This window comes from Xyrauchen texanus, chromosome 3, assembly GCF_025860055.1.
Source record: "Xyrauchen texanus isolate HMW12.3.18 chromosome 3, RBS_HiC_50CHRs, whole genome shotgun sequence".
Taxonomy (NCBI): Eukaryota; Metazoa; Chordata; class Actinopteri; order Cypriniformes; family Catostomidae; genus Xyrauchen; species Xyrauchen texanus.
The window spans coordinates 571858-1725290 of record NC_068278.1 but is presented as its reverse complement, the minus strand read 5'-3'; the positions used below and the strand labels follow the sequence as shown (position 1 = coordinate 1725290).

Here is a 1153433-nt window from a genome sequence, read left to right as displayed (position 1 = left end):
AGGTTTTCACTGAGCTTCGTCGAGCCACGGATCTGTCTCCCTGCACGACCAAGCAGACGGCCTGCGCTATTGGCCAGTCTATGTCTGCTTTATTCAGCACGGAGAGACACTTATGGCTTAACCTATCAGGCATCAGAGACAAGGACAAAACTTTCCTTCTTGATGCCCCGGTTTCGCCTTCTGGCTTATTTGGTGACGCTATGAACATAGTTATCACTAGGTTCCAGGAGGCAAAAAGTCAAGAGGAAGCCTTCGGGCAATTCCTTCCTCGCCACACTCAGGGGGAGGGGCCGTCGGCCACCCAGCCCCGCCCTGGTCCTTCTAGACGGGAGGCTCAAAAACAAAGCGTGGTGACTCGTGCTCCCCTCGTAAATACTGGGGGCTGGTTCGTCACCCTCAGCAGCCCCCAAAACAAGACCTCAGTGCAGTTATTTCTAAAAAAGAAACAAAAAAAATACCCTGACGGTATTGCACGCAGCTTTGTGGGGGTATCCCCCCCCTGGGACATGTCACGTGAAACATCCACCTGTACCCTCCCGATACCTCGACAAAACCGCTCCATTCCCGCCGCATCTGGTGTTTCAGGATTTAGCGTTTTCCAGCTAAATGTTGGGTGTTCTGCTGCTTCCTGCCTTAGTCCAGGACACAGGACCCTTGACATCTCCTCAACAGGAAGTGTCAGAATCGATACCCATCTCAGAGAACCTGGCAGCATGGAAACTACTGCCAGGTGGTTCTATGTGGGTCCTAAAAACAGTAGAAAAAGGCTACAGAATTTCATTTGTTCGCCATCCTCCACGTTTCAACGGCGTGGTTCCCACTACCGTGAAACCGGAGCAAGCATGTTTACTGTGGAAAGAACTACAAAATCTCTTGGTTAAAGGGGCCATAGAACATGATCCCCTTCCAGAGAGAGAGAGTCAGGTTACTACAGCAGATACTTCCTGGTTCCCAAGAAGGATGGGGGGTTACGTCCAATCTTTGACCTTCAAGGCTTGAATCGCTCCGAGGGCGTTCAAGTTCAAGATGCTACCTGGGGATTGTATGGAATTCGATCACAATGTGGGCACAATTGTCTCCCGCTCTAAACGAGTCCATTCAGAACACCCTGAGCAAAGTCAGGCTAGGCCAAGGTTGCACTGTTCGTTAGTATTAACGACTACTCGGTCTCATGACAACTGCGTCCTCAGTGATCCCTTTGAGCCTTTTTGCACATAAGACCATTTCAGTTGTTGCTCAAAGCCAGGGGATTTTATCCATGGGCCAATCCCTAGGCTGATAAGGGTTCCGCGCTGCATGCTACGTACCCTTTCTATGTGGTTCAGACCCCGGTTCCTCACTTTGGGTCCCACTCTAGGTGCATCTTGCCATCGCAGGTTGCTAACGACAGACGCCTCCCTGACGGGCTGGGTAGTGGTCTTAATTGGTCATCCAGCTCAAGGGGAATGGTCGTCAGCTCGATTGTCACATTAACTGTCTCGAGTTGATGGCTGTATTTCTGACCCTGAAATACTTCCTCCAGAGGCTGCCATGTCTTTGTTCGGGTGGACAACAAAGCGGTAGTCTCTTACATAAACCATCAAGGAGGTCTACGTTCATGCCAGCTGAACAGACTGGCACGGCAGATTCTCCTTTGGGCCCAGGGCAAGCTCATGTAATCAGATCAGCTTGTATCCCTGGATGTCTGAATGGGAGCAGATTTACTGTCCAGACAGAAAATATCGACGGGGGAGTTGAAACTCCACCCCGAGGTAGTGGAACAATTCTGGGTGAGATTTTACAGGGCAGAAGTGGACCTCTTCGCCTCTCAACAGACAGCGCAATGTCCCCTCTACTTCTCTCTGAGTCACCCAGCCCCCCTGGGTCTGGACACGATGGCACATACATGGCCCAGAATGCGTCTGTATGCATTTCCCCTGGTTTCTCTGCACCCGGGAGTCTTGGCCAGAGTTCGCCAGCCGTGCTGGCTGAACAGGGTATGGTTCTCGGAGATAATGTCTCTCCTCGACAGCTCGCCTTGGGCGATTCTGTCTCAGGCTCAGGGGACAATATTTAATCCCTGGTCCGAACTCCAGAACCTTCATGTTTGGCCACTGAAGGGTACCAACTGAGGGACACTGGGTTTTCACCTGAGGTTATCGAGACTATTTTAAGTGCTAGGGCTCCCTCTACCAGAAGAATCTATGCCAATAAATGGGGTGTCTTTGAAAGATGGTGCAGTGCACATAATGCAGATCCAGTTAACTGCCAGATTGCTTCATTTATGGACTTTATGCAGGGAAAAATTTTGAGCAGGCATATTGAGATATTCACAGTTGGCGAAAGGCCTGCTAGGTCTTCCGCGTCCCGTCCAGGAGCCAGATGTGGAGGTTCCAGAGGTCTGGCTGCAGGTGCTGGATCGTTCCCTGTCCCTGAGTGAGAAGGTCTCACCTCAGGGTAATACACCAGGGAGGGACTTGCTCCAACCATCTGGACTTGCACCCCATCCACCCTGACTTTGCACAATGCCTGTGCAACAATGCTCACTGGGGAAATGCGTACTCACCGAGGCAAGCTGTGCACCAAGGCATCTGTTCTGAGGGGAGCCTTGGACAGGGAGTCACCTTGTTATAAATCAGAGGTGATTGGGGCTCTCAAGAGTGAACCCTTAGTGTCACTACAGCGACACAACTTCGAATGAGTGACAGACAGGGAACAAGTATGAATTCCATAATTAAAAAGGAACATTAATGTAAAGTACTAACCACCTTTTAAAGGAATATTCTGGGTTTAATACAAGTTAAGCACAATGCACAGTATTTGTGGCGTTAAGTGATTTTCTCACACTTAATGTTGACACATTTTCTACATCTTATAGCTATACTTTTGAAACAGTGAGTATTTTAACATTTATGTATTGGACACATTCACTTTCATAGTAAAGTCAGTCAGAAAAGACTGGCTTATTGCAGGAAAGTTTGCGCAGGGATGGGCAGGCTAGTTTCCTTACCCACAGGTCCTCATACAGGGGACACCCCAACACAACATAACACAAGGATAACAGCACAGTGGTCCTGCAAGAGGTAGGATGGAAGATAGACAAGGACGGACTCTACAGACACAAATGGAATGGACATGGCTAATATAAAAGGATACTTAGGAAATGCAGTTGTAGGTGGATGAGGGTAATGACTTACAAAGGCCTGCAGATTCATCAGGGAAGTATGAAATGTGGAAGGAACAGCCAGACAAAACCTTGCACTGCAGCAGCAGGTCAGAAAAAAAGGATGCAGAGCCCAGTTGAACACCACAGCAATATTGAATCCACTGATGTGAAGGGGCACCAAAAAGACCAGTACTTCCAGCAGGACAAGGCAAACCCACGAGGTGAGCCACAGGAAGATATGACCTTTATCCCACATAAAACACCGAGAAGGCAAGACAATGAGAAGGAACCTGGGAGGAGGCAAATCAGTTGGTTAAGATATAGTTGAAAGAGGGCCTGGATAAGATGGATCATTGTCATTTCCTAGGCAAATGTAAGATCTGATGTTACCAATGTACTCTTTACCATCATTTGATGTGGCAGCTAAAAATTTATGAGAACAATGCAGCATTAGTGGCAAAGATGCATAACAAGGCCAACAGGCTGGGCTTTCATCATTGGTTTTGAGATGTAGCATTGTTTGGGAGAAATGCCTTACAGCTGCCACTTAAGTCCATCACCTTGGGTTACAAGCTACGGGAATCAAAAGACAAGTAGTTGAAGGCTGGCAAAGCCCAGCACGGAACAGGCCAAACTTGGAATGTGGAGAAGGTTGTAAGCCAGGCAGTTTCAATGCTGAAGCATGAAGAGAAAATTGAAGATTGTTGGAAGGACACAGTCAGGAAAATCAGGCCTTGGATGGGGGGTGGCTCCCAAACTGAAGCAAAGGAAAGTGATAGCTGTTACAGTAGTATCTAGGATGGAAAAGGAAGGAGCAGGGGTATTTAATTAGAGCAGTGAGCAAGCAGCAGCAAGGTAGCTGGACAGTATGGGTGGGTTCATCTCATAGAGCTTTAGGGTTGGCTAACCTGTAGCGGTACCCCAGGCCAGGATAAGGGAATGGAGGTTACCTTGTGAAGGTGAATATCTGGGATTCATGGTAACATCATTGCAGAGCCTATTGAAAGATGTTGATATCACTGCATTAAAGAAATCTCATGGAAATGCCAGAGAAAGCTAAGAAAGGGAACTTCTAGCCATGGTTAAGAAAGAAAGACAAAAAGTGGGGTGTGCAGAAGTGAGGCAGTAGGGATAAGGAATATTTGTGTTGTTTGCGAATATGTGTTCTACAATTATGTTGGGGAAGGAATACTAGAGCTGGTGTCTGTCTAGTATGCCAGCTATAGTTATTGCAGAAGTAGGCATATAGTGTTATAAGGTAGTATGCCATACAGAACTGGGGGCACTAAGCAGGCATTAACAGTGCCAGCACAGCCTTAGGATATGTTTGAATGGGAATTTATGCCATATGGCATAAATATCACTGCAATAAGTGTCATGAGATATCTCTGTGACTACTCTAGACATTGTTTAGCAAATAAAAATGTGTCCGTGGACTGCGGTCACTGATGCTATCTTCCTGTGAATCATTTTGCACGTTCTCATAGTATTGTCATTGCAGCGATTTATTGATGCTTATTGCCATATTCTGATTCATAATTTGTCAGTTGAGGGCGCTATTTTGCTACTGTTGTGCTTTGTGTCGGTATCAACGATATAAGTGCAGTGTTTTGGAAATGGAGGCATGGCTAAATAAACGTTCAGTCTCATGGAAGTTAGAATGGCTAAAATCGCTTACAGCACTTTTAAGTTACATTTTCATTGGTTACTGTTGAATGAATGTGATTAAGAATTTATAACGTGAGGTCAAATAGGTCACTATTTGGTTGGTATTGCATGAAAGTCACCATTTGTATGCATGTTGTTGTTGTTGTTGTGAGGCAACATTCATATAAAGTTTTACCAAAATGTGTTTTATATTGTATGCAATATCTTAACATCTATGATGGGGACAGGAAAATAAAAGTACTGTATAATATGAATGACAAATTTGTTCATAGCTCCTGTGATCAAACGGTCATTGCTACATGTTTGTCCACATTTAAGATGTGTGAGTCTGTACAACCTTCATCTGTCACGGTGTGGGTAATCAGGAGAAGGGAGACGGCAGATGCGGATCCAAACGCAGTTTTATTCATATATGTGTACACAGATGAAAAGGCACGGGAACAAAAGAAACGTCCTCGAGGGGAAATAAACTCAAAGTCAAAAGGGTGAACACAAGTCGACAAACATCCACGAAGGGGCACGAACACGAATTAACATCAGGGAGCAGGAACAGCAAAACATGAAACGATCCATACACGAACACTCATCAACAAACAACGACCGACAGCGACTGAACAAACAGACAGGGTTAAATACATGGACATGGGAAAACAGGGGCCAATGAACAGATAGAACTCAAACAAGATGACAGGGTAATAAACAGAAACCAATGGCAAACTAACGAGGGACAGGTGAAAGCAATGACAGAAAACACGAATGCTAACAAAGAGACTATGGTGTTACATAAGGGACAAAAGTGAAAACTAAGAAATGCACAAAATGACAAAAATGGCAAACAAGAGGGAACAGTGAAACAAGACAGGGTAACTGTTACAGAGCCCCCCCTTGAAGGAGCGGATTCCAGACGCTCAAAAGTGACATAACAAAAAACAAGAACAAATGTCCATAGACTGGGGGGGAAGCTTGTGGTGGGCAGACAGGCCAAGGGGAGCAACGAAGGGCAGACAGGCAGTCCAGGGGCCAACGAGGGGCAGACAGAGAGTCCAGGGGGCAACAAGGGGCAGACAGACAGTACAGGGGGCAACGAGGGGCAGACAGGTAGTCCAGGGGGCAACAAGGGGCAGACAAGGAAAAGGGACCGGTTCGGGGGGCCTGGGAGGTGGCCACAGGACAGAGGCCGGTTTAGATGACCCGGGGGCTGGCCACTTGGCAAGGGCCGGTTCAGGGGGCCTGGGAGGAGGCCAACGGACAGGGACAGGTCCCGGAGGCGGAGCTGGGAGGGGCTCTGGGGACGAAGCTGAGGGAGGCTCAAGAGACGGAGCTGAGGAGGGCTCAGGAGACGGAGCCGAGGAGGGCTCAGGAGGCGGAGCCGAGGGCGGTGGCGCCGTAGGAGGCTTCAGAGGCGAAGACGAGGGAGGCTCGGGAGGCTCTGGAGGCTCTGGCGTAGGAGGCTCTGGCGTAGGAGGCTCGGGAGGCTCTGGGAGCAGAGCCGTAGGAGGCTCTGGAGGCGGAGCCGTAGGAGGCTCAGGGGGCGGAGCTCTAGAAGGCTCGAGAGACTCGAGAGGTGGAGCCCTGGAAGGCTCGAGTGACCCAAGGGGCGGAGCCCTGGAAGGCCCGAGTGACTTGAGTGGTGGAGCTCTGGAAAGCTCGAGAGGCGGAGCTCTGGAAAGCTCGAGAGGCTGAGCCCCGGGAGGCTCAGGAAGCAGAGCCCTAGAAGGTTCGAGGGGCGCTGGCTGTTGGACGGTCCTGGCTGCTGGCGCTGGCTCTTGGACGGTCGAGGCTACAGGCGCTGGCTCTTGGACGGTCGAGACTACAGGCGCTGGCTAAGGGACGGTCGAGGCTACAGGCGCTGGCTCAGGGATGGTCGAGGCTACAGGCGCTGGCTCAGGGACGGTCGAGGCTACAGGCTCGCTCAAAGTGATGTGCGTAGGCGTTGGCTCGCTCACCGTGATATGCGGAGGTGCCGGCGGGCTGACCGTGGCTGACGTGGGCACAGGCTCACTGACCGTGGCTGCCGTTGGCCGGAAGGCGGAAGCCCGTCTTCTGTTCCTCCTCCGAGCAGACGAAGTGGACCGCACTGGCTCGTAGAGAGTGACTGGCGTGGGGGTGCATTTGCTGACAGATGGGACTGGCGTGGGGGCGAGCTCGCTGACCGGTGGGGCAGGTGAAAGAGGATGAGCCAAGGACGACTGGAGGGTTACCGCCGTGGGAGGAGAGGCAGGATCCTCAACCACCTCCACAGTAAGCAGTGAGCCGCATGCCAGAAGTGTCTCCTCCACGAATTCACAGAGCGTTCACTCGTGCGTTGCCGGTGGCAACCGCTCCCTCAGTGAGGCGTTCAGATTGCCCCTGAAGAAGCTCACCAGGTTTGGGTCCGGGAAGTCAGAGACGCTTGCCAGGTGAAGGAAGTCCTGGATGTGGTCCTCCAAAGGGCAGTCCCCCTGCTTGAGGCAAAGGAGCCGATAATTCGCTGAATAGGCTGCTGGATCCATGTGTGGACGGTCGTTCTGTCACGGTGTGGGTAATCGGCAGATGCGGATCCAAACGCAGTTTTATTCATATATGTGTACACAGATGAAAAGGCACGGGAACAAAAGAAACGTCCTCGAGGGGAAAATAAACTCAAAGTCAAAAGGGTGAACACAAGTCGACAAACATCCACGAAGGGGCACGAACACGAATTAACATCAGGGAGCAGGAACAGCAAAACATGAAACGATCCATACACGAACACTCATCAACAAACAACGACCGACAGCGACTGAACAAACAGACAGGGTTAAATACATGGACATGGGAAAACAGGGGCCAATGAACAGATAGAACTCAAACAAGATGACAGGGTAATAAACAGAAACCAATGGCAAACTAACGAGGGACAGGTGAAAGCAATGACGGAAAACACGAACGCTAACAAAGAGACTATGGTGTTACATAAGGGACAAAAGTGAAAACTAAGAAATGCACAAAATGACAAAAATGGCAAACAAGAGGGAACAGTGAAACAAGACAGGGTAACTGTTACAGCATCTCCTTCATCCTGAAGAAGAAAATAGCTAACATGTGACTCATTATTCTCGATTTCCTCTGAAGTGAGTTTACCCCTTGTTCTGTGAAATGTTTGTATAAGTGTGTGTGTGTGTGTGCATGTTTCTCTGTATAACTGACTGGCAGAGGTGGGTAGTAACATGCTATATTTTATCCGTTACATTAACTTGAGTAACTTTTTGGAAACAAATGACTTTTATGAGTGTATATTTAAAGGTCGGTACTTTTCACTCTAAAGTAAATTTCTAATGATTTATTTTTTTATTTTTACTTCATTACAATGAGCGACATTCCTGTCATTGCATTACTGGTTTTAATTTTATAAGTGTAAATAAATGTGTAATATATTGAGAGATTTTTGAAAATAACTTTTACAACAGTGGAACTTTACTGCGGCGTTCTGTCACTGGAGTCAAGTCCACCATTGCAGCAGCAGCAAGCGAGCCAAATAAACACTTACTTTGCTCCACACCATGAAAAAAAAGAGTCTATTTGTCAAGCTAAAGAGATTAAAAGATTAAAATTGCTGTGCTGTAAATTTTGACGATTATGATAACGTGGGCTTGTCTGTGTCAAGGTCATTTCAGGGTGATCCTGTAACTATGGGTTCTTATAACCTCAGTGTATAATTATCAAATTTAATATCAGTGTTGCAATAGATCAGTTCCTAAATCCATGTAAAAATCTACATTAAGTGTAAATGTCTTATGCTTGGCGGATCGTGTGCTTGACATCTGGAGCAGGTGCAGTATATCTGTGCATGCAGAGCATTTCTGCGTTTGACTGATGTGGCACGTTTTTCTCATGGACAATAGAGCTCTGAACTTAAATGAGTCCAACACACTTCCAAATACAGAGATAAGCTGCAGTTTACCCTTAGCGTACAGAACTAATGACACTGAAAATACTATAACTGCACTGATCTGAGAATCTGTACTGGACTTGAAAAAGCAATAGGACTTTTGAAATAGTGGCAGTAGGCGTTAGTAATACATGATCTAGTTTCCTTTTAGTTAGCATTACATATAATTGGGCCTGTGGGACATTGTTAATGTTTTTCATGATAATCATTACTAGAAACTGGTTTCCAAACTTCTCTTCTAATTGACAGATTTGTCAATATTTGACAAGTGTCCTTAAAATGATAGTTCAACCATATATTAATATATATCAATATATTAATAATTTCCCAACCTCATGTTGTTCCAAACTTGTGTGACTTTCTGTATTTTGTGGAACCCAAAAAAAGATATTAGACATAAGGTTAGGGTGTTCAAACTTGTAGTATTGTTCTCTTGGTCCAGACCAAAAATAAAAATTATACATTTAGTCCTGGGTCGTTTAGCGTTCACACTGGCATTTTTAACACCGAACCTAACGATACAAAACCAAAGGCATCAGGAAAAAGTCACGACCTGATTGGACAGCTTTTATGACGTATATTTTTTGACGGAACTTACCGAACATACAAAACAGTACTGGCAAAATGTGCTCATTAGATGTATATTGTAGGGTGCACCGGTTGTTTAAATCAGTTTTATTATCAGATATAACTAATAATTAATGTTTATTAATAATTATTATACTAATAATAATACTATTAATGGTAATTGTCATCATACACCCTCATGTTGTTTTGAACCAATTGACTTTCTTCAATGCAACACAAAATAAAGATATTTCAGACAGAATGTTAGCCTAATTGTCACCATTTAGTGTCACTGCGTATATTTTATTACCATTATTAGTATAATTATTAATAATAATAATTAATAATATTAATAATTTATAAATATATATATATATATATATATATATATATATATATATATATATATATATATATATATATATATATATCGTGTTTAATATATTTACCTCTTTGATATGACATGATGTGACTTGTATCACATCTCAGCTTTAATTTAAAACTCTCTGAGTATTATTTATTTAGTTTTAAGATATAAATACAACAGTTTGAATTATGCCATATTTTTTTGCCTTGTGTCACATTTCAAGGAAGATTTTCTTTTCAAAAAGTAACAATTGCAGCATCTTGACTTGGCAGCATCATATCTGGTAATTCTTTGCAGCTCACAAGGTTTTGGAAGGGAGGTGTGGAGTGTTTCTACTGTAAGTAGAACATTGTGTGACTGTTTTGGTTTCTGAACCTATTAGCAAGAAAACAGCTTGAATAAAATGCCAAGGCCGACATGCATTTTCTCAGCTATTTTTAGGTCACCCTCAGAAAAACAACATAAATCATCCCTTGTGTAGGCCAAGATAAATATTAATTTGCTGTCAAGTACAGGTAAACGTACAAGGATTGTAGCTGCAGTGCCATTGAGGGGAATAGCGAGTCACCAATAGTTAAATCCAATTTATGTGCCTCCCTTCAAACACTCGACACTCTTCCTTTGAAAGAACCCACTGCTCTGGAGACCACCCTGGGACTGAGGTGAACCGGCTTGACATCGGCTGCCATGCAAAGAGGAGGAACAATCAGAAGTTGCCAATGTAGCACAGAAGCTTTTTCTCGGCGCAGAGTCGTCTCTGTGGATTACCTGTCATGGCCTCTAGGTTGATGCCAGAGACTACAGTGACAGGAAGGACATTAAAGGCTGACCAGGGTCTGAACCCAAGAGAACACGGCCGCAAAACAGGCATAAATTATGGTGAGGGGAGGCTGTGTGTTGACGCCAGAGCAGGGTCTGGTGTCAGTCACGATTTCACTGACCACAGCATATTACTGTAATTTGTCTTTGTCTTTACCCTTAGAATAAGAGTAGAGGCTGGCACAGATTATTAACGGGCCACCTGGAGGGGCCCCGAAATACTTTAGGGCCCCAAACTGTATTGGGTATTCTGCACACAGCATCTAGTATGTCTGAAATATGTTTTTTCCTTTTCTTTTACAGTTTCCAGTATAAGTAATGTAGAACATTGTGTTATAGTAAATAAATTGTAATGGTGTGTTTGTTTGTGTGTCTGATATGAAGTACATGGTCATCAGATTGTGATGTTTTTGGTAACTGATAATAATCAACACTACCCTTTGTATAAATTGGTTGTCTGCAACTGGTCACAACTCCAGTACAGTGGGGGTTACAGTACGGTCTGCTGATTAGTTGGTTTAAATGTATCATGTCTGCTTCTTGTCACATGTTCAAGTAAAGAACAAAAGAGGATTGTAACTTAAAAAGGAATTGTAAAATATATTCTATATAGGTTCTAGCCCTCAATGCAGATTGGTCAATTGTTTCACATTTGAAAAAATTATAATTTAAAGCATTTTAGCATATCAATCTACACTCCATATCCCATAATGACAAAGCAATAAAAGATTTTTGATAACTTTGCAAATATATATAAATAAAAATGTTTTTAAAAAAAAATGAAATTTTCAGTATTCAGACCCCTTTGCTATGACACTTAAAATTTAGCTCAGGTGCATTCCGTTTCTCTGGATCATCTTTCAGATGTTTCTACACTTTGATTGGCACATGTGGCAAATTTAATTTATTGGACATGATTTGAAAAGGCACACACCTGTCTATATAAGGTCTCACTTTTTTGGCTGCACTGAAGGTTCTCAAGAGCACAGTGGTCTCCATAATTCTTAAATGGAAGAAGTTTGGAACAACCAGGACTCTTCCTAGAGCTGGCCGCCCGGCCAAACTGATCAATCGAGGGAGAAGGGCCTTGGTAAGAGAGGTGACCAAGAACCCATTGGTCACTCTGATTGAGATCCAGAGATCACGTGTGATGGGAGAAACTTGCAGAATGACAACCATCACTGCAACACTCCTGCGATCTGCGCTTTATGCAGAGTGGCCAGACGGAAGCCTCTCAGTGCAAGACACATAAAAAAATCACCTAAATGACTCTCCAGACAGTGAGAAACAAGATTCACTGGTCTGATAAAATAAAGATTGATCTGTTTTTCCTTGATTCCAAGCGTCATATCTGGCACCACTCATCACCAGCGGAATACCATCCCAGCGGTGAAGCATGGTGGTGGTAGAATCATGCTGTGGGGGGTGTTTTTCAGAGGCAGTGACTGGGGGACTGGTCAGGGTTGAAGGAAAGCTGAACGCAACAAAATACAGATATATCCTTATTGAAAACCTGGTCCAGATTGCTCAGGACCTTGGACAGGATTGAAGGTTAACTTTCCAACAAGACAATGAACAGCCAAGAGAATGCAACAGTGACTTAGGGACAAATCTGAATGTCCTTGAGTGGCCCAGTCAGAGCCCGGACTTGAACCCAGTCGAACATATCTGTCCATCCCTGGTCCCATCCAGCCTGACAGAGCTTGAGAGGATCTGCAGAGAAGAATGACAGAAAATCCCCAAATCCAAGTGTGCAAAGCTTGTCACATCATAACCAGAAAGACTTGAGGCTGTAATCACTGCAGAAGATGCTTCAAATAAGTACTGAGTTAAGGGTCTCATTACTTATGCCAATGTGATATTTATTTATTTTATTTAATACATTTGCAAGATAATCAAAAATCAGTTTTTTGCTTTGTCATTATGGGGTATGGAGTGTAGATTGATGAGGGAAAAAAATATGTAATTTAAAGTATTTTAGCATAAGGCTGCAACATAACATAATGTGAAAAAATGGGGGTCTGAATCATTTCTGAATGCACTGTATATCTTTCCTTCTTCAGCAGAACCAACATTTTTATGAGCACATTTCAGCTCTGTTTGTCCATACAATGAAAATGAATGGGTGATGCATTGTCCTTTGTTACTTGGCCGATGAAGGCTTTTGTTGGCAAATAATTGAAAGTCTATGTATTCCATTTTAAGAGTGTAGTCCATCATTAGACCAAGGTGATGCAGGCAGAGATCACTGAGGTGCATCACAGTTCAACCCGCAGGCCATTTCATTGAGGTCTATCCTAAGTCCAAGGTTCAGACAATGGCATATGAAGTATCCCATGCCTTATGGTTGGAGTTGGCTTCAGTTCATCCACTGAAGTCCATCGTAATAGACTGAAGGGATCTCTGGCTGACATCGCCTCCGTTTAGTAATCATCACTCAGAGACACATAGCAGTGGAGTCCGATAAATTTGGTGTATGCCTGGCTAAACAGATGAGTCCTAAGTCTAGACTCTGAGTGAGTGTGTCTGCATTCTGAACAGTATTAGGGAGACAATTCCATAGTTTAGGAGCCACATAGGAAAATGATCTACTACTTTTGTGGATTCTGATATTCTAGGAACAATTAACAGACCTGAATTTTGCTATCATAATGAAAGTGATGGAATATAGTGTGGTAGAAGGCCACTTAAGTACTGTGGAGCTAGACCATTCAAAGCTTTGAACGTAGTTAACAAATATTAAAATGAATACGATATATAACAGGTAGCCAATGTAACTATGATAAATTGGGGCTAATATCATCATATTTCTAGGTTCTCGTTAGCACTCTGGCTGCTGCATTTTGAACCAATGGAAGTTTATTTATTGATCTTGCTGGACATCCTTCCAGTAATGCATTACAATAATCTAGTCTTGAGGTCACGAATGCATTAATTTGTTTTCAGCATCAGCAACAGAGAGCATGTGTCATAACTTAGCAATATTTCTCAGGTTGAAGAATTGCTGTTATACAAACATTGAAAATTTGATTTTGAAATGCACTGATTGGTATCAATTATAACACCTACGTTCTTCACTGTAGAAGACAATGTAACAGTACATCCATCAAAAGTCTTTTAGAGGTTTTTGGTCCAATAATTAGTACCTGTTTTGTCAGAATTGAGTAGAAGGAAATTTCTGGCAATCCAATCTTTGATATGAAATCCTAATACACTCTAATAATTTGGAGAATTGTGACATTTCATCGGGTTTTGAAGAAATATCAAATTGTGACATTATTGACAAATGTTATGTTTCTCAAATATCAGTGGAATATGTCCATGTGATGAACTACAGCTGAGGTTACTTTGTTAGGACACCTGTCAGAATGGAATTGTATACTATGTAGTTTGGAATGGCATACTACCATAGTACTCTTACTATTTTTGACATATAAAGATATGGCAGCATGAGTAAGAGTACCACAGGTCCCAATGACATTAATTAGAAAATAGCTCAGAAATAAGTTAGTTAACACAATAAGTTAGTTCTGTAAAAAGCTTGAGCATCATTTGTTTAACATGCTACTTACTTTGATGCTTTGTTATTATGTTAATGCTTTGCCATTCACACACATTTTTCAAATACTTTTGGGCCACTCAACATCCAAAAATGTAAAATAACTAAAAATCTAGAGTTTCTAAATGTTATTTTAAAAGCAAATCCATAAGTGCACATGCGCTTTTCAAACAACGTTTGTGAACTTAGATGTTTTATGATATTTTAGCTTGATGTTCCTTTTAACGCCACAGATATATTGCCCAAAGTTTCCCTGGAGGAGGTAGAGATTTGCTCTTCATGAGAGAACTTTAAAATGATAAGCCCAGATATATGACTAATGCCTTTTTCCACAAATCATTGGAGCACATCAAATAGCAGCACAAAAAGATCCCCAACTTTTCAAATAGTCTTTTTAATCGCAATGTTTCCCTTCAAAACCAGTTCATCTATAACTAGAAAAAGTTCGTCGAGACAAACTTTAAGTTGGCTTGTGAAAGTTTGGACCAGAAAGTTTGAAGTTTAAAGTAGTTTGAAGTTTAAATTAGTTTATAGTTTAAATTAGTTTAAAGTTTAAATTAGTCTAAAGTTTAAATTAGTTTGAATTTTAAAGTAGTTTGAAGTTTAAATTAGTTTATAGTTTAAATTAGTTTAAAGTTTAAATTGGTCTAAAGTTTAAATTAGTTTGAAGTTTAAAGTAGTTTATAGTTTAAATGAGTTTAAAGTTTAAATTAGTTTAAAGTTTAAAGTAGTTTGTAGTTTAAAGTAGTTAAAAGTTTAACTTAGTTGCTAGATAGATAGATAGATAGATAGATAGATAGATAGATAGATAGATAGATAGATAGATAGGTAGATAGACACTCAGAGAGATAGATAGATAGATATTTACCCTCAGATAGATAGATAGATATAGATAGATAGATATTTACCCTCAGATAGATAGATAGATAGATATTGACCATCAAATAGATAGATAGATAGATAGATATTGACCCTCAAATAGATAGATAGATAGATAGATATTGACCCTCAGATAGATAGATAGATAGATGGATAGACAGACAGCATAGATGCTAGCACGTATTTAGCATTGTTTAGTACTTCGCTAGGTGATGCTAGCATGTGTTAGCATGATGCTAGCATGTTTTTAGCATCTTTTAGCACTTCGCTTGGCGATGCTAGCATGTGTTAGCATGATGCTAGCACGTTCTTAGCATGTTTTAACACTTCGCTAGGCGATGCTAACATGTGTTAGCATGATGCTAGCATGTTTTTAGCATGTTTTAGCACTCCACTAGGCGATGCTAGCATGTGTTAACATGATGCTAGACGATTTTAGCATGTTTTAGCACTGCTAGGCGATGCTAGATGTGTTAAGATCATCTAGACGTTTTAGCATGTTTTAGACTTCGCTAGGTGATGCTAGATGTGTTAGATGATGCTAACACGCTTTTAACATGTTTTAAGACTTCGCTAGGCGATGCTAGCATGTGTTAGCATGACGCTAGACATTTTTAGCATTTTTAGCACTCGCTAGGTGATGCTTGCATGTGTTAAGCATGATGCTAGCACATTTTTAGCATGATTTAAGCTGCTAGGCGATGCTAAGCATGTGTTAGCATGACGCTAAGACATTTTTAGCATTTTTTAGCACTTCGCTAGGTGATGCTTGCATGCGTTAAGCATGATGCTAAGACGCTTTTAGCATTTTTAGCACTTCGCTAGGCGATGCTAGCATGTGTTAGCATGATGCTAAGCACTTTTTATCATGTTTTAAGCACTTCGCTAGGCGTATGCTAGCATGTGTTATCATGAAGCTAAGACGCTTTTAGCATTTTTTAAGCACTTCGCTAGGTGATGCTTGCATGCGTTAAGCATGATGCTAGCACGCTTTTAGCATTTTTAGCACTCGCTAGGCGATGCTAGCATGTGTTAGCATGATGCTAGCACTTTTTATCATGTTTTAACGACTCGCTAGGCGATGCTAGCATGTGTTATCATGAAGCTAAGCACGTTTTTAGCATGTTTTAGGGTGTGGCTATGAAGATTTTAGGTCATTACTTTTTGGCTGCTTGATAAAATAAATCCTCTGAGGGAGAGAGAGAGGGAGAGATGCAGGGCTGGCAGGCCCTTTTTGTCTGTGTGTGTAGGGTACACTACCAGTGTAGTCTGATTCCAAAACAAATTACTCTTATGAGCTGGATCTTTTGAATCTACAGTGTGAAACATACAGTGTGACCAGTGTAGACTGATTCCCAAATTAATGACTCTTATGAGCCAGTTCTTTTGAATCTACAGTGTGAAACATACAGTGTGACCAGTGTAATCTGATTACAACATTAATGACTCTAATGAGCCAGTTCTTTTGAATCTAAAATGTGAAACATACAGTGTGACCAGTGTAGTCTGATTCCCAAATAAATGACTCTTATGAGCCGGTTCTTTTGAATCTACAGTGTGAAACATACAGTGTGACCAGTGTAGTCTGATTCCCAAATTAATGACTCAAATGAGCCAGTTCTTTTGAATCTACAGTGTGGAACATACAGTGTGACCAGTGTTGTCTGATTACAACATTAATGACTCTAATGAGCCGGTTCTTTTGAATCTACAGTGTGAAACATACAGTGTGACCAGTATAGTCTGATTCCCAAATTAATGACTCTAATGAGCCAGTTCTTTTGAATCCACAGTGTGAAACATACAGTGTGACCAGTGTAGTGTGATTCCCAAACAAATTACTCTAATGAGCCGGTTCTTTTGAATCTACAGTGTGAAACATACAGTGTGAGCAGTGTCGTCTGATTACAACATTAATGACTCTAATGAGCCAGTTCTTTTGAATCTACAGTGTGAAACATACAGAGTGAGCAGTGTAGTCTGATTACAACATTAATGACTCTAATGAGCCGGTTCTTTTGAATCTACAGTGTGAAACATACAGTGTGACCAGTGTAGTCTGATTCCCAAATTAATGACTCTAATGAGCCAGTTCTTTTGAATCTAAAATGTGAAACATAGAGTGTGACCAGACGACCAATCAGTCTCTCGGGATCATTGTGAAGCTATCAAGCCACGCCCTAGCAACAATTTAAAGCACCTTAGCAACAACTCCCATAGACTTCTAATGAAAGATATCAAACGGATATCTCCGGATAGAAGTGTCATAGAAACACAAGGGTGGTCTCGTTTGACTCGGGGCAGCAAACAGCCAATCATGAATCACCTCAACACTTCCTAGCCCCTCCCTAGCAACCATTGTCGAGCACCTTAACAACCAAAATCCATAGAGGGATATCTTCCATTCTGAATGTCACAGAGGCATGGGAGTTGGTTTATATCATTCATACTGACAAGCAGCCTTTGGAGTTTCATAATTGGCAGCTGTCAAGCCACTCCCTAGCAACTAAACAGAGTACCCTAGCAACCGCTTAGCAATAACTATATCTCTGCACCAGAAAATCAGAGAGACTTCTGGGTTCATTTATTTCAAGCAGGATGGCAAGGAGACTTGATAAGTATCACTATGGTAACTGCCTAGCAACCAAATGGGGTTACCCTAGCAACCGAGTAACAAATCACATATCTCTGCACCAGAAAATCAGAGAGACTTCTGGGTTGATTTATTTCAATCAGGATGGCAAGGAGACTTGATAAGTATCACTATGGTAACTGCCTAGCAACCACATGGGGTTACCTTAGCAACCGAGTAACAAATCACATATCTCTGCATCAGAAAAACGTAGAGACTTCCGGATTGACTTATTTCAATCAGGATGGCAAAGAGACTTCATTAGTATCACTATGGTAACTGCCTAGCAACCAGATGTGGTTACCCTAGCAACCAAGTAACAAATCACATATCTCTGCACCAGATAATCGTAGAGACTTCTGGGTTGATTTATTTCAATCAGGATGTCAAGGAGACTTGATAAGTATCACTATGGTAACTGCCTAGCAACCACATTGGGTTACCCTAGCAACCGAGTAACAAATCACATATCTCTGGACCAGAAAATCGTAGAGACTTCTGGGTTGGTTTATTTCAATCATGATGTCAAGAAGACTTGATAAGTATCACTATGGTGACTGCCTAACAACCAGATGGGGTTACCCTAGCAACCGAGTAACAAATCACATATCTCTGCACCAGAAAATCAGAGAGATTTCTGGGTTGATTTATTTCAATCAGGATGGCAAGGAGACTTGATAAGTATCACTATGGTAACTGCCTAGCAACCAGATGGGGTTACCCTAGCAACCGAGTAACAAATCACATATCTCTGCACCAGATAATCGTAGAGACTTCTGGGTTGATTTATTTCAATCAGGATGTCAAGGAGACTTGACAAGTATCACTATGGTAACTGCCTAGCAACCACATTGGGATACCCTAGCAACCGAAGTAACAAATCACATATCTCTGGACCAGAAAATCGTAGAGACTTCTGGGTTGGTTTATTTCAATCAGGATGTCAAGAAGACTTGATAAGTATCACTATGGTGACTGCCTAACAACCAGATGGGGTTAGCCTAGCAACCGAGTAACAAATCACATATCTCTGCACCAGAAAATCAGAGAGACTTCTGGGTTGATTTATTTCAATCAGGATGGCAAGGAGACTTGATAAGTATCACTATGGTAACTGCCTAGCAACCACATGGGGTTACCTTAGCAACCGAGTAACAAATCACATATCTCTGCATCAGAAAACGTAGAGACTTCCGGATTGACTTATTTCAATCAGGATGGCATGGACACTTCATTAGTATCACTAAGGTAACTGCCTAGCAACCAGATGGGGTTACCCTAGCAACCGAGTAACAAATCAAATATCTCTGCACCAGAAAATCATAGAGACTTCTGGGTTGATTTATTTCAATCAGGATGTCAATGAGACTTGATATGTATCACTATGGTAACGGTCTAGCAACCATATTGGGTTACCCTAGCAACCGAGTAACAAATCACATATCTCTGGACCAGAAAATCGTAGAGACTTCTGGGTTGGTTCATTTCAATCAGGATGTCAAGAACACTTGATAAGTATCACTATGGTGACTGCCTAACAACCAGATGGGGTTACCCTAGCAACCGAGTAACAAATCACATATCTCTGCAACAGAAAATCGTAGAGACTTCTGGGTTGATTTATTTCAATCAGGATGGCAAGAAGACTTGATAAGTATCACTATGGTAACTGCCTAGCAACCATATGGGGTTACCCTAGCAACCGAGTAACAAATCACATATCTCTGCAACTGAACAACATAAAGACTTCTGGCTTTGTTCTTGGGACTCAGGGTAGCAAGGATCAATCCATCCATCAATCAATCCATCCATCTATCTATCTATCTATCTGAGGGTCAATATCTATCTATCTATCTATCTATCTATCTGAGGGTCAATGTCTATCTATCTATCGATCTATCTATCTATCTATCTGAGGGTAAATATCTATCTATCTCTCTATCTGAGTGTCTGTCTATCTATCTATCTATCTATCTATCTATCTATCTATCTAGCAACTAAGTTAAACTTTATACTACTTTAAACAAATTTAAACTAAACTAATTTAAACTATAAACTACTTTAAACTAATTTAAACTAATTTAAACTTCAAACTAATTTAAACTACAAACTAATTTATACTTCAAACTAATTTAAACTACAAACTAATTTAAACTATAAACTACTTTAAACTTTAAACTAATTTAAACTAATTTAAACTTCAAACTACTTTAAACTTCTTCAAACTTTCTGGTCCAAACTTTCACAAGCCAACTTAAAGTTTGTCTCGATCTAACTTTTTTTTAGTTTAAAGTTTAAATTAGTCTAAAGTTTAAATTAGTTTGAATTTTAAAGTAGTTTGAAGATTAAATTAGTTCAAAGTTTAAAGTAGTCTAAAGTTTAAATTAGTTTGAATTTTAAAGTAGTTTTTTGTTTAAAGTAGTTTGAAGTTTAAAGTAGTTTATAGTTTAAATGAGTTTAAAGTTTAAATTAGTTTAAAGTTTAAAGTAGTTTGTAGTTTAAAGTAGTTAAAAGTTTAACTTAGTTGCTAGATAGATAGATAGATAGATAGATAGATAGATAGACACTCAGATAGATAGATAGATAGAGAGATAGGTAGATAGATATTTACCCTCAGATAGATAGATAGATATAGATAGATAAATATTTACCCTCAGATAGATAGATAGATAGATAGATATTGACCCTCAAATAGATAGATAGATAGATAGATATTGAACCTCAGATAGATAGATAGATAGATAGATAGATAGATAGATAGACAGACAGATAGATGCTAGCACGTTTTTAGCATTTTTTAGTACTTCGCTAGGCGATGCTAGCATGTGTTAGCATGATGCTAGCACGCTTTTAGCATCTTTTAGCACTTCGCTTGGCGATGCTAGCATGTGTTAGCATGATGCTAAGCACGCTTTTAGCATGTTTTAGCACTTGCTAGGTGATGCTAACATGTGTTAAGCATGATGCTAAGCATGTTTTTAAGCATGTTTTCAAGACTCGCTAGGCGTATGCTAAGATGTGTTAAGCATGATGCTAGCATGATTTTAAGCATGTTTTAAGACTTCGCTAGACGATGCTAAGATGTGTTAAGCATGATGGTAAAGACGCTTTTAAGCATGTTTTAAAGACTTCGCTAGGTGATGCTAAGCATGTGTTAAGCATGATGCTACCACGCTTTAAGCATGTTTTAAAGACTTCGCTAGGCGATGCTAAGCATGTGTTAAGCATGATGCTAAGACGCTTTTAAGCATTTTTTTGCACTTCGCTAGGCGATGCTAAGCATGTGTTAAGATGATGCTAAGATGTTTTTAAGCATGTTTTAAGACTCGCTACGCGATGCTAAGATGTGTTAAGCATGATGCTAAGACGCTTTTAGCATTTTTTAGCACTTCGCTAGGCGATGCTAAGATGTGTTAAAGATGATGCTAAGACGCTTTAAGCATGTTTTAAAGACTTCGCTAGGCGTATGCTTGCATGTGTTAAGCATGATGCTAAAGACGCTTTTAGCATGTTTTAAGCACTCGCTAGGCGATGCTAGATGTGTTAAAGCATGATGCTAAGACGCTTTAAGCATTTTTAAAGACTTCGCTAGGCGATGCTAAGATGTGTTAAAGCATGATGCTAAGACGCTTTTAGCATTTTTAAGCACTTCGCTAGGCGTATGCTAAGCATGTGTTAAGATGATGCTAAGATGTTTTTAAGCATGTTTTAAGACTTCGCTAGGCGACATGCAAGATGTGTTAACATGATGCTAAGACGCTTTTAAGCATGTTTTAACACTTCGCTAGGCGATGCTAAGATGTGTTAAGATGATGCTATCATGTTTTTAAGCATTTTTAACACTTTGCTAGGCGATGCTAAGCATGTGTTAAGCATGATGCTAAAGACACTTTTAAGCATGTTTTAAGACTTCGCTAGGCGATGCTAAGCATGTGTTAAGCATGATGCTAAGACGCTTTTAGCATGTTTTAAGACTTCGCTAGGCGATGCTAAGATGTGTTAAGCATGATGCTAAGACGCTTTTAGCATGTTTTAAGCACTTCGCTAGGCGATGCTAGCATGTGTTAAGCATGATGCTAAGCACGCTTTTAGCATTTTTAGCACTTCGCTAGGCAATGCTAAGCATGTGTTAAGCATGATGCTAAAGACGCTTTTAGCATGTTTTAGCGTGTGGCTATGAAGATTTTAGGTCATTACTTTTTGGCTGCTTGATAAAAGAAATCCTCTGAGGGAGAGAGAGAGGGAGAGATGCAGGGCTGACAGGCCCTTTTGTCTGTGTGTGTGAAAATGTCAGTTGGAATTCAAATTTCTGAAGATTCCGCAATGTAAGTCAATGGGAGTTTTTTCCAAGTTTGATCGCCATTTTTAGGAAAACCGTAAGTCCGATCAGTTAGAAAAGATATAGCAACTCGAGTCAGAACAGTTTGAGTGTCTGTGCCGAGTTTGGAGTATGTGGAGTTAAAGCTCTAGGAGGAGTAGCGTATAGAAATTTCACCGCTAAGAAGAATAATAATAACTAGATAGGTACATTTCCTGAAGAAAATGTGAGTGGTGCTTGCCGTGGCAAAACTCGGCCAAACAGCATGTTGTAACTTGAAAAGAACAAAAATTATGGTCATAAATAAATCAACCCAGAAGTCTCTACGATTTTCTGGTTCAGAAATATGTGATTTGTTACTCGGTTGCTAGGGTAAGCCCATGTGGTTGCTATGCAGTTACCAAGGTAATACAATACATGGCTCCTTTCCATCCTGAGTGAAATAAGTCAACCCGAAGTCTGTAGTGTTTTCTGGTGCAGAGATATGTGATTTGTTACTCGGTTGCTAGGGTAACCCCATCTGGTTGCTAGGCAGTTACCATAGTGATACTAATGAAGTGTCCTTGCCATCCTGGTTGAAATAAATCAACCTAGAAGTCTGTACGATTTTCTGGTGCAGAAATATGTGATTTGTTACTCGGTTGCTAGGGTAACCCCATGTGGTTGCTAGGCAGTTACCATAGTGATACTTATGAAGTGTCCTTGCCATCCTGATTGAAATAAACCAACCCAGAAGTCTGTACGCTTTTCTGATGCAGAGATATGTGATTTGTTACTCGGTTGCTAGGGTAACCCCATGTGGTTGCTAGGCAGTTATCATAGTGATACTTATCAAGTGTCCTTGCCATCCTGATTGAAATAAACCAACCCAGAAGTCTGTAAGTTTTTCTGATGCAGAGATATGTGATTTGTTACTCGGTTGCTAGGGTAACCCCATGTGGTTGCTAGGCAGTTACCATAGTGATACTTATCAAGTGTCCTTGCCATCCTGATTGAAATAAATCAACCCAGAAGTCTCTACGTTGTTCTGATGCAGAGATATGTGATTTGTTATTGGGTTGCTAGGGTAACCCCATGTGGTTGCTAGGCAGTTACCATATTGATACTAATGAAGTGTCCTTGCCGTCCTGATTGAAATAAGTCAACCCGGAAGTCTCTACGTTTTTGTGATGCAGAGATATGTGATTTGTTAGTCGGTTGCTAGGGTAACCCCATCTGGTTGCTAGGCAGTTACCATAGTGATACTAATGAAGTGTCCTTGCCATCCTGATTGAAATATGTCAACCCGGAAGTCTGTACGCTTTTGTGATGCAGAGATATGTGATTTGTTACTCGGTTGCTAGGGTAACCCCATCTGGTTGCTAGGCAGTTACCATAGTGATACTAATCAAGTCTCCATGCCATCCTGATTGAAATAAGTCAACCCGAAGTCTCTACGCTTTTCTGATGCAGAGATATGTGATTTGTTACTCGGTTGCTAGGGTAACCCCATCTGGTTGCTAGGCAGTTACCATAGTGATACTAATGAAGTCTCCTTGCCATTCTGATTGAAATAAGTCAAACCGGAAGTCTCTACGTTTTTGTGATGCAGAGATATGTGATTTGTTACTCGGTTGCTAGGGTAACACCATCTGGTTGCTAGGCAGTTACCATAGTGATACTAATCAAGTGTCCTTGCCATCCTGATTGAAATAAGTCAACCCGGAAGTGTCTACGTTTTTCTGATGCAGAGATATGTGATTTGTTACTCGGTTGCTAGGGTAACCCCATGTGGTTGCTAGGCAGTTACCATAGTGATACTTATCAAGTGTCCTTGCCATCCTGATTGAAATAAATCAACCCAGAAGTCTCTCTCATTTTCTGGTGCAGAGATATGTGATTTGTTAGTCGGTTGCTAGGGTAACCCCATCTGGTTGCTAGGCAGTTACCATAGTGATACTAATGAAGTCTCCTTGCCATCCTGATTGAAATATGTCAACCCGGAAGTCTGTATGTTTTTGTGATGCAGAGATAAGTGATTTGTTACTCGGTTGCTAGGGTAACCCCATCTGGTTGTTAGGCAGTTACCATAGTGATACTAATCAAGTGTCCTTGCCATCCTGATTGAAATAATTCAAACCGGAAGTCTCTACGTTTTTCTGATGCAGAGATATGTGATTTGTTACTCGGTTGCTAGGGTAACCCCATCTGGTTGCTAGGCAGTTACCATAGTGATAGTAATGAAGTCTCCTTGCCATCCTGATTGAAATAAGTCAAACCGGAAGTCTCTACGTTTTTGTGATGCAGAGATATGTGATTTGTTACTCGGTTGCTAGGGTAACACCATCTGGTTGCTAGGCAGTTACCATAGTGATACTAATCAAGTCTCCTTGCCATCCTGATTGAAATAAGTCAACCCGGAAGTCTCTACGTTTTTCTGATGCAGAGATATGTGATTTGTTACTCGGTTGCTAGGGTAACCCCATCTGGTTGCTAGGCAGTTAACATAGTGATACTTATCAAGTCTCCTTGCCATCCTGATTGAAATAAATCAACCCAGAAGTCTCTCTGATTTTCTGGTGCAGAGATATAGTTACTGCTAAACGGTTGCTAGGGTACTCTGTGTAGTTGCTAGGGAGTGGCTTGGCAGCTGCCAATCATGAATCTCCAAAGGCTGCTTGTCAGTATGAATGATATAAACCAACTCCCATGCCTCTGTGACATTCAGAATGGAAGATATCCCTCTATGGATTTTGGTTGTTAAGGTGCTCGACAATGGTTGCTAGGGAGGGGCTAGGAAGTGTTGAAGTGATGCATGATTGGCTGTTTGCTGTCCCGAGTCAAACGAGACCACCCTTGTGTTTCTATGACACTTCTATCCGGAGATATCCCTTTGATCTTTTTCAATAGAAGTCTATGGGACTTGTTGCTAAGGTGCTCTTAATGGTTGCTAGGGCGTGGCTTGATAGCTTCACAATGATCCTGAGAGACTGATTGGTTGTCTGAGTAAAATGAGCCCACCCCTCGTCTCTATGACACTGTGATCCAGAGCTATGTTCAATACAAATCCCTATGCCTTTTCATTTCATGGGCCGTCCTACACCATTATAAGTCAATTGGGGCATTTTTGGGCAGCTCCTGCCCCCAGGGGTGCAACTTTTACCCCATATTGAGGTATGCTCTTACAGAGCCTGCCAGCCTCTTCAAATGTGGCAAATCACACGTTTCTGTGAAATCCTCGCTTGGAGCTGTGGACGCTCAAAGTTTGTCTCAATGTTAAGTCTATGGGATTTTTCGGCCGCTTTTTTGCCCCTGGGGCAAATACCGTACCCGATAGCATATAAAAGTCATAGCACACGTGTCCTCAATAGGCCGTTCGATTTGATACCTCATTCGTGGGTCTACGCCAAGCGGTGCTTGGGACGAAGTTAGGTGCCGAAGTTTTGTTAAGAGATATAATAAAAATAAAAATAAAAAGTATAATAAGTATGTGAGATTACAATAGTGATGCTTTGCAAGCACCACTAACTAGATAGGTACATTTCCTGAAGAAAATGTGAGTGGTGCTTGCCGTGGCAAAACTCGTCAAATAGCCTGCTTGAAAAGAACAGAAATTGTGGTCATAAATAAATCAACCCAGAAGTCTGTGTAATGTTCTGGTGCAGAAATATGTGATTTGTTAGTAGGTTGCTAGGGTAACCCCATGTGGTTGCTAGGCAGTTACCAAATGAATACACTACCCTACAGATGATTAACGAATATTTTTAAATCATCCACCAAATTGTCATCTCTTTCTTGGAGTTTAATAAGTTAACAACAATGCCACAAATTATTATAACACCTGGCTGTAAGTAAAACACATTACATTGAGTTAATGCCTAAATTATATATTTTAATAATGAAAATAATATACCTATATAATTTACCTTATTAATATAATTTCATTTAATTTTAAAATGCATTTATATTATATTGTCTCTATATTGCAATATGATTTATTCAAGTAATGATTAGTAAACTCCCTAAAACTAAAAAAAATTAAAATAAAATAAAATAAAAACTAAAACTAGCATGAAATAAATAAACGGGTGTCCGTTGTTATTTCTTATTTATTTACTCAAGTGTGCTGTCGTCCTAGGGTAACCCCATGTGGTTGCTAGGCAGTTACCATAGTGATAGTAATCAGGTCTGCTTGCCATCCTGAGTGAAATAAATCAACCCAGAAGTCTGTACTATTTTCTGGTGCAGAGATATGTGATTTGTTACTCGGTTGCTAGGGTAACCCCATCTGGTTGCTAGGCAGTTACCATAGTGGTACTAATCAAGTGTCCTTGCCATTCTGAGTGAAATAAATCAACCCAGAAGTCTGTACTCTTTTCTGGTGCCGAGATATGTGATTTGTTTCTCGGTTGCTAGGGTAACCCCATCTGGTTGCTAGGCAGTTACCATAGTGATAGTAATCAAGTGTCCTTGCCATCCTGATTGAAATAAATCAACCCGGAAGTCTGTACTCTTTTCTGGTGCCGAGATATGTGATTTGTTTCTCGGTTGCTAGGGTAACCCCATCTGGTTGCTAGGCAGTTAACATAGTGATACTTATCAAGTCTCCTTGCCATCCTGATTGAAATAAGTCAACCCGGAAGTCTCTATGTTTTTGTGATGCAGAGATATGTGATTTGTTACTCGGTTGCTAGGGTAAGCCCATCTGGTTGCTAGGCAGATACCATAGTGATACTAATCAAGTGTCCTTGCCATCCTGATTGAAATAAGTCAACCCGGAAGTCTCTACGTTTTTCTGATGCAGAGATATGTGATTTGTTACTCGCTTGCTAGGGTAAGCTCATCTGGTTGCTAGGCAGTTACCATAGTGATACTAATGAAGTGTCCTTGCCATCCTGATTGAAATAAGTCAACCCGAAGTCTCTATGTTTTTGTGATGCAGAGATATGTGATTTGTTACTCGGTTGCTAGGGTAAGCCCATCTGGTTGCTAGGCAGTTACCATAGTGATACTAATGAAGTGTCCTTTCCATCCTGATTGAAATAAGTCAACCAGGAAGTCTCTACGTTTTTCTGATGCAGAGATATGTGATTTGTTACTCGGTTGCTAGGGTAACCCCATCTGGTTGCTAGGCAGTTACCATAGTGATACTAATCAAGTCTCCTTGCCATCCTGATTGAAATAAATCAACCCAGAAGTCTCTCTGATTTTGTGGTGCAGAGATATAGTTACTGCTAAACGGTTGCTAGGGTACTCTGTTTAGTTGCTAGGGAGTGGCTTGGCAGCTGCCAATCATGAATCTCCAAAGGCTGCTTGTCAGTATGAATGATATAAACCAACTCCCATGCCTCTGTGACATTCAGAATGGAAGATATCCCTCTATGGATTTTGGTTGTTAAGGTGCTCGACAATGGTTGCTAGGGAGGGGCTAGGAAGTGTTGATTTGATGCATGATTGGCTGTTTGCTGTCCCGAGTCAAACGAGACCACCCTTGTGTTTCTATGACACTTCTATCCGGAGATATCCCTTTGATCTGTTTCAATAGAAGTCTATGGGACTTGTTGCTAAGGTGCTCTTAATGGTTGCTAGGGCGTGGCTTGATAGCTTCACAATGATCCTGAGAGACTGATTGGTCGTCTGAGTAAAATGAGCCCACCCCCTGGTCTCTATGACACTGTGATCCAGAGCTATGTTCAATACAAATCCCTATGCCTTTTCATTTCATGGGCCGTCCTACACCATTATAAGTCAATTGGGGCATTTTTGGGCAGCTCCTGCCCCCAGGGGTGCAACTTTTACCCCATATTGAGGTATGCTCTTACAGAGCCTGCCAGCCTCTTCAAATGTGGCAAATCACACGTTTCTGTGAAATCCTCGCTCGGAGCTGTGACGCCTCAAAGTTTGTCACAATGTTAAGTCTATGGGATTTTTCGGCCGCTTTTTTGCCCCTGGGGCAAATACCGTACCCCGATCAGCTTATAAAAGTCATAGCACACGTGTCCTCAATAGGCCGTTCGATTTGACACCTCATTTGTGGGTCTACGCCAAACGGTGCGGGACGAGTTAGGTGCCGAAGTTTTGTACGGAGATAGAATAATAATAAAAAGAAGAAAAATAAAAATAAAAATAAGTATGTGAGATTACAATAGTGATGCTTTGCAAGCACCACTAATAATAAGTATGTGAGATTACAATAGTGATGCTTTGCAAGCACCACTAATAAGTATGTGAGATTACAATAGTGATGCTTTGCAAGCACCACTAATAAGTATGTGAGATTACAATAGTGATGCTTTGCAAGCACCACTAACTAGAAAAAGTTCGTCGAGACAAACTTTAAGTTGGCTTGTGAAAGTTTGGACCCTCAGAGCCTGCTACGTCTCTACCCCCAGAGACTCCAGAGTCTTCCTGGTCTCCGCTCCTAGAGCCTCCCACGGTGCCGCCTACCTCGGCTCCGCATCCTGAGCCTCTTTCAGCTCCACCTCCTGAGCCTCCCGAGCCTCTCCCGGCTCCGCCTCCGAAGCCTCCATGGGCTCCGTCTTCAGAGCCTTCATCGCCCTCGCCTCCTTCGGCTCCGCCTCCTTCAATTCCTCCTCCGGAGCCTCCCGAGCCTCTCTCGGCTCCGCCTCCGAAGCCTCCATTGGCTCCGTCTTCAGAGCCTTCTTCGCCCATGCCACCTTCGGCTCCACCTCCAGTGGCTCCGCCTTCTGAGCCTTCTACACCATCGCCTCCCTTGGCTCCGCCCAACACTGTTCCGCCTTCTGACCTGCCCAAGGCCTTACCACTTGAGTCTGCCATGGCCCTGCCTAAGCCTCCTTTGGCGCCGCCTCCTAAGTCTTCTATGGCTCCGCCTCCGAAGTCCTCCTTGGCTCCGCCTCACACGGCTCTGCCAGCCTCTGTCCCGTGGCCTCTTCCCAGGCCCCCTGACCCAGTCCCTGTCCGGTGGCCTCCACCCAGGCCTCCTGACCCTGTTCCCGTCCTGAGGCCTTCCCCCAGGCCTCCTGACCCAGTCCCTGTCCATTGGCCTCCTCCCTGGTCCCCCAAACCTGTCCTTGCCCTGTGGCCAGCTCCCAGACCACTGAAACCTGTCCCCACCCGGTCGATACCACCCCGGCCTCCCAAACCTGTCCCTTTGTGCCCCCATGGACTGCCTGGTTGTCCCTTGTGCCCCCATGGACTGTCTCATCTCCCTTTGTGCCCCCCGTGGACTGTCGCATCTCCCTTTGCGCCCCCGTGGACTGTCTCATTTCCCCTCGTGGCCCCCCCCGGACTTCCTGCCTGCCCAGTGTTCCCCCCTGGTCTGCCTGTCTACCTATGTGCCCACTTGTACTGTCTGTTTGCCCCTGGTGCCCTCATGTTGTTCTTATGGACTTTTGTCTTTTGTTGTGTGTTTTTTAGGATCGTCTGGAATCCGATCTTTAAAGGGGGGGCTATGTAACGATTACCCTGTCTTGTTTCTCTGTTGCCCTTTTGTTTACCATTTGTTGTCACTTTTGCATTTCTTAGTTTTCACTTTAGTCCCTTATGTAATTCCATAGTCTCTTTGTTAGCGTTCGTGTTTTCCTCTGTTCATTGTTTTCACCTGCCCTTGTTAATTTGCCTTTGGTTTCTGTTAATCACATTGTTATCTTGTTTGAGTTCTGTTCTTTCATTGGTCCCTTTTTTCCCTGTCTGTTTATTTATACCCTGTGTCTTTGTTCAGTCTTCGTCGATCGTTGTTTGATGTTTGCCTGATGTTTGCGTCTCTCCCTTGTTCCCTGTTTGTCTCTACCGTGATTACCTTATCTAGTTTATGTTTCTTTTCCCCATCGTGGGTTGTTCTTTTGTTCATTTAGTGTTTTGTTATCAAATAAACTCTAACTGCGTTTGGATCCGCATCTCTTCGTCAGCCTCATTATTCAGACGTAACAGAGAGAGAGAGAGACATATTATTTATATAATTATGGTCATAAATAAATCAACCCAGAAGTCTGTACAATTTTCTGGTGCAGAAATATTTGATTTGTTACTCGGTTGCTAGGGTAAGCCCATGTGGTTGCTATGCAGTTACCAAGGTAATACAATACATGGCTCCTTTCCATCCTAAGTGAAATAAGTCAACCCGGAAGTCTCTGACATTCTGATCCTGAGATACCCATCTTAGTGATTTTGAATGGAAGTCAAAGGGATTTGGTTGCTAGGGTCATCTAAATGGTTGCTAAGGTGTGGCTTAGTAGTTTCCATGATGATACTTAAAGACTGACTGCTCAACCAATTCAAGCAAGCCAACTCTCATGTCTGTAGGACATTCCGATCAGGTGATATCCATCTAAGCAATTTTGAATGGCACTCAATGGGTTCTGGTTGCTAGGTTTGGTTGCTAGGTTGCACTAAATGACAGACAGACAGACAGACAGACATACAGATATGACAGAGAGAGGGAGGAAAAAGGATGAATAGAAAGAAATAGATAGAGAGAGATATATAAACATTGTATTGACAGCAATATTGTAAAAACAGTTTTTTAAATAAAGTTTATTGAATTTTGACAGTTGGTGTTGGCTCATCTGAACATTCCGTCAATGTAAGTGAATGGGATTTTTCCCGAGTTTGATCGTCATTTTTAGGAAAACCGTAAGTCCGATCAGTTAGAAAAGATATAGCACACTATTCGGGATTAGTCTGAAGGTCTGTGCCGAGTTTGGTGCCTGTAGCTTAAAAGCTCTAGGAGGAGTTAGTCTTGGTAATTTTAGTCTCAGAATAATACTCCTCACAATGGCTCTCACAAGCCAACTTAATAATAATAAGTTTAAATAGGATTTCAGTAAGTTGGCTCTCACAAGCCAACTTAATAACTAGATAGGTACATTTCCAGAAGAATATGTGAGTGGTGCTTGCAGTGGCAAAACTCGTCAAACAGCATGTTATAACTTGAAAAGAACAAAAATTATGGTCATAAATAAATCAACCCAGAAGTCTGTAAATAAATCAACCCGGAAGTCTGTACGATTTTCTGGTGCAGAAATATGTGATTTGTTACTCTGTTGCTAGGGTAACCCCATCTGGTTGCTAGGCAGTTACCATAGTGATACTTATCAAGTGTCCTTGCCATCCTGATTGAAATAAATCAACCCAGAAGTCTCTCTGATTTTCTGGTGCAGAGATATAGTTACTAGCTAAACGGTTGCTAGGGTACTCTGTGTAGTTGCTAGGGAGTGGCTTGGCAGCTGCCAATCATGAAACTCCAAAGGCTGCTTGTCAGTATGAATGATATAAACCAACTCCCATGCCTCTGTGACATTCAGAATGGAAGATATGCCTCTATGGATTTTGGTTGCTAAGGTGCTCGACAATGGTTGCTAGGGAGGGGCTAGGAAGTGTTGATATGATGCATGATTGGCTGTTTGCTGTCCCGAGTCAAACGAGACCACCCTTGTGTTTCTATGACACTTCTATCCGGAGATATCCCTTTGATGTCTTTCATTAGAAGTCTATGGGACTTGTTGCTAAGGTGCTCTTAAATGGTTGCTAGGGCGTGGCTTGATAGCTTCACAATGATCCTGAGAGACTGATTGGTCATCTGAGTAAAATGAGCCCACCCCTTGTCTCTATGACACTGTGATCCAGAGCTATGTTCAATACAAATCCCTATGCCTTTTCATTTCATGGGCCGTCCTACACCATTATAAGTCAATTGGGGCAATTTTGGGCAGCTCCTGCCCCCAGGGGTGCAACTTTTACCCCATATTGAGGTATGCTCTTACAGAGCCTGCCAGCCTCTTCAAATGTGGCAAATCACACGTTTCTGCGAAATCCTGGCTCGGAGCTGTGATGCGCCAAAGTTTGTCTCAATGTTAAGTCTATGGGATTTTTCGGCCGCTTTTTTGCCCCTGGGGCAAATACCGCACTCCGATCGCTTATAAAAGTCATAGCACACGTGTCCTCAATAGGCCGTTCGATTTGACACCTCATTCGTGGGTCTACGCCAAACGGTGCGGGACGAGTTAGGTGCCGAAGTTTTGTTAAGAGATATAAAAATAAAAAATAATAATAAATAGATAAAAATAACTAGATAGGTACATTTCCTGAAGAAAATGTGAGTGGTGCTTGCCGTGGCAAAACTCGTCAAATAGCCTGCTTGAAAAGAACAGAAATTGTGGTCATAAATAAATCAACCCAGAAGTCTGTATAATGTTCTGGTGCAGAAATATGTGATTTGTTACTCGGTTGCTAGGGTAACCCCATCTGGTTGCTAGGCAGTTACCATAGTGATAGTAATCAGGTCTCCTTGCCATCCTGAGTGAAATAAACCAACCCAGAAGTCTGTACGTTTTTCTGATGCAGAGATATGTGATTTGTTACTTGGTTGCTAGGGTAACCCCATATGGTTGCTAGGCAGTTACCATAGTGATAGTAATGAAGTCTCCTTGCCATCCTGAGTGAAATAAGTCAACCCGGAAATCTCTACAAATTTCTGGTGGAAAGATATGTGATTTGTTACTCGGTTGCTAGGTTAACCCCATCTGGTTTCTAGGCAGTTACCATAGTGATACTAATCAAGTCTCCTGGCCATCCTGATTAAAATAAATCAACCCAGAATTCTCTTCAATTTTCTGGTGCAGAGATATGTGATTTGTTACTCGGTTGCTAGGGTAACCCCTCCTTGTTGCTAGGCAGTTACCATAGTGATCATAATCAAGTGTCTTTGCCATCCTGATTGAAATAAACCAACCCAGAAGTATCTACGCTTTTCTGATGCAGAGATATGTGATTTGTTACTTGGTTGCTAGGGTAACCCCATATGGTTGCTAGGCAGTTACCATAGTGATACTAATGAAGTCTCCTTGCCATCCTGAGTAAAATAAGTCAACCCGAAGTCTGTACTGTTTTCTAGTGCAGAGATATGTGATTTGTTACTCGGTTGCTAGGGTAACCCCATCTGGTTGCTAGGCAGTTACCATAGTGATAGTAATCAAGTGTCCTTGCCATCCTGAGTGAAATAAATCAACCCAGAGGTCTGTGATATTTTCTGGTGCAGAGATATGTGATTTGTTACTTGGTTGCTAGGGTAACCCCATCTGGTTGCTAGGCAGTTACCATAGTGATAGTAATAAAGTGTCCTTGCCATCCTGAATGAAATAAATCAACCCAGAGGTCTGTACTATTTTGTGGTGCAGAGATATGTGATTTGTTACTCGGTTGCTAGGGTAACCCCATCTGGTTGCTAGGCAGTTACCATAGTGATACTAATCAAGTGTCCTTGCCAGCCTGATTGAAATAAGTCAACCCGAAGTCTCTATGTTTTTGTGATGCAGAGATATGTGATTTGTTACTCGGTTGCTAGGGTAAGCCCATCTGGTTGCTAGGCAGTTACCATAGTGATACTAATGAAGTGTCCTTTCCATCCTGATTGAAATAAGTCAACCCGGAAGTCTCTACGCTTTTCTGATGCAGAGATATGTGATTTGTTACTCGGTTGCTAGGGTAACCCCATCTGGTTGCTAGGCAGTTACCATAGTGATACTAATCAAGTCTCCTTGCCATCCTGATTGAAATAAATCAACCCAGAAGTCTCTCTGATTTTCTGGTGCAGAGATATAGTTACTGCTAAACGGTTGCTAGGGTACTCTGTTTAGTTGCTAGGAGTGGCTTGGCAGCTGCCAATCATGAATCTCCAAAGGCTGCTTGTCAGTATGAATGATATAAACCAACTCCCATGCCTCTGTGACATTCAGAATGGAAGATATCCCTCTATGGATTTTGGTTGTTAAGGTGCTCGACAATGGTTGCTAGGGAGGGGCTAGGAAGTGTTGATTTGATGCATGATTGGCTGTTTGCTGTCCCGAGTCAAACGAGACCACCCTTGTGTTTCTATGACACTTCTATCCGGAGATATCCCTTTGATATGTTTCAATAGAAGTCTATGGGACTTGTTGCTAAGGTGCTCTTAATGGTTGCTAGGGCGTGGCTTGATAGCTTCACAATGATCCTGAGAGACTGATTGGTCGTCTGAGTAAAATGAGCCCACCCCCTCGTCTCTATGACACTGTGATCCAGAGCTATGTTCAATACAAATCCCTATGCCTTTTCATTTCATGGGCCGCCCTACACCATTATAAGTCAATTGGGGCATTTTTGGGCAGCTCCTGCCCCCAGGGGTGCAACTTTTACCCCATATTGAGGTATGCTCTTACAGAGCCTGCCAGCCTCTTCAAATGTGGCAAATCACACGCTTCTACTGAAATCCTCGCTTGGAGCTGTGACGCGTCAAAGTTTGTCTCAATGTTAAGTCTATGTGATTTTTCGCCGCTTTTTGCCCCTGGGGCAAATACCGTACCTCGATCGCTTATAAAAGTCATAGCACACGTGTCCTCAATAGGTCGCTCGATTTGACACCTCATTCGTGGGTCTACGCCAAACGGTGCGGACGAGTTAGGTGCCGAAGTTTTGTTAAGAGATATAAAAATAAAATAAATAAAAATAAAAATAAAAATAATAAGTATGTGAGATTACAATAGTGATGCTTTGCAAGCACCACTAACTAGATAGGTACATTTCCTGAAGAAAATGTGAGTGGTGCTTGCCGTGGCAAAACTCGTCAAACAGCATGCTGTAACTTGAAAAGAACAAAAATTACGGTCATAAATAAATCAACCCAGAAGTCTGTACGATTTTCTGGTGCAGAAATATGTGATTTGTTACTCGGTTGCTAGGGTAAGCCCATGTGGTTGCTATGCAGTTACCAAGGTAATACAATACATGGCTCCTTTCCATCCTGAGTGAAATAAGTCAACCCGAAGTCTGTAGTGTTTTCTGATGCAGAGATATGTGATTTGTTACTCTGTTGCTAGGGTAACCCCATGTGGTTGCTAGGCAGTTACCGTAGTGATACTTATGAAGTGTCCTTGCCATCCTGATTGAAATAAATCAACCCAGAAGTCTCTCTGATTTTCTGGTGCAGAGATATAGTTATTAGCTAAACGGTTGCTAGGGTACTCTGTTTAGTTGCTAGGAGTGGCTTGGCAGCTGCCAATCATGAAACTCCAAAGGCTGCTTGTCAGTATGAATGATATAAACCAACTCCCATGCCTCTGTGACATTCAGAATGGAAGATATGCCTCTATGGATTTTGGTTGCTAAGGTGCTCGACAATGGTTGCTAGGAGGGGCTAGGAAGTGTTGAGGTGATTCATGATTGGCTGTTTGCTGCCCCGAGTCAAACGAGACCACCCTTGTGTTTCTATGACACTTCTATCCGGAGATATCCCTTTGATCTCTTTCATTAGAAGTCTATGGGACTTGTTGCTAAGGTGCTCTAAATGGTTGCTAGGGCGTGGCTTGATAGCTTCACAATGATCCTGAGAGACTGATTGGTCGTCTGAGTAAAATGAGCCCACCCCTTGTCTCTATGACACTGTGATCCAGAGCTATGTTCAATACAAATCCCTATGCCTTTCATTTCATGGGCCGTCCTACACCATTATAAGTCAATTGGGGCATTTTGGGCAGCTCCTGCCCCCAGGGTGCAACTTTACCCCATATTGAGGTATGCTCTTACAGAGCCTGCCAGCCTCTTCAAATGTGGCAAATCACACGCTTCTGCTAAATCCTCGCTCGGAGCTGTGATGCGCCAAAGTTTGTCGCAATGTTAAGTCTATGGGATTTTTCGGCCGCTTTTTGCCCCTGGGGCAAATACCGCACTCCGATCGCTTATAAAAGTCATAGCACACGTGTCCTCAATAGGCCGCTCGATTTGACACCTCATTCGTGGGTCTACGCCAAACGGTGCGGACGAGTTAGGTGCCAATTTTGTACGGAGATATAAAATAAAAATAAAATAAAAATAATAAGTATGTGAGATTACAATAGTGATGCTTGCAAGCACCACTAAAATAATAATAAGAAAGAAAATAAGTATGTGAGATTACAATAGTGATGCTTTGCAAGCACCACTAATAAATAATAACTAGATAGGTACATTTCCTGAAGAAAATGTGAGTGGTGCTTGCCGTGGCAAAACTCGCCAAATAGCATGCTTGAAAAGAACAAAAATTATGGTCATAAATAAATCAACCCAGAAGTCTCTACGCTTTTCTGATGCAGAGATATGTGATTTGTTACTCGGTTGCTAGGGTAAACCCATCTGGTTGCTAGGCAGTTACCATAGTGATAGTAATGAAGTCTCCTTGCCATCCTTATTGAAATAAGTCAACCCGAAGTCTGTACTATTTTCTGGTGCAGAGATATGTGATTTGTTACTCGGTTGCTAGGGTAACCCCATCTGGTTGCTAGGCAGTTTCCATAGTGATAGTAATCAAGTTTCCTTGCCATCCTGAGTGAAATAAATCAACCCAGAAGTCTGTACTATTTTCTGGTGTAGAGATATGTGATTTGTTACTCGGTTGCTAGGGTACTATGTGTAGTTGCTAGGAGTGGTTTGGCAGCTGCCAATCATGAAATTCCAAAGGCTGCTTGTCAGTATGAATGACATAAATCAACTCCCATGCCTCTGTGACATTCAGAATGGAAGATATCCCTCTATGGATTTTGGTTGCTAAGGTGCTCGACAATAGTTGCTAGGGAGGGGCTAGGAAGTGTTGAGGTGATTCATGATTGGCTGTTTGCTGCCCCGAAGTCAAACGAGACCACCCTTGTGTTGGTATGACACTTCTAGCCGGAGATATCCCTTTGATCTCTTTCATTAGAAGTCTATGGGACTTGTTGCTAAGGTCCTCTAAATGGTTGCTAGGGCGTGGCTTGATAGCTTTGCAATGATCCTGAGAGACTGATTGGTCGTCTTAGTAAAATGAGGCAGGCCCCTTGTCTCTATGACACTGTGATCCAGAGCTATGTTTAATTAAAAATCCCTATTTCATGGGCCGTCCTACACCATTGTAAGTCAATGGGGGCAACTTTGGGCAGCTCCTGCCCCCAGGGGTGCAACTTTTACCCCATATTGAGGTATGCTCTTACAGAGCCTGCCAGCCTCTTCAAATGTGGCAAATCACACGCTTCTGCGAAATCCTCGCTCGGAGCTGTGACGCTCAAAGTTTGTCTCAATGTTAAGTCAATGGGATTTTTCGCCGCTTTTTGCCCCTGGGGCAAATACCGCACTCCGATCGCTTATAAAAGTCATAGCACACGTGTCCTCAATAGGTCGCTCGATTTGACACCTCATTCGTGGGTCTATGCCAAACGGTGCGGGACGAGTTAGGTGCCAAGTTTTGTTAAGAGATATAAAAATAAAAATAAAAATAAAAACTAGATAGGTACATTTCCTGAAGAAAATGTGAGTGGTGCTTGCCGTGGCAAAACTCGTGAAATAGCATGCTTGAAAAGAACAAAAATTATGGTCATAAATAAATCAACCCAGAAGTCTCTACGCTTTTCTGATGCAGAGATATGTGATTTGTTACTCGGTTGCTAGGGTAAACCCATCTGGTTGCTAGGCAGTTACCATAGTGATAGTAATGAAGTCTCCTTGCCATCCTTATTGAAATAAGTCAACCCGAAGTCTGTACTATTTTCTGGTGCAGAGATATGTGATTTGTTACTCGGTTGCTAGGGTAACCCCATGTGGTTGCTAGGCAGTTACCATAGTGATACTTATCAAGTCTCCTTGCTATCCAGAGTAAAATCAGTCAACCAGGAAGTCTCTACGATGTTCTGATCCAGAGATATGTGATTTGTTATTTGGTTGCTAGGGTAACCCCTCCTTGTTGCTAGGAAGTTACCATAGTGATACTTATGAAGTGTCCTTGCCATCCTGAGTGAAATAAACCAACCCAGAAGTCTCTACGTTTTTCTGATGCAGAGATATGTGATTTGTTAATTGGTTGCTAGGGTAACCCCATCTGGTTGCTAGGCAGTTACCATATTGATACTAATGAAGTGTCCTTGCCATCCTGGTTGAAATAAATCAACCCGAAGTCTGTACTCTTTTCTGGTGCCGAGATCTGTGATTTGTTTCTCGGTTGCTAGGGTAACCCCATCTGGTTGCTAGGCAGTTACCATAGTGATAGTAATCAAGTGTCCTTGCGATCCTGAGTGAAATAAATCAACCCGAAGTCAGTACTATTTTCTGGTGCAGAGATATGTGATTTGTTACTCGGTTGCTAGGGTAACCCCATCTGGTTGCTAGGCAGTTACCATAGTGATAGTAATCAAGTGTCCTTGCCATCCTGATTGAAATAAGTCAACCCAGAAGTATGTACGCTTTTCTGATGCAGAGATATGTGATTTGTTACTCGGTTGCTAGGGTAACCCCATGTGGTTGCTAGGCAGTTACCATATTGATACTAATGAAGTGTCCTTGCCATCCTGGTTGAAATAAATCAACCTGGAAGTCTGTACTTTTCTGGTGCCAGATATGTGATGTGTTTCTCGTTGCTAGGGTAACCCCATCTGGTTGCTAGGCAGTTACCATAGTGATAGTAATCAGTGTCCTTGCCATCCTGAGTGAAATAAATCAACCGAAGTCAGTACTATTTTGTGGTGCGAGATATGTGATTTGTTACCGGTTGCTAGGGTAACCCCATCTGGTTGCTAGGCAGTAATCATAGTGATAGTAATCAAGTGTCCTTGCCATCCTGATTGAAATAAGTCAACCCGAAGTCTCTACGCTTTTCTGATGCAGAGATATGTGATTTGTTATTTGGTTGCTAGGGTAACCCCATCTGGTTGCTAGGCAGTTACCATAGTGATAGTAATCAAGTGTCCTTGCCATCCTGATTGAAATAAGTCAACCCAGAAGTATCTACGCTTTTCTGATGCAGAGATATGTGATTTGTTACTCGGTTGCTAGGGTAACCCCATGTGGTTGCTAGGCAGTTACCATATTGATACTAATGAAGTGTCCTTGCCATCCTGGTTGAAATAAATCAACCTGGAAGTCTGTACTCTTTTCTGGTGCCGAGATATGTGATGTGTTTCTCGGTTGCTAGGGTAACCCCATCTGGTTGCTAGGCAGTTACCATAGTGATAGTAATCAAGTGTCCTTGCCATCCTGAGTGAAATAAATCAACCCGAAGTCAGTACTATTTTCTGGTGCAGAGATATGTGATTTGTTACTCGGTTGCTAGGGTAACCCCATGTGGTTGCTAGGCAGTAATCATAGTGATAGTAATCAAGTGTCCTTGCCATCCTGATTGAAATAAGTCAACCCGAAGTCTCTACGCTTTTCTGATGCAGAGATATGTGATTTGTTACTCGGTTGCTAGGGTAACCCCATCTGGTTGCTAGGCAGTTACCATAGTGATAGTAATGAAGTGTCCTTGCCATCCTGAGTGAAATAAATCAACCCGAAGTCAGTACTATTTTCTGGTGCAGAGATATGTGATTTGTTACTCGGTTGCTAGGGTAACCCCATCTGGTTGCTAGGCAGTAATCATAGTGATAGTAATCAAGTGTCCTTGCCATCCTGATTGAAATAAGTCAACCCGGAAGTCTCTACGCTTTTCTGATGCAGAGATATGTGATTTGTTACTCGGTTGCTAGGGTAACCCCATCTGGTTGCTAGGCAGTTACCTTAGTGATACTAATGAAGTGTCCTTGCCATCCTGATTGAAATAAATCAACCCAGAAGTTTCTCTGATTTTCTGGTGCAGAGATATAGTTACTGCTAAAGGGTTGCTAGGGTACTCTGTTTAGTTGCTAGGAGTGGCTTGGCAGCTGCCAATCATTAATCTCCAACGGCTGCTTGTCAGTATGAATGATATAAACCAACTCCCATGCCTCTGTGACATTCAGAATGGAAGATATCCTCTATGGATTTTGGTTGCTAAGGTGCTCGACAATGGTTGCTAGGGAGGGGCTAGGAAGTGTTGAGGTGATTCATGATTGGCTGTTTGCTGCCCCGAGTGAAACGAGACCACCCTTGTGTTTCTATGAAACTTCTATCCGGAGATATCCCTTTGATGTCTTTCATTAGAAGTGTATGGGACTTGTTGCTAAGGTGCTCTAAATTGTTGCTAGGGCGTGGCTTGATAGATTCAAAATGATCCTGAGATACTGATTGGTCGTCTGAGTAAAATGAGCCCACCCCATTGTCTCTATGACACTGTGATCCAGAGCTATGTTGAATACAAATCCCAATGCCATTTCATTTCATGGGCCGTCCTACACCATTGTAAGTCAATTGGGGCATTTTTGGGCAGCTCCTGCCCCCAGGGGTGCAACTTTTACCCCATTTTGAGGTATGCTCTTACAGAGCCTGCCAGCCTCTTCAAATGTGGCAAATCACACGTTTCTGCTAAATCCTCGCTCGGAGCTGTGACGCGTCAAAGTTTGTCGCAATGTTAAGTCTATGGGATTTTTCGCCGCTTTTTTGCCCCTGGGGCAATTACCGTACTCCGATCGCTTATAAAAGTCATAGCACACGTGTCCTCAATAGGCCGCTCGATTTGACACCTCATTCGTGGGTCTACGCCAAACGGTGCGGGACGAGTTAGGTGCCGAAGTTTTGTACGGAGATAGAATAATAAAAAGTATAAAAATAAAAATAAGTATGTGAGATTACAATAGTGATGCTTTGCAAGCACCACTAATAATAAGTATGTGAGATTACAATAGTGATGCTTTGCAAGCACCACTAATAAGTTTAAATAGGATTTCAGTAAGTTGGCTCTTACAAGCCAACTTAATAAATAAACCCAGACATAATTTATTAATAATATCCCAATGACTAGATCAATGCACATATTGCCAATTTCAGAGGGGCTCCTTTCATGCAGAAGTGCTGTTGTATTTGGGCATCTTATTTTTGCAGATATTCTCTATTAAATAGCAAAACCCACCCCATATGTTGAGTAAATTGAAAGATAATGAATTATAAATTGGTCTGGTGGAATTAAGCAAAAAACAATGATGCTGAGTAATGCCAGAACACCTTAAGAAATGTATTTTACTTTGAGGAAAAAAAGCAAAATAAACAGACTGACAACTGTAATGTTGTATGACATTACCGTCTACTTTGAATTGTTTGTACCATTGAAGCTCGACAGAAAAATTGCTTCATTATAGGAAACATCTCGCCAGAGGGGCAGACAGTTAATTAAATGACACTGATGGCGCACTGAAAAGAGGTTGGTGCAAGGTGTGTGAATGATTAGATGCCAGCTGGGCCACGGTCTCTTTTACGTTTCAACAAACCGGTTTAAACAGAACAAAAGACCAAATATTCAAATAAATCTCACATTTCACAGCAAAGATGGAAGACTCATTAGTCATCAAATCAACATCCATGGATGGCATTACAATCACTAAAGGAATATTTCACGTACCCTCATTTGTTTTGTTTTTTTTTTGTTTTTTTGTGGTTGAACCAACCAATTAAGCTCCCAAAAACTCCCATACATAGTGTTAGGGGTGGATTGAGAGACTAATTTTAAGATTCTTGTGACCCACTGGACATTGGTTAAATCATAGATATCTATTATCTACATAATTATTACTATTATTACCTATTATTGATTTATAGCCTAAATGGGTTTCATTGGCTACGCTTGCTCATAAATAGAACTGATCGGTCTGTGCGTCATGTCACACTTATTATTATTATTGACTCATTGAACATTTTATTATACATGCCATGGGTCGACATGTAGATCACTTTTCTCTTTAAGGTGTTTGATCAATGTTTTTCTTCCGCACCACTCTTTCATTCACACCGAACATGTTTTTGCATTCACCGGTGCTGTTTTTCAATGTGTAAACGTGCGCTAAATGGAAATCTTTGACCCACGTTTCGCTTTTATTTCAGTTTTGTGCATGAGTGCACATTTCTTTGACACTGTTTGAAGTTAAAAAGAACTGTTAAACGTGTCTCAAGACACCTGAATTCAGTTCACAAGGATGCATTTGGTGTTAACAGCTAATTTCTCTTTTATTACTACATCTTAAACGTTATGACAAAGCTGATCGTGTTAAACATTCAGCAATGCAGCTTTATGGGTAACTTTTCTTTTTTATATATATATATATATTTAAAATGTAAATGTATTATAAAACAATAATATGACATTTTAAAGAGGATTTGTAAAATTAATTGGCAATTTTAACTCGTTTTTTAATTTCTTTTTATATCATAATGTGGATCGATCTCCTACCAAAACGTCCCTGCCATCCCAATGGCCACTACAACCCTTTTCACAGTCAACTCCTAACAAGATTAAAAAAGAGTGAGTTTTAACTTTACACACTCTCCAGTGATGATAAATAATTTTGATGGAATAACAGATTAATCTTAAACAACCATTTATTATATTTACATTTATGCATTTGGCAGACGCTTTTATCCAAAGCGACTTACAGTGCACTTATTACAGGGACAATCCCCCCTGGAGCAACCTGGATTAAGTGTCTTGCTCAAGGACACAATGATGGTGGCTGTGGGGATCGAACCAGCGACCTTCTGATTACCAGTTATGTGCTTTAGTCCACTACGCCACCACCACTCCATAACAACCAATTAATATATCACAGTGGTAAATCGGTAACACTTTACAATAAGGTTGTCATTTGTTAACTGTGACGATGTGCTGGCACTGGAAAAGACGTGAAAACGAAGAACCCAAGTGCAGTTTATTTACCAAACGTGTACGACAAAAACCCTACCTAAAAACGTGAACATGAACTAGACTTAACATGACTTGACTATAGCTTGACTTGACCAAAACAACGGAGTTACATTAACAATACTTGACAAGAGACAATGGCAAACACGAGGGCTTAAATACACAGACATTGGGTAAAACAATAACAAGAAAACCAATAAACAGACAGAACTATAAACAAGATAACAAGACTAATAACCTTAAACCAATGACAAACTAGAACTGATAAGACAATAAACCAATGAAAACAAGACACATGAACATGGAGGGAAACATAACATAACAAGGGAACCACATGATATGAAACAGGAACTAGAATTCCAAAATAAAAGACGTGAGAACAAAAACACACGTCGACATGACATTAACACTACAAAGGTGTATCAGTAAACATTACTTAATGCATTAGTTAATGTTCTTACAAAGAACAACACTCTTTTACTGCATTTATTAATATTCATTTATTTTAATGTATATATATATATATATATATATATATATATATATATATATATATATATATATATATATATATATATATATTAGTTAATGTGACCTAACAATTAATAGTACCTCTTTAAAGCATTTGTTAATGTTAATTTATTTTAAAGCCTATAATAAAACAAGGTAAAAAAAAATAAGTGAATTAAAAGGTGTTTAAGGTAACATGCATTAGTTAACATCATCTTACACTTAAAAATAACATGTATTTACAGTATTTACACTGATCAGCCACAACATTAACACTAGAACTAACGGAATTCTATAACTACTAGAATGGCCATAGCGGTAATTCTGACCGTTCATACTAGATTGTACCAAATGTCATTTTTCATGTCATATTTACATTCGAAACTTCTATTGAGGTTTTAGAATGAAGCTTCTAATGTCTGTCGTCATATTTTATGACGTCATCACCCTAAAAAAATTTAAAAATCCTCAAACAAAATCCTCAATTTAAATAAAATAGAATAATATGGATTAAATGGAGCATGGAGTGCCAAGCGAACACAGATAGGCCTACATAATACGATATTTTTTGTAATATATAATAGTGCTAGACTATACAAATATATATATATTAGCTGCTAGACTGCCCCGGAAGGTGCATGCCTCGCTTTGTGTCCAGCTAGTTTTTTCACCACAGTGAAAATCTTTTTGAAAGTCTAAACGCCAACAAACATGGATTGAGGCAGAATATATTGTTAGATAAAAACATGTTGTGAATTTTGGAAATTAATACATCTATCTTTTTCAAAACATGCTGACAACGCTCTGGAGTTATTGGAAATGTTTGGACAACACGAATCGGAAACAATCTTATGCAGCCACCACTGGAATCAAAATCCATGAATAAATGAATCTGTTATATTAATAATAAACACCAGGACACGAAATTTGAATTCTAATGAATGTGAAAATGTATTAATTCATCGACAACCACAGAACTATTGTAGCTAATTACAGATACAAATTTGATTATTTATATTCTATTATTTTCTTTGTAAAATAAAAACAAATCAATACAATAGCTTATAAAAACATCACCAATGTGTATTTCAATGCATATTAAAAACTTTAGACATGTATGAAACACATATAGGCCTAACCCAAAATGGCCAAAACGGTTAATAAAGAATATGAACATTTGCTAAACTGTGGGAAAACGAACTGATTTAGAGAGCAATATTTGTTTTACAGTGAGAAAATATATCATGCTGTAAAACTATAATGAAAATATTATGCTGTAAAACTATAATGAAAATATTATGCTGTAAAATCATTATGAACGAATTCTCCTAAAAATGGGCTCACTTGAACAAGGCATCTGGTTGTTTTGGGGGCAAACACCGCACATCATTCACTAACGCTTGTGGATCGATTACTCACAGTCAACACAGGTACTCTCTACCTTCCATGTGCAGCTCCCACACACTACCTTTTGACATTTGTCACAAGTTTCCTTAGTTTTGTTTTTCTTGCAGTTTCTCCACACTTGGCTCTGCCTTCCCTCTCCATCTGCAGCTGCTCCTGTCTGAGTCCTCGCACCATCAGCTGTGTGGATTTTGCTCTCATATTGGCCGTAGCGAAGTTCATTTGCCAGTCGCATTATGAAGTACCTCCGTGACATTCTCTCATTTGTGCATTTCTTGAACATGATGGAAGCATTTATCGCAGCCAGGTCAAGGATATTATAAAACACAGCCACTGTCCATCTACATGTGGGTGCTTTCACATAGTATTTCCTCGCCATTTGATCTAGCACATCTACTCCGAACTTGGTTCTGTTGTAGTATGTGACTGTCTCTGGTTTAGCCTTTTGGCCACTTAAGCTGGCAACAGCTGTGTGGACAGTGCTTTCCTTCTTTTGCACTTCTTTTGCACTTATAGACTGTGAGCTTTGCATTGTCACTTCTCAGCACCTCCGTGGTGAACAGCGCCCTTTGTTCCTTTACGTAGCAAACGCTGAAATGCGTGCGGTCAAAATGACCGTTATGGCCATTCAAGGTAGAAACACTCAGAACTCTTTTTCGTTTTGAAATTTTAATAAAATAACAATGTTAGAATAAAATATACACACATTTATGAAAAGTCATGGTCCTATGGTTATATGGGTTTTATTTCAACAAAGTTATTACATTGCAAAATTTAAAAACTGTCAAAATGACCACCGTGGTAGTTCTAGTGTTAAAACCACTGACAGGTGAAGTGAATAACATTTATCATCTCGTTACAATGGTACCTGTCAAGGGGTGGGATATATTAAGTAGCAAGTGAAAAATCAGTTCTTGAATTTCATGTGTTGGAAGAAGGAAAAATGGGCAAGCGTAAGTATCTGAGCGACTTTGACGAGGGCCAAATTGGGCTGGCTAGACAACTGGGTCAGAACATCTCCAAAACAACAGGTCTTGTGTGGTGTTCCCGGTATGCAGTGGTTAATACCAACCAAAAGTGGTCCAAGGAAGGACAACTGGTGAATTGGCAACAGGGTCACGGGTGCCCAAGGCTCACTGATGCACGTGGGGAGCAAAAATGGGATTTCTTCAAAAATAATGGCATACACTGTTTTCATTGATCAATTAACGTCATACAAAGTCAGTCAATCAATCAATATTTGGTGTGACCACCTTTGCCTTCAAAACAGCACCAATTTTCCTAGGTACACCTGGACATAGTTTTACTTGGTTGCTGGATAGGATGTTCCAAGCTTCTTTGAGAATTCGCCTGTTTTGGCTGTATCAATTGCTTCTGTCTCTTGTAATCCCATACTGAATATTCAGTGGGGTCTCTGTGAGACGATACCATCTGTTGCAGGACTCCCTGTTCTTCTATTTTATTCTATTTGCAAAATAAATGTTTGTGAGTCTAAAATGTATATTTCCTATTGACACACTAAAGCTGAAAATATAAATAACCATCTTAAGACAAATGCTTTTGTGAAACATCTTATGTGCCTTAGACTTTTGCACAGTACTATACATATAATGTAAAGCAGGTAAATGGTTTATGCTGGCTGCTGTTCACATTAGAGGGGCTCAAGTGGGGCTTTTCCCTTTGATATACAGTAGCTTACTCCGAGAGGGATAAAGGCTGACTGCGGAAGGTGGTGCGACGAGAGAGAGATCGTTTACGGTCAGCTGACCGTCATGTGTGTTTGTGTCTTTTTGTTCAGTTTTATATTAAAACTATTATTTATATTGTCAAGCTGGTTCTCGCCTCCTCCTTTCCATTAATCCCTTTACACAAATGTACAGCTCACTTTTGATTAGGTAACCGCTGCTGTCATTGGACTCTCTTCTGCATGTAAACCAGGGATAGAAGGCTTTCCCACTGAATTTTATAAGAATTTGTGGACTATTATTGGACATTATTATTTTGAGGTAATTAAATAATGCAACTCTTCCAAAGAGTTGTCAGCAAGATGTTTTAACATTGCTCCCAAAAAAGAAGCTTGGACATCTAGTATCTATGGATGGATGCTATCTGCAGAGTCTTTAGCTCTCAGGCTTGGTATAATGTGATTTGTTATGGCACAAAGACTGCTTCCCCAATTTAAAAAAAAAATGTTGCTACCAGATTATAGAAACATATGACCTTGAGGTGGATAGGTCTTCCCAGAGCTGAGAATTTCAACTGCAACTGGAACATGGCAGGAAATGGAAGGTGGCCTGCTATCTCTTACAACATGTGAGCTGGGTTTTTTCAACGATGCAGGAAAGGACTTTATGGACTGTGTGTGAAAAGGTTACATCTACCTGCACTTGAGAATGTTAGGGAGTTTCAATGGCAGGACTTGTTTGGATAAGGCATTTGATAAGGTAACTGGAGAACCTTGTGCAAGCCTCCCATTGAGAAAAGGTCTGGAGACCTACAATGGAGGATTGTGCAGGGTATAATAGCTACAAACAGACACAGAAAGCACCTTGATCAACAAGTGAGGGGAGGGTTGTCCTTTCTGCGAGGTGCAAGAGACAGTTTCATTTATTTTTAAACTGTGTGAGACTGGAAACATTGTTTGATAAACTAGAAGACTGGTCTCACCCAGGGAGAAGTTTATACTCCCATGCTTTTCATGTATGGGCCTACAAATAAGAATAGAAAGGAAGTTAATATTTTATTAAATGTTCCATCTGGGCAAGCAAATATATCTATTTCGTGGTCACGAAAAGGAAAATCGAATAATACAGGAGGCACAGATGTTGTATCAGTTTTTAAGGGTTTGATCAAATCACGCATAAAAAATTACATTTGCTTATTTTCAACCTTTATCAATCATTGATGACTTAGAGACTTATAAATCTAAGTGGGGAATAAATCATTGTGTTTGTGATGTTTATAATGATGACTTGTTGCAGATTGATGTTTTAGAGGTATGAATGTGTGTGTGTGTGTGTGTTTTAACAGTTGTCGTTTTTATGTATGTTGACGTTGAAAGTCAAAGTCTCTTGCTCTCTCTTTCACACTCTTACGCTGTGCGTGTGTGTGTCCTTTTTATTACCTGATATTAAGATGCGTTTGGAGCGATCTTATCATGATTGGACAGGGCCACCGCCATTTACACCTGGTAATGTACATTTCTTTTAATCACTTGCAATGCGTAATGTTTCTGCCAATTATACTTGCATTTAATAGAAGTATAAACATTACATTTAGACCATTTTAAAATACTACTATCATTAAAGATATCTAACATGAATTTCCTCTCGGGCAGTGAAGATTCACTTTCATGCCTTCAATGTGGCACTGGCTCTCTCGCACAGACAAGCTGCATCTCTCTAGCGTGGTTCAGAAGCGAACAGTGGTGGTTGTCGAATGAGAACTGACAAGTAGTATACTGTAGGTTGCGAAAGAGTTGGAGAGGTAAGTTGAAATAAAATACCCTCCCAGTCACCCAGACAATGTTTTTTATATATATATAAAATGTTTTTATAAAATGTGTTTTTATACAGTAAATAAACTTGATTTTGACATCTGCTGGCCTGAGGTTATATAGTTTTAAATCCCACCTCTTACATGGGAGATGGCCATTCATGGTTTAGAATTTTATGGCAGCAGCTGGGGTGGCCAATCATATTGCAGGCCACCCATCTGGACTCACCCCTGCATCGAACTGACCCTTTAATGGCATATTGGATGCAGCAAAACTATTCACAAAGGAAGAGCAGGGTTAGTCTGTCATAGTGGACATTAGATTATGGGTTTATTGGACTGGAACAGAAATGATGGATGACACCAGGGAATCTGAGCACATCAAAGCCAATATGCTTTCAGAAATAACAACAAATGACTGAGTAAATTAATGTATCAAGCATTAATCTAATGTACTGCTTATGTAATTTAACATCACACTCATATATTCTTCCAGACATCTCATTCATGCAATGGTATGCTAATTTAATTTGTTTAATTTGATCAACACATTGCCATGATGAACTACTTTTCCAGATCTCTCCTCTTTCATCCTCTTTAGAGTTTTATTTATTTATTTATTTACGCTACAATGACAAACTTGGTTGTAAATAGTGCCATCTTCTGGATCTTATGACTTACCTGTCAATGAGCCGATGTCATCTTCTTAATGATACATCAATAGATCATACATTGTAGAACAGTACCACTGCTGTTGGTCTTTCATGCTTGATATCAGTTTTTTAGCAATGTTTTTTTGTTGTTGACCAAATTAATAGGGTATAATATGCAATATATATTCTATAAATTATTTATTCTATAATTTCTTGTAAATTATATAAATTATTTAAGTTTGTAAAGACAAAATACTGACTGAGGTGGTCCACATAAGTCTCTTTTACAGGAGTAAAAAGTAGAAAGCTCAGCCTGTGAAACATTCCACAGGCAAGATGAATAATGTTGTTGTAAAAGAGGCTTCTAAAATAATTCTGGTAAAATAAAAACTAACAACATGCATTCCTTTCATTCACTGTTCCTCCTTTACAAAATATAAATAAAAAATACCATGTTATGCATAATAATATGGCTAGGTAATATATAAAACATACTACTATTTTTATTTTTTTATTAAATCTGTTTACTCTGTAAATTCAGTGTATTTTACAGAGTCTTTAAGAAGACACATTGGCTTTTTTAAAATGTATGTATATATATATATATATATATATATATATATATATATATATATATATATATATATATATATACACAGGATATGATGATGATATCATAATGCGGGCCAAGACGCATACTCTCATGTGCCATTAGCCTCTCACCACAGGTCATTCCACAGGATTTGCCTTCTTTGGGACTCCATTTCAAAGTCCTGCCTTTTGGCTTTTCCCTGGTGCAAGCTGCTCATTCATTTGGAGCAGTTGGGCCTCAAAGTAACTTGGGCGAAAAGGGCTTTGGTGCCCAGTTGGCAAGTTTCCTTCTTGGGTATGAAAGTTGACACAGTGACTATGTTGGTACATCTGACCAACGAATGCACACAAGCCTCAAGCCATACTTGGCAAGCTTGAAGCCGGGGTAGTCTTGCTGCTGTTACTGTTCTACCGAGCATTGGGGTTGATGGCCGGCGTCACCCTTGTGGGATTGTTACATATAAGGCCTCTCCAGAGCTGGGACAGCTCAAGTGTTCCTCATTGAATGTGGCAACACAGTCGCATGTGTCTCCTAGTAATGCAGCACTGTCTAGCTGCAATAGCTATTTGGATGATGCCTGCTGCTATTTGGATGAAGCCCTATCAGAGGGCTGTTGGCCAAGTGGCCAGTCACAAAGTTGTTATGATGGAGGTGTCCAACGCAGGCAGCAGAGCCCTGTGCGAAGGTCTTCTGGGACAGGTGTGTGAACCATGTACTATGCACATAAATCGCCTAGAACTGCTTGCAAGTCCTCTTGTCTCTGAGAGCTTTTTTGGACAGACGAACCAAACAGACAACAATTCAGTTGAGGGAGGAGTTTGGTCATGCCCAATGTTGGCTCTAGTGCAACAAATTCTCCTCTGGAGCGAGTCTCTTCTCCTATGAGATTTGGGAGGTATTCGGGGAAGCAATGTGGACCTGTTTTCCTCACCAGAGACCACGCACTGTTGCTTTATGATTTAGGCTCTGTTGGGCCTAAATCACTGTTTGTTCCTTCCAGTTTACTTACTACACCAGGTTCTGTCCAAGGTTTGTGAAAACAGGGAAACCGTGCTGCTGGTTGTGACCTTCTGAACACATTTCTTGTTTGTTTATATTTTTTTACTTATTCTGAAATCTGAAATTATCTCATCCTCCAGAAACAGCAAAGGAGAGTTGATATATCAATGTTTTGCCACCCTGCTTGGCTAGTGTCACTGTTTGTTTTATTCGCCTGTTATCTCTTCTCACTGTGGTGCAAAGAAGAGTTTTCTGAAGAGTGGCTTGTGAGCATGGTTAATTTATTTCCCTCTTCCTTGTGTGTTTGAATCAGAAGCACGGCATTATAGTGATCGAAGTGACCTCCTTAAAAGGAAACCTCTCATTTACGACTGAAAGGAGGGAGCCAGACGCTGCTAAGCTTTGCCACACTCAGAACCGTCGCATGGACTATGCCAAGAGTGCGACCACACAGGGCCTCACGCCTGGCCTGCAATACTATAGTTTTTACTATAGTAGTCTAGGTCACATGACAAAATCGTACAAATTATTCGTATTTTTTTTATTTATATATTGCATCATTATGTACAGCGTGCTATCTCCATCTCACTGCGAGGAAGAAGGAGAAGGGTAAACAATGTCGACTGCATGAGAACGTGACCGATTTTGTAGACATGAGTCGGGTGCTGAGAAAATAAAAAAAAAAAAAAAGAAAGAAGAATTTCAGAAGTCACTGCGAGGATCACTGGATAAATTTGTCAACACTTCCAGAGATGTTGTGGCTTAGCAGGTGTCCAAAGCTAGCGGTTGTGATAATACTAATATGGCAACAACTAGCACCACACATACTGGGCCACAACAACAGCAGGACGGGAACATGGACACTGAGGATGACGATGAAGTCCAAGGTGAGGGATACGGTTGTGGCTGTGGTGACTGTGACAAACAGTTATAATCAGGTTTGTGCCATTTTTTATTAAATTGAACCACGTGATCAATTTACTTCTTTTTCTAATACAACTTATCAGGGACTGAGCTGGAAGACGAGGCCCAAACTTGCTAATGAGGGCAATAAGGATTGGAGACATTTGGCTGCTCAGCTGAAATAACACGAAACATCACGTGATCATATCACAAGTGCCACAAAATAGATGGAGACTAAACTAAATTAGATACAATAACATCTATAGATGAGTCACAGAGAAAAGGCACACGAGCAGGACGTTTAACACACATTCTAGTGGCCGTGCAATATTTGTGTGAGCATCATTTGGCATTTCGAGGAACAAATGCAAAGCTTTATGAAGAGTACAATGGTAACGTTTTGGGGTTAATGGAGATGCCTGCCAAATTTGATCCCACTATGCAAGAACATGTCAGATGCATAACAAATAAAGACACTCATGCACATTATCTATAATTTCTCTTATGGCCACAACTGTCAAAAACACTATTGTGAATGACACTAAGAGAGCACAATATTTTCCTGTGCTTCCTGATTGCACACATGATATGACCCTCCAAGACCAAATGTCACTGATTTTCAGTTTTGTCAATATGACATCATTAAAAGTGAATGTAGAAGAACACTTCATTGATTTCAACCCAGTAAATGACCAAACTGAAAGGGTCTATTAATTGAACTCTTGGCCAAACTAGAGGCCCTTGGACTGAACATAAATGAATGTCAGGGCCAAGGAGACGATAACGGGGCAAACATGAAAGGAGGGAGGGGCAAACAAAATCAGGGAGTCCAAGCCCATGTTCTATGCCTCAATCCCCAGGCTTACATCATGCCATGTATTTTCCATAACCTGAATTTAACAATGGGGGATATGGAAAATTTTTCAAAAGCAATGTCATTGCCGTATTGTACAACGGCTTTATACAATATTTGCAGGCTCTCCTAAATGGTTGAAAATACTTAAAGCGAAAGTTCCATCTCTCACTGTTAAACTTCTGTCTGAAACAAGGTGGGAATGTCGGGTAGAGAATGTAAAAGCAATACGCTATCAAACAAGTGATATTAGGGATGTTTTGCTTAAAGTGGCAGAGGACTGTACCAACCCCAAAATGAAAAGTGAAGCCAAGTCGCTGGCTAATGAAATGCAAAGCTTTGAACTCATTATGTCTATGGTCATATGGTATGATATTCTATTTGCCGTGAACACTGTCAGTAAGACACTCCAGTAGAGGGACATGCAGCTGGATGTGGCCTTGTCACAGCTAAATGGACTAACTGACTTCATGCAAAAATACAGGATCCAACCGGATTTGTGGCTGCAAAAGCCACTGTGACAGAGATTGCTTCTGATATGGACATCAAACCTGTAATCAAAGCAACCTGACGAGTGCCATGCAAACGGGATAAAATCTAAATGAATATACACCAGACACAGAGCAAGCATATATAATGGGCTACTTTATTGTGATAATGAATCAGGTTCTCACTGCTCTCCATACCCATTTTAAACAAATGCAGGAGTTTGGCAACATGTTAGGATTTCTTTTTGATCTGACCAAACTGTGTGAAATTGAGGAAACTGACCCACAAAGACAGTGCAAAAGACTGAATGATGCTCTGAGCACATCCAAATCTCAGGACATAAACACACTGAACCTCTTCCTCGAGTTGAGGATACTTCAAACTCTTCGTTTTCTCAAATGGATTGAACGAACCTTCCCCAACTGTGAAATTGCTATCAGGATCCTATTAACTATCCCAGTAACAGTGGTATTGGGCGAGCAAATCTTTTCAAAGTTGAAACTAATTAAAAACTATTTGCACACCTCCATGTTGCAGGACAGACTATGTGGGGTTGCCCTACTATCAGTTGAAAAGGATGTTGCTTCCAAGCAGGATTACAAGGATTTTATTACTGAGTTTGCAGCCAGGAAGGCAAGGAAAGTGATTTTCACCTAATCCATTCCTGTGTATGGTGAGTCGGACCGAGTCCATATCATTTGTTTGAGTTACAGTGCAGTGCATACTACAGTAGACTAGGCTGTGTATGACATGACCAGTATGAAAAAAATAATCCTACATTGTAATGAAACGTCGACCAGAAATACCGTCATTTTTCCATAAAAAAGTAAACTTCAAAATGTATTGCCAAAATAGCCTGCTGTAGAACTAGAATAACTATATGCATGTGACTGCGACTCTAGGCTACGTGTAATGACCCATTTGAATTTGAAATGTAGGCTATAGACCTGAATTATTGAATTGTATCATACTGTCATACTTCAACATGCCAAAATAAAGTTGCTATATACTTCTCTTATATTTCACAGAACACAGAAAGATCAATTCTCGTTTCATTAATACACAACATATTCCTCCCCCCTACTTTCGAAGTAGTAAAGAAAATATATTACTTCAACAGTAACATTTTCTTTTTAAGCTTCATATGTATATGTTTATGCAAACATGCATTACTCAGAAAATAACAATAATAACTTTTTTTATTTAATTTTTTTTACCTAGCTAGGGAAAGAAGGTAGACTACCTCTGTTCCCGGACATAAAACTGAGGGTTATTCTGCCCCAATGCTGAGGGTTAGTCACTTGAATAGAGTGTCAGTCTATTTGGAGGTCGTCGTTCTCTCTTAGGATATGGCCGAACTGTAGGCACATTCAGTTACAGTCTCTTTCACAGGAGACTGGTTTGGCAAAGGCACAGGCTGACCTGCGCTTGAAACAGCCTCTTTCTCATGACTTGGCGAACTCTCAGTCAGTTCATTCTCCATGTTGTTGATGAACGCTCAGAGAAATTATGGTAGTCCGATGCAATTTCCAGGTAAGGATCTGCCATCTCTTGTTCTTCAAAGTTTTCACATGAATTTGTAGCTAGTAACTGATCTACGTGCCTTCTCCAGATGGGATGGTCATCAGCGAGCTCGACAGTGTAAGACACTAGACCGGTCTGTGCAATCACGATTGCTGTTAACTACTTGACACCTTTCCCATAGTTATGAGCCAGTACTTTTTCTCCAGTTCTGAAACTACAATGTTTTGCTTTTAGACATCGTTCCACCTGCATATGTTGTTGCGCTTGAACATTCTGTTTTGTATTCAGGGGCCCCCAACAAGTCTAGATGAGTGCAAAGTTGTCTCTTTAACATAGCAGTGGCAGGAGACACCTTAGTGGTGGCATGAGGTGTGTTTTTGTAGGTGAGTAGAAAAGTGTTGCAGCATTGATTAAGTGATCGTTTTCCCTGTGCTCAACTTTAGAGCTTGCTTCATTGTCTGGACAAATCGCTCAGCAAGACCATTAGTGGACGGGTGATAAGGTGCTGATCGAATGTGTTGGATTCCGTTTGCCTCCATGAAAGCTTCAAACTCCTCGGAGACCAACTGGGGTCCAATGTCACTGACAAGTTGCTGAGGCAGGCCAAAACGACCAAAAATTGAATGAAGGGTTTCCACAGTTTTCACGGATGAAATGCCTTTCATTAACTCAACCTCTGGCCATTTGCTCTGGGCATCAAGAAGAGCTAAAAACATGTGGTCTTCCAACGGCCCTGCAAAATCTGTATGTACTCTCACCATAGGCTCCTCAGGACATTACCATGGGTGTAGTTATTCTGGTTGAGGAGTATTTCTCTGCTTTTGACATGCACATCATGATTTGGCTTTTTCCTCAATCTCTGAATCTACACCTGGCCACCAAAGGTAGCTACGGACAATTTACTTCATCCGAACCCCACCACAATGTCCAAAATGAAGTTCCTCCAGTACTCATTGTCTCAGTGGTGGTAGAATAATGACCCTTGAGCCCCACAATAGACATCCAGAGTCTACTCTTATCTCATTTCTTCTGATCACGTAAGGGCTTAGAGGGGAAGTGGGAGAAATATCACCGCTTCTAAGGACAAGGTCCAAAACCTTGGACATCACCAGTTCAGTACGTGTATGCTTTTTCACCTGAGCTGCAGTTATAGGGGAATTGTCTACCTCTTTGAAGTAAAAAAAAATCAGCTTTTGCTGGTTCTGGATGTGCAGTGGGCAACATAAGTCTAGAGAGCCCGTCAGCATTTGCATGATGTTCCGGTCTTCTGTACTTGATATCATACTAATGCTTAGACAGAAGTAGGGCCCAATGTTGCATTCTCGTGGCTACAAGTGAAGGAATACCTGAGTGTGGGCCAAAGATGGAGGTGAGAGGTCTGTGGACTGTTAAAAGTGTAAATCACCTTCTAATCACGAATTGATGAAATGTCTTCACCTCGAAAACAATAGCAAGTTCCTCATGCTCAATTTGAGCATAATTACATCCTGCCTCGCTCATGGTTCATGATGTGAAAGCGATGGGTCTACCTTCACCTGATGGCATGATGTGTGACACCACCACACCCACACCATAGGGTGACGCATCACATGCCAGATGTACAGGCAGAGCTGGGTTGAAATGAGTAAAGGCTTCAGATTGGGCTAAGGCTGTTAATCCACTTCCACGTTTTGGATTTGTTCAGTAGTTTGTTCAGTGGCTTCAGTCTATTTGCTAGATTTGGCACAAACTTCACATAATAAGTCAACAGCCCTCAAAAGGACTGAAGCTGACTCACATTTTGTGGAGATGGAGCTTCTATAGAGCAACTATTGCCTTCAATTTTGAGGATGCTTTAGGAAGTCCAGAACAATCACTCACATGACCCAAGTACTCTACCAAAGGGCAGAAAAACTCACACTTGTCCTTCCTAACTTTCAGTCCAAAGATCTGCAGTCTCTGCAAAGTGGCTTCCAGGTGACTCAAATGCTCTTGTTCATCTTTTCGCAAATCGTCAAGGTAGCACTATCAGCCCACTGAGAATTTGATCCATCAATCTTTGGAACAGTGCTGGGGCTGAGAGGTGGTCTCTGATACTGATACATTCCATTATGGGTTACAATTGTAAGGAGTTCTTTAGAGCTTGAGTCAACGTGCATCTGTAAGTATGCTTGGCACAAGTCTATTTTACTGAACCATTGACCCCCAGCCAGACCAGGACAGATCCTCAATACGAGGCAGGGGATATTGCTCTGTTGTCAGAACTGGATTAACAGTCACCTTAAAATCTCCACAGAGTTGAAGGGACCCATCTTTTTATGACTGGCACAGTTGGTGTGGCCCATTCACTCACATGCACTGGTCGCAGTACTCAAGCCTTTACCAGTCTCTCTAATTCAACTTAATTAATGTTTTCACACCCATGACACTTAAAAATGTTGGCACAATAGCTTCAGCTTTGATTTCGTTTGCCAGCAAAATGTCATCAAAATGTTCGGTGTAAGCACTCCACTGATCTATTGATTCATCAAACGGTCCAATACAACCAAACAATGCAGCCAATTTTTTTTACTCACTTCCCTCTTTGTTTCTGTTCGTCAGATCTTATGATTTCTCACCGCACTCAATCAGAGTTGCGTCGTCGACTTGTTTTCCCGTCTCTCACTCCATTTCCTTGCAGAGAAGACTGCTCTTTCCGTTACGACTGTCACAATTGTGTAGAGAACTGCTGTGCATCCACACTCATGCTCTCTCATTGGGATAGTGTGGCCAGGGCGGAGGATTCGCGCCACAAACATCTATAATCTTACAATACTGATTATTTTCCAAAAACAACAAAGGCTAGCTTGAGAACGAAAGGTTGTTGGCAATTTTGTTATATATCTCTATACAGAGAGTGTTCATTGACCAGGTACTTGCCTTTTATTCCAGAATAACACTAACGATCAATCTACGGGGTTTCCATAAATATAATGTAACATAGGAGGGGCGTAAAGTAACACAGAAAGATTAATCCTTGTTTCGTAAATACACAACAAATGTGACAGCTGACTTGATGATATAAAGCCAATAGTTTTAAAGTTGATTTTTTTTGTCCTTTGAAAGACTATAATAGCAAAAAGTTATAGCTTAGTCTATGTGTACGATAATGCTGTATTATTGTGCTTGTTAAATTTTTTTTGCCCTTTATTACATTTGGTTTTAGCCAAAATAATGTTTTGTAACATTTTATAATATTACTATAGTAAAACCAAGGTTACCACCAAAAATAAACATTGTTACTACAGTCATTGTAACTACAATATTACTAGTATTACTAATATTTGGCAAAACTGTTTCAGAAAGAAATATGACCTCCTTATCCTCTAAGGGGCTCTGTAGTATTTAATCTCATTTTAATATTTTATTGCATTTTTCACATGGAACTTGATGGACGCAAAGCAAAATATACGATTATTCCAACCTAGCTTTACATTATTTCACAAAGGTATTTATTTGAAGATGTAGGAAAATAGCCGATGTACACACCTGTGAATGGTTGAATTTTATATTAATGTGAGATGTTTCTTAGCAAATGTTAACAATTTACAGTTACACTGTGTCTACACTGGACATGAGCAGAGTGTAATGTCACATCAAAACGAAATCGCTCCCATTATAATCAACAAAACACTGGAATTGCTTTGTCTGCTTAGTATATCTGTTGTGCAATTTAAATAATTCAACACTATGGTAAAAAAAAAAAACAATAGCAGAATCTCTACTTGACAAATGTCTACAATAATACAGTATATACCTTCATAACACCCAGCCCTATTTGAAATCAGTTGTAAAAATGACTGTGCCTCGGATGTGATAGTCCTGTATGTCACATATGGTTGCTATGCCACATAACACATTGGGCTCCTATGATTGGTTAATCATCCTTAGTGGCCCCTCAACAGGTGTCTGTGTCCTGCAGAGCCACTGAATTCTGCTGTAATGACCTGCGTTCACATTTATATCGGCTGAGTGTGCAGCATGAAGCCCATTAAAAGCAGTAATATGGAGCTCCTCTCCGCAGAGAGCCACTCGTACCTACTGCTCGATTGTCCAATAAAAAGATCCCACTAATCCAATGCTTTTTCATAAATTATTATCAAAGTGTCTCTATGAGAGAGTTGAAATCATTGGAGGCCGTCGGTTAATGTGAGGAACATTATGCTGTTGTGAAGACACTGGAGAGAACATACTGCAACAATCCTTATCAGTATTTTGTATATTTTCCAGTAAAACACCCTTAAAACATGATACATTAAAGGTGTAGTATGTAAGATTCAGAAACATCTAGGTTACGGATGTAATCTCCGTTCCCTGATGGAGGTAACAAGACATTGTGTTGAAGAAGCGACACTAGGGGTCTCTCTTGAGATCCTTTCGCATCTCTGATATATGAGAAAAGGCCAATGAGAAATTGGCAGACAGAATTTGCATGTCCCGGCCCCAGACATACAGTATAAAGGGAGGGAAATGCGTCTGGTTTTTTTCAGGATTTTCCTGAGGAGCTGACAATGAGATTCGGCCTCAACAGTGGCTCGGTTTAGCGACGTGGCTGTCGAAGAAGCATCACTAGGCATCCAATTGAAATCATGGCATACGCTGAGCCGTGTACGTGTACTGCTGACACAGGAGCGGGCAGGTATTTTACAAGCCAAAGCGACCGGCTGTGTCAGACTGAACGTACCATTCCCCAACACCCATAAAGTTGTCAAAGCCTTCTGGTTCTTTACTCCCGACAGGGGGAACAAGGCGACGTGCCAAGCATGGGAGCAGGCCATGCCAGCCGCACCTTTTCTCTCTCTATGTTTCTCGCATAGAGTTAAAGTGGCTGGGGCCATCTTAACGCTATCATAAGCATCGGGGGAGGCGATCTTTCCCAGTTCCTATTCTTTCAGGGGGAAAAGACCCTGCGGTGACCACAACTGCCCAGACTGGGGGAGGTAAAGCTTGGTGAATGCATCACATGGGTTTTTAGGTCACATGTGGAAGGTGGCACGGTGGTAGATCCTGCCTCATTGGGAGGGAGGAGTTGCTACAGACACGGCGACCAGGGGGCAGTGGGAACTGCCCAAGGGAGATGCGGGTCCGCTCGCAAGGGGACTGTACCACGGAAAATACACACAGGGGGATAAGTCCACGTAGGAGCCTGTCCTGTGGAACACCTATTCCAGTACAGAGTAGATTGAGCACCCGCATTGGATTTGGTCGGTGAATTCCTCCACTGAATTCGCGGACCAGAGGGCTCGGGAGGAGTCATCCAGGGAGCCGAGTTAGTGGGATCTCCTGGGATAAGAGTGCACGGTTTTACCTCAGTGGAGGGAAAGCAGCTCTGCATATGTCTGCTAGGGAGGTGCCCCTGGCCAGTGCCCATGAGGACACAACACTTCTTGTTGAATGTGCTCGGACCCGCAAGGGGAGGGGGGCACTTCCTGGCTGTTATAGGCCAATGTAATGACGTCCACTACCCAGAGGGAAAGCCTCTGTTTGGAGACAGTGTTCCCTTTCCGCTGTCCACCAAAGCAGACAAAGAGCTGCTCAGAACGTCTAAAGCTCTGCATGTGGTCCAAGTAGATATGCAAAGCACGTACCGGACACAGCAACGAAGGGGCTGGGCCTGCCTCCTCCTGGGACAGCGCTTGCAGGTTCACTAACTGGTCCCTGAAGGGAGTGGTAGGAACTTTGGGCACGTAGCTCGGTCGCGGTCTTAGGATCATATTAGTGTCTGCCGGACCGAACTCCAGGCAGGTGTCGCTGACAGAGAATGCTTGCAGGTCACTGACCCTTTTGATGGAGGTGAGCGTGATCAGGAGGGCCGTCTTCAGAGGAAGGGCCCTGAGTCCGACTGATTCTAGCGGATCGAAGGAGGGTCTCTGAAGGCCCGAGAGGACTACTGAGGAGGGGAACAGGCTTGGCAGGGAGGGATTTAACCTCCGGGCGCCTCTTAGGAACCTGATAATTAAGTCGTGCTTACGCAAAGATTTGCCGTCTACTGTTTTGTGGTGTGCCGCGATAGCAGCTACAAACACCTTCAAGGTGGAGGGGGAAAGCCTCCAATCCAACCTCTCCTGCAGGAATGAAAGCACTGACCTAACTGCCGCACCGCTGTGGGTCTTCAGCCTGGGAAGAACACCAATTTGTGAACAAGCGCCACTTCAGGGCATAAAGTTGCCTGGTAGAGGGAGCTCTGGCTTGGTTGATCGTGTCTACAACAGCAGGTGGTAGATCAGCTAGATCTTCTGCATCCCGTCCAGGGGCCAGACTTGGCAGTTCCAGAGGTCTGGGTGCAGATGCCAGAGCGTGCCCCGTCGAGAAGAAGGTCCTTCCTCAGGGGAATTTGCTAGGGAGGGGCTGTCGCGAGGGGTACGAGATCCGAGAACCAAGTCCGAGTGGGCTAATAGGGAGCCACTAGAGTGACTTGTTCCCCGTCCTCCCTGACCTTGCAGAGCACCTGTGCAAGCAATCTCACTGGGGGAAGTTGTTTCTTGCGCAGTCCCGAGGGGAGCCTCTGTTCGGGAGTACCAGAGCGGGCAGTGGGAGGTCTCTCGGGAGGCGAACAGGTTTACCTGGGCCTTGCCGAACCATTCCCAAATCAGCTGGACCAACTGGGGGTGAAGCCTCCACTCTCCACTGGGCAAGCGTTGTCGTGATAGCGCATCCGCTACCACATTGAGGTTGCCCGGGATGTGAGTGGCACGCAGCGACTTGAGTTGCTGCTGGCTCCAAAGAAAGAGACAATGGGCAAGTTGTGACATGTGACGGGAGTGTACACCGCTTTGGCGGTTTATGCACGCTACCGTGGTGGTGTTGTCTGATTGGATCAAGATGCGTTTGCCCTGAATTAGTGGGAGAAACCTCTGCATGGCAAAAAGTACAGCCAACAACTCTAGGCGGTTGATGTGCCAGCGCAATGGGGCCCCTTTCCAACGGCCCACGGCTGCATGCCCGTTGTACACGGTGCCCCAACCCAATTTGAAGGTGTCTATGGTGACCAAGACACTTCGGGACACCTGCTGCAAGGGGACTCCTGTCTGTAGAAAGCATATTTCTGTCCAGGATTTGAACATTTGGCAGCAGGCGGGGATGATAACCACACAGTGCGTGCCATGGTGCCTTGCTCGTCTCGGGACTCGAGTCTGGAGCCAGTGCTGAAGCGGTCTCATATGCATCAACACGAGCGGCGTGACCGCTGTGGAGGACACCATGTGCCCAAGGACCCCCTGGAAAAGTTTTAAATGGGCCGCTGTGCCCGGCCTGAACGAGGCGAGGATTTCAGCACTGACTGCACGGGGTAAGGGCTGCCTCTGCGACCTTCATAAAGACGCGAGGGGACAGGGACATGCCGAAGGGGAGGACCTTGTACTGATACGCCTGGCCGTTGAACGCAAAATGTAGAAAGGGTCGATGTCGAGGCAATATTGAGACGTGGAATACGCAACCTTCAGGTCTACCGCTGCGAACCGATCTAGATGCCGGACGCAAGTTAAAATGTGTTTTTGCGTGAGCATTTTGAATGAGAGTTTGTGCAAGGCCCGGTTGAAAACTCGCAAATCCAAGATTGGTAGTAAGCTGCCGCTTGAAGTAAGGACTGTATAAACCCTTCTTCATCTCGGTTGGAGGGACAGGCTCTATCGCGTCTTTGAGTAAGAGAGTCGTGATTTTGCATGGAAGGATTTGGCATCTTCGCCGTATACTGCGGTAAAGCAGACACCCCCGAGGGGGATAGGGGGTGGTCTGGCAAATTTAATTGGATAACCGAGTCGAATGGTCCTTCATAACCATGATAGATTGGGAAGTGAGAGCTACGTGTCCAAAATCCGAGCTAGGGGCACTAAGGGGATGATTATTCTTGGCTTCGCAGTGGGGCGGAGCAGGTAATGTGGTGTTCTAACGTGGTAATTCTTCCTCAGTCAGACTCAGGCGCGAACTGCAGTGCTGCTCATCATTACAGTTTATCTCATGTTACGTTAAATTACATCAAACGACAAATTTGACAACGAAAATTATTGTAGACAATTTTTTATTGTCGACGTTGTCGATAACGTCGACTAATTGTTTCAGCTCTACACCATAATCTTCCTTAACATTTATTCTTCTAAATCTTATATTCACTCAATGAACAATAGAGGCTGCTTTTGTCAATTTTGCATCAGTTTGAATTTTAAATAGATACACAAAGCACATACCGGACACAGCAACGAAGGCTGGGTCTGCCTACTCCCAGGGCAGCTTGCTTTCAGGTTCATGACATGGTCCCTGAAGGGGGTCATAGGAACCTTGGGAATGTAGCCCAGCCGTGGTCTTAAGATGACATTATTATCTACCAGACCGAACTCCAGGCAAGTGTCGCTGACAGAGAACACTTTCAGGTCCACAACCCTCTTGTTGGAAGCTAGCGCTATCAGGAGGGCCATCTTCAAGGAGAGCGGCCTTGAGCTCAACTGAGTCAAGCGGCTCAAAGGGGGGGGGGTCTCTGAAACCCAAGAGGACCACTGAGAGATCCCAGGAGGGGAACAGGTTGGCCGGGGAGGATTCAGCCTCCGGGCGCCTCTAAGGAACCTGATAATCAAGTCGTGCTTTCCCAAGGACTTGCTGTCCACTGCATCATGGTGGGCAGTGATAGCGGCTACATACACCTTCAAGGTGGAGAGGGACAGCCTCGCCTCCAACCTCTCTTGCAGGAATGAAAGCAATGACCGAACTGCGCATCTCTGTGGGTCTTCGGATCGGAAAGAATGGCAATTTGCGAACAAGCACCACATAAGGGCATAAAGCTGCCTGGTAGAGGGAGCTCTGGCTTGGTTGATCATGTCAATGACAGCAGGTGGTTGGTCATTCAGATCTTCCGCCAGAAGGTGCCAGAGGGTGCCCCTTTGTTGTGTATTGAAGTATATGTAACACTAGATGCCGCTGTGTACTGTGTGTATATATATATATATATATATATATATATATATATATATATATATATATATATATATATATATATATAGAGGATACAGAGCACAGAGGAAGAGAGTTATGGAGAGTTATGAAGATGTACAATAAAGAGCTTGTATGTAATACGAGAATCCTGAAGTTATTCTGGTAAATACACCTCATATTGGCGACCTCCTCCTGCATTTCTTGAAACTCCGGGTGAGCCGAATATTCCATTTACTGCATGGATTCGTATGTTTGATAACTAGGTGACGGCACTGTCTGCGGAGGCCCTGCCTGAAAAGATAAAATGTGCTTTGCTTATACACTGCCTAGGCACGGAAGGACAGCATATTTTTTATACACTTACCGTGTCAGATGAACAGTACGAGAGTACATTGTGTGCGTTGCGCACATTTATTGTTCAGAAAGTGAACGTGGTCACCGAGAGAAATAAATTTTGTCAGTGCGCCCAACGGTCTGGTGAACCTATTGTACAATATGTTGCTGCTCTACGGGAACTGCTAGTGAACTGCGACTTTGGTGTACTTGCCGATGACATGATCAGGGATCAAATTGTAGAGAAAACATGCACTCCTCGCATTCGGGAACGTAAATGCTGGAAACAGACCTTACTTTACAAAACGTAATTACTATCGCAGGACAAATTGAGTCAGCAGTGGCCGAAGCTAAAGCTATTGAACACAATGGCGAGGCCTCAGTTAAAGTGATTCATGCTAGCTCACGTGGTGCTGCAAAGTCCAGATGGCAACACAAACCTGCACCACTTAAGTTCACTCATTACTCATCTGCAAACGAACCTCAGAAAAAGTCGGATGACAAACTTCTTTCGTTGTGGCTCTGCTTCACATGTAGCAAACTTTCCCAAATGCCAAGCTAAACAGGCTAAGTGCAAAAATTGTGGGAAAATTGGTAATTTTGCTCGCATATGCCGAAGTTCTGCTTCCACATGTACTATACAAGAGACTGCTACATCCAAACTAACAGTTCTAAGCATTGAAACACCACCGCCTATGCGGCAGAGACAATATCTTTCTTGCAATGTCTCCTTATACACTGAATGTGGAAAATCTCTGGATGTTGATTTACTCATGGATATCTGATATCTGCTGTATCTATCCTTCCACAATATCTGTACAAACAGCATTTTGAAGACATTGCTCTTACACGTCCTAATGTTCTCCTTGATACATACTTAAAAAAGCCAATTACAATTACAGGGTGCCTTCCTATTACAGTCTCTTATCAGGGTTACCATGCACTTGCTTCGTTTTACATTGTGCCAGATGGAAAGCCGATATTAGGAATGGACCTCTTCACTGCACTGCAGCTGGAAATCAAAAATGGATTCATTACACCTGCCACTATCGAATGTCAAACTACTGTTAACCTAACTCAGCCACTGGGAATTGCTACAGGCTTCGTACACAAAGTGAATGTGCGTACTGATGTGTAGCCTGTCCAACAGAAATGGCGCAGATTACATTTGCACTACGAGATGCAGTTTCTCAAGAGCTACAAAGACTTGAATCAGAAGGAGTCATAGAAAAAAATGTATTCTTCTCCATGGGTTTCTCCACTGGTTTGTAACACAAAAGAAAGACGGCAGAATTTGCCTTTGTGTTGATCTCAGAGAACCAAACAAAGCCGTTATAATAGACAGTCACCCTTTGCCTCACATCAAAGAAGTTTTCACTGACTTACTAGGATCTGCTATGTTCTCAACTCTTGATCTTCAAAATGCATATCACCAACTGGCTCTGCATAAAGACAGCAGGGACTTGACAGCATTTGTCACCCATAATGGACTATACCACTTCACACAAGTTCCCTATGGCCTGGCTTCAGCACCGAGTGCATTCCAGAGAATGATGTCACAGATCTTAGCGGGTCAGGAAGGTGTACAATGTTATCTTGACGACATAATCGTCTATGGTGAGACTCCAGATATACATGAGAAAAGACTCAAAGTGGTACTCAAATGTTTACAAGACAGTGGATTGAGACTGAATGTAGATTGTGGCAGCGGGGGCGTGGTCAAGCGCCTGTCCGGGAGAGAAAAGCGGTAAGGGCGCTTACACCTGAGCTAAATTAAGCCTAACACCTGTGTTTAATTGCAGTAATGTGAGGAGAGCAGATAAAAACAGCAGCCACAGAACATTGAGGGGGGAGAACCCGACATGAAGGCGAAGAAGCTGCTGTGTTAAGATTGTGTGTAACCTCTTGATTTATAATTAAAAAGGAACCTTACCTGAAATCTGTCATTGTTTCCGTCCTTTCCTCAGTGGAAAACGCAACACAGATAAATCCCATTTTAGAAAAACACAGCGACCTTTCCTTGGCCAAGTTATTTCTGCAGCTGGCTTACAACCAAACCCAGAGCATGTTCTAGCCATGACTCAAGCACTGCAGCCCCATGATGCACAATCCTTGATGCTCTTTCTTAGGGCTAGCAGGCTGGTATTCAAAATTCATTCCTAACTATGCAACACTACATTTTACATTTACATTTATGCATTTGGCAGACGCTTTTATCCAAAGCGACTTACAGTGCACTTATTACAGGGACAATCCCCCCGGAGCAACCCGGAGTTAAGTGCCTTGCTCAAGGACACAATGGTGGTGGCTGTGGGGATCGAACCTACAACCTTCTGATTACCAGTTCAGTGCTTTAGTCCACTACGCCACCACCACCAACTGAGGAACCTCTTTGCGTACTGCTTCGAAAATCCACTGGTTTCCATTGGTCTGATGAAGCTCAAGAACATTTTGATAGAGTGAAACAGATCATTGATACTAGTCCAGCCCTTGTATCCATCGAGACCTACCATAGTTACTACAGATTACAGCACTGGTGCCGTACTTAATGTCATGGTACAACAGAAAACACTGTTGCTTTGTTAGAACTGTTAGAACACTATCTGAGACTGAAAGAAAGTATTCCACAGTAGAAAAAGAAGCTCTTGCATGTGTTTGGGCAACGGAAAATTGGCGTACGTATCTATGGGGTCATCATTTCACCTTGCAAACTGATCATAGCCCATTAACTACACTGCTGTCCACAAAAGGCTTGGGACGAGCAGGCATGAGAATTGCACGTAGGTTAGCATGTCTCCTGTGTTTCAATTTTAGCATGGAATACAAGCCAGGACGAGACAACGTTACAGCTGACTGTCTTTCACGTCTAGCTCTTCCTGCTACAGACCATAGTTTAGACCAAGAACCTGACATGGTAGCTGTACTGTCTCCTGAATTTAGATCAGTAACTGTTGAAGAAATGAAATCTGCATGTGCGAATTGCCCCGTGCTACAACAAGTCAGGGGTTTCATTGAAAAAGGATGGAACCTCGCAATACCAAAAGCCTGGATACTTCCATTGCACCATTTCACTGTTTGCAGAACGAATTAGCTATACAAGATTGACTCATCATTAGGGGTACACATCAAGTGATCATACTAGCTAGTATGCACTCCAAGTTCATTCAGTTAGCTCATGCTACCCACCAAGGAATAGTGCGTACAAAACAGAGACTTTGTGATTTATACTGGTGGCCTGCAATGGACTGTCAAGTGGAACAGACTATTAAATCTTGCACTACCTGTCTTCAGCATGACAAAACCACTGTTACTCACACTGCACTGCGCTGTGCCCACACCAACATCTGCTTGGGAGAAAGTAGCTATCGATATTGTGGGACCCTTACATAATGCACCAAAAGGTTGTCGGTTTGCAGTAACACTCATTGACTACTTAAGCAAATGGCCTGAAATTGCTTTTGCATCTGATGTGACTACGGAGACTGTTGTTAAGTTCTTATCTAGCGTTTTCAGTCGTGAAGGAACAACGCTTGATCTAGTAACTGATAATGGTTCACAATTCGTTTCAGCTGAATTTGAGTCATTCCTTGCAAACAACAATTTTAAACACTACCGCAGTTCAGTGTACTACCCGCAAGCAAATGGTGAAATTGAATGCTTTAATAGAGTATTCAAAGACTGAATCATTCGTGACTGAATTCCTGCATACATACAGAGCAACTCCACACACTGTGACTAAACTTTCACCTGCTGAGCTCTTGCATGTTCGACAAATGAAAACAAAACTTCATGTCAAGGGTGTACCAGGTTTGACACCACCCACTGATACACACAATGTAAAACTTTCCATTCAAAAGTCTCGAGACAAAATGAAACAATACACGGATCTACGACGTAATGCAATACCTCCTAAATTCAAGATTGGATCTTTTGTAGGCACTAGGAAACCGGGACTACTTAAAGCACACCCTAAGTTTACTCAGCCTTACCGAGTGGTTGCTCAGAAAGGATCAGCAACATTTCTTCTTTCAGATGGCAAAATATGGAATGTCAGTCATCTTGCTCTATCTGCTGCTGTTCCTTTTAATTCTGAGAACTCTGCTCTTGCAGAGGACTCTTTTGCTCCAACATACACACCTCCTACAGATGATCACCTGTACAACCTTCTCGTTATGCACGTCCACAAAGGATGTCTGGTGCTCTTGTATGGTCTAAAGACTGTGTTCATTAGAGAAACAATTAAACAAAAGAGATGTGAGGAAATAAAAAAGAGTTTGAATTTTGTGCTGAAATTCTTCTGAATATGTAACATGTTGAATGTGTTACTTGAAAAACTATTCTGTAATGTTTATTGTTCTACAGACTAAAGTAAGTTAAAGTCGGAAATGCATATTTAAAAAAAAAGTCTACATGAATCCGTTAAAGTGTTATACAGAGGAAGAGAGTTATGGAGAGTTGTGAAGCGTTATGAAGATGTACAATAAAGAGCTTGTAGGTAATACGAGAATACTGAAGTTATTCTGGTAAATACACCACACCCATCCCTGGGAAAGAAGGTCCTACCTCAGAGGAATTTGACAGGGAGGTGCTGGCGCGAGGAGCATGAGATCTGAGAACCAAGTCCGAGTGGGCCAGTAAGGAGCTCTGATTAGAGAGTACCAGATTAGAGAGTACCAGAGCAGGCAGTGGGAATTGTCTTGGGAGGCAAAGAGATCTACCTGTGCCATGCCGAACTGGCCCCAAATCAGCTGGACCACCTGGGGGTGGAGCCTCCACTCTCGGATGAGTGGCGGACGAGTTGTGACATATGACGAGAGTGCACGCCGCCTTGACAATTTATGTACGCTACTGTCGCGGTGCTATCTGAACGGATAAAGATGTGCTTGCCCCGAATCAGCAGAAGAAACCTCCACGGGGCAAGGAATACCACCAGCAACTCTAGGCAGACGCCCCAATCCAGTTGAGAGGCATCTGTGGTGACCACGACACATTTGGGCACCTGCTGTAGGAGGACTCCAGTCCGCAGAAAACAGAGATCTGTCCAAGGGTTGAAAGTCTGACGACAAGAAGGGGTGATTAACACACGGTATGTATGTCGGAGCCAGTGCTGAAGCGGTCTCGTATGCATCAACCCAAGTGCCGCAACCGCGGATGTAATATGCACCAGGAGCCTCTGGAACTGTTTTAGAGGAAACACTGTGCCAGGCTCAAAGAGAGCGAGGCACTTTAGCACCGACTGCGTGCGCTCGTTCGTGAGGCGTACTCTCATTGAGACTTGAGTCTAACTCCATGCCGAGAAAAGAGATGCTCTGAACCGGGGAGAGCTTGCTCTTTGCGCTCTTCAGGTCAACTAGGAATAGTAACTCTCGAGTTTGAGCTAGAATGAGCACGGGCTTTAACGCAGGTTAAAATCTGTTTCTGCATGAGCATTTTGAATGGGAGTTTGTGTAAAGCCCGGTTGGCTGCAACCCACCACCTTTTTTGGGTACGATGAAGTAAGGGCTGTAGAGACACTTCTTCATCTCGGCTGGAGGGACAGGCTCCATCGCGTCCTTGATCTGGTGATTTCGCCATGCATTGAAGTGGAGCGAATACCGCTGAAACGTGTCGGAAGCCTGGCGAATTGAATCATGTAGCCGAGTCAGATTGTCCTGGTCAACCAGCGCGACGGGTTGGACAGCGAAAGCCATGTGTCCAAGCTCTGTGTGGGGGGCACTAAGTGGATGATAATTTTTGATGTATCAGGTGGGGCTTCGCAGCGGGAGGAGCAAGTAATAATGCTTAATGAGGCAAATGCACCTCCTGAGGCTTATGTACTGAGAAAAGACTCAAAGCACTTACCTTGCTTCTCGCAAAGGTCCTGTGAAGACGTTCTTGGAACTCGTCAATGCCGGCCTGCGGGTCCGGAGGTGAAGTAACTGTATCCAGGGAGCCGGGACTGTGGTTTTTGGTGCCAAGGTGCTGTGAGAATGGTGCGCACCGGCTAGATGACCCAGGAAGTGAGGTAATCGCTCTTTTATTAACAATGTGGGAAAACAAGGATTTTCCTGCCGGCCCTCCACTGGGGGATGGAGTGGTCTTAGTACCAGCTCCAGAGTGAACTTCTGACTCACTGGGTCTTCCATCTCAGGAGTGCTTAGGAGCCTTCCAGATCCTAGAGGAAGTCCTGTAGACGGGTGCATGCGCCACCTGCAAGGTGCTCGACGCTGGGGCTGAGAGCTGGGACAGGGTTGAGGCGGAGCTGCATGTTGCTTGGATGCAGGGGGACGCCCTCGGGGGCTTTTCGCAAGTGAATATGTCAATCAGTTCAAGATTTATTATGAGGGCTCTTAAGCCTTATCTGCCTTAGGGGACTGGCTCTTGGCTTATTTAAGGACCCGTCAATGTACACCTGCATCAGACAGATGCTTGTGTAGCGTCATAAACATAAAATTTTTAGGTCACTGTGTGTATAAAAGTTAAATATAGTTTAACATTTAGAACACATCTTGAGATCCCTTAGTTCAAATTTGCGCTCCATCAAGTGTTTTGAACGTAAGAACGTAACACATGTTTGTGTTGTGCTGCCTGCTGAAGGGTTGTTTTGTTCATTGTATAAACTGCACGTTTCCACACAGCTGAAATTTCTGGAGTAAACAGGTGGTACTACAAGCGTGCATTTCTCAGTAATCTTCCTTATTACGGTCCTGGGGCATTGTGATTAATTTAGTAAATTTTTTATCGCATTATTTTTTAATAGATTAATTGCACTGAATTAACACGTTAAATTGACAGCCCTAATATATATATATATATATATATATATATATATATATATATATATATATATATATATATATATATATATATTAGGGCTGTCAATTTAACGTGTATACGTATATATATATATATATATATATATATATATATATATATATAACAGCCAATTATGCATTCAATTTAAAGGAGAACAGATTTTTTTAATACTTATCAAATTATTTAAGTATTTGATGCTGGTCCATTTGGAGTGAAACGTTTTGGGTTACTTAACTGTTACCCCCTGTTCCCTGATAAAAGCAGAACGAGGTGCTGCACTGATCTTGCGCTTTGGGAACGTCTTTAGGAGTGACCAGCTGTGAATATGTGTGCAACACATCAATGAAATTGACTAAAATGTATATTCTCCGCCGGAGACATCATCAGGGTACGCAGGTAAAGGCGCTATAAATAGATGCGCCACAGGTGCATCGTCAGGTATTTTGTCTGAAGAGCAGTCCTGGGGCATTCTCAGTGTGGCAATCTGGCAGTTAACTGGATCTGCATTATGTGCACTTCACCATCTTTCAAAGACACCCCATTTATTGGCATAACTTTAGAGGGATCCCTAGCACTTAGAATGTACTCAATAATCTCAGGTGAAAGCCCAGTGTCCCTCAGTTGGTACCCTTCAGGGGCCAAACATGAAGGTTCCACAGCTCGGGCCAGGGATGAAATATTGTCCCCTGCGCCTGAGACAGAAGTTCCCTCCTGTCCGGAATTGACCAAGTTGAGCCGTCGAGGAGAGACATTATCTCCGAGAACCATACCCTGTTCGGCCAACGCGGCGCTATCAGTAAGAGGCAGGACCCTTGCTGGCGAACTCTGGCCAAGACTCCCGGGAGCAGAGAAACGCATACAGGCGCATTCTGGGACATGTATGTGCCATCGCGTCCAGACCCAGGGGGGCTGGGTGACTCAGAGAGAAGCAGAGGGGACATTTCGCTTTCTGTTGGGAGGCCAAGAGGTCCACTTCTGCTCTGTAAAATCTCAACCAGATTTGTTCCACTACCTCGGGGTGGAGTTTCCACTCCCCCGTTGGTATTTTCTGTCTAGACAGTAAATCTGCTCCCACATTCAGGCATCCAGGGATATAAACTGCTCTGACTGACAGGAGCTTGCCCTGGGCCCAAAGGAGAATCTGCCGTGCCAGTCTGTTCAGCTGGCGTGAATGTAGACCTCCTTAATGGTTTACTAAAGAGACTACTGCTGTGTTGTCCACCCACACCAGGACATGGCAGCCTCTCAAACACTGGAGGAAGTATTTCAGAGCCAGAAATACAGCCATCAACTCGAGATATATTCCCCTTGAGCTCGACGACCACTTAAGACCGCTCCCCAGCCCATCAGGGAGGCGTCTGTCATTAGCAACTTGCAAATACAAGACGCACCTAGAGTGGGACCCAAAGTGTGGAACCGGGGTCTGAACCACATAGAAAGGGTACGAAGTGTGTGCCGAGAGAGCTCGTCATGGAGGTCATCAAAGAAGGGAAGGGACTGATGAGGCGTTCCCTTCCCTTTGCCACCAGACAGAAATCTGTCCTCCAGTTTGGAGTGCTTGGGGGTCTCTTGTTCACATGGCGAGTCTAATTGAAGCCTGGCCACCGCACGAGTAACCACCTCGAGTAATTCCTCCACCGCTTGATTGTCGTGCACGGAATGCTCAGATGTGGATAGCTCGAAGTCCGCAGACTCAACAGATTCAAGGTCCCCCTCATGAACCGAAGAGGCACCGGAGCGCGCTTCAGGATCACGGGAAGGACCAGCGATTCAGCCAGATCCATACAAGAGCCCCACGATGGAAGAGTGGGCACTGACTCTCGGAAGTAAGCAAGACTTCTGAAGCATTTTGACTGAGAACAGATCGCAATGCTCGCACCCGCCCTGCCCCAAAGCAAGAGCAGCATGCTCTTCCCCCAAACACACAAAACAAAACTGGTCTGTGTCCCTCTCAGCCATAGATTGTAAACATGGGAACACACACCTCTTGCCTTGTTTATCAGTCATTCTTCTTTCTTTTTTTTTTGAAAAATTTCATTTCACAGCATCAAAGTGTAGCTTTTTGATAGGGAACTCAACTGACTGGTATGCCTATGCTACCTTTTAAAGGGGTCATGACATGGTTTTTTTTATTGTATTATTATGTTCCCTTAGGTACAATTATAGTATTAATATATTTTTTTTTAAGAAAAACTTTTAAAATCTAGTGATTTATGACCTTTTCCCACCCTGTTTCTCATCCTCTGATTCAAACAGTCTGTTTTGGGGGCGTTTTCCATTTAAGACTTCAGTGTTAACGCCCACTGTTATGATTGGCTAACGTCAGTGCCTATGTATCAATTATTGACGCCCCCAGCCAGAACAATATGCAAGTAAACTAAGTAAAAACACTGTGATTATTCATAATGAATGAAATTGCGCTTTAAAAAGTAGTTTAAAGTTTAAAATAGATTACTTACAGTTTAGCGTCGTCGTTGTTCCCAGAATAGTCGGCACGGACTTATCTTTGAGCAACAGTTTTCTGGCAAAGCCAGCATCATATTGAGATTTGTTCTCAAAACAGTCATCCTTAAAATGTACAGAACAAACGCTTAAGTTAACACTGCCGTGACTGGGTCGTCCGCAAAAAATAAACTGCATCCATTTTTCCCTGACGTCTGGATCTTTCGGCAGCTTATTCAGAGGTTTTGTTTGACCACAGCCAGGAACAGCACATCTGTGTGGCATCGTAATTTTCCTGTGCACAAGTAGTCTCTGTCAGAGCTCGCTGTCCATCGACTGAACACATGTGAGGCGCACGGCGATACGAAATGAGCGTAGTTGTCTTGCGCTTATAGCGTAGTTATGTTGTGCTGGAGGCGGTCATATGCAAACGCTGTTACGTCACTTCTAACCGACACGTCACTTCTAACCATGAATCCAGAACCAGCTGTATTTTGAGCTTGATTAAATAAATGATTCGTTTAGAATGGGGAGGACGTCTTAAAATATTAAACATTTTAATGATACAAAGACCTCTTATATACCAAAAGATCAAGGCAAATTTGGTTTCTCATGTCATGACCCCTTTAAGACCTCATGAAATCTGCAACAATGTGGAGAAAAACATCTCCTGACATTGAACAATGGTGTTTGCTTTTTCATGATTTTAGCTCACTAGGATTTTTTTTCTCTGTGGTTTGAGGGTTTCACATTTTACAATAATGTGATTTTTTTATTATTATTTAAAAATAAAATAAATGAATACAATATTTATATCATACACATACAATAAGTTTCCCTCAATGTCTGCGGCAGTTAGGCATTGCTAATGATATACCACTTATTAGAGTTAATAAGCACTCAAATTATATCTCTTATAGATAGAATAGTATGGTTTAAATGCGCAGTTTAGAAAATAATATGGTAAGTAAATTACAGAAGTGGTCTTCACCACCCCATAGGAATCCATTAAGAGAATCAAAATATTTTTCAACTCAGTAGCTTATTATAATCCATCACTAGTTTAAGTATTAAATTACCAAAGCAAACCAAAATCACCTCGCCGTGGAGATGCATTTAGATGACAGCAATTAGATGGTATAATAAACATACCGTGAAAGAACTTTGCTGTATCTAAATGAATAAGTATTCTAATTGCTAAAGCAATATTTCTTGTCTTTTTCCCATAATGTCAATAACTGTTAACAGTTAAGAACTTTACTCAGTTTCAGTTAATTGTGCTAACAATGATGAATGATATGTTGTTTTTTGTTGTATTGTCTTTTCATTGTCTTTTTTGTGTGATTTATATGGAAAAAAAACAACAACATCTCATTCATCATTGTTAGCCATACTGAATGTTTATTTGATCTCCAATGTCTGTGTAAATTGCTTGTAATGTACAGTATGTTTTACATGCATTCAATATACAGTACTCTGCACACGTTTTATGCAATTGGGACAAATGTTGCATAGTGAGGATGTCTTCAGAAATAATGCCATAAATAGTTTTCATTTATCAATTAACGTCATAATCCAGTAAACATAAAAAAAGCTAAATCAAAATTTCGTGTGACCACCTTTGCATTCAAAACAGCACTAGTTCTCCTAGGGACACCTGAACACAGTTTTACTTGTTGTTGGCAGATAGGATGTTCCAAGCTTCTTGGAGAATTTGTATTTAGGCTATTAAGCTCTCTCAATTGCTTCTGTCTCTTCTTGTAATCCCAGACTGACTCAATATTAAGTGGGGGTCTGTGGGGACCATGCCATTTGTTGCAGGGCTCCCTGTTATTCTATTATATTCTATTTGCAAAAGAAATGTTTGGGAGTCTAATATGTATATTTCCTATTGACACACTAAAGCTGAATATATAAATATCCATCTTAAGACAAATGTTTTTGTGAAGACTTTTGCACAGTACTGTACATGCATCACATTCAATATTTATTATGTTTTTCCTACACAATTATGATGGGATAACAATAGATTAACATTTGATGATTTCCAAGATTATGTCCTCAAAATGAACCACAGATAAATCACATTGGTAAGGAAATACATACAAAACATGCAAAAATAATAAATAAATACATAAATAAATGTAATATAAAGGAATAAATGTCTTGATAAAACAAATATAATTAGTTTTTAAATAAAGTTATTCCTGAATTTATTTTTGTATGACTTTTTTTCCTTTATTTATTATTTTCTCTTTTTATTTTTATTCTTTAAAACATTTTTATTCTTTCATTTGTTTTTTGTTTTTTATTATTATTTATTTATGCATTCATTTATTTTTATATTTATTTATACCCACATGTATTTATTTCTATATTTAAATATTCCCACATTTATTTATTTTTGTATTTATTCTTACATTTCTATCTCTTGTATGATATTGATGTGGGCGGGTCCTGCTTACCATTGGTTTATTGTAGATTGAAGTGTGTGCTCGATTACTCTTGACTTGTTTTGATGTGACGTCAGGTCATAGCAATATCGTGTAAACTATAGCTATTTGTGGGGCTAAAAACACAAGAGCTTAAGTCAATCCAGGATTTATTGGTTATACTACAATCACAAAATAAATGGGGAGCTGTTTCTTCAACAAAACCACAAAATGAGCAAGTTTCATAAATGATAAGATTTAACTTTGTCCTTTTCTTTTTTTTCTGCGTATATAACTTCATATTTTGATGTCTGCAAACCCATAATATTGTTTTCTGTTGTTATGATTGTTCATTGTAAAAGATACAACCATGCTTCATTTCCCTGATCGTTTATGCATACATCAGCAATAAAAAAATAAAAAATAAACTATAGCTGACTCTTTATATATATCTAGAGAGATGCGCGACATGCGAATGAAGTCGATAACCAAGAATCAAATGACTATGTTTCATTTCGAGTAGTGGTGCTTATTGATGTTTTAGGAGAGCTGTAGGCTGGTATGAATGTCGTAGCACATCCTGGATTGTTAAACTCTCTGCAAAACATTTCCCTGCATATTCAAAATCTGTGCGAGTCAGCGGGTGCTAAGGCGGGACGTCCATCTGCTCCCGATAAGTACTAGAGCTCTGATGCATCCAATGATGCACTGGAGCTCCGCAAGGACCGCCTCCCTCATTTCCATGTTGCACACAGAAAGTAAAAATAAATACACGTATAAATAAATAAATATATATGGGAATATATAAATATGGAAATAAATATATGTGGGAATAAATAAATATAAAACATAAATTAACACATAAATAAAACAATATGCAAAATAAATGAATAAATAATTAAAAGTTAAAAAGAATAAAAATAAAGTTCAAAATAAATATAGAAAATAATAAAGGAATAAAGTCATACAATAATAAATTAATTTTTATAACAAATTATATTTGTTTTATCAAGACATTTATTCCTTTATTAATTTTTTTATTATTACATTTATTCATTTATTATTTATGCAGGTTTGGGCCTCTATAAGGAACATGCAGTCAAGCAAGACCCATGAAAATGATGTTCACTTTATAACAAAATCAGAGCATGTCCTTCCCCTCCAGTAAAAAGCATGAGTTCAGTCCATTTATCCATGAAACAATTGCTTCCTGGCAGGGTGTTGTCTTTTCTGTATGGGAGGCTGTTCCCTTCAATGGCAGCTGTGACCTTTCACTAATTGTTTGATTGTACATCAGCATTTCGCTAATGATTCTGGGTGAGTCAAACTGCAGGGGCTGGATAAACATTCTGAAATGGTCAAGCAGTCACATTTGCAAACCAGAATATCCACAGACTTAAAATATACATTGCACATAGAGACCAATGGCACGGCACTCTGAGTTGGATATCTGGCTTGTGAAGTCAGGGCGGATCGATCAACCCCGATTTCAGAAGTTGGATGTCTGTCTTTGAACCCCGTTCCAGTGGTAATTTTCAGTGAGAAATGTAATTTACAAAATGGTGGTAACTAATGCAATTCCAATGTGATTCTAAGGCAACAAAATTACATTGAGGATTTTGCCTATGTTTACGCCTCTCATCCACCCTGGAATAGCTTTTTCCTACAGTGAAAACAGAAGCTTTCAAAACTGCATAAGTGTGGACAGTTATCACATCAACATGCACTATCTGGATGGATTTTGCGGTTGTGTGCTATATTCGTGTTTATATATCCAGTCTCTGAACATGTTTCGATGTCCTATACCATATGGAATAGCCTTTCTGTGGACCCCCTGCGGAACCGAAGTTGAGACCGTAGGGTACAAATCAATCCCTCATGCTGTTTTTGAGTCTTTGTGAAAACATTGCTGTGACTTTTCAGCCAAACTTGATTATCAATATTTTGTCAATAATCATCATATCAATAACCTATTGCAACAATGTACAATGTAACAAAAAATGAAAATCTACATTTATATACCAAGTTATATGTTATTTAACAGAGAGTACATTACAGTGCCCTTAGTTTTGGTATTAAATGTGGATTTTCACTGATCTAGTATTGATCTATTGATTTTCAATTTAAACTATTAATCAGTGAAGCTTCTGAAGCTGAGCATGTTTCAAATGTCATTAATTTTATATTACTCAATAAATATAGAACTTATTTTATTTGGTGCAGCTATGGTGAGGTGCATGATTAATATGGCAGCCTAAATCATAATCATTATAATAAAGAGAGACTGCAAAGTGGGGTGTCAGCCATGACGTCAGACAAAAAGGACAGTCGTTTCAAAGGTAGAGCAATGTTTCTAATTAAATAGACAATTAATCATGAAAGATAGGTCCAGAGGATCTTTTGCGCTATGACCGTGCATTAAGTCTTATACAATTTTCGTGAAAGAGCTAAATATGAACACTTTTTTAATGCCATGGGTGTATTTATGTAAAGATATTGGCGGTCCATGCTAATCAAGAAGCGCAAAATCGTCATTGTCATTGTGCTTCAGGCGTCTGAGATCCACATCTTTTCTCTGCGCAACATCTAAAATCAGTCCACGTTTTTAGTTTGGGGATTACAGCTTCTGGAATAACAGTGGACCATAAAATTACTGTCCCTGACAATTACAGTTCAGCAAATTCCTCTCCATAAATACTGCCTTGAATTTACAGCAATAATTAATTTCTACCTGAAATTTGGTGTAAAAATACTTCTCAAAGAAAATAAAAAGAGAAGTTTGTTCATGGAAGTTAGGTAACTGAGCAAACAAGTGTCACTCATTCAGAAGCAGAGAATCTCATCCCAGTAACAATTTTAGCTCAGCCACAACTTGGAGAGGTAAGCCATGCCCAGAGGTGTATAGTAATGCAGTATAAATACTTTGTTACTGTACTTAGGTAGGTCTACAGTTTTTTATATCTGTACTTTACTTGAGTATAAATATTTCTTTGGACTTTTAATTTCACTTCACTACATTTTGAAGAGAAAATGTATAATTTGTATCCAGAACCTTTCATTACTTTTGCAACATAATACTGTGAAAAAATAATAGCTGTACGTGCAAAAATGCATGCAGATCGGATGTGTGATTCGTTGAAAGAATCATTTGAGTCGAATCTTTTAAATTTGATTCTTTTAAACTGAACAAAAATATTCAAAATCAGTCTGAATGATTCGTTTTGCGAATCATGAATCTGAATCAAAATCACAAGTGAAGCGCACCAGATTACGTGTTCCCTCCACTGTGGAAGACAAGAAACTGCTCATGTAAATTTAAATGTGTTTTTTTGACTAATTCATTTGATAAATGTAGGCTTAAACATATAATAATGAAGTTATGTGTGATCAGTCTCATGCTTTTCCAGGAGACCTGTTCATATAAAAGTCAAGTACATGATACATTTAACCAAGCTGCGATGAATAATTACTGTACCAGCACTCATGGAAATGTCCAATAATATTTATTTTTATATTTTATGTTAATTGTCTTTGCCGAAGCAAAACTAGTTTTCTCGTGGTTGCTAAAGTGTTATATTTGCTTTGTAGCAACGTTTATGCTACAGTATCTGGTAACTACGGCTTTCTGGATGGTTGCTAGGGCATGCTATGCAGTTTTCAAGGTGATCTGCTGTGTGTTTTAGCGCATTGGTTCAGTATGTGGTTGCCAGGTTGTTACTATGCTGTTGCTTAGTTGTTTTCTTTGTTTTTCGCACATTGCTCTGCAGTTGCCAGGATGTTCTTGGTGGTTCTCAGGTTGTTGCTATGCTGTTAAGTTGTTTTACCTCTGTTTTTAGCATATTGCTATGGGCTAATGGCCCAAATGAAAAGAGCCCACCCACACAAGTCTCTGTTCTGGTAACTAATATGACTAAACCCTCTCTTTCAGTGTTCCAATTGTAATAGACCGTGGTGTTCATTTACACTCATTCCATAAATATGATCATTCTTATGTGACTTGAATGCACCATTAAAGGGATAGTAGTAAATACAAAATACAAACATACATTTTGGTTTGTTCTCACACAAAACTGACTGAATCACTTCAGAACACATGGATTTAACCACTGCAGTAGTATGGATAACTTTATGTTTCCTTAATGTGCTTTTTGTAGCTTGAAATGTCTGGCCACCATTCACTTCCGTTGAATTGAGCTATAGATCTGAATGTACTTCTAAATATATTTAGTTATGTTCTGCAGATTAAAGAAAGTCATACACATCTGGGATGGCATGAGGGTGAGTAAATGATGAGCACCACTAATCAAATAAGTTGTCATTGGTTTAATTAACAGTTCTGTAATTTATGCGATTTACTTGTACTTTTGATACTACAATCAGTTACTTTTACTTTAGTTATTTTCTCATGAGCTACTTTAACTTTTACTTAAGTCAATTTCTATGAAGGTATCTTTCATTTTACTCAAGTATGACAAATGGATATTTTATACAACACTGTCCGTGCCTCAATAGACAACTCGCCACCTGAGCAAGATTCAGTTCAAAGCCCAAAAATATTGTTAAGAGTGGGCCATGTCAACCAATAATGTCTCTCTGTACCAGGTGGTAGAAAGTTTAGGAAACAATGGTATGATGTTTACGACTGGTTCGCATATACTCCCACTGATGATCTGGCTCTTTGTTTGGCCAGTCGAACATTTGGTGGTCACCAGTCCAAGACAGACACATTCGACAACGGATTCGATTTTGAAACTGGAAAAAAGCCACCAATAAATTCAATGCACATCTTTGCTCTTGTGTTGCAGTTCAGGTATTTCTCTCCATGGTCACAATGAAATGAATGAATCAAAAAACCAAGACATCTACAACTGATGGAGTCAAGGGCCACTGATAGCAAATGTATTGATCAATGATTCAAAAGGGGAGAGAAATTATTTAGTTATGTTCACAGCAAGCATTCATTGAATGGGTAAATCAATATAATGGCTAGTCAGGTTAAAAAAGTGACGTCATTCTGGGAGAGTGTGAACCCCTATTGCAGATGAAATAGAAGAAATAAGTGGACATGAGCAAGTTACATTAGTTTTAAGATATGTTGACAGACACCATGCTGTGCAGAAATAATTAATTGGATTTTATCATACTGACAGAACAGATGGCAAATCATTGGTCCTCCTTTTATCGGACTGACAGAACAGATGGCAAATCATTGGCCCTCCTTTTAAAGAATGTCCTGACGAGCCTTATTCTTGACATCGGCAACATGAGAGCACTATGTTACAATGGTGTGGTGAACATGTAAGTAAACTACAGTGGCATTTACATTTATGCATTTGGCAGACGCGTTTATCCAAAGCGACTACAGTGTACTTATTACAGGGACAATCCCCCCGGAGCAACCTGGAGTTTAGTGCCTTGCTCAAGGACACGGTGGTGGTGACAGTGGGGATCTAACCAGCGACCTTCTGATTAACAGTTATGTGCTTTAGCCCGCTACACAACCACCATCTTGGCAATAAGAGTAGCTTTTAAATTTCACAGTTGAGTTGTACTGTAAGAACAACTATGGCAGAGAACAATGAGGTTTAAAAAATAAATTAAGATATACTCCCTAAAAATAGTCTTATACAACATTTGTTTGTGGACTTCATATCGAATTGGACAAGTGGCGTTTCAAGAGTGCTGATATTTAGTATAATAGCACATGGCCAAAAAAATAAATAAATAAATATATATATATTATTGAGTATTTTGGTCTTATTTTCCAGTACAAATATCTAAACATCCTTTAATTTTTTTTTAAAGAAATTCATAAGATATTAAGTATTGTTTTCAGAAAAATCCATAGAAAGGATTTTTGTAACATGTACACAAATCTATTGGCCAATGGGTTGAGAAAACCTTTTTTTTCTCCCCTTACATCATTAGTTTAAATGTTACTGCAAATGTAGAGCAATTTTGCTTCTCAAAAAAAAAAATATTTTGTTTCAAGTATGTTTAGACATTTTAAAAGAAGACAAAAATATTGGTTAAGAATTTTTTTTTTTGTAGCAGTGAATGTCAAAAAAGTTTTTTAAATCAGTTAATCAGTGATGAATCAGATAACCTGTACAGCTTTCATGTACTCACAATTCTATTGTACATTTCAGTGAATAACCTCCATTGCACTCAAGCGGTTTTCACATTCAGAGATTTTGGAACCGCGGGGCCGCTGCAGGCAGATATGACAGTGAATAATTGACACATCTGGAGCTTTATTTGGCATGCAGGGCAGAGTGGATTTGCCTCACCACCACCAGCGAAGGCAATTCTTACTTCATCACCCCAGACATGTGGATCAGAGATTCTTCATGCAGATCAGCCACAGCCGGGCATGTTTTATTAATCAAAGCTGCCCATTTACAGAGTTACATCTTTGGCCGATGCAGAACAGACGTGAGGGAGCACGGAGAGCAGACACTTGCTCCACAGAGAGCAGCTAATTTGTCTTTAGAGAAACTCATTTGCATTACAGCACCTGAAAGAAACTTCTAAATGGACTTGAAACGTTTCTGACAATTCAGATGAGATCGGCAACACCATTTTCCTGTCGAGACATTTTGGCTCACTCAGGGAAAGATGATTTATTTCTTTCCTACAAAAGTTTTAGACCAATTTGGTTAACTTCTGCAAAGGCACATAACTGAGCATTTCAGAATAATTGTGTTACTCTTTTGTCCAGTGTGACTGTTTTCTTGGAAAACAAAGTATGTTCCCTCTATATATAAAAAATCTATTTGTTTTCATGTTATGCAGTCATGTGATCCATTCAACCCAAAACAATCAAGATGGCGGCCCATGATGTAGCAGTGTAGTTGTGTCTGCTATCCACTTTGACAGCGTTGTGAAAGATAAACGTTACTATGTACAAACTTCACATTGAATTCTTTCAAAGGTAACAGGAAGTTTACTTGGAATTGATGTCCATTGGCAGAACACAAGGACAATAGTTTTTCAGACAGTAGATGGAGATGAAACAGGGCAATGGTTCTTATGTTTTTTTGATAGTTTTTTGGGGAATTTAATCATTTTCAGATGTTTCAGTGTGGATGAGCAACTTCTGGAAAAGAAGTTAAGATGAAGAGCGTTTCGAAAACATGTATGCATGTATGAAAATGTATCCCTATTAATGATGGTCTTAAACCAACCTAAAGCTGGTGCCACACTAGCAGACTCAAAACAACAATAATTTTTTTATAAATATAATAATATTTTTTCATTGTTAGTTAATTAGTTACGTAATCCATTTACTAATGTTAACAAATGCAGCACTATAACAAAGTGCTACTAATATTGTAGACTGTAGTTACCATTGTTTTAGGAGGAAAACCTGTTTATTTCTATAGTAACATTGTAATAACCATGACTGTTGTAGGTTAAAATTCTTTTTTTCCCATGGTTTTAATACAGTATACTGCATCCATATAGTAACCATGGTTTTGTTTTTATGTGTGGTTTTACTACGACTATCAAGGTTAAAATATGGTTATTTTATGAAATCCATGGTCAATTTATTGCAAGGGAAAGGCAAGCAAAACGTATTGTGAGGGAACACAAAACTATTTCCGAAAAAAAATTAAAAAAATCCCCACCATATCCTCTAAAGAGCTCTGTAATTTTGTTGGTCAAATTTGATTTAGAGATGCACAAACATCTATTTATGATGTAAAACATCCAGAAAGTCCAAAGGGGAACGGTCACAACTGTTTTTCCCCATACAGGTCAAAACTGACCCATTTAGACAATGGAAGGAATGGTTTTCAATTATTATTTCTCTTAAACAATTAAATACAAAAATGAATTTTCTTTTGAGTTTTGTTTGTTTTGATGGTCTCGACAAAGTCACAAAACTATGCAGTATTTAAAACGTATTCTTTGACCCAAAGACAATGGTAGGGTTAAAGGTTCAGCTGTATTTCAGATATTTTTAAGCCAACAAAAAAGTGTTTGGTGCTGATAAATGTGATGGGGTGGTTGACTTGGAAAACTGAATAGATGAATCTCACGAGGGAATGTAAAATAAATAAATATATAATTAATTATTAGCTAAGGAATAACATGTATTTCTTACATCACAAAGTGTTACGATGCCAGCCATATTGGACATGCCAGGGGGTTCAATGTGCAAAATGACAAAAATGTATGTCAAACTGTAACAGACCAAACTTTAATCTAATATTAAAACATCAAAATGATCAAAAAAAAGAAGGAAAAAAAAAAACAACAACCTGATATTCATAATTATCATTGATGAGATACAAAAATATATACTTTGTCAATGTTTTTGGCCGTAAAAAAAAAAACTCCTTGCAGCCAGAAACATTTATTTCTCTTTACGGTTTTGACAAAAGCAAAACCAACCTTTGATTTAATAGCTTACTTTGTAATGTTGTTTATCTTCGAGATGCTCTTGGCCAATTCAGCTCTGACAAGTGCCAGTTCTTGCATTGGCACACCTGCTGCTGAAGGCCAATATGAATGTGCAGTCAGTCTGCAGGCTTGTTATAAATGCAAGTGTTCTGTTTCCACCTTGATAAAGCCTCATACAGATATCCCCCTGCTCATTTGCAGCAATCTGCTTGCATTTATTTAGCCTTTGTAAGTGATACACACTACCTTCATTGGCATCAATTAACTTTTCTCATTGCCCAAAATCACCTCAATACGCTTATTATACCTCATTTCTCGTCATGACCTCATGTGTTTAGGGAGATCGATATAAATGAACGACCAGAGCTCAACTGAATGAGGCTTCAGTAGCTGTTAACTACTATGCAAAACATGCAATTTCATGGGGTCCCGGATGTCTGGGGTGCCCCGGTCAGATAGCTAGTGACAGGTGATGAGTTGTTTTGTGTTCTTGCACGGTGATGCTGTTTTCGGCCATATTGGAGTGGTTCAAATCCATTGTAAAGGCAAAGTGCTGCAGGCTCACACATTTAAAGTTATAATACAAATCTAAAAACAAAACACAGCATCACAGAAATGTAGGAGGTGACAGCGTTTCACCAGATTTGTAATCCGGGACATCGTAAACAGTGAAATACATACTGATACTGCAGTGCCCTATCATTGTTCCATCCAAATAAAAGCCCCAGGTGAAGTTGAAGTAAATACGACAGAAATATATTACTTTTGTAGAAATTCTCAAAATAATAATAATTCTGTGTCATATTATAATAATAAGATTGATTGATCAATAATAAGTTAAATTAATTTGGTTTAAAACATGCATTCGTTATTTTTATGTAGATTTTCATTTCATTAAACATTTTGAATGTCATTGGCTACGCTGCTGCTGTGGAAGTTTGAGATGACTGCTAGAAAGTAGTAGTTCAATTTATAGCCTATAGGTTCACAATAAGAACATACAGGTTTCTTCATTTTAAAAACGTAAAAATCTATATTTTAATTTAAATTAAAAGAGAAATTAACAATTTATAAATAATTAACAATTTAACTCACTCTATACAGGTACTACAAAATACAAATAAACAATCTTAAAATATATTTAATCTTAATACAGTATATAAGCCTCATATATTAAGTATTAACCTTTTCATGAGTAGGGTCTAAATTCCTCTGCAGTGCCCCCTGTAGTGAATTATTTTAGCATGTGACACTGCACAGCCGGAAGAGGGGGCAGAGTGTAGACAAGTATTTTTTAACTTTTTTCATTTCTTGTCATAAAAAATTCTGTATACAACGATATGAGATCAAATGGGTTATGTCTGCTGTTCTGTTTTTGTTTTATAAACCGTTATTGTGGTGCTTTTGTAAAAGTTTAGCTGTCTCTGTTTGAGTTGCTGTTTGTGTGACTGAAAACTGCAGCTGCACCTAATCAGTAGATGTGGCTGCGTGCATGGGAAGATCGAGTTTAGATATGATGGCTGTGCATATACAAGCTGTGAACTGTTATCATGGTACTTAGGTGACAATTTGGCTGTTTGTTACATAAAATAAACATATTATATGCGTGAAAAGACTCTTTGAGTAGCTGTTTATTTGATGAATGACAACCGCTACTAATGTAAACAAATGGCAGCACGCATCGAAGGAAGATCGCGTTTGGCATATTAACTGTGCGTATAAGAGCTGTAAACTTTTACTGTAATCGTGGTACTTATAATAGAAACTTATTATGTGGTTTAAAATACTTTATGTGTAACTGTTTGTTATATAAATAACAGATGATTGGCCAGCACTTCCTGTGTCGGCGTGAAAGCCTTGGTAGCCTTTAATGTAACTGGCTGTTGCAGAAACACATATGTGTGATGCTATTCTGCAGGGCCCAGTTATTAACCATCACATATGCGTGACGGTATGTATGAAAGGGTTAATAAATAAATCTAAATCCATTATATATTTACCCGTGAAGCACATTTCTATTTGGAGTGAGACAAAACGAGGAAGTGACTTTATTGCGTGAGAGATGACACTTTACTCACAGCTAATTGATTCAGTATCTGTTTGTGGTGTTTTACTCAGAATACAGTGCATCTCTGCCTGCCCACTTTTTCAGCCATTTGGATTCTGGAAGTATTTTTCCCATTGACTTGATTGCATCATTCACAGTTCGTCATGGGAGTGGGCAGTCGCTGCTGGACTTGTTTGGCAAGTTTTGTTGGCCACAGTTATCTGATTAGTGGATCTTTCTTTGCTGGACCATGGGTAGTGTAGTTGTTCACAAGGAATTCCGCTATTAAAATGTTTTTTTAAACATTGAAGTTGAAATAACGCAGACTGTTGGCTTCAAGACAGACATATACCATCAATGAACAATCTCGGAACTCACGGTAGGTCTGTCTTTACAAACAAATACAACTGTTAGAATGCAGTCATTGTTACTTCATGTTAGTTCATCATGCATAATGTTAGCATACACAACTTTTAATATTAATATTAACCAAGATTAATAAATGCTAATTATTATTAACATTTATAATTTATTAATAAAAGTGTTGTTCATGGTTAGTACATGTGAACTAATGTTAACAAATGGAACCTTATTGTAAAGTGTTACCAAATGAAACATATTTTATATTCTCAGATTTTATGGAATTGTAGTCTGATAGTAAAAAATATAATTCTGTAAAATCTGAAAATCGTGTAGTGTAATCCAGCTTTAAGAGAGTGATTCTTGACAAGAATAAACGGCAATGTGAATTAGAACTATACACACGTGTATTAGATGATGCAAAAGTTTGTTGACAAGGTGTAGGAAGGGTGTAAAATTAGCTGGTGGTACTCTGGTATTTAAAAATGTAGAGCACCATTTGCTCTGGGGACCTTAGTGCAGGGTTGGGAGGATTACTTTTGAAATGCATTCCACTACAGATTAAAAAATACATGCTGTAAAATGTAATTTGTAACATATTATGTTAGATTACTCAAAGTCAATAATGTAATATGGATTACTTCTTCAGCAATGGTAGATTTTTTTCAAAATACTCATGTTAAAAATACGTTCTCTGAAAAACCCAAATATCTTATACAGTGTTATTTCTAAAACAATCAAATTGAACTTGTTTTAAGGAGTTTTATAAATTTTTACAGGAAAACAATAAAAATAATTATTATCAAGAATTAGATTTTTGCCCTAAAATCAAAGGTCTTATAAGAAAAAATGTATTATGATCTAACATAAATTTTGTTGATAAATAAATACGATAGTACCTGGTAACATGTGCATGTAAAATGGCTAGAAATAGCATTTTAGCTTAGCAAACAGCTGACAATTTACACAAGGTTTATTTCTATTTCTTCTGCTCCAAACTTACTTCAAACGTACTTCTCTGTCTGCTCGTATAAATGTAACACATCATAAGAAAGTGTTTCACGGCTGTTCAAATTCACTTTGAACTAAATATTAAATTAAACAAATGACAATAAAATGCTAAGTAATCTCTTCAGTAATCAAAATACCAATGATTTAAATTGTACCTGCCTTAGTGGGCCCCCCTCATAACAGGGCCCTGGACAATGTTCCTGGTCTTCGCCCTATGATGCTGCCCTGGGCGTAAGTGTCACTGTGAGTCAGGCCTGACACACAGCAATATCAGCTTACACCCTCACTTTGAGATTTCCATTACATATAGTCTTTAATACAAATTCCTGCCCTCTGGGGAACATGAATTGGATTGTAAAAGGTTAGCCATTTTTCAATGCTGCGACGTTATGAAGCTACAAATGTAAGAGGTTCCATAGTCCTGTTTTGTCCACATACCACTCTTACCTGGGCTTAAGCTGATGTAACACTGATGTAAAACATGGAGACGGTGCGCAACAGCTAAATGTATCAATGTAGCGCATGGTTATAGAGTAACAACTTTCCGCACGTACCGATGGCCACGGAGAACCTTAATGTGGCCATGCATACAATCACTTAACATTAAGAGAACAATCAAATATAATGTTAGCTTAAAGCCCTTGACACTGGATGCACATTAAATGTTTCCATTCAAAATCTAATTGACAGCAATAATATTGTTGTAATAGTTACACACTGAATAGCAATTTGTCTTAGTTTTGCATTTATTGTGATTGGTCTATTTTTTCACATCTACGTGTATTTAACCATCTATGTTGAAATGTACATTTAGTAAATCTATAGCTGTTCAGAAAAAAATAGTTATGGTAATGGTACTTTTCCATTAATACATCATGGCAAATATATATTTCTTTTAATTATTATTTATTTGTATTCATTTTTTTATGAGCAGTTCATGCAGCAAATCACAAATAAACAAATAACAACAGAAGATACATTCTCTGGTGAAAGAAAACTACAATCACTCATTTTATTGAGTTCCCAGTGTCAGAATTGTACATAATTACAGTAATTACACTGATTTAAATGGATATCTCGCGTTTTTCCAAATTATTCACATCTCGCTGAACCTACATTTAATGCATTAAAATAAATACAAACAAATGCAAAACATAATGTTTTTTTCGGTTTCAAACAGTCATAATCCTGTGAATAAGAGCTTTCAGTTGATATATGACTTGTCCATTTTTGTGGTATATGAAAGACTTATTTTTATACCCCATTACCTCTGGGTGGCACTAATTTTAAACGTGAATGTTTTGAGGCCTTATTTTGTTATTTTAAGTAACATAAATGCAGAATCTAAGAAAGTTCAGGATCTAAGCTTTCAAATAATACCTCATATGTCTGACTTGTATACAGAAACTTTAACGTTTTAAGTGTAAAACATTTTCGCCATATAGCACCCCATTTGTACTCGCCGGCGGGTCCATAAAGATTACTTGCGAAATACATTGTTCCTAATTCATTCCCAGATATGTAACCATAAAACCTGGATGTCATTAGTAAAATGGTAAATTAGTTCTGAGAATAGCTCTAGCATTATTTGTTTACGAATGCCAATTGATATTTTATATAATGTGATGACATTGAGACATTTGTAACTGTGACTTAAAGAGGCAAAACACTTTTTGTGGATACTGTATAACTTCATTAAAAGGTATTGCTCTTTCTGTACAATAACATTTCCCCTCACTCAGATATAATCTGTTCAAGCTGAAGTATATAACAGAGAAATGATCATGTCTATAGAGACAGTGGTGTGACTCGATCTCACAGCCCCGAGGTAAAAGACAATTTCTAAGATGTTCACAGAAGCTCAAGCTGTTATCAGTCTGAGAGACTTCTACAAAGATGGTGCAAGCTGTTATGATATGAGACTAGATTAAAAAACTACATTGTCCTCATCTAGAAATGTGGACTAGTAATCAATGTCTGTGAAACAGACTTATCCTTAAGATTGTTATTTTATTTAATACTCTCACAGTCTGTGCGTTGAAACCTTGAGGGCTGCAAGACTCTCATTAGCCTTTATGATGCAACAAATGCAGTGTCTGGGGTACGTGTTGCATCAAAATGTTTCCTACGAGACTATACTGTAAGGAAATCAGGTTACCTCAACTGAATTTTAGTACCTTATCTTACCTCTGTGAAGTTGGCACCCCATATAATAAAATAATCACCAAAGCTATTTCATTCATTTGTGCTGATTTGTGCCGCAAAAATGAACGTTTGTGCTGGTTTGGTGTTTGAGATATTAAGCATTCTTTTTTGGGCTGTGTGACGTCCCTCTCCACCCCATCTCGCTCAAATCGATCCAAACCGGTGCTGGTCATTTGTGCTCGGTTTGTGTCTATTATATCTTGTATCTATTGAGTTTACTAGATTTATAGGAATAACTGAATCTGTAAAAAAAGGACTGAGCGTGTACTCCCAAAAACAAGCCTTGTGCTATATGATGAATAATATTCAGAGTGTTTTACAGTTGGTTTCATATTTCTAGGTCAAACATTCATTGAGTTTAATGGTATTAAAATATTACAAACATTTACACTATTATATTTATTTGAACACATATAGAATGAAAATTCCACAAACAGAGTCTTGTGTCATGAAAAGGATATTTTTAAGAAAATGTTGTATTTTTTGTGATGTCATTATATCATGACAATGGTTAAATTGTTTAAATGATTTATAGGGCTAATAAAATTTATATAAAACAAAATCAATTCATTTTTAAATTCAGCTTTGTGCTAGGCAAAGAAAATCTATTCATGCATGTCCAGGTTGGTTTGGCTTGAAAATGTGATTTGCACGGAGAGTTTAATGGGAATTGTCGCAAATGTCAAACGAATATCAAATATAAATCTAACTTTACCGCACTCACAAATACAGGGCATATGTGATTTGGATTTGAAGCTTGAAGTTACTGCAATGATCAAACTGTCAATATATATATATATAAAACAATGACAGCAACGGTAAGAAACCTGCACCGAGCGAGCACAAACAAAGTCAGAAAATTAGTGCATTGGATGAGATGAGGTAAATGCATGACTGAAGTCACAGATCCGGGAGATAATTTTGTTATTTCTAAGGAGTGGAAATAGTGTAACCCAGACACACACACACACAAGATGAGACAGTCACAATGTAAGTCAAAAAACTGCTTTTATTGAAACAATAAAAGCAGGCAACAGTACAAACAGGCAAATCCAGTGAAGAGTTGTTGAGGGAAGCGTAGGGTCAAAAGCCGGGGAATCAAAGAGAGTAAAGGGGGCAAATCCGGGAGAGTAGTCGAGGGGAGCGAGGGTCAAAGCCGGGGTAAACAGGATCGAGAGGCGGGTAACTAACAAAGGGAGTAGACAGGGGTACTAGGGGAACGAGGAGCTGGCAAGCTAAGGGGGTAATCAAGAGGAGTTCAAGAGGAGGGCAAAACTAGACGAGACTAGCGGGGGTCAAAGATGCGGGAAACTAAACACAATAACCAACAACCGTGAGACGAAAGGGTAGTGATATATATAGGGGCGAGTGCAGATGTAAACCATGACAGGTGATGAGATGAGTGCAGGTGAAACTAATGTGCTGGGGGATTGGAAACTCGTGAGAAACTCGAGGAAGGGAGATTGCCTACAAGCATGTGAGCGAGTAGGAGCAAAGTGGGCGTGAGGGCTCGAGCGAGCAAAAAGAGCGTGCGAGCTCGAGGGGGGCGGAATGAGCGTGGGAGCTCGAGGGGGCGGAATGAGCGTGGAAGCTCGAGGGGGCGGAGCGAGGGAGCGGGGTTCGTGACAAATAGATAGTGTTCATTTTAACAGCACAATCCAGCACAAATCGAGCACAAACAAATTACACTGGTTTGGAGCGATTTAGACAACATGGGGTGGAGAATGACGTCACCACTCCCGACATTTTTTTGCTATATCTAAGGAAGGGAAATAGTTACAATGTTTGTTTTAACGGCACAAACAGGCACAAACCGAGCACAAATGACGTTGGAGAGTGACGTCACACAGCCCAAAAAAGAATGCTTAATATCTCAAACACCAAACCAGCACAAACAATCAAAATCAAAATCAAATCAAATCACTTTATTGTCACACTACCATGGACACAAGTGCAACAGTAGGTGAAAGTCTTGTGTGCAGTTCCGAGCAACATAGCATTCATGACAGTGACGAGACATATACCAATTACAGTAAACAACATATTTACAAAACACAATTTACATATCTAATGTACATATTCTTACACAACACAATACTGCCCTACAAAGGCAAAACGCTGTAACATCATGTTTGGTCAAAAATGAGTTAATGTCATTTTTGGGGTATTCAAGACCTCCTTTATCATGTGAATAAATATCGTGAGTCAATTTGATTGTTTTAACGAGAAATGAAAGGGCTATGACAACCGTAACATCCAAAACCATACGAGAAACCACAGCAGAACGCCGTAACAGTTGTTACGGCTCTTAGCCTTTATTCCGGCACGCTTAAGTTGAGTTAAGGTGTTCTGACTTTGTTTCGCCTGGCATCAAGAGAGATGTTACGGTGCCGCTGTGATGTTACTGTACTCTGGCTTTGTCATACTGTCAAAGATTACCGCTCTTTTATTGTCACCAAACTGCGTAACATACACACGACACATCTTTGAAATAAAGTGTAGACTGCCGACTGCTTGTTTGTATTATTACTCTGTGATAGCGATGTGATAGGGCGATGGTTCAGATCTGTCAATGTCAGTGACAGCCCGGAGCTTGCTAAATTTAATCTGTGTCACGTAAATTAGCACTAACGTTGACGCTGACACTCGCCTCACATCAGATGCTGAAAACCAAATATTAAATACAGAGGCGTCCTACCTTTCCATGCAATCCGATATAATCCATAGAAGATATAATCCATAGCAATGCACGTCATCTGCTGTATCCACAACAATCCATACGTGTTTGAGCCATATTTCCTTCTTGCAGGTGTTCATGTCAGATTTTACAGCTGGTTATCGCTAACGTCCGTACAAAGTAGGCTAACCTAAATAGTAAAAGTAATTCCAACTTTTTTTCGGTATACTCTGTCTATATTGTCTCAGAATTAAAAAGTAGTAATCCAAGTCAAGTTCGTTGACTGAGCATCTTGAGCAGTTTGGTGGCCCTTAACCCTTAACCCTTTAACTGTCACCCCTCCCCCTTTTTTCGCATAGACATGAAAATCACTATCCAAACTTAAATGATTGTATTTCAAGAATGCTTTGTCATATATACCAATGGACAAGTCGTGTTCCAAATTTTAGGTTGATATCTCAAAAAATTAGCTTTCAGTAAGATTTTATTTGGGCGCAGTAAAAAACTTGGAATGAGCAGTCTCTAATCTCTAATGTATTGGTCCAATGTTTAATTAATTATTGCTCTATATCTTGCATTTAAATACATATACTTTTTTATTCAATTATAATTAAATTATCTTTATTGTGAAAATATTTATTGTATTAATTCATACTGTACATACTGTACTGCAAAGTAACTTATCTGTTATACTGTTTAACTGTGTTTGTGTTGCCGCACTATCCTGATCATTATAGCACTAAATAGGAACAACCAAAGGTCTTCTATATAATTTAAAACAAATACCATGATGACTAGACCTTGGTTAGGTGTTCTTATAATGGATGTAAGTATGGTGAACAGCAAGTAAATATTGATTATATGTCAGTTACGGCCTTTTGCCTTTGCATGACTCCTGATTTTTGGCACATGATACAAAGGCAGAGTACAGTAACTGCCAAACAAGGGTCAAAGGTCAATTTTGAGCTCAAGATTTTTTGCATACAAACATTTCTTCAGGATAGCAACTAGTTGTGAAATTTTGGGAGTCCTACCTATAATATTTTTGTCTGGACAAAACAGAAACTTTAAAGTCATTTTTCTCAGTTTCACACTCTAGTGAGTTAAGGTCTTTTGCTTTTGCAGGGCAGAATAATTATATACAATGTACAGTAAACAATACACACAATATAGAATAATAAATAAATAAGAGTATATAAAATATATATATGCAGTAGTTGTATTGAGGAGAATATATTTGACAGTCCAGTGTGAGATAATAAGATGAAGATTAAGAAGATTAATAAAGTGCAGTGCTGATTATTGATCGTGAGAGATCAAGTGTTCGAAAGTCTGATTGGTTGGGGGAAGAAGCTGTCATGTAGTCGGCTGGTGCGGGTCCTGATGCTGCGATACCGCATGCCTGATGGTAGCAGTGAGAGCAGCCCATGGCTCGGGTGGCTGGAGTCTCTGATGATCCTCCGAGCTTTTATATACAGTATGTACCGCCTGTTAATATGTCCTGGAGGGAGGGAAGCTCACCTCCGATTATGTGTCTGGCAGTTTGCGCCACCCTTTGCAGGGCTTTGCGTTTGTGGGCAGTGCTATTGCCGTACCAGGCGGTGATGCAGCCAGTCAGGATGCTCTCTACAGTGCTGGTGTAGAACCGTATGAGGATGTGGTGGTTCATTCCAAACTTCCTCAGCCGTCTCAGGAAGAAGAGGTGCTGGTGTGCCTTCTTCACAATGGCCTGAAACTGCTGACTCGCTCCATCGGTGCTCCATTGATGGTAATGGGGCTGTGTTCTCTGTCTTTCTTCCTGAAGTCCATCACAAGTTCCTTGGTCTTTCTGACGTTGAGGGAGAGGTTGTGCTCCTGACACCAGCATGTCAGAGTGTGCACATCCTCTCTGCAGGTAAGCTGATATTCTCTGTTTCATCATTGTCAGTGATCAGACCTATCACCGTCGTATCGTCAGCAAGCTTAATGATGGCATTGGAGCTATGTGTTTCCACACAGTCATATGTGTACAGGGAATACAGGAGTCGGCTGTCGAGAACACAGCCCTGCGGGGCTCCAGTGTTGAGGGTCAGTGATGAGGAGATGTTGCTGCCCATTCTAACCACCTGACGTCTGCCTGACAGGAAATCCAGCATCCAGCTGCACAGCGAGCTGTTTAAGCCCAGAGCCCGGAGTGTCTCATCAAGCTTGGAGGGCACTATGGTGTTGAATGCTGAGCAGTAGTCTACAAACAGCATTCTCACATATGTGTTCCTTTTTTCCAGGTGGGAGAGAGCAGTGTGTATTGTAGATGCCATGGCATCATCAGTGTCCAGAGACACTGGCATCATGGGTCCAGAGAGGTGGGCAGCACAGAGCACATGTGATCTCTGATTAGCCTCTCAAAGCATTTGCTGATGATGGGGGTCAGAGCAACAGGACGCCAGTCATTTAAGCAAGTGATTTTGGCTTGCTTCGGTACAGGCACAATGGTTGACGTTTTGAAGCATGTGGGGAATACAGACAGGGAGAGGGACAGGTTGAAAATGTCCGTAAAAACACCATCCAGTTGGTTCGTGCACACTCCGATGACGTGGCCCGGAATGCCATCTGGACCCGTGGCTTTATGGATGTTCACCCGTCGGAAGGATCTGGTTACATCCGCAACAAAGACGGAGAGTGAACCAACCTCTGTAGCGTTGGCCACGAGTGCTCTCTCCGCGACGGCGGTGTTATTGTCCTCGAAACGAGCACAAATTAATGAAATCGTTTGTGTGATTATTTAATTATATTGGGTGCCAACTTCACGGAGGTCCTTATCTTAAATGTTGGTCCATTTGGGAAAAAAAACAGCATTTCTTTTTATTGAACTTCTCAACATTGCCGATACTAAAACAGGACAAATTTAGCAAAACAGGTTTGTCTTTCTACAAAATCGGTTGTACCGAGTACTGATTCAGTTTGGTACCCGAGTGCTGTCTGATGGGCAGGAGACTACTTTCAAATGCTTGCATGCATATTTGCGCACTCACAGTAATGCGACCAATGCATTTTGGTGATGTATTATTGTTAACACAGCCAATGTTAGGTAGATTAAAACATATTTTATTGATTTATTTTTTCTAAATATCATATTTGTTGACTGTTTACTTGAATAATTACTTGAGACACTTGCTTTATTGTTTACTTAACCCTTAAATGCTCACCTTGGGTCTTCAGTGATGTGGACCTGATTCCACCCCCTTTACCTTATCCATTATTTGGAGTTATGCCTCCACATTTATTATTCCTCAACTGTGTTCTTATGAGTATTATATAATAAAAGAACTCTCTCTCTATATATATATATATTAGGGCTGTCAACCCCTTTAAATATTTAATCACAATTAAATGCATAATTAATGGAGATTAAATTGCAATATCTTTATAAACATGAGTGGACAAAATATGCTTCTTGCAGATGTATTTTTCAGTCATCCACACAAAACCTACCCCATCAAAAGAGTTGAACAACAGACCATGAACACAACACAATTCAAATTATGTACAAAATATGGTAGTTGTAAGTGTATTAAAGCGGATTTATTGGCTTCTTTTTATGGAATTTTGACAGAAATGCAAAAAAGTCTGCAGTCATTTACAATTGACAACTCTGTGCAAAATACATAAAAAACTCCTTTTAGACCACGGTCACAATTGTAACTGGTCATATTAAATGGGTAAATGAAAGTGTAGATTACCTGCAATGTCTCCATCTCCTGCATTGGCTAGTACACTATCCCTATACGATGCCAAAATAGCTAGCAGGATACAAACACAGACTTAAGCTAGGCGCCAGCAGCAACAGGAATTGATATTAAGCTATAGAATCCGCAATCTCCTTTTGAACAGTATTTCCTCTCCAATGTGGAAACTGCGGTAAGAGTTAAGAGCCTTGAGTTTGTGTAATTAATCAGTCTGTTGTAACTCTCAGCTGATTAGTCTGTTGTAACTCTCAGCTGTGATGAGCCTTAATGTTGAAGATGTTAGTTTAAAGCCGTTTAAAACTATTTCCTAGCTTTTGTAGTGTAGTAGTACTACGAGTGATCAGATGATACCAATTTTGTCGTTTATTACAAAACAAATTAGTACTATATTCAAACAAATGATTGCTATATCACGTGTATTTTTTTTCTTGCAACAATGATGAATTATCAGAATTCCATATGTGTGTACATATACATACTATACATGTATTTGTTTCTCAAAGTGGTGCTGTTGTATCAGTGATTGACTTGATATACAGTACATTTGACATTGAAATTTTATGAATTTGAAGAAGCAATGTAGAAGTAAACTGTAGCAAGTACTAAACATGAACAGTATGTTATGGTACCATCAATAGCTGAAAAGTTGAGGGTGAGAGGGGTAGGTCTAATGCAGAAGAAAGTTCTTGAGCAGGAGTTTGTTATAACAAGTGCCGATCTGGCACTGACATGTGTTATTTTTAATGTTATGATGAGTGCTCGTTGCAGTTGTTATAAGTAACTTTGAGTGACAGGTGACAGTGGCAATTGTTTCTCATGCACACAGACGCATGCTGCACTTGCACCGCCGTTTCGCACTAGTGTGTTTTGATTCATGATATACATCCACTTTCATACAGATGTCATTTTGGGTTATTAAAATAAAAAGTTATACTGGGGAAGATTAGAACCGGGAACTTTTACTATAGGCAAAAACTTTACCACAAGGCTAATAAGTCACTGTGTGTAGCAAATTGTTGATCCATGTATTCATCCACAGACTAACAAAATCCCAGGACCAACAGTTGCAGATATAGGGAGAAATTGATCTGATTAATTATGTGAAATATTTATTGGGCATCAAAAATGACTATTTACTGACATTCATACATTTTGTGACATCACAGTTCATAGTGAAATATACGACCGACACACTGCTATATGTGCTCACAGGTAATTTAATAGATTAAACAGACAATGTTTCAACCATTAAGGTCTTCGTCAGGCAAATCAAACTAAAGGTTCGTTTGAGATGTCAAACGCCTCACCTTGAAAGTAGACAAGAGTAGTCAGTTGCCGTCAGGGAAGGAGTGAATTAAGTGCTGTCAATTCGGACAGTTCACACTTCTCGTAGTGGACCAGATACCTATGAGAACAAGGGCATTTATCAGGTGATTCACGCTCCTGCACTGTTGCTGATAAAGTGGATGTAATTTAAACTATGTTGCTTTAAAAATGAAAATAAACATGACGAACAAAACACACAATGTACTTGTTTTTTAATTCCCCATAAGACGTGTCTCCATCATTTTTAGTTTTTTATGATATGATTTCTACAGCCCTTACTTAATCGTACCCAAAAAAGGTGGCGTGTTGCGACCAAACTTGGACCTGCGAGTCCAACCGGGCCTTGCACAGACCTTGCACAGACCTTGCACAGACTCCCATTCAAAATGCTCACGCAGAAACAGATTGTTACCTGCGTCCGACAGCTAGATTGGTTCGTGGTGGTAGACCTGGAAGGACGCGTCCTTCCATATCTCCATATTGCCTCAACACCGACCCTTCCTATGGTTCGCTTTCGACGGCCAGGTGTATCAGTACAAGGTCTTCCCATTCGGCCTGTCCCTGTCCCCTCGCATCTTCACAAAGGTTGCAGAGGCAGCCCTTGCCCCACTAAGGGAAGTGGGCATCCGCATACTCAACTAACTTGACAACTGGCTCATCCTGGCTCACTCTCGAGAGTTACTATGAGCTCACAGGGACCAGGTGCTCAGGCACCTCAGCCATCTAGGGCATCAGGTCAACTGGGAAAAGAGCAAGCTTGCCCCGGCATGGATTTCTCGGCATGGAGTTAGCCACTAAGTGTCGCTTCCTGGATGTTCTCCTCCCTAGCCTTCTGGCCTGCGAATTCAGTGGAGCAATTCACGTCCAGACCCACTACGAGCCACAGGTGCTCTGTATTGTGGTAGGGCTCCTCGGGTTCCCTCTTCAGGCAACTCCCTGTGATGTATTTTCTGTGGTACGGTCCCCCTGTTGGCAGACCAGCGTCTCACTTGGGCAATCCCACTGCCCCCTGTCGTTGTGCTTGTAGAGGTCTCCCCTCATTAGGCAGGACCTACCACCACGCCGTTCCCACGTACGGCTTCACAACCCTCGTGGTGTATTTGCCACATGTAACCACCACCTAGCCTGGGCAGGATGTGGCCTCTGCAGGGTATTTTCCCCCTGAAAGAATAGGACCAGGAAAGGCCGCCTTCCCCGATGCATTCATAGCGCTAAGATAGACCCAGCCGCTTCACATCCTATGCGAGAGACATAGAGAGAGAAAAGATCGTGGCTGTCGGGCTTGCTCCCATGCTAGTCATGTAGCACCTGTTCCCCCTCAGGGGTACTGGGAACCTAAGGTCTGTATATGACATCTCTTTTTGGGGGCATTGGGGAGGGCTACATGCAGCCGACACAGTTGTCCCTAGCACGCAACAGCCTGCTTGCACCTGTCTCGTCAGTTCACCTAACACGGACTAGTGCGTGGCACTTTTGAATGGGACCCCTTGTGTCACTTCATTCCCTCCTGCCACAGCACTAGACCTACCAATGTAAACAGCCGTGCCTTATTCTCGGCTCCTCAGTGCATATCCTGACCGACAGATGCACACCCGCTTCCCTTTATACCCGGATGTCCGGGGGCGGGGCATGCAAATTCTGTCTGCCAATTTTACATTGGCCTTTTCTCAAGTTCAGAGGTAGACCCTTAGGTGTCACTTCATTCGCCACAACGTCTCGTTCCCTCCCTCAGGGAAAGGAGGTTAAAACAGTAACCATTATGTTTTTGTTTTCTATTACAGGGGTCATGACATACTCCTTTATTTGTTATTTTCCCTGAGGTTCACTGATAAATGTCAGTAACGTTTTTTGTTTTTTTGCACTTAAACTGTTATAATTTAGTAATATATTATCTTTTTCTACCCTGTCTCTGGCCTTCTGTCTGAAAGGCTTGGTTTCGGCTTAAGTGTCACAGAATTTGAGGGAGCACTCAAGGATGCAGAAGGCAAAATGAGCTTTATTGAAAAACAAAAAAATACAGCAAACAAAAAATCTTAGGTTGGAGAAAAACAGAAAATAAGGACAAACTTAACTAGATGAAGCAGACTGGAAAAACAGAAAGATAACTCACAGGGAGAGAATCTGAAAAAAAAAACTAGAATTAGTCAAACAGATAAACTGACCAAACGACAGCAGCTCACAGGAACAAACTGACTGGGAGAAGAAACAAAACAATCTGTCAGAGACATGAGTAAAGAGGGCACAATATATAGAAGGAACATCTCAGGTTACTTAACTGTAACTGAAAAAGCGGAACGAGATGCTGCGCTTGATTTAGTGCTTTGGGAACATCTTTTGGGAGTGGCCAGCTGTGAATATGTGTGCAACACATCAATGAAATTGACTGGAATTTATAGCCTCTGCTGGTGACATCATCAGGATTCGCCAGTACCAGGGGCTATAAATAGATGCACCACAGGTGCATTGTCAGGTATTTTTGTCTGAAGAGCAGTCCTGGGGCATCCTCAGGACGGCAATGAAGTGCTGCATCTCGTTCCGCTTATTCAGGGAACAAGGGTTACAGTTAAGTAACCCAAGACGTTCCCTATCAAAAGCTATACTTTGATGCTGCACTTGATTTAGTGCTTTGGGAACGAGAATACCCACACCACCGCACTGCGGATGTCTGGACCCTTTATAGTTGTGTAGTTTGTGCTCACAAGAACGCGAGAGGTCTCAGACATGAGCTTATACCAAACTAGAAAATCTTATGAATGTATGCAGAGAGGACCAGCCTGCCGCATTACAAACATGCTGTAAAGGGACGCAGGATGCCTCAGTCGCATTGCCTCACGAACAAAAGTGAGCAGGCAAAGGATTTTTCCCTAGTGGTACCCCGCCAATCAGGCATGGCAAGCCAAAAGAGCAGCCACATAAACCCTGAGAGTGGCGGGGTGTGTGCCTGCTGATAATTCCTCCTGCAGGAAGTCCAGAACTGGAGCAATCTGGCAGTTAACTGGATCTGCATTATGTGCAGTGCAACACCTTTCAAAGACACCCCATTTATTGGCATAACTTTTCCTAGTGGAAGGAGCCCTAGCACTGAGAATGGTCTCAATAATTTCAGGTGAAAGCCCAGTGTCCCTCAGTTGGTACCCTTCAGGGGCCAAACATGAAGGTTCCACAACTCGGGCTGTGGATGAAATATTGTCCCCTGCACCTGTGACAGAATGTCCCTCCTGTCCAGATTCGTCCACGGCGAGCCGTCAAGGAGAGATATTATTATTTCCGAAAACCATACCCTGTTCGGTCAACGCGGCGCTATCAGTAAGAAGTAAGACCCTAGCTGGCAAACTCTGGCTAGAACTCCCGGAAGCAGAGAAACCGGAGAAAAGGAATACAGGTGCATTTTGGGCCATGTATGTGGAGTTTACACTCCCCCGTCTGTATTTTCTGTCTGGACAGTAAATCCGCTCCCACATTCAGGCATCCAGGGATATAAACTGCTCTGATTGGCAGGAGCTTGCCCTGGGCACAAAGGAGAATCTACCATGCCAGTCTGTTTAGCTGGCTTGACCGTAGACCTCCTTGATGGTTTATGTATCTCAAATGCTGGAGGAAGTATTTCAGGTCCAGAAATACAGCCATCAACTCGAGACAGTTGATGTGCCAATCAAGCTGATGACCCTCCCATTCCCTTTGAGCTGGACGATCACTCAAGACCGCTCCACAGCCCGACAGGGAGGCATCTGTCGTTAACAATCTGTGATGGCAAGATGCTCCTAGAGGGGGACTCAAGGTGAGGAACCAGGGTCTGAACCACATAGAGAGGGTATATAGCCTGTGGCACGTAACCCTTATCTGCTTTAGGTGACTGGCCCTTGGATGAAATCCCCTGGCTTTGAGCCACAACTGAAATGGTCTCATGTGCAGAAGGCCCAAAGGAATCACAGAGGATGCAGATGCCATGACACCTAGTATTCGTTGATACTGAAGAACAGTGCAACCTTGGCCTATCCTGACTTTGCTCAGGGTGTTCTGAATGGTCTCGATTCGAGCTGGAGACAATTGTGCCCGTATCATGATCGAATTCCATATGATCCGCAGATACGTCGTTCTCTTAGTAGGAGAGAGAATGCTTTTCTTGTATTTGAGTCTCAAACCCAGAGGAACCAGATGAGCTAAGACGGTATTCCTGTGCTGTAATGCCAATTCTTGTGACTGTGCTAGTATCAGCCAGTTGTCTATATAATGCAGAATGCGGATTCCCTGAAGTCGCAGAGGAGCCAGTGCTGCATCCATGCACTTCTTGAATGTGTGGGTGATAAGGCTAGGCCGAATGGAAGAACCCGATATTGGAAAGCTTTGCCCCCGAAAGCTTTCCAATAGAGAAAGATAAAGCGAACCTCAGGAACTTCCTGTGTTGTGGCAGAATTTCTATATGAAAATATGCATCCATGAGATCGATCGTGACCAACCAATCGTGATTTTGGATTTGAGACACGACCGTCTTGATCGTTAGCATCTTGAACTTGAATGCCCTGACTGAGCAATTCAAGCCTCGAAGATCTAAGATCGGACGCAACCCTCCACCCTTCTTGGAAACCAGAAGGGTGGAGGACGGTGACCAAATTGAATTCTGTAGCCTTTTTCTAATGTCTTTAGGACCCACATAGAAACACCTGACAGAAGCTTCCACGCTGCCAGGTTCTCTAAGATGGGTATCAATTTTGACACTTCCTGTTGAGGGAATGTTAAGTGTTCCGTGTCCTGGACTACGGCAGGAAGCAACGAAACACCCAACATGTCGCTGGAAACCACTAACTCCCAAAACAACAGAAGCGGCAGGAATGGAGAGGTTTCGTGGGGGTATCAGGAAGGTGCAGGTGAATGTGGGGGGCTACCCCCACAAGGCTGGGCGCAAGACCTTCAGGACTTTCTCTTTCTGGAGATAATGGTCCTGAGGTCTTGCTTTGGAGGCTGCTGAGGGCGACGAACCGGTTCCCAGTCCTTACAAGGGGGAGCGCGATCCGCCACACTTTATTTCTGAGCCTCACTTCTAGAAGGGCCAGGGCGATGCTGGATGGCCGGCGGCCCCTCAACCTGAATGCGGCGAGGAAGGAATTGCCCGAAGACTTCTTCATGACTCTTCACCTCCTGAAACCTGGTGATGACTGTGTTCATCGAGTCACCGAACAGGCCAGAAGGTGACACCGGGGCATCAAGAAGGAACAATTTTTCCTTATCTCTGATGCCCGAAATGTTCAGCCATAAATGTCTCTCCATGCTAACCAAAGCAGCCATCGACCGGCTAATGGCGCGAGCCATCTGTTTGGTTGCACAGAGAGACAGATCCGTGGCTCAACGAAGCTCTGAAAAAGCCTCTTCATCGATCGTACTGCCCGCACTCAGGTCCTTCAACAGATCAGCATTGTATGCCTGTAACTCTGCCATGGTGTGTAGGGCAGCACCAGCCTGAACTGCTGCCTGATAAGCTTTCCCCACAAGCGTAGAAGTGGTCCTGCAAGGCTTTGTGGGGAGAGTAGGTCTTTTTAAATTTCCGAGCCAGGCGAGAGATAACCCACGAGTGTCTCTTCTACCTGCGGCATCATCGAATATCCCCGTGCCTCAGCACCCACGATGGTCGAATATGTCGACGTTGAACACAAAAAGATACGGGAAATATAAGGTTTCCCCCATGAATGAGAAAGCTCATCATTGAGGTCATCAAAGAAGGGAAGGGACTGATTTTGCATTCCCTGCCCCTGGCCACCAGACAGAAATCTGTCCTCTAATTTAGAGCGTTTTGGGGGTCTCTTGTTCGTGTGGCCAGTCTAAATGTAATCTGACCACCGCATGAGTAACTACCTCGAGTAATTCCTGAACTGTTTTATTATCATGTGAGGAAGAGGTAGGTAGCTCAAAGTCTGCGGACTCAAGAGTTTCAACGTCCCCCTCATGAACTGAAGAGGCGCCGGGGCGCGCTTCGAGATCATGAGAAGGACCGGTTGGATCTGGAGAGAGAGCGAGCGATAGGGACGGACCCATCTCTCGTTCCTCAGCCAGATCCATATGAGAGCCTCATGATGGAAGGGTGGGCACTGGCTCTCGGAAGTAAGCGAGACGAGAGCGAAGCAATTTCACTGTAAACAGCTTGCAATGCTTGCACCCGCCCCAATGCAAGAGCAGCATGCTCTTCCCCTAAACACACAAAACAAACCTGCTGTGTGTCCGCTTCAGCCATATGGCGTAAACACAGAAACACACACCGTTTGCCTTGCTTATTGCTCATATTTAGGTTGAAAAAAGGTTTTCTGCACACTGCCTAACAAATCTAACTCCTATCAGCGGAAAGTAGAAAGTTTGACAGGCTTGAGAAGCACAACACACACAGAATGGTCTGAAGACAAAAGACCTGACTGGTACCGGCGCATCCTGATGATGTCACCAGCAGAGGCTATAAATTCCAGTCAATTTCATTGAGGTGTAGCACACATATTCACAGCTGGTCACTCCTAAAAGATGTTCCCAAAGCACTAAATCAAGCGTAGCATCAAATTGTAGCTTTTGATAGGGAATGCACATGAGGAACATTTGAAATGAATTAACTTAACAAGGACTAAACGAGAGAGAGTGAGGAGGGAATGAGGAGGTGGAGTCGGGGTGGAACATGGCGAGACAAAGTGCAAAGTGCCATGTGCAAACATACAAGACCAAACAGACATGAGTGCACATGGTGATGGAGAATCAAACAAAGGCATGCACACTCTCAACACACAAGACATGGGAACCCAAGAGATGGGCGGAGGAGAATGTCACAATCCTGCCACAACAAAATAAAACAAGACCAAAGTAGCAGGATAAGACTGCTAAATGTTGTTTGGCTGCTTGACTTGGCCCGGCTGCTTGACTTGGCCCTGCGGCTTGACTTGGCTTTGGTAGCTTGACTTGGCAAGGTGGCTTGACTTGGCGGCTTGACTTGGCTTGGTGGCTTGATTAGGTGTTAAAGTTTGGAGTAATAAAATAAAAGGAGACCAAAGCAGGATCATGAGAGAATGAACAAGCTCCACAACATTATAAAACTACATTTCAGGGTATACACATAATGCACATCCAACACATTGCATCTAATTTATTAAACTGTTTACTTGCTGAACGCACACCACCACAACATAAACTATCAAAGAGCCGTGTCATTTGAAATATACATGAATAAAACTGTTTGATTCAGAAGACATGCATGACGGGAGGGGTGTGGATTACTTTTATGCTGCCTAAATATGATTTTTGGACTGTCAAAGTGCTGGCACCCTTGAACTTCCATTCTAAAGAACTGACAGAGCTCTATCTTCTTCTAAAAATCTTAATTTGTGTTCTGCTGAAGAAAGACAACATCTTGGATGGCATCAGTGTACGTGAATAATGAGTGAATCATGTGTGCTTTTACCACTTTAAAATTGAAGCACCTAATAAATATGCCAAAAAAATACAAAAATGGATGGCAACATATGTGGATAGCGGAACTACAGTAAGTTTAAATAATTACAAGCTATAGAAAGTCAGATGAATTTATTATTATTATTATTATTTTTCCAGGAGTGTTGGTTATTCATGTCATTGAGACAAATACATTACTTTAGAAATTAGCATAATTTATTCTGATTTAAAAACAAAGGTCAGCATCATACAATCACTGCCAACCATGTTAAAATACATACTGATTACCATTGTCCCATATCTGGTGGTCCACACATAATCTGCAGCCTGAAACTGAACATTTGATAGGAAGTTTTGAATGCATTTATCTGCATAGAGAACCATAGGATGCTCTCTTACTCCCTATTTAGTGAATGACTTAACCTCCAATGTGCTGGCTGTCTGTACTGTCTCAGAACAGTTAATCCTGTACCGTATATAATTTAAAGCTTTTGTATGAACCCATTGATTCTCAATTTGATATTGCCCAGTAAATATAGGATTTCTAAGTAAAAAAAGTGCCAATGCACACATTAGTGTTCATTATGTTTAGCAGCATTTTGTTTCCCAATAAATCACAAAATTTTTTAAATGGCATATCGGATGAAACTAAAGACACCAATCTTTTGACTAATAAGTTTCAATGTAAAAAGTTCAATTTTGAAAAAAATTTGGTTTCTTACCAGATGTAGTTTTGTTGAGATTTCTCCCATAGAAAAACTCTGCTGTGGTCAGCGCCATGTTGTTTAGTCACGTTACTCTGTGTGTTGAAAGTTTAACCCTTTACTGACAGCACAGAATCTCCTGAACTGAGATCAGTCAGTTTAAATTAATTTAAATAATGTGTTTCATATGCCGAACCCAAAATACAATGTCCATTCATGTGTACGTGGGGTCGCCCAAAGTTAAGATGTAACGTTCAAAAAAAAACTTCTGAAAGTCCACGTAAGCTTTAAACTCATTACAGTAAGTTGAAGGGACAAAAGATGAACCATTTTCAAGGGCTAAAAGACAAGCAGAAGAAAGAGGTTTGCTAGAAAGTCGTACAACATTTTGAGACTTCAACTGTGATAAACATTGTGATTCTCCCGTTTTGATGATTACTTCTAACCCCGGCAGTTCTTTTTCATGGCCTGGGCGTGAAGCCAGTACTGCTCCGAACTGGACACTCTTCTAAAAACAATGAAAAAGACCCTGTTCTGTAATGTTCAGAGTCTGTATAATTGCAATATGTCAAAGGGACTGATTCATCCACTTTGGAGGGATTTTTCCAGCCACCACTTGTGGATGTTTTTAGGCATCCCCAGGTATAAACTGTGTAGATGATAATCATCAGCATCTCTATTATTTTTTTCTTTTGGTTTTCCTCACATTCAGCCTGCATTTCCTTCAGTCTGTCTTTGTTAGTCATAGTCTTTTCTAGGTTTCCACGAGTAGCTTAAGTTTCATTACGGACACTTGATTACTGTTCTGTCATTTCTTCAATCATCAGGTCCATTGAAAGAACATTTGTTAGTGATTTCACACCACTTGTCACAAAAAGCAGGATTGTTCAATCCCATGGTAGGTCTTTATTTAATTCTTAGCCCTTGTGGGATCCTTTTTTTTGTTGCAAGTAATCACTGAGCATCATCGTATGCAAGAACAGTTTTGTTTCTCTGTTAAGGAGATTATTAAGAGTCTTTGTTAGATCTCCTTTATCTGAAGGGGATTTTGGTAAATCTTCAAAAAGAGATTCTTTTAAATTGATTATTTCATAATCTTCTTTTGTAAAGTCAAATGGATTGCTTGTTGCCATCTTGTCAAAAGAACAGTAATACTAATAACAAGGGAGTCTTATAGAAAAGAGTGCTGCACAAAAAATATATTAGAACGAAAATTGAGGTTGTGTGCGGTCATTCAAAACAATTAAGGGCGGGTGCTCGATCAAAAAAGATTACAGTTCATAGTGAAGAAGAGACCGGCATACTGCTAAATATGCTCCCATTTAATTTTATAGATTAAACAGACAACATTTCAATAAGATCATTAAGAATTGAAGCATTATATATAAACAATAAATACTCACCCTGACAAAACAAGCCAACAATTATCCAATGAATGGGCAACAAAATAATTGTTGGCTTGTGTGGTTCACACACCCATTGTCAGGTGTGAGTGATCTTATTGCCTGACGCCCAACATAGTGGTCAAACGTTGTCTGTGTAGTCTAATAAATTACATGGGAGCATATGTAGCAGAGTGCCAGACTGCACTGCCCTTTTTTGTTTTGGATGTGAGCACACAACCTACATTTTGTGACATTATAACCAGCAGCAGTCATTTAAAAAAGTTCACTCTTTAAATAAAGAAGTGTTTTTAATAGCATATTAGTTTCTGCTATGGTAATGAGAATTGTGAAAATGCACTGGTATTGGTATCCATTTTCCATATTGTCACAACCCTAACTGTCACAATATCAATAAGTTATTGTACTAAAAGCAGATAGCTCTGGCCTTCATCCAACAGAGAGGCTTCATTACTGAAAACCATTCACCCAGCTCCCAGCTCATTTACTTATTGAACATCTTGGAATAATCAGTTTCTTTCATTGCCAAGTAATCCATTTTGGAGTCATGCTGGCCCCTGGTGGCTCAAGGAAAATCTATCCATAAACTTCCCATCTTATACAACTGCACTGTCTTCATTAATTTAGTCTTATATTTAATTTTATGGAGTTTGAATCAATGCATAGTTATTGGGGTTTGCTAGTCCATCAACATTAATACTATTGCTCATTCTTATGTGATCATATGTGATTTGAACAAACCCTTACCCATAAAAGTATTAATCTTTTGCATGTAATTCATCCCACAAAATGGTAATAGCTTCCTAAATCTGTGCACCTTATTGAGGCAGTGTGCTATTACTTTCCCAAGAAATTTGACAATTTCCATCTAACAAACAAAAAATTACAATCATCATTCTGAGCCTTGCATAGGCATGCACCACTTAAATTAGTTAATATGTGAAATTGTGTACAGTATGATATGGGAAGTTTCTATAATATGGGCCCCGAACCCTCATTCATTCAAAACAACCACTGTAGACTAATTTATCCATTGACCAGCATGGAAATATTTACATTGGTTTGAAAGTCAATATTTTCCTGGAAGTTCCGAAAGCTCATCAGGGAAGCATCAGCCCTGCGGCCCAGTGATGTTTCTAATCCAACAACCAGAGGCAATGGACAGCCATCCTCAGCTGTGTAGCCACTGCCATTCTCTCCTGCTGAAGATTTGAGTGTGGCGTCCTCTTTTCACAGCCTTAGGTATTCAGCTTGTTCACTCCTCTACTGGAGCATACAGAAAAAAACTATGGAAAATAATGCAATTCTGCTGGCACTGGGAATGTTGTTTGGCTCGTGTTCCTAATTCTTGTTTCTTTAAGTAAATGGCTGGCAGCGCAGACTCTGGTGCATGCCCGTGACGTGTTTCGGTTGGAATCTTTAATCATTAATGAGTTAAATATTCAGAACGTTAAATCATATTGTAATTTTTTAGTGCCGGAGAGAACATTGTGCATTTAAGCATAATATTTGCAAACAAAGCAAGTTATGGTGGTGTAGAAAGAATCAAATATTCTCATGTTGTTTTCTGTTAAAGGAAAAGTTAATCCTAAATTGAATGTTGTGTCACCATTTACTAACACTCTTTTTGTGTTCAAAATTGTATGATGTTATATTTTTCTGTAGAACACAAAACGTGAACTTGCAACAGTCATAGTGGCCATGTCAGCAGCAGGGCTGTTCAACCCATTAAGCAACATAGGTCAGCTCTCTAGGGCGCCATTGCTTCCAGGGTGCCGATTTATAGAGTCAATTTCAGCACGTGTCAAATCTGTGTCAATCTAAATGTGCCGTGTGTTTCCGATAACGCCCTCCCCGGAATGGACATGTCATGTCTTACTACCATACTTCTCTTAATGTTTCTGTTATATCTGTGTTTGGCAAAAACATTGAGAGTAATAGGGATACTATGCCATAGCTCGAGAATTGGAGCGATGCCTGATGCTTGAAGAAATAATCACTCCGAGTCGTCTTCTTTCAATGGATTTGTCTAATGTGTAGACTGAATCGTTTGAAGCGCTTTGTCATGCAGTAAAACAGTTATGGGATGCTTTAGAAGACAGACAACAAAAACAACACTGAATGAAGTGGATATTTACTTACAATTCATTGAAACCAAACCTGCAACTGCATTTAACCATTTACCAGTGATGAAGCCTGTGAGCGGTTGTCTACAGCAGGTAAAGACATGTTCTTAATTAATGTGTATCAAAATAATAACATTACATGAAAGCATTTAAAAGTACCAAAAATTACCAAGCCAATACCATGTTTATCGGACATGTTCCTCGGAGTAGCCTGCCGGAGTGCTCTTTTTGCAAAACAAAAAATTCTCCAAGGGGACCATTCCCCCCAACCCCCCTACAACATCATGGTACAATAGATTAGCCGCATTTGCAATATCAGGCCAGTGCGAGACAGGGCTATCAACTGGCCAGCTGGTGCCAATCGCCTCAATCCTCGAGCCGCAAGACAAAAGTCGATCTGTGTTCCCACCATCGGGCCAATAACTCTACAGCATTGCCCAAAAACTGCAAGATAAGTTACTGCCATTGTGTCCTGAGTGGTCTCCCAACTATCAGCGGGACAATGTCTGAGCACACTGTCTATGAAAGTTCACCAAACCATGGAAAGTAATTTCTTTGGGCTTTGTTTTTTCCATTGGGCATTTTAATGGATTTGTACTGTACCTGCATTTGTTTTTAAATATTATTTCTTCACAAACCTGTACTGTTGTGTGCAGGATACACCAACTGAGAAATTCGGCGAAACTCAGTCTTTGACATTGAAACCAGCTCAATCCCCGGCTAGCCTTGTCTGGCCCAAGGGTAATCAAAAGGATAAAAAAAAAATGTATGGCCCAAAGGCCACTGGCCAGAGAAAGACCTGAGAAGGCACTATGAAGCCCCGGAAGTGACAGTTGGAATGCAATTGGCCTTGGCAAGCACTAGCATGACCTAATTTGGCCTGATAGTGGAAACGTGGCTACTGTGTACTTGATGGGCCCCAGAATCCCCAGCAATGATGAAAGCCTACAAATGCCCCTGCTGTGAAACACTGGAGGGTCTCGCCTAGGGTGCCAAATGGGGTAGGACCGGCAATGGTCAGGAGAATAAAAGAACCATAAATGTACAATAAAATATTCTAGACAAGTTATGTGAAGGCATACAATAGCTTTGTGTGAGAAACAGACTGATATATAAGTCTGGATGTTGTGCCAGGTTTGACGCCATTGCATCGGTTCTTACATGTTTTGTAACTGAACGCAACAAACAAGTTCCAATATACAGAATGGAAAATTATATTAGAGAGATTGTGCATTTCGACATGTCATGTCAGGTTTGACGTTAGTCCGGTAGCTCAACTGATAGAGCGTTGCTAATGCAAAGGACCAGGCTATGTGTCCTGAATGGCATGTGAGTCGACATGTAAGCTGAAAATGTCATAGAAGTACCACAAAATTTAGTTTTTCATGTCATATTAGCTTTAATGACACTATCACAGCTGTGGCTCAGGTGGTAGAGCGGGTGGGCTGCCAATTGAAGGGTTGATGGTTTGATTCCTGGCCCACATTACTCCACATGCCGAAGTGTCCTTGGGCAAGACACTGAACCCCAAGTTGCTCCCAATGGCAGGCTAGCGACTTGCATGGCAGCTCTGTCGTAATTGGTGTATGAGTGTGAGTGTGGATGGGTGATTGGGACTCAGTGTAAAGCACTTTGGTAACCTCTAAGGTTAAAAAAAAGTGCAGACCATATCGGTTAGGTTTAGGGTAGGGAGGTCGGTTTTGTTGATTAAACCCTTAAACACATACCTCATTCTACCCCCTCTACCTCGTCCATTTTTTGAAGTTGTGCACACACCTCTTTAGGATTCTTCAGTCTCTCTCATATAAATATTGAAAATAATAATTATATATATATATATACATATATATATATATATTTAAGCAATATCACACGAGCAAGAGTGTGATATGGCCCTACATCAGCACTGCTGTGATTCGGCCGCAGGCCGAGTGCTGTAGGTAATTACAGGTATTGTAGGTATTCACTATAGAAACAGCGGTGTCCTCTGCCATTTTAAACAGTATGTATCCAATGTGGAAACTCTGATAAAAGGTTTCCATGAGCCTTAATCCTAAAGTTGTCAGTTTAATGCTATTTCCTAGTTTTGGTAATTTATTAGTAATACAAACGATCACAGAGCGCAGTTCTATGTAAACAATGACTAACAGATTCACTTTACGTCACCAACTGGCTCATATTACACACAAAAATGATCTTTTGCCACCACCTGCTGGCTAACATATGTCATTTAAAAAATAAAGCCAGTAACTCCTAACAGATACACTTTAGTTTAGAACAGCATGAATGCGGAGTGATACACACACACACACACACACACACACACACACAGTGAAGCGTCGGAGTGCTGATGGTGTCACACCATCAGTGCTCATGGAATGTCTCTCGTCCAATCAGATTCAAGGACCGGAACTAACTGTGGTATATATATATATATATAAAATGGTTTAAGTACAAAAAAGTGTATAGGGTCATTAGAAACCCAATGTAAGAGTGTGTGATTTAAAAAAAAACAAAATTGGCACTTCCATAAGTTATATTTTTATGATTATTTCACATCTATTCACTGTAAGTTTACTGTCACAGTATATCCATTTCTTTGTTTATTAAAAGAGAAATGAGTACTATATTACAGTTTTTCTCAAATGCTAAAACACAAAAGCCAATCCTCTAAACCAAATGACCAGTTGTCTAAACACATTTACTAAATCTAGCCATCATTTTCCAATATCATAAACACATTTCACATGAAGACACAATTCACAAAACACAATCCTCTGTTCTCATAAATCTTAACACATTTTTCCTTGCTAAAACACAAGTTGCAAAAGAACTCTGCTCATATTCTCAAATGAAAGCTCATGTGATGCAAAATGCTTGCCACAGTCAGCAATATTTGAACACAATGAACACACCTGGCGTCATTCATTACACGACTCAAAATTGAAGACACTTGTTGCTAATGCTGTGACCACATGTATAAAAGCAAGTTCAGAGTGCACAGTTTGCTGAAGATTCCAAACAAACACAATGGATGAAGGCAGAGTCAGGGGAAGAGGAATTCTAGTCAGAGGAGGGAGAAGAGCTGGCCATGGAAGAAGAGGAGCAGGCCAACGAGGAAGAGGAGGAGGCCAACAAGGGAGAGGAGGAGGCCAACAAGGGAGAGGAGGAGGTCCAGGAGGGAGAGCAAGACAACCTCGCACCATCATTACGGACGAGATGCGAGCAACAGTCATTGACCATGTCATTGTCCATGGCATGACAATGGCTGAAGCAGGACTAAGAGTCCGTCCGAACCTGAGTAGGTTCACCGTGGCCACCATTATCAGGGCATTCAGACAACACAACAGGTATTGTACTCTATTGCGTTCTTTGTCACAATACAATTTTACAAGCCTGTGAAAGTAGTCTATTGGTTTCAAATCAGTTGTTACTGTATTGTAAAACGTCAATTGACAACACATGTTTCTTTCTTTAAAGTTGAAAGAATGCCACATAGAGGTGGGAGGGTTGCCATATTTACAGCGGCACAAGAAACCCTCATTGTGGATATGGTTCGTGAGAACAAACTCATCAGACTCCAGGAGATCAGAGACAAAGTCATTGCCGATAATGTCAACTTTTAGAGCATTGATGATGTCAGCTTGGCCACAATAGACCGAGTTCTCTGGCGCCAGGGACTTCAACAATGGCATGCTGGCCGATGATATTCCTTCCCCTCTTTCGTCTTTTTGTGAGGTTGAACCCAACCTCATCAATGAAGATGAACTGGTGCTCCACTGCAGCCACCTCTAGCTCAAGGACTCTCTGAAACACTCATGACAATATCAGAAATAGACATGAGTGGTCACTATTGTGAAGCACAATCATTATGATTACAATATTGAAATATGTATAATTTACTGTATACAGTGTTGAGAGTATGCATCAATTGTGGGACTCACTTGCACATAGTTATATCGCAATTCTTTGACTCTTTCTGAATTGCGTTCAAATGGCACCCTGTAGACCTGCTTCATCCTGAGATGATTTCTGCGCAAGACACGGTCCAGTGTTGATAAGCTTACCCTATCAATATTTATTTTTTTCTTTGTATTTGCTGTAATGTTATGGCGTTGTTTTCTAGGACCATGTTTATGATTTCAGTTTCCTGTTCAGCAGACAGAACACGTTCCCGACCACCTTGTGTTGGTAATCTTTCAGTTCTGCCAAACAAATAGTAAAATACTGTAAATACAAAGTAGGTATACATATCCTAAATACTTGAAACATACTTTACAGTATTTTTACAGTCCTACAGAACATTCCACAGGCAATACTGTGCTACTGTACTCATTGAGTACTGTATTGATATGCAGTACTGCAATTTTCTAGTGAGAGTAGATTTCTTACTTATTCTCATTTCGGAAAGTCCGGATGATGGATGCTACAGTGTACCTGCTCAGATTTAGCTGTACTCTTTGCCCAGCCTCCCTCATTGTTAGACCATGGTTGACCACATGATCAACCAAAGTGGCTCGGATCTCATCAGAGATTATGGTCCTTGGCCTTCCTCGTCCTCACCGTCCTCCTCTTACTCTCACTCCTCTGGCTCTGCCTCTGTTTCCAATGCTGGCATCCATTGCTCCATTGAATAGCTCACCTGTTGCCCTTTTATGCTAAAGCTCTGATTGCTAATTGTAAAACTGTGTGACGGGTGTTTGCCCTTGTGATGTGTCAGTGTGCATATTTGAATGGCAGTGTGTTCCTTGTGAAAACAAGATATTTTCTGCATGAAAATTGTGCCAAAAGCAGAGAATTGTGTGTAATGTTTTGAAAAAAGTGTGTTTTAGAACTGCAATTTAAGTGTATAGCAGGAATTGTGCTTGTAGTTTAGCAGAATTGGTTCAGGGGGTTGGTGAATGAGTTACATGTTGTGGTCATTGTGTCTCAAGTACCAGAATTTGTGTGTAAACAATTGAGAAAAACTGTAATATGTTTTTGACAGCCAATTGCATCTTAGGAAATTCCAGTGTGAAGTTATGAATCCTGTTCTAGATTTTAGAGCCCTGCATGGGCCTCAAATCTAGGCCCGAGCCCGGCCCTGGCCCGAAACGCTCAAGCCCTAGCCCGACCCGTGTCCGACAGCTCATCAGAATTATCAGCCCGAGTCCGACCCGAGCCCGTATATTTATTTATTTATTTTTGTATTTTTTTTACACAGCGGCAGCCTGCCCTATTTGCAGCCATTAAAATAGGTCAGTTTTGTTAGTTATGTTTCTTTTCATTTCTTTATTAATTTAAGACAAATGTTTGGAGCATTTTTTTTTTTTAAATGACGACCAAGCAACAGCCGCGCCGACAGCGAGTAAAACATGATTAATTTAGCCTCTCAAATCAACGCTAATACTTTACTTGGCTACAATAAAAACCATAGATATAAAACACTTCAAGCATATCACACAGACAGTTAGTTTAATAAATGTTTATTTATTAAACCACAGTTAGTAAAACACCTTTGAGGCAGGCTCAGGCTGCTCGCAACATCGTGCAAACGAAATGAGCATAGCCTACAACAATTTAAACAAATTAAATTAAATAAATTAAAAACAAACTCGTAGGTTATCTTACCTCAAAAATTCACCACAGAATATGGCCATTCTTTTTTCCAATAGTTTAACAGTTAAAAGAAAATAAAGTCCAATCAAACGAAAAACATCAGTTCCTTCCAACAGTTGAACGAATATAAAGTCCAATCAAACAAAAAGTTAGAACAGTCTCTTACAGAGCATCGTGGAGAAAAAGAATAGAATCCACAGTGGAAGGTTTTAACCCAGTCCTCCTCTCTTCTATCACTCTTCCCGCGGCGCTGAAGACACGTTCGCTGCTGCTGCTGCTGGCGGGGACACTAAACACAGTCTTGATAGTTGCGGTAGCAGGGTCTCGTGCTGTTTCCACCAGAGCAGCACATCTCGTCCATAACCTTCCATGTTGTGATTGAGGCGCATGTATTGCTGTACTTCGTCGTCATCCTCGTCCTGCTCCAGAATGTTTTCCCACTCTTCCTCAAACTCGGCCAGCGCTCTCTTCTTTACTGCGTGGCCCGCAGCAACAGGTGCAGACACAGAAATGCTCGCCGGCGCCGCTGCATGAATCATCATTATTTTATAAGTATTAGTTGGCCAAGACAAGCAGGCTATGATTAATAAATTAATTTAGAGGGCTATAATAGCTACTACTATAATAAGTGACTTAGTATGGTTGCAGGTGAAAATAAAGTGAAATAATAAGAATAATAATAGGCCTGATAAAAATAATAATAGTAATACACACACACACTTAAAATAAAATCTCACCGGCTGCTTGATCCGCCGTCCCCTCCTCTCTAAACCGGGATATCTGACGTTTGGCCAGCTGAAAGATGTCATCCCTCTCGGCGTTGGTAAACATCCTTAACTGACTGAACTTTGGCCATAAGAATATGGCCAGTTTGTGAAGTGGCTGGATGTGGACTTTCTTTATTATCCACTCAAGGTGTCGTTGGCGGATAATTGCTTGGGAAGGAGTGTCCAACACATCTGGCTGGCAATGGTGTTTTAGCTTGTGAAGCCAGGGCACGACGAGGTTCAGTGTTGGGTATTTATCCCCTTCCAACTCCCTTTGTGCGTCATAGAACGGGTGCAGAAATTGAATCAGGAAAGACAGCACATCAGGGGGCACATCGTGTAGTCTCTGGCTCTCACCACGGCTCTGAAGTATCTCCTGTAACTCTGTGTAGACTGACTCAATTGACTCCAGGGTGAGAAATACGCTGCTAAATCTGGTTTCTGCCATCTGTTTGACAGTTTTTGACAACTGGCTTGTCAGACCTGACTGCTTTAAATATCGGACTAAAGCCTTGGCGGCCTGCAGGGTCACTGCTACTTCTGGGACTGTTTCTGAAAGCTCGTCGGGGTTCAAGGCATGCCGGAGGACAGTGTTGTACAGGTGGTCTTGACAGTCCAGGCGCCGGTATGGGCGAAGAGCGGCAACATAATTAGCGCCTTGATCGGTTACCCAGACAACAGAATTCATCACTGAAGCATCGAATCCAAGGACTGAGACTAATTGCTGCTGCAACTCTTTTCGAATATTGTCTGCTGTTTTGGCCTCGTTTGGGAAGCTTGTTGTGGTGAGTACCCTGCTCTTCATGTCATATTGTGGTGTGACATAGTGACATGTGATTGACATGTAGCTTATTTTACGGTGATCATCCGTCCACATGTCAGTTGTCATGCCCACATTTATCAACGACATGACCCCCTTGATTTCTTCAACCACGTCCCCTCTCTTAGCAGTTGCCAGTTCTTTGCACTTTCGGGAGATTGTGGTGGGGTCAGGGAGTAAACTTGTTGCTGACAGACGTCCATGGGCTGCGCCTACATTTATTAGCTCTTGCGCTAACTGGATGAAACCGTTCCCTGCTACCGTTTCAAATGACCGAATGTCCATACAACAGAAATTCACGCATTTATCTGTGATCAATGATTTCACCCTAGAAGGAGTTGGTTTGGCAAGGAAATCACTCACACTCATTTGTTTGCTGCTGCTGGTGCTGGTTGGTTCGCTATCGTTACATCCACCACGCTCAAAATGTCTTTGTAAATGAGATGATCCCATCTTCTTACTATCGTATCTTAGCACAGCCTTGCAAATTGTACATTGTGCATAGCCAGTTGGCTCGTCATTTAAGGTTGTCACGATTTGAAAAACAGCCCAGAAGTTTGCCTTTCCTCTGGTGTTTTTTACCATTTTAAGTTGGTCATCTGCGATTTTTCTCTTAATATTCTCCATTATTTGCACATGAGGTGAATCGTGGGTCGCGCTGCTGACGGAAACCTTTTGTGTGCGACGTGCGTGCGTGCGTGCATGCGTGAGACTGTCATGTAAGTCATTTGTCAGTGTAATTATAAGATTATGAAAGTTATGAGGTTATGAAATGGCTTTTTATGTTTGTTTTTCTATCGTCGACGTCAACTACTTTAATTAAAAAATGTATATGTCTAAAAATATAAAAAGAAGGATAACCCAAAAAAGGCCCGAGGCCCGGCCCGCATGTGAACTATGACGTGAAAATTGGCCCGAAGCCCGGCCCTAGGGGCGTGAATAAGTCGGGGCCCGTCGGGCTCGGGCTGAAATGCAGGGCTCTACTAGATTTGTCCTTACAGGTGAAACTCGAAAAATTAGAATATCGTGCAAAAGTTCATTAATTTCAGTAATTCAACTTAAAGGTGAAACTAATATATTATATAGACTCATTACAAGCAAAGTAAGATATTTCAAGCCTTTATTTGATATAATTTTTATGATTATGGCTTACAGCTTATGAAAACCCCAAATTCAGAATCTCAGAAAATTAGAATATTACATGAAATCAATAAAAAAAGGATTTTAAATACAGAAATGTCGGCCCTCTGAAAAGTATAATCATGCATATGTACTCAGTACTTGGTTTGGGCCCCTTTTGCATTAATTACTGCCTCAATGCGGCGTGGCATGGATGCTATCAGCCTGTGGCACAGCTGAGGTGTTATGGAAGACCAAGATGCTTCAATAGCGGCCTTCAGCTCTTCTGCATTGTTTGGTCTCATGTCTCTCATCTTTCTCTTGGCAATGCCCCATAGATTCTCTATGGGGTTCAGGTCAGGCGAGTTTGCTGGCCAATCAAGCACAGTAATACCATGGTCATTGAACCAGGTTTTGGTACTTTTGGCAGTGTGGGCAGGTGCCAAGTCCTGCTGGAAAATGAAGTCAGCATCTCCATAAAGCTTGTCTGCTGAAGGAAGCATGAAGTGCTCTAAAATGTCCGGTAGACGGCTGCGTTGACTCTGGACTTAATAAAGCACAGTGGACCAACACCAGCCGATGACATGGCTCCCCAAACCAACACAGACTGTGGAAACTTCACACTGGACTTCAAGCATCTTGGATTGTGTGCCTCTCCATTCTTCTTCCAGACTCTGGGACCTTGGTTTCCAAATGAGATGCAAAATTTGCTCTCATCAGAAAAGAGGACTTTGGACCACTGAGCAACAGACCAGTTCTTTTTTCTTTAGCCCAGGTAAGACGCTTCTGGCGACATTTGAAGCCCATGTCCAGGACCCGTCTGTGTGTGGTGGCTCTTGATGCAGTAACTCCAGCCTCAGTCCACTCCTTGTGAAGCTCCCCCACACATTTGAATGGCCTTTTCCTGACAATCCTCTCCAGGCTACGGTCATCCCTGCTGCTTGTGCACCTTTTTCTTCCACACTTTTCCCTTCCACTTAACTTTCTATTAATGTGCTTTGATACAGCACTTTGAGAACATCCAACTTCTTTTGCAATTACCTTTTGAGGCTTTCCCTCCTTGTGGAGGGTGTCAATGATGGTTTTCTGCACAACTGTCAGGTCAGCAGTCTTCCCCATGATTGTGAATTCAACTGAACCAGACTGAGAGACCATTTAAAGGCTCAGGAACCCTTTGCAGGTGTTTTGGATTAATTAGCTGATTAGAGTGTGACACTTTGAGCCTACAATACTGAACCTTTTCACAATATTCAAATTTTCTGAGATTCTGAATTTGGGGTTTTCATAAGCTGTAAGCCATAATCATAAAAATTATATCAAATAAAGGCTTGAAATATCTTACTTTGCTTGTAATGAGTATATATAATATATTAGTTTCACCTTTCAAGTTGAATTACTGAAATTAATGAACTTTTGCACGATATTCTAATTTTTCGAGTTTCACCTGTATTTATTCCATTTTCTCTTTAATATATAAAAAAAAAAAAAAAACATAAAAATATATTTTATACTATTATTTTCTTATCTTAAAAATGTGACATTATCTGGGCATTTCGTAGATTAATTTGTTATATACAGTCAGGTCCATAAATATTGGGACATATTTTACAATATGTAAAACATATTACAATTCTAATCTTTTTGTCTCTATACACCACCACAATGGATTTGAAAATGTGCTTTAACTGCAGACTTTCAGCTTTAATTTGAGGGTATTTACATCAAAATCAGGTGAACGGTGTAGGAATTACAACAGTTTGTATATGTGCCTCCCACTTTTTAAAAGTAGTCACTTTTCCCGACAAAGTGAAAATGCGTGAAAAATAAAATCTATAGAAATGGTGTGCATGACGACGTCATGCCTAAAAAACACTTTGTCGCATAAGTTTTGGTTTATCGCAAAAGAAATCTGCCCTTGATTGAGACAATTCATTGAAATTATCCAGATTACTGTCATTTTAATTTGACAAATAAAAGCAATCAGAAGAGGAGAAATGGCAATCAAAAGGGAGCTGTTGTAGGACTGTAATATTGGTCCTGATGTTGCGTCTATTGCAGGTTGCCACAGGTTCCGACCCAAAAGCGAATCGTCATGGCCCTGTTCAAGCTGGCAACCTGCACTAAGAAGTGGAGAAACATTCAGTCTTAGTATAAGGAGCATCCATCAATATGTGGTGTGCACAGCTATTAAAGAAAAAATTATGCAGTGTTATAACAGGGTTTACATATTATACATTCCTGATATTCAATAGGCTGTTTTGAACAATCATCTAATCTAAAGCATCACAACTGCATTATGTCCCGCAACTTTTAACGACCAACTGAACTTGATTGTCATCTAAAATTAATTTTAGCATCATAATGCAAATTCAATTTTCTGAAGAAGCTCAGCAAATGCGATCTGAAGTAAAGAGGGTTAGATTTAAAATATTTAAACTTTTTAAAATGTTCAAAATCTCGTTTTCTGAATGAGAACCCAGCATTGGACAAATAGTTCTGATAGTTTATAGTCTTGAAAAAAGTCTAGAACATTCTGAGAATGTAATTCTGCCAACTTTTTTTTTTGTCTACAGAATAGGGTAAAGCTCATTTAAGTTTGTGTAAAGAAAAGGCATATATAGGTCAAACAATTTTTTTTTTTGTAATATATTTTTTTATTTTAATGCTTTTTTTCGTTTGGTAGCCTAATTTATTTAATATCATACAGGGAATTTTGTCAGCATTTTTTCAAAAGTAAGCTATACAATTGTATAGAATTGGGCTGTTATGTCCAAAAAAATACACTGATGTTTGTGCACAGAAATTATATGTTTTTTGTATTTTGGGCTAATTCCATGACTGCCGTCTATTATTTTGAATGGTGTGTAAAAGCAACTCTTAATAAATAAACAGATGGCTATCGCAATTAAATTAATCGCAATTAGTGGCCATTCATTTGATCTCCGTGCACTTGTCGATGTGCATAATACGAGATATTTGTGTTGGCTCTCCTGGAAGTGTTATGTTTTCAGCATCGGATCTATATGCCGTTAAGATCAATCCATAATCACGTACAATAAATTGGCTTTAAAGGATTTATACCATCATCATGATTAACACAGGCTAACGATTATGGTAAACTATGTCACGTGACACAACATTTTTGCATTAATGCCAATTTTCTCAACAAAAAGTGTTTGCGACATTTGAAGTATCGAATATTATGTACTAATTTTTATGTACTAAAATGTTTTGATGTATCCTTGGATGGAAGCATTTTTAATGAAATGTTGTTGTACAGAAAAGAGCAGCATAAAGATTCTTTATTTTGTGTTCTTTTAAACAAAAAACAAAAAAACAAAAAACGATAATAAATAACTGCATAAGCTACATTTCGGAGCAACATGAGGGTGAATAAAATAATGATAGAATTTTCTGTTTTGGATTACCTATTCCCTTTAACCAATAATTGAGTGTACATTTATATCCTACTAGATATGGGATTTTTAGAACATCATTCTAGCACTGTAATGACAGGGAACAATAAGCAAACATGAAAGGTAATACATGTTTTATATCCCAAACCTATTTTACTGTGGCATGAAACTTGAACACAACCATCCAGCCCACCTTTAACCAATTAAAACTGACAATTATGTGCAATTTAGGTGAGGACAGCTCCAACTGAAGACCAACTGAGAGACATTCTGTCTTTCTCCAGCTGTCTAAAACTCCTGGTTTGTGTCCATGGGGGTCTATCGTGTAAGAGGTTTTTACTGTAGAAGCTAAATTATAAAGGAGCACCAAGCACCTGGGAGAATGTTTGCGACTGTGGCATAAATTCACAAGCTTTGGAAGGAATTGATCGCATGCACTCAAGTTCTTTTATCGTGCTATTCCTAGTATTAATGTCTGCCATATTTTCCTCATCTACATGCATTAGATTTGCTCTCTGGAGGTGCTGGAAAAGCCTCTCTGCTTGGTTGGCAATCCTTCCACAAAAGCGACTTTAGGCATTCAAGTGCGATTCTGCTGAGTGTGAACAGAGAGGTCTTGGGTTTACTAATAATGCATTCCGGTTGATATCTTATTAAGGCTCTAATTTATGTGAAGTGAAGCCACACAGCTAAGAACTAGGTCTGATGTGTTCTGACAATTGTCATCTTGGGTGGTTGAAAGCCCCTTATGAGTGACAAAATAAACAGCAGCAGACATACATTTCAGATTTATGAGAACAGTATTTGAAACTCTGAGGAGGATCTTTCTCTACTGAATATGATTTCAATGTATTCAATTAAGTTGACTGCAAAACCTAGTCTGAAAATATATAACTAGAGGCAATACAGTATATTTGTTTTTCAGATTAGTCTGTGCCGCTACTTTTAACTTTTAATACTGCCTTCATTGACAATCTTCTTCCATATCCTCACTTTACCTTACTCTGATGCACTTTTGGGCTGCCGCCCACAATTTTACAAACTCAAATTTAAAAGCTCACCATTCACAGATATTTTGAACTAATTGCAAAAAATTGGTCTAATTTTTCAGAGAACCCCCCAAATAAAAATAAAGAAGACTACAATTATTCATAAATAACATGAATGTTATGATAAAAAAAAAAAAAAGGTACAAAATCAACAACAAACAAACACAATTTTTTGTTGTCCTAACATTGTTAACATGTAATTCTGGTTCTGTTTAATCCACCACACTTTGGAAAGTCCACTAGATGGCAGGAATCACATTCCATCACAAATACAGATTTGAAATATAGGTGGCGCTGTAATGCATTTAGCACTTGTCCATAGACATTCAGTCTAATTTTCAGTTCAAGCACCACCCTTGTTGTTTAATTGACTATCTCAGCCTCTGAGTGGATTTGAAGCTCAATATAGGTGTCATTAGAAAGTAGAAATTTGAATCTATAGTTGAAAACATATTTTTCTGATGATTTGCTTTGCATGCTTTTACTTCTGGATGGCATATTTTGTTCTGGACTTCTAAGATATAACATTGATCAGCCAAGCAAGCTCACAGACAAGTAAAAAATTGCTGTTTTTATAGAACTTCCTAAGGTAAAAGCAGATATATATATATATATATATATATATATAAGTTTTTAACTATTTGGGGCTTACCGCAGCAGTTACTGGAGCATAAAAGAGATGTTTGTATTTGATGACTTACAGAAATCATATTTCACTTTGTGATTCTTTTGAAAATCTTTTGAACTGTGGTATTAGAGGAACAAACTTAACTCTACAGTCACATTCCTGAGAATGAGAGCTTTCATTTGATATATGACTTGTTCCTTTAGGTGCTATGTGAAGGACTTTTATTCTCAAATAAATAATTGTACCCCATTACCTCTAGGTAATGTTTACAACGTGATTGTTTAGAAGCCTTATTTTGTTATTTTAAGTAACATAAATGCAGAATTTATGGCTTTCTCTTGAAAGTCGTTAAATGATACCTCGTATGCCGAGACTTTAATATTTTAAGCAAAACTTTATTGCAATATAGCGCCCCCATTGCTCGCCTTTATTTGACCAGCAGTTGAACCCAAATACATTTGTGTAAATAAGTGGAGTTAGTTAAAAAGACTGTGCCAACAAGATGGGCTATTTGCACTTAGTGTAAATAGACACTCCAGTATATTACTGTGATTGTATGAGAAAAGGTTAAATTCTCCTGAAGTCATATGATAGCTCTAGATGAGGAATATAACCAAATTCACTGCAGTGCTCAAATTGTGCTCAAATTGTTCTTCCACATATTTAAGTTTGTCACTTCGCTGCGCTGTGTGATGTCAGTGACATCAAAGGCCATTAGTTTTTGCGTGCCTCATTACCTATTGTGGTACACCAGTTTTGAATATGCAGAAACAGAAATACAATTTCGGTTTAATTACAAAACCGTATAGACACACACAAAAAAGAAAATAAAGAAGTCAATAAATAAAGATTAATATATTAACCCAACTCCCACTTTGCACCCGTTTCAAGTGATAGGCAGTAGCTTCACTACAAATAGCGAAGAAATGCTTAACTACATTTCTGAATTGCGAGGTGTTAGCATCGTTAGTTTTTAAGTATCCTTTTTTTTTTTTAATCATGTATTGTTTGTAGAGGTAGTAGTATAAATTTGAAAAGTGAAACGTAAAAATAGTGATTTTACATGTCGAACACATGGGTTTGTATTGGTAGCATGTCTAAATAAGAATTTACATGTTTGTTTTTTCAGATTCACCTTGGGGGCCTGTTCCCCTCTGGCTAATCATCATAAATATAATTCCAATATTAGATATTTGTGTGCAGTGCAAGTCATGGTTTTAAGTTAGCAAATTAAGAAAGAGTTTTAAGGTCCAGTATTTTAAAAAAGAAAAAGAAAGATTTTTGTATCTAATGCCTTTGAAGTTCATCCTGGATTAACTGCAGAAGTTCACATACATTCATTGTCCTTTGTTTGTTGGCTGATGAAGGGTTTTGTTGGCAATGAAATTATAGTCTATGTATTCCATTTCAAAAGTGTATTTCATCAATAGACAAAGGTGATGCAGGCAGAGATAAATGATGAAGTGCGTCACAGTTCAAACTGCAGTGCATTTTGGTGAGGTTCGGAGGGGTCCATCCTAAATCCAAGGTTCAGGCTGTGGCAATAACTATAGTTAAACCATGCGATTTAGTTTAACCATAGTTACCACACAATTAACCATGGTTACTAATACAATATTTCTGTAGTAAAACGTCTAGGTTACTATTGTAACCCCTGTTACCCAAGGGAACAAGACGTTGTGTCGATTGAAGTGACACTAGGGGTCTTTCTTGAGTGCCTCGGTTACCTCTGAACTTGAGAAAAGGCCAAAGAGAAATTGGCAGACAGAATTTTGCAGACAGAATGGGACCCCCCGGTCCCATTCTTCGTGGAAGTGCACGACGAGATGACGCGGCCATGGAAGACACCTTTTACTGCCCAAATGTGATCCTTGGGCAGATGATGTCCACGTTTGTGGTCCAGGAGCGCCACCTGTGGCTGTACCTGGTCGAGATGAGGGATGCGGACAAGGCACGCTTCCTGAACACCCCATTTCCTAGGTCGTCCTCTTCTGCGACACTGTTGAGGAATTCACCCAGTAGTTCTCGGCAGTGAAACAGCAGGAGGCAATCCAGCACATATTGCCCCAGCACGGCTCAAGAGTGTGAATCCCGTCTGTTCGCCGAGGGTGTCCCCCTGCCCTGCGGCGACCCAAAACCAGACCAAGCCCAGCTCTCTGCCCTGGCATAGAGCTTGCCACAGGAGAGGGACGCCCCCCACTTATCGGCCAGCTGGGAAGACCCCCAAGAGGGCTCCTAAGCACTCCTGAAACAGGCGACCCGAGGATAGTTATGCCTGTGTAAACACCTGAGCTGGTGAACAGACCACTCCTTCCCCCGGTGGAGGGCCGGGAGGTAAATCCTTTGTTTCCTTCTATTTTGTTCGCTGCACCCCGTTTGGGCTGCGGCACCCATATTGTCAAAAAAAGAGTCACCAGGAGCCCTCCTCCTCAGTCGCCTGCCTGCCTTACGCCGGACACGCAGAGCAAGGGAATTGCTTCGAGGGTCCCCTCAGCACGGCCACCTCAGGTCAGAGCTCCGCTCCCTGATGCAGCACCCTCCGTTCCCCCCCGCTGCGAGGCCCCGCCCCCAGGAACTTCGGATACGATCATCCCCCTAGTGTCCGTTGCCCAGAGTTTGGACGTGTGGTTATCGCCCTCCAACCCGTCGCGCTGGTTGGCCAGAACCATCCGACTCGGCTATGCAATCCAATTTGCCAGGCATCTGCCCCGGTTCCACGGCATTCTCTTCACGTTAGTGAAGGATGAGTGCACCGCCGTCCTCCTGACAGAGATCGCGGTCTTCCTTCAGAAGGACGCGATAGAGCCTGTCCCTCCAGTCAAGATGAGACAGGGTTTTACATGCCTTATTTCATTGTTCCCAAGAAGGGCGGTGGGCTGCGGCTAATCTTTTACCTGTGAGTTCTGAACCGGCCTTGCACAGACACCCCTTCAAGATGCTGACACAGCAGCACATTTTGACGTACATCTGGCATCAAGATTGGTTAGCGGTGGTAGACCTGAAGGACGTGTACTTCCATGTCTCGATTTTGCCTCAACACAGACACAGTACAGGGTCCTTCCCATCATCTTGTCCCTGTCCCCTCGCATATTCAAGAAGATCGCAGAGGCAGCCCTTGCCCCGTTAAGGGAAGATGGCGTCCGCATACTGAACTACCTCGACGACTGGCTGATTCTAGCACACTTTCGAGAGATACTGTGTGCACACAGGTACCTGGCGTTCATGCACCTCAGCCATTTAGGGCTTCAGGTCAACTGGGAAAAGAGCAAGTGTGTCAATGATAACGCGCCTCATGAACGAGCACACGCAGTTGGTGCTGAACTGCCTAAACTTATCCAGGCAGCAAATGTCGGTTCCACTGAAATATTTCACAGGTTCTCTGGGCATATGGCATCCTCGGCGGCGGTCACACCGCTCAGGTTAATGCATATGGTAAATGGTCTGCACTTATATAGCGCCTTTTGTAACCTTAGAGGTTCCCAAAGCGCTTTACACAGTGTCCAATTCACCCATTCACCAATGGCGGCAGAGCTGCCATACAAGGTGCTAGCCTGCCATATGAGACCGCTACAGCACTGGTTCCAGACCCGAGGCACGCGTGGCTCTAACGGCCACTGCTTGCCACCTTTTCAGCCCTTGGACCGACCTTGTGTTCTTGCTGTGCAGGAGTCCCCATACAGCAAGTGTCCAGGTGCATCGTGATTACGATGGACGCCTCCAAGACCGGCTAGGGCGCCTTGTGCAATGGGCACACAGCTGCTGGTTCCTGGCCAAGTAGGTTTACGCTCCCATCTCATGTCGTAACTCGCCCATAGTCTTCTCCTCTGGAGTCAGCCGTGACTCAAGTCACTGCACGCCGCTCACATCCTGGGCCACCTCATCATCACAGCAGATGCTCTGTCATAGCAGGTTCAGGGGAGAGTGGAGACTTCACCCTCAGGCGATCCAGCTGATTTAGAGTCGATTCGGGCAGGCACAGGTAGACCTGTTTGCCTCCCTAGAATCCTTGCACTGCCCGCTCTGGTATCTCCCCTTGGTACTGACAAGCTGGCACAAAGCTGGCCCCGAAGGCTACGTAAGTATGCATTACACCCAGTTTATGTGCAAAGCCAGGGAGGACGAGGAGCAGGTCACCCTTGTGGCTCCGTACTGGCCCACTCAGATCTGGTTCCCGGACCTCACAGTCCTTGCAACTCCTCCCTGGCGAATTCCCCTGAGGAAGGACCTTTTTTCTCAGGGATGGGAAATTTCCTTGTCTGGTCCATGGACAGGATGCGGCGGACCTAACGGGTCTGCTGCACGCTGTGGTCAACACGATCACTCAGGCTAGAGCTCCTTCTACAATGCATCTCTACTCCCTGAAGTGGAGTATCTTCGCTAGGTGGTGTTCTTCCCAGAGTTGAGCAGTCGGGTCAGTGCTTTCCTGCCTGCATGAGAGACTGGACGGGCAGCTGTCCCCCTCCACTCTCAAGGTTTATGTAGCTGCCATAGCAGCGTATTAAGACAACATCCAAGGTAAGTCCCTCGGTGTTCACCCTCCTGAGAGGCGCCGGGAGGGTGAACACCCCTAGATCGCATCTCATTCTCTCCTGGGACCTCTCCATGGTCCTCTCGGGCCTACGAAGTGCTCCCTTCGAGCCCTTTGAGTCAGTTGTACTGAAGGCCGACTCTCTGAAGAGTCCATCAAGAGGGTTGAGCGTTCTCTGTCAGCAAAGAGTGTCTAGTGTTCTGTCCGGGTAACTCTCACGTGATTTTTAGACCCTGACCGGGCTATCAAGGTTCCCATGACCCCTTTTAGGGATCAGGTGGTGAACCTGCAAGCGCTGCCCCCGGAGGAGTCTGCTATATATATATATATATATATATATATATATATATATATATATATACACTCACCTAAAGGATTATTAGGAACACCATACTAATACTGTGTTTGACCCCCTTTTGCCTTCAGAACTGCCTTAATTCTACGTGGCATTGATTCAACAAGGTGCTGAAAGCATTCTTTAGAAATGTTGGCCCATATTGATAGGATAGCATCGTGCAGTTGATGGAGATTTGTGGGATGCACATCCAGGGCACGAAGCTCCCGTTCCACCACATCCCAAAGATGCTCTATTGGGTTGAGATCTGGTGACTGTGGGGTCCATTTTATTACAGTGAACTCATTGTCATGTTCAAGAAACCAATTTGAAATGATTCGAGCTTTGTGACATGGTGCATTATCCTGCTGGAAGTAGCCATCAGAGGATGGGGTACATGGTGGCCATAAAGGGATGGACATGGTCAGAAACAATGCTCAGGTAGGCCGTGGCATTTAAACGATGCCCAATTGGCACTAAGGGGCCTAAAGTGTGCCAAGAAAACATCCCCCACACCATTACACCACAACCACCAGCCTGCACAGTGGTAACAAGGCATGATGGATCCATGTTCTCATTCTGTTTACGCCAAATTCTGACTCTACCGTCTGAATGTCTCAACAGAAATCGAGACTCATCAGACCAGGCTTCAACTGTCCAATTTTGGTGAGCTCTTGCAAATTGTAGCCTCTTTTTCCTATTTGTAGTGGAGATGAGTGGTACCCGGTGGGGTCTTCTGCTGTTGTAGCCCATCCGCCTCAAGGTGCGTGTTGTGGCTTCACAAATGCTTTGCTGCATACCTCGGTTGTAACGAGTGGTTATTTCAGGCAAAGTTGCTCTTCTATCAGCTTGAATCAGTCGGCCCATTCTCCTCTGACCTCTAGCATCAACAAGGCATTTTCGCCCACAGGACTGCCGCATACTGGATGTTTTTCCCTTTTCACACCATTCTTTGTAAACCCTAGAAATGGTTGTGCGTGAAAATACCAGTAACTGAGCATATTGTGAAATACTCAGACCGGCCCGTCTGGCACCAACAACCATGCCACGCTCAAAATTGCTTAAATCACCTTTCTTTCCCATTCTGACATTCAGTTTTTAGTTCAGAAGATTGTCTTGACCAGGACCACACCCCTAAATGCATTGAAGCAACTGCCATGTGATTGGTTGATTAGATAATTGCATTAATGAGAAATTGAACAGGTGTTCCTAATAATCCTTTAGGTGAGTGTATATATATATATATATATATATATATATATATATATATATATATATATATATATAATAAATTATGAGTAAGTGTTTCAAAACTTTTGACCGGTAGTGTATATGTATACAATATATGCAATTTCAAGACATCATATATATTGATGGAATACATGGAATTTGTTCATTTTTAAAAAGATAAAATTTGAAAGAAATTATGATAATAATACATTTGTAAAATTAATATTTCATAATGTACCAAGATAGAAGGTCTCTTGTATAATTAACAGCATTTGCTGAGAGAGAACTTATTTCTTATATATCAAAATGAACATATATAATATAATGTCACAATTTCATAATAAAAACAATTTATGCTGAATGAGACACATTTTCCTCATAAAGTGTAAAAATATATTTAGCCTTTAAGTTCAAATTGAAAGCTAGATTTGCACTCCTCTTCCACTCTGTTGTGAAGATGGACTGTGAATCTACACAAGAACCTTCATATTCCAAAGGTTTCTCACCACTGATCTTGTTCTTCATTAGAGCACAGTGGCCTTTTTGTCTCAGTGTGCCATGTCTGAATGTGACAAAGGTCAAGCAGAATATGAACCTCTCGCTGATGTGCAGCGGTCAGCACCATAGTTATTTCTGGCATCTTCCTTCAGTAAAAACTCCATAATATGCAAAAAATTTTACTTACTCTGTTTCCATGCTGTTCCCTGAAGATGCTATTGGTCTCTATAGAAGTGCTTTTGTGTCCAAAGAATCTCTGCCCATGCAAATACATGCCTGAAGCAACATACATGTATGTTTCATTACTGTTATACAGTATCCTTTTAATTAAAAAAAATAATAATAAAAGAATTTTTAAAATATGCTTGTGTTGTAATTTAAGGAAGTATTCCTATAAAATTGTATAGCAGCCTTTTAAAAATATGCCCTGGTCAAGCACATGCACTTAAACTTCATTAATAATTTCTTGATTATTTAAACAAGGAAAGAAAATAAACATGGAAGAGCTAAAGTTAGCCAATGCTCAGTAATGAATTGGCAGTTTGCTTAAATGTGCACTCTTAGAAGTAAAGGTTCCATATAGTTCTCTAAAGGGTTATATCTCACACACTTCATATTTGGAACCCCTAAAAGGTTCTATATAGAACCCTTTTTAAAGGTTCTATCAAAAGAACCCTAAATGATTTGTTGAGCGAGGTGGAAAGGTTCTATAAAGAACTTTATAGGGGTTCCCAACATGCAACCGTAACATTTGGTTTATGATAATAATCATAAACATTAAATCATTTAACATTAAATATAAGTTAACATTATAACCATAAGTAAGTAATAAACAAATAAAAATGAAAAACTGTTAAACCATTTTAGCACTGTGGCAGAAACAGAATAATTTTGGTGCCAATGTTTTGACAAATTGAGTGAGGTCTTTTGGATACAACAAATTAAACATAACGTCTGTTGTTTCATTTGTAACCTCAATTCCCTGAGATGAAGGGAACGAGACTTTGCTGTAAACGCTTTTGGGGAATACCTTCTCTGACATCCTAATTGAAGCCTTTGTATAATAATTCCAATCCAATGATAGCAAATGGTGTTTGAGCCCTGCCCCTTTAGGCGTGCAGTTGGCCTATTTAAGTGGGCACTCAATCACCATTTCTTCAGAATCTTCTGACTGAAGGACAAGAGTGGATCGCTCATCCATTGAAATTCTGAAGTAGAAAATGCTTCAGGGGAACAGAGTCCCATCACACTACACTACAAGACGCCATACCCCGAGAGATACACCAAGGTATAAACACTTGTAAATTAATACAGTATGTACAGCCACAGCATTAAAACCACCTGTCTAATATTGTGTAGGTCCCCCTCGTACCACCAAAACTGTGCCAACCCGCATCTCAGAATAGCATTCTGTTAGAATCTGTTAGTTAGAATGCGCACGCAGTTCATCTTCAAAAGGGCAAACACCGTATCGACACATTTTGTGAATGTGTGGGGAGCCAAAGACAGGCCGAAGTGGAGGAGTTTTAATTGATATGCCGTTACTTCAAAAGCAAATCTCATGAACAGTCTGTGATTTGGTACAATTTGAACATGAAAGTATGCATCCTTTAAATCTATTGATTCAAACCAGTCCTGTGGGCAGATGTGCGATAAGATCTGTTTCGGAGTTAACATTTTAAATGGGCGTTTTGCAAGCTCTTAACTCAAGCATCTCAGATCTAAAATGGGTCAAAGCCTGTTGTCTCTTTTCAGGACGAGAACATAGCAGCTGTAAAACCCTTTGTGGGCATGGCATTCTGGATAAATCTCTATTGTGTTTTTTGTGAGGAGATTGTGAATTTCTGCCCATAGTAGTGGCACGTCTCGTGAAGGAACTGTTGATGGTAGAATGTCATTGAAGCGAGGTGGCCGGTGTGCAAACTGGATCGTATAACCGCGTTCGATTGTTTTTTTTAACCCAATCAGACATACCCATGAGATCTCACCACGCGTCCATGTAATTAGACAGCCGGTGCATTGGTTCGCTCATTATAGGAGATAAACGCTGCTCGCCATAGGGAAGCGGTTATGCATAATGTGTAGGATATTAGAAGCTTGAAGGGAAATTAAACCTTTTCTTTGAGAATGAGCACTTTTTCTTTTAAAAAGCATTTTTTATTTGTACACAACATAATATTTTGCATAACATCCCGGTTCCGACGAACTTCGGCAGGGAGGGGGAGTGGAACAGCGTGTATGTCAAACATTGCTTTCTTCAGATCTGGCAGAAGCAGGCTGGATGAGAAGTGCATCTTTTTGACAAAAAGTGCTTAATCGCTTGTGACTGCTTTTGCGCCACGATGAAGCACTCAAGAGAAGCCTTCCATAGCATTGCGAAAAGGCTGTCAGGTGACACCGGAGTGTCAAGGAGGGAGTCTTTTTCCACATCATGCATCTCTGTGAGTGTTAACCAGACATGCCATTCCAAAACGGTTGGGGCCGGGTCGTGATTCTACACATCCTTATCAGGCTAATCAAGCCTTCGAGAGGGATAAAGGCCGACTGCGGACAGTGGTGTGAGAGAGAGAGAGCGTTTACGGGTAGCTGACCCATGTGTGTTTGTGTGTGTGTCTTTTTATTTAATTAAATGTTGTTTATATTGTCAAGCTGGTTCTCGCCTCCTCATTTCCATTAAGAAGTTGATCAAAAGTGCTTTACAAATCAATCAAAAATATACAACAACAGAATTATATACATGCAAAATAAAAAGATAAATAATAATAAATACAAATAATACAATTTAAAATCTGCATGAAGTATTTACTTAATTTAACATATATAAAATGTCCTATTCAAATGCTAAAGAAAATAATTTTTTTTTAAATGTTTTAAAAATGGCTATTGAAGTAAGGGAGTAAAGGACAAGAATATCACTAATGCTTTTGGTCACAAGACCAGATAGTGACTTGTAAACAAAAGCCACATTTTAAAATCGACCCTGAATTTTACGGGAAGCCAGTGTAGAGATGCTAATTTAGGGGTAGTGTGATCCCTCTTTCTTGACCCTGTTAAAAGCCTTGCTGCTGCATTTTGATATAGCTGTAGGTGGGATAACACTGTTTGAGGCAGGCCAATGTACAATGAGTTACAATAATCTAACCTTGAATAACCTTAGTGAGTGGATCACAATTTCCAAGTGCTGCAAAAAAAATGTTTGACTTTAGCGATCGATCTCAGGTGGAAAAAGCTACCCTTGACAATGGCACTTATTTGTTTATTAAAAAGTAATGATGAATCTAAAATCACTCCCAAGACTTTCTATATGTTCTGTTGATGACAGAAGACCTAACTGGGCGACCATATTGGATGCAAATAACAGCATGAGCCTGCAAACAGGCAGGGAGCTCACCACTGAAACTGGCAAGGGCCAGCAGCAAAAGTCCAGCAGGCCAGGATGGGCAACATAAGGCAGAGAAACTTGATTACCTGAGGTTGCTCCTTCAAAATGCCATAAAATAAAAGCAACTAGAAACATAAAAAATAAACCAGAGAGCAGCGTCAGACAGACAGACACACCAGTGTTCACTCAACTGGAAGTTGAGATTGACCTCCGCTGTGCAGCTCAGTGACACTCGAACTCGGAGTTCAAGTTTCGTTAGAACTGCAGTTCCTCTGATCTGGACACAAGAAGAGTAGAGTGTGCACCAGGTCTTTGTGAGCTCTGTGTGGACCTCTGAAAAATATGATGCAGTTTTCTGGGCTGCAGTCTGCTGGTGATGGCCGGTCTGCAGGAACCACTGTCCCTACGCCCATGTGAGGATGTGAAGGAGCTCTCTGTCAGTGGCCTGTGCACGTTCCTCGCTCGCGGGCCCGCTGTGCCTCCTTGTGTGGTCCCTCAGAACTTAATACAGGGGAGGCAGATAAGAGGCCACGGTAGGTGGAGTTGTCCCTCATGCTGATCTGGCAGAGCAATGTGTCGCTCACATGCAGAACACTTACGGAACGAGAAAGACGTGTACATGCAAGTGGATTTTTTTGTTTTTGTTTGAATGCAAAGTCTTAAGTTAACAAACTTGGGAAAGTTTGACTAAAGACATTTTGAGGATGCATGCCAAATTTCATCCACTTCTGCCGACTTCTACCCATTAAACTGAAATCAAAATATTACTCTGCAACAGTTTGATTGAGAACTTTTTGTTCACTAGGGTGAGATTCTATGTTTAAAATCCCTGTAATCTGTCAACCCCACACCTACAAATTAACTAGAGTGTTTAATATTGCAAATACTTTGCCCTTGACAGATCTGTTCATCCATATTTGGCAATTTCCTTAAATTCAAATTCTACATCCTGTTTGCTTCCTTGATTCAAACTAAATTAAATTTATGGATTAAATTGCCATTCTTTATTAAATTCTGAATGCAACCCTAATAGGTACATGGAAATTTGCCGCATAGTAAGAATGACTCAGATGTTGTGTTCAGAGTTAGTTTGTGATTGTGTGAATCACAATTTATCAGTACACAGAACAAAAAGTGCAATCTACCTTGACAAAAAAATTCAGTTTTTTTAGGCATATGCTTTTATGTATTCCGTTGGGACTTGAGACAAGCTTAGGCTCACAAAAACATAGATCCAGTGTCTCTACTCCACCCCCCTCCAATGAATCCTTTTGCCCATCTGTTAAGGTTCAAACATAGCGACCCTCTCAATCTGGAAGAGTGCTGTGTTTTCTAGATTGCTGTTATTAGTGTTTACTGCTTTCACTCAGTCTTGTACATCCAGAGTGGCACCAGCATAAAGACATGCAGTGTTCCAGAATATAAAGGAAATTGGTCAATTTCATTGGCTTTTCTTTTTCCCTATGATTTTGAGTGTGGCATGATGGAGTTAATTATGGCTGTCTGGATCTTTTTATATTTTCAGGTTTGGTGAAGAATGGAGGTATGGAAAGTTGCTCAGCAGGCCTTAGGGGAGTGGGAAGTGGGGAGTTGATATTTAGTAACACTTTCTTTATTATTATTATTTTGTATAATTTCACCAGTACAATAGGCTCTCAAACTAAGGCTTTATTTTGCTTTACCACAAGGCAGTTTTCCACACCTCCTCTTGTTGTCATTGGTGGATCAACCGGGGTGGCATTAGATGGCAACTCTAGTCAAGTCAAGTGGTTTTTATTGTCGTTCAACCATATACAGTTAGTACAGTACACAGTGAAACGAGACAATGTTCCTCCAGGACCATGGTGCTACATAAAACAACACAGGACAAACACAGGACCACATGAGACTACACAACTAAATACAATTTCTACATAAAGTGCACGTGCAAACGTTTTCAAAAAGTATGGAACAGTACAATAAATTACTAAAAGGAAGAGGACAATAGGCACAGTGACAGACAGTGCAGCGCCGACCAGTTCACATTTGTAATCGAGTAGTGCAAAAAGATGACACTTTCTAAAATGCCAAATGTAAACATAACATACTATGAAATAGTGTTCTATAAACATAGCAGTTATTGAGGTAGCAGCCAGGTATAAAGTGACAATGAATTAAAGTACAACTCTGGACTTGTGCAAAAGTTGGAATGTGTACAGGTGTGTGTGTGTCTGTGTGTTAGTCCAGTCCCTGAGTATGCTCTCAATAGTCCCTCTATAGAATGTAGTGAGGATGGGGGTTGGGAGATGTGCTTTTCTCAGCCTTCGAAGAAAGTAGAGACGCTGTTGGGCTTTCTTGGTAATAGAGCTGGTGTTGAGGGACCAGGTGAGGTTCTCCGTCAGGTGAACACCCAAGGAATTTGGTGCTCTTGACGATCTCTACAGAAGAGCTGTCGATGTTCAGCGGAGAGTGTTCACTATGTGCTCTCCTGAAGTCAACAACCATCTCTTTTGTTTTGTCCACATTCAGAGACAGGTTGTTGGCTCTACACCAGTCCGTTAGCCACTGCACCTCCTCTCTGTATGCTGACTCGTCATTCTTGCTGATGAGACCCACCACGGTCGTGTCATCTGCGAATTTGACGATGTGGTTCGAGCTGTGCATTGCTGCAACCTAAGGAAAAGTATTGCCACCCCATTATTTGGTATCCCAATGTATAAAATATAAATGTAAGTATAACGTATTGTAGTTCATGCTGACGTTATGTAACTGAAAAGCATGTACTGTATGTCAAAGTTACTCAACTCTAACCGAATGCATAAATGACTACAGCGATTGACAGTCTTGGCCAAATGCGTGCTTGGCTAATGATGTGCAATGCACAGTGATTCTGCACCAGGCATAGTTGTCAAGTTTGCTTATTATTAGCGATTTTGGGCTTGTTTTTTCATAAAGTCACTTATAATTATAAATATTCTGCCTTTCCTAGCCCCTACCCCAATGCTATTTAATAGTGTGATCTAGTCATTGACTTTACATTGTCACATATTCCCTGTTTATGTATTGACTTATGTTGAAATCCTTGTTTTGTTACCCGTTCCTGTTTCCTGTGTTAGTTTTGTAGTCCTTTTGTAGTTTCTTTTTATTACTGGTTTACCATGATTATTTCCCCAGGTGTTCCTCATTCTCTTGTTTTCCCTTGTGTATTTAAGCCCTTGTTTCCCCTGGTTTCTTTGTCAGTCTTTGCATGTGTTATGCTATGCTCTGTGCTTGGTTCCCTGTGTTTTGTTTCTTTATATTCTGAGTTACTTTGCTTATCTTTGTTTCATTAAAGCAGCTTTTAGACCCTTAACCCTCGCCTGCTTCATTAAATAGATTGCCAGTTCTGTATGCGAAACATTTTAATTACTTGTAGCCTATATTCATTTGTAATCGTATTAAATTATATTAAGTTTCAGTTTAAATTAATATATAAGCTTGTATATTTTAAATGAAGTTTTTAAGATTTTAAAATGAATACTATGTGTTCTTGTTGTGGACCGATGAATTCACTTACTCATTGATATATCAGGTGTTTTATATTGTTATCACATAAAAAATTTGTTTCAAGCAGTTATCTTGAGCTCTCACAGCAGCCACCTTGTTTCTACTTGCCGTGTAAGTGTCTTTAATTTCTTCATAACTGTACAAAGATCCATTGTGCTGTTTAAATCCTGTGTAATTCTTCATGAGATCATAGGGATCGCTTGTGCAATTTAAATGCATTTGATTTTTTCATATTTTTATAACAATCTTGTTGTGTTGGTTAAATGTATTTAAATTCTTTATACTGTATTTGGTAAAAAATTATAATAATGGTCTGTTCTCAATGAGGAACAAATTAAATTCAGTAATTATTGATTACCTGAGAGTGAACTACCTCAGTCATCAGTTCACTATTACTTCCTGATTAGTTAATCGTGTTTCCCTATTAGTTAATAGTAGTAACTAAAGTGTTAATGTAGTACTACTCATTTGTCCAGCATTAATACCTGAATAGTTACATATTAATGACAGACCATTTTGATACATTTTAATAATGGTAGGCGAGAAGTGAATTGCAATCTCTCTCTCACTCACGCTCACTCCCTCTCTCGTTCTCGTTCCTTCTCCGTGTAGTATGCGATTGGCTGTTTGCAACAAACATGACTCATTCATGTGCATGTGCTCTTGAACTGATCTTTAACTCAGGATCAAAGCCTGAGTTGACAGAGAAAGTTTATAAGCAGCATCATGGTACCAATTAAGCCTAATTGGATTGGTTTGGTTTTGTCAAACTCGAAACCAATCCTGTAACCCTGAGTTTGTTAACCAAGCTTTGTGATATACAAGAGCTATATTTAAGTAACAATAAGGTGTTAAGTTAAAAGTCTAATGCATTCTTTCTCTAGCAGTGATTTTGTATGATGGTTTAAAACTAGGGCTGTCGATTTAACGCGTTAATTCAGTCAAAATCAGATTAATTTTACAAAAATAACGCGTTAAAATGTTTTAACGCATTTAATCGCACTTTCCCCCGACCATAATTAGGAAGATTCCTGAAAAATTAAAGCTTGTAGTACCACCTGTTTACTCCAGAGGGCAGGAATCTCAAGATGTGTTTAAAGATTGAGTATTAAACTATATTTAACTTGACACAGTGACCTAAACATTTTATGTTTATGATGCAACACACCCGAGACACGATGTCTGATGCTGGATTGAGATGGTGCAAAATTCGGAAATGACCCCATAAATATCTAATCACAATTAAAATCAAAGAAGTACTACCTCACTAATTATTTTCTTGTAGATAGATTTAGTTGTGATGTCGATATATTCTGTGCATTTTGTGGTCTGCAGGAGGTAAAAAAATTTCATTTATTTTGGAGTTGTCCCTACTTGACTTGTTTTGGTCTGATTTCTGCAAGATTTTTAGAGATCATATTATTCCCAGCTTTCAACTTTGTTTTGAAAATGTTTTATTCGGGTTTTTTTTAGCTATGACATGTCTCTACATAAGGAATATTGTAATTAATCGGGAGACCATGTAATTAATTCGATTAAAAATTGTAATCGATCGATAGCCCTATTTAAAACACCTTGTTCAAAACACTCTTAAATTACAATATATTTTTTGTGAATCCCATTAGTGATGATCACATGAATGTTCTCATGAAAACGATGTGACTAGGTTAATAGCAGGCTCCTTTTTGTGAAGACTAACCTTTGTGGACAAAAGGTCAATGTACATTTAGTGAAATTTATCTTTTTTCCTGAACAATAATGATGAAAATGTTTAATTGTTTTTGTATGCTAAGGGAGATTCTCGCAGGAGTGCCGATCTTTAAAATCCCTTTACAATCACACCGCTCTCATTGGCTGATGGGTCTTGGCTTTCTGCCCCTGATGCTAAAGAGACAAAATTTTCTTGGTCCCTTAACAGTGATATATCAGTAGTGCGGCAAAGTTATGTTGTGTTCCCTCCTTTCAGAGAACTAAGGTTACAGCCATAACTGAGACGTTCCCTTTCAAGTCATTCACTTTGATGCTGTCTCGGTAGCTGACACTATGGGAATCCTTTATCATAATGCTGTACTACTGATTCATACAAACAAAAGTAATGCCCACTAGTCGACAGGGTAGAGAACAAGGATTGTTATAACCACCCTGTGTATTGAAAAATGGGAAGGAAAATGGGGAGAACAAATAAAAAAATATACTATTTTGGTAACAGTATAACAATGACACTAGCCATTCTGGGTTGTGAATCATTTGGTCAGGAAACTCTACTTCGCAAAAATTAGGAAGGGAAAAAATAGAACGGTCATAGACCAGGAACGAAATATAATGGCACTAGCTGACGGAGTAGAGAACCAATTAAAATATCAACTGTTTGCAAAGAACAAAAACCTTGATACCATAGGACACTGTAGGCCTTGTGAATCGTAATGGCATCCACAACCTATTGAGATAGTCTTGAGATGTTCAGACAGCCAGAATTGACTCATTTGGTCAATGTAAATGCATAATGCCCTCAGAGGGCACAGTATGTGCAGCCTCTTATGCTCATTGGCAGTGTCTTATCTTTGTCGACTTAACCTCGTCGACTCTTATCCTTATCGACAACAGCAACACAAACCGTCTACACACTGTGATCATGTTCTCATTCCTGGAATGGAAACGCAGGGAGGTAAAGTATCGAATTCCAGACAAACTTAGCCAGGTATCACTTCATGGACAGCTGGCCATCCATAGACCTGCTAGTTTCCTGGTCAGAGATCTTGTTGACCAGAGCGCTAATTTATGGTGAAGCTCTTTTAAAGGGCAAAGAAAGAAGACAGAAAAGTATTTTGAGTTTTATGCACTTGTGACAAACACAATCAATCTCAGCAAGTGCTGTGTCAGCATGATCTCTTGCCTGACAAGGGTAAACTCGAAATAGCATCTCTCTCATCATAATTTACGCCAAACGTGATTGCATCATGAACGCTAATAGTGGGGCGCAGATCGTCAGGGCTGTGACGTCAATAAAGGCGATAAACTGTGCTCGTACACTGTTAGCAATTTCTGTAAATTGGGCAATAGTATTTACCTTCAAAGAATGAAATCAAAGAAATCTGGCCTAAACGAAAGTGTTTTTTAAATTTGTTTCTGTGGTTCGTAACAGCTTGCCCGGGTGTACTTTCAGGAAAACTTTGTACAGGCTGATAAACACCACCTTACTACCACTGGTCCATGTCATCAGTGGGTGTGATCTGGACGTGCAGTTATTAGCGAGCTGGTGAAAAATGACCAACATTTGAACAATTGTTTACATAGAGACATGTATTTTTTTTTCATTATAATATACAAAAGGTAAACTAATAGCCTTTTCACTTTGTTGTTTGATATGCTGCTTTATTCATGGTTTGTCTGCAGCCAAAAGCCATTCACATCGCCCAAAGTGAGAGATTTCATTGTGTGCAAATTCTTCTCAGAATACGGCAGGAAGTCATTGATAACACATTTTAATGTCACATTAGTTAAGGTTTAACATGTAGTTTATGCGTTTTCATATTTAAATGGTCCTTTCAACACCTCCCCCAGCGGCTTTGCCAGTGTCTAAATGTTCACAAACAGTGTGCTGTTTCTCAGCTGTTTCAAACCTCTTTTTGGTTCTGCTGGGGCCTTAAGAAATCTCTAAGAAACTGCAGAGGCCTAAGCTTTCTACTGTACTGAAAGATCTACAGTATTTGATGATTAACTTGCAAGAAAACGATTGTGTGTGTGTGGGCATGTTTATGTGGTTTACGAGGACAATTTTTTAGGTTACAAACTGGTAATTACAAGGGTATTATGCTATAAATGTGGTTTACGAGGACATTTCTAATGTCCCCATAATTTTAAGAGCCAAAAAAACATATGAAACAATGTTTTATTGAAAATGCAGAAAGTTTTCTGTGAGGGTTAGGTTTAGGCGTTGTATTAGGTTTAGGGGATATAATATATAGTTTGTACAGTATAAAAATCATTATGTCTATGAAAAGTCCTCATAATGATAGGTAGACCAACGTGTGTGTGTGTGTGTGCATGTTTGTTTTAGATCACATCAGCACAGCAGGATGCAGGGATTTGCACTCCCCAGTACTCCAAGGTTGATCTTGCTCAGTAGGATCCCTTCAAACAGTGATTTCCAAACTTCAGCACCCTTTAATAATGTTTTTTTCCCCCACGGCACACCAATCATAGAAAAATAAATATATTATTTAAAGTATATATATTTTAAACTCTTCTATTTAAAAAGTTTAAAGTTAATATTTATATTAAAAACGAATTACCTAAAACAAGGTAGCCTTCCAGGTCACTATATATTATTGCACTGTATGGAAAAGAGCAACTAATTATGTGCACAATGCAACAATACAATAAATACAGAAAACCAAAGTGTTCAAAGTATACGCCTTTTGTCGGAGCACGAACAAGGAGTATAAACAATCCTCATGCTGTTAAGGGGTGCAATTCCAAATAACAAAGCCATAAGTCAGGCTTGCAGAGCACGAGAGATGAAATCATGACCCTGAAGAGAAAAACTGATGATATCGTGCTGTGCTCCAGTTGATATGCCCACGATGACATGTGCATGAGGGGCAGTGCGCCAAGCACCATCTGCCAGTAAGATTGGCATGATTCCGAACTCTGTGTGAGGGAACGCAAAACGTATTAACTTGCACAAACCGCAAAACGTAACTTTATCTGCCTTATATTTTATTCTGGTTGAATATCCTATTTACCCATCTTATTATGGGTTGCAAACATAAGTTCATGCTGACTTTAATAGGGTGATGGGTTTGCTCAATCCACTAACTTTCAGCATGACCAATAATAATAGTGATGCTTACCTTAGTAAACACCATTATACCATTGCACTCCATTATAACAATTAAAACAGTGCGCCATCACTCAAACTGCAGACATTTTGTAATTGTGTAATACTAGCTTCACTATCAGCATTCAGGTTTATTGTAGATGTTTGTTTCAAAGACTTGAGGCGAAGTGTCTTTGAGTCATAGAAAAAACGTCTTGTTGTGTTCTCTTGACCTGATAATGCCCGTTTCAATATCTGTGGGATCACACCCGCACCAGCAGATGTTCACAGCCCTAATTCTGTTTGCTTCACAGAGGAGGAGAGAGAATTGTGCAGGCCGTCATGCTGTGTCTGCAGATGAAACAGCTGCCTCTCTCTCCACTCCTCCTCATGCAGTCAAATATTAGCCATATATAAACTGGTCATTCATCTGGATGTACATTACTTATTAGCCATATGATGTGAGTAACAGACCCAAATTAATTTGTTGGGCATGGTATATTACGGTCCATATTAAGCATTTATAACATTTGAGGTCATATGCTCACTATTTGGCAGGTATTGGAAGAAAGTCACCCTTTTTTTGCATGTTGTTATAAGTGCATATCAATAATTTATTAGTATGTATTTGTAAATTAATTCATTATAGTCATTAACCATATAACACTATGTGTATCAAATATGATACACAACATTTTACAGCTCATATTTCACTCTCTGTTCAAGCTGAAGAGCCAAACAACATATGCTATGTCAGTTTCACATGTTTATGGCACCATCTAGTGGTTATTTGTGAAAAAGTGGTTTCAGTGTTTATATCGATCTATTTAAAATGGCGGTGGACTTGCGTGAAAAGTGACTCTTATGTTGGGATAAATGACAGCTTATTATATTGTTACTGATATTTTAAAAAGAGTATTTGCTGAATATAAGCAACTTGTAATTGGTTAAAATATTATTTTATTGAAACCACCCTTTTGAAATCCATGTATCATATATGATACAACAGGCAAGGTATCTCTCAATCAACATTACATTACATTCATGCTTACTACAATATTTAAATAAATAAATAAATAAATACAAATAAAAAAAACTCTGACATAAATTACATTTTATAATAAATATTTGAAGTGTGAACTAATATTTCTATATTCATTTATTTTAACTCTATTATTAAAAATATCTCATTATTTTGCATTGCAAGCTATTATGATGTCATCTCACCATAAGTTCCTAAAACTCAGTGAAAAACATTTTACAATTTCCCTGTTTTTGAATGTCATTATAGTGTTTGGTGCATAAAATACATATGATAAAAATTATTTATTGAAAAAAAGGATATTTTATTCCAATTGTATTTGATGTGCTGAATTGAACTGTGATACATTTTAATCCATATTTAGTGACCAAGGAGAAGAAGTTGTTATGGCCAAACTCAACATTTGGTATCTCTGAAAAGCCAAGGGAGTCCTCTGATACTACCCCTGTAGCATGTATGGGCTAAGAAAAACTGTCCTACACAAAAATCAATTGCTGGGCCTCAGGAAGATAATGGCCATTAAAGTCTAATGTATAAAATACGATACATAAAAAAAATTTTTAAAAAACTTTAAGTAATTATCATGTCATGTAATCACCGTGTGTTAAGTTTGCTGTCATTGACACCAAATGTTTTTCATAATATGTCATAATGTGGCACGCTAGTTTGAAAACTTGGAATATTTTACACAAGTTGGATTACTTTCCTGACTGTTTTATAATCTTTTTAAAAATGGACAATGGTTATGGAAAAGAGGACCATGTACAAAGGTATACAGTGTACAGTTTATATATATATATATATATATATATATATATATAAATAATTGTGCTCCATGAACAAAAAATAAAGCATAGAGGTTTGAAACGATATTAGGGGTTAATAAATAATGACATAATTTTCTAGAATTCATTTAAACACTGGTAGTTTTAATAATTCAACCAAAATGTTTTCATGTCTTTGAATGTTTTCTGTCAATTTTCAACTGAAACTTAAGACTTTGATTAGCTTGACTCAGGCATGTTTTATTAGAGCTGTTTTTACTTTTAATTATGAAATATAATTTTTTTTTGAGTGTAATAATTTCATGTTGGTGCAGACCTCACCATTCAATGTTGAATCGTTGTGTATTGTTGATATATTTCTCATAACTCACAAGGCATTCTGCTTTGCCCACGTGTTGCTATGGAAACTAAGAGAAACCGTAAAGTGTTCTTGTTAGATGTGCTGGAAAGTTCAAACTGTGTTCTTGTTCTGATGTCACACTGGGCTTTGAATCGAGCCCAGACCACATCAAAACAACAGTGAACTGCAATCTCCTTTTTATGTTGTATAACCATTTTTCTCTTTCTTTAACTACCTACAATGCACAATGACTGATGTGCAATGGCTCTTAAATTTAGAAATACATTTAGTACTCGGCAAAATAATAATTTCCCTAATAAGAATTTTTGTCTTATTTTCCAGTAAACACCCTTAAAGAGGTCATGAAATGAAGAAACACCTTGTCTTTGATATTTAGACATATAAGAGGTAACTGTAATATAAAAACATTCTTTAAATTTCCAAACTCCAAACTTCCTCCCAAGTCTAAAAAGAGGATTTATAGTTGCCACCAGAGGTGGGTAGAGTAGCCAAAAACTGTACTCAAGTAAAACTAAAATTACTAACATAAATAATTACTTGAGTAAGAATAAGATAGTAGCTGATTAAAAGAGTACTCAGGTATTGAGTAACTTATTACTTTCACAAATGACATATTGGACATTATCTACCCTATATTCCATTACATAAAACACATTTAACATGTATTACAGAATTATTATTATTATTATTATTATTATTATTATTATTATTATGTGTATTACTATTAATGGAAATTCTGTCATCATTCACCATCATGTTGTTCCAAACATGTATGACTTTGTTTCTTCCATGGAACACAAGGAGATATTAGACAGAATGTTTGCCTGAGTCACTATTTACTTTCAGTGAATGTTTTTTTCTCTCCATATTTTGAAAGTGAATAGTGACTGAGACTGTCGGTCCCTAACATTCTGTCTAACACATTTTGTGTTCCACATAATACAATGTGTCACACTGGTTTGGAACAAAATGAGGGTAGAGAAATGATGACAGAATATTAAATTATGGGTGAGCTATCACTTTAAAGAGATAGTTTCCCCAAAAATGAAAATTCTCATCATTTACTCACCCTCATGCCATCCCAGATGTGCATGATTTCCTTCTGCAGAAGACAAATTCAGATTTGTAAAATAATATTTTTAGCTCTGTAGGACAACATTTTGATGATCCAAAAGCACATAAAGAGAGCATAAAAGTAATCCATAAGACTCCAGTAGTTAAATCCATATCTTCTGAAGAAATATGATAAGTGTGGGTGAGAAACGGATCAATATTTGTCATTTTTTCTGCTAGAACCCAAGGGACGATATGCAGAGAACAATGTGAATCACCAAAAACACAAGAAGAATGTGAAAGTGATCTGTTTCTCATCCACACCTATAAGATCGCTTCTGAAGATACTGATTTAACCACTAGAGTCTTATGGATTATTTTTATGCTGACTTTTGTTTGTTTGTTTAGCTTTAAAATGTTGCCAGCCATTCACTTGCATTGTATGGACCTACAGAGCTGAGAAATTCTTCTAAAAATCTTAATTTGAGTTCAGCAGATGAAAGTAAGTCTGAGGTGACAAGAGGGTGAGTAAATAATGAGAATTATAATTGTTGGGTAAAATATCCCTTTAAGGGCTCTTGTCAGATCTGGATGAATTTGTCAATAAGAAGAGAAGTTTGGAAACATTACTAGTCATTATTACAGTGAAAATGTGAAAATGTCTCAAGGACATTATATATAATGCTGAAATATAAACCAAAGCAAGATCATGCTTTATTAATGCATTCTTTCACTGTTATCTTTTAAAGTCCTGTGTGGATTCTGATTTCAGTGTAGTTACAGTTTTCAGTGTCGTAAGTATTTAGATCATTAGTTCTGTACAGCAGTACCGCCACTACGCATCTTACGTAGGGCACAAACTCAGGTTGCAGAAAAGTCGCTGTGTCTGAAACCGCCCCTAACCACTATATAGTGCACTATTTTGAGTGTCTGCTATTTTGTAGGAGTGTCTGAATTTTGAGTGACCCACTCATTCCCCACTTTTGTTTACTAATTCTTACCCACAATGCACTCTAATTTCAAGTGTACATTTGATGTACACTCGACAATGGTTAATTTCCCACAATCCCCCATGAAGAAGACTTACAAGCTGGGAGTTTACTGCTTCCTTCACTCCTGCAATGTTTTATTTCATGCTGAATGTAACAAATTACTTTTTGACAAATCATTACTTGATTAAATTAACATAACCTATAGAGAGACAAAACATACTGATACCTTTTGAAATGTACTCTTTATTTTATAAAATGTGTTTACTCTTTATAGTAACACACAGTATACTGTATATTAAAAATGACAAACAGAATGAAGATTGATTGTATTACTCCGACATTCTCGTCCGAATTCACTCCTTTCGTTAACTTACTGCTGAGATATAGTGCACTAACTGCCATTCACTATATAGGAAATAGTGAATGAGTGAACAATTGCAGACACACCCACTCTCGTCGCCATACGATTGCCTCAAGGCCGCACATCTCACACGCGCACGCCCCGCTGTGCATGCGCAGAAATGCTGTTTGTTCGCACTCCAGTTGTCGATCACGAGAATGTCAGTGATTTACACTTAATTTGGATGTTTACATGGATAAAATGTTTATAAAGTTAATCTGCCCGAAGTAGCTGAGTTAGTTTCCAGTACCGCCGCGAGGGCGCGGAGTAAATGCATAAATAATGTTTATGACATCCGGGACAATGTGTACAGATATATTGCTGCACTGATTTAAAAATGTACACTTAAAAACTGATGTCTTAAGAGCCCAGTTACAGAATCACCATCTCATTACACAGAAAAGCCCGAGTTAGAATTAGAGCCAAAACTTACCTCAGCGTGCTGGTTTAAGTTGGAGTTGTGACTTTAATCTTGAAAAATCAGCTTGTCTTTGTGTTAAATAAAGGCATTGCATGATGAAATAATTTTTTTTTTCACTGTGTGGATTGAAGAAAGCGTTTCACTGAAGAGTTTGATGCTGCTGCTGTGATTGAGTGACTGTGATACCGGCTCAGCGCATGCAGCATTTGAACTTCCGCTCTCATAAAAGTCCCATTCAATAATATCTCAATAAATTACACATTAATTAAAATGAAACCCAATAATGTAACGACAGTAACGCCGCCCATTGTAAAGAAGTAAAAGTAAAAAATGTAATTAGAAATTTACTTGAGTGAGAGTAAAAAGTACCCACTTTTAACACTACTCTAAAAGTAAATTTTCCCCCCAAAAGTTACTTAAGTAAATGTAACGGGAGTAAATGTAGCACATTACTACCCACCTCTGGTTGCCACACTGCTGAAATGTCTAGTTTTTAAATCTATCTGTTCATGACGTCACAAAACATTGCTCATTTGTATTTACACATCCCACAACACGTGTCATTGCACCCTTGGACCCGCCCACTAGCACGCAGTTCAAGTCAAGAAAATTGACCTTTCATAGCTAACAATTCCTGAACATCAAAGGGGACCCATCTGCACTATTTTGTATTTATTGTATATAAACATGAACTACACAGATGTCTTTGACCGCTGCCATGTATCTTGCCACTTTTAAACGACGTGGTGTCAAGTTACAACTCTGAAAAGTGAAGCAATTTTCTTGTGCGCCTATGCGTATGCTTCATTTCATCGTGCTTTGGACTATGTGTCTGCGTTTTGTTTAGTTTTTTAGCTCATGATATGAGTCAGGCTTTGTAAATGAACTGTTATCGAAGAATGGGGGCAGTTAAAAAACACTTGGGCATCATCAAAAATGTAAGTAAACGGTTTCATTCATGAATATTTCAAATGTCATTAATGTTTAATAGTTTATGGTGCTGAGTGTTAACAGTTGGAGATGAACAGTTTAATATATTCGGATTTAATGTGTTGGATGTGCGTTATGTGTAAACCCTGAAATGTAGTTTTATAATTTTGAAGGCTTGTTCATTCTCTTTTTTTTTCTGTCATTTATGGAGCTTGTCAGTAAATAAAAAATAGCAGAAGGTTGCTGTTTCGATTCACACAGCCACCACCATTGTGTCCTGGAGCAAGGCACTTAAGTCCAGGTTGCTCCGGGGGGATTGTCCCAGTAAGAAGTGCACTGTAAGTCGCTTTGGATAAAAGAGTCTGCCAAATCATAAACGTTAAATAATGGAAATGTAAAACAGAGTTTCAGATTGAGGGCCAGAAAACAGGGTGGGAAATGATCATATATTTCTAAATTATGACTTTTATTATGAAATTAGGATTTTTAGGGTTCATAAAAACTTTTATAACATTATCATTGAATCTCAGGGAATATAATACAATGATAAAATATAGCATTTCATGATCTCTTTAAAACAGGATATAATTACTTGATAATTTACTTTAATTTCATTGCAAATGTAAAATATATTAAGTGTAGTTTTAAGAGAAATGAACAACATTTGTGAGGTGTATGCATACAAAATTATTGTATGGCTTTAGACTTAGAAGTTGTATAAATAATTTATGATATTTTTCTGTCATTTAAGGGCTTTAGATTTAGACAGTAGTATCTAAGAAAAGAGCTGGATGAAAATTCATCAAATTCTCCTATTCTGAAAAATAATGGGTATCATGTTTTCTACTTCATTCGACTAATTAACACTTCCAGACTTCACTCCTGTCAAATTAAGTTTATTTCAGTTTATGGGTGTTTTTAAAAGCATTTCATTGTGATTGAAGTCACAAAGAGCAATTTTAAATTGAGTACAAAAATTTAAATCCACTTTAGAAATTAGAAGATATGTAATATATAAATATATATAATATATATATATATATATATATATATATATATATATATATGTATATGTTTTTTCCAGTCCTGAAATTCCCTGATGATTCCAGTTTTTTATTGCTGGAGAAACCATGGGTTTTGGAATGACACTGAATAATGATACTTTATATAAATAATGACATAATTTATAAACTATGTACAGTACCTTCAGTGGTAAAGTGTTGTGAATGTCTGTCCCACAGGTGATTTTCAAGAGGGTTATCTTTGCATTTGATTCCAAACATACACATCCAAATCAGTTGTGATCTTGATGCATAAAATATCATTACTGTACACCCATTTATATAATGCAGCTGTGCACATGATTCTGTACATTTAATACTGTTTGCACAGGAGTATTTAAATTCATTGCATTACAAACACACTTAACCAGAAAGTGTCACATTTTCAAAGAGTTCTCAATGCAATGCAATTCTGCCTTTCATCGGATATGAAAAGCTTCATTTTTTTCCACTGTTCTGAATGCTATCTCGTCTCGCAGACAATACAGGCGGACGCCACTGATGGATGTGACACAGACAGCAATGGATTATATTAAGAACCAACCGTTGACGCCGGCGGCTTGTCACTTCACATTTCATGTGACCAGCATTGGAGGTGCTGAATGGAGCACAGGGACATTGACGAAGACTCCATTGCTGGAGATGACAGCCAATAGTCTCACTGCTGTAATGAATCAAGGGCTGCTGTCAACCCCGTCCCTCACCAGAACAATATGAAAACTGTGGGGACCTGGCAACCCCATTACGAGCAGCATTTGTCCTGAAATAATTGAAGGAGTCAGTTTAGTAAGAGAGACGAGGAAGTGTGAAGTGTTCTTGCGTTAAAAATATGGCCCTGTTTATGGCCCGTGTTTAAGCATCCATCACGAATGATGCATTCACAAGTGATCAGCTGAGACACATTGCTGTTTAAACCTGGTATTACTAAGGACTTGCAAGTTTGACTGGTTGGTTTTGGCAGTTAACGCAGTAACTACAGTATGCAAGAAATCAAAAGAATCAAGGCAAATCAAAAGTAATTAAGCAATACATTTACAAGCATTTAAAAATAAAGTTTTTACTCAGAAACTATTGAAAGGGACTTTGTTCCAATTTCCATTTATGGTCTTTAAACAATTTTGTTTGTCTTCATTCCTTGAACTGTTTCTAGCTTTTAACAGCTTGAAATGAAATAATTCTCCAGTCAGGATATTCTCTAGTGAAACGTTTAGGACTGTGCACGTTCTTCTAGTGATATCAGCCAAACAGCATGTGTTAGCTAGATCAGCCTTTAATAAAATTAACTCAAATAGACCACCAGAGCTTTGCTTGAGGCTATTTAATATTTACAACGAACACAAATCAAGCCAAGAATGGGGAAAAAGGGAACAAGAGTGTTGTCAGATGAAATGATCAAAGAAAACCACAAGGTGACGAATTCAAGGCAGAGAAACGTATCTTATAAAACAAACAAACAATCTTGGCCCTCAATCTGAAATTTTCCATTTACATTTCCATTATATAACATTTATGCATTTGGCAGACACTTTTATCCAAAGTGACTTACAGTGCACTTCTTACAGGGACAATCCCCCGGAGCAACCTGGAGTTAAGTGCCTTGCTCCAGGACACAATGTTGGTGGCTGTGGGAATCGGAATATCAACCTTCTGCTTACAAAAAACATAAAAATAAATCTGCCGACTCTTACTAAAAACAAATCTTGCAAATCGTGGCAAACACTCATTGCCTACGGTGTATAAGTAATTTTAGTGACTACGTGTTGCAAAATATATGACCTGTTTCCAGTTAACCCTTTTGCAAGTACGATCCAACCGGTGTGATTACACTAGGTGGGGCTCGGACACATTTCTGCTGCTGTTTACCAGCATTTTATATGATATAGACATTCAAACAATCACTAAATAACATTTTAAAGCCATTACCATCGGTGTGCACTGTTTTATTGGAGCGATGCAGAAGAATATACAAACTAGTCAGTCCACCCGAGCCTTCTCCCGTTCCATCCGTCACTCATATTAACCACTTCCAGTTGTGGAAAGTGGAAGGGCTGGGCTTTCAGAACCTTCTATGCTTCTAATACGAACTCAGAATCCCATGCTGCATTGCATGTAAACAATATGGCAGCACGCGTAGCCGGCAAGCGCATTCGTGATCGCATCTTATCTATCATAAGCAGTCATTATAAACATCAAAACAACACATATGTTTGATCACATATAATGCGACCTTCAGTGCACCTGCTATTGTATATTTTGTCCTTCAGTTCATCTGCTGTGAAGTGTAAGGTAAGATTTTTTTATATATATTTTTTAAATTATAGCACGCATTAAAAAACTCATGCTGGGGGGTCCGTCAGTACAGGAGAAAATCGAAAAGGTTAAAACAAATTTAAACATAAAAAAGATGTTGTTTTTGCTTACAGAGTCTGCATAGATAAACAAAAGCATACAACAACAAAAGCATACAACAAGCATTAAGAGTATCTATCTATCTCCACCATCTTGGGTGTTTTTATAGGCTCTCATTGCTCAGGTTTTATGCTACAAATGTGGTTCTGACCACCTCAGAACACGGTTTGAGTGATTAGATCACAAAACTGGCCGGTGACCACTTGTTATCAGGTCACTCAAGACAGATGTTAATACCATGTGTAAATGAGGTCTATGATGGTCAAAGGTCCCTGCCCTAAAGAGACTGCACCGAACATATATCAAAATTAATGTTCCCATGTTTATCACACAAACAAACAAATACATATTAGAAGCCAATTCTACAGGAGGAGATCCATTAGACTGCAAACTCATGGGCATGCGTTTGTACGGATAATATAAATGTTTAATGCTGCCTTTCGTACTCAATAATGCCCCTAATTGAATTTGTAGGAGTAAAAAACAAAACCTATTTTCTCCAGAGTCACAGTTGGAACACAAGGACAGTTTGACACAAAGCCCCAATCAAGTTTCAGTCTCCAAAATCAAGCTAAAAGACTCTATCACACAATCTCAGAGGGGTTTTAATTACATAACGAGTCCTGTACTCACCTCTAGTTTCAGTCTGTCTCTCCTTCTAGGCTCAAGGTGCTTATTCTAAGCATATCCCACAAACCCAGCATTGTGTTGGGTGAAGATAAGGGTCAAATAAAAGCTATGAAATAGGTAATGAACAACCCACAGCTCAACATTCCAAGAACGTAACGTGTCACCCCATGCAATAAATTTACATTAAGGTAGATCCTCTTTATTCTTTTGATGTGCAACACGCCGGCAGTAATTGATTCTGTGCACTTCGGTCATGCGTTTGGTGGCGCTCTGCGGCGGATTACATGCAGCAGAACTTTCTGGAAGCTCTGAGAATAATAAAGGCCAGAAGGTAGGTGAATTCTGTATTAACGCACAGCTGTCGAGGAAGAAGGCTACAGTATGTGTAGTGAACAGATGTAATGCGAAAGGCCTCTTTAATCCAATGCCCATTCATTAAGAAAGCATGCCAAAAGACCAAAATAAGCATAGCAAGTTGTTTTGCATCTCCTGACACTTGACTAGTGGCATAAATCAAGCCCACTTACACAGTCTGACTGATATGTGAAGTGACCAACTACAGTTCACTCTTGCCTGTAGGCTGTGTATCTTTCATAGATATAATGCCAAGAATCTTGCAAAGATGCCAAAAAATGTATAAGCTGATAAGTTATTCATTGGAATCTCTCATTGTAGCAGCTATGTGTTTTTTTTGTTTGTTTTTTTTTTTGCAACAAAAAAACAATACCACTAACCCCACATAAATAAATATGTATTTATTTTAAGACATATTTTTTATACCCTATTTTGATGGTGCATTTTCACTATGCCTTCAGTTGTCAGACACATTAATCCAAGGAAATTTACAGTGCATTAAATGTATACATTTGATCAGTTTCCTGAGAATCAAACCCATGATCTTGGTGTTGCTAGCACATGTTTAGCAGTTTATTTATAAAACCTAATATATGTTAAGCTAAGCTGAAAGCTACACATTAGAGAAAGTAGCTAGTTACAGTAGCTGTGTGCTAAAAGTAGCTTGATGCATTTAAGCTACTTCATGCTGTCATAGACAAACAATCTAAAATAGTTTTTCACATGATGTTTAGCAAAGCCATATTACAGTGTAGAATATGCAATACAGTATACACATATACAGTATGGTGCAATATAAAATGTTTGTGGAAAAAAAAATAATTTAAATTCGATTTATATATGTCATCAACAGGGTTGAGAGGGTTACTTTTGAAATGTATTCCTCTACAGATTACAGAATACATGCTGTAAAATGTAATTTGTAATGTATTCCATTATATAACTCAAGGTTAGCAACGAAATATCTTATGCAGTGTTGTTTCTAAAACAAGATACATCAAATTGATCTTTGTAAAGGGATTAAGGAAAAGGAGGACACGAGAACCGGCTTGACAATATAAATAATATTTAATAAAGAAATTAAACAAAAAGGCACAAACACAAAGACACACGGGGCAGCTGCCCGTAAACACACTCTCTCTCACGCACCACCGTCCGCAGTCGGCCTTTATCCCTCTCGGAGACTTGATTAGCCTGATAAGGGGCCGGGTGTGTAGAATCAAGACCTGGCCCTGCCCTCCGCCCTATCACAATCTTGTTTTAAGGATTTTTTTTACAGGAAAACAATACAAAAATGATTATCAAGAATATGATTTTTGCCCTAATATCAAAGGTCTTAATTATGTTCCAAGATTAATTTTCTTGATAAATAAATACGATAGTGCCTGGTAACATGTGAATGTAAAATGGCTAGAAATATTATTTTATCTTGGCATACAGCTGACAATTTACACGAGGTTTATTTCTATTTCTTCTGCTCCAAACTTACTTCAAACGTACTTCTCTGTCTGCTCGTATGAATGTAACACATCATAAGAAGTTGTTTCACCGCAGTTCAAATGCACTTTGGATCGCATCATATATATGTATAAATGTTTTCCATCTGAAAGGACTAAATATTAAATGAAACAAATGACAAGAAAAAGCAAAAGTAATCTTTTCAGTAATCAAAATACTTTTTGAATGTAACTGTATAACCAATGAGTTAAATTGTAACTGTAGTGGAATAAAGTTACTTATATTTTGTATTTTAAATGCGTAATCCCGTTACTCCCCAACCCTGGTTACCAATACATACCCATGTGTGCAATGTGCAAGGCCGTAACCATGTCTTGAACATTGGAGGGGCGTTGAGGTCACAAATAAAATGGTCCTCTTAAATATAGGAGGTGCTAAATGTAATCATTTTCTGAATGAAGGCTAAAATGTGATAAAGGCCCAAAATGCTATACTTTTTGGTTTAAAAAGATTTTGTGTCTGCATTGCTAGCAATTTGCATGAAAATAACTGCTGTCAAGGTCCAAAGAGAAAAAATAAATAAAATAATAATCATTCAAATGCCATAAAAGTAGTCCATACAACACAAAGCTGAAGTATAGCACCAGAAATACTGCAGTTCACAAGTCATATGGACGACTATAATGATGCTTAATAGTATTTGCCCTTTTTGAATCTCGACAGCTCCTGCTCACTATAAACGGTTATTCTATGGAATAGACCTTTTTTTATAATGTTCCAACAAAAAAGTGACAGCATATGGGTTTGGAATAACATAAGGGTGAGCAAATGACAAATACAGACTTGACAAGGACATAACCAAAATAAAAAGAAATGTTGTAGTTCATGCACCTCGGTCTCTTTTAAAACAACACCATTTAAGGGATGCTGTCCAAACCTCAGAATTAATTAAAGTGATAAAGAAATTAGTTCGAAAAATTCAAATTAAATGTGAATTATTTACAAATAATATTTGCATTAAAAATATTTGACACATCCTTGCCAAAAACCTAAAACACAATGGAAGTCGCAAGTCTTACCATATTCCAGTTCTAATCTGAGGGTGATAACACTCTCCTTTGAGATGTATGGATAATTTTCTAAGACTATATCAAGTTAATTTTCCAAAAGGCTACTTCAACTGCTAGTCTTGTCTGATATGCATAAAACTGATCAGTTGATGTTCTAAAATTCACAATTAAAAGGTGCACTCAGTAATTGTTTCCTCCTTGGAAAAGTTTAACTCCTAAAGACATGAATGGTCATTTTGCAACATATGTAGGGAATCATGTCATTTCAGTAACCTTGTTAAAGCTGTTTTATTCTACACGGAGAGGGTCCACACATGGGTCTGCAATGTTAGAATCACATGACCTGCTGAATACTTCTAGCTAAATCTCAGTAACCGTCCTGTTATTTGACACTTTCAGTCATTGATTAAAGTAATCATGGCGGACTGAATACAACATTTCTACAGTGGCATCTGAAACTGAAAATATTGATTTTAAATGATGCTGCATCCAAGCCGCTAGGTGTCAGTGTCCAAGATGACACAAAGACAAAGAGTGCACCTTTAAGAATGACTACATAAAATCTTGGGCAAATATTGCATGTTTAGTTAGATTCTTGGCACTTACACTCTTAAAGGAATAGGTCACCCAAAAATGATAATTTGCTGATAATTTACTCCAAGATGTATCCAAGAGTTTCTGTATTCATCAAAACAGAATTTAAGATTTTTAGGATTTCGTTTCAGGCCTCCTCCTTTAAACAATGCAAGTGAATGTCCTCCATTTTTTGACGGTCCAAAATGCATATTTAGGGTGCATCAAAATAGTTCACAAAACTCCAGTCGACAAATAAAGTTCTTCTGAACCCAAACGATTGATTATTTTTGGAAACAAAACAATACTTACATACTTTTTAACTACAAATGTTCACTTCCGTACATCTCTGTGACATGCACTCATGAGAGGGAGGACGCAAGCTCGTTGGTAAGGTCACGCGTGGAGGAGGAGTCAGGAAGCATGTCATTGTTTACAAGAGAATGAGTGATGTACAAATGTTTAATTGTCTTTGCTGTAGATTTGTATTTTTATAAGTGTATTTTTTAAAATGGTCGTTTGGTTTGTGTTTCCTGGATCCTTCAACCTTCAGAAACCCCAAAGAAAATTCACAGCGGGTAAAATTTTTTTACTTTTCATCGATTGCCTATACATGATCATGAACGATTGAAGCTCTGGCTTGAACCTGGATATCAGTACACCCCTACATTCTCTCAAATATTGGAGTGCAGTGAACATTTTACCCCTGAGGATTTCAGACCATCGAAAGAAACAAAGGGTCGATATCTGAATTCATCAGTAGTGCCGTGTTGTTTTTCAGGTATGTGTGAAAACATTGTCATTGTCACACCTCCCTCAGCGCTCCGCATCACCGGATTTCTAATTCACTGCACCTGCACTCTTCACACCACTTCACTGTCAAGTCTCAGTGTTTGTTTACCTGTCTGTATTTGCTCTTGATCTTCATCGATATCTGTTTAGTGCTTACCCTTTGTTTCACCTTTTACATCTTCTACAGTTTGTGAAGCATCTCTTCTGTGATTTCACCTGTACCATTGATCTCACTGTGTAAATCCTGTGAATCTCAGTTAACGCACTTGGTTTCACGAACTACAACTTGTGTGGTTTGAATTCCTGACAGTCATATAGTCTATATATTTCGATATTTCACTTAAATTCTGTTTTGAATGAGAGAGAAACTCAATACATCTTGGATGGCCTGAGGGTGTGTAAATTATCAGCAAATGTTCATTTTTGGGAGAACAATTCTTTTCACCTTAACTGCTGACCGTGCTGATGCGTTGCGCTGGAATAACTCGATTCCTGCATAACTTCTTTCAGTTCCACCTATATTGATTTGACTCTCTCTAATGACATACAAATTAAACTATATTTTAACCATCATGTAATTCCTGCAACAACTTATGACAATGACTTTTGGAAAACATTTATTTTTCATATTTATAGTACAACTTGTTTACCATGCACATACCTTCCTTTGCACATTGCTGTATACTACTATGTACATCTAATATTCATATTATCCTGTAATTCTGTGTCTACAGTAGCTGTTGTATTGCTATATGTGGAAGTATTTCTCTGAATACTGGAAGCATCTGCTCAGGAAAAATGATAAAGATTCATCTAAAGTCCTTGTGTGGGTGAGCACACCTGAGCAATAACATTTTGATATCTGATGGGTTTAGATGGTACTATGGCACTTCAATAATATATAATTACCATATTCATATATATATGGTGCTTCAAGATAATTCAAGATAATGCCATGGCACTTATTTGATATGTATTCATGTAGGCGACTAAGTGTTTTAATACAGTTTTGGTTGGAAATGTCTTTACCTGCAGTAATCGTTCACAAGCTGCACACATGTTGAACATAATAAAGACATTCGTCATCACTGGCAAAATATAGGATGCATTTGCAGGCATCCATTGATTGTAGATAAATGTCCACGTCAACTAGCGTTTTTTTTTGTTATCTATGTTTTACGTCAACGTGTTGGTGAGTGTAGAAATGCTCCAAAGCTTGCAATTTTGATAAAGTTCGTTCCATTTTTGTGTGCAATATGCATCAGATGGTTTGGGAATATACGGCTATAGCTAACAGACTGTAGTTACTACAGCAGAAAATAAATCAGTTCTCTATTTTCCCATCTGAATCAATATAGCAGGACAGCAATTACTTGGACTCGAGTATACTTGACGGTCCCTTGCTAACGAATCTTCAAAATGTTGGTATTTTTGGAATATCTTCAATGTTTAATTTGAACATGTATAGGACCAAAATGACTTTAATTTATAATTGTGAACCAAAAGTCAGGCAAAAATACTGTTCTGAGCAGAAAGTACATTTCTCTAGCCTTAAAAGCATGCACGCTGTATTTGTGCTAATGCTGCCTGGCACTAATGCTCACTTCAGTTGGCAGCGAGTGATGTCTTCTTCCATGCTGAACTCTTTGAAATACATAAATAAGTAAATACTGATGTTTGGATTCTGCCATTCCTCTAATTGCAAGTGTGTGCTGATGTTTTGAGATGAAACAAACCAGAAATCAGAAGTGACAAGCATGGGGAACATTATGACTGAAGAAATTTGTTCAATTTTTGTTTTCCCCATTTACAAATATCCTCGAGCAAGGAGTTTGTGTTCAGATATGAATCTGAGCATTGTGCTTCTGTGTTTTGAAGATACCATGTTAATTAATATTGAATGACAATCAAAAGACTGATACAAATGTAAAAAGTAGGAATATTTGTTAATAATGTGAGGTTGAATCTCACGAAACCTGTCAAGAACATGTCCGGGTCATATTTTAGCCCAAAATGAAAATAAATAATTCATATTTTGCGACAAAGATATTATATGTTGCATTATGAAAATTAAGCATATTTTAAGACCATTAAGATGTTTTGTATTGTGACATTATTTTCATATAAAATAAAAAAGTATTGCTGCACTCAGTCAAACATATTGCTTCAAGTGCGTTAAGTAAAAATGCTTATCCAAAACAAACATTGCTGTCCATACAGAGAATAAAGATTCAGACTAGAAAAAAAGATAAGTGCTGAATTGTTTGCCTGTGTTGATCCAGCTTTTTTATTCACTCAGCACTGTTTACTTCTTTCACTATGCAAATAATATTAATAATAAAAACTACAAAAATTATAATCATTATAATAGTAATAATAATAATAAATAAATTCATTTGTATCAGACTTTACTAGTCTGAATCTTTAATTCAGTGAGCAGGCAGCATTTGTTTTGGACAATTAGACACATCTTCCAATTTCACATTACAGTGATGCAATACAATCTCAGTCACATTACTTTGAAATTATAAACAGTGTTTAACTCTAGATTAGGTAGATTACTTCTGAAATGTATTCTAATTACAGATATAATTACTGAAATTGTATTGGATTACTTTTGGATTACTTATTCAGGTTGTAATGAAAATATAATCATTTATTTTAAAAAAATTATAATGTACAAATTAACACTCCTTTCTTAAATTTTTTTGTAGATATTTAATTCAAACATCAACTCTCTATTTATCAGTAACTGAGTAAAGCAAAAACGCTTAATGTGAAAAACTAAAACTATGTCACCCAAGGTAACAATGCATGTATAAAAAAAATAGTTTTTAAGAAATAGAGGCTGAACTATTTTTTTATCCGGCTTTGAAATTAATAATGAGTGAATATATTGTAGAGATATATGATTTGTATTTACATATGACCTGCGACCCTAAGATATAAACAGGGTTGGGGAGTAACAGAATACATGTAACGGGATTACATATTTAAAATACAAAATATAAGTAACTGTATTCCACTACAGTTGCAATTTAAATAATTGGTAATTAGAATACAGTTATATTCAAAAAGTATTTTGATTACTGTAGAGATTACTTTGCATTTTATTGTCATTTGTTTCATTTAATATTTAGTCTTTTCAGATGGAAAACAATTATACATATAAATGATGCAATCCAAAATGCATTTGAACAATGGAACACTGTTCAAAAATTTAACACTTTCTTATGATGTGTTTCTTTCATACAAGCAGACAGAGAAGTACGTTTGAAGTAAGTTTGGAGCAGAAGAAATAAAAATAAACCTTGTGTAAATTGTCATCTTTAAGCTAAAATGCTATTTCTAGCCATTGTACATGCACATTACCAGACACAATCATATTTTGTTATCAAGGAAAATTTACATTTGTTCATAATTTCTTTTTTTCTAGGAAAACCTTTGATATTAGCGCAGAACAATCAAAAAATCCTTAAAACAAGATCAATTTGATTGCACAACACTGCATAAGATATTTCGGTTTTTCAGAGAATGTATTTTTAACATGTGTATTTTGTCTTACTGTACTGGCAGAGTTTTTATATTCAAAACAAGTGAAAAAATCTACCAGTACTGATGAAGTAATCCATTATGTATTCTAAATCCATTTAGAATACATTACTGGCCTTGAGTAATCTAACGGAATACTTTACAAATAACATTTTACAGCATGTATTCTGTAATCTGTAGTGGAATACATTTCAAAAGTAACCCTCTCAACCCTGCATATGAACATATGCTGTTGGTCCTCCGCATACAGACAAAACAGCGCCAACCCGCCAAGGCATGGACTCTACAAGACCGCTGAAGTTGTCCTGTGGTATCTGACACCAAGACATTAGCAACAGATCCTTCAAGTCCTGTAAATTGCAAGGCGGAGCCGTCGTGGACTTGTTGGTCCAGCACATCCCACAGATGCTCAATCAGATTGAGATCTGGGGAATTTGGAGACCAGGGCAACACCTTGAACTCCAAACAGTTCCCGAACAATGTGTGTAGTGTGACAAGGCGCGTTAACCTGCTGAAAGAGGCCACTGTCATCTTCATTGCCATGAAGGGATGTACCTGGTCTGCAACGATGTTTAGGTAGGTGGCAAGTGTCAAATTGACATCACAATGTGACACAATCACAAATAATCAAAATTAACCAGAAATTTGGTGTTTCATTTGTAGTTATGAGGAACAGAAATCTTAATGGTCCTAAAAGAGGCTTCATTTTGTTTTCTTTTATTATTGGAGTAAAATAAAATACCTTCTATTATTTTGGGGTGGAATTCACTAATAAAGAATCCATGCGACTGTTATGCAGGTGTGTATTCATTTCATATTAAGAGTGTGTTTTTCAGTTTTTTTACTGAACAACTTTTCAGTTTTGTTTCCTGCTGCCTTTGAATGTTCTAAAACGTTCTGTAGAGAAGTTTTCAAACTGTATAAATATCAGTGCTTGTCACTGTGTCTTTGTATGACTTTATGTATTATCTCATTGGCCAAGGCGGCCTGGAATCCTAATAAAAGCTGAGAAAAAGAAGCAAGGCATTTGTTTTCCATGTCTTTAAAAAAGTGAATGCATGAAAAGTGTATTCTGCCCCACATTTTCATCCTGTTGTGAAAGTACCCTGCATAATCTCCTGCTGTTCCTCATTAGTGACCTGTGTGGCATAAACGTCCCACCAAAGAACAAACTACATCCTCATACAGCCTACAGACAAATCCATTCAACAAAGTGACTGTGTTCTTGGCACAGTGAGAGCCATCCACACTGTTTCTCAAAGTTAATTTTAGGCAAAAGTGTCATTTGTTTAATGATTGCAGCCCAGCAGGCCAAACGCTATTTTTGCAAGAGGACACTGGTGGGTGACCAACACATCCAGCACAAACTATCATCCGCAGAGCAAAGTCAAAAATGAATGTAACGTGCACCCAGGTCTTGATTTGCAGTAATAATGCCTCTTGAATCTCAGTGCCTTATAATTAGTTGGCATTCTCACCAGAAAATAAACAAATAAAGGGAAGAGTGTGTTGCTTGTGTGCACAGCTGAGGTTGGTGTTTGCCAGCATCAAAGACCACCCCCCCCACAATTGTGTGACTGTGTGTGTGGTAGATGTGGTGCAGACATTTGTGCGTGAGCGCACGCACACACACACACACACAAACACACACACACACACTGAGCTGAGATTCAGCTGGAGTTAGTGCTGTTTTGCTCTGATTGGGTGAATCTCTGCTGCCCCCTTCAGGTCAAAACAGTGCAAATGTGACCAGTAACGGTAGATTATTATTAGATACATAAATCACAGTGACTTCATATTTCCTGTTTAAAACAACTTGTATTATGGAGAATATATACTCTCCTGTAAAAGATAATAGAAAAGAAAAAAACTGAAATGTGATTGCTTGAATGTCGCAATTGTTTCTCCAATATTAAATGTAGGGACTTTTGCTTTCCTGCTTCAGAGGAGATCTCAAAAATGCTTCAAAGTATGCTCAGATTTGCCAAAATGAGTCTGCCAAGTTAGAGATCATTAAACATTTCTCATCAAAGTAATCTAAGACCAAGAAACCTAAGCCAAGACTATTCAATTGGCGGCCAACAGGCAAAACCTGGCCCACCAATCTTTTTTTTTTTTTTTTGGCCCTTCGTCTAATTTGGATAAAATCACCTCACAGTCTAAACATCAAAGAGCTCTCTGCACAAAACCTCAACTGTGAGAGAAACAACATTTGGCAATTATCACTTAGCGCAGAGATCTGGACCAGAGCATGTGTTTGACTTTTTTTCTGTCAATATTTCAGTCACACTGCCTTCCAAAACATGAACCAGCACAGTTCAGTAGAGCATATTTGATCACTGCCTCTTATTCAGTCAAATGTATTTATGGAAATTGCTTTGCTGCAGTACTACAGTGCAGAGCATGTTAAAATCTATAGACATAAAAAATATATTATTACAACAGAAGTTGTGTAGGCCACAAATCTTATTAAACAAAAGAGAAATTGATGATGAAAACAAAAATACAAAATAAATAAACAGAAAAGTTTGCTCTTATTCTCCCTGCTTCACATATTAAAGAGGTGTTGCTCATCTGTTCATGGTCATACAGTGTGTGAGTGTATATATATATATATATATATATATATGGCCTTACATCAGCACTGCTGTTGATTTAGGGCCTGTGGCAGGGCGGAGGGCGGGGCCGGGTCGTGATCCTACACACTCGGTCCCGTATTAGGCTAATTATGCCTCCGTGAGGGTTAAAGGCTGACTGCAGGGGATCGTGCGGGAGAGAGAGATCGTTAGCGGACATGTCCGTCATGTGTGTGTTTGTGTCTTCTTTTAAGTTTATCATTAATCCATTATTTATATTGAAAAGCCGGTTCTCGCCTCCTCCTTTACATTGATCCCATTACAGGGCCATATAGCATGTTTGCAAGTGTGATATTGCTGATATACAACAGTTCAATGAATAAGTCAATTATCTTATCTTCTGGTTGAGATAAAGGAGGTTGACAAGGTATGATTCCCCCATCTCCCAGGTTGGACTATTCTGCGTCACAATTGAGGACTTTGCCCAGCAGTTCTCGACGGTTAAGAAGCAGATGGAGGCTATCCAGCATATCCTGCCCTGACACGGTCCGCACCCCATCTGCTCATCACCAAAGGCATCCCCTTGCGGCAGAAACAAGGACTCTGCCACAGCCTGCCCCAGTAGGCCGGCCCTGGTGTGGAGCCACCTGCAGGAAGCAGATGTCACCCGTCTCACGGCCCATCGCTTAGAACCCGAGAAAGGCTTCTAAGCACCCGGAGACGGGTGACCCAGGGAGACGGAGACCTGCTACAGTCCTGGAGCTGGTAAACAGAACACTTCATCCCCCAGTGGAGGACTGGGACGAGAATCCTTGTTTTCCTTTTCTTTTGATTTTGCCACACGCCCAAGGGGCAAGTTGGGCTGGGGCACCTTGTGCAACGGGCACGCAGCCGCCGGTTCCTGAACTGAGTTGGAAGATCAACTGCATTAAGTTTGGGCTGGGGCACCGTGTGCAACGGGCCCCCCCCGGTGAATTGCCCTTATGAAGGACCTTCTTTCTCAGGGGCGATCAGACCTCTGGAAAATCTACACCTGGCCCTTGGAGAGAACGTTGAAGACCTAAGTGGCCTACCACCCATGGTGGTAGACACGATCACTCAGGCTAGGTTTCCCTCTACAAAGAGCCTGTTGTCTGTTTGCTAAGTGGTGTTCTTCCCGATACCAAGACCCCCAGAAATGCGCAGTCAGGTCAGTGCTTTCCTTCCTGTAGGAAGCCTTGAAGGTGTACGTGTCGGCTATAGAAGCACACCACGATGCAGTTTACGGTAAATCTCTTGGGAAGCACAACCTGGTCATCAGGTTCCTTAGAGGCACTGTGGACCTTAGGGGGTTACAGGGAGCTCCATTCGAGCCCCTGGAGTCAGACGAGCTAAAGGCAACTCTCCTTGAAGACTGCACCCTGACTGTCCTCACTTTCATCAAGAGGGTAGGGAGCCTGCTGGCATTCTCTGTCAGCGACACATGCCTGGAGTTCTGTCCGGAATACTCTCAAGTAGTCCTGAGACACCGACCGGGCTATGTGCACAAGGTTCCCACGACCCCATTTCTGGATCAGTTGGCAAACCTGCAAGCACTGCCCCAAGAGGAGGCAGACTCAGCCTTGGCATGCTTTACACATCTATTTGGATCACACGCAGAGCTTTAGATGCTCTGAGCAGCTCTTTGTCTACATTGGATGACAGCAGAAAGGGAGTGCTGTCTTCAAACAGAGGATTGCCCACTGGGTCATTGTGTTGGCATATCACTCCCAGGATGTGCCGCCCCCTTGGAGCTGTGGGCACAATCTACCAGGAGTGTGGTGGCCTCCTGGTCCCTGACCAATAGCGCCTCTTTAGCAGACATCTGCAGTGCAGCGGGCTGGGCAACACCCAACACATTTGCAAGTTTTTACAAACTCCAGGTTGAGCCAGTCTTGTTCCGTGTGTTGTCAGGTACAAGCAGTGAAGCAATGAAGTCTTGACCAATCACAAGAGCTGTAACAATAAAAACTGGACCAATCAAGATGGATTATAGTACTTACACTGAATTCTATAAAAAGTAGATTACCATCAAGTAAGTTGTAATTAATCTATTTTCCCACTGCATCTGAATTAGTAGGGTGACCAGATTCCTGCTTGTGGAAAATGGGACAGCCCCCTCCCAGCAAAAATGAAATTGACGTATCCTTACTTAGATGAAGATCAATGTGCAGTAGAGGGTGCTTTTGCATCTGTAACTGTTGTCACGTTGAACTTTTTGCTGGCAGCAATTTATTTCAGTGTACGCTTGTCTTTCAAGAGTTTATCGTAAAATGCAGGGTAGCTCAGTCGTACAAAAAGCATTGCCTTCATGACTGTTACAACGAATCAAGATTTATTCGGTGTCCATGCTGCATTCATTAATGAGAACACATGCTTCACAGATGCAGATGTCACAGGCAGGCATAAAACAAACTCCACAAATTTGACTAAGACTCTGAAGTTGATGGTCTTGCTCTCAGCTCATGAAAAACATCTGTCCATCTCTTAGACACGGACATCTTGTTCATGTTCCGTTCAGTGATGTGACGAGTGACAATGTTTTTAGCGCAAGCCCACTCACCAAAGAGTGTGGTTTTGTCAATCAAACTGAGAGTGGGGATTCTGGAGTAGAAGTGTTCGAGGCTACTCTGTATGTCTTTCCACTTTGGGATGTCTCTCAGTAGGGCCCTCTAAAGTTTTTCTGCGTTCTCCAATTTTGAAGGTAATCCACCAATGTTGAATAAAAGTTTCTTACTGCACAAAATAAATAATCACGTCACCAGCTTCAACCAGGGCATCCAGCTGTTTTTTTTTTTTAATGTCAGAGGGTATAAATGATTCCTCTAGACATTTCTCAGGTCATGAAAGTGCAAAGCTATGGTTGTGCACAACAGTATGATAAAGTCCTTCATTTGTGTGCACCTTGTCAGATTCAGAAATTTGCTTCACAAAATAATCGCTAACACTCGGTGTGGCACACTTTTAGCAGCACCCACATGCTTTTTTGTATGAACATGCTGCGTGATGTCACTGCGGCTTCCATAGGTGATGGAAAAGTAAGCTCCACAAATATCACACCTCACTTTACAAGGCCCTGTCTGTGACTCCATTTTTAGAAATGTAATCTCTTTTTGAAGATCCTCATTAAATGTACATGCACACTTCCTAGACATTTATTTCAGCCACAATTTCATCTGTGTGCTCTTTCAAACTGGAACTTAAATCAGTTCACTAACTAGATGTCTATTGATAGGGGATTGTGGTTGGATAGTATAATCCAGTCATGTACTTCTTATAACATGGTGTGATTTTATTGGTTTTACAAGACATATCATTGTCTACCTTTGATTAGAATACTCACTTGACTGAGAAGGCCACATAGGCGAAAGATACATTTTAGGAGAGGGGAAATACGAGACAAAACACAAATTTAGTCAGGACACTAGATAAAGTGCTTGAATATGGGACTGTCCCAGGAAAGATGGGACATCTGGCCACCCTATGAATTAGAGATATAGAAATATACATGTTCTAATGTTTTTTAGAATTCACTCAATTCCCTTATTTAGATGTCAATATGTGATTTAAATTAAAGTGCACATTACCATGGTAATCTCAAATAATCATGATTAAAGCAAGTCAGGTAATCTTAATAAGTTCTAAATTATATATCTTATTCTTAAAGCTTCAAGGTGTACTTTCCTAGTGCTTGATTTCAAGGATTGATCAGAATAGATGGGCTGATAAAACAGTTTAAACAGACCTTTAACTAGGAGTTTTATTCTGAATGGATAAATATACGAATAGAGTCTAATTTCAAACAAGAATTATCTTTATTTCACAAGTGAGTTTCTAACAATAATTACAGTAGCATTGCAATTCATCTAATCAAGTACTGTTTGACTTCTTTAGAGTTAACATCTGCTTGCTAATTTGCAACAATGCAATATCAGTTTCAACATCGAAGTGGAAATATAAAGGAAATGTCTAACAAATAATAATGAAATAAGCACAATTTATTTGGGGAAAGAATAACACTCAAGTTGTTGTGTAGTCACAACACTGCTTCAGTGTTAATTTTACACTCCTTATGTACACAGAGGAGTGTAAATTTAACACTGGGCATTTTGTATAGGAATATCCCATATCCATCATTGATTGGAACACTGCATTAGTCTCACCCCCAAAACCCCAAAACAAACAATATTTAATGACCAATAAAAGACAACACCATTTGAAACACACTTCCTTCCAATTTTCTGATTGTTTTGATGATTTTTTAAATAATACAGAAGATAAATAAATGTAAGAAAATGACTGAAATATAGCAGAACACCGCACTCTGACAATTTAAGTATTTTCAAGCTATCATGTCTCTGGTGCTATCGATAATTTTTTCGTATTTTATCTGTTGGAACAAATCTCTTACATTACTTTTATACCTAACCAATATTTAACCTCTATTTCATGTTTTCATGGAAATATGGAACTTGTGGCATATGAGAGTCGGCTGGATTGTCGCTTGCTATGTAGTTTTACTAAATGCAAACATCCAGCAGAAACATTTCTTCAGAGAAATTTCTCATTGCCATACTTTGTCATTACATGTGCGGTCTGTCAGAGCCGAATTCTACGTTGATCAACATGATCAAATCGTCAAATCGTCTCATGATTTGTTACATGATAAATGCACTTCATTCAATGGTGATGAGGATGTATTCACCCACTCAGGTGCTCCTGTGGAAATTTTATCTTTATTAATCCTCATTATGCTTTTGTTTCTTTTCTATTATTTCTTATTAACTGTAAATTGCTTTATGTAAATGAACCAAACATGTTCAAATGCTTAGATAATTCGTTTCTCATTTTTTAGCTAAGTTGACTGAAGTTTGTTTGTTTGGCCATCTCTGGCAAGGTCAGAGAGGAAAAGGGAGGCAGAGAACTGTGTCTTATCACAGTAGCCGAAGAGTGAAAAACATCTTATTATTATGGAATGTGCCAAGGAAGGCTTGTGTGGATGAAGAATAGAGCATTTCAGGACAGGAACCTGTCCTTGTAAGGAGAAGAAAGATAGAAGCTTCTTTGGTAATTACCTTTTATATTTAGCCAATGAAAAATGTATATCTATGATTGTGTTGGATAAATATTCAGTATTTTGGAACTAACCCTTGTAGCTCTCTGAGGTATACTTGGTAGTAGGAGATGCTACCCGGACTTGTGAATAAAGTTTAAGCTTTACCACTGGAGTGACCTGATTCATTTTACAGCTGAATTTCCAGAACACTCCTCATCAACAAGGCTTAATAAATTATGCCCTTCCTCAGTTGTGAGCCTGGCTGGAGGAAGACCCTCACATAACAAAAGGGAGGGGCGTGTCATTCCGCCACAGGGTTGAGATCAGAGTGATAAAATGTGATAATTAAAATGGGAACACAATTAAAAATCAATGTACAGCAATGACCAAAAGTATTAGCAGTAACATCAATTTTGTGTTTCGCAAAGTTTTCTGCTTCAGTTATTGTGGTGTTGATTCACATTGTTTCTAGATTATTGTGCAGAGTGATCAGATGCATTTTAAATAATTGCAAAAAGCTTCATTGGCCAAAAAAATTAACTTCATCACAAAAACCCAAATGTCACTGTTTTTTGACCCTGGCACAAAATGACCAGCTAACATCATTTAATGAATCATATCAGCAGCACCTGGGAAAGTGTGAAGAGTACTAGTCAAGTGAAATCACTCAATCATTCTGATTGGATTATAAGAGCAGACTGATTGCTATAAAAGGAAGGAAGAAGTGCTTCCACACATTGTGTTGTTGTTAGCAATGTTACCTTTAAAGAAAGACGTGCAGCCATCAAAATGGCAGAATTTGCAGCAAAGGGAATTGCTGCAAAGAATATTGCACCTGAAAGAACCATTTACCGGATCATCAAGAATTTCAAGACGAGAGGTTCAACTGCAGTGAAGAAGGCTTCAGGACGTCCCAGAGTTACCAGCAAGCGCTAGGAGTGTCTCCTCCTGAGGAGTCAGCTATGGAATCATGTCACCACCAGTGCAGAGCTTGCTCAATATTGGCAGCAGGTTGGTGTGAGTGCATCTGCACGCACAGTGAGGCAAAGACTTTTGGACAATGGGCTTGTGCCAAGAAGGACATCAAAGAAGCCACTTCTCTCCAAGAAAAACATCAAGGACAAACTGACTCTGCAGGAAGTACAAGGATTGGACAGCAGAAGACTGGTGCAAAGTTATTTTCTCTGAAGCCCCCTTCCAACTGTTTGTGACATCTGGAAAATTGATAGTCCGGAGAAGAAAAGGTGAACACTACCATGAGTCCTGTGTCGTGCCAACAGTGAAGCATCCTGAGACCATCCATGTGTGGGGTTGCTTTTCATTTAAGGGAGTGGGCTCTCTCACAATTCTGCTCAAAAACACTGCCATGAATAAAGAATGGTATCAAAATGTCCTGCAAGAGCAACTTCTCCCAACGATCCAGGAGCAATTTGTTGATCCGTGCATTTTCCAGCATGATGGAGCAACATGTCACAAGGCAAGAGTGATAATGAAGTTGCTCAAAGATCATTACATTACAATTTTGGATCTGTGGCCAGGCAACTCCCTGGATCTTAATCCAATAGAAATAAGGCGAGTGGACAAGCAGAAGCCCACACATTGTGATCAACTCCAAGCACCAATAAGGCAAGAATGGATCGCCATCAATCAGGATTTGGCCCAGAAGCTGATATCCAGCATGCCAGAGCGAATTGCAGAGGTTATGAAGATCAAGGGTCAACACTGTAAATATTGATTCTTTGCATATATTGAATGTTTTTGCCAATAAAAGCCTTTAAAATTTATGAAATGTTTATCATTGTTTTCCAATATGCCATAGAAACATGTGAAAAAATAATCTACAAATACTGAAGCAGCAAACTTTGCAAAACACAAAATGTATGTCACTGCCAGTACGTTTGGCCATGGCTGTATTGTCCCATTTAACACAGCCTGACATATTATGGGCCAGCACAAAAAAAAGTTGGGGTTTTAGTTAAAAATCTGAATGTAATATTTTTTTAATACAAACAATGAGACCACAGACACACAATGGGCCTCATTCATGAAACACAAGCAGAACAAATTTTTGTTTAAATCGTTTGTAAAGCCTTTCTGATGTATATTCTCGGATTCACGATTTCAAGTTTTGTTATTTTCAATGTTAGTTGGTATAAAAATGTTTTTTACACCTTTTCCCGACCACATGTAAATCGTGCGTATGACATTCGAACGAGATGTGTTTTTTCATGACTACATTTTAATAGAAATGAAAAAATTACTAATAATTAAATGAGTGAAATTAATCTTAAAAATAATAAAATGGTAAAAAAAAAAAAAAAAATTTTCTTTTAAAGCACAGCCTATACTTATTTATAAACGTTTCTTTGCAGCTTGCATTAATGTTTTTGTTTTTTTTCCCCAACTCTGCATATTGTTTTTTCCAGTAGAAAATGATGCCCTCTGCCCTGATTGGTTGGAAAAACTTTTTGTTTTTTTACATGAGCTATATAATTTAGGTTTTTAAATTTTAGTATAGGCATTGGTAAATTATGTTCAGTTGATAACATATGGTCAATGGTAATGCTGTCAAATCCATAAATAAACACGTTGTGGGCAGATCCATACACAATACAAAGGGGGTGGGGGGGGAGGCCTGCACATTGTCATGTAGCTAGCAAATCTTAGTGATTTGGTCAAATATATTCTTCAGGCATTCTATTCATTTCTCTGTGGATTCTTCCAGTTGTTTATCAGTTACCATCATGATTTACCCAAGAAGTTTCATAAATTATGCTGGTGATTCGCTCAACTGAACCAGATACGGTTAATGTTGCTTTACATCCTTCTCCCGGCATGAAATGAACATTTACACTCAAGTCAAAACATTGTTAACATTGTTAATTATAATTAACAGCATTTATTAGGGAGTCTGGTGCATTCCTTAAATTGTGTTTTCACGTTCATTCAAATGAGTATGATCATTGTGATTGAATGGGGACATGCCCCCTATTTATGAATGCTTTGAATTCACTAACATACAGATGTTTACTTAAAAATCTGGGGAATACAAAGCCTTTGTGAATCCGACAGAAGGTCGGAAGGTCCATTTTATGCACAAATTACTCCAAGTTTTCTCACATATTTACGAAAGTTTCATGAATGATGCCATTATTCCTATTTGTAGGTGTCCAAGTCAGAAAAAATTGTAATTAATAAAAGGGCATTGATGCCTGAGGTGGGAAAATATTTGGAATATTTAGATTTGTTGGAGTTTTAATGTGTGGCTTATGTTGTGGAGTATTTAGACAATTAATCAAATGTAATTTAAAAAACATTCAAGTTGAAATATTACCGAATCCCAGGAGTGACCCATCGTAGCAGTTCCAAGGTGAAATGTCCAATATGTGGAGCTAAAAGCAAGTTAAATATTCTCCTGAGTGGATGTGTTTTTTAAGTTTAATGCTCGAGCATTAATCAACAAAACCTACTTCCCTACCCTAAACCTAACCGATAGTGTCAGAAAAGGAATTGTGGGACTTGAAAAACACAATTGCTGAAGCAACCACATCATTTTGTTGTGGTTCTATGACACTTTCAGCTCACGTGTCGACTTGGAGCTCTTCAGGACTCATACCCTGGTACTATGCATCGCAAGTGTAAAGCTGTATCAGTTGAGCTGCCTTGGAATTTGATCACACTCGAACAAGCTTGTAGATGTAGTTGGTTATGTAACTCAAACCTTAAAATATATTGACTTATAACTCTTGCGATATTGAAAACGGTATTAGATGTCATAAAATAAGTGATTATGAACTGATGATCTACCATTTAACTTGTGATTTGTGTGAAAGTGATAAAAGTAATTGTTTTTGTAGTGCCTCAAGTGCTCATTTCACCAGGAAACTGCTGCTATATGTACAATTGTCATTGTTTTAAGATTGGCCGAGTTTGGTAGCTATGTTGTGAACTCCAAATCAACATTGTAGCTTTTTGTTTTTTTTGTCTTTAATTATAGTGTTGTGTATAATTATAGTGTCTATGACAAACAAACTGGAAAATGGTTCCTCAGTCGTGCAACACAGAATTTTCAAAGAGGGACTAGGGACTGCTGCATCACCTGCCTCACAGAAACTTCAATGTCCATGCAGGTTCCAGACTCAGCTATCGAGACCATTTGGTTCTCCGTACATTTATGAAACACGAAGAGAACAAAGTTATTGTGTAAATCATTTGTAAAGCCATTCTGAGGAAATTTTCGGATTTATGAAGTTTTCGTATTTTCAAAATGTTAGTTGTATGAACAAAATTTACACCTGCCCCCGACCACATGTAAATCGTGCATAAGATATCCAAACGAGTTGTGTTCTTTCAGACAAACTGCCTACAAAAAATAGCTACATTTTGCTAGAACTAAAATTTAATAAGCAATTAAAAAATAACAAATAATATAAAAAGGGTTTTATTTATAAACGATTCTTTGCTGCCTGCTTATTCACAATATAGTTTTTTCCTAACTCTGCTTATTTCCAGAAGTTCTTAACATGGGTTTGTGTTTGATTTTCTCAGCAACAAGAAACAAATAAATAATAATAATAATAATAATAATGCCCTCTAACGTGAATTGCTGAACATTTTCTTTTATTTGATATAAGCTCTATTATTTAGATTTCATTGGTAAATCACGTTCAGTTGACGAATGGTCAGTGGTAAAAACAAAAATGAACGCATCGCGGGCAGGTACGCACACAATACAATGGGAGAAAAAGTCTGCATAGTGTCGTATAGCATTTAAATCTGTAATATATTAAAGCGTTTCGATCAAAGACCTTCTTCAGCAATTCTATCGATGTCTTTGAAGATTGTTCCTGTTGCCAGGGAAGTATATACAGTCTTGGATTTACTCAAAGTATCTCCAATGATGCGGTCTATGCGATCAACTGAATCAGAGAAGGTTGTGGACATCCTCCTGTTGGCATGAAATTAACATATTTTACACTAAAACTTAACAAAAACTTTTTATTGATCTCTTCCACTGGTTCATTCACTAAATAAACTCTGATGACAGCAAAGATGACTGTAAGTTCCTAACTTTTTTTTAGATGCGAGTATTTTCTAAATCAATGAAAATATGAAAGTGAATGAATGTGCAGTCAGGCTCTATTTGCGAATGTTTGGAATTCACGAACATACACAAGTTGTACTAACAAATCTGGGGAATACAAAAGCATTCGTGAATATTGCGGAAATATTTTGGGAATCTTATGTGGAAATTACTCCCAATTCTTTCATATATTTACAAAATGTTCATGAATAAGGCCTACTGAGTGCACAGAGAGAAAAGGGGGTGTTTGTTTAATGATCAACAACTTTTGGGGGGTTCCGAGGAACGCAATCTCCATCTAATCTTTTCGCTCCCCTGAACCGAAATTCCTCCTGTGCCGACCATTCTCGCTACCGGAGAAATTCATTAAGGTCATATTCATTACATCTGTTTACATTCCCCCTCAATCCAACACAAACCAGGCATTCAAGGAACTGTATGGGTGTATAAACATTCAGGAAACTGCACACCCTCAGACCACGTTCATTGTTGCCGGGTACTTTAACAAATCCAACCTAAGACAATAACATTAAAGTACTTTCAACATTTTAAATGCAGCGCTCGGAGGGACTGGGTTTTAAAACTACTGTTACTCTCCCTTCTGGGATGCTTACAAATCCCTCCCCCTCCCATAATCCAGACCACTCTTCTGTTCTGCTACTGCAGGCTTAAAGGCAGAAGCTGAAACAGGAAGCCACCCACCCTCAGAACGATCCAGTGCTGGTTGGATCTTTCGGACTCTATACTACAATACTATTTTGATCACATGGAGTTAAGGGTGTTGCGATCTGCCTCTGATGATGGCATTGAGGCATACACAAACACTGTAACATGTTTCAACAGGAAGTGCATAGAAGATGTGCTGCTGACCACTCCAATGCGGATCTAGCCCAACCAGAAACCGAGGATAATTAGTGATGTTCATGCTGCCCTAAACTCACGGTCTTTTGCTTTTAATTCCGGGAATACAGAAGAGCAGAAACAAGCAACTTATGCCCTCCATAAAACCATCAGAATAGCCAAACATAAGTACATGGACAAGATAGAAAGACAGTTTACCAACAACGACACGTGAAGCATATGGTAGGGAATTTACAACATAAACATGACTTGAAAGGGACTAAAAACTCTGTGGTAGACACCACTGCCTCTCTTTCCCAACAAGCTTAACACTTTTTCTACACTCACTGACCTTGAGGAGAGAGTTCACATGGCCAATGCTGCAGAGGTTAGTACAATCACTGTCTCTGTATCAGACATAACCCAATCCTTCATACGGAACAGCTAGCAGGTGTTTTCAATGACATTTTCGACCTCTTTCTTTGCTTGTCTGTGGTCCCCACATGTTTCAAAATGTCTACTATTGTGCCTGTATTGAAGCAATCTAAAATTAATTGCTTTAATGACTGGCACCATGTTGATCTGACCCCCCATACTTTGAAAGACTATTTAGAGAATACATCTGCTCTGTACTGCCCACTTCACTGGGTCCACTCCAGTTTTCTTACTATGTCAACTGCCCACTGATGATGCCATTGCATTCAAACTACTGTACACACTGCTCTTTCCAACCTGGAAAAAAGGAACACATAGGTGAGAATGCTATTTGTAGACTACAGCTCAGCATTTAACACCATAGCCCCCTTCAAGTTTGATGTAAATCTCTAGGCTCTGTGCCTGATCCTAGACTTCCTGTCAGGCAGATGTCAGGTGGTCAGATTTTGCAGCAACATCTCTTCACCAATTACCCTCAACATTGGTGCTCAGCAGGGCTGTGTTCTCAGTCCACTCATGTACTGTCTGTACACCATAACTGCGTTGCTACTCACAGCTTCAATGTCATCGTCAAGTTTGCTGATGACACAACGGTGGTAGGCCTGATCACATATAGCTATGAGTCAGCCTACAGAGAGGAGGTGAGCTCCCTAACACACTGGTACCAGGAGAACAACCTCTCTCTCAATGTCCAATGAGACAAAGGAGCTTGTACTTAAGAAGACACGATTGAGAGCACACAACATCTACATCGATGCGTCACCATTGGAGAGGGTCAGCAGTTTCAAGTTCATCACTGAGGACCTCACATGGACCACCCACACAGAGGTTGAAGTGAAGAAGGAACACCAGCACCTCTTCTCTTCAATGGGGCGGCTGTGGCTCAGGTGGTAGAGCGGGTCGGCTGCTACTCGCAGGGTTGGTGGTTCGAATTCCGGCCCACACGACTCCACATGCTGAAGTGTCCTTGGGCAAGACACTGAACCCCAAGTTGCTCCCAATGGTAGGTTAGCGCCTTGCATGGCAGCTCTGCCGCCATTGGTGTATGAATGTGTGTGTGTGTGAATGGGTGATTGGGACACAGTGTAAAGCGCTTTGGTAACCTCTGAGGTTAGAAAAAGTGCTATATAAGTGCAGTCCATTTACCATTTACCATTTCTTCCAAACATGGCTGAGGAGGTTTGGGAATAGTCTCAACATTCTCAGATCATTCTACTGTACACCTGCACCGTGGAGAGCATCATGACTGGCTGCATCACCGCCTGGTATGGAATCAGCACTGCCCTCAATGGCAAAGCCTAGCAGTGGGTAGAAGCAACTGCCCAGTTCATCATTGGAGGTGAGCTTGCCTCCCTCCAGGACTTCTACACTAGGCGGCGTGGGAGGAAAGCTCGGAAGATCATCAGAGACTCCAATCATCCAAGCCACATATTGCTCACTTTAATGCAATATGGCAGATGGTATTGCATCAAATTCTATATCAGCCGGCTGTGGGACAGCTTCTTTCAGCAGTCTATTAGTCTGCTGAATTTAATGTGATAATACTGTCACTGAACTCTCAGCACTGCTCTCAAAAAAATAGCAATACACTGGTCTCTTTACCCACAACACAGCTATGATATACTACTATTATACAGTATATTATATCAACCAAAACAAGCACATTGTGCTGACTGTGCCTGCTGTCACTCCTCAGAACTGATTACACATTACACACTAATACACATTCATTGCACACTGCTTTGGTCTACACACAGAACCGTCAAGTATTTTAAATGTGCACATTGCAAGTCCTATTGTTTATATTGCACATCTGAGCCTGTATATTGTTTGTACTTGTGTGTGTATATATATATATATTATTATTATTATATTGTTTTTTCCCCCCGATTTAACGTGATTCTCTGAGACCGGGTTTTTTGTTTTGTTTTTTTACTAACCTAAATGCATAATTATATTATTTGTTGCATTGTTTTATTAGCATTTAGCATTGTTTTTCCTTGCTTTATGTGACTATCAGAACAGACCTCAGACCCATAATTTTTTAAATACTGGGCTTTAGAATGAGTGTGCAGGACCCTTTTAATTGAGGAATAAGCAATGTATGTCATCAGTACTTTTACTTTATCAGTTGACTGGTAGCACAAAGAGCATTGTATTCATCAGTGTGACCCTCATGAATACATTCACCCTTATGACTGCATGCACAGCAGGTTTATTCAACAGCCAGCTTCTAAGCTGACACTGCTGGTGTAAAGTACTATGTTACTGTCCTTTAACGTAAAAATGAGCATCTATTCCACATTCACCTACAAGAAGCTTTGTCAACATTTCCAATAACAAACACCCCATGAGAATCATGCGAAAATATTTTCATCTCAGGTATATATAAAATGCACTGCACAATAGAAAGATTTTTCCTTCAGTTGCCTTGAAGGAAGCTTGGCCTGTATAAATACAGCCCAGGCTTTGCCTCAGGAGCAGCTGTGTGTGAAGATAAAACTTGTGAAGTTGGTGAAGAATTTTCGTAATAGGATTGCCTAAAGCTGGAGATGTCGACATGAGGAAGCATCCCTGATAATCTTTACATGAATGTTCACCCAGTGCTCCTGGCTATCCGCTTGCAGAACAATTTGCTCACTGTGTACAACCCAGTGCATCATAATATGTTTCAGAAAAAGTCGCTTACAGTAAATGTTAGACTTTCTTAAACTTCAGGCCATTTCGTGTCACAGATTTCTGTGTTTTTTTTTTATTTTTTTTAAATGAACGTCTCATTATTTTTGGTATTTTTCAATTTCTTTTTATCAACAGAATTTCTTGTTTTAGCCTTGTCCAAGACACAGACATAAAACGAATCTACTCTATGATAAAGAACATAAATATAATAAACAAATAAATAAACAATTTAAATAGATATTGTTGGACAATTATTTATATTATTATTCTTTCTTACAGTTGTGGCATCATTTCCACCACAACCAACAATTTTTGCATTTCATAAAGTTTTTTTTTTTTTTTTTAAGTTAATGTACTTGTTAAAAACGTCGACAAAAGTATCAGTGAAGAGCATGCTTGAGATGAAATATGACACAAGTGATGTTTGAAGAATACAAAACAAAACAAAGCGGGAAATAAAATATATGTATTAGACATAATTTCCAATCAAGCTGTAATTTTTCAGAAATTATGGAAAAATTGTGAACATATTATTTTATTGTGTAATTAGGATACATACTGTAAAATGTTAGCAATGAAATTTGAAATAGCAAGACAAAGAGTCGGCCATTTTATTTCAAATATGTTAAAAATGTCATTTTCATCAGCCTCATTACCACCACTATTTGTAATTAAAAAGTGTTATTGATTCATACATTAAACAAAGAAAAGCAAAACATATATACACAGAATCAATATTTAAACCCCACTATTACCCCTCCCAATTCCCAACCCCACCCTGACCCTTAACAAACATCCCCTTGGTCACGTATGTGTACATTAACACACATTAATAACTATACCTCTCCCTCCACTGGCCCTCCCCGAGAGCCCTCCAAGAACGCCAAATATTTGCCCCATTTCACAACAAATTAATCCAAATTATCCAGTCTTCTAGATGTCCCTTCTTCGAAAACCTCCACCCTCCCCATCTCCCAGCACCACTCTTAGAATGGGGGCACTCCAGCCAGCTTCCATCACCTTAAAACAATTTATTTGGAAATCATGACACTGGTTAGGACCCAATGTTTAATGTGTTTATTCCCATTATTGTTGACTGCCCCGTCACCTAAAATACAGAGTCTGGGGCAAAATGAAATTTGAGTGCCCAATACGTCACACATAAAACTTTGAACCTTCAAACAAAATTCTTGGATCTTAGCACACCACCAAAAAACATGGGTTGTATCTCCAACTTCCGACTGGCATCGATAACAGGTGGATGTGTCTTTAAGAGCAAGCCTATACAATCTAGAGGGGGTCCAATAGAATCTATGTACAATCTTGAATTGCTTAAGGTGCATCCTTGCATCTCTACTAGATGCAGACTTCACATTTTTTAGAATCCTAGCCCACACTCCCTCCTCCAATACCAAGTTTAAATCTTTCTTCCATAATCTCTTGATAGAAGTTAAAGCTCCGATCCCAAGACTCTGAATTAGCAGTGAGTAATACACTGACCTTTTCCCAAAAGCAGTAATCACCATTTCCAGAGTGTCTGCCACTGTAAGGGTGTATGCTACTCCCAAAAACAGTACAGAGCAGGTGGTGCAGCAGTAAATACCTAAAGAACTGAGATCTGGGAATGCCAAAATGTTGAACCAGATTTTCTAAAGATCTCAACCCTCCACTCTCATATAGGTCACAGAGTGTATTAACCTCCCTCACAATCCACTCTGACCATCAGAAAGGGGATTTTTCTGATAATTCTGGGTTCAGCCATATGCTCAAGACAACATATAAATAAATGTCTGAATTAAACACTCTGGATACTTTTGTCCATGCCGAGTGCAAATGCGAGATAAAGGGGTGTAACTTCTTCTCCGATAAGTTTGATTGAAAGGCTTTGCAATGGCGAAATGTGGCAAGAATTTCCTGTTCAATACAAAACCAGAGAGGGGCTCACTCAGGTGGAAGTGACCAATGAGGCAAATGTCTTAGACCGAATGCATAATAATAAAATAAAAACTTGGGTATGCCTAGCCCATCTTTTATCAGCCTAGGTAACATATTGAAATGTTGAATTTTGGAATACAATTCATTTTAATAACATTAACCTTTCCAATCATAGATAAATGTAATGACGCCCACCTGCCCACATCCCTCGAAAAACTTTTTATTAAAGGATCAAAATTAACTCTGGGAATAAAATTCCCAAACACTTAATGCCCTGTCATCTAACTATTTTTAATTGTTCGTGTATGAAAAGATGCGCTGGTTGGACATCATTAACGGTTTAGATGCATTTCCTGGTATGTGCATTTCAGTGCAGAATGATACTGAAAAATGGATGTGTGTCCATCTAGTTTACACTGTGCTTTGGACTATGAAAGTGTGTCATGTGGATGTGTCTTCAGCGTATTTCAGCTTGAATTGCATGTTTTTTGGGTGATCAGCGTGGATTGCTTTTGAACCAGTCATAAACGATTGGACAAAGGAACTTTTGAAGGATAGGGCAGTTAAAAACACTTGGACCTGATGCAAAACAGTAAGTAAACAGTTCAATTTATGAATATTTCAAATTTCATGACTATTTGATAGTTTATCCTGCTGACACCCTGTTTATACCAGGCATGTCCGTTGATGCGACACAACACAATGGCTTGAGGCTGTCTACACCAGGTGTATCGACACAAACGTTCTAAACTGTTAATTTGTGTTATTGACAGTAGTAGCACCAATGCGTGCAGTGCAAAATGGAAAATGGATTCTATATTTAGGACTATTAAGATTATTTGCATTGTGTCAATGTTTTCAGGACACTTAAGCACATTTTACTTCCCAATTCTCATCATTGTAACGTGTCCGGATATTTTACTTTTACAATTCACATTGGAACATGTCATTATTTTACTGTAAAAAGAATGTAAAAAAATTAAATCAGTGAAAATAAAAGGCAGTACATAACGTATAAATACTTTACAATTGAAATGATATATATATTTTTTTCTCTCCACATTGCGGTAATGAGACTATCATAAAGACCATCTTTTATGCATTACGGTAATGACAACTTGGGGTTAAAATGTGTGTAACTGTCATAAAAACAGTTGGCTGTTTGTTGTTGTATCATCTATTTCAGATAAAACACACCTTAAACTAGGGCTGTTCAATTAAGACAAAAATCATAATCACGATTATTTTGGCCAATATTGCGATCATGATTATTTAACACGATTACTCTTTGACTTTGGAAACATCATGCATTTACTGAACTTTTGTTAAAAAATGTTCTTTTTAACAGTTGATTTCCTTCAAATGTAAACTGCACTGGAGGAGGCTATTGTCATATGATCATTATTTTATGTTACATATGGTAGAGAAATAAAGGAAAGCCTCCATCGCCATGGATGCTCATAGTTTTATGAAATGAGATCTACTTTGTCATCGTGTTATTGCAGCAAGATCAACCATGTACAATAAAGGATATATTATCACAATACCAAAATGTTTGTAGTATGTAGTACAATTTGACGATTCTCAATACCAGCTTCAAAACCACAACAAATAATAACACTAACTAATTTGTTAATTATGGAAGAATGATTTCAGGTTCTTAAGTAATTATTAAAGACAGTAAGATGGTAAACAATCAGTAATAAAATAACAATAAAAAACAGCAATGGATAGAAACAGATTAAAAATAATAATAGATCAAAAAATACAAATTAAGAAAATTCTGTGCTTTTTTAAAAGCTTTAAAAGATCTGAACATTAGTATCAAGTATTCAAGTAAACATTCAGAATGAAATACAACATTAAACTACTACTGGTCTTCACTGTATGATTATAATATATTAATACTTTTTAAAGTTACTCAGTCAAGAGCAGTGAATGTTTTCTCGTTTTCTTGTTCTGGTTGTTTAATTATTATAATGACACACTAGATCACACTAGGTCTATTAGCTTACATTTAGACTTACAAGTCCAACATTTTAATACAAATCCGTTTTTTTTTCTACGCTGTTTACGTTCACTTTAGACATCACTCATTATGTTTACATGAATACCTCACCAAGACGGGCATTTTGGCGGATATAAAGCGCACAAGATTAAAAAGAGCGCAAAATTATTGCACCGTTCCTGACAGTTATACTTGGATTTAATTTAAGGTCAAACATGATGTTTAGTGCAGAATTTTGAGTCATAAAGCTGCACCTAGCAAAGTTAAAAAATCTTGTTTTAAAGCAGCAGTTGATTGACAGGTAGAACTTTCATACATGGTTTCACCTGACTCGCGCTTGAGGAGTTGAATGCAATTACAACAGATGCTATACCCCCCTAAATGTTGCCCTAGAACTGAACCAAATGCAAGTATGACGAATAAAAACAGATCATGATGGAAATTGTACAACTTTTTCCATCAGTGATATAGATTGTTTTCTAACGTAACACATATGGCAAATGATTTGTTTGAAGAGCAGAGAAGAGCATGGCCTTTCTGTAGAATCCATCCCAGTGATATGGTTATGAATAATATGGGAAAAATACAGTTTTAACACAACTATTTTCTCCAAATGTGTATAAGATTTGATGAACACTCAGTTTTCATTGATTGTTTGCATTGTAACATATTCTACTTATTGATCAACTTCAGGTAGATCGTTCAACCGAACACACCTAACGAATTCAAGCCGATAGCACCCAAACTGTTTTAAAAATGATCGGGAGGTAGCAAGCTGCTCATAAGCTGCTAGGCTCCACTCTGAATTCCTCTCACATGATGCGAGCAGCAACCACACGAGCACAAGCGATTTCCAGCTATCTCTCCCGATTGGAAAAATCGGTCAGGAAGCTCCCATGACAGCCGAAACATGCACCGCGTACGCCCACATTAAAACTACAGTCTCTCACTTTTATGTTCACTTCGATCCATCTTTAACTCATAAAGAAAATCGCCAATACATAGCTCTATTAAGAAGAGAAAGTTTGTTTTTTGTAAGACACACAGTGAACATGACACATATATTATGATTCACTACGTCGCGTGCCATCACGTTATAATCTAGCTGCAGCAAACGCGCATGAGTGACGAGCATTCCCGTGCCAGAGTGTGCATCTGCCGCGAGAAGATTCAATCTCTACCGGGTCACTTCCTACAACTCATAGTCATTCATAAACACGGTGCTGACTGCTCAGAGAAATGCCAGAGTTTATTTTCATACCCCAGCATTATATCTTTAAAGTATCCTTTATTAAAGTTAAAATAATAAGGAAGCGGGTTGTTTCATTCTGAAATGGGATGTGTCGCACAATAATCGTTTTATATAAATTATCTTGTTTTCACAATCATTGGAAGCCACATTTGATTAATCGCTAAGCCCTACTTTAAACAGCAGTTAAAAACAAATTGGTTGGTTGCTTTTCATGTTGGTCTCTTTAAGTCTAAGTGGGCAGATGCATATATGCCCATCTATAGTGTTTCATGTTGATTTTTTGGCAGCATATATGCAACCATCACCATGGGAACTGCAGTGACAATTCAAAAAAGGTTACCTGTAATTGACTCACATTTACTTAAATATATTAACTCTTTAAAAAAAATGTAGATGCTCAATCAAACATATGCAGGCAAGTTTTTCGTCTTTAATGTTTTTCTACTATATGTTGTGTTTGTAAATGTCATGTTCACAAAACTAATTTCAGTGGTTTTGTCACGGAAGCTGCTGTGTCGAATTAGGAAGAAAGAATAAACTTTGGCCATATATTACATGCACTTGATATTTCACAACAGAATGAAAAGAAAATAATAAGACACTCTCTCTCTCTCTCTCTCTCTCTATATATATATATATATTAAGGCTATTTTTAGGACCATTTAATGTGCATTAATTAAAAATGAATATTCATCCTCCAAATTATCATCATGGTAATGGGAAAAAATTATGACATATTTTATAGACTATATGGTATATTAATTATATAATGATATATTGGTGATTGTATATCAAAATAATATAAACACATCATGGTAGTATTTGTTGTAGTGCCTTTGTTTATGCTGATGTGATATTCTGTTTATCACTGTAAATTGTTGTATTATTTAGTTACAGCTACAGAAGATAGCAAAATCACTGTATAACAATATTTAGTTACTGTAATACAGTAAACAAATGAGAATATAATAAATGACCACTAACAAATATATGCAGAAAGAAAGAATTATGGTAATGCAATTTAGACATTCTGCCTAATTTACATATAAAAAACAAAAAATCTTAATTGCCCTTACTAGGCTTTATTTTAATGATGAAAAAACTATTTTGAGGTGAAATGTGACCTGGATGTGTTCTTTTGAAATTGACCCATGAAGGTCCAAAACATTAAGAGAGTGAACCATCTTTTTAGCCTATTCTGTAGTTTTAACAAAAGCAAAGGTCCTTTGATGCCAGGTCACTACCTTAGAAGACCTACAAACAAACAAACGTATTGCCAGCCATTTGGCCTCATTCCACACAAAGGCAAAGATATTATTTGATTAATGGACTCCTGTTCATTTTGTGCTCTTATAAAAAACTACAGAGACTCAGGATTGGACAACATTGAGCAGTCCGGCTGAGTGAAGGTGACCTTGATACAGTGCATGTGCTATACAGAGATGCGTAGGCCGATGCCCACGTCAACAATACAGCATCAGCAAGATTGTTTGCTCCAGTGGCTTTTTATTCGAGGTGCCCTCCCACTTATCTACAAATTACGGAAGGAAAAAAACAGCCAAACTCTACATACGTTTTCCTAAGAGCACGAGCAAACCGTTGGATGGGTGGATCTGCAACCAGCAGGGAACACAAAGAAAAACACTACAGGAGTTCAGCTACTGAAACACTATTATGATTTTTTTTCTTCAGCAGCACTGACTCGTGGCTTACAGAGTTACCTACTTCTAAACTGATTGTACATCCAGCCGCGGTTGATAGCATGGGTCTGAAACCAGCGTTTGTGCCTCAGATGTAATCTTTTCCAACGGAACAAGGGGGAGTAATTTATTCAAATATAATATCCAAATGTGTATGTTGTCCAAAATATATTGTTAAAAAAATCCAGCAAGAACAGATTGTGACTTATTTGATTTAATATATTTGTATTACTATAACTATTCAAAAGATAAATCATGATGCTGCAACACCCTTGCAATTTCCTTGATTTGCCATTTGCCCCACTACCACAGAACATGTATATATTCTGGTATATGGTATATATATTTCAGCCATGCTGGTTATAAATATATAGCGTATTTTGGCAATAAAAAAATGATATACCGTATATATACCGTACAGAGTTTCCGTTGTCCGGTAATTACCGGACATTGGCCGGGAAAAAAATGAAATGTCCGACAAAATTAAATCTCTCCGGTCAAATTGTCCGATTAAAATTGCCTAATAATCCCCCCTAACACAATCTGAATTTGAGAATAAGCCTAAAATGTATAAAGCAAAAATACACCGACCTTTGGCTATGTAATAAAGGAACAGGCTCTACCGTTTGAAAGTTATTAAACAACATCGCATGCTGCATTTCAAATAAAGCGCACGCCTAAAATGGCTGTAATATAGACATAAACAATGCACGATTGAGTGAGACGTTTCAAATATGGCCAGGCCCAGGCAGACTAGCCTTAAAAGCTTTTTTCAGAGGCCAGACGCGACGGACGATGGTGAATCAGGAATGCCTGAAGCCTCAGATGTCCAGAGCCAGACAGCTCCACCACCGCCGGAGAAAAAGCCGAAGTGTAGGGCGTATCGGTCGGAATGGAGTGACAAGTTCCCATGGCTAAGATGTGAGATAGTTGATGGTAACGAAAACATTTTCTGTTCGCACTGCGAAAAGGCAGGACGTCGCAACAGATTCATTGCAAGTTGTGGAGAGACACTGCGAAGTTTTGATTTTAAGTCGGCAGGTGCACAATTCAGCACTGCAAAACAGCGTAAAAAGTAGCCTAAAATGACGCGAGACAATGTTAAAGGCCTAGTCATTTGTTTGTTCCAGTTCATTTGACAAGGAGTCATTTCACGGTGGCCAATTTAAATGTTACCAGCTAAATGAGACATACTGAGAGTGCATAATTAAGTTTGCTTGAGTAAAAACAATAGGCTACTATTCAGATATTTTATGTGGGGAAGGGGGGTTTGTTAAACTATGAATGTGAAACCATAGTAAAAACAATTGATTGACGCCAATCGGACGTTCATTTTTTTTCCTCTATTTGAAAGTTAGGCTAATAAACATGTTGCATTCTATACGGCCTGATTATGTCATTTTTTTAAGTTACATAGCCTGCCTCCAGTTTTCCTCAACTTGACTAATTATATTCGATATTTGACCGGCATATCATCAAAATGTCCGTAAAACGAAACCTCTGTGACCGGCACCATTTTTTTCTCTGATACCGTATGGTTTGGCTCAGAGTTTTCAATTTTTTTTACTGATTATGATCACGTTTAATGTTTTGATTATTGAGGCATGTGGGAAATCGGTTAATCTATTATACTTGTGTAAAACTCTATGAAAAACCAATTGTGAAATAGCACTCTGATATGATCCATCTTCACCCCCCACTCTTTCTTTTAGATAAACAAGAAAGAGTCGCAATAAGAATGCAGTCCATGCCTGAGATCATTGACTGACCCGCTAGTTCATCAAATTCTCCACATCCAGCATTCATAAAATAGGCTTTCCAAATCCAGGTTCCTGGCCTAGCTCTACCATCTCATAATCATATATTGTATATTTTATGACCAGACCAGTCAATAACAAAGACGAGTCAGTTCAGATTTATGGTTCTTTGTAATTTAGATGGGAATGTCGGTGTAATTTTCGCTCTGGGGGACTGATTTTTCTGTTTTATGCTGACGAAAATGCCACTTACATATAGCATTACCATTAGTGTGAGAACAATGGCACCGTTCATACTCTGCAGTGTGTTTGTGACTGTGAGAAACCAATCATTAATAGGGTTTAAGTGAGTCCTAATGGTGCCATTTTCCACAATACATGAAGGAATTAAAAATGAATGAAGAGAGATCGGTTCTTATAAATGGTCATAACTTTGGCTCCTAAAATCCCACTGAGGACAACATATCAGAAATTACATCAGCTAATGTTATTCTGAATTATGCTGTAAAATGTGAAGTGATATGTTGTAAAACTATCACCCACTGGGTTCAAAACGCTGAACCCTCAAGTACAGAGATTTTCAAATCATTTTGCAGGACTGTGAGAATGTACCCAGAAGAAAACGATATTGCTCAGATGTTGCTCATTCATAGCTCAGGAAACTTAATGATTTCTTTAGTTATATTTCACTGAAGTATCAACTTTGTCTCAGAAGTTTCTACTAAAATTCCTTGGGAGGAATAGAAATAGATGCAAATGTAAGAGCTATAAAATAAATGTGGATACAGTCAGATAAGTCAGATAAATTGGTTTTTGGAGAAATTTGATGAGTATTGCTTTAGTTCATATTGAGATCTCTGACTTTTGATTGCATACTGTTTTCATGGCAAATCAGAACACAGTTTGATACATTATTGGGATCTCTTCTGAAAGATATTTAATTTGTCACAATAAGACAAAGTGGCAAATTCACCCACAAATGAAAAACACTTCTCAGGTGTCCTCAGAATCCTCAGTGAACCGTCAAAACCTGCCAGGAGGATGGATGGTGCGAGGAGCCTGTGAGGAGATGGTGGAGGAGGTTGCCACATAGGCACACTGTAGGCAGCATAATGGGAGGCTGTTCACGGCCCTATAAAGTGAGAGGTGATATGATTGGTTAAATGAAATGATGAATAAGAGAATGACGTGCCGACTACAACAGGTTTTCCTTATAGAACTACAGCTATGCTTTAATTTCCCAATGTGCCATTTGTGGGAATGCCCCAACTACCTCAAAACAATTACCTACAGTGGTAAGACTTTACAATAAGGTCACAAAATGAATCATGATAATCATTTAAATCTATTGAAATTAGTCATTTCTGTTAATACATTTTGACAACAAGCAGCTTTGTCATCATTACAGCAGAAGTGCCAGGGCCTTTGAATATTGGGTTGGGCAATATAGGGGGCTTTGTTGTCAAAAAGGTTAAGAACCACTGACGTATATAGCATAATCGTAAAGTGTTAATCCTACCATTACTCCTCATTGAAATTAAGTAGACTGACATTAATGAATCTAAATAATCCAACTGTATGACTGAACACTTACGTACATTCACGATTAACTATCAGTGTTATTGTAACCCGCACAAGAAGAGACAGTCACAATGTAAGTCAAACTGCGTTTTATTGCAGGCAGGCAAAAGTACAATCAAGGGGCAAATCCAGTGAAGAATGGTCAGGGTGAGCGTTAAATCGAAGCCGGGGAATCAAGATAGGGTAAAGGGGCAAATCCAGGAGAGCGTAGGGGGTCAAAGCCGGGGTAATCAGAATCAGCGAGACGGGACTAGAGGGAGCAAAAGACAGGGGAACTAGGGGAGCTCGAAAGCCGGGGAATCAAGAGGAAAATGACGAGACTAGTGGGAGCAAAAGACAGGGGAACAAAGGGAGCTGGCAAGCTAAGAGGTGAACGAGAGGAGGTCAAAACTAGACGAGACTAGCGGGGGCAAAGATACGGGAAACTAAATACAATAACCAACAACCCCGAGACGAAAGGGTAGTGATATATATAGGGGCGAGTGCAGGTGTAAACCATGACAGGTGATGAGACGAGTGCAGGTGAAACTAATGTGCAGGAGTGCAGATGACGCGAGTGCAGGTGGTCATAATGTTCTGGGGGATTGGAAACGCGTGAGAAACTCGAGGAAGGGAGTTTGCCTACGAGCATGTGAGCGAGTAGGAGCAAAGTGGGCGTGAGGGCTTGAGCGAGCAAAAAGAGCGTGCAAGCTCGAGGGGGCGGAACGAGCGTGGGAGCTCGAGGGGGCGGAACGAGCGTGGAAGCTCGAGGGGGCGGAGCGTGGGAGCGGGGTTCGTGACAGTTATTGAAGTGAGAAAATAGAAACACTTCATGACAGTAGACACAAACAGAGTCAATAGAGCTAGATATTTTAGAGTTTATATTAAAATCTCTGACGTTTGATTGCAGACTTTGGAATCTTGGCAAATCAGAGAACAGTCTGAGGTATTGTTGGAATGTCTTCATGTCAGATTACTGGAGTATGTCTCATCCGAGAAGAAGGAGACTTTAACTCAAATTACCATTTCCTATTCTTTTAATCACTTCCTAAGGACAGTGGTTCTTAAACGTTTAAGATGGCAGACCACTGCAACAGTAAAACACAAAAACTGGACCACCTAATACTACAAATCTGGGGGAAACCACCAATTACCTCAAAACAATTACTAAGTATAATTACTTAGAGATTTAATCAATGTATAAATGACAAATTTTATTTAAAATTGCCTCACTTTTACTGTTCCATAATTTTGTCAGATTGCTGTTTTCTTGTATTTATTGAAGTAGACTGCTACATTTAGCTGATGAATAAATGAGGCAACTGTTGGACCAAATTTGGACCTAACACTTGTGTACACTGATGATTAACTATCAGATTTTTGGTGAAGTGAGAAAACAGAATCACTCATAAATTAATGTTAACAAAATAATTGTTATGAATTGATTAATCAGTTGATTAATTTTATGTTGGTGTGTTTTAACAGTTATAATTATTTAGATATGTTTTTTTATTAGCAAATCAACCACTTCACAGACCCCAATTCACTGTAAAAAATAAATAAAATTTTTTTTTAAGGTTTAGTTGTATAAACTATACCAACTTAACTTGTTAAGTTTTGATTCCATTAACTTGTACTTCATTTGGATTAACAATCATATTTGCCATTTCAACTCACTTAAATTTGACCTGAAAATGCAAAGATTTTCCAGCTCCCAGCATGCATTGCAGTAGGTTTGCATTGTATGCATATTATTTTGCAATTTATGGACTTTATTTGTGCTGTTTTTGCCATTACAGTTGTTAATAGTTGTGCGGTGATGTTAAGAGCTTATATTTTATTTAACGGTATTTTGTTTGTGTCACCATTACGGAGCTTTGTATTGAAAATGTTGTGCCTCCCTTTCAAACAAATGGATGTTCAGCCTTTGTTGGTGTTCATTAAGTTCTCAAATCAGAACATACCACATCAGATCTTTAGATGCTGCAATGCATCCTGTGTAGCCTTAAGTGTCACACTATTAAAGTTATTAACTTAAACAAGGGAATATAATGTATTTACACATGCATTATACATCATTATCAACATGCATAAAAATAAATATTTGCCAAATAGTAAGCATTTTAGTAAACATGTAATACATACTTAGTAACACAATTTTCATAATTTTTTAAAGAACAATACAAAAATTCATTTAAGCCATGATACAGCAAAAACAGACAATTATAGTGAGATTAAAAGAAGGCATTATGTCATTTTGCTATAATCTGCTTTATGTTGTATTCATTCATTAATTGTGAAACAAATTTGTAAAGGTGATGATGTATAATGAAAAAAAAAATGAAACAAAAATTTGCGCATAGCACGGTGTTGCTCTTTTCCTCCGCAGTGATATTTGGCATGTCAGGGCTGCCTACTGTTTGAAGGGTTCAATTTGACTTCCTCCGTAACACTTTAAACTAGAAAAGGCTCACTAGAATTTAAATTGGTCACATCAGTTTTGAGGTCTGCACTCCACAATATCGAGGGAAGCCCGGTTGTTGCACGCTCGTGCCAGAGAGAAGAGTAGATCATGATCGTGAGCTGGTTCCGTTACACTCGTGTGAAAGTGCAGATGAGAAGCCTTTAGCTGATTGTGAGATTATCACTAAATCTGCCTCAGGTGTCCTAAATAGGCTATCACTTGGGCGGCTGCCAAAATATATTCAATGGGAGAACCATGGCATTGTTCTTTCCCTGCTGTCCGCAACCCAGTCCGAATAGACCTGCGACCCACTTTTGGGTCGTGACCCACCAGTTGAGAAACACTGACTTAAATCTTCTTGAAAAACAAGGGCAGATCTGTCTGAACACACACATGGAAAACCCCACCACTGGAAAACACATTCCAAGAGAGAGTTAAAGGACTGTCGACCTGGAAACCCATGAAAAGCTAAGATACTCTATTCTGGACAATAACCAATTTGACACACTTAAATTGAGACATTTCCTGGGGAAAGCCTGACTGTCATATATTAAAATTCACCCAAGACAAAAAGTGCTTGATGACATGAAGAAAGCAGGCTTTCTTTGAAATTATTCCTTGGTATTATCTTTAGCAGAATAAACTAATGCTCATAACTTCAAATGTACAAATGAACTTTTCAAGTGTATACAAGTGTATCTCAGGACATATTTTCTTAATCTAGGAACTGTAACACAATTGCAAAACTTAAAGTAATTGTATCCTGCACAAAATCTGCCAGAATGTTATGTCGATTTCAAGATATAAAATGTATGTTTAAAACATACTATTTTGAGCAGGAATTTTTAAGAATCCTTTACACAAAGGATTGTAAATCAACTTTGAAAAGGACAGACAAGTTGACCATGTGAATATGAAAAGCCCTCTCTGATTGGCTGAGAGCCTCTTTGGGCTGTGGCCAGTCTACACTCAAGACTCTGGTACCAAGGAAGAAGTTTCTTCAGTCATTCCCTCTCTTCTTCAGCTCTCTTGCTTCTTCCACTTCCTCTGAAGCTCCTCGTTCCTCCGTGCTCTTGGCCTCATGGCTTGCAGCCTCCTTGCCATGTAGAGTTCAAGGAAACTTGGGACACAAAGTCCCGAGGAAGCCTCTCACTTTCTGCTCTATGGTTCAGACATGCGAGGGAGGCCTCCTTGTGGAAGGCCTCGCTTCAAAGCCTGCCTCATACACCGATGCAACAGACTCCCACAATCTAATAGAGGTCCAAGACATCAACTGAACGAACATTCTACAAAGAGCCAAATAACCAAGCAACGCAAGGAAAAGCAGCGACACACAAGTACATATCCAGACTTTTGCTGAATGTGCTGGTGCATTATTTAAATACTTTGGGTAATCCGATTGCAAATCGATTTAGACTCAAAGAAGGATAAATGGTTCTTAAGGTATTGTCTACAGACTCAATAAAGTTAATATTCTCTGTAGTGATCATTTCTTTCACATTGTCACTTTACTCACAAACCTGTTTGATGTTTGTATGTGTTAGATTAATTTTTATGTTTAGATTAGCAATAAAGTGTTTGTATTCAAAGATAATTTGACTGTGGTATATTTTGATAAATAATCTTGATTTTAAAAGATCTTGCTTCAAAGCTCATACCTAGAATATATGTGTGATATTATTTTCAATAAGACATGACAATAACATTACTCCAATAAGTGAATTCATCGTAATTCCCTTATTAAAGCTAATTCCTTACAATAGAAATTGTGAGCGGATACAATGAGACATTGTATTACGATTTTAATTTTATTCAGACAAATAATCAAATTATTTGTCATTTAGCTTTCTTATAATGGTTGTCAAATGCGGCTAATTCCATTATACATTTTTCTACATAATAATGGCGTAGAATGCAGACAGTTTAATTTAATTCCTAACACACATATTGTTTGTAAACATATAATAAAGGTTGAGGACAATTAAATCATACTGAACTGTATGTAAATAGGTTTCTAATGGTGCCAACTAAATGGTGCCAAATACATTCTTAATATATGTCTACTTTACATTAAGGTTACATATTCAAATGTTACTAATGTTGAATACATGTTATTAAGCATTTATAACATGTAAGGTAAATGGGCTCACTATTTGGCAGGTATAGCAATGCAACTCACCCTTTCAATGCATGTTACCATAACCTCATATGAATGATTTAAAAATCACTTTTAAATGAATTATTAGTCATTAATGAACCCCTTTATAATCCCTTTAAAAGGAGAATATTAAACTTAAGTGTTACCGATATGACATTTGTGATTTTTCTTTCCTGTGGAAAAACTCCAGAAACAAGGAAACTTGTTCGCACTGACATCATTGAAGTCTTTCACAATTCAAGTGAGCCTTTCTGCAATACACATTATACTTTATCCATTCAACCCTAACAGACCCGAGAGAAAGACATGTACTGGTGCAGCTCAGCAGGATGACCAAATCAAGCGGGCACATTCATTGCACCTCTAATAAAGTGTAGCTGAGCTGAGGGACGTGTCACGTGGTCCTGTAGCACGGCAGTAATCAATGTGAAGTGACTGGGGAGTGATCGATAGTCTTCGGCGGCTGATGAACTGCGATCAATATGAGTGGGTCACTGCGGCTCGCTCTTCTTCCGCCACGGTCAGTGGTTCTGGTATAGTTGGAGTACATGCTGGTTAAGTCATCAGACATTTTGACAGAGATTGAATGGGACCATTATGAAGGTCAGTTGTGAGCTTCCACAGCTCAAGAGAGGTGCACCAAAATCCAATAGCAGGGTCACGATTGTGTTGTTTCGTTTTCTTTTTTCGCTTTACTATGATTGTTGAACAGTGTTGACATGGAAACTGAGTGGTGAAAGATTGTAATGTTAGCACTCTACTGTATCTGAAATGGCTTCATCAGGACCATTTTTCACAGTCCTTCGGAGCAGACATGCACAGAACTAATATTTCAAACAATCTATTTGTGAGGAAATTATAGACAATCATAGGAAATTGCAGCTTTTTGCTTGTTCTAGAAAATGTGAATTTTTTTCCTGACCCTTTTAAAAGCAATAATACAACTAGATATTTGTCTTTTCTGTAGTGGTGCCAACACCAAGATGGTTGCAGCTTAAAAACAAGCCCACCTCAAGGTCAAGTTTGATATTTTGGTCTCTAGGTATGGCTCAGGTTCCATGGGACTCATTCACCCTTTTCTAATAAGTCAAATTGCTTAGAAAAGTAATAGCACACTTGTCCTTAACAAGCTACTTAATTTGAGGTATCATTCATGTCCGTTGTACATATGGTGTAGGATGAGTTACTCCAACATTTATTAATAAAGATTAGAGGTTTAGAAGAAACCCTGAATCCCGAAGTAAGTGAAAATTATGTGATCCTTCAGTTGTCCTGAAATTGTCCCAAAAGCCTTTTAGCATATACACAGCAAACTCAACAAAATTACACATCTTTACACTGAAAGTTGGGAGCCCAATGGAAAATAAAACCAAAGTTTCCATGTATGGCAACAAACCTCAGTTTCAGCAGTTTACATCTGAGTTAAAGAAAAATCAAGAACAGCAAAATGGGCACAAGCAGCATCTACTGCACTTTGAGCACCCTAAAGAGCTGACACAATGAAGTCTGAACTAAACAGCCTGATTTTTTTTCTCCAATTCCACACACAAAAAAAGCAATGAGACTGACTGAGGTAAAGGTAACAAACTGATGAAACAGCAACCAATGTCAATTTGCTGATATTTTCATGGTTGGTCTAATTACATGTGGCAGTATTGAATTGTTTCCTCAATCATGAATTGAAAAGCCAGAAAAAGCATCTATCAAGTATGTGCTATCCGTTATGAGAATGTAAACTTTTCAGCCCTGTTACCAACATTTTTGGGGACATGTCCAAATACAGTCAAAACCCTAAATGTGTATATTTTTGTAGCAATAGACATTAAATTAATGTAAAAATGAAATTAAATGAATTATCAGCGATTTCCTTGTTTTCACAGATTAACAGAATTGTAATGTATTGAATGTCCTTTTTTTGGTTAGTAGCTGTGTTATACATTTACAGTCAGCCAATGTTATTTATGTTTATTTTTTATGATGTTTGCATTTACAGTTTTTAAATGTAAAACTTGTTGGTTTTTAGCAATTTTTGCTAAGGTTTTGTTGGTTTTAAGGGGTTTACAGACTAATGATATATTTACCTTTCATCATAGTTTATACATATCTTACAGTTCTCCAAAGTACATGGGATTTGTGCCTGTATCGCTTAAAATGATGTAATGGGACAACAATTTCAGCTCTAGCTCACTTCTTACAGGGACTGAACCCACAACTTTCCCAACCTGGACTCGTGGCAAGTCGTAGTAATATTCCGAGATGGTGAAAGTTGTGTTGCTGACAAACCGAACGATGCTTTATATTTTTATTTTTTTTACCCAAAGTTTAACCATGATTTTATTAGGAAAATCACTGTTGTGCAGCATGGTAGATAAAGAGCATCAGGGTTTTGAATAAGCATTCTTATGTTTCCAAAACTTAACCCTTAACCCAAAAACCATAAAGTTAACCTCTTTTCCAAACTTAAATCTATCAATGATTTAAATAGGAAAATAACTGGAACTGCTGGTTTAAGTCACAGTCATACATACCTTAGAACAGGGAAAATCTGCAGGGAAGATGGCGTGGGCAGACGTTGAGCGCATGTGAAACCAGCAAAAAAAAACTAATTGTCAAGCAGCAACTTTGTAATGCTACAATTTATTCTCTGTGAGACCTAAGTTAAAAAGAAACTCATTGCTAAAATTATATCCTTATCCATTGTGAATATTCAGTGTAGCTGTGTACGAAGCACTGCCGACACAAGAGGTCACTGCTAAACCAAGCAACTTCCCATTGGTCAACACAGCAAAGTTGCCTGACAAAGTTCACTAAACTTGAACTTCATGCTAAATTTGCATGAACGAAATTCACGGTCGCACGTATTCCCATTGAGATGACTATATTTTGCCCATGGAATTTCGATGTGCGAAGGTAGGCATGTCAGCGCCTTTATGGGTTATTGGCTTACATCGTCATCTTTTTAAAAATAAATATGGAATGAGTAACCAATTTGTTTACAGATGTTTACTTTCTTAAAATAAAGTGTTAGATATGAGGCCTGTATTTTACTGTATCCATTATACAATTCTGTTTGTTATTTGGTTAATATCTATGGGAATAAAAGTCATACCCAATGACTTACAATTTTGGCATCATACAAATGAATACGAGTTGTCATGAGACAATGCTGAACCTTAATAAAGATCACACACCTTGTCCTCTTGTAATAGTGTCTTCTTTCTCATTATTGTGGTATCAAAAAGTTGTTCAGAAAGCCACTCATAAAGTAATCAACTCAAAATGTTCCAGCTCTCAGACACTTATAATATGATTTGGCAAATCAACACACATTACACATGTATGAATATCTGTGTTTGTTTCCCTATTAGATACTTAATATAATTCATGTCCTCTTGAAATGCATCGCTCAGAATGACTCACTAATGTTGTGCGGTTACAGTGGTCTGTCAGCAGGAATAATGCGAGATGTGTCGCCCCCTCATAGACTTCTCAATAACCCTCCTGCTGTCAACAATCTTCTTTCAGACACACCGCTGAGTTTTTTGAGCGATACCACTGACCGCAGCGAATACATGCCCTACAGTGTCTTCATGCTATTCTTCTAGTAAATATTGTCTCTTTGGCCATCACCTGTCAAACTATACACTCTTTGTCCTGAACATGGATGCTGTCAACTACAGATATTTTTTTTTCGGTTTGAGTAAAGCACTTGTACACAAGACCAGGCAATAGACATTAAAGGTGAAGTGTGTAATTTTTGCACCACTAGCATCTACAAATGAAAAGTTTTCAATTAGGTTTCCTGAACACTCCCCACATGTTCCATTGATCAGAGAACCAGATAGTCTTGCCCCAAACTCAGACCATTGGTTGAGTATCTAAGTCAGTCGGGATGGGATGTTCAACAATGTTTAGTGTCAGTGTTAACCCTTTTGGAGAATGTAACCTTTTTCAAGTATTCTGCTGTAACTTCTAAACCAAATAATTGTATATTCTTGACTCAAATCATTGAATTAATACTAAATACTGAAATATTATTCACCTTGATAATTATGCTTGAAGACGAAGCGATTGAAACAATTGATTAAATTGTATCCACTCTCATTTATTGAAGGTGCAAGGTTAGTATTTTAATTCCTTTTACGTGATGTTACACTGCTTGGCATTTTTAAATTTTTTTTTTTTTACTGTAAAAAAAATAAAAAATGTGTGAAACAAACATGGACTCAAAGATTACATTCTATGAACTTGATAAATGTGTTTAAACCTGTTGATACGCACACCCTTTTTTAGCACAAACCATGAAAATAACACATGAAAACATGTATGGACACAGTTGTAGTATCTTTTGAAAGAAGACACTTTGGGCTTCATTTCCCAAGTTTCAGATTTAATATTTGTTGATATTTTTTAAAGTCAGAGAAGCTGAAGTTTATAGTAATGGAAATATTTTGAGCTTAACATGTTTTTATAATCTAAAACAAAACAATAATAAAAGTACCAAGACAACCCAGAAATACAATGTTCTCAAAGCCACAAGTCTAAAGAAGTTATGTTTCAAATTTGAAAATTATTTAACAAAAAATGAGGTTCCTGCAAGCTTTTATCTCTCTAAAATTGCTGGCGGTGTACAGAGTAAAATTAAGGCTCCTTCTTTCTAGACGACACAAAATCTGACTGCACTGCTTGGCTATTATGAATAAAACTACACCGCATTTTAAAAAATAGACTTTGGTGACAGGCTCATTTTGTTTAAGAGACTTTAATATATAAGATCATATACAGTTTTACAACATGAATGCTGCTCAGATTGCATAGTTTGTTGAAGAACAATGATGAAGGGTAATAATTTCAGGCGAGATCTCATGTAAACAATGGAGAATATATCAATATTTCTCAGATGTATCACTTTTATGGACAAAAAGTGCTATTGGATGTTTTTCAATGAACGCTTGTCATGGACGATTGACCCAAGTGTGTTGAACTGGATTCATCTGCCGATCGTGTTTTCATAATAAAATTCCCGTTTTGATGTTGCATGTTTTCATTTGTACTCCTTCACAAATAACTCAATTGCTGTTTCTGGAGCATTGCTATTGTGAAACAGAGACCGGATATCAATGTTGAACCCTTAGACCTTTGAAATGATGTATAATTTGTTAACATTAATTACATTTATAGACAGTAAATTATATATTAAATGTAAGTAGAGTGACGTCACCACCGAGTGCGGCTGAAGCTGAACCCTACAGGAAGGTATTGACTTTCATTGACCACTTTATAAACATATAACCAGTTAAATTGCAGTAAAATTTGCTATTCTGAGAAATGTACATCATCTGCTATTCACGGACTGGCTTTCCATCTTTAAACCTTTTTTGTACTAATTTCACATTAGCATCAAAATTCCATTAAACTGTAATGTAATTTGCTAGAAAAGTAGGCTTCTTATATGAAAACATGGTGGAGTGTAAATTATTTGTATCTGAACATACACCATCCATAATGTTGTTGATGATTTCATGATTCTAGCAAATGTTTACATTAATGCAGTTGCTCTTGACCCAATGACATAGTATTCAATGGTTTTAGCAACATGATAACACAGGAAGTTGGCATGTTGCTACCGAAAGTTCCAGTATGCTCACATCAGACCCTGTCATTTTCTGCAGAGTTACTGATGAGCAGCATCTCCCATATATATGTTCCCTGGGAATCAAACCCATGACCCTGCTATTGCATTGGAAATCCAGAGAGATGTTCTACCAAGGGGCTTAAGCAACCATTGTAGTCCAATATTTCACTTTCAAAGTGTTTAACGACAAGCCCATGAGAGCTGACTTCAAAAGCTCACCTCCCCCGACTGTCTGTGTTCGGCCTGATAGAAATTCAGTTCTGGTTTCACAAGCAAAGGTGACGATACAGGAGAAAGAAACACAATGCAGAAAGTTTATATTATCCCATGTTTTATTCATGTTTCACTCTAACTGGAACAGATAAGCAGTGTCACTGGTCTTGCATGGCTGTGGATGGCTTTTATAAATGAAGTCTAGCTTTCTCCTTGGCTTAAAGTCAGAGCGAAGTTTGCTTCGAATGCAGAACAGTCCACTTTTAGATGTGTTTAGAGGGTACATCACTTACAGAAGCATGTATATGTCTGGTAACTAGCGACAGGTATATCAGCTAGACTGATTAATCGGCCAATAGTTGGCCATTTTCAGATTATCTGCAAATAAAGGATTAGTTCACCACAAAATGAACATTCAGTGAACATTCAGTCATTGTTTACTAACGCCTGTGTTGTTATAACCCTATATGACTTTCTTCTTTTTTTTAACAAAGGTAGAAATTGTGACAAAGAATGAGATGAGTACGCTTTGTTGCTTGAAGTTGCTGCATGTGTGTATGGGGCTTAATAAATGATTGTATGAGACTCATGATTGTTATGAAATCATACGATAAGGTTTGGTGAGAAACAAATCAAAATCGAATGTATTAATTAGTGAATGTTCACTGACCGTTGATCTCATGTCCGCATTCATGATAGGGCACGAGAGCAACAGTTCACACAGCGCCCTTGTAATTTTGCTTATCTAAAAACAGATCCTCCACTGCAATAGTGACAACAGAACACAACACAGCTGCACAAACAGAGAACAGAACTTATTAAAGTTTGTAGTTGAAGAATTGATGCATTTCTATGTCCAGCCTTATTTATTTAAAAGTTTTTGGACAGGTGCCAAAAACTTCACCTGGCTCTATTCTGAAAATAGAAAATAAGCGATCGATAGAATGTCCCGTCGCTCATCACTGCTGGTTAGGACAAAAACTCTGATTACCATAGAAAGGATAACTTTTATTGCATGTAGTTTGCCATCAGGTTAGGACACTCTGTGACTGTGGCTGCCTGTAGCCTATACTATGTTTCTGTTTGATTTCTGAGTACTGAGTTCTGAGTACGTAAAAAAAAAAGAAAAAAAGGCTGGGCATAGAAATGCACAAATTCTTCAACTACAACCTCTTCAGACATAAGTTATGTTCTCTGTTTTGAACTGTTGCTCTCATGCCCTTTCATGAACGTGCACAGGAAATCAATGGTCAGTGAACATTTTCACCAAATAGTACATTAGTTTTCGGTTTGTTTCTCACCAAATCGTATCGTGTGCTTTCATAACAATCTCATGGAATAATTTATTAGAATTCTGAATTATACTTTTGTGTTGTTTTGAAGCTTGAAGAGATGGTCATCATAAACTGCCATTGTATGACATCACTGAGTACAACATTTTTGTGCTAAGAAAAAGAAAGAAAGTTATACAGGGGTGAGTAAACAATGATTGACTTTTCATTTTTAGGTGAACTTTCCCTTTATCTAAAACCTCCCTTTTACATTTGGTGCAAAATCAATCAACAGCCTTGTCAATATTTAATTCAATAAAATGTATTTGTATTTGTATTGTTTTGGCTAAAGTATGTGTAAAATAACCTTTTGGCACTGTAGACTTTTAGAAAGTAAAATCTCGTTATAATGTCACACTCTCAACATGTTTTTTTATTTTTTTATTTTATTTGTTTACAATGTCCAACAGTGTATGTACACAAAAGATTTATGCCATTTTTGTCGTAAAGATTTCCACCACAGTATCATTTTCAGCACCTCATATTCTGTATTATTTTTATTAGAATTCTGTGGTGGAACTGACGCTGATGGAAAATAAATGTTTAATGTCTATCTATCTACCTATCTGTCTGTCTGTCTGTCTGTCTGTCTGTCTGTCGCTACCTACATTTGCACATAATTTACAGACGTGCACAATAAATTCATTAGATTCTATATTCATGCACAGTTGCTCCTGCGTCCAGGAACATTAGTAATTGTACGCACAATTTTGGTTTCATTGTAGAATTGTATTACATGGGTGAAATGTATGTGCTACACAACATTTGCTGTGTGGAGCAGCGTGCAGTGATTTCTAACCTCCTGTGGTTCTGATCATTTTATAAAGCTCTCTGCGCTGCTGCGAGTGTGTGAGGTGCATCACTGCAAGGCTCAATTACTGTAGTCTTATATGCTGAATTATATGGCAACACTGCCCCCTCTCGATGTTTCCGTCATGACACAGTAGCATCATGAGAACAGTCAAGCATTGCATATTTATGCGAACTTATTATAAATTCAGATTTAGTGTATGGTAAAACTAAAACACAACAATGAGACTATAAGTAAAGTATTTTGTAAAGAAATAGGAGAGTCTTTGGCAAGTTGTAACACAGGGTATGGGCTCCTTCTCAGTAACTATTGGGTTTTGAATCACAAGTCCAATTACACAAATCTAGCAGAGGTTATCTATGCTTTTTCAAACACCTAGTATATTCTGTCCTGCAAACTAACATTCAAATATCATATTTTTGTCAAATCTGATGGGTAAACAAGAGAACACAATAAAACCACACTGGGATGCATTAAGAAAAGAGTCAACACTACATTGAAAGTAGATCTTAACATAAAAGTTTCATTGTGTTCTCAGGAAAGGGTATTTTCAATAAATGGCAGGTCGGGGCAGGTATTTTAAATTTTTTATTTTAAATCAGTTCAATCTGATTTTTAGAAGAATATTTCAGCTGTGTTGGGCCTTAAAATTACATTGAATGGTGACCAGACCTTAAAGCTCCAAAAATCACATAAAGGCAGCATAAAAGTAATCCATATGACTCCAGTGGTTAAATATATGTCTTTAGAAATGATATGATAGGTGTGGGTGAGAAACAGGTCAATATTTAAGTCTCTTAAAATCTCGACTTTCGCATTATGTGATATTTGAAGCTTCAAAGAACTGGTCACCATTCACTTGCATTGAAAGGACCTATAGAGCTGAGATATTCTTTTAAAAATCTACATTTGTGTTCAGCAGAAGAAAGTAATTTACATCTGGGATGGCATGAGAGTGAGTAAATGATGAGAGAATTTTCTTTTTAGTCGAACTATACCTTTTATGGCAGGTTCCTAATGTGACATCTTGGCCCACTGCATGTTAAATTAACTGTATCTTTATTCTGTCATGACTTTAAGGTTCATTTGTATAAATTGAGCTTCAAAAATAAACATACCCTGAGAAATATTAACTGGAGAAAATAATGTGGCAACTAGTAAAATATTAAATTAATACACAGTATTATACAATTATATAAAACATTAAATGAAACACTGTATCTCTTAAAATCAACTCTTTTCTAACAGTAATAGTCTGTTTTATTGTGTCAAAGAACACAGCGTTGCAAAAGCAGAGACATTTATCAAAGTATAATGCAACGGCAAATAGAGATTTATTCAACCTAATCTTTAAATTAAAAATAATCTGAATCTAGCAAGATGTCATAAATAAACACCTCACAGCTGAGAGAAAACATGATGGTAATTGAAAGCAGGCAGATTTACACTGTTCCATAAATACAGAACTATTCATGGGCAAATAGAAAACATATAAAGAGGAGCAGAGAAACACCGAGACACAGATAACATGCGGGTACTATACTGATAACAATCATGAGTGACATATAGCTACTCTGAGGCTGCACCGCAATTTATGACATTTGGTTGTTTCTCTATATTACATTTTCATGATTTCAAATCATCATGGCATCCTCGGTATGGAGCTCCCCAGTTCTTTTGCTTTTTTGTTTGTTTGTCCTGTGTTTAGTCATTTATTTCAGATCAGTTTTACCAGAGACAAGCTGCAGAATATTCGGCAGCACATGCCAGACAATCTTTTATCGGGTTTTGATTATTCGGATGTTTTACTGGACATTTTAGTCGGAAGAGCAGTGGTGCATTTTGCGCGTTAAAAGATGCAAGCGTGGGAAGCGAGCCAGCGTGCTGGTCAAGCTCCGACAACATGGTTTTCAAACCACTCTGCCAGATATCCATCTAGCGAATCTCCACACTCTTCCTAACAAAACGGACTAAGTACATCTCCTCACTCGTAAAAATAAGGAATTTGCAAATTCTGCTGCATTGTGCTTCACGGAAACCTGGCTGAGTGAAACCATTCCGGACAGTGCATTACATCTGCCGGGCTTCCAGCTGTTCGTAGTTAATGGAGAAAATGAGAGGTGGTGGAATGTGTTTTTACATAACCGAATGTTGGTGTACAGATGTAACAACACTGAGGTATATGTGCTCTCCTAATTTAGAGCCGTTCTTCATAAACTGTAAGCCTTTCTACTCGCCGCAGTATTCTTGTGTGTTTTTATATTCCTCCACACCTGTGTGTGAGCGCAGCGCTGCAACAGCTGGCTGATTAGATCACAGACATGGAACAACAACACCCGGACTCACTTATTATTATTATTCAAGATTTTAAATCTCACAGGTGATCTGCCCAAATACCGAAAGCACATTACATTTCCCACCAGAGACAGAAATATACTGGATCATTGCTACACAAAAATAAAGGATTTTTGCTCTGTCCTTCGAGCAGCTTTGGGACTCTAATCACTGTCTGGTTCATCTACTTCTGATCTACAGGCAGAAATTTAAATCAGCTAAACCTGTAGTAAGGACTGTAAATAAGGATTATTGGCACTCCTACCCACCCTGCTAGAACTGTACACATCCAGAGTAACGAAAAGGCCTGGTAAATTCACTCTTGACCCCATTCACCCAGCACACTTCCTTTTCGAACTGTTGTCCTCTGGCCGGCACTACAGAGCACTCGGCACCATAACAGCCAAGCATAGGAACAGTTTTTCCCTCAGGCCAGTCACCTCATGAACAGTTAAAACTTACCCCAAATCCTCTTCTTTTGTCAATACAGCCATGTGCAATATTCAGTCCATCCATTCCTACTTATATCCATATTTCATGTATATTCTTTAACATATCCTACCTCTTCTTCAATACATTATATCACCTGCATATAACTGTATATTTGAACATTAAATATGCTAACAACATTATTGCTATATTGTATAGTTCTCTTTTTTCATCTGTTATATCTTATTTTGTATTTGTATGTCACTATATGTATATGTGTTGCATTCTCTTGCACTGGAAGCTTCTGTCACCAAGACAAAATCCTTGTGTGTGTAAGCATACTTGGCAATAAAGCTCATTCTGGTTCTAGAAACAGATAGAAATCATATTGGTTTTGTTTTCTATCAATGAAATTTGGTGAAAGGGTAGTAACTTTTAAATTTCAGTCAAATTAATTGCATTATATTAATTCATATAAAATATACATCAATATTTACTGAGAAACACAGTTTAAAATTAAGGTACATTATTATATTATATTATATTATAATAATACAGATTATTGCTTAATTGATTATTGCCAGTATATTGTTTTACTTTCATATCATTGAACTTAAGCCTATAACGACAGTCCACAGCAATCCATTTTGCAATAAAAAATATTTCAATCTGTCTGCCCGGTAGACAAGGGCTGTTTTTCACAGGAGGCGTTCTTGTGGGTGGGCAAATTCACAGCATCTCATTTTGGTCTCACTGGTTTACTCATGCCGTTAACACCACATTTCAAGGCTGTGTATTTATAGTACTGTCAGAGTATGAACTGCATTTGATGAATAAAGCAAGTCCTGAATTCCTGTGACCCATATATATGACGTAGTAATAACAGCAATGAATAAAATGTACTCTGGTTTAAACAAGCGCAATTTAACTAGAAGGAACAACTTATAGATAGCACTTACAATTGAAACGAGCCGTCCAGTTTTTGAATGTGAGGTCTCCTCAGCTCTCACTGCTTAATAGAATAGTAAACTACCCAGAGGATGAACACTTCAAAATCTTGGCAGATGCAGTATGTTATCCATGTTTGTTTTTTCACCTACTGTTTAAATAATACTGAGGATTCGGAAAAAGTGATCTCACAAAGAAATTGGAAACAGTAAATTTACTTTTCCTTAGCTAAAATCTGTCTGTGCCATTATTTGAAAAATGTTCCCCAGTGGAAAAAAGTGTTGTTGGTCCTATGAGCACATGTAAGCACCATATTCTGGGTGTAATTTTGAACCCCCTCAACTCAAAACCCAAACCTTTACCAAACCATTAGTGAAGTAATATTTTAATGTTGGGGGAAACCTGCAACCTCTGAAATTCGCACGTTACTGATACTAATGGTTTCAACATACTATTCACTATTTGAACAAAGTAATATTTGATCAAATCTTTACAGGCCCCATTTCAGCAACCATCACTCCAACACCTGATCCTTGAGTAATCATGCTAAATTGCTAATTTGGTACTACAAAATCACTTGCTATTATATCAAACACAGCTAAAAGCTATTTGATTTGTTAAATGAAGCTTAACATTGTCTTTGTTTTTGAGTTGCCACAGTATGCAATAGACTGGCATGCCTTAAGGTCAATAATAGGTCAAAAATGGCAAAAAAATAAACAGCTTTCTCTAAAAACTCGTTAGTCAATCATTGTTTTGAGGAATGAATGTTATACAGTGCTTGAAATTGCCAAAGAACTGAAGATTTCAAACAAAGGTGTCCACTACAGTCTTCAAAGACAAAGGACAACTGGCTCTAACAAGAACAGAAAGAGATGTGGAATACCAGATGTACAAATAAACAAGAGGATAAGTACATCAGAGTCTCTAGTTTGAGAAATAGACACCTCACATGTCCTCAGCTGACAGCTTCATTGAATTCTACCCGCTCAACACCAGTTTCATGTACAACAGTAAAGAGAAGACTCAGGGGTGCAGGGAGTGGGCAAAGGAACACAGACATTGGACAACATATAAATGGAAAAGAGTGTTATGGATCTTAAACCCATTGAGCTTTTGTGGGATCAGCTAGACTGTAAGGTGCATGAGAAGTGCCTGACAAGATACATCTATGTCAAGTGCTACAGGAAGCGTGGGGTGAAATGTCACCTGAGTATCTGGACAAACTGACAGCTAGAATGCCAAGGATCTGCAAAGCTGTCATTGCAGCATGTGGAGTATTTTATGATGAGAACTCTTTGAAGTAGTTTAAGAAGTTCTGAAATATTTTTACTAATTGTAATAGTAATTTTTGTCGTTATTAATGTCCTGACTACACATTGTGATCAGTCGAATGCCACTTTCGTGAATAAAAGAACCAATTTATTTCCAGAGAAGCACAATCTGTACATTATTCTAAACTTTTGGCCACCAGTCTAGATAATACATTAATTGCAGCCTTCATCAGCCATATAACAAAGGACAATTTATCTTTTTACAGTTCTGCAGTTAATTCAGGATGTAAATCTTTTTACACTTCTTAAAGTTAATTCAAAAGCTTTTTGTTTAAACATTGGCCCCTAACACTTACTTAAGTTTACTCATTTTAAATCTTGACTTGTACTACATATAAATAACTATGAGCCTGGTTTCCCCCAAGGTTATTGTTCTCCATTATGGTAAATGGTCTGCACTTATATAGCACTTTTTTATTAACATTAGAGGTTACCAAAGCACTTTACACTGTGTCCCAATCACCCATCCACACTCACATTCACACACCAATGGTGGCAGAGCTGCCATGCAAGGCGCTAGCCTGCCATTGGGAGCAAGTCAGGGTTCAGTGTCTTGCCCAAGGACACTTCGGCATGTGGAGCCGTGTGGGCCAGGTTCGAACCATCAACCCTGTGATTGGTAGCCGACCTGCTCTACCATCTGAGCCACAGCCGCCCATTATCCAACATCCATGTTGCTTTGTGTTCCTTACCACAGTCACTTTTAGCTTGCTCAATGGGGGTCTAAATATAAATATAATTTACTTATTTTTTTATATTTATTTCAAAAAGCAGTTTACAATCTTTTGTATTTTTATTAAACTGCACTATTATGACTTGAATAAATTATTATATTACAGCTTTTTCTGTTAAAGCATAATTTTCTGTAAAGCTGCTTTGAAATTATGTACGATGAGAAAATTGCTAATAAAATAAAAATAATTACAAATAAAAATTACTTGACTTGATAGGGTTTTTCAACCTCATGGTCTGTAGTAGACAATGTAATGTAATAACTGCCAATAATGTAATAGAGTTAAAAAAAAATATTTAACTCCAATAATTACATTACATTATTGTTAAGTTATTACATTATTGGCAGTTATTACATTAAGAATGGAAAATGTATTACGTTATTGGCAGTTATTACATTAATGGCAGAGGCGTTTCCAGCATTGAAGGACATCCGGGGCTTAGCCCAGACAATTTTATTTTCACACTAGCAACCACTTCTCTGTAGTCCAAAGCTGGTGAGAGGGTATTCTTTGAGTTTTGCTCTTGCTGGCCCTGTTTCTACAGTTCCTAAATCTTCCACTCTAGTACTATCCTCGACTAACTCATCCTCTCTCCTCCCTGAATCATCTGTGATGCAAAAGAACACATACAGCACATAACGTATTGCAAATCAGCTTCACACAACTAATTCATCAAGTGCTACATATGTCAAATTGTAGACCAATACCATTGAAGAAAATGTATTGGGAAGAGCAGATCAGTGGGATTGCCCTAAGATCTATCATGATTCTTGAATTGTCATTTACATTACCATAAAGTCATCACAAAAGAGTTATATTATAGTGAGTAAAGTGAGGTAATTTTTTTTTAATATAAATAATGTATATTTTTTGACATAAATAGTCAAAATGATGTATAAGATCCTAAGTTAAAGCAATACATGAATGACTTTAGTCTAAGTTCATTGACACACCATGGCATCGAACTGTATATAATTCTCATCATCTCTATGAGAATAATTCATCTGTCAAAATCCTTTCATTAGGATCATTGGGATAAACAATGTTTCACTTTTAACTTTCTCTAAAGTAAAGTGACTAATTAATACCAGTTTCCATGCCTGATTCTGGCACAGCTGCTGCTGCTCCTCAGTCTGTAGCTCATCTTTGCTACACTCTACAAAACCATTTAATCAAATCAAGGTGTATATTTACTACAAACTAATATCACAAAACAAGTCACACAAACATTTTATGCTAATGCTTATTGGTTATCCTTAGCGAAAACAACACCTGATAAACAAGAAAAGTACACTTCGAACGGAACTCGAATCGCGGTCTCCGGCGTGAGAGCCAAATGCGCTAACAAGGAGCTACCAAGTTGTGTCAATCTAAACAAGGAGGTTAGAGGCTACAACATGTATTGGCAGTCGGTAGTGGACCTCTTGATGTTTAGCCTACAGTGGGTGAAAGCCAGCTAGTTAAGCACAAAAACAAATGTGAATTCTTACCCACTGACTTCTTTCGGGAAAATTCCCAAAGCCTCATTTGCTTAATTTGCGCTGTCTTTCCTGCTAACTGCTGTTAACTCACCGCTAAGTAACGTTAGTTGATGTCAACGACTGTGCAAGCTCCTCCCCTACCTGCTGCATATTCAACAGAGAGGAAGAAACGGAGTAGCCCATAGGCTACCGACAGCAAAGGAACTTATTCTATAGGCTAGATTATGCCTATGTCTATTTTTACAGGCTGTATGCAGTATGTGCAAAGCCAAAGCACAATTAAAAAAGGCAACTTATGATTTCGGGGGTTTACATAGGCTATTGTCCGGTTTCATATTTGTCAGTCAACTTTTCAAAATACATTCGTTGCTACACTCAAAACATTAGGGGCTGAAGCCCCAGCAAAATCGGCTGCCGCCCCCTCTGATTAATGGTAGTTATTACATTATTGGCTGCTACAGGGTCACAACCGATCATTGTCTGCTGGGTCGCGAGATCATGAGTACAAATTACCAATTAGAATGATAGAACTGTACATTTGCAATATTTGGCGCAACAGTGAGTGCTATTGTCAAATCATGTTAATATCTCCAGGTTTGTTTAAATGACTGTCAGTAAGAGGCTGCATTTTTACGTTAATTATTAGCGGCCCAATCACAATAATCCATCAATGCCACGAATCATTCTTTTGAACAAGGTCTCTTTACATAGTGTTGCATGCTCTATCTCCATGCATTACAGCACTCGTCTGATGCAAATCGATCTCTAGACATCATCAATTCAGAGTGGAAGTCGCAAGTGTCATATTAACGTGAATAAAAAAAACACCCGCTCCGTTGGGGTGGATGGCAGTGATGAGAACTCTACTACAGCGTATCCCTCCTCCTTCCCGGGTTTCGGCACCAGTGTTAAGGAATATAAGGGAAAGGAGGAGGCGAGAACCATAAATAATATTTTATTGAATAACTTAAACAAAAGACACAAACATTATCACACGACGATTAGCTGCCTGTAAACGATCTCTCTCTGTCGCATCACCATCCGCAGTCGCCCTTTATCCCTTTCGGAGGCTTAATTGGCCTGATAAGGGACCGGGTGTGCAGAACCACCACCCAGCCCCGCCCTCCACCCTGTCATATATATATATATATATACAGGGGCGAAAATTTCATCAAAATGTTGGGGGGGACAATAAACATAACAATTCTCAAGAGCAATTTTTGAAGGGGACACCAAGGGGTTTTTTGTTGTTGCCCGTTTACATTTGTATTATTTTATTTCTTAAACAATTATTTTAAGAATATATCATTATATTATTTACAATACACATATTTTAATGATATTTTAGGGGGACAACCCTCAGATAGGGGGTCCTGACCCCCGACCCCTCACGATTTCATGCATATATATATATATATATATATATATATATATATATATATATATATATATAAACTGTTTTCTTGTGTGTTTAATGTTTGTGTATTTATGAAATTACTGGGGCTACAAATATTGGGCTATACATAGGCCACTATATTATAAGCATATAAACATAACTAGATTAATTAACTAATTATTAATTTATTCCACCAAAATCCCCCAACCCCCACCCCCCTTGGTGGGTCACGGATGACTTGCGTTAAAAAAAAGTGGACACCATGATCACAACAACATGATCACACAGGAAGTCAGCATGTTTTTTAGACAACCTCCTCATTTGATATACTGCTTTTGGCATTATGTATAGAGGAAAAGTAAGCATATTTGGAGATGGGGCAAATCAAAATTTCTCAGATGGTATGAAAATTCCTTTTTACAGAATTAACATACGGTCAGGGGACCTATTTAATTGCATTAATTGGTTTAAGTGGATGTTGCCGTTCTTTTCAACTTCTAATGTCAAAAATAACATTTCTTGAAGAATTACTGTGTGTGTGTGTGTGTGTGTGTGTCTTAATTTTTCCCTCAATCAGAACTTTTTGTAATTAATATGGTAAATTTAACTTCTGAACCTGTTAGTCTTTTGTAATGTCCCTTACCTATCAAAACAGTCAGCTTCTTCATGAAATCATCATCCAGGAAGTGGACATATATATTATATATTGGATTCAGTGCAGCTTAGTTGAGCCCTCTATGCTGGTGTAATTGGTGAAAGCTAATTGAATTTAGGGAGCACTTTAGGACAAAGCCCACGGGATATTACCATGGCAACCTCACATGGGATCTCTTTTGTTCAACCCATAATGTAACGCTTCAGGTGTTAATAAGATCTCTATCCCAGGAGACATGGGATGTATCTCTCTCTCACTTTGCTCTTTTTCTCTTTGTTGATCCTTGTTTCTTTTTCCCTAGTAGGAGGAAGAATTAATTTAAACAACACAAAAAGAAACAAATAAAAACATCTTCATGTACCTTACATCTGGGTTATTGCTGAAAATGTAATATACACGGTAAAATCTCTGCCACTATGCTACGAGTTTAAAAAATATACATAGAAAGCAGTGGAACTCTATACTTTATATAAATGGTTGGCTTATAAAGTCGACATGAAATGAAAATAGCAATCAATTTATTTCCTGTAATGTGACATAGGACTGCAGGATGTGACTGATATAATACATAATGGCAGTGCAATTTATACATTACATTAGGTTAGCCAGTCTTTTGATTTCTGATAAGTGCAACTTGCAGGACTGTGGCCCGGGACAAAAGGTCAATTTGCCCCCCCCCCCCCATCAGAGGCCCTGAGTACAACCATATATTTAAAAACGCTTTCAGAGTTTTTCAAAAGATAGTGCTGTAAATACACAGATGAGCCAAAAAATTATGACCACCCACAAGTGAAGTGAGTAACTTTGATCATCACCTAAGAAGGCCACATGTCAAGGTCTGGGTACATTAGATGGTAAGTGAACAATCAGTTCTCGTAGTCAATGTGCAGGAGAAATGGGCAGGAGTAAATATTTGAGCGACTTTGACAAGGGCCAAAATGTTATGGCTAGAGGAATGGGTCAGAGCATCTCTGAAACAACAAAGCTTGTGGGGTGCTCCTGGTCAACAGTGGCACCTACCGACAGTGGTCCGAGGAGGGACAAACCACAAACCAGTGAGAGGGTGTTGGGCGCACAATCTCATCGATGCAAGAGGGCAACAAAGGCTATCCCATCTGGTCCGATTCACACAAGTCACATAATATTTTGATGATGGTTACAGGAGGAATGTGTCACAACCCTACTGTGTATCTGGCCACATAGCACTCAGAGTGCCATGATGACCCCTGTCCACCATTGAAAGCACCTACAATGGCCATGTGAGCGTCAGAACTGGACATTGGAACAGTGGAAGAAGGTTGCCTGTTCCAATGAGTCCTGTTTTATTTTACATCATGTGGACGTCCTTGTACATGTACAATGTTTTCCTGGGGAAGTGATGGCACCAGGATGCACTATGAGAAGATGACAAGCCGGTGGAGGGAGTGTGATGCTCTGGGCAATGTTCTGCTGGGAAACCCTGGGTCTGGCCATTCATGTGGACGTCAATTTGACACATGCCACCTACCTAAACATTGTTGCAGACCAGGTACACCCCTTCATGGCAATGGTATTTCCTGATGGCAGTGGCCTCTTTCAGCAGGATAATACATACTTCACACGTTTTTTCAGGAATGGTTTGAGGAACATGATGACTTGTTCAAGGTGTAGCCCAGACCTCCAAATTCCCCATACCTTAATCAAACCATCAAGTCCGATCCACAGTAACTCCATCTCGCAACTTACAGGACTTGAGGGATCTCCTGCTAATGTCTTGGTGTCCAGATACCACATGTGTTTCCATGCCTCGGCGGGTTGAAGCTGTTTTGGCGACACGCAGAGGACCAGCATATTAGGCAGGCAGACATAATATTTTGGCTCATCAGTGTATATTCTACTTGATGCAAAATTCCTGTGACTTCTTATCTAAATCAGCTATTTGTTTTCTGTACAAGCTCCAAATAAAGTTCTGTATGAAGAAGAATTACACGATTATGTAACTTGCACTTTTCATTATTTGGTGAAATATCCCCTTGAGAAAGCAAACAGGGTCAATTTTTATTTCATTTCAAATTGAAACGTAATATTAGATTGAAACAGACACTAATTATCAAATATAAGTGCTTAATTATGTAGATGATGGCAGCCTTGAAATCTTACACAACCCTGTATACTTTACATTTCACTGTGAGGGCATGTGGGCAGCTGCTGTTTAATAAGACTCCACTATAGGAGAGCAGAAAGAGGCTTTGCTGACCCTGCAGATGGGAAACTCATGGGCTAAATATTTCATAGTGACATTCACATAATTAAGGTCAGTCATTTCTCCTCTGTTCCTGAACACACGCCACTATTTTTACCCTTTCCTCTTCCATTCCCATCTTAACATTAATATTATGGCCATTTTCCTCCATTACAGTATTAGACCCATTTCATTATTAACAGTAAAACATATAGTGGGTCATTGGCCAGATGGGCATTGTGCTCTGTTAAAGGGATAGTTCTCCCAAAAATGTTAATTCTCTTTATATTTTAATATTGATCTGTTTCTCACCCACACCTATCCCATCGCTTCTGAAGATATGAATAGAGCAACTTATGTGGCCTTTATGTGCTGGCCACAATTCAATTGCACTGTTTGGAACTACACAGAGTTTTTTTTCTAAGGATCTTCATTTGTGTTCATCAGAAGAATGAAATTCAAACACATGAGATCACATGAAGGTGAGTAAATGATGAGAGAATTTTCATTTTGGGGGGAACTATCCCTTTGTTAAAATGATCTACCCTAACATCTGTTTCTTTAGAGTACAGTTGACTGTGAAAATGTCCTTTGTAATGCAAGTTTGAACATTCATTATCAGCTTGCATATTCACATTAGTAACCCCTCTCTCTCTGTGTGGGGAATATGAAGAACATAGTCCACATTAATGATAAATACATTTTTCATATATTTTTAATTTTCTTATTCCTCTTTCATTGTGAATAAATCATTATTCCTGAATAACCATGAAATAAAACTTTCCTTGTTGTAACTATTCATTTGTCTACTTGAAATTAACATATTTTGGGACATGCTAGGGTGCAAAGTTACTTAGAGAATCAGGCAAGCATGCAAGGTGATCAGCTGGAGACAGTTCTGTAAAAGCTGCATAAAAGAAACATTGTTGCTAATGCTATTTCTAGAGCTTTTAATAATAATAAATGTAGCCTGATGTCATGAAAATAACTTGACAGTGCCAACATTTGTGCTAAATGATGTGGTTCATAAGACTTATCACTGAATCTTTAAGGTGAAATGTCCAATAAGTGTCGCTAAAAACTATTTTAATGCTCGCCCCAAAAGATGTTTTTCTTTATGGAGTTTTAACTGAATTAAACCTACCACACTACTCTAAACCTTAAACCTAAACCTAACTGATAGTATCATAAAAAGCAGATGTGAGATAATCTATTTGTCCTATTTTGAAATGAGAGGAAAAATAAAAACTGACATCCCTACCCTAACTGCTACATCCAAACCTAAACGACAGTGTCATAACAGCAAATGCGAGATGAAAAAGTCAATAACTGAAACAGCCACATCATTTCATGGCCCTTCTATGATACTTTCGACTCATGAATGAATGAATGAATGAACGTTATATTCATATTGTGGACTTTTATATGAACAGGTCTCCTGAAAAGGCAGGAGACTGATTGCTCATAACTTTATTATTTCACAGCTTTCATAGTTTAAGCTTAAATTTGCAAAATGATTTATTAAAAAATTTAATTTATACATACATGTGCAGTTCCATGTCTTCCCCAGTGGAGGGAACACGTAATCTGGTGTGCTTCACGTGTGATATTGATTCGCAAAACGAATCATTCAGACCACTTTTTGAATCATTTTGTTCAGTTCAAAAGAATCAAATTTAAAAGATTCGACTCAAATGATTATTTCAATAAATCGCTCACTATTGCCTATTATCTGTACGCATTTTTACATGTACAGCTGCTATTTTTTGCAGTATTATGTCGCAAAAGTAATGAAAGGGTCTGTAGAAATTTAGCGGAGTAAAAATATAAATATTCTCTTCAAAATGTAGTAAAGTGAAAGTAAAAGTCCAAAGAAATATTTATATTCAAGTAAAGTATAAATATGAAAAAACTGTACTTAAGTACAGTAATTAAGTATTTGTACATTGATACTATACACCTCTGGTTAGGACCCAGACAGACCCAGTGAGCACCCCCTGCTGGTCCCACTAACACCTCTTCCAGCAGCAAGCTTAGTTTTCCAAAGGAAATCTCCCATCCAGGTACTGACCAGGCTCAACCCTGCTTAGCTTCACTGGGCAACCAGTTCAGAGCTCTAATATTTATGGAACATTGACAAATAAGTTTGTCCAGGTTGTTAAAATAGAAATATAGAAAATCTAGTTTAAAACACTAGTGACAATTTCTCAGAAATGTCATCTTTGTTTCCAATTTGTTTTGTTTTTTAAACGTTTATAGCATTTTCTACAAGGTAGTTTTTTTTATAAATATTATGAATTTTTGTGTCAAAAATATTTATATGTTTTCTCAGCATTACACTACATGACTTGAACAAAATGTGCATTTTAATAAAAATGTCAAAATAAATATCAGATGTTTTTTAAAACTTCACGCTCAGTCTTGAGTGTCCAAAGGCATCAGCTCTTTTTATGGTTTTTATGGTCAACATAAACCCTCATGTTGGTTACACCAAATTACTTTTATATTGAGCTTTATATATATATATATATATATATATATATATATATATATATATATATATAGATAGATAGATAGATAGATAGATAGATAGATAACAATAAAAGATTATTATGCACTAGTCATGCCAACATTTCTTTTTCTTAGGAATTTCATTTCAATTTGAAAATACATGAAACGTTTGCAAACTTGCATTACCTTCAGTGGCGTAAGTTTCATGTGAACACTAGTAAATGTATGCGCTGCATAGTTCTAGCGGGAAGACTAGCAGCTGTACATCATCACATCATTAGCTGGGTAATTCCTAGCCAAACGCATGTAAGCCATTGCGTTATAAGTCTGCTCACAATCTATCACATTGCTGTTTCAGTGTGCTAACACAGCAACCTCCACCATCCCACCACCACAAGTTGAGCTCTGTCCCGCACAGGGGTAGGCTCCATGGCCCTGCCTCCTTTCTCCGGCAGGATATGACGGTTCCGAGCACAACTCCCTCGGACTGACAGAGAGACATTAGAGAGACATTACTTTTTCTGTTTTACCCTGTTTTACATCAAATAAATGGCATTATAAACCTCACTCAAGCCTGCGTGTCTTCCCGAGAGAAGTACAAGTCAACACATCGCTAAACTCCGACATACCTGTTTGCCAGTGTTTTCAGATATCCGCCGTCTTTTCGCAGTGGAGAGAGAGCTTGCGTGCCAGATTGGTTGCCAGATTGTGTGACTAAAACGTCACCCTGGTAGAATATATCCAAACTGTACAAGTCTCAAGATAATTGTGGGCTTTCACCTGTAGAAATCTGGCAACCCCACACATGTCGAAATCTAATTCTGTCTGGCTAATCGCCCTTATATAAAGTTTGTTATTTATTAAAAATAGAAAAATTTATATTTTACTCGCATGATTAGTTCTAAGTAATACATGACACAATTGATCTAAAGGGGATGGTAAGGGGGATGGTGGTTTTACAAGGGGAATGATCGGCTCAAGCATGTTTACCTTCTCACATGGCAAGACCGAAAGCATGTTGCACCAGCAACCTGGGATCAGATCACCCGCATGTATTTGCATAATCAAAGACACTTGCGGAGTTTAGAAGTAGATTTACATAGGAGGATGCTCAGTAAAACCTTAACTAATGTGACATTATAATGTGCTTTATAAATGACTTTATGCCTAATTCTATGGGTAGAATCACTCGTTGATGATTTAAAGTAATATATGTGTAGTAGAGAATGCACAATTTGTCTTGTTAACATTCTGAATTCATGATGCTAATGCTTTAATTTGTGCTGATTACACTCTGTTATTGTAATTTATGATGACACTGATAGAAAAGCAAAGATGTTATAATAAAAGAATGTTACAGACAAAAGAATGATGATAAGGGGCATCTATGGGCAAATATGTGAATGGCTTGTGAAGTGAAGCAACATGTAAAACTAATGAGTGAATGAGCACTTAAGAGATTTTAAGTAGATTTGATTACTTTTGTAGACTAATAAAAATAAAAATGTAATGAAAAAAAGCATCTCTGAAAATGTATCTATGTGAACGATTGTACAGATTTAGGTAAAATTGCACTAGCTCGCTAATAACTGCATGCTGTGAATAGGAATTAGCTCAAGGTAGGTTGAGCTCCAGGTCACACCTACCGATGACGTGGACCAATGGCAGTAAGAAGGTCTTTAAGCAGCCGGTAAGAAGTTACCCTTAGGCAAGCTGTTATGAACCACCAAAACAAAAGCAAAAACAAATTTTTGGCCAGATTTTGTTCGAAATGACGTCACACCCATTCAGTCTTCGATTACATATGAAGTACACTGGGACCTTAACATTACATTTTTACTCCGCTGATGGTTAGGTTTTTGGGTTTGTGTCTGGGTTGGTGGGTAAAGATTATAAAATATGTATTTCTCTTCACTGTATTACAGCCTGTACGGCTCAAAAAAACTACTAGCTTTTGGACATTTCACTTCATTGGACTTTATGTTTTATATTGTAATTGAGTGAAATTCTTCCATAAAAATAGCATGTGATAGCTCCGCCCTTACTCATGCCCTCAGACTGCTGTCCTGGAGCTTCTGCTCTGAAACTGCTGGTGCTGTGAGGCGTTAGCTGGATATATCTTGCCCATATGCCCAACAACACTTAACGCTTTGGACACACGGGGCAGTGTTTTGAATTTCAGTATGTACAAATCAATTTTAGCTAAAGAAAAGTCAAACTACAGTTTTCGATTGATACAGGAAGTATAACAACATCAGTCACATAATAGTTTTTAAACATCTGTTATAACAGCATTCAATCTAACCTGTTCCAATTTTTGTTGACGTTATATACTATATTATCAGCTACTGTAATACATTGAGTTATGTGTAGCTGCCGCACTGTCTACCTACTGACTATATCATACAAAACTTGTGTCACTGCTAATGGTTTTAGCATACACAGGTTCACAAGTTCATATTCATGATCAATTGATGCAGTATTCTCATTATTTTAGCATGACCTCCGTGATTTTCATGATGCAAACTGAAAGAGAGAGAAAAAGCGAGAAAAAAAAGAAGTTCTGTTTAACAGACCAGAGCTCATTATCATGGAAAATAAGCAACCAGATGTTCTGTGTCGACAGATCAATTTAGCACTAGAAGAGGTTCTGAGATAAGCATCTGTGCTTACTGGTAATTCTTCAGTGTACTGCAATTTTATCATCATTAATGTATTCATTAAGAGCATTTTATATTAAACAAAATGAGCTTCTTCAGATATCTAAACCTCAAACTTCAAAACTTTTAATCTCAAAACTTTGCATTTATTAAGAGTGTTAGCGGCTCATAAAATAAAGTCACTTGCTAAAAGTTGTTTGTCCTTGAGAAACTTCACATTGCAATATCCCTGAAACCAATACACCACAGTTTAATTCATTACAAAAGCACAATTTAAATGTGGTGTACTTACAAAATAACATAATAATGTTATTATAACGTAAGTATCTACAATGTAACAATATTTTAATATGAGCATTAAGATGAAGCATAAACAAATGTAACATCTCAAATTAACAGATTAAAACTTTATAAAGCATTTATGAACAGTTGTTTCTGTAAATGTAACTAAATCCACCTGGCAAATTAGTTTTCACCAACAAAATTACGTTTTTATGGGTTAGATCAAGTAGAAAACTCACAATTATTTGTAAAGGATTTAGAATTTTTATGATATCGAAACTACTTGGCTTGTAAAAAATATACCGTATGACATTTGTTCCCATAGAAACCAATCAATACATTTTAGCGAGGGAACTGTGCCCAGGGAGCCGGGACTGTAGAGTTTTGGGGCTGGGGTGCCGTAAGAACAGCGCACACTGGCTGGAGGAAATTGCTCTTTTATTGAGAATGTGGACAAATGAAAGTAATGAAAACAAGGATTCTCCACCCGGCCCTCCACCGGGGGAAGGAGTGGTCTTGGTGCCAGCTCCGGAGCGAACATCTGACTGCCAGGGTTGCCAGTCTCAGGAGCGCTTCTGAGCTTTCCTTGTCCTAGAGACGGGGGGGCGTACGCCTTCTGCGAGGTGCTGAGAACTGGGCCCAGGTTGAGGCGGAGCTGCCTGTTGTTTGGTCGCAGGGGGACGCCCTCGGCGAGCAGGCGGGGTGCGCTGGTTGGGCGGCGCCGGGGCATGATGTGAGAAATCACATCTGGGCGAAGTCGTCGACGTGGTCCTGGACCAAGAGGGTGGCCATCGCCTGCTGCAATGACGAAAAAATCCAGCGTCCGTCGACCCCAGAGGGTTAAGTGCAGGTTGAGTAGCAGGAGAGGGGAGAAGGGTGGTGGCAGGAGGTGTAAATGTTTGTGTGCTGTGAAGGTCGGAGTGGGTGTGGATTGTGTGACAGGGCATTTCAAACCTTAAACACAATTAGTTCATTAGCCAGTTGTTGATTCCCTTGGGGAATGGTTCTTGTAGTTGATAAAGACTTTCAGGCCTCTCCACACAGATGCAGTTTTTCAGCTTTTCAGAATAGCTTCTTTTATCCACTCTAATCTCCTTTGTCAGTCTATATTTTGCCTGATTGTACAAGATTTTATCCCCAATTCTGTAAGCATCCTCTTTAGCCTAACGAAGCTGCCTGAGTTTTGCTGTAAACCATGGTTTGTTGTTGTTGTATGTTAAATACAGTAAGTCCTAGTAGCACATGTCCTCACAGAAACTAATATATGTTGTCAGGTATCTGTGAGCTCATCCAAGTCTGTGGCTGCAGCTTCTAAAACACTCCAATCAGTGTATTCAAAGCAGGCTTCTAGTTCCAGATCTGCTTCATTGGTCCATCTTTTTACGGTCTTTAATACAGGTTTAGCTGGTTTTAGTTTCTGCCTGTAGGTCAGAAAAAATGTAAACAGACAGTGATCAGAGTGTCCTAGAGCTACACGTGGGACAGAGCAATATGCATCATTTATTGTTGTGTAGCAATGATCCAGTGTATGTCTCTGGTGAGGCATATAATGTGCTGTCTGTATTTGGGCAGTTCATGTGTGAGATTTGCCTTGATAAAATTAGTCTTGTGTTTGAGTCCACCTTAGTCAAGTGCGAGTCAAGTCCGAGTCCAAAAGGGTCTGAGTGTAACTCAAGACCATGTACATAACAGACCGAGTCCCAGTCAACTTCGAATGAATCTGTTCATGAATTGTAATTGTAACCGTCAACACAACATCAATATTTTAAGCTTATTTTAACCGTCACAACTTAGAAAAACAATATGTCAAATTAAATGCAACAAAAACACCTCAAAATGTTATGATTAGTATCCTGCTGTACAAATTTCAAAGTGGTTTCATAATGAAAGCATATGCTTTTGGTGCATGAAGACAAAACTGTCCTTCAACACACTTCTTATTGTGTTCTGTTGACTTTTTCAATTATTTGATGATTTTTCCCCTCCTCTTAAACATACACCAAAGATAGTGAAAGCTATTTTAGTCATTACAATCAAAGTTATTATTATTTCACATTTTTATTTAGTTTTTTTCTACTTCATTTTCAATATGTCCAATCAATTTAGTTTAGTTTTACTACAATTATTGGGTGCTTGCCCAGATGATATTTCAGGTCTGAAAAAGAGGACATGTCAGGGAAAAAGAGGGTGGATGAGGGTGAATAAACGATGACACAATTTATGTTTTTTGGGTGAACTATTCCATTAATATAGTAATTGCATTATACTAAGATTTTAAATTATGACATTAGGTGTGACCCATCATGCTGCCCCGTTTGCCTTGATGTAGTTTAATATTTAATGCCAGATAAGATTTCAGGTCAGTCTGAGATAAGATCAAAATTAAATATTGTTCTAGTGGATTGTGGGAGTAATAGCTAAATCCCAGTCGTCTGTGGGCTTATCTGGCTGTGTAGCTGATTGCGATCCAGTCGAATGTGTCCCGCTGATCCTGCTCTCAATAAGACATTAAGACAATAAGACAAGTGATGTGTATACTGACCATTTCACATGGTTTTTGCTTATGTGGGCAATCAGGACAATCCTCATGGAGATGTTTGGATGAAGTGGGCCAGTGTGTATCAATATTTGATCCACTCAGTTATGAATATAATAAAAAAGGCAGCTCAAGATTTTTTCAGTGTTATTTGGCCAGTGTTATTTTGCCAATGAGGGTACTCTTGTATTGCAACCTGAGTGAACTTTGCAACCTAAAAGGTTTTTTACAGACATGATCTAACAAATATACTGTTATTGTTGTATGAAAGTATAGCACTAAGTGAAAACTACAAACCAGCTTATTTTGGAAAACATTTGTATATGCCTGACTATGTGTAGTTGACAATGCTGTCAATTCTCCTGAATATCAATACTTTAGATTAAAATATATATGAATGTATAAGTGAATGTTCAAATTCCTGTAACATTTCACCTTTTTGCTTTTACTAGTTAACTCTAAATACTCTAGCAATTATAAATTAATCTTTAAAAGTAAAAATATTACATGTGGTTGAATGCATGATATATATATATATATATATATATATATATATATATATATATATATATATATATATATAGGAGTTAAGCATATCACACCACAACTATGGTTCTGTTGACCACCCACATATGGGTAACACCTTACATTGATAGTCCCGTTATAACGGTGTTGATTAATGACTAATAATACATTTACAAATGCATTATGAATCATTGATATGCTGTTAAAACAACATGCATTAAAAGTGCAGTATTCCATGCAGTACTTGCCAAATAGTGAGCAATTTCTTATAGTGGGCTCATGTTCTTGAAGGCATGAACAGCAACCATGTCAAATATCCCAAAACACAAAGATGTGCTTTACTTGTTGAAAATCAGTAAATAGTGCAAGTGGGTCCCTTTTTAAATGATTATACATATTATTCCTCATATTTTTGAAGTATTCTTTGCATATATTGAAGGTCAATGTAGCATTTGTGTCATCTTTATCATAGTACATTTGAACCACTTCGCTCTTTCCTCCACACCTGCTGACATGTTTCCTACATGTAGAATGGCAGGGGAAGAGTAATTTATATTCATGAGTAAAGTGATAAGTGATTGGACGATATATGTAATATTTATCAGGAAAGCGCTACCTGATTGGTCAGAGAAACTTTAACCCAACCCCAAAACCTAACCCTAACAAATCTGGTATAGCTTTCCTCATTCATATTAATGAGTCTTCCCCTTGCCATCCTACATTTTGGAAATCTGATTCCCGCTCTATTTCCTACAGATACATTTTGTAAGTCATGTGGGAAGCGATTATTTGACTTCAGGCTGACAGTGTAGTTGACAATAGCTCTAGTCAACTAGTCTGTGCAACCTCTACACACAGTTCATAATTTACTGGAGTGACAACCTCATTCCACAACTGAAAACTCCTGAAAAATCCAGGTGAATTCCATGTAGTGTATACTAGACATCATGACTAGTTGCATTGTACAAATAGCTCAATTAATAGTTTGAACTAGATGATTAGTAAAAACCAGTAATAGTGCAACCCTTAATGTGTACAGAACTGAAACGTACAGCTAGTTGCTACGCACGTGACGAATTGCGCGTGTGAGATGTTTACGTCTTCTTTTCGTGCAAATCACACAAACAGAGGTATGTGTCTTCACTCATTCATACAGTATATTTCAGTCTCTCTCTCTCCAGTCTAATTTCTCTTGTCACACCTTTGGTCTTGAGGTTACCCATACATTAAAGTCCAGAGAGAGCGCAATGTTTAACAGCAGCTAGTCGGCGCTTAAAAAAAATACACACTGCGATTCTTATAGTGCTGTGGTTATCATGCTATGGTAACTCCTGTATTCCATAAACGCATGCAATGAAAATTTAGGGGATTTACAATTTACTAAATGTGGTTGTCACTCCTGAAACTGTGTAGTGTGTATGTGGCCTATGATAGAGAATAATTTTCTGTAAATCTGCTTTGAAACAGTTTGTGTTGTGAAAAGAGCTATAAAAATAAAAATAACTTAGTAGACTTAATATTCTTGTCTCCACATATGGATTGGCCCCACCCCAATTTTTTTTTTCCTTTTTCACCCAATTTGGAATGCCCAATTCCCAATGGGCTTTTAAGCCATTGTGATCACCTAGTGACTCGCGTCGTATCCCTGCTGCTTCCGCATCGGAGACGTCAACCCGCGCATCTTATGTATGTGGCTTGTTGAGCCCATTGTCACAGAGACATAGCACATGTGTAGGCTTCACGCCATCCATCGTGGCATCCATCCTCAGCTCACCACGCCCCCCACCAAGAATTAACCACATTATAGCGACCACGAGAAGGTTACCCCAACCACTTGGCAAAATCAGGTCGTGCATATGACTTTACCCTCCCTAGCATCCGTGTCAATTTGTTTGCTTAGGAGACCTGGCGGAAGTCACTCAGCACGCCCTGGGATTCGAACTTGCGAACTCCAGGGGTAGTAGCCAGCGTTTTTACCACTGAGCTACCAAGGCCCACTTTTTACCTGTTTTTATTATATTTATATAACACAGAGAACATATAGGGTTAATCTTGCTGAGCTCCATATCCTGGACATTTGTGAGATACTGTATTGATTGCATCCTTGGAACAATTCTGCTCAGTGAAAGGCTTTAATTGGAGGCACAGATGGCTGAGTTTGAAGAGAACCCAGCAGCACACAAACTCTCAAGCTTGTCCATGATTTTGGCTTCTCTGTACATTCAGAACAATGGCCTTGTTGAGCCAATGACTGTCACCCAGTGGCGTCTCAAGGCCCTGTGACAGCAATGACAACCTAAACACACTTTGATGAGAGCTAGAAATGAGAGCATAATGACAATGCTACATCAGTTGTGTGGGTGCTTTCAAACTCTCTATTTAACAACTTGAAAAGTCTATAGCAATAGTTCTGAACTCAGCATTTACCTTGAACATCAAGTGGCAACCCAACACATACCGAAATTGTTAATAGTACAGTTAACAAATTGTCTTTAAAATAACCCTTATACGCATATCTCGGGTCTTAAGTGACCCAGGACCTCATTCCATTCCCTGTACCGCATCCATTTTTTGGAGTTGTTCCCACACATCTTTAGAGTTCCTCAATATCTCTCTTATAAATAGTGAAGCAAACTGTTTAAGCAACAAAAGTGTATGTATGAGTGTTATTTATTCTATGTATTCAATAGTGTTTTCATTTGTATTTATTTTTTGCACTTCCATAAATTATATTTTTATGATTACTTTATATCTATATAAGTTTACATTGACAAAATATCTATGTCTTTGTTTATTACAAGAGATATAAAGATTCATAAAAATACACACTATATAAGGTTGATTTTCTGTTCAAAAATGAATTGTCAACAATGGTGAATAATCATGATTCCATATACACTGATGAGCCAAAATATTATGACCACATGCCTAATATGTAGTTGGTCCTCAGCATGCTACCAAAACAGTGCCGACCGGCCAAGGCATGGACTCTAGATCCCTGAAGGTGTCCTGTGGTATCTGACGCCAAGACAATAGCAGCAGATCCTTCAAGTCCTGTGAGTTTCGAGGTGAAGCCACTGTGGATCAGACTTGTTGGTCCAGCACAATTTGGAGGCCAGGGCAACATCTATTAAACCATTTCTGGACAATGTGTGCAGTGTGGCAGGGCGCATTATCCTGCTGAAGGCCGGGTAATGATAATACCATTGGAATACCATTGCCATGAAGGGGCAATATATCTAGTCTGCAGTGATGTTTAGGTTGTTGGCACGTGTCAAATTGACGAATGAATGGACAGACCCAGGGATTCCCAGCAGAACATTGCCCAGGGCATCACACTCCCTCCACTGGCTTGTTGTCTTCCCATTGTTCATCCTGGCACCATCACATCCCCAGGTAAACGGCGCACATGTACACGGCCGTCCATGTGATGTAAAAGAAAACGGGACTCATCGGACCAGGTGACCTTTATCCACAGCTCCAAGGTCCAGTTCCGATGCTCACATGCCCATTGTAGGCACTTTCAATGGTGGACGGGGGACATCGTGGGCAATCTGACCGGTCTGCGGCTACATAGCCACATATGCAATGGTGCGATTTACTGTGTATTGCGACACATTCCTCCAGTAACCATCATTAAAATGAATGATAATCATTAAAAGCCACAGTAGACCTTCTGTCAGTTCGGAACAGATGGGATCGCCTTCGTTGCTCTCGTGCATCGATGACCAGGAGCACCCCACAAGCCTTGCCATTTCAGAGATGCTCTGACCCAGTCATCTGGCCATAACAGTATGTCCCTTGTCAAAGTCCCTCAGGTCTTTACTCCTGCCCATTTCTTCTGCATTCAACACGTTGTCTACGATAACTGATTTTTTGCTTACCATATAATCTACCCAGACCTTGACATGTGGCCTTGTTAGGAGATGATCAATATTATTCACTTCACCTGTGAGTGGTCATAATGTTTTGGCTCATCAGTGTACGTGTACACATACATAGTCTATATGCTATATGTTACTCTATTGTTTTCTAATTGTCTTGAAAATATTTGGAATATTTGACACTATCTGGGAATTTTGGTTTGTATTGATGACTGAAAGTTGTGGCTCTATCTGAACTACAACTGTTGCTTTTTCTCAAGTCTGTAAGAATGAGAGTGTTCTTAAGAGTTGAACTGCCCAGCCAATCCTCCTAAATCAGAGATATATCTGTAGAAAAAAGACTTTTAAGTCTTATAGAGAAAACATAAGACTTATTTAGTTTAGTAATTTTCCCTCGAAAACACAAAAAGGCCTTAAAACAAATTAACTATTTTGGAATATTACTATTGTTCTTGAATAATGCATAATGTGTATTACAGGGAAAAAACAGGATGCTATTTGTATTTCAGAAATTGTGATTTTTTTCATTCAAATGTTTCTTTGTTGAGATGGTGCAATAATACATTATTGTGACAGCTTCTGATATGAGTTTTGAGCTTTGCGAGACCATCTGGTGAGGATGCATCAAGCGATTTGAAGGTTGTTGTGTTCTGCTTTTCAAAGATCACGTGTAGCTTAATCCTGAAGCGACGCTTACCTTTGTAGCATAATACATAATGGTGACCACTGGCAAAGAATGAATGATGCAAAGATGAACCTTTAGCCCTTGTGAAGGACACTGATTAGATGTGTGTATTAGTGCTTATGCGTGCAGGGATGAAACAGTCATTTCTTATGTATGATTGTGTTCCTTTATCCTGCCTTTCTAGTTTGGGAACAAAGGCAGCTGAACCCTGAAAGGTGCCCGACGGGCTGCACATTCCCTTGAATAAAGGCAAGAGGAAGCGCTAAAAAGACCTCATCTGGCTCTGGGATGCATTAATCATGCATGTCCGGTCCATGCCCCACAACTCTTGAGCTTTGAGCTCTCTGCGATCTGCCTGTGATCAAAAGCTCCATTAAAAATCTGTCAAGACTATATAAGCCAAACTTTGCAACTATGCCTCACAGATTTAGTTCTCTGCTCAAATATCACACAGACCTTATTGACTTTACAGCTCCAGTGGGCCTGAAATAAGAGTCTAAAAGCCCCTCTGTATTAATACAGTGTTCAGTTGTACTGTTTAACGGGCTTTTCCGAAAGTGATCGCTCAGATGAACATGATCTAAATCTGTCTTTTATCTTTCTGTGTCTCTCTCGATACTCACAAACTGAATGTTCAGAGTATGCAGAGCTGTAATCTAGACAAAGGCAAAGGTTGGCTACTTTGAAGAAGCTCAAATAGACTCAGTGTTGGTCAGTAACAAATTACATATATTCTGGATTACAAAATCTGGTTTCAAAATGTTGTGATTTTGTTCCATATTTTCAGATTTTTCACATTTCTTTCAGCACGGAGTTCTGGAGATCAAAAAAATTAAATTATATATATATATTTGTCATCTCTAACATCAGCGAGCATCAGTCTATCTTTCTTACATTGCAAATTAAACCAATTATTGCAGTGCTGTTCATAAAAAAGTTATGTCTAAATACAGACTTCATAAATTAATTTTTTCCTCACTAAATCATGTTCACGGCCACAGAGAGGGCACTCAAATAGCCTATTTTTATGAATTAACAGTTGCAGCACTACAGTTTTAGGTGAAAACTATGTGTGTATTATTATTAATAACAGTAATAATTTTAATTTATCTTTACAATGCATCTGTAACACTTTCTAAAAAGCCCATATTTATAATGTGTTGCAAAGGCATCATAATGCTTTATTAATGTCTCATAATACACCATATAATCATACTTCTCATAGATAATTGTAACCACATATTCATAGTTATACCTTAGAGTATAATGCATTATAACACAATCAGCATCCAATTTTATCTACATAAGATATATAATATATATATATAATATATATATATAGTGTGTAATATACACTCACAAGCCGCTTTGTTAGGTACACCTGTATCTAAATATTCATGCGATTATGTAATCACCCAATTGTGTGGCAGCAGTGTAATGTATAAAATCATGCAGATATGGGTCAAGCCGTCTGGCACCAACAATCATACCATGCTCTAAATCACTGACATAATTTTTTTTCCAATTATGATGGTTTATGGGAACATTAACTGAAACTCCTGACCCATATCTGCATTACTTTATACATTACACTGGTGCAACATGATTGGCTGATTAGATAATTGCTTGAATAAGTAGATGTACAGGTCGCCTAATAAAGTGGCCGGTGAGTGTATATAATAGGTATGCTTAAATGTATTCTTAAAAGCATTCATAACATATTTTAAGTGGTTATAAGACATTACAAGTCATGCTGGAAGTTACATATATATCACAGATGCACAAAATACAAAATAAAACACATTCAATATAAACAGATTTTGGGATATTAGGTAATACACTTGTATAACTACAAGGTTAAAATATATTAGAAACTCTCTCGGAAAAAAAATTAAATATGTATGTTGATCACACATGTAGCAAATATTGTACACCAAGAACAAAAATATCAAAAATAAATAAATAAGCTTTTAGCTTCTACTGCGTTAAAATTGGATATTGCTTGTGTTATAATACATTATACTCTTAAGTATAACTATGAAGTCTGATAACTTATTATAACTGTAGTTATAATTAATTATGAGAATCTATAACTTATTATAAGGTGTATTATAAGACATTATGGATGCAGTGTAATGCATGTGTAATGCCTTGACAATGCATTATAAATATGGGCTTCAAAGAAAGTTACCCATATATTTAAGATGGTACTATTCCAAAAATGATATCCATGGAAAAAGACTCTACATCCAATTTTAAGAAGTTAAATGCACTTTTGCTTTTGTAATAGTTTTGATGTTGTACTGAAAGAGTGTTCCAAATGAACTTCTAGACACTTAATAGTAAAATTACCTGCATGTTATCATTGTCTTACATTTTGGGTATCATAGACACTCAACGCCATATTGCAGGCCAGAGCCCCATAACAGGGTGGCTATATGCCTTAACGTGTCTAACTTTCTTTGACTGGCGTTCCTCTCGAAATGAGGACCCAACTCTGCTTCACTTATTAAAAGAGCATTTAGATGCAGAGCTGACACCACACTCAGAGTGTATGTCATTGCCTATAGCGGTGGGCCACACCCTTTTGGGTGGTTTGTCTGTGGGCAAACAACAATTGGTCATGACATTTTTGTGAGGTGCGAGTTGGCTGAGATACTCTCACCCCGCTACTGTCCTGGTCTGGGACTTACGGCTTGTACTGAATGTGCTGACATGTTACCCGTTTGAGCCATCTGAAGAAGAAATAGTATTGGGGGACTTTTGGTCCTGCTGGTCCATGATTCTTGTTTGGAATTTGGACTTGGCATGCCAAAAGCTGTTCTTAAGCCTAGGGAGGGTTATGTGCCCAAGGTTCTGGCCACTCCCTTCAGAGCTCAGGTGGTAACATTACATGCTTCCTCTCCTCCTCCATTTAAATCGGACAGGGTGCAGAGATTTTTTGCCCAGAGACATGCTTTTCCTTGTGGGGGTGCTTTGCATGTACTTTGACATACAAGTCAATTCAGGCTGACAGATCAGCTCTTTGTCTGCTTTGGAGGCCATTCAAAAGGATTGGCAGTATCTAAGCCAGGGGTGGGGAACGTCAGGCCTCAGAGCCGTATAAGGCCCGCAAGACCATTTGAGAAATAATTTGAAAAGCAAAAAAATTGCCTTGATTCAATTAACCTGAAATAAAAATTCCTTTCAAATAATGTTTAAAATAATTTTAAATGATAACAACACAAAATATTGTATAATAGACAAACTTTTGGGTGTTTTTGGTGTGTAAGCATTTAATGGAATACGTAAATGAATTTCAACCCACAATCAGAAATTGCAAGCAATTGTATGGCCCTCAAATAATTTCGAAAATACTCAAATGGCCCTGGTAAAAAGGTTCCCCACCCCTGATCTAAAAAAGACCATCTCACTGAGTTGTTGATGCACTCACTAATGATTAATTAAAGCTAATACCAGAAGTACATCCTCCTACAGGGCATGGGGGAAAGGTGTGTCATTGCTGGGTTTCCCTTAACACCATTGCCTGGTTTTATAATTTTTATGTTTCCTCTCCATCTTCACTGATCCTTGCTGTGAAGGAGAGTTGATTTCTCAATGTTTACTGCAACATTATGTTCTGTACAGTGTTTGACTACCCAGTATGGCTAGTGTCATTGTTATATGCCAAAGCCACACAATATATCCTATTGCTCAATACGAAGCGGAATCAGTAGCATGGCGTTTTGGTGCACATTTTTCCATATCTTCAGCTACTGATGCAGCGTTAAAGTGACCGACAAGAAAGGGAATGTTCTGATTGCTACTGTAACACTGCTTTACTTAAAGGAAGGAATGAGATGCTGCATACACTCACTGCATTACCGATTTCTTGCTATTTAGGGACAGAGAGATGCGTTCTCTTCCATTCAGTCGAACAATTCTGATTAAATGGACCTGTGCTCCAATTTATATTGCCACGATGACACGCGCACAAGGTGCGGAGCACCAAGCACAATCTTTCAATAGATTTGTATGATTTTAAAGGGCTTTAGAGATCGTCATTACTGGGAGGAGTTTCCCATAGCGTCAGCTACTGACGCAGCATCCCATTACCCCCTTTAGGGAAGCAGGGTTACAGTTGTAACTAGTATGTTTTTCAAGTGTTCAAGTAACTTTTGTTTTTCTCAGTAACAAATATAACAAGTTGCAGTTTATTTCATGTTTACTAATGTTTAATAAAAGGAGTGCTAACTGGCCCTTAATACATACAAATTTATGATTTACTTATATAAAGTACTAGCTGCTTTTCACAATCAGGGCCTGAAAATCTTACAAATTATTATTTATTTATTTATTTATTTTTGCTGATTTTAGGTTTGCATTTTTTGCAGCCTTGTTTCCTAATTTTGTGATTTGTCTAAATTTAGTTTATTACTTTGTGATCAATCTTCACCTGGCCAACATTGATTTTTTGATTATATTTATTTGAAAACAGTTTAGTGGCGAGTTAAAGCCCTTTAACTGGCCCTTTATTTAGTTAATTGGGTAGCATTTTAACAGGACAAAACACAAGCAAGATATACTGAATGCTAAACATGTATATTTACTTTCTAAAATACAGTTTATTGAGGCCAAATAACCTTCTGCTGGACTCCTTAATCTAAATCTAATCTTAATCTAAAAAATAAAAGTTAAAAAAACCCTGTATTCATTCACCTTTTATTTATCTTTTAGTCATTCCCATATAATCACATATAATAATTTTTTTATTTTTTTTTCCATGTTTTAAACATAAGTGAATCGTATAAATCTTTTCTCTTTTTTAAATAATGTAAGTGGATTCTTCAATATTCTAAAGTGCTTTTAAACATAAATGAGAGAGCATGCTTTTGTACAGAATTTAGCTGTTCTTGGAGTTTTTGCTTGTTTAACACTTGTGGAATCTTCTTGAACTTAAAAAGCATAATCTCGGAACGCCTATGGTAGGTACCAGATTGATAAAATGAGTACATTTGAGGAAGAACTAATCATCGGAAAGTTTGTTAGGTTAGTGGCATAAGATCTTTGAAAGATTCTCACAGTTTTGGAGGTGCTGACTTCCTCACACCTTGAAAGTTATTAGTTGTTATGGCAACACCCATTGAAACAGCTTTGGTGTTGATAGATGCAAAAGATTTACTACTACATTAATTCATTAATTCACATCTATATGTTTTTGCACAATGTTTAAGAACAAAGTAACTAAAATGGCATATAATTTATTTTAACTACTTTTAACTGTTGAGGCCGCTGCAATATTTGTTCTTTTTACTTCTAAACTACTGTCAATTTACAATGTGTAATTGCGAGTTCTACGAAGATGACATGAATGGTAAATGGTCTGCACTTATATAGCGTTTTTTAACCTTAACACACACACACACACACACACACACACACACACACACACACACACACACACACACACACACACACACACACACACACACACACACACACACACACACACACACACACACACACGACTGCCATGCCATTGGAGCAACTTGTGGTTCAGTGTCTTGCCCAAGGACACTTCGGCACGTGGAGTCGTATGGGCCGGGAATCGAACCACCAACCCTGCGATTAGTGGCTGACCTGCCCTACCACCTAAGCCACAGCCATAAATATTTATTATAATAAATATTTTGACCGTGCACTAATATTGACATTACAAACCATCAATAGTCATTTAGGCACCTTATGACTTTACATCACATCTGCTGTAAAAATCAGACAGATCTCATGAGAAAACCAGTGACAAGAGGTTGAATGTTTGGTCTGCTACAATCAGTCTATGCTTTCCCATTTTTGGAACTATAGTTGTTTGCACAGCAGTACTGAAAGTACCCAACTGCATACTTGCACTTACTTTATTGGAAGTGACGTGAACGGCACAGAAGATTTGATTTTCATTTTGATTACAGTAATGTACTCATAACCTAAACACACTCTCACAGCAAAATAGTCAGGATTTGTATGACTTTTCAAAATTTGCCTAATTTGTATGTGTGGCAGGGCGGAGGGCAGGGCCGGGTCGTGATTATACACACCCCGTCCCTTTTCAGGCTAATCAAGGCTCCGAGAGTGATAAAGGCCGACTGCGGAGGATTGTGCAGGAGAGAGAAAGATAGTTTACGGACATGTCCGTCATGTGTGTGTGTATGTGTTTGTTTAAGTTTATCATTAAAATATTATTTATATTGTCAAGCCAGTTCTCGCCTCCTCCTTTCCATTGACTTCTTTACACTGGTGCCGGAATCCGTGAAGGAGGAGGGATACGCCGTAGTAGAGTTCTCGCCACTACCGTCTACCCAACGAGCAGCCACGCCATCTGCCGGGGGACGAGGAGTCAATGGCCGGGGCCGCTGCCAGGGGCGGAGGAGTCATTTACCAGCCTGAAATGCGGCAGGGTCTGAGACCGCCGACCGCGAGCAGGTAGGGGCTCGCTGCCGACCGCCTGGAGCGGGAAGAACAAGCTACAGCATATCGGATAACTGGCGAGTATGTTTTTTATTTTGAATCTCTCTCTCTCTCTCTCTCTCTCTCTCTCTCACTGCCGCGCCGCGTTGGCCTTTTCCCTCTCGTTTAAATTTTACAGTGTTTTTTTGGGGGGTACTACACTGTTACAGGAAGTACCCCCCATTTAATTATTTGTGTTTCCCTACCCTTGTCCCCTCCCTCGTCCAGGTAGACTGGAATGACCTGCCGGCAGACGGGGCAAAAAGGCACGCCCCTCCCCAGGGGAAGGGGGGGGGGTGTACTTTAATAAAAGGAGTGCTAACTGGCCCTTAATACATAAAAATGTATGATTTACTTATATAAAGTACATGCTGCTTTTCACAAACAGGGCCTGAAAATCTTACAAATTATTATTTATTTATTTGTCCATGTTAAGGCAAAAGTGCAGTTCTTATAGGTTTTTGCGCATGTGCATATGTGCTCAAGTGCACCGGGGGAACCCTGAAGTCTGATGTATATGGAATCCCCACTATTGCTGTTTCATGTATCTGTCGTATTTGCATGACCTTTTTTAATCATGTGTTTCATTAGTCTAATCTTGTCATTGGTTCATGTTTAATTTACTTGTTATCTTGTTATCAGTTCAGTCTTGTCATTGGTCGTCTTATGTTGTTAACCTTAATCTGTGTATTATAGCCCCCATGTTCTCTTGTCCATTGTCGAGTTTTGTTATTGCAACATTGTTTCTTGCTCTGTCCATTGCATTAGTCTAGTCACAGTCATAGTCATGTTATAGTCATAGTCTAGTCTTATTGTGTTTTTAATCTTTTGTTTTATTGAGAATAATCTGCACTTGGGTTCACTCATCCTCTGTTCCTTCCTGTCCTGCCATGCTATGTTACAATGAGCCTTTAGATCAAAAGGTTGATGAGAAACATGAAATTCATTCAAGTGTGTCCAAACTTTGGATTGGTTGTGAATGCTTTAAAGTTATATTTGTATATGTGCATTGCTGAAGAGAGAATATTGACTTTCCCTGCGGCGAGACCGAATAACAAGCCGAAATATGAATACTGGCTTCAATAAATGAATGAGGTGCAAAAAAAGACACATAAAAGGATGAAATAAGTGAAGCTGTGACATAACAAAAGGCCAATTTGTTTTATAAATGACAACCATACAAGCCGTCATGGCAATGTTTAATGGTTCAAGGTCCCCGCTCTTCTCCGCAATAAAAGTTCATTTGTTATTTTATGGCATTATAATTCAGCACAATGGAGTGCTGCTCGTGCTAGGTGGACATGTGCCTAATACTTATGGAGCAGAAAAAGTACAGGGAAGAATTTCTAGTTTATTTTTCTCTTTTTGTCTACAAGGATACATGAAATAATGTTTTGAAAGGGTTTTCTGAGTCAGAGCTCATACAAACGAGAACAAAGTGAAAACAACATCTGGAAAAAGCCCAAGGCTTTGTGAGCTACTGTTGCCACAAGTTGATAGTGAAGGAAAAGCAGCCACCAAGTCACATAATATCCATTGAAAGAAGTGTAAGAACCCAGGTGTCAGCAATGTTGCACATAAGAATGAATGTAGTTCCAGCTTGGGCTATCGGGAGGGGCAGTTCGGAAATTCGGAAAGCATAGTCCGACTTTAACAGACACAGCAATCGACCTGTGAGATCTTTTTCTGTGAGATCCATCAACCTGTACACATACAGTATTACACTCACAGTGAGCAGAGTATGTGTATGATGTCCAAAGAAAAAGAAAAGTAAAGAAAAAACAAACAAAAACATAAGTTGTTCTATTAGAACATGAGATTCTTCTTTCTGTTTTAAGATTTGTTTTATGTGTTTTTTTTTTTCAATATGCTGATTGTGTTGAGTGACTGAAATGAAATGAAATGAAATGGAACCAGGATCCAGTGTGCTGGTACTGGTGCTCATCATGGTGCCAAAATGTCTCTCATTACCCTCAATGGCTATCCAGACTCCCACTCTCATTTACATCTTTCCCATAACATTGGCACAATGACATACATCAAAATACTGTGAACTTCTTTGGATATTGAATTCTGACTGTGCAGCTGGAGGCACAATCTCACTCATTCTGTGTTCATATTTCTGTCATTTTGTTGTTACTTTACTTTTGAATATTTTGTAATATCAAATTACCATCTGTAATGTTGGCTCAGAAATGAAATGTAAGGAATGAAATTGCATTTGACTGATCAACCGTAACAAATAACCTACACATATACTTTTACTTTTCTTTCATTCAAAATGTTGTCATGGAAACACATTTCTTAAATGAAAGCATCCTCTCTTAACCTCAAAGCTTTTTGAGTGTGTGAGGACAATTGTGTTACCTTGTTCACTGAAAAAAAGTTTGTTGGTAAAATTAAATTAAGTTGTGGACTGTGGTTCTACACAATACAAATGTGTAGAACATTTATGATACACAACATTTGACAGTTTCACTCTATGTTTAAGCTGATGAGCCAAACAACCCCATGGTATGTAGGTTTCACATGTTTATGGCACCATCTAGTAGTTGTTTGTGAAAAAAGTGGTTTCAATGTTTATATCAATCTAAACATTGCACGAAAAATTACTATTATGCAGAGGTGGGTAGAGTAACCAAAAACTGTCCTCAAGTAAAAGTACAATTACTTTAAAAAAAATACTCAAGTAGAAGTAAAAGTACTAACATAAATCATTACTTGAGTAAGAGTAAGAACGTATCCAATTAAAAGAGTACTCAGGTTGTTAGTAACATGTTACTTTCACAAATTACATAATACAAATTTAACATGCATTACAGAATTATTATTATTTTCCCCTTTTTCTCCCTATTATTATTATTAATATAAATTCTGTCATCATTCACCATCATGTTGTTCCAAACCCGTATGACTTTCTTTCTTCCATGCAACACAATAAGGAGATATTAGACAGAATGTTTAGCTCCATACAATGCAAGTGAATGGGTGCCAACATTTTTATGCTCCAAAAAGCACATACAGGCAGCATAAAAGTAATCCATAAGACTTCAGCATTTAAATCTATAACTTCAGAAGTGGTATGATAGTGTGGATGTAAACATCAATATTTGTCATTTTTTGCTAGACATTCTTCTCCCTGCCCTGCAGGGGTGATATGCAGAGAAGAACGTGAATAACCAAAAACACAAGAAGAAGAATGTGAAAGAGATCTGTTTCTCTGATTCTGATCCACACATTCTCATATCACATCGCTTCTGAAGATATTGACCACTGGAGTCTTATGGATTACTTTTATGCTGACTTATTTTATTTTTTGTTTTTGCTTTAAAATCTTGGCACTAATTCACTTGGAACAAAAGCTGAGAAATTCTTCTAAAAATCTAAACGCAGGGTACTCAGCTTGCGTAAGGCACCAACCCCAGTCGCTGAACACTCACTGTGTCTGAAACCGCCCCCTATCCACTATATAGTGCACTATTTCAGGTGTCTGCCATTTTGTAGGAGTGTCTGAATTCTGAGTGAGCCACTCGTTCCCTACTTTTGTTTACTCATTCTTACCCACAATGCACTAATTTAGACTATACATTCGACGTACACTTGATTAATTAATTGCCCATAATCCACTGTGGGGAAGATTTACGAGCTGGGAGTTTACTGCTTCCTTCACTCTTGCAGTGCTAGGGGCGTCCCTTAAAGGGGTCATGACATGAGAAACCAAATTTGCCTTGATCTTTTGGTATATAAGAGGTCTTTGTATCATTAACACGTCCTGCAAGTTTAATATTTTAAGATGTCCTCCCCATTCTAAACGAATCATTTATTTAATCAAGCTCAAAATACAGCTCGTTCTGGATTCATGGTTAGAAGTGACGTGACGGTTAGAAGTGACGTACCAGCGTTTGCATATGACCGCCTCCAGCACAAGATAACTACGCTTTAAGCGCAAGACAACTACGCTCATTTCAGTATCGCCGTCGCCTCACAAGTGTTCAGTCGATGGACAGCGAGCTCTGACAGAGACTACTTGTGCACAGGAAAATTACGATGCCACACAGATGTGCTGTTCCTGGCTGTGGTCAAACAAAACCTCTGAATAAGCTGCCGAAAGATCCAGACGTCAGGGAAAAATGGATGCAGTTTATTTTTGCGGACGTCCCAGTCACGGCAGTGTTAACTTAAGCGTTTGTTCTGTACATTTTAAGGATGACTGTTTTGAGAACAAATCTCAATATGATGCTGGCTTTGCCAGAAAACTGTTGCTCAAAGATAAGTCCGTGCCGACTATTCTGGGAACAACGACGACGCAAACTGTAAGTAATCTATTTTAAACTTTAAACTACTTTTTAAAGCGCAATTTCATTCATTATGAATAATCACAGTGTTTTTACTTAGTTTACTTGCATATTGTTCTGGCTGGGGGCGTCAATAATTGATACATAGGCACTGACGTTAGCCAATCATAACAGTGGGCGTTAACACTGAAGTCTTAAATGGAAAACGCCCCCAAAACAGACTGTTTGAATCAGAGGATGAGAAACAGGGTGGGAAAAGGTCATAAATCACTAGATTTTAAAATTAATACTATAATTGCACCTAAGGGAACATAATAATACAATAAAAAAACCCATGTCATGACCCCTTTAAGCACCATCAACCAATAAATTGGCATGATTGTATAAGGGCTTCAGATCATGTGACACTCAGATGGTGTCCCATAGTGAATATGCTGCATCTCGTTCCCACTCAGGGAAACAGGGTTATTTCTCACACAAAAATTAATCTCTGGGCCTCTGGAGGATAATTACCTTTAAAGCCTAATGTAACAAATATGATAAATGTTTTTACAATTTATTTTTATGTTTGTCTAACATAAAAATAATATTAATGTATTTTAGCACTACATTAATGGAACACATATTGTTCACATAGTCCCAACACAAAGTGAACATAGATGGACTGTACACAATGAAATAAAGTTGAGACCAGTGCTAAAGAATTGTGTTGCATTAGCTCATTTTAAATAAGTTAGTTGAGCACGCAGTAAAATCACATCGCATCGAACACCATCTGTCAGAAATCTGAATCCATTTTGAACATTTCATAGCAATGTGATCATATCACTTTTTAATGACTGTGTTAAATATCACTTGGACTTTATGCAATATAATTATGTCCTCATCTCAAGCATAAATGTATTAAATTGATTTCAAGTGTACTAGTTTAGGACTTTCAATAGAGCTGCTTTCCATTTTTTCAGTGTCTAATGTTTTCAATATGTTTAAATCCACATAAATTCTACCTTTATTTCCCTTTTTCCTATTGGGTATAAGGTGTTTATTGATCAGATTAATACAGATAACCTGACAGCTTGAGAAACATTAGATTTTCTGGTTAGATTCACCTGCATTACAGATAATAATTCCCCATTCACTCTTTGTAATAAATATTATGAAGCCAGTAATAGAGTGTGTTGCTCTTTATGACGAATAGCTTAGGCCAGGTTTCTCCTCACGATTTCTGGCATCCTCGGGATCGGTTTTTGCAGGAAAGCATCTGAATCATTGGTTAAGTGCGATCATTCAGACTCCAGACAGCTAATACAATGGAAAAGCCTTGATGTATGGTGTCCCACATGTAAGCCTGTAAAATATCACAAAAGCATCCAGCACTTTTTTTTTCTTCTTTATTAAGAATGTCATTTTTATTGGAATCATTCTCTTTTTTTCCTGGTTCCCTTTTCTCCAACATGACATATTATTTTTAAATTCTGAAGCAGACTTTCTTTAATATTGGAATAGAAAAAAATAATAATAATGCAACCTTGACAATACAATAGGGTAATGTAAAGGACAATCTAGCCAAAACATTCAAATGGATAGCTTTCTTCAGTTGTGTGCTTGTAAATATCTTTATAGAGTCATGTGTAGGAAATCTAGAGTGGTTTGAGTTTTTTTAAATAGCTTACAATCTGATTTTTCTAAGCTGTGTCCCCCTTGGTCACTATTGCTCCCTCAGACAAGCATTACACACGCCGACGTCCCATAGGAATGAATTGAAAAAAGTAATTATAGTTCAACTGTGGTAAATCCATGACCACGAAATTTGGTTTGATCACGAAATTTACCATGGTTTTTTCATGGTAACAATATGTTACACATGGTATTTGTGGTAAAGCTATAGTAACAATAGAGAGGAACCAAAACTATGGTCATTCAAATCTTATCATTCAATATCATTATCATTATTCTGCCATAAAAACATGGTTAGTTTTACTATAGACCTTTGTTTTATAATCCCATTGTTTACAAACACTGCAGCACATGCACAGTAAGTGGTGGCAGAAGGACAACAAACTGTTGTGTTAGATTTGACAGATTAGCAGCTAGCACTAGCTAGCTTCTCTAAATATTGCTAAAAGTTCAGAATGAAATTAGCCTTCATGCTCAAAGCTAGCTAGGTTTGGGTACACTAGTGCTAGGAACACAGCTAGTTCTAGGCCCTAATCATCGATTAAACAAAAGCATGACACAATGCCATCATAAATACATACATAGTTTTAGCTATACCATTATTATAATGATATGATTTATTAACATACATGTAATAAAATGTTCACTGCAAAGCCATTTGTTGGAAATCCAGTAAAAGTGAAGCCCTCGGATTTTGCCATTGTGCTTTTGACAGTCAACATTTCATTTAGCTTAACAAGACAGTTTAACGGTAACAGCTAACTTTTTTAGGACTGTTGGGTCAGCTAATTGGGTCTTTTTGCCACCGCTTCCATCTGTGAAATTCACCACTTCCGGTGTTTGTCTATAGTAACACAATGGTTCATTTTGAATCAGGTTAGGCTTCTACATGTTTACTGCAATTTTACTAGAGTGAAACCATGGCAAATTTTTGGAAGGGTGTGTTTTATTATTATTATTATTTATTTATTTTGGAAACCATGGTTATAAAAAAACATGGTGCTTGTACTACAAATTAACATGATATTACAATAGTAAAATCATAGTTACCATGTTTTTTATTTTATGTAATTTTTTAGGGAGAATAAAAATGATTTGTATTCTCATAGTTTTAGTTTCATTTATCATTACTATTATGTATTAGAACAAAAAACTAGACAGTTAAAAAGAAAATAAATGTCTTTGTCTTTTAAAGGGCTCCATTTTTGGAGCTCTGAAATCTGCGTGCATTCTTTCTGGGTACCTTGTGTCACTATGAGTGCCTTCGCAGCAATGTTTTACCATATTTATGTAATCTTTTAGGGGAGTAGATTCCAGGGGGGATGAGGGAGAATTAGTCCACCCACCCCCTATTATCAAAACAAGCAATTACAACCCACCCCATTATTTATACCATGATCAATGGACATATGTAAATGCTTCACGCTGCAACAGCCCCCCCACACCCCAATGTTCTAGCCAAATATATGCCCTTTGCCCTTAATTTTTGTCAAATTTGATTTTAAATTAAACAAAAAACTAAAAGAATAAGAGAAAAAAAAACTTGCCCGACATCATGGCGAATGGCAGCAGTTGCTAAGGTAGAATTAATCGGTAACATTTTAAGGGGGAGGGGGTAACAAAGAGATGAAACATCTTTGAGGTCACAGGACATATCTGAAATATTCATATTATCATATTTCTATTTGACGTTGCTGCACCACTGGATATTTTAACTAGTCTGCAACGTTCACTTGACTGGCTCAAAATCAGTATTACAGCACTGGAGTGTAAAACTCCCTGACCTGCAAGGTTAGGCATTATTATTCATGTTGGCATTAAAAAACCTCTCATCTCATAATTGAAATATTTAAAATGCTGGTGCAACCCAGAAATATTAACTATGGTTAAGATAAAAACTTTGTACACACACACACACACACATATATATATATATACTCTGATCAATGGCATCTGAATTCCATAGGGCATACATGCAGAGGTATTGGTTGACTAGGAATGTGTTATTATTTATTATGGAAGAAACTTACATGTTAATGTTTTAAGTCACCCCAAATAAATAAATAAAGTGCTGAAATCCTGAAAATAATCAGCGGACTTCCTCTTGGGCTTGAAAGAGAATGTTTCATGCTGCTCTGTTCAGCACCACGGACAGCGGTCACTCAAAATACCCGACTGGAAGACAGAATACAGCAGTGGTGGATGCTGAATAATGTCTGTCCCTCATACAGGTTCAAGTGTAATAATGAGGAAAACATCTGAGCCACTGACCTCATGTTATGTCAGTCTTGATTCTGGACATATTGAGGACCAAGCTGGACAGAACACACTTTCTTTTTTTTTTTTTTTTACTTACACCTCTTGTGGTCATTTTCACTGTCTGTCACAGCAACTGTCACACTAATAAGCTATCACAGATTTTAACAAGCATGATTTATAATGCAAGACTTAAATGAGACATGGTGCATTCTGCTGGTTTCTAAAAACAAGAAAGCTTAAAAAATACTTATGTGGGAATCTCATGGTAAAATAGTAAAATAAATGTCATGGTAATATAACATGTACTGCCTTTAACCAAATTGAAATTCAATTTGAAAAAAAAAAAACAATAAAACATTCAGATGCATAATATTATTATAGTGATGTATATTGTGGGGATCCAGTATGTGCTTACAGTAATGCAAAAACCCTTAATGGCACTGAGCTTCATTTTTCATTATATATAATATAATATTATAAAATATTACTTAAAAATACATATGGGTAAATCTCATGAAATTGTCAAGAATTTTGTTTTATAATATAAGTATATAAAGGTGTTATTACTTTTTTTAGATTTAACTTATGCTGACTTAAATATGTAATATTTATATATATATATTTAATATGTATATTATTTAATATATGTTTAATATAAATAAAAATGTAATACAGTAAAAACAATACTGCAGAGACCAAATGCAATAATTTAATAATCAACCATTGAAAAAAACTATATCAATAGAGCGCTATTATGAATATTTGGTCCCCCTCATTGTCAGTGGTGGTTACGGCCCTGAATGTAACCTGGACATGATTTTAAAAGGTTTTGTAAGATTCACCTTTAAATGATATGCCTTAGATTCACATTACACACTTATCATATTTACAGCAACACCCTTCAGAGTATAGATAACAATGGAAGCAATAAATAAGTTTTAGCTCTCAGACATCAAGCATCATGTTCTGCAGCCTATTAGAGACTGTACTATACCAGTCAGACACGTCCAAACGAAGGAAGGAAGGACAAATTGTTCATTTATTTGTGAAAATCAAGAAAACAAGCATGGAAGACCTATTTGTGAGATGGATAGGGGTGAGGCTGGGACTCATTACACGCTGTAAACCTGTTTAGACCATCTCTGCCTAGACCGTCACTTGCTTCTGTGTTGTATGTCAAATTCAATTTGCCCGAATCAGAGGACTCCTTGGCATGGAGGTCAAGGCAATTTCAATGCAATGAATCGTATATATCCATTGGAGGAGTATGTGTAAAAGCCCTCCATTAGCTATTAAGAGTGTAGCATTCTCTTTACATACATGCTGGAACATTGTTTATCCGACACTTGCCATATATCACAGTCTTTTCTGTGTACTGTCAGCAAGCAGTCTGTCTACAAACTCACAAGATACACAGTAAATTAAAATGAACAAGTCCTTGAATCCAAAAGTTTCAGTTTGTTGTTGCTCAGTCACTGGCAAAACATTAACTATAATGTAAAGATTATTATAGTACAATATACTGTCTATACAATATTGTATAGACAGTATATTTTACTATATATATATATATATACATATATATAATGGTTTCAATATATATATATATTATTTGTATTTATTTAAAAAAAAAAAATGTTGGTCAGAACACACTGCTACTTTTGAATGGCCATCAATTAAGAAAGATGCACTTTTGCATCAGACTGGTGTAGTTACAACATCTACCAGCAGGGGCTAACTGGCCCGTGCTAACCAGTCAATCCTTGACTCCTGACCTTAATAATCTATAAAGATATAGTAATTTTAAGGTAACTCTATGTGCCCCTTGAGTACAGATGTTTGTTTATAACACACAATAACACATTACATTTTTAAGGTTTATGGGTTTATTTCACTCTTTGGATTTTTTGTATTTTTATTTTTTTTTACAAGGATCATAGTTTTAAACATGTAATAATTTGGGTCTGGGACAAGGCTAAAACTGTCAAATTTGCATATAAAAGGCATTTGAAAAGTACTAAAAAATAAAGGATAAAGGCCTGGGAAAAGATTAAAACTGAGTTTTAATGAGACAATGAGAAAAAGGGAAAAAAGTTAAAAATGATTAGTTCTAAAAAATCAACCCCTGAGACATGAAATTGTCCGAAGTTATGGTCTTTGTTATGATCAAAGCACACATGTTGACTGATGGGGTGTTGTACACTGAACAAGTCTGAATAGAGGCACACACACACACACACACACACACACACAACGCTGCAGAGGAGGTCTTGTCAGGCGGTGTGTTTGATATCTGTGTGAAACAGTCCCTTTGTGTGCTGACATGCATGTGCTCCACACGTCACTCTAAGCTCACTGGAGATGCTATTTTTTAAAGTGGTTTCACATGACAGAATATCATTTATTTAGATTTTTTATAATGTTTTTAAAAGCATGATGCACCTTATCCCTAGGTACTGACTGAATCTATTAGTTGATGAAACCCAAATTGTCCTCACAGGTGTCATTTTCAACAACATATTAACACAGAATACAATTAAAGTTATTTCATCTAGTGACTATCGCTGTCATGGGTCTTTATAGTCACAGTATTGAACTCATTAAATCAAATCTGTGGCAGAACAAGCAGCTGAGTAACATAGTTATGCATATACATGTAGATATATATATATATATATATATATATATATATATATATATATATATATATATATATATATATATGCATATTTCCCTATATATGCATTAGTGTGGTTACAGCATGAGGATCTCCTGAGAGCCATTAATTTATATCCACTGCAGTGCACTATATTATAATTAATATGTATAAAACAATAACATAATGATACAATATTAATATCAATATTAAATCTTTGTGAAAGGCATTTGTTGAATACTTTTATTTAGATTTATGAGGTTAATGTAATAGTTTTCCTTATTGTGGAGATATATTTTGGATAACATTTTGTTTCATGACTTAAAGAGCTGGGAGTGTAGTCAATATAATACTATATACAATGTAATAACGAGAGATAATAATTACAGTATATTAATAATGATAAATATTAAGTCAAAATAATATGTAATAACTCTAATAATGAAATAAATAACAATTAAAAGTTAATAAACCTAAAAAAAATATTTGTAATATATTGTTAGGCACTATAATGATGTAAACAAGTAATTAATATCACATTATGAGATGATGAAAATATTACAGAAATATACATTGCAAAAAAAAAATATTTATGCATGAAAAACAATAACCCAAAAAAGGTAAAGAACGTCAATATATATATATATATATATATCATATAATTCATTTATATTTATTTTACAACACATTAGGGCCCAAATACCACATTTTAATTTTAATTTAATTTATTTGTTTAATTTTACAGCTTGGAAAAACTCATGGAAATATTGCAAACATAGGGACTTTTGCCTTCTTAGAAAATTATGCCAAATTATTTTAGATAAAGATTGGTGTCAGGGATTATGAAATATTTGTAAGGGACCCCATTTTCAATATTTTTAACAAAATGTTTGACTAACTTACTCATTATTCCTCTCCCCAGCCTCTGAAAACTTTTATTTATGTAAAATAAATAACTTAAAACATAAGAAGAATTGTATTGTTTTCAGTTGTTGTGTATATTGTGTAAATGTTAACGTATATGATGGCGGTTGATGAGTGCTGCCGCCTGCTGGTCGCTCTCATCACTGCTATAAACCATCAGCGCTTTACATGAGCCACTCAATCCACGCGCAGCGGCACCACGAGCAGAGCGGAATGACACCGAGAGACGCGCGTGTCCTGCTACCTCTGCTGCTCGCGCTTTGTGCGAGCGGAACCGGCGGCGGAGGAAAACTGGACAAGGACCGGGACAAGAGAAGCGACGCGGAGAGTCCGTGTGAGGTGAAGACCGTGACCGTGTCCACGCTTCCCGTGCTCCGGGAGAATGAGTTCAGCTTCACGGGTGCAGGATCCGGGAGTCTCGCCGGAGGAGGAGAGTCCAGACTCTTGCTTTTCGTCAGGACTGACCTGCCGGGGCGCATCGCGGTTCTGGATGATCTGGACAACACGGCGCTGCCGTACTTCACCCTAGGTGAGAACAATTTGCTGTCCATCACATCTAGTGCTGAACTAAGAGATGAGAGGTGTGAGGTGGTTTCTGAACGCTGCTCTTGTTGGTCCTCCAGTCTGTTTTATTTGCACACTGGATCTCAGAAGGAGAAAGTGAGATGTTTGGCATTCGAATATTTGTTTACTTACTTTCTCTGAGCAAAAAAATAAAATACAAAAAGTCTGACAATTACATGGGCACTCTTAACACATAAAGGCTCTTGAATGGTTCTTAGGTTCAGCAAATAAACTCTTCTTACAAAGAACCATTTTACACTAAGTTCTAGAGGGTCCAGGGTTCTTGAATTGAGCTATAATTGTCTGTGGAGGTTAACGTTTTTTTTAGTGTTGTTTCATTAATGGTACTTCAGATCTGTGTTTTGGTTTCGGACTTGTAAAGCACCAGTGCATAGATGGCTTTAAGAAGTAGAGAATTATAAAAGTTCTCCTACTGCATCAGGCAATGGTGTTCCCTTTGTTAAGGGTTAATAAAGGTGTTCATTAATTACTAATAAGTAATTTACAAATCATTAATATGCAGTTATAGCAACATGCATTAATATGGCAACTTTCATGCTATGCCAAAAATTGCCAATTTGAACTTAACATGTTATAAATGCTTAATAAATACACTTACTCATACTTCTATTAATAAAAACATAAATGCCCTAATTCATGGATTGTGTCACAATACAGCAAAAAATATTCACTATTAGACTATTATAATGAGATTTAAAGGAAGGATTATATGTTCTTATATTGATTAGTGTAATGTCCTGACTCACTTGTGTCGTCACTTTCCTTGGCATGTTGATGTAAAAAAATTATGCTACTCCGAGTGCTGTCCCAACTTACCTGTCCTTGTACCCCCCCCCACCCGTCCCCACACACACACAAACACACTTTTCAGGTCTTCATGCTCATCCTCCGCATACTGTGTATCACAGAACAAAGCCTGATGACCGTTACATGGTTTTCTAATGTTCACAACTCCTTAATAAACTCCTTTAGGCCTCATGGGTGTGTACTTTACATTAGGGTACATTTCTACAAGTTACTAATGTTGAATACGTGTTATAAAGCAATTATAACGTGCGGAAAAAGGGCTCACAATTTGTCAGGTATTGTATTAAAGTCACCCTTTTTATCCATGTTGTTATAACCATATATAACTAGTTAATAATGCATTAATCAAATGAATTATTAGTTATTAATAACCCCTTTATAAACCCTTTGCAAAGGGAACATTATAGCGTTACCTTGTTTGTTTCTGGTGCGCACCACATCTACAGAGTTTATGGAAATATTTATTATGTACCTGTTTGTTTGACATGGCAGTGAAAAGTCCTGTGATATAAAACAATCATGTCCAAAACACCTGATATGAAGTATGTTCTGATGGCTTTAAAGTGTTGTGATGTGTTGCTGTGCTGATCATGTTCCATAACTGTTTAATGTCAGTGGTGTGTGAGCGCTGCCGTTCTACATCTTAGGTGAGATTTTTAAAAACATCTTTAGCTGTATCTGGTTCTTGAGTTGCAGCTATAGTGGTCTTTGGAGGTGTATTAATGCCTATGTATTTTTTTAGATGTCTTACATAGAAATATTGTCTTTCAAATGAATATGCTGTGTAGTATGTTTTCCATTTTTAAGTGTACTTCATGCAAAGACGATGTCGAATACCGCTACTTTTTTGACCGTTGGTCACATATACATTTATATCTTTATAGAAACGGCATATAGTTCTATGCATTGATTGAAATTATTAGGAGTTTTATGGGTAATACGAAGCATCTGTGCAAAGATGGTTTTCTGAAGACTTTGTGAAGACAAGTCCTATTGCATTAGAATATTTTGAATATTTTAAAAGTGAATGAAAGCTGGTTTTACTGGTGTGCATTTTTAGACAAACATTAACGTTTCTAGAGTATATATAATGTGCATTTTTGCTTTATAATCTGCACATGCAATAGAGGTAGTGGTGAGGAGTCACAACCGTAGCCTGAAATAAAGTATATTTTGATGACTGCACTGTTTTGCAATGTGTTCCTTTGCCGATTAAGGTCCATAACTGTATCACAGCTGCCTATTAATCTGTTTAGCATGCAAATATTGTGCATAATGCTGAAGAATCACTTGCAGATATAACACATTTTGTCTTGTAACAGTACAGTCAGTGCAAACATTGAATGGAAAACAGTAATGGCAACTGCTCTGTATTGATCACTGTGTTGCCCTTTCACCCAAATATAGAATTTCAGTTACACTCAAATACAATATTGATGTTGACTTCTACTGGAAGGAAAAAAGAAAGAATGAAAAGGTGAATATCACTGTACATGTGTATCATATGATCCCATGTGATTTCTTCATGTCGTGCAGTACAGTGTTTGGACGCAATGCATGGTTTGTCAATGGAGACAAATGTTGTTTAAAAGCACATTAAAGCCACATGGCAGTGTATGACATGGGACACATAACATAACTCTTTTTATTGTCAACATAAATGTGTTAGGTTAAATCGTGTCCCTTGGGTGCTGTAACAGGTCACATTTTCTGTACGTTTTTCTGTAAATTCTTTGTCACCTTTTGGGCCTGTGTGACAGATTCATTTTAGAAATTACAAATATTCCATGTAGTCTCTCAACAGAATGAGCTCATAAAAACTACATGAATAATAATTACCGTGGCAAGAATAAGTATGTTAATCCTTTGGAATTTCATGCTTTTATGTATAAAGTTGTCTTAAAATCTGGTTTGACCTTCTTCTGAGTTACAACATTGAACAAACACAATCTGTTTTAACTAATAACAAACAGATTATTGTATTATTAATGTACACATTGAATACATTATTCAAACATTCACAGTTTAGGTTGGGAAAAGTATGTGAACCCCTAGACTAATGATGTCAACAGAAGCTAAAAAGAGTCAAGTGTTGGCAAATCTGGCATCCAATTCATGAGACGAGATTGGAAGTGTGGTTTAGAGCTACTTAAGCTTATTAAAAGCACTCAAACATTTTGAGTTTGCTACTCACAAGAAGCATCCGCTGACGTGGACCATGCTTCGCAAAAACGAGATTTCAGAAGACATATGATCAATAATTATTGATTTGTATAAAGATGGAAAGGGTTAAAAAGTTATCTCGAAGAGCTTAGATATACATTTTTCCCCAGTTAGAAAATGTTTCTATAAATGAAGACGATTTAGTACTGTGGCTACTCTCCCTAGAAGTGGCTGTCCAGCCAAGATGGCTCAAAGGGCACACCTAAGAATGCACAATGAGGTCAAAAAGGACCCTAGAGTGACAGCTAAAGACTTGAAGGAATCATTTGAGCTGGTGAGCATCTCTGATCATGAGTCTACTTTATGGAAAACATTAAACAGGCAGGACAACAAAAACATTGCTGTTAGCCTGAAGTCTACATTAACACTCCACAATGCTACTGGGAAAATGTTTTGTGGTCTGATGAAACTAAGATTGAATTGTTTGTGAAGAACACGCTGCACTACACATGGTGTCAAAAGGGCACCGCATACCAACATCAGTACAGTACAGCGGAGGGAGTATTGAATTTGTGGCTGCTTTGCTGCTTCAGGGCCTGGACCGCTTGCCATCATCGAGGGAAAAAATAATTCAACATATCCTACAGGATAATGTCAGGGTGGCTGTGTGACAGCTGATGCTCAGGAGAAGTTGGATGATGCAGCAGAACAATGACCATGAAAAGTAAATCTACTACAGAATGGCTTAAAAAAATAAAATCCACCTTTTGGAGTGGCCCAGTGAGAGCCCAGATCGTAACCCAATAGAGATGCTGTGGAATGACCTCAAGAGAACCATTCACATCTGCCATCCTAAGAATATAGCTGAACCGAAGCAGTTCTTTAAGGAAGAATGATCCGAAAATCTAATGGTTGAGGTTATTGATGTCAAAGTTGTTACTTTAAGATGAAGATGAGATCACATTTGATGACCAATTAATGCAGAAAACCAGCTAATTCCAAAGGGTTCACATACTTTTTCTTGCCACTGTATATAAGTTGTTGTAAATAGGAGTGTGTCATACCACAGATACTCCATGTAAATTCCATAGCAACCACCCAAAGCACCATAGCAACCCCCAGAACATCCAAGCAACTACCTAGCAATGCCTTAGTAACCACTCAATTACTTTACCAACCACCTAGCATCGAACTTGCAACCACCCTCAATGCCCTAGTATTGTGGTGTGAGATTTGCATAAGAACGCACCACAGATTTAGAACTGCAAGAACACACGTCCCATCTGGAATACAGCTAGGAGTGGAGAGGTGTCCAATGAAACTGAAAGTTTGAAATAAAAGCAGCTGGCAGCTTCAAAACACATGCAGCTGAAGTGAACGAGTGTATACCAGTCTACATCTCTCATTAATGACAGTTCTCTGCTTTTTTGAGTCTGACCTTTTAAGCATCCAGTGAATTAGTTGACCTTTTCTACAATGTCACTATGTCAGCCCATGGAAAATGGATTTGGGCAGGACTGTCCAAATCAGCTTTGCAATGGTGGCTAATTTTACTCGGGCTCCTCTGGCCAAGTGACCCATGCCGAGCTGAAACTAGACTGCAGTGCTAGGGCGATCAGCTGGGTGGTTTTGGGATTGTGGTGATGAAATATCAGAGTAAGCCAACTTATGAGGATTACTGTATTAAAATAGAGGTTTAGTTACATGTGTCAACTGCTCTGTAATAAAAATGAATATACAGTATATGTCTGTATTGAAGAACTCAGTCCGACTCCATCAGCAGTTCATGCTGAAAAATAAGCGAATGGTTGGAAGTATTGATCACTGACAAAGCAGCACTGCTCCTTTTTGTATTAACTTCATGTTTGTCGTCCATCAAGGTTTAGGCACAACAGACAGTATTGACACTGAATGTGTGTCAGCAGAAAACAACTTAAATCTTGATGGTCCACAGCATTTCAATGATGTTTGCCAAGTCAAGCATCACTTTTACTATTTCTTATACTTATTTCTTACACACCCAAAGTATTGAATTATTGTGTATCTTGTTGTGTACTTGTGTAACTTGCTGCATACATAAAATACAAATTCTTGATATCAGGAATGGAATTACCACTAGTGAAAATGTTAATCTTGATATCAAAAATGGAATATCAAAAAGCTTCTAGCAGATTTGATCCATACTCTCCTGTTCAAAACATATTATATCTATAATATAATTTCTACTAGTTAAAATACCAAATAAATATATATGTCAATAAATATTTTTGATATCAATAATTATATATATATAAAAACATATTATATATATATATATATATATATATATATATATATACCACTAGTGAAAATATTATTTTTTATTAGCATTTATATATATATATATATATATATATATATATATATATATATATATATATATATATATATATATATAAATGCTAATAAAAAATAATATTTTTAATTAGCTTCTCTTCAATTTAATTATGTTCAAAATAATACTAAATCTAAAATGTTGAAATAAAAGTTCAGATATAAATTATATATTTTTATTATTGTTAATTTAGGTACAATTACAATTTTAAGGTTCCATTTGTCAACAGTAGTTAATTACATTAGTTACTAACTAACTAACTAACTAATGAACAATATCTTTACAGCATTTATACTTTTTGGTTCATGTTCATTTCAACATATATTAAAATATTTTTTAAATCAAAAGTTGTATGTGTTAACATTAGTTAATGCACTGTGAACTAATATGAACAAGCAATGAGCAATTGTATTTTTATGAACTAACATTAAAAAAAATGAATAAATACTGTAAAAAATATATATTGTTCATTGTTAATTCATGATACCTAATCCATTAACTATTGTTAATAAATGGAAACTTATTGTAAAGTGTTACTGTAATTTCATATCAGGAATGATATTTGTCAAATCAAATAAATCAAATCACTTTATTGTACAAGTAACAATATCATTTGGAATATATATAAAATTGCATTTTCACTATTAAGATGTACATAGCTGATATGTGTATTTGAAATATCTACTAGTACAAAATTAATTATAGTATAGATATCTGCAATGAACAGGACAGATAATAGTGAAATTATGCTAATAGAGAAAATGCATTTCTTTTTCTTTTTACAAGTTGTACTCCATTTTTCATATCAAGAATGGGTATTTCCATGAGTAACAACATCATTTATTATATCAAGAATTAAAGTGTACAAGTGCAAATGTAAAGGCAAGCATCACATGCATTTTCTTCAGAAAACATAAAAACCCAGTTTTCTTCACACAGCTGATCATAACAAAAACCTAATGGCTATAATGCAAATCACATGAAGTTCAAATGAATGTTTTTGCATTCCTTTAGTTATTTAGAAAGAAAACCAACAAACTATCGACAGGTGCCGAAGAAATCATTTAGCTTTTACCTCTCAGCATGCTTTCTCAAACTGCTGAATAAAAAGCTTAAAGAGAGAGAGAGAGAGAGAGAGACAGACATCTACTGGACATCGTCTGCTTCGAAACTGATTAATTAATATACATAACTCAAACACACACACACACACATATATATACAGTGTATATATATATATATATATATATATATATATATATATATATATATATATATATATATATATATATACCAATACGATACTTCTATTAAATTGATTATTTATTTATTCATTTATTTATTTATTTTGATTTCTTGGGATTAAATGGCATAAAACTTAAAATAATTTTGTCATAATTCGACTTATATTTTGTTTACCCTTACAAAAATTCACTAAAGTAACTATAGTTTAACCATGGGCGGCACGGTGGTGCAGCGGTTAGCACTGTCGCCTCACAGCAAGAAGGTTGTGGGTTCAAACCCTGGTTGCCCCGGCCTTTCTGTGTGGTGTTTGCATGTTCTCCCCGTGTCTGCGTGGGTTCTCTCCGGGTACTCCGGCTTCCTCCCACCATCCAAAAGACATGCAGGCTAGGTTAATTGGTGTCTCCAAAAAAATTGCCCTAGGTGTGGATGTGGAGGTGAGTGTGTGTATGTCTGTCTATGTGTGGCCCTGCGATGGACTGGCGACCTGTCCAGGGTGTCCCCCGCCTTTCGCCCAATGTTAGCTGGGATAGGCTCCAGCCCCCCGCGACCCTGTACACAGGATAAGCGGTTGACGATGGATGGATGGATGGATGGATGGATGGACAAACTCATTATAAGAACTGTGACCTTTAGTTACGTTGTTATTTTAGTGTGAATTTACTCCAGGAGCTGTTTCTCTGATTTGTTCTCTACAAGGCACTGATCCCTTCTTGTTTGAACGAGTCTTGTGACGGTGCAAGCGCTTGTCTGCTTGTGTCTTTTAGCATTTATGCATGTTAAGATGAGCAGAAGAAGAAATAGTTCCCATCCTGCACAAGTATTTGCTTATATAGCCTAATCCTTTTTATTTTACGTTGAAACTTATGATTATTTTTCATGGTAACCAAATAACAATATCACTAGTTTGAAAAAACATTATTTTAGAACCAACATTTTTGTGTGATGATCATTATTTTTGATACAACATCATTATCGGAAGTATCAATACTTTAGGATTGATCTGCCTATCCATAATTAAAATAGTAAAAACTGAAAATGTATTTATTTATTTGGCTTGAAATAAAGTCAGTCCTACCACAGAGTAAACTTGACCTCTGTGCTGTTTATATTCCACCTCATGACTCTCCCTATTATTTAGAGGAATGCTTTCTAAAGTTATCCTACATATCCTGATATCCTACACTTCCAGTCCAGAGGAAATATCCTCATATGTGGAGATTTAAATGCAAGGACTGGGAGGGTATTTATTGATTTAAATATTGTCAATAACGGTCACATACTCGGTGACATCATGTTTCAATCCCCAACAATTATCGCACCAAGAAACAGTTATGATAGTTTAGTGAACACAAATGGAAAGCAAATGTTAAAGCTCTGTAAAGGATTAGGACTGTAATCATTAATGACAGAACCAGGGGAGATTCTCTTGGTAGATTCACATATTGCTCGATGGTCGATTATTCAAAAACTTTATTAGCTTTTACAGTCAGACCTCAACTCCCCATTTCAATTCTACAAATTGGCTTTTTACCAAAACAGCGCACATCTGACCACATTTATTCTCTTCATACTCGAATTAACAAAAACATAAATGACAAAAATAATATTTGCACGTTTTATTGATTTAAAAATTTTGCACTATGGTTTATTTGATAAACTTCTTCAAATTAGCATTGGTGAAAAAACATTTGATATTATACAATCCCTGTGTGCAAACAGTAAATGTGCAATCAAAATGAGAAATCACAGAATGGTATTCTTCCAGCAGGGACGTGGATTGAGACAGGGATGCAGTCGGAGTCTAACCCGATTGAACATCTATATAAATGATTTTTCAGCAGTATCCCTGGCCTCGCTCTACATGACACTGAGTTCAAATGTCTGCTGTATGCAGATGATTTAGACCTGCTATCTCCCACAGCAGAGGGTCTTCAGCAGAGCTTGAAGAGTACTGTCAGGAGTCGCCCCTTACAGTCAACCTTGAAAAAACCAGAGTCATGGTGTACCAGAAGAAGGCCAGATCTCAGTGAAACAAATACCAGTTCAGCTACAGAGGAGAGGTCCTCTGCATTGAGATTGGTGCATCTGGGGGTTTCCATCTCATTTCGGCCATATGAAATTACTAATTAAAACATGGATTCAATTATACAACTCAATCATTAGAGCAATTATATTATATGGATGTGAAATTTGGGGACCTGTCTGAAATTTTCAAAATTGGGATAAAACTGCAGTAGAAAATTTTTTATTGTAATTTGCAAAGAATATTTTGGGGGTACATAGAGGTACTTCCAATACAGGCTGCAGGACTGAATTAGGCTTATATCTCCTAAAAATTGAAATACAGAAGAGATCTGTTCATCAGTCTGATCCTGAGTCAATAAAATATAAAGCCCTCCTAGCCAATGAGATCCCACAAGTGTCTCATCCTCTATATACACTTGCTCTTGATTTCAATCCACTGGCTACCTGTAGCTGCCCACATCAAATTCAAGGCTTTGACTCTGGCTTTCAGGACAGCCAATGGAACTGCACCCTCTTACTTCAATTCACTTCTTCAGGGCTATACTCAAATTCACTCTCTGCGGTCTATGAATGAGGGATGCCTGGTGGTCCCATCACAAAGAGGCTCAAAGTCTATTTGACAATTGTTCACTTTCTCTACTCCTCTGTAGTGGAATGAACTTCCAACCTACACACGATCTGCTGTTACCTTCTCAACATTCAAGAACCAGCTGTTCCATGAGCACTTAACCAACCCACACTGAATGCACTTACCACAGCACTCAACATGCTCTTAATGAACAAAAACAAATCCTTGTTTGTCTCTTTTGTGCTAGCATCTTTACTTCTCCAACCACTGTTAGAACTTGTTAGTCCTATCCTGCAGATATTGTTAAACTTTGTATGACAAATTGCTTGCTATGTGTCTCATTTGTAAGTCGCTTTGGATAAAAGCGTCTGCTAAATGACTAAATGTGATTCACTCCAGGTACAAACCTAAAATCACATTTTCTTTTTGGATTATCTCCCCCTTTTCTCCCAATTCCCAATGTGCTCTAAGTCCTTGTGGTGGCATAGTCTCAGCTATGGAAATAAACTCCAAAACAAACTCCAATATTATTCGGCCCTAAATAGAACCACAACATTGGCAAAGTACTTATCAATTAAACAATTTAAAGAGAGAAATATCCTCTCAAAATACAGATTAAGTGATTGTAATGTGGGTTAAAATGGCAAAAGAGGAGGCGGGAACCGGCTGAAGAGTCAAAGTAATATTTAATGTAAAATTAAAACATAACGACAAAACACAAATGCACACACAACAGCTGTGTATGGCTCTCTCTCTCTCTCTCTCTCTCTTTCTCTCTCTGTCTCACTGCCGCATCTATGGTCTGGCCCTGCCCTCCTCCTCGTCACACTCCTTCCACCTTTGCCTCAGGCCGGGGACCCCTGGCATTATGTACATCCTTTCTGGAGGGGGAGTGTTGCCCTTCTGGCTGCACCTACCGGCAGGCTTTTCCCCACCTCTCAAAAGGGGAGAGGTATAGAGTGAGGTGGAGCGACAGTGAGAGAGAGAGAGAGAGAGAGAGAGAGAGAGAGAAAAAAAAATGCTCATCAGTTATCAGACATGCCGTTGCCTGGCCCTCGACCACTCCTCCACCTTCTGGTGGATGACAGCTGCTCCTCCCCAGGCGGACAGCAGCAAGTCCTCCGCCCCCTGGCGGATGGAACGGCCCTTTGCGTTCTGGCGGCCAGTAGCGAGTCCCTCCGCCCAGGTAGCAGATCCATCAGTCCAGGCAGCTGGAAATGAGCCCCTCCTCCCCTCGCGTCAAGGCAGCCGGCAGCGGCGACTCTGTCCCCCGGCGGAAGGCAGCGGCTGCTCCTTTTGGCAGACGGCAGTGGTGAGGACTCCACGACAGCGCATCATTCCTCCTTCCTGGGTTTCGGCACCAATGCAACAGTCTTAAAGGATGGGAATGTAGGCGGTGGGAACCGGCTGAAAGTAATATTTTATGTAAAATTATAACATAAAGTCATAAAACACAAACACACACACGGAAGCTGCGTGTGTCTCTCTCTCTCTCTCTCGAACTTCTGCATATGGCTGCCTTTGTCCGTCTCCTCGGCTGATTGGCTCAATTGGAGGCTGAGCATGCGTAGTCATGGCCCCGCCCTCCTCCTCGATCACACTAATTTTGATCTAGAAATAGAGAGAGGAAGATATAAGAAAGCCTGTACACAGAGAGATCATAGAATATGCAGAAACTGTGACCTAAAGCAAATAGAGGATGAGAAACACTTTCTTCTCATCTGTCCCAAGTACCACACTGCAAGAGAAACGTTTTGCCCCAAATTTGAAACACTGAATCCATCATTCTTTATACACAGTGATACAGAGAAAATCCCCTATAGTGTATACTTAGAGATGTCGAAAGCACAGCCGCACTAGCTGCTAAATATGTATCTGCCATTCACACTATTAGACATGACTAATTCACTGAATACATTTAATTCATATTTTGTATATTCTCCTATGTTGTCTTTTTATTTTATATAATCATTCTTGGTATTTAAATGTTACATTTTTTTTCCATTACTACTAATTGTTGTATTTATTATTGTATTATTATATTATTTAAAACAGTTTGTGTTTACATAACCTTAAAATGTTTTGGCAATACTGTACTCCAATTGTTAAGCCAATAAAGCTGAATTGAATTGAATAGAGAGAGAGAGAGAGAGAGAGAGAGAGAGAGAGAGAGAGAGAGAGGGAGAGAGAGAGAGCACTCAGACATGATTTATTACCTGAAACACGAGGGAATGTTGAGAAAGACAGAGAGAAGATTAAAAATAGACAAGATTGAAGTTTTGATCCTTTTTGCTGGTATGTTCTGTTCAAGGTGAGGAATTTAAAGAGCAAATACAGCAATTAATGCATGAAAACATAACTGATGAATCTTTTCTGATTAAGTGTATTTTGGTTTAGTTTTTGACCTTTAGATGAAGGGTTGATATTCAATCTTGGTATTATATGCTCTGAAATTGCTTAAATGGGTGATTTAAAAGTATTATTTATTTTAGATCAGAGGAACCATTATTTCAACCAGACATAGTCAAATGGATTCAAAATGTGTAATGCAAGAAGTAAAATACAGTATAAAAAATGTAGAAAATAGCCTGAGGGTAAAAACTGTTCATGTGCCTGGATGTCCTGGCGCTCAGTGCTCTGTAGTGCTGGCCAGAGGGCAACAGTTCAAAGAGCGAGTGGACAGTGTGTGGGGTCCAGAGTGATTCTACCTGCAGTTTCCTCACTCTGGAGATGTACAGGTCTTGGAGGGTGGGCAGGGGATAATCCTCTCTGGAGAGACCTGAAAATGACTGACCACTGACAGTCCCCATCAAACCCGACAGAGCTTGAGAGGATCTGCAGACAAGAATGGAAGACAATCCCCAAATGCAGGTGTGCAAAGCTTGTCGCATCATACGCAAAAAGACTTGAGGCTGTAATCACTGCCAAATGTGCCTCAACTAAGTACAGAGTTAAGGGTCAGATTATGTCAATGTGATATTTCAGCTTTTACTTTTTAATGTTATTATGGGGAATGGAGTGTTGATTGATGTGAAAAAAATAATAATTTAAAGAATTTGAGCATAACGCCTCTAACACTGAATATTCAACATTCTCCAAAAAAATTTTTTTCTTCTGCAGTGTAGCTCCTGAAGCAAAAGTACATCCTGAGTTTTAGATATTTATACTGGAAAACAAACCAAAAAAGACATCTAAAATCTTTTTTTTTTTGCCATTTTCTAATAGGCTAAGACTACACTCACGCACCTTTTTGGACAATTCGATTCATCTTTAACTAACAAAAAACAAAGTTCCTCTTCTTATTAGAGCTTGAATCTGTGATTTTCTTCATGATAAGATACACACCATGACACATATGATTCACTAAGTTGCGAGCCATCACGTTATAATCTAGCTGCAGTGCGCGCGCACGTGAGGGATGAGCGTCTCCACAGGAGATAGTGTATCATGCCAGGTTCCCACATCTTCCGTGAGTGGGGTGTGGGCGCCGGGTAAATTGCGTGTGAGCGGGGCAGTCGTGTTGGATGTTCACCTTGGCTGCGTCTCTTCTGTGAGAAACAGCAGCGCCTCGGTGCAGAAAATGTTTTTATCTATTGTATCCTGTGTCTATTTTTTTCTTTAATAAGTTCATAATAAGGTGAGGTTATTGCTGCCTCAAGGACAAGAGCAGGCAGTCACGTATACTTACATTTACATTTATTCATTTGGCAGATGCTTTTATCCAAATCGACTTACAATAGAGGAAAACATAAGCAAATAATTTTAAGGAGACAGTGGTACGAAAAGTGCCATACTACAAAGTTTCACTATCTTTTGTCACTATTTTTTTTTTTTTAGTGACCGGTTAAGTGCTTTTGGAAAAGATGTGCTTTTAGACAATTTTTGAAGATAGAGAGTGAGTTAGCTTCACGGATTGAGTTGGGGAAAGTCATTCCACCAACGTGGTATGATGAAACTGAAAGTCTGGGAAAGTGTTTTGGTATGACAAGGCGACGTTCCTTAGCATACCGCAGGCTTCTGGTGGGAACGTAGCTCTGCATAAATGTTATTAGGTATGCTGGAGCAGACCCAGTGACTGTTTTATATGCCAGCATCAGGGCCTTGAATTTAGTACGTGCATGAACCGGCAGCCAGTGGAGAGAGACAAAAAGTGGTGTAACGTGTGCTCTCTTAGGTTCATTAAAGACCAGACGTGCTGCTGCATTCTGGATCATTTGGAGAGGTCTAATAGCACATGCAGGAAGGCCTGCAATGAGAGCGTTACAGTAGTCCAGTCTAGTTACTGAAGTGACTGAACGAGCAGTTGTGTGGCATGTACAGAGAGGAAGGGTCTTATCTTCCTGATATTGTAGAGTGTAAATCTACATCATCTTGCAGTCTTTGAGATGTGGTCTGTGAAATGTAGCTCATCATCAATGGTCAATGATACTTCATCTTTATCAGCACACTTGGTTGTGATTGGTTAATGTTGTGTTTATACTGTATACATATATACACAGAATGGCAAATTGTATTAATTATTCCCTTTATTAATGCTTTTGTGTCTTTTTCTATAATCTCCTGATAATTTTAGTGTTGAACTGCACCCAGAGCCACTGAGCTCAGCGTGAGCCGCACTGCAAAAATAGGCTCAATGCCGAAACTATCTGCTCACTGCCTCGTCTGGGACGCTATACTTCGCACTCCTGCTTGCAGTAGGAATGGTGTTATCTGTTAAAATGGGTGCTGAAATGAAAATGCCCTGCTCACGGGGATGTGTGGTCAGCAAGGAGAAGTCTGAAACTCACTTGCGCTGTTTTTCTACTCATTTATGCGTCTCTGTCCACACAGAGAAATGCCAGTTTCGGAGCATGTACTTATTTATATAACCTGCTTCCTTTTTATTTGAACTTTAATAAAGGATGCATTAAATATATAACGCCCGGATGTTTCCTTTTTAGATGCTCCGATAGGCAAGTTTTGCTCAAGCGGAACGCGAAGTACGGCTCCGCTTTATTTCACGTCAAGAACACTGGTTCTATATTTACTTATTTTTTTTTTATTTTTGTACTATAATTCTCTCATACTTTGCAATCTACATCACATTAATCGGTTTGGAAAGTTTGGAGTGCGTCTGGACTGTGAGCTGTTCTTTCTTTTTGTCAACAATTTTTTATCGTTGACATTGTCAATAACATCCACTAATCGTTTCATCCCTAAACAACAGATTTTTTAACTACATGATTTGTCGAGGTGGGGATTCATACCCAGGACCTTCTCACACAGTGCCACTCAGTTGACATGTCAGACTGATGGCAAAGAGACATGGCAAGGGTAGAGTCATCACATAAGTGTGGATTGTCTTTTAAACTATAGGTGGCACTGTCTCATATTTGCTCGGGTATCCTCAGATGTTAAAAAATGAGCAGAGTTTATTGTGTTGGCTGTCACTACATGAAATAATTCTACAAGACTGCATTAGAAAACACCAGTTTCATGTAAATAAGATTTCAATACAATCCCATTTGTAACACTTAACAATAGATCACTCCTGATTACCATTTTATAACTTAATTTTCAGCATAGAGGGAAGCAGTTTCTACAGCAGAAAAACTGCTGGTATAAAAGCAAACATGTTGTTTGCAGAGAAAAGATTGCGAAGCACTGCTGTAGTTCGGCTCACGTGCAGCTTCGGCATGCTATGTGAAAGAGGCACAAGGCTGCAACAAAATGAGAAAAAAAAGAAGGGGTCTGAATAATTTCTGAATACACTGTATATATATATATATATATTAGGGCTGCCAATCAATTAAAAAAAATGTAATCTAATTAATTGCATGGTATATACTTAATCAAATTAATCACATATGCATTTTTGCTGAGAAAGCCCCTTACAATTGCAAATACAATTTTTATATTATAAATAAAAATATTCAGATAAATAAAATGCATTACATTATTGTGTTAGATAAGTAAAGCATTCATAAGACAATATAAAAAGTGGCTTTAGAAACCTATATTATTGAACATAAGCCTTTCATTGGCTTTTACAGCAATCCATTTTACGGTAACACTTTAAAATACTGTATATTACTTAATGCATAACTAATAAGGAATTACTGCAGAACTAATATGTAATTCTTCATTAACACTTAAGTCACTACTATTAACTACTAAGGAAGATGTGTAAGTGACTAGCCAACTCTAAAGTGAAAATACAGGGAACCCCATTAATGAATGCTTATCTGGTAATTCTGTATTAAATAATCATGGGTTCCCTGTATTTTCACTTTAGAATACTGTTCCAGGTTGTAAGTAATTCCCTGATAATTATGTGGTAATTCTTTTTTTAATTACTCAGGGGTTCCCTGTATGTTCCCTTCCCCTTATTCATTGCCTTACATACAGGAATAATTTACCCAAATGTAATGTGATATGTGTTGAGGAAAACAAGAGACACACAGACTATACTGTATAAATCATAAACCTACCTGAGGTAAGTTGGCTAGTCACTTATAGTGGGGATGGGGATCCATTCTGTTGTTGATTTGTGGTTACAGACCACACACACAAAGCAATTGACCATACAGTCCAAAACTACTAAATTTGCTGTAATGACTCATTTTGGGAGTGTAGTAATTCCACGAAATGCGTATTGCATTTCCATAGTAATAATAACATTAGAAGTAAGGAAGAAGAAAGGGCCACAACCTGAATATTGTAATGGCTAATTGTTATGATATTATTGTAATTGTAATTAATCGACTGTTCATTAGTAGTTACTCAATAGTTATTTCTCCTGTTGCTGAATTAGTAGATAATTAAAAGTAGTTCATCAGGAGGCATGACTGAATTCAATAGTTATTGATTAGCTAATCGTTACTTAACACAACTATAACATGCTATTACATACTGATTAGTTAACACATCTTCCTTAGTAGTTAATAGTAGTGACTTAAGTGTTAATGAAGAATTACCTATTAGTTCTGCAGTAATTCCTTATTAGTTATGAATTAAGTAAGATACAGTATTCTAAAGTGTTACCCATTTGACAATTGAATTCCTAAATCAGTCTGAGACTAATTATAAGCTTGTCTAAGAGCATGTCAGTGTACAAATCAGATGGATGCTTTTAAAGAATCTAACTTTAGTTGCATCACATCATAAACATCCAATTCTTAGGTCACTGTGTCAAGTTAAATGTAGTTTGAAACTTTTTTTCCGTTTTGAGATCCGTAAATCTGGATTTGCGCTCCATCAAGAGTTTGATCGCAAGAACACGCCTTTAACTTGTATTTTCTTCTGTCAATGTGTGTGGTTTGTTCTCGGTATACGGTGCGTGTTGCCTACACAGCTGGAGTTTCGCTTACTGCCCCCTGGAGAAAACAGGTGGTACTTCATGCTTACATTGCTCCAATGGTAAGAAGGTTTCTTATGATTAATTGCGTTAATGTTAACTTGTAATCACATTGAATGAATGCATTAAAGCGCGTATGTGTGTGTGTGTGTGTGTGTGTGTGTGTGTGTGTGTTGAGCTTTACTGACTATTGCACAGTTGATTTTGACAAACTGCTCTTAAACAAGTGATGCCCTTCATGCTGTAGAGTGTAAACTTTGAGACCACACAGAATAGTTTATTATCAGCAAACAATCAGACAATGTTGCTGGTTAATGCAGCTCGCCGGGGTTCCAGTCCTGCTGTTTTCATATAAACACAATCACTGCACCATCTCAGGTGAAACCAGGAAATGCCACGATTACTCTGTGCATGTTTTTTTAATAGATTTTTCTAACCTTTTTAAAATGTCATGCTAATTGAAAGAGGTTTGTGCATAATTAGTTTCGCCTCCTCAATGCAAGGGCAATAAGCAGAACTTGAAATACACAGTATGAGTATTAATTATTTTGAATGATTTCCTACCATTTTTAATCCAGTTAAGCCCTTGATAAAATGCACAGTGCAGATGAACTTTTGGTGTCAGTGGTGCAACTCTACAGAATAGCATATCATTTTAGACAACAGCTTCTTTCCAAATCCTAGTGAGCTTCCAATCTGGCATTTTTAAAGCTTTAAGCACCTGCAATTCTTGACCTAGGAGAACTTGGCTATTTGAAGAGTGTTGATTATTGGATACAAATGATCATGGGTATGGTTTGGACGTATATATATATATATATATATATAGCCTATATATGTTTATAATTATTTGTTAATTTATTTATTTTTTTCCCCATCAGAAAAAATAGCTTTTTAGACTTGGAATTGTTAACCCAGGGTCATCCTTAACCCTGGGCAAACAAAATCCTGGGTTATCTTGTTTCATGTTTCAGGTTAATAATTAATCCTTGGTGTTCATGTTCTGAGATTTCACACTGAAATGTTCTTATTTGCATATTTGCATTAAAAGCAGGGGTTAAAAAGATGATGACTCTGGGATAAGCACAGTGTGAAAGGTCCTAAAGGGACAAATTTTGAAAATAAATAAATAAATAAAATATGCTTCCTGATGTCATACAATGGGAGTGGATAGTGACCACCTATTCAAGCTTCAAAAGGATGCAAAAGTAGGAAAATGAGTCTAATAAATGATTCCATGCAACTAATACCAAGTTCTAAAGGATACAATACAGTTCGGTAAGAAACAAACAAAAATCAAATTTTTTTTAGTTGAAATCTTAACTGACTGTTGCTGGATAGCTCTGAACATGTTCATCAGAGTGCATGAGAGCAGTAGTTCATGTAGCCCCTTTTGTGAGATGTGGCATTCAAGTGATAACTCGCTTTATTTAACTGGACAACCACAGAGATATTCACAATGGAACACGTCTGTTAAAATAATCTGTAGTATATTAATATAATAAAAATAGTTATGTATTTAAATATACATTAACTAATAATCTGTTAAACATTAAATAATGATCTGTTAAACAAGTTATCATATAGTGTTACCAAAGACTGATTATAAAAATATGTGCATGTATTATAAATGTGCATTAAGATAAAAACACCAGAGTCTATTCTTGTCCTCCTTTACTCATCTTAGGCACAAAAAACAGTATTAAATAAATAATATACTGTAGGAGCTGTGAACGCTCTCTTTCTTTTATATATATATTTATGTAAAGTGCTGATGAAGTTATATTAGCTTGCCATTCAAAATAGAAGTGAGGTTAGGTAATGTATCTGGCTATACTGATAGTAAAATATTGCCAGGGTTGGGTTGAAATGGTACTCAGAATACAAAAATGAAGTTACTGTATTTAGTCCTCATTCATTCAAGCACCTGTATTCAGAATACAGACATTTTGTTTAAATATTTTAGAATACTTCTCTCATAATGATCTAAAATTAAATCAGATTTGAAAGAAAACTCTCCTCAATCTCTTCTCTCCAGTGCTTTTGAAGTGTTATCAGGGTGATGCTTTTACAGTACATTTGGCTAATTTGAAAACACAATTGCAAGTTAGAGGAATGGGTGGCAGTTTTTGGGATGCTTAAAAAATGGACCGTAGGCAACTAATTCAGTGTGACATGTATTGTATCATACAGGCATATGAATATTTATATCTCACTTTAAAATAAATAAATAAATAAAAATCAAGGTCGAGTAAAAGAATCAAAGCATCCAATAATAGTTCAATCAAATAATGAGTGAAGTAGATTACATTTTTTGTTAAAATATTAAAATTGCCAGAGACTGCCTTCTGTTGGCCTTCTACCTTCCATAAAGAAAGAAAAATAGTGTCAACTCTATATCTAATTAAGAGAAACTAGTTATTCAGATTCACTTAGATGTTAAAAGTGGAGGTGTATCGCTTCAGATAAGATTATAATGACCTGTCAAATGCAATTCTTCTAATTGTGCCTTGCCTTTATAAATATCTATTCTAAAAGTAAAAGTATTCTGAACATGTACTTTTTAGTGTGATGAATTCGGAATATGTTACAGTCACAAGGTTCTTAAGTTCACTCAGAAGGGAGGAGGCGGGAGCCGGTTTCAACAGTCAGGTGAGACCGATTAATTATTACCAACTTAAATGTCAGGAACATAAAATACTTCTTTTAGCATAAAACAAAACAGCTTTTCAGCAAATATCAAACTCTCAATCACAGACACTCTGTCTCTGGTCTCTGGTGTGGATCTCTCTCTTCCATCTGTGGACTGGCTCTCCTTTTATCTCCCCCGTCTCTCACTACGGACACAGAAGATGTAATTAGTAATGCTGGCTTTGAGTCCACCTTAGTCAAGTTTGAGCTTTTAAACAATGGAGTTTGAGTCAGAGTCCAAAAGAGGCCGAGTCTAACTCAAGACCGAGTCCATAACAGTCGAGTCTGAATGAATCTGTTCAAGAATCTGAATTAAAATTGTAACCATAAACTCAACATCAATATGTTTAGCTTATTTTAACCTTCACAACTAAGAAAATCTATTTATCAATATAAAAGCAAAAAACTAATAATTAGTATCCTGCTGAACAAATATCAAAGTGGTTTCAGAATGAACACATAAGCTTTTGGTGTATAAAGACAAAACTGTCCTTCAACACACTTCAGTTGCGTTCTGTTGACTTTTTCAATTATTTGTTGCTTTTTCCCCTCCACTCAAACGTAGACTAAAGAAAGTGAAAGCTGCGTTAGTCATTACAACCAGAGTTATTATTATTTCTAATTTTAATTGAGTTTTTATATCTTTTCTTTTTTTTTATCCCCTTTTCTCCCAATTTGGCATGTCCAATTCCCACTACTTAGTAGGTCCTCATGGTGGTGTGGTTACTCACCTCAATCCGGGAGGTGGAGTACAAGTCTCAGTTGCCTCCTCTTCTGAGACTGTCAATCCGCGCATCTTATCGCGTGGCTCGCTGTGCATGACACTGCAGAGACTCACAGCATGTGGTCTCTCCACAATCCACACCAGGCACCCCATTGTGACTCTACCCTCCCTAGCAACCAGGCTATTTTGCTTGCTTAGGAGACCTGGCTGGAGTCACTCAGCACACCCTGGATTCAAACTCGCGACTCCAGGGGTGATAGTTAGCGTCAATACACGCTGACCTACCAAGGCCCCATAGTTTCTATTTCTACTTAATTTTCAATTTGTCCATTCAACTTTTATCTAAAATTATGGGTGAAATACATTTAATGTAATTTATTAAATACATTTAAAGTGTTTAATACATTTAATAAATGGCTATATTAAAACATTTAATAATGCCCATAAAATTAACATAAAATAAAAACCGAAAAGATCAGATACTATTAAAAGATATTTATATACTACAGTACTACACTTCACACTTTTCAGTCCTCCCGCTGTTTCCAGGTGTAGCCTACTTCCCTAAAGTCTAGATCAAACTAAACTTGGGCTGACATTTAGTTCTTTTCACATTACATTTATTATGGATAAAATATAACTAGAGACTTTGTTGTGTGCCCTCACTTGTGTTCTTCATTGTATTTAGAATTTTCCTCATAATATGAGCGTGAAGCGATCGTCTGTATTCCGCAACTGTTTTTTGACCTTGAATATCTTAAAACGTGTGAGTAAGGGCAGCTGGTGGACTTTCTGTTGCCCCTCTAGGGAGTTAGTGCCCTACACAGACTGCATAGTATGCCTGTAGGGAGCAACGTTACTGGTACTATCTGTGGAGAGTACATCAATATGAAAACAAAGCCAAATCCCAGACATTTAGAGGCAATTTTTAAATCCTGGACGGACACGTTTTTCAGGTCTGAAAAAGAGGACATATTGTCACCCTATGTTACGTTATTATTTGTTTCTTGTTTGCTTTTCATTGCCAAGTCCAAAAGGCTCGAGTTTGAGTCAACTCTGAGTAAAAATATATTTGACTCCATGACCAGTCCAAGTCCAACAGAATTGGACTCCTGACTCGGACTCGAGTATCCCAACTCTAGTAATCAGTCACAATTCACCCCAGATGGAAAACCTTACTGCTTCCTCTCTCCCTCAGATGACCGCTCAACCATGCCCCTGCCTCCACAGTTACTAAATATTTTATACCTAATTTGGTGTTCCCAGTCAAAAATTACCATCCTATTAAAAATGGCTTATTCATTCTTAACTCTTGTTATGCCATATTATAACCAAATACTGGATTGGACCTTTTTGACAACTTGTTTTCTTTCAAATGGCACAGGTTTGTATTTCTTTTTGGAACTTATTGATCATAGGCTTCACTGACCTGAGCTTATGCACCTCCATTTTTTAGTGAAAAGAACATTATTTGTGGGTAATTTTGGGAATATTAAGTAAAATATAAAATGATTCTGTACAATTTATCACACTAGTGTGCTTTAATGTTTAACCAGAAAGTTTGATTTGAAATGCTTTTATTTTGATCAAAATGGCACAAAGTTATACTTGACCAAAAATTTGTAAAACATTAACGGCCATTGAAAATGAATGGGGAGATAATATATATAATTATATGTTTATATATATATATATATATATATATATATATATATATATATATATATATATATATATATATATATATATATATATATATATAAATGTTTTGGGGGGAAGTTGTGATACCCTGTGTGAGCAAAGCCAGTAAGTTTTAGTCCAATAGGTTAACATTAATGCCTACATACTACACGACTTTCAGACATTGGATTGTGGTACCGTTCATATTGCACAACTGTCTGTCTTGAAATGGAAGTCGTAGAGTTTTCAAATTACACGAGGTGTGAACACATTACAAAACATTTTACTACTGACGAATCCCAGACGACTCTGCCTGGACTCCAAATTACATTTCACAATAGAGTACACTCGAGAAGTGATAAGAGATACGAAAACAAATGCATGATCATATGTTATGCATTTCAGAATAGAATGTGTATGTTTTTAATCACCTAAAGGCATCATATATTTTATTGGTTACAATATGAAAAAGTACATCCTACTGAAAAATCTACCTATTTACTTACCTGACTGTCCAAGAGAATTGGCAATTTCTCTCCAACTCTTCTCTTTCTCCACTCGGTTGTGGTACAGTTCAGATGAAACATCAAATAGGCACTGGTGCGCCTGCCAATGATCCACAAATGTATCCTCCATTTCTTCTGTCCAGTGAGACTTTCTTGATACCGCAACCATGCTAGTTGATGTTCTGTTGTAGCTACATCAAGACTCCTCCCACTGAAACTTCCCGTGCCCCGTTTCTTGCTCTCTCATTGGCTGTAGGTCAACGCTGCAGTTGTATTCAGTCAAAACGCATTTCACATTGCACGATTTGGAATCGCAGACAGGTCCAGATATTTCCATGCATCGGCGCTTCTCTCAAATTGCATCTTTGAGAATTAATACGTTGCGATCGTTGCTCAAGGGAGCAAGCTCCGATTTGCCTATGATTTTGGGATTTTGGCGGCAATCGCTACAAAAATGTAGTGAGTGAAAATCGGGCCTAAAATCGTGTAGTGTAAACTTGGCATAACTAGCATTTTCAGGCAAAAGAAAATCCTCTTTGGGTCAAAATGACCAGGACACAACATGAGGATTAAGAGACAGTATTACATTTTTAGCCCAGAATACTTTCTTAAAGCATTCCACCCAACCCCTAATATTTCATATAAAGTATTTACAGTATATCAGTGGTAGTCTGTGAGGGAAATTTCTGGGAAGGCCAATATGTAAATCAGTATTGAAAGATAATAAAATATTGCAGTGAGTTTAAATATCATGTTTTATAATATGTGTTTTTCTGGTAATGCTCCCATAAACAGAATATTCCCACCGTCTGTATTTTTAAAATCTTGATTACTACCGATGTGTTGTAATTGTTTCGATCGCCAACCCAACACTTTTCAATACACTAAACAAACAGAACAAATCACAATTCAAACATTTAGAAATTAATGGAGGGCCCAATTTCATGTACAGTTACATCTACACTCATCACCTAATGCATTGTGTGTAGAGGAAGTCTATCCTCAACTGCTTCATTTATATATGATCTTGTCACTCAGTCTTTCCCATGTTTTTCTGATCATCCAATAACATTAATTTAATCTATATTTTGACAAATTTGGAATGTTTTTCTTTAGCTGTCACGTTGATTACAAACAATGATGACTCATTAATGTGATGCTGAAAGCTGATTGGCTTGAATAGTCATATTGCCTCAGTTTTGCCTTTTTTCTGCCACGTTGTGGACAGAAGAAGATGACGTTGCATCATTTGAATATTTTGATTGGTCAGTTTACTAATGAGAGGAGGCTTTATGTTGTCAGCCTCCTCTGGCATTCATATTGATTCACATGATTATAACTCACCTGGAAAAATAAATAAACACATACATATTTTTCCATTAAAGGCATCTGAGTAATATATGTTAGTAGGTCAATTAATTAAAACAACTATTTTTATAACTTTTGTTGTCACGATCATTTTGAGGAGGCTCAGCCTTTCTTGCCTTCTCTGATGGGCCGCCACAACCTTTATGCGATATTTAACTACGTTCGTAGCTGAACAAATTTCCAAGCCTCACTGCTATATTTAATACTAATATAACAAAAATGTTTCTATAATGGTGCTTCTTTGCTCGTCATGCACAAGAAACCCTGAATTTAATACATGGCAACAGCTCTCTGTACTCATCTCACTCACTCACTCACTCACTTACTCACTCACTCACTCACTCACTCACTCACTCACTCACTCACTCACTCACTCACTCACTCACACACACACACACACACACACACACACACACACACACACACACACACACACACACATAGACACATACACACAAACAGACACATACACCCAGATTCTGTATTCCTCAAAATGCCATTAAAAACAGAAAGAACATAATGAAACAGTTCTAATTGGACAATCAGTAAATCGGACCAAGTTTAAATGACATGAAAAGATTAAACTCTAAACGTCATAATCCAAGATCGTGGCCACTGTAATGAGCTGAATTTTAAGGTAAGCTGTCCATTTGAAGGAGTTTTGGACTGGTAGTGGCACTGGTAGTGGGGTTTGTCCTAGAGACCTCAAATTTAAGCATTTCCTACATATGAGCTGACATAGGCTCCCATTGCGGAAGAAGACGCATAATAATAATAGTAATAAGAAAACTAACAGATACAATAGGGGCTACAGTACCTTACCTGGTGTTCTTCATGTGAGGTACAATTTTAGTGTGGCATGTAGAGTTGCTTTTGTTGTGCTTTCCAAACCCTAAAATAGAACTGGATTGCTGACTCTACAGTCACCTGCCAGCAGGAGGTGAAGCCACCGGAAGTGTTTGAGGCAGTTCGAGAGTGCATCAGCTTTTTAGTTGTAACAAAACCAGTGCCTGTCCTCCAGCTAGTGTTCACTACACATGAACACAGTGAGGGATAAATACTGTTCCAAAACCCAGAACAGAAAGAACATCATGTCCACAGTTGAGATGTAGACCTACTGTATCTCCCAGCATTACACAGACTCTCATACAGTCTTTTGCATTTTATGCCTAATGATAGATGCCATAACTACACTATTCTGCAGGTAAAAGTCATCACTGTCCATCAATGGTCATTCAAATAAAGTTGCATTTTCCAATTATATAAAATGTTTTAAAACATGTAACTATCCTGATTTACCCACCCAAAACCTACCCCTAAACCTTACTGACGGCATCATAAAAGCAAACGAGAGATGAAAAACAGATGTGATTTGAAGGTTCTCTATGAAGTTTAAATAAACAAAACATACCTACCTACCTCCCTTCCCTAAACCCCTAAAACACAATTGCTGAAGCAAAACTTCAAAGCTTCTATGACACTTCCGGCTCACTCGTTGACTTGCGTGCTCTTTAGGACCCGTACCCTGGTCTTTGAATCGCAGGTGCAATGCTCTATAAGTTGAGCTACCGCACAATTAAATAAAGAACTCCAGATAGTATAGACCTCATTGGGTCATGTCTTTTCGAATAATAAGTCGTGATATTATTCTTCCATTAATGTCTTGCTTTTGAAGGGTGAACATACCTTTAATAGACTGCATGGACATTTATGTTGCACGCTGACACTAAATAAACATTGGTAAATGTTTCACACTACAACCCCCCAATGTTCAAGACAAATCTATGCCCTTTCATTTAAGCAGTTAGGTGAAGTGTTGAATAATATATGCAAAAATGATATGGGTCAAAGCAATTAATGGTCTGTCTGCAATGATCGATAAAAACAGTGAAAATGCATTTAGTATGTTCCGTAAGGGTACTGTGCGAATTGTATAGTCAAAAACTAGATGGATTTGCTACCTGGTGTGACATGTCAAAATCACAAGTGCCAGTGTAATTCTCAAGACTGTATAAATGGATTTAATCAACTTTCTGTATGCAGTAGCCTTTGGGTTTACACAAACCTTTGATGAATTAAAACCAAAATTATTTGACAGGGGATATACTGGCTTTCAAATAAAAGGGCAAATCTGATAGAACTTAATACTCAAAGTGCTGTACAGAGCACATTGCAGTTGATTATTTTCTACTGAACACAATGGACACTTTTTCTTCAACTAGACATTTGATTATTTAAAGACATTGTGCCGGTCTTTAAAAATACTTTGTTGGCTATGTTTGGTGTTTGGCCAAAACCTAAATGAATCATAGTGAGACAAAGAAAATACTACTTTACATATTATATATGTTTACCAGTCTGATCTCATAAAAATTACGTGACAACACTTTTGAAAAACGAAATTGTGTGCTTCATTGAAATTAAATGTCCAGCGAGGAGGCAAAAGTAAGCCAAATCCGAACTATTTACCTTCTCCATCGGCTCCATTTGCCATCACGCAAGCATCCATCAACACAGGTGGAAAATTACTAATAAACTACAGATTAAGAACTAAAGACAAGTATAAATGTAAAGACAATAATAATCGGGGGAAAAAAAGCCTAATAAATTCCCTTGTGTTCCTAAGATAATGCTTCCAAATGTGTGTCCTATCGAATTTGTGTTTGTATTGTGTTTTTGTAATACAGTTAATGCTGCATAAAGAAAAAAAATGTTTTAGGTTCAAGTGAACGTGTCTTGCATTACTTTATGATGTAATCACGTTCATCTTTGTTTATTTAATACAAAGATATATATTTCGGAACAAGCAGATTTGCTTTCACAATGCTTGACAACTGAGTGGAAATAATGTGAACTAAACTCATAGCAGTATTCTCACAGATGACATTCATGCAAACAAATTGAAATTGCACTTTAAAATAAATGGTAAAATCAATAAAACAACAAAAGTGATAAAAAAAAATCGCATTTAACCACCTCCCAAAAAATCAAACATTTACCGTCTCCAATGGCTCCATTTGCATCACAGAATCCGCAATGCATGCCAACCATGAGGAAATAAAGCGGATTAAACTCACAGCAACTCCTGAGATGATCAGAGATCATTTTCAGCATTCTCATTCTTCAGCATTATTCTTGCAAACAGTTTTCAGACGAATGAAACAGAGAAAAAAGAGTGAAAACTGTGACAGAAAGCAATCACAGCTTTTCTGTTGTCTGTTCTTAAAAATATAATAAAGTGTGTTTCATTGAAGTCTTACAGGTCATTTGCCTGCGCAGGTAGATGAGCAAAATTACCAGTGTATGAAATACATTTGGACGAGGAACTGGTGAACTGGTTTCAGCCTCGTCGCGTGGGCTAGTTTCACATCATGGTCACTGAGATCCATGGTTTTGACATTGCCCGATATTGTCGATCAGCATCTGTTCCAATCGGCATTGGGATCTTTGTAAGACATCATCGATATCTGATTACATTATTGGACAAGCTGGCAAAACTTCATAAGTGTACGGTGTTCAATTATTATAATATTTTTGGTAATTAAATTGGTCTGTCTATTAATTGTTATTATATTGTTAAGAAAGAGTTATGATTAGGGGTAGGAGGTGCAATTATCAGCTCTAATATATATACAGTATATACAGATTATTTTCATATCTCAATCTGTAAATAAAAAAATTAAAAACTGTAAAAAATGTCAGTGCCTACAAATAATAATGAGATCAGGCTGATAGAGTAGGAATAACCATCTTGGTGAACATCAGTCCGTATACCAATAATTTTATAAAGCTTTTTTGGAAACCCTCGAGAAGAGCAGTAGACACTGTGTAAGCATGCTGTCTTTGTTCTTTTTTTTTTCTATTTATTTTTTTATTTTTTGACTTTTCTCCTCTTCCTTTTCCCCTCTGAAAATTGAAACTACCGGTTCCTCCATTTATCGCAACATTGGCAGAAAATAAAAAGAAACCCAACCCCCTTTATTGTCTCGTTTTCTCTCGACTGAATGAATCCAATACTGACAAGTCAGCCTTTTGATAGATTTCTTTCGGGCATTGTTGCAGAGCAATGTTGTATAATGCACAGCAGTGATGCTTTGCAGTAACTGTCTGTTTCTCGGCCGTCCAGGAATTTCTCCAACTTTAATTTACAGCCGGGGAGTTGCATGCTTTATTCTCATCCTGTGAAGGAGATTGCTGTCAAAAAAAAACAGCTGTTCGAGCGGCTCTGTGAATTAATACATTTCAACACCATCAGTGCACCGCTCAAGACATTCCAGTGGGATTACTTTGAAAGGACTTGTTAAACAAAAGCCCACAGAAATCCAAATCCAAACAAATGGCCATTAAGATAAAAAAAAGATGGTCAAAGGCACAAAATTAAGATTCTGTCGTCATTTACTCACCATCATGTCCATCTTTTTTTTTATTTTATAATTATTGAGCTACTTTTTTCCATACAACAACAATACACCTTAAAAGTACAGTAAAACTAGAACATACAACCCTATATACCAAGCCTTCTGAAGCCATATAATAGCACTAGGGTTAGTTTAATGAAAGAATATAATCAATTATGAAAAAAATGAATTTTTGAGTGAACTATTCTTCTAATACGGAAACATATATAAAAAGTTTGTCACAGGAAGTGTGTAAGTGGTTTTGTAATTATTGCCTGGTGCTCATGGGACTCATTCACCTGACACTCATTTAGAAACGCTCCTCTAGCTAGTCTGCAGGCCTTACCTCTCCTGCTGCTCAATAGGACCTCATGTGGCTCTTTAATTATGGCTTTTATGGAACTAGAAACAAAACCAAACAAGAGCTTGGAATTTTATGAACAACATGTTTTGCTGGTTTGAAAACACTGCTTATATATATTGTTTTAAATTACTGTAATGGTCTGTGTTGTATTCATACGGGACCTCTAAACTGGAAGTTTTAGGTATTTGTGTGGAAAAGGCTGAATGTGTGAATGCATCTATTTCTGACAATGGAGGATTCTTGGATGAACAGAAAGTTTGAAGAATCACGCATTTATATAAATAGAATTGTAACATTATAAATGTCTTTACTCTAATTCTTGATCAACTTGAAGTATCCTTGGTGAATCCTCTTTCACAAAAATAGAACAATGATAAAACAGTCTTTCCAAACTTTTGAAGGTTAATATGTGGTAAAATCTGCAAAGCACACTCTTTGACAAACTTTACCCCATTTAATTGTTTTCATTAGCTCGTCTGGTGTTTAGGAATTATAGCAAATATCTTACTTCATCCTTATTACATTGCCGCGACTGGAAAGGCAACGTTTCTGAACAGTGAATAGGTATTATTGACATAAAAATCGGGCGGTGAAGTGTTGATGTATTCATCTGTGTATGGGCTGTTTTTGCAGATAAGATTCAATATATGCTCTTTTGTTACTAGGGAGAAAGCTTTCAATTCTGAAAGTACAGTATGCTTTCATAGTACATCAAGCACTTTTATCACAGAAGATCAAGGAAAAATGTGTTTCTCATGATATGAACCCATTAAGGAAAAAAAACACTGAACAGATTTGTGACAGTGGTAGAGCTTGATAAGAGTCTGATATGAATGCATGAGGATCAGTTGTGATATGAGTATTTCACTGAACAGTGCAGCGTTTATTTCAAAGATGCTTTTGAACCTGACAGCTCTTCCTCTAGCAGCCTGTCTTGAGTGTTTTAAGTTTCTCTACATATCTGATTGTATGTATATGGTATGTGGAGAAAATAACGTGACCCATAAGATGGTGTTGGGTGATTTGGACTGTAGGCATTTCTGAGCTAGGTAGAGCTATAGCTGAGAGAGCAAGATGATACCGTAATAAACGTAATGACAGAGCCTGCTGCAACGGCGAACCCTGTGAACAAAGGCCATCCTACTCTGCCATAGCAGCCGTCACCTCTGCCAGTCAATGGAGCATGTGGTACATCGTTGACTCAGTCTGCAATGATGCGTATTTGGACATTAGAGCTGTGCTGATATAGTCATATATCTATCTCTCACAATTTTACATTGATACTTTAAATCTTTGTATCAATATTTATTTAATTTTCCTCATTTTCCTACATTTCAATTAATAAAGAAACAGGTTGTCTGATTGCAGTTCAATCTTGGGCTGGGCAATAAAACAATATCCTTATTTACTGAAAAAAATAAATAAACTTAAACTTAAAAACTTAAAGATAAATCTAGACGAATGGATCAGATAAGTGTCGCTAAAGACGCAAGTAGCTCTGCATAGTTATACACACAACTAGCTGACTGAATAACCATCATAAAATCAGCTGGTTAGGAAGTGTAATGCCTGTTAGCAGGCAGCCCTGCTGTCATGCAAACTAGTAATGGGGCCAGATGAAGCTCTGTAGCCTCTAGCTAGGATCTAGCTATCCGGCTAATATGACATTGTTGTGTACCGAACAAGACAGCACTGACAATGCAATACACAACAACAACTTTGACATTAACATAGTTGCTGCTTATTTATGTATTTTATTTATGTCATTATCCATAGCGCTGTCACAGGCAAGATAGTGTTTCTTATTATTGTGTTGTTTATACACAATTGTTAGTCCAGCTTATGGTGCATTACCGCCACCTAATATGCTGGACTGTCCCAAAGGCATCATAAGCCTAAGTAGATTGTAGAGACCATTGGCGTCAATGGTCTCTACGATCAACTTAAGCTTGCAGTACTTTTGGGAAATGCAGCCCTAGACTGTGGAGTCAATCGTCTACTGAAGATGATGCAATTAGCTAAATTAAAAAAATAAAGAAAAGAGGACACACCTTATGTAGGATTAAATCCTAAACTGAAAATACTCTAAAGGTAGCTTACCCTCTGAAGTATACTTGTAAACAAACAAGTTATATTTAATTCATTCTTGAGGTCTAACAAATATGTGGAATACAGTTCCGCCCCATTAATGGTATGAAATGTATATTGTGATAAATATATCAAACGATATGAAAAAAAAAATACTGTGCTATTTCTTTTGGCCATATCGCCCAGCCCTAATTCAATCTCTCTCGTGGACATGCTGGGTGTCTTTTAGTGAACATCTGCACGTTTGATGCAGTTTGAACCAAAGTCCAATTATGATACTGTGATACATCAATGTGTATTGTATCATGAGGTATTTGACAATACTCAGCCCAAATGGACCTTTGACCCTTGTAATAGTGTGGTCCAGTAGCAGACTCTCGTATTTGCATAGTTTACTTTTTATAAACCCTAATAAAGTGAATGTGGCTACATTTTTGCAAAACAATATTTTTTGTTACACATATCGCAGCAGTTCTGAGGAGAAATGTCCACTGATTGGCGCTAAAGGCAAGTTAAATGTTCTGATGGTTAATGCTCTATCAAGTTATAAATCAACAAAATCTACCTCCCCACCCTTAACCCTAGTCAGAAAAAGCAAATACTCTATGAGATGAATGTGATTCTAAATAAATAACTGAATCGACCTTTGTCCCTGAATTGTTTAAAATCAAAACTATCCAAACTGAGACAGAGCACACACAGTAAGGTACATTTTTAATAGCCTAGGCCATCGGCTGGGAGGATTAGTTATGACACAAGAAAGCTGGTGAAAGAGGGAGCTTCAATGACCAAAGGCACTGGAGGCATGAAATATTCATGCTCGAATATGAACCAGAAGGCTAAATTGTCCTTCACGGTTTGTGTCTGGCTCCCCGTTCGCCTTACTTGTGAGGAGTAATGTTTGTTATGAATTTAGCTTCTGAGTGGATTATTATCCAGAAACCCAATTAAAGACTGATTCTGTTCTCTGTTTTAATCTTATTGCTCTACTGACACACAACATCGTATATTATGTTTAACATAAAATACTACCACTGTTTGCGTGCATACACAGAATTTGCCAACACTCCCACCCATGGCATTGTGCTGGCACGAAAACTGCTCATAGAATTAGCGCCCATATGAGCATTGGATAAGACGCAGCGCATAGTAGTGTTTCACCTTGTGTGGTCACAAAAATAAAGGCCTATAGGCGCTACAACAACAACTTTTTTCTCTTTCACAGAAATCATGAGTAAAACGGCAGATTATTAGTTCATAAACTCTACCTTTTCACCCTGTTTTTCACACAAGGCTTATCTTATGACATCTAAACACTGATATTATACCACATAACTCATTTAATAATTTGCATTGCACAAACAATTACATTTACAAGCTTTTTATGTGTGACTGAATCGTGCGGTAGCATTGCGGTTGTGATGGCAAGGACTGGGGTATGAGTCCTGAAGAGCACACATGTCGACACGTGAGTCGAATGTGTCATAGAAGCACCACAAAATGATGTGCTTGCTTTAGCAATTGTTTTTTTCATCTCACATTTGCATTTTATGACACCATCATTGTTTAGGCTTAAGGTTTAGGACAGGTTTTATTCATTGAGCATTAAGCTTAAAAAAAACTCATCTGTTTGGGAGAATTTAACTCTCTTTTAGGAACACGCAGTGGACATTTCCTGATGTAATGGTGTAATGAACCACGTAATGTAATAAAATGTAGAAAACAAAGATCGGTAACACTTTATTTTACGTAGTCCTTGATACAGAGTAATTACTTAGTTAATTACTTAGTAATAAACGTTGTAATTACATGTACCAAAATGTAATTAACATGTAACGAAGTTATGGTACAGCCTGTACTAACAGATTGTAATTACACACATGTAATAGGCAGCTACTGTTACACATATGTAACAAGCCGAGTCTGTTACATACGTGTTACAAATATGTAACAAGCCGAGTCTGTTACATACGTGTTACAAACTTGGTACACTGTAATTACGTAAGAAAGTACTTAGTACCACACAATGTAACAAGAAGTACTTAAATATATTAGGCTACTAAGGTCTGCAGTTACATATGGCAAATGTGTACGTTTTGTAGCATTACATGTATGTAACATAAAATAAAGTGTATCAAGATTGTACTTAAGTGGACTTCATGTGTATCTACATACCTTATCCATCTTAAATAACCCACTAGTTCACCGCTAAAATACATGCATTAGCTTCTTTATTACATTAAAATTACAGAAAATTACACAGGTATAAGCTACGTAAAATAAAGTGTATCAAGACTGTACTTAAGTGGACTTCATGTGTATCTACATACCTTGTCCATATGTACCTTAGTTTGAATTAACTCTCTAGTTCACAGCTTAAATGCATTAGCTTCCTAATTTCTTTGCAACTACAGAAAATTACACAGGTATAAGCTACGTAAAATAAAGTGTATCAAGACTGTACTTAAGTGGACTTCATTTCTATCTTACCTTATTCATATGTGCCTTAGTTTGGGTAAACTCACTAGTTCACAGCATAAATACATGCATTAGCTTCTTAATTACATTGCAACTACAGAATATTACACAGGTATAAGCTACGTAAAATAAAGTGTATCAAGACTGTACTTAAGTGGACTTCATGTGTATCTACATACCTTGTCCATATGTACCTTAGTTTGGGTAAACTCACTAGTTCACAGCATAAATACAAGCAGTAGCTTCCCAACTACATTACAATTACAGAATACTGTATTTTAACTCAATAGTGTAGAGTTGAATTGATGTGGTTACCCTTTCCATCCACCTGCCTGCACACAAAAGGTGACATTATCAAAATGACAAGACAAATTGTAAATTTATTTTCCCCCTTCAAATACAACATATAATTAGCAATGTAATTAGGAAGCTAATGCATGTATTTAAGCTGTGAACTAGAGAGTTAATTCAAACTAAGGTACATATGGACAAGGTATGTAGATATACATGAAGTCCACTTAAGTACAGTCTTGATACACTTTATTTTACGTAGCTTATACCTGTGTAATTTTCTGTAATTGTAATGTAATAAAGAAGCTAATTAGGGCTGGGATAAACGATTATTTTTTAAACGATTAATTTAGCGATTATTTTTCCGATGCATCGATTAATCTAACGATTCATTTTTCCAGTCCGATTCGATTTCGATTCGATTATCTACCCATGAATTGACTAATAGCAATTTATACATGTTGATTTACATATCTGAATGAAAAAAAACATTAATTCCTTAACATTGCAATATATGTTTATTGCTCTTAAAATTCCAAAATTAAAGACTATACAAGTGCAAATGCATTCTTAGTCAGAGTTAGCATTCAATAAAACCTTGAAGCCTTGAAAACACATAGGCCTAGCTTACTGAAAAAGTGCATCTTGTAATTCTTCTTTCAGATTAAAATAACAACTTAATGTCTAGCATTCAATGAAAAAATAAAGGTCACCCAAAATACTTGTTTAGAGCAATTGAAAGAATACAGTAACCAATGTAAACTTGAGGGCTTTAGGCTAATACAGAAAGTGCTTTTCCAACAAAAAATAAATAATGAAAATAAACATTCAGAATTCAACATTTATGGGCCTAGCTTACTGAAAAAAAGCATCACATGCAAATAACAACTTACACTTTCCTTTCACCTTAAGAATAGTGTGTGTGTGCGTGCGTGCGTGCAGTGCGTCGTGCGCGCACGGATGGCGCCTCTTCAGGTGCTGGTGCATTGCCGTGGTGCTAGAATGGAAGGCCATCTCCATTTTGCAAAGACGACATATCACGGAATTGTTTCCTTTTAAATGAAAGAATTCCCATACTTTTGAGGAGCGAGTGCGTGCCGCCTTGCACTTCTGATAGTCTGAGGAGCTACTCTTGTTGCTACTACGCTCGGCGCCGCCATCTTTGTTTTGGCTCTGACGAATCGACAGCGCATATTTTGCGTCGACGTATTTTTTGCGTCTACGTCATCGCGTTGTCCCAGCCCTAAAGCTAATGCATGTATTTAAGCTGTAAACTAGTGAGTTAATTCAAACTAAGGTACATATGGACAAGGTATGTAGATACACATGAAGTCCACTTAAGTACAGTCTTGATACACTTTATTTTACGTAGCTTATACCTGTGTAATTTTCTGTAATTTTAATGTAATAAAGAAGCTAATGCATGTATTTTAGCGGTGAACTAGTGGGTTATTTAAGATGGATAAGGTATGTAGATACACATGAAGTCCACTTAAGTACAATCTTGATACACTTTATTTTATGTTACATACATGTAATGCTACAAAACGTACACATTTGCCATATGTAACTGCAGACCTTAGTAGCCTAATATATTTAAGTACTTCTTGTTACATTGTGTGGTACTAAGTACTTTCTTACATAATTACAGTGTACCAAGTTTGTAACACGTATGTAACAGACTCGGCTTGTTACATATTTGTAACACGTATGTAACAGACTCAGCTTGTTACATATGTGTAACAGTAGCTGCCTATTACATGTGTGTAATTACAATCTGTAAGTACAGGCTGTACCATAACTTAGTTACATGTTAATTACATTTTGGTACATGTAATTACAACGTTTATTACTAAGTAATTAACTAAGTAATTACTCTGTATCAAGGACTACGTAAAATAAAGTGTTACCCAAAGATCAGTACTATATGAAGTACAAAATGGTTAGTGCAGTAACTGCAGTGTATTAAAGGTGTACTAATATTATTACACTCCTAAGTTGATGGAGTCATTGCTGTACCTCAATCTGCTTCTGAAGCATGTCGACCATGTCAATAACCCTGAGATGTGAACTTCAGAGTACTTGAACTTGCTCACCCTCTCCACTGCAGCACTGTTGATCAAGAGAGAGATTCACTCTATTTTCTCCTAAAGTCTACAGTTAGCTCAACATTCCTAATGATGTTCAGGGTGAGACACAGGGTCTGTTCTAAAACGTAGTGATCTGTCTTGCTACCTTCATAGGTTGCTGTCTTCTATGTCAGCATCCTAACTGAAAAGGAGCCTCAAAATTTAGCAATTTGGAGCCCTCTACAAAGGTGGCAGCTACACGCATCGTTAAAATAGCGCTCCTCATACGCAGCGCATGGGAGACACTTCTTGCAACTGTTTTCAATACAGGTGACGTGAGATAAACGACACAATACTCTAATAAGTATAAATACGCATTGCACACAAGCATTTTGGGTAAAATAGTCCGTTTTCAGAATCCCCATTTTTTATCTTTAATGTGCAGTATTGAATGGATTATTTATAATCAAAATGTATCTTACTTCATCCACATTTTGGATACATTTTTCACCTCCAGTGAAGGATACAAACGATGCTGTTGAATTTGGCCAAAATTCTATTTTCACTAGGTTTTGGAACAGACCCAAAGTGTCTGCTTTTTCACAGTCTTGTGATTGTGTGTGATCAGTATCATTAATGTGTCATCAGCAAACATCCTGCTGGACTTGGAGCCATACATAGCTACACAGTTGACTGTGTAAAGGAAGTAGAGGGGCCCAGGACAGAACCTTGCGGGACACTCAAGTTAAAAATGAGGTATAACTATAATATGCATAACTGCCCACTTTCACTGTCTACTGTCTGCCTATCAAGAAGTTAAAGAGCCAGCTCCATGAAGCTCTGTCTCTTTAGCAGGTGTTGAGAAAATTATCATATTTTCTGCAACACTCTGAAGTAGGGTGGTTATCCATTGATGAGAACTGCAGAGAAGTGTGTACAGTTGTGCTTTCGGAATTCCAGTCCACTGACCCTGCTTGATTTCAAACTGACTCTGCCCTTTCTACACCATCAAAATGCATACAGTATTATGCGTTCCTATCTGTTAAATGTCAAAGCTTTTTTGAGCACCCTTATAGCTGCAGACACATATACAGAAATGCAGCGGCAAGCCATGCATTAAAAGTCTAGGCCTTCAGTATGATTCATGCCATTAAGAAAACACAGTTTCACAATGAATAATCCCTATGCCTTTGGGCATCATACATTATGTTGCAGATAACTAATAATACCAGTTGACATTTTAAAATCACGTCCACGCATGAAAGTCAGAACTTGAAACAACACTTAATGCTCAAGCAAGACTCATTTAAACTGCAGCATGACTGTTTTGTGAAATGAACGTCTCCCGAACAGACATTTAAAATTCATATTTTTTCATATGAATCTACCAAGGTTAATACCTGGAAAAATCTATCTAATAATATTTGCAATTTAAATTTTGCTTGCAATAAATTTAGTTCATCAGGGTACACAGTTATGCTGCGTTCCATTCAAGTTGGATGTGGGATATTCCTACTTGATATCTCAGACCATAAATGCATTCCATTCCCCGATATTCAGAACGGCATCGCTCCCATTAGCTGAGCTGGGGTTTTACTCTCATTAGAGATGTCTCCTAGCAACCCAACTGATAAACAATGCTGCAGCGCTAGCATTTGTGCTACAGGTGTACAATTATCAATATAATGTTTTATACACCTGTTTCTGCAGGCGTTTGATAAACAAGCTTTAATATCATGTAATGTGGAAACAAAGTCATTTATCGATATTACTTAATAAAGTCTCATTATAGAATGTTTTAAGTGGGCAACCCTTCCAGTTAACCCTGAACCCAACACTCTGTGATAAGTATTTTAAAGAGACAGGCTGTTGGAATCTATACTCCACTGTCAAAATACTGCTTAAATTAGACAGCAAAAGGAAAAATTGTTGAAACCCAGATCTGGCCAGCACACCTGTTTTATCAGCCAGGCACACTCACACATTTGCTGCTGTTGGCTGGCCTGACGGTGAACATTTCCCGGGCATTTTTTACCTTTGATGCCTTTGATGGTGCTAGAAATCCCAGCAGACTTTACCAGGTTTCTTTAATATATGAATGGTTATACATTACTTTATGATGTTCTATTTAAAGGATTGTTTGAGATTTTTTACAACTTGAGCTTTATGGACATCTGTTGCATACCACACAAAATCATTTTGACATGTCCCTCAGTAATTAAAACAAATAAAAAAAAGACATATACTTTCATAAAGGAAGTCTATGAGGCAAGTGTACTTGTGGATTTAAAAGAAATGTGAAGCTTTGATAAGCTTGAAGTACTTTGATGAATTCTTCTTTAAAATGTTAATATTTGATCAGTAAGGTTATTTAAATCGTCCTTATGTAGTGGGACTATACTGTATATTTTATATATATATATATATATATATATATATATATATATATATATATATACACACTCACCTAAAGGATTATTAGGAACACCTGTTCAATTTCTCATTAATGCAATTATCTAATCAACCAATCACATGGCAGTTGCTTCAATGCATTTAGGGGTGTGGTCCTGGTCAAGATAATCTCCTGAACTCCAAACTGAATGTCAGAATGGGAAAGAAAGGTGATTTAAGCAATTTTGAGCGTGGCATGGTTGTTGGTGCCAGACGGGCCAGTCTGAGTATTTCACAATCTGCTCAGTTACTGGGATTTTCACGCACAACCATTTCTAGGGTTTACAAAGAATGGTGTGAAAAGGAAAAACATCCAGTATGCGGCAGTCCTGTGGGCTGAAAATGCCTTGTTGATGCTAGAGGTCAGAGGAGAATGGGCCGACTGATTCAAGCTGATAGAAGAGCAACTTTGCCTGAAATAACCACTTGTTACAACCGAGGTATGCAGCAAAGCATTTGTGAAGCCACAACACGCACAACCTTGAGGCGGATGGGCTACAACAGCAGAAGACCCCACCGGGTACCACTCATCTCCACTACAAATAGGAAAAAGAGGCTACAATTTGCAAGAGCTCACCAAAATTGGACAGTTGAAGACTGGAAAAATGTTGCCTGGTCTGATGAGTCTCGATTTCTGTTGAGACATTCAGATGGTAGAGTCAGAATTTGGCGTAAACAGAATGAGAACATGGATCCATCATGCCTTGTTACCACTGTGCAGGCTGATGGTGGTGGTGTAATAGTGTGGGGGATATTTTCTTGGCACACTTTAGGCCCCTTAGTGCCAATTGGGCATCATTTAAATGCCACGGCCTACCTGAGCATTGTTTCTGACCATGTCCATCCCTTTATGGCCACCATGTACCCATCCTCTGATGGCTACTTCCAGCAGGATAATGCACCATGTCACAAAGCTCGAATCATTTCAAATTGGTTTCTTGAACATGACAATGAGTTCACTGTACTAAAATGGCCCCCACAGTCACCAGATCTCAACCCAATAGAGCATCTTTGGGATGTGGTGGAACGGGAGCTTCATGCCCTGGATGTGCATCCCACAAATCTCCATCAACTGCAAGATGCTATCCTATCAATATGGGCCAACATTTCTAAAGAATGCTTTCAGCACCTTGTTGAATCAATGCCACGTAGAATTAAGGCAGTTCTGAAGGCGAAAGGGGGTCAAACACAGTATTAGTATGGTGTTCCTAATAATCCTTTAGGTGAGTGTATATAGGGAGAGAGAGAGATACGATGGATGGATGGATAGATAGATAGATAGATAGATAGATAGATAGATAGATAGATAGATAGATAGATAGATAGATAGATAGATAGATAGATAGATAGATAGATGGATAGATAGAGGGTGTCAATCATTAACTTTTTTAATCAAACATGACATGTCAATTAATTAAGTAAGGATTCTTAATAAATTGTAAATTTTGTCCTTTCAATCACAACACAAGCACATATAAGCGGCTGCTTACCTCACTCACCTGACAATTCTTCCGGCATTCCTCCACCACCCCAACTCCATTTTCATTTGAATCATAACTATCATAAGAAACTTAATTATAAAGAATACATAATGATTTAAATAATTACAAATATTATATTTTCATATGTGTAAGATGAAAATTTTGAAGCGTTTTACTGGTTTTTAGCATTATGAATGCTTCATTTTATGACACGGTGTCAAGTTAAATGTAGTTAAACTTGGAAAATTGTGTCTCGGGTTTCCTGCAATCTGTTGTGTTTCTTCCAGCTGTCAAGAATGCATCCTGTGTGAGCAGCTCTCATTCTGTGGCTGCGCTGCTTTTAAGGTTTGTTGAAGCGCGCTCACTGCCCATTGCTGACACAGCTCGTAAAAACATGGTCACATCTACTTCAAGTTTTAATTGCTCTGATAGTAGGAAAATACCTATTTTGATCATGGAATTTATGTATGGTCAGGAGGCATGGTTAATCATGTAAATTTTTTTAACATGTTAAAAATGTAGCTGTTTGGATTTAAATAATCAGATACTTAAGAGCCTATGATTGGATCATTATTGCACTGATTAATATGTTTCAGCTGGCAACATTTCTTTTAACACTAACTGATGCATTGTGTAGCATAAAGGTGCAGTATTTCACCATTTTCATTTTCGAGCGAAAACTAGAGTGAACATCGGTAGGGCATTTGATTCCTGGAGGGATCTTCGTTCAGTTTAGGGGATCAAAACTGACCCTGAATTGGTGTTCTTCTTATTGGACAGGGTAAGATTACATAACTGCAAAGCATGTGAAATATAGTGCCATAAGAATTGATCTGTCATTTTAGCTAACTTGATCTTGCCTGCTAACACTGACAAATTGCAAGCTATCTTGCTTCGTAACTTTCAAATAATTTAAACGATCTTCTCTTTAAAGAAGATTAATTTAAGCATATTCACTGGTTTCTTGTTTGTAGTACAACATATGACATGCAAAACATACAACAGTGCAGTGCAACAGTAAACTGTCTGGTATAGTTCGGCATATGTAGCTGTATGTGCGTAGATGTATGCTATGTTAGCTGATAAGTAGTTTTAGTTTAGTCTCAAGTTTGTAGTGAAACAATCATAACTGTAATTATGCTACCTCATCTGTCAGCATGATACCGGTGTAACATCTTCAGTTTCTGTGTACGTTACGTCATTGTTTCGGCCAATGATCATTCGCTTGCATCCCTATGGAGTGTGTGGAAGAGCGTGAGCGCGAGCAACAGGTAGCTGGCTGCAGTTCACTTAACAGCCACAGGTGTCACTAATAACAAGGGTTTCTGAATCTTAAATACTACCTTTAAACAACCATGTCGGAAGATGTATCCCCTGGTCGTGGAAAAGAGGTTACTGTGTTTCAGAAGGGGCAAATTATTGGCCTGCATCAAGCAAAGAAAACAACTAAGAAGAGTGCTGAAATAACTGGAATAGGGTTAAGAAATGTCCAACGTATTATAAAAAACCTGGAAGGATAGTGGATAGCTTCACAGAAGCTTAAATTTGCTAGGGAGCATTGAGATTGAACTGTGGGGCAAAGGTAAAAGGTCATATGATCTGTTGAGTCCAGACTTAGCCTATTCGAAAGTAATGGCGTGTCAGGATAAGAAGGGTAGCGCATGAACCGATGCACCTGTCATGCATAGTTCCTACTGCACAAGCCTCTGGAGGCAGTGTTATGATCTGGGGTTGCTTCAGTTGGTCAGGTCTAGGCTCAGCAATGTTACGCAGCAATAAAATGAAGTCAGCTGAGCACCTGAATGTACTGAATGACCAGGTTATCCCATCAATGGATTTTTTTCTTTCCTGATGGCATGGGCATATTCCAGGACAACAATACCAAGATTCTTTTGGATCACATTGTGAAAGAGTGGTTCAGGGAACATGACTTGGCCACCACAGAGTCCTGACCTTAACCCCATTGAAAGTATTTGGGATGTGCTGGAGAAGACTTTACAGAGACTCTTGGAATTATTATTGCAACTTTGGTTGGAATTAAATGTTGTGACATTGCATAATGTTGTCGAAACAATTCCATTATGCATGCACACCGTAATTTAAGCTAAAGGCGGTCCAATTAAATATTTGAGTATGCAATTTTTTTTTTTTAAAACATGTATATGGCCACTGTTTCCTTCTCATACTGAACTGTTATAAAGACCAGTGGTTTATAGTTTCAGAGGGAACATACTCTAGTCGGATTGCTAGTCAATATTGTAAAGTGAGGTCATATATTTTACACTCAACATGTGTCCTTTAGACACCTGATCAATGTCAACATGTCATAAGTTACAGTATCCAGAATGTAGAGAATATTTTTTTTCTGTTATTTAAAGGACACATAAGAAAAACAGGGCAAGGAAGAGCAACTATGAATATCCTACTTTGATCTTTGATGATGACATTTGAATAAACATATTTCATATTTATTTATATACACATATACATTTATATATATTCATATCTCAGAATGTGTTTTGTTGCAAAATGAAAATAAAAGATGCTTGCCATTTAAATTGAACCTTGTGCCTCATATGAGAACATTGCATTTTGGCTTTCCTGTGTCCTAACTTCTAATTTCCCTGTGCATAGTTTAAATTCATTTAAACTGACTGTGCTCAAGCCAGGAGGCACTAGGCTTCCATTTAAGAGTTAAATTATCAAAGCATGATGTCACATGACAAAACAATATGGCTGCAATTTCAATGAAATGCTTCCATGTGAGCAGACCAAACAAAAGTGCTTATAGTTAGAAATCTCATTCAGATTTTACATAGAAATTTGTTTGTCAAAAGAGTAATATCTGTAGTTTCATCTGATGTTCCAATTTAAAAAAATATGTTTCATTCCGAGCCATCACACTTTTCTTTTTTTTTTAACAACCCAAAACCCAGTGGGCCTGATCACCATTGGGAATCAATGGCTGCATCCGAATGCTGGAAATGCTGCCTTCGGAGGCTGTATACAGAGGTAGGATGAAAATATGGTGCCTGTCAAACTGTTTTGAGACCAGTGTATTCCTACAAAATATATGTACAACTGTAAAAATGCTTTTGCAAGACTGTAGGTATAGCAAAGTGATTCTATAAAACCAATAAATCCCATAGATTTAGATTAACGAAGGGTCCCTGGGCAGAATAATACAATTTAATAGAGATATAGGTGGGCTGTTTTGACTTTATACTGTAAACAACTACTTTGAATGTCTGACCAAGAACAAATTGGCAACCACATCCTTCAGTAGCACCCATATCAAATATTGGGAAAGTTGCCAACATACACAATTGTGAGTCAAGTTTTGCATGAGCAGGGGTCGCTCACGTTTCTTTTCTTTTAAAAAATGTTAAATTGCAATTATATTATGGTTTCTTCATTCTTCATAAGCATCTAAATGAATAAATGATAAAACACTTCATGGCCATTGTATTCATCTGCTCATTAAAAATAATAATACAAAAACATTTAATGTATGTATAATAGATTTTTACACTGCCGTATAAAGGGTTGTTTTGCTGAATTACTGTTAATCCACAAAATAATCCCCATCCCTGATGCTCTGTAAACTGTTTGATAAATTTTGATTTCTCAGTTTGAACACAAACAGCATTAAAGTAAACTCTTAATATGGAGGTCTCTCAGAGGCCAGAAATTCTTTTCACAACTTGGCTTGCCATAGATTTCTGTGATTTGTCTTCAATGTAAAGCAGGTTTGTTTTAGAGGTAGAGATATTGGTTTTACCAATTAATCGGTGCTGATAGTTGCTTTTTGGAACTATTGGTTATCAGTAAAAATCTATTTTGATAGATGCCGGTGGTTTTTTCATAATTTTGTCATTTCAAAATAAGAGTCATCTGGGCTTGTTTATACATAAAAGACCTATGCACCAAATCCACATGTTTTCAGGTTACTACTGTGAGTTTATTCATTTTGTTGCATCTGTGATTTTATTCATTTTATTGCATCTGTGATTTTATTCTATTTGGAAACTTTGTCTTGCCCGCCATAGTAAAGAAATACCTATAGGTTATATTTGGTTGTGTGTATATATATATATATATATATATATATATATATATATATATATATATATATATATAGGTTGTGATATTGCTTATGTACAACAGTTCAATGAACAAGTAAATTTTTTTAAATTTGGAAAAAAAATTGTATGGTCATAAAAACGCATTTGTGCATGGAACTACTTTATTATGCTGTGGATCAGAGCCTGCCATTTCTTGTTCAAACCAAATGATGCGTTCAAGCTTCCATTAGTAATTCAAAAATGTCACTTCAGAAATAGTATCACGGCTTGTGCTGTTTCTAACAAGTTATTGGATAAATATGGATGGATGGAATATGGAGTGTGTGTGTGTGTGAGAGAGAGAGAGAGAGAGAGAGAGAGAGAGAGAGAGAGCGAGAGAGAGCGCGAGAGCTAGCTGGAGCGTGTGTGATCACCTGTTGCCACACCCAAGCAGAGATGCTGTCAGCTTTCTGAAGATCAGCATTCGCAGTGGAAAAATAGCGGTCAGTAATTCTCCCTATGTCACGGTACCTGGTGCACACTCGATCACTATAAAAACTACAATATCCTCCATTTTAAACAGTGTGTCCACTCCAATGTGAAAAGTCTGATAAGAGGTAAGCACCTTCAGTTTGTATAAGTAATCAGTCTGCTGTGTCTCTCAGCTGTGATGAGCTGTAATGCTGAAGTTACAATTACAATTATGCAATTGGCAGATGCTTTTATCCAAAGCGACTTACAGTGCACTTATTACAGGGACAATCCCCCCGGAGCAACCTGGAGTTAAGTGCCTTGCTCAAGGACACAATGGTGGTGGCCGTGGGGATCGAACCAGTGACCTTCTGATTCACAGTTATGTGCTTTAGCCCACTACACCACCACCACTCCAATATTTTTGTTAGTTTGTTTGTTAAAGCTATTTTCTAGCTTTAGTAGTAGTAATAGAAGTGATCATGTAGTGCTGTTTGTAAACGGCTGACACAGATTCACTTTACGTCACCTAACTACCTTATATTACACACAAAAAAATTATTTTGCTAACACGTTATGTAAAAAAAAATACATGTAAAAAAAAAGATAAGCTCTCCGATCTTAACAGATCTGCACTGCTCTTACACTTTAGTTTAGAATGGCATGAACACAAGCGGAGTGATACACACACAGTAAGTGTTGGAGTGCTGATGGATCATCTCTCGTCCAATCAGATTCTAGGACCGGAACTAACTGTTATATATATTACATTTTATAAATAGATTTTTAAAACTAGCCTTTTCTCACCACCTTAGTTATTGTATCGGCAAAATCCACTATCGGTCGACTTCTAGTTTGTACAAAACCTATCCAAAACTGTTTCACTGCAAAATTAAAAGAAAAAACTAACTTTTATTTTTTCTCTTCTTTTGCATTGTGACATTATTTATATATATAATTATTTTAATTTTTTCACATTTTAGAATAATAGTAAAGTTATAAAAACTATGTCATGGAACTATGGGAATTCTGTTGTGACTAAACAAAATCCAAAATAAATAAAAACTGTGTTATTTTTTTGCATCTTCAAAGTAGTCACCCTAGAATTTGCAGACATGTACTCTTGACATTTTCTCAACCAAATTCTTGAAGTATCACCCTGGGATGCTTTTTAAACAGTATTGAAGGAGTTCCAATTATATTTTTGTGTACAAAATGAATTTCAAACATTTAAGCATACGCCTTCAGATCAAAAGATTTTTCAGATCATGAGAAACATTTCAGTCAAGTGTTTAAAACTTTTGACCGGTAGTGTAAATTTTTTTATATATATATATATAATATATATATATATATATACACACATTTTATTATTATTATCAATTTTGGGGTGAAATAAGGACGTTTTTTTTTAGCTTAGTATTATTTTTAGCTGTGTGTACAGAGATTCACATTGATGATCAAGGCACTATGTAAGGAGTGTTTCCACACAGTGCTGTAGTATTGAGCTGTTCTGCTCTCAAACATCAATTCCAGCAATGTGGATTTGCCTTAGTGGCAATTTCACGCCGGTAAGAGAGGTGTGCTGAGATGAAATACTTCAACAAAAACGTTATATCCTGGCTTGGTCATCAGGACTTCAGGTTCAGCTAATGTTTCATTTGATTTGAGCACAGTATCTCAGATTTTATTTGGTTTTCAGTGGGATTGCATATTGAACATCCAGTTATCAATTTAACTCACAGATTATCACCATTTATCAATAATTGGATCGTTAGCAGCTTCTGGTATCACAGGCCTCTGGTGACTTATGAAATCAAACTAGTCAATAATTTTCAATTTAAGCATACAGTTCCTTTTTTAAAGAAAGTAAGTGCTGGGTTCATTTGTATGATCTACGTGGTGGAATATATGTGCATATATAAACGTCTCTAAAAGGAATAATGCAGATCAAGCAACCCACAAACACACCCACAAAATCTATGCTGGACACAATTTGCGTGACTGCGTCACTGTACACATTGGGCACAGATATTCGGTACGCATGTTAATGAACATTGTTAATCCCACACATCACAATTGGTTAAGCGCTAAACAATGTAAGATCTCGCATGAAGACATGAGCCCCTTTAAACAAGCTTCTCTCATAGTGCAAAATACTCGTATTTTAATCGTATTTCTTTAGAAGACTTGGAACACGACGCACGAGCCACATGGACTACCTTTATGATATGTTTGGTCCTTTTTCAACTGCAATTGCATTATAAAGACACACTAGGATAGATTTTACCGGTATACAGCACAACCCTACTGTACACATGTGCATAAGCACATACATTTGTACTTTACCTCATTGGTATGCATCATGACATGTTGTCCAGGTTTGGGAGTTTTATTCTGTTGGGCGCGGGCTTAGCTTTGATCCTCCACCCAATTATACACGCCTGTGTTATGGTGTGTTATACTGTACAGAGGGCCATGTACTGTATGTTTAAAGTGCCGGAGAGCGATGTCGGACCCAGCTATGCTAATTTGTTACTGAGAATTCATGGCTGTTCCTCATGTTCCACACAGGGCTTGTGTGTATATATACCCGACTCCTCATTCATATTTATCAGTTCTGTCCTTTATGAAGGCCCCTTTAGCGTCCATGACTGCAGTGTCATGCAGAGACGTGGAGTAAACTCATTAGTCTTGTACATTGAGCAAGCATATCTTTGAAAGTATTTGGGTTATTGTATATAACAATATAAAAAATAGTAGCATGCTACAAGCAGCAATTTTGGGGACAGCAGTGACACTATTTACATTGCTTGGAATGATTTAAAGAATCCAATGACAACACAACAAAGATTTTATGCCAATCTGTCCAAGGGTTACAAGAAGATTTAACCCCACTTTTCAATTTGACTGCACTTTCAAAACTGACTGTCGAAACCATTTTTAAAATAATACTAACCATATTGAATCTTTAAGGCTGAGTAGCCTGTCGGGGCATCTTTCTCCCATCTTGATCTTGCAAGCTGTGCGGGGGCAGGGTGGCACGATTTGGGGCACCTTTCTCCAATTGCAATCTTGCGAGCCAGGGTTCGGAAAACCTTTTATCTTTTGCGATTTTGCTCTGTGCAGAGGCAGCCTGTTAAGCCTATGCCAGGATCTGCTACTGCATACACTAACAAGAGGAACACAAATAAGAAGAGGACTAACAGAGACAGTAGGTGCCAACACAAATTTGGGACTTTGTGTACACTTTCTGCTGAATTTGAACGTCACTTTTGCACATTCTTTGGATTCATAAAAGTTCCTTTTTGACAGTTTTATATTATTTCGTCCTAGACATAGACAGGTATTTTGTTTCACAGTTCACATACTGTATTGGTAACAACATTGAGTTACATTATCTTCCTTAATATAGAAATCAATTATCAGTCTGACAGCAGATGATATGGAACAAAAAATCGTCCCAGACACAATTAAACAGCAATTTCATTCTCCTTCATCTTCATCTGCCAAACTGTTAACCGTTTTGTTCTACCTGTCTTTCCATCAGAAGCACTTTCTGTGCTGGAAACTGATCCTGAGTGAACGTCAGTGTGGATAATCACCCCTGTGCATTGAACATCTGTGTTTCTGAAGGACCAGATGATAGTGTTTGTTGTCCTGCACATATGATAAATGATGTGCTTTGGGAGCTTTTAAAGGGATAGCTCACCAAAACATAAAATTCTGTTATCATTTACGCTTCATTGTTATTCCGAACCCATTTGAATTTGGCCACTTCCACACTAATCTGTTTCCTTTGAAAACTCAAGCTGAAGGTTTCTAATGTTTTCCATCCTTTTCCGATAATGGAGTGTTTTCGAAACTGAGTGGATGAAAACAGTGTTGTACTATGGATGAGAGGCATAAAGTAGGGAAATCAATGCAAACAAAAACATATTTGTATGTACCCATTTGGTCTTTTGTGGAACACAAATATAGGATTATTTTGTAGTCATTCTGTTTACTGCAAAAAATAAAATAAAATAGAAAAGTCTGTTAGTTCTTGTTTTCTGTTAAAAGCATATGTTTTTTGATAATGTTTAAAAATAATACTTGAAGCAGAAAGAAGTTAAAGCTGAAGTATGTCATTTCTGGGCCACTAACGCCACCAAATGGAATTGCAAAAATAAACTGCCGCTGCGTCCGAATAGCCATACTTCCCTACTATATAGTAGGCCAAAAACATTATGTCAGATAGTAGTATTTTCGAATGTACAGTATGCATTGTTCTTAATGGTGTTAGTTCAACAAAATGTTCTATTGTGATTAATCAAATAGTTTTTAAAGTTAATCACAATTAATCGCAGATTTTAAAAGTGCTGAAATTTGACATAATATATACTTTTTTATTTTCCTTTTACACATTTGTTTTTATTTCCATCTTAGGACAGTGTGTAGCAATATAAGGTTTTATTAACATTTTCAAGTAAAGCCTTCCACAATATAAAGACAATGCACTAAAATAGCACCAATTCAAGTAACATTAAACACTTCCCAAAGTTTAAGTGGGAGGTTGACTAACTGAAAGAACTCCCCACATAGGTTTCATATTCATTTCAATGCTCATTAAATCTCTTAAACTTTCATCCTCCACAATATTAATCTACCAGTAGACTGTGGCTATCCGCTTTGTTACAGCAATCATGAAGCTGCTTTCATGATTCGCGTTAGAGTGCCAATTTGAACTCACCATGAAAAGCGCTTGCAAACAAACACGTCTCATTCTGTGTTTTGGTGATAGTTAAGATTTTACATTCTTCTGTGGTAATTAAAATGCACTATAAAAATACTTAATTTCTATCACAAGTCTCATCTGAACTTTTTTTTTTTTTTTTTTTTTTTACATCAAATAGCGCTATGAGGTCCTTTCTCCATAATTTCATCACTGACAGGGAAGCACTGTCAGAAATAACAACCTCCATAGCTGTATCATAAGAGAGAGCGTAACAGTCAACTAGCATGTTACAAGTCAGTACCGCTCACAGAATGTCTATGGGAACACCACATTATGCTGTTTTAAGATAAGCTTGCAGGCTCAACTTGGTAGAAGGGCTCTGGCTCTGTTGTGTATCTGTTTCTGGCATGTGTGTCCACGTAATTACACATTGTAAAGGTTCCGCCCTTCACACCAATGTTTATGCTGCATTAACGGTAAATGTTTTAATCAAAATTAGAAAAATTAACACATTAAACTTTTTTAACTTTTTAAAGTTCTGACAGCCCTAATATATATACATCTCTAGTAAATGTAAAGCTTCTCTATTAAATGTATCTATTTTCAGAATGTTTATATATACAATAGATAGATAGATAGATAGATATTGCAGGACAAAAATACTCCGTAAGAAAATTATGTTTAGCAGTATATTGACTACTTTTATGGTGTTTTGGATGTTTTTATTTTCTTAATTTTTTGGAGCTTGCCAGGTCCCTACAAACTGCTGTTGTGTAGAAAATAAAAATGTAAATGATCCTTTTGTGTTCCACTGATAAAATAACAGCATACAAGTTTATTTGTTTTACAAGTTTATTTCAAGTTTATTAGTGTGGACGTGCAAGGTTAACCCCCCCCCCCCAGGCCGCACCTCGTTCCCTCCTGGGACCTCTCCATGGTCTTTCGGGAGGTCCTTTGGGGAGCTCCCTTCGAGCCCCTTGAGTCAGCAGAGCTGCCTGCAGGCGTTCTCTGTCCACGAACTGTGCCTAGATTTTGGTCCTGAGACCCGACCGTGCTACGTGCCCAAGGTTCCCACGACCCCTTTTAGGGATCAGGTGGTGAACCTGCAAGAGCTGCCCCAGGAGGAGGCAGACCCAGCCTTGGCGTTGCTGTGTCCGGTGCGCGCTATTCGCATCTACTTGGATTGCATGCAGAGCTTTAGAATCTCCGAGCAGCTCTTTGTCTGCTTCGGTGGACAGCGGAAGGGAAGCGCTGTCTCCAAACAGAGGATCGCCCACTGGATCGTCGATGCCATCACTATGGCATACCACCCCCGGCACGTGCCGCCTACGAGCCCATACTTCCAGGGGTGTTGCGGCTTCTTGAGTGTTGTCCCACGGCGCCTCACTAGCAGACATATGTAGAGCCGCGGGCTGGGCAACAACTAAGGTTCTATAACCTCAGGGTTGAGCCAGTTTCATCCGATGTGTTATCGGGTGACACAAACAGGTAAGTTCGGGTCAGCTGGCCGGGTTTATCGCTTGTGCATAGCGCCTTTCTCCTTCCTTGAGGCGAAAACGTGTGCTCTTTCCCCAGTTGTGTTCGCAAGAAGTGTGAACCCTGGACATTCTTCCTCCCTAGCCTAGCTGCCGTTGAGTCTTCAGAGAGGCTCGCTGCCGCCCCAGTACTGGCGTCACCCAGGCCCTCATACTGAAGTAAGTGCTCCACATGCGCTGGTTGTACTCTAGGCAACCCCGTGTGATGTAAGTTTTCCGCAAAATGGTTTCCCTGCCGGTAAACCGCTTCTTCCTTGGGCAGAGGACCCTCTGTCCTTGGTCGCCGTGTTTGTAGTAACTCGTCTCCCCTTGGCTCTGCACGATGAGCTTCCACTCCTAACCGGTAAGACCATGTGTTGTATTCCACCTAACCCCCACCCCCTCTCGGGGCCGGGTGTGGTCTCCACGGTGTCCTTCTCTTTGGAGGGACACCCCCCAGCTTGGACCATATATTTGGCCCCCAGCCGAACGATTTTGTTCCTTTTTTGGGGAGAACAATAGAGAGACGGCCACGGCTGGGCCAGCCAGTCCTTATACTTCTGGGCAGTTAGCCGTTCCCCTTGTGCAGGGGACCGCTTCATACTGCCAGTGTGTTGGGGGTAGTTATGTGATGGCTTGCTGCACTGACTACAAGGCACACAGAGGTCTACGTAACTCGGTTCAGCTCTTGTGGCGTTTTCTATTGGGACCCCTAGTGTCAACTCATCGACACAGCGTCGAGTGAGTGACAGATAGGGAATGTCTTGGTTACTGATGTAATCTCCATTCCCTGATGGAGGGAACGAGACGTTGGCTCCTCAGTGCGATACCTGATGTGTGTTTGCAGTGTCATTCCTTTTATACCCATATGTCTGGGGGAGTGGCATGCAAATTCCACACGCCAATTTCTATTGGCCTTTTCTCAAGATCAGAGATGTCTGGGCTCCGCAGGAGTGACCCCTATTGTCAACTCATTGACACAACGTCTCGTTCCCTCCATCAGTGAACGGAGGTTACATCAGTAACTGAGACATTTTCCATTACCACATACTTTGACAAATTATGACAGTTTTCAAACAGAAACCGATTAGTGTTCATAATAGTAAAAAGTAAATAAGTAAATACGAAGATAGGCTTTTCATTTTTTATTGAATTGTTCCTTTAATCTTCCAAAACTTTGTGACAGTTGCTATTATTTTACTTGCAGTATAATATTGTTTTTCTCAGACAGGAGAGGCTTAATATTTGGGATGATAATGAAAAACATAGGAAATCCACATAAAAATATTATATGAAGCATGTACTTATTTCAGATGATGTATAATCAGATTATATTAGCCATGACTGTAGAAACACATCAATGACTCTAATGTATTTTGGCATATTGTGCTACACCAGCTCCGCTGTAAAAATCAATACACCAAGTTCTGTACGAAAAGCTCATTTCATTCCAAACCACAGATACTTCACAGAGGCAAAGACCAAATACTGAGGTATTCTTCCTTCCACATTAGTCAGATCATTTGAGTGCATAGACTGCGCTCCATTAAGAGCCTCTATCGTTTAAGCAAGCTGTGTGGCAGCCAGCTACAAACTGCACCTATATGGCTTAGTGGGGTGAACAGTCTTTTTTCACCTTGTTTAAATTAGCAGTCATCGTGGCCAGTATTCAGATGAGGTGAGAGGAATTCATTAAATTTTACACAGAGTCAGCTTTAATCAGCTAAGATACGACCACTCTCTTGACTGTTGAAAACACAGGAAGGCTTGTTACGGTATAAACTACTATTTGGTCTTTCATTTTCATAATGTAAAAGGCTGCAAAATATAGAAAATAAATATTTTATAGTAAAGTCTTAATTTGCATGCTTTGATGCGCGGGGGAAGGGGGGGGTTTGGTCACTAGCCCATGTTCATGATATCCGTTACAGATGAATTATGTTTTTTTAAGATGTCTGAGGGATCCGAGATCACACGCATTCAGAAATGGTTTTCGTCTTGACCTCTATGCTCTGAGATTTGGCCAGATTCCTTGAATCTTTTAACTACTGTATATTGTGCTCTGTAGAGGGTGAAATACCCCAAATCCTCCCAATATATATTTGGGGAACATTGTTCTCAAAGTGCTGGATTATTTGTTGAAGCATTTGTTAGCAAATTGACAAGTCTTGAACGATCCTTGCTCTTGAAGGACTTGGCTGTTTTTGGAGGCTCCTTATACAGTATACAGAATTATGACACAATTGTCTCACCTGTTTAAAATCTCCTGTTTCACATCACCTTGTTATTTCAACTCGTCAAATTGTAATTGCTCTAAAATTGCCCCTGTTTCATCTTTTTTGGATCCTGTTCAAATCATTAGATTTTAAATTACTGTGCATTTAAAAAAAAATAAAAAATGAAATTCACATGGTAAAACATCATATAATGTTTGGTTGTACTGCTTTCAATATAGCAAATGGCAAAAATATATTTCGTTTTTCGACAAATCACATCGTAAATTAACTTGCAAACAGGAATTTCCATGGATAACTTAAAGCTTATATATATGTATGTATGTATGTATGTATGTATGTATATATATATATATATATATATATATATATATATATATATATATATATATATATATAGGTCCAGCTGTATTTAAGCACAACAGTGTGTCATCTGTGGAAGGCTGCTGCTCTGTTTGGTTTTTAAGACATGTTGCCTGTACAGCCCCAAGCTGAGGTTGCGCTGACTGCCCCTACTGCCCAGATTTTCAAAAATAAACTTCAAGCTTAAAAGCCTCCAATGGTAGGTAAATTCTTTTTATGGAATTTACATATGTTTTAACTGTGTGTGTGTGTGTGTGTGTGTGTGTGTGTGTATATATATATATATATATATATATATATATATATATATATATATATATATCTATATCTCATGGATGGTAAATTAAATGTGTTGATTTATATAAATAATAGTGGACTGATTAAAGCGTTCAAATAATTTATGTAGTAATTAAATGCAATTAATGCAGTATCCTTTATTATTATTATTATTATTATTTATCTTTCTAAAACACTCATTTGTTTCCCCACTACCTGGGGTGAAAATTGGCATATAAAAATTTCCAAAAGGTACACGCTCGGCTCGACTGCACATCTTATCACAGAAACGAATTGCATGGGGCAGTGCATGCTTATTCATTATGCCCAACACATGCCCTGGCATAAAACACACAGGAGAAGATTTACTGTACCTAGAATAACTTTACTCACTGTCATCTGAACCAGTGTCAAAAACGAAAACGCACAAGAGAGACCCAGCACATGCACCATATAGACTGAACGGTAGTCAGAGAAAAGAATAGTTGTGAGATTTTAAACTTCAGTGTTCAATTTGTTATACAGTTTATCTGTATGCAAAGTGTCTAATAATGCATTGGCAATGTACACTAAAGTTGATCTTGCCAACAAAGCGTGATATTAATTGAATCTGCCCATTTGATCCTATTATAAAAAGTCCACTGGAAACTTGTAATTACAGCATGTCCACTGATTTTATGTATGAAATCATATACTTGTATGAAAGATTTATACCTGTAAAAGATTTTCTAACTATATCTGCAAAACATTTAAAATGTTAACATTTAGATAATTAAATGATGGTGATTTGTTATTTCAGACAAAGTATAAAGTAAATATAATTATGATAATATTGAAATGTTTATTTGAATGTACCATTAACTATACCATTTAAAATGTCTGTTCTTGTAATTCAAAACATTATTTATATTTTTCTTGACTTGATCATTGATTGAAGTGGCAATCCTAATTCCTCCAAAATTGTTATCTTGTGCGTTTATTAAATTATCTATATTTTAAATATATAATAAAACATCCACAAACTCTAAATGGTGAACAGACCTTTTTAGATACACTTTTTTTTTTCACATTTAAGACATTTGAGATTTTAACAAAACTGTCATGCGCAGGCACCCATTCATTCAATCGTAATTGAATTTGCTGTGGTCAGTTTATCTTTTAATTACATTTTGATCACTTTTTCTTTTTTTTTAAACATTACATTTCCTGGAATTTCTGTGTTTAAAATGTGTGTTCTTCCATTATATACGTTTGTAATGGCAAAGCATTCAGTCAAATGTCTGGACACACAAATGAGCTGGAATCTCTCCTTTGAAACCTGCTTTTTCAAAGCACACAGAGCTAAAATAGTTTCTCAATTTTCTTTCATTGGCATTCGTTGCCTCTCTGATGATAAGAGAAATGACCATGATACTGAATGCCACCGAGCGACAAAAAGGCCCGCTAGCATTCTGTATTATAATGTTTATTCTGAGACAGCACATTGTGTAATATAATCATATTTACAAAAGGGAATTTGTATATGTGGAGTGATCGCTTTCTGTTGATAATATGGAGTGGGATGCATTACTGTTGTGTTTGGTTTGGGTCTGTTGAGCATTCAGAAAATGCAGCATGGAGAGTAGCATTATCTTGTTTATCTTGAAATTAAGTTTTTGTCATTGCCAAAGCACACTGAATGCTATCAGTTTTACCCCAATATTAGAAAACCGAGCAGATCTTTGCACAGTTATCCCTAATAAACAGTGCTTATCTAAATAAAGATGACAGTCTTATATCTGTCAGATATTTGTGGGATTGGTTCCTACCGTGACTTCAGAGACAGGACGGTCATTATACTGTGAGTTAATCTGCTCAAGTGGACTGTGGGATTTATTCCACGGATTTGCCTGACTCGAACACCCCTCATCCACTCACATGAGCAAGATGGAAAAAGGGATTATCACAATCCTTTTATTAAATATTGATGATAATGATGCAATACCTCCCAAATGTGATAAGCAGTTCTTCGGTATCTTTGTTGACAGAGAAGCGTTTAAGTCTGGCAGGTTTGATGGACAGCTTTTCTCTTTCCCTGTAAGATGCTCAATTTCTTCTCATTTCTGAATGAAAGAGACAGAAGCTCATTTCCAAAGACTAGCACACTGGCTACCTCAAAAGCAATTTAGTGTTCATTTACTGAAACTAATACTGGTATCGGAATTGGGTCCGTTACTGCACTCATGTACTTGTGCTCTTAAAAATGCCCCAATAACTAAAGCCGATACCACTTAAACATTCTTTAACTTAACATTCATTTTACTTATATTTTATTTTATTATTTCTTAGACATTCGGCGCACAAATTAAAATAAGTTTATATTCTAGTGTAATTATAAAACCACACCGGCTGCTCACACCTTTTACACAGAAAACACCATCATGGGCATTACATGATCTGTTTGTAGCAGATGACAGCGAGCAGAAGGCTAATTCACTTTGTAGTAAATACATAAATAGTTGTAAGCCATGAACAAAATCAACCAGCTCCGAGGTGAATCACAACATTACAAACTGTTTTTTGAGGCAAAAAAGTATTTGAAAATTGGAAAAAAAGACAAATACAAAACTGTGTACTTACCGTCTTTCATGAGGGCACGGACTACAATCCCATGATGCATTGTGAATGATGTCATTAAATAAAAGTGATGGGAATATATAAAACTATTGATTTTAGGTTGTTGATTATAAGTATAAAAACAATATGTTTTAAGTGTATTGCCAAATATTCAGATATGTTCAAAAATAAAAAATATTTATGGGTGAAGAGACACTGCCTCGATTACGTCATTCACAGTGTGTCATGGGATTGGGCAGTCGCTCAGAGGCATGTTTCGCAGGCTTGGTTGTCTGCAGTTATCTGATTGGTTGATCATTCTCTGATGAACCATGGGTAATGTAGTTTCTTTTTTTCTTTTTTTTTTTTTTTTTTTATGGTAAAATGGTGATTTTGAATTTTGTTGCATTGTGGATATCATTAAGTGATGTTATTGTGTGTCTTTGAATTGTTGTATTGGGTGTCTTTAATGTTGGGAAATAAGTTAAAATGTTGATTTCGAAACTTCATAATTATGTTGTAGGTGTGTAGAATTGGTGCTGTTGTATGTTTTTGAGTTGATGTGGGTGATGGGATTAATCTATTTGAATGTATCTTAAGCATGTCATTTTTTTTAAATAAAAAAAAAAAAACTTAATTTAAAACTGGTTAGCTAATCAGGAACTTTTGTCATGATGTAATCGTCCTCACCCGTTGGTAAATGCTGACTCTTTATATGTTTGCTTCACATTGTGACGACGTTATACCTTGAAATGTTAATGAGAAAAATAAAAGAGCCTCTATTATGAGTTGTGCAGTTATACTTTCTTTTCTTATATATATATACATTTTTTCCATAACTTGCACCTCTGAATCTAAGGTGTGCGTTTACTTGATTGTCACTTTCAAATGTACTGAATTCCATGAACTCCATTATCAAACAAGATTTTTGAACCATAAAGTTGAAATAGAGCAAATGGATGGTTTCAATGGAAGCATATACCATCGATGAACAACCTCAGAGCTCATGGTTGGTCTGTCTTTAAAAGTTTAGAAGTTATCATTGAAAATCAATGTGTCTATGGAAAAAAATTATGTTATTTTTACTTCCAGAACCAGACTTTGCACTCTATAATCACACTGGGTCATGAAGCGACCTGCTTTTCTGGAGGTGAGAAGCTACAGTCAAAAACGCAGATAAGGAACTTCACTCCAAATTAAAAGCTTGAAGTATGACAGAAATAAATCACTACTGTAATATTAACTTTTCATTCTATCAAGCATTTTATACAATCACAATACAGCCTCGGCATTATTAGCCGGCACAGCTGTCTCTCATTGTTTGCATACTTCTGTGTTTTCACCCCCGTCCACCCCATCACCACCTGTTTAGGTCCCGTTCTCTGCTCCCGTGCTGTCATTGGCTGACGGTATGTGCAAGTATCTGAGCGCCGAACCGTAGGACGGGCGGTACTCATTCTCAAAAAACAAAAAATAGTATCAGGACAACACTTCGTTTAAAAACACTGTCACAAATGCTGACTAGAACAATTATGGGCAGATTTCACTGAAAAACTAAACACACATGGCCACTCTACAAGAACTAACAAGGAACTATGCTTCTAACACAAGTAAACAAGAATCAATGAACTATGTTGGTAAAAAAGGAACGTGCGACCATAGTTGGCTTACAATTATTTTGAGAAACATCCCTGATTGCAGAATTAAATAAACACTATAAACACTATATTGGTAGATATACATACAGTATATAAATATAATGCTTCAGTGTAGTTACATGTAGGTACACCTGCATGTAGTGCAATATTTGTGATGATGTGAGGCAGGATTTTTCCTGATCATTTTGTATCTGGATTCTTTGAAGTAATTTTCATGCGCAGAAGCACTTTTAAACTTCTATTGAGGGATATTTGACTGTGTTATTTGACAGAGAACAAAATAAAACCAAGAGAAGTTGTTTGCAATCTATCTTTCAATATGTTTTGTTGCTCTATAATTAGACGGCCTACTCACGAGTCAGTTTATTGTCCCTCTGGCTTTGCATTAGTGTTTTGTTATCAGACATGTCTTGGGCTGCAGATAGGTAAGTCTTCAGATGGTTTCTTTGCTTTGCGCTGGTCTTGCACCCTATCAGCTCTGAACACATGGACATATGGCTCGTTCCTAATGGCTTGTACCCCACGGGTGGACAACAACCAGTAAACATGTTAAAAGTTATAGCTACAGCCGTTAACCATTGTTTGTGGTGAAGGTCTTCATTCGTTTCTGCAACGGATAGTAAATATTCTGCTGTGATATGCACACGATTTGCCTGCGGGACATAAATGTCGCTCTTGTGATAAAGCATACAGAGATTTAACACTGGTAATTTTGGAAAGGGTGTTTAGTGCTGACATTATTTCGCTTGTGACGGGTCATTGTAGGGTACATAGCAGACAACAGTGGTGGGCTGAGAATAGACATCTTTTGGTGTAAGTATGAGGAACATGAGTCATTTTTATATAACTGGCTGCATCTCTAACATACTGAATGCTTAGTCATTTTAACTGCTGTGTTAAACACAACAACTCAGAAAAGTCGTGGAGACAAACGAAAGCTGATTTTAAGTTTAGAAGACAAATTTAAGGTTATCGGAGCTGGTGTTACATTAACAGCTAAAATGTTAAAACATGAAGTAATGATCTGTATAATTTACAACAATAGGAATTCCATGTGATATTACAAGATATAATATATGCCCTAGATTGTGTGTTGCTCCACTGACATTTTGAATAAAATCAATCGAGTTTAAAAGTTGTAAAAATTCTGCTGCTTTGTGGTCTGTGCAGTCATCAACATGAATATTAAAATCACCAACAATAAGAATCTTGTCATAATTATTGACACACAAAGGTAAAAATTCAGAAAACACTTATAAAAACAGGAATTATGCTTAGGAGGGTGTTATATAGTTAATAATGTTATTGACAGTTCCATCACTAGATACTCAATGGAACTAAAATAACCAAAAACAGCTTTCTTACAGGACAAAGACTGGTTAAAAATAGCAGCTATCCCACCACCCTTCTTTCCACGGCAAAACTTTTGTAGAAATATATAACCTGGTGGACCATCTGAGCCAAGCCAAGCAGTCTAATTGTCGCTCGTATATAATATCATGGATAACAAAAGTTTTACTTGGTAGAGACCCTATTAAATATGCCTTATTTATATATCTTCACTTTTCCAAGAACATGTGGAATGTGAATCTTTTAAAATTACATGTATGAGATTTGTCTCATACTGTTAGATGTTTTATTGTGATCATTTTTACAAGAGACAACAATTTCAATATTGCTGATGACAGTTTGACATCCCTGTCTCGTTACTACACATTTCAAGCTATTGTCACTTACAGAGATGCTTCTCACTTGTCAACCCCAACCCAAGGCATTCCTAAACTTGTCCGACAAATATTGTGTGCCTCTTTTGCTAGGATGCAGGCTGTCCGCATGATAAAATCATGTTCGATCCCAGAAAACATCCCAGTTATTAATAAAATCCAAGTTCTGCTTGTTGCAACATGTTGCCAGCCAGTTACTTTGTGCAAGACGTCCACTAAAATATTAATTACCTCGTTTGTAGGTCGTTAGTCATTTGCAATGTTCCTGAGATTAAATTCTGTGTACCCAATGTTGTTTCCTGAGTGTCAACCAGCGTGCTTTAAAATTTCCGATTATCGGGCGGCATGTATTTGGGCAGCAACATCAAGCACTCGAGCTCCAGGAAAACAATGATTGCGCGCCTTTCCATGTTTTGTGGTTACTTTGTCATCATTGTCGATTCCATCATTCGGCATGTAAGTGTCTCGGGGAGGACAGAGAGGGTGCAGGTCTGGAGAGCTAAGGGTATTGAGCGGCTCGTATCAATTTTGTTCAAGATTGAACGTTGGCCTCGAAGATGCTGGAGATCTCGTCCGAGCTCGAGCTTTCCGACATTGGTATAACCAGGGACAATTGTAGGATGGGGCAGGGGTGAAGCAGACCTGGGCCGTCTTAATCTGACATGCTGTCTGATCTTGAGGGAAGGTTCCCGGCGTAGATGTTGATTGGGCTTCAGAGTCCTAACAGCATCCTGGTGGAATCAAATGTTGTGACTTGTCAACAGCAACCCAGGTAGCCACCAGCAGAATTTTCTGCTTACGGAGTCGGCCCTGCTTCTCCAGCAGTCCCTGTATTTTTTCGTCCAACTCCAATAGTTCAGTCTCGATCAAGCACATCTCGAAGTCAGTTTCCTCAGTTGATCGCATTTCCACAGTCCATTTGTTTCCCTCAGCTTACCCACATAGTGTTGTGTAAAATAATAAGATTTCAATTTAATAACAAAATTACATCAACAGAACTGCATGGAGTAATCTTTAATATATTAAACTTTTAGGATTTTTACTTATATTTTATTACAGATTCCTCCGTGCAGTTCTGTTTGATGTAATTTTGTTATTAAATTGAAATGCTTTAATCTTTAAATGACATTAACTATATATTAAAATACATATGTACTATAAATATAAATATGTATGTATATTCACAGTACATCATAGGTGTGGGCAGTCGCTGCAGAGCTCATTTGGCACGATTTGTTGACTTTATGACTTTAAATTGATTGAGAGACTACGTGTAATATTTACACTTCAAACATTCATAGATCACACCATATGACTATTTAAACAAACTGCAAATAAAGTTAAAATTACAGTTACAGTACCTAAGATAAACACTACCCTCACTTACTAAATATATATTTTTTTTAACCAAATGTACAAAACTTCATGTGATATGCATCAACTATATACAGACCAGAACACACACACACATACACACAAACACACATTCACACACGCACAGAAGCTCACAATCGCGTTCACAAAGCATTGACATGATAGAATTGTTGAGGGGAGATGTGCACAAGCTCTCATTTATTGATTTCTGTCAGAAAGGCCACCACGATTAATAACAGCACAGATCAGATCTACTCCTGCAATGTACTTTACTCCTCTATCAAATCTACTGCTCCACGCCTCCGGCTGTACTCGAGAAGATTTCAACCCTTTAAATTGACTTTCTTCCAATCCGCAGAAACAATTAGTTAATAACTTCAAAGAAGAATTTGCACATGCTATCGTGTTATTTGATTTAGGAACGTTCGCATAAACGCAGTCATTAAATTGTTTACTGTAATCATACAGTAACATCGCTCCATTTCTTATTTGTTGACACTAATGGTGGTGATTACAAGGCTTGGAACATTGTTCAAACAGTGTTAATCTTCCGCCTGTGGAGTTGAGCTGCGAGACACTAACCCATCAAATGTTCCTGATTGTCATTCATCTCTTGTCTGTCCGGGACCCTCAGAGGTCTGTTAGAAGAGCAGTTGGAGTGGCTTTAGCTCATATTTGCAGTCTGGGAGCTGTTGGAAGCTGAGGGTGCTCCTTCAGTCCAGCTGGATCGGGATACTGGAGGTCTTCTTTTCTGTCTTTACATCATCTGTCATGTTTCAGGCTTTGGTTAGTGTGCTTGGGGGCTAGCCAGAGGCTTGGGTTACCCATAATTTAAACTGGAGGAATCTCCAAAGACCTTGGATGTGAAGTGAAGTATTTTGAAGAACTTGCATTTAAAGGAGTAGTTCAGGCAAAAATGAACATTCAATTGTTTACTCGCCCTCGTGTTGTTCAAAACCTGTATGACTTTTTTCTTTGGAACACAAAAGGAGATGTTTGGCACAATGTCCAAGCTGTTATTTGCCATTCCAAAAACATTGTGAGAGTGTGAAACATGTTTTAACAAGACTTTACTTTACAGTGCTAGTATTTATGTAATTCAAATTCTTCAAATGTATGTCCCAGAGGTAGATTTTTATTAAGACCAACAGATTTCAACTTGGAAAAATCTGAAATGGTCACATTAAAACTGACTTGGAAACTTTTTACCAGGTCATAATCAATTAATTCTGGTACTTTTCAAAGGCCATTTTTATGTATAGATTTGTAGCCTTGTCCTGGACTTTCAATGTGAAAAGTACAGTATACAACTAATAAAAAAAAAAATATTTTTTTAAATTATTACAAATATGATAAAGGGGTAAATAAACAAATCATTTCAACATTGTGTGGGTGAGCGTGTGTGAAACTTTGCTATCCTAAGCCACATTAACCAACTCCCAGGCCAAGTTTTCCCAGGCCAGTGTGGAGATGTAATCTCTCCACCTTGTCCTGTGTCTTCCCTGAGGCCTCCTCCTCAAGTCAAGTCAAGTCAAGTGGTTTTTATTGTCGTTTCAACCATATACAGTTAGTACAGTGCACAGCAAAACGAGACAACGTTCCTCCAGGACCATGGTGCTACATAAAAACAACAAAGGACCAACATAGGACCACATGAGACTACACAACGAAATAAAATACCTATATAAACTACCTATATATACCTATATAAAGTGCACGTGCAAACATGTGCAAAAAGTACAGGACAGTACAACAAATTACTGACAATGAACAGGACAATAGACAGTGCAGCACCGACCAGTACTCAGTAGTGCAAAAAGATGACAGTTTCTAAAATGTAAACATAACATACTATGAGATAATGTTCTATGCACATAGCAGTTATTGAGGTAGCAGACAGTTATAAAGTGACAGTTATTAAAGTGCAACTCAGGACACGTGTGTGTCAAACCAGTCTCTGAGTATTGAGAAGTCTGATGGCTTGGGGAAGAAGCTGTTACACAGTCTGGTCGTGAGGGCCCGAATGCTTCGGTACCTCTTGCCAGACGGGAGGAGGGTAAAGAGTTTGTGTGAGGGGTGTGTGGGGTCGTCCACAATGCTGGTTGCTTTATGGATACAGTGTTTTTTGTAAATGTCTTTGATGGAGGGAAGAGAGACCCCAATGATCTTCTCAGCTGTCCTCACTATCCTCTGCAGGGCTTTGCGGTCCGAAACGGTGCAAGTCCCAAACCAGGCAGTGATGCAGCTGCTCAGGATGCTCTCAATAGTCCCTCTATAGAATGTAGTGAGGATGGGGGTTGGGAGATGTGCTTTCCTCAGCCTTCGAAGAAAGTAGAGACGCTGCTGGGCTTTCTTGGTGATAGAGCTGGTGTTGAGGGACCAGGTGAGGTTCTCCGCCAGGTGAACACCAAGAAATGTGGTGCTCTTGACGATCTCCACAGAGGAGCCGTCGATGTTCAGCGGAGTGTGTTCACCTTGTGCTCTCCTAAAGTCAACAACCATCTCTTTTGTTTTGTCGACATTCAGGGACAGGTTGTTGGCTCTACACCAGTTCGTCAGCCGCTGCACCTCCTCTCTGTATGCTGACTCGTTGTTCTTGCTGATGAGACCCACCACGGTCGTGTCATCGGCGAACTTGATGATGTGATTCGAGCTGTGCATTGCTGCACAGTCGTGAGTCAGCAGAGTGAACAGCAGTGGACTGAGCACACAGCCCTGGGGGGCCCCAGTGCTCAGTGTGGTGGTGGTGGAGATGCTGTTCCCGATCCGGACTGACTGAGGTCTCCCAGTCAGGAAGTCCAGGATTCATTTGCAGAGGGAGGTGTCCAGGCCCAGCAGGTCCTAGCTGGACATGCCTGAAACACCTCCCTTGGGAGACACCCCGGGGGCAACTTTACCAGATGCCCAAACCACCTCAACTGGCTCCTTTCAACACAAAGAAGCAGCGGCTCTACTCCGAGCTCCTCAAGGATGACTGAGCTCCTCACCCTATCTCTTAGGGAAAAGCCTGTCACCCTTCTGAGGAAACCCATTGTGGCCGCTTGTACTCGCGACCTAGTTCTTTCAGTCATAACCCAGCCTTCGTGACTGTAGGTGAGACCAGTAGATTGAGAGCTTTGCCTTCCGACTCAACTCTCTTTTCGTGAAAAAGGTGTGATTGAGCGAGTGCAATACCACCCCTGCTGCCCCGATTCTCCAGCCAACCTCCCGTTCCATTGTCCCCTCACTCGTGAACAAGATCCCGAGTTACTAGAACTCCTTCATTTGGGGCAATACCCCCTTCCCTACCCGGAGTACGCACTCCAATCGGTTTCCTGCTGAGAACCATGGCCTCAGATTTAGAGCTGCTTATCCTCATCCCAGCCGCTTCACACTCAATTGTCAAGCGATCCAGTGAGAGCTGAATGTCACGGACTGATGAAGACATGATCTGCAAAAAGCAGATCTCCAGCCCACCGATCCACACCCCTTTCCCACCCTGACTACACCTCGATATCCTGTCCATGAATATCACAAACAGGATTGGTGACAAAGCGCAGCCCTGGCAGAGACCAACTCCCACATAGAAAAAACTCAACTTCATGCCGAGGACCCGGACACCGCTCTCGCTTTGGATGTACAGGCATTGGATCGCCCTAAGAAGGCTAAGAAGGTGGTCAGGCTTCCCTGACCACCAGTGTTCGAGGGGTACCGCCCCTTGAGGCACCTAAGACCATGAGGCTGCAGCTCTCCACCTCCGGCTTTGGCAATGGAAGCTTTGAATATTTCCCACTCCACCCAATGTCCCCAACCTCCGCAGGGATGCCTGAAAAACTCAGCCGGAGGTGTGAGTTGAAGATCTCGTGGACAGAGACCTCCTTCAAATGTTCCCAGTTCACCCGCACTACTCGCTTGGGCTTCCCAGGTCTGTCCTGTGTTTCCCAACCCCCTGACCCAACTCATCACCAGATGGTGATCGGTTGACAGCTTTGCCCCTCTCTTCACCCGAGTGTCTAAAACATATGGCCTCAGATCTGACAACACGATTACAAATAAATCGATCATCGACCTTCGGCCGAGGGTCTTCTGGTACCACGTACACTTATGAGCATCCTTATGTTCGAACATGGTGTTTGTTATAGGTAATCCATGACTGGCACAAACGTCTAACAACAAACATCCAATCTGGTTCAGACTGGGGAGCCTGTTCCTCCCAATCATGCCTCTCCAGGTGTCCCTGTCATTTTCCACATGCGTGATGAAGTCACCCAGCATCACTATGGAGTCACCTACTGGGGCCCTATTAAGGACGCCATTCAGGGTCTCCAAGAAGGCAGAATACTCCGAACTGCTGTTTGGTGCATATGCACAGACAACAGTAAAAGTTTTCTGCCCGACAACCCGTAGGCGTAGGGAGGCGACCCTCTTGTCCACTGGGGTAAACTCCAACGTAGCGGCGCTCAGCCGGGGATTCATGAGTATCCCCACACCCGCCCGTTGCCTCATACCCTGGGCAACTCCAGAGAAGTATAGTGTCCATCCCCTATCCAGGATTACGGATACAGAGCCAAGACTGTGCGTCGACGTAATCCCCACCAGATCCAACTGGTAGCGCTCCACCTCCCTCACCAGTTCCTGCTCCTTCCCCCCCCAGCGAGGTGACGTTCCATGTCCCTAGAGCTAGCCTTTGCCACCTGGGTCTGGTCCGTCGAGACCCCCGGCCTTCACTGCTACCCATATAGCAGCGCACCCGACTCCTGTGGTTTCTCCCATGGGTGGTGGGCCCAAGGGATGTAGAGGGGGGGTGTCACATGTTTTTTGATTTTGGCACCATTTCTGATTAAATTCTAGAGACTGTTGTGCATGAAAATCCCAGTAGATCAGCAGTTAGAGAAATGCATCAAACCAGCCAATCATGCCACAATCGAAATCATTGAGATCATATTTTTTCCCCATTCTGATGGTTGATGTGAACATTAACTGAAGCTCTGCACTGCTGCCACACGATTGGCTGATTAGATAATCACATGGATGATTGCTGGTGCCAGACAGGCTGGTTTGATGAAAGAGAAGATGCATCTTGATACATTGAGAATCTTTTTCTTTTTTTGAATTTTTATCGTTAACTGAATCGTTACCGTTTGAATTGTAATCAAATCATGAGGCCAGTGATTATCCACACCTCTAATCAAGATACAGTATGTACAGTGATGTTAAATGTCACTGTTCCCGCATTAATGTCAAACCTGGTGTAACATGCCATATTTGAATTGAATGAGTTTTGAGCGCTACATCGAAGAAGATGACCTGGGAATAACTCTTTATTTGGTCTATTTTCACATAAAAATATTTTATGATTTCAGATTACTGATAGAAAGAATAAAGCACACACGTCATATGGACTACTTTTATGGTGCTTTTTCCTTTTCTTTCCTTTTTATTTTAATTTCTTTTAGCTTTGCTAGCTTCAGTCCTTATTATGATAAAGAGAATTCTGGATATTCTGTAAAATATCTCCTTTTGAATTCCACAAGGGGAAAAGAGTCATACTGGTACAACATGAGGATGATACAATTATGACACACATTTGTTTTGTTTGCATTTGCAATTGTTTTAGACCTAGCTTGCTCATGATACTTTTAATTGTCATTTTAATGAGTACAACCTTTGGAAGACTAGTCTGTTTTGTTGTTGACATGATCTTTTCCTTTTTTATGTCAAACAGGGGTGAGTGGTTCCTTTCAGAGAGCTTGTTTTAAATGGAAGTTTGTTTCGTTCTGGGAAATAATGTTGATGAATCTCTTTTTATCGAGGCAACATAATACAAGTCTAGATATAATAAAGATGGACTTAAAAGCCTCTTCAGTAGAATCCATCATTTTAAAGCAAACATTGTTTCTAAAGCACTTCTGGGAAAATCTCAATAAGATTTCAGGACAAAGGCCACTTGAGGAACACAGATCCAGAGGGATGGGACATGATATCACCATATACTGTATCTTAGTGTAGATAATAAGCAGACTCCACTTCTTTTTAAGTCACAGTGAGCCAAACTGAAAAATCGCAGAATGACTATGTCCATCATAACACTATGCTATGGCAGACATAGAGTCGCGGAGGCAGATTTTTGAATAACAGCATAAAGTCCGGTCCAGACTGCAGCTTTTTCTGGTCAACAGGGTTCTCAACCGGTAATATCTGGGAATTTTGAAATGTATTATTTATTTTTTTTGTATCCGGGAAAGGCAATGGAATTTTAATAAAAGATAGAAGCTTTTTACACTAAGTGAAATTAGTCTTAAATGCTATGTGTACACACATGCAAATAGTGGCAGATCCTATCTGAACCACTATTGAAATAAATTAGTAAAGGGACATCACTGCAGTGTGTTTATTTTGAGTCCCAGTGACCTCTAAATATTACCATAACATTCCCTTACAAAGAAAGTACCCAAGTTTTTACTTATTAACCATAGGATCACCATACTATTGTGTAGTAAATAAAATAGTAACCACAAAATTAAATATTGTTATTCATTAACATCCTGGTTAATTTCATCAGCACAATTGTTTCCACCAAAAACATTAATAACATGATATTACTATAGTAAAACCATGGTTAATGTTCATATGGGTTAGTCTCCCGAGACGTTCACAAAAGGAGCGATACAATCTGCACACGACCAATGCAGAGCCATGGGAGAAAGCCATCACCCCTCCTGCCCCAGAAGTGGAAGGGAATGCATGCGATTACCCTGATCAAACCCTACTCTCAACTTAGGAGGCTGGGTTTATCTGAAATCGTTTGTACCACAATACTAGACAGGGGTTTGATAATAATACAAATGAATAATGACATGGCAGTCTCTGCAAATAGTTGTACTGACAAAATGAAAAAAGTGTGGAATTTGTGATCTGAATTTGTGGCTGTCCGAAAAGTAGTAAGAACTGATTATTTTACTTAAGTAAACTAGAAAACAAATGATATAGTTCTGTTCATGGATTTCTAGTTTGAAAGCATATATTTTGTCTACATGGTACATTGTAAACACAACTTTGTTTCCATGCATCCTCACTCCCCGACATGGCGAAGCCAAGCTATCAAAAAGGGTGATTCCAGTGAATGGACTGGAAAGGCTTGCGCACTATGCTCGACCTACAGTAACTCTGCCCTGGGAAATCTGCACACCTCTGGGGAGGAAGTTGAATGGCCTGTTTATGAAGAGATTTGGGCCAATTAGACCCAAGTTAGAATTCTCCCTACGGAGTTAACTGTCAAACAAAGGTCTGACACTAAAACTTTGCTGATGGGTGAGGAAGAGAGTGCCAACGGTGCAACTTGCAATGCTTGGTTGGTATCCGAGTGCTCTGTCGTCGAGGGTCCGCTCTCTAGGGAAGATTTCAGAGGATTGACCTCACTGTCAGCATCAGGGGTTGCTTGACGGATAAATCCAAATGCTGTCCATCATTTTGACAGATAAAATAGATTGTTTTAAACTAAAGAATATGTTTTGACTTGACTATCTCTTTCATGCACACTCCCGCTGTGTGTGTGTGTGTGTGTGTGTGTGTGTGTGTGTGTGTGTGTGTGTGTGTGTGTGGCCTGTTTTTGGCTGGTATTAAGATGTGTATTTAGAGGCATCTTCACCATTAACACCTGCAACAGACCTTTTTCACAGACTGTGATGACGAGTTTCCACCTTATTTAGCATCGTAAATCTAGCAAACTTTTTTATGATAATTCTTTTTAAATATTGAGTGTAAGTTTATAACATTATGCTTTGTGTTATATTTCGCTGGAGTTTGTTGTAAAAAATAAATAACCATAGCTGCGAGGGGGTTTCGATTACAGCTGCTTAGACAGTGACAGTAAATTTGGCATCTTCTCCCATCTGACTGTCTGAATCCACCGCTCACGATGTTTTTGTTCTTCTGGAAAGTCATTGAAATGTAATGGTGAATTTTTTTATTTTGCTTTGGGAGAAAATGGGTCAGTGAAAATTCATATTTGCTGTGATCTCCCATTCACTTCCATTCACCTCTCTCGAAGTTTACCCTGCAAACGTTTACTTCGCGTTACAAAACCCGGAGTGTGAAAAAGGTCTATGTGAGTCTCTTTTGGCCAACTGTGGAATTAATGGCCGCATACATCAATCATTACACTAGTGTGTTACTGCATGATTAGTGTTTTATTTTCTTATAATAATGGATGAAGTATGATATCAAAATTAAGGTGGCACATTGTATCTGTTAACTTGCATTTTTAATCGAAAAGTGCAAAAATGACGTTTAGAGCAGAATTGTCAGTTGTTTTAGTCAAGTACCTGCATTAGAGCATCAGAGAGAAGTGTGGTTCTAATCTGTGACATTTTATGTATGCATGTATGTGCATTTTCAAATTTTCCATTCGGACGTTTATTTCCTTTTAAAGCCGCACATAAAAACCGGCATAGTATAAAAATCTTGTTTTAGCACAATGGTAGAACTCAAACTTGGGGAGATATTTAAGCCTATCCACTGTCATGTAGTAAATGCCATTATAATATATGCTACACCTCTGAATGTAGTAGGCTCTGACGGATAAAAATACACCATGACGGAAATTTTACAACTCAGCCCGTCAAAATGACGGCTAAAGATTTTTTTTGTAGCACAACCTCTGGTCAGCATTTCATCGCCAGACAGCCCCGACTTTGCCAAGAGCACTTGGGTTTCAAATTCAGAACAGGTAATTAACCACAGAGCAGATGAATGCTAATACAGCAAAACTGACCATAGACCACTCTGTCTCTGCAACAAATTAGGCTTGGATGGGTTCAAATGATTTACTTCTATACTACTTTTGCTCTGACATGAGGGGCTGCTGTCACTGCATGAAAAGAGTCAAATCTAGAAAAATGTTGCAACAGTAAACTCCTACTTAACTTCAAGTTTGTCAGATGTATTAGGGGAAAAAAACAGACCCAAGTATCATGAAACGTATCGGTTACCTAACGTAACCTCGGTTCTCTCTAGATGAGGGAACGAGTATTGCGTAAGCTAGCTTACGCTACGGGAAAGATTCATCTTTTCTGAGATATTGAAGCCAAAAAATTATCCTTAATTTTTGTATCCATTGTCAACGCAGTGCGGCAGCTGCAGACCTTGAGCGGGCTAGCTAGCGAAGCTCATAGGTTGCTCTGGCGCAACTGCTGCAGCCTATAGACGAGCTTGGGCTTAACTCGCGATCCAATGAGAGGCGCCCGCGCCACTGCAACAAAGCCCGCCAAAATGGGCGTGACTAGAGTGCATATAAGCTGTAGTTCGTAGGCTGGAACCCTGGTTTTCATTGACTGAAGCTAAAAGTCGCCGTGGCGCTGAAAGCATCGGCCGGCTACGCAATACTGCTCCTCATCTAGAGAGAACCGAGGTTACGCTAGGGTAACCGACACGCTCTCTTACGAGAGGTTCTCTCAGATATGCGAAGCTAGCTTACGCTACGGAACCCATTGTCAACGCCGCGCGTGCCAAGCATCCACTGTATGAGCCCCAGGGAATTAAGGGGGACCCGGGGAGCCCTTATGAGTGGGGAAATAATATTTGGCCGGCAAGAATGCGGGTCATTGATTGTGTAATACATAAGCACATAGTGGGAAGGGAATCGACAGAGCGGCGGTGCCGGGTCTGTGTGGAATGTGTCCCATCAGTGCAGCTCACCAGGGAGCTGTAGCGTATTAAACCGCTAGTAGTTTTGCCTGCAGAGCGGGCACTTCCATATTGTAAAATCTGACAAAGGTGGAGGGGAAGTCCATCCCGCTGCCACACATATGTCGTGGAATGGAAATCCCGCTGGACCATGCCCACGAGGATGCCATGCCTCTAGTGGAGTGAGCCCTAATGCCCAACGGGCATGGCAGGTCTTTTGACGCCAGATGCAGCAGCAATAGCGCCCACTATCCATCTAGATAGTGTCTGTTTCGAGGCGGCGAGACCTTTGCGCGCCTCTGAACTAAACGAAAAGCTGCTCAGAGCGCCTGAAAGCGGCGGAGCGCCGCAGTATACAATCTCAGTGCTCTGACCGGGCAAAGGAGATTGGCGCCGCTCAGCTATCGGAAGCTGGCAGCCGATAGGGAAATGACCTGTGCTCTGGAAAGGAGTACCGATCACCTTGGGAACATAGCCGTGTCTAGGCTTTAAAATGACCTTGGAGTCACTTGGTCCAAACTCAAGACACGCAGCTGACAGACAGCTGCGGAAGGTCTCCCACACGCTTGACTGATGACAGGGCAGTCAGAAAAACGGTTTTGAGTGAAAGGTATTTCAAATCCACGGATTGAAGTGGTTCGAAGGGGGGCTTTCATAGTTTCGAGAACTATAGAAAGATCCCAGATAGGAACCGATGGGGGCGCTGGGGTTCATCCTTCTAGCTCCCCTGAGGAAGCCGGATGACCAGCTCGCTTTTACCCCATGACTGGCCGTGCAGGGTTCAGCTTAACGCCGCAACGGCCGCCACATACACTTTGAGCGTGGATGGGGATCTGCCCTTATCCAGCAGCTCTTGTAGAAATACGAAGCAGCTTACCTACACCCCACATGTCCGCGGGTCCAGGTCTCGGTCGGTGCACCATTTTGAGAACACAGACCATTTTGACGATAGAGTCTTCTCGTGGAAGGGCTCTAGCGCGTATGATGGTGTTTATTACTCCTTCTGGCAGAGCGACGGTAGTCGCTGATCACCCACGCATGCAGCTCCAGCCTGGGTGGGGATGCCAGATTGTGCCGCGAGCTTGAGAGAGGAAATCTGTCTCACTGGATGGGCCACGGCGCTGTCAGTGACAGCTGCGTAAGCTCCGGAACCATGTCTGATTCTCCCAACGCGGGCTATGAGGAGCACCGAAGTGACGCTGCTTCCTGATCCTCTGCATTACCTGTGGCAATAGCGCAGACGGAGGGAAGGCGCAAGCGGGCGCCTGGGCCAGTCCTGGGCCAGCTGCCCTCGCTGAGAAAAATATTGGGCAGTGAGAGTTCTCTTTGGACGCAAAGAGGTCTATCTCCGCTCTGCCGAATAGGTGCCATAACGCCTGGACTGTTTGAGCGTGCAGGACCATTCCCCTGGGGGAATATTGTCTCTGGACAGTCTGTCCGGCCGCCGCTCAGGTGGCCTGGCACGCGCGCCGCCTCAGCGAAGCGCAGGTGGCACTGGGACCAACTCAGTATGCGTTCGCCAGATGGAAGAGGTTCCTGGATCTGACACCGCCCTGACGGTTTAGGTAGGATACCACAGATCTGTTGTCCGAACGACCAGGACGCGGTGACCCTGAATGACCGGGAGAAAGCGACGACAGCCGCATCGACCGCTATCATTTCCAGACAATTTATGTGAAGGAGCTTTTCCTGAACTGACCATAGGCCTAAAACCGAGAGCTCTCGCGAGACCGCTGCCCAACCCGTGTTGGACGCTGCCTGTCGAGATGACTTTTCGGCGAGATACAGCTCCCATTGTCACTCCCCGCTGATACCATTCGCCACTGTCCAGGGCTGCAGAGCTGAAATACAGGTCTGAGTCACCTTGATGGGCTGGCGCCTGTGGCCCAAGCCCGGCGAGACGCCGCGGTGTTTAGCCAATGCTGAAGCGGGCGATGTGCAGTAAACCCAGCTGAAGTACTGCTGCGGTTGAGGCCATGTAGCCTAGCACTCTCTGAAATTTCTTCAGAGGTGTGAGGCTGTTCATCTGAAATGACGCTGCTAGTCGCTGCACACGGCGCCGGCTGTGTAGATAAGCCAGCCGCCATTGCCACTGAGTCTAGTTCTATTCCAAGGAAGGAAATTGCCTGACTGGGCTGTAGTGAGCTCTTGGTCCAATTGACTGCAAGGCCCAAACTGTTCAGATGACTGAGGAGAACTGTCCTGTGAGACAGAAGCTCCGTATGTGATTGTGCCAAAATCAGCCAATCGCCCAAATAGTTCAGAATTGCGAAACCCTGACTCAAGAGGGGTGCGAAGCGCCAGGCCCATGCACTTCGCGGAAAGTACGGGTGCTAAGGACAGGCCGAACGGAAGGACGGTGTATTGATAAACCTGGCCGCCGGCTAATCTCAAGAATGGCCTGTGACGGGATTTATCTGAATCTGAAAGTATGCATTTTTCAGATCGAGAGAAATAAACCAGTCCCCTGGCGCATATGCGCGAGGAGTTTGCTGGTTGTAAGCATTTTGAACGGCCTTTTGCAAGCGCTTTGTTCAAAAACCCTGAGATCTAATATTGGTCTGAGGCCGCCTTTCTTGGGGACAAGAAAATAACGGCTGTAAAACCCCGACTCGCTCAGGGAGGCGGCACTCTCTATGGCCCTTTTGCACAGAAGGTTTGTTATTTCTGAACGAAGCATGCACGCTAAGCTTCCGTGTTCAAAGTAGTTTCGAGCCGCTCTGAAGCAAGGAGGACGGCGATCGAACTGTAGCAAATAGCCCTGTTTTATTGTGCTTAACACCCATTCGGATATCCCTGAATATCTTCCCACGCTTTGAAGCCGTAATGTTAGAGGGTGAATGGCCAATCGCTTGATTGCCGCGACACAGCCGCTGAACAGAATGTGTGAGCCGCTTACTGTGCTTATGCTGGACTGCTCGCAGACAGCATGGACAGGCTGTTCTGTGAGTGACTTCCGATTGAGGTGAATGGGGAAAGAGTCACGCCTGTTAAGTGATGCGCAAGCATAGCCACGGGCACGGACTTACATACAGAGAAGTGTTTGCTGGCCGCGGTGACAGAGCCGGCAGAGAATGGGCGCCACGACGATTCGCGGAGCGCATTTATTGACTCTAACACTGAAAGTGGTTCGTGAACCGCTTTTGAGTGTGCTCTGATGGGGACACGGAACGGTAATGCTTGTGTGTAGAGGTGAACACTAGATTGTGGGCACATTTTCTACACATAAGGCTGGTCGTGGTGACAGAGCCGCCAGAGAATGGGCGCGACGGATTCGCGGTGCGCGATTAACCCTAACACTCGAGCCGGTCGTGAACCGCTTTATGTGAGTGTGTTCTGATAGGGACACGGACGGTAATGCTTGTGTGTAGGGGTGAACACTGAATTGTGGGCACATTTTCTACACATAAGGCTTTATTTTGGGTCGCCGTGGAAACGGCGCTTGAGTGCAGGCAAGCCGGTAATATCACCGCTTGTTGGCTGCTGAATCCACCACTGCAGTAGCCTGAGAGAAGGGGACTGACAGGGGCGCACGGGACTTACATACAGCTGGCCGCGGTGACAGAGCCGGCAGAGGAGGGATACGCGACGGGCTCGTGGGCGCTTATTAACTCTAACACTCGAGCTGGTCGTGAACCGCTATGTGAGTGTGCTCTGATAGGGACACGGATGTGTAATGCTTGTGTGTAGGGGTGAGCACTGGATTGTGGGCACATTTTCTACACATAAGGCATGTTTACTCTTTACAAGATTTTTGGGTCGCCGTGGAAAACGGCGCTTGAGTGCAGGCAAACGGGTAGTATCACCGCTTGTTGGCTGCTGAATCCACCACTGCAGTAGCCTGAGAGAAGGGGACTGACAGGGGCTAAGCTTTGACGGTGGTCCGCCGCGGGCGGACTGAGCCGCCGCTTTCAACAACGCTAGGAGGACTTCGGTTGCTCAGGTTTCAGTACAATCTTAGGGCCGAGGCCCGCAGGGGGCGGCGGTCTGCGGCGGCTGTCTGAGCTGATCGAGGGCGGCCGCCCTGTCGACGCTGAGAAGTCTGGCTTGTTGAGCTGGGCGCTGTGAAGAGGCTCGTGCAGGAGGCTGGTCACGGGCGTGCCTGCAGAGGAGCTTAGCGACGAGGCAGAAAGAGATTCATGGCTTGGGCTTCGAGAACGGTCAACAATGCCACTCACCGCGGAACCGAAGAGACCGGACAGAGAGAGCGGCGCCGTAGTGCGCTCAGCTTCTCCCATGTCGGCTAGTCAGATCTGAAACAGCCTCTGTCTGTAAGACGCCATGGAATGCAGAGCAGATGCGCTTGGCCGGGCGGCGGTATAGGCGCGCCAACACAGGCGGAAGTAGTTCTGCAGGCCTTAGACGGAGCACCAGCTTAGACCGCCATCTCGCGGAGGGCGGGCAAAGGTGCGCGTGGAGTCTGTTGGGAGCCTGCTCAGGGGCGGTGACCACTGAGCCCGAGGCGGTCGACGGCCTGTGTGAGGAGGCGCGTTAGTTCCCCTTCGACCCGGCGCGGTCCTGCTGGATTCCTGGGCCGAGGAGGAGGCGCGTGAGCCTGACCACTCTCGCTGTCCGAGCCATGATGGAACAGCCCTTATCCTCCGCTTCGTCCGGAGATGGCAGCAGAGCAGCCGCCGGGCGGCAACTGCGCTGGCCCCGGTGGGCGGGAGGGTGAAGGCGATGCTCGAGGGAGGGGCTCCAGCGCAGGCAATCGCTTCTACCACTGGTTCCGCAGCCTTTGAGAGCGGGCGCTTTTACTGCGCTGGCTGAATGGAAGGCGCGCGGGCGGCTCGGTCCTGAGCGCCGAGTCGAGCCCGCAGGGTCGACATCGAAGCTCTCGCAGAGATCGCGATCCGCCTTCAGCGAGGGCGAGCTCTGCATGCCCCAGTCCCAGGCAGAGAGCGCAGATGACGGGCGGTCTCCAGTGCTGAGAGGGGCGCGCATGAGGCGCAAGTGGAGCGAGGCATCTTTAAAAAGACGCCAGACTTTTTGTGAAGTTCATAAGAACTAGCTTGCTTTAAAAGGATACGCCGCCGGATGGCGTAGCTCGCAGGATGGCTGAAGGTGGCGAAGACGGCCGGCTTCTTCGAGCGCTGTCCACGCTTGCTTGATGCCCTTCGAACGGCGACGCTGCTTCCAGTTCAGAGATGCGAAGAGCTTCGCTGAAGAGATGAAAATCAGGGTTCCAGCCTACTGAACTACGCTTATATGCACTCTAGTCACGCCCATTTTGGCGGGCTTTGATGCAGTGAGCGCCGGACGCCTCTCATTGGATGCGAGTTCGCCCAAGCTCGTCTATAGGCTGCAGCAGTTGCCGCAGAGCAACCTATGAGCTCGCTAGCTAGCCCGCTCAAGGTCTGCAGCTGCCGCACTGCGTTGACAATGGATACAAAAATTAAGGATAATTTTTTGGCTTCAATATCTCAGAAAAGATGAATCTTTCCTGTAGCGTAAGCTAGCTTACGCAATACGAGAGAACCTCTCGTAAGAGAACCATTAACATCCACAAAAAGCCACATACCTCAATTCAGTAGACATGTAAAGGAAACCGTGAAGGTTAACAGAAATTTACGGTTGGTTTTAATGACTGATGGCAGTCCTGCTGTGAGGACCTTTTATATGGTAATGAATGGCAATTCTGAGTGAAAAGTGTTCAGAGCTTCAAGCTTGCTGTTCAGAGTGCAGGGAAAGGCAAATAACGTCTCTGTTACTATCGTAACCTCCGTTCCCATTCAGTTAACTGTTGTAGCAATCTTTTAATATCCATTTTATGTTGGTTTACCTATTCAGTCTTCTGTTACTAACAATATTTCATGTCTTTAAAGCATCCTGCAAGATTTATAATGGCTCAATCAAGATCGTGGCAAAGAGAAATCGATAATTCAGTTGATGTATCTTTCTTAATGTGTATGTTGTTAGGAGTTCTTTAAGTGGCTGTTTAAGTGGTTAAATGACTGTTGTGTTTTGCAGTTCCTGGAGACCTGAGGCCTGTACCATGAAGGTCGCTGAATGAACTGGGGTCTCAGGATTGGTTTCAGGTTGACAAATTCAAACCAATCCAATCAGGTTTAATTGGAACCATGATGAGGCTCATCAACATTCTCTGTCATCTCAGGTTTCGATCCTGACTTTAAGATTAGATTACATGCTTGAGCACATGAATGAGAGATGTTTGAGCACACAACCAACCAAAAGTGTGAGAGAACGCGATTTACTTCTCGCGAGAGACTCGGCGGGATTTACCTCTCTGCTGAAAGATGATGATTATGTAAATAAGAATTTAAATTCTTTCAAACTATGCACAAGACATTGTTTTAAAAATATATAAAACATTTAAATGCATTTACACTGCTCAAGAGTTCAGCATGAAGATTTAAAACACACGACTTACACAGTACCAGGGATAACTGTAAAATTATGAAGCAATTAAAGACATTTACTCAACAAGAAGGAACAGCGGCTGCTACGAGAGCTCAAGAGGACTGCTGCAAACAAATTCTTAATGTGATTAAAAAAACAGCTGTTATATCAATGCATAAATAAACAAAGTGAATTCATATAGGCTCACAATGAGAACACAGAAGCTTATTCATTTTAAAAGCTTACATTTGTATATTTATTTGAATTGAAAATGTTATATATCATTCAAATCTATTACAAATAAATATAGGCTGCTGTTAATTACAAATGAAAAGAGGCTATTAATATGAATATTCTCTCTATGTTTCTTTTCCTTTTTCAAAATCTACCAGATATTATATCAAAAAGTGTTTTTATGACAATGGAATAAACTACTTTGTAAATATATATGGTATAACAGGAAACCTAGAATTAGTCTTACAATTCTTAAGTTGTCAAAAAGGCTTGGAAGACTAGAATTCCAAAATTCAATAAATTATTATAAAGCTGCCCAAATTCAACCTATTCTGATTTGGATGAACGAAGAATCTGAAGTGAAATGGAGGAAGATGGAAATGTATCAAATGGGGGAATCTATTATTATATCTCTGTTCCTACCCAAACAAAGCAACACATTTAAATCAATACATCATATTTGTATTAATAGTTCTTTTAGAATTTGGCTAGAAAAAAGCAAAAATAATACAATTAAGAATTAAGATATAGTTCATTTACAAGAAATTGCTAAAGATCCTGATTTCATGTCAAATAAATTGGAGCATACATTGAAGTTTTGGGCAGATAGAGGTCTGAAAAGAGATCACCAACTGTTCAAAGATAAAGGAATGGATACATTTTCAAACCTAGACAAAAATTATGAGTTTCCACTTTTTAATTATTTAAGTAAAAGAAATAAAAAAGGAAATGCATATATTAATAAATGATATACTTGATACATGCAACTATTCCAATAACAAAAGAGATATACAGGACTCTGAATAAAATTATATGTAGGTGAAATACCATATAATACATTCCATTCTAAATCCCGTGTTTGGAAGGAATATGTTTGGAAGATATAAATGAGATTTATAAATGAGATTTTGTATACCACCTGTTATTAAAAATGAATACAGTAACATGGTAAAAGGGAATTGTTGGAGAAATTGTGGAGCACAAAAGACTCATTGCAGTCAAATTCTATATGAGTGCTCTAAAATGACAATGAAGTGAATAGACAGGTTAATTTAATATTTGACTGCACAATAGAAATACATCCAGAAAACCTTATTTTGGGCAAAATGCAATTGTTCTTAAGAAATCAAACTGAACAAAATATTCTTTGTGTAATCGGATAGCAGCTTTGAAACAGCTTACAAACAATTGGCTTAAACCAGAACCCCCATCATTTCAATGATGGAGAGAAACGATTTATGAAATATACCTAATAACATTTAGATTTAATAATAAAAGTCTGGAATGTGAACAAAAATGAGATTTGCTTAAAAATATTATGAATTAATATAGATTGGTTCTTTCATATTCTTGATTTTTGAACAAAACTAGTTAATTAGAGGTGTGATGTCATATCTCATTTAATATTAAAAAAAGTGATGCCTTAACTTTCTTTCCACTTTATTTGAAATAAAATATAACATGTATTGATTAATTAAAAATTGTTATGCAATAAGACATATTTGTTCTTTTTATTAAAGTCATATTTTGTGAAATTGCTTATTGCTTATATTATTATAACTTCATCTAAAATACTGTGTGTTCATCTCGAGTCCATGAAAGAAAAAAGGGTGGCATTCACCCATTTCCATAGCAATCTTGAGCTTTTAATATTTTTAAAAATATGATATTTTTGCAGGTATCATATTAATCCATCTTACTGACTGTTTTATAGATAGCCTAATATATATGTTTGCTATACATTTTAAATAAAATACAATGCTCTATCTGCTGAAAATCTACATTTTGATTCTCAAATAAATAATTTATCATGAAGAGTAAATTTTGTGGATTTCTAAGATTTTATTTGTAAAGTGCACTTTAAGAGATGCGTCAGAGATGTAATTTTACTCACTCATCTGTAATCCAGAACAAAACCTGCTACGGAGCAGGTTAGCCGTGTAGCGTAAATTGCTATGGCTAAGAACACCGCTAAAAGTCGACCAACTAAAATTCGACTGGGGCAGAGGCAGGGCTGGACTGGTAATCTGGCATACCAGGCATTTTCCGGTGGGCCGACACAATTTTGAGCCGATCAGGGGCGGAATGTCCATCAGGAGAACCCAATGGGCTGGTGGTTCGGCCGCGAAATGTGCCGAATGGGCGCGATAAGCAACAATGAGCCGGCGCGTTATGCAGAACAGACAACAAATCAATGCCACGATATGCAGAAAAGGACAGCATTGCCCCCCCCCCACTCCCAGTCCAGCCCTGGGCAGAGTTAAACTAAACTAAAAATTACCTGGCTAGCCATCAAAACCGGCTTCATGGTACAGGCCTCAGGTCAACAGAGACAGACACAAGAGTATTGTGTGGACATGGTGTCTGATGAAGAAGATGGTGTTGTCTATGGGAGGCCAGTGTTGCTTGTAAAACCAGCACTATTGAGAAGCTCCATTTCAGGAGCTAAAGAAGAGACTTGATGCAGACCCACACTATCATGTGATGACAAGTAACAGAGTCAGATCTCACACTGTGTTTCAGATGTTTATTATTGGTATATTTCACGTTTTCCTTTGAATACAGACCTTTAAACCCAATTATTGTCTCAGCATTTATGTTGTGTCAACCTTGACTAAAGGCCTGTAATAAGAGGCATAAACTAAATTATATTTGGGATTGGGCGGGCTAAATTTTAAGTTTCACCAATAAAATTAGAGCCGATTCATTCAGTGGCCCAAAAGCTGTCAAGATTTAGGGATGTGCTAAATACATTTTATCCAATAAAATGAAAGCCAGTGTATGCAGTGACCCAAAGATTTAAATGTGCTATATATAATATTTTTACTACACTTCATAAAATGACCATGCTAAGTTGAAATACTGGCTCTCCGATAACAATGCTACAGCCACGCTATTCTACTTTGAAGTTTCCATTCCTGGCTGGAATTTTTTTTTAATGTTTTGGCTTGTGTGATCCCGCCCACTTCCCAATAGTATTTAGACACAGCCGGGCTGCCAGATTTGAACAAGTTTGCAGGCAAACAACTATGCGTGCTGCAGTCATGGAAGCCAGCAAACAAACTGGATCAGAGATAACAGATTCCACGCGACATAAAAAGCCTCGCCGTCCATCTAAAAATCCCCATGACCAGAGGCGTAGTAAAACAAGGATAAATATTGGAGATGATTTTGAAAGATGGAGACCAGAAATCCTTTAAAACGGATGCTGAGTTGGCATATTAGCATATCAACATTCTGGAAACCCGCAAGTTCTTCGAGTTTTGGGTGGAGCAGACAACTGTTTCCAGGAGAACTGGTACACCTCCATCACCAGGTAGATGTGTAGCACCAGCAGGTCCAACCAGCTCTCATGACAAAGTGTCAGAATTAGTAAGAGATGGCGAAATAATAGGGATTCGTAAGAGTTGGTTTGCTCAAAAATGTACATCCCATAGAGAAAAAAACAAAGAAAAAAGTTCAGTTCCTAATGATAAATTCTAAAGGCCTATTCAAACCAAACAAACTGAAGGCAAAAAGCCTATTTACACCAAGTCAGAGAACTTTTTGCTCTGACTTTATGAAAAGCAATTTCACTCCAGAACAATATGTGGCGCTTAACAAAAGGCAATTTTATTTCAATACACAAGGTGCATAACACACAAACGTTATTAAAAATGCAATTTCCTAGCCGCAAGACTACTTAAAATATATTTAATAAAATCTCACCATTGATTCCAATTTTTTTCCATAATATTTTCCACCATGTGCTCAGAAACAAAAGACTATCTTCAATGGCGATTTCAAGCTGTTCTTTTCTAGGTGTTTAATGTCGGTTTTCCAGGTAACTTTTTGTGCGTTGATGCCACCGACTCGCTAGATTTTGAAGCTTGACACGTTATTAAAAGCACACATTGCATTGGTCACTCAGTTTTCTTTGCAATCCGAAGAAAGTGAGTAAATAAATAAATCTGACTGCTATCCTTAAAAAATAAATAAAATAATAATAAAGATTTTACATTTTTGTGTGTAATATGCATCAGACTGTGAACGAACTGTGGGTGTGCCGTCTGAGAATACGGTCAACTCTACCTTCTGACACTGAGAGCTGGTTGACTTTTTGACCTCCACCTATCTTTCACCCTGAACCGCCTACAACATCTTCAGTCTGTTTAGTGATTTGCCTATTCAACCCTGTAGAATGGAGAATTTTAATCTTCAGTCTAAAATCCTCTGCAAAAATAGCCATGGGTCTGTAAATGTGAAGAATGTTATTAAGGTCCAGTATAAACCTTTCTGTATCTGCAGTCATCGAAACAATGCTGAAGAACAAAGCTGGTTGGATTGTAAAATACATAGCTATCTGCTTCCACTCTCTACTGGAACTGTGTTTGCTAAAATGCTCGCTGTCTCTATTTATAATGCAGGTCTAAAACAGCAGCATAGCGAGCACTGTGCAGGGCTGACGCTGAGCTGGTTAGCCAGCACTAATGCCATCGGGAAATGAAGCTGCTTTCTAATAAAGACTGACAGGCACCATCTATTGCGGTCATGTGATATGGCGGCACAGGCCGGCAGTATCCCGCTCAATATGCTCGCTTCCCGTTCGGGATAAAAACAATACACACACTTGGCAGATGCTGGCAAAAGCGAGGCTTCAGGATATATTCACATCAATTTTATTGCTGTGGAGATTTTCTTTATTATTTTTGTCATACCAGCTATGAATGTTTTATTGGGGAATGCCTGTTATTACACATATGTACCCAAAGATATTGTGGTTCGAGATAATATAGACCTTTCATATGTTTGGAAAGAGACTATAGGTGAGAGAGAATTCTCTGTGGATTGGGTTTTGCCATTTGAGATTTAATGAAAACCACAGAAAAATGGGCAACTTATCAAATGAATCATTCTGTATTCATGTTAAAGACTTTAAGGAAATGCATCATAATGAATCGGTTACTAACGTAACCTCGGTTCTCTCTAGATGAGGGAACGAGTATTGCGTAAGCTAGCTTACGCTACGGGAAAGATTCATCTTTTCTGAGATATTGAAGCCAAAAAATTATCCTTAATTTTGTATCCATTGTCAACGCAGTGCGGCAGCTGCAGACCTTGAGCGGGCTAGCTAGCGAGCTCATTGGTTGCTCTGCGGCAACTGCTGCAGCCTATAGACGAGCTTGGGCGAACTCGCATCCAATGAGAGGCGTCCGCGCGCTCACTGCATCAAAGCCCGCCAAAAAGGGCGTGACTAGAGTGCATATAAGCGTAAGTTCGTAGGCTGGAACCCTGGTTTTCATTGAATGAAGCGAAAAATCGCCGTGGCGCTGAAGCACGGCCGGTTACGCAATACTCGTTCCCTCATCTAGAGAGAACCGAGGTTACGTTAGTAACCGATTCGGTCTCTTATGAGAGGTTCTCTCGTATTGCGTAAGCTAGCTTACGCTACGGGAACCCTTTGTCAACGCCGTGCACGCCAAGCATCCACTGCATGAGCCCCAGGGAATTAAGGGGGACCCGGGGGAGCCCTTGTGAGTGGGGAATTAATATTTGGCCGGCAAGAGTGCGGGCCAGTGTGTGTGTAGTACATAAGCACATAGACAGAGCGGTGGTGCCGGTCTGTGTGGACTGTGTCCCATTAATGCAGCTCACCAGGGGAGCTGTAGCGTATTAAACCGCTAGCAGTTTAGCCTGCAGAGCGGGTACTTCCAGATTGTAAAATCTGACAAAGGTGGAGGGGGAAGCCCAGCCCGCTGCCACACATATGTCGTGAATGGAAATCCCGCTGGCCCATGCCCACGAGGAGGCCATGCCTCTAGTGGAGTAAGCCTTAATACCTAGCGGGCATGGTAGGTCTTTTGACGCGTACGCGGCAGCAATAGCGTCCACTATCCATCAGATGCTGGTAGCGCCGACAAGGAAATGATCTGTGCTCTGAAAGGAGTACCGACCACCTTGGGGACGTAGCCGTGTCTAGGTTTTAAAATGACCTTGGAGTCACTTGGTCCAAACTCAAGACACGCAGCGCTGACAGATAGCGCGTGAAGGTCTCCCACCCGTTTAACTGATGATAGGGCAGTTAGAAAAACGGTTTTAAATGAGAGGTGTTTCACATCCACGGATTGAAGCGGTTCGAAAGGGGGGGCTTTCATAGCTTCGAGAACTATAGAAAGGTCCCAGATAGGAACCGATGGGGGGCGCGGAGGGTTCATCCTTCTAGCTCCCCTGAGGAAGCGGATGACCAGCTCGTTTTTACCCTGTGACTGGCCGTGCAGGGGTTCAGCGAACGCCGCGATGGCCGCCACGTACACTTTGAGCGTGGATGGGGATCTGCCCTTATCCAGCAGTTCTTGTAAAAACACGAGCAGCGGCGACACCCCACATGTCCATGGGTCCAGGTCTCTGTCGGTGCACCATTTTGAAAACACAGACCATTTTGACGCATAGAGTCTTCTCATGGAGGGGGCTCTAGCGTGTATGATGGTGTTTATTACTCCTTCTGGCAAAGCGACAGGTAGTCGTTGATCACCCACGCGTGTAGCGCCCAGCGCTCTGGGTGGGGATGCCAGATCGTTCCGCGAACTTGCGAGAGGAGATCTGCTCTCACTGGGATGGGCCACGGTGCTGTCAGTGACAGCTGCGTAAGCTCCGGGAACCATGTTTGATTCTCCCAGCTGGGCTATGAGGAGCACCGAGTGGCGCTGCTTCCTGATCCTCTGCATTACCTGTGGCAATAGCGAGACGGGAGGGAAGGCGTAAAGCGGGCGGTTGGGCCAGTCCTGGGCCAGCGCGTCCTCGCTCGAGAAAAATATTGGGCAGTGAGAGTTCTCTTCTGACGCAAAGAGGTCTATCTCTGCTCTACCGAATATGCGCCATAACGTCTGGACTGTTTGAGCGTGCAGGGACCATTCCCCTGGGGGAATATTGTCTCTGGACAGTCTGTCTGGGCCGTCGTTCAGGTGGCCTGGCACGTGCGTTGCCCTCAGCGAGCGCCGGTGGCGCTGGGACCAACTCAGTATGCGTTTCGTCAGATGGAAGAGGTTCCTGGATCTGACACCACCCTGACGGTTTAGATAGGATACCACAGACCTGTTGTCCGAGCGGACCAGGACGTGGTGATCCTGAATGATTGGGAGGAAGCGCACGAGCGCGTACTCGACCGCTATCATTTCCAGACAATTTATGTGAAGGAGCTTTTCCTGAACTGACCATAGGCCAAAAACCGGAGAGCCCTCGCAGACCGCGCCCCAACCAGTGTTGGACGCGTCTGTCGAGATGACTTTTCGGCGAGATACAGCTCCCATCATCACTCCCCGCTGATGCCACTCGGCCACTGTCCAGGGCTGCAGAGCTGAAATACAGGTGTGAGTCACTCTGATTGGCTGGCGGCCTGTGGCCCAAGCCCGGCGAGACGCGCGGTGTTTAGCCAATGCTGAAGCGGGCGCATGCGCAGTAAACCCAGTTGAAGTACTGCTGCGGCTGAGGCCATGTAGCCTAGCACTCTCTGAAACTTCTTCAGAGGTGTGAGGCTGTTCATCTGAAATGACGCGGATAGTCGCTGCACACGGCGCGCGCTGTGTAGATAAGCGAGCCGTCATTGCCACTGAATCTAGTTCTATTCCAAGGAAGGAAATTGTCTGACTGGGCTGTAGTGAGCTCTTGGTCCAATTGACTGCAAGCCCCAAACTGTTCAGATGACTGAGGAGAACTGTCCTGTGAGACAGAAGCTCCGTATGTGATTGTGCCAAAATCAGCCAATCGTCCAAATAGTTCAGAATTCGCAAACCCTGACTCCGCAGGGGTGCGAGCGCCGCGTCCATGCACTTCGTGAAAGTACGAGGTGCTAAGGACAGGCCGAACGGAAGGACGGTGTATTGATAAACCTGGCCGTCGAAGGCGAATCTCAAGAATGGCCTGTGATGGGGATTTATCTGAATCTGAAAGTATGCATCTTTCAGATCTAGAGAAATAAACCAGTCCCCCTGGCGCACATGCGCGAGGAGTTTGCTGGTTGTAAGCATTTTGAACGGTCTTTTTGCAAGCGCTTTGTTCAAAACCCTGAGATCTAATATTGGTCTGAGGCTGCCGTCTTTCTTGGGGACAAGAAAATAACGGCTGTAAAACCCCGACTCGCTCAGGGAGGCGGCACTCTCTATGGCCCTTTTGCACAGAAGGTTTGCTATTTCTGAACGAAGCATGCACGCTGCTTCCGTGTTCACAGTAGTTTCAAGCCGCGCTCTGAAGCGAGGAGGACGGCGATCGAACTGTAGCAAATAGCCCTGTTTTATTGTGCTTAACACCCATTCGGATATCCCTGGAATATCTTCCCACGCTTTGAAGCGTAATGTTAGAGGGTGAGTGGCCAAATCGCTCTGATTGCCGTACACAGCGCGCTGAACAGAATGTGTGAGCGTGCTTACTGTGCTTATGCTGGACTGCTCGCGAGACAGCATGGACAGGCTGTTCTGTGAGTGACTTCCGATTGAGGTGAATGGGGAAAGAGTCACGCCTGTTAAGTGATACGCAAGCATAGTCACGGGCACGGGACTTACATACAGAGAAGTGTTTGCTGGCCGTGTGACAGAGCGGGCAGAGAATGGGCGCACGCGACGTATTCGTGAGCGCATTTATTGACTCTAACACTCGAGTGGTTCGTGAACCGCTTTTGAGTGTGCTCTGATGGGGACACGGAACGTGTAATGCTTGTGTGTAGAGGTGAACACTGGATTGTGGGCACATTTTCTACACATAAGGCTGGTCGTGTGACAGAGCTGCCAGAGAATGGGCGCGCGCACAGATTCGTGGGTGCGTTTATTAACCCTAACACTCGAGCTGTTCGTAACCGCTTTATGTGAGTGTGCCGTAATAGGGCCACGGGATGTGTAATGCTTGTGTGTAGGGGTGAACACTGGATTGTGGGCACATTTTCTACACATAAGGCATGTTTGCTCTCTGGTATGGACACGGGATGTGTAATGCTTGTGTGTAGAGGTGAACACTGGGTTGTGGGCACATTTTCTACATATATGGCATGCTTACTCTTTACCAGATTTATTTGGGTCGCCGTGAAAACGGCGTTTGAGCGCAGGCAAGCGGGCGTTAACACCGGCTTGTTGGCTGCTGAATCTACCACTGCAGTAGCCTGAAGGAAGGGGACTGACAGGGGGTGAAGCTTTGACGGTGGTCCGGCCGCAGCGGGACTGATCCGTCGTTTTGTCAACAAAGCTAGGAGGACTTCGGTTGTTCAGGTTTCAGCGCAATTCTAGTCCGAGGCCCGAAGGGGGCGGCGGTCTGCGGCGGCTGTCTGAGCGCGATCGAGGGCGGCCGCCCTGTCGACGCTGAGAAGTCTGGCTTTGTTGAGCTGGGCGCTGTGAAGAGGCTCGTGCAGGAGGCTCACGTGGGTGGCCTGCAGAGGAGCTAGCGCGACGAGGCAGAAAGAGATTCATGGCTTGTGTGGCTTTTTGGACCTCTGAAAACCGGTCAATGATACCACTCACTGCGGAGCCGAAGAGACCGGATGGAGAGAGCAGTGCGTTGAGGAACGTAGAGCGCTCTGCTTCTCCCATGTCGGCTAGTGTTAGCCACAGATGTCTCTCGGTCACAGTCAGCGTGGCCATGCACTTCCCTATAGCTTGGGCTGCAGCTTTGGTAGCGCGGAGGGCGAGGTCCGTAGCACTCCGTATGTCTGCAACCGCCTCTGGATGCCTGCTTTCCTCATCCCACTCCCGCAGAAGGTCCGTTTGGAGGATCTGTAGGACGGCCATAGAGTGCAGAGCAGATGCAGCTTGGCCGGCGGCGGAATAGGCGCGGCCAACACAGGCGGAAGTTGTTCTGCAGGCCTTAGACGGGAGCACTGGTTTAGACCGCCATCTCACGGAGGGCGGGCAAAGGTGTGCTGCTACCGCATCCTCGACCAGAGGGATGGAAGCGTAGCCCTTCTCAGTGGCGCCATCCACCGAAGCAAGAGAGGTGGAGACGTGGGATCGGACCCTGGCCGAGAAAGGCGCGTTCCATGATTTGGAAAGCTCGGCGTGGAGTTCCGGCAGGAAGGGAGCGGCCCGTAGCGGATGCTGCGCGGCGGCGGCTCTGTAGAAAGCAGCCGTCAAGTCTGTTGGGTGCCTGCTCAAGGGGCGGTGACCACTCGAGCCTGAGGCGGTCGACGGCCTGTGTGAGGAGGCGTGTTAGTTCCCCTTCGACTCCGGCGCGGGTCCTGCTGGATTCCTGGGCCAAGGAGGAGGCATGCTGACCACTCCTCGCTGTCCGAAGCCATGATGGAACAGCCCTTATCCTCCGCTTCTTCGTCCGAGATGGCAGCAGAGCAGCCGCTCGGCGGCAACTGCGTGTCCCGGGTGGGCGGGGAGGATGAAGGCGATGCTCGAGGGATGGGCTCCGGCAAGGCAATCGCTTCTACCACTGTTTCCGGCAGCCTTTGAGAGCGGCGCTTTTTTCTGCGCGGCTGAACGGAAGGCGGCCCGGCGGCTTCGGTCCTGAGCGCTTCGAGTCGAGCCCGCAGGGTCGACATCGGCAGCTCCTCGCAGAGATCGCATCCGCCTTCGGTGAGGGCGAGCTCTGCATTCCCCAATCCCAGGCAGAGAGCGCAGATGATGTGGCGGTCTCCGGTGCTGAGAGGAGCGCGGCATGAGGCGCAAGTGGAGCGAGGCATCTTAAAAAAGACGCTCGTACTCTTTTGTGAAGTTCTTTAAGAACTAGCTTGCTTTTAAAAAGGATACGTCGCCGGATGGCGTAGCTCGCAGGACGGCTGAAGGTGGCGAAGCCGGCCGGCTTCTTCGAGCGCTGTCCACGCTTGCTTGATGCCCCTCAAACGGCGACGCGGCTTCCAGGTTAAGTTATGCGAAGAGCTTCGCTGAAGAGATGAAAATCAGGGTTCCAGCCTACGAACTTACGCTTATATGCACTCTAGTCACGCCCTTTTTGGCGGGCTTTGATGCAGTGAGCGCGCGGACGCCTCTCATTGGATGCGAGTTCGCCCAAGCTCGTCTATAGACTGCAGCAGTTGCCGCAGAGCAACCAATGAGCTCGCTAGCTAGCCTGCTCAAGGTCTGCAGCTGCCGCACTGCGTTGACAATGGATACAAAATTAAGGATAATTTTTTGGCTTCAATATCTCAGAAAAGATGAATCTTTCCCGTAGCGTAAGCTAGCTTACGCAATACGAGAGAACCTCTCATAAGAGAACTATGTTTGTCTTTTTTGAATATGTGAATCAGTAAGAACTCTTCAGTTATTCCAATAATTCTGTGACACATTTTTAGTCAACAATCCAAGGTTAATTACAAACTATTTTAATGCACGCTATCAAGTGGATATTAGCTGGTATGCACTTTTAAAATGTTATATTTATTAGATGCCTGATATATTTCTCATTTGATACAAATACTCAAGATAAAGTAGAAAGACAGAGACACAATATAAGTGACAACTTCTATAATGAACAACTTTCAAACTACTTTGAGGTTCATGAATGAATGTTGAATTTATGGAATTTATAGGTTGATGTTATTATATTAATAATAAATTTGATTAATTACATATGTTTAGCACCATCACATTCATTTAATGCATTTAGCACATTTGCCTAATTTGAAATGATAATGGATTCATTCTGTTCTGTGTGATCTCTAATGACTGGTCAAAACCGATGTGATAGAACACGCACGCACATAAATCAGTAAATGAGAGAAACACGTGGATATTACATCATAACATTGACAGGGTTTCACTTACACTTCCGGCCAAAAGTTTTAAACAATGTACAGATTTTGCTGTTTCGGAAAGAAATTGGTACTGCTTAGCCAAATACCAAAAAACAGATTTCATACAAAGGTGTACACTACAGTCTTCAAAGACAGAACAACTGACTCTAACGAGGACAGAAAGAGATGTGGAATGCCAGATGTACAACTAAACAAGAGGATAAGTATATCAGAGTCTCTAGTTTGAGAAATATGTCCTCAGCTGACAGCTTCATTGAATTCTACCCGCTCAACACAATTTTCATGTACAACAGTAAAGAGAAGACTCAGGGGTGCAGGGAGTGGGCAAAGAAACACAGACATAGGACAACAGATAATTGGAAAAGAGTGTTATTGATCTTAACCCACTGAGCTTTTGTGGGATCAGCTAGACTGTAAGGTGCGTGAGAAGACAGCCACATTTATGGCAAGTGCTACAGGAAGTGTGGGATGAAATGTCTCCTTGAGTATCTGGACAAACTGACAACTAGAATGCCAAAGAACTGCAAAGCTGATTTTTTGATGAGAGCTCTTTGAAGTAGTATTAGAAGTATTGAAAATATTGTTTTTTTTTTTCAAATTGTAATAATACTTTTTCACATTATTAATTTCCTGACTATACATTGTGATCAGTTGAATGCCATTTTTGTGAATAAAAGTACCAATTTATTTCCATAAGATCAAAATGTATACATTATTCCAAACTTTTGGCCGCCAGTGTATATTTCATACATAATAATTAAATTTAGCCATACAAAGAGTAAAAATGACATTACTTTAAAAGGTCCAATGGATTTAATTATACAGAAATATGCAATTCAAAGGTATTTCTCTGACAAAGTTGCTCCATAATTTCCCGATAAATAGGAGTCCTGCTATGGGATTCTGGCTGAAGTATTCAGACGGTCCCTTACCACACTCTTCATGGTTTTAGCACATTTAAGTACAATGTGAGGACTTTTCAGAATGTCCCTTACCCACCGTAGGCACAATTTCCATTTATGCATTTGGCAGATGCTTTTATGCAAAGTGACTTACAGAGCCCTTATTATGGGGGATAATCCCCCGGAGCAACCTGCCTTGCTCAAGGACACAATGGTGGTGGCTGTGGGGATCGAACCGACAACCTTCTGCTTAACATTTTAGTGCTTTAGCCCACTATGCCACCGCCACTCTTCGAAATAATCTTGAGCGATTTTGCGATGGTGCCATTGTCGGACCAGCCTAAATAAGGGACAAATTACATCCCGTATTGATTAGATTTTGGACGAATAATTTCATCTTTACACAAGGGGCCCATATTTTACAGGTCTGGTACCAAACTTAATCAATCTGTGAATTAGGTGACAGTAGGTCAAAATTTCTGCTGCTTAAATCAGTCTGTGCTTACCGAAATTTGAACTACTGCCCCCAGTGGCAAAAGCTGGAATTGTTGTCAAATGTATGGGCATGTGTGAACTCCAGTTTCAATAAGTTGTGTTTTGATTTATTATTGATAAATGTACAGTGAATATGAATGTGATTTTATCAACAACTCGACTCCCTAACCCAAACCTCAACCCTAAACCTAACTGTCAGTGGGGTAAAAATGCATCAGTAACAGCAGAGGGAAATGTGCTCACATTTGAATTGATGCAAAAATATCTGATGAAAGATCACACTTTTCAGTAATTCGTCAGAGTGGGGTTGATTTCTGGGTACATTAACTTTATGAAGCAACATGTAGCTTTCCCATGTGATCATGTTAATTATAGTTCCAACCAATCATCCAAAAGATTTGTACATCTCTAAAGCAGTTCATAGCTGTTATTAATGTGTCTATCCAAATGTATGAAAATGTTTACGTATAAATATATATACATATTAAAGAGAAAATGTTCAAATATAATGATTATTTTATAAAGCTTTCCTGTCATATCACAGGCGTTCACTCAATTAAAGGTTCATCTTTCTGTCTCTGCATTTGATCCAGACCACATGTGGCTGGATTAGGGCTCTGCAGCAGGATGTCCCATTGCTAGCAGTAGGAGGGCTGATGTGATCCTGCCAGGGTGGCACCCGGGGCTGTGTGCACTCTCTGTATGATTGTGTGCCTGATGGGGCCATAGGGGGTCCGAACTGCACACTCCAAAATACCCCTGTTGGGCACAGATGAGATCATGTTTGACATAATCCCTCACAGGATGATGATGCATACCTAAATTAAGGTTTATCCTTGTTATATTTAGACTACAGATGACTCTTTTTAAAAATAAGCCAACATCCAAAATGATGATAACAGCTATGCCAGATCCTATGTTGGATCTCTTGTGTGAGACTGAAGAAATGATTAGTAGTTAGTACATCTTACATCCAAAACAGCTAAATGTACTAAAATCAAGGCTTGTGCTGTTTCTAACAAGTTATTGGAGAAACAAGGGTGTGTGTGTGTGTGTGTGTGTGTGTGTGTGTGTAGAGAGAGAGAGAGAGAGAGAGAGCATGTGCGATCACATTTGATGATGCTGTAGTGTGTTAGTCAGCGTTCTGAAAATAATGTCATTTTGGTGAAATTCATCCTCTTTTCTCTGTGGAAAAATAGCCATCCAAGCGGGGCTATTCCTCCCTATTTCATGGTAGCAAGTGTGTAAGAGTCATTCGCTATAGAAAATGCAATCTCATCCACCATTTTGTCCTCTCCGATTTGGATAGTCCGGTAAGAGGTAAGCACCTTGAGTTTGTGTTATTAATCAGTTTCCCGGTCAACAGTGGTGAGTACCAACAAACCACAAACCGGCGACAGGTTTTTTTGGGCACCCAAGGCTCATCAATGCGTGAGGGCAATGAAGGCTATCCCATCTGTTTCCAAACTGACAGAAGGTCTATTGTGGCTCAAGTCACAGGCCTCTTTCAACAGGATAACGTGCCCTGCCACACTACACGCATTGTTCGGGAATGATTTGAGGAACATGATGAAGAGTTTAAGGTGTTGCCCTGGCCTTCAAATTCCCCAGATCTCAATCTGATTGAGGACCAACAATTCCGATCCATATATATATATATATATATATATTATTTGAATTATTATATTTTATTTATATTGCATTATCTTTATTTGGGGATATTTCTCAGAAAATATAGATATTTGCAATTAATTAATCTGTATTTCAATTAATAGCAAATAAAAACCTACAAGAAATGTTGGTAAATTGATGGTCTGATGGTCAACACACATAGAAGTTGATATTATATATATACAATTGTATAAATTTATTTGCAAACCTTATTTATTCGTTGAACTACCATCATGAAACTATTAGCTGTTCTTTTGGGAAGAGTTCCTTGCAGTACTAGAAAAAAAAATTGTAAAAGAAAAATGGTTTCTTGGTGAACCAAAAATTAAAGCCAAAAAATTATTTGAAAGCTTTAAGACTTTAGATTAAATAGCTGAGAACTAAGCACAATGCTCATGCCATCTCAACACATAGTTCCAGTTCAGCTCAGCTCTGAAAAGATTTTATGGAAGTCATGTTTACGTGACAAAAAAGACGGCATGCTTTCATTTTAATTTCTGAGCTGAAACATTTATCAAAGCTTTGCCAAATGGGAGTGTTAACCTGGAAATGTTGCACATTGTGTTCAAAACACTCTTAGTTATACCTCTCAGTGGACTGCACTCTCACAGAATAGTATTAAAATGAATGCACTTCCAAAACAAAATCCATTCCCATGACTAGGACAATGCAGTGTTCTCCTTTACAAAGATCTGGCTGAAGTAATAAATCACAGCGCACAAAGCAACCAACCTGTCCACAGAGCTGCTGTGCTTTAAATGAGCTTCACAGGCTGGATTTGTGGTTTCTAGGAAATGGATTGTGATGCAGTGCCGAACTCGCAGACACAGTATGCAACCATCACGCGACAACATGTGCATTCATGTAAAGCATTGTGTAGATTGGGTATTGAACTGAAGAGCAGGAAATTAGAGATTTTCTGTGCGTCAATTTTGGTTTGTCAGAACTAGCCATTAAAAATCACCGCCTGCTGTGTTAAAATATTCAAACAGCGAGGTTCAGTCCCCTACATCCTCAAATTGTTTCACCAAGATGTTTCACCAAGAGAGAGAGAGAGAGATAGAGAGCATTCAGTACTCTTAACATTTACATTTGAGGCATAATGTTTAATTTGTGTAGATGGTTGTTGCTCAAGTTTCTCTGAGCTTTTCAAATGGAAGAATTCAAAGAGAGTGTCTAACAAAATTTAATAAAGCAATGTGCCATGCTTTCAGTCATTTTACCACATTTAAGGGGTGCTGTTTGAATAAAATCACTGTAATGCATGGGCTTGAGTGGCTTATTAGTGGTGTTTGCAAAGGCGATCAATCACATGATTTTCATAGTTAATCAAGATTGATTGCAGATTTTTAAAGTGCTAAAATTTACTCTATTTATACTTACCTAGTGTTGTTTGCAAAGGCAGTTAAAACAACTTAAGCCATTATACATCCCTCTGTTTGGAAAGACCTGTGTTATTGAAAGCAGTCTTATTGCCGATGAAATGTAAAGTGAAATTTAAAAAAAAATAAAAAAGTGTCCACATAGGCTTGCTAAAACCCATTTTAGGAGGGTTCTTTTTTTAGTAGACAGGGTCACTCTGAATCTTGCATGTAAATGAGCTGCTCTGCACCTAAAAATGGAATTTAAAATTAAATATTGTAATTAGTGTGGTCAGTCGATTAAAATATTTAATCGCAATTGATTGCAGATTTTTAAAGTGCTGAAATTTGACTCTATTTATACTTATTTTCCTGTCAAAATGCATTTAGTTCCTTCTTAGAAAAAAATACTAATATGCAACAATGTTTATTAATATTTTCCAAAAAAAGCACTCCACTGTATAAATACAGATATACATTACAATAACCAATTCAAGTAACATTAAACGTTTCCCATAGTCTAAGTGGGAGGTTGACTAATTGAAATATTTAGTCCCTGTAGTTTGTGAATTCATTGCAAAAGGCATTATATCTCTTAGACCCTCATCCTCCACAATATTAATATTGGCTATGCACTTTCCTACAGCAATCATGCAGCCGCATTTAGATGATTCGCTCCTTTTGAAACTCCGCATGAGAAGAGGTTGCAGAGATTACCTAATTTTACTTTTAACGCTGGCACTGTCCATCTCATGGTACTTCATCCAAATTGTCCAGTAAAGGCCAAAGTATACTCCGACTGTCTGCATTGCTGAACGGACGTGCACAGTATGCATGACGCAAACTGTCCACCTATGGCCCATAATTTCTCTACATGAGAACAGTCTGTGCGCATCTTAAGTGCACGTGCCTACCGTTAACTGTTCTAAAAGAGTATCACAAAGCAGTCGTAGTGTGTTCAGGAGCAGTTTTGTTATTAGCAATAATTATTAATTATCAGATCGAATTATTCAAATCAACTGAACCTTGATTAGAATCAACATTAGCTTTTTAATCATTTAAATCAACAATCATCAAAGATAATTATCAATTATCAAATTCAATACAATATTAATTATTATCAAAGATAACTGTTAATTATTCAAATCAATAGAACATTGATTACAATCAACATTAGCTTTTTAATCCTTTAAATCAACAAACATCAAAGATAATTATCAAAATCAATAGAATATTAATTAGGATTAATATCGCCAGGGCACCACCCTGGAATCAGGGACTAATAACCAGACAGTATAGAAGTCTCAATATAGGATTGTTCTTTTAAGAATGAGAACATCGACGTTCAAAAGGTAAACAATGAAGGCTTGAATTCGAGCACTGATATCCACTGCCAGCCCTTGACATGGGTGCATGCAGAACAATACCAAAACACTTCTCTTTAAAGTATAACATAGTTTATTGATGCAATAATATCAATTAATAATCAATACAATGCAGATAAACTTCCAACTTCCAACTACAAACTCAACAGTAACATGATTAGATATGATAACAAATAAGCCTATAATACATGAGAGGAAGGTGTGTGTAAGGAGAGATGGAGGGCACAAAATGGCAGGCACGCGAGGTGTTCGGCCAGAGAAGGTGGAGGTGGGCGGAGAGACTGGTTAATAGCGTCTGCCCATTTAACGCGTGCCTCCGCTGGTGCGATAACTTAGGGACAAAGTGGTCTCTATCGCCAAGTTATCTGCTCGCCAAATATGTGTGCAGGTATGTTTGTGAGGGGTCGCGTGTGTGTGCGGTTAGTATGAGAGAGAGAGAGAGAGAGAGAGAGAGAGAGAGAGAACGGGGTGATGGCACTGAAGCCGGTTTAGCAATCGCGGGAAAGAAGGCAATTGTTAGTTTTATTGCTCAGAGACATGGTGAACGGCTTGTAATATGTCCGCCACGGTCGTTGGTTCTTTAATGGATAAACTCAGTGTGCCGTTCTCACCCACGATGGTGGAAATCAACAAACAGTCCAACATGGTTGGATGACAAAAGCAAATCTCATTCCTGGTAACAGAAAGTTACAATACCTTGAGTATTATTAGCAGCAATGAGCGCACTCGGCGGTCCGTAAACTGTACATGCAATAACCTTGATACACAAGAATAACACACCTAAATATTCTATCTCTGCTTGAGTCGCATAAGGAAGAGGGTAGAATGTGTGTTTGTCCATCAATTGACTCCGACTCGGTTCCTCGAGGCTTGGGTGATGACGGGAGGCTGTTTTCTCGTACTATCGGCGAGCGGTATGGTGGCTGATTCTCTGCGGGTCGGTGGAGATATCAGCGAAGTCAACTCGGTTGAAGAAGGAAGAGAAATGGATTGCTCGGTGGTCTCCTTCGGATCCGTTAATGTGCAAAGTGGAACACAGAGAAATCTCGGCTGATCGTATGGCCAAAGTTCAGGTACATACGGTTCTTCCTTGGGCATTGAGGCTACACATGGGAGCAGCAGAGCTGCAACTAGACGCGGCTCATACTGTCGCTAGAAGCAAAGCATCAAAGGAATCTCCGGGTTTTATACTCTCAATGACATCATAGTTGGACGCGTTCTGTTGTGCATTTCGAGTTGAGAGTTCAATCCTTCAGAATTTCACACATAGCTGTATAGTGAGCAAGGCTTGATGGGATCTGTAGTTTGTTTTGGACTGTTTTTGTGGTTGATTTTGGCGCTGTTTGTGTTATCAGGCTTCTAGTGTCCTACAGGCCGCAGTCAGGCTTTATGACTGTGTGTAGTCCTGTCTTTGTCTCTTATCTGGGTACATAGCTACTGTAGCTATCTTAGCCTTTAAACCATTAATTAACTTACACACTTAATTCTATTAAATATTCAGAGTCAAAACATACAGCTACAGTGAAGAGATGCACGTTAGTGCAAATTCACTGAATTTATTACTGTACGTTTGACAGACTTTCCAACAAACATAAATTGACTGGCAAAAGAGGAAATTATGTGCTTTATAGACTGTATATGTAATATCAACAACACTGATTTAATGTGAGGAAAATGTTTTTCCTGTAAAGGCTAATTTACATAGCCTCAAGAAACATTTCAAACATTCTGAAGTTGGATTTTAGATTGGCAACAATTTACTTGTAATTTTCCTTTTGTTAAGAATTTAGTTACAATTGATTAAAGCAATATAATTCAATAATATACACGGTTATAGCAAAATGCATAAAAGTGTGACTTTATTGTGATGCATACCAAACAATGGGCATTTTAACATGCATGTTATAAATGCTTAATAAATACACATATTCATACTTATTTTAATCTAAAACTTAAAATGACCTAATTCATGATTTATATCACAATGCAGAAAAAATTTATTATCATAGTCTTGACTTGACCACTGATGTCAAAATAATGGTGCTACTTCAAGCTGGGGCGGGTTTACGATTTCTGAGGGCCCAAGCAACTCACCCACTCGGGGCTCCATTTTCAAACATTTTGCTTAAAATCTTACATAATGTATTTTAAATTAGCCATTGCAGCCAAGTTCTTTCAAGATGTTTCATGACCCTCCCAACCCTATCTTCAAATTTCTTTGCAACATTATCCAACAAATCAAACTCTCTGTTGATATGTGGACCTTTTACTGAGAGCATATGGACTGTTTATGATGCTGTGCATACATTAATTTGATTGGTTGTGGAATTGTCTGTGATCTATTATGTTGCAAGTGACAAAGTTGATTAAAGATTTATGCACAATCCAAGAGTTTCCTCCTTAAACTAATGTTTTGGGTTCATAATAACTTAAGCTATATGGAAAGCATCTGTGACGTGCTGTTTATTACCAAAGACAATACATTTGACTCGTAAAAACATTTACATAAATGCACTTACAATAGAGGTCTATCTACTACATCATCTACCTACTAAGTGTATTTATAACTGTGTATGTGAGTTTCTCTGAATTATTTTCTGTGACAGTAAAACTGTAATGAAACATAAACATGACACATTAAACACAAATTTGAGCATCTTAGGTGATTATCACGTGTAAGATATATTTCAGTTACACATTTTAGTCATATTTGTATTAATGACATTTGTCAGACTAGACTCTGTCTTCAATAAAATATATATGTACATGAGAGCAATATGTATATTTCATTCCTGACACACACAGACAGTAATTTCCTCCACAGCTCTAGACTGACTAGCTTATACACACTCATTTCCATATAATGACTGGAACAACTAAAGTGAGCAGGGTTTTTATTCATTGGGATTTACACACACACACACACACGCACACACACACACACACACACACACACATACACATAGTGCCAACATTAATCCACACATCAAGAGTCGAAACAGCTCATTCTACAGTCGTTTTTTACACTGCAAGCAAGGGGTAATGCGCTATTGTACCTTTTAAAGGATTAGTTCACCCAAAAATGAAAATTCTCTCATTATTTACTTACTTTTAAACCATCCCAGATGTGTATGACTTTCATTCTTCAGCAGAAGTGAAGTGAAGATTTTAATAAGCACATGTCATCTCTGTATGTCCATACAATGCATGTAAACAGGTGCCATCAGTTTGCTTGCTATTTCATGGTCCAAAAGGCATATTTAGGCAGAATAAAAGTAATACATCCGACTCCTATTGGTTTGCATCTGAAGATAATAATTAATTAACTGGAGTCCAGTGGATTACATTTATGCCTAAATATAACTTTTGGACCATCAAATATCCAGCAGTCTAATGGCACCCATTCACTTGCATTGTATGGACATACAGAGCTGAAATGTGCTTATAAAAAATCTTCACTTCGGTTCTGCTGAAGAAGCAATATGTCCGTGCAATGCAAGTCAATGGGGTCCAAAACTTTTAAGCTCAAAATAAAAGACAAAGAAAACATAAAGGCAATCCATACGAATTGAGTGGCTTAATTCATGTCTTACAAAGCGATACGATCCATTTTGGACCAAAATGTAAGTCCTTATTCACTATAAATCTTAACATCCGCAGTCTCCTTGGCACCTTCATGAGAAAAATTCAGTTTACTGCTGTCGCTAAAATGTTGATCATAAACACTAGAAATAAAATTGCATCATCTTATTTATGTATAATGATACCGGAATTGAGTTCTCTGAAGCCTGATCTGTATTCAAATCTGGCTGGATGACAATATTTAGAGTAAATAAGTACTTTAAATTTTGGCCTTTTTCTCACCGAGAATCGATTGTATCGCTACAGAAGACCTGGATTAAACTACTCAAATCATATGATTACCTTTATGCTGCTTTTATGTCCTTTTTGGAGCTTGAAAGTTACACTGTTTACAAAAACACCTCATACATCCTACAAAATGTCTTTGTGTTCCGCAGAACAAAGAAAGTCATAGTAGTTTAAGATGGCATGAGGGTGAGTAAATGATAAAAAAAATTGGGGGGGAGAGGTTAAAACTATCCCTTTAACCTACAGGAAATTAAGTAAGTAACTGTACATTTTGATGTATGATAGCAAAGCCAGAGTTACCGGTGAGAGACTAAGAGATGTTTTTATAGCATGCAAGTTTTATAATGTTTCTTCCTTCCAGAAAATAAATATGAGTATTAATGTAACAGTGTAATGCATAAACTGTCATATTAAGCTGGTAAAAAAAATACACACATTATAGTGATTTACTCCTGTGGTTGCGAATGGGAAGGACCTATTGTCTCGTTTTCCGTCTTTATTATCTCTTTATTTTTTTGGCACAAGTCAACTCTGACATCCACAATCCCCTGACTCATTGAGTCCATTTAAGAGGGAAGCTCTTCGACCACTTAGCAATAACTCAATAGCGTCAAAGAAATGCAAATTGATTTTATCATTATCAGTTACTTTCACCTCGGCCTGGTAATGAACCCACAATCGATTTTTCATGTTTTTAAAATCCAACTTTCTGTTCCCGCACCAATGTCTCTCTGATGGGAAGAAAAGTATTAAACTTTTGACTTGTATATATTAAGTCCTTGTGCACACTACATAACAGAAGTTTGTCATGATAGCACAACGTTAAAAGCGCCGACTCTTGTGAATAATGTGCAATCTACAAAACGTAGCCGTGCTTGCACTGGGAAAAATCACATTATGACGTAATTTAAATAACATGGCAAAGCACTATTTCAGCACAGATTATGTCAAGTGAAATGAACCAGTGGTTCGTGAATAAGACAAGGCTTTTAAAGTGGCACAGCTGTTTATTGAATTAAACTCTAATGAAGGTTAATAATGACATTTAATCAAAAAGCCAATGATGTTTCAAGGCATCTTGTGAAATAGTGATTTTCTAGATAGTGAGGTGTTCATGTTTAAGGAAACCATTAACTAGGGGGATGAGTAATTTAATAAAAACATATACATTTCAATAGATAGATTCAATTAGTTTTTAGACTAAATCTGTTCGTTAAATCAAATTGGTCACATAATTACTGTGCAATTAAGGACATTTTTTTGGCACGTTATAGTTGGAATAAAGATTCTTAATTCAAATGGCAAATTCTTCTCTGCAGCTACTTATGTCTTTAGACAGGAATTAATTAGAAATGGAAACTAAAGGCTAAAGCCAAACTGACTTAGGGATTTAAAAAAAAAACTATTTCCTTGATCTTTTAAAAATAAAAAACAGTTTAATAAAAATAAAAATATAGTGTGTCTTGCAAGCATCCGCAGTACAAAAACAACACATGCTGATGAGAAAGTATTATGTAATATCAATAATTTAAAATCTACATGTGCGAGAGGGATACATTTGAAAATGTTTTAACTTTTGAATGTTTTGAAAGCATTTTGTGAATGTGCATGGCCAAAATAAGTGATATGTGTCCATTCAGACTTATTCACTTGACATGTAATTTTACGCCTTCCACATTCATTCTCTATTACTTTTTTTATTATTATTTTCTGAAGGTGTTTGTAAAGATTTCCTGTTTCAGTGGCATACCCAAAATCTAAATTAAAGGCTTATAACTCAACAAAGAAATTTATAAAAAATTTGATATCTTTTTTTTTTTTTTATAATATACATTATGATACATTCTGAGACTCTCAGCCTAAGAAACTGGCTGAGTTTCTTTTTTTCTTATTTTTTTTTATTTATTTTATATAATATATCTGGGTGTAAATAAGGTGGATCCTGTTTTGTCCCCAATCATGTCAACTGTGTCATCGCAACACATTTTTTTTCTCAGATAAAGTATTTAAAAGTTATAGAATTACAAATATAATTAATCATAGTGTCCAAAAACATCTCCATGTGTCCAAAAGCCTCTCCAAACAAATAAAACATAATAATTGTACATAAGAACTAATTACACATGCAAACACAACAATGACTAAAGGTATGCATTGCATGCAGATGTGATTTTAGTAATGAGATTTCACAGAATGAGTTTCATTCTGTGCCATTTAAGTCATCATTGAATCTGTCATGTGCTTGACGCCATCTCCTGGTGGCCATTTGCAACACTGTGGTTCATGTGGATTATCTAATGATCTATGCATCCATTTAACTTGTGTGCATAAGATAATCACTATCTGAGAGATTTCCAACAACAAATGACACGTGGTTATTTGATAAATTTGATGTTTTTATTCCCCATCCAAGCTTATAGAGTTAAACATCAACCGTTCGGAAACAGGAAGTGTTACTATCTTCTGTATTGCATGAGTCTTTTTAACATTAATATCATGGTTACCTCAGTGGTGAATTCTCAGTGCCAGCAAAGCCTTCACTGCTTTCCTAACATGCCTAATATTTTATTTTTTTGTTCCATCCTTTCATTATCAATTACCTATTTGCTAATGTTTTTTTCAATTGCATTGCACTGTCAATTCATCATTGGCTGTGACGCAATGTATGATGTCTATATGCATAGGGTGTCTTATTGATTGTGAAACTGTGTTTTCTTAATGGCATGAATCGCACTGAAGGCCTAGACTTAAAATGCAAGGGCCACCATTGGGTTACGCTCTGGGTAGGGTGGGGTCAAACAACAAAGAACAAACGCCACATCGGGAACTACAAGGACACAAGGGATAATTTGAGATCACAAGAGATCTCATTGGTATGTGTATAGCTCATACTATTTCATACAAATGGCCTCATTTGAATTTGGTACGAATTCATCAACTCATACTTTTGTGACACATTCTTGTGAGATCAGGTTGGTAAATTCTGTATGTTGCTCTGGTTGCATTACCTAAGTGCATTGAAATTTGTGGTGACATTTCTGCAAGGGCTTGTGTAGAAGCCTAAAACATCTGAGAAATATTAATTGACAGCATATCACGACAGCACGTATACAGTAGATGTCAAAAACATAAAATGAGGCTTGACATGGAAATAGCAGTAAACTGATGTCCCTCTCGGTTTGTTTGGAATCAGCATCATGACATGAGGAATCAAGGTCAGAGAGTGTCAGGTTAACTAAACTCAAACAACAAAATAGTTTTTATAAATAACTGTGGTAAAGAAGTGGATATGCAAATAATAAGAAGGCATATATTTCTGCAGTAGTTAATAATGTTACTGGGATGAAGGCTGCCCACAGGGCTATTGTCTGATGGTAAGAACAAGTTGCTTTGCATAAGAAAGTGTCTACTTAATGACACATTACCTAAATAACAAATTAGAATTGGTGTTTGCCAAGGCAAGCATTACTTTCACCATTGCTCATAGGGTGAATTAAGGTAATCTGGGAGAATTTCAAATGCAATATACTGTTATTGTCACCCAATTGCAGACCAACAAATGAACAATTGCAGGTTACCACTTTTTACAATGTTGTATAATGTCAGGACACGTTTAATCCTCCACTGAAATCATCAGTTTGCAGATTGTGTTGTTGTGTCTTCTTGTGTTTCATGTATCAAGAATTGAGGTTGCGCTTTTGAGTGTTCATATGAGGTGTATTCATGAGATGTCATCAATAGTTAAAGACAACAAGCACTGTGCACTCCATGACACTTGTATTTCTATCAGAAAGACTCACAGACTTATGTAAAGTTGGCATGACATTTATTTGATGAATAATAATTAAACACAGTAATTGAATGTCTTTTTTTGGCATTAGCCCCATCTGGCGGTCTAAAGAAATTGCTACATGGAATAATTTCTTAATCATTACATTTTTATTTTGTTTGCTGTGGGACACAAAAAGTTTTAGTAACACTTTCTATGAAGCCCATATTTATAATGAATTGTAAAGGCATTGCAATGCTTTAGTAATATCTCATAATACACCTTGTGATATGTTATAACTTCTCATAAATAATTGTAAGCTCAATTATAAAACATAATAATTACCTATTAATAGTTATACCTACACTGCGTGCCCAATTATTAGGCAAATTGCATTCCTCAGGATTCATTTTATTGTTGAACAAACACAATGCTCTCCTTGTCAATCCAAAATGTTATTGAACCTCAAACCTGAATGTTTAACAAAGAAAAAGTGAGTTTTGTCTTTCTCGGGGGATATATAAGTGTGCACAATTATTAAGCAACTAAATTACAAGAATAATTGCTCCCAACTCAATTGTTTATTCTACATTTTTAGAGGTGCAACAAATAAGTAACACAAAATGACAATTAAATAACATTTTTGGTCTTTCATAATAATATTTAGTGAGCACAATAGCCTTCTTTTCAATAACTACCATGAGCCGTCCATCCATGGAGTCTGTCTGTTTCTTGATCTGTTCACGATCAACTTTTGCAGAAGCAGCAACCACAGCCTCCCAAATGCTGTTCAAAGAGGCGTATTGTCTTCCCTCACTGTAAATCTCATGTTTGAGAAGGGCCCACAAGTTCTCAGTAGGATTTAATTCAGGTGAGGAATGGGGCCAAGTCATTATTTGGGCATATTTGAGGCCTTGCTGGCTAGCCAAGCAGTGGAGTACTTGGGGTCATGTGAAGGAGCATTGTCCTGCATTAAGATCATGGCCTTCTTGCATGCTGAGGACTTCTTCCTGTACCACTGCTTGAAGAAAGTACTTTCCAGAAACTGGCAGTAGGTTTGAGAGTTGAGTTTCAGTCCATCGTCAACATGAAAAAGTCCTACTACCTCATCCTTAATGATAGACAGGGTTGGGAGGGTTTCTTTTGAAATGTATTCCACTACAGATTACAGAATACATGCTGTAAAATGCCATTTGTAACATATTCCATTATATTACTCAAGGTCAGTAATGTATTCAAAATACAAATGATTGAATCCAATAAGCATCCAAGTTTATACGGTTTGGAGTTGGAAAATGTGCATTGGAAATAATGATTTGAGTAGAATACTCACTTGCCTAATAACTGGGCACACAGTGTATGAGTATAATGTATTTTAACGCAAGAAACATATTCTTATTTTATGAAAAAAATGTGTACATTTTATTGAACATTTTGTTTAAGCAATCGGTCTTCATTGTCAGACCTGTTCTCGAGTCAACAGTGCACTGACTCAATGATCCGGTCACAAATTTTCTTGAGTTAATAAACTCTTGCAGACTTGTGCAGAAAGGCAGAGAACTGACGGATGAGCTGATACAAAAATTGTATGGAAGGTTTGACTGAGGGGGAAAAATATTTTTAATACTTTTAATATTTGTTAATATTAGTTAATAAAAATACAATGGTTAATTGTTAGATCATATTAGTTCATAGTGCATTAACTAGTGTTAACATATGCAACTATGTGTTAAAAATGATCATTAACCAGGAATAATAAATGCTGTAAAAGTATTGTTCATTTTTTTTCATGTTGTTAACTAATTTCATCGAATTAAATCTTATTTTAAGTGTTACCTAATACATTTGCTACAGTCAATATAAATTAATAACTAATGATTTGTATATAATCTATTAATGTATTAAAAATGTAGGGATGTGTTATAAATAATGAATTAACAGTAAAGTAATGATTTACAAATACTTTATTCAGTGTAGTTATTACAAAGCTTTACCAAGTTGATTTAAAAATTTTCTGAAGAAATTGTGGAAAGGTGTTCAGAGTGATTATCAGGTATTGTCAGTGGTTGCTAAGGTATTCTTGGTAGTTGCTAGAGTGTTACTAGGTGGTTGCCAGGACATTGTTATGCAGTTGAGCTGTGCTGTGTTGAACCAAACACAACAACACATGTAATATGATACATTTTGCCTGACATCTTTAATGTCTCTCGGACAATATTTCTGTGCAGCTGCCATCTCCATAAACATATCCAGTCAATGTATGTAAAGATTTGACCTTCAGCACACTTATATAAGGCTCAGTGTTGAACACAATGCATGAAAAAAACAAAAAACAAACATACAGTTAAATCTGAGCATGCAAAGTGCCCTGGATAAATTCAAGACTTTGCAATTAAATGCAGAAATGTTCTTCATGAAAGAATATATAGTTATATATATATATATATAGTTATTCTTCGCTGGTTTATGATCACCAAACTCTGCTTGATATACGCAACTCAGTTGCTAAGATTTCCACACTTAATCTGAGTGGACCTCACTTCTGCTGGCCTCCCCCCTAACCAAACATCCCTGATTACCTGCACTGGAGGGCTTTTGATCTTCGGTGGAAGAAGTGCCGCAGGAGACATGGCAAGCAAGCAGGTGTCGTAGTTAGGTGGAAGTACGGCCGGGCTTCGGATCTTACTCGCCGTTCCGGCTCGGCCCTTCCAACACCGGAACTTTACAACCAACGGCATGTCGTGTGGCGCTCACTGGAGATACCTCATCTGTGGATTCGCTCACTTTACTCTGACTCATCTGCCAGGACCCCTTGGTCCATTTCACCCAGGACACACCGAGGAGTGAACCACCTTAATCTCCACACCATCAACTGTGTAATAGTTACTGGTAGTGAACCAATACCGCTCAGGGTTGCACTTACCAACGCACGTCTTTGGTAAACAAAAACTTCATATTACATTACTTTTTTAAATCACAAAGCTTGGATATTCTCTTTGTCATAGAGACTTGGATTAAAATGGTTTTCTGAATTAGTCCCTCCAGACTGCTCATTCTTTAATTCCCCTCGGACCACTGGTCGCGGCGATCAATCAGCTCTATCCCGCCTGCAGATGGTCCAAAATGCTGCAGCACTTTTAACTGGCAGTCGTAAATATGAACACATCGCTCCCATCCTGATATCCTTGCACTCAGATTTCGAATTGATTTTAACATTTGTCAATAAACCCTTAAACAGTCTGGCATCCCATTATCTCTGTGATTTGGTTTGTTCGCATAACCCAACCAGATCACTCAAATCTGGGGATCGTGGAATCCTGTCTGCTCCTAGATTCAAGATGAAGCATAGAGGTGATCATGCTTTTTGTATCACTTTCCCCAAACTGTGGAACAGTTTACCGGATTACCTCAGGACCACCTCCTCTCTATCTGTTTTTAAATCGTTGCTTAAAACCTTCTTGTGTTCTTTAGCTTTTAATTTACCTTAAAACCATGGTTAAGCAGTGAAATTGCCCTATTACCTATGTTTTATTTCTGTCTTGCTTGTGATACCACTCTACAGCACTTTGGTCAGCCATGGATGTTTTTAGATGTGCTATATAAATAAATGTGATTTTGAATTGATTTGATGTATCTTCTGTATGTGCATGCATGGAGGTAATTTCTACTTTCTACTTTTTTCTTCTTATTATATATAATTACAGAGGTATTTAAGACCCCGCAGAACAAATGAAATGGAGTAATGCATGACGGTGAGAAACACAGTTCATAAGAGCAGCATGGGCTTTTTAATCAGACCACATCGATTGGGTCAAATTGGGTTTATAATGTCTTTTAAACCATACAGCTTAACAAGATTAAAGATATGTGCTCTTTTAAGCTGTGATCACCTTGAACTACAGAATGTGTTCAATTTTCTTAATACGTTGTGGTATAATATAGTTCCCTAGTAGAGTATAAGGCAGGAAACAATCTCTAGACAGGTACAAACTTGCATTACTGTATTGGTAACAAATATCAGTACATAAGCGTTTGATGGAGTTACCTTCAAATCTCTGTGACATTTAACAGGATGTGTTATGAATCAGATAGCCAGTGCTATTAACATGTCAAGAGGTAAACTAACTTGCTCAGCACAATTCTTTTCAAAGTGTTACGAAGTAGTTGACATAAAAGTGATAACTTATCATAAAGGGTATAGTGGGGCTGTCAATGAAATATTATAACACTCAAAACATGTACAACATGTACACCATGTAGTGTATATGGATAAAATCTGGGCTAGTAACTCAAAGCTTGTTGAGTTGGAAGAAGTGATTAATGAAGTGCAGTGTTACTGGGATGAAGGCTGCCCACAGGGCTATTGTCTGATGGTAAGAGCAAGTTGCTTTGCATACGTAAGTGTCTACTTAATGACACGTTACCTAAATAAAAAATTAGAATTGGTGTTTGCCAAGGCAAGCATTACTTTCACCATTGCTCATAGGGTGAATTAAGGTAATCTGGGATAATTTCAAATGCAATATACTGTTATTGTCACCCAATTGCAGACCAACAAATGAACAATTGCAGGTTACCACTTTTTACAATGTTGTATAATGTCAGGACAAGTTTAATCCTCCACTAAAATCATCAGTTTGCAGATTGTGTTGTTGTGTCGTCTCGGGTTTCATGTATCAAGAATTGAGGTTGCGCTTTTGAGTGTTCATATGAGGTGTATTCATGAGATGTCATCAATAGTTAAAGACAACAAGCACTGTGCACTCCATGACACTTGTATTTCTATCAGAAAGACTCACAGACTTATGTAAAGTTGGCATGACATTTATTTGATGAATAATAATTAAACACAGTAATTGAATGTCTCTTTTTGGCATTAGCCCCATCTGGCGGTCTAAAGAAATTGCTACATGGAATAATTTCTTAATCATTACATTTTTATTTTGTTTGCTGTGGGACACAAAAAGGTTTAGTAACACTTTCTATGAAGCCCATATTTATAATGAATTGTAAAGGCATTGCAATGCTTTAGTAATGTCTAATAATACACCTTATGATGTGTTATAACATCTCATAAATAATTGTAAGCACAATTATACAAATGTATAATAATTACCTATTAATAGTTATACCTATGAGTATAATGCATTATAACACAAGAATATTTTTATTGTATTTTTTGCAGAAGTTTGAAAAAAGTCATTTTTGATCAAATCTAGACAGGCCCCTTCCAGCAGCCATCGCTCCAACACCTGATCCTTGAGTAATCATGCTAAATTGCTAATTTGGTACTACAAAATCAATTGTCATTATATCAAACACAGTTGAAAGCTATTTGGTTCATTAAATGTAGCTTAACATTGTCTTTGTGTTTGTTTTTTAAGTTGCCACTGTATGCAATAGACTGTATGTCTTAAGGTCAATATTGGCTCAAAAATGGCAAAAAAAGAAACAGCTTTCTCTAGAAACTCATCAGTCAATCATTGTTTTGAGGATTGAAGGCTATACAATGCTTGAAATTACAAAAGGTGTACACTACAGTTTTCAAAGACAAAGAACAACTGGCTCTAACAAGGACAGAAAGAGATGTGGAAGGCCAGATGTACAACTAAACAAGAGGATAAGTACATCAGAGTCCCGTGCCCCGCCCCCCTCAGCTCCACAGATACCTTATTATAAACATCCATAATATATTTTTAAGTTGTTATAAGACATTACAAGTCATGCTGGAAGTTATATAAATTGCACAAAATAACCTGCATTCAATAGAACACTTGTAAAGCTACAAGGTTAAAATATTTTAGAAACTGATAACTGAGATAACATATGTAATGTTGATCACACATGTAGCCAATCCTCTTGGTTGTAAATACACCCAAGAATGAAAACAATAAATAAAATAAATCTTATTCTATACTAGACTCTTAATAAACTTAAATAAATGTTGATGTTTGTGTATCTTATTTGGAGTCATATTTTATTAATAACTTCCCTTATATAAGTTCCCTGTCAAAAAGTTACACTTTTATGCTGGGCTGATTTAGCACTTTAGGTGTGACCACCTGTGAATATGTGTGCAACACGTCAATTAAATTGACCAGCCTCTGCTGGTGACATCATTGCATGCACCTGTAGCAGGGCTATACATAGATGTGTCACAGGTGCATCGTCAGTTCTTTTGTCTTCAGATCACTCTGTGTGTGTTGTGCTTCATGAGCCTGTCAGAAACGTTTCTACTTTCCTCTGTTAGGAGTTAGATTTTGTAGTGCACAGAAACCTTTCTCTTTTTTCAAATAAAAATAAAAATTGATGACTGAAAGACAAAGCAAGCGGTGTGTGTTCCCTTGTTTACGCTCTGTCTGAGAGGGACACACACCAGTTTTGTTTTGTATGATTGGGGGAAGAGCATGCTGCTTTTGCAATGGGGCGGGGCGGGTGCAAGCATTGTGATCTGTTCTCAGTTCAAATGTTTCGCACTCGTCTTGCTTACTTCCAAGAGTCAGCGGCCACACTTCCATCGTGGGGCTCTCGTATGGGAGCAAGAGACAGGTCTGTCCCTATCGCTCGCTCTCTCCCCAGATCCAGCTGGTCCTTCCTGTGATCCTGAAGCGTGCTCCGGCGCCTCTTCTGTTCATGAGGAGGACCGTGAATCTCTGAGTCTGCGGACATCGAGTTACCCACCTCCGAGCATTCCGGGCATGATAATAAATCATCTGATGAATTACCCTTCTGGCTTATATGGTGACGCTATGAATGTAGTTATCACCAGGTTCGGGGAGGCGAAATGTCACGAGGAAGCCTTTGGGCAATTCTTTCCTCACCGCACTCACCGCCGGGTGGCCGTTCCTTCTATAAGGGAAGCTCAGAAACAAAGCGTGGCGAGTCATGCTCCACCTCGTAGAGACTGGGGACCGGCTCGTTGCCCACAGCAGCCCCTAAAGCAAGACCTCAGGGCAGTCATTTCTAAGGGAAAAAACCCTGACGATCTTGCGCCCGGCCTTGTGGGGGTAGCCCCCTTCAGGACAGGGCACGTGTATCATCCACTTCGACCCTCCCGATACCCCCACGAAACCTCTCCATTACCGCCGCCTCTGGTGTTTCGGGAGTTAGAGGCTTCCAGCGAAATGTTGGGTGTACTGTTGCTTCCTGCCTTAGTTCAGGACACGGAACACTTGACATCCCCTCAACAGGAAGTGTCAAAATTAATACCCATCTCAGAGAACCTGGCAGTGCGGAAACTTCTGCCAGGTATTTGTATGTGGGTCCTAAGAACAGTAGAAAAAGGCTACAGAATTACATTTGTTCGCCATCCTCCGCATTTCAACGGCGTGGTTTCCACTACCATGAAACCGGATCAAGCATGTCTACTGTGGAAAGAACTGCAAAATATCTTGGTCAAAAAGGCCATAGAACATGTTCCCCTTCCAGAGAATGATTCAGGTTACTACAGCAGATACGTCCTAGTTCCCAAGAAGGGTGGGGGATTGCATCCGATCTTAGATCTTTGAGGCTTGAATCGCTCAGTCAGGGCGTTCAAGTTTAAGATGCTAACTATCAAGATGGTCGTGTCCCAAATCCAACATCACGATTGTTTGGTCACGATCGATCTCATGGATGCATACTTTCATATAGAAGTTCTGCCACAACACAGGAAGTTCCTGAGGTTCGCTTTCAGGGGCGAAGCCTACCAATATTGGGTTCTTCCATTTGGCCTAGCCATAGCACTGGCTCCTTTGCGACTCCTGGACTCGCTGAGACTTCAACGTCAAAAAGAGCGGTCTCTCTCCCACTCAGGGAATTACCTATCTGGGCATTGTATGGAATTTGATCACGATGTCTCCCGCTCGAATCATGTCCATTCAAAACACCCTGAGCAAAGTCAGGCTAGGCCAAGGTTGCACTGAGGCCAATTCTGCACATGAGACCGTTTCAGTCGTGGCTCAAAGCCAGGGGTGCCTTGAGTTGATGGCTGTATTTCTGGCGCTGAAATACTTCCTCCAGCATTTGAGAGGCTGCCATGTCCTGGTGCGGGTGGACAACACAGCAGCAGTCTCTTACATAAATCACCAAGGAGGTCTACGTTCACGCCAGCTGAACAATCTGGAATGTCAGATTCTCCTTTGGGTCCAGGGCAAGCTCCTGTCAGTCAGGGCAGTTTATATCCCTGGATGCCTGAATGTGGGAGACAGAAAATACAGATGGGGAGTGGAAACTCTACCCCGAGGTAGTGGAACAAATCTGGGTGAGATTGTACAGGGCAGAAGTGAACCTCTTCGCCTCTCAACAGACAGCGCAGTGTCCCCTCTACTTCTCTCTGATTCACCCAGCCCTCCTGGGTCTGGACACGATGGCGCATACATGGCCCAGAATGCAGCGGTATGCATTTCCCCAATTTCTCTGCTCCCGGGAGTCTTGGCCAGAGTTCGCCAGCAAGGGTCCTGCCTCTTTCTGACAGTGCCGCGCTGGCCGAACAGGGTATGGTTCTCTCCTCGACGGCTCGCCTTGGTTGATTCCGGACAGGAGGGAATGTCTGTCTCAGGTGCAGTGGACAATATTTCATCCTCTGCCCAAGCTGTGGAATCTTTGTTTGGCCCCTGAAGTGTACCAACTGAGGGACACTGGGCTTTCACCTGTAGTTATCGAGACCATTATAAGTGCTAGGGCTCCCTCTACTAGAGGAAGTTCCACCAATAAATGGGGTGTCTTTGAAAGATGGTGCAGTGCACATAATGCAGATCCAGTTAACTGCCAGATTGCTTCAGTTTTGGACTTTCTGCAGGAAAATTTGTCAGCAGGCACATGCCCCGCCACTCTCAGGGTTTACGTGGCCACTCTATCGGCTTGCCACGCCTTGATAGATGAGGTGCCGTTGGGGAGACATCCTCTGCTTGCTCGCTTCGTTCGTGGAGCCATACTACTGAGACCTCCTCCTTGGACCAGGATCCCTTCATGGGACTTAGCAATAGTCCTTGAGGGTCTGGTTGAGACCCCCTTCGAAGCTCTAGAGTCAGCATCTAATACATTTCTGACTCTCAAGATGTTTTTTCTTATGGCAATTACTTCTCTAAAAAGAATTGGGGATCTACAGGCTTTGTTTGTCTTGCCAGCCTGCTTAGATTTTGCCCCAGGAATGGCTAAAGCAATTTTGCACTCTCATCCTGACTACCTGCCTAAGGTTCCTTTCTCAACTGTACATTTGGTCACTCTCGAAGCCTTCTGCTCCCCGCCGTTTACAACACCGGAGCAGGAAAGACTTCAGAAACATTGTCCAGTCTGTGACCTTCAGACTTATGTCCTCCGCACAGGGAACGTCTCTGGTTACTTAACTGTAACCCCTGTTCCCTTATAAAGGCAGAACGAGATGCTGTGCTTCATTGCCGTACTGGGATGCCCCAGGACTGCTCTTCAGACAAAATACCTTACGATGCACCTGTGACGTATCTATGTATAGCCCCCAGCAGAGGCTATAAATTCTGGTCAATTTTATTGACGTTGCACACATATTCACAGCTGGCCACACCTAAAGTTGTTCCCAAAGTGCTAAATCAGTGCAGCATCTCGTTCCGCTTTTATCAGGGAACAGGGGTTACAGTTAAGTAACCCGAGATGTTTGACTTGTTATGTTTTGTATGTTACAAGTTTATGTTGTGCCTGTTTATAAGAAAATATTGCTATTTTAATTTTACTTAAACCAGGCAAAGACCACTTATACTATGATCACGTCATAACGCATTTTGAATGTTTACACTGTTGCATTAGCATGACAGCACTTATACGATTAATTTTTAGCTTCTGTTGCATTAAAGTTTGATGATGCTTGTGTTATAATACATTATACTCTAAAGTAGAACTATAAAAGGGGAAGTCTTATAAATAATTATGCCTACAGTGATATATATATATATATATATATATATATATATATATATATATACGATTATATTTACAGTATTATGAGAAGTTTAACTTGTTATATGGTGTATTATGATACATTATTAATTCATTATAATGCCTTAACAATGCATTATAAGTATGGGCTTCATAGAAAGTGTTACCAAAGTTTTCTGCAGCTCAAAAGCCAAAGACCATAAAATGCACCATAAAATGATCATAAAAGTCATCCTTTCCCCTTCTGTCGCTCTCTCCACGTTGTGTCGGAGAAGCGACACTAGGGGTCTCTCTTGAGTGCCGATATTCACCTCTGATCTTATTGAAAAGGGCCATTGGGAGTTGGCAGTCAGTATTTGCATACCCCGCCCCCGGACATACGGGAGTTCATTCAGAAAATTTCTTCGGAGCCGATGGTCTGTCTGCAGTTTGCTGCGAGTTACACGCCACTTAAACGTTCCTGTTTTCCTCTGACGATCTGCATGCTGTTGGATCTTGACAGCACACAACAGCGTCTTTCTCCTTCTCAGTGCACGGCGTGCATTGTTGCCCCTGAGCGCTTCGACAGCACAGACACGTACACACACACACACTGTGTATTAAAAGAGTTTTTAATAAAGAGTAATTTTCTCTAAAAGAGCAAACACAGCGGCATTGAACGTCCTTTTAAGGACGCGTCTTTTTCAAGATGCCTTTCCGCCCCTGTGTCGTTCCTGGATGTGGTAGAGTGCTCTCTGCTTCAGACGGCCACAGGCGCTGTCTCGTGTGTTTGGGCCGCGATCACACCGAGGCGGCGTTTGTGGATGGTTCATGTTCTCACTGCGAGAACATGACCATGACCACGTTGCGGTCGCGGCTCGCTTTCAACAGAAAGCAAGCCACCCCAGCTGCACCCGCATTGCTCCTTCTTCCCACGGGATTAAGGACGGTGCGGTTGGCGCTGGGGCGATTTGGGGCGGCAGCGGGTGCAGTTTCGCCGGGTAGCCCCCGCGAACCTCCCGTTCACCGACACGCTCGCTGGTCTCCGTCCACGCTCAGCGGCGATAGCGGCTTCGCCTCACGGCCCGGCTGTCTATCCTCCCGAGTCCGAAGCAGATGAGCTCGCCGCTGCATCGGAGAGTGCGCTGTATGATGCCGAGGACTCCCCTGGACTGCCGCCTCGGGCCAGCAGGCCCAGGCTGAGGCCGACGCTCAGATGTCCGACATGCTTGCCGGGCCGCCTTGAGCGTGGGGTTGGACTGGAACCCTCCATCCTCCCCACAGCCTTCTCGGTTGGATGATTGGTTCCTGGGGGCAGCGCGCCGTTCGCAGCCTCGCATCCCCGGTCCCTTTCTTCCCGGAGGTGCATGATGAGCTGGCGTCTATGTGGAGAGCCCCGCTCTCCGCTCGTCTAGGTGCCACCTGCTCCACTCTCTCCACCCTCGACGGCGAGAGCGCCACGAGTACGACAGCGATTCCCCAGGTTGATAGGGCAGCTGCGTACCATCTATGCCCGGTAGCCCTACCTCCTGGCGGGGTCGCCCGTACTCCCATCCAAGCCCTGTAGGACAACATCCTCGCTTAACACGAAGGCCTACACTCACGGCTGGACGCACTGCCTCCGCCCTGCATGCGATGGCCCTCCAGCAAGTCCACCAGGCCAAAGCTCTCAGAAACATGCACGGGGTGGACCTGATCCTGATGTGCTGCAGGAACTGCGCTCAGCGACCGACCTGCGCCCTGAGAGCGACGAAGGCCACAGCGCAGGCACTCGGACAGACGATGGCCACCCTAGTGGTCCAGGAACGCCATCTTTGGCTCAACCTGGTCGAGATGCGTGAGGCTGACAAAACCGCTTCCTGGACGCACCTGTCTCCCAGATTGGCCTTTTGGTGACACCGTCGAGGACTTCACCCAACAGTTCTCCGCGGTGAAGAAGCAGACAGAGGCCATTTCAGCACATCATGCCCGCCGCGAGACCTGCCGCTCACGGGCCCTGCCCGTCTGCCCGCCGAGGCGTCCCCCTGCGAGGAAACCAGCTCCTGCTCCGCCTCAACCTGGGCCCAGCTCTCAGCCCCAGCGTCGAGCACTCCGCAGGTGGCGCACGCCCCCTGTCTCACGAACCCCCTCCAGGACCCGGAAGGCTCCCAAGCGTTCCTGAGACAGCCGACCCAGAGCCGAAGACGTTAGCTCCGGAGGTGGTAAGACCGCTCCGTCCCCCGGTGGAGGGCCGGGAGGAGAATCCTTTGTTTTTTTGGGGGGCTGTGGTACCCACATTCTCAATAAAAGAGCTATTTCCTTTGCCTCTGGGTCACCTGGCCCGCAAATGCCGTTTTCACGGCATTGTGCTTTCAGATCACAACAGTCCCGGTACACCGGACGCGGCGATCCCGCCTTCCGCCTGCCCAAGACTGTCCCCCGGCCGGCCGGTTCAGACAAGTCCAGAGGACGCCAACATCAGACCTCCTCCTCAGTCAAGAACCCGCCCCCTGCCGGGCGCGCGGAGCAAGGTAAGTGCTTTGAGTCTATTCTCAGCACCTCAGCCTCAGGCCGCAACGAAGCCGCCCGACGCTGCATTACCTGTTCCGCCCCGCTGCGAGGCCCGCCGGGTACGTCCAAAATACTCGTCCCTTTGGTGCCCCTAGCGCAGAGCTAGGAAGCGTGGCTTTCGCTTCCCAACGCATCACGCTGGCTGCACCAGACCATTCGACTCGGTTACGCAAAAGCACCACGGTGGTGGCGTACATAAATCGCCAAGGCGGCGTACGCTCCCGCCACATGTCACAACTCGCCCACCGTCTCCTCCTATGGAGCCAGCAGCGACTCAAGTGCTGTGCAAGGTCAGGGAGGACGAGGAGCAAGTCACGTTGGTGGCCTCCTACTGGCCCACTCGGACTTGGTTCTCGGAACACAGGCTCCTCGCGACAGCTCCTCCCTGGCGAATTCCCCTGAGAAAGGACCTCCTCTCTCAGGGACAGGGCACGCTCTGGTACCCGCGCCCAGACCTCTGGAACCTCCACATCTGGTCCCTGGACGGGACGCGGAAGAGCTAGCCGGCTTACCGGCGACCGTTGTGAATACCATCAACCAAGCCAGAGCCCCCTCTACCAGGCACCTTTACGCCCTAAAGTGGCGCTTGTTCGCAGATTGGTGTTCTTCCCGAGCCGAAGACCCGCAGAGATGCGCGATTAGGTCAGTGCTTCTGTTCCTACAGGAGAGGCTGGACAGGAGGCTGTCCCCGTCCACCCTCAAGGTGTATGTTGCCGCTATCGCCGCCCACCACGATCCTGTAGACGGCAAGTCTTTGGGTAAGCACGACCTGATCCTCAGGTTCCTGAGAGGCGCCCGGAGGTTGAATCCCTCCCGGCCAGGCCTAGTTTCCTCCTGGGATCTCTCGGTAGTCTTGGCAGGACTCCAGAGACCTCCCTTCGAGCCACTCGAATCAGTTGGACTCAGGGCCCTCTCTCTTAAGACGAACCTGCTGATCGTGCTCGCCTCCATTAAGAGGGTCGGTGACCTGCAGGCGTTTTCTGTCAGCGACACTTGCCTGGAGTTCGGTCCGGCAGATACGTCTGTGATCCTAAGACCGCGACCGGGCTATGTGCCCAAGGTTCCTACCACACCATTCCGAGATCAAGTAGTGAACCTGCAAGTACTGCCCCGGGAGGAGGCAGACCCAGCCCTTTCGTTGCTGTGTCCAGTGCGCGCCCTGCGCATTTACCTGGACCGCACACAGAGCACCAGACGCTCTGAGCAGCTCTTTGTCTGCTTTGGGGGATGGCAGAAAGGGAATGGCGTCTCCAAACAGAGGCTCGCCCACTGGGTTGTCGACGCCATCACACTGGCTTATCACACCCAGGCATTGCCCCTACCCGTACGGGTCCGAGCTCACTCAACAAGGGGTGTTGCGTCCTCGTGGGCACTGGCCAAGGGCACCTCCCTAGCAGACATCTGTAGAGCCGCGGGTTGGGCAACACCCAACACCTTCGCGAGGTTTTACAACCTCCGCGTTGAGTCGGTTGCGTCTCGTGTTTTCTCAGGTCCGAGCCCGTAGAACTCGGTAACACGTAGACCGACCGGCCGGGTGGATCGCTTGCGCCCAGTGCCCTTTTCCTGACGTCAAGGTAAAGTAGTGCGCCTTCTTCCCAGGGCGCCCCACTCCGAGTCGGGACCCTGGTCGATTCCTCCCCAGCCCTCCGGGTCCGCGGTTCAGAGGAGGAACTCGCCGACCCAAGCCACTGCGGGTACCCTGGTGGCCACCCCGTACTGGTATAGGGGCTCCACAGGTAAAATAAGAAGGCCTCCTGTTCGGACTCCCCCTGTGTGTAATTCCACGGTTCTGTCCCCTTACGAGCGGACCCCCGTGTCTCCCTTAGGCAGTTACAGCTGCCCCGGTCGCTGTGCTGTATTAACTCCCCCTTTCGAGGCTGGATCTACCACCGCACCTTACTTTCCACACGAGCCCTAAGACGGCCGTGTGACGTGTCTACCACTTTTCCTCCCCAAGAAAAAGGGCAGGTGTGGTCTGCGCGAGGGTCTGGGTAAGACCCCTTCCCTATATGCGTGTAAGGGCCCCGGCCGTGATTGCTCTATGCGAGAAACATAGAGAGAAAAGAGGCCCAGCCAGGCTGGCCCGTTCCCATGTTGGCAAACATCGCCTTGTTCCCCTCCCAGGGTAACTAGAAGGACTCAGATGTTCTTATGGGGCATTGGGGAAGGGTACGTGCAGCCAGGTACAGACGATGCGTGGCACTGGATGAAATCCCTGCCCGTCTCTGTATCGGCGGTCCACGTACAAGGTTCATCGCATGGCAAGATTGGAATTGGTCCCCTAGTGTCGGTTCTCCGACACAACGTGGAGACAGCGACAGAAGGGGAACGTTTGGTTACGTATGTAACCTCCGTTCCCCGAGGGAGGGAACTACACGTTGTGTCTTTCCTCCACCATGTCGCTGAACCGAGCCACTGTTGTGGCCGGACCATTTCCGGCTCCTCAGAAAAATCCTGAATGAACTCCCGTATTTGCCCCGCTTAAATACCCGTATGTCCGGGGGCGGGGTATGCAAATACTGACTGCCAACTCCCATTGGCCCTTTTCAATAAGATCAGAGTTGAATATCGGCGCTCAAGAGAGACCCCTAGTGTCGCTTCTCCGACACAACGTGTCGTTCCCTCCCTCGGGGAACGGAGGTTACATCCGTAACCAAACGATTTGTGTGCTATAATCAGAATGTATAATCTAAGGTTATCATTAATATCCAGGTCAGTAACGTCCATACTGTACAATATATGTCAGTGTTTATCCAAATGTACAAACAATGTATGTTTAAATGTTAAATGTACAAATAGTAATGGATAATAATTAAATCAGGCTGGATTTGTTCTCTTAAGGTTGACAACCAACATTTTGTAAAGGTTTAGCACCTTTTTATACTGGCCATTTATTCATTTTTTAAAAGAGTTTCAGGCCCTATTTTGTACCCTATTCGTGGAATGTGCCATCTTTAGTTACAATAGACCATCCAGTACCCTGTACCCTGTGAGTTATTGGATAAGGGAAGAGCTTTGGAGTGAAGTCAGTTTCCCATCCATGCACATTGGATTAGACATTTTAATATGTGTGTGAAGACGACCTGCTTGTCTCTTCAAAAATGGCGGTCCTGCCACAAAAGATGCTGAGATGTGTAATCAAGTGCCTAACTGCTTCATTAATGGAATTTCGCTGCATTTCAACAAAAGTCAATGTACTTTGGAGATAAAGCTACTGTTTATCCTTTTAATGTGTCTCTTTAAATGCATTAGGCATTTTTTGGCCACCTGCCCTCGTAATCCTGGATGAATAGCAGCGAGACAAACCATTTATAACTTCAGCCGTAAATACCAGCTGCATTGTTTTCTGTAATGACGCTAATTTTCTTGTAGAGGCAGGAGCACTATGTTGGGCTGGGGCTCAATTGCATTATGGCTAAATAGGATCACATTAAATGTGTAATGCAAGCACTGGAGGTTTATGAGCGCCTGACAATGTTATGTAAAATGCAGGTCACCTTAGTGACAGACGAGAGATAATAGACAGTGATCGTCAACTGCCAAGTTGAGGGCAGGAGAGGAGAGTGAAACAGGATATATGCATTAAGTACTGAGTGGATGGTTAAAAATGGCCATTATATTTTGGTGAAAGATTACAAAGACAAACTGTTTTTATTCTTTTGAATAATTTGATTCACAATAAGACCAGATCAAGTCCTTAATGTGTATAAAGAAACGGGTTCAAATTTGATGTTATGTTGACTTACTTCATTGTACATGCAGTATAAATAGAGCATGATAGTCGATAATGCGACCTAAAACATTTTTATTAGATCGTTTTTATGAGCCGAGCGGCTAAAAGTGGCTGATAATCTTATTTGTGTCACCACTGTCTTTGTGTTTGATTGTTTGAATGGCAGAATTTGATTGATGCTCAGCTAAAGTGACGACACCTTCATGTGTGACTGGCGGTTGAATTATTGAAGCAGGTTTGAGTTAGTTTGGGGCCAGAGGCTGTTGCTGAACAAACAGGCAATCAGCTGCAGTGTTTCTGGGACGACGTGAGAATGAATGACACATGTTACTTGCGAGACAGAGCCTAAAACAAAATGACAGTGGCTAGGTATTTATAGATTGTTTCTGTTCACAGTAATAGCTAGTGCTGAGTCTTATTCTACAACTCCTGTTAGCAATAAAACTATTTAAAGATCTGTGGAAGTCATGACCGAATGAAAGAAAATGAACTCTCAGCCATTTTTTTCATTTACCGTATATATCATTATCCTTGTGCGACCCTGCATCCACATGTGTGGACATTGAATTTTGGTCTCAATATATGCAATGCATAATTTAAATGAATGAAAACCCGACTGAATACTGTTCACAAGACTGTAGGCTGTCATTTAAGGGTAAACTTCTGCCGCACCGAGTCATGTGACACAACAACATGATGTTGATTTCCTTGAAGCGCTCCTACAGATGCAGCAACAAAAAACTGTTAAGAAATTAAGTTATTTCATTGAAACATGTTCGGTTGGAAAGAGTAGTCTCTAGTTTAATTTGCACTTTAAAAAAATCTGTTTATTTCTTTGCGTGTCAGCGCCCTGAAAAACATTATGTCCATATACGAGATTTTTGGGACATAATTCCCTCAAAAGTAGAAAAAAAACATGTTAGTTATTTTGAATAGCTTTAAACAATAACACATCTTTGGTTCATTTCACTTCATTTTAATATACATTTTGTTATATATTGTTTTGTCATCACTGTGCAATATGATTCTATTCATTAACTTTAGTTAATGCATTCCTATATATTTACTATGCATTTTCACATTGAGAATAAATGGGTTCATCCAAAAGCTGAAAAATGTTGCTTTCAGATGCTTTATATGGAGTTAGGATGAAAATAAGCATTTTTTTTTCTCAAGCAATTGCATTTCAAACTGCTCTGAGACTGGTGCAGACAGACAGCACACTGGAGGTTAAGTCATTCAGTAAATATGGAACAAGGAAGCGTTCTATAGCTTTTCATGCAGCTAAATCCATTTAATCCTAAAATCTGACCGAATGTTCAGTTTCAGGCTGCAGATGATGTTTGGAACACTCACCGTGTTTGGCAGACATGGGACAATGGTATACAGTACATAGATTCAGAATTGTATCATCATCATCATCAATCGGCTGCGAACAAAACGGGTTTGCAGTCGGTCACAAGTTTCCTCCATTCTGTTCGATTACTAGCAGCTCTTCGCATCTCGTCAGCTGTTGGTGGCATGTCATTGTTGATTAGTTTGCCGATGTATGTATGGTATAATGTGCGTGGCTTTCCTCGGCTTCGTTTGCCATGTCGTTCTTCGGGCGCATATAACACATACTTATGAATTTGGTCATTTGGGTCTCTTCTAAGTGAGTGGCCGACGAAGCGTAACTGTCTTTGTTGGATTTGAAGGATAAGTTGGTTCTTTTCGACTGCTTCGTATACAGCTTGGTTACTTATACGATCCATCTTCTTAATGCCGAGCATGATTCTGTAGCAACTGGTGGCAAAGCTGTTGAGTGAGTTTTGCATTTTCTGGTTGATAATCCAACTTTCGCAGCAGTACAGGAGGATGGAGATGCACGCTGCTTCAAAGATGTTTAGTTTGAGTTTGATTGGAAGAGTTTTTGATAGAAATACATCCTTCATTTTCCAGAATGCTCCCCACGCTTGTCCTTTTCGTGCTCTGATGTCTATTTCGCTCGACGCAATGTAAGAGCCAAGATACTTGATGTCTTTTGTCCATTCGATTTTTTGTCCGTCGAGTTCGATGAATTGATGTAGGTTGATCGGCGTCTCTGGCCCGGCAAGCTCTTGGTTGCTAAATGCTTCCGTCTTTTTAATGTTGACCTCAAGTCAAGAATTGTATAATGCAACATTTTATTGTAACATGGTTGACTGTAGGCATGTGCCGAATAATGACTTCAAAACGAATAACGGATCCGAATAATATAAAAAATATTTGTCTCCAAAAAGCACAAGGATAAAGCAACATTTTAAATAAACATATCCAAAAATACAACAAATGTATTAATCTGTGCAGCCAATATTTTGGTAAGCCAATAATTGTAAACCTTATGAATGAAAATGTGCATGTTGTAATTTCAGATCGTATGGGCGTGGTCTCTACTCCGTTTTTGGTCTCTGTTAATTGTGCATTTGAGCATGCATTTGAGAGGGTAAATATAAGAGGACTATTTCAAAGTCACACAAAGTGTCACACTTCCTGTTGTCAGTTGGAGGCGCTATGAACGTGACCCACAATGGCCACATCAATGCAATTAGCTGACATGACCAAACATACTGCTCCAGTTTGATCAAAATCTGTCAATGCACACAGAAAATATAAGACACTATTTCCATTTGTTCCCTATAAATCTATTGCCTCGCCATGGCTGCACGGTCTGATATATCAAAAATAGTTTCACAATTTAGCATCTTCAGTGTCTAGGTATAATGTTGTCTAAATGTAGTGACAGTCTCATAATTCTCATTGGAGGAGTATTTAAAAGTTTAGAGACTGCAATATTAAAAAAAACAAAATGGCCAAAATGGCTGGGTGGACCTGATCACTATAATTATGAAAGTTGTCTGGCTTGATGGAAACTATTTATGTACCAGTTTTGGTAACTGTAGTTGAAAATGGGGGTGCTGCAGATGCAGTCTTAAGTTATTTTCACACTTGGTCCATTTCAGTGGTCTGAGCTCAGTTTGGGGGATTTTTGGCCCATAAGTGAACACACCAAACAATCTTAGACCCCTTTAAAGCAAACCGAGCCTTGACCATCTCGGGAGGTAGTCTGAGTACGGTTTGCTTGCAGGATTTGGTTCAGTTCACTAATGAACTCTAATGAATCTACCTGTTTCCTCCAGCATCGTCACAAGGTCCTTTGCTGTTATTCTGGAATTGATTTTCACTTTTTGCACCAAACTACGTTCATCTCTAGGAGACAGAATGCATCTCCTTCCTGAGTAGTATGATGACTGCGTGTTTATACTTGCATACTATTTTTTGTACAGATGAACATGGTACCTTGAGGCATTTGGAAATTGCTCCCAAGGATGAACCAGACTTATGGAGGTCTACAATTTTTTTCTGAGGTCTTGGCGGATTACTTTTGATTTTCCCATGACATCAAGCAAAGAGGCACTGAGTTTGAAGGTAGGCCTTAAAATGCATCCACAGGTACACCTCCAATTCAGTTTACCTCTCATCAGAAGCTAATTGTCTAAAGGCTTGACATAGTTTTCTGGAATTTTCCAAGCTGTTTAACCCTCTGGGGTTGACGGCCGTCCTGCTGGATTTTTTCGTCATTACAGCGGAAACAACATAAAATTCTCCATTTTGGGGTTATACAGATAAGTGTAAGACATCATTATAGAGACTATAAAGGGTCTACTTTTATTTGTGTACACTCACAATAACAACAAAACCTTGTGCTTGTAGCAGTCTCTGGGTTCGCGAGCATATATCTGAAACACGTCACAAAAAATGAACTGAAACTCCGTGAATACTGATCACACAAACATGAAACATATGTCTAAAGAAAGCTTAAAATGTATACTTTTAAATAAAACAATTCAAATTAAAACAAATATTCTCCTGCAATGTAATCCGTATGAAACAAAGCAATGTAGAGTTTTTACTGGCTCAGCTAATTATCTCTAATGTGATCACACCCACCAGCAGAGCACGCCATTGATACGGTAATGTGCTGAGACGATCAAATTTTATGGTTAACGCCCCCGACTGTGCCTTAAAAACAGTCATTCGCTTTTCTGCGCATTTGAAAGACAGCACGATACACAAGTAAGTAAACTCCTGGATAGTGATGAAGAGTTACAATTTTCAGGACTCCGATGAACGTTTGTATTTTGAAGAGAGACTTGATCCAGCCGAGGATACAATTTCGGACGAGTAAGTAATTTCGTTTTCATTACTTGACATGCTATTTTATATAAACATGTACATATTTTACTAGTGGGACTGTTTCCAGACTTGCCAGACAGAATTCAGAGTATTGCAATTTGAAATGTGTCCTAATAAGCAAGTTTTAGTTACATTTAAATTGTTTTGGCTAAAGCAGGTATTTAAATTGTATGCTGAATGATATAAAAATGATATGTAATATGACATAAAAATAATATGAATGTTTAGATTATATTTTAACTAGTGTTTATGCTGCCTCATTATCATCAACAAAGCTTGTGCTTACAAATATGTGTTCAGGTTAAATGAGTAAAATGCACTTTAAATATGCCCATATTAGAAAATCACCATATTATAATGATTTCTGAAGGATCACGTGACACTGAAGACTGCAGTAAGGATGCTGAATTCAGCTTTGATCACAAATGCATTTTACAATATATTGAAATAGAAAACTGTTATTTTAAATTGTAAAAATAGTTCAAAATATCACTGTTTTTATTGTATTTTGGATCAAATAAATGCAGCCATGGTGAGCAGAAGAGACTTCTTTTAAACGGTAGTCTAAAATTAAGTAAAGTCTTTATGTAAAGAAAATGTATAATCAGATTACTTCTAACTTAAAACTTGATTTTGATTATTAAGTCTCCTCAAATTCATTCTCTTTCTGTCACATTCCTCATTGATAGGCCCAGGGGAGGGGTCTTTTGTCTCCTTAGGTGTGAATTACAATCAATATTCATTATAGTTCATGCCTCCACGCATATGACCTTTCTAACACTAAAATTGTCTAAAAGTTCAATTACTATATTGTTTTGTATGAATGAGTGATCAGGATGGTTTTCACATAATTTTGTAGCAAAAACTCTAGGCTACAAGAACCAGTTCTCAAATGTCTTGTAGACAAATGTTTAGTATGAGTTATATGGCCTTATTTCAATGACTTAAAAATGAGTTTTTTTCAAAAACCATGCATAAATGTTATTTTCTCAAAAATACATACATGTTCTATTATTATTATTATTATTTTAGCCCAGTTTGTGCTGAATACAGTGTTATCAGACTTTAGCCATTAATGTGTTTTTAAGCAACTGAAAAAAGCACAGATGTCAAGGCATGTCAAAACTTCTCCAGGGCCCAAAACACCCTCAGACCCCAGAGGGTTAAAGGCACACTTAGCTTATTAGTGGTGCTTGCCAAAGGCAAGGCATCACTATTGTTATTCGCCGTACTTATTAGTGGTGCTTGCAAAGCATCACTATTGTAATCTCACATACTTATTTTTCTTCTTATTAGGATATCTCCGTACAAAACTTCGGCACCTAACTCGTTCCGCACCGTTTGGCCTAGACCCACGAATGAGGTGTCAAATCGAACGGCCTATTGAGGACACGTGTGCTATGACTTTTATAAGCGTATCGGAGTACGGTGTTTGCCCCAGGGGCAAAAAAGCGGCCGAAAAATCCCATAGACTTAACATTGCGACAAACTTTGACGCGTCACAGCTCCGAGCGAGGATTTCGCAGAAACGTGTGATTTGCCACATTTGAAGAGGCTGGCAGGCTCTGTAAGAGCATACCTCAATATGGGGTAAATGTTGCACCTCTGGGGGCAGGAGCTGCCCAAAGTTGCCCCCATTGACTTACAATGGTGTAGGACGGCCCATGAAATTAAATTTCAAAGGGATTTAATATTGAACATAGCTCTGGATCACAGTGTCATAGAGACAAGGGGCAGGCTCATTTCACTCAGATGACCAATCAGTCTCTCAGGATCATTGTGAAGCTATCAAGCCACGCCCTAGCAACAATTTAAAGCACCTTAGCAACAAGTCCCATAGACTTCTAATGAAAGACATCAAAGGGATATCTCCGGATAGAAGTGTCATAGAAACACCAGGGTGGTCTCGTTTGACTCGGGGCAGCAAACAACCAATCATGAATCACCTGAACACTTCCTAGCCCCTCCCTAGCAACCATTGTCGAGCACCTTAGCAACCAAAATCCATAGAGGGATATCTTCCATTCTGAATGTCACAGAGGCATGGGAGTTGGTTTATATCATTCATACTGACAAGCAGCCTTTGGAGATTCATGATTGGCAGCTGCCAAGCCACTCACTAGTAACTTAACAGAGTACCCTAGCAACCGAGTAACAAATCACATATTTCTGCACCAGAAAATCGTACAGACTTCTGGGTTGATTTATTTCAACCAGGATGGCAAGGAGACTTGATTAGTATCACTATGGTAACTGCCTAGCAACCAGATGGGGTTACCCTAGCAACCGAGTAACAAATCACATATCTCTGCATCAGAAAAACGTAGAGACTTCCGGGTTGACTTATTTCAATCAGGATGGCAAGGAGACTTGATTAGTATCACTATGGTAACTGCCTAGCAACCAGATGGGGTTACCCTAGCAACCGAGTAACAAATCACATATCTCTGCACCAGAAAATAGTACAGACTTCTGGGTTGATATATTTCACTCAGGATGGCAAGGACACTTGATTACTATCAATATGGTAACTGCCTAGCAACTAGATGGGGTTACCCTAGCAACCGAGTAACAAATAACATATCTCTGCACCAGAAAATAGTACAGACTTCCGGGTTGACTTATTTCAATCAGGATGGCAAGGACACTTCAGTAGTATCACTATGGTAACTGCCTAGCAACCAGATGGGGTTACCCTTGCAACCGAGTAACAAATCACATATCTTTGCACCAGAAAACAGTAGAGACTTAAAGGTTGACTTATTTCACTCAGGATGGCAAGGAGACTTGATTACTATCACTATGTTAACTGCCTAGCAACCAGATGGGGTTACCCTAGCAACCGAGTAACAAATCACATATTTCTGCACCAGAAAATCGTACAGACTTCTGGGTTGGTTTATTTCAATCAGGATGGCAAAGACACTTGATTAGAATCACTATGGTAACTGCCTAGCAACAAGGAGGGGTTACCCTAGCAACCAAATAACAAATCACATATCTCTGGATCAGAACATCGTAGAGACTTCCTGGTTGACTGATTTTACTCAGGATAGCAAGGAGACTTGATAAATATCACTATGGTAACTGCCTAGCAACCAGATGGGGGTACCCTAGCAACCGAGTAAAAAAAAACATATCTCAGCAGTTATAAAATGCTATTTGACGAGTTTTGCCATGGCAAGCACCACTCACATTTTCTTCAGGAAATGTACATTCTAGTTGTATGTAAACTTCTGACCCACTGGAATTGTGATATAGTCAATTAAATGTTAAACAATCTGTCTGTAAACAATGGTTCAAAAAAATGTGTCATGTCATGCACAAAGTAGATGTCCTAAAGGACTTGCTAAAACTATAGTTAGCTAATATTAAATATGTGTAGTCGTTAAAAAAATTCTTCAGAAGTAAAAACTGTCTTCAACTGTGTGTGTTTGTGTGTGAGTGTGAATGTGTGTGTGTGTTTATATATTTATATATATATATATATATATATATATATATATATATATATATATATATATATATATTCATTTTTTATTTTATTGCTAACTGATTAATTTGACATTTTTGCTATAATTTAATATAACTATTAATCAAACAAAATGTGTAGAAATTAACAAATGTAATTCGATACATTAGGGGTTAAGTTGTTCTAAGTAGAGTTTAATATATGCACAGAAAACATTTAGCTTTGTAATTTCGTTGCAATTATGTGGCAATGGGTCGCAGTTTCTTTTATTGTTGCATTTTGGTTTCTTTGTTCACTCACAAAATCAATTAACATTTAGTTTGCATTCATTATTCATACGCACAACTGTTTAAATACAATTTAAATTATGTTGGGAAAATAAGGACATAAATTACTACTGCATGTCTGCTCATAGAATAATCATTATAAGCAAAAATTACTAACTGGTAATCAACAAACAACTATTGTTCCTCAACGATGCCACAACGTCATCATGATGGACTGGCACAGTTCCAAAGTTACGAATCCAAGAATTTCACTTTTCCGGTTGTCACAACGCAATAAGTTACATTGCCACAACAAAGGGGTCACTTGATTTAAATGTTTCTCATGATCTTAAAAACCTTTTGATCTGAAGGTGTATGCTTAAATGTTTGAAATAATTTTTGAAGACAAAAATATAATTGTGTCAGCATATTAATTTATTTCATTACAAAACTAAATTTTTTATATATTTATATATATATATATATATATATATATATATATATATATATATATATATATATATATATATATATATATATATATAATTTTTTATTGAAATGGATGACTTGGACCAAATAATAAAGAAAAGCAGCCAATATGTGCCCAACATACTGTAGATGGGAACTCCTTCAATACTGTTTAAAAAGCATCCCAGAGTGACACCTCAAGAAGTTGGTTGAGAAAATGTCAAGAGTACATGTCTGCAAATTCTAGGCAAATAACATTTTTTTATTTATTTTGGATTTCTTTAGTCACAACACAATTCCCATAATTACATTTATGTTATTCCATAGTTTTGATGACCTCACTACTATTCTAAAATGTGAAGAAAAAATAATAAAGAAGAATGAGTTAGTGACCCCAAACTTTTGAACGGCAGTGTATATAGATATATATAAAAACAATTGGTAATCTAATTATATGATGTGCTGATTATTTTAATCAAATTATTTACAATTGATCATGTATTTCAATATTTGCTGAGAAACCCCCCAAATGTATAATACTGTATAATAAAGTTTCAATACTTGACTTGACTTGACTTGATAAAATTAGAAATATATTTAATAAATATAAATTTAAATCATTTAAATACATAACATTTTTGTGGCAGACAATTAGAAGTCTACATATTGTTTGTTTTATTTCTATATCATTGAACAGAAGTATATCATTGGCCTATATGATTGCTACAGTCCATAGCAATCCATTTTAAGTTGAGTTCTTCAATATGTCTGAGACAGACAGGGCTGTTTTTAAAGTATGCACTTTTGCTTTGTGTCCACACCATTTTTGTTGGTCTATAAACACATATTTTACGTCATGTCATTGATTTTCAGCATCTCGTGCCATAAACGCTGCATTTTCAGGATGTTGTGTCAAGTTAAGCATAGTCTAAAACTCTGAATAATACATCTCAATCCATCCGGCTGCTCTGTCCAGCTGTATTTGAATGCATGAATAAGTCCTGCTGCTGTACCAAAACTCATTTAGTGCTGCCTGTCCTCGAAAAGTGTGCCTGTAAACCTGGATATGCACTTACTGCCTTCTGCTGACTGCTATTAGCAAAAGCATGTGGTGCCAATGTTGTGGTTGAAGCTTGAATCTGTATTGATGGTAGGACAGTTATGTATTACTAAATTTACATTATGTCAGGGGTCATCATTAATTGCTATTTATACATTTTTAAAGGTTTTATTTATTTATGTATTTAGTTATCCACACTAAATCCACACATTTAATTCACAGTCCTTATTCTGTATATTTTGAGCTACAGGAATGTTTGCTATAACACCATTACAAGTTTTGATTAGATTGAGAAGCTGAGAAATTTGAATTTTATGGTCAGTTTGCTGTCATTAACCCTTTCACACTTGAGCTTTTCCTGTACTGACGGATTCTTTAATGTGTGCTGTAATTAAAATACATTTTACTTTACACTTAACAGCAGATGCACTGGAGGACAGATTATATATTATCAAACATAAAATGTGATTTTTAGATGTTTGTAATTATTTATTATGATATAATGCAATTCTGCCATATTGTTTACATTGCAATGCAGTATGGGAGTTTTTCTAGCATAGAAGGTTAAAAAAACCGAGCGCTTCCACTTGTTGCACCAGAAGTGGTGAGAAGGAAGGAATGTGAGAAGGCTCAATTGGACTTATTATACATTCGCTGCATCAAAACAGTCAGCTCCAACGATAATGGCTTTAAACATTTAAATAGTGATTGTATGAATGTTTGTAACATAAAAATAAAGATATTTGTTATGTTATAAAGACTATTCGAGCAGCTGGTTCATCGTGACTAATGCTTAAGAACCCCTTTTTCTGGTAAACAGCAGCATGAATACAGATTGCAAAGGTTTGATTGTACGTCTCTGAGCCCAGCTTAATGTAATCACACTGGTTTGCTTGAATGTGCAAAAGGGTTCAAATAAATTAATTCATGCAACGTGTTTATCACCGAGTATGTTTGAGTTAAAATGTACCCATTTGTACAAATTCTCTGCATGTGTTGTTCTAGAAACAAGCAAACTGATCTCACAGAAAATTGGCATTAAGAGATCAAAAGTTTTGTCTACTAAATTCAGAATATGCCTTCTGAATTTCCGAACTGTCCCCCAGATGCAAAAGCTTGAAATACAGCAACTACATTGCAACAAATTAATTCTTTAACAGTGATGTGATGTGAAGAGTCTTATAATGTTCTTATAAATCACAAAATATGCTACTATATAAGATAAGTCTTAATACCTGAAGATTTATTTATTTTTTCAGTTTAAGGACATAAAGTTAACTTTACTGACACAAGATATATTTCAGAACGGAGAGCACTTTCTTTCCTCTTGTAAGGTCTAAAATTGTTGCATTTTCTTTATTATACTTCCATTTGTAACTTTGTATCTAAAGATTGTGTTGCTTGTAGTATGGTAAGTATGATCTCATTTACTCCGACATTAACTTAGTTGCTGGTGTCTGGCGGCTCTCAAAGGGAAATACAGTCCGAATTTTACTGTACTCATTCATCTCTGTCACTGTCTGAAACATACACTTAGAATATGTTGACACCAGTTCTTTGATGCATTTTCCTTATTTGAATGGTGCCGGACTGTCCACAATCAAATAATGCTATCACGATCAAACAATGAGAAGCAGAGTGGGTTCAATTGAAAGTAGTGTCAGTAAATCAGTGAAATACAGCTCCAAGATGCACGTGTAAACAACTTCAAAAATGGGTTCAATGATTATTTGGACTTTTCAACTCAAAACACACACATCGTAATATCCAGACAGAAATGGGCTGCAGGGATTTTTCATGTCATATTCAGCACTTAACCTAGTCATTTTGATAAGTGGTCTCGTATCCGTCATTTTCAAAGTCTCAGTGCATCCAAAAATGAAAATTATATCATGAATAACTCATGTCATAAATCATGTCATTCCAAAGTCATATGCTGTTTTGTTCTGTAAAACACAAAGGCAGATCTTTTGATTAATGTACAACAATCAACATTTCATACATATTCGATCTAAGAATCATTGTCAGGGATGAGGTTTGAACCCAGGTCGGAAGCATAGGGGCCGGATACACTACCAGAGAGTCACAGGAAAGGTAATGAACTCAACTTGCAAAGGTAATGAACTCAACTTGCAAAGGCTTACACAGGAATGAAGTGTTAAAAAAAGAATGAGTTTATTAATAAAATCCAAGTAGGTAAAATCTAAAATATAATCCAAAAGGCAAGAAGGGCAAACAAAGGCAAGGAGTAATCCACAAAGCAAAAAAAAAAAAAAAAATAAATAAATATATATATACAGTATATATATATATATATATATATATATATATATATATATATATATATATATATATATATATATATATATATATATATATATATATATCCACAGAAATAATCCAACAGTGAAATCCACAGGGAAAAAATATAATCCACAGAAAGAACTTGCATAGAAAATCCTCAGGGAAAAAGGGGGGTGGTCCACTTGCCGGAGTAAGACAAAACAGGTTTTAGAAGGGATATGAAATGTGGGATTCATTCTCAGGGATCTGGGTAAGTATAACTGGTAAGCAGCAGTGTTGAATTTCCTTGCCACCATGAAGGGACCAATGTAGCGCTGGGTCAACTTGCGGGACTCCACTAGCAGGGGCAGGTTCGTGGAAAGCCAAACCCTCTGTCCCGGACACAGTGTGGGTGTTGGTCAGCAACGACGACCAGATGACGTAGGATTAACAGGAGGACAGGTTATTCCCTGTCATGGACCTCAGGGTTGTCCCAAATCCTGGTTTAACCTCTCTGTCTGGCCACTGGACTCAGGCTGATAACCAGAGGATAAACTCACTCTAGTCCAAATAAGCTGACAGAAGGTGTGCCAGAAACAAGACGAGATCTGGGATCCTCGATCCGTCACAATGTCCTGCGGTATCCCAAAGATTCGGAAGACATGGTTAACCTGAAATGGGTGCTGAGCCCCCTCGAGCCAATGCCTCCACTCTTCAAGAGCCAGTTTGACAGCCAGTAGTTCTAGGTCCCCCCCACATAATAGTTCCTCTCCGCAGGTGTAAGGGGATGAGAAAGGAAGGCACATTTGTTGAAATTTGTTGTCTTTCCCCCTCTGAGAGAGGATTGCACCAATCCCCACATAAGAGGCATTCACCTCCACAACGAATGGACGGTTGGAGAAAGGGAGAGCCGGGATAGGAGTGGAGGTCTTGGCTTGAGAGCTTCCAATGAAAATCAGAATTTTTCAAAACCTGATGACCATTAAACCATACTGAAATGTACTGTATGTACATGTTTCTAATGTTGGCAACGCTTAAACTCTTCATACAGTATGTTTCCACTTTACATGAAAGGTTATTAATGTTATTACGTTATTAAGTGTAATTAAGCATTTAAAACGTTAGTTGAAATGGCTCAATATTTGGCAGGTACTGCATGAAAATCACTCTTTTTTTATGCATGGTGTTATAACCTTATATCAATGATTTATAATGCATTTGTACATGAATTATTAATTTCACATTATGAAGACATGATCTCGCACCACCAAGATGGCAAAAGAAATGATTAAACTAGCATCTCTTATAGCGTTCCTGCTGTGGCTTTATGTTGGATCCAGTTAATCCCATTGACCGCCCTCCATTAGCAAAAGATCTCTGTAACCAGTGATCGATTTGTAAAAAACTAAATCAAGGGGGATGTTGTTGGGGGGTGGATGGGCATAATATGCAACTGTTATCTGTAATTGTATTTTATGATGAATTTTGTGAAAAGAATCCACGTTATGATCATGAAAAATCGCTCGCCCACTGTCACAGACATGCATTTTTTTCTACTCTAATAACTGAATTGGATGCTTAAACAGCGGTGTAAAAGTTGTTCAAAACACAAAAGTGTTTTATGGCCGAAACAATGAAAATGATTTGAGTTAAAAACATGTACACGTTGCAACTGTACATTTTGTCATAGCAATATTTTACATTCAGTTTTTTTAAGAAAGACAAAAGATTTCCTTTTCTTGGCCACTTTATTAAGTGCATGAAACTTTTGAAAACTTGCATTACCTTAAGCAGCGTAAGTTTCATTTAACACTATGAAGGACTACTAAAGACAAATCAACCCATCGCTAAACTCCGACGTTCCAGCTTGCCATTGTTTTCAGAAAACACACCTGTGTCTTTTCACAGTGGAGAGAGAGTTCACACGCTTAATATTGCCAGATTGCGTGACCTTACACGTGTCAATCTAATTCTGATCAGTAAATCGCCCTTATTTAAAGTCTGTTATTTATCAAATGTAGAGAATTAAATATTTTACTTGCATGATTAGTTCTAAGTAATACATGACACAATTGATCTAAAACAGATTTAATGGGGATGGTGGTTTACAAGGGGGATGCCATCTCCTCAATTTGAGCCTTGTCTGTAAAACTGTAGACTTAATACTCAACATTAGCAGAAAGACCCAATATTACAATGCAAACTGATGTCTCAAATGGACATTTGCAATTTTGTCTGTTTGAATAAACCATGTGTACCTGAATGCCAACAATCCCATTCCAGCGAATAAGACATCTGTGTGGCCTTAAACTGTCATAATATTTCATTTGAAAAGAGTGCAGTGAAGCGTGGAGCTAAAATGAATATTTTACTAATACTGTGAGCTTAATTTGTTCATTATTTCAGGCGGCTCTTATCTTTGAAGTTTTTTGTTTCTACAGTGAATCATTGAGATTTACCAGTGCTGACAAATGCATGACAGTAACACGGGAACATGATCTCTTGCCTTTGACCTGCTTCCATGTCAGTCACTGGCTACTGTCACTGATACGGGTTGTCCATTTCTAATGGTCTCTAATGGCTTGTAGTAATGATCTTGTCATCTGACTCTATGTGGATATGTGCCATTTCATTAAAATTGTATCATACTTTTTGAGTCATTTGTGATAAATTACACAGCAGTCACCTTTAGTGATGTAGTGCTTCATCATGTGTGTCCTTTATTCTTATTCCATTCTATCTAGGGCTGGGCGATATATCAATTATTCACCAAAGGATTTTGTTGCTGATATAAATTAAGCAACATTGACAAGTTAAAATCATCATTCAGGCCCTGTGATTGAACCACATCCAGTCGGAAAATCCACTTACACTTTACAATTACAATTTGAATTTTTCTTTCAGAATGACTTAAACTATTTCTTAGTTTTCATCAAAAAATCCTCCATGTGCAACGATGACAGCTTTGCAGATCCTTGTCATTCTAGCTGTCAGTTTGTCCAGATACTCAGGTTACATTTCACCCCACACATCCTGTAGCACTTGACATAGATTTGGCTGTCTTGTCTGGCACTTCTCACGCACCTTCTCTTCATCTGCTGTCCAATGTTTGTGTTTCTTTGTCCACTCTAACCTTTTCTTTTTGTTTTTCCTGTATCAAAAGTGTCTTTTTTTTGCAATTCTTCCCATAAGGCCTGCACCCCCGAGTCTTCTCTTTACTGTTGTACATGAAACTGGTGTTGAGCGGGTAGAATTCAGTGAAGCTGTCAGCTGAGGACATGTGAGGCATCTATTTCTGATTTACTTTATCCTCTTATTTAGTTGTACATCTGGCCTTCCACATCTTGTCTGTCCTTGTTAGAACCAGTTGTCCTTTGTCTTTGAAGAATGTAGTGTACACCTTTGTATGAAAAAATTTTTTTATGGCAATTTCAAGCATTGTATAGCCTTCATTCCTCAAAACAATGATTGACTGACGAATTTCTAGAGAAAGCTGTTTCTTTTTTCTTTTTTTTTTTGTTGCCATTTTTGACCTATTATTGATCTTAAGACATACAGTCTATTGTAAACTGTGGCAACTCAAAAACAATTACAAAGAAAATGTTAAGCTTCATTTAATGAATCAAATAGCTTTCAACTGTGTTTAATATAATGGCAAGTGATTTTTCTAGCACCAAATGAGTAATTTAGCATGATTACTCAAGGATAAGTTGTTGGAGTGATGGCTGCTAGCAATGGGGCCTGTCTAGATTTGATTAAAAAAATATATTTTTTCAAATAGTGATGGTGTTGTTTTTACATTTAGTCCTTTCAGATGGAAAACATTTATACACATAAATAATGTGATCCAAAGTGCATTTGAACAGCGGTGAAACACTTTCTTATGATGTGTTACTTTATACTTTCAAAGAACTTGCAATAAATTGGTTAGTCGTCATTTATTTTTATGTTTTACACATTTTTACAGGTGTAAACTATTTATACAAGTATTTGTTTACATGCCATAAAATCAGTGGCTGTTTTTAAAAACAATTGCAAAATCTTCTGCAGTTATCCAGTGGACATGTTTAAAAGTATCATCAAATGGATGAAATTGGCAGATTAAATTCATATCAAGCTTTTTTGGAAAGATAAACTTAATTGTACATTGTCAATACATTATTAAATACTATAAAGATGGATGTCCGATACCGCGCTCATGAACTGATACACGTAAAATACTCTGTTACCGAAAACCAGTACCATCTGACATACAAATGTCATTACATTAACATTCAGTTTGTATGAGTGGAACACAGCAAATTTAGCACTTGAGACTGTGTGCACCTTTTAAAGCTCAACTTTAGCTCAAACAGAGAACACTGTCATTAGCCATGAGCACTCTGTTTGAAGCAGATGACAGCGAACTGAGCGGAAATTCACTTTGTAGCACGAGGCACAAACAGAGTACATACTTATTTTATTAATTAACAGCCTTTGCCGGTTTTTGGTCACATAGTGGGAAGCTCCTGTCTTATGTGAGTGCTCCTTGGTCAAAACAACACATAAACACTTCTAATGAAAAGTTCTGTCAAAATAAAAGCTCAATTTAAATAAAAGAAAAATGACACAAATGTAATACTACTACTACTACTACTACTACTAATAATAATAATAATAAATCAATAGTAATTGTATTATATTTAAGCAATATCTTACATCATAGTATATTTGTTTATATATAATAATGTTTATGTTTATATTATATTCCTCACAAATACCTTTATGATAATTTGACATGTGTTTTTGTCCTTTTTGGAGCTGATCACTCTTAGCTTTCAATACATATAATTATATATTTGCAGTCATTTATTGTGTTATTGTGGCCCCTGGCAGCATCCTCATTAAGCATCTGGTTGGTTTTGGGCTTGTAACTCTTTAACCTCCATCTAGGCCCTTCGGCTGCAGTACCGTTTTCTGACATCAAATGCTGAAATATTATGACACCCTAACCAAGGCATCCATTTTCACACATCCAATGCGTTTTCCAGAACATCAAACACCTATCGGGTGAACAAGCACTCTTTAGATTTTTTATAACGTACTTGACGTCTTTAAACTGAAGATGACACTGTCAGATGTACTTGAAACACTTTCAAATTCAATTAGAGCAGCAGCACCTCTGACAACTTTCTGACAACTGACAAGTGTGAGTTCATTTACATCCACAAAGTTGCTTTCACAACTGCACACTTACTGTATGTACCGATCTGATCACAAACTTCAGTCAACGAGCACAGTGCTTAAAGGAATAGTTCACCCCAAAATGGAAATGCTGGCATTATTTTCTCATCCTGTGTGATCGTCCATACAACACAAAAGTTGAGTTTTTAAGAGGTTTTTTTACTGCTCTTCTTCATAAAAATGAAAGCTAATAGTGATCAGGGACTGTCAAGCTCCAAAAAGGACAAAAATGCATGTAAAAGTATCATAAAAATATTTTAGTAGTTATTCATGGAAAATCTTCCCCTTTGTTTGAAGTATCAGAACTCATTGCATGACAACATAATGTCTGAACCATTTGTGACACGACAAGTTTGAAATATGTAACCATAAATTAGATTTTCAGCAAATTTCTTACTGGCCTGTTCCACACACAAAGCTATCTATGGCTTCAGAAGACATAGTATGTAGTAAAAATGCCATTTGGCGTACTTTTATGACACTTTTAAGGTGATCAATTTGTCCTTCTTGGATCTTAACAGACCCTGGTCACTGTATGCTTTCATTGTATGAAAATGAGCTGCACGAACATACTTGGGAAAAGAAAAGAAAAAGAAAAAATTCTTCCATGGTAGAAAAACAGTCACGCAGGTTTGGAATGAGATTCTAATTTTTGGGAGAACTATTACTTAAATTACAGCAGCATTTCAATTTGTACGATTTTCACTCAACATCCTTAGCAAACAAATGGGTCAAACTGGTACAAACGAGAATAAAATATTCACCTTCATTATCAGGACTGCTAAGGCAGCATAATCTCAAAGCAAATTCGGAAACAGTAGGTTGACTGTTTTTTTTTAAGCTAAAATCAGTCTTTGCTTACCGAAATTACAAACACTGCCCCCAGTGGCCAAAGCGGTAAGTGTTGTTGGGCATATATGTGTGAAATGTCCACACAGAGGAGCCAAAAATGTAGTTGCTAAGAGAGTTGTTTTCAGCTGTACAGGATGTAATACAATGAAAAGGGATGCATATTTTACAAACTGAACCCCCCAACACAACCCCAAACCTAAACAGTGGAGTATAAATTTGATGTTAGAGGGAAAAAAAATGCAACCTCCAAATATTGATTATGCAAACCTGATTACTTCTTGGTTTCAATGCAGGATCCGAACCCATATCTGCCATGGTTCCACATTTGAGCCGATGCAAAAACGTCTTAAATAAGATGGCGCTTGTCAGTCAGTCGGCACAATGCATCTGATCCTAGGGTACTGGATCTCTCAGAAACAACAAGCCAACTCCCTGTGTGATCATATTGGCTGAGGACCAGATATCTGCTTAAGTGACCTCAGTCCTTTAAACTATCATCTTGAGTGTGTCAATGTAAGCCTATAAACACACTACTGAGAAGTCTTTCAGCGCTGTTATTAGGGGAGATATAAATGAGTGAGACTCTGAAGGGAGCAAACGAAGCCGGCATGAGTGATCCGACTCCAGCGTTGATAAATGTGTCCAGAAAGAAACCAGATATGTGGGATGGGTTTTCCATCGACTTTGCGGTTTGACCGCTCGGCGTGACCTCAGGAGCAATGAGCGTGATATTTTTACAAGAGCTGCAGAAGTGCAGCAAAGTTGGTGCGCCAGTTACCAAGAGAAGGAGATTGATTCTGGAAGAGTGGAGAGTGGCCGTAATGCTGAGAACGAGACATCCCGAACTACGGAAGCTTCTGACCTTTAAACAGGACAAAGCAATGCAAGGAAATGACAGCTGACTTCCTAGTGGAATATGTTATTGCTCAGAGGTTGCTCTGATAGATCTCAGAAGACTGAATTGGGTTTGCAAAAATGTTTTAAGTACCAACTTTATAAATGCAATTACATTAACTTATCTAAGAGTGGATTTCAGTTATGGTGTGCAGTGTAAAACATGACATTATTTTTTTCCTAAAAGATTAATTCAACTGGCACTACACTCGGTTACAATGATGCATTTGTTACTTCATTAAAAAAGTCTGACATTTTTATGTAAAACTCCAAAAAACACTTTTCAGCATATTTGTGACTAAGGGACAGGCAGACCAAAATTGCTGAGCATTGTATAACAAATTTGTAACATGTGGAACATAAAATTGCTATCAGAGTTTTTATAAGCAATCCTTAAATAAAGAAGCAGAAAGTGAGTAATCAGCCGTAACATTCATCAGATCCTTTATGATCAAAACATGATGTCCTGTTATACCAACTCTCTGATAACACTGGCAACCCTCGAGCAAAATGCTAAATAAAAATATACATTAAAAAAAGACAAGTGGTCAAGTGAATATTAGCAGCAGCATCATGCTGTATGTGATGACACTATCAACTTCAATTAGCTTAAAAACTGGTGTTCTAGGCAGTAAGCCAAAGCTCGAGCCATTTAGATCAATTAAGAGTGGATTACCATCGCCTCTCAAACTTGAATACATTTTAATAAATTTAAATATGTTTCAGGCCTTGCTGAACTGAACTGGAAAAACATGTTATGTTTGGTGTATTTATATGCTTTGTTTAAATACAAAAGAATTTGAAGAATATATCCATTATGTATAATATAAAAATAATACAGCCATTAAATGGCAATAAAATTGCTTGAATTACCAATGTTTTATTATCACACTTAAAGTAGTACACTTAGAAAAAAAAGAGATATTCTTCTCAAAATCTTTGTGTTCTGCAGAAGAAAACTGATAATATGCCGTTTTACTTTAATTTGTTTGAAAGAGTATAAAAGTCATTGTTGTGGTGCCACTAGTGTTCATTTCACAAGGAAACTTCCGCGATACGTACAATGAGCCACATACAAATCTTTTTGCAAAAATATGGGTATAGTAACGTGATTCTATGATACCAGGTAGTTCATATCAATTGAAAGTCTACATGGAAGATTGTACTTTGAATTAAATAAACCAAAAAAGTAACTAGCAAAATCAAAAATCTAAAACATAAATGTTCCTATATATATATATATATATATATACAGTAGATATATAGGCAAAATGGGATGACACTGGCAAACAATGTTGTCTTTGCGCTCAGATCCAGATGATAGCAGGACACTGCCTGCCCACCACAGGCCTGTTTGTAATTCATTAGCACAGCTATGTTAACAAATGAAAGTGTGCTGGGGCTCGCTTGAACTACGTCCAAAAACACGCCCTGCACCACTACCAGCAAGGACAAAGACACTGGAGGGCTTCACCTACAGAGCGACAAGAGAGGACGCCTCCTCTGAGACCGCCACAGTCCAGCTTCCCGAAGACCGTGTCCCATATGCATGTGAACTGATTAAGTCAGGAGCCAGTCCCTGCAGTTTTGAGCCACTGCACGTCCTTGTTAGGGCCATGCTGTTGTTCTGAAGCCCTGCGACGCTGCAGTTTATGCCCTACATGTCTTTCCAACAAAAGCTGCCCAACATTCCTTGTCAGCAGAATGCTTATTACTCGACTCGGACTCAAGTGCCTCTCCCGGAGAAAAGCAATCAACGCACTTGGCACAAGCAGCGAGTATGTGAATTTCACAAATCATATTCTCAACAGTTACTGTGGCCCAGAATGGACATATTGGTTGTGGATTTAATGGAACTGCAGGAAACAAAAACAAACACATTTAAACAGAAGCTCATTTTGTATGAGAGTATGCAAATGCTGGGAAAGTTTTGCAAACTGATGCTTGAATGTTGAGACAATATAGGCTACACTGGGGGGTAAAAAAAAAAATGAAAAAAATGAAATAAGATTTATGTATGGGATAAAGACCATGGAGTACGATGATAGACATGGAACTAGCAAAGTGTTTGAGATTGGTTGAGAAGTTACCTTTTTTAGCACCCAGACAAGAATTGCATTCAGTAGGTGCTTTGTTCAAATAAAACAAGATCAGTGGATCAGAACAAACAGACATAAATTATGACATTTTTGATTTCCAAAGTGTAACCGCTGTGATGAAAATGAGGTCAAATATGACTGTGGCAGGGCGGAGGGCAGGGCCGGGTCGTGATTCTGCACACCCGGCTCCTAATCAGGCTAATCAAGCCTCAGAGAGGGCTAAAGGCCGACTGGAGACAATAGTGGGACAGCTGTCCGACAGCTTTTGTGTTTGTCTTTTTGTTTCAGTTTTATATTAAAATATTATTTATATTGTCAAGCAGGTTCTCGCCTCCTCTATTTCATTAATCCTTTTACAATGACCTAATGTTGATTTTATATGAACAAGATAAAGAAACAGAATTTAAATTCTATCCACTTTATCAGCAACAGCACATAACAGCAGGTGATGGTTATGCACTATTCATTTGCGATTTGACAATATAGCAAAAGAAGAAGCAGCAGCGCATGAACGTGAATCCCACGATATCTGCCTTTGATCTTGTAAGTGTCAGATCCACTATGAGAAGTGAGAACTGTCTGACTTGACAGCATATATTTCACTCCTCCCCTGACTGCAGCCGCCTTCTCTTTCTAACCGGCACGCACCTGCCAGTGATCACCGGAGGTCGGTTCTACGGAGAACATGTTCATCTCAAACGAGCCTGCTTTCACCCAGCAGATATGCTTTTACAATGACAAAAATAATGTCAAGGAAAAAGAGAAAATAATTCCCTTCCCTTGGTTGGATATTTTTAGTAGATTTAAGTGTGTTACTTTATTATTTAATTAAATGTACTAGAATACTTGATACTGATTATTAGGTTAGACACCTAAAATTATTCTATAACTTTTTTAATTGAAAGCGTGTATACAAAAACATAGGCTATTACTTTTGGTCTCAAAATTGGTATCAGGAAGCGTGAAATTTCACTGGCATAAAAGTAGATTTTACCATTCAGTAATACTGAAATTTTGGAGACTACTTAGGATGGCTGATGATCAGCTGGTATATAATAAGTACAAGTAAATATAGTACTGTTGAGTACAGTTGGACAAGTGACTTGGTCAGCAAAAATTTTCAGCTTTCGGATTTTGGTTCAGCTCCGGTGTAAGGAGGTAGCCTTGTTATGGTTGTATCATCATGTGCAACATATGCATAACTTATTTGTATTAAAGTTAAAGTTTTGCTATTTAACATTTAGAAAGATTGGCACTTTTTACTTTAAAAATATCCTACAATAGAAAGTGCTACAAAAGTGGGGTGTAAATTTAAGGTGCTCAAGGGTTGAATGCCATGGTTATTTAGCTTTTTTTAGAGCAATTTTCTTTTTTATATTCAGTTTACATTTAAAATAGGCTATATTCATTTTTGAATCAACATCTTCATTATTACTATAACATTATATATATATATATATACACTCACCTAAAGGATTATTAGGAACACATACTAATACTGTGTTTGACCCCCTTTCGCCTTCAGAACTGCCTTAATTCTACGTGGCATTGATTCAACAAGGTGCTGAAAGCATTCTTTAGAAATGTTGGCCCATATTGATAGGATAGCATCTTGCAGTTGATTGAGATTTGTGGGATGCACATCCAGGGCACGAAGCTCCCATTCCACCACATCCCAAAGATGCTCTATTGGGTTGAGATCTGGTGACTGTGGGGGCCATTTTAGTACAGTGAACTCAATGTCATGTTCAAGAAACCAATTTGAAATGATTCGAGCTTTGTGACATGGTGCATTATCCTGCTGGAAGTAGCCATCAGAGGATGGGTACATGGTGGCCATAAAGGGATGGACATGGTCAGAAACAATGCTCAGGTAGGCCATGGCATTTAAACGATGCCCAATTGGCACTAAGGGGCCTAAAGTGTGCCAAGAAAACATCCCCCACACCATTACACCACCACCACCAGCCTGCACAGTGGTAACAAGGCATGATGGATCCATGTTCTCATTCTGTTTACGCCAAATTCTGACTCTACCATCTGAATGTCTCAACAGAAATCGAGACTCATCAGACCAGGCAACATTTTTCCAGTCTTCAACTGTCCAATTTTGGTGAGCTCTTGAAAATTGTAGCCTCTTTTTCCTATTTGTAGTGGAGATGAGTGGTACCCGGTGGGGTCTTCTTCTGTTGTAGCCCATCCGCCTCAAGGTTGTGCGTGTTGTGGCTTCACAAATGCTTTGCTGCATACCTCGGTTGTAACGAGTGGTTATTTCAGGCAAAGTTGCTCTTCTATCAGCTTGAATCAGTCGGCCCATTCTCCTCTGACCTCTAGCATCAACAAGGCATTTTCAGCCCACAGGACTGCCGCATACTGGATGTTTTTCCTTTTCACACCATTCTTTGTAAACCCTAGAAATGGTTGTGCGTGAAAATCCCAGTAACTGAGCAGATTGTGAAATACTCAGACCGGCCCGTCTGGCACCAACAACCATGCCACGCTCAAAATTGCTTAAATCACCTTTCTTTCCCATTCTGACATTCAGTTTGGAGTTCAGGAGATTGTCTTGACCAGGACCACACCCCTAAATGCATTGAAGCAACTGCCATGTGATTGGTTGATTAGATAATTGCATTAATGAGAAATTGAACAGGTGTTCCTAATAATCCTTTAGGTGAGTGTATATATATATATATATATATATATATATATATATATATATATATATATATATATATATATATACACCAATCAGCCACAACATTAAAACCACATGCCTAATATTGTGTAGGTCCCCTCGTGTCGCCAATACAGCACCAATCCGTATCTCAGAATAGCACAGATGCTGTTCTTCTCACCACAATTGTACAGAGCGGTTATCTGAATAACTGTAGACTTTGTCAGTTCAAACCAGTCTGGCCATTCTCTGTTGACCTCTCTCAACCTCAGAACTGCCGCTCACTGGATGCTTTTTTTTTGTATCATTCTGAGTAAATTCTTGAGACTTTTGTGTGTGAAAATCCCAGAAAATCAGCAGTTACAGAAATTCTCAAACCAGCCCATTTGGCACAAACAGTCATCCATGCGATTATCTAATCAACCAATTGTGTGGCAGCTGTGCAGTGCATTAAATCATGCAGATATGGGTCATGAGCTTCAGTTATTGGTCATATCGACCATCAAAATGGGGACATTTTTTAACTCAGTGGTACAAAAGTATTTTGAACGGGCTGGTTTGAGTATTTCTGTAACTGCTGATCTCCTGGGACATTCGCACACAACAGAATGTAGTATTTACTCAGAATGGTGCCAAAAAACAACAACAACAAAAAAAAACACATCCAGTGGCAGTTCTGTGGACGAAAATGCCTTGTTGATTAGAGAGATCATCAGAGAATGGCCAGACTGGTTTGAGCTGACAGAAAGGTTATGGTAACTCAGATAACCACTCTGGACAATTGTAGTGAGCAGAATATAATCTCTGAATGCACAACACATGGAACATTGAGGCGGATGGGCTATAATAGTAAACGACCATGTCAGGTCCCATTTCTGTCAGCCAAGAACAGATAGCTGAGGATGCAGTGGAAAAAACTGGACATTTGAAGACTGGAAAAACTTAGCCTGGTCTGATGAATCTTGATTTCTGCTGAGGCACACATATGTTGGGGTCAGAATTTGGCACCAACAGCATGAATCCATGGACCTAATCTTCCTTGTGTCAACAGTCCAGGCTGGTGGCGATGGTGTAATGGTTTGGGGAATGTTTTCTTGGCATATTTTGGGCACATTAATACCAATCAATCATCGCTTAAATGCCACAGTCCGTTTGAACATACAGTAGTTTCTGACCATATTCTCCCTTCAAGGCCACAATTTACCCATCTTCAAATGGCTACTTCCAGCATGATAATGAATCGTCACAAAACAAAAGTCGTCTCAAACTGGATTCATAAACATGAGGTCACTGTACTTCATTGGCCTTCCCAGTCACCGGATCTGAATCCAAAAGAACATTTTTGCGATGTGGTAGAATGGGAGATTTGCAGAAATTGATACAATCATGTCAACATGAACCAGAATTTTGTATTTTTTTTTTTACCAGTGAAAATCCCAGGCTTACAATGAGATAACATTATCTTAAAATTCCAACAAATTTCTTAATAAGTTTGATACTAGAGTTGACCTCATGGTTGTGATACTGTAAAAAATAAAAGCACAATTAACTAAATTTCATATCTTCTTTGTTTTCTTAACAGATAGCGTTTGTGCACCGTTTCATACAGTTAGTCTACAGCCGTGGCCAAAAGTATTGGCAGTGACATAAATTTTGTATTTTGCAAAGTTTGCTGCTTCAGTATTTGTAGATTATCTTTTCACATGTTTCTATGGCATACTGGAAAACAATGATAAACATTTCAAGAGTTTTAAAGGCTTTCATTGGCAAAAACATTCAATATATTGATCTAATTGACCCTTGTTCTTCATAACCTCTGCAATTTTCTATGGCATGCTGGGTATCAGCTTCTGGGCTAAATCCTGACTGATGGCGATCCATTCTTGCATTATTAGTGCTCAGAGTTTTTCCACTCGCCTTTTGAGGATTGACCACAGGTTGTCTATGATCAGGAGAGTTGCCTGGCCACGGATCCAAAATTTCAATGTAATGATCTCCAGGCAACTTCATTATCACTCTTGCCTTGTGACATGTTGCTCCATCATGCTGGAAAATGCATGGATCATCACCAAATTCCTTCTGGATTGTTGGATGAAGGTGCTCTTGCAGGACATTTTTTTATTCATGGCAGTGTTTTTAGGCCGAATTGTGAGAGAGCCCACTCCCTTGGATTAATGCAACCCCACACATGGATGCTTTCAGGATGCTTCACTGTTGGCACGACACAGGACTCATGGTACCGTTCACCTTTTCTTCTCCGGACTATCGATTTTCCAGATGTCCCAAACAGTCGGAAGGGGACTTCAGAGAAAATAACTTTGCATCAGTCTTCTGCTGACCAATCCTTGTACGTTCTGCAGAATTTCAGTCTGTCCTTGATGTTTTTCTTGGAGAGAAGTGGCTTATTTGCTGCCCTTCATGACACCAGGCCATTGTCCAAAAGTCTTCGGCTCACTGTGCATGCAGATGCACTCACACCAACCTGCTGCCAATATTGAGCAAGCCCTTCACTGGTGGTGACATGATTCCATAGCTGACTCCTCAGGAGGAGATGGTCCTTGTGCTTGCTGGACACTCTGGGATGTCCTGAAGCCTTCTTCACTGCAGTTCATCCTCTCTCCTTGAAGTTCTTGATTATCCGGTAAATGGTTATTTCAGGTGCAATATTCTTTGTAGCAATTTTCTTGCATGTGAGGCCATTTTGATGTAAAGCGATGATGGCTGCACGTCTTTCTTTAGAGGTAACCATTGCTAACAACAACACAATGATTGGAAGCACTTCTTCCCTCCTTTTATAGCAATCAGTCTGCTCTTATAATCCAATCAGAATGATCGAGTGATTTCACCTGACTAGTACTCGTTCACACTTTCCCAGGTGCTGCTGATATGATTAATTCAATTATGTTAGATGGTCATTTTGTTCCAGGGCCAAAAAACAGTGAAATTTGGGTTTTTGTGATAAAGCAATTATTTAAAATGTATTTGATCACTCTGCACAATAATCTAGAAAAATGTGAATCAACACCACATCAACTGAAGTAGAAAATTTTTCGAAACACAAAATACTTTTGGCCATGGCTGTAATTAACTGTAGTGTAACTGTGAACTGTGTGCTCAGCAGGAGGGTTATTCTCTGTTCAAGGTTAATTTCATCTCATATTATATTAAAAACATGAACTGAAATTGCTCCCAAGAGGATTTTTTTGTTGTTGCATATTTACAAAAATTATACACATATTCAAACATATACAATTATTTTACTTTCAGAGAAGTGTTTTTCTCATGTCTTCAGCGGTTGTTTGACACCCTAACTAATGAAATTCTGTCATAAACATATACATCAAATTTACTGAGTTGTGTTAAATAAGTCCTCTTTTGTATGAATTGTTCATTTGTCTGAACAGTATTACCAGTATTGCTGTCCACCCTGTTGGTATGTACTACTCACAGCTGAAACAAATGAACCCACCCAGCTGTGACTTTGATTTTCTAAAGTGACATCATATTTTAAGGAAAATTAATCTAGGAAAATGTAAGACACTCAAAAGTCCTATGGTTTATGATCATTTTGATGTTTAATCATCATATCATGCTTGTTGCTCTCTTACAGATCTCACCCTGTTAGGCAACTTTAATGGGAAATATATTTTAAACCTTTAAAATATGTGACAAATAGGTACTGAGTAAACATTTTAAAGAATTTAAAAGACCAGCTATTGGACCCAGGCAGATCTGCAGGTTTACAGACCACTTTAAATATCCACACTTTATTATTTGATGTTACTTCCACGTTGTTATGCAAAATTCTGTTAAAGGAATAGATCACCCAAAAAGGAAAATTCTCTCATCATTTACTCATACATGTGTATGACTTTCTTCCTTCTGCTGAGCACAAACAAAGATTTTTAGTAGAATACATTAGATCTGTAGTTCCATACAATGCAATTGAATGGTGACCAGAACATCAGAAGCTTTAAAAAGGAGATAAAGTCAGCATAAAAGTAATCCATAGACTCCATTGGTTTAATCAATGTCTTCTGAAGGCATCCAGTTAGTTTTGGGTGAGAACAGACTAAAATATAACTCCTTTTTCTCTTATCATCTTAACAGCAGTCTCTTTGGCGATCATGATTTCAAGCTTGATTACACTAGCATGCGTCAAGTGTCAAGCACTAGGAAGTGTAATCGAGATTGAAATCATGATCACCAAGGAGACATACATTTTTTACTGTAGTCCTATGGATGATTTTTCATTCCCACTATCGTGATACCCTACTGAAATCAGATTTAGGCTAAATGCAAAACTGGTATCAAAATCAGCAGACAACACATTTGTATACAGAGGTTGTTTTAAATTCATATTTTATATATGTCATTGCCTAAGGACTTTAAATCAGTATGAAATCAGAAGTAACTGTATTTTCTTTTCTTTATGCATGTTTTTGGTCAAAGCGCATCATTTTAAAGATTTTTTTTCTTTTGTTTTAGTAATTTTCCAGCAAAATGCAGTTATTACCCCACCTCTGCAACCTAATTTCGTCTTTCGTTTTCATTTCCTTTTGACGTCACCATACCCCCTTGTTTTCCAACCCCTCCCCTCCAGCAACCTGTCATACAGAGACCACTTTTCACAATCTAATCCATTCCGGATTGATAAACTCAAGCACTGCCCTACATTTCTTTAATTAAATAACCTGTTTCAGTGAGAAAAAAATGTCAGATTACAGAATTTGAATAACTGCAAATGCACTTCCACATTGATTTGTATGTATGTGTAGTAATTTAGGATTATGCTCAGTGGGTAAACAAATATTCTAAGTGCATTATCTTTAAAAAGGAAATCTATAATGCAGCACAGTCCAGAATATTAGAACTCCACCGGACCAGATAATTATCATAGAGCAATTAGCCATCGCGCTTATTAGCACATCCACCTCATCAACTTTCATTCACTACACTTGGAACACAGCAAATCAATATCGGTCATCAGTAATTAGTCAGCAGATTCTATTTATTTTGTTTTTCAGTATTGTTTGAAAAAAAAATATGGTTACACTTTATTTTAGGGATCAGAAATTAGACAGAAGTTAATGACAAATAATTGGACTTGTAAAGGAATTGTCACAGACTTGTTTGGATTATATGGTATTTATTAGGCCTTTGTCTGCTGATTTCTTACCCTTGCCTAATAGACTCTTTACGTAATTTTTTCCCCTAACAATTAACTTATTAGGTAAAAACAAAAGATACTAATAGCTAGTAAGGTGCAAAATACATCCTTTATAGATTTGTTGCTATCTGCACCCCTAATTAAATACTACCATTCATTAAAGGCGCATCACTGCATTGTGTTTATTGTAGAGTCCCACAGACACCCTACACCAACACCTACCCCTAAACTTCCCTGCTTTGTTGTAATATTACTATATACATTCTACATGTATTTGACATATAATGCATTCACACAGAGTAATGAGAACATATAAAGGATGTCATTTGATTAATATTACCTATTGATGTTCTGTTTTTAGCTTATAAATGAATTGTTATGACAAAAGCAAATGTAAAGGAGCTATAAAGAAAGAATAATCAGTCAATAAAGGCTTAATAAATACTTTATAATGCCAAACTAGTTCATAACTGGTCACTTACAAGTGTAAGTATTACTCATTAATTTCTGTCTAAAATAATGTGTTACCAAAACTACTTTTGGACTTGCTTTTGTATCTGCTCATAATTAGAGCAGATGATATTTATGAAAAATGAAACACTGCACTCCCTACACTAACAAGACACTAATGAGATAACACTAACAAGTGATCATGAGAGCAGTTAAAAAAGTGAGAGATGCAAAAAGTTTTCTTGCAAATCGTTTCTTAGAAATATGTGTTTTGAAGTTTTTATGCTCTAATTATGTGAGCTTGTATATGTTTTCTTATGTACTTTAAAGATCACACTCATACTTTTCTGGCTTTTTTATTTTCCCCTGAAGTTCACTTTATTGTGAGGTGTAGGCTGTTTTCTATAAAGAAAGTGAATCTGCTTTTATTGATATATCTTGCAATAAAAATGCATATGAATGAGAAAAGTGCTTGTTTGCATCACTTTCGGTGTGAACTGACCTTCCATCTGTGATTTATTAATTAAATGGGCTGTCCTTTTGCAGCTTTGCTTAAATGTTCTGGGTGAACTGGAGAGGGAGTTTGGAGTTCTGAATGTTTTGTTTATTCCCTTAAAACTTCATGTTCTGTTTTGGATATGAGTAGTCTCGTGTAGACAAACCTTTGACCACGGCTAAAGATCTTGGGTGGATTGCATCTTAAACTGGCCAAGAACTGCCCACTTAGACAGGAATACCTATATGACTGGCATGTAAAGCAACCATGAACAGATAGTTTGGTTAATACATGTCCTTTCGGGGCAGGGTAATCAGAGATATATTTCACCAAAATAATAGATATAAAAAAAATAATAATAATAGTTCAGAAGTCTCTATGAGTGATTGCACCGAAAACTGTGGTGTGTCTTAGCAAATCAAGCATTGCATTAGTTTAGGCAGGCCACATTAGTCAAGATTACTATCAGTTATAATAAAATAAAAGTTAATAAAAAAAAAAGTACAGTCTCAAAAGAATGAAATTGAGTGTCTGATTTATTTATGTTGCGAAGCATGAAGCCACTGAACAGCAGATGAAATCTGATAAAACTAGAAATGGTCATAACAAACCCAACATGGTTTGATACACTTGCAGTGAGAACTGTATAAGTGTCAATCAAGATAGAGTGTTTGATCATGTGATGCATCTCAGTCAAGATGTCAAAATGGAATTTACCTCTGTAGCTGCTGAGGAAAAAAATTACAACAGGACAGAATAAATCTAATTAAAGCTGAGAAATATAGCCCAGAAATGTATATATGTGTGTGTGTGTGTGTGTGTGTGTGTGTGTACTGTATATAATGAATTGTTTGGTAAGAACACGGAGCGCTACATACAATATATCTACATTGGCAGAAGTATGTATTCCATATGTAGTGCTGCATGTTCTTCCCAAGCAATTCAACCGTAGTTTCATCAGTCCACAAAACATTTTCCCAGTAGCATTGTGGAGTGTCAGGGTGGTCTTTGGAAAAATTCAGGCATGCAGCAATGTTTTGTTCGAATGGTCGTTTCACTGGATGCCAGGTTTGCCAACTCCTGACTCTAATTATCTTTTGTTAACGTCATTAGCCTAAGGGTTCCCATACTTTTTCCAACCTACACTGTGAATTTTTGAATGATGCATTTAATATGTACAAGAACAATAAAAAAATGTTTTTGTGTTATTAGTTTAAACAGATTGTGTTTGTTCAATATTGTAACTTAGATGAAGTTCAAACCAGATTTTAAGACAAATTTATAAATAAATGCATGTAATTCCAAAGGGTTCACATACATGTTTCTTGCCACTATGTATACGTATACATATGAATGTTTATTTATTTGTTCTGAATCCAACCATCATTTCAGGTAAAAAGCAGATGTAGGCAATTAGATTCATATTGTTTAATACAAGAAACAAAATACAGTGAAAATCTAGTGTAAAACAACCATGGCATTCATGATTTCCACACTGATTTTTTTCATGAAATGAGCACGAGGAGATTTAGATTTAATCATCTTTTTGTGTGCATCAATATTACAATACATAGTGGTGAAAAACAGTATTTACCTCCATATATTTTACTAAAACATTTTAATATATCATACATTTCATGCATGAACTTTCCTGAAATTTCTGTGTGATGAGATTTGAGATGAAAGATTTTAGAATTAAATCTTTGAAACTGACAGTTTGAAGCGCAGCATAGTTCTAATGGGAAGACTAGCAGCTGTACATCATCGCACCATTAGCTAGGTAATTCCCAGCCAATCACATGTAAGCCGTTGCTTTATAAGTCTGCTCACAATCTATCACATTGCTGTTTCAGTGTGCTAACACCGAAACCTCCACCACCCCACCACCACCAGTTGAGTCCCGTCCTGCACGGAGATAGGCACCTCGCCCCTGCCTCCTATCTCTGACAGGATATGACATTTCCGAGTACAACTTCTTCGGACCGTTAGACGGGGCCTACGCCAAAGAGAGACATTACTTTTCTGTTTTATATTCATCAAATAAATATCATCTTAAATCTCACTCAAGTCTTCCTGATAGAAATTAATTAAACTTACCAACTAATGGTATTGTTGCTACTGAAGTTTAAATCAGAGACACTATTGAATCATTACTGTCTGAACACACACAAGTCGGAACACAAGGAAGCATCACAAAACTAGGCTAATGTCTCTGGACACTCTATAAGAAACTTAAACATCAATGAACAGTATGATTTAATGTGCAAAATTATCATTGTTTATAAATACTACACATTAAAGGGATAGTTCAAAATTAAAATTGTCTCATTATTTACTCACTCTCATGTCATCCCAGATGTGTATGACTTTGTTTCTTCTGCTGAACACAAATTAAAATATTTAGAACAATTTCTCAACTCTGTAGTTCCATACAATGCAAGTGAATGGCCAGAAATGTGAAGTTCCTCAAAGCACAGAAAGGTACTACAAAAAGTAATCCATAAGACCCCAGTGGTTAAATCCATATATTAAGACGTGATATAATACGTGTGGGTGAGAAACAGATCAACATTTAACAAATTTTTTGGCACATTCTTCTTTGTTTTTGGCAGTTCACATTATTCGTGCATATTGCCACCTACTGGACAGGGAATTTATAGTAATGTTTTGGTTATTGTGGCCTTCAATTAACTGCAAATTACTTTTTATTCAATGAAACCAGTGCATGTGAGCACTCTTCAACATCACCATTACATATTAATTGTTCGATATATTTTGATTTTGATATCCTCTTCTCTGTCTCTCTAGAGATGTCTGGGACGGGTGCAGACATCTTGCAGGTGCACTGGAAGCAGCAGTGGCTGGAGAATGGGACGCTGTTCTTCCACGTGTCCATGAGCAGTTCAGAGCAGCTCTCACAGGTCACACAACCTACTGTACTTGAACAGCCACGCGTCCTGCACGAACACATGCATCTGCTGCACATCTCTGTGATGGTGAGCATATCTAAATACAAACAATACCAACACAACTCATAAAATGTTTGGAGATCATCTCATTTTAGACAAGCAGTAGCGGTACTAGCTGGGTGAAATCCACTTCAGCATGTTCCCAATGTTGTTGACACTGGTGTGGTGGTGGTGGGGGTTCAAGATGCCTCTCTGCTGCCCATGTCGCCCATGCCTAAATCCACCACTGTGGACATGTATAGGTATATCTCAAGTCAACACATCTGTGTTCAAGAAGACAAAGCACACACACCTTTGCATTTATCCCAGATTCCAAATTGGATTCACACGCATTTGGGGTGAAAGACTGAGATGCAGTCAGGCGTGAGACAAGAGAAACCAGTGAACAGGTGAAAATGAGAAACAGAGAAAGAAAGAAAGAAAGAAAGAAAGAAAAGAAAAAAGAGAGGAAGTATATCATCCTCTTCATTGAAAAACAAGGTGTATCTGTGTGTGTGTGCGCATGTGTGTGTGTGTGTGTGTGTGTGTGTGCGCGCATGTGCGTATGAAAGAGTGGCCAGTGGCACGTTGACATTTAGAGTGAACATCATTAACTGTAATTCTGTCAAGATGGTGACAGATTAAAGGCGTTGAACGGTGTAACTCCACCAGCAAGATGTCACTCACACTCTGCTGGCTCTCACTTGTTTGTTATCTCAGGTTTCATCCCTCTGTTCTGAAGATGAAACTAGAAATGGCTTGATGATTTAGATTGTGGTGTAGCACAGCAAATTCACTTACTATCTGTTTATTTTAAGATTTAATACAATTAACTTTGTTACAATTATTAGGAAATTTGATCATTAAAATTATTATTAGCAGCAAAAAAAGGTTTTTTCTTTTAGAATTTGATTGCACTTTTGCTTTACTGACGCTATGCATGCTGACATGGTGCGCTTCTCATAACGTTGAGCGTTCCATGGTAAAGCAGCCGCACAAAGACTGCACTCTGATGTGACGTGTAAGTGAGCAGGACTTTCCACTTTACAAATCCGTCTTGCTTTGATTCCTCCATCCTCGTTTCCTTAAGTGAGGAAAGGAAGCAATCTATCTATCCACCCATCCATCCATCCATCCATCCATCAATACATAAATCAGTGAAATGCAAAATCTATCAAGATAGATAGACAGATTAGTGTTGAACTCGTTGTTTGAAAGTTGTGTCTCTATCGAAGGTCATGGGTCTTCCAGTAGGATAAAAGCTCTACATTCACTCGTGTTTTTGAGTGTTTAAACAAAACCCTGGACTGTTCTGAAGTGGCAAGCAAAGACTTTAGATCTTAATTCCATTGGATATCAGTGAAGAGATGTGACAACAGCAGTTAGAAGAAGACGGCCTTCAACTTGACCCTTCGTTAGGCTCCGCCCCCTTAGTTATGGTCGCTCGCTCAGACATGCTCTGCAGACCTCCCCATAGGAATGAATGGTAGATTTGCGTGAACGGCACAGTTTTTGGCATAATATTCTCATAAACAGAATGGATACTATTATTATGTGGGCTGGAATGAAGAGTGACATTGTAAGGTATAATTTTTTGACTTTTTAACAAAAGAAATGGTTAAATTATACAGTAATTTGATAAAAAATTGTGGAGACTGGGAATCAAAATTTATGTAAATATCACCGTCACTTGAAAAGAGAAAAGTGTCATTTAATAGTGAATACAAACCTCATAACATTAGTGTAAGTGAAAATAACTGCTTATAACGTCTCATTTCGTTAAAATCCCTCTTAAATCTAGTCAAACACACATTACTCTCATTGTAAAAAGGCAAACGCTTATCAGAGAAATGGTTGCGGGGCAACAGTTTCTAAGATAGAATTGGTCAGAAACGCTTTAATGGCGGGGCTTAGCGAATGGTCAATTTGATAGAATTTAAAAAGTTTGAAAAAGAAGAGTGGGCCAAACTGCCAGAAAAAGACAATACATTCAGCTAGACCCGCATTATCCAGCAAGGAAAAGACTGGTCTTTCAGCAAATTAGAGATGTGGACATAACTGAACACTATATTGTGCTCATTTTATTTTGAGTATGTAAAAGACACTCTTCTTGAAAAGCTTTGTACTAGATTTTCTCATTATATTCTCATAGTTGTGTAAATGTTTTGTAATCATTACTCATCGTGGTCATTGCTATCTCTGTTTATGGTGCCTGGAATTAGTAGCAAACCTGTTAGTAAAAACTTTACAAGTGAGAACTAAAAATCTGGTTAAAATTTTCTTTGATCAGCTCATTTTATGAGCCGCTCAGACTGAAGAATCAGAGACTTGAGCTTTCATGTTTTATTGATTTTTGTGTAGTACAGAGTGTATCATACACTTACATTCTTGTTACTCCAATGAGCAGCTAATAAAGGCCTATTTATGAGACCTGTTACCTTTAATAGTCATGTGGATGATTATCCTGCATGGAAATATACCAGCAAAACAAGATCCATTCTTTTTTTATTTGTGCAATGAACGTGGAATGTGAATAGTTTCTTACAGTTTAACAATATGAAGAGTATTTCTATCAGAATAAACTCTGGATGCAGGGGAGCAGAGCTTACCCTCGTCCAGGATGGGACCTAAACTTGTGGATATGGGGTGGAGGGGGGTGAACACAACGGAAGAATGTGAACAATAGAGACTGGTGTGTAGGCTTATAAAGCGGAGGCTGTATTGTGATTGGATGAAATGCCTGATTTAATGAATGTGTGAGGATAAAGAGTCTTCCCAATAGGACTATCGTTTAAACTTCCATTGCCATTCATAGGTAGATTAAAGAAACACAATTACACAATTGTGCACAAACCCGACCCCTAACCCTAAGCGTGAAATAAATAAATGCTTAAAATTGTTCAGATATCATTTCTAAGCAGACAAAGAAAATGGCTTGGTTGTCAATAATCATGTTTTACCATTTACACTGTAAATATTATACTTAATTTCCTTTTAAATCAATATATAACATCAATATTTTAGTTTTGTATTAAATCTGATGGTTGTAATTTTTTTCAGTGTTATCTTGTTTAATGTGCAGAATCTATAATAAATTAAAAAATATTAAATAATAAATAAATGTATTAATTAATGAATTAATTAATAAATACATTTTAGGAAAATATTATTTAATAGGTGGAATTTGTTTTTGTCTTCAAAACTAATTTCAGTAATACTTCAGATCAAATTTTTTGGGACATAATTGTTTGGTACATTGATATGGAAATATTATTATTTAAATGGCAGCAACAATACTTTCCCATATAACTCTTAATGGGAATAATATCTCCAGATCAGTGTTATTATAGTTAACAAAATCTGAATCTAAAACTAATTAAAAAAATTTGTTAACTAGAATAAAAATAAAACTGAAACTGAACTAAAATACCTTTTCATAACTCTAAAAATAAAAAATACAAATGGGCTCAAATTCATTTTAGTTTTTGATATACTAGGGTGAATACGGGCAAAGTGGGACACTTTTGGAAATATTCCATTTCATGTTACTTTTAAGTGTGATCCAAAAACAACCTTACATTATACCTTTGAAGAAAGCTTAGGATGTATTCTACTTTAGTCCAAAAAAAAATTTTTATTAAGAAATGCTTAACTTTGGAAGTGGAACCTTTGAAAACTCTTTTTAAAGCAGTAAATTGTGACAAAGGAAAAACATTTCTCTAGAAAACATTTACAAAGTATTTGGAATAATTTTTTATATTTTCTAATACACTTTTACATCATAAATCATAATGTAACATTTACAAGCAATACACCTCAAAAGTTTTTGTCATTTTCTTTACCATTGCTTTCCCACTTGTGGTCATGAAATAAGCTCTGCCACACATCCCAAAGTAAAATCATCCATTTAAAACCTCAAAAAGTTAAAGAGGTAGTTCACCCTCATGCCATTCCAAATGTGTATGATTATCTTTATTCTGCTGAAGCCAAACAAAGATATTAGATGAATATACATATACAGTAGGTCCATAAAACACAAGTCAACAAGGTCCAAAGCATTGAAGCTCCAAAAAGAAAATAAAGGCAGCAAAAAGTAATCAATAAGTGGTTTAATCCATGTCTTCTGACGTAATCTAATCACTTTTGGGTGAGAACAGACCAAAGTGTAACGTTTGGTTACGTATGTAACCTCCGTTCCCCGAGGGAGGGAACGACACGTTGTGTTGGAGAAGAGACACTAGGGATCTCTATTGAGCGCCGATATCCACCTCTGATCTATGAAAAAAGGCCAATGAGAGTTGGCAGCCGGTATTTGCATGTCCCGCCCCCGGACATACGGGTATTTAAGCGGCGCAAATACGGGAGTTCATTCAGGATTTTTCTGAGGAGCCGGAAATGGTCTGGCCACAACAGTGGCTCGGTTCAGCGACATGGCGGAGGAAAGACACAACGTGTCGTTCCCTCCCTCGGGAAACGGAGGTTACATACGTAACCAAACGTTCCCCTTCTGTCGCTCTCTCCACGTTGTGTCGGAGAAGCGACACTAGGGGACCCATTCCAATCATGCCATGCGCTGAACCGTGTATGTGAACCGCCGATACAGAGGTGGGCAGGGATTTCATCCATTGTCTGTACCTGGCTGCACGTACCCTTCCCCAATGCCCCATAAGAACATCGGAATCCTTCTAGTTACCCTGGAAGGGGAACAAGGCGATGTTTGCCAACATGGGAACAGGCCAGCCTGGCTGGGCCTCTTTTCTCTCTATGTTTCTCGCATAGAACAATCATGGCCGGGGCCCTTACACGCATATAGGGAAGGGGGTCTTACCCAGACCCTGCGGAGACCACACCTGCCCTTTTTCTTGGGGAGGAAAAGTGGTAGACACGTCACACGGCCGTCTTAGGGCTCGTGTGGAAAGTATGGTGCGGTGGTAGATCCAGCCTCGAAAGGGGGGAGTTGCTACAGCATGGCGACCGGGGCAGCTGTAACTGCCTAAGGGAGACACGGGGGTCTGCTCGTAAGGGGACAGAACCGTGGAATTACACACAGGGGGAGTCCGAGGAGGAGGCCTTACCTACAGAGCACCTATACCAGTACAGGGTAGCCATCAGGGTACCCGCAGTGGCTTGGGTCGGCGAGTTCCTCCGCTGAACCGCGGACCCGGAGGGCTGGGGAGGACTCGACCAGGGTCCCGATTCGGAGTGGGGCGCCCTGGGAAGAAGGCGCACTACTTTACCTTGACGTCAGGAAAAGGGCGCTGGGTGCAAGCGATCCACCCGGCCGGTCGGTCTATGTGTTACCGAGTTCTACGGGCTCGGACCTGAGAAAATACGAGACGCAACCGACTCGACGCGAAGGTTGTAAAACCTTGCGAAGGTGTTGGGTGTTGCCCAACCCGCGGCTCTACAGATGTCTGCTAGGGAGGTGCCCTTGGCCAGTGCCCACGGCCAGTGCCCACGGCCAGTGCCCACGAGGACGCAACACCCCTTGTTGAGTGAGCTCGGACCCGCAAGGGTAGGGGCACGGCCTGGGTGTGATAAGGCAGTGTGATGGCGTCGACAACCCAGTGGGCGAGCCTCTGTTTGGAGATGGCATTCCCTTCCTGCCGTCCCCCAAAGCAGACAAAGAGCTGCTCAGAGCGTCTGGTGCTCTGTGTGCGGTCCAGGTAAATGTGCAGGGCGCGCACTGGACATAGCAACGAAAAGGCTGGGTCTGCCTCCTCCCGGGGCAGCGCTTGCAGGTTCACTACCTGATCTCGGAAGGGTGTGGTAGGAACCTTGGGCACATAGCCTGGTCGCGGTCTTAGGATCACAGACGTATCTGCCGGACCGAACTCCAGACAAGGTTCGCTGACAGAGAACGCTTGCAGGTCCCCGACCCTCTTGATAGAGGCGAGCGCGATCAGCAGGGCCGTCTTAAGAGAGAGGGCCCTGAGTCCAATTGATTCAAGCGGCTCGAAGGGAGGTCTCTGGAGTCCTGCCAAGACTACCGAGAGATCCCAGGAGGGAACTAGGCCTGGCCGGGAGGGATTCAACCTCCGGGCGCCTCTCAGGAACCTGAGGATCAGGTCGTGCTTACCCAAAGACTTGCCGTCTACAGGATCGTGGTGGGCGGCAATGGCGGCAACATACACCTTGAGGGTGGACGGGGACAGCCTCCTGTCCAGCCTCTCCTGTAGGAACAGGAGCACTGACTTGATCGCACATCTCTGTGGGTCTTCAGTTCAGGAAGAACACCAATCTGCAAACAAGCGCCACTTTAGGGCGTAAAGGTGCCTGGTAGAGGGGGCTCTGGCTTGGTTGATTGTATTCACAACGGTCGCTGGTAAGCCGGCTAGCTCTTCCGCATCCCGTCCAGGGACCAGACGTGGAGGTTCCAGAGGTCTGGGCGCGGGTGCCAGAGCGTGCCCCGTCCCTGAGAGAGGAGGTCCTTTCTCAGGGGAATTCGCCAGGGAGGAGCTGTCGCGAGAAGTCTGAGTTCCCGGGAACCAAGTCCGAGTGGGCCAGTAGGGGGCCATTAACGTGACTTGCTCCTCGTCCTCCCTGACCTTGCACAGCACCGGTGCAAGAAGGCTCACTGGGGGAAATGCGTACTTGCGCAGCCCCGAGGGCCAGCTGTGTGCCAGCGCGTCTGTCCCGAGGGGAGCCTCTGTTAGGGCGTACCAGAGCGGGCAGTGGGAGGTTTCCTGGGAGGCAAACAGGTCTACCTGGGCCTTGCCAAACCATTCCCAAATCAGCTGGACCGACTGGGGGTGAAGCCTCCACTCCCCGCCGGGCAGGCGTTGTTGTGATAGCGCGTCCGCTACGATGTTGAGCTTGCCGGGGATGTGAGTGGCACGCAGCGACTTGAGCACCGCCGTGGTGCTGTCCGATCTCACAAGGACATGTTTGTCCCGAACTAATGGGAGGAACTTCCTGAGAGCAAGAAGGACGGTCAGCAACTCCAGGCAATTGATGTGCCAACGCAGCGGGGCCCCTTTCCAACGGTCCGCTGCTGCGTGCCCGCTGCACACAGCACCCCACCCGGACCGGGAGGTGTCGGTTGTGACCAGAACACGTCGGGACACCTGCTGCAGGGGCACTCCTGCCCGTAAAAAGCAGAGGTCTGTCCAGGGTCGGAGTGTTTTGAGGCAGGCGGGGATGATCCTTACCCGATGCGTGCCATGGTGCCATGCTTGTATCGGGACTCGAGTCTGGAGCCAGTGCTGGAGTGGTCTCATATGCATCAACCCCAGCGGCGCGACCGCCGCGGAGGACGCCATATGACCCAGGAGCCTCTGGAAATTTTTAGAGGGACCACTGTGCCTGGCTTGAAGGAAGCGAGGCAGTCCAGCACCGACTGAACACGCTCGCTCATTAGACATGCTGTCATTGAGACTGAGTCTAACTCCAACCCGAGAAAAGAGATGCTCTGAACCAGAGTGAGCTTGCTCTTTTCCCAGTTGACCTGAAGCCCCAAGCGGCTGACGTGCTGGAGCACCTGGTCTCTGTGTGTGCATAGTAACTCTCGAGAGTGTGCTAGGATGAGCCAGTCATCGTGGTAGTTGAGAATGCGGATGCCGGCTACTCGTAGCGGGGCAAGGGCTGTCTCTGCGACCTTCGTGAAGACGCGAGGGGACAGAGACAGGCCGAAGGGGAGGACTTTGTACTGAAACGCCTGGCCGTCGAACGTGAACCGTAAGAAGGGTCGGTGTCATGGCAGAATTGAGACGTGGAAGTACGCGTCCTTCAGGTCTACCGCTGCGAACCAATCTAGATGCTGAACACCAGCCAGAATATTTCTCTGCGTGAGCATTTTGAACGGGAGTTTTAACAAGGCCCGATTGAAAACTCGCAGGTCCAGGATTGGTCGTAAGCCGCCGCCTTTCTTGGGTACAATGAAGTAAGGGCTGTAGAAACCCTTCCTCATTTGGTTGGAGGGACGGGCTCTACCGCGCCCGTGGCTAAGAGGGTCGCGATTTCCGTGCGCAGGGAACTGGCGTGCTTGCCGTGTACTGCGGAAGCGGACGCCCTGAAGGGGCGGAGCCGGGCAAACTGAATTGCGTAACCGAGTCGAATGGTCCGGTGCAGCCAGCGTGATGCATTGGGAAGCGAAAGCCATGCTTCCCAGCTCTGCGCTAGGGGCACCAAAGGGACGAGTATTTTGGACGTACCCGGCGGGTCTCGCAGCGGGGCGGAACAGGTAATGCAGCGTCGGTCGGCTAAGGTGCTGAGAATAGACTCAAAGCACTTACCTTGCTCCGCGCGCCCGGCAGGGGGCGGGTTCGTGACTGAGGAGGAGGTCTGATGTTGGCGTCCTCTGGACTCGTCTGAACCGGCCGGCCGGGGGACAGTCGTGGGCAGGCGGAAGGCAGGATCGCCGCATCCGGTGTACCGGGACTGTCGTAATCTGAAAGCACATTGCTGTGAGAACGGCATTTGCGGGCCAGGTGACCCAGAGGCAAAGGAAATAGCTCTTTTATTGAGAATGTGGGTACCACAGCCCCCGTCAGGGGGTGTGGCAAATGAAAAAACAAAGGATTCTCCACCCGGCCCTCCACCGGGGGACGGAGCGGTCTTACCACCTCCGGAGCTAACGTCTTCGGCTCTGGGTCGACTGTCACAGGAACGCTTGGGAGCCTTCCGGGTCCTAGAGGGGGTTCGTGAGACAGGTGGCGTACGCCGCCTGCGGGGTGCTCGACGCTGGGGCTGAGAGCTGGGCCCGGGTTGGGGCGGAGCAGGAGCTGGTTTCAGGGGGACGCCCTCAGCATCAGACATCACACTCTCCGATGCAGCGGCGAGCTCATCTGCTTCGGGCTCGGGAGGATAGACAGCCAGGCCGTGAGGCGAGCCGCTATCGCCGCGAGCATGGACGGAGACCATCCACAAACGCCGCCTCGGTGTGATCGCGGCCCAAACACACGAGACAGTGCCTGTGGCTGTCTGAAGCGGAGAGGCTTCTACCGCATCCAGGAAAAACACAGGGGCGGAAGGGCATCTTGAAAAAGATGCGTCCTGAAAAGGACGTTCAACGCCGCTGTGTTTTGCTCTTTTAGAGAAATTACTCTTTTAATAGAAATTTGCTCTTTTAAATACACAATGTGTGTGTGTGTCTGCGCTGTCGAAGTGCTCAGGGGCAACAATGCACGCTGTGCAATGTGAAGGAGAAAGCCGATGTTGTGCGGCGTCAATATCCAACAGCATGCAGATCGTCAGAGGAAACAGGAACGTTAGTGGTGTGTAACTCGCAGCAAACTGCAGACAGACCATCGGCTCCGAAGAAATTTTCTGAATGAACTCCCGTATTTGCGCCGCTTAAATAACCGTATGTCCGGGGGCGGGACATGCAAATACCGGCTGCCAACTCTCATTGGCCTTTTTTCATAGATCAGAGGTGGATATCGGCGCTCAAGAGAGATCCCTAGTGTCGCTTCTCTGACACAACGTGGAGAGAGCGACAGAAGGGGAACTCCTTTGTTACTGTACATCTTGCAATTGCAGTCTACAGGAACGATCATGATTTCAAGATCTATTACACTTCCTAGTAGAGTTTGCAGAGTGCTAGATGGAGCTAGAAAGTGTGAAATCACTTTTTCAAGCTTGAAATCATCATCGCCAAGGAGATTGGTGATGTTAAGATTTATATTAAATGATTACTTAAATATTGATCTGTTTCTCACCCAGACCTATCATATCACTTCTAAATACATGGATTAAACCACTGGAGTCATATGGATTACTTTTATGCTGCCTTTATGTGATTTCTTGAGTCAACATGTTGGCACCCATTCTCTTGCATTGTATGAACCTACAGAGTTGAAATATTCTTCTAAAAATCTTAATTTGTGTTCTGCTGAAGAAAGAAAGTCATACACATCTGGGATGGCACAAGTAAATGATGAGATAATTGTCATTTTTGGGTGAACTATCACTTTAATTGTTTACTTCCCATAGATTAGTTTAGTAATAATTTATGATGATTTAAAGAAATGAATATGGATACAATGGGGATCAAGCTTAAATGTGCTTTGTAACTTTGTCCATATTCACCCTGTATTATAAAATTTGCAACATTTACAATCCAAATTAAACATGATAATACAACTAGATAGATGTTACAAAAGACTGCCCTGAGAAATGTAATAATGTTAGACTTTTTAAACGATACCAGTAAACTTGCCATTACCACTAAACTAGCTTTGGCAGCCATAAAAATACTAAAACTAAAATAAAAACAAACTAAACTGAAACTGAGAAAATGAAAACTAAACGTCTAGGTTACTGTTGTAACCTCCATTCCCTGATGGAGGGAACAAGAAGTTGTGTCGAAGAAGCGACACTAGGGGTCTCTCTTGAGAGCCTTGTGCGTCTCTGAACTTGAGAAAATGTCAATGAGAAATTGGCAGACAGAATTTGCATGTCCCGCCCCCGGACATACGGGTATAAAGGGAGGGAAATGCATCTGTTCATTCAGGATTTTGCCTGAGGAGCCGACAATGAGGTTCGGCCGTAACAGTGGCTCGGTTCAGCGACGTGGCTGGGAGGACACAACGTCTCGTTCCCTACATCAGGGAATGGAGGTTACAACAGTAACCTAGACATTCCCCGTCTGTCACTCACTTCAACGTTGTGTCGAAGAAGCGACACTGGAGGAACCGTGTAAGCGCGCTGCTGACACAGGTGCGGGCAGGCAGTTGCATGCCAAAGCGACAGGCCGTGTCAGACTGTACGTACCCTTCCTCTGGTTCCCTACAAGCAGCTGGGGTCACCTTAACACTATCACACGCATCGGGGAAGGCGTTCTTTCCCAATTCCTATTCTTTCAGGGGAGAAAGACCCTGCGGAGACCACACCTGCCCAGGCTGGGGGAGGTAAAGAGTGGTGAAATACATCACATTGGATTTTAGGTCGCATGTGGAGAATGGCACGGTGGTAGATCCTACCTCATTGGGAGGGGGGAGTTGCTACAAACACTGCGACCAGGAGACAGCGAGGACTTCCCAAGGGAGACGCGGGTCCGCTCGCAAGGGCACCGTACCGCGGAAAATACACACAGGGGGACAAGTCCATATGGGGGCCCGACCTGTGGAGCACCTATTCCAGTACAGAGTAATTTGAGTACTCGTAGTGGGTCTGTTCGGGGAATTCCTCTGCTGAATTCGCAGACCAGAGGGCTAGGGAAGAGTCATCCAGGGAGCCGAGTTAGTGGGATCTCCTGGGATAAGAGCGCACGATATTACCTCAGTTGAGGGAAAGGGCGCTAGGTGCAAGTGGTACACCCGGTCAGTTGCTTCTGCGTTACCGAGTTCTACCGGCTCAGACCTGAGAAAACACGGGATGAAACCGACTCAACCCTGAGATCGTAAAATCTCGTATTAGGTGTTGCCCAACCCGCTGCTCTGCAAATGTCTGCAAAGGAGGTACCTATGAGGATGACACACTTCTCGTCGAGTGTGCTCGAATCCACATGTGGCGGACACGGCCTGGGTGTGATGCTATGGAATCAACCACCCAGTGGGAAAGACTCTGTTTGGAGACAGCGTTCCCTTTCCGCTGTCCACCAAAGCAGACAAAGAGCTGCTTAGAACGTCTAAAGCTCTGCGTGCGGTCCAAATAGATACGCAAAGCATGTACCGCATGTGTCCGCACAGCAATGAAGGGGCTGGGTTTGCCTCCTCCCGGGGCAGCGCTTGCAGGTTCACTACCTGGTCTCTGAAGGGAGTCGTAGGAACCTTGGGCACGTAGCCCGGTCGCTGTCTTAGGGTGACGTGAGTGTCTGCTGGAGCGAATTCCAGGCAGGTGTCACTGACAGAGATCGTGTGCAGGTCCCCGACCCTCTTGATGGAGGCTAGCGCAATCTGGAGGGTTGTCTTCAGGGAGAGGGCCTTGAGCTCAACTGATTCTAGCGGCTCAAAGGGGGGTCTCTGAAGGCTCGAGAGGACCACTGAGAGATCCCAGGAGGGGAACAGGCTTGGCCGAGGAGGGTTCAACCTCCGGGTGCCTCTAAGGAACCTGATAATTAAGTCGTGCTTACCCAAAGACTTGCCATCTACTGCGTCGTGGTGGGCCGCAATAGCTGCAATATACACCTTCAAGGTGGAGGGGGACAGCCTCTCCTGCAGAAATGAGAGCACTGACCCGACTGCACACCTCTGTGGGTCAATTCGCGAACAAGCACCACTTCAGGGCGTAAAGTGGAAGTGGAAGGTCTCTCGGGAGGCGAACAGGTCTAACTGTGCCTTGCCGAACCGTTCCCAAATCAGCTTGATCGACTGGGGGTGGAGGAAAAAAGGAACGGGGGGGTTGGGTGGTGTGGCTGTGATATGCAACATAAATCCAACAGCATACACTCTTAGAGATGAGGTGAACAGTTTTGTGAATTGCAGCTCGCTGCTCACACAACCGATCGGCTCCGAAGAAAATTTCTGAATGAACAGATGCATTTCCCTACCTATATACCCGTATGTCCGGGGGCGGGACATGCAGATTCTGTCTGCCAATTTCTAATTGGCCTTTTCTCAGGTTCAGAGATGCGCGAGGCTCTCAAGAGAGACCCCTAGTGTCGGTTCTTCGACACAACGTCGAAGTGAGGGACAGACGGGGAACTAAAACTAACAGAAAAACTGTGAAATAAAATAAAAAACTAACCAAAATAAAACTTAATGAAAACTAAACTAATTTGGAATGACAAATTAAATATAAAATATATTCAAAACTATAAAAACACTGCTCTGGATCTCACTGTGCATAAAGTACATTTGAAACAAAATATTTGAGAGCTTTATCACAGTTTACAAGCTGCTTTTACACTTATCACACAGCGCATTGAGAAAGGAAAAGTGTTAATGCTAGCATGTGTTAAAAAGCTCTGTGTTAGGCACAATTAAATGAGAAACCAGCAGAAGGAGACTCTCTTTTAATTAGCATACATGTCACTCATGTCGCACAAACAATATGTGCTGGATAATGATCACTCCGTTGGTTAAAATCGCACCACAGCACAATCGGATAATGAGTCTGAAGTTCTGTGCTGTACATACAGTTGTACACAGATTACTGGGAGAAGAAATTTTGAAGATAAAAACAAGGTGTTCAAGTTGGCACCATTGCACTCTGGGAAAGATGTGGATCTGTGGAGATGTCAATGTGATGAACATACACAGTGAGTTTATATACATTGTGTCCAATGTTTATCTACATAATGTTGCATCTTATTGCAGAATGTCTTACAATACAAGAGTGAGAATTTCTTAATGAATAAAACTTCAAACGTTGGAACTTACAACATATGTCCCTATAGTGACTTTAATTACTATACCCAAGGCTACATTTTAAAATTAATTGAAAATGATTTCATCATTTACTCATTGCTTTGTTTATTTATTTCTTATCTGCATATAGTTTTGTTTGCCGTTGGAAAGAAAGGGAGTTTTTAGAATGTCTGATTTCCAGCTCAAAAAAGGAGAAAAGCATAAAACAAAATCATACAAGTAATACATGCTATACTTGTAGCGTATTTCAGATCACTTTGACGTCGGCTCTCGCATGTCTTGTGATGCATTGCGACATTCTAATTTTATGTATATTTTTGAATGAAAAACTCTCACATGGAGCTGCTGTGTTACTACAGAGGACTTTAAATACAGCACGAGTTGTTTGAAATACTTTTATGGTCCTTTTTTTTTGTTTTTTGTTTTTGTTATTTTAACCCTTTAAGCTTGGATATTAAAAATATGAATGACTACAGTCTTGACCAACACAAATTATCATTAGAAGCTCTACATTCCAATGCATGCAGGCATTTTGACCAAAACTGAACAGAACAAGTGCTGTGATATTTGCAGGCAAATCAAAAGCATTTAAATAATTTATCTAAAAAAAATAAATAAAATCCATAGTACATATTATAGCCATCAGATAAAACATATCAAAATGATCAGTAGATAATCCACACGAAATCCACATGTTCCCCTTCTGTCGCTCTCTCCACGTTGTGTCAGAGAAGCGACACTAGGGGTCTCTCTTGAGCGCCAATATTCACCTCTGAACTATGAAAAAAAGGCCAATGAGAGTTGGCAACCAGTATTTGCATGTCCCGCCCCCGGACATACGGGTATTTAAGCGGCGCAAATACGGGAGTTCATTCAGAAAATTTCTTCGGAGCCGATGGTCGTGTTTGCAGACTGCTGCGTTTTACACACCGAGTTCCTGCTATCCTCTGCTGCATGCTGTTGGATTCTACGGCGCACAACAGCGGCTTTCTCCTGTTTGCACGGCTGTGCACTTCTGCCCCTGAGCGCATCGACAGTTGCAGATAAGAAAGATCTCTCACGAGTTCTTTCATTCATAAAAGAGTGATTTTATTTAAAAGAGTAATATCCTCTAAAAGAGCAAATCACAGCGGCGTTGAACGTCCTTTTAAGGACGCGTCTTTATAAAGATGTCTTTCCGCCCCTGTGTTGTTCCTGGATGCGGTAGAGTACTCTCCGCTTCCGACGGCCACAGACGTTGTCTCGTGTGTCTGGGCAGCGATCACACTGAGGCTGCATTTGTGGATGGTTCATGTTCTCATTGCGAGAACATGACCATGACAATGTTGCGGTCGCGGCTTGCTTACAACCGTAAGCAGGCCACTCCAGCCGCCCCACGTCTCTCCTTCTTCCCACGGGATTGAGGACGATGCGGCTGGCGATGGAGGCGATTCGGGGATGGCAGTGGGTGCAGCTCCGCCGGGTACGCCCCCTCGGACCACCCGCGCCCCGGCACGCTCGTTGACTCCCGTCCCCGCTCGAGGTGGCGGCGACTCGCCTCACAGCCAGTCTGCCTACCCTCTTGCGATGGAAGCAGATGAGTTCGACACGACATCGGAGGGCGTGGGCTCTGATGCTGACGACTCCTCTGGGCTGCCGCCTTCAGGCTTGCACGCCCAGGAGGAGGCCGACGCACAGATGTCCGATATGCTTTCCCTGGCAGCCAACAGCGTGGGTCTGGATTGGAACCCTCCATCCTCCCCACAGCCATCACGGCTGGACGATTGGTTCTTGGGCGTCGGGCGCCGCTCACAGCCTCGCCCCCCCCCAGTTCCTTTCTTCCCGGAGGTGCATGATGAGCTGACGTCTTCGTGGAGAGCACCCCTCTCCACTCGTCGCACCACCACCTGCTCATCCGCCCTCGCCACCCTCGACGGCGGAGCGCGCCACGGGTACACGGAGATCCCCCAGGTGGATAGAGCTGTTGCGCTCCACTTATGTCCCGGAAGCACTACCACCTGGCCGGGCCGCCCTGTACTCCCTTCCCGGTCCTGTAGAGCAACATCCTCGCTCACCGCGAAGGCCTACAGCGCTACCGGACGCGCCGCTTCCGCCCTGCATGCCATGGCTCTCCTGCAGGTCCACCAAGCCAAGGCACTTTGCAACATGCATGGGGGTGGCCCTGATCCCGACACGCTGCAGGAACTGCGCTCAGCGACCGACCTCGCCCTGAGAGCGACGAAGGTCACAGAGCAGGCACTCGGGCAGGCGATGGCCACTCTGGTGGTCCAGGAACGTCAGCAATGGCCGGACTTGGTTGAGATGCGTGAAGCTGACAAGACTCGCTTCCTCAACGCCCCTGTCTCCCAGTTCGGCCTCTTCGGCGACACCGTTGAGGACTTTGCCCAGCAGTTCTCCCTGGTGAAGAAGCAGACAGAGGCCATTTCGCACATCATGCCGCGCCGCAAGCTTGCCGCCACGGCCCAGGCCCCACCTGCTCGCCGAGGGCGTCCTCCCAGCTCTCAGCCCCGGCGTCGAGCAAACCGCAGGAAGCGTACGCCCCCTGCCTCACGGACCCCTTTGAGGACCCGGAAGGCTCCCAAGCGTCCCTGAGACAGCGGACCCAGAGGACAAGAAGTTAGCTCCGGAGGTGGTAAGACCACTCCGTTCCCCGGTGGAGGGCCGGGAGGAGAATCTTTTGTTTTTTCATTTGCCTGACGGGGGCTGCGGTACCCAAATTCTCAATAAAAGCGCTATTTCCTTTACCTCTGGGTCACATGGCCCGCAAATGCCGTTCTCACGGCACTGTGCTTTCAGGCCTCAACAGTCTCGGCGCCCAGGATGCGGTGCTCCCGCCCTCAGCCCCATGACTGTTCCCCGGCCGGCCGGTTTAGACGAGTCCAGAGGACGCCAGCATCAGACCTCCTCCTCAGTCATGAACCCGCCCCCTGCCGGGTGCGCGGAACAAGGTAAGTGCTTTGAGTTTATTCTCAGCACCAGAGCCTCGGGACGCCACAGCGCCTCCCGACGCCGCGTTACCTGTTCCGCACCGCTGCGAAGCCCCGCCGGGTACGTCCAAAATACTCATCCCCTTGGTGCCCCTAGCACGGAGCTTAGAGGCATGGCTTTCACTGCCCAGCTCGTCACGGTGGCTGCACCGGACCATCCGACTCGGTTACGCAATTCAGTTTGCCAGGTCTCCGCCCCCCTTCGTGGGCGTTCGTTCCTCCGCAGTGCACGGCGCACATGCCCACTCCCTGCGCGAGGAAATCGCCTCCCTTCTAATCAAGGACGCGATAGAGCCTGTCCCTCTGACCGAAACGAAGAAGGGTTTCTACAGCCCTTACTTCGTTGTACCCAAGAAAGGCGGCGGCATACGACCGATCTTGGACCTGCGAGTTTTTAATCGGACCTTGTCCAAACTCCCGTTCAAAATGCTTACCCAGAAACAAATTCTATCTGGCGTCCGGCATCTAGATTGGTTTGCAGCGGTAGACCTGAATGACGCGTACTTCCACATCTCAATTCGCCCTCGACATCGACCCTTTCTACGGTTCGCGTTCGACGGCCAGGCGTATCAGTACAAGGTCCTCCCCTTCGGCCTGTCTCTGTCCCCTCGCGTCTTCACGAAGGTCGCGGAGGCGGCTCTTGCCCCACTACGAGGAGCGGGCATACGCATACTCAATTACCTCGACGATTGGCTCATTTTGGCCTCCTCGCAGGAATTACTATGCGCTCACTGAGACCAGGTGCTCGAGCACCTCGGCCGTTTAGGGTTTCAGGTCAACTGGGAAAAGAGCAAGCTCACCCCGGTCCAGAGCATCTCTTTTCTCGGTTTGGAGTTAGACTCAGTCTCAATGACAGCACGTCTCTCCAACGAGCGTGCTCAGTCAGTGCTGGAATGCCTCGCTTCTTTCGAACCAGGCACTGTGGTCCCTTTGAAACGTTTCCAACGGCTCCTGGGGCATATGGCATCCTCCGCGGCGGCCGCGCCACTGGGGTTGATGCATATGAGACCACTTCAGCATTGGCTCCAGACTCGAGTCCCGAGACGAGCATGGCGCCACGGCACGCACGGCGTGGAAGTTACCCCTGCCTGCTGCCAAACCTTCAAACCCTGGACAGACCTCTGCTTTCTACGGGCAGGAGTACCCTTGCAGCAGGTGTCCCGTCGCGTTCTGGTTACAACCGACGCCTCCAAATTGGGTTGGGGCGCCGTGTGCAACGGGCGCGCAGCCGCTGGCCGGTGGAACCGAGGCCCGCTGCGCTGGCACATCAACTGCCTAGAGCTGCTGGCCGTTTTTCTTGCCCTGAAGAAATTTCTTCCGTTGATTCGTGGCAAGCATGTCCTAGTCAGGACAGACAGCACCACGGTGGTGGCCTACATAAACCGCCAAGGCGGAGTACGCTCCCTCCACATGTCACAGATCGCCCGTCGTCTCCTCCTTTGGAGTCAGCAGCGACTGGAGTCACTGCGCGCCACTCACATCCCCGGCAACCTCAATGTGATAGCGGACGCGCTGCCAAGACAAAACTTGCCCGGCGGAGAGTGGAGGCTCCACCCCCAATCGGTCCAGCTGATTTGGGACAGGTTCGGCAAGGCCCAGGTAGACCTGTTTGCCTCCCAGGAAACCTCCCACTGTCCGCTCTGGTATGCCCTCACAGAGGCTCCCCTTGGGACAGATGCTCTGGCGCACAGCTGGCCCGCGGGGCTGCGCAAGTACGCTTTTCCCCAGTGAGCCTTCTTGCACAGGTGCTATGCAAGGTCAGGGAGGACAAGGAGCAAGTCACTCTGGTGGCCCCCTACTGGCCCAACCGGACGTGGTTTTCGGATCTCACGCTCCTCATGACAGCCCCTCCCTGGTGAAATCCCCTGAGGAAGGACCTTCTTTCTCAGGGACGGGGCACGCTCTGGCATCCGCATCCAGACCTCTGGAATCTCCACGTCTGGTCCCTGGATGGGACGCTGAGGATCTAGCCAGCCTACCTTCAGCCGTCATAGACACTATTAACCAAGCCAGAGCCCCTTCGACCAGGCATCTTTTTCAGTGGACCCCTAGTGTCGCTTCTCTGACACAACGTGGAGAGAGTGACAGAAGGGGAACGTCTAGGTTACGTATGTAACCTCCGTTCCCCGATGGAGGGAACGAGACGTTGTGTCTCCCCTGCCATGTCGCTGAGCCGAGCCCCTGTTGTGGCCGGACAATTTCCGGCTCCTCAGAAAAATCCTGAATGAACTCCGCTTAAATACCCGCATGTCCGGGGGCGGGACATGCAAATACTAGTTGCCAACTCTCATTGGCCTTTTTTCATAGTTCAGAGGTGAATATCGGCACTCAAGAGAGACCCCTAGTGTCGCTTCTCTGACACAACGTCTCGTTCCCTCCATCGGGGAACGGAGGTTACATACGTAACCTAGACGTTCCATATGGAGATGACGTCAAGTATATGACAGATTCAATGATGACTCAAATGGCACAGAATGAAACTCTGAAATCACATTACTAAAATCACATCTACATGAAATGAATACCTTTAGTCATTGTTGTGTTTGCATGTGTAATTAGTTTGTATGTACATTGATTATGCTTTATTTATTTTGAGAGGATTTTGGACACATGGAGACGGTTTTGGACACTATGATAAATAATTTTTGTAACTTTTGATTGCTTTGTTTTATCAACACAACATTTTTCTCTTACACAGTTGACATGATTGTCAACAATATATATTATATCTATATCAATCTATAATTATATTAATCTATATAATTTTAAAGCTTAATTTACAACTTTTTTAATGTTTTATTTATTTATTTATTTTTAAGCCTTTACAATTGGGTATGCCACTGTAACAGGGAATCTTTAAAAGCACCTTCAAAGTATACAGGGTTAAATACAATATTTTGAATGTACTTGTATATACTTATTACGTCTTTTATATTATTGGTTGGTTATATTGTTGGTAAGGCTTAGGAGTAGGGGTGGGGCTAGATATTAAACATTTCTATTTAATTTTTTAATGTACATACAATTATTAAGAATACATTTACCTGCCTGTTAAGTTTCTTAGATTTTTTATAAGTGGTTGTTTTTGGGATAATGGATCTAAAATATTGATATGATACTGTTCTATAATGTAACTAAATTAAAATAAAGCATAATAAAACACTGGGGGCAGATGTGCAATAAATCAAAATATTACTGAGATGAAGAACAACATGACAAAGACATTTGAGCCCGAGTGCCATTCACAAATTTATATCATGATGTCATCCCCCTGAAACAAGTTTTGGTGGTGGTGGTGTTATTAGTTGATTTGTCTTAAAAGCATTACAACCTGTTAAAGAAAATACAATGATAGAAATATGTATATTAATATTGACCTCTAAATGGAAGTTCCTTAACAGTTCTATAACGATTCCTTTAGTAATTTTGTAAGTAAGAAATACAATTCTGATTGGATTTACTGCCCTCAGCAGCCTGTTACAATTGGTGTTTTTATAAAATATCACTAATTACTACTAAAATTATTATAATGTGTATCTTTACCTACACGTTCATATTAACAAATATCCAGTAATTACTCTGATTTAAGTCTCACAAGCCTTAAGAATACAGCACTGTAACAATGAAAGGTTAATTTGGTATCAGACAGGACTAACTTAATGACTTGCAGTTCACTCAATTGTATCATTCATTAAGGCTCATAAGCATCATTCTCATAATAGTCATTCTCTTAGGAATCGGACTACATTGGTCGGGCTGTATGTTTTGCACAGCAGATTCAAAAGAACCGGCTTATATGAGTCGTTCTTTTAGTAATCAGACTACACTGGTCTCGCTGTAACTTTCGCAGTACTGATTTAATAGTGGTGTGTCAGCAGGGCCGGCCCAAGCCTTTATGGGGCCCTAAGCAGAATTTGATTTGGGGGCCCTCGGTGATGCCAATATGATTGAATATGGTCAATGCTTGATTATTCGCACACTATAAATCTAACACACCCCTTATAAATTGTATTAGTTGTAGCTGTGTTGCTTACAACATTCCAATGTCTGCCTGGCATGATTTTACCCTTCTACGGTTTTAAATGTAACAGTAGCACACCTATATTTACCCAATCCTGTTGATCCTCTGTTACCAGTATTGTGTACTTCATAGAGAACAATTTGCAGCAGAAGCTGTAGACAGTATCATTTCTTTTTGAATAAGTGAGCAGCTCCACTTAAATTTTTTCCCCATTAATTAACTTTCTGTAGGTGTAGTGGAAGCTTCGGCCATCAGGTTTTTCAGGGAATGTGAAGTTTTCCTTTATAGGCAGTGGCCCTCTGCTTACCAGATCAGTCCTTTCTGAGTTAGACAGGATAGATGACCACATCAGTGGATGCACGTGCTGGGAAGTGCTCCTCGTCTGCAGAGGATGGACCTGATGAAAATAATAATAATAAAAGTTAGCCATGTTAGATGTCATATTAGAAGGTAATGCAACTGTCTGTCAAAAACAAAGGCATGGTTTATCCATATAAATATAATGATCTGGGATTGTTGAAAAATCATCATCAGCTGTAGCACTGGAACTTGGGGCAGGTGGCGTTGGTCGTGCCCCATGTCCAAAATATTTCAACAGTGCTCCTAGGGAAGTTTCATAAGAGTACATATTTGACAGAATATTTGACAAAATATGTTATTTTCTCAACACAAATGATTATACACAGCAGCAAGCCATCTGTACTCCTAAAACAACAACTCTTAATCTATAACTAGCTAACTGAGGCATAATGATATTGGAATATAATAGCAAAGACCCCAAAATGGTAGACTAATGTAAATAATGTTAAGTTATTATCAGTACAAACTTTATGGAACAGAATCTTATTTTTATTAAAAAAATATATACCCAGGAAAGTTATTTTTACACAGAAGACAAAAACTTTAATCTAAAACTTGCTAAGTAATATGTTGTACTAATAAAATATTAAGATGTCAAGGCTATTTACGGATGATTAATCAAACTTTCCTAAAAAAGAAGATATGCTACATAGGCTATGTTAACTAACTAGCCAGCTAATGTTAGCTCATAACTTAGCCTAGCAACATAACATACCTTTATCGTGCTGTTTTTTCTCTTCCTCTGTTTTCTTCTTTTTCCTTTTCTCTACACCAGAGGATATGTCCTTTTTTGTGACATTGCTGTTTTGCTGTCTGAATGTGCTTGCATCCTGCAGCCCGTTAACATAATATTGCATTTAATATTGCGTTTTTGTATAATTACCATTGTCCATTGACAGTATAATCACAAAAAAAATAAATAAAATGTGCTCTTGGGGGCCCCCTGGTGGCCACCGGGGCCCTAAGCAGCCGCTTAGTTTGCTTATGCCTTGGGCCAGCTCTGTGTGTCAGTGCCGCTGAATGGTAGTCCAGGAATCACTGTCTGAGTATATTAGTACGGTGTTCTATCATTAATTGGAACACTGGTGGAAGAATGCAGGTAAGAGGACCATTAATGAAACAGCGAGTTTTAACCGCTGGGCTCTGGAACTGGAAGATTTAGGAGCCAACTGGCTGTTTTAGTTGCCACATCACAGAATTGCTCGATTTAGATTGTTGTAAAAAAACCATAGAAAGCCAAAGAAAAGACAGATGATGGTGTTTAATATATATATATATATATATATATATATATATATATATATATATATATATATATATATACTGTTTAGTTGAGTGCACAAATTTGCATTTCTTGAGCATCAGTAAACGTTTGGACCTTGTGTAATAGTCCCTCAATGGTCCAAAGTATCAAAAGCTGGATCTCGCATCACAAATATACACTCACCTAAAGGATTATTAGGAACATCTGTTCAATTTCTCATCAATGCAATTATCTAATCAACCAATCACATGGCAGTTGCTTCAATGCATTTAGGGGTGTGGTCCTGGTCAAGACAATCTCCTGAACTCCAAACTGAATGTCAGAATGGGAAAGAAAGGTGATTTAAGAAATTTTGAGCGTGGCATGGTTGTTGGTGCCAGACGGGCCGGTCTGAGTATTTCACAATCTGCTCAGTTACTGGGATTTTCACGCACAACCATTTCTAGGGTTTACAAAGAATGGTGTGAAAAGGGAAAAACATCCAGTATGCGGCAGTCCTGTGGGCGAAAATGCCTTGTTGATGCTAGAGGTCAGAGGAGAATGGGCCGACTGATTCAAGGTGATAGAAGAGCAACTTTGCCTGAAATAACCACTCGTTACAACCGAGGTATGCAGCAAAGCATTTGTGAAGCCACAACACGCACAACCTTGAGGCGGATGGGCTACAACAGCAGAAGACCCCACCGGGTACCACTCATCTCCACTACAAATAGAAAAAAGAGGCTACAATTTGCAAGAGCTCAAAAAAGACTGGAAAAATGTTGCCTGGTCTGATGAGTCTCGATTTCTGTTGAGACATTCAGATGGTAGAGTCAGAATTTGGCGTAAACAGAATGAGAACATGGATCCATCATGCCTTGTTACCACTGTGCAGGCTGGTGGTGGTGGTGGTGTAATGGTGTGGGGGATGTTTTCTTGGCACACTTTAGGCCCCTTAGTGCCAATTGGGCATCGTTTAAATGCCACGGCCTACCTGAGCATTGTTTCTGACCATGTCCATCCCTTTATGGCCACCATGTACCCATCCTCTGATGGCTACTTCCAGCAGGATAATGCACCATGTCACAAAGCTCGAATCATTTCAAATTGGTTTCTTGAACATGACAATGAGTTCACTGTACTAAAATGGCCCCCACAGTCACCAGATCTCAACCCAATAGAGCATCTTTGGGATGTGGTGGAACAGGAGCTTCGTGCCCTGGATGTGCATCCCACAAATCTCCATCAAGTGCAAGATGCTATCCTATCAATATGGGCCAACATTTCTAAAGAATGCTTTCAGCACCTTGTTGAATCAATGCCACGTAGAATTAAGGCAGTTCTGAAGGCTGAAAGGGGTCAAACACAGTATTAGTATGGTGTTCCTAATAATCCTTTAGGTGAGTGTATATATATATATATATATATATATATATATATATATATAAAAGATTTGGGACATAACACGGCACTTTTCATTACAAAAAGTGCCCAAAATACACATGGGACTACTATTTTGAAATGTCAGTGCTCCCAGTTGTGAACTTACTGATGGCTGATTCACTGAGAAATTGACTTAAATTCAAACTGCTTACCTGAGCTCCTGATTTCAAATGAGCTCTTGTCAGATGATTCATTATAAAAGACCAGGTTCAAAATAGTCATTGTTCACAAATCAGACATCATGGCTCACACTGTGTTTATTGTTGCATGCAGCCAGCGAGCTCATATCATCAACAGAAAGGATGAAAAGCAGTGCGAAACACACTGGCACTCTAAATAACTTACAAGATGATATCTGACGAAGCCACATATGAAAGCATTAATCCCGTTGCCAATGGTGACTAGATTTTAAATTCGATTTGTGGTCGCATTTGAAACCATTTTAGTCTGGAGCCCTACAGAGTTTCACTACTACTGGCGAACAGCTGCAAACTTCTACAAACATTTCTGGCAAATCAAAAAGCTCATTTGCATGTAAATTAAGCTGTAATAGGCTAGTTTAGATTTTTCAGAATGGTGGTTCTCCAATCCTTATAATAATAAATTCTAAATCAGCTTCAAGTTGACACCCTCATGTGAGCTCATGGTTCCAGAACATCTAAGAAACCGCTTAGCAAGTTGCTAATAAACGCTCAGAACACATTGACAACCTCATACCAATGCCCTGTCAACCCACATTGGCAAACACTAGTCATATTTTCATCAGAAAACATTCATCAAGTTTAATATAGTACAGTTTCAGTCAGCAATTTTTCTGTATGGCCTTAAATAAACCTGGACCTGCTAAAGTGGAAGCTAGCTTCATCTGTTAGCCATTTGTTTGTCAGCTCCTGTCTTGTTTTAACTTTGTTTATGTAGAAATCTCTTGCTCCATTTTATAAAGCCCAAATCCACACAGCAGAATCCATTGTTTACTTCTGTTGCTCATTAGCTTGTGCACACCTATCACAACCCAGTGTACAACACTGTCTGAGATCCTCCGCTTGACCGGACGTAGCGGGCCAAAGCGGGGCTTCTGCATGCTGTATGAGTCCCTGCGCCTTTGCATAATCATTTATAGCGACGACTCTCACTGCATGTGAAATGTTGTGTCTGTTTGAGTGTGCTACAGCTTCAGGGCACAACAGACCATCATTGATTCATCGTTTTATCATCGTGTGCTGCTTATCAAACAGCAGAATCAGGCAGTTTCTCTCTGCCTATGTTTTTGCACTGGATTGTACCTTCTACCTCAGGGCTTCATTTAGAAAACTGCGTGTCTAGAATACAGACATAAACCAAGCAACCTCTTTCACAGACACCCTGTCCAATCAAGCTTCACTATTACTATTGCTCATGCTGTTATTGATTTGAACAAACCCCTAATACAATGTATTAATCTTTGGCACACTATTTCTTTTACACACTATTTCTGTTACAGACATGAATTATAAATCATGCAGCTTTTTGAGTAGAGATGTGCTATTACTTGTCTAAGCTTTTTATTTTTTTGCCTGGTGGAGGATTAAACAGAAACACACGCACATGCGCGCACACACACACACACACACACACACACGCACACACACACACACACACACACACAGGGTTTGTATACATTTTATTAAAAAAAGAGTTAAGAGCTATTCCAGGATTTATTGATCCATGTTTAATTTTTTATTCGAGTTGTTACACCACTTAATTTTAATAGCTTGATCTCATGGAAATTTCTTGACTGTGCCGACATTTTTTGCAATATTATATTATGCGGTTCACATTACACATGTTGTGACAGTTTTGAGGTAAAATGTCCACTGTGTGGCGTTAAAAGCGAGTTAAATATTCTCCCAAACAGTTGAGGTTTTTAAGGTTAAAGTTCTATTGACTTTTAAATCAACAAAATGTTCCTCCCAATCCTAAACCATAAACCTAAACATATAGCCTGATCTCATGAGCATTACATGACCGCGGCAAAATCTTTGCTAAATTAAATTACGTTGTTCATTACATGTATCTGTAAAGGAATAAGGGAGTCCCATAAATTTCATATTTCATGCAATCATGTTTAGATACAGTCTATTTACATTTATACGTTTAAATTCATAGTCTATTTCATTTAATATTTTTTGTCAACTGCATTGATTTAACCAAATATTATTTTCTTTAATGTCATAACTATAAAATAGTAATAGCACAATATAATACAGAATTAATGTCTGTGACTTTTAAACTGAAGCGTGACAGATGGGGTATATGTCTTTAAGATAGTGTTGAGTGAGTACTAGAGTTTTTCGCAAGCCTTGGACTTAGGATGGACCCCAACGAACCTCACCAAAATGACCTGCCGGTTGAACTGTGATGCACCTCATTGATCTCTGCCTGCATCATCTTTGTCTATTGTTGGACTACACTCTTGAAACGGAATACATAGACTATTATTTAATTGGCAACAAGCCTTCATCAGCCAACTAACAAAGGACAATGCATCTATGTGAACTTCGGCAGTTAATCCAGGATGGGTTTCAAAGACATTAGTCATTAATCTTACAGTTCATAAAACAATTATTTTAACACTGGACCTTAAGCCTTACTTAGTTTACTAATCTTAAACCATGACCTACAATGCACATAAATTATCAAAATTATATTAATGTTGATTAGCCAGAGGGGAACTGGCCCCACAGTGAGTCTGGTTTCTCCCATGTTGTTTTTCTCCTTTAACCAACATCTGATGGAGTTTTGTGTTCCTTGCCACAGTCGCCTTCAGCTTGCTCACTGGGGTTCTAAATACAATTAGTATTTAATTACTTAAATGTAATACACAATTTACAATCATATTTAATCAAACTACACAATGATCACTCAGACTTTATAGATATTACAGGATTTATTTTTTTGATAATGCTTGATTTTTTGGTATAGCTGCTTTGAAATTATGTGTGCGCGTGAGAAGAAATAGCAGTGCAGCGGCTAAAATGGCTCTATGGCAGCTACAAGACGAGATCGGCGCAGATTTACCTCATCTATCATTTGATCAGCTCAGAGAATTGGCTGGTTTTGCAAAAGTTCCCAGTGACAAGGGGAAGGAAAAGCATGTTTGATCCATTTAATCAACGAAAGATTGATGATGTCATTGGGAATGATGATGAAAATGCAGCTTGTCAGTTTATTGTTAGTGTGTTGGAATTGAGTAAACGGCTAAAATGTGATGATGCTTGTGAGACTGAGAGGAGTTTAAAGGAGGATGAGTTGGCAAAGTTGAAAAAACAATATGCAGATCTCCAATTGAGTTTTTAGATCTCTACAAAATTACTGGAGAGTGATTTTATGAGACTAAGTGATCAAGTAAAGTGCAAAGAGAGCAGATCTGCACCAAATGTCTTTAATGATGCTCAGCCTCTGCCATCAAGATTGCAAGAGGTCACCATCAGACATCATTTCAAAATTTGGGGACAGATAGGAGAGGTTAGAAAAATTGGCTGTCATACACAAATGTGATGCGTCAGATCGACAGTGGAGTAAAGAAAGGCCATACTGAGACAGAAATTCCAGATGCTGTTGTAAGAGCCATAAGCCTAGGTCTCAGCTTTCGAGATATTCTAGAAATTATAAGCAATTTGACCCTCTTCCAACTGAAAACCATCTTCAAGGGCCATTACAAAGAAGATAGCTCCACAGATTTGTATCACAGACTGGCGAATGTCACAAAAGACAGTCGTGAATCACCACAAAACTTCTTGTTCAGAGCCATAAAAATGAAAGAGGCTACTGATTGCCTCCAAGGATAGAGAGGCTGAAAAACAGTACAGTGCTGAGCTCATTCAAAAGAAGTTCTTACAGTCTGTCAGTACTGTACTCCAGTTGAAAGCCCACCTGGATAATCAGTCCATCACAGATGAAGAGCTCATTGAGAAAATTAATGATGCTGCATGCATTGAAATCGAGAGACAACAGAAACGAAATGAATGTAAAAAAGTAACAAAAGTAAATGAGCTGCAGAATGATTTACAGGTACTACAAAGGCTGGAAAGACTGGCAGAGACAGCAGATGCACATAAGCACACAGAAGGTGACATGGCTAAAGGAAAATAACTGAGGATGCAGAGCTCAACCTCTAAACGTGAAGCTGATTTGTTTGAACTGGTCAAACAGTTCAAAGAAGGGGTATTGTAGCAGAAATCAAAAAGAGCATCTGTGATTTGCAGCCATACACCCACTATGGCCGTTAAATGTGGATAGAAGGGACATTTTTCAAAAGGCTGCCGAGCACCAAGGCATGCAGTGAACGTTGACCAGGTGATTGCAGTAGATCGAATAGTGCTTCACACCCAAGGTCAGATTCAAGACATAGTGAATATACAAAAAAAAGACAACAGCTAAAAAATTAATTACAGGTCATTGTAATGCCATTTGTCACTTTTCCTCTTAATTAATCCAGCTCCATTTTCTCCTTGTTAAAGGTTAAAATGCCCAGCAAGAGTATTCAATGATCTGCAAGGGTCTGAACTACAAAAAAGAAATAATAAATAATGGCCAGAAGAGAAAGAATGTAGTGGTCATGATGATAGTTCAGTGTTGATGATAGAAAGGAAATGTTTATCCTGGATAAGCAAGGAGTCCTGCACAGAAGAACAACTAGATCACAATTGGTGCTGCCTATTAAGTTTCACAGTTTAGTTTTCTAAGAGCTGCATGAGAACATGGGTCACCTTGGTGTAGAGTATGCTTCACCTTATGAGAGACAGAATTGACTGCCCCATATGCAGAAAGTCATTGAACATCATGTCTTAAGAGTATGCCGTTGTCTTGAGACAAAACACCCTAACAAGCTTAACCGAGCACCACTCACCAATATTGAAACAAAATACCTCTTCGAACTTGTTTCAGTTGACTTTATACATCTGGAGAAATGCAAAGGGACTTGCCAACATGCTTGCGTCTCATCCGTAAGTCCTACACTGAACCCTAACCTATAGTGTCATAAAAGAAAAAGTGAGGTGAACAAAACATACAAGCCTATACCAAAGCCTAACCAATACTGTCATAAATAAAATTCTATAGCTGGGCTTCCATCCACGTATTTTTATGCACATTTTGGGATATTGCATAAAACTGCTGAATGGAAACACCAAGATAAAAACATCGCTTGAGGTTGATTTTTTTTTTTTTTTTCAATAAGAAGAAATGTGCATAAAAAATGATGGAAACACCATTACAGAATAAAATCCAATTTAATTTATTAGTAATACAAGATGCACATCAAAGAAGTCATGTGACTAAATAATTCATTCATAACTGGACTAACCAGAGGACAATCTTCACATGTGAGATGTTGCTCTGGTTATCCTGAAATTCCTAAGCCCGCAAAGAGTATGCAGAGCAAATAAGTCAAATACAAACGTGAACTGTGCCGCAGAGCAGATTTGTTGACACTTTTGAAAAATATATTATAGCTCCGCACGGCAAAGACAGGGGGAAGGAGAAACGCACACACATAGCACTCCCAGAGCTATGTGACAGGCTGTCGCTCCCAGACATGAGACACATTCTTCTAGTGTGTTCTGTCTGAATGCCCTAAACCATGAGTATTTTATTAATAAAAGAGTCACAGAGGCTCCAGAAGTGACGATTTTGTTCTTTTAAACAAATTGAATTGAATCATGAATTTATTCGCACATTATTTTTGCAATATCATGGTTTGTCCACATATATTAAATTCACACCTTGGCAGGGGTGTAAAAAGTACTCAGATATTATACTTACGTGAAAGTATGAATACTGAGTGAACATTTTACTCAATTAAAAGTCCAAGTATCTAGCCAAAAACATGCTTGAGTGAAAATCAAAAGTATTTATATAAAATTGTACTTAAGTATAAAAAGTTACATTTTTCCTTTCTAGAATTTAATTAAGAGAGGAGATTGAGTGAGAGAGGATGTTGTTGAGGAACAGTTGGAAAGTTGCCTTTTTACTGTCTCTGATTACTGTCATATTTCTCCCCCAGTAGCATTCGCCATCTGGTCAAAGAATCATGTTACAATTTTTGCTCAGTTATTTTTATGTGGCCTGTTGTACATAGTACAGAAGTTTTCTGGCGGAATGAACTCTAGAGGCATTAAAACAACAATTACTTTTTTCCCCTTTCACTCAAATCACAAGTAAAACAGCAGCTTATCCGTTTATAAACACTTTTCACTTTGTTCCTCACAAAATGCTCAAACACTGTAGCGCATGACTCATTTTAATGTGTGCATTACATAACAACTTCAATTTCAAGCTTGTTTAAGTCTGATCAAATTGCATGGTAGCTCGACTCATAGAATGTTGCATATGCAATACAAAGGACCGGGTACAAGTCCTGAAGAGCACGAGAGATGACACATAAACCAAAAGTGTCATAGAAGCACCACAAAATGACTTGTTTTTCATCTCACATTTGCTTTTTATGACACTATCGGTTAGGTTTTGGTTAGGAAGTTTGGTTATGTTGATTTAAATTTCAAAAGAACATTAACATTTCACTTTGGAACTGTCCTGAGACGTGTAATGAACCACAGAATTATATTTAGCAAAAAAGTTGTTGGTTTTGTTGTCTGAGGTTTGCTTCCAAACCTTGCTGTTTAACAGATGGATGAATTCAATCAAATTCATAATTAACATTTACTCAGATTACATTATTTTTATTATCATTATTATCATCATTAGCATTGCTGGTTTTACAGTTGTTATTATTATAATTAACAGTTGCCTAACAACAACAACAATTATTCAGCAAATAGGGATTAGAAATATGTAGATAAGATTTAAATATGAAGGCAAGAGTAGAAATAACACATATATAACAGTATACACATTTCATAACAAACGTATTTTGCTTTTATATAAATATATTTGCAACATGAATGATTATGTTTTACTCTAACTGTCCAATCTGTAGAAGTAGCAGGCATTTAGAATAAAGTTCAGAACAAAAACCATCAGTGTTTCTCACTTCATGCTCATTGTTTTAAATGAATACATCACATTCAGTCAGGTGGTCACATCAGGTCTAGTCGCACAAATATTTCAACATATTCGAAGCTCAAATCACATCTGAAATTCCACCTCTGCAGATTGTCGGAACTCCACACAACCACCGTACAACACTCCATATGAAATGACTGACCTCTGGCCTGTCATCTGTCGTTTGTCAGATGCAATGAAAAGGTGGCTTAAGTCCAGTCAGAAAATGACTGGAAAAGAAAATGATCTGCAAAAATGTATTGAGAAATTTTCAAGTTTAAGAGTAAAAAGTAAAAAAAATTCTTTGGAAATGTAATCAAGCAAAAGTACAAGTATTTCATTTAAATTGCACAGGAGTAAAGTACAAATCCCCCAACATAATGCTTAAGTATAATACTCAATTACTTTGCACCCCTGCACCTTGAATGGAAACTCATGTACCCTGATTTTCCATGTTCGAAGTCCAACACCCACGTCATCTCCCACGCAAGTTAGTCACATTGGAATCAGCTTGTAAATGTTGTTGGTTATGTAATGAAAGCATTCATATGTATCATCTTTCAAATTATGCGTCAAAATAGAAGTGTTTAGATGTTATAAGATACCGTAGCATTGTGTCAACAACGGAGTGAAAAATAAGTGTTAGTCAACTATTAATCTGACATACTATTTGTGAATTTTATGAAAGTGAATACAACTTGTATTGTAATTGTGCCTCTAGTGTTCATTTCACCAGGAAACTGCTGTGATGGGGAGAAACTGGCACTTAAACTCGTTTTGTTAAAATATAGGTATAGTAACGTGATTCTATTTGCACTTTTCCACTGCATGTTACGGTTTGACTCAGCTCGACTCTACTCACTTTACTTTTCTGAGCTTGCTTTTGCTCTGCAGTTTAGTGTCGCCTCAACATGGGTGGGATTATAGGCTAATCGTCATAGTTGTGCCGCCTCTACTGCCGTGACATCATGTTAAATGCGACATAAACATTACTGATCATAAACAATAACATGACCGCTAGCTGTTAGCTACTAGCTCATTGTGCTGCATAAAGCAGTTGTTGTATGGTGATTTTACCCAAGTATAACAGATGGCCTGGTTGTTTTAGAAGCAAGCTTTCCAGTAGCTGGTCAACTAAATAAAGTGAAGCTTTCAAACAGAATATTGACATAACAAAACGTACCATCCTCCATCGTGGACTCCAACAATGCTGTGGCCGAGTCTAAGGCACCTCCCATTGCTCGCCGGTCTATTGCCACTTTCCACTTTCTTCTGTTTGAACCACTGTTGTGTGGTCTGGCTGCTGTGGTCCTTGTTGGTTCTGTAGTCACTTTTAAGTTTTTTTTTTTACTTTTCCCTACACTGTTGGTAGGTCCGGTGGCAGCCGTGTGTCGCCAACAGCTGAGACACATCCTGAAAGACTTTTTCATTTCACGTCATTTTGTTCCTCGCTAATGAGAGGAATATCTGCACCTTGTATATTGACCACGGCGTGGTTTTGAGCACAGCCATTTCCTTTTACAATTCGAAAGTCGCTTGAACAAATGATACTGTTATCGCTGTTGCTAACTTTAAAACTTGTGGGTTGATGTCGGGTGTCGCAAATCCAGTGACGTTGTTAGTGACGATTATCTCTGACCAATCTGATCTGCAGGGTTTTGACATCACATTTAGTATCAGCTCGGCTTGCTTGGAACCTCGATCGAGGTGGTACTAAAAAAAGTACCAGGTAGCAGGTACTATCCACAGTGGAAAACCCCCAAAAAGTGAGCAGAGTCGAGTCGAGACAAGCTGTACCGTGCAGTAGAAAAGCCCCATATGATACCAGGTTACAGACCTAACCGATAGTGTTGAGCTCATGTGTTGACTCACATGCACTTGAAGACTCGTACACCGATTCTTTGCATCACAAAGGTTGAGCTACTGTACTGTGCAATTTGATGGAACTTAAACAAAAGTAAATTTATGTTGTAAATGTAGTTGGATATATAAGGCAAACATTAAAATGTATAGCCTATATTGCAGCGTAAGAAAAACTACATTTCTTTCCATTTACTCATTGAGTTTCTTATTTTGTGTCAGATTAACTTGTAAGTAATGGTTCATGCCAAGAGAGCAATTCTAAGATGCTTCACAGGCAAAAAACCTTTTATTATCTTTGCATCTGAGTTGAGCCATATGTATTAGTCAGTGTCTTTCTTCACATCCTCAGTCTTTCATCGAGTCACAGTTTAAGAGGGGCATATTCGGTTACTAATACTTATTCCTTACTATTAACTGTCGAACAACAAAAAATCCACACTTACAGCATTGTCATGAGGTACAGCTCAGCATGCATTAAACAAAAGCACCTGACAGAGGACACAAAACGTAATTATCTTATCTCACCAAGAGAATTTTGTGTCTGGGGAACCGCTAGCCGAAACAGTCTGATTGTGTATTAGTGTGCATATGTTTGTGCCTGCCGGTAACCATGGAAATCGCACACAAAAGCCGCTCAGATGAAACAATAGGGGATATTGATTTACAAACAGTGGTTATGGTGCTCTTATTGGAATTATGACATGAATTGGAGTTCAACTAGAGGACAAGTGGTGTTCATGTAGAATATGTTTTGACAGTAGTCTTGAACAGTAGCATAACCTGTCTTTATGCTGAGCGATACTCCTTAACATGTTGTCAAATGAAGATAAGGATGCTGTCAGTCATAGTTGCCTATGCACAGGTCACTTCATTCCTGCTGATGATTCTTTTAGGTCTGTCATCACATTGATGAGTGATTATGACAGATTATGACTTTGTAGCACAGCACAACACTAACATAACATCTACTTGTAAAAGAAAATACAGCCTATGTTAACACTAAGGATGGGTTAGAAGCAACGTGGAAGTAAACTATAGCTATATATATGCGATTGTCATTTGGGTGTACTACTTAAACTCTGTAAATTATGTGCCTACATTCTAAAAGTGAAATTTTAAGAATTCGTTCAACTTTTCTACATTTGACTAATTTGTATGATATCATACAACTTTCACTACAGCCAATGACATTCCTGGACACCATTTCCATCTATTACACGATAATTACTTGCTTCTGTCACAACAGCTTCCTATCATGTTTACACACTCTACTGAGTGTAACCTGATCAATTATGTTTAGATAAGGGGTTTGGGTAAGGGCATAATATTAATATGCATGTCCTTGACACCTCACGCTTACTTCTGCATTACACATCAATCAAACTGAGCAATGTGGGATGTGCTGGACCAACAAATCTCATCCACGACGGCACCATTTCACAACTTACAGGACTTGAAGGATCTGCTGCTGAAGTCTTGGTATCAGATACAACAGGACACCTTCAGGGGTCTTGTAGAGTCCATGCCTCGGTGGGTTGGTGCAGTTTTGGCTGCACACGGAGGACCAACAGCTTATTAAGCACATCCGTGTTTGGCGAAACACCCATGCATTTAAGGGTTAAAGCAAATGTGTGATGAAAAACGCAATTGCTGGAGCAACCATGCCATTTTGTGGTGCTTATATGACACTTTCGGCGCACGTGTCAACTCACATTCTCGACTCGTACCTTGGTCCTTTACAACACTCTGTTGAGCTACCCCACAATTTGATCAATCTTGAACAAGCTTGTAAATATAGTTGGTAATGTAATGCAAACATTAAAATTCATTGCCTTATTAAGTCATGCACTTTAATAAAAGTGTTTAGATAGGAAAGCATGTGTTTATAATCTGATAATCTGCTGTTTTACTCATGATGTGTGTGAATACAATGAATGTCATTGTCATTGTGATGAAAAGTGAATAAAAGTAATTGTTGTTTTATTGCCTCTAGTGTTAATTTTACCAGGAAACATCCATGTTACATACAACAACCTACGTAAAAATATATATATATATATTTTTTTTTTTTAGGTATGGTTACATGATCGGGTTGCCTTGACAGACTATTCGTTCTGACTACCTAAAAACGAGTCGATTTTGAAATAGATTTGCACATCCCATACTTAACACTCTGCTATCCCTGTATTTATTGGTGTAGGGCCCAGAGATAAAGCAGATATGTTTGACCCAAACTGACCTGGAATTTATGGACGTTTTAACAGTTCTTTTGTGGCCTTTCTGAAGGTTTCACCTTTTTAGAGATTTTAAGCCCAATATAGGTTTCAGATACTTCACAAATCACTCGTCTCACTGAGCCCAATAAAATCCATATTTCAGCCAACAACATTTGTCTGTCTGAGCTAAATATTATGCTGTATTAATAGCACAAGAGCTTACAACCTAAATAGAGCACACTAGCGTAGATGGTCAAAGTCAAGTCAAGTCAAGTGTTTTTTTTTATCAGGTTTAGCTTGCTACAGTCTCTCTCTGATTCTGGAAAAAAACAACAACAGTAATTTCTCATTACTGTAATGTGAAAAAAACGACAACAAAATAATCAACAATAATTATATATTATTGTTAAGGTATGTCATCTTGGATAAGGCACAGATTAGCAAGCAGTTACTCTTAAACTGAAACTGACTGAGATTAATGTTCTGCCCGGCATGAGGTGCACTAATAGCGCATGAGCACATTTCATTATTCTATTAAGGTTTGAGCCAATTACACTTTAATTGTCCTTTGTTTAATTGTTTCTGGGCTGCCCAGTGTTTTTTGTCTTATGGATGTGCATGAATATCAAATAGCATCTAATGAGTCACTTGTGTTGCCAGTGGCAGAAAAGAACATGAGAGTAAACACTGGATGAGATTTTTGTGATTTATTTCATTATGGATCGACAGTTTTTTCAATGGAATTTACTAGAAGCCATGCTTGTGAATCTTGTGAATACAGCTATTGCATGAATATAGCATTGCATCAAGTGCCTTATTGCTTTTTTAAAATACAATAATACATCAGAAAATTAAGGATATATATTTTAATTAAAACATTATTTGATTTAGGAAATTCATAAGGTGTCATCCTTCTGCTAGAAGATCTAGTTCCTGACATGTAAACTAAGTTAGTAGTTGGTCTCTACGGGTGCTGTACAGTGATATACACTGTAGCTGGTGAACAGGTGATTCACATCATCTGTTACTAATAGGGCTGGGCTATATGTCTACAAACATTATATAATTTTTTAGCCTTTTGACTATCTATATATATATATATATATATATATATATACACTTACCTAAAGGATTATTAGGAACACCATACTAATACTGTGTTTGACCCCCTTTCACCTTCAGAACTGCCTTAATTCTACGTGGCATTGATTCAACAAGGTGCTGAAAGCATTCTTTAGAAATGTTGACCCATATTGATAAGATAGCATCTTGCAGTTGATGGAGATTTGTGGGATGCACATCCAGGGCACGAAGCTCCCGTTCCACCACATCCCAAAGATGCTCTATTGGGTGAGATCTGGTGACTGTGGGGGCCATTTTAGTACAGTGAACTCATTGTCATGTTCAAGAAACCAATTTGAAATGATTCGAGCTTTGTGACATGGTGCATTATCCTGCTGGAAGTAGCTATCAGAGGATGGGTACATGGTGGCCATAAAGGGATGGACATGGTCAGAAACAATGCTCAGGTAGGCCGTGTCATTTAAACGATGCCCAATTGGAACTAAGGGGCCTAAAGTGTGCCAAGAAAACATCCCCCACACCATTACACCACCACCAGCAGCCTGCACAGTGGTAACAAGGCATGATGGATCCATGTTCTCATTCTGTTTATGCCAAATTCTGACTCTACCATCTGAATGTCTCAACAGAAATCGAGACTCATCAGACCAGACAACATTTTTCCAGTCTTCAACTGTCCAATTTTGGTGAGCTGTTGCAAATTGTAGCCTCTTTTTCCTATTTGTAGTGGAGATGAGTGGTACCCGGTGGGGTCTTCTGCTGTTGTAGCCCATCCGCCTCAAGGTTGTGCATGTTGTGGCTTCACAAATGCTTTGCTGCATACCTCGGTTGTAATGATTGGTTATTTCAGGCAAAGTTGCTCTTCTATCAGCTTGAATCAGTCGGCCCATTCTCCTCTGACCTCTAGCATCAACAAGGCATTTTCGCCCACAGGACTGCCGCATACTGGATGTTTTTCCCTTTTCACACCATTCTTTGTAAACCCTAGAAATGGTTGTGCGTAAAAATCCCAGTAACTGCGCAGATTGTGAAATACTCAGACCGGCCCGTCTGGCACCAACAACCATGCCACGCTCAAAATTTCTTAAATCACCTTTCTTTCCCATTCTGACATTCAATTTGGAGTTCAGGAGATTGTCTTGACCAGGACCACACCCCTAAATGCATTGAAGCAACTGCCATGTGATTGGTTGATTGGATAATTGCAATAATGAGAAATTGAACAGGTGTTCCTAATAATCCTTTAGGTGAGTGTGTGTATATATATATATATATATATATTATATAAACACACACACACACACACACACATATACATTAATAACTGCATATTTGCTCTGAAATGGCTAACAAGTGATTAATCAGAGTAACCATCCTTTCAGTCATTATAGCCAAGCTCATTCAAAATGTTTAATGCATAAAGTTAAAGTCTAGCTAAAAATAATAAAAGCATATGTTCCACAGTTTCTCCACTAAATGCACAAAACAAAAATATTTAATTATTTAATAATTTTCATTTATGCACCAATATACAACATACAATATTTACCTACATATATTTTTATTGAATAAACAATTTGTGTAAAAACTACAACTTCATTACTTATTTTTTGGAACCCAGTTGAACATCATTATAATATGGAATTATTATTGTGGGACCCAATCAAGTTATTATTATTACTATTATTATTATTAATAGCACTAATTAAAAATTTATAATAATAATAATAAGCTTAAGAATTGTATTTGTTTCATAAAAATTGTACATTTACTTTAACCTCTGGAGCCTTTTTTGGAAATTAAAATAAGACCTTTGAATTAAATTGAATTGTATGTATTCTTGACTTTTTCTTTTCACATTTTATACTTGTATAATAACTTTAGCCAGCCTGATCTTGTGAAATGTACGTGTTAATGACTAAGTTTACAGTGCATTCATAAAGTATACAGAGTCCTTCATTTTTTTCACATTTTGTTATAATGCAGCATTATGCTAAAATACTTTAAATTATTTAACTCAGTACTTAGTTGAAGCACCTTTGGCAGCGATTACAGCCTCAAGTATTTTGGGTATGATGCGACAAGCTTTTTTTTCTGTCAGGTTGGATGGGCACCGTCGCTGCACATCTATTTTCAGGTCTCTCCAGAGATGTTCAATTGGATTCAAGTCCAGGCTCTGGCTGGGCCACACAAGGACATTTACAGAGCTGTCCCTAAGCCACTGTTGCATTCTCTTGGCTGTTCATTATCTTGTTGGCAGGTAAACCTTCGGCACAGTCTGAGGTCCTGAGTGCTCTGGACCAGGTTTGCATTATGGATATCTCTTTATTTTGCGGCATTCAGCTTTCTTTCAACCCTGACCAGTCCCCAGTGCCTGTTGCTGGAAAAACACCCCCACAGCATGATGCTACCACCACCATGCTTCACCTTTGGGATGGAATTGCACAGGTGTTGAGCGATGCCTGGTTTCCTCACGACATGAGAGGCTTCCGTCTGGCAACTCTGCTATAAAGCCTAGATTGGTGGAGTGTTGCAGTGATGGTTGTCCTTCTGCAAGTTTCTCACATGATCTCTGGAGCTCATCCAGAGTGACCATTGGGTTCTTGGTCACCTCTCTTACCAAGGCCCTTCTCCCCGATTGCTCAGTTTGGCCAGGCGGCCAGCTCTTGGAAGAGTCCTGATTGTTCCAAACTTCCAATTAAGAATTATGGAGGCCACTGTGCTCTTGGGAACCATCAGTGCAGCTGAACGTTTTTGTAGCCTTCCCCAGATCTGTGCCTCAACATAATCCTGTCTCTGAGCTCTTCCTTTGACCTCATGGCTTGGTTTTTCCTCTGATATGCATTTTCAGCTGTGAAACCTTAAATAGACAGGTGTGTGCCTTTTGAAATTATTTGCCATAGGTGGACTCCAATCAAAGTGTGGAAACATCTAAAAGATGATTTAGAGAAATAGGATGCACCTGATCTAAATTTCAAGTGTCATAGCAAAGGCTCTGAATACTTATGTCGATGTGGTATTTCAGTTTTATTTTTTTTGTAAATTAGCTAATTTATTTTTGCCTTGTCATTATTGGGTATGGAGTGTAGAGATTGATGTGAAATGTTAAATCATGTAAAGTTTTTAAGCATAAGGCTGCAACATAACCAAATGTGAAAAAAATGAAGGACTCTGAATACTTTATGAATGCACTGTATATGGACACCAGAAAGCGGCTAATTGTGAGAAAGTGGGTTATTGCAAGAAACCAGTGTTCCAGTTTACATGCACTATAAGTGGTGTACTCTTTACTCCCATATATAAGCGGCTCGGTCAGCAAGCATATTGCTCCACAGCAACGTAATTTCCCCACAATTCGTCTGTAAATAACAAACATGGTATCCTAGGAAGACTTTGCCTTTTTTATTCTCTGTTACTTCACTTTATTTTCAGATATTCCAGAGTTGTTGCTGTGTTTGTTTCCTTAGCTTTCTAACACATCATGCAGCTCTGCAATTGTGGGCTTTCCCTTTTGTGTAAATCTCAGCGAATCCCTCAATGTACGACCGCATATACGTGGACGTGAGGGACCATCAATATTTTACATTGGTGTGTATAAATGGGTATAGTTTATATTGTATGTGTTTTTCCCACTCTACTCCCAGAAATGTTGAATTCTTTCTGCTGTGTTGTCTTTCTGTTGGCTCCATCCTATGACATTTGTTCTCAGTCTGTTCACGTTGTAGGGGAATACAGTTATACCAGATATGAGTCAAAGTTGAACTTTCAGTCAATAGAGAAAGAGTTTACTGAATATAAAGTTCTCCACATTTCCAAGGAAAAGACAGAAACAGAAAACGAGTTGAGGATCTAACCTCAAACTAGCATAGATTACAGAAACAAGCATAATTATAGGCATATTCAAACTAATTGAAATAATCTCTTACAAGTACAGGGTTCTGGGTTTACCATACAGATAATTACAGAAACTATCCAAATATGGTGAACTGTAAATCTACACATAAGATGTTATTTAGAAACATAACATTAATTAGCTGGAACCACAAAGTCTCAGTTGGTCTGCAAATAATGGTTATCATTTTAGACCTGGGCCAGAGGGTGACTGACCATCTTACCCAATCACTCTGACAATTCCTGTAATCGATTTAGATAAAAGACTATAGGAGAGAATAAAATATAGGAGAGGCTTTAAGAAAAATAAAATACTGCATCTTAAGTGATAGAAGACATTGTATCTTCTTAATGCTGAATGTTATAGATACCCAGGCTGAATGTTACTCTTTTCTTCTAGAACAAACATTTCTCATGTACACAGTTTTAGGGCCTGAATATTTCTGGGTGAAAGAAGGATTATTCTTTACCAAAAACTTAAATACAATAAAACTCTTGCTTAATTTTGATCTATAATCAATAGAATGAATTACAACTCACATGTATATCTGTTCTCTGGGAGCCGGGCTAAATGAGTAAGCACTGTTTCCTGCATTGCTTATATACTGTAAATCAGACCCTTAGTCACACCTCGGAGTACAAATACACAAATGACCTGTAACATTTATAATTGTAATATATCCTGAATAAATTCATGATACAAAATGCTTTGATTACTTTTTGATTATAACGATTGTTAGTGAATGTATTCAACTCATCAATAGGCAGAAGAGACAGGGGTAAACCCGCCTCTTCAATGCATATGCACACTCTTCAAAAACCTGTAAGAATGCCGATTATGTGTTTACATGACCACATTAGCCACGTTCTCCAGGAAATGCTGGGTGTGTCTCTTAATCCCTTAAACGACTTAAGGAAATCGGTGTTCTTGTTTACATGATGTTTCAGAATGCAACTTTCTGCATAAACCCTGGAATATACCATTTTCTTAAGTGCATGTAAACGTAGACACTGGCAACAAATCGCATGCTTCATTACACATTTGGCTGCAGTTTCCCAGTGAAATTTCCAGCGTGGGGCGCCAGAAGCGAGTGAAATTATGTTGAATTCAGACAAGGTTTTTAAGGTCAATATCTGAAAGATGTTATGAGTTAAACATACCTCCCTAACCTTAAACTATCTGATTAAAAAATATAAATGAGACATGAGCAAAACAGACATCCTTACATTTAACCGTTTGTGTTTTAAAAGCAAACTGGACATGAAAAGCATATTTACTGAAGCAACCACTTCATTTTGCATCGCTTCATGTCCTTGGCCTGGCTCGAGGCTCAATCTCCAAGTTCAAAGTCCAACACTTTATCAGGTAAGCTAATAGCATTGGATTAAGTGCGTAAATGTAGGTGGGTCTATAAAACAAGCGTTAAAATTTATAATTTTTCAAATGATGGGTAAGAAGAAAAGTGTTATCATAACATACTGTAGCAGCGTGTTAGCAATAAAGTGATAAATAAGTGTGTATAAAGTCATAATTGGCTGTTGTACTCTTGATTTGTGTAAAAGTGTTGTTGTAGCTCCTCTAGTGTTAACGTTACCAGGAAACTGTGGCGAATCGTAGAAAGCAGCACGTAAAACTCGGTGTGCAAAAAAGTATTCGCTTTCACCAGTCTGAGAGCACTATAAACTTATCATAAGCCCTATGTGTGCAAACATAACATTGCATCACCCATTCACTCTGAAGCGTACACAGACCATTTGTTAATTTAATTAAACAATAGAAATTTATGGTTTGATAATAATCACACATGACCAAATTGCTATTCTGATGTTATTTTAATGAATTGTGCAGTCCTGAAGGACAGTGAAATAAGTCTAATAGCGTGCTCTTTAGAAAATATTTAAAAAGTGCCTTAAAATCATTGTGATATACATTTCATTGCTTAATTAAATTATAGTGAATATTCTGGGCCTTGTTGCTGAATTGTGTATTTTAGCACAACTGTTGTATTGACCAATAAGCATCCATTTATGTGATATAAATGCAGCTTTGGATGTGGCATGAGTGTTGTCTTTAAATTAGGGCTTTAGTGAAAATAACTTTTCTGGTTTGTGCAGACAACTATGATTTCAACTAATGTCCCTTGTTTACTATAGCATGCTTTATTACATTTATATTTTTATTATATTTGCTGAGTTTCCGCTAGTGAGTGTATTGTAGAGTTGCTGTTTTTAATTGTGACCTGGATTCAGTTGCAGTATTGCTACAGGGATGCTTTTAGCATCTAATTGCGATATTGCAACCAGATGTTTATATTGCATCAGGGCTTGATTAAAAGGCCTGCTTCTGCACTGATAGATTCAAATGCGATGTGGGTGATACTCAATGGGCCGCTGTGGTAAAAACACATGAACATTGTAATCTCTATTGTGGGCAGCACTTGGTGTTCTATGCCCAACTGTCTGTCCGAAGTCATGTTTCTTTTATTGCAGTGGGGTGATGACTTTTGTCCTGCTGGCTGTGATGGATTACCGACAGGGCATTGGGGCCAGTGCCCAGGTGCCCTTGACTGGCCGGGGGTGCCCTGGGTTTTAAGACTGCGCAATCTAGTTTGGTGATACCCCGCTTGAAATCCTTTTGGACATGAACAACGAAATGCATCCCAACAGATAATTGGCACCAGGGCCTTTACAAGTCATAATCCGTCCCTTCCTGCTGGTTATATCAGTACATCCTTTAATCTTGACACTACATTAGGCTCAAACTAAGATTATTATACAAGAGAATGCAAAACAATTGGCATCAAATGGGGGTTTGTTCCATATAAAAGGAACAGGAAAGGACATCCCAAAGCAACACTTTTTTTTGAAGATGGATGGTTTTTGTCAGTTAAATACAACACTATTACTTTCCTAAGGCCAATACTGGGCGACCATTCAGTCGATTTGCAAAAAAGCAAATAGGTTAGAGACCATTAATAAGTGAACAAGCAAATCTAAACCCTCTTTTATATCATACAATCAGTCAAAATGTCAGCGATTCATTCACAGACCCTGGAGCACTTGGGAAATCCAACAGAATTTGCTAATTACTAATAGTCTTGATTGTTTTATAACTACAGAGCTTTGAAACAATAATCTAGACAAACTGATATGATTTATCCTGATATCTGACAGAAGAATTTGTATTTTTTAAAGGCTGCCATGTACTGTCCTAAGGAGAAAACTTGTCTCAACAATTAAAGCTTGGCTTTCTGGAACACTTGATTGGGATTGGTCAATGACATCATTCTGTGGTGAAATATTATTGTTAGGGCTGTCCACTTAACATCATTATTTTGTGATCAATTATATAAAATTAATGCATTAAAAAAATAAAAATTATTTTTTTTATTAATCCCACCACGTGACAAGTAAATTTATCTGTAATAAAAGTATGTCTAAAAGTACGTATTTTCTTACCATCTGAGCAATTCAAGCTGGAAGTACATGTCAAGCCATGTCAGCAGTATATTGACAATATATTGACTTATAAAGCTTTTTTTGTTGTCTAACCTCCTGAGACCCCAATATTAAGAGGCTAATCAATGCTTTACTCGTCTGCCACAATAATGAAATACATTTAAATCTGAATATTTGAATTATATTCGATATTGGCCCAACGTGTTATATTTATCATTATTTTAATTATTATATAATTTAAATTGAATTATCTTTATTTAAGTTCCTTTCTCAGCAAATAGTGATATCTGTGACCACGTCCATCTCCAGATATTTTGCCGCCCTCGGCAAAATACTTTTTTACTGCACCCCTTCAAGGCTGCTCTCAAAAAAAATGTAGGCCTCTCTCTTCACACACATGCACACAAATTAAATGCCACTACATCCCTGATGTACTACACAATAAAACATAACAATGAAAGACCACAGCAAAGTAAAACCTATTTTAAAACTGAAAACAACAGTTTGCATGCTTAAATCACCGAAATATCAAGTGCTTCTCACAAAGCACAATGTTTACATTTATACGCAAATTGTGTACTCATCCATTAATATAGAAACACTAGTAACAAGAACTGAAGCACATTTGCAAGCACTTGTATAACTTTGTGAAATTAGCCATTATTTCTTCCCTAAAAATACACTGCAACAAGATCTAGATGAAATAAATGAGGAACCCTACCTTTGTTGGCGTCTTGATGAAAACTGGCATGATAACAGTTCAGGTTCGATAGAGATTGTTACAAGACTGTTTAATTTTTCTGGTTCATGATGGTTCTTAAATTGTTTTTGTACTATGATTGTTTACCAGAAAATACAATTATGTTTTATTTTTTCTCAAAATGGGTAAGCAGAATGATTTTCAATAAATTACAATAAATTCAGGCTTTTCCTTCACAAAAAGATACAGACCACGATTAATGGAATACTTTTATACTGTTTTCATGTTGATGCGTTTGTAATTGTTTTTGGCTTGACAGTCAGGGTTGTCTCACCATTCTGCAGTAAAGCTGTGTTTTCTAGCAGCCACACTCAATAATCAGTACAATACACAGAGAATATCATTAGCCGCATTTCCACTGTCAGAACGAACAGTTCTCATTGCAAAACCGTGCTGCTCCGGGACAATTGGTACAGTAACGGTTTCTTTTTCCACTGTGTGGTGCTTGAGTGTACATAACAAATATGTTTTGTACAAGTGCGAGTACGCTGTGGAGGATGATTGCATATTCCAGTTTTCAGGACCTTGTTTCCCCATGGTTTTTATTCTGCTAAAGTCCCATGTTACAAAAAGGAAAGTAAAGAGTCAAGAGGTTCTTTATTCACTGAATGGCTGTGCATGCCACTGGGTAGGAACACACAGAAAGGTAAATATTCCCAGACTAGCTTAAAAAAGAGGACATTTATTGATACAATATTATACGAGTAATACAATGATTATATGAGTTTTAATGAGCAAGCTAGCTAATCTACCTATCTGACAATGGCGTTTTGAAAAACCATTCATAGATACATATACCAAACATACAAAACATTTTTTATTAAATGTTATTCACCTCACCATTGTGATCTTTGCAAGCTACCTAGAAACAAATAAGTTAATTTGGCATTGGGTCGGGGAGCAGCAGCTCATTTGCATTTAAAGAGACACACACGAAATCAGGGTGTTTTTGATTCCATCCAAAAAGAGGCATTTATAACATGGTATAATAAATTATCTGTGGGGTATTTTGAGCTGAAACTTCACAGACACATTCTGGAGACACCTGAGACTTATAATACATTTTGTAAAAAGGGGCATAATTGGTCTCCTTTAAGAGGAATGCTACTAGAACCATCCCTCACCATACTCAGAACCATTCTGCCTGATGGTGGAAAAGAGGCTATTAATTGTCAAAAAGTTTTTTGAAACTGCACATTTAATAGACACCCCAAAATTTCATGTAACAACAAGTGGAGTGTAATTGGTGGGTGAAAATCAGCCCTCATATCTGAACGAACGGTTCTTGGCCAGAAGATGATGAAATATGCAGAAGATTGCAGTCTTATAATAGGCTACTTGTCTAGTTAGAGCGACAGGGCTAGAAAGGTATAAGAGAGGCCATTTATGAGAGCAGTCGGTACACAAGAATAATTCCCTGTGAAAAGCATAGCGCATAATTGCCTGTTTGAGCACTGATAGCTATTTTCACCTCTTACAGTCGCTGCTCAAACTACTCATCTTCTGTGGGTTGGGAAATAAGAGTGCATAACAGCAGATTGCAGGCCAGCAGTCTCAGGGCAACTTTCTCACCAATCACATTGATTCAACCATTGCGAAAGGTAAACTCAGGACTGGATTGTTTATCCATAGCTAAAGAAATGCAGGTTTTTGAAGTTGTACGAACGGAGAAAAACAATACTTAAATGAAAAGTAGCAATTCCACGGCAATACAGGCGGTGACAGCTATGATATAGAAGAACAACGGTTTGCAAATTTCCGTGTGTGGATTTTGGTGCCTCTCTAAAGTGGCAATATGGGAATGGTGGACCTGTCTGTGACTGATTCAATTAATCAATCGGCAAGTCCTTTAATTCATTTGAATAAAATTTGAATCAATTGACAGCCCTATTTATTGTATAATGACTACTAAACATATCGGTTACCTAACGTAACCTCGGTTCTCTCTAGATGAGGGAACGAGTATTGCGTAAGCTAGCTTACGCTACGGGAAAGATTCATCAAAAAGGGCGTGACTAGAGTGCATATAAGCGTAGTTCGTAGGCTGGAACCCTGGTTTTCATTGACTGAAGCGAAAAGTCGCTCGTGGCGCGAGCACGGCCGGCTACGCAATACTCGTTCCCTCATCTAGAGAGAACCGAGGTTACGTTAGGTAACCGATACGTTCTCTTATGAGAGGTTCTCTCGTATTGCGTAAGCTAGCTTACGCTAAGGGAACCCATTGTCAACGCCGTGCGCGCCAAGCATCCACTGTATGAGCCCCAGGGAATTAAGGGGGAACCCGGGGGAGCCCTTATGAGTGGGGAAATAAGATTTGGCCGGCAAGAATGCAGGTCAGTGTTTGTGTAATATATAAGCACATAGTGGGAAGGGAACGACAGAGCGGCGGTGCCGGTCTGTGTGGAATGTGTCCCATCAGTGCAGCTCACCAGGGGAGCTGTAGCGTATTAAACCGCTAGTAGTTTTGCCTGCAGAGCGGGCACTTCCATATTGTAAAATCTGACAAATGTGGAGGGGAAAGTCCATCCCGCTGCCACACATATGTCGTGAATGGGAATCCCGCTGGACCATGCCCACGAGGATGCCATGCCTCTAGTGGAGTGAGCCCTATTGCCCAACGGGCATGGCAGGTCTTTTGACGCGTATGCAGCAGCAATAGCGTCCACTATCCATCTAGATAGTGTCTGTTTCGAGGCGGCGAGACCTTTGGTGCGCCCTCCGAACGAAACGAAAAGCTGCACAGAGCGTCTGAAAGCGGCGGAGCGCGCGGTATACAATCTCAGTGCTCTGACTGGGCAAAGGAGATTGGCGTCGCGTTCGCTATCGGGTGCTGGTAGTGCCGATAGGGAAATGACCTGTGCTCTGAAAGGAGTACCGATCACCTTGGGAACATAGCCGTGTCTAGGTTTTAAAATGACCTTGGAGTCACTTGGTCCAAACTCAAGACACGCAGCGCTGACAGACAGCGCGTGAAGGTCTCCCACACGTTTGACTGATGACAGGGCAGTCAGAAAAACGGTTTTGAGTGAAAGGTATTTCAAATCCATGGATTGAAGTGGTTCGAAAGGGGGGGCTTTCATAGTTTCGAGAACTATAGAAAGATCCCAGATAGGAACCGATGGGGGGGGCGGGGGTTCATCCTTCTAGCTCCCCTGAGGAAGCGGATGACCAGCTCGTTTTTTCCCCATGACTGGCCGTGCAGGGGTTCAGCGAACGCCGCAACGGCTGCCACATACACTTTGAGCGTGGATGGGGATCTGCCCTTATCCAGCAGCTCTTGTAGAAATACGAGCAGCGACGACAACCCACATGTCCGCGGGTCCAAGTCTCTGTCGGTGCACCATTTTGAGAACACAGACCATTTTGACGCATAGAGTCTTCTTGTGGAAGGGGCTCTAGCGTGTATAATGGTATTTATTACTCCTTCTGGCAGAGCGACGGGTAGTCGTTGATCACCCACGCATGCAGCGCCCAGCGCTCTGGGTGGGGATGCCAGATTGTGCCGCGAGCTTGAGAGAGGAGATCTGCTCTCACTGGGACGGGCCACGGCGCTGTCAGTGACAGCTGCGTAAGCTCCGGGAACCATATCTGATTCTCCCAACGCGGGGCTATGAGGAGCACCGAGTGACGCGTTTCCCTGATCCTCTGCATTACCTGTGGCAATAGCGAGACGGGGGGAAGGCGTAAAGCGGGCGCCTGGGCCAGTCCTGGGCCAGCGCGTCCTCGCTTTTCGAGAAAAATATCGGGCAGTGAGAGTTCTGTTCTGACGCAAAGAGGTCTATCTCTGCTCTGCCGAATAGGTGCCATAACGTCTGGACTGTTTGAGCGTGCAGGGACCATTCCCCTGGGGGAATATTGTCTCTGGACAGTCTGTCCGGGCCATCGTTCAGGTGGCCTGGCACGTGCGTTGCCCTCAGCGAGCGCAGGTGGCACTGGGACCAACTCAGTATGCGTTCCGTCAGATGGAAAAGGTTCCTGGATCTGACACCGCCCTGACGGTTTAGGTAGGATACCACAGATCTGTTGTCCAAACGGACCAGGACGTGGTGACCCTGAATGACCGGGAGAAAGCGCACGAGCGCGTACTCGACCGCTATCATTTCCAGACAATTTATGTGAAGGAGCTTTTCCTGAACTGACCATAGGCCGAAAACCGGAGAGCCCTCGCAGACCGCGCCCCAACCCGTGTTGGACGCGTCTGTCGAGATGACTTTTCGGCGAGATACAGCTCCCATTGTCACTCCTCGCTGATACCACTCGGCCACTGTCCAAGGCTGCAGAGCTGAAATACAGGTCTGAGTCACCTTGATGGGCTGGCGGCCTGTTGCCCAAGTCCGGCGAGACGCACGGGTGCTTAGCCAATGCTGAAGCGGGCGCATGTGCAGTAAACCCAGCTAAAGTACTGCTGCGGCTGAGGCCATGTAACCTAGCACTCTCTGGAATTTCTTCAGAGGCGTGAGGCTGTTCATCTGAAAAGATGCGGCTAGTCGGTGATAAGCGAGCCGTCATTGCCACGGAGTCTAGTTCTATCCCAAGGAAGGAAATTGTCTGACTGGGCTGTAGTGAGCTCTTGGTCCAATTGACTGCAAGACCCAAACTGTTCAGATGGCTGAGGAGAACTGCTCTGTGAGACAGAAGCTCCATATGTGACTGAGCCATAATCAGCCAGTCGTCCAAATAGTTCAGAATTTGCAAACCCTGACTCCGCAGGGGTGCGAGCGCCGCATCCATGCACTTCGTGAAAGTACGGGGTGCTAAGGACAGGCCGAACGGAAGGACGGTGTATTGATAAACCTGGCCGTCGAAGGCGAATCTCAAGAATGGCCTGTGACGGGGATTTATCTGAATCTGAAAGCATGCATCTTTCAGATCGAGAGAAATAAACCAGGTCCCCTGGCGCACATGCGCGAGGAGTTTCCTGATTGTAAGCATTTTGAATGGTCTTTTTGCAAGCACCTTGTTCAAAACCCTGAGATCTAATATGGGTCTGAGGCCGCCGTCTTTCTTGGGAACAAGAAAATAACGGCTGTAAAGCCCCGACTCGCTCAGAGAGGGTGGCACTTTCTCTATGGCCCTTTTGCACAGAAGGCTTGCTATTTCTGAACGAAGCATGCACGCTGCTTCCGTGTTCACAGTGGTTTCGAGCCGCTCTGAAGCGAGGAGGGCGGCGATCGAACTGTAGCAAATAGCCCTGTTGTATTGTGCTTAACACCCACTTGGATATCCCTGGAATAGCTTCCCACGCTTTGAAGCGTAACGCTAGAGGGTGAATGGCCAATTCGCTCTGATTGCCACACACAGAGCTGAACAAAATGTGTGAGCGCGTTTAGTGTGTTTATGCATGATTGCTCGCAGACAGCATGAACAGGCTGTTTTGTGAGTGACTTCCGATTGGAATGAATGGGGAAAGAGTCACATCTGTTACGTGATGCGCAAGCATAGTCATGGGCACGGGACTTACACACAGAGGAATGTTTGCTGGCCGTGTAACAGAGCGGGCAGAGAATGGGCGCGCGCACGTATTCGTGGGCGCATTTATTGACTCTAGCGCTCGAGCGGTTCGTAACCGCTTTATGTGAGCGTGCTCTGGTGGGGACACGAGACATGCAGTGCTTGTGTGCAGAAGTGAACACTGGATTGTGGGCACGTTTTCTACACATAGGGCTGGTCGTGTGACAGAGCGGCCAGAGAATGGGCGCGCGCACGCATTTGTGGGCGCCTTCATTGACTCTGACGCTCGAGCGGTTCGTAACCGCTTTATGAGAGCGTGCTCTGATAGGGGCACGGGATGTGTTATGCTTGTGTGTAGGGGCGAACACAGGGTTGTGGGCACATTTTCTACACATAAGATATGTTTGCTCTTTACAAGATTTATTTAGGTCGCTGTGAAAACGGCGTTTGAGTGCAGGCAAGCGGGCAGTGTCACCGGCTTGTTGGCTGCTAAATTCACCACTGCAGTAGCCTGAGAGAAGGGGACTGACAGGGGGCGAAGCTTTGACGGTGGTCCGGCCGCGGAGGGACTGAGCCGTCGTTTGTTCAACAAAGCTAGGAGGACTTCAGTTGTTCAGGTTTCAGCGCAATCTTAGGCCGAGGCCCGCGGGGGGGGCGGTGGTCTACGGCGGCTGTCTGAGCGCGATCTGGGGCGGCCGCCCTGTTGGCGCTGGGAAGTCTGGCTTTGTTGAGCTGGGCGCTGTGAAGATGCTCGTGCAGGAGGCTGGTTACATGGGCGGCCTGCAGAGGAGCTAGCGCGGCGAGGCAGGAAGAGATTCATGGCTTGGGTGGCTTTCTGGACTTCCGAAAAACGGTCAACAATGCCACTTACCGCGGAACCGAAGAGACCGGACTGAGAGAGTGGCACGTTGAGGAACGTGGAGCGCTCAGTTTCTCCCATGTCGGCTAGTGTTAGCCACAGGTGTCTCTCGGTAACAGTCAGCGAGGCCATGCACTTCCCTATAGCTTGGGCTGCAGCTTTGGTGGCGCGAAGGGCGAGGTCCGTCACGCTCCTTAGATCTGTAACAGTCTCTGGGTGCCTGCCTCTCTCATCCCACTCCCGAAGAAGGTCCGCTTGGAGGATCTGCAAGACGGCCATGGAATGCAGAGCAGATGCGGCTTGGCCGGCGGCGGAATAGGCGCGGCCAACACAGGCGGAAGTAGTTCTGCAGGCCTTAGACGGGAGCACTGGTTTAGACCGCCATCTCGCGGAGGGCGGGCAAAGGTGTCCTGCTACCGAATCCTCGACCGGGGGGATGGAAGAGTAGCCCTTCTCAGCGGCGCTGTCCACTGAAGCGAGAGCGGTGGAGACGTGGGATTGAGTCCTGGCCGAGAGAGGCGCGTTCCACGATTTAGAGAGCTCGGCGTGGAGTTCCGGCAGGAAGGGAGCGGCCCGGGCCGCGGGCGCCACGCGGTGACGGCTTTGAAGAAAACAGCCATCGAGTCTGTTGGGAGCCTGCTCAGGGGGCGGTGACCACTCGAGCCCGAGGCGGTCGACGGCCTGTGTGAGGAGGCGTATCAGTTCCCCTTCGACTCGCACGGGTCCTGCTGGATTCCTGGGCCGTTGAGGAGGCTTGTGACCACTCCTCGCTGTCCGAAGCCATGATGGAACAGCAGCCTTTGTCCTCCGCCTCGCTCTCGAGGTGGCAGCAGTGCGGCCGCTCGGCGGCAACTGTGCGTCCCGGGGGCGGGAGGGTGAACGCGATGCTTGAGGGAGGGGCTCCGGCGAGACAGTCGCTTCTAAAACCGGTTCCGGCAGCCTTTGGGAGCGGCGCTTCTTCGGCGCGGTGAAACAGAAGGCGCGCGGCAGCTCGGTTTTGCATACTTCGAGTCGAGCCCGCAGGGTCGACATCGGAAGCTCCTCGCAGAGGTCGCATCCGCCGTCAGCGAGGGCGAGCTCTGCATGCCCCAGTCCCAGGCAGAGAGCGCAGATGATGTGTCGGTCTCCGGCGCTGAGAGGAGCGCGGTATGAGCCGCAGGAAGTGCGAGGCATCTTTAAAAAGACGCTAGATACTCTTTTGTGAAGTTCGCTGAGGAACTTAGCTTGCTCTAAAAAAGGATACGTCGCCGGATGGCGTAGCTCGCAGGATGGCTGAAGGTGGCGAAGACGGCCGGCTTCTTCGAGCGCTGTCCACGCTTGCTAGATGCCCCTCGAACGGCGACGCGGCTTCCAGTTCAGAGATGCGAAGAGCTTCGCTGAAGAGATGAAAATCAGGGTTCCAGCCTACGAACTATGCTTATATGCACTCTAGTCACGCCTTTTTTGGCGCGCTTTGATGGAGTGAGCGCGCGGACGCCTCTCATTGGATGCGAGTTCGCCCAAGCTCGTCTATAGGCTGCAGCAGTTGCCGCAGAGCAACCAATGAGCTCGCTAGCTAGCCCGCTCAAGGTCTGCATTGACAATGGATACAAAATTAAGGATAATTTTTTGGCTTCAATATCTCAGAAAAGATGAATCTTTCCCGTAGCGTAAGCTAGCTTACGCAATACGAGAGAACCTCTCGTAAGAGAACTGTATAATTGATTGTTGTCCAAGGCAACTGATTCCCTAGCTGTGCAAGTTTCATGTCTTTCATTTGCCTCCGCTCTCTTTCTTCTCACCTTATAACAACTTAAATTAGGTTTGACTTCTGACTTTTATGTGGTGCATTCTACATTTTGCAGCAGTTTCCTGGTGAAATTAACACTAGAGTTGCTACAACAACTGTGCTTTTTATTCACTTTCACAAAAATCACAAGTGCAATGGCTGATTATGACTTTATAAAAAAAATTTTTTTTGCTCTATTTCTGATAGTTATGATATCGAAAATGTTTACTCTAATGCATCATTTAAAAGGCATTTAATTTAACACTTGTATGACAGACCCACCTACATTTACACTCTTATTCCCACACGATTAGCTTGCACAGAAGCTCACCTCATAGAGTGTTTGACTTTGAACTTGAAAGACTGAGGCTCAAGCCCAGCCAAGCATGCAAGCTGACAAGTGAGTTGAAAGTGTAATTGAAGTGACACAAAATTACGTAGTTGCTTCAGAAAATCTGCCTTTCATGTTGCATTGGTTTTAGGTCACTATCGTTTATGTTTAAGTAAGGATGTCTGTTTTGTTTACCTCTCATTTGCTTTTAGGACACTTTTGGTTAGATGTAAGTTAAAGTTTTAGGTTAGGGAGGCCTCCATGTAATATTCATCTTAAAAACCCCTTTACAAAAAATAACGACAGTTTTCTGTACTGCAGTACAAGTGTGGTGAATTAGAAACATGAAAAAAATGGCAATGTTAAAGGCATCCATTCTCACAAATTATCAGAGCAAGTGTGATGTGCATGCAGTACACATTACAGTACATGACCTCTAAACTGGAGTACTGTAAAGTATAGAAAACCCAGCATTGGCGAGGTTAGTTAAAATATTGAATCGCAAGATTTTTCAAAGTTAATACGGCTGAAATATGACTTGAATATATATATATATTATAATTGTTTTACATGGGGATGTACAGAAATTCCAGCATTTACAGGGACTAGTCAGTGCCTATTTAATGGCCTAGTTACCTAATGATTTTTGACAAACACTGAGGTTGTGTGGTTTCCATACGAATCCACATCTCTGAGTTTATAAGCAGGAATCAATCCAAAAGTCCTTTTGAAAAACATTTTTGACCTCTCCCAAGTGACTTACAATTACTGTTTGTCAAGATGTATAGTTATGTGCATGTGTAGATATTTTTGAAATTATTCACATTAATATAGTTACATCCCCACTCCACCACACTGAGTGGGAACTCTACGTACATGTAGAAGAAAAATAGAAAAAAGTGATTGTGGTGACCTAATTTTTCCAAATATTTTTCACATTTTATTATATTAGTGGTATATGTGTGGCTGTTCTCTCTCTCCCTACACTGTGTGTGTGTGTGTGTGTGTGTGTGTGTGTGTGTGTGTGTGTGTGTGTGTGTGTGTGTGTGTGTGTGTGTGTGTGTTTGATTGCATACTGAAGAGAAAGAGAGAGAGAGAGACAGAGAGAGAGCATGTGAGAAACGAAACCATGAGCAAAGTGCCCTATGTTTACTCTACACTTTTGCGTAATTCCAAGTATATTTGCATAGCCTATATTTGAAATATATTTTCACAAAATACACAGAAAGCAGTTTACAGACCTCTTGCTATCACAATATGAAACAAGCAAAACTGAATTCATGTGATCCTCGACTAGTGGCAGAACTAACCGACTAGTTAACTAAACTGTACATCCCCTAATACAAATATAACAAATGTTGCATGTGACTGACCACGTGAGAAGTGAATTTCCGGTTTTGTATGATGACTGAACTCGCTCTTCCACCGTAAATTGTCATGTAAATGCATGAGTTTTATCACAGATGCAAATTTACAGATGTCATCCTGAGAAATTTTGTCATCCTGAGTTGATTTTGTTTTGCATTTAGCACTAATACAGCCCACATAATGATACTTCATATGAATATTCCGGTAAGCTGGAAGTGCAATGTCGTTTTATCAAACGTTGTTAATTAATTGCATGCATTAATTTCTACAGCCCTAGTTTAAACATTTTAGAACTGCAGTTGGTTCAATGTGAAAACTGCATTTGCAATTGAAGCTCCATTTATACTACAGTTAAGCTGTTTAACTGCAGGTAACCTACTCAAACTACAGCTGTACTGCAATAATTTGAAATTGTACTTCACTAAACTGCTGTTGTTTTGCAATGTACTGCAATTATACCTGTGTGGAATGTAGGTATACTTCACTGAACTGTAGTGGTACTACAGCAATTGTACAGCAGTGCACTATATCAGTACTGCAGTTAAAAGGCATTGTATGTGCAGTGCAGTTTGTCAATGTGCAGTACAGCATTATTCATGTATATTTGTTTTCATGCCTTGAAAATGTAAAAACTTTAATCATAAAAAGCACTTGTTGTATCAGGCTGTACTTTGTAAATCACAGCTTTGATTCAAGGTGGACTGATTCAAAAAAACGTTGTGCTCTTATTCACGGAAATTTGTCAAACCAGCCAAACAGATTAGTGCTTACAAGATCGAGAAACTGTTTTTCAGTTTTGTATGCAATATGCATCAGACAGTGAATGGTTGCGTATTGCTCTCTTGTGTGCTTCATGTGAGGAGGTGCCTACGTAGAGCTTTCCAAGTCACTTGTGAGGTTTTATTTCAGTTAGGCAATATATGTCAAGACAGCTCAGTAGATTTTGAAGCAGAGCATCAATCTTAAAACACAATCAAACTGTCAGCTTACGGAATATCCTGCAAGTCGGACATGGACAGGCTAAAAATGTTCCCCTGCTCTAATTCCTTTATGTCCTATCTTGTCAACAGCACATACAGTACAGTCAGCATGCCTTGGGCCAAAGAGAGCACTTGATGGAATAGACCACTTTACATGACAGCTGTAGCGAATACAAGAAGAGACAGTCACAATGTCGGAGAAAAAACTGCTTTATTAAAATAAAAGCAGGCAACAGTACAAAACAAGGGCAAATCCAGAGAAGAATGGTCAGGGTGAGCGTTAGGTCAAAAGCCGGGGAATCAAGATATAAACAAGGGGGCAAATCTGGGAGAGAGTAGTCAAAGGGAGCGTGAGGTCGAAGCCGGGGAAACAATATACAAACAAGACAAGCAAGAGGAAAAGACAGGGGATCGAGGGGGGCCGGCAAGCTAAGGGGTAAACGAGAGGAGTACAAAACTAGACGAGACTAGCGGGGGGCGAAGATGCGGGGTAAACTAGAACAATAACCAACACCCGTGAAACGGATGTGCTGTGGTATTTATAGGGGAAGGTGCAGGTGTAAACAATGAAAGGTGATGAGACGAGTGCAGGTGAAACGAATAAAGGGGTGATTGAGACGAGTGCAGGTGGTCATAATGTTCTGGCCATAGGAGCGTGCATGTGAGCCCGAGGAGAGAGACCTGCTAACGAGCAGGAGATCTCGAGGGAGCAAAACGAGCGTGAGAGCTCGAGGGAGCAAAACGAGCGTGAGAGCTCGAGGGGGGCGGAACGAGCGCGCGAGCTCGAGGGGGCGGAACGAGCCAGCGGCGCGAGCTTGAGGAGTGAGTGTGTGTGCGACGAGCGGGGATGGGGCAGAGGAGCGGGGTTCGTGACAGTACTCCCCTCTAAAACGGACGGCTCCTGACGGCCGCGCTCGGTTGCGAGGAAGTGGTGCTGGACGATCCCAACAAACAAAAAAACCCTGAACAGACAACCCACAAAACACACAAACAAAATTGAGGGCAGTCCAAGGGGCACAGAGGGAAATGAGACAGTCCATGGGGTCAATGGGCAGTTTCAAGGCAAGGTCAGGGGGAACATAGCGGACAGGCGGGTGGTTGGGAGATCTAGGGGGCAGCCATAGGGCAGAGGCTGGGTCAGGGGGTCTGGAAGGTGACCACCGGACAGGAACAGGGTCAGGAGGCCAGGGAAGAGGCCACAGGACAGGGAGAGTGTCAGGGGGCCACCGGACAGGGTCAGGGGGCCAGGGAAGAGCCGTGAAAAGCGGTGCCATCAGAGGCGGCACTGTAGGTGCCTCTGGAGGTGGGGTTCTGGAAGGCTCTGGAGGTGGAGCCGAAGGAGGCTTTAGGGGCGAAGGCCTGAAAGGCTCTGGAGGTGGAGCCAATGACGGTGGCGCCGTGGGAGGCTCTAGAGGCGGAGGCCTGGAAGGCTCTGGAGGTGGAGCCGAAGGAGGCTTTAGGGGCGAAGGCCTGAAAGGCTCTGGAGGTGGAGCCAATGACGGTGGCGCCGTGGGAGGCTCTAGAGGCGGAGGCCTGGAAGGCTCAGGAGGTGGAGCCAATGGAGGTGGCGCCGTGGGAGGTCCCCGAGGCGACGACCTGGCAGGCTCTGTAGTCTCGGGGGGTAGAGCCGTAGGAGGCCCAAGAGGCAGAGCCATAGAAAGCTCTGGAGTCTTTGGGAGCAGAGCCGTGAGGGGCTCGGGAGGTGGAGCCGTGGGAGGCTCTGGAGGGGGAGCCGTAGGAGCTCAGGAGGCGGAGCCGTAGGAGGCTCAGGAGGCGGAGCCGTAGGAGGCTCGGGAGGCGGAGCCCTATGAAGCTCTGGAGTCTCTGGGAGTAGAGCCGTGAGAGGCTCGGGGAAAAAGGTTGTGGAAGACTCGAGGCTCTAGAGGTGGGGCCCTGGAAGGCTCGAGAGGCTCGAGGGGGGGAGCCATGAAAGACTCGAGGGACAGAGCCCTGAGAGGCTCGAGGGGAGGAGGAGCCCTGAGAGGCTCGGGAGGAGGAGGAGCCCTGAGAGGCTCGAGAGACGAAGCCCTGAGAGGCTTGGAAGGGGGTGGAGCCCTGAAAGACTCGAGAGGAGAAGCCCTGAGAGGCTTGAGGGGAGGAGGAGCCCTGAGAGACTCGAGAGGCGAAGCCGTGAGAGGTTTGAGGGGTGGAGCCATGAAAGTCTCGAGGGACGGAGCCCTGAGAGGCTCGAGGGTTAGAGCTCTGTGAGGCTCGAGAGACTTGAAAGGCAGAACCCTGGGGGGCTTGGGAGGTAGAGCTCTGGGAGGCTCGAGAGGAGGAGCCTTAGGAGGCTCGAGAGGAAGAGCCCTGGGAGGCTTGAGAGGAAGAGCCCTGGGAGGCTTGGGAGGAGGAGCCTTGGGAGGTTCGTGAGGCGGAGGCTGCGAGGGCTCTGAGGGGCGAGCAGAACCCGGCAGAGCCGTGGAAGACTCTGAGGGCGGAGCAGAACCTGGCAGAGCCGTGGAAGACTCTGAGGGCGGAGCAGAACCCGGCAGAGCCGTGGAAGACTCTGAGGGCGGAGCAGACCCGGCAGAGCCGTGGAAGACTCTGAGGGCGGAGCAGAACCCGGCAGAGCCGTGGAAGACTCTGAGGGCGGAGCAGAACCCGGCAGAGCCGTGGAAGACTCTGAGGGCGGAGCAGAGGTTGGTAGAGCTGTGGAAGACTCTGAGGGAACCTCTGCGGTCTTGAGCACATGACGAGACTGGGGAGAAGGGGCCCTCTTCCTTCTCTTACGTCTTCGGCCAACAGGGGACGTGGCCATGGGGACGGTCGAGGCTACTGGCGCTGGCTCTGGGGCGGTCGAGGCTACAGGCGCTGGCTCGCTGACCGTGGCAGACATGGGCGCTGGCTCGCCGGCCGTGGCGGGTATGGGCGCTGGCTCGTTGGCCGTGGCGGGCATGGGCGCTGGCTCGTTGGCCGTGGCGGGCATGGGCGCTGGCTCTCTGGCCGTGGCAGGCATGGGCGTTGACTCGCTGGCCGTGCCAGGCTTCGAGACTGGGGCCGTGACAGGCTTCGGGACTGGGGCCGTGTCAGGCTTCGGGACTGGGGCCGTGACAGGCCTCGGGACTGGGGCCGTGACTGGCCTCGGCCGGGGGCCGTGTAAGGCTTCCAGACGGGGGCCGTGGTAGGCTTCCAGACGGGGGCCGTGGTATGGAGCGCTGGTTCAGTGTCTGCCTCCCCAACAGTAAACGAGGAACCAGCGTACAGTAGGGCGAGGTCAATAAACTGAGCCAGGTTAAGGGAGCAGCGACCACCAGGCATGAATGATGAGGCTGGCTCATTCAGTCCATGTTGAAAAATGTCTTTTAGAGCCACCTCATCAAAATTCACCTGGTTAGCCAGGGCACAAAAATCCACAACATAAGCTTCTAAGGTTTGGCTCCCCTGGCGCAAAACCAAGAGTCGGGCCGCTGGCTCCACAATGTTAAGGGCAAGGTTATGCGTTCCACAACCGCTGCCCTGCATAAACAACCCTTGGCAAGCGCCCGAAGAGCCGTCAAACCTCTCAGGGGATTGAAGGCTTACGGCGCTCAGGGATGCGTTGGGAGCATCAACGGGCTCAGGGGCAGACACAGGTGAAACAGGGTGAAATAAGTCAGAAATCGCGACGTACCTGTGGCCCCTGCGCCGTGAGCGCTCGGTGATGTCTCCCAACAGTAGATCCTTCAGCAGAGCGTGCAGAAAAAATCTGCTCTAGTGAGCTGCGTACATCCGCGGGATACATTGTGACTGTCTTCGGTGAGGTTGGTTATTCTGTAGCGAATACAAGTAGAGCCAGTCACAATGTCGGAGAAAAAAACTGCTTTATTAAAATAAAAGCAGGCAACAGTACAAAACAAGGGCAAATCCAGAGAAGAATGGTCAGGGTGAGCGTTAGGTCAAAAGCTGGGGAATCAAGATATAAACAAAGGGGCAAATCCGGGAGAGAGTAGTCAAAGGGAGCGTGAGGTCGAAGCCGAGGAATCAATATACAAACAAGACAAGCAAGAGGAAAAGACAGGGGATCAAGGGGGGCTGGCAAGCTAAGGGGTAAACGAGAGGAGTACAAAACTAGACGAGACTAGCGGGGGGCGAAGATGCGGGGTAAACTAGAACAATAACCAACACCCGTGAAACGGATGTGCTGTGGTATTTATAGGGGAAGGTGCAGGTGTAAACAATGAAAGGTGATGAGACGAGTGCAGGTGAAACGAATAAAGGTGTGATTGAGATGAGTGCAGGTGGTCATAATGTTCTGGCCATAGGAGCGTGCATGTGAGCCCGAGGAGAGAGACCTGCTAACGAGCAGGAGATCTCGAGGGAGCAAAACGAGCGTGAGAGCTCGAGGGAGCAAAACGAGCGTGAGCTCGAGGGGGCGGAACAAGCGTGCGAGCTCGAGGGGGCGAAACGAGCGTGCGAGCTTGAGGAGTGAGTGTGTGTGCGATGAAGCGGGGATGGGGCAGAGGAGCGGGGTTCGTGACAACAGCCTACCATATGTAGAAAGGAAAACAAGTCCGGCGCTCTGCACCCGTGGCTCACAATCAATAAATGGGGACCTATGGCATGGCAAAGCAGGACTGGCTTGGCTATCATGTGCTGGGATCTGTCATAATAGTATGAGGAATATGTCACGCTGGAGCTCAGATATCACTACTGCATGTCTGCACAACTGTGAACGGTAGTGGCAGTGTATGGGATGGCATGGAGCCTGTGATATAAATATTTCACATGCATACGTTTTTGTACATGTCTTTGTGTGTGTGTGTTTCTGTGGAGGTGTTTTGGAACAGAAGACCAAACAAGTTAAATTGCAAATAAGATTAATTAAAATTCAGACCCTTTAATGGACAATAAGATGGATTTGTTGTTGGTGCATCTTATCGAGTATTGATGTGATTTGCATGTGTTAAGATTATTTCTTCAAATGCAGCATGGCTGCCTTTTACTTTATTTTAGTTAATTTATTAGTAGATAGTTTAGAAATCTATTGGTAGGTAATTTATTAGTATCCAACACAGACATCACCCAAACATTTGATGTTGTGTGATTTCACCTTGAAGACATGTCTTCGATATAAGCCACTTTTAAACAGACATCTAGGAGATGTACAGTGCATCCAGAAAGTATTCACAGCGCTTCACTTTTTCCACATTTTGTTATGTTATAGCCTTATTCCAAAATGGATTAAATTCATTATTTTCCTCAAGATTCTACAAATAATACCCCATAATGACAATGTGAAAGCAGTTTGTTTGAAATCCTTGCAAATTTATTAAAAAGAATACTTATGTACATGTGATTTTTTTTTCTTTTCTTTTTTATAAATTTGCTAAGATTTCAAACCTGCTGCTCTACAGATGTCTGCTAGAGAGGCGCCATTTGCTAGTGCTCAGAGTGTGCTCATAATCTCAAAGGGGAGAGCATGCCCTGGACGAAGTATGCCAAAGGAATAGCATCAACGATCCAGTGAGTAAGCCTCTGTTTGGAGACACGTTCCCTTTCTGCTGTCCGCCAAAGCAGACAAAGAGCTGCTCAGAGTGACTAAAGCTCTGCGGCTATCCAAGTAGATGGGTAAAGCACACATCAGACACAGCAACGACAAGGCTGAGTCTGCCTCCTCCCGGAGTAGAGCTTTCAGGCTCACTACCTGGTCACTAAAAGGAGTCGTGCGAACCTTGGGCACATGGCCCGGTCGGGGTCTCAAGTCTATGTTAGAATACTCTTGACCGAACTCCAGGCAGGTGTTGCTGACAGAGAATGTCTGTTGGTCCCCAACCCTCTTGATGGACGTGAGCGCAATCAGGAGGGCAGTCTTCAATGAGACAGCCTTTAGCTCAACTGACTCTAGGGGCTCAAACAGGGCTCTCCGCAGGCCCAGCAGGACCAGGGAGAGATCCTATGAGGGAATGAGGTGCGGCCCAGGAGGATTCAGCCTCCTCGCACCTCTAAGGAACCTTATGATCAGGTTTTGCTTCCCGAGGGACTTAACGTCCACCACGCTGTAGTGCGCTGCTATAGAGGCCACATACAACTTCAAGGTGTATGTGCAGGAGACAACCTCTCCTGCAGGAAGAAAAGCACCAACCCAACTGCATAACTATGGGAGTCTTCAGATCAGAAAGAACACCAATTTGTGACAAACGCCACTTTAAGGCATACAGGTGCCTCATAGAGGGAGCCCTGGCCAGAGTGATCGTGTCTACTACTGCCAGTGGTAGGTCACTTAGGTCTTCTGTGTCCTGTCCAGGGGCCAGACAGGGAGATTCCAGAGGTCTGGTCGCAGATGACTTCAGGCAGTTCAGCAACAACTGCGCGTGTTCGTTCGTTCGTGAGGTGTGCTATCATAGAGACTGTGTGTAAGTCCATCCCGAGAAAAGAGATGCTCTGAACCAGGGAGAGCTTGCTCTTTTCCCAATTGACCCGAAGCCCCAATCGGCTGGTCCCTTTGCCCACACAACAGGTCTCAAGAGTGATCTAGAATCAGCCCATCATCTCTACGCTTATTTGTGCACGAGGGGGAGAAACTGCTGAAATGCGCCATATATCCAACCATATACACAGAAGTGAATGGAACGGCAGTGTAATTAAATGAATGAATTCAATGAATGAATACCGCTCTGCTCCGAAGTAAAAATCTGAATGAGTGGTTGCAAGCCAGCTCCTTTTATACTTGCATGTCCAGGGGAGTGGCTTGCAAATTCCACTCAACAATTCCCATTGGCCTTTTCTCAAAGATCAGAAGTGTTTGGGGCTCTCAAGAGCGAGCCCTAGTGTCACTACATCAACACAATGTCATGTGAGTGACAGATAGGGAACTGCAGCAACCTTTGGCAAAAATTTACAAATTAATTTGCATGTGAAAATAAGTGCCGAAGTTTACAGCAAATTTGCCATCAATTTTGTAAGGGTTTAAAAATTTACTTACAGCTAATTTGTTAACTACATACATTATTTTGGAAATGTGTCAATGTATGCAATTAGTTCAGAAATGTATTTGTAGTTATTGGTAGCTAAGCTAGTTTAGAAATGCATTGGAGGCTAACATGTTACAAGCTTAATTAGATTAGAAACATATTGGTAGCTAGTTTATTGATAGCTAAGGTAATGTGCGGATAGCCTGAGTTAGTTTGAAATATTTGCAATTAATTTATTGGTAGCTAGTTAGTTTAGAAATGTAACATTTCTATTTTAAATTAATCTCTAACATCTTGCTCTCATTTTGGAAATAAATGTCACAGAGTGCACTTTTTAACAGAACTGATAAGAGCTGTATGGTTGGATCGTTCCAAACAAAGTTCTAGTGATTTTGCTCAAGGTGTGTTTGGGAAACGAGTCCCTTGCGGTTCTTTTGTGTTTTTAATTGCTTTAAATCAATAGATGTTTTCCTCTTTAATAAACTCTCCACAGTAATTCCCTATGTGATTAACTAAAGCACAGTGATTATATATGTGCAATATCTAAGGGGCAAATTAATATTTAACTGGATTTACAGCTAATCACTGAAGTATGAAAAATTAATATTAAACTTTATGGCATGAGCCTTGGACAATAAGTGCACACAAGTAAGCTATATCATTATATGTTTTTCCCCAAAAGGACATTTTTGTGAATGTAATGCTGGAATTGCCAACAGACATGGCATCTGCAGTGAAACATGACATTTATTTAGCCCAAGTAATTTCATAAATACACATTTTCAAATATTAAACAAACTATGAAGAAAAACTAATAAATATATTTTAGATTAAGAATTCTTAATGAATTCTTAATCTAACCAATTAACTTTCGACTCCGTTATAAGACACACCCTCTCTCCCATGTCCCACTTGTTGAGTATGTAAGTTGGCCTGTCATTGGACGACGAATCCCGATTCTTCCCACGCATAAGAAACGGATGTGATGCATATCAGGAGTTATTGGTGGCTCATTCACCGTTGCTGTGAAATGCTGAATGTGGCCCTATCTGAGCGTGCACGATACTGTCTAGGATGGGAGCTAGTAATCATGATGCTGTCAACAGAACCAGCGTCACGACCCACGCCCCGAACTGAAACACACGCAGCAACCGCCATTTCTCCCCCTACTTCACCACTTGTGGTACTGAGCCAATGAAGAATACCTGCAGATCCTGTGGAAAAGTAACTCTGTAAAGTTGACACCCCATATAATTAAATCATTACCAAATCTATACCATTCGTTTGTGCTGATTTGTGCCACAAAAATGAACGATTGTACTTGTTCCGTCTTTGAGATTATGGACATAATTCTTTTTGGGCTGTGTGACATCACTTTCCACCCCATGTGGTCCAAATCACTAGAAAAATTTGCCTTTCTTTTGTGCTCGATATATGCCGGTAAAATAAATACTCTAACTACTTCCCTTCCTTAGATATAGCAAGAAACTTTTTGGGAGCCGTGACGTCACTCCAAATCGCTCTAATGCTTGACGATAAACGCGAGTCCAACCATCACCCCTGGTGAGACAAAACCGTAACTTATCAGTGAAGAGCACTTTTTGCCAGTCCTGTCTGGTCTAACGAAGGTGGGTTTGTGCCCATAGGTGACATTGTTGCTGGTGATGTCTGGTAAAGACCTGCCTTACAACAGGCCTACAAGCCCCCATTCCAGCCTCTCTCAGCCTATTGCAGACAGTCTGAGTACTGATGGAGAGATTGTGCATTCCTTGTGTAACTTGGGCAGTTGTTGTTGACATCCTGTACCATTTCCACCATCAGGGCAATAATTAAGAAGTTCCAATTAACTGGAGATGTTTAGAATCAGCCTAGACATAGACATGTGTCTATATTGTCTCCACGCATGGTGAGGAGGATGGTTTGAGTGGCCAAAAATTCTCCAAGGATCACAGATGGAGAATTGCAGAAATTTGTTGATTCTTGAGGTCAGAATGTCTCCAAAACTACAATCAAGTTGTTTGGGAGGGTTTCTGTTCTCATCCAACAACAAACTCAAGTGTCTTCATTTTGCCAGACACTATTAGAACTTCAACTGGGACCGGGTTCTATGGTCAGATAAAACAAAACAGAGCTTTTTGGCAGTGAACAGCAGATATGGGCTTGGCGAACACATAGAGGTAGCCATATGGAAAAGTACCCCATGCCCACGATTAAATATGGTGTTTTTATTCCAGAGGTCTTGGACATCTTGTTCGGATACATGGCATCATGGACTCTATAAAAACCTGACTGCTTCTGCCAGAAAGCGTAAAATGGACCATGGTTGGATCTTCCAGCAGGACAATGATCCAAAACAAACATCAAAATCGACACAAAAATGGTTCACTGCCCACATAAATCAAGTTTTGCCATGACAGTCCCCTGACATGAACCCAACAGAAAACATGTGGGTTTAACTAAAGAGGAGAGTCCAACAGGATGGACCTCAACATTTTAAGGATCTGGAGAGAATGTTCTCAGTTCCCTTGACATGTGTTCTCCAACCTCATTTGGCATTATAAGAGAAGACTCAGAATTGTTATCTTGGCAAAGGGAGGTTGCACAAATTATTGAATAAAGGGTGCCAATAATAGTGCCACACATATGTTTGACAAAAATATTAGTTTTTGTTTGATAAAACGTATGTTGTGTTTGCATAACTAATATCTGAAATGAATCAGAACTAATGTTAATTATGACAGAATATTACACTATGGCTGAGCTATCACTTTAAAGAGATAGTTTACCCCAAAACTTTCATTCTCTCATCATTTACTCACCCTCATGCCATCCTAGATGTGCATGACTTCTTTTCTTCTGCAGAACACAAATTCAGATTTTTAGAAGAATATTTTAGCTCTGTAGGCCAAACTTTTGATGATCCAAAAAGCATATAAATACAGCATAAAAGTAATCCATAAGACTCCAGTGGTTAAATCCATATCTTTTGAAGTGATAAGATAGGTGTGGGTGAAAAACAGATCAATATTTGTCATTTTTTGCTAGACAGCAGGGATGATATGCAGAGAGTGTGAATCACCAAAAAAGATCTGTTTCTCTGTTTCTCATCCACACTTATCACATCACTTCTGAAGATATTGATTTAACCACTGGAGTCTTTGGATTACTTTTACGCTAACTTACGTGTTTTTGTTTAGCTTTCAAATGTTGCCACCCATTCACTTGCATAGTATGGACCTACAGAGCTGAGAAATTCTTCTAAAAATCTTAATTTGAGTTCAGCAGATGAAAGAAAGTCACATACATCTGGGGTGGCAAGAGGGTGAGAAAATCATGAGAATAATTTTTTTGGGTGAATATATATCTATATATACATTTTCATTTGAAAGAGACACTTTTGTAATACACTTAATTAATATGTGTTTCTCGCTCTCAGTGGGACACGTAATGAGTTGTGTGTGTATGCCGCAGAGAATAGTGTGAAGTCTTTACACGCGCTAGGTCTCCGCGGTAACGCGCTCAACCAGCCATGTGATAATATGCGCGGATTGATGGTCTCAGACGTGGAGGCAACTGAGATTCATCCTCCACCACCTGGATTGAGGCAGGTCACCACACCACCATGAGAATTTAGAGCGCATTGGGAATTGGGCATTCCAAATTGGGGAGAAAATCTCAAAAAACAAAAACAATAAAAAAAATTCAGAGAAAGGAAGCCTTTGACTTCCGAGCATTTACGCAAACCTGGAGATATTTACACGACTTGACAATAGAGGTCACTGTTGCCCCAAACATTGCACATGTACAGTTCCCCTTCTGTCACTCACTCGACATTGTGTCGAATGAAGTGACACAAGGGGTCTTCCTGGGACGCCAAATGTACCTCTGAACCTGAGAAAGGCCAATGTCAAGTTGGCAGATAGAATTTGCATGCCCCGGACATACGGGTATAAATGGAAGCGGGACAGCGAGTGCCAGTCAGAATTTTCTGCCGAATGGTTGTGCAACAGCAAGCTGAAGTTCACCACTATTTCACTCACCTCTGTCAGTAAGAAGCATTGTTGTTGGATCTACGGCGTGTTTCCAGCTGCTGTTCTCTCTCTCTGACTTAGTTCCCTTTTCAGGCAAACTCCCCATGATGTATTTCCCGCGGTACGGTCCCCCTGTTGGTGGACCCACGTTCCCCTTGGGCAGCCCCACATGTAGATTCCCCCATCATTAGGCTGGACCTATCACCACGCCATTTCCCACATATGGCTTCACAACCCTCATGGTGTATTTGCCACATGTTGCCTCCCCCTAGACTGGGCAGGATGTGGCCTCCGCAGGGTCTTTTCCCCCCTGAAAGAATAGGACCGGAAAGACCACATTCCCTGACGCATTTCATAGCATTAAAATAGTCCCAGCCACTTCACATCCTATGTGAGAGACATAGTGAGAGAGAAGGCTGCTGCTGCCGGGCTTGCTCCCACGCTAGTCATGAAGCACATGTTCCCCCCCCTCAGGGGTGCGGGGAACCTAAGGTCTGTATGTGACATCTTTTGGGGGCGTTGGGGATTTCTATGTGCAGCCGACATAGTTGCATCTAGCATGCAGTAGCATGCTTGCACCTGTCTCGACAGTTCACATAACACGGTCAGTACATGGCGTTTTTATATGGGACCCCTTGTGTCACTTCATTCGACACAACATCGAGTGAGTGACAGAAGGGGAACGTCATGATTACTGTGGTAACCTCCATTCCCCGAGGTAAGGAACAAGACATTGTGTCCATCCTGCCACAGCACTAAACCTACCACTGTAAATGGCCGTACCGTATTTTCGGCTCCTCAGTGCAAAATCCTGACTGGCACTCGCTGCCCCGCTTCCCTTTATACCGTATGTCCGGGGCGGGGCATGCAAATTCTGTCTGCCAACTTGACATTGGCCTTTTCTCAGGTTCAGAGGTACGTTTGGCGTCCCAGGAAGACCCCTTGTGTTACTTCATTCGACACAATGTTTCGTTCCTTCCCTCAGGGAACGGAGGTTACAACAGTAACCATGACGTTCTATACTTCTAATTGGTCTTTTGTAGTCATGACAGAAAAGATCTTGTGATCCAGCAGACAATGTTCGTTCACGACCCAGAGGTTGAGAAACCCTGAGCTAAATGATGTCTGTACGAATAAACTTTGTTTTGAATCAACTTTGTAATGAATCAGTTGAATTGACGTTCTGACGTATTTGAAATAGGCGGCAACGTTCATTGAGAATGCTTGGTTTTGTGAACTATATTTAAAGGGGCCACAAAACATCCAGACATGTCGACCGGTCCACATTATCCACTTCATCAACTCACCTGGCACAATAACAGTTTCAGACACCTTTGTCCACTCACTGTTTTTAAAATGTTATTTATATCCCTGTAAGCAAACAGGGACAGATCAAATATTATGGGAAAACTTGCCACGGCAATAATCAGTTTCTCCTCCATTTTGTCTTCGGAACTAATGTTTGGTGGGAACCAAAGTTTACATGGTTGTGTTCTATAGACTTCGTTAGAGCAGAGCACTTCTATACTTCAATAGGTTGCCGCCGAACTGCGTCAAAGCTCATTTCCATAATGTTGGCTGCACTTGAACTTTCCTCTGATGCCCACACCGCCCAAGACTCGCCACGCCGCATCTCGCCACCAAGAGCTGGCTGTCATAGAAAATGAATGACTTCCGGTTGATTTGACGCTCTCAACGCCTCTGGTCTTAATGCACAGTAACTGTAAGTCAGGACTTTGGGCACTCTGAGCTCCTTTGTTCAGTGTTCTAATTTCTTCCAATCATTTTAATAGAAGTGGCCCATCTCTGCTAGTCTCTGCATTTATCACACATCATCTTGTCTGTCTGGAAAATGTTTATTGCTAACATAAAGTAAAAATAAAGTGTCAATTTGTCACTGTTTTGAAACCATGATATTTTGCTGTTGAAAATGTTACTTTAGTATCTGTGCACACATTGTATGTTTGATAATGCAATTTCCCTTAAAGAAATCATAATAAATCCTTTACTTAAAACCATGGTATGGTTGGCATTTCCTTTAAATTCCCCATGTGTAGGTAGAGACTGGACAGAAACAATTAATGATCAGTGTTTGTAAGTGTTGTGGTGATCAGTAGTTTCACACTCCGTCCACAACCTGTGGTAAACCTGAGGGAATCAGATGTGTGAGCACACAAAGCGTCTAGTAATGCTTTCACAGCGCTGTGATTGATAGTCAACCTTCTCCTGAATTTCTCATTTCCTATTCAGAAGCTTTATTCATTGCATGCGGCTTGACAGTTTTCGATAGGAGCCCTTCATTGCTGCACACATCATGAGGATAGAATGGTGTCTCCCCTGTTCTGCTTCTTTACAGGCAAACTTCTAGTATGCTGCACATAAACAATGTATAAAAAAAATATGAATCAATATCAAAGATGGGCCACATTCTTTGATTGAACAGTTGCTCTTACATGCTTTCAACTCTGCTCTTATATATTTACTCTGCATTACCTAAATTTTATATTAATTTAATCACTGAATTGTTTTGCCGTTATTTTCTGTTGTGTCTGTTCATCAGTTAATCTGCAAATTGCAAAGCACTGGGCCCAGATATGATGAGCAAAGCAAATTTTTTTTTTTTTAGGAGACAAACACAATATTCATCCCTAAAGTTTGAATACATTTGCATACGTTTGCAGACTGAACATTCTGCACTTTAATTTACCTGTCATAGATCTGCTCATCAACAATCCCTATGGCAGCAGTTCAGAAACGCATAATGTGGATACCAATTATGTGTCATAACCAACATAAAACAAACAAACAAATAAATAAACAACATAACTAGGTGACATTACACTTATTTATGTAATTTGTGTATTATATTCAGGGGTGGAAAGAGTACTGAAAATTCATTCTCAAGTAGAAGTACTGTTACTTCCCAAAAAAATTTAGTGTGAGTGGAGTAAAAGTAGTTGTCCTAAAAACTACTCAAGTAAGAGTAAAAGAGTAGCTCATTTAAAAGTACTCATGAGTACTGAGTATTGAGTACCAAGTTGCAAAACGTATACTAATTATAATGAACACTGTATGACAACTTTTAAAATACATCACTTATCTATGACATGAATCTGATTCCAAAAAATAAAAGGGAGACATGATAATAGAAATGAAAAGATTACAATTGTATTTTCAATACACTGATCACCATTTTAAATTGTAAAGTATGAAACAATTATATTAAAATCAGTTTATGGTTAGGGTCTAAATTTCCCTTGATGCTAACAGAGCTTTATCATTGTGCATAAACATGTTCAAAACAATGCAAGGAGTGCAAAACATTTTTAAATAAGCAGGATCACTTGGCATGTCATGTCCTGCACAATAGAGGAGGTAGAGCAGGCATGGGAAAAGTTGTTTGGTACAGGGGCTACATCACTCTAAATAAAGAATAATTCCCCCAAAAATGAAAATTCTCTCATCATTTACTCACCCTCATGCGATCCTGGATGTGCATGGCTTTCTTTCTTCTGCAGAACACAAATTAAGATTTTTAGAAGTATATCTAAGCTCTTTTGGTCCATACAATGAAAGTGAATCATGCTAAAATATTGAAGCTCCATAAATCTCATAAATCAGCATAAAAGTAGTCTAATCCATGTGACTCCAGTGTTTCCATGTCTTCAGAAGGGAAATGATAGGTTGGGTGAGAAACAAATCAATATTTAATTCAATTTCTGCTAGAATTTCTCCTCCCTGCTCAGTCAACCTCCACTTTAACTTTCACTTTCTTGTGTTTTTGGTGATTCACATTCGTCATGCATATCACCACCTACTGGGCAGAGAGAAGAATTTCTAGCAAAAAATATGTATCTATTTCTCGCCCATACCTGTCATATCAATTCTGAAGTCATGGATTAAACCACTGAAGTTGTATGTATTACTTTTATGCTGCTTTTATGTGCTTTTTGGAGCATCAAAATTTTGGCACCCCTTCACTTATATTGAATGGACCTACAGAGCTGAAATATTCTTCTAAAAATCTTAATTTGTGTTCTTCTGAAGAAAGAAAGTCATAGACAGATGGCATGAGGGTGAGTAAACAATAAGAGTATTTTAATTTTTGTGTGTATTATTTCTTTAAGTGCTACACATTCTAGGCCACATTGTCCTGCTTTTGAGCAAAAATTCAACATTGATTTAGTTCTTGTATCTTTTAAGCCCAGAAATAGTTGTGTTCTCAGTCTCATGCATGATGCACAATTTTCTGAAGTTTGTGACTGGTGGAATGTTCTGCCTGAAGTATTGCTCTATAAAAGCAAGGAGTGGTGGTGGTGTAGTGGTCTAAGCACTAATAACTGGTAATCTGGTTATCAGAAGGACGTTGGTTCGAGCCCCACAACCACCACCATTGTGTCCTTGAGCAAGGCACTTAACACCAGGTTGCTCTGGGGGGGATTGTCCCTGTAATAAGTCCCTGTCCACTGTAAGTCGCTTTGGATAAAAGCGTCTGCCAAATGCATAAATGTAAATGTAAAAGTATTGCACTTTACTATTTTATAAAGGCTAAGCATAATTATAAATTATTTTATGATCTCTACATTCCTGGTCATTTATTATACCAATTAACACACTCTCTATATCAGGGGTTAGTATTATGAAAAAATTTACAATATTTAAAAAAAAATGTCATTGTTATTCAAATGTTTTAAAGCCATTCAAGTTATTCGGCCCAAAGTAAACAGGGTTTTCTTGTTTATTGTTGTTATTGTTGATTAATTGCCTTTATATGACATAGCTGACTAGACAGTGCTCAATTCTGTTACATGTACACTTCAGGTTCAACATTTTGATGCAAATATGCTTTTTGTCCCACAGTTTAAGTTCTCTTTATACATAAACGACCACATTTATATGGATTCCTCACCAAGACGGCATTGGTGGAATTATAAAGTGTGGTGGTTGTGGTGTAGTGGTCTAAAGCACATAACTGGTAATCAAAAAAGGTTGCTGGTTCAATCCCCACAGCCACCACCATTGTGTCCTTGAGCAAGGCACTTAACTCCAGGTTGCTCTGGGGGGACTGTCCCTGTAATAAGTGCACTGTAAGTCGCTTTGGATAAAAGCCTCTGCCAAATGCATAAATGTAAATAAAGTGTATTTGATCATTTAGGCGTGAACCAGCATTAGCACTCAAACATTAGCCGCCTGTCAATCAAGCAGCGTGCAGCTACAGACGCCAGGAAGTAAAAAGTCAATCTTTTATATTTTATCTGGATCAACCAACCAGCAGTGTCTTGCTATCGCGATTGATGTAATGAACACCCCTGTTCTAGATGTAAAACATAGGCTAAATATAGAAAACTACTCAAAAGTTTGATTGAGGACATCTCCCTTTTTTTTTTATAAACATCTAGATCATTTTATTGCCAGCCCTATTGATAACATTGCATTAATCTCTCAAAGCAGCCCAATAATCTCAGTGATAGATTACATTATAAACACACAGAAATTTACCTCAATATGTTTATTCAAATTAGAGGCAGGATTAATGCTGATATCTGGCTTGAGCAAGATAAACTCACATGACACGATCATGTAATTGGCCTTTTTCACTGCGAAAATCCCTTTCAGGTGCGGCCGGTCATGTTCAGCTGTAAACTCTGCTTGAGGCATCCTCCACAGTTGGCGACAGAAGTTTTTACATGTGATTTGATATGACGGGAGTCACAAGACTCTTTCTAGCCAATCATGTTGATAGATCAAAATAAAATCAGGACGGGGAAGTAGCGAACACAGATGATGGGAAAATAGTGCATTTAAATACAGTTAAAGCACTTAAAATGTACTCAAGTAAAAGTATAATAGATTTTACAACTAAAAAACGTACAATTCTTGGGAAAAATTAGTTAATTACAGTAACGTGAGTATTTGTATTTCGTTAATTTACACCCCTGATTATATTCGTACAAATAAATACTACATCATGTTGACTATCTGTGCAACAATGAACTGGTGAATTATCAGTATTTGATATGCGTATGCACATACATGTTATTTCTTATTCAAGGTGGTACTGATGTTTCAGTGTTTGACTTGATTTACTTTTGACATTGCTATTTGATGAAGAAACAATATCGAAGTAAACGTATAGCAAGTACAACACATTAAAAATATGATATACATGAACTATTGTCATTTGGGTGTACAACTGAAATAATGTAAGTTGTGCATCTATTTAGGCTCAACAAGTGCCTGAGAAAATACACATAAGATACACATAATTGTAATATGTGTTTGACAGCCAGTTGCACCTCATGAAATTTCAGTGTGAAAATAATGAGAAAAATTAAGCATCAAAATATATCAACATACATTTTATTGTTTCCTAATTGTATTCTTGAAAATATTTTAACAATTTGACACTATCTGGTAATTTTGTAGATACATTTTAGATATATGTGCCGGGTCTCTAAACACCCTAATATGTAAGAGTGTTTGGGAAAATGACCATGCATTTGTAAGTGCAACATGTAACAATTTTCCTGTAATATTCACCTTTTATTGCCAATGTGTGAACGGCTTGTAACGCAACTTAAAAAATTTGCCCTTCTCGGACTTCCTAGGTTGCCGATTAAAGCCTGTAGACTGATTTTCGTGTGAAGGGAGCAGATCGCTTTTGCTGGGAAAATCAAAGGATGTGATGTCTATGTGCGCTCCCGAGAGCCTTGCCTCAGTAATCGCTTCTCTTCCACTATTCAACAGCAACAAGAAATTGCGACACTAGATAAGGTTATTTTAGAGATGGAATCCAGCAAACGTCCGGCTCCCAGCACAACACCGACTCCTACTCAAACTCAGAGTAAGCCACCAGCACCAAAAAAAAAACTAAAATGTATCCACTGAATCACATCTGGCTAAGCGGGAACATGATCGTGGTCAAGTGAAAACTAGAGTAAACATTGGCAGGGTATTTGATTCCTGGAGGGACCTTCGTTCGGTTTTGGGGATCCATAACTGCAAAGCATGTGAAATATAGTGCCATAAGGATTGATCTGTGTCATTTTAGCTAACTTGATCTTGCCTGCTAACACTGATGAATTACAAGCTACCATGCTTTGTAACTTTCAAATTTTTTTCAACGATCTTCACTTTATACAGGTATAAAGGATACATTTAAGCAAATATGCTGGTTTCTTATTCGTAGTACAACATATGACATACAAAACATACAATAGTGCAACAGTAAACTGTCTGGTATAGTGCAGTATTATGTAGCTGTATGTGTGTATCAGTATGCTATGTTAGCTGCTAAGTAGTTTTAGTTTATTCTCAAAGTTTGCAGTAAAACATTTTAATTATGCTACCTCATCTGTCAGCATGATGCTTTTGTAAGTTACATCATCGTTTTGGATGCTCGCTCGTGTCCCTATGGAGTGTGTGCTCGAGCAACAGGTAGCTGGCTGCAGTTCACTTAACGGCCATAGGTGTCACTAATAACAAGGGTTTCTGAATCTTACATACGGCACCTTTAAGGTTAAAAGGAATGACATTTGGTGGCATCAAACGTCAACTAATAGTTTGCCTTAAGCCCATGTCTACAGGGGTTTGGTTCATTTTTTCTATAATGCATTGCAGCAGGCGTCTCTTTATTCTGTATCTATTATCATCAGTCTGGCGAGCGATTAAATGACTTTTCTTTGAATGTCAGTTACAGACTTAGAATTTTTGACTGCGTGACACATCAAAGAATGATTCACGAGCAAACTGAATAGATTGTCAAAAAACACATAAAACAGAATCCAGGCCAGTCAGTGCAATTAGCTTTCCTTTAAATTAAGCGTACATGTGCTTGATACCTTTTAATTTATTTGACAGTGATTTTGAAACAGTTCCATTTTTTTTTTTTTTTTTTTTCTCTTGTGTCACACATTGGTGACACTGCAGTCATATTTCTTGGCAGTGTGGCTTGTATTTATGATTGCCAAAGCCAGCGGCTCAACTTCTCCACTTATCTTTCCACTGTCTGCATGGTTACCATGGTGATGGTTACCGATGGAGACCAGGAGGTGTTCAGAGAACATGGAGAGCAGGGCTGCAGGGAGAGGAAGATTATTGAATGATGGAAGGTTAGTTTTGAAAATGGCTGCACTTTTTACTTTGAAGGATTTTATGAAACACTGTAGGTCTGAAAGTGGTTGGAGAAGCATATGCTCCTGAAGCCAGTGTTTACTAATCAGAAGTTACATAATTTTATTTTGGTTGAAAACAGTAGTTTGCTTAATTGCAGTCTTAATATGACTGTCTTAGACTATGCTTGAAATGTAGTACTAGCATACGACATGCTGAATACTGTGCAGTGTACAATGCCTACATTATGCTATAAAAAGATTTCATATAATAATCCCTCATTTTAATATCACTATAATAGTCTATTTTCACTGTAGATAAATTATGAATTAGGATATTTTCTGTTTTTGATTAATACCAGTACGAATAAGTGTATTTATTTTATGTTATTTATTGTATGTATGTTATCGCATGTTTCAGTCAGTGAGTGCTGTCCAGTTTTTCTAGATATCTAGGAAATAAAAACAAATTATGCATTATAATTACATTTTGTTTTAAAATATAAAACTTTACATTGATGTTCCCTTTGTTTATAAACAACTAGTAAATGTTGTTAAATGCAAATTATGCATTTGTAAATGACTAATTAAAAGGGCATGTAATTTTTGACAAACAGCGAGCATTTTAACTTAAGTTTTAAAAATGCTTATTCTGATCATCTAGCAGTCTCATATATCTGAGAAACAACCGCACATCTAGGGATTAAGTCATATAAAACTGGTTATCTGGGTAATCTTTTTTCTACTTCTAGTATCCCTCTGCAACCTCTACAAGCTAATAAAATTATTTAAACTCAAATCAATGTTTCATGTCCATATTTTAAATGATGTGGCAAGTAGTCTTTGTAATAATCTTGGAAATGAGCAATCAGACAGTCTTTTTCGCAAAATAAACTCCACCATAACTACAATCAATTCAATATCCATTTATATTTTTAATTGGTTAGTAGCCTTGCAAGTGTAATAATGTACTGTCAGCCGGTTGCTAAGTAACCGCTAAGTATCGCAAAGTAAAAATAATATAAAATAAATACACTTATTCATATACATGATTCTAAGTGCATATCAAGGCTTTATAATGCATTTGTAAAGTAATTATTAGTCATTAATGAACCACTTTATAATCTGTAATGAATGGAACATTAATGTGAAGTGTTTCCATATATTTTAGGTTCTGGAGGCAGGGATTGACATGAACACCTATCCACCCACCAAATGCGCATACAATTTGGCAGTGGGGGGTAACTCCGTCACTCTAACTAGCCACTTTATCAGGGGACGTTTTCAGGGTTTTGCCTGTATTGAAAATTCTGTAAATGTCAGGGCACTAAATATGCCTCTCATACCACATGGCCATATGCGTGGGGCGAATGAAGAGTGGTTTCATGCGAACCACAACAGCGCACATAAGCATGCTTCTTTTTTTTTATTGTAGATTCATATAAAATCTATAAGGGTGGATATATAATACAAATGTAACCATTGTAGTTAAATGTTTCTAAATGCGTTTAGGCTATTAGTTTTATTTTTTTTAAATACTGTAGTATATTAGTTAGAAAAACTAGATTCTACATTAACCTAACCTGAGTAATGAGGAGCTATCCATGGTCTTACCTGTAGTTAAGTACTTATTATTATGAAAGGAATAGCAGTGGAAGAACAATGGTAACTTTTAATAGGGCAACTATAATATAAAAAGAAGGGGTTCAAATCTATCAATAATCTGTCCATAATTCATGGAAATCCAAAGTTATCCTCCTGTTCTCTCCTACTCCTGTTTTAACTAACCATTTTACCTTCAGATATTTACCTTTCAGATATTGACTTTAAAAGACTATTAGCCACACTGGCTGGTGAGCCCAGATATTGACTTTAAAAGACTATTAGCCACACTGGCTGGTGAGCCAAGAAGTTAATGTCAAGCCCTGTATGGCAGTCTGATCAATAATACATATATATAAAAAATGTGGTTCATTCATCACACTAGAAATGTTAGGTCAGGTCGAGCACATTGTGTTGTGGAATACAGTATAATGTGCATGCTGTGGAAAGTATGCATAGTACATACTACATAGTACATACATATATAGTAAGAGTAGAATGTTAATATGCTATTCTGAGCTGTGGTTCAGTGGGTAAGAAGAATGTCTTGATGCTCACATAAGCACATCAGCACATTAATAAGATTGCCCTCTGCCATATTTGAAACGGTAGTAACTCTTCAGTCACCGTTCTCTTGTTTTCTCACATCTATAATTTATTTTCATACATTGCACACAAGCAATCCTGCCCCAGCACTCCAACACAGATTAAAATGTGACAAAATGGAATGATGGAAACATTGATCATGCGGACAGGAATATTGGCGAAGGGGTGGAGTGGGACACAATCTGGCTCTCTGATGGTAGATTGATGCTCAAGGCCATTGTGTGTCACTTTGAAGAATACAGTACACTCTAGTGCTTTGCTTCACTGACTTTTTCGCAGATATTCCTTGTAGATGAAGGTTTCAGATGGTGTTGTGTTTAAGGCTCAAATGCTTTCTCTTTGGGGCAAAATGACTGTTGCTCAATTGGTAGGGCATGATCAAGGTCATGGAATCAATTCCCAAATCACTTTGCATTGAAATATCTGCCAAATAAATGAATATAAATGATAGAATAGATAGTTATGACTAAATTCTGATTGAATGAGCCGCTTTCAAAAGTGTGACCGCGCCAAGTGCTAAGTTGCTTGGCTACTTTTAATGGTCTAAAGTTTGGCTAATGAACTTGGTGGAATAATTGTTTATTCTGATTATAAATACATTTAATTATTTATTAAACATTAGTGCCTTTTATCTTATTGGTGTTTCCAGATTTGTATACAAGCCTCTCATGGATTATTGCTTGAAATGTTTTCCTAAATTGAAGAAATAAGTTCTTATATGGATAGATGGGAGCAAGAGTCCTGATGTTCCATATTTTAGCATGGTTGTATTTCGCAAATTAATAAATACAATTCATCAATTTTATAAATACAAAAATTCAATAAATAAATAAATATAGTAAGTACAGGGTCAGAATGGCTATCGGGAGGGGCGGGACATTTTCCAATGTACATTATGAAAAAAAAAATATATATATGCCACATATAGCTGAACGGCAGTGTATCGAGACTTTAACAGTTCAATTTAACATGACATGCCATCAAAAGTATGCAGCACTCCAGAACAAGATGCTGAAAAAACAGCATAATGATCAAAGACATAAATCTATTGCATGTTTACATAGAAAAACAATTGAAAAACCACTTGGATGGATGCAAAAGCGTAATGTGTGTATTTTAATTGAAAATGGATTCAGTTGTGTATTATAACACCTTATATGTATTATATTATTACAGTGAGTCTTCTGGCTGATCAGTTCTATTTAACCCCATATATATATATATATATATATATATAGGGTTGGGAGGGTTACCTTGAAATGTATTCAAATCATATTCTTGATAATAATGTTTGTATTGTTTTCCTGTAAAAAATATAAAAGATTCCTTAAAACAAATTCAATTTGATTGATCTTGTTTTTATAGTCAAAACAAGTGAAAAGATCTACTGGTGATGAAGAAGTAATCCAAAGTATTTAGATGTGTTACTGACCTTGAGTAATCTAAAAGAATACGTTACAAATTATGTACGGCATTTTCCTGGGGAAGAGATGGCACAAGAATGCACTGTGGGAAGACGATGGAGGCAGTGTGATGCTCTGGACAATGTTCTGCTGGGAAACCCTAGGTTCAGCCATTAATGTGGATGTCAATTTCATGTGGACACCAAATTGACATGTGCCACCTACCTAAAGTTGCAATCCAGGTACACCCCTTTATGGCAATGATATTCGCTGATGGCAGTGGCCTCTTTCAGCAGGATAATGTGCCCTGCAACACTGGACACGTTGTTTGGGAATGGTTTGAGGAACATGATACATGATACGAGCACCCACAAATGTTTCTCACAAACTTTTTAATATCGTCTTTAAAATAATAAATGACACAACAGTGTCTGACAAAGCAGAGCTTTAAGTAAAGTAAGGAAAAAACGTTTGGTTACGTATGTAACCTCCGTTCCCCGAGGGAGGGAACGACATGTTGTGTCGGAGAAGCGACACTAGGGGTCTCTCTTGAGCGCCGATATCCACCTCTGATCTATGAAAAAAGGCCAATGAGAGTTGGCAGCCAGTATTTGCATGTCCTGCCCCCGGACATACGGGTATTTAAGCGGCGCAAATACGGGAGTTCATTCAGGATTTTTCTGAGGAGCCGGAAATGGTCCGGCCACAACAGTGGCTCGGTTCAGCGACATGGCGGAGGAAAGACACAATGTGTCTTTCCCTCCCTCGGGAACGGAGGTTACATACGTAACCAAACGTTCCCTTCTGTCGCCTCTCCACGTTGTGTCGGAGAAGCGACACTAGGGGACCCATTCCAATCTTGCCATGCGCTGAACCGGTAATGCGTGAACCGCCGATACAGAGGCGGGCAGGGATTTCATCCAGTGCCGCGCATCGTCTGTACCTGGCTGCACGTACTCTTCCCCAATGACCCAGAAGAACATCGGAATCCTTCTAGTTACCCTGGGAGGGAACAAGGCGATGTTTGCCAACATGGGAACGGGCCAGCCTGGCTGGGCCTCTTTTCTCTCTATGTTTCTCGCATAGAGCAATCACGGCCGGGCCCTTACACGCATATAGGGAAGGGGTCTTACCCAGACCCTGCGGAGACCACACCTGCCCTTTTTCTTGGAGAGGAAAAGTGGTAGACACGCCACACGGCTGTCTTAGGGCTCGTGTGGAAAGTATGGTGGGGTGGTAGATCCAGCCTCGAAGGGGGAGTTGCTACAGCACGGCGACCGGGCAGCTGTAACTGCCTAAGGGAGACACGGGGTCCGCTCGTAAGGGACAGAACCGTGGAAATACACACAGGGGGAGTCCGCGCAGGAGGCCTTACCTGTGGAGCACCTATACCAGTACAGGGTAGCCATCAGGGTACCCGCAGTGGCTTGGGTCGGCGAGTTCCTCCGCTGAACCGCGGACCCGGAGGGCTGGGGAGGAATCGACCAGGGGCCCGACTCGGAGTGGGCGCTCTGGGAAGAAGGCGCACTACTTTACCTTGACGTCAGGAAAAGGGCGCTGGGCGCAAGCGATCCACCCGGCCGGTCGGTCTGCGTGTTACTGAGTTCTACGGGCTCGGACCTGAGAAAACACGAGATGCAACCGACTCAACGCGGAGGTTGTAAAACCTCGCGAAGGTGTTGGGTGTTGCCCAACCCACATAGTAACTCTCGAGAGTGTGCTAGGATGAGCCAGTCGTCGAGGTAGTTGAAAAATGCGGATGCCGGCTACTCGTAACGGGGCAAGGGCCGCCTCTGCGACCTTCGTGAAGACGCGAGGGGACAGAGACAGGCCGAAGGGGAGGACTTTGTACTGAAACGCCTGGCCGTCGAACGCGAACCGTAAGAAGGGTCGGTGTCGTGGCAGAATTGAGATGTGGAAGTACGCGTCCTTCAGGTCTACCGCTGCGAACCAATCTAGATGCTGAACACCAGCCAGAATATTTCTCTGCGTGAGCATTTTGAATGGGAGTTTTAACAAGTCCTGATTGAAAACTCGCAGGTCCAGGATTGGTCATAAGCCGCCACCTTTCTTGGGTACAATGAATTAAGGGCTGTAGAAACCCTTCCTCATTTCGGTTGGAGGGACGGGCTCTACCGCGCCCTTGGCTAAGAGGGTCGTGATTTCCGTGCGCAGGGAACTGGCGTGCTCGCCGTGTACTGCGGAAAAGCGGACGCCCCTGAAGGGGGGCCGGAGCCGGGCAAACTGAATTGCGTAACCGAGTCGAATGGTCCGGTGCAGCCAGCGTGATGTGTTGGGAAGCGAAAGCCACGCTTCCCAGCTCTGCGCTAAGGGCACCAAAGGGACGAGTATTTTGGACGTACCCGGCGGGGCCTTGCAGCGGGGCGGAACAGGTAATGCAGCGTCGGGCGGCTTTGTGGCGGCCTGAGGCTGAGGTGCTGAGAATAGACTCAAAGCACTTACATTGCTCCGCGCGCCCGGCAGGGGGCGGGTTCGTGACTGAGGAGGTCTGATGTTGGCGTCCTCTGGACTCGTCTGAACCGGCCGGCCGGGGGACAGTCGTGGGCAGGCGGAAGGCGGGATCACCGCGTCCGGTGTTCCGGGACTGTCGTAATCTGAAAGCAGATTGCCGTGAGAACGGCATTTGCGGGCCAGGTGACCCAGAGGCAAAGGAAATAGCTCTTTTATTGAGAATGTGGATACCACAGCCCCCGTCAGGGGGTGTGGCAAATGAAAAAACAAAGGATTCTCCTCCCGGCCCTCCACCGGGGGACGGAGCGGTCTTACCACCTCCGGAGCTAACGTCTTCGGCTCTGGGTCGACTGTCTCAGGAACGCTTGGGAGCCAGGAACGTTCGTGAGACAGGGGGCGTGCGCCGCCTGCGGGGTGCTCGACGCTGGGGCTGAGAGCTGGGCCCGGGTTGAGGAGGAGGAGGAGCTGGTTTCTTCGCCACAAGGGGACACCCTCGGCGAGCAGACGAGGCAGGGCCCGTAGCGGCATGTGTGCGGCAGGGCATGATGTGAGATATGGCCTCCGTCTGCTTCTTCACCGCGGAGAACTGTTGGGCGAATTCCTCGAAGGTGTCGCCGAAAAGGCCAATCTGGGAGACAGGTGCGTCCAGGAAGCGGTTCTTGTCGGCCCCACGCATCTCGACCAGGTTGAGCCAGAGATGGCGTTCCTGGACCACTACGGTGGCCATCGCCTGTCCAAGTGCCTGCACTGTGGCCTTCGTCGCTCTCAGGGCGAGATTGGTCGCTGAGCGCAGTTCCTGCAGCACATCAGGATCAGGTACACCCCCGTGCATGTTTCTGAGTGCTTTGGCCTGGTGGACTTGCAGGAGGGCCATCGCATGCAGGGCGGAGGCAGCGCGTCCAGCCGCACTGTAGGCCTTCGCGTTGAGCGAGGATGTTGTCCTACAGGGCTTGGATGGGAGTATGGGGTGGCCACGCCAGGAGGTAGGGCTACCGGGGCATAGATGGTACGCAACTGCCCTATCGACCTGGGGAATCGCCCCGTATCCGTGGCGCTCTCCGCCGTCGAGGGTGGTGAGAGTGGAGCGGGTGGCACCTAGACGAGCGGAGAGCGGGCTCTCCACGTGAGCGCCAGCTCGTCATGCACCTCCGGAAAAACGGGACCGGGGGATGCATGGCCGCGAACAGCGCTGCCCCCAGGAACCAGTCATCCAACCGTGAAGGCTGTGGGGAGGATGGAGGGTTCCAATCCAACCCCACGCCACGGCGGCCCGGAAAGCATGTCAGACATCTGAGCGTCGGCCTCAGCCTGGGCCTGCTGGCCCGAAGGCGGCAGTCCAGGGGAGTCCTCGGCATCAGACATCACACTCTCCAATGCAGCGGCGAGCTCATCTGCTTCGGGCTCGGGAGGATAGACAGCCAGGCCGTGAGGCGAGCCGCTATCGCCGCGAGTGTGGACGGGGACCAGCGAGCGTGTCTGGGAACGGGAGGTTCGCGGGGGACTACCCGGCGAAACTGCACCCGCTGCTGCCCCCAAATCGCCCCCAAATCGCCCCCAGCGCCAACCGCATCGTCCTCAATCCCGTGGGAAGAAGGAGCAATGCGGGGTGCAGCTGGGGTGGCTTGTTCTCTGTTGAAAGCAAGCCGCGACCGCAACATGGTCATGGTCATGTTCTCGCAGTGAGAACATGAGCCATCCACAAACGCCGCCTCGGTGTGATCGCGGCCCAAACACACGAGACAACGCCTGTGGCCGTGTGAAGCGGAGAGCACTCTACCGCATCCAGGAACAACACAGGGACGGAAGGGCATCTTGAAAAAGACGCGTCCAGAAAAGGACGTTCAACGCCGCTGTGTTTTGCTCTTTTAGAGAAATTCACTCTTTTAAGGGAAATAACTCTATTAATACACAGTATGTGTGTGTGTCTGCGCTGTCGAAGCGCTCAGGGGCAACAATGCACGCCGTGCAAAGTAGGAGAAAGCCGCTGTTGTGCGCCGTCAAATCCAACAGCATGCAGATCGTCAGAGGAACAGGAACGTTATAGTGGTGTGTAAACTCGCAGCAAACTTCAGACAGACCATCGGCTCCGAAGAAATTTTCTGAATAAACTCCCGTATTTGCGCCGCTTAAATACCCGTATGTCCGGGGGCGGGACATGCAAATACTGGCTGCCAACTCTCATTGGCCTTTTTTCATAGATCAGAGGTGGATATCGGCGTTCAAGAGGGACCCCTAGTGTCGCTTCTCCGACACAACGTGGAGAGAGCGACAGAAGGGGAACTCCCTTTCAATGGTAATTAGTGGTGAAAAAAAACTTGAGAGGAACATGACATCTGGTTTTATTATATACTATTTATTACATAATCCAATATTATTATTGGCTTGAGCAAAAATCGATCTGCACATAATTGTTTTGGGTAAATGTATGTGTTATCTTTTCCGCCGTTAGTGCCAGCTTATAGCATGTGCGCACATGTTCTCGAAGCTGTTTATATTTCGAAGTCAAAAGCAGATAATTATTAAGTCTCATGCAATCACGAGTTTCTTACGTTCTCTGTTTTTTGAATAAGCAGTTTTTTGATAGTTATGACTCATAACTTATGAGCATCTTGCTGTGCATGTCACGCTCCGTGTCGACTGGTAGAACTTACTGCTGCTATTTCTGCCTCACAGATCCACCGATTTGCGCGGTGATGTTTGCATAAATAAAACAAAATGTTTGATTTACTGTAGCACCAGGACATGACACCATTGTTTGGCATATTCAAGAAACTGTACCTCTAGAGTACAATCTACTTGGCGTTCGCCATCGATCTTCTTGCCTTTGTACTGTGTGTTGCTCTATTGTCATGTGAGCGCTCAGCGCCGCCTCCCTGAGGAGGAGACTGTTCCGCAGTTCTCAATATTGTGCTGCTTGTTTTTAATTACACCATAATGTGTTTGTTTATGTATCATTTAATACATATGGTTTTGTATAGGGAGTGTCGTATCGTACAAAACAATATGATACAATAGTTTTTGTTACACCTCTAATTTATACACATTTCCATTTTCTTCATTATGATTGTGTTTTGATGAATTATTAGAACAAAGATCTCCATTCATACACCCACCTGCCTGTCTTTCCTGTAAAAGCTATTATATTCTATTCTCAGTTAACTGTGATTATACCACAGTAACATGATAGATGCTTTTTGTCTTGTCTTGGCAAACAAGCATCAAAATCTCAAAGCCGTTGTCTGTAATGATGATATGGTGGTAAAAATGCAGAACATCGTCTCAACTGTGAAATATCGAATGGGTTGGGGGGGCACTGTTGTTCAAACACTCTGTGTGACTTGACTGACAAAGCCAGTGTGGTTCTCTGGACCATGTAGCATCATGTAGAGTTTTGGCTCCAAAATTACCCAAAAAGCATTTCAAGGATAATCTGAGACAGATGCTGTGGAACTGATGAATACTATGCTGAAGTTAAACTGTACTATTCTTTATTTATTGAAACTGTTTCGTAGTCTTAGACAATGCGCCCACAGTTCATTCACTGACTGTCTGATGCATATTGCACACAAACTTAGAAAGCATTTGTGAAAATTGCAAGCTCTAATCAGATTATTTGACTGAAATGCAATTTCCTGGAGGAAGGGTGCACAGATTTGTATCGGTGTACTGGAAAACAAAGTTGTGTTTTTAAGGTTCTGGTTTGATATGAAAAAATAATAAAAATGGAAGAATTCCTGTGCCATATTTTGAAAGTTTTTAAAATTTGTCTGTATTTTTTATTTTATTTTGGTGGTAACCTAATTTTGCCATAATTTGTTGGTTGTGATGACAATTACACCACAAATGTGGGACAGTCCTAATTTACGTGTATACATATATACAGGTATATATATATATAAAATATTTCTAAATAGATTTTTATATTTTAAGGAAGTAAGAGTAAAACCAAAAGCATAAAAGACATTTCTCAAGACATTCATTTTTAAAACAGTTTTTATTTAGTCTGAAACCTGTTAAGGCACATTATACCTCCTCATTAACATATTAGCACCTCCTCGCTCTCTCTGGTTTCTGGCAAGCTCTACAGATATTCATAGCATCCCGTTAATGACTTTTCTTGAGATTGTCTCACTTCTTAATTACTTTGCTTTACCTGCTAGACAAGTTCTCTCCCTTAATCCCCCTCACATAAATCTGACTTGAGAAGATTAGTAAAAATAAGTTCCATATCTAATTAACCTAATGCTCTCTTCTGTGGCTTTCACCTCCCATTCTTACTTTATGTACAAGACCATATAAAGTCCCTTCCAAATTGTTTCCTGTTGCCATATTGATTAATTCAAATTGGGTGATTTAGACGCCTTGAGGTGCTGTGCAGATTATCCGTGAGACTATTGCCCCCCAATTCTAATGATGGCAGACATGAAGACTAGTGTGTATTAATGACTGTAGTGTCAACTGACAACATCTTTGCGCTCTTACAGCTCTTAACTGCCTAGATTCTCTCGACGCCGGAGCCATTTCAGAGCCATTAGCCCCACTTTATGATGAACTGTGTTTGGGTTTTTCTGCCCACTGTATTTTTCACTGTAGGACTGATGTAAAATAGAAAGTTGAAATTTTAATATCAAGTTTGGAAATGTGATTTGAATGGAATAATTACTGACTTACATTGATGAATTGGAGAATCTTAATTTTTCACTTCCTTAATGTCTCATTTCTTTTAAGCTGCTGTAACAAGGAAGCATTTGCTAAGAAAATCTTGAATGATGCACACGGGTGAAAAACCATCATCGCTTAGAGATTAATTGTATTAAAATTCACTGGATTTAAATGTTAGAGACAGATGGGTTTATGTTATTAAAACAGCATATATATTTTTAAATTATTCATATTTTTCAGAAACATAGACTTGTTTGAGGCCATGATTTGACACAATAAACTTTGACATAGCTGTGTGTTTTTAACTGGTGTAATTGTTTACTGTTTGTTTGGAAACCATAAAAATGTGTGCTTGAACAAATGTTTAGCTCCAGATATTTGACAAAAGTCTTCGCTATTATTACCTGAGAATTGACTTCACTCTTGGCTTGTCTGCTGTTGATGAACTTTCACAAACTTAAAGAATTTCACTGAAGAAGCAACTGCAAATTTGAGCTTTAAAATAGTAAATATCTATTTTTATACTTTCCTCGGTTCATCTTGAACTCATTTTAGACTGAGTAAACGTTTGTGACAGAGCGTTTTTCCATGGAACATACAACAGCCGTTGTAGATGTTCCTGAGCCAGGCAGAGTTTTGTACAATGAGGATTTGCCATCAGACAAGAACAATACACAGCAATGTAAGGAAGAGAGTATTTTTTCCCAAAGTGGCATCATGTTTCCTGACAGTGAATTTTAAGCCAGAAACACTTGCAGTCATAGAACATTTCCCCACTGCCCCTTGGACAAACATTGTGACTAGCTTAGAAAGTGAAAGTATACATATAAAATACAGTACAAAAATATGAAAAAGAAGGGAGGAATAACATAAAAAGAAGAAAATCAAAATGCTGTTCATTATTTCACAACGTCCAAAAAATTACCTTGATGTTAAAACAGATTTTAAAGGAGTGTTTCGGGGTTCAAAGCAAGTTTAACTCTTATCAATCCCATCTGTGACAAGGTTTCATTGACCACAGAAAATATTACTACTAGTAATTACATCACAGTTACGGTAATGCACATACAATGTATCTTTAAAAATAATTTCACTGTATATGTGTGACAAAATAAAATAAAGGCTTCTTCTTTTAGGTTACCACGTTCTGTGTTCAGTGTAACTACACTGTAAAAAATAAATACAGTTGAAGACAAAATTATTAGCCTTTTTATTTTAAAACAGTATTTCTTATTAAATTTTCCTCTGGAGAAAGCCATATTTATTTCAATTTGCCTGGAATAAAATAATTATTTAAAAAAAAAAAAATGCTACGGTAAATATTATTAGCCCCCTTAATAAATCTGTTTGATTGGCTACGGAACCAAACACTGCTATCCACTGACTTGCCTAATTAGCCTGACTCGCCTAATTAACCTTATTAATCCCCCAAGCCTTTAAGTTGCACTTCAAACTGAGGATTAGTATCTTGCAAAACAACTAGTTAAGTAATATAAAACTGTCATCATGGCAAAGACAAAATTAATTTGTTTAGACTTGAGAAAAATTATTGTTAATGCTCACAAAGCAGGAGAAGGATATACACGTTTATCAAAGTGTTTTCAGGTGTCAAGAACTGCCGTGAGACGTAGTATCAAGAAGTTTGAAGAGACCCACACAGTGGAGAACAAGACTGGCAGAGGCTGGATGCGAAAGATTTCAAAAACCTTGAAAGAAAACTGGTGAGAGAGGTTTCTAAAGACCCAAGAACAACTGCCAAGACACTAGTGAATGATTTAACCAAGGCTGGGATTGATGTCTCAACGAAGACAGTCACTAGAGCGCCGCACAGGAATGGACTGCAAGGTTGCAGACCAAGAAAAACTCCAGCTCCAAGCTAGAATGAAGTTTGCCAAGGACAACCTACAGAAATATTATGCATATGGGAAACGTGTCCTTTGGTCAGATGAGACAAACTAGAGCTCTTTGGCCATAGAGATGTTGCCTATGTTTGGAGAACGAAGGGAGAGCCGCTCAACCCAAAGAACACCAGTCCCATAGTGAAACATGGCGGTGGGAGTATAATGCTGTGGGGATGTTTCAGTGCGTCTAGAACTGGGAATCTCATCGGGGTCGAAGGAATCAAGAAAAAGGAAGACTACGAGAAGATTTTGAAAGTCAACCTCAGGCAATCTGCAACAAAACTTGGTTTGGGTCGACATTTCGTCTTACAGCATGATAACGACCCAAAGCATATATCACTTCTAGTGAAGAACTACATCCAAACAAGCCAAGTGAAATTTTTAATGCCATACATAGTGCTGCGTGTTCCTTCCAAACTATTTAACCTTTGTTTCATCATGGTTGACACTCCACAATATTATGACTTGAAGACATTACTATATTTCACGTTTTTCTTTTGAAGCATAATTTTCTGTAAAGCTGCTTTTGAAATGATGTGTGTCTCTATACAAATAAAAATGACTTGAATTGACTTGGTCTTTTGCAAATTTCAAGGGTGCAGCAATGTTTTTGTTGGAAAGCAGTGGCTTCCTTCGTGGTGTCCTGCCATGGACACCATGTCTGTTTAATGTTTGACGTAAAGTAGACTCATGAAAAGAGATATTAACCAGTTCCAATGATTCCTTCAATTCTTTAGCTGTCACTCTAGGGTTCTTTGTTACCTCATTGTGCATTCTTAGGTATGCCCTTTGAGTCATCTTGGCTGGACGGCAGAGAGAGAGATCTTTTTTGCAAGGGATGGTCCACGTCAGCAGATGCTTTTGTGAATAGCAAACTCAAAATGTTTGAGTGCTTTTTAGAAGTAAAATTAGCTCTAACCCACCCCTTCAATCTCATTTCATTAATTGGATGCCAGGTCGAATGAATGTGAGGAGACGTAATTATCAAAATCAAGTTTTAAGTTAAAAGAAGTAATCTGACTATACTTTTTCTTTACATAAAGACTTTACTTAATTTTAGACCTTCACTACAGTTTAAAATAAGTCTCTTCTGCTCACCAATGCGGCATTTATTTGATCCAAAATACAGTAAAAACAGTGATATTGTGAACAATTTTTACAATTTAAAAGATTTTTCTTTTTATTTGAATATATTGTAAAATGCTATTTGTGATCAAAGCTGAATTTTCAGCATCATAACTGCAGTCTTCAGTATCACATGATCCTTCAGAAATCATTATAAGATGGTGATTTTCTAATATGGGCATATTTAAAGTGCATTTTACTCATTTAACCTGAACACATATTTTTCACAAGCTTTGTTGATGATAAAGAGACAGCATAAACACTAGATACAATACAATCAAAACATTCATATAATTTTATATCATATTACATATCATATTTATATCATACAACATACAATTTAAATACCTGCTTTAGCCAAAACAGCATATAATGTGACTAAAACTTGCTTATTAGGACATTTAAAATGTAAATACTTTTAATCCTGTCTGGAAACAGTTCCACTAGTAAAATATGTACATGTTTATATAAAATAGCATGTCAACTAATATGAAAACTAAATGACTTACTCGTCTGAAATTGTATCCTCAGCTGGATCAAGTCTCTCTTCAAAATACAAACCTTCATCGGAGTCCCGCTCTTCTTCTGAGGAAAATTGTAAGTCTTCATCACTATCCAGGAGTTTTCTCGCTTGTGTATCATGCTGTCTTTCAAACGCTCAGAAAAATGAACAAACTTGTTTTTAAGACAAAGTCGGGGGCGTTTACCATTTATATTGATCGCCTCAGCACATTAGCGTATGAATGGCGTGCTCTGCTGGTGGGTGGGATCACATTAGGTATAATTAGCTGAGCCAGGAGAAACTGTACATTGCTTAGTTTCATACAAATTACATTGCAGGAGAATATTTGTTTTAAATTTGAATTGTTTTATTTAAAAGTAGACATTTTAATCTTTCTTTAGGCATATGTTTCATGTTTGTGTGATAAGTATTTGCAGAGTTTCAGTTAAGTGTTGTTTCGTGTTTCAGATATATGCTCAAGAACACAGAGACTGCTTACAGCTCATCCTTTTTATTTTCTTTATTTTACAAAAGCACAAGATTTTGTTGTTATTGTGAGTGTACACAAATAAAAGTAGACTCTTTATAGTCTCTAATGATGTCTTACACTTATCTGTATGCCTACAAATGACGGAGAATTTTATATTGTTTTACGCTGTAATAAGCCGGTGCGTCCGTCGACCCCAGAGGGTTAAAACTGATTGTGTTTGTTCATTATAGTAAATTAGATGAAGATCAAACCATATTTTAAGACAAATTTATACATACAGTATATGCAGGTCATTCCAAAGGGTTCACATTCATTTTCTTGCCACTTTGAACCAAGAACATTTTTTTTTTATTTCTCTGTCATGGGTTTCATTAACCTTCAATGAAATGAATGTTGTTTATTTTTGTACCATACAGATACCCAACAATAGCTGCTTTAGCCGTTGGCCACCTGACTTAACAATTAGGAAGTGGATTCCTTTCGCATTATTGCCACACATAACAGCCTCGGCACAGTAATTACAGTCCGTCTTAAAATGTCAGCAAGAAGGGCAGAGCTCAGTGCTGCTTTGCTTCTGCAACTGTTAACCATTTCTGTCTTACAAGCATTTATTGAAAGAAAACTGCCATGAGGTTCGAGTGAGCGGACAACTTCACCCACCAGTGCTAATTTCCCAGAGTAATGAGCATTCAGTGAAGCATGATTATCAGGCAATTATATTTGGTTACCATGCAAACAGGGTGCATCATGAGACACGATCAAAGGCAGAGAAAAACAGCATCACAGAAAGAGAGCTCTGTTTTTCAAATGGCAACCGTAACTGTAACACAAGCCTGCACGTCTATGATTTGAATAAATATTATAAGGCACGCTGTTCTTATGCCTAGAGTGTCATCTGGCATGACAAATTGAGATTCAATTGCATTTCTAGTCAAATATGAATGATATTCACCATCAATGAACTCCTTGGTGTGTGAGTAAAAATTGATTTAATTGTTCAGATTCATCAGTGCGGATCAGTGTTTGATTGGGCTCTATTTGAGATGAAGAAGGAGATGGAGACAAATGATCAGCATTCCGTTTAATTATTGAGAAAATGATAATAAATGCTTTATAACAGTGATATTTGGTTCAACAACTTTATGCATTAATATTCACACAAACATTCATAACATGGACTTTATTGCTTTACACTAAAATAATTTAGCTCCAATCCAAAATGCAGTATTTAGATTTCAGAGTTTCAAAAACAAATATATTCAAGAAATGTGTCTAAAAATAAATGCTAAATCTAAATACAATGCAAAATCTTAATACAAAAATGCAACTAAATATATATCAGCTAGTAGCCTATAGCAAAAATAAATAGACTTATCATCTAGGCATAGCAAGTGTTGTTTGCAGAAAACAAAGGAAAATCAAGGTACATATTACTTGTGAGAATATTTTTATTAGTGTCATTTCCCATTTAGAATGCATAAAATGTTAGCTATTAAATTATCCTTAAAAAGACCAGACTGATCTCACAGTGAAATAAGAAAAAAATGGTGTAATTTTCTTTAGCTAAAATCCATCTGTTTCCTATAAGGTTCCTATAGCTCTGGTACAGCATGGCACCAGAAATGACTGGGTCATGGGTAGGGTTGCCCCCTAATAGTCGACCAAACGTTAGTAGATGAGAAGAGTCTTGGTCGACCAAGTTTTGATTGGTTGGATGATCACAGAAAAAAAAACTCTATAGGAAACTGACGAACACCCGTATTACTGCTGGCTGCTAGGTGGTAGTATGGGGTAAATTTCGTTAAGCAGGGTTAGAGTTAAGTCTACACAATAAAGCAAGACACCTTGATTTCAAACTTGGAACTTTATTTTGGAACTTAACTTGGAAAATTTAAATGAAACTGGATATAAGTGCAATAATATTATATATGTGTGTGTATATATTAGTATATATACACACACATATATACGTAAATACACACACACACACACACACACATATATATATATATATATATATATATATATATATATATATATATATATATAAATATGCAATATTTTCTTACATCGTCAAGACACGGATTGGTAAATATTCTTGCTTTAGTGATTTTGCATTGAAAATGTAGCAAAGTTTTTAAAAAAATTAACATTTTGCAAATACATTTCTAAATTCAAATTGCACTCCAAATGAAACAAGAAAACAATTAAAATAATGAAGTGATCATATATATATATATATATATATATATATATATATATATATATATATATATATATACTGTATATATATATACTGTATATATATATATATGTCATAAAGTTGTAACACAGAAGCTTGACTAACTGAGTTATGATGCAATTTGAATTTAGAAATGTATTTGCAAAATGCAAAGTATATATATATATATATATATATATATATATATATATATATATATATATATATATATACTGTATCCATCTAAACATGCAGGTGAAAAATTGCTTTAAAATTGCTAATATAAATGAAGACATAAAATCAATAATATCGATACGATAATAAGCACTAAATTATAAATCACAGTTCGAGGTGAGCATGTTTTTGTATTAGTTTATGTTTTAATCACAGATGTATAGGCTGCAGTGTTGCATTCACAATTAACTGCTCTGTGGAAATAAAGCGAACTGAACTCAAAGCACCTCCTGCGCTGAGATATCATTTGCCGCACTCATAGATGATACTGTTCTTGCTAAATAAATAACAAATTCAGAAGACAGAAACAAATAAAGAGTGAGAACCTTTTACATGTGTGTGTTCTACAAGACTGCACGCTTCCAAACAAACAGCGCTTCACATATGTGCATAGACGGCTTTTCTATCATCTGTTATAATAATATAATAAAGTGGAGTTTATTTAAGTGTAATTTCATAATACTAATAGCCTAATAATAATAATAATAATAATAATAATTCTATATATTAATGGGAAAATTAGCTAAATATCGTCTTGACATCGTCAAAGGTATCAGCTATTGGCGATCACTCTGACCATCGTCGATCCCAGAGATCATCGTCTGTCGGCACAACCCTAATGTGCATTTCTCTCTTCTTGCTGGTTTTTCCGACACATTCAGAATCATTACCACTTTTTTCGTTGCGCTGCTGCTGTGGCTCGCTTCTTGCGTGCACTTGTAAAATTTATATTTTAAAAGCTCATTATACGGTTTATTATTTCTCTGTAATGTAGAAGAGTGTTAGCAATGTTACTTATATCATCCTTTCTCAGCCCTGGAACTCGAACCATTTTCTGATGCCCCCCATCATTAATATCATAAAACTAATGCCTACTAGTCGATTAGGAAAATCTTTGGTCAGGGACAGCCCTAGTCATGGGTTCGATTTCAAGAAGAACTTACAAACTGAAAATTGAACTTGAATGCAAGTAAGCTGCTTTGGATAAAAGCATCTGTAAAATGAAAATACAAAAATGGTAAACGCTGCCCCCAGTGGCCAAAGTGGTGTGTGTTCTTAGCCGTATGGGCTTGTGTGAGTTCCATGTTCCACGTGAAATGTGTAACAGAGGGGTGCCAAAAGCGAATTGTAAAGCGAGTTCTTTACAGCTGTTCAGGATGTCATAAAGTTGTAACACAGAAGCTTGACTAACTGAGTTATGATGCATTTACAGTTTTTTTTTATTTTTTATGGTGATACAATTTTTTCCATCCCTTAAGAAAGAACAATACAACTATGCATTTCTTTTGGGATTTTATGCAATTTTTATCTTATTTCAATGTAAATTTTGAAATTGTACCATTCATTTGCATAAGCAAATTTTTGAAAGAAAGAAAGAAAAAAAACTATTCTGAACCTACACTTCTATAAGTTGAAAAAATTAGGAAAATATGAGAATGTGACTTGAACTGGAAGCAAATTGGTAGCATCTGGTGAACAAAATATAAATAATATGACTTGAAAACCATGTCATGCCAGTAACAGCCAGTAGATATACCTTCTGTAGTCTGATGGATTGTTGACACCTAATTTTATATTTTATCACAATTGTCTAATGTAAAAATGCTCAAAGTTTTTTGTGAGGTTTTCGTTTAGGGGTAGGTTTAGGGATAGTCGTACAGTATAAAAATCATTATGTCTAAGGATAGCTGCTCCAACGTGTGTGTGTGTGTGTTCTACATTGTGAGTGTGTTATCATTTTACTGTGGATGTTTTAGAGTCTCAACCTGTCTGTTGTTTTCTGCATTGTGGCTGATTTATTGATTGTATGTAACAGATCCAAAAAACATTGCTCTGTTTTTTGGTCTTTGCCATTCATTTTCAATGGTCGGTCATTTTTGACAGCAAAAGTGTTGCCTTTTTTTTTATGATCACTTCGACTTTTCGAATCAAGTCAAAAAAAAAATTTATCTTCATATGGCAAATGGAGTAAAAGTCACCAAGTCTTGGTACTGCTCAGATAAATGAAACCATCTTTTTTATATTTAAAAACATTATTTCTGTCAAAAATGGCCGAATACTATAGGAGGGTTAAGGACACGTTTGATTTTAATGACTTGGTTCTTATTTTTGTAACTATGTAAAACCTGAGTCCAAAAGATCAATTAAGACCATAGAGTAATTTATTACTTATAGTGATAATTGAGTTGGTGTCTTGATCTTGTTGTCTTGAGACCTTTTGAAGATCACATAAACATTGTCTGGGTCTGCGTTTCAAAATGAAAAGTCTTGGTCTGGATCTGGGTCTCAGTTTATGATTCCAGATAAATTATAATTAAAGAAGATAAATACCTCAACCACAGACCAGATATGTATGTCCCCAATATGGAGTATTCAAATACTACTACACTTTTTGTAGTTGGGGGCTGGTAGGTCTGGATATTAGGAGGTATGGTATGAGTCTTGGTCTGTATCTTAGCTGTGTGGTATTGGGTCTTGAAAGGTCTGGGATTGGTCTGGGTCTTTGGGGGTTCTGGTATTGGTTTGGGTTTTAGGGGATCTGGTATTGGTCTGGATGTTAGGGGTTTGATTTTGGCCTGGGAAGGATATTGCAAAATTCACTATCTTGTGGATTCCCATTGAGATGACTAATTTTCCCATGGAATTTGCTGTGCAAAGGTAAATGTGACCACAGCTTAAGGGGGTATAATACTGGTTTGGGTCTGAAGAGGTCTGGTACTGTTCTGGGTCTAAGATGTCTAATATCGGTCTGGTCTTAGGAGGCATCCACCATTATACTACCTGCAACCAACCAGCAAGTAGCAAATCATAACTCATAGCTGTTACTTAACTAAAGCCTATTGGTTATTTGTTAAAAGAAGGTATAAGCCCTTTAATACATCCAATGCAAACTTCCAGTTTCTACAGGAAGAAAAAACTCAAGAAGGAAAAGACCACTCAATCAAGTGAATTCATGGAAGTCAATAGGGTCCATTTTGATTATATGTTGACTTTAAACCTAGTTTGCAAGAAATCAGGAATCTGTGTTCTTTTAGTTACATACTTCAGAAGTCAGCAGCAAGCTTGACTGTCTCTGCCTGTCTTACTAACTTTGTTTACTCCACTTTCATTGGAGAGTCCCCCCACCGTCAGTTGTGTAATGAGGTCACGTCTGCTGGACTGATATCCGTGTCTCCTGGGTGCCATGCATTCCAGATGACACAAACCCTAACTCTTTACTAACACCCAACCGTAAATCAAATGGACGGCCAAATTTCTGAACAAATCTGCTGTTGGAGTGCAATCAAAGCAAAGAGGAGCACAGACAGATCAAGAGCAAGAGAGCGATGATTGGGGAATCTGGACAGATCGAGTGGACATATTGTGCTCCGTGTGTGTTTTGGTGTGGGTGGATGCACAGGCTGAGTATTCAAGGCTACGGTAACACTGTGAATTTTTCTGGGTTTTCTCAGGATTAATGTAATCAGGTCATAGGAACAAACTAGAAATAAAAGGTCTTTTAATATAAGCAGTCTCATTTGTGTGGATTCAAGGTTCAGTTTAAAATTTAATTTGAATTTCATATCGAGACGGAAAAAGAGGATAAAGGTAATTGATATCAATTATGATTATTAACAATGAAAGCAGTTTTGTAATGTAAAAAAAAAAAGGGATATCTCATACAGAGTCAAAAAACTTTACTATAGCTCTGTTTTATGGCATCATATTCACGCTCCAGACAGGAAGGGTGTTCTAAACATTTTGGATAAATTGTTCTTACTGGAAAGATATCTTGTTTGGACAAAGTCTAAGGCTTCAACACATGTATCCTTTGCATATAAGACAATCCCAGAATGCACTCCAATTGGCTCAGTGAAAAAAATACATCCAAGAAGTTGATGATAAATATATTTCAATCAATATTGCAAACTATAGACTATGAATAACGGCATCTAATTAAGAATGCATTCTGAAAGGAAATATTTACTCAGAAGAGGCTCTTTTGTAGCTCAGGAGACATAATAGGGTACTCAGTTATGTTTCATTGAAGCCTCAACAGATTAATGTTTCATTGAAGCTTCAATAGATTAATTTATGAAAAACATTTAACAATACAGATTTTGGGGGGCCAGGGTAGGTCAGCGAGTATTGACATGAGTCATGAGATCCAGCCAGGTCTCCTAAACAACCAAATTGGCCCGGTTGCTAGGGAGGGTAGAGTCACATGGTGTAACCTCCTCGTGGTCGCAAATAGGGATTCTCGATCTCGATGGGGCACGTGATAAGTCATGCGTGGATCGCAGAGAGTAGGGCCCTGTCCCATTTCTCCCCCCTTAAAACTTCCACTTGGTTTTGAGTGCCCTCGAAAGTAAAGTCCCCTCAACGAGGGAAGTGGAGTTGAAGATCTTTCCCTATGAAATGGGACACCACTATATGCAAATTAGCTGCAAACCTCACTACGCCACGCGCAACGTCGACGTGTCTACTACTACTATTTTCATTCAGAAAATGCCGGTTCCAGCTGTTGTGTTGCCTGTTGTGTGGGCTGTGTTCGTGTATCTACGTCTGATGAATCAACAGAGAAGGCATGTGGAATATAGAAGACGCATTCGCCGTCTTCTTTGCCTTGAGGATTTATTTCAGGTATGTCCGATTTGTTTAAATATTTTGACGTTATATGTTTACGTTACCTCAGCTGTTGATGATTTAACGCTAGCCCAAATTTAGAAACAGCAGACACTGCACTTTACAACAATCACCGATTGTGCTCAGTGCTGATTCTGACGTCAAGTTTGGGTTTAGAGAGAAATGACAGCGCACTGTGAAGGGACAGATGATGCGCGGCTATTTTTAATAATTTTACCTCACATATCTTCTTTTTATAATCCTTAGAAGCCAAAATCGAAAATAAAATTAGATTAACTACCCAGATCAGATGCATATTTGATTGGCAGACTCTTTTGAAGCACTCGGCAGATTTCATATGAACATCGCCAGATAGCTTCGTGAAATATTTTCTAACATTAGTGTTCAAAACTCAACAGTCCATTAGATGTTCATCAAACTAACATATTCCAACATATTTCGAATTTTTAACATGCTTATTTTGCTGAAAATATACTTACAATTCAGTTGCTCCTTTCCAGCGGTGTCCGCCATCTTAGTTGAAAAATTTGGCCGGCTCGCTGAGTTCGTAAGGTATCCTGGGTAATTTCATCTTCCACTTCGTTTTAAGCCTGCATCGGACCGCACTATGTTTTGAGGGTTGATTTTAAGGGGAGAATATCACTCCCCCTTGCTCTTTAGAGTATTGGGACACCCTACCCCTACACGAGAACGCGCAAAAACAAGGGTTAGGGCAGAAATCTAGGGTAAGGGGAGGTATTGGGACGGGGCCTAGCATGAGCCTCCCGTGCTGTGAGTCTCTGCAGTGTCATGCACAACGAGCCAGGTGAAGATGCACGGATTGACTGTCTCAGAAGCGGAGGCAACTGGATTTAGGTGAGTAACCACGCCACCATGAAGACCTACTAAGTAGTGTGAATTGGGCATTCCAAATTGGAAGAAAAGGGGATAAAAAAAAAAATACATACAAAAAACAGATCCTGACTTAGAAACACATTCTTTTCTGAATCTTCCATTTTCAAGATGGTTCCATCAGGTCTTGCAATAAACCTGGCATTACACAAACGTTTTAATGAATTTAATGAAAACACCTATTGACAGAAACAGTCATATAAAATGAGTCAACAGCAGTGGAACAGAGCTTTTGAGATCTAAACAAAGAAAAAAACAACAACATTGTCTCACAGAATATTACTATAAGTAAATTTTTCGAAATGTTAACACTAGAGGGGCAACAACAACTGTGCGTTGTATTCACATTAACACAAATCATGAGTACAACGGCTTATTATGACTTTATAAACACTTATTTGTCACACTATTACTCACACACAGCTATGTTATGATATCTAAACACCTTTTCTTTAATGCATCATTTTAAATATTCTAAATATTTTAACGCATTTATTACAGACCTACCTACATTAACACACTTATTCCATTGTAATTTGCTAGAGTGTTGAATTTTAGATTTGTAAGACCCCGTTTCGAGACCATTTAAAGAGGCAAGCTGACATGTGAGATGAGAGTGTCAGTGAAGCAACACAAAATGATGTGGTTGCTTCAGAAAATTCGCTTTTTCCTTTCTCATTTTGTTTTTAGACATTATGGCTTTGATTGCACTGCAGGAAAAAAAATCTAATTTATTTTCAAATATGTTTTTTTTTTTTAGATTGACTGTTCAAACTGCAGGTTATATGTGGACAGATCATGTTTTTTTCTGTTTTAGACAGCAGTCGCTTTTGCTAGCATGCCACGTTAGTTGTCATAGTAACGATACAAACTTGCGTATTCTCAATGCGTCAGAGTTTAGCAATGAATGTTTTCATGAGGGCAGTTTCAAATATTACATTTGTCACAGACAACAGCTTTAAAAAACTAAAGGTGGCATATGCAATGTTTATTGCTACTAGGGTTTACAACAGTCCTGTTTTAGCCAATCTGTCCTGTATTTTATCCCAGCCTGTTGTTGTAACGATTCTGGCTGTGACACAGGAGCAGACGAAGACGATGATGATGAACCCAAGTGCAGTTTATTAAACAAAAGTGAGATCCAAAACCCTTACTACAAATGTGAACTAAATATACACATGAACTACTAGACTAAACTAACTTACATGACTTGGCATAAAACATGAACTTGACTTTGCTAGACTTGACATGACATGATACAACAAAGTTACACTCACAATACTCGACACTAGACAATGGCAACATGAGGGCTTAAATACATGGACATGGGGAAACATAAGCCAATGAACAAACAGAAGACAATAAGCATACACCAATTACATGAAAGAACCAATAACAAGACTAAGAACCAATGACAACAAGACATGTAAACATGGAGGGAAACATATGACATGAACAGGACTAAACGTTTCAAAATAAAAGACATGAAAAACAGAAACCAACAGAATCAACATGACAGTTGTTCTGTATTTTAGCGAATAGAGAAGCATTCCGTATCCGTGTGCGTCATTCAATACCTTATCGCGCTGTTGTGGCTCACCGCTGATGTGTGTTACCTTACCTTAGCGCATCTCTTTGTGTGAGTAAAGCCAATACCTAGATTATTTTAGAGGTTTACACTGCTTTGGCTGGTCTGTAACATATACATGACACATGGGTGCGTTCCATTAAGAAGTGATCATCACATTGCCCTATTCCTCTCATAGAATTTACGAGTTTATTTTGTAGAATTTCATACAATTTTGTTCGTATGAATTCGTACGATTTCATCAAGTGCAATTGTCAATATGTGTAATGTGGAAGTAAATGCAAGTTCCACGTGCGAGGTGTCAAGGACATGCTTAAAAAGACCAGACTGATCTCACAGTGAAATAAGAAAAAAATGGTGGAATTTTCTTTAGCTAAAATCCATCTGTTTCCTATAAGGTTCCTATAGCTCTGGTACAGCATGGCACCAAAAATGACTGGGTCATGGGTAGGGTTGCCCCCTAATAGTCGACCAAACGTTAGTCGATGAGAAGAGTCTTGGTCGACCAAGTTTTGATTGGTTGGTTGATCACAGAAAAAAAACTCTATAGGAAACTGACAAACACCCGTATTACTGCTAGCTGCTAGGTGGTAGTATGGGGTAATTTTCGTTAAGCAGGGTTAGAGTTAAGTCTACACAATAAAGCAAGACACCTTGATTTAAAACTTTGAACTTTATTTTTCATTTATTTAAAAAAATGTTTTAAATGAAACTGGATAAAAGTGCAATAAAAATGTGTGTTGTTGAAAAAATGTGTGTTGTTGAAAGATGTTTTTACAACTGTTGTGAAGGGCAACATCTCTCTGGCAAAGAACCTACTTCATCTGTGCATTATCTACCGGTAGGATATATATATATATATATATATATATATATATATAATTTTCAGATTAAGCAGGGTTAGAGTTAAGTCTACACAATAAAGCAAGACACCTTGATTTCAAATTGGAACTTTATTTTTCATTTATAAAAAAAAAAAAAAAGATAAGGACAGCTTATCTAAACCTAATCGATCAGTAGAGTGTGTAAACAAGATAGGAAGCTGCTGTGTGCGAAAGAAGCAAGTAATTGTCACGTATTAGATGGAAACGACGTCCAGCGATGTTAGCTAAAGTGAAAGTCGTCCAAGTTTATACGAGTGCAGTCATACGATATCATACAAATTAGCCAAATTTAGAAAAGTCGTATGTATCCTTATGATTCATTTGAGAGTGTGTTAATTTTAGCTGTTTGGAATGCAGTACATGTCTTCTTGACAAAACAACCTGTCATGCACAATAAATTACCAAACAAAAACCCATGAAAATCTGATCTGACCGTTCGGACTGAGACGCATTGAGAAAAATCTTATTTTAACCTACGAAAGTGGTTTGGATCATGCTTGTAAAAAGTTTTTTTTTTTTTTTTTTTGCCTGTTCAGACTGTTTAAACCTAAACAGATTTGAGTCAGATAGACCAAAATATCAGATTTTTTCTGCCTGTGTGAACAAAGCCTATTGGTTGGGTTTAGGTGTTGGTCAAGGGTAAGGATGTCTGTTTTTGTTTTTTTGTTTTTTATTCACCATTGGTTAGGTTTAAGTTAAATTTTAGGTTAGGGTGTTACATTTTATTCTTTAAATCCACCATCTAAAATTCACCCTTTAAAACCACATCTTATTACAACACCATTTCACTTGCTTTTGACGCTCCTTGCTGGACATTTCAATGAAGCATTGAAGCCAAACGTGTACAGAAGCACATACATGTTTTGCAAAAATGTATGGTAACGTAATGTTCATGGGACCAGGCTGGGAAAAATACACAGCAAACCAGGCCTGAAAACCAAACCTGCCTCACCTCGTCCAGTACAGGCTGCTTAACATTATAGAATTTTTTTATAATTAATATTTTTACTTTCTAATCGTAGGGTTAGGTTAGATTTTTTTAGGTTCGAATTTTTTGAAGGCCATAATCACACAAAATGTGCAGGTACCACTGAGAGTGTAACCTCTCTCTCTCTTCAGATGTCTCACTCTAAGTGTACATACAACAGCTTCTATGGTCAAAAAGAATGTTCTCCTGGGAGCGAACAATACAGAGAAAGACAAGAAGACAGGAGAATGTGACGGGGATGGCAGGCAGGGTATCAGACTCTCTGATCTGTGCTTGGATTGAAGTGGGAGGAGGCAGCTGGCACAACACATGGCACTTAAACATCACACTGTGCAAGGAGACGTCAGCACACAGCTCTCGGCGCAGGAGTCCACTCCGACTCTAATAAGCCCGCTCACACGTCAGAGCCGCCCAGAGTTCCCTGCGGGTAACAACACTCCCCATCCCACATCTTTACACCCCAGGGTATCCAGATTGAGCAGATGCCGCAGTGTCTGCATGCAGAATTCTGTCTTTGTGTGTACTTCTATGTTTGCAGGGTGTGTTTTATATGCCGGTGTCTGTGTGCGTTTCGTGTGATTTTTGCCAGAGAGATAAATGTAGGATGGACCTCTCATGGCGACATCGGCTTTGCCAGCTCTGGGAGTTGTTTGCCTGGGCACAGATGGCATGAACAGTGCTTAGCAGGTGCTGGATGATATTCACCCATGTTGTGTTGTTTTTATCCTGGAGTTTTGTCCTAAAGGCATGGATTTTCTGCAGTGTTCACCAGGTGAACAGAAGACAAGGATGATTTTCACTGGCTGTGCACTGGTACACCTGCTGCTGGAGGTGTGATTTACATTATCTACTCTACAGTATAGAGTTTTACTCTGGTAAATAGATTGGTGTATAAAACAAATTTTGGTAATACATAAATGTCCTCTTTGTTCAGGGTTTATAAAGATGACTAATATGTCATTTAATAATACATAATAAATAATTTAAATGAGGTGACTTTCATGTAATACTATCCAAATAGAAAATGCCCATCTACTGCACTTTGGTTTATGGACAAGCGGCAGTGCATGAGTTGTAATTTCAGAGGTCATTCTAAATTCAGAGATTAATAAGAGCACTCTAGTAATGTTAAATGGTACCACAGGGAGAGGTAGAGGAGGATAGAGGAAGGTGTAGATCACAAATTTTAGCATTTGGATGTCGTGCTAGACATTGGCTAGACCTGATAACAGAGTATTTGATCAGACCATGAAGATGAATTAAAAGTGTGACTTCCATGCAATACTTCCCTAACAGTGATCATTTTAACTAACATGTTATAAATGCATAATAAATACACTTGACTTATACAAACCAACAACATAAAATGCTCTAATTTGTGATTTACTGCATGTCACAATGCACATACATGTCTTCATGCTCATTCACAGCACATATCATTTAATACAACCTGACGATCGTTAAACGATATGGAACCATACTGTACATTAAAAAATGCTTCATATGTGTCCACTTTATATTATGGTACATTTTCATAGCATTTGTAAATTCATTATTAGTAATTAACAAACCCATTTATAAAACCATTAACAACGGGAACATTAATGTGAAGAGTTACCCCCTTTTTTTCTGAACAATTCGTAAATCCCAAAAACATTCATAAGAAAATGTGGCTATAAATGTGGTTTATGAGGACATTTCTAGATTCGCCATCACTTAGAAAACATACTAAACTATGTTTTTTTGAAAATGTAAAAATGCAGAACGTTTTTTGTAAAATCATATATTTGTTAATATGTCATCCGTGTCAAATTGACCAAAACACAACATAAGGGTAAATATTTAGGGTAAGGGTTTTTTTCAAATCGTGTAAGCAATACTAATAGTGATACTTGGCTTAGCAAGCACCACTAATATTGCACCACAGCTGCAAGATAATATCTTTATTTAATTTCTAAACAAAATGTGCATGGTAAATACAACTTTGGAGGCAAAGTCTGAAATATTATTCAGTAATTTAATAAAGCAGGTATGCTATGTAATTTGAACCTTGTAAAGGCTGATATTATACTGCATTCTATTCATATTGTCATGTTTTGATACTGTATGTCTGTAGAGATTTGATGTCTGCTGTCTAGCCAGATGTTTGCTTGGGTGATGCGATTTAAGAATATGAACATCAATAATTGTGTCCTGATGCTTGCAAATCTTAATATTACTTACAGTAATTTATGTGGCAGTTGGTTGGTAAAGGGTAATGCGCAATACCGTTTGCCCATTTTTGTAATGTTTCTACTTTTTTTATTATTGAGAGGTGCAGAAACCCTTTTTCTTCACAACCTGATTCTTCTTATCCAGCTGTAGCAATTCAATTTCCATTCTTAACATTTGCCAACCTATTGTTTTAAAGCTTAATACAACAGACAGTGAATGCAGAGACTCCCATGAGTGCTTGAAAGTTTAAAGAATGTCTCAGCCTCTCTCATTTTTCTGCATTTAATTTTGAGGGAAGTTTACTTTCAGTAGCTATGCTGCTGCTAGAGATTAATGGACACATTCACTCGGGGCTGCATTGTTCCCATTTAAAAAAATGCCCATCTACCGCATCTATCTATGATTTATGGACAACCGGCAGTGCATGAGCTGTAATTTGAGAGGGGTTTGTTTTTCCTCATGAAGATGGAATTATTTAATTCAGAGATTAATAACAGCACTCCAGTCATTTTATATAGTACTGCATAGAGAGGTTGAAGGGGATAGAGGAAGGTATAGATCACAGATTTTAACCTTTGGATGCTGTGTTAGACATTGGCAAGACTTGATAAAAAGATGTTTTTTTTTTGAACCTCAGAGGTTCCTAGGCATTTGCATAACATCCAGCACTAATTTTGAATCAACTCAATGAATCAGTGAATAAATTCAGGATGAAATTTGCAGATCAGTATTTGTTATAAAGCTACATATTTCATCATATGTTGTTGAATATCCACCTTGAGTTGGTCAATGTCTGATCCTCATTTTCTTCCTTTGTTCTGCTTTGATCAGCTGCATAGTTGAATTAAAGTAGAGTGCATTCCCATAGAAAAGATATATTGCAAATGAGACCTCTTTAATATCTCAGCGTTTCTCCTAGACACCAGTGAGATTTGGCTATGTCCACACATTGATTTTAGTATATTTACTCAAATGCACTGAAGATTGAGACTCGCTCATTTTGAAAATGCTCTCCATAACTGCCTACAGTGTTTTCAAACTTAAACGGATTAGTGTGGGCGATGGGTGTCCTAAATGGCGAGCAAATGAAGACATTTTCCTTGAGTCTCCTGCTACTCATTTGTTTTTTCTCAAGAAAAAGACCCAACATTCTGATGTGCATCCTCTAGAGACTGTCTCAACAATGTCCCAAACGTTGCTCAGATTTGCCAAGATAATTACGTCTGCTATAAAATCAGAGATTTCAAAATGAGCTCAAAATGTTCTCATGAAGACCACATTATCTGAGCTGTGTGTCCATATATATATATATATTGTATAGCTCTATACTCTTTTGATATGTCAGTATCAAATAAATTTCTCCTGTGTCATTTTACACCTGAGACAAAAATTTAAACAAAGTAGTACTCCAGTGCTAAAGGCCTCTATGGATGAAATGAGGAACCTACAAGCAATACAGTTTTATCCCTGGGTTGAATGTTTGATAACATATAGAAACACTGCTTGGCTTTCCGTTTGAGAGAAAGTCTCATAAAAGTGCATGATACAGAGCAGAAAGCAGAATCAAGTCAAATTTGGTTCCATTGTTTCAAATAATGTTCCAATGTAATTAAAATCAGTATGTTGCTCGCCGTATCTGTCAGCTCAGTCCTCCTCTCCTCCCTCTTCAATACAATAGCAGATTTAAGAGCATTACACACAAACGGCTCACGAGAGAAGCGCTCTTTGATGTCCCTGACATGCCATGAAATAAGACAAACCATGATATCTTTAGCTGTTTTATGGGTGCTGCGCCTTTAGGCCAGACACTTGAGCTGGTGAAGTTACAAGAAAAGCTCAGTGGCACCTAACAAGATTCTGAGAAAAAAATACAATGTTTGAAGTCTATGGATATGCATCATTTAATATTCCCAAATTCATGGTTAATTCTTTGCTACATCATGCAACATATGTCAAGGAAGACTTAGCAAAGTCCTTTTTAAACAGATCAATTTGTTTGGCAGTCATCTTTGTAAGGGCCGTATCTGTCAAAGGCTGCTACTTTGTAGTCATGCAAGTGCAGCTCCTATTTGCATGAATGGGGTAAAGACGAAGTTTCCAATAGTGTATGCCAAGCTCATGTTTCAATAATATGTCAAATCAGCAGTAATGTTGAAGAAAATGGGTATCAAAGGAACCAATTTGGTCCAGCTAATGCGCCAACACCATTTAAAGTAAGAACAGAGGTATTTATTTAAAACCTGCTCATTTATTTAAAAGGCAGGACTTTTGTTTACTATGATTTCATTAGGTAAGACTTGTTCTTGGATCAATATCCTTTTTGGTTCTGGAACAACAGCCCTATCAACCACTCAGATGGGTTAGGGCTTGGGTTGTGGCTTAAACAATATTATTGTTAACCTATCAGGTTGGGTTAGGGTTAGGATTGGGGTTAAGGTTGCGCTTTAAAAATGAATTTTGTTTTGACAAATACAAACCACCACTTCTTTTTCCAATGTTGTGATTGTGATATTCCCTTCATTTTTCATCAAGTGGCTTATTTACTTTTTTACTGTCAGAAAATAAAATGCAAAAACTGCAGCAATATTCTCATAGCAACACCAACTGTACCCTTTATATGAATGTACTTGTATCTTTGTTTTTATAATCTATCCCTAAATGTTAAAAGACATTAAGACTGTAATTTTCCTAAAGACTATAATTTTGAAACATATGTTGGAAATCATGACCACTCACACTAAAATGAAGACTCCAGTCATATCATTAACCTTATAAAATCAGTTTTATAAGTTTTATTTATTCTACATGGAGAGGTTCTGCCATGTTAGAATCACATGACCAGCCATATACTACTGGCTTAATCTCAGTAACCGTCCTGTTATTTGACATTTTCCGTCACTGATTAAAGTAATCATGGCTGACTACGAATACTAAATAGCTACAATGGCATCTGAAACTGAAAACTATTGATTTTAAAATATGCTGCACCCAAGCCCCTAGGTGTCAGTGTAAGTTCAAGATGACACATAGACAAAAGTTACTGAGTGCACCTTTTAAGTGTAAAGAGGGTACAGTGGGTGTAACTTTGAGGCTACCTTTAAAGGTATAGTTTTTGCACATTTTCTTTCTGACTGTCTCCAGACTCATTTGAACTGTTATTGTTTCAATGTAGTTTACAATTGTTTTTTCTGGACTTTTGAACTTGGACATCAAGTATTGACATCTCTGTCTTGTCTTTTAGGGTGGTCTGATTGCTCTTCTTCTTCTGATTTTGCTCTTCACACTGGTACTCTTCACCCGCCAGCACTGGTGCAGGCGTCGCCGTGCCCCTCAGAAGAGTGCAAGTACTGAGGCCACGCATGAAATCCACTATATTCCCTCCGTTCTCCTGGGCCCTCCGCAAAGCAGGGACAGTTTTCGTGGCACCAGACCCCTCCAGCACAGCTCCGTCATAGGCATGCCCATCCGTGAGACACCCATTCTCGATGACTGCGACTGCGATGATGATGAGCAACCCGGACAGCTGCTGGATGGGCAAGCACATCTGGATGATGATTTTTGCAGTGAGGGCACACACAGCGTGGACAGCCTGGGGAAGGGAGAGGCCAACCATAAACATAGTATGGATAATAGAGGTGAGAGCTTTAGCAAGGATTTTTGTAGCACTGTCTAAAACTACAGGTATTTTCTGAGAATAGTTGTGTACAGCTGATATATTTGGATCTTATTCAGGAGATACTGGAAGTGTTTGGAGGTCTATCCAACATTATCTCAATGTTTCTTTATGGCAGGTTTTCCTCTCCGTTCCACTCAAAACTGAATTTTGAGTGGAATGTACCCAATTAGAGTATGTTCTTGGATCAAGATCCAAGTTCAAGCCCAAACTTTACCCAAAGTTCTGAGTTTCAGTGGAATGTTGTTTCTGGACTGAAAGGATGTTGGCCAATGAAGACATTTTACATGGCAAAATCACAGTCACCATGATTTACCCAAGTAGAACATGTTGCTGGAAATCTTTCTATCAACATATTTGGCTACATTTTAATGGGTAGATTTAGGGATTTGGATTAGGCTTAGTATAAGGGATTGAACATTTTGATCAACCAATACTTTTTTTCAGATTTTAAGGGTAACATAGAGTTAGACCTATGATTGTATGATAGGAACTTTACTCCAGGACCAACAGAGGAGGTTGATCCAGGAACTATTGCTACTTAGCTGCAGTTGAAATCAGAAATGTACATATACCTTTGCCAAATACATTTAAACTCAGTTTTCCACAATTCCTGACATTTAATTGAGAAAAAAAAAACACTTCCTGTCTTAGGTCAGTTAGGATCACTACTTTATTTTAAGTGAAAATAAAATGTCAGAATAATAGGAGAGAGAATGATTTATTTTATATGGAATTTTGTCCCATTCCTCCAGACAGAACTGGTGTAACTGAGTCAGGTTTGTAGGCCTCCTTGCTCGCACATGCTTTGTCAATTATGCCCACAAATGTTCTATTGGATTGAGGTCAGGGCTTTGTGATGGCCACTCCAATACCTTTACTTTTTTGTCCTTAAGCCATTTTGACACAACTTTGGATGTACAGTATGCTTGGGGTCATTGTCCATTGACTGAGCTTTAACTTCCTGGCTGTTGTCATTAGATGTTGCTTCAATATATCCACATATTTTTCCTTCCACATGATGCCATCTATTTTGTGAAGTGCACCAGTCCCTCCTGCAGCAAAGCACAGGTGCTGCCACCCCCACCCCTCCTGCAGCAAAGCACAGGTGCTGCCACCCCCATGCTTCATGGTTGGGATGGTGATCTTTGGCTTGCAAGCCTCACCCTTTTCCTCCAAACATAACAATGGTCATTATGGCCAAACAGTTCAATATTTGTTTCATTAGACCAGAGGACATTTCTCAATAAAGTAAGATCTTTGTCCCCATGTACACTTGCAAATGTCTCTGTTACTGACGTAACCTCCATTCCCTGATGGAGGGAACGAGACGTTGTGTCGATGAGTTGACAATAAGGGTCGCTCCTGCGGAGCCCAGACATCTCTGATCTTGAGATAAGGCCAATGGAAATTGGCGTGTGGAATTTGCATGCCACTCCCCCGGACAAATGGGTATAAAAGGAGTGACGCTGCAAACACACATCAGGTATTGCACTGAGGAGCCGAGCCAAAGACCCAGCCATTTCAGCGGTCGGTTCAGCGTTGTGGCAGGAGGGACACAACGTCTTGTTCCCTCCATCAGGGAGCGGAGGTTATGTCAGTAACCGAGACGTTCCCTATCTGTCACTCACTCAACGTTGTGTAGATGAGTTGACACTAGGGGTCCCAATGGAAAACGCCACAAGAGCTGAACCGAGTTATGTGGACTAGCGGTGCGAGACAGGTAGACCTCTCTGTGCCTCATAGCCAGCGCAGCAAATGACTACCCCCATCAGTAGTATAAGGACTGCGAACTCGCCCTGAGACGAGCCGGCAGTCCCATCGCGAACTCGCTGGGACAAACAAGCGTGCTGTGGAATGGAAGATCCGTGGGGGGTTTCCCGGTGGAGAAGCTCCAATTGAAATCCCCAAATCGCCCCCAGTGCTAACCGACCCCACCTCATACCAGTGAGTAGAAGGACCAAGTCGGGGAGCTGCTGGAGTGGCTTTCTTTCTTATGAGAGAAAGCCGCGACCGCAAAGTTGCCAGAATCCTGCCCTCGCAATGAGAGCATGATCCATCCACAAGTGCTGTCCCTGCGAAGGCAGTGCCCAACACGAGAGGCAGCGATAGTGGCCGTGCGAAGCGGAGAGGAAAAAATAGAAGACTCTTTTAGAGGAAATTAAACTTATTATAAAATTATATATATATATATATTAGGGCTGTCAATGTAGTGGTCTAAGCACATAACTGGTAATCTGGTAATCAGAAGGACGCTGTTTCGAGCCCCACAGCCACCACCATTGTGTCCTTGAGCAAGGCACTTAACTCCAGGTTGCTGCGAGGGATTGTCCCTGTAATAATTGCACTGTAAGTCGCTTTGGATAAAAGCATCTGCCAAATGCATAAATGTAAATGGTGTCCCGATTAATTAATCGCGATTAATCACATATACAAATATTTGCTGAGAAAGCCCCTCATATAACAATAATTCAATATATAATGATGAAATAATTATACATAGTTATCTTATAAATATAAAAAAATATATATATAATATATATATATATATATATATATATATATATATATATATAATAAAAATATTCAGATAATTAAAATGCATTACATTCTTGTAGCAGAAGAGTTCATCATTGATAAAACAATATAAAAGTAGCTTTAGAATGCAATGTATTGTTTATTACCATATTATTGATCATAAGTCAATCATTGGCATACAGCAATCCATTTCACAAGTGAATTTGTCAATCAGTTGGAGATTTATTATGAGGGTTTGTTTAAGAACCGTCAATGTACACCTGCGTCAGACATTTGTTTTTTTTTAGAAACAAGCCAGGGGTATACATAGGGTGACCACCTGGCTATTGCTCTGTTGCAGGTCAGCAGACCTGATTTTGTGGGACAAGTGAGAGAGATAACTTACTGTTATTGTACTAGGTGAATAAATATTAATTTTATATTTGACGTATTTTTGCAGAGATGTTAAACGTTAATGACGTCACTCAGTTTGGCATAAGGTCTACAATACAAACTCATTTTAACAGCTCAGACCTACTCAATGTAAATATAATGAAGTGAAAATAATAATCTAATCGTTAAAAAGCACATTTCCAAATAAGCACATCAATTCCATTATTAAAGACTAGAAGGATTAAATGCGATCTTACCAGATTTAGTGCATCTTGAATTAAAATTTTTTGTCTGATCTGGCTGCTTCGAGTAGGGCCTTCTCATTCATTATGACTGTGGAACTCCTGGCAAGTGTAGGTGTTCACTTTCACCAGGAGTTCAGTTTTGATGAGGTCCACAGATGCTCTGTTCCTTGTCTCTGTCCACGCAGCGGTCATCAGTGAAAACACCACAAACGCGTTGGTGACAGGAATGCTCAAAGCCAAAGATATCAGAGCTGTCATGTTTGGGGCACTGAAATGCTTCAGCAGAGCTGTCCGTGAAACTTTGGTGGCATACCCTGCACTCTCCTTTTTTAAGGTCACCTATAACTTTAACCATGTATATATTGTCTCCAATTCTTTATTATACGAACAAAGACACTTTTTCTTCTCGGGAGCTCCGGATAGACCCATTTTTCTGTAGCAGTTTTTTTTCCAGTGTTTTCCCGCTCTGGCAAGAAAAAAAGGCTGTGCTGCGCATGTTCAGTGTTTTCTTATGAACTTTTTATTTTATAGTGATTTTGTAATTAAAGGACGATTAAATAAAATGATGGCGAAATAATAATAAAGATAAAAAATTATACAGACAAAATTAAAATGCGGGACACTGCTTATGACTTGCAGGAGGCGGGACAAAGCAAAATGCGGTGACAGGTGGTCACCCTACAATACGCATGCAAATTCCACACGCCAATTTCCATTGACCTTTTCTCAATATCAGAGATGTCTGGGCTCCACAGAATGACCACTTTAATGACCTAAGTGTATGTGAACTTCTGTCTTCAACTTTACATCATACTCCTGTTTTACTCCCATCAACATGCTTGTGTTGCAAAAAGAGATGTCTCCATCCTCCATCATCACACTCAAAATTCACTCTTAATCATCTGCTATGCATACCTTGCCAGGATTCTTCACAATCCCTGAAGACATCAGAAACTGGGTTAATCAAATGCCACCTCTGTCTGAAATAGATCCGGTGTGCATTAAAATCAAAGTTCAGATTATCTTCAGAGTGCTAGTAAAGTGATTTGTCTATTGTTACATGCTAATAATGGCTGGGATAGCAATTGGTAGATTTTTTTGTCATCTCTTTGAAGAGACACTGATGTGGAATATTTTAGAATGTCTGGGGGATTGATGTGAAGTCACCTGCCATCCGCAGGCTAATTATAGCCATTGACCTAAATTATTTGTAAGACATAGACTGAGAAAACCAAGTGGAAAAAAGCCATTGACTCAGGAAAGCAGCAGAGTTTTTAATTTCTTCTTCTTCTTCTTCTTCTTCTTCCTACATTGAAGTATTGAGCATTATTCATCTCATTTATTAATTTGTAAGTATTTCCAAGAATTGTACCCAATTTAGTTCATACCCACCCCTAATAGAGACAATGTAGATTTCATTTTACAAGCTTCATTTGAAATATTCATTAGTCATACATAAGTACAGTACATGATGCAGTGTAATTCATAACAGAAAGCCCTCTGTGACATTGGATACTGTTTCCACCAGGGAAATTGTTTTATTTTTATTTTATTTGAGGACTGATTAAAACTGATTAGAGATTGAGGGTGCTTAAATTATGAAATTTGGCCTCATGTAAATTAAGTGATAGTGACAAGTGATAGAGAGATTAAATTTATGACAGACAGATGTGGCGTGTCAGATATACCACCAAACACTGTAGATACGTTTTGTTGAAGGATGAAATCCTTATTCTTTTTAATTTTAAACAGTTAAAAGTTAAATAAACTCCATTCATCTGTGGAAGACCTGGATGACCGCAGAATTCATCATTCCTACGAAAGAGAGATGATGTGTTATTTGAGAAGGCCCTATAATTGTTATTTCTGTGTCTGTTTAACCATGTCTGGCAGCTTTTGAATTATACTTGTTTCAAAAAGCTTCAGGTTTCCAACATTATTTATTTATGTAAAAAAAAAAATGTTTTACAGAAAAAGGTTTTAGAAATGCTAATGTAAAATCATGTTACCAAGCACCTTACCAAACACAGTGCAGAATTGCATTGTATTTAACGAGATAAACAAAATTACCACAAAATAATGTTTTTAAAGGTCAATTGCACGAAGTTCTCAACTTGGGGGTTATGACTCATATAGGTTGCATGTCTGTTTACTTTTGTATGATAAACTATTGTTGGTTCTGTGTTGGGTCGACAAATGGTAGACTTTGGAAATCTGTTCAAAAACATTAATTATTTTCATTATGAGCAATTAAATTCTGTTTGGTGACACCTTTTATAGGCACAGAAACGTCACACTTTAATGTTACTGTAACGAACACAAGTTGAGACAGTCACAATGTCGGGGTAAAACAGCTTTATTCAAAAAGCAGGCAACAGTACAAAGGGGCAAATCCAGAGAAGAGTAGTCGAGGGGAGCGTAAGGTCGAAGCCGGGGAATCAGAGTATGACAAAACGAAACAAGCGAGAGGAAAAGACAGGGGAAGCTAGGGGAACACTAGAGCTGGCAAAGCGAAGGGGTAAACTAAACAATAACCAACAAGAGTGAAGCGAAAGGGCAGCGTATATATAGGGGAAAACGAACAGTGCAGGTGCGACTAATAGTGATTGGAACGAGTGCGGGTGAAACTAATACTCTGGTGATTGTGAGCGGCGAGAGCCAGAGAGGCGCGGTGCAGGTGAAACTAATAACAGAGAACATGAACGCTAACAAGGGGACTGTGGCGCTAAACAAGGGACAAAAGTAAAACTTACGGAAGACGAAAAGGGACAAAATGGGCAAAGAAGAGGTAAGGGCAAAACGAGACAAGGTAAATGTTACAGATACCTACATCTATACCTATATCTTTAACCTCCCGAGACCCCTGCATGACTGATGTGTGCATTTTCCATTCCCCTTTTTGATTTGTAACTAGAAGCCCCTAAGAAACATGCAATAAATTAATGCTAATAATAATATTAATAATACATTTTAGACCAAATAGCTTTCCTAAAATGTTATGTCCACATATGTGGACAGTGAGACCAAGTTGACCATTTTAAATAATACCAAGCTATAGAAAGTCAGTTTGTTTTTATTTTTATCAAATTGTTTATTATGCTTCCATTAGTGTTGGTTATTCATGTTTTTGAGATGTTACAGACATTAAATCAGAAATTTGCATAATTAATTGGTGCAGCGGTTAGCACTGTCGCCTCACAGCAAGAAGGTCGTGGGTTCAAACGGCCTGGTTGCCTCGGCCTTTCTGTGTGGAGTTTGCATGTTCTCCCCGTGTCTGCGTGGGTTCTCTCCGGGTACTCCGGCTTCCTCCCACCATCCAAAAGACATGCAGGCTAGGTTAATTGGTGTCTCCAAAAAAATTGCCCTAGGTGTGGATGTGGAGGTGAGTGTGAGTGTATGTCTGTCTATGTGTGGCCCTGCGATGGACTGGCGACCTGTCCAGGGTGTCCCCCGCCTTTCGCCCAATGTTAGCTGGGATAGGCTCCAGCCCCCCGCGACCCTGTACACAGGATAAGCGGTTGACGATGGATAATAAATTCTGAATCTATGAACTGATTACTTATTAACATTGTCCCATGTCTGCCAAACATGTTGAGTGTTCCAAACATCATCTGCAGCCTGAAACTGAACTTTAAATGGGAAGTTTGGATTGAATGCACTTAGCTTCATAGATACAGTGCCTTGCGAAAGTATTCGGCCCCCTTGAACTTTTCGACCTTTTGCCACATTTCAGGCTTCAAACATAAAGATATAAAACTGTAATTTTTTGTGAAGAATCAACAACATGTGGGACACAATCATAAAGTGGAACGAAATTTATTGGATATTTCAAACTTTTTTAACAAATAAAAAACTGAAAAATTGGGCGTGCAAAATTATTCAGCCCCCTTAAGTTAATACTTTGTAGCGCCACCTTTTGCTGCGATTACAGCTGTAAGTCGCTTAGGGTATGTCTCTATCAGTTTTGCACATCAAGAGACTGAAATTTTTGCCCATTCCTCCTTGCAAAACAGCTCGAGCTCAGTGAGGTTGGATGGAGAGCGTTTGTGAACAGCAGTTTTCAGTTCTTTCCACAGATTCTCGATTGGATTCAGGTCTGGACTTTGACTTGGCCATTCTAACACCTGGATATGTTTATTTGTGAACCATTCCATTGTAGATTTTGCTTTATGTTTGGATCATTGTCTTGTTGGAAGACAAATCTCCGTCCCAGTCTCAGGTCTTTTGCAGACTCCATCAGGTTTTCTTCCAGAATGGTCCTGTATTTGGCTCCATCCATCTTCCCATCAATTTGAACCATCTTCCCTGTCCCTGCTGAAGAAAAGCAGGCCCAAACCATGATGCTGCCACCACCATGTTTGACAGTGGGGATGGTGTGTTCAGGGTGATGAGCTGTGTTGCTTTTACGCCAAACATAACGTTTTGCATTGTTGCCAAAAAGTTTGATTTTGGTTTCATCTGACCAGAGCACCTTCTTCCACATGTTTGGTGTGTCTCCCAGGTGGCTTGTGGCAAACTTTAAATGACACTTTTTATGGATATCTTTAAGAAATGGCTTTCTTCTTGCCACTCTTCCATAAAGGCCACATTTGTGCAGTATACGACTGATTGTTGTCCTATGGACAGTCTCCCACCTCAGCTGAAGATCTCTGCAGTTCATCCAGAGTGATCATGGGCCTCTTGGCTGCATCTCTGATCAGTCTTCTCCTTGTATGAGCTGAAAGTTTAGAGGGACGGCCGGGTCTTGGTAGATTTGCAGTGGTCTGATACTCCTTCCATTTCAATATTATCGCTTGCACAGTGCTCCTTGGGATGTTTAAAGCTTGGGATCTTTCTGTATCCAAATCCGGCTTTAAACTTCTCCACAACAGTATCGCGGACCTGCCTGGTGTGTTCCTTGTTCTTCATGATGCTCTCTGTGCTTTAAACGGACCTCTGAGACTATCACAGAGCAGGTGCATTTATACGGAGACTTGATTACACACAGGTGGATTCTATTTATCATCATTAGTCATTTAGGTCAACATTGGATCATTCAGAGATCCTCACTGAACTTCTGGAGAGAGTTTGCTGCACTGAAAGTAAAGGGGCTGAATAATTTTGCACGCTCAATTTTTCAGTTTTTATTTGTTAAAAAGTTTGAAATATCCAATAAATTTCGTTCCACTTCATGATTGTGTCCCACTTGTTGTTGCTTCTTCACAAAAAATTACAGTTTTATATCTTTATGTTTGAAGCCTGAAATGTGGCAAAAGGTCGAAAAGTTCAAGGGGGCCGAATACTTTCGCAAGGCACTGTAGCTATAGGATGCACCCTTGCTCCCTATTTAGTGACAGACTTAACCTCAAGTGTGCTGTCTGTCTGCACTGCTCTCAGAACAGTTTGAAATGCACCTTATTTTCATCCTTACGCCATATAATGCCTCCGAAAGCAACATTTTCCAGTTGTTGTAAGCATCCATTAATCAATGTGAAAATGCACTTTGAATATAGGATATTTTAAATGTAGCTAAACAGTCCACGAATGTGTTGAGTGTGTTTAACAGCGTGCCATTTGGCAATATATCACTCAAAACAAAAAAAAAAAGGCATTTCGGATTAAACTAGAAACGCTGATCTTTTGACTCAAACAGGTTTCAATGTAAAAAATGTATTTGTTTTCTTACCAAATGTAGTTTCGTTGGCGTTTCAACCAAGTAGTACTCTTAAGTGTGATATTGGCTCGTGAACTTGGATGAGGGATGCGGATCATTCTAAGTGATGTTGACAAACAGACGGAGGTGGAGGCTTGAATAAATAATGAAGCACATTTTCCTGGAATCTGGGCCACACTTGCTCTAGGACTTCTACATTGGGCTCTTCAGCATTCATTTTTATTTCAATTAATTCAGACAGAAAAATATCCAGGTGGGGGGCCATAAATGCAAATTTGTTTGTTTGTTTGTTTGTTTTTTCATCTGGAAAAAAGTAAGATCACAGAATCATAAGGGAGAAATGTCCTTATATTTGCACAGGCAAACATCACTCGTATTTTCTTCAGAAAATGTAAAAATCTAGTATTCTTTGTAATGCAGTACATGAATGAAGTGGTTGTCTATTCATTTAGTTGTTCCCACATGAGAAAGGTAAAAATAATAGTGTTAGTGCTCTCTTAAAACTAAATGTGAGATATTTTCCACTAAAGAAATAAATGGACAAACCACAGTAGTGTTAGGGTGATCTTCAGTGCCGTTTCACTGACAGAGGGGCTTTATTCTTTGTGCTTTTCACAGCTGCTCTTGTGCATAATTGATTATGTGGGATATGAATCTGTCGAGGGAAGTTGATAGCGGAATAATCAAGCTTTGCTTCAGTCATTTCAGGTCTGGAGAGGAAGTTAGTGAGGTAGCAGCGATTGTGTGTACAGCTCCTCACTGACAGTTCATATATATTCAATTCAATCATATGCCGCTGAACATTTTCATTTGCAATAAATTGTATTATTTAGAGTGGGTAAACAGTTCAGGGTTCAGCTTTATGAGAAATGACCATGTAAAGATCAGCACGTATAGAAAGTATATTAGAACTGCATGATAGGAAAAGCTCTATTCCAAAACCTTGTGAGCTGCCAACCTAGAGCTCAGTTTGTGATTTGAGACACTTGTGCACTTCATGTGAGGAGTGCTAGTTGTGTAGTCTCTGCCTATGTAGATCGTTCTAAACAGGGAGTCAATGTTTAGCTGGTTTGCATGGTCAGTTAGCCCCTAATTGAAGATGCTGAAACAACACCATTCTGGAGGCCGAAGGCATGTTTCTCAATTGACAGCCATTTAAATGTAACCGTCTGATGCATATTGCACACATCTGGAAAACACCCCAAAACACCTAATATTGGGTGTGTTTTCCAAAAGAAACCTGTGGTTATAAGCATAGTTCCTCATTAGTTTGCTGTGTGGAAATCATTTGACTTCGCCGAGGCTTCTATATATTGTATTCTTTAAAGACTTTGACCATGTTTACATGCACTTAAGAGAACAGTTATTCTGGGGTTTTGCAGAAAGTGGCATTTTCTGATGAATATTACTGAATCGTCCAATTAGTTATCACTTTACTCATGAGTATAAATTATTCTTCCACTGTCATTCTACATTTCAGAAACTCGCCAGCGGGTGTGGAGGCCGTAGCACTGAAAGAGCGAAGTGGCTGAAATGTATTTTGACAAAGATTACACAAATGCTAAAAAAGTAACCTCAAATATATGCAAGATGGCCTTTAACTATAACAGAAATAATACTGATATGCATAATCGTATAAAAAAGCACCAGTTAGCAGTAGTTGGGGATCAGTGAGTCAGTGATTAAAAAAAGCACTTAAAGTTGGAGTACCTTGACATGATGGAATACATCCCCATCCTGCACCCTAGATCCCATTTTCACCCGTAACCATCTTTGCAAGTGGCTGCAAGAGGAGGAGGAACCGTCAGCAGCTACATGTAGTCAAAGCTACACTAAAATATGTTCAGACTCTTCTGTTCCACCCATTTGGGGGTGTTGTGATGACATCACGACTAGTGGAATTTGGCTCGATTAATGTGCTCGACTAGTAAAACATTTGTTGTCGTACAAGTGGACAAGTGGATATCCACAAGCATAAATGACCAGTGATAAATTCAGCCATACAACTCTATGTGGCACAAGCTGACAGGTTCTTAGGTTTGTTATCTGCCAATTGGCCAATCGGCTCACATGGATTAAGCTGATTGGTTCTCTGACTTATTATATGGTAGCCAGTTATCTTGTGTCTCCGTACTTTCTCCATAGCAGATCTAGTCTGCCAAGACCAGTATCATATCATTACGTCCTGCCCACATTAACACTAAAGCTTTCTGAGAGTTGTCATGACTGAACTTTATATTCTGCTTTGTTTTCTAAGAAATGCGAGTAAAATAGTCTGTACTCAGATTTGTATGTTGCAATTTTTCCCCCTGTGTTTTCTGTGCACTTGCTCTCAGACACTGCCACACCTTTATTTTTTCCACAGCGATCTTTTAACGTGGTATAATGTATCTCAGATAGCCCCAACACTAAACGGCATGTAATGACAAAGCCAACTGTGACTGACCGCTTTAAGTGTCATTTAGACGATTATTCCTGTCTAAAGCGACAATTCTTGGCCAGTGCACTCAGGTGATTGGCTCAAAAATGTCTGAAACAGAATAAGATGGCAGCATGCAGGTTGCATACTTCCATGGATGCATGTGCCAGCTGAGCAACTGCCTTTGAGATGAATGGGAATGCTAATGGATAGGGAACTCCAGCTACTATAGACCTTTGATGTTGCCATAGGAGAGCAAGGAAATACTTCAGATATTGGAATAAAAAGTGTATGAATGCCATGTAACCAATTTCTGTAAATATATTACACAACTGAACGATGATAGTCATTGTTAGTCTTGCTCAGCTCTGTGCGTTATGTGCAAACGACCCGCCTGTTTAAATTGAATGTTGCGATGGGCCGTCAACCTCTCACTGTGTGAGGCAAAGACCACAATTACCATCAAATCTTATTTACCATTTATCAAAGAGAGGGCAGTGAGGTGAGGATGTGATCATTGTGTGTGAGTGTGTGTGTGTATGTGCCTGATTTTGCTGCAAAACAAAGGCTAAATTAATGCATGTGAATCTGGAACTGTTTTGTGTATTCTGAAAATGCATATGTAGTGTTAACTACTCATCACATGAAACATCATCTACAATGACAATATAAAACAACTGACAATTAGCCATTATCTAGAAGTATAAAATGTTATATATAAAAAGTGTATTAGAAAATATTTTAATATACAAAAAGTATGCAAGTTGATTGAAAAGATTTATTTACATAATTTGAAATGCTCTATGGGAGTAAGTGACCCATGTTTTGTAAGAATGCCACGATTATCACGTTCATGTTAATTATACTGGTAACACTTTATATTAATAGTATTACCTTTGTTAAGGGTTTGTAAAGAGGTTTATTGTTAACTTATAAGTCATTTATGAATAAATTATAAACCATGGATATGCAGTTATAATAACATGATTTAAAAGGGTGACATTCATGCAATACCTGCCTAATAGTGAGCTATTTTACAGAACATGTTATAAATGCTTAATAACACTTATCTAACAGTAAAAGCCTTGGAAAATGTACCTTAATGTACGTTTACACATATGAAGCATTTATTAAGGAGTTGCCAACAACAATATATATATATATATTTTAGGGGTGTGACGCACAGCCATTATCTGAATTTGTATCTGTATATGTTACTCTCGCAAAATACAGTATCTGTATCTGTCTCTGTATTCGGATAGAACTGAATGTGGGCGGGGCTTAAACCGGAAATGTGACAAAAAGAAATGAAACACCCGTTTTTAAAATGTAACTAGTTTCTATAAATAACATATTCCATGTACTGTACCTTAATCAGTAATATGAAATCGTCACTTCAGGTCAGGAATTTAACATTGCGCTAGGGTTGGTTTATAAATGAATACATGTGAATCATTACGTGTGAATCGTGTGATACATTAATATAGACATTTTAAGGTGTGGAAAATGTAGCTTATATGATGTAGTGTTGACACCGTACCCATCCGATGTGAAATCAAACCGTGCACATTTTCATTCCGAAGTTTTACACTTTAGTAGATAACTAATATAGACTTCACAGACTCATCATTTCTTTGTCATTTTGGATATGTTTATTTAAAATGTTGCTTTATCCTTGTGCTTCTTGGATTATCAGTCAAACGATTTGTGTTTCTATTATTCGGATGAATACGTTATTTGTTTTGAAGTCAATATTTGTAACTTTCTGAAATAAGGTATTCAGTGCATTTGAAGTTAATGCAAAATTCATTTAACGGCAAAAAAATGTATGCCAAAATGACCCTTTGAGGAAACCATAGTTCATGAGAAGCGAGTTAGTTTGCGCAAACGCCGCTAATGTCAAATGCATTGCCGTTGGGAAAACAGAGGGTGGGAGACATTATGCTGAGACCTGCGGCAAGCACTTTATCAATGTAGCATAGCAGTAGAACGTGCCTGCAAAGCACAGATAGAGCTGCCATTTGAACAGCAGCATTGCCCAGTGAGGCAAAAGATGCTTGGTGCGGTGCGAGCGCGAAGTGAAAGTGTGAGCGCGAGGTGACTGCTATTGGGTCCTTGAATAACATATATCGTGCGAGTAAGGGCAGCAGGTCAAGTTCCTCCCTAGGGAGTTGGTGCCTTATGCAGACTGCGTAATATGTGTATAGGGAGCGGCAGTACTTATTACCGGCTGAAGGAAACCCTGCTGCTGTCTCCAAGGTTCTGTCACAGTGTCTCTGTTTGATCAGTGCAGAAGTTGGAGACATTGCTGGAACCCTGCAGGTAATCTACACTTTCATTTAATCCCACCGGTTACAATTGTGACCGTGTCTATTGAGTTGTCTATAGTAAATGATAGTGTAGACATTTTTGCATGTCTCTCAAAAGTCCATAAAAAGAAGCCAATAATTCATAATACACATACAACTACCATAATTTGTACATAAATTGTGTTGTGTTCATTTTCTGTTGTTCAACTCTATTGATGGGGTAGGTTTTGTGTGGATGACTAAAAAATACATCTGGATGAAGCATATTTTGTCCACTCATGTTTATAAAGATATTGCGATTAATCGTGATTAACTACCAAAAATGATGTGATTAATCTCAATTAAATATTTTAATCATCTAATTAGCCAATCATTTGACAGCAGTGTTATATATAAAATCATACAGATACGGGTCAAGAGCTTTCGTTCTGTAACGTTTGAATAACGAGGCTGACGAGGAGATGCGGATCCAAACGCAGTTTGAGTTTATTTAATCAGAAAACACAAAATGAACAAAAGAACAACCCACGATGGGGAAAAGAAACATAAACTAGTTAGGTAACCACGGTAGAGACAAACAGGGAACAAGGGAGAGAAGCACACATCAGGCTAACATCAAACAACGATCGACAAAGACAGAACAAAGACACGGGGTATAAATACACAAACATGGGATGGGTGGCCAATGAAAGAACAGAACTCAAACAAGATAACAAGGTGATTAACAGAAACCAAAGGCAAATTAACAAGGGCAGGTGTAAACAATGAACAATGAACACGAACGCTAACAAGGACTATGGAATTACATAAGGGACTAAAGTGAAAACTAAGAAGTGCAAAAGTGACAAGATGGAAAACAAGAGGGCAACAGTGAGACAAGACAGGGTAATAGTTACAAGTTCATGTTCACGTCAATCATCAGAATTTGGTAAAAAATGTGATCTCAGTGATTTGGACCATGGCATGATTGTTGGTTCCAGATGGCTGGTTTGAGTATTTCTGTAACTGCTGATCTCCTGGGATTTTCACACACAACAGCCTTTAACGAGTATAGAGAATGGTGTAAAAAACTATAAATAATCGGCCAAAAACGCCACGTTGAGATATATATATATATACATCAGCCACGTTAATAGGTACAACTGTACATCTACTTATTCATCTACTTATACAGCTATTTTAATAGTAAAACGAAATAAATAAATAAATAATATGGCTCCTGTTACATCCCTGCCTGAGTTAGGAATGTGTTATTGTTTTTTTGGTTTATTTAATCTCTCTCTCACTCCCTCTTCTGGTATGGATAGAATGTTATAAACCCACTATTGGGCTGAATTGAGTTGGTTGGGTTAAATCAGTGTTTCCCAATCGTGAAAGATTGTCAGGTGTGCCGTGGAAAATGTACAAATTCCACAAAATAAATAAATGCATGAATTTTTTTTTTTATAATTTCAGGGATCCAAACTCCTCAACTTTAGGAGATATTAGCCATTTTGAAACCATAATTGGTCACTTTTGTGATTGTGAAGAGCAATGATTAATGTTGAAAAGTGACTGATATTTATACTCATTAAGGTTCGTTCACGTGACTCGCATCAGCACTGCAGAATACATTGAAGTCAATGAAGTGAATTTACACCAAAGTGTTTTTCACACGCACACGTCTTTGAGAGTACTAAGCAAAAATAAATATTTAAAAACTGTCCAAATTGGACATTGAATGTCTCATAATTTATTTTAATGAAAGATTACCTTATCATTTACAAATATCAGAGACCCCAGTTATTAAACTAATTAAAAGAAAATGCTTCGACCTAAACATAAACGAGTCCTTTTATTAATTTCTGCTTTTAAAGCTCTTCCAAATACATGTTTTCAATGTTTATTGTGTACACATTTATTGTTTTTTACGTGTAGCAAACTCGTGAAATCGCCCTCTGTGATGTGCAGCTCTTGTCATGTGGAGGGCGATGCGGCGCTTGACGCTGAGTTCAGTCTCCAGAACCAAATTAAAACTGCCACGAGAAGTCGTCTGTCTGAGGCAAACACGAAAATCTAATGACAATTACCTCAGCATCAGTCTACCTTGATGCGTTTGATTATGCACGTGCAGGCGAGCACACACTTTAAGTCGAAAGCGGAAAAGGAGGAAGGTTTGAGTTGTCGATTGAGTTCTGTTCAATTCATTTTTTACATGTTTTTTTTAATCGTATTTGTTTTTTGTAATATTGCGTTGTTCATATGTCATATTTTAGTGGCCTCCACTGTCTCTGCGGTGAAAAAACATTAATCTGCTTCATGTGGTGTCTTTGTTGTTCATCTGTTATCTTCATAAATAAATAAATGCATAATCTGCTATATGCTCATCCTGTAAATTGGTGATAAAAAATTTGAACTAAAATAAAAGTGATTAAATGTCTTTTCATTAAAATATGAAAATTAAAATGACGGGTAATAATAGATTATGACGGAATTTTTGCGTCTGTCAAAATAACGGACGATGAGAAAGTCTAACGCAAGCACTGTATGTGATTTATTTAAAAAAAAAAAAATCATAGCCAAATTTCAAACATTACAAGTGAACACGCTACTAAGATGTACAGAAAACATGGACAAGTTCTTGAAAAAGAAAAATATTGATGATGGTTAGTTTATGTGGGATAGTGGTGTACCGTCAAATTTTTTTAGTCGTAAAAAGTGTGCCGTGGCAGAAAAAAGGTTGGGAAACACTGGGTTAATTAGTACTCACAGATGTTGAAGTTTACTAGGAGGCCTATATAAAACCTACATTTGTGGCTTTCCATGAAAGTGAAAGGAAGGAGAGTTTGAGTGAAATCTTATGATTATAAAGTGATGGTGAAAATAATTGAGTGTGCGTAAAAATGGAAAATGAAGTAAAAGAGAGAATCAAATATATATATTTAGACAAAGTGGGACAAATAAAATAAAAAAATCCTTGGGGACTGGGTAAATTGTATTTAAGAAAAAAGAGGCATGCAAGGCTCCTGTCTTTTGCTTATTTTGGGAAGTTTTGTTATTTAATTTTCTGTTGTTAATTCAGTGGGCTGGTGCTTGGAGGAAGGCTGTTTGATCTCTTACTAAGTAAAATTTGAGAATGGCACTCTTAACTCTTCTCAAGCCCTGTCTTGAAGAGTCTTCCATTTTGTTTGTGAAAGCCTACTTGTGAGTGTGGACTCTTTCACAAACTCACACACACTTTCTGGTTGGAAATCAGAACTTCCACCACTACTTTGATTGTCTCATAACCAACCAGCATACAGTAAGTTACACCTCCTCAACCCCCTATATGAGCCTGACCACATGAGGGGGTTGTAACCACTCCCAAGGCTAAAGGGATCATACTTTGTGGTCCTTTTGCTTAGCAAAGTTGAGTACCTCTGATTTATATATTTGTGGATATTTCTGTTCAAATTCTCCCCACCGCATTTAGCTTTTTCTAAAGCCAGCTTCCTTCGGATTAGTGCCCTTTCTAGGGTTTAATCTGGAATCGCCCAGCAGAAGGAACTCACTTGAGTTGTAACTTTAAATACTCTGAGATGGGGGGTGGTGCTGGACGTATCAGATGGAAGACTTCCTGTGTGGAGACGTAGGCCTTGTTTCAGGGATCAGCTGCTGTTCACAGTGACAGTGGCATCAAATATCTGCGAGAGCCTGTGAGAAAGGCTAGGAGAGAGGAGGTGATATGAGAGCCCCAGTTTTCTGGGAGGAAGTGATGCCACCTGCTCTGACCTTTGTGCTGTTCAGTATGTGCGGGCTGGTTTGGGTTGTTTATGCGGAATTATTTTAGGTTACAAACGGGTAATTACTAGGTTATTATGCTATAAATGTGGTTTATTTCTAGTGTCCCCATAATTTGAATTGCTTAAAAACATACTAAATGATGTGAGGGTTAGATTTAGGGGATAGAATCTATTGTTTGAACAGTTTAACAATCATTATGTCTATGGTGTGTGTGTGTGTGTGTGTGTGTGTGTTATCTGCAGGTAGAGTTGTCAGGGTTTGTAGCCCTGCATCAGATACTTGATGTTTTCAGTGTGTCAAACACAATTACAAATAATTTTACATGAATACTAAGAGACAGCGAGGGGTCTTACACACACTAGACTATCAAGAGAACATGGAAAATCTCAGTACTTAGACTAAACCATGTAAATGTGTTAGATTTATCAGTTGTCATTAATTAAAGTATAAATTGTAAAGCAGAAATAAAAATAGAGAATTGTTGACATGCATTAAAAGTATAGAGATATACAATCAATGTAGATACTATAATTTGGTCTTGAAAGAATTGGATGACTTCATATTGTGAAGTCTATAACCTTTGGCAACCAGGCAAATTTAAACCAAATCTCTTGAGCAGTGGTTCCCAACTCCATTCCTGGAGGCCCCCAAAACATTACACATTTAGAATATCTCCCTAATCAAACACACTTGTTTCAATTCATTAGCTCATTAGATGAGACTCCACGACTTCAATTGGTGAGTCCGATAAGGGAGATATACAAAATCTGCAGTGCTGGGGGGTCTCCAGGAACGGGGTAGAGAACCACTGCTCTAGAGGAAACACATGTGGTGATTATTGGGGACTTTTTATCAGAATATACATTTGGGAGGAAGGAGTGACATGAGAAGTGACATGCAACATCCCTAACCAAACCCACCATTTTCTCATAAATTTATAAGTTAAAGAGTTATCTTAATGAGTTGTTGTTTTAATTTCCTATGGGTCCGTAACCGTTTAAACCAAGGTTTATCTCAATTATGCAATCTCAAATGCATTATTTTTATTTTAAGTGCAAGGTGCCATTTGACAGTTTCAGGTCAGTTTTGTGTGCCAGGTTGTGGAGGATACTGTAGACTGACACAGATTGGCATATTTTACTGGGCTGTACATCATTCCACCATTGCGAACCAGACACCTGAACCGACTCTTTAAAACAGCACCCATCTGGAGATGTGTCCGGTTATAGCACTCTTCTCCATTATTTAATGAATTAGTAAATTACTAAAATATTTCTCTTCATTAATCCGTCCACCAAAGAGAGCTTTTTGCAATGTCATTTTTATTGAGTTGTATGTGTTGAATCTGTATAAATAGTGTTTGTGTTGACAGTAGGCTTGTACGATATAGATCGGTGTTTCTCAAGTCTGGTTAGGGTCTGGTTAGGGTCGCGTTATCTTTTGTTTAAGATAAACAAAAAAGAAAGTGACCCTACATTAAATACAGATTACGTTTTTGGGTCACAATTTGACGTTCAATGTAAAAGAAGCAAAAGGTGAGAACCAGTTGTATACCAGTTGAAAAACACTGTTTAAAAAATATAGATCTAAATATTGTTCAGCCTTTTGACGATAGCTAACATTAGATTTTTGTATTCACTCTGAAATATTATTAAAAAAAAAAAATTCAATCAGAGGATATACCATTTCAATCTGACAATCATCAATAATCAACAATCATTTCAATAATCACTCTGTTTGCACTAAATTAACCAACTATGTATAACGACAAGTTTTTGTACGAGATTGTGAAATCTTAAGAAATAATACTGGTTGTATTGCATGAATAAATATGGAATATGTAATCACATTTCTTAAAATAAAATGTTAGGTTGGAGGCCTGCTCAATTGTAATGCCTGTATTATATCGATTTGAAATTCTCTTAATTGATTTCTTGGTCTCTATGGGAATAAAAAGCATACCTTTTCATACAAGCCAAGTACATGCCATGTCACATGAATTGTGTTGCCATGAACATTTTTTGAAATAAACCCAATAAAGAATGGCCTTTAACAATTTCTCTGTACAATGACAACAGTTCATAGGAGTAAAAAGCTTGCATGTTTGTTTGGGTCTGTTTTAGTGTGCAGATGCCTTTGTTACAGTGTGTCTGTGTGTGTGTGTGTGTGCATGCGTGAGTGCGTGCGTGCGTGTGTTTGTGTTCACTGCAGACAGATTATCCTTCCAGAGACAGTCACTTTAGAAAACATTCTTTCCGCTGCGGCTCAAATGCTTTGCTGGAAGCTAGACACCCCTGACAGCTGTGTTTAAATGACTCAGATGAATGGAGGGGATTTTACATCATGCAACACAGAAAACACTCAAAACATTATCCTACTCGCTCTCTCGCACCGTATAAGTATGATACAGAGAGCATCAATCCCTCCAATCAATTACCTGTGACGTCTTCCTCCTAATTCATTTAAACTTCCTGCTCAGAATACATCTCATTTGTGACTTCCACTGAAAGCTAGGGTTGGGCTGTATGATGGTATTCTATACCATGCAATGGTGGAAATGTGTCAGCTGGTTCATATTTTTCTATACCATGTATATCACGGTATATATTTGCATGACTATCAGTTACACTTGCATTAATGTTCCCTTTGTTAGCGGTTTATCATGATAGAATTCACAGCCCGCGGACGGGCCCTTAAATGTACAAAATAAAAGTATGCGATAAACAAAACTGCTGTGTGTTACATTGGTACACATGCCACATATCTTTGGAAAGCTAAATTTCTTGATTTTCTATTGATATAAACCATTTTAAGATACAATCACAACAGCAGGTACAATCTATATCTTTGTCAGACCACCAACATATAAACAACCAATAACAAAATTTAGGCAACTCACCTATGAAGCATCATAGTATTCCACTGATCCATAACTTCCCGACAAAAACGGTGTTGTTTCATTATCAAATGTTCAAATGATCAAATCAAGTAAAATGTTTAGTCCAAATCACAGTATTACATCAATAAATATCCACAGACTCTTGTTGCATCATTTCAAAGCACCTGGCAGCTGTACCTAAACTTTCACATATTATCGGTAATAACTTCAGTTCAGATGTAAACATTTCCTATATCCGGTATCAAAATGGAAGCACGCACTCTGACCTTTCGATTGACACCTCATTTGACCCAATAGGAGCTTCCATGTCCTGTCCAAAGCCTTCAATACCCAACCACAGTCTGTGTCGAATGTAAGGGCATACCCACTTTCCTTTGTTTACTGATCAAACCAATTACATCGAAGAGTGGAAATGACTGACGCATCGTATAGCCAATGAAATTCTGAAAACAGTGATATGCAGCTTTAGTGGGAAGATTAGAGCACGGTTCTGTAATGTGTGTGCATAAAATTGCCTTGCCATTACCGAGTGTGTCGATGCGTCTGTGCGTAAAAATATTGGAGAGCTGTTTTGGAACTGTTTACACATTTGGCGATTTAAATATGGTGAAACGGACGTGAAAAACAGGATTTTCACCCCAGGATGTGATATAAGAAGGCATTTATTGTGGAAATGATGAGTTTGGAGATGAAATTTCTGAAAACAATACGGATAATTCGGAGGCAGAGGAAATGTTTATGGAGAGATGAGACATTGCTCTGGACAAGTAAGTGTTTTCTTGTGTTTTATAACATATATTACTGTATATTCCGCATAAATAAGCTTTAGTTTGAATAATGAATACACATTTTGTAATTACCCTTTGTCGTGTGTTTCATTGTGTGTTTCATTGTGTGTGAGTTCATTGAGTGTTTGAACCGTTTGTGCTTGTTTTTTGTATTTGTTTGTGCATGTGTGAGGTTTTAGTTCATTGTTTGTTTCAGATCTATTGACATGCTATATAGATGTTTTGTATATTTACTGTAAATATGTATTCATATATATATATATATATAAATGGACGCGAAATATATATATAAATAAATCAATAAATATAAGTTGAAAATAAGAATATATGTTGTGTTTGAGAGTCTATTTGTTACAATGCGGGGAGGTGGGGGAGGGGTAGGCCCATCTATTTGTTACAATGCTGAATTCATGGGGGGAGGTGTAGGCCCATCTCTTTGTTCCATAGTACATTGGCAAAGTATACAGTATTTACAGTAAATATACATACAATAATACATATTTACACAGTCGAAAAGAAAAACTATATATATATATAGAATACAGAAAAGATGGAAAAGTTGTGTCTAGCTTTGTAAATTACATTTATTTATTCTCACTGAATCAGATAGCGATTGGGAGCCGGATGCGGGCCACATAAAGTGGAGCAGCAGGACAGCACCTCATCAAGAGAGGAGGGCTTTCAGAGAGACCCTTGCTGAGGAGCTGGCAGAGTTGGGGTCTCACTCCACAGACAGACCCGTATCTCCTGCTCCACGAAGAGCACATCACAGGCCGTTGCACATCACCAAATCTTGCACCGCTGGTCGTCTGAAGTGCAGGCAGTGTCATGCAAAGACACCAGTGAAGTACTCTTCCTGTGATGTGCCTTTGTGCTTTGTACCCAAATGTGACTGCTACAATGACTGGCATGTTGCTAGAAACATGTACAATTTTATAATGGTTTGTAAATACTTTGTGTAAAAATTCATGTAAATAGTTTGTGTATTTTTTATATAAACAAATTGTCCACCATAGCACTAGTTTTGACTCTTTTATATGCACAACATTTAGTTTCAAGAAGGGAAAAGGCACTCTAATGTGTTTATGCATCAGTTACTCTGTGTCAGCAAAACTAATTGTGGATATGCAAAACTAATATCATATTCTGGATATGGAATATGATAGCTCTAAGTGTCATCTTTCATTAGAGCCCAAAATTATGACTCTACGTTGAAGCGTTCAAAAGTAGTAGCCTTTTTGTCCTAGGTTACCAAAGGGTCCTTTTGGAGTATCCAAAAGGCACTTTTGTAAAACGCCTGGGTGTACCCTTAGAAAAACATGTGTAAAATATTCATTTTTTATGGTATTGTTATAACATTTGAACTTGGACTAGGTAAGGCTTCATGCTGTGATCCCATTGTGTTCTCAAGCTAATAGCTACAAGTTATAGTCATCTGCAGGCATCTGTATGCAAAAAAAAATTTCAGGCGGAAAAACAAACTCTGACTGCTGGGGAAAAAACTTCAGAGTGTCCCCTTTCAAATGTGACCAAAACCATGCATGTACTCCAAACGGTTCAAGAACAGCTTTAAATTTACTTTGGGTATGCCTTGATTAGGTGTTTTAGGCTAATTTTACAGGATTGGGAAGAGGTTAAACATGGGATTTATTAATTACTAATAAGTCATTTACAAATGCATTAATTTATCATTAATATGCAGTTATAACAACATCAATAAAAAAGGTGATGGTCATGCAATCCTTTCTAAATAGTGAGCCATTTAACCTCACGTGTTATAAATGATAAATAAATACATAAATACTTACTCATGCTTGTATATAGTAAACTTATAATAGTCAAAAACATGAAATGCCCAAATAACGAATTATGCCGCAATGCAGCAATATTATAGTGGGATTAAAAGGAGGGGGATTATGCATGTTTATATTTATTACTGTAATGTCTTTACTCACATGTGTTGTCAATTTCCTTGTCACATTTGATGTAAAATTAAAACGGTGCTACTCCAAGTGCTGTCCCAACTTTCTAGTTACCTAAAGTCCTCTGCAAAAACACTTTTCAGCTGTTCATACTCATTGTACTTTATGTACAGAAGTTTTAGATTTTAGCAACACATATTTTGCGCTCCATCAAGTGTTTTGAGTTGGGGTTGTTTTGTTCACTGTATAAACTGTGTGTGGCTCATACAGCTGAAGTTTCAATTACTGCCCTCTGGAGTAAACATGTGGTACTACAAGTTTCCATTTCTCAGGAATCTTCCTTATTACGGTCCGAGGACATTGCGATTAATTGCGTTAATTCTTTTAACATGTTATTTTAATAAAATTTATCGCACTGAATTATCGCATTAAATAGACAGCCCTAATATATATAATATATTTTTTGGATGTGTCTACATAAGTGTTATTACACATTTATGACATGTTTAGGTAAATGGCTCACTGTTTGGTATGTATTGCATGAATGTCATGCTTTTTAGTCATTTTGTTATATTTGCATATCAATGATTTACAGTATAATTAATTTGTAAGTTAATTATTAGTCATCAATAAACCCCTTTATTAACCCTAAACAAAGGAAAAACGTGTCACATAAGTTATTAAAGGGATGCTGTTATAGGCACAAAGCAGAAATTATTTGTTTACAGTTGCATGTCTTGACTTGTTTTATTAATATTGAATTTAACTTTTATGCGGTCACAGGTGTCCGTGCATTGGCTATTTTTCAAAAGCTTCAAGTGTAGCTCAAATCAGGAATTAAGAGTCAGAATATTCCATTTTATAATATTTAATTCTAATATAATATTTTACTGGTTTGAGTCTTTTGTTTTTAAATTCTAGTGTTACATAATGTGAAGCTGTTTTTGCACTGATGTCAGATTTATCGTTCTTTTGTTATGAATAAACGTATCTTTTTGTTGGTGTCCGTCAAGTTCCAAATAAAAAGAGAAAATAATGATACAAGCTAAATTACCTTTCTTTCATAAAGTTTTTAATTAATTCATCCACAGGGTTATTTAATACATCATTAATAATTAAATTTAATTTCCTACTGTAATACTGCAAAATATGATTTTGGTCATACTGCCACCTCTAATGAAAAGGTTCACAATTGTATTAGTTGAGTGTGTGTGTGCTGTTGCTGGGCAGCTGTGCTACATTTAAAGAAACTGGAATCAGAGTTAAGGGTCCGCAGTCACATTTGGCTGGTTCTTAAGTGTTGAAAACTATGTTTCTTCCTTTTTTTGTACTTCTGTTCTCCCAAAGGAAATAAATATCACAAAGTAATGTCTCCATTCTGTGATGGACAACAACCAATCAGAATTCAGTACAATGCCCACCACAGCCTTTCGTTTTTTTAGTGTACATGGCCACAGTTACACCTAAAACACCTACATTACATGAGGCCACTGCATTGCATTTCCTCTCTATCTTTTTTCTTTCTTTCTTTCTTTCTTGACTGCATTGCAAAGGGCACAAGGACATTATCTTCAGACCAGACTCGGAGGCTAATTGAAAAAAATGTCTACATAAAGTCAGACTGTTTCCAAATGTCACCTCCACCCCCTCAATTCGTTATGCAACACTTTTTTGTGATGTGGATTATGTCACCAAATATGGTGACCATGGTGATGATGGAAAACAAATCATGGATATTCATGTTATTGATTCTTTATTATAAATATGAACTATTTTCTAAATATCTGTTTGTTTACTATGTTGTTTTGACATGAGTGTTGTACAGTAGCTAGCATGACCTGTAATGTCTCTTGTATGCAATGCATGGCTTATTTGTATGGAATGCATAGCATAGCAGAAGAGAAATTGGCTGTGAGAAAAAGTAACGCAGAAGTAAAGTAGCTCTTTACTTTCCATAAAATATCTTTTTAATTAAGTAACTTTTTTCAAGAGTAACGCAATATTCTAACGAGTTACTTTTAAAAGTAACGTTACCCAACACTGGTGATTAAAAGCACAGAAGGAACATCAAAGCGTCTTTGCTCCTGCTTTAAAGTGACCATGCTCTACACTTTTTATCGTTGTACATATTTCCTGAAGTCAAATTATAATATTAGACAAGGGTTCTTGCAACCAAAAACAGTTGACTGTTGGAAATAAATAGGCTGTTATTGTGGCCCCCCCTCTAGAACTGCCCCTGATTCCAGGACGTCAATGCCAAGATTCATTGGGCTTAAATTGTGAAAGAGTGGTTCAGGTAGCATGAGGCATCATTTTCACACATGAATTGGCCACCACAGAGTCCTGACCGTAACCCCATTGAAAATCTTTGGGATGTGCTGGAGAAAACTTTACGGACTGGTTCGACACTCCTGTCATCAATAAAAGATCTCGGTCAAAAATTAATGCAACTCTTAATGGAAATAAATGTTATGATGTTGCATAAGTTGTCAAAACAATGCCATGACGAATATGCGACATAATCAAAGCTAAAGGCGGTATTGACGGTATTGAGTCAAACCACTCCGTAAAGTATCTTCCAGCACATCCCAAAGACTTTCAAGGTTAAGTCATTCACTAAGTAGGTAGCATCCTATAGCTTTCTATGCAGCTAAGTGCATTCAATCCAAACTTGCTATTTAAAGTTTAATTTCAGGCTGCAGATGATGTTTGGACCACTCAACTTGTGACAATGATAATCAGTACATTGATTCAGGATTTGTAATGTATCATTTTATTTTAACATGGTTGGCAATGATTGGATGAACTTGACAATATTTTAAATCAGAATTGTTTATGCCTATTTCTGAAAACATAAATAACCAACACTTCTGGAAACATGACAAAAAAAAAAAGAAAATCAGAATTTTTATAATTTGATATTACCTCAAATGTCTCAACTTAGTCCCGCTGTCCACATATGAGAACATAAATTATTAGGAAAACTATTTGGCTTAAAAACATTTTATTTTAATTTATTGCATTTTTCTTAGGGGCTACTAGTTACAAATCAAAACATGGAATGGAAAAGCACACAACAGTCATGCAGGGGTCTCAGTTGGTTAAGTGTGACATTTGGAATCAGTAACTTCAGTAACTTCTCTGCAGGTCATCTATCTTTCTTCTCTTCTGTCCTTCTGAATAAAAGAAATGTGAAGACTCCTTTCTCTCTATTTATTTCCCTCTTTCTCTCTCTTTGTCTCCCTCTTTCTCTCTCTCTTCTCGCTTTATCTCTTTCTCTCTCTCTTTCTTTCCCTCTGTCTCTCTCTCTCTTTCTTTCCCTCTTTCTCTCTCTCTTTCTTCTCACTTTATCTCTTTCTTTCACTCTCTTTATCTCCCTCTTTCTCTCCTACAGCTGACATGCCTTTCACCATCTGTCTCATTAAATAATTCACATGAATGAGCTAAAGATTGTGAAAATACAACTAGCCTATAACAAGCTAGGTATTGAGATGCAATATGATTGTTCCTTATAAGTTCATTTACATGTATTTGGTCTGTAGGCGTTTTTGCCAGTGGAAGAAAATGATATTCATTTATTTCACCTGGAGCCTGCGTATTCTATTACTAACAAGCTTTGATGTTTTTTAAGGCCAGTCACAATCTATGTAATCTCTTTATAAATTAGGTACATTAGTTTTTCTAACTGTGAAGTTGACCTACTTAAATATCTATATTTTAAAACATGCCTTTGGCTGGCATAAAGATTCCTGGAAAAAAATATATTAAAAAACATCAGACTTCTTGAAAGTTCGCCATTGGACTGTTTTAGTTCTAAAATCAGATTGGCACCTTTTGACCTCACATCATTTGTTTTTGTTGTTTTACACACCTACTCTTTCTCTTTACTTTTTCCTCATTTTAGAATAATAATTAAAGAAATAGTGTACTCAAAATTATAATTCTCTCATCATTTACTCACCCTTATGCCGTCTCAAACTTGTATGACTTAATTTCTTGTGTGTAAACTCATGTTAACAAATGGAATCTTATTGTAAGCTGTCACCTTTAAATTATACCTGTGTCTTTTATCATAGTGCTATTGTTGTCATGAAACATATGCCCCTTGAGGACATGCATTATGTACACGTACATGTATGTGTGTGAGTGAGTTAAATATGCAGTGTACTATATTTGTTAAATGAGTTTTTAGGATCATCAAGTGTGAATTTACTAGTAACAGTATCATGAACAGACAAGCCGGTGGGCTAAACAAGTTTCTAATGTATTTGGTGCTTGGAGTCACTGCTGTAATTTTATAATGAGAATAGTTAGACGGTGTCATACTGTGACGATATCACATGGGCAGATGGACTCTGTTAGTCTGTGATGGAGGCTGCTGTGAGCGTCCAGTCAAACACAAGGTGAAAAATAGTTCTTGCAGGATATTTAATTCCTCCCCCTCAGAAAATCCCTGATCTTGAACTGAACTGAACTCTTCAGCAACTGCAGGCAAATGTACAATGTCAAGTAGGTAAAGGAAGAAACATTTAGCTGTTTCAGAGCTACACTCATACATAAATAAGGAAACATTTTTTGCTCAAACTGATTCATTTAAGACTGTGGAAACTGTATTTTTATTTTATTTATTGTCACTGAGGTCCTTATATTGTTAATCAATGGTTTTAGAGCCTTGGGACAAAAAGTCATAATTTTGATTGGCATGACCATTTCAAATCTCCACGTATACATCCTATGATATACTGTAAACCTTAATGTTGTCATTACTGGAAAAATTAAGTTGTCTCAATTAAACATTGCTTGAAATGCCAAGTTTTGTGCTCATAACTCAAATGTTCCTTGATCTTCTTAAAAGTCCATTGAGGAACTACTTGCATCTATGTAGTTACCTTAACTTAAATAGTTAAGTTCATTCTATATGATCACCAATGTTAAGTGAACTTAATTACATACGTTTTGGAGACGTCATTCCTCAATTCAATTCAGGGAACGAGTTTACTCAAAGAGTAAAGTCAACTTATTAGGGTTTTCAGTGTATGATTGGTTACACTCTTAGAGTATTATAATTACACAATGTCAACGCAAATCAAAGTGTCATGTCCATGTATTTGTTTATTTGGCAAGTAGTCTTGTAATGGGCTATATAATGAGGGGTCAGACGGTCATTTTCACAAAAAGAAACCACCAACAGAACTCCGAAGCAAACTGGAGGTCGATTTCAGCTGTTCAGTGATTTCTTTCTTCTCAAATTACATAATTTCTACGCAAATCAACATTTTATGTCCATGTATTTATTTATTTGGTTAGTAGCCTTGTAATAAGTGGGATAATGTCAGCTACGCATCGGGGGACCTGATCACCCTGTGGGGGTTTATTGTGCAATAACAACCGGCTGACTGTACATTATTCCTTACTTATGGGCTGCTGGTTTGCTGTCAGTCCCAATATAGATTTCTAAGTACCAAGGCCTTCCATAAAGCCTCTATATAAAGCTACATCACATTTAGACAGATTCTTAAAAAAATGTGTGCTGAAATATGCCACTCAAACTGTGTCAAATCACACTGAAATGATCAGGGATCTTGTTAAAAACAAACTTCAGCTACTCGTTTCTATTGTTGGGAATCTTCAATAGGAGCTTCAGGTTCTACACATAGCCTGACATAGCACAAGGTCTGACAAAATTGACCACATTTGATTATTATCATTAGTTCTTCTTCTGTTTAGGAACACAGTAAATACAGTATCCATTCTACTTCCTCGTGACTGGACACGCCAATAGTCAGAGCACTGAATAGGTGTTTTAGACACATAAATGTGAACGTTCAAGCTGAGGATTTCATCTATCTGAAAGTTGTGTAAGATTTTGCTCATTTTGTGGCTTAGTTTTAATAAATGGTCACATGACATCACCTCTGCACTCATGCTGGTCAGAGCATCAGTGGCTTTGCCTCAACAGACCCGTTCACTCATTTCAGGGGAAATCACTCTAATTTATGGTACATTCCATTAACTGGATTATCTGCGGCTCTGATGAATTGTTCAGCCATAATAATTGCATTTGCATAATGTCTTTTCTGGTTCATTTCCGCCCTTACATGTGTTCGTTATTACTGGAGTACCAGTGTGCCATGAACCTACCAATATTTCTCCCAGTTAAAACTTTATCTTCTTTACCAGTTTGCTGTGAGGTTTGTATTTTTGTGTATGTAATATGCAGAGATTGACTTCAGAAACAAAGCGTTCAGTTCAAAATGAGGCTATATATTGAATATAATCAGATTTATTTGTAACATTTATGTATTTCTTCAAAGGTTTTGGGCTTTCAGTTTTATGAAATGTTAGAAATGTATAGTTCTGCATTACATGTCATGAAATTATATCAAAATGATATTCAAATTGTGTCAATAGGATGAATAGCTCATCCAATAATGTAAAATAAAGTCATTATTTACTAACCTTTCAAAGCAATATTACTTTCATTTTATTTTGGAACATAAAAGAAGATATTAGCAAACTGTCCATAGTGCTCTTGTACAAACAATAAATGTGGCAAAGGACAAACAAAGCACCATACATTGTTTTATTAAAATAGTCAATATGATTGCTGTAGCTCTCAGTCTCATCTAATACATACATGGTGCATTACGACACATGGGTGCGTCTCCCGTACAACGACGTAACTCACTGCTTAACCACCATGCTGTGAATGAGCATGAACAGATGAAATGTGTTTTTTCGCTCAAAGTGACAACACAAGTGAGTCAAGACAATAGAGTAATAAATATAAACACACAATCCTTTCTTTTAATCTCACTAATATATTCTATTTTTGCTACATTGTGACATAAATCATGAATTAGGGCAATATATTTTTGATTAATGTTAGAACGAATAAGTAAACTTATTAGGCATTTATAACGAGCTAAAAGGCTCACTATCTGGCAAGTATCCCTTTTATGAATGTTGCTACAACTGCAATAATTTATTTGTATATATCATTAATGTACCCCTTTATAAACACTAACCAAAGGGAACGTTGATGTAAATTTTTACCCTTAAAGGGGTTATGTTCAGAGGAATCAAAATTTCGTCAATATTTTGACATTGTGTACTCTACTATAAAAACATACTGTACATTTCAGAATTCAAAACATAATCCCCAATGCAATAAAAGCATTTACTGAAACCAAGCTGCAAAAACAGCTAGTTTGGAATTTTTGGAACTTGTGACATCACAATAACCAAATACATCTGCATATGCAACACCTATTTTTTGCATATCATTGCACCCTTGGCCATGCCCGCTGCTTCTCAGTCAGTCATAGAGTCGAAGTCAAAGTGAGGAGAGATGGGGCCTGTCATGGGAGATTCATCCTAAGTGGACTTACACAGGACATCTTCACATGCCTGTCTGGATTTAAATATTTTTCTACATAAATATGCACAGATGTGCTGTTGGCAGTAGTAGTGCCACCGCATGCAGTGCAAATTGGAACGGGACATCTATTTACAGTCTGCGCAACGCGACGTGCCTCAATGGACGATTCCATGGTAGACAGCATCATTGATTATAATGGGTTATATTGCTGTTAACGTGAAGCAACTCTCACGTCCGGAGTAGTCAGAGTGTGAGTGTTAGCAGTTGGGCTTGAGGTGTACAGTTTAATTTATTCGGATGCAATGTGTTGGATTTGTGTTGTGTAAACCCTGATATTTAGTTTTATAATGTTGTAGAGCTGGTTCATTCTCTTCTGACTGAGTTTCAAAATGGCTCTATTTGATGGGCTGTACGATGTTAGCCAACCATAAAAGTGGCCATTTACGTTGAAGTTTTAAGGAGGCGCTTAGGACAAAGCAGAGCATGTCAGACAGAGAGCCAACAATATGGTGGAAAATGATAATTTATTACTAAATTATGACTGTATTAATGCAAAAAAAAAAAAACAACAACTTTACTAGCATTATCAGTGGACCTCAGGGAAGACAATAAAACTATTAAAAAAAAGAGCATTTAATGAACCCTTTAAAAACATCGCCCCTTGGCCCAGCCCACTGGTGCTTGATAAACTGATAAAGATGGACAAACAAGGACTACTGTGGCCTAACTATTCCTGAAAACCAAAGGGGATCCATCTGGACTGTTTTTAATTATTTTAGTATTTAAACATGCCCAGTCAGACATGTGCATACAACGCTGCCATTCAGCTGCTGCCTTTTACTGTTTTGAGTACAAATGCATCATGGATGTGTTCTTTTTTCCCATCTGTGCTATTTTTAATTGTTGGTGTATGAAAACATGCACTAGATGGACATCTTTGACTCTTAAGATACATTTCTGGTGATGTGCATTTCAGTGCAGGATATTAGTGGAAACTGGATATGTCTTCTAAATATTTCAGTGTGGATTGCATGTTTTTTCAGCTCATATCAATGTGATTGCTTGTGAACCATTCATAAAATTATTCAAGTCTTGGTGAGCAGAAAAGACTTCTTTTAAATGGTAGTGTAGGTTTAAAATTCATGTAAAGAAAATGTATAGGCAAATTACTTCTTTTAACTTAAAACTTGATTTTGATCATTAAGTCTCCTCACATTCATTCTCTTTCTGTCACATTCCTCATTGATAGGTTAAAGGGAGGGGTCTTTGTCTCCTCAGGTGTGAATTACAATCAATATTCATGATCATTCACGACCTCCTCGCATTTGACCTAAAAGTGTCTTACAAAAGTTCAATTACTATATTGTTTTGTATGAATGAGTGATCAGGATGGTTTTCACATCATTTTGTTGCAAAACTCTAGGCTACAAGATTGAGTTCTCAAAAGTCTTTTGGACAAATGTTTAGTATGTTTAGTATGTGTTATATGGCCTTATTTCAATGACTTAAAAATATTTTTATTTCAAAAACCAGGCATAAATGATATTTTCTCAATAATGCAAACAGGTACACACATGTTGCTCAAATATTATTGTAGTTTGTATTCAGTTTGTGCTGAATACAGTATTATCAGACTTTAGCCATTAATGTGTTATTAAGTAACTGAAAAAATCACAAATTGCAAGGCATGTCAAAACTTCTCCAGGGCTCAAAACACCCTCAGACCCCAGAGGGTTAAAGGATGGGGCAGTTAAAAACACTTGGACCCAAAGCAAAACAGTAAGTAAACAGTTCAATACATTAATATTTAAAATGTCATGATTTTTCAAATAAACAACATTTATTTGTCGTGATGGCAGTAGTAGCGCCAGGGCGTTCAGCACAAAATGGAACAGGACATCTGTTTAATGTTGGCTCAACATGACATGCAGCTTCCTTAGTCAGCATAATTTTTTATAATGGGTTTTAATGCTTTTGATTCGACCCTTGAAATGTAGTTTTATAATATTTTGGAGCTTGGCTGAAAAAAAATGGCTGAATTTGAGGGGCTGCTTGATGTTAGCAAATTGTAACAGTTAGCATTTACATTGAAGTTTATTGAGGCACTTAGGACAGCGTTTCAGACAGAAGGCCAGAGACAGGGTGGAAAATGATCATATATTACAACATTTTTTTATAAGCCAAAAAGCATTACTAACACTATCAGTGGCCCTCAGGGAAGATAATAAAACTATAAAAAGAGCATTTTGTGACCTCTTTAAATTCATTTAGGCAGTACTGAATTGTCATCCCATGAAGCATTTGGATTATGTAATTATGTAATTGATTTAGCAATGCACTACGTAAATATTGCTATAATAATTTATTATAAGTATAAACATATATATATAATACATTCTAATACCTTTTTTGACTGGTGGATATCTCTTCTGGTTTGTGGGCAGCATAATGGAGGAATTTGGCTATTAAACAGGATTTTAATTTATTTTGTATTAATTTGAAATGACACTGACTTTGGCTTTTACAGATGCATATACCATCACTGAACAACCTCAGAGCTCATGGTAGGTCTGTCTTGAAAGGTAATACATTATCTTTAAAAATTAATTTCACCGTTAAGAAAATGAATGGGACTTTTATTTTCTGTCCGTGACCCTACTGTTGCACTCTATTGTACACCATTTGTGAATTAATTAGGTCCAGGTAAAAATGATGCATCCTTCTTCATTCAGATGGTATTACTGAAATCTGTAAGCAACACATTTTTGGCACACCTTTGATACAGATGACTTGGAGAGCGATATTAAATGTGATGTGATTTTGTCTTCTGGCCTAATTTATTTACTTTGATGACATTGCTGATTACCCCTGATGGATCCTTTTCAGAAGATGAGTTCCGTTAATGGCCTCCGTGTAATTATCTCCTTCTCTTCAAGCTGGCTCGCTATCTGCACATCATGGTTTTTGCATTAATAGATGCCTGCGTTATTTCACCAGCACTTCAAAACACATGTGCTGTTAAGTCATCATTAAAAATATTAACAGAGGTGTTGATGGAATACCATATGAAACGAGAAAGTGTCTCTGGGTTGAGATATTTGCACTGGGAGATGAGAAAATGAGTAAGGTGCCAGTGAAAAATGCAACATGAAAAAACTGAGAGTCAGCTCATGTAAAACATCAAAAAAAGTTTGTGTTTTTTGTCAAGATTATGTTCAATTAACTTTTGACAAATCAGCAAAATGGGCTCACTGTTTTTCTTTGAGTGTAACTATGTGTTTCCAAACTGGTGAAATAAACACTAGATGCACTACAACAGCATGCCTTTTATTTACACAAATCACAAGTAAAACGGCAGATAGCCCATTTATAAAAACTTACTTTTTGCCCTGTTCCTCACACAATGCTATTGACATATAAACACTTTTACTATAGCGCATGACATGTGAGGTGATACATTTTAGTGTTTGCATTACATAATCAACTACATTTATAAGCTTGTTCGAGTGCGATCAAATTACACTGCAGCTCAACTGATTGTCAAGTCGTTATTTTTATTTGTATAGCGCTTTTCACAACACACATAGTTTCAAAGCAGCTTTACAGGGAATCATGCATTAACAAAAAAAAAAAAACATTTAAATGTATTATCTATAATGTATTTAAGTGATCATTGTGTAGTTTGATTAAATATGATTTTAAAATATGTACAGAAATTAAATAATTAAATCATAATTGTATTTAGACCCCCAGTGAGCAAGCTTAAGGCGACTGTGGCAAGGAAAACAAAACTCCATCAGATGTTGGTTAATGGAGAAAAATAACCTTGGGAGAAACCAGACTCACTGAGGGGGCCGTTCCCCTCTGGCTATCATCATGAATATAATTCCAATATTAGTTATTTGTGTGCAGTGCAAGTCATGGTTTTAAGTTAGCAAATTAAGCATTAAGGTCCAGTGTTTTAAAAATAAAAATAATAATTTTTTTAATGAACTTTAAGATTAATGTCTTTGATGTCCATCCTGGATTAACTGCAGAAGTTCTCATAGATGAATTGTCCTTTGTTAGATGGCTGAGGTATTCCATTTCAGGAGTGTAGTCCATCAATAGCCAAAGGCGATGAGGTGCAACACAGTTCAACCTGCAAGTCATTTCAGTTAGGTTCAGTGGGATCCATCCTAAATCCAAGGTTCAGGCAGTGGCATAGGAAGTATCCAATGTCTTACTGTTGGAGTTGTCATCAGTTCATCCTCTGAAGTCAAAAAACTGAAGTGATGTTATAGTGTATCATCATCTCTCAGCAACACGTAGCAGTGGAGTCCGACACCAAGCAGGAATGGAGATGGATCTAGCAGGCTCTGATAACCTCAGGATTTGAACAAATAGTATTAGCGTAGAAGCCATTCAATTTTATGCAGAGTTATAGATCAGGATGTATGTTTCAGGTTCCAGCGAACCTGACTAAAGCAGCCTAATTGTGAGTTGATGGATAAATTAGGTGTATGTTTGGCTAAATAGATGAGTCTTTAGTCTAGACTTAAACTGAGTGAGTGTGTCTGCATCCCGAACACTGTTAGGGAGACTATTCCATAGTTCAGGAGCCAAATATGAAAAGGATCTACCGCCTTTTGTGGATTTTGATATTATTAACAAGCTAGAATTTTGTGGTCGTAATGGAATATAGCATGTCAGAAGGTCACTTATGTAAGTACTGTGGAGCTAGTTCATTCAAAGCTTTGCATGTAGTTAACAAAATGTTCAAATTAATATGAAATTTATCAGGTAGCCAATGTAACTATGATAAAATTGGGATAAAATTAAGCACTCTGGCAGCTGCATTTTTAACCAATTGAAGTTTATTTATTGATCTTGCTAGACATCCTCCCAGTAATGCATTACAATAACCTAGTCTTGAGGTCATGAACGCATTCATTACTTTTTTCGGCAGAAGTTGGAAATTTGGAAATTGGAAAATTGATTTTCAAAGGACAGATTGGTATCAAATATAACACCTACGTTCATCCATAGAGAGTCAAATTATATTTTAGTGGCTTATTTTTAGAGGTTTTTGGTCCAATAATTAGTACCTCTGTTTTGTCAGAATTGAGTTGAAGGAAATTTCTGGCCATCCCATCTTTGTTTTCATTGATACACTCCGCTAATTTGGAGAATTGTGAATTTTCATTGGGTATAGAAGAAATATAAAGTTGGGTATCATCGGAAAAACAGTGGCAACTTATTCCATGATTCCTGATATCTCCCAGGGGAAGCATATATAAGGAGAAAAGCAGAGGTCCTAAAAATGATCTCTGTGGCACTGCATACTTTTGTTTGATTTGACAAGTCCTCATTTACTCATACAAAGTGGTAGCAGTCTGATCAATAGGACCTAAGCCATGCTACGTCCACTAATGCCAACATAATTCTCCATCCTATTCTAGAGAATGTAGTGATCTATTGTGTTGAATGCAGCACAAAGATCTAAAAGAACTAGAAGACAAATGCAGCCATGATCAGATGATAAGATCAAGTAATTTGTAACTCTTGTAACTCAAGAGTGCTAGAGAAGACTGTATTTATATGTTCTGTTATTTCATCAAGTTTACACTTTTTAGCATACTGAGTATGTGGGACAATTCTGGAAGATTATTATTTAAGCAATCGTTAGTGGTTAAAAGTGACATTAGCTGATCAGCTGATAGAGCATTGTATTTGTGATACAATGGACCAGGGTACGAAGCAGCAGATCCTTCAAGTCCTGTAAGTTGTGAGGTGGAGCCACTGTGGATCAGACTTGTTGGTCCGGCACATCCTACAGATGCTAAATCGGATTGAGATCTGGAGAATTTGGAGGCCAGAACCACACAACCTTGAACTCTTCATCATGTTCCTCAAACCATTCCCATACAATGTGTGCAGTGTGGCAGGGTGCATTATCCTGCTGAAAGAAGCCACTGCCATCAGGGAACACTATTGCCATAACAGGGTGTAACAATGTTTAGGTAGGTGGCACATGTAAAATTAACATCCACATGAATGGCGGGACCCAGGATTTCCCAGCAGAACATTGCCCAGAGCATCACACTACCTCCCTCCATCACACTCGCTTGTCGTCTTCCCACAGTGCTATCATTTCCCCAGGTAAACATTGCACACGTACACGGCCATCCACATGATGTAAAAGAAAATATCCATAATGTTTTGGCTCAAGAGTGTATGTATGTATGTATGTATGGATGGTGGAGTGTATAATTAGAAGAAATATCTATGTTTTAATTGTTTGCTATCAAGCCAAGTGATTATGCTATTCGATAATCAGGTAAGAACACGCATTACTGAACCTCTGCTTTGGCAAGGCTGCTTGTTGATGTTTTTCTGAGGTGTGTTTCCATTTCTTAAATGAGCGTAACATCTCTGCTGTGTATTAAGCTCCGTCGTTGCGTAGTAGTTACATATTTATCTGTAGAATTAGATTTAAAATGGCCATGTATATTTGCGAATTACTGTATATTCCTTTTTTTGCAGTTATTATTAGTGTTTACTAAGGCAAGCATCACCAATACTATTAGGGTTAGTGATTTGAACAAACCCCTAAAATAAATATTAAACAGCATGTAACTCTTCTCATTTGTGCTATAGATATGTATAATGCCTAAAATCATGTGATTTGTTGAGGAGGGATACATTATTACTTTACTTATTATTAGCAATTATATTCACAATTTTCACCAGGTGGGCAATAACCTGCAGACTGGTCTCACTGAATTCGGAAACAGAAGGTTGACTTTTTTAAGCTAAACTCTGTCTGTGCTTACTGAAATTAAAAACACTGCCCCCAGTGGCTGAAGCGGGATGTGTTTTTGAATGTAGGGGCCGTGTGAGGTATAGTTTCCCATTGAAATACTAACAGAGGTGTGCCAAAAAAGCAAGTTGTTTTGAGTTGTAAATGATGTAGTGAAGTGGACTCAAACCCCAAACCTAAACCTCACCATCGGTGGAATCAGGAATCTTAAAGGGAAAAATGTAACGTTATCACGCTCATCACTGATAATGCGAATGTGATAACTTCCTTGTTTCAATGTGGGATGAGATCTCCCAGGTCTCCCAGACAGAAGTTGCACTACAGGAGAAGGTAAACATACTTTAACCAATGCAAAAATATCTGATGTGAGATGCAGCTTGTCAGAGTACTGAAACTTTAAGAAGCAACATGATGTCTTACCTTGAAACCTAACAAAAAACATTTTACCTGAGTAACCTGAGCCATAGAGACTGCAATATCATAGAGACTTAGAGGGGTAATCTCTTTTGATTAAGGCCAATATCAACCACCTAGCAATTCTCATACTTAAAGTCTGCATGCAATCAAAATTGACCCTATTTACATCGTTAGCACACATTACTAGTCTTGTGGTGAACAATTCATCCGTGTAAATTAATCCACAGAACAATTTTGTTTGTCTTTGTAATCTTCAATCAAAATCTGAAAATTAGCATTGCCTCTGGAATGACATTCCTTCTCTGATGACGTCAGTTTGACAGCTTGGGAAGAACATCCTTTAACCACTCCCCTTTGACCGCCAGTCTGCTTGGACAGAGAGTAAAAAAGACACATAACAAACAGAGATGGATAGGTGCGTTTTAGGTTTTGGCTCTCCCAAAACTCTTTTCCCGATCCCCCAAATACCCTGGTTGTGGTCCAGATGGCTTGATTTTTTGTATTTCGAAGAAGGAGGGATCCCAGTGAGGTCACGGTTGTATTCGAGGCATTTCACCTGCGAATGCTTCAAAAATTGGACAGAGCATGAAATGGGGTTTGTGAAATATCTGTCCTTAACAGATTCAGGAGCACCTGATGAGAGGCATAGTTAATGATGTTACGACAGTTTGACATATGATAAACTAAAGTTGCCGATTGAACGTGGTTGTAACGCTGTGTAGCTGACAAAGGCAATGACGAAGACGATGTGTAGCACCCAAGTGCAGATTTAGTTCCAAAACGATGATAATACAAGAAACCCTATCTATACCCGTAAACATCAACTAGACACATGGACTAAACTGGACATAAACTGAAACCGGAACTTGTAACTAGACTATGAACAGGACATGACTAGGGCACTGTTACACAAACTAACAATATCACTAGGCCTATGTTACACAAGCTAACTTCAAAACTAGAGCTAGATTACACAAGCTAACATCAATACTAGACAAGAAACAATGGCAAACATGAGGGTTAAAATACATGGACATGGGGAAACAGAAGCCAATGAAAAAAACAACTCTAAACAAGATAACAAGGCAATGAACTAAAACCAATGACAAACTAGAACTGATAACAAAGTCATCAAACAACGAACCAATGAAAACAAGACACATAAACATGGAGGGAAAACAGGACATCAGATGACTGGGAAACAGGAACTTAACAAGAATTTCAAAATAAAAGTACACAAACAAGAGACAACAGGGAATGTGACAGTGGTAAGCATGTGATTAGTGGTCATCGCTAGCTGTGTTATGTGCCAGTTATATATTTAGGCATAGTTTTAGGCTACTGTTCTAAGCAATGCACCCTATTTAAAACCTTGCAAAAATGCAGAAATTAAACACCGGTTAATGTAATAAAGGGTGCAGCAGCAATGGCAAATAACAATTCGTTTTGAGAAATGTGCATTAACATTTGGAGACATCGAGATGCTCTCGAGGGTGAACTTGCTCATGTGCCTCCACGTCCAGGTCATCATTAGTACTCACAGCAGGTAATGGCTCAAACATATAAGGCCTGATTCCTATGACAAAATGATCCTCTGTGTGCTCCTGCTCCACGTCTTCCACCGCCTGCTGCAAATAAACTTCTTCCCCATTGAAAGCAATTGCTGGCTGTGTGTCATGCGGCGGGTAGTCCTCCACAACTGATTGTAAACTTGCATTCAGATCTGCCTCCATTTCTTTATGGAACGCTTACTTTTATAGATCCAATCATTTCCCAGTGGCTAAAATCAAGCACTGCACTCTATTTTTTTTTATCATTCAGTATTCCGTTTCACTTGGAAATACATCACAATTATGAAGTAATGTTGGTCACCAATTCCGTTACATGCAGACTTTAAAAACATTTTGAAACATCTATTACCAACTGACCAGAGAGACACTTTCACCATTATAATTCACACACCGCGTGTATCACCTATTCTGTGGGGAGAGATTCAGGGCAAAATCTGCATTAAGAGCCAATTTAGCTGCAGAGTCCTGCCTCATGTAGCTGTGTATGATATCTGCATGAGACCCGCAGAGTTGCAGCCGGCAAACACACCCCATGCATACAAACATTTATTCATCCAGCCTGTGGCAACAGAGGTAATAGATAGCAGGTCTCTTCTCTTCTCTCCTCTCACCTGAGCTATTCCTGCTATACAGTACATCTTCATGTCCCTGTCATATATCTCTACTTTAGTTGGAAATTATATTTCTCATCACAATTACAAGAATGGGCAGTGCATTTTAGCACTTTTAGAAAACATTTTATTAAGAAATATTCCTGGTGTTTTTTCTTTTCTTTCTCTAATCGATATGTTTCAAACATAACATGTTTTCTTGGAAATATAATATTTATAAATTTCCCTCAATATCACTTTTTGTAAAATCCTCCAACAAAAATCACTTAATTACATCATACTCCAGGAAGTAACATAATTTTTTATGTACTGTATATTTGGTGGTATTTTGGTTGGTTTCTCTCACACTAAAATGTTCCACCCTGTTTGATCAAAATTAACAAAATAATCTTGGCATTTCAAAAGATAGTTAAGAAGCTATTTAAAAGTTAGCTTTGTTATGTGCCATACTGTAAACTGGTTTTCCATTTAGTTGTAATGAATAGTTGACCATAGCTTATTATTGTTTTATATCTTAAATCATTTTTAAAACACTGCATAACAGGAATGACCTAGCAATTCATCTACAATATATCATTGCTGTCTGATGTAAAACACGTATTGTTGTGGTTAGTGCCATCTCTGTGAAAAATCACTCTCAAAAACTTGTAGTTTTTGTTTTCAGAAGAATAGACATTATTATCAGACAATAAAGCCGAGTTGCCTGCAGAACAACTGAAGCATCTCTGGTTTTTGTTCACTTACATGTCTTCTAACAAGGTGGGGCTAATACATTCCAAACGTGTCACCATTATCCATCATCCTATTCTTTGACTCTGGTCTAATTATTTTAAGAAGTTGACAGGAGACACCTGTGGAAGAGCCTCACCATATATTTTCTCAGCAATCATTAGATCACATATGTGAGGGTATTCCTGTTCCTGCACAGGCCTCTAAAAACACACACACATAGCAAAAGACCTGCTTGACCATCAGAAATAATTGTAGAATAAAATGGCATTGATTATACTTGATTAATGTATATACTTAACTTGATACAAATGCACCACAGTATATCCAAGTTTGGCAATTTTAACTTTTTACCATTGACTGCCAATTTACCTCTTCATACTGTTTGAATGGTGCATCGAAATGACCAATGAAAAGATGTTTAATCAGGCTATATGTTTAACAAGTATCTCCATTGGCCTTGAGAAGTGTCCATCAAAACAGTGTTTGTCGTTATGTTTGAAGAGGGTAAACTATAACGTCTGCTCATCTATAACATCACCACCAAAGTAAAGTGTCTTCTTGTTGTTTTAAAACAGTGTTAAAATATGTGCAACTATGAAAGGAGGCATTTGTGTAAATAACACTTGTTTTTTTAGTTTGAAGTGTAGTGAAGACATTGCCTAGATCAGTGATTCCCAAACTGTGGTCCACGGACCAGGGTACTGCAGGTGGTCCGTGGAAAGGCAAAATAAAATATAAAAGAATATTTTTTTACCTTCATTTTACCAGGAAATTCCCATAAATAAATAAAAACTAAAAAGAAAATGTAGGCCTATAGTGATATAAAATTTTAATTAAATTGTCAAGTTATTGTGCTTATACTAAAATGAGCTAGTGGCGCTCGGCCGTGACGTTCAAGTTCAGTGCCGTTAGAACCACAATATGGATCGGTGGATAGAAACAGGTTCTCTGAAGAGAAAAGAGGCAACCAATAAAGAGATTCACAGTGAGTTGGAGGCATCTACGAGCCAGATTCCAAATAAAAAAACTAAGAAAAGGAGGGTGAAGAGAAAATACGACGAAAGCTACTTAGCATTAGGTTTCAGCTACACCGGGCCCGAAGACGAGCCGTTGCCCGTTTGCGTTTGTTGCTACGAGGCACTGGCTAACGAGAGCATGAAACCATCAAATCTTCGCCGGCATCTGGAAACCAAGCATGGGGAATTTAAGTCCAAGCCAGTCGAGTTTTTCAAAAGCAAGCTCCAGGAATACCGCACAAGCAAAAAAGTTATAGAATCGACATCTGCAGGTGGTGCTATTGCTAAAGCAGTGGAAGTGTCGTACCGGGTGTCCCGAATCATAGTAAAAAAAGGGATGCCACATACACTCGGGGAGGAGGTGGTGCTACCAGCAATTAAAGAGACTGTGGGTATCATGCTGGGTGACAAAGCACGAAAGCAAATGGACTTGATTCCATTATCAGACAACACTGTGCAGCGCAGAATCGAGGAGATGGCCAGCAATGTGAACGACCAGCTAATATCGCGGATCAAAGCCAGTCGATATTTTGCTCTTCAGCTGTACGAATCCACTGACATAGCGAACCTCGCCAACCTGCTCGCCTACGTAAGGTATGAATACAACGGAGAAATAGAGGAGGAATTTCTCTTTTGTAAACCTTTGCAGACACACACAACCGCAGAGGCACTTTTTGACATGTTGAACGGTTTCATCACAGAACATGGGATTGATTGGTCAAGATGCGTGGGAATAAGCACAGACGGGGCAGCAGCCATGGTAGGCCAACACACCGGCCTTGTTAAACGTGTGCAAGCAGTTGCTCCGCAAGCGAAATCTATCCACTGCTGCATCCACAGAGAGGCTCTTGCAGCCAAAAGAATGCCACCTGAGCTCAAAACTGTTCTGGATGAAGCAGTAAAAACTGTCAATTTTATCAAGGCCCGCCCACTGAATTCAAGACTGTTTTCAGTTTTATGCGACGAGATGGGCAGTGAGCACCGACAATTGCTGCTCCATACCGAGGTCCGGTGGCTGTCAAGAGGGAAGGTGCTTGCACAGCTTTACGAGTTGCGAGATGAGGTGAGACTGTTTCTACTTGACTCCAAGTTCGACCTTTCTGGTCGATTCAATGATGCAGACTGGCTTGCCAAGTTGGCATATCTGTCTGACATTTTTGAGCACTTGAATGGACTAAATAGGATTCTACAGGGGAAGTCGGTTACTCTTTTTCATACGCAAGACAAAGTTGAAGCTGCAATTAAGAAGATGGGGATGTGGGCCAGGCACGTGGAGGAGGCAAACTATGACTCATTTCCAAATCTTTCTGATTTTTTAGACAGCTCAGACACACACCTTTTAAGTGCTGTGCAAGATGATATCAGACAGCACCTGCACCTGCTGAAAACTCAGCTACGGATTTATTTCTCAACCCCCGACACAACAGCGAATTGGATAAGAAATCCGTTTGCCACACTGGATGACTACATCCTGACAAACCTCACCTCCAGAGAGCAAGACAGCCTGGCCGAACTGTCCTTTGACAGTGCTTTAAAAATTGACTTTTCTGAGAAATGCCTGCCTGCTTTTTGGCTGAAAGTTGCCACAGAATACCCCGAGCTGTCCGACAAAGCCCTGAAGTGGCTTGTGCCTTTTCCAACAACTTACCTCTGTGAATCAGGATTATCATCCCTGGTCATGTTTAAGTCAAAATATCGGAACAGACTTAATATTGAACCAGATCTCAGATTGAGGCTGTCATCACTGGAACCTGACATCCAGAAATTAACGTCTGGCATGATAAATTAAATTTGTGGTATAGATACGCAGTTTCATGAGACCGAGCTGGTGAGCATTTATTTAGTTGTTTGTTTGTTTGTTTTTAATATAGGCCTATATTAGACAGACAGATGATAAAAAGAGGAAGGGAAAGATGTGGAGGGGGACAAAGGGGGATATTAGCCTACGTTCATATCGGGCTAGCAAATAGACTCCAATGGCTTTTCCTTTTGACAACTTTTATTTTTATTTTTAACCTGGAGTAGGCCTACTGTGTTTTCATTAAATGTGTATTTTGTAAAAAAAAAAAATGTGTGTGCAGTAAACGTTCTTTTAACAAGCCTGTTGTACTGATGTGATGACCAGTTATAGTTTTAGTGCTAGTAAGCCTATTTAGAGGTGCGGATTAATTCAGGTAGGACTGTGTGTAGACATATTTTATTATGTGTATTATGAGGTGGTCTGCGAAAATTCTTGATTAGAAATAGTGGTCCCCACACACAAAAAGTTTGAAAACCCCTGGCCTAGATCGCTCTGTGATTTCTCTGATAACCATAGCCATTCATTCAAGCATAATGTCAGGTGGCTTTAAAAAGTAGACTATACAAGCCGTATACATTTGACAGATTTCCATCTTCATAAAACTACGAGTAAAAGCTAATTCAAAGTCTTGAAACTGAACTGTCCACTCAACAACTGGACTAGAAACCCTAGTCATAAAACTGATTTTAAACTAAAATAGTAACTGAAAGCTCAGATTATATCCAAAAATAAATTCTCTAGCAATTGATAACCTACCAAGATCTAGGAACACAAACCGTTAGACTTGAGCCTGTAACTGAACACGTGCCATTGGAACCCATTATAAGAAAACAGTGTATGAGTCCACATTCGCTAACAAAAATCCAACAAATGTCCAGTTAAAATATTGAACGGATTACTAACAGATGTGTAAAGATAGAATTATATTTATGGTGCTAAAGGTGACTACAAAAATGATTTTCGATCCATTATGTAAGATTGTTTATGAGAAAAATAGTTTTTCCATGTTCTTGAAAATTTAATTTACGTGCCTTTCATCATACAGCGATGATATAATAAAAGATAAAAAACGTTATAATCAAGAAGCTCCTTTTTGAAGAGGGCTGTCTATTTTTTTTTCTTCCATTTGTATTGACGATTATAAAGAAAAACGAACAACTACAGGTGAGAAAATATGTTGTGAAAATTGGTCAGACCAAGACCATTGGGATGCTTAGGAGACTGAAAGTGTTTGCTGATTACAGTATTATCTGCGTTCTCATTGACAGCCACTCTGTGCTGCTTTTATGGATTGACTTGGCACAGTGTTGATGGATGTGGATTGTGACAATGCAGGCAGCAGCAGGCCAGTATCTGTCTGTGGCCCTGGAGGAACACATGCCATTGTTTTGTTGGCAGGATGCTAAATAGAATCACTCACAAATTTGATAAAATATCATTCAAGCTTTTAAAGCATATTTACCCTTTGACAGTGATTGAATTTAGAATGGAGGAGATCTGGTTCAGATTGCGGTTCTGGGTTTATCTTTGCTAATTCATTTAGCTAGTAGTTTTTAATGAAAGGGCTGAATCCCCCGGAAAAGGACTGTTTCACCACAAAATGAAAAGAAGAAATTATATACTCCAAATAGAAGTTCAAGTATTTTAGGGATCATGTATTTTTTCATTGTGGATTGCAGAGTTCCCTACCTGTCACTCACTTGACGTTGTGTCGAATTAGTGACACTAGGGTCACACTTGGGAGCCCCAAACACCTCTGATCTTTGAGAAAAGAAAGGGAATTGGTGAGTGGAATTTGCATGCATACAGGTATAAAAGGAGCTGGCTTGCAACCACTGATTCAGATTTTTTCTTCAGATCCGAGTGGTGTTGAGCAGCGAATTTCACTGCTGTTCCATTCACCTCACAACGAGAAGCGTATGCTATTGGATATACAAAGATATTTCAGCGGCTTTCTCCCTCTCTGTGCTATTGATGCAGACTACGCCCCTGTGCGCTTCGACAGCAGAGTATATATTCTTGCAGAAAAGAGACTTTTTACTTCTAAAAGATGCCTTTCTGTCCCTGTGTAGTTCCTGGATGTGGCCGATATCTCTCTGCCTCTGACGGCCTCGTGCGCTGTCATACGTGTCTGGGCCGTAGCCACGTAGAGGCAGCATTCGTGGATGGTTCATGTTCTCACTGTGAGAATATGACCATGGTAATGTTGTGGTTGCGGCTTTCCTTCTTCCGGGGGAAAGCCACTCCAGCCACTCCCTGCCTCGGGCCTTCTACCTACAGTACGAGGCTGTGTCGGTTAGCACTGGGGGGGTGGTTTGGGGACCCCAATGGTAGAGGTTCTCCCCCACAGACCTCCCATTCCCCAGTATGCTCTTTTGCCCCGGTCGAGTTCTGGGATGAGAGAGGCAACTCACCTCAGGGCTAGTTTAATGTCTCTTTCAGAGGGATGAGCTCTCAATTGAATCATGGGAGAGAGGGTTGGCGTAGTCGAACACTGAGGACTCGACTGGGCTCCCAACTTCGAGTGTGGCTGCCCAGTCTAAGGCTGATTCGGAGCTGTCCACCACACTTGCCCGCGCTGCTGTGAGTGTTGTGCTGAGTGGAACCCTCCACCCTGCCCTGAGCACTTACGTCAGCTCACATAATATATATATATATATATATATATATATATATATATATATATATATATATATATATATATATATATATATATATTGTTGAACATTTAGGAAGATTAAACATTTTTCCCACAAATGAAAAGACAGGCAGCCAAATATTAAAAACATTGTCATTATTACCATTTACCGAATAGCAGATGTTTTCCAAAGTCAGATGGTTCAAATTTAACACACACACAAAAAAAAGAATTGTGTTCCAGAGAATCTAATGAGAAAACAAACAACAAACAAAACTAGGCTTATTCTTTTTTTTTAATGGGGTGAAATGGGGCCTTTACATATTTATGTGAAATTCAACCATGCAAATATTTACATTTAAATAGGATCAAGATAAACTTTGTTGTTTTCTCATTAATTATCTCTTTTAGAATACCTTTTTTTGAGTTGGACTTAGTGAAGCCACAAAGCATTAAAAACATCCCATCCATTTATTGCCATCATTTTACCGTACATCATTAGCATAAGTATTGTTCACTGTGTCCTTACTATCCATGTTGAAGAACCTTTACTATCGAGCACTGGAAAGGAAAGTGGAGTAGTTTGCTGGTGGAGTGTTGACATTTCCATCACAACTTACACAATTAACATTTTAACAATTAGGACCATTTTTGCTAATGTTCTTTTTCAAGGTTTTTCAAGAGATGAGTTTGGAATCTACATTGAAATGCAGTATGATAGTGGACCATCGGTTGTAAAAAAGAACAGAGGAAGAAAATCAGGAAGATATTTTCACTTGAAAAGATGCTTTTAAAAGGAAAATGTGTCATTTGTGCTAGAAAATATTGTGCTAGTCATATTTTTCCATTGTGACAGGGCGGGACTGGGTGTGTGTAATCACGATACAATATTTTTTTTTAGAAATGTTAACTATGATACATGTAAGAACGTAGTCCCATGCACAACCGCATTTTTTGTGACATTCCATTGGTTTTCTTAATTACATTTTTTGTTCGTTTACCTGTTATATAAGCAATATCTTCAAAGAAATTGCTCTCTGACTGACGTACGCTGATTCAATGCATGGCATTCGTTTCTGGCTCATAACACATACAAATTGTCTTTTGTCGCCACTTGCTGGCTAAAATCTTTAATGTCACAGGGAAAAATGCTCTTTTACACATCTGTGCTGCTCTTATACTTTGGTTTAGAATGCCACAAACAGAAGTGAAATGATATAAACAGTGAACATCTGATAGTGTGAGACATCAGAATTCATGGAATGTCAAATTCAAGGACTGGAACTAACTGTTGTATATTACTATACAGCATTGTACATAAATGGCAGTATACTGTGGATAAGTTGCTGATATCTTTTATTGCATATTCATAATTATGTCACATTATAATCATCTTTTCAATTGCATATACCAGTATCATGATGTCTTTTGACAGCAAAGGGAAAATGTTGCTTACATTTATGTGCATTTCTTCAGTTTTTCTCCCTCGGTGAGCAATTGCCAGGTCATTTTTGCCTTATACTTGCTCTTGTCAAACTGGAAGAAGTGCTGTCACTGGACGCTTTCCCTGGAAACCAAGGACTCCTGCTTCCCTCAGATTTTCTCAAATTGAATAAATCACAGTGGGAATACACACTACAGAGCATCCAAACTGTTTTCTCTATTTCACTCCCTCCTTTTGCTTCAGAGTGGGGCAGAAGAGAGCAGACGTAGATATAAACAGAGAGAAAAACTAGGCGGTTTGTGAGAGTTGCTTCCTCTGGTTGATGGAGTCTTGTCTCCCTGAACACACATGCAGCAGGGATTCAGAAGGAACATTAATGGTGTACTCACACTAGGCAATCTGTACCATGCCACTAGGCAATTTGACCTCCAAAGTCCAGTTCGTTGGACTAGTTTAATCGCTCCGTACCATGCCCGGTACTTACTGTGGCAGAGCACGGAACTCGAAACATGACGTCAATGATGCGACTGTTCCATTTAATAAACATGGCGGCAAAGGGATCACTTTGGTCTATGGCAGAGGTGCAGTGTTAACTGGAAATATGTGCAGATTAGAGTATACAGGAACAACTGGATACAACACACAAGAACTCCGAGATATATCGGGTTCATTATCTGAAAGTAAGGGATGCACTCTGTTATTCTGGCAGCTCATCGGACGAAAATGATAAATTCCAGTGGTACGATGCTGTCGACAATTAGGCATGTGAGAGGGCCGCGCCCTAAATACATTTTCTTCCTGTTTTCTTCAAAACAAGAAGTTGCATCGTAATGACATAAGCGGGCTCAGGCCCGGAACATTAGGTGCAATGTGAGTGCAGGCCAGCGGGGGAGTAGGGAGGGTGGGACAATCATACATGGGCACAGTACAAGGCAACTGGGCCTAGTGCGAGTACGCTGTAAATGGCTTCCCTTATGGATCTTAAATTCTCTTTGGGATTGGGTGGACATCTTTCAGTACCTTTACATTATTACTGGTTTTGGATTTAGATATTGAACTATCATATACCATTAACCATGAGAAAGTATACACACAATATAGTTATCACTGGATAATGTTACCATGCATTTAAAAGGTTTTAAGCAAACTATTATATTTCAGTTGACTTTTTTGTTCAGTAGTGAGGACACTCACAGCCATTAATAGGCCTGTCCCATTGTTTCGGGAGGTATTTTGAAAATATAGTTTGTTAAGCTATAAATTACTAAAATAGATTATCTACAGTCAAGCTACCCAATTGAGTAAGTAGCTACTAATCTACTAGCACAAAGATGCTACATTGAAGCTCTATGCACAACAAGTATTCACCTAATGCTCCAGAGAAACTAGTACACAGACATCTTGAAAATTTTGACTTTGAACTTCTGGTCTTACATTTTCTATACATGCTCACTGAACACTTTATTAGGAGCACTATGGTCTTAATAAAGTGCCCAACATGATCTTCTGCTTTCGTAGCCCATCCGCCTCAAGATTCTACATGTTGTGCATTTTGAGAAATTATTCTGCTCACTACGATTATATAGAGGGTTTATCAGAGTTACCGTGGCATTTCTGTCAGCTCGAACCAGTCTGGCCATTCTCTGTTGACTTTCTGGCGTTTCTGACTGCAGAACTGTTGCTCACTAGATGTTTTTTTTGTTTTTGGCACCATTCTCTAGAGACTGTTGTGTGTGAAAATCCCAGGTGATCAGCAGTTACAGAAATTCCTAAACCAGCCCTTCTGGCACTAACAAGCATGTAACAGTCGAAATCACAGAGATAAAATTTTTCCCCCATTCTGATGGTTGATGTGAACATTAACTGAAGGTCCTGACCTGTATCTGCAGGTTTTATGCATTGCACTGCTGCCACACAATTGGCTGATTAGATAATCACATGAGTATGTAGGTATACAGGTGTTCCTAATAAAGTGGTTGGTGAGAGTAGTTGATAATGGTATTGTTGTGTTTAAAGTGTAGGAAGTGGATTTACAGGTTATAGAGTTGTCAAAAGTTATCATGAGTATTGTAAAGTGTTCAGGGGATGTCATAACAACTGGAAGCAGAGTAGGTTGATTTTATTACAAGATTATTTTATTCCTAAATACACCACCTACCTTCATGTTGTGGATGTATTCCTTTGTGCTCATGAAACTCAGAGACAACACAAATTAATTAAGAATATCTCTAAGACACCTCTGGCCATCTTCTCATGTCATATTTCTATTGAATTATAGCTCAGCTGAGCAGATTTTTTGAGCGTTAATTCATATTTATTTGACATACACATACACAGACACATATACACGTGAAAGTGAATGTTTTATTTTAAATCCCATTTACATCTATTTTAATCATATGCAAGCATTTAAAAAAAAATTGTTTAATAAGTACAAATGTAAAGTTCATAAATGTATTCATGTCATGAGCTTGCATTTGAAATAAATTTCATGTCAACTACATATTTTAACTAAGGCTATCAGTTTAACACATTAATTCGGTGTGATTAATTATATAGAAAATAACCTGTTAAAGTAATGCAATTAATCATGTTCCTGGACCATAATAAGGAATATTCCTTTCATTTAAGCAATACAAGCATGGAGTACCACCCTTTTTCTCCAGGGGGCAGTAAGCAAAACTCGCTGTGTGTAGGCAACGCACAGCTCAAACAGACACTAAACTACACTTACCGAGAGCAGACAGCACAAGATGAGAACCTGTTCTTGCATACAAACGTAGCTTGACAGAGCTCAAATCCAAATACAGGGATCTCAAGGCATGTTTTTCGAAGTTTCAAACTTCGTTAAACTTTACACTCTAACCTAAAAACGTATGTGTATGATGAAACGCAACTGAGACGCTCCAAAAGTGTCCATCTGATGCAGGTGTACATTGACACGTCCTTAAACAAGCCCTTAAAATAAATCTCGGACTGATTGACAAATTCTGTTGCAAAATGAATTGCTGTTAACTTTATATTCTTATATTCAATAATATGATTTAATATGTTAATATATTTTTTAATGCTTAACTTGTGTGCCTAAATAATGTAATGCATTTAAATTTTCTGTATTATTATTTAAAAAATTATATATATATATATATATATATATATATATATATATATATATATATATATATATGCTATTTGTATTTATTTAAATATAACTATTTATAATTATTGAATCATTATATATTGAATTATTGTTGTTTGAGCAGCTTTCTCAGCAAGTATTTATGTATGCAGTTAATTGCGATTATTTCAACTAATTTATTGACATACCATTAAAAAAATTTAATTGATTGACAGCCCTAATTTTAACACAAATTATAAAAATAAATCAGAATTACACATATAACATTTAAACGCATGTATCATGAAAAGGTGCAGTGTGTCATAGCTGTGTAAATATGATCTGCCAGGTCCAATTTACCTTTGTGAGTGTCGGAAAAATTACACCTCACTAGCATTTTCACATTGTAAAGGGGTGCTGTAGACTCACACAATCAACTCTTGATTTTCTGTGCTCCCACACAATCCATTTTGTTTGACTGTTCTCAATAGCTTCAATGCAAACCGGTAGTTAAGAGACAAAACATAGAAAAGAAAAGGGCTGAATAAGGTTAATATTGTAACAAAACTAAAAACACTCCAAAGCTACTTGTTACTGGAAAAGCACTATTATGAACAACAGCTGAGCTACTGTCACATTACTGAAAAATAAAGTTAGTAGAATAGCCCTATAACAAATATGATACACAGCGTTTGATGGCTCCTGTTTCACTCTCTGTTTAAGCTGACAAGCCAAACAACCTATGTGTGGCAGGGCGGAGGGTGGGCCGGGTCATGATCATACACACCCAGTCCCTTATCAGGCTAATTAAGCCTCAGAGAGGGATAAAGGCCGATGGCAGACGGTGGTGCGACGAGAGAGATTGTTTACGGACATGTCCATCATGTGTGTGTTTGTCTGTTGTTTGAGTTTGAAACTAAACTATTATTTGTATCGTCAAGCTGGTTCTCGCCGCCTCCTTTCCATTGACTACTTTACACTGGTGCTGAAACCCGGGAAGGAGGAGGGATGCCCGTCGCGGTGTCCTCGACACTGCCCTCCACCCAGGGGAGAGCCACTGCCATCCACCGGGGGAGGGAGTAGACAGACCGCCCGGACGCGGTGAACGGCCTCCGTCCGTGAGGCGAGTGGGGACTAGACTCCCCGACCACCTGGAGCGATGGAGCCACTGCCAGGGGCGGACGAGAGCCCTGCCATCCCCACGCAGAGGGTCGATGGAAGACCGTCATCCGCGAGGGGAGGAGGGAAATGTCTCCCTGACCGCCTGGAGCGGTAGGGCCGCTGCCAGGGGCGGAGGAGTGTCTCCACGAGTCGCTGAGATCCCGGAGGGGCGTTCTTTTCACCGGGGGTCGTGAGTCTGACTCCGGTCTGCCCGGGAGAAGCAGCTTTCGTCTGCCTGAGAGGGTGGAGTAGTGATGGAGGACCATGCGACGGTGTATCGGAGAACCAGCGAGTAGGTTTTTTTTTTCCATCACTCTCTCTCCTCTCTCCTCTCTCTCTCACTGCAACTCTGGGTTGGCCTTTTCCCTCTCGTTTAAATTGTACTTTGTTAAATTTTTTGGGGAGTACTACACTGTTACAGGAAGTACCCCCCCATTTTAATTATTTCTGTTTCCCTCCCCTTGACCCCTCCCTCATCCAGGTAGATGGGGATGACCTGCCGGCAGACCAGGCTTGAGGCAAGCCCTCCCCCAGGGAAAGAGGGAGGGGATGTATGTCAGGCTGGGGGCTCCCCAGCCTGAGAGAACGAGGGAGGAATGTGGCAGAGTGGAGGGTGGGGCCGGGTCGTGATCGTACACACCCGGTCCCTTATCAGGCTAATTAAGCCTCAGAGAGGGATAAAGGCTGATGGCAGACGGTGGTGCGATGAGAGAGAGATCGTTTATGGACATGTCGTTCAAGTTCAAGTTCAAGTTCATTTTATTTATATAGCACATTTTATAACAGCCACTGACTGACCAAAGTGCTTTACAGAACTACAAAATTAAAAGACACCAACACCATGTGTAGTAGCACATCATAAAACAGTACAACAAGGTTAAGAACACCTTAAAAAAGTCGTGTGTGTTTGTCTGTTGTTTGAGTTTAAATTAAACTAGTATTTGTATCGTCAAGCCGGTTCTCGCCTCCTCCTTTCCATTGACTGCTTTACACTATGGTATGTAAGTTTCACATGTTTATGCCACCATCTAGTGGTTACTTGTGAAAAAAGTGGTTTCAGTGTTTATTTCGATCGATTTAAAATGGTGGTGGACTTGCATGAAAAATGACACTTATGTTGGGATAAATGACACCAAATTTTAATAAAGAAAAAGTGACAGTAATGATTATATTGTTACTGATATTTTTAATATTTTGCTGAATATAAGCAACTTGTGGTTGGTTAAAAAATTTTATTTTATTGAAAAAAAAAAAAAACACTTTGAAATCCATTTATCAAATAGGATACAACAGTCTTTTAAGGTATATCTCAATCACCATTTCATTCATGTCCACCACAAACTAAATAAATAAATCACAGAGCTTTGAAAATTCTAATATATACTTTGTATAAGATATGACGTGTGATCTAATATTTCTGTGTATTTACATTTATGCCGCCTGCTTTGTCATGATAAAGATCTCATTATTTTACATTGCAAGCTATTTTGATGCCATCTTACCCATAAGGTTCTGAGAACAAGCAAAATAAGTTTTACAATTCCACTTTTTTAAATGTCATTATAGTGTTTGGTGCTTAAAATACATATGATAAAAAATTAAAATTGAAAAAATAATATTTGATTCATATTGTATTACATTATGAAATTTCAGAAATATACATTTCAATCCAAATTTATAGACCAAGGAGAGGAAGTTGTCATGGCCAAACTCTCAAACAATTGGTATCACTGAAAAGTTCAGGGAGTCCTCTGATAATACCGCAAGATTTACCACTGTAGCATGTATGGGCTGGAAAAACTTCAATAACAAATATCCTACACAAAAAATTAATTGCTGGGCCCCAGGGGGATAATGACCTTTAAAGCCTAGTGTATCAAAAATTAAATGTATATAAAAAATCTTAAATACAATTTTTTTTTTTTTTAAATAATACATAAGTTTTATCTTTATAGTTTGTCTAATTGTAAAAAACAACAAAAAAAAAAAAATATATATATAGATGTCATAATGTAACACTGTGTGAAGAACAGGACAAAAAGTGTGTTTATGCACTAACAATCAACACTTTTACTTGTGATTTGTGTCATTATTTTAGTGCCTATAGTGTTAATTTCACTAGGAAACTGACGCATTACGAACAATGAGCCACGTATACTTATTTAGCAAAAATGTAGGTATAGGTACATGTTTTATGAGACCAGGATGCAAATGTTTTCACAAATTACTAATTCACAACATAAGGAACTAGTCAATTGAGACACACCATAAAACATGTTGTCCTTAAGCAGCCATTTCTTGACCACAAAGAGCAAATCTTAACAAAGAGAATTCTCAGTGGTCGCTGATTAGCTTAAAATTTACATAAACAAAGACATACATATTCATCCCCACATGCTCTAATACAATCTCTAAATTCATTTAATCCTGCTGTGTCTAAACTTCACCCTGATATTTTTAGAGGGAATATGAACATTCAATGTAAAGATTCATATAACTGCACAGTTCAGCAGACCGTCTTGGTACACTGTTTCTTTTTCTATCCTCTGTCAGATTATGGGAACAGGGACATTCACTGCCCCTTTGACATAGATCTTCCTCTATCCTGCACATCTGTCACCTTACATTGATGAGCACTCATGGGAGACATTTATACCTCAATGTCCCTCTGTCAGTCCAATGTTTTCTTTTTTATGCCTCTCATCCTCTTGTGAGCGGCTGAAGGCTTCCATACAGAAAGGTACTCAATGTGTGCTGCTCCAAATTCTAACTGACTTTGACCCTGATGGTGTTTCTTTCTGAATTATCGTCTGCCATTGTTTCTTATATCTTAGTGCTCAGCAAGTAGTCAAGCGAGTAATTGGCATTCTTCTATCTCCTCCCAATGTGCCACGCGGGGCCCATCGCCATGTAATAGACACAGCAGTGTACACAACACTTAAGCCCAAACAAACAATTCAGCTCTGTCCCCCTCTCGCACGAGTTCTTGCTGTGCCCCTGGGGTTCCCGAGCATCCTCTGTTTCGGTTTGGTGGATTATCTGAAGGGTTTGTTGGCATCACTCCACTGAGATCTAGCTGCTATTGGCTGTGTCCAATTCCTAAAGACACTGTTAACCCACTGTCGGGGCTGATAAGGAAGGCAGGGAGATAAGATGAGAGTGAAGGAGAAACAAAAGGCACTGGGCTTTAGATGACTGCTGTGCGTTGAGCCAAAAATGAGCAAATGGATTTGCCTTTAAAGAGCTTTGGTTACGGTCACTTTTCAGAGTCATGCAGAATATTATTGAGATTATCTGTGACCACTTGAAGAAAGCAGAATTGTTTTTTACATTTAGTTATGGCTGAAATCATTTTGAAGTAAAAGTGGCAGGTTACAATTTTCACATTACTCCAAGCTTCCTGGACAACCTACAAATAATTGCCTTCAAAAATGTCACCTTGAACGGCACGGCAGGAGCCCAAAACAAACAAAACAAGATGTTTAAAATGTCTTCATACTGAAATAATGATACATTTGACAGAAACCTCACTGCTCTGCTATAGAAATGAGTCACGGCAAATACATGTTAATTCATATTAAAATAGAAATGTCTATTTTGATTAAATACTGAGTTCCTATGGAATTGAGTTCCTATAATCTTGAGTTCTATAGATTTGGGGTCCAGCATTCTTGAGTTCTGTAGTTTTGAGTTACTCTAGTTTTGAGGTATGTAGTCTTTGGGTTCCTGCATTATTGTGTTCCCGTTGTCTTTAGTTCTGCATATTTTGTTTCTGTTGTCATGAGTTATGTAATTTTGGGCTCTTGTACTGTAGTCTTGGGTTCTGTAGTCTTGGGGTCTGTAATCCTGGCTTCCTTAAGTCTTGAGTTCCTTGAGTGTTGGGTTTCTGCAGTATTGAGTTCCTTTTGTCTTGGCTTCCTTTAGTCTTGAGTTCTACAGCCTTGGGTTTCCCATAGTCTTGATTTCTATAGTCTTACGTTCATGTCGTCTTGGTATCTGAAGTCTTAGGTTCTGTAGCCTTGGGTTCTTTAGTTCACATGGATTGAATTCCGGTACTCTTTATGTTTCAGGCTCAATAAGGAATGCTCTTACTTCTATTATTAAATAGTTTATCTCTTCAAGATATCTCTCTTTCAAACTCATCCTTACCTCAATCCTTATTTCCCCATGGCACTGATTATTAAAGGGCACCTATTATGGAATTTTGAAAATTAACTTTCATGTAGTGTGTAACATAGATTTAAGTGAACAAAAACATCCAGCAAAGTTTTATATATGAAAGTTCACCGTAAAAAAAGTTATTGTCTCTCAAAAGTAGGAGTCGACTCCGAGTCAATGTAATGAATCGATTTTCCAACGAGTCATTTTCCTTTTCGTTGTGACGTCAAGACGAAAAATTATCAAATTGTCCGCGCCCACTCATTGCGCGCGCAGACACCAGGGAAAACTTGAAAACATCATGTCGACAACAAGACGCTGTGTTCTGAAGTGCATATCAAAAGCGACCTTTTTTCACTGCCCAGGGTCATGTGAAGAATCAGTGGCTAGAGTTTATATTTACAACTATACCACACAAGTATAGCCCGAACCTTGTGCTGTGTTCGCGTCATTTTAATGACGATTGCTTTACGAACATGAATGCTTTCAAGTGTGGATTCGCGAGCCGGTTGATACAGAAGGAAGGTTCAGTACCAAGTTTATTTGGATCAGCTTCCTCCTCCGAATCACAACCTGTAAGTATTATTAATAATTGTTGCTTTTATGTGTTTTTTAGCATGCTTAATAAGTATTTGTTTGTGTTGTGTAAGTTACGCTCAGCGCAGCTTCTAGGTCTCCAATATCAATTTTTTTGAAATATGTGAAATGTTTGTCGATGTTATTGGAGTTGTCATAAAGAATAGAGCAATAACTTGTAGTAATGCAGTGCTTTACCAATATGTTTATGCGTTGGGCTAACGCAAACAATAACTGATTGGGTGTTTACCACCGAACATTGGGCTATGATCGCTAACATAAATCAACTCAAATTCCTTCTCTGATTTTGATTTTTTTTAACTACAAAGCGGTGATGGGCGTTCCGTTTCCGACAATCTCTGCACAGAGTATACCAATCACAACTGACTGGGTCATCTGACCAATCACCGCAGATTAGCGTCACGCAAAGGAGGGGTTTGGAAAAATTAGTCGTTGAACGAATCATTTGGGAGTCGGTGAGCAAATCAGGTAAACATAAATGCATATTATAAGACAACAAAAGTGTTTTTTGTCATTGCATGCATGTAAACTGTTGTTGGGGACTGCTAAAACAATATTAGGAACATTTTAAATGCCATAATAGGTGCCCTTTAAGAGAAAGCAGTTTGTTATTTTCTGCTCTGGATATCATTCTTATTCTGTCTTTGTATAGAGTTCAGCCTAATATTAGAATGTTAGGTAAGTTCTACTCATTTGACTTGTTTCTTTATCTTCTACACCAGAGGCTGAAGAATTAGAGGTTTTATCTTTTAAATAACTTTTTAATCGTAATAAAATAAATTACTCCAATATAATGTGTGCAGTGGTGAAAGTATCAGAAGAAGGGATTAGCGGGTTGGTGCAGTTGTAGGCATCATATGGTTAGAAAGCACAGAGGTCATGTACAGGCACTGACGGTTGCCAGGTGGCACAGTTCAGATTTTGTGGGTCCCTGAAATGGGGAAGAGAAAGAACAACGCATCAGGTTACTCTCTCAACTAGGGCATCAGTGCACTTTTTCACATCCTACTTGAACCAGACTCTGTCATTTTCTTGACTCCAACTGTGAGTCATGTAATTCTCTTTTTGAACTGACCTGGTTACTGTGTTATGGTGAAGCACAAGCTGAAAATGTTTTCAACATCAATATGTTTTAATATTTGCACAGTAAACATTGTATAAATACACTAAAACAATAAAAAAGCTCCAATGTTCTTTGTAGAATTTTAGTATGATAAATAAAAGTCTATTTGCTTTTAACAAATTGTTTTATCTTGCTTTTCTTGAATAATCATGCAAGTGGACATTTAGAACAGTGGCCAAATAAACCGAACAATCCCATTTTAAACACAGATGACAGATAAACACAGATTGCATTTACAAGCAGCCATTCAATAAATTGAGTTGGACACATAGAGAATGATCACAGATGAACGATCAGTGTCTGAGAAGCAGAGATCTCATGCTCTTAAGGATTTAATCTCTGACTCCCAACAGAACAAACACACGCCAAGGACCTGAAATATGTATGGAGCAGTTAACCACACATGTATTGGCAGGTACTTCTCAGTCACTGCAGGTCTGGATTTAAGTGGATCCTGCCCAGCCTCAATTTGTTTGGTTAGCCGCGGCTGGATTAGTCATGAGCACAGTCAAAGATTCTGCTGGGAAAACAGCATTATCACGTATTTACTTCTCAATAATCTCTGGAAGATATTAAAAAGTGGTATAATTTTGGTTTGAAAAGAACTGGTTCTATTTTGGAAAATTGTTTTGTTTACCAATCATTGCTAAATGTCTTCTCAGCAAGGCAAATTCCCCAGGTTAAGTTACAGTCTCTCTTTCTCCAGTCTCAGCATATTGGCTCTCTTTTGGATTGCCAAATACGTAAGGACTGATTAAAAATTCATTTTGAGAAATTAGCATTTTCACAATAGTCTTGTAGGCCTCAGTGAGAGATTATACAAATTAGAGTACAACTGAAGTATCAACATTGACAGAGCACGTTCAAATTGAATCTAGAGGATTTGTCCTCAGTTGTCTTCATTTTGGATACATGCTGGAGAAACAAAATGTGAAAATCACTAATCAGAGCTAGTGGGTCCCTTTTTAAATGTCTTGCATAGCACTAGTTTAAAAAAAAAAAATATATATATATATGGTTGTATCAAGCATATGAACAATGTTCATGCTATGTCAGGTAATCATTGACTGTGATTCAAAAGTTCAGCAGCAAATGGAGTCAATATTAAAAATGTAACATTAAAATGCTTGATCTGCACACAATGCATGGATAACACTGTATTTTGATTTTAGCTCCACAGAAGTCAATTCATTGGTGAATGTTTACATGAGTCATGTGAAAGTGTCTTGCTCAAGAACTTTTAACCAAACTGGTAGACACACAACACAACCATATATTAGTAGACACAACCTTTTGTCCCTCATCTCTTTGGTCCAAAACTCGTATAAATAAAAAACAGCAGGTGAATCGGACTGTACATATAGAGGAGTATTATCTTGGCTTTAAAAGGTTTTACACACTGATCTTATATCTTTCAAACAGTATCCACATATGAGGGTGACACATGCTAATTAGTATGGCACACACCAGTGAAACTCAGCCATTTAAATGTCCATTCGCTCACTACAAGGACCGCGGTCTTATCCATCTGTGAAGTGCTCCATCAGGGGGCCTCGGCATAGTACGGGGAGGAAATTGTCCCTGTACAGAGCCATTATGCCTCCACGGAGAGAGCGGCCCTCTACATATCTCAAGTTAATTGAAGTTGTGATGCAGCACCGGCCGTAGGGAGTAGCTGGGCCGCGTAATAGAGGTGGGAAATAAATTGTTTGCGACTTTTTGAGGCAGCTTAGCCCACTCCATCTCTCTGCTGCACCTCCTCCCACTCCTAAAACAGACAGTAAGAGGGGGAAGTTTATCTGTATGTGTTATGCCTCTTCTGTGGTGCAAATGGGCCAGAACATGCTGAGATGGGTCAGCGATGTCCCCTGAGGCATTGGGATTTTCTGCCGGGTGGAAATAAAACTCAAACATCAGAGGCATTGCACAATTTCTGTTTGCCTTTCCTTATGTCAGTGCTTTTGATTTTTAAACAGGGGGATGAAGACACATATGTGAATATTACTGTCACCCTGCATGGACTCAAGCACAGTCTCTTCATCATACACGTGAAAATGCTTTGATCATACATGCAGAATCAACTGGATCATCATAAGCTACAAAGTTGTTTCTTGTATCTGCATTAAAGGAATAGTCCACCCAAAAATGAAAATTCTCACATTTACTCACCCTCATACCATCCTAGATGTGTATGACTTTCTTCTGCAGAACACAAACTGAGATTTTTAGAAGAATATCTCAGCTCTGTTGGTCCATACAATGCAAGTGAATTGTGATCAGCACTTTAAAGCTCCAAAAATCACATAAAGGCCACATACAAGTTATTCATAAGACTCCAAAAGTTAAATCCAATTAATTTGTCATTTAAATTGTGTTTAATATTATTTAATTTTACAAGAAAATTACATGACTATGGCACATTTTTTGCAAAGTGATATTACATGGTTCAAGTCAAGTCAAGTCAAGTGGTTATTATTGTCGTTTCAACCATATACAGTTAGTACAGTACACAGCAAAACGAGACAACGTTCCTCCAGGACCATGGTGCTACATAAAAACAACAAAGGACCAACACAGGACCACATGAGACAACACAACGAAATAAAATACCTATATAAAATAACTATATATACCTATATAAAGTGCACGTGCAAACATGTGCAAAGTACGGGACAGTACAACAAATGTCTGACAATGAACAGGACAATAGACACAGTGCAGTGCCGACCAGTACTCAGTAGTGCAAAAAGATGAAAGTTTCTAAAAACGTAAACATAACATACTATGAGAGAGTGTTCTATGCACATAGCAGTTATTGAGGTAGCAGACAGTTATAAAGTGACAGTAATTTAAAGTGTAACTCAGGACACGTGTGTGAGTGTGTGTCAAACCTGTCTCTGAGTATTGAGGAGTCTGATGGCTTGGGGGAAGAAGCTGTTACACAGTCTGGCCGTGAGGGCCCGAATGCTTCGGTACGTCTTGCCAGACGACAGGAGGGTAAAGAGTTTGTGTGAGGGCGTCCACAATGCTGGTTGCTTTGCGGATACAGTGTTTTTTGTAAATGTCTTTGATGGAGGGAAGAGAGACCCCAATGATCTTCTCAGCTGTCCTCACTATCCTCTGCAGGGCTTTGCGGTCCGAAACGGTGCAAGTCCCAAACCAGGCAGTGATGCAGCTGCTCAGGATGCTCTCAATAGTCCCTTACATGTATCACTGCAGTTTAAAAGTTAAATGTTCACAGATTGGCTCTAAAAGCAAGTTATTATTTTTTAAGGTTAATGCTCTATTGAGTGTTAAATCAACAAATCTACCAACCTACCTTAAAGTTTAAACATAATCGATTGTGTCAAAAAGCAAATCAGACATAGAGAAACAAAACTGCTGAAGCAAGCACGTCATTTTGTGGTGCTTAAATGACACTTTCCATGTGTCGACTAGCATGCTCTTCACGACTCGTACCCCAGTCCTTTGCATCACAAGTGCAGCGCTCTATCAGTTTAGCTACTGCAGAATTACATTTTACATTTACATTTATGCATTTGGCAGACACTTTTATCCAAAGTGAAATACAGAGCACTTATTACAGGGACAATCCACCTAGGGCAACCTGGAGTTAAGTGCCTTGCTCAAGGACACAATGGTGATGGCTGTGGGGATCGAACCGGCAACCTTCTGCTTAACAGTTTAGTGCTTTAGCCCACTACGCCACCACCACTCCATTCAAACAAGCTTGTAAATGTATAGTGTAGTTGTGTGGTATAACATGATTTTATGAGAGCAGGCTGGAATCAGAGGTTGCTTTCAGGCAAAAAGCTAGTCTCTGTGGCCCAGAAATGGCAAAACACTTGAGTTGAAAGTTAGTAATGAAACATGGATTGTACCCAAGATACACATTTTCTGAGATTGTAGGAAGTTAAGGCTAACTCAAAGACTTTTTGCTTCTGAAAAACTTTTCAGGAAACCATCTCTGGAGTATAGACTTCTGGCATATCACAGCCTGTTCTCTGACTTGCAGTTGATATGAAATGACATTTGCAACCCATTTAATTTTACTTATGCAATTTAACATATTTATTTTAAATATTCAATGTAAAAACAGTGGACTTGATTTTATTCATCAAGAATTAACTGGATGGTTAAAAGACAACAATAAAACCAGGAATGTGTATTAAGAAATTAAATAGGGTCAAATTTCATTTTGAATTATGTTGGAAATGTGAGATGTTTTTATTTTTACACGTGGCTGAGGAAATGCTTTTACCTTATGGCCTGTACTTTTTCAAATTCACAAATAAATAGAATAAAATTACCTCTACTTCTTTATTTATAGATTGTATTGGTACTGATTTTCCTCTTTAAATAGCAAAAACCTAGAAACGCCAAATTTGGCAGGATGGTGTATATGGAATTATTAGCTAGCAAAAGAGATTTGACATATCAAAATCCTTTTGATAACTTTTTGTCATGAGGGACTCTAGAAAATAAATACAACATTTTGTGCAAATTAGACCAATGGTCTAGGAGGAATTTTAAAAAGTAGTTTTTTAGAAAACTTAAAATGGCAAGCGAAATACCAACAAAGTAACTAAAATTCCTAGTAATGAAATTGCTTTGCCGGTGACAGATCTGTTCTTTCAAAATTGGCAATTTCAAGCATTTTACCCACTTTCCCAAGTGCTTGGGAAATAATTGCTCCTTCCAGCTATATTTCTTCTTAAAATCTGCACATGAAAACCTTCTATCCCTTTTCTTAAAGCATGCATGTGGATGATAAGAGAACAGAGGGGATGTGGAGTTTTAAGTGCAGGGCAGTAAAGGGGAGCATGTTTTAGACAGGATAAATGAAGTGACGGAGATTGTGCATAACTCATATGCCCTTATTTCTTTTTTAAGGACAAAACCTTTACTGAGTAAATCATCTCACACTCTATAAGCTCATTTATCTTTTTTATACAGGAATAGATAATCATGACTACAGCATTTTTCCTCATGTAGTAAATCACACGCTGCCCTCTAATGCCTTTAAGCAGAGGCGTGTGTGTGTGTGTGTGTACTGTATCTCATGGGTTTGTGTGTATGTGTTTTTTGTTTCAGTGTTAGACCCGGATCAGGAGAGCGTCGAGGCCCTGATGCAGAGGTTTAAAGAGAGTTTCCGCACCACTAACACAACTATGGAGATAACGCACTTTCAGAATGTTACACACAGCTCCTCCACCGGCCGGAAGAGAGAACAATCTCACACCAGAGGTTTGATATGCATAGATCCATAGACACAAATGTACTGTATATTAAGTAGTACACACAAACGCACAAAATCTCCTCTTGGTGGAGCTGTGGTGCAGTGGTTAGTGCCTGTGTTTCAGACATGTTGAGTTTAGATGCTCATATGGGTAAAGTATTCTCAAGTCCGGCCTGCAACATGACCCTTTCCTAATATGCCCTCTCTCCCTCAATACATTTATGTTACTTTTTGTCGTGTCTGTCAAATAATGGGGAAACTAAAAACTAAAAATAAATAGTCTCTTCGCTTTAACTTGTCTTAACTAGTTTCAACTAATGGTACAACTTTACATTAATGTTCCCTATATTAAGATTAACAAAGTAAACCCTTAACAAAGGGAACATTGATGAAAAGTTTGTACTTGCCAATAGTTAACGTTTAACTTACATGTTATAAATCATGTTATAAATCCTTAACTGTTATACTTATTCATACTTATACAGTATTTATCATAATATATTATCCAAAAATGCCCTTATTCATGATTTATGTTACAATGTAAGTGCTCCTTATGTGTCCACCTTACGAACTAAGACTAGGTAAGTTAGAACACCACTCAGAGTAACACCATTCTTTTAACATCAGCTTGATAAGGCAAGTGAGTCAAACATTACATTAATGAATATAAACTAGTGCTGTCAGTCGATGAAAATAAATCATTGTGATTAATCACATGATTTTGCATATTTAATTGTGATTAATTGCAGATTTTGAAAGTTCTTAAATTTGACTTTATATATATATATATATATATATATATATATATATATATATATATATATATATATATATATACATATTTTCAGGTCAAAATGCATTAATTTCCTTCTTAGAAAATGAAAAAATATATAACAACAATATTCTATAAACATTTTTAGCATTCCACAGTATAAAGATAGAAATGCACTATAATAGCACCAATTTAAGTAACATTAAACATTTTCGTAAAGTCAATGTGGGAGGTTGAATAAATGAAATAACTAGTCCCCATAGGTTTAGTATTCATGCAATAGGCATTAAATATCTTAAACCCTCATCCCCCACAATATTAATCATAGCTATTCACTTATTACAGCAATTGTGAAATTGCATTCATATGATTCGCACAGTTTTGAAATACACATTAAAAGTGCTGCAGAGACCATCTTGTTTATATGAGCACTGGTACTGCACTTGCAAATGATACTTTATCCGAGTTGTCTTGTAAGACAAAAGCGCCACAAGGTGCTGCGGAAACGCTGATGTGAGTCATGTGAATGCAGCTGTTCACAGATCCCTACCTGGGGTTTTTTGTACAACAAATACAGTTAGATTTCCTCATCACTTGATTATTGACACGGCATCAATGTTGTGTGTGTTTGTGGTGTGTGTGACAGTTTTATGACGTCTTACACATGGCAAAGGTTCCACCTTATTCCAACGAGTATTTAGAACTCACAAGGAACTGAATAAATTGTCAGAATTGTATGTAAAAAATAATAATAATTGGTAAATGCGTTAATTGCATTAAAGAAAAGTTTATACATTTTGAAAGCTCTAATATAAACACAAAGCAGACCCTAACAAAATAACATAATCCCTCATTTTAATTTCACCATAATAGTCTATTTTTGCTATATTGTGACATATGTTTTTGAAGTTTGAATAAGTGTATTTGATAAAGAGGTCATGAATTGCTCTTTTTTTAATAGTTTTATTATCTTCTCTGTGGGCCACTGATAATGTTATTAAGGTTTTATTTTTTTTTGCACCAAAACAGTCATAATTTAGTAATATATGATTATTTTCCACCCTGCCTTTGGTCCTCTGACTAAAATGCTCGGTTTTAGCACTTCCTTAAAACTTCAACGTAAACACCCACTGTTATGATTGGCTAACATCGTGCACCCCCTTGAAATCAACCATATTTGAAATACAAAAGGAAGAGAATGTACAAGCACCAAAACATTAAAAAAAAATTGTTTTATTATTATTTTCTCCCCCTTTCTCCCCAATTTGGAATGCCCAATCAGTTGCCTCCACATCTGAGACCGTCAATCTGCGCATCTTAACACATACTTGTTGAGCACGTTACCACGGAGACATCCATGCACAACTCACCACGTGCCCCACAGAGAGCAAGAACCATATTGTAGTGACCACGAGGAGTTTACCCCATGTGACTCTACCCTTCCTAGCAACTGGGCCAATTTGGTTGCTTAGAAGACCTGGCTGGAGTTACTCAGCATGGATTCGAATCATGGAGCCCTGGATTGGAACTCGAAACTCCAGGGGTGGTAGTCAGTTCTCACAAAAAGTGACTGCAAGGCTTTAGATGACTTGGAATATATTGGACATGACAAATAGACTACTTTTTGGTACCTTTTAAGATGCTTTTTCATCTTTTTTGGAGGCTGACATGGTCATAGCATGATTTCATTGTACAGTGACAAAAAAAAGGTTTGTGAACCCTTTGAAATTAGCTGTTCCCTGTCAAAAAGCTATACTTTGATGCTGCGCTGATTTAGCACTTTGGGAACAACTTTAGGTGTGACCAGATGTGAATATGTGTGCAACACGTCAATGAAATTGCCCAGAATTTATAGCATCTTCTGGTGACATCTTTGGATGCACCTGTAGCAGGGCTATAAATGGATGCGTCACAGGTGCATCGTCAGATCTTCTGTCTTCACATTCCACGCACAATAATATAGCAGACTCGAGGTGCTTACTCGGGCTGTGGCCAGACTTAAGTTAGACTGGCCACGCGAACAAGAGACCCCCAAACTAGAAGACAGATTTCTGTCTGGTGGCCAAAATAAAAAAATTAAAAAAGGAAGGGAATGCTATGTCAGTTCCTTCCTTTCTTTGATAATCTCCATGACGAGCTCTCTCGTTCATGGAGGAAACCTTATACTTCCCATGTCTTCGTGCCCTCGACGTCGACATACTCGACTATTGTGGGTGCAGAGGCACGGGGGTATTCAGTGATGCCGCCAGTAGAAGAGACACTTGCGGGTTATCTCTCGCCTGGCTCGGCGTTATCACTAAAGAGACCACTCTCCCCACAAAGCCGTGCAGGACCACCTCCACGCTTGTGGGGAAGGCTTATCACGTCTGTCTCTCCGTGTGACCAAGCAGACGGCTCATGCCATTGGCCGGTCTATGTCTGCTTTAGTCAGCATGGAGAGACACTTATGGCTCAACCTGTCGGGCAAATGTTTCCTTCTCAATGCCCCGGTTTTGTCTTCTGGCTTATTTGGTGATGCTATGAATGTAGTTATCACCAGGTTCCAGGAGGCAAAGAGTCACCAGGAAGCCTTCAGGCAATTTCTTCCTCGCCGCACTCAGGGGGAGGGGCTGTCGGCCACCCAGCCCCGCCCCAGTCCTTCTAGAAGGGAGGCACAAAAACAAAGCATGGCGTGTTGTGCTCCTCCTCGTAGAGACTGCGGGCTGGCTTGTCGCCCTCAGCAGCCCTCAAAGCAAGACCTCAGGGTAGTAATTTCTAAGAAGAAAAACCCTGACAGTCATGCGCCCAGCCTTGTGGGGGTAGCACCCCTAGGGTCGGGGTGCGTGAAGCATTCACCTGTATCTTCCCGATACCCCCATGAAACCTCTCCATTCCAGCTGCCTCTGGTGTTTCGGGGAGTTAGATGTTTCCAGCAAAATGTTGGGTGTTCCGTTGCTTCCTGCCTTAGTCCAGGATGCGGAATCCTCAACATCCTTTTGACAGGAAGTGTCATGAATGGAAGCTACTGCCAGGTGTTTCTATGTGGGTTCTAAGAACAGTAGAAAAAGGCTACAGAATTAAATTTGATCGCCGTCCTCCATGTTTCAACGGCGTGGTCTCCACTACCGTGAAACTGGAACAAGCATGTCTACTGTGGAAAGAACTTGCAAAGTCTCTTGGTCAAAGGGGCCATAGAACATGTTCCCCTTCCAGAGAAAGAGTCAGGTTACTACAGGAGATACTTCCTGGTTTCCAAGAACGGTGGCTTGAATGGCTCAGTCAGGGCGTTCAAGTTCAAGATGCTAACTATCAAGACGGCTGTGTCCCAAATCCAACATTGATCTCATGGACGCATACTTTCATTTAGAAATTCTGCCACAACACAAGAAGTTCCAAGAGGTTCACTTTTGGGGCTGAAGCCAATATCGGGTTCTTCCATTCGGTCTAGCCCTATCACTGTTCGTCAGTATCAACGAATACTAGATCTCATGGCATCTGCATCCTCGGTGATCTCTTTGGGCCTTTTGCACATGAGACTGTTTCAGTTGTGGCTCAAAGCCAGGGGATTTCATCCAGGGCCAGTCCCCTAAGGCTAATAAGGGTTATTTCTGGCCCTGAAATACTTCCTCCAGCATTTGAGAGGCTGCCATGTCCTGGTGCGGGTGGACAACACAGCAGCTGTCTCTTACATAAATCATCAAGGAGGTCTACGTTCACGCCAGCTGAACACTCTGGCACATCAGACTCTCCTGTCAGTCAGGGTATTTTATATCATTGGATGCCTGAATGTGGGAGCAGATTTACTGTCCAGACAGAAAATACTGACTGGGGAGTGGAAACTCCACCCTGAGTTAGTGGAACAAATCTGGTTGAGATTTTACAGGGCAGAAGTAAGACCTCTTCACCTCTCAACAGACAGCGCAATGTCCCCTCTACTTCTCTTTGAGTCACCCAGCCCCCCTGGGTCTGGACGCGATTGCACATACATGGCCCAGGATGCGCCTGGACAGGAGGGACCTTCTGTCTCAGGCACAGGGGACAATATTTCATCCCTGGCCCGAGCTGTGGAACCTTCATGTTTGGCCCCTGAATGGTACCAACTGAGGGACACTGGCCTTTCACCTGAAGTTATCGAGACCATTCTAAGTGCAAAGGCTCCCTCTACTAGAAGAAGTTACGCCAATAAATTGTGTCTCTTTGAAAGATGGTGCAGTGCACATAATGCAGATCCAGTTAACTGCCAGATTGCTTCAGTTCTGGATTTTCTGCAGGAAAAATTATCAGCAGGCACATGCCCCGCCACTCTCAGGGTTTACGTGGCCGCTTTATCGGCTTGCCACGCCTTGATTGACGGGGTGCCGTTGGGGAGACATCCTCTACTCGCTCGCATCATTCATGGAGCCATGCGACTGAGACCTCCTGCTAGGACCAGGATTGAGACCCCCTTCGAACCTCTAGAGTCAGCGTCTGATAAACTTCTGACTCTCAAGATGTTTTTTTCTTATGACAATTACTTCTCTAAAAAGAATTGAGGATCTACAGGCTCTTTCTGTCTTGCCAGCCTGCTTAGATTTTGCTAAAGCAATTTTGCACCCTCATCCTGACTATCTGCCTAAGGTTCCTTTCTCGACTGTACATCCAGTCACTCTCAAAGCCTTCTGCTCCCCGCTGTTTACTACACCAGAGCGGGAAAGACTTTAATAGTGAGGGACACTATTACCCTGGCCTACGAGGCACGCATTTAAGCTTTATCAGTAGGTATCAGGGCTCACTCTACCAGAGGTGTCGCCTCCTCTAAAGCCTTGGCTAGAGGTGTCCTTCTGCAGCATGTTTGTGATGCGGCAGGCTGGTCCTCTCCGCACACATTCATAAGATTTTATAGTTTGGATGTTCATGCCACTCTGGGCTCTTATGTCCTTGAGTCAACATCACAAGTTCATGTCTGAGACCTCTCGCGCTCTTGTGAGCACAACTACAAAACCGTAAGGGGTCCGGACATCCACAGTGCGGTGGCGTGGGTATTATCATTCCCTAAGCGCTAAATCAGCGCAGCATCAAAGTGTAGCTTTTTGACGGAACATCTCGGGTTACTTAATTGTAACCCCTGTTCCCTGATAAAAATGGAACGAGATGCTGCGCTTCATTGCCACACTGGGATGCCCCAGGACTGCTCTTCAGACAAAATACCTGACGATGCACCTGTGACGCATCTATTTATTGCCCTGCTACAGGTGGATCCAATGATGTCACCAGCAGAGGCTATAAATTCTGGTCAATTTCATTGATCTGTTGCACACATATTCACAGCTGATCACACCTAAAAACACCTAAAGTTGTTCCCAAAGCACTAAATCAGCGCAGCATCTCGTTCCACTTTTATCAGGGAACAGGGGTTAAGTAACCCGAGACATTTTTCTGCATTAATTGGTCATAAAATGTGATCTCATCTTCATCTATATCACAAATATAGACAAAGCACCATGTACTTAAGCTAACAAAACAAAACAAAATCAATTATAATATTTAATGTCTTTATTCAACAAAACCCATTAAACATTCACAGTGCTGTGGAAAATGTCAACCCTAGGATTTAATAACTGTCTGATCCTCCTTTGGCAGCAATAACTTCAACCAATAATTTCTGTTAGCTGCGGATTAGACCTGAAGAACATTCACAAGGAGTTTTGGTTCCTCTACAGAAAAGCATCAGCTCTATATTCTTAGGATGCCTGTTATGAACAGCTCTCTTGAGATCATTCCACAGCATTTATATTGGATTAAAGTAATAGTTAACCCAAAAATGAAAATTCTCTCATGATTGACTGATGTGTATGTCTTTCCTTCTTCAGCAGAACCTAAATGAAGATTTTTATAAGCACATTTCAGCTCTGTATGTCCATACAATGAAAGTGAATGGGTGCCATGACACTGCTGAATTCTTGATGATCCCTTTTACACCATACATAGTGTGTTCTTCCCTAACAATTATGCCAGTTTTATCAGTCCACAAAACATTTTCCCAGCTGCATTGTGGAGTATCAAGGTGGTCTTTGGCAAACTGCAGGCGTGCAGCAATGATTTGTTGGAAAACAGTTCCTTTGTGGTGTCCTGAAATGGACACCATGGCTGTTTAATGTTTTCCATATAGTAGACTCATAAACCGAGATGTTAACCAGTTCCAATGATTCCTTCAAGTCTTTAGCTATCACTGTTCTTTTTCACTTCATTGAGCAGTGGTGTGCCCTTTGAGTAATCTTGGCATGATGCCACTTTTAGGGAGAGTAGCCACAGTACTAACCATCTTCATTTATAGACAATTTGTGTAACTGTGGACAGATGAATGCATCTAATCTCTCTGAGGTTACTTTGTAACCCTTTCCAGCTTTATGCAAACCAACAATTCTTGACCATAGGTCATATGAGATCATGGTCCACATCAGCAGATGATTCCTGTGAACAGCAAAATGTTTGAAAGCATTTTTATAAATCAAAGTAGCTCTAACCCACACCTCCTATATCATTTTATTTATTGGATGCCAGTTTTGAAAATGCCTGACTCTAATTAGATTTAGCCTAGGGGTTCACTTACTTTTACCAAATCATTGTATTTAATGGGATGTGTTTCAATAAAGACATGACATATTATAACTGTTTGTGTGTTGATAGCTTAAGCACATTGTGCTTTGTCTATACTTGTGACTTAAATGAAGATGAGATCACATTTTATGAGCAATTAATGCAGAAAACCAGCTAATTAAAAAGGGTTCACATATTTTTTTTCTTGCCACTCTATAGAAAAGAACAGCCTGAACACTTTAATTACATTTCCTTTTTTGTTCCATATGTGTTCGGAACAAAACAAGAGTGAGTAAATTATCTCAGAAATGTAATTTCTGAGTGAACTTACCCTATTGTAATAGTTTCCTCACTGCAATAAGCTTCATCAAGGTTCATCAAGTGAGAATGTTTCTAGAGTCAATAAATATTCAAATAATTAATCAAAATTATCTTTTAAAAAAAAAGACAAGACAGCAAGGGAATTCTCCTCTGATTTCAGTATGTTAAGCTTCTTGGCGGGCACAGTTATAAAGTGTCTCTCTGACAGTGATTAGCTATGCTAATATGACCTGCACCAGCACAGGGCAGCTGCCGTGGAACACGACAGAGAGTGCCATCTGTGTCCAGAGCCAGCTCTCCTACACCTGACGATAATTATTCATGGCCTCTGTGATGGATTGTAGAAAGAAATCATAGGAGAGTTGGCAACGGACAAGGACCTTTCCATATTAAATGGAATTTTAGATTGATTATTTTTTAAAGTAAACAGTTTTAAATGTGGATGTGAAGATCGTGGTGTAATATAAACCCATTACTCTGTCCTGTTGGGAAGACTCTGTCCTCTGTACTGAGAGCTGGGGGACTGTTGGACTGTTCTCACTCTTTAACTGGGTTTGGCTACTTAGCATGGTCCAGTCAAGAAATGTCAACAATAAACATACTTGGGCTATATTTCATTGAAAATATCAAGTATTGCAAAAATGTTGTTGGGTAGTGTAATTAAAACAAAAGACTCTCTTACACATTTGTTTGTGCTATGCATTTTTCTACTTGTGTATTGTGTCATTAATAGAGGAACCAGAAGTAAAAATCACATAAATTGTTAGAGAGGAACTGATTATCAACAAAAATTTCCCGCTTACATGGTCTTAATGATCAAGTCCCTACTTTGATCCTAGAGGGTCAAATTGCCCCTTTGTCCACCTTTGTGGTCCAGGAACGGCACCTGTGGCTGAATCTGGTCGAGATGAGGGACGTGTTTGTCAACCACCCAGCCCAGTTCTCGGCCCCAGCGTAGAGCCCCCCACCGGAAGCTGACGCCCCGGTCTCTCAGGCCAGCACAAGGACCCAGAAGGCTCCTAAGCGCCCCTGAGATGGACGACCGTCCCCTTGTGGGTTTGAGCACACTCTCCAAGGAGTGTGGCGTCCTCGTGGGCGCTGGCTAATGGCACCTGTCTATCAGACATCTGCAGAGCAGCGGGCTGGGCAACACCCAATACCTTCGCGAGATTTTACAGTCTCTGGGTTGAGCCGGTTGCGTCCCATGTTCTTTCAGGTATGAACAGGTAGAGTTCGGTAATACAGAACAGCTGGCCAGGTGTATCGATTGCGTTTAGCGCCTTTACCTTCCCCTGAGGCGAAATCATGCGCTTTTACCCCCAGTCGAGTTCACAAAGTCGTGGATCCTGGATCCTTCACAGCCAGCCCCACAGCGGGGTCTAATATGCCCTGTACTGGGATAGGTGCTCCACAGGTGCTGATTACTCTGCTAACCCCTGTGATGTATATTCTGCAGTACGGTCTTCCTGTCGGTGGACCATCATGCCTCTTGCATGTGCGGATGCTGAGCCCATGTGCCCTACATGTTGACCTCCCCTTTTGGGCAGGATGTGGTCTCTGCAGGATCTTTTCCTCCTGAAAGAATAGGAAAGGAAAAGAACACCTTCCCCGATGCGACGTTAGATGGCCCCAGCAGGATCTAATACTCTGTGGAGAGAACACACAGAGAGAAACGGCCACGGCTGACACAGCCTGCTCCCATGCTAGTTACGTCACTTCCACCCCTCAGGTATGTGGGGAACTACATGACGTCTTTTGGGGCATTGGGGGAGGTTACGTGCAGTCTGATGCACCTGCTATTACGCACGCAGCAGCCTGTTTGCACCTGCATCAGCAGTTCAAGTAACACGGTTCGTTTTTCTATACGGACCCTTAGTGTTACTACATCGACACAATGTCGAGCACAAAACCTGAATGGAATTGCATTCCAACTCCTTTTATACCTGTATGTCCAGGGGAGTGGCATGCGAATTGGCCTTTTCTAAAAGAATGGAGGATGTTCAGGGCTCTCAAGAACAACCCCTAGTTTCACTACATTGACACAATGCCTCGTTCCCTCCACCAGATGGGGCCTATGCCAAAGAGAGACATTACATTTCTGTTTTATATTCATCAACTAAATGTAATCATAAATTTCACTCAAGTCTGCAAGTCTTCCTGATAGAAGTGTAGTTTATTCTCTGTCTGTATAAGCTTTACATTGCCTGTACACTTTTGCTTACTGCCCCCTGGAGAAAACAGGTGGTACGCCAAGCTTGAATTGCTTAGATGTAAGGAATATTCTTTGTTATGGTCCAGGGATATGATTAATTGCATTAATTATTTTAAAACATATTTTTTTATAGAATTAATAACACTGAATTATATATATATATATATATATATATATATATATATATAAAAGCGGGGCTTTGTGAGGGACATGACATCTGTTTCAGGGCTCCCTGTTCTTCTATTCTAATCTTTTCTATTTGCAAAAGTAGTGTTTGGGAGTAACATTTATATTTCCTATTGACACACTAAAGCTGAAGATATAAATAACCATCTTAAGACAAATGCTTTTGTGAAACATATTATGTGCCTATATATTTTGCACAGTACTGTACTACAGTGTATGTATGTGTGTGTTTGTGTGTGTGTCCATGTGCCCTACACATATATATATATTGTTTTGCAAAAAAATATTTTCTGCAAAATGTAACTTAAAAGTAAATTAATTAGTAGTGTGGATACTTCTTCATTGAAGTAATAATTACAGGAATCTAATTACAATTTTAGAAAAACAAATTGAAAATATAATGGATTACTTTTTTGAGTAATTTACACAACACTGCTCATGACCGACTGTGGACAAGTTTAAATTAATGCAATTGTTAATAATATTTGAGACCTACAGGATGCTTTTTGTTTTTAAATGACATTTCAATTTGACATTTAGGGAGTTTGACAGAGCACCTGGTCACTGTATACTTTCACACTGACATTCCACAATCATACAGATTTGGAATAAAATGAGGATTAGTAAATGATGACAGAATATTAATTTTGTGAGCTATTTAAACTTCAGATTAGAAATTAAATTGCTCTAATTTTTTTAATTGCACTTACTTTGATGTTTCTCCTTTTTGCAAAGTAATTTTCACTCAATCACTCGACTATCAGCTCATCTGCATACACATTTTATGAGCTATCTTTCTCGCTCTCTCTCTCTCTCTTTCTCTGAGCTGTAATGAGGTCTGATGCCATCTGATTGGTTTGGTCTGTTCAGATGTTTCTGTGAGGTCCACTTAGATGAGACAGTCTTCTCATGTTGCCTTTTTGTTAATTGAAACAGTCTGACGCTTGCACACTGAAGTTTGACTATGCTTGTGAAATATAAACAGACAATGGGAGGGGAGGTGAGGACGATGAAGTGTGAATGAGGAAGGTTTATCTCCCAGGCAGATATTAGTCTTTTGTTCCTGACAATAGACTGTGATTACAGTTTTGAGAGGTAGACAGTGGCCTACCAGATGATACCAAGCTCTCAAATAATTTACAGCAGACTGTTTTTTTTTTTTTTACGTCTTAAGAAGCTGAGTGAGTTTTCCTGCAAATATTCGACTTCTCAAATTTTTTTGTGTCTGTTTTTATAATGTTTTTTTTTTTACACTCCATTTTTTGGTAACACATTACATTAATGTTCCCCTTTGTTAAGGGTTTATGAAGGGTTCATTAATGACTAATAAATCATTTACAAATGCATTATAAATCATTTATATGCATCATGCATGAAAAGGGCAACTTTCCAATCCAATACTTGCCAAATTGTCAGAATTATAACTTCTTATAAATGCTTAATATATATAGTTATTCATATATTAATATATCATATATGATAGTCATATTGATATGCAACATAAAATATAAAAAACTAACAAAAACAAAACACAAAATGATTAAAATTCATTCTTTATGTCATAATGCAGCAAAATATATAATTATATTGAGATTGAAAGGTGGGATTGTCCTTGTGCTACAGTCTGCTTTGTTTATATTCATTACTGTAATGTTGTGACACACTTGTGTTGTCACGTTCCTTGTCAAAAGTGAAGTTTGACGTCGACATCAAAAGAATGGTGCTACTATGAGTGACCTAGAGCTAGTTACTTTAAGTCCTTTGCAAAAACACTTTTTCAAATTTTTAAGCACTGATGCAACTTTATGTGCATAGGTTTCTAATATTGACAACTTCTTAAACAGGTTTCATATGTGTCCACTTTACATTAAGGTAGATTTTCATTGGTTACTAATGTTGAATATGTGTCATTAAGCATTTATAACATGTGATTTAAAAATAGCTGATCAAAAAAGGAAAACTCTTTTTAAGCATGTTGTTATAACTGCATATCAAGTGAAGAAATAGTCATTATGACCCCTCTATAACTCCTTAATAGGCATGTCGCTATTATTAAATAATCATCTGATCGGGGCTTGGGTAGCTTAGTGAGTATTGACGCTGACTATCACCCCTGGAGTCGTGAGCCAGGACTTCTAAGCACCAAACTGGCCCGGTTACTAGTGTGGCTCCACCACCAGCTCCGCTCTAATCAACCTGCATGAAAACGGAAACGGAAATACCAGGGAGCGAGGAACCCAGAATCACCAGCACACATATACACCGTCAATATAAGGGTCCTTAAATAGTAGGGTAGCTCCCATCTCATTGGTCGGCCAAAACCATATCCCAAACAGGCTAATAGGATGGTTAATCACTTAACCTGCCACACTAGGGAGGGTAGAGTCACATGGGGTAACCTCCTTGTGGTCACGATTAGTGGTTCTCACATTCAATTGGGCGCTTGGTAATTGTGCGTGTCTCGCAGAGAGTAGCATGAGCATCCACATGCTGGTAACCCTATCCCAAAACCTAACACTTGTACAAGCCTGCTATTTCCAGTAGATTTAATGCAAAACATGATTTGGCCGATCTATAGCCTTTTTTACTTGTATGGGGTAACTAAAAATGTCATCACAAGTTTGTTTTCATCACGTTTCTCTAAATTAGTGCGGATATATTAAAAACAATTGCCGCTCAGAAGTTTAGCTGAAAACACAAGCACACTGTTGATTGGAAACACACCGATTTAGACATTTTGTTGTGCTGTGATGCACACTTCATTTTCAATAAAAGCAAATAAATTTGTGATACTGTGTGTGTATGTGTGTAGACTGGTGCAAACACACACATGCCCACACTGTACAGATTGCATATATATGCACAAATAGCCATGAGCGATGACTCAATGTGCCTCAGCAGGTTTATAATTAGAGTGTCACTCTGGCCACTGTGGTCCGGCTAGGACAAGAAGAGTTGGAATAAACACAACTCCGACCAGTTACAAACACATCTAAATAAGACAATGCACAAATCTCACAAAATTAGGAAGAGGTGGAGCAAATCCTGCCTTTAATTTGTGTTATATTATTTTGTTCTTTCCTCAGCACATTTATTGGATGTGTTTATATATATATATATATATATATATATATATATATATATATATATATATATATATATATATATATATATATATATAATGATATATGTATATATAATACGATAGACTGAATCATAGACTTATGACAATCTATTAGATATTTATGATGTTTTATATATATATATATATATATATATATAAAACATTGTGGTTAAAAACATCATAAAATCTAAAGATTGTCGAGTCTATGACAGCATCGTCCAAACAAAGGTCAGAAAGGAATGCCTGTGATGTTTGCAGGATGCAAGCAAAAAATTGCTACGGGTACTCCTCCCTTATGAGGCCGCTCTATCATGTATTTTTCAGTGCATTTAGCAAAGGGCATTTGATGTTCCATCTATTTGTAAAATATAAGACAAGGGCAGTGGGAGTCATTAATATGCCTGATTGCCTGAACAAGCCATTAATCAAAGTTTGAGGATGTGAATAAAGCCAATGAGTGCTACAGAAGCCAGAGAAGGCAGACCTGAATGTAAACCTCACACCTGCTCACTTGGTCCTGCTGCAAATAGCTCAGCAATGTTCTGCCATGATTCCAGGACATAAAGTGCGTCAGGCTTATTTGTAGTCCACTTATGATGACTTCACTGACCCTGCCGTGAAGTTGTTGTTTTTATTGCAAGTCTTTGTCTCAATCTATGCTGAAGAATATGTGCTCATGCTGATGTACTGTATCAAGGGAAAGGAAATTTGTACTGGAATAGTCAATTCACATGCATGTATTGTGGCAGGCGAATGAGGACACGTACATGAGGCACCACCTTCAGAGTGCATAATGACATCATCTAGATATGTTGACTTCTAGACCCCTGAGGACAGAACGGGATGTCCATTACTCACTGGGCAGTTGAAAATGCCAGGGAGAAAGCCCAGATAAAAAAATTATATCGCACAGAGGTTTCTCTTTCAGACTTCACTTGAGAGTTAAGTCTTAGTTATATTTCCTTTATGTCTCAGAAATAAATAAAATTTGACAAATGAGTCATTGTTGATGTACAGTGAGAGCAGAGATAACACTTCAAATGTTCCCTTTGTTAAGGGTTTGTGGAGTGGGTTAACTTATAAGTAATTTACAAATAAATTATAAATGTATATGCAGTTAAAATAACATGATTAAAAACGGCACATTTCATGCAATACTTCCCAAAATTTGCATTTAAACTTACATTATAAATCCTAAATAAATACACTTTATTAATACTTACCTTTTCATGATTTATGTCACATTGCAACAAAAAAGACAATTGTTGTGAGATTAAAATGAGACATTGTAATTTTGCTACTGTCCGCTTTGTATGTTGATGTCAAAAGTGGTGTCCCAACTTAAAATCCTAAAGACCTCTGCAAAAACACTTTTCATGCACAGCATACTCTATATTATATAATAAAGCCTGATGACAATTAAACCATTCTGAACTTTACATAAGTTACTAATTGTGTAAATTCCTTTTATATTTTTAATAACATCACAGTCCATTTTCCTATTGGGCCGACGCACTTTGGGGCCAATCAGGGGAGGACTGGCCATTGGAAGAACCGAGGGGTCCGGTGGGTTGGCCGCGAAATGGGCCAAATGAAATGAGCTGCCGCGTTATTTAGAACACCCCACAGCACCACCCCCCAACATATCTTGGCTCAACCAACACCCAACAACATTTGGGCCAGTTGTCATGTAAAATCCCAGGATGATTTCTCTTCCCAATCCAGCCCTGGATATGCTAATGTTTATTATCAATCTATTTCTGCCTAAAGTACAGTTAGTATTACTATTGAAAATTAAAGGGTGGTGATGTAGAATTCAATTGTGTGCTGGATACATAACCTGGCAAGTTCGCTGAAACTACACCTTTGACATGGACCTTGCCTCAATACCTAGTTGGCCTTGTTTGGCAAAAGCCCTGCTGAGGCACGATGAAGCCTCGGAAGTGGCTCTGGCACACACTAGCGTGCCCTCATTTGTCCCGAGAGTGGAAATACGGCTATTGTGAATTTTCCCACTCCTTCCTTTTTCATCTGTCTGTTCACTGTCCATGGTGCTGAATGCAAGCTGGAGCAAGTCACCTTTAATGTAGCCTATTACATTGAAAACCTCCATTCTCTGATCAGATTTTTAGAGCTGAACAGGTGTGAGTGGGACTTACATGGTCCATGAGAGAGAGAGCGATGACAAGAACTGACAGTGTGGTGAATAAGGTGCGTAGGGCATGACAGGCCCACAGGCAGATCAAATGTTGCTGGACCAGCTGCAGTCTCTCTCCACATCTGGATGTGCATTTGGATGGAGATCACCTGTGGAGTACAGATGCTGTATGTGCTAATAAGAAAGAAGAGGCACAGATAATAGAATGAGGTATGTGGAGAGAAAAGAAAAAAATTACAATTTGTCAGGACACATTTTGAATGTTGGCTAGGTTGTTGGAAGGTAGGTTTGAAGCTGGCCAGTTGCTTTGCAATTGGAAAGAAAGCAGTTTCTAAGATAATGTACAGGTGTTCTAGGTCATGGCCAGTGTGTTGCTGTGCTGTTATGGCTGGTTGCTAAGGTTTTTGTTGTTATTGCTAGGGCATGTTAGGTCTGTTTCTTGTGGTTGCTATGTCAATTGTAAGCATTTTCAAGAGTAAACTAGCTGGTTGCTAGCGCATTTGTATGGTGTTTTATGTGATTGACAGATGTAGAAGTTCTTTTTTGACTAGTTACTAGGTGGTTTTTAGGGCATTCTGTCTTGTTGCTAGGGTGTTTTAGGTAATTTCTAGGTGGTTCTTGCTGGTCTCTAGGCAGTTGGTTGGCAGGTTCTTGGGTAATCTTGATTGTTGCTAAAGCATATGTATGGTATTCTAGGGTGTTGCCAGGGCGTTGCTATGGTATTCTGGTGTGCATTTCCCATACAATGACATAACTCACTGTGTAACCACCATAGTATGATGCAGATTTCAAATTAGAATAGCTCATTTGTGTAAATTTGTGTACACCAGAAAGCCATTTAATGCAAGAAAGCTGCTGAAGACACAAAAGCTGCATGCACTTAGTAATGCAACAGATGCATTGTGCTGTGATCATTATGAGATTGCAGTGTTCCCCTGATGCACTTGGGCATATGCACAAGTGCACTCAAAAACATAACAACAACACTTCTGGATTAACATAATCATATAAAAGCCATGTCCTCCTATAGAAACCATGTGTGATAAAACGCTTTCACTTAATCCCTGAAACGGCTGCACTCGTGATTATGCAACATTTCAGAACACCACTTTCCTCAAAACCCTGTAATATATTATTCTCTTAAATGCTTATAAATGTGGTCAAAATCTTGACAGAATTAAAGACATACACTGGCGGCCAAAAGTTTGGAATTAAAAGTTTGCTCTTATGGAAAGAAATTTTACTTTTATTCACCAAAGTGATATTCACCTGATCACAGTCAGAGGTGTACAAAGAAGTACAAATACTTCTTCTAAAATCTTTGCTTGCATTCTGCAGATGAAAGAAAGTCATACATATCTGGGATTGCATGAGGTTGAGTAAATGATGAGCACCACCAAACAAATAAGATGCCATGGGTTTAATTAACTGTTTCGTAATTTGTTCAATTTACCTGTACTACTGATCCTTAAGTAAATTTAATATCAGTTACTTTAATACTTTTACTTAAGTTATTTTCAAATGAGCTACTTTAACTTTTACTTGAGTCAGTTTCCATGAAGGTATCTTTCCTTTTACTCAAGTATGACAAATGCAAACTTTATACTACACTGATCATAGTGTATAGTCAGGACATAAATAATGTGAAAAATTACTTACAACTTACATTTCACCCCACACATCCTGTAGCACTTGTCAGAGATGTGACTGTCTTGTCGGGCACTTCTCACACACCTTACAGTCTAGCTGATCCCACAAAAGCTCAATGGGGTTAAGATCCATAACACTCTTTTCCAATTATATATTGTCCAATATCTGTATTTCTTTGCCCACTCTGACCTTTTCTTTTTGGTTTTTCTGTATCAAAAGTGGCTTTTTCTTTGCAATTCTTCCCATAAGGCCTGCACCCCTGAGTCTTCTCTTTACTGATGTACATGAAACTGGTGTTGAGCGGGTAGAATTCAATGAAGCTGTCAGCTGAGGAAATGTGAGGCGTCTATTTGTCAAACTAGAGACTCTGATGTACTTTATCCTCTTGTTTATTTGTACATCTGGTATTCCACATCTCTTTCTGTTCTTGTTAGAGCCAGTTGTCCTTTGAAGATTTCATACAAAGGTATACACTAGTTTTCAAAAACAGTTTCAAGCACTGTATAGCCTTCAATCCTCAAAACAATGATTGTCTGACAAATTTCTAGAGAAAGCTGTTTCTTTTTTGCCATTTTTGTCCTAATATTGACCTTAAGACATGCCAGTCTATTACATACTGTGGCAACTCAAAAACAAACACAAAGACAATGTTACGCTTCATTTAATGAACCAAATAGCTTTCAACTGTGTTTGATATAATGGCAAGTGATTTTCTAGTACCAAATTATCAATTTAGCTTGATTACTTTAGGATAAGGTGTTGGAGTGATGGCTGCTGGAAATGGGGCTTGTCTAGTTTTGATAAAAAAATTATAATTCAAATAGTTATGGTGCTCTTTTTTACATCAGTAATGTCCAGATTATACTTTGTGATCAGTTGAATGCCACTTTGGTGAATTAAATTACCAATTTCCACCTGAAACAGTAAAAATCTGTAAATTTTTCCAAAATTGTGGCCGCCAGTGTATATGGCATAAAATATATAGAAGCCTCAGTGAAGTCAAATGATGTCCATACAACAAACTAACAAGAAAATATGCTTCTAACCACAGGAAAAGAGCTGTAGTTAAAACCACACAACTTTGCAATGCTGTTTGTGAATATTTGTTTCAACTACGATTTCGGGAAAACCACATCGTTGAACCAGTAAGATAACGATGACACTTGTCACCATAGTTGGCTACTGATGCTTTTGGGAAACGTACCCCTTGCTGGTTTCTAGGTTGTTGCAAGAGTGTTCTGGGTGGTTGCTAGGGCATTCTATCTTGTTGCTATTGTATTGCTAGGAGGGTGCTAAGGTGTTTTAGTTTCTAGGGCAATTTTACTCAACTCAATCTTTTGAGGCCTGCTTTATGATTCATCATCGAAAATATTTGTGAGCATTTTAATAGAAACAGTATGATTGATTGATCTTTATGACTTGTCACTGGAGCAGTTAGGGAGCTAATATTGGATATATCTCTCTTGTCTTAGAACACATTTCTGGTGTATGCGATGTTGGAAAGATATGATGTTTATTAGTCTTTGACAGTGCCAACACAACTTATCATATCTGTTTGCTATGTTGAATTGAATGTGGTAGCTGTTTGAAAAACAAAAATAAATAGTTATGAGAAAATATTTAGGAAAACAATAATTACCATATAAATTAAGAGCACAGTCATCAAGGCTACAGGGATCCTAAGCTTTCCAAAATTGAATAGCCCTGTTCCAGGGGGTTGTGGCCGGTTGCTTGGCCATATGCAGGATCTAGGATAACCTAAGGGGTTGCTAAGGCATTTGTAAGCGTGTTCTAAGTGGTTGATATACTGTTCTTTTCTTGGCCATGTTTGTATTCTTATTTTTTTTATTTGAGCTAAAGAAGCACAACTTATGATCACATTGTTGGCAGATTTTTACTGCTGATTTGAAAATGTTATCTAATCATACTATTGAAATGTCAGTCTTTCCCCATCAAGTAGATAGGAGCTGTTCTTTTATGCTGCTTGTATTCATAGAAAATAATAGCCAGGGATAATTTCCAAGATGGCCACTGAGTGGACTGACATGTCTTGAAAGGGACTTTTTTACTAGACTGCTTGTAGGCAGGTTCTAGGGTAATCTAGGTATTTGCAAGGTCAATTTTGGGGTGTTCAAGGTGGTTGCCATTGCATTGTTATGCAGTTCTACACTCAAAAAGTTTTACTTTCACTATCGTCTGACCCTTGCTCATATTTCCAACAAATGTATGAACTTAATTTAACAAAGATGTTGTACTGAAAAAGTATCTTGTCTAGTTCCCAACATGCTTTGAACGAAACTGGGCGGAGAAAGTAAATGTTGAAATTCCCTATCAAAAAGCTATACTTTGATGCTGCGCTGATTTAGCGCTTTGGGAATGTCTTTAAGAGTGACCAGCTGTGAATATGTGTACAACACGTCAATGAAATGGACAAAATTTATAGCCTCCGCCAGTGAGGATGCGATGGTCAAGGGGCTATAAATAGATGCGCAACAGGTGCATCGTCAGATCTTTTGTCTTCAGATCATTCTGTGTGTGTTGTGCTTCTTGACTGTCAGAACTTTCTACTTTCCTCTGTTAGGAGTCAGTTTATACCCTGGATGCCTGAATGTGGGAGCAGATTTACTGTCCAGACAGAAAATACCAATGGGGGAGTGGAACACCACCACGAGGTAGTGGAACAAATCTGGTTGAGATTTTACAGAGCGGAAGTGGACCTCTTCGCCTCCCAACAGATGTCCCCTCTACTTCTCTCTGAGTCACCCAGCCCCCCTGGGTCTGGACACGATGGCACATACATGGCCCAGAATGCATCTGTATCCATTTCCTCTGGTTTCTCTGCTCCTGGGAGTCTTGGCCAGAGTTCGCCAGCAAGGGTCTTGCCTCTTACTGATAGCACCGCGTTGGCCGAACAGGGTATGGTTCTCGGAGATAATGTCTCTCCTCGACGACTCGCCTTGAGTGATTCCGGACAGGAGGGACCTTCTGTCCCAAGCGTAGGGGACAATATTTCATCCCTGGACCGAGCAGTGGAACCTTCATGTTTGGCCCCTGAAGGGTACCAACTGAGGGACACTGGGCTTTCACCTGAAGTCATCAAGACCATTCTAAGTGCTAGGGCTCCCTCTACTAGAAGAAGTTATGCCAATAAATGGGGTGTCTTTGAAAGATGGTGCAGTGCACATAATGCAGATCCAGTTAACTGACAGATTGCTTCAGATCTGGACTGTGTGCAGAAAAAATTATCAGCAGGCACATGCCCCGCCACTCTCTGGGTTTATGTGGCCGCTCTATTGGCTTGCCACACCTTGATTGACGGGATGCCTTTGGGGAGACATCCCCTGCTTTGTTCACGGAGCTATGTGTTTGAAACCTCCTGCTAGGACCAGGATCCCTTCATGGGACTTAGCAATAGTCCTTGAGGGTCTGGTTCAGACCCCCTTTGAACCTCTAGAGTCAGCATCTTATGTCTGACTCTCAAGATGGTTTTTGTTATGGCAATCACTTCTCTAAAAATAATTGGGGATCTACAGGCTCTGTCTGTCTTGCCATCCTTCTTAGATTTTGCCCCTGGAATGGCTAAAGCAATATTGCACCCTCACCCTGACTACCAGCCTAAGGTTCCTTTCTCAACCCTACATCCGGTCACTCTCGAAACGTTCTGCTCCCCGCCGTTTATAATGCTGGAGCAGGAAAGGCTTCACGGACTGTGTCCAGTCCATGCCCTTCAGACTTATGTCCACCGCACTAGCCAGTGGCGTAAGTCAGGGCAACTATTTGTTTGTCACGGGGGTCGTAACAAAGGGGGGCCACCACCAAGCAAATCATGTCACAATGGGTGAGGGATGCTATTGCCCTGGCCTACGAGGCACGTGGTCAAGCTTCGCCAGTAGCTATCAGGGCTCACTCTACCAGAGGGGTCGCCTCATCTAAAGCTTTGGCAAGAGGTGTCCCTCTGCATCATCTTTGTAATGCGGCGGGCTGGTCTTCTCTGCATACATTCATAAGATTCTATAGTTTGGATGTTCATCCTACCCCGGGCTCTTATGTCCTTGAGTCAACATCACAAGCTCATGTCTGAGACCTCTCGCACTCTTGTGAGCACAACTACACAACGTAAGGGGTCCGGACATCCATAGTGTGGTGGCGTGGGTATTCTCATTCCCAAAGCACTAAATCAGCGCAGCATCAAAGTGTAGCTTTTTGATGGGGAACATCTTGGGTTAATTAACTGTAACTCCTGTTCCATGATAAAAGCGGAACGAGATGCTGCGCTTCATTGCCGCACTGAAGATGCCCCAGGACTGCTCTTCAGACAAAATCCCTGACGATGCACCTGTTGCGCATCTATTTATAGCCCCTTTACCGGTTCATACATTTTGTCAATTTCATTGAGGTGTTGCACATATATTCACAGCTGGTCAATCCTAAAGACGTTCCCAAAGCGCTAAATCAGCGCAGCATCTCGTTCCGCTTTTATCAGGGAACAGGGGTTACAGTTAAGTAACTATGAGTTTTCTGCAAGATTAATACAAGGGGAAAAGTATTTTTACAAGGGGTAGTATTTAATGCTTGTTATGTTGAGATTTAGAGTTTCTGTGATGTTGTAATTTTGTGGTTTACTGCTGTGGTGAAGAGTGGAACTTGAGCATAGGTTGAGGACGAACAAATACTTAATCCTTTTATATTGCTTTGTCCAATGAGCTATTTTTTTGCCACTCACAATAGAATGGTTAGAATCTAATTTGTTGAGTAACAAATGGTTTGCCTTTACTCAAAATTATTTTGTCATTTTGTTCGAATATATTTGTATGAATTCATCACGTGCAAATGCCCGGATATCTAATGCGGAAGTAAGCATGAGTTTTGCGCACGAGGCATTAAGGACATACTTATTAATATTATGCCCTTACCCAAACCCCTTATCTAAACCTAACCAATCAGTAGAGTATATAAATATGAGAGGAAGCTGTTGTGTGTGACAGAACCTAGAAATTGTTGAGTTTTAGATGGAAACAGTCTTATGATAGTCGTCTGATATCATATGAATAAACTAAATTTTGAGAAGTCGTATGAATCCTTACAATTTCGCTGTGAGAGTGTGTAGGCTTTAAACATAAGCTATAGTCTATAAGCCTTCTGCATCCAAACAATATAATGATTACAGATGCATGACCAAATATGTATGTCCACAAAAAATCCAGTAGTCAGCACACTGTTGCACTGTTAACAAACTTGACATTTTGAGCTTCATGCTCTTCATCAGACTGCCTGCTGAAGAGCATGTAGCTCGAAACGTCACGTTTGTTAATTTCTGTGGTGAGCTCAATACATTTTGTGGGAGCAACAGTGTGCTGACATTACTGGAGTTTTTGTTAGGACTGTTGACATGTTTTGTAATACACCATTTTTTAATGGTTTATTTAGCTGTTGCTGATGGTTCAAAATGAAGAATCAACTCTCTAGGACTTGAGGCAGGAGGTCATTTTAACCAGAATCAGAACTGACTGAGGCTTTCAGACTTCAATAAAAGCCAGTGGGATGTTTTGATTTTTAGCTGCACCATTTAGTCACTGCCTGCCAAGAATCAACCTCTCTCCCTGCCAATGTCTGGGTTCAATCAGCAGCTGAATGCTGGGAGAACAACACAACTTTGTAATGCTCTTACAATGGAATACTATGGGTGGAGGCATTCTGAGCATTTTAAAAGCAGAAATTTACAACTTGTGAGGAAAATATACAGCAACACAAATCGATTTCCCATGATGTGTTTGTATCTCAACTGGTTGAGCATGGCGTTAACAATGCCAGTGTCATAGATTCAACGGAACGTACATACTTATACAATATATATACTGAATTCACTGTATTTGGACAAAAAATTCTGCCAAATGCATACATTTAAATGACACATTTTAACATGAATTTATTACTGTTTCAAGGTTGCAGAAAACTGGTGCTGTTTATAATTTGTTATCCACCAACAACATTGGCAATCAAAATACCAGATTTCAGATGCTCATTATCGTAAGAAGTCACTTAACAGAACATAATATCCATTTTCCAGAGTAATCTCACACATGGCTAATATGTCCAGGTATACTGTAGCCTATGTCCACCCATCTTTATTGAACACTGCTGTCTGTCCCTGCCATTCTTAATATGACACTTTAAAACAACCTACAGATAACACAAGTACTCCACAGGTCTCTCGACAGACAGAGCTCTTTGTTGACTCACTGGATGAGTGTTGTGGACTATAGCGTGATTGTTTGTTTCACTCCTTTGAATGAAGCAAGATTTTCTTTTTTCTGAGACTTACATATGTCTGTGGAGGTATAGTGAAAACTAATTCTGAGGTGTCAAAGATTTTTGACATATAGGCTCTAGCACAAGGGACTAAAAACTTTCCAACGAATGAAAACAAAAGCTATAATTTTTTTTTTTTTTTTTGCCGAAAGTAAAAGAAACCGGAAATAAAGTCCCTTTCAATTGTTCTGGAATTAAAATGTTTTTTTTGGTAACCGGTTAATAGTCAGTTAATTTTGTTCTGATAATTTTTCTTATGAAACCAAAGCCTTTATATATATAAAAGGCTTTCAAATTTACTGTAAAAAATAATAATAATAAAAAAATAAAACAATATATATATATATATATATATATATATATATATATATATATATATATATATATATATATATATATATATATATATATATTTTTATTTTACAGTTAATTTGAGGAATTACACCACTTCATGTTGCCTAAAAAAGTTGGTTGGTTTTAGTTGAACATGGAAACTGCTGCATCACACTTTTTTGGCTTTAATACACATTGTGGATTTAGCCTTCTGTGACATGCTGAAGACCGTTTAGACAACTGTATATAATTACTATGTATGCACAGTTAATCCAAATAAAAGGGAAATTATTCAGGTAAAAACTATATTTTTCAATTGTTTCCAAGTCTTGTCACAGAATTATTGTTAGGTATGATGATTCAGATTAGATGCCACCGGTTTCTGACTGATCTGATCTGTAATTAAAACCAATAATTATTAAATGTTTAAAATAAAATATTTCGTCTTGTGTGCAGTGTGTGCATGCATGCAGGAAAGAGCAGTTTTGGCTATTAATTGATGTTAGATGGCCAGATGTATTTTATAAATATTTTAAATATTTTGGGGGATTTACTGTACCTGTAAAGAGTAAATAATATAGTACAAGACATTTTAATAAAAGCAACATGGTCTAACTGAATGCAAACTTAATGAAAGCCAAAGCTTCCCCATGTTCTGCTATACAGCCTCTTCTGTTGAGATTCCCAAGTTTATTACATATTACACCACCTGATACAAAATAACATGGTATTAAACATGATATTTACATGGTAAATTGGTCTTTAACTTACATTCACATAGACATTTACAACTTGCCAACTTGTTTATTGAGAATTTGAGGTTATTTTAAAACCAAGACTATTTTCTAATTCTTACCAGTACAAACTAATCCTCTTTAATATTAATGGCCTTTCAATGCCTGTAGGGAAAATAATCTAAGTTTTTCTTAATACAAATGCCTTGATGAAATAAGAAGAATTACTGACGTACAGACATCGGAAACTACAAAAACCCTACTGTTTCTCCTGGTATGCTTAAGCATCGTCTTCATCCTCCTTATCTTCTGTTTGCAGGTCAGAGTGTTCCTCTGATAATTATGGTGCAGAAACAATAACAGGGAATGCTACAATAAAACAAGACATGTTTTAGTATCAAAAATACACATTCAGCACATATCCAAGTGAACTAGCATTAAAGGTGGCACTCAGTCATTTTTTACTCATTCTACATGGAGAGGGTCCGCACATGGGGGCTGCAATGTTAGAATCACATGACCAGCCAAATAATCTCAGCCAGGCTTAATCTCAGTAACCGTCCTGTTATTTGACACTTTCACTTATGATTAAAGTAATCATGGCTGACTGTGACAATACAAATGTCTTGATGTAAAAAGCATAATGACAGTACACATATACAAACAAACCTGCTGTTTCTCCCGCTATCATCATCATCCTCAACATCATCAGAGTTCCTCATCAAAGTTTCAGTGCAGAGCAGTTTAGGATTTAACATGAAAAATATCTTGTTAACTGGCTGTAGATAGTACAGTACAGTACATTACAGTCTCTAGACTGTAATGTACTGAGGTGGTGGTAAAGTGGTCTAAACACATAACTGGTAATCTGGTAATCAGAAGGACACTGGTTCAAACCCCACAGCCACCACCATTGTGTCCTTGAGCAAGGCACTTAACTCCAGGTTGCTTCGGGGGGATTGTCCCTGTAATAATTGCACTGTAAGTCGCTTCGGATAAAAGCGTCTGCAAGATTAAGATTAAAAACCAGCCTTGTGTTTTATCTGCTTCTCATCTGAATCTGTGAGGAGTCCAAATCTCTCTACTCTACTAAAAGGTGCTGTAAGAGATTTTTTTTTTAATCTTGTGATCAAATTTTTTTTAATCTTCAATCACACTTGTCTTTGTGACAGCACAAGACTCTGTAAACAGCACAAACAAATATAATGCCACTGTTTAGCCTATCAGAAGATTTATTTAGCTAAAATCATGTTGGCTGACATGTCTTTGGAGGATGGGGTTTGGAGATTTTAATTAATAATGATGCAGTTATGCATGTAATGCAATAATTATGATTATACAACCACTATATTATAATTAGTATATTTATCTTTTATTTTTATATTTAAGAATAATTACACAACCACTGCACCACAGCTCAGACAATGTTACCCTCTTTTACCCAGTAAATAATAATAATAATTATAAACATAGAAAAAGAATCAGCAAGTGAAGGTTAATACATTCAATAAGCATGTTTACTTTCATGTTCTTACACCGATTATGGTTAAATCCATAAACTAGCTTATGAATAAACTGGTGGATATGGGTAGATTTTTACCCATTACGCTTACCCGGCTCATCCAATGTGCAAACATGTTGAGTCCATGTCTCTTCACAGTTTGACGTCATAACTAGAGAATAACGCTATTATTTCAAATGTTTTGCAAATGCAAATTCTTGCCTTGTCGGATTTTTTAAATAAGCTGAATTTTGGGAGTAATCAGTGTATTGCTGTTCATTTAAACAGGATCAATGTTACCTTTAACTGCTTTTTGAATGTGGGCAACACATGACATAAAGCATGACATAAAGTTCCCATAATTATAAAATAATCCAACTCAAATCTTTTCTAGAAGGTGACTGCAAGTTCACTGTTGAGTCCATAAAAATTCAGTGTTTAATTCACACTGACAGCAAGTGATTTATTTAGTGCTTTAAGAACCTTCATTCTGAAGAAAAGAGCACACCTGCAAACTTGCAAGAAGGTTTGAAATTCATCGGTTGAATTTTTGTGAACTGCAAGTGAAAATCATCATCATGAGATCTCTTTAATAACTCAGTCATTTTTTCCAGACAACAGTGAGATTAAATGGAAAACAAATTTAATGGAGATCATTTTGCTGAAGTCTTCTGCTTCTCTGATGATTCTCCGGTCCTGAGAAGAAATGCCCAGTAATCTCACATGCGCCTCATCAGAAGTAACCTCAACATTGTCTCAAAATGTGCTTAGATTTGCCAAGATACCAAAATATTAACAACTCAAATTGCATTGGTGGGTGCATGTGTGTATTATTGTTTACTCTCTTTCAGATATATTTAAGAGCAAAACCTCAACACACATTATGGATGTTGGGATCATGATTGTGTCTTTGTTTCTGGCTTGTCGCTATATGTTGTTCCGTCCTCTAGCAAATGCACAAATAGGACACGGAGACCTGTTAAACTGACCTTGACTTCACTTTCACACCTATATATTGGGATCCTTCATTCTAACAGTTTTTTTTCCTGAACACTCAAGGAGTCCAATATCTATACTAATGTCACTCTCATAGTTTCACATATTATCTCTGATCTGAACTTCGAAAGGATGCTGATTTTGATTTTAGCAAAGGAGTTTGAATCTCAAGATCACAATTAGCAAATAAAAGTGGAATGTGTTCACCTGTGCACCAGAATCTTTCTGCTTCTGAAAATGTTTTATTAATAATAGGATTTTTATATTTTCTAAGAAAAAATAAATGTGAGTGGTGCTTAGCTCTGCAAAAGTCATTGTCATTTTGCTAGGGTGGTTGTTAGGTTGTTGCTATGTGGTTGCTAAGGTGTTCTTAGTAGTTGCTAAGTGGTTGCTTCTAAATCAAAACAGTGCCTGACACTTTTTCAGCTGTCTTGGTTACAGAAGTAGATTTAAATTTTTCACATCGTTATATTTATTATTATCTATTTTTTTATAAAGGTTGAATAAAATCCTGAACCAGACCATCCAGCTCCGAAGTAATCACAATATTACAAAAACAAAAAAGAAGAATCGGATTTTCATTCCCGAACCAACTGTTTCACTCTTTAATTCAAAAGATGTCTCTTTAAGTCTGTATGATCTTCTAGTCTTTGGTCTCATTGTTTATTTTTTTAATTTTTTGTCCACTAGTTGGACAAGGCTAATACTAAATATGAGCAATAGCAATATTGATACTTCAGTAGTCTATCGTAATTCAAGAAAACAGCAAAATAATTATGAGAGACCCAAATAGAAATGTGTAGATTTAATCAGACATCTTTGCTACCAGTCTAATAGAACTTAATAATTTGATCTATGCTTAATATAATTTTTCAAAGGAACTAAATGTGCTGTGATTTGCAATGTGAGAAGGGTTCATTAAAATTGTCCCTCTGTGGTCTTTGGTTGAAGTGGCTCCTGTGGGCTCCATATGTTCTCCTGTGTGTTTTGAATGTTTTATTCCATGGATCAGTCAACTTAATTGCTTAATCATTCATCTGTATGTCTGTCCACCGCCTGATCTCTTTTTGCAAAGAGCCTTGTTAATAACTTTATTTTATTGCATTGAGCCTAGCCAGCTCAGTAATACTTAATAACATTCCAGAAGGAGCGTTTTAGTAAGATTGAGGCTGGAACCACCACAGGAAGTGTGAAGCTGTTACTTGAGCTTTGACAGCAGGAGGGGATATGCAGCCGTGTGCCAATACATCCGTTCCTCCAGGGAGTCCAGATGTAAAGAAGACAGGATAATGCCTCCTTGACATTTCACTCCAATCAAAAGAGCGGTTTTCTTCAATGTCAATAGACCTCCGTCTGTCTCTTTTCATTCTTTACTTTCTCTGAATTAAACCATTAAACAAATACAATCTTGTCAATCTCTTTCATTTTGAAGAGACCAAAGTGAAATGTATCCAGGGAGATATGAGGCTTTATTGAATAATTTTTTTTTAGTTGTGTGAATGAAACTGACTTTTAAAATGTATGTCTATAAATATGTACAGTGGTGATTTTAATGAGCGCAGTAAATTAAAGCAAATTGGATTTAGCAAAAGAAACAGTTCAAAGCATAACAAATAAAATGAAATATCAAAACAACAAAATAAGTAAAACCATTATATACTTATATAAAATAAATATGAATGCATATACTGCTGCTGACCGGAAGCGATGATTTATAGTTAAAAAGTACTTGCATATTGATATTTTTCACACCAAAAGTGATAGTTTCTCTTTAGAAGAAACTATCCAGTGGAGTCAAATGGATGACATTTATGCTAACTGTCTGTCCTATTTGGAGCTTCAAAGGTTGCTTCTAAAGTCTTTAACCTGCTCCATCTTTACAAGGCGGACTCCCTCAAGATAATGCACATAACTACTGTAAGTGGATAGAAAAATTAAATGATTCGTATTTTGTAATTTAAAATTTTTAGAAATACGCTTAAAAAAGAAAAAAAAATTTGGATGGAAACCCAGATATTGGAAATTACGAGATGTACTCATGATGACAGGCTCCCAGCAAGAACAGCAGGATGTGTATAATTGCATATATATTTTGTTACGGTATTTGCACACATGTTGTTGTGTTTGTCGTCCCATTGAGTTGTGTCATGTGGTGTTAGCTTGGATTATATCTCTATACATAAGTATAGTTGTAAGGGAGGAGTTAGGGTCTGGTGGCCTGGGAGGAGGCCTCAGGGCAAAGGCGGGGTCTGGTGGCCTGGGAGGAGGCCTCAGGGCAAAGGTGGGGTCTGGTGGCCTGGGAGGAGGCCTCAGGGCAAATGCGGGGTCTGGCGGCCTGGGAGGAGGCCTCAGGGCAAAGGTGAGGTCTGGTGGCCTGGGAGGAGGCCTCAGGGCAGAGGTGTTACAGTACTGGTCGGTGGCTAGCTGGACGGGGGAAACGGACTGGGCAACAGCCTCTGGACAGGAGACAGTGAACTGGATGGCGGCCACTGGATCCTGGGGACCATTGGGGAACGGCCTCCGTGGCCTGGAGCACTGCCAGCACCTGGTGAATGGCTTCCGTGTCCAGAAGCACTGGTACCGACTGGGGAACGGCCTCTGTGGCTGAGAGCGCTGGCAGAGATTAGGGAGCAGGAGCCCTTCTCCTCCTCCTCTTTCAGGCAGCTGGGAGCACTGCTGTGGGAACTGTCTTCGTGGCCGAGGATGCTAACCCTGGGATGGCCGAGGCTTCCGGTGCTAGCTCTGGGATGGATGAGGCTTCAGACAGTGGCTCTGGGACGGACAAAGCTTCAAGAATTGGCTTGTTGACTCCGGTTGGGATGACGAATAGAAGTCCTCAAAGGCACAGGTTGAAACAAACACCTACCATTTCATAGCCTGCCTGACTGCCTTGAGAAAACCTCCATCCTCATCCCGATCTGGGAGCCAAGTTCTAAAAAGTTCATTCAGACAAGGCAACGCCACGTGATGCACACACCAGGTGACAAAAACAAGACAGGACACCTATGGAAGAGTTCGGCCACACACACATCCGACACCGTAGACTGAAGTGACCAAACCTCAGCACAAAAAGAAGACCTTGACTTCACTTTCCTGTCTGGCCCAGGGCATGTTGCAGATCTCTACTTGGCTATAAACAATGGCTTACTGTCTATTACAAACACACTGATAAATGAAAATATTTTAATAAATCACCTACCATCATTACTGCATGGTTCCATTTAGTTGGCACTGATGCATCTTTCAACAAAAAAAAAACATCTCACCTCACATAACTTGAGCCGTTCTCTTCTAAACAGTATACCCATGATGATGACGCATGTTGTGGGCTGTGTACATGCAAATGAGCAATGTCTCACGATGTCATGAACACACAGATTTCAAAACGAGATGTTTCAACATGGTGGTAACTATAAATGCCATTTTTAGACTGAGGAGGACGTTTTTTTAGTTCTGAAACTAACAGTATGTTTTTATATTAAAGTTAACTCTTATATGCCTAAATATCAAGGAAAATTTGATTCTCCATTTCATGACACCTTTAAAAAAAATTCAGGGTATTATAGAAATTTTTTGTCATTCTTATGCAATTTTCTACCAAAGTCTATGTTTTATTTAATAATTTTCGTGTTGTAGCCTGTATGCCTCTTTGAAATAACTGAAATCATTTGATGAAGTGATATGAGACCGTCATGCAGTCAAGACCTGGAACTAGCAGTGCATTTATGAAAAATTATTGCACACCTTAGAATGTCCATCAAACAATCAGAATCAAGCATCCAACAGTGATCAGTGTTCTTTCACAGCAAGAAGTGACATAGCTGGTTTTGTGAACTTCAGCCGTAATGCCTCAATGATTTTTTTCTTCTCTGCTGTTCATTATCCATTTGACGTGTTGTGTGATCGCTCTATACTACGGTTAGAAGAAGGCCTCTCAAGTGCCCTACAACTCCATAAAGCTCTCTGAATTCCATGCGCTCAATAATCCTGCATACCTCCAGTGAAAGTCTGCTATGGGTAAACTTCTGAAGTAATTTCTCCCTCAGCTTCCTCACACATGCTAATTTTGTTTTCCTAAACACAATGTATTTGCTGAGATTTGAAAGTTAACAGAAGCAGTTGTTCACTCACTATTCATTTACACTAACCTCTCATGAATGTACCTTTCTTATTGATCCATTCTACTCTTTTCATCTTCATTTCTATTTCCTTGACTTTCTTTTCTTTGGTGTCTTGACAGTGAATTCAGTCCCTTTGATCTTGCATTTCAAGTAGATTTGTTAATGCACAGCTAAACTGACTGGCCCGCTCTGTGAAATCAGGTTGGATTTTTCTGGTAATTGGTTTTACCGCTGCAGGTCTGTCTTTATCAGCATGTAATTGTGTTTTTTGTCCTTGAGACACCGGTAGACAGCAGTTTATTCTTCAGAACTCAAACAGAGCATGACATACACAGATGAGTCAAAACATTATGACCACCTGCCTAATATGCTGTTGGTCCTCTGCATCGACCTGTCGAGGCATGGACTCTACAAGACCCCTGATGTTGTCCTGTGCTCTCTTGCACCAAGACATCAGCAGCAGATCCTTCAAGTCTTTTAAGTTGCTAGGTGGAGCCCCCATGGATCAGACTTGTTGGTTCAGCACATCCCACAAATGCTTAATCAGATTGAGATCTGGTGCAATGAGTCATGTTTTCTTTAACATCACATGGACAGCGGTGCGATTTACCTGGGGAGGTGATGGCACCATGGTGCACTGAATACGACAAGCTGGTGGAGGGAGTGTGATGCCCTCTGCAATGTTCTGCTGGGAAACCCTGGGCCTGGCTATTCATGTGGACGTCAACTTGAAATCTGGCAACTCCACACATGTTGAAATCTAATTCTGACCAGCTAAATGTTATTTATTACCGTAATTTCCGGACTATAAGCCGCAACTTTTTTCCCCACGCTTTGAACCTCGCGGCTTATACAATGACGCGGCTAATATATGGATTTTTCCCACTTAAAAAAAAAAAAAACATTCTGTGACGTGCACAGTTTTTTGACGGCATGAAGCTTTCATTAGACCAATGAAATTGCAGAACGGGTTAAGGTCAAAACAACTTTTTTGTTTACTGTTTAGATTAAATCGAGCGCGCTCAAACTTCCCATCATTCTGATTACGGTAGTAATTTTGTCACCCTCACCATGGCAAAGACATGGAGAAATGCATATGATGCAGCTTTCAAGTTGAAGGCGATTGATCTGGCTGCTGCACGGGAGCTTGGTCTTAATGAGTCGATGAGAAGACGCTGGAAACAGCAGCGTGAGGAATTGACTCAAAAAGACAACTAAATCTGAGGCTATTTAACTCCGACAATCGAAGGAGATGACTTCAGTGGTTTCAGTGCACAGGACGAGGAAGATAGTGACCAATGACTTTATTGGTAGGCTACTGTTTACTGCAAATGTTTTATTACAAGCCGTGTGTGGCAGCGGGGGCGTGGTCAAGCGCCCGTCCGGGAGAGAAAAGCTGTAAGGGCGCTTACACATGCACTAAATTATGTCTAACACCGGTGTCTAATTTCAAGTGCCCTGCTTCACGTGTCCTTCTTGGGAAAACAGTCACGCGGGCACCAGTGTGACAGTTTTCAGCAGGGCACTTGACGTTCCAGGTAAGGCTTTTAATGGCCACAGCAATGTTTACAATCAATTTTATAAAGTTTCTCAATTCTTCTATGCGCCAACACTAGACTGACGTGTGTCACTCTCTCAGCTCTGTGGCTGCTGCCTTTTATGCCGCTCTCCCCATGCTTACTGAAATTAGACACCGGTGTTAGACATAATTTAGCTCAGGTGTAAGCACCCTTACCGCTTTCTCTCCTGGACGGGCGCTTGACCACGCCCCCGCTGCCACACCGTGTTTCGTTAAAGCCTATTTATTTTTGTTACAAGCCGTGTTTCGTTAAAGCCTGAGTAAAGTTCATTTGTTTAAATGTACCAGTAGGCACCTGCGGCTTATAGACAGGTGCGGCTTATTTATGTTCAAAATAATATTTCATTTAAAAATCAGTGGGTGCGGCTTATATTCAGGTGCGCTCAATAGTCCGGAAATTACGGTAAATGTAGAAAATGTAATATTTTACTTGCATGATTAATTCTAAGTAATACATGACACTATTGATCTAAAGAGGATGTTAAGGGGGATGGTGCGGCTGTGGCTCAGGTGGTAGAGCGGGTCAGCCACTAATCGCTGGGTTGGCGATTCAATTCCCGGCCCACATGACTCCACATGCCGAAGTGTCCTTGGGCAAGACACTGAACCCCAAGTTGCTCCCAATGGCAGGCTAGCGCCTTGCAGTGTATGAATGTGTGTGTGAATGGGTGAATGAGTCACAGCGTAAAGCACTTTGAATACCGTTAAGGTTAAAAAGGCGCTATATAAGTGCAGACCATTTACCTTGGTGGTTTTACAAGGGGGATACTTTTTGGTATTTCTTGCAATCCCCTCGCATCCCTCGTTTGCTTAAGGGCATGTAAATGTGGTCATAATCTTGATATAATGCTAGAGATATATGGAATAAACATAGAAGCCCTGGCGAAGTGAAATGATGTCCTAACAAGAAAATATTATTCTAACCACAGGTGGAGAGCTGTAACCACACAACTTTGCAATGCTGTTTGAGAATGTTTGTTGGAACTATGGTTTCGGGAAACACCAAATCATTGAATTATGTTAGTAATGATGAAACTTACAACCATAGTTGCCTAACGATGCTTTTGAGAAACGCATCCTAGGTTGTTTACTAGCAGTATGCAACTATTTGAAGTAGACAAAGTATATCGTTTGGCTATTAAATGTTCTTAACTTTGGACTGTTGTAGGTGATGACAGCGTAATAAATGCATTTCCTCAAATTTTAAGTTCACCGTCTTTCTAAAGTTGCATTTGATTATTTATTTAAAAAAAATATTGTAATCATTTAATTGTAAATGATTTTAGGAATACTTGATACACTGTTAAATACCTGAAAGAAACTTCAAGTACTATTTATTTAGCTTGTTTCTTGGTTCAGTTGCATTTATTTGTTCTATTAATTAATGTTGGTATCAACTACTAAAAGCTTGGTTTCATGACATTACTGCCATTCAGTGCTCGTTTAAAAAAGTTCTGTTCATAATTTCTGAATAATAAATTTAAAAGAAAACGCATCTATAACATTGATTTTTTTAAATAACATTCTCTTTATTGTGCTTATTTATTCATGTATAGTTGTTCAAATGAGTCATTCTTGTTAGTTTTTGAAAATAATGGTGTTTATGTAAAGATAGTGTCAGCGTAGGAGTGTGTGTGTGTTGTACAACAGATAGCCTTTTCCTGATAGTATGTCTCTCCAGGGAAAGTGCTCCAGACATAACAATTTCCTTCAAAGCACCCAGTTCTACACAAATGTCACTAAACACAAGTTCTCAGTCGCCCTAAATGTGAATCATGTTCACTTGAACAAATGTCAAATCTCCTCTTGTAGAATTAGAATTGTTATATGGTACATGTTTTGCTGGGTGCTTGAAAGTTAATGCCCAGCATTCTAATTGTCCAGATGGTGTCCCTATGGAACAATGAGCTGTTATTGTGGGCAGATTCAGGGTCAAGTACACAGTTAAAACAGGACAGTTCACATTCACATTCTGAACATATACTATGTCTCTATGTCTGACAAATCACACTACGTCTCAGAATTCTTTAAGCACAGATGAATAATAAATTGTGGTCCACCGTGCCCTAACTACAATATATTTAAGCCATTAAATAATAATAAGCAAGGTGACACTGAATATACTCTGTAAAAGTATATAGAGATAAGATAAGCAAAAGGATCTGAGCAACTTTGACAAGGGCCAAATAGTGATAGCTAGACGACTGGGTAAAAGCATCTCCAAAACGACAGGTCTTGTGGGATGTTTCCGGTATGCAGTGGTTATTACCTACCAAAAGTGGTCCAAGGAAGGACAACCGGTGAAACAGCAACAGGGTGATGGGTGCCCAAGGCTCATTGATGCGCATGGGGAGCAAAGGCTAGCCCTTATGTTCTGATCCCACAGAAGAGCTACTGTAGCACAAATTGCTAAAAACGTAATGCTGGCCATAATAGAAAGGTGCAAAAGTGCACAGTGCATCGCAGCTTGCCGCGAATGTGGCTGCATAGCTGCGAATGTGGCTGCATAGCTGCAGACCGGTTACAGTGTCCATGCTGACCCCTGTCCACCACCAACAGCGCCTACAATGGGCCAGTCAGCGTCAGAACTGGACCATGGAGGAATGGAAGAAGGTAGCCTGGTCTGACGAATCAAGTTTTCTTTTAGATCAAGTGGACGGCCGGGTGCATGTGCATCGTTTACCTGGGATCGCAGCAGGATGCACCATGGGCAATGTTCTGCTTGGAAACTTTGGTCTTGGCATTCATATGAATGTTACTTCGACACGTACCACCTTCCTAAAGATTGTTGCAGAGCACATACACCCCTTCATGGCAATGGTATTCACTGATGGTAATGGCCGCTTTCAGCAGGATAATGCGCCCTCACTGTAAAAATTGTTCAGGGATGGTTTTTGAAACATAACTAAGAGTTCAAGGTGTTGACTTGGCCTGCCAAATCCCCAGATCTCAATCTGATTGAGCGTCTATGAGATATGCTGGACCAACAAGTCCGATCCATGGAGGCTCCACCTCGCAACTTATAGGACTTAAAGAATCTGCTGCTAACATCTTGGTGCCAGATATCACAGGACACCTTCAGAGGTCTTGTGGAGTCCATGCCTTGATGGGTCAGAGCTGTTTTGGCGGCAAGAGCAGGACATACATAATATTAGGCAGGTGATGTTAATGTTGTGGCTGATCGGTGTGTACACACACACACACACACACACACACACACACACACACACACACACACACACACACACACACACAGTGCATTTAGAAAGTCTCCAGACCACTTAATTTTTTCCAGATTTTATGTTGCAGCCTTAAGCTAAAATGCTAACAGATATTTTTTCACATCAATCTACACTCCATACCCCATAGTTAAAAGCAAAAAACAGATTTTTTTGTAACTTTTCAAATGTTTTAAAAAGAAAAGAAAACTGAAATATCACATTGACATAAGTATTCAGACCCTTTGCTATGAAATTTAGATTGAAATTTAGCTCAGGTGCATCCTTTTTCTGTAGATCATCTTTGATATGTTTCTACACTTTTATTGGAGTCCACCTGTGGCAAAGTCAATTGATTGGACATGACTCGGAAAGGCACACACCTGTCTGTATAAAGTCTCACAGTTGAAAATGCATATCAGCAAAATCCAAGCCATGAAGTCGAAGGAACTGCCTGCAGAACTCAAACACAGAAATGTGTCGAGGCACAGATCTGAGGATGGCTACAAAAATTGGCTGCATTGAAGGTTTCCAAGAGCACAATGGCCTACATAATTGTTAAATGGAAGAAGTTTGGAACAACCAGGACTTTTCCTAGAGCTGGCAGCCCGGACAAACTGAGCAATCATGGGAGAATGTTAAGAGAGGTGACCAAGAACCAGATTGTCAAAACCCAAGACAATGCAATGTGGCTTAGGGACAACTCTGTGAGTCCTTGAGTGTCCAAGCTAGAGCCTGGATTTGAACCCAAATGAACATCTCTAGAGAGACCTGAAAATGGCTGTCTACCGACGGTCCCCATCCAACCTGACAGAGCTTGAGAGGATCTACAGAGAAAAATGGCAGAAAACCCCCAAATCCATGTGTAAAGCTTGTCGCATCATACCCAAAAAAGACTTGAGGCTGTAATTGTTGCCAAAGGTGCTTCAACTAAGTACTGAGTTAAGGGTCTGATTACTTATGTCAATGTGATATTTAAGTTGTGTGTGTATGTATGTATGTGTGTGTATATATATATATATATATATATATATATATATATATATATATATATATTCATAACACTTGTTATTATATAATCTCTGTAGTTCCTAGTTTGAAACTACTTGTGCAACCTCCGAGACAGGTCCTGGTCCCGTTGGAACCAGAAAGTAATTTCAACAATGACAAGAGCAATTCAGAGTTTGCATTTTTACTTTAAAATGTAATTTTACCCCACTGAGGGTTAGGTGTAGGGTTGGGGTTGGGTTTGGGTTAGGGTGCAGTGTTCATAAAATATGCATTCCTGTTAACTGCATTACATCATATACTTCTAAAAATACAACTCCATGTTGACACTACTCTGTGGACATTTCTCCTGGAACTTGGAGCTCACACGTGTACATTTGTGTCAAAAATACTTGATGATGATTGGAGTTTCAGTAAATAAAAAAGCAACATAACTTTTAGCCTTTGTAGTCACAAGAACACCATAGCAACCATAAAAGCTAAAGCAACATGCTACAAAATTGCATAGAAACACTCAGGAAACCCCCCACAACACTAGCTATAGCATTTAGTGTTGTGGATAGTGAGGTTTTGCGCAGGCAAGCATCACTCACATCATCTTCAGAAAATTTAAAAATCAGATTTTATGCATGACACATCAGGGACACTTGAAAGAAAGATTTTCTTTTGCAATAAATCTCTCTATCTCTCTCTCTTTGTCTCTGTATGAAGTTGGAGGTGTGTTTGGTCGTCAGGGAGATTCTGGATCAGAAATGACTGACAACACTCAACTGAAGTTCTACACAGAGCACAGGGGCCGTCGCCGGAGCAAAGGTAATATTCACTTCCTTTGCGCAATTTCCATACATCATTTTACACATGGGACAGTTAAAAAATGACACACTACCTAACTCCCATCAGAAAAGAAGATCAATCCTGCCAGTGATTTTTTTTTCTTGTTTGTAGTTGTCTGACGCTGAACTCTCAACAGAATTCACGATCCAAATTCATGACATCGTCTTTAAGATGAACAAAGACTGTACCATGTCACAATAATTAAGAGTAATACGTTAAATGTTTCCATTCCCGACCAGGTCATGTCCACACTAATATGTTTTTTAATTAAATATTTATTTCTACATTACTTCCATCATCCACACTGGAACAACATTTTCCTCCACTGAAAACATAGACTTTCAAAAATGCATAAACGCAAACAAAACAGATTTTTTTAAACCTTACTGATTAGTGTGCAAGTTTGCCACAAAGCAGAACATTTCTCTTGCTTTTTGTTAGGGTGAGCATTTTAATACTTCAGTACGTGACATGATGCTTTCAATATGGGAAGTATTTAGCATTTTGAGTGTTTAAATATGGGACAAGTATGGGTTATGATAGCACGTTGCTCAAACAACCTCAGAGATAAGGGTTCTGGTCCTATGAAATCCAGGAAGTAATTGCTTAAACAAAAAACATTTAGAAATAGCATTTTCAATCTAAAATTACATTTTTACTTACACTTGACCAAATTCACAGATGCAGATATTGAGATCGATATGCTTATATGATTGTTTTGTACACTGCACAGTTGAAACAAACATAATGCAACATGCAAGATGATTCAACACGTGGTGAATGTTATGACCAAAATCTTATTTTACACATTTTTGCCACAGTAATGGTATATCTAAATATAGTTATTTTTACTGTAAATTCAAAGGGAAAAACATATGTGGTATTGAGGACGATTTTTGGATAATGTATTAAATATATACTTTTTCAAAGGTTTCATTTTTCTTATTTTGATTATTATTCTTATTTTATTATTTACTTATTCTTATTATTTTATTATTATTATTATTAATTCTCACAAACCAAAAGAGAATACAAATCTGGCATCAGTGCAACAGCTTTAACACAACATTGTTAACTGTTGCAACACACAACAGCAAAAGACTCAAAAAGCAAAATTATGGTAATATTGAAAGGATGAGCCACATTCAAAGGCGTTGTAAAATACAGTAGATGACATACACCTGTGTGTTTTATGGTGGAGAATAATTGTAGGATAATGGTACAAAACTTGGTTCCTTATCTGTCACTCACTCGACGTTGTGTCGATGTAGTGACACTAGGGGTCGCTCTAGGGAACCCCAAATACCTCTAATCTTTGAGAAAAGAACAATGTGAATTGTTGAGTGGACTTTGCATGCCACTCCCCCGGACATACGGGTATAAAAGGAGCTGGCTCGCAACCACTCATTCAGATTTTTTCTTCGGAGCTGAGTGGTGTTGAGCAGCGAGTTCCACTGCCGTTTCGTTCACCTCACAGAAAGAAGAGTGTATGCTGTTGGATATACGCCACATTTCAGTGGCTTTCTATCTCTCTGTATGATTGATGCAGAGTACGCCCCTAGGCACTTCAACACCTAAGAGAATAAATACAGTACCCCTGCTGTCACTACATCAACACAACTTTGAGTGAGTGACAGCCAGGGAACATCTTGAATGCTGTTGTAACCTCCGTTCCCTGATGGAGGGAACGAGACGTTGTGTCCCTCTTGCCACAACTCTGTACTACCTGCTGAAGTGTCCGGGACCCTGTCTCGGCTCCTCAATGCATAACCTGAATGAGTGGTTGCGAGCCAGCTCCTTTTATATCCATATGTCCGGGAGAGTGGCCAGCAAATTCCACTCGCCAATTCATGTTGGCTTTTTCTCAAAGATCTGAGATGTTTGGGGCTTCCAAGAGCGACCCCTAGTGTCAATACAGTGTCACAATGTCTCGTTCCCTCCATCAGGGATCGGAGGATACAACAGTAACCAAGACGTTTCCAGTTTGACTGGTATTAACCTTGACTCCCAGAAGCATCTTAAAGCTAGACAATTAGATTAGAGTTTGCCAGAATGAGAAAGTTTTTGCCATTTTTTTTTCATATTATGCATTAGATGATCAATAAACAGACTGTGGAAAGACTACATTTCCAGTAGTACTGACTTACAGACCATAAGCATGGCCTTAGAAACTGTCTGGACACACAGCTTTTATTTGAAACAAATATTTGCTACGATTAGCTGGAACAGTATTTTCAATTCAATTTCATATTTGTTAAATTTCATACAAAAAAAGCACTTTGGAAACTGGGCTTCTCGCAGAGTAAATAAATGGCATGTAATATGGAGTCATTATTCTGTGTGTGTTGGCTTCTGAATGCCCACTGCCCTTTTAATGAGATTACAACATTTACAAAGCTGTCCGTGGCTCACTGTGATGTATTTTATTCTCACTGTGGCACCTTAGCTGCTGATATGTTTATATACAAATTAAGTGGAAGAACAGAAGTATATTTGTGTTCTGAAATGAGAATTGCAGCAGCATTCTGGGACACTGTGAAACAAATCCTTGATACAACAAACTACACAGCACTATACAGGCCGTCTGTGCCCAAATGTGCTGCTGCCTTTGCTTACTCTTAAAAAAATAAAGGATGAAAGGCAGAAAAAAGCTTTTGCACAGTTTAAAGAGAACATGAAGGAAAATAAGAAAACTCCATAAAGCCCTGTGTGACAGGACAGAGATGGAAACAATAGAGTCCAGTCAAGGCCATTTAATTAATTAGAAAAAATAAAAATCTATTGTTTTCAACAAAGTAAATGTTGGTCACATTGGTCTAAATATTATGCCTACATTTTGGAGTTTTGTTTTCAGTTGTAGCATAATACTAATTTCAATAGTTACCAAATTTTGGGACATATCCAGTTGTTAAAAACCTTAATTTGTGTGATTTCATAATTTTCTAACCGAAGGAACGTAATTTTTCTGCGTTCCCGATTGGATCGTGCCTTGCCAACCAAGTTGCCTTCCAAAGTATACTTTTCTGACAGTGAGCAAAACTGAACTTGTTTGACGCATCCATACTGCTATGGTGTGTGATACCCTACAAGTAAAGTCAATGGCCGGTGCATGCACTGGCTAGGCACACAGAAGAGGACCGTGTCCGCGGGTCAATAACATCTGGGTGGCGCGCGGTCAATTTGCATCATGCATACTGTGGCGGAGTGATCAACGACGTGGACAACTGAAATAAACTTTGGCCTTAACATATACAGATGTTTAAAATCTTGATTTGTGTGATTTCATAACATACAGACAAGTTAGATAAAATGTATTATATAATATTAAATATTGCTACAAGCAGCAACTACGGGACTAAGCACCGAAATGACAGCATTGCACCACACTAAGCACATAGACTATGACAGGCAAAGGAAACCAACAACACTTGGCAAGTTGCCCCAGGTCAGGATCGAACTTGTACCTCTCCATTACACATTTCTGCACACTTTCCACTTTTTAACACGGCCACAGGGTTGACAGCTGCCAAAGGGACAAACCAGTAACAAAGTAAAGCACAGCAGTCACCATAACCATTTCTTTTAGTGGTGTAACTTTTCAAAAAGCTGAACGTCTAAATTCTTTTTTTGTCATATCTGTGCAGTATGGTCTGAAATTATCTGAGCCAGTTGTAGGTTGAGTAGCTAAACACAGATTAACTTTGTTTTTCCTATATTGCAGCCAGTGTGGTAGGCTGTGTGGAGTTTTGATGTAAGGAGCTGATTACAATTAAGCGAGTAATCAGAGCAAGAATTTTGCTTTTGCTGGCACTATAGAGTTTGGCCTGGAGACCCCAAACTTGGTCTGGCGAATATTCATACCATATCAGTGAGCCAAACGTTATAATTTTCCATAAAAAAGTGCTGACATAATCTTCTATTGGAAATTATGAGGAAGAAGAATAAGAATACCTGCACGCAGATCAGAGACAATCCCTGCAAATATTCCGTAAGCACAATGCAAAGACCACCTGTACAATAGCAATTCAACTGTAAGACCTGTCTAGGCAGGACTCAAACATCCAACCTTCGGAAATGTAGTCCACAGCTTTACACACTGAGCCACTCTGATGGCATAGACAATATCCCAAGGTAACATGAGCACACAAAGGTTTTGGAAAGTTATCTTTTGAACTATAGGTGGCACTGTATCCAGACTGTTCAGATCCCCTCAGGACATTAAAATAAATGAAACATACACATTTTCTTTCAAATCTGGCAAGGCATTCAAAAGATACATACATTTTTTAATGAAATTCAAAATGGCCAAGAGTCAATATGGCCAATTTTGGGAGGAAAAAAAATGGTATCGGCATAGATACTTACCTCATGACATATGGTTCAAAAGTTACAGCCAAAACAGCAATTTTTGAGACTTCTTGACCCGTAGGTGGCGCTGTCACCAAACTTTTGCATGTACCCTCAGGTCATGATCCTAATAAACCATATAAAGTTTTTTATGATAGGACAAAGTGTTGCAGATACAGCCTCACTTCCTGTTGCACGTTGACCTTGTTTAACTTTGCTTTGCTGTAACTTTTCAAAAAAGGCCAAAAAAAAAAATAAAATCTAATTTCTGTATCATTATTTCTGTGAGGCTTGGTCTAAAGATCATTTTGAGCCACGTTTTAGGCAAATCGGATGAAGTTTAAAAGAATGTTAATGGGGGAAAAAACGATAATAGTCAAAATCCAAATTGGTGGCCAAATTGTGGTTTTAATAAAGGAAATATTTTTTTGCGTTATAGAATTTGTATTAGAGACCCCATATTGTGTCTGGATGTGCTGCATTTCATAATTTCCCTATAGGGTTGCCATAGACTCCTATTGGAGAGGAAGAAGAAGAAAACCAGAATTGGTAACAAGGTTGAAAGTAGCAGGGTTGCAAATTATGCTCATATTTAGCTATCACTTAGAAGGGGGCTAGCTAATTTTTGACTAAATGTGGTATAAACGTACATTTCCCATAAATTAAGATACATATTTGATAATTTTTCAACATTGATGAGCTTGAGCATGCTATATTAATTTTATGTTTTATAATAGTTTATTTTATATATAGTTCTCGCTTTCAAAAACATAACATTTGTATGTTTATTGCTTTAAAAAAGTAATGGGACACCAATTTGTACCTTATTTGTAAATCGCGTGATATGAGCGCAAATCGATCATCTGTGTTCCACAAACTGTATTTGGGTCCTTGAATAACGTATAACGTGCGAGTAAGGGCAGCCGGTGGACTTTCTGGTTCCCTCCTAGAGTAAGATGGCGCCCCCCTTGGGAGTTGGTGCCCTACGCAGACTGCGTAGTCTGTTTATAGGGAGCGGCGATACTGGATTAGACTATCCAAAAAGTGGCTTTAGTAGTCATTGTTCAGTTTATTTACTTATCATTGAACATAAGCCTATCACTAGCCTACAGTCCACAGCGACCCATTTGACGTGTTCTTGTGTTTCATCTGGAAACATGCATTAGAAATGGAAGCTTTAGGAGTGTCTTACTGTGGTTGCATCGTGTTCTTGTTTTTAAGACACTTTAAGTTAAAAGTAGTTTGAAACTTAAAAAGAATGCATTTCGAGCCCCCTTCACTCTGCTTCATTCATCTGACTTTGCTCAGCTGTCAGTTTGTTGCCTGTACTGCTGGAGCTGCACTTACTGCCCCTGCTAACATAGACTAGAAAAAACAAACATGGTGGAATTTAAAGCTTCAATTGCTCAGTTAGTAGGAAAATTCCTTTATTATGATGTGATTCATTGTGTTTTTTTAACATTAATTGTGTTAAAAAAAAAAATATTTCATGAAGTAATGCGTTAAATCAACAGCTTTAGTTAAAAGTAATGTACAGTAGTTTCTGCTGTAGGCTGACTGGCTTAAATAGCTAAGGGAGTACATCCACACATGAAGCTAAACCTGATTGCATTTGCTGGACCGAACTTCACTCAATGCAAAGCAGTTCACTCTATGCTCAAGTTTCCAAACATTGAAGAGGACAAATCAGTCACTTCCCGTTGTTATTGTATTAGGGTTGAGAGACAAACAGCTCGTGGTAAGATGATTAGCTCAGTGTGTAGCATCAGACCCTGCAGTCACATTCATCTATCATGAGCTTTCAAAACGGCCTGCTGGGAATTTATGACTGCATAATGCAGCACCTCACAGAAACCAGCTCTCACACAGTTTAATGGTACAATGACAAATATAATGGCGAAGTTTGCAATGTAGGTTACCTACATTGACACAAACTATGGCATTGTTTCAGAACCTAAATAGCATTTTAGGCTATAACTGGCACACAATATGTAGGCAGCATTTTCAGCCTTTTTAATGACCATATTTTGGCCAAAATCAAATGCAATTGCATCGCATATATCCTTCGCAGAGAAGGTAATGCATTGGGACAAGCTCGGTGACATGTTTCTTTAAATGTAATGAGAAAAATAGCATCTAATAAAAATAATCTAATAAAAAACTAATTCATTTTAATAATGTTAGTAAAGGGTTGTTTTTTGTGCATTAAATCAGATAAATTTAGTAATAAATGATCATATTCCACCCTGTTTTTGGCACTCTGCCCAAAATGCTCCAACACATTGCATCCAAATATATTAAATGAATATATTAAAAATATATTATCTCAAGCACAACTGTTAACACTCTCACACTGTCTACAGAGAGTTGCATCAAAAGCAATAGAAACTATTATAATCAATGATGCTGTCTACTATGGAAGAGTATGTTGCGGTGCATCACGTTGCGCTTCTTTCCATTTTGTGCTTCACGCGGTGTGTTTTAATATCTGTTTACAGCACAACACAAATAAATGGTTTAAAATGTTTGTGTCAATGCACCCGGTGTAGACAGCCTCAAGCGGCTGTGTCGCGAAGCGTCAATGGACGCGCCGGTAAGCAGGATGTCAGCACTATAAACTACCACACAGTCATGACATATGAAAATATTCATGAATTAAACAGTTTACTCACAGTTTTTGCGATCGCGTCCAAGTGTTTTAACTGCTCCATCCTTCAATAACAGTTCCTTTGCAAAGATTGAATCATATTGGTATGAGCCGGACATACAATTCACTCTAAATTACACTGAAGACAGTTTCCAGTATCATTCCTTCGTGTTTTCATACACCAACAACTAAAAATAGCGCATATGGGTGAAATAATGTATCCATGACAGAGAGCTTCTCCTCGTCAGAGTTGTAACTTGACACTGCGTCTTTTAAAAGTGGCCAGAGATATGTATCAAGTGGTCAAAGACGTCTGTCTGTGCATATATATGCAGAAAAAAACATTTAAATCCAGACAGGCACATGAAGGTGTCCTGTGTAAGCCCATTTAGGATGAATCTCCCATGACAGGCCCCATTTCTCTCCACTTCAACTGTGTGACTGACTCTGGGCACCAGTGGGTGGGGCCAAAGGGTACAATGACGGTAAAACAGTGATTGCATATGCAGAAGTATTTGGTCAGTGTGACGTCACAAGTTCCACAAATTCCAAATGAGCCTTTATTGCAGCTTGGTTTATATAAATGCTCTTTTTCTATTAAGGAGGAAGTTTTTCGTTCTAAAACTTACAGTATGTTTTTGTAGTACAATGACATCTTGTATGCCAAAAGATCAAGGACAGTTTTATTTCTCATGTAATGACCCCTTTAAGAAAAAACATATTTTTATTGGTGTTAGGATGCTAACACATTCAGTTCAGTTTAGTTTACTGTGAATGTGGCGACATTAGGTCGAAACGTCTTCATCTAAACTTGGTTTGTGCTTACCAAATTTTCAAGAACTGTCCCCAGTGGCAGAAACTGGCCTTAGTTTTTGTACGTATAGGTACGTGTGAGCTCCAGTTTCTGGGTAAAATGTCCACACTAGTTGTAAAGGATGTAACCCACTGAAGAGGGATTTTGTTTCCTGGTGTCTACACGGGACGAGAACCCAAGCCATTCCGCTGCTGATGCAATGCGCTATCAGTTGAACCACTGGAAAACACAATTGAATTGAGGCAAAAATGTCTGATGGGAGATGGTGGTTGTCAGTAACTTGGCAGAATTGGGTCAATGTCAGGGTAACAGGACATTCGCTAGCATCATGCCGATTTCCCATGTGAGCATGTTAAAAGAATAGGCATTTGTGTAATTATTAGGTTCAAATTACTAAATAATGATCAACAAAAAATGTCACTGTCATATATTGTCGACATTCTTGATAACGTCAATTTTGATTAAATTCCACAATGCAAAGTGTGCATATTCCTGAACACTGAAGCAATATCCCTTACAAAAATCGACAATTCTGGCAAAGCCCTGTAATAAACTTGCCGCAAATGTAAATGTGTTTGTGGAACTCCTTATTGTTGCCAAATGTTTACCATAGAACTGTTAGCCAGTAGTGGCAAATTGTCCATTGTTGCCAAAGGTTGGCTGCAGGTTCACCACTACCAGTGAAGAGCTGCAAACCTGTGCCAATAATTTTTGACAAATCGCAAGTGAATATAACGAGTGTCAGTTACATAAATTACATATCAAGTCCCTTCGTACAATTATGCCAGGTTCACATATTCTCCGTGAGAGGGCATGAGCTAGGTGTGAACGGTGCATTTTCGTTTTGGCGCCCATATGAGCATGAGTCATGGGGAGTCAGCTCTTCGGGCATTTAGCATTGCTAAAGAATCTTAGTGGAATTTAAAAAAAAGATAATTAGACTTGTTCTTGTCGTGAATTAATGCTTTCGGTTTAATGCAATTACTTAAAAGAGGGTCATTTGGCGTCATCTGCAGGATCAAAGACGTAACTTCAAGATATGGACAGTGAAAGAATCAATGAACGAATCTGAACTAATCCTTTTGTTAAATGGAATCAAAAGAATCGAGTCACTGAAATTAATCAAAATCACCACCACTAATGAATGCATTTGTGTTTATATCAGTGTTGGGGAAGCTATTCTAAACTGTACTTTGTCAAGCTACAAGCTAGCACTGTTTAAATTAGTTAAACGACAGTCAAGCTACACTTTTGAGAAAGTAGGATGCTATACTACAACTACATACAGTAACAAAAAGTTGCTAACTCTATTAAAGCTACAGTACTTCATGTTAACTGTAACTGGCCCACTGGTGGGCCATTTGGTGTTTTTATATTTACTGCACTATTTTACAATCAAATCCTATTATAATCTTGATAAACTATATGTCGTTGGTAAGATCTGAGCCTTAAGTTTCCATATTTGGCCACTGTTTTTTGATAGAAATGATATAGCAACAGAAATGTATTAATTTGTGACATGATTATGCATCAGACAATCTTAAATTGTTGTGGAGTTGTTACCTTTAGTAGGCAAGACTGCTTCAATCACTGGCATGATGCGAATCATCTGTAGTGTTTAGCACTGAAAAGTTTTAAATAGTTGTATATAGTTTGTGGTTTGGTTTTCTAAAAAGTAATTTGATTTATACCCTGTGTGTAATGTTTCAAATTAAACATCTTATATAATGTTTTGCCAAAACTGTGTTTTGAGTGTTTTTTTTAATTAGTTTTGTTTATATCACATACTGTAAATCAAATTATTCCCACCTTCCCAAACGCCTAGTCCTTTCTTTTGATAAAGCCTTCATAAATGTAATCCTTTTATAGTATCATTCTCAAATTTATATCAGGACAGTGGATTTGGCTCCACAGGGTCATTTCCTGGCCTCTTTCATAGATTATTGGAATCTTTCATACACAAAGACACTTTCTAATATATCTGAGCTCCTCTATTTGTTTTTATAGGATAATACATAATAAATTATAGTATTTTGATTTATTCTGACTGTCATACATCAAAGTCCTATGTGTCAAATAATAAAAAATAAAATATATATATACTACATATACTTTATATATTTATTTACTCCTTTGGACACTCCACCAATGGAGTTTTGTTGTCATCTTGTGGCCATTTTATGGTACTGTGTCCAAACAAAGTGTTACTTTGATAGCTCATATTAAAACTCACAATTTTGCACACAACTATGTTAGGCTTTGTTTTTCTGGCATATTCTTTAGGGTGAATCATATTTTTTTAATATATATTTTATAAAAAGTAAACAAAAATGTAGTGCAGTGTATTTGTATTTAAATAAACTTAAACTGCTATAACTTTTAATAATAATAATTATTATTATTATTATTATTGTTTTTTTTTTTTAACGGCTTTCACTTCCACAATAAACACCAAGTGTCTTCTTTAAAAAGAGTCTTAATTTAGGTCTGTACTCTCAAGAATTCATGAGTTATGACCATTTAAATTTGAGTTTTTCATTTTGTGTCCTATGCTCAAAAAGAGGATTGAACCCCCCCAAGAAAGGTTCAATAAGAAAGGACTTTTTTCATTCTATTCTTTAGATTGCATTGACGTTGCTTACTCACCTGAAACCACCTAGGTGTGGGAGGGGTGTTAATTTATTTGTTTGAAACTGCAAAAGAAGACATAAATGCTGCAGACATTTCATGCAGTAACTCAAAATAAAAAAATAAAAACAAAGTTAACAGACTCATTAAACAAACCATCTGTACCAAGTAGGGATGCACCGAAATTTCGGCCGCCGAAAATTTTCGGCCAAAAATGGCACTTTCGGTTTTTGGCTGAAAGAGAAAAAAGGCAGAAAATATATACATCCTCGCAGTATTTATATCTGCCCAAGCACCAGAACAGAGAGTGAGAGACTGTTCAGTGCAGCATCTCATGTTCTTGATATGCTTTCTGACAGGAGAGTCTGTCAGAAAGTTTAGCAACTTTTGTTCTTGAAGAGAAACCTGTCACTTGTACTTAAATAGAAAACGGTCCAATTTGATTTGTATAGCAATTACATTACACTTGTTCTTCACTTGAGGATACATCTGTCGTTTACAGTTGAGATTGGATTTAGTTGGATTTAGTTCAATTACTGCTGTTTTGCACTGTTGTTTTGCGCAATAATTTTCTCTTAAAGTGTACATACGTTTACATAAACAGAATAGAGCACTTATCTATATATATAATTATATAATATAGTTATATATATATATATATATATATATATATAATTAAAATTACTGTTGCCTATTTAAACTTTTTGAAAGATGCTAGCCTTTTGAAAGATACTAGCTAAGTTGACTGTTGTTTTGCATATAATAGTTTTCTAAAACTTTACATTATTTGGATAACTGTTAATAAAATCTGTAAAATTAGATTTTTACAGAACTGAATGAAGAATAATATTTAATATAGTTTTGATATATTTTTTGTCCAATTTTGGTGTTACTTTCAATAAAAGTGCGATTTATTTTATTGGTTTGTAGTTTTTCAATTCAGATTCATTAAATTCATGAAATTAATGAAAAAGTATAATATTAATACAATTATATTTTTTTAAATAAAATAAAAAAAGTTAATTTCGGTTTCGGTTTTCGGCCAAGTACATCCTGGATTTTCGGTTTCGGCCCAGAATTTTAATTTCGGTGCATCCCTAGTACCAAGTGATTCAATGAATCAAAATTAATCAGACTTCCATTTGCTACTTGATGCTTGATTGTTGCTTTGGTTCACTTACAGTAGCTGTAAAGCTGTGTGTGGAAAATAATGAAAAAATTGTATGTGATGCTACATAAGCAGCTGAGATATTGTCACGCTAATGAAAATCATCACTACGTTTAGTTAGTTACTAAATAACAATTCTGTTTATGCACATTTACATTTGTATATGTATGCGTGTATGATCAGTTTTTGGCATGTTTTCTGAGCATGCATTAGCATTGCACAGCAGGTCTTGTTGTCGAATGCTGTGACGAAGATACTCAAATCAGCTTTAGACTCTCGAGTATGAGTGCGTAAAGGACACATTAGCGTGAAGCTCTGATAAACCTTGTCAAGGACTCAATCATACACTCCTGAGACACGAGGGTGTGTGCTTTCAGTGTACATATGCTGTTGTGTTGCTGCAGATGCAATTACAATTACCCCTAATCCAACATTCTTGGTTTGCAGACTTGCAACAACATTGTTAACTCTAACCATATAACGAATTTTTTTTTCAACCCTGTCACAGTAAGTTTAAATATAATATGATTTAAATAAAGATAAATTAATACATTTTGCCAACACACAAAACATTTTTCTGTGTTGGGTATTAGGTAACTAATAGTAGTGATGCTTCACAAATTTTTTGTTGCATGACAGTATTTCAATAGTGCAGCTTTTCCAGTAAGGAGCTACATGTTACAACGAATAGTGCTGTTGCTTTGCAAAAGGCAATATTTTTCACATTGTATTCCGAACACAGCCAGCATGCACCCCCCCCTCCCCTACTTCGACCACTGATTACAATAGATAAAGAGGCGAACGTAATGACATTTACAACAGATTTGCGGAGATTCTCAATGCAAGAATTTGTGTTCAAGTCATAGTTGGAATACATTAAATATATGTGTATATTTAGCAGTAATTATTTAGCAATAATAGCAGTTGCACAGCATTATTTCTGGTTAGTCTGATATGAGGGTATGATTTGGTGAACTGAATTGACTGCTGTGAAGGATTAGATAGTTATGTAGTGTGTTTTGAATGTTGACTCCCTGCAAAACTGTAATGCACTGCACTGATCAGGGCCTCGTTTCCCAATAACGATTAATCTTAGTTGTTCAGAGCATTTTATTTGAAGAACGTTCGTTATTATTTACGAGCATTTCCCAAAACTGCACTTACATAAATGTGCGAGAACGCGTGCTACTTCAGAGAGTTGCTGTTCGTGTACGAGGTTCTGAAATGTGACCGTATAGTGCTGCTTGTTGTAACTTTATTATATTTGTTTGTATCTTTATAAACATTTGTAATTTACCTTGCTGGAAATGTTTATATACATTTAACGTAATTACATCATTAGAAATCATATTGTTTTGAATACATTTATAATGATTTATTAAACAACAAATTATTTTAAACAATCAATGTTTTGTTCATCAATAATATTTATTATTGCCTTATGCATTTATTTGCATCCTTATGCGTTTATTTGCATCCTTTTTTATAGTTAATCTCAATCACAGATTTGGAAAGTACTGAAATTTGAAACTCTATATATTTCATGTCAAATTATATTTGGAAAGAAAACAAAATAATATTATACAATTTAATGCTTTATTAATATTTTCCAAACAAAGCCTTCCACATTATAAGATAGAAATGCACTAAAATAGCACCAATTAAAGTAACATTAAATGTTTCTCAAAGTCTAAGTGGGATGTTGAATAATGACTTTCGCCATTGGTAGCATATTCATTAGAATCTCTATATTATATCTCTTAAAATCTCATACTCCACACTATTAATCTCCCAGTAGACTTTGGCTATTCGCTTTCCTATAGCAATCATGAAGCTGCATTCACGTCAGAGTGTCAACGCCAGCGTCAGTTGCCACTTTGAACTCACCATGAAAAGTGTTTGCAGACAAAAAAGTATTTTGTGATTGTGTGTGCTTCTGTGGTCATTAAAATGCACCTTACATAGGATGAACAGTACTTGATTTCTATCACAAGTCCCATCTGGACTCGGAGATTCTTTTATTTACCGAGCTAACAACCTCTGCAGCTCTATCATAGGAAAGTGTTGCGACAGTACTGCCCACAGAATGTCTATGAGTCCACCGCATTATGTCATATAATGCTTAACTTTGAAGGGCTCTGGCACTGTTGTGTGTCTGTTTGTGGCTGAATTGATTTTGAGTTGATCTAGGGTGCTTCTCAATACTCTACTTAATGATTCCTCTTTTCCTCGCTCCTCCGTCCTCAAGTCTGTGACCCAGAAACCAATACAAGTCTGCCATCATGAAGGACGTATCATTTTTCTAAATACACCGAGGACAAATTAAGCTTCCTGAGGAGACTTGAGCGAGGATGCGCAGGAGCGTGAAATCACCACCACTAAGTTTTATGTGGAAGCACCTGACACATGCTATATCATATCAGGCACAACAGTTTTAATTCACGTTTCACTTTTGAGGTTAAAAAAAAAAACATAATTGTCACAAACGTCAACAGTGCACCTTAAATTATTAGGATGTATTGATATATATCCAATAAGTAAAGTTTTAACAACACAAGAGCAAGCACTGGGCGATATCTTGTGGGGCACAATGCGGCTGCAGCCAATCCCCCGGTCAACAACTTTGGGGGCTTTCTCATTTAGAATCACACCACACACACCCATCCCCACAAATTGAAATTTGAGTGTAGCCTATCATGTCTAACACATGACACAATATGGTTTTTAGCATCTGAGCAGTAAGTAGACCACCACAATTAAATTGGATGAGATTCTTGCTATTGCTGGCAAAACCAAAATCTAAAATATATGTGCATTTTGGCTTAACCCAGCAGTTGGGAGTGTTACAACCCCGTTCTGGAATTATCAACAAGAAAGAGGGGGAAACGAATATAGATTGAGGCCAATCACATAGTTTGGAAAAAAAAGGAAATTTTTTCTACATTTTGTTCAAGCAAAGATCATAAGGTATTGGGCAAGGCTGATGCATGTCTAGAGGAGCCCGGAGATGAATAAGACCCCCTACAGCGAGGGATCACATTAAGTAGACTGGGAAACCTGCCAATCAACTCATCAGCCCAACAATCACCTGCCAACACACAAAGGACACAAACAAAAAGACAGATAGGGATTTAACACGAGAAGGACATGGTTCACGCAATATCGAAATATAGCAGATAGGTGGTGATGATTGTAAATTAGATGGCTGGTGCTGTTGCCAGCCTGGGTGGCTGCCCATGTTGCCCGAGACAGATCTGAACAGGGCATCAGCGATATTTGACAAAAGATGTTGTTGCTTAGACACAAAGACGCACCCTTGAAGGAACATATTTGATTATATTTAAAAGAACAGATTAAATAAAATGATGTTCATCAGTCCCTCATGAGTACAGCACAAGGGCTTCTCACAGAACACCCAATATGTAGATTTTAATTGTTTTCTCTGTCAGTGGCCTGTAAAGGCCATCTCAGGATGGGCTCTGAGTTTAAATCCAGCAGTTTGTATTTTACTGTACATGGATTGCCAATAGACTATATAATGTATATATATGAATCGATACAGCCAATGTTTTTGCATCTGGATGTACAAATCAATGTGGCTGGTAAAATTGGGTCAAAAAAGTTCATACCATGTTCTCAATTGAGGTGTAGAAAATGCTAAAACTTTGCAGTTGTTATCACACGAGGGGGTGAGTTAGACTAACTATACTAAGAAAACGCAATTGACCCGTCATTAAGCTCTGCCCCCCTGGTTATGGTTGCTCGCTCTAACATGCTCTGCAGAACTCCCCATAGGAATGAATGGTAGATTTGCATGAACGGCACAGTTTTTGGCATACTATTCTCATAAACGGAATGGATACTATTATTATGTGGGCTGGAATGAAGAGTGACATTGTAAGGTATATTTTTTTGGACTTTTTAAAAAGAAATGGTTAAATTACACAGTAATTTGATTAAAAACTGTAGAGACTGTGAATCAAAATTGAGGCAAACGAATATCACAGTCACTTGAAAAGAGAAAAGTGTCATTTAATAGCGATTGCAAACCTCATAACATTAGTGTAAGTGAAAATAACTGCTTATAACGTCTCATAACACACTCAAGTTGATGCTTTGAACTCTTTATTTACTATCACCTTTACTAAGAATAATACCTAAATGAATTAATGTTAAGTTGTTAGCTTTCATTTTTCTTGGAGCACATGTAGGTGTCCATGCTGATGTTATAAATGTTCATTTGGGTATGAGGAATTACACACTTTAATCCATAGCATGCTCAATATTTATTTAAAGATTTTCTTTTAAAAGAAAGAAATAACTGCACATATCTTCTCTAGGTATGTCTTGTCACCATTACAAGTGACACAGCAACAACATTTAATTTGATGTATTTTTAAAATTTATTTTTTTAATTATTTGGACCATTTCGAGAAAAGAAAACGCCTAGTCCTTTCTTTTGATAAAGCAAACACACATTACTCCAACAGGCTGTCATTGTGAAAATGCAAACACTTGTCAGATAATGGCTGCGGGGCAACAGTTGCTAAGATAGGATTGGTCAGAAATGCTTTTAAGGCGGGGCTTAGCAAAGGGTCAGTTGCAGGCTTTCACTTGATATTAGGACTGCCTATAATCTGTGACTCTTCCGATGTATTAATGAATGTGGCTTAAAATGAGTTCTGTTGAATTTACTTAATACATTTTAATTTTATGATTATTATACATAATTTCATTTGAATTCAAGAACAGTGTGTAGAAGTGAGTTGTATTTGACTTGTGTTAAGATTCAAGTTGTTTAAACCTTGAGACTTTGCTTTGCCTGTTTTGCCAGACTATTTTAAACTATAGTAAAGGTAGCAAAAAACACTTTGAAAGCAGAAAGAAGAAAGGGCCAATAAATGTATTTAGATTTTTGGCAACATATATTTTTTTTTATCCATCGCTATAGAACTTAATGTGTTTTAATGGTACAAAATTATGTCATACAGTTTAATATAAACAGCTGTTATGCTACACTATGTGCCGTACATGTCACATACATTAAGTTGTTTTATTTGTATAATGTTCACACATGCCTTGCACTTGTGTCGTGGAAGGTGCACATGCATATGTATATGTACAACAGTTTTGTTTACCTCCAATGTTTGCTTCAATCCATCATAAATTTGGTGAAAATATCTCCTACTGAGATAGTGCCAATAATTGTGCATTGTATACTGACTGGTTCGGTGATGAACAGATTGTTCCGGTAGAAATGTGAGATACTGTGAATGTTGCTCTGTGAAAAACAAACAAGGTGTGACCATTAAGAGGAGCTGAGAATGTGTGCTGCTGGTGTAACGTCTATCGAATCCCTCCACTGACAACAAAACAAATACAAGCATGGGTGCATTTTTTGGATGTAGTCTACAGTCATTTCAGGTTCTTGAAGCATGATTAAAATAGTTACACTTTTTCTACACTTTTTTTTATCACTGTTTCCAAGACAATATTATTTATAGGATTTATCTATATACTGTTATCGAAGTCATGTTGGATAACAATGAAAACTCATTATCTGGTTCTTTGCAGCCAGAAATCGTAATGTTTTTTTTTTTTACTTGGCTAATTAAAGAAAAAAGATGAACAGTATATAGACCTGATTTGTTTATGAAGGCAGCCAATCTCTTTATATGATTAGCATTTCTCAGTTTTTTTTTAAATGTTAGCTCAGAGCTTGTCAGATTTGGTGCAACAGATTTTATTTAGTAATAGTTCCCTGCTCTATTACAGTATGCTTTTAAAATTTATCTGAAGAACTGCAAGGCTGGTGATCTTCACTAAGGCTGTCAAACCTTTTTTGTCATTTCTCACTAGATGGGGAGGTTTTAGCACACATTGCAGGACGGTCACTTTAGTTTAACCTCTGTCTTGCAGATGAATTGCTCCCATTGGATACTAAGCTATTATTTATACGGTACATAAATCAGAGCACCATCACACCGCTTTGAGACACAGGAATAAACACTTACACTCCCTCGTCCACTCAATAGGGAGCTTTTGAATTCATTTTATAGTCAGGCTGTCTTCAGAAAACAGTTGATGCTTCTCTTTACTCATTTTATTGTTACAGGGCAGATGCTGTATGACATGATCTTCACTGACCCTTCACTCTTAATGATTCCGGTTCCTTAATGGTTTAAGTTTTTCAAATACTATAAAATAAATTAGAAATAAACATAATACAATGTGTTTACACAGATTTTTTGGAGTCATAAATGCAATCCAGTAATTGATGCTAACAATATATCTATACAGGAAATGTTTGTAGCTTGATTACTTGCAAAATGTTGTTACCCATTCACTTACATTGTGAGGACCTAAAGAACAAATATTCTTCTAAAAAACTTTGAAAGAAAGTCATACACACCTGGATGTCATGAGGGTGAGCGTAAATGATGAGAGAATTAACATATTTTTTTTGGGGGGATTTAATCTTTTTAAGTACAACATGACATAACCGTTCTTATTTCATTTTGAGTTGGACAAGATGAAAGTCATTACTTGTGCATCAGTAAGATTAATTCAGTAACTGCTATGAATTATTCAAAGTTAATTTATTTAACTAAAAAGAACCAGCTCATAAGAGTCATCTGTTTGGGAAAGGCAATTCTATGGTCCATGGCTGCTGATAAGAGGGTTCACGGTTCACGGTTGAAGCCGCTGGGCTCAGTCAGTTTTTTAAGTAGGACCTTGGGGTCGGGTTTCTAATTTATGAAAACATATAAAGGCCTTCCGAAATTGTTTCGCCCACACACTCTCACTCACATATACGCATGAATGGATGAGTTAGGGAAATGTTCACACAAACGTGTTTTTGCGTGCGTCTGCTCAGTTTCTTCATTGTTTTCCTATGTAAACGGCCTGGAGGACATCCATGACTGCTGCACTGCATCTCACTTTTTCTTCAAATGTTACTGTTACAAATAATGTTACGAATGTTACCTACTATGCTTACAAAAAACACAGCATTTTGCAGCATGTTGAACAACACACTGCGGCTTCAGAATATAAGCTCAGTGTGAAAGTAAAGTAAATAAGACAGGAATATATTACAATTTTATTCAACAGATCCTCAAAATAATAATAGTAATTATGATTCTTATTATTATTATAATAACAGAAAGGCTATTCCATATTGTAGAGCACATCTAAACGCATTCCACGGGAGATGCGGATATAAACAGACAATGGACTTGAGAGGGGCCCGCCGAACACATTTTGTACCAGGCCCAAGAATTTCTAACTGCAGTGCCTGCACTGGTCACACTGTACGTTTTAGATTTACAAAAAAGAACTGGCACATACAAGTCATTTGATCGGGCTACACTGGTAACTGTGTGTTTCATGATTTAGAATCAAAAGAACCAGCTCAAGAGAGTAATTTGTTTGGGAATCAGAGTTAACTGGTCACACTGTGTTTTACACTGTATATTCTAAAGAATTGGTTCATAAGAGTCAATCACTCAGGAATTGGACTACACTGGTTGTGCTGCATGCTTCACACCATAGATTCAAAAGAACCAGCTCATTAGATTAATTTGTTTGGGAATCGGATTATACTGGTGCATGTTTATGATTCACTAAAAAGAGCCTCTCATAATTCACTCAATGTATTGACCAGAATTTATAGCCTCTGCTGGTGACATCATTGGATGCACCTGTAGCAGGGCTATGAATAGATGCGTCACAGGTGCATCGTCAAGTATTTTGTCTAAAGAGCAGTCCTGGGGCATCCCAGTGCGGCAATGAAGCACAGCATCTCGTTCCACTTTTATCAAGGAACAGGTGTTACAGTTAAGTAACCCAAGACGTTTCCTGTCAAAAAGCTACACATTGATGCTGCGCTGATTTAGCGCTTTGGGAACGAGAATACCCACACCACCGCTCTGTGGATGTCCGGACCCCTTACGGTTGTGTAGTTGTCCTCACAAGAGCACGAGAGGTCTCAGACATGAGCTTGTGATGTTGACTCAAGGACATAAGAGACCAGAGTGGCATGAACATCCAAAGAGGACCAGCCTGTCGCATCACAAACATGCTGCAGAGGGACACCTCTAGTCAAGGCTTTAGAGAAGGCGACCTCTCTGGTAGAGTGAGCCCTGATACCTTGGAAGCTTGACCGTGCACCTTGTAGGCCAAGGCAATAGCGTCCCTCACCCAATGCAACATAGTCTGCTTGGTGGCGGCCGTCCCCCTGTTGTGGCTCCCATGGCAAACGAATAGTTTCCCAAACTTACGCCACTGGCTAGTGCGGTGGACATAAGGCTGAAGGGCACGGACTGGACAAAGTCTGTGAAGTCCTTCCTGCTCTGGCATTGTAAATGGCAGAAGGCTTCGAGAGTGACCGGATGTACAGTCGAGAAAGGAACCTTAGGCTGGTAGTTAGGATGAGGGTGCAAAATTGCTTTAGCCATTCCTGGGGCAAAATCTAAGCAGGCTGGCAAGACAGACAGAGCCTGTAGATCCCCAATTCTTTTTAGAGAAGTAATTGCCATAAGAAAAAAACATCTTGAGAGTCAGAGGTTTATCAGACGCTAACTCTAGAGGTTCGAAGGGGGTCACAACCAGACCCTCAAGGACTATTGCTAAGTCCCATAAAGGGATCCTGGTTCTAGCAGGATGTCTTAATCGCATGGCTCCATGAACGAAGCGAGCGAGCAGAGGATGTCTCCCCAACTGCACCCATCAATCAAGGAGTGGCAAGCCGATAGAGCGTAAACGCTGAGAGTGGCGGGGCATGGGCCTGCTGACAATTTTTCCAGCAGAAAGTCCAGAACTGAAGCAATCTGGCAGCAAACTGGATCTGCATTATGTGCACTGCACCCTCTTTCAAAGACACCCCATTTATTGGTGTAAATTCTTCTAGTAGAGGGAGCCCTAGCACTTAGAATAGTTTCGATTACTTCAGGTGAAAACCCAGTGTCCCTCAGTTGATACCCTTCAGGGGCCAAACATGAAGGTTCCACAGCTCTGGCTGGGGATGAAATATTGTCCCCTGCACTTGGGACAGAATGTCCCTCCTGTCCGGAATCACCCAAGGCGAGCCGTCGAGGAGAGACATTATCTCTGAGAACCATACCCTGTTCGGCCAACGTGGTGCTATCAGTAAGAGGAAAAACCCTTGCTGGCGAATTCTGGCCAAGACTCCCGGGAGCAGAGAAACCGGAAGAAACACATACAGGCGCATTCTGGGCCATGTATGTGCCATTGCGTCCAGTCCCAGGGGGGCTGGGTGACTTAGAGAGAAGTAGAGGGGACATTGCGCTGTCTGTTGGGAGGCGAAGAGATCCACTGCTGCTCTGTCCCAGATTTGTTCCACTACCTCGGGGTGGAGTTTCCACTCCCACGTCGGTATTTTCTGTCTGGACAGTAAATCTGCTCCCACATTAAGGCATCCAGGGATATAAACTGCTCTGATTGACAGGATCTTGCCCTGGGCCCAAAGGAGAATCTGCCGTGCCAGTCTGTTGAGCTGGCGTGAACATAGACCTCCTTGATGGTTTATGTAAGAGACTACAGCTGTGTTGTCCACCCGCACCAGGACATGGCAGCCTCTCAATGCTAGAGGAAGTATTTCAGAGCCAGAAATTAAATTTGCGATGGCAAGACGCACCTAGAGTGGGACCCAAAGTGAGGAACCGGGGTCTGAACCACATAGAAAGGGTATGAAGCGTGCAGCGCGTAACACTTATCTGCCTTAGGGGACTGGCCCTTTGATGAAATCCCCTGGCTTTGATCCACAACTGAAATGGTCTCAAGTGCAGAAGGCCCAAAGGGATCACCGAGGACACAGATGCTATGAGACCTAGTATTCGTTGATACTGATGAACAGTGCAACCTTGGCCTAGCCTGACTTTGCTCAGGGTGTTCTGAATGGACACGATTCGAGCAGGAGACAATTGTGCTCGCATCATGTTCGAATTTCATACAATGCTCAGATAGGTAATTGAATGAGTGGGAGAGAGAATGCTCTACTGACGTTGAGTCTCAGACCCAGAGAAACCTGATGAGCTAAGACTCTGCCAGTTCTTGTGACTGTGCTAGTATCAGCCAGTCTATGTAATTCGGAATGCGGATGTCCCGGAGTCACAAAGGAGCCAGTGCTGCATCCATGCGTTTTGTGAATGTGCAGGGTGATAGGGCTAGGCCGAATGGAAGAACCCGATATTTGAAAGCTTAGCCCCCGAAAGCGAACCTCAGGAACTTCCTGTGTTGTGGCAGAATTTCTATATGTATTCTATATGCGTCCATGAGATCGATTGTGACCAACCAATCGTGATGTTGGATTTGTGACACGACTGTCTTGACAGTTAGCATCTTGAACTTGAATGTCCTGATTGCGATTCAAGCCTTGAAGGTCTAATATCAAATGCAACCCCACACACTTCTTGGGAACCATGAAGTATCTGCTGTACCTGAATCATTCTCTGGAAGGGGAACATGTTCTGTGGCCCTTTTGACCAAGTGATTTTGCAGTTCTTTCCACAGTAGACATGCTTGTTCCGGTTTCACTGTAGTGGAGACCACGTCATTGAAATGGGGAGGACGGCAATTCTGTAGCCTTTTTCTACTGTTCTTAGAAACCACATAGAAACACCTGGCAGTAGCTTCCGCGCTGCCAGGTTCTCTGAGATGGGTATCAATTTTGACACTTCCTGTTGAGGGGATGTTGAGTATTCCATGTCCTGGACTAAGGCAGGAAGCAACAGAACACCCAACATTTTGCTGGAAACCTCTAACTCCCGAAACACCAGAGGCGGCATGAATGGAGAGGTTTCGTGGGGGTATCGGAAAGGTACAGGTGAATGCTTCACGTGCCCCTACCCGAGGGGGGCTACCCACACAAGGCTAGAAATGATTGCCCTGAGGTCTTGCTTTGGGGGCTGCTGAGGGCGACAAGTCTCTACAAGGGGGAGCACAACTCGCCACATTTTGTTTTTGAGCCTCCCTTCTAGAAGGATCGGGGTGGGGCTGTGTGGCCGACGGCCCCTCACCCTGAGTGCGGCGAGGAAGGAATTGCCTGAAGGCTTTCTCGTGACTCTTTGCCTCCTGGAACCTGGTGATAACTACATTCATAGCATCACCAAATAAGCCAAAAGGCGAAACCAGGGCATTGAGAAAGCAAACTTTGTACTTGTCTCTGATGCCCGACAGGTTGAGCCATAAGTGTCTCTCCATGCTGACCGGCCAATGGTGCGAGCCGTCTGCTTGGTCGTGCGGAGAGACAGATCCGTGGCTCGACGAAGCTCAAAGAAAGCCTTTTCGTCGAGCCTGGTACACCTGTAACACTTCCATAGAGTGCAGGGCAGCACCAGCCTGACCTGCTGCCTGATAAGCTTTCCCCACAAGCGTGGAGGTGGTCCTGCACGGCTTTGTGGGGAGAGTGGATCTCTTTAGTGATGATGCCTTGCCAGGCAAGAGATAACCCGCAAATGTCTCTTCTACTGGCGGCATCACTGAATACCCCTGTGCCTCGGCACCCACGATAGTTGAATATGTCGACGTCAAGGGCACGAAGACATGGGAAGTATAATGTTTCCTCCATGAACGAGAGAGCTCATCATTGAGGTCATCAAAGAAAGGAAGGCACATATATAACGTTCCCTTCCCTTTTTTTTTTTTTGGCCACCAGACAGAAATCTAGTCTTCTAGTTAGGAGCATTTGGGGGGTCTCTTGTTCGTGTAGCCAGTCTAACTGTAGTCTGGCCACAGTCCGAGTAACCACCTCAAGTAATTCCTCAGCCACTTTATTGTTTTGTGTGGAATGTTCAGTCATCCTTTTTCTTATTTTTTTTTTAAAGAAAAGTGAAAGAGGAAGGTTTCTTCTGCGCCTAACAATTCTAACTCCTAACAGAGGAAAGTAGAAAGTTCTGACAGTCAAGAAGCACAACGCACACAGAATAATCTGAAGACAAAAGATCTGACGATGCACCTGAGATGCATCTATTTATAGCCCTGCTACAGGTGCATCCAACGATGTCACCAGCAGAGGCTATAAATTCTGGTCAATTTCATTGACTTGTTGCACAAATATTCACAGCTGGTCACACCTAAAGTTGTTCCCAAAGCGCTAAATCAGCAGAGCATCAAAGTGTAGCTTTTTGACAGGGAACAGCTCATGAGAGTCATTGGGCTGGCTGTGGCTCAGGTGGTACAGCGGGTTGGCCACTATTCGCAGGGTTAGTGGTTCAATTCCTGGCCCACATGACTCCAGAGGCCGAAAGCGTCTTGCATGGCAGCTCTGCCATCATTGATGGTATGAGTGCGAGTGTGAATGTGTGTGTGATTGGGTGAATGGGACATGGTGTTAAAAAAGGCGCTATATATGTACAGCCCATTTACCATTCATTCGGGAATCAGACTACACTAGTCATGCTGTGTGTAGTAAAGCTTTTGGCTTTGACTCAGTCAAGTTACAGTAACAAAACAATATCAATTTCTTTCAATTTAAGAAGTTTTGTCAAGACAAGTAAATAATCCATTGACAAAACTGTTTATTTTTAGCAATCTGGATTTAACAGGTTTTGTTCAAATAATTAATATTATGACATACAAGGATATATTGCAGCATCTAAAGATTTGATGTGTTATGTTCTGATTTAAGAACTTAATGAACACCAGCAAAGGCTGGACATCCAATAGTTTGTATGGGAATCACAGAGTTTTCAACACAAAGCTTAGTAATGGTGACACTCAACAAACACCATTAAATAAAATATAAGCTCTTAACATCACCACCAACTATTAACTAACAGTAATGGCAAAAACAGTACAAATAAAGTCCAAAAATCGCAAAAAAATAAATAATAATAAATAAGCCTACAACACCAACATATATTTATTCATGCTGCAATGCATGCTGGGAGCTGGCAAATCTTAGCTTTTTCATTCAAATTTGTGTAGTGAGTTGAAATGGCAAATACAATTGTTAATAGATAATTGCATGTTCATGAACCAAAAATCATGAAAATCAAATGCTTCTGAACTGGTTTTTGCTTCCAAACTTTACTTATCACAGTTATCATCCACAGCATCCACTTCTCAAGATTCATTTTAAGATTTAAGTGTATCCTCTCTGCGTACCTTTTATTAAGTGCCTCGGCAACAATACGTTACCATATTTTTGGGTAATTTCTTAAAAAAAAAATAGCTGTCCAAACACACTAGATTTTAATTAGAACAGGGTGATTTCTTTGATAACTTGGTGGACAGCAACATTTGCTTAAGTAGGATTATTAAGGTCTTCAGGAATTCTGTGAAACTGTGTGAATCTAAGACCTGAGAGAGACCTGTAAAATAATTTCTTTCTCTTTCTCTCCACAGGCTGTCCACAGAGTCCGATGAGCAAGGCCACGTTAACCCTTATCACTGTCTGCACATGTGTGGTGGCGGTTGTGTACGGCACACAGAATTCATGTCCTCTTAGCGTCAAGGTCACTCTACATGTTCCTGAACATTTCATCGCTGACGGTGAGCACAACCATTATTCATTCAATAAATGAACCTGCTTGACAATTTCAAAGGATTGTTGCAAACCAACTCTTTGCTACATCCACTGCTGTAAAATGTATTTCATTTTATTTTTAAGATAAAACAGTGCCATTTTACTGGGGACATTGCTTTGTTGGCATACAGAAGACATTTAGGTTAAAGTAATTTAGTTTAGATTTTTTGTCATCTTTATTTGTTTATGTGGCTTTGAGGTAAAACAAAAGTAATCAGTTTAACTTTTAGATTGTGATAAGTGGAACTGGGACAACAGTTGAAACCAAGCTTTTAGCTAATATTGTTACAATACATTCATTGTGAATTGTCCCTGTACAAATAAAGAAAACAATAAAATATAGGTTACTGGTTACATTTGAGCAATTAAATAGTCATTTGTTGTTTGGATCGTGCTGTTTGTTGTAGGCTATTTTTATGTTTATGGATCTTGCTACATTGTTTCTCCAGTCACTTAAAAGTGTCCCGTTTGCCTTGCCAACCACCTACAAAACCCAGATACTTGCCAACAAAGCAATTATGTGTCAGAAAGAACAATGTGAAAATGTATTTCCATGGATTTAAAATGACAAGGAGTGATACTCCGCAAAGTAAAATTGTAATGCTGCTGGGTGGTTGCTCTTTCATAAATTATGAGACTTAATGGAGTTCTCAATAAAGTTTCTTTTTAGTATAAACTAGTCTCAGACACATGTGAAATTGACAGAGTTGACTTGTTTATTAGAAACTGAGATGCAAGAGCCTGAATCCAGATTCAGCAATGGTCACATGAGGGCCATTTTGTTTCTATATTTATTAATTTTCATAATAGTGGTTTTAACCATTACGCAAACCACACAATTGCGTGTGGCCCTGGACGTCTGTGTGGCCTGGGTGACAGGTGAGGCATTGTTTTGTGTTCACGCACGTTGATGCTGTTTTCAGCCATTTCGTAGTGGTTCACGTGCATTGTGAAGGCAAAGTGCCACAGGTTCACTCATTTGAGCAATTACAAACATTTGAAGCCACTTAAAGTTATTATACATATCTCAAACACAACACAGTATGACAGAAATGTGGGAGGTGACAGAGTTACACCAGATTTGCAATCAGGAACATTGTAAACTGTGAAATATATACTGACACTGCAGAGCACTATCATTGTTCCGTCAAAATAAAAGGCCCAGTTGAAGTAAATATGACAGAAATACATTACCTATTGTATAAACAATATCCTCAAAATAATAATTCAGTATCATATTATAAAAATAAGCTTGACTGAAGAATAATTAATAATACTGATCTGGGTTCAAAAATATAAAGAAAGTGACATTGTAGTTTTTACACACCCTATTTATTAATAAAAAGAAAAAAATATATATATTTATACTGTGTATGTATATGTATATATATATATATATATATATATATATATATATATATATAGATGAACATTGCTTTTTTATTGCTGTATTGGTGCATACAAATTATATTTATTATATAATAAATTAAATATCATTCTTCCTTGTGTTCATTTAGTGGAAAAACATGCATTAGTTTTTATCTAGATTTTTATTTAATTAAACATTTTGAATGTACTTGTCTACAATGGCTCTTAAAAATGATTTTAAAATTATGATATAAAATCACTTTTATGTTATTTCCCCAGTTGTGCGTCGAAAGGGAGGTCCCGGCTGGACGATTGCTCGGGGCCTCGGAAATCGTAACCCCACTCCTGTCTGTTCATTACTTTGTTCAGATGAGAATTCATTTGAACAAATTTATTCTGGAATCCTCAGTCCATTCATTGTGATATCATGAATAATTGTGCATATTCTTATGTAAATTGTGGTTCTACCTCACGTACATTTGCTTACTATGGAAATCTTGAACCGCAAGGTGAAAAAATGGTCTCTGCGTCTTAGTGTCTTCCTGAGCGTATGTCCTAAGGAAAATTTTTATTAAAATCTCTGCAAATTATACTTGTTTTTCAGATTTTTTTCTTCTGGTTGCTTTTTCCAAAAGAGGCAACACATGTGAGAGTTAGAAAATCTTGCTAGCTACTAATTAGCATGCAGTAATAACCTCGGCCACCAGTTATAATACAATATCAAGTATGTTTTGCAAATCTGAAAAAAAAAAACATGTAATGAGTCATCTTTCCTGTTTCATAAATTCCCACAATTAAATGAATATCAAATCAAATCTCTTTATTGTCACACGACCACATACACAAGTGCAACAGTGGGTGAAAGTCTTGTGTGCATTTCCGAGTAACATAGCAGTCATGACAGTGACGAGACATTACAATAAACAACACATTTACACAACACAATTTACATATAAAATGTACACATAATTACACAACACAATAATAATATACAATGTACAGTAAACAATACACAAAATACAAATTTTTAAATAAAAAGTATATAAACAATATATATATATATATATATATATATATATATATATATATACAGTAGTTGTATTGTGAAGAGAATATAATTATGACAGTCCAGTGTGAGAAAATAAGATTAATAAAGTGCAGTGCTGATGTATATTGATCGTGAGAGATCAAGAGTTCAAAAGTCTGAAGGGGGAAGTTGGGGGAAGAAGCTGTCAAGTAGTTGGCTGGTGCAGGTCCTGATGCTATCAAATCAAATCACTTTATTGTCACACTACCATGTACACAAGTGCAACAGTAGGTGAAATTATTGTGTGCAGGTCCGAGCAACATAGCAGTCATGACAGTGACGAGACATATACCAATTACATTAAACAACATACTTACACAACACAATTTACATATCAAATGTACACATACTTACACAACACAATAATTATATACAATGTACAGTAAACAATACACACAATATACAATACAATAAGTAAGGAGTATATGAAATATATATATATATATATATATATATATATATATATATATATATATATATATATATATGAAGTAGTATATGTGGAGAGGAGAATATGTTGACAGTCCAGTGTGAGATATAATGTGATATATATGATACCGCCTGCCTGATGGTAGCAATGAGAGCAGCCCATGACTCGGGTGGCTGGAGTCTCTGATGATCCTCCGAGCTTTTTTCACACACCGCATGGCATATATGTCCTGGAGGGAGGGAAGCTCACCTCTGATGATGTGTCTGGCAGTTTGCACCACGCTTTGCAGGGCTTTGCGGTTGTGGGCGGTGCTATTGCCCTACCAGGCGGTGATGCAGCCAGTCAGGATGCTCTCTACAGTACTGGTGTAGAACCGTATGAGGATGTGGTGGTTCATTCCAAACTTCCTCGGCTGTCTCAGGAGGAAGAGTTGCTGGTGAGCCTTCTTCACAACAGCCTCAGTGTGGACGAACCATGTGAGTTCCTCAGTGATGTGGACACCGAGGAACTTGAAGCTGCTGACACTCTCCACCAGTGCTCCATTAATGGTGATGGGGCTGTGTTCTCTGTCTTTCCTCCTGAAGTCCACTACAAGCTCCTTGTTCTTACTGACATTGAGGTAGAGGTAGTGCTGCTGACACCAGTGTGTCAGAGTGTGCACCTCCTCTCTGTAGGCTGTTTCATCATTGACAGTGATCAGACCTACCACTGTCGTATTGTCAGCAAATTGATGGCATTGGAGCTATGTGTTGCCACACAATCATATGTGTACAGGGAATACAGGAGTGGGCTGAGAACACAGCCCTGCGGGGCTCCAGTGTTGAGGGTCAGTGATGAGGAGATGTTGCTGCCCATTCTAACCACCTGATGTCTGCCTGACAGGAAGTCCAGGATCAAGCTGCACAGCAAGCTGTTTAAGCCCGGAGCCCGGAGTGTCACATCAAGCTTGGAGCACAGAGCAGATGTGATCTCTGATTAGCATCTCAAAGCATTTGCTGATGATGGGGGTCAGAGCAACAGGATACCGGTCATTTAAACAAGTGATTTTTGATTGGTTCGTGGTTCGTGCACGCTCTGATGATGCAGCCCGGAATGCCGCCTGGATCCGCGGCTTTACGAGCGTTCACCCGTCGGAAGGATCAGGTTACATCCGCAACAGAGACGGAGAGTGAACCAACCTCTGTAGCGTCGGCCGTGAGTGCTCTCTCCGCTCTCTCCGTGTTATTTTCCTCGAAACAAGCATAAAATTTATTTAGCTCGTCCGGGAGAGAGGCAGCGGTGTTCACGGTGGAGTTTTTATTCCCTTTGTAGTCCATGATGATGTTAATTCCCTGCCACATACTTCAAGAGTTGGTCATGTTGAACTGTCCTTCAATTTTGTGCCTGTACTGGCATTTGGCTTCTCTGATAGTTTTACGGAGGGCATAACTGGCTTGTTTAGGCTCCTCCGCATTCCTGGAATTAAGTGCCGCGCGAACATCGCTGTTAACCCATGGTTTCTGGTTGGGGTAGATCTGTATTGTTTTGGTCGTCCTGATGAAACACGTTATGCTTTCAGCTTAAACAAAGATGTCATCATCAGAGGCGGACCGGAACATCTCCCAGTCCGCGTGATCAAAACAGTCTTGTAGCATAGAGTCTGATTGGTCCGACCAGCTCTGGATTGTTCTGAGGGTGGGTGCTTCCTGTTTCAGTTTCTGCCTGTAAGTAGGCAGAAGCAGAACGGAATAGTGGTCTGATTTGCCAAATGGTGGGCGGGGGAGGGATTTGTAGCAATCCCGGAAAGGAGAATAGCAATGGTCCAAAACCTGGTCCCCTCGTGTGTTGAAGCTAATATGTTGGTGGTATTTTGGTGCGATTGTTTTCAAATTGGCTTTGTTAAAGTCCCCGGTCACAATGAATGCGGCCTCAGGGTGCGTGGTTTCCTGCTCACTTATACTCCCATACTGTTCCTTGAGTGTCCGGTCTGTGTCGGCTTGTGGGGGGGATGTACACAGCTGTGATAATGACCGCTGTGAATTCCCTCGGTAGCCAGAATGGTCGACACGGAAGCATGAGAAATATGCCTCAGATTGAATGTTTCAAATGGCATTTATTGTCAAGTGTTACAGCGGGAGTTATTTCTGATTGTTTGATGACCTTCACAACTGGGAATAGCAATGCTGCTATTAATATTGTGCTTTTTTAAATTGTTGGCCTATTGGGCTATGTAAAAATGTGCTACATGGAGGTCTTTGACCGTTTTCAGGAGTGACATTTTTGTTGTTGTTATTATTTGATATAGGCTCAGGAAGGTAGGACACCTATGTACTCTGTGTGTGTGTGTGTGTGTGTGTGTGTGTGTGCGTCGTGCGTGCATGTATATATACAGTGAGGAAAATAAGTATTTGAACACCCTGCTATTTTGCAAGTTCTCCCACTTAGAAATCATGGAGGGGTCTGAAATTGTCATCGTAGGTGCATGACCACTGTGAGAGACATAATCAAAAAAAAAAATCCAGAAATCACAATGTATAATTTTTTAACTATTTATTTGTATGATACAGCTGCAAATAAGTATTTGAACACCTGAGAAAATCAATGTTAATATTTGGTACAGTAGCCTTTGTTTGCAATTACAGAGGTCAAACGTTTCCTGTAGTTTTTCACCAGGTTTGCACACACTGCAGGAGGGATTTTGGCCCACTCCTCCACACAGATCTTCTCTAGATCAGTCAGGTTTCTGGGCTGTCGCTGAGAAACATGGAGTTTGAGCTCACTCCAAAGATTCTCTATTGGGTTTAGGTCTGGAGACTGGCTAGGCCACGCCAGAACCTTGATATGCTTCTTACAGAGCCACTCCTTGGTTATCCTGGCTGTGCGATTCGGGTCATTGTCATGTTGGAAGACCCAGCCTCGACCCATCTTCAATGCTCTAACTGAGGGAAGGAGGTTGTTCCCCAAAATCACGCAATACATGGCCCCGGTCATCTTCTCCTTAATACAGTGCAGTCAGCCCTGTCCCATGTGCAGAAAAACACCCCCAAAGCATGATGCTACCACCCCCTGCTTCACAGTAGGGATGGTGTTCTTGGGATGGTACTCATCATTCTTCTTCCTCCAAACACGGTTAGTGGAATTATGACCAAAAAGTTCTATTTTGGTCTCATCTGACCACATGACTTTCTCCCATGACTCCTCTGGATCATCCAAATGGTCATTGGCAAACTTAAGACGGGCCTTGACATGTGCTGGTTTAAGCAGGGGTACCTTCCGTGCCATGCATGATTTCAAACCATGACGTCTTAGTGTATTACCAACAGTAACCTTGGAAGCGGTGGTCCCAGCTCTTTTCAGGTCATTGACCAGCTCCTCCCGTGTAGTTCTGGGCTGATTTATCACCTTTCTTAGGATCATTGAGACCCCACGAGGTGAGATCTTGCATGGAGCCCCAGTCCGAGGGAGATTGACAGTCATGTTTAGCTTCTTCCATTTTCTAATGATTACTCCAACAGTGGACCTTTTTTCACCAAGCTGCTTGGCAATTTCCCCGTAGCCCTTTCCAGCCTTGTGGAGGTGTACAATTTTGTCTCTAGTGTCTTTGGACAGCTCTTTGGTCTTGGCCATGTTAGTAGTTGGATTCTTACTGATTGTATAGGGTGGACAGGTGTCTTTATGCAGCTAACGACCTCAAACAGGTGCATCTAATTTAGGATAATAAATGGAGTGGAGGTGGACATTTTAAAGGCAGACTAACAGGTCTTTGAGGGTCAGAATTCTAGCTGATAGACAGGTGTTCAAATACTTATTTGCAGCTGTATCATACAAATAAATAGTTAAAAAATCATATATTGTGATTTCTGGATTTTTTTTTTTGGATTATGTCTCTCACAGTGGACATGCACCTACGATGACAATTTCAGACCCCTCCATGATTTCCAAGTGGGAGAACTTGCAAAATAGCAGGGTGTTCAAATACTTATTTTCCTCACTGTATATACACACAGTACTGGTAAAAAGTTTGTAACATGACTGAAATGTTTCTAATAATCTTAAAAAATCTTTTGATCTGAAGGCGTATACTTAAATGTTTGAAATTAGTTTTGTAGACAAAAATATAATTGTGCCACCATATTAATTTATTTAATTATAAAACTAAAATGTAATAATAAAAAAAAGTTTTTGAAATTGATGATTTGGGCCAAATAATAAAGAAAAGCAGCCAATAAGTGCCCAACATAGATTGGAACTCCTTCAATACAGTTTAAAAAGCATCCCAGGGTGATACCTCAAGAAGTTGCATGAGACAATTGAGAGTACTTGTCTGCAAATTCTAGGCAAAGGGTGACAACTTTGAAGATATATCTATTTGAAGATAAAATATAATACGAATTGAAGAATGAGTAAGTGTTTCAATATATATATATATATTGAGAGAGAGAGAGAGAGAGAGAGAGAGTGAGCTCTGGAAAAAAAGAGACCACAGCAAAATTATCAGTTCCCTTTCTGTCACTCAGTGTTGTGTCTATGTAGTGACTCTATGGGTTGTCCTTGGGAGCCCCATACACCTCTGATCTTTCAGAAAAGGCCAATGGGAATTTGCATGCCACTGCCCCGGACATATGGGTATAGAAGTAGCTGGCTCGCAACCACTCATTCAGATTGTTTCTTCGGAGCCGTGCTGTTGTGTCCAGCTGATCCATTCACCACTTAAGAAAGCTGTTGGATTTACGGCGCATTACTGCGGTTTCTCCCCCTCGTGCACCGGTGGTGTGCAGAGAATGCCCCTGGGTGCTTCAGCAGCCTAAAAGAGTATATTCTTCCATTAAAATAGTATATTTTCCAACTAAAAGAGTAAAACAACACTCTCTGTCAGTGCGTCGTTATCTCTCTGCTTCCGATGGCCACGATCGCTGTCTCACATGCTTGGGCGCTGCCCACGTGGAGACAGCATTCGTGAATGGTCATGTCCTCACTGCAAGAGCATTGCTGTCGCGGCTTTTCTTCATTGGAGGGAAAGCCACCCCAGCGGCTTCCCGCCTCGGTCCTTCAACCTACGGGTATGCGGCTGCGTCAGTTAGCACTGGGGCCAATTTGGGGGACCCCAATGGGAGCTGATCCACCTGGTAACCCCCCACGGACTTCCCATTCCCCAGCATGCTCGTTCAACCCGGTCGAGTTCTGGGATGAGATTGCTGGCTCGTCTCAGGGCAAAATCGCGGCCTCATTCGGGGTTTGTGAAGTGGATGAGCTCTCGATAGCAGCATTGGAGAGCGGGCTGGTTCAGTCTGATGCTGAGGACTTGACTGGGCTCCCAACTTTTGGTGTGGTCATCCAGTCGCAGGCCGATGCGGAGCTGACAGCCATGCTTGCCTGGGTAGCTGCGAGCATTGGGCTGGAGTGGAACCCTCTGCCCTGCACTGAACCCTGAAACCTTGCGGCTTGATGATTGGTTCCTGAACTCAGAGCACTGCTCACGGCCGCGCCCCGGTCCCTTTCTTCCCGGAGGTGCATGAGGAGCTCACAAAGTCGTGGCGGGCACCTCTACTGCCTGATCTCTGAGCTCCTTAGCTCTCACTACCCTCGATTGTGGGGCTGCCAGGGGGTACTTGGCGATTCCCAAGGTGGACAAGTCAGCTGCAGTGCACCTGTGCCCGCAAAGCGCCATCCAGGACTCCCATCCAGGGCCTGTAGGTTCATGTTGTCACTGGCGACTAAGGCCTACAGTGCCACTGGACAGGCAGCCTCCACCCTGCACACCATAGATTTCCTGCAAGTGCACCAAGCCATGGTGCTGAGAGAAATGCACAAGGTTAGTTCTGACCCGGAATTGATGCAGGAGCTGTTGCTAGGTGACCGATCTCACACTCGGGGCGACGAAGGTCACGGCACAGACTCTCTGGCAGGCAATGTCCACCTTGGTGGTCCAGGAGCGCCAGCTTTGGTCAACTTAGTCGAGATGAGGGAGGCTGACAAGGTACAGTTCCTTGATGCCCCCATCTCCCAGGTTGGCCTATTCGGCGACACCGGTGAAGACTTTGGCCAGCAGTTTTCGGCAGTTAAGAAGCAGACGTTGGCTATTCAGCACATCCTGCCCCGGCGTGGATCAAGATCCTGCACCCCGTCTGCTCATCACCAAGGGCATCCCCCTGTGGCAACAACACCGGCCGTGGCGTGGAGCCGCCCGCAGAAAGCCGATGTCACCCGTCTCACGGCCTGCCACCAAGAACCTGAGAAAGCACCCCTGAGATGGGCGACCCAGGGATGTGGAGACCCGCTACAGGCCTGGAGGTGTTGAACAGGAGGATCTTTTGTTGCCTTTTCCTTTGATTTAGCTGCATGCCCAATGGGCTGTGGTACTCACATTTTCAGAAAAAGAGCGGTTTCCTCACTCCCTGGGTAACACATCTGGTGTTTACGGCCGTTATCACGATCGCCGGACACTGCACTTTTACGACAGGCATGGTAATGCAGAGGCCCCTGTGCGCGCAGCTGTGGCACAAACCACAGCCAGGGCATTTGTGAGGGACTTTGAAGAAGGGTAAGTGCTTCGATTTCCCCAGACTCAGCACGGCCATGAGCTCGGTGTTTGAGCCCCCTCAACATAGCGCCTCAGGCTCCGCCACGCTTTGAGGCCCCACCCTCCTATACGTCTGAAGCAATTGTCCCCTTGGTCTCCCTTGGAGCTTGGAGGCATGGCTTGCGCTTCCCAACCCGTCACTATGTCTAACCAGGACCGTCCGACTCAGCTATGCGATTCATGCAATTCACTGAAACAATTTCAGAGGCTCCTGGGGCATATCTCTTCTCACTCTAAACAAATGACTGCACCACCAAGGACCCCTCTGTCAAGCTCCTGAAGTTTGCAGACGACACCACTGATATCGGCCTCATCCGAAATGATGATGAGTCTGCATATAGAAAGGAGGTTGAACGGCTGGCTGTTTCGTGAATTCAAAACAACCTGGAGCTGAACACGCTCAAAACAGTGGAGATTATTGTGGACTTTAGGAGGAACACCCCAACATTGTCCCCCCTCACCATTCTAAACAGCACTATGGTAGCAGTGGAGTCATTCAGGTTCCTGGGCACTACCATCTCACAGGACCTGAAGTGGGAGATACACATCAACATTGTGAAAAAGGCCTAGCAGAGGTTGTACTTCCTTCGCCATTCCTTCTGAATGTTGAATTCATGGAATTAATTGGTGGATTATTTATATTTAAATTCAATGATTCAACTCGTTTCACAATATTATATCACTTGTACGAAGACTGAACGTTAAAATTATAGAAATTCTGATAGAAATATAACTTTTACATTTTTTTCTGAATATGCTGCTGCTCAAAAACATGATCATAAAATGCATCACAGAAACACAATAAAACAAATAAACATGAAATGAATCCAAATTTTTGCAATAATCCATGTCTTCAGAAGACACATGATCACTGTGTGAGAAACAAACCCAAATTTAAGTCTTTATTCAATGATCTTCATCTCCATCCGCTGTAGTGGCTGTAACTGTCAAATCCCAAACTCATTTAAACATTCAAAAACTGTCACCTCAAGAAGCGCTACAACACAGATTTTATGGCAGTGATGTCAAATGCTTATTGGCTCCCTCATTTCTCGTGACTGAGTGTGGCATATCATATTTCAGGTGATGTATTTGTTTGAATAAGATATGAACTTGCACAAAGCTATATATGCCATCAGAGTGCACTTCAAATGCAGCACATCATCGTTTGGACTACTTTTACTGCTGTTTGCAGTATTTTTTTTTAAAACATTATTGTGATGAAATAATTTATTTTGAAAAAATTATGAATTTCTGATTGAAAAATGTTCTGATGATTTTTTATTTTTTTTAAAGACAGTAGTTTTAGGGGTGTGGTTATAAAATAGTACAAATTTATCTATTCAAATACTCTATATTTAAATTATTATTCAAATAAAATAATAAGACATATATTTATTATTATTATTATTATTATTAATAATATTTAAAGCTACATTTCTAAAGCTGTAAATGCGTAAAAACAGGTTTTAGATGCTGTCCATACATCCCTATTGTTCATTTCAGTGTCTCTCCAAATGAACACAAATGTACATATAAATGTTACATACTAATAACAACAATAATAATGAGATCAGGCTGATCACACATGTCTGAAAGCACAGAGTCTGTATACAGTAAAGTAGGTGGGCTTAAATGTACCAGTGAACACAGCATATGTGACAGAGCATTCTTAACAATGATGAAGGTGAAACCAAGCAAAGGTCAGAAGACTCTGAGGAGCAGAAGATCATGTTCTGTCTGAAAGAATCCTCCAATTAGAGCCACTGGGCTGATGCTGCAGTCCAGAGATTCGGGACCATCTGCCTGAGACAGGTTGTGTTTTGATACTTTTATTTATTTTTGAGTCAAACTTCTGTCTTTCATAGAAGAAGAAAGATCAATATGAGTAGAGTGTAGGTGTTTGTATTGGGACAACCTGAATTGTAAATGTCACCTGGCTGCTATATTGCTAAAACCTTCACATTTCATATTATTATAATTTTCTCTCTTATCTAGCCACTGAAACCTCATTATGAGTATTATTGTTTTACATTGAATGAATGATTGTATAAATAACGCACATAATAAGGATGAAGGATTATTTCTATAGACAGTAGTAATATACACACACACACACACAAGCATGGACGCGCACAAACACACTCAAATTCCAGCGGCCAAAAATATCTTGATTTACAGATAATTATTTCTAAAAGATTTGTCATACTGTATGTTATCAGGTAGGAGAGTTGATGGTCATTTACATCTGTTGTGAGAAAATAAATATATAAATAAACTAAAAGACAACGAGAGAACTTTTATAGTTTTCAATTCAGTCTAATAATCCCACATTTAAAACATAGCTTTTTAAGCTTGTATGATTAAAAACTAAAATAGCTTCAGTCAATCTGATAGGTTATCTGCATAACAGGCATTACGAATAAATAAATAAAATCTTCAAAAAAAGGCGTTCAAGCTTCTCGTTGAGAGGTGAATGGACCGGCAGTGGAATTCAGCTTGCTGACACACAACCGCTCAGCTCCGAAGAAAAAATCAGAATGAGTGTATGCATTCCAGCTCCATTTATACCCATATATCCGGGGGGCATGCAAATTCCACTCGCCAATTCTCATTGGTGTTTGGGGCTCCCAAGAGCGAACCCTAGTGTTACTACATTGACACAATGTCAAGTGAGTGACAGAAGGGGAAGCACATTTAAGCACAAATAGCAAATTGCTGTTTAATGTTTTTGATGTTTAATAAAAGGAGGGTTAATTGGTACTGAAAACATTAAATTAATTAATTATATTTAGCAAAGTCTATGGAGTTGTAAGGCTGAAGCAGGGGCGGACTGGGAAGAGAAATCGGTCTGTCACTGTCATTTTCTGCATATAGCTGCCCCTTTCGGCATATCGCGGCCCATTCGGCCCAGTATCATGCCGACCCTTCGGGAAAAGTCCCTGTTCTCCCAATGGCCGGTCCGCCTCTGGGCTGAAGTAGACTTGTACCAAAGACTATCCCTTTTAACATTAACATCATTAAGATTGATTATTATTAATGATAGTAATCAAGTAGTCTTTGTGGTATATTTTAGTTATATTGTTCAGTTTGCTTCTTAGCTAATGCTGTTAATTATACAGGAGACCTTCTAACTTGGTACAATTAAGAAATATTAATTTGACAAATTTTTATTTTATTTAATTTTTTCATAATTTCCCACATTTGACCTTTTTAAAAATATACAATTTCCATGTATTCAATCAATAAATATTATGTCTTGAAATTGCATATATTATATCGAATGAATATTTTTTTGTGCATGTTTATTTTTAACATGCATAATTTGAAAGTATTTGCTTGGCTATGTAGAACCAGATCTAAAACGGTTGTGTGTCTTTAAGACTACCATCCGTTAGCGCATATTAATGAGAGAGAACATGCAGGTTTCTTTAGTACATCCCTGCTAATTTTGATTAGGCAAGGCAAGGCAAGTTTATTTATATAGCACATTTCATACACAATGGTAATTCAAAGTGCTTTACATAGAAGAGATTAAAATAAGAATAAAAAAATAAGAATAATTGAAACAGTTTAGAATAAAATAAAATAAAATACAGTACAGTACAGTACAAACAGTCGGACACACAGTGGCACAGTGCTCATTCAGTAAATGCACAGCTAAACAGATGTGTTTTGAGTCTGGATTTGAATGTGACTAATGTAGGAGCACATCTGATCTCTTCTGGAAGCTGGTTCCAGCTGCAGCTGGCATAATAGCTAAAAGCAGACTCTCCTTGCTTAGAGTGAACCCTTGGTATTTCTAGCTGATGTGATCCTAATGATCTGAGTGATCTGTTGGGTTTATATTCAGTGAGCATATCTGATAATACTTTAAAATCAATCCTAAATGTAACTGGGAGCCAGTGTAAAGACCTGAGGACTGGTGTGATATGTTCATATTTTCTGGTTCTGCTCAGAATCCTGGCAGCAGCGTTCTGTATGAGCTGCAACTGTCTTATGGTCTTTTTGGGAAGGCCAGTGAGGAGTCCATTACAATAATCCACCCTGCTGGTGATGAAAGCATGCACAAGTTTCTCTAGGTCTTGACTGGAAACAAAGCATCTAATTCTTGCAATATTTTTCAGATGATAGTGTGCTGATTTAGTTATTGCTTTGACATGACTACTGAAACTAAGGTCTGACTGTAGAGACACACCAAGATTCCTGACTTGATTTTTAGTTGTTTGACCCCTAGCGTCAAGGTATGCATTCACCTTGAGAACGTCATCTTTGTTTCCAAACACAATGACTTCTTTGTTTAACTGAAGAAAGTTTTGGCACATCCAACTGTTTAATTCATCAATGCATTGGCACAGGGAGTCAATGGGGCTGTAATCGTTAGGTGATATGGCTAAGTAGATCTGTGTGTCGTCTGCATAGCTGTGGTAAGCAATTTGGTTCTTTCTCATTATTTGGCTCATTGGGAGCATATACAGGTTGAACAGGAGTGGCGCAAGAATTGAGCCTTGAGGGACTCCGCATGTCATGGACGTCCACTCAGACTTATGGTCTCCTATACTCACATAATAACCTCTCCCTTCTAAGTATGACCTGAACCATTTTAGGACCATCCCAGAAAGCCCCACCCAGTTTTCCAGCCTGTCAAGAAGTATGTTGTGATCGACAGTGTCAAATGCAGCACTGAGGTCGAGTAGTACCAGTACTGATAATTTGCCTGTATCAGTATTTAAGCGAATATCGTTTATTATCTTTATGAGCGCTGTCTCTGTGCTGTGATGAGATCGGAAACCAGATTGAAAATTGTCAAAGTATCCATTTGAGTTCAAGAATTTGTTCAGCTGATTGAAGACAACTTTTTCAATGATCTTGCTTACGAAAGGAAGATTTGAGATCGGTCTATAGTTGCTTAATATGGTCTTATCCAGATTGCTCTTTTTCAAGAGGGGCTTGACAACTGCAGTTTTCAGGGAGTTTGGAAAACTCCCAGAGAGAAGTGAAGAGTTTATCACTTCTAGGAGATCTGCTTCTAAACAGTTGAACACACTTTTGAAAAAAGATGTGGGAAGTGCATCAAGGGCGCAGGTTGATGTTTTAAGGTGCTGTACGGTTTCTTCCAAAATTGATTAGATTTAATGTTTCTTTTTCATTGTTTTAGATCAAACTGTAAAGAACAGAAAGGATATAAAATTATACATTTTTCAATGCTAAATTAATTGCTTGGATCTCATTACCAAACTTTTACATCTTAACACACAGTGAAAAGATTTTGCATCTTCACTTTACACACAAATAAAGTTTGAAAAATTACAATTTTAATTGTGTAATTTGTAATAAATGTAATTTAAGAAGTAATCTACCCAACACTGCACCTGTGGTTACTTCTGTGAATTTGACAGAAACTAACTTCAAACATCCACTGAAAAACACCATTTGCCCAGCCTGTTAGACATTTCTGAGGATACTAGCCAAAGCCAAAGAGGATGCTGCACTCATTATAGCCACATTGCTGGAGCAACACCAGACCCAAAATGCTCCAGTAAAAACTCCAGTACTGAACCAATAGGGCAGAGAACAGGATCCTCATTTTGAGCTGCACACCAAGAGGCAAAAATACACCACTTGAATGTATATAACCTCTGAAGATCAGATTCGAAAAACGTACATGAGATGGCTAGTACGCAGCACTAACAGAAGCCGAATCCGATCTTCCCGAACTCTCTGCAGAACTGTGTTCAGCAGGCTGATTGGAGGTAAAGATATGCTATCGACCACTGATGCGCCAGCTCATCGATGCCCAGCGGCGCCAGGGGCGAGAGAAAAAACCAGAGGGTACAGTGTGACATTGCTCGGTGCAAACAGGTTAACTTCCACACTTCTGAACCTCCTCCAGATTTGCTCCACAATCTGACAATGTTATGTCCATTTTCCAGGAATCAGACCCTGTCTGGAGAGAAGTTCTGTCCCCAAATTCAATCGACCCGGAACATGTATGGTTCGTAGAGACTGTACATTGTTCTGTGCCCACAGAAGATTGAAATTTTCCAGCTTCAGGACGGCACGAGTGCACACTCCTCACTGACGGCTGATGTAGGCCACCACCGTCCTATTGTCTGACGAGATGAGTACATTGTCTGATGAGTATATGACTGTCCTGAATCTCCGGAAGGAAAAACCTCAATGCCAACAGCACTGCTAACATCTCCAGACAATTTACAGTATGTCCAGTTCAGCCACTGGCCCTTTTATGGAGTTCATCCAGCACTGAAAAGGTCATGCATGCAACAAGCCTAGGGGAATGACAGTATCTATACATTTCTTGAACGTGCATGGTGCTAAACAAGTCCAAAGGGAAGGACGCAAAATTGGTTTGCTTTGCCCTAAAAAGTGTATCTGAGAAAACTCCTGTGCTTCAGTGTGATGTGAATATGAAAATAAGTGTTCTTCAGATCTAGTGTCACAAACCAGTCCCCTGGCTGTATGTCCGACAAGACTAATGCTTTCGCTCAGGTGGAGGACGACAAACACAAGTAGGATTCCGGTGTCCATCCACATACCATCTTAGACACAGAGCCAAAATCCAAAATGGCTCCAGCACACAGAGCTCCAAAATCAGAGGCCGTAGAACTGGAACAAGTGGGGATAGAGCCTTGTGGCGAGAAATTGTGAGCCTGTCTTTTTTAATGCAGAAAGCCACATTGAAATTGCTCAAAAATGTCGCTAGTAACAAACACGAGCATAGACAATTCATGCACTGAAGAATAGAGAATCTGAGAAAATGGCACCGAAGTGAGTGCCTATTAGGAGCCCATGACGTAGCTCCTTATAGACATCGTTTAAGCCCCATAAGCCAATGAATTGCCATGATTGTATAGGGGCTTCTGACCACGTGTCCACAGACGTGTTCACTCATTGCATCACTACGCAACACATGAAAAAACTCATATGAAGACTCATGTGTGCTCCCTGAATAATAATAATGCATGATGTCAATATGTCAAATTGGTCAAAAATTTGTTTGGAAACAATTTTTGTCGAGAAAACATCTGTCACATCTGTCCTGACAACAAACAGCATAGCGGAGAGGAGCACTTGGACTGATGAGGAGATTTGAATTTGACTAAATTTCATTACCTTTCATTACCTTCAGTGACATTACCTTTATTATAGTTTGATTAGCTTGTAAGATTCTTGCAGCATTCGCTTGAACAGTGGCTGTGCTGCATGTAGAGAGAGTGGAGATAGAGGGGAGCACCTGAGGGGAAGAAACCGAGCGGGACTCTGACGTGCTGGCATCCTCCAAAACTGAGTTTGAACTTGTAGGATTAATGTATCTTGATTGCTTACACTTGAAATAGTCCGGAAATGGCCGATGTCTCTTCACATTGTGCTCACGATATTGATTGCCCATGACATTTGTAAAGGTAGACAATCACTGTAGTTTAGAGCCTTTATGCAGTCTATAGAAAATGTGCACATGTGATTGGTTCATTTTTAATCCGTTTGGGCTGCATTAAAAATGTTGTTGTATTGGTTTAAAAACTTGAATATCTATATTTATGTACTGCCTTTAACCTACAATTAATGCATTAGCACTTTTCAAAAATACAATAAATAATCAGTAATGTCATTAAATTAATTTACTTTTTTATTTATTTTTCTATTTTATCAGACTTCAAAATTAACCTGGGCACTGGCTCAGGCACACCCCTGCTTCCACGATCCATGATGCAATGTAGAAGTTTGTTCGAAAGGGAACTTCTCTTGTGGAGGCGATCATTTTGCACCCACTCCCTGTCATCAAATGTGTGGACTTGGTCCCACCACTCCTGACTTCTAGCCCTATTCTAATGGGATTAGTTTTATACGGGGATGGGAATGATCTTCTCAGTAATTTTAATCCAGTAGGATCGGTCATGTTAGTCATTTTCCCTGACTGTTTCCGGGCCGAGCGTTCCTGTGCCGTTAAAAAAGTTAACATATGGTTTACCAAAAGTTTTGCATATGCTACTGTTTAAAAGTACATGTTATGCACCATACAGTACATACTGCACAGTAAACAGCAAGCAAAATTTTAGATTTCTATTCTGAACATAGCCTGGGTCCCCAGTAATAATTTATGTAAAAAATTTGACATTAGTCGTGTGCACACAAGAAGCTGTCTTGAATTCTAATTTGCACAAATGTGAAAGAGTTGTGGATGTTGCAGAAATAGAGGGGATGATTTTGAATGAATAGAAAATTAGATTTTGGTCTGTTCTTCACACAAAGCTGTCGTATTACTTGATTAGACTTGAAAATGAAATTAAAGGGAATCTTTTTGTGTTTTAATACAGGCAGCAGTTTTGTGGTGAGCATAGGTAGTTATCTGGATGTCTCTAACTGGTTAAATCCAGCTAAACTGACGCTATACTACCAGACCAACACCTCCACACAATGGGTGAGAGACTACTGCGGTCAGAGAACCACTGAGCCATGTGAACAACTCTGTGACCAGGACACCGGTGAGTGGACACACACACACACACACACACACACACAAGTGACACACAGAGAGAGAGAGAGAGAGACCTGGTGATGCACTCGTGTCAACATTTTGCATTTATTTTATTGTCTAATCATAAATTTATACTTACATGTCTCTCCACACACGTTTCTCTGTAGTTCATAAACTCTCACTATTTAACACGTAGTCTAGAGTGGAAAATGAACTTAAGAATTTAATTTAATGAATATTCTGGGTTGAATACTGAATACTAACTTAAAAAAGCTCTATTGACAAAATCTGTGGCATGCTGTTGATTACCAGTGAAAATAATGTTGACTCGTCCCTCAGTTTGTAAAAACAAACAAAATGATAGAATGAAAATTAAAACATAGAATTTTCAATAATAGAATCTTCATGAGAATTAAGGACTTGTGGGCTTAGTTATAGAGCCTTAAAATAATAAAGTGTGAAAGTGAAGAATTTAGGATGGATATAATAACTATTCATGTTGGCTGGGTTCCAACAACTGTGTAAATGTAAAAAGGACCAATACCAAAGAACTTTGGCCAAAAAGAGAAACTGATATTTTAAGCATTCGGAAATGTTTTTTCATGCCAAGTTTTTAGAAAATTATATATCCCTATTTTATTATATGATTCCTAGCTAAATATGAATAAATAACTTAATGTATATGAAGCACACATAGACCTTAAGAAGTATGTCAATTAATTGTAAAAGACCTAAAACCGACAATTCATTGTCATAAATGCGAATATGTTTTGACAATTAATCTTCATCCAAATTTCATAATCGTGACAGCCCAATAGGGTAGGATAATGTATTGTAATATTGAAAAAATTGCACGTCATCTTTAACTTGTTTTGAACAATGAACATTCCTTTAACTCCCTGAAAATCAAGCCACATTATCTGAAAAAAGATACCATGATGCATATTTGATGAAACTGCTGATCGCTTCAGACCATTTTGAATTTAAAGCAGCAGTCATCTGAAACACACACACACACACACACACACACACACACACACACACACACACACACACACACACACACACACACACACATATATATACAGCACTGGCATGGTTCCTGCAGTTACTGACATACACATTTATTTACTCGTGACCTTCTGCTGTAATCTGCCGCTCAAGGTCTCAATTTAGGTTGGTTTGCAGGGCGTCGGATTGATAAATTGCCAATGCCTGAGGTTCATGGAAATATCACAACCGTGCTGTAACGTCTGAGGCCCAGGGCTTATGAACCTCACACTTGACATTTACAGTTATTGTCCTGTTATCTGGTTTTTAGCTGTTATTTGCAGTTATTTGCAGTATGGTCAGGATACATAACAACACATGGTGCCCTTAGACTTCTGGGGTGAAAGTACATTCATTTTGATGAGATAATGATGAACAAATAGAGAAACAGACAATGGACTTGTGAATGGACTTCCTCGTGGAAACAGATTTGGATGTGAAGTTTCTGGTCTAAATGCACCTTAACATCTCAGGATTCTTTACACAAACATGCTGTAAAGGGATTCATGGAAAGGAGGAGGCGAAAACCGGCTTGACAATATAAATAATATTTTAATATAAAACTGAAAGAAAAAGACACAAACACACAAAGATGACGTACACCCCAACCCCCCCTCTCTTTCCCTGGGGTGGGCGTGCCTTCTGCACTGTCTGCCGGCAGGTCATCCCAGTCTACCTGGATGAGGGGGGACAAGGGGAGGGAAACCAAAAAAAAGTGTGGCACCTACATGCCGTAACAGTGATCGTGCCAAATTAAGAACACATTTTAAACAGAGAGGGAAATGCCAACATGGAGTGGCAGTGGAAAAGAGAGAGGAGAGAGAGAGAAAAAAAACACTCTCTGATATGCCGTAGCTTGATCCTCGTCCACTCCTCTACCCTCTAATGGATGACAGCTGTGCCTCCCCAGACGGATCGGAGGCAGACCACCGGCCCCTGGTGGACGGAACACCCCGCTGTGTTTTTGGTGGATGTTAGGGATCTCCCCCACCTCTGGCAGCGGTAAATGCACCAGGCGGTTGGTTGGGAGCCCCTCCTCCCCTCGCGGTCGGCGGTCCTCCAGCGGATGGCCGCGGCTGCTCTGTTGGGGTGGATGGTAGTGGCGAGGACTCAACTACACTCATCCCTCCTCCTTCCCGGATTTCGGCACCAGTGTAAAGGGATTCATGGAATGGAGGAGGCGAGAACTGGCTTGACAATATAAATAATATTTAAGTATAAAACTGAAACATAAAGACATACACACGAAGGTGTCAGACAGCTGTCTGTAAATCTCTCTCGCTCTCTCTCTCTCTCTCTCTCTCTCTCTCTCTCTCTCTCTCTGCGCACTGCAGCCTCCAGTCTGCCTTTATCCCTCTCTGAAGCTTGATTAACCTGATTAGGGGACGGGTGTGGGGAATCACAACCCGGCCCTGCCCTCCCCCTGTCACACATGCTAACCAATGTAACGTTTAAGTGTTTTGGACATTGGCTTTCTTTATAGGGTTCAGTTGTAGGTGAACACGTTTACTGTTCATTTATGCACACTTTACAAGTCTAAATAATGCTCTGTGGTAGTCGATAGCATGCCACAGATGCTTGTGTTTTGATATTTCTGTAACTGCTGATCTCCTGGGATTTTCACACACAACAGTCTCTAGAATTTACTCAGAATGGTGAATACAGAATGAATACAGTGTTTACATTTTTAAGAACTTAGCATATGCGACCTAAACTAAATTGTATTTATTTATTGATTGATTGATTATTTTATCTGAAATGTTTTCAAATTAATTCATCATTTAATCACCCACAAAATGTCCAAACCCCACATGAGATTCTTTGGCGAATGTTGAAGAATGTACCTAGCATGACATGTCTAATGACCAAATTATAAAGAGTGCTACATTAGAGATGAGACCCAATAGGACTTTTGGGAAGACAAACTTTTTGAGGAACTACATTCCTGAACAGATTTTGCTCTCTTATATTCACACCTACAACAAGAACCCCTGTTATCTATTATTGACCTTTTTTCTTCTGACATTGTCAGCAGGTTACAGTCTTTACACTGGGCAGGTGAAGCGTGCAGTGCTGCGTCCCTGAAACTGTTGTGAGAAGACAGAATAGGTGCTCAGCCTATTCTTACCACATGGCATATGCTGAACTCAGTGGAAAACATGCTGAAAATGCACTATAAACCTATTTATCAATATGATAGGGCTTTTATGAATCAACATACAATATTGCTCATCCATTGACCACAAGTTTAACATGCAGTTACAGGCATTAAATTGCATTTTATGACAGTTAAGTTTATAATAGATCTCAATTACACGATCTCGATAAAATCGTATTATTAATGTCTATTATCACAAAATCAAAAAAATCTATTTTTTGCATCTGTTAACAGCTGCATATACAAGCTAGAAATAGCATTTTTGGTAAATGGTCTGCACTTATATAGTGCTTTTTTTAACATTAGAGGTTACCAATGCACTTTACACTGTGTCCCAATCACCCATTCACACACACATTCACACTCACACTCATACACCAATGGTTGCAGAGCTGCCATGCAAGTCGCTAGCCTGCCATTGGGAGCAACTTCGGGTTCAGTATCTTGCCCAAGGACACTTCGGCTTGTAGAGTCGTGTGGGCTGGGAATCAAACCGCCAACCCTGCAATTGGCAGCCGACCTGCTCTACGTCCTGAGCCACAGCAGCCCAAATGTTATGAGGGAATGTTTTTGGCATACTTACTTTAAAACCTAATTGAATGTACACATCAACCTATTTTTATGATAGTAATTGGATTTTGTCTATTTATGCTGAAGTATGTAACTTTTCTTCTATCACAGCTTAATATGCAGAGACTATAAGTAAGACATTCATAGGTTAATTTTCTTAAAAACTGTTAAGACAGTGTCTATGGCATTATGAAAATTCCTGTGTTTGTTTTGAGAGACCCACTTAGACCCTCCCCACCAAGGCTACTAAGACTCCTTGTTTTATCAACGACAGATGAGGGGCATATTCAGAAAGCTGTTCCGAAAACACTGTTTATTATTGCAATTCCATTCCATGCAATTGTCACACAAATTACATTCTTCAGCTTTAAGTTCCCAAGGGAATGTTCTGCAATGATGTCACATTCACCTTTTTCACTAATAACTGTGTGAGAGCACCCTCTATCTGCACGTATGGATGAAACACATCAAAAGAAAGCGTTTCAACGCTGTTCAAACTCTCCTCAGATCGCATAATTTATATGGATAAATGTTTTCCAACCGAATATACTACATTTTTAAATTAATCAAATTATGACTACAACCCCTGGAGTCGCAAGTTCAAATCCAGGGCATGCTGAGTGAATCCAGCCAGGTCTCCTAAGCAACCAAATTGGCCCGTTTGCTAGGGAGGGTAGAGTCACATGGGTTAATTCCTCATGGTCGCAATTAGGGGTTCTTGCTCTCAATGGGGTGCGTAGTAAATTGTGTGTGGATTGCGGAGAGTAGCATGAGCCTCCACATGCTGCGAGCCTCCGCGGTGTCATACACAGTGAGCCACGTGATAAGATGCGTGGATTGTAACAACTTGTCCTCCACCACCCGGATGGAGGTGAATAAACGCAACACCATGAGGACCTACTAAGCAGTGGGAATTAGGCATTCCAAATTGGGTAGAAAATGGGATGAAAAGAAAATTAAAATTTATCTTAAAAAGGTCTTAAAAAGTCTGAATTCGCCCTTCTGCAAATTAAGGCCTTAAACAGATATATTAATGAGGCTTCAATGGTATTTTCTCAACAAAGAAGCAAAAGAGGGCTGCTCATAATGGCAACCCTTGTCAATGGCTCAGTGAGCGATGAAAACTGTAACTGTAGTCTTTAAACAGGTCTTAAATCGGAGCGACAAGTCTTAAATTCATAAGGTCATGGCATTAAATGTTATGAGGGAATGTTTTCTCGTCAATTAGGTGTGTCATGGTTTCCCAACAATTCTCTAAACAATGTAATTACGTCCCAGTTTCAGCTGGTAAGGCTCACTGATTTTTTTCTAATTACATTTAATATACAAATTTTCCTTCTCACTGTTGTCTTTAGTATAGTTCGAGAAGAGAAGCAATTTCAATGCGTCGTACGTTGATTTGACGATACTTTCATTCTAGTCTTTCAGTAAATCCGCTGAAATGTATCTGGTTACCATGGCAATGACCTCATCCGCTTGGCACATGCTCTGTGTCATTTTGTCAGTCAGAACAAGTAGAAATACACCAATAAAAATGTGTTAATCTATGAGCTGAAAGAAGTTCAATTAATGTTGTTAATGTTCAATTTCTCCATGAGCAAAGAGGTAATTCAGACAGTCATGTTCAGACACCTACACTGCACGTTTTACCTAGTGCAAGCAATTATATGTTGAGATGTGGGGGATGTATTTTGAATTTTAGGGTACAATGTTGTGAATTTTGTGTTAAATTTGTACCTGACATGACAAGTAATTTTCAGAATTACACATGCAATTTGACATCATATGGATTGAATAGGATACATTGAATTTGTACTGTCACCTTGACAGGTTTAGGTTCTACCTGGCAGGAACGTGGAGGTATTGGCCTGCCTTTTGTGTTTTGTGTTCCCCTTTGTGTGAGCAAACGGGTCCAGTTGTTTGGACCACATGCGCATATCACCGTTGTGTGCTCTCCGGTGATGTATCTGTTCTGTCAACCGGTCAGGTTGGGCATTGTCTGACGAGGACCATGAAATCATCATACCCTGTCCGTATTGTGTTTTCGTGTTTGTGTTTTATGTAGGTGCATGGTCTGGCGGTAGGCTATCGCTGTGCGCGATTTGCCGCCGTGTGCCCTCCGATGATGTCACAGTCATGGCATATTGTCAAGTTGCCTGTTCACCTTATGAGGACTGTGGGATCACCGTTCCCTTGTCTGTTGCCAGTTTCTATCAAAGAGCATTTATGTTTTGCCCTTATGTGTTTAAGGGGATTGCTAAATACTAATTGAACAGTATACAGTATAACAGTATGTGCTGTTGCTTCATCTGTCAGTAAGTGACACAGCAGTGTTGTAGAGGAATATAGCTGATACAGTGGGTCTGATCAGAAGATATCTGATGTATTTCCACATTCTGCTGGTATTCAAGCCTTAGGATATGTTTTGTAAAATTTGTTAAAAACTAATGGAGATCTATTGAAAGTTGCATTTTTAAACTTTGATATGACCTTTCATGTGCTCCCTAGACATTTGCATTTAAAAAACATATTGATGTATTGTGTTTCCTTCAATTTATTCCTTCAATTTGATTTAGTTGGTCTTTAAAAGGTCTTAAAAAAACTGTCAATTTAGCTTCATAAAACCTGCATCCTAATGTTAATGAGAGACAGTTCTAATCTCTCGGGCTCAATAAAGAGTGTGATTTTGAGCTTTGCTTCAGCTGAACACTCATTAAAAAGTTGATGCGTTACTCTCTTCATCTTGTACTCGCAGATCCATTTTATCTGCAGTTACAGAAACACTCAAACCAGCCCGTCTAGCACCAACAATCATGCCACGCTCCAAATCACTGAGATACATTTTTACCCAATTCTGATGGTTGATGTGAAAATTTACGGAACCTCCTGACCCATATCTGCATGATTGTATGCACTGCTGCCAAATGATTGGCTGATTAGATAATCGCATGGATGTTTGTTGGTGCCACATGGGCTGAATTGAGTATTTCTGTAACTGCTGATCTCCTGGGATATTCACACACAACAATCTCTAGAATTTACTCATAATTGTGCCAAAAACAAAAAACATCCAGTGAGCTGCAGCTTGGTTGATGGAAATGCCTTGTTGATTAGAGAGGTCAGCAGAGAATTGCCAGACTGGTTCAGACTGACAAGTCTACGGTAACTCAGATAACCGCTCTGTACAATTGTGGTGAGAAGTATAGCATCTCAGTACTGTTTTGGTGGCACGAGAGGGACCTACACAATATTAGGCAGCTGGTTTTAATGTTGTGGCTGATCGTTACATATATATATTAAAATATTCAGATAATTAAAATGCATTACATTCTTGTGCAGAAGCGTTAATCAGTGATAAGACAATACAAAAAGTGGCTTTAGAATACAATGTATTGTTTATTACCATATTATTGATCATAAGACAATCATTGGCATACAGTTCACAGCAATCCATTTCACAAGTGAATTTGTCAATCAGTTGGAGATTTATTATGAGGACATGTTTAAGGACCTGTCAATTTACACCTGCGTCAGACATTTTATCTTAAAATCCACGATCCCGGTTCCGGGATTTAAAATTACGTCAGTAATAATGTACTTCCAATTTTAAATGTATGCGGAGGAGTTATGAGCTCATATCTGGTACCATTTGAAAGCTTAGAATGTCTACTTTCTTGAGATATGCATCACTTTGGCATTTGTTTTACACTAAGTAACTTATTTACAATAAATTACATAGTTCCACCCATCAAAAGTCGTGTCATAATTATGTGCGTTTTTGAATACATATGTCTCATATCGCTCAAATATGACGCACATGTACAAACCATGTATCAAATGAAAGCTCTCATTGCCAGTAAGAAGTTCCAATAAGTCTTTTTATTGAGGTATAATCACATATCTAATACACTTTGAATGAATCATGAAGTATACAATCATACAAGTGAAATTATTGAATATTTGCCGTGCTACTCGCACTAGACAGCACAGTTAGCCACAAATGCTACATAATCTTTTTACCTTAGGTTATTCTCTGCAAAATGAGCCATTTTTCAGTGTTTTCTGTGGTTGTGTGCCCAAGTAAGTAAATCGATATGTCACACGAGTGCAGAAACACCACAAAGTAATGTTATATGATATTCAACAATCCAGGAAAATATGTAAACATCCGATCCGGATAAAGCATATATTGCCGTAAAGCTTAGACCCTCCGCTTTCCGGCAATGTCTCTCAAGATCAAATAGACCAATCAGGGGCTGTGATATTGCATCCAGACTGTGAAGTGTTCGATGGGTAGGTTATGTGCCCAAAACACACAGACACGTCTCACCAGAAACCAGAGCGCATATTTACCACTTTCAACAGTGTTTTATGTAATGACAAAGGGTTTTCTGTAAAATTACACTGGGATTTTGCATTTATAGCACTGTATATGGGTATGGGGAGACTTTAGATTTGGGTAGGCGGAAAGTACACCAAAAAAAGGTAATATTTCTCCAACCTTGTTGGTAATTAAACATTTGTGAGGTAAAGACCATACGACATGCGTCAGACATGCTTGTGTTGCGTCTCAGGCAGGGATGTAGTGGAGGCTAAACGCACGTAAACGCCGTTTACGCACCTCCCAAAATTCGGAAATAGCGTTTACCCACCTCCAAAGTGGGTTTATCCACCTCTAAATAGATAGTTCCTAAGCCATTTAAAATTAAGCTTATGTCGTTTTAGTTTCATATTGTTCATTATTAATTTCATAGGTTGTTAAACCTAAGACGAAGTCTTTCATAATGCGCTGCTGCCAGTGATTCCCATGCGCGTGCATCGATATTGACTCCTACCAGCTATATACAGCGTGCTGACCTCAAAAATCCAGCCGTATTCTAACAATAACTTAGCTCTCCTTATTAGCTAGGCTCCTTGCATGCTGGCTAATAAGTAATAACTGACAGTGCTGTGTTGGACAGATTTATGCAGCGGTGTTCCATGACGGAGAGAGAGCACGAGAGCAGTAGCGGTTTTAGGCAATGGGCGAACAGGGCATTCGCCCGGGGCGGCATTTTTTCATGTCACATGGGGGGCGGCACGAGCAGTTATAATAATAATTAAAAATAAATAAATAAAAAAAACTCTGCGCGGCAAAGCGGTTTTCTACATAGAGGTTTTCTATTATCTATCATAATTCACTGTGTGGGGAATTGGCAAATTGGCGCCCCTGCGTGCTGAGAAGGTGCCGTGTGTGAGAAGAGGAAAGGGAAGGGGGCGCAGCAGGCAGGGGATAGTTCACCTCTGGGTGACTGACTGGGGGGTCCACTGTATAACAGAGCAATACTCTAATGAAATTAGTGGGCTAAAGTCAGTCACACTCGACTTTCTTCCAAATAACGCACATTTTATTCATAATATTATAAATACAGGCCTATAGTTCCTGCACATTTTTCTTTTCTGTGTGAAATGGCCAATAAAAATAAGTAATACAAAACGATTATGTGGTCACCTCACCAAGGTAAATTGGTTTAGTCTTGACTTCTGGCCGTGACTCGTAACGTGAGTGACAGTGTTGGGGGCGGGGATGGGAAATCTGTTGATTGTCGAGTGCCAAATAAACAGGGATGGATAGGAAAAGGTCAAAGCCATCAGGTGCACAATTTAGAAAAAAAAGAAAAGAAGAAGAGGAGAAACGAGCAAAAGATAAAGGTATGCAACTATGTTCTCTCTGTGATATGATTACGGTATCCATGTTGTCATGAATGAAGGGCTAATGTTAATTGTTGGTAACTCTTACGTTTGTTAGTCTATTTGCTGTGATGCTTGCTATGCTTATACAACAATAATTCGGTTTTAAGTCAACAAACACGAGATCTAATTTCACCATAATATTGTGCTTTGCAACCAAACTGTTACAAGTTCAGTTATTATTAATTTCCATCAGTTACGGATAGGTTACGTTAGTCCCTGTAATTAGCCAACGGAATTTTTTTTTTAATCTGTAGGTAGTTTCAAAGAGATGACATTTGCTATTTATTTACTACTTATTTGCTACATGACACATGCCATGAATATGAAGGAGGTTTTTATGCATGTTTATGACAACTGTCATTAAGTGTCACTCGCTCAATTATGACATTTTTAATGCAAATATGACATTATTTGTTTGAGATGCCTTTGTTGACAACTTGACATTACCAAGACATCATAACCTGTCATAAATATGTCATAAAAAACATGACATAGCAGATTAATTATTAAACTTAAGAAACTACTTAGCTTTATGAGTTAACATTACATTAAACTGCCATGTTGGTTTTGACATTGGCTGTCATGAAGCCATTATAACTGTGTCATGAATATTTTTCTGTATGACACAGTTATAATGGCCTCATGACAGCCAATGTCAAAACCAACCACATGACAGTTTATGCATGTTTATGACATATTTATGACAATTTATGTTGTCTTGGTAATGTCAAGAAGTTGTTTATGTCTCTCTTATTATGTTTGGGGTCAATTTGACTGGCTGTTTTAGCTGTTATAAAACATCATCATATGGTCTTTTAATTTCAATTTAAATTGCAATTCAGTGGCACTTCTAAAATATTTTGGAGCATCCTCTGCCACTGGTCAGGATTGTTTGTGCATAATTTTGTGTGTGTGTGTTTTTTTTGGGGGCTCAAGGTGGTCTCGCCCAGGGTGCAATTCAATGTAGAACCGCCACTGCGCGAGAGGTACGGGAGAGAGAGAGAGAGAGAGAGAGGGACGAGTGAGAGGTAGCCTAGTGCTGCGCGAATGTGCTACGGCTCTCTGCAATCAAATACGATTTTAAATAGGCTTAGTAAAAAATAAAAAATACATCGAAAATCAATGTGTGGTGGTCAGCGTTGATATTTTGGCGGGCCGCCACAAATAAATTAACGTATGGGAAACCCTGGCTGCATTACTGTCAGTGTTGACCAATCAGCAGGAAGCAGCAGACTGCATCAAGATTCATCCATCACTCAAACGTCTCATGTAAAAATGGATATCCGGCCATTTTTTAAGCGCCGTCAAAACAGCAGTCCTCCACCTCCTGAGGCCAGCAAACGGCCTCGGCTACAATCAGTGAGTGAGCTTGGAAAACAGTACTAAACTTCATGTTTTTGAGGTTAATTTGGTTAGATTAATAGATAATTAGATTCATGTCACACTGTATATTATTTTGTGTTCAAAATGGAACTTCTATTGTCATTCTTCTGTTAATTACAGAAACTGAGTTTTCTTAAAATTAAAATATGTGGCACCAGATTCATTCTTCTGTCGTTAATCTGCACTATTTTACTATCTAATCTATTTTGATAATCAATTAGTCGGGTTGAGTCATTTTTTAAGACAAACGTAAAAAATTATTTGATTCCAGCTTGTTAAATGTGAATATGTTCTAGTGTCTTCTCTCCTCTGTGACAGTAAACTGAATATCTTTGAGTTGTGGACAAAACGAGACATTTGAGGACGTCATCCTCCTGGGCTTTTGGGAAACACTGATCCACATTGTTCTGACATATTATAGACCAAACAACTAATTGATTAATCGAGAAAATATTCAACAGATTAATCGACTATGAAAATAATCCCAAATCCCTAATCATTATGTACAAGTGCATTGCATTGGAAGCCCTGGATATAAGCCTCCCTCTCTATCTCTCTGTTTTGTCATTTAGTAAACTTTATAGATTTCAACCATATTATTCCTTCTTGGGTCTCTTTAACAAGAACTTAGATTAATGTATGAATTGAATAGTGATTGTGTGACCTATGATGAGGGAACAACCAGTGATACCCTTGGTAGTACCATCAAATGATAGCCTATAGCGATGTCATCAGGATACACATACACCGGTAGGCAGTGGCCCACCTTACCGGGTGACCACGTCATGGTCCACCAGAATTTATAGTTTACCCACCTCTTTTTTTACCACTACACCTCTGGTCTCAGGTGTGTTGCGTCATAAAAGTAAAATGTTTAGGTCACTGTGTCAAGTTAAATATAGTTTAATTCTCAATCTTTAAACACATCTTGAGATCCCTTGGTTCGCATTTGTGCTCCTTCAAATGTTTTGAACGCAAGAACGTAACGCACATTATTGTTGTATGTCCGCTGAAGAGTTGTTAATGTTTTGTTTACTGTAATAAACTGTGTGTTGCTCATACAGCTGAAATTTCACTTTCTGCCCTCTGGAGTAAACAGGTGGGACTACAAGCTTGCATTTCTCAGGAATTTCTCAGGAAAGCATTGCGATTAAATGCGTACATTTTTTAAACACGTTATTTTTTGTCAAATTAATCGCGAGTTATTAATGCATTAAATCGACAGCCCTAATATATATATATATATATATATATATATATATATATATATATATATATATATACAGGGTCCGGAATTCACTTTGTAGTCCACCAGCCAAGGTGGCTTGTAGATAAAAAAAAACTTAACCAGCCAGTAAATGCTTTAAATAATATTTTACAAGTGGATTTTAGAGACATAAGAGACAAATAAACAATACTATAAGCATTTTTATAGTGAAATGCTTTTTTAAAGAATTGTAATGATTTATTATTTATGAAATTCTTAATTGCCTGATAGTCCATTTAGAATAATTTTTCAGTTTATTCACTTATTACAACAAAAGTGCATTTTTATTTTAAACTGCATGTTGTCATATGAACTCTAAGTTGGTAACTGGTTTATTTGGAGTGAGTCAATTAATTCAGTCAGCTCAAACTGACTCACTAAAAGAACCGGTTACACTGTCACTTGTTATGTCTCGTGCTGTAGATTTAAGAGAATCGGCTCAAAAGAATCATTTGATTGGGAATCAGTTAACACTGATAGCGATTTGTCTCATTTTGCACTGTAGATACAGGTGTAGTGTTGCTGGGGGCTTAATGGTAATACAGGAATCACTTAATGGTAAGTATTTTAGTCCGGTTTTCTGTCCGCATTGCCGGAACAATAAATGCAATAAGTTATTTGGTTTGTATTATACTGCAATCAATACAAGAGAATTTGTATGTGTGATATTGGGTAATTAAAACTTACTCATAAATCTACTGGAAATCCAAGAGTGGTATTCCCTTCATTGCCTTCATCTTGCATTGAGATTTACTGCTTACGGTATGTGTCCACTGGCGTGTAAGAAATCTGCTCAGCCCCACTCACCATGCCAGACAGGTGCCACTTTGGGGCGAGTTTGTAATATGCAAAGCCATTGTTTGTGTTGTCTATTGTTAGCTTTCAGTACACAGAGCATATTTTATATCATATGGATAAGATGATATAATTGCTTATTACAGTTGGGAAAATTCCAACTTAATTTTCAAATGCCCAAAGTATACAAACAGTGTTGATTTATTAAACTTTTGCTTGCCTAGCAACAGAGTTGCCAAGATGAATGCGTACAATCATAATTTACAGTCTGGATTAAACATAATGTGCACTGAATCCACCTTCACTACGCACCAGTGGACACAGCATTTAGACTATCGATGAGCAGCAGAACAAGCTAATAAAAGATTTTCTATGTAAACACCGGTGATCTTTCTGACTGTAGACTTACAGAGCACACTTGAGGACAAAAGTGGAATATACAAAAAATATTTTACATGCTGACAAACTCATAGAAAGCAAAAAGCACCCCGCCAGAGTGGCCTGTGATGCTGTGAAATTCACCAGCCAAACAGAAGATTTACCCAGATTTGGCACTTGGTGGGTGTTAATTACGAACCCTATATATGTATTTACAGTATACATGTGTGTGTGTATGTATATATATATATATATATATATATATATATATATATATATATATATACTGTATGTTCATCATAAGATACTAAACATAAGATTCGAAACATATACTGTACAGTGCAATATTATTATTGATTTATTATTATTATCATTTTTAAATGGGTTTTTCTGCAAAATCACACCAATATTTCTTTCAATTAGTCTGCTGTATGTGTCATGTCTACATGTGTTAATGTAAATGTTTTGCAAAGTCTAGTTTAAGTCTAGTTTATGTTCATGTTAATTGTTCAAGTTTATGTTTAGTTTAGTTCATGTCTATAGTTAGTGTTATGTAAATAAACTGCACTTGGGTTCTTCATCTTCATGTCATCGTCTTCATCATTTCCAGTGCCAGCACTTCGTTACAGAATACTTGACCCAGCAGATCTATTAATGTGTTTGCATCAAGGAGGACGTTCTATAGAGGACTACGTGGAGGATTCTGCATCCTAGCAGACAAAGTAGGCTTCAATGAAATCTCCCTCAAACACTTTTTTCGTGCAGGCTTGAATGAGCTGGTGCACACCTGGATGCCTGGCAGTGGGATTACCTTCAATCTGCCTCAATATATCGACTTTGCCCTACGGATAAGTGTTCAACTTTCACTGAGGGGTAGGCCGATAATGAGCCAGGGTCCCCCATCATGGCTGACGAGCCAGAGTCCCAACGTCATGGTCGACGAGCTGACACACACGTCTTTTCTCCTGAAGTCCACCACAAGCTCCTTGGTCTTACTGACGTTGAGGGAGAGGTTGTGCTCCTGACACTAGCGTAATTGTCAGTAATTGTCAGTGATCAGACCCACCACCGTCATATCTTAAGCAAACTTAATGATGGCATTGGAGCTCTGTGTTGCCACACAGTCATGTATGTACAGGGAATACAGGAGTGGGCTGAGAATACAGCCCTGCAGGGCTCCAGTGTTGAGGGTCAGTGATGAGGAGATGTTGCGGACCATTCTAACCACCTGGCATCTACCTGACAGGTAAAGCCCAGAGCCTGGAGTTTCACATCAAGATTGGAGGGCACTATGGTGTTGAATGCTGAGCTGTAGTCTAAAAACAGCATTGTCACATATGTGTTCCTTTTTTCCAGGTGGGCGAGAGCAGTGTGTAGTGTAAGTGCAAGTGCAGTGGCATCATCAGTGGAGCGGTTGTTGCAGTAAGCAAACTGCAGTGAGTCCAGTGAGGCAGGCAGCACAGAGCAGATGTAATCTTTGATTAGGCTCTCAAAGTATTTGCTGATGATGGGGGTCAGAGCAACAGAATGCCAGTAATTTAAGTGATTTTGAGGTGTAGATCTCAATGTCGTCATCAGAGGTAGACCAGAAAATCTCCCAGTCTGTGTGATCTAAACAGTCTTGCAGCATAAAATCTGATTGGTCTGACCAGCACTTGATCGTTCTGAGGGCAGGTGCTTCCTGTTTCAGTTTCTGTCTGTATGCGGGCAGAAGCTGAATGGAGAGTTGAGGGTGGAGGGATTTGTAGCCATCCCGGAAGGGAGAGTAGCAATGGTCCAAAACCCAGTCCCGTCATGTGTTGAAACTGATGTGTTGGAAGTATTTTGGTGCTATTGACTTGAAGCTGTCTTTGTCTCTAATGATGTCTTACACTTATCTGTATACCCAAATATGACGGATTATTTTACGTTGTTTCTGCTGTAATGGAGAAAATATCCAGCAGGACACGCCTGCGTGTCCGTCGACCGCAGAGGGTTAAGTTTATTATTAAAATATTATTTATATTATCAAGCCGGTTCTCGCCTCCTCCTTTCCATTGAATACGTTACACTAGTGTTTTTGACATAAACAGGAAATTTGAAATCGGTCTATAATTAGCCAGTTCTCCAGGATCAAGTTGTGGCTTCTTAATATGCGGTTTGATAACTGCCATTTTAAAGTTTCTTGGGACATGTCCTAAGGCGAGTGAGGAGCTAATAATATTAAGAAGATGTTCTGAAATTACAGGAGATACCTCTTTTAAGAGATTAATTGGTATTGGATCTAACAAACATGTTGGGTTTGATGTTTCGATTAGTTTTGTTAGCTCTTCATGACTTATGACAGCAAAGGATTGAAGTTGCATGTGAGGAAAATTATTAGACACTGTTTTCTGAGGTGCTATGACAGATGATTGCATAATTAAAATTTTATTTCTGATTATTTCAATTTTATCTGTAAAGAAATTCATGAAGTCCTTACTCTTGTGCTGTGATGTAATAACTGGTTGCTTTATTCCTAACCAATTTAGCCACAGTACTGAATAAACACCTAGGATTGTTGTGGTTATTTTCTATGAGTTTACTAAAATATGATGATCTGGCAGCTTTTAGTGCCTGTCTGTAGCTACTGACACTATCCTTCCATGCACCACGAAATACTTCAAATTTTTATTCTTCCACATGCACTCCATTTTCCGAGCTGCTCTCTTAAGAGCATGAGTGTGATCATTGTACCATGGTGCAGGGCTTATTTTTCTTTAATTTTCTTTAATCGAAGTGGGGCGACACTCAAGAGTGCTAGAGAAGACTGCATTTATATTGTTTGCTATTTCATCAAGTTCTTCTGGGCTTTGGGGTTTATTAAGTGTATGAGATAGATCTAGAAGATTATTAGTGTAGCTATCTTTAGTGGTCGAAAGAATAGTTCTACCTGAAGGATAGCATGGTGTAAATTGAGTAACATTAGCTGATTGCAGCATATTAGACAGGGCTCCAGATAAAATTTTTGCCTTGGTTGCACTGGTGCGCCTAACTTTTTTATTTAGGTGCACCAGCACAAAATTTAGGTGCACCCAAATTTTTCCTCGGTTTGCGTCGCCTTTAACGGCACAATTTCAAGGTCACCTTTTTATCACGCTCCATATACATTCATATATTATGTAAATTATTTTAAACAAGAATAAGGTGTAGGTAAATACTTTTTTTATTTGAAGCACAATTATGCTGCATATAAAATAAAATCTTTTAAAAAATAAAAAATGTTTAAAGTGCTTCACTGAGCTTCCAAACTAAAAAAATGTAAGCAAAATAAAACATTTCAACACTTCCCTGAACTGAGACCTAACATTTCATGGCTCAAAGTCATAGCGGGTCCCCCCTTGCTGTCGCATGCCCCTCAGATGGCCAACACCTGTAATTTGGCCTTCTTGCCCTTTGGCCTTGGCTAAACCAGCTTGCCACACTCTCCCTAGCATCAAAATCCTCCAAACTGGGCCCCACAGTCATCTTTTTTTTTAATGTGTCGGCTATTACCCCAATAAATTGGGCACATGCAACGTCATTGCTGCTACGTCGGGTTCACGTCTAATCCATTTTTCTTCATCAGAATAATTTCCGATCTAAATTTAGTGAATGGCAGCTCTTCTTTTGCGATGTTATAGGCGACGTTGAATTTTATTATCATCTCTGATTGTTCTGAGGACCTGATAGCTGCTGCCTGTCGCTGAAATGCAGCCGGAAGAGGAGCCACTTTAGTCACACACTTATCGCAGCATGAAGTGTGTTTTTTGGAAATATTGTGCTTTTTCAGCGTTTCGATTCGAAACGTTGTTGATCCACTTACAAATGCACTGTTCCCTGCCATGCTCTGGCCACATTCTTTACAATAAATGCAGTGCATTATGTTCTCTTTCTTATTAAACCTTAACCAGGGAAACTGGTCTAACCAGTCTTTACGAAATATATATTTTTTTCCCTTTTTATTTTGAGTCTCTATCTCGGGCCCGGTAACGTTAGGCTCTACCTCCGTCTCTGAGTCGGATGCCATCTCCGACGAAGGACCAGGACTTGGCATCTTACCAGGGACTGGGGAGACTGGCTGAAGTAGCTCCGTGTCTGGGCTGTTGTCGGAGCATTGACCGGGTAGAGTGTAGGGAGGAACAGGCCTACTTGTCTTACAGAAAAAACTCTCTATGGGTCTATTTCTTTTCATTATTCGACTTCTGCGTTTTTTTTTTTTTTTTGCTGATGCTGATTGCCGTAACTGATTCTCTTTTGCTCCGGTCGCAATTTCAATCACACAGCACGGAGCCTACATGAATATCTGGACCACAGCCAATCAGAGGCAAAGACCCGCCCCATCTCTGTCTCTGATTGGTTTAGACCACAATATGATCCAACCATGAGTGAGTTCTGTCTAGGAGAACAAACGCTTAGTTCGCGGGAAAAAAAAAAAAGTTCGCCGAGAAGCAGCGGATGCGTGCGAGGATGTTAGGTGCACCGGTGCGACCAAGGAAAAAAATTATTCGCACCCTTACAAATTTTGGTCGCACTCTAGAGCCCTGTTAGAAAAGAGGTAATGATCCGACATGTCATCACTCTGCTGCAGAGTTTCTATATTACAACATCAACTCCATATGACAGAATTAAATCTAGCGTATGTTTATGGCGATGGGTTGGTCCTGTTACATTTTGTCTGACTCCAAGAGGGTTGAGGATATCGATAAATGCTAATCCCAATGTGTCATTTTCATTATCTATGTGAATGTTGAAGTCACCAACAATTAAAGCTGTATCTACGTTAACTACAATATCTGATCAAAAATTAGCAAATTCACCAAGGAAATCAGAATAAGGCCCGGGTGATCTGTACACTGTTCAGAAGTGAGAGTAAAAGATGACATCGTTTTTTTTATTTACATCTGACATAAGAATTATTAGTTCAAAAGACTTACATTTATATCCTGTCTTCAGAGAAAAAACCAAAAACTTCATGTAAATTGTAGCAACACCTCCTCCTCGAACCTTCAGATGAGGCTCATGTTTATAACAATAACCTGGGGGAGTAGATTCATTTAAACCAATATATTCATCCGGTTTAAGCCAGGTTTCCATCAAACAGAGTACATCCAATCTATGATCTGTAATCATTTCATTAACAATTAGTGCTTTTGTAGAAAGAGATCTAATGTTTAGTAGCCTTATTTTTATATGATGTTTATCTTTAATTTGTTTGTTTTGTTCAAGTTTGGCCTTAATAAAAAAACATCTAAATTATTTGATGAGGGTTTTATGGTTGGTAGTTTGGGGAACAGACACAGTCTCTATGAGATATCTAGGTGATACTGTCTCTATGTGTTGTAGTTTATGTGACCTGTGTGACTTCTCAAGGCAGCTAGCAGACGTTCGGCTTAACCAGTTTGTCTGCTTTCTGATCTGGTCCCCAATTTGTCAAATACTATCATTATTAAGACTATGAGCCAAATTACTAGAGAGGAAAGCAGCACCTTTTCTGGAGAGATGAGTCTGTCTCTCTTTAGCAGGTCAGGTCTACTCCAAAAAATCTTTCAATTATCTATAAATCCTATCCTATTCTCCAGACACCACTCAGACATCCAGCTGTTCATTGACACTAATCTACCATAAAACTCGTCACCACGACAAGCAGAAAGGGGACCAGAGAATATTACAGTGTCGGACATCGTTTTTGCAAATTCACACCTCTTTAACCCTCTGGGGTTGACGGTAGTGTCAGTGCGTCCTGCTGGATTTTTCGTCATTACAGCAGAAACAACATAAAATACTCCGTCATTTTAGGGCATACAAATAAGTGTTATTATAGACTATAAAGGGTCTTCTTTTATTTGTATACACTCACAATAACAACAAAACCTTGTGCTTTTGTAAAATAAAGAAAATAAAAAGTCTCTGTGTAAACGAGCATATTTCTGAAACATGTCACAAAAATGAACTGAAACTCGATGAATACTTATCACACAAACATGAAACATATGTCTAAAGAAAGCTTAAAATCTCTACTTTTAAATAAAACAATTCAAATGTTAAAAAAAATATTGTCCTGCAATGTAATCTGTATGAAACAATGTGATGTACAATTTCTTCTGGCTCAGCTAATTATCCCTATACAATATATTCAACAAGTTCTTTTAAATTTTAAAAAGAGTTCACAATATCAATGTTTTTACTGTATTTTGGATCAAATAAATGCAGCCTTGGTGAGCAGAAGAGACTTTTAACTTAAAACTTGATTTTGATCATTAAGTATCCTTACATTCATTCTCTTTCTGTCACATTCCTCATTGATAGGCCCAGGGGAGGGGTCTTTGTCTCCTCAGGTGTGAATTACAATATTCATGATAATTTACGCCTCCTCGCATATGCCCTTTCAAACACTAAAAGTGTCTTACAAATGTTAAGTTACTATATTGTTTTGTACATATATTGTATATGAGTGATCAGGATGGTATTCACATCATTGTGTAGCAAAAACTCTAGGCTACAAGATCCAGTTATCAAAAGTCTTGTGGACAAATGTTTAGAATGTGTTATATGGCCTTATTTCAATGACTTAAAAACCACGCATAAACGTTATTTTCTCAAAAATACAATCATGTACACACATGTTGCTCACATATTATTTTAGCCCTGAATACAGTGTTATCAGACTTTAGCCATTAATGTGTTTTTAAGCAACTGAAAAAAGCACAAATGTGAAGGCATGTCAAAACTTCTCCAGGGCCCAAAACACTCTCAGACCCCAGAGGGTTAACATTATCTTTATTGATCTCTGACTGGCAAAGCCAGACATCGTTAGTGCCGACATGAATAACAATTTTAGAAAATGTACATTTAGCATTTGCCAGCACTTGTAAAATTTATTTGAGACGCTCTGGTACCCGAAATGCAATTCACAATAGTGGCTGGAGTCTCTATTTCCATGTTCCTTACAAAAGAATCACCAATTACAAGGGCTCTTTCAACATGATTCTCAGTGGGTGCATCACTGAGTGGACAGAATCGATTGGAAACCCTAACAGGAATGGGATAGTGGTGTCTCTTTGCTGAGCGAGTATGCTGGCGAGACGTCAACCAAACGCCCTGCTTTGGGGGCTCTACAGCCAGAACCAAAGTGCGTGTGTGGCTCTCTGTACTACTCACATCCAAAACAATATCTACTGGCTTCTCTTTCTCACTGACCTCCACTATCGTTCGGATGCGTGTCTCTAACTCATTAACCTTCTTCGTCAGCCTGACTAATTCCTTACATTTATCACATGTGAATCCCTCACTGCTGACATAGGAGGCTATTGTAACTATGTGACATGCAATGCAGGAAGAAATAACATGAGCGAATGCCATGATTTACCACAAATTGTTTGTTGTTGTTGGTTGTTCCTGAGTGGTGAGGGTTTGAGATTGATGTGAATCCCTCACGCAATTGTTTGTTGTTGTTGGTTGTTCTTGATAAGCGGTGCTTTGAGATCGATGCAATAATCTGTGTAATACAGTGGATAAAAACATGTGCGCTCTGTAAAATGCACACAGTTTATTCGCGATAAAAATAGAAAGCAGATGCAGATGGAATATGTGTGCAGTTGAATCGCGATAAGAGATTAACGTGGGGGGAAACCCGATGCTCACTGAAAAATGGCAGATGTTAGGGATTTAAGTCTGAAAAAATCTATATAAGCGATGCTAAAAAAATGGCAGGCTACAAACACAGGCTCGAGCTAGGTGCCAGCAGCAACAGGTGTAATGCACTCAGATGAAACAGTAGAAAAAAGTGGAAAAACCTGAGACTCTGTAAAATGACAAAGGATAAAAAGATGAATGTATGAGAATAAGAATAAGCAATGCTAAGCAGGCTAAGCAGTCTACAAACACGAACACTCATGCAGCGTGCTGTCAGCAAACTTTAAGTAAAAGGTATAGCTCTGTCATGTTCTTATAATGGATGTAAACGGGTGTCAGCACTTTGACGGTCCAAAAGTCACATTTAGGCAGCATAAAAGTAATCTATGCGACTACAGTCAATCAATGATGTTGGTTCACGTGACGTTCATTCTTCTGTTGTAAATAAGCGACACTTCCGAAATCTCATATGAACACACTAACATCATGCTTCACATCAGCTGTTGGCAGGAACTGCTTTCTAAAAGTTTTATCAATTAATTAAAAAGTGACAATATTAGGCTATTCACAATTAATTACGACCTCTCATACTTTAGTGCTTCAACATATAACAATATAACATTGAACAAGCTTCAGTAGTGTCTTAACAAACTGATAAATAGCAGGTGATGTTTTGTGCCTCTTGGCAAGTTCATCATCTCCTTCATTACCACCATGAAAAAGAATGTCATGTGTTGTTACTAGGGATGTGCCCGAAGCCGAATACCTTATTCTGAAAAGCACAAATAATGACTTGGATAACTAATTCATCCGAATAATTGTTTGACTGATTATCCAAGAGACACAAGCATAAAGTGATATTTTAAATAAATACATAAAAAATTTCAAATAATTTATGAATCTGTGCAGCTGAAATGTATAAAGTGTAAACCTTATGAATATAAATGTGCCCATTATGATTTCAGATTGGATAGGTGAAGTCTTGACTCTCTGTTAATTGTACACATCTGGAGCTTATCAAGTGTAACATTAATATACAACATCATATAAACTTTCCACTTCTTGAAATGTCTATGTTAATGTATCCCACAATTCACACGTGATTCCCATGTATTTATTTATAGCCTAAACCTGAGCGCGATGTTAAATTCCTGACCTGAAGTGATGAGATCACGTCAGAGCCCATCTATCTTGTCTTTTAAATTTGACGTCCACATCAAGGAAATTATCTGGTTCAGGCTTTATTCTGAAAAGTTAAAATGCTCCATAAATGTTTAAATGCTCCATAGATTATTCATTTATTAGGAATATCCCCCCTTATGTAAAATGAAGAAATGCTCATGCTCAGTCTTTTTTCCATGTACCTCTGGTAAGGTGCTATATAAATGTAACATTATTATTATTTAACTAAATAATGGTGTCTTATCTTATCATGTACAACAGTAAAGAGAAGACTCAGCGGTACAGGCATTATGGGAAGAATTGCAAAGAAAAAGCCACTTTTGAAAAAATAGGTCAGAGTGGGTAAAGAAACACAGACATTGGACAACAGATAATTGGAAAAGAGTGTTATGGATCTTAACCCCACTGAGCTTTTGTGGGATCAGCTAGACTATAAGGTGCATGAGAAGTGCCTGACAAGACAGCCACATCTATGGAAAGTGCTACAGGAAGCATGGGGTGAAATGTCACCTGTGTATATGGACAAACTGACAAATAGAATGCCAAGGATCTGAAAAGGATCTGTCATTGCTGCACGTGGAGGATTTTTTTCTGAGAACTCTATGAAGTAGTTTAAGAAGATCTGAAATAAAGTGTTTTTCAGACCTTGAATAATGCAAAGAAAACAAATTCATTTTTAATAAATGCAATACCAATGTTTTAACTTAGTAAAAGTTCAGAAAACAATATTTGGTGGAATAACCCTGATTTTCAATTCCGGTTTTCATGCGTCTTGTCATGCTCTCTACCAGTCTTTCACATTTCTGTTGGGTGACTTTATGCCACTCCTGGCGCAAAAATTTAAGTAGCTTGGCTTTGTTTGATGGCTTGTGGCCTTGATCACATTCCAGAGGTTTTCAATGGGGTTCAGGTCTGGAGATTGGGCTGGCCTTGACAGGGTCTTGATCTGGTGGTCCTCCATCCACACCTTGATTGGCCTCGCTGTGTGGATTGGAGCATTGTTCTGCTAGAAAACCAATCCTCAAAGTAGGGGAACATTGTCAGTGCAGAAGGTAACTAGTATTCTTCAAGGATAACCTTGTACGTGGCTTGATTCCAGCTTTGCTGAAGCACCCACAAATCATCAACGATCCTCCACCAAAATATTACAGTGGGTGCAAGATACTGGTTTGAAGGCCACTCCAGGTCTCCGTCTAACCATTAGACGAACAGGTGGAGGATCGGTGATGATCTGGGGGTACCCATCATTCAAATTTTCTGTAACTTGTGCAACAGTAGACCTTCTGTCGGTTCAAACCATTTCGATGCATCGATGAGCCTTGAGTGCCCAACGCCCTCTCGCTGGTTTGTGGTTTGTTCCTTCTCGGACCACTGTTGATAGGTATTCACTACTTCTGACCGTGAGCACCCTACAAGCATTGCCGTTTAAGAGATGCTCTGACCCAGTCATCTGGTCACAACAATTTGGCCCTTGTCAAAGTCGCCCAGGTATTTACTCCTGCCCCTTCCTCCTGCATTCAACATGTTGACTAGGATAACTGATTGTTCCTTTACCATCTTATCTACTCAGACCTTGACATGTGGCCTTGTTAGGAGTGGTGGTGGTGTAGTGGTCTAAAGCACATAACTGGTAATCTGGTAATCAGAAGGTCGCTGGTTCGATCCCCACAGCCACCACCATTGTGTCCTTGAGCAAGGCACTTAACTCCAGGTTGCTCCGGGGGGATTGTCCCTGTAGTAAGGGCTTTGGATAAAAGCGTCTGCCAAATGCATAAATGTAAATGTCAACTTCATTCACTTCACCTGTAAATGGTCATAATGTTTTGGCTCATCAGTGATATATATATATATATATATATATATATATATATTCAAACCATTTGGATGCATCGATGAGCCTTGAGTGCCCAACACCCTCTCGCCGGTTTGTGGTTTGTTCCTTCTCGGACCACTGTTGGTAGGTATTCACTACCTATTTCAGGACACAGTATTTTAAAGATAATTTTGTAAAAATCCAAATAACTTTACAGATCTTTATTGTAAATGGTTTAAACAATGTTTTCCAAGCTTGTTCAATGAGCCATAAACAATTAATGAACATGCATCTGTGGAATGGTTGTTAAGACACTAACAGATTACAGAGGGTAGGCAATTGAGGTCACAGTTATAAAAACTTAGGACAGTAAAGAGACCTTTCAACTGACTCTGAAAAACACCAAAAAATAGATGCCCAGGGTCCCTGCTCAGCTACGTGAATGTGCCTTAGGCATGCTGCATAGAGGCATGAGGACTGCAGATGTGGCCAGGGCAATAAATTGCAATTTCCGTACTGCGAGGAAGGACTGCTAATCATCCTCACAGTGGCAGACCACATGTAACACCTGCACAGGATCCGTACATCCGAATATCACAAGTGTGGGACAGGTACAGGATGGCAACAACAACTGCCTGAGTTACACCAGGAATGCACAATACCTCCATCAGTGCTCAGACTGTCCGCAATAGGCTGAGAGAGGCTGGACTGAGGGCTTGTAAGCCTGTTGTAAGGCAGGTCCTTACCAGACATCACCAGCAACAACGTCACCTATGGTCACAAACCCACCTTCGCTGGACCCGACAGGACTGGCAAAAAGTGCTTTTCACTGACGAGTTGTGGTTTTGTCTCACCTGGAGTGATGGTCATGTTTGCATTTATCGTCGAAGGAATGACCATTACACCGAGGCTTTTACTCTGGAGCGGGAGTGGTTTGGAGGTGGAGGGTCCGTTATAGTCTGGGGCGGTGTGTTACTGCATCATCAGACTTAGCTTGTTGTCACTGCAGGCAAGTTGGTCTTATCTGAGAAACAACACAGGAAATAGAGCTTCTGTGATGCATCATAATAAGTCCACACTCACAGAATGACTATCTTTTTTTTTTGGCTTTGAAATGCTCAGTGAGAATTCCAGGTTTGCAGACTTACGGCCATCAAAGCGTGATAGAACAGTGAGGGCTGATGAGCTGTCATAAAGAGAAAGTGTGATCTATATTCATTTCCAGCTGCTGTGATGCAGCAGAAAGCCAGCCAATGAAAGTAAAAAGTCTGAACGGGAAATAAGATACAAGCTGAGTAAATAATGTAAAATCACGACACTGTGGGGAGTGACATTGTAGGACATGTAAATTGATATACTCTTGAGAGCAGCTGATAAATTTGTGAAGTATAGAAACTGGACTGTAAGCCGTGTTATTGTATTTTTTATCAGTTAATGGGTGATTGTATGTTTTATTAAATGCTGGCTTATAGGATTCATGCGTAAACATTCTTGAATATGCATATTTGTGTAATGGTATATATTTTTTTAATTTAGTGCAGTTTTAAGTTTAATGCTGCATAAACTGACATGTCTTATGCACTGAGCTAGATAAATGAAGTGGGCTCGGCCAACATTCTGAAATAATTTATTCATGTTATGAAATGTTCATGTTATTCCAAAACCTGTATGCGCACACACACACACACAAAAGAAAAACAACCAGTTATATTACCATTAACCCTGTAAAACCTAACATAGGAAAGTATTTGGAATGTTTTTTTTACATTAAAAAGTTTTTAATGACATTAGACCAGGGGTGACCAACCCTGCTCCTGGGGAGCTACCATCCTGCAGAGTTTAGCTCCAACACACCTGCCTGTCATTTTCAAGTAATCCTAAAGAATTTGATAAGCTGGTTCAGATGTGTTTGATGAGGGTTGGATCTAAACTCTGCAGGAAGGTAGCTCTCCAGGAGCAGGGTTGGTCACCCCTGCATTAGACAAACTATAAAAAGACATTGTAAAATAATAAAATAAAAAAAATCATCATATTTGTAACACTAGGCTTTAGAGGTCATTATCCTCCTGAGGCCCAGCAAATAATTTTTGTGTAGTATTTGTTATTTAAGTTTTTGTTAGCACATACATGCTACAGTGGTAAATCTTGTGGTATTATCTCCCTGGCTCCCTGGGCTATTCAGAGATACCAAATGTTTGAGAGTTTGGCCATGACAACTTCCTCTCCTTGGTCTATAAATTTGGATTGAAATTTATCAAATACAATATGAATCAAATATTCTTTTTTCAATAAAGAATTTTTATCATATGCATTTTAAGCACCAAACACTATATTTACATTTTAAAAAGGGGAATTGTAAAACTTCTTTCACTGGTTCTCAGAAACTTATGGGTAAGATGACATCATGATAGCTTGCAATGTAAAATAATGAGATCTTTTTAATAACAAAGCATGCTGCATAAATTAAAATACACAGAAATATTAGTTTACACTTTAAATATTATAAAATGTACATGTCAGAATTTTCAAAGCTCTGATTTTTTTTTTTTTTTTTTTTTGAGGTGGACATGAATGAAATGTAATGTAATTGAGAGATATACCTCAAAAGCCTGCTGTATCAAATTTGATACATGGATTTCAAAGATTTATTTATATTTTTTTAATCAAATAATGTAACATTTTTTAACCAGGCACAAGTTGCTTATATTCAGCAAATACTCATTTTAATATATTATTTACAATATAATCATCACTATCACTTTAAATTTTTTTTAAATAAGCTGTCATTTATCCCAACATAAGAGTCACTTTTCATGCCACCATTGGTCAGCCACCATTTTAAATAGATCGATATAAACACTGAAACCGCTTTTCTTCAGAGAGTGAAACAGGAGCTGTCAAACTTCGTATATCATATTTGATACACACAGCGTTATAGGGGTAAAATAGTTCATAAAGTATTAATTTAGCAAAGAACAGACCAAAATGTAATTGTATTCACTGAAAATAGTCCTATCAACCAAAGCTCTCAAATTACTCACGGACAAAAGTGACATGTACCATTAACAACAATGTCTTTTATCTCCATATTCTTTTTAGCTGTTGTGTTACATTGACTGAACTTAACAAATGAATGCCACTTTTATCAATGGAATATGTAAGTCTGTTAATATTAAACATGAAAAAAGTCAATAAAAAATTACCTAAAAACTGTGCTTCATCTGTTAACATGTAAATTAACTGATTCACAGAATCAACCGGATTCCATTAGGTTACACCAACAAAACTCATTTTAAGAGCTAGATGAGGTAGAAATAACTCCTTAAGGTAACAATAGCAGGTTATCACTTTTGTGAATTTGGTTAAAGTAGGTTGAAAGACTAAACAGTCTCAGTGGTCAAAGCGGGAAGAAATTTTAATGTATGGGCACATGTGAGCTCCAGTTTCCTGCAACGACTGCAGCTGTAGTGAGTCTTATCTGATGTTTTTCTCTGTGTGGAGAATTGGCAGATATAAGCCTCTTGTCTTTGCGCACACACTGACACTGTGACGGAACATTCAACCGTCCAGGCCCGATGCCAGCCCAATCTCTGCTCAGAACCAGCTTTTGATTAAACCGCAAGGTTATCAGCTCTGATTCTCTGCCCTAGACTCCGCTCTCATGGGCTGCTTCAGAAATATATCTTTAACTCATCACTTAATAAAACTAGCCAAGCCTTTCATATTCATATGCTATAAATATTCCTAGTTTGTACTCTCTCTCTCCCACACACAGAACTAATAGAGGACAAAATGCCTCATTTTGTCATTTCATATTGCTGAGGGTTCATCAGCCCTATATTTTCTCACTCATGTCCATATGTGGGAGTGGAACATGATGAATGTTCTGAAGGCCCACAGGCAGAATTGCTTCCCTTGGAATTGTGTAACACCAGGAAATATTCATCTGAACAACAATATCTCTTTCCTTGTGCTCACTATGAACCTTGAAATCAGAAAATTGCCCTTTTCACCAAATGAGATACGAATTCTAATGAAAGCTTTTATTAATCACTCAGGGTCAGACATTAAAATATAAGTATAATGCTGTTTGAATTTTCACCATCATTTAAAAACACAAAGCAAAAACTGTGCTCTTCGAGAAGGCAGTGTGCCAGTGATGTTTGTGTGTGCTGTTTAACCAAATAAAGCTGCTCTTTAAATCCCATGTGTCAGTAGAACTTCCAATCAAAAAACATATAAATTTGATACTATTGATCCATTCTTAATCAAAGCTGATGTAAATTAATCTGAAAGGAACAGTTCACCCCAAAGTGGAAATTCTTACACAACACAATAATTATATACAATGTACAGTAAACAAAACACACAATATAGAATACACATACAATAAAAATAAAAAATAAAGAGTATATAAAAAATATATATACAGTAGTTGTATTGTGGAGAATGTAATTATGACAGTCCAGTGTGAGATATAAGATTAATAAAGAGCAGTGCTGATTATTGATCATGAGAGATGAAGTGTTCAAAAGTCTGATTGCTTGGGGGAAGAAGCTGTCATGTAGTCGGCTGGTGCATGTCTTGATGCTGCGATACCGCCTCCCTGATGGTGGCAATGAGAGCAGCCCATGACTCGGGTGGCTGGAGTCTCTGATGATCCTCCAAGCTTTTTTCACACACTATATATGTCCTGGAGGGAGGGAAGTTCACCTCTGATGATGTGTCTGGCTGTTCGCACCACCCTTTGCAGGGCTTTGCGGTTGTGGGCGGTGCTATTGCCGTACCAGGCGGTAATGCAGCCAGTCAGGATGCTCTCTACAGTACTGGTTTAGAACCGTGTGAGGATGTGGTGCTTCATTCCAAACTTCCTCAGCCATCTCAGGAAGAAGAGGTGCTGGTGAGCCTTCTTCACAACGGCCTCAGTGTGGATGGACCATGTGAGTTCCTCAGTGATGTGGACACTGAGGAACTTGAAGCTGCTGACTCTCTCCACCGGTGCTCCATTAATGGTGATAGGGCTGTGTACTCTGTCTTTCCTCCTGAAGTCCACTACATGCTCCTTGGTTTTACTGACGTTGAGGGAAAGGTTGTGCTCCTGACACCAGCAGGTCAAAGTGTGCACCTCCTCTCTGTAGGCTGTCTCATCTTTGTCAGTGATCAGACCTATCACCATCGTATCGTCAGCAAACTTAATGATGGCATTGGAGCTATGTGTTGCCACACAGTCATGTGTATACAGGGAATGCAGGAGTGGGCTGAGAACACAGCCCTGCATGTCTCCAGTGTTGAGGGTCAGTGATGAGGAGATGTTGCAGCCTATTCTAACCACCTGACGTCTGCCTGGCAGGAAGTCCAGGATCCAGCTGCACAGTGAGCTGATTAGGCCAATACCCCGGAGTTTCACATCAAGCTTGGAGGGCACTATGGTGTTGAATGCTGAGCTGTAGTCTACAAACAGCATTCTCACATATGTGTTCCTTTTTTCCAGGTGGGAGAGAGCAGTGTGTATTGTAGATGCAATGGCATCATCACTGGAGCGGTTGTTGTGGTAAGCAAACTGCAATGGGTCCAGAGAGGTGGGCAGCACAGAGAAGATGTGATCCCTGATTAGCCTCTCAAAGCATTTGCTGATGATGGGGGTCAGAGCAACAGGACGCCAGTCATTTAAACAAGTGATTTTTTTTATTGCTTTTGTACAGGCAAAATGGTGTAAACACCAGCCGGTTGATTCGCGCACGCTCTGATGACACGGCCCGGAATGCCGTCTGGACCCTGGCTTTACGGGAACGTGGAGGAGCATAAACAAGCCAGTTATGCACTCCGTAACTCTATCAGAGCAGCCAAACGCCAGTACAGGCACAAAATTGAAGGACAGTTCAACACCACCGACTCTAGAAGTATGTGGCAGGGAATTAACATCATCACGGACTACAAAGAGAATAAAAACTCCGCCGTGAACACCTTCTGCCTCTCTCCCGGATGAGCTTAATACATTTTATGCTCGTTTCGAGGACATATATATATATATATATACACACAAAAGTTATTTATTTATAAAAAAAAATGTCATTGTGAAATGAATTATGAATTAGGGAATTTTATATTTTTGATTAATATCAAACATATTCACAAATCCCTGAGGTAGAGTCCAAGTCAAGTCTTTCAAGGTCAAGTCTACTGTAAGTCATGTCTCAAGTCATTTGTCAAAAGTCCAAGTGAATTCTTAGTTCTTTTTTTTCTCTTTTATTTTATTTATTGCATCTGGTTAGTTTAATAAACCCTCTATAATTCAATTTTGAAATATTAAAATGGACTACAGTTATGGATTGCCTTATTTAATTAAACCCGTCTAATAAAGTACATAGTTTTTTACTTTAATCATGGACTTTGTTTATACAGTGAACAATCAATAAACTATAAATTTTGTATTTATTATTATTATTATAATAGTTTTTTTTTATTGCATTAAAAGAGAACAGATTTTTAACAGAATCTATCTTTGTCCATAATTATTTAGGGCTTTAAAGCCCTTTATTCTATTTTACGTTTGCCCTTATGACAATGTACTATAGTCAATTGGACATGTGCACTGCATTCTTAATATTCTGGAGATATACAATAGTTTTCCTCTCAAAAGTTGCACATGAACGACCCCTCAAGTTGACTGAGAAACTCTGAGAGTTTTGATGCCTGAATTTCCGAGATGGGAGGAGTCATAAACTTTCAATATGGCAGAAAAGACTATGGTTTCTGTAGTAAATAATAGGTTTTATGCATTTTTTAAATAGAGCTTGCCATTTCAGTCATATTTATTTACGCATATCAGCAACCATTTGATGAATGTTTTGCATTTGTACACTATGAAATAGCTTGTATTTGACCAAAATTCCATTACATACCAAGTAATATGTAGTTTGGTATCAAAATAAAGGTTCCTCATGAAATATGTAGGAAAGAACCTGGCAGCATCCATGTTTCCTTTTCTTTCCAACAACAAAGCACTTGAATGCAATGTACTTGTAATCAGAAGTGGGATAGGAATAGGATAATTCCAATAGCACATGAAGGCAGCATTAATCTCTTTCTCGTGAATAGCAATAACTTTTTCTACAGTATGTTAAAATACTTTCTCTTATCCCAGCTTAATATGCAGAGACGACTACAATATAAGTCAGCCATTCGTAAGTTAATTTTCCCGAAAACTGTAAACACTGTGTCTCTGTGGTGCTGTAAAAATTCCTCTGTTTGTTTTGAGCATCCTGTCCAGTCCATCACAACAACATTCACCCAACCTATGGCATGAGTTGTGGGCGGGACTATCTGTTTGATCAACAGCAGAGTTGAGGAGTATTCAAAAAGCTGTTTGAAAGCAATGCTAATGTTTGCAATTCTGTTCATTGGCACTAGAAGTACAGTTGCACTTATCGGTATTTAGGGGCACAACAGAGAATACATGCATTAAAAATCACTACAGAATTCATTAACAAAAGATTCTTCATACATGACTGTAAAGTGGGAGTTAAGGGAAAGGAGGAGGTGAGAACTGGCTTGGCAATATAAATAATAATTTTATGAAAAACTGAACCAAAATCACACAAACATAAACACACAGAGCAGCTGCCTGTAATTCTCTCTCTCTCTCTCTCGAACCGGCGTCACCGGCCACCTTTATCCCTGGTGCAACCCCATCAAGTCAAGTCAAGTGGTTTTTGTTGTCATTTCAACCATATACAGTTAGTACAGTACACAGCGAAACGAGACAATGTTCCTCCAGGACCATGGTGCTACATAAAAACAACATAGGACAAACACAGGACCACATGAGACTACACAACTAAATAAAATACCTATATAAAATACCTATATATACCTATATAAAGTGCACGTGCAAACATGTGCAAAAGGTACAGGACAGTACAAGAAATTTCTGACAGGACAGTAGGCACAGTGAGAGACAGTGCAGTGCCGACCAGTACACAGTAGTGCAAAAAAGATGACAGTTTCTAAAAACGTAAACATAGCATACTATGAGTTATTGAGCTAGCAGACAGTTATAAAGTGACAGTAATTAAAGTGCAACTCAGGACACGTGTGTGTGTGTGTGTGTGTGTGTGTGTGTGTGTGTGTGTGTGTGTGTGTGTGTGTGTGTGTGTGTGTGTGTGTGTGTGTGTGTGTCAAACCAGAGGAGTCTGATGGCTTGGGGGAAGAAGCTGTTACACAGTCTGGCCGTGAGGGTCCGAATGCTTCGGTACCTCTTGCCAGCCGGCAGGAGGGTGAAGAGTTTGTTTGAGGGGTGTGTGGGGTCGTCCACAATGCTGGTTGCTTTGCGGATACAGTGTTTTTTGTAAATGTCTTTGATGGAGGGAAGAGAGACCCCGATGATCTTCTCAGCTGTCCTCACTATCCTCTGCAGTGCTTTGCGGGCCGAAACGGTGCAAGTCCCAAACCAGGCAGTGATGCAGCTGCTCAGGATGCTCTCAGTAGTCCCTCTATAGAATGTAGTGAGGATGGGGGGTGGAAGATGTGCTTTCCTCAGCCTTCGAAGAAAGTAGAGACACTGCTGGGCTTTCTTGGTGATAGAGCTGGTGTTGAGGGACCAGGTGAGGTTCTCCGCCAGGTGAACACCAAGGAGAATGCCCGGTACGCGCCTGGGATGTTTGTGTAAACAAGATCAAGCGCGTTCGCCCCTCTCGTTGCAAAGTCCACATACTGATGGAATTTAGGGAGCACTGTCTTGAGATTCGCATGGTTGATATCTCCGGCGACAATAAACAGTCCGTCAGGGTGAGCGTTCTGCAGTTCGCTCATAGCCCCATACAGTTCACAGAGCACTTCCTTAGCGTTAGTGCTGGGAGGAATGTAAACTCCAGTAAAACAAACAGTGGTGAATTCCCGTGGTAAATAAATAGGTCTGCATCTAACAGTCACAAGCTCCAACAGCGATGAACAGTAACTAGAGACTAGCATAGAGTTCTTGCACCATTCCGTGTTGATGTAAACACACAAGCCACCACCACGAGTCTTACCGCAGAGAGCTGTATTTCTGTCGGCACGAAACGAGGCGAGCCCGTCTAGCTGAATGGCGGCATCTCTGTCGCTGAGCCACGTCTCCGTGAAAACAAAGATGCAGCAGTCTCCTAAACTCACGCTGCGTAGCCTGCTGGAGTCAGATATAGTCCAGTTTATTGTCCAGGGAGCAAACATTTGAGAGCAGGATAGACGGGACAGCCGTCCGGCTAGGGTTGGTTTTTAGCCTAGCATGGACCCCCGCCCTCTTGCCGCACTTCCGCTTTCTCGCACACCACTTACAACGTCCTCTCCCCCGGCCACCGGCATCAGGCGACGCCGATGACTGGAGGCCTGGTCTCCGCAGCAAGCCGAGTACGCGTAGCACCTCCTGCAGGTCATCATGCAGCTTGGTTTTTGCATGAGTCTTATATTTCAGTAGTGTCTGGCAACGGTAGACACTAACACTGGTTGCTCCGCTGTCCATGTGCCGCAAAAGTCTGGCTTTTTTAACAAAAAAAGCACCATTTTGGATCCGGAGTGGCCGCTGCGTGCTACCGCGCCGCCATCTTGGATCAACCGTTGGTGACCGGGCGTGCATTTTCCAGCCCGGCCACGCCCTCCTCTGCTCTACAATGACAAAGAACATCTTCTCTGATAAACCTTTTTCAAATAATTATTTGTCAAATTAACCTTACAGGCAGCACTAAACTACATCGGTCCTGAAAGTTTCTCCTTAAGCCACGAATAAACTAATAATTTATTGATGACACTTTATACTTCCATTTGCCTTTAACAAACATATGCTAGTTCATCAACATTTAAAACTTTAAAATCAAACTTTCATGACATTCTTAACTAAATTAATGTATTTTCAGTTTTAACTGTCTATTAAGCGTTGTATAATTCAATAATGCTTAATTGGTTATTCATGAAAGTTATACAATGTTGATATTTTATATTACATTAACTTACCACAAAGAAGCAATGCTGCGTTTGTATATGTTGTTTTTTTTTATTATTGTTATGGTTTTTCTATGAAAATATGTGCCAAATCAGTGGTTCCCAACCTTTTTACCTTGAAGCCCCCCTATTTATATAATCCTACACATACAGTCTATCACCACCATGGATGCGTGCTCTCTCTCCTCGTTATGTGTTTGCTCGTGTGCACGCACGAGAGAGCACTATCATTGATGGCCTTGAGAAATGCAAAATTATGATTATAATACAATGATTTTTGGAAAATTGCTTTGCCACAGATTCTGCATAACTGTGATAGACATGATACTTGATACAATTCTAGTGGTTGACATTTCTGCTGGTCTATTACACACTTATGCAGAACCATGCTGCTGCTTGATCCCGTTATAAAGCATCAACAAGATATGCCGTTTTAAGAGGTTTTTACAGTCTTGCAGTGCTTGGTTTTGATTTTATAGAATTTTGATGACCATTGAAGATCCAAGAAAAAGAAACCCACAAGCACTCATTCAGGCGACAGCCGGTCAAGCCGGTTTTCGCCTCTTCCTTTCCATTGAAACTTTACACTGGTGCCGAAACCCGGGAAGGAGGAGGGATACGCCGTAGTAGAGTTCTCGCCACTACCGTCCACCCCAACGCAGCAGCCGCGTGCGGAAAGGAAGAGGCGAGAAACGGCTTGACGATATAAATAATGGTTTAATGATAAACTTAAAAGAAGACACAAACACACACATGACGGACATGTCTGTAAACGATCTCTCTCTCCCACACGATCCCCTGCAGTCTACCTTTATCCCTCACGGAGGCATAATTAGCCTAATACGGGACCGAGTGTGTAGGTTCACGACCCGGCCCCGCCCTCCTCCCTGCCACAGTTGTTTACTGTTATCATGCATATAATGGATTCGCACATTTTAATTTGACTCAGTGGAAGTATCTCAGAATCTTGAGTGTGGGCGCAAGATTAATTGGTCATTATTTAAAATGCTTTCTGTAATTTTGACACATAAAAACAAGCAAGAATCCATATTCACGTGTTATATCTCTCCCCTGGTCTCTGCATTGCGCATGAAAGAAAGATAGGGTGAGAACAGTGCTCGCAGCCATGTGAGAGTGAAAAAAAGGCACGTTTAATGCAAAAATAACTAACTTGCCTTTGGTATGTGAGGGAAGATACATTAGGGAGTTTTAATTCTGATGGAAGGCTGCAATAATAAGTTCATAACTTTGGGCTTTAGCTGTTACTCACGCCGTACGTTCAAATAATTTTCTGCATTCATAAGCAGTAATTTTAATTCGCAAATGCGAGTAAAATGCTTGCACTGTACAGCCCTGATTAATGTAAATAATTCACAAAATATATTGTATCCTAACTGTGTAAATTAACTTGTACTTGTCATTACTATCTTTACTAAAATTCAAATATTTGAGCCCCCCAGTCTATTTTTGACTTCTTATGGGGGGTCCTTAATGCCCTCAATTCAAGCACTGATGCATTGTGAAGAATACAAAAACACAGACAGCAGGCAAGAAGATTCAAAGTAATTATTGAATGTCCTTCATAGACCTCCTTGATTGGAACAGGACACACTGTATACTAACTCTTGGTTGGTCCTGTTGGTCTCAAAATTTTGTCAAACACTTCCACTGAATAAAGTAGTGTTTCTTGCAAAGTGTACTACATGTAGAATGTCCTGTCAAAATTGACTTTCAAACTGCTTCAAGCACTGAAATAGCTTTGACACTAAATAATGCATTCAGCACTTTTCTTTAAGGCACAAAAAGCCTGCATTTTTTAATCGGACTATAGCGAGTCAAGGCAAATATTCCAAGTGTCACTTAAAATTCTTTCAAACTTTGTTAAAAAAGATTTCAAGAGTCATCACTTCAGAGGTCACATACACTGTTTCGAAGGATGAGCATTTATATGCAATCTACCTTCAGAATAGCTCAAATCAAAGCCATTTGAATTAAACCTCTAAATCAGAATAATTGCAACATCATGTGGAGAACCAGCATGCGCTTACGTGCTGAAAAAGCATTTTAGTGCTTCGTTTGAAAAGATGGAAAGGCTCATTTTCTTTCGTATATAACAGAAAATAATAGTACAGGTATCTGGCATTTGCATATGCAGTCATAGGAAATGAATTATTTAGCACTTGGCTATTAAACTAATTGATTCTGTTGTGCAGTTTATACCCTAGGCAAGCAAGTATTAATTATTCTGACATTTTTAAGTGCAGTTCAAGTTAAAGTACCATACATTTTTGGTTTCAGAGATTTTTAGAATTTTTACTATATACTGCATTATCATATATTAGTTGCATTAGAAAAGAATCTGAATATATCACTAAACAAGGGGTGACTTTACCCGACATAAAATGTCACCTTGTTCAGTTATGGATTTCTATATTAGTATTGTGTGGGTCATTCTCTATGTGGTGCCTTCACTGCAGAAAATAATCTCATAATACATTTAAAACTCAAATAATATGCATATTTGAACATACAGCCTACATACACTCACTTAGCACTTTAGTGGGAACACTATGTTTCTAACAAAGTGCCTGACATGGTCTTCTGCTGTTGTAGCCCATCCGCCTCAAGATTCGACATGTTGTTCATTCTGAGATGCTATTCTGCTCACTACAAATGTACAGAGGTGTTATCAGAGTGTAACGAAGTTCTTAAGATGGGCAAGTAGGAGGCGGATACTGGCTGAACAGTCAACGTAAAACGTAAAAAAAAAAATCTTCCTGGAGGGGAAGTGTTGCTCTTCCAGCTGTCCTTCTGCCAGCAGGTCTTCCCCACCTCTTTGGACCCAGGGAGAGATGAGGGGAGGGAGAGGGAAAGAGCAAGGGGGATAGAGAAAGAGAAAAAGTGGCTCGCCGGACCACAAGCGTGTCTGGCCCTCAGCCACTCTTCCGTCCCCTGGCGGATGACAGCTGCTCCTCCCCTGGCAGGCGACAATGGCTCCTCCACTTCCTGGCTGATGGCAGTGGTTCCTCCATCCTCTGGCCACCTTCCCAGGTTTCGGCACCAGTGTAACAAATTCAAGACTTGGCACAACACATAGACATTTATTGCACATACACTTTTCAGTGTCACACAATAAGGCTTTTCAGTCGTAACATTCAATACACGCGCTGCTTTTCAGCAGACACCTTCAACTTAAAGACACACACAAACACATACCTTCATGCGTCTCGCTCTGCCCAGATGCTGCTCGGCCCCGCCCTTCTCACCACACTGAGTTACCATAGCCTTTCTGTCAGCTCAAACCAGTCTGAACATTCACCGTTGACTTCTCTCATCAACAAGGCATTTCTGTCATCAGCTCTGCTGCTTACTAGATTTGTATTTTTTTGGTACCATTCTGAGTAAATGTCTCGGTTACTGTTGTAACCTCCGTTCCCTGATGGAGAGAACGAGACGTTGTGTCGATGTAGCAATGCTAGGGGTCTCTCTTTAGAGCCTCGGTTACCTCTTATCTTTGAGAAAAGGCCAATGAGAATTGCCGAACAGAATTTTCATACCCCTACCCCGGACATACAGTTATAATAGGAGGGAAGCGTGCGTCTGTTCAGACAGGTTTTGAGTTGAGGAGCCGAGAGTAAGCTCCCGGCCCTTTCAGCGGCTTACAGTGTTGTGGCAAGAAACATACAATGTCTCGTTCCCTCCATCAGGGAATGGAGGTTACAGCAGTAACCAAGACGTTCCCCTTTTGTCACTCACTTGATGTTGTGTCGATGTAGTAACACTAGGGGTCCCTATTTAAAAACGCCACAACACTGAACGTGTTACGTGGACTGCTGATGCAGGTGTAAGCAAGCTGAAGTGTGCGAAAATAGCAGGTGCATCACACTGCATGTAACCTTCCCCAACACCCCAAGAGACATCATATAGTTCATGACATAACTAGCCTGGGAGCAGGCCATGCCAGCCCTGCCTTTTCTCTCTCTATTTTTTCATTCCAGAGAGTGGAATGCTATAACAGACATCGGGGAATGCGTTCTTTTCCAATCCTATTCTTTCAGGGGGAAAGATCCCGCAGAGACCACATCCTGGCCAACAGGGGAGGTTAACATTTGGGAAATATGTCACATGGGCTTACCAGCCACAAGTGGAAGTGGTGTGGTGGTAGGTCCTGCCTTGACAGGGAGGAGCTCTACAAACACATTGACTGGGGGGGGCAGACGCGGGTCCACCAACAGGGGGGACCGTACCGCGGAAAATACATCACAGGAGATATTGGAATAATCAGAAACTGTGGAGCACATATTCCAGCTCAGGCAAGTCGGTGCCTGCAGTGGGTCTGGCTGCAAACTTCCTCTGCTGAGTTCGGAGCCAGAGGGCTAGGGAGGAAGGACACCCAGGGTCTGCAACTTGTGGACTCGACTGGGGGAGTAGAGCACATGTCCTCACCTCTATGTGTTCGGACCTGTCAAAAAACGGGACGAGACCGGCTCAACCCGGAGATTGTAAAATCTCACAAAGGTATTGGGTGTTGCCCAGCCCGCCGCTCTACAGATATCTGCTAGAGAGGTGCCATTGGCCAGTGCCAACGAGGATGCCACACTCCTTGTAGAGTTTGCTCGTACCCGCACGGCCTGGGTCTGGTAGGCCAATGCAATTGTGTCCACGATCCAGTGGTCAAGATTCTGTTTGGAGACAGCGTTCCCTTTCCCCTGTCCACCAAAGCAGACAAAGAGCTGTCTAAAGCTCTGCGTGCTATCCAAATAGGTGGACACAGCAACCAGACACAGCAACACTATTCTGGGTCTGCCTCCTCCCGAGGCAGCGATTTCAGTTTCACTAACTGATCCCTGAACGGGGTTGTAGGAACCTTGGGCATGTAGCCCGGTTGGGGTCTCAGGAGGACGTGACTCCAGGCAATTGTCGCTGACAGAGAGCACTTGCAGGTCCCCAAACCTCTTGATGGAAGTGAGTGCGATCAGGAGGGCCATCTTCAAGGAGAGGGCCTTTAGGTCGACTGAGTCTAGCGGCTCAAACGGGACTCCATGAAGGCCCGAGAGGACAACGGAGCAATCCCATGAGGGGAACGGGTATGGCCTAGGAGGGTTCAGCCTCTGGTTGCTTCAAAGGAACCTGATGATCAGGTCATGCTTCCCTAACGACTTACCGTAGGGTAAGTGTATCGTAGAAAGGGTCTAATATTGAGATGTGAAATCGTAGAAAGGGTCTAATATTGAGACGTGAAAGTACGGATCCTTCAGGTCTACGCCGCGAACCAATCTTAATGCTAGACGCATGTCAGAATACGTTTCTGCATCAGTATCTTGAACGGGAGTCTATACAAGGCCCAGCTAAGTGACCCAGGGAGTGAGGAATCTGCTTCCTTTGTGACAACATTGGTACCGAAGCCCATCGGGGGTGCGGCAAGCAAAGTAAACCAAATATTCTCTACCCGGCCCTCCACCTGGGAATGGAGTGATCTGGATACCAGCTCCATGGCAGATGTCTCTCTCCCTGGGTTGCCCATCTCTGGAGCGCTTGGGAGACATCTGTGGCAACCACTTCCTGCGGGGAGCTCTACTTTGGGGCCGAGAGCTGGGCCCGGGTGGAGCTGCCTGGGGTTTCACCGCTGCAGGGGGATGGCATTGGCGTGTAGACAGAATGCAGGATCTTGAGGTGCGGCGGGGCAAGGTGTGTTGAATGGCCACCATCTGTTTCTTAACTGTCGAGAGCTACAGGGCAAAGCCCTCTACGGTGTCTCCAAATTGGCCGATCTGGCAGATAGGATCATTGAGAAAGCGAGCCTTGTTGAGGTCCTGCCTCTCGACAGGATTCTGCCACAGATGGCATTCCTGGACCACGAGAGTGGCCATCGCCATTCTGAGTGCATGCGCTGTTACCTTCGTGGCCTGGAGGGTGAGGTCGTTCGCTGAGCGCAGTTCCTGCAGCACATCAGGACCAGGATCTCTTAGTGGTTTGGCCTGGTGGACTTGCAGGAGGGCCGTAGCGTGCAGGGTGGAGGCGGCCTGTCCAGCGGCGCTGTAGGACTTGGTCGCCAGAGGCGATTTCAACCTACAGGCCTTGGGGAGTGACGGTCGATCCCGCCAGGTGGCGCCGTTTTGCAGGCACAGGTGCACCACAACTGTCTTATCCAGCTGGGGGAGTTCCGTGTACTCGTGGCCTGCCCCACCGTCTAGGGTATTAAGAGCAGACAAGCAAGGGAGTTGGTTTCGGGCAGTGAAAGGTGTCCTTCGGGACTTCGCCAGCTCATCATGTACCTCCGGTTTATAAAAGGAACCGGGGGGGTGGGGGGGTGAGGAGCGTGGCTGTGAGCAGTTCGCCAATCATCTAGCCGCCAACCTGACACTTTCGGTGGCGCGGGTAAGCATAGCGGACAGCTGGGCGTTGGACTCAGACATTAGCTCAGTCCAGTCTTCAGCGTTGGAGTCCGCAAAGACGCTCTCCGATGCAGCGGCTAAACTCTCATCCAGCTTGGGGGCTCTGAGAGAGACATCAGATCAGCCGTAAGGCGAGCCGGTCTCATCTTGTAACCTGACGGGGTAAACGAGCATGCTGGGGTACAGGTGGTCAGCGGAGATTTACCCGGCGTAACCACGCCTGTTAAATTCCCAAAATCGCCCCCAGCGCCAGCCGCACCAGCCCTATACCCGTGGGTAGAAGGCGTGATGCGGGGGCCGGCTAGAGTGGCTTTCTCTCGGAAGAAGGAGAGCCGCGACCGCAACGTTGCTATGGTCATGTTCTTGCAGTGAGAACATGACCCGTCCACAAACGCTGCCTCGGTGTGATCTCTAACCAGACATGCGTGGCAGTGCCTGTGGCTGTCAGAAGTGGAGAGGTAACGATAGCATTCAGGAATGACACAAAGACGGATGGCATCTTGAAAAAGACAAATTTTTAAAAAGACGTTGAACGTCAATGTGTTTACACTTCTAGGCAAGGCAAGGCAAGGCAAGTTTATTTATATAGCACATTTCATACACAATGGTAATTCAAAGTGCTTTACATAGAAGAGATTAAAATAAGAATAAAAAAATAAGAATAATTGAAACAGTTTAGAATAAAATAAAATAAAATACAGTACAGTACAGTACAAACAGTCGGACACACAGTGGCACAGTGCTCATTCAGTAAATGCACAGCTAAACAGATGTGTTTTGAGTCTGGATTTGAATGTGACTAATGTAGGAGCACATCTGATCTCTTCTGGAAGCTGGTTCCAGCTGCGGCTGGCATAATAGCTAAAAGCAGACTCTCCTTGCTTAGAGTGAACCCTTGGTATTTCTAGCTGATGTGATCCTAATGATCTGAGTGATCTGTTGGGTTTATATTCAGTGAGTATATCTGCAATATATTAAGGTCCTAGCCCATTGAGTGATTTATATACCAGTAATAATACTTTAAAATCAATCCTAAATGTAACTGGGAGACAGTGTAAAGACCTGAGGACTGGTGTGATATGTTCATATTTTCTGGTTCTGCTCAGAATCCTGGCAGCAGCATTCTGTATGAGCTGCAACTGTCTTATGGTCTTTTTGGGAAGGCCAGTGAGGAGTCCATTACAATAATCCACCCTGCTGGTGATGAAAGCATGCACAAGTTTCTCTAGGTCTTGACTGGAAACAAAGCATCTAATTCTTGCAATATTTTTCAGATGATAGTGTGCTGATTTAGTTATTGCTTTGTCATGACTACTGAAACTACTGACTACTGACTCTAGAGACACACCAAGATTCCTGACTTGATTTTTAGTTGTTTGACCCCTAGCGTCAAGGTATGCATTCACCTTGAGAACGTCATCTTTGTTTCCAAACACAATGCATTGGCACAGGGAGTCAATGGGGCTGTAATCGTTAGGTGATATGGCTAAGTAGATCTGTGTGTCGTCTGCATAGCTGTGGTAAGCAATTTGGTTCTTTCTCATTATTTGGCTCATTGGGAGCATATACAGGTTGAACAGGAGTGGCGCAAGAATTGAGCCTTGAGGGACTCCGCATGTCATGGACGTCCACTCAGACTTATGGTCTCCTATACTCACATAATAACCTCTCCTTTCTAAGTATGACCTGAACCATTTTAGGACCATCCCAGAAAGCCCCACCCAGTTTTCCAGCCTGTCAAGAAGTATGTTGTGATCAACAGTGTCAAATGCAGCACTGAGGTCGAGTAGTACCAGTACTGATAATTTGCCTGTATCAGTATTTAAGCGAATATCGTTTATTATCTTTATGAGCGCTGTCTCTGTGCTGTGATGTGATCGGAAAACAGATTGAAAATTGTCAAAGTATCCATTTGAGTTCAAGAATTCTAGAGAAATATACACTCTTTTAGAGGGCTGTCGAAGCACCCAGGGGCATAGTCTGTAATGACGTGAAGAAGAGAAAAGAAGCTGAAATGCGCCATATTTCCAACAGCGAATGCTCTTTAGAGGTGAGTGGAACAGCAGTGGGTTTTACTCAGCTCGCTAAAACAAAACCGCTCGGCTCCAAAGAAAAAATCTGTCTGAACAGACACATGCTTCTCTCCTTTTATACCCGTATGTCCGGGGGAAGGCCATGCAACTTCGAGCGAGTGACAGAAGGGGAACTCTATAGACTGTTGTGTGTGAAAATCCCAGGATATCAACAGTTTCAGAAATACCCATTGTTTCAAAATGTAAAAGAATATTAAAGTTAAAGTTTTCTATTTATCATTTATCATCATATCTTGCTTATTATTATTATTATTATTATTATTATTTATTTGTTCATTTATCATATCTTGCTCATCCAACTTATACACATTCTACCCTGTTCGGAAAATGTAATGGGAAATTCCTTAAATTTCAAACTTTGTATTGAATAAAAGATCAAGATCAGCACACATCAGAATAACAGATCTACATATAATTTATCTCTTAAATTTCCACCATGTTAGAAAACATGTGTTTAATAGAGGAGAATGCACAATAATTATAATGCAGACTTTTTAATACTGGTCATTCATTTGTGAGCAGATCATGTAAAACTAACATAACACTGGAATATTCAAAGAATATTCATATACATGTATTTTCAAATAAATTGTGGCATTACTTCCACTTTGATATGTCAAATTCTTTTCATTTATTTTACATAGGCTACTTTCATGAGGTTGAAAAGGCAACACATACAAAGAATCAGCCATGAACAGTTGGAAACTTGTGGCATCAATAACCCTATTGTTGCTGATTTTACCTTCACTGTTTGGGGTAATACTAATAATAAGAAATGGGTCTGAATGCACATTATTATTACAAGAATAAGCTGTAAAATATAAGCCCTTCAAAGGAATGAATATCATTATTGTTGGGGGGATAAAGATGAGTGCATATTATTATTTCTAATATTCACTCCTCCGGCTCATGAAATATGAATGTGTGCGCGGGCTGTTTGTGAAATGACTTTTTCATTGTTTCATTTCATCTCAAGCTAACGGCAGTGTAGGAATTAACCTCATATTTGAGTATGAAGTGTCTTATCTGAGTTTAAATGATTTTCTGGATTTTCATATTTTGTCTTTATCTTTAGTCATTTATTTAAGGCATTCATTTCTGAATAAATGTGTCATAATTTTTGGTAGCATTGACTGCATTTTCTTTTTCTTTGAAAGATAAATCTATGTGTGTGTATATGTATATACACACTGGCAGCCAAAAGTTTGGGATAATGTACAGATTTTGCTGTTTAGGAAGGAAATGGGTGCTTTAAATCACCAAAGTGGCATTCAACTGATCACATAGTCAGGACATTACTGATGTAAAAAAAACAGCACCATCTCTATTTGAAAAAAGTAATTTTTGATCAAATCTAGACAGTACCCATTTCCAGCAGCCATCACTCCAACACCTTATCCTTGAGGAATCATTCTAAATTGCTAATTTGGTACAAGAAAATTGCTTGCCAATATATCAAACATAGTTGAATTTCGTTCGTTGAATGAAGCTTAACATTGTCTTTGTGTTTGTTTTTGAGTTGCCACAGTATGCAATAGACTGGCATGTATTAAGGTTGATATTAAATCAAAAATGGCAAAAAAAATAAATAAACAGCTTTCTCTAGAAAATCATCAGTCACTCATTGTTTTGAGGAATGAAGGCTATACAGTGCTTTAAATAGCAAAAAAAAACTGAAGATTTCATACAAAGGTGTCCACTACAGTCTTCAAAGACAAAGGACAACTGGTTCTAACAATTACAGAAAGAGATGTAGAAGGCCAGATGTACAACTAAACAAGAGGATATAGTACATCAGAGTCTCTAGTTTGAGAAATAGACACCTCACATGTCCTCAGCTGACAGTTGCATTGAATTCTACCTGCGCAACACAAGTTTCATGTACAACAGGGGTGCAGGCCTTATTGAAAGAATTGCAAAGCAAAAGTCACTTTTGAAGCAGAAAAGCAAAAAGAAAAGGTTAGAGTGGGCAAAGAAACAGACATTGGACAACAGATAATCGGACAAGAGTGTTATGAATCTTAACCCCAATGAGCTTTTGTGGGATCAGCTAGACTGTAAGGTGCGTGAGAAGTGCCCGACAAGATCCATGACTAGATCTATATCTAGTGCTACAGGAAGTGTGGGGTGAAATGTCACCTGAGTATCTTGACAAACTGACAGATCTGCAAAGCTGTCATTGAAGCACGTGGAGGATTTTTTTTTTACAAGAACTCTTTGTAGTTTAAGAAGTTATAAAACATTTTTTTTTGTCATATTAGCAAACTATAGTTTTGGCAATTCGTTTAGGACATCTACTTTGTGCATGACACGAGTCATTTTTGTAACAATTGTTTACAGACAGATTGTTTCATCATATTTCCAGTGGGTCAGAAGTTTACATACACTGTTAACTGTGCCTTTAAGCAGCTTGGAAAATTCCAGAAAATGATGTCTAGCCCTTGGCAATTAGCCAGTTAGCTTCTGATAGGCTAATTGGAGTCAATTGGAGGTGTACCTGTGGATGTATTTTAAGGCCTACCTTCAAACTTAGTTCCTTTTTGCTTGACATCATGGGAAAATCAAAAGAAATCAGCCAAGACCTTAGGGAAAAAAATAGATGGTGAACCACGGCCGTCTGCCAAGAAGGTAATGTGCGGTTCATCCACCAGGGGCCGGAGGAATCGCTGCAGTCTACCGGGGGAGGAGTTAGCTGGGGTCTGCAAAAAGGCGGAGGGGCGGTTGAGGACTGGGAGACAGCTTGTCCGGGAGCTGACGAGCATGTTCTTCTCCCTCTCTCTCTCTCTCTCTCTCTGTGTCTCTGCTCGCCCTTTCCCTCTCCCCACACCTTCCCTCAGGTTCACAGTAGGCAGGGTGGACCACCGGCTGACAGAATGGCCGGAAGGCCTGGCACAGTGGGCGGCTGGAGTGGCTTTCCCCCAGAGGAAGGAAAGCCACGATTGCAACGTTGCCATAGTCATGTTCTCGCAATGAGAACATGAACCATCAATGAACTCTGCATGAACGGCCCAGGCATGTGAGGCAGTGTTTGTGGCCGTCAGAAGCGGAGAGATAGCGGCCGCAACCAGGAATTGCACACAGACGGAAAGGCATATTTATAAAGATGATGTCCATCAGTGCGAGCTCTTTTAGAGGAAATATACTCTTTTATTTGCAAGAATATATACTCTTTTAGCTGTCGAAGTGCCCAGGTGTGTTCTCTGCATCGATTGCGGTGGGAGAGAAAGCCGCTTAAATGTGCTGTATATCCAACAGTATACACTTCTTAGTGAGGTGAATGGATTGGCAGTGGAATTCGGCTCTCTGCGAATCAACCGCTCGGCTCCGAAGAAATAATCTGAATGAGTGGTTGCGAGCCAGCTCCTTATATACCCGTATTTCCAGGGGAGTGGCATGCAAATTCTACTCGCCAATTCCCATTGGCCTTTTCTCAAAGATCAGAGGTGTTTGGGGCTTCCAAGAGCAACCCTTAGTCACTACATTGACAGCATGTCGAGTGAGTGCAATTTAAGCAAACTAAGTTTGTTTCTTACCTCACATGAGTGGGTGCTCGAGCTTGGTCGTTGCTTTCAGGCTTGTGCATGAGTTGTGACGTCAACAGTATGAGTAAATTTCATGCTTTTAGCAGCCTGAAAATAAATAAATTAACAAAATCAGTCATCGGAAAAAGATGTAGTACAATGTAATGTAATGTTTAAATATTTCTTATTTTGTCAGAATGCATGGTTGTTTTTTAATGGCCGTCAATGGGGAAACATAATGTTAACATGATATAGTTCCAGCATCTACCAGCAGGGGCTAGCAGTGACCTGCTAAACAGCTAATTCCAGCCCCCCTGTTTAAGACAGTACCGCCCAAAGAATATCAATGGGACTGTCGCATTAAGCTGTTTTATGTTAAGCTTGTAGGCTCAACTTGGTAGAAGGGCTCTGGCGTTGTGGCGTAGACTTTGGGTGGACACATTACAAAGGTTCCACCCTTCAAACCAGTGTTTATGATGTATTAAAGATAAATGCATTAATTGTTATTTAGAAAAAATTATGTGTTAAACTTTTTTCATTAATTTCATGCGTTAACGCGTTTATTCTGACAGCTCTAATATATATTAGACCTGTCAGAATTAACGCGTTAACGAATGTGATTAATAAAAAAAAAATTTATGTGTTTATTTTTCTTAATCATAAATAACACACGCACAGTTAATACAGCATAAAGCAGCATAAACAATTGTTGGGAGGGCGGAACCTATGTAACCTAAACTTTCTGCCTGGAGTCATTACACTGACACATACTTCACAACTCACACACACACACACACAAAAAACAGTGCTTCCCTTTCAGTGATAAAATGATGAGAAAGGATCTCTGAGGACTATTTGATGTACAAAAAAAGCTCAGATGGAACTTGTGATAGAAATCCAGTGTTTTTATGTATTCCAGTGTTCCTGTGTATTACAAAAGAAGAAAGACAATCACCAAAATACAGAATAAGAGCTTTTTTGTCTGCAAGCACTTTCCATGTGCAATTCAAAGCAAATATTGATGCTGGCTTTGATGCTCTGACACAAATCATGAATGCAGCTTCATGATTGCTGCATGAAAGCGAATAGCAACAGTCTGCCAGCTGATTAATATTGTGGAGGATGACCATTTAAGATATTTAATGCCCATTGCAATGAATATGCAGCCTATGGAGAGACTAGTTCTTTCAATTAGTCAAACTTCCACTTAGACTTTCATAAACGTGAAACTACATTTCTATCTATTCTATACTGTGGAAGGCTTTGTTTGGAAAATGTTAATAAAGCATTTTATTGTTACATATTGTTTTTTTTTTCTTTCCTAAAAAACATGCATTTTTACAGGACAAGAAGTATCACGTCCAACTACCAAAAAATATGCGCTTAAACATTTTTAACAACTTACAGCTATATATACTTACATATTTACAACTTACATTATATCTATTCTTTTTTCTGTAAGTTTAATATATATTTGGATCTATTTAAATTCTTATGAACAAGTATTTATTTATTTAAAAGAAAATGGGGGTCGATCATATAATGTCATAATTTCGGGGGAAAAAGAGGAGAAAATCCATTGAAATTGTACATTTTGTGTCTATAACATACTTCAGATGACCATGATTAAATTAAATGTGTATATGCTATTTAACCTGTAAGGTAGTAGGAACATTTTATATGTAGTGTAAAAGAAAATCACTCACATAATCTATAACAAGGGATAATTACCAAACACCAAACACATTCATACAGTAGTAGTATGTATTATGTACGTTGTGACAAAAAATTATTTATGGCCCTGATTTATGGTTTAATTGCTGTACATTTGACCTTTCCCTCCGCCCCCCTCCCCTCCCTCCGGCAGTTGTAGGCTACATGCTGTGATATGGCGTGTCTGTTCTGATACTGCCATCGGTGTATTTAAAAAGGGTTAGGTTTGTTCATTGCAACTATTCAGCAAGTATTTTGTGATTTCCACTTGTGCAATGGCTGCTCCCAGCACTCCTAAAAAAACAATGTTAAATGATGTAAAAAGACTTACTAAGATATATTGGGCTCCGAGGAGATGTCATGGTCCAGGCATGACCAGGTCTCTCCATGAGCCGTTAGAAGATCTGAAATATGAATTTCATCTAAACAACACACAGTTGTGTGTGTACGACTTTGACAGAACATCTTGTACTGTTAAGTTATTCAACAAGGGTGATGCAATGGATGAATACCATTGTTTGTATTTCACGGAAAAGGACTGAGATGTATTTTACAATCGTGTTTGGAGGGATCTGAATAATGGAGCATCTCCAGAATCATTTCCAAGAGACCGTGTGTTTGGTAACCACACTATCAAGAGGGTGGCTGACCATGTCTACATACTTACCAGCGAGGACAAACAGGGTCTCAGTGACAGAGGGTGTCCTTTCCCAGAGATAGAGCACAATGAATGTTTCCAAATGAAGTTTTTGTTTCAGTGGAAAGATATTCCTATACTGAATGATGTTTTTTCAAAGATAGACAAACTGTTTAAATGGTGTGATGCAAATGACCAATACAATGTAATTAAGGTCAGCCTGTTTGACCCTGAAAAAGCGTGGGAGTGACCGTGTAACACCGCCCACCTTCTACAGACCTTAAAGGCTGGCGGTGACTGACCGCATTTCAAACCAACATTCAAACCAACATGTCTCAAGACTTTACTACATATCTTCCTGGGCCCGTCGCATCACCCAATGACCCAGATATTTCAGCAAGAGATGACCCTGTTGTAGGGTCTTCTGACATCGGCCACTGGCTTGACAAGTTTTGCATGGAGCTTGGCTACAGCAATCTAACGTTCATTTCATCCCACGGATCAGGATGCCCACTTCCGGATGCAGCGGCTCTTAAGGGAGAGGACGACACGGATGGCATTATTGGTGTGAAGGGGTTCAATTTCATAAAAGCAGTCATAGTGGTCATTCTGGATCATCTCCTCGATTTAAAGTTAAAAGAGTTGTGCTACGGTTGTGAAGTGGATCACCCCAGTCAGATCCAGCACACGTGCTTGTTTGATCCTGACAAGTATTTCTTTTACACTCATTTTGAAGAAATTTCCAGTAAACTGTTTAAACCTGTGTTAAACCAAGTCATCGGCCAGGCTTTAAAACCATTTGGATTGACACCGCATCCTCAGAGAATCCATGGAGTTGTCGAGGCGTGTTGTGTGAACTAAGAGAGGAGCCGAACATTCTACAGAGAGTACGTGAAATCCGTGAGAAGCTGGTGAATGATACCTGTGAACAGGCTGTCTACGACGCTGTGGACGGTTGGAAAGGCTGTTCGGCTGGGTCCAAAGTTTGATGCTAACAATGGGGAACTGCTGCGGAGCTACTGGCCTGATTACATTTATTCTGAGACATCGACTTCAATGTGAAATAACCAATATGCTGTATAAGATCATTAATGATCTAACGTTCTGGACAAAACAAGTTTGTAAATGAACCCTATATTAACAAACGGCTGATTTGTCTAAAAAAAACACATGGATATAGTCAGAGGTCTATCAAACAATTGGACTGAAATGATACAAGTCTATGCCTACCAGAATGAATCTCCCTGTTTGTTGCTTAAAAACATTCTAAATTCATTGTTTGAATGCGATAATGTCTGTAAAATATCTGATATAATATGCTTATGTACATTTGTGACGGATACATGTGTGATGTTATTGTCAAGAAACGAAAGGAGTGATAGTCATGTCTTTGAAAATGTTGATACTCTGGTTAATTACCTGATTGACAAAAATACTGATACATGCGTTAATTTCCTACAATATCTAGACATTGGTTGATGTTGGTGTTTCTATTTGACTATTTAAGCATGTATTGTATGATTACCCCTGATTTTAAAATAAAAGGATACTTTTATAGAATCACTGTTTCATTATTTAGGTGGTGTCTGATCTGATAACATGACCGAGCAATTGCATAAGGTGTACTACACACCATCAAACCCCGGCTCTTTAGGGGGTGTGAGTAGATTAAAACGTGGTGTATTAGAGGAAAGTGGTGATTTTCTAAGTGATAAAGAAGTTTCAGACTGGTTAGCCAGTCAAGATGCTTATACACTCCACAGACCACTGCGACATCATTTTAAAAGGAATAGGGTCGTTGTTTATGGTATTGATACACAGTTTCAAATGGACCTGGTAGATATGTCAATATATTCTACGGAAAATGACAATACTAAATTTCTTCTCACATGTATAGACGTGTTTAGCAAATATGCATGGGTACGTTGTATAAAGAACAAGACTGGATTGGCGGTGACCAATGCCTTTAATTCAATACTACAAGAGGGTAGAATCCCTCAGAAAATTCAGACTGACAAGGGAAGGAATTTTTAACAAACATTTCCAACAACTAACTAAAAAACACAACATTTACAATTTCAGCACGGGGAGTGAATTGAAAGCAAGCGTTATTGAACGTTTTAATAGAAAGTTAAAAGGACGTGGCGTTATTTAACAGCTATAAACTCTAAACACTACATCAATGTTTTACAAGACATTATTCAAGGATACAACAGTAGTTATCACAGAAGTATTAAAATGAGGCCTGTAGATGTCAACAAAGAAAATGAACCGGTCGTCTATGACAATTTGTATGGTAATGTGTGTAAGAAGATGCCTGTATTTAAATTCAAAATCGGCGACGTGGTTAGAATATCAAAGATGAGGGGTCCTTTTACCAAGGGTTATGAACAAAACTACACAGATGAGTTCTTCACTATAACCGAATGTATACCACGACAACCACCAGTCTACAAACTGGTCTACAAAATCTGATTACGATGGCGACGTTATCGATGGATCATTTTATGAAGAGGAGTTACAAAAAATTATTGTGGATAAGGTCAAAGCTTTTAAAGTAGAAAAGATATTAGACAAGAAGAAGCGTGGTAAAAGATCCATGGTGCTCGTACGATGGGTGGGGTGGCCTCCGAAGTTTGACAGCTGGGTTAATGAAAAAGCTGTTGTAGATCTACAAACCTCTTAAAGCATATAAAAATAAAACATTTGTTACCTGACTTCATTTCTGCAGTAAACGGTCATGGATGAAGCAGGGTTTTATGTTACATTGCCATGCAATGCTTCATTAGATCTTTACCCCAAAACCGAATTTCAAATTACAGAACAAGATTAGCCAAACCTATAAACTTAAAAGGTCGTTGGGAGGTGGGTGTGGCTGAAATTGAATACCCTAGATCATGGTACACTATTACTGATGATGATGCGAAAGTCCAATTCAGAGAGGTTATCGACGGAATCAGTCATCTTGTGAAGATAAAGCTGAAAAGTGGTTATTATGACGAAGTTTTGTTTGTAATTAAGGAGCTAAATGCTATGCTACCTCGGCATGCACGTCTTGGCTACGATCATGTGAAAAACAAAGTGTTCATGATGGCGGCACCAGGAAGTTCCTTAACATTCCACGGTAAACTAGCCATTATTTTGGGTGTAATACCGAAGAAACCATTGGTAGCTGTAAATGATTATACTGGAAATGAAAGCATCGAACCCGGTTTTACGCCAGTGTACGCGCCACACCAAGCAGACATAAATGGAGGGTTTTATACCATGTACATTTACACAGATATTATCGAATATCAATCTGTGGGTGATGCACATGCCCCGCTTTTGAGATGTGTACATATAACCGGATCGGATCGTGAAATAGTCAGTGTTGCATATGACAGAGTACACTACGTGTCAGTGAATAAACATTCTATTGGAGAGATTTGTATTGAGCTCAAAGACGACAGAAACAGGGAAGTGCCATTTTCTTACGGCAAAGTCGTCGTTAAACTACACTTCAGGCCTGTGAAACAACCGATCCTTTAAAAATGGCGTATTATAATCCGTACCAAATGGACCCCACTCATTATGTAAACTATTATAAAACTCAAGCAGGCGTGGAATGCCGGGGTTTTCTGGGGAGGGGTCATGTATGGGGCGGGGCTCTGAGGCCTTTTCAGGGGTTTGTTTCGAATGGCTCTTCCGTTGTTAAAAAGAGGTTTCAGCATAGCCAAACCACACCTTAAAAACGCTGCTAAAAACATAGCCAGCGACGTTGTTACCAGAGCTATGACACATTCCTTTAATAATAATGATAAATCTCAAGACGGTTCGGGTTAATGGTTATGTTACGTAAACGGAGGTCTAAACCACCTGGAATGAGGAGGGGAGGAGTGGTCAGGCAGTAAAGAAAACCAGGAAACCCCTAAGAAAACCGCAGTTAGGCAACGAAAACGAAAGAGAGCTGTGAAGCGTTTTCATCTGTTAAAACTATATTCTAAACCATGGCACTACTACACACCATGTCCGAAGAGTGTATTAAATCCGAACTGGATCTGTTTACAGTACCGATGACTCAGACGGCTATTGAAAAAACACATACATTGAAATCCCTCCTCTATCTGCGATATCGGACAGCTCCATTGGAATTTTTCATAGCGGGAATGGTGAAGATTATATAGATTTAAATAATACACTGCTTTACATGCGTGTTAAAATCACAAATCCGGACGGTTCAAATATCAGAGATGGGACTCCTGTTGGACTGGTCAATTATCCATGAAACACTATTTTTCACAGGTTGACGTATCGCTTGGTGATAGGTTAATTTCACAGAGTACAAACACTTACCCCTATCGATGTATTATAGAATGCCTTTTAAACTATGGTAAAGATACATTGGAAAGTGTTTTCTCAGCAGGTTTATTTTACAAAGATTCTGCCGGACATATGGATGCAGGCGATCCGGCAGGGGCTAACATTGGTCTGACAAAGAGGGCTGCCTTTAGCAACGAAAGTGCAGTAGTTGAGCTTTTATCACCAATACACAGTGATATTTTCTTTCAAGAAAAACTAATGCTTAATGGGGTGGACATTAAAATCCGTCTGACAAGAGGCAAAGATGAATTTTGTCTAATGAGGAGTGATGCTATAGCATACAAACTGCGTATTTTGACAGCTTCTCTGTTTGTTAAAAAAGTATCTGTATCACCAGGAGTGAGACTGGGGCACGCTCAAGCACTACTCTCAACAACTGCCAAATACCCCATTGACAGGGTCTGCCTGAAAAATTTCTCCATACCAGCTGGAGGTCGTGTATCAAACCAGGAAAACCTGTTTTTAGGTACATTACCCAAATCCATCATATTGGGTATGGTCGATAATGATGCTTTTACAGGGGCATACGATAAAAACCCTTTTGCATTTAAGCATTACGATCTGGAGTTTCTAGCTGTTTATGTGGATGGTCAGCAACACCCTGCCAAACCATTACAACCTGACTTTGGAGCAGGCACTCGCCGTGCGAGAATTTTACCAGCTTGCACTTTCGTCTGGAAGACATCTAAAAACCAAGCGTTGGTAATCGACAGAGAAGATTTTCTGCAGGGTTATACACTTTATGGTTTCAACCTCACTCCAGACGTAAGAATGTGGTCAACACATCTCGCTTGTTAAGTCTGGGAATATCAGACTAGAAGTACGTTTCAGACAACCGCTTCCAAGAACCATTAATCTGATTGTTTATGCTGTTTTTGACAACATCATTGAAGTTTCTAACCGAAGACAGGTACTTGTTGACTACTATTAATTGAAAACATGAATACCATACAACTTACAGCGGCTATAGACAGAATCACACAAAACACGCATTTTCTTGCAGTACTACCGTGTGATCATTTACCGATGGACCTCTTAAGAACATTACCTACGTCAGCCATAATCAACACAGACCCTGCACATCTCCCCAGTGAACACTGGTTAGCAATTTACATAAATAAGGATGGTTCAGCATTTTTCTTTGACAGTTTCGGTAATAGTCCTGATTTTATTCGTTTTCCTGTATCAATCACTGCCTTTCTAAAAACGAATTCAACACGCATTCAATATTCAGCTAAACAAGTTCAGCATTTTATGTCTGACACATGTGGTCATCATTGTATTTTCTTTCTATATCATATGATTCGAGGTCGTGCTTATGATGATGTTATGATGCTTTATAGCGTATGATTTAATTAAAAATGATGAATATGTATCGCATTTTGTGAAAAAACTAAGGATAACTCATTGTAATAGTACTACATTTAAGTGTATGCAATGTGTGCAAATGGGTGAAACGTTTATGTTAAACACATGATTTGTGTTTGCTTCAAATAAATAAAAAGAGCACAATGTCAAATGTACCAATGTCATAGCTTTATTGAATACCATATGATTAATTTGTACAAAAATTAATATACAATTATACAATATCAAAATGACAGCCATACGTTTTGATCAAGAGACGGTGATTTAAACGGTGATACATCTGAATCCTTAGAAGAAGGCGTACTTAAATACATTCTTTGACCCGTAGAGGTAGAGGGCGATGTAGACGGTTTGGTTTTAAATGAACTTATTACATGTCTAACCTTATGGTTTGGCACTGTTGAATAGGGGATGTTTAAAGTAGCAATTGCCTGCAAAAACTCAGTCCATCCATGAGGTCTCACGGTCATCCCTAATATTATGCGGAGCCGTAATACTCTTTACAAGATCCATCACGTGTGATCCCTGTATAGTAATGCCTTTAAATACAAACTCCCCGAATCGCTCCAAGATGCCATTTCTTTGGCTTTAGACATTTTATCCATGATGTATCTTGCATTTTTCACACATCTCAATGGGACATTTTTCAATACATCTGCTATAATATCTTCAACAGGGTTAACAGATTGTTCTTTGTGAGACTCATTGGGGGATGTTAATGCAAGCGTTAATGTGTTACTATCTCGATCACCCTGTTTAACTACCGTTAAAAATCTTTGTAAAGCCGAGGTGTAAAGCTTAGCCTTCTCATGAGTATCCAAATTGTCTTTATTCAAAATATTTCTTATAGCAACATCCAGATCGTCTTCCACGGTTTGTTGAATAGACTCTCGGGTATTGGACATCTTCAGTTTATCTATTTGGTTTTGAGACACTAAAAACAGCTTCTCAGCATACTCCATCTTCAACCTTGTTTAGCCAGTTATCAGACTTGTAATAAAGGGGACTGCTATGCTCAAAAGCAGAAGAAGAAATCCTCCTTTCTGGTTGAGCATGCGTTTTTTGTGGACACACCAATCTTTTTATTGGCTATGTATTTAATTTCAGTCTTTCTCCTCTTCAACCGTTTGTGTTGCTGGTTCGTTAGTGGGATTGTGCCATAGAGTACATTAAATGCAATCTCACACAATGTTAAAATGAGCTCGTCAGATGCTGATTGCATAATAAGACGCCTTTGCATGGGGGTCGCTTTAAATAGCATTTTTAACAGGGGAGGTTTCTAGATAGTCTAGCAGACATTTTACCAAAATCATGGTTTTCTTTTTGAATGTAAACTACTGGCTGGTTTGAAAGCAACCCCGTTCTGAGACGAAAACATTCAGGGGTTTTTGCTTTATAGTCTATCATGAGGTATCCAAAAGGCTGGTTGGTAGCATCTTGATAGCATTCCATAAAATATTTTGTATTTCCGGGGTACATTTGTTTTCCCAACACATTTATCTGATTGTTATCACGAGGATTCTTAAACAATATTAAATAATTTGTATTCAAACTGATGGTTCTGCTGGATTTACCTTGGAAAAATAAATTCTGCACAATATAAATAGCTTGAGGTTTCTATGGTGAACGTATTGAGTGAATAACTTTTCCACTTCAGAGTTTCCACTTGCCTCCTTCATCATGTCGTCAATTATTAACAGATTTGTTTTATTGACAGGTAATAAAACATCATCATTCAGAGATTGCGTATTCCTTCCACAAATTTAATGTTATACAATTTATACAGTTCATCATACATAGGTTGCCAGCAATCATAAATGTACACAATGTTTTCAATCTTTTTAGAAATCATATTTACAGCATTTTCCAACAACATTTTTACAAAATAAGACTTTCCAGAATTTGAAGGTCCACTTATTACACATGAAAAAGGATGTTGAAGTCTAAAATCAAAACCATCAACCTCCCGCACACTGCGGTGGTTTAAAAATTATTAGTAGCCATATGGTAGAGTTGTATAATCAGGGAAAAGCAGCCTCTTATTATACACCACTTGAAACTTTTTAACAACTGACTTGTTTTGCAAAGTGAAGTTCTTTTTATTCCTCACGATGTTGTCTGTGTAGGCTAGGACGTGTTTGGTGTCATGCGATTTTACATAACTGTCAACAAGACCGATCAAAGTGTCTAATCTAATCGCCATAGAATTTTCAGCATTTAAAGTTATACCCTTTGCTTTCATACACACTTTACCTTTTGCAGTGCGATATCCGTATGTTTTAGGCCCTCCTGAACAAAATTCTGTGATGTGATCATCATTGCCGATTTCGTCAGTCAGATCTCCTAAATAAGGACCCAGAGGAGGTTCCCAATCACCGTCTCTAGAGATAAAGATAACGCTGTCTGTGTCGCTATACAACAATCTGTCACCCAATTTATCCATAAGGCTATACAATTCTAACCGTGCATGTGCTGTTGTAAAGGCCCCCAGAAATATATTCACATCCCGTGTGTTGTACATGGCTCCATCGTCATGTTTGTACTGCACCAGCGCAATTTCATCAGACACGAATGTGAAATATTTAACGTCACACTGACAGCCAAATATGATGTGAGCAATTCTTCTGGGTCTTTCAAAAGTTTAGAAGTGGGTAGATTTTCTCTCATTGAAAAACGCCCCCACAGACTATTCAGCAACAATTTGTTGATAGATCTCTGAGCAGGGTTGTGACAGATCTTTGCAGGATCGAGGTTAATCCCTTCTTTTTTAAAGTAATCATCGATATAGGCTTTTTTGTCTGACTCGGTGACTACGTGAGAGGGATAGTCTGAGGCCTCCTGTTTAAATTTCAGAAAGGTCTGTAGATATTAAATCCCTTAAATTTAGAGCCCTGTGTATCTCTATGCCATTGAAACGCGGTCTTGGTACAATTGTGAAATCATTTACAACACCTCCGTTTCTAACCAATGTTTCAATATTATTCTGACTTAAACCTACATGGGGTCATTCGTGTCTGATGAAATATTGCTTACACCACCAGTCTGTACTGCATCAACAATCAGCTCATCCTCATTATTAGCATCCTCGTGCTTTTTTATCATTGCTTCTAATCTTTCACAAAGGTTAGGTCGTGAGACCCCTAGTTTGTCATTATATTTTTGGATCATGTCTTCTAATCGTTTGCGTACTTTAGAGCACGAGGGGCCTGATATTAATGAGGATGAACTGTGTGATGATGGTTCTAGTGACTGATTTAACATCTCACATTCTTTATTACATTAGAATAATTTAGACATCTTCTCTGTGTTTGAAGAATACCCTCTAATCTAGCATTTAAATCCAAATAGGCAGGACCTAAAACATCTATCTGTTGATCGATTATGCTTTGTAGCTGTTCAATATTTGACAAATGATCGTATCTAGTTCTTGCAGAAGGATTTTGTTCAAAGTCTGGTTGACAATTAAGCAATTCATCGTCTGAATGTGTTCTTTTACTCGTCATATTGAAAACTTTTTTCAATTCAGTTTTATTTTCCACTGATTATACACATACACCAACTACAAAAAAAGCACAGGTAGCCTAAATAATACAAAACAACACCCTTTTAACACAAATCAATCATAAACACAATTAGTTATTTTATATGTTCTATGACAGCGTTATTGATGTTAGTCAATATATTTACCATGAGCTGGCTTTCTCGGAATTCGTCCTGGAGAATCTTTTCAATTTTATTCAACATCTCGCGATTGGCACCAACTCGATCGAGAATAAGCCGTATAAGACTTCCTTGTTCTTCTGAGTTTGTCATCACCATGTGGAAGCAGTCACAAAGACGTTTGACATTCTCTGAAATAATGTCCAGCTTCTCGCCGATCGATTCTGTTCACGCAATTCCATCAACAAATCATGGGAAAAGTTCTGTTGATTTGATGGTAGATTTTCATCCGCTTCGATAACTGTCTCTTCCACACACTCCTGATTATTCGCATTCCTCCGTACAATCCGATACAGCATCAATAAACGAAATCACATCCTCCGCGTTGTTTAGCAGCAGCTCCTCATCTGGCACCACAGCCCCACCGTGTGATGAGACAGCATTATCGGTGTTGTCTGGAAGTATGGGTTGGTTAAGAGCGTCCCACTCCCTCACGAATGCATCATTATTGAAGATTGCTGTGGGGTCTTCGTCAATTTGCAAACTGGTAGCGTACAAATCTATATAAAGAATGAGAATATGTGCATTAGCAAGGGGTTACCATTTTTAATGATGTTAGTGTGAATCGTAGCCTACTCACCAACTGATGCGTTTAACACAGAAGGTATTTGACGTAACGTTGTTTGATCGCTTCTCCTTTCTCCTGATGAAGACCGATGTTTTTTTCTCCAAAATAGTGTCTTGCACCGTTTCCAGCTGGGGGTACAACATGTAATCGAGGGCTTCGTGAAATCCTCGGAATAGGACTAACGGGTTTGTTGCGTCTCCGTGAACTGAGTGACAGTGATGTCTTCGGTTTGGGTGTAGCAAACCCGGTTGTGAGACAAGCCTTGACAAGTCGACGTTTGAAATATCTACAAACACAGAAAATACATTTTTGTTTTATCAATATTGCATAATCAAAATAGAACACAAATAATGTATACATACCTTGCAGTACACATCTGTTGACAGATTTGCTCTGACCCGTTGTTTCATTAATTAACGGTTCAGTCACTGAAAAACAAATAGAAAATATTCACATCAGTACTAAGCAATTCTAATATATAAATACATAAAAATGATCTTTATGTAAACTTATGCGGTTGATCGATGCGATCCAGGTTTTCATAATCGTTGATAGGGGCTGAATTACGTACAAATAAAAATGATTTAAACGCCTGTTAAAAATCAAGGTACCAAAATGTAAAACATCAATATTTAAAAAATCACATACTTCTGAAAATAAACGCCATTTTAAAGTGCAATCACCCGTGTTCTACAGATGCGTCCGTCTGGTTCAGCTGTAAATGATGACCACACACACTTAAAGTCTGTTGAAATAGGCTGAGTTCTCCCCCATAAGAAGACCTTCACTCACTCACTGCCGGAGGGAGGGATTGGGGAGGGGAGGGGATTGGAGGGTAAGGGGGGACAGGAATTAAAAGTTCAAAGGTACTGCAATTAAGTCATAAAGCATAGGTCATATATAATTTTTTGTCACAAAGTTTCACAATCACACCACAGCTATCTGGCGCCATCTTCTGTTTAAATCTGGGTTCATGAAGCATCGCGACAAACTCAAAATGACGTATATAAAAGTTTAAAACTTTCAAAAGTTCAAAATGACGTATATAAAAAAAAGTTTTATTCATGTCTCTTTTATATAATTCTCAACAGAAAAATACACTTTTCTTAGACAACAATTGATCTCAATTTGTTTTCATACATTTAAACGACCACACATCTTTCTGTCTAGTGATTTAACTCAGCGACTGTTTTTATTATAATATTATTGAATGTAGGCCTATTAGCTTGTTTTTAGTAGGTGGTTGCGCGTGAAGAAAGGACCCATTAATTTACAATATTAATATGTTTAGTTAAAATCTCTTTTAGAACTGAATAATTCAACATTGGGATGTTTGATAGTTTAATCTGTGCCTGAATCATTTAAAAGGACTGTCGATAGACTATACCAAAACACCCGTTGTGAAAAATTAAGAGATCAAAGATTTAAATTGACACTTCGAACTCTTGGCGCGTCTTCACTACACATCCCGCCACAAAACATCTGTCGATCGTCAGCCTTTATGTCTGAATCATACAATTAGGCTATCACACCGCATGAAAACGAATCCCCGCTGCTCAGCGCCTAAAAACCTGGATCAAAAACGCCTTATCAATTTCGTTGCTCTCAAATAATTTTGATTGGAAAAATGCAATACAACACGTGTTAAAGCTACAATTTATAATGCATACTATTTCAATGACAATATTGTGTTTGCCAATCTGAACCTAATGTTTAAAATACGTTTTAGTCTCTGGTAAAAGTAAATAACACTTGTTAATCGTTTATTCGTTTTTTAAAGTGAACGTCTGAATGAGACTGCTCAACCAGTATCGTCTGTTTGCGTAAAATAAACCTATTTGTTAACTAATATCATTCAGTATCCACTGTTTTAGAATCTCATGGTTAAAAATAAAAATAAAAAATGTAACAAACGTTTGTATTAAAGATATTTCATCAGAATTCGTTTTTAGTAGGCAGTTGCGCGTGAAGAAAGGACGCATTAATTTACAATATTAATATGTTTAGTTAAAAGTTATTTTAGAATTGAATAATGCAACATTGGGACGTTTGATAGTTTAATCTGTGGCTGAATCATTTAAAAGGACTGCGGATAGACTATACCAAAACCCCCAGTTGTGAAATATCCAGAGATCAAAGCTTTAAATTGACACTTCGAAATCTTGGCGCGTATTCACCCCCATGAACACAGATCCAATTAACAACCCTAAGGTCTGGTCAAAATACAAATTTAATTAACCCCCAGTCATTTCAGTCAGCCTTTATGTCTGAATCATAAAATGAATTACCCGCACGCATGAAAGCGAGACCCCGCTGCTCAGCACCTTAAAGGCTGGATCAAAAAGCAGCGTTATCAATTTGGATGCACTCCTGAAATAATTTTGATTGGAAAAAATGCAATACAACACGTGTTAAAGTTACGATTTATAATGCATACTATTTCAATGAAAACTCATACTATTTGGTTTAAAATACGTTTTAGTCTCTGGTAAAAGTAAATAACACTTGTTAATCATTTATTCGTTATTTTAAAGTGACCGTCTAAATGAGTTTGCTCTGCCAGTATCGTCTGTTTACGTAAAATAAACTAATATCATTCAATATCCACTGTTTTAGAATCTCATGGTTAAAAAATAAAAAATAAAAAAATGTAACAAACTTTTGTATTAAAGATATTTCGTCAGAATTATATATAAAATAAACCTGTTTACCAAAATACTGTATTTTCTAGTGAATGTTGTTAAAGTTTTTATAATTTTAGAGTGCCTTTGTTGTATTTGCCAACTTGATACGTTTTTTTAAAACAAAATGACAAAGTTTTCAGTTAAATACATTTAAACCTTTAAATAATACTTTAAAACACTTCCTAAGATTAGGAGGAGTTAAGCCCCACCCCGCGGAGGGGCTTGTCAACTGATCTTACGCCATTGTCATTTTGGACGAGATCGTGAAAGGACTTTAAACGGAGTCGTGTAAGATTTCTGTCTTATATAGTTAAAATTATATATTATGTTTTTAGAAAATGTATCCTGTTTGCTAGGTTAATGTTAAACATCGTCTTACATCACTTATCGCTGAATGAGTTCATGAAAGGATTTTAAACGGTAGATTTTGTGCTGCATTTTACAATTTATGCTATTTAAAATGCTCTTTGTTGAAATACAATTTTTAAATACATTTTATGTTTTTGTTCAGCATCTTTAAAGTGACATTGCTAGAGATGTGTTAGACAACGTAATGTTTAAAAACACATTTTCTTCTCTTTGTCAAAAGTTTAAAAAACAAAACAGTTTTTCACCAAGCATTAAACCCCAATAAAGACATAATTTAAACACATTTTAAACGTAATACTACTTTTTTTGTCATCTCAGTTTTCCATTAAAGATTAATAATCTTTCTACTCTTTTAAATACACCGATGGGGGTATCAGAACAGACACGCCATATCACAGCATGTAGCCTACAACTGCCGGAGGGAGGGGAGGGAGGGGAGGGAGGCGGAGGGAAAGGTCAAATGTACAGCAATTAAACCATAAATCAGGGCCATAAATCATTTTTTGTCACAACGTACATAATACATACTACTTACAGTGTTTTATTGTACAGGTTGGGGTCTTCATAGAACCACATATCACTTACATTTATCAATATAAATCTTTGTGGATTGATTCAGAATTGTATAAGAAATAATCTTGATGGTCAGTAAATTGATATTTCTGAACCTCTATTACAATAACAACAAGCTCTCACCTCTCACTCCTCTCAATTTATTGCCACAGTTGACTGTGTGCCTGTGTACAGTACTTACAAAATATTTTTATTGGACAGTACCCATGTGGTAGAGTTGGGTGCTGGGTGCCACATGGATAATTGAATATAATCTTTCAATGTGTTGTGTCCTCTGCAGGTGAATGCAGTTGTCTGGAAGGTTACGCCCCAGACCCAGAGCATCAACATCTCTGCATTCGCACCGACTGGGGCCGCAACGAAGGGTGAGTGCCTCAAACATCTGTCAATGTCTCACAAATGGGACAAACTATATACCAGGACAGATGGGGAAAGAGTAAGTCTGATACAAAGAAAGGAAATCCATTTATAATTAATCTGATCGTAAAGGTTAAAAAAACTCTCAAAATGGCAGCAGAAAATTTGGGCCTAACATTGGATCATGGTTAAGGCACTTATTTGCTTAATTTAGCATTACTGTTTAATTATATTCTTTCAATGTTTTTGATGCATTTAGAGGAATAGAAAATGTGTTTTTTGTGCGAGTGAGATGAGTAAAGAGCACCATTGCATATGTCCCGTGTCTTCTGTCTATTTATGCATGTTTTTTGCTATGAGTATATTTCAAATTAACTCCCGAACTAGTTTCTCTTTTTTTAATGCCTGGATAATATAACACAATGTGATATAAATACTTGTGAAATAATTAAAAAATAAGTATAACGGCATAGCATAAAATATGATGCATAGCATTTTAAATAATATAAAAAGACATAACCTCAAGGTCTTTTTCTTTATTTAATTATTGCATATTTTAATTGAATTCAGGGTTTCTTGTGCATGGTGTGAAAAAGAGCAGTGTTACAGGAATAATTTGTGTTATATTATACTTGCAATAAAAATAGCAGTGAGGTTCAGCAATTCGTTTTCCTACACTCATAGTAAAGTATTACATGTAAAGAGTCTTTATCTCTAAAGTGTCTCGATCAGTCACTTTGAACATTCTTCATAATAACTCTATTTGCCACACTTAAGAAAAACAATGTGTTTTATGGGGCTTTAAGCTCCTGGAACAGGGGGGCTTTTACCCCAAATACTTTAATTTCACTTTGTGGACAATTGTTAAAATAAATAAATAACATTTTGATTTAATCACCTTGAACAAAACTGAAAATGACAATTAAATGTGATAATTTCAGGGATTCTTATTAGCTACATAAATGTACAACATTTAAAACAAATATTAAATACTAGATTAAGTTACCTCACAATTAAACTTTAGCCATTGCATACACTGATCTCATGGATCAGGAATATTTTGCAATGTTTAGTGACAAACAGGTGTTAAGTAAAGTAAAGCATTTTGGGAGAAAATAAAATCAAAATTTCTTTTCATCCTGGGGGCCTTTAGCCCCCTTGTACCTTAAATGTACAGTTACAATCATTTTTGTTGCAATATGCTATTATACATATATAAATACAGTTCACACAAAAAAAAAGATGTACTGCATTTGAATTACTCTCTAACAGCATATATAGCTCACAAAGAGATTAATGACGTTTTTAGTTGTATTATGATTTTATAGTAATATTTCTGAGCCGTGGTACACCTTAACACAGTAAACAACATACTTTTTTTTTTTTTAAACTGATTTAGAAAGGAATAAAATATTACAGAATCTTTATACATTTTGGGTGTATGCTACCCCCCCAAAATAGTACAGAGCAGGTGGTGCAGCTGTAAATACCTAAACAACGCAGATCTGGGAATCCTAAAACCATATTTTCAAAATATCTCAACACTCCACTCTCATATAGGTCACTGACCGTATTAACCTCCCACACAGTCCACTCTGACCAGCAGAAAGCAGACTTTGGGTTCAGCCATATGCTCGAGGCAACATATACATAAATGTCTGAATTAAACACTCTGGACACTTTTGTCCATACCACGTGCAAATGCGAGATAATGGGGTGTGACTTAACTTCTCCGGTTAGTTTAATAGAAAGGCTTTGCAATGGCAAAATAGGGGCAAGAACTGCCTGTTCAATACAAAACCAGGGAGGGGCTCTCTCAGGTGGAAGCGACCAATGAGCCAAATATATGAGACTGAATGCATAATAATAAAACAAAAACTTGGGTATCACCTTTGTCAATCGGCCTATGTAATTTATTGAAATGTAATCTGGGATGCTTACCATTGCAAATGAAGGACTTGGCTGTGCTATCAAATTGCTTGAAATAAGAGTGGGGACATGTACAGGGAGAGACTGTAGCCTGTAGTTCAATTTTGGAATACAATTCCTTTTAATAACATTAACCTTCCCAATCATAGATAAATGTAATGAAGGTCAAAATTAACTCTTAACTAAATCACACAAATTGTCTGGGAATAAAATGCCGAAATACTTAATGCCCTGTTTGAGCCACTGGAAGGCGCCCGGCTGAAAAGCCGTTACTGGGGGGTATGCTGTCAGAACTAAGCTTCGGATATAGGAATTAATAATTCTGTGGAGGCAAGGCATAGATCTAGTGGGGTCGGAGACGAATAATAAAATATCATCTGCGTAAAGCAAAAGCTTTTGTGCCATTCCTCCCGCATCCACCCCTGGAATATCAGCTTCCTTTCTTATTGCAGCTGCTAATGGTTCCAGGGCAAGACAGAACAATGGGGAATAATGGGGAAAGAGGGCAACCCTGCCGGGTTGTCTATAAAGTAACTTAATCCATCCAATAAAAGTATTTCTGAACCTGTATATTTTCAAAACATTAAAAAGATAACCCCATTCTACCATATCAAACACCTTTCAAGTGATATGGCAGCAACTGGACTCTGATCATTCACCACTGACCACATGATACTGATGAAACACATAATGTTATCAGAAGAGCTGTGTCCAAAAATAAACCCCACCTGATCTATATGTATAAGAGATGTCATAATTTAATTGGTTAGCCAAAATATTTTAACATCTAACTGGATCAGGGAAATTGGATGGTAACTCTTACACTCGCTTGAATCATTGTCTTTTTTAAGAATCAGACTGATCCGGGCTTATGTCATGCTTTGCATTCTTTAATGATTCCGTATAAACTTCTAACAAAAGTGGAGCCAGTTTTGTAGCATAAGATCAAAAAAATTCAGCTGCAAGCCATCCGGCCCCAGGCCTTAATTACCTCGCCAAGCTCCTCCAAGTTTATTTCAGAATCAAGATAATTTTTTTGCTCTGTCGTCAGTTTAGGGAGTTCTAATGGTTCCACAAAGTTTCTAATATCTTCATCAGTAGATGAAGATGTGGAACTATAGAGATCAAGATAGAGTTATTTAAAAGCATTATCAGTGGCTGAGGTAACTATTTCTCCACCTGCAGATTTCACTGAGGGACTGATGGAAAAAGACTCTCTCTGCTTTATATTACGCAGTATTATATCTGTATTTCAATCAGGTCAGTTCACTGGGACCATAAGATGACAGCTCTGCCTTGGCAGTTTTGATATTCTCTTCCAATTCCACGAGTTCTCGTGCTTTGGATTTTTTGATGAATGAGGCATACTGTATGATCCTATCCCTAGAACCACCTTAAGTGCCTCTCAAGCTATGTCCACACAGCATACTGAGGACCAGTTGGTCTCCACATAGACATTGATTTCAGCCTTTAGCATTTGTTTGAATTCAGGATTTTGTAAAAGGGATACATTAAAGACACCTCTAAACTCAACGGGGTTTGATCTGAGACTAAAATGTTTCCAATTGAACAATCAACAAAAGATTAAATGAGGGACTTAGATATAAAATAAAATATATTCTAGAATAAATCTTATGGACTGATAAAAAAAAATTATAGTCCCTACCAGATGGGTTCAAAAGTCTTCAAATATCTGTAAGACCAAGATTTTTACATAGCGGGCTTACACACATTTGCTTCACTATGATCAAGGACTGATTCCATCAAATGTCTCCTCCCTATATTCTATAATGAGGGGTGCCAGCGTCTTGCAACATCCTTTCAAGATCTATAAAAAAGCCCTGATCATCTGCGTTAGGTTTTTAATTATTAGCCTAAATCAACCTTTGCCCCTGAATTTTTGCTAAAACAATAATGACTCTTCCTAATTTATCTTTAATCTGTTTCAGACATTTGAATTGTAGATGTTTACTTATTAATGTAGCGACTCCCCTGCTCTTACTTGAGCCAACACTGAAGAAAACATGTCCAACCCATATTTTTCAGCTTCCTGCAGGCAAAGATGCATTTCTTGAAGAAACACTATACATATTTCTAACCATCCTTCTTTTTATGGGGTGCCCCAATCCATTCACATTCCACGTGGAGAGAGACAATCCACTCTTATTAACAGATGACATTTTGACATAGAAAAAATATATTGTGTGTCAAAAATACAATTATAAATCACATTCCAACATTAGTGCAATAATCAAATCCCGAACATCCCCCAGAAAAAAAACAGAAGAAAAACGTGCGCATTAACCCCACTCACGACAGCTCCGAGTGGCGTCCATCCCTCTAAACTCAAACAGTCCATGTATGCCTATGAGTGCCCCCATGACAACTTTGCCATCGGAATTCTCAAGTCCATTGCTTCTATATGAATTATGTGAGATCCGCGTATCTCTGAGCTGAAACTCTGTGAGCTCGCGTGATTTCCAGCTTATGGCCTGTAATGTCGAGCAGACTCAGGAATTTCACCATATCTCGGCCTTCTTCATCCTCGGGAATTCCAACAATTCGGACGTTGTTTTGCCGGTTACGATTCTCCAACTTTTCCCAGGCATACAGCAAATCTGCCTTGGTCGCTAGCGGGTTAGCAGCTAATTCCCTCTCCGATGACTCAGTGATCGATCGACGTATAACAGCAAGATCCTCCAAGTCAGCAACGACCTTCAATTGATTAATCAATTGATGCTGAATTTCCTTCACTTTACCCTCCAAATTGACTCTTGGGCTTACCGCCTGCTTCTCAGGGGCTTTAGCACGTAAGTGACTTTTAATATCTTCAAAGCCAGATTTGTAATTCTTTGGCATATTATCCAATCAGGGTGTATCAAATCTCACCAGTATATGATACAAAAAGTATTAAAACTAAAGTGCTCAGAGCTCGCCGTTCACACGTCCGAACCTCGCATGGCGCCAAGTGACTCTCCAATACTGTGTTAAAAATTTGTGTTGGCACTGAACATTTAATTTCATTGTTTACAAATAAAATAAAATCAATTATTTTTTTCCATAAATTGAATATTCATGGAAAGATTCGTAATTCATTTATACATCTCAAAATTGATTCATACGTAAAAATTATTTACATTTTATATGCTGTCAATATGTCAGTGTTGTACATTTTAGTGTCTATGCAAATATGCGTGTGCTAGAACAACACTTTAGATAAGGACACCTATGAATACTCATCATAACCTGTTGCCATATCTGTGTATCTACATTGGTCCACAGTAGCTGTCAATATGTAATATTTACCTACAACACCTTAGACATTGCATAGCAAACACAACTTTAAACCACTCAGAACATGTTAGCAAATGAATGAAAATGCCAGGCATCACCTATAACACCATAGCAATGTTCTCTTCAGGAAATGTAAAAATCTAATCATTCCTTCTTTCATATTTAGATTTGTTTTTTTGTGCTTTGCCCACAGTCCATGGCCGTACTCGAACCTGGAACGAGGCTATGACCTTGTCACTGGAGAACAGCCTCCTGAGAAGATTTTCAGGTAAGCACAAATTCAAATACAGATCTCCCAGAATGCCTACGTAACTGTGTGTCCTCCAAAAGGAGGTCTCTTACTTAACATGATACTCCCTGGGGCATAAGATTCCACACAGGGCATCCCTCTCCTGCTGTCAGCTGCCCTCATATTGAACACACACCCTAAGAGTGTGCCTCGGGGAGCTGCACTAGGGCTTCATGGAACATTTTGGCCCCAGGCATGTTCTACCTGGGAGGAGAGGCAGTTTTCCGGAGCTTAGGGTCTTTTTCATTTTAAAGCCAGGTCTGCAGACACTGTGAATGTTCAGTGGCTGTATATATTTATTTTTCATATGCTTAGGATAATGGTGGGCATAGACAGAAGACGAGGACTGGTCACAAACCACAAAATGTCAGTTCAGATTTTTGTATGGTTCTGTCTGGTGGGCGTGACAGTCTGAAAAGCTTCTGCTCTTAATATATCTGATGTGACCCATTGGAAGGAATTTTGACTTCAGTCTAAATTAAGCATGTTTATATTTTGGTATTGTGACCTGTGTGATACAGCATGACTCAAATCTAGAGCTAGAATCCATTTTGGATATTTCAGCTGTGGTGTGGCTCTCTTTAGGGCAGCAGTATTACAATGGATATATCGTAATACTATATCTTGCAATACTTTAGGTCCTAGTATCAATATAAGTAAAAATATATTTTTCATAATTGGAATATTTACTTTATTATTAAGGACAAAACATGAGAAATACAGGTGCCGTGTGGTGTTTAAATTGCAGGAATGGCACAGAGAATTTACATCTGCAGAACAGCACACCATTTACACATAATTAACATATGCTGTAGCATTCAGATTAGTTAACCTCCTGAGACATTTTCCCTTTTGATTGTAACAAGTAATGTCTTGGGTTACTTAACTATAAACCCTGTTCCCTGAAAAAACGGAACAAGATGCTGCGCTGATTTAGCGCTTTGGGAAGTTCTTTAGGAGTGACCAGCTGTGAATATGTGTGCAACATGTCAATGAAATTGACTAGAATTTGTAGCCTCCGCCGATGACATCGACAGGATGTGCCAGTACAGGGGCTATAAATAGATGCGCCACAGGTGCTTCGTCTGGTATTTTGCCTGAAGAGCAGTCCTGGGGCATCCTCATTGCAGCAATGAAGTGCAGCATCTCTTTCCACTTTTTCAGGGAAAAAGGAGACGTTCCCTATCAAAAGCTACACTTTGATGCTGCGCTGATTTAGCACTTTGGAAACGAGAATACCAACTCTGCCACACTGTCTGGACCCCTTACAGTTGTGTAGTTGTGCTCACAAGAGCCCGAGAGGTCTCAGACATGAGCTTGTGATGTTGACTCAAGGACATCAGAGCCCGGAGTGGCATCCAAACTATAAATCTTATGAATGTGTGCGGAGAGGACCAGCCTGCCGCATTACAAACATGCTGTAGAGGGTCACCTCTAGCCAAGGCTTCAGAGGAGGCGACGCCTCTGGTAGAGTGAGCCCTGAACCCTACTGGCGAAGCTTGACCGCACACCTCTTAGGCCAGGGGAATAGCATCTCTCACCCAATGCTACATTGTCTGCTTGGTGGCGGCCAACCCCTTGTTATGACACCCATGACAAACGAAAAATTGCCCTGACTTATGCCACTGGCTAGTGCGGTGGATGTAAGCCTGAAGGGCACGGACTGGACACAGTCCGTGAAGACTTTCCTTATCTTGTTGAAATGGCGGTGAACAGAAGGCTTAAAGAGTGACCGGATGTACGGCCGAGAAAGGAACCTTAGGCAGGTAGTCAGGATGAGGGTGCAATATTCCTTTAGCCATTCCTGGGGCAAAATCTAAGCAGGATGGCAAGACAGACAGAGTCTGCAAATCCCCAATTCTTTTTAGAGAAGTAATCGCCATAAAACCAACCATCTTGAGAGTCAGAGGTTTATCAGACGTTAACTCTAGAGGTTCAAAGGGGGTCTCAACCAGACCCTCAAGGACTATTGCTAAGTTCCATGAAGGGATCCTGGTCCTAGCAGGAGGTCTTAATCGCATGGCTCCAAGAACGAAGCGAGCGAGCAGATGATGTTTCCCAATGGCATCCCGTCAATCAAAGCGTGGCAAGCCAATAGAGTGGCCACATAAACCCTGAGAGTGGCAGGGCACCATCTTTCAAAGACACTCCATTTATTGGCATAACTTCTAGTAGAGGGAGCCCTAGCACTTAGAATGGTCTCGATAACTTTAGGTGAAAGCCCACTGTCCCTCAGTTGGTACCCTTCAGGGGCCAAACATGAAGGTTCCACAACTCTGGCCGGGGATGAAATATTGCCCCCTGCGCCTGAGACAGAAGGTCCCTCCTGTCTGGAATCGGCCAAGGTGAGCCGTCAAGGAGAGACATTATCTCCGAGAACCATACCCTGTTCGGTCAACTACATTAGTAAGCTATTAGTAAGATGCAGGACCCTTGCTGGTGAACTCTGGCCAAGACTCCCGAGAAAATCTCAACCAGATTTGTTCCACTACCTCGGGGTGGATTTTCCACTCCCTGCCGGTATTTTCTGTCTGGACAGTAAATCTGCTACCACATTCAGGTATGCAGGGATATAAACTGTTCTGATTGACAGGAGCTTGCCCTGGGCCCAAAGGAGAATCTGCGTAGACCTCCTTGATGGTTTATGTAAGAGACTACCGTTGTGTTGTCCACCTGCACCAAGAAATGGCAGCCTCTCAGATACTGGAGGAAGTACTTCAGGGCCAGAAATACAGTTATCAACTCGAGACCATGTGATGTGCCAATCGAGCTGATGACCCTCCCATTCTCCTTGAGCTGGATGACCACTTAAGACCATTTTCCAGCCCAAAGTGAGGAACTGGGGTCTGAACCACATAGAAAGGGTACGTAGCACGTGGCGCATAAACCTTATCTGCCTTAGGGGACTGGCCCTTGGATGAAATCCCCTGGCTTTGAGCCACAACTGAAATGGTCTCATGTGTAAAAGGCCCAAAGGGATCACCGAGGATGCAGATGCCACGAGACCTAGTATTCGTTGATACTAACGAACAGTGCAACCTTGGCCTAGCCTGAATTTGCTCAGGGTGTTCTGAATGGACTGGATTCGAGCGGGAGACAATTGTGCCCGCATCATGATCGAATTCCAAATGATCCCCAGATAGGTCGTTTTCTGAGTGGGAGAGAGGACGCTTTTCTTGACGTTGAGCCTCAAACCCAGAGAAACCAGATGAGCTAACATGATATCCCTGTGCTGTAATGCCAGTTCTTGTGACTGTGCTAGTATCAGCCAGTCATCTATATAATTCAGAATGCGGATGCCCCGGAGTCACAAAGGATCCAGTGTTGCATCCATGCACTTTGTGAATGTGTGGGGTGATGAGGCTAGGCCGAATGGAAGAACCCGATATTGGAAAGCTTCGCCCCCGAAAGCGAACCTCAGGAACTTCCTGTGTTGTGGCAGAATTTCTATATAAAAGTATGCATCCATGAGATCGATTTTGACCAACCAATCGTGATGCTGGATTTGAGACTGTGTTGACGGTTAGCATCTTGAACTTGAACGCCTTGATAGAGCGATTCAAGCCTCGATGGTCTAAAATTGGACGCAACCCCCCCATCCTTCTTGGGAACCAGGAAGTATCTGCTGTAGTAACCTGACTCTCTCTCTGGAAGGGGAACATGTTCTATGGTCCCTTTTGACCAAGAGAGTTTGTAGACATGCTTGTTCCGGTTTCACGGTAGTGGGAACTACGCCGTTGAAATGCGGAGGACGGTGAAGGAATTGAATTCTGTAGCCTTTTTCTACTGTTCTACTCACATAGATAGTAGCTTCACATGGTAGTAGCTTCCACGCTGCTAGGTATCAATAGGTATCAATTTGACACTTCCTGTTGAGGGGATGTCCAGTGTTCCACGTCCTGGACTACGGCAGGAAGCAACGGAACACCCAACATTTAGCTGGAAACCGTTAACTCCCGAAACACCAGAGGTGGCAGGAATGGAGATGTTTTGTTGGGGTATCGGGAAGGTGCAGCTGAGTGTAGCGAGGAAGGAATTGCCAGAAGGCTTCCTCTTGACTCTTTGCCTCCTGGAACCTGGTGATAACCATGTTCATAGAGTCACCGATCAAGCCAGAAGGTGAAATCGGGGCATCAAGAAGGCAGAATTTGTCTTTATCTCCGATGCCCGAAAGGTTCAGCCACAAGTGCCTCTCTGTGCTGACCAAAGCAGCCATAGACTGGCCAATGGCACGAGCCGTCTGTTTGGTCGCCCGGAAAGAAAGATCTGTGGCTCGACGAAGCTCGGAAAATGCCTCTTTGTCGTTTAAGTATAAGGTTTCCTCCATGAACGAGAAAGCTCATCATGGAGGTCATCAAAGAAAGGAAGGGACTGATTCCCTTCCCTTGGCCACCAGACAGAAATCTGTCTTCCTGCTTGGAGCATTTGGTGGTCTCTTGTTTGCATGGCCAGTCTAGCTGTAGTCTGGCAACCACCTGAGTAACCACCTTGAGCAATTCCTCGGCCGCTTTATTATCGTGCGGGGAATGCTCAGATTTGGGTAACTCAAAGTCTGCAGACTCAAGAGATTCGGCGTCCCCCTCATGAACCGAAGAGGCTCCGGAGTGCGCTTCAAGATTACGAGAAGGACCAGCTGGATCTGGGGAGAGAGCAAGTGATAGGGACGGACCCGTCTCTCGCTCCTCGGCCAGATCCATACGAGAGCCCCACGATGGAAGTGTGGGCGCTGGCTCTCGGAAGTAAGCGAGACGAGTGCAAAGCATTTTGACTAAAAGCAGATTGCAATGCTCGCACCCGCCCCAACGCAAGAGCAGCATGCTCTTCCCCCAAACACATAAAACAAAACTGGTGTGTGTCCGTTTCAGCCATATAGCGTAAACACAGGAACACATTGTAGCGAATCAGCTCTATATTCTTCCACCATTAGGAAGCGAATCAGCTCTATGAAATATTAATAATCAATCATAACTTGTTATAATTGATTATGAATATTTGGATCAGTTAATCGGGTTAACTTGATGTAGCTACATTAACATTACAACCAAATACTCGGCTCATCCCGTGAACACTCAATTTTGGTTATTAATTAATTAATTAATAGAAATGTACATTTCGGGGCAAGGGAAATGTCTTTCTTACTAAGTATTAAGAGCAAGTAGTCAAAATCTATGATTAGTGACTTTAGATATGAGCTTGAGACACAGACAACTTTACATGTGACATGAACAAGACTTTATTAACTAGACTAAACATTTAAACTACTCTAACATACATATACATACATTCATACAGTTTACCAAGGGAAAGAGGGCTGAAGCAGAATACAGGAAGGCAAGAAGTTATAGCATTGTTTGAAGTTCAGCAGATCAACAGCCTGAGCAAACCATCATATTAGTTCTGACACGCCCTTTTTAGAAAGGGGTTAAGGATACTTAATGTATCAAATAATGAGACTAAGTTTGATACTTGCATGTCCCATTTGAATTAAACTGTCCTGATGCAATTTGTTGAGGCTCCAGTTGATCTTTGATGATGTTGTCTTGATGAGAGAGAACCAGTGAGAGTCAGAGGATCTTGGTGAATGGGCAGTCGAGGCCGTAGCCTGGCACACGCTTGGGAGTCCTTGGGGCCTGCTAGTTTGGCATCATTCAGCGAGAGAGTGAGAGAGCACAAGGCTCAGAGAACCAGAAAGCAAGAGATAAGCGACAAGAGAGAGGAGAGAAGATAGAGAGCGAGAGGAAGTGGGCGCAGCAATTTTATACCCTCGGGAAACAGGTCCCAATAAGAAGGGTTTGGCTCGACCAATAAGAAGGGTTTGAGTTCTAGGCGGGAATTTGGTTTATTGCTCTTTGTTGTAAAATTGCCCATTGCATGTGCAAGAAAGAAAATAGGAAATGTACTTTTAATACTAATATGTTGTTGTTATCGACATATCATGTACACAGTCATTTCAATCTTCAAAATACCAAGTTATAGAGACCAAATATGCCGCACATATGATTTTGGTTAACCATAGTATGCAAAGTCTGAAACATTAACCCATTAGTTTGCAAGAAAACATAGATCAAGCACATTTAAGGGAAAATGTGAGATGGAACATTAGATACATGTCAATATTTATCACATGGATATATAGAATATATATATATAGGATTAACAGGGTTCATTTCTCTTTCTCAGTAAGAGAATGAAGGGAGGGTCAGCACTTCTCTGAACATTCCTTTGGAGGTCGTAAAGGCCTCCATTACTCTCCATTACAGCATGAGAGAGTTCCTTTGTCAAAGCTCATTTGCATGTTTATGACAGTAAGAGATTTTGGGCTGAATGACTCAAAAGATAGTAAAACATCGCGTAATATCATTCTACAGAGATCTTATATTCGAATTCAGCTCGGACAAATCGTAAGGTTTAATTTGATACCAAGAAAGGTATATTTAGTACACTTAATAAGGAAATATACACTGAGGCTATTAAATATGAGGCCTCAGAGTTTAAAACACACAACGAAACAGTTCTAACGAGTTTGATATACCTCAGAAATACACAACATACAGGGATTACACGTATTTCATTAGCAATATGCAGTTCTGTGTTTAACTGGAAAACACACACACACACACATTTTTACGTTCAAAGTTTCCCCCTTCCTGTCCACACGATAAGCACGTGGTGAGCATGCGGATGTCACATGCGGTTCTCTGTCAATAGTTCATTGTCTCTTTGTCAATACATTTATTGTGCTTGTGGAGGCTGGTTGGGGCTATTTCAGTAATTAGGGGGGTTTTTAACAGTAAGTTCTTGTTTGTTCGGGAATCTGTTAAGGCCACTGATCCTCCGCCATACCTTACAACATGCTGCTTGCTTTGTTTATCAGTCATTTTTTCTTTCTTTTTTTGTTAAAGAGAAAGGTTTCTGTGCGCTGCCTAACAAATTCTAACTCCTAACAGAGGAAAGTAGAAGGTTTTTGACAGGGTTGAGAAGCACAACACACACAGAGTGGTCTGAAGACAAAAGACCTGACGATGCACCTGTGGCACATCTATTTATAGCCCCTGTACCAGTGCATCCTGATGATATCACCGGCAGAGGCTATAAATTCTAGTCAATTTCATTGACGTGTACACACATATTCACAGCTGGTCACACCTAAAGACGTTCCCAAAGCGCTAAATCAGTGCAGTATCAAAGTGTAGCTTTTGATAGGGAACCCCTAAAACACATGCAAAAAATATAAATAAAGAAAGAATAATAAAAATTATAATTAGACCAAATATTTCCCCTAAAAATTTATGACACAAAAATTTATTATGTGTCCAGGAGTGTTGATTATTCATGTTTTTAAGACTTTACAGACAACTGCTATGTGCATAGAACATTATCTCATAGTATGTTATGTTTACATTTTTAGAAACTGTCATCTTTTTGCACTACTGAGTACTGGTCGGCGCTGCACTGTCTATTGTCCTGTTCATTGTCAGTAATTTGTTGTACTGTCCTGTACTTTTTGCACATGTTTGCACGTGCACTTTATATAGGTATATATAGGTAGTTTATATAGGTATTTTATTTCGTTGTGTAGTCTCATGTGGTCCTATGTTGGTCCTTTGTTGTTTTTATGTAGCACCATGGTCCTGGAGGAACGTTGTCTCGTTTTGCTGTGTACTGTACTAACTGTATATGGTTGAAACGACAATAAAAACCACTTGACTTGACTTGACTTGACATTAGATAAGAAATTAACATAAATAATTCTGATTACATTTATTAGCCAGCATCCTCCAACCACTGCCAAACATTTTAAAATAAAATTATGAGTGTTGGTTATTCATTTGTGCATGGAACTACTTTCTTACCTGATGGATCAGAATCTGCCGTTGCTGGTTCAAACCAAATGATGCATCCAAGCCTCCATTAGTAATTACAAAATTTCACTTCAGCAATAGTATCACGGCTTGTGCTGTTTCTAACAAGTTATTGTATTAACAAAGGATTGATGTGTGTGTGTGTTTGTGTGTGTGTGTGTGTGTGTGTGTGTGTGTGTGTGTTTGTGTGTGTGAGAGAAAGAGAGAGAGAGAGAGAGAGAGAGACAGAGCATGTGCGATCAACTGTTGCCACACCCAAGCAGAGATGCTGTCAGCTTTATGAAGGTCAGCTTTCACAGTGGAAGCCGGTGCACAAGAGTTCATCACTATAGAAACCACAATGTCCTCTGCCATTTTACACAGCACCAATTGTGTAATTAATCAGTCTGTTGGTTCTCTCAGCTGTGATGGTCAGCGGTCATCAGTGAAAACACCCTCTCCACGAATGCGTTGGTGATCGAATGCTCAAAGCCAAAGATATCAGAGCTGTTATGTTTGGGGCACTGAACTGCTTCAGCAGAGCTGTCCGTGAAACTTCGGTGGCATACCCTGCACTCTCCTTTTTTAAGGTCACCTGTAACTGGTTTTAACCATGTATATATTTTCTCCAATTATTTATTATACGAACAAAGACAATTTTATTCCCGCTCTGGCAAGAAAAAAAGGCAGCGCTGCACATGTTCAGTGTTTTCTTATTAACTTTTTTTTTATAGTGATTTTGTAATTAAAGGATGATGAAATAAAATGATACCGAAATAATAATAAAGCTAAAATATTATACAGACAAAATTGAAATGCGGGACACTGCTTATGACTTGCGGGACAAAGCTTCCAATTTCGGGACTGCGACAGGTGGTCACCCTACCATACGACCTGCGTCTGACATGCTTGTGTCTCGTCTCGGGTGTGTTGCGTCATAAAAATAAAATGTTTAGGTCACTGTGTCAAGTTAAATATAGTTTAATACTCAATCTTTAAACACATATTGAGATCCATTAGTTCGCATTTGATCCCTTAGTAACGCATATCTGTGTTGTTTTCTTCACTGTATAAACTGTGCGTTGTTCACACAGCTGAAATTTCACTTACTGCCCTCTGGAGTATACAGGTGGTACTACAAGCATGTGATTAAATGCGTAACTTTTTTTAACGTGTTATTTTTTGGTATAATTAATCGTGCGTTATTAACGCATTAACTCAACAGCCCTAGTAATAATAGGAAGAGGAAGAATAAATATTATTATATTCAGGTTGTCCCTGTCCCAAAAAAACATCAGTGTGAATTAGGGCTGCACAATTAATCGAAATAAAATCGAAACCGCGATATGACCTAGTGCGATTATTAAATTGCAAAGGGCTGCGATTTAATTAAATAAATAAATAGTCTGCTCCCTTCAAAGTTTATTTGCGCTGCTCTATCCAGTCTATATTAAGTTAGAGCATTGCTACAGTGTTTTCAGAGGGGTTCTGTGCTCCACAACTCCCTCTCATGCTTAGAGTAACAAAAGTGCTCCGTGTTCGGTTCCGTTTGCTTACGTGCACTAAACTATTTATTTACACTAAACTGGCTTGTGCTGCGTGAAGCATTTTTATTATTATCTGCGGTAGCAGCATCTCAGTGTCCGCAAGGCACAGGTATCATAATAATAATACAGAATACAAGATGGGGAATAATTCAAACATTTTTATTAAATAATTGCTGAGCAAACATGAAGAGATGAGTCCAGAAACATCTCTTCATTCTCCTGTAATTTGTTTCCCTCACTAGAGAGTGTCGCCCTTATTACACTCCCCGTGGAAACAAGTGAAAGTGGTACTAATATTACCAACATCCAAATGAAAAGGAAGGAGCATACATATAATACATCTATCAAATATTTAGTTACTATAATATAATGCATTGCTAAATTAAATATAATAAAATAATGAATAAAAATTATTAAATTAAATGGTGACAAACTAACCAAAATGTTCACTTTAAATGTAATTACACCAATGGGTTATCAGTTCAGCTTCAGTTTGACATTAACCTCATTCTTTAGGACTATCTTATATACAGTAAATAATAGTTTGTATAAGCCTACCAGTTTTTAAGGCCTAGAATAAAGGGTAACATTTATATTTTAAAATATTATTTTGTGTATACTGAATTATTGACTGATAGCAAAAACTAGGCAACAACAATGGTTTTACCAACAGGGAAATTTAGATAACAGTGACATTGAGCAGAAAGCTTACATATAACCAGTTTTGACAGAGCTGCTGATAAAAGTTAAATGATCAGCATCGATTGATGAGATGAAAAGTTAAAATCCTGATCGGAGCATCCCTAATATTCAAGTTGACTGTTTCAAAAAGTAATGATGATTATTAGTGTGCTGAGACCCTATTCCAAAATGGACAAAAACAGGTACATGGTGGGCGGTAAAATTTGAATATGAAGAAGACTTTGTTTCACTGTTTATATATTTATTTGTTTGTGTGTTTCTTTTTAAGAGGGCTCAAGTGTGAAAACCCCAGTAGCCATTTTGAAGTTGAACATGTGGAAAACATGACCATCATAATCGCAGTTCAAATCACAATCGCAATATTTTTCTAAATAATCGCAATATGGCTTTTTGTCCAAATCGTGCAGCCCTAGTGTGAATGGAAAAGTGGATTGAGACCATATGACTAAAAGGGATCTGAGCTTGAGATTAAGAGATAGTATAAAAGCCAAAATCCACCACTCCTAGACCCCTGAAATGTATCCAGTGTGAATTCATCATGAATGTATACTTTGCACTGGCCAAATACCTAATGCACTGACATTACCCCACTGTGCTTTACCCAATTAAACTTTGTCTCTTGATAATTAACCACAAAGATATACCCATTTACAGAGTAGAGACCACAACTGATTTCCTCTTCTTGAGTCTAAAAGGAAAGACGAAAATAAAGCAATTAAAATTTATATCATCCATTCACTCGCTCCTAACTCACCCGAGACGTTATTACTCTTTACCACCTGACCACACATGCCATTTACTTGAGTGGACAGCACTTGACTGATCATGGACTGAAGAAACTGATCGATGACCTCAGATGTGTCAGTTGATGTGAGTCTGAGCAAGGCCTGGGTTATCACAGTCTTCTTTTTGAGTGGATGTTTGCATTTATTCCAATAATTCAGGCGTGCTTGTCTACATCCAGGGTCAGGGTCTGTGCACAGTCAGACCTGAGCTCATGCATGATGACTGGGTGCTATGACGGTATACAGCGTTAGACAGTAGAAATGTCAACATGAATGTCAACCGGAATATGAGTGAATGATTAAGTACTCATGGAATAGATGTGTTTTTAGCCATTTTTTGAAGACAGAGAAGGAAAGTGTTTTGGTGCCTCTTTGTGTTGGCACAACAAGGAGCCACTCATTAGCCAACTGAATATAAATTATGTAAGGTAAATAGAAATATGGAAATGATTTGAGGTAAGCTGGAGCAGACCCAGTAACTGTTATGTATGCCAGCATCAGAGCCTTGAATTTGATACGTGTGTGATGGGAGAATCAGCTCAACATTTACTTTCCTCCACAATCTGTCAAATAAATAGGCAATGCAATCACCATGTGCTCAGCCCCAATGACAGAAACCCCCCCCCAAAAAAAATAATCAACCATATCGGTAAAATAACATTAAATACATAAAATAAAAGAGAAAAATTTGTATAAAAAATATTTTTAAAACAAAGATGAAATTAGATTTAGAGGACCTCAAAATACACCTACCTCTCCCATGCAGGCACATGCAAAAGGGAAGAGGAGGAGCCAGAAAAAGGAAATTAAAATGACTGGTACATTACAGACAGAAAATTAAAGGGGATAATGCACACACATACAACCAGACACATCAGGCATACAAATTAATATTTTGTGTAATTCTATACACGAAACATATATAAAACACAGAACATATTTACACCTGTTACACGTGCATCAACCGGCAGCCAGTGAAGATAGACAAGGAGTGGTGTAACATGCAGTCTCTTTGGTTCATTAAAGACTAGAGATGCTGCTGAATTCTGGATCATTTGCAGGAGCCTAATTGTGCATGCAGGGAGGCCTGCAACGAGAGCGTTACTGTAGTCTAGTCTAGTTATGACAAGTGACTGAACAAGAAGCTGTGTGGCATGTTCAAAGAGGAAGGGTCTTATTTTCCTGATATTGTAGAGTGTAAATCGACATGATCGTGCTGTCTAAATTTGTGTTTGCATGTATTAGTTTATACATAGATATAAAGTTTATGCACTCATTTTTGATACCTAATAACAGTTAGTATAATGACATTAGTATAGTTGATGAAGGTAAATGGTGCAATTTATTTAATTCACTACATTCTATAATGGTTTAAATGTCAAAAGTCTTATTTAAAGAAATTAATTGTCACATATATCCTTAATTCCATTTTATTAGAATAAATAGATGGGGTTATATATTTTTAAACTCACGATAAATTGTTCATATTTACCTGTAAGATGATCAGTGTGGTCATTGTATGAGTCACTCATTTATAAATGGCCAGTTGGAGCTGTAAACACTATAACTAACTGATAAATGTTTAATTTGTGTAAAATGTAAGAATTATTACAATTAGAGCCTTCACTAATTTGGTGCCAAAAATATTACACTCTGGATCTTGATTACATTTATTGAAAATGTTTTATACATATATAGGGACTTATTGCACTTAGTACCATGATTTATAAAATGTAGAGCCATTGTTACATTTAGCTCCCTCACCTGTGGTAAAATCACTGTAGCGCAATTGACACCAGTGTTCATTAAATTGTTAGATTTATTATTAATAATTATCAGAATAAGTAATTCTTGCATTGAAGCAACTTGACACATTAATATAGAAAGTGAGGGTCACCAGTTACCTTGACAAAATCACTAAAGGTGTGTGGCAGGGCGGAGGGCGGAGCCGGGTCGTGATACTACACACCTGGTCCCGTATTAGGCTAATTATGCCTCCGTGAGGTTTAAAGGCTGACTGCAGAGGGCCGTGCGGGAGAGAGAGATCGTTAGCGGACATGTCCGTCGTGTGTGTTTATTTTGTCTTTTAAGTTTACCATTAAACTATTATTTATATTGTCAAGCCGGTTCTCGCCTCCTCCTTTCCATTGAATAACTTTACAAGGTGCTTATAAAACATTAACAAATTTACTTTATATAATTGAAGACAGCTGTGAATATTCCTTGCATAGCATGTATCCATGTATTTTAAGACTGTGTGATTATGTCCATCAATCTACATTACAAAGAAATTGGATAAATATTTTGTCTCTTGATGAAGTATGAGGACCATTTGTGAATCTCAGGTCTCAGGGCTCAGAAACATTTCCATTAGTATTCCTCCAGGATTCCTGTCTGTATATAGCGGATTCATTTCTTCACTTTAATGATCCAGTCATTAGTGAAAAAAATGAAAAGCTTTATTAGGCTTTTAGCACTGTAATGTTAATGACAGCTAACATACAGTGAATACTATATCAGTGCATGTATAGGAGGGTGAAAAAACGATGGTGACTATAGTACTATAATGTACAGTCAGTGTCTTTTTGCGTTCATGTATTTTCTTAACAGCTGACACGAAAGGGGCCATATCCTCATTTTTATTTAATTATTTTTTTTACCCCCCAATGTTTAATGTGTCACTTGCAACTTATTTTATTTTTATTAATATTTTTTTATTATTTGTATTAAATGTTATATATATATATATATATATATATATATATATATATATATATATATATACTATTGAACACCTTTGAATGTGTCATTATTTAAAAGTCTTTAGTATCTTATTAAATGATTTTCTGGAATATTTTGTGACTGTGATTGACCATAGTGACTGATCAATTATGGCATTGCTGTTGTCAAATATTGCTGTATAATGGCTGTTAAACTGTATAATTAACCATTTTCTCAGGCAACCGATTTCCTACTTAGCTACGTACTTAATTTATTTATTTGGTAAGTAGCCTTAAAGTCGGTCCTACAAATGCTATCGAACAATTGCATTACTATTGCCCAGGAAAAAGGATGTAGTTCATTGCACACAAGTTGACCTTCTGTGACAACATGCCCCAATAGTGGTGTAATGTATTGTGATATGAATGTATTGTGAATGTAATAGCAATGTATTGTGTTTACTTGTTAACCCAACAAAATTATGCAAAAAATATGATTATACTGGAATTTCAGTTTGAAGGACAGAATTCACAAAATCTGAGATATAACCTTTGTGACAACTTCCCCATGTAACAACTAGCCTTGGTCTCCCCAATGTGTGAGTCTAACACCAGAGTTCTCATATACTGTTAATACTGAAGAACATCTCTGTCCTGTCCTGGTCAGTGCTGGCTTCTAATTAGCAGCATGTTACAGCAGCTCATTGAAATTCAGCTGACACCTGACACTCTTTGTCTTTGTGTCTTTGTTTCACATTGCAGGTCGTCCTACAGTCTTGGTCAAGGCCTTTGGCTGCCAGTCAGTAAGAGCTTTGTGGTTCCTCCAGTGGAGCTGTCAATCAACCCCATAGCCAGCTGTAAGACAGATGTGCTGGTTACAGAAGACCCTGGAGAAGTGCGGTGAGTTCATCAAAACTTGTGTATGCTTGTATTACATTATTGATGCAAAAAAGAAAATAATAAGACAGAAATGAAAGCTTCTTACCAATCCCACTATAATTATTACACTTAAAGCAATAATTAATTTATATTAAATTAATATCAATAATATACATTTATAAAAAATATATTTTTTTTAATGTTTGGTCTATTAAGTATTTCAAGAGGATATTTAGTTATGTTGGCTTGACAAAGCTATTTTGGGCTGTTTATTTATTTAAAATTAAACCCCTTACCCCATTTAACTTTTATTTTATCTCCAAACTTCCTCCCAGAAGCAACTTCCTAGCAACCACTTAGAACTTCTAAGCAAACTCACCTGCCTATGCAACTGATTAGCAATCAGTCAGAACACCATAGCAACTACATAGCAACTACTCAGAGCCAGTGCCGTAGCAAGGAATTCTGGGCCCCCTTGCTATAGTATAGCACTGGGCACCTTACCTATTAATAAAATACAGTTTTGAATATGTTGTGGACCGCCTGGACATTTAGGCCCCTGGAACTGTTATCGTCTTTTACCCCACTAGCTGCAGCCCTGCTCAGAACACCTTAGCAACAGCCTAGCGACCTCTTAGCAATTCCTGTGCAACCCCCCTAGCAAAAACTCAGAACACCTTAGTAACTGCATAACAATTACTCAGAACACCTTAAAAAACAACTGGTAATTTCTTATCAACCACTCAAAACACCTTAGCAATGGCTAGGCAATGTCCTATCAAATGCCTAGCAACCACTCTAAACACCTTAGCAACTGCCTCACAACCACTTAGAACAAGTCTTTTCACAACACACTGTTTCAAAGCTGCTTTACAGAAAATTATGCTTTAACGGAAAAGGAAGCTTTAATATCTGTAAAGTCTTAGTCATCATTGTGCGGTTTAATAAAAAAGGTTATTTCAAATTGTTCCTTGAAATAAATAATATTTGTATTTTGACCCCAAGTGAGCAGGCTAAAGGCAGCTGTGGCAAGACACACAAAACTCCATAAGATGATGGTTAAAGTAGAAAAATAACCTAAGGGGAAAACAGGCTCCCTCTGGGAAAACAGCATGAATATAATGCCAATATTAGTTGTTTTTGTGTAGTACAAGTCATGGTTTAAAATGTGTAAACCAAGTAAGTGTTAGGGGTCAATGTTTAAACAAAAAGCTTTTGTTTAAACTGTAAGATTAATGACTAAAGTTTTTGAAGTCCATTCTGAATTAACTGCAGAAGTGCACACAGATGCATTGTCCTTTTAGTCATCATCACTCAGCAACATGTAGTAGTTTGATTTGGACATCAGGCAAAAACTGGGGCTGGATCAGGCAGGCTCTGGTAACCTCATGATATGTACCCTGAGGTTGAGATATGGAAACAAATAGAATCATATTAGCATAGATGCCATTCACTTTAAAGCAGAATTACAGAATATGATAAGTGTTTCTGGTTCCATCAGACCTGACTAATTCAGCATAACTATGAGTTGATGGATAAATTAGGTGTATGCCTTGTGCTGAAATTGAGACATTGCATCTGAGTCCCGAACAATGCTAGGAAGACTATTTCATAGTTTAGGATCCAAATAGGTAAAGGATCTACCTACTTTTGTGGATTTTGATATTCTAGGCATTATTAACAGGCCAGAATTTTGTAATCGTAGTGAATGTGATGGAATATAGCTTGTTAAAAATTCGCTTAAGTACTGTGGAGCTAATGGAAGTAATTAACAGAATTTAATTAAACAGGTGACGATAAAATTGGGCTGATATGATCATATTTCTTGGTTGTAGTCAGCAATCTAGGTGCTATATTTTGAACCAATTGAAGCTTATTTATTGAACCTGAAGGGCATCCTCCCAGTATTGTATTACAATAATCTAGTCTTGAGGTCATGAACGCTTGAATAAATTTTTAGGCATCAGGAACGTCTAGGTTACGGACGTAACCTCCGTTCCCTGATGGAGGGAACGAGACGTTGTGTCGGAGAAGCGACACTAGGGGTTTCTCTTGAGCGCCGAATATGCCTCTGATCCATTGAAAAAAGGCCAATGAGAAGTTGGCAGTCAGTATTTGCATACCCCGCCCCCGGACATACGGGTATAAAGGCGAGGCAAATACTAGAGTTCATTCAGGATTTTTCTGAGGAGCCGGAAATGGTTCCGGCCACTACAGCGGTTCGGCTCAGCGACGTGGCCGGGAAGAAACAACGTCTCGTTCCTTCCATCAGGGAACGGAGGTTACATCCGTAACCTAGACGTTACGGATGTAACTGTCGCTCTCTCCACATTGTGTCGGAGAAGCGACACTAGGGGTCCAATTTAAATCCGCCATGTGCTGAGCCGTGTACGTGTTCTGCTGACACAGGAGCGGGCAGGTATTTGTTACGTGCCAAACGACCAGCTGTGCCAGGGCACGTACCCTTCCCCAATGCCCCAGAAAGTCGTCGGGATCCTTTTGGTTACCCTAGGCAGGGGAACAAGGCGACGCTTGCCTGGCTGGGCCTCTTTTCTCTCTATGTTTCTTGCATAGAGCAATAGACAGCCGGAGCCCTTACACGTACTGAGGGAAGGGGGTCTTACCCAGTTTCCCCTATTTTTCAGGGGGGGGAAGACCCGCGGAGACCACCCCTGCCCAACTGGGGAGGTATGGTGGTGAATACGTCACATGTGTTCTTAGACGACACGTGGAAGTGGCACGGTGGCAGATCCAGGGTGGAGTTGCTACACACCTACGAAAACGCGGGTCTGCTCGTAAGGGGACCGTATCGTGGAAAATACACACAAGGGGAGTCCGCGTAGGAGGCCCTTACTCTGTGGAGCACCTATACCAGTACAGGGTAGCCATCCGGGTACCCGCAGTGGCTTGGGTCGGCAAGTTCCTCCGCCGAACTGCGGACCCATGAGGGCTAGGGAGGAATCAACCAGGGATTCATGTTGAGTGGAGTCTCCTGGGAAAAAAGACGCACTGTTTTACTTCAAGCGAGGGAAAGGGCGTATACGCAAGCGATTCACCCGGCCAGCCCATCAGCGTGTTACCGAGTTCTACTGGCTCGGACCTGAGAAAACACGGGATGAAACTGGCTCAACCCTGAGGTTGTAGTATCTCGCAAAGGTGTTGGGTGTCACCCAACCCGCTGCTCTACAAATGTCTGCCAGGGAGGTACCCTTAGCCAGTGCCCACGAGGACGCAACACTCCTTGTCCAGTGAGCTCGGACCTGCAAGGGTGGGGGCACGGCCTGGGTGTGATAAGCCAATGAAATGGCATCTACAACCCAGTGGGAGAGCCTCTGTTTGGAGACAGCGTTTCCTTTCCGCTGTCCCCCAAAACATACAAAGAGCTGCTCAGAGCATCTGAAGCTCTGCATGCGGTCCAGGTAGGTACGCAAAGCACGTACCGGACACAGCAACGAAGGGGCTGGGTCTGCCTCCTCCCGGGGCAACGCTTGATTCCTCAGGGGAATTTGCCAGGGAGGGGCTGTCGCGAGGAGCACGAGGTCCGAGAACCAGGCCCGGTTGGGCCAGTAGGGAGCCACTAGTGTGACTTGTTCCTCGTCCTCCCTGACCTTGCACAGCACCTGTGCAAGAAGGCTCACTGGGGAAAAGCATACTTGCGTAGCCCCACGGGCCAGCTGTGCGCCAGCGCGTCTGTCCCAAGGGGAGCCTCTGTTCGGCCGTACCAGAGCGGGCAGTGGGATGTCTCTCGGGAGGCAAGCAGGTCTACCTGGGCTCTGCTGAACCGTTCCCAAATCAGCTGGACCGACTAGGGGTGGAGCCTCCACTCTCCACTGGGTAAGCTCTGTCGTGACAGTGCGTCCGCTACCACATTGAGCTTGCCGGGGATGTGAGTGGCACCGGAGTCGCTGCTGGCTCCAAAGGAGGAGACGACGGGCGAGTCATGACATGTGGCGGGAGCGTACGCCGCCTTGGCGATTTATGTACGCTACCGCGGTGGTGCTGTCTGACCTGATTAGGACGTGTTTGTCTCGAATTAACGGGAGAAACCGCCGCAGGGCAAAGAAGACAGTCAACAACTTTAGGCAATTGATATGCCAGCGCAGCGAGGCCCCTCTCCAACGGCCCGCAGCTGCGTGCTCTTTTCATACGGCGCCCCAACCCAATCTGGAGGCGTCGGTAGTGACCAGGATGCGTCGGGACACCTGCTGCAGGGGCACTCCTGCCCGTAGAAAGCAGAGGTCTGTCCAGGGTTGTAGTGTTTTTCGGCAGGCGTGGGTGATCGTCACACGGTGCGTGCCGTGGCGCCATGCTCGTCTCGGGACTCGAGTCTGAAGCCAGCGCTGAATTGGTCTCATATGCATCAACCCCAGCGGCGTGGTCACGGCGGAGGGTGTTATATGCCCCAGGAGCCTCTGGAAGAGTTTTAAAGGGACCGTTGTGCCTGGCCTGAATTTGGCGAGGCATTTCAGCACCGACTGCGCACGCTCGTTGGTGAGACGTGCGGACATTGAGACTGAGTCTAACTCCATGCCGAGAAAGGAGATGCTCTGGACCGGGTGAGCTTGCTCTTTCTCGGTTGACCTGAAGCCCCAAGCGGCTGAGGTGCCTGAGCACCTGGTCTCTGTGAGCGCATAGTAACTCTCGGGAGTGGGCCAATATGAGCCAGTCGTCGAGGTAGTTGAGTATGCGGATGCCAGCTTCTCGGAGCGGGGCAAGAGCTGCCTCTGCGACTTTCGTGAAGACGCGAGGGGACAGAGACATGCCGAAGGGGAGGACTTTGTACTGGAACGCCTGGCCGTCGAACGCGAACCGTAGAAAAGGTCGGTGTCGCGGCAAGATTGAGACGTGGAAGTACGCGTCCTTCAGGTCTACCGCTGTGAACCAATCTAGGTGTTGGACGCTTGTCAAGATGCATTTGTGCATGAGCATTTTGAACAGGAGTTTGAGCAGCGCTCGATTGAAAACTCGCAGGTCCAAGATTGGTCGTAAGCCGCCGCCTTTCTTGGGTACAATGAAGTAAGGGCTGTAGAAACCCTTCTTCATTTCGGTTGGAGGGACAGGCTCTATCGCGTCTTTGAGTAGAAGAGTAGCGATCTCCGCGCGCAGGAATTTGGCATGTTGGCCTTGCACTGCGGTAAAGCGGACGCCCGTGAAGGGGGGCGGGGGCCTGGCAAAATGAATTGCGTAACCGAGTCGGATGGTCCGGGCCAGCTAGCGAGACGGGTTGGGAAGTGAAAGCCACGCATCCAATCTCCGTGCTAGGGGCACCAAGGGTACGGTTATTTTTTACGTACCCGGCGGGGCTTCGCAGTGGGGTGGAGCAGGTAATACGCCGTCGGGAGGCGCGGCCGCGTCCCGAGGCTCTGGTGCTGAGAAAAAACTCAAAGCACTTACCTTGCTCCGCACATCCGGCAGGGGGTGGGTTGGTGACTGAGGAGGAGGTCCTGTAGTGGCTTCCTCTGGACTCGTCAGAACCGGCCAGCCGGGGGACAGTCGTGGGGCTGGAGGCAGGCTTGAGGCCGCATCCAGCGTGCCGGGACTGTTGAGATCTGGGGGCAGAGTGCCGTGAGAATGGCATTTCCGTGCCAGATGACCCAGAGACAAAGGAAATAGCTCTTTTATTGAGAATTTGGGTACCGCTGCCCCGGTTAAGGGGTTGTAGGCCTTCGCTGTCAGCGAGGATGTTGTCCTACAGGCCTTGGAAGGGAGTACAGGGCGACCGCGCCAGGTGGTAGGGTTCCCGGGGCATAGATGGAGCGCAACAGCCCTATCCACCGGGGGGATCGCCGTGTACACATGGGCCGCTCCGCCGTCGAGGGTAGCGAGAGCGGATGAGCGTGTGGCTTTGTGATGTCGTGTGGTGAACGGTGCCCTCCACAGCGACGTCAGCTCATCGTGCACTTCCGGGAAAAACGGAACCGGGGGGGCGCGGCTGTGAGCGGCGCCCGGACCCTAGGAACCAGTCGTCCAACCGCGATGGCTGTGGGGAGGACGGGGGGTGCCAGTCCAAACCCAAGCTGGCGGCGGCCCGGGAAAGCATGTCGGACATCTGAGCATCAGCCTCGGCTTGGGCGTGCTGGCACGAAGGCGGCCGCCCAAGGGAGTCATCCGCATCAGACGCCGCGCTCTCCGATGCAGCGGTGAGCTCATCCACTTCTAGCTCTAGAGGATAGGCAAGCTTGTTGTGAGGCGAGCTGCTGTTGCCTCGAGCACAGACGGGAGTCAACGAGCGTGCTGGGGGACGGGTGGTCCGAGGGGGGGTACCCGACGGAGCCGCGCCCGCTGCCATCCCCAAATCGCTTCCAGCGCCACTCGCACCGTCCTCAATCCTGTGGGAAGAAGGAGCAATGTGAGGTGCGGCTGGAGTGGCTTGCTTCCGGATGAAAGCGAGCTGCGACCGCAACGTTGTCATGGTCATGTTCTCGCAGTGAGAACATGAACCATCCACAAACGCAGCCTCGGTGTGATCGCTACCCAGACACACGAGACAGTGCCTGTGGCCGTCTGAAGCGGAGAGCACTCTACCGCATCCAGGAACTACACAGGGCGGAAAGTCATCTTTAAAAGACGGCGTCCTGAAAAGGACGTTCAACGCCGCTGTGTATTTTGCTCTTTTAGAGAAAATTACTCTTTTAAAGAAAATCACTCTTTTAAAGAAAATCACTCTTTTAAAACTCGTTTGAGTTTTTTATACTGCGCTGCCGAAGCGCCAAGGGGCAATATGCACTGCCGTGCAAGGAGAAGAATCGCCGCTGTAATGCGCCCTCAATCCAACAGCATGCAGTAGCGTCAGAGGAATACAGGAACGGGTGTGTTTCACTGCGAACAGCATGTACAACCATCGGCTCCGAAGAAAATTTCTGAATGAACTCTAGTATTTGCCTCGCCTTTATACCCATATGTCCGGGGGCGGGGTATGCAAATACTGACTGCCAACTTCTCATTGGCCTTTTTTCAATGGATCAGAGGCATATTCGGCGCTCAAGAGAGACCCCTAGTGTCGCTTCGTGACAGACGGGGAACAGAGCGCATATGTCGCAATTAAATTGGAAATTAGATTTTTCAAAGGACAGATTGCTATCAAATATAGTGATCAAGTAATTCGCTGTAGTAGATGACATAACAGTACATCCATCGAGTGTCAAATTATATTTTAGCAGTTTATTTTTTGTGGTTTTTGGTCCAATTATTAAAACCTCGGTTTTCTCGGAATTGAGTAGAGGAAATTTCTAGCCATCCAATCTTTGATATCATTGATACACTCTGCTAACTTGGAGAATTGTGAAATTCCCTTGGGTTTAAAAGAAATATAAAGTTGGGTATCATTGGCATAAAAGTGAAAACTGCTTCCACGGTTCCTGTTAATATCTCCCAGGGGAAGCATATATCATTTGAAAAGCAGAGGCTCTAAGACTTATCCCTGTGGCACTCCATACTTAGCTTTATCTGACAATTCCTCAGCTTGATCTGACAATTTCTCATCTTATCTGACAAGAACACCTAGCAAATGTCTCAAAACCACTTAGAACACCTTTGCACCAACCTATTAACCTCTTAGCAGTGCCTTTGCAACTGCTTAGCCAACCACTAAGGACACATGTAACATGATCAATGGAAAGGAAGCGAGAACCGGCTTGGCAATGTAAATAATAGTTTAATTGGTAAACTGAAACAAAAGACAAAACACACACATGACGGACATGTCCGTAAACTCTCTCTCTCGTCACACCACCGTCTGCCATCGGCCTTTATCCCTCTCGGAGGCTTAATTAGCCTGATAAGGGAGGGACCGGGTGTGTATAATCTTGTGGGGACACTCCTCCGCCCCTGGCAGCGGCCCTACCGCTCCCTCCTCCCTTCGCGTACGGCGGTCTTCCTTCGACCCCTCCGCGTTTCTGGGGGATGGCATTGCTCTCCTCCGCCCCTGGCAGCGGCTCCATCGCTCCAGGCGGTCGGGGAGTCCAGTCCCCACTCGCCTCAAGGACGGCGGCCGGTCTACTCCCTCCCCCGGTGGATGGCAGCGGCGCTCCCCTGGGTGGACGGCAGTGTCGAGGACTCCGCGACGGGCATCCCTCCTCCTTCCCGAGCTTCGGCACCAGTGTAACGTGATCAATGGAAAGGAGGAGGCAAGAACCGGCTTGGCAATGTAAATAATAGTTTAATTGGTAAACTGAAACAAAAGACAAAACACACACATGTTGGACATGTCCGTAAACTATCTCACTCTCATCGCACCACCGTCTGCCATTGGCCTTTATCCCTCTCGGAGGCTTAATTAGCCTGATTAAGGGACTGGGTGTGTATAATCACAACCCGGCCCCGCCCTCTGCCTTGCCACAACACATTAGTGTTCCACCTTGAAACTAGTTAGTAACCACACTGTAAGCAATATAAATCACTTAGGAATGTGCTAGCAAATGCCCAGCAACCACCTTGATAACTTAACCCTCTGGTATCTGAGGGTGTTTTGGGCCCTGGAGAAGTTTTGACATGCCTTGACATTTGTGCTTTTTTCAGTTGCTTATAAACATATTAATGGCTAAAGTCTGATAATACTGTATTCAGCACAAACTGGGCTAAAATAATATGTGAGCAACATGTGTGTAACTGTTTGTATTTTTTGAGAAAATAACGTTTATGCATGGTTTTTGAAAAAACAAGGCCATATAACACATACTAAACATTTGTCCACAAGTCATTTGAGAACTGGATCTTGTAGCCTAGAGTTTTTGCTACAAAATGATGTGAAAACCATCCCGATCTCTCATTCATACAAAACAATTTAGTAATGTAACTTTTGTAAGAGACTTTTAGTGTTAGAAAGGTCATATGCAAGGAGGCGTGAACTATCACAAATACTGATTGTAATTCACACCTGAGGAGACAAAGACCCATCCCCTGGGCCTATCACTGAGGAATGTGACAGAAAGAGAATGAATGCGAGGAGACTCAATGATCAAAATCAAGTTTTAAGTTAAAAGAAGTAATCTGACTATACATTTTCTTTACATAAAGAATTTACTCAATTTTAGACCTAAACTACCGTTTAAAAGAAATCTCTTCTGCTCACCAAGACTGCATTTATTTGATCCAAAATACTCTTTTTACAATTTAAAAGAACAGTTTTCTATTTGAATATATTGTAAAATGCAATTTGTGATCAAAGCTGAATTTTCAGTTTAATTGTATATGAATTGATGGTGTTACAAATATAATTGAAACGTGTACAGATAACTGACATAAATGAGTAAAGACCCACAAGTGTTTTTGGCCCTGTTCTCCCTCTTAATCGCTGCCTGTCTTTGGCGAAATGAAGCTGTGAAAGATAAAACTTTATTGAAAGAAAAATTACATTATGAATCTGGTAATTAAAAAGCAATATCACCTTTTCAAGATTTATAAATTAAAACAAATATTTTGTCGACTTTTGCTGCATTCCTCAGTGCAGCACACTGAAGGTAAATGGAATTTTGGTCACAAATATGTCGGAGAAGTTATACAATGACATCACATAAAACAGTTTGAATCTAACAAGCAATAAGTTGTCAATTTCAAATGTTTCTTGTTAAACTTTCCTTTTCTAATTTGAGTTCTAATTTTCATACAAACCTATTGAATGACTCTTTGTTTTGACGTAGTTAGTAGTTTGTTTAGAGAACAGAATTACCTAAGATATTGCTTCCCCTTTTCTTTTAGAGCTTTGTTTTTAATTTAAGAATTGTGCCATTGGTTCAATATTTTATAGCAGCACCAAACAAGACATTCACCGAATTGCTCCTTGTGAGTTGTTTTTCAAAGTGAGATGATCAGTTTATCACAGCTATTAATACAAACCCCTCTATATGTCACTTCCCCCATTCCTGATAGCGCCATATCTGCTGCTAAAACAATCTTAGGGGAACAAGCAATTTATTGTATTTTTGACAACCAAGCTGTTTTCATCATTGATGCACACACAACATATGCTGTGCTGTTCTTCCAGTGTCTGCATGAAGTCTAATATGGATCAGGTATAGACTGAAACCACAGACATTATATCATGAGCATGGTTTATGAAAGCTGACATGTTATGATGGATGATATTTTTATTATATACTAAATTTGTTCTTAGAAGCCTGCCAGCTTGGGAGTTATGTTCTGAGTTGCTTGCACATTATGGAAAATTTAAGCAGTTATGGCAAATTCTACTATTATCGTTTCCAGATGAATAAAGCAGTGCTGGGAACATTGTTTAATAGAGATCTGTAGATGTACTTTCTATTTTGTGTCCAGTAATACGACTATTTTCCTTTCTTATTCTCCCATCACGCGCTTAGATCATTTCAGCACTGTGATGATGAATAGCTTTCATTAACATTTCAATTTCATCCAGAGACGAGGAAGCCATGTCTTCCCTTTGCCTAAGAGAGGCAAAAGTGTGAAAACAGGCTTGCAATTTTTTTAATTTCAGTTCCACGACAATGGATATGTACATGTCATTATGCAGCAGCAGTGTTGTGGCATTCCCGACTTGTGGCGTTGTAGGTGTCTTGATACTCCGGAGGTTATCTCCATCCCGAATTGAACGACACGTTGCAGTACTTGGGAAAAGTCAACAGTCCTAATCTTCTTTACGCTACTCGATTAATACATCTGTCAGCTGCTCTTGAGGTCAAATTAGCCTGTGCAAATAACTTCCTCTAGCAATGGAAAGAATGAAAATGATGGAAGGCTCAGTTAAAAAGCCCAGTTACTGTATGTGCAGTGTTGGGTAGGCCACTCTGAAACTGTCCTTTGCCAAGCTACAAGCTACTTATACTGTAATTTACAGTAGTTGAACTACAGTCAAGCTACTTATTTGAAACAAAAAGTACCTAGCTACAACACAAGTCACTCAGAAAATATATAACCGCAAAAGGCAATGCGTGGAGTCCAAGCAGTTTGGAAAAAATTATAACATTTGTCAGGGGCAAAGTAATATAATTCCTAAGTACTCTAGTTACTTTGTATTTATGATGTTTGCAGACCTACAATAATTTCTTATCTTGTGCCCCCATAGTGTATTAATAGTAGATTTTACTTATGTCATTCACAAATAAATTAACTTGTTGTTCATTTTGACTTGATGTGAATAGAAAATTATTGATCAGTGTCCAAATTTAAAAGTTTGGTCAAATTTGGACACTACACACTCAAGATACAGTCCAATTAGTAAGTATACACCACACCCAAAGAATGTATAGGTGCATATCTGCTAAACAATTATGGGTGATTTCACACTATCACTTTTGGTGTGTACCTGGGTTTGTTTGACATCAAAGTTCTGTTCATTCCTATGACGTAAATGCTGTTTTTCGAACTTGGGAGTGCACCCGCAAACCACATCCGAGTCTGGGGTATTGTTCATCTGAACACTAGTACGGTTCGCTGCTGAACGTTCACTGATATGAAAGTCATTGTCCTAAATTGTAGAAGTGAACCACTGTTGGTGTAAAATGCGTGATGGTGTAAAAATCACAATTATTATGCTATAATGGATTTCTCAAACCTTTCTCATTCCATACAAGTGTTGTTTGGTGCATGTAAAGTTTTGGTGGTAAATCCAAACAGACAAACTTGAATACTTCACTAAACACAGTGAAGCTGAGTTCTTCTTGAGTTGTTACAGATGCCGTTGTACTCACATGGATGACACAATCGAACCATGGTTCAGACCCAAATAATTGTGAAAGCTCTCTAAATGAATAACAATTCTATTGAAAACTTTTTTCTCAAAATGGTATATAGATGATTTAAGTCTGTATGATTCATATTGATTTAGGTGCAAATTTTATGCTAACAATTGCAGTTCTGGAGTTATTACCAAAAAAGTTTATATCAGCTTGTTATAGCATCATCTTGTAGGCAATTCTTAAAAACTTTGGTTAAAAACCTACTTTTGGCAACCCATAATTGGATTCTAAATGTCATAATGATCTGTAGTTCACAACGCAAGTGATTAGCTGGTGAAAATTTTATGGAATGAATTCTGTAGTATATATAAATATATATATATATATATATATATTAAACATGGTTTTACTATAATAAAATTGTAGAAACCATGACTGTATTAATTAATATTTTTTTTTTTTTTTGTATTGTAGAACTAAATAAGAAACATAAATTACACACTGCAGTTTTAACCCCTATTTCACACAATTATACATACAAAGTCTTTTTTATTTTGTTTTAATGAGCAAGAATTTAAACATTTGTGAGGTAAAAAACCAGGGATCAAACAAATTCCAACTTTATAGCTTGGATAGATTTCCCCTACTGTTGAGTTTTAAATGATTTATTAAGCGTAATTAGTACTTAACATCATGGCAGGGTCAAAATAATAACTTTGAGAATGGAAACCCATTTTATGAGTGATTAGTAGAGTTTCAGAGAAATACATTATATCAGTTTAATGTATCTGGAAAATAATTAGTTCTCAGCTGCACAGGAAGTGTCTGTTTCATCACACACAGTACAGTGAATAATGTGACTTTGCTGAAGTGAGTGAAATACAAAACATCATCGGGGGTCAATGTTCAACTAATGAAAGAAGCAAACGCATGTGAGATGTTTTACTCTTAATAACGTTATTTATTTCTATCTGGTTTTTACATTAATAAGAGCTGATTTTGATTTGAATTTTAGGATCCATAGTAATAAGCCCTAATGAAGCATGACCTGAATTTGTCAGATGACCCATAAAATTTAAATCATATTAATGCATTTATTTTGTCTCAAAATACACAGTATGGTTTATGAACCCAATCATACTGTATTGTTTTAGGTCTCATCTGATGAGTGCTTTGCATCTATACTGTACATTACCCCATCATCAAACAAGTAGAAGACATATGATAATAAATAACCAATGACACAAGGATACATAAGACATATTACAATGTAAAACACATCAGATAAGCTCAATAAGACACATCAATACAGATATATTTCAAAACAGACTTTTTTTTTCCTTCAATGAATGAATAATTTTTGCCATGTATTTCATAACACTATGTAACACAATTGTTGTTCCTGTGTAGTAAGTGTTATTTCCTAACTGCTTATGCTTCAAAAGTATAGAAAATGGCTATTATTCCCCACAAACTTTGCTTTTGTGATCAGGTCATTGATATTTTGAAATTTACCCTTCAGTATTTCCAATTTGAAAACGGGTGAATTTTTGTCTTTTTGTTCACATAAAGTCAGAAAAAAACAACTTATGAATACAAATTAACATGTATTTATACTTAAGTAATACAAAAATGACTACAAAAGATTTAGAAGTGAGTCGTTTTTCGAGATTTACTATATACTGTAAATCACTTTCATGAATCAGCCCCCAAATGTACTCATCATACTTCAAGGCGTCCTGCAAGGTCTTGATGCTTTTGTAATACTCTTTGAGGTGCACCAAGTGAGCCAGGGGAAGAGACGGGTACTTGTTACCATTTTGGAGCAGCACGGCTTTGATGCTCCTGGATGAGCTGTCAACTCATTCTGGTTACAGGTGATTCCGATTACCTCGAACAGAGTGGACACATTTTGGCAGAGACAGTGCCCATTTTGACGGGTGAAGAAGCTGGAAAAAGGTAGGTGACGCTTCCTCTGATCTGCAACTTGAACACTTTCATCCAACAAGTTCCACTGCTTGAGCCTAAACGTCAAAAGCTCGGCATTGGTCTTGGTGAGACCAAGATCTCTAATCAAGTCGTTGAGGTCTTTTTGGTTGGGGTAGTATGGGTCTCTCTCCTCAGCTCCACTTCTGAAATTGTCATCTGGATCTACAATGTCTTCTTCGCTCTCTGACTTGCTGCTCTCTTCTAAAGACGCCTGCTCTCTCTCCGGAGGAGTGGGTATGGGGAGCTCATGGGAAGGTCCGGATACATGATAGCAGGTGCATTTTTGCCAGTCCAACGTTTGGAAGGGTCCACCATACAGAAGTAGCAGTTGCTTGAGTGGTCAGTGGGTTCCCGCAAAATTCTTGGGATAGCAAACTTCAAGGCTTTCTTTTCCCCTCTGTACCATCCTACAAAAATACATTTATTTCACCCATGACTAATGTGTAAGAGATTCTTCTAATTTTTCATATATTATATATTTTTCATTAACATACAAAATTGTGAAACATTTTAAAGTTTAAAACTTTTACAATTTAAATTTTTTTTACAAATTTTATAACAAAATTCCAAGCAACAGTTGTCCATCTTACCTTCCAGAGTTTTTTCAGTGCTCGCAAGTGAAATGAGGCGCCCAGGGTTTGTCTTGATCCCCGACAGGCATGCCGAAATATGCCTTGTAGGAGGCCTACAAGGCATATTTCGGCATGCCTGTCTTAGTAGATGCTTCCATGGAGTACTTTTTCGCTCTTATCTTGATAAATTGGGCACAGACATAGCAAAATGCGTCTGCCGGATACTTGCAGCCTCTTGATGCCATCTCAGAAAAATGCAGATATGTATCCACTTAGGCAGCTGGAACTAAACTGAACTGGTGTGCTTAAGGCCCCTGTATATATACTACTATTTATATTACTGGAAAGTTCATGAAATGTCTAGAAGTTACTCCAAGTTTACTCAGCACTGAATCTGTCTGGAATGTTCTGGAAAATAGGTGCATTTCAAAATATCACGGTCCTGGTCACAAAAGCAAAGTTTGTTGGGAATAATAGCCATTTTTTATACTTTTGAGGCATAAGCAATTAGGAAATAACACTTACTACCCAGGAACAAAATGAAAAAAAAAACAATTGTTACAGTGTGTAATTCAGTGCTAAGAGAAGTTTACAAAAATTATTTCAGCCTCTAAGTATATATGTGTATTCTGAATGAATAAAAGTCGTGTTTAATTTAAGACTCGCCACTGGTTTATGGTAAAATTGGTTTTGTAAATGGTTTTCTTTTTATTACAAAGTGATGCGTCACTGGCTAATTAAACTGGTTGCCTAACTGTGTTAGGGTGAATATCACCATATTAAAAGCTTAAAAACAATAACTGATGGATCTATAACAAAGAAAATTTTAATTTCTAGCCTGTGTAATTACCTCCCTTAAACCAGTCATATTAGCAGGGGAAAGAACATCTTGGCATTAAAAACCCAGACGTAAATCGATTGTGTGCTGTTTGTGTGTGTATAGATGTTTGCTGTCTGAAAAACAAAATGGGGTCATTGACAGGAGTGATGTATATTTTAAGCAAATTATTTTGAGATCAAGAGTATGTTATTGTCAAAGAGGATATAAGTAAGCATGTTTAAAAAAAAATTTGAAAAATACAAGCACATTTCTATATTGTTTTATTTATATTTCTACATCACACAGTATGTTTACTTTTGTAGAAATTGTAATTTCTACAATTTCAATGCATACAGTTATTATTAGTGTTTGCTAAAGCAGGTGTCACATTTATTTGTATATAAAATATTTATATTAATTATCTTATATATTTAATATTAATTAAGCAATTTAATATCCCAGAGGTAATTTGTTTTTGTGTATATAATCATATTTTATTTATTTACATATTTGTTTGTTTAGAAACTTTTTACCAGGCCTCCATAATTAATTAATTTGGTACTTTTATAATGCATTTTATGTACACTGTAGGTTTTATTGTTATAGCCTTGTCCCAGACCAAGACTTTTTTTTTATTATAATAATAAATAAAGAACGATGAAAACCCAAATTAAAATACACATTATTCATTTAACAATATGATAATATAAAAAGTGAAATAAACACAGTTTCAATATTTATTGTGTGAAAATTATTTCTATCCATTTTTCAAAAATTACTCACAGTTGAGACATTATTTTCATCACACCAAACTATTTTGCTCCTTTTTTACTGATTTACTTTTTAAAATGTATTTATTTATTTCAACAAAAATGTCAGTAAAGAGCAAGCTTGAGAAGAAATATGACACAAGTGATGTTTAAAAAAAAAAACTAGCTAAATATCTCTTATGAGCAGAATATGTTTACCAGACATCATTTCCATTTATGCGTATTTAATTATCTGCATTTAGGATGCATAAAATGTTAGATATGATATTCACCTCAGCAAGACAAAGGAGTCTTCCATCAAATGCCTTTTCCATCACCATTTTTTCCACCAATGACTTGAACAAACCCCTTGCCCTGTGTATTACATTTCAGCAATAATTGCACTGCTTGTGCCACTAAAATCAACAATACCTCAAATCATCTGGCCTGAGGAAAGGTGTGCTATTACGTTTCTAAGAGATCAGACTTGTGCTTTGCCAGACAATTAAACAGACAGAAAATCAAATAGTCTTAGATTGAACAAGGAACCTGAGCGATATGTAGAGACCAGAATATCTTATCCTCGTGCGACCCCGGGTAAACATGCGTGTACGTTGTATTTTTGCTTTGCTGTATGCAGCACATAATTTAAATACATTTTAACTGACTGAATTCTGTTCAAGACAATTTAGACTTTAATTTAAAAGGATAGTTTACCCAAAACATTTTATTCAGTCATTGTTTACACACCCCTGTGTTATTATAACCCTGTATGACTTTGTGTCTTTTTCTTAACACAAGTGAGAATTTCTGAAAAAAAAAGGTTGTTCTCAGTGATGTCATACAATGGCAGCTTATGGTGACCACTTCTTCAAGCTTCAAAAGGACACAAAGGTATAATTCAGAAGTTTAATAAATTATTCTATGAGACTTGTGGTTTTTATGAAAGCATATGGTAAGGTTTGGTGAAACAAACCAAAATCTAATGCATGATTTAGTAAACATGTTTACTGACTGCTATTCTCCTGTGTGAAGGAGAATCATGAGTCATGAGTCAGCAGTGCTTTGCGCGAAGGCAACAGTAGTTATGCAGCATGTGCGAGATGGGGCGTTCAAACGAAAACTAATTTTGTTCTGCTTCAAAAGGACCACCAGTGATATTAACAACAGAAAACACAACATAGCAGCACAGAAACCAGAGAACAGAACTTACAAACATATCTGAAAATGTAGTGGAAGAATAGCATTTGAATGTCCAGCATTATTTTTTTTTTAATTGAGTTCTCCATCAAACTGAGAGATGGGGCTGATGGTAGCTACAGTCACACCGTGTCCCACTCAGATGCCAAATGACTCGCTTTAAAAGTTATCTTTTCTATGTACGTAAATCAGGGTTTTTTTGTCGTAAGCAGTTGTAATGAGCAAAGGGATATTCTGTCGATTGCTTGGTGTCTATATTGGATGTCACGCCCGGTAACCCGTCTGCTATGAACTGACACCGGTCCAAAATGCGATGTGTGATGCAAGTCTGAGACAATTGTCTGTGTTCTGTGACTAATTTGGGGCCTTGAATAAGGTATAACGTGCGAGTAAGGCAGCCAGTGGAGTTTCTGGAGCCCCCACGGTGTAAGATGGTGCCCCCTTAGGAAGTTGTTGCCATACTCAGACTGTGTAATATGCGTATAGGGAGTGGCGGTACTGGCAAAATCTTTCTAGCATGTAAGTTCACTGTCGGCCATCTTTGGAATGCTATCGGGAGGTTTCCAGTCATGACTGTACATCTACTTGAATGGAAAAAGACCAAAATCTCTAAAATGATTGGCCAAAATTACGATCAAAGAACATATTTCAAATCAGCAGTAAAATCTGATATCACAATTTGTAATTCTTTACCTCATATTACACGTAAAAAACACAGTTTTGCTGGCTTGTATTGCTAATGTGCATGCACGTTCTAGAGTTGATTGACGGTGATGTCTGTATTTAAAAGGTTATTGGCTCTTTTAACAGCAAGGCAGGACTTCCTTTCTACATCCATTGGGTGCTCAGATATCCTTTGTTGAGTGTTCCAATTTCTCACATTCACTTCAGTAGAAGTAGCCCATCTCTGCTAAATAATCTCTGGCACTGGTAGCCTCCTCCATCACACTTTTTGAGTGAGGACTGGACATTGAAATGCATCTGTTCTTCCACCAGATTAATCTGCATAAATTCTTCCAATCAGGCAACCAGATAAACGTAGCAACTGCACAGTTACATGATTAAAAAAACGTGCTATAAAGCCATGCTCAACAAAATCTAGTTTAACTCTTTGCTGTAAGTTGTAATGTCAGAAAAGGTTATTCTTACTCATTTCTGTTTGATTTATTGCATTGAGACTGTTTTAGCCTAGTCGATGAATGTAAACAGAATTTGAGTGTAAATTGGTTTTTGTGAGCTATATGCTTTTCCAACAAAGCAGCTCTCTAAAGTCCTTGTAAAATAAAAATAGGCTGTCTTCTTTTACTAGGCCTTTGTGATATACAATAAGGCTTTCAGATCAATACTCATCTGTAATAAGCCCTTGCCAAAGCACTGAATTCTTGTCTTACCACAACCCTTTTTATTAGAATCCGTATTGTGAATTTGATTGATATGCCGACAATCCTCACTTCAATCCCTGAAAATCTGATGCAGGTTTTTAATGGCTCATAGAGTTTTACTGCATTGCAAGTAAAATTTAGACAGGACTCTTGAGCGTAAAATGTCTGAGTTCATGTAAACCCCACAGCCACTATTCCATTAGCTCTGCGGTGAGTATGGTACCTCTGCGGACTTCGCTGGTACACTTCGGACTAACCTGAAGAGCTGCACCAATCAAAACATTCCACAAATCCCCCGATCAAAGCTTGTTCGGGCATCTCCATCTGTGCTCAAAGCCCTTTGTTCTGTCAATATGAAACTGTCGATATGTCAAGGGGGCGGCCAACAGCCCCTTTGATGAATGGTCCATTCGATGCGAGTGGGAAAACTGAACGTTACCACAAGCTAATGTCATCCACACTCACAGATCATTTATCCTGCCATATTTCATACAGTGCTTGAATTATACACTGACATTCAGTGGGCTTGACTTTTTAAAGAAAAATCTAATATCTATTTTCCAGGGCGCAGTCGTTTGAGCTTCATCTCGCACAACCAAAATTGTCTTTTGGCACTCCTAACAAAGTCAGTCAAAAGTCAACAATTAAATAATTGAACTGTGTTTATGGTCCCCCCTGAGCGTTTGTCCATCCATTTCTCTGGTACTATGATGTTGCCGGTTGGATGTACTGGTGTGTATTGGCTCACTTCATGCACTGACTATATATCTTTATTTGATCTGGGACAAATCGTGAATAAGGGAATACATTTTTTTTTATTAATTAAAATATGAAAACATGGATGTATTAAGCATTTATAACATGTAATTGTAAAAGCTCACTATTTGGCAAATGTTGCGTAAACGTTGCCCTTTCTGTTCATTTTGCAATAACTGTATATCAGGGTTTTTTTATAATGGCTTTGTAAATTACTTTTTAGTCATTAACAACCTCTTTATAACCCTATAACAAAGGGATCATTAATTAATGTGTGACCAAAAAAAATTTCCTTTTAAATTAGGCATGCACCGATGCCACTTTTCTGATCTGGTTCTTACATTTGGGAAAATCTGATGCAGTGGCACAAAGCGAGTGCCTTTATGGAGCTTGTGACATAGCTCCTTGGTGGCGTCGCTAAGCGCCATTAGCCAATAAATTGGCGTGATTGTATAAGGGCTTCAGACCAAGTGACACTCAGGGCGTGTCCCCATAGTGATTACACAGCATCTCCCTCTTAGGGAACCAGGGTTACGCTTCACATAACTGAGACGTTTTATGGATCTTTTATGTCATTTTTGGAGCTTGACAGTAACGAACATGAGTAACACACAGTATCGGATTTTAATCGGCTTGTCAGACTGATACCCAATCTGTCCAAAAACATCTGAATCAGAGCCGATATCGATCCAGGTATCGGAGCTATCCCTATTTTAAAAATTCTATAGAAATAAATAACAATAATAAATAAATAGTTAACAGCATGAGTAAAACATGTTTCTTTAGAAGACTTTTTAAGCAAAATACTAAAGGGACATATTTGTAAATATATAGTAAAGGCATACATATACTTGTCATGTGTTGATATACAGATCCTAGCAGAAAATGCTTGAATGGTTTACTGTTGCTGTGGTTACGCCATCAAAAATTACTTCGGTTTGCAAGTGTCTATTTAGTGATAACCCCTCCGTACAATTGAAGTTAGCAGAATAGCATCTTATGATGCACAACTCTTCGGACGTGCTAGAACAATAGAAGACCACGTTGGGTTCCACTTCTGTCAGCCAAGAACAGAAAGCTGAGGCTGCAGTAGGCCTACCACCTGTTTACCTCAGCAGAAATCGAGATTCATCTGACCAGACTATGTTTTTCCAGTCTTCAACTGTCCAGTTTTGACGGAAGAGGAATCCAATATGGTCTTCTGCTGTTGTAGTCCATTCGTCTCATGGTTTGAAATGTTGTGCATTCTGAGATGCTATTCTGCTCACTACAAATGTACAGAATGGTTATCTGAGATACCGTAGCATTTCTATCTGCTCGAACCAGTCTGGCCATTCTCTGTTGACCTTATTTCCATCCACAGAACTGCTGCTTACTCAGGGCTCCAGATTGCGACTAAAATGGTTGCAAATGTGTCCAAAAAAACTTGATTCTTTTTCATGAACCAATCGAAAATAACTGAAAGTTTGAACTCAGGAGCTCAGGTTAGCGGTTTGAATCAGATTAACTTTCTCAGTGAATCAGCCGTCAGTGTGCTCACATCTGGGTGTGCAGACATGCCAAAATATGAGTCCCATGTGTATTTCGGGCTTTATGATTAAGTCACGTATTTGTACCACGTTTTTGATTCTGGTAATTATTGATTAAGATTAGAGAAGTACAACAGCAGGAAACCGATGGAGTGCATACTGCAGGTAGGGAATGTGGTTTTTCCCAAAGTGAAGGAGTTCAAGTACCTCGGGGTCTTGTTCACGAGTGAGGGGACAATGGAGCGGGAGGTTGGCCGGAGAATTGGGGCAGCGGGGGCGGTATTGCATTCGCTCTATCGCACCGTTGTCACGGAAAGAGAGCTGAACCGAAAGGCAAAGCTCTCGATCTACCGGTCAATTTTTGTTCCTACCCTCACCTATGGTCATGAAGGTTGGGTCATGACCGAAAGAACTAGGTCGCGAGTACAAGCGGCCGAAATGGGCTTCCTCAGAAGGGTGGCGGGCTTCTCCCTTAGAGATAGGGTGAGGAGCTCAGTCATCCGTGAGGAGCTCGGAGTAGAGCCACTGCTCCTTTGCGTCGAAAGGAGTCAGCTGAGGTGGTTTGGGCATCTGGTAAGGATGCCCCCTGGCCGCCTCCCTAGGGAGGTTTTTCAGGCACGTCCAGCTGGGAGGAGGCCTCGGGAAAGACCCAGGACTAGGTGGAGAGATTATATCTCCACACTGGCCTGGGAACGCCTCGGGGTCCCCCAGTCAGAGCTGGGTAATGTGGCTTGGGATAGGGAAGTTTGGGGCCCCCTGCTGGAGCAGCTGCCCCTGCGACCCGACTTCGGATAAGCGGTTGAAGATGGATGGATGGATGGATGGATAGTACAATAAACTGCATCTTGGATTTCCTTCATTTGGCACTCTTGTAGTCTCTTAGTCTGGGCCATCAAGTCACAGTAAAGAAAGACAATATTTTAAAAGCTTGATCTCTCTCTCTCTCTCTCTCTCTCTCTCTCTCTCTCTATATATATATATATATATATATATATATATATACACATACACACACACACACACACTTAGGAAAATTGAGGGACTTGTACACATCTATTACTCAAGATGCTGTAAAGAACTAAACTGAGAGGCAGATGTAGGATCCATATGCAGATTTAAAAGAGTGATCAAGCAGGCAAAAGACCAAAACCAGAAAACAGTCCAGCGAGACAGACAAATCCAAAATGGAGAACACAGAGGCAAAATCCACAATGAACAGGCACAGGTCAAAAATCCAAACAGGAATAAATGCTCAGAATTGCAGACTAAGAAAGAACTGGCAAGACTTTGCACAGAATGGTAGAACCCCAGGGCTTAAATGCACAGATAATGAGCAATAATGAACAGGTGTGAAAGATAATGGTGGGTGGCAATGCATGATAGGATTTGTAGTCCAGTGAGGGATTTGTTTTCAGGGGATAAGGATTCTGTGAACTGGCTAGGAGAAGAGACAGCATATGATGTGGCAGGTGCAAGCATTCATTGATGCTCAAGAAGACAACACATTACCATATGCCTACTATGATTTATGTAATTATCTGTCATGTAGATTCTGAAGAGCAGCACTAAATATACAAATCTTTTATCTCTCATAATTTTTTAATTCTCATAATTAATTCATTAGGAAAGGGGTGTGAACATTTATGAGACAAAAGGGATTGCAAACTTAAATTGAGCAATGCTGTGTTTTGGCGAATAAAACAGCCATTTGGCTCCTTATTGTTTCAGTTTAGGAGCCAATGGCTCCCATGTCATTTTTTGTCTGGAGCCCTTTCACTTGATGTTTTTATTTTTGTTTTTTATTTTTTGCCACCATTGTGAAGAAACTCTTGAGACATGCGTGAAAATGCCTGGAGATCAGAAGTTACAGAAATACTCAAACCAGCCCGTTTGGCACCAAAAATCATGCCATGGTCGAAATCACCGAAATCACCATTATCCTGATGGTCGATGTGAACATGATTGGCTTATTAGATAATCGCAACATTAAGAAGACATGTGTAGCTTATAAAGTTGTTGGTGAGTGTATACATATACCTATTTGTAAATTAAATAATGTTTTGACTTACTTAAGTGTGTCAGACTTCCCCAGCCCCTGCCCATAATTGAGACCCTACTTTCATATCACCAATCTTTGTGTCATGAGTCGCAACTTAAATTGGTATAAAACTGAAGTCTGATGAACTTGCCGTTTGTAGTGTTGTCTAATTTGTCATGCATGCTAAGTATCTCAATGAAATGTGCCAGCCCTCACTAGAGTTCAGTCACCGACTGGAATGCATGATGAAGTGCAGCATATTTGTGAACTACAGGCAGAACCACATTCATCAACTTCAGAGCAACCTTAAGCAATTATAAGTTGGGTAATCGTGGCCAAGCACAACGCTGCCGTCCAGCAGAGGCGATTCATCTCTCTGCAGGAAAGACAGAGAGCAGGAGAGATTAATAATGGCCACATTAATGTCACTCTGTGCAACTTAATCCTGAACCTCGACTTTTGTGCCAGTGCAGAACTTTTTACAAGCAGTAATTAGCTCAAGAGAGAATCCAGCTACTACTCAGAGAATTAAGCTGACTGCAAAAAAGCCAGAATGTCAAAGGAGATATTTCATACATTCACACTCTTTCTGCTTTAAAGAGACTGTACTCTATGGTTAAGTTTAGAATTGGGGTTTGGATAAGGGCATAAAATTAAGAAGTATATACACAATGTCTGACGTGTGGATCTTTCACTTACGCATTAAAAATTGGGGATCTTCACTTCTACAATTCGTACAAATGAATAAAACAAACTTAAAGGTGCGATATGTAAAAATTTTCATGTAATATTCGCCTTCCTGGACTTCCTATGTTGCCTATTAAAGCCTGTAGACTGATTTTCATGCGAAGGGAGCAGGTTGGTTTTGCCGGGAAATCCAAAGGATGTGATGTTGTATGTGCGTTACCGAGAGCCTTGCCTCAGTAATCGATTCTCTTCCAATATTCAACAGCGACAACAAGCTGCAACACTAGGTAAGTTTATCTTAGAGAAGGAGTCCAGCAAACGTCCGGCTCCCAGCACAACACTGACTCCTACACAAACTCAGAGTAAGCCACAAAAAACTAAAAAAAACATTTATCTACTGAATCCAGTCTGGCTAAGCAGAAATTGATCGTGGTCGAGCGAAAACTAGAGTGAACATCGGCAGGGCATTTGAAGACCTTCGTTCGGTTTTGGGGATCAAAACCGACCCTTAATTGGCATTCTTCTTATTGGACAGGTAAGCTTACATAACTTATAGTGCCATAAGGATTGATCTGTGTAATTTTAGCTATCTTGATCTTGCCTGCACTGTAACTATCATAATCAATGTTAATCTGTAATTTTTCAGTGGGGTAAACTACAATAACACATGAAATGAATGATAGACAATGTTCAAGATAATGCAAAAAGCTCCATTCATTAGTGTAATGTAACTTGGTTATACAGAAAATATATACAATATATTATTATAAAACAATAGCGCATCGATATATCAAAATGACAGTTGTGATGGAATCGCATCAATACTGAATTGTGTCAACATATTTATAATGTACAATCTATTTTATAAACAGCTACTGTCATCATCCACCAAATTTAGCTAGCAGCTATTGATAAAGCTTGCTAGCTAGCTAACGCTGACATATGCTATCATATAAATGCAGTCAATGTATCATGCAAAGAAAAGTGATTACTTCAAACTACAGTCTTACATAGTCAGACCAATATCCACACTTTTTTATCCCTGTTCCAGCACTGGAGATAATATAATCTCAAATTTATAGTAAAACAATCATAACGGTGTAATTTTAATTATGCTATCTCATCTGCCAGCATGATGCCGGTGAAGGGTTTCTGAATCTTACTTACTGCACCTTAGCCATCTCATACAAATTTGTACGACTTCTCATGAGATTGGTTGAGAACAGAACAAAAACAAAATTATATTCCAAAATCGATCAAATAAATGCTTGTCTTCATAACCTTTTTAACTCCACCTCTGAAGTGACTCTCCTTTTCAGTTGATGTCACCAAAGTCTCTTAAGTTTCAACTAATGTATGTTGGTGAAGGGGAGAAGTCCTCGACAATTGACTGCAAACTCTGGTATTAAATGCCCACTTTCCATCCATTCAATTCCCAATTAATAAAATCAATTTGACTTGGAAATACATAAGAGTTTGGAAACAAAATGGGTTGCGAATGTCATTTCATGTTGACTTGCTTATGGCTGCCCACATTTACTCATTAACACCTTTTCAGTATTCAGGAACTTGAGCTACCTTGATGTACAACAATGTAAAATACATTAGTATGAAGTGGTTAATCAATCAATGCAGAGGTGGGGGCGGGGAGGGGGGTGGGGTTGTCGCTGTCATTTTCTGCATATTGCTCCCCCTACGGCATATCATGGGCTGTTTTGTGGCTCGTTCTGCATAACACGGCGGCCCATTTCAGCTTATCGTGGCACATTCGGTCCGTCTCGCGGCCGGCCCGGTTCTCCCGATGGCTAGTCTGGGAAAATGCCCGGTATGCCAGATTACCAATCCAGCCCTGCTTATATGTAGAGTAGCAAACATAGTCCATTTCATTTTAAGGTTTAGAAAGAGGGTGGAAAATGGTCATGGAACAACTACATTATGACAGTTTTTGGTGCAAGAAGCTTTCACATTATAAGTGGGAAAATTAAATAAAATCAATCCTGTCTTTGAAAGCCTACGATTCGGCTCTGTTTACTCCATGCAAAATATTTACTGTATTTCAGGTATTACCATGTTATGTTAGTCAAGATTCTAAGCTTTCAAATGATATCACATATGACTATTTATGTTTCTTTTTCACTACAGTATAACACACTACTGGCCCTGCCCACTGAGTTTAAGAGGGTTAGATCAAATATAATCTGTAATAACTCTGATGGCCTTTATTTCAATTGGAAATCTATATGGACTTTCTAAGCTTTCTAGACTAAAAAAAAAAATTATAATAATAATTGTGTGTTTTGGCACAAACAAAATCCTATCTGCTGAAGACAGTAGAAAATATATTTATATATTGAGTCTATTACTTGTGGGGCTAAAGCACGTAACTGGTAATCAGAAGGTTGTCGGTTCAATCCCCACAGCCTCCACCATTGTATCCTTGAGCAAGGGCACTGTAAGTTGCTTTGGATAAAAGCATCTGCCAAATGCATAAATATAAATGTATTACTTAAACATCACCACTATCTGCTATCTGAACAGCTGTGTCTTGGTTTGTTGCCTACTGTACACTTTTAACTTATTTCCAACTCCCTAGTTGTTTTTTATCAAAGCCATCAGTGATGAAAGCATTTGCATGCGCTAACCTGTCACACATCCTCCACCTGCGCATCTCTCTACATATTTTTTTTTCTCAGTCTGCATCTCAATTTCCTGCATTGTTGCATTTGGCAATCAAGTCAGATGTTTAGAGATGCATGTGGAACTGCAGCAGGCACAAAGGAAGTCCACAGGTGCTATGGACAGCAAGGTTTATGTGTAGATTTTCAGCAGGGAAATCATATGCTAGACTAGTGTAGGAAACAAATAACAGATGTTTCAGAAAGCGGGAGCTTAAGCAGGTTAAGTTAACAATTAAACACCTATAAACATCACCTGCTCAATAAGAGACACACCACATATCAAGGAGGGATTTTATTTAATTGAAACCCTGCAGCAATGCATGACTGAATATGTTCAAAAATAAAACAGACTCCCCTAAGACAGAAATCAATACTGTATAAAAACAAATCTGATTTCATAGTTAAACTGTAGCATTTATATACTGTAGCACTCTGTCATTTATTTTATAATTTCTTCAGGTTAACGACATAAAAGGAATAGTTCACCCTAAAATGAAAATTTGGGTGTCATTTACTCACCCTCATGCCATTCTGTCCTATAATTTTTTCCTCTGCGAGATGTTTAGAAGAAGGCCTGAGCTTCTGTTTTCCATTTAATAAAAGTGGATGGTCAATCTCTAAAAGGGACAAAAAAACAAAGATTCATTAAAGTAGTCCACACAATTTGTGCACTAGATTCCAAGTCTTCTGAAAACATTCAAAAAAGGAACATTCTGGCATTTTCACCAAAAACAGTTCTCGCTCACAAATCTCATTCGCACTTGATGTTTTGACATTGTTACATGCCTCACACCAGGTTTTATCTAATTAATTCCAAACGAGAATTGGTGGCATCACTCACCCCAACCCTAACCTACCTCTAAAACCAGAAAGAAATGCTAAATTCATAAGAATATTATTAAAGCCCCAACTTCATCCCTAAACCTGACCCTAAAATATGATTGGTTGATAGGAATGTTGTTCCAAGACCAACAAGCATGTTGATTCAGGAAATCATTGTAAGATAATGGAAGGAGCACTTTTGTTTTTATTAGCATGTAAACAAAACGCACACACTAATGTGCTGCAACAGTCAGTGCCTATACTTTGTGTTTGTGATTTGAACCAACTCCCAAATATAAAAATTCTGACATAACATGTCCTGCACCATTTGTGCAATGGACATTAATGATACCTCAATTCATGATACTTAAAAGAGAGGTGTGCTATTACTTTTCTCAGAGATCACACTTTTTGATTTTCACCTGGTGGATAACAAAAAGCATGAAAAAATACCATTGAAAGATGAACTTAAAAGGAATTTTTTGGGGTTCAATACAAGTTAAGCTCAATTGAAAGAATTTGCGACATAATGTTGATTACCACAAAAATATTTTCGACTTGTTCCTCCTTTTCTTAAAAAAAGTAAAAATCGAGGTTCCATTGAGGCACTTACAATGGAAGTGAATGGAGGCCAATTTTTTTTATGTTAAAATACTAGGGCTGAAATGATTATTTGACGTTATCAACAAAGTGGACAATAACAAATTGTCGACAAAAATGTCCGTTGTCGTATAGTCATTTCATCTCATTTAACGTAACATGAGATCATATGAAATTCTAATGTTGACGCACGAGAGCAGCATTGCAGTTCACACCTGACTGAGGAGAGGAAGAATTACACAGCTCACAGTCAGGGATGGACTGGTAATCTGGCATACCGGGCATTTTCCCAGTGGGCCGACGCTCTTTGGGGCTGATCAGGGGAGGACTGGCCAACGGGAGAACCGAGGGGTCCGGTGGGTCGTCCGCGAAACAGGCCTTGTGGATTGCTGCGCTATGCAGAACGGACCACAAAATGGTGCCGCGATATGCAGAAAAGGATAGAGACCCCCCAATGCTCAACAACTCTTGGCTCAACCCCCTGTCATTTCTCTGTGCGGTCAGATCCTCTTCTATGACTTGCGTGAATGTCCCGATCTTAGGGGGAGAGATTGAAACTGGACCCGGCTGATTGCGGAACATTCATCCCTCGATCACGGATGCTTAATGCAGCTAGATTATATCGTGATAGCTTACAACTTATTGAATCAAAATATATGTCACTGTGCATTTCTTCGTGTGAAGAAAATTGGCAAAATGCAGCTTTATTAATAAGAGAGAGTTTATTTTTTTTGTGAGTTAAAGATGGATTAAAGTGAACAGAAAGATGTGAGATGTTGCCCCATTATACACTGCAACAAAATACGTTTTTGAATTGTTTTTGTTTTGGCCTATAAAACAACATACATTTTCTTTAGCAGCTAAACTGCAGAATATTTTTTTTTTTTATCTGAGAATGATGAATATAATATTAAAAATACAAATATTTTAAAATATCTAAAAATCCTTTTAAAAAGACGCATTCACATGAGAAGCAGCATATTAGAACAGATCTTGAGTATAAGTATATTTTGTCTTTACTGAACTCATAGAAGTATAACCAAGTGAAAAAAAAAATACATTTACTGTATATACAAAATAATATATAAAATATGTGTTATTTGTTGCTTCTCAAGTAAATGTATCTTGTTTTAAAGATTTTTAGACGATTTTAAATGAAAACAAGACAAAACACTTGATAACAATAGGATTTAGTTTTTTTTTTTTTTGCAGCAAAATAATTTACTTATTTAAACTTAAAAGTATTATTTTCCCTTGAATTCATTAAATGTCATTTAGAGGTATTTTTAATAGATGATTTTGTACTCTTTACTGTTATTAAGCACATTTAATACAACCTTTTAAGTCAGGGCACAAGCTGAATTAAGAGAAAATTATTAATCATTGCAATAATCGCCAAATTGTCGAATAATCGTTCTAATAATCTTTAGATTAATCAATTATCAAAATAATTGTTAGTTGCAGCCCTATAAAATACTTACTTTTTCAACAGTATAACCACAAGACGTAAAGGATATATGTGTAAACATGACTTTAGTGTGATTAAATCACATAAACATTTTCTGTGTAAAGTTATAGCCAATTTTACAACTTTGTTACCATGACGATGTAATGTCGGCAAATCCTAAAACGATATCCGAATCCTAAAAATGACAATTTAAACAACTTTACAGCCTAAATAATACATGAGTTTTAACAGAATAATTCATGCAAGTGCTTTAATAAATTAATAAGCATCACATTTCTGTGTTTCAACCCCCCAGAAATTGGCCATGTTCACTTTTATTGTCCTCATTCACTTTTGTACCACACACCATTGTAAGGACATCACTGTAACCTAGATTTTTGCTTTTTTTAAAGAAAAGGAGGAATGAGTCTAATTTAATTTTTGTGGTAATCAACATAGTCACAAATGCTGCCGATTTAGCTTAACTTGTATTTAACCCGGAACCCTCCTGTAAGACATACCTACCATATCTTGAAGGGAGGTGTTACTATGTGAAACTGAGTGGACATCCACGATGTGTGGAGGCCCACAAGGCTCAATTCTTGCACCGCTCCTGTTCAACCTGTATATGCTCGCACTAGGCCAAATTATGAAAATGATCCAAATTGTGTTCCATAACAATGCTGAAGACACCAAGGTTTACCTAGCCCAATCGCCAGGTGACTACATCCCCATAGACACTCTGTGTCTATCGCCAGGTGACTACATCCCCATAGACGCACTGATGAAATTAACAGTTGAATGTGTTGAAACTTCCTTCAGTTAAACAACAACAAGACAGAGAGCATTGTCTTTGGCAACAAAGTTGAAAATCCCAAGGTGAACACATTGAATCCAAGGGTCTAAAGACAAACGAATCAAGTCAGAAATCTTGTTGTCCTTTTTCAGTCAGACCTTAAGGAGGGTGCACACTGTACGATTATGGTCACGATTCTGCCGTCTGAGACACATTTTTAAGATTTCTCTCATCGCAGGGCAAAGTCGACAATCTTATAACGGTCAGTGCGACATGTTCACAGATGGCCGGTTAATAGCCTTTGTGAATTTGGGCGGTGTCTGAACTTTTGCATCGTAGCCGTATAGTGTGACTGCTATTATGACTGCCAGATGAGATATTCTGCTCCTCTCTCGGACCCTAATTCACTTGTATTGCTCCATGTTTGCACCACCATAGCAACATTTGGGCCCAGTTATCACTCTACTCAAGCACTTTCAATGTTTTTTCTTCTTTTCATTTTATATATAAAAAAATATATATATAAATAAATACGCAGAAAATACTTCGAGAAAAGTGTTAAACGTCAGCAATATGAAAGCATTATTCTCTGAATTAAATAAATACCGAGCTTACAAAATGAAAATATATAAACGATTGCATTTTCTTGTTTTTTCTTTACATTTATCATGCCGATTCACCTCCCGCACCCACGTTCATTCTCAACATCTGTAATTTTCTATATTTGTGATCAAGCTGTCTTATTATAGGCCTATTTGACAAAATCCATCTTTCTTGCAAATGTTAGCCTATGCTCGTGATGGAGTGGTATTGGAGCAATGGAAATGCAGATGTCCTGACTATCAGAGAGAGAAAAAAAAATGCTTCTCTGTGGTTTCGTTTCTATTCAGCAACGCTCCCGTAACTTGAGTGACGTTCACTGATCGGGACGATTGGGACCACAGTCGGCTACGATGTATATCGTGCACTCTGACATAACGTTGCACAGTGTGCCATGGCGAAATCAATGCTTTCATATCGTACACTGTGACAAGCAACAATCATAAATTTCGAAAATTAGATGTTTTATAGCCAGTCAAGACATAGCTAAACTTGTTCATGCATTCATCACCAGTAGGGTGGACTACTGCAATTGACTCCTCACCAGCCTTCCCAAAAAACATTAGACACCTGCAGCTCATTCAGAATGCTCCTGCCAGGATTCTCAACTGAACCAAAAAATCTCAGCATATTACTCCAGTCCTCATGTCATTACACTGGCTTCCAGTTACACTTAGAATTGATTTTAAAGTACTATTACTCATTAATAAATCCCTCAATGGACAAGGACCTAAATACATCGCAGATATGCTTGCTGATTATAAACCTAACAGACCTCTCAGATCATTAGGATCAAGTCAGTTAGAAATACCAAGGGTTCACTCAAAACAAGGTGAGACAGTGTTTAGCTGTTATGCCACCTGCAGCTTGAACCAGCTTCCAGAAAGATCTGGTGTGCTCCAACAGTTGACACATTCAGAAACCTCTCTTTAATGGTACATTTATTCACTGAGCACTGTGCTGCACTTAGTGATAGCACTGCATCATTATATTTCTGTATTCTTTTTATTTTTTATTCATTTTAATGATTTTATTATTTAGCTTTTTTATTTTTGTATAATTTTTTATTTTATTATTTTATTACTTTTCTTATTAATTCATGTTCTTAATTGGTTTTATAATGTATTGTATCTTGTATTTTCTTTATAAGTCATATGCAAAACACTTTGAATTACCATTGTGTATGAAATGTGCTATATAAATAAACTTGCTTTGCCTATTGTGGGTGGGCGTTTTTTGTCTTGTAAGTCAGTAAGCAACCCTAGCAACTACACAGAACAGCAATTGCATAACAATATTCTAAAAACAATTAGAATACATTAGCAATTTTCACTGGCTAGGACTGTCTACATTTAGACAGGCAAACACCAGCCACAATAGCTTCAAAAAATGTCAAACTCTAGTTTAGGTCACTTCATGTGCTTTTACTGATCCTATCATGAAAAGACAAAGTGTAAATGCCCTCCATTTGAGACGCATATTAAACGTGACTCTGCCAAGTGTAAATGCATCTGGTTGGTCAGGCTATAGATATACAAACATAGATGACACATTAACCCCAATTCCTTCAGTAGAGAATACAAGTTGTTTTCGATTTTTCAAGATTTTTTCTGCCGTAAACATCGGACATTATTGGGTATTGGTAAAACACTGTTATTAATAATGTTTATCATCAGAGCACTGCCTAATGCTCCTAATAAAAGTGCTAGACTAGTGATTGTAAATGCAACGGGATGGATAGGTCATAAACGTAAATTAATCTAGCTCCAAAAACATCTGTGATCTACTTGTTAATTCCCATCAAATATTTATTTCATAAATCATATATATAGTTATTAATTTTGAGCCATATACATTATAAGCCATACCCTGGGCTATTTAACTTTTAAACTAAATTATTAATTAAAGTGAGATAATAAATTATTGCAGTGCATTTTATAGTTTATCACTTACCATAATATATTCCCATACAATGAGCTTGTATTACATGGATATTAAATCATTACAGTGCAGAATTCAGAATTTATTTTGAAATATCATGGCAAACATTTAGAAGATTAGCCCTCATTCAGTAAATGATTAATATGATGAAGTGTTTTCTCTAAAGCTGTTTATGCTGAACTCTAGGACGACGACTCCACTTACTAACATTCAAACAGGTCTCCTTGTTGACCGTTCCAAGATGGCGGCGCATTTGATAAATCCCAACTAGCCGAATGTGGTATATGGGGATGTAGTCACCTGGCGATTTGGCTAGGTATGTTCATCTATGCTTCAGGCCACATACTGTATGTAACTTCCCTCCCAAACATCAGCACTATGTCAGCAAATAAAAAATGTAGTAGAGTTCAAATGCAGGGTAAGCTGAGTAACTCCAACCAAATTGGCCCGGTTGCTAGGGAGGGTGAAGTCACATGAGGTAACCTCCTCGTGGTCGCAATTGGTGGTTCTCGCTCTCAATGGGGCCATGGTAAGTTGTGCGTGGATTGCGGAGAATAGCATGAGCCTCCACATGCGGAGTCTCCGCAGTGTCATGCACAACGAGCCACGTGATAAGATGCACAGATTGGCTGGTCTCAGAAGTGGAGGCAACTGAGACTTGTCCTCCACCACCCGGATTTAGGAGAGTAATCGCACCACCAAGAGGACCGACTAAGTAGTGGGAATTGGGCATTCCAAATTGGGAGAAAAGGGGATAAAAAAAAAGAATGACAAAATACAAAAATTAAGCACGCAGAGACAGAACTTTATGAAAATACAGTATAGCGTACCACATGCATTCACACACACAAACACACATTAAGTGACCAAGTGTGCAGTAAATAGCCCCTTTGCTTGTGTATGTAGAATACAAATTCAGAACCACCCAAAAGTGGTCTAGTGCCCTGTTTTTGAGACTACATTTTAAGAGTTTCTCTTCAATCTAATTTACAGAATAACATAAAAAGTTGGATTGCATTTTTATTGTAATGACAGACCTTTGAAAGCTTTTTGATGCTTTTTCATTTTGCAATAAAGCCATTTTATTGCATTTATTTGCTGGGTTTTTGATGTGTTGACATTGAATTATTAAGTTTATGAACAGCATATCTTAAAAGGTTAACACACTAATTTTGGATGTACGATAAAAGCCCTGGTGTTCATTAATAGCACATTAACCTGTCCATGTAATAAATTCACAGATATTCAGAAACCTAATTGTCCACCTTTTATCATAAGTGGCTCGCTCAGAGAGCATTGTAAAATAAAGACACCCCATCTCAACTGGAATGGCCTCAAATTATGATGGAACTGTAATTGAGAGTCTGGAATATGATGAAACAAAATACAAAAGGATTGATCGGTCCAATCTAATTTCCCCTCCTGCTATTATTTCCAAGTCCTGTTTACGAGCTGAATAATGGCTTTGGAAGGATCTAAAATCGCTGCTATAATTTTTTACTGGCATCTGTCGAGCATATTATAAAATGTTTAGCAGAATTCAGAGAAAACTATTCCATCTGAAAACAAGAACTTCCTTTGCACTGATGTCCCTTCAGACTTTCTTTACATCACGGTCTTGAGACAAAGATCACAGAGTTATCGGGCTGAAGTCAGTTGAAATCTCCCACTGCCATTGTGTGTGAAAAGGTCAAGACACCCCAGAAGTATTTAGTGAGGCAAAAGATGTCTATGATTTAGAGAGCAGAAAGGGACTCTTATGAGTGACAAGGTCTCTTTCATTTAAGGTGTTCTGTTATTTATTTTTTTAGCAACCCTGAAAGATGTTTGGTGTGTCAATGGAGCAAATCATGCTGGATTATTCAAACACAGCAAAAGATGTCAATGAATTGGTCAATTTGTGCATGTGGCACTGAAAATTTAAATCTGTAATGTCAGATATTTGCTTATGGGAAATTAAGTAATTGCATCAGGTTTTTGAATCCCATGAGTAGATTTTGGAGGTTGCATGCAGGAATGAAAGGATGGAAAGTGTGAATGGCTTTCAGTGGATAAAAGATGCTGTGAAAGAGAATTTTCAAGGACAAGGATGTTTTGCATTTCATCGTCTAAATCATCTCTTACAGCAAGTTATAGAATGAAAACATAATTGGGTTGTTGCTCAGTTTTCATAAAATATTCCAAGAAGGCATGGTCAGTAATGTGAAAGCAAAGTTTGTGCTTTTTAATTTCTGTGTTTTTGTAAAATTTTCTGGCAAATAACCGACAGATGATTGGAAATACAGTTTGGGTAAATCAAAACCTGTCAAGAATATTTCAGTCACATTTACCCCCACCAGGGTACAAAATTAACTTTTTTGCTCACTAGCCACATAAATGCCTAATCTTTCCATTCACTTTTATCATATATATATATATATATATATATATATATATATATATATATATATATATATATATATTATTAAATATATTATAATCACAATATCTTTATAAACATGAGTGCACAAAAAATACTTCATCCAGGTGTATTTTTCTGTCATCCACACAAAACCTACCCCATTAACAGAGTTGAACAAGAGAAATTGAACACAGCACAACTCAATTAAAATTATAAATACAAAATATGGTAGTTGTAAGTGTATTAGGACAGGATTTATGACATACATGCAAAAACGTCTGTACTGTCATTAACAATTGACTAGTGCACTATCCCTATATGCATATTACGCAGTCTGTGTAGGGCACCAACTCCATAGGGGGGCACCAGAAACTCCACCAGCTGCACTTACTCACACGTTATATATAATTCAAGGACCCAGTAGCAGTCGCGGAACACAGATGTTCGCCCTCGCGTTCACACTTTCACTTCATTCTCGCAACGCACCTCGCAACTTTTGCCTTGCACTCACACTGTGCCTCGCAGCTGTCTTGCCTGCATCAATGATGTTACAATGTTAGGAGCTCAATCTGTGCTTTGCAGGCACATCCTACTGCTATGCTACATTGATAAAGTGCTTGGCGCAGGTCTCAGCATAATGTCTCCCACCATCGGTTTTCCCGACGGCAATGCATGTGACATTAGCGGCGTTTGTGCAAATTAACTCGATTCTCATGAACTATGGTTTACACAAAGGGTCATATTACGTGTTAACGGTGTTAAAATATTGGTGCCTTTAAACAAATTTTGCATTAAGTTCGATAGCACTAATACACTAATACAGTGTGTGTGTGTGTGTGTGTGTGTGTGTATATATATATATATATATATATATATATATACTCTGATGAGCTAAAACATTATGACCATGTGCCGCCAAAACAGCGACAACCTGCCAAGGCATGGACTCTAGACTCCTGAAGGGGGAAGGTGTCCTGTGGTATCTGGCACCAAGACATTAGCAGCAGATCCATCAAGTACTTTAAGTAGCGAGGTGGAGCCGCCGTGGAACAGACTTGTTGGTCCAGCACATCTCTCAGATGCTCAATTGTCTTGAGATCTGGGGAATTTGGAGGCCAGGGCAACACCTTGAACTCTTCATCATGTTCCTCAAACCATTCTCTAATAATGTGTGCAGTGTGGCAGGGCACATTATTCTGATTAAAAGGCCACTGCCTTTTATCAGGGAATACCATGAATGGGTGTACCTGGTCTGCAACGATGTTTAGGTAGGTCCTTGTCATCACCCCACAGTGCATCCTGGTGCCACCACTTCCCCAGGTAAACAGCACACACGTACACAGCTATCCATGTGATGTAAAAGAAAATGGGACTCACTGGACCAGGCGACAATCTTCCACTGCTCCAAGGTCCAGTTCTGATGCTTGCATGCCCGTCGTAGGCACATTTGACAGTGGACAGATGTCATCATCGTCACTCTGACCGGTCTGCGGCTATGAAGTCCCATCCGCAGCAGGGTGCGATACACAGTGTGTTGTGCCACATTCCTCCCGTAACCATAATTAAACTTTTCTGTGATTTGTGCCACAGTAACCTTCTGACAGTTCGGACCAGGCAGGATAGCCTTCATTGGCCTTCTCTTGAGTGCCCAACACCCAAGCTGGTTTGTGGTTTGTCCCTCCTTGGACCACTGTCGGTAGGTACTCATCAATGTTGACCAGGAGCAACCCACAAGCCTTGCCGTTTCAGAGATGGTCTGACCCAGTCATCTGGCCATAACAATTTGTCCCTTGTCAAAGTCGCTCAGGTCTTTACTCCTGCCCATTTCTCCTGCATTCAACACATTGACTACGAGAACTGATTGTTCACTTACCATCTTACCCAGACCTTGACATGTGGCTTGTTAGGAGATGGTTTACGTTATTCACTTCACCTGTAAGTGGTCATAATATTTTGGCTTATAAGCGTATACAGTACATATATAATTATTTTGTGGTGAAATGTAATATTTTTTTCATAAATATTATTCACCTTATAGTAAATATCAATAAGTACCAATTACTGTACATTCGTGTGCAGAATATTTTTACCATCTTTCACTCTTTTTAAGAACTAGTTATACATTTTGAAAAATGCTGATGCTGCTGTTATTTCCTCACAATGAAAATGAATGGTGACTGAGGATGTCAGTCCCTTTATCAAATGCTTTTAAAGCAACTAACATAAAAGAAATGATTATAGTGTTGAGTGTAATCTAATTACATATTAATTAATTACTGTAATTTAATTTATTTTTCTTACAAAAATTTGATTAACAGATTGCATTTACTGACTTTCAAATACATTAATTACTTTTAAATACAGTGCTTGGGTTATGCATATTTCTAAAATAATATGATATACAGTATAAAGAATACATTTAAAACATAAATTACATCAATATATATATATATATATATATATATATATATATATATATATATATATATATCTGATTGCATTTCATAGAGCTAAAGATTTGCACTCCTTAACAAGGGGAAAAATGGCTTTTTTGTATTTGTTTTTGAAAGTAACTTAAAAATTATTTGTAATGTGATTACTTTTTCTTGTGAATTAATCAGTAAGCTTTATAATAATAATTATTAATTTGTAAAAAATTACTTATTTTGAGTAACTTGTTACTCTATTTATTTTGTAGTATTGTTGTTCGAAAATCATGCCGGGTATGTTTGTTAAACGTGTCTCCAGACCTTCACTCCCCTTCATATTATTACGGTCATCTACTTTTCTGTTTGAAGTTATGCCATTGAACATATTGAAATAATGCCAGAAATCTTTTTCATTTCAGTTATTATTACCATTGATTTCCTTTAACAAGACATCAGGAGAGTCCAGTCTGTCTCACAGGATGATTTGTGGAAAAATTAAAAGATCAATATACAAAAAAATATAGAAAAAAATGCACACATTTATTATTTTGGCATGATATATTCATATTATTCTATTTTTAGCAACATCAATACAGATAAACTTTTTGACTGAAATTAAGTCTCAAAATTCTAATTAGCCATACAGTTTCAAAAGTCAAATTGTTTTGCTGAGGCTTATTGAAGCTATTCAGTGTATCCAGTGAAGAGCAGTGTACTGTTGTTTGAAAAATATGACCTTATTACCACTTTTGTATATAGGCCATGAACAGTATGCAATCTAATGGTCACTTTAAAAAAAAAAATTTAATCTTTTTATGCAGCTGCTCTTCAAAATGTGTGTGCATGGCACTGTTGTAGTGTAGATATACTAACAGACAGAATATCCCTCATCATGCACAAGCAGATGAGGGAAGCTTGTGTCCCATTAAAGAGCAAATGCAGCATACTCACAGCTAACTACTGCCCTGTTCATGGACATAAGGCAGAGGATACATCATGATTAGTGTTGCACACAGGGCAGAGTTGATTATCAAGCATTTTTTAAGAGCATGCAAGGTCATTAGTTGTATGCCGACAAGGAGAATGAGTCGAACAGTCTGAGCTGTGCCCTGCTTCACAGCGATATCACAATACCCCATGTAACTCCTGATGCATGACCTGGATTTTTATATATATACTTTCTCCTTGTGTCTCCTTATGACAGATGAAGTTTTAACTGCATTGAAAATGCTGTCTCAGGCAGAGTTTGTAATGTACAACAATTTTCTCTGCTATCAGTGTTGGAAAGGTCTCACTTTATCATTTAGATTGGTTCCTTGGTTAAGATTTTAAGTTACAATTTTCAGTAATGCATCAAACTGATACACTTGTGTTAAAAAAAAGAAAAGAGAGAGAAAGTATAATGTTTTTCTTTTTTTTATCAATTGTTTTTCACCACTGTAATTTCAAGTATTTTCACACAATTGGTTTAGCAATGGTATTTACTACAACTCTCCTTTACTCACATTGTATTTTAGTCCTGTAAAACTCAATAATTACTGTAAACATGCAATATAATTTGGTTAAATTGCCTATGGAATTACTGTGACATATATATTTTGTAGTGCGTATCGTGCTGTACAATTACAATGATTAGCTGTTTTTGCATTGCAATAATATTTTGTAATTTTACAGATTAACTGTATAAATTTGAACAATTACATATTGTAATGTCAGAATATAGGATGATATTGAAAAATTGCATGTTACAGTGTAGCACAAGCCCTGAATTTTGGAAGTACTATCAAGAAAATGGTATACTCAGTCAGAACTTTGGCATTGTCTCTTGTGCTGCCTTCGTTCTATCTGAATATCATGGTTTACTTGGAAGATATACAGTACTTAAATGCCACTTCAAGTCATAATTATGACTGGGAAACACTGATATAATTTTTAAACCTGATGCTGTGAGTCGTGAGGAGATATAAACATTCAACGTGGTGGAGAAGAGTACAGCTTTTATGTCGGTGTCATAATAAGAATTCCCCAAGAATCATGCAAGAGTTAAAATGTCGTCCTCCATGTTTTCTCTCATTATTGCAACTTCAGAAGTGGGAAGTAGGATTATTCCGATGGCAGCATCCCTTCATGATTGCTTGTAGTGGATTACTGCCCCATAGCTGAGGAATAGAGTTAAAATTACAGCTTCAGCATTACTGTTCATCACTGCGTCAGACGCAGGTAATCACACACACTTGCTCGCTCAGGTGCATCTTTCGAACTAAAAACAGCCGATGCTGATTGTTGCTGTAAGAAAGTAGTTCCACACACAAGAGGGATATTGGAATTCTTCTTAATCTTTTTATTTATTTAATAATTACTTATTTACTTGTCTGTTGAACTGTTGTATAAAAGCAATATCACGCTTGCAATTTTGCTGTTTTGTCTTTATATCAGCACAGCCACGATTACCTGCAGCACTTGAACTGAATCACAGCCTTGCTCTTGATCGTGTGATATTACTGAAGTATGTTTATCTATTTATTGATTAGTATTATTTGCCAAGGCATGCAGCACTAACCCCAAACCATAAGTATTAAACTTAACCTTTATGAGTTTTTCCTATACGAACTAATCCCCCAGAGTGAGTAATTGAATGTACACTGTAATTAAAAAAATGTCATAGCAGATGCACTGGAGGACAGATTATATATTATCAAATATATAATTTGATTGCTTATATGTATATAATGATTGATTATGATAGATAAGAGGCTATGCGCGGCACCGTTGTTAATATTGCAATGTAGCATGGGATTCTGAGTTCATCAAGCATAGAAGGATCTAAAAATCTAGCCCTTTCACTTGTTGCACCAGAATTGGTGAGAATGAGTGACGGACGGAACAGGAGAAGGCTCAAGTGGAATAACTAGTTTATACTTCATATGTTTGACATCAGAAAATATCACTGCATTGCTTTATCAAAACAGTCCGCTCTGGTGATAATGGCTTTGAACTTTTATGTTGGAATTATTTAAATGTTTGTAACATAAAAAAATAAAGATATTGTGAAGTTTAAAAGACTGTTTGAGCAGTCCATTATGACAACTGTTTCAGTACATCTTTGCTGGTAAACAGCAGAACTAATGCAGATTGCACCAGTTTGATTGTATGCCTCTGAGCCAAGCCTATTGTAATCACACTGGTTTGATTGTACATGCAAAGAGGTTAAGCATGTAAATCGTCCTGCGCAGATCAAGCTACAGACATGCATGATACCTCAAACCATGCAGATTGTCGAGGAGAGGTGTGCTGCTACTATTTAAGTAATCAAACCTTATTAAGATTTTTCTTGAGTTTAACCCCTAACCCAAATTCCAAACCTACCCATCATTTTTAATAGGAAAATATCTAACAAGGGGGTTCGGAAAGAGACAAGGGGTATTACAGGGGTATTACAGTCTATTGACACATCAGACATTTGTATTGCATAAATAAATATTGAATGACAAACCTAATGGATAGGAGGCTAGCTAAAATGTAATGCCTGTATTTTATCAATTTGAAATTCTGTTTTTTGATTGATTTGTCACTATGGGAATAAAAGTTGTTCTGATTTGTATAAACCAAGTTATATGATATCTTACAATTTTGCCATCTTGTACAAATTATAACAAGTTGTCATGAGACTGTGTGTTGTTTACCACCTGTTCTCATTCCAAATACTATTACTAAATGAAAATAATGCCTATTGCTTTAAATAGCAAACATTTGGTGTCAGTAGACGAAACAGTTATTAATATTGAATGCACATATAGTTGTATGATCTCCATCTGTATGTATAACTCATTTGCATGCATAATTACAGTTAAAATTCAGAGAGCTCAATTTACACTAAATTACCTAACTGCTGATTTTTTTTTCCAATAAGGGTTTAAAAATATTCCAAGTTAAAAGATCATAAACTGAAGATTTAATTTAGTACATGCAAGTAGATTGTTTAGATAGAAAGACTGCACGATAAGGGTCGTCACATTTACCTTCTCACTGGCGAAATACAGTCATTTGAATGGAAATCCACCTGATCGTGGTGGTTGGTTTGCCAGTTTGTTAGTATGCTGACTGGTCAGTTGGGTGGTTGGTTGGTTGGTTATTTGGTTTATACTTTTGACTCTGCATTTGTGTAGTTTCATAATTGCAGCTGACACCCCTGCATTCACATAGAGCAACATAAATTGTCTTGATTGATATTTTAAGTATACAATAACAAAATTCTTAATATAATATTTGATTTCATATAATGAGTTATGATGATTAATACAAGAATGGCTTCCAGCAGCAACTTTTCTTCAGGAGGTCAACATGATCACAAGGAAGGTCGTTTCCGATACTTCTGGCACAGTAGGACTGGCCACATGCTGACTCACCTCAGAAGTGCCATCTCCTATCAGACCTGTTTTACATAGGCTCAAGCGTGTTTAGCTTCCCCGTTGACTTGGAGGTTTACATGGACATTACATTTTTACTCCACTGATGGTTAGGTTTGGGGTTGGGGGTAAAGTTGATAAAATATGTGTTCCTCTTCACTGTATTACATCCTGTACAGTTGAAAAGAACTCGCTTCACAATTTGCTTTTGGCCCCATCTGTGGACATTACACCCTGAACCTGTAGCTCACACATGCCCTTATGCCCAACAATACCTACCGCTTTGACCACTGGGGGCAGTATTTCGAATTTTAGCAAGCACAGACCAATTCTAGCAAAAGAAAAGTCAACCTACAGTTTTCAGTTTCACAGTCAGATCAGTCTCATGAGGTCTCCTATCCAGGCACTAGCCATGCTCAAACCTGCTTATGTTCAGTGGGTAATCAGGCGAGAGCTGCAGAGTTATATGCTGCTGGCAGTGAACAGTGCTTAAACAGAAATTAGTCATAAAGTGGAGGAAGGATAGAATGATACAGTGAAACAGATAAAGTGAAACAGAGACGACGTGAAACAGACAGTGATGTGCTGCTTGAATATGTATGATTTTGAGTTCATCTCAGTTTACAATCTAGGCATCTTCAAATGGTACACAAAAGCATTCTTTTAGGCAACAACGATTTCAAACACAGCAATACAAAAAAGGAAATGATTCCACTAAATTTTCTGCTATGGATTCCTATTTTTTGCATTTTTTCACTTTGCCACTTGTCTTAACAATTAGTCTTAGCTTTGTATGAATAAACATTATATAAACTTTACATTGACATTTCAACCCTTTGAGGCACAAATGGGTCTAATGTGACCCGAAAGATTTATTTTCTATATCTTTGCAAGAAATTTATGTAATCATTCAGTATTCCAGTTATTCCTCAATTAACTTGTTTTTGATCATCACAAATCCTTATTTAAATTACTTTTTGAATAAAACTAATTTTTGTATCTTCTAATGCACAACATGGGTCTAACATGACCCGTATTCATTCCCTATGTTATTTAAATCATAGCTGAGTGTTTCTTTGCTCAATCTTTGAAAGAAATGCATTTTATCATTTATTATTCCAGGTATTCATTAAATATCTTGTTTTTAATTTCCACAAACCGTTATGATTATTTTTCCTTTCTTACTTTATAAACAAACAGTTTCTGTATTTCTACATCAATTTTACACACATGGGTCAAAAATTACCCATCTGTACTCACAATGGAATTTGACATGAACCTTTGATATTTGTAAATTTTTGCAATTAGGAACATATTTACTGCAGACAACTATTCACCTGCCACACATTTCACAAATCAGCATGGCGGCTTTTGTTTTACCACAGAAAATATTTGATATATTGTGAAAGATAACTGGATACTGTATAGTATTTGAATGTTAGGCTAAGGTTACCTTGACCTCAAAATCCATTACTAGTGAGAAAGAGAAACATGTCAAATACTATTAGCTAGCTTGCTGTTGACATATTCTATTCTTGCTAGCTAATGTTGGCATAGGTAAAAAAAAAAGTTTATATAGAACGTTATTATATACAAGTATATAATAAGTATATACTCCATCAACTGTCTGATGTGCATTTGAAAATATTCTTTTGCTTATGATTTTTTTTATCCAGAGTGTTAGTATGGCTGGTCCCAGTCATTCTAGATTAATGGTTGAAATGGTTGTAGAGATGCTGCATGAAGAACAGGATGAGAAGGCAATTCATAGTCCTGATTCAGAGTCTGAAATATCTGATGCTGATGACCTAGACTCAGGGTCAGTCTGGAGTTGTGGGTGTAAATCCAGCTCATCAAAGTCTTGTCTGATGAGTCCTCTGAAGAGAAAACTCAGACCCAGTCCAATAGATTGAGTAAAAAGGGTTCTTACTGCAACAAGCATCCCCCAGAACAGAACAAGATTCAACAACATCCTGATGAGCTTGCCCAGGACCTGCACCTGGTTCAACAGCTATTTCACCAAAAGATGCCTGGGATATGTTCATCAGTGACAACATCATTGTGACAATTGTGGGGAATCTTCGCCAGAACAAGCCGGTCATCAAGCCATCCAAATTGAGGGAGAAGCATAGCTGAGAATTTGGATTCAATGGCAACATGTCCATGGTATGCTATGTGCCGAAGATGGGAAAGGCTGTCGTCCTCCTGAGCACCATGCATGATGACAAAGCAGTGGATGAGAATAGTGTTAAGAAGAACCCAGAAGGGATTCAGTACTATAACAAAACCAAAGGAGGAGTGGACACAATGGATCAGATGGTTTGCACCTACTCATTTAAGTGGAGAATACGGAGGTGGTCCATGGTGCTATGGCACAATGTGGTGGATGTTGCCACCCCAATGCCTACACTAACTTCAATACACAACACCCTGATTACATTGGTGGTGTGACCAATGCACGGCGGCTATTTATCAAGGAGCTGGGCAAAGAGCTTGTCATGCCACATATGAAGAGGCGCTAGGAGGGCACGCCCTACCTTCAATACCATATTACAGAGGCAATGGGAAGATGTGGGATAAAAAACAAAACGTAGCCACCACCCAGCCACAGGAGGACATCAGACAGGAGGGTCAATCGATGAAGAAGAGTTGCAGGATCTGCCCAGCTGCCGAAGACAGAAAAGTCAGCAGCTTGTGTTGCCAGTGCACCAGGCCTGTGTGCAAGGAGCACAAATGTGTAGTTGTCATTTTTGAGGAATGTAAGCACTGAGCTGGTAATTTGAAATGGCGCTTTACCTGTGTGACTTTATTTTGTCAGTTTTATTTTCTTTTATTTGGTCACATTCACCACAATTCACTACAGTTACTCTACAGATACACTACAGTTCAGTTCAGTTCAATTCAATTCAGTGTTATCGATTATCAGTGATATATGTATGTTATGTGTGACAAAGTGGCAAATAAACATATTTCAAGTGTTTAAAGTGTCTAAATAACTGCAAAAATTATTATTTTAACAAAATGTTTTGTTTTATCATGGTTGCATTGATGGTTCACTTTTTGAACCATGTGTGTAAATTTGATGTAGTAACACAAAACCTAAGAAAATTTTAAATAATGATTTGTGTCCATCGAAAACAAAATATTTTGAATATTCATGGATCATGGAATTCATAGATCATGGAATATTAAATGCTGAAATAGATTGTTCCCCTTCTGTCGCTCTCTCCACGTTGTGTCAGAAAGCGACACTAGGGGTCTCTCTTGAGCGCCGATATTCACCTCTGACCTATTGAAAAGGGCCAATGGGAGTTGGCAGTCAGTATTTGCATACCCCGCCCCCACATACGGGTACTTCAGCGGGGAAAATACGGAAGTTTAGTCAGAAAATTTCATTGGAGCAGATGGTCTGTCTGCAGTTTGCTGCGAGTTACACACCACATTAAAACATTCCCGTTTCCTCTGACGATCTGCATGCTGTTGGATCTTGACGGCGCACAACAGCGGCTTTCTCCTTTACATTGCATGGCGTGCATTGTTGCCCCTGAGCGCTTCGACAGCGCAGACACACACACACACTGTGTATTAAAAGAGTAAATTCCTATTAAAAGAGTAATTCCTCTAAAACAGCAAAACACAGCGGCGTTGAACGTTCTTTTCAGAACGCGTCTTTTTCAAGATGCCCTTCCGCCCCTGTGTTGTTCCTGGATGCGGTAGAGTGCTCTCCGCTTCAGACGGCCACAGGCGCTGTCTCGTGTGTTTGGGCCGCGATCACACCGAGACGGCGTTTGTGGATGGTTCATGTTCTCACTGCGAGAACATGACCATGACCACGTTGCGGTCATGGCTTGCTTTCAAAAAAGCAAGCCACCCCAGCTGCACCCCGCATTGCTCCTTCTTCCCACGGGATTGAGGACGATGCGGTTGGCGCTGGGGGCGGCAGCGGGTGCAGTTTCGCCGGGTAGCCCCCCGCGAACCTCCCGTTCCCCGACACGCTCGCTGGTCCCCGTCCACGCTCGTGGCGATAGCGGCTCGCCTCACGGCCCGGCTGTCTATCCTCCTGAGCCCGAAGCTGATGAGCTCGCCGCTGCATCGGAGAGTGTGATGTCTGATGCCGAGGACTCCCCTGGACTGCCGCCTTCGGGCCAGCAGGCCCAGGCTGAGGCCGATGCTCAGATGTCTGACATGCTTTCCCGGGCCGCCGTAAGCGTGGGGTTGGATTGGAACCCTCCATCCTCCCCACAGCCTTCATGGTTGGATGACTGGTTCCTGGGGGCAGCGCGCCGTTCGCGGCCTCGCATCCCCTGGTCCCGTTTTTCCCGGAGGTGCATGACGAGCTGACGTCTACGTGGAGAGCCCCGATCTCCACCCGTCTAGGTGCCACCCGCTCCCCTCTCACCACCCTCGATGGCAGAGAGCGCCACGGATACGGGGCGATTCCCCAGGTCGATAGGGCAGTTGCATACCATCTATGCCCCGGTAGCCCTACCTCCTGGCGTGGCCGCCCCGTACTCCCATCCAAGCCCTGTAGGACAACATCCTCGCTCAACGCGAAGGCCTACAGTGCGGCTGGACGTGCTGCCTCCGCCCTGCATGCGATGGCCCTCCTTCAAGTCCACCAGGCCAAAGCACTCAGAAACATGCACGGGGGTGGACCTGATCCTGACGTGCTGCAGGAACTGCGCTCAGCGACCGACCTCGCCCTGAGAGCGACGAAGGCCACAGCGCAGGCACTCGGACAGGCGATGGCCACCCTAGTGGTCCAGGAACGCCATCTTTGGCTCAATCTGGTCGAGATGCGTGAGGCCGACAAGAACCGCCTCCTGGATGCACCTGTCTCTCAGACTGGCCTTTTCGGCGACACTGTCGAGGACTTCGCCCAACAGTTCTCCGCGGTGAAGAAGCAGACGGAGGCCATCTCTCAAGCATCATGCCCCGCCGCAGACCTGCCGCTACGGGCCCTGCCTCGTCTGCCCGCTGAGGGCGTCCCCCTGCAAAGAAACCAGCTCCTGCTCCACCTCAACCCGGGCCCAGCTCTCAGCCCCAGCGTCGAGCACCCTGCAGGCGGTGCACGCCCCCTGTCTCACGAACCCCCTCTAGGACCCGGAAGGCTCCCAAGCGTTCCTGAGACAGCCGACCCAGAGCCGAAGACGTTAGCTCTGGAGGTGGTAAGACCGCTCCGTCCCCCGGTGGATGGCCGGGAGGAGAATCCTTTGTTTTTTCATTTGCCACACCCCCTGACGGGGCTGTGGTACCCACATTCTCAATAAGAGCTATTTCCTTTGCCTCTGGGTCACCTGGCCCGCAAATGCCGTTCTCACGGCAATCTGCTTTCAGATTACGACAGTCCCGGTACACCGGACGTGGCAATCCCACCTTCCGCCTGCCCACGACTGTCCCCCAGCCGGCCGGTTCAGACTAGCACACTCTCGAGAGTTACTATGCACACACAGAGACCAGGTGCTCCGGCACCTCAGCTGCTTGGGGCTTCAGGTCAACTGGGAAAAGAGCAAGCTCACTCCAGTTCAGAGCATCTCTTTTCTCGGGTTGGAGTTAGACTCAGTCTCAATGACAGCACGTCTCACGAGCGAGCGTGCTCAGTCGGTGCTGGACTGCCTCGCTTCCTTCAAGCCAGGCACGATGGTCCCTCTAATACTTTTCCAGAGGCTCCTGGGGCATATGGCATCCTCCGCGGCGGTCGCGCCGCTGGGGTTGATGAATATGAGACCACTCCAGCACTGGCTCCAGACTCGAGTCCCGAGACAAGCATGGCACCGCGGCACGCATCGGGTAAGGATCACCCCCGCCTGACTCAAAACACTCTGACCCTGGACAGACCTCTGCTTTTTACGGGCAGGAGTGCCCCTGCAGCAGGTGTCCCGACGCGTTCTGGTCAGAACCGACGTCTCCCGGTCTGGCTGGGGTGCCGTGTGCAGCGGGCACGCAGCAGCGGGCCGTTGGAAAGGGGCCCCGCTGCATTGGCACATCAACTGCCTGGAGTTGCTGACCGTCCGTCTCGCCCTCATGAAGTTCCTCCCGTTAGTTCGGGACAAACACGTCCTCGTGAGATCGGACAGCACCACGGTGGTGGCGTACATAAATCGCCAAGGTGGCGTACGCTCCCGCCACATGTCACAACTCGCCCGCCGTCTCCTCCTATGGAGCCAGCAGCGACTCAAGTCGCTGCGTGCCACTCACATCCCGGCAAGCTCAGCGTCGTAGCGGACGTGCTATCACGACAACGCCTGCCGGCGGAGTGGAGGCTTCCCCAGTCGGTCCAGCTGATTTGGGAATGGTTTGGCAAGGCCCAGGTAGACCTGTTTGCCTCCCAGGAAACCTCCCACTGCCCGCTCTGGTGCGCCCTAACAGAGGCTCCCCTCAGGACAGGCAGCTGGCACACAGCTGGCCCTCGGGGCTGCGCAAGTACGCATTTCCCCCAGTGAGCCTTCTTGCACGGTGCTGTGCAAGGTCAGGGAGGATGAGGAGCGAGTCACGTTAGTGGCCCCCTACTGGCCCACTCGGACTTGGTTCTCAGAACTCAGACTTCTCGTGACAGCTCCTCCCTGGCAGATTCCCTGAGAAAGGACCTCCTCTCTCAGGGGCCGGGGCACGCTCTGGCACCCGCGCCCAGACCTCTGGAACCTCCATGTCTGGTCCCTGGGCGGGATGCTTGGAAGAGCTAGCCGGCTTACCGGCGACCGTTGTGAATACAATCAACCAAGCCAGAGCCCCTCTACCAGGCACCTTTACGCCCTAAAGTGGCGCTTGTTAGCAGATTGGTGTTCTTCCCGAACTGAAGACCCGCAGAGATGCTGCGATCAAGTCAGTGCTCCTGTTCCTACAGGAGAGGCTGGACAGGAGGCTGTCCCCGTCCACCCTCAAGGTGTATGTTGCGCCATTGCCGCCCACCACGATCCTGTAGGCGGCAAGTCTTTGGGTAAGCACGACCTGATCCTCAGGTTCCTGAGAGGCGCCGGAGGTTGAATCCCTCCCGGCCAGGCCTAGTTCCCTCCTGGGATCTCTCGGTAGTCTTGGCAGGACTCCAGAGACCCCCCTTCGAGCCGCTTGAATCAATTGGACTCAGGGCCCTCTCTCTTAAGACGGCCCTGCTGATCGCTTCGCCTCTATCAAGAGGGTCGGGGACCTGCAAGAGTTCTCTGTCAGCGACGCTTGCCTGGAGTTCGGTCCGGCGGATACGTCTGTGATCCTAAGACCGCTGACCGGGCTATGTGCCCAAGGTTCCTACCACACCATTCCGAGATCAGGTAGTGAACCTGCAAGCGCTGCCCGGAGGAGGCAGACCCAGCCCTTTCGTTGCTATGTCCAGTGCGCGCCCTGCGCATTTACCTGGACCGCACACAGAGCACCAGGCGCTCTGAGCAGCTCTTTGTCTGCTTTGGGGGACGGCAGAAAGGGAATGCCGTCTCCAAACAGAGGCTCGCCCACTGGGTTGTTGGCGCCATCACACTGGCTTATCACACCCAGGCTGTGCCCTTACCCTTGCGGGTCGAGCTCACTCAACAAGGGGTGTTGCGTCCTCGTGGGCACTGGCCAAGGGCACCTCCATAGCAGACATCTGTAGAGCCGCGGGTTGGGCAACACCCAACACCTTCGCGAGGTTTTACAACCTCTGCGTTGAGTCGGTTAGCGTCTCGTGTTTTGTCAGGTCCGAGCCCGTGAGAACTTCGGTAACACGTAGACTGACTGGCCGGGTGGATCGCTTGCGCCCAGCGCCCTTTTCCTGGCGTCAAGGTTAAGTAGTGCGCCTTTTTCCCAGAGGCCCCACTCGAGTCGGGACCCTGGTCGATTCCTCCCCAGCCCTCCGGGTCCGCGGTTCAGCGGAGGAACTTCGCCGACCCAAGCCACTCGCGGGTACCCTGATGGATACCCTGTACTGGTATAGGTGCTCCACAGGTAAGGCCTCCTGCTCGGACTCCCCTGTGTGTAATTCCACGGTTCTGTCCCTTACGAGCGGACCCCGTGTCTCCCTTAGGCAGTTACAGCTGCCCCGGTCGCCGTGCTGTAGCAACTCCCGCCTTTCGAGGCTGGATCTACCACCGCGCCATTCTTTCCACACGAGCCCTAAGACGGCCGTGTGACGTGTCTACCACTTTTCCTCCCTAAGAAAAAGGGTAGGTGTGGTCTCTGCAGGGTCTGGGTAAGACCCCCTTCCCTATATGCGTGTAAGGGCCCGGCCGTGATTGCTCTATGTGAGAAACATAGAGAAAAGAGGCCCAGCCAGGCTGGCCCGTTCCCATGTTGGCAAACATCGCCTTGTTCCCCTCTCAGGGTAACTAGAAGGATCCCGATGTTCTTATGGGGCATTGGGGAAGAGTACGTGCAGCCAGGTACAGGCGATGCGCGGCACTGGATGAATCCCTGCCCGCCTCTGTATCGGCAGTTCACGTACACGGTTCAGCACATGGCAAGATTGGAATGGGTCCCCTAGTGTCGCTTCTCCGACACAACGTGGAGAGAGCGACAGAAGGGAACGTTTGGTTACGTATGTAACCTCCGTTCCCGAGGGAGGAACGACACGTTGTGTCTTTCCTCCGCCATGTCGCTGAACCGAGCCACTGTTGTGGCCGGACCATTTCGGCTCCTCAGAAAAATCCTGACTAAACTTCCGTATTTGCCCCGCTTAAGTACCCGTATGCGGGGGCGGGGTATGCAAATACTGACTGCCAACTCCCATTGGCCCTTTTCAATAGGTCAGAGGTGAATATCGGCGCTCAAGAGAGACCCCTAGTGTCGCTTCTCCAACACATCGTGTCGTTCCCTCCCTCGGGGAACGGAAGTTACATACGTAACCAAACGATTTCAAAAGATGATACAAAAAAATCACCCAGCCATGCATGTGATTAACATAGGAAATGAATACGGGTCATTTTAGACCCATGTTGTGCATTAGAAGGGCATTGCATAGCTTGTGCATCAAAGGGTTAAATTGATATTGCTGTGATTTGTGCTTTTTCTATTATGAAAAACCAGCAGCAGTATGATGAGTAGCCTTGAAAGTAAAGTGTGAAATGTTTGCGCCACAAGTATCACCATGGGGAATTACAAAAATAATGTGAATATCTCATTCACTGATACATGTGCACAAGTTGCATATTTATGTGAACAAAAAGAGTTCTCCTGAAAAAATTTCTGCAGGATTTACAACAGGTACGGATGCACATAGATTTGTTTTAATGATCATATATACATTTTATAAAATCTTTTACACAACATCATCTATATCTACATTATATTACACTATACTCAAAGACCTCGACCAATGGCAGTAAGGTGTTAAGCAGTCGCTTAGAAGTTAAAAATTTTCCCAAGCATGCTGTTGCGGAACAACGAAACAAACACAATAACACAGTCTTTTTGGACATATTTTGTCCTACTGTATATGACATCACACCCGTTCGTTATTCAATGCGAATTAAGTATATGTGGTGATCAGTGTGTGACCAAGCGACGTCAGAGCATGGCCGGGATGGACACATGGGCGAATTATCTCTCACAGTTGTTGGTGGTTGCGGTGTTAGCTGTAGAGAAATAAAGGTGCAGCAAGAGGCGTAGTCGGAGGGAGATGCACGGAGAGAGATGTACGGAGCTGTGTGTATGTGCTATTGTATCTGCTGAAAAGCAGTATTGTTGAAAAGCAATGTTACCATTTTTGTATTCATGTTTAGCTGAAAAGCTACCAGTATGTGTTACATTGAAAAGTGTTTTTAATTAAAAGTCTCACATTGGATGTTCACCCGGCTCCAGCTTCTTCCTTCCCAAGAAAGACAGAGATTTGTCACAGTATATTTTGGCCTTTACAGTACAATGAGCAGGGCTTGACATTAATACCGGCCAAATGCTGGTAGAAATCGGCAGTGGCGGGTAACTCTGTCACCCTCACTAGCCATTTGGCTTGTGGCCACAGCCGAATCAAATTTAATTGTATTCATTGTGCATTCAGTGCCTTATAAGTACTAAAATTGCCTCTCATAATTTACAAGCACATCTGTGAGAGGGGCGAAAGAATTATGATTTTGCGTGAACATCCGCAGCCACACATCAGCATGCTCTAGAAATACAGCCATAGCTCAGTTACAGGACAGACCAAAGCTTGCAAATTCAGTCTGGCTTTACTCGATATTATGGTGGCCAGCGAAGAACACAAAACATATTTGACCCATTTGAATTCTAATGAGAATCTTCTACTTTAATGCGCTACATTGAGGACGTCGAACTACTCGAGCTGACGAGGTAAAGAGACAACAGTGTGCCATTCATCAACACTGATTACAAAGTTTTTAAAATACACCTCATCATACAAACTAAAATGTTTTACTGCAGTAACTGATATAGACACATAATACATTGATAAGGGCGAATCAGAAAGACTTAATTTGTATTATTAATAATTAATGACAATGAGGTTTTAATTATTCTGTCAATACCTTTCCATATATTTATGTTCACATTTATGTGGCACTGTTTTCAAGGACAGCGAGTGCTCCAGTATTTTTATAATAATGTATTGTGATATACACTCACCTAAAGGATTATTAGGAACACCATACTAATACTGTGTTTGACCCCCTTTCACCTTCAGAACTGCCTTAATTCTACGTGGCATTGATTCAACAAGGTGCTGAAAGCATTCTTTAGAAATGTTGGCCCATATTGATAGGATAGCATCTTGCAGTTGATGGAGATTTGTGGGATGCACATCCAGGGCACGAAGCTCCCGTTCCACCACATCCCAAAGATGCTCTATTGGGTTGAGATCTGGTGACTGCGGGGGCCATTTTAGTACAGTGAACTCATTGTCATGTTCAAGAAACCAATTTGAAATGATTCGAGCTTTGTGACATGGTGCATTATCCTGCTGGAAGTAGCCATCAGAGGATGGGTACATGGTGGCCATAAAGGGATGGACATGGTCAGAAACAATGCTCAGGTAGGCCGTGGCATTTAAACGATGCCTAATTGGCTCTAAGGGGCCTAAAGTGTGCCAAGAAAACATCCCCCACACCATTACACCACCACCACCAGCCTGCACAGTGGTAACAAGGCATGATGGATCCATGTTCTCATTCTGTTTACGCCAAATTCTGACTGTACCATCTGAATGTCTCAACAGAAATCGAGACTCATCAGACCAGGCAACATTTTTCCAGTCTTCAACTGTCCAATTTTGGTGAGCTCTTGCAAATTGTAGCCTCTTTTTCCTATTTGTAGTGGAGATGAGTGGTACCCGGTGGGGTCTTCTGCTGTTGTAGCCCATTTGCCTCAAGGTTGTGTGTGTTGTGGCTTCACAAATGCTTTGCTGCATACCTCGGTTGTAACGAGTGGTTATTTCAGGCAAAGTTGCTCTTCTATCTCCTCTGACCTCTAGCATCAACAAGGCATTTTCTCCCACAGGACTGCCGCATACTGGATGTTTTTCCCTTTTCACACCATTCTTTGTAAACCCTAGAAATGGTTGTGCGTGAAAATCCCAGTAACTGAGCAGATTGTGAAATACTCAGACCGGCCTGTCTGGCACCAACAACCATGCCACGCTCAAAATTGCTTAAATCACCTTTCTTTCCCATTCTGACATTCAGTTTGGAGTTCAGGAGATTGTCTTGACCAGGACCGCACCCCTAAATGCATTGAAGCAACTGCCATGTGATTGGTTGATTAGATAATTGCATTAATGAGAAATTGAACAGGTGTTCCTAATAATCCTTTAGGTGAGTGTAACTAATGTAAAATAAATGTAAAGTCTTCCTACATTTCTTCTACTTTGACCCCATTCTCAAATAAAATAAATAAAAACACATTTTCCATAATTTTTTAACTATAGCATGTGCACTCAGACCAGATCCACCTCCACTCTCGTATTCTCGTCTTCCTCATTATCTTCATGCTGATACCAAGCAAAAGTAACTAGATTTACTTTAAGCTGATCATGATTTCAGTTGTAACTTTGATTGTACGATTGCATGTAACTTTGCAGGGTTTGTTTTTTCTTTGTCAGAGTTGGTAAGTGACTCTATCGCACCAGTTTAAAGCAAACACATTAAGTGCCGTGCTTTAAAAACAATATGATTGTTGCATATTTTAAGTGTTTGCTCAGAGTTCTGCTCTCTTGCCCGATAGGCTTCTGTTGTGAGAATATTGATTGTAAACACGTTTCCCATTTCCAAAGAGTTGAAATTATAGTCTGTGGTAATTGACAATATGCCACACCATGTGGTAAATTGACATTAAGTTTATATTAAGTAAAATAATATTAATTATATTTTCCTTTAACTGTGCTCTCATGAGAGGTCAGAATTTCCAATGCCAGCAGCCATAAAAAGTTTTTTTTTTTTCTTTCTTTAATTAACACTAAATGTTAATGGTTTACTGGCATTGATATTGCAGACCTTTCCATCAATATATGTGACAAAGTGAGGCCACTCAATGTTTGCCTTCCCATTACCCCAATCTGTGACCCTCATCAACCCCATTCTAGACTGCCCTCTGGAAATGCCACTCTCATACAAAATAAATTACTGGCAAATCGACTCTATAAAGGAGTTCTTACACCCTTTAGACATATTTAGTTATAAGGTGGACAATAGAAATAGGAAATAAATACAGTATGTGTCAAAACAAATCTGTGAATAAATGCAAGGAATTGAAGTCTTACTGGAAAAAAATAATTATTAAATAAATAATTTATACTATTACATTTACAGTATATACGTACATATATATATATATATAGTCAATCATAATTTTGCTTCATAAGGATAATGATATGTTTGGTTGTCTAGATTTTTGTAAAAGTAATGGTGTCAATTTAATATTTGCTAAAGTTTTGTTTTTTATTATTATTTTTATCTAAGTGATAATATATTGGGTATTTTACAAATGGAAATGTACATTCATTAATTTAGCAGACTGATATAACCAAATCGAATTACAAATGAGTAAAAACAACCAATGGATCCTAACGGAGTCACCAATATCAGCACTGTGTGTGTGTGTGTGTGTGTGTGTGTGAGTGTGTGTGAGCGTGTATTTATCACTTTGTGGGGACCAAATGTCCCCATAAGGATAGTAAAACCCGAAATTTTTGACCTTGTGGGGACATTTTGTCGGTCCCCATGAGGAAAACAGCTTATAAATCATACTAAATTATGTTTTTTGAAAATGTAAAAATGCAGAAAGTTTTCTGTGAGGGTTAGGTTTAGGGGTAGGGTTAGGTTTAGGGGATAGAATATAAAGTTTGTACAGTATAAAAACCATTATGTCTATGGAAAGTCCCCATAAAACATGGAAACACAACATGTGTGTGTGTGTGTGTGTGTGTGTGTGTGTGTGTGTGTGTGTGTGTGTGTGTGTGTGTGTGTGTGTGTGTGTGTGAGAGAGACATGGGCCATCTTTGGTTGGTTGAAGACCAGACAGTCCACGTATAAGGGCTTAATCATGGCTTGGTGGAAGGCTGTTGAACAGAGCATTGCAGTAGTCCAGTCCTCAGGCAGCAAGAGCTTGGATCAGGAGATGTGCAGCAAATAAAAAAATGTTCCTAGTGCCACAACAATTTGCAAATAAAGCAGCATTTTAACTACTTTAAACAGGACTTAAACCATCCATTTCAGAATAACCAAAGTAACATCTGAGATGCTATAAGAAGATAATGATGAAATTTGTTGAGTGCATTATGTATTTACATGCCTTGTTGAGGTAAATACACATTACTTTTTTGATGTGCATCAACAGTATATTTCTATATAAATCATGTAGGAATATATTTGGTAAATGTGTATACATAATAGTGTATGTGCATGTCTTTTTACCAAATATAAAATGTATCCACCTCATCTTTAATGCTTTAAATAATATCAATAAAATATGTTTAATAGTATGACATTTTTCAGAGCTGTCTAGTGTTACCACTATCTAGTGGTATTTTCATGTTTAATGAAGGTTACAATTTGTATTATATCCTGTGTATTTAAAATTTATTTGAGGTAATTTTATTATATTTAAGTTAGTTTTAGAGTTATGACAAGTTATTTTAGTTTAGTTTCGGGGGTTTTCCAACTGTTAGTTTTTATTTTTATTTTAGTGAACCAATATATTTATTTTATTTATGTTAATAACACTGGTTAACACTAAACATGAAATGTGTATCTTTTGGGCTGACTGCACAGTCATTTTGCAAGTAATGAAATTTTATCTCTACTTGTCAAATTTACTTAATTAAAATACAAAAAAATAAAGCAACACAATTCTACAACATTTTGTCACAATTTGATATTGCAGTCTATCCATTTAAATGCTTTGCATTCTTGCAAAACCATGTAAAAAAAAAATAAAAAAAAATAATAATTTCTGCAGTGATATCCCAAAATTTGCATAAAAAAATCTACTGAGATGTGGGCAGTAATAGTTAGCTAAATATAAAACTTTACCCATAGATTCCTTGCTAACCTGACTGGTGTGAGTGTAGTTGAGCTCAGCTGTACAGTAATGTTGTTATAGGAGGCAAAGTGCAGTTCTTGTGATTTCCAGATCAGTGAGGGTGTACAGGAGGATCTGGTGATTCTTGTTGAGGTCAGCGGAAAGGCTTGGTGAGACGAGAATAACTGATTTGGAGTAAGCACTTTCCAACTGTTTTCAGCAGTGGCCAGCAGGTTGGTCTGCATGGAATGTCCCCTTTTAAGGCCAAGTCATCATGCAGTTTGTTCTGTGAAAGAAAAGGAACAGGAATGGTAGGAGAAGGGAAGAGTTACTGTATGTCACCCATAAACAAATAACAGAAAACCTCAGACCTTAAGTGATACATTTTACCTGTTAGTTCAGAATCAACCTTGGCCATGTTCTCAAAGTGAAAAATATGTTTTTTCATGTTGGAGAGTACATTTTTGTCCCTTTCACCCTGAGGGCTCACTAGCATGGAATAAATACAAACAACACTGCCCACAATGGCAAAGGTCTGCCACATTGGGTTTGTGTCTGTAATATGTACAGCAAGTGTGTTTGTCTTCAATATGGTCTATAAAGAACAATTTTCCCAATGAGATTTTAAAACTTTATTGGGATTGTGTCATGCTGTACACTTTTGGCATTAACAAAAGGGGTTGCTGATGCTTCTTGTTAATATTTTCACTGGACATTGTCAGACTTTTTAATGGTCAAAGAAACTTTTTTTTACCAGCTAATGTAAATCCTGGTACATGTTGGACATCATTGGTTGACAAATTAAACAAATCAATAGGTTTGTGTAAAAAATAAATAGATAATCAAAAATTGTGTAACTTGTAAAATCGTTTCTGGCCAGTGCTGGGATTCTGTTTAAAATGACCTAACTCATGCATGAAGTTCCTTTGTCTGTTGTACACAAAGCACACATTTCCAACATCTCGCATGAACACACCATTGCACTACGTCACGTGACATCTAGGTGATGTGTTGACTGCAAGCAGGAAGCGATTTTTTAAAGTCAATAATTTTTATTTGTATAGCGCTTTTCACAACACACATTGTTTCAAGGCAGCTTTACAGAATATCATGTACTAACAGAGAATTAAACTGTAATATCTATAAAGACGCAGTCATCATTGTGTAGTTTCTTTAAAAATGATTGTAAATTGTGTATAAAAATAAATGATAAAATAATAATTGCATTTAGAACCCCAGTGAGCAAGGAACACAAATCTCCATCAAATGTTGGTTAATGGAGAAAAATAACCTTTGGGGAAACCAGGCTCACTGTGGGGGCCAGGTCCCCTCTGGCTAAACAGCATGAATATAATTCCAACATTAGTTATTTGTGTGCTGTGCAAGTCATGGTTTAAAATTCATAAACTAACTACATGTTAAGGGCCAGTGTTTAAACAAAGATTTTGTGTGAGCTGTAAGATACGGTAATGACTGATTGATGACTAATGTCTTTGAATTTCATCCTGGATTAACTGCAGAACTTCACATAGATGCATTGTGCTTTGTTAGTTGTCCGATGAAAGCTTTTGTGTCAATTAACTGATAGTCTATTTATTCAATTTTAAGAGTGTAGTCCATCATTACACCAAGGTGATGCATGCAGAGATCAGTGAGATGTATCGCAGTTCAACAGTCAGTTATTTTTGGTCTATAATAAGTCCAAGGTTCAGGCAGTGGCAAATGAAGTATCCCATGTCTTATGTTTGGAGTTGACATCAGTTCATCCCCTAAAGTCCATTGAAATAGACTGAAGTGATGTCTGGCTGGCACTGGCTGCATTTAATCGTCATCACTCAGAGGCACGTAGCAGTGGAGTTCGACAACAAGCAGGAACGGAGCAGGATCTGGCCTGTTCTGGTATCCTCGGAATATGAATCCTGAGGCTGAGACAGGGAAACAAATAGAATAATATTGTAGATGCCATTATATGTTTTGCAGAGTTATCATGATAAATATTTCTGGTTCTGGCAGACCTGACTAAAGCAGCCTAATTGTGAGTTGATGGATAAATTAAATAGATGAGTCTTTAGTCTAGACTGAGAGAGTGTGTCTGCATCCCTAACAGTGTTAAAGAGACTATTCCATAGTTTAGGAGCCAAATAGGTAAAGGATCTACTAATTTTGTGGATTTTGATATTCTAGGAACTATTAACAGGCCAGAATTTTGTGACTGTCATGAACCTGATTGAATGTAGTGTGGTAGAAGGCCACTTAAGTACTGCAGAGCTAGACCATTCAAAGCTTTGTAAGAAGTTAACAACATTTTTAAATTAATACGAAATTTAGAAGATAGCCAATGTAAAGATGATTAAATGGTGCTAATATGATCACATTTCATGGTTCTAGTCAGCACTCTGGCTGCTGCATTTTGAACCAATTGAAGTTTGTTTATTGAACTTGCAGGACATCCTCCCAATAATGCATTACAATAATCTAGTCTTAAGGTCATGAACACATTAATTTGTTTTTCAGCATCAGCAACAGAGCATGTGTCGTAACTTAGCAATATTTATGAGGTGGAAGTATGCTGTTCAACAAACAGTGAAAATGTGATTTTCAAAGAACAGATTGGTATCAAATATAAGTTATTCACTGTAGAAGATCATGTAACAAAGTCAAATTATATTTTAGCGGCTTTTTATTTTATTTTTGGTCCAATAATTAGTACCTCTGTTTTGTCGGGATTGAGTAGAAGGACATTTCTGGCCATCCAATCTTTGATTTAATTGATACACTATAATTGCGTAATTTACGATAATTGTGAATTTTCATTGGGTTTAGAAGAAATATAAAGTTGTGTATTGTTGGCATAAGAGTGGAATCTTATTCCACGATCCCTGATAATATCTCCCAGGGGAAGCCTAAATAAATATACAAGGAGAAAATGCAGAGGCCCTAAAACCGATCCCTGTGGCACTCCATACTAAACTTTTGTTTGATTTGACAATTCCTCTTTAACACAGACAAAGTGGTAGAGGTCTGCTAAATAGGACCTAAACTAAGCAAATGCAAGTCCATAAATGCCAACATATTTCTCAAGCCTATTCAAGAGAATGTCGTGATCTATGGTGTCGAAGGCAGCACTAAGATCTAAAAGCACTAGAAGACAAATGCAGCCGCGATCAGATGATAAGAGCAAGTCATTTGTAACTCTGATAAGTGCAGTCTCTGTACTCTGATGGGGCCTAATTCCTGACTGAAATTGTTAATATATACTGTTTCTCTGCAGAAATTAACATAGTTGGGAGGACGTTACCATTTTCTAGTATTTTCGACATAAAAAGGAGATTTGAAATCAGTCTACAATTAACCAATTCTCCAGGATCAAGCTGTGGCTTCTTAATAAGTGGTTTTGATTCAAGTTTCTTGGGACATGTCCTAAGGATAGCGAGGAGTTAATAATAATATTAATAAGCGGTTCTGAGATTACGGGGAATATCTATTTTAAGAGCTTAGTTGGTATTTTATCTAACATACATGTTGTGGCTTTTGATGTTTCAATAATTTTGTTAGCTCTTCATGACCTATGACAGCAAAGGATTGAAGTTGCTCATGAGGAGGATTATGAGACACTGTTTTAGTTTTCTGAGGTGCTGTTACAGACGATTGTGTACTTCCAATTTTGTTTCTGATTTTTTCAATTTTATCAGTAAAGAAATCCATGGAGCTGTGATGGAATATCTGTTTCAGTCGAGGATTTAGCTACAGTACTGAATAAACATCTAGGATTGTTGTGGTTTGCTAAAATATGCTGACCAGTGCCTGGTTGTTGCTACAGACACTCCTTTTTATACAGTTTTAATTGTCTATTTATTTTTTACACAAACCTTTTGATTTGCTTCAGAAGACATTAATTGATCAACTGGAGTTGTGTGGATTACTTTTATGCTTCCTAAATATAACCTTTGGACCGTCAAACAGTTGCACTTGTGCCAATGCACTTAAATTGTATGGACATACAGAGCTGAAATGTGCTCATAAAAATCTAAATTTATTTGTTCTGCTGAAGAAGGAAAGACATCCACATCTGGGATGGCTTAAAGGTGAGTCAGTCATGAGAGAATTTTCATTTTGGGGTGAACGATTCCTTTAAGTGACTGAAAAGATTCTCTAGAAACTCCAGCACTGTCAGCAATACATTTTGAAATGCTAATGGCAGACATAATTTTCGCAACTTTTTGATGGTTATATCACTTGGTCCGCTCCACTGACAATCCCACAATCTGCCACACAAGGCTGCCACACAACTCTCATAGAAAATTAATTAGGGTATCTAAAAATGCCAGTGAATATGTACAGTTAGCCAACTAATTCTTTCTTTTCTTTGCAGTACAGTGACAGTGTATGTTCTGGAAACAGATTGTTGTGATATTCAGGTCAGAGATGCACTAGCCGGATATATGACTTTTGACCCCTGTCACGCTCAGCTGCCCACTTTTCAGGCCAGGGAGGGGCTACAGTCATGCCCTCACCAGCATCCATCAATAATTTAGGCCTTACGTTAATTACAAAATCACTCTGCCGAGCTCTGCTTTCACCATGTGGTTCAGTCTAAGACTCATCCATCACTCCTTTCAACACACGCACATGAAGCTCACATTTCTCCTGAGCTCCAGACAATGGAAAAAATCCATTCTTTAACTTGCACAAGGCTTTTGGAAGCTGTTTATTTGTGTGTGTGTGTGTGTGTGTGTGTGTGTGTGTGTGTGTGTGTGTGTGTGAGCATGTGTGTGAGCATGTGTGTGTGTGTGTGTGTGAGCGTGCATAGCATGCAGTGTCACCGTGCTCACCAGCTGTCATAGAATAATTCAATTAAGACATCAGGGGAACAGGGTGGCGAGATCAAAGTAGGATTATTAAAATTGTCAATAGCGGGCACAGTTATGAAATGCCACGGCAATATCATCCACCTATGAATCCGAAGATAAATGGCTTTCATCTAGCACCGGTGCGGCCCCTGATTGAATCAGCAGAATTTCAGAGGAATTATACAGATAATATTATTTCACCTGTTTTATATCCACCATCTGGAGTAGAAGGCAATCCAAAAAATAGTTATTCAACTTTAGAGAATTTGGTGACCATAAAAATGTGTAATCAGCTTACAGTAGCAAAAACTGCTTGCATATGAAATATATTTTCTGTAGGAGTTCAAGACTTATCGGCTTCTAAAGTCTCATTAGAAATTAGACTGATAGGACCCAGTTTCTATTAGGTGTCTTTAATTACTTAAGAATTTGATACAATGTACTTACTATTTATGTAGGTGTTGTTTCATTGTACTTACATTTAAAGTACCTGCATTTAATTATATCTATAGTTAAAGGGATAGTTTGAAAAATGAAAATCCTCTCATTATCCACTTACCCTGATGCCATCGCATACATGTATGACAGTCTTTCTTCAGCACAGCACAAATTAAGATTTTTAGAAGATAGAACTCTTTCAGGTCCTTATAATTGATGTACATGGGTGCCAGCACTTTGACGATCCAAAAGTCACATTTAGGCAGCAATATCCACATGACGTTAGTCGACCAATGAATGTCTTCTGAAGCGAACTGGAGATGTGTGGATTAATTTATTGAGGCCTAAATGTGACTTTTGGACCGTCAAAGTGCTGGCACCCGTATACATCCATTATAAGGAACTGACAGAGCTTTATCTTCATATTTTGTGTTCTGGTAAAGAAAGGCATTCATACACATCTAGGATGGCATCAGGGTAAGTGAATAATGAGAAGATTTTCATTATTGGGTGAACTATACCTTTAACTGTTAACCTTACCCCTAAACCTAACCTAGCCCCAATCCTTACCCTAAACCCTAACCCCTACCCCTAAACTTAGGAATTATTAACTTATAGTTATTTAGTAAATATTAAATTACAATTATAATGCAATAGTAAGATTCATAGATCCTAATTGTAGTTCGGAGAAATAGATGAAAAAATAAAAAATGCTGTCCAAAAAGGCACTCCAAAATCAAATAAGTACATACAACTCACATATGACTTCTGAAATGAGAACAGACCGTCATGTCAGTTTGTTCTGCTTGTTGATACAGGTGTCCAGCAGTATCTGTAATACTGTATGTTTGTCTGCAGAGCTTGTTAAGGCAATGTGTAATGTGAGCAGGCATGCTGTGGGCAGTGCTAGTGCAATGGGAAATCATGTTCAATCTTGTTAAGGAAAGTTTGGAGGCTTTGGCCTAAGATTACTGTTAATAATTACCCCAGTGACTGTCTCGCCTTTGAATACCCAACTGCTCTAAAGAACCAGCCCAAAACACATCCTTATTATGTACACACATGTTCACTGTGGGCAACTGAAATTACACAAAAACAGACAACAGACATGTGTTTGCATACACAGTACATGCCAACACTCACCAAAGCTTAAAGAGGTCATGAGATTGTCTTTTTTTAATTATCTTCCCTGAAGTCCACTTATAATGTTAAAGTTTTTAAAACAGTCATAATTTAAAATCAATCAATACGATCAAAGACGTCCATCTAGTACATGTTTACAAAAGAGCAACAATTAATAATAGCACAGATGGGTGTATAAATGGTCCAATACACCTTAAAAACAGCACAACAGCAAGATAAAGTAGAATGGGGGTCTCATTTTTAGAGTTATAACTTGACATTGCATCTATTAAAAGCAGTGCGAGAGGCATGATAATGGTCAAAGCCATGCACGTTTATGTAGAAAAACATTTAAATTAAGATAAGAAGGTATCCTGTATAAATCCCTTTTGGATGAATTCCCCATGACAGGCCCATCTCTCTCCTCTTCACCACAGCACCACAGTATTCACTGAGCACCAGTGGGCGGGGCCAAGGGTGCAATGGCGAAAAATAGGCATTGATGTTTTCCTGAAGAGGCCAATATCAGAAGACCAATTTCACGATCATTCAGGGCTGCACAATTAATGAAAATAACATAAAAAATGGTGATATGTTATTAATCACCTTTAAAAAGCTGCGATTAAAGACAGATAAACATGGTATGTGTGTGCTTTAGAATAATCGGGGGTAACCCTGCTCTGTGCACACGTGGGGGATCATGGGCTCGTGTTTTGAGCACTTTTAAAGCAGTTAATGTGCATTGTAAAAGAAAAGTACTGCAGGTGCAAACATTTGTGCAATTTCAAACATTAATAACACTACAAATTATTATACAAATCTACAAACGCAGCACAGTATAACAGAAAAGGAGTTGGCAGCATTTCACAAGATGTAAAACATTGTAAACTATCAAATACACTGCACTTTCAGCATAAAAATTTAAGCTCCAGATGAAAGTGAAGTAAATTGTACAGAAATGTATTACTTGTAAATAAAACAAATCAAATCCTCAAAAAAAAAAAATTAAAAATGTGTATTATATTATAAAAATAAACTTGACTGGGTCCCACGTTAATAATTTTTTATCATGCAGTATTCAAAAGGGTTCCAAAAAAGTGAATGATTTAATTTTTGCACACCCTATTTATTAACTCAAATTTATTAAAATATTATTTATTTATTTATTTATTGGTAAAAAGATATGAAGATAAATAATAACTGAGCAGTGGTGGCTCAGCGGTTAAGGCTCTGGGTTACTGATCAGAAGGTCAAGGGTTCAAGCCCCAACACCACTGAGACACCACTGTTGGGCCCTTGAGGAAGGCCCTTGAACCTATCTGCTCCAGGGGCGCTGTATCATGGCTGACCCTGCACTCTGACCCCAGCTTAGCTTAGCTTAGCTGGGATATGTGAAAAATAAATAATTTCACCATGTATATGCAGAAATGTATGTATAATGTGTGACAATTGATCAATTAAATTAAATTAAATATTTGTTATTAAGCCACTATGTATCATTGTATTTAAAATATACAGTACATATAAACATGCGTATTATCAAGATATAGATTACTATCATTTGTGTAGCCATATTGCCCAGCCGTGTCTGTCACTCTGATGCTATATTCAATTAATTTCATTGGATTCCATTACTTAACCCAAGGCACAATTTCAAATGAATTGAATGAAAATTCTGTCATAATTTTCTCTTTGCTTTAAAATTTAAGCAGCATACAAACGATCATAAAAAAAAATCTATTCTATTTGTGCACAATATTCCAAGTCTTCCAAAGCCATTTGATAGCTTTGTATGAGGAACAGACACAATTTTGACTCTTTCTTGAGAAATCATCATCCCCATCTGCCAGAACACTAAAATCCTGCTCTTATTTAAACATTAAAAAATTGCCATCTCTCAAAACATTAAGACAAGTTTGATGTTAAATGCCATTTGGCTCTTGTGTTTATCTTTTTGAATGAGATGTGCCTGCCTTCATGGATGGGATGATTTTCAGCTATTTAAACCTTAAGTTTCACTCAGTTCCTCACACAACGTTATCGTATGGTTTGAGAGGTCTTCGAATGCAGCACGAGTCATTTGTAGTACTTTAATAGTTCTTTGTTGTTATGTTTGGAATAAATTAGTTTTATGTTGAGAGGTGGTTTGGTTTGGGGATGGTTTGGGGTTAGGGTTAAAAGCACACGATAATCAAAGTATCAGCGAATCAAGGTCAAAGTGCTTGCGATTTCTGTGCAATATGCATCAGGCAATCTGTGATGTCTGAGACTGTTGCGGACCTTCAAATTGGAAATATCGTAATTTTGAGTTAAATGCTCATGAATAACCAAGCAAAGTCATATTTCCCTGTTGAATATTCTCAATCATACTTCAAAGTTCCGGAGTTACCAGAAAAGCCGGAAAGCAACTCTGTTTCAGGAAGGGCAATGTTATTTCAGTTTCAGTGCTGTATTCCAATGATATCAAGGTGCCATTTATGAGTGCATAATGTTACTCTTTGCAGTTTGCTTTATGCAAATTAAAATAAAAAATAATAATAAAAAAATAATTAATCATGGATAATTTTCGATTCTAGAAGTTTCAGAAAGAGACTGTTTGTCTGTTTGTAGTCTATTTAGACTATAGTTTGTAGGCATACATCATAAAGTATTTTTATTGGCATTATAATTAAGTGGGATTATTTTAATTATATTAATATTTCTTATTTAAAATTAATTTTAAGTCACCTTGAGGCCCCCTAGTGAGTCCTGGCCCCTTCGTTGAGAACCACTGCTCTAACAGACAGGTTTGGCTAAACTATGCTCACATTAAGAGAAAACAGAGGGAGACCATTTAATAATCCACATTTGGCTGAACAATCAAAAAACGCTGACACCATTTTTCTTTTTTTTGTCATTTTCAGTGTTGGCATAGTTACTGTGTTTTGCCTTCGTAGGGTACTGTACAGAAAATACTGTTTAATGAGAAATATATGAGATAGGCAGGGTTGGGAGGGTTACTTTTGAAATGTACTCCACTACAGATCAAACTTACTTCTCTGTCTGCTCATATGAATGTAACACACCATAAGAAAGTGTTTCACCCCTGTTCAAATGCACTTGATCACATCAATGTATATAGTATATATTTATAAATGTTTTCCATCTGAAAGGACTAAATATTAATTGAAACAAATGAAAATAAAATCCAAAGTAATCTCCTCAGTAAACAAAATACTTTTTGAATGTCATTTGTATTCTAATTACCAATGGTTTTAAATTGTAACTGTAGTGGAATACTTAGATTTTGTACTTTAAATACATAATACCGTTACATGTATTCCATTACTACCCAACTCTGGAGATAGGTTGTTTGCTTATTGAAATGAAGAGCACCTGCTGTGTTTAGATAAATGTAATATGAATGTGTATATGGGAACTTGCAAGCATTTGAATCTGACTAATTTAAGGACACAGTATGATTCACGTCTCGCTGAATCCCTGTTAATGACTGCAGTTGTTGTACAATGGTTGGTCGGAAAATTAATTTTATTAGCTTTTCTGAGGTCCATCAATTAATTTATTTAAATGCCTGTGGTCTAGATGGCCAATGACCCAGCTCAAAAACAAGGTAAAAATGTGAAGGCTATGAAGCTTGAATGTATGTAAATGAAAAGTAAATACAATAAATGTTTGTTGCACAAGTATAAAATACAACTTTAATTACAGCAAGTTCCTTATCAAGTCTCTTTAGTGGGACATAAAGTCTCAAAAACTTGAGGAAAGAGAGCCTGAGGGAAAGATTATGTTCACTCACTAATAAAAACACAACAAAGAAGCTTTAATGAATAGAATTTGTCTTTGTCTGTTCTGCAAATAAAATAGGACCTACATCCTCACTGAAAAGACAATATGATGTCAAGAGTGGCACTCCAATTGAACCATTTGTCCATTTTGACGCAGATATCAAAAGTGTCAAAAAAGTGTTTTTTTTACAAACACTTACAACTCGATTCATGGCCAGTTTATTTATTTATTATTATTATTGTTTTTATTTATTTATTTTTTGTATGTTCAGATGGCAAATGGAGGAAAAGTCACCATGTCTTGTTCTGCTCAGATAAAGGAAACAACTTTTATTACATTTAAAAAAATTATTTCTGTCAGAAATTACCGGATACCATAGCAGGGTTTAGAAGACTTAAAATATAACCCACAAGTTAATATTCAGCATAATTGTCATAAACCATAGATGTCCAAACGTCATGGTTACAACAAAGCACGTGTTTATCCTTAAGCTTTTGTTTTCAGCTCTGTCCTCATTTACATTTATGCATTTGGCAGACGCTTTTATCCAAAGCGACTTACAGTGCAATTATTACAGGGACAATCCCCCCGGAACAACCTGGAGTTAAGTGCCTTGCTCAAGGACACAATGGTGGTGGCCATGGGGTTAGAACCTGCGACCTTCTGATTAACAGCCCTGTGCTTTAGCCACTACACCACCACCACTCCATTTAAACATAATGTTATACAGCACCATAAATATGTTTGCCTCTGCAACACACACACCTGCATCAGCTGCTCCTACTCTCATCCTGGCATCATGTTTTGTTATTTGGGCACTGCATACTCTACGCATAGCATTCATACAATATTGAACTGTGCTTCTAAAATGCAAAACTTTGTACGAATCTATACAAATTTTTATAATTTTCATTTTAATAAGAAAATACTATAAGGATTACAATGTATTATTTGGCCTTTTTGATTCATAAATGTTGATAACATTTAATTTTTGCATGGGATTTGACTTTTTAAAATCAACATTTCCAACCTGGTCTCATAGAATAACATTGCTATAATTACATTTCTGCAAAAGAGTTTCCGTGACTCGTTCTACATTTCACTGCATTTTTCTGGTCAAATGAACACTACAGGTGCAACAACAATGGTTTTTTTATTCACTTTCACACAAAGAGTTAAACAGCAGTTTTAAACTTCATGAAAACCTATTTTTCACTCTCTATATTTCCACACAATACTATCTTATGACAAGAAACACTTTTACTTCAACAACACAATTTCAAAGGCGATATAGTTTAAGGCTTGCATTACACAACCAACTACACTTACAAGCTTATTCAGGCTTGATTAAGTTGTGCAGTGGCACTACTGATAGAGCATTGTTACGAGTCTTGCAAAGAACAAGAGTTGACAAGTGAGCTGAAAGTGTCATAGTAATGAAAGTAAATCTCATGGTTGCTTCAGCTATTGTATTTTTCATCTCACATTTGCTTTTTTTGACACTATAGGTTAGATTTCGGTTAAAGGTTTAGGGTAGGGGGGTAGGTAGGTTTTGTTGATTTAAAACTCGATAGAGCTTAAACACCTCATCTGATTGGGAGAACCTTTAACTTGCTGTTAGGAAGAACTCTTTCCACCACTGGTCCCAAGTAATGATTAACGATCAAAGAATTTTCAAAGTTCAAAGTTTATTCTTGGTTAAAGTGGTATAATTCTATGACAAATGTTTAATAAGGCACCAGAAATCACAGAACAGAATGAAACTGTTATAATGTCAAATTAGGCTAATGTATCAACTGCATTAAATAAATGTGATCGCATTGAACATTAATGTCATTATTTAAAAACAATATTATTAACCAGTTAATTCCAACAATTTTATGGATTCAGTAAAAATTCCTGAACATCTCTAAAATTGTTATTTTCAGATGCTGTCAATATGTCAGAAGTTACTGACATAACTTCTCTCAGCTCGAACCAGTCTGACCATTCTCTGTTGACCTCTCTCATCAACAAGGCATTTCCGTCCACAGAACTGCCGCTCACTGGGTGTTTTTTGGTTTGTTTTGGCTCTAGATACTGTAATGCATTAAACTCTAGATACTGTTGTGCATGAAAATCCCAGGAGATCAGCAGTTACAGAAATACTCAAACCAGCCCATCTGACACCAACTATCATGCCACAGTTGAAATCACGTAGATCACATTTCTTCCCCAATCTGATGGTTGATTTGAAATTTAACTGAACTTCCTGACCCGTATCTGATTTATTTTATTCATTGCACTGCTGCCACATGGTTGGCTGATTAGATAATCACATGAATAAGTAGGTGTACAGGTCTTCCTAATAAAGTGGTCAGTGAGGGTAGTTTTGACTTATGTAGCATTTTTGGTAATTCCCATATTTCCATTTATGTTATTTCACAATTTTGGTGAATTTACTATCTATTTACAGAATGTTAATAATGAAAAATAAGTTGGTGTGCCTAAGATGTTCCTTGAAATTATTAATCTTAAAAATCCAGAGACTTTTTAATTGTTAATAACTCAAACGACTGAGTAACACATTGAGACTATGGGGAGTACCCATAACCCCTTGCACTTGAAAAATTTTAATTATGTTTCCTTTGTCAAAAGAGACATATTAAATGGGTTTTATTAAGAATGCATAGGTGTTGTAGTATTATTTATTAATTTTTGTTTCATTGTTTTTTCATGCAAATAGATGTCACTATTTGAGTGATCTGTGTCCCCTTTGTTCAAGTTGGACCCTGTTTGCTCTTACTGTTTTATGTTAGTTCTCTTTGTGCATATGCAATTGAACTGCAAACATATATCCATGTCTGTGGAAATAAGGTTTATTTTATGATTTACCTAGAATCACTTATAATCTTATTTATTAGAGCTGTGCTATTGAATGATCTAGAGTACAATAGTCAGTGAGTGAATTCATATAATATTATTAAGTAAAAAAAACTTTAAAAAGCAAATCTCAGTTTATTGTACTTGCATTTAGCTACATTAACTTAAATAGTTAAATTAATTCTTTATGAACACCAAGTTAAGTGAAATTAATTACACAAGTTTTGGAGATGCCATTACTCAATTCAACTGAGGGAATGAGTTTACTCAATCAATTGAGTAAAGTCAACTTATTAGAGTTTTTAGTGTGTATTGTACTTACAGTATGTATTTATGTGTGTCTTTTAGGGAAGAGGCCATCATGTCCACATACTTTGAGACAGTAGATGATCTGCTTGCGTCATTCGGTCCGGTAAGGGACTGCTCCAAAGACAACGGAGGGTGCCGGAAAAACTTCAAATGTGTTTCTGATAGACGCATGGACTCAACAGGCTGTATGGTAAGTTGCAATGGCCACCACAATCAATTAGCTCAGGCCATCTACCGTCTGTGTAATAACTGGCCTGGTTTATGATTGACCATGTGAGTGTGTGTTGTTAAGTGGCATGGAGAACGTATGCTCATATGAGAAGAATGGCAGTATTCTGGCAAATTCATCCCATTACTGGCAGATATTTTTCTTGTTACAAGTGCAGATTCAATTGAAACAGATGAGAATGACAAAACATGGTTAATAGGTTTTTGGCGCTCGGCTCATAAAGCTATTATATTGATGAGCTCACAGCACTCTGAGCTGATGGAACAATCGATCATCTATAGCAGGGCAGGGCTCGATTACTCCCACGCACACTACTACTTATTAGGAATAAAAGTCAGTCACTGTTCTTCTAATGTCCATTTTCCCCAGCTGTAGTACTTAAAGTTCTGCTATATCACAACTGCTGATTGAATAAAAAAGTCATTACAGTAGAGAACAAGTTGGGTTCCCTGAAACACTTAGTATAACATTAGTAGGATGTTAGTGGGTCGAGTATGAGTCAAGACAAGACCAGAGAGGGCAAAGTCCAAATTGATACCGAGACCAGTAAAGGCTAAGACAAGAGTTTTTATGAATTTATTATGTATTTTAAAGAACTATAGGCACATATATCAAATAAACCTCATTTATTATTTTAACATTTCTGCTAAATTACAGTATAACTGTACAATAATTAAAATGGGCCTAAAAACCAAACAATAATGAATTAAATATGACAAAGTGTACGCAGCAAGTGATATAAAAATTTACATTCAATTTGTTTACAATCTCCTCAATTTCAATACTATGTTTCATTCATTGTAATTCAAGTAAGCATTTCTGCTTACTTTTACCTGCAAGATTTTATTTCAGGGTATGCACAGAAACCATTAAATTCTGATGACATTGAGAGAAGTATTTTTACATTTTCTTCAGTATGTTTAGCATTCGTGTAACTAATGAATAAAAGATTTGAGGCCGTTCAGACCAACACAGTGCAACGAACCCAGAATGCACATGTACATCCCTGAGATGTCTGTTTTAAGTTTTTTTTATCTGAAAAGCATCTAAAATCTGCTATATGTATATAAGTGATAAACATCTCATTTGCGGAATGTCTTATTGACATACGAGACATACTTATTGACATGGTGTTTGACTACTTTTACTTAATTACTGGTGCTGTCAGTCGATTAAAATGCTTAATTCCCATCAATCGCATGATTTAACATAGTTAATTGTGATTTATCCCAGATTTTTAAAATGCTGAAAATGTACTATATGTAAATATTTACCTGTGAAAATACAATTAAAATAAATACTGAATAGGAAAGAAAACAAACAATCATTTGTTTTAATGTTTTTCAATCAAAGCATTCCACAGAATGTTGCGTACCTCTACCACAATATGGACCGCTACCACTTTGTCTGTGTAAATGAGGAATTGTCAGATCAAACTAAAGTTAAATATGGAGTGCCACAGGGATCAGTTTTAGGGCCTCTGCTTTTCTCATTATATGCTTCCCCTGGGATCATATGGGCTTCAAAGGCTTTAGTCATTAATCTTACAGTTCATACAAAACTATATAAACTTTGTATAAACATTGACACCTAACACTTAATTAGTTTACTGATTTTAAACCATGACTTGTACTACACATAAATAACTAATATACTATACATAAATAACGAATATAGCCAGAGGGGAACTGACCCCCACAGTGAACCTTAGGTTATTTTTCTCCATTAACCATCATCTTAAGGAGTTTTTTATTTCTTGCCACAGTCACCTTTAGCCTGCTCATTGGGGGTCTAAATAACCATATTACTTATTTATTAATTCATTCATTCATTCATTTATTTATTTATTTTAAAGGCACAATTTACAATAATGTTTTTTGTATTAAATCACACTATTATGACTCTAAGACATTATAGATATTACAGCTTCTTTTTCTGTTAAAGTGTAATTTTCTGTAAATCATGTGTGTTGTGAAAAGCGCTATACAAATAAAAATGACTTAACATTATAAATATAGAAATGTACTGAAATGGCATCAATTTAAGTAATGTTTAAAGTTTCCCAAAGTCTAAGGGAGAGTGTAAAGGGATCAATGGAAAGGCGGAGGCGAGAACCGGCATGTCAATATAAATAATATTTTAATTAACAACTTAAACAAAAGACAAACACACACATATGACGGACATGTCCGTAAACTATCTCTCTCTCCTGCACAATCCTCTGCTGTCGACCCTTATCCCTCTCGGGAGGCTTGATTAGCCTAATATGGGACCAGGTGTGTACGATCACGACCCGGCCCCGCCCTCCGCCCTGCCACTGAGAGGTTGTCTAAATTAAAGAACTAGGGCCCATAGGTTGAGTATTCGATGCAATGGTCAGTAAATCTCTTAAACCCACACCCTCCACAATATTATTCAGCTGACTATCCACTAGATATCCAGTGTTAAGCACAGTTTTGAACTCCACATCAAAAGTGCTGCAGAAACGCGCAGGTTCGGAATGGCATACTACCCATTCTACTGCTTCTGTCTTATCTATGTATTGCAGAAATAGTAAGAGTATGATAGTATGCCATTCCAAACATATCCATCCTCATCTTGTGCTATTTGCTGTCATTAAGTGTGGTTTGTTATCTGTATAGCTGCATATTTCTTGTACTACTACAATTCAAGCTTCAATCTTTAAGAGGCAATTTGTTATGTAGACAGTGGAACATACATTCTGTGTCCCAATCTGCACCCTATCCACCCTAAAGAGTATCCGAGATTAGAATTAGGTTGTCCCAAATCAAAGTATGTGGAAATTAGTGTCCCAAATTTGTTCGTATGGTCTACTATTTCCAGTAGATTTTCAAAGTGTGGATCCATGATTGAGCTAATATTGCCCAGGATCCCTTGCGGAAGTGGAAACATCTGTTTACTGTCGGTGCAACGCGATGTGCTGCAATGGACGATTCCATGGAAGACAGCATCATTTATTATAATGGTTCTATTGCTTTTGATGCAACATGACTCTCCCGTCCGGTGTAGACAGGGTGTAAGTGTTAACAGTTGTGCCTGAAATGAAACGTGTATTATATTTAGATGCAACTGTTGGATGTGCGTTATGAGCAACCCCTGAAATTTTGTTTAATATTGTTGTGGAGCTTGTTCATTCTCTTCAGACTGAGTTTCATATATGGTTGAATTTGAGGGGCTGCACGATGTTAGCCAATCAGAACAGAGGACATTTACGTTGAAGTTTTATGGAGGCGCTTATGCCAAAATTGAGCATTTCAGACAGAGGGCCAGGGTGGGGAAATTATCAATTTTAATGAAAAAAAAAAAGTTACTAACAATATCAGTCTGATATCAAATCATCAATATACAAACCATATTTGCGACAATAGTATACCATGATTTATGTTCACTTCCAATATAGACATTTTAATTTACTGCAAATCAAGATGATGGAAAAAAAAACATGCAAAAAATAATAATTAACTGCAGTGATGCTCTGTGAATGCCCGTCATAATATTTGCATAATCTAATTATGCATTAGTTTACAGAAACATATTATTAAATGCTACATTTACAAGACTATAGTACATTTGATCACAAATCTTCGGATAAGGTAATAATACAATTATTACCAACTGAATTATTTTTCTTCTACAAAACGACTATTAGTGTACCTTCTTTCTTTCTTTTTCACTTCCAATTGATTGTCAAGTCAGTGTGCTCAGATAAAAGGATAATCATGTAACTTTTTGAAATATGTCTTTACAACTGTTGTGAAGGGCAACATCTCTCTGACAAAGAACCTACTTCATCTGTGCATTATCTACCAGTCAGGTATTTCTTTGTCTGGGAAAATACATTGTGTGTGAATAAATTAGTTTTGTTCCCTCCTTCACAATGATATATATATATCGCAATATCCAATTACATGGGCTGAGGGATCGGTGAATATACTTGCATTTTACATTGAAAAGTAAATACATTTATATATAAAACGAAAAAACTTAAATCAAATACATTTCTAAATTCAAATTGCACTCCAAATAAAACAGCAAAAAAATAATAATAATGAAGTGATAAATATATATATATATATATATATATATATATATATATATATATAAGTAACCACCTTTCCATTTACTATCAGGCAAGTATCCGTCTAAACATGCAGGCGGAAAATTACTTACACAAATGAAGACATAAAAACAATAATATCGATACGATAATAATCACTAAATTATAAATTACGGTTCGAGGTGAGCATGTTTTTGTATTAGTTTATGTTTTAATCACAGATGTATAGGCTGCAGTGTTGCATTCACAATGAACTGCTCTGTGGAAATAACGCGAACTGAACTCAAAGCACCTCCTGCACTGAGATATCTGAGGTCATTTGCAGCACTCATAGATGATACTGTTCTTGCAAAAAAGAATCAGTGAGAACCTTTAACATGTGTATGTTCTACAAGACTGCACGCCTCTGTATCAGCGTGTCATACATGAGCATAGACGGCTTTTCTGTCATCTGTTCTTAATAATATAATAAAGTGAGTTTCTTCAAGCGCATGTCCGTGAGTCTATGGGCAAATTATTTGTAATATTAATTTGATAATAATAATAGCATAATAATAATAATACTAATAATGATAATAATTTAATGCATTAATGGGAGAACATGCCAAATATCGTCTTGACATCATCAAAGTCATCAGCTATTGGCGATCACTCTGACCATTGTCGATCTCCCGAGGAGATCAGCAGTTACAGAAATTAGCCCATCTGGCACCAACAATCATGCCACGCTCCAAATCACTGAGATCAAAATTTTCCCCATTCTGATGGTTGATGTGAACATTAACTAAAGCTTATGACCCGTATCTGCATGATTTTATGCACTGCACTGCTGCTACACAATTGGATGATTAGATAATCGCATGGATGATTGTGGGTGCCAGATGGGCTGGTTTGAGCATTTCTGTAACTGCTGAGCTTCTGGGATTTTCACACACAACAGTCAGATTTGACTCAGAATGGTACCATAAACAAAAAAAAACATCCAGTGAGGGTCAGTTTTGTTGAATGAAACGCCTTGTTGATGAGAGAAGTCAACAGAGAATGGCCAGACTGGTTCGAACTGACAAAGTCTACGGTAACTCAGATAACCACTCAGTAAAATTGTGGTGAGAAGAATATAATCTAAGAATGCTTTTCTGAGATGCGGGTTGGCGCTGTTATGGTGGCATGAGGGGGCCTACACAAAATTGGGCAGGTGGTTTTAATGCTGTGGCTGATCAGTATGTGTGTGTGTATATATACTGTATATTAGGGGTGTAATGATTCTCTGTAAAAAAAAAAAACCATACCGTTCAGGAAGCACTGGCACCGCAGTCGGTTCACCTCACGTTTAATGACGCATCTGGAGCACGTTTTGGTCAAGAAAACAAAGAGTCAAACAGACAGGCACAGTTACAACCTCCCCTTACGCATCTGAATGAATCTGTAAATGGATACGCTCCACCTGTGTTTCACATGGGTAATCTTGTTGACATCACTGTTCTGCAAGCGTTGTGTGTAGATTAAAATTTTAAGAGGGGAAAACGAGACACTGATAGAGAAGCCCACTGCATTTCTCCTTTCTGGGAACATTTTCTTTTTGCAGTCAATTACAACAGTGATGGTCGAAAGACGTTTTACAAAACAGGCACTGTTTGCAGACATCACTCGACACAAGTGCTTGATACTGGTAATATACACTCACCTAAAGGATTATTAGGAACACCTGTTCAATTTCTCATTAATGCAATTATCTAATCAACCAATCACATGGCAGTTGCTTCAATGCATTTAGGGGTGTGGTCCTGGTCAAGACAATCTCCTGAACTCCAAACTGAATGTCAGAATGGGAAAGAAAGGTGATTTAAGCAATTTTGAGCGTGGCATGGTTGTTGGTGCCAGATGGGCCGGTCTGAGTATTTCACAATCTGCTCAGTTACTGGGATTTTCACGCACAACCATTTCTAGGGTTTACAAAGAATGGTGTGAAAAGGAAAAACATCCAGTATGCGGCAGTCCTGTGGGCTGAAAATACCTTGTTGATGCTAGAGGTCAGAGGAGAATGGGCCGACTGATTCAAGCTGATAGAAGAGCAACTTTGCCTGAAATAACCAATCGTTACAACCGAGGTATGCAGCAAAGCATTTGTGAAGCCACAACACGCACAACCTTGAGGCGGATGGGCTACAACAGCAGAAGACCTCACCGGGTACCACTCATCTCCACTACAAATAGGAAAAAGAGGCTACAATTTGCAAGAGCTCACCAAAATTGGACAGTTGAAGACTGGAAAAATGTTGCCTGGTCTGATGAGTCTCGATTTCTGTTGAGACATTCAGATGGTACAGTCAGAATTTGGCGTAAACAGAATGAGAACATGGATCCATCATGCCGTGTTACCACTGTGCAGACTGGTGGTGGTGGTGTAATGGTGTGGGGGATGTTTTCTTGGCACACTTTAGGCCCCTTAGAGCCAATTGGGCATCGTTTAAATGTCACGGCCTACCTGAGCATTGTTTCTGACCATGTCCATCCCTTTATGGCCACCATGTACCCATCCTCTGATGGCTACTTCCAGCAGGATAATGCACCATGTCACAAAGCTCGAATCATTTCAAATTGGTTTCTTGAACATGACAATGAGTTCACTGTACTAAAATGGCCCCCACAGTCACCAGATCTCAACCCAATAGAGCATCTTTGGGATGTGGTGGAACGGGAGCTTCGTGCCCTGGATGTGCATCCCACAAATCTCCATCAACTGCAAGATGCTATCCTATCAATATGGGCCAACATTTCTAAAGAATGCTTTCAGCACCTTGTTGAATCAATGCCACGTAGAATTAAGGCAGTTCTGAAGGCGAAAGGGGGTCAAACACAGTATTAGTATGGTGTTCCTAATAATCCTTTAGGTGAGTGTATGTCAATAAATGCACGTGAGGGTTATTTAAAAGGTGCACGCAAATTATTCATGTTTCCATTCGTAGTTGTAATCTATCAAGAGCAACAATAACGTGCTTTGATTAATGGCATTAAGATTCCGTTATAGTAATACACTGATACACGCCGACATCACCCAGGGAAAGAGACGCAGGTGAGCCGAAACTGCATACACTTCCATTTTTAAGCAGACTTGACATGACAGACATGAAACAATAAATAAAGCAGTTTGGGTGTTCATGTGGGATTTCCACGGATGATTAAAATACTCAAGCAGCGTTATCACTGCATCACTTCTCCTATGCATTCTAATAGCAAGGTTAGTCCTTCTAATGTGATGTATAGCTTCCAAATATTGAATATGTTGTGATGAGTTGGAAGTGCACTTTATGTTGATGTAGCGTATTAGGGTATTAAGTTAAAATATTGATTTAGTAATTAGAGAAATTTTAGTTAAGGTCCCTGAAAAAAATGTATAATGGTTTTACTATAGTAATATTGTAGTTACCATAACTGCTGTCACCATGGTTTTCTGAGCAGAAATCATGGATTTGATACAATTAACCGTGGTTTTATAACAGTGATACTCTAGTTACTATATAGTAATTATGATTTTACTATATATTGTAACCATGACAGTAACCATGTTTATATTGTGGTTAGTATGATTTTAATACAAATGCCATGCTTAAACATCCATAGTTTAACCATGGCATTTGTAGTAAAATCTGAGTAACCACAATGTTGTACTGTTGTACAAAAATTATTGTTATTTAAGGGTTTACCAAATAGATTATTCTTTGGATTTGGCATATTATACAAACCGAACCATGTGAAATTCAAACCATTACACCCCTAATATATACACAGGTTTGGCGAGTAACGGAATACATGTAATGGTATTACGTATTTAAAATACAAAATATAAGTAACTGTATTCCTCTACAGTTACAATTTAATAATTGGTAATTAGACTACAGTTGCATTCAAAAGTATTTTGATTACTGAAGAGATTACTTAGTATTTTGCTTCATTTAATATTTTGTCCTTTCAGATTGAAAACATTTATCCATATAAATTATGCGATCCAAAGTGTTGAAAACACTTTCTTATGATGTGTTACATTCATACGAGCAGACAGAGAAGTAAGTTTGAATTAAGTTTGACGCAGAAGAAATAGAAATAACCCTTGTGTAAATTGTCAGCTTTACGCTAAACATTTTTATTGTATTCCTCTCAAAATATCAAAAAATCCTTAAAACAAGATCAATTTGATTGATCTTGTTTTTGAAATAACACTGCATAAGATATTTAGGTTTTTCAGAGAATGAAAAAATACACATTTTTAACATGTGTATTTTGTCTTACTGTACTGGCAGAGTTTTTATAGTCAAAACAAGTGAAAATCTACCAGTGCTGAAGAAGTAATCCAAAATATTTAGAATATGTTACTGACATTGAGTAATCTAACGGAATACGTTACAAATTATATTTTACAGCATGTATTCTGTAATCTGTAGTGGAATACATTTCAAAAGTAAACCTCCCAACCCTGTACAGTATATATATATATATATATATATATATATATATATATATATATATATATATATATATATATATATATATACTGTATATATATATACTGTATATATATATACTGACGTAATTCAATATGTAGATTCTGAAATATCAGTCAAAGAGTGTCATAACAAGTTATGAGGCTAATTGCTAATGATGTCTCTATGACAATGGTTTTTCTGGGATCAATTCGTTGAAACATGATCCACAAGTCATAGGTTTGTCAGATCGTCCTCATTGGCTCTCTAGAGAGTGTTAGAATCCATATTTGGTAGGAGACACTATCCCACGCACATTTTAACTAATGGAATAAAGTGCCCACGAGAGCTGAATTTTATATTTATATAAATATATCTCCATGGCAATTTCTCAGGGCCAGCAAAGCCTTCTCTGCTGGCGTAACATGCCTGATATATAAATATCTTTTTCATCCTTTCATTCTCATTCACCTTTTTGCCTATGTATTTTCAACCGCTTTCCACTCCTAATTCATCTACAAACGAACAGCAAAAAAAAAAAAGTTGATCCAATCAGAATTAATTCCTCAATGCTTATAAGCAAGCATGTGGGCTGTTTCACAAATCGCATGCTTCTTAGCTAAAGCACCATGTGACTCTGAGCTCCAAAGTTTGGGGTCACTTGCCAGAAATGATTCTCATGATCTTAAAAATCTTTTGATCTGAAGGCGTATGCTTAAGTGTTTGAAATGATTTTTGTAGACAAAAAATATAATTGTGCCACCATATTAATTAATTTAATTACAAAACATAGCATTTTATATATATATATATATATATAAGTTTTTGATATGGATGAATTGGAAAGAATAATTCAGAAAAGAAGACCATTATTGCCCAACATAGATGGGATCCCAGAGTGACACCTCAAGAAGTTAATTCTAGACAAAGTGTGACTACTTTTAAGATGCTAAAATATACAAACACAATTTTGATTTATTTTGGATTTTGTTTAGTCACAACATAATTCCCATAGTTCCATTTATGTTATTCAATAGTTTTGATGACTTTGCTGTTATTTTAAAATATGAAGAAAAAAAAATTAAATAAAGAATGAGTAAGTGTTTTAAAGCTTTTGACCGTTAGTGTGTGTATATACACTCCCCTAAAGGATTATTAGGAACACCATACTAATACTGTGTTTGACCTCCTTTCGCCTTCAGAACTGCCTTAATTCTACGTGGCATTGATTCAACAAGGTGCTGAAAGCATTCTTTAGAAATGTTGGCCCATATTGATAGGATAGCATCTTGCAGTTGATGGAGATTTGTGGGATGCACATCCAGGGCATGAAGCTCCCGTTCCACCACATCCCAAAGATGCTCTATTGGGTTGAGATCTGGTGACTGTGGGGGCCATTTTAGTACAGTGAACTCATTGTCATGTTCAAGAAACCAATTTGAAATCTGTAATTCAAAATCCATATTGAATTACGTCGAGTGTGGGTTTGTTTTATTTGGAGCTGTCTGCTGTAAGTTTTGATATGCCATTTTCTATATCATGTTTATTTCTAATGAAGTTATAAACCAAAATGTGATGATAACTGTGTTTATTTGTTTATCGTACATGTGAATTTCACACACTAATATTCTGAGTGAAACAAATTTGCTCGTTATATTCTACTAATCAAGACCTTTCCAAAGATATATAACACATGGCAGTGTGATCTTTTTAAAATCTTTTTACTGATTCTAAATATTATTGTTGTGATCTCAAATTTGCAAATCATGAAAATTAAATTGATTAGCCAATTTAAAAGCAGTATTTTAGAATTGGTCAGATCAGCTATATTCATCGTAAATATAAAGAATCTAAGCTTTAAACGATGATGGGTGACTAGGAACATGAAATTGTTCAGCCATGACTTCCTGTTTCAAAGGGGTATAAATATGAGGTAACACACAAGCCAAATTCCCTTAATCATCACAGATCACAGTGGGTTAGACTAAAGAATATAGTTCTGATGTGAGGCAACAGGTTGTTGAGCTTCACAAAATGGGAAGAGGCTAAAAGAAAATTGCCAAAGTATTGAAAATACCCATTTCCACCATCAGGGCAATAATTAACATGTTACAATCAACTGGAGATGTTAAGAATTGGCCTGGAAAAGGACATGTGTCTATACTGTCTCCTTGCACAGTGTGGAGGATGGTTCAAGTGGCCAAACATTCTTCAAGGATCACAGATGTGTTGGGTCTTGGGGTCAGAAAGTCTCATAAAAAATATCAGACATCACCTACATCACCACAAGTTGTTTGGGAGGGTTTCAAGAAAAAAAGCCTCTGCTCTCATCCAACAACAAACTCAAGCATCTTCAGTTTGCTAGACACTACTGAAACTTAAAATGCAACCAGGTTCTATGGTCAGATGAAACAAAAAAGAGCTTTTTGGCAGCATACACCAGAGATGGTTTTTGCGCACACAGAGATGATGAAGTACACAATGCCCATGGTTAAATGTGGTCCTGGATCTTTAATGTTGTGGGGCTGTTTTTCTGCCAGAGGTCCTGGGCATCTTGTTTGGATACATGGCATCACAGACTCTATCAAATACCAACAGATAGTAAATCTAAACCTAGCTGCCTCTGCCAGAAAGCTTACAATGGGCCATGGTTGGACCTTCCAGCAGGACAATTATCCAAAACAAACATCAAAATCAATACAAAAATGGTTCACTGACCACACAATTAAGGTTCTGCCATGGCCATCCCAGTTCCCTGACCTGAACCCCATAGAAAACCTGTGGGGTGAACTAAAGAGGAGAGTCCACCAACATGTTCCTCTGAATTTGATGAATCTGGAGAGATCCTGTATGGAGGAATGGTCTGAGATCCCTTGCCAGGTGTTCTCCAACCTCATTAGGTATTATAGTTGAAGACTCAGAGCTGAAATCTTGGCAAAGGGAGATTGCAAAAAGTATTGAATAAAAGGGTGCCAATAATTATGGCCAATGCTTTTTGGAGGAAAATATTTATTTAATAATTAGATATTTCCTCTATTTTAATAGTTTTAATTCAACCAAAGGTTAGATTTTTGTGATCAAAAGGATAAACAATACAGATTTTTTTTCACAGACTTGTTTGCTTATATTTACCAAGGGTGCCAATATTTTGGCCACAACTGTATGTATATAATTTGTATTTATTGTTTTCATGTTCACCCAGTACCTGGCCGCTTCGAGTGTAAGAGACTAAACAAAATGTGGAATTGAATACTGATAAAATCTAGTTTACTTTACATTTATTTATTCATTAGATGCTTTCATACAAAGTGACACAGAGTATATGAGCTATACATTTTATCTGTTACCATGCTAAAAATGTCTAAATTAAATATATTCTTTAAAATATATTTTAAATATTTTATAGTCTGACACAAAATGTTTGTTTCTCAGGGGATACTTTGTCCAGGGATCAGCATATGAATGCTGGAGTGTTTATGGAGAATGCTTGTCGATGTTTTACGAAAAATCAGTACAATTCAACTACCTTCAAATGTTACGTTTTAAGTAATTATTGAAAAGGTTGGATCAGGCTCCCACCAGATTCTGGTTACAAGTCTTTGGAGATTTATGTTCCTCACCTTGGGTTTGATAATTCTCTTCAGATTTCACCTGTAATGGGAGGCCGCAGCCCAAAACCAGACACAAATGAGAACTGAGCACCGACTCAATAATGGCAGGAAAATTTACATTAAGTTTGTTTGGGAGAGCTTGATTATACTTTCTGTTTAGCTGTTGGTCTTTTTCTCCTTTTTTTCAACCGATGAAAACTGCCCCGACAACATAATTTAAATGGTGAAATGCGTTATTTATTTTCTGCGAGGACCTCTCAGAATTAAATATACATGAAGAACAATTAATAAGATTGTCCGAGTTTATTTCGTAGTGAGCTGTGAAGGCCGAACTCTTGCCAGTGGGTGAGCTTATTAAAACTTTCAAACCAGTGAAGTATTTCTCAATTTCTACAATTGTACAAATGTTGCTTTATTTAATGACTGTGTGTTACAGTGTGGCCACATACCACTGGTGGTCCATTCAATTATAATATACAGCATTATATTTATTGTATTCTTATTTATTTACACTATAAACAATATTTACATATATACACAAAATACTCATATATATACACACACACACACATACTATATGTATACAATATAATATATATACACCTATCTATTATATTACATTAGACATGTATATGTACATATATATTTAGATTTGTATAGGCTAGTTAATAAATACATTAAGAAATTATAATAAAAAATGCATAAGGAAACACTGTCTTAGTTTTGTCTGTTGATCAGAGTTATGAACAGAGTGTGAAATCCATAGTTTTTACAAAAGTATATGTACAATATTTACATTTACCTTAGCACATTAACAAGGATGAGGGTTTTTTTAGACTCAGTGGCTCCATGCCTTGACAAGTGGTCCACATTGGTAGTTCACAAGCAAACATGCCACTGTAAACAGTTGGTTTATGCTACCAGAAATGGACAAGGGGATGACTGTGTCAAACAACTTATGCTCCTTCACTCGACAGATAAGACGTTCAACATGTACCCTGAGCCTGGCCACAGACTGAGTGTGTGTCACTTCATGAGGTAGCGTTTGTTTTCCCTTGGTCAGGAAAACAGGCCGGTGAACTTTGCATGGCACTAGGCTGTCAATTAAGAAGCGCTTATCCACCATGGTGGCCATGTCAGGAGTAAGAAGGTTAATGATCCCTGACTGTTTGAACAACTCCCTGTCACTTATAGACCCTGCATAGAGTCCAGACACAAATGTTATTCCTATTAAAGCCTTGAATGTGCAGTGAGACTTACAGTTTGAAAAAACCTCACTTTGTAATAGCAATGAGGATGGTGTTTGGCAGCGGATCTCAGTACAATCCAGGATAACCTGTGTGTCTCGGAAAAGATGAAATTCCTCTGGCCGATGGGCTCGTACTCTCTCTTTCGGCATCCAAATGCACACCGACCCCAGGACAAAGTACAGGAAGTTGGCCCAGGTTGTTATGATGCGGCTCACAGTGGCCTGATGTACATGGAAGTGATGACCAAGGTCCTTTTGCTTGAGGCCCAAAGCAAGATGCATCATGAACAGGAAGAACTCGTCTATTGCAGGAAGTGCCCGAGTGTTTCCAGCCTCCTTGGTGACTTTGGAGTTGGTGACAGTTCCCAGAAGGCCATCAGGTGGTTATAGGTTGCAAATCTGTTAAGAAATAAACGTACATTGGTTCTCACATGGCATAAAAGACTTACACTTAGCTTTATAGTATAGTAATTTCCAGTTTAGGAAATAAGAATGCTGAACTACAAGTAACTGATACAACAATCTTGTAATACATCACGAGTCATGAAAATTATGGAATTCGGTATGTATGATTAAACTAACTCTGATTGCTGTTGAAGACAACAGATGTTATTCATACTTATAATTATGTTAGCCTATGTTGTTGTTATTATTTTGGTCGGTGTAGCCTACTTTTATGTGCACCTAGCTTATACAACTCCAATAATATTTAATAACAACGTGGACTAGTGTTTTCAAGACAAAGGCAACGCTATTACAAATGCTTATCACAGCCAAACACTCGACCTCGGCGGCTGCACTTGGTAACGGTTCCACTCAAACAGTGTAGGGAAAGCACCTTTTTTCAGACGTCTCAGTCTAGTCCCTTCCATAAAGTCATCAGGTTTGAAATGAATGCTACACACCTTTGTGTTTTTGTTGACTTGGAAGTCATCCCTCCTGATCTTAACGATCCATTTTTTTCTGAGATTCTCTTCCACGGGAAATGAATGAAAACTCACAGTCGAGTTGTATCTTGCCGACACAACGCACGACGGCACACAACAATGTTCCGAACTAGGTCTCATTAGCTTTTGATATTGGAAAACCCTTTTCTTCATAGTTCAGCTGCCAAGATAATAATAACTAGAATGTTTGTTGTTGTTAACTTTCACGTGTCAGATCTAATACGGAACCGGAAACTGTTTGCCCAGTAGAGAGTGTAGTCGGAAACACGTCACAATCCCCGCTGCATAGAGCCTATTGCTGTAATTTGATGGGTTTGCTAGGGCAAGCATTACTATTTGGGTGATTCATTAACTTCAGACACAGTAAGCAATGTGAACCTATAGAAAGTAAAGTCTTGTTAAACGTTTTCTACATTGTCACTTTCACTGTATGTACATCAGGGCTAGTTAAATGGCAGCCAGCAGGCAAAGTCCGGCCTACTAATCACTTTTATCTGGCCCTCCGACTGATTTTGATCAAATCACGTAGCAGTCTGAAACATCTGAGCGGTGAGTTTAACAACACTCATCGGTGCATGCAACAGTATCAGCGGTATTATCCATGATCCAGTTCCTGACTGGAGATTGCATGTTTAAGCTTGTCAGGGAATAGTTTAGTTTCACTCCTCTCCAAAACATTAACCAGCAACTTTAAGGTGAGCACATTTTATACAATCAAATGTATTTGTTCAAATTTCTTTGCTGCTAGACTTCAAAATATACATCATAACAGTTGTTACAGAAGTGATGTCACCTCATATGCACAATCTTTTTCAACAAAAGATAAATTGATGATGAAAATGTAATAATAAATGGGCATGTTTTATCTGTTTATTGCTCGTAAAAATTCATAATGTGAAGCACCACTGATAGGAGTTTAATGATTCATTTGTTTTATCAATGCATCGATTACTTATCCTGCCTTTCATGGGATCCTGATCTCAGTTCTGTCAAACTTTTGTGTCTGCTCTCTCCTCAGGATGACCACTTAGAATCATATGAGCAATTGACAGCTCGCACTGTTGCCTGGAGTGAAACTCGCTCGCATTGTATTGGCTCATTGGCAACTCAGTGGCTACGTCCAAAAACTGGAAAATGCCACCTACAGAGACTGTATGTGGATTGAGGATGAAAATAAAGTGCTTTTCAAACTGTACTGAGACCAGTTTCTTTAAGAGTTCCATTCATCCAAAAACGTTGTCGGTTAAACCATTAACTGATTAGGCAGATCCACTATATTTGTGAGACAAGTAAAGGCTAATTTCCCCTCATTGAATGTGAAGATAAAAGAGAACAATTAAGAACAGACATTTTCTCTCTCTCTATTTTTTTTATTTTTTTTACAGTTTTACATTTATTTTATTTAAAAAGACAGTTTTATACAAGATTGCCATGTTATATTGATAAAGATATGGATTTGATATCTACATGTTCTTCTTCAGTTTTCATAATCTATAAACAATTGCTCGGCATTGTTTAAATGATCATTGTTTTTGTTTCACAAAGGAAAGTGGCTATTTTAACGTAAATAATGCTTAGTATCAAAGGTGCTTAGTTTCGTTTTTCATGTCAACAAAGATAAATATCAAATAAAAATAAATTGAAAAAATATAAATACGGAAAAAAGTTTGGCCACCGTCAGGTTTCTATCTAAATAATCTGGCCCTGATGTACACGCATCATGGAAGTTTTGAAAAATGACCAATTAAAAATTACCACATCTGTGTCATTTCCAGCACATCTTAAATTCTGTATTGTGTTTAATAGAGTGCTGTGGTGGAAATTATGCTGATGGAAACAAATGTTTAACTTTTTTTAAAATAAAATATCTGACCCCTTTGTCTTGCTAAGGCTAATTTTATGTGTTTTGAATACACACAAGTAAATTATATTTTCACACTTTAAGCATAATTTAGCAAAATTACAGGTTGATCGGAAAAGACAATAAAACTATTCTGCTCTCGAGTGATATTTACCTTGATTTTTCTTTATTTTTCTTCAAACATCACATTCATGCAGTACCCAATCTGGTGAATTATTATTTTGCATTACAGCTCAAGCCGATATGGATGCATAATGATAGCAATTCAAAGTGGAAGTGTATGGAGACTGGGTTGGTGAAAGCAATTAGTACACTGATTTTGACAGGTTCATGACTCTTTATGAAAGAGGAAGCAAGAGCTGGGCAAACAATCCAGCATAAATGTATTTTGCACACAAATATATGCTTTTCAGCAACATGAAAGGCGCACACGATTCCTGCTGCATGCGTCTCTCTCTCCCCTCTGGATTGCCCTTTTAAATCCTTCTGTGCTCTCACTGTCAACACAAAACAGCTGTTAGAGGTGATTTCCCGCAGGTGTCAAACCTTACCTCACTTAGTCTCTCAGCCTCACTCTCCAAAGACGTTGTTCGGCCACACCCCCATCACCACACTGATATTTTATGGGAAAAAGAAAATGTTTGGTATTATACAGTATATTACTGTATAGGTGTAAACTTTAAAAATTATTTGTAAAGTAATTAATACTGTATTAAGTATCAAGAAATTATTTGTTTAAGAGAAATAGCACCAGATCCAGATTTCACACCAAATGATTGATGATGTTTTTAAGGTTTGGGCTAGTAAAGTCAAGTCAAGTCAATTTTATTTGTATAGCGCCTTTCACAACACACATCGTTTCAAAGCAGCTTTACAGAAAATCAGCATTAACAGACGATAAAACTGTAATGTCTATAAAGTCGATGAATCATCATTGTGTAATTTAGATAAAATAAGATTCTTAATCGTGTTTAAAAAATAATTAAATAATAATTGTATTAATAACTCCAGTGAGCAAGCTGTAGGCGACTGTGGCAAGGAACACAAAACTCCATAAGATGTAGATTAATGGAGAAAAATAACCTTGGGAGAAACCAGACTCACTGTGGAGGCCAGTTCCCCTCTGGTTAACATTATGAATGTAATGTAAATATTACTTATGTATAGTTAAAATCATGGTTTAAAATTATTAAACTAAGTAAGGGTTAAGGGTCAGTGTTTAAACACCGACTGTGTTTGAACTGTAAGATTAATGACCACAGTCTTTAATCACAGTCAGGACTTTGTAAATTTTATGATGAAAAAGGGATGAATTTATTTGAAGAAATATACATTGTACAAAATCTGAACATCCTAGCAATGTCTTAGCAACCATTAAGAACTCCCTTGCAACCACATAGCAACACCATGACAACCACCCATGATGCCCTAGCCCTATACCGCAAACCTTTTCATAAAATGTTAAAATCTTGTTCTAAATAGTGACAGTTTCACACCTGTATGTTCAGTATATGTAATACTATGCATTTGAAAGATGTAGCTTGAGGACAGTTGTCTTTTTCTTCTTTTCTTCTTTTCTTCTTTATTAGACTCTTGTGGTGTTTTTAATGTTGCAGTTTTTATTTTCAGAAGTTCATACCAGTTTGATTTTCATAAAATTCCTCTGTAAAGCATTACAAACCACATTTATTCACACACAGGGACATGTATGTGAGTTGAGTTTGTTTTTTGAAGGCATTTATTCTTTCATGTAGCATTATCTGTATTGCAAATGCAACAGCTTGCGTGTCCGTCATTTTAATTTCCTCCGAGGAGTTCAAGCCAGTTGTGGCCAAACCATTATGCTATGGCAATGGCTCCCTCCTGCTTCATTAGCATAGAGAGAGAAGATGGCTTCAAACCCTCGAAGGACGAAAATATGAGTGCCATGAGGTGACAAGCTGGGAGAAGGGGAGAGAGAGCTGAATTATGAACTGAGGAGAAGGAATGGGATGTAGGAAACAAAAGGAGAAGTAAAACGAGATGAAGATTGAGAAGAAAGGATATACCTGAATGCTGAATGAAGGCAGCAAAATAATGAGAAAGGAGAGTGCTGTAGAGATGTGGAGTTATTATTCAGAAGGACTTTTTCAAATCTCAAAAAGCTGTGCCGTAAGGCAGATTATATTTTTATACTTTAAAAATTATACTTCAGTTTGAGATGTTGCCTTAGAGGCTTGTTTGTAAGAAGTTGACTGTAAAAAAAAAAAAAAAGGCCAGAGTAACATTTAAATGCATGTAGAGAGAAAAACTATTAATTGTGTTGCTGTTCACACAACACAGTGCTCAAAGCCAAGTGCGAGAGAGTGTGCAGAAATCATTTAATGCTTAAACCTTTATTTTTTTCGCATTTTTAATTAAAACTATGTTTTATCTTCATTCTACAAGTCTACTGCAGGAGTCTTCAAGAGGTTGTACTTCATGGGGTCCTTCAATTATTGTTTGATATCTAATGCATATCTTTTTCACCCTAAAAATAAAAAATGGAAAGGCAATTGTGCATAGAGACTGCCACACCATTATTATTATTATTATTATTATTATTATTATTCATGCTGGTCTTTTATTGTGGTAAAAGACCACACTGGTCTTTGTTTTGAGCCTTATGCATGAAACTGTCCAGCATTTGAAGCAACACTTTGGAAAACCCATCTTGAGACAAGGGTTGTTAACAGACACAGCCTTCAAGTCACCAATGAATTAAGCGAATGCTAATAGTAACACTTAAAAGAGTAATAGCCTTAAGAGAGTGTGTACATCGATGCACTGACTCTACCAGATTAAATGCAAATGATGGAACCGTAAGCAACCCTGGCCCTCTAACACAAGCTGTTCAGGAGTTAAACATATATCCTGCACTTCTGCTGTGGATACCACATTGTTCCCTATACTTGAGGGAGGAGTTTCCTCCTGAGTAGGATCTCTCAAAAATTACTGCCCAACAACACTATTATATCCAGGAACATCGCAGGTTGGGCCAAAAAGACTCACCTTTTATTGCACTTTTCATTGCACTTTCATTTTCATCTCACAGGAGGGAACACATACTTGTGACCCAGATACTGTTGATTCCCAAAGGAGCAGGAGCTGCCAGGGAGAACCAGCACCAGCAGTACATTGTTTCTAAAGAGGCAAATAGGTCCACCTACGCTCTCCCAAATATGTCCTAAACCCTCTGAATTACTTGAGGATGCCATTGTCCAGGCAAAATCCCCTGATGTGAAAGCATGTTAGCTGCACAGTTTAGGCAACTGGGAATGTTCACTGCTCAAATAGAGAGCAGGTTGTGATGAGCTCATAGGAGTACAATGTACCAGTTTCAACAATCAGGTGAGAACTCACCCCTGCTTGGAGATTCAGGTAGGCAACTGCTGATCAGAACTCAAAACCCCTGCACATCAAAGGTTTTAGGGCGAGACAGACCACCAAAAGCACCAGGCAGTTTATATCCAAAACAACTAACAGCCCTGTCCAAGTGCAGAATGCTTGACTTTGTAGGGAACCCCAGCCTGAAGTCTCTGGAGAAAGTCTTGATGGTTACTTGAGTCGATGGTGTTGAAGTTTCAATCATTGCATGCTATAAGGAGGTGATATACACCAATGTGCAGGTTGTCACACAAGGATTAATTTGATAGGAAGCATGATACCAATAATTTTACATTATCTATTGGTTCTGTGATAAAGCATGCATAAAACGGTATACTATACAAAAGACACTGTACAAGACAGTAATAATCATACACACAGTGTCTTGGGGATATGCATGTTCAATTATAAAACTGTTTTTATAAATTAATGAAGAAAAGTCTGTCTCTGAGGTCCACTAGTTGCTGGACCAGTATCACCAAAGGGAGAGTAAAAGCTGATAATGATCAGTGGGAGAGCAGACATCTTGGAGTCTGCTTGGGCCTACTTGGACCTTTGGTTGTTATGGGCTTGAGACGTCTGTTGGATTATTCATTAAATAATTATTAACTGTGTGTCTGATTGGTCCAGATGCTACACTCCTTAGGTCTAGAATTGGATGCATGCTGCCATCCTCATTTCCAACCAGAAATTAACATTTTTAAAAGCCACACAGTGCATGCTTGGGAGGAAATTCTTCTGTTATTCCCTTGTGAAGGAGGGAATAAACTTCCTGTTCCAAAATGTGTGATCCCTACTCCAGAACAGTGGATATAACTTGACTGACACAAGGAAGGCTCTGAGCAAATTGCAGCATGTAACCTTGAGTACATACAAGTAAACACACAAGTAAACAACCCACTTTGATATCCCAAGTCAATGGCAAGCCATCCACATAGTGTGACAGCAGGGTAAACACATCGTCATCCTGGCCTGGACCATCCATTCCACTATTTTTAAGCAGAAGGAGCACTTCTACAATATATTGCATCTTTGGCAACACATCATTGGTTGGACCTTGAAATCTTGGGTCTGGCTCTACCCGAACAACATGGAAGGGACTTAGAACAGCTATGTTATGTTATGCTATTGTGGCAATAGACCTTAGGCCGCAACAAGGACAGTGTAACTATAGTACGGCACATAATTACGCCAAAGACTACGCCACCCTGGGAATTTCACCCAGGGAACTAAAGGACCAAATCTCTTACTCAATGAAAGGTTGGAGACATGAATAACATTACAAAAATATTCATCTTTATTAACAAAATTTAAGACAAAACTTTAAAATGAAAGAGGCCTTAGCCAAGGTGCCACTGGAGTTTATTAAATTATTATAAACCTACAACAATCAAAGGACCTGGGGCTTTCCGGCAGGGGTGGGCTACCTTAGATTATATCACACCTATAATAGAGAATCACAGCATTCACAAGTGCACACTCACACCCAAAATCAGGATTTCAGTGACGAGCACTGCACACAGTCACCACCTCCACTGTGAAAGAATAAAGCCGGCCTTCCTGCCTTTGGCACCCAAGTCCTGTGAACAAATAAAATTAACACATAAGTGTTCGAAGTTTAATAATACAAAACATTGGCACAACTTGGCTAAACTCAATTAAATGTATCAAAAAACAAAAGAAACAATTAAACTAGAAATTACCTACAAAAATACTACATGCAAACAGTGTCACCACTCCTCATAAGAGGTTACATAAAGCTCAGATCACAAGGACACTTGAAATAAAGACAAAACACATTACAATAAAAATCACATGCCACCACGTTGCTCTGGAATTACATCACCACATAAACAGCATTAGCCAGAGCATCCCCAAGCTAACACATAGGACACTATTCAAAATAACACACGCACATGCACACAACTCAAGCCAACCAAGAATACAAAACAAAACCATAAATGAAACCTCAAGACATACAATAATACAATAAACAAAAACAGAACAGCAGTGTTATTCCAATGCAGAATGTAAAATATGCCCAGACTAGTTGTTTACACAAACGCTCCCGGTGTACCGGGAAGCGCAACGATGACTATACACTGCAGATGTGTTCAAAGGCATCCACAATACAGCGTTAACAATGGACTAGTTTGCATGGCCGATGCCGTTATACCAGGAAGCGCACCTAAAACAAAAACACAATATTATGACTGCTACCTTTAGCCATTCGTCCAAAAATTAGCAAGCACCCCTATATACATTCCGATGATGACAACACAGACGTACTTGAGGCATGCACAGCAGCGATGGCCATGAAAAGAACTGAAAGACCCGCACGTAAAATCCCACGGCTGCGACTCATATGACTGGGAATGGTAGTCAAGCAACCAACGCTTACTATCATACAAACAGTGGACATTCAGTTACCAAATTAAGATACCAATAAAATCGGGAAACCAACCGCTCATACCTTTCTAAATGTCCACATCTGATGCCGGAAGAAGCAGCAGTGCTGCGCTGGTGACACAATTGTGACGTTGACAATGACACACATCCGAGAGACGAATCCTTGCTTTTATATCACAAGGGTGACAGCTAATTGGCTTACGACCCAAATATGTTCATTAGGGAAGATAGCGGACTTCCTCACTACACTATGGTGTGGAAAACAGCAACATTTGCAGAAGAAAACACCTTAGAACTGTTTTGCTTCATGTTGGTCTGCTCTGCAGGATCCAGCCCCCTTGGTAACAATTGAAGACCACTATGCACGCTAAATCCGGCCAAGTGGAGCATTACTGCTGGACCTAAACTTATATAAATTTACTTTTTCTCACATCCACTGTCGATCTGGGTCCTCCAATGGTGCCGGATGGACTGTGGGGGTCCATTCAAGGGTGCAGTGCAGGCAGTACAGGGTCCTCTAGGGGTGCAAAGACACCGCATGTGAAAAATCAGAATATAGCTAGAACAAAATGCAAAATAAAGCCGCTTTTCCATACCATGTGTTCAAAAGAACAAAACAGTCATTTCGATAAAATTTTATAATTTTTTTATTTAAAAATACTGGAGTTTTATAGCACACAGACAAAACACTGTAAATAACTGCCTCAAATCTGGCAGCAACCGACCGTCACATAGTTTTGAGTGCACAATGTGTTTGTGCATTTCTCTGTCCATATGTCTTTACCATATGGATCTATAATATTTTCTAAAGTGTCAATAAACCTGCTCTGCGCCACAGTTCAAGTTTGTATTCTACTTATTTTTCTCAGCAAACTCTATACAGGCTTTGTATTTTCAGGACACCAGTATTTTAGAATGGCTAGAGCAACATTTCAGATGCAAGGATGGCCCGGCGGTAAGTCCAGTTATGAACGAAATATTCAGTTACATTTCTTTTTTAATGCACATCTTGTGTTCCTAATATATTCCATAGGAGTTATTTCGGTAAATGTGTTTCCACCAGAGTTTATGCACATTTCTTCTTATCGAATAAAAAATGTTTCCCCTTCAACTGAGCGTATACATTCCCAAAATGCGCAAACAAATATATGGATGGAAACACCAGCTATTGTGACCCTGTAAAAAGAAAATATGTCTAAAATGGCACTATGCCATACTATATAACTGGATATGCCATATCCAGTTATACAGTATGTGCTGCAAGATGCATGCCAAAAAAATTTAACCACCATCGTCCAACGAATTGCTGTGATTCTACAAAGGCTTCAGTAATCATCACTCCTGAAAGAGTTCCCATAGTGTCCTGTAGTAGAGAAACTATACCCTTTTTAGCTTTTTTTTTTTTTTTATTTTTTTTCCTTTTTTTTTTTTTGCGTTCTTCAGCGATTTGATGACTTATTTACTGCCCAAATGGTTTTCCCTTAACTGATGTTGTCCAGTACTGGTTTAGTTGGCAGCCAACTAAAAATAACAGCATATAGATCAATCAAAGGATGTTTCTGAAAACATTAAATGCAATAAATGTGAAACCATTACTACAAGACAGCAAAAGATTATGTGGAGGTGAATGACTCTAGAAGCTGATTTGTTATTTTGTTCCCATTGGCTCCTCAGCTCAGATAGGAGATGATATCTGCAATGCATAATACTGCGGTTCCGGCATTCATTAAAATATTAAAGGAGAGGAAATGTAAATGGAAGTCTTTTGTGGAACATCTCATATTGCACACAGCTCTGCTGACTGGGAACACTACTGCAAGTTCAGACCTCTTTTTTCTAGCTTAATGTGCAGCTGACATGCCAATTCTTTTGTTTCTGGCATTCAGCCTTCAACTTGGCCCCAGCAAATGATGCCAAAACTGGAAAACGAGACAAAACAGAGGAATTCACTGGTGTTGAACAGGATTATAGATTGAAATCAAGTGTGAGGTATTCACTCTCTCACGTTTAGGAGGTCTACTGTAAGAATGCTATTCTGAAGGGTAAAGAATGATACTGGAATGCTCAGAGGAATTTATCACTAGAATCACATTATAATGATTGTTAGGGAAGATATCTCATCATTAAACGTCATTCTTTAAAAAAAAATACTTTTTTGAAGGGGTGAATAAGGGTCACCAAGAGTAGTCAAGGGAAACATTCTCTAACCACTGAATAAAAAAAAATGATATGCTAGTACACAAACATAGACATCCAGTTACTGAAGTTGAACACTAGTTCATGGTCATAACACTTTTGATGGAGGCGAGCGCTTGAGTTCTGATCTGTACTACTTAATTCTTTACAATACATAGTGTCAGTAGTGAATTTAAACAACCAGTTTAGAGCTGACTAAACTGTATTTTTCACATTTATAACACATGCCACTCATACATACATTCTCATACATGCCACTTTATAATTGTATATGCATTTTTATTACCACCTATTCTTCTATCATGCTCAATTGTGTTACTATAGCTTAATTTTTATGACTCATTGTATTGTTGTAGCTTCCTAGTGAAATGAACACTAGAAGCACTATGACGACATACGTTGTAATTTTTACACAAATCACAAGTAAAACAGCAGATTATCAGTTCATAAACACTTACGTTTCTTCCTGTTCTTCCTCACACAATGTAATTTTATGTCATCTAAACAATTTTACTGTAGTGCATGACTCATATGTGTTGCAAGACCTTATTTTGAGGGCTTCAGTCTCCCTAAAATTCATCTCAGATCCCCTAAAAATCTGTGAAACTGCAATCAGCACATAAATCTTTGATCACTAATTGACTTTCTTGTCTATAAAGACTGACTTTAGCGTGAGCAAATAGTATGAGAGCGGGCTGTGAATGAGTATATCATTGGTTTGAATAACTGAACAAATAAACCCCCTTCACTGAACCTATCAGGGGTGCATTTCCTGTACAAATACGTGACACCCTGCCTACCACCATAGTATGATACATCATTAGAGAAATTAACAAAGTAGTCATGACTGTTTCCTGAAGCCATATTAACTATGTCGCACATCCATTGTTTGATTTTAACAATATAGAGCTGTCATTAATGACATTACACAGGGGGTGAAGATATAACTTCTGCAGATATAAAATTATAATAGCTCTATACGTACTCCGGAAAGTTGTTTAATGTGTTAAAGCTGCCAGAGGCACAGAGCTTCATGTATTAAATGATACAGATAGGCTACAGTCCGCTGCAATAGTAGGGCTGCCCTCTACATTAGACTCCGGGGTTCCCCCGATGCACTTGATCACATAGCACATGCACATTCTTCTAAAACCTATAAGAACACCACTTATGCATTAACATAGATACATAAGCTGTGTTCTTCGACAGAAGCCATGTGTTAAAGCGTTTTCTCTTAACAGCCTTTAATCCCTTAAAGAGCTGCATTCACATTTATATGACGCTTCAGAATTGCATATTCTGCAAAACCCGGAATAAGCACTTTTCTTAAGTGCATGTAAACATGCATAGTTGGTTAAAGGTGCTTTTGGGAATCGCACCCTTGAACGCCACAAATCGATCATCTCATTCATCAGTGAGTCTATTGACCGACTGAAGGATAATAAGAGGATAATTCATATGAGCGAGAACGACATCTCGATGCCGACCCGCTGACTGCTCTGCTTCCGCCAGAATCAGCCAGTCGTCGATGTAGTTCAGAATGCGTATGCCCTGCAGCCTGAGTGGGGCCAGAGCTGCATCTATGCACTTCGTGAACGTGCGGGGTGACAGAGCTAGACCGAATGGAAGCACCCGATATTGGTATTCTTTGCCTCCCTCAACTGTGTTGAGGGAGGATGGAGACATGGAAGTAAGCGTCCTTCAAATCTATCGTGACAAACCAGTCCTCGGATCTGATTTGAGTCACTATCTGTTTGAGTGTGAGCATCTTGAATTTCAATTTCATGACTGCACGATTCAGCAAACAGAGATCTAAAATTGGACGCAACCCCCCATCCTTTTTTGGAACAATGAAGTATCGGCTGTAAAACCCCGATTCTTTGTCGGGGGAGAGACTCTACTTCTTGCTCCATTACCAGAGCCTGCTCGGGATGTACTACCGTGAGTAACACCCCGTTGTAACGAGGCGGAGGAGAACCGAATTGGATTCTGTAACCTTTCTCTATTATCTGCAGGACCCAAGGAGATATATTCGTCAGATTCTTCCACTCTGTCAGAAAATCTACTAAGGGTACCAGTATCTCGAGACTGGTCTCTTTTGTTAAAGGAACAGCTGCTTGTTAGCCGTAAGTACGGTCCTCAGATCCGGCTTAGACTTAGCCGACTTCGGCTGAGAGCGTTGGCTCGGTCCCCAAGATTTATTCGGGGGAGCACGAGACGCAACACTTATTTTCTGTTGCACACGTTGCGAGGAACTTGGCTGGGGATGCTCACGCCCAGCATCCCCAGGGGGATGGACTCGGCGAGGAAGGAATTTTTTAAAAGCCTCAGATTGTTTTTTATTTTCTTGAAACCTTTCAACAACCGTAGTCACCGAAAAGACCAGAGGGAGACATAGGGGCATCTAAAAGAAAAGCCCGCTCTTTATCTTTAATCTCTGCAAGATTTAACCAAAGATGTCTCTCAGTAGCTACGAGGGCTGCCATAGACCGCCCAATAGCACGGGCGGTCTCCTTCGTAGCTCTGAGAGAAAGATCTGTAGCCTGACGAAGTTCTCGAATTTCGTCGGGACTAACTCCCTCACTCCTATCGATATCCCCCAGCAGATCTGCCTGATAGGCTTGGAGCACTGCCATCGTGTGCAGACAGGCTCCAGCTTGACCTGCTGCCGTATAAGCCTTACTCACTAAATTGGATGTGGTTTTTAGTGGTTTATTCGGCAACATGGGATCCTTCAGGGACGATGCTGACCCAGGAGACAGATAGCTCGCGGGTGTCTGTTCCGCTGGGGGCATCGACCCATAACCAAAATCTTTCAGCCCCTTTATATTTGAATATGTGTGAACATGGGGACTAAAAAGACATGACGAATATGGTTTATTCCATGATCTACATAGGTCACTATGTAGATCAGGAAAAAATGGAAGGGCCCGTGGTTGAGATGAAACATTAGATGTGAGAAAATGCTCGTCTAATTTGCTTTTAGGACGAGTATCTCTTTTTTCTGCTGGCCAGTCAATATTTAATTTATTAACAGCACGAGTTATCACCTCAATAAGCTCCTCATATGCTGGGGAGAGGGATAGCGAATCCTCTCGCCTTATTGTGTTTGTGTCACTCTCACAAATGCTCAGTAACTCTACCTCCTCAGAGCTAGAGCACCGAAGCGTCGGGCTCTCTTCCCGGGCGGAAGAAGCCGCAGCGCGGGCTTCCGACACCGGCAAGAGAGCAATGGATCCCTCGGGTAAAGGAGGAGATAAGGCAGAGCCTGTCTCCAACCCCGCCGAGAGATCCATTTGCGAACCCCAAGTGAGCCTTATCCGTGCTGCCTCGGCAGCCGCGGGTCCAGAACCCTGAGGTTCGCGAACCTGTCCATCATCCTCAAATGCGGACAGACGGGAGCGGAGCATGCGGAGCGGCAGATGCTCACAATGCTGACAGTCAGTCTCCTCGAAGGCTGACATCGCATGCTCCACTCCCAAACAAACTACACAAAGCTCATGTGTATCTCCACCCGTGATATAACGAGGGCAAGGAGAAGCACAGGCTTTAAATAGTTGTTTCGCCATAATATCCAATATAATGAGAGACAGACAACAATAAATATGACACAGTTTTGACACAGAGCGCTTTGCTGAGGCACAAAAGCTAACGCGAATAACGCACCGGATGTGCTTATATCCTTTCCTGGTCATGACGTCACCCGCCCGTGGCGTTCATTCATTCCATTGACTAGTTGACATACGTGCTTCAGAGGTAATCACGCAAAGGCGTTCCCAAAGCGTCATCGACGCATCGCTAGTTCCCTCGTAAGGGAACTGAATGAATCAGTGAACAAATCTCAATAAATCTTTTTGGTAAACAAATTCAAAATAATTGAGTCACAAGTTAATGACAGAAATAGAAATATCTTCTGGAGGTTATTTTTTATAAAAAAATAAATACAAAAAATATTTTATAGAAAATTACAATATTCTGAATTATATATATTATCAGGCTAGCTTGAATGATGTAACAGTAATTAAAAAAATAAAATACCATCTGTGCAACAGAGTGGAATACATTAAATGTGCAAATTTTATAGTGTAATTGGGGGCTGAGCCCCCCTAAGATTGACATTTTAAAATCTCCCCTTGGAATGACATGTAAACCGATCAATTTTAATTCATTACATAACCAACTACATTTAAAAGCTTTTTCGAGTTTAATCAAATTATGCAGTATCATCTGAGTTGCACTTGTGATGCAAAGGACCAGAATACGAGTCCTTATGAGCATGCAAGTCGACATGTGAGCCAAAACTGTCATAGAAGCACCACAAAATGATATGGATGCTTCAGAAATTGAATTTTTCATATCATATTTGCTTTTATGACACTATAGGTTAGGTTTAGGTTTAAAGGTGGGGAAGTATGTTTTGGTGAAACTTGATAGAGCATTAACCTTTAAAACCCTAATCTGTTCGGGAGAACATTTACGCTTTTAGCGCCACACAGTTAACTGCGGAAATGCTGCGATATTATGTATACTGAGTCACATCATTTTCAACAAATGAGGGCAAGTACTGCTATTTGCTGTGTTGTTGAAAATTTGAAAAATAAAACTTTGACTTATGACTTTGAATTTTATATTAGGTCTACCTATCACTTTGGTTCTATTTGATAAAATTTTCAAATACATTTTCAAAACTGTTAGTACTAGTATCAAACTAGCATCAGTACAAGTTTACAGGTTCACCTAGTCCTGGAATGCATTACGGTAAAATTATTTGGTGTGCTGTCCATAACGGAGTGGCTCAAGTACAGGACTACCACTGATTTCTCATTTGATGTTGTTGTTGCTTGTGATTCCTTGATTTTTAATTCACAGTCTCCTGTGATCCTCCTGTGAACGGATTGAAAAATCTTTAGTATTACATCTGTTATGAGAATGTCTTTTTTAAATAATTGTCTTTGCAGCGTGGAGCATTTACCAGTGTTTCCATTGATTGTGGTATAAATAATGGGGTGGTTGTACTTGCTCATTGTAAGTTAGTGTTATTTCATGATGCATAAACTAATGTTAACAAATACAACTTTTGATTTTTTAAATGTATTAATATATGTTGAAATTACATTATCCAAAATTAACAAATGCTGTAAAATATTGTTAGTTCATGTTGACTAAAGTTGATAAACAAATGGAACCTTATTTTACTGTGTAATATTTTATATTCATATTCATACTTGTTCTTACATATTCATATTCACATTTGCGATGTATAGGTTTTCTGTTATTTTCCTGTTGTTTTATGTAAAAAAAGTGATAGAGTTCTGTGAATTCTAAGCTTTCAAAAGGTACCACAGATGACTATTTTTGTATCCAGAGACTTTCACATTTTACGTGTAAACTTATTAGACACTCCTTGCCCCACCGATCTGGAATGATCTGGTTAAGACTTTATTCTGAAAAAAAAAATTAAAATGCTCCATAGAGTATTGATCTATTAGGAATATTCCTCCATATGTAAAATGAAGAAACTGAACACTGAAATTTTTTTCTTCTTCTTTAAACTGTGCACCTCTGGTGAGGCACTATATAAATGTAACATTATTTTATTTTCTTTATTAATATTTTTTATAAATAATAATAATAAAGAAATTCTTATTGTAAAAATACTTACAGGACATAATTAATTATTATTATTATCATTATTATTATTGATACTATTATTATTATTAGGCTATTATTATGAAAAGGCATATTTTATTAATAGAAACTATAAATGTAAGAGTAACATTTAAAAATCAACATTTCATTTAGTTTTAAGCCCCGCCTGCACCCAATTCTATATAAATACAGAGACAAATACAGATAATTTTGTCATATGAACAGATACTGATACGAATACAGATAATAGCTTTGCTGCACACCCCTAATATTAGTGCTATCAGTTGAATAACATTTTTAATCGCAATTAATCACAGCTGTTAGAAGTGCTGAACATTGACACTATATATGCTTATTTTCTTGCCAACATGTATTTATTTCCATCTTATGAAAAGAAAAAACAATATGTTGCAATATAATGCTTTATTAACATTTTCCAAACAAAGCCTTCAACAATATAAAGATAGAAATGCACTCAAATATCACCAGTTTACGTAACATTAAATGTTTCAAAAGTCTAAGTGGGAGGTTGACTAATTGAAAGTACTAGTCCCCACATAGGTTGCATATTCATTGTAATGGGCATTACATCCCTTGAACTCTCATCCTCCACAATATAAATCTGCTGGTAGACTGTGGCTATCTGCTTTGCTACAGCAATCGTGAAGCTGCGTTCATGATTCACGTCAGGGCAGCAATGCCAGTATCCAGTCCCGTCTGTGCATGTTTTGTCCATCAAAAACTCTAAGAGCTCCTTTCTCCATCATTTCATCACTGACAGTTAAAAGCTGTCAGAGAGTCTTTTATTTACTGAGATAACAACCTTTGCAGCTCTATCATAAGAGAGAGGTAACGGTCAACTAGCGTTATGAGAGTACCACCCGTAGAATATCTATGGGACAGCCGCGTTATGCTGTTTTATTCTATACTTATTTTAGGCTCTACTTGGTAGAAAGACTCTGCCACTGTTGTGTCTCTGTTTGTGGTCTGTACGTCAGTATAATGACTCAGAACGGACACATTACAAAGGCTCCGCCATTTCACACCAGTGTTTATGCTGCATTAACGGTAAATGTGTTAATCACGATTAAGAAAAATTAACATGGTAATGCAGCATAAACAATGGTGTGAGGGGCAGAACCTTTGTAATATGTCCGCCCAGAGTCATCACACTAACGTACAAGCAACAAACAGACACACAACAGCACCTGATTTCGGTGGAAATGTGCTTTATTGTCATGAAAAATAGTCACAATGCCAGAAAATCCTACTGGTTCTAAAAACATGCTTCATTTTCTTTATGCTTAATTTATTTCTTTGATTGTGATTATGATGAGATTCACCCTTCTGTCGATTCAGCAATTCCCCATACTATCTACGATTATTTGTTTTTTCCTTATGTAGTTTAGTGACTCATATACTTCATAATAAATTACTTGTTCGATGAGAGGGAAAGGGATTACTTTTTCAGTTGTTTATTAGATTGTCTTTGTGTTTGTCACAGAGTATTCTCAAAAGAGTGCAATCTTCAACGCTGAGCACACAATGCTACTTAAACACAACTGTAAGATAATTTTATCATTGTCAACAGATAGACGGCTCGTTATCTTTGTGCACATTCACATACATTTCAGAGCTCCCGTAGGACATGTCATAAAAATCTGCTACGAATTGGAAGTTTGTAAAGAGTCTCTGGCCGCTGTTTACTGTCATCTCACTTTAATATATCTGTGCATCAGTATCCTTTACTAATAACAACATCAAGAAAAAACTATTCTCACAGAACATTCTTCAATGTAATTGATTTGGGAGCTCCCAAGCACAGCTTAAACATAAAGATGTGCACAAAAGAGAAACTAGTGACCATAAACAAATCACACAAACCTTACCTGTGACAGCTTTAGAGGAACTATTTACATCCACATCCACTCACAGTCATCTTAAACTTATTTAGATTAAATCATTAGGCCTTTTTCAAGGCAACATAAAGCTACCAAAGTAGAGGTGTTTTCTAATGTCCACATGCTAATATCCACCTGGCAGATGATAAAAACATGTGTCCTCTTTTGACTTTGAGCGGGAAGTAACATCCTAGCACTGCATAGTAACACCCAAGCAACCACTCAGAACACCAAGGCAAATGCAGAACAATCAGTCCAGGTTATTTTAACATTAATTTTGAAATTTGTGGCAAACAAATTAATTTAAATGACGCAATTGAGTCGGTCTCCCTACCCTCTAAAAATATGGTATATTTGTATATATCTGAATATTTTGCAATAGACTAAATATTCTTGCTATACTCATCAACAATGTTTAATCAATAGTTTTATATCTTTTCCATTGATTTTAATTAGATTAAGTCAATCACAATGCTTTGTGGGTTGTAGTTCATTCCATCATGAAAGACGTTCAAGTGCACAATCTTGTACCGTCGTTTTTTTATCTGGTTTTCAAATACTTTTCTGCTTCAAGTCAAAAAATGTTATGTTGTAATTCACCTCGAAGCTGGATTGAACACTTCTGAAGGATTTTATGGGAAAAACAATTAATGGAAGAAAAACTTCCTAAGTCATGACAACTGAAAAAGTGGGCAGGCACCATTGTGACCTATATCTGGATATCTCTGTTCCACATGTTCAATGGTTTAATGGGTGTTCTTGAAGCTATGATTCATTTTCTGAATTCTATAATTCTGCCTTGGCAAACATCATTAGTGCTCTTTCCTTCCTGAGAAACACAATTTTTCATCACAAAATATAATAACTCCCTTCTGAGTCAAACGTTCTTTCCCATTGTCCCTTTGTTGTTTCCTGGTAACAGAAAGACCAGATGTTGATCTCTCTCTCTCTCTCTCTCTCTCTCTCTCTCTCTCTCTCTCTCTCTCCTCTCTCTCTCTCATACACACACACAATGTGTAGTGTCCAGAAGGCTTGCGGCCTATGAAGGATGGTTCGGGTTGCTATGACTACTCTCTTGGCACGGACTGTACGGATGGGTTTAATGGTGGCTGTGAGCAGTTGTGTCTTCAGGAACTGGTTCCTCTACCTGATGACCCCACCTCCAGCAATGTGCTTATGTTCTGCGAGTGAGAAGAGCACACATATACATATACACAAATACATTACCAGTCAAAAGTTTACACACATCTTAGATCAATATTTAAGTCATAACTCAAATGGACTTATGTGAATTATGAAGTAACTATATTTGAGCTTCTTCACAGTTGACAACTGTGTCTATATTCCAGCTCTGCATGCTCTGTACATTCTCTCAACCAACTGGGTTGCTTATCAAATAATATTGAAGTAGTTCCAATGTATGCTAAACATTTGGCTACTGTCACAGGTAAGGGGTGGTTGTGGCTCAGGGTGTGGCTCAGGTGGTAGAGTGGGTTGGGCACTAATCGCAGGGTTGGCAGTTCGATTCCTGGCCCACATGACTCAACATGCCAAAGTGTCCTTGGGAAAGACACTGAACCCCAAGTTGCTCCCAATGGCAGGCTAACACCTTGCATGGCAGCTCTGCCGTCAATGGGTGAATGAGTCGCTGTGTAAAGCCCTGTAAAACCGCTAAGGTTAAAAAGGTGCTATATAAGAGCAGACCATACTCTTAAAAAATAAAAATAAAACATTGTATGATGGACTGTGCGATACAAAATTAATGCAATCAGATCAATTGAATGCTAGATTTGTATTAATTATATTTTCTTATCAGAACCATTCTCAATTAAAACATTTAATAAATACTGAGAATTAGATTTAAAAAAAATAAAAATAATTCAGAGGGAAAGGCTAGTTGACAGTTACACGCAATTTACCAAATTTTTGTACACAAAGAACTATCAAAATAAGATAGATTGACTGACTGATTGATTGATACAGAAATTTGTACATGGGTGTTTGTTTAACTACTTGTATTAATTTGATAAAATTTCAAATTTTAAGGTCACATTTAAGGCCACATTTAGGTCGCATTAAACTGACTTTTAAAGTTTTACCAGGCCTTTATCATTTATTTTTGGTACTTGTCAAATATCTTTATGTACATATTTTACAGTTTTAGCCTTGTCTCAAACACAGACTTACATTTACATTTATTCATTTGGCAGATGCTTTTATCCAAAGCGAATTATCATAAGGAGACAGTGGTACGAAAAGCACCACATTACAAAGTTTCACTAGCATCAGAATAGTATTCAAAATAGATTAAAGTAAAACAAGAATTTGACTGGTTACTTACAATATAAAAATATATATACAGACAGACAGACAGACCGACAGATAGACATACAGATATATAGGTGCTTAGATTTTATTATAAATGTGATAATGTGCTAATTTTGTTTTCATGTTTATTTGTCTTTATTTAATTTTTGATGCTTCATCATCATGCAGTAACACATTCAATATATAGTAAGTTTTTTGTGTGTGATCACTCAGGTGTGTGCAGGAATATAAGTTGGCGGCTGACGGGCACAGCTGTCTTCTTCTCGCTGATCACTGTAAAGGGCCCAAATGCCCAAGACAAGACGTCCGCTTCAACAACACGCTCTTCCGCGAGATGCTGCATGGATACAATAATAAAAGCCAGCAGGTTAACCTGGGACAAGTCTTTCAGATGACATTTAGGTGAGTTCTGTCTGTGCTTACAGAACCGCTTCTGTCTCTCTACAGTGGCTTCAGCTTTTGGATGTTTAGCAATTTAGACATTATATGATTTTCATGGTTTTATACATTGTCTTTTTCTTTATAATTATTTATTGTGATATATAGTGCAATAGTGGGGTTCCAGATCTCATTCTGTATATTTTTCCCATGAAGAACTTGGTTTTTAACAATAATGTATAAAAACCTTTCAAGACAGTCATGAGCTTGAAGAATGTTAAGCGATGGCATATTTTTTTGTAGAAGTCAGTATGATTTCATAAAAATGTTTGTGCTAAATTGCCAAATTCCTATTCAAGAAGTTTGTGTAGGCCCTCCAATTTGGATGATATTGTTTTATATTGTGCCGTCAAAACCGATTCGATAACGTGATTGACAATGCTACATTGGATGAATATTTCATCCCTCCATCCCTTATTTTCAGCAACTTTTCTTTTACAAATCAAAATCTGTAAAGTTGTGATTCATCTCAGAGCTGGTTGGTTTGGTTCATAGCTTAGAACTCTTTACTGATTACTTTTTTTAAATCCCTGTGGAGAAAACAAACTGGAAGAATACTTGCAGAACCAAGGCCACTGAAAAAGGGGGGTAAAGCTTAATTGCTATATGTTTTGATTATGTCAAGAAACAATACTTTTTCAGTACTTCTGTCCGACTAGAGAAAGAGAAACTTTATTCCACAAACATCTTTCACAGAATGTGTCCCATTTAAAAATAATTACATTAATTTAAAACCAACATGACTACTTCGATGTCCATTTGCAGCTTTCACATTCACTTACACTAGATGGGCTTGTTGTGGCGAAGCGGTTCTTCTGATGAACACAAACCCTCAGTCTCTATTAGCTCATCAGTGTTGTGTGTCAGTGGTAATTTCAGTGCTATACTGCCACTGTCAAACCCCTGAAAGCCATTTCACTGTCTGCAGAATAAAGACTAATGTTTCCCTTTCAAAGATAACTCTGCTGTTTCACACAATTGAGCTCACTGCTGCCTGTTTCAAGAATCAGTCATAATGTTGTGCTTCTTTGATTGTATACATTTGTGTGGATATTAATGCATAGAGGTTCTTACAGGTGTATGACATCAGATTGTGAACAGACATTACTCTGTGTCAAATGTTATATCTGCTTGGCTGTATTTTAAAACAGCACATGGGTTTTCCATTAAGAAGATTAGGTGCTGGTCAACGTATCTGGGAATGATACATTTTGCTGGGCAATTGTGAAGAAACCTCTTTGTGTTGTTTATTTTACACTCAAACCGTGGGTGGAAAATAATTAGTAATTTACCAGATTTTAAAAAATTCCAATGTCAAATGTACATCAAGTCAATCCCTGACACATCAGCGTCACCTTGAGGAAGAAATAGCAATATGTATGCATACACTCATATGGAATACTGATAATTCACCATTGTCATACAAAAAATCAACATGATATATTAGTAATGTATCAAGATATAACATGATATAAGTAGTAATGGAGTATAGTAGAGAATGAAGTACTCATTTGTCTAGTAATAAACAAAGAAATGTGCATGTCATATGGTAGGAAAATATGTAGACACAAAATAATCATACAAATGTTATTTATTTAAGCGCAAAAAAAGACACTATTGCATATCTAGTGTCTTTAATGACCCTATACACTTGTGATAATTAATAAAAAAGCAGTTATAATTTATTTATTTTTTGCAATTTTGACGTTTTTGTCTGTTGCATTATTCTGAAGAGAACGGATGAGGAATACTGAAGAGGTTTGAGCTTCACTCCAAAAAATGGATGAGGTACAGGGGGTGGAATGAGGTCACGGATCACTAAAGACCCAAGCAATGCATTATGCTTTTGCACCAGATTCATCTCGTGTCGCTTCACTTTCTCACTGCAAAACAATATTTTTTAATTCATCTTTATTTACTTATTTTACAGTAAAGCTATCTAAAAACCCTTAAAACAAGATTCATTTACTTGAGAAGAAACACTGCATAAGATAAGTGTATGGTCTTCAGTCATATTTACACAATCATAAAGGGGTTATTCTGTTTTGTGTATACCTATAAACTTTTTACCAAACTTTTCTCCTTGTTGAATGTGTTTGACTAGCATACCGAACTGAACGAATGACATGTTTCTTCTCTTTCAGTCATTCAGCAGATCCTTGTTCACGAACGAGATGACTGAGTGATTCAAAAATGTACAACCCATTCTGTCAAGACAGATAGATATAGAAAGTTTAATTTAAGTGCTTTAGCAACAATATAGACACAGTAAATACACACTGTTGTGTACACACACAACATAACAATAAACATTTGACAGTTGTACTATATAAAAATACATACATTATAAACAAGGCACCTCATTTAGTCCTGGTTCTCTAAGGATCAAAGATGTCTTTGTGCATGGTGGATAGATGAATTGTAAAGTCTAATAGCAGAAATAATAAATGACCTCCTGTCAGTCTATTGCTGAACTGATAAGGATTTTTTTTGGTGAAACAATGCTTAGTTAAGATGCAGACTATAAGAGAAATAACTGACAACCTCACACAGGCAACTGAACATTTCAAACGTGCCCGTAAATAATCAATTGACTCTTTTTGACATTACATAAACTGTACCGAGACTCAGATTCTTGTGAAGGCAAGACTGTTGAAGTTTTTTTTTTTGTTTGCTGAGGCAAGGATCACTTTTACTATTTTTCATATGTAGGGTTAGGATTTTCTCAAAAAAAAAAAAAAAAAACATGATAAGAATAATAAGATATATTATTGACAAATTTAGTACTTATTTTCACCAAAGTTCCTCAAAAACAATACTCAAACAGATGCTTTTAGAATGCATTCAAACATTTTGTAAGTCAGTGCTTTTACACACTAAATGGACTGAAATGGAGGAAATATAAAGTACTTATTCCCAGCAAGAACACAATGTTCTCCACAGGATAAGATGGTGGATTGTGGATAACGCCTTTCAGAAGGGCTCTGTTGTGATTTGCGTTTGTCTTCCTTTATCTTTCGCAGATTAATGTTTTTTTGTGAGCAACAATAGAATGCTCAAGCTGAGATTTATTGGAGATGAAGGAGATGCTTTTTTATTGTTTTTGGTCCTTGTTTAAAAGGATTAACTAAATGGGGGCCACAAAATGTATCGCTCGTTCAATGTGACCATGAGTTATTTTGTCTTAAGGAGTATTCTGGGTTATTTACTTAATATCTACCACTAAAAAACTATTTAGATTGTCCCTCAGAACTGAAGACATAGTGTATACTGTAAAAAAACAAAACAATGGAGTTTTATGGGGCAAGCGGACAGGAGAGTTGAAAGCAGCAGTGATATGTGAAGCTCATAAATTTGTGAAAACACTCACATGAATTCTTGAGGAATAAATAAATATATATATATATATATACACACACACATATATATATATATATTTAAGCAATATCACACGACCAACAGTGTGATATAGCCCTACAAAAATTAAAAGAGAGGTGTAAGGTTGTAATTCGTCCATTTGAGTAGGGATATATATAATATATATATATATATATATATATATATATATATATAAATGGCGGACTAAACTCCTCGTGTGGAGCTAATTCAAAATGTAGGGCTATATCACACTGTTGGTCGTGGTGATATTGCTTAAATATATATATATATGTGTGTGTGTGTATATATATATACTTATATATGTATATATATATATATATTTAAGCAATATCACACAAGCAAGAGTAAAGACATAATTTATAATTAGCGTTTATTCATTATTAATTAATAATTAAATTAAATAATATAATTTAATTCGTTAAATTCTATCCTCGGGGCACCACACTTTGACAAGAGATAAATGATAGTAAGTGACTGATCAAGTCTCATAAAATTCAAAATAATCAAAAAGGGGAAGAAGCTAGTCGGATTATTGCCATACGGATCCAAAGGTTTGCTTCTAACAACAACAATTTAACAATACTTAAGGTAGTTCTTGACGTGGCAGAGGCTGGCTTCAACACAATATTCAAACAAACAAACCAGGAGCACTTATTACAATATAACAAGATTTATTATAATCAATATTTATTATAATCAAACAGCAATGAACACTGCCAATACTAAATGAATATAACACAAAAACATAAAATGGAAATCGTAACTAAATGGTGGAGCTATATGCTAGTGTATGTGTGTGTGTGCCGAGTCGGTAACGAAGACACAAAATGGCGGACTAAACTCCTCGTGTGGAGCTAATTCAAAATGGAGGGCTAGGCCGGAAAGGGCGGAGCCAACGATTATGTGAAGGTGTAGGGAAAGCAAGATGGCTGGATCAGATCCAGCACAACGGAGCTAATACCACGTGTGGGTGATAATGAGCAGACACACAAAGGAACTGAACGAAACAGGTGGGAGAATTTGAAAAACACCAGCCTGATTCATACATAAACCGCAGCATAAACTGCTGCTCGCTCCATGAATTTCAGTGTGCGTGAGAGAGAGAGAGAGAGAGAGAGAGAGTGAACAAACAGGGGTTCATGCAATGTAACAGAGGAGACATGCTGGTGACAGCACGATTGAATCGTTGATTCAGATCACTCAATAAAATAGCATTTCCCCAAAAATGACGATCTCTTAACTCCAAACAGCAATCAGCGATCGTAGTTAAATGTACAGTTGTAAACAAAACATCAAACGTTCAGCGATTGTAGTTAACATACAAATGTAAACAAACCATTAAACATTCAGCGATCAAATATATGATTTAGCTTTATAAGAAAAGTCACAGTTTCTAAACTAAATCTTCCCAGATATCAAGCCTTACTTGTGAAATCCTGTGTGATTTCAGCAGGGTTGTCTGTTGGATTCCTGTTGCATTGAGCGGTCAGGAGAAAACAATCTGGATTCGGTCCTTTGTCTCACGCTCGTCAGCGAAAAGACACGTCTCTGTGTTGTTTCTCGGGTCCGGTGATCGCGAGAAACACGGGAGGTAGTCAACGTTGAGAGAAAACGATTGAGAAGGGAAGCTGGTCGCCTTTTCCGTTTTCTAAATAAATTCACTGTTGTCTCGCAGTGAAGATGAAATGAACCGGTTGTACCAAGGACACTAAACGACTGGAACAAAGCTAAGTTAATCTTACTCTACCGTGGCCAAATGGTGAGGTTTTGAAAAACGTGGTCTCTTTGTCCAGAAGGAGGGGAATTCCTTTGTGTAGATATGTCTCTTTAGAGGGCAGCGAGGCTGTAGATGTAGCAGTCAGGCTGGCTGCGGAGAGAGAGAGAACTCAAATGTTTCTGGGAAACTGAGTTCAATGTCTCCCCTTCGAAATGGTCATGGAAATTATCTATACAGAGAAAATTTACTTTATGGAGTCAGTAGACAATGCTTTGAGAACCATTGATACTTAATTCAGTCTAACTCTATTTGCAATCGGGTAACTCTAATTATATTAGAGAGACACCAGCACTTTCAGCAATGTGTGGAGATGTACTTGCGTTTCCTTGTATTTCCTTGTGTTGCTTTGGTTCTTTGGCTCTTTGTAAAAAGGTCTGGTTGTTCTGTCTATGTTTTGGACCTCTGACATGGATATCTGTTGCTGGGATGGTGAGGTGGGGCTTTGAAGTGAGGCCATCCACATATGGACTCGTGAATCCAGTTACGTGTGTTAACTGTAGAGCAGAGAGCTTTCTGGACTCTAAATTGTATAGAACTTGAGGGGTGTTGGACGAGGCTGCAAACCACGAGGGCCAGAGCACGGAGCAAGAGGAGAGAGAATAGAGCATTCTTCCGTGGTACCAGTGTCTTGAGTGTAGACACCCCAAAGGTGTCCTGAGCCAATTAGAAGTGACTTTTCTGAGTCACATGGTCAACTCCTTCCTTTTCAAAGTTGTTTTACAATCCTTTGTGTAAAGGATTCATAAACATTCCTGCTCGAAAAAGTACATGTTTTAATCATACATTATATATCTTGAAAACGGTGCAAGAGATATGACATTTGTTAACATCAACATTCTCAACATAAACAAGCAAGCATTTACATACTAAATACAACTTATATTCATGAATATTCATAATACAAGTAACAAAACATGAAAATATCTGATTATAAATCAGAATCGTTAAATGGTTTACAACATGGATAATACAAGATTAAGAATTATAAACCACCAATGTCAGTTATAAGTGATTACAATTCACTACACATATATTAAAAGGTACATCAGGCTATAATCATTAATTTGTCAGTTTTAAAAGTGATCACAGTTCATAACATCATTTTCAGAATTATCTAGCAAGGCTAGGTATTGTGTACGTTTTCAAATCAAATCACTTTATTGTCACACTACCATGTACACAACTGCAACAGTAGGTGAAAGTCTTGTGTGCAGTTCCAAACAACATAGCAGTCATGACAGTGATGAGACATATCCAAATTACAATAAACAACATATTTACACAACAAAATTTACATATCAAATGTACACGTAATTACACAACACAATAATAATATACAATGTACAGTAAATCCTCCGAGCGTTTTTCACACACCGCCTGTTATATATGTCCTGGAGGGAGGGAAGCTCACATCTGATGATGTGTCTGGCAGTTTGCACCACCCTTTGCAGGCTTTGCAGTTGTGGGCGGTGCTATTGCCGTACCAGTCGGTGATGCAGCCAGTCAGGATGCTGTCTACAGTACTGGTGTAGAACCGTGTGAGGATGTGGTGGTTCATTCCAAACTTCCTCAGCTGTCTAAGGAAGAAGAGGTGCTGGTGAGCTTTCTTCACAACGGCCTCAGTGTGGACAGACCATGTGAGTTCCTCAGTAATGTGGACACAGAGGAACTTGAAGCTGCTGACTCTCTCCACCGGTGCTCCATTAATGGTGATGGAGCTTGTAGTGGACTTCAGGAAGAAAGACAGAGAACACAGCCTCTTGGTTTTACTGACGTTGAGGGAAAGGTTGTGCTCCTGACACCAGCGTGTCAGTGTGTGCACCTCCTCTCTGTAGGCTGTTTCATCATTGTCATTGATCAGACCTACCACCATCGTATCGTCAGAAAACTTAATGTGGCATTGCCACACAGTCATGTGTGTATAGTGAATACAGGAGTCGGCTGAGAACACAGCCCTGCAGGGCTCCAGTGTTGAGGGTCAGTGATGAGGAGATGGTGCTGCCCATTCTAACCACCTGACGTCTGCCTGACAGGAAGTCCAGGATCCAGCTGCACAGTGAGCTGTTTAAGCCCAGAGCCCGGAGATTCACATCAAGCATGGAGGGCACTATGGTGTTGAATGCTGAGCTGTAGTCTACAAACAGAATTCTCACATATGTGTTCCTTTTTTCCAGGTGGGATAGAGCAGTGTGTATTGTAGATGCAATGGTATCATCAGTGGAGCGGTTGTTGCGATAGGCAAACTGCAAAGGGTCCAGAGAGATGAGCAGCACAGAGCAGATGTGATCTCTGATTAGCCTCTCAAAGCATTTGCTGATGATGGGGGTCAGAGCAACAGGATGCCAGTCATTTAATCAAGTTATTATTATTGCTTTTGTATAGGCACAATGGTGGATGTTTTGAAGCAAGTGGGGACTACAGACAGGGAGAGGGACCGGTTGAAAATGTTCAGAAAAACACCAGCCAGTTGGCTCGCGCACGCTCTGATGACGCAGCCCGGAATACCGTCTGGACCCGAGGCTTTGCGGATGTTCACCCGTCGGAAGGATCGGGTTACATCCGCAACGGAGACGGAGAGTGAACCATCATCTGTAGCGTCGGCCGCGAGTGCTCTCTCCATGAGGACAGTGTTATTGTCCTCGAAACGAGCATAACATTTATTAAGCTCATCCGGGAGAGAGGCAGCGGTGTTCACGGCAGAGTTTTTATTCCCTTTGTAGTCCGTGATGATGTTAATTCCCTGCCACATACTTCAGTCGGTGGTGTTGAACTGTCCTTCAATTTTGGTACAAACAGGTAGATTCTGTGCATTTAGAGGGTTAAACCACAAGTACTGTTACTTGTGTGAAATTTTTACGGCTTCAGATCTCACACTTTTGAGTGTAACTTCAAGAACGAGGTTCTGAGACTGAGAGTTTCCTAATAGGAGACCAGATTAAAAGTTAAAATGGTTGCTCCATTAACTTGGTGCATGGTGATGCTTTATTATCTGTTATTGTAGATTATATAGTCAGTCTATGCCTGGGATATAAACTTTATCTTGTATGCTTTGTCTCAACATGCATAGTCAAAAGTTTGGTGCCTGTGTGGAAACGTTCAGAAGGTCATGCTGAGTCTGCCCCATGTCACTGTCCCGTGAGTTGCAGGGGCCTCTCTGACCAATGGCCCTTTTGTTTTAAATCATGCTGTTTTGCTGTTTTAGTTGAATGGTTAGCCTCCTTGATCAGGATTGAGTACCTGGCAACTGCACGGAGTGTAAAAAAAAATAACATCTTGAAGCTTACACTGTTTTCCAATCTCACTTCAGAAGACAGATTAAACCACTTGAATCGTATTACCTTTAGGCTGCCTTTATTTCCTTTTTGAAGCTTGAAAGTTTTGTACGCCATTGACTTGAATAGACAAAAACACTTCATACATGTTCCATAAAAGAAAGAAAGTCATATTTCGGACAGCAAGGTGAGTAAATCAGAGAAACATAATGTTTAGGTGAACTGTCACTTTTGCTTCTAAAACATTTTTCTGTTTGTTTGAGTTTAATTTTGGGACTGGAATACGTATCTGTACTACCAATGAAGGATGAGGGTGAATCTTCTGGAAACCTGTTTTGGAAACTGCCATTATTGTTGCAATTATGTTTGGTGAAACTAGTGGTGCAGAAACGAAACACTTTAACTATAGTGAGAAACATCCTCAAGGCACTTTGTCTATCTGCAACACTCAAATGGATGGGCAGAATAAAACTGACTCATCAGATTAATTTTCATCCTGTGCAGGGCATCTTTAATGCCTTATACTAAGGAAACAGTCAGTGGGTAATATTTACTGAGCCGTTAACCTGTAACACGCCACACAGCCAATACTTTTTACAGATCACATACAAAGTATTCATACCTTGATCTGATACAGCATGGTACTTTATGCACATCGATAATTTTGTAATAAAATTATTCTGACATTGTGCCTCATATTAGTGATATTTATGCAGCATTGGCCAAATGCATCCATGGAAACAGTTTGTGCAAATTAGTTATTGGTGGCACGCTGCCTGTAATAATGTGAAAGGGTGTACCTGGTCTACAACAATATTTAGGTAGGTGGCACATGTCAATTTGACGTCCACATGAATGGCCGGACACATGGTTCCTCGGCAGAACGTTGCCCAGTGCATCAAACTATGGGGTTACGCAGCTCCATATGCAGCAGGGTGCGATGAACTGTGTGTTGTGACACATTCCTCCCATAACATCATTACAATTTCCTGTGACTTGTGCCACAGTAGACCTTCTGTCGGTTCGGCCCAGACTGGATAGCGTCCGCTGCCCTCGTGCATCGATGAGCCTTTGGCACCTAACACCCGGTTTTAGGTACTCACTACTGCTGACGGGAGCACTCCACAAGCTTTGTGATTTCAGAGATGCTCTGACCCAGTCGTCTGGCCATAACAATTTGGCCCTTAGTCGTTCAGGTCTTTACTCCTGCCCATTTCACCTGCATTCAACATGTTGACTACAAGAACTGATTGTTCGCTTACCATCTAATCTACCCAGACCTTGACATGTGGCCTTGTTAGGAGATGATCAACGCCATTCACTTCATCTGTGAGTGGTCATAATTTTTGGGCTCATCTGTGTAGATTATTTTGAATTAGTGAGCGGAAAAACAAACTTTTTTGTGAAAGAACTTTTCACAAAAAAGTTTGTTTTCCGCTTACTAATTCAAAATAATAGAAAGTTATGTAAAGTAATTAGTAATTTGATTACTTTTTAGATGAGGTAATCAGTAAAGTAATATGATTAACATTTCTAGAAGTAATTTGTGATTTGTAGTGACTTACATTTTTGAGTAACTTACCCAATGTGGCTACACGTTAATAACTTTCATGAATAGGTCCTTAACAAATATTGTATAGAGCTCAAGTATCGGTAGTTTGTGCATGATGTTAATACTATACAATGAGACTGTTCAGTAAAACAGTACGATTGCAAGTGTGATATTGCTTTTATACCACAAATAAACAAGAAGTTAATATCAAAGTGACTTACATTTCAGTATCATAATGGCCAGCTATTTTGTATAATTTTGCTCCTCCAATTAAATATTTTTGTTGCAATGTTCTGTGTTTGAGCTCCTCAGAGATCATCATCTGTATGGTCGCAGTCAGAGCCATTGAAACCACTAATAGATATTGACATGCCAATCTGAGAATAGAGGCTCAGAGAGGCCATGTGAACCGTGCAAGCGCAACGTTTCTTTTGAAAGCCATTCAGTGCAGTTCTCCTTCACATCCTTATGGGACAGAACAGACAAAGACTATCCATCAGAGAGGATGGACATGCCCCAGCCTTGTCCCCAACAGTTTAACCTTTTCTCTGATTGAGGTTGAGAAGGATGAGGATGGTATGGACGAGAAAGTTTCTCCGTCCTGAGGATACTCAAACAGAATATTTGTAAAAAAGCTGTAAACCTATATTTTCAGTCATTGCTAGAAATCCTTTAGTCACCCACTAAAGGTGGCAACCTAACTATAGTCCTCCTTTGATTTGTTACTTCGTGCTAATATCTCAAATTTGAAGTAAAACAAATCCAACTAGCCACCTTCAAATCAACTGTCACTAAAGATTATACAGACTAAACAATCTAAACTAACTATCCTAACAGATGGCAGATCACATTGGGAATCACACTGGCTTAGTCTGGAGTATAATCACAGCCTTCTGCAAGACAAACCTCAAAAAAGAGAAAGTTAATCTTACACAGAACACCAAATATTTCCTGGAACACAGAGAAGTAGTGATTGCTTCCAGAGCAAAGCCATTTTGAGGACAATGGCACAAACCTGACTAGAAAACACACTACACCTGATGTAGGACAGGTTTCAACCCTGCTGGCCCGAAGGCTACAGATCTAGTATGTGTCCAGACATGGTCAAATTTCTGGCATTGCTGAGCATGTTAGCCTGTTGACTGTCAACAGAGCTAATCCAGTTCTTTCTAGAGGCCATGAAGTTTCTAGAGGCCTCATTTTTTAAGCAGCCGAAGTACCCTCAGCTCTTATATTTGAACACTCACCAAGGCATTATGTAATAGATTTTTTTTAAGACAACAGAATCACACATATAGTTACCAGAGCGATAGAATATATATCAAATCAAATTACAATTCAAACAAAGTTTTCTTCTCTTTCTGATCATTGTACAACATCACACTCAAATTTAGACACATATAGGTCTTAAATGTGATTTTTCTTGTTCTGGCAGATTCAAGACAGTTCTGGGTCATTGTCATGTGCCCCAATTGTGTCTTATATATTTAAAAGGATCCTGAATTATTTGATAGATTTAAGTCTAATTAGTAAACCCTGGTTGCCCCGGCCTTTCTGTGTGGAGTTTGCATGTTCTCCCCGTGTCTGCGTGGGTTCTCTCCGGGTACTCCGGCTTCCTCCCACCATCCAAAAGACATGCAGGCTAGGTTAATTGGTGTCTCCAAAAAAATTGCCCTAGGTGTGGATGTGGAGGTGAGTGTGAGTGTATGTCTGTCTATGTGTGGCCCTGCGATGGACTGGCGACCTGTCCAGGGTGTCCCCCGCCTTTCGCCCAATGTTAGCTGGGATAGGCTCCAGCCCCCCGTGACCCTGTACACAGGATAAGCGGTTGACGATGGATGGATGGATGGAAGTCTAATTAGTAGCCATGTCATTTTTCATTGTAATATCATTGATATTTTCACAGCCCCATTCATCACCATTGCTTTTTTAATGTGTAATATATACAGTACTGGTCAAAAGATTAGGGTCACTTATCAGGGCCCAAGCACTGAAAGTGCAGAGCCCTATTGTTCTTCTAAAGATTATTAGGGCCCAGGCACTGAAAGTGTGGGGGTGGGGGGCCTGAATATGGGTGTACACATATAGATATCATCAAGCCGGACATCTTTCGTGCTGACAGTCATAAGCTTTGATATATGGAATGGTGTTGCCATGGCGATGCAATAAATAAAGTCAAAAATTGGAATAAGGAAATATCTTATATCTCACATCTTCTGCATGCATGTTGAGATTTACATAAAAATTTAGCCAAATGTTTGTTCTTGCAGGCTGATCACATCGACGAGGCCACGGTTGTAGCGCTACCAACTGGTGGAAGGAAGTGTGTCACTTTTAACAGACTTTGAAATATCCCTATTATGTTAACCTGAATTGCTTAAAATTATGAATTATGTCAAGAATTCTGAAGGGATTCTTGATAGCTTAAATACTGTTGCCATGGCAACGCATTAAATGTTGTCATTCCTTTTTATGTATATTCATGTTTTGAGGTATTTGACATGCTTGGAATTTCAAGTTATAAACATATCTTATTTTTTATATAAATTAAATATAATTTTAAAAAAATCAGCTGCTGTGTAAAAATACTAGAAAATCTTCCCAAAATTCAAACCCAGTTCTGAGTGGCAATTACAAGAAATGTCCAATAGAGGGCAGCAAAGCTCAATTGTTGAATGATTCCCAAAATTTAGAAGATTTTTCGTGTCGTGTCTTGAAGAGATCCTTCTTTTGTACGTTATGTATATGAAGTATGTGTAACTACGTTCTCAGGTAAATATATTTCTCATTTCATGTGCTAAACATCTCCAGTTCTTGATTTGGCGTTTCGGTTTCATCTGATCTGTGAATGTTTTTATTGCCGATCCGGTGCTGGAATGTGTTATTTTGAATTTATAATAAATGTTTGTGTAGTTGTTACCGGTGTCATTTAGTGTCAGCAGTTTTTTCTGCAGCTCACGCTTTTTTCCAGGAAATAAAAAAGTGAAATATGTCCCCCATTGTGTCACTTACACACAAACAATACAGCGGGGAAGGCAGAGCGTGGGATTTATCTTTATCTCTCTTAATCGCTCTCAGGTGTGGGGTAAACAGGTGAGCTGCTTGTTAATGGAGAGCACTGACACATGGTGCGTTTCCTTCCTATATAAACCGAGTGTTTCATGGCTGGGTTGTGTGATGGGTGTTTGTGAGCTGTGCCATCTTGGTCTTGGTTAAATTGCTGATATATTCGTTCATCTAATGACTAAAAAAAATCCCAAAACTGATAGTGACAGACGTAGAGATTAAATTACCATATAATGTGAAATATCTATTTGAGTGATTGAATAGGTCATTAAGAACGACTGTTTATCAAAATAGGTGGTTTAAAATAATCTCTTATTGTGCATAAAATAATTGATATTCATGAGTTTTGCAGGACTGCTACCCAAAGAACAGTTTTTCTAGATTTTATATTTATTTAGAACTAACTTTGTGTTAATGTTCCCTTTCAAATGGCTTCTTCAAGCTGTTACAATGTTGATATGCCTACAGGATTTTATTAGCAGAATAACATTGGATAGGTACACACCATCCATGGGTACACTTAAAAAAATTTCCTGCATAATGTAGTTAATTCCAGATTGCCATTTTTATGTGAAGCTGAGGAACATTTAGAATTTGTTGGTGTGTTTAATAGACAATGCACTGGTACTGGTTCCTGTGGAAATGCAGTTGTATCTGATATTTATAATTTGATTGTGACTCCAATTAATCAACTAGTACTTGTTGCAATGAAGCTTGGTACCTTAATCCATACGTTTTTTTCGCAAGTGAACAGCCACAGGATTCAGCTTCTGCTAGAAGCTGGCACGATTTGTATTTTTGTTTGTGTAATTGTTTAGTCCTATATATTAGAAATTTCAGCGCAGTGTTTGAAAACATGTTACGTGCCGGTCACATGCTTAAAATGCACTATTACTATTAAAGTTATTTTTAACTTGACATGGTGTCTGAAAATACAAACAAGACGTCCATCTAGTGCACGTTTACATTGAAATAATTTATAAAACAAGGCAGACGGACACATAAACGCTCTCAATGTGAACGTCCCCTCAGTGTAAGTCTACTCTGCAGAAAAGTTTGCCTATTCTTTATTATTTGTTGCTGCACATCTTCACCCTGCATGCTGAGAATGAGACACAAAACTTACATTTATACAAAGAATCCCTTACATTCACTTAAAATCCCCATTAGTTGTGTAATGAAATGGGATTAGAATTTGAAGTGCTATTAATCCAGTAGACTACTAATATGAAAATGGCAATATGCTGAATACTTGGATGCTGAAAGTAAGTGTTTATAAATGTTTTTACTGATTTACAGATAAAATGTCAATTATATACAGTTGATGCAATTTTCAGAATATGACAAAAATGACAATGTTCATGTATGTAACGTGGAATTTAAATGTGTACATAAATGCTCAAATATATGAACTCTAATTGTATTTGTTCGTATATGGCCAGTGGCAATTTCTCATGGCCAGCAAAATCTTCTCTGCTGGCGTATCATGCCTAATAAATAACGAAATATTTTTTCATCCTTTCATTTGCTTTAAACTCCTAATTAATCTACAAACAAATAGCAAAAAAAATTTTTTTATCAAATCATAATTTGTTCCTCGATGCTTACAAGCAAAGACTTTCACAAACCTAAAGCCATGCTCATTAGCCGAAGCAGCTTGTGAGTCTGAGATTCACCCTGTCAGGCCTTCAGAATTCCACAGAATCCCTCAACAGTGTAAGTGAATAAGCATCTAAAGGCAGATTGTCAGATTCATCAGCCAATCAGATTGATTTAATTGTTCTTGTGGGTGTGGTCTTTTTGATATGTCCCAGTCCAGACATTTTTTGTTTTGTTTGCTAACTGCATATTTAGCCATTATGCACTAAAATATTTACGTGTAATTGCATTTAAAATGTAATTAACATAATTACATGTGAACTGGGAGGGCGAGGGGAATGTAACCGCACCTCTACAGAGGGGCAACCAACAGACACACGAACATGCTCCAACTACACAAGAGAGCACAGTTAACATGACAGTGAACAGTAAACGGGCAAATAATGTGGTGACACACTAGGAATAAGTAGGGAGTGCAATCAGTGTGAAGCAGATCGTAACGGGTGAGTAAATCATTGCTGTGATCGATCACCGTTCCCATGGAAACGCTGACAGCATGCCGGCTCCACCTGTGAGACACGAGGGAGAAAGAAAAACAAACAACAGTATGAGCCGGCGCAAATGTCGGAACCATGACAAATAGTTGTTTGTTGGCAACCAGTTGGTAATTTATGCTTTGAATAATTATTCTATGGGTGAACATGCAGTATTCTAAGCTAATTAATGTCCTCATTTGCCCAACATTAATTTAGAGGCTATTAAACATTTGTGCATAATAATAACAAATGCAGACTCAAAGTTAATGTACTTCATTTATTTTGACAGTGAACATAGGAAAAAATGCAACAGAATTGCAAGGAAATTACAAGCCTAAATTACTTCTGTGCTCATATTAAAATCTTAACACCTAATGCCATGAATTAATAAATTTGTTAATTTAATTTAAAGCCATTTTATGGATAAATAAAAATGGTAAATAACTTCATTATAATATAATCTTTAGATCTACATATTTTTTTCAATAAATAATGATATTGATAGATAGATAGATAGATAGATAGATAGATAGATAGATAGATAGATAGATAGATAGATAGATAGATAGATAGCTTAAATAGTAGCTGATGTAAAATTGTAAAGTTGTAGTCAAATTGGAATGGTGGCATAAATAACAGTACATATATTTAAGGGAGTGGCATCATAAAGGTATTTGATCACATGGTTAAAACAGAGGAAATTTACTTTACAGTCTTCATCAGTATGTCATTATGGTTAGACTTATATTGGCCTCATCAAAATTAATAGTCTGGGAAAGAAAAAAAACATGACACGTTGTTGTTGTTGTAAGAAGGTACATATTGACTGTGAATAATGTGGTTTGATTCAATGCTTACTATTAAGGCTAACAATTATTAGTCATTATTTGCGCTGATCTTCAAGCCCCTTTTTGAATTTAAAATGTTTGACACACAGGACTATACTTTCATGACTGCATTTAAGATTATACAGGCTAAACAATTTATTTTATTTGTATTGTTTATGAAATTATAATGTACTGCTTCATTTATTTAATATAGGGGCCAAGCACCGAAGATGCTGTGGCACATATTTTATCTGTTGTGTTGTATTATTATTATTATTATAATTCCTCCCTAATGGGAGTCTATAGCAGCCATGAGAACCGTTTGTATGAAAATTATAAATTTGGCACACTGATAGGGGTGGTCATGAATATTCTCCAAAGCAAATGTGGGACCTCTAGAGAAAACACCATAGCGCCACCACCAGTTCAAACATGCACTTGTCTTTTGTGCTTATTATTTAAAACGTTTGTCCTAGTTGTCACCATTGTAACGGCACTGAAAGTTAACCCTCTGGGGTCTGAGGGTATTTTGGGCCCTGGAGAAGTTTTGACATGCCTTGACATTTGTGTTTTTTTCAGTTGTTTAAAAACATATTAATGGCTAAAGTCTGATTACACTGTATTCAGCACAAACTGGGCTAAAATAATATGTGAGCAACATGCATGTACAGGTTTGTATTTTTGAGAAAATAATGTTTATGCATGGTTTTTGAAAAAACTAAAATTTTAAGTCACTGAAATAAGGTCATATAACACATAATAAACATTTGTCCACAAGACTTTTGAGAACTGGATCTTGTAGCCTAGAGTTTTTGCTACAAAATGATGTGAAAACCATCCTGATCACTCACTCATTAATACAAAACAATATAGTCGTTTAACTTTTGTAAGACACTTTTAGTGTTGAAAGGTAATATGTGAGGAGGCGTGAACTATCTTGAATATGCATGTATTTCACACCTGAGGATACAAAGACCCTCCCCTGGGCCTATCAATGAGGGATAGAGAATGAATGTGAGGAGACTTAATGATCAAAATCAAGTTTTAAGTTAAAAGAAGTAATCTGACTATATATTTTCTTTACATAAAACTATACTAAATTTGAGACCTAAACTACCGTTTAAAAGAAGTATCTTCTGCTCACCAAGACTGAATTTATTTGATCCAAAATACAGAAACAACATTGATATTCTGAACTCTTTTTACAATTTAAAATAACAGTTTTCTATTTAAATATATTGCAAAATGTAATTTGTGATCAAAGCTGAATTTTCAGCATCATTACTGCCGTCTTCAGTGTCACATGATCCTTCACAAATCATTATAATATGATGATTTTCTAATATGGGCATATTTAAAGTGTATTTTACTCATTTAACCTGAACACATATTTGCAAGCACAAGCTTTGTTGATGATAATGAGGCATTTTAAACACTAGATATAATATAATCTAAACATTCATATAATTTTACATCATATTAAATATCAGATTTATATTATACTGCATACAATTTAAATGCCTGCTTTAGCCGAAACAACATTTACATGTAACTAAAACTTGCTTATTATGACATATTTAAAATTTCAATACTCTGAATCCTGGCTGGCAAGTCTAGAATCAGTACCACTAGTAAAATATGAACATTTATATAAAATAGCATGTCAGCTAATGCAATCTAATTGACGTACTCCTCTGAAATTGTATCCTTGGCTGGATCAAATACAAACGTTCATCCGAGTCCCGCTCTTCTTCTGAGGAAAATGTTAAATCTTCCATACTATCTTGGAGCTTTCTCGCAAACGTGCAGAAAAATGAATGAAAAGTGTTTACAACCTCACAGTCGGGGGCGTGTACATTTGCGTTGATCGTCTCAGCACATTAGCGTATGAATGGCACGCTCTGCTGGTGGGTGGGATCACATTACAGATAATGAGATGGACCGGTAAAAATTGTACATAGCATTGTTTCAAACAGATTGCATTGCAGGAGAATATTTGTTTTAAATTTGAATTGTTTTATTTAAAAGTAGATATTTTAAGCTTTCTTTAGACATATGTTTCATGTGTGTGTGAAAAGAATTTGCAGAGTTTCAGTTCATTTTAGTGATGTGCTTCAGAAATATGCTCGTGAACACAGAGACTGCTGAAAGCTCACCCTTTTTATTTTCTTTATTTTACAAAAGCACAAAATTTTGTTCTTATTGTGAGTGTACACAAATAAAAGTAGACCCTTTATAGTCTCTAATGATGTCTTACACTTATCTGTATACCCAAAAATGACAGAATATTTTAAGTTGTTTCTGCTGTAATGACGAAAATATCCAGCAGGACGCTCCGGCGTGTCTGTCGACCCCAGAGGGTTAACAAGGTCAATGTGAAAATGGATTTTTGAGGCAAATCGAAAATAAACTGGATTTGGTTCATGAGGGCCATGGTCTCAGGGCACATGCAGAGTTTTGCAACAGCACCACCTATGGGTCAATAACTGCGATTTGTTTTTTTTTTATTTTTAATTTTTTAATTTTTAATTTTTTTTTTTATTTTACCAATAACTTTTGAACTTTTGGAGATTGACAGGTTACCAGTTCAAGAACAGCTTGGGACATCTTTAAAATAATGTAGTATTTGCATGATATACAGGGCTGGACTGGGAAGAGAAATTAGCCCAGGATTCTACGTAGCAACTGGCCCAAAAGTTGAGCAGGGTGGGTATTCGCTGTCCTTTTCTGCATATGGCCGTGCCGTTTTGTGGTCCATTCTGCGGCTCGTTTTAGCTTATCGTGGCCCAATCGGAATGTTTTGTGGCCGACCCACCGGCCCGCTCTGTTCTCCTGATGGCCAGTCCACCCTTGATCGGCCCCAAAGTGCGTCGGCCCATTGGGAATATGCCAGTTTACCAGTCCAGCTGATGAAATACCATGACCAGTCTGTTCTTTTTATTTGCTGTGTTTGAGATCAGTCATATCTGCATACTTTGAATTATATTTTAATATATATATTTTTTTAAGTAGCTGACTGTCAGCTTGGTATGTGTCTTTAGCACCTGTGAAACTTTTCTTTTTCTGTCACTTTTTTGGTGATTTGTGAGTAGTGGTGTTGCTTTGTATGTCATATTCATGCAATGTGTTGTGCTTGCTATGGTGTTATGCTTGCTATTTCAGTGCTTGGCCCCATGATTGCTGCTTGCAGCTATATTTTTGTATTATTTATTTATTAAAATTGTTTTATTTATTTTTTACAAAGTTCATTTCCGGCACACTGACAATGTCAGCTGTGTTTGTGATATTGATCCAGACTCACGTGTAGCATAATGACATTCAACAATATCCTTTTTTTTGTTTTTCAAAACTTGATCTCAACAATGTCTCTCACTTTTTAACAGTGCCATTGCATAGACATGACATTTATTATTAGTGACATATATTACAAGCAAAAGTAGTAAGAGATTTTTCAAACCAGATTTCTACATTATTATTGGCTTGGCTAGTTTTACCCCGTTTCCAGTTTTTTTTTTTTTTTTTATCAAAGCAAAACACCTACTGCACTTGCAGCATGTCTCGCAAGTGCACACACCAGATGCTAGCAGGCTACAATCCTGGGCTTCTTGTGGCAGACGATTCGTATATTTAAAGCATTACATTTTGACAAGCTTCAGTCTTGTAGTGTATACTTGGTTTAAACTAAATATCTGTCATAAGTGTATTCTGCTCTGTTCTCAGGATTATATATGATTTCAGTTTTCCTCACCTCTTAACATAAAAAAGCGAACTGTTGTTGAACACTTTACATGCCAGTCCTATTGCCCCTTTTGGTCAAAGTGGGTGGTTTGTGACCCAACTAACCTTCAGTGTGGACCAGATTTTAAGCAAATGTCAGCAAGAGTTTTACTAAAGAGACATCTGCAAAAATGTAATGCTAAACATGCTTGATCTGAAAATTAATGCAAAATCAAAATTGTCTGGGAACCACATTGTAGCTCATAGATTGGACAAGAGTGTTGATTTTGACTCCAACAACACTTTTTGTATCACTTCACTTGTGTTCGTGGTGTTCCAAACCAGACTAATGAGAGAAGTACAGAGTGCTAGCGGTGGAGATTCTGATTTATCCCTGTGATAATACATACTTACATCATTAGGTTGCAACAAATGACAGTATTTTATGTACTATGAGTGAGTTATTAAAGCAACTCAAACTGATTCTTTGAAACATTGTTCTCAATCTTTTCCTTGAGGATCACTAAAGGCTTGTTTATACTTACTGGGCGAATAGGCTTTGCTTAGTTCGCCTACAAATGATGCCGAAATGCAGTGACGTTTTTGTTCTGCCAAGGTGTTCGTTTGGTGAGTTTTTTCCTGTTCGCCCACATCTGTGAAATTCTTGACCCAAGGGAGCTCGGCTGGTCAAGGAGCGTTGATGATTGGTTAAAATTATTCGTGGGTGTGGTTTGGACATGACGCATTTTATTTACAATTGCGTGTGCCAGCTAAGGAGTTGTACCTAGGATACTGGTATTACCTACACTATTGGCTTTACTTGTGGCTGGAAAAGTACGTTAAAAACTGTGACACCCTAATCAAACAAATATTAAAATGACGTCACACGTAGTATAAACTGCGGCTTCGTTTGCCAAGGGTGCTTAAGTTCATCCAGGAGAAAAAAGTTTGGCTTCTTCCAAAGTATAATCCAGGTTTAACACTACACAATTTGGATGTCTCTTTTATCTAAAACATTTGCATCCACTAGTAAACTAATTAGTAGAGTGTGCAATGATCTGATTTGGATGTGTCAAATAATGGAGAATCCAAAATATGTAGCATTGTGATCCTCTAGAAAAGGATTGAGAAACACTGTTAAAAAAACATTTAGTCCTTCAAGATCAAAACAATAGATGTGAACAAGAATGATTAATTCCCTTTTGAGATTTGTTCAAAAACACTTATGAGTTCATGCACAAAACACCACTAGAGAGCATAGTAAGGATGTTTAATGAATGTCAGAATATCGACATTGTGTCTTACTCCAACTACATTCACTCCGAGACACAGATTTTAGGTCCCATAAAAACCAGGAAGTAATCACATAAAAATTTATAAACATGATTCGGAGATTGTGTTCGAAGTTTGCATCATTTGTTGCATCATTTGTTGCATCATGCAACAATTGACAATTAGTTACAGTTTTGTGGCATATGGTTAATAAAATCTGCATTCCTGTTGACTATATTACATAATCTACAACTAAAAATACAACTAAATTTTGATGATGGATATTTCACCTCGACAACACTTCCAGCTTTGGCCACTGGGGGCAGTGGTTTGAATTTTGGTAAGCATAGACCGATTTCAGCAGCACAACATTGACCTCCTGGCACCTATTTCAAAGTTTCATTTACATGAACTTAATAAAACATCCTGATTACTTTCGTAACCTTCGTTCTCTGATGGAGGGAACGAGACTTTGTGTCAGTGTAGTGACACTAGGGGTCGCCCTTGGGAGCCCCAAACACCTCTGATCTTTAAGAAAAGCCCAGTAGGAACTGGCGAGTGGAATTTGCATGACACTCCCCCAGACATACGAGTATAAAAGGAGCTAGATCGCAACCACTCATTCAGGTTTTGTGCTGAGGAGCCGAGATGAAAGTAACTTGACGTTGTGTCGATGTAGTGACACTAGGGTTGCCTATATCATCCAGTCCTCTGCATCGGACTGAAACAGCTTGTTCTCAGATGCTGCTATCGAGATCTCATCCTCCTCCTGCGTGCCGAATAAGCAGTCGAACCCCTTCTGAGGTGGGCCGTCCGAATCATCCCAGAACTTAACCGGGGTGCATGAGTGTGCTGGGGAATGGGAGGTCCGTAGGGATTCACCCGGCGGAGTTACCGTGCTTCCAATGAAGTCTCCAAATCACACCTAGTGCTAACTGCCGCGGGCTGGAGTGGCTTTCTCTCCGTTCTCTGCACTTGTCTGTGCGAGAGGGGGAGAAACTGCTGTGATGCGCCTTGAAATCCAACAGCCACAGTGATTGCTTGCTTTTTTACAGAGGCGAATGGATTGGCAGTGGAATACATCAACACTGCTTGGCTCGGAAAAAAAAAATCTGATTGAGTAGTTGTGAGCCAGCTCCTTTTTTACCTATATGTCCGGGGGAGTGGCGTGCAAATTCCACTCACCAATTCCATTGGCCTTTTCTCAAAGATCAGAGGAGTTTGAGGATCCCAAGTGTGACCCCTAGTGTCACTACATCAACAAAACGTCACAACGAGTTAGTGACAGATAGGGAACGGTTTATTCCAGGGTTTTATCAGAAAGCTGCATTATAAAAGTTTTTTTAGAAGTGTGCATGAGCGTAGAACAGACCGGAGAATAAACATCGTTGGATGGAGCCGAACAACATGTAAAAACACTGGAAATAATTCAACATTTCTTGGAGTACAGAGGAAAAAGCACATACACAATATACCCATTTAGACACACCAATGTAAAATATTGACAGTCCCACACATTCGTGTATATGCACCCGTAGGGAATCCCAGAGTTTTACGTAAGAGGGAAACTCCACAATTGTAGCACAATTCCACTGCATATCGCGATGGAAGGTTAAGGAAACAAAAACAGCAACAACTGGAAATAAAGTGAAGCAACAGAGAATAAAATTGTGAAGTCTTCCTCGGATAGCATATTTGATATTTACGCAAGCGTCTTGTGGAAATTACGTTGCTGTGGATAAAGCTGCTTACTGACCGAAACACATATATAGGAGTAAAGAGTTCAGTGCTTATACAGTACATGTAAATGGAAACGCTGCTTTCTCGCAATAAGCCGCTTTCTGGTGTCCATTTAAACATAGTCAGTGTGGTCAGTCTAGATACTCGAACAAGAGCACGATTGCCAGTATGATTTAGCTTTTATGCAACAGTTTAACAAACAAGTAAAATTTTAAGGAAAAACATTGGAGCTAGGAGATATTGCATAATTCTATCTATTCAGGGGTTTGTATGGCCATTCTCTACTAACTAGTGTTGAATAGATTACTTCTGAATAGAAATTACACAACTAAAATTGTAATCGGTTATGTAATATTTTAGGTGATACTTTTCAGGCAATCTAATCTGATTACTTTTGGATTATTTGTGGCATGTTTTGATTAAATATAATGTTAAGTGTATAAAGTCGCTATTAATTATTACATTACTTGTCAGTCATGCAATCCATTTATAAGTATCTTTAATCTGTTATGCACATTTAAAATGTAATGCAATCTAATTAAAATTACATGTTTTATCTAATTAAGTAATCCAAATTACATGTAGTCCATTACTTCCTAGCATTGTGTAGTACCTAAAGGAATGATAAAACAGAAAAGACTATATTCATTAAGACTATATTCAAGGTTCACTGTAATTATACTGTTGATCAAAAGCAACGGCTTTTGCAGCAGGATGATAGAGAAAAAATAGAAAACCTTTGAGCCTCCAGGAAGCACTACATCACTATGTGACTGAAAAGCAAATGAGAATGCTGTTTATAAATGAACTGTCATAGGAGTGAGAAATGCAGACAAGGTGTTTCTGTAGGCTACCAATGAGCAAGTGTGACTTGCAAATGGATTTAACCCTTTACAGGCTAACAGGTAACATGATATTGAGTGTATTGGAATGGTGTGGTGTTTTCTTACACTACACTCAAAGTGCTTTACATAGTGAAGAAGGTACCCTCCTCAACCATCGTTCAGCTTCCACCTGGATGCAACGTAGGGATTTGCTCGAAGCCGAGTTCCTCGAGAAGGCACAAATAATGACTTCAAAATCAATAATAGATTCATCCAAATAATAGAAAAAAATATTTCTATGACTGATTATTCAAAAAGCTAAAGGATGAAGTGACATTTTAAATAAACATATCCAAAATTGCAACAAATGTATGAATCTGTGAAGCCAATATTTCTGAAGTGTAAACCTTATGAATACAAATGTGCACGTTATGATTTCAGATCGGATGGGTTCAGTCTCAACTCCATATAAGAACTCTGTTAATTGTACATATCTAGAGCTTGTCAAGTGTAACATTAATTAAGATACTACATCATGTACACTTTGCACTTCTTGAAATGTCTATGTTTATATATCACTCGATTCACTCATAATGACCTAAAGTGAAATCTCATCGGAGCTCGTCTATCTGTATCTTAAAGTGGACCACAATTATATCCACATCAGTGATTAGGGTAATTAACTGGTTAAGACTTTATTCTGAAAAAAAAAAGTTAAAATGCTCCGTAAAGGTTTAAATGCTCCATAGAGTATTCATCTATTAGGAATATTCCTCCTTATGTAAAATAAAGAAACTGAAAATCCATCATTTATTTCATATTATTATTTAAACTGTGCTAAATTTGGAAATGTTATGTGTGCTTGAACTCTAGTAAGGCACTATATAAATGCAACATTATTATTATTATTAATTAACTAAATAACGGTGTCCTATCGTAAAAAATTCCTGATGGATTTACGGTGCCATGGGGTAAGTAATGATGAGGCTCAGGACCCAAGCGCAGTTATAAAAACAAAGGATTTATAAATATGAAATATAAGGGCAAAAAACAAACCAAAACTCCCACAAGGGGGAAAACCAAACACATACTATCCCATAGGGGAAAATGTAAAGTAATTAATCCAGGCTGGGGCAGAGATTACGAGAAACAGGACTGACCAGGCCGAGTACAGAAACAGGGATGAAACAGGACCGATTAAATATGACCAACGTACAGACAAGACCTACTGGAAAACAAGACAAACTGGCACTGGACAGCACAAACGAGGAGGCTGAAATAGGGAGAGAAATCAAAGGGTTAACAGGGGACAGGTGAGGCAAATGAACTAATAATAAACAAAGACAAGAGAATGCCTAACAACGCCAAACAAAGCGATGCCACGCATTCCCAGACAGACACGATTTATAGACGCAAGTGCATCCCACCAAGGTGACAAGCGCAATGCACTCAAGCCAAGACATGGAATAAAAGTGACTGGATCTCGACACCAAAACCAAACCAGACAGAAGGGTCAGGATCCAGATAAGAGACACGAGACCAACCGAAGAGCGCACAGCAGGTAACTACAAACCTGAAGCCGTGCACTCAAACAAAGACAAACAGAACATGGGCATGAGTGTACGGATCCCGACACAGACCAAAACTGAACCAGACAGGGGAGTCAGGATCCAGATACCATGCTCCGGACATGAAACAAGACAGACCGAAGAGCGCACGGTGAGAAATCACAACCGGACCTGTGCGCTCACACAAAGACAGCACACGAAACACAAGACAGACATGGGACGAGGATGCCACGGACCTGTCAGACAAAAACTGAATACTGAATTACATATTTGTAAGGATAAAAGCAGTGTGAGTATCCCAAAATGACGAACAAAAAAATAAAATGAAATCCTTCATTATATTTTTTATTCACTTCAGTTATCGATCCATACAGACATTTTTATTTTTTAATCTACTTGTGTCTGCTGTTGATTGAACAGGACAATTTGACTGTCTGACCTGTTAGTAAATACATTTATCTATCCCAAATACTGACCGTGTGAACATATTTATTTGAAGGACAGTGGATTAAAATAATGACATAAAGATTGCACACAAACAGAACAATCCCAAAAGATTCTATTTTAATTAACCAGTGAGCACCCGTAGCTGCCTGCATTCATCTGTATTGATCAAACACTTTGCAATGTGATTCCCCAGCTGGTGCATACAATTGAGCACTGTGTGCATAAGGATGCCAGAAAAAATGCATCCTTTGATCTCGTCTCAATAAAGGGTTGACACAGAGTTCCTTCTCAGAGCCACTTCACCTGAGCAGCTTTATATAACACTTTCATTTGAAGTTCTGGTTCAAGTAAGTTTCTGCCTCTTTTCTTATAACATCTAATCTCTTACAAAGAGGAACCGGGGGCAATTGTAACTTTTCTTGCATGACTCACAGACTATACACTACAAATCTTTTGGCATAAGAACTTTTGGTATAGGAAACATATATATATATATATATATATATATATATATATATATATATAAGCCAGGAATAATGTTAGCATTAAAATATTAACATTGAAAATATAAGAAGTCAAAATGATATTGCCCCCATAAAAATAAATAAATAAAAGAGATATTTGCCCATCGTGCAATTTAGAGCACACTTCAAATAACATAATACTGCTACTGAAGATTTTTCTAATTTCTATGTTTCTAATTAGCTGTCAGGAATAATATGCATTTAACGCTATACTGGTTGGGTCAAAAATGACCCCTTTTGAACATTGCTTCTTAAAAAACCTGGTTTCCTTCATCTCAGTGGCATGTTTTGGTGACTTTTCCTACATTTGCTATCTATACACACACACAAATACAATGGGCTGGATTCTGGTGGTGTGACTGACACACACGCACACATACATACATACACACACACACACACACACACACACACACACACACACACACACACACACACACACACACACAGACAGATCAAAAGCTGAGTTTAAGACAGTTGACCTTTACCACTGTGAGAGAGTTACGCTTAGGGGTGGTAGCTGCATCTTCACTGTTCATTTCTGTTTATTGTTGTTGGTGTTATTGACATTTTTTTTTATTAATATACTCTGTTGGGTTATTGAATTGGGATGTTTGAAATAAATGATATGTAAAACAATCTTACTCCAAGTCTTCTCTTTGTAACACCATGGTCAATAATCATAATGTGGGATCATTGCAAAAACTTGCACTTAAAAAAAAAAGCTAAACTTTGGCCAAAATGTTGGTAAAAAAAGTCTTTCATAATTTCTAAATATATATCCAAATGCATAACTTGTGATAAGATCTAAAATAATAATAATCAGTTTGCTACAACCAGTTAAATGAGTGGACCTCTGCAGCCTTCTACTGGTTATAGTTGTAATTTAATGTCATTTAAATTTAAAACTTTTTCTAATCAGCAGATGGCAGCAAACTGCATGACACATTTTTCATATTTTCTCCACGAATAAAAACTGAGAAATGTAGATATTAACTGAAGTGAATGTGAAATAAAATTTTATATGAAAATGAATTGTGTAGTTTAATAATTTAGAGGTAAATAAGTAAATAAAATAAAATGCACATAGTTTCAAAATTATAGTCACAAGATGTAAACATTATACATGTTAAAATAATTGTGTTAAAATTGCTTGCTAATCTTATCTGTGTATAGATCCAATAATGTGTAAAGTAATATAACGTTACACATATATGGTAAGTTTGTGATTTTTTTTGTTCACAAAAGAATGTTTACATATTGTGGCTATACTTTTGAAACAAAAGCAGCATACGAAATTGCGTTCTATCAAAGTATGTACTGTATTTTATGAAGGATGCATTTCTCGGATGGTAAAACAGAATGTTCTTTAGGTATGCTGGTGAGTAGTATGAATGGATGCCAGACATCATCTGGAAACGTGGGCAATGTCCCGTGACCCGAATATCTGATGTAATAACAACAACCATTTGGTTTTGTTAAACTCACTTTGGATTATGGGATAATAAAGTGTTCAGTCAATCCGCAGTTTAGAATCTTGCCAGAAATAATAGGCCATCAGGGTATTTCTCGCTCACTGTTTTATGAATATTAAGGATTCGGACTGTTTTATGAATACTAAGGATTCGGACATACTCCATTGGCTTATTATAGACACAGCAAATTTATATTTTAGGGTCAAAACAAGTTGACATTATTATTTATTTATTATTATTATTTTTGTGTGCAAATCACAATTCATAACTTTGGACAGCAGAGGAAAAATTACTGGGCACCAAACAAAAATATTTTTACCTCAAAGTTAATTTTTTCTACTTTGTATTTCTTAAAAAAGTTAAACTCACACACTTTTTTCTCAAGCAGAGAGGGAACTCTACTTCTATCAGGAAGACTCGCAGACTTGAGTAAAATTTAAGATTATATTTATTTGATGAATATAAAACAGAATAGTAATGCCTCTCTTTGGAGTAGGTTCTGTCTAATTGTCTGAGGAAGTTGTATTCGGAACCGTCTTATCCTGCCGGATATAGGAGGCAGGGGCGAGGAGCCTACCCCTTGCAGGACGGGACTCAGCTGGTGGTGGTGGGGTGGTGGAGGTTGCAAAGTGATAGATTGTGAGCAGACTTATAAAGCAATGGCTTACACGTGATTGGCTTGGAGTTACCCAGCTAATGGTGTGATGATGTACAGCTGCTAGTCTTCCCTCTAGAACTACGCTGCGCTTACATTGAGTGTGTCATCACTTACGTATTTGTGACTGAACAAACTGTTACATTATAAACAACCCTGTCCCCCATTTACTGTACAAAAGCTGTTGTTGCAAGTGATAGAATAAGAGCTTGTCTCTACTGCCATGTCGACTATGCAGTGACCCCTTTTGGTAGGCCGTGAAAAAAATATGTTACACATCCCTTAATGCCATTGCTACAGTGACGATAACATGTCAGGCTGTCAGTTCTTTATATGCCTGTTAAATCACTGTTCATTGTTTAATGACACGAGTTTACAAGCTAAAGAGCTGGAGTGCTGTATGTTGCAATGTTTTATAGTGCAGCTGCCTTCAGTGACTGTGAGTTTAACAAATGTGCGGCGTAAAGAGCAATTGGCCACTGTCCTTCCAGTGTCACGGGTGACTGCCCTCCATCTGTAAATGGATGGACAAATGAAGAGGAATGAGGAGAGTCACATACAACCCCAATTCCAAAAAAGTTGGGACATTAAGAAAAATGCTAATAAATACAAAAAGTATTGATTTGTAAATTATATTCACCCTTTGCTAAATTGAAAGCTCTACAACTACACATTATATGATGTTTTACCTTGTGAATTTTATATATATTTTTTTTTTTAAATGTACAGTAATTTAAAATCAGATTATTACAACAAGCTCCAAAAAAGTTGAGACGGGGGGCCATTTAAGACTAATATCAATTGGACGAGTTAAAATAACAAGGTGATGTGAAACAGGAGATATTAAGCAGGTGAGGCAATCACGTCATAGTATATAAGGAGCCTCCAAAAAAAGCCTAGACCTTCAAGAGCAAGGATCATTCAAGATGATCGTGTCAATTTGCCAGGAGATGCTTCATCAAATAATCCAGCACTTTTGAGAACAATGTTCCCCAGAGATAAATTTGAAGGATTTTGTCCATTTCACCCTCTACAGTGCACAATATTTAAAAGATGCAAGGAATCTGGTCAAATCTCAGTGAATAAATGGCAGGACAAAAGCCATTTCTGAATGCGCGTGATCTCTGATCCCTCAGATGTCACTGTTTTACAAAATGGCATTCATCTGTAATGAATATCATGAACATGGGCTTGGGATTATTTTAGTAAACCTGTGTTAGTCAATACCATTTGCCGCTGCATCCAGATGCAAGAATTTACTATGCAAAGCAGAAGCCCTACATCAACATTTTTCAGAAGTGCTGCCGAATTATCTGGGCTCAGTCTCAACTTAGATGGAAAGTAGAAGAGTGTAACTGTTTTTTTCTGGTCCGATGAGTCCACATTTCAAAAGGTTTTTGAAAAACAAAGCCATCGTATAATGGATGAATGGGGTAAAAATCCACATTTTTAAACTTCAGTGCCTAAATGCTTAATAAGTGTTATTAGAAGAAATGGTGATGTTTCACAGTGGTAAACACTTGACTGTCCCAACTTTTATGGAGTGTGTTGCAATCATCTGATTTGAAATTACATAAAATAAATAGTAATAAAAAAATATAAAATTTACAAGGTAAAAGATCATATAATGTTTAGTTGTAGTGCTTTTAATATAGCAAAGGGTGAATACAATTTACAATTTTTGGAATGGGGTTTCAGAAGAGAAGAGTAGAGGAGCAAGTGAAAATTAGAAAAGGGAGGTGAAGAAAGATTATGAGAAAAATAATAATGTAAGATGATAAACCTATATACTCTGGTGGCCAAAAGTTTGGAATAATGTACAGATATTGCTCTTATGGAAAGAAATTAGTACTTTTATTCACCTAAGTGGCATTCAATTGGTCACAATGTATAGTCAGGACATTAATAACGTGAATAAATTACTATTATAATAAAATAAAAAATTATAATAATACAATTTCAGAACTTGTTAAACTACTTCAGAGAGTTCTCATCAAATAAATCCTCCTTGTGCAGCAATGACAGCTTTGCAGATCCTTGGCATTCTAGTTGTAAGTTTGTCCAGATACTGAGGTGACATTTCACCCCGCACATCCTGTCGGGCACTTCTCACTCACCTTACAATCTAGCTGATCACAGAAAAGCTCAATGGGGTTAAGATCCATAACACTCTTTTCCAATTATCTGTTGTCCAACATCTGTGTTTCTTTGCCCACTCTAACATTTTCTTTTTCTTTTTCTGTTTCAAAAGTGGCTTTTCTTTGCCATTCCTCCCATAAGGCCTGCACCCCTGAGTCTTTTCTTTACTGTTATACATGAAACTGGTGTTGAGCGGGTAGAATTCAATGAAGCTGTCAGCTGAGGACATGTGAGGCGTCTATTTCTCAAACTAGAGACGCTGATGTACTTTATCCTCTTATTTCGTTGTACATCTGGCCTTCCACATCTCTTTCTGTCCTTGTTAGAGCCAGTTGTCCTTTGTCTTTAAAGACTGCATTGTACAACTTTGTATGAAATCTTCAGTTGTTTTTAGATTTGGCAAAGCATTGTATAGCCTTCATTCCTCAAATCAATGATTGGCTGATGAGTTTCTAAAGAAAGCTGTTTCTTTTTTGACATTTTTGAGCAAATATTGACCTTAAGACATGCCAGTCTATTACATACTGTGGCAAATCAAAAACAAACACAAAGACAATGTTAAGCTTCATTTAACGAATCAAATAGCTTTCAACTGGGTTTGATATATTGGCAAGTGGTTTTCTAGTACCAGACTAGCAATTTAGAATGATTACTCAAGAATAAGGTGTTGGAGTGAAAGAAGTATCAATTTCTTTCATACGAGCAGAATCTGTACATTATTCCAAACTTTTGGCCACCTGTGTGTGTGTGTGTGTGTGTGTGTGTGTGTGTGTGAGCGTGTATTTATCACTTTGTGGGGACCAAATGTCCCCATAAGGATAGTAAAACCCGAACTTTTTGACCTTGTGGGGACATTTTGTTGGTCCCCATGAGGAAAACAGCTTATAAATCATACTAAATTATGTTTTTTGAAAATGTAAAAATGCAGAAAGTTTTCTGTGAGGGTTAGGTTTAGGGGTAGGGTTAGGTTTAGGGAATAGAATATAAAGTTTGTACAGTATAGAAACCATTATGTCTATGGAAAGTCCCCATAAAACATGGAAACACAACATGTGTGTGTGTGTGTGTGTGTGTGTGAGAAAATTATTTTGTTTTTTTTTGTTAAATGTTTTGCTCGAGAAGCGTGCTTTTACTATCTTTCCACTTGTTTTGATATTTTGTTCAGACATTAGTAAGTGTGCCTTTAATGTCAAAATACTTTTTTTGAGCTCCTGGTAAAAAAATATCCTCCCGTTGAATCTGTTCTATGCACTATTTTATTCAAAGAATTTGTCAGCAGCACCTTTTAACTAAATGAACTTCAGTCAGTCCTGTTGTTTCTCTGTATGTTTTCTAAATCTAAAGCCTGAGGCTTTTACTGTATATTAAACTCACTATAATGATTTCAAAACAAATCCCACCCATTAAATCCCAGTGAATAATCAGCACAAAATCTGTTTACATTCTCATTCCATTATGCTTGACAAACAACACAATCGAAGTGTTCGACACTTAGTAAACACTGCGATTGTTTGAGCAGCATATAAATTACTTCTAGCTCCTCCAGCGTGAACTAATAACTCTATAATTTGTAATTCTGAACTGTTATTTTTATTTTTTTACAGACAAGATAAAGTGTTGAGTCTGCAGTGCCTGGCCTGCTAGTAGCACTCACTCTGCGCTTTATCAATGTTGCAGTGTTACCTGCGGCTGCTCTCATTACATATGCATTCAAACAATAGATATTAAAGGTATTGAGATTATTACTCATTTCTTCATCCTTAATACATCTCTATGTTTAATGAGTTACTCTAAACCTGAAGAGAAGTTTTCAAGGGCAGACTTAGATGCTATTAAAAACGCAGAAAGTTAACGTTTGATAGTGGAACAAAATGGGCAGATATTGCTTATTTTAAAGATTGTAAAGATGGTTCAGATATAAGACAAGATAAGAGGATATAACACTTCATTGATCCAGGGGGGTGGGAATTCTGCTGTTAAAGCAGCAATAGAGCAAAATAACTGGACACACACCATAGAAAATAAAAAGCAGTGAAACTATATTAAATAAAAAGAGGTATAAAATGAATAAAACCCTACTGTGTACAAAAAAAATATAATATACAATCATTGTACACGGTACAATCAGTGAAAAAGCCATATAAACTTAAACTGTTTCATGAAGCTTGAAATGCATTATTACTTAGCCCCTTAGATATCAGGGAGGGAATTTGTTTTCTGAAATAGTTTTGTGTTCCCTCACAATTATTTTTGGGTCTTTCACACTACCTTGATGAATCTCTATTAATAACATTTTTAAATCAGCCATAGTTTAATACAGTAACCACATTTGAACTAAGATATTTGTAAAGTATAGAAAACACAACATTTACCATTACAGTATCTATAGTTCAAATATAGTAGGTGTAATAAACCCATAAACACAAAATTTACTATGATTTTACCACAGTAATATTTTATCCATGATATCTGCAGTAAAACCATAGTAATAACACAGGAAAACGTATCGGTTACCTAACGTAACCTCGGTTTGAGTATTGCATAAGCTAGCTTACGCTACGGGAAAGATTCATCTTTTCTGAGATATTGAAGCCAAAAAATTATCCTTAATTTTTGTATCCATTGTCAACGCAGTGCGGCAGCTGCAGCCCTTGAGCGGGCTATCTAGCGAGCTCATAGGTTGCTCTGCGGCAACTGCTGCAGCCTATAGACGAGCTTGGGCTGAACTCGCGATCCAATGAGAGGCGTCCGCGCTCACTGCATCAAAGCCCGCCAAAATGGGCGTGACTAGAGTGCATATAAGCATAGTTCGTAGGCTGGAACGCTGGTTTTCATTGACTGAAGCGAAAAGTCGCTAGTGGCGCGAAAGCACGGCCGGCTACGCAATACTCGTTCCTCATCTAGAGAGAACCGAGGTTACGTTAGGTAACCGATACGTTCTCTTACGAGAGGTTCTCTCAGTATTGCGTAAGCTAGCTTCCGCTACGGGAACCCATTGTCAACGCCGTGCGCGCCAAGCATCCACTGTATGAGCCCCAGGGAATTAAGGGGGACCCGGGAGCCCTTATGAGTGGGGAAATAATATTTGGCCGGCAAGAATGCGGGTCATTGATTGTGTAATACATAAGCACATAGTGGGAAGGGAACGACAGAGCGGCGGTGCCGGTCTGTGTGGAATGTGACCCATCAGTGCAGCTCACCAGGTGAGCTGTAGCGTATTAAACCGCTAGTAGTTTTGCCTGCAGAGCGGGCACTTCCATATTGTAAAATCTGACAAAGGTGGAGGGGGAAGTCCATCCCGCTGCCACACATATGTCGTGAATGGAAATCCCGCTGGACCATGCCCACGAGGATGCCATGCCTCTAGTGGAGTGAGCCCTAATGCCCAACGGGCATGGCAGGTCTTTTGACGCCGTATGCAGCAGCAATAGCGTCCACTATCCATCTAGATAGTGTCTGTTTCGAGGCGGCTAGACCTTTGGTGCGCCCTCGAACGAAACAAAAAGCTGCTCAGAGCGTCTGAAAGCGGCGGAGCGCGCAGTATACAATCTCAGTGCTCTGACCGGGCAAAGGAGATTGGCGTCGCGTCAGCTATCGGATGCTGGCAGCGCCGATAGGGAAATGACCTGTGCTCTGAAAGGAGTACTGATCACCTTGGGAACATAGCCGTGTCTAGGCTTTAAAATGACCTTGGAGTCACTTGGTCCAAACTCAAGACACGCAGGCTGACAGACAGCGCGTGAAGGTCTCCCACACGCTTGACTGATGACAGGGCAGTCAGAAAAACGGTTTTGAGTGAAAGGTATTTCAAATCCACGGATTGAAGTGGTTCGAAGGGGGGCTTTCATAGTTTCGAGAACTATAGAAAGATCCCAGATAGGAACCGATGGGGGCGCTGGGGTTCATCCTTCTAGCTCCCCTGAGGAAGCGGATAACCAGCTCGTTTTTACCCCATGACTGGCCGTGCAGGGGTTCAGCGAACGCCGCAACGGCCGCCACATACACTTTGAGCGTGGATGGGGATCTGCCCTTATCCAGCAGCTCTTGTAGGAATACGAGCAGCGACGACACCCCACATGTCCGCGGGTCCAGGTCTCTGTCGGTGCACCATTTTGAGAACACAGACCATTTTGACGCATAGAGTCTTCTCGTGGAAGGGGCTCTAGCGTGTATGATGGTGTTTATTACTCCTTCTGGCAGAGCGATGGGTAGTCGTTGATCACCCACGCATGCAGCGCCCAGTTCTCTGGGTGGGGATGCCAGATTGTGCTGCGAGCTTGAGAGAGGAGATCTGCTCTCACTGGGATGGGCCACGCTGCTGTCAGTGACAGCTGCGTAAGCTCCGGGAACCATGTCTGATTCTCCCAACGCGTGGCTATGAGGAGCACCGAGTGACGCGTTTCCCTGATCCTCTGCATTACCTGTGGCAATAGCGAGACGGGAGGGAAGGCGTAAAGCGGGCGTCTGGGCCAGTCCTGGGCCAGCTGCGTCCTCGCTTCGAGAAAAATATTGGGCAATGAGAGTTCTCTTTGGACGCAAAGAGGTCTATCTCTGCTCTGCCGAATAGGTGCCATAACGTCTGGACTGTTTGAGCGTGCAGGGACCATTCCCCTGGGGAATATTGTCTCTGGACAGTCTGTCCGGGCCGTCGTTCAGGTGGCCTGGCACGTCGCGTCGCCCTCAGCGAGCGCAGGTGGCACTGGGACCAACTCAGTATGCGTTTCGTCAGATGGAAGAGGTTCCTGGATCTGACACCGCCCTGACGGTTTAGGTAGGATACCACAGATCTGTTGTCCGAACGGACCAGGACGTGGTGACCCTGAATGACCGGGAGAAAGCGCACGAGCGTGTACTCGACCGCTATCATTTCCAGACAATTTATGTGAAGGAGCTTTTCCTGAACTGACCATAGGCCGAAAACCGGAGAGCCCTCGCGAGACCGCGCCCCAGCCCGTGTTGGACGCCGCCTGTCGAGATGACTTTTCGGCAAGATACAGCTCCCATTGTCACTCCCCGCTGATACCATTCGGCCACTGTCCAGGGCTACAGAGCTGATATACAGGTCTGAGTCACCTTGATGGGCTGGCGGCCTGTGGCCCAAGCCCGGCGAGACGCGCTGGTATTTAGCCAATGCTGAAGCGGGCGATGTGCAGTAAACCCAGCTGAAGTACTGCTGCGGCTGAGGCCATGTAACCTAGCACTCTCTGGAATTTCTTCAGAGGCGTGAGGCTGTTCATCTGAAAAGATGCGGCTAGTCGCTGAACACGGCGCTGGCTGTGTAGATAAGCGAGCCGTCATTGCCACGGAGTCTAGTTCTATTCCAAGGAAGGAAATTGTCTGACTGGGCTGTAGTGAGCTCTTGGTCCAATTGACTGCAAGACCCAAACTGTTCAGATGGCTGAGGAGAACTGCTCTGTGAGACAGAAGCTCCATATGTGACTGTGCCATAATCAGCCAGTCGTCCAAATAGTTCAAAATTCGCAAACCCTGACTCCACAGGGTGCGAAGCGCCGCATCCATGCACTTCGTGAAAGTACGGGTGCTAAGGACAGGCCGAACGGGAGGACGGTGTATTGATAAACCTGGCCGTCGAGGCGAATCTCAAGAATGGCCTGTGACGGGATTTATCTGAATCTGAAAGTATGCATCTTTCAGATCGAGAGAAATAAACCAGTCCCCTGGTGCACATGCGCAAGGAGTTTCCTGATTGTAAGCATTTTGAACGGTCTTTTGCAAGCACCTTGTTCAAAACCCTGAGATCTAATATGGGTCTGAGGCCGCCGTCTTTCTTGGGAACAAGAAAATAACGGCTGTAAAGCCCCGACTCGCTCAGAGAGGGTGGCACTTTCTCTATGGCCCTTTTGCACAGAAGGCTTGCTATTGCTGAACGAAGCATGCATGCTGCTTCCGTGTTCACAGTGGTTTCGAGCCGCGCTCTGAAGCGAGGAGGGCGGCGATCGAACTGTAGAAAATAGCCCTGTTGTATTGTGCTTAACACCCACTTGGATATCCCTGGAATAGCTTCCCACGCTTTGAAGTGTAACGCTAGAGGGTGAATGGCCAATTCGCTCTGATTGCCGCACACAGAGCGCTGAACAAAATGTGTGAGAGCGTTTAGTGTGTTTATGCATGATTGCTCGCAGACAGCATGATCAGGCTGTTTTGTGTGTGACTTCCCGATTGGAATGAATGGGGAAAGATTCACATCTGTTACGTGATGCGCAAGCATAGTCATGGGCACTGGACTTACACACAGAGGAATGTTTGCTGGCCGTGTAACAGAGCGGGCAGAGAATGGGCACGCGCACGTATTCGTGGGCGCATTTATTGACTCTAGCGCTCGAGCGGTTCGTAACCGCTTTATGTGAGCATGCTCTGGTGGGGACACGAGACATGCAGTGCTTGTGTGCAGAAGTGAACACTGGATTGCGGGCACATTTTCCACACATAGGGCTGGTCGTGTGACAGAGCGGCCAGAGAATGGGCGCTACGACGCATTTGTGGCGCCTTCATTGACTCTGACGCTCGAGCGGTTCGTAACCGCTTTATGAGAGCGTGCTCTGATAGGGGCATGGGATGTGTTATGCTTGTGTGTAGGGGTGAACACTGGGTTGTGGGCACATTTTCTACACATAAGACATGTTTGCTCTTTACAAGATTTATTTGGGTCGCTGTGAAAACGGCGTTTGAGTGCAGGCAAGCGGGCAGTGTCACCGGCTTGTTGGCTGCTAAATTCACCACTGTAGTAGCCTGAGAGAAGGGGACTTACAGGGGGCAAAGCTTTGACGGTGGTCCGGCCGCAGCGGGACTGAGCCGTCGCTTGTTCAACAAAGTTAGGAAGACTTCGGTTGCTCTGGTTTCAGCGTTACCTTAAATCGAGGCCCGCGGGGCGGCGGTCTGCGGCGGCTGTCTGAGCGCTGATCGAGGGCGGCCGCCCTGTCGACGCTGAGAAGTCTGAGATTGTTGAGCTGGGCGCTGTGAAGAGGCTCGTGCAGGAGGCTGATCACGTGAGCGGCCTGCAGAGGAGCTAGCGCGACGCGGCAGGAAGAGGTTCATGGCTTGAGTGGCTTTCTGGACTTCTGAGAAGCGGTCAACAATGCCACTCACCGCGGAGCCGAAGAGACCGGTCGGAGAGAGCGGTGCGTTGAGGAACGTGGAGCGCTCTGCTTCTCCCATGTTGGCTAGCGTTAGCCACAGGTGTCTCTCGGTCACAGTCAGCGAGGCCATGCACTTCCCTAGGGCTTGAGCTGCAGCTTTGGTAGCGCGAAGGGCGAGGTCTGTCGCGCTTCATAGATCAGTAACAGCCTCTGGGTGCCTGCCTTTCTCATCCCACTCCCGAAGAAGGTCCGCTTGTAGGATCTGTAAAACGGCCATGGAGTGCAGAGCAGATGCGGCTTGGCCGGGCGGCGGAATAGGCGCGGCCAACATAGGCGGAAGTCGCTCTGCAGGCCTTAGACGGGAGCACAGGCTTAGACCGCCATCTCGCGGAGAAGGAGCGTTTCACGACTTTGCAAGCTCCGTGTGTAGTTCCGGCAGGAAGGGAGCTTGCAAAGGGTGTAGAGTGGTGATGGCTTTGAAGAAAGCAGCCGTCGAGTCTGTTGGGTGCCTGCTCAGGGGGCGGTGACCACTCGAGCCCGAGGCGGTCGACGGCCTGTGTGAGGAGGCGTGTTAACTCCCTCCGACTCGGCGCGGGTCCTGCTGGATTCCTGGGCCGAGGAGGAGGCTTGGGAGCCTGACCACTCCTCGCTGTCCGAAGCCATGATGGAACAGCAGGCCTTATCCTCCGCCTCGTCATCCGAGATGGCCGCAGTGCGGCCACTCGGCGGCAACTGCGCGTCCCGGGCAAGTGGAACGAGGCATCTTGAAAAAGACGCTTGTACTCTTTTGTGAGTAGTTCGTAAGAACTAGCTTGCTGAATAAAAAGGATACGTCGTCGGATGGCATAGCTCGCAGGATGGCTGAAGGTGGCTGAGACGGCCGGCTTCTTCTAGCGCTGTCCACGCTTGCTTGATGCCCCTCGAACGGCGACGCGGCTTCCAGGTCAGCGATGCGAAGAGCTTCGCTGAAGAGATGAAAATCAGCGTTCTAGCCTACGAACTACGCTTATATGCACTCTAGTCACGCCCATTTTGGCGGGCTTTGATGCAGTGAGCGCGCGGACGCCTCTCATTGGATGCGAGTTCGCCCAAGCTCGTCTATAGGCTGCAGCAGTTGCCGCAGAGCAACCTATGAGCTCGCTAGATAGCCCGCTCAAGGTCTGCAGCTGCCGCACTGCGTTGACAATGGATACAAAAATTAAGGATAATTTTTTGGCTTTAATATCTCAGAAAAGATGAATCTTTCCCGTAGCGTAAGCTAGCTTACGCAATACGAGAGAACCTCTCGTAAGAGAATCAAAACTGTGGTTTTTAAAATCTTTTTCATTCTGCCATAACAACAAGGTTTGTTTTACTATACTATTTTCATAAGGGCATGCTTTTTGGCAGGATGATTATGATTTCTATTACCCTAGTTTTGCTTTTCCTGTGTTATTACTATGGTTTTTACCACAAATATCATGATTAATATATGCTTACTGAAGTAAAACCATGGAAAATTCTTTGGTAATGGGTTTACTACAAATACCGTATTTGAACTATCCTTACATTACTGCAGTAAAACCATAGTACATTTTGTGTCTAACTACTATAGTTTTACTATGGTTACTGTAGTAAAACAATGGTTAATTTTCATAAGGTATGTAAACTTATATGAAAACTTATTGTGAGGGAACACAAACTGTTGCGAGGGAATGCAAAACTTTTTTGTGAGGGAACACAAATATATTTCAGAAAATGCATTTCCTCTCCTCTAAGGGGCTCTGTACATTTATAAATGTATTCTGCATTATAATGCATTTATTATCAAATAATCAGTTGTCAAATCATGTTAAAATACTTATTCTTTGAGTTAGAATTACTTTTGTACCATCTTCGGACCTATACAAACTGTACTCCAGACCAATGTTTCAAGACGACTCTTGGAAAAAACAGTTTCAATCCAACCAAACAATGCAAACTTTGACGCTTTGGTGCAGATGGGTTTTTAAGGCTCTAGTGTGTAAGCACCCTTTGTGTAACATACAATAGATTTAAATAGATTAGAGATTAGAATAATTGTTTGTTATGAAAATGACAGCTGACGTATTGATACTCACTTAGAGCGAGTTGTGCTCCCTGATGGCATCAGGAACATCCTCCTGAACAGGAACAACCTCTGGCATTCCTGCACTCTGCAGGGAACAGTGTGGTGCTGAAGGCACACTGCTGAACACGGAGAGATGATATGCATTATTCATGAAGCCTGAGAGCTCAGACAGCGGCTTGCTCTGGGGGTTTCAACTTCAGCCCCAAGACGGAGCCAGACCGATTGATTACCAGCACAGAAGATGGCTGCATACACCACATGACCTGAGATCTTCCTCTGAGAATCGAGCTCTGGGTCTTATTTGCAGTGTGTCTGTTTTAATTTATTGTGCAGGTGCATCTCTTGGTACTTGTAGGTCTGGACTCAGATTCCTCACACTATATATGAACAGGAGGTCATGGATTTCATTGACGTTCAATCTTTGTGGTCAACATGAGTTCATAAACATTTTGGGCCTTCCTGCATTATCTAACAAACTCTTCTGTGCTTTTCTGTGGGGTTAGAGGCTGCATTTATGTTTCTGAAACTTTTCGTTTATCTAGGTGTATGTATTTCATCTGTGCTTTTAAGCCTGAGCTTGTGTTCATAAAGTCAACATAAAATCGCATTTACAATACATTGTGCTTGTGTAAGGTGATGCATTTCAGATCAAAGCAGTATATAAGTTTAGAACAAATGGAGGCCATGATTTAATTTGATCTATGGGAGATTGATTGTATTGTGAAAAAAGGGCATTCCAAACAAGAGTTTGCAGTCAATGAAGTGCATCAATTGGGTTCCATATGTAAAAACCCCATTAATTTTCTCCATAGAGGAATTGATTTTTAATGATAACTTATAAATCTTTAAAGATAGACCTACCTTGAGCTTTGGGGTTGTTAATCAATAGTATATGCTGTTAAAGCAATGCTGTTAAAGCATTAGTCAGTGGTATTTCAACTTATAATATCGTAAATCCTGGTGAAGATCTACACTACTCTTTACCTTGAATGGAAAAATTATCCAATCAGACAGTTATGCCAAGAAATGTAGAATTTCTGTAACATCTAGTGCTGACACAGGACAAGACGGACAAGAGGTGCGGATCCAAACGCGGTTTTATTCAATGCATAATAAATAAAAGGGTAAACACAAAGAAAAGTCCACGATGGGAAAACAGGCAACTGAAAACACAATGAATCAGATTAAACATGAGGGAACAAAGACACTAAACAGAACTAGGAACTCGGGTAAAGGATACAGACCAGGCTAGACGACATACCAGAAACAAACAACGATCGACAGTGATTAAACAAAGAATCAGGGTTTAAATACACGTACAAAGTGGAGACCGAACGAGACACAGGTGAAAACAATGATGAATGCAGGCGGTGAGGGAGGCCGGGAATTGTGGGAAATGTAGTTTAGACAAGGACAGTGAAACACGGGGCGAACAACAAGGAAAACGTGACATGGAGCGTGAACGGTGACGGGTGAAACGGAAAACACGGAGCAGACCAGGAAATATGACATAAACGTGATAGTGCGACAGAGAACACAGGGCAGACAACGGGGAATCGTGAGAATTTCCTTAAATTTCAATTCAATTCCTTTTCTTACATTTCGCCCAACCCTGTTTTATACTGAAGCGATTGCTGCCTCCTTTACTTGAGGGTCAAGTTATAGATTTCTGATGACTCACAAACTCCTCAGAAACCTCCATAATATTTATCCAATAGATATTAACAAAATCCAATGTCAGACTCATGATAAATAGCAAGAAGAATATCAGTCTTAATTCCTCTATTACCTGCTGAGAATAGATACATGATGCTTTCTCAAGTCTGAGAATAGTCCTATTAGACTACAGAAGATAAAACCAATAAAATATTTACACTGGACTCCTGAAACATTGGCACACCCTGAGGGGGGAGCCCATCTGTTCTGTACAGCAGCCTGAGGGTCTCACTCAAAGATGAGCAAAAACGTTAATTTACGGCTTGTCTCTGACAATATGGCAGAGCAACCGGATATGTCCCTGCCAATATTTGGCTGTCAAAGTGATAAGAGGACATGTTATATTCTTAGCACCAATCAAACTGTGTGTTTTGTGAATGTGACTAGTTAACCTCTGTGTGTGAGGAACTTTCACACATGGACTCATTGTGAGATAGTGTTGTCACCATCACAAAATCAGATGTTGTGAGACAGAGACACAACAGACTGTGACAGCTGGTAATGGAAGTAAGAACTAGACTGTCACACTGTTTTTCTCATTTTCTGTCCTTCAATAAATAGGTGGAAATGTTATGGTACTTGTAGAACTGATTGGTGTCATTTTTCACAGGCAGGTTTGACATTTTTAGACCTGATGATGGGAAGTTAAAGTTTATAAAGATTGAGCATCTGGACTAGGGCTGAAACGATTAGTCAACATAATCGACAAAGTCGACCAAAAAAATCGACATATTTCTATTCTTTAAATTCATCGCATACAGTCCATTTACGCTACCAACGTCTTATGAATGTGCTGTCTTTGTACATACTGTATCAGTGGTGCTTTAGGGAATGGACTACAGCAGGGGTCGGCAACCTATGGCACGCATGCCAGCAACGGTGAGAGAGGAGTAGACTATTTTATTTATATCAATTCGCACCTGCATTCAATCTACATCTTTATGCAATCCTTCCTCATGATCATGTAGCATGTTTTCATGAGCTGAATTTGAGACTAAACAAAAAGTTAAAATGTGGCGAGTCTGCAGTATACCCAACAGAATTGTGCAACACGTGCAAGCCATTTGTGCATTACCCACCGGCAGAGCTTCACTTCCAGTTAATCGCACGAGTAAATGGATAACAGCCTACATTCCGTGTTTAATTTGTTTATTTTTGCTTTCATAACAATACATGATGTAATAAGGAAAACACCATTATTAACCCTTGAGATTTCCAACCCAACATACAGGTACACACCCTCCATAAACCATGGTCACACTCAGAATTACATTAAATGATAAAAGTGAAGAAAAAAAAGGGAAAGTATTCAAAATCGAAATTAAACCTGGAAATAAAGTTTTAGGATTTTGCAGATGTGATTCACCGAAAATGGCTAAATAGTTGATCGGCTTGGGATACGCGAATGGCTTGCATGCGCAGTGTGAGTATATATACATATATATACTACCAGTAAAAACATTTTAAACACTTGACTGAAATGTTTGTCATGATGTGTTGGCAATCTCATCTTTCTTCCATTCCTTCATCTAGTAGGTAGTCATTTAGTAGACCCAACCAACCAACTAACCCACCAATCAACCCATCCATCCATCCATCCATATGTCCATCAATTCATCCCTGTACCTATCTAGTCATCTGAGTACTACCAATTGATTTTACATTGTCAGCTCCAATACAAAATGCTTTTGTCTGATCATATAGAATTGTTAATGCCCTGTGTTCCAGTTATACAACCTGGTAGAGAAAAGGACAGCAATTCTCATATGCAGCTTACAACTCATGCAGCATGCTCATTTTATATTATGTTGTACACGAGTCACATAAATGTTCTCGCCCGAAGGAAGCATGAAATAAATTGTAGTTGCCATGACTTGTTGCATTAATTTGGTTGTGCATTGTTATAGTTTGTCAGACCGAATACATAATTATTAGCAAAACATAAATACATGGAATCAAATTTTAACTCCCACTACCACTACCACTACCACCCCTACCCAACCCCACCCCTCCCCTCAACAAACTGTGGTCACACATGAGCACATATATATATATATATATATATATATATATATATATATATATATATATATATATATATATATATAATAATTTTTTATATGAATTACACACATTAACAACTACCCCTTTCTCTCCATTGTTCTACCCCAAGAGCCCACCAAGAACACCAAGTATCTGCCCCATTTCCCAACAAACAAATCCAAATTCCCCAGTCTTCTATATGACCCCAACTCGAAAGCTTCCACCCTCCCCATCTCCGAGAACTACTCCCAAAATGGGGGTGCTCCAGATGACTTCCAACCCCTTAAAATCATCTGCCTGGTGACACTGGTTTGTACCCAGGTTTTATATGTTTATTCCCCACTATAACGACCGCTCCATTGCCCAAATCACAAGGTCTGGGGCAAAATGAAACCTGAGTGCCCAAAACATCACATACAAAACTCTGAACCCTCAACCAAAATTCCTGGATCTTAACACACCCTCAAAAAAAATGGGTTGTGTCTCTATCTTCTGATTGTCATCGCCAGCAGGTGGGTGTGTCTTTAAGACCAACCTTATACAATCTAGAGGGTGTCAATGTATGTAAAATCTTGAATTGCATAAGGTGAACCCTTTTATCTCTAGATACAGACCTTTTTATGTTTTAGAATCCTAGCCCACACTCCCTCCTCCAATACCAAGTTTAAATCTTTCTCCCATAATCTCTAAAGAGAAGTTGAAGCTCCGTCCCCCAGGCACTGAATTAGCTGGGAGTAATTCAGTGACGCCAATCACAAATGCTAATCCCAGAAATAGCACAGAGCAGGTGGCGCAGATGTAAATATCTAAAGAACTGAGATCTGGGATCTCATTCTACCATATCCCATTCTACCATATCAAACACGAATACATTCATTTTAACACACACTGGTGGACTAAAAAGGGTTTTAATTAATTTTTTTTTATTTTATTTTTTTATCCATTTTAAATTGTGTAATCCCAAATAAAATTCTGAATAACTGACTAAATAGACCTTAACAATATAAGAGTGTGTATAAATACATACACGTCTTCATCCAGTAAAATGCTCAAGAAGCAGTGATGAATCATTTTGAATTGTTTGATGGTTTGATATTTATGTTTATCTTTCTGCATGTGTTGGGTAAAACAGTGCTGAGAGGAGATGTAGTGGGTGGTTTCATGTGTCAATATTTGGAGGGGGACTGAGTTAGGATTGCATGCTGATCATATGTGAACAAAAACAACCAAAATGAGCAATTTCATCTCTAATAGATCCTCACTGGGATTGAATCTTAAAGGTGAAGAGTGTCTTTTCTGCACCACTAGTGTCACCAAAAAGAATTGGTAAACAATTATAGGCTTTGAACAGGTTTTCTAAACACTGTATCCATCTATCTGCCAGCAACAGTACAGTATATGTGTCTTTTCCATTTTTTGGAAAAGACAAATTTTAGAGCTTTACAATTTATTTAAAGATGCCATTGCATGACTTCATGATGTTGTGTTTTATAATGTGATGGCTTATCCTGGCTCTGAGACTCAGACTTGCTACACTATATCCAGAGATAGCTTGAAAAGAGACATAAAACGCTCGCAATGTCTCATTACAGTGGACAGCAGTGTAGAAACATTAATATACAATGACTGGAACTACCTTTGCATGAAATGGATTTTACACACACATTAAGAATCGATTATTCAAATAGACTATGTTATAACTTATAACTTATAACTTACAAATTTCATTTAACTTTATGAACATAAAACTTTCCCAAGAAAAACTAAACAATAGACACAATATATAAATTATTAATCTCTGGTAATCTGAATGAAAGAATGAATTGTACACTTCACAATGAAATGAGAAATTGTATACACAGGCAAAGTTGTTTGGTCACTTAAATGTGTCTCTTGTGACCACTTGAGTTCAGATTTGGAGGGGAGGGTCTCTGTTTCATGACTGTTACGGCATGATAATAAAGAGCAACAATGTCATAAAAGACAAAGAAAGCATGAAAAAATGGTGCACTGTTTCCCCCAGATGTGGTTGAAATTTGTGAACGCACAAATGCAACATGTCAAGCAGAATTACCTGTATTAAAGGAGCTTCAAGTATTTGTGCTTATTTTCTATGTTGATATCAAACACACTAAAGAAGTTCTGTGAAGCTCTCGTGACTATGTATAGTATGTATCTGCTTTTTTTAATGTTCAGATCGGGCGGTTATTTGCTTTTAAAGCCACTCATAAAAAGGCAACACTGGGGACACTTTTTATTAAATTGTCACAATACAGGTATATTTTATCAGTATTATTATTATTAATGTTAATTTAAAATTATGTTATGTTACATGTTCAATTAAATAATTTTTTTATAATATAACCACATTATATGTGTAAAAAATGTTTTATATGGTTGCAATTCGGACTGCTGAGCAGACTATGGTTGCAAGTTCGGACTGCTGAGAGGATTATTCCCAAAACAATAGGCAAGTGGGGAAAAACTCATTGGGTCTTAATCATAAGAGGATTATTGGTTGCCCCCTGCCCCCTCTTCAAGAACTATACACTTCCAGAGTGAGGAAAAAGGCTGTAAAAATCACTCTAGACCCCACTCACCCTGCCCACTACCTTTTCGAACTGTTGCCTTCTGGCCGACGCATCAGAGCTCTGAGCACCAGAACCGTCAGACACAGGAACAGTTAAATTGCCCCATTGAGCAATAATTATGTGCAATACACAGTTAAGTCTATTTATATTATCCAACATATCCACTTTTGCCATTACATACATTGCACTGTACATAAAATGCTGTATTTTTGTTCTTTATATAACGGATTTGTAATAGATTTGCACTACGTGTGTGTATGTGGGTATGTATGAAGGTGAGTGTATGTACGTATATGTATAATTATTTATTTTATTATTCTTTTTTTTTTTTTTTTTTAAATCTATGCATCTATGCAAAATTTTAAGCATCTATGTCTTGCTGCTGTTTTTGTATTGTTTGTGTTGTTGACTGGAAGCTCCTGTCACCAAGACAAATTCCTTGTATGTGTAAGCATACATGGAAATAAAGCTGATTCTGATTCTGAATTAAATCCCAGGATCCCTTTTTGAGGTATGAGGGGGATGTGGCAATTTTGTTTCATTTAATATTTCACAATTTTATTTTTTTTTTAAATGCATTGTTGTATAAAGAATGACCTGATGGTCATAACCTTGATGTTTTCAAAGCTGCTGTACTGGCCAAACACACTCAGTCGCTGTTGACTTGAACAGAAAAAGTGAGCCCTCTTGTTGGGTGCTGCCCCTTTAAGGACGTTGATTTGTGGGCTCATGTGATCGCCTAGAAAAAAAAACTGAGGAAGAAAGCCATGTTGTTCTTGTGTTGCTTGCTGAAATTCATGCATATAAATTAAAACTATCTATTCCCAGTGTGGTGAGTAATAGTTTGTTGTTATACGTATATTGATGGTTCTTGATGTATTGATATATATATATATATATATATATCGGTATTTGCGATCAAAGTCTTAATTAGCGCCTAAACGCCTAATGTTATTTACTTGTGTTTTTGATGTTTGTGTAGACATCTACAGTTTTTATATTACCTGTTGAAATATTCTTTCAATATATGTTGCATTTGGTTGGTAAACAAAGTTTAAATAAGTTTTTTGTAATGCAGAGACTTTCTCTGTATTGATGGTTGTATCACATTTGTGATAATTTTTCATGCAAAATGTGATATTTTGCATTGTAGGGGATATCTTTGATTTATAAGCAAATATTTTTGTGTTTACCATCTAAAAGCTGATGTTATAATTTGTATACATTTATTTGGTGCAATACTTCATATTAATTGTGAATTGTTTTGTTTTACAGTTTGACCACATAAATGTGCACATAAACACTCAAACCTACTCTTAAACTACAACAACGGCAACTAAATGTGTACATCGTGAGTTCTGCGCAAGAGGAATAAAATACAAAATCCAAGTTAATGTTATCATTTCATGTGTAACATTAAAGTCAAACAAGGAATTAAGATTAATGACAACATGGACAAAGATTCAGAAACAAGTATTACTCCTGATCAACAACAAAAGTGACTCAAGCGTCAACGTGGAGGCGCAAAGGCTGCAGTGACACGCTTGATGACACAGATTACAACCTCTATGAGCTGTAACCAGCCCAAAGAGGTAGAGATGAAACTTGCTGCTTTGGATGAGGCTGTTATGCGGTTTCATGAGGTTCATGACATGTACCATAAAACATTAGAAGATGATGATGACCTTGATGCTTCTAAGGGCTATTTAACATTTGTCTTACGTGATGTTCAAGACTTGCAGCACACAGTCTTGAGCTGGCTTGAGGACTTTAAGCCATCAATGGAGGTTCCAAACATAAAATCTTCAGATGCACTTAATTTCCAAGAGGACGAGTTAATGCTTGATGAAGCTGTTAAACATCCAATGTCTTCTGTAGACCAACTATCTACCCAGCTTCAAGGGTTACAAAAACTAAGACAGAAAGAAATGAAAGAGTTTTCCATACTTGTAGCACAACAGGAGGAACGTCTGCGTGCAGATTTTAAATTACAACTTCAGCATGCCGAATTGGAAATGGATGGACTGAAAGGTAACCCATCCCTTAACTTCTGTCCATCACTCTCAGCAGTGAATGAGAATTCTTTATGCCAACTACTAGAGCTGTCAAGGCAACAATATCAATCACACATCGATTCTATGCACCTACCACCTGTTGACATCATCAAGTTCGATGGAGAACCCTTAAAATACTGGCAGTTCATGAGATTGTTTTCCTCTGTGATTGATAAAGAGACAGTGCCAGATCAAGAGAAGCTGACTCGACTGCATCAGTACACTGTCGGCCAAGCTAGAGATGCTATCTCACATTGCTTGTACAACCCCAACTCTAGCCTGGGCTATGCAGAAGACATGGCTATTCTGAAGAGACGTTTTGGCAATCCATATGCAGTATCACAAGCATTGGTTGACAAGGTGCTTAATTACAAAGACATTAAAGACAACAAGCAGTTGCAAAGCTTCGCAGACATTCTGTGCAGATGCAGAGACACTTTAAAGGCAATGAAGTGCGAGGAAGAGCTAAATGGTGGACGCGCTTTGCTACAAATTGTGGAAAAGCTACCTGAAGACATAAAGAAAAGATGGCTCACAAAAAACTACGAGATCGTCAAGTCTGGGCATTTACCAAAGTTGGATGACATAGTCAGTCTTGTTCAATCAGAAGCTGCCAAGAGGGCAGATCCTATCTTTGGGAATCTTCTTTGCCCTGCTAGTCGAAATTCTCCAGCAAGTTCTAAATCAAGTACTAAGTCAAGTTTCAGTAAGAAAAGGCAGACTTTCGCAACCGTGTCAGTTACTAAAGAATCTATCACATCATCCATGCCAAAGACAACCTCAACATTTAAGTGTCCAAAGTGCACTGAAAGGCACTTTCTGAACCAGTGTCAATCCTTTAGGGCTCTGTCTGTTCAAGAGCGTTTGACCTTTGTTCAACAAAAGCAACTCTGCCTGAACTGTTTCATGAAAGGTCATCGCAGCACAGTACTCGCAGCTGGGTATGCAAGGTGCCTGGATGTGGGAAAAAACACAACAGTTGGCTGCACTCCGCTATTGTAGCTTTTAATAACGACAACAGCCAATCTAATAACCAATCTATTGGAGATGAGACAGCTGCTGAACCACCACAAGCCATTCAAGCACATGCCACCAGAAAGTGCATTGAAGCCAGTCGAAAGAAGATTGCGCTTCCCATCTTGCCAGTAGTGGTTTCAGACAGACACAACCGATTCTCCATGAATGTCTTTGCTTTGCTTGACAGTGGCTCCAATGGGACTTTTGCTTCTAAGAAGCTAGTTCATGCTCTTAAGCTGGAGTCACGCAAAATGAACATTAAACTGAACACCATGGAGACCAAAAATCTCAACGTAGTCACCTTAGCAGTGGATCTACAAGTTGAAGATGCTCAACAAAGGAACTCTTACCTGATGAAGGGAGTGCTCTGTCGGGATCACCTGAACATAAGTCTGGACAACCTAGTCACACAGCATGAGGTGTTCCAATGGCCACACCTGCGGGAAATTGCTGATGAAATCAGCTTACCTGATGTTAATCTAGCTGATGAGGTTCACTTGCTGATAGGTCTAGACCAGCCTGACATACTTGCTCCTCGTGAGACACGCTGTGGTGAGTCAGGCGAACCTTACGCAATTCTAACTGGACTGGGGTGGACACTCCATGGACCAGTAGGTGATGGTTCTACATCTATCTCTGCCAATTTCATTCAAACTGACTCCTCTCTACAACAAGCTGTTGAAAGATTTTGGAAACTGGAGGATCCAGTGCACATGAACAGTGACTCATTGTCAATAGTCGAAAGGCAAGTTGTGGATATATGGAACAAGCAAGCAATCGGAGAGAATGGTCACTACACACTACCAATCCCTTTCAAGGAACATCCACCACAACTACCCAGTAACTATGCAATGGCTAAACATCGGCTGGACCTACTGGGAAGGCGGCTGAAGAAGGACCCAACCCTGCTGAAAAGGTACATTGAAGGTATCTGTGACTCTCTGCAGAAAGGCTATGCAGAGGAGGTTGTTGACATCAACAGAGATGATGGTTGTGTGTGGTACCTGCCACATCACCCGGCGCTACATCCACGTAAGCCGGGAAAGATTCGTATTGTCTTTGACTGTGCAGCACGGTACCAAGGTACTTCGTTAAATGATAACATTCACCAAGGCCCAGACCTTACAAATAAGCTACTAGCAGTACTTCTAAAGTTTAGACAAGAACCCATTGCTCTAAATGCTGATATCGAGAGCATGTTTTACCAAGTCCGGGTGCCAGTTCAAGAAAGAGATGTGCTTCGTTTTCTGTGGTGGGAAGATAATGACCCTGAAAACCCACCTAAGCACTACCGCATGACTGCTCACATTTTTGGTGGTGTTTGGAGTCCTAGTGCTGCCAATTTTGCCTTGCAACGAGTGGCAGAAGACAACCGTGGAAACTTCTCTGATGACAGCGTGGAAACAGTGAAGCGAAATTTCTATGTCGACGATTGTCTAAAGTCGGTACCAACAAAGGAAGACGCCATTAAACTTGCTTCTGAACTACGCAAACTGCTCACCTGTGGAGGCTTTAGATTAACCAAGTGGTTAAGCAATTCTACGGAAGTGATGAAATCAATACCAGCTGAGGAATGGGCAAAGTCATTACATGAGGTCAACCTTGACCAAGAGGATTTGCCATTTGAACGAACACTAGGTGTCCTTTGGGATGTGGAAAGAGATTGCTTCACGTTCGATTTCAAGGCAGTAGAAAAACCTGCAACAAAGAGAGGAGTATTGAGCACTACCAGTTCCATCTATGACCCTTTAGGGTTTGCATGTCCATTCGTGCTCAAAGCAAAGGCAATCTTTCATGAGTTGTGCCGCATGAAAGTCGACTGGGATGAGGAGGTACCGGTGGACATAGCAGCTCAGTGGCGCAGATGGTTAAATGATTTGCCTCTGTTGTCTGCATTGACAATTCCAAGATGTCTTAAACCAACACCCACTAATTGCTTGATATCGACCCAGCTACATCACTTTTCTGATGCTTCAGAACTGGCTTATGGTGCTGTTTCATACATCAGGATTGGCGACACTTGCAGACTAGTGATGTCAAAGGCCAGACTTGCACCAATCAAGCCAATTAGCATACCACGACTGGAGCTACTAGCAGCGGTAGTTGCTACAGAGCTGGACCAGCATATCAAGCGGCACTTAGAAATTACAATCGATAAGACTTACTTTTGGACAGACAGTACCATCGTACTTCAGTACATCAACAACAAGCATTGTCGTTTCCAGACATTCGTTGCCAACCGTATTTCAAAAATACATGAGCTGCTCAGAACCGTGCCAGTGGAGGCACATTGATTCTGCTTCTAACCCTGCAGATGATGTCTCTCGAGGAATGACTATGGAAGAGATCTTGGCAAGTGAACGATGGGTATATGGTCCACACTTTCTTCAACTTGAAGAGGAACATTGGCCTTTTCAACCTATCATAAATGACTTGCCAGAGGAAGCAGAGATTAAACGAGCTAAAGAGGTCTATGCGGCTAGCATAAAACCAAACCAAGTGATGAAAAATGCAGTGGACAGACTACTGGAACGATACTCCAGTTGGCATCGATTGAAAAGGGCTACTGCTATCCTGTTGCGCGTCAAGGCTTTGTTAAGCAAGACAGCGAGTGTGCATCTTTACGAACCCATCACTGTTGGTGATCTCCAACAAGCAGAGATAGCCATTCTCAATTACATACAAACTGCATCTTTCGGATCTACTCGTGCAAAACCCAGTTCCCTTTCCAAGCTTAAACCCTTTAAAGATGAAACCAACCGACTCCTTCACGTGGGAGGCAGACTAACAAATGCCCCAATTCCTTTCGAGGCTAAACATCCAGTGATCCTACCTAACAATAATCACGTCACCCAGCTGATTATCAGTCAATACCATCTTCGCTTGGGTCATGGAGGTCCAGAGCGAGTACTTGCAGAAGTTCATCAACGTTTCTGGATTCTAAAGGGACGTGCTGTCATTAACCGATCTCTCAAGTCATGTCTACAGTGTCACAAGTTAAGAGCTAAGCCACAAAACCAGCAAATGGCAGACTTACCTGACTCTAGAGTGACACCAGGTGAGCCTCCATTCACTCGAGTGGGCATAGACTTCTTCGGGCCATTCTTGGTTAAAAGAGCACGCAGTGAGCTCAAGAGGTACGGATGTTTGTTTACATGCCTCACTACGAGAGCTATCCATTTGGAAGTTGCACACACCCTTGATACTGACTCCTTTATCAATACCTTACAGCGATTTATCGCTAGGAGAGGCCCACCTACGGAGATACGATCAGATAATGGGACTAATTTCGTTTGTGGATTACGAGAGTTGCGGAAAGCCTTGAGTGATTGGAAACAACAAAGGATTTCTGATTACCTGCTACAGAACAATGTAAAATGGATCTTCAATCCACCTGCCGCCTCTCACATGGGCGGTGTTTGGGAGCGACAAATTCGCACCGTTCGTTCCATTCTAAACACTGTCCTATCGCAACAGGCACCAGATGATGAGGGTTTGGTAACACTGTTTTGCTGCATTGAGTCTATTGTCAATGGTAGACCAATCACTAAACTCTCAGACGACCCATCAGATCCTCTACCACTCACACCAAATCATCTGTTGTTTCTCCGTTCCGGTCCAACTTTACCTCCGGAGCCTTTGTAAAACAAGACCTTTACCGGCGCAGATGGCGCCAGGTGCAATATCTGGCAGATGTCTTCTGGTGCCGATGGCTCAAGGAATACTTGCCTGCACTGCAACAACGACAGAAATGGCTGCAACCAAAGAGAAATCTTCAAGTAGGAGATCTTGTTCTTATTCTGCATGAAAACACACCACGCCATCACTGGCCACTAGGTCTACTTACTCAAGTCTATCCAAGTGCAGACGGACTTGTGCGTACTGTGGAAGTGAAAACAAAGGCAGGGGTCTTCATCCGTCCTGCAGGAAAAATCTGTCTTCTGGAAGCCAGTCTTACCAGTTGAATTAGTTTAATTGAGCTTTCCTAAGAGACATCACCCTTCCTTTGTTTGAATGACCTGTTTTTGGGTCATTGGGGCTGGGATGTTGGGTGCTGCCCCTTTAAGGACGTTGATTTGTGGGCTCATGTGATCGCCTAGAAAAAAAAAAAACTGAGGAAGAAAGCCATGTTGTTCTTGTGTTGCTTGCTGAAATTCATGCATATAAATTAAAACTATCTATTCCCAGTGTGGTGAGTAATAGTTTGGTTGTTATACGTATATTGATGGTTCTTGATGTATTGAGATATATATATATATATATATATATATATATATATATATATATATATATACGGTATTTGCGATCAAAGTCTTAATTAGCGCTTAAATGCCTAATGTTATTTACTTGTGTTTTTGATGTTTGTGTAGACATCTACTGTTTTTATATTACCTGTTGATTTTATATTACCTATTCTTTCAATATATGTTGCATTTGGTTGGTAAACAAAGTTTAAATAAGTTTTTTGTAATGCAGAGACTTTCTCTGTATTGATGGTTGTATCACATTTGTGATAATTTTTCATGCAAAATGTGATATTTTGCATTGTAGGGGATATCTTTGATTTATAAGCAAATATTTTTGTGTTTACCATCTAAAAGCTGATGTTATAATTTGTATACATTTATTTGGTACAATACTTCATATTAATTGTGAATTGTTTTGTTTTACAGTTTGACCACATAAATGTGCACATAAACACTCAAACCTACTTTTAAACTACAACAACAGCAACTAAATGTGTACATCGTGAGTTCTGCGCGAGAGGAATAAAATACAAAATCAAAATCCAAGTTAATGTTATCATTTCATGTGTAACACCTCTAGTGGCACAAATGTGTGTGGACAGCATCGGTTCACCCAGTTAGTTTATTGCAGTATGCAAGAATACATTTTTAATACATGTGACTTATATTATTGTGTAATAATAGGCTACATTATTATTACTTGTATTTTCTATGTATAAGAATAAAACTAAATTGTCAAAATTTTAGCAAAAATGTAAGTATTTTTTATGATTTTAGTTTTTTTAACTTTTTTTAAATGACTACATTATGGGCATTCTCTCCACCTTCTTTAGTTTACTCTCCGCTACATATCATTCATTAAAAATGTATTGTGAAATGGTACTAACATTTACAAGACCTAATACTGGTGTAAAACTCAAGTATTTTTTTCACCGACAACATTGAACTGAAACTACAGCTTTACAGGAAAGGAAATGATTGTCAAGAAGTGTGATGTGTTGGAAGCTGCAGTGGCGTTCTACTAAAGTGAATCTAACTGGGAAACAATGTGATCTCATTCAAATCTGCAGATGTTCAAGGAGCCAAAGATATGAGAGAGAGATGCTCTGTACAGACAAGATAACTAGATTCAACATATACAGAGAGATAGAGATGCTAAGCTGTGTGTGTGTGTCTTGTGTGAGAGAGATCAATACGCATATTGCATTACAGTGGTAAGTGCAGTGGACCGTGAGACTGTTTATAGATGTGTTTTGTTTTATGAGATTATCTTTGGCTAAATCCGTATTGGTATAAAAATAAATCAGTGTATTGTATGACAACTTGGTCTCATACATTCTCGTTACTTTACCTACATTTTTTCTTTAAACGTAAAAACAAAAGTAAAACAGCAGATTTAACCGGCATCCAGAGGTAAGTAGTGTAGCCAAAAACTGTACTCAAGTAAAAGTTCAGTTACTTAAAAATAATATTTACTCAAGTAGAAGTAAAAGTTCTAACATCAATAATGACTTGAGTAAGAGTAAGAAAGTATCCAATTAAAAGAGTAATCAAAAGTAGTGAGTAACTCATTACTTTCACAAATGACATAATGGACATTTTACATGCATAACAGAATTATTATTATTGTTTTTTTCTCCCTATTATTATTATTATTATTAATAGAAATTCTGTCATCATTCACCATCATGTTGTTCCAAACCCGTATGACTTTCTTTCTTCCATGCAACACAATAAGGAGATATTAGACAGAATGTTTGCCTGAGTCACTATTAACTTTCAGTAAATGTGTTTTTTTTTCTCCATATTTTGAATGGTGAACGAGATGCAAATTAATATTTTATGTCCATTTGTTTACTTATTTGTTTAGTAGCCGTGTTATAAGCAGGATAATGTACAATATAATTGTAAATTATAAAATAATATAATAAAAGGATAATTGTGTTTGCAAAATAAACCATGACAGGGTGATCAAGACCCCGAAGTGAAGCAGAGAGTTATAGAAGCGGCACAAAATGACATATTGTATATTTTCTTTTTCTGTCACTATCGGTTAGGTTTAGGGTAGGGAGGTCGGTTTTGTTGATTTAAAACTCAGAGCATTAACCTTAAAAACCTTATCTGTTTAGGAAAAAAATGTACTTGCTTTTTGCACCACATAGTGGACATTTCACCTTGGGACTGCTGCGATACGTGTAATGATCCATGTAATATCATTTTGCAAACATTTTGCCACAGTCATATAATTCTGGATAATTCTATGTAATTCTTATTAAATATGGTTTTGTTGTTTATTAGATACCGTACAATAGTATAGTGAATCTTTTTTTAAAATGATGTTTGCCAAGGAAAGCATCCCTTCAACTATTGAGCTTAGTGTTAGTGGTTCACTAACTACAACAAAATTATCATAGAGACTTGGGGGTGTGCTCTTTTGACTTGGGCCAGTAAGCAATGCCCTAGCAACCACCAAGACTGCATATCAACACACTGACAACCACTCAAAACACCATGGCAACTGCCCTAGAATCATAGCAGTGACTTTTTGTAAATATTCACATTTTTGTCAATATATTTACTAAATGAATAAGGACTAAAATTATAGAGGTTTCTCTTCAGGCACTCTCATTGAGCTCACTTTACGGCAAACAATGAGAACTGCAAATCCATTGTGTGTCAAAGACACTGTGCAGCAGCCCACAGTATCCAGACCAGGAGATATATGTTATAATGAAGACTCTGGAGTCCTGAATATAACATTCATATATTCCCTACCAGACATTTTTTGTTTTGTTTCCTTTGAGCAGTGACCTACATTGACAACTGAACTTCATGCAAGCTTCTGGAGTGCTACAATCCCCACAAACAAGTCTGTTTCTGGGAATTTTACCACTCCAGAACCTCGCATGACTGCCACTTCAGCAAATTCCCTTATGGGTAAATCTAACAACACCTGTCAAGTACACGTACAATGCCATTGGCCAGTAAATTTTTGTTTTTACTCTCCATACATTTGTTGACATGTTAGCGCATTGCAACTGAAAATTGTTTTAAGCAAGCCGAGAAGGGGGCATCTTCACATCTTTTTTTTGTATTCAAATATATGACTTAATGCGCTGTTGTATGTGAGAGTTATATATATATATATATATATATATGTAATTTCAGTTTTCATAATTTTAATCACGATTTAGCTTTTTAAAAATGTAAAACATTTCCTGAATTTGCATTTCGAATAATGATACAAGACGTTTCAAACACATTTTTTACTTACTGTAAATGTCTACAAGGTTGGAACCTAATAACGAAAATAGAATTTCACATTTAGCATATAATTGCTACTATATCAAAAGAACTGTGTTACAAAAAAAAGAACAAAAGTTTGTTATGCAGGGCTTTGCAAAGGTTTTTTTTGTTTATGTTATTTTTTCAAACCACTGCTGAATATGAAATCACCTCCCATTCTTTGAGAAAAGGCCAATGAGAATTGCCGAGTGGGAATTTGCATGCTACTCCCTGGACATACGGGTGGAAGGAAAACAACTCAACATTCAGATTTTTTCTTTGGAGCCAAGCGGTTGTACTATCAGCGAGCTGAATACTACTGCTGTTCCATCCTCTTTACAAGTGTATGCTGTTGGATATACAGCTAATTTCCAGTGGCTTTCTCTCCTTCTGCACGATGAGTGCAGATTATTCCCCTCGGCACTTCAACAGCACTAAAAGAGTGTATATTCCTGCTAAAGACAATATTTTCTCTATTAGAGCACACACACTGACGTTGAACGTCTTTTTAAAGACGAATCTTTATAAAGATGCCTTTCCATCATTGTGTGAATCCTGAATGCGTTCGTTATCTCTCCGCTTCCGACGGCCACAGGCGCTGATTCACGTGACTGGGCAGCAATCACACTGAGGCAGAGTTTGTGCATGGTTCATGTTCTCATTGCGAGATATGACCATGGCAACGTTGCGGTCGCGGCTTTCCTTCTTCCGCAGGAAAGCCACTCTAGCTGCCCCCTTCTACCCATGGGTATGAGGCTGGCCCGGCTGGCGCTGGAGGCGATTTGGGGAGTTAAAAGGGAGCGGACTCGCCAGGTAATTCCCCGCAGACCTCCCGTTCCCCAGCATGCTCGTTTGCTTACGTCCGGTTCCGAAATGAGACCAGCCTGCCTCACTTCTAGCATGACGTCTCTTTCGGGGCCTGTGAGCAGGATGAGTTTTCGATCGCTGCATAGGCAATGTCGGACACCGATGACACGACTGGGCTGCCAGACTAGGCTTCGGGTCATCTGGGAAATGAGCAAGCTCTCCCCGGTTCAGAGCATCTCTTTTCTCAGCATGGAGTTAGACTTGGTCTCAATGATAGTCGGTGCTGAAGTAATTCAGGCGGAGGACAGCGGTTCCACTGAAACACTTTCATATGGGGCATATGGCTTCCTCAGCAGCAGTCACGGCACTCAGGTTGATGCATATGAGAACACTTCAGCACTGGCCTCTGGCTCGAGTCCTGAGATTGGCATGGTGCCGCGGCACACATCGCGTAGCTATCATGTCGCTCTGCCAACACTTATTAAGCCCTTGGACAGACCTTGAGTTTCGACGGGTAAGTGTTCCCTTACAGCAAGTTTTCAGACGTGTTGTGGTCAACACAGATGCATCCAAACTGGGCTGGGGCACCATGTGCAACAGGCACACAGCCGTCAGTTCCTGGTCAGGACCGCGACTGGGTTGGCACATCAAATGCCTAGTGTTGCTGGCGGTACTACTCTCCCTGCAGAGGTTATTGCCGGTGATCCAGGGCAAGCCGAAGACACCCTGAGATGCGTAGTCGGATCAGTGCTTTCCTTCCTGCAAGAGAAGCTGGAGTGGTGGCTGTCCCCCTCCACCTTGAAGGTATACATAGCTGCTATAGCCGCACACCACGATGCAATGGATGGTAAGTCCCGAGGGAAACATGACCTGATTATCAGGTTCCTCAGAGGTGCCCAGAGGCTGAATCCTCCCAGGCTATGCCTCTTCCCGTCATGGGACTCAGGCCGTGCCCGCCCCTTTGCAGGTTCGAGCACACTGTACTGTACACTGTACACCACTGTACTAGACGCTGAAATAGCTGGACCTTGTCTCGGCTCCTCAGCACAAAACCTGAATGGAGTTGCATTCCAGCGCCTTTTATATCCGTATGTCCAGGGGAGTGGCATGCAAATTCCACTCGCAAATTCTCATTGGCCTTTTCTCAAAGAATAGGAGGTATTTGGGTCTCTCAAGAGCGACCCCCTAGTGTCACTTCATCGACACAACATCTCGTTCCCTCCAACAGGGAACGGAGGTTATGACAGTAACATGACGTTTTGGAGCACTCTAATCAGAAATAATCATTATCCAGGTAATCTATTATTTTATAAAAATTTAAGTAATTAATTGAAAATCCAATTAATTACATACTGTAAAAGGAAATATTGGTCATGGATGTGCTGCTTTTTAAGACTTTTCCCATGGCATTATACGGAGGGAGGGTATTTTTAATGACAGAGAATTTTTTGGATTGTGATTTTTGTAATGCCACAGGCCGTGTACTTAAAGTTGTGTTCTATTAAAGAAATCACAATATGAGATGAAGATAGCATTTGAATTAAGTTAAATCTGTTATGCACATGTGACTTTGACTGATGTGGAATGGCCTGGTAAAATAAACAGTTTTTAAAAAAACTGCCTAATATGGTGTTGGCCCTCTGTGTGTTACCAACACAGCGCTGACATACCGAGGCGTGGACTCTACAAGACCCCTGAAAGTGTGCTGTGGTATCTCGAACCAAGACACTAGCAGAAGATCCTTCAAGTTCTGTAAATTGAGGAGTGGAGCCATGCTGGATCAGACTTGTTGGTCCAGCACATCCCATAGATGCTCAATCGGATTAAGATCTGGGCAATTTGGAGGCCAGAACAACACCTTGAACTCTTCATCATGTTCCTCAAACAATTCCCGGACAATGTGTGCAGTGTGGCAGGGTCCATTATCCTGCTGAAAGAGGCCACTGCTATCAGGGAATGCCATTGCCAAGATGTGGTGTACCTGTCTGCAACGATGTTTAGGTAGGTTGCACGTGTCAAATTAGCATCCATGCGAATGGCTGGATCCAGGGTTCCCCAACAGAACTTTGTCCTAGCATCACCTCCCTCTTTCGGCTTGTCATCTTCCCACAGTGCATCCTGGTGCCATCACTTCCCCAGGTAAATGGTGCAAACGTATGCAGCCGCCCATGTGATGTGAAAGAAAATGGGACTCAACAGACCAGTCTGCCTTATTCCACTGCTTCAATGTCTAGTTCTGACGTTTGCATGCCCATTGTAGGTGCATTCAGTGGACAAGGTTTTTCATGGGCACCATGAACTGTCTGTGGCTACGCAGCCCAATACGCAACAGAGTTTTCGCTGAGTTGTAACCACAGTAAACCTTCTTTCAGTTCGGACAAGACAGGATAGCCTTGTGCATCAATGAGCCTTGGGCGACATACATCCTGTAGCCATTTTGTCCCTCCTCGGACCACCGTCAGTAGGTACTCTGCTGACTGGGAACACCCCACAACCCTTGCCATTTCAAAGATGTTCTGACCCAGTCGTCTGGCCATATCAATATGGCCCCTGTCAAAGTCGCTCAGGTTATTACTCCTGTCCATTTTTCCTGCATTCAGCATGTTGACTATGAGATCTGATTGTTTGTTTCCCATCTAATCTACCTAGACCTTGACATATGGCCTCGTTAGGAGATAATCAAAGTTACTCGCTTCACCTGTGAGTGGTCATAATATTTTGGCTCATCAGGGTATTTATTTTTTTGAGAGTGTAGGTTCAAAATTAGTTTGATGTTCACAGTGTGTTTTAAATTCAGTGTGTATTCATTTTTCCTAGCATCATTATGTATCCTTGCAGTTCTGAGGTGATATTTATTTATTTATAGATTTTTTTTTAATGGTTAATGCTCTATGGAGATTTAAATTAACATAACCAACAACCCCAAAATAAACGTTTAATCAAACCCTATATGATAGTTTTGCTGAATCAAGCACTTCATTTTCTCTTTTTTTTCTCTTTCAGCTCACGTCAACTTGGTCCTATTATCTTGAGTGCACTGCTTTTTCAGTAAACTGCTAAATTTGTTTGTGCTTGAACAAACTTGTAAATGTAGTCAGTTATTTTATGCAAATGTTAAATTATCTTCCTAGTCATGTGCTATGGTAAACGTGTTTAGATGTTTAGTAGAACGGTGAGCTCGTGATTTGTGTGAAAGTGAATAAATGTTGTTGTTGTAGCACTTCTAGTGTTTATTTCAACGTGAAACTGCTGTGATACATAGTACAATCCACATAAAAGTTGTTTTTTTTTATCTCTAAATATAGGCTATACTGTATCAATGTGATTCTATGAGACCAGGTTGAAAAATAATTTCAGTTTGTACGTTTTATTTTCAAAAAGCTCTAAGTAATCTGATGAATTCAGACAATAGTGTTTTTAATCCAAATGTGGTTTTATTAATCTTTTTGTTTCTTGTAAAAATGTCTTATTGATCTATAAAAATACCATTAAAATAATTAAACACTTTACCTGAGAAGCTAAATTACTTAGGTTAGATTTTATTTAGGCTGGGTTAGTTAGGTTAGATTAATGCTCAAAACATATTCATGATATAGTTTCTCATGTAAATTGACATTGTTTATAGAAGTTTTAGATAGTTTTACATGACAAAATTAATAAGCACATGCAGCATCTACAGTCTGTATTATCTCCTAATTTCCTAGTTTTTTCTTGTTCCATTAAATATTGTATAACTCATATCTGTATGGCGGCACATGGAATATGGCATGCTGATGAGTAATGAGTAATATAAACAGCCATTGTAAACTCAACATATGGTTATATCGGGAAGGAGACTGTGTGGGGAATAAAGCTTGTGGTTGTACACACAATCTTCCGCCAAGTGTGATTATAAAGTGAACTTTGCAAAGGTTCTGGCATAAGTGTGTTTTTTTTAAATAGGAAAACTTTTGTGCATATTCACAATCTGTCTTCTGTGCATATGTGTAATTACAGGATGAAATCTAAGGCAAGTCATGATACATGAGGCCTCTTATATCTATCTTAATTACACTAAAACTTGAAGCAATATTGGAATGATATAAATGTTTAGTGTTATTTTGTCTCTTGGATCGCAGTGAGAAAAGCAGGAAAATGCATCTAAACACTGGTCACACTGAATATAGTAAGCGATGAAGCACAAAGCACATTTCTTACACTTATCACTCTGTTGCAGCATTAGGAACATTGGTCCCACTTAAAGTAAATAAAATAATTAATAACAAGCGTACTCTGGTGACAAGGACAAAGTCTTATTTAGAAGAAAAATCCATAAGCTCCAACTTTTCTTTGTGAGCTGTTGTTGGGTTGACTGCCTCTCTGTGAGTCAGACTGAAACTGATTTAATTTGGTAATCAATAGATTTGTGTGAGGGCAAGTGAGTAATCTTTTAACTGTGGCCTCACTCTCTCTCTCTTTCTGTTTGCCCTTGAGTTTTCGCTCTGCTTTTCCAGTAAAGCACGTCCTGATTGCCTCCTACTAAATGTTGTGGTTTAAAGTGTATGCTGATGAAAGGCACTTTGAAAGGCCCACCAAAAAAAGAAGAAAAAAGAAAAGGAAAGACAAACAGACTGTAATGCTGTACTTAGGGGTCATTTTTAGATGGTTAGAAGGTAACCCACAGCTTGGAAAAGGCTTGCGAGAGTCATATGCAGCAACTGTATACTGCTTTTGTTGTGCTGTTCTTCATTAAAAAAAGAAGCTCATTGGTTCTTTACGAGAACACAAGAGCCCACCATGGTGACAGAACAATTTTTTTTTTCAAACAAATTACATGTGGTTTTCCAGGTGCTGGAACCATTAACTCAGCAGGAAGTCCCTGACAGTCAAGAGCTTAATGAGCTCCCGTTGGCAGACGCTAATGCGCACTCTGTCTTTCACCTACTGGCCAGCGATTATGTAAATGCAGCTTACACCTGAAAATTGCGGCACATGGATTACTTGACTTGCAATTGATTCCAACAGATGTTGACAATAGCATGTTGCTAATACACAAAAATGTAAATAGATACATTCAGGATAGCATCCCAGAATGTACAACATGTCAAACATTGAGGCATATGGGCTTCAACAGCAGAAGAACAGTTTTTCATTCTGAGATGCCATTGTGCTCACTACAATTGTTCAGAGTGGTTACCTAAGCTACCATAGACTTTCATTCAGTCTGGCCATTCTCCATTGACCTCTCTCATCAACAAGACGTTTCCATCTGCAAAACGTCTAGGTTACGGATGTAACCTCCGTTCCCTGATGGAGGGAATGAGACATTGTGTCGAAGAAGCGACACTAGGGGTCTCTCTTGAGAGCCTTTTACATCTCTGATCTATGAGAAAAGGCCAATGAGAAATTGGCAGACAGAATTTGCATGTCCTGCCCCCGTACATACGGGTATAAAGGGAGGGAAATGCATCTGTTTCATTCAGGATTTTTCTGAGGAGCCGTCAATGAGGTTTGGCCACAACAGTGGCTCGGTTCAGCGACGTGGGCGGGAGGATACAACGTCTTGTTCCCTCGATCAGGGAATGGAGGTTACATCCATAACCTAGACATTCCCTGTCTGTCCCTAACTTCAACATTGTGTCGAAGAAGCGACACTAGGGGTCCAATTTAAATCACACCATGTGCTGAGCCGTGTACGTGTACTGCTGACACAGGAGTGGGCAGGTATTTTACGTGCCAAAGCGACCAGCTGTGACAGGCTGCACGTACCCTTCCCCAATGCCCCATAAAATCGTCAAAGCCTTTTGATTCTTTACCCGCAAGGGGACCGTACCACGGAAAATACACACAGGGGGAAAAGTCAATGTGGGAGCCCGTCCTGTGGAGCACCTATTCCAGTACAGGGTAAATTCAGTACCCGCATTGGTCTTGGTCGGCAAATTCCTCCACTGAATTCGCGGACCAAGGGTCTAGGGAGGAGTCATCCAGGGAGCTGAGTTTGTGGGATCTCCTGGGGTAAAGGTGCACGGTATTACCTCAGCGGAGGGAAAGGGCGCTATGTGCAAGCAGTCCACCCCGTCAGTTTGTCAGTGTTTACCGAGTTCTACCTGCTCGGACCTGAGAAAACACGGGACGAAACCGAATCAACCCTGAGATTGTAACATCTTGCAAAGGTATTGGGTGCCCTGCCCAACCCGCTGCTCTGCATATGTCTGCTAGGGAGGTGCCCCTGGCCAGTGCCCATGAGGACGCAACACTTCTTGTTGAGTGTGCTCGGACCCGTAAGGGGGGGGGCATGGCTTGGGTGCGATAGGCCAATGTAATGGCGTCCACTACCCAGTGGGAAAGCCTCTGTTTGGAGACAGCGTTCCCTTTCCGCTGTCCACCAAAGCAGCTGAAAAGTGCAAAGAGCTGCTCAGAACATCTAAATCTCTGCGTGCAGTCCAAGTAGATACGCAAAGCACGTACCGGACACAGCAACAAAGGGGTTGGGCCTTCCTCCTCCCGGGGCAGCACTTGCAAGTTCACTACCTGGTCCCTGAAGGGAGTGGTGGGAACCTTGGGCATGTAGCCCGGTCACAGTCTTAGGATCACGTGAGTGTCTGCCAGACCGAACTCCAGGCAGGTGTCACTGACCGCTTGCAGGACCCAGACCCTTTTGATGGAGGCGAGCGCGATCAGGAGGGCCGTCTTCAAGGAGAGGGCCCTGAGACAAACTGATTCTAGCGGCTCGAAGGGGGGGTCTCTGAAGGCCCGAGAGGACCACTGAGAGATCCTAGGAGGGGAACAGGCTAAGCTGGGAGGGATTTAACCTCCGGGCGCCCCTTAGGAACCTGATAATTAACTCATGCTCACCCAAAGACTTGTCGTCTACTGTGTCGTGGTGGGCCGCGATAGCAGCTACATACAACTTCAAGGTGAAGGGGGGCAGCCTCCCCTCCAACCTCTCCTGCAAGAATGAAAGCACTGACCTAACTGCGCACCTCTGTAGGTCTTCAGCCCAGGAAGAAAACCAATTTGCGAACAATTGCCACTTCAGGACATAAAGTTGCCTGGTAGAATGGGCTCTGTCTTGGTTGATCATGTCTACGACGGTAGGTGGTAGATCAGCTAGATCTTCTGCATCCCGTCCAGGGGCCAGACGTGGAGGTTCCAGAGGTCTGGGTGCGGAAGCCAGAGCCTGACTCGTCCCTGAGAAAGAAGGTTCTTCCTCAGGGGGATTTGCCAGGGAGGGGCTGTCTAGAGGAGTCCGAGATCCAAGAACCAAGTCCGAGTGGGCCAATAGGGAGCCACTAGAATTACTTGTTCCCCGTCCTCCCCTCCCAGGTCTACCTGGGCCTTGCCGAATCATTCCCAAATCAGCTGGACCACCTGGGGGTGAAGCCTCCAGTCTCCACTGGGCATGTGTTGTCGTGATAGTGTGTCCGCTACCACGTTGAGGTTGCCTGGGATGTGAGTGGCACGCAGCGACTTGAGTCTTGCTCTAAAGGACATCCAACAACTGAGTCTAACTCCATGCCGAGAAAAGAGATGGGGATTCGTCGGGAGGCAAAAATGCATCCCGAGGCTCTGGTGCTGAGAGAGACTCAAAGCACTTACCTTGCTCCGCCCTCTCCGTCCACTGGACTCGTCAAAACCGGCCAGCTGGGGGACAATAGTCGTGGGGCTGGAGGCGAGAGGTCTGCGTCCAATGTGCCGGGACGGTTGAGGTGTCGTGAGAATGGCATTTGCAGGCCAGGTGACCAAGAGAAAAAGGGAATTGCTCTTTTATTGAGAATGTGGGTACTGCAGTCCGAAGGGGGTGTGGCAAAGTAAGTAAACTTAACTGAAATTTCTCCTCCCGCCTCTCCACTGGGGGACGGAGTGGTCTGCTTACCAGCTCCAGAGCAAACATCTTTGTCCCTGGGTCGTCCATCTCAGGAACACTTGGGATCCTTGCGGGTCCTCGAAGGGGTTCGTGAGACAGGGGCCGTGCGCCTCCTGTGGGGTGCTCGACGCTGGGGCTGAAAGCTGGGCTCGGGTTGGGCAGAGCTGTGTGTTTCTTAGGCGCTGCAGGAGGACACCCTCGGTGGGCAGACGGGGCACGGCCCCTGCTGGAGGTGCTGGAGGTTCCAGTCCAGCCCCACACTAACGGCGGCCCGGGCAAGCATGTCGGACATCTGGGCGTCAACCTCAGAGTGGGCGTGCTGGCCCGAAGGCGGCAGCCTAGTCGAGTCATCCGTGTCAGATGCCGGACTACTCTCCGATGCAGCGGCGAGCTCATCCAGTTCGGGGGGGCTCAAGAGGATAGGCAGGCTGGCCGTGAGGCGAGCCGCTGTTGCCTGGAGCGCGGAAAGAAGTCAACAAGCTTGTTGGGGGGTGGGTGGGTCACGGGGATGTACCCGGCGAAACCGCATCTGCTGCCATCCCCAAATTGCCTCCATCGCCGGCTAGGTTCGTCCTCAATCCTGTGGGAAGGAGCGATGCAGGGGGCAGCTGGAGTGGCATTCCTTATGAGGAAGGAAAGCCGTGACCGCAATGTTGCCATGGTCATGTTCTCGCCGTGAGAAAATGAGCCATCCACAAACGCTGCCTCGGTGTGATCGCTGCCCAGACACACGAGACAGCGCCTGTGGCCGTCAGTAGCTGAGAGCACTCTACCGCATCCAGGAACTACACAGGGGCGGAAGGGCATCTTTATAAAGACACATCCTGAAAAGGACGTTCAATGCCAGCTGTGTATATGCTCTTTTAGAGAAAATAACTATTTTAGCGGCAAAGCTGCACTGCCGTGCAGAGAAGGAGAAAGCCGCTGATATGCGCCGTAGATCCAAAGGCAATCGCTCAGAGATGGGAGGAACAGTGTGTGATTCGCAGCTCCCTGCAAACACAAACAGTCGGCTCTGAAGAAAATGTCTGAATGAAACGGACGCATTTCTCTCTCTTTATACCCGTATGTCCGGGTGCGGGACATGCAAATTCTCTCTGCCAATTTCTCATTGGCCTTTTCTCATAGATCAGAGATGCAAAAGGCTCTCAAGAGAGACCCCTAGTGTCGCTTCTTCGACACAACGTCGTAGTGAGCGACAGACGAGGAACTGCTGCTCATTGGATCTTTTTATTTTTTGGCACCATTATGAGTAAACTTTAGAGACTGTTGTGTTTCAGTTACAGAAATACTCAAACCAGCCCATCTGGCACCAACAATCATGCCATGGTCGAAAACCTGAGGTCACGTTTTTCCCCATTCTGATTGATGTTTTTATGCACTGCGCTGCTGCCACATGACTGGCTGACTAGATAATCACATGCATAAGTAGGTGTAATATTGTACAAAATAAAGTGGTCAGTGAGTGTATTATTTACCGTTACAAACCTTTTTTTTTTGGATACTGAAATAAATTTGCATTTGATATTATAGAATCATGATACTATAATAATATTAAAAATAACTTTTGTAAAATGATTTTCATGTAGCTTGCTGTAAATACAGTATAGTTTCAGTTTCTTGGTGAAATAAACACTAGAGGTGCTAACTTTTATGACAAAATGACATGGTTGCTTCAACAATTGTGTTTTTCATCTCACATTTGCTTTTATGACACTATCGGTTAGGTTTAAGGTTTTGGTTGGGGAGGAAGGTTTTGTTGATTTAAAACTCGATAGATTATTACACAGGTATTTTACCTCGGAACTCCCACATGTAATTAACCACGTAATATCAATTGTGTAACAATTGTCATTAAGAATCATGTTGGGTCTATTATAGCATGAATACACCTCTTGTGAATTATAGCTTTATTATGCATTCAACAGGTGTTTTTCTCAAAGTTTTGTTTGCCATTTGATATTTAATAGAGAGAAGCCACAAGTAAATAGATGAAGTGGTTTATAAAACTTCATTAGATTGAAGAAAATGTAGAAATGTCAGAGCAGTCACAACTCTCAAAAAAGGGAGGTGAATTACAATACAGTACACTACATGATTGACATTTTAATGTAAGACGATTTGTTCAGCTGTCTGCCTGTCATTTTCTCTCTCATTCTCTGTCTCTTTCTGCACTGTCAGATATAGACAGAACTGCAGGTTGCAACAGCTTGTTTCTGTGTAGTTCATGTCAAACTCCCTGTCTGAGTTTTAAAGGGCATCACATGCACCATATAGAGAATCAGTCAATCTGCGCTGCCACCAACTGACTTTGGCTGTTAACTGAAAGCATAGTGGTTTTAGCCCACCCATTGACACAGTCTTCTAAAAACATTTCATGGACACCCTGTTGAGCAAACTTTAAAATGTGAACTTGCTGTATTTATACTTTATGCTGCTAGTGTCACACGGTGAAGCTGTCACAAGGGCTTTATTATCTCAGTGGCTATATAGTCAAAAGTCCAATTACATAAGTCTGTGTTTGCTCTAGCAGTGGGTTTGTATATTGGTTTTAAACAACTGGTTGAAAACTGTTTTAAATTAGAGAACATTTTCAGAATTCTGGATTTCAATATCATCATCATATTATTATTATTATTAGTGCCCAAGCACTGAAAGTGCAGAGCCCTATTGTTCTTCTAAGGATTATACTAATTAGGACCCAAGCACTGAAAGTGTGAGGCCCTATTGTTCTTCTAAGAAATCTTTTATATTTAAACATTTTATGTTTATACATTTTTATGTATAAACATTTTAGAATAATGTCAAGACATTTAAAATTCTGAAGGGATTCTTGATATCTTAAATACTGTTGCCATAGCAATGCATTAAATATCATTATTCCTTTATGTGTATATTCACATGTTTTGAGGTATTTTGCATGCTTGGATTTTCAAGTTTGTTGTTAATAAACATGTTTCTTAATTTTATATAAAGAAAATATTATAAAAATATCAACTGAAATGTAAAAATACTAGAAATCCCAAGCTATGTCTAACCCAGTGTGTTGTAATTGCCACTCTGAGTGGCAATTACAAGAAATTTCCAGAAGTTTGTGCCCTGTCTAGAAGGGATCCCACTTTCGTCTGTTATGTTATATTATAATTAACTGAGACAGTATTTTACAATTTATGTTAGCCAAAACGTTGTAGTTGTTTTTGTTTTGTTTTTTACTTTTTTTATTGTGAATTGTTTTGTGTATCATAACACTCTCAATGTTAAAAGTTTGCAAATAAAAACATTAAAGAACTTAAAAATGGCAGCTGACCATTGGGACAATTTACTCGATGTAGTGTGAGTGGGATCATACAGTTTATAAATGGTACCAGCTTGTCAGCAAACACATTAACTGTCTAATACTGGTCTAACTTTTTATTCTCATTTATTTCTGTTTGTATTTCAGGGATAATAACTTTATCAAGGATTTTACGCAGCTGGCTGATGGGATGATGGTGATTCCTTTGCCTGTAGAGGAGCAGTGTCGAGGAGTTTTGTCAGAACCTCTACCAAACCTACAACTTCTCTCAGGTAAAACATACATGCACGCTTTAGGACTCAGTCATTTAAAAGGGCCCTATTCTACACTTGTGTTGCATTTTGCCATCTATTGTTCACTTACTGTATACTGTTGGTCAAGGTTTTATAATTCAGGGTAAAATTCATAATTAAGGTTATAAATATATTTGTCATGACCATTTTCCACCCTATTTCTTAAATACTGTAAATAGGTTGTTTTTGCTACTGTACCTGTAAGACTTCTGTATGTGAATAAAATGTTATAATTGGCTCTGCATAGTTCACAGTGTTGTTCATCAGGTCTGACCAAATAGCTGAACACTAAATAAGCATTTCAAAGAAACATTACACTGGGTAATTTTTGTTAAATATTTGTATGTGCTTCGTTATATATATAACCAACAGTTTCCTGTTGAAATGAATACTAGAGGCGGTAAATCAACAAAAACTTTTATTGTCTTTCTCAAAATTATGAATAAAACGACCAACTATCAGTTCATAGACAATTACATTTCGCCCTGTTACTCATACAATGCTATCTTTTGCGATGCATAGGACTGGGTTCAATACCAGAAGAGCACAGACAAGTCCATAGTTAACGCGTGAGCCGAAAGTGTCATACTGTAGAAGCACCACAAAATTACATGGTTGCTTCAGCAATTGATTTTTTTTTTGTTTTTTGTGACACTAATAGTTAGATTTACATTTAGGGTATAGAGGTAGGATTTGTAGATTTAAAACTCAAAGCATTAACCTTAAAACCCTCATATGTTTGTGAGTCAATTTTACTGACTTTTTTGCAACACATTGTGGACATTTTACCTTGAAACTGCTGCGTGTGAGGAACCATGTATAATCATTTCACAAAATGAGATGAGATAAGTCTAGGAACAACACATCAAACCAACATGAATGGTATAGTGAATCTATTTGATTGAGGTTTACTTACAACCAGCACAGTACATTAAACTCTTTTTTTTTAAGTTAAGTCACACCCCATTATTTCACATTTGCATGAGATTTGGACAAGAGTGGCCAGAGTATTTAATTCTGAATTTTTTTTAATGTTGCCATGAGCATATGGCTGAACCCCAAATTATGTAACAACAAGTCCCCTTTTTGCTGGTCAGTGTGGATTGGGAGGGGGGTTACTATACTCGATGACCTATATGAGTGTGGAGTGTTGAGATCCTTTCAAATTTGGGTCAAATTTTTGGGATTCCCAGATCTTAGTTCTATAAGTATTTACAGCTGCGCCACCTGCTCTGTACTGTTTTTGGGAGTTAGCAGAGAGCAGAGAGTAATACACTGATGCCTTATGACCTTTTCCAAAAGCAGTAATCACCACTCCCAGAACATCTGTACTGTTTTTGGGAGTAGTTTACACCCCCATAAAGTGGCAGATGTTCTGGGAGTGGTGATTACTGCTTTTGGAAAAGGTCATAAGGCATCAGTGTATTACTCTCTGCTAATACTTAGTCTGGGTGATGGAACTTCAACATCTCTTAAGAGATTGTTGTAGTTAAATTGTTTGATTTATTAATGTTTTTCTATGGCCTTGGCAGTATGTGTGTATGTATGTATTGTATGTGAATATAGGTATTGTTTGTGTAATGTTTTGTTAGCTTTGTCTCGTTTGGGGGACTACGGATGAAAAATAGCCTCTGGCTAAATCCGGTACAATACATGAAATGGACATTTTATATTAAAAATTGTGCATGGTCCCTACTTAAATAAATAAATGAAAAAAAAAAAAAAATTATGGGAGAGAGATTTAAATTTGGTACTTGGTACAATTTAAGATTTTACATACTGTAGATTCTATTGGACCCCTTCTAGATTGCATAGGCTTGGTCTTATAGACATACACCTGCTGGCGATGGCAATCAGAAGATGGAGACTCAATCCATGTCTTTTGGGGATGTGTTAAGATTCAAGAATTTTGGTTGAGGATTCAGAGTTTTATGTGCAAGGTTTTGGCATCTCAAATGTTATTTTGCCGCAGTCATTCATTTGGAGAATAAGCACTTGAAAAACTGGGTCCTAACTAGTATTATGTTTACCAGACAGATTATGTTAAGGAGTTCGAAGTCAGCTGGAGCGCCTGCATTTCAGGAGTGGTGACCAGAGATTTGTGGAGAAATGGGGCAAATATATATTTTTTTTGAGAGGGCTCTCAGGGAGGGACAATGGAGAGAGGTGTAATGATATGTGTGATTAGTATATATATATTTTTATTTGTTTTTTGTTTGTTTGTTTTGTGTCTATAATTATGTGACCACTGGGGTGTTGTTGAGGGGGTCGGGTTGAGGAAGGGGGGGGGGGGGGTGTAGTGAGGGTTAAAATGGATTCTGTATGTATATGTTTTGTTGTTCTTTATTTAAACGATGAATCAATAAAAAACTTGAATTTAAAAAAATGTGGGTGGGTGGAGGATGGGAGAGGGACAAGAGCTCCTTCCAAAACACACTTACAACAGAGATAGCTGATCTTCAAATTATGTTCAGTAAGGCACATAATGAAAGTAAGCCTGATTAAATACACGTTTTTTCAAAAGTATAGCGACAATAATTAAGCATAATGTGTTAACATTACTGTAGTGTGATAAAATTGCTTCCTAACCTTGACTGTGCAAAGTTATCCAGTATTTCAACTTCCTTGTTTTGACAACCTAACTCTGGTAAACCATGTAGGCATAAATCCTGGAAACTTTCGCACAATGAAAGGATGCAAAAAAGAACGCTGACATAACTTTGAGTGTTTGGTTTTCATATTTGTCTTCTATTTTTGAACAAGACGTTGTGTTATCAAGTCCATTGTCAGGCAAACAGAGAATAAGAGATGTTTGGAGCATGAGTGGAAGTAGTGCAGCAAATGAACCTGGAGCTCTGCCCAGAGTAGAAGCCAAGTCAAGTCAAGCCAATTTTATTTGTATAGTGCCTTTCACAACACACATCATTTCAAAGCAACTTTACAGAAGATCAGGCATTAACAGAAGATAAAACTGTAATGTCTATAATGTCGATGAATTGTGTAATTATTTTTAAACACGATTAACAATCGTATTTTATCTAAGTAATTAAATAATAATTACATTAATAACCCCAGTGAGCAAGCCGAAGGCGACAGTGGCAAGGAACACAAAACTCCATAAGATTGGGAGAAACCTGACTCACCGTGAGGGCCAGTTCCCCTCTGGATAACATCACGAATATAATGCCAGTATTACTTATGTATAGTGCAAGTCATGCTTTAAAATTAGTAAACAAATAAGTGTTAAGGGACAGTGTTTAAACATAGATTTTGTATGAACTGTAAGATTAATGACTAATGTATTTGAAGTTCATCCTGGATTAACTGCAGAAGTTCACATAGATGCAGTTGTCCTTGTTAATTGGCAGATGAAGGCTTTTGTTGGCAATTGATAGTCTATGTATTCCATTTTAAGAGTGTAGTCCATCAATAGACGGATGCTGGCAGAGATCAGTGAGGTGCATCACAGTTCAACCTGGCCGGTAATTTCGATGAGGTTCGGTGTGGTCCATCCTAAATCCAAGGTTCAGACAATGGCATATGAATTATCCCATGTCTTATGGTTGGAGTTGGCATCAGTTCATCCTCTGAAGTCCATCATAATAGACTGAAGTGATGTTTGGCTGGCACTGGCTGCATTTAGTCATCATCACACAGCTACACGTAGCAGTGGAGTCCAACAAGAAGCAGGAATGGAGCAGGATCCAGCCGGTTCTAGTAACCTCAGGATAGCAGTCCCGAGGTTGAGACAGGGAAACAAATACAATTATATAAGCATAAATGTTATTCAATTTATTGCAGATTTATAGATCATGATCAGTGTTTCTGGTTTCTGGTTTCTGGTTCCGACAGACTAAACTAAAGCAGCCTAATTGTGGGTTGGAGGATAAATTAGGTGTATGACTGGCTAAATAGCTAAATAGTCTTTAGTCTAGACTTAAACTGAGGGAGTGTGTCTGCATCTCAAACTGTGTTAGGGAGACTATTCCATAGTTTAGGAGCCAAATATGAAAAGGATCTACCTCCTTTTGTGGATTTTGATATTCTAGGAACTATTAACAGGCCAGAATTTTGCGATCACAATGAACGTGGTGGAATATAGCATGGTAGAAGGTCACTTAAGTACTGCGGAGCTAGACCATTCAAAGCTTTGTATGCAGCTAACAGAATTTTAAAATTAAAACGAAATTTAAAAGGTAGCCAATAATGGTAAAATGATAAAATGGGGCTAATATGATCATATTTCATGGTTCTCTTTAGCACTCTGGCTCCTGCATTTTGAACCAATTGAAGTTTATTTATTGATCTTGCTGGACATCCTCCCAGTAATGCATTACAATAATCTAGTCTTGAGGTCATGAAGGCATTCATTTGTTTTTCAGCACCAGCAACATAGAGCATGTGCTGTAATTTAGCAATATTTCTTAGGTGAAAGAATGCTGTTCTACAAACACTGTCAATTTGATTTTCAAAGGACAGATTGGTATCAAATATAACACCTAAGTTCTTCGCTGTTGAAGATGAAGTAACAGTACATCCATCGAGAGTCAAATTATATTTTAGTGGCTTATTTTTAGAGTTTTTTGGTCTGATAATTAGTACCTCTGTTTTGTCAGAATTGAGTAGAAGGAAATGTCTGGCCATCCAATCTTTTATTTCATTGATAGACTCTGCTAATTTGGAGAATTGTCAAATCTCATCAGGTTTCGAAGAGATAAAAAGTTGTCTATTGTTGGCACAGCAGTGGAAACTTATTCCACGATTCCTGATAATATCTTCCAGGGGAAGCATATACAAGGAGAAAAGCAGAGGCCCTAAAACTGATCCCTGTGGCACTCCATATTTTACATTTGTTTGGTTTGACAATTTCTCATTTACATAGACAAAGTGGTAGCGGTCTGCTAAATAGGACCTAAACCATGCTAATGCAACTCCACAAATGCCAACATAATTCTCTAGCCTATTCAAGAGAATATCGTGATCTGTCGTGTCGAATGCAGCACTAAAATCTAAAAGCACTAGAAGACAAATGCAATTGCGATCAGATGATAAGAGCAAGTCATTTCTAACTCTGTTAAGTGCAGTCTCTGTACTGTGATGAGGCCTAAATCCTGACTGAAATTCTTCATATATACTATTTCTCTGTAAAAATGAACATATTTGGGAGGATACTAACTTTTCTAGTATTTTCGACATAAGCGGGATATTTGATATCAGTCTATATCAGCCAGACTCCATGATCAAGTTGTGGCTTCTTAATAAGCGGTTTGATAACTGCCATTTTAAAGTTTCTTGGGACATATCCTAAGCATAGCGAGGAGTTAATAATATTAAGAAGAGGTTCTGAAATCTGAGCTGCTCTCTTGAGAGAATGAGTGCTATCATTGTACCATGGTGCATGGCTTATTTCTTTACTTTTCTTTAATCGAAGTGGGGCAACACTATCAAGAGTGCTAGAGAAGACTGCATTTATATTTTTTGTTATTTCATCAAGTTCTTCTGGGCTTTGGGGTTTATTGAGTGTATGAGATAGATCTGGAAGATTATTAGTGAAGCTATCTTTAGTGGTTGAAAGAATAGTTCTACCTGAACGATAGCGTGGTGTAGATTGAGTAACATTAGCAGATCGCAGCATACAACAGACGAGGTAATGATACTAGATGTCATCGCTCTGCTGCAGAATTTCTATATTTCCAACATCAACTCCATATGATAGAATTAAATCTAGTGTATGATTATGGCGATGAGTTGGTCCTGTTAAATTTTGTCTGACTCCAAGAGAGTTGAGAATATTGATAAATGCTAATCCCAATGTATCATTTTCATTATCTATATGAATGTTGAAGTCACCAACATTTAAAGCTCTATCTACAGTAACTACAAGATCTGATAAAAAGACTGGTGAAGCCGGACATAGTTAATGCCGACATGGATAACAATTTTAGAAAATCTAAGTTTAGCATTAGCCAGCACTTGTAACTTTTATTTGATGTCAGACGCTCTGGTACCTGAAATGCAATGAACAATAATAGATGGAGTCTCTATTTCCACATTCTTTACAATAGAATTGCCAATAACAAGGGCTCTTTCAACATGATTCCCGGTGGGTGCATCAATGAGTGGGGAGAATCGACTGGAAACCGTAACAGGAAAGGGAGAGATAACTTATCTAACTAGCAGGACAGTTAAAAAAAAAAAAAAAGTCTGAACAGGGTCTGCTCTCTGCAAGGTGCTCATGCAAGGTAAATGCTCTGCACTTATATAGCACCTTTTTAAACTTACCGGTATTTAAAGCGTTTTACACTGTGACTCATTCACCCATACACACACATTCACACACTAATCGTGGCAGCCGCTAATGGCTGCCTCACATTACTTCAGGTGGATTTTTCACAAGTGACAAAATTGGCAAAAAAAGTTACTGATATTTAATAAAACATTTACATAGTATTGCTAACTAATGTTTATTTAGCAAGTTTCACAGAACTATGGAAAAGAGGCTCGCCTATGATGGTCAAATGTTTTTCAGAAAAAAAAACTAGCTAGCAGCGCTACTACAAATAAATGCTTCGCAACTAAAAAGGTTTGACTATCTTCCACAAGCAACAAAATTGTTAAAAAATGTACATAGTATTGCTAGCTAATGTTTATTTAGCAAGTTTCACAGCTTAAAAATAGAGGCTAACTGCCTGTCCGATTAACACCATTAATCCAGAAAAAAACGAGCGTTACTCCAACAAATAAATGCTTTGTAACTAAAACTTTTTGACTTTCAATAGACAATATTGACAACACATGTTAAATAACTTTTCTTACCTTGAAATATCACCTCAGTTTTCAATTTGAAGCAGTAAATCCAACACTGGAGTTAATCTCCCATGACGTCCTCTCTGGCTCCGCTCAGGCAAATGGAGGATGACGCAGATGACGATACATTTAATATTCACCTTAACCAATCATATGTGCCTTTAGCTAATATTGTCATAAGTATCTGGCAGTTTTCAGAAATAAAATCGGTGATTGGACGGTGAAGATATTGAGACAGGAACCATGGGAATTTGAACGCTCCGGCTGGAAATGTTTAAACTAGAGATGAACCACAGAGCAAATGGTTACTAAACCATGGGTGGTGAACTGTGTGGTTTTCTCTTTTTACCGAGAACCATTACACCCCTGATAGATAGATATATTCACATTTATATTATGTATACATTTATTTTAACAAATAGCACCAAACATATTTACATACATAAAAGTTTATCCTATATAATATACTTAAGTTAAAAAACTATTGGCATAATTTTAGTGGACATTTCTGGTGAATAAAGCTGCTAAATCACAGATTCAAAAATATGAACAGAATTTAAACTAGAAGGTAATAATGTTACTTAACCAATCTGATGTGGTTTTTGGATTTTCATCAGTGGACACTTACAATGAAACGCATGCTGTTCCCCTTCTGTCACACACTCGACGTTGTGTCGATGAAGAAGAAAACATCTGAATGAGTGGTTGCGAGCCAGCTCCTTTTATACCCATATGTCTGGGGGAGTGGCATGCAAATTCCAACAATTGCCAACAATGTATACTGCCCTATCTCAGAAGCACAGCTTTTGAGAATATTACAGAAATGAGATGAATTTCATCACATTATGTGTTTATACTGTATGTTACAGGGGATGCCCAGTTCAGTGAAGCCACAGGATATCCCATGATGCAACAGTGGAGAGTGCAGAGTAACCTGTATAGGGTGAAACTCAGCGCCATCACACTGTCCAAAGGTAAAACACCAGCAGAAACAATCTAAGGCTGTAACAAAAAGGGAAACCAAATGTGCAAAATTGCTAAATAATAATAATGTATTAACGTAAAGTAAACAAACCATGTATTAAGGTAAAGTAAACAAACCATGAAATGTAATGTAAAGCAGTATACATATTAGTCAGTTGTGTTTGCAAGTGCATGAGGCAGATGTTGTGGGCATGTCCAAATGTGTACACACGAATTACAAACTATAGAAAACAAAAGCAAAACTGGGCGCTAGACCGGAGCTACCAGATCGGTTTCACAATGCAGCTCCATGCCCTGTCAGTATGCTGCTGCCTACAACAACGACTCCTGAACATATCCAGGGGTATTTAATTTTTAAACCAACAGCTAAAACAAAGCTACGCCCCACAGCTAAAATACTATCTGAAACAACCACACACTTGCAAGTGTACACACACACACAAATGAGACATCCTAGGTTGGGAGTAACAACTGTTTCGGTGGATGGAAATGCCTTTTTGATGAGATAGATCAACAGAGAATGGCTGGTTTGAACTGACAAAGTCTACAGAAACTCAGATAACCACTCTGTACAATTGTGGTGAGAAGAATATCATCTCAGAATGCTGTTCGGAGATGCAGGTTGGCGCTGTTTTGGCGGCACAAGGGGGACCTACTCAATATTAGGCAGGTGGATTTGTTTTTTGTTTTTGAAAATTAAGGCTATTTTTAGGACCATTAATATTGTTTGCATTGTGACATCATGGTCATTCCCCCTAAATTTGCATTACTGTATTGTGAAGAAATCTTATTCTCATTAATGTAATGTGAAACAAAAAATATATATATATATATATATATATATATATATATATATATTATGATATAGTTTTGAAGTTGTGAAGCATTCATATCTGTAATCCATAATTTATGATGATTTAAATAAATATATACATATTTTTATAGTATTACAGTACTTATTTATTTATTTTTTAGGAAAAACAAGGTTATGTAAACAGAAGACATTTACTGTATATGTGTGTGGTGCTTTTGTCAGATTTCTCAAAGGTCCTGAAATCCCTGACGGCAGACAGCACACGTGACGAGCTGCTAGCATTTATTCAACAGTACGGCAGTCATTACATCTCTGAGGCACTGTATGGCTCTGAACTCACCTGCAACATATATTTCCCCAACAAGAAGAGTCAACAGCAGCTCTGGCTGCAGTACCAGAAAGGTAAGGGGGTGATAAAGGAATACATAATTAAAAAAAGGTCAAATCCATCTCATGGGTTTTGTCTATTTAGGCTTGTGCTGTGCAGTGTCTTGTCAAGTTTTATATGAGGAAACATATAAAACAAGAGTTAAAACACTCAAACGCAGATGAATAATGGCAGGTTATGGAAAGTTCAACGAGGCCTTTTACTTTTTGCCTTTAGAAAGAGCATATTTTTTATATCTATATGAAAACATTTTTTTTTTTTTTTTTTGGCAAATACTTCCATTTAAATAATTCGACAGAGATATATTTCAAGCTATTAATTATTTAATTACATGATTATCAATTACAATTGTATTAAAAGAAAAACAATAAAAAATAATAAAAAGTAGATGTAAATTATCCATAAAATATTATAACCCAATAAACACTCTGCTAGAATACTTTTAAAATAATTGACGAATTGCATTGTTACAGCACTATACTGTATTCCATCACAATAGATTTAGTAAAGAAAAGAAAATACTTCATATTAACTCCACATTCATTGAAACACTTCTGAGATGGTGAACAGCCACTAAACTATTACTAGGTATAGAATAGAATATCGTTTTTTTTTTTTTTTTTTTGAGAAATCTACTTTAGGGGCATTTTACCCCTACATTTTCAATACCACATTTTGAGAATGTCTGACCTGATACCTGGTTGATTTGTGACCCTGAATCCCAATAATAATTGGCTCATATCAGGGGTATAACTACATTATTTATGTAACTGATAAGGATGTGATCAGATCAGACCTTCAAACTGGGAAAAAGTCATAACTGCTTTAAATATTGCCATAGAAAACTGAGTTTTCTTGTCACTACAGTACTTCTGTTGAATAATGAAAAAGATCTGAACTTTTTATTGAAAAATAGATAATAAAAACATGAACTGCATGTACTCTTTTTTAACAGCTGAATAACAAGCTAAATAAAAGACAAGTTATACTTTTCATTGAAAAAAGTTAACTAAATAATTTTGATTTTAATAATAATGAAAAAATACCTAACCATCAGTGGAGTGAAAATGTTATGTAAAAGGGGAAAATGCAACCTCCGGATCATGTTTCTTACCGATTATGCGAATGTGATTTCTTCCTGGTTTCAATACGGGATCTGAACCTGCGCCTCCAATGCTGCTGACGCAACGCTCTTCCAGTCACACCATAACAGATGGTAAACACGTTTGAGCTGAAGCAAAAATGTCTGACAGGAGATGCCGATTGTCTGTTAGCCGTCATAATGTGGGATGCTGATCCCAGGGTACCGAAACTCTTGGAAACAACATGCTAAATTCCCATGTTATCATACTGTTATTTTTTTAAGATATTTAGATGAAGTTTAAACTCATGATGTCTGCAGCACTTCCCAAAGATGTAATTAGATTGTAAGATGGGTATTATAAACCAATTGCTATCAACCTTTCAAACAACAGCTTAATACCCCAACTTAGACACATCTAAGCAGTCGTGTTATTGCTTTGGTCAGTTTTTGTGTTGTTTAAGATGATGTCATGGGAGTAGAGGTGGCGCAACTATGACGATCAGCCTATAATCCCACCCCCGTTGAGGTGGCACTAAACTGCAGTGGAAATGCAAACTCAGAAAATTAAAGTGAGTACAGTTGATGCGAGACGAACCTTAATGTGCAGTGGAAAAGTGCCATAAGTGACTAACAGATTGGTGACCTAGTTATGGCTCAATTGTTTTTTAGTTTTTTTTTAAAGGCAAATGTTTTAATTAGTGCACACATATTTACATAAGATAAAGTCTTATTTGCCAAGGTAAAGACAAAAAAATAAATAATAATTTACACAAAGATACATAGAAATATTATTTTAAACTCATTAAGACCAGTACACCACAGATATGTTGATTTATTGCACATAATTGGTCATGAACAAAACAAATAATTGGGGAGTCGATACACTGACAAACATCATTGAATGGACATATTACTTTCGTAAGATTACAAAATGATCATGTGTTGGAGCTGTCTCCCATCATAAAAGCCCTTCTAAACAGTGTGAGAAAATGCTCATACAGTAATTTGTGCCTTATAATATTTGAAAAGAGCATGCATGATGCTTGACATTAAATACCCAAGAACGAGCATCTGTGTGTTCCATTTACATATGATTATACCACTTTTTTTTTCATAAAAAAAAAACAAAACAAGTTCATACCTAATTTCTCAATGACAAATGAAGATCAACAATTCTGAACCTTAAGTCACACAAGAACCAAGACAAAAAATCCAATGATGGTATTTTATAATCTTCTAGATTAGTAAAAAGCTAACTGCAGACCAGTTTTAAAAGCATAGTTCCCTCTAAATAAATTATGACAGAATATAAAACGTTTTCTTTCATTTCTTTCTAAACCCATATGACTTTCTTTCGTGCAACACAAATGGAGATGTTAGGCAGAATGCTGGGATTGACAGCCATAGTCATCATTCTGTTTGTTACACAAAAGAAAGTCATACAGGTTTGGATCAACATGAAAGTGAGTAAACAATGACAGCATTTTCTTTTCTTCTTTTTTTGTTGTTGGTTGAACTAAAACTTTAATGTGCAAAACAAATATGTCGAGTAGGATTATTTTTTTACAACAGAACACCAATTTCAGTACTGTCTAATGCTTTGAAAGATGGTGAAGCTTAATATAGTCACAGTCACATTACAAAATAAAATGGATATTTTTCACTCAATGTTTGATTGACTAAGCAACAGTCTTAAAACCAATCTCTTAGAAACAAGGACACAACGCAAAATTTTATTTCATATACTTCGTAACAGTAAACTGCTGAGATTCTGTTTTGATTCAGTCGTATTCCTGCTGTAGATGAACTATTGCAGTGAATCTGATTATATGCTAATAAATATCTCCTGAATTTGACAGTCCTTTTGGTAACTGCAACACAGCAATAGGTTTAAACACCAGATTACAGTACAAACCAGTCACAGTCAGTGATGAACTATAAGACAACTTAGAGACATTTTAATCTTTGTAATCAAAATAAAACTAATATTTAGTTTTTTTCCAAGCATAATTTTGACAAGTTAAACTACATTGTTATGTTTAATAGAAATATATTGTCCATATAAACTTTACTGACACAGGATTCAGGTATGAGGGGGCACTTTAACAGAGAGGCATTATGGGAAATAAGTAAAATCATGACACATGAACATAAATTCAAACAAATAATGTTTTGAATTTTCCACAAAAAAAAAAAAAAATTGTTGTAATTAACTATGTTTTTTTTCAAATTCCTCAAAAGACAATAGTACAGCAGTACACAAATTAAAAAAAAATCACAAATGGAAACTAACTTGCACACTTAAAAGAAAAAGACTCAGTTATTGCCATCAGTTGTACTGTATTCAAAAATGCATTTGTCTGTAGCAGCCAAAATAATATACATAATTCATCTTCAAATTGCTCCATGGCAGTGGTGAATGTTTGCTGCCTGACCCGGCCATTGCATGCCACTGGTCAAAAAGCACCAAGAAGCAATCGCATTTATAATCATTTCAACTGAAGTGACCAGTCTTATATATCATCAAAATGTCTTTCATTCATCGACATTGTGGTCTTAACAAGTAGAGGAACGTCTCCTCTGCAAGTATGTGTAGACCTTCACACAGTGGTCCCAGCAATCCAAGACTAGCAGTTGTCCCTTTTGAGTAACAGCCACCCCTACGGGGCATGTAAGGCCCTCTTGAATGAGAACGTTATAGCCACCTTCTTTTGGGAACTGTAGTATTTCCTTCCGACCACTGTCCGTCACAAGCAAGTCCCCGTTAGAGTCCACACACATGCCGGTGATGCAACGGAAGTCCTCGGTTTCTGAGAAGAAGTGGCTAAGTTGTTTTCCCAACTGTCCATCCATACCCACTGAGCCGATGGAGAACCCCCCCTCAAGGTGGTGTTCATTGTGTCTATTCTCAATGTTTAGGCCTAAACCTTGTGTAAAGTAGACTGTACCTGAGGAGTCGCAAGTCACAAATTTGGGCCTGACTGCAGAGCATAGACGGTTGTAATTGACCACCCCTACGTTACGATCCACAGCCAGGCACCAAAGCTTTCCACCCTCCACATCCGACACAACAAACTGTCCCGAAGGCATGGCAGCGATGCCCCATGGCTTAATGAGCTGGTTCTTATGGCAAGCGATGCAGTGGCCATCAGTGGTGTAAACCTTCACTGAATTGTCATAGTTATCGGTGACCCCGATGAGGCCCTGAGCAGTGATTGCAATGGAGAGAGGAATAAGGTTGGGGAGGTCCGCGCCAAGGAAGCTCAAGACAAAGTTGTCGATGCTGCTTGGGTTGTGGCGTATCTCCCTTTGGAAGCCCTTGCGGTTGAAGATCTGGATGCGGTAGTTCCCTCGGTCAGCCACGAGCACCTCACCTTGTAGAGTGACACAAATACTTACCGGCAAGTTGAACATGCCAGGGAGATTCCCTTTGCAGCCCATCTTTTTTACGAACTGACAGAGCTGCCCACCAGTAGCCCCTGGAGAAGGTTCCCCTCCATCTACGGACTTGGACTTGAAACTACCAGGAGAAGCACAAACTGCATCTTCGGCTGCCGCTACCATATCGATATCACGATAAATGTCCAAAGGGATGGCGGCGGCAGTGGCAAACTCAATTCCATCTTCCTCTTCAGCATTGACAGTGCAGGATTTTGTAGTCAGCTGTGCAACATCTAAGGGTTTTGAGTGCTCAATTTTAACCAGTTCAGGATCCTGTAGTTTCAAAATGACAGGCAGATTTGTTTTTAATTCCAACTCTTCATCGTCATTATTGCTCCCTTCCTCCAGTAGCGCAATATCAGTCTGCTTTATTCTTATGGTGAGGTAATCGCAACGAGACACCACCTGCACTTCAGCAATGTTGAGCAGGTAGGTCTGCTCCTCCAGAATCTGGGCATTGAGTTTCTCTACTTCAGCCATTGATGTTGTAAAGGCACGACGTGAGCGGCCAAGATCTTCCTGGAGCCGCAACTCAGCCTTGGCATACTCCTGCTGGACAGCCTTGTACTTCAGTCGGAATGATTTTGCCACGTTGTTAATGGCTGCCTTCTTTTTCTGAATATTACCCATTGCCTCCCGCAAGTTAGTGAGCTTCCCAGTGAGGTCTTTCCGCCGTTGTTCGGCAGCCATGCGAATGGCTCGTACGTCGTGTCCGTGGCGCTGATGACCCTCGTTCTTGCAAATGTCGCACAATACGATGCCGCAGTCGCAACAATACTGACGGGGAAGGCGGTTCATACAGGACTTGCACATGAGACCCATGGTAGATCCACATGTACTTGCACAGTCGATGATCTTTAACACAGTAAGGTTGTCAGCCAGCTGGGAAATACTGCTCATACGAGAAACTTTGCTGCAGAAGGGGCACCGCACACCATTTATGGTGCTAGCAAGAAGTTTCTCAAGGCACTGGCGACACACAGAGTGACCACACTGCAGCAGTTTGGGTCGAAGTTGCTCCTGGTTGTAGGTCTCCAGGCAGATAGGGCATTCCAACACTTCCCGAACCAAATCTGGATCCAGAGATGTTGGTGTAGCCATTGTGCCTTCCATTGCCTAAGGGATCAACAGAGGGGAAAAAAGATATGCAAATCTATTACAGTTATAATAATAATAAAAGTAAAAAAGCAAAACAATATGAAATATAACTGCAAGCAGTGATACCGGGGTCAAGCCAATTATCGCCACCATGAGCAGCAAAAGAAGCTCTGTGACATGTTTTTGGTTAGAGTCCGATGAGCAGTATATGCGGAGTTAGAAAAAGTAAACTTTCAATCATAAAAACCCATTTGTTTTAAAAATAGCTACTTATTAGAATTTTTGCCCAGTTTATGTGGTGCTGTTCTGAAACTGCTCAGGTAGTATCTGGGCATGATGTTTATCATTCAGGAAAGCGTTCAATAGTTATAATCCAATATAGCGATCTCCTGACCAGTAGGGGACAGTGCGCCAAAACTTTGTCCCGAAACTTTGAGTCCCTTCAGAGCATGATGCCAAAGACACATTCTGAGTTTCGTAACGATAAGCCAAGTCGTTCATAAAATACATTAATTTGTCTAAATTCAAAATAGTCGACATCCAAAAGGGCCAACATAGGAAAATGTGGTATCGTTCCACTCAGTATGTAGCACTTGATCTAAAGAGACTATTTCCGGCAAAAGTGTTAAGCCAAAAAAAACTGTTTTTGCTATCTCCTGACCAGTAGAGGCAGTGTGCCAAAACAAAAATCCAGGCAACCTCAGTGCCTAATTGTGATGACACGTACCAAGTTTCGTTCCAATCCTTCAAAGCGTTGGAGATACAGCCTGAAGTTCAATTTTGCGTGTTCTTCGCGAATTTGTATGGTTTGGTTTATCAAAATTCTGTGTATAACTTTTTGTCATGATTGCCTCTAGATAATGCAGGCCAATTTGTGTGCAAATCGGAGTCTAAGACGAGTTTTAAAAGTTTTCAGAAGATGTAAAATGATGGAAAAAATTTTCATGACGGAAAATGTCGATTGAGTCAAGGAATCAGAGGAAAAAAATATTTTGTTTCTAGGCCAAATTTGCTGTGGTCACAGATCAGACTGTCCTCTATTTGTGTGCCAAATTTCCTAACTTTTCTAACTTTCCTGCAAGCAGTTCTATGGCCTACCATACACTCAATAGTAGAAGAAGCATAATAATCATAATAATAATAATAAGAAAACTATCATTAGTTTTCCTATTATTATTAATCCGCTTCTTCCGCTCGAGTCTATGGGAGCCCATAGAATTGAGAATTTGGCATCTCTACCTCAAACCCCCCTTTGGGGCTTGACTCCTAATTTCAGAGGTCTCAAAGTGTTTTCTTGTTAGTTAAAGCACAATGAAGAGCAATATGACTTGCAAATCAGAAACTTATAACACACATATGGGTGACTTTTCATTTGGAGAAGCATTTTTTTTATTTATTTGGTATTTTCAAAATTGAAATCGGGTGCTCCGATCGATCGACCGCCGATCGTTATCGGCCGTTAATCGTTTTAAATAGTTTGATCGGTGGTCTCTTTAAAGGCCGATCAAATGATGCAAAACTCGCGAGACAATTTTTCTACGTGCAGCTAAAATGGCTTCACTGTATTCAGCGGTCTGGCAGTTCTACCAGGTGTCTGAAAAAGACAATAAATTTGCCATTTGCAACGTGTGTGCCAAGGAAATCCCACGAGGCGGAAAGCACCAAAAACATTTCAACACCACCAACCTCATCAGACATTTAAAGGTTAGTCACGTAAAGGAATATGAGCGGTTTTCAAAGCTAGCTAGCACTAAGGCAGAGAGAGAGAGGGACCGTTTAGCAGCTCAGTTACTCACTCAGCTGTCGGTAACAGAGACATTGCAACGACATCAACGCTACAGCAATGACAGCAAGAAACAAAAAGAAATATCAGCCAAAATTATGGAATTCATATGCCATGATCATCAGCCGCTGTCTATTGTGGAAGATGAAGGTTTCCGGCGCCTCATGTCATACGTTGATTCACGGTACACTCTGCCAAGGCGTAAATATTTCACTGATGTATGCCTGCCGCGGTTATACCAAACAGTGTTTACACATGTATGTCGACAGCCTTATGAAGGACAACATCACATCAATCAGTTTCACAAGTGACATTTGGACTGCAATTTATTAATCAAAACTTCAAACTACAAAAAGTTGTTCTTCATTCTCAAGAGTTAATTAATAATAATTCCTCACATTTATATAGCGCTTTTCTAGGCACTCAAAGCGCTTTACATAGCATAGGGATGATGCACACCAGCTATTGGTGGGGAGGAGGGAGTAGAGTGATGTAGCCAATTCAGGGATGGAGATTAATACAAGGCCATGATAGATAGGGGCCAATGGGGGGAATTTGGCCATTTGGGATTTTTAATGACCTCAGAGAGTCAGGACCTCGGTTTAATATCTCATCCGAAGGACGGTGCCTTTTTACAGTATAGTGTCCCGGTCAATATACTGGGGCATTAGGACCCACACAGACCGTAGGGTGAGCACCCCCTGCTGGCCTCCCTAATACCACTTCCAGCAGCAACCTTGATTTTCCCCAGGAGGTCTCCCATCCAGGTACTGGCCAGGCTCAACCCTGCTTAGCTTTAGTGGGCAAGCAGGCAAGAGCTGCAGGGTGATATGGAGTTGTCAGGGTCACACACCGCGGAGGCTCTTGCTGCCAGATTCAGCAACATGTTTCGAGCATGGGGAATCCCAAAGGAAAAAGAGCACGTTATTCTAAGGGATAACGCCAACAACATGGTAAAGGCCATGAGGGATGCAGATCTACCCAGTCTGCCGTGCATGGCTCATACACTCCAGCTCGCCGTGGCCGATGGAGTTGTGTCACAACGCAGCATCGCTGATATAATAGCCTCTGGAAGACGCATCGTCGGTCATTTTAAACACTCCCAGCTGGCCTACTCTCGACTTCAAAGTACTCAGAAACAACTAGGCCAGCCTATCAAGAGGCTACAGCAAGATGTACCTACCAGGTGGAACAGTACTGCATATATGCTACAGAGCCTGCTGGAACAGAAACGTGCCCTGTGTGCTTATGGAGCTGACTACAACTTGCCTTCCATGTTCACCGGCAGCCATGGAAATTGGTGGAAAATATGATTTCTCTACTCGTCCCATTTGAAGAGCTCACGCAACAGATCAGCTCATCAACCGCATCAGCTGCAGATGTTATACCATCCATCAGAGCTTTAACTCACCTTCTTGAGAAAACGGCAGAGACTGACCATGGTGTAAAAACTTTGAAAGCCACGTTGTTGGAAGCAGTCCAGAACAGATTCAGAGACATTGAATCAGAGCGCCTATATACCATCACTACAGTGCTCAATCCGAGGTGAGGAAACTTCATTCACACATCCCTGTGTGTGTGTGTGTGTGTGTGTGTGTGTGTCTCTGTCAGAGCGAATTAAATAGAAGTCGAGAAAGAAGGCAAATGAGTATTGAAAACATTTAAATTCAGAATCAATATAAATTGAAAAATCTATATTTTTGACAACTCTAGTATGGCTCCCCAAATCATATCGCAAGAATATCTAGCTTGGCCTAAATGATTGAAAAAAGGAGCTTTTGCTGAAATGAATACAGTGTTGTTGTGTTGTGTAGGCATTAGGCTGGTTGGCATTTCCTTTAAACACAGCTAAATATTCTATAAAAATAAGCATTTGGAATAGTTTATAATAAGACTACAGAATAAAAATGCAAATTTGGAGTATGCTATGGGGCCTATGATTAATCACAACAAGAGCCAAGCATAACTTATGAAATGCATTAAATAATAGAACATTTCTTATAATCCGTTTTGTTTTTCTTATAATTTCTCTGTTACATATTTAATTTCTAGAATGGAGCAACTGTAACACAATTTCCCATCAGGGATCAATAAAGTATTTCTGATTCTGATTTTTTTTTAATAAATTAATTAATGTTTTGTTTTTCTTGTTAATAAAAAGGTATAAAGACCGATATTTCCCTGACGCACTCAAGCCCCAGATGCTTGGGCTGCTTTCTGATGTCCTGGCCACTGGACTGAAGCAGACGAATGGTGAGGCGAGTCTGGCATCGAGCGGCTCCGAGCCCCAAGAGAGAGTACCACGAGCTGGCTCCTTGCATGCCATGTATGCAGAGTTGTTGGATGAAGATGGGGAACACGGTGGCGGTGACATCAGCAGCTCAACAACATTACAGATGAACCTCTACCTATCCGAGCCAGTTATGCCGCAGAGTGGACAGCCGCTTGTATTTTGGCAGGACAATAAAAGCCGTTTTCCCGCTCTCACACAAAGCACGAGCCTACCTCTGTGCACCGTGCACAAGTGTAGGTAGCAAGCGACTTTTTAGCACAGCAGGGAATATTGTAGATGAGAAGAGGAACAAGCAGTCTGCCAAAAATGCGGAGATGCTTATATTTATAAAGAAAAACCTGCCATTGATGCTTAAGAAGTAACCTTTGGGAGATCTGAATCTACTAATCTCTATCCCCCCCTCTCTCTTTCTCTTCCCCACTCACCCGCTCTCTAAAAGCCCACAAAATCTACCTGAGCTTTCCAGAACAAAACATGGCCATACTCCAGAGTTTATCATTGACTCATGATAAAAAAAAGCCGTCATGACAATGCAGCTGTGGTTCTGTTAGTGTCAGCTGCCTTTCTTGACATCCCAAGAGATGTGAACTTACAATGGGCCTGGCTTGTTAGGCCTGCCCTAAGAAGTGAGAAAAAGTGAGGTAAAAGTGAGTTTTTTTTCCTTTTTGTTTTTCTTGCTGTGCACTTTATTGCCTGTGATCCTTTATCTCCTAAATGCATGGATAAATTGAAGGCTGACTGACTTGAAACAATATTTTGGCTATAGCTTCTGTTGAAGTAAATTTATAAAGACTCTGTTCTGTTTTTGTAATTTATTCCACAGGAAAGCTATATTTGTTAAGCTCTAAGCTGTTCTCAATAACATAGGCAGCTATGGTTTAAGTTGTGTCTCTAAGAGAGAGAGTGGAATATGTTGCACATGTTTCCTATGTTTCCTGCCAAGAAATAAACAGTTGTCAGTTCATGATACTTTATCCATCCATCCATCCATCCATCGTCAACCGCTTATCCTGTGTACAGGGTCGCGGGGGGCTGGAGCCTATCCCAGCTAACATTGGGCGAAAGGCTGGGGACACCCTGGACAGGTCGCCAGTCCATCGCAGGGATGATACTTTATCATCTCTTAATTTTAATACTTAACATACATTGCTGTTAAGAATATTTAAATAAATAAATAATGCTACATGATAAATAGAAGGCTTCAAATAGACCCCGTGATCGGTATCGGCCAATACTGATTCAAGCGATCAGTGATCAGCCCCAAATATCCTGATCGGAGCACCCTTAGTTATAACAAATAAACGTTGTATCCTAATACTGCTGTCATTACCATCACTGCATGCATTTTCGAAACTAATTATGTTTTCAAAACAAACCCTTCAAACAAACAAAGAAGTTAAGATTATATGTGGTTATGATGGAAATGAGAAGTGACCAGGGCTGCATTGGCAAAAGATAATTTAAATGATTTACATGTATTTTATTTGAAAATCATTTAGATGATCATGATCTATCATTACTAAATTATACTGTATGTCATTACCAAAGCAGAGAGTATGATCATTTTAATCAAGAAACAATCCATTTATTATTATTTAAGAATTTAAAGCTTATTGACTGCTAACTTAATTCATCACACATTATATTACAAATGCACATCATCACATATGGTGCAATACAAATGGGCAGGACAATCGTTTCCTCATGAAACCCTTGGAAAATGTCACCTCATTTTCCGACGACATGTAAGCATTAATGCTGATTCTGAATTTAATGGATTTTCTACCACACCTACTGATGTAACCTAATTGCATTTACACCACATGATCAGAGATCTACAAAAGTTCACAGTGGCATGAAACAAAAGTCACATACAGTCACGTTTAATGTGCTTTCATGGTAGCCAGCTGGTTAACTAGGCTATATTTTTGTCATGTTTCAGGGTCATGTATTGTCATGTATATGTAAATTTTTGATGCATGCCTAGACATGCATATAGAATCATAATGCAGCTCATTTTATAGAGTCTGATTACATGCATAAATAAACATGTCTAATGTCTGATTCATGAGCCGGTTACAGGCCCAAAGCCTCAAAACACAGCGATATGAGTCATATAACTTCCTATCTACTGAATGCATGTAATATAATTGCATGTTAAATACATTCATGCATACTAAACACGTTTTATTATTGATTATTATGTTATTTCCTACCTTCTGTTCAACAGCAGATTTCGCTAGATGTGACGACATGCGTATGACACTGCGGAGATGACGTCATTAGGAAGGAAGGTTTCTTTCCTTAAGTTCCGCCCCCCAATATATTTCATTGGTGACCGTGGAAGAGGTTGAGTTCGGTCTCCGTTAATTGATGTGCGAAGGGACCAATCAGATGTGCGGCTACTGCGATATTCTGAATTTCTTTCAGTCGCACATATTAAATAGCTCAGGTTGCTGCTGGGAACAAAAGGGTGGATCCAAAACGCTAAAATTCCAGAGAATGACATCTGTATTTATTTAAAGAAAAAAGAATATAATGTTTACGAAATTATATTCCAAAAATAGAATTAATCTAATTTATAGAAATATATTTCACAATATGTTAAAATAATGCTTTATCCAATAATTAAACAGCAGAGATGTGTTGAGGTTACAAATAATCTAGTATTTAATATTATATTATATTAATGCAGGAAAATATATTTCAAATGTCACAAAATGTTGTTGTGAGGTATATATCTGAAAGCAAATTAAGGGTTTAAATAATATAAAATCATGGTATATTTTCTATTATGTAAAATAAATCTGAATTGAAAAGCTGAACTATGACAGGAAATTGGCATATACTGTTTTAGAGTTGTTGTGGTAATAGCAAAGTGTATAAAGTAACCAATATAAATATTGCAACCGCAGTATTATCCTTTACCGCTAGATGACACCAAAAATCTATCTTAAATTACTCTGTTGAACCCACTTAAATGAAATAGTATTAATGTAATAGTTTATAAAATAATCTAAAATCAAGTTGTAATTAATTTTGAACTATAATATAGTATAATAATTATTAATAATATAGTAATTATTGTATATACTTATAAGTATATATTGTAATGAAGCTGATCTTTGACAGACATTACACAGTGGTGTAACAGACTACTGATGATTTTTTAAGAAAGAAAAAAACTGATAAAACAAGTCATTATTGTTATTATTACAGTATTTTGCATCATTAAATGGTTTAATAATGCAAAATAATAATTTTGAATGACATGATGTTGTGCCCACGTTGCAGAAATGCAGCTATGCAGCTTATCAAGAAATTATTCAAAGGATTTGCACAACTGACGTGTATTAGTGTTAGTATAATTTATGAAAGAAAATAAGATTCAGAAAACACTCTGTAAGTAAACAATTAATTGACTACATACTTGTTCAAATAGTATTACAGTGCAGTAGTAGTCATTATATATTAAACTGTGTGCATAATTTACAATTAGGGTATATCATTTGATTGTATCATAATTTGCCAATAATAACATCTTCTACTCATTTTCACAGTTTCACCATAACATGGATTTCTTGAATATTACTTTGTCACTTAACAAACTTCTCTGTATTACTGCAATTCACTGATTCAGCTGAACTGGAAGAGTGGTGGGGTATGGTAGGCACTGATCTTAACGTCAAGGCTCTTCTGGCTGATTTGGAGAATCAAAACATGGATCAAATATGGCTGCAAGTGTTGCACTACCCAGACCCCAAGTGTCTCACACAATGTTTTTACTGCCTAGGTTGTTCTGAAATGAAAGCTTCCTGATGACACAGCCTTCTGTGCTCTTCTGCCAGTAAAGGAGCCCAGCCTTTGCCCCAGGGGGAGGTCTTGTTCACTATCAAATCAAGTAATTTTAATTTGTATAGCACAAGAGTGTGGTTTGTTGAAAAAACATGATTGTAGATATACTGTATATATTTATATAAATTATATTATTTGTCTTTAGGTCCCTAGGCCCCTTATATATTTCCCCCTGGTTAAACAGCATGAATTTAATTCCAAAATAAGTTATTTATGTGTAATTCAAGTCATAGTTTAAATTAGTAAATTGAGGTCATATTGGTAGCCAATGTTTAAACTAAAGGATTTTGTATTAACTGTAAGATTAATGACTTTGAAGCCCATCATGGGATATTTGTTTAAGTGCACACGGATTCATTGGCCCTTTTTATTTGGCTGATGAAGGCTTTAGTAGGTGATTAATTTATTGCCTATGTATCCCATTTAAAAAAAAGTGTAGTCCATCCTATGAAGAAGAAGATGCAGGCAGAGGTCAGTGAGGGGATCACAGTCTGGCTTGATGCTTCTGGCAGATAATGTCTCATGAAGTCCATCCTAAGCCCAAGGTTCAGGCAGTGAAGTATCCCATTATGTTCGGTTGGAGTTAGCAGCTCTTCATCCACTATGACGTCCATTGTAGTAGTCTGAAATTATGTCTGGCTGACACAGGCTGCAGTTAGTGGTCATACCTCAGTGACACATAGCGGTGAGAGTAGGATATCGGGCAGGACCGGAGCTGGATCTGGCTCTGGCAACCTCAGAATATGTATCCCGAGGTAGAGACAGAGATACAAATCGAATAATATTAATATATAGATGCCATTCACTTTAAGCAGAGTTATAGAATATGATAAGTGTTACCGGCACCGGCAGACCTGACTAATGCAGTATAACTTTGAGTTGAGGGATAGATTAGGTAAATGCCTGGCTGAGTTGTGGGATAGTTTAGGTAAATGCCAGGCTGAATAGATAAGTTTAGTCTAGTTTTAAACAGAGAGAGTGTGTCTGAGTCCCGTACACTGCTAGAAAGACTATTTCATAGTTTAGGAGCTAAATAGGAAAAGGATCTACCTCCTTTTGTGGATAATCTAGGTATTATTAATAGGCCAGAATTTAGCGATTTTAGTGAACCTGATGGATTATAGTGTGATATAAGGTTGTTTTAGTACTGTTAAGCTAGACTATTCAAAGCTTTGTAATTGTAAAAAAAATTTAATATTATACACAACTTAACAGTTAGCCAATGCAATAGAATTGGGCTGATATGATCATATTTCATATATATGGTTTTAGTTATCACCCTTGCTACTGCATTTTGATTCAACGTTTAATTACCTTTAGACAATCACTGCTTCATTCATCAGGTATGCATTTACAATTTTTCGTTTTCTCTAATTATGTGGGTTGAGGTGTAATTGCTTACAGGGTCAGTGAAGACATATGTAATGTAATGTGGTTAGCCACTTCCTGAAAATGACCCTACCAATGATCAAACAAACACTATATTGTTTTTAAACCACACAGAATGATCACAATTTGAATGTAAAATAAAATTGTCCTCTCAAACTTATGTTATTATTTCCAATTGCAGAGCCAGCATCTGGAGGTAATTATGAGATCATTTTTCAGTTTGACATGTTAGACATAACAGGCTGTCTTACCTAGCCCATAACTGCACAGGGCACACCAACGAGTGATGTTTTGAATTTTACAGATCAAAGAAAATAGGGCTATGGCCTACTAGGACCAATTACTTGTTGGCCAAGCTACCCAGAAATGTAGTTGAGGTGCCAACTACTCTACAAAAATAAATAGCTAAATCAAAACTGATCAGCTGAAAGCTACTAGAGAAAACCAATTAAAATGCAAGCAACATGACCAAAGTAGCTTGCTTCATTTAAGATACTTCATATTATTTATAAATATTAAATACTATAATCAGCTTAATTTTGGTCTAATGCTTATTTATTAGAAGAAAAAAACTCAAAAAGAGGTACAATGAGGTGGCATGGGATGATAATATCATGGTACTTTAATAGAGAAATACCCTGGTAGTGATTATTATTATCACATTCATATACCATATTTCCATGGTACTCCACGGTACAAAGAATACCATAGTACAACCATGGTTCATGTAATGTCAAGACAGTGTGATATCATGCTACTTTCCTTTGTACTGTTTTGGTTGAAATGTATTTTCAAAAAAAAACTCCTGCAGTACAGAGTTTTTCAAAAAGCTGCACATGCAGTGGTAGAGTTTGATTAAGACTTTCTTCTTTTCTGGCAAACGAAAAGATGCATTCAGTGCATCTTTTCGTTTGAATGCATCTTTTCGTTTGCCAGAAAAGATGCATTCAAATGATTCTGTGTTGGATTCAGTTATTTGAAGGTAAATATTCCACATCATCCAGCTCTATTTTTGTTCTCTAAAGTAGCCTTTCATCCTGTCACTGTTTTACTTGGAGACAAACTGCTCCAAAATGTTCAGCTTGTGAGTCAGCTGTCCGAATTTCAAAGCCAATTTGTATATAGAGCAAATAGATCTGTGGGGGATGCAGTCAGCATGGGATTGCTTTATGTCCTGCAACATCTGGACAGACCACGGACATATGCAAGGATCCTTTTTGTAGTCTTCATTTCAGCTTTCAATTCCATCAATCCAGCTCTCCTATGGAATTAATTAACCCAGCTCTCTGTTCCCATGTCTATCTGTCAGTGAATCAACAGCTTTCTGATGGACAGGGAGACTGGGGAAATTCACTTCCAGCACATGTACTATCAGCACTGGTGCCCCCCAGGTATGTGTGCACCACCAAGGACCCTTCTTTCAAGCTACTGAAGTTTGCAGATAACACTACTGTCATTGGCCTCATCCAAGATGCTGATCAGTCAGCATACAGAAGGGAGGTTGAACGGCTGGCTCACTGGTGCAGTCATACCAACCTGGAGTTCAACATGCTAAAAACAGTGGAGATGTTGTAGACTTTAGGAGGAACACACCAACATTGACCCGCTCACCATTCTAAACAATCATTCAGGTTCCTGGGCACTACATCTCACAGGACCTGAAGTGTGAGACACACATTGACTCCATTGTTAGGTCCAGCAGAGGTTGTACTTCCTTTGCCAGTTGAGGAAGTTCAACCTGCCACAGGCACTGCTAATCCAGTTCTACTCAACAGTCAATGAGTCTGTCCTCTGGCCGGCACTACAGAGCTCTGAGCACCAGAACCGTCAGGCACAAGAACAGTTTTTTCCATCAGGCTATCCCTCTCATGAGCAGTTAAAACTGCCCCATTGTGCAATAATTACATTCAATACACAGCTTAGTCTGCATTCCATTCCATTGCACTGTGTATTCTGTAACAGATTTGTATTTGTACATATGTATATAAAAAAAATTGACTTCTTGTGTATTTCTATATACGGTTCATCTGCAAAATATTCACAGCGCTTCACTTTTTCCACATTTTGTAATGATACAGCTTTTTTCCAAAATGGATTAAATGAATAATTTTCCTCAAAATTCTACAATCAATACCCCATAATGACAACGTGAAAGAAGTTTGTTTGAAATCTTTGCAAATGTATTAAAAATAAAAAAAATAAAAGAATCACATGTACATATGTATTCACAGCCTTTGCCATGACACTCAAAATTGAGCTGAGGTGCATCCTGTTTCCACTGATCATCCTTGAGATGTTTATACAACTTGATTGGAGTCCACCTGTGGTAAATTCAGTTGATTGGACATGATTTGGAAAGGCACACACCTGTCTATATAAGGTCCCACAGTTAACAGTGCATGTCAGAGCACAAACCAAGCCATGAGGTCCAAGGAATTAACTGTAGACCGCAGAGACAGGATTGTATCGAGGCACAGATCTGGACAAGGGTACAGAAAATGTTCTGCAGCATTGAAGGTCCCAATGAGCACAGTGGCCTCCATCATCCGTAAATGGAAGAAGTTTGGAACCCCCAGGACTCTTCCTAGAGCTGGCCACCCGGCCAAACTGAGCGATTGGTGGAGAAGGACCTTAGTCAGGGAGATGACCAAGAACCCGATGGTCACTCTGACAGAGCTCCAGCATTTCACTGTGGAGAGAGAACTCTTGAACTCTATGGCCTGAATGTTAAGTGTCATGTCTGGAGGAAACCAAGCACCTTCCAGAAGAACAACCAGCTCTGCAGCACTCCACCAATCAGGCCTGTATGGTAGAGTGGCCAGACGGAATCCACTCCTCAGTAAAAGGCACATGGCAGCCTGTCTGGAGTATGCCAAAAGGCACCTGAAGGACTCTCAGACCATGAGAAACAAAATTATCTGGTCTGATGAAACACAGATTGAACTCTATGGCCTGAATGGCAAGCGTCATGTCTGGAGGAAACCAAGCACCACTCATCACCTGGCCAATACCATCCCTACAGTGAAGCATGGTGGTGGCAGCATCATGCTGTGGGGATGTTTTTCAGTGGCAGGAACTGGGAGACTAGTCAGGATCGAGGGAAAGATGAATGCAGCAATGAACGGATAACCTTGATGAAAACCTGCCCCAGAGCGCTCTGGACCTCAGACTGGGGCGAAGGTTCATTTTCCAACAGGACAACGACCCTATGCACACAGCCAAGAAAACAAAGGAGTGGCTACAGGACAACTCTGTGAATGTTCTTGAGTGGCCCAGCCAGTGCCCAGACTTGAATCCGATTGAACATCTCTGGAGAGCTCTGAAAATGCCTGTGCACCGATGCTTTCCACCCAAACTGATGGAGCTTGAGAGGTCCTGCAAAGGAGAATGGGAGAAACTGCCCAAAAATAGGTGCTTGTAGCATCATACACAAAAGACTTGAGGCTGTAATTGGTGCCAAAGGTGCTTAGACAAAGTATTGAGCAAAGGCTGTGAATAATTATGTACATGTGATTTTATTTATTTTTTCCCTGTTTTTTATTTGTAATAAACTTGCAAAGATTTCAAACAAACTTCTTTCACGTTGTCATTATGGGGTATTGTTTGTAGAATTTTGAGGAAAATAATTAATTTAATCAATTTTGGAATAAGGCTGTAACATAACAAATTGTGGAAAAAGTGAAGCACTGTGAATACTTTCCGGATGCACTGTATACTTATATTGTTACTGATATTATACTTTTTGCTGTATTGTTTGTGCATTTGAAGCTTCTGTCACCCAAGAAAAATTCCTTGAATGTGTAAAAATACTTGGCAATAAAGTTCATTGTTATTCTGATTCTGAATGATTCAAACTGAAACTTGAACAAACCAATTTAGGCCATTTTGCTAACCAGTTTGAACAATTCATTGAAAAGAACCAAATCAAATGAGTGATTCAAATAAATCTGACATTTCTGAACAGATGACATAGTATACTGTATAAACTACATGCTGAAAGTTTACTGACTTACGAAGGATATTTACAAATCTATTTTTATTGCTGTTTCAGCTATTGGCGACCTCTTTCACTTCTCATCTTGTTGTTGCCATATCTGTGAGTTATGGTTTTGTTAGCTGAAAAAAAAAAGATAAAAATGTCAGGTCAAGTGGATACGTGGATCGAAAATTCTGACACTGGAATATGTAATTATTTTAAACTAGATTACAATATCATTATACATTAGATAGCCTACTTTATATATATATATATATATATATAACACACATACTAATTTATATAATAAGTAGACCAATATGATTATATTCTATATAGATTAATATATATATATATATTAGTCTTATATATTATTAATATATATTAATACTAATATATATTAAGACTAATATATATTAGTCTTAACTTGCATCTGTTGATGCAGCAGGGGTTGGTGTTAACTAACAGAGGTTTACTAAAGTTAGATTAATTAAAACAGATTAATTACTTTTTTTTAAGACAGTTACATCTGAGGGATCAGAGATCATGTGCATTCAGAATTGGTTTTCGTCTTGCCCTTTACGTACCAAGATTTGACCAGATTGCTTGAATCTTTTAACAGCATTGTGCACTGTAGAGGGTGAAATGCCCAAAATCCTTCCAATTTGTCTATGGGGAACACTGTTCTCAAAGTGTTGGATTATTTGCTGAAGCAATTTTTATTAGCATTATTCATACTGTCCCAACTTTTTCGGAACTGGGGTTGTACTTGTAAATGAGGTATTATAATTTAATATTTGTGGATGTTATTACTCCACCCCCTAAGTAACCTCATTTAAGACAGCTCAACCAACATGGTTTGAATGATGGATGTGCAACATACTGTAGTTACTACGGTTTCGGGAAACAGACGTGAATTATAGTTAATTTCTACAACGAACGTTCCACCCCAATTTAACCCCTGGTTAAAGGACACACCAGTTTGCATTTATAGAGTGCACCTATAAGTAAAAATCACATTAATTTTCTTCATGGAGATATTGACTTCACACATATTTTTTACAGTTAATAACTGCCCCAGGAGAGGAGCAACATATTTCTGTGCTTTTGGAATTGTCCATGAAGTCACAAACTACTAGATTTGAATCTTCTTTCACATGCAGAGAGAGACTTGCGAGAGAGAGAGAGAGAGAGAGAGAGAGAGAGAGAGAGAGAGAGAGAGAGAGAGAGAGAGAGACTTGCTATGTGGTCCAAAGAGATGCTTAAGCAACCTTAGCAACCACATGATGTGTTTATTTTATGTAAAATACCAACATTAAAATTATTGCAGAAATATTACGGTAATAGTGTACACACAGGGATGTTTATATTTACCATTTCAGTGGTAAATAAAAGTTATTGATGCTCTCACTTTCTCACCAAACAATGATTATATGCATGTCACTTGATAGTCCTCTCAGTTGTCATGGACCAATGACTACTTCCTGATTGCTATGATCTATGCGTTTTTCATGCTGACAGTGTTCAAGAGTGGATGGTCTGTTTCTGGCATTATCTTTTTTGCTTTGAGGACTGGCAGCACACATTGTCTGTACTTGGGATGTACAGACAAGTTGATTAGAACTAATGTAGGCGATACTGTAAGCCTGAAGTCGACTAGTCATTTTCCACGTGAATACAAAACGTGTCTTGGAAATATACCGGGTGCCAGATTTCTGAAATGTAGAATGGCAAGGGAGGACTCATTTATATAAATGTCTAAAGCTCTACCTGACATGTTAGGGTTAGGGTTAGGTTTAGGGGTTGGGTTAGGCTTGGGTTATAGTTTCTCTGACTAGTGATGCTTCATGAACAATTTCATCTTTTAGAAAGAATCATTTAGGTGAAGGAATCATTCTCATTCACCACCATACACTGACTCATATTTCTCGTTCACTCCCTTTTGAAGCCAATGAGCTCTAGTGTAAAGCATGAGACTGCTTTGGTGGCTTTTTATGCCTGTAAATGTCTATAGTGTGAGTCAATAGCATTCAAGTGTGGGCTGTGAAGGAGCATATCATTAGTTTCACCCACTGAACGAATACATGCTTCACTTAAACAGTCTTTTGTTTGAGTCTGAACGAGAAGAAACGTCTCGATCATGAATGAGAATTTATTGAATTTACTGGTATATTAGTTTGCTAATTAATTTGTATAGCGCTTTTCACAACACATACATCGTTTCAAAGCAGCTTTACAGAAGATCAGCATTAACAGACGATAAAACTGTAATGTCTACAAAGTCGATTAATCATCATTGTGTAATTTGATACAATCGATGTTTGATTAATGTCGATGTTTGATTAATCGTGTTTAAAAATAAGTAATTAAAGTAAGCAAGCTGAAGGCGACTGTGGCAAGGAACACAAAACTCCATAAGATGTTGATTAATGGAGAAAAATAACCTTGGGTGAAACCAGACTCACTGTGAGGCCAGTTTTCCTCTGGCTAACATCATGAATATAATGTAAATATTACTTATGTATAGATAAAGTCATGGTTTAAAATGATTAAACTAAGTAAGTGTTAAGGGTCAGTGTTTAAACATCGATTTTGTTTGAACTGTAAGATTAATGACCAATGTCTTTGAAGTCCATCCTGGATTAACTGCAGAAGTTCACATAGATGAAATTGTCCTTGTTAATTGGTTATTTGGAGTAAATCGATTTACTCATGAATATAAATTAATATTCCCCTGCAATGCTAAGTTTCGGAAACTTGCCATGCATGAAATGCATCTGAATCCCGGACGAACCCCAAAATGACCGTAAGGGGTTTATTTTGCCTTAACAACCAGCTGACTTTACATCATCCTGCTTATTACACGGCTAATAACCAAATACATGTATACATGGACATAAAATATTGATTTGCATTGAAATTATGCAATTATGTGAGAAGTAAATTGCTAAGCAGCTAAAATCTAAGAAGCGTTCTGTTGGTGTTTCTTATTGCAATTAATGAACACCTGACTGCTCATTATGCATCTTATTACAAGACTGCTTGGCAAATAAATAAATAAATAAATGCACATGAAACATTAATTTGTGTTGAAATAATTTTATACTTATAGAGATTGCAAAGTGATCCGAAAAGCAGGAAAGATGGTTTGCAATACCCGGATCATCGACCTGATATGTGGAGGTGCAGTTGTTACTGACAAATATCAGACCGCTAGATGATGCCATTGAACAATTAAAATTGAGTATTCCAGAGAGTCGTGTAATAAATTAAAATATTTCACCAAAGAATGGCCATACATATCCACAGAGTTTTGGGCTAAATCCTGAATATCCACTGGCCCTAGAACTTCCCCGGTCACTTTGCTAGTGACTATCCTGAGCAGTGCCATCAAAGGAAGCAGAAAAGGTAAAATATCAGTCAGTTTCACACCTTTAATCTATCAGATTACAAAGATACTTTTGAAAGGCCATCAAGAAAGAGAAATGTTTTCAGGCCACATAGTAGTGCAGTTATGGCATCTACCAGCGGGGGCTAACTGGCCATGCTAATCAGACAAACACCTGCTAGCGCTCTATTGTGAAATGTCATTGTGCCTATTTACACTTTTCCCCTTCATGCATTTTTACTGATCGGATTGCTATCCGATTGAAAAAGCTCATTCCATTTACACTTGGCCACATCAATGATTCTCTGCCAAACAGATGTAAATCCGATCTTCAATTCCCATGCTATATGCAAATAAAACCGTGTTCAGTTTCATGATTATGCTAATTCCGGGCATTGAATTACTCTTAAGTGAGACGCATCATGCACGTCAACTGCGCCCGTGTCAGTGTTTCGTTTCAGTTTCATCAGTGATCTCCATCAAATAAATGAGGAAAAAGTTATGTCTCTCCTAAAGCATGTATTCGTCTCTTTCTTTGCTATTATTTACTGCGCAATTCAAGCCCTATGCAAAAATTCTCTAACAGCTGTTGTTTAGCTTTTTCCTATGATGACGTAGCACTGTTTGGGAGCAGGTAAAGTTTACAAATGTGTCTTGAACAGCCAAATGCATCTAGACTTGACCAGTTTTGAATGGAATGTGTCTCAAACCACCTCCGGAAGTGGTCTGAGCGATCGGATTGCATCTTGAATGCATTTCGGAGGGCATATACACCTGACCTAATCTTTTCATGATCGTATAGCTATCCAAACAGTGAAAATACATGAAGTGGCCAGGTGTAAACAGGTCCATTATTATATGTGTGATCTAATATTTCATTCTTAAATCCAGCATCTGGGCTACCACGCCTTAAACGCTATTTACAATGATACAGATGGCATAGTGTGATGAGGAGGAGGGTGGGGTGGGAACGGCCCATAAAGACACACTGCTGGCCCTGAATTGGGCTAATCAGCCGGTAGGGGAATAAAGACTAGCTGGAGGTATCAGTTCGAAAGGGAGAGACGCACGCGGACGCGTCGCATGCGTGTCTGTGACCTCATGTATTATTTTGTATAACGTTCATTTATATCATAAAAGTTTATGTTTACTGTTCAGCTGGTTCTGGACTCCTCCTTGCCCATCCTTATACTGTTACAGTGGTAACAAACCCAGGAGGGAGGAGGGATGCGCTGTCATGGAGCCTTCGCCACTGCCTTCTGCCAGGGGAGCAGCCGTGGCCATCTGCTTGGGGACGGAGGGATCGCTGCTGGCCACCGAGAGCCGGAGGACCAGAGGACCTCCTGCCATCCGCCGGGGGAGTAGTGAGCTGGGATCCACCTGAGGGCTGAGGAGCAATTGAAGAGGGGTGACAGCATGTCAGGGAGCCGGCGAGCTAGTTTTTCTCTCTATCCTCTCTCTCTCGCTCTCTGTCACTCCGCCTCGCTCTTTCCCTCCCCTCATCCAAAATGCGGGGAAGACCTGATGGCAGGAGGCAACGCCCCCCTCCAAGGACGGGAGGGGGGTACGTCATGCCAGGGGTTTCCCCGGCCTGAGTCTGGCGATAGTGGAGTGTGACAAGGAGGAGGGTGGGGACAGCCCGTGAGGACACATGACCGGCACTGAATCGGACTAATCAGCCGAGAGGGGGATAAATACTGCAAATACATATGCGGCCGCGTTGCATGTTTGTCTGTGTCCTTTTGTTTTATGTTGTTTTAAGTTAATTTATATAATTAAAGTTTATGTTTACTGTTCAGCTGGTTCCTGCCTCCTACTTGCCCATCCTTATTCTGTTACACTTAGGTTTAAAAAAAAAAAACAGCAATAAGTTTGAACACCAGCAAGATTCAGAACACACATGACAAAACTCATATAGCCAAATGTTATCCTTTCACTCGGTGTATTCAAGCCCCAAGAATGGCTTGAATACACCTCAATTGTAGTTTTCAATTTTAGAAATAAAAATAATTTTTAGATTTTTGTATGGCATAAATTGAGGGTGTAGAAATGGAAATTAAAATGTTGCCATTTTTTTTATTAAGACTCAGTGTACCAGTGATGTCATACTCTGTCTCACCTCCACAGAGGTCACAGAGCAGGGTGGGCGACGGGACCTGAAAGCCGTGCCTTTCATCAGCTACCTCTCCAGCCTACTGAAGACGCAGCTGCTGTCTGATGACCTGGTGGCCGATGTGGAAATACGTTGCCAGGAGAAGGGCAGCTGTCCAGCCGCCTGTCACCTGTGCAGACAAGCCGGCCGTGAGGCGCCTAGCCCGATGCCCATCTTGCTGGAGGTCAGCCGTGTCGTGCCCCTCTACAGCCTGGTGCAGGATAATATCACCAAAGAGGTAAACTATGGTCTTGTACATTAAGGATAAAGTGTCTATTTTTACAAATTTTTTCTCATTGTTCTGGTTTAAAACCTAAACTTGAAGCAACGTCATAAAATGTGATGTATATGTTGTGGTTAGTTGTAGAGTACGCTGATATTTCATTTGATTCTGAGACTTGCTTAACATTATTTATGAGAAAGCACACATTCCATCATGGCTTCTCCTTACCACTGGTCATGGACAAGGTTAGTAAGCGATTTTATCACACTAGAGTCATGTTAACATGTATTATGTTTAAGTATAACGGCTGTACTTTTGAAACAGTATGTAGTTAATGTTTTGTGTATTGGAACCGTTTACTTTAATTATGTGCCTATTTTCTGTGGTAATCAACATTATGCCACAAACACTTTTAATAGAGTTTAACATTCTTTGTAAGAATAAACATCTATTAATTTATTTTAGGTGTACTATCACAAAGGACATTTAATTTTTACCTGGTGGACAATAAAATAGACAAAAATACTGTAGACTTACACTGAAGGATGGTCTTGTAGAGACTCAGTGATGGGCTCTTTTGACTTGGACCAGTAAGAAATCATGAAGTAAAGCATTAGAAAAAACCCAGAATCATATGCTAAAAAACACTCAGTATACCCAACCAAATCACACAGGAAGTTGACATGTTGCTTCTAAATGTTCCAGTCCTTTGACATTGACCCTATTCTGCTGAGTTACAGACATCTGGCATCTCCCATCAGAAATTTTTGCTACAGTTCAAGTGTGTTTACTTTTTCTTGTGGTGTTTCATGTTCTTGTCCTGCATTTAAACCAAGTAATGTAATTCCCAATGCTATTTTGATTACATTTTTACTCCATGGATGATTAGGTTTAGGGTTGGGGTTTATGTTAGTGTGTACAGCAGAGTTACTAAAATCCAACATACACTGATGAGCCAAAACATATTGGCCACTCACAGCTGAAGCAAATCACATTGATCATCTCCTAAGGCCACATGTCAAGGTCTAGGTAGATAAGATGGTAAACGGACAATTAGTTCACTTAGTCAACGTGTTGAATGCCGGAGAAATGGGCTGGAGGAAAGACCTGAGGGACTTTTAAAAGGGCCAAATTGTTATGGCTTGACGATTGGGTCAGAGCATTTCTGAAATGACAAGGCTTGTGGGGTGCTTCCGTTCAGCAGTGTTGAGTACCTACCGACATCGATGCGTGAGGGCAGTGAAGGGTATCCTGTCTAGTCAGAAGGTCTACTGTGGCAAATTTAAATGATGTTACAGAAGGAATGTGTCATAACAAATAGTGCATTGCACCTGTTGCGTATGGGGCTGCGCAGCCACAGACTGGTGAAAGAGTGCCCATGAAAACAAGGGTCCGGCCATTCATGTGGACTTCAATTTGACACGTGCCACCTACCGAAACATTGTTGCAGACCAGGAACACCCCTTCATGGCAATGGAATTCCCTGATAGCAGTGGCCTCTAAAAGCAGGATAATATGCCCTGCCACACTGCACAGATTGTTCGGGAATGGTTTCAGGAACATGATGAAGTGTTCAAGGTGTTGCCCTGGCCTCCAAATTCCCCAGATCTCAATCCGATTGAGCATCTGTGGGATGTGCTGGACCAACAAGTCTTATCCATGGCAGCTCCAGCTCGCAACTTAGGACTTGAAGGATCAGCTGCTAATGTCTTGGTGCGAGATGCCAAAGGACACCTTCAGGGGTCTTGTAGAGTCCATGCCTCAGTGGGTCGGCGCTGTTTTGATGGCATGCGGAGGACACACATCATATTAGGTAGGTGGGATAATGTTTTGGCTCATCTGTGTATTTTAGAAATAAAATTCTAAAATGCTCTCCTATTCCTAGATAGCACACACACACACACATCTCTGAGAAGTCTGTTTTAGATCTTTTCATTTGGAAAGCATCATAATCTCATTAACATCTGCTAAAAATCATTACATTTACTAACATTTTAAAGACATCCATCAAGACATTTTTTTTTGTATAGTGCTTTTCACTAATGTCTTTGAAGTTCATCCGTGATTAACTGCAAAAATTCACATAGATGCATTGTCCTTTTTTAGTTGGCTGATGAAGAATTTTGTTGGCAATACATGATAATCTATGTATTCCATTTTAAGAGTGTAGTCCATCATTAGACCAAGGTGATGCAGGCAAAGATCAGTGAGGTTGTTACGGTAAGTCTATCCTAAGTTCAAGGTTCAGGCAGTGGCATATGAAGTATCCCATGTATTATGGTTGGAATTGCCATCAGTTTATCCTCTGAAGTCCTTCGTAATCAACTGAAGTGATATCTGGCTGGCACCGGCTGCATATAGTCATCATCACTCAGAGACACGTAGCAGTGGAGTCTGACACCAAGCAGGAACGGAGCTGGATCTGGCCGGCTCTGGTAACCTTGGGATATGAATCAGGGACAGGGAAACAAATAGAATAATTTTAGCATAGATGCAATGACATGTTTTACAGCGTTATAGATCATGATAAAGGTTTCTGGTTCTGGCAGACCTAACTAAGTGTTATGTTTACCTTGTCTTGTTTCACTGTTACCCTTTTGTTTGCCATTTTTGTCACTTTTGCATTCCTTAGTTTTCACTTCTGTCCCTTGTGTAACTCCATAGTCTCTCTGTTAGCTTTCGTGTTCACGTTCATTGTTTGCACCTGCCCTCGTTAATTTGCCATTTTGCTTCTGTTTATCACCTTGTTATCTTGTTTGAGTTCTGTTTGTTCATTGGCCCCTTTTTCCTATGTTCATGTATTTATACCCTGGTTTTTGGTTCAGTCCTTGTCTATCGTTGTTTGTTGTTAGCCTGGTATGTGTTCCCTGCCTGAGTTCTCTGTTTTGGTTGCCTGAGTTCTCTGTTTTGTTTCATCGTGTTTAGTTTTCAGTTTTATGTTTTGTTTCCCCATTGAGGGTTGTTCCTTTGTGTTTACTTGCTCGTTTATTTAATAAAGTCAAACTGCATTTGGATCCGCATCTCCTCATCTGCCTCGCTGCTCAATCGTTACAGAACGATAGACCAAATCATGGATCCAGCGGTTTTACGTGCCAGATACCACCTGCTCTGCCTGAGGCAAGAGGACCGTCCGATTGAGGCCCACGTCCGCGACTTCCTAGAACTTGCGGCAGTTGCGGACTTCCTGGACACCTCCCTTGCGGTCTTCTTCAGGGATAACCTGAGTGGCTGGCTGAAGGAGCGGCTGCCGCCGGCATCATGCGGCTGGACTCTCCGCAACTTCCTGGAGGTGACCTTACTGTTGTGCGGCTCCCCGTTCACTGTGGGCCATGCTGGGAAGGACCCTACCTCCCCACCTACTGTGGAGACTCTTCAGCCGCCCCAGGCTCTCCCTGTCAAGCCTGCCCCAGAGCCCCGGTCTGCGAGCCAGAGCCCACGCATGTCACGGTGAGCGAACCTGCGCCCACGCCTGTCACGGTGAGCGAGCCAGCGCCCACGCATGTCACTGTGAGCGAGCCAGCGCCCACGCATGTCACTGTGAGCGAGCCTACGCCTGTGGCCTCTACCGTCAGCGAGCTGGAGCCCTTGCCAGCCACGGCCAGCGAGCCTGAAGCCACGCTGACCAGGAACAGCATCCCAGCTTCGCCAGTCGCATCAGCCCGGAGGAAGAGGAGAGGGGGAAAGGTCTCTGCTCTCCAGCCTCCACCTGCCGCAGCCCCGTGCCCTAAACCCCTCTTGGCTCTGCCCTCAGGTGCATACCACAGTAACCCAGCCAGAGCCTGTCGCCTCAGAAGTCAGTGAGCCAGTGCCTGTCGCCTCAGAGGTCAGTGAGCCAGTGCCTGTCGTCTCAGAAGTCAGTGAGCCAGCGCATGTAGCCTCGACCGTCCCTGAGCCAGCGCCTGTAGCCTCGACCGTCCCTGAGCCAGCGCCTGTAGCCTCGACCGTCCCTGAGCCAGCGCCTGTAGCCATGACCGTCCAAGAGCCAGCGCCAGTAGCCATGACCGTCCAAGAGCCAGTGCCAGTAGCCACGACCGTCCAAGAGCCTGTGCCAGTAGCCACGACCGTCCAAGAGCCAGTGCCAGTAGCCACGACCGTCCAAAGGCCAGCACCAGTGGTCGCGCCCGTCCAAGAGTCAGCGCCTCTCGAGCCTCCCAGAGCTCCTCCTCTCGAGCTTCGTAGTACTCTGCCTTCCGAGCGTTCCGAGCTTTCCAGAGCTCTGCCTACCGAGCTTCCTAGTACTCTGCCTTCCGAGCTTTCGAGAGCTCCGACTTCCGAACTTCCTAGTACTCTGCCTTCCGAGCCTTCTGAGCTTTCCAGAGCTCCGCCTTCCGAGCTTCCTAGTACTCTGCCTTCCGAGCCTTCCGAGCCTTCCAGGGCTCCTCCTCCCGAGCCTCCTAGGGCTCCGCCTCCCAAGTCTCTCGAGTCTTCCAGGGCTCCGCCTCCCAAGTCTCTCGAGCCTTCCAGGGCTCCTCCTCCTGAGCCTCCTAGGGCTCCGCCTCTCAAGCCTCTCGAGCCTTCCAGGGCTCCGCCTCCCAAGTCTCTCGAGTCTTCCAGGGCTCCGTCTCTCAAGTCACTCGAGTTTTCCAGAGCTCCTCCTCCCGAGCCTCCTAGGGCTCTGCCTCTCAAGCCTCTCGAGCCTTCCAGGGCTCCGCCTCTCAAGTCTCTCGAGTCTTCCAGGGCTCCTCCTCCCGAGCCTTCCAGGGCTCCGCCTCTCAAGTCTCTCGAGCCTCTCGAGCCTTCCAGGGCTCTGCCTCTCAAGCCTCTCGAGCTTCCCAGAGCTCCACCTCCCACCTATCCTTGCCCTGTGGCCAGCTCCCAGGCCACCTGAGCCCGTCCTTGCCCTGAGGTCAGCTCCCAGACCTCCTGCACCAGTCCTTGCCCTGCGGCCAGGTCCCAAGCCTCCTGAACCGGTCCTTGCCCTGAGGCCAGCTCTCAGACCTCCTGAACCGGTCCTTGCCCCATGGCCATCTCCTAGGCCACCGAAACCGGCCTCTGTCCTGTGGCCTCCTCCTAGGCCCCCTGAGCCGGCCCTTGCCTTATGGCCAGCCCCCGGGCCATCTAAACCTGTCCCTGCCCGGTCGATACCTCCCTGGCCCCCTAAACCTGTCACTTTGTGCCCCCATAGACTGCTTGCCTGTCCTCTCGACCTCCTTGGACTGCCTGTCTGCTCCTCTTTGCCCCCCTGGACTGCCTGTCTGCCACTCGTTGCCCCTTTGGACTTCCTGCCTGCCCTCTGTGCCCCTTGGACTGCCTTCTTGTTCTTGTACACCCCCGGTCTGCCTGTCTGCCCCTTGTGCCCTCATTTTGTTTTTTGTGGGTTTTCTGTCCTTCGTTTTTTGTTCCTTAGGATCGTCTGGAATCCGATCCTTTGAGGGGGGCTCTGTTATGTTTACCTTGTCTTGTTTCACTGTTACCCTTTTGTTTGTCATTTTTGTCACTTTTGCATTCCTTAGATTTCACTTTTGTCCCTTGTGTAACTCCATAGTCTCTCTGTTAGCTTTCGTGTTCACGTTCATTGTTTGCACCTGCCCTCGTTAATTTGCCATTTTGCTTCTGTTTATCACCTTGTTATCTTGTTTGAGTTCTGTTTGTTCATTGGCCCCTTTTTCCTATGTTCATGTATTTATACCCTGGTTTTTGGTTCAGTCCTTGTCTATCGTTGTTTGTTGTTAGCCTGGTATGTGTTCCCTGCCTGAGTTCTCTGTTTTGGTTGCCTGAGTTCTCTGTTTTGTTTCATCATGTTTAGTTTTCAGTTTTATGTTTTGTTTCCCCATTGAGGGTTGTTCCTTTGTGTTTACTTGCTCGTTTATTTAATAAAGTCAAACTGCATTTGGATCCGCATCTCCTCGTCTGCCTCGCTGCTCAATCGTTACATATCGCTAAATAGATGAGTCTTTAGTCTAGACATAATCTGAGTGGGTGTGTCTGCGTCCCGAACATTGTTAGTCCCTCCATTGTTTAGGAGCCAAATAAGGATCCTACCTCCTTTTGTGGATTTTGATATTCAAAGTGATGGAATATAGCGTGGTAGAATGTCACTTAAGTACTGCAGAGCTAGATCATTCAAAAATGTGTATGTAGTTAACAAAATAGTAAAAGTATTATGAAATTTAATAGTTAGCCAAAGTAACAATGATATAATGGGGCTAATGGGATCATATTTCTTGGTTCTCGTCAGCAATCTGGCTTCTGCATTTTTAACCAATTGAAGTTTATTTATTGAACATGCAGGGCATACTCCCAGTAATGCATTACAATAATCTAGTCTTGAGGTCATGAATGCATGAATTACTTTTTCGGCATCAGCAACAAGAGAGCATGTGTTGTAATTTAGTAATATTTCTTTGGTGGAAGAATGCTGTTCTACAAACATTGATAAATTGATTTTCAAAGGACAGATTGTTATGAAATATAATACCTAAGTTCTTTGCTGTTGAAGATGATGTACCAGTACATCGAATGAAAGTCAAATTATATTTTAGTGGCTTGTTTTTAGAGGTTTTTGTTCCAATAATTAGAACCTCCGTTTTGTCGTAATTGAATAGAAGGAAATTTCTGGCCATCCAATCTTTGATTTCATTTATACACTCTGCTAATTTGGAGAATCCAAAATGGTGCTATTTTTGTTACTTAGCCCGACTTTTACGGCACATGGACATTGGACAGCCGGTGTTCGTGTTTACATCACCAGACACTGCTCAAGTATAAGACTCATGCAACAAACAAGCTGCATGATGATCTGCAGGAGAAGCTACGCGACCTCAGCTTGCTGCGGAGATCAGGCCTCCAGTCCTCGGTGTCACCTAATACCGGTGGGCAGGGGAGAGGATGTCGTAAGTGGTGTGCGAAGAAGCGGAAGCACAGCAAGGAGGCGGTGCTCCCTAAATTCCATCAGTATGTGGACTTTGCAATGAGAGGGGCGATCAGGCTTGATCTTGTTTATGCAAACTTCCCAGACGCATACCAGGCCCCACCCCCACCTCGGCTACTGAGACCACATCTCTGTTATGCCAATCCCAGCATACAGACTGCTCGTCAGGCGCACAAAACTTCAGAAGCAGGTGAAAACCTGGCCAGCATGAGCCATCTCTGCTCTTCAAGTTTTGAGTGTACTGACTGGCACATGTTCAGGGAGGCTGAAATATATGGTGACTCTACCAACTTGGAAGAATACACAGCGTCAGTGATCAGCTACATCAGCAAGTTCATTGATGATGTCACTTTCTCCAAGATCATCACCACACGCTCCAACCAGAAGCCGTGGATGACTGTGTAGGTGTGTGCGCTGCTGAGGACCCGAGACTCCGCCTTCAGAGCAGGCGACAAGGTGGCCCTAAGAATAGTGAGGGCCAAACTGTCCCAGGCAATCAGAGAGGCAAAGCGCGCACACGCCCAGTGAATCCACAGTCACTTCCAGGACAGCAGCGACACGTGGCAAATGTGGCAGGGCATCCAGGCCATCACCAACAACATGAAAACATCAGTTGCCAGTGACAAAGATGCCTCCCTTACAGATGCGCTTAACTTCTCGGTTTGAGGCGCAGAATGACGTGGAGGCGAGGAAGACCACCCTTCCTCCCAACGACTAGGTGCTCTGTCTTATCACGGCTGATGTGAGGAAAACCAGACAACATTCCTGGCAGAGTGCTCCGAGGATGTGCAGACCAGCTGGCAGATGTTCTTACAGACATCTTCAACATCTCTCTGAGCAGCGGAGTCGTTCAACGTGCTTTAAGGCCACCACCATCATCCCATGCCAAAGAAGTCTTCAGTGTCCTGCCTCAGTGACTACTGTCCTGTCTCACTCACACCCACTGGGGCCCCCCAGGGTTGTGTGCTCTGTCCACTGCTGTTCACTCTGCCGACTCACGACCATGCAGCAATGCACAGCTTGAACCACATCATCAAGTTCGCCAATGACATGACCGCGGTGGGTTTCATCAGCAAGAACGAAGATTCAGCATACAGAGAGGAGGTGCTGCTGGTAATGGACTAGTGTAGAGCCAACAACCTGTCTCTGAATGTGGACAAAACAAAAGAGATTGTTGTTGACTTTAGGAGAGCACAGAGTGACCACTCTCCACTGAACATCGACGGCTCCTCTGTGGAGATTGTCAAGATCACCAAATTCCTTGGTGTTCACCTGGCGGAGAACCTCACCTGGTCCATCAACACCAGCTCTATTACCAAGAAAGCCAACCAGCGAAGGCTGAGAAAAGCACATCTCCCACCTCCCATCCTCACTACATTCTATAGAGGGACTATTGAGATCATCCTGAGCAGATGCATCACTGCCTATTTGGGACTTGCACCGTTTTGGACCACAAAGCCCTACAGAGGATAGCGAGGACAGCTGAGAAGATCATCAGGGTCTCTCTTCCCTCCATCAAAGACATTTACATAAAACGCTGCATCCGCAAAGCAACCAGCATTGTGGATGACCCCACACACCCCTCACACAAACTCTTCACCCTCCTGTCATCTGGCAAGAGGTACCAAAGTGACCGTGTAACAGCATCTTCCCCCAAGCCATCTGACTCCTCAATACTCAGAGACTGGTTTGACACACACACACACACACACACACACACACACACACACACCTCTACACCATCCAACTTTTGCACATTTTCAGAGTTGCACTTCAATTCATTGTCACTTATAACTGGATGCTACCTCAGTAACTGCTATGTCCATAGAACACTAATTAATAGTATGTTATGTTTACATTTGGCATTTTTAAAAAGTGCCATCTTTTTTCTTGTTGTCTCCTTCACTGTGTACTGTACTAACTGTATATGGTTGAACGACAATAAAAACCACTTGACTTGAATTGTCAAGTCAAAGTCAAGTCAAAGTGGTTTTTATTGTCATTCAACCATATACAGTTAGTACAGTATACAGTTTATACATAAAACAACAAACAAAGAACCACATGAGACTACACAGACTAAATAACATACCTATATAAAGTGCAAACGTGCAAAAAGTATGGGACGGTACAATAAATTACAAAAAATTAACAGGACAATAGGCACAGTGAGAGACAGTGCAGCGCCGTCCAGTACACCGTAGTGCAAAAAGATGACCGTTTCTAAAAATGCCAAATGTAAACATAACATACTATGAGATAGTGTTCTATGCACATAGCAGTTATTGAAGTAGCAGCCAGGTATAAATTAACAATAATTAAAGTGCAACTCGTGACGTGTGTGTGTGTGTGTCAGACCAGTCTATGAGTAATGAGGAGTCTGATGGCTTGGGGGAAGAACAGGATCCAGTTGCAGAGGAAGGTGTCCAGGCCCAGCAGGTTCAGCTTTCCAATCAGGTGCTGAGGAATTATTGTGTTGAATGCTGAGCTGAAGTCTATGAACAGCATTCAAACGTAGGAGTCCTTTTTATCGAGGTGGGTGAGGGCCAGATGTACGGTGGTGGCGATGGCATCGTCTGTTGAACGGTTTGGACGATACGGCTGGGTCTTAATGTGCCTCATGACGAGCCTCTCGAAGCACTTCATGATGATGGGTGTGAGTGCAACGTGATGGTAGTCGTTGAGGCAGGACACTGAAGACTTCTTTGGCATGGGGACGATGGTGGTGGCCTTGAAGCATGTTGGAACAACGGCACTGCTCAGAGAAATGTTGAAGATGTTGGTAAGAACATCTGCCAGCTGGTCTGCATATCCTCTGAGCACTCTGCCAGGAATGTTGTCTGGTCCAGCAGCCTTCCGTGGGCTCACATTAGCCGTGGTAAGACAGAGCACCTGGTCGTTGGTAGGAGGGGTGGTCTTCCTCGCCACCACGTCATTCTGTGCTTCAAACCTAGCGTAGAAGTCATTCAGCACATCTGGAAGGGAGGCATCTTCGTCACAGGCAACTGATGTTGTCCTATAGTTGGTGATGGCCTGGATGCACTGCCACATGCACCGCGTGTCGCCGCTGTCCTGGAAGTGACTGTGGATTCTCTGGGCATGTGCGCGCTTTGCCTCTCTGATGGCCCGGGACAATTTGGCCCTCGTTGTTATTAGGGCAGCCTTGTCGCCTGCTCTGAATTTGGAGTTTCGGGTCCTCAGCAGCACGCGCACTTCAGCAGTCATCCACAGCTTCTGGTTGGAGCATGTGGTGATGGTCTTGGAGAAGGGGACATCATCAATGCACTTGCTGATGTAGCTGGTCATTGATGCTGTGTATTCCTCCAAGTTGGTAGAGTCGCCATATGTTGCAGCCTCCCTGAACATGTGCCAATCAGAGCAGAGATGGCTCTTGCTGGCCGGGTTTTCACCTGCTTCTTTAGCGGTTTGGTGCATCTGACGAGCAGTCTGTATGCTGGAATTAGCATAACAAAGATGTGGTCTGAGTAGCCGAGGTGGGGGTGGGGCTCCGCACGGTATGCGCCTGGGATGTTTGTGTAAACAAGATCAAGCATGTTCGCCCCTCTCGTTGCAAAGTCCACATACTGATGGAATTTAGGGAGCACTGTCTTGAGATTCGCATGGTTGAAATCTCCGGCTACAATAAACAGTCCGTCAGGGTGATCGTTCTGCAGTTCGCTCATAGCCCCATACAGTTCACAGAGTGCTTCCTTAGAGTTAGCGCTGGGGGGAATGTAAACTCTGGTTATGATAACAGTGGTGAATTCCCGTGGTAAATAAAAAAAGTCTGCATCTAACAGTAACAAGCTCCACCAGCGATGAACAGTAACTAGAGACTTGCATAGATTTATTGCACCATTCCGTGTTGATGTAAACACACAAGCATCCACAGCGAGTCTTACCGGAGTCCTACCATTTCTGTCGGCATGAAACGAGGCGAGCCCGTCTAGCTGGATGGCGGCATCCGGAACTCGGATGTCGCTGAGCCTCGTCTCCGTGAAAACAAAGACCTAGCAGTGTAAGCTCATGCTGCATAGTCTGCTGGAGTCGGATGTAGTCCAGTTTATTGTCCAGGGAGCAAATATTTGAGAGCAGGATAGACGGGAAATTCGGCCAGCTAGGGTTTGTTTTTAGCCTAGCATGGACCCCTGCCCTCTTGTCGCGCTTTCGCTTCCTCGCACACCGCTTACGATGTCCCCTCCCCTGTGCACCGGTATTAGGTGACGACGAGGACTGGAGGCCTGGTCTCCGCAGCAATTCGAGTACGCCTAGCAACTCCTGTAGATCATCATGCAGCTTGGTTGTTGCATGAATCTTATATTTTAACAGTGTCTGGCAATGGTAGACACGAACACCGGTTGCACCGATGTCCATGTGCCGTAAAAGTCGGGCTAAGTGACAAAAATAGCACCATTATGTTCGAACATGGTGTTTGTTATAGATAATATAACATGCCTGTGTGCCAGCGCGCCACCATCTTGGATAAATTTTTTTATTTTTTTTATTTACTTTTCATCAGGTTTTGAAGAAATATAAAGTTGGGTATCATCAGCATAACAGTGGAAACTTATTCCATGATTCCTGATAATATCTCCCAGGGGAAGCATATACAAGGAGAAAAGCACGGGGCCTAAAACAGATGCACTCCCTGTTAGCCTTTTCAAGATAATGTAGTGATATATTGCATCAAAGGCAGCACTAAGATCTAAAAGAACTAGAAGTGAAATGCACCTGTGATCAGATGATAAGAGTAACTCTGTTAAATACAGTTTCTGTAATGTGATGGGGCCTAAATCCTGACTGATATTGTTCATATATACAATTTATTTGTAGAAATGAACATAGTTTGGAGGAAACTACCTTTTCTAGTATTTTTGACATAAATGGAAGATTTGAAATCTGTCTATTATTAGCCAGTTCTACAGATCAAGTTGTGGTTTCATAATAAGTGATTTGATAACTGCCATTTTAATGTTTCTTGGGACAAGAAGAGGTTCTGAGATTACAGGTGTAACACTCCCCAAAATCTTTAAGTGGAGTTTACACTATAACGGGAACAACAGTACCGTTTCTATTGATAGGTTATGGTGTAGAGAAAAAAATATATCAACGCTGATGAAAAACCAATAAACTCAAGTGTATTTACAACCCAATAATATTTACAATAATATCAGACAAGGTGTATATACATGTAAAAGTGAAAACCAGAGTGCTCAGAGTCCATAAAAGTGATCAGATCAGCCTCACCGGGTTTTTTGTATAGTCCGAAGAGCACGATCTTGTGTTGAAGGATAATTGACCAATGTCCTCAGGAAAAAAGTAAAGCGAGCCAAACGAATATACTCCCAAAGAGGAACGGCGACCTCGCGCTTCCAGGTCAGTCACCAGTGTAATCCAATTTGTGAATGAAAAGTTTTGTGTAAATGAGCGTACTCGTAAATGAGCGTCCTTTAAACCGGCATACCGGTTCCTTAAATAGAAAATAACAATATCTTCCTGTTTGCGTGGCAGGAAATAACGTGACACGAAACCACGCGAAGTTCTCACGTGAACAGAAATCGGGATCAATACACAACAGCTGAGGGAATGACAGATTACAGGGGAAAGCAATATAACTTATAGGCAATTATGACTAACATAATTAGTTTTATGTCATAAACCTTATATATATAACATCCCCTTATGTGGCCGCGCTACATATATCCCCCCCCCCCAGCCATCGGCATAGGAGGAGATCGTCCGTACCAGCGTTTTAGGTTCACCACATTTAAAATTTCTGTTTTACATGGGTCTCCCCTACGAACGGTGTAATTTATTGGCCCCATTTTTTTTTTTACTTCAGCTGGACCCTCCCACTTGGGCGCTAGCTTAGCAGAGTATTTATTCGTGGAAGACGAGAGAGGGTGAGTTTTAACCCAGACTAGATCACCCGGCTGAAACTGCGCATCTTTCCGTCGGGCATTATAGTATCTAGCTTATCTAGATTGTTGCACCCCTACTCTGTGCTTTACCTCCTCTGCCATGATGTTCTGTCTTTCAATTATATTATATGCTGTTTGGTCAGGAGTGGGGTTTTTGAGGATCAACCTCTCTAGTGTACCGTGAAGCTGTCTGCCCAACATTAATTCAGCCGGAGTTCTCCCTGTTGTTTCTTGGTGTGCCGTGTTGATAGCAAACCTCAGCTCAGGTAACCACTGGTCCCATGTTTGATGGTATTGCCCCACATATGACGCAATCATAGTTTTTACTGTCCTGTTTATTCTTTCTGTGAGGTTTGTTTGAGGATGATAACTGGTAGTGAGTTTCTGTATGCTTCCCCAGGACCTGCATAGCTCTGACAGTACGTTAGAAGTGAATTGTGCTCCCCGGTCAGAAATGATGTATTTTGGGACCCCCCATCTGGTGAAGATTTCTTCCCTGAGAATTTTGACGATCTTCTGTGTTTTACTATCTCTAAGGGGGAACATCTCTACCCATTTGGTGTAATAGTCAACTATGACCAGAAGGTAAGTGTTCTGTTTTTTACTGATAGGAAAAGGTCCCATAAAATCCATCCCCAAGGTGTGACCTGGTTCTGTCACTTGCGTCTGTTGTAAGAATCCGCTTGGTTTTGTATTTTCGTGTTTATATTTTTGACATGTTTCGCATCCTTTGACGTACTGCCAGACATCCACCATGGCCACCATGCCACCTCCAAGAGCCTCAGTAAGGTTTTCAGCCATTCCAGATGTCCTCCCAGCAGGTTATCGTGTACGTAATGCAAAAAACCAGGAATTAATGCCTGAGGAACCACCAGTTGGAATTTATTTCCATTGTTCTTGACAGGAACCTGGCGATATAACACCCCCTGGTGGACCTCAAAGGTAATTTGGTTTTCTTGAACCTTTCTGGTTTTTTGGGCCAGTTGGAGGAGAGACACCGTATTATCATGACTTTGTGCTTGTGAGATTTCCTCTAACGTGTGGGGTATGTCAGAGGCACATTTTGATTTTACTATGGCTAGACAGGGCATACTTTCACTTTCAGGGGATTCATAGACTCATGACAAGGCATCTGGACCCAGGTTCAGACATCCTCTTCTGTGATGTACTTGGAAGATGAATTGCTGTAACCTAAGAGTCCACCGGGTCAGCCGAGAGGAGGTTTTAGGGCTATTGAAGGCCCAAGTTAAGGCAGCATGGTCGCTGTAAATGTCGAACTGTCTTCCTTCAAGGTAATGTCTCCATTTTTCCACTGCCCAGACTACAGCTAGACACTCTTTTTCAGCCGTCGAATAATTCACTTCAGGTCCACGCAATGTTCGTGATGCGTAAGCTATTACCCGTTCCCCCTCAGGAGTTTGCTGGGTAATAATGGCTCCTAAGCCCACATCACTGGCGTCTGTATGAACCTGTAAAGGTTGATTGAGGTCAGCTTGCATCAATACTGGGGGGTTTTGTAATATTTGTTTGATAGTCTCCAGGCTGGTTTGGCACTCAGTAGTCCAATCCCACTTAACTCCTTTCTTTTTCAGGTTGTTTAATGGAGCTGTGATGTCGGCAAAATGGGGAATGAACTTGTGGTACCACCCGGCTAATCCCAAGAAGCGTTGGAGGGCTTTAATGTCTTTGGGAGGAGGATATTCAGCTACCGCTCTGGTCTTTTCAGGATCGACCTCCACTCCTTTCTCTGAGACTATATGTCCAAGAAACTTCAGCTGCTTCTTAAAGAAGTGACACTTCTTCATGTTCAGTGTAAGCAAAGCTTGGTCTAGTCTTTGCAGAATGGTGTTCAGATGTTGTACATGTTCTGGTAAAGACCGTGAATAGATTATGATGTCATCAATGTAAACAAAACAAAACTTCCCTCTCAACTCTGCTAGGACCTTCTCCATCAGCCTCTGGAAGGTGGCAGCGGCATTCCGTAATCCATATGGCATGGAGCGGAACTGGAATAGACCTTGGGAGGTGCTGAAGTCTGTTTTCTCTTTACTACTTTCCTCCATTTCTACCTGCCAGTACCCTGACTGCAAATCCAATGTGCTGAACCAGGAGGCGCCTTCCATGGATTCTAAGATGTCATGAATGATTGGCATTGGATAAGCGTCAGGTACGGTCTTACTATTAAGCCTCCTATAGTCCACACAGAACCTGTAGGAACCATCGGGTTTGGGGACCAGGACTACAGGTGATGACCAAGGAGAGAAAGAAGGCTCGATGATGTGATCTATTAGCATTTGTTCTACTTGTTCATCAATAATCTTCTTCTTGAACGGTGAGACCCTATAAGCTCTGGATCTCAAGGGCATTTCGTCAGAAAGTATAATTTTGTGCTGTTCCACAGATGTTTTTCCCAGGACTTGAGAGGTGATACGAGGCCAACTTTCCATCAGCTTTTGTAATTCCTCCTGATTGTCGGAGTCCCATCTGGGAACAACTTGTGTGTGTAAGTCAGGAATGGATGAATTCCAGGTTGGAGGTAAGGCATAATAAAGACTCACCGCAGCGGTCATGCCTAGGTTTTCTCCCATCAGATGTGAAGACAGTACAGGATTAAGAAGTGCCATTAGAAATGGATGATAAATATATCCTTTGCCCATTTTCAATCCATATCTCCATTGTCCCACATCCACTATGGCTTCAGCGGCTCTCAGGAAGTCCAGACCAGCTATAAGGGGAAAGGCTAGGTGAGCATCCTTCATAATATAGGTGTCCAACCTGCATATCCTGTCATGCCACTCATAACAGACTGTTTTCCTGTTGATCGCCTGGTGCATTTTTCCATCAGCCATAATGAACTGTTGAAGAGGGCCTGGAGGGTCAGGTTTCACTTCCCCTCCTAACTGTCTCCACAGGCTTTCCTGAATAAGGGTGAATGTGCTCCCTGTATCCAGCACCGCCTTCACCTCTTCTCCTTTTATCGTTATTGGCACTACTAGAAGGGATGTCATAGGGTGGGGTTGTGCAATGGATACTCCTGCTACATTTTTAGAGGTATGGCGTTCAGGTGGTCTTTTATTTGTTGTCTCTTTGCTGTTCAATTTTCCCACTTTCTGCCAGTAATCTTTTGCTCCCATCCAGTCCTTCTCCACCATAGATCCCACCTTCACCAGCTGTTCCACTGATTTCACCATCCCTCTTAGACAGCCCGCAACCCTTGGGTTGATGTTATTAAGAATTCGGCTCACCATCTCCTCTTCTGTGATAGCCGGCTTCCATTTGAGGCAGAGGGCTCGGTAATCATAGGCGAAATCTCTCAAACGCTGACTGGGTTGCTGCACCAGTGACCTTAACTTGTCCTCCACTTCCGTGAGGTAATCCTCTGGGAGAAATACAGACATAAAAGCATTTTTGAAAGACTACCAATCATTGATCTTGGTTTTTTCAGCCTTCCACCAACTCTGAGCGGGTCCTTTGAGCACTGTGCTCAGGGTGCCAATGAGCTCCACACTAGGCAGGGGTCTAATGGCTAGATAATTTTCTACCTGTTCAATGAAATGTAGTACGTCTGCTGTCTCACCAGATTCACTGAAGGAAGGAAATTCCAGACGGATAGGGGGTTTCCCACAGAAAGATGACATGCTGTGCATACATGAAGGGTGAGCCAGGTTAGATATTCGTGCTCCAGCAGTGACGTCATAGGTAGCATTGCCTCTGTTAACAGGGGGGACTTTAAGTCTTGTAGCTGGTACAGGAGTATTTAAGACATTAGCTGTAGATAGGGAAGAGGCAGGGTAAAAAGGCTGTATTTGAGAACGAGATGGGGTACTGGTGAATCTCAACTTTTTCATCTGATTTTCCCATCTTGCATCTCTCCGTAGGAAACAGTCAACCACCGCTCTCTCCAACTTTTCTACAGACCTCTGGACATGATCTTCTAACTCTGCTAAGCGAGTGTCCACTGCCTCCCGGAAACTAGATTCCCTATTAAGGGAACTATCTACAGACTGTTTTAATTCCTGTTCATTATGTTGTATTTTTGCGTTAAGAGCCAATAAATCCTCCTTAAGTTTATCAATCTCCATTTGCATTGTTTGTACAACATTTATATTCACCATCTCTCTTTCAACATCATCATCATCATCAGCAGCATCTTCATCAGAATTATACAAAGAACTTAGTATAGATGCTATTTCATCTGTCGGGTTACGTCGGGTAACAAACGGGCCCGCAGTGAAATCAGCAGCCTGACTTTCATCAGAGTTAAATCTTAAATCATGCACATCAGTCTCAATTTCCTCAGTATGTACATTAATTATTCCTCCATTTGTTTGTGTCATTTTGGCCATATTTATGAACACAAAAAAACACTATCAGCAAAAAGAAACGGCACGTAGTTCCCCGTACGGGCCACCACTATGTAACACTCCCCAAAATCTTTAAGTGGAGTTTACACTATAATGGGAACAACAGTACCGTTTCTATTGATAGGTTATGGTGTAGAGAAAAAAATATATCAACGCTGATGAAAAACCAATAAACTCAAGCGTATTTACAACCCAATAATATTTACAATAATATCAGACAAGGTTTATATACATGTAAAAGTGAAAACCAGAGTGCTCAGAGTCCATAAAAGTGATCAGATCAGCCTCACCGGGTTTTTTGTATAGTCCGAAGAGCACGATCTTGTGTTGAAGGATAATTGACCAATGTCCTCAGGAAAAAAGTAATCCTGGCAGCGAGCCAAACGAATATACTCCCAAAGAGGAACGGCGACCTCGTGCTTCCAGGTCAGTCACCAGTGTAATCCAATTTGTGAATGAAAAGTTTTGTGAAAATGAGCGTACTCGTATATGAGCGTCCTTTAAACCGGCATACCGGTTCCTTAAATAGAAAATAACAATATCTTCCTGTTTGCATGGCTGGAAATAACGTGACACGAAACCACGCGAAGTGAACAGAAATCGGGATTTACATGGGTAAACAGAAAATCAGAACAATACACAACAGAAATCGTGAACAGAAATCGGGATCAATACACAACAGCTGAGGGAATGACAGATTACAGGGGAAAGCAATATAACTTATAGGCAATTATGACTAACATAATTAGTTTTATGTCATAAACCTTATAAATATAACATCCCCTTATGTGGCCGCGCTACATAGGGAATACCTCTTTTAAGAGTTCAGTTGGTATTGCATGAAACATACATGTTGTTGCTTTTGATATTTTCGATACATTTTGTTAGCTCTTCATGATCTATGACAGTGAAGGATTGAAGTTGCTCATGAGGGAAATTATGAGACACTGTTTTACTTTGACAGATGATTCCATAATTCCAATTTTATTTCGGATTATTTCAATGTTATTTTATGAATTCATTACTATTGTGCTGCGACTGAATGTCTGGTTCAGTTGAGGCTTTATTGCTAACCAGTTTAACCACAGTTAATAAACACCTGGGATTGTTGTGGTTATTTTCTATGAGTATGATCATTGTACAATGGTGCGGGACATTTTTCTTTAATTTTCTTGAATTGAAGGGGGGCGACACAATCAAGAGTGCTAAAGAATACTCTGTTTATATTTTCTGTTATTTCATCAAGTTCTTTCAGACTTTGGGGTTTATTGAGTGTATGAGATAGATTTGGAAGATTATTAGTGAAGCTATCTTCAGTGGTCGAAAGAATAGTTCTACCTGAACTAAAGCGTGGTAGGTTGAGTAACATTAGCTGATCACAGCATACAAGAGACGAGGTAATGATCCGAGATGTCATCGCTCTGCTGAAGAATTTCTATAGTATCAACATCAACCCCATATGACAGAATAAAATCTAGTGTATGATTATGGCGATGAGTTGGTCCTGTCACATTTGATTTTTTTCCCCTCCTTTTCTTCCCAATTTGGAATGTCCAATTCCCTGTCCTCTAAGCCCTCGTGGTGGAGTAGTGACTCAATCTGGGTGGTCGGAGGATGAATCTCAGTATCTTCCACGTCTGAGACTGCCAATCAATCATGTGGCTTGTTGAGTGCTTTTCCATGGAGACATAGCGCATGTGGAGGCTTCACACTATGGTGACCATGAGGAGTTTACCCCATGTGACTTGTTGTGGCAAAAACAATCATTAAACAAATATGCATAACAAGATAAGAGACATCAGGATCCAAATTATATTTTAAAAGATAGTTTATTCTTTTAAAAGAGGTTTGTTCACAAAAGTATTGCGACAGCTACCTCGCAATAGGAACAAGACCCAACTCACACAGAAAACACATGGCCTATTTATACCCCCGTCCTCAAAGTCCCTTCTTCCATAATTTTCCACTGATCCCACTAAACCCGGATTTTAACTGGTCTTAGAAATACCAATGGCTCTTCTAAACCCCCCGGGTTTTACGATGCTTACATCTGTGAGGTCATAAAAGGCCATATAAACACTATCTCGTCCTGAAGACAGTGGTCCTTTGTTGAGCTCCACTGAGTTTCACACCGGTGAAACTCACCAAACGTCTTTCCCGCACTCATATTGAGGAGTTCAAAGGCCTTTTCCTTGACCATCTGTTTTACTGTGTGTGTGTGTGTGTGTGTCTCTGTTTCTGCCAGGTGAAAAATAAAATACTATAGAGAAACATGATTGAATCGAAAGAAAATCCACATGATGTCTTAAAGAAAGTAAAATATAAATTTTCTACAACAATCCCTCCTCTTTATCATTCTCTGATAAACAATTTAGTTTCATAATCATCAGTTTTGACTAAAAAATAAAATAAAATATAATAAAATAAGAATAAAACATTACTCAACATCAACCCCATAAATGGTTACAGTCATTTCAAGTCTTTACATCACAGTTACACTCTTCATGTCTGATTTTTGTATACCTGATCACTCTACTTGAACATTGTTATCACCTTTCCTGGCTGAGATTCAGATCATCAGTCATCTCAGACATAATTTGAAGAATCACTCTAGCCACTCTCATATTCATCACATTTGTGTGTCTCATCTATTGGATAAACGGTCATTTTTACTGCTTGTATGGGCGTCCCAGCCCTGACCAATCTCTGAACTGAGTTGGAAATACATCTCATAATGCATGGCAAGCAAAACAGAATCAGAATTCCTAACACTGCAATTGGCAAAACAGTTTGAATTACCCAGTACATCCATTGTCCCCACAAAGACATAATCCACCCGGCCCATTGGTTGTCAGTCCTTTCAGGTTCTTTTACGGCCTCTCTCATGTGTTCAATTATGTTGGTTATATTATCACTGTAATCAGGAATGTTAAAACAATAAGACACCCCCAGCATTTTACAGACTCCGCCCCTTTCTGCCGTAAGTGTATCAAGAACTAAACGGTTCTGAATGACTGCTTCCCTCAGTTGCCTCATTTCATCACTTATCAATGTCAAAGCATTTTCTGTGCTATTGGCTATCGCTAATACCGTCCATGCCAACCCATTAATCTTGTTAATCGTTACTGCTGTACCCACCCCTAAGAAAATTGACCAACCTATATTTGCTCCCGGTGTTGTCCACGGATCAGTTAGTACCTACCCCTCATAATGATTTGGCAAAGCCCCAGGCAAAATCTTAATATCTCATCTCTCCCTCTTACCTACTTTGTTAGGCAAATACACAGAAGTCCCCACATTCATCAAAGCTGGGTAACAGCAACCTGACCAGTCCTTTTTTGGCAACCGGTGATAAGCTCTGTCACCACACACCCACACCGCAGCTGGTGAACTTTTGTTTGGTTTGTTGAATGGACATGTGAAGTTGAATTCTTTGTTGTCGATGACCCCTGTACAATTGTTCATTGTTCTGTCTTGTATGTTGATTTTGATCCTGCAGTCGGACCATCCAATCCTTAACAGTTTTGGTCTGTTGAAACAGACGCAAACGTCACCCTGGGCATACGTTACCCTCAAGGGTGGAATTGCTATGTTAGTGTTGTTGTATTGCTGTATGTGTTCGCAGTTGTCAACAGGCTGTTTTGTTGGTATCCTTCCTTCCTCCAGGTCCACAACAGTTTTTAGCACATCAGTCATTTGTTGAGGAATAAGACACTTAGTTTCGTTGACTGTTGCTGCCATTAGAGGGACAGCATTCCAGGCATGAGCTATTTGCAGACACATCCAGCAGCTCGTTTTGATCTCCAGTTCCTCTTTCTGCAGCATTGCCAGCGCGAAGGCTTTGTTCCCCTGGCATTTCATCATGGCTTTCTGCACCTCAGGATTTATTTGACCTTTGCTTGTGTCTCCGTTCCCCATCCAGGCCAGTTCCTCTTCAGTAGCTTGTTCGACCTCAGGTGACATAGGTGACAAGAAAGGTGTTGTCGTCGTTGCTATCCATGGTCTGGCTGCCTTGACTACCATAATGTCTATTGTCTCATACCAGTCAGTCCCAGTCAAGTCCAGGGCACAGTAATACCTGCCTTGGTCAGTACGTGTTGCATGTTTCAATTCCACTCTCATTCCGTACCTGTTGTTACTTAGTCTGTCTTCAGCGTACACCTGAAATCTTTCGTCGTATCTCGACTCGTAGTTATAAGCGTATGCTTTCACGTTGGCCCACTTACATGGGCTTTCGCAGATGTAGAAATGTGCGTACTCCTCGGTGCGTCCATCACATCCGAGACAGTTCTCTTGGAATGGGTTGCACTTGAAAGTCACACTTGATCCCTCCTCTATTGTGATGGTGCTTCCGTACAGTCCTCTCACTGGCTCCACTTCCGTAAATGTGTCTCTTTTACCACGTTGTCTGATGGTGCTGTTCAGCACGGATGTTTCAGTCCAGTTGGTGTGTTTTTTCGCAGACCACACTTTCACGCCCTCAGTGGAACACAAATGTATCAATATCAAAGTTAAAATGAATGTAGTCTTACAAAGTCCACACATTTCTGGCAGTCTGAATGTGTGCCACGGTCTCGAACGATCCATCTGTCTAGTGATTGCAGCTCTTTGCAATGATCAATGTCTCTGGTTGTGGCTGCACAAATAGCTTAATTCTGCACACCGGCCTTATCACTCTCCTGAGTGACCTTGCTCTTGCACCTGGTGTTTGGGCTCGATCTTGGAACTTGTTGTTGAACTTGTTGTTGTTGTTGCTGAGGCTCCTCCTCCTGTTGCCCTTCCGATATGGGCAGAACTCTCCTGCAGTGGTTGGCGTGCACCCACGTAGCTCTCTCTCCAACCTTCACTGCCGTGTGTGTTGTCAGCAAGACTTGGTACGGTATTGCCTCATTGACAAAATGTGTTCCGTTGTCAGAACTGATTTTTCTTGGAATTCCCCATCTCGGAACAATCTCGGTCAGCAGAGCCTTGGCTACTGCCGCCGCATCTTGTTTCGAGGTTGGGAAGGCCTCGACCCATTTGGACCACATGTCAACCATTACCAGGCAATATTTCTGCTTCCCACAAGGGGTTAATTCAATGAAATCCATCATTAAGTACTCGAACGGCCCTTCTTGGGCTGGCTGGGATACCAGCTGTGTTTTAACGCCTCGTGCCACATTGTGTGTATTACAAATAACACATCTTTTGCAAACATTCTCAGCGAATATTGTGAAGCCCTTGGTAAACCACAATTTCTTCATTTGTGCAATCATTCCCCCTTTTGACACATGATCTAAACCATGCGTCAATTTAGCATAATGTTGAAAGAAATGTTTGGGTAAACAGGGCGTTCCATCAACTGATGTCCACACTCCATCTACAAGGCTGCAGCCTGACGCCTTCCAGGTGTCTTTCTCAGCTCCTGTGGAAAAAGTCTGCATGCTCTGTAAACAAGGAGAAATGTTGAAGTTAATGTCGACTTGTGCGCAAGTGGCGCTTCCACTAGTATCTTTAGTCTGATCTGCTGCCGCTGCTTTTGCAGCCATATCAGCTCTGCCGTTTCCTGTTGAAATGAAACCTTTATCATTAGTATGCGCTGCGCACTTACAAATCGCAATTTTGTCTGGCAACAGAATGGCCTCGAGGAGGTCCGATACTAGAGACGCGTTTAGTATCGGGGCCCATCTGATTTCAAAAACTTTCTGTGTTTCCACAAAGCACCAAAGTCATGCGTGACTCCAAAAGCATAACGCGAGTCTGTGTAAATCGTCACACATTTATCCGTCATCATCTTACATGCTTCAGTCAGCGCGACCAGTTCAGCTGCCTGCGCAGAATAATGTGATGGTAATTTGCCAGACATCAGAGTTTCAAATTCAGTCGTTACTGCATAACCAACTTTATTCTGTCCTGTTTGTTGATCTTTTGACGCAGACCCATCAACAAACAGGACATTGTCACAATTATCCAACGGTACGTCTAAAAGGTCTGGACGTGGTGTGCACACCTGTTCGAGTGCTGACAGACAACAATGATGTTCCTCGCCATCCTCCTCTGTGGGCAGGAGGGTGGCAGGATTCAAAGTTGTGCATCTTTTCACAGTTATGTTTGGCATGTCCAACAAAATTGTATGATACCTCAGCCATCGGGTTGTAGACAAATGTGACGTTCTGTGCTCTTGCAAAATCATGGAGACTGCATGTGGAACCATTAAGGTTAAATCAGAATATCCCACAAACTCTCTGGAGGCCATCACAGCCAGCTCAGCTGCTGCCACTGCCCTGAGGCAATGTGGAAGTCCTGCAGCTACAGCATCGAGTTTCGTTGAAAAATAGGCCACAGGTCGCAGTCTGTCACCATGAGTCTGCAAGAGAACAGAAGTCATAAAATTATTCTTTTTGTCGACCATCTGTACAAACGGGTGGTTTATGACAGGAAGGCCCAAAGTTGGAGCCATAGCCAATTGCACTTTCATGTTATCAAACACTTCCTCAGCCCCACTTGTCCAAACAAGTCTGTCACATGACCTCAGCCCTTTCCCTGTCATTAGGGCTTGCAAGGGCTGTTAAAAAATGGCATAATTACGAATGAACGTACGGCAGTAAGCGCACATCCCCAAGAATGACAGCATTTGTTTCTTTGTAACTGGTTTTGGCACCTCTTTTGTGGCCCGCACCTGTTTCTCAGACAGTGCTTTGCTATTAGGTTTGATAACATGCCCCAGGAATGTCACTTCCTGTTTCACAAACTGCAGCTTTGAAAGACTGACTTTGTGCCCCTCCTGCTCCAAATGCTTCAGGAGAGTCACAGTGTCAGAAATGCAGGTAGTTTTATCTTTGGCACAAATTAATAAATCATCAACGTATTGTAATAAAGCCGTTCCAGCCGTCAAAGTCAGAGGCTCAATACTTCTCCGAAGGGCCTCGTTATAAATAGTTGGGGATTCACAGTATCCCTGACACAATCTCGTAAATGTATAGCCTCTATTATTGAAATCAAACGCAAACCAAAACTGGCTTTTTTCATCCACTGGGACGCTAAAGAAAGCATTAGCTAAATCCACCACAGTGTAATTACGTTGCATCTTGCGGAATTTGTGACAAAATGGTATAAGGGTCTGGCACTCGTGCTGCCCTGGCAATGACAGCTGAATTTACAGCCTGTAAATCCTGCACAAATCGCCACTCTGTTGGCTGACCCTTATCTCTGATCTTTTTTACAGGGAAAATTGGTGTGCGTGCTGGTGAATCATTGCATGGTATAATTATTCCCTCCTTCAACAGAGAATCAAATACTGGCATTATGCCCTGCAATGCCTCACATTTGAGGGGATATTGCGCCTGACACGGTTTGTAATCAGATTTTGGGGTGACTACAACCGGCTCGCATCCCTTTATCAAACCTACATCGTACTTGTGTTTTGCCCATAATTTTGAAGGTATTTCTGCCAGAGAAATATCAATTTCTGACGCAGAAATATCCCCCACCCCCTGTTTTATCACACCATTGTTCACAATAGCGGTTACAGTTCTCAAAACCTGCACATTAAAATCACAGTTTGATTTAAATGCTCCAACACTTTTGCTCTGTGCTATGTCTGTATCAATTTTAACCCAGTCTGTAGCCTGTAAACAGTCATTCACAAAAAGCCCCAATTCTGCCCACTGCTTATTTGTGCTCTTAGACACAGATAAATGCGGGACACTGTGTCCTGCTATTAAATAACACTGCAATTGTTTTTCATTCAAACACGCATACAACGTACACACATTTTCTGTCCAGAAAATCTTGTCAAATTTCACACTTTCATTCTTCACTCCACTAAACCAGGTTTCTTCATAGTGAATCGCGCTCGTTTACGACATGTGACGTACAATGCATTCTATCAGGCATCATAAACTGTGTTGACTGGTGTTATTCGATCTTTAGCCAATTTCAAAATCATCTCTGCCCAATCAACATCTTTTATCTGCCATTCGTAAGCCCACTGTGGCTCAAATTTATAACATATAATTTGTGGAGCCCACTGTGGCTCAATTTTATAACATATAATTTGTGGAGCCCACTGTGGCTCAAATTTAGAACATATATAATATAAATCTCTGGCCATTAGAGGCACGGGACAATTGGCCGACCAGAGAAACTCGTGTTTCAGAGTTCGACCTCCCTCTGTCTCACACTCTAAGGGCTCAGTAAATTGTTCAGAGATCATATGGCCCGAAGCCCGAAGTGCTTTCATACACTTTTCCTGTCATTTTTGGCACACATGGCAAGTCACATGGACGTAAAGTGCTAATTGAAGCTCCTGAATCGACCAGAAAGTTATTATTACTCCCTCGACTATCATTGGGTATTTTGGCATTTGAGAAAACCCTGTGCTTTTGTACATTTTCAAACATTCATCGGAAACACTGCTCAAGATTTCATCATTCACAACATTGCTCAAAACACACAAAGATTTGCAAGCAGATTCTTCATTGCAGATAGCAGAGAGTAAATCAGTGTATGTGTTTGTGCATGTGTTGTGTTTGCGTGTTAGTAATAAATGGTCAATTCCCTGTCTTGTGGTCAGCCACTGATCGCCCCGAACCAGACCCTCTTCGTCCTGCTCTCCTTATGCCAGTTTGCTGGACCCATTTTCACACCCAGCATCCGTCTCAGTTCTTGTGAAGTCGGGCTGAACTGGCACAGTAAAAACAGTTCTTTCGCAAATCTGTCGCACGCGTTCTGTGGGTCCGGCAGATGCGCCATCGCATCTTTCATATCAGCCACTGTCCAAGCTCTAAAAACCAGCATTGGCCCTTCCGGTCCCGCAACTTCGACCATTGGGGCTGTTATGTTCGAAACTGTGTCTTTCGGAGCGGTAACTTTCAAAGTTGTGACTCTGATCTTTCCACTTTTAATCGTCTTTGATCTTGTCACTCTCGGCCCGCTGGTCCTTGGTCTTTCTGAATCAGTTGTGCTGGGAACCATTTCAGACGTGTTCCCGAAAACTTCCTGTTCTTCGTCCTCCTCCCTTTCTTCTTCGCTGCCTATGGCAGCGGGCGCTGAGGATTCTACCGCCACCTGTTGTACTGGCGGTGATGGTGCTCGTGGGAATTCTTGCGCTTGTGCATCTCGTGCTGCTACTTGTGCTGGTCTTTGGATCGGAGAGCAGTCGAGATCGTGGTCCAGTTTCAGGGCTTTCAGCTCCGCCACGGGGTAGTGATGTTTATATGCCGGCGGCTCCGAGACAATCTCGGTTACATTTTGGAAAACACAAACACACAGTTTATTAGTAGCATGATGCTCTGGTGGAGCCGTTTTTTTTAATACACACATCCTCATTCATTCCTTTGCTTAATTCATTCATCATTTGCTTTCGTTCTCTTCTGTCGGCTTCCTCAATCCAACAATCTATAGTCTGCTCACATTCTTTACACACATGACGGAAACAACCGCAGCAACTCTGCTGCTTTTCACTGCTTTTGTTTACTGACTTTTTTTTTACAACATTCAGTCTTATTTTGCTCAGTGTTCCTCCTTCAGGAAAATCATGATATTTGATCAATTTTTCTATATCCAGCATGCATATATGTCCGTAATTATTTTTCATTTGATCGAAAACTGGTGTGTAAAAATTATCTAGTTTAGGCCTACTGTTAGATGACCCCATATTGGCTGATATCTATCTCTCCTGGATTTTCCCTTCGACGCGCGTCTAATAATCTGTCAAACGTCTTCAACAGATCCGATTTTGTCACCTCAAATCGGCAAGGGTAGCAAATATGCTCTGTGTGGCTCTTCTGTCCACCTTTTACGAGCTAGTTTTTCGGCATAAAATTGACCGACTTCCTCAGGTTACAATTCACCCCTCGAAAAACCTTCTCTGCCCGTACCAAAGAGATAGTTCCAGCCACTATAGTTCACTCACAGTCATATCAAATTACACCACCCAAAATAAAATAATTTTACTGTCTCTTACCGAGATGCTTTTACTGCCACCAGGTTCTTTCTGATCTCAGTCGAGTCACTCCTGGCCCTGAAAGCAGTTTGGCTCTTCTCTCTCAATTTTCGAGGTAAGACCAGAAGCCTGGTGCTGCTGGGATGATCAGTCGTCAAATCTGCTGTCTTCAGGACCAGAAGAAACTGCTGTGAGATCCCAACTTCTGACACCAATTGTTGTGGCAAAAACAATCATTAAAAAAATATGCATAACAAGATAAGAGACATCAGGATCCAAATTATATTTTAAAAGATAGTTTATTCTTTTAAAAGAGGTTTGTTCACAAAAGTATCGCGACAGCTACCTCGCAATAGGAACAAGACCCAACTCAAACAGAAAACACATGGCCTATTTATACCCCCGTCCTCAAAGTCCCTTCTTCCGTAATTTTCCACTGATCCCACTAAAACCGGATTTTAACTGGTCTTAGAAATACCAATGGCTCTTCTAAGCCCCCGGGTTTTACGATGCTTACATCTGTGAGGTCATAAAAGGCCATATGAACACTATCTCGTCCTGAAGACAGTGGTCCTTTGTTGAGCTCCACTGAGTTTCACACCCGTGAAACTCACCAAACGTCTTTCCCGCACTCATATTGAGGAGTTCAAAGGCCTTTTCCTTGACCATCTGTTTTACTGTGTGTGTGTGTGTGTGTCTCTGTTTCTGCCAGGTGAAAAATAAAATACTATAGAGAAACACGATTGAATCAAAATAAGATCCACATAATGTCTTAAAGAAAGTAAAATATAAATTTTCTACAACAGACTCTACCCTTATTCGCAATTGGGCCAATTTGGCTGCTTTAGTAGCCTCTCCGGGAACCATAACCTTATCGTGGTGGAGAGGTTTATGTGCCCTTCCCTATCCTGAGCCACTTTAACCAGCTCTGACTGGGGGACCCCGAGGCGTTCCCAGGCCAGTGTGGAGATGTAATCTCTCCACCTAGTCCTGGGTCTTCCCCGAGGCCTACTCCCAGCTGGACTTGCCTGAAAAACCTCCCTATGGAGGCACCCATGGGGCATCCTTACCAAACCTGCCCAAACCACCACAACTGGCCCCTTTCGACGCAAAGGAGCAGCGGCTTTATTCCGAGCTCCTTACGGATGACTGAGCTCCTCACCCTTTCTCTAAGGGAGAAGCCTGCCACTTCCATAGGGAAGTTTGGGGCCCCCTGCTGGAGCTGCTGCCCCCGTGACCCAACTATGGATAAGCGGTTGAAGATGGATGGATGGATGGATGGATGGTTGCTTAGGAGACCTGGCTGGAGGTCCTGTCACATTTTGTCTGACTCAAAGAGAGCTGAGAATATCAATAAATTCTTATCCCAATGTGTCATTTTCATTATCTATTTGAATGATGATGTTACCAAAAATTCAAGCTCTATATACAGTAGATACAAGATCTGATTAAATAATTAGCAAATTCACCAAGGAAATCAGAAAAAGGCCTGGGTGATCTATATACTATAGCAAGGGCAAAAGACGACAGAGATTTTTTATTTATATCTGATGGTGTCACATTAAGTATTATTAGTTCAAAGACTTAAACTTATGTTAAGCCTGGCCTGTGGTGAGTAACACCAAAAACTTCACTGTAAATTGTAGCAACACCTCCTTCTAGACCAGGGGTGGGGAACCCTGCTCCTGGAGGGCCACTGTCCTGCAGAGTTTAGTTCCAATCCTAATCAAACACACCTGCCCTTAAATCTTTCAAGTAATCAAGACCATGATTCGTTTCCTCAGGTTTGTCTGATTAGGGTTGGAGCTAAACTCTGCAGGACAGTGGCCCTCCAGGAGCAGGGTTCCCCACCCTTGTTCTAGACCCTTCAGATGAGGATTATGTTCATAAAAAAAACCTGGGGGAGTAGATTAATTTAAAATAATATATTCATCCAGTGTAAGCCAGGTTTTGATCAAACAGAGCACATCAAAACTACAATCTGTAATAATTTCATTTAAAATACCTTCATACCTTCATATGATGTTTATCTTTATTTATTTTGTATTTATTTTCTATTTTATTATTTTCAAGTTTGACCTTAATCACATTTTTTCTAAATGATTTAGTGAAAGTTTTGTGTTTGGTAGTTCAGGGAACAGATACATTCTATGTGATATCTAGGAGTCTCTCTCTCTTTAGCAGGTCAGGTCTACCTCAAAAACTCTTCCAATTGTTTATAAATCCTATGCTTTCCTCCTGACACAACTCAGATATCCAGCAATTCAGTAACACTTATCTAATATAAACCTTGTCACCACGACGAGCAGAGAGGGGCCCAGAACATATTGAGGAGTCTGAAATCGTTTTTGTAAGTTCACACACCTCTTTAACATTATCTATAGTGATCTCCAACTGGCGAAGCCGGACATCATTAGTGCCGACATTAATACAAATTTTAGAAAATCTACGTTTAGCATTAGCCAGCACTTGTAAATTTGATCTGATGTCAGACACTCAAGCCCCGGAAATACATTTATCAATACTGGAGTCTCGATTTCCACATTCCTTACAATAGAATCACCAATTATTAGGGCTCTTTCAACATGATTCTCAGTGGGCGCATCACTGAGTGGGGACAATTGATCACCCAAACACCCTGCTGTGGGACTCTAGAGCCAAAGTGTGTGTGTTGCTCATTGTACTACCCGCATCCGAAACGATATCTACCAGCTTCTGTTTCTCACTGACCTCCACTAGCATTCGGATGCGTGTCTCTATCTCATTAAGCTTCTCCATCAGCCTGATTAATTCCTTACATTTATCACATGTGTATCCCTCACTTTTGATGGAAAAAGCTATAGTTAACATGTGACATGCAATACAAGAAGAAATAACATGAGCGGATGCCATGATTTACTGCAATTGTTTGTTGTTGGTTGTTCCTGAGTGGTGAGGGTTTGAGATCGATGTGAATCCCTAATGCAATTGTTTTTTTGTTATGTTTGTTCTTGATAAGCAGTGATTTGAGATCGATGCAATGATCTTTGTAACACAGAGGGGAAAAACATGTGCATGCTGTAAAGTCAAGTCAAGTCAATTTTATTTGTATAGCGCCTTTCACTACACACATCGTTTCAAAGCAGCTTTACAGAATATCAGCATTAACAGACGATAAAACTGTAATGTCTATAAAGTCGATAAATCATCATTGTGTAATTTAGATAAAATACGATAATAGGGTTTAAAAGTAATTAAATGATAATTGTATTAATAACCCCAGTGAGCAAGCTGTAGGCCTGTGGCAAGGAACACAAAACTCCATAAGATGTAGATTAATGGAGAAAAATAACCTTAGGAGAAACCAGACTCACTGTGGGGGCCAGTTCCCCTCTGGCTAACATCATGAATGTAATGTAAATATTAATTATGTATAGGTAAAATCATGGTTTAAAATTATTAAACTAAGTGTTAAGGGTCAGTGATTAAACATCGATTGTGTTTGAACTGTAAGATTAATGACCAAAGTCTTTGAAGTCCATCTTGATTAATTGCAGATGTTCACATAGATGCAATTGTCCTTGTTAATTGGCTGATGAAGGCTTTTGTTGGCAATAGTTAGTCTAAGCATTTCATTTCAAGATCATAGTCCATAAATAGACAGAGGTGATGCAGGTTGGAGTTGGCATCATTTCATCATCTGAAGTCCGTCATAATAGATTGAAGTGATGTTTGGCTAGCACCGGCTGCATTTAGTCATCATCATTCTGCGACATGTAGCAGTGGAGTCCAACATGAAGCAGGAATGGTGCTGGATCCAGCCGGTTCTGGTGACCTCAGGATAGGAGTCCCGAGGTTGAGACAGGGAAACAAATAAAAAGATGTAAGCGTAGATGCCATTTAATTTATTGCAGAGTTAGACATCATGCTCAATGTTTCTGGTTTCTGGTTCCGGCAGACCCAACTAAATCAGCCTAATTGTGGGTTGGAGGATGGTGGGTTGGGTTAGGTGTATGCCTGGCTAAATAGATGAGTCTTTAGTCTAGACTTAAACTGAGAGAGTGTGTCTGCATCTCAAACAGTGTTTGGGAGACTATTCCATAGTTTAGGAGCCAAATATGAAAAGGATCTTCCTCCTTTAGTGGATTTTGATATTCTAGGAACTATTAATAGGCCAGAATTTTGTGATCTTAATGAATGTGTTGGAATATAGCGTGGTAGAAGATCACTTAAGTACTGCGGCGCTAGACCATTCAAAGCTTTGTACGTAGTTAACAGAATTTTAAAATCAATACGGAATTTAACAGGTAGCCAATGTAACGATGATAAAATGGGGCTAATATGATCATATTTCTTGGTTCTCGTCAGCACTTTGGCTGCTGCATTTTTAACCAATTGAAGTTTATTTATTGAACTTGCTGGACATCCTCCCAGTAATGCATTACAAGTCTTGAGGTCATGAAAGCATGAATTAGTTTTTCGGCATCAGCAACAGAGAGCATATGCCTTCATTTAGCAATATTTCTGAGGTGGAAGAATGCTGTTCTAATTTGTAATTTGATTTTCAAAGGACAGATTGGTATCAAATATAACACCTAAGTTCTTCGCTGTTGAAGATGATGTAACAGTACATCCATCTAGAGTCAAATTATATTTTAGTGGCTTATTTTTAGAGTTTTTTGGGCCAATAATTAGAACCTCTGTTTTGTCAGAATTGAGTAGAAGGAAATGTCTGGCCATCCAATCTTTTATTTCATTGATACACTCTGCTGATTTTGAGAATTGTGAAATCTCATCAGGTTTTGAAGAAATATAAAGTTGTGTATCGTCAGGATAGCAGTGGAAACTTATTCCACGATTCCTGATAATACTTCCCAGGGGAAGCATATACATGGAGAAAAGCAGAGGCCCTAAAACTGATCCCTGTGGCACTCCATATTTTACTTTTGTTTGGTTTGACAATTCCTCATTTACATAGACAAAGTGGTAGCGGTCTGCTAATATGACCTAAACCATGCTAATGCCACTCCACAAATTCCAACATAATTCTCTAGCCTATTCAAGAGAATGTCGTGATCTATCCTGTCGAATGCAGCACTAAGATCTAAAAGCACTAGAAGAGAAATGCAGCCGCGATCAGATGATAAGAGCAAGTCATTTGTAACTCTGATAAGTGCAGTCTCTGTACTGTGATGAGGCCTAAATCCTGATTGAAATTCTTCATATATACTATTTCTCTGTAGAAATGAACATATTTGGGAGGATACTACCTTTTCTAGTATTTTTGACATAAACGGGAGATTTGAAATCAAATCTCAAGCAAGTTCTCCAGGATTAAGTTGTGGCTTCTTAATTAGCGGTTTGATAATTGCCATTTTAAAGTTTCTTGGGACATGTCCTAAGCATAGCGAGGAGTTAATGATATTAAGAAGAGGTTCTGATATTACAGGAGATACCTCTTTTAAGAGCTTAGTTGGTATAGGATCTAACAAACAAGTTGTGGCTTTTGATGTTTCGATAAGTTTTGTTAGCTCTTCATGACCTATGATAGCGAAGGATTGAAGTTGCACATGAGGGAAATTATTCGACACTGTTTTCTGAGATGCTATGACAGATGATTGCATAATTCCAATTTTATTTCTGATTATTTCAATTTTATCTGTGAAGAAATTCATGAAGTCATTACTCTTGAGCTGTGACGTAATATCTGGTTCGGTTGAGGCTTTATTCCTAACAATTTAGCCACAGTACTGAATAAACATCTAGGATTGTTGTGGTTATTTTCTATGAGTTTACTAAAATATGCTGACCTGGCAGCTTTGAGTGCGTGTTTGTAGCTACAGACACTATCCTTCCATGTGTAACCCCTAGGGGGCCTTTTAAGACCAGTCACAAGTTGATAATCAACAGTCTGAATTTTAGATGTTTACCAGCAGGCTATCCCAATAACGGGAAATAAAAAAAGAAGGGGACTGGAGTATTATATAACTAAAAAAACAATTTATTTTATTTTTCTCAAATTAAACACACACATGAAACACAGCCATTAGGCCTCAGGGTAACAAATTCAGGGCTGGGGACCACAAAATACAAAATCAAAGTGTTTAAATAAATAGCACTCAATAAAAATTCAGCAAGACTCAAACACAGAATAAATAGGGCACATTCCAAATCACATGCACAAAAAAACACAAAAAGTAATTTACATTCAGCAGACCAGTGACCACACAACAAAATTGTTATCCCCCCAAGATGTTGCACCAACCCAATGGCCTAAGATACAAACATTACATACACAAACATAAAACATACAGAAACACACACCAGGGAGAGACTGATGAACCACACAGTGGACTGATGAACCCCCCCACACTCGCACACAACTAAATACTAAAAACAAGGCACAGGAAAAACAGTGGCCATGATGGCATATGACGGTCCTCCTGTATGAACGCAGACCACAGCAGAGCCAAAAGCTTGTTTAGTTGTTCTACTGTGGCGATCGCTTTATTCCGTCTGGTTTTTACTCGTACATTCCCAGACCAAAATTCTCAGCACAACAAACAGCACTCAGCAAACTTGTAGTGGTCACACTCTAAACCAGTGAATCTTCGTTGAAACACGCAGACAAAATTCACAGCCGATGAGGGCTCATGGAAACAGGGAGCTAGATGTAACCACGGCACTGAATAACCGCACAAACACCAGGTCAAGATCAACTCATACAACCAACCAGTTGTTCAGAGAAACCGCCAGCTTACTGGATTACTGGAGCTTACAAACAGCCACCACCTGATTCAATCAAGGCGCAATTCCCGCGTGCCGCACCAAACGGCCACCACCTGATTCAATCAAGGCGCAATTCCCACTGCCTACGTCCTACCCGCTACATTCACCCACCCTTGAATGTCACCGTCCCGGTGACTAGGGCAAGGGTCAAACCCAAGGCCTAAAAACTGCACTATGGGAAGAAATGGATAGAGCGCTTTCTAACGAGGCCACAGGTGGTCTTCCAACAGTCGTGCACGGGAGGTTGTGAGGGTTGGGATGGTAGCCTGCATTTGTTCTAGCAGTTCTCCTTGAAACGGGGGCATTGCCAGATGTCGATACTTCCTCTTCAACACCCAAGGAGTCACGTATTAAATGTTGAGGTGTGGTCTGTCCCCGCTGTTCAAGAGCTCCAAACTCAGTGGAAGGTGTTGATCCTCTCACAGGAGGTGCATCAGTTGCCACCAATACTCCAAAATCATCACCATCCATACCGCCATCAACATCATCCCCTATGAAATTTGGCATGCATACATTAAGCATCTCACCCCCTAATACAAGATGAGGTGAACCTGGGTCAGTTGGGAGGGGGCGCAGTTCTTTCCGGTTGATATTCTTCTCGGGACCTAACTGATCCCTTGGCCTAATTTTATAAAGGGTACCAACCTCATCAAGGCACCTCACAATCTCATACACCAAATTCCCCCAATAATCACCAATCTTGTGCCGTCCATGCGGGTGACTGCGACGATACACCAATGTGCCAGGGGGCAGGAGTGGCAAAGGAACCAAATTATTCTTTGCTTGTTGTTGAGCAGCCACCTCCAAATGAGCTCGAGCCTGGCTGTAAATTGCAGAGAGGTGCTCCTGGTGTTCTTGAACCCACTCAGCAGTAGTAGAGTCTGATGGAATATCAATCGTGCCCAACAGAGAATCAAGTGGAAGAGTGGGCTTGCGCCCAAACATCAGTTCATACGGAGAAAACCCCGTAGACTGATGAACTGTGGTGTTATACGCAAACAAAACCTGTGGCAGATGGTAAGGCCACCGTCTCTTCTTGTCAGGAGGTAGTGTACGAAGCAAATCGTGCAATGTGCGATTAAATTGCTCACATTGTCCATTGCCCTCTGGATGGTATGGGCTAGTGCGGGATTTACGAATTCCATACACTCTGCACAATTGTTGGAACAGCTCACCTTAAAAATTGCGCCCTTGATCAGTATGGATACGTAGTGGGATAAGTGTAAAACCACTGCTCTGTCAAAACTCGAGCTACTGTTGATGACTTCTGATCTATGGTAGGATATGCCTGCGCAAATTTAGAGAACACATCAGTCAAAACCAAAAGATTCTCTTTCCCATCACTAGATTTTTCCAATATGGAAAAGTCAATGGCTACAATTTCTAGGGGCCTTGATGCCAACAGACTACCCATAAAGGTCCTCAGTTTTGGCTGAGTTGCCTTGGCCACCACACACCGCCGACATTCACGGCACCACCGGTCAACATCCTTCCGCATGAAGGGCCAATAGCATCGCTGGCGGACAAGACTAGCTGTTCGTTCTACCCCCTGGTGGCCATGATCATCATGCAAGGCTATAAGCACTTCTGTCTGAAGAGCCTGAGGCAGCAGTAACCGCAAGACTTCTTTAGTGCTACCAGGGACATGTGTCTTCCTATATAGGACACCCTCATAAACTACTAGATCTGCCCATTGACGGACAAGCTCCACAACAGCCGGGGACTCAGTGGACCTCTCTGGGGCTGTAGGAGGACTGCCACTCTTCCAATATACCAGGAAGGCCTTCAAGACAGGGTCCTCAGCCTGCAAAAGTTGGAGATTTGCCCTAGTTCTTGTAGGGCATGCATCTATGGCCTGTATTTCAACAGAAGGGGACATGACCACACTCTTAATTTCGGCTGGCACAAAGATCCCTGAGGCCATCTCATCCATAGAGACTGGGACTGGTGGTACCGGCAAGCGGGATAGCGCATCCGCATTCTTGTTACATGCGCCAGGACGGTACTCGATGATGAAATCAAAAAGCGCTAGTTGCGCAGCCCAATGTTGCTCTACGGCTCCTAACTTAGCTGTCCGTAAGTAACAGAGCGGGTTGTTATCGGTCAGAACAGTAAATTTGGTTCCCAGCAGATAATCCCGAAACTTGTCTGTTACTGCCCACTTAAGTGCCAACAGTTCAAGTTTCATGGCTGAGTAATTATCCATGTTTCGTTCAGTTAGTCGCAAGCCCCTGCTTGCATAAGCGACTGGACGGCAAGATCCCCTGTCCTGCTCTTGAGATAAAACTGCGCCGAGCCCCAGCCCACTAGCATCTACCTCGAGGACAAATGGTTTGCTAAAGTCGGCATAACCCAAAACTGGTGCGCTTATCAGTTTGTCCCTCAAATTATTAAATGCTTGATCACAGCCCCAATCCCAATGGTCCTGCAATGTGGCATTACGCCCCGTCCTATTCCTTTTAGGGTGTGGCTGGAGCTTCGCCACCAATTTATGTAGAGGAGCCGCATACCTCGCAAACCCCTGCACAAAACGCTGATAACATGATGCAAACCCAAGGAATGATCGCAACTCTGCAACTGTAGATGGAGTGCTCCAATCCCTAACTGCACTGATCTTGTCAGGGTCCGTAGAGACCCCAGAGGCCGAAACAACGTGGCCCAAGAACTTTACTTCAGGCTGAAAAAAATGACACTTCTTTAGTTTAAGCTTAAGGCCGTGCTCGCGTAGACGACTGAATACCGACTCCAAACGTTCCAGATGTTGTCTGAACGTAGATGAAAAAACGACCCCATCATCCAAGTACAGGAGAAGGGAATGGAAACGCTGGTCCCCAAATATTCTTTCCATCAGCCGCTGAAAAGTCCCGCGTGCGTTGCACAACCCATATGGCATCCTCTGGAACTCAAACAGGCCAAATGGCGTACAAAAAGCAGTCTTAGCCCGATCCTTCTCAGCAACTGACACCTGATTATAACCACTCGCAAGGTCGAGAGTGGAGAAGAGAGAGACGCACCTGTGAGGACATCCAAAGACTCCTCAATTCTTGGCAATGGAAAGGCATCTTTCCTAGTCTTTGCGTTTAGTTGTCTATAGTCTACACAAAGACGAATAGATCCATCTTTTTTCTCCACAACCACGATGGGTGAGGAATAGGGACTACAGCTCTGTTTTACCACTCCCTGATCTAACAGCTCCTGGATATGTGTCTTCACTACATCATACTGGGATGGAGGAAGTCCTCTATAGCGCTGCCGCACCGGAGTGTTGTCAATCAAAGGAATCTCGTGCTCAATCAAGTCAGTACAACCTAAGAGTGCCTCACTACAGCTAAAAGTATCACTATACCTTTGAAGCAAAGACTTTGCTTGCCGTTGCTCGGACTCAGTTAGATTAGGCCAGGAAAGGTCCGCAAACCCCAACGAGGGAGTTGTAGCAACCTCCATTGACCGAATGAACGCAACGGGGCCTTGGGTGCCATTTTCTTCCTGAAAGCAGATGGATTTGCTAGCGGAACGTGCAGTGATCCAATACATTTCCCCCAACAGGGTACGTGGTTTTATCCACCGATCTACCTGGCCCACATTAACAACTGGTACTTGTACGGTACCATTTCCAATGGGGAGCAATGAGATTGGGACAATTAAGTCTGGTGGCAATGGCCCCCCTGCCCCTGCTGGTTCTAACAGTACAGAAGGAATCAATGGGCCAAGCCCCTGCCTACAGGTGGCTGACACAAACTTTAAAGATCCAGCTGGAACACAGATGGGGGACCCAGGGGCCATCAAAACCCTGCCTAGAACACCAGATGTAGAAAACGCCTCGAGGCGTTGACACGCTAATAAGGTATGTTCCCAAACGGCTGGGACTGTTAACCTGGAAGAAGTAAACAAACTTGCACCGTCTTGGCAAATAAACTCTTGCAGGCAGCAATGGAGAACATTCATCCCAATCAATCCTGGGACAGAGTCCTTGTTTGTCTTAAGTCTGGACTCAGGTGGGTCTTGAACCACCAAGACGCCTGTGGAAGGAAAAACTTTTCCTAAGACTTTTACATCCAATTCTAAGTAACCTCGATATGGGATATCTAGGCCATTGGCCGCTTTCAATTGTAACCAGCCACAGGAACGTAGCTGGTCACACCCCAAGACTCGGAAATGGTTATTAAAGAAGGACTCCGTGATGGTAGATACCATAGAACCGGTATCTATAAGACAAGTAACAGTTACACCACCCATCTGAACATCTGTCACAGGACACTCGCCCACCAATGAAAAAGGACAGGAAGAAAGAGATCTAAACGAGTCTGAGCCCATCAAACCCCCTTCTAGTGCTTGGCTCCATGCACTAGAGGGTGCTAGTTTCCCTGTTGCCCACTTGAAGAGTCATCCCTCCCGTTCCCAACAGGTGCCCTGGACCCAACCCCCACACGCTGTGTCTGCCGTGAGCCAACCGGGCAGTCCCTAGCCATGTGGCCCACTTGCTCACAACGCAGACAAATAGGTCTGCCATCCACATCAAAATGAAACCGCCGGTGATGATCGTCTGCCTAGTTGGTAGATTGGATGGCCCAAAGCCAGGGGACAAATGTTTAAGAATAGTATCCAATTGGGCCTGCTGCCTACGCAAACAGTCTTTGAGCTCGGTCAATTCATTACTTGGTTGTGCTACAACGACCTGGGCTTCTGCCTGCCACGCTCCCACCACCCTTGCACTGGCATCACACGAAAAAGCCCTTGTACGGACAGGACGAGGCCCCTCGCCATCATCGGCCCAGCGAAATGCCTCATGACGCAAGTCCAAAAAGGAGGAATCAGGATTACGACGGATATATTGTTTTAATTCTCTATGCAGCATTTTGTCTCTAACGTTTTCTGCAAATTGATCACGAAGAACAAAATCAGGTTTAGCAACTGCAGTTGTATTTTTACATTGTGCAACTTCCATAAGTGACATTAATGAGTGTGAAAATTCACGCAACGTTTCTCCCTCCCGTTGACGACATTGGAAAATTTTTTGTTGAGCGTCAATATAAGACTGGCTACAGCCAAAAGTCTCAGTCAGTATAGAGAAAATAGTTTCAGGCTCGGATCTAACTGAAGCTGGATAGAGTTTGATTTCTAGCTTTGCCTCCCCATCCAGAAGGTCATACACGAAATGCGCCTGCTCACCTATGGACATATGCCTAACCTGTAAACATCGACGGACCTCCTCAATCCATTCCTCCACCGGAGGAGACTCTGAACCACCAGAGAACCGGGGATATTTACGTTCTCTAGGAACATACACATACCTCAATCCAGAAGACCCTAGCTCCTGAGAATTTGGCTCCTGGCGATTTGACTCTTGCTGACTCTGCTCTCCCTGTTCTACAACCCCAGCAGATGCTACATTTCCCTGACGTAGCCTTTCATTGTCCCCCTGCAACTGTTTAATCTGCTCCATTAGCTGCCCGACCCGTTCCTCCAGCTCCTGAGACATGTCAGACCAAACAACGGAAAAAGAGAAAAGAAAAAAAAGAAATTTCGTTCCCCCCCTTTTTATTATTATTATTGTTATATATTTTTTTCTTTTTATATACAAACCACTTGTCACCTGCAGAACTGCTGTCTAAGCCCAGTCCTCAACCACTGCTTTTCCTGTACTCTACCTGCACTCAATACACACAAAACAACAAAAAAAAATTACACCAGTCCCAATCAAGATCCTGCCGTCTACGCCAAATGTAACCCCTAGGGGGCCTTTTAAGACCAGTCACAAGTTGATAATCAACAGTCTGAATTTTAGATGTTTACCAGCAGGCTATCCCAATAACGGGAAATTAAAAAAAGAAGGGGACTGGAGTATTATGTAACTAAAAAAACTATTTATTTTATTTTTCTCAAATTAAACACACACATGAAACACAGACATTAGGCCTCAGGGTAACAAATTCAGGGCTGGGGACCACAAAATACAAAATCAAAGTGTTTAAATAAATAGCACTCAATAAAAATTCAACAAGACTCAAACACAGAATAAATAGGGCACATTCCAAATCACATGCACAAAAAAACACAAAAAGTAATTTACATTCAGCAGACCAGTGACCACACAACAAAATTGTTATCCCCCCCAAGATGCTGCACCAACCCAATGACCTAAGATACAAACTTTACATCCACAAACATAAAACATACAGCAACACACACCAGGGAGAGACCGATGAACCACACAGTGGAACCCCATATGACGGTCCTCCTGTATGAACGTAGACCACAGCAGAGCCAAAAGCTTGTTTAGTTGTACTACTGTGGCGATCGCTTTATTCCGTCTGGTTTTTACTCGTACATTCCCAGACCAAAATTCTCAGCACAACAAACAGCACTCAGCAAACTTGTAGTGGTCACACTCTAAACCAGTGAATCTTCGTTGAAACACGCAGACACAATTCACAGCCAATGAGGGCTCATAGAAACAGGGAGCTAGATGTAACCATGGCACTGAATAACCGCACAAACACCAGGTCAAGATCAACTCATACAACCAACCAAGGGTCTGTAGCAAAACACTAATCAGAGAGACCGCCAGCTTACTGGATTTAAAGGTGCCGCACCAAACGGCCACCACCTGATTCAATCAAGGCGCAATTCCCGCGTGCCGTACCAAACGGCCACCACCTGATTCAATCAAGGCGCAATTCCCGCTGCCTACGTCGTACCCGCTACACATGCACCCTGAAATACTTCTAATTTTGTATTTTTCCACATGCGCTCCATTTTCCGAGCTGCTCTCTTGAGAGCATGAGTGTGATCATTGTACCATGGTGCAGGGCTTATTTCTTTAATTTTCTTTAATCGAAGTGGGGTGACAACATCAAGGGTGCTAGAGAAGTCTGCATTTAAATTTTTTGCTATTTCATCAAGTTCTTCTGGGCTTTGGGGTTTATTGAGTATATGAGATAGATCTGGAAGAGTATTAGTGAAGCTATCTTTAGTGGTCGAAAGAATAGTTCTACCTGAACAATAGCGTGGTGTAGATTGAGTAACATTAGCTGATTGCAGCATGCAAGAGACGAGGTAATGATCCGAGATGTCATCGCTCTGCTGCAGAATTTCTATATTATCAACATCAACTCCATATGAAAGAATTAAATCTAGCATATGATTATGGCGATGAGTTGGTCCTGTTACATTTTGTCTGACTCCAAGAGAGTTGAGAATATCGATAAATACTAATCCCAATGTGTCATTTTCATTTTCATTATCTATGTGAATGTTGAAGTCACCAACAATTAAGGCTCTATCTACAGTAACTACAAGATCTGATAAAAAATTTGCAAATTCACTAAGGAAATCTGAATAAGGCCCGGGTGATCTATACACTGTAGCAAGGGTAAAAGACGACAGAGATTTTTTATTTATATTTGACGGTGTCACATTAAGCATTATTAGTTCAAAAGACTTACATTTATATCCTGTCCTCATAGACTTTGTATGAACTGTAAGATTAATGACCAATGTCTTTGAAGTTCAGCCTATATTAACTGCAAAAGTTCACATAGATGCAATTGTCATTGTTAATTGACTGATGAAGGGTTTTGATGGCAATTGATAGTCTATGTATTCCATTTCAAGTGTGTAGTCCATCAATAGACCGAGGTGATGTAGGCAGAGATCAGTGAGGTGCATCGCAGTTCAACCTGGCCGATAATTTTGGTGAGGTTCGGTGTGGTCCATCCAAGGTTCAGACAAAGGCATATGAAGTATCCCATGTCTTATAGTTGAAGTTGGCATCAGTTTATCCTCTGAGGTCCATCATTATCGACTGCTCAGTTTTATTGCAGTAAAAATAGAAAGTGGATGCATTTGGAAAATGCACGCAGTTGAATGGTCAAAAACAGTTTGAATTTGGGTAGGCACAGACTGATTTTAGCTAAAGAAAGTTCAACCTAACATTGCCAAATTTACAGTAAGATTGGTCTGGAATTCCTTAAAAACTTCTGGCAACCACCCTCAACACCCTAGCAGGGGTATAAAAAGTACTCCGAAATTATAGTGAAGTGAAAGTATGGATACTGAGTGAAAATTTTACTCCATTAAGTCCAAGTATCTAGTCAAAAAACATACTTGAGTGAAAGTAAAGACGTATTCACATTAATATGTACTCAAGTATTAAAAAAGTTACATTTTGAAGGCATTACTGTAGTCGAACCCAGCTGCATGGTGATGTTGTGTTCAACAGCAGGGTTGGCTGGAAAGACCAGGAGTTCGGTTTTGGCTGGATTGAGTTGCAGGTGGTGTTCCTTTATCCAGGCGAAATGTCTGCCAGACGAGTGGTGTCATTGGGCTGGAAAGACAAGTAGAGTTGTGTGTCATCGGCGTAACAGTGGTATGAGAAACCATGTGCCTGAATGATGGGGGTCCCAGTGATGTTGTGTATATAGAGAAGAGAAGTGGCCCAAGCACTGATCCCTGAGGTACCCCAGTAAGTAATTGATGTGGCTTGGATACCTCACCTCTCCAGGCTACCTTTAAAGACCTACCTAGTTATTATTATAACTAATAGTTATACAACAAACACCACAACAACAATTATTCAGCAAATAGAGAGTAGAAATTCATAGATATGAGTTAAATATGAAGGCAAGTGTAGAAATAAATTATATTTATAATAATAAATATAATTTATATATTTATATAATATAGAATAATAATTTTTGACTTCATAACTGTCCAATCTGTAGAAGTAGCAGGCATTTATAATAATGTTTTGGACAAACACTGTCAGTATTTCTCCTTTCATGATCATAGTTTTGAATGAATACATCACATTCAGTTGGGTGGTCAAATACGGTCTAGTCGCACAAATATTTCAACATATCTGAAGCTCAAATCAAAATATGCAGATGGTCGGAACTCCACTCAGCAGTGTGTGACACTCCATTTGAAAATGACTGAAATCTGATCCGTCATCTGTCATTTGTTGGATGCCATTAAAAGGCAGATTCAGTCCAATAAGACAACAGAAAATGATCTGCAAAAATTAGTATTAAAAGTTAATATTAAAAGTTAGTATTTTCCAAGTTTAAATAAAATTGTGAGGAGTAAAAGTACTATTTTTTCGTTGGAAATGTAGTTAAAATCACCCAAAAAATGGAAATTAGCCCATAATTTACTCATCCTCAAGCCATCATAGGTGTATATTACTTTCTTCTTTCAGCCAAACACAATCAGAGTTATATTAAAAATTATCCTGGCTCTTTCAAGCTTTATAATCGGTAACTAAACAGCCAAAGATGTTTGTACAGTAGATTTAATACTTGATTTAATAAAATTACAAATATGGTTAATTGAGATTATTGTAGAGTAGAAAATAGTAGAAAAGAAAGCTAGAAGCTATTATAAAAACTGAGCTCTTTTTTTATGCATTTAATAGCATTGTGTCTAAGACCTTGTTTCAACATTGAAATCATAAAATTTTGTTTATCCTTAAATAACTAATAATAACATGAATGTATTAGTTATAATAACTGTAAATCATATATGAATAATATATCAGCTAATTTCAGCCAATTTACAATGGGAAGTTCTAAATATGAATTCCACAGATATTGTTTTATTGAATATAAGCAGCACATTATATCCTCCCTAATGTATAGAAATGATGCAATCTGCTTCTCCAAACTCACCAGCAGATGGCAGGAGTGATTTACATTGAATACATTTCAAATTTGTGAAGCTGGCAATGTGTTTCTTGATGGAGATAGACTAAGTGTGTGCGAGACAGAGAGAAAGACAGGTCAAAAGACAGATACACGACTTGAAATAATATGTTATTAATCTTCCACATGATTCTTGGCTTTACCATATGACCACAAATTAATATTTCTGCTTTACTTAAATAAGGGGACTTCTGTTAGCAGCCACTGTATCTTCTGAATCACAGACTTAATGAGAATATTAAATCATGTTATGGAGCAGATTGACCGGGCTTTCTTTTCCACATCATCCTTCTTGCTGCTGACGTCTTGAACCAGAAGATGTAATTTACTTGCATCTGTTGTTCTGCATTATCAAGAGACAAGAGAGTGACTCACTAACCAAATGGCCAGCTTTGGCCTGCCGCGTACCTGACAGGTGAGCACCCTGGGGATCAGACCTGCTCTATAACAATGATTCCCCCCCCCGCTAATTGATTCTTACACTGAAGCAAGTACCTGTCTTTGTGTGTGTGTCTGGACTTTGACAATAACAGGAGCATTGACAATCACAAAAGGCTTGCAATCGATAGCAGACGGTCCCTAGTGGCGATCTGTCGATAGATAAACAAAACGTCACCCCCACACACGCAGATGAGCCGATTGGGGACAGAGCAGACTGACAGAAAGATACTGTGAGATCATGAGGATGATATTGATGTCATTGACAATCAATGTCTGGGTATGAGCCAGGGCTTCTTGAAGTCGCATTTCTGTAACTGCCGTCTGCCAATTAGCATAGCAGACACAAAGACCCACAGAACATAAGTATTCAAACACAATGCTACCACTGGCATATTCTGTGCATTCACCTGAAGCAAAGACCAATGCTTTACCATTTAACAACAATGGAGATGAGGTGGGTTTTGCAAGTAAGCAGATGTACCTGCGGCCTCTTTGTAAATCTTACTGGATCTTGGCATGTCAGTTCTGTTTCCCTGTCAGTCTCACTCTAATGGAGAAACATTGGGCTCTGGTTACGGTCTTGAATTAGCCGTCTGTTTCCTTGAAAACACTGTACCGGAACACAAGTCTGAAAAGGATAAAACATTCTAGCGGAGCTTCTCATGTGACAGATTTAATCCTGTTTTCATCATGTTTCACCATTGTAACAATCCACTTACACACTCACACATACACACACATATTATGAAAGTAGGCAACTCAGTATTTTTAAGATCATGGGGGTGCTTTTAGGATATGTATGCAATAGGTTTCTAATGCATTTATAATCTGCCTTTAAACATTTACCTTAAGGTCTGAAAACATACTTTGCGGCAGTACATAAATGCTGAAGTTTCTTGCGATGCAAGCTATATCGCATGTTGTGTATCCTGAAGTGTGTCAGAGCTCAATTCATAGCTCTACACAAGTTTGCATTCACATTGTTATCGTCATCTTATATGGTTAATTTTTACTTTCAGGTTTTACATTTATTGTCAAGGCCAAACAACAGTTTGAACAGAATCTTGTTGAACAAGTTAGAAATGTGTTTATTGCTTGGTAACTGAATATTAAATACATTTCTAACTTGAATAATTGAATAATAACACATATGGATAAATAGCAAAGACACATGGAGGTAACTTTCAACCCATTGAGTACTGAGGTTGATTTCTCCACAGTAACACAAGAACGTTTATAACCTACAAAAGGACTGTGCACTTGCTAGCCAAGAATTTGCATCTTCATCATTTCCAAGGCTCATCGATGGCACAAGGGCAACAAAGGCTATCCCGTCTGGTCCGAACCGACAGAAGTTCTATTGTGACACAAATCACAGAAAATGTTAATGATGGTTATGGGAGGAATGTGTCACAACACACAGTGCATTAAACTCTGCTGTGTATGGGGCTGCATAGCCACAGAGCGATCAGAATGCACCATTGAAAGCGCCTTCAATGGGCACACCGAGTGTCGGAATTGGGACTTACAGAACTCGAAGGATCTGCTGCTAATATCTTGGTGCCAGATACGACAGGACACCATCAGGAGTCTTGTAGAGTCCATGCCTCTGCTGTTCGGTGTTGTTTTAGCAGCACGCAAAGAACCAACAGCATATTAGGAAGGTGTTCATAATGTTTTGGCTCATCAGTGTAAATGGTATTCTTCAAGCGCCATCGCCATATTGTCTGGAGACACAGATCAAAACAGTTTGTCTGCCAATCCAGTGGGAGAAAGAGTGTTACTAAATACCATGAAAAGTTGAGTGTAGTATTTAAAGTTTGGTATATACTTGTAAAGTTAATATACTATATAAACTGGTAGTTTTATTTTTAAATGGTAATCAGTTGTATATTGCTATAATCTGGCCAGCAGGTGTAGAAACACAAAGGATAGGACATCAGAGTGTTTAGTTAGAGAATAAGGGATACATAGTTAGCCAAAATGAATAGAAGAAAGCAACTTTCAGCTGATTGTATTCTGATTTGATTCTGACTTTTAAAATAAATCTAAGTTATGCAGACAAGTAATGGCCAGCGGTACAGTCTGAAGGCTAAGTTACAGTCTAATGTCAGGTTAAAGTTTACCTGTTGTTTCTAACATTTGTAAGTGTTGTTTTGTTGCTGTCTTGGCCCTTTTAACTGTGTTAATGCTGAATGATAATACATTTTATATTAAACTTATAAAACTAGCACTCTTGTTTACATACTGTAAAGCAGTCCTGACTGCTTACTTTAATATCTTGTGTTCTTATTTATTTAATACTCCAAAATGATTACGTGTTTGACTGTGTAGACGATGTTACATGCAAGGTAATACAAAACTTGGTTGAGTCTTGTATTTAAAGTCAGCAGTAAACACTCTCAGTCATTGTATAGCAGCAGGTATCAGTGAAGACAGAGTTATGAGATTATGAATAAAGAGATCCTTCTTGATTTATTAATGTGATATTCTATGAATGTGTAAAATGACAATAAACAGAAAAGTTATGATAACAAGAAACCTGTTTCAAAGTTTAGTATATTCTTTGAACACTGTAAATGAAGTAAGATAACATCATACAGTAGAGCTAAATCTATAAAAAAAAAAAAACAGTTTACAGCACATTTACAATGGAGGGGGATCCCAAAGCAGGCGATAAGCCTGAGAAACAGATAAAAGCGACATTTCAGTACTAATATTCAACCATTACTTTGAACTCAATTACTTCAGGTTAACAAATACATAGTCCCAGTCACAGAGTATAAATTAACAGAGTATAGCATTTGCATATATAAAGTTTGCCTTCATCTTTAAGAAGAAATGTTTAGTTGTATCATTTAACTTGTGCTACATTGTGTTGTTTGTAACAAACAGTACCACTGCGGGAGTCATCTTTTTGATTGTTCTTTCCCACCGGTAAATTTTTAATGTCCAGCAACCATCCACAGACAAAATAATACATGATTTTAGAGAATTTAAATGTCTTCCCTGACATGTGTAAGCACTAACTAGCATGAAGAACTGAGGATATCACAGCACATGGGAAATAACCAACTTTTCTTACAAGTTGGAAGGATCCAATCAGCCAGTTAAGTTTATCTTCATATTTTTTCTTTCCATACCACCTTCATGACATAGTATCAAACATTTATATATGAACTGAAATGTTTTTTGTGGTCACAATATTTCAAATATCTTTATCTTGTTGGTACTCGAGAACACAGTGCTTTGTTTACTGATGTCCTCATCCATCATGGCGGCGGTGGCGTGTTTGGTGATGCAATCGAATATTATCTATAGTTTCAATTCATGAAAATTGTAGTAGTTTATTAACAAAAACAGTGATATTCTGTTACAAATCAACTGGAAATCATTTGTTTACAATTAAAGTTTATGGCAATGTGACCGATTTGATGTGCAGGGGTGTAAAGTAACAAATTACTAATACTCAAGTTACTGTAATTAAGTAATTATCCCCAGGAATTGGGGAATTCTATTTTAAGTAGATTAAAAATTTTATACTTTTACTTGAGTTTTATACTTTTTTATATACTTTAGAGTTATAATTTTTACTGGAGATTGACTGAGAATTTATAGTAAAAATTGATTTAAATATTGATCTGTTTCTCACCCAACCTATGATATCTCTTCTGAAGACATGGATTTAACCACTGGAGTCACATGGATTAGGCGTCTTTTATACTGACTTATGTGATTTTTGGAGCTTCAAAATTTTGGCACCCATTCACATGCATTGTATGGCCAAAAAGAGCTGAGATATTTTTCAAAAAAATCTTAACTTGTGTTAGAAAGTCATACACATCTGGGATGGCGTAAGGGTGACTAAATGATGAGAATTTAAATATTTGTGTGAATTATTCCTTTAAAGCCCGATGTGGCCCCTGTACCAAACAACTGCTCTACCCCCTCTATTATGCGGGACATTATGTGCCAAGTGTATTTTTTTTTTTTTTGCTGTATTCCTTGCATTGTTTTGAACATGTTTTATGTGCAACAGTAACTATCTCTGTCAGTATTAAGGGAAATGTAGACATTACACATAATTCTTTAATACATTATGATATAAAATGAGGATCATTTTTTTGAAAATAACTTTTTCATCTTTTAATTTTTGTAATCACGTCACCCTTTTATTTTATTTTATTTTTTTTTCCATCAGATTCATGTAATATTTACAGTATCATAGATAAGTGATGAATTTTAAAAGTTGTCTATCACAAACCCCTATAAAATAACTATATATATTTTTTCTTTCTGGCAAACAGCAATAAATGGGAATGTAAATAAAGGTATGTGTGCTACATTTTTAAATTGAAGCATAGAGTTTTTATTATAAAGAGGCATATCTTTCACAACTCAGTGCTCAATACTCACTACTCATGAGTACTTTTAAATGAGCTACTCATGTAGTTTGTAGGACAGGTATTCACTCTACTCAAACAAAATGTTTTAAAAAGTAACAGTACTTTTACTTGAGTATTATTTTTCAGTACTCTTTCCACCCCTGGTGATGTGGGTAGGTCCAGCCATACATAAAAAGTTCAGATGCAATGTGATGCGGTGAATACCAGTGGAAGGGAAGACATGTGATCCGTCTCCTGCCAGATACTTTAGTCGAGTGTAGGAAAGATGGAAAAAACAGTTACAGAAATTGTAAACATTGCAAGTGAGTTTATCCATGCATTCATAATCATTAATCGTGTTCATGATATTATGCATTATGCACTTCTGCAATTCATAAACAATGAACAGCTTTCCCCTATAGAACGTTTAAGAGGCAGGAAAACTGATTTGGAATGGAATGACATCATATTTTTACACAATTGTAGTCATACTTTCCATAGCTATGGCTTTTGTCAATTAAATCAATGCTGGTTTACATTTTCCTTAGATGCCTTGTTGCTCTGATATAAATCAATGAGGTCGTGACCAACAATCAGCATCAATGGTGGCCCTTAAGGGATGTACACAGTACTAACATTGTTATGTAGTAAAAGCATTTTGTCCCCAAACTGTCCTGCATCAAAATGACTCATACTGCCAAACATAATTTCCCCTCCATATGTTGCTTATAGGCTGCTCTGACTTAACAAACATAAAGCTCTAACTTTTTTTTAAGTTGCTGCATACTTGCTCTGCAAAACTTCTTAAAAGCCAATCCCAGGAATGAACAACTTAATGACTGGAGTGTGATTTTGAGTGTGTGTTTTGGAGATAGTCTTTGCTATAATTGAGTGTATGGCTGCTTATTGGAAGTCATCTTGTAAATCTGATTATAACTGCTCAACCAGGGATTTGCTGTCTACACATTCAAAGGTGCATCCAATTCAATCACGCTACAGTCTCCGTTCAAAAAGCAATGGATACTGCTCTTATAAGTTGGCATTAAACCCCAGCCAAGCTGCTGACCAAAATCAATTTTCCTGGGAATGCTATACTCATGGATTTTGCTACCCATTCAAATAGATGAAGGAAGCAAATCAAATGAGCTTATAGGCAGCCATGAGCCGATTTGCTGCTCTTCAACCGATGTGCACTATTATTAGCATTCCTTGTGTCCCCTCGTGAACCTCAGGTTCAATCGAAGACATAACTCCCTTACTGGAAGACGGTTATAGGAGTTCCTAGAAACAAGGACATTTCCTTCACTACATTAGACCGAATGATCGGAATGACCTGTTCGCTGATGTTTTGGGTCATCAGATGAATCAATTCCTCTGCCCAGCTGGCTAATATTTGCACATATCAGACACTGATTGGGAACAGTAATAGGGTGAGCTCAGATGAGTAAAACAGATAATAACATTTAGAGGTTGTGGTCGCTCCATTTCTTCTTATTTAGAATGTGTTTCTCTGAAGTCTATAGAGCTAGGAGGATTTAGGGTCATTGACTGATACCTAAAGACAAACATGCTTGGTAAACACACTTTTATTTGTTCTACCCTTAATTCTTCCCAATCCTGTAAAATTAGCCTAAAACGCCTAATCAAGGCATACCCAAAGTAAATTTAAAGCTGTTCTTGAACCGTTTGGAGTACATGCATGGTTTTGGTCACATTTGAAAGGGGACACTCTGAAGTTTTTTCTCCAGCAGTCAGAATTACTGTAAGTGCTACTGATTCTGAGTAATAGAAGTTTGAACACAATGAAATAGAAGTTTTTTTTTTCCGCCTGAAATTTGTTTTGCATACAGATGCCTGCAGATGACTATAACTTGTAGCTATTAGCTTGAGAACACAATGGGATCACAGCATGAATCCTTACCTAGTCCAAGTTCAAATGTTATAACAATATCATAAAAAATGAATATTTTACACATGTTTTTCTAAGGGTACACCCAGGCGTTTTACAAAAGTGCCTTTTGGATACTCCAAAAGGACACTTTGGAAACCTAGGACAAAAAGGCTGCAACTTTTGAACGCTTCAACGTACAGTCATAATTTTGGGCTCTAATGAAAGATGACACTTAGAGCTATCATATTCCATATCCAGATCCACTATTAGTTTTGCTGACACAGAGTAACTGATGCATAAACACATTAGAGTGCCTTTTCCCTTCTTGAAACTAAATGTTGTGCATATAAAAGAGTCAAAACTAGTGCTATGGTGGACAATTTGTTTATATAAAAAATACACAACAAACTATTTACATTAATTTTTACATAAAGTATTTACAAACCATTATAAAATTGTACATGTTTCTAGCAACATGCCAGTCATTGTAGCAGTCACATTTGTGTACAAAGCACATAGGCACAACACAGGAGAGTACTTCACTGGTGTCTTTGCATGACACTGCCTGCACTTCAGACGACCAGCGGTGCAAGATTTGGTGATGTGCAACGGCCTGTGATGTGCTCTTCGTGGAGCAGGAGATACGGGTCTGGCTGTGGATTGAGACCCCAACTCTGCCAGCTCCTCAGCAAGTGTCTCTCTGAAAGCCCTCCTCTCTTGATGAGGTGCTGTCCTGCTGCTCCACTTTATGTGGCCGCTTGCTGAGTGGGGGATAATAAATAAATGTAATTTACAAAGCTAGACACAACTTTTCCATCTTTTCTGTATTCTATATATATATATATATATATATATATATATATATATATATATATATATATATATATATTAGTTTTTCTTTTCGAGTGTGTAAATATGTATTATTGTATGTATATTTACTGTAAATACTGTATACTTTGCCAATGTACTATGGAACAAAGAGATGGGCCTACACCTCCCCCATGAATTCAGCATTGTAACAAATAGATGGCCCTACACCTCCCCCACCTCCCCGCATTGTAACAAAGAGACTCTCAAACACAACATATATTCTTATTTTCAACTTATATTTATTGATTTATTTACTATATATATATATATATATATATATATATATATATATATATATATATATATATATTTACAGTAAATATACAAAACATCTATATAGCATGTCAATAGATCTGAAACAAACAATGAACTAAAAACACGCACAAACGGTTCAAACACTCACTGAGGAAACACACGACAAAGGGTAATTACAAAATGTGTATTCATTATTCAAACTAAAGCTTATTTATGCGGAATATACAGTAATATATGTTATAAACACAAGAAAACACTTACTTGTCCAGAGCCATGTCTCATCTCTCCATCTGCCTCTGAATCATCTGTATTGTTTTCAGAAATTTCATCTCCAAACTCAGAATTTTGACAATGAATGCCTTCTTATATCACATCCTGGGGTGAAAATCCTGTTTTTCGAGTCCGTTTCACCATATTTAAATCGCCAAATGTGTAAACAGTTCCAAAGCAGCTCTGCATGCATTTACGCTGGAGGCGCACAGCAGTGGGTAAACTCGAGGAAACTTTGCGCACACACACAACAGAGCCGTCCTGTAATCGTTCCACTAAAGCCACATATCACTGTTTTCAGAATTTCATTGGCTATACGATGCGTCAGTCATTTCCACTCTTCAATGTAATTGGTTTGATCAGTAAACAAAGGAAAGTGGGTATGCCCTTACACTCGACACAGATGGTGGTTGGGTATTGAAGGCTGTGGACAGGACATGGAAGCTCCTATTGGGTCAAATGAGGTGTCAATCGAAAGGTCAGAGTGCGTGCTTCCATTTTGATACCGGATATAGGAAATGTTTACATCTGAACTGAAGTTATTACCGGTAATATGTGAAAGATTAGGCACAGCTGCCAGGTGCTTTGAAATTATGCAACAAGAGTCTGTGGATATTTATTGATGTAATACTGTGATTTGGACTAAACATTTTACTTGATTTGATCATTTGGACATTTGACAATGAAACAACACCGTTTTTGTCGGGAAGTTATGGCTCAGTGTACAACTATGAGGCATCATAGGTGAGTTGCCTAAATTTTGTTATTGGTTGTTTATATGTTGGTGGTCTGACAAAGATATAGATTGTACCTGCTGTTGTGATTGTATCTTAAAATGGTTTATATCAATAGAAAATCAAGAAATGTAGCTTTCCAAAGATATGTGGCATGTGTACCAATGTAACACACAGCTGTTTTGTTTATCGCATACTTTTATTTTGTACATTTAAGGGCCCGTCCGCGGGCCTAGATTTCCATGGCGTTAAAATTCTATTAATTTACTGAATTACAATGTGCGTATTTTCTGCGCATTCCTCAGTCTATGAGTAAAGTCTTCAAAAGCCTTGGTTTGGACTCTAGAAGCCTCCTCGCATCCCTACTGATCTACACCAGAGATTTGCTTACAGTTCCCCAAACGTTGTATCATTCTTCCTCTTTGCCTGACCTCCTCCCCTAATTACATTCCCTGTTTACCCAGTAGTACTGGCTTAGGTTACTCTGCAAACATAGTCACAATCGGTTTGTCTATTTTTCAACCGTGGTTATTCTAGTAAACTGCTGGTGGTAAATGTGTGCACGTTTGCGGCTTTCTGTTTGTCTGTAAGTGGGGGTGCACTCAATTCCATGATACTTCAGGTTGCATTTTCAGAAATCTTTTTTTATTTTTCGTTTTTTACCCTTTTCAAAATTGCTGAATGCCACTGTAGTGGGCATATTTGTTAAATCCTTACTTTTCTTTTTTCAAGCAGCACTTTGTTAGCTGTTTCCTTAGAGTGGACTCATGGTTTCCCAGCCAAAATTCACACTGAAATGTGCTCTACCTACACCTCCAAACATATGTGATTTTTGGAGCTGTTCTTCTGTTGGTTTCTCAAACTGCAACACTGGGGGTACAAATATTGAAAATGCCAAACAAACTGTACCCCTTGTGATCCTCGTAACATGTGCTGTCTAATATGGTTTACAATTGATTCTGAATCATTTGGATGGCTTCAGCATGGATTGAATTGTTGAAACAAAACCTGCAAATGTATGCTATTGTTTGCAGAGGATGTATAAGGTTTTTATTTGCATAGGTTGTATAAGGTCTTTATTAAGTTCAACACCTCCATGAGCTGCTTGTGAACTACTCTGTACTGCATGACACTATTATGTCATGAGCCAGGACTGACACCACATAAAGTGTTTTGCACTAATTCCAGACTTATCATTAATTAATTATCTTTTGTTTTCTTTCTATCAAGAGAAAGCCAAATGAGATGAAGTAGCTTTCATTTGTCGAGACCATTGGAAAGTAGTCATTACTTACTGTATATTGACAATTAGGGCCCGGGCACTGATGGTGCGAGGACCCTATTGTTCTTCTAGGTGTTTATTATTATTATTATTATTTTTATTATATTTTTTGCCCCAAATGAATCGCATTTTTGAGGGCCTAAACATACTTGAAAACTCATGAAACTTTGCACACGCATCAGAAGTGGTAAAAATGTACATCTGATATGGGTTTAAGAATTAGGTGTGGCAAAATGGCACAATATCGCCACCTTCAAACTTTCAATGATGTGCGTTTCACCTACACATACGAAAATCGGTAAACTTATGTCAATTGCCAATGCCTACAAAAAAGTCTCTTGGACCCATGCCTTAAACTCAACAGGAAGTCAGACATTTTTATTTTTCTCTTAAATTTTTGCTCAGTTTTAGCTATTTCCGGCCTTCGCAATGCTAAACTGAGAAGATTTTCAGTTTTTGCTGCACGGCATGGCTGTGACAGTCTGACAAATTTCAATGTGTCGCAATGAAAAAGGACGTTGTTATAACTCATACATACAATGTCCTGAATACATCTACGTGCCAATATTCAGTTATATAGTCATAGCACCACCTACTGGCAACAGCCAATTCCAGGTCTTGTACTTTAACAAATTCCTCCCATAGATTTAATCAGATCAATATTATATTTGGTCAGTCTTAATCTAAAGGCCTTGGTGGTTTTAAAATGTGAAGCTTTTGAGTTTTTGTTGAAGGGCGTGTCCAAGGCGGCCTGACAAATTTCTATATGAAACGTGTCACATTTCTGAGGGCTAAACATGCTCAAAAACTCATGAAACTTTGCACACATTTCAAAAGTGGGGAAAATGATACTGGTTTTAGAATTAATTGTGGCAATATGGCTCGATAGTGCCACCTATAAAATTTCAACATAGCAGCCCTCACGCCACGTTTCACCTACACGTAAGAAAATCGGTAGGCATATGTAACATGTCTGCAGGTACAAAAAAAGTCTCTAAGAACCATATCCTAAACCATATCCTCTTTTAAACAGAAAGTAAAATTTACATTTTAAAAAGTTAAATTTTTGCTCAGTTTTTGCCATTTCCAGGCCTCATACTTTAACGAACTGCTCCTAGAGATTAAATCAGATCAACAATCATATTCGGTCAGTCTTTTCTTTGAACGGCGTGTCCGTGGCAGCCTGGAATATTTTGATGTTTCACCATGAAACAGGAAGTTGTTGTAACTCTAACAAACAATGTCCAATCTGCCCCAAACTTCACATGTTTTATAAGAGTCCTGGCCTGAACACTTCTATATGCTAATATTCAGTTATAGTCAATGCGCCAATTACAGGCAACAGGAAATGACATGTTTTACACTGTGATACACTCTTTTAAAGTGTAAACAACATTTAAGTGCAAAAAAAATGCTATAAAGAATTGGAGTTGTCACAAACGCCTGCGAAGGCGCCTCCCCGATTGGCCACCGGAGATCCGACTCACCCGAATTCTAATCACCTCCGCACCCACAAACCGGGCTTAATTAATCCACAGCTGATTCCCATTTCACCTCCCTCTATTTAAGCTACACGCAGTGACACACTCACTGCGAAGTCTTGTTTGTTCCGGCTACACTACTGAGCGTTCTAGTTTCCATTCCTCATTGATTATCTGTTTACCGACCTTGCTTTCCCTCCTGACTACGATTGACTGCTGCCTGCCTACCTGAACTCTCGCCTGCCTCTTCGTATTGCCATCTGCTGCCTGCCCCGACATTCTGCCTGCCTCACTACGCTCTTAGCCTGCCTACTATTGCCCTGCTTCCCCATTGCTTGACCACTGCCCGTTCACATTTGTGTGTTCAATAAAGAAACTGCTTATGGATCCCAACTTACCTGAGTCTTTGTTACAGAAGACTTCGCCAAATACCGATCCAGCGGTAATATCACGCCTGGCCGAGGAACTCTCCTCTCAAGCGAGTCAGCTGTCAGCCCAACAACACCAGCTCGGACGCCTCGCGTCAGTGGTGGAGGAAATCATGCGTTCCGTCCAAGCCCTGCACCAGCTTGCACCGGCACCTGCCGCACCCCAAGCCAGTCACGCGGTTGACACCGCCCCTCACTACCAAACAATCACCAGCCCACGACTTGCCCTGCCCGAGAAGTTTGACGGCTCACCCGCCAAGTGCAAGGGCTTCATCATGCAGTGCTCGGTGTTTCTCTCGCAGCAGCCGGCACTTTACCCCACCGATGAGAGTAAGATCCTCTTTGTGTGTTCAGTCCTCACAGGCAGAGCCCTCGATTGGGCTAACGCGGTCTGGACTAATCATGGTTTCGCCAAGACCACCTTCGATTCCTTCATGCGCAGCCTGATCAGCGTCTTCGACCATCCCGAGAGTGGCAAGAGCACAGGTGAACAGCTGCTAGCGTTGCGCCAGGGAAATCGTGCGGCGGCTGATTACGCGCTCTCCTTCCGCACCCTCGCCACGCAGACCGGCTGGCTAGAAAGCACCCTCAAACTTCTCTTCCGTCAGGGCCTGAGTGCCGATCCTCAGTCTGAACTGGCCTGTCGTGACGAAGGTATCTCCCTCGATCAGTTCATCACCCTTGCAATACGCATCGATAATCTCATCCGCTCCAGACGACCAAACCGGTGGTCTGCACCGGCAACCCTGACTCATCAGTTCCATGAAGAATCCGAACCTATGCAGGTTGGCCGGACACATCTCACTCAGGAGGAAAGAGAACGCCGTCTCTCACACAACCTCTGCCTCTACTGCGGTCAAGCGGGGCATCAACGCGCTAACTGCCTGCGGCGCCCATCACAATCCGGGGTGAGTCACTTAACTACCTCAGCTCTCACTGTCTCTTGTCTTGAAGTACCCATCAAACTCACTCATGTCACAGTTAATCTCACCACCCATGCTATGATTGATTCGGGAGCGGCGGGCAACTTTATTGATGAGTCACTGTGCAGACGTACTAACATCCCCTTGATATATTGTACTCCTCCCTTGGCAGTGGCGCCGTTAGACGGGCGCCCCCTGGGGACCGGTCGCGTGTGCTACACCACCACTGACGTGATCCTGCAGGTGGGGGCACTGCACACCGAGACCACACGCTTCTTTGTCATTCATTCACCTCACAATCCAGTTATGCTCGGCCATCCCTGGTTACGAAAACATAACCCACAAATCTCCTGGCAGGATCATCAAATCACACAGTGGGGCGCCGACTGCACGACGAGATGTCTGAAGTCCATCACGCCTACCACTGTAGGTTCAGCCAGAATCTCGGCAGTACCCCACGTCTCATCCCTGATACCCTCTGAATACGCTGATCTAAGCGTAGCCTTCAGCAAAACCAAGGCAGCGCAGCTCCTGCCTCATCGCGCGCACGACTGCGCCATTGAGCTCATTCCTGGCGCGTCACCGCCCAAAGTCTGCATCTTTCCCCTGTCAGAACCTAAATCCCAAGCTATGAAGTCATACATAGAGGAGGAGCTTGCGAAGGGGTTCATTCGGCCATCCACTTCTCCAGCCTTGGCCGGTTTCTTCTTCGTGGGTAAGAAAGATGGATCTCCGCATCCCTGTATCGATTACCACGGACTCAACGATGTCACCGTGAAATTCCGCTACCCGCTTCCTCTAATCCCTGCGGCCCTCGAACAACTATGGTCCGCCAAGATTTATACCAAGCTGGATTTACCCTGCGCCTACAACCTTATCCGCATCCGAGAGGGGGACGAGTGGAAGACTGCCTTCTCCACCACTAACGGCCACTATGAGTACTTGGTGATGCCAATAGCCCCTCCGTCTTTCAGTCATACATCAATGACATCTTCCGAGACATGCTCAACCAGTGCGTCATCGTCTACATCGACGACATTGATCTACTCCAACTCCCTGGAAGAGCACATCATGCAGGTCAGAGCCGTGTTAAGACGCCTGGCAGAACATCAACTTTACGCCAAGGCGGAGAAATGCGAGTTCCACTTAACCATTGTGGCATTTCTTGGGTACATCATCAGCCCAGAGGGGGTGGCTATGGACGAGAACAAGGTGCGGGCTGTCCAAAATTGGCCACAACCCAACACTGTGAAGGAGCTTCAAAGATTTCTAGGATTTTCTAATTTCTAGGGTCGCTTTATCAGGAACTTCAGTACTGTCGCCTCGCACCTCACCGCCATGGTAAAGGGGGGTCAAACCAAGCTTCACTGGTCCGCCGATGCACTCCGGGCATTCAACCAGCTCAAAGAACGCTTCACCTCGGCTCCCATCCTGCACCATCCCAATCCAGACCTCCCGTTTGTAGTGGAAGTGGACGCATCCAGCTCAGGTATTGGTGCCATTCTCTCTCAATGCCAGGGCAATCCTCTCAAGCTGTTCCCCTGCGCGTTCTACTCCCGCAAGCTCTCTCCCGCGAAGCAGAACTACGATGTAGGCAACCGCAAACTCTTGGCGATGAAAGCCGCACTGGAGGAGTGGCGACATTGGTTGGAGGGAGCTCGACATCCATTCCAAGTTTTCACTGACCACCGCAACTTGGAATACTTGCGCTCCGCCAAGAGGCTCAACCCTTGACAGGCTCATTGGGCGCTGTTCTTCACACGCTTCCGCTTCTCCATCTCTTACCTGCCAGGATCAAAGAATATCAAGGCAGACTCACTTTCCCGTCAACACGATGCCATGCCCCCGAGCTCCAGTATTGAACCCATCATTCCGTCCACCTTGATTCTGTCCCCAATCCAATGGGACATCATGGCTGATATCACCCAGGCTCAGACGACCGATCCACCTCCGCCCGACTGTCCGCCCAACCGGACATTCGTGCCACACAGCCTCCGAGAAAGGGTAATTCGCTGGGTCCATGATGCCACGAACTCTGGGCACCCCGGCATCTTTACCACCATACGCCTGCTGCATAACCATTTCTGGTGGGAAACCCTACAAGAGGACACCACCGACTTCATGCACGGGTGTCCCGCCTGCAACGCAGCCAAAACCCTGAAACAACCATCCGCAGGGCTCCTTCAACCACTCCCCATACCTCAACGTCCCTGGTCACATATCGCCGTGGATTTCACCACCGACCTACCGGCCTCCCGAGGCCACACCACCATATTAACCGTCATTGATCGCTTCTCTAAGGCATGTCGCCTAATCCCAATCTCCAAGCTCCCCACAGCTCTCGAAACCGCTGAACTCCTTCTCCACTGGGTGTTCCGCTACTATGGCCTACCCGAGGATATTGCATCGGACCGTGGACCCCAGTTTACCTCCAGGGTATGGCGAGCTTTCTTCCGACTAATAGACATCAATGTCAGCCTCACCTCGGGGTACCACCCTCAGTCTGGTCAGACAGAACGTCTGACAGAACGTCTGAACCAGGAGATCACCAAGTTTCTCCGCACCTACTGCCACCACAACCAAGCTGATTGGAGCCGCTTCCTCCCTTGGGCCGAGTACACCCAGAACTCCCTCTTGAAACCTTCAACTAACCTAACCCCTTTCTAGTGTATCCTGGGGTACCAACCTCCTCTGTTTCCCTGGTCCGGCGAGCCAACAGAGGTTCCGGCGGTCAACGACTGGCTCCATCGCAGAGAAGCGGTATGGGACCAAGCTCACGTCCATCTCCAACGGGCCGTGGACTGAACTAAGAGGCAGGTGGATCGTCGCCGCCGTCCAGGCCCTGCCTACTCTCCGGGTCAGTGGGTTTGGCTTTCCACCAGGGACTTACGCCTACATCTCCCCTGCAAAAAGCTCAGTCCCAGGTATGTGGGTCCCTTCAAAATCATCAAACAAATCAATGCTGTGTCATTCCGTCTTCAACTGCCTGCTAACTACCGCATCTCTCCCACCTTCCATGTCTCCATACTCAAACCCGCTGGTGGCCCGAGGTCGGAGGAGGAGGAGGCGAACCCCGGCCCCCCTCCCATCACCGTGGGCGGCGAAGAGGCATTCCTGGTGCGAACACTGCTGGACTCCAGACGTCTACGGGGTCGGGTCCAATACCTAGTGGATTGGGAGGGGTACGGTCCTGAGCAGAGATCCTGGGTCGGAGCCGATGACATCCTCGACCCCAACCTCATCTCAGAATTCCACAGAACCCATCCAGAGAAACCGGCCGTCCGCCCTCAAGGTCGACCCCGGCGTCGATCAGGTCCTCGCTTCAGGAGCCACTCACGGGGGGGGGGCTCTGTCACAAACGCCTGTGAAGGCGCCTCCTCGATCGGCCACCGGAGATCCGACTCACCCGAATTCTAATCACCTCCGCACCCACATACCGGGCTTAATTAATCCACAGCTGATTCCCATTTCACCTCCCTCTATTTAAGCTACACGCTGTGACACACTCACTGCGAAGTCTTGTTTGTTCCGGCTACACTACTGAGCGTTCTAGTTTCCATTCCTCATTGATTATCTGTTTACCAACCTTGCTTTCCCTCCTGACTACGATTGACTGCTGCCTGCCTAACTGAACTCTCGCCTGCCTCTTCGTATTGCCATCTGCTGCCTGCCCCGACATTCTGCCTGCCTCACTATGCTCTTAGCCTGCCTACTATTGCCCTGCTTCCCCATTGCTTGACAACTGCCCGTTCACATTTGTGTGTTCAATAAAGAAACTGTTTATGGATCCCAAATTACCTGAGTCTTTGTTACAGGAGTGACATATCCCTGGCACAGCAGCCCCAACGTGCCCAACATGCGAGGGCCCGTTCATCGCTGCTTGCAGCTTTAATTTTTGTTGAATTTCCAGCAAAAAATTATTATATTTATTATAGGGCTGTCAATTCATAAAAATTAGTAATCTAATTAATTACATGGTGTAATTAATCGCAATTAATCGCATATACAAATATTTGCTGAGAAATCCCCTCATATAACAATAATTCAATATATAATGATGAAATAATTATACATAGATATATTTAAATATTAAACAAATATTTAAAAGACAATACAAAAAGTAGCTTTAGAATACAATGTGGAATACAATGAATACAATGTATTACTACCATATTATTGACCATAAGCCAATCATTGGTATACCAATCGAATTGGTATATATCATCCATTTAGAAAGTAAATTTGTCAATCAGTTCGAGATTTATTATGAGGACTTGTTTAAGGACCTGTCAATGTAAACCTGCGTCAGACAGATGCTTATGTAGCGTCTCGGGAGCATTGCATCTGTAATGCTGGGAAGTCAGGAGAAGGCAGACAGGAGGTGCGGATCCAAATGCAGGTTTATTAGCAAACTTGAATAAAATAAACAAACACAGGAACAAAAGAACAGTCCACAATGGGAAAATAAAACTAAAGCACGGACGGACATAAAGAAGCTACACGGGTTGGGGAAACATCCATGAAGGGCAGAACGAACACGAATAAACATCCAGAGAATAAGAAGACCAAGAGTGAACATAAGGGAGCGGGAACAACGAGCATGAAACGACACATCAACATTCAACAATCGACAGTCACTAAACAAAGAACCAGGGTTTAAATACACAAACACAATGAAGATTAAACGAGACACAGGTGAGAACAATGAAGAGTGCAGGCAGTGAGAGAGGCCAGGAATTGTGGGAATTGTAGTTTATACACAGACAGTGAAACACGGGGCGGACAACAAGGAAAACGTGACATGGAATGTGACGTGCTGAGTGAAACAGAAAACACGGACCGGACCACAAGGAATGTGACATGGAATGTGAGAAGTGGCGTGTGAAACAGACAACACGGGGCAGACAACACAGGAACGTGACATAAACGTGATGGGTGAAACAGAGAACATAGGGCAGACACACAGGAACGTGACAGCATCATAAACATAAATTTGTCACTGTGTCAAGTTAAATATAGTTTAACACATAGAACACATCTTGTGATCCCTTAGTTCAAATTTTTTCGAAGTGTTTTGAGCGCAAGAACATAAAGTATGTTTGGGTTGTGCTGCCTGCTGAAGGATTGTTTTGTTCACTGTATAAACTGTACGTTGCCCATACAGCTGAAGTTTCACTTACTGCCCTCTGGAGTAAAGGTAGTACTACAAGCTTGCATTTCTCAGGAATCTTCTTTATTACGGTCCAGGGGCATTGCGATTAATTACGTACATTTTGTTTTTACGTGTTATTTTTAATTAAATAAATAGACAGCCCTAATTTATTTTAATTATATTATATTTATATTATATACATCATATTTATACTATTTAAAACAAAATCAAATTCTAATATAGATTTTGGCCATACCACCCACCCCTACTTCGTACAAACCTCTCCATTCACTTTCTTTTTTGTCTGCCAGGCATCTCTCATGCAAGTCATTATACCGCAATGTATTGCAATCTTTCCCCTCCATCGCTCTGCTGCTGAAATAACATCTCATTCATCAAGGTTGTTTAAAGAGATTTGCCTGTGTGTAAATAAGGGATGAGGTATGGCAACCAGTAAGCTGATGATGCTATCATTAAGAGGGGCACTTCCTCATGACTGTCTACTAGACATAACCTTGGAGGCCTATAATACCTGGAGAAAGTTATCCATTAGCATTCCCATTCATCTCAATGGCAGTTGTTCAGCTGGTGCATGAGTCAACGGAAGTACTTAGTGGAATTGTGTGGTATCTTTGCTGAGAGCACCACAAGAATGTGCATAGTACCAAGCCTTTCAATAGCCGCTATCTTAAGCTGTGACATGAAAGGCAGTGGACACGGAAAAATAAAAGTCAATCTCAAGCCTGATAAATCCTTAAACAAAATAAAATAAATAAATAAATAAATAAAAACACTGGTCACTGGTAAAATATATACTATAATATAATTAAATTATGAATAATGGTGAATGATCCCATAATGGTGCAGTTACAGCATCTACCAGCAGGGGCTAATTGGACAATGCTAACCTTGACCCCATGGCTGTAACCTAATGTCAGTGCCAGTCCTATACTGTTTATTTGCTGGTCTTTTTTTACAGTGGTTCTACTTAGATTGAAATTCATATTTTCATATTGGTTGAATCATTTCATCTGGTACTGGTTTTTTATCCCAAGGTCTAGGAAGAAATTATATATCATTCTAGTGAGTCAGAATAGTCATGAGCTCTTGTCTCAATGTGTATCATCAATCTGCTATGTTTCAGTTACCCTCTCCTTCTCCCCCTCATGCTTGTCCTATTATTGCCACTGAGACAGAGTCTCCTGACACTCACACATGGGCTGACCTTTTTTGGTACAGTTACCAATTAAATCTTGACAAGTTCTTGTCTGAACAAAGCGCCCTGAGAAGCCCTTAGTCTGTGTAACTTCACAGAGATACACCACTTTTCAAGTGGAGGTGGCAGAGCCTGTTGTTGGATGTGACTCATCACATATGATGGAAGGACATGCCTCATGGAAATAATTGCATTTCTCTCACCTTTATTTTGCAGGCCTTCAAAAGTGCCACAATGAGCTCCTACTGGTGTGCGGGGAAAGGTGATGTCATTGAGAACTGGTGCCGCTGTGACCTGACTGCTCTTGGCAAAGATGGTCTGCCCAACTGCAGTCCACTTCGACGGCCCATGTAAGTTACCCTGACCCCACCACTTGGGGCCACAATGATGCTGTATCTAGAATTCTGCAAGCATCTCTCAACATTGTATTTAAATTCTTGTACATGCAATATTTGATTCATCGTGGCTCATGTTGGCCTTTAAAAGTATTCTGAGGCATCATAGGCACACTTCCAATGGTACGGAGAATCTTAGAGGACAGGGAGAGATTTTTATTTATTTATTTAATATTTTTTAATTGTTTTGCATTTCCTCACAAAAAGCTTTATGTTTCTTCGCAAAGTTTGAGCTCCTTCACAATACGTTTTGCATTCACTCGCAAAATGTTTTGCATTCCCCTTACGTTATTTTAGGTTCCCTCGCCTTTATCTATCCTTTTCAGAATTTACTACCATAGTAATGAATTAACCTTCGTTTAGCTGTGGTGTTTGTTGTAAATCCAGAACCACACAATTTATCATAGTTTGACTAGAGTAACCATATTTTAATCATGATATTCATAGAGAAACCATCAGAAACAATCAGGGACTGAAGATGTTCCAAGAAACGAAAACTGAAAATGAACAAAATAGTTTGCAGAGCGTAACTGAAAATGGGAACAAAGACCAATTCAATTGTTCCAGAGTGATAACTTAATCAGAATACATCCACTTGCATTGTTTAAAGGAGGATGATTGAAATGATCTTCTTAATCTTAAATTCTGTTTTGATGAAGACAGAAACTGAGGGTGAGCTATTCCTTGAATATTGTTAACCGGTTAATAACTGGTTAATTTCATTCCGCTAACTTTTATTTTTTTCCTGAAACAAAAAAGTTGAAATGGTTTATTACAGTACATTTTTGGATTTTTGGATGGCCAAAAAAATAAGGCTGACCATGATAAGCATGTGCTTTGATTCTGTAGAAAACTGCTTCATCACACATTTACTTGCCTTAGCAGATCTGTCATTAAAACAAATAATAAAAAAAATAAATAAATAAAAAAAAAAAATAAAATATATATATATATATATATATATATATATATATATATATATATATATATATATATTATTATTACATGTTTAAAATAAGATCACTTGGCCTGCATAAGATGAAGTTTAATCCAGACACTCCCAAACATTGTGTGCATGCATGCAGGAGAGAGACATTTTGGCTATTTATTGGTTTTAGATGGCCAGATGTATTTTTTTTATATTTTTGGGAATATCATTTATTTTAAGAATACATTTATTGAAAGAATGTTATTTTATACAGGCTACTGTAGACTTTGCTTGATTTGATTTCTATGCTGATAAATTCCCCTCATTGGGGGGGCGGGGATATTGCTTTTTATCACTTTGAGGCAGGAGGCAATCCATCTTGGATGGCTTGAGGGTGAGTAAATTATCAGTAACTATAATAAAACTAACCTTTTTTTTTTTTGGTACAATAATGTTTTATTTTATAAACATAGTTTTGGTTTTGCTGTATTATTTCTATGGTTTTACCATAAAAATCATCGTTAAATTATGTTTGGTTACAGTTTTACTACAAATATCATAATTCAACCATGGTCACTGTATAAAAATCATGTTTAATTTTCCATAAGGTATGGATAAAGTTATTGCTAGGGAATGAAAAACTTTTTGTGAAGGATTGCGAAACTCTTTCAGAAAATAAATAAATTTCCTGTCCTGGCAAAGTTACTTATTATGGTTAGAAGGTTGCCTTAGAAGGCCTATGCAGACAGTGAGTATGATCACTAAGTTTTGGAGCAGATTCAGTGTCTTCAGATGAAATATACATATGTATACAAATGATACTGATGACTGTTGTTGTCTATGAAGATTTATCAAGGTTATTGCAAAATGTTACATGAAATTCAGACATTCGTGTCTTTATTTTCAAGCAACATTGGCTTTATTCCAAAATGTAGTGAGCTAACTTGCTGTCTACTCTCTACACTGGCAGCAAACTTCCAAGGCAGCATCCTAATTGAAATGGAACAATAACAGAACCAGATCAGTTCCATTAATAAGGAGCTGTTCACACAGAACATGTTCTTGCATTCAGAAACATCTGAGCAACATTTTTCAATGTGAAAAACTACTGTGGCAGCGGGGGCGTGGTCAAGCGCCCGTCCGGTAGAGAAAAGCGGTAAGGGCGCTTACACCTGAGCTAAATTATGTCTAACAACTGTCTCTAATTTCAGTGAGCACGGGGAGAGCGGCATAAAAGGGCAGCGAGTGGGCCTCCAGGGGAGGAAGATGACAGACTAACCCAGTGCGCTGTTATTGTGTTGTGTGTGTAAAGTTATAGTGTAAAGAGCAACGTGAATTAAAAAGCTTACCTTGTGGGGAAGACGTGTTTCCTGTCGTCCTTCATGTGAAGAGTGCTACACTGGTGCCGAAACCCGGGAATTTAAAGGAAACAACATTTCCAAGCATGGAAAGTGGTCGCCCCATAGAGTCCTCCCAGCTGGCAGAAGTCCTCCAGTCCCTCGCGACGCTGCATCAAGGCCACCAGCAATCCCTGCTTGAGCTCCGGCAGGACCAAGATCGCCGATTTTTCGAAATCATGCGGGCTCAGGCAGAGGACCGGCTCACCATCCGGAGCCTCCTCAGCCAGGAGGCCGCGTCGGCCACAACCGCGACCCCGGACACCCGCGCTACGCTGCCCCCCCCATGCTTCAGAAGATGGGGGCAGCAGATGATCCTGAGGCCTTCCTCGATTTGTTCGAGCGCTCAGCAGAAATCTGGGGCTGGCCCCTCGAACAGTGGGCAGCCCGCCTGATTCCCCTCCTGTCCGGGGAAGCTCAACTTGCGGCACAGCAGCTGCCGGCGATGAACCTCCTGGCCTACGCCGATCTGAAGAGGTCTATTCTGCAGCGGGTCGGTCGGAGCCCAGAAGAGAATCGCCAGCTCTTCCAGGGCATGAAATTAGAAATGTCCGATCACCCGTTCGCGTTCGCTCAACGGCTCCGGGACGCCTGTCTGAGGTGGCTGCTCACGGGGGACCGCGACGTCGAGGGAGTAATCGACCAGGTGGTACCGGAACAGTTCGTTCAACGGCTGCCTCGGTAGACGATGGGGTGGGTCCAGTGCCATCGCCCGGCGGAGGACCACTTGGCGGCGATCCCGAGGGCGGACGAGCCTTCTTCTCTCTCTCTTTACCCTTCCCTTGTGTCTGCCCCTGCCCTCTCCCCTCCCCTATGTTCTCTCCCTCTGTTCTCTCCCCAGGGCCCGCTCCTGCCCCGCGCAGGCGTGGAGGGTTCCAGAGACCAACTTCCCGGCCTTGGGAGAATGTACCCTCCCATTCCCCGTCATTCAGCCGCTCTCCTCCTCAGGTGGGGGCGCCCGCCAGCACAAGTGCGGCCGCAACGCCTGGGCCAGCCTGTTGGAGGTGCGGAGACCCGGACCACTTCCGGGATCAGTGTCCGCTGATGGAGGTGGGGACGGTGGTGCGGGTCTCCGACGTCCCGCAGTCTGCCCCCTCTCGGGCTGGAGCATACCGGATTCCGGTAAGGATCGGGGGGTATTTACCAAGCTTTGCTGGATACCGGCTGCAATCAGACCACCATCCACCAACACTTGGTTCAACCCGGGGCTTTGGGTTTAGCTAAACTGGTGAGGGTGAGGTGTGTGCATGGGGATGTTCACGAGTATCCCATGGTGACTTTGGCGATTAAATTCAGGGGAAGAAACCATAGTGTGGAGGCAGTGGTTAGGTCCCGCCTCACCCATCCGCTAATCTTGGGTACTGATTGGCCGAATTTTAAAGATATTTTAGAGGGTATTTGTGCGGATGGGTCCTGCATAAAGAGGTGTGCGGTGTGCGATGCTTTGGCAGGGGAGGTGGAGCCGGGGCCGTCCTCGGCTGCTCGGAATGACGAGGGAAGGGGCGAGGTGGCCACCCCTCCTCTCAGGGAATTCCCTGAGGGGGGCTTCCCTCTAGAGCAGTCGCGGGACGAAACCCTTAAACATGCTCTTGACCAAATGAGAGTAATTGATGGTCAACAGCTCCGGCCGGGCATCGCCATTGCATACCCATATTTTGCCATGATTAGAGTTCGGTTATATAGAGTGATGCAGGACGCTCAAACAAAGGAGGAAGTGACACAATTATTGATCCCACGGAGCCACCGGGAAATGGTTTTCCAGGCGGCTCACTATAATCCTATGGCCGGTCACCTAGGGGAACGGAAAACACTTCTCCGTCTAATAGCCCGTTTCTATTGGTCGGGCATTGGCGGTGACGTCCGCAGGTGGTGTGCGGCGTGCCGTGAATGTCAGCTGGTAAACCCACCGGCCACCCCAAAAGTGCCATTGCGCCCTCTACCATTAATTGAGGTCCCCTTCGAAAGAATTGGGATGGACCTCGTCGGGCCATTAGAACGGTCAGCACGCGGACATCGCTTCGTGTTAGTCCTAGTGGATTACGCAACGCGATATCCGGAAGCAGTGCCTCTGAGCAACATCTCTGCATGTAGTGTTGCAGGGGCACTCTTCAAGATAATCTCCTGGGTGGGGATTCCGAAAGAAATCCTCACCTATCAAGGCACGACTTTTATGTCACGGACACTTCGCAAACTTTACGAGCTCTTGGGCATTAAATTGATTCGCACTAGCGTTTACCATCCGCAGACTGATGGCCTAGTGGAACGGTTTAATAAAACGCTCAAGAACATGATTCGTAAATTCGTACACGATGACGCTAGAAATTGGGATAAGTGGCTAGACCCCCTTTTGTTTGCAGTACGAGAGGTCCCACAAGCCTCCACAGGGTTCTCCCCGTTTGAGCTGCTGTACGGGCAACGCCCACACGGTGTCCTTGATGTCATCCGCGAAGCTTGGGAGGAGGGACCTTCTAATAGCAAAAATGAAATTCAGTTCGTTCTCGATCTTAGAGCAAAACTCCACACACTGGGGCGACTAAAACAGGAGAATTTGCTCCAAGCTCAAGAACGCCAATGCCGGCTGTATGACAGGGGTGCTCGGCTACGGGAATTTGCACCGGGAGATAAGGTACTCGTATTACTCCCAACATCGAGCTCTAAATTACTCGCCAAGTGGCAAGGACCCTTTGAGGTCACACGACGAGTGGGGGATCTCGATTATGAAGTTAAACGTACCGATAGAGGGGGTGCACGCAAAATTTATCACCTCAACCTCCTGAAATTGTGGAGGGAGGAGGCAGCCTCTGTGACGTTGGCCACGGTAGTTCCGGAGAGGGCGGAGCTCGGACCGGAGGTAAACAAAAACTGTAATCTTAACACTCCGGTTGCTTGTGGAGACCACCTCTCACCGCGTCAACTCACAGAGGTTTCCGAATTACAAAAGGAATTTGCGGATGTGTTTTCCCCTCTACCGGGTCGTACAAACATCATACAGCACCACATCGAGACCGAGCCGGGCGCGGTGGTACGTTGCCGCCCCTATCGCTTACCCGAACATAAGAAGAAAATAGTACGGGATGAATTAGATGCGATGCTTGATATGGGCGTAATAGAGGAATCCCACAGTGATTAGTCCAGCCCGGTTGTTCTTGTTCCCAAGAGTGATGGGTCTGTTCGATTCTGTGTGGATTACAGAAAAGTCAACGCGGTGTCTAAATTTGATGCGTACCCAATGCCCCGTGTTGATGAACTGCTCGATCGGTTAGGTACTGCTCGATTTTATTCGACCTTGGATTTAACAAAGGGTTATTGGCAGATCCCCTTGACACCAATGTCCCGTGAGAAAACAGCCTTCACTACGCCGTTTGGATTACACCAATTTGTGACACTTCCTTTCGGTTTCAGCGTGTTATGGATCGGATCCTCAGACCTCACACCGCGTACGCCGCTGCCTATTTAGATGATATAATCATTTATATTAATGACTGGCAGCGGCACATGCAACATCTGAGGGCCATCCTGAGATCGCTGCGGGCGGGGCTCACATCAAATCCTAAGAAGTGCGCAATTGGGCGTGTGGAGGTATGGTATCTGGGGTTCCACTTGGGTCATGGCCAGGTGCATCCCCAAATTGACAAAACCGCGGCGATTGCGACTTGCCCTAGACCCAAGACCAAAAAGGGGGTGAGGCAGTTCCTGGGGCTGGCTGGCTATTATAGGAGGTTTGTGCCTAATTATTCGGATGTCACCAGCCCGCTGACTGACCTCACTAAAAAGGGGGCTCCAGATCCGGTCCAATGGTCGGAGCAATTCCAACAGGCGTTTTTGCAGATTAAAGCCGCACTTTGTGGGGGGCCGCTTCTTCATGCACCTGACTTCTCTCGCCCTTTTGTATTGCAGACGGACGCTTCAGACAGAGGGCTGGGGGCCGTACTCTCGCAGGTGGTGGAGGGGAGGCGCCGGTGCTGTACATTAGCCGGAAGCTCTCCTTAAGGGAGACTAAGTACAGCACCGTGGAGAAGGAGTGTTTGGCCATCAAGTGGGCGGTCCTCACCCTCCGTTACTACCTGCTGGGGCGGGCCTTCACCCTCTGCTCGGATCACGCCCCACTGCAGTGGCTCCATAGCATGAAAGATACTAACGCCCGGATCACCCGTTGGTATCTAGCTCTCCAGCCCTTTAAATTCAAGGTGGTCCACAGACCGGGGGTGCAGATGGCTGTCGCCGAATTCCTCTCCAGAAATGGTGGGGGGAGTGGTAGGCAGGCCGGATGACGCCCCGGCCTGAGTTGGGCGGTGGGGGTATGTGGCAGCGGGGGCATTGTCAAGCGCCCGTCCGGGAGAGAAAAGCAGTAAGGGCGCTTACACCCTGAGCTAAATTATGTCTAACACCTGTCTCTAATTTCAGTGAGCACGGGGAGAGCCGCATAAAAGGGCAGCGAGTGGGCCTCCAGGGGAGAAAGATGACAGACTAACCCAGTGCGCTGTTATTGTGTTGTGTGTGTGTGTAAAGTTATAGTGTAAAGAGCAACGTGAATTAAAAAGCTTACCTTGTAGGGAAGACGTGTTTCCTGTCGTCCTTCATGTGAAGAGTCCTACAACTACTAAAACTACATTTAATTTGACACTGTGTCCTAAATGTGTAGCATTTATGGTGCTAGACTATGAAAATCAGAAAGATACTGTGCAAAGTGAGATGCTCCAGTTGCGTTCATCTGACGCTTTTGCACATAGACCAACAATTAAGCCGGGTTCACACTACAATTTTGCATCTGAGACAAATTTCGAGATCGTAAAAAAAAAAAGTATCTTATCATAGTGCAAAATCAGCAGTTAATCTGGAAGATTAGGACCAAAGTTTTGGCCAGAATGTGTATTGTACACTCAATGTTGCACAGTGTGCCATGGCTTTTACCCAAGATCTTGCATCATACAATCTTATATCATATATCCAATCTGACAAGCAACTGTCATAAAGGACATTGTACAGTGTTCACCCAGCTTTACAAAATTGTGCAGATGGGACGCAAGAATACATCCATCAAAACAACCCCTAAGTCTACCTTGAACAGATTGACAAACTAAATTGCAAAATGGCTTGCTGTGGACCATAGACCATTGATAGGCTTATGTCCAACAATTTGGAAATAAACAAATAATATATTGAGTTCTAAAGCCACATTTTGTATTCACAAATCGTATCAATGCGTTACTAGTCATGAATGCCACAATGTTATGTTTTTTTTTTCATATATTCCAAATTATTATATTTATTATAATATTATATTATACTTATAACTATTTTAATTGTTATAATTTCAATAATTTTTTATTTGGGGGGCCTTTCTCAGGAAATATTTATATACAATTAATTGTGTTAATTAACAGCCTTCACTTCAGGGGTCTGCCTGTAATGCCTTCAAATGCTGCTTATGTAGGCAGCACACTAGGATTTGGAACAGAGCCATTCTGTCGAACCCTAGTAACATACATGACAGAGTGGAACATGGTGTTTCGTTATCTTCACAGGTTGAGACTAGCTCCCCACCTGGAACCATCTAGCACAATGGTGGCACTGGAATGGATCGACGTGGAACCCCTAATTGGCTACAAGGTTTCAGATTACATTATTCAGCATAAGCGTGTGGAGGACCCTTCGGAAGCAGAAATCTACACAGGTAAGCACAAGTTTTACAGGTTTGTACAGATTGTTGCAGAGCAGGGCAAACTTTTTAAATACAGTTTTAAATAAAATCTGTGCCAAAACAACTTTATATGATGTTTTCGGTGCCAAATTAGTGGGAACTTCATCTCGTTGTATTTAAGTGGGTAGTGCATATAATGTTCTGGCATCATTTAAGACTGTTTTTTTTTCTCTTCTACACAGCCTTGACTGTTGCACATAGACTAGATATTTTTAATTTTCACTACTTTGTCTTTGGTCTAATGGACCATCTCCAGTCTTATGAGATGGTTCCATTCACTTAGATGTGAATGTACTATTATTACGTCTGTGATCAATTTGGAAATCTAATTTCCCAGTGCTAGGAAACTACAGTTCCATCAGAGCTCTACAGTGACATTGTCCTTGTAGCCCTCAGGCAGAGTCTGTAATACATAACTGATAGTCTTGTTGATCTTGTCAAATCTCGTTAAGCTCCTATGGCGCATCTATTTCAGGGTCACAGGACCAGAGGCAGATATGTTTGAGGAAAAAGGAGACGGTTACTAACAGCTTCTGTAATTTACATTTACATTTACATTTATTCATTTGGCACTCTTTTATCCAAAGCGACTTACAAAAGAGGAAAAACATCAGCGAATCATCTTAGGGAGAAAATGGTACAAAAAGTGCCATATTACAAAGTTTCACTATCATCAGAATGGTATACAAAACAGATTTAAGTGCAACAAGAAATGTAATTTTCTTTTTTTTTTTTTTTTTTTTTTTTGTGACCGGTTAAGTGCTTTTGGAAAAGATGTGTTTTTAGCCGTTTTTTGAAGATAGAGAGTGAGTTAGCTTCCCGGATTGAGTTGGGAAGGTCATTCCACCAATGTGGTATGATGAAACTGAAAGTCCGGGAAAGTGTTTTGGTGCCACTTTGTTTTGGTACGACAAGGCGACGTTCCTTAGCCGACCGCAGGCTTCTGGTGGGAACGTAGCTCTGCATAAATGTTTTTAGGTATGCTGGAGCAGACCCAGTGACTGTTTTGTATGCCAGCATCAGGGCCTTGAATTTAATACGTGCATGAACCGGCAGCCAGTGGAGAGAGACAAAAAGTGGTGTAAGATGTGGTCTCTTAGGTTCATTAAAGACCAGACGTGCTGCTGCATTCTGGATCATTTGGAGAGGTCTAATAGCACATGCAGGAAGGCCTGCAATGAGAGCATTACAGTAGTCCAGTCTAGTTATGACAAGGGACTGAACAAGCAGTTGTGTGGCATGTACAGAGAGGAAGGGTCTTATCTTCCTGATATTGTAGAGTGTAAATCTACATGATCTTGCAGTTTTTGAAATGTGGTCTGTGAAATTTAGCTCATCATCAATGGTTACCCCTAGATTTCTGACCGTTTTAGAAGGTGAAACTGTAGTTAGACCCAGCTGCACGGTGATGTTGTGTTCAACAGCAGGGTTGGCTGGAAAGACAAGGAGTTCGGTCTTGGCTGGGTTGAGGTGGTGTTCCTTCATCCAGGCTGAGATGTCTGCCAGACAGGCAGCGATTCGAGCGGTCACTGTGGTGTCGTTGGGCTGGAAAGACAAGTAGAGTTGCGTGTCATCAGTGTAGCAGTGGTAAGAGAAACCATGTGACTGGATGATGGGTCCCAGTGATGTTGTGTATATGGAGAAGAGAAGTGGCCCAAGCACTGATCCCTGAGGTACCCCAGTAAGTAACTGGTGTGGCTTGGATACTTCCCCTCTCCAGGCTACCTCAAAGGACCTTTCTGAGAGATAAGAGTTGAACCAGTCAAGCACAGTTCCAGTGATGCCCAGTTAAGAGAGGGTGGACAGTAGGATCTGATGGTTGACTGTGTCAAAGGCAGCAGAAAGGTCCAGCAGAATCAGAACGGATGATCTGGATTCAGCTTTCACCTGTTTCAGCGACTCAATGACAGACAGCAGGGCAGTCTCGGTGGAGTGTCCACTTTTGAAGCCTGACTGATTGTCATCCAGCAGCTTGTTCTGTGAGAGATTGGCGGAGATCTGATTGAAACTACCCTTTCAAGTGTTTTTGGGATGAGAGAGATTGGTCTGTAGTGTTCTATCTGTGTGGGTTTAAGTGCAGGTTTTTTCAGCAGTGGGGTTACTCGAGCCTGCTTAAATGTAGTGGGAAAAGTGCCTGCAAGAAGGGATGTGTTAATTATGTGTGTAAGTGCCGGTAGGATGGACGGAGAGATGGCCTGGAGAAGGTGTGACGGAATGGGGTCAAGGGAACAGGTTGTGGGGTGGTTGGAGAGGAGGAGTTTAGAGACCTCAGTGTCAGTTAAAGGAGAGAACATAGGGAAAGAAGGGTGGCATACAGGAGCCAGGTGTTTGACAGGGTGTGGTGCAGTGAATGTATTGCTGATGGCTGTAACCTTATCAGTACAAATGTGGCGAATACATCTGCTGTCAGTGATGTGTCAGGTGGTGGAGGGGGAGGGCAGAGAAGTGTGTTAAATGTTCTAAACAAGCTACGAGTGTCTGTGGTGCTGTTGATCTTGGTCTGGTAATATGAAGTTTTTGCAGTTTTAACGTTATTTGAAAAAGTTGCAAGCAGAAGCTGATATTTACCTAGATCAGCTGGATCTTTAGATTTCCGCCATCTCCTCTCAGCTGCCCTGAGATCAGTCCGATGTTCACGAAGGACGTCAGACAGCCAGGGGCTGGGTGGTGTAGTCCGTGCTGGTCTAGAGGAGAGAGGACAGATGTTGTCTAAACAGGTTGTTAAAGTAGAGCTAAGTGTGTCTGAGTGTGTTCCAAGTCAAATGAGGCCAGAAGAGTATTCAGTTCAATGGCCTGGGGTTTGTCTTGGTGTATGTTGAAATCGCCAAGAACCACAAGTGGCCTGCCATCCTCTGGCAAGGAGGACAGCAGGACATCCAATTCCTCAAGAAAGCTTGTCAGCTGACTTGGGGGGCGATAGATGACAACAACATGTAATTTTGTGGGTTGCATTGTAGTAATGGCATGGAATTCAAAAGATGTATTGTTACATAGTGAAGCCTGTGGTGAAAAAGTCCAGTTATTATGAATGAGCAAACCTGTTCCCCCACCCCTACCAGTATGTCGAGGGGTGTGGGAGAAGGAGAAGTTGTTGGAGAGAGCAGCAGGTGTTGCTGTATCCTCAGGACGTATCCATGTCTCCGTCAGTGACAGGATGCTGAGGGTGGACTGTGTGGTGAAAGCTGGGATGAAGGCAGCTTTGTTCACAGCAGACTGGCAGTTCCAGAGTCCAACTGAGAACGAGAGTGAAGCAGGTGTTGAAGTGCAAAGCGGCCGTAGGTTGTGTGGGTTGCGTTTTGACTTGCATCTGTATCTTGTGAACGGTCTACAATAGATAACAGGGATGTGCTTGAAGGCATGTGTTATTAATGAACTAGACATGTTAGTATGTATGTATGTATAGGTAAAAATAATAAAGAGATAGAATAGAAAAATACTTAAGTTCTTTGGTGAGTGGAGCCTTGTCAGTGTCCTTGCTCGGTGGACTCGCACAGGTAGACTCGCTGGTCTTTACCCGAGTAGGTCTTCACACGAGTAGGGCTATACACGAGGGCCACCACTTCCACTGCCGCTTCTGCATCAGCATTAAGTCCAATAAATAACCACTTTTACGAGCCGTTCAGTGAAAAAAAGCAGCCACGCCTTAATGCTCCTTAGCACAACAAAGCTAGTCACGTGGTCACCCGAAACCGAAACTCAGGGTTGTGCGGGAACAAACGCAAATTCTGTACAGCGCAAATAAATTATGCTGCACTTTAGCAATAAATAATACTCTAAAACAAGTGAAGCACTGTTTGCAGACATTAAAACGACGATAGTTTTACACACACACAGGATGACCAACCCGAATTCTAAGCTAATCTAGCAACGAATCCTACGTGACAAGTTTAAACAAATCTAGCAATTAATATTATGTGACAAGTCTAACAATTCTATCAGCGAATACTATGGGACAAGTCAACACAAATATAGCGCACACACACCAAACACACGTCTAAGCGACCCGCATTCAAGACAGTAAACAAACAGCACCTGATCTAGCAATGAATACCACTATAACAACGTTAAAAACAATGAAATAAACACACTTACATACAACTGCAGACTCCTGTAGATAGATCGCTTCTCCTTGGCACGTCTAATTGGCAGTCATAACTAGTGAGACAGACCTTGGGTAAGAAGAATCTAATAACGTAAGACAGACGAAATGTAGACTTTTTACAGACCAGGTTTAGTCCTTCAGTCCACCACACCTTTCCATCTAGCAAGGTGCTAAAGATTTAAACCTAGACATTAAGACACCTCTTGGCTGGGATGTTCTGGTACAATGGGAGCAGAGGATGTGTCATCTTTTAGAATTATCGACAAGCCCCAAAAAATTATATCCGAACAGATATCGAGTAAATTATGGGATCAGAAATCTAGTGGAACACAATTATGGTTACAGGATTGGTTGCAAGTTGACAAAACCAAACAAATCCAACCTAGTTTGACCCCCACCCCCATCATAATATTTCATAACCTTGTTGATGTTCTACTGCAGTCCATTATGCACTGCTGTCTAATTGTTGACTGCTAGTCAATGTCATATGAGATCAATCAAATCGATGAAGGCATGATTCAAGTGTCAGAAACTAAGTGGGAACCTCGTGAATTATTACAGCAAGCAGTTCAGGTTAACCCTTGTGTAGTCTTAACATTCTGTATACTCCCCTTTTCCTAAGGGTAAAAAATGACCCACCTTCACCAAACATTTACATTTACGCATTTGGCAGACGCTTTTATTCAAAGCGACTTACAGAGCCCTTATTACAGGGACAATCCCCAAACTGGAGTTAAGTGCCTTGCTCAAAGACACAATGGTAGACCTGTTCCTGCTCTGGTATGCCCTGACGGGAGCTCCACTCAGTACAGACACGCTGGCACACAGCTGGTTCCGGGGGCTGCGCAAATACGGGTTTCCCCCAGTGAGCCTACTTGCACAGGTTCTGTGCAAGGTCAGGGAGGACGAGGAACATGTCACCCTCGTGGTGGTGTATTGGCTCACCCAGACTTGTTTCTCGGACCTCACACTCCGAATATGAAAGAATTACAAATTTGTCACAAAATGAGTTTTATTGTACAGAAAATGTAGTGTAGACTTTGAATATATATGTAAATGGCTTCCTTTTACATTGTAGAAAATGTGGTTATACCATGTCTGGTTGAATAGAAGTGTCTAACAATCATCTAACAAGTAAAAGGAACAATGAATTTTAAACTAAGTGAAGATGTATAGTATTGGAATTTTGTTTTTATGCCTTGTACGATAGCATGAAACACTCCTATTCTCAAAGGAAAAGTGTTTTAATTTGAATGTTGCTTTATGGCAGATAGAAGGATTGTTTCAGTAGGGACACAAGCCAAGACCTGCGCTGCATTTGGCACTCGCATTCTCCCCTCTCAGCTGATTTAACTTTCAATTATTCCTATTTGAATTAGGGCCAGCCACTTACATTTTTTTCCAAAGCATTCATACAAGGCCGGTAATTGTGAAACACGCATAATATATACTGACGTAATGCACTTTTGTCATATATGCGTTGGAATTTTAATACAATGTAATTGCTCAGAGGCTGCTGTTTCATAGCTCAGGAGACTTATAGGAGTTAATGTTATGTTTCCGTTAAAGTATAGACTTCTTTAAAGTCTCAAACATTCCTCTTTAAATTCCTTAGGAACAAATAAAAATAGACACAATTGAATCAATTATTGATGCACAGTACGCTGAAATCAAGGGAAAGCATCTCTATTGAAAATACTTAACCAGTACATTTGAAATCAACTTAATACAATATGTTTGAGATGAGAACATAGTTATATTGTGTAAAGTCCACGTGATAGTCAACACAGTCATCAAAATGTGATATGATCACATTGCTTTGAAATGTTCAAATGGATTTAGGCTTCTAACGGATGGTGTTCAATCAATGTGATTTTTAATGCTTATTCAATTAACTTATTTAAAACAATCTAATGAAACGCAATTTTTAACATTTGGTCTCAACTTAAATTCTTTGTGTACAATCCATCTATGTGACTTGTTATTGTTTAATGTTATGTTATGTTGGCATTGAGAATAGTTTCTGTCATATTTAATGTTTTTGAAGGTTACCATTTTGGAGAAGAGTGGAGCTAATGGTAAGGTCGAGGTTATGTACTTCACTACTGAAAACTCTCTGTGTGTGTGTGTGTGTGTGTGAGCGTGTATTTATCACTTTGTGGGGACCAAATGTCCCCATAAGGATAGTAAAACCCGAAATTTTTGACCTTGTGGGGACATTTTGTCGGTCCCCATGAGGAAAACAGCTTATAAATCATACTAAATTATGTTTTTTGAAAATGTAAAAATGCAGAATGTTTTCTGTGAGGGTTAGGTTTAGGGGTAGTGTTAGGTTTAGGGGATAGAATATAAAGTTTGTTCAGTATAAAAACCATTATGTCTATGGAAAGTCCCCATAAAACATGGAAACACAACGTGTGTGTGTGTGTGTGTGTGTGTGTGTGTGTGTGTGTGTGTGTGTGTTGCTTTTCTCATAAAGCAAATACTTGGAGATCATTAGTATAATAACTGATTGGAGATCTGTAAAAACTCAGCATTACCACACTTGTTATTCAGTACAAATAAATATTCCATGATATACTTAGTATATGAGTATATCATTTGAAGAGAACTGTTGGGAGTTTATGTTGACATCGTTGACTTTTTGAGATCTCAGGCTTTGGCATTTTGTCAAATCTGAGCACAGTTAGAGATTGCTTTGAGATCACTTCTGAAACTTTAATGGAGACAATTGTGACATTACTGGAGTACCCTTCTCAGGAGAAAACATCTGAAATTTTTGCTTTTTGTTTAATCTTTTTCTAGTAGAAACAACTGAGTAAGGAGATCTAATTTGTGATTAATTTAAACAATTAGTCTTTGGCTTCAGTACTGCCTGACATTAAATAATTATTTCCCATATGTGCTACAAATTTAAGTGGTTATCACTTAGATGTTGATGTGTGTTTTTAGTTTGTATTTATATATTTATTTATTTATTTGGTGGAAAGGGTACAATGGGTTTAAAGGCACTTTTGATAATTTTTCTCCCAAAACATTATATATCAACAAAAAATACTACAGCACTTTCCTAAACACCTGTTTGTTGGGACAGCATGGACAGCAAAAATTTCCAGATCTATGAGGCCATTGTCTAAAGGTTCATTATCAAGTAAATATATCTAATATTTTAGAACTTAAAAAGTTGTTGCAATGTACAGCCCTTTCCCAAATGGCTGAGTGCAGACTTTGGTGATGTAAGCGAGTGCAGACCGATGTGGCGCTTGTCAGCAAGTCCATGAGGGTGCATGAGTGGTAAAAGTGTGCATTTGGGAAAGACTTCAAGACTTCATTTAATACATTGTTTTTATAGACATGTAGTTTTACAAATTATTATTTGAAAAATTCATGGCATTGATAGATGGGATAAAGGAATAACTCACTTTTGAAAATTTATTTTTATTAAATAATTTCAAGCAACACCCTGACAATAAAGCATTAGATAATTTTATGAAGAACCTCTTAAAAACAAAGCACACATATAACTACAGCAAAAAAAAAAAAAAAAAAAAAAACATGGTTTTAAGTCTTTAAAAAACAAATAAACATGATTCAGACACATTGATGGTTACAGGTGCTTAGAACACTGTAAAATGTATTTAAAAAACATACCGCCATATAATTGCAATTTATTTTATAAAATACACACAGCCACACTTCTGCAGGTATAAATATCACTGTTAGACCGATTGTTGCTAAATTATATCAATAAATATAAGCTTACATGCTTACAAGCTGCAGCCATGTGCATTAAATTATTCTCTCCTGTCTTGATATTTTAGAGATTCAAAATAATTATAAAATCCTCTTTGATACAACAATAGCAAATGTTTAATGTTATGTTACTTACTTTTATGAACGTAAAACTTCCCCAAGAAAAACTATTCAATAAACTGAATAGGACTAATTCCATATCTCTGGAAAATTAAATCAAAAAAAACTTTTGAACCAGTTCAAACCAGTTCAAAAATGCCCCCTTGTTGCTGGGGCTAAACAGCCCTTGTATATTGAAAATAATAATAAGTGACTATTTTGAATAAGCATTGTCTTAATGTTACAAAAAAACAAACAATTATTTTGCTCTCTCAAAAGTATTTGCATAATTTTAAATATTTAGCCATATAACTATTGCCTCTATATCTAAACTATATTACTATAAATCACAGTAATGTTTTTTTTTTTAAATTAATTTTAAACAAAACCTTTCATTATTATTTATTTTTACACAAATTATGTTGCTCCAATATTCAATTAATATTGCTTTGTGACCAGAAAAAAATAGTTCCCCTTCTGTCGCTCTCTCCACGTTGTGTCGGAGAAGCGACACTAGGGGTCTCTCTTGAGCACCGAATATACCTCTGATCTATGAAAAAAGGCCAATGAAGTTGCAGCCGATGGTTATGCATGATGTTAGCGTGAGATCACACCAGTTCCAGTATTTCTCTGACGCTCTGTATGCTGCTGGATTGATGCCGCATTACAATGCAATTGCCCCTGGGCACTTCGACAGTGCAGAAACCCAAACTCTAAGAGAGTTGTTTAAAATAGTGATTTTCTCTAAAAGAGCAATACACAGCGGCGTTGAACGTCCTTTTCAGGACGCGTCTTTTTAAAGACATGTTTCCGCCTCTGTGTAGTTTCTGGATGCGGTTTATTTCTCCCCGCCTCCGACGGTGATAAAAGCTGCCTGGCATACCTGGGCTGCGATTACACGCAGGCAGCATTTTTATGAATGGTCTATGTATGTCAGGGCGAGAACATAGCCATGACAGCATTGCGGTCGTAGGCTTTCTTTTGTCATGAGAGAAAGCCACTTCAGCCACCCCCCCCCGTGCCTCGCTTCCTTCCTACAGGATTGGGGCAGGCGCCACGGGCAATGAAGGCGATTTGGGGACCATGACGGGCTGTGTTCACCGGGTAAATCCCCGCGAACCACCCTCCTCCCCAGCATGCTTGCTGGCTTCCGTCCGAGCTCGGGATGAGCGATTTCTCTCCAATGGGTTATATTCTCAGTGCGAGAACATGGCTGAGGCAGCATTGCTGTCGCGGATTCTTTTGTCATGAGAGAAAGCCACTTCAGCCGCCCCCCTGCACCTCGCCTCTTTCCTACGGGATTGAGGCAGGCGCCGCGGGCGATGGAGGCGATTTGGGGAAAATGACGAGCTGTGTTCGCCGGGTAAATTTCCGCGAACCCCCTGCCTCCCCGGCACGCTTGCTTGCTCCCATCTGAGCTCGGGATGAATGCGGCCCGCTTTGCGGCCGGCTTTCTGGTCCCTTGAGCTCCCGGAATTGGATGACGATAATCACCGCTGCATCGGAGAGCGTTACAGCGACTTATGATGTCGATGGCTCGTCTGCACCGCCACCTTCGGATCTGCGCCCCCAGTCTGAGCCTGATGCACAGAGGTCCGATATGCTTCCCTGGGTACTGCGAGCGTGAGGTTGGACCGGAAAATCCCGTCCCCCTCCCCCTCACGGCTATTTGATTGGTTCCACGGGCATGTGCGCCGCTCACAGCCGCCAGTCTTTCTTCCCGGACGTGCATGACGAGCTGAGCAAGCCAGGCTTCCTCGCTCCTCCGCTCTCACTACCCTCGGCGGTAGAGCGGTCCCAGACCACTCTCACCCTGCACGCCATGGCCCCCTCCTGCAAGTCCACCGGGCCAAGGCACTCCAAAATTTGCACTTGCAAATTTGGCATATCAATTGCCTAGAGTTTTTGACTGTTTTCTTTGCCCTGCGACAGTTTCTCCTGTTAATTCGAGACAAACATGTCCTAATCAGGTCAGACGGCACCACTGCGGCACTACATAAATTGGCAAGTTGGCGTACGCTCCCGCCACATGTCACGACTCGCCCGTCGTCTCCTCCTTTGGAGCCAGCAGCGACTCAGGTCCTGCTTGCCTCCCGAGTATGTCTCTGGTATGGCCGGACAGAGGCTCCCCTCAGGGCAGACGCGCTGGCACACAGCTGGCACATGGGGCTGCGCAAGTACGCATTTCCCCCAGTGAGCCTTCTTGCACAGGTGCTGTGCAAGGTCAGGGAGTATGAGGATCAAATCACACTAGTGGCTCCATACTGGCCCACCCGGGCGTGGTTCTCGGACCTCGTACTCCTCGCGACAGCCCCTCCCTGGCGAATTCCCCTGAGGAAGGACCTTCTTTCTCAGGGGCAGGGCACACTCTGGCATCCGCATCCAGACCTCTGGAAACTCCACGTATGGTCCCTGGACGGAACGCGGAAGATCTAGCTGGCCTACCACCTACTGTCGTAGACACGATCAACCAAGCCAGAGCCCCTTCCACCAGGCAGCTTTATGCCCTGAAGTGGCGCTTGTTCGCAAAGTTAGGTCAGAGCTCCTATTCCTGCAGGAGATTTTGGAGGGGAGGCTGTCCCCGTCCACCTTGAAGGTGTATGTTGCTGCTATCGCGGCCCAACACGATGCAGTAGACGGCAAGTCCCTGGGTAAGCACGACTTAATCATCAGGTTCTTAAGAGGCGCCCGGAGGTTAAATCCCTCCCGGCCAAGCCTGTTCCCCTCCTGGTACCTCTCGGTAGTCCTCACGGGCCTCCAGAGACCTCCCTTCGAGCCGCTAGAATCAGTTGGACTCAGGGCCCTCTCGCTTAAGACTGCCCTGCTGATCGAGCTCGCCTCCATCAAGAGGGTCGGGGACCTGCAAGGGTTCTCTGTCAGCGACACTTGCCTGGAGTTCGGTCCGGCAGACACTCATGTGATCCTAAGACCATGACCAGGCTATGTGCCCAAGGTTCCTACCACTCCCTTTAGAGACCAGGTAGTGAACCTGCAAGCACTGCCCTGGGAGGAGTCAGACCCAGCCCCATTGTTGCTGTGTCTGGTACGTGCTTTGCGTACCTATCTGGACTGCACGCAGAGCTTTAGACACTCTGAGCAGCTCTTTGTATGCCTTGGGGGACAGCGGAAAGGAAACGCTGTCTCCAAACAGAGGCTTTCCCACTGGGTAGTAGATACCATTTCATTGGCTTATCACACTCAGGCCGTGCCCCCCCCTTGCGGGGACGAGCTCACTCGACAAGGAGTGTTGTGTCTTCGTGGGCACTGGCCAGGGGTACCTCCCTGGCAGACATTTGTAGAGCAGCGGATTGGGCAACACCCAGCACCTTTACTAACTCTGTAACACGCTGATGGGCTGGCCGGGTGAATCACTTGCATATAGCGCACTTTCCCTCGGTTGAGGTAAAACTGTGTGTATTTGTTCCCAGGAGATTCCACTCAACTCGAATCCCTGGTCGATTCCTCCCACTTGGCAAGGAACTTGCCGACCCAATCCACTGCGGGTACTCAAATCTACCCTGTACTGGAATAGGTGCTCCACAGGGTGAGGACTCCTATGCGGACTCCCCCTGTGTGTATTTTCCGTGATACGGTCCCCTTATGAGCGGACCAACATTTTACTTAGGCAGTTAGCAACTCCCCCTTGCTGAGGCTGGATCTACCACCGCGCCTCTTCCACGTGTCACCTAAAAACACATTTGATGTATTCACCACCTTACCTCCCCAGCTGGGTAGGGGTGGTCTCCGCAGGGTCTTTTCCCCCTGAAAGAATAGGAAATTGGGTAAGACCCCCATCCCTCAGTGCGTGTAAGGGCCCCAGCTGTCTATTGCTCTATGCAAGAAACATAGAGAGAAAAGAGGCCCAGCCAGGCTTGGCCCGTTCCCAGGTTGGCAAGCGTCGCCTTGTTCCCCTGTCAGGATAACCAAAAGGATTCCGACGACTTTGGTGGGGCATTAGGGAAGGGTACGTGCAGTCTAATACAGCTGGTCGTCTGGCACGTAAAAAACACCTGCCCGCTCCTGTGTCAGACCACGTACACGGCTCAGCGCATGGCGTAATTTAAATTGGACCCCTAGTGTCGCTTCTCCGACACAACGTGGAGAGAGCGACAGAAGGGGAACGTCTAGGTTACGAATGTAACCTCCGTTCCCCGATGGAGGGAACGAGATGTTGTGTCCTTCCCGGCCACACCGCCGAGCCGCTGTAGTGGCCGGACCATTTCCGGCTCCTCAGAAAAATCCTGAATGAACTCTAGTATTTGCCTCGCATTTGTACCCATATGTCCAGGGGCGGGGTATGCAAATACTAGCTGCCAACTTCTCATTGGCCTTTTTTCATAGATCAGAGGTATATTCGGTGCTCAAGAGAGACCCCTAGTGTCGCTTCTCCAACACAACATCTCATTCCCTCCATCCGGGTATGGAGGTTACATTCGTAACCTAGACGTTTTCCATAAGGTGTGCTTTTAGCCCTGATGTATCTATTATTGTATTTATTTATTTTTGCTTTTATTTAATTTTTTCATTTTGTGTTTCTGCCTACCAAATTTCACATCTGCGGTCAAATGCTTTAAAACAGCTGTTAAAAGGTTTTTGAATGCATGCATACATGACGGACAAGAATAGCATTTAGCGTTTGTAAAACATACAGAATGAATACTGACATATGACATATGCACTAGTCTCATATACACTAGGTATTGCTTTGCTTTGCATCGGGACTTCACAGTTGCAAGACCACATGTGTTGTTCTAAATTCTTAATTCTAAAACAGATAGTTCTGGTCCTTGATTCCGATTGGTTGAGCCGCGTTCAAAGCCATTGTAAATTACTCAACAAACATACCCCTGTGAGCGCATTACATCAGTATTACTGCGCAACTGCCGTTTGTGATTCCGTAAAACAATTCAGTATTATTGCGCCAAAGAAATTGTTCCAAAATGACAGATTTTGTTGTACATTTTTACATAAAGGGTGGTGTAAGCATGGATGAGTGATGGAAAGATATGGACAGGACAGAGAAAGACGAAAACAAAGCAGACACTCTGAAAGGCTATTGATTTTAAAACAATAACCAAAATTTACCTAAACCAGGCTTTCTGTCTGTTTTATGCCACTGTGAAAAACGGGAAAGCTGAACCCTACAGTTTCAGCAGTTATGTCAGCCTACGTGCGGGGCTTAACTGATACATAAATGATCCACCGATCAGCCGATCCTGGTGTCTGTTGAAAGATCCCGAGTTTATCTTAGCAACACCATTTTTGTTGGAGTAGTGAAAAATCTTCGCAGAGAATGACGTGACAAAACATCCCACCATCCTGCGTTAACATAGGCAGACTTTAAGAAAATCAAGCAGTCTGCAACACTGAATCCAAATACACCTGAGGGTCTTGTCAACAAATTCTGGTTTGATGGTACAGCTGCATATGGGATGCAGAGCTAAAGAGGGCAACTGCCAACTGAAGCCTGAACCTTTTATCATCCGCCAGGATGAGAATGGTTAGAAGAATGTAACAATGTTATTCAACAGATGCAGAAAAAAACTACAAAGATGCCAGCGATAGAAACAAAGAAAGCCTAAGGGGATTTATGTTTGAGCAGTCAGTGAATCCTCTATGTCCTTTCACCTCATTGGAGAAATACCTCTCGTTGCTGCTGGCCAATCCACCAGCTTTTTATCTCCATACAAAGTGGACAAACTACTCCAAAGCTGTATGGTTAGTTAAACTTCAGTTAACTTTTTTATTTGTTGCATTTTGTGCACACCTTTCAGTAGTCATGCTGTCATTTGCCAGCAATATTTTTTGTTACAGTGTAGCTTGGATACTCCACACTGTAACAAGAAAAAAAAGATATTGCTGTCAAGTGACAACAGCTACAATGCAACAGGTTACAAGGCAACATTTTTCTTTCTCCTAATGTTAGGTACACTAGAGAGCCTATGGGGGTGAACTTCCTTGGTTCTATGTTGCCACGAATTTGTAAAGCAGCTGGCACTGAAACAATCTACACCAACCACTGCCTGCGAAGCATGACTGTACAAAAACGTTCTGATGCTAGCCTAGAGGTGAGAGAAATCATGTTAGTGACGGGGCATAAATGTGAATCTTCCCAGCAATCTTTCTGGTGCCCAAACTACGAGGAGAGATGATGCTGGAGCAATAACCTTGCCTATTGGACTGCACAATTAGAGTGCTAACTTTTTTGATCAATGCTTAAGCAATTGCACAATTAATGGCGATTTCAAGATAAATGTTATTTATAAAATGGATAGTTTCCGGTCCTTGATTCTGATTGGTTGAGCCGTGTTCTTCACTGTCTTTGTTGCTGCGTGTGTTGCTTGGCATCCTCTTTGGAACTACATTGCTTGGCAGAGGAATAACTGTGCTATATCATTATATATTTTTTTGCTGGTGTTTATTTTATGAATAAAATAAATATAGAAATACATATTTTTATGGAGTAACCCTTGTATAAAAGCAATAAGCCCAGTGAAGCCGTGTTTTACAGTGAATTAAGAACAGCTAAGGGGGTTTTAGGCACTCTGCTCAGCGTTGTGCTTAACAACGCCCCTTAGCTGTTCTAAAGTCACTGTAAAACATGGCTTCACAGGGCTTATTGCTTTATTTGGGCGAGCTATTGCTCCTGCTTAACTGACAGCTTTGAAGAAAAAGTGTGCATCTTTCAAATTTGCTAATTAACAACGAAAAAGGGTGCCAGAGTGTGAATATCTCCCACTGTTCATCTCCACGGAAACAATAGAAGTCTGGAAGATGTAAGGCGAGGGAAAAGAGAATGTAAGTGTGTGTAAGAGTTGAACAGGAGAGAGAGAGAGAGAGAGAGAGAGAGAGAGAGAGAGAGAGAGAGAGAGAGAGAGAGAGAGAGAGAGAGAGAGAGAGAGAGAGAGAGAGACAGAGACAGGGACAGGGACAGGGACAGGGAACCGGCTGCCACATGCCAATGAAGTAATATTTCTCTGCTGTCAGACGGTGCACAGTAGGACATTTGATCCTTTATTCTTCATCTCCATTTCATCCTCTCATCACAGCAGGTGGCTTACTGGGAATCCGTCACCGTCTGACACCTTTTTCTCCTCCCATCCAGTCATCCAGGGTCAGACATTCGCTCCGTCTCGGAGGGCTATCCTTTTGTTTACATAACAATTTCGCCATTGCCTTTGAGAGGAGCCCAAACCCCAAGTTCTGATGCTTGTGGATAAGCCCGTTTTGAAGGTAGATACAATTAAAAGGAGATAAAAGGGTGTCTTGAGGATGAGTGCTGGTAAATATTTGGAGAGCCTCAGCTGACTCGCTTTGTTTGCTTTATTAAGAATGACCTCATTGCTAAAAATGGCTCCTGCTTCCCCTGGCATCACGAATGGGGCCATCAGCAGATTGGAGTACAGGCAGGAAGCCAAGTGTAGCTCCTTTATTCACTACACACACAGACACACAGACACACACACACATACACTTTCGCACGTACACACTCCCAGAAAAGCAAGTGGTAATAAAAAGGTGAGGCTAAACACGCATCAATGCATTTTCGTTGGATTTATTGATAAGTAAGAAGGCATTCATGCAGATACTTAACTTATACAATGAACGCTTGAGCACTTGAGCAAGTATAATTATGTTTAAAACACATACACATACAAATATCAACTGCAGACACACCCACAGATCCAATCATCTCAGTGCATGTACTGATGTTGAAATTATTATAATTTTTCTTTAATCTATTTAGTTTATTATGTTAAATAGCAAGCAGAGGCAGGATCTAGACCCCTGGGTTTACGTCACATTTGGTCTGCTTCAATTGGATGTCAAATTAAGTCACTGCGTTTATAACTTTAGGTAAGGAAGACTGGTGCCAAAATATTATGCCAGCAGATCATGTGATAGCTATTAACTCATGTGGCATATGACAAGTTCCAAAAAGTGCAAGGTTTTTAAACGGCAAAGCCAGTCAGACCCGTTTTATGCAGCATAACAACATGGAATTTTCACTTCTGTAATGTGGATATGTAATGTTCCAGAGTTTAGCTCAAAGCTTACAAGCTGGACCTCATAATGTATCATGCATAGTATTGTCTCCACTGGGCTTTCTTTTGGTAATTAAACCTTAAACTCTGCTAAATATTTGGCTGCTGCTGCCATTTTTTTTACACCCATATTTAAAAGTTACCTACACATAGTGTATTCAAGTGGACTAATTGCTAAATATTTGTCAAATTTTGTAGAAGAATTAATTATTTCAAAATGAAACATGATTAATCGCAGATTTTGAAAGTGCAGAAATTTTACTCTTTATATGCTTCTTTTCCTGTTAAAATGCATTTATTTCCTTTTAGAAAAGATAACAAAATGTAAAAATAAAAGTGTATTAACATTTTCCAAATAAAGCTTTCCACAATATAATGACAGAAATGCACTAAAATAGCACTGATGCAAATAACATGAAATGTTTCACAAAGTCTAATTGGGAGTTTGACTATTTGAAATAACTAGTCCCCAAAGGATGCGTATTCATTGCAATGCACATTACATCTTTTAAACCTTCATCCACAATATTAATCGACCAGCAGGTCGTGGCACTTTGGCTATGGAATTCACATTATTCACATCAGGGCGTTAAGTGGCGCTTTAAACTGCACATGAAAAGCACTGAAGACAGTGGCCGTGTCCGGATTGGCATACTACCCATACTACTCTTACTGATTCTGACATATCTATGTCTAAAACAAATCGCAAGAGTATCAGTATGCCATTCCAAAGTATTCAGAGCAGAAGGTAGCAAGTTTTCTTCCAGGATTACCTTGTAAGTGGCTTGATTCATGCGTCTTTTACAAAGATGAATCTGCCTTGATTCCAGCCTTGCTGAAGCACCCCCAGATCATCACCAATACTGAGCTGCTTGAATTTTTGCACCAGGAGTGGCATAAAGTCACCCAACAGCAATGTGAGACGGGTAGAGAGCAAGCCAAGATGCATAAAATCTGTGATTAAAAATTAGGTTTATCCCACCAAATATTGATTTCTTTATAAGTTAAAACATTAGTATTTTGTTGTTTAAAAATTAATATGAACTTGTTTTCTTTGCATTATTAGAGATCTGAAAACACTGCATCAATTTTGTTTTTTTGACCATTGTCATTTTGTTTGAAATGTCAGTTTTTTCTTTTGGCAATTTCAAGCATTGCATAGCCTATATTCCTCAAAACAATGATTGACTTACAAGTTTCTATGGAAAGCTGTTTCTTTTTGGCCATTTTTGACCTAATATTGACCTTAAGACATGCCAGTCTATTGCATACTGTGGCAACTCAGAAACAAAAACAAAGACAATGTTAAGCATCATTTAAAGAACCAAATAGCCAGAGGTGGGGGACTTGAGTTACATGACTTGACTTGAACTGAATGACTCGACAATGACTTGAATGTTTTTTTATTATTATTATTTTCAGTAACTTATTATAAACAGTAATGAAATGTGTTTAAAACATATTGCAAAAATTTAAGCTCGCCAGCACCATTGATCTGGATCTGCGCTGCTCTCACAATGCGCCAAAATGACATACAATTGTCAAGTTCCCAAAATAATCTCCATTGTATATAAAGATTTCGAATAGAACTGCGTGAATAAAAAAAGGGTGAAAATATGCAACGCAAAAACATCTGATACAACCACCACAACCTTGAATTTCATCAGACATTTAAAAAAACCACAAGGAAAGGTAAGTAAATCATTTCATTATCCAGAAAGATTAATATGTAAAATTACTGTTCAAATGTTTGAGGGTTGTCAGTAAATTAAAATGATTCACGATTAATCTCATGTTTTGTACAAGTTTGAAATGACCCGACATTGCCTCTAAATGTGTGTGTGCCTTTTCTAAACATTCTCAACAGTCAACAATATACCATAACATTTGTTGGTAATATAAAAACATAAGAGGCTAATTTGCAGTCACAACACTTTATTTAAAACGTGAAAAGTAGTATAAAATATACAGAATGACTCGTGACGAAATTCAAGTGCTATCATAGTGATTATGAATTCTGAAGACTTTAACTAAACCCCTTGAATGCAATACCTTTATGACTATTTTATATAACTGTATCACTGAAGGGAACTGACTGTCTTCAGAAAAGTTTCGATGGCATTTTCTTTTCATCTTACCACCGTATAATGCAGGGGTCGGGAGCATTTTTTGGAAAAAGCCATACCACTAACGAATAATTCACTATTTTAAAAAAAAGACTTTCAATCAAATAAAATGTTTATATTGCCCATAGACTACTCAAAAATGAACAAATATGCAAACATTAAAAGGTAACATGTTGCAATATGGAATTGAGTAGCCTACATGTTTTGTGCGGGTCTCCATAAAATACATTTTACAATTGTTCATGAAAAATGTAACTTCGCTTTTGGGCTGAGTGATATGTAAAAAATACTTCAATGATAATCGCATATAAAATATCGTGATATCCGATTATATGGTGAATATTTTTGCTTGAATGATTTTGCTTTAAAAATTTTCATTATTTATTGAAACTTAAACAAAAGACATTTCTAAATTCAAACTGCACTTTGAATGAAACGAAAAAGCAATTAAAATAATGAAATTATAAAAGAATCTTATATATAACCACCTCCCTATATACAAACATTTACTGTCTCCAACGGCCCCATTTGCCATCAGGCAAGCATCAGTCAACAACACAAGGTGAAAAATTACTAACAGCATACATATTAAGAACTAAAGATAATTATAATAATCAGATAATATATAACCCTAATCAATTCCCTTGTGTTCCCACAAAATGCTGCCAAATGTGTGTTTTTATCGAATGTGTTTGTACTGCATTTGGTAATACAGTTAATGCTGCCTAAAGAAAAGAAATTGTAACTCAATTTTAGATTCAAGGTGAACATGTCTTGTATTACTTTATGATTTAATCATTTTTGTCTTTGTTTCTTTAATACAAAGATACCTGTATATATTACTCAACCTGCAGAGTTGTGTTCACCATGTGTAAGAGCGATCTGCTCTGTGGAAATAAAGCGAAACTCAAAGTAACTTACGAAATAATCGGAGATCATGTGTAGCATTCTCATAGACAACTTTATTCTTCCAAACAGCTTTCAGTTGAATGAAACAGAGAAAAAGGAGTGATAACTCTTTACATGCACTTGTTTTACGAGACGGGATCCCGTTGCACGCCTCTGAACAAACAGTACTGAGACATGAGCACTGTCGGCTTTTCTTTTGTCTGTTCTTAAAAATATGATATGTTCACCAGAAGTAGCTATATGACAAATTTGGAAGAAAGGAAACCAAAACTGTCATTGACTTCAAGCTTTGCAATCGCACCCACACTTTCTGTTGGAAAATTATCTCTAGATTTTTAAATGTTCATGTGTTGGTGAATGGTGAGACACCCAGCGAGCCACTTGATTTTTAGCAAAGAGACGCTTGATTTTGAACAAAGAGGCACTTGTGGCTGGTGATCCATATGTTCCCGACCTCTGGTGTAATGCCTAATAAAGTATTGTTTATAAGCGCAGGGCTGCTTTGTGTATAGGCGTTACCAGGGTAACAGCTATATTTCTGCTGCATAAGCACCACCTACTGTCAGAGAGCCAATTAGCATTTTCATTCAGACCATCTCATTTTGTTTAGATCAATGTGAAAATCTGACCACATTTTTACACAGCATACACGCAGTGTTATGAATTTTAACCAGTTAATTAAAAAAAACCTAAACAATTTGGATAATATGGCATCTAGAAATATTATATTTCTATCATGGGCACTTAAAAATACTGTAATATTTTCTCAAGTGCCTTCAAGCTTTGCACACTACTGTTAAGTATATACACTGGTGGCCAAAAGTTTGGAGTAAAGATTTAGCTGTTTCAAAAGGAAATTGGTACCTTAATTAACCAAAGTGGTATTCAACTGATCACAAACTATAGTCAGGATATTACTGATGTCATGACTGCTATGTTGCTCAGAACTGCACCAAAGAATTCTACCCACTTTTGCACTTGCGTATATGGTTGAGTAACAATAAAGTGATTTTATATATATATATATACATAATTTTTTAATAATCTACAGATTTTGCTGTTTTCGGAAGGAAATTGGCACTTTAATTCACCAAAGTGGCATTCAACTGATCACAAAGTATAGTCAGGACATTACTGCTGTAAAAACAGCACCATCACTATTTTAATCAAGCAGGATGTAGCCAGCCAAAAAGGGGGGGTTCTTTTTTTTCAAAAAGTGGACCTTTTTGCAGTTTTTCTCCTCCTTTTGTATTTAATTATGAGGTTCAAATACTTCATTTTGGTGACCTTTTATGCGCTAATTTGTGCTGGATTAGCTTGTCTGCTGGTTAATGAGCACGCTTTTTGATGCACCTAAAATATTTACTGCATTGTTGTCAAATGCTTCCTCATGTAACACCTTTGTCAGTCCATACACAGTTCATAAGTTTAAAGACCACACTAACAACAGAATAGATTTAATGAACTTTACTGAAATATTAATAATAATTCTTCTCATCATCATTTCTTGACTCTCTGTCAATGCCTCTTTGCTTGTTGCTGTATTTGTCTTGACACTTATGGATTTAGTACACTGGTCAGTTCCAATCTTCTTGGATGCAATTTGGAGAATATGTTCACAGCTTCATCCAGGTTGACTGCCATGTCATAGTGTGTATGGATGAGGGCCAGGGATGACAAGCGGTCCTCTCCCATGCTGCTACGCATGAATGTGTTCAGTCTCCGGAGAGTGCTGGCCGACCGTTCACATTCACATGAGGTGACTGGCAGAGTACAAGCTATTTTGAGAAGCTTGAAGATGTTTGGGTAGATCAGCGCATCACATTGTTTGATTGTCTCAGCACATGAAGTTGGCCTTTGTTCTGATGGCTTGTTTTGCCACTTCAGTGTCCAGCATTTCAGTTCCTGGTCAATCAGCTCTGGTAAAGGTAAGTCATCTTGGTAAAGTTGGACTACTTCAGAAATGTCCACTGTCACACCTGAGTTGCACTGTATAGACGGAATTAGACCCAGGAGCCTTGATGCGGTTACAGATAGAGGACTGAATCTGGATTCAAACTCCAAGATGACATGGTCTAGGAAAGGTATAGCCATGTTGCGACGATAGTAGTCCTTCACAGTTTCAGCAGGTACATTTTCTCTGTGTGTCTGCCTTCCAGCAACACGTGGTTGACTGGTAGGCTGAACATCGACCTGAGCAGCCATCCTGATGGCTTGCTTGTAGATCTGGTTGAAGTCATCCTCAATTGTCTCATGTAGCTCCTTGTAGATATTCTTGACCTCATCTACCATGCTAAATGCCTCCACGATGTCAACTGAGGATTTTTGCAGCTTCACTGTGATGCCTGTAAGGTGGGACAAGACTTGATAGACGGTGAGGAAGGTCAGGATGAAACCGAAGTTTTGGAGCCCAGACAAGAGACTATAGGCCTCTGCTTTGTACTTGCCCTGCCATCCAGTGGTGACATCTTGGCTGTAATCTTCTGTATGGAGACCAAGTGCGATGACTTCTAGAGCCTTAACAATAAAGACGAAGGCACTATAAAAGTGGCTGTATGCGTCATGTCTTTCTGCCCATCTTGTGCAACATATGTCAATCAGTGGTTTCCTCTGTCCCATAGAGTGTGCATCCTTATGTACAACCTCCATGAGTAGTTGTTCCCTCTTTGGGCTGTAGGTGAAGAATATGATGGTAGACTTCATCTTGTCAATCATGTTGCGCACAACTGGAAGAGCACAGGAGCGTGCAATGACAAGGTTCAGGCAATGCCCATTACAGTGCATGTACACTGCTTTAGGTGCGTCCTTCTTGATCAGAGCCTGGACACCAACATTTTCACTGCTCATGTTGCACGCACCATCATACCCCTGGCCTCTGCAATCACCAATCTCTATGTTGAGGTGACTCAGCACATCCTTAATTGCGGTTGCAATGTGGCTGCCTGTGATTGGTGGCAGAGAGCAAATCTCCAGCAATTCCTCCCTAATATTTAGGTCTTTGTCCACAAACCTTACACACAATGGCATCAGCTCAACATTATGGGATGTCACCTCATCAGCCATGACAGTATAGATCTGTTCATTTTTGACCTCGTCCACAATCTGGGCCTGAATTATTCGCTTTCCTATCACTTCAATCATCTGATTTTGAGTTTGGGGTGAGAGGTAGGTGGCATTTCTGAGCTTTGGCCATTCCATGTGCTGCTTCAGCTTCTCATCATGGTTTGCAAGTAGTTTCATCAGGGCCAAAAAGATTCCAGGATTGCCAGCAGAATTCTGCTTCTCAGATGTACCTCTTAAGTGCAACACACTGGCGACCACAGTACAGTACACTCTCTGCTACAGACTTGAGTATGTGCCTGTTTTCTTTGATATTGGCTTTCTTCTTACTGTCCATAAGGACAGAGATTTGGGTCTGAGGTTTTTTCAACTGACTGGAGAAACAACTGAGCATTTTCAACTGCAGCCAAGTGATATGTTTTTGTTGAATGGCTGCCTATTACCATGCTTTTCTTGTGCCATTTTGTGAATGGGACATTTACTAACACTCCCATTTGTTTTCTCTCTTTGGCATTGACAAAAAAAAAAAAAGCGAATCGGTGCAAAATAAACTCATAACAGTTAATAAATAAAGGATAACATGACACGCATAAAAAACACTCAGACTAACTCACATTAAGACATAACACTCTCACATACTAGGCATCGTAAATCAATTAAATCATTCCAGATAATTTACCTCAAGCGGTCTGCTTTGAAGTTCTCAGAGGAATAAGATGTGCACCGAAGCAGAAGCATTTCCATTGGCTCCAGTCTGCCGGTATTGGCCAATCACAAAAGTTTATATAGAAATCCTTTTAATTAAAAAAACAAAATATATATATTTTGTTTTTTTAATTAAAAGGATTTCTATATTTTATACACTCAATAGTCTACAATATAATAGCCATATAAACGTAGCGTAATTAATAATAAAACATAGTTGGATATTCAGTGATATTGGCCGTGCAATATCGACTTTTGTGATATAACCCCCCATCATTCAGAGGCGATGCTTCTTCACCGTTGCTTTGAAAAGTGTATTGCGAGAACTCTCTCTGAACTGCACGCACGGCACACACACACATGTCCAGCTACAATATTAAATCATATTAATTTGAAACAGCAATCCAGAATATTTGTCACAAGCATTGATTAAAACAATGATGACAATAACCACATGAAAAAAAAAAAAAAAAACGACTTAAATTCTGGACCTTTGGCAGTGAGGGTGGGGGTTCGTTCGAACCACCCGAACCCCCCCTGCCTACGGGCTTGTCAAGGCCAAATGTCCAGCAGCCATCACTCCAACTTACCTTATTTTTGAGTTTACCTTATCCTTGAGTAATCATTCTAAATTACTAATTTGTACTAGAAAATCACTTGCCATTATAACAAACACTGTTGGAAGCGTATTTGGTTTATTAAATGAAGCTTAACATTGTCTTTTGTGTTTGTTTTTGAGTTACTACAGTTTGCAATAGACTGGCATGTCTTAAGGTCAATATTAGGTCAAAAATGGCAAAAAAGTAACATTTTTCTCTTGAAACTCATTAGTCAATCATTGTTTTGAGGAATAAAGGCTATACAATGTTTGAAATTGCCAAAACAAATTAAGATTTCATACAAAGGTGTGCACTACATTTTTTATAGATGAAGGACAACTGCCTCTAACAAGCACAGAAATTGATGTGGAAGGCCAGATGTACATCTAAACAAGAGAATAGGTACATTAGACTCTCTAGTTTGAGATATAGATGCCTCACATGTCTTCAACTGACAGCTTTACTGAATTCTACCCGCTCAACACCAGTTTCATGTACAAAAGTAAAGAGAAGACTCAGGGGTGCAGGCCTTATTGGAAGAATTGCTAAGAAAAAGCCACTTTTGAAACAGAAAAACATTAAGAAAAGGTTAGAGTGTGCAAAGAAACAGACATTGGACAACAGATAATTGGAAAAGAGTGTTATGGATCTTAACCCATATATAATAAGCATATTACTATTATTATTGTAAATTTTTTCATGTCTTTGAAAGCCTGTAGTTCAATCTATGTTTGCTCTGTCCCTGAGAAAAAAAGTTTGTTTATTCTATTGCTGATCAGATTTAAAAGAATCTTTTTCGTGTTTTGTTTTGGTTGAGAATCTTTGCTTTAAAAGGTTCTACTCTCTTCTTCTATTTTCAGGGATGAACTAGGCCTCTGATTAAATTTATTTTCAAGGTTTTCTCTCCTATCACTCTGGAGACGGTTTAATCAATGCTTGAGCATTAAGCACACTGGCTCAAATCTCTTGGTGCTGGCCATTATACAGACTAATAAATTGAAAAGACAGTGATGCAAGATTAGCAAATGCCCTTTTAAAATGGAGAGCCAAGATCATTATTTCTCTTTCTCTTTCTTTCTCTCTCTCTCTCTCTCTCTCTCTCTCTCTTCGTCTCTCTCTGTATATCACAGTTTGTCTGACTTAAAAAGGGCATCATGTACTTTTTGACTTTGCCCTCAGCTGCCCTTCTAATTACTGTAGGTGTCTGACAGTCTCTAACTCCTGCTGAGGATTTTCCTTTATTGCCTTCATTTATTTATTTATTTTATATACTTTTCATTAACATTTTCAGAAATGTAGAGATACAGTCCATGTTACTGATGCAAAGAAAACAAAATAAACACTTTACTAGAAGCCTGTATATATAATGCATTATAAATAAATTCATAATGCCCTATACCATACATTGTAAGGCATTATATATTTTCAAAGATAACTTTTACATTATATATATTAGGGCTGTCAATTGATTAAAATTTGTAATCTAATTCATTACATGGTGTCCCGATTAATTAATCGCGATTAATCGCATATACAAATATTTGCTGAAAAAGCCCCTCATATAACAATAATTAAATATATAAAGATTATACATATTTATATCAATATATAATTATACATAGTTATCTTTAAATATATATAAAAAAAACATATATATATATATTCAGATAATTAAAATGCTTTACATTCCTGTAGCAGAAGCGTTAATCAGTGATAAGACAATACAAAAACCGGCTTTAGAATACAATGTATTGTTTACTACCATATTATTGATCATAAGTCAATAATTGGCATACAGTTCACAGCAATCCATTTCACAAGTGAATGACAATCAGTTGGAGATTTATTATGAGGACTTATTTAAGAGCCTGTCAATTTACACCTGCGTCAGACATGCTTGTGTAGTGTCTCGGGTGCGTTGCATCATAAACATAAAATGTTTAGTTCACTGTTTCAAGTTAAATATAGTTTAATACTCAATCTTTAAACACACATTGAGATCCCTTAGCTCGCATTTGCACTCCTTCAAGTGTGTTAAACGCAAGAATGTAATGTATGTTTGCGTTGTTCTGCCTTCTGAAGTGTTTTCTTCACCGTATAAACTGTGCGTTGCTCATACAGCTGAAATTTCACTTACTGCCCTCTGGAGTAAACAGGTGGTACTACAAGCTTGCATTTCTCAGGACTCTTCCTTATTATGGTGCGATTAATTGCGTAAAGTTTTTTAACACGTTATTTTTTGTCAAATTAATTGCACTGAATTAACGCGCTAAATCGAAGCGTTAATTCCAAAAAATAAAGATGTTTGGCGTGCACTGCGGTAAAGCGGATGCCCGCGAAGGAGGCGGGGGCCTGGCAAACTGAATCGCGTAACCAAGTCGGATGGTCCGGGCCAGCCAGCAAGATGGGTTGGGAAGTGAGAGCCACGCATCCAATCTCCATGCTAGGGGCACCAAAGGGACAAGTATTTTTGACGTACCCGGCGGGGCTTCGCAGCGGTGCGGTTTCAGGTAGTACGCCATCGGGAGGCGAGGACGCGTCCCGAGGCTCTGGTGCTGAGAAAAGACTCGAAGCACTTACCTTGCTCCGCACACCCGGCAGGGGGCGGGTTAGTGACTGAGGAGGAGGTCTTGTAATGGCGTCCTCTGGACTCGTCAGAACCGGCTGGCCGGGGGACAGTCGTGGGGCTGAAGGCAGGTCTGGGACCGCATCCAGCGTGCCGGGACTGTTGAGATCTGGTGGCAGAGTGCCATGAGAACGGCATTTGCGGGCCAGATGACCCAGAGACAAAAGGAAATATCCTCCTGGCCCTCCACCGGGGAACGGAGTGGTCTTACCATCTCTGGAGCTAACGTCTTGGGCTCTGGGTCATCTGTCTCAGGAGCGCCTGGAAGCCTTCCGGGTCCTCGAGGGGGTCCGTGATACGGGGGGCATCTACTTCCTGCGGAGCGCTCGACGCGTGGGCTGAGAGCTGGGCCCAGGTTGAGGCGGAGCAGCTTGTTGTTTCATCGCAGGTGGATGCCCTCAGTGAGCAGGCGGGGCATGGCCCAAGGTGGCAGGCTTGTGGTGGGGCAGGATATGAGAGATTGCCTCCATCTGTTTCTTCACCGCGGAGAACTGCAGGGTAAAGTCGCCAGAAGAGGCCCTACTGGGAGACTTGGCGTCGAGAAAGCGAACCTTGTCGGTCTCACGCATCTCGACCAGGTTCGGCGCAGACGAGCCATCAACATCAGATGCCGCTGTAACGCTCTCCAATGCAGCGGTGATTATCGTCATCCAATTCCGGGAGCTCAAGGGACCAAAAACTTGGGAAAAACTGGTGTAGAGGACTTCAAGGCAGCATAAAGCAATCTCATTGGTTTTGGGTGAGAAACAGACCAAAATATTAAATCGTTTTAAGTTTATCTTGATTTCTGCAATCTCTTTCTCACATGATGATTTGAAGCTTGATTATACTTCCTTGCACGTTGTGTCGAATGAAGTGACACAATGGGTCTTCCTGGGATGCCAAATGTATATCTGAACCTGAGAAAAGGCCAATATCAAGTTGGCAGACAGAACTTGCATGCCCCGCCCCTGACATACGGGTATAAAGGGAAGCGGGGCAGCGAGTGCCAGTCAGAATTTTTCTTCGGAGCCGAACGGTTGTGCAACAGCAAGCTGAGTTCACCACTGTTTCACTCACCTCTACTGGCAATAAGCACTGCTGTTGGATCTACGGTGCGTTTCCAGCTGCCGTTCTCTCTCTCTGCACACTGTGCAGTCTACGCCCCTGGGTGCTTCGACAGCGCTTTCATTGCCGGAAAAAGTGTTTCTCCTCCTAAAAAGAGTTTATTTCCTCTAAATGAGTTTGAGTTCCGTCTTTTTTAAGATATCTTTACGCCTCTGTATAGTTCCTGGATGCGGTTGATTTCTCTTCATTTCTGACGGTCATAAAAGCTGCCTTGCGTGCCTGGGCTGTGATCACACGCAGGCTGCGTTTTATGAATGGTTCACGTTCTCAGTACGAGAACATAGCCATGGCAACATGGCGAGCATCTCTTTTCTCGACAGTTAGACTCAGTCTCAGTGACAATGTGTCTCACCAACGAGCACGCTCAGTCAGTGCTCAGGTGTCTCGCTCTCTTCGAGCCCGTCACAGCGGTTCCTCTAAATCAATTCCAGAGGCTCCTGGGGCATATAGCATCCTCAGCCGCGGCCGCGCCACTCAGGTTGATGCATATGAGACCACTTCAGCACTGGCTACAAACTAGAGTCCCGAGATGGGCATAGCGCCACGGCACATACTGTGTGACAATCACCCCTTCTTGCCTTCAGACTTTCAACCCTTGGACAGACCTCTGCTTTCTCGGAGTCCCCTTGCAGCAGGTGTCAAGATGGGTTGTGGTGACCACAGACACCTCTTGACAGGGTTGGGGCGCTGTGTGCAACGAGCACGCTGCCACTGGCCTCTGGACAGGACCCCGGCAGCGTTGGCACATCAACTGCCTAGTGTTGTTGGCTGTATCTCTTGCCCTACAGAGGTTTCTCCAACTAGTCCGAGGCAAGCGCGTCTTGATCCGTTCAGACAGCACTTCGACGGGAAGGACCTTCTTTCTCAGAGACCTCTGGAACCTCCACGTCTGGCCCATGGGCAGGATGTGGAAGATCTAGTGGATCTACCACCTGCAGTCGTAGACACGATCAACCAAACCAGATCTCCCTCCACCAGGCAACTTTACGCCCTAAATTGCCGCTTGTTCGCGACGCACAGAGGTGTGCAGTTCAGTCAGTGCTTTCATTCCTGCAGGAGAGGCTGGAGGGGAGGCTGTCCCCCTCCACCTTGAAGGTGTATGTAGCTGCTATCGCAGCCCACCACGACACAGTCGATGGCAAGTCCCTAGGTAAGCATGACTTGATTATCAGGTTCCTAAAAGGTGCCCGGAGACTGAACCCTCCCCAGTCTAGCCTGTTCCCCTCCTGGGACCTCTCTGTGGTCCTCTCGGGCCTTCAGAGACCTCCCTTCGAGCCGCTTGATTCAGTTGATCTCAAGGCCCTCTCCCTGAAGATGGCCCTCCTGATCGCATTAGCCTCCATCAAGTGGGTTGGGAACCTGCATGTGTTCTCTGTCAGGGACACCTGCCTGGAGTTCAGTCCTGCACATTCTCACGTTATACTGAAGCCGTGACCGGGTTATGTACCCAAGTTTCCCTACAACACCCTTCAGGGACCAGGTCTTGAGCCTGCAAGCAAGCTGCCCCGGGATGAGGCAGACCCAGCCTTCTCGTTGCTGTGTCTGGTACATGCTTTGCATATCTATTTGGACCGCACACAGAGCTTTAGATGTTCTGAGCAGCTTTTTGTCTGCTTCGGCGGACGGCGGAAAGGGAACGCCGTCTCCAAACAGAGGTTAGCTCACTGGGTCGTTGATGCTATTTCCATAGCTTATCACACCCAGGCTGTGCCCACCCCCTTGCGGGTTCGAGCATACTCTACAAGAAGTGTGGCATCCTCGTGGTTACTGGCCCATGGCACCTCCTTAGCAGACATCTGCAGAGCAGCGGGCTGGGCAACACCCAATACCTTTTCCAGATTTTACAATCTCAGGGTTGAGTCGGTCTCATCTGTGTTTTCTCAGGTCCGAGCCGGTAGAACTCGGTAACACGGCACAACCGACCAGGTGTTCCGCTTGCACATTGCGCCCTTCACCAAGTTGATCCAGTGCGCCTTCTATCCCAGGTTAGTCACTAAGCGTCGCTCCCTGGATGTTCTCCTCCCTAGCCTTCTGGCCAGCGAATTCAGCAGAGCAATTCGTGGCCAGACACACTATGAGTCACAAGTACTCTGTACTGGGGTCGGGCTCCACAGGCTTAATTCCCTTTTCAGGCAAACTCCCTGTGATGTATTTCCCGCGGTACGGTCCCCCTGTCGGCGGACCCGTGTTTCTCTTGGGCAGCCCTGCTGCCCCGGTCGCCGTGCTTTTAGAGTCCCCCCTCATTAGGCTGGACCTACCACCACGCCATTTCCCACGTACGGCTTCACAAACCTCGTGGTGTATTTGCCACATGTTACCTCCAGCTAGACTGGGCAGGATGTGGCCTCCACAGGGTCTTTTCTCCCTGAAATAATAGGACCAGGAAAGACCACCGTCCCCGATGCATTTCATAGCGTTAATATAGCCCCAGCCACTTAACGTCCTATTTGAGAGAAATAGTGAGAGAAAAGGCATGGTTACCGGGCTTGCTCCCATGGTAGTCATGTAGCACCTGTTCCTCCCCTCAGGGGTGCGGGGCCTAAGGTCTGTATGTGACACATCTTTGGGGGCATTGGGGAGGGCTACGTGCAGCCGACACAGTTGTCTCTAGCACACAGTTTGCAACTGTCTCTGCAGTTCACATAACACGTCAGTGCATGGTGTTTTTATTTGGGACCCCTTTTGTCACTTCATTAGACACAACGTCGAGTGAGTGACAGAAGGGAAACGTCATGGTTACTGTTGTAACCACCGTTCCCCGAAGGAAGAAATGAGACGTTGTGTCCTACCACTGTAAACGGCCGTACCTTATTTTCGGCTCCTCAGTGCAAAATCCTGACTGGCACTTGCTGCACCGCTTCCCTTTATACCCGTATGTCTGAGGCGGGGCATTCAAGTTCTGCCTGCCAACGTGACATTGGCCTTTTCTCAGGTTAACAGGTATGTTTGGCGTCCCAGGACGACCCCTTGTGTCACTTCATTCGACACAACGTCTCGTTCCTTCCCTCGGGGAACAGAGGTTACAACAGTAAACATGACGTTTTTGGCAAGTAACTCATCCCATCCTTAACATACATCTGTAGAGCAGTGGGCTGGGCAACACCCAATACCTTTTCCAGATTTTACAATCTCAGGGTTGAGTCGGTCTCGTCCGTGTTTTCTCAGGTCCGAGCCGGTAGAACTCGGTAACACGGCACAACCGACCAGGTGTTCCGCTTGCACATTACGCCCTTCACCAAGTTGATCCAGTGCGTCTTCTATCCCAGGTTAGCCACTAAGCGTCGCTCCCTGGATGTTCTCCTCCTTAGCCTTCTGGCCAGTGAATTCAGCGGAGCAATTCGTGGCCAGACCCACTATGAGTCACAAGTGCTCTGTACTGGGGTCTGGCTCCACGGGCTTAGTTCCCTTTTCAGGCAAACTCCCTGTGATGTATTTCCCGCGGTACGGTCCCCCTGTCAGCGGACCCGTGTTCCTTTTGGGCAGCCCTGCTGCCCCGGTCACCGTGCTTTTAGAGTCCCCCCTGATTAGGCTGGAACTACCACCACGCCATTTCCCACGTACGGCTTCACAAACCTCGTGGTGTATTTGCCACATGTTACCTCCCCCTAGACTGGGCAGGATGTGGCCTCCACAGGGTCTTTTCTCCCTGAAATAATAGGACCGGGAAAGACCACCATCCCCGATGCATTTCATAGCGTTAATATAGCCCCAGCCGCTTCACGTCCTATTTCAGATACATAGTGAGAGAAAAGGCATGGTTGCCGGGCTTGCTCCCATGCTAGTCATGTAGCACCTGTTCCTCCCCTCAGGGGTGCGGGCCTAAGGTCTGTATGTAACACCTCTTTGGGGGCATTGGGGAGGGCTACGTGCAGCCGACACAGTTGTCTCTAGCACACAGTTTGCAACTGTCTCTGCAGTTCACGTAACACGTCAGCGCGTGGTGTTTTTATTTGGGACCCCTTGTGTCACTTCATTAGACACAACGTCGAGTGAGTGACAGAAGGAAAACGTCATGGTTACTGTTGTAACCTCCGTTCCCCGAAGGAAGAAATGAGACATGTGTCCTACCACTGTAAATGGCCATACCTTATTTTCGGCTCCTCAGTGCAAAATCCTGACTGGCACTTGCTGCACCACTTCCCTTTATACCCGTATGTCCGAGGTGGGGCATGCAAATTCTGCCTGCCAACTTGACATTGGCCTTTTCTCAGATTCACAGGTATGTTTGGCATCCCAGGACGACCCCTTGTGTCACTTCATTCGACACAACGTCTCGTTCCTTCCCTCGGGGAACGGAGGTTACAACAGTAACATGACGTTTTTGGCAAGTAACTCATCCCAGGCCATTTAAGCAACAGACATGAATTATACTTCAAATCGTGCAGCTTTGTTATCAGAGGTGTGCTATTACTTTGCTATTACTTTTATAAGTCAACAAACTTAAAATGTTATCCTGCTGAATGATAAAAAAAAATCCAAGACCTGAGCAATTTCTAGAGACCAGAATATAATAAAGATTTAGGGGTGGGATATTTTGACTTGGGCCAGTTAACAACCACCTACAAACCACCCAGAATATCCTAGCTACTGCAGAGCAACATGCTAAATAAACATTCAGCAACAACCTAGCAACAGCACAGCAACACTCAAGCAACCACCCACAAAAAACGATTTGCCACTGATGTAATAAAGCTTTTAAAACATTTTTAAAGATTAAAATAGATTTTTTTGTTACAATCATCAACATAACCCATTTGTGTTAGATTTATCTGAAAACAAGACAAAAATACTCAGTAAGAACAATATTGAAAAGTACAACTTTTATATTTTGTTGTAGGAGGCCTCTAATGCAGAAAATAAAAGGGTTTTTACATGTTATTACGTTTTTAGGGTAATGTTGAGTAACTGAATTTTAGTGATTTTACTCACTGTCTGAACAAATGTAGATAACATCTAATGGTTAATTTGCAGGATGTACTGCATATGTAGCCCCATAGTAGTAGCCTATACACTCACCTAAAGGATTATTAGGAACACCATACTAATACTGTGTTTGACCCCCTTTTGCCTTAAGAACTGCCTTAATTATACGTGGCATTGATTCAACAAGGTGCTGAAAGCATTCTTTAGAAATGTTGGCCCATATTGATAGGATAGCATCTTGCAGTTGATGGAGATTTGTGGGATGCACATCCAGGGCACGAAGCTCCCGTTCCACCACATCCCAAAGATGCTCTATTGGGTTGAGATCTGGTGACTGTGGGGGCCATTTTAGTACAGTGAACTCATTGTCATGTTCAAGAAACCAATTTGAAATGATTCGAGCTTTGTGACATGGTGCATTATCCTGCTGGAAGTAGCCATCAGAGGATGGGTACATGGTGGCCATAAAGGGATGGACATGGTCAGAAACAATGCTCAGGTAGGCTGTGGCATTTAAACGATGCCCAATTGGCACTAAGGGGCCTAAAGTGTGCCAAGAAAACATCCCCCACACCATTACACCACCACCACCAGCCTGCACAGTGGTAACAAGGCATGATGGATCCATGTTCTCATTCTGTTTACGCCAAATTCTGACTCTACCATCTGAATGTCTCAACAGAAATCGAGACTCATCAGACCAGGCAACCTTTTTCCAGTCTTCAACTGTCCAATTTTGCTGAGCTCTTGCAAATTGTAGCCTCTTTTTCCTATTTGTAGTGGAGATGAGTGGTACCCGGTGGGGTCTTCTGCTGTTGTAGCCCATCCGCCTCAAGGTTGTGCGTGTTGTGGCTTCACAAATGCTTTGCTGCATACCTCGGTTGTAACAAGTGGTTATTTCAGGCAAAGTTGCTCTTCTATCAGCTCGAATCAGTCGGCCCATTCTCCTCTGACCTCTAGCATCAACAAGGCATTTTCGCCCGCAGGACTGCCGCATACTGGATGTTTTTCCCTTTTCACACCATTCTTTGTAAACCCTAGAAATGGTTGTGCGTGAAAATCCCAGTAACTGAGCAGATTGTGAAATACTCAGACTGGCCCGTCTGGCACCAACAACCATGCCACGTTCAAAATTGCTTAAATCACCTTTCTTTCCCATTCTGACATTCAGTTTGGAGTTCAAGAGATTGTCTTGACCAGGACCACACCCCTAAATGCATTGAAGCAACTGCCATGTGATTGGTTGATTAGATAATTGCATTAATGAGAAATAGAACAGGTGTTCCTAATAATCCTTTAGGTGAGTGTATATCTATACACTAATAATTGCATAATGATAATCAGACAAGTCATATTTTTATGAAAAATTGTTTATAATAAAAATATGTTCAGATTGTATTTACAAAACCTGATGAACTGAATGAAAACTTTGGTATTTACTATGTTTGCTCTGTTCATAGCCATGTTCAATTATGATAGTCCCAAATGCAGTTCTTGTCCTCTGAGATGCAGAGGCGGACATTCCACTTCTCAAAGTCACTGTTCCCATTTTGGACTGCATCAATGACATCATATACATTGTAGATAAGACAGTGTTTCCTGGCTGGTGGCATTCTGAAATGTAAAAAGAAAATCACTGATTATTTTCCAGGCTAAATAATCTCAATGCAAATCAATCCCAATCATACTTATACGTTTTACAAATTGACCCATTCCACAGAATTCACAGCTTATTGTGCCATCTACTTATCATGCTAATAGCACTTATACCCCCACATTCCAGAACATTATCACCTGTCCCTCATGAAGCAAGTAGATATTTGGACAAACAAGCAAGATCCAGAAAAGAAAACATGACCAGTTAAGTGTATTTTATAAATGGTAATATACATATAGTTTCACATTTTGCTACACAAATACTTTAAAATTCTCAAAGAAATATTTATTCCTTAATTCAACTTATTATTTAATAATCATAAATTGTGATTGAAACTCATAATGGTAGCAAAGAAGACATTTTAAACTTGTGAATGATCAGAAATAATGTTTCTATTAGTATTTTTTTCACATGGAACAGGTGAAAAGTACAATTCATCCATGTAATGTGTAAGGTGCACAGGCACATTTTGCTACCCTTCTAACAAACATGTTGATCTAACAAACATAGTTGGCTTTTGATGTTTTGAAGTTTTGTTAGCTCTTCATGACATATGACAGAGAAGGATTGAAGTTGCAGGTGAGGAAAATTATTAGACACTGTTTTCTGAGGTGCTATGACAGATGATTGCATAATTCCAATTTTATTTCTGATTATTTCAATTTTATCTGTAAAGAAATTAATGAAATTATTACTCTTGTACTGCGACGTAATATCTGGTTCTGTTGAGGCTTTATTCCTAACCAATTTAGCCACAGAACTGAATAAACATCTAGGATTGTTGTGGTTATTTTCTATGAGTTTACTAAAATATGCTGACCTTGCAGCTGTATCTACAGACACCATCCTTCCATGCACCACAAAATACTTCTAATTTTGTAATTTACTAGAGAGGAGAGCAGCACCTTCACTGGAGGGATGGAGCCCGTCTCTCTTTAGCAGGTCAGGTCTACCCCAAAAACTTTTCCAATTGTCTATAAATCCTATTTTATTCTTCATCACATCAGGGGTTGGTAGCCAAGCACATATTGGTAGGGGGTTAGCCCCGTAGAGGTATGAGTGAGGGAATTTTGTGCATATTCGGCCCAGTCCAAGAAGTCGCTACAATTCTCCTGTTCACGGCTACAGTAGCTCAGATGATATCTGCCAATCTCCTGGTATAAACGTTCCAGCAGTCCATTTTCTTGGAGATGATAGCCTGAGGTGCAACTCACATTGATGTCCAGTTGCTTACAGAATGTCTGCCAAACTCAGGATGTGAAATGTGAACCTCGATTGAACAAGATGTCTTCTGGTAATCCATAGACTCTGAATAGTTGATGGAATAGAGCATTAGCCATTTCCATAGCCATGGGTAAATCCTTGTGAGGGACAAATCTACATGATTTTAAAAATCGGTTGATTATTACCAGTATGGTGGTGTATCCAATTGAGTTTGGCATGTTGGTGACAAAATCGATGGACAGGTGGGACTGCTGGGAGGAGGCCTCGGGGAAGACCCAGGACTAGGTGGAGAGACTACATCTCCACACTGGCCTGGGAACGCCTCGGGGTCGCCCAGTCAGAGCTGGTTAATGTGGCTCGGGATAGGGAAGTTTGGGGCCCCCTGCTGGAGCAGCTGCCCCCGCGACCCGACTTCGGATAAGCGGTTGAAGATGGATGGATGGATGGAGGTGGGACCATGGTCTTTGGGAATTGGCAGTGGTTGGAGTAATCCCGTGGGTAGATCCCTGGGGCTCTTAGATTGTGCACACATAATTGGATAGTTCTTAGACGTAGATCTTGTGGTTCAAAGTGCTTGGTTGGGGGGGTGCAGTCAGGTGGTGACGGTTCATGCTGATGTGATCTTTGTGCTGATGTGCTCTTTGTATTTCTTCCCGAATAACCCAACTTATTGGTCCAATGATGACAGATGGTAGTAGGATTGATCCATGATGAGGTTGGATGTGGGGTGGATCATGCCTGTGTGAAAGTGCATCTGCTTTGCTTTTCTTGCTGCCAGGGCAGTAAGTGACAGTAAAACTTAACCTGGTGAAGAACAATGACCATCGGGCTTGGCGTGGATTTTGTCTCTTGGCTGCCTTGATATATTCTAGGTTCTTGTGATCAGTGATAACTTGGAACGGGTGGACTGGGCCCTCTAACCAGTGATGCCACACTTAGAGTGCTGCCTTCATGGAAAGTAATTCCTTGTTCCCCACATCATAGTTTTGTTCAGCAGAATTTAACTTTCTGGAGAAAAATGCACAAGGGTAAATCTTGCCTGGGGTTCTGTGATCTTGTGACAGGACCGCTCCAATCACACAATCAGAGGTGTCTACTTCAACGATGAAGGGAAGATTTGGGTCGGGGTATTTCAGTATAGGAGCAGTAGTGAAGTGTAAAATGAGTGAGACGAAGGCTTGGTATGTGCCGTCATTCCTTGGCAACTTGTTGGGTTTTCCCTTGAGCAATGATGTGAGTGGTGCTGCAATGATACTGTAGTTTCTAATGAGGAGGCGGTAGAAATTGGCAAAGCCCAGAAACCGCTCTAGTTCTTTGATTGTGGAAGATCGAGGCCATTCGGCAACTGCTGTGATTTTAGAGACATCCATTTCTACACTTTGGTGGCTGATACTGCAACCTAGGAACATGGTATTGTAGATATGAAACTCTCATTTTTCTTACTTGACAAATAGCTGGTGTTCCTAGAGACATGATAGGACTGTCCTGACATGCTGGATATGTTGTTGCTTGTTTTGAAAGTAGATGAGGATGTCGTCAATGTAGGCCACCATATACTGATTCAGTATGTCTCTGAAAATCTCATTGACAAAGACTAGAAAACAGAGGGGGTGTTAGCACGTCCAGATATTCATAGTGCCCCCTGGTGGTGATGAATACAGTTTTCCACTCAACTCCTTCTCTGATTCGGATGAGATTATAAGCACTTCTTAGATCAAGCATAGTATAAATCTTAGCCTCACAGAGTTGTTCAAGTGCTAAGGGGATAAGTGGCAGTGGGTAACGGTATTTCAAGGTGACAGAGTCAAGGCCTCGATAGTCGATACATGGACGTAGACCTCCATCCTTTTTCTCCACGAAGAAAAAACCTGCAGCTGCTGGAGAGATGGGGGAACATGTGGAGGCAAGGGCAAGTTTCCATAGCTAGGGTCTCGGGGTTTGACAATGGATGAGTCTTGCTTCGCGGTGGATGAAATTTGACATAAGTTCAATGGTGCAGTCTCATGGACGGTGATGAGGAAGTTGAGTAGCTTTGACTTTACTAAACTTCATTCACTTGTGCATACTCCTTGGGAATCATGGTTACTGTTTGGAATTCAGGGCTTTCAATGCTGGTGGTAAGACAAGGCATGGAGACAGCAACATGGAGACAATGTTCATGACAGAAACTTGAAGATTGTGTGAGCACACCTTGGTTCCAGGATATAGAAGGCTTGTGGATGGCCAGCCAATGATGACCCAGGATAAGAACATGATTGTGTGAGTTTGACATATAGTGAAATTTTCTCCACATGAAAAAGTCCAATCTTGATGGTTATGGGAACAGTCTGTTGGGTTATACCAGTACCAATGGGAGCGTTGTCAACTGTATTAATTGTTGGAATGCACTGAATTGTGAGTATATTGAGTTCTTGTAAGATCTCTTGATTTAGGAGATTTACAGCAGCCCCAGAATGCTAAAGCTGTAAATGGATAGGTGATACAAAGTACTTGGTAATCAGCTTTGATTCATGGGAACTTGATTTCTTGTGTGGGCATGGAGCATTGTGATGACCTGGTTCACCACAGTAATAGCAAAGTTTTTCATTACATTGGCATTCATCCATAGAAACACGAGTTTAATCAACTTACACATTCAGGTGATTTAGCGGATGCCTGTGCCTGCACTGGGACTGTAGACTTAGAAGCGGGGTGAAACAGGGGCCAAGGACTATTACGAAGCAGGATATCTTGATAGCCATGGTAATTAATTCTGACAGAGTAGAACCCTCACCCTTGCATGTCAGTTCCGCCTTGAGTTCTCGCTGAAGCCCCTCTCAGAAAACAAGTTTTCAGAGCAACATTCCACCCAATTTGAGCCGCTAGCATCCTGAACAGAATAGTCATAGTCTGCTGCAGATTAATGGCCCTGGCGTAAATGAAGCAGCTGAAAAGAGATATCTTGACCACCTGCTGGATACTCAAAGACTTTGTGGATCTGTTAAACAAAGTAGATATACAAGGTCATGATTTGAGGATCTTTGTCCCAAACAGCAGCAGCCCAATCGAGTGCTTTACCGGTAAGCAGAGACATCATTAAGGTACATTTCTTGGCGTCCTCAGGTTGGTTAGAGAAATAGACTCCAGCAGAACCATCAAACTTGTCAGGAAGAGCAAAGCTTACCGGTTTAGCATGGGGAGCTGGCAGTGAGTGAATGTAAGTAGTGAGTCAAACATTTGTTGGCGGCTCGTAGGTTATTCAGCTGGTCTTGATAACCCATTAAAACCTTGCACTGGTGTGCAAATGCAGCCTGGAGCTGTGAGACTTCTGCTGGATCTATGGTAGGCGAACTGGCCATGGAGACGGTGTTATCCAATAAACCAAACAGACAGTCCAACCTGGCAAACAAAACAAAGGTTAATCCAAAAATCAGTAAATCTAGAAAAACAGGCAAAGGTCATATCATGAATTAAGAAGCAATGGAAAAATGCTCGGTAAGGCAGGGTAAACTGGCAATTCTTCGCAATGAACAATGAAATTGCATATTGCTATATACATGTGGTAAACAGGAAATTAATAGTGAAGAAATGGGTGAAGATCAGTATTCGGGAGAAGGCTCCTTCTGGTGGTTGGTAGGATAGAAAACAACCTCAGATGTTACAGAGTCATACATGGAATTGCAGAGAAATGACCCATTACAGTGGCAGAGAGAACACTGCAATGCTTTTACATTAAGTAGGAGGAAGATTTAAGAGTCCAGATGACTTTAATGACTTAAATAGCTCTCATCACAGGTCGGAGCATATAAATTAGATAAATACAGGCAAAAAGTTCTAACATCTCTCCTTCAGTTCAGCTTCATGATTTGTTCCCTCCCTGCATACTCTAGCAAGAGGTCATCTAACAATGTTGTAATCACTGTGTAAACTACACATCACGCAATGTTTCTCCAGTTATAGAATTTCTCTGTTCGGCTGTTCATGGTTTCTGTTCATATTGACAGACCCATCTGAAAGGTACCAGATACTTAAAATGGTAAATGGTCTGCACTTATATAGTGCTTTTTTTTAACCATAGAAGTTACCAATGCGCTTTACACTGTGTCCCATTCACCAAATCACACACAGATTTACACTCGCACTCATACATGCAAGATGCTATGCCATTGGGAGCAATTTGGGGTTCAGTGTCTTGCCCAAGGACACTTTGGCATGATGAGTCATGCCAATCCTGCGATTGGCAGCTGACCCGCTCTACCACCTGAGCCACAGCCGCCCCTTCTTAACAGAACCTTGTGAAGATAGCAGGTATTACTGTGAAAACTCTGATGCCTCAGAGGGACCTCCCGCACTATAATGGGGAGCTTCATACATTTCTGTTCTCAGCTTTTGAATGTTGGTAATGCAATTTGAATTTATAGAAGATTGAGGCTTGAACTGATATTGTGCTTTTTAAATTAAAAGTTTCTTGTTTTAGACATTAGAAAATGAAGATTTAACCCTTAAATTCATACCTCTGGTCTTTGGTGAGCCAGGAACTCATTCCACACCCTCTACCTCATCCTTTTTTTGTAGTAATGTCCCTGCCTCTTTAGTATTCCTCAAACATCCTCTTATAAATTATGTAACAATAATAAAAATAAAAATCCAAAAACTGCAAAAAAAGAAAAAACATTGCCTAATTGCTTAATTAACAAAAGTGTTGGGTTATGTAAAAGTATAATGTTATTATGTATAATATTATTATGTGTAATATTATTATAATATTGGGTTTCCAATATACATTATATATATATATATATATATCAGGTTGATATGTAGCCGTGTTGTCTGTTCTAATCAGCACATGCTTGCCCTGGATCAACGTCCGGAACCTCCACAGGATGAGCAGTATTGCCAACATCTCGAGCAGTTGATGTGCCAACGTAGCCTTGGGCCTGTCCAGGAGCCGGTAGCTGCGTGCTGTAGGCGTTGCATGTGCCCAAGTCTGTCTTGGAGGTCATAACCACAACGTGACTTAAGACCTGTTCTAGGGGAACACCTGCCTGTAGGAATGCGAGTTCGTTCCAAGAGCTGAAAAGGTGGCGACAGATCAGCGTGATGTGTCTCGAGGTGCCATGCCCATCTCGGGACTCAAGTCTGGAGCCAGTGATAGAGTCAGTCATCAAGACTGAGTCCAACTCCAGACTGAGAAAAGAGATGCTCTGAACCGGGAGGAGCTTGCTCTTTTCCAAGTTGACCCAAAGCCCTAGTTGGTTGAGATGCGAGAGCACCAGGTCCCTGTGCGCACACTACACGTCTCGAGAGTGAGCTATGATTACCAGTCGTCGAGGTAGTTGAGAATGCGAGTACCCACTTCCCTTAGCTGGGCAAGGACATCCTCTCTGACCTTCATGAAGATGTGAGGGGTTAAGGATAGGCCGAAAGGGAGGACTTTGTACTGGTGCGTCCGACCCTCGAATGCAAACAGCAGGAAGGGACTGTTTCGATGTAGAATCGAGAAGTGGAAGTACGCGTCCTTCAGGTCTACCGCCGCAAACCAATCTTGATGTCGGACGCTCGCTAGAATGCACCTTTGCGTCAGTATCTTGAACAGGAGACTGTGTAAAGCCTGGTTCAGTACACGTAGGTCCAAGATTGGCCGCAACCACATTGATGGGCTTGAGCCCTGTGGCATTGCTGAGTCGAGAGACATCGAAGAACTTAGTCCTGAAACTCACCAGCGGATCGGTCGAGGAGGGCGGAGGAGGTGTTTTGTCCCCACGGTCTGTTGAAACCGTTCAGTGTTGAGCGTGTTTGTGCCACAGCTTGAATTCTGTCTGCTGCTGGGCAAAGTCTCCGATGGTGTCACCGAATAGGCCGGCCTGGGAGATGGGGGCCTTCAGGAAGTGTGTCGATTGTCGACTTCTCACATCTCGACCCGGTTAAGCCATAGGTGGTGCTCTTGGACCAGCAAAATGGACATCGTCCACCCGAGAGACCGTGCCATGGCCTTCGTCACCCGGATGGCGAAGTTGGTCGGCGAGCGCAGCTCCCGCATCAATCCTGGGGTGGAACTACACTCGTGCAGCTCTTTCAGCGCCTTGGCTTGGTGTACTTGCAGGAGAGCCATGGTGTGCAGGGCGGAGGCGGCTTGCCCAGCAGCACTGTAGGCCCTGTCCGTCAGTGACAATGTAAGCCTACAGGCCCTGGACGGGAGCTTTGGGCAACCGCGCAAGGTGGCGGTGCTCTGTGGGCATAGGTGCAGCACGAGCACCTTGTCCACTGGGTGCATCGCTGAATAACCCCTGGCCATCAAGGGTAGTGAGAGCGGAGGAGCCAAAAGATCGGGACCGGGCAGTAAAAGGTGCCTCCCACGACCTTGTCAGCTCCTCATGCACCTCTGGGAAGAAAGGCACTGGGGTGGGGCATGGCTGTGAGTGGCGCCGCAAGCCCAGATACTAATCGTTGAGCCATGAGGGTTCAGGGGAGAGCGGAGAGTTCCACTCTAGCCCAACGCTCGTGGTGGCCCGGGAAAGCATGCCTGTCATTTCAGCGTCTGCTGTGACTGGGCGACCACGACTGAAGGGAAAAGCCCAGCGGAGGTTTCCGCATCTGACTGAACGAGCCTGCAAAAAAGTCATTTTTTATCAAATATAGGCATTTCCAGCAGCCAATCACTCCAACACCTTATCCATGAGTAATCATGCTAAATTGCTCATTTGGTACTAGAAAATAACTCGCCATTATATCAAACACAGATGAAAGCTATTTGGTTTGTTAAATGAATCTTAACATTGTCTTTGTGTTTGTTTTTGAGTTGCCACATGTAGGGTGCACAGGTTGGTTAGATCAGTTTTACTACCAGATATAATCAATAATTAATGTTTAACGGCCAAAAGTTTGGAATATTGTACAGATTTAGCTGTTTCTGAAGGAAATTGGTACTTTAATTTACCAAAGTGTCTTTCAGCTGATCACAAAGTATAGTCAGGACAATACTGATGTAAAAACCACAACCATGTCATGGAACTCTAGTTTGGCGTATATCCGCCTCCCCCACAGTGAACCTGGAACCAATGATCTGCAGGGCGAGGTTGATATATTGGGCCATGGTTTTTACATCAGTATTGTAAAGACTATACTTTGTGATCAGCTGAAAGACACTTTGGTAAATTAAAGTACCAATTTCCTTCAGAAACAGCTAAATCTGTACAATATTCCAAACCTTTGGCCGCCAGTGTATATAAAGTTACATTCACATTGATATACTATCCATTTGAATCTTTTCATCACATCTTGATTTTTTTACAAGATCTGGTAGCAGCAGCAATAGCAGCAATGTTTCTTCTTGCTGTGTAAATGCCTTTAAATTCTTTATAATTTTCTAGTGATCCTTTGTGAATGATTTTAATGTATTATAATGATTTATGATTATTTGTGTTGTGTAAATGTGATTTGATTGCTCATATTTTTTGAACGTCCTCTTGTGCTATGTTATAACTGTGTTTAAATATTAAAAGTTATCATCATTTTCATAAACATCTCCAGCGATTGACTGTTTGCTTCATTCATGTCAATGCACATGTGAACTAATCATAGCCTTGGGATGAAACTCTGAACCGATAGATAAAGTTGGTAACAAACGTCTTGATAACACTTAACCCTAATGAAGCCTGATTGGATTTGGTGAGTTTTGTCACAGACCTGATCTAGGATGGATGATCTAGTTCCCATGACCCTTAATTTATCTTTCTGTGCATGGACAAGGCCAAGAAACATGGTTATTTTACCAGATTTTCCGTAAAGTATAACTTTCACCTTGTATTCTCAGCGCTAACACGCTCCAGCCAATATTGGCTGACATAGCACTGATTAGCTTAGTTTTAAATACAGAGCTGAAACACTTAAAATGTAGGATGTGTAGTGCATATTGTACACACAGTACTGGCAGCCCAGTGATAAAGTTATGTCTGCTCCACTCTTAATGGATGAAACCAGATGGCGAGTTCTTGCTGAGCATGGTGTTCCTGCCAGCAGAACCCCTGGCAAGAAGGTGTTAGCCAACAGGGGTTAGCTTAGGTAACATCCACCCTGCTCGGCTGTAGTTTAGCCATGTGATAGTGAACTGGGGTATTGCTAGAATACAGTTAGAAGGCAACATGCTATATGCTCAGTAAAGATATTTGCAAAAGTGCAACATACAAAAACATGTAAAAGATTCCATCAGAATGGTGCTTAAAAGTTAGCATGCTAAGTCTGACTATATATACGCCCCTACTAGAAACAAAAAAATATCAACCTAAGTTGATTTGCTGGTCTAAGGTGGTTAGGTCAGGCTGGTCTCCTGACTTGTTTTAGAAACGTTTTGGGCACTTTTTAGCTGGTCAAGCTAGGAGACCAGAATGGCTTCTATCTACTAAAAGTAAAAAGACCAAAATCTTCCAAACGTTTTGCCAAAATAAAGTAGATTTATATAGGGACGGACGATAAAATGCAATCGATATTTATTAAAAAAAATAAATTTCCGATATCTATGATATTTTTCATATTTTTGAAAATGTTCCATAATTACTCTGTTATACATCTAGACCAGCGGTCGGCAACCTAGGGGGTAATCACTAGCATGAAGCAACAGCATGTGAGGAGTAGGCTATTGTATTCATATGACATTTTTTACACCAGCATTCCAATCTACATCTTTATGTAATCCTTCCTCATGATCACGCAGTGTGTTTTCATCAGCTAAATGGGAGGCTAAACACTATTAAAGTGTGACAAGACTCATGCTTTGTGTACAAACCATTTGCACATCATGAATCAGCAGCGATTCGCCCAAGTAAACATGCCACTTCTGTCAGGCTGCACGAATGACAGCCTGCATTCCGTGTTTCATTTGTTTCTTTTTGTTTTCAAAACAACATGTGATGTAATAAGGAAAACACCATTACTAATCCTTGAGATTTCCAACCCAGCATACAGGTACACTGTCCTTCACCTTAGTCACAATCAAAATTACATTAAATGATTAAAAGAGAAAACATAAACCCCCATTGTGTGGATCAAATATATTTGAGTCTATTCAAATTATAAATTAAACCTGGAAATAAAGTTTTAGGATTTTGCAGATGCAATTCACAGAAAATGGCTAAATAGTTGATCGGCTTGTGATCCGTGAATGTCTTGCACATGCAGTGTGAATCTCAACACACTTTAAAAGTGTTAAATCTCCCATTCAGCTCATGAAAACATGCTGCGCGAGATAGGAATGCATCAATCTGTAGTTGAATGCAAGTGTGAAAAAAACGTCATAAAAAAAAACCGCTGTGTGTGATTTTGAAAAATGTATGATGTAATAAAAGAAATATTAAAAAATGTAGTGTTCAGTAATAAAATAAGCTAATTTGTGACATTAACTATGTTAAATCATTTTGTACACAAAGACAGGTTTTCTTTCATTAAAGCACTTAAGATGCTCTGTGAAAATTCACATGCACGATCATGATTATGTCATAATCATCAGGTTTGCACACATTTTTCACTCAAACTGTTATGCTGATAATATCATTTGTAATGAAAAACATACTATTACAATCAGAAAAATAGACTCAAACTTCGAAAAATCACACAGCCATTGACCAGAAAAATTAAAAACGGCACTCCATGCCAAAAAGGTTGCCGACCCCTGATCTACACGTCTTTAAAGAGCAAGCTGCTTGGCAAAGTTATACATCCAACTAGCTAACAGAATCAAACACAAGAAATCAGCCAATTACGAAATAGTAACCGCTAGCTTTCAGCTAGCTATCCAGCTAATATGACATATTTGTGTACCGAACAGGACAGCACTGACAATGCAATACAGCTATCGATTTACCAACCAACAATTCCAACATCAACACCACTGCTGTTTATTTATATACTATTTCGTTAAAAATGTGACAGGCAAGAAAGTGTTTCTTCTTGTGATATGTATTGACGGTTGGCAATCCAGCTTATAGTGCATTACTGCCACCTACTGAGCTGGACTGTGGTCCCAGAAATCACACGTACATCTCCAAGATGTCTGTTTTAGATCTTTTCATCTGGAAAACATCAAGTTTTAATTAACATCTGTTAAACTTCTGAAAAAGATCAGATTTATAAACATTCTAAATCATAAATGTCTCACAGACAAAGATGTCTTATTGACATCCAAGAGGAAACGTCTTATAGACACATTTCTGATGAGCAGACAACCTAAAAAATATGTCTTCCAGATGTAAACACACACATTAAATAGATGTCTGGGTGGTGTACGTGTGCTATTAGGGGTGTGTCGCAAGAAAGACTTTCAGTGGAGTCAAATGTCCCCTGAAGATGAAATATATTACATTTATTAAATTTCATCGAGGAGAGGTCACATAGACCTTTAGGATTAAATCTCAAACTATACTTTAAATGTAGCTTGCCCTCTGGAGTTTATTTTTAAACAAACACATTATATTTAATTCATTCTTGAGTTCTAACAAACATTTGGAATGCAACTCCACCCCCATTAAGGTTATGAAATGGATAGTGTTAAATGTCGTTATCGAACTATAAGCAAAAAGATATTGTGATATTTTTTTGGCCATAGCACCCAGCTCAAGTATTATACATTTCAGCTAAAATCACACTAAATAAATAAATACAAATAAAATTAATTCCAGGCTGGGTTTAGTTAATTAACATCCCAGTTCTCAAGTAAACGACTGATGGCTCTATCAAAAAGGAAATGAGCTGTGAGGATAATTTCCAAAGTTGTTCATCATTATGGCAGATAACAAAGATCAAAAACATATAAACCATTTTTTTACTTTAATCATTTTACGTGGTTTGTATCGCATTTCACGCTTTGAGTGTATGTATGTGACAGCATTTTCTCAGCAGTCTGCGTGAGGTGGAGGAACTTGTTAATGAAGAAATAATTCAAAGGAACATCACTCAAATCTGAAGATTTTTCTTTTTCCTGGACATGTCCTCTTTTTCGAACCTTAAAAATCATCCAGGCCTAAATGTCCAGGATTTGGCTGTTTTTATATTGAAGTGCTCAACAAGAATCTGATGAAAGTACCAATTTCTTTCCATAACATGTGGAATCTCTCTTTCTGCATGCTGTTTGTCTGGCTCTCTTTCCCTCTCCCTCCCTCCCTCTCTCCCTCTCTCTCTCCCTCTCTCCCTCTCCCTCTCTCTCTCGCGCTCTCTCTCTCTCTCTCTCTCTCAACTTAAGTAACTTCACCATGTAAATGTATGGGATTGTCTACTTACCCAGTCTGGGGTTGCTGTCAAAACCGTATGTCCACACACAGCCTTTAGTGAGAAAAGGAATTACCATTTAAGGTACCATTTAACACAGACTGTTCCACCTTTTTTAACTGTTGTTAAAAATCTTCTCCACTGGTTCTGGGCCAGCAAAAGATGACACAAGTGCGACCTCCCTGTTGTCATACCATTTAACAGCACAGATGTTGTGGTTTGCCTCCACTCAGACAACAAAGCTTCCTCTCCCCTTTTTCTTTAAGCTTTTCTCATCATCAAGGTTACAGTTGGAAAGGCATACCCGCCTGGCTGTTCCAGTGTAATGAATTCCATGGTCAAGCAGCTTAACGATCAGTGGGACGCAGGTGAAATAGTTATCTGCCTAGATCTTGTAGTTACAACCTTGTGGAAGCATGGAGGCAAGCTTCATCACAACATCCCCTGACAATCCAAGTTCAGATTTAGCATGCATTCCATTCACACCACCTTGGTACACATCAAAGTCACACAGTATGCCAGAGATTCCCGTCCTTACCCACAACTTGAACCCCTGTGGCTTGCCATGCATGTATTGTTTGATGCCGCTGAATTTCCCCTTGAAAGGAATAATTATTTCATCCACAGAGTTGTGTTCTTCTGTTACCATCTGCAGGCATTTCTCCCTGAATTCATCAAGCCAAAGTTTGTCGTGTTTTTTCCCGTCTCAGACACTGTCAAATTGTTTACAAATGTAATGATCTCAACAGACATTGGAATCTCTTCCGCAGGGCTTAAAATATTCCGGCCGGGTGCCGGATTTCCGGCTTGAGGGCAGGTCCGGCCTCCAGCACAGGCAAAATGTATTTATCAGGCTGCAAATTACAGTCGGAGGCACTTTCGGCGCGGACGCGCTTGGAAAAAACGAGCGCGTCGCTTTCATTATGAGCGCGCATACCGCGCGGCTACATTTGAAATAACGAACTTGAGCGCGCAAAAGACGCGATATGTGAACAGCCCTAATCTGACTTGAATAAAACACCAGTCCCCTTCAACCTACCACCTTGATTCAAGAGTCAGCGCGCACAGCTGTCACAGCCAATGGGAGCATGAAATTAGGTTGCCAATTGCTAGAGAGGAGGGCGGGTCTTGTGCAGGAAGTGAACCAGTTCACAGTTAGCTTGTACACACGCTATGGAGAATGGAGTTTATCAAACCAGGAGAAAATACATCTGCTTTGGAGAAGAAAGTAAAAAACAAGTGGCGCTGGGCATGGCTTGAAGAAAGAGGACAAAACGGGAAGGCTTTAGGCACTTGGTGCAGTAAACTTACGGAGCCTGGAGCTTGTTTTTGCATAGTTTGCCACAAAAAGCTTCACTATGCCACTAGCGGTAAAAAAACACTTGTCCGTCATGATGGAGATAAGATGCACAAAGCTATTGTGCGCAGTCTACAGCATACGACCACGTTACCTGGAGTAGAAACTACGGCAACTTTGAAAAGAAGATGCTTAGATTGCTTAAAAGACTTCATTTATAGCCCAGAAACGCCAAAAAAACAGAAGAAAAATTATATTTAGAATGATAAATAGCCTTTTGAGTTGCACTAAGATTGTAATACAGTACAGTATTACGCTACAGTAGTTTTCTAACATCTATGCATTTATTGGTTTGATGCACTTTTGTGTTTTTTATGTTCTCTAACTAATACAAATGTCTATTTAAGTTGGCAAAGTTTTCTGTTTTGGTAAAAGCACCTAAGAATGTTTGCACATTTCAGAGTGAGCAATGTTGAGTGCACTTTATGCTGTTTGCACATTACAAAGAAACCAATGGTGAATGCACTTTATGTCATTAACATGTTTCAAAGCTAGCAATTCAATAAATATTGGCACAAACATTCATGTTATGTTATTTTCTTGAAACAGTAAGCCTAGTACTGCAAAAGTTTCAATTATTTTGGCACAATAGTTGTTAATGCGTTGAAAATATGACATCGAATTGGTTAATAGAAAAAATGGGCTTGGTAAATGTCCTGGTTGAGCCACAGAAAGTTCAGGCTCAGGATTTTTTTTTCACTTTAAGCCCTGCTTCCGTGAAATTATATCTGAAACGGGTGTCCTGCATGTCGTCTCCCAATACATACGGACTCCAGCAATTTGAACTAGGCCCATCTTCAGGTGCATGCCAATCATTTGCTCTATTTCCTTCATATTGGTGTTTATGGATGCTCCTTTCTTTTGAAAACTGTACTCTGTGTTATCTGTCAGAGCCTGGATCATATCTGACACAAAGGTTCGGAAGTACTGCAGTGTTGTATGAAAGGAGATGGCATCATTAGTGATATCCTGACCCAGCGGCGTTTCCAGCATTGAAGGACATCCGGGGCTTAGCCCAGACCATTTTATGCAAATACAGGGATCACTCAAAGAGTTTTTTTTGTATAATATATACATAATATCAACTGTTGTGTATTGGTATATTACATTTTAAGTCAACAAAACAACTGCCCTAGAGAGTTCAGTCAATCTCTTTTCACCTGCTCCTGTCGCTCTCCCTTTTCATCAAGTGTTGCTGTCTTTTTCTCTCTCCTTCCACCAGAAAGCTACCAGAGAGACAAAAGGTGTTTAATGTTAACATTAGTTTAACATTATGTACACATACATACACACACTCTCTCAACACACACACACACACACACATTCAACATGCACTATACACCTCTATTTGGTTTCTGGTGTCCTTCTTATTACTTGTTATATTTCACTCTCTCATCACTTTCTGTTGTCTCTCTCATCACTTGCTGTTGTTTCTCTCTCTCTCTCTCTCTCTCTCTCTCTCTCTCTCTCTCTCTCTCTCTCTCTCTCTCTTTCTCTCATCACTTTCTGTTGTTCTCATCACTTGCTATTGTCTCTCTCATCACTTAATGTTGTCTCTCTCATCACTTAATGTTGTGTCTCTCATCACTTAATGTTGTGTCTCTCATTGAGAGGGTATTCTTTGAGATTGGCTCTGGCTGGGCCTGTTTCTACAGTTCTTAAATCTTCCACTCTAGTACTATCCTCTCTCCTCCCTGAATCATCTGTGATGCAAAAGAACAGATACATCACATAACATATTGCAAATCAGCTTCAAACAACTAATTCATCAAGTGCTACATATTTCAAATTGTAGATCAATACCATTGAAGAAAATGTATTGGGAAGAGCAGATCAGTGGGATTGCCCTAAGATCTATCATGATTCTTGAATTTTCATGTACATTACCATAAAGTCATCACAAAAGAGTTATATTATAGTGAGTAAAGTGAGGTCAAATATTTAATATAAATAATGTATATATTTTGACATAAATAGTCAAAATGATGTATAGTTAAAGCAATACATGAATGACTTCAGTCTAAGTTCATTGACACACCATGACATCGAACTGTATATAATTCTCAATGTTCATCTGTCAAAATCCTTTCATTAGGATCATTAGGAGCATTGGGATAAACAATGTTTCACTTTTAACTTTCTCTAAAGTAAAGTGACTGATTAATTGTTACCAGTTTCCATGCCTGATTCTGGCACAGCTGCCGCTGCTGGCTCCTCAGTCTGTAGCTACCTCATCTTTGCTACCCTCTACAAAACCATTTAATCAAATCAAAGTGTATATTTACTACAAACTAATATCACAAAACAATCACACATACATTTTATGTTAATGCATATTGGTTATCCTTAGAGAAAACAACACCTGATAAACAAGGAACGTATTCAGTGCAGTGGGATAAAACTAGTGTTCCTGGCTACCGACTAGTGTTCCTGGCTACCGACAGCATGAACAATGCTGTAGGCTACGTTATGTAGCCTACACTTTTCTAGAAATGGGCACACTTATCTCGAAATGTGTAGCTGTTGTTTATCTTGAAATGCGATAATAAGCATGCTGGTCCAAGTGCTAATGTAGCCTATGGTAATAACTTGCCTACTGTGGGTGAAAGCCAGCCAGATAATGATCTACAGACTTTAAGGACCAAAAAAAATTAGAATTCTTACCCACTGAATTCTTTCAGAAAAATCCCCATAGTCTTTCCTGCTAACTGCCGTTTACTCGCCACTAAGTAACGTTTGTTGATGACAACGACTGTGCTAGCTCCTCCCCTACCTGCTGCATATTCAACAGAGAGGAAGAAACGGAGTAGCCCATAGGCTACCGACAGCAAAGAAACTTATTCTATAGGCTAGATTATTTTTAAGACCTATGTCTATTTTTACAGGCTGTATGCAGTATGTGCAAAGCCAAAGCACATTGAAATAAGGCAATTTGTGATTTCGGGGGTTTACATAAGCTATTGTCCGGTTTCATATTGTCAGTCAACTTTTCAAAATACATTCAGGGGCTACACTCAAAACATTCAGGGCTGAAGCCCCAGCAAAATCGGCTGATGCTGCGTCTGTCCTGACCAGTGATACCTGTCACAGGGCATGGTCTGTGTTCTTGAATGGCTTGGTTTTGTTGGCATATGATGTCCACATAATCATCCGATGGGCGGTCATTGGGCTTTTTATTTTTTATTTTCCTTTTTCCAGTTCCACATTCCTCTTCATCACTTGTATCAGAGTCCTTCTCAAAATCACTGTTCCCATTTTGGACTGCATCAATGACATCATACACATTGTAGATAAGAGGGTCTTTCCTGGCTGGTAGCATTTTGAAATGGAAAAAAATCACTGATTATTTTGCAGGCTAAATAATCTCAATGCAAATCAATCCCAATCATACTTTTGGAATTGACCCATTCCACAGAATTCACACAAAACTGTCTGGCTAGCTTATTGTGCCCTCTACTTATCGTGCAAATAGCACTTATACCCCCCTACATTCCAGAACATCTGATCACCTGTCCCTCACGAAGCAAGCAGATATTTGGGCAAACAAGCAAAACCCAGAAAAGAAAACAGGACCAGTTAAGTATATATTATAAATGATAAGATACAGATAATTTCAAATATTGCTACACAAATATTTTCAAATTGTCAAAGAAATAATTTATTTCTTAATTCAACTTGAACTTATCATTTAAGATACTAAACCGGCATTTGCATTCACATGCACGGAGTAAGCGACAGTGGCATTGTGCTGCAACCAGCATTGTGGACGACCCCACACACCCCTCACACAAACTCTTTACCCTCCTGCCATCTGGCAAGAGGTACCGAAGCATTCGGGCCCTCACGGCCAGACTGTATAACAGCTTCTTCCCCAAGCCATCAGACTCCTCAATACTCAGAGACAGGTTTGACACACACTCACACACGTGTCCTGAGTTGCACTTTAATTACTGTCACTTTATAACTGTCTGCTACCTCAATAACTGCTATGTGCATAGAACACTATCTCATAGTATGTTATGTTTACGTTTATAGAAACTGTCATCTTTTTGCACTGCTGTGTACTGGACGGCGCTGCACTGTCTCTCACTGCGCCTATTGTCCTGTTCATTGTTAGAAAATACTTGTACTGTCCCGTACTTTTTGCACATGTTTGTAATGTATTAGTGTTGACTGAGCATCTGATCCTTTTGATAGATTGAATGTATTGTTTTGTGTAGGAATTAACTATGTATTAGCAGCCATATAATAAACTCTACCATGCCAAAAGAACAGCATGCAATAAAAATAAACATATTTACATTAAATACATTGTATACACCCCGCGACCCTGTACACAGGATAAGCGGTTGACGATGGATGGATGGACATTGTATACAAAGTTCAATGTTCTCTGCTATAGTCTAAAAACAGTATGTATTATTAATCAAAATTTTATGTATACTTAATGAATGTCCACACTGTTTTCCAGAATCACCTTTTCCCCTTAAGGGAGACATACACATTCTGCAAAGACACTCAAAAGAAAGTGAATTGCAGGCAGGAAAAATGCACGGCAGAGGACAATCAGAATACAGTTAATTCCAAATGTGATAAAACATCTCACTGTTGTACATGTCCCATCTAATAATTATGGTCTTTCACTGTAGAATTTATCCCTTTAGCATCACTGCATGAAATCAGTTTAAAACATTGTCACTGCTCACAGACAGCTCAGGTAAAACACTGTTCCATTTTTATAAATAGTAATAATGCCATTTCAAAACACGTGAAGCATTGCCTCAGGGGAGGGGGGGGGGGCATGCCTTGTGCCCCATCTGTAGGCAAGGTCATCCCGCTTTCTCAAAACTCACTTACCGGTTCTCTGATGCACCATCGGTTGGTCCTGAAACACTCTAATATGATAGGTGTGGGTGAGAAACATCTAGGTTACTAATGTAACCCCTGTTCCCTGATGGAGGGAATGACACATTGTGCCGATTGTAGTGACACAAGGGGCTTCTTTCGGGAGCCTCGGATACCTCTGAATATGAAAAAGGCCAATGAAAAATTGCCGAAGAGAATTCGCATGTCCCGTCCCTAACATACGAGTATAAAAGTCAGGGATCGTGCATCTGTTCAGTAAGGTTCTGCACTGAGGAGCCGAGAAAAAATGTTTGGCCATTACAGCAGCTTGGTACAGTGTTGTGGCAAGGGAGCACAATGTCTCGTTCCCTCCATCAGGGAACGGGGGTTACACAAGTAACCTAGACGTTCCCTTCTGTCACTCACTCGACTTTGTGTCGAGCGACATAACAAGCATGCGAGCAGGCTGCACCAGCCGCGTCCTTTTCTCTCTCTGTTTCTCATCATAGAGTGTTAGATGCGGCTGGGGCCATCTGCCTATAATAAGCATTGGGGAAGTCGTTCTTTTCCAGTCCTATTCTTTCAGGGGGAAAAGACCCCGCAGGCCACATCCTGTCCAGGCTGGGAAGGTGAAAATGTGGAAAATACATCACATGGGCCCATCACCACACATGGAGTTGGCACAGTGGTAGATCATGCCTAATGAGGGAGGAGTTCTACAAACACGGCGACTGGGGCAGTGGGGACTGCCCAAGGGAGATGCAGGTCCGCCTGACCCCCTGACCGTACCGCAGAAAATACATCACAGGTGTTACCGTGATAACCAGCACCTATGGAGCACCTATTGAAGTACAGAGTAATGAGTACCCGCAGTAGGTCTGGTCGGGAATTCCTCCGCTGAATTTGCGAGCCTGAGGGCTGGGGAGGAAGAACATCCAGGGAGTGGGAGTTTGAGGACTCACATGGGAGAAACAGCGCATGTGTTCACATCAGTGGAGAGGAAAGGCGCTAGTGCAAGCAGTATACCCGGTCAGTCGTCCCGAGTTCTACATGCCCGGACCTGACAAAACACGGAACGAAACCAAATCAACCTGGAGATTGTAGAATCTCGCAAAGGTATTGGGTGTTGCCCAGCCCGCTGCTCTACATATGTCTGCTAGAGAGGTGCCATTGGCCAATGCCCACGAGGATGCCATACTCCTTGTAGAGTGTGCTCAAACCCGCAAGGGAGAAGGCAAGGCATGGGTCTGATAGGCCAATGCGATGGCGTCGATTACCCAGTGGGCGAGCCTCTGTTTGGAGACAGTGTTTCCTTTCCGCTGTCTCCCAAAGCAAAAAAAAGAGCTGCTCAGAGAATCTAAAGCTTTGTGTGGGGTCCATATAGGTATGCAAAGCACATTCTGGACACAGCAATGAGAAGGCTTGGTCTGCCTCCTCCCAGGGCAGCGCTTGCAGGTTCACTACCTGGTACCTGAAAGGAGTCATAGGAACATTGCGCATATAGCCTGGTCGAGGTCTTAGGATGGTCTTAGGATGAGCATCTGCCGGACCGAACTCCAGGCAGGTGTCGCTGACAGATAACGCTTGCACGTCTCCAACCCTCTTGATGGAAGCGAGCGCATTCAGGAGGGCCATCTTTTGGGAGAGGGGACATAGCTTGGCTGACTCTAATGGCTTGAAGGGGTTCTCTGAAGGCCCGTAAGGACCATGGAGAGATCCCATGAGAGGAACAGGCATGGTCTAGGAGGGTTCAGCATCCAGGTGCTTCTTAGAACCCTGATAATCAAGATGTGCATCCCTATGGACTACACTATCGCTATAGTGACTACATACACCTTTAAGGTGGAGGGGGACAGCCGCCCCTCCAGCTCTGCTGGTCTTCAGATCGGGAATAACACCAGTTTGTGAACAGACGCCACATAGGGCGTAAAGCAGCCTGGTGGCTTGGTTGATCGTGTCTTAAACAGCTGGTGGTAGACCGCTTAGATCTTCCACATCCCATCCAGGGGCCAGAAGTGGAGATTCCAGAGCTCTGGGCACGGATGACAGAGGGTTCCCCATCCCTGAGAAAGAAGGTCTTGCCAAGGAGTTGCTGTCGTGAGGAGCGTATGATCCGAGAACCAAGTCAGAGTGGGCCAGTAAGGGGCCACTAGAGTGACCACTAAATATTTGCGCCAATATGTATGCTGTATGCCACTATGTCTGTCCCGAGGGGACTTGCCTCCAACCTGAGGGAGTACCAAAGTGGGCAATGGGAGTTCTCTTGGGAAGCGAACAGGTCTACCTGTGCTTTGCCATAATGGTCCCAGATCATCTGAACCACCTGGGGGTGGAGCGTCCACTTCCCATTGAGCGAAGCCTATCGCAACCTTAGTCAGTGCTGATTACAAAGGAGAAGATGGCAGGCGAGTTGTGACATGAGACGAGAGCGTACGCCACCTTGGCGGTTTATGTATGCTACCATCATGGTGCCACCAGTTGATGTGCCAAAGTAACCATGGGCCTGACCAGGACCCCAACCCTGTTTGGAGGCATCTGTGGTGACCATGATGCATCTGGACACCTGCTGTAGGGGGACTCCTGTCTGCAGAAAACAGAGGTCAGTCCAAGGATTGAATAACTGATGGCAGTGGGGGGGTAAAGACCACATGATACGTGCCATGATGCCATGCCGATCTCGTGACTCGAGTCCGAAGCCAGTGCTGAAGTTTCATATGCATCAACCCTAGCATATGCTCCAGGAATCTCTGGAACTGTTTTAGAGGGACCGCAGTGCCTATTTTGAATGACGAAAGACAATTCAGCACTCACTGTGTGCGCTCGTTTGTGCGCTAATCGCTCATTAAGACTGAGTCTAACTCCATGCAGAGAAAAGAGATGCTCTGAACCAGGGAGAGCTTGCTTTTTTCCCAGTTGACCTGAAGCCTTAAACGGCTGAGGAGCCCGAGCACCTGGTCCCTGTGAGTGCATATTGCCTCTCGATTTTTTTGGGTATGATGAAGTAAGGGCTGTAGAATCCCTTCTCCATCTTGACTGGAGGGACAGGCTCTATCGCATCCTTTTGTGAAAGGGTAGTGATTTCCACACACAGGGTGCTGGCTTTTTTGCCATGCACCGAAAAGGGGCGGATGTCGCTGAAACTAGGAGCTTATAATGCTCATAATGTGGAGCTTATAGTAGATACAGGTCATCCATTTCTATTATTCCAAAGAGCACTTATCAGAACCTCTTTCCTACAAGTGACCTTGCTGAGCCCACAATGAACCTACTCACATACACAAGAGAGAACATACCCGTTAAAGGGTGTATGCATGCTACAGTAACTCATGATGGACATTTTTCAACAGGCTCATTTGTTGTGGCCAAGTCAGGCACGGCTCTGCTAGGTCTAGATTTCATTGCTGCACTGCATATGCGTATTGAGGGTAACAAAGTTATTACTGTTACAAACACTAATGACCTTCCTACTGTGTAGAGGGTATCTACAGTAACAAACACAATACCACAGGCTGTCCCAGAGATTCAGGTACAGGAGATCGGATGTGCAAAAGGATTTGTGCACAAAATACAACTCAAACCAGATGCTGTGCCAGTACAGCAGAAGCTGAGAAGGATTTTCTCTTACAGGAAAAGGGAGTCATAGAACGCATTGATGCATCTCCCCCATAGTTGTGACCCAGAGAAACGATGTAGGAAAACTCAGCAATTGTGTTGACCTCAAGTCAATTGTCAGTGACTGTCATCCTTTACCGCACATGGAAGAGTTGTTCACTGAACTGCGAGGAGCTGCAGTTTTTTCTACTATTGACCTAGTCTCTGCATATCATCAGATGCTTCTACATCCAGATAGCCGTGACTTAACTGCTTTTATTACTCAAAATGTTCTTTTCCATTTCTGCTGAGTTCCATTTGGGCTTGCTTCGGCCCCATCAGCCTTTCAAAAAATTATGTCAATCATATTGGCAGGCGTCCAAGGGGTACAGGCCTACCTTGATGATGTAATATGCTATGGTACTACCCAGCAGGATCATGATGCTAACTTACGGAGGGTACTACATGCACTGAATAATGTGGGACTCAAACTGAACATGCAAAAGTATAAGTTCAATCAGACCTCTCTGCGCTTCCTGGGTCACACAATCTTCAAAGATGGACTTCACCCTGACCAAGATTGGGTAAATGCAGTGGCCCACTCACCTGCCCCACATAACACCTCCTCCCTGCGATACTTCCTTGGCAACAGTAGAGAATCATGGTACAGTAAGTTCATTCCCGACTTCTCTACTGTTGTCGAACCGTTATGTGCCACACTCCGGGAATCTACAGATTTGAAGTTTAAATGGACCGAGGAGGATGAGTCCAGTTTTACTGAGATTAAGAGACCGATAGCTGAGAGCCCTGCTTTAGCACTATATGACCCTGAGTTGCCTATGTACGTGACTACTGATGCTTCTGACTATGGACTTGGGGGTTTGCTTACCCAACTTCACCCAGACAACACTGAGAGGATCATAGCTTTTGCATCCATGACACTTTCTCCGGCTGAAAGGAAGTATTCTACAGTTGATCGTGAAGCACTTGCATGGGTTTGGGCAGTAGAAAGTGGAGAACCTGTCTGTGGGGACATCACTTCGTGCTGCGAACAGACCACCAAGCACTCACAACTCAACTCACAACCAAAGGTACTGGTCGTGCAGGACTGCGAATTGCGAGATGGTCAGCGCGACTGCTATTTTTTACATATGATGTTGCTTACCGTCCTGGGAAACAAAATGTGACAGCCGATTGCTTGTCTAGGCTTCCACTGCCTACCACAGACGATGCTGAAAAGGAACCAGACATGGTAGCTACTGTTTTTATTAATTCCTTACATGCAATGTCTTTGCCAGCATTTACTGCCACCTGTGAGACATGTCCAGAATTAACACAACTAAGACTTCAGTTACAGAAAGGTTGGCTAAGATGCAGAAAGGATGTGGCAACTGACCTTGCTCCGTATTTCAATGTACGAGATGAACTGGCTGTAGATAACTCGCTTGTCATGAGAGGCACTGATCGTTTGGTCGTTCCCACTTCACTGCGTTCTAGAGTGGTGGACTTAGCACATGAATGGCACCAGGGAATAGTGCATACCAAGCAGAGACTGCGTGAGCTATATTAGTGGCCTCAAATGGACACATATGTACAAACTATGATAGCTTCATGTGTGTCATGTCAATACAATGACAAAACTGCAAAGACTGCACCTGCACCACTTACACCGGTGGAACTGCCTGATGGACCATGGGAAAAAGTGGCCATTGATATAACAGGTCCTTTTGAGTGGTACTGCCGTTATGCCATAACCTTACATATTACTACAGTGGCCAGAAGTGGCATTTGCCTCCACTGTCACTACAGAGGTGATTATTCGTTTTTTAGCTACACTTTTCAGTCGTGAAGGTAACCCTGCATATCTGGTCTCTGATAATGTGTGTCAGTTTACTTCCCAGGCATACTCCAGTTTCTAAGAGAGAGAGAGATAAAGCCCCTGCGCTCCAGTGTTTACTCTCCGAGAGCAAACTGAGCCTTCGAGAGGTTCAACAAGGTGCTGAAAGAGTGCATACAGGCTGCTGAAAGAATGCGCAGACCATGGAAACAAACAGTAACAGAGTTCTTACAGAACTATCGTGCTACGCCACATCCAACAACAAGCTACTCCAATTGAGCTGCTAAGGAACAGGAAGATGCGCACAAAGCTGAATGTCCTTCCTGTCAAACACAAAACTAAATCACACAAACAAGTGAAAGAGACTGAGATACAAACAACAGAAGAGCAAGGAGTACACAGACAGAAAGACTGGGGCAAAAGTGGCCATGTTTCAAGTGAATGACATTGTATGTGTCCGGAGATCTGAGCATGTCAATAAAGGATCCTCCAGATTTACAGATCCTCTTACAGTCATTCGGAAATTGGGACTGCATTTACATTTACATTTATGCATTTGGCAGATGCTTTTATCCAAAGGGATTTACAGTGCACTTATTACAGGGACAATCCCCCGGAGCAACCTGGAGTTAAGTGCCTTGCTCAAGGACACAATGGTGGTGGCTGTGGGGATCGAACCTACAACCTTCTGATTACCAGTTCTGATTACCAGTTAAGTGCTATAGCCCACTACGCCACCACCACTCCATGGTACGTATCTGCTTAGCGATGGTCGGAAGTGGAATGCGTCAAAACTGACACGCTTTCCAAAGGAGGCTCTCGCATGCACTAGTAAGGACAATGAGAGTGTGTTTGATGCGTTTACCTGAAAATATGCTTCATAATGCACAGGAACCAGGCCCAAGACGGAATCTGAGAAACCGTAATCCACCACGGTGGTTGACAGGTTTTGTAAGATAAGAGAAAGAAACAAGACTTATGGACTGAGAGTACTGTCATAACAGAAAAAAAAAAAACCACTGATACTGTTGAGTGAGAAAATAATTTCATACTGTTCTTAAATTAAATGTACAATAAATTAAATGGCATCTACGCTTACATCTTTTTATTTGTTTCCCTGTCTCAACTCCTATCCTGAGGTCACCAGAACCGGCTGGATCCAGCACCATTCCTGCTTCATGTTGGACTCCACTGCTACATGTCGCAGAATGATGATGACTAAATGCAGCCAGTGCAGCCAAACATCACTTCAGTCTATTATGACGGACTTCAGAGGATGAAATGATGCCCACTCCAACCTGCATCACCTCGGTCTATTTATGGACTACGATCTTGAAATGAAATGCTTAGACTAACTATTGCCAACAAAAGCCTTCATCAGCCAATTAACAAGGACAATTGCATCTATGTGAACTTCTGCAATTAATCAAGATGGACTTCAAAGACTTTGGTCATTAATCTTACAGTTCAAACATAATCGATGTTTAATCACTGACCCTTAACACTTAGTTTAATCATTTTAAACCATGATTTTACCTATACATAATTAATATTTACATTACATTCATGATGTTAGCCAGAGGGGAACTGGCCCCCACAGTGAGTCTGGTTTCTCCCAAGGTTATTTTTCTCCATTAATCTACATCTTATGGAGTTTTGTGTTCCTTGCCACAGTCGCCTACAGCTTGCTCACTGGGGTTATTAATACAATTATCATTTAATTATTTTTAAACACTATTAAAAATCTTATTTTATCTAAATTACACAATGATGATTAATCGACTTTATAGACATTACAGTTTTATCGTCTGTTTATGCTGATATTCTGTAAAGCTGCTTTGAAACGATGTGTGTTGTGAAAGGCGCTATACAAATAAAATTGACTTGACTTCTGAGCACTGAGTTGTAGAAACTGAAAGCAGAATTTCATGCAACGTGAATACTCAAATGCGTAATTTCATTTTCAATTCATTTTGTACTGGTTACTTAATACTAAGTGATTAATGCTTGTTTTGCATACAGGTTTGGACTAAAAAGAAAAAAATATTATCATAATATTTTTATATTTGTACTTACATAAATTCTTCTGTGTAAACTCATGTATTATTTGAGCTGTAAAGTCTTGAATGGCATGCCCCAAATTAAAGGCTCGACAAAAAAAAAAATAATAATAATATATATATATATATATATATATATATATATATATATATATATATATATATATATATATATAATAACTATATATTAATATATATATATATATATATATATATATATATATATATATATATATATGTATATAGATTATATTTTATATTTATTTAATGATATAGATTATTTATATATATATATATATATATATATATATATATATATATATATATATATATAATTATTATTTTTTATTTTTTTTTTTATATATATATATATATATATATATATATATATATATATATATATATATATATATTATTTTTTTTTTTTAATGATATAGATTATTATATATTCTGAGACTTGGACTAAGAAACTGCTGAAAAATCACAAAACATTTGAGACAAAAATCTACTTCTTTTTCTTCTTTTTCTGATTTTACATTATAGATATAGAAACAAATTATTTGTTCCCGATCATGTCAAGTCAAGTCAATTTTATTTGTATAGCGCCTTTCACAACACACATGGTTTCAAAGCAGCTTTACAGAAGATCAGGCATTAACATACGAAAAAACTGTAATGTCTATAATGTTGATTAATCATCGTTGTGTAATTAGATAAAATACAATTGTTTATCGTGTTTAAAAATAAGTAATTAAATAATAATTGTATTAATAACCCCAGTGAGCAAGCTGAAAGCGACATTGGCAAGAAACACAAAACTCCATAAGATGTTGATTAATGGAGAAAAATAGCCTTGGTAGAAACCAGACTCACTGTGGGGGCCAGTTCCCCTCTGGCTAACATCATGAATATAATGTAAATATTACTTATGTATAGTTGAAGTCATGGTTTAAAATTATTAAACTAAGTAAGTGTTAAGAGTCAGTGTGTTTAAACATCGATTTTGTTTGAACTGTAAGATTAATGACCAATGTCTTTGAAGTCCATCCTGGATTAACTGCAGACGTTCACATAGATGAAATTGTCCTGGTTAATTGGCTGATGAAGGCTTTTGTTGGCAATTGTTAGTCTATGCATTCCATTTCAAGATCATAGTCCATCAATAGACCGAGGTGATGCAGGCAGAGATCAGGGATGTGAAACGCAGTTCAACCTGGCCGGTAATTTCGGTTTAGGTTCAGAAAATGGCATATATGAAGAATCCCATGTCTTATGGTTGGAGTTGGCATCAGTTCATCCTCTGAAGTCCATCATAATAGACTGAAGTAATATTTGGCTGGCACCGGCTGCATTGATGCATAAATCATGATCAATGTTTCTGGTTCCGGCAGACCCAACTAAAGCAGCCTAATAGCAGCCTCATATATCACGATGGCACCGCAGATGGCCACCTCGGTGTGGAGCTCTCCAATTCTTTTGTTGTTTTTGTTTGTTTGTCCTGTGTTTAGTAATCTTTTACCAGTCAGTTTTACCAGGGATGAACTGCTGAACATTCGGCTGCACATACCAGATAATCTTTTCCCGGTTTTTGAATATTCAGACGTTTTGCTGGACATTTTAGTTGGAGGCGCTGCTGTGTTGTTTAGATGCGCTATGAGACGCAGGCGAGGGAGACAAGCTGGCCTGCTGATTAAACTCCGTCAGCGCGGCGTTTGAACACCGCTGCCGAGCATTCATCTTGCGAATCTCCGCTCTCTTCCCAACAAAACTGACGAACTACATCTTCTCACACATACTAATAAGGACTTTTCAAACTCTGCTGCACTGTGCTTCACTGAAACCTGGTTGAGTGAAGCCATTCCGGACAGAGCGTTACATCTGCCGGGCTTTCAGCTGTTCAGAGCGGATCACATCGCGGAGTTAAAGATGAAAACGAGAGGTTGAATGTTGGTGTACAGATGTAACAACGTTAAAGAGGATGTTCTGTCCTAATCTGGAAGCACTCTTTATTAACTGTAAGCCGTTCTACTCACCGCGGGAGTGTTTACATTCCTCCAAACGCGTCTGGGAACATAGCGCTGCAACAGCTGGCTGATCAAATCACAGGCACAGAACAACAATACCCAGACTCAGTTATTATTATTCTTGGGGACTTTAACAAAGCAAATCTCACACACGAACTGCCCAAATACAGACAGCACATTACATGCCCCACCAGAGACAGGAATATATTGGATCACTGCTATACAACATTAAAGGATGCATATCGCTCTGTCCCACGTGCAGCTTTGGGACTCTCTGATCACTGTCTGGTACATCTTCTCCCGACCTACAGGCAGAAATTAAAATCATCAAAGCCAGTTGTAAGGACTATAAGGAGATGGACTAATGAAGCAGAGCTGGAACTACAAGCCTGCTTTGACTGCACTTATTGGAGTGTTTTTGAAGCTGCAGCTACAGACCTGGACGAGCTCACAGATACTGTTACATCATACATAATTTTCTGTGAGGACATTTGCATCCCTACTAGGACATTTTTATCATTCAACAATGATAAACCATGGTTCACAGGTAAACTCAGACAGCTTCATCATGCCAAAGAGGATGCTTACAGGGGTGGGGATAGAGTATTGTATAATCGGGCCAGGAACACACTGAATGGGGAAATCAGAGTGGCTAAAAGAAGCTACTCTGAGAAGCTGAAAAACGGCCTTTTGAGAGTGGCCTGAAACAACTTACTAATTACAGGACTCCTACCCCCAACCCTGTGGTGGACCAACGACTGGCTGACGACCTGAATGGGTTCTATTGCAGATTCGAAAGGCCCAATTTCACACCCCACACGCACTCGGACCTTCATTTCACACAGACATTAACACCTCCTGCAACCCCCCTCCTCCCCCCTCCTGCTACACAACCTGCACTCAAGATCTGTGAAGACAATGTGTGCCATGTCTTTCGGAAGCAAAGTTCAAGGAAGGCTCCAGGCCCAGATGGCATCTCACCAGCATGCCTTCGTTCCTGTGCTAACCAACTGGCCCCCATCTTCACTCAGATCTTCAACAGATCACTGGAGCAGTGTGAATTCCCATGCTGCTTCAAACGCTCAGTTATTATCCCTGTCCCTAAGAAACCCAAAATCACAGGACTTAATGACTACAGACCTGTTGCCCTGACATCTGTGGTCATGAAGTCATTTGAGAGACCAATTTGCTTATCGAGCAAACAGGTCTGTGGATGATGCAGTCAACATGGCATTGCATCACGTCCTGCAACATCTGGACAGACCGGGGACATACACAAGGATCCTTTTTGTGCACTTCAGCTCGACTTTCAACACAATCAACCCAGCTATACTCCGGACTAAGTTAAACCAACTCACTGTTCCCACCTCTACCTGTCAGTGGATTACCAGCTTTCTGACGGACAGGCAGCAGCTTGTGAGGCAGGGGAAATTCACTTCCACCACCTGTACCATCAGCACTGGTGCCCCCCAGGGATGTGTGCTCTCCCTACTACTCTTCTCACTCTACACAAATGACTGCACCACCAAGGACCCCTCTGTCAAGCTCCTGAAGTTTGCAGACGACACCACTGTCATCGGCCTCATCCGAGATGATGATGAGTCTGCATATAGAAAGGAGGTTGAATGGCTGGCAGTCTGGTGCATTCAAAACAACCTGGAGCTGAACACGCTCAAAACGGTGGAGATGATTGTGGACTTCAGGAGGAACACCCCGACATTGTCCCCCCCTCACCATTCTAAACAGCACTGTGGCAGCAGTGGAGTCATTCAGGTTCCTGGGCACTACCATCTCACAGGACCTGAAGTGGGATATACACATCGACTGGAAAAAGGCCCAGCAGAGGTTGTACATCCTTCACCAGCTGAGGAAGTTCAACCTGCCACAGGTGCTGCTGGAACAGTTCTACTCAGCAGTCATTGGGTCTGTCCTCTGCACTTCAATAACTGTCTGGTTTGGTGCAGCTACGAAATCAGACATCAGAAGACTACAAAGGATAGTTCGGTCAGCTGAGCGGATTATTGGTTGCCCCCTGCCCCCCCTTCAAGAACTATACACTTCCAGATTGAAGAAAAAGGCTGTAAAAATCACTCTGGACCCCAATCACCCTGCCCACTACCTTTTTGAACTGTTGCCTTCTGGCCGGCGCTTCAGAGCTCTGAACACCAGAACTGTCAGACACAGGAACAGTTTTTTCCCTCAGGCTATCCATCTAATGAACAATTAAATTGCCCCATTGAGCAATAATTATGTGCAATACACAGTTTAAGTCTATTTATATTATCCAACATATCCACTTCTGCCATTACTTACATTGCTCTGTACATAATATACTGTATTTGTGTTCTTATATAACATATTGTAATAGATTTGCACTACGTGTATGTGGGTATGTATGAAGGTGAGTGTATGTACATATATGTATAACTATTTTTTTTTTTTTTTTAATTACCTATGTCTTGCTGCTGTTTTTGGTATTGTTTGTATTGTTGTACACTGGAAGCTCCTGTCACCAAGACAAATTCCTTGTATGTGTAAGCATACTTGGCAATAAAGCTGATTCTGATTCTAATTGTGGGTTGGAGGATAAATTAGGTGTATGCCTGGCTAAATAGATGAGTCTTTAGTCTAGACTTAATCTGAGGGAGTGTGTCTGCATCTCGAACAGTGTTAGGGAGACTATTCCATAGTTTAGGAGCCAAATATGAAAAGGATCTACCTCCTTTTGTGGATTTTGATATTCTAGGAACTATTAACAGAATTTTGCGATCATCATGAACATGATGGAGTATAGCATTGTAGAAGGTCACTTAAGTAATTTGGAGCTAGACCATTCAAAGCTTTGTATGTAGTAAACAAAATTTTAAAATTAATATGGAATTTAACAGGTAGCCAATGTAACGATGATAAAATGGGACTAATATGATCATATTTCTTGGTTCGCGTTAGCACTCTGGCTGCTGCATTTTGAACCAATTGTTTATTTATTGATCTTGCTGGACATCCTCCCAGTAATGCATTATAATAATCTAGTCTTGAGGTCATGAATGCATGAATTAGTTTTTCGGCATCAGCAACAGAGAGCATGTGCCTTAATTTAGCAATATTTCTTAGGTGGAAGAATGTTGTTCTACAAACATTGGTAATTTGATTTTCAAAGGACAGATTGGTATCAAATATAATACCTAAGTTCTTCGATGTTGAAGATGATGTAACAGTACATCCATCGAGAGTCAAATTATATTGTAGTGGCTTATTTTTATTTAGAGTTTTTTGGTCCAATAAATAGTACCTCTGTTTTGTCAGAATTGAGTAGAAGGAAATGTCTGGCCATCCAATCTTTTATTTCATTGATACACTCTGCTAATTTCGAGAATTGTGAAATCTCATCAGGTTTGAAGAAATATAAAGTTGTGTATCATCAGCATAGCAGTGGAAATTTATTCCACGATTCCTGATAATATCTCCCAGGGGAAGCATATACATGGAGAAAAGCAGAGGCCCTAAAACTGATCCCTGTGGCACTCCATATTTCACATAGTTTGGTTTGACAATTCCTCATTTACATAGACAAAGTGGTAGCGGTCTGCTAAATATGACCTAAACCATGCTAATGCAACTCCACAAATGCCAACATAATTCTCTAGCCTATTCAAGAGAATGTCATGATCTATCATGTCGAATGCAGCACTAAGATCTAAAAGCACTAGAAGAGAAATGCAGCTGCGATCAGTTGATAAGAGCAAGTAATTTGTAACTCTGATAAGTGCAGTCTCTGTACTGTGATGAGGCCTAAATCCTGACTGAAATTCTTCGTATATACTATTTCTCTGTAGAAATGAACATATTTGGGAGGATACTGTCATGGAAAATCATGATGAATCTCTCTAAGTTGTAAGAAAACTCTCGGAATCTTGAGTTCCAGATGCCAAAGTTGTAGTTTATTGAACACCAAAAAACATGAGACCGGTCAGCTGTCCGTTCCGACTCATTATCCTAAGTTCTCAGTTATATACCTTTTTGTTATCTTGTTACCCACTATCACTGACTAACGAGGTCACTGCCTTGTTTCTTTCCCTCGCCATTGTTAATTGAATATTGGTGGGAGATCCCTCGCCCATCTATTAAAAAGAAACATATATCCTCGCCTCTCTATTAAAAAGAAACATATAGCTTTGGTAGCCTCTCATATCTTGACCTCATGTTACAGTTCATGGACAGAGTACATCAACTCCTAGAAACATCTGCGTAAACAGCCATGTCCTCATCACATACTTTTTATCTTTGTCCTACATTTCAGCGCATTCTCACAATGAGGCGGCCTGGTTTGCTCATACACATTATCATTTGACTAATGAAAGAAAACATCAGCTGCAAAGATATCATACATTCAGCTCATTAGAATAAGACACCATTCATATAATAACTGATTAAAAGTATCTTTGTAGGAAATGCCTCTTGTATTTTACTGAGGCACACCACAGCCGCAAAGATACGTGCCAGCACAAAGGAAACACACCAAGGACTCACATCAGAATACTATTAATTAACAGAAACACATTTTGTTTTTGAAGAAATACACCTGTTTTTCAAGGTTATACACCATAATACTACATTTTCTAGTATTTTTGACATAAACGGGAGATTTGAAATCGGTCTATAATTAGCCAGTTCTCCAGGATCAAGTTGTGGCTTCTTAATAAGCGGTTTAATAACTGCCATTTTAAAGTTTCTTGGGACATGTCCTAAGCATAGCGAGGAGTTAATGATATTAAGAAGAGGTTCTGAAATTACAGGAGATACCTCTTTTAAGAGCTTAGTTGGTATAGGATCTAACAAACATTTTGTGGCTTTTCATGTTTCGATAAGTTTTGTTAGCTCTAGAGGTGCTATGGCAGATGATTGCATAATTCCAATTTTATTTCTGATTAATTCAATTTTATCTGCAAAGAAATTCATGAAGTCATTACTCTTGTGCTGCGACGTAATATCTGGTTCTGTTGAGGTCTAAACCAATTTAGCCACAGTACTGAATAAACATCTAGGATTTTTGTGGTTATTTTCAATGAGTGTACTAAAATATGCTGACCTGGCAGCTTGTAGTGCCTGTCTGTATCTACAGACACTATCCTTCCATGCACCCCGAAATACTTCTAATTTTGTATTTTTCCACATGCGCTCCATTTTCCGAGCTGCTCTCTTGAGAGCATGAGTGTGATCATTGTACTATGGTGCAGGGCTTATTTCTTTAATTTTCTTTAATCGAAGTGGGGAACAATATCAAGAGTGCTAGAGAAGTCTGCATTTATATTTTTTCTTATTTCATCAAGTTCTTCTGGGCATTGTGGTTTACTGAGTGTATGAGATAGATCTGGAAGATTATTAGTAAAGCTATCTTTAGTGGTCGAAAGAATAGTTCTACCTGAACGATAGCGTGGTGTAGATTGAGTAACATTAGCTGATTGCAGCATACAAGAGACGAGGTAATGATCCGAGATGCCATCGCTCTGCTGCAGAATTTCGATATTATCAACATCAACTCCATATGACAGAATTAAATCTAGCGTATGATTATGGCAATGAGTTGGTCCTGTTACATTTTGTCTGACTCCAAGAGAGTTGAGAATATCGATAAATGCTAATCCCAATGTATCATTTTCATTATCTATGTGAATGTTGAAGTCACCAACATCTGATAAAGTATCAATATCTGATAAAAAATGAACAAATTCACCAAGGAAATGAGAATAAGGCCCGGGTGATCTATACATTGTAGCAAGGACAAAAGATGACAGAGATTTTTTATTTATATCTGACGGTGTCACATTAACCATTATTAGTTAAAAAGACTTACATTTATATCCTGTCCTCTGAGTAACACCAAAAACTTCACTGTAAATTGTAGCAACACCTCCTCCTCGACCCTGCAGATGAGGCTCATGTTTATAACAATATCCTACGGGAGTAGATTCATTTAAACTAATATATTCATCCGGTTTAAGCCAGGTTTCAGTCAAACAGAGCGCATCCAATCTATGATCTGTAATCATTTCATTAACAGTTAGTGCTTTGGTAGAAAGAGATCTAATGTTTAGGTGATACTGTCTCTATGTGTTGTAGTTTATGTGACCTGTGTGACGTCTCAAGGCAGCTAGCAGACGTTCGGATTAACAAGTTTGTCTGCTTTCTGACCTCGGCCCCAGTTAGTCAGATACTGTCATTATTAAGACTATGCGCCAAATTACTATAGAGGAGAGCGGCACCTTCCCTGGAGTGATGGAGTCCGTCTCTCTTTAGCAGGTCAGGTCTACCCCAAAAACTCTTCCAATTGTCTATAAATCCTATTTTATTTTTCAGACACCACTCAGACATCCAGCCATTCAATGATACTAATCTACTATAAGCCTCGTCCCCACAACGAGCAGGGAGGTGACCAGAGCATATTACAGTGTCCGACATCGTTTTTGCAAATTCGCACACCTCTTTAACATTATCTTTAGTGATCTCCGTCTGGCGAAGCCAGACGTCGTTAGTGCCAACATGGATAACAATTTTAGAAAATCTACGTTTAGCATTAGCCAGCACTTGTAAATTTGATCTGATGTCAGATGCTCTGGCCCCCGAAATGCAATTAACAGTAGTGGCTTGAGTCTCTATTTCCACGTTCCTTACAATAGAATTGCCAATAATAAGGGCTCTTTCAACATGATTCCCAGTGGGTGTATCACTGAGTTGGTAGAATCGATTGGAAACCCTAAAAGGAACGGGAGAGTGGTGTCTCTTTGCTGAGCGAGTATGCTGCCGAGATGTCACCCAAATGCCCTGCTGCAGGGGCTCTATAACTGGAACCAAAATGTGTATATTGCTCTCTGTACTACTCGCATCTGAAACAGTATCTACTGGCTTCTCTTTCTCACTGACCTCCACTAGCGTTCGGATCCGAGTCTCTAACTCATTAACCTTCTCCGTCAGCCTGACTAATTCATTACATTTATCACATGTGAATCCCTCACTGCTGACAGAGGAGGCTATTGTAAACATGTGACATGCAATGCAGGAAGAAATAACATGAGCGGATCCCATGACTTACCGCAAATTGTTTGTTGTTGGTTGTTCCTGAGCGGTGAGGTTTTGAGATTGATGTGAATCCCTCACAAAATTGGTTGTTGTTGTTGGTTGTTCTTGATAAGCGGTGCTTTGAGATCGATGCAGATTATTGCATCGATCTCAAAGAACAAAAAATGGGTGCGCGATGAAAAAAAGCACGTAGTTTAATCGCGATAAAAATAGAATGCGGATGCAGGTGGAATATTCACGCAGTTGAATCGCAATAAGAGAATAATACGAGGGGAAACCCGATGCGTGCTTAAAAATGGCAGATGTTAAGGATTAAAGGCTGAAAACAGATATATAAGCAATGCTAAAAAAACTAGCAGGCTACAAACACAGACTCTAGCTACCCAGATAGCAATAGGTTGGCGGGCCGCTGGCGGTGCTCCGGCGGCAGTAGAAGCAGCAGAATGGCGATATCGCAAACACGTTTGACGGCGCAGCCGCCTTCCTACCGCCTTCGTTCCACGGCCGGCCCGCTGGCCATCCGCCGTTCCTCCGCCGTTATATCGAAGGCGGACCGTCGGAGGCAAACGCTTTTTCTGAGCGATCTGCCGCCGCTTATTGTATATATATATTTATATATATATATATATATATATATATATATATATATATATATATATATATATATATATATATATATATATTTATTTATAGCATGCAGTTTATCAAGAATAATGATTGATCAAACCAGACAAATTTCCATTTGGCGTTTTAATTCCACATTTCAAAGTACAGTAACTGTCATTGAAACAAGATGTCAGATCACTGACATATAAATAACAGAAAAATACAAACATTATACACACACACACACACACACACACACACACTAAAGAACATGCAGGTTTCCAATTCAATTTTGGTAAAAAAATTTTTTTTTTTTTTAAAAAACACTATTGTAACACTTACAATAATTGTTAATAATATAAAGAGGTCAGCTCTGGGATGAAAAGAATTACCAGTAAACATAAGCAATGAGGATATTTGGTACCAAATAAAGTGCAGGATACCAAATAAATTGAGGTATAACATCATATTTACAAGTCATTTCTAACAATAGGTTAAGTGGTAATAATTTAGAGTAAAGCTCTGGAGTAGAATATACCATTATAACTGCAATGCTGACCTGTGGCACAAGGATTTACAAGCTATATTTAACAATAGAATAACAGTTAAGCACTGTGACGGAATGAAAGTAGAATTTTTGGTACTAGTTAATGTGCAATATCAAGTATCAGAGGTATGAAATAGGATTTACAAACTATAATAGAATCGTTAAGCACTGACAGAATGAAATAAGCCAATACTAAAGTCACGGTAAGTAGAATATTTGATACCAGATAATGTGCAGATATCAAGTATTAGATGTGTAATCTAGGATTTACAAGCTATATTTAAAAATAGAATAGTTAAGCACTGTAACAATGAAATAAGCAGCAAATTGTATATGAAATAATTGAGATCTTTGGTATCAAGGAATGTGCAGGATAACAGGTATAATATACATTTTGACATTCAACTTACACATGACAACAAGTGGGAACAAATACAATTAACAGCAGAAAATCTGGCTGTACAGAACACAGCCAATCAGAATGTCTGGAGAGGTTGGGGACTGCGTGGCATAGTGGGCTAAGAATCACCGGTTTTCCCCGACCTCCAGAATGAGGCAGTGCAAACTGGCATATCTTCAGTGATTCCTCGTGCGCCTGTATAAAAGGACAAACCATCCCATATTCATCCAAGGAGCTGCCCTCAAAGCAGGGTCACGAGAGAAAAAAAAAAAAAAAAGAAAAGAAATTTCCACAGTGAACAGTGTGAATTGGGTGAGTGTAGTCTGACACTTTTAGTAGGCTTTATTATATTAAATACTTATTTATATAGCTTGCTCACTGTATAATCATGATAGCCTAATACTTATAACACAAGATTGCATCTTAAACGAATGACTGAGTTGAAAACTTGAATAACAACGCATTTTACACAGAGGGGACCAGTTAGGGAAACTTACCTGCCTACAATAACTGTTTTCATTTGATTTGAGTTACATTAAACATGAATAACCTTAGCCGAGTCCCCAGGAACATCGGGCTATTAAAGTAACAAGCCTATAACTGAGGTCTTATCAATTCTAGCATCACCATACACTCAAACTGTGAGGTTTATCTGTTTTCCTCATGGACCTGTAGCACAATGCCCTGACAGTGACTTCACCTGTGCCCTGATCTTTATTAGAAACTGAGGAGAGCAAGTTAATATAATTTATATTACAATTATCACAAAAATTAACAAACAGTCTGCTTTAAAACTAAGAAAAAACAAGCTTCTATACTAACCTTACATAAAAAATGAACACGTGGCTGAACTAGCTTAGCCGCTATCTGCCGACACACCACATTAGATTAAAATACTTACCCTTGTAGTTGTGCAGATAACTCGATATGTAGAGTTTAAAGCCCTTGTCCCTCTTGCTTGTCGGAGCAGGGGACCAGGCATCAACAATGCGATGAACATCGCTGATGCGTATTTTCAGAAGATTCTGGAGACATCGAGTAAAAACAGACATTTTGGGCGCAGCGCAAGTAAACCGGAAACAGATATGGCGACAGCGGAACTTCACAGTTCAGTCTTTGTAATGTGTTTTAGCAATACATTTTTAACATTTATAATGCGTTTAGATTTTTTTTATTGCCTTTACAGGGACTTTAACACTTTCTTAAACATTTGTACAGGTCATAATTGCAAAACCTGTAAAAGGTAAAATAACAAAAAAAAATCGAGGTTGGAAAAAATGTAGACATAAACGAAATTTCTGCGCAACTGTGAAACCAGAGGATAATTTCGCTTTTTCATTGAGTTTATCCTTCACGCCAAAACAGGGATTTTCATGTTTATGATAGATATCACCATGGTTGCAAATTAATAAAAAAAATTAAAGTATACCCGAGATTTTAGCCATGTTGCAGATGTCTTTCACTGTTCACTGATAGTCAGGCATTCGTGAAAAGTCTAACTTCATCAATTTATTCTGCTAAATTGTTCATACCATGAATTAAATATCTATTTTAAAACCTAATCAGAATCATAAAGATATTTATTGCCAAGTAAGTTTTACAAAAGGAATTCTTTTTGGTTTATTGGTGCATGTCTCAAATGCGCAGCAATCAAAGAAATGTAAACAATTTTCAAGTGCATAAAATAATTCAATATATTTTACATATATTACTGTATAATCGCTTCAGAGTTTCAAAGTAATTTAAATGTCATTTCCTAAACCTTACCTTATCATGGAATCAAGAGTCAAGACTATGTTATAAACCCTAATGGCTTTGGAGCAAAAAATAATAATAGCCAACATGGCTGGTCGATTTTGAGAGTAGAAATCCTTGTATTTCAAAGCGGCTTGCCGCCAGCCGCCGGCGGTCGATCAGCCCGAGGCAACCGCCAGAGAAAATGAAGCGGGCGGCCCGCCAGCTTTTCGCGGGCGGCATCTCGCAAGAAATGGGAGTGACGAATTCGGCGGCAAACGTTTCATCCCCGCCAGTGGGACGCACCTATAGCCGACAGCTTAGGGACGGCGGCAAAAAGAAGCCGTGTGGATATTTTTTGCTATCTGGGTAGGTGCCAGCAGCAACAGGTAAAATACACACAGATGAAACAGTAGAAAAGAGGAAAAACCTGAAACGTGGTAAAATGAAAAAGGATATAACGATGAACGATGAATATAATGATGAACGTTTGAGAATAAGAATAAGCAATGCTAAATAGCCTAAGCAGGCTACAAACAACTCTCGTGCAGCATGCCGTCAGCAACAGGAAGTCAACTGTAACTGAGAAAAAATATTAGTAAGTGATTTTATCATACTAAAATACATGCATATTGTTTACGTCTTGTGGCTATACTTTTGAAACAGTGTATTATAACATTTAAGGATTGGCCCCATTTTTTTCCATTGTAAGTGCTACACTGTAACCCAGATTTATTTGTTTATTTTTTTTTAAGAAAAGGTTGGACAAGTCAAAATAATTTTTGTTGTTATCAACATTATGCCACAAATGCCACATAAAAGTCCAAAAAGTATCAAAAAAGTCTGGTGAAGCCACATCCTCACATATGTGAGGAATTGTCTGAAATGTAATTTGTTATTCACTGAAAATCCTCCTCTCACTGTATCTCACTCCTCTCATTCTCAAATCAATAGTGGCTTTGACATCATTGGTCACTATACACATGAGAACCATTGATGGGGTTTGACTGATGTGGTCACTGTGAACTTTCAATTAATTTTAAAGACCTTGAAAAGTATTTTAAGAGCCTCAAAATGTTCCTTTTGTGTTCCAAAAGGAGGGTACAGAATATCAATTTTTTGGTGAACTATTTCTTATGGAAAGAAGTGATCAATGGTAAAAGTTAGTTGTGTGTCAGATATAACATAAACTTTTCAGCTCCGATAATTCGGCCATGTTTTAAGTAAGAAAGCAGCTGTGGGTGATCATTTTGAACATGAGTATTGATTTCCTATTAAGATTAAGACTTCTCTGTACTCTTTTGCTTCCCTTTGTGGTTGCTGGAGTATGTGATAATAACCAGCAAACTCCCAAAAAACAGCCCCCCGAGTAGCTGATTCCCTCCTTTTCAGTTACGGATTGGCCTATTGAATTATTCTGATTATCAAAGCAAACAAACATAGCATTTCGATCCAAACCACATCCAGAAACATCAAACATGGTTTTCTCTTCCCTTCCTTTTACCTTACATTTTAAAACTTTTCATATTTCTTCCCTTTTGCACTTTCATTTGACTTGAAGCTGTCAGATGGCTACCAGAATCAGGCTATATTTGTTTATTACTTGCATATTTGTGTCAATATGAGGGAAATGGATTTAGCTTCAGGTGCTGTGATAGACAATTTTAAATACTCTTGACCTCTTGCCTACTAATAGTGTGAGAAAATGACCTGAACATATTACACAAAGTTGTGCTCTCGGCTGCTCTGAAAGAGTCAGACTGGCTTGTCGCATTCATTTGGAGCAGGCTGTCTGTAGATCCAGAATGGCAGGGTGCTATCAAGGTGTCACTTCGCTCATCAAGTGCCGTGCTGAAGAGATGATTGTATGTTTGCATGCTGAGCATGGCGCCTCTTCAACATCATTACAATTCACTTTTAATACAAAACAGGTGGCTTGTACTTCTGGGTGCACAGGTGCAAAGAAGGAAAACAAACGGAAAGTAACTCTAGATATGTCACATAGATTCTTCTCAAGCTTCCACATTATTAAGGTCATGGGCACACATATGGTAAAGTCATAACAGTCATGTTTACACAACTCTGTAGAGCCTAAAGACAGAGAAGCCTGCTCTACATTAATACCACAACTTTTTATTTTTTGTTTTCTTACAAAATGGCTGTCAGAGATCCAGGAAATAATTTCCATGTAACTAATAGACATAGACATTCAATAGACTAGGGTTGTGAAAATTGTCGGTACAAAGTCGATACTAAAGTCAAAAAGATTTAATGATACCAGTGTTTCTTTAGTACCAGATATACCAGGAACTGACTCAATTCAGTACCTGTGTGCTCTGAAGTAGTAGTGTGGCCAGCTTTTGCAATGTCGTGTTCCCTTCATCTCAGGGAACCAAGGTTACATGTGTAGCCGAGACATTCCCTTTTGATTCAGTTCACTCAACATGCTGTAAACACTATGGAGAATGATACGCCGCACTACGTGATATACTTGATATCACATTCCCAGAGTTATAACACTAAATAGAGATATTCATAAGGAGTCACAGGCCACAGGCCGATGATTATAAGTCATATTTAAGTGTATAGGAATAGTCCCACGTGGTGGACAACAGATAGAATTAACATAGTCTGAGATTTATATGAACCATATAGATATAAACAGTATTTTTTATTAACCCTCTCACAACATGGTTGGGAAAGTAGGTTTTATTTCTTATGGGAATGCTTATGACTTTTCAAGGGGCAGTTCAACAGCATGTAATTAGGTATATAATATAATATATTTATAAATATAAATAAATATAAATATAATATAATGCTGATTATAGTCGGTAGCCCACCCGTAATAAGGGCTTGGGCACACCCACTTGAATTTAAGAAGCACTCTACACAGATAGGACTTGTGATGAGATGGAACAACCTGAGCCCTGAAGGGCGTTGATAAAACTTAGGCAAGTAGCCTTTTCTAGGTTTGATGATGGCTTTTGACAGATCAGGACCAAACTCCAGGCATGAGCTGTCAGTCGACAGCACCTGCATATCACCCACCAGTTTAAATAAGGCAAAATCCAAAACTCATGTAACAGCCGAGTGGGCCTGACTCACTGAACATTCACTTGACTGTCCAAGGAAACTGCTCGCCTTTTTTAGTTCTTTTTGTACTGGTTCCACCTAGCGGCTGGAGTTTGTTTTGTGGAGGAAAACACCTTCGGGAGAGTCATGTGGAAGCATCTACACATTCTTTGTACTAATGCCTCCAATTGGCTGGAGTTTGCGTTATAGATTTCTTTTTTATTTTTATTTTTTATGTAAGTGGATTGTCTCCCTCCACATGGAATGTGAATGGGTGGGGGCACCCCATAAAAATAAGTTTCTTTTAGAAACCCTGCAGGAAGCTGAACATTTTTGGATACATTGATAAGTGTGACAGGGCGGAGGGCAGTGTAATAGTTGAGCAGTCTCCCGTCCACCAGAGGGAGCCCTCACCTGAATTCTGAACAATGTCACTTACTGTTTCCTGCCATGTCACTTCCTGTTTGTCATGTATATAAGCAGTGGATTCACACACCCATATTGCGAAGTATTGCCAGTTTATCTGCCTTACCAAGCGGTTTCCATTGCCTATTGTTTGTATCTCATGTTCTGACCTTTTTCTCTGCTTAACTGGATTACATCTTTTGGATCATTGTTTTGCTTTGTCGCCTTTTTGGACTGCCTGCCTGCTATTGAATTACTGCCTGTTATTTCGACATTGTCTCTCTGCTCAACACCTTGTATTGTTTGACTGTTTTTTTGTCTTTGACAATAAAGAACCTCTGCAACATGGATTCTAACCAGCCTCCAGTAATGGGTTTGTTACAGGTGGGACCGGGTCATGAATTTATCAGGCTAATTAAGATGAAAGCTGATTGCAGATGGTGGTGCGAGAGAGAGATCGTTTACGGCAGCTGTCCGTTATGTGTGTGTTTGTGTCTTTTGTTTAAGTTTTTCATTAAAATATTATTTATATTGTCAAGCCGGTTCTTGCCTCCTCCTTTCCCTTATATCCCTTTACACTGGTGCCGAAGTGATTGGTTATGATTTCTAAATTAATGTAGCCCACTTAAATCATTTTGCCAGTTCATGAATTATTTACTTGATTTTATATGATTTATTTGAAAGAATTAAAAGTACAATTTCATGTCTATCTTTGTATTTTTCATCTGGTCGAAGTTTTTCGGCACCAGTGTAAAGCAATTCAATGGAAAGGAAGAGGCGAGAACCTGTTACAATCTCTCCCTAAAATCGAAATGTAGAATCTGAACACTTTACACCGATACACATTTAGAAAAATATTTCTGTAACTTTTTCCCCAACCTTGGCATGGTTGATTCGCTTAAAATTTTTTGGCTTCCAATTGAGCAACTGATTGATCGGATTGAAACATTCAGTCAGTGAGACCAAATGTACAGATTTTAGGATTTAGAGTCCAAAATGAAGTTAAACATTAAAAAGCTCATACTATCCCGAAAAATATAAATTTCACGCAAACGGGTGACATTCAACATTCAAGTGTACATTATGCAACTCAAGATCTTACATAGATTATATTGGACATCCTCTAGATTATACAGGCTTGGTCTTAAAGACACACCCACTTGCTGGTGATGCCAGTCAAAAGATGGAGACACAACCAATGTTTTTGAGGGGGATGTCAAGATCCAAGAATTTTGGTTGAATATTCAAAGTTTTATGTGTGATGTTTTGGGCACTCAAATTTCATTTTGCCCCAGACTCTGTATTTTGGGTGATGGTGCGGTCATAAATTTGGGGATAAACAAAAAAATTGGGTTCTGACCAGCATTATGATTGGGGGGCTCAGAATTTTGATTGGAAATGTGGAAAGTGCTTAATGTTTTGGGGGACTCTTGGGGAGGAGCTGTGGAGAGAGTAATTGACTTTTAATTATATATGATCATTATATTTTCTTTTTTCAGTTTTTTGTTGTTGTTGATGATGTTGTTTTTTTTGTGTATCTGTGTACAGGGGTGTTTGTTGGGGGTCAGGGTGGGGCTGGTGATTGGGCAGGGTGAGAGGTAATAATGGGGGTTAAATGTTCAATTTTACATAAATGTTTATATGTTGTGTTTTTTCAATGTTATATGTCAATGAATCATTGTTGTGTGTAATTAATTTCTATAATTAAATTACTTTTTCATTGAAAATTAAAGTAAGGGATTTCACTTAATTTTTCAGTAATTTAATGACAGTTACTTCTGATGTAATTGTGTTAAATACTATATAGACTATATAACAATTCGATATAAAACAATAATTAATTAAAATCGAAATGTAACATCTAATGTTAAAATGTATGATTTCTAATTTAATGCAGCCCACTTAAATCATTTTGCCAGTTCATTAATAATTTACTTGATTTTATATGATTTATTTGAAAGAATTAAAAGTACAATTTCATGTCTATCTTTGTATTTTTCATCTGGTCGAGGTTGATAAGGGTTTTAGAAAGTAATTAGTAGTAAGTAATGCAATTTCTTTTCAGAAAGAGCAATTAGATCAGTAATATAATAACACTGTAGATGTAATTAGTGGTAATTACTTTTTAGAGTAACTTACCCAACACTGGGTAAGGCCAGCATCCAGCTGGTCTTGAAGGAATGTCAAAATCTCTGCAATGGGTCAACTCAATGGGTCTTTTCCATTTGAAGAGCACCAATTTGCAATCACACACCATTTAAGCGCATAGAGACATCTAGTGGACGGTACTCTAGCCTGTAAAATAGTGTTCATCACCGATTGAGCCAATTCTGGCTTGTCCGATGTGCTTTGTTCAGGGGCCACACATGTAGGTTCCACAGCTCTGACTGGAGATGCCAAATTGTGCCTTCTGCTTGAGAAAGAAGGTCTCTACTCAGCTTTATTTAACATGGAGTGCCATCTAGTATTTCTATCATCTCCGGAAACCAGGACTGATTGGGTAATTTCGGCACAATTAACAAGAACTGTTTCCATGTCCACTCAGACTTTGCTGATGACAGAATGAAACGCATACTTGTGAAAATGTATACTTGCATTTCACCGGCAATTTGTGAGCCAACGCATCCCCACCCAGTGGGGATTTGGACATGGAGTACCAATGAGGATACTGGGCATTCTCTAAGGACGTGAATAGGTCGACTTTTGCTTTGCTGAATATTTCCCAAATCTTCATCACTGTCTGAGGATGAAGTCTCCATTTCTCTTGTAATGCTCCCTGGCATGACAACAGATCCGCTCCGAAAATCAGATGGCCTGGGACATGTGTTGCATGCAATGAGAGGAGATTATGCCTCCTCCATTGGAAGAGGTGTTGTGTCATGCTCTTTAATTGTGGTGATCAGAGTCCACCCTGGCGATATATTTATGCCACTACTGTTGTGTTGTCTGAACAAATCAGAATGTGGTGATTCACAATGTCAGAATAAAAAGCTCTCATAGCTAGAAAGACAGCCTGTCGGTCAATGCAATTGATGTGCCATGGCCATTTTGCACCTGTCCTGATGCCGAAAGTCAGGTGTCCATCAAACACCATGCCCCAACCTGTGTTGGATGCATCTGTGGTCACCACTATTCTTCTGAAAATTTGACTCAGCATAACACCCTGTTGGTTGAAGGTCGGTGCTGTCCATGGTGCTAGAGCAGCCAGGCAGCAGTGAGTTACCATGATGCGCAAGCACCCGTGGCTTCTGATGTGATGTGGAACGTGTCACTTGAGCCAGTACTGGAGAAGTCTCATGTGTAACAGACCTAACGTTATGACGGCGGTTGCTGCCGCCATAAAACCTAGTATTCTCTGAAATGACTTCAGTGGCAATGTTTTCCTCAGTTTGAACTGAGATGGACACCGAAGAATGGTATGTACATGCTCGTTTGTGAGGTGTGCACACATGCGCACAGAGTCGAGACAAATTCCTAAAAAGGAGATTTGCTGACTGGGGAAAAGTGTTCTTTTCACCCAGTTGACATTAAGACCCCGATTTTTCAGATAGCAAAGCAGCAAGTCTCTGTGTTCGCTCACTAGTGCCTCTGATTGAGCTAGAAATAACCAGTGGTCGAGGTTATTTAAAACACACAAAACCGAAAGGAAGGACTTTGAATTGATAGCAGTTCCCTAGAATGCTAATTTAAAAAAAATCCTGTAAGGCGATGCAGTTGTTACATGAAACTACGTGTCCATCAGATCTATTCATGTAAACCAGTACTAAGGACAGATGTGCGATAAGATCTGTTTCTGAGTTAAGATTTCGAGTGGGTGCTTCGCAAGCAGTTCAAGTGTTTCAGATCTAGAATGAAATGAGAAAATAATGGCTGTAAACCCTGCTGTGTTTGTTGCAGTTTGGGACAGTCTCTATCACGTTTTTTGCAAGGAGACTGCATGTAACATAGGCGCATCATGTGGTCAGACCACAGATTGCAAAATGCGGTGCAGAATACAAACTGAATTGTATAACCATGATCGATTGGTTTTAACAGCCAACCTGACACACCCATAAGGGCTCCCCACGCGTTCGAGCAGGACAGTGGGCTTATTGATTTGCTTGCTGTAGGAGCTCAGGGAAGCATTTGGGCATAATGTGTGAGGTGTATTATACGTGAAAACAAAATGGCCCTTTTTCTGAGAATTTGTGAGAACAATTCTCTTTTGTGAGAGTAATACACTCAGAAGTAACATTTTGAACAATGTCCCGTTACCGATGAACAGTATTGGGGAAGAGGGGAGAAACACTGTGTGCCGAGCTCTTCAACTGCCCTCGCAAATACGCGAAGAAGTTCCTTATCTGTGGCGTGTGCATGTTCTTCACCCTCACTGGGGGAAGGGGCGACAACATCCTCTGTGGACCACTTTCCTGAAGCTGCGAGTGAAACGAGATGCATTGAGGATGTTCTGCCTTCTGTTGCCCATCTTGGCCTACTGGAGTTTTACTGTTTGCCCTTGCCAGTTCCAGCAGAGAGCCCCATACTTGTTTGCAAGTCCATGCAATCATCTTTCTTCTGATATGGTTTTATTCTTCTCATCTCTGGATTTACGGTGTTTGAATTCCTCAGACCGCCTGTCAGACGAAGTATACACTTATTGAGCTGCACTTGGAATTGTGCATCGCCAGTATGTCACTCGAGGGTCGATGTACAGTGGGGCTGGAGCGTGTGGACTTTGAATTCGAGTAATGTTGGTGGATGCATTGAGGATGTTCTGCCTTCTGGTGCCCATCTTGGCCTACTGGACTGTGGAGCGGAGAGGGGCGGGGCCGGTCGGAATATCGCGCGCCCGGTCCCCAATCGGCCTGATGAGGCGCGCGAGGGATAAAGGCGGCCGGTGACGATGGTTCGAGAGAGAGAGAATTACGGACATGTCCGTCATGGGTGTTTATGTTTGTGCTTTTGGTTTAAGTTTACATTAAAATATTATTCATGTTGACAAGCCGGTTCTCGCCTCCTCCTTGCCCATCCTTTAACTGTTTTACATGGAGTTTTACTCTTTGCCCTCGCCAGATCCAGCAGAGACAAAATGGCCTCTAATTCTTCCAGCTTAGCCTCAGTGCCCCACCTTGCCTCCTTATGTGGTCACTACTCCTCACGTCTGACTGGATTACTTCAAGAAAATTAACACCCCTGCACTCACCAATAGTCTTCGCCGGGACTGCTACGTGCAGTCTTAAATATGCTGCTTGATTCCCTGTCCATCGTCGATGTAGAGTGGGGCTGGAGCGTGTGGACTTTGAATTCGAGTCATGCATTGAGGATGTTCTGCCTTCTGTTGCCCATCTTGGCCTACTGGAGTTTTACTGTTTGCCCCCGCCAGTTCCAGCAGAGAGCCCCCTACTTGTTTGCAAGTCCATGCAATCATCTTTCTTCTGATATGGATGCATTAATGCACGTTCAATATCGAACAAGTCTTTTATTCTGAATGACTTTTTTAATATCATGATCATTTGACTTTTTATTCATCACTGAGACCTGGCTGAATCCTGGCAAACAAATGACTCTGGGGGATCTAACACCACCAGGCTTTGACTTTTTAAATTTCCCACAGACTTCAGGATGAGGAGGTTGGTGTTGCCACTGTTTTTAAAAACTCTTTTAAATGCAGAATGCTGCCTATGGACATGTATTCCAGTTTTGAGGTCCATTTCTTAAAGATTGACATCTTGGATCCTGCTTTCTGTGCACTTCTGTACAGATTAAAAAATTACTTCATCCAACAATTTTTGGACTTTCTCTCTGTACTGGTGTTTCATGGTAACAGACTCCTGATCTTAATCGATTTTAATATTCATGTATGCTGTCCATCAAATCCTCTGGTAAATGAATTTATCTCCCTCACTTAGTCTTTAAATTTTGTATGACATGTCACTGGTCATACATTAGATCTGGAGTTATCGTATGGGCTTTTTGTGTCCAACTCAGATGTCTTAGATATTAGCATTTATGAACATTATTCACTAATGTTTGAGTCTGTGTCTATGTGTCCTCTCCCTACTTTTTCTCAGCCTGTACGTCACTCCCGGTCCATTCAATCATCTACGGCCAATCTGTTTTCAGAATTTTATCTAACTCATCTCACAGATGTGGTCTTAGCTGGACTCAACACTTAATCAATGGTTGAAGCTTTTAATAAATGTTGTATTTTACACTTGATAATGTCGCTCCACTCAAGCCAAGGAGAATTAAGGGCGTTTCACAGCCTTGGTTAAATGACATCACCTGCACTCTCAGACAAGAGTGCAGAAAAGCTGAGCACAAGTGGAAACAAGACAAGCTTCAGGTCTCTTAAGATGTTTTAAAGGAGTGTTTAACAAACTATCAAAGAGGTGTAAAGGAAGCTAAAGCCTAGTTTTTCTCTAAATTAATCTCTGATAACGCAAATCGACGAAAAGTTGTGTTCAAAACAATTGATTCTGTTACTAAAATGCTTTTCTGGACACCCCCAAGAGAAGTGTGAAACATTTTTAAACTGCTTTACTCACAAATTTGAGCAGATTAAAGGTGCGAATGTACCTTCACAATTTGATCAACCAATAATTCCTTCCCTGACCACATCCCTGACTCACTTTGAACCAGTTACATCAGAACAGTTAGCAGATGTATTCTCAAAGATGAAGTGTTCCAGTTACAATCTGGATATTCTTTAACCACGCCTTCTTAAAGAAGTTTTCATGACTATCAGTTCCAGTGTGACAGCTATAATTAACAGGTCATTAGCAAGTGGAGTTGTTCCAAGCAGGGGCGAAAATGTCATCAAAATGTTGGGGGGACAATAAACATAACAATTCTAAAGAGCAATTTTTGAAGGGGACACCAAGGTTTTTTTTGTTGTTGCCCCATTTACATTTGTATCATTTTATTTCTTAAACAATTATTATAAGAATATATCATTATATTATTTACAATACACATATTTTAATGATATTTTAGGAGGGGACAACCCTCAGATAGGGGGGTCCTGACCCCCCCGCAATTTCCACCTATGCTTCCAAGTAGTTTTAAAGCAATTCTCATAAACATTTTTGGATCCAGCAATACACAACAATTATAGACCAATCTCCAACCCAGATAGCAATGAGTCGGCGGGCCGCTGGCTGTGCTCCGAAGGCAGTAGAAGTGGCAGAATGGCGTTATCGCAAACACGTTTGCCGGCGCACCGCCGGCGGCAGCCACTTTTTAAAAGCGGCAGCCGCCTTCCTACCACCTTCGTTCCGCGGCCGGTCCACTGGCCATCCGCCGTTCCGCCGGCGTTATATCGAAGGCGGACCTTCCGTGGGGCGTCGGAGACAAACACTATTTTCGAGCGATCTGCCGCCGCTTATTGTGTATATATATATATATTAATTCCACATTTCAAAGTACAGTAACTGTCATTGAAATATAAATAACAGAAAAATACAAATATTATATATACACACACACACACACTAAAGAACATGCAGGTTTCCAATTCAATTTTGGTAAAAAAAATAAATTAAAAAAACACTATTGTAACACTTACAATAATTGTTAATAATATAAAGAGGTCAGCTCTGGGATGAAAAGAATTACCAGTAAACTTAAGCAATGAGGATATTTGGTACCAAATGAAGTGCAGGATACCAAATAAATTGAGGTATAACATCATATTTACAAGTCATTTCTAACAATAGGATAAGTGGTAATAATTTAGAGTAAAGCTCTGGAGTAGAATATACCATTATAACTGCAATGTTGACCTGTGGCACAAGGATTTACAAGCTATATTTAACAATAGAATAACAGTTAAGCACTGTGACGGAATTAAAAGTAGAATTTTTGGTACTAGTTAATGTGCAATATCAAATATCAGAGGTATGAAATAGGATTTACAAACTATAATAGAATCGTTAAGCACTGACGGAATGAAATAAGCCAATACTAAAGTCACGGTAAGTAGAATATTTGATACCAGATAATGTGCAGATATCAAGTATTAGATGTATAATCTAGGATTTACAAGCTATATTTAAAAATAGAATAGTTAAGCACTGTAACAATGAAATAAGCAGCAAATTGTATATTAAATAATTGAGATCTTTGGTATCAAAGAATGTGCAGGATAACAGGTATAATATAAATTTTGACATTCAACTTACACATGACAACAAGTGGGAACAAATACAATTAACAGCAGAAAATCTGGCTGTAGAGAACACAGCCAATTAGAATGTCTGGAGTGGTTGGGGTCTGCGTGGCGTAGTGGGCTAAGAATCACCGGTTTTCCACAGTGAACAGTGTAGATTGGGTGAGTGTAGTCTGACACTTTTAGCAGGCTTTTTTAGGGGTCTTGATGTTACTGACTGCAGGATAAAGAAAGGGTTCCAGTTGTCAGTGTGTCAGTAGTCAGCCTAGGTTTAAGGGGTCGGCAGTGGGTCCCTCTAAGCTGTGCGGCACCTTTTTCCACCTTCACGTTCAGATGCTCCTTTCAGGTAACGCGTAACGTTAACCTGGATCACCTCATCAGTGGCATCCTGGGTTGCAGGGTTCTTCCAGATGGCTCCAGTGGAAAATTAAGATCTGTCATTCCATTTGAATGGCATAAGGTCATACACATCTACTTAAATATAAAAAAAATATCCAACTTACTTTGAACAATGGTCTTCAGGAACATGTCTCTAAAACATGCTTTATCCCCTACACCAGTCAAGGTTTTATTGATGGAAAGGTGATTAGAGAAGATACTCTGAAGCATTCGCCACACGGTTGTCTTTAGGTCCCTCCCACATTTGATTGCCAAAAACCAAAGCTGAAAATACAAAAAAAACGTGTTACAAATTACATTTCTCTGAAGCTTCTCATAAATTTATAATGTGACAGGCTGTGGATTCAGACTGTAGAATATGCAGTGTACAATCTTAATTTTACTTTTTAGATTACCCTATGGCGTTATAAACAAAATCGGCACACTTACAAATCGTTGCTGGAGCTCTTTATCCTGCCTCAAACTGTTGTCAAGCAACGGCAAATTTTCCTGGGTGTCTAGGGGGGAGTAACAGATCCCCTGGCAGGGATAACTCTCCAACAGATACATTGGCACTGAAATGATGCAGCATAGCATCCATTTTGTTGTCCATGCTACGCACAACATCGCAGCATTGGGGTCTGATCTGCACCTACGGGGTTCCCACAATAAAAGAATAAAGTAGTCAGTCCTGGTCCTTCAACTACTAAACTATGACATTTATATCTAGGTCTACTACATGTACAGGTGGCCCCAGTGGGAATTAAACCAACAACCACAGGTGTTTTTTGCAAGTTGTACCTGATTGCCCAGTGCGAGCAAACGCCTTCAACATTGTCCCAACTTGCTTCACCTGCTCTATAAGTGAGTCGCTGTCACCTGGGAAGTAACAATATATTGATTAGCAATACACTAAATATAATAGTAATATAATATAACCACAATTATCATACCAGTAACTTTCCCTGTCATTTCTATCCACAGTATGTTATGCATGGCATACAAGTTCATAATGAAGAACCCTTATGATAACATCAATTTCATTTTTCTTTCTTTGAAGCAGAATATTTGTTTGTAAAAGGGGAGGAAAAAGAAAATTATGAAATATTGGTATACAGATTTTGGTTGCTATATCATACTGTACAATGAAATTTGCTATTGTTATATCCCTACTCACCTGAAGGACGGATAGGTCAGGCAAAGCTCCAGTCAGGCCTTTGTATAGTGTGCTCCTTTGAATAACATAAAACTTTCATGAGTGGGAAGTTGCATATCCACAGGTGTTTTAATTCAAACATGCAACATATTGTAATAAATCTACAATATTCAGCCTTTACCTTACACCCTAGGTTGTTTCTCTACACTTTTATTATATTAAATACTTATTTATATAGCTTGCTCACTGTATAATCATGATAGCCTAATACTTATAACACAAGATTGCATCTGAAATGAATGACTGAGTTGAAAACTTGAATAAGAACGCATTTTACCCGGACGGGACCAGCTAGGGAAACTTTCCTGCCTACAATAACTGTTCTCATTTGATTTGAGTTACATTAAACATGAATAACCTTAGCCGAGTCCCCAGGAACATCGGGCTATTAAAGTAACAAGCCTATAACTGCGGTCTTATCAATTCTAGCTTCACCATACACTCAAACTGTGAGGTTTCTCTGCTTTCCTCATGGACCTGTAACACAATGCCCTGACAGTGACTTCACCTGTGCCCTGATCTTTATTAGAAACTGAGAGGAGAGCAAGTTAATATAATTGATATTACAATTATCACAAAAATGAACAAACAGTCTGCTTTAAAACTAAGCAAAAACAAGCTTCTATACTAACGTTACATTAAAAATGAACACGTGTCGAACTAGCTTAGCCGCTATCTGCCGGCACACCACATTAGATTAAAATACTTACCCTTGTATTTGTGCAGATAACTCGATATGTAGAGATTAAAGCCCTTGTCCCTCTTGCTTGTCGGAGCAGGGGACCAGGCATCAACAATGCGATGAACATCGCTGACGCTAATTATTGGAAGATCCTGGAGACATTGAGTAAAAACAGACATTTTGGGTGACGCGCAAGTAAACCGTAAAAAGATATGCCGACTTCTGGCGACAGCGGAAGTTCGTCACTACGCTTGTGCACGTAGGCTATTCAGTACTCCACAGTTCACAGTCTTTGTAATGTGTTTTAGCAATACATTTAACATTTATAATGTGTTTAGATTTTTTTTTTATTACCTTTACAGGGACTTTAACACTTTCTTAAACATTTGTACAGGTCATAATTGCAAATGAATCCCTTACCTGCAAAAGGTAAAATATCAAAAACAACTCGAGGTAGGAAAAAATGTAAAGACATAAACGAAATTTCTGCACAACTGTAAAACCAGAGGATAATTTAGCTTTTTCATTCAGTTTATCCTTCACGTCAAAACGGGGATTTTCATGTTTATGATAGATATCACCATGGTTGCAAATTAATAAAAAAAAAATATAAAGTATACCCAAGATTTTGGCCATGTTGCAGATGTCTTTCACTGTTCACTGATAGTCAGGCATTGGTGAAAAGTCTAACTTCATCAATGTATTCTGCTAAATTGTTCATACCATGAATTAAATATCTATTTTAAAACCTAATCAGAATCGGAAAGATATTTATTGCCAAGTAAGTTTTACAAAAGGAATTCTTTTTGGTTTATTGGTGCATGTGCATCAATCAAAGAAATGTAAACAATTTTCACCTAAGTGCATAAAATAATTTAATATATTTTACATATATTACTGTATAATCGCTTCAGAGTTTCAAAGTAATTTAAATGTCATTTCCTAAACCTTACCTTATCATGCAATCAAGAGTCAAGGCTATGTTATAAACCCTAATGGCTTTGGAGCAAAAAATAATAATAGCCAACATGGCTGGTCGATTTTGAGAGTCTATGCTGTCCTTGTATTTCAAAGCGGCTTGCCGCCAGCCGGCCGTGGTCCATTAGCAGGAGGCAAACGCCAGAGAAAATGAAGCAGTCGTCCCGCCTTCTGATCGCCGGCGGCATCTCGCAAGAAATTGGAGTGACGAATTCGGCGGCAAACGTTTCATCCCCGCCAGTGGGACGCACTATAGCCGACAGCTTAGGGTCGGCGGCAAAAAGAAGCCGTGCGGACATTTTTTGCTATCTGGGAAACTGCCATTCATTTCCAAGATTTTGGAGAGAGTTGTTTATTCGCAGCTCTACTCCTATATAAATATATTTAAAATTGTAGATACATTTCATTCTAGTTTCATACACATCCACAGCACTGAATCTGCATTGTTGAATGTCACTAATTATATTTTATTCTCCATGGATTCAGGTTCACATGTCATCTTAGTTTTATTAAATCCCAGAGCGGCGTTTGACAATATCAACCATAATATTCTCCTCAATCGTCTAGATTGTATGGATGGCATCCAGGGGATGACCCTCCAGGTATTTTTTCTTTACTTCAGCTAAATTACAGTGTGGTGTCCCTCAAGGGTCAATCTTAGACCATTGTTATTTTCACTGTATATGCTTCCTCTGAGCTCTACTTTCAATAATACAGCATATCTTATCACTGTTATGGTGACGATTCCCAATTGTATTTCCCAGTGAGTGTAGACAAGAATCGTTCATCTGAGAATGCCCTAAATATCTTCAAAGATATTAAACAATTGTAAACAATTTCTTACAATTAAATGAAAGCAAAAGCAAAGTTCTGTTTTTAGGTTCCTCTATGTCATACTTACCTGGCCTGGTTGCCCAGTTAAGTCCTCTGTCTTCGAATTTAGAAGATCATGTCAGGAGTCTTGGAGTGATTTTAGACTCGCTGTAAGGGTGTTAAAGGGATAGGAGGAGGCGATAACCGGCTTAACAATATAAATAATATTTTAATGATCAACTTTACCAAAAACACAAAAACATAGCTCATAGTTTCGTCTGCTGTAAGTGTATCTCGATGGAAAAGCAGAGAGTGCTCTTCTGGGTGGATGAATCTCATGGTTTGAGGTTACCTGGTCTTTGCCTGTGATCTATTTTTGTATAAGTGTTATAACGTGAGGTACTGTAAAATGGTTCACTATGGAGCTGTTCAGGTTGTAGTCAAAAAACCCGGAAGACAATTATGCAACTTGTTAGCAACAAGCTTTTTTATAAAACATGGCAGCTTCAAAATTCACGTTTGAGGTATGACCAAGTTGATCTCATGAGAATTGTATGTAAAGTTTGGTTGTAGGAAACGTACATTCTCTTACATTTGCATAGATACCGAAACATCCAATATTAACGTATTGACAGCATCTAAAACATCATCATTTTATGTATTAGTACCTTTAGAAATGTACAAATGTTTCAATTAATATTTAATTCATGGAATTAATCAGTTAATTTAATTGCTTTTATAATCAATTCAATTTCAGAATGTAAAAAAACAAGCACCATAAAACAATATTAAAAGTAATCCATTAATTTGAGAAATACACAAATTCCTTTTATTCAACAATCTCCATCTCCATCCACCATAGCGCCCCTGCTGTAATTTTCATAATTAAAAATGTGCTGCCACAAGAAGCACAACACAGTTTTTTACGGAAGTTATTTAAAATGCTCATTGGCGTTTCTTGACCAATTGCAACATGCCACATTTTACAATGTATGTTGTTTGAATGAAATATGACAGCGCCATTACAGAGTGCATCAGGAGAAGATTTTCAGCCATTTAAGGTACTGTAAGCAATTTTAGCTGTTCTACTTCCGTTGAATAAGCCACACCCCCTCTTTCCCCTCAGTGCCTTCAACTGACAACTGCTATGAAAAATATGGCATAAAAATGTTAGTAAGCCACAATAATTTTCTGAAACTACAATACAATGAGAAAGTGCAAAATGGCCTGTGGACACATTTTTGTTTGTTATCTTTTCTGTGGTATAAAAAGGTAGTTTTTAGAATGATAATAAAAGTAAACCATGCTTTTTGTGAACAATCTGTGGCTTTGTGTGAGGAACAGACCCAAATGCAAGTCTTGATTCACTGAACATAGTCACATCCACCATAAAGCTCCAATTCCACCATAAAGCTCCAATTCCATTTAACAGTCATTTAAACTAGGGCAGTCAATAATTTTTTATATAATTAATTGCATATTGTGCCAATTAAATGCCCTTAAATAATGAACACATCATATATGATACTTTAAATAATTACAGTATAAATATACAGTATAATAATTCAGATAAATCAAATACATTTCATTATTGTTACAAGATGAGTAAAAGCATTGATAAGAGTAGACAATACAAACAGTGGCTTTGGAAGTAAATGTATTGTTTTTTTTTCTTCATGTCATTCAACATCAGTATATTATTGGCCTACTGTTGTAGTCCATTTGAGCTATTTGTAATGTTTGTGTTTATGTTTACATGCATCAGACGGACGATATTGGAGCATCTCTGTCTAGTTGTGTTTAATTTAAGCATTTTTCAAGTTAAAGTAGTTTGAAACTTTGAAAGAGATCTCTTTGCTGTCCAAATGTTTATGAATGCAAAAAGGTGTCATCTTTTAAAGGCTCCTTATTTACAGTATCCTCTCTTTGGTTTCATGAGGCACATTGCCTGTACAACTCAAGGAGTTCTAGATACAGCCCACTCTTCCTAATTCTATGTTACAGTACCGCCCCAAGCTGAGGCTGCACTGACCGGCCCAATGCTGACTGTGGAATACACAAAAGCATCAAGGCTTATTATGGAACTTAAGTATTGTGCAAATTTCTTTGTTAATTTTCATATTATTAACAATATTAAATGAACACATTAAATCGACAGCCCTAATTTAAATATAAAAAATGGCTGCCTCAAGAAGCATTACTACTGATATGGCTCTCAAGTGTCTTGTGACTAATTGCAGCATGCTAAAGTTTGGATATAACTTTATGAATTAGAAGTGGCACTTGTAACACATAATTTCACATTCAGACATCTTCACAAAGAGTACATTTAATGTACCTAGTAACCTAGTCGGACGCAATAATATAGTAGTAAATATAAATAGTAGTAATAGTAAATATAACGGCTTGCCACACACATATACAGCAGGGGTTAAAGCAGACTATGTTTTTCTTGTCAGTATGACCTCCCAAAATCTTTTGGATAATGTTGCATTGCATATAGTATAAAAAATATTTACCTGGCTTTGTTCTGACCATCATCATCAAGGGGAGCGCAGGAGAAACACTATATCATATAGAACATAAGCAGTGAGTGCTTCTTGGAAGAGAGGAAACCATGCATGAATTTAAGGGCATTTCATCATTGGGATAATTCAACACAGGCCTTTTTGCGGTCATATACTGTATGTGGGGATGCCATTCTATTGTTTTACGTTTAAATAATGTATGTTTGTAAAATATACAAAACTTCTGTAGATATGGTGCCCTACAAAGTGAAAGCAGTGGGTTTTGGGACCTTGGCATGGGCATTCTTAAGTTGTTGGAATGCGTGCGGGAAGCTGCCCTCGTATATCACTGCACTTTCTGGGAAAATGGCTAAATCATTCATTCATTCAGACCCCATTTTTTAGACCACCTCTCTACTGCCCATTCTTTGCCATTCCCTTAGGGAGTATAACCCAGAAATGTTCTGTCGTTTGTATATGTATTTTGGAATGTGTTAAAAACTGATGTGGCATGTATTTGTCTAGCTCCAGAGTTACTAAAATTGGAGATATCAAATATTTTTGCTGCTTGCTTTTTTCTTCTCATTGCATCTTAGATCATGCTTGGAAATGTTTACAGTAAGTGCTGGTCTGTTATTATTTTCCAAAAAGCTGACTTGAGCATTTTCTTATTTGTTGAACTGCTATTTGCAGGACACAAGACCGCAAAGGAAGACACCACAATGGTCAAAATGTCATGCAACCATTTGTAGCATATAGTAGTCTTTTCTGTCAGGTCTAAAGTCACTAAAAGGTGTTTTGTTTTCCTCAGGGTTAACAGGAATATTTCTCTCTCTATTTCAGGAGAGATCCTGAGTCTCATGGATGATCTTTTCTCAGGCTTGGGCTCCTCATGTGTGTTAGCAGGACGAAGAAGTGGAGAACATCCTCACATTATGGTCTACTCACTTGTTTTCAAGTGCCTGGAGCCTGACAGCCTTTATAAGTAAGTGTCACAGCAAGCATGGATGTGTTACGGATTCGGTTGAAGATGGATTCCACCAGTTGTTAATTGTTAATTCTTTTTTTTAATGAGATCTTCTAATGCTACAATTTAGGTAATAATTGACCAAAAACATCATGGTTACTATCGTAACCTCCATTCCCCGATGGAGGGAACGAGACATTGTGTCGATGTAGTGACACTAGGGGTCACTCCTGGGAACCTCACTGATCTTTGAAAAAAGGCCAATGAAAATTGGCGAGTGGAATTTTCATACCACTCCCCTGGACATACGGGTATATAAGAAGCTGGATTGCAACCACTCATTCAGGTTTCGGACTGAGGAGCTGAGACAAGGTCCCGGCTATTTCAGTGGGTAGTTCAGTGTTGTGGCAGGAGGGACACAACATCTCATTTGTAACCATGACGTTCCCCTTCTGTCACTCACTTGACGTTGTGTTGATGTAGTGACACAAGGGGTCCCTATGGAAAACGGCACAACTACTGAACTGTGTCACGTCCAGGACGTGATATGCCAAAGCGATGGCATCAATGATCCAGTGGCCGATCCTCTGTTTGGAGACAGCGCTTCCTTTCCGCTGTCCAACAAAGCAGACAAAGATCTGCTCGGAGCTTCTAAAGCTCTGCATGCGATCCAAGTTGATGCGCAAGCATGCACTGGACACTGCAACGCCAAGGCTGGGTCTGCTTATCCTGTGGCAGTGCTTGCAGGTTCACCACCTGATCGGGGTCTCAGGATGACGTGAGAGTAATCCGGACCAAACCCCAGGCATTTTTGCTGATAGAGAACGCCTACAGGTCCCCTACCCTCTTGATGTAGGTGAGTGCCGTCAGGAGGGAAGTCTTCAAGGAGAGCGCCTTTAACTGAGCTGACTCTAGGGGCTCAAATGGAGCTTCCCGTAGGCCCAGGGGACCACGGAGAGGTCCCACAAGGTACGGTCTGGAGGTGTATAACCTCTTCGCACCTCTCATGGACCTGATGATCAAATCATGCTTCCCCAAATAGTCCCCAACAAATCATCTGGAAATTAAGTTATCGATTACAGATGATGAGGTATTGCACATCATTGCAAAAATCAATTTCAGCTTTCAAACATTTATATTAAGCTTCTAGTCCATTCAGAGGCAAGGTATTCAAAGAAAGATTGGGAAAGGCGCATGGGATCACAAAATAGACTGAGATGCACATCTGCTAAATCAGAGCACCACATGCATTTCAGACCTTTATAGGTATTTATATATTTATATAGTGAAACATTCACCTGTACCCTCCCGATACTCCACGAAACCGCTCCATTCCCGCCGCCTCTGGTGTTTCGGGAGTTAGCGGGTTCCAGCAAAATGTTGGGTGTTCCTTTGCTTCCTGCCGTAGTCAGGACACTGGACACTGGACACTCGACATCCCCTCAACCGGAAGAGTCAGAATCGATACCCAGCGTGGAAACTACTGCCAGGTGTTTCTATGTGGGTCCTAAGAACAATTTTAGATCTTCGAGGTTTGAATCGCTCAGAGGGCGAGTTCAAGATGCTAACTGTTCAAGATGCTAACTGTCAAAACGGTCCTGTCTCAAATCCAACATCGTGATTGGTTAGTCACGTTCGATCTCATGGACACGTACTTTCATATAGAAAGTCTGCCACAACACAGGAAGTTCCTGAGGTTTGCTTTTGGGGGCGAAGCTTTCCAAAATTGGGTTCTTCCATTCGGTCTAGCCTTATCACCCTGCACATTCATGGAATGCATGGATGCAGCACTGGCTCCTTTGCGACTCCGGGGAATCCGCATTCTGAATTACATAGACGACTGGCTGATACTAGCACAGTCACAAGAACTGGCATTACAACACAGAGATATCATCTTAGCTCAGCTGGTTTCTCTGGGGTTGAGGCTCAATGACAAGAAAAGCGTCCTCTCTCCCACTCAGAAAACTACCTATCTGGGGATCATATGGAATTGGATCACAATGCGGGCACAATTGTATCCCACTCGAATCGAGTCCATTCAGAACACCCTGAGCAAAGTCAGGCTAGGCCAAGGTTCCACTGTTTGTCAGTTTCAACGACCACTAGGTCTCATGGCAACTGCGTCCTCGGTGATCCCTTTGGATCTTTTTGCACATGAGACCGTTTCGGTTGTGGCTCAAAGCCAGGGGATTTCATCTAAGGGCCAATCCTCTAGGCTGACAAGGGTTACGCACCACATGCTACTATGGGTCCCACTCTAGGTGCGTCTTGCCATTGCAGGTTGCTAACGACAGATGCCTCCCTGATGAGCTGGGTAGCGGTCTTAAGTGGTCGTCCAGCTAAAGGGGAATGGGAGGGTGATCAGCTCGATTGTCACATTAACTGTCTTGAGTTGATGGCTGAAATAAGTCCTCCAGAGGCTGCCATGTCTTGGTGCGGGTGGACAACACAGCAGTAGTCTCTTACATAAACCATCAAGGAGGTCTAGGTTCACACCAGCTGAACAGACTGGCACGGCAGATTCTCCTTTGGGCCCAGGGCAAGCTCCGGGGCAAGCTCTTAATCAGAGCATCTTATATCCCTGGATGCCTGAATGGGAGCAGATTTACTGTCCAGACAGAAAATATCGACAGGGCAGTGGAAACTCCACCCCGAGGTAGTGGAACATATCTGGTTGAGATTTTACAGAGCAGAAGTCCCCTCTACTTCACTCTGAGTCACCCAGCCCCCCTGGGTCTGGACGTGATGGCACATACATGGCCCAGAATACGCCTCTATGCTTTTCCTCCAGTTTCTCTGCTCCAGGGAATCCTGGCCAGAGTTCGCCAGCAAGGGTCCTGCCTCTCACTGATAGCGCTGCGTTGGCCGAACAGTATATGGTTCTCGGAGATAATGTCTCTCCTCGACGGCTCGCCTCGGGCTATTCCTGACAGGAGGGACCTTCTGTCTCAGGCGCAGGGGATGATACCTCATCCCCGGCCGAACTGTGGAACATTCATGTTTTGCCCCTGAAGGATACCAACTGAGGGACACTGGACTTTCACCTGAAGTCATCAAGACCATTCTGAGGGCTAAGGCTCCCTACTAGATGTTATGCCAATAAATGGGGTGTCTTTGAAGGATGGTGCAGTGCACATAATGCAGATCCAGTTAACTTCAGTTTGCTTCAGTTCTGACTTTCTGCATGAAAATTATCAGCAGGCACTTGCCCCACCACTGTCAGGGTTTACGTTGCCACTCTATCGGCTTGCAATGCCTTGCTTGACGGGATGCCATTGGGGAGACATCCTCTGCTCGCTTGCTTTGGCTGTGGAGCCATGTGATTGAGACATCCTGCTAGGACCAGGATCCCTTCATGGGACTTAGCAATTGTCCTTGAGGGTCTGGTTGAGACCCCCTTTGAACCTCTAGAGTCAGCGTCTGAGAAACTTCTGACTCTCAAGATGGTTTTTCTTATGGCAATTACTTCTCTTAAAAGAATTGGAGATCGGCAGGCTCTGTCTGTCTTGCCAGCCTGCTTAGATCTTGCCCAATGGCTAAAAGTAATACTGCACCCTCATGCTGACTAGACTTCAGTATCCAGTCCGTGCCCTTCAGACTTTAGCCATTGGGCAAAATATAAGCACTAGCCAGTGGCGTAAGTCAGGGCAACTATCCATTTGCCATGGGGGCCGCAACAACGGGTGGCCGCCACCAAGCAGACAATGTCGCATTGTCAGGGTTCGCCTCCTCTAAAGCTTTGGCCAGAGGCATCCCTCTGCAACATGTTTGTAATGCAGTGGGCTAGTCCTCTCCGCATACATTCATAAGATTCTATAGTTTGTATGTTCATGCCACTCTTATGTCCTTGAGTCTACATCACAAGCTCAAGTCTGAGACCTCTCATGCTCTTGTGAGCACACCTACACAACCGTAAGGGGTCCGGACATCCACAGTGCGGTGGCATGGGTATTCTCGTTCCCAAAGCGCTAACTCAGCGCAGCATCAAAGTGTCGTTTTTTGATAGGGAAAGTCTCGGGTTACTTAACTGTAACCCCTGTTCCCTGATAAAAGCGGAACGAAATGTTGCGCTTCATTGCCACACAGACAAAATAACTGACGATGCACCTGTAATGCATCTATTTAAAGCCCTGCTACAGGTGCATCCAATGATGTCACCAGCAGAGGCTATAAATTCTAGTAAATTTAATTGACGTGTTGCACACATATTCACAGCTGGTCACACCTAAAGTTGTTCCCAAAGCGCTAAATCAGCGTAGCATCTCGTTTCGCTTTTATCAGGAAACAGGTTTTTCAGTTAAGTAACCCGAGACATACTGCAGGTTGAAGAATTCGAGCAATTTCAAACATTAGTGACCACTACAAGTTATTATTCAAATCTACAAATGCAGCACAGTATAACAGAACAGGAGGAGATAACAGTGTTTCATTAGTTGTCTAACAATGTAAACTGTCAGACAAATACAGCACTTTTAGTGTAAAAATAAAAGCCCCAGGTGAAGGTGAAGTAAATAGGACAGAAATATATGAATTCTATATATATATATTTTTAAAATCTCATACTCAAAATAATAACGATAATTCTGTATAGAATATGCACTGGGACCCACATTAAAAAAATTATATTATGCAGTTTTCAACTTGGATCCAAAAAGGTAAATTAAGTCGTTTTTGGACACCTTTTTCATTCACAAAATGTTTTAGTAAAACTGTATAAAGGTAAATTATGCTTTTTAGAAAGCTACTATGCATCATTTTATATAAAATATGCAAATCAATGAAATGCAAATCAATGAAAATGATTAAGTCTCATTATCCCCTGGGTTCATTTAGTGGAAAAACTGTGGGAATCATGCCTTCATTGTTTATAAATAGATTTGTTTTTAAATAGATTTTATGCCTTTAATGCCTTTAAAATATTGAATCTACTTGGCTACAATGGCTGTTTGGATGAGAAGATGATTCCTCAGCTAAAAAAAGAGGTTGTTTGTTTTTTATCAATTTCACAGCAAATACATAATTATCAAGATATATATTGAATATCATCAATAGGCTGAAAAATATTAAGGTATAATTTTAAAGCCATATCGCCCAGCCCTAGATTTGTATGTTATAAAGGTGATAGAGGAACATTTATTTGTCCTAGTACTGACCATTTTGGAATTAAATAGGGATGTGCATGAGTAGAAGGAATATTAATTCTGCAGTAATTATTCGAATAGTAAAAATACTATTCGAATTTTGCAAAGTTTTGCTTTGCTAGCCATACAGTGAGCTCCATGCTAAATCCTGAACACACAAACTAAAGCTGGCTGTTATAACAGAATGCACTGGTGGCGCTGTTAAGTGTGGACACAAGTTTATCACATTTGTTGAGCAAACAGTTCTGTCAGTACGTTTAGATGGACACCAAAAAAGCGGGTTATTACGAGAATGTGGCTTACTGTAAGAAAGCTGGGTTCCTGTTTAAATGTACTAGATAAGTGGTGTACACAGCGGTGTACTCTTGTATATCGTCAGAAAGCAGAACAGTGAGGGCCAAACTGTCGTGGGCCATCTGAGAGGCAAAGCGCGCACACGCCCAGAGAATCCACAGTCACTTCCAGGACAGTGGAAACACGCGGCAGGGCATCCAGGCCATCACCAACTACAAGACAACATCAGTTGCCTGTGACAAAGGTGCCTCCCTTCCAGATGCACTGAATGATTTCTACGCTCGGTTTTAGGCGCAGAACTACATGGTGGCGAGGAAGACCACCCCTCCTCGCAACGTCTTACCCGTCTTACCATGGCTGATGTGAAGAAAACTCTATGTAGAGTCAACCCACGGAAGGCTGCTTGACCAGACAACATTCCTGGCAAAGTGCTCAGAGGATGTGCAGACCAGCTGGCAGATGTTCTTACCGACATCTTCAACATCTCTCTGAGCAGCGCCGTCGTTCCAAGGTGCTTCAAGGCCACCACCATTGTCCTCATGCCGAAGAATTCTTCAGTGTCTTGCCTCAATGACTACCGTCCTGTCACACTCACACCCATCATCATGAAATGCTTCGAGAGACTCGTCATGAGGCACATTAAGACCCAGCTGCCCCCCTCACTAGACCCACTGCAGTTTGCGTATCGTCCCAACCAGTCAACAGATGATGCCATCACCACCAGCCTCCATCTGGCCCTCACCTCACTTTAGCTCAGCATTCAACACAATCATTCCTCAGCACCTGATTGGAAAGCTGAACCTGCTGGGCCTGGACACCTCCCTCTGCAACTGGATCCTGGACTTCCTGACTGGAAGACCTCAGTCAGTCCAGATCGGGAACAGCATCTCCACCACCACCACACTGAGCACTGGGGCCCCCCAGGGCTGTGTGCTCAGTCCACTGCTGTTCACTCTGCTGACTCAAGACAGTGCAGCAATGCACAGCTAGAATCACATCATCAAGTTCACCGATGACATGACCGTGGTGGGTCTCATCAGCAAGAACGACAAGTCAGCATACAAAGAGTAGGTGCAGCGGCTATCGGACTAGTGTAGAGCCAACAACCTGTTTCTGAATGTGGACAAAACAAAAGAAATGTTTGTTGACTTTAGGAGAGCACAGAGTGACCACTGTCCTCTGAACATTGACGTCTCCTCTGTGGAGATCGTCAAGAGCACCAAATTCCTTGGTGTTCACCTGGCGGAGAACCTCACCTGGTCCCTCAACACAAGCTCTATTACTAAGAAAGCCCAGTAGCGTCTATACTTTCTTCAAAGGCTGAGAAAAGCAAATCTCCCACCCCCCATCCTCACTATATTCTATAGAGGGACTATTGAGAGCATCCTGAGCAGCTGCCTCACTGCCTGGTTTGGGACTTGCACTGTTTTGGACCACAAAGCCCTGCAGGGGATAGTGAGGACAGCTGAGAAGATCATAGGTGTCTCTTTTCCCTCTATCAAAGACATTTACACAAAACGCTGCATCCACAAAGCAACCAGCATTGTGGATGACCCCACACACCCCTCACACAAACTCTTCACCCTCCTGCCGTCAGGCAAGAGGTACCGAAGCATTCGGGCCCTCACGGCCAGACTGTGTAACAGCTTCTTCCCCCAAGCCATCAGACTCCTCAATACTCAGAGACCGGACTGAAACAAACAAACAAACAAAAAACAACCGCCATTCGCCACTAAGTGGCGGTGACGTCACCACGACGCTTGTGCCAGGCTATGTGCATGTTTAGGCCACGTGAAGTGTCGAACGCCCGCTGGCAGGAGGTCACGGGACAGATCCAACCGGTGACATGGGTCGAATGACTGAGATGACTGGCTGATGCACCACCTGTGCCCCCTACTGTGCCAGCTTGCAGTGCTTTAGCCACCCTGCGCTCTGCTCTTTTTTGTGAGCGTCGCTCCTCTGCCCTCCGTTGTTGTTGGAGGGCGACTGCCTCCAACTGGCCAGCAGCATCCTTCACAAGCCTCCTCCAAAGAGGCCGATCTTGACACTGCTGGTACCAGTCATCGGCAAGTCCACTCAGCTCCACATCCCCCTGTACCACATCACTCCATCTCTTCTCCAGCCCGTGCTGCGCCCGCTTAGCCCCCACTATCCGGCCGAACAAAAACTGTTTAGGCATGCGGTGGCCGGGCATGCGGGCTACATGACTCAGCCAACGCAACCTTGCCTGCCGGAGGAGCTCACCGATGGGACTTTGTCCACATCTTTCAAAGACTTGTGAGCTCCTCACACAATCCAGCCTGGTTAAACCCAGGATGGATCTTAGGCAGGCCAGCCTAAATGTTTCTAGCCGGCGATGATGATCCATTAGGGGGGTCCATGTTTCGCAAGCATAGAGAATGGAGGGAATGACCATGGCCGAGAATACTTGAAGCTTTGTGCGGAGCGACAAACCGGGTAGCTTCCACACAGTGACACAACCGATGAAAAGATAATGCTGCTCGACTGATTCGGAGTGAGACCTCTGCTGTCAAACCGGAGCTGGTCATAAGCACACTTCCCAGGTATGGAAAACACTCCACTCTCTCCACAACTGCCCCATCACCAATTGGGAGCTGTGGGGGTGTAGTGTCCGGTGGTACGTAATACCCAGGAAGGTGCTTAGTTTTGGTTGGGCTGATGGTAAGGCCCCATCTCTTAGTGGCAAGCTCCAGGTTCATCAGCAGTGCCTCCAACTCCTCCTCTGAGTGAGCAGCAATCACCAGATCATCAGCATACATAATGTGGTTGACCAATAGGGAGCCATCCCTTGACCGCACCCGGGCATCGATCAACCTCCCATTATATCTGTACCAGATGGAAATTCCTCCAGTACAGCCATCGAAGGCTTCACGAACCACATGGTCGAAATAGATATTAAATAATGTGGGGGCCAGAGGACATGAAACACACACACACCTGTACACCATCCAACTTTCGCACATGTCCAGAGCACTTTAATTCATTGTCACTTTATACCTGGCTGCTACCTCAATAACTGCTTTGTCCATAGAACACTATTTCATAGTATGTTGTTTACATTTGGCATTTTTAGAAAGTGTCATCTTTTTGTACTACTCAGACTACAAATGTGTACTGGTCGGCACTGCACTGTCTCTCGCTGTCTCTTACTATCTCTCTTATTGTCCTGTTCCTTTAGTAATTATTGTACTGTACCGTACTTTTTGCACACGTTTACATATGCACTTTATGTAGAAATGTTATTTAGTCTGTGTAGTCTCATGTAGTTCTGTGTTTGTCCTATGTTGTTTTTATGTAGCACCATGATCCTGGAGGAATGTTGTCTCGTTTCACTGTTCACTGTACTAACTGTATATGGTTGAATGACAATAAAAACCACTTTGACTTGACTTTGACTTAATTGTGCTACCTTCTACCAGACTGAGCAGAAAAAGAGTTAAAGAACAGTGTGTACATTTTACTTCTTTCCTATATATTGTGTGACTTTCTGTTTTATTGCCACTGTGGTTCCTCACCATTCTTACCTAGGCTTTTGGTCTTTAAGGAATAGTTAACCCAAAAATAAAAGTTTTTAAATAATTTATTCACCATCACACCATTCAGACACAGTATTGTTGTCTTTCTTCTGTGTAACACAAAATGAGACATTAGGCAGAGCATCTGAGCTGCTGTTTTCATATAATGAAAGTGGATGGTGATTTATACTAGTAAGGGACAAAAAGAGCATTTACACTGATTAGCCAAAACATTATGTGCCTTAAATACTGTTGGTCCTCCACATGCCACCAAAACAGTGCCGAGGCAAGGAATCTACAAGACATCTGAAGGTGTCCTTTGGTATCTGGCACAAAAACATTAGCAGTAGATCCTTCAAGTCCTGTAAGTTGCGAGGTGGAGCCACCGTGGACCTGACTTGTTGGTCCAGCACATCCCACAGATACTCAATCGGATTGAGATCTGGGGAATTTGGAGACCAGGGCAACACCTTGAACTCTTCATCATGTTCCTCAATCCATTCTCAAACAATGTGTGCAGTGTTGTAGGGCGGATTATACTGCTGAAAGAGGCCACTGCCATCAGGGAATACCATTGCCATGAAGGGGTGTACCTGGTCTGCAAAGACCATCATTAAAATTTTGTGTGACTGAGAGAGCGGTTGCCACCAGCGACGCGCGGCTGGACTCTACAGGAAATCCTGGCGGAGACCTTACTGGTGTGCGGCTCACCAATCACGGTGGGCGTTGCTGAGGAGGACCCAACCACACCAGCCCCACCTGTCAGCGAACAGACCCCCGCGTCAGACGCTTCCCAAAAACCCACACGGTCGACTTCGTCTGCCCAAAGGAGGAAGAGAAGACGGGCTTCCGCCTCCCAGCCCACGCCTGCCCCGGTCTGCGAGCCAGAGCCCACGCCTGCCCCGGTCTGCGAGCCAGAGCCCACGCCAGCCCCGGTCTGCGAGCCAGAGCCCACGCCAGCCCTGGTCTGCGAACCAGAGCCCACGCCAGCCCCGGTCTGCGAGCCAGAGCCCACGCCAGCCTAGGTCTGCGAGCCAGAGCCCACGTCAGCCACGGTCAGCGAGCCTGGGTCCACGTCAGCCACGGTCAGTGAGCCTGATGCCACGCCAACCACGCACAGCGTTCCAGCGTCGCCAGTCTCACCCGCCCGGAGGAAGAGGAGAAAGTCCTCTGCTCTCCAACCCCCGCCTCTCGCAGCTCCGTCCCCGGAACCCCCCGTGGCTCTCCCCCAGTGTCCAGTGGACGCAAGCTCATACATACCATGGCTAACCAGCCAGCGCAAGTAGCCTCGCCATCCCTGAGCCAGCGCCAGTAGCCTCGACCGTCCCTGAGCCAGCGCCAGTAGCCTCGACCATCCCTGAGCCAGCGCCAGTAGCCTCGACCGTCCCTGAGCCAGCGCCAGTAGCCATGACCTTCCCTGAGCCAGCGCCAGCAGCCATGACCGTCCAAGAGCCAGCGCCAGTAGCCATGACCGTCCAAGAGCCAGCGCCCCTCGAGCCTCACAGGGCTCCTTCTCTCAAGTCTCTCGAGTCTTCCAGGGCTCCTCCTGAGCCTTCCAGGGCTCCGCCTCTCAAGTCTCTCGAGTCTTCCAGGGCTCCTCCTCCCGAGCCTCCCAGGGCTCCGCCTCTCAAGTCTCTCGACCCTCCCAGGGCTTCTCCTCTCAAGTCTCTCGAGTCTTCCAGGGCTCCTCCTCCCGAGCCTCTCAGGGCTCCGCCTCTCAAGTCTCTCGAGCCTCCCAGGGCTTCTCCTCTCGAGCCTCCCGAGCCTCCCAGGGCTCCGCCTCTCAAGTCTCCCAGGGCTCCGCCTCTCGAGTCTCTCGAGCCACCCAGGGCTCCACCTCTCGAGACTTCCAGGGCTCCACCTCTAGAGCCTCTCGAGCCACCCAGGGCTCCACCTCTCGAGCCTCCCAGGGCTCCGCTGTTACTGTGGCTCTGCGGCCCTGCCTGCGCCTCCTTCGGCGCTGCCTCCCTAGTCTTCGACTGCTCCGCCTCTGAAGTCCTCCTTGGCTCCACCACACATGGCTCCGCCAGCTCCCCCAGTGGCCACTCCTCCTCCCAGGCTCCCTAAACCTGTCCCCGCCCGGTCGATACCTCCCTGGCCTCCTAAACCTGTCCCTACCCGGTGGAGGTCCCCCAGGCCACCTGACCCTGGCCCCGTCTCACACCCCCATAGACTGCCTGCCTGCCCTCTCGGCCTCCCTGGTCTACCTGTCGGCCCCTTGCGCCTCTGTGGACTGCCTGTCTGCCCTCTTGGCCTCCCTGGTCTGCCTGTCCGCCCCTTGTGCCCCCGTGGACTGCCTAATTGCCCCTTTTGCCCCCATGGACTGCCTAATTGCCCCTTGTGCCCCCTTTTGTCTGTCTGTGTTCCCCTGGGTCTACACCCTCACTCCTTGGACCTTTTTGTTTTTGTTGTTTTTGTGGGTTTTATTTTTGTAGGACCGTCTGGAATCCGGTCCTTTTGAGGGGGGGTTATGTCATGATCCCTTGTTGTCTGCCCCGTGTTTTCTGTTTCACTCAGCACTTCACACTCCATGTCACTTTCCTTGTGGTCCGGCCCGTGTTTTCACCAGTCCTTGTCTAAGAAAACTACAATTCCCACAATTCCCGGCCTCCCTCACTGCCTGCACTCATCATTGTTCTCACCTGTGTCTCGTTTAGTCTTCAGTGTGTCTGTGTATTTAAACCCTGTTGTTTTCCTTTTCCTTTGTCGTTCGTTGTATGGTTAAATGTTGTTTAAATGGTTCCTGTTGTTGATTCATGTTTGCCCTTGATGTTTTGTACCCCTGGACCTTATTTAGTGTTTAGTTTGATTTTCCCCTCGTGGAATTTTTATTTGTACCTGTGTTTATTTCGTTGCTTGTCATTAAAACCGCGTTTGGATCCTAACCACCCGTCTGCCTTCTCCTGCTTCCCACATCCTACATAACACCTATGAGCTCTCCAAAGCTCTCACAGTGTATTGTAAAGTCTTTGAAGGGAATAGGGAATAGGGATGATCACACCTGATGGAACATACCCAAAATGTGTCTATTTGTATTTCCCCTAATTTTAATGTATGAATTTCTGGGGAAAAGTTGATAGTCACATTAAGCGTAAGTGAAGTCTTTTATATTTTAAAAGGATGTTGAAGGCTCACGTTTATCCATCATGCTCTACAGTGTTTGACATGTCCTGCAATGAGCCAGACCACTTTTAGCCTTTGTTCTCTTGGTTGATCTTTATCACTGCCAATTGTTTGCAGAGTTCCTCAGACTTGGATTTGGATCTATACGACAACATGATATCCAAAGAGATGAATGAATATATGTAACAAGAATTCTGTTGAGAAAAAAGCAAATGAAAAAAACTTAAGTGTGAGAGTTTAGAAATGTTAGATAGAATGTTAGAATTACGGTACAATTAGAGTATGCTGGCTTCTTTGCCAGAACCTTAAACAAACAAAACAGCATCAAGTTGCTGTCTTAATTACTAAATTGAACTACAGATTGTCAGATAAAAACACTCCACTGGGCGATTGTGCAACCACATAATTTAAACAATGTAATGGTTTGGGCCAATGTTGTTCGGATAGGGTTGGCAGCGGATGGTGACCAGACTGGAATTTGGTGAGGTATAGGAAAGGAATGCCACACTCTTTTCTCCTAAATAACAAGATCAGGCAAACTATGCAAACCATGTATAAACAGACTGTATTACAAACAAAACATCAGCTGGTGGTGGTTATTGAAATATGGGTTTCCAAACAAAGAAAGAGTCAAAGTGTTGAAACATTGACGTGTAAAAAAGCATCTCCCTGGAACTTGGGAATATAATTTCTGTCATTCTCCAATTCTGTTATGTGTAGTCCATTTCATCATAGTCCAGAGTCATCAGAAAGATGGCTTGATTACCAATGGCAGTGATACTTGTTATACAACAAAGCTGGAATGCAAAAATGTCTGTTGGACTGGGGTTGTATTTATTTATTTTATTATATTTTATTATTTACAGTTTGAATGCACAATAGGATTTCTGGTAATGAAAGAATTTACATACATTTTCAAAATGTTTGAAAACTATATTCGATCGAGTAAACAAAATTAAAAAATTGCCATCTCAAGAAGCATTACTATCACCGGTTTTACCACAGTGATGTTGCATGCTCATTGGCTCTCAAGTGTCTTGTTACTGTTTGCGACTGCTGTGTTCTGTGATATATATGTTTATAGTAACTGTATTCCACTACAGTTACAGTATAAATCATTGGTATCAGAATACAGTTACATTCAAAAAGTATTTTGGTCACTGAAGAGATTACTTTGCATTATATTGTCATTTGTTTCATTTAAAGTTTAGACTATTAATTTGGAAAACATTTATCCATATAAACAATGCAATCTGAGGAATGTTCGAACAGCAGTAAAACACTTTCTTAAGATGTGTTACATTCACAACAACTTCATGTTGTTGTGAGTGAAAAGGTGGATATGACATAGAGGAATTTTCCCTTGGGAGCTTAATAGAGGAGCAGCATCATGTGTCTACAGCTTAACAAGAAAACTTTTAGAAAAACTTTGACAGGTGAAACATTAATCCAATAAATGTACGATCTAAAGCCTTGTCAATGTTTTTATGAGGTTAGGGTAGTTTTACAAGAAATGCTAACCAATGTAGCCTTTAACATCATATAGAATGCTACAGCTAATATATCTATGACGAAAATGCACGTTGGAGCATAAGGTTTTTTTCTCTAGTAAGACCTTTGATATTAGAGCAAAGATGGACTGCAAAAATCTTATTCTAAAATGAATTTTTTTTTCTGTAAAAATATAAAAAATTCCTTAAAGCAAGATACATTTAAGCAAATTTTGTTTATAGTCAAAACAATTGAAAATATATATATATATATTGTAACAAAAACTATTGCTACTGTACATTAATTTACTTGTTACATGTTTTTAAATTGTTGAAAAGTGGCTATGTTTAGAGGTTTTGGTAGGGTTAAGGGGGATCTAAATGATCTATTAAACAGTAAAAATTTACAAAAATATTTATAATGGATTTGTGTATTCAAATAAATTTGTAATGGCTTTGTAAATATTTTAAGTTTCTAAAGCTGTAAATACATATGTTAACGTTTTAGATGCTTTCAAATGTCCATATTTTATGTTTTGTCCAAATGTACAAACATGTAAACTTGACATTGTCAGTTAGACTTCAGCTAGTCAGGAGCAGTCACCTTAATGACCTGATCAATTAACACTAGTTGATGGAAGCCATCTCATACCCCCTGTGATTAGCAGCTGGGCCAGGACTGTTCAGTGCATGTTTGTGCTGGGTGGTCAGAGAAACCCTTAGCAGCAGCATTAATGTGTTTTGTATTTGCTAAATGGAACTCCATCATTAGAGGACGTGCATGCAATTTCCAAATGTAACAGACTCACCTGGATCCCTGCACTGCTGCCTACGTGATGTGAGTTATAGCCTACAACTGTGGCTCATAAGCAAGAACTGCAAACATGTTCTTTGCAGGGACACCTTTTGGTTCTAATGATTGTGCCGTGAGATTTGATATTTCCTAAGCCCAAAGACATGTTGTGTTGTTCATGTCTGTTTCTTTATTTGTGTTTCGGTTAGTATCCAGTATAGATACAGTGTTACTGCAGCCACAGAGAAACTTAACTTATATGTCCTCTCTAATGCCCCCTCCCTACCCTCTCATCCAGGTTCACTCTCTATGCTATGGATAGCCGTGGTAGCCAGTCAGAAGCAAGCTTTGTGACCGTTCGCACGTCCTGTTCGATGGTGGATGACAGCAAAGCAGAAGGTACAGTTCTGTTCTCCTTCACGCCATTCACATGTGTGGATGAAAAGAGTCAGCTGTGCTCCAGTTCAATGTCACCATCACACCCAGCTGAAGTGACAGCTCTACATTTCCTGTCTGTTTACGACTACATCATCCATAGTAGCTAGTACATTTTACTTAAGAAGAACAAAATTCACAGGTATCAGGTATCACAGGAAGGTAGAGCACTCAAAATCTATATAAAATTAAATAAGATTAAAGGTTAAAAGTTTACTCAAAGAAAACTAACAGGTTTTAAATGGCAAGAAATGTCCATTTATTGATAATACTTGATAATCCTTTATGACTAATAAAAGCACAGTAGGAAATATACACAACATTTTTGAGAGTAATAAATAATTTATATACATGTTTTGTTGTGGCGGGACATATCGAAGGCCTTGTTCTGTTTCCTTAATTAGCCAAAAGCCTTTCATTTACATCACAGCCATGAATTTTTATTTGCTTTTTGCAATTGCTATTAAGGACACTTTTAATCTAGATAGCATTATTTTGGACACAAATTCGGATATGCCTTTGAGAGTAAGGTGAGTCATAAATATATTTGATCAGTTGTACCAGAAGAACAAGACCATATTTTAAATGCATATTTATGCTAAAAGTTGATTTGTCAAGTTTTAGGGGTACCCTTGCATTAGCTAATAGACCAATGTATCTATAGTATTAGTAATCCAAATATCCGTAGCTATAACGTTTGCATAGACACTGAAACGTACAATACTGACATATCGAAGCATTTAGAACCTAATATTTTCAACGTATGCACAGCTTTAGAGACGTTCAAATTGTAATGAATCCTTATTAAATCCATTAAATTAAATAGACAATGTCATCACATTTATTTAATGCAGTTAACGCATTATCTAATTTGACATTTATAACGGCTTCAATCTGTTCTGTATGAATTCTGGTGCCATATTCAACTCAAAAGATTATATCACTTTAACCCAGACTAAAATGAATAATGAATGAATAACAGTTCTGTAAATGTTCAATCATCACATTTTATATTTATTTTGTTTGCCATGGGATACAAAAGGAGTTTTCCATAAAATAAATTACCATAAAACCAAAAAAAAGCACAATATAATTAGCATACACGTCATCTATTTGATTTCTGCACTATAATCCAAGTCTTCAGAAGCCATACAATAGCGCTATGTGATGAACAGTCCTAAACTTTCTTTGAATATAAAATAAAGTTTTTATTCAAAGATCTTTATCTCCTGCTGTAGCACCCATAACAGTCAAATCCAGCACTCATTTAAACATTAAAAATGGCTGCCTCAAGAAGCGTTATGAAACAGGTTTTTACTTCATTGATGTAAAATGTTTCTGTTACCGATTATGACATGTCATATTTCACATTATGTATCTTTATGAATGAGCTTTAGCTGTGTAGAGCTTATCACAGTGTAGATCAGGAGAATATTTATAGTGATTAACTATTGAAATTTCACACTCTACATCACACAAAGCTTTTGCATGCATCAAAGAGTACTTGAGTGAAGCACATAGTTGTTTGAACTACTTTTGTGCAGTTTTTTTCCATGTTTTGAATAGAATTATTGTGATTATTTTTTATTATTATTGTTGTTAAGAAATAATTACAGTTAGATTAATGGGTGGGATTAGCAGCTCAATATACACTGAGAACTTTACAGGAACACCTGTACACCTACTTATTCATACAATTATCTAATCAGCAAATTGTGTGGCAGCAGCGCAATACATAAAATCATTCAGATACAGGTCAAGAGCTTCAGTTAATATTCACATCAACCATCAGAATGGGGGAAAATGTGATCTCAGTGATTTAGACCGTGGCATGATTGTTGGTTCCAGACGAGCTGGTTTGAGTATTTCTGTAACTGCTTATCTCCTGGGATTTTCACACACAACTGTGTCTACAATTTACTCAGAATGGTGCTAAAAAAAATCCAGTGAGCTGCAGTTCTACTTACGGAAACACCTTGTTAATGAGATAGATCATCAGAGAATGGCCAGACTGGTTTGAGCTGACAGAAAGGTTATGGTAACTCAGATAACCACTCTGTACAATTTTAGTGAGAAGAATAGCATCTCAGGATGCACAACACGTCGAACCTTGAGGTTGATGGGCTATAACTGCAAAAGACCATGTTGGGTTCCATTTCTGTCAGCCAAGAACAGAAAGCTGAGGATGCAATGGACACAGGCTTACCAAAACTGGACATTTGAAGACTGGAAAAACATAACCTGGTCTGATGAATCTTAATTTCTGCTGAGGCACACAGATGGTAGGGTCAATGTGGCGCCAACAGCATGTATCCATGGACCTAATCTGCCTTGTGTCAACAGTCCAGGCTGGTGGCGGTGGTGTAATGTTTGGGGAATGTTTTCTTGGCATACTTTGTGGCATTTAACCAATGGCTGTTTGGTATTAACAGCCCAGTCTATTTGAGTATTGTTGCTGACCATGTGCTTCCCTTCAAAGCCACAATTTACCCATTGGCTACTTCCAGCATGATAATGCACCATGTCACAAACCAGTCAAAAACTGGTTTCATGAGCATGAGTTCATAAATCTGCATGGTTAAACATTTCAAAAGAATGTTTCCAATGAAGAATTGAGGCTGTTTTGAAAGGTAAGGCAGGCCCTACCCAGTATTAGTATAGTATGCCCAATATAGTGCTCAGTGAGTCTATGCATATATATATATATATATATATATATATATATATATATATATATATATATATATATATATATATTTAAGCAATATCACAGCGAGAGTGCGATATGGCCCTACATAAGCACTGATGTGATTCGGCCGTAGGTAATCACAGCAGTGCTGATGTAGAGCCATATCGCACAATTGCAGTGCGATATTACTTAAATATATATATTTAAAATATATATATAATTGCGAGTTGACCTTGTAACTCACTATTTATTCCCATCGTAAATTTGTTATATGTTTTACGTTTATGTTATATGTTATATGTTTTTAACTTCTGCAACCTTGTTAATTGTGCTGCTGCCTGTCTTGGCCAGGACGCTCTTGGAAAAGAGATTTTTAATCTCAATGAGTTTTCTTTCTGGTTAAATAAAGGTAAAATAAAATAAATAAATATACAACAGAGGGTCTGCAGATGGAAATTAGCCTAAGGCTATATAATCTGACATATTTACATTTGTGAAAATGTTCATTAATATGTATTGTCCCTTTTAAGAAATTAAATTAAATTAAATTAACAGTTCAATGAACAAGTCAATTTTAAAAAATGAGGATAACCCAAGTACAGTCATAAAAATGCATTTGTGCATGGAACTATTTTCTTTTGTGACGGAATGGAATCTGCCATTGCTTGTTCAAAAGAAATGATGCACCCAACCCTTCATTAGTAATTAAAAAATGTAACTTCAGAAATAGTATCATGGCTTGTGCTGTTTCTAACAAGTCATTGGATAAACAAGGACAGCCGAATGGATGTGTCTGTGTGTGTGTGTGTGTGTGTGAGAGAGAGAGAGAGAGAGAGAGAGAGCGAGAGCTTGTAGACGTACAAGCGGGGATATTCCTCCCTATTTCACAGTAGCCGGTGCGCAAGAGTCATTCACTATAGAATCAGCAATGTCCTCTGGTTTTTAAACAGTATGTATCAAATGTGGAAACTCGTCTGTTATAAATCAGTTGTGTCTCTCAGCTGTGATGAGATTTAATCCTGAAGTTGTCCGTTTAAAGCTGTTTAAAGCTATTTCCTAGCTTTAGTAATGTATTAGTAATACAAACGATCACAGAGCTCTGTTCTATGTAAACAATGACTAACGGATTCACTTTACATCAACTCATATTACACACAAAAACTATCTTTTGCCACCACCTGCTGGCTAACATATGAAATTTCAAAAATAAAGACAATAACTCCCAACAGATCGGCACTGCTCTTACACTTTAGTTTAGAACTGCATGAACACAAGCGGAGTGATACACACACTTAGTGAAGCGTCCGAGTGCTGATGGTGTCAGACCATCAGTGCTCATGGAATGTCTCTCGTCCAAGCAGATTCGAGGACTGGAACTAACTGTGGTATATATATATATATATATATATATATATATATATATATATATATATTAGGGCTAATCAAATTAATTACATGATGTCCCGATTAATTCATCGCGATTAATCGCATTTAATCGCATATACAAATATTAGCTGAGAAAGCCCCTCATATAACAATTATTCAATATATAATGATGAAATAATTATACATAGTTATCTTTAAATATTAAAAATGTATTTATTTATATTCAAATAGTTAAAATGCATTACATTCTTGTGGCAGAAGAGTTAATCATTGATAAGACAATACAAAAAATGTTTTTTAGAATACAATGTATTGTTTACTACCATATAATTGAACATAACCCAATTATTGGCATACAGTTCACAGCAATCCATTTCACAAGTGAATTTGTCAATCAGTTCAACATTTATCATGAGGGCTTGTTTAAGAACCCGTCAAATTTCAAAAAGCATCAGACATGCTAGTGTAGCGTCTCAAGTGCGTCATAAACATAAATTTTTTAGGTCACTGGGTCAAGTTAAATATAGTTTACATTTACATTACATTTACATTTATGCATTTGGCAGACTCTTTTATCCAAAGCGACTTACACTTATTACAGGGACAACCCCCCCAGAGCAACCTGGATTTAAGTGCCTTGCTCAAGGACACAATGGTGGTGGCTGGTGGGATCGAACCAACAACTTTCTGATTACCAGTCATGTGCTTTAGCCCACTACACCACACCACTCACATACTTAGAACACATCTTGAGATCCCTTTGTTCGAATTTGCACTCCATCAAGTGTTTGAACGCAAGAACGTGAGGCATGTTTGTGTTCCTCTGTGTGCTGAAGTGTTGTTTTGTTCACTGTATAAACTGCGTGTTGCCACACAGCTGAAATATAAATTACTGCCCTCTGGAGTAAACAGGTGGTACTACAAGCTTGCATTGGAAGGAATCTTCCTTATTACAATCCGGGGGCATTGCGATTAATTGCGTAATTTTTTTAACGCTTTATTTTTAATACAATTATATATATATATATATTAAATGTGTCTTTTTTCAATGAAAAAATTCTTAAAAGTCACAGTTTTTTGGGGGAATTACATAACAGGTACATTGGGTGACATCATATACAGTTTTCATAAAAAAGCAGCAGAATTTAAATTGCATCCACTTTATCAGCAACAAAGAAAATGTTTGCGAATCACGCAATATCTGCCTTTGCTTGCATCATTGACAAAGCCTTTCCTCAGCACTGAAGTCAGTTACAATTGTCCATCTTATAGGTTAATCTCAAATACGAGATGATGAAAGAGAACACCAATTTCATGTATTTAATTGTTTTTTAACTCTTCATAGCCTGTTTTTTCTTTTTTAAAATAGACAATTCTCAGATCTGCCTTTGCTGTTTGTTTTTTTTCAAACAGAGATCGCAGACAAAGTATACAATCTGTACAATGGCTACACCAGTGGAAAGGAGCAACAGACGGCCTACAACACCTTGATGGAGATTTCTCCACCACTTTTGTATCGTGTACAGCATCACTACAATTCGCACTACGAGAAGTTTGGAGACTTTGTGTGGAGAAGTGAGGATGAATTGGGGCCCAGGTGAGAATGACAGAAACCTATCAAAGCAATGTTTATGTTTCATCTAACTTGTTGATGTCTTCTTTTTTAATGGTGAAAATGGTACATCATTTTGCCACAATCAATCTCTCATAGACTACCCTCTAACATTACCCTGTACCCCAGGGCTATTAAACCCTGCTCTTAAGGGCCACCCTCCTGCTTAGTTCCAACCAGAAGTCTGCACCGGCATTTATAAAACAAGCAAGTCTCTCAAGATGTGTTTTTTATTTGTTTATTTATTTTGTATTGAAGATCTGTCTAACTTGATGTGGTGTTTTAAAATGTGATGCACCTGCACGAGCCGCTGAAAAACAACAAGACGTGGCACAACGGTCAAAGCGTACATTTACATAGAAAACTGAAAACTGCACGCAAAAACACTTTCACTATGTACAGCCCCTAACTCAACTTTTTATACATGCCTTTTTAATTTATTACAAACCTGACCTTGAAAAACTAACCCAAACCTGTCCCAGAGCCCTGCGGTTTGATGGATCCCATCAGAGTTGTGTCAGACCTCTAGTTTGACCCAACAGACCTGGTAGCAGACCTCTAGATCCAACCATATTCATACACCTGCCTGTAAATTTCAAGTATTCCCGAACTTTGATTGAACTTCAGGAAGGTCTGCCCTTTACCAGCCCTCAACTCTAGGGCCCTACCCTTTACCCACACTTGTATACACTTTACCTCATCCATTACTCTCTACATTTACTCTATGTCTTAACACATACAAAGATGAAAACACCATGATTTTTAGGCTTTCACTGCAAATCCGTACACATACAACAATTCAGGTGCCATCAGGTGTATTCCATTGTACTACCACCTAATAGGAGCATGTTCCTCATAAAAGAGTACTCCTTTTAGCATTAAAATTAGTGACTGGCCTTGCAATGGACTGCACTGTAGAACAAATGTGTGCAGTCGTCACTCATAAAATAGACTTCCCTGATTATATCTCACCTAGTAAGTTCAGGTGCTTTTATTTTCTTTGTCAGGTGTGTTTGGGGAAAATAACTTCCACAATCAGAATAGCAGGGGAAGGGAACACAAAGATCTGATGATATAATGCAAGTGTTCATTATGTTAGAGGTATTACACAGTGATCTGTTGATAGTGAGTGTCTCAGCTTGCTGTGGATGTGCTATTTTCAGAAATTGTATTTGAATTTTTCAAGTCCAAATGTTTTCCAAACATATCCATTGTTGAGCGCCACTGTAAAAAAGGGAAGTGTTGACAACTAGCAGTCATGCATTTTCCCAAATATTCCAAAATGATATGCGCCGGTCTTTACAAATGTTTAAGATCCAGCACATTCACAGCTATATTCAGGTCTTTGCACAACAGCCTCTATGTTTTTACGAAAAGCACGAAGAGGACGTGTGTATAGTCCTTTGCACCGGCACCTGCTTTAGTCCTGTTTGGTTGGGGCCATCAGATGTTTGCCATCCTGGCTCTCTGTGAATGTTTGTGTAATCTATTCACAGGCTTTAACAGAGGAAAGAAGAATTGTCCAGCAATTGCTGTTCATTTAAAGGGGACCTATTATGCAAAAAACAAATTTTTACATGGGGTTTGAACATAAATGTGTGTTGGCAGTGTGTGTACACTACACCCCAATAATGATAAAAATCCACCCTGTCCTTTTTTTTTAATCCCCATAAATCATAAGCACTGTCTCAGAACAAGCCGTTCGCAGATTCTGTACAAAGTGATGACTGTTGATGGACACTCCCGACGGACATGTTTGTTTGGCTATTCATCATCTTTGAACAAGCTTGTAACTGTAGTAAAAAAAAATATTTGAATGATAAAATATATCATCTTACTAGTCATGAGCTATAGTATACTGTAAGTGTTTTGATGTCATCAGCATTGTGTGAGGAACAGGGTGAAAAGTGTTTATGAACTGATAATCTGCTGCTTTTTCATTATCTGAAAGGGAATTACATTTGTTGTAGCACCTCTAGTGTTAATTTCAGCAGGAAACTGCCATGATACGTAAAACAAGCCACATAAAAAACATTTAGCAAAAATGAAAAATATGTCTATTAATGTGATTGTATCAGACCAGGTTTATATTGTTAATTTTAAAGCCAAACATGACCAAAATGCTCAAATGTTGTGTAAAAAGAAAAAATAAATCTAAATCTAATAAATCAAGTGTACAGAAAGGAAATTATTAAGATTTGAGGAGAATCCATGACTTTATATCTGCTGTTCAAGGGTCAGTGACAATATGCACAAGATTACGAAAAAACATACAAATTGCATGTGCCAAATTCTTAGAAATGTGTATATATATATAAAATGCTTCTGCCATTCTCAACAAAAGTTATGATGTAAAAAGTCATAAAATATTTTCCTTACACTTGTTAGTGTACACATCTTAGTTTGGAAATATATATTTCAAAGTAAAGAAAAAAATGGAGAAAAGAAATATATATATATTTCATTTTTCATTTATTTTGTAATAACTTGATAGATCCGAATAAATAAAATAAAATTTGCATAAGATAGATAATGATGTACTGTTTTGCATGTTACACAATAACTTGTTGAAAAAATGTTTTACTGGAAAAGTTATAGAATTGCAAAAATAGTTGAACTACAGTATAGGTACCCTTACTTCCCAACACTGATGGGGAGAGATATTACTGGATGCGGGCGCCGCTTGGCTAGATAGGGTGCCCAGAAAATGCTACCGCCCTAGACGACTGCGCATATTGCCTATTGCCATCCGCATGAAATCTACATACAACATACTTTGATATTGCATTCTTTATTCTTTCTTTATTTTCACCATAGGAAGGCCCATTTAATCTTGAGACGAACAGATCGAATCAGCCTGCTCTGCCGCTCGCTGCTCCGCAGTGGATTCATCCAAAGCCGGACAGAGAATGTGCCATACATGCTGTGTCGTAGTGAGGACATGAGGCCTGGTGGCAATCTGTGGCATAGTTCACTACATGAAAGCCGTCTAGCCTGCATGGAGAAACTCATATCAGTGCAACGCAACATATACGGAAAGTCTAAACTACGATGAGATGCAGCCTTTGGGACATTCAAATTTCAACTTCTCTCTTAATGGTCTCTGGCTTGGCTGTTCTTTTTTCTAGATCCGAACAAAAGACGACTGATTTTTGGACCATTCCAATGCAGTTGGGACTGAGGCGAGCCAAAGTGTAATTTTTTTTTCTTGTAAGGATGCCAGTTTTGATTGATAAGAAAGAACGCTGTGCTACTGAAGGATGATTTAAGACGGAATGTAAAATTTAACTGCATGGTGCTGCAGAACTCAAAACCAGGAATTGAATTAACCTCCCTGATACTCAATTTAAAACATATCGGAATACCTAGCCAAGCAAAATAGGGGACCTGATAGCTACGTGGTTGTTCTTCTTTTATATTCAACCTTTTTTACATCCATTCTATTCATCTTTTTATATGTTTTGCCACAATAATTTAGATAAAAGTTTAAGAATTGTATCATGCTCACAGAAAATGCTTTTTGAGAACACAAATAATCTTTAGCCAGAAGAATGCATCCAAATAAGTAAGAGGGGGCATTGCTGGACAATGAAACCATTAGATTCCATTATAGTGAATCATTTAATGTAATTGGCAATGGGTTGTGGTATAAGACTTATTCTGAAGTTTTATTCTGAAGTTTTCTGTATTTGATCATGTCAGAAGAATGTGTATTGTTGAAAATAATTGACCAAACGGTAAGAATTAAGCCTCAACTCATAATTTTCAGTAATTTGCTACTGTATATGCCATGCTATATTCATTGTGATGAATTGCAAAAAATTGTAAATGCAGAATGTAAAAATAATGTTTTTGTTTGTTTGTTTTTTTGGTGAGGGTGGGATGGGGGGGTTGGGTGTGTGTTGCAGGTAAAGCTCTATTAAATATGTATATAGAATCTCAAAAATTATTCTCTCTAGTTTGTCTAAAATATGTGAATTACAAAAATTCAAAAAAACTACAATACTGGTACGTCTCTCTTGACTAAATTCAACATTGTTATTGATGGCTATTAGATTACTGGATTTGGCTTTTGGGTTTGTCTTTTATACTATAGAATTGTATGAAATTATCGACTTTGCCTACCTCCAATGTGGGAAATTGTACAATGGAATTAGCCGCGTTTGACCACCATTGTAAGAAGGATAAATGACAAATTATCAGATTTGAATCTGAATAAAAATGTAATATGTAATACAACAGGTTGTTGTATCTGCTCACAATTTATATGTAAGGAATTAGCTTAATAAGGGAATTATGATTAATTAATTTATTGAAAGAATTAATATATATATATATATATATATATATATATATATATATATATATATATATTGCCCTGAAGGCCAAAAGCCTTGAATTTGATTCGGGCAGTAGCCAGTGGAGTGAAATCAAGAGTGCGGTGGCATGAGCCCTCTTTGGCTGATTGAAGACCAGACATGCTGCTTCATTTTGTATCATCTGTAGTGGCTTAATCATGCTAGCTGGGAGGCTGGCCAACAGGTTATTACAGTAGCCCAGTATTGAAATGACCAGGAGCTGTGTAGCATTTTCAGACAGGAAAGGTCTGAATTCCTGATGCTGTACAGTGCAAACCTGCAAGCCCAGTCAGTTGATAAGATGTGGGCAGTGAAGTTATGTTGTTTATCGACAACCACTCCCATGTTCTGGTAAAAAAAAAGAGCAGGTAGAAAATAATAGTGAGAAAATAACGCACATCTTAATTTACTTAAATGTTTACTCGTAATATACTAATTACTGTGAAAGCAGAAATATGTCAATAGCTGTACACTCTTTGCAACATGTAAATTATTTTTTTCATAAATGCAACCTGGTTCTGTGACTGTGACTATGTAATAGCATAAATACTGTGACGACCAGACTCAGAGGCACACACACAAACAGGCCCCATGGCCATAACAAAAATCATGCAAAATGTTCTCCATTTTTCCATTGCTTTACACAGAGATTTACACAAAACTCCATAAATGTTGATTAAAAACACTAATATTTACATATTTTTAAGGAATTCATTTTACACTTACAGAGGCACTTTTCTGATACTACACTCAAAGCGCTTTTACATCGAGAAGAGTGAAATCAATCACTTCAATTACTAGCAATATAAGTGTTTTATCTAGTATTAATGTTTGTTTTGTACTACGCTTATATATTTAAGAGATGAAACTCCTGATTTGGCTAATATGAGTTCAATGGAAGGCTTCATTTGGTATACAGCCTCAGTATGTCTATGCAATGCACATAATAACATCATAAAATAAAAGCATTAAATGAGGATTCAATGATAGGGATAAAATATACTTTTTTAAACATGAAAATAATATGGTTAAAAATGTGATATAACAATTACAAAAAGTAAATTTCGGAAGTCATAAATATGAGTAAATATTTCACATTAACTCCCCCCCCCGACAATGTAGATACATCACAATCAGTTAACAAATGAGTAATGTTCAATTCATTCAAGTATGACTAGCAATATAACCTTCAACTACCCTACCAGACAACATATCCAAGCATTATATTAGGTAAACAACTTCACCAAACCGATAATAGATAAACATTCATCCAGACTGCAACAATGCTCTCCTGAGCTGTGTGAAGGACCTTATCTGACCCTTACGGCTCCTCCAGCAGCGCTGCGCAGTCCACAAAGGACCTCTGCATCGGCAGACATTGCCTGTCCCACACAGCTCATCAGTGACGTAGCTAGCCTGCAAAGGACTCTGTGAAGATTCAACAGACCCAGCTGCCCAGTCCACACTTTAAGGACCCACTTGGCACAGCCGAAGTTCAGCATCCTCCAGCCCAGGGTGGCAACGACTACTGGAACTCTGCGCCCTTCCCACTGCACGCTACCCGCATCACCAGTGGAAGACGTCTCTACTGCCAGACTGATCACCTGACTGTGTGGAACGTAAATATAAACTTACCAAACCACTTTCTAGAGACCTTGGCATTAGTTTATACCTGCAGCATATGTTTTTCTAACTTGCTTAGAAAAACAGTTACCTGGGGTCAGCTTATTACAAATAATAGGTATAGTATTTGTTTAATGATGAATAAGCATTATTTATCACCATTTTTCCAGAGTAAATGGTGGTTTCCCATAAGGAGCATTCCTATACAATTCTCTCCCATTGCTACATTCAGTTCAGCAGCATTGCGTTTATCCATTCTCTGTTCAAATAATTTATTTGTTTTATTGTTTAATTCAGTACTTTCCTTTTGGTTATTAGTTTATCATCCTTTAGCAGTGCATATTCATTATTAGCATTATTAGTCGTTGTGGTATTTACTCTTGCATATCTATTGTTAATACATTTCCTTATTTTATTACAACTGTGTCTTCATTGTGTTGATGATCAAAGACTCTACTAGTTGTCCAGACTCTCACAAATCTGATAAATCAGCTGACCAAATCCCTCTAGTTTACATTCATTCTAAATTATCGAACAGCTCTTTTGGGAGTGTTCTTAAATTGTTAAGATGGTATTCTTAACTCGTGCCCCATATTGAAGAGAGGAAGGCGTCATCTGATACACTCGCGAAGTGACACATGATCAAAAATCACTACGTCATCTGTGAATTGAGTAGAAACCACTACACCCTTGTAGGAATTTGTAAGATCCTCACTGTAGCCTGAATTCTTGCTTTTTTTAAAGAAAAGGAGGAACGTGTCCAAATACATTTTTGTGGTAATCAACATTATGCCACAAATGCTGTTAACTTGTATTGAATCTGGAACATTTCTTTAATAAATCAATTTGCAAGAATACTTCCACAAAGAGGGGCTAGTTTTTCACATGATAATGTAAATTGCAGGTCAAGTAAGGATCTGAAACAGAGGAAAGGCAATGGTCACAGTTTGTTTCCTGTTTGTGATTTAAACCCCAAATTAAAGTATCACTGCATTAGTGTAACAACCCCTTTATTTATTTTTTTTAGGCGTTACCCTGAGGGGGTTCAACAGAAATTCAACTGGTACTGAATGATAAATCCACTTCAAGCAACAAATATTCTTTTTTTCCTCTAGTTTAATCTACACGTGCATATATATATATATATATAATTGCCCCAACAAAAAACAATATACATAACAAGTGTGAATGTGACAATATAATGAAACTTCTCGTCAATGTCCAGTCTTTAGATGAATTTCACTGATGATGGTGATGAGATGAGTATAAATCCACAAGGTTATTTGAGAGCGATGCAATGATATAATCCTGTATGAGTGTGAAGATAGTCAATGGCATTTGTTGCCTTGCTACAATATGGTAACACCCAGATCCCTATTTCTCGCTTCCCAGAGAAGTGTAGTGGATCATCCCAACAAATGCTCATATAATGGACATGGGTGAAGTTGCACAACAAGAGTTGATACTGTCCAACAGTGAAATTATATTTATATAGATTGAAAAGTCCTTTCTACAAAAGAAAGCAAAATATATAGCATCAGTATTTATTAATTACAAATATATCAAGACATTAACCCAGTTAGCCAATACTTACATCTGAGCGTAAACTCTAAAGAGCTCTCAAACAGGACTTCAAACAATTGAGTAGGTAGCACCATGTGGTTTCCCTCTACCAAACTGAACTGTCTTGTTCGTGGGTTATCAGGCTTATATATGATAGCCACCGTGCACTAGTGCCCTCAAGTGGCTCCAAGTGGTCTTACACATGACCAGCTACCTCTATTTAAGCAATAGCCAGAAAAAAAGGCATCAATAAAACCCAGGTAACGTTTAGACCGTTACATACCCCTCCCTGTGGTTTTAAAATTTGCCCCATGGCAAATTTTCAAATTCTGGGTATGATACGTGTCTACCTGAGCAGGATCAGACAACATGGATACCTTGTAGTTTACAGGTCCTAGCTTTTTCTCAATCTTAGCTGGGCCTTTCCATTTAGGTGAGATCTTAGCCATGAAAGCATCATCTGCACTAGAAAGAGGATGTGTTCGTACCCAAACTAAATCACCCTCATTGAAGTTTTGAGCTCTTCTCTTGAGGTTGTAGTACTTTCTTTGTTTAGTTTGTGCCCTCTCTACATTCTCTCTTACTGACCTGAACAGAATTTTTTGCCGTTCCTGGCAGAGGACCTTTCAGTTGTCGTCCTAGTGCTATCTCAGCAGGTGAATACCCTGTACTTTCGTGCCATGCGGTATTTAGTGCAAATCTGAACTCACATATCCACTGATCCCAGGTACGGTGGTTTTGCTTGACGTATGTCGCAATCATAGTTTTCAAATTCCGATTGACCCGTTCAGTGAGGTTTGACTGAGGATGGTATGCGGTGGTGAGTTTTTGTGTTACTTGCCACTGCTTACATAATTGGGCCAAGAGGTTTGAAGTAAATTGTGCACCTCTATCAGACACGATGAAAGCTGGTGTCCCCATCTTGTGAAAATCTCCTCTATAAGAATTCGCACAATGGTTGTAGCTTTAGCAGCTCTCATTGGGAAAACCTCTACCCATTTAGTGAAATAGTCCACTATAACAAGAAGATAACTATTCTGGCGGATGCTTCGTGGAAATGGTCCCATGATGTCCATGCCAAGCATATATCCAGGCTCAACAATGGGCACACTTTGTAGCCCACCTGCAGGTTTTAAGTTAGCTGGCTTATACTGTTGACATTTCTCACACTTTTTGCAGTGCTGCCATACATCAGTACGTATCGATGGCCAATAAGCAAATTCTAAAAGTCGCATAAGAGTTTTAAATCTACCCAAGTGACCACTCAGAGGGCTGTCATGTGCATAAGTTAAAATTACTTCCTTTAATTTTGCAGGGACTACAATTTGAAATCTTTGGCCTTCTTTAGAGTCTGGAACACTCCTAAATAAAACCTCATTTTTAAGGACGTAGTGCGTTCTCTTCAGATCTGTGGTTTTCTGGCTCTTGGCTTTATCCATGATCTCTTGGTACTCTGGGTCTTTTTTCTGTTCATCACTGATTTGAGACAAGTCCAACAGCAGATCACAAGTGACAGAAGAAAAACCACGCTTAGCTGGTGTGTGTAACAACACAGCCGGTGATTCAGCTGCATCTTTCCTGGATAAGACATCAGGCACTACATTACATTGTCCTCTCCGATACCGTACAGTAAAGTGAGACCCTTGTAGTCTGATCGTCCATCTTTCCAATCTGGATGAGGGTTTTGGATGTTGGAAAAGCCAGACTAAGGATGCGTGATTGGTGATCACCTCAAAAGCTCTGACTTCTAGGTAATGGCGCCACTTCTCTACAGCCCACACTACCGCTAGACATTCTTTTTCTGATGTCGAATAGGACACGGGATGCATATGCAATTACTCTGTCTTGTCCATCCACTTCCTGTGTCAATACAGCTCCTAAGCACACATCACTTGCATCGGTCTGTACTTTAAAAGAAGAATCAAAGTTAGGTGTACATAAAACAGGTGCTCTGGTGAGTTCATCTTTGATGAGGTCAAATGAACGTTGGCAGTCGTCTCTCCACTCCCACTTCACTTCTTTCCTCTTCAGTGCATGTAATGGTGCTGCTTTAGTGGAGAAGTCAGAAATAAACCGATGGTACCAAGCTGCAAGGCCTAGAAATCGTTGTAACTGTTTTAAGGATTTGGGAGTTGGGAATGTTCTGATTGCATCCACTTTGTCTGAATTCACCTTGACTCCATCCACTGTGATGGTATGCCCCAAGTAGTCAAGTGAAGAACACATGAACTTACATTTCTTGAGGTTAAGAGTGAGACCGGCCTTGTGCAGACTATGAAACACTTGTTTGAGATGGTGAAGGTGTGTTTGGATGTCTGGTGAGTATACAATAATGTCATCGATATAGACCATTCAACATTTGTTCTTGTGCTCTCTGAGAACTTGCTCCATCAGCCGTTGGAAGGATGCTGCGGCGTTTTTAAGGCCAAAAGGAAGACACAAGAATTCATATAGCCCTGAAGCAGTAATGAAAGCAGTCTTTTCCATACTTGCAGAATCCATTTCAACTTGCCAGTATCCACTCTTTAAGTCCAACGTGCTGAACACCTTGGCTCCTTGGAGAGAATCAAGAATATCCGTGATTTGAGGCATCGGATACGCGTCGAGGTGAGTTTTTGTGTTAAGGCCACGGTAATCAATGCAAAACCTGGATCCTCCATCTTTCTTATCTACGACCACCACAGGTGAAGCCCACGGAGACGTAGAAGGTTTGATGATTTTTAGTTGAAGCAACTCCTTAATAGTTCTTCAATAAAATCATTTTTAGTTCTAGACACTCTGTAAGGTCTCTTTCTTAACGGGAGTTCATCAATTGTTTTAATCTCGTGCTTAATGCAGTTCGTACGACCTAGCCTATGGGTACATACTGACGGCCAATCACACATGAGAGCTTTCAATTGACTCTTTACCTCCTTCGAAGCATGTGAGTTTTCCACTGCTTGGTCAGTCAGCTTCAACTTCTCATCGTGAATCATTCCATCTTCTCCTTGTGCAGCATAAAATCGAACAGCAGCATGCTCGGGCATTTTATTAAAACACATAGGATGACTAGAGTTAACATCAGGGAAGTATATACGTGAAACATTAAAATCGATAGTTAGTTTGGCTTCTTTGAGGAAATCCAATCCCAAGATGACAGGAACAGCCAAGTTTTCATCATTCATCACATAAAATGTGACTTCACGTTTCACACCTTATATTTCACACCGTATATTTCACACTCCCAGAGTACTTTACCCTGAGTTATCTGCCTCTGGCCATTAGCGAGCATGAACGTTTGAGCACTTATGGTCAATTGCTCATCCTTCTTCCTCAGTCTCTGCCATACCTTTTGTTGCAACAAAGAAAAGGTGCTTCCTGTATCAATTACTGCATTGAAGTATGAATGATTTAAAATTATAGGAGCTTGTAGTACATTGTTACATTGAGAGCTAAAAGTGGGATCAATAAAGATGAGGCGATTCGGTTGATCTTTCCCACCTGAAGATTTCTTCTTCTGCTCCTCATCTTTTCCTTGACTCCATCTTCTCTTGCTCTCTGCCCAGTCCTTCTCTATTTGTGTGCCGAGACGAACCAGATCATCAATTGTTTTTACTGTTCCCCTCAACAAAGCCAAGCGAGGATTGCAGTTTCTCAATGTTGCTTGCACTAGCTCATTTTCAGACATAACTGGGTTTATCTTTAGTGACATCGCTCTGTAGTTGAAAGCAAAGTCTCTTATACTTTCGTTAACTCTGTCGGTAAGTTGCCAACTTCTGAGCGGCCACTTCATGGTGATCTTCATTCAAAAATGAAAAAAGGAACTTCTCTTTGAATGAGGACCAATCTCTAATATTTTGCTTCTCTGCTCTCCACCAGCTCTTAGCGGTTCCTTTCAGACTCACGGATAATGCCGCTAACAACTCTTCATGATGCAGAGGTCTCAATTCTTTATACTCTTCAAAATGATCAATGAAATCTATGGGATCTTCTGAATCCAAATTACTAAAAGTAGGCAATTCAAGTTTAACAGTAGGAAAGGGAGATGATGAAGAAATATATGTTACTTGCTTTGTGGCGTCTTGTGAAATGGAAGCAATCTTGGATGGTGTTTGAGACTTATAAGAAGCAGCAGTGCTTGAATGTACGGGAGTGGGTATGATGGGTTTAATAGCTTTTAATTTTTGCTCTAGCTGTTTATCTCGCCGCTTTAAACAATCCACAATGCTCTGACTCAATTCATCAACTCTGGTATAACATTGCTTCTTAACACGATCCAGTTCTCTCTGTAAACCGTAGTTAATCCGGTCTTCCCAGGCCTTTAACTTCATGTTCATTGTTTCTGTGGTGACAAGTTCGCTGACTCTGTGCTCAAGATCAACCAGATGCTCTTCAATACTACCCATGCGTTGAGCTTTTTCCTCATTGCCAAACTGCAGTTCTTCTTGATAAAACTCAGGTGGAGGAGGGGGTAATGGAGGTCGACAGGTCTAACAAAATGCTCATCGCTCTGCTCTGGGAACACCTCTCTTTCTTCCTCTGAATCTAAATACAACTCACTAAAAGTATCTATAAGGTTTGTTACAGAGCTTCTGCGATGATTATTCAGATGAAGCTTTAGTTCAATGATGGGTGTGCCTTCTTCCATTGCTGATTTATTATATTTGCTTATGAAGGGTTTTCAGTACCGTCGAAATTTATATTTAATAAAAGGGAGTCCTTAAAAGTTTAAAGAGGTCCCTGTTTGGGTGCCACCTGTAACAACCCCTTTATTTATTTTTTTAGGTGTTACCCTGAGGGGGTTCAACAGAAATTCAACTGGTACTGAATGATAAATCCACTTCAAGCAACAAATACTCTTTTTTTCCTCTATTTTAATCTACACGTGCATATATATATATATATACATATATAATTGCCCCAACAAAAAACAATATACATAACAAGTGTGAATGTGACAATATAATGAAACTTCTCGTCAATGTCCAGTCTTTAGATGAATTTCACTGATGATGGTGATGAGATGAGTATAAATCCACAAGGTTATTTGAGAGCGATGCAATGATATAATCCTGTATGAGTGTGAAGTGAAGATAGTCAATGGCATTTGTTGCCTTGCTACAATGTGGTAACACCCAGATCCATATTTCTCGCTTCCCAGAGAAGTGTAGTGGATCATCCCAACAAATGCTCATATAATGGACATGGGTGAAGTTGCACAACAAGAGTTGATACTGTCCAACAGTGAAATTATATTTATATAGATTGAAAAGTCCTTTCTACAAAAGAAAGCAAAATATATAGCATCAGTATTTATTAATTACAAATATATCAAGACATTAACCTAGTTAGCCAATACTTACATCTGAGCGTAAACTCTAAAGAGCTCTCAAACAGGACTTCAAACAATTGAGTAGGTAGCACCATGTGGTTTCCCTCTACCAAACTGAACTGTCTTGTTCGTGGGTTATCAGGATTATATATGGTAGCCACCGTGCACTAGTGCCCTCAAGTGGCTCCAAGTGGCCTTACACATGTCCAGCTACCTCTATTTAGGCAATAGCCAGACAAAAAAGGCATCAATAAAACCCAGGTAACGTTTAGACCGTTACATTAGAATGATGTGCTGCCTCAGTGACTGGGAAATCATTTGCATGAGTTCTGCCACCCCCATGTCATAACCAGTCATTGGGTGAAAACTATGTGCTATGTATTATCTTTAGGGAAATAAGGATCCATTATGGTGAGCAAAAACGTTAGAATTAGAATTAGAATTCATTCAACAAGCTATTGCCCAAAATCTAAAGAAGAGAATAAATAGAAACAAAATCATTATTTTTGTGTCCTTTTCTTTTTCTTTCTATTGGATCATCCATATTAAATGTAAAGTAAGTATTCCTCTGCCTATCATTCTTAAAACTTAATGAGCAAACGACAGTTACCATGAACCTCTTAGACTTGAAGAATTAATAAATTAAGGACCTTCAAAATGTTTCAAGATGAATTCATAAAATCAAAGACTGACATTTTCAGATGCCATTGGCTTTTAGAGATGAAGGAAGCTCTAACGTAGCCTCAAGGAGAATCAAATGGGTAGTACAGCGGTGTGTTTCCCAAAAGCATCGTTAGCCAACTATGGTTGCAAGTTCCATCATTGGCAACATAGTTCAATGATTTGGTGTATCAAAATCGTTGTTCCAACAAACTTTTGCAGCATTGCAAAGTTGTGTGGTTGGAACTACAGCTCTCCACTTGTGGTTCTAAGCATAGTTCATTGTTAGTTTGCTGTGTGGACATCATTTGACTTTGCAGCATGTGCGTATGTTCTCAAGTGCTTCGGGGGAACCGCGAAGTCTGATGTAATGGGAAACCCCACTATTGCAGTGCATTGTATCTGTTGCATGGCACAGTGCACGGCACTTTTGTGTCTTCAGCAGCTTTTAGACATTAAACACCTTTCTGGTGTATTTGTAAATGAGCTACTGTAATTTGATATCTGCAGAAGTTTTTACTCCACTCCCTGTGTAACGTCATTAAGGACAGTTCTATATTGTTGAACCAACGTGGTTTGAGCAATGGATGTGCAACATCAGAAATTTGGAATCTAGAAACAGTCATGACTAGCTAGGTAATTTCTCCAACAATGCATTGTTCTATGATGGTTAAGCAGTGAGTTACATAGTTGTACATGAAACACACCCCTATATGATTGAAGAAGGTTAGCGATCAACAATAGAGGTTCCAGCTTGTATGGCCCAAATATTTTTTCTCTAGGCCCGAACTTTTTCTCCCTCAACACAGTATTGTGCATCTATATTTTCCCTATGGTTGCTAGGAGCTGTGACATCGCCACTCCCCCGCTTTAGTATGAGCAGAATGTTACCAGTGTGCAGTCTCAGTGGCTGATATCAAAAGCATCTAAATATATTCTCTTACTGTTTCTGCAATACATATATATATATATATATATATATATATATATATATATATATATATATATATATATATATGGCCGAACTAGTAAGAGTAGTATGCTATAACCAACAGAAAAAGAGATGCATCGCTCTCATGTATTTGAGTGAGAGGCTGAAAACGGAGTGCTTTGGAGAAAGAAAGAGATCTGTAATGTATATCTAACAGTTTTGTATACAAAAAAACACCCCACAAACCCCAGATGATAAAAAGGATGAAGAAGCAGTAAAAACCTCCTCAGGGTTTGGGTAGTTGCAGCCCAAGCCCGAAGGTTCATCTGACCCAGGTAAACTGTTTGTGCCTAGGCAGGTTAATGTTGTTTCATAGCAGCTTTAGGCTGGAGACAGTAAACCAGAGGCATATACTCTACAGTTAATAAACTCCAGCCTGCTTCGTTAAAGCTTGCAAATTAATGAAGTCGTATTTATTTTATTTATGTTTTATGTTAAAGCAGCTGTTTTAACACAATATTAGCTGTTATTATCAATATTACTCTGGTCAGTTCCAAATATTTAGACATATAGACACTTAAAACACAGAATAAACGTGTGCACGAGGACTCTAAGTCACTAGCCAGGACATTTGCGTTTTTTTTTTAAACTCTTTGTCAAATCTAGCAACTGTTTTTATTTTATTTCTTATGAGCACATATTTTAGCATATTTACAGCATGTTATCTTCTAAACTAAATTAAAAACACTAGACGAGTCAACAATAAGCTACTGTATAAAACTGTCAATTGTACACAATGTGTGTTGAACTACAGAAAGATATAAGGGACAAAATAGGTTTGGTTTAAAATGTGGTATGCCTTTATAAGCATTCGGAAGAGAAGATAATAATAAAGAGCAGAAATAATAAAAAATACAGAATAGTTTTTTTTTAAACCATGTTTTAAAATACATAGTATTAACACACAATTTCTGATCTTTGAATAGCATATCTGTGGCTGAGACAAAATTTAGAATGACATTTATGTATATTTGTTTCAGTTATATTCAAATATGAATTATATATATATGACACCTCACAGAGTAGCATTTTATAAACCTGAAAACACTAGCTTTTGAATTTAACTCTAATTGGGAATCGGCCTCTGCCTGGTATGCTTTTTAAACAGTATTGAAGGAGTTCCCATCTATGTTGGGTACTTATTGGCTACTTTTCTTTATTATTTGGTCCAAGTCATACATTTCAAAAACTTTTTTTATTATTACATTTTATATGAAATTAATTAATAAGGTGGCACAATTATAATTTGATCTACAAAAATAAATTCAAACATTTAAGCATACATCTTCAGATCAAAAGATTTTTAAGATCACAAGAAACATTTCAGTCAAGTATTTCAAAACTTTTGACCAGTAGTGTATATATAATTATATTTTTATTATTGACACCACTTACATTTGGCCCCTTTCCCATTCTCTCTCACACACTTTTTTGTTTTTCACTGGGACTGCATCTTGTTTACAAACATGTACATTTACCTAGTCACAGACACAAACACATACCTTTACAAAAAAGTCACGATAGACGTAACAGACATAACAAATCAAACAGATCAAACGTACTACCTTTAGTGAGGACTAAAGTGGGTGTGGTGAGAGCAAAGGTTAATGCACACATTAGTCTAAATAGGGCTTGAAAGAGGAAATTGTCCACATTTTACTCTGCAGCCATCTGATTATCAACATTTGGGCAGTTAAGTAAATAGAAATGATTATGCTTAAAACCATAGTAAAGTAGAATTAATGTTTGATAATTGAGTTTTTTGAAGTAGTTGAAAATGAATACTGTGGTTTCAAAACATTTGACCACCAAGTTGTATTGAGCAATTATGAGTCATAGGAAATTCATTCAAATTACTAGTAATTCCCACATTAGATTTTTAAATAAATTGCAAATTACATTATATTTAGATCACATTTCACAGAAATGTTGATTAAAAAATAATGTCTTAGCATGTATCAAATTGGTTTTGCTTTAGTAAATTTATATTGAAATGTCAAATAATTTCTGGCACATAAATGGCATATTAATTATTAACTTTTATATTTATATGATTTCATACCAAAAATATCAATGGACAGTTAAGAAAATATTGATGACTCACAATATAGTTTTAGATGAAAATATAATGTTATGAATGATTTTATCAGGTTAAAATTTACCTACAAATGCAAAAGGTTTGAGCAGATTATACTGATTAGAATAACAACACAGATGCTAAAAGTTGTACCAAACAATGTTGAAATTATTAGACAAAGAGTGGATGATACCTCTGAGCGTTGATGTTACCAGTGTTTTATTTATGCACAATACATGACAGAGAAATAAAGTTACTCATTCAACATTTCGATCTTTCAAATCATGATACATCATGTATAATTTAAATAATTCACCAAAGTATAAACATAACCGCGAAAACAACAAAAACATGAAACATATACTGCATAACACAATGAACTTTGGTATGTGCCCAAAAGTGCATCTTGTTTATGGCATGAGTAAAGTGGAGCTATCAGAAGAAGCCAGTGCATATGGACACTGATTCAGTGTTAGAAACAGCGGATGAATTCAAAACTGCATTTTCTGTTGAAAAGGAGTTATATTCACACTGCTGACATCACTGGATTTTGAATCCCTACTGGAAAAGATTATACGGTTGGCTTCCTGTTTCCCCTTGCCTTTTAGTACAGTAAACTACAAATTTAAATAAAAAACACTATATTAATCAACCAAAGGTCATAATATATATTGGATTTCTGTCATACATATTTCAATGTTATTAGTTAAAAAGTGTATAACCATAAAGCAGGTGTTATTAGCAACAGGCACAAACACATCTATCTGTGGGAGTGGTGGTGGCGTAGTGGCTAAAGCACAGGGCTGTTAATCAGAAGCTCACAGGTTCTAACCCCACAGCCACCACCATTGTGTCCTTGAGCAAGACACTTAACTCCAGGTAGCTCCGGGGGGATTGTCCCTGTAATAATTGCACTGTAAGTCGCTTTGGATAAAAGTGTCTGCCAAATGCATAAATGTAAATGTAAATCTATCTGTTTTAAGAGAAGGAACTGTAATGGAAATTAAAGGACACTTGAAGATCAAGGCTTGATGCTATTGTTATAATGCTGATGACCATGGTGCAATGTTTTGCACAATTAATTAACTGTTTACATGCTATCACTATTTACATGTTCATAATTGATAGCTGCTTGAGAATTCATATTTAATTGCAATTTAAATGCCATCAAAACACTTCAAAGATATATAGGTCAACTTTAAAGACCAGAAACTCCCTAAGTGAGCACTGAAGAAACTAAGACTCCTGACATCTAGTTAAACACTTTGGTAGGATATAAACAGACTCATATTTGCTTCCCCTGTTCATTGCTGATGAGTCTTAGCCCTGGCTTTTTGGTTGGTACATTGTTGGTACAAATTGGTCGGATGTTTGTCCGGATGATTTTTATTTACTGCAATTTATACAAAAATTATCCTCTTGTGCCATAGAATACATGTACTTTATTAACAAGTAGTTACATGCATACTTCATTATTATAACATTGTTGTTACAATTGTGTCCCAACTGCAAATACGGCAGCACTTCCAGGTTTGACTGAACAACATTCTATACCTTTAATGTGCAGTTTACTGCTCAAGTGACTGAAAAACTTTGTGTTAATTCAAAGTTAATAAATAAAAGGCTGATTAAAAGCACTTTCCAAATTAATATTTTTTCATATTTGTTATTTTTATATTTGTTTTCTTCTCTTTCTTGCAACAACCAGATTTTATATTATTACTTCTACTATTACATTTTTGTTGTTCTTCTGCAACTGGAGCACTGAATCAGAAATTAATAAATTAATTAATAATAAGGCAAGAGCCCTTATAACTAAAGAATAACTTTTACTTTTATAAACCATTGTACAAATAACTTACATGAATATGAATATAACTTAAAAAAGTATAATGCTCTTAATAGATCTACTATTTACACCATTATATGTAGCAAAGACACAAATCACTAAAATACCAAAATATGGAAGCAGCAAACATTACAGGCATGAGGTACAGCAAGAAATCCTATGGTGCCTACAGTAGAGTGTGTCAAACGTCTATTGAAAACTTAATTTAACAAATCAGGAAATTTAAAGGGTACAGGTCTAGAGTCTAGAATTGTGTACCATTAAAATAGGGATTAAATATTTGGTCTAATTCTACTACTAAGCTATTTTGGATAGTGTACATAGTGACATGTTACAAAGAAATTAAAACTGGGAAACAGGAGGTTAGATCAGGCAGTTGGCCAGTCTGTTTCTGCAGTTAGCTTCAGTGGACGGAACATAAACAAGGAAAGAGGACGCATTGGCTAACGTGCCTTTCAATCACAAACAATGTCATTCAAATTGGTGGTTGCTGATCAGTCTCTGTCCCTTTAGGCAATGAACTTCAAATATTGGTATCTTGATAACAGTTACATAATTTCATGTAATAGAAACATAATACATTGGTTCTCCCAGGAATATAATGACCAAAATATTTCTACAGTATAATTATAATTCTCATACTCTCGTGCATTGTATAGTATTTGATTTCATAAAGCATTTTAATTTTTGTCTATTAAGTATTTCCTACACATTTTATTCTTCTTTGGATGCTGTTGTTCCTTCATAATAGAAGATCCTTCAAACCAACTCAAATACATGAGATGGTTGAAAAAAACAAAGAAACAAACAAAATAAAATACACACAAAAAAAACTAAAAAACATTTGTATCAGAAAAGATACAAAAATGCTTTCACAAAATAGATACATACAAAGATCTGAAGTCTTTTTACACACTGAATTATAGAAATATTAAAGCCAGTTTTCCATAATCCCAAAGTCTTGTTCAAATACAATAAAATATACAATGATTCCACATGTCACATTTGAAAGTTTCACAAAGCAAGTGGAACCACAGTAATGATCAATAATCACAGAGGTGTATAATAATATCATGAAGAAAAACAAAATCCTAAATTTTACCCTCCTAAATATACCTGGTGTACAATAGCAGCAATTTTTGCAATTTTTACTTTCTTTTAATGGGCTAGCCGAAAGTGCAGCAACTGAGGTCAATAACAGAAATAATGGAGTATTAGATGTTTTTTTTATTTTTATATTTTTTATATAAATGACATAAAATGCACCTTTGGCACTACAAGCAAAATAAAAAGTAACTATTGACTTTGTCCTCTCATTAGGAAGTATTTATGCTTTGCATACAATGATATGGTTGTCTGACTTTCTTCCAGGTCTTTTTTTCTTAATCATAAATGTCAAAGCTATATTTTAATAATCATACATCTACAATTGATTATTAAAACCTCAGGCAAAACAAACCTTAATGCCTTGGCATGTTTTACATGCCATGAAACGAGCCATGAAATGTGTTTTCTGGGACCAATGTTCTAGGAGCAATGTGTTAAACATTTTCTCCAACGTTGGCCCAATCACAATAATAATACAAAAAATGAAGCCTATCAGAAATGTTTGGTGTTTAATGATGCAGTCTGTACAACGTGAGGATTTGCATGTGGCATTACTCTCCAAAGGAATACCACAATATAATTTAGCGTGAACATAGATTGATAGCATTGCACATCTTAAAGTTTGGCTCACTGGAGAAGTGATATTGATCGAACGTCTTGTGGCATTTTAATTGAGCCAACACAAGGGAACATCAGTATAGACAAATGCACAAATCTAAAGACATAATGACTAAGGACATGATAGGGATGCTTGTTTGAAATGTTCATAGTTGGTAGCCAAATATTATACACAGTATTGATTTTTAAAAGTGAGATTATCAGAGAAAAGTGTTTTGGCAGCTCAATCGAGGCACAAGAATGTGTGCCCGTAACATTTTAAGTTCAGTTTCAAAGAGGCCAGCAACACTTAATTGTGGTTAAGTTGGCACATATACGGTTATATAGTCTTTTATAAAAGTGTGTTTAACTAAAAAATTATCTGAGATTCTTATACTGTATTTGATGTTAATTTAAAATATTTGACGCAACCCATCCACAAATCTCCATTTATTTTATATGATATTATATCATAGATTACATTCCATCATGTAATCAGGGTGAATTAAATCAATCATTTAACTAATTAGTTCTAGAAATCTGATTAATAAGTAATACTTCACCCAAAGTGAAAATTCTGTTATTATTTCCTCATATTGTACAAGAAAATGCTAGTCCAAAGTCCATACAACAGCTTTATGTGAGGAACAGATCAGAATTAGCTGAAAACCTCCCCTATTACATTAAATAGTCAAGTGGACTGTTCTTAGAATACTTGTTTATTATTAGTTTATTTTCTTTTTGGAGCTTGGCAGTTGTGATCACTATGAACAGTCATCGTGTGGAAAAAGCAGTGTGAAGAGTCTACCCATTTTTCCTTTTATTTCTCACAAATAATAATCATATTGTTCATAGTACTAGCTAAATAACAGCCTACAGAGTGTGAATAAATGATGAAAATGTATATTTGTGGCTGAACTAACTATTTAAATTAAATGAAAGTTTACGATGATGGTTTCTACATTAAGGAGTTTGTGTATACTTAGCATCCAAACTTAAGCATTATGATATATTCTTGAATGCTAGATATTAATAATACGTTCCGACCAGACATTCTGCACTGGTCCAGTGCTGTGATTGGGAGGTCTTAGAGTTAATTGACATATAGATATAGATCAGAGGTAAGTGTTAAGGCATACTGACTATTTGACACACTACATCAAGGCCTGCAGATTACTGTTGTCTGTTGTTTGACTAATTAGCAGCAATCTTAGCAGCAACAACAGCAGCCATGCTAACCAAACCAATTTAATTATCATCACATTTATGCACTGATCTGTCTGTGTGCTCTCTCTCAAGCAACTATTGATTAAAATTAACCACAAATCACACTTATTTCATAGAAAGAAAATTGCCTGCGATAGGACATGTGGTTTGGCCATCCCCTTTCTGGTGGCTTTGATCCAGGTACATCCAGAATATCGGTGATTAGTCTGAAACTGTCCTTTCAAAGAACCTGTGATCATGTGATTAGTATCCACCCAGCTACACAGTCCTTCACTTGTGTTTCGGAACCATGTCCACTTCCCCAAGGTTAAAGCGCACACTCCCAACAGGAGCAGAGAGAGGGCAGATACGCCATTACCTTTCCTGATGACTAAGGTCTTCAGGAAAGACAAAATGTTTGAAGTTAAACTGTTTCTTTTGGCAATTCTTCTCTGTGCATTCATGTGATATTCCGAAATACTGTTTGCCTTCTACTGAGATTATATTTGTTTGAATTTTTCTGCCTTTGGTCTTAATGCAAAAAAAAAAAAAAAAAATCAAAATGTGTGAATACTTTTCTTTTATGTTATGGAGGTCAATAAGAGACAGTGGTTCTTCTACAGATGGCAAAAATACTTAAAACCGCTTTGGTTTTTTGGATTTTGAAAGGGTGAACAGCTATGAGTGGAGAGGTACACCTGTGAAGCAGCAGCATATATGGGAAGAATATTCCAGTCCGTGAGCAGGCTCTGAGGAGTGTTTCAGCCCAGCGAATGCAGGTGCTCGCCCTTTTGGTTCTCCAAGGCCTTGGGGTCCCTGCAGGCGCACTCTCTCCGGATATCGCAAGACATTGGGAATGGGATCACCTTGGAAGAGAAAATAAATTATTGTTGGTGTATTGTTAAACACAACCCTGACCATATGATACATGTTCTGAGTAACAATCTCATAACAAAAAATGACAGCTTGACAATATCAGCAATGACTGGTCAAGACATGCTCTGGAATTGTCAATGACTTGAAAAATTGATGTTCCCTTGGATGGGTCTAAAATATAATTTGTATGTAATTTTGCACTTGATGTCACAATTGACCACTGGCAGTGCGTCACTGACACCAGATGCCGCAATGTGGCGTCCCTCAGGTCAGGCTTCAGCTGCTTTGCAGGATAAGATGTGTAGGGCCTTGCCCCACTAAAAATGGCAGCAGAGACAGCATGGCCCTTTGTTCTAAGATCGAAAATGAGACATTGAACTCAGTTTCCCAGAATGCTTCACAGCCGAACAGAAAGTCCCATCCATGGACTCAATCTCAAACGTCATTGGTCAAAAGCGGCCTATGACCGATGACGTCATCTTCTTAACAAAACTAGCGCTCACATTTGAGTTCGCTCTCTCTCTGCATCCAGCCTGACTGCTACATCTACAGCCTCGCTGTGCTCTAAAGAGACATATCTACACCAAGGAATTTCCCTCCTTATGGACAAAGCGATACCACGTTTTTATAAACCTCACCATTTGGCCATGGTAGAGTAAGATTAACTTAGTTCCAGTCGTGTAGTGTACTTGGTACAAGCGGTTCATTTCATCTTCACTGCGAGACAACAGTGAATTTATTTAGAAAACGGAAAAGGCGACCAGCTTCCCTTCTCAATCGTTTTCTTTCAACGTTGACTACCTCCCGCGTTTCTCGCGATCACCGGACCCGAGAACCAACACAGAGACGTGTCTTTTCGCTGACGAGCGTGAGATAAAGGTCCAAATCCAGATTGTTTTCTCACTCAATGCAACAGGAATTCAACAGACAACCCTGCTGAAATCGCACAGGATTTCACAAGTAAGGCTTGATATCTGAGCAGATTTAGTTTAGAAACTGTGACTTTTCTTATAAACCTAAATCATATATTTGATCGCTGAATGTTTGATGTTTTGTTTACATTTGTATGTTAACTATGGTCGCTGAACGTTTGATGTTTTGTTTACAACTGTACATTTAACTACGATCGCTGATTGCTGTTTGGAGTTATGAGATCGTCATTTTTGGGAAATGTTATTTTATTGAGTGATCTGAATCAACGATTCAATCGCACGGTTACCAGCGTGTCTCCTCTGTTAAATTGCAAGAACCCCGGTTTGTTCGCTCTCTCTCTCACACACACACAATAAAATTCACGGAGCGAGCAGCACCGTGGTTTATGTATGAATCAGGCTGGTGTTTTTCAAATTCTCCCACCTGTTTCGTTCAGTTCCTTTGTGTGTCTGCTCATTATCACCCACACGTGGTATTAGCTCCATTGTGCTGGATCTTATCCAGCCATCTTGCTTTCCCTACACCTTCACATAATCGTTGGCTCTGCCCTTTCCGGCCTATTTTGACTAGTTCCACACGAGGAGTTTAGTCCGCCATTTTGTGTCTTTGTTACCAACTCGAGACACACACACACATACACATACACATACACTAGCATATAGCTCCACCATTTAGTTAGGATTTCCACCTTATGTTTTTGTGTTAAATTAATTTAGTATTGGCAGTGTTCATTACTGTTTGATTATAATAAATCTTGTTATATTATAATAAGTACTCCTGGTTTGTTTGTTTGAATATTGTGTTGAAGCCAGCCTCTGCCACGTCAAGAACTCCTGTATTACTTCAGTATTGTTAAATTGTTTTTGTTAGAAGCCAACCGTAACCAGATTACTGTTGGATTCGTATGGCAATAATTCAACTAGCTTCTTCCCCTTTTTGATTATTTTGATTATCTTCAGGGTAGAATTTTAGGAGACTTGATCAGTCACTTACTATCATTTTTCTCTTGTCAAAAAGTGGTGCCCCAAGGATAGAATTTAACTAATTAAATTATATTATTTAATTTAATTCTTAATTAATAAACATTAATTATTAATTTATATCTGATAGTAAAACTGATCTAACCAACCTGTGAGCCCTACATACATTGGTGCCCGTGTGAGGATAACATTGATTCTAATCAATGATCTATTTATTTTAATAATTGATAGTTATCTATGATAATTATTAATTATTGCTAATAAACACACCCGCTCCAAAACTGTGAGCCCTACAGATGCATCTTTAGTTGCTCAAAACCAGGACCCTATGTGCTGTTTGCATTTGTGTATCCATATAATAATTTGTCTGTAGCCTAAGCAGCTGAACAGTCTGATTTGATCATGATGTGAATTAAAATCTGAAATGATCCCTGTGCACAACAAAGCAGATTTTGTAATTTCAGTATTTACTTGTGTAACATTAATGCAATCTATTATAAATGAATATCCTGTTTTGCTGTGCCATAAACCTGCGAGCTGGTAAGGGTTTGAGTCAGGGCCAAAGTGAATGAAATCAGTATGAAGTCAGATGGCTTTTAGGTTTCCTTTATAGCCAACTCTATGCTAGTGTACTCTTAAAAGTCGCCTATAAGTGTTAAAAGAGAATGGTTTAGTATATCAAAAAGCTTTTAATAAATTTTTACCAGCAAGATCTGAAGATGATCTGACACAAAATTTGGTGAAGATGCAATAAACATTGGAGGAGGATAGGTGTCTTTAATTACTATGTACTAAAACATTTGATACAATGTATTATAATGAAGATACGTGTTGTTGCATTGTACTTACATTTAAAGTGCCTGCATTTACATCTGTAGTTACATTGTTAATCTTACCCCTAACAAGTATCTATATCCACAGTAAAAGAAGTCCTATACTGACATAACCTGAAAGGCTGCTCAGCAAGGAAGAAGCCAATGCTACAAAACCACCATAAAAAAGCCAAACTACAGTTTGCAAGTGCACATGGGGACAAAGATGTCCTCTGGTCTAATGAAACAAAAATGGAACTGTTTGGCCATAATGACCATCGTTATGTTTGGAGGAAAAATGGTGAGGATTACAAGCAGAAGAACACCATCCCAACTGTGAAGCTGGGGCAGCAGCATCATGTTTGCTGCAAGAGGGACTGGTGCACTTCACAAAATAGATGGCATAATGATGAAGGAAAATTATGTGAATATATTGAAGCAACATCTCAAGACATCAGCCAGGAAGTTAAATCTCGGATGCAAATGGTTCTTCCAAATGGACAATGACCCGAAGTATACCTCCAATATCCCAATAGAAAATGTGCGAGCATGTGCGTGCAAGGAGGCCAACAAACCTGTCTCAGTTACACCAGTTCTGTTTAGAGGAATGGGTAATAATTCCAGCAACATATTGTGTGAAGCTTGTGGAAGGCTACCCAAAAAGTTTGACCCAAGTTAAACAATTTAGAGACAATGCAACCAAATAATCAGAAAGTGTATGTAAACTTCTGGCCCACTGGGAATGTGATGAAATAAATATTTCTCTCTAATACCTTGTTAGAAACAACACAAGCCATTATATTATTTCTGAAGTTAACTTTTTGAATTCCTAACGAAGGCTTGGATTACCTACGGCAATGGTAATCCAAGTGGACTCGTGCCTGCTGCCAAATCACAGCAGTGCAGATTTAGGGCCATCTCGCATGATTGAGAGTTTGATATTGCTTATAAACAACAGTTCAATGAACAAGTAAATAAAGGTTTTTTTGAGAAAAACTGAGTACAGTCATAAAAACGCATTTATACATGGAACTACTTTATTATGCGGTGGATCAGAATCAAACCAAATGATGTGTCCAAACCTTCGTTAGGAATTCAAAAAGTTAACTTCATAAATAATATCATGGCTTGTGCTGTTTCTAACAAGTTATTGGATAAACAAGGATGGATGGAAGGAAGTGTGTGTGTGTGTGTGTGTGTCTCACCTGTTGCCACACCCAAGCAGATATACTGTCAGCTTTCTGAAGATCAGCTTTCTCAGTGGAAAAGTAGCAGTCCAAGCAGGGTTATTTCTCTGTAATTTCTCTGGTATTTCGCGGTAGCCGGTGTGCAGGAGTCATTCACTAAAGAAACCACAATGTCCTCCATTTTAAACAGTGTGTCCACTCCAATGTGGAAAGTCCGATAAGAGGTAAGCGCATTCAGTTTGTGTAATTATTCAGTCTGTTGTGTCTCTCAGCTGTGATGAGCCGTAATAATTAAGCAGTTAATTTAGTCTCTCAGCTGTGATGAGCCATAATGCTGAAGTTGTTAGTTTAAAGCTGCTAAAAGCTATTTCCTAGCTTTAGTAGTAATACATGCGATCATGAAGAGCTGTTGTATGTAAACGGCTGAAGCGGCTTCACATCACGTCACCTAACTGGCTCATATTACACAGAAAAATTTTCTATTGCCACCACCTGCTGTCTAACATATGCAATGTCAAAACAATTACATGTAAAAAAAAAAAAAAGACAAACCATAGCTCTTAATAGATCATCACTGCTCTTACACTTCAGTTTAGAATGGCACGAACACAAGCGGAGTGATACACACACAGTGAAGCATCCGAGTGCTGATAGAACATCTCCTGTCCATCATATTGGAGGACCGGAACTAACTGTTGTAAATATATATATATATATATATATATAGATTAAGTCATAAGTTTACATACACCTAGCCAAATACATTTAAACTCACAATTCGTAGAAACCATTTACGAATTTATTAACATTTAATCATAGAAAACATTCCCCTGTATTAGGTAATTTAGGATCATTATTTTATATTAAGAATATGAAATGTCAGAATAATTGTAGAGAATAATATTAAAGAGAATTATTTATTTCAGCTTTTATTTCTTTCATCACATTCCCAGCTGATATAGTGCCATATCGCACTCTTGCTCGTGTGATTTTTTAAATATATAATACTATTATTGTCCACATAGGTACGCAAAGCATGCACCGGACACAGCAACGAAAAGTTTGGGTCTGCCTCCTCCCGGGGCAGCACTTGCAGGTTCACTACCTGGTCCCTGAAGGGGGTTGTAGGAACCTTGGGCACGTAGCCCGGTCGCGGTCTTAGGATGACATGGGTGTCTGCCGGACTGTACTCCAGGCAAGTGTTGCTGACAGAGAACACTTGCAGGTCCCCAACTCTCTTGATGGAAGCCAGCGTGATCAGGAGGGCCATCTTCAAGGAGAGGGCTTTGAGCTCGGCTGTTTCTAGCTTGAAACGACCAAGGCGAGATCCCATGAGGGGAACAGGCCTCTAAGGAACCTGATAATCAGATGGTGCTTCCCTAGGGACTTACCGTCCACTGCGTCGTGGTGAGCCGATATGGCGGCTACATAAACCTTCAAAGTGGAAGGGGACAGCCTCCCTTGTAGAAACGAGAGCACTAACCCGACTGCACATCTCTGTGGGTCTTCAGATTGGGAAGAAAACCGATTTGCGAACAAGCGCCACCTAAGGGCGTACAGGTGCCTGGTTGAGGGAGCTCTGGTTTGGTTGATCGTGTCTACGACAGCAGGTGGTCGGCCATTTAGATCTTCTGCACCCCATCCAGGGGCCAGACGTGAAGATGCCAGAGGGTGCCCTGTCCCTGATAAAGAAGGTCCTTTCTCAGGGGAATTTTCCAGGGAGGGGCTTTTGCGAAGAGTGTGAGATCCATAAACCAAGGCCGTGTGGGCCAGTAGGGAGCCACCAGAGTGACTTGTTCCTCGTCCTCCCTGACCTTGCACAGCAACCGTGCAAGTAGGTTCAGAGCAGGCAGGTCTCTTGGGAAACTAACAGGTCTACCCGTGCTTTGCCAAACTGCTCCCAAATCAGCTGGACCGCCTTGAGGTGGAGCCTCCAGGCAGTCCAGACACTAGGGGAAGGGACATGCCGAAGGGGAGGACCTTGTACTGATACTCCTGGCCATCGAACGCAAACCATAGGAAGAGTCCAAGATTGGTCGTAGCCGCCGCCTTTCTTGGTTACGATGAAGCAAGGTCTGTAGAAACCCTTCTTCATCTTGGCTGGAGGGACAGGCTCTATCGTGTCTTTGAGTAAAAGGGTCATGATCTCCGCACGTAGGGTGTTGTAGTCTTCAGCGTGCACTGAGTTAAAGTGGACGCCGCCAAAAGGGGGCAGGAGTCTGGCAAACTGAATCGCGTAGCCGAGTTGGATGGTCCTGGCCAGCCAGAGCAACGGGATGGGAAGTGAGAGCCACGTGTCCAAGCTCCGTGTGAGGGGCACTAAAGGGACGATCTTTTTGATGTACCTGGCGAGGCATCGCAGCGGGCGGAGCAGGTAGTGTGGCGTCGGGAGGCAATGTGACGGAGCATGGCCCGCGCTGGAATGGCGGTGGGTCATGATGTGGGAAATGGCCTCCGTCTGTTTCTTCACCACCGAGAACTGCTGGGCAAAGTTGCCGAATAGACCAAGCTAGTAGACGGGGGCATTGAGAAAGCGAGTTTTGTCTACCTCCCGCATCTCGATCAGGTTCAGCCACTCGGCGGTGTCAGGAATACCCAAGTGCAGATCTTTGAGTGTCTTGGCCTGGTGAACCTGCAGGAGGGCCATGGCATGCAGAGCGGAGGCGGCCTGACCAGTTTTGCTTTAGGCTTTGGCAGTCAGTAATGACGTCATCCTACAGGCCTTGGAGGGGAGCATCGGGCGGATCACACCAAGTGGCGGTGTTCTTGGGACACAGGTGGAGCGAGGAGGTCAGTTGAGGGCAGAGAAAGGTATCCTCCACAACCTTGTCAGATCATCATGCACTTCCAGGAAGAAAGGGACCAGGGGGACATGGCTGTAAGTGGCACCCAGACCCGAGGAACCAATCGTCTAGCCGTGAAGGCTGCAGGGAGGACGGAGGGTTCCAGTCCAACCCCACACTGACGGCGGCCCGAGCAAGCATGTCGGGCTCGGACGGAAGTCAACAAGCGTGCCGGGGGGCAGGTGGTTTGTGGGGATCTACCTGGCAAAACCAGGCTCGCTGCCATCCGCAAATCGCCTCCATCGCGAGCCAGGTCGTCCTCAAACCTGTGGGAAGAAAGAACGTTGCGGGGGGCAGCTGGAGTGGCATTCCTCTTTAAGAAGGAAAGACACAACCACAACGTTGCCATGGTTCTCGCAGTGAGAACATGAACCATCCACAAACATCACCTCAGTATGATCGCGCCCCAGACACATGAGGCAGCATCTATGACTATCAGGAGTGGAATGAAATCGAACACATCCAGGAACTACACAGGGGCGGAAGGGCATCTATAAAAAGACGCGTCCTGAAAAGGATGTTCATTGCCAGCTGTGTATTGCTCTTTTAGAGAAAATAAACTCTTTTATGAATACTCTTTAAGCAGATCTGTTGAAGTATCCAGGAGCAAAGCTGCACTGCCGTGCAGAGAAGGAGAAAGCCGCTGATAGTAAGTGATCTCAGCTCACGTATCATACAACCGCTCCGCTCCGAAGAAGAAATCTGAATGGTTAAAGACATTTGCATAAATGTAATTGCAACCTATACTTGAACCCCCAATAAGAATAAAACTAACAGATACAATGTATCCCTACACACCTTTAGTGCTTGGCCCCTAAAAACGAATAAAAAAAATAACTGTAATTCTCTTCCAAGAAAATAGACCAAAAATATTAATGACTCATCTAGCAGTCATTCATTTGCAGAAATTGTATATACTGTAATGACATGGAAACAAGCATGTTTGTTTAAAGAGTGCTCTTCAGATGAAGCCTTTACAAGGATGAACCGGACACATATCAAAACCACCCCTGTGTGACATTTCCTGTCAAGCCATGTGCCTTTCATTTCCTTTCACCACATTTAGATTGGCTTTAATCTAGCTTTTGCTAACAGTGCTTAAAAAAAACAGCCTATGGGGTTTTCCACAAAGATGCGTCCTTGCATTGTAAACAGCTAGACTAAAGCACAACGGAAGTAAACAAAACTTGCGTTAATACGGTAGGTGGATTAAATCCCTAACACGAATGCTAATAATATAAACAATACACTTGTCCAAATGTAAATATACTTATTCCATCCTCAGAATGATCTGACTGGTTCATTGTTTTAAAACTGACATTGATTTGTCTAAAATTGTTCTCTAATTTGACATGCTGTCTTAAAAAATGTGACATGAGAAGCTGTACGAGTGAGAACTGAAATGTGTCCAAAACCCCTCTAAAACCATCAGACTAGCCTAATCAGCTTGGTCAGGCTGGGAGACCAGCTAAGCCATAGGCTGGTTTAAGCGGGGGGAGTGGGGGTGGGGGGGGGGGGTTTCAGCATGGAATACTTTATAGAAGAGACTTTATTCTCACCACCCTCATGAAGGTAAAGTACAGCACACTTAATTTTTTTTACAAAGTTTTTTACATAACCTCAATCTTTCCCCCCTTTTCTTCCCTCTCGTCTTCACTCTTCACAAGCTTTCACAGTTCTCCTTTAACACACTCTTTCTCTGTTTATGTTGCCATCAGACTGAGATGGTGGGTGGCAAATTTGACATGGTTTCCTCTGCCCTTGACCCTACAGTAACTGGGCGAGCTGCCACATCTGTGACTCATCGAGGGCACCCTGAGTGCGGCTGGTAATGTCAGCGTGGTGCAGAGGCCAGTTCAGCACACACACAGACACACAAACACAAAAACGTTCCCTGACAGACCATGTACGTCACAGCCCCCCCAACCAGGCAGAATGCATTTATGTGTCGGTCTGCGGTTAAGAGGAAATAGTATGAGGAGGCTGGAGATTGGGGTGCAGATAGAGTCTTCAAGAACAGGCCGCGACATAATGTTGTTCTGCAGTGGGGCTCTGCTATGGGCTCATATAGACCACGCCTTTTGTAAGACCATTAACCTTGATTTACCACATTCAAAACTGAGGCAGAAGTTGAATGATAACACTTTTTGCCCTTCACCTTTGCATTTATACCCCCAATGAATGAATCTTGAACCATAAGAGACAAACTACTAGGACTGCACAATTAATCAAATAAATAATTAACATGTTTTTTTAGTGGTTGAGCATTGTAACCAAATGGTAAATGGTCTGCACTTATATAGCGCCTTTTTAAGCCTTAACGGTATTCAAAGCGCTTTACACTGTGACGCATTCACACAAACACAGACATTCATACACCAATGGCGGCAGAGATGCTATGTAAGGTTGCCATTGGGAGCAACTTGGGGTTCAGTATCTTGTAAAGTAAATTCTAATAATCAAAATAAACTGCAATTATAATATCAATTGAAATAACCGACAATTATGATTTTTGGTATAATTGTGCTACCCTACCAGCTACCTTTAAAGCTGACACAATTATATATTTATATCACATTTATTTCTTTAACAATATTGAATCTGATTTCGCACATTTTAAAAATATGTTTTCCAAATTGATTTTTGTCATTTGATTATGCAATGCAGATTACAAGTAATCCGTTCCTACCAACCGCCAATACTGTCTCTAACAATTCTACTATAATATTGCAATGCATCGCGATGTTTTCAAACATTACTAGAAATTATGCAAAAATCTAAAATCTCAGGTCAAAGTCCAAACTTTTTGGTATAAACAATTATTTTAGTATTTACATCAAACAATGATTGATGCCGCTGCCAGACAATTTTTTATTTGATCTTGAAAGTCTGCAACTTTTCACATAAAATCAGTGTGGGGTCAAGACATCTCATTTGATTTCTCATCAATGGCCAACAATATTACTACTCAGAAAGCACCTACAACATGCCAAGTCCAAACTGGCACTTGTGTGCTTAAACCATTAAACCTGCAGGGGGTGTAGTCATGTGGGCCGCAGCCTTCAGTCTCAGCGATAGGGGAAACCTTGTTATTAAAGTCGTGATTTTAGTTGCAACAAAAAGGTGACCCTCAACCCCCCACCAATCTTGCTTAGTTGCCACTTTTTGACCACTTTTCTCATTAACAGCCAGAATAGGATAACAAGGAATGGAAATTATTTGGAAAACTAATTTAGAAATGAGATTTTATGGCCACAAACATTGCATGGCAAGTCTGGAATAACTTGATAATTATGTCTTATAAAAGGTTAGAGACATGTTTTTTTCCCAAAGCAAAGCATTATTGTCTATTAACTGTCAAATGTCTTACAAGACCATTAAGATACTGTTTTGTGATAGTGTAGATCATAACTTGATGGTTTGATTGTTTAATGACACTGGTTGTGGCTCCTCAGTGTAAAGAATATCCAATACCAGAATTATCTTATTAGTATTCCAAGGTATTCATAGGTTGCAACATTCATTTCCATTAACACCAACAATTTTGCAATACTGGTATTGTATCAATTTGAAACAGAATTTCAAATTGATTCAATACAAGTATAATTTTTTTTATCAAGCCTCCTTTCCAACACTTTAAGAAAGGAACAATCTGTAAACAAATTTGGTTCCTCGTAAAATATTTATTTATGCAATACAAATGACTGATGTATGTCAATAACCTGTGGTACACAAAATTATTTTCCTATTAGAATAATTGTTAAGGGTTTGGCTAAATGTTACGTTACGCTTATGTTTATGTTTGGGGTTAAAGTTAAGAAAAATTCTAATAACAGTTTGTTTCATTTTTCTTTATAGGTGTCAATGAGACAACTCGTACAATGTGTACCAACGGGTGAAAATGATCGCACACCCAACAAGGGATCTTATAGTTACAGGGTGTATCTTTCTTTTATTTCCTTGTTACATCTGTGGATGTAGAAGTTGCTTGTACATTGATTATACATTGTATGTTTTCTGTTGTCTCCCTTGTGTTCTCTGTCGTCCCAACCAGGTTAATTTACATCAGCTGCGAGTGATTAAGATCGAGTGCTGAGCAGCTCTGATTGGTGCACTACCTGAGGAACATGTGAATAAAGCTGAGGTGTAAAGTTTGCTAGGAGAGACTCATTCCTCCTGCCCCAGAGTTGGTAGCACTTGTGATTTAGTGCTGTTGTTAATTAGGAACTACAAGTTGTATTTTATGTTAAACTGTTACCCCACTTTAAACATTGTAACTATAAGATCCTTTGTTGGGTGTGCGATCATTTTCACCCGTTGGTATCTATGGAAGCGGTAGAGAGGTGGGTGCCATTTTCTTTGTTATTAAACCTGTTTTCTCTTGTTTATGGCTAGGTAGGGAGTGAGGCAAGATTTGTTGTTCATTTTCTATTTCTTTGTTTGTAAGGGTGAGTAGTTTGTGCCTCCCTTTCAGCTAGACTCATTGTGTCTGTTATTTTGGCCTGGTCCCCTCTTGAAGACTTTATGCTTCCCTTTGTTTTGAATTTATAGAGGAAAATAAACTTGTAACCTGTTGTGGTTATTGTTGGCTGGGACAGGAGTTTAAGTTCCTTATCACTTGTCAGTTCTCTTCCCGACCCCTAGACGGGAAGGAAATGTAACAAATGTCTTACAATTTCACCATCTCATACTATTATTACGACTTGTCATGAGACCGGGTTGAGTGCACAAAAACATTTTTGTACATTTAGACAGACAGTAAAATTCATGACAGCATATTTACTGCATCTAGACCATAAACCCTTTTCATACTGTAGGATATTAGGTGCAGAAGAGTGAACAATTGCTGCAATATGACTTAAATTTTGAAAACCCAACCTTTTAACCCTGGAATTCCAATTGATTGGCTAACATCATGCAACCCCTCAAATTCAGCTATTTTTGAAACTCTATCTAAAGAGAATGAAATTATGATTAATTCACTTATTGGATTAATATTATTCTCATGATTTATTGAAAATAATATCACACATATTTAGGTATAGCTTTGAAGCTAAATCTTTGATATATTTCGATAAATAATCTCATCCCTGTTTTTAAAAGATTTAGCTTCAAAATTCATAATTTCATTCTCTTTAGATAGAGTTTCAAAAATAGCTGAATGTTCATATTCTCAGTGCGAGAACACAGCCATGGCAATGTTGCGGTCGTGACTTTCTTTCCTCGCAAGAGAAAGCCACTTCGGCCGCCCCCGCGTCGCTCTTTCTTCCCACAGGATGAAGGCGATTTGGGAATGACAACGGGAACCACCTGCCCGCCCGGCACCCTCACTTGCTTCCGTCCGATCTCGGTATGAGTGTGGCTCGCCTCACGGCGAGCTGGCAATCTCCCTTGAGCCCCTGGAATTGGATGACGATATCGCCGCTGCATCGGAGAGCGTCACAGTGGTGTCTGATGCTGATGACTCACCTGGGCTGCCACCTTAGGGTCTGCTCACCCAGTCTGAGGCTCGTATGTCTCTGCCACCGACCTCGCTCTCAGAGCCACGAAGGTCACAGCGCAGGCACTCGGGCAGGCGATGGCCACCCTCGTAGTCCAGGAACATCACCTATGGCTGAACGTGGGCGAGATGTGCCACATTGACAAGGCTCGCTTTCTCAACGCCCCGTCTCCCAGCATGGCCTCTTCGGTGACACCGTCGACGACTTCGCCCAGCAGTCTTCAGTGGTAAGGAGCCACACAGAAGCGATCTTACACATCATGCCTCGGTGCCGCCCCAGCGCGGTCCGCACCCGTCTGCCCACCGAGGGCGTCCCCTTGCGTCCAAGCAACAAGCAGCTCTTTCTCAACTCGGGCCAAGCTCTCAGCCCCAACATCATGCCCCCTGTCTTCCTCAAGGACCCAGAAGGCTCCTAAGCACTTCTGAGACAGAAGACCCAGGGAGTCAGACGTTCGCTCCAGAGCTGGTACCATTCCGTTCCCTGGTGGAGGGCCGGCAGAAAATCCTTTTTTTCCACACTGTTAATAAAAGAGCGATTTCCCCACTTCCTGGGTCATCCAGCAGGTGTGTGCCATTCTCATGGCACCCCGGCTCCAAAATCCTACAGTCCCGGCTCCCCGGATGCAGCCCCCTTGCAGGTTCGAGCACACTCGACAAGAAGTGTGGCATCCTCGTGGGCATAGGCCAACGGCACCTCCCTAGCAGACATCTGCAGAGCAGTGGGCTGGGCAACACCCAATACCTTTGTGAGACTTTACAGTCTCAGGGTTGAGTCGTAAACAGTCAGGGTTGCTACATAAAACCACACAGGGCAAACACAGAACCACATGAGACTTCACAGACTAAATAACATACCTCTATATAAGTTGAAATGGAATTGGAGGCTTGAGCAACTGCAATGATGTTAGGTGAAATGGTGAGGCTTGGAGCTCTAGATAATACATCAGGTACCACATTACACTGACCTTTTCTGTATTTGACAGTGAAGTGAAATCCTTGTAGTCGTATGGTCCATCTGATGAGGCGTGATGATGGTTTTAGGTGCTGAAAAGCCTATGTCAATGCTGCATGATCAATTAATACTTCAAATGGTCACCCTTCGAGATATGAGAATTCCCTTCTCTGAGAATTTGGGGATGAACCGATGGTACCAACCAGCCAAACCAAAAATTTTTGAACATCTTTGAGAGACTGTGGGATGGGAAATGAACTAACTGCTGACACCTTTGTGGGATCGTTTTTGATACCTTCACTTGAAACAACATGGGCTAGGAATGTGTGAGATTTTTGAATGAAATTACACTTTTTTTAGGTTGAGAGTGATACCTGCTTTGTGGAAACAATTGAAAACCTGTTGGAGATGGTCTTGCTTATTTTTGGAATACACTACAACATCATCAATGTAAACCATACAACATTTTCCTTTCAACTCCCGAAGTACATGTTCCATGAGTCTCTGCAAAGATGCTGCTGCATTTTTCAAGCCAAAAGGCAGGCATAGGAATTCATATAGGCCTGAAGATTTAATAAAGGCTGTCTTTTGAATGCTATCTAACTCCATTTCTAGCTGCCAATAGCCACTCTTAAGTCCAGTGTAGAGAATAAAGTTGCCCCATGTAATGACTCCTGATGTCCTGTATTTGTGGCATTGGATAGGCATCAAGGTGAGTTTTGGCATTCGGTCCTCGGTAGTCAACACAGAGTCTAGATCCTCCATCTTTTTTCTGTACCACCACCACTGGTGATGCCCATGGAGAGCTAGATGGTTTAATTATTTTTTTTTATCTAGCAGCTCCCTCATTTGACTTTAAACGAAACTATGCTTTTCGATGGAAACCTTGTATGCTCTCTTTCTAACAGGAAGTTCATCTGTGGTGATGATACAGTTGGTATACCCATATTTCCTGGTTGCAAACAGTGGGCCAGCTTAACATCAGATTTTCCAGTTCTTGCTGTGTCTGCATGTCAATGTCTTCGTTTTGCGACAGTTGACGTATGGACTGGAAAACTTAAACACTGCAAGGCTGTAAGTGTATGGCTATGTAAAAGTTAATGGTAGAATGAATTTCCTGATGAAGGAATGGAAATGTGACTGGTGCTTCAGCGCCTTCTATTGGGGGAAAACTATACTGAGCATTATTAAAGTCCAGCAACATTCCTGATTTCAACAGAAAATATATGCCCAGTGTGATGGGTACTGTTAAGTCTGTGTCATTCATTATATACAGTGTTATCTCCACTGAACTAACCTGCACTTTACTTTTCCAAACAACCTTTCCAACAGCAGTTTGACGTTGTCCGTTGGCTAAAAGGAAAGTTTGTCCCCCACCTGGAAGTCATCTCCTTCGGTGTCAGAGTTGAATAGCCTCAGAATAGCCTCAGCTTTAGTTGTCTTTTAGCACTGAGTCAATTCCTCACGCTGCTGTTTCCAACGTCTTATCATCGACTCATTAAAACCAAGCTCCCGTGCAGCAGCTCTATTTCCTTTTCCAACAGCCAGATCAATCGCCTTCATCTTGAAAGCTGCATCATATGCATTTCTCAGTGTCTTTGCCACGATGAGGGTGACAAAATGACTACCATAATCAGAATGATGGGAAGTTTGAGCGTGCTCGATTTAATCTAAACAGTAAAAAAAAAGTTGTTTGACCTTAACCCATTCGGCAATTTCATTTGTCTAATGAAAGCTTCATGCCGCCAAAAAACTGAGCACGTCACAGAATGTTTTGTTTTTTTTTAAATAAAATTTGAAAGCGGGAAAAATCCATACATTAGCCTCATCATTGTTTAAGCCGCAAGGTTCAAAGCATGGGAAAAAAGTTGCGGCTTATAGTCTGGAAATTACGGTTGGTATTTTATTTAGTTGTGTAGTCTCATGTGGTCCTGTGTTTGTCCAATGTTGTGTTTATGTAGCACCATGGTCCTGGAGGAACGTTGTCTCGTTTCGCTGTGTACTGTACTAACTGTATATGGTTGAAACGACAATAAAAACCACTTGACTTGAATCATGACTATTCATCCATTCACACTGAGCATATGCCAAATATTTTAAACTATGACAGAGGGAAAGCAAGAGGAAGCCAATCAGTAGAAGTCTCAAAGATGTCTGTAAACATACAGAATCAATGCATTATTTTAGACTTTTTGCCTAATTCAAACTTCAAAATAAAAACAAATTACACTATATAAACATTCATTTAAAAACGTTATTAACATAATTTTGATTTTTTATCATATAATTTACAACATAAAATGTCTTGGTTACTGTGGTAACCTCCATTCCCTGATGGAGTTGTGTTGAATGTAGTGACACAAGGGGTCTTTCTTGAGAGCCTAGCATACCTCTGAACTTGAGAAAATGCCAATGAGAAATTGGCAGACAGAATTTGCATGTTGCGCCCCCGGACATACGGGAATAAAGGGAAGCGGCGTGGATCTGTCAGTCAGGTTTATGCACTGAGGAGCCGAGAATAAGGAACAGCCATTTACAGTGGTAGGTCTAGTGTCATGGCAAGGGGGACACAATGTCTCGTTCCCTCCATCAGGGAATGGAGGTTGCAACAGTAACCATGACGTTCCCCTTCTGTCACTCACTCGAAGTTGTGTCGAATGTAGTGACACAAGGGGTCCCATTTAAAAGCGCCATGCATCAGACCATGATACGTGAACTGCAGACACAGGTGCAAGCAGGCTGCTGCATGCTAGAAGCAACTGTATCGACCACACGTAACCCTCCCCAATGCCCCCAGAAAAAAGTGTCATATACAGACCTTAGGTTCCCAGCACCCCTAAGGGGGGAACAGGTGACATGACTATCATGGGAGCAAGCCAGCCAGCCGTGGCCTTTTCTCTCTCTATGATATTTGCATAGAGCTTAAAGCAGCTGGGGCTATCTTAACGCTATGAAATGCATCAGGGAAGGCGATCTTTCGGCTTGTAGTTCCTCCGCTGAATTTGCAGGCCAGAAGGCTAGGGAGGAAGAATCATCCAGGAAGCGAGAGCTTAGTGGCTAACCTGGGAGAGAGAACTCACTGGATCAGCATGGTGAAGGGCATAGGTGCAAGCAGAATACTCGGTCGGTTGGTCTGTATTACAGAGTTCTACAGGCTCGAACCTGACAAAACACAGGACGAGACCGACTCAAACCTGAGATTGTAGAATCTCGCAAAGGTGTTGGGTGTTGCCCAGCCCGCTGCTCTGCAGATGTCTGCTAGGGAGGTGCCGTTGGCCAGTGCCCACGAGGATGCCACACTTCTCAGGGGAATTTGCCAGGGAGGTGCTGTCACGAGGAGCGTGAGATCCGAGATCAGATGGACCACCTGGGGGTGGAGCTTCCACTCCCCACTGGGCGAGACCTGTCGTGACAGTGTCCACTGTCGTGTTGAGGTTGCGTGAGGTATGAGTGGTGTGCAGTCGCTGCTGACTCCAGAGGAGGAGATGGCGGGCGAGTTGTGACATATGATGAGAGCGCACGCCATCTTTGCGATTTATGTACGTGCTTGCCCCAGATCAGCGGGAGAAACCTCCACAAGGCAAGGAATACAGCCAGCAACTCTAGGCAGTTGATGTGCCATTGCAGCCGGGGCCCTATCCAGGAGCCAGCGGCTGCGTGACCATTGCACACGGCACCCCAACCTAGCCCCAAAGGTGTCTGTGTTGACTACGACACATCTGGAAATCTGCTGTAGGGGGACTCCAGTCCGCATAAAACAGAGGTCAAGTCAAGTCAAGTGGTTTTTATTGTCGTTTCAACCATATACAGTTAGTACAGTACACAGAGAAACAAGACAACGTTCCTCCAGGACCATGGTGCAACAAAAACAACATAGGACAAACACAGAACCACATGAGACTACACAACTAAATAAAATACCTATATAAAGTGCACGTGCAAACATGTGCAAAAAGTACGGGACAGTACAAGAAATTTCTAACAATGAACAGGACAATAGGCACAGTGACAGTGCAGCGCCGACCAGTACACAGTAGTGCAAAAAGATGACAGTTTCTAAAAACATAAACATAACATACTATGAGATAGTGTTCTATGCACATAGCAGTTATTGAGGTAGCAGACAGTTATAAAGTGACAGTAATTAAAGTGCAACTCAGGACACGTGTGTGTGTGTGTGTCAAACCAGTCTCTGAGTATTGAGGAGTCTGATGGCTTGGGGGAAGAGAGACCCTGCTGTTCTCACTATCCTCTGCAGGGCTTTGCGGTCCGAAACGGTGCAAGTCGCCAAACCAGGCAGTGATGCAGCTCATCAGTGGCAGCCTGCTGGGGATGGGCAGTCACGGGTCTGGAGACTGTGACAGGTGACTGTGTCCGGGCGCCCTGACCCGGGGTACCAATCATCAAGCCGTGAAGGCTGTGGGGAGGACGGAGGGTTCCAGACCAAGCCCACGCTCACGGCGGCCCAGGCAAGCATGTCGGCCATCTGCGCATCAGCCTTAGACTGGGCAGGCTGACTTGAAGGTGGCAGCCCAGTCCCGTGAGGCAGAAGCAAGCGTGCCAGGGGGCGGGTGACCATGCTAGACAATCGCTTCCATCGCCAGCCGGGTCGTCCTCAATCCCGTGGCAAGAAGGAGCGATTCGGGGGGTGGCTGAAGTGACATTCACTTTAAGAAATGAAAGCCATGACCCTAACTCTACCATGGTCATGTTCTCGCAGTAAGTACATGAACATCCACAAAGGCTGCCTCAGTGTGATCGCTACCCAGGCACACGAGGCAGCGTCTATGATCATCAGTCTTGTAGAGATATCGACCGCATCCAGGAACCACACAGAGGCGGAAAGGCATTTTTAAAAAGACGCGTCCTGAAAAGGACGTTCAACGCCTGCTGTGTATTGCTCTTTTGTGAGTGAAAATAAAACACTTTTAGAGGAAAATACACTTTTAGGAGAGAACCCTCTTTCAGACAGAAGTGCTGTCGAAGCGCCCAGGGGCGTGGACTGCACAGCGTATAGAGAGGGATAAAGCCACTGGTAATGCGCCGTAGATCCAACAGCAGAGCTTTGCCAGCAGAGGTGAGTGGAACAGTAGTGAACTTCAGCTTGCTGCTGCATGACCGCTTGTCTCCGAAGAAAAAATCTGACTGACAGACGCACGAACGCTATAACTATAAACTATAAATTCCTCCCTTTATACACGTATGTTCGGGGGCGGGACATGCAAATTCTGTCTTCCAATTTCTCATTGGCCTTTTCTCAATTTCAGAGATACGTGAGGCTCACAAGTAAGACCCCTTGTGTCACTACATTCGACACAATGTCGAGTGAGTGACAGAAGGGAAACTGAGCTGTAATAATAGCATATAAAGAGTATACTAAAGTACAATAAAACATTTTATAGAAGTTATAGTGTTGTGAATTGCTTTAGGGACTGTTATTCATTTTCAATGCTTTGGCCAGTTTAAGATATTGTATTGCATACAGCGCATTTTTATGGAAACAGCATATATACAATGCAAGTTACACATTCTGACAAGCACGTAACTTAGTTCAAGTTCACCTGTTCATTCGCTACATTTTCTGTGCAGATGTAAGTTTCATTTATTATATTTATGTTGTGGATAAAGCAGATTAATCACACACATGTGATTAATTTTACTTTTGAGTGAGGAAATTAAGCTGTTTGTGAAGCAGTTCTGTTTACTGGTGTTTATCTTTTTCAACTCGCACATCTAAAGTGGGGAAATTCACATCAAAATGTAAATCAAACAATACAATACAAATAATAATATTACTCATAATAACTATTTTTTCACACTAAATGATGTTGCGAAAAGTGTCCCTTTGCACCTCCTGGCGAGGATTTTGCAAACTCTCACATGTGAGAGTTTAAAGTTTTACCGCTGCATTAATGCCCGTGATAGTTAGGGTAATTTTGTTTGGATACCTACTGTACCAATTCATTGACTGATTTAAACCAGGCCAAGCTCCATGTGGGACCAGGGTGGGCCTGCACAGCAAATCACAAGTTACAGTTATTCTTGTGGATATCTGGCTTACTTGCTACTAAGTGCATC

General features: G+C 40.0%; 2 protein-coding genes and 1 pseudogene across 2 annotated transcripts; 1 reads left to right on the top strand and 2 right to left on the bottom strand.

Moving 5' to 3' along the window:
* Positions 1–240364: 240364 nt before the first annotated feature.
* Positions 240365–1115801, top strand: LOC127633152 (astrotactin-2-like). Its single transcript, XM_052112037.1, has 23 exons — positions 240365–240712; positions 390874–391061; positions 496070–496463; positions 559073–559225; positions 596706–596807; positions 621801–621947; positions 639762–639929; positions 702139–702223; positions 707632–707706; positions 722085–722222; positions 791531–791681; positions 824525–824691; positions 826046–826234; positions 894894–895018; positions 902716–902820; positions 903867–904046; positions 928467–928729; positions 991809–991942; positions 999838–999986; positions 1091308–1091449; positions 1106107–1106207; positions 1111732–1111915; positions 1114748–1115801. Exons 1-23 carry the CDS (start codon positions 240397–240399, stop codon positions 1114983–1114985), a joined length of 3894 nt encoding a protein of 1297 aa, XP_051967997.1. The 5' UTR covers positions 240365–240396; the 3' UTR covers positions 1114986–1115801.
* On the bottom strand, positions 905930–915996 carry LOC127633172 (E3 ubiquitin-protein ligase TRIM32-like). Its single transcript, XM_052112051.1, has 2 exons — positions 915948–915996; positions 905930–909673 (listed from the first exon to the last, which is right to left on the bottom strand). Exons 1-2 carry the CDS (start codon positions 915984–915986, stop codon positions 907673–907675), a joined length of 2040 nt encoding a protein of 679 aa, XP_051968011.1. The 5' UTR covers positions 915987–915996; the 3' UTR covers positions 905930–907672.
* An 18232-nt stretch (positions 1115802–1134033) lies between the features above and the next one.
* The window catches only part of LOC127633142 (pappalysin-1-like), a 359290-nt pseudogene continuing 339890 nt past the window's right edge, over positions 1134034–1153433 (bottom strand).

Coding starts and splice junctions, on each gene's coding strand:
- LOC127633152 (XM_052112037.1), top strand. CDS start 240,397: ATGACACCGAGAGACGCGCGTGTCCTGCTACCTCTGCTGCTCGCGCTT. Junction 240,713..390,873: donor GCTGCCGTACTTCACCCTAG/GTGAGAACAATT, acceptor CTGTCTCTCTAG/AGATGTCTGGGACGGGTGCA. Junction 999,987..1,091,307: donor GGAAGCAGAAATCTACACAG/GTAAGCACAAGT, acceptor TCTCTATTTCAG/GAGAGATCCTGAGTCTCATG.
- LOC127633172 (XM_052112051.1), bottom strand. CDS start 915,986: ATGTCGTCACATCTAGCGAAATCTGCTGTTGAACAGAAG. Junction 909,674..915,947: donor AATCTGCTGTTGAACAGAAG/GTAGGAAATAAC, acceptor TTGATCCCTTAG/GCAATGGAAGGCACAATGGC.